Source organism: Balaenoptera ricei, chromosome 17 (assembly GCF_028023285.1).
Source record: "Balaenoptera ricei isolate mBalRic1 chromosome 17, mBalRic1.hap2, whole genome shotgun sequence".
NCBI classification, from domain to species: domain Eukaryota; kingdom Metazoa; phylum Chordata; class Mammalia; order Artiodactyla; family Balaenopteridae; genus Balaenoptera; species Balaenoptera ricei.
This window is the reverse complement of record NC_082655.1, coordinates 34609379-35762811: the sequence shown is the minus strand read 5'-3', so window position 1 is coordinate 35762811 and position 1153433 is coordinate 34609379. Positions and strand designations below refer to the sequence as shown.

The 1153433-nt window shown below is 41.1% G+C and overlaps 5 protein-coding genes, 3 non-coding genes and 1 pseudogene across 22 annotated transcripts; 1 reads left to right on the top strand and 8 right to left on the bottom strand.

Annotated features, from left to right (window-relative positions):
* Positions 1-52955: 52955 nt before the first annotated feature.
* Positions 52956-59822, bottom strand: ZNF706 (zinc finger protein 706). 3 transcript variants are annotated; one of them, XM_059901871.1, is made up of 4 exons: positions 59538-59822; positions 56106-56242; positions 54095-54202; positions 52956-53272 (listed from the first exon to the last, which is right to left on the bottom strand). In XM_059901871.1, exons 2-3 carry the CDS (start codon positions 56238-56240, stop codon positions 54107-54109), a joined length of 231 nt encoding a protein of 76 aa, XP_059757854.1. In that variant the 5' UTR covers positions 56241-56242; positions 59538-59822; the 3' UTR covers positions 52956-53272; positions 54095-54106. The 3 variants fall into 3 exon arrangements, with proteins under 3 accessions (XP_059757854.1, XP_059757856.1, XP_059757855.1); XM_059901873.1 differs by having other exon boundaries at positions 59761-59821; XM_059901872.1 differs by lacking the exon at positions 59538-59822 and adding an exon at positions 59162-59432.
* Positions 59823-274024: 214202 nt separating this feature from the next.
* GRHL2 (grainyhead like transcription factor 2) lies at positions 274025-441689 on the top strand. 3 transcript variants are annotated; one of them, XM_059902277.1, is made up of 16 exons: positions 274025-274225; positions 324939-325134; positions 332306-332373; positions 336781-337174; positions 347277-347332; positions 350421-350577; positions 354131-354242; positions 379339-379433; positions 398179-398337; positions 409043-409130; positions 409624-409763; positions 414319-414350; positions 424520-424614; positions 426823-426908; positions 436498-436562; positions 438653-441689. In XM_059902277.1, exons 2-16 carry the CDS (start codon positions 324967-324969, stop codon positions 438765-438767), a joined length of 1830 nt encoding a protein of 609 aa, XP_059758260.1. In that variant the 5' UTR covers positions 274025-274225; positions 324939-324966; the 3' UTR covers positions 438768-441689. The 3 variants fall into 3 exon arrangements, with proteins under 3 accessions (XP_059758260.1, XP_059758259.1, XP_059758258.1); XM_059902276.1 differs by having other exon boundaries at positions 274136-274428; positions 424523-424614; XM_059902275.1 differs by having other exon boundaries at positions 274136-274428.
* On the bottom strand, positions 435753-435859 carry LOC132352145 (U6 spliceosomal RNA). Its single transcript, XR_009498612.1, has one exon. It is a non-coding gene; the product is annotated as a U6 spliceosomal RNA (small nuclear RNA).
* A 2828-nt stretch (positions 441690-444517) lies between the features above and the next one.
* On the bottom strand, positions 444518-889750 carry NCALD (neurocalcin delta). Of its 11 annotated transcripts, none has more exons than XM_059902282.1 (7): positions 889393-889509; positions 850009-850237; positions 756694-756746; positions 647525-647574; positions 459194-459590; positions 449607-449712; positions 444518-447212 (listed from the first exon to the last, which is right to left on the bottom strand). In XM_059902282.1, exons 5-7 carry the CDS (start codon positions 459569-459571, stop codon positions 447115-447117), a joined length of 582 nt encoding a protein of 193 aa, XP_059758265.1. In that variant the 5' UTR covers positions 459572-459590; positions 647525-647574; positions 756694-756746; positions 850009-850237; positions 889393-889509; the 3' UTR covers positions 444518-447114. The 11 variants fall into 11 exon arrangements, with proteins under 11 accessions (XP_059758265.1, XP_059758264.1, XP_059758267.1 ...); XM_059902281.1 differs by lacking the exon at positions 850009-850237 and adding an exon at positions 824085-824136; XM_059902284.1 differs by lacking the exons at positions 850009-850237; positions 889393-889509 and adding an exon at positions 889592-889750.
* Positions 889751-950090: 60340 nt separating this feature from the next.
* RRM2B (ribonucleotide reductase regulatory TP53 inducible subunit M2B) lies at positions 950091-993862 on the bottom strand. Its single transcript, XM_059901946.1, has 9 exons — positions 993644-993862; positions 983974-984129; positions 980406-980522; positions 979527-979660; positions 978856-978950; positions 968241-968374; positions 959248-959352; positions 957955-958068; positions 950091-953786 (listed from the first exon to the last, which is right to left on the bottom strand). The coding sequence occupies exons 1-9, from the start codon at positions 993689-993691 to the stop codon at positions 953634-953636; spliced, it is 1056 nt and encodes a 351-aa protein (XP_059757929.1). The 5' UTR covers positions 993692-993862; the 3' UTR covers positions 950091-953633.
* TRNAE-UUC (transfer RNA glutamic acid (anticodon UUC)) lies at positions 979053-979125 on the bottom strand. The gene has a single exon. It is a non-coding gene; the product is annotated as a tRNA-Glu (tRNA).
* An 18125-nt stretch (positions 993863-1011987) lies between the features above and the next one.
* Positions 1011988-1153065, bottom strand: UBR5 (ubiquitin protein ligase E3 component n-recognin 5). Its single transcript, XM_059902338.1, has 59 exons — positions 1152972-1153065; positions 1112763-1112807; positions 1112306-1112387; positions 1111758-1111834; positions 1110899-1111018; positions 1099910-1100099; positions 1099553-1099712; positions 1098823-1098972; positions 1096827-1097038; positions 1088120-1088236; positions 1087925-1088035; positions 1087161-1087315; positions 1085745-1085862; positions 1082386-1082570; positions 1079081-1079190; positions 1078127-1078239; positions 1076967-1077110; positions 1076768-1076879; positions 1076360-1076514; positions 1075902-1076099; positions 1071350-1071560; positions 1070270-1070396; positions 1066165-1066316; positions 1065631-1065726; positions 1065140-1065263; positions 1059510-1059607; positions 1058559-1058707; positions 1057974-1058065; positions 1049407-1049553; positions 1049191-1049309; positions 1048971-1049097; positions 1048755-1048884; positions 1047484-1047644; positions 1047124-1047363; positions 1041756-1041879; positions 1041008-1041119; positions 1039931-1040062; positions 1039282-1039539; positions 1038738-1039006; positions 1038354-1038565; positions 1035493-1035723; positions 1034934-1035007; positions 1033548-1033720; positions 1033339-1033452; positions 1032205-1032425; positions 1030653-1030773; positions 1030455-1030553; positions 1027966-1028209; positions 1026416-1026527; positions 1025626-1025770; positions 1024471-1024601; positions 1023025-1023085; positions 1020775-1020950; positions 1020491-1020575; positions 1018944-1019099; positions 1018473-1018586; positions 1016908-1017052; positions 1015428-1015513; positions 1011988-1012601 (listed from the first exon to the last, which is right to left on the bottom strand). Exons 1-59 carry the CDS (start codon positions 1153031-1153033, stop codon positions 1012389-1012391), a joined length of 8397 nt encoding a protein of 2798 aa, XP_059758321.1. The 5' UTR covers positions 1153034-1153065; the 3' UTR covers positions 1011988-1012388.
* On the bottom strand, positions 1044371-1044974 carry LOC132352075 (peptidyl-prolyl cis-trans isomerase D-like; annotated as a pseudogene).
* Positions 1133595-1133667, bottom strand: TRNAR-CCG (transfer RNA arginine (anticodon CCG)). Its single transcript has one exon. It is a non-coding gene; the product is annotated as a tRNA-Arg (tRNA).
* Positions 1153066-1153433: the final 368 nt, after the last annotated feature.

Genomic DNA, 1153433 nt, shown 5'->3' with positions numbered 1-1153433 from the left:
ATTTAAAAAAATAAAAAATAAAAACATCCTCATTAAACTCACATGCTGCACACTTGAATTCTGTGTTACCTCCCTCCTTAATTTCTGGGCCTGAATATAAACCTGGAATGTTTGCAGGGTTTGTTGCTGTACTTTTTCCTCCTTCTGAATTGTCCTTTTTTTTCCTCTCTAGTTTTCATGTATTACTTCGATAATCCTGGTGGCCAAATTCCGTCTTGGCTCATTAACTGGTTCACCAAGGTGAGATCCCAGGAGGCAGGAGGGGAAGTAAAAAAAAATTTTTTTTAATAAAATAAATAAATAAATAAATTCACATGCTGCTAAAAAAAAAAGACACCTCCCAGGAGCGCTGCACAAAGCAGCGCCCTCCTCCATAGAGCTCCATCCCATTACACACTCTATTCTTCATAGCCTGTGTCAGCATCTGAAATGATCTTCTCTGTTTATTTAGGTTTTATTGCCTGTCCCCCCCACGAGAATGTGTCTCAACGACACGGACCTTGTCTGTCTATTCACTGCTCTATCCCAGCACCTAGATCAGTGCTTAGCACATAGTAGGGGCTCAACTGCAAACTGACTGATGAACACTTAAGGTTGTTGTGATGATTAAACATATATTAAAACAACCATGTTGGAAAACTGGCCATTTCTAATAAAGCTAAGGATACACTTACGAGGACCAGTGATTTGACCCCGCAGTATATACACCAGAGAAATGAGTACATACATCCAGAAAACGCCTTGTACAAGAATGTTCACAGCAGCCTGATTCACAATAGTCAGAACTGGAAGTAACCTGAATGTCCATCAATAAGGGAACTGACAAATTGTGGTCATACAAGGGAATAAGAAGGGCTTAACATGGATGAATCTCCCAGACGAAGCGCTGACCAAAAGAAGCCACACACAAAAATGACACACTGTGTGATTCTATTTATATGAAATTCAAGAATAGAGGAAACTATTCCTGGCTGTGCCTGGTGACCTGTTTCCAGCGCCGCTCACGGGCCAGAGTGACGCAGGCAGCTTTTTTTGGGAGGAGGAAGTGAGACAAACTCAGTAAGAAAGGGGAAGGATTTGCATTCACAAAGGTGGAGGGTCATTGCGGATCCTGTGGGTGGAAAGAATGCTGACAGTAATTTTGGAAAGCTATGTGCAAGGCCGCCCTGGCCAACAAAGGTTTGTGGAACAGCTGGAAAAACACAGAACTTTCAAAGAACACCGAAGAGGATGCTGAGGCTTCACGCAGGAATCAGATCTCAAAATGCAAAGCACACGACGAGGGTGACCTCAGCAGTGACCGTTGCTGCGGCAGGTGGCTTCCTGCCCGGCGTGGGGGAGGGACGAGGGGGGCTGACAAAGGTTGGGTTGGGTGGCAGTAGATCCTTTTCCTGGCCCTTGTCTCCAGGGCTGCACGGGAGAAGGTATTCCTCCATCTAGTGGTGGAGCAAAGCCCCTTTGGGGGCCCTTTTCACTTCAACTGAAACTATGCAAAGTGTGAGCAAAACAGGAAGAGGCCTGTAAGGCATCTACTTAATAACCAAGAGATGGAGACTTCCTTTGTAATAAAAGCCCCCAGAGGCAGCACACACAATGACAAGGGCCCTCTGTCCATCCCTCCCCCAGCACCCACCTTGCAGCCGTTTCCCCCCATCATTCATCTGTCATGTTGCTGCAATGGCTTCAGTGGGTTGGGAAACTCTGAGATCAAAATTAGCTGCTCAGTGTGTCACCAGAAACTTGTGAAACCTAAAGTAAGCTGAATTCAGAAAACATGCAATGACAGAGCCCCAGAAATAAACCCCAGAGAATGAGATCCTTGGGGACGCAGATATGCAGGGGAGCAGCTCTTTGATTATGCTGCTCGTTCTGTTAATTACACACAGGTATTTACTGTGGTTTGTCTCCTCAAATACACTTTGCTCCAGCTGGCTTAAAAATTCTTTACTTTCTGGAAGGTTGGGAATGTGTTTTATTGTTCTCGATATTGTCCAGTTTAAAAAAGGGAATCTGCTGAGTGCTATTCACCACATGTGGATGAGCATACTCTAGGATTTTAATACCATGTGTAATTCCAATCATCTTTTGGTTTAAAAAAAAAAAAAATGCATTCCTAAAAGAGCTCCTCCAACCTGAAGATAAGCAAGTAAAGGAGATGAGAGGGACTCCCCTGGTGGCACAGTGGTTAAGAATCTGCCTGCCAATGCAGGGGACACGGGTTCAAGCCCTGGTCCGGGAAGCTCCCACATGCCACGGAGCAACGGAGCCCGTGCGCCACAACTACTGAGCCTGCGCTCTAGAGCCTGCGAGCCACAACTACAGAGCCCGTGTGCCAGAACTATTGAAGTCCGCGCGCCTAGAGCCTGTGCTCCTCAACAAGAGAAGCCACCGCAATGAGAAGCCCACGCATCGCAACAAAGAGCAAATGAAGAGTGGCCCCCGCTCACCACAACTAGAGAAAGCCCGTGTGCAGCAACGAAGACCCAACGCAGCCAAAAATCATAAATAAATAAATAAATTTATTAAAAAAAGAAAAAGAAAAGGAGATGAGAGTTCAAAAGTTCGAGGAAATGGAAACTTGGGTTTCAGTTTGAATTGAAATACTGTGTAGTCAGTACCAAGAGTGACAGTATTGTTAGAAAATGATCCCAGAGTGAAATCAAGAGGGACACTTAAGAGATCAGTCATCTGTGGGTGTGACAAGGAATCAGTGAATAAGCGGCTCCAGGGAATGAAGAACTGCAAATCCATCCAGGCAGCCGGGAGACAGACCAAGGGACAGACCAGGCATCGTCCCAGCCAAGCAATAATCTCCTCACTTGCAGTGGTTAAAAGACTTCAAGACAAGACCCCATCAAGCCTAAATCTTATTGGTTACGAAAAAATGGCTGAAGCAAATCACGCTGATAATAAATTACACCAAGAAAAAAAAAAAAAAAGATGAAGTGTAACTAGTCTTACTTAATCAGATGATGTGTACAGACTTTTCCTGCTCAGTCCTTTTAGATCTTTGAGGGACTTGCTCTGTCTCCAGGCCAAGTGTTTCTGGTAAGTTGTCAATCAAGATTCCTGACCACAGGGGTGGGTTTGTACCCCAGCCCTTAGCAACAGTGATTGGAATAAAAAGGATAAGGAGACCCAAGCAGGACAGATCCATTGCTATGTGGATGCTGGGAGAAAGAACTTTGTTATTTAAAATTTTTTTTTCTGTTGAGATTGTTATGGGAGGACACACATGGAAGCCGTGGAATAGATCTCTGTAGAATGAAACAGAGAACAGCGAAGACCAGAGGCCGATGAACTGAGATCTGGCAGGAGTTCTCAGCCGGGGCTGCACGTTGGACTTGCCTGGGGAGTTTTAAAAACTGGAATTTTTATTTGATTGGTCAGGGATGCAGCCTGGGCCTTGGGACTCTAAAAAGCCCTCTGGATGATTCTTATGGGCGGTCAAGGATATGAACTGTTTGTCTAGAAGGACCACATCCGATCCCCAAGGCCTTGATCCCGGCAGCTCTTCCTGATCCTGTAACCCACCTCGGTGCCCTCAGCTGCCAGTGACTTTCCTTGTCTTGCTTAATTTAGTTTGAATGGCATTTCTGTCGTCTGCGGCCAAAAGAAATCTAACCAAAAAGCTGAAAGAGACTCTGTAATCCTAGCTACCACTGATTCAGCACGAGTGATGGGCTAGGCACTGTTCCAAGTGCTTTCCTTATACTAACTCATTTAGCTTAATCATTACAACATCCCTGGAATTAGAAAACTATTATAGTTCCCATTTTACAGATAAGGAAATGAGACATCAAAAGATGAAGGGACTTGCCGATATTTACACAGCTTGTAAAAGCAAGGCTGGAATGTGAACCTAGAAACTTCCTTAAAAACCTCACCTCAAGGTAGAACCAAGAAAGGAGGCCACTTCTCTGCAAGAAGCTCAGAAAGGGGGTCTCCTGTGAGAATATGAGTGCTTTTATCAGGAAGAAGCTTTTGGCTGTAAAACAGAAAACCCCAACCCCAGCGGCTTGTGCAATTATTTAACCCATCAAGAGGAAAGGAAAGGGGGCAGTTCTGGGGTTGGCTGATTCAGTGGCTCATTTTAAGTCACCGGGTACCCCGCTTCTTCCCACCGTTCTCCTCTGCCTGCTCCCCGCATTGGCCTCTTCCTCGGGCTGGCTCTCTGGATGACAGCGAGATGATAGCGGTCCCCAGGCCCCATATCATCATAGAACAACCGCAGGCAGAGAAAGGTACCGTTTACGCACCTTGTGTTTCTTATTATCAGGTAGAAACACCTTGTGCCAAAGGCCATCAGTAGCATTCCCCTGGTGTTTCATCACAGGACGGGGGATGGGAGCACCGGGGTTCGCTTGGATCTGTCCTTCTCAACTGGGACATTGGAGAAATGTGGAGGAGGGCGTTTTCTATTGTTTCAATGATTCAAGGCCATTAGCGGCCTTGAATTAGTAGCTAGAGATGTAAAGACAGGAGATGGTTAACGACCCACAATGCATGGAACACCCCTTCTTGTGACCTTCATGAATTTTGAACATTCACACAGGTGAAGAAACTGTTCAAAATATTGGAGCTAAACCTAACTCTTTTTATCTGTAAAACCAAAGCATTTAAAAAATGCACTGTATTTTCCAGGCAAGCAGTTACTGCATACATCAAGGGAACACTGAGCTTTGTTTTATTTAGAACTTTTCCAAGAGTTTGTTCCCCATTTTGGAAAATCACATTAGCAATGTCAGCACCACTCACGGAGTCTGCATCTTCACTACAACAGACCTGTAATGGGCCTGCACTGCTAGCTGCCACCTTCACAGTGATTCTGGGTATCGAGCACCTACAACATTGTTATTCATTTCTTCTAGGGTAGTCCTGCTGAGCATTTGCACAGTTGACAGACTTGCTCTTTTATTGTAAATTATTTTCCTTTTAATTCTACTTTGTGCTTTAGTCAGTTCCTGCAGTTGGCTTATCAACAAGAGAAATTTATTTCTCACAGTTCTAGAGGCTGGAAATCCAAGATCAGGGTGCCAGCATGATCAGATTCTTATGAGGGTGGATGGCCATTTTCTCTTTGTATCTTCACTTGGTGTAGAGGGACAGAGAGCTCCCTGGGGTCTCTGTTATAAGGACACTAATCCTATCCATGAGGGCTCCACCCTTAGGACCTAAGCAACTCCCAAAGGCTTCCACCTCCTAATACCGTCACTTTGGAGGTTAGAATTTCAACATACGAATTTTGGGGGGGGATACAAACATTCAGTCAATAACACTTTGTAATATGATTATTGAATTTTTTAAAAAGATGTGTACATATTATATTATCTATAAAATTCATTTCAGTGTAATAAAGGTGAAGTTATAAAAATACTTGTTATAAAAAGAGGGTGTTGGCTCCAACAGGATGAGAGCTACTGTTCGAGTGCTTGAGACAGGCGGCACAGTCATCAAAGTGGATGGGATGGACCTCGGCAAGTACCTCTTACAGGCGTGATACTTTCTTCTTTTCTGTATACAAATGGGCTTACGTTACTTTTAAAATTAGGGAAAATGTTATTAAAGTAAGTTATTAGAAAGAGTTTTTGAATAAATGTCCATGAAGGAAATAGAAATGTAAAAAGGAAATACCAGGTAATTAAAACATCTGCAAGAACAGTAGACTTTGGACCCTGAGGAGGCCTTAGGAGGTGTGGTTAGAAAATCAACAGCAGATGGTTCTAGAGGAGTTGATTCTGAGCTGTTATTGTCAAAGAAATCCTAGGAGAAGAGCCTTTGCTGTTAGTTAGGCTGGTAAGGTTTCACTCATTCACTTAACTATTCATTCAATAAACACTTTTTCGTACTAGGTTCTGGGAATACAGAGATGGGTAAGTCACCATCCTGTTCTTAAGGATCCCACATTCCTGTTGAGTGGCAGATAGGTTAACAGTTACAAACAGTGGAATGTTAAAGGTGCCATTGGAGAATTTGTGAAAGGGGACAGCAGGGACCCCAGAGGAAGGCAGGCACTGTGTCCATTTGACCACCATTTTATCTTGAGAGGAATGGTACCCTCCTGTCTACTCTTTCCCTCACACCTATTTTTGTTCACGGTATTAACTCCATTCTTAAGTTCTAACACATGAGGGTTTGAAAGATTCTACAAAGAAAAGTCCAAATAAACCACTTGAAGATACCAAGGCAGAACTGCTGTAACCATGCAGATGTATGGCTTGATTTCATATGCTTTGGGGTCAAATGTAGCTAGCGGGTGCTTCCATCACGACAATGTCCCCCACCTTAAACCAAGGAATTAACTTTCTTTGTGCTCCCAAAGGGTAGACTATTGGTTGTAATTTTCTGTATGGAGCCGCGGGGGGGGGGGGGGGGGAGGGCAGAAATGTAGGGGCCTCTACTCAAAACCACGAAGAGTATCAACTGTCAGGACAGAAACAGTGCTCCAGAAGTCTGATCATTCAGTCTTAAATATTAAGAAACTATCACTAATTTGAGGGGCGAGGGTAAGAGTAAACTTGACCCCATTTAAGATTGATCAAAATCTGGTTCTATTCTCCAGTATTTGGGTTCCCAGTAAAAGTCTACTCTGATTTGCCAATCCCTCATGTCTACAGGTATAATAAAAGAGAAGTCACAGATTAGTTTTGATTAATTACCATCATGAGGGTTGGTTTTCAGGGAGAGAGTAGGGGAGGAATGACATAGGTGATGAAAATCCACAGATAGCACAAACACCCAATTTAACCAGCAATTCCAAATCCTCCTCCAATGAATTTTTTTTTTTTCATTAGAGGTGCCAAGTAGCAAGGCTCAGCCCACCTTTTAGGGCTGGATCTAACAACATGTGAACTCATCACAAGGCAGGCAGGTAGGTGCAAGAGGAACAATGAGAAGCTGGGGGTTGCTGGCCTTTCTGAAATTGCATATTGGCCACTCTTGCTCACTCTGTTGGTTTCATTGAGCTGAAGCACCGCATGAGCACTGTTGGTTAACATTGGGGGCTGCCAGGCAGAATTTTTAGAAAGACCAGTTCACTCTTTGGTCACCACTAAAACGCAGCTCACAGATAGAGGACCCCCCTGTGTAAAATGGGTTTGCAGTGACTGTAGGCAGAAAGATGTGATGGAGCAGAGGCTGAGCTCCTAGAGCAGAGGCCCTTCTCATTTGCCTCAAGTTCCAGTTTGAGCTTCTGATATGACTCAGACTCAACCCAACTTGCAACTGCCACCTATTTAGACTTCCTCACACCCAGCCCTTCCCGAAGGCCTTCATATGGCCTCCCATCTGCCTGCCATCAAGGCTGCACGTGACCTAACCCAAGTCAGACCTCACTTCTCACTACTCTCTAAACCACACACGTCAACATCTGCCCAGGTTTACCCACTGGTTTTGGCATTTATCTGACTTCCCACCATCTTGCCTTTCCTCTGGTCATTCCTTAAACTCCCTTCTCTTGCTGAAAAAGTAGCTATTTTTTCAAGGTCCAGCCCTTCCATGAAAGCTTCCCTGTTTCCCCAAACTCAAAGTGATCATTCTCTCCTATGACAGCACTTTGTTTGTCTTTTATGACACTTACCACATTATGCTTTTCATTATATCACAGTAGCTTATGTACCCTATGACTTTAATGTTCTCCAAAATGTGGGTCAGGAACCACCAGTGAGTTTTGAAATCACTTCAGTGAGTCATGACCTGAATTTTAGAAAATGAAATAGAGTCAGACAGAAGATTTTAGAGTGCATTACATGTAAACATATTTCTCACTTTGGTTTATGGTCAAAAAGCTTGAAAATCATCGCCTTACTTAGTAACGTTTTCAGCTTCTACGTACAGAAAGCCTCCATCCAAACAGTTTACATAACAAAGGATTTATTATTTTCTATAATGAGAAGTCTGGAGGTAGGGGCAGCTCTAGGTTAGTTTATCAGTAACTTATCAACATCAAGGACCCAGATTTTTGTCATCTCTGTAATCCTTCCAGCTTCCTACCCTCATGTTTGCAAGATGGCTGCAGGGGTTCCTTGTATCACAACAACATCCAAAGGCAGAAAAAAAGGAGCTTATTCTTCAGATCTCTTTTTATCAGAAAAACATTTTTCCCAGAACTCCCCCCAAGCCCCTAGTAGATCTCCTTCCATTTCTCTTCAAAATAAATTGAAATAAAATGAATGATATGCCTAGCCAAGTGTGGCAGGGAAAACCAAAATTAGTTTACATGAGGATAAGAGCACCTTCCCTGAGTATTTGTCTGATCAGAAATATGGGGAAGACTAATGAATCTGAGGTAGGCAAGCAAAAGTATCTGCCAGCCCCGCACAAGATACATCGGAAAGGGGTAGGACTAGGGTCCCTTTCTCTTCATAATCTCTGCAAGGCTTACCATGTAGTAAGTCTAGACAGTCACCTCAATTTCCAGTGATAAATTAAATCAATCACTTTGCCTCAAAGTATAAATATTCATGGGCTACATAGATCAAATATCTAATTTGAGATACTGGAGGCATTCTGCAGACATGATTTGCCAATATATAACTCACCAGAGGCTAGGATTTTTTGTCTTAATTTTTCTATTGAAATTTTAAACGTGAAGGGCTAGACTAGCAGCGTTGTACATTGTAATACCATTTAAATAATAAAACACATATTTGTCACCGTGCAGATGGCAACTGAAAATTCCACAGATGGAATTGTGGCTCTCCAGAGGAGACGGTAAACTTGTGACGGTGGGTGTAGAGAGACGGCTGTATTGGGGTGGAGAGACATTACGTCATCCCAGATATGGGTTTTCTTTGGGAACCTGGCAGGATTACTGCTGAATCACTCAGCTAGGCAAATTATTGGCATGTTAGTTGTACGAAGGTCCCTGTAATTAAGCCCTTGTTCCACCACTCTCCTTGGCATCTTTCTGCTTATGTTGCCATTTAAGGCCAGACTTGAAAATAAGAATACATACAATAATCCTATCTGCAAGAGTCAGTGGCTTAAAGTATGGAGCCAGTGCTGTTTCTCCCCTCTTGCATGCACACGTATGTGTGTACACAAACACACACATCAGAGAAACCACAGGTTCAGGGGACTTTGAACTGCAGAAAGACTTTTGTCTCTGAGATGGTTAGAATCTTTCTCTTTGCTCCTGTTATAAATGCAAGATCTTCCCATCTGACCAGTAGATAAGACTAGCCTTGTTAGGTGCCTTGCAACTCCTTCAAAAGTACACCTGGGGCTTCCTTGGTGGCGCAGTGGTTGAGAATCTGCCTGCCAATGCAGGGGACACGGGTTCGAGCCCTGGTCTGGGAGGATCCCACACGTTGCGGAGCAACTAGGCCCATGAGCCACAATTACTGAGCCTGCGCGTCTGGAGCCTGTGCTCCGCAACAAGAGAGGCCACGATAGTGAGAGGCCCACGCACCGTGTTGAAGAGTGGCCCCCGCTTGCCACAACTAGAGAAAGCCCTCGCACAGAAACGAAGACCCAACACAGCCATAAATAAATAAACACACATTAAAAAAAAAAAAAGTACACCTGAAACTAACATGATATTGTAAATCAACTATACTTCAGTTAAAGAACAAAAGAAAGAAAGAAAAGAAAAAAGAAGAAGAAAAAACAGAGGCCTTTAAGTTCTGGAGTAACATGGCAAACTTTTTCTCACCTGCTGGACCACAGGATGCTGAGAGTGCATCTGGTTGGCCTGGTGGCAGTAGACTTGGGTTCTACTCTTGCTTCTGCTACTAACTTGTTACCTGGTTGTAAGGCCGTGTTGGGACTGTGGGTGCTCTCCCTGCTCTGCCAGAACTTGCTTGAAGTTCCATGTTCAGTTTCAGGGACCTTGTTTTAAGAAGGTTCTTGGCTGGCAAACTCAGTGGTGTGCTTGCAGCTATAACATGAGATGTCCAGAAACTGTGGAGAAACTCTGAAGATATGACAATAGAAATAAGTACCATTGCACAGGGCTTCTACATACATTAGTTGATTTGTTCCCTCTATCAACCTTATAAGGTATTTACACTCATTTTAAAGAAATTCTAGAGATCGTAGGTCAGAGAGATTAAGGTTGGTGCCCCAGGCACATTCTTTTCTTTTTTTCTTTTTTGGCCACACTGAGCAGCTTGTGAGATCTTAGTTTCCCGACCAGGGATCGAACCCGCGCCCCCTGCAGTGGAAACGTGGAGTCCTAACCACTAGACCACCAGGAATTCCCTCCCAGGCACATTCTTAACTGTGTTATTTAACAGATGGCTTAGAACTTGGAAAGGAAGTGGCAATTACAGAGGACCACAGGACTGCACCCTCATTTCCTTTCGATAGCATTACCCCATAATTGATAATAAGAGCTAAGATGTATTGAGTGCTTTCTAGGTGCCCTGCACTATGCTAAGTGTTTCAATGCATTTAAGCTTCACAAAAAATCACGAAGTGGGTGCTATGATTATTTCAATTTACAGATGAGGAAACTAAGCCTTAGAGAAAGAAGCAATTTTTTTCTGGTTGTGGCTATCCCCTGTTTTTCCTCCTGTTCTTTAAAAGACTCATTCTTCAGGACTCAGCTCACAGGTTCCCAGTGAGGCTTTCCCTGACCCCTCTCCATCATCTACGGTTGCCCACTGCCAACCTCACGTCCTCCGTCACACGCCCCCTGTTCATTTCATTCACAGGACATACTAGAATCTGTAGATAGCTTGTTTACTTACTGATGTGCTTCTTTATTTTGTCTTTTCTATTCAGATATAAATCTGTGAGGGTAGGGACTCTGTCCTCCTGATTCTCCAATGCTAGTGTCTAGCAGGGTGTATGGAATATATTAAGTACTCAATAAAAATTTGACTGAATGAATGAGTACATGCATAAATGAATGAGTATAGTCAATCAATGGGATTTGGACATGAGTTTGTCTAATGACAGAGACAAAGCTTTAGCCCCTCTGCTCATGCATTTACTCACTCATCCTTTCAACAAGCATTTATTAAGTTTATCAACAAGTGCCAGGCACTGAGGTAGGTGATAAGAATCAAAAGAGTAAGATAGAGTCTCTGTCCTTGAAAAATCTCACCTATGAGGGGTGGAGGTGGTAGTTTGGAGGAGTGATTAAGTGGGGTTTATAAAAAAGCACAAATAAAAGTATAATGTGATATGGTTTAGAATAAAGTACAAAATGACACAGCAGGAAAGAAAGGGACCTCGGTGCCCCTGCTGGACTCGGAAGACTTCTGCAGAGCAGGTGACTTTGAACCTGACCTTGAAAGAGGACTCTGAACTGTGGAGGAGAACTCATGGTGCATCTGGGGACAGCACGGAGCCTGTCTCCTGTCCTGCACTGTTGAGTCACATTTTGATCACCGTGTCCAGTTGTTAGAAGGGCTACTGACCAACTGACCTTTCAGTGGAAATGTCATGGAGGGGAATCCTGCCAGGGGTAGGGGTGGGAGGGCACCAGGAGGTAGGTCTGAGTGGCCTCTAGGTGTCCTCCAACCCTAAGAGTGACATGACAGGGAGTACTGTTTCTCAGAGGAAAGTACCAAAAGACAGAACCAGAGTACAGCATGGAAACAGCCATATTCCTGCCCTAAATATAGAGAACTTCCTGACGAGAGAGCTGACTATAACCCAAGTGTATATATTGGCTTGTAGTTTTCAAAACATCTTCTCAAACATGATCTCATTTGATCCTTCAATAGCCTGCTAGATATTCTGAGGCTCAGCAAGACCATTTATTATTCATTTATTTGGTCAACATTTACAGAGGGCCAAGCCCCATCCAGACCCGGGCAATGCAAGGGGGAAGAGTACAGCCTCTGGCCCCAAAGCACTTAAGTACAAAGATGCAACGAGGGCACAGTGTAAAGTGCCGTGACTCCACTCAGCATGTAGGAAAGAGACTTAGCCCAGGGGACACATGAGCCGAGTGCTAAAGCGGTGAACGACAGTGTGGGATCCTGAGTCAGGCAGTCTTGGGTTCGAATCCTTGCTCTGCGCCCACTTGCTGTGCCACCTTGGGTAACTAAATGAGATCGTTAAAAATAAATGAAATGAAATAATACATGTGTACTACTTAGGTTGTAGGCTGGCTGCTAAAACAAAGACTTAAATAGACAGTCACTTATCCAAGATGGAAACTGAATTCTCTTCTCTTTCACATACACATTCAGCCAGGCTCTGCTCTAGGAAGTCATTCCATCTCAGGCTCTTTCCACCTAGATGCTCTGCCAGGTCCAAGGGTTTGACCTCATCTACCTGGTCCAAAATGGCTCCTCATCACAATGCATGCTGTGTTCAGGTGCAGCTTGATACAGGACCTTAAATGGCATCACCAGGACCCCATCCTCTCTCAGCGTGGCTTCCTTCTCCTCTGGACATTGGCTGCAGTCTCACATAAGCTCTCCCATCATGGTTGCAGGAGGATTTGGGCAGCTTCCAACTTCATGTGCTCTTAACTTTCTGTCCAGTGTCTCCTTTCTAAGAGTTGAATCGGTAACCTACACTAATCCCAGTGGTCAAGTGGATGGGAGGAGTTGATTAGCTAAGACTAATTAGGGCTCCCTCACAACGGCATCGCTTAGAGTGGCGGCAGAATGAGTCCCTACATAAAACTCTCCATACTGCTTTACCAGGAGAAGGATGAATGTATGCCAGACGGTTAAAAAGAAAAAAAAAAATCCCTCAGGGATGCCTTTCTAGTTGCTAGACGGGATGCTGCCTGATTCATGAGTCGTTGAATGAAGGCAATTGAGCTTCAAATTTACTTGGTTGAGAAAAGAAAAAACCTCTATTCCTTCTTTCGATTAATTATATGCACTTCTAGAGTACTATAATCCACAGCAGTGGTCTTTAAACTTCACCCCAAAAGCCCCAATCTTGATTATGCACCCAACTAGTACATTTATTTCTTTGTAAGTATACATATGTGCTATCCTACTACTAACACATTACTATGGTAAAAACTGCTAGTGGCGTCCCGTGTCCATCCTTCCCCGCTTCCTTAGTGTAGCATTTCCTAATGGGCGCATGGCATCCTACAATTTCCCAGGACCCTTTGCAACTAGATGTGGTCACATGACTAAATTCTAGCCAATGAAATGTCAGAAGTGTAAGGTGCAATTTCCGGGAAGTGTCCTCAATGGAAGGAACATGCAGTTCTTCCCTTCTTTCTCCTTCCTGCTGCCTCGAATGTGAGCAGGATGGCTTGACCATGAGCAACAGCCTTGGACAACGGAGTGGAAGCCACATGTTGAGGATGTGGAGCAACCAGAAAAGACACCTCACCAGTTCTGGGCACCCTATCTCCAGACTCCATTTGCATGAGAGAGAAATAAACTTCTCTCTTGTTTAAGCCTTTGTTGTTTTGGATATTCTCTTCTTTCTTTCTTTTTTTTTTGTTTTATAAATTTATTTATTTTATTTATTTATTTTTGGCTGTGTTGGGTCTTCGTTGCTGCACGCAGGCTTTCTCTAGTTGCGGCGAGTGTTGCAGTGCGTGGGCTTCTCATTGCGGTGGCTTCTCTTGTTGCAGAGCACGTGCTCCAGGCATGTGAGCTTCAGTAGTTGTGGCTCACGGGCCCTAGAGCGCAGGCTCAGTAGTTGTGGCGCAGGGGCTTAGCTGCTCCGTGGCATGTGGGATCTTCCCGGACCAGGGGTCGAACCCGTATCCCCTGCATTGGCAGGTGGATTCTCAACCACTGTGCCACCAGGGAAGCCCCTTCTCTTCTTTCTTAATCTCAGTCAAATCTGATCCTAGGTGATAAAATTTTATACGTTATAATACATGTACCAAAATACATATAACAAGAAGAGATAAGATAACTCTAAATGAAAGTTCTAATATTTCTTGTACCCCACCGGATGGAGGTTCACATACCCCTGGGGTGCATACCTTCCCCCCCTTCATTTTAGAGCCCTCTGGTCTCCTTGGTCCTGGCCCTGTGGTGCCCCGTGGGGTTAGATGCATTTGTGAGGCTGTTTGCCTCCTCTCTCTGAATGCACTTTGCTCTTTGAGGCAGTGACCCTGAAGCGAGGCCTCTGAAACGCCTAGCCCAGCTGGGGCAGAGTCCCTCCCTGGCCCTGCCTTTGCTGCCTGCTGACTCTGTGTCTGTTTCTATCATCCAGATTTTGCTTTTGCAATGGGGAAAGCAGACCAGAAAATCTGACGGAATCGATAAGATGAGATACGATCTGAACCCAAAGAAGTAGGCAATCCATAATTGTCAGGGAAAAAGACCTGCCCCTTTAGCCTTGCTGTTGCAGCCCAGAACTTGAGCTAATTGGCCTGATTCTGTAGGGAAAGAGAGGGGGAAGGGAAGAGGCCAAGAGCTTTGTCATTCTAGAGCTTTCTCCGAGGCCACGGTTTTCTCTTCCCAGGAAGGCGACAACCGTGGGCCCACGCCCACCTCACCACATCAGACATGATCAGAGTGGACCCAATTCTAAGACATCGAGGCTGGGCCGGGGAAAGCCGACCCTGCCCGGTCTCTTTAGGATCTGGGTGAGTCCATTCTCCCTCTCTTCACCCCCTTGAGGCATCAGTGTCCTGATGGTATCACAGCTTCAAAATTCCCTGACTCATGCCATCCTCGGATTTTAAAAGAGCTTATTCAAGTGGTGTAGGCTGCATGCTCCACCCTCCACTCAGCTCAGCAGTTCAGTACAGCACTCGTGTGTGTGTGCGTGTGTGTGTGTGTGTGTGCGCGCGCGCGCGCGAGTGCATGTGGGACAGAGGGGCCAGAGAAGGAAGGGGCTGGAGTGGGGGAGAGGGGCTCCTGAAACCAGAAGGAAAAGTTCTTGAGGGAAACTTGTGCTGCTCTCATTATGAAAGCAATGAATTGGTGCCCCAAAGAGCGGCTGGCCCTTACCCCCTAAGTGGGCAGGTCAGAACGGGAAAGTGCTGCGTAGGTTTGCTCAGGAAAAGCAAACATGCTGGGGAGGAAAGCATCTTCTCTCTCCATCACAGTCTGAGCCGGCTGTTCTCCTACACTTCTAGGGAGCGAGGCTATCATGTGATTTGCTGGTAACCATGGCAACGAACCTTGTTCCGCGAAGCGTAAGGAGAGAAATCCCACAGAAAGAGATCTGTCTCTTTCTGGATGTTGTCCTGTACCCAAGGGCAGCTCGACTCCAACTCAGTTTGTTCTCTGTCACTGCTGTGGCAATTGTTGTTGGAGGAAATGACAGTGATTTGCTCTCTTCTGAGCTGGAGACCTTGGCTTTTTTTGGTTCTCCTCCTGACACTTGCATCCCCTACTTTGGAACAGTCTCTGAAGACGAAAGACAAAAATAGCTCTCTCCGAAGGAGAGGTTGCTAATGCATGCCCAGCTTTCAGAGATGGGCTTCTCTTTGTAAAGCGTGCACCTCCAGTAAGTGAAGCCTGGGGGCAAGTTCCGCTTTCTTCCCTGGCCACAGAGAAAGCACTAGTGACACTGGGGGAGTGATCGCACTGCTCTCTGCCGGGAGAGGCCGGAGCGGTGGTCTGTACTGAGGAAGCCTAAACAGCAGTGAGTGGGGTGCAGCCAACCTGACTGTGGGCACTCACCACTCCCCTGCTCGCAGGCTTAGCGGGAGGAAGTGGCTCTGATATTCTCTGCTGCAAACGAAGGACATAATTATTATTTGGGGAAACGCACACTGTTACATGATGCAGCCAGAAGACGGCTGCAGGGTGATGGGCACACACAAGGTGCCCCCTCTGAGCTGCAGCTTCCATCTGCCTTTAGGAGACCAGATAGTGGGTGCTGCCTTTTCAGTGGGATGCCATCACGTTTATTGCCTCAGTGACCTTGAACGAGGCACTGAGACTCTTTGAGTGTCAGTTTCTCCATCTTTAAAAGAGGCAGAGTAATATTTCTGTAGCCTTTCTCACTGGGTTTTTGTAACAATCACATGTGATGATCTAAGGCAAAGGAGTTTAAAACTACAGATCTCTATGTGGTACCATTATCCTGCTTCTCAGTTACAGAAATATCCATTCTTAAAGGATTCTGAAAGTTGGAATGAGTAAGTAATTAGGTCAAAAAATTATGATAGTGCAAAGCCATAGCTGTTACCAAGAGAGTGTTTTTAGCTAATGTTTAATGAATGCAAAGCAAATTGCACACTGCATGTAATCCTAACAACACCTCCGTTGGTATGACAGTTTGCATTTTACGGATGAGGCCCAAATTCACATAGCTGGTGACAGAGTTGGGATTCACGTCCTGGCCAGTCTGATTCCCAAGTCCAGGGTCTTAACTGCTGCTGGGGCCTTGTGCTAGGGGAAATTCACTGAAACATTTCCACGCTGCTGGAGTTAAGTTAGCAGGTGGTTTCCTGTCAGTTCACAGAGCAGCATGGGGGTGTGTATGCGTTTATAAAGAGGGGCTGTCTTCCTTCCCCACCTGGGGGGCACCCATTCTTCCCATGCAGACATGGCCATCTCTTGGCTCCTCATGGAAAACTCCAGTAGCTAAAAGCTGGACTGCCTGGGTTCCCACTCCTAGTACTGTCGAACCGTCAGGCCTTGCCATGTTTGCTCTTCCAGAGTCATGCTTGACTTTTCTCACCCTGCTCATGGCCTGAAGGCCCACCCCTCTGGACCACGGCTGCGGTTGCGTTTGGCCACTGGGGAGCCCTGGCAGGAGAAGAGTGAGGCCAGGGAGTTTGCTCTTCCAGCTCCCTCCCTCCTGGGTGGCTGCCGATCTCATCCCTTCAGGAGGCATAAGGACTCCAGCTGTCACCAGCCCCAGGGATGACACTATTCCTTGCAGGGTTCCTTAAACCCTGCTCAAACTTTTATAAAAATCCCTTTATTAAACATTCCTCAGTTCCCCAGCTTGGGTGAGCTAATCTGTCCCCTTCTGGGCCCCTGCCTGACGCAGTAAAACAATTTCTCCCTCCTAGGACTATTATGGGAATGAAATGAGCCCGTGAGCGTAAGTGAGCGAGCTGTGTGCTCCGTAGGGGTCAGCAGGTGAAAGTGGGATGAGTGCCTCCCCCAGTGCCTCTGCGGGCATCATCCTCTCCAGGGGAGACAGTGGCCAGCAACCTCCCCAACTGCCCGGCAGCCTGTCTTGTCCAGGAGCCCAGCCTCCATTCTTCCTCAGGCGTTGGCTGGTTTGCAGTAGGAAACAGTGCGCACTAAATAAATAGAAGTCGATGATTTATACGATGTGAAAAAGGAAACAAGAACATTAAGCTCATTGAAGGTGAAAATGAAAAATCAAATAAGCACATACAGCAGTTATTCATTTATCCTAAAAATATCTATTGAGCACCTGCCATATGCAAAAGATGTAGCAATGAATAATACAGACCTGGCCCCATTTTCTCACAGAGCTTGCGCTCCAGTAGCGGAGACATACGGCTAAATAAAGGATACTGAGAAATCTTTTCCCATCTAATTAAAATTGTGGGGACTTCCCTGGCGGTCCAATGGTTAGGGCTCCACGCTTCCACTGCAGGGGGCGTGGGTTCGATCCCTGGTTGGGGAACTAAGATCCCACATGCTGCGCGGCACAGCCAAAAAAAAAAAAAAAAAAATGTGTTGCAGAAGTTGGAATGGTGGTGAGGGAAGTGACTGTCAGTTCAGTACTTACTATGTGCCAGGTACTGGGTAAGGCATTTCATTTGTATCATCTCATTTAATTCCACAACATAGGGTAGAGTTATCCTTTTTCTGCAATGAGGAAGCTGAAACCCACAGAGTTTATCTGATTTATACCAAGGTCAATGACCATTCAAAAATCATTTATAGAGCACCTGCCTTGCTCTGTCCCTGCTTTTCAAGAATTTACATGTAGTAGGAGAGATAGGTGTGCAAACAGATGTTTATCAAACGCTTGGTTATGTGTGGTGACAGTGATGTGTTCAGGGCGTAAAGGGAGCGCTGGGGGTGGGGGTTGGGGGATTCTTAGCCTCACGTGAGATGTCAGGAAAGACTTAGGGAAGGGAAGGTCTCAACTGAGTTCTAGAGTTGATAATAGCCAAGTTGGAGGTAAGAGAGAGCAGGGGTCTCTTGGGCAGAAGGGGTTCCATAAACAAACACAGGCTGCAGAGCAGGGAGTGTGGATGGGGAGCTGTAGGCAAGGGCAAGGCTCTGGCAGAATCTTATTTTATAGCAAGAAACATGGACTGAAAATCCTATACCTTACCTTCCAGGTAAAGAGTTCAAACAGAGCAGTAACATGGTCAGATTTGGGTTTTAGATACATCACTCTGGCTGTTATGTGGAGGACAAATTTGAGGTGGACAAGAATGGGAGCAGAGAGAGAGACTTTTCAAGAAGCTTAATTGTCATCAAGGCAAGAGATTGTAAGACCCCAAAGGAGGTCAGAGGTCCAAGTAGTGGAGAGGAGGCAACTGTTTGGAGAACTACTTTAAAAGGTAGTGTCAGGGGCTTCCCTGGTGGCGCAGTGGTTAAGAATCCACCTGCCAATGAAGGGGACACGGGTTCGATCCCTGGTCCGGGAAGATCCCACATGCTGTGGGGCAACTAAGCCCATGCGCCACAATTACTGAGCCTGCTCTCTATAGAGCCTGAAGGCCACAACTACTGAGCCCGTGTGCCACAACTACTGAAGCCTGCGCGCCTAGAGCCCGTGCTCCGCAACAAGAGAAGCCACCACAGTGAGAAGCCCGTGTGCCACAACTACTGAGCCTGTGCTCTAGAGCCCACAAGCCACAACTACTGAGCCCGTGTGCTACCACTATTGAAGCCTGCGTGCCTAGAGCCCGTGCTCCGCAACAAGAGAAGTCACAGCAATGAGAAGTCCGCGCACCACAACGAAGAGTAGCCCCCGCTCGCCACAGCTAGAGAAAGCCCTTGCGCAGCAAAAATAAATAAATTTAAATAATAAAATAAATAAATAATAAAATAAATAAAATAAATAAATAAAGACCCAACGCAGCCAAAATAAATAAATAAATAAATAAATAAATTTATTAAAAAACAAGAAAAGATAACAGGGTTCCATAACTTCTAAGCCACCACCCCACACAAATCAGGTGCTGGGTAAGCATTGTATGGAAATTAAAAATAAATAAATAAAGGTAGCGTCAGAATGTAATCATTGGACTGGCTTTGTGATGAGAGGGAGAGAGAGAGAACCTTCTTCCCAGTCTAGGTGGTAGATGGATGGATGGCAGGGTTACCAATTGAAATGGAGAATGTAGAAGAAAAAACAGTTTTGGGAGGCAGAGGCATGATGGCTATTGTCTGGACCCTTTGCATCTCTTGTCCCATGTTATTGCTATAACAGACCCAAGAAGCAGAGCCATGATCTAAGCTGGCCGTGTCAAGTTCATGCCTGGAAACTTGAATCTATGCAGTGACCTGGTTCTCGCCTCCAAACACTGTGTTGTTCAGTGGTTCCTTTGACTCTAGGAACTACCTTGCAATCCTTCCAACTACTCTCCTCTATGCATAGGCTAGTCAGGATCAGTCCCTGTTGCTTACGACCAAAGAGCACTAATGAGAGATGAATTCAGCTCTGGACATGGTGGGTTTCAGGCCCATGTGACTGCCACCACAGGAAGACCAGCACCTCCAGGAAATATGAATCAGAGGGGAAAGGTCTGGGCTGGAGTTATCGGCGTACGAATCGTGGTTGAAACTAAGAATAAATCAGACCACTGGGGGCGGGGGTGAGAATACGGGTGGGCAGAGGGCGGCACCCAGGACAACAAGATGTAAAGGCCGGGAGAGGAAGAAACAGGAACTTAAATGCTCAGAGAGAGCCCAGAAGAAGCAGGAGAGCGTGATTTCATAGACACCAAAGGAATAAGAGTTTAAAGAATGAATAATTGAAGGTTTCACATACAGGCAAGGGGCCAAAGTAAACAAGGGGCTGAACTTTGACTTGACAAGTACATTGTTGATGATCCAGGGGGTAGCGTCCCTGGCGGGAGGAGTAAGACGGAAGCCAGACTGTGTGAGGATGCAAAGCATATGGGACGTTAGGGAGAAGAGGTAAGTGCTCTGGAGAGTTTTAAATGAGAGACTAGATCGGAGAAACTAGATAGTGATGGGGAGGGGGCAAGGTCAAGGGAGGGCTGTTTTTAGTAGCTCCAATCAGGATTAGCTGACTCAAAGTCCGAGCTCCTGGGACTTCCCTGGTGGTCCAGTGGTTAAGGCTCCATGCTCCTAATGCAGGCGGCCCGGGGTTCGATCCCCGGTCCGGGAAATAGAGCCCGCATGCCACAATTAAAAGATCCCACATGCCTCACCTAAGACCCGGCGCAGCCAAATAAATAAATAAATATTAAAAAAAAAAAAAACCTGTGCTCCTTCCATTCAAAATCTGCTTTCCTGTGCCTGGAGAGAATGGGGGTTTGACTGGTGAAAAGAGCCCTGGCACAAAGAGTATTCTTTTCAGGTTGGTGGTTTTGTCTGCTGTCAGATGCCCCTTTGGGGCTTCATATCTGAGTGGGGGAGGGGCTGAGGAGCATTTGGAAAGCTGACAAAAGGACAAAAGCTGGTGGATTTCTTGCGCCTATTTCCTGCCTGACTTGGTTCTGTATAGGCCCAAAACCAAAACAACAAGAAAAAGAGGGAAAACTTGATTTGCTCTTTTATATTCAAATTTATAAGCCCCTCTGCCCCTCCCCACCCCAACACCAAATTCAGGGGGAAAAAAACAAAAAAGCAAACAAAACAAAACCTCGAACCATTCCTGGGAAATGAATTCGTGTTAGAAGAACAGTAACTGCCTGTGTTGTCTGGGGCGTTTGTTCCTTCAAGGAAGACGTGGCTTGGCAGGTCCACCGTGCTAATGCTTCAGATAGACTTTTACTTTAGATATTTATTGGCAAAGGATGGATGAAATAGAGTTGAGCCAATGACAAGAGTTTTAAAAAATCATTTTAAAATTCCTTGATATTATAAAACTTATATATGCTCATTGGAGGAAGTTTGGAAAATACAGAAAGACCTAAAATAACCTGAAGTCCGACCCCCAGGAGGACCATCTTGGAATACTTCTTTCTAGTCTTTGTATCTAGGAGCAGGGCCAATTTTTGAGAGCTGTTTTTATGGCCGATCCACTAATGTCAGTTGCAAGGCCATTTCCGGAGCGACTGTACTGCAGGATCCTACCAACAGTGTGCGAGGGGAAGGGAAAAGGATGATAGGTGCAGGGAAAGAATGGTCTAGTGCTAACATCTATGGCAGAAAATAGCAACAAGAGAAAGGCTGAGTATGCCCCAGAGATAGATCTGGAACCCAGACCTCCTGACTGCAGTGTCAGAACCCTTTGCACCAGACAGATGGCTCTCATGTTCCAGGTATGCCTTGCTTTAAGAAACCTGACGTCTGGGGTATAACTTGTATTTCAGTTGCTGTAGGTGGTTGGATTCTTATTCCCTAGTCTCTCCTCCTCCCATCGCGTGACCTTGTGGTGCCTCCTGGTAGAGCTGGCCTACTTCCTCGACCCATTGTCTTTGGACTTGGCCACGTGACTTGTTTGGGCTAATAGAAACATTAGTGTGGGTGATGTGAGCAGGGGCTTTATATATGCTTTTTTTTTTTGGAAGATTTTTTTTTTTTTTAATGTGGACCATTTTTCAAATGTCTTTATTGAATTTGTTACAATATTGCTTCTGTTTTATGTTTTGGTTTTTTAGCCGCAAGGCATGTGGGATCTTAGCTCCCCAACCAAGGATTGAACCCACACCCCCTGCATTGGAAGGCGAAGTCCTAACCACTGGACCACCAGGGAAGTCCCTAAATATGCTTTCATGGCTTGGCTTGGTCTCCAGCACTTCTGCCATCTGCCGCAAGATGAATTTGCCTACCTAGCCTCTGGTCCCAGAATGAGGAGACACTTGGAATAGACCTGAACACAACTGGCAGCTTCAGCTGAACCTATCTGGTTCCAGCCATCACAGCCAATCTGCACACCCATAAGCAATAAATAAATGCTTATTGTTGTAATGCACTGAGATTATGGGGCCGTTTGTTACACAGCACTTTAGTAGCAGACACCTGACTACTATAATGGCTCAGATGTGCAACTTTAGTCATCTCTGACATTTGCATTTCCTTTATCCTCATAGCCATACTTTGTCAAGCCCTTGTAAGCTCCTTTGAACCATCTTCCAGATGATTCCCACTCCACTGTCCTCACCCTTCATCACTTTATCCTTGGCTTCCTGCAAAGGCTTCTGTTTTTTCAGAGCTGAAGCAGCCCAGCAACTCAGAGCTAAACTTTGTGCGGTTTTAATAACCAGGCTTAGCCTAGGGTTCTGGTACAATTCTTTCCCCTGCTTTCCATAGGTCTTATCTTTTATCTTTATGGGATGGTCCTAGGGATTGTGGGTCATTTTAGTTTAATTCTCCTCAAGTCATCTTTTTAGAAGTAACAAATATAAAGTTCTCTTCACATTAAGGTCAAATGTCTCTCCTTGATTTCTCAAGCCCTGCTATAATTTGGCCTCACCTTATCCATTATTTAACACAAAATAATAATCATACTTATACAGCACATTGAATTGCTTACTATGTGCCAGACATCACTTTGTCTTTCACATTGTATAGGTTAAGATTAGGTTCAACCATGTAATTAAGGCCCCAAATCACAAAGGCTTACATAAGATAGTCGTTTCTCTCTCTCTTGTGTAAAAGCACGGAAGTAGGTAGCCAGGGGCTGCTACAGTAGATTTGTTCGTGAAGTCTTCAGGGACAAAGGCTTCTTCCAGCTCACAGCTCCACCATCCTTACGGTGTTACCCTTATCCTCAGGTCTGAAATGGCAGCTAGGATGCCAGATATCACATCCACATTCCAGGCAGCAGGCTGGAAGAAGGGACAAAGAAGACAAAGGGAGCCAAGAGTACATGCTAGCTGGCCTTTCCAGGTAGAAGCCAAGTAGCATCTGCTTATATCTCACTGGCCATAGTTACATGGCCAGGCACAGCTACAAAGGAGGCTGGAAAGTACAGTTGTTATACTGGGAGGCTATATGCCCAGCTAAAAATTGGAAGCCATTACTATGGAAAAAGAGGAAAAAGGGTATTGTGGGGTAACCAGCAGCCTCTGTCTCAGATATATTCACTCATTCAATCCTCAGGACAATCCTATGGGATAGATACTACTCTTATGTTCACTTTACAGATGGCGCAACTGAAGCATACAAGGATAACTACCTTGGCCAAGGTCACACAGCTAGGATGAACTCAGGCAACCTGCCTCTGGAAGCTGTGTTCTTCACCCCCAAGCTACCCAACTTCTGTGGGAATGAGCCTGGCCCACCTGACTCGTGTAATCCCTCAGCTGAGGTCTCCTCTGTCCCGTCCACTGCCCCTCAGGACCCAGGTTCAGGCCCTGCCCTGTCCTCCTGTAAATTCTCCCCTGTGGCATCACTGTCGTGGCTCGCAATGCCCAAGAGGGAGAGACACAGTCTATGCAGCAACAGAGTACCTACTCCATCTAAGGAGTTCGATGTAGTGATTAAGAGCTTGGGCTCTGGAGTCCAGCAGAGTGATGTGTGAATCCTGTGTGACCTTGCACAAGTCACTTGACCTCTCTGAGCTCAGTTCCCGCTTCTATAAAATGGGAGATATGAGGGAACCTGCCTCATAGGACCATTATGAGGGGCAAATGCTCAGTACAGGGAAGCTTCTGTGATTCTGCCAACATTATGGATGCTCCCGCCATCCAAACAGAAGTGCTTTAGACACACAGAGGAGGGGGGACCTTTACTGGAGGCCTTTCCATTTATGCCTCCCTCTCTTCTCTCAGGGATCTGCAGAGGCTGCTTGAGAACGTTCATCTGTGGCTCTGATCCTTTAGACACGGTCCTGAATGACCAGGAGGAGTTACAAGTTACAAATTCCTTGATTTGCAATACAAACTGGCCACCAGTGGAATCTGCTTAGTGGGGAAAATGCTAGTATTTAACAGATGTGAAGAAATACCGTTCTTGGACAGAACACAAAGCAACAACGGTATCCACCAAAGAGAATGATTTTTATTATTACACAAAACATTTCCTATCGGAGCACATATAAATCCAGAGAACAGCTGCATTTTCAAAACAAACAGATTAGATACCTTTGATGAATTGAGTGGGGTGGGGACTGGGAGACGGGAAAATGAAGCACATTATTTTAAAATTTGGTAATGCTTTTCCTGAATTTAAACAGAAATGAAAATTAGGACAGAGTGAGAAAAAAACACTTGTTCATGAACAAAATGCCTTCTCAGGAGCAGAGCTTACTGTGATGCTCATTGTTTTATGCAGGAAGAACTCGGTTCTATCAATATTTCCCGGGCTTGGGACGAGGCAGCAGCACCCATGCCTGGCACGGCAAAGCAAAGGCTTCCTGGAGCCCACTTTTCTGAATCCCTAAGGTGGCTAAGCTAATGTGCTCCCCAGATCTGCCCTCCCCCTCCCCAGCAGCCTTCAGCCAAGCTCTGTTTATTCTCTCTTACATCTGTTCCTTCCAGCCCATTCTCACTGCTCCCACCCTTATTTTCTCACATCGGGGCTAGTGCTGTAGTTTCCAGACAGTTTATAGGAACCTTTCCTCTCCATGCCACTATAATCACACAGCTAGAGTCTTAAAGGCTGACCTTTTACCCATCGTCCCTCTGACTGTATTCTTCTGACCATTTTCAGAGGTGGAGAACTCTCTCAAGACAGCCCATTCCTTCTTTAAGAGTTCCAGTTTTTTCTTCTAAATTCAAATCTATGCTTCTGATAACTTCCACACAGCTGAGATAGAATTAATCAATTGACTTCCTCTTTTACAGTTTTTCTTCTCACATGGAATTCTTTTTCTCCTGTAGCTGATTGTTAATTGTCTTCCCAATATCTATTTTCTCCTTCAAAAGTAATAGTTTTAGCTGGGCATGAGGCTACCAGTGAAGGACTACATTTCGACTTCCTTTAGGCTGGGTGTGGTCACGTGACTAAGTGCAGGCCAGTGTGATATGAATAGAAGCCATATAAGCAACTTCCTGTTATGTCCTCAAAGTGACTGAGTGGTACATCTTGGTCTCTATCACCTTTCTGGCTGGGAACGGTGAGGACTGGAGCAGTCACCTTGAACCCGCAAGTGGAAGCCTCATATCGAGGACAGTGCAACTTGGTTGGACAACCTGCCACCTCAAGCACTGAGAGAGAAATGAACTGTCACTGTGGTAAAGTCTCTGTATTCTGGACTCTCTTTGTTACAGCAGCTTAGCCTGTACCTTAATCGCCTCATGTCCATTTAAAACAGTCCTACTCTGTAAGGCTTCACTCAACCAGAAATGTGCCTCTCCATCCTTTGACTCCAAAGCCTTTTGACCTACCTCTTGTGTTGGGCCTCATACTTTACCTTGTACTGCATTGGTCTCTGCATGAGTCTTATTTGCTCCCTGAAGTTCAAACAGGACAAGGGGCCAAATCCTAATCATCACTTTATATTACACAAAGCCTAGTATGCTGCCTTACACTTGACTGGTTGTCAACAAACGAATCAAATGAATGCAGAGATTACACTTCAATGTCTATGTACGTGATGAATTATAACAAAATATAGTCATATGTGCTTAAATAACCATATCCAAAGACTGCAAGATAAGATGTCACTGCCAAGGGACTTCCTTGGTGGTCCAATGGTAAAGAATCTGCCTTCCAATGCAGGGGACGTGGGTTTGATCCCTGGTCAGGGAACTAAGGTCCCACATGCCACGGGGCAACTAAGCCCACGTGCCACAACTACTGAGCCCACGCTCCCTGGAGGCTGCACATCACAACTAGAGAGAGAAAACCCGCATGCCACAACTAGAGAGGAGCCCGAGCCCCACAACGAAGAGACCTCACGCTGTAACGAAAGATCCCGCATGCCGCAACAAAGATCCCGTGTGCCACAACTAAGACCAAATGCAGCCCAAAAGTAAGGAAAATAAATAAATAAATAATGTTTTTTTTTTTTTAAATGCCACTGTCAAGCTAGAGAGTGAGATGCCAAGCTGGCAAGCTACTGGTCTTTCTCCTGTTCAACATTTGTATCAACAACTGCAGTGAAAGAGTCAGCATACCCATCACATCTGTGGGCAACACAATGGGACACCAGTAAACTAGATAAGAGAATCAAGAATCAGAAAGATCTGTACAGACAAGAACGAGGGATGAAAATTAAACTCTAACAGGTGAAGTTTCTGAATATCAGTTCGAAAGCAGGTAAAAGGAAAGAATGGAAGAAAACTAAAGATTACATTTTTAGGGCTTCCCTGGTGGCGCAGTGGTTGAGAATCTGCCTGCCAATGCAGGGGACACGGGTTCGAGCCCTGGTCTGGGAAGATCCCACACGCCGCGGAGCGACGAGGCCTGTGAGCCACAATTACTGAGCCTGCGCGTCTGGAGCCTGTGCTCCGCAACAAGAGAGGCCGCGATAATGAGAGGCCCGTGCACCGCGATGAAGAGTGGCTCCCACTTGCCGCAACTAGAGAAAGTCCTCACACAGAAATGAAGACCCAACATAGCCATAAATAAAATAAATAAATAAATAAATAAACCCAAAAGTTAAAAAAAAAAAATTATATTTTTAAAAAGGCTTAAAGATTTTATTTGACTGGAAGCCCAATATGAGTCAAGAATACAATGTGATGGCCAAAAAATGTTAGTGCAATTCTGGGCTGAACAAATTTAGTCAACAACTACTTATTGAGTGCCTACTAAGCATGAGGTGTTGTGTGGGAGACGAGGATGAGGAAGGGGTGGCCCATTTGTGAGGCGCTTACAAAGACAAGGCACGTGTTCCACCCACAGCGCCAGGTAGAAAGCAAGCATTTGGTGCTGCAGGAGCAAAGAGGTGGGAGCTTGGCACAAGTACGATGAAAAGGGAGTAGCTGAATTTAGCTTGAGTGTGGGCCCGTGAAGAGCACGGAGCGCTAAGGGAGGAGAGTTGGACACCAATCTGCAGTGTTTCCTCAGTGCCAGGCTAAGGAGATTGGGATGTATGTGAAAGGAGGGGGCAACTGAAGGATTCTGCAGAAAAAAAAAAAAAGAAGATCAGTATTTTAGGAAGATTTCTTTGGAAGCAGTCTGTTCAGCAGATTGGAGTGGTGAGACACACAGCAGATTAGAAATGGAGGCATCTCTTTAGAGACTGTCTTGTTCAACATCTTCATTTTATAAGTGGAGAAACGGAGGCCGAAGATATAAGTCATGTACCTAAAGCCACAGAGCTGGCAGAACCAGAATCCAGGACTGGGGGCTTCTTTGTCCTGGGGGAGACAAACCAACAGCAATTAGACCTTGCATAGCAATCGAAGTTTAAGAAAGCATTTCTGGTCTTCCCTGGTGGCGCAGTGGTTGAGAATCTGCCTGCCAACGCAGGGGACACGGGTTCGAGCCCTGGTCTGGGAAGATCTCACATGCCGCGGAGCAACTAGGCCCATGAGACACAATTACTGAGCCTGCGCGTCTGGAGCCTGTGCTCCGCAACAAGAGAGGCCGCGATAGTGAGAGGCCCGCGCACCGCGATGAAGAGTGGCCCTCGCTTGCCACAACTGGAGAAAGCCCTCGTACAGAAACGAAGACCCAACACAGCCATAAATAAATAAATAAATAAATAAATAAATAAATAAAATTAAAAAAAAAAAAAAGATAGCATTTCTGGAGAGACTTGAGGCAAGAGAACCAGTTAAGGGACTATTTCCACGGTCAAGGAAAAAAATTTGAGTAGTAGAAGTAGGAAGAGGGTGAGCTGTGGGAGAAATTGCTTGGATGCTGGGGCTTGGGAGAGAAGGAGAGGCAAAGCGACTGCATTTTTAGGGCTGGGACACACAAAGGACGGCAGTGGGATTCATGCACACTGGAAACATACGGATGGGGAACAAGTTGGAGGAGTCCCATTTTGGGTGGGTCCCATCTTAATAAAACTGGAATGTGTCAAAGGAATATGTCCAGAAGATGGTAACTAGAAAGCAAATCACAGGAAGGTGTGATAGAACTGCTTAGTCTGGAGAAACCTAAAGTGATTGCAAGAAGCAGAGTTGAGAAGATTTCTGGAGAGATATGGTAGCTGGCTTCACATCTTCACATTTTACAGAACATTTGTGAAACTGCCTCCTAATTAGCATGGCACCAGTGGAGGGTGCTGCAGGGCACGGGCCAAATGACTGGGGTAAATAATCTCCTCTCTGTGAAGCACTGTAGCAGGAGCAAAGGCTTTGCAGTCACACAGACCTGGGTTCTAGGCTCAGCTGTGAGCTGTGTGACTTTGGGCAAGTTGCTGAGCCTCTCTGTGCCTTAGTTTCCCCAGATCCAAAATAAAGAGGCTAGATTGGAAGACTTGAAAGATCCAGTCTAGATATAAAATTCCTTGGTACCAAAAATGTGGCTTATGTGCATAAAATAAACAAATGGAGATTTTAAGGTTATCTTATTTGGATTTTGCTCCTGAACTTGTACTATTATTGGTGATCAGTACGAACAGCCAGCTTGCTTCTGTTGCACTCCACGATGGCATGTAATGATGGAAAAGAGCTGACATGTTCACAAAAGCACTTTTCTCTGTGGGTAGGAGTGGGAAAGAGTCCCATTTAGCTGATATCACTAATTTTTAAAGAAAACCATATGAGCTAAAGAGAACTGAAGATGAATGTGGGAGCTATGAGTCAACCACTGAATTTCAACTGCATTAATTTTACATTATAAATGACACAGTTTTAAAGTTTCTTAGATTTTATAAAACTTGTGATTTTTCTTTAAAAAATCTCATCCAGATACATGCCAATACATGTTAAAAAAATACTGAACATTTATTCCCATCCTAAAGCATCTTTAAAACAATGACTATGCTCTTAGCTATTTGCAATACAAAATCCATTTTCTAGCAGCCTTATAAACTGATAACAATACTTTTTGTGAAAACTAGCTTCTTCTTATAAAAAACAGTCTGTTATCCTTGTGTGATTTTTTTTTTTCCTTTTCAAATTGTTTTGTAAGAGATAATGTTGCTTAAAAACATCCAGCATTTCCATTAGAAAGGAAATATTCAGAAGGCTTCTGGATAAGCAATACTTATATACAGTTCCTTTAATCTTAGATATCTAAGTTTTAACAGCAGAAATAAGAGATTGCTTTCCTTTACTGTGGTAGAATCAAAGTAGCATTACAAATTTTCAGGTAGAGAACTAAAATATAAGACCTAGAGATTATATAAGAGAGATCTGTGTTTGCCATCCTCACCTCAAAGCAAAACAAGACCCAGAGGCAGAAAAGCATTTCAATGCCTGACTTAGAGGACTATGGAAAATACTTCTATCAAATCAAATTTTAGGACAATCTTGAACTGTGGCAAGAAGAAAAGAACATTGTTAAAAATAAATATTCCTTCTCTTTTAACCATAGACAGTTCTGCAACATCTTACATTAGCAACACAGACAGACTGGACCCAGTTTTAGTTCATTCTCAGTCACTTAACTGTTCCCAGCCTCGGTTTTTTTCATCACCAGAATGGGGGTTATGTTATTGCTATTTATTTACTGCCAGGGTGAGTGTGAGGCTGAAATGAGACCACGTGTGTGAAATGTTCTGTAAGCCATACAGCACTTCACGTCACACCAGGGCTGTCCTGGTGTGGGTGGAATCCGGTCACGGTCATGCTAACGGCCTGGAAAGGACTAGGAGCTGTTGTCTAGTAACACACGTTGCTGGTATCAAAACTGCAATGGGCATTCAGTTACACATAGCATTATTAAGGGGAGAAACTCTGCTCTGCCTGTCGTGACTGCGACAGGGTGCTGCTTCTTGGCGTAGACCTGCCACTCTAGCTAAGTTCCACAAAGGTAGAAAGATTCACCATGTGGACTGAAAGGACAGAATTGTCTCTGGCTTTGGGTTTGTTTGTTTTTTTTTGTAACAGAAAGCAGAATTCTCTTTGTTTAAAAAAGAATGTGGGGGAAGGAGAGTGTATGTGGGTTTGTTCAAAGGCTTGAGAAAATGGTTTAAGCAGCAGGAGGAATAAAGGAAGGAGCGCTGAGGAAAGGATGCACAAAGACTAAAGGTGGAAGTGACCAGGAATGGATTGCACTTTGGTGACAAGGGAGGCAGGTAATGATGGGAAGGCAGAATGCTCGCATATTGAAGAGGCACCCTTGGAAAACAGGCTTTTCCTTTTAATTAGCTTTGCTGCTGGAAGAATCTCCTCCTGCCAGTTCCTGACCATTCTCCCAGCCCAGAATCTTGCTTGCCGTCCTCACGACGTCCTAAGGGTGCTGTGGGCCGGCTCTGATTGGGGGCGGGTCCGTAACTGCAAGGCCACCTCACACACTGAGCCCAGAGTCCCAGGAGGAAGAGCTCCTGTGACAGCGTTCCCCCTCGAAAGGAAAACCAGGGGGAGCACAGCCTTTTTGATGGTGACTTAGATACTTTAAGCCAGATGTCGTTCTTCGGATGAGGTAATGTTTCCTCCCTCCCTGGCCCGCACAGTCCCCCTCTGAAATGTTCTATTTTCCAGGAATATGCTGGAGAGACTACTTGTTGTTCCCCAAAGTCTGTTCCCTTCCTCCCTCTTAATAGAATCTGCTTTTACTGGTTGCCCAAAATAAAGACAACATTTACCAGCTTCTCCTGTGGTTGGTTAAGTGCTGGGAGCATCTTCTGGGGAGACAGCATGCTCTGCCTCTCTCTCCTGCCTGGGCCGAGGATGTGGCCATCTGGACCATGCAGATGAGGGCCATCCCCCAGGAATGATGAAGCAGTAAGACAAGGGGAGCTTTGGTCTCTGACATCATGGAGCCACTGTATAAGTCCTAGATGGCCAACTTTCAGCCTATTAGTAAGAGAGCAATAAACCTCGATATTGTTTAAGCCATTGATACTGTAGGTCTCTGTTAGAGGCAGCTGAACCAATAGTCTAACAAATGCACCTCCTTGACTCAGTTTTACCTTCTTACTCTGATGATTTATATTCAGAGAATTCATTTAACTTTGTCTACATCTGGGGGTAAAGACATTTTTGAAGGACCCAGCAGCTCTTCAATAAATCTAATTTTCTCCAAAAATATTCCAGCAAATTCATGTGATTGGGAAATTAGGCTACTAAGTAGGGACAAAAATGGGGTTTTTCACAGGAGATTGTTTGGGAAAGCAAGCATATCCAAAATATAGTCCTCAGCTACGTCTGCAGAATGCTCTTAGAGCCTGTCTGCTCAATTACGAGTTGGTGAGCCTGGAGCCTGTGCAGAGACAGAGAATGTGGACGCACACGCATGACAGCAGGCTGGGCCCTGGACACCTATAGGGGAACAGAAATCAGCTCAGCTGTGCTAAAATGGTTCTCCGCAATATCTGGATAAGAACTGAGCACAAGTGAGTCACCAAAGTTAAAGATGAAAAACAACAGCTGAGGTTGGACTAAGAGACCAAGAAGCCAAAGCCAAGTCTGTTATATATTATTTTACAGTGTTACAGGGAGAGGGAGAGGTTTTGGAAAGGAGCAATGTGGAAGAATCTGCGTTGGGCTAAGCCCCCCCCCAGATATGTGTGTGTATATATGTGTATATGTATATACATACAGTATTCCAGGGTTAGGGTATAACATCACTTTGGACAATATTCTTTAAATTAAAATTCATTTCCATAATAAACAATTTAACAACTATAGCTTTCAAAGAATCTTAGAAGTAGAAAGAAGACCCCTTGGGATATGGTTGTTCAAGCAGCTGTAAATTCACACAAGCTGCATAATAACTCAGTCTTCATTCCACCACCATAGAGTGAGGATATTCTGAGTAATCTTGTCAGATGTAGGGATAACTTCCATCACCAGCACACCCCCCTAATTTACCCAAATAGGAATGGTCTACCCTTCCTTACTGATTCCTTTTTTAATAAAGTTTCATAAATTGTCTTTTTAATTAAGCATTCTACATTTTCTTCAAGGAAAACAGATTCAAACTCATTGGCTTGTATTGTCTATGAGTCACCTTTTGGACAACCGGGTTGCTGTGTTCTTGAGTCCTGTCTTTGGGTCACTCATTTCTCATGAGCTGTGAGAGCTTATGGCTACTCAGTTATACCTGCAAATCTTTTCAGTGCCCTGAAAGCAAGTTTTTAGGACCTAGAGACAAATATATTTTGTACAGCCACTTATATGGAGTGTTCTCTTTTAACCATGTTTGTTTCATCCTTTCTAATTCTGAGAGCACTATTTTTGATGGAGAAGAAATGGAAAGGAGTTATTTGTTGATTTGAAAAGAAACAGGTATCATGTAGAATAGAGCCTTTAAAAAGTGTTACATTTTTCTAACATCTAAACAGCAGTGGTTCTCCACCCTGGCTGCACATCAGAACTGCTTAGAAAGCTTAAAACAAAATAAAACAGAAGAAAAACCCCACAAAACACAAAAATACCGTGCCTGGGGCCCCACTCCAGATATCCTGACTTAACTAGTCTGAGGTGTGGCCTGGGTATCTGTATTTTTCTAATGTGCAGGATTGCAAGAATCACTGCAAATCTAACCATTAGAAAGTATAACTTTTTTTTAAAGGTCTTATTCTATAGGTAATCTATGGGTCCCATAAGTTAGGTTGCAGCCAGGCTTTGGCAGATAAAAAGGCATTTTCAGGCTGTAAGCCCACACACTCACGAGGGCCCTGGGCAACAAGGTGCTGGCAGACTTGACTCAGCCCAGTGGTTCTGAAATTCTCTCTGGATGTAATCTCCTGAGGACCATGTTTGAAATGCAGATTCCCAGAGCCCCCTCCACGCTTAGGTGTTCTGAATTGGTTGGGGAGAGAAGGAAGGTAAGGGCGACCAGGAATCTGCACTGGTAACACAAGGGCCAAGCAATTCTGATGTTGCCATCTCACAGACTTAGACAGTGGCACGTGGCCTCGTAACACACATGAACTACACATCTTGAGCATAGTTTAGTGTATTCGAAGTAGAGCTTTTCAGTGTCAGGTGTGAACCTGACCGACCAGGGCTGGCTTAGAGTTCAGGTCTGCCCCTTGACCCGCAGACCCAACAGGAAAAAAGCCTGATTCTGGACCAGAGAAACACACTGACCAAGCCATGTTATCTGGGTGGTGCCCATCATTTCTGGGGTCTGTCTTTACCAATCCCTCCCCAACACAGGTTCTGCTATTTCTTCTCACTGTCCTCCTCCCTTAACCTTTGCACACAATTTCTAAGTATTGACTAGCCCTGGCTGGAAAGCCTCAGCCTCACTGGTGTAGGCCTTCCTGCCGGTTCCCACCGTCCACTGGAGAGCTCCACCACGCTCAGGGTCTTCGGGGCACCTGAGCCACTTCCTCCTCAGGTCAATCATGTGCTCGTGTGACGGAACGGCCTTCTTTAGGACTCCATCTCTTTTGCACCATAGCCCCTTTTCGTTTCTGGCCATGAAATCCTACCTATAGTTTTCTAAACTCTGTAATCTACACCTCATGAAAGGCGAGCCTTCTAGACCGCAGAGCTGGACTCTGCCCTGTCTCGGAGCGAGATCTCTGCTTATCCAGGCCCTCCCCGGCTAGAAGCTGGGCACAGCTTGTGCTTTTTTGTTTGAGTTTTCACACTTTTCCACTTTGGTCTCAATACCTTTCTACACATCACTGTGATCTTGGCAATGAAGCATTTTTCCTTCTTGGTGAGAAGTATATCTAGATGGTTGACCCTCATTTTTCCTTCATCTTCTCAAAGATGAAACTGACATGTCAAAAATCTAACAAATGCACTCTTTTAGCAGAGTGAACATTCTAGTAAGGGTTCAAAGAGCTGAAACACATTATTTTTACCACATCTTGCCCCTCGTTGGATTCGGGATTAGGAAGCCATGGCCTACAGACGCTGGTAATGGCCTGCAGTCCCTAAGTTCTACAGAGCCCCCATGGTGAGATCACTTCTGAACTTCTCTCCTTTCATCTCCACCCAAATACTCTCCATCACGCTTCTTCATGCAGGGTTCCGGCTTTCTGTGTACTTTTATCATTTCTGGACATTTACTGCCCCTCTGCCACCCCTTATTTCAGGGCTTCCATATTCCCGTCTGAGCCCTCGGTTTCAGGGGGTATCTGGGAAATACTGATTTCTTCCAGGCGTTAACATCTCAAGTTCCCTTTGCTTAATACTCACAATCTCCTAACTTGAAATCAGATTTTCCCTTTTTTTTCCATGCAAATTAAGGGATTCTTCAGTTGCTCACTATGTCACACATGTTTTCTGATGAACAAATAGCCAAGGGCTATAGTTTCACCTGAGTGATTTTCCCACCCTCTCAAATTCCAGCTTAAGTCTTCTTGGTGAAGTTACCGCATCTCTGACAAGCACATCTTCCCTGACCTTCACAGGGTGAGTTCTGGCCCTCGCCAGTAGTCCATCTTTCTGGCATGACAGTTGTTCCCCAGGTCATGTGCCTGCCAAAGGCAATCAAGAGTTTTGGAAACCCTTACAAAAGAAATGACAAGAGCTGGCTTGGGCTCGTGACTGGCCGCGTTGCTGACACGCGGTGGTGCTTTCTGCCCCACGGCCCGGAAGCCCTCGATGGCGGCTCACGGCGCAGCTGATCTCAGAGCCAGACCTCATTACTTGTTCAGCGTCGGTCTTAACGTTCCTAAGTCCCCAGTGCTGACCTCTGTCCTGCCTGTAGCTGCTGCTCGCATTTGCTGAGGTGGGAGAAGGCTTCTTGCCCCTCCTGTTACAGTTCCTTTATTCGAGTCCCCGGAGGCAGCCTTACTTACCAGTCAGCATTCCTAGAGGAGCCTCGGATTCACCACCTCAGAGCTGGTCAGACGCCTGAAGGACACCACTCAGACCCAACGTCCAAGGGCTCTTGGACACTGGCTTCCTGCTGACGGGGACCCGCCTCCCAGTCCCTCAGGGCCCGGCCACCCTGACGGCCCTGAGCAGCGGCAGTCCTGCTGACCCGGGCGCCGTCCACCCAGTAGTAGCTGGCGGCAGCTTGCGTTCTCTTTTTGTTTGAGAATCTAATCCCAGCGAAGTGGGGTGAAGACTATGAGTTGCAGTGTTCTTTTTTACAACTTCTACCTAAATGAGAATTTAAGACCCCCCGGGCCCCACGTCCTCCTCCTCTCTGTCCCCTCTCACAACAAAACTCTTGAATCGGGAGGTCTAAACAGGCTGTTTCTACTATCTCATCTCCCATTAATCTGGCTTCTGTCCTCACGACGCACTTGAAAATGATCGTGGTAAGATCACCAGTGTGCCCTGCTGTTGCCAGGACGTTTCTCGTTCCATCCTGCTGGCCCTGGTCTCTGAGGCACTGGACAGCGAGTGTTCCCTCCCTGAAGGACCCCCCCTCTCTGTGCTGCTTGACCCTCTCCCCAACCCCGGTTCTTCTCTCCTTTCCTGCCTCCTAGTCCTCTACCTGACTTCTGCATGTTGGGTTCCTCAGGGCTTGGGCCTACTACCTCTTCTCTTTTCTAAGTGATTTCACCCAGTCCTACAGCTTTCAATACCTTCCACAGGTTGACAATTCTGGAATTTATACCTGCAGTCCCCAGAATATGTCCACCGAGCATATGTCCACCAAGACATACATGCTTCAAGTACAATGTACTGGACATTACCACTTGGCTAACGCACATCCCAAACATGTCCAAAGGTGAGTTATTAATTTCCTGGCAAACTCCTCCCAAATCTGTTCCTTCTCTGATATTCTCCACCATCTCAGTATATGGCATCACCATCCACTCAGCTGATAAAGCCAGGAATCTGAGAGTCCTCTTTCATTCCCCCCTTTCTTTCGTCCATAGAGAAGCCAACAGCAGGCCCAGGTGGTTCTACCTCTAAAATACCTTCTACACCAGCCCACTTCTCTACTGCCCTCACTCAGGTCCAAGTCTCCAACGTCTTTCGCTTGGGTTACACTCTCCTCATCTGTCTCCACTACCACACTCGTCACCTTCCAAGTGACTGTCCACATGGAGGAAGAGTGCTCTTGACAAGACGTCATAGCATGTCACTCTCCTGCTCTGAACATATCTTCAGTTCTTCCCACTGCATTTAAAATAAAGTCCCAAAGCTTCGCCACAGCCAACAAAGCCTTGTCTCCTGCTCACCTCTAAACCCCAGCCCATGCCACTCTATCTCTGCAGTGTTTGCTTCTCTCCAGCATATAAGCCCTCTTCCTATTCCTAGAATAGGCTAAGTTCTTTCCTGCCTCAGGCCCTCTGTACTTGCTATTTCCTCAGCCTGCAAAGCCCAGGTCACCTGGCCTCCAGAGAGGGACCTGATGACCACCCCATGTGCAGGTGCAAACACCTGTGATACTCTCATGGGACCCGGCTACCTGTCCGCCCAGCAGACTACAAGCTGCCTGAAGGCAGGGACCCTTCTCTCGTGCACCGGGTTGCAGCCCCAGTGCCTGATACATAGATGATCAAAACTTAACAGTGATCTAGATATGGGTCCTTTCACCTATAGGGTTCTTAAGGGCCTATCTTCATATGCCACAGTTCCCCAAAAAAGGTATGCAATTTAGGGTCTGCAGCACCCCTGAAAGTGTGCTGCTAAAATCTCCTTCAAGACAACCAGCTGTGGGAAGTCTAGTTGACCGACAGCCCCAGCGGTTGCCTGTTTGGACCCACTACTGTCTTCATGCTAGGCTATGCTCTCCACCCCCTCCCCAGGCTGCCCCCAGCCACTGACAGCTGAGCGAGGGGAGAGTGCTGGCCCATCCCTGCCCCACACGGGATTTCTCTCCTGGACAACTTCTGAGGGCACCCCATCGGTCTGGCAGAAGCTTTCTCAGAACTGCACTGCAATCTGAGGGTTTTGCTACCCCATTCTTCCCTTCTTCTCGCCTTTCTCCCTTCACAGGTTTGAGAACTGCACCATGGTCCAAAGGCTTTTATAGGCTATTCCCGCTCTCCCCCTTTTATCCTTCATAGGCTCTCCCCCTAATCTGTTAAAAATTCCAATCCTGTTTTGACATCGGTTTCCCAGGGGCCCCTTCAGAACCTTGAAAGATTGGAGACTATAAACCATGGTCCAGAAAAACAAACTTATTTGACACTATGTATAAAACCATCTGTTCACTTCCCATACCCCTTTTCCAGGCATGACCTTCAACTAAGAGAGATTTAAAAATACCACCTATGCCCTGGAGCCCTGGTTTACCCCCCAGGGCTCCAGATCACTATAGATAGTGATCCAGTCCAGATTTCATTTCACATTCGTTCCCACAGGAGAATGGGTAACCACTTGCAGACCTGATCAATTCTGGCACAACTCAGGTCCATGCTCCAGAAAGGCAGCCTTAAATTCATGCTCAGGCATCTATAAATCCCTCAGTCACCAACTCCTGCCCCTTGTTTTGGTACTAGTGACATAATGTTTGCAGCAGCTGGTGACTAGAAAGCTTCAGTAATTTTGTGGAGGATAAAACCTGCTCTCTTCAGGAAAGAGAACCATATGTGATTTTATAACTTGTATGTATATACAAGTATACATGTGGCATTTCTTTGCCTTCTCTGATTGAAAATCAGTATTTATTTAGTCCTGCTCTGTGTAAACTCCATGAACAACAAAATTGTATATTTGCTTCATTGCTGTACCCCATAAAGGCACTCAGTAATTATTTGTTGAGTAAACTGTCCTATAGGTTCTTTCACATTATCTCATTTAAGCCTCAAAACAACACTGGGAGGTAGGTATTATGTTCATTTTACTAAAACTCAGAAGGATCAAGTGACTTTCCCAATGTTACCTGGCACTCTCCAACAATTCAAACACCAAACATTCAAATACCTTATATGGGGTCAGATAATTAGGTTGCTTATTGTGTTTGGCTTACATTTATTGAATACTCTGCTCCAAGCACTTAATAATACTTTTATCACATTTAAGAGGTAATTAACTTTTTATCATCCTTATTTTATGGCTACATTGAATGACTTACCTAGGGTCACATAGGTAAGGGGCAGGGCTGAAACTCAAACACAGGTGAGTTCAGAGCCCATGTTCTAAATTCTCACACCACACTGCTTCATTCCAAATGACAAGAAACTATCACTGCCCCCCAAATGATCAGACTTTAAAAGAACAGGTAGCTACATCTTTGGGAGACTAACAAAAGGTCTGGTAGAAGCAGTAAACCACAGGGCAGAATTACATTTTACCTTTCCCTAAAAGAAAAGTAAATGGATCTCAGTGTTAAAACAGTAGCTTGGGGAGATCAGGTTTGACAGCGATCTTGTCATTGGCAGTATTCTGTTGACACTGACACTACATGACTTAAGGTACCCACGTCAAGATCTAATGATAAAAGGACAAAACAAAACGGGCAATGTCCTCTCAGGCTGCAGTGGAAAAAAAAATTGTGTATATGAAAAAGAGAGAAGGTACGACAGTACAGAAGAGTTCAGAGAGCTAAGCAACCATGTGATGTTCTGCCTGAGGTTTGGTGTTCCCAGCAGTTTGGCATTTGACCATTTTAATCATACATCACATTCCTACACTCAGTACTAAGAAAAAATTTGCCAAATGTAGGTTTTTGGATTATCCACTAGTGTGCCATTCAGCCATCCTTGAAATAGACAGGGATGAACATTCAAAATATGGTATTTAACAACTAGCAGGGCATGGGCTAAGCAGACCAGATCCTGGACCAGTGCTGGTATGTGGTCCAACAAGCCCCTCCTCTGCCAGGTGTCACCCCTCTAACTGCTGCATCATGAGGAGGCTGGTGGGGGGCTGAGGGACAGGATGGCTGAAGCAGTAGGCATCACTTAGGGTAGGCAGGCCAGTGGTTATTCCTAAATAGACAGAAGTATTTTAATATGGTAACTGGAAGGGCCATACAGGTTGGTACGGCTAAAAATCAGCTCTGGACACAGGTTAATTGGGCACCAACTAGTTTCAACCTTTTAAGTGGAAATGTTTGACACTGGACTTTTTCCTTATTTTATTATAATCATTTTAATAAAGAACCAGCTTAGAATATGAGAGAGCCAAGCCTCTATATTTGGACTTAAAGGTCACTTCATTGTCTTGATGCATTAGAAGTATTTTCTTCGAAATGCATTTTTCCTTTTAATCTGTCTCCTCCCAGGAATCTGATGGTAGTCACAACAGCCCACAACAAGTAGATTTATTCCCTTAGGCTTGTAGTTAGACTTTCAAGAACCAAACCAAAAAATACTAGTAAACTTCACTTTCTATGGTCATGTTGACATTCTTTATGGAAATGGCATTGAAAGTTGAGCTGTGACATCAAGCTGCACGCCTCCCTCACACTGGGAGCTTTTGCATATACCAGCAGTCTGTGGCATTTTGTTAAAGTGGCAGGCTCTCTTATTAGAGCCTAACAGAAGCCAATTAAAATCTGGTTTTATATAGAGTTGGTGAGCTTTGTAGTTGGAGCTTGCAAGGTGTTTTAAATCACAGTGACCCAGTTTAGTTCAGGAGCAGTCTTTGTCAATAGGTTGACCACTGGTCATAGGAATTTCTAGCTGTAGACAATGCAAACGATCGTTAAAAAATAGTGGCATTTTGAATTTGAAATATCAAAACACAAACTAATCAACAAAACCAAAACAAAAGGAAAACCACTTGCACGGTATAAATGAAAAAATAAGGGATTTTACTTATTTTATATCTGTATGTATTGGTTGAATTGTTTATCATGAAGAACTAAAAATGACCCTCAACAAGACTAATAAAAAACAAGATAACTTTGAAGAAAAGTTCCAAAGCATTTAACAGCTAAGGTATTTCCCACTGCTATTCCTTCAAAATATCACAATCTTCAAATATTTGGAACACTCACACGTATCCAGACTGGACGCCCCGGTCCAGCAGCGCATTTGCACAACTGCCTTTTCCAGGGAGTGCTACCTTGTGGACAGCTAACAAGAAACACATTTTTGTGATTTAATTTCTACCAAGTACAGGAACAGAGCTAAATGCTCATCACCCAATAAAGCAGGTGGTTACCCTCATTTCAGAGAGGAGGACTGTGCGATTCAGGGAAGTGACTTGAGTTTACTATTCAAAGTCACTTAGATTCTAAATGGCAGTGATGGATTTGAACCCAGGTTTACCTACAGGCTGAGAAAGAAGCCTGTGCTATTTCCTCTACATCACTGACTCTAAAATATTTTCTTCCTGCTACAAGACACAGGCCATTTGACATTTGCATGTCTGACACACAGACAGGCATACCTAGGGCCATACATATGATGCCTGACTTGGTGGCTTTAATTGGGTTCTTTCTTTCCCTCTGGAGAGCGCATGCTGAAATGCAACTAAGTGGTATTCTTGTGAGGGATAGTCTTGAATCCATCCTAATTCACAAACAGTCTACAAACGTTGGTACTTAAAACAATCATGAGTTAACATCCAGCTTTTCATGGCTGGAAGCCACACACTAGCACACTGCACATCAACCCCCCCTCAAAGGGCTTTACACCTGAACAAAAGCACTTCAATGTACTTTTAAAAACTCCTCATGGTGCTACCAAGGGCTTCCAAATGGCTCCTCCACCACTTCCCCAGGCAAACGTTCTGGACACACAGCCTTGTAACCAATGACAGCCAGTGTGTGTATCTTTAACTCAGAAATTCCACTTGTAGGAATTTTTTCAGGAAAATAGACACTGTCACATTTTTTGATTTAAAAGAGTAAAATGGATCTCAGGGGTTAAACTGTGGCCAGAGAGGATACCACAAGGTTCGTATCTCCTTGTTCAACCAACAGTGAATGAGTAACTCGAGGTATGCTCTATTTTCATGCTACCAGTGAAGGCTGGTACATTTTATACATCCCTGAGGTTGGAAACATCCAAGAGCATGGGTTCAGAGGCTATATTTAAATATGGCCTATTTAGTCATTTCTAAATATTTTACATCAACATTTTAATTATAAATTAAGCCTAAAATTATAAATTAGGCCTAAAAAATGAATGCCCTCACAGTTCCTTTTAAACTGTCAGCACTTCTTCCTGTCAACTGCAAACAGGTTTCTCCGGCCATCAGTGCTTTAGGTCTCTCGGAAAAAGGCCTTGATGGCGTGGATAGATATCTGCCATGTGACATTGCCTTGCTTTTCCAGTCAGTGGTCTACACCTGCTCCTTCCTTGCCACTCAGCTTCCATCCCTTCTAGTTTCCTGAAACCACACTCCCTTGACCTCAGGAGAACATCTGGAGGATGAACCCTGCTGTTAAGAGTGTGTTTAATCCACACTGGCACAAAGTGGCACTCACTGAGTGAATGGTAGTTCACAGCCCTGACAACCCAGCTTTTTTTTTGCTCACTCTTCGCTTCTGCGGGCCTGTATATCCTGGTACCCCTCCTACCCCTTCGAATGCTCTTTCAGTTACGGTTCCTAGCTCCTTCTCTACCCATCCTCTAAAAGTGAGGGCTTTCCAAAGTTTTATACTGAGCTGCTTGTTCTTTTGATTATATATTGCCTTACAGATATCATCTATTTCTAGGTTTCAAAGCTCACCTTATGCATATTAGTGCAAATCTCTCTTCAGTCCTGACTTCTCTTAAGTCCCAGCATCATGTTCAAAACTACATGTGCTAAATACTCAAAAACAGCTGCCACCCGCCCCGTACCAGTCTACTTTTCAAGGGCATGCATCTTACATTCTTCACATGCTTTGCAAAACATTTTATACACAGCATGGACCCTTCTTACATTTCATATCCTTTTATTAATTTACATAGATCTATGCACCTGTAAGTTGCTAGAAACTCTTCAGCTTAAAAACAAAAGGGAAACCAAGATCCCAAGTTCTATTCCAAAGAGCAATGGTTTCCAAAGTGAGGTACGTATGTCTCAGGTGCTAATGCAAGATGATCTACTGGGATGTGGAAAGAATATATTAGAATTTTTTTTTCATATTATCCTATTTTAATGTCTTTTTGTGAAGGCTTTATAATTACAACAAAAGTACATGCATATGATTTATAAATACATTAGTAGTGTATAGAATTTTTTTTACTGACAGAACTTGTTATTTAAGTATGGAGTCCACTGACATCAAGAATGGTCTTGACACACTATATTTATATTATTACAATACCATTTGCCAGGTGATAAAAGGAAGCACCTCTAAACTAAGTTTGACATCTAAGGGCCTATTAAAATACTGACCATAAATACACCCTGCTGTCAGATGCATATCTCAAATCCAAATGTGATGAAGGCATCCTGTCTCCTATCCTCACTCAATATTCCCATTTAAAATTTATAAGCAACTGAGAAAGATGAGAAAAAATAAAGATCAGTTTATATGTTAAAATAATAAGATCAGTTCTTCCCACTACTTTTTCTATTTTCCTTTTGATAAAACTGGATTGAAATACAGAACAATCCAAGCGCCTCCAGCACTGTGAATTACCTGATATCACAGAATTGCTGAGTAAGAAGAGATCTCAGAGCCTATCTACTTTACCTCCTGCCAAGTACTAGAAAATCCGGCTGCACTGTCCCAGACATGATCAGCAACACCTTTGCTAAGAACTTTGGGGAAGAGATGCTCATTCCACTTGGTAAGCCATTCTGCTACTGGATAGATCCAGGCATTGTAATGATTCTTCTTACAGTGAGGTCATCTCCACTCATGGCTTCAGATCTGCCCCCTAGGACAGCAAAACACTGCAAGGGAGACGCCTGGAAAGCTGCTAACACGGGCTACCGTCTACTCACCATCCTCGGCCTCCTCCTCCTTTGAATGGAATCTAGCTAAGTAATGTTTCACTTAAAACAACAAAGAGGGCTTCCCTGGTGGCACAGTGCTTGAGAATCTGCCTGCCAATGCAGGGGACACAGGTTCGAGCCCTGGTCTGGGAAGATCCCACAGGCCACGGAGCAACTGGGCCCGTGAGCCACAACTACTGAGCCTGCGCGTCTGAAGCCTGTGCTCCGCAACAAGAGAGGCCGCGATAGTGAGACACCCGCGCACCGCGATGAAGAGTGGCCCCCGCTCGCCGCAACTAGAGAAAGCCCTCGCACAGAAACGAAGACCCAACACAGCCAAAAATTAATTAATTAATTAATTAATTTAAAACAAAACAAAAAAACAACAAAGACACCCAAAATCAAACACCAGTTGCAAATGAGAACTGGCAATCAATGAATGAAGATTGCTTTGTGTGATTAATGCGTTCTAAACCAAGGTTGCATTCCCACCTTTTACAGCAGAGAAATCATGCTTGACCCATAAAAAGCCTGCAATAAACTAACACATTGGCTCTCACGTGAAAAAATGCCAAGACGGATTCCTGTCCATATTTTGGACTTGCAAATGCAATTTCTATAAATCCTAACTAGATTTACATTTCTCCCACCTAAACTGTTTCTTGTTGGTTTTATTTGTGTTTCAGCCCAAAATCTTTCTGAATTGTAATTCTCTTTTAGCTTCCCTCCATACTTTGTGTCCCCCGTAAACTGATCACATGCGCATGCGCATATGTGTGTGCATGCGCATATGTGTGCACACGCGCACACACACACACACACACACACACACACAGAGTTTAAACTGGACAGGACACAGCTTTATGGAACTTGACATGTTGACAAATAACTATTAAACACATCAAAATAGAAGTTCAAAATTAGTTTAAGTCCACTCAAATGTACTATTGCCTATATGAAATCTTGCTATCACGATTACAATAAATTACTCTGCCTTGCTGAAATTAAGATATATTATCAAGCTGTCCCTTGATTTCTTCAAGTGTACTTTTAAATGCATCTCATAAAAGGACAAATATTTTTCAAACTATAAAGTATTCTACATGTACAGCATTGCCTGTAACAAGCACTCTTTATGGCTTAAGTTACCTAAAAAAGTAAATCCAAAAAAGTTTTAAAAACAAATAACCCACAAAAGCAATGAGAATGGTTTCTTGCAATTTACGGAAAGCTCCATTTGAAAACAGTTGCATGCTCTGCCACAAACATTCAAGTAGGTACAAAAATAAGCCAATTCCTTTTCTTAAGGATCCTAAAAGAATGGTACAAATAATGCTGAAAAAAGGCTACTCCAAGTGGCTATGAGAGTTAGAATTGGAGAGTGTCAGGAAAAGTTAGAGACAGGCCTCAAAGGAACAGAAGAGAAGAAAGGTGGCACTCTAATTAATAGGCAGAAAAACTGTGTGGAGGCAAGAAAGGGGTAGTGAGAGTTACTCAGGAACAGCAAGCAATTCACTGTAGCAGGAGCATGGGATCAAATACGGCAGTGGAAGACGCTGGCTGCTAAGAACGCGCTGGGGCCAGATGTGGGGGACTCAGTCACAGCCAAGGCTTGTGTGTGCACCTGGTGGGCAAGGGGGACCCCTAACAGCTCCAGAGGAAGGGGGTGTGGCTGGAACTACACATGAAATTAGTTCACGTGAGGAAAAGGGAGGTTCACGGTAAAAAGATAATGTATGTATTTACCTAGAAATTAAGAGCACATTTACAATCCTGCACATCCTTTAATATTCTCTTCTGTGCTTTTTGAAAATCAAGACACAAATTACCTATCTCTAGCCTTCTGGGTAGCTTCTCATCTGTATCACTTTCCTAGAATGACAGTAGTTCAGATTCAACAATGTCAAGTTCTACAAATTCTTATAGCTTTCTGAGTTGTAATTAATCAAGGCCAAGTGAAAACTCAATGAGCCCATGTGTCCCTTTGGGATTTCATCATATGGGGTTTGTTTCATTTTTACAGTGAGACTTTTACAAAATACATGGCACATAAATAGGACTTGCTAAGGCAGCGCTACCCAACACCCATTCCTTGTTATCGCTGTTTAACTCAGGAACTTTGCCCTTCTAAAATTTAGTCTCCTGACACTATTTTTAACAGTTTGCAGTCATGTTTCATGTTTATTGTGTACTCCTCTTTCCCACATTTAGTACATTTTTTAAAATGCTGACCTTCAAGAAAAAAAAAAATCAGCATTTGAGTTGAGTACAGAGGAAGGGATGGTATTAAATCCACATGAAGAGACTGGGCTTAGATGGAGAGAAGAGAAAGCATTTCAGTTAGAAAAAGCACAAGCAGAAACAGGCACAAAATAAGAAGGGTATGTGTGAGACACATTATGTACTGAATACTACATTTCCGTAGAAGCGCAGGGGAAAGGAAGAGAGTGGGAGGAAAGCTAACAGTTACTGAGCACCAATAACTGGGCAGGTACTCATACTCAGGATGTCATTTACTCCTTAAGTCAGAACAATCCTTTGAGGTAAGTATTAGTTTCTGCATTTTATAAGGGGACTGAAGATACCGTAGCTCAGAAAGGTGAAGTAACCTGTCCGAGTTCACTCAGCTAAGGAAAAGCAGAGCTATGTGAACCTAGATGTTGACCTTTTTCTTACTGGGTTATTTAACTACAGCTTTAGATAATCTCCTATTTAGGAAGGAACTCTGTTCCTATCAGAAATACTCCTGGCTATTCAAAGCAAGGGTTAAATACAGTCTATTTTGTTACTATGAAAATCCATATATGGAATTATGAAATAACAGAACTTAAATGATGAGAAATCTAGAGATCTAGAAACACGAAAGGCTATTTTGTTACTGTAACTTGAACCGACTTAACATACTAAAAATTACTGTCCTATTTCTTCATTAACAGGCAGGTATCAATAAATCAAAAGCAACTTTCATCAGCCCCGAATAGAAAATATGCCTTAAATGCAAACCGTGGTTTTATACTTTATCTGTTAAGACGTCCAGCAAGTAGTGTAGACAGGTCCTATAATTTTTGTACCTTGTGTAAAATAAGTTATGGGTTTCACAACCCTAGCTGTCTATTGTCCCCTGGCAAGTTCCAGTTCTTCTTAGTTTACTGTGGATAGCAGACTGAATGTAGTTAGAGGACCCCAACAAATAAACTGGCAATGGACAATTCACAAAAATAGGAACTATAAACAGTTAACAAATTAAGATGTTCAAGCTCCACTAGAAATTAAGGAAATACGCCATGCTTAAGCTACCAAATTCATGGAAAAGTGCTAGTATTCAAATGAAGGTGATGCAAAAATATTCAAGGTCAAGTGTAACCTCCTCCCCTATACTATCCAGCCTTCAACTCAGGTTCTCTCTCATCTTCTATTTTAATAAACTACTACACATTCTTCAGAATCTCATCCCCTATCTCCTTGCAAGAACTTTAAAGTTTATGACGCTTAATTCTAAACGGAAATAAAGCCTTCTGCGTAAATTTGAGAAAACCTAAATGATCAACAACAGGGGAATTGTTAAACAACACAAAAACGTATAGCAAATTTATGCAATGGATCATTATACAGCCACAAAAATTCACTTACACAAAGTTTATAACATGAAAAAAAAAACTCCACTTGTTATAATGTGAAATGGCAAAGTACAAAAACATAATGTGCAAAAAATGACATGAAAGTATGCATTAACTTAAAAAATACATTTGCATGTATGCATATGCACATGTGTGTGTATGTGAGAGAGAGAATATGCACCAAAAAGTTTCTGTCATGGTGAAGTTTTAAAATTCAACTTTAATATATTCTCTAGAATTCAATATATAATAAAAATGTATCACTTTTATAATGAAGTAGACAACAAATATCACAAAGAAACATACTGTGTATAGTCTGGGACCACTTAGAGCACAGGCAAACATCCCTAAACACAGCTCTTTGGGTCCTAGCAGTACCACTGCACTACAGCAGAGCAAACTTCTACCTGTAAATCTGCATTCTTAATGACCTTGAATGATTCAAAGTTAAATTATGGACAAGGAAAGTGCAAGAGGTTGTAAAAAAGATCTCTATCAAAACAGTACCAACAGCATATCTCACTGTTAAATATTAATCCTCCTAATAACCTAATAACATGCCACTCCCCTGTCCCCAAACCCGGAAAGTATCCCCACAGTGTTGTCAGTAATATGAACTATTCACTGCAGGGTGCGCACATCGCACAATCCAGTCCCATTCTAATGCCTGCTCCCCGCTCTCACCCATGGGCTCAAAGGCTCTCATTCACAAGCCTTATGCTCTGGTTGGCCTACTCACTTTCTCTCAAAGAAACTTTATGTACTTGCCTGAGCTTTTGCTCACTCAGCCACCCTCAATTTGCTTCCCTTATTCACTCCTCCTCCTCCCCAGTGACTCCCCATCCTTCCAGGCACAGACCAGCCTCTCCAACCCACACATCATCTCCTTCCTATACATTCCTGTAGAAGTTATTGCCTATAAAACACACGAAGCACTTAACCCTATAGCCTAAAATTATGTAAATAAATGCTATCTCCTAAAATGCATTGTAATTTCTAAAGATGAGGGACCTTTGTTATATTTTTTATAATAATAAATTGCTTTTATATAATGCTTTAGTTTATAAAGCAACTTCACATATATTATTCTCAACAAATATGTTGGTAACTTAGAATGCTTTAAGAAAACAGAAACAAAGAAAAATTTTTTAATGACAAAAGATTTTTTAAAAAGAGAACACTTCAATAATGATGGGCAGAAAAGTACTCACTCAGAGTCCATCACCTAAAGATCTGGGAGAATGATACTTTTCTTCCCCACAACACACAGATATATTAGTTAATGGTGGGAAAAAGTTCAACATTCATAATTAAAAACAACAAAACAAAAAAACCCTCATACCCAGTGTCCAGATCTTGGTTTCTAAACATCATTCTCTAATAAAAAAATACCATTCTCCAATCAGGTCTCTCTGGAGAAATAGTTCATTCCAGAGCTGGGGCAGGGGACATAAAAGATTAGCCAGGAGCTTCTTGTAGTAATAAGGAAATGCTCAGAAAGGGATGGGGCATGTCAAAGGGACGTGTGAGCCAATCTGAAAGAGCTCCCAATGGCCAAAGCCAGAATAAACTGAATAACAAAATAAATAAGAGTATTGGACTTTCCTGGTGGCACAGTGGTTAAAAATCCACCTGCCAATGCAGGGGACACGGGTTCGAGCCCTGGTCCGGGAAGATCCCACATGCCGCGGAGCAACTAAGCCCGTGCGCCACAACTACTGAGCCCGCATGCCACAGCTACTGAAGCCTGCGTGCCTAGAGCCCGTGCTCCGCAACAAGAGAAGCCACCACAATAAGAAGCCCACGCATCGCAACAAAGAGTAGCCCCCGCTCACGGCAACTAAAGAAAGCCCACGTGCAGCAACGAAGACCCAACGCAGCCAAAAATAAATAAATAAATAAATTTTTAAATAACAAAATAAATAAGACTATTGGATTATGAGTCCACATGGGTATAAATAAGTGATTCAATAAATAAACGTGGAGAAGAAACAAATCTTCCTTATGGAAGAATTCCAAATTATATACATATTTTCCCCTCCAGCAGGTGGAGCTAAATCCTTACTCCCCTTGAGTAAGCGCTGGACTTACTTTGAAAAGATAGCATATGGAAAGAAAAAAATAGTAACTTTCCATTGGAGAAACCTGACAGACAGCACCTTAACCAAGTGACAGAGGCTAACATCACTAGTGATGTCATGTGGGGATCATCCATCCCCAAGATGATAAGAAAGGCACTTCACCTTTGTGGTCTTCTTTCCAAAAACCTGCTACCCCAATGTAACCGTGAGAAAAACATCAGACAAATCCAAATTGGAAGACATTCTACAACATACTTCCATGCATCTCAAAATTGTGACGGTCGTAAAGAATAAAGTGAAGACTGAGAAACACAGACCACAAGAGACCAAGAAGAAATGATAACTAAATACAATATGACTTTCTGGACTGGATCTTGGAACACAAAGGATATCATAGATAAACTGGAGTTGATGGTAACATACCAATGATGGTTCCTTAGTTTTGACAAACAAAATAATGTAAGATTATAACATTAGGGTCAACTGAAATTGGGTGAGGGGATACAAGAACTCCCTTGTACTATCTTTACAACTTCTCTGTATGCCTATAAGAGTTTATAAAACAGAAAATTGCAGAGATCCAGATCAAATAATATGTAGAAGCATCCTGTATCAAATCAAAAGATTTGCCCTAAGTTTTCAATACTGTTAGCCTAGAGGATGTCTAACTTGCAGCCAATGCTGCAGACTCCCTTTCTTCCTCAGTAAAAGTGTTCTATACTAACAGGCAGCACCTCTAATCCCAACTGGCAATTATCCTAAGTCCTTTGGATGAAAGGATGATCAGGAGACAAAAGTCTGAACAACATGGTACAAACAACATAAAGTTTATATGAATGTTTGTAAATAAGGCATTTCACAGTTTTAAAATCTAGTTAATTTTACCAGATGTTTAAGTCTTGGTAGGATATATTTTTAAAAAATTAAATAAAATAGATTCAAGGCCTTTAAAAGACAAACCTTGCCAGTACGCTATATTCCCATTTAATGAGTAAGGATTTCTGGGTATCATAGTTTTCTTAAAAAACCTACGTTTAGAAAAGCACTTCAGGGATTTCCCTGGCAGTCCAGTGGTTAGCACTTGGTGCTTTTACTGCAGTGGGCCTGGGTTCAATCCCTGGTCAGGGAACTAAGATCCCGCAAACCATGCGGTGTGGCCAAAGTATGACTTCAGCTGTTCTACACAGGTGACCTTATAAACTGATGACGCGTGTGAGTAAAAAGGGGCAATATTAAGATTTATGAGATACCTTATAAATAACATTACTTTGATATTAAATATCAATTAATATTAAATCAATATTTAAGCCAAGGTGGTCTTTGGCAAACCAGGATGTATGGTCACCTTAGCTATAGACCTCATTATGAGAAACATTGTTACATCGTTATAGAGGAAATATTATGATGGCCTATTTTCTAATTAAAATTTTAATAAAATAGAATCCAAAATGCAAGTCCCATTCTGAATTTTACAAGGCAGAAGGTAGTGATAAAGTGAGGTGCTTATGTCTACAAAATCCTAAGCCATTAGTATTAATATCATGCAAAGAAACAATGATGCTCATAAATTAAAAAATGATTAGAAAGGAATATGATTTTTAACATAATTACTTCACAATATAGATATGCTCATATGGCTATAAATAAATGACTGAAGTCTGTCTGTATATGTGCAGATTTTAAATTTGCAGCCACATTACACACAAAAAAACTGGAGCTAAAGAATGGCTGTTCAAAAACAAAAACAAACAAAAAAACTCCAAAAAGATGGTAACTTAGTAAACAGCTTAGCCAAAGAACATTTAAAATAGAAGATATTTAATTTTCAGTTTAATATGGTAATCCACAATTAATAAAGACAGGTTGTACTTTCATTAATAAAACATCTATTTTCTCAGCCAAGCAGACAGATGTTTTATTAAATCTTCACATTGGGAGCACTTAAGATTTTTCTGAAACTTTAACAGATAAAATTAAGCTAGCCTGAAAGATCTCAGAATGTAAAGTCACAGTAAACACAACCCCCTAGTGTTGATCTTCATTGCAATACACTCTAAAAAGTATATTATCTGTGACCAAAACTAAACCAGACCAAAAACTACCCCCAAAATGAAAATTCTAGCACAAATGAATTAATGCAGATTCATAAGTTTAAATATATTTCAGTTATAGTTTGGACTGTGATCGATCACTGTATTATAGAAAAAGGCCTCTACATTAACCACATTTTAAAACAGGTACAGTATATTCCACATATTTAAAAAATGAAAAACAAAGGTTTTGGGGGGTAAAATAATAATGTTGGTAAAGCCTATCTTATTCATGCTACATACATCCCAGTATGATATGATTAATTAGCTATACAATATCTTAATATAAAACCAAAAGTGTTATCTCAAATCTGAGTCAATGTCTTTAAGGACTTATCCATCCATTCAATTCAATTAACTGATCTAAGCATTTTTTGTTTTAGTATTATTTTTATATTAATAGCTAATTACTTCCCCCTTCCAACAGCTTACACTTATTTAATATAGCAAGGTTCTAAGCAACGTTTTTCCTTTTATTCTTAAGAATATTCTATAGATCTCAAACAGATAGACTAAAGGGAAAACCTTGGGAAATGAAAGAAATCTCTTGCCACCCTTAGAACTACCAAATTCTACACTCAAGAGACAATTCTAAATTGAAAAGTTTAAAAAAAAAAATGGGAAAAGGCAATATAAAAATCTCCTAAAATGTAGAAGAAATTAGACTAATTTAGTTTTCTTTAATATCTTCTTTAATAAGACATTACAGCACACAACTGAGCCCCCAGTGTGTCAGTTAAACATGGGGATGTAGATGCATACGAAGGAGAATGGAAACAAGTTTAATCTTAACCCCATTCCTTTTGGCAACTAATGGCAATACAGAATACAAAAGGAGCAATTCTGTGTATTTGATCAAGTCTTTGAAGACACCATAACAGTTTTATAATGAACTTTGCTGTGATCTGTTAAAGAATCTTCAAATTAAATAATGAGGATGTTTAAAAATTGTAATCTTCCCCTTACAGCCGATTTAAGCCAAACACAAAAAAAGGGGACTGCACTAATAATCCTCACATGAAGTATAAGAATTAATGTCTTATGCTATATCAATGCAGCCATCTCCCTATCACTGAGATCTAAAGTTAAATATGGTGTCCTCAGCTGCTTATAGAAAAAGGGTTAAATACAAGAACATAAAGCTTTTATTCTGAATTAGTCAGTAAAACAAATGGAAAAAAAAAAATTAAACCAAAACTTGTGAAAGGTTTTTAAATGATTTGTTACTAACATAAACATACATATGCTCAAAGCACTTTTAAAAACTTTTAAACTGTAATTTAACCAGAACTTCTGTTAATAACCACTATAAGCAATTAGGCCAACTCTAATGTTCTGGTAACCAACATATTGGGAATTAACAAATAATAAATCTGAAACTGAGAAAATCAAATACGTGAAAAAAATGACTATTTTAAAGTAAGAGTATAAGAATAGGAGTTACTAAGAAACTATCACCACTGAAGCTTTTCCTTGGAAATATCTTATTTTAAACTTACAGTGAAGACAAACAAGGTGGGCAGAGTATGTACAGCTACAAAACAAATGCAGTGACGAGTTACAGCAGAAGGAGGGAATGCATTTTGTAATCCACAGGATCAGATTTGCGGCTCTAAGCAATTACCAGTAAATATTTGAGTGTTCTTCCTATTCTATCAACTTTAAAATTTAAACTGAGTTACAGCGGTTTCACTTGTATTAATAGTTGGCAAAAGCAAATTAGAAGAAAACTAAATTAGTCTGTTTTAACTGGGTAGGATTTACCTCATTCATCGGAACCAACCCACTTCCCCATCCTTAGAGCCAAAAAAATGTGGATATTGGCCTATTTTAATATTTTTCTAGTTCAGACGTAAGTCATACTGTACACAGCCTTTGATTTTAGGAACCAGAACAAAGTAAAAATCAACTACTCACTTAAAAAGGAAAGGAAGGAGAAGGTTCTGGGAATTAACCCAGTCCCAAGCCATTCCAATCTTTCTGTTAATGCAAAATCCATTCATAAACTGGCCAAATTGTTATTAACTTCCAAAAACTCCTTCGAAAATTATGAGTTTCAATTTCAAATGAAAGAACTTGAACAATTTTCAAAGAATCAAGTATAATTTATAAAAGATAGATCTTTACCAGTTCACATATGTTCCATCATATTTTGTATTGAACAGTAGGCTGATTACTTCATTGTGGCATATACTTCAAAACCTAATTTTTCAGACGGGCTGACTGACAATCCAACCACTTTAAGGAATTTATCAGTTATCTACAAGTTATACCTGGCTGGCAGGTATAGCCAGGTCACACAGCAAGTTTAAATATTCCAACCTCAATCACAAGAAACAATCAGAGGGGAAAATGACACATGATTGCAATATACTAAGGCAGCTGGTAAGTCATTCTTCACCTAGGTCAGCAGCTGCCAATAAAATCGTGTGCACAAATTTAATGAATGAGTCTGCTCTAGTTTAACTATGAACATGCCCCTGAACTTAGAAAGGGAGATAGGAATTGCGCTTGCAATTCTAGCTGATGAATTCATTCGATTTTTATAAGGCAAATAATGTAGAAAGTTAGAACAGAATTTCTAGAACCATTTATCCTGTGATGTTGTAAAATCAAAGTACTACTTTATTAAATGAGTTATTTTATACAATATGAACATCAATATAATTACAATTGTAAAAAAATTTTTTATAACAAGGATGGACTGATTTTCAGATTTCCAAATCAGAGTCAACTGTACATTTACACAGAATTGTCTTTGCATGAAGCCCAAAAGGGAACAGCATAAAAATGAGTGTTTCTGTAGCCCCTTTATTTTTGCTGATCAACAGTTTGTTAGAAAAGCAGCTGCAGGTTTGTTACCTAAGGTCTGAGACAGGAGAAGAGTCAAAGGTGTCACGAATTCACCTACAAAACATAAGCAAGATTTTCAGTGAACGTAAGCATTACACAAATGTGATTTATATGCATTTCAAATGTCTTTAAAAAAAAAACCACAGGATGAATTGGGAGATTGGGATTGACATATATACACTAACATGTACAAAATAGATAACTAATAAGAACCTGCTGCATAAAAAAATAAATAAAATTCAAAAAAAAAAAAAAGCACAACATGCCTAAGCTACGAAGTTAGTCTGATAGATCTGTCAGCTAAATTTTTATAAACAGATCTTTGATGAACTTACTTTGAAAATAATACTCATGCATATACCATCACCACCATTTAGAAAAAAAATCCAACCACACAAAGTATGAACTGATTATTTTCAAGCAACTACCTAGTTTATACAGTGAATGCCTACATTTTGCCTTATATTTTAATGTACTTAGAAGCTCTGCTAAGCATTCTAAGTAAAATACCTGCAAAAAAGCACTCATAAATTTTGGTCTGCATCATTTCTGGGAGCAAGACTCTCAAATACCTTTACAATAGTTATTTTCTCTAAACTGAAAACTTTCTTCCATTCTTGGACCAGAGTTGGCCAGCATCACCTCATGCCATTTTTGGCTACCGTGGTTGAAAACGTGGATGTTTCAAAGGCATTGAAAGGATATGGTCTGGGAAAATGGACTTTTAACAATTGTAAAGTTAAACATTAACTTAAAAGGGGGCAGTAATGAAGTCTCAGCTAGAAGACAGAAATCAATTTTACAATTACAGAAGATAATTCTGCTCTTGTATACAGCCCTGCCATTAACGAATGAAAAGAAGAAAAGGTCAATTACCTGTAAACAACTTTATGCCTGAACATCAGCTAATTCTGGAGGAAGTGGAGTCTTAGGATGCTTGCTCTCAAAGTGCTGCTTGAAGGTCTTAGGGTCTGGCATTTGTGTCTAATTTAAAAAATTGTGCAAAAAAGAAGAGTTACACCTGATTCATGAAATAAAAATGTGCTAACTTTTAAAATCCTGAGCCTACTCACGATCGACAACTATTGCAAAACACTTTTAAATTCCTATAACTTAACGGCTGGCATATGAAAAAGGACCCCGTAACAAAGAAATTCCTAGCATATTCCCACATTTCACATATAAAGGGTCACACAGAATGAAGTATTCTTATCTGATTAACAGTAAACAATAAGTAACATTTACCGAACACATTATGTTAAGCATGTTACCAAAATTCTCATAGAACCTTCCAGTAATCTTAAATCAGGTCCTACTATCCTCATTTTATGTGCTAAGGAAACTTAAAACCTAGAGATTAATTTGTCCAATACCTATGTTTAACCTAGTACTAGGTACTTCAGATCTCAAATACTACACTATACTGACTTACCTGGGCAAGGACCTTCAATTATTCTTTAGCACATTACATTAGACAAAACATGAAATAAACATTTTTTGCTGTTTTGAGTTTTTAAATATATGAGCTACTCTAACACCTTTAGGTCAAGGTATTTCTTCATTAGTAATTTAGTGAAATTTACTTTTACCTTGCCTCTTTCCAAACAGAATCTGAAGCTGCTCAATTTCATTATTTTGAGTATATCAAAGCTCACTATGAACAGGTTATTTAATGTAATAGATTTCCTCTCTTAGATTAATGAGAACTTTTATGTAATTAGGAACTTCTATTTCATCAGTAATGACTTCAATAAATGATAAACTTTAGTCCAGGAATCAAGTCTTATCAAGATCCCTTCCCATCCATACTACCAATTCTACCTAGGCATAGGGCTTTGGGGGGAACAAAAAAAGTTTGTTGTAACTGGACCGACCTCACTATGCACTTTTCCTTTGGCACTTTTATTCACTAAATTCAAGGGTAGTGAGCTTGAACAAACAGGCAAAAAAAGAGACCCTGGCTTGGAATTTGAGAAAAACTTCTTTGAGGCAGTGTGGTATAGTGGTCTAAAAGGTGGGCTCTGGAGCTGGACTTTCTGGGTTTAGATCCCAGCTCTTCTGCATACTAGCTGGGTGACCCTGCACAAGTTATTTAGTCCCCATGACTCAATTTACTCTCCTGTAAAATGAGAATAAAAGTACTTTATGCCATAGGGTTGTTATGTGAATTAATGGGCTCATGCATGTAAAACACTTCGATCAGTGTCTGGCACCTGGTAAGCACTCAATAGCAGCTGTTATGATTATTCTTCAAATCTAATAAAACACATTAATTCTAGTAAAAGCCCTCAATGTGAATATACTCTAGTTTTGCAGACATCATAACTATGAATTTAGCGAAGAAAAAAAAAAACCTATTATATAACCAGAGGTATATTACATAGCTCTAAATTAAGAATGTAAATCTGACCTTTTTTAAAGTTCAAAGTGTATTATTTGCCCTTAAGAAGACATCTTTATTCTCCATGAGGAAACGGATTTCGCTTTGTTCACTCCTTTTCACTAACACCAAGAGCCTGGCCAAAGGAGCTATCCAAAAAATGTAATTGTTGGGACTCCCCTGGCGGTCCAGTGGCTAGGACTCCACACTTCCACTGCAGGGGGCACAGGTCCAATCCCTGGTCAGGGAACTAAGACCCTGCATGCTGCACGGCACGAACAACAACAACAAAAAGCATATATATGTGTGTGTATATGAATATATACGTACATATATAAAATTGTTGAACAGATGAATGAAGATGGGTTCCTAACACAACCAGCTCTCAAATTTCCTATTTCAAGTAAAGCATTTATCTCACCATGTTTGCAAAATTTTAACCTATACAAACCAATCTCTAATGAAAGGACTGTCCACGAGAAAGCTATGTCTTTCAATTCCCCTTACCCTACAGACAGTGCAGGTATATATTAAGGCAGCTTTGGCAGCAGCCTTTTGATCATGTCCTTGTTTCTTCTTTTGTCCAGCTTGCTTTTTGGCATTTTTCTGCTGAGACTGAATCTTCTGCTGTCCACGAGCCATATCTAAAAACAGATGTTGAGGCATTAAAGTGAAATCTAAGTATGATAACACTCTCAGAGTTTGACAGTTGTTTTATAGAAAACACTTGTCAATCAAAATGTATGGATATACAATGTTACTAGAGGATAAATTGATATAACCACTGTAGAAAACGAGTCCTCTACTCTATAATCTCACAATTCCACTCTTGGTATATAGTCAACAGAAATGCAGGTACACTGTTTCTAAAACTGGAAACAATCCAAATGCCTACTAATAGTAAGATGGATACATTAACTTGTAGCAGATTTCTACAATGGAATACTATGCAGCACTCAGAGAAGAAACTATTGTTAAACAACATGGTTACATCTCAGCATTAAGGAAAGAAGCCAGATACAAAGAACATATTGTATAAAGTTCAAAACAGGCAAAACTAATCCAGGAAGTAACGCTGGGAAGAAAGGGCATGAGGGGGATTTTTGGGGTACTGATAATGTTCTGTGTCTTGATCTAGGTAATGGTTATACAGGTATATTCACTTGTAAAAATTCACTGAGCTATACACCTAAGAATTGTACACTTTCTTATATGTAATCTTCAAAAGTTTACCAGAAACAGTTTAGCCCCTTCCTCAATCATTTGTCTGATCATTTTGCAAAGGTTCTCTCCCCTTCCAGTACTCACTGTGTGACCTGAGATTCTTACAACTTTAAGAGAGATAAAAGCTGTCATCTAATGTCTCTAAAGGAGCTCATATGAGCAATGGAAACCGTTCTCTTAAATACTTAGGTTTCATGAAACTACTGTGCTATTCTTTCTTAAAAAAAAAAAATGGTATTCATAGGATTGCTGGACAAATTATTAAATAAGATTAAGGGTACCTTTACAAAAATGAAAGATACCACTTCTTACTACTGATGATCTGAAATGAACATGGGTTAAAAATTAAGGGAAAAGAACTACTTTTACTTTTTCATTAAAATTAAAGACTCCTTTAAGACAACACAAGTTAAATCTGTTCACAAAAGGTATATAATGAGTCTCAGCTGCTTTTTTTTAAAACATCCTTATTGGAGTATAATTGCTTTACAATGGTGTGTTAGTTTCTGCTTTATAACAAAGTGAATCAGTTATACATATACATATGTTCCCATATCTCTTCCCTCTTGCATCTCCCTCCCGACCTCCCCCAGCTGCTTTTTAAATACTTTAAAATAGGATCTAAGGAGAATTCCTATGGATAGTTTTGACTAGCACTGCAATTAAATTTTAAACTTTTAAGTCATTGCAGGACATGAACATACAATGGATCTATAACTTCACCAGAAAATAGTGCTAGTTTTTTCTGACTGGTTAACAGATATGAGGTCAAAGCATTTCATTGAAACACCTGAGCTTCTCCCAAAAAGAAAAAGGGAAACTGAAAAAATAAACACATCAATTGGACACGTTCCCACTAGCACTGAACACTGAACCAGAAGTCAAAATATAAAGGAGGATCAATCCTTTTCTAGGAAGCTGGCTGAATATTTTAACAAATTACAAAAATGTTTAGTATGCTAGCCTAATATAAGAACCCCATTCCCACCAAATAAAGGTAAATATTACCAGACGTCTTAGCCCTTGAAGACTACCATTTTTGTTATTTTTTAAACACCAAATTCTTATTAATTCCAAGCCGAATGAAATGATTTTTTTTTAAGTATATTTATGGCACGCTTACAAACCTATTCCCATGGAAACAGATTTGGATACTTTTGTATTATTTGGATGATAGGTATTCAACCTTTATGCATCCTAATGTTTATGGCACTCTTAATGTCTCAGTGTCTTAGTATCAGTACCTTATGTTAGAATACTTCAGTCCTCTCATAGATCTGAACTCTTCCACATGATGTATGCTATGCTACGTATGTTAATACACTGTGTGGGTAACCTCTTAATTGTTTTACATTGAAAAAAAAACTTATAAAATGGTAAGCTACTAATTCTAGAGGTTTCTTTGATATCTAGAAGTTATTAGCTATTTTGATAACATTTTCATGCAGTGATCTGTAGAAAGCAATGCCATTAGATACATATTATTTTTAACTTTTGCAGTTACCATTTCTCCTCAAATATAACATTAGCAATACATTTAACCCATTTTCATTGTCATCTAACAAAAGTAACAAAAAGCCATAGAAGTTTTAATAAATAGAAGACTGTGGTTGCTTGTTCTTATTTTTAAAACAGAAAACACCAGGTAAGGGAAACTGAATCAGTCTTAACGCCTGAGATAGGCCCCTAAGTTCTAGCAACACGCTGCACTGATTTCCTTTCTGAAAGCAGAAATGCAAACGAACAAACCACCTGCTTTTGGACAGCTCGACTTAGGACTTACTCTCAAGCCAGCTGAGTTTTCTACAAGATCTAAGCGTAACCAAGCATAACTTCTCCTCCTTGACTAAATGCAACAAACCGAGGAGCAAGAAGTCCTTTATAAGTACCTAAAAGCTGGCTTTTAATATAACTCTTATTTTGTATGGTCTTCTGAGGGGGCTCCAAAGAGGGAAGCAGTAGAGGGAATAAGGAGTTCTTCCAAAATGAGGAGCTCTTACAGGAGGCAACAAGTATGCACTGTCCCAAAGATCCTCTTAAAACCAAAACAAACGAGTAAGAGAGAAAAAGATTTTGGATCCAAGAAGTTGGATCATTGTTCACAAGTATCTAAAACGAAGAGGCCCAAGCAGTGACCAACATTCTGACCCTAGCCTTTTAAATACATCCCTTTTGGAGAGAAGAGAGGATGAAAGCACCAGCGGTGAGGTCTATCTCACCCAGCACTTCGCTGAGCCCAAGCTGCAGCCCCGCGCGCCTTCCTTCCCAAACCGGCCTCTCCCGCCTGGGAGAGCTCCCTCCTCTCTTCTGCCACCCAGAGCCACACAACCCCTACCTACCCGCCACTCCTCACGGACCCCGGCCCGAGACGCGCCTCCTGGAGGCCTCGGCTGCCCGAAACCCGGCCCCTTCGGCCACGGGGAGCCCCAGCCTCGAGAAACCGACCAGCTGCTGTCGCCGGCGGGTTACCGCTCCGCCGCCGCGGCCGGCCTGCGACGCGGCCACCTGCAGGGCCTGGCAGGCGCCCGAGCTTCCCGTCCTTCCGCGGCCCGCGCCGGGACAGGACGGGCTCGGCCGCCCCCAGGGAGGCGGGGCAGGCCGGCGGCCCCTCGCGACCCGCGATGACCCCCCACGGTCCCCGCCGACCCCGCCGGCAGAGCCCCCACCCGGCTCCCAGGAGTCCTGCGGCGTCAGTACCGCCCCACAGCCGCTCACCCGGGCCGGGACAGTCTTGCGTCGGAGAAACCGCGCAGCGCGAGAGGGCCGGGGGAGGTGGCCGGAGAGAGAGGAAGGGGAGCGCAGCGCGCCCAGTACCGCTTCGGCCTCCTCCACCCGCCAAGGAGGGGAAAGGGGAGAGCCGGGAGCACAACAGCCCGCGCCTCGCACCCGCCGCCGCGCGCGCCCGCCGCCGCCTCAACCTAGGGGGAGGCCACTACACCTCGTGCTCGCGCACGCCGCACAGCTCTCCCAGTCGCCCCAGCGCAGCCTGCTCTGCGCAGCCCCCGCCCACCGGCCTTCCTGCCGCGGCCTCCCTCCGCCCCCACCCGCTTGCGCGCCTGCGCCCTTCCGGTCGCGCGGGCCAATGGCAGCGCGCCCCTATTACATAAGCGGGAGGGGGCGGGGCTTCGCGGGGACGGCGGCCCCTCAGAGACGGGAACAGCAGGGGACGTCGCGCTCTGTCCCCGGCGCACCGCCCCCCCCCCCCTTCTCCTGCGTGCTCCATCTGGGCGGCTTCAGCCGGCCCTGGGAGCCGCGTGATCTCGGTCCCGGCGGGTGACGGTCCGCAGTGTGATTCACAAGTCGCTTGCTCACTCACTGGGGCGGAGGCCAGGCTTCGACCCCTGCGTCCCCTCTCACGAGCCTCCAGTCTCGGCGGCGTCCTCCTATGCCCCGGCCTGGGGAGGGTCCCGGAGAGGCGCGTCAGCGCCGCGGCGGTGTGGGTCACCGACCCCGGAGCCCGCCACCCGGGCACACCGCCGCTTCCGCCCCCAGTGCGGCCGGCGGGCCGGGAGGCCCTGAACTGGGACGCGCCGCCTTTGTTCTCTCACCACCTACCCTTTACCTCGTTCCCACGGAAACCTCAGTTATTTGACCATTCTGGGAGTTTTAGTGAGTTCAAGATTCACGCCTGACTGTCTCACTGAAAATTGCCGGCTAGGCCCCCCTGACCGTTTCAGGCTGACTACTTAACAATATACTGAGTTGTTAATACTTAGGGAAATGGTTAAGTTGTGGGTTTTTTGGTCTTGATTTATAGGCCACGACAGCTAATTTCCAATATCTGAATCAAGAGCGATGGCGATTGTAACGATTATTAAATGTTTATCTGGAAAGGGCAGCATGTTTAGACGTCGGCTTTTTCTTCACCTTCCCCCGCCCCCCGCCCCCCAGCACACATTGGTTTGTAATTAGAACTACAGATAAAACAACAAAGGAGGGTCTTGCATTTGACTGTCCCACCTTTACCCATAGCCTCCGCTCTCCCAAATTGGGCTGTCAGTGCCCAGGAAATGTTAGTTGAACATAAGTACATCGCAAGTTTTCTGGACTGGGATATGTGTATCACAAAATTGTTTAAAATAGCCAGGAAGGGGTTAACTGCTTATTGCATTTGGGTGGCATACGACAACGAGCTGGTTGTTCAGTCCTTCCTTTTCAACCTCATTTCAGTTCCTCTCACCTTCACTTTTCACGCCCTCCCGTATTGCAGTTTTAAGTTACATGTTCAAATTTTATTAATATCTCTCCAGTATTCAATTGTAAGCTCTTTTTTTTTTTTTTTTTTGAGGTAAGCTCATTTTCACTACTATATACCCAGTGCTTAGCAGCGTATGAAACATGGTAGGAATTGAAAAGAAAGCAGGACTTCTGGTGACATTTCATGAAGCCATAGCTTAATTATTAGTAGTCACCATAACCATAATAACTATATTAACCTGGCTAATAGGAGGTGGATGAGGTACTTGGAAAACCTGAAGACAGGAAATCCAAAGAGCTGTGTTTGTCTAGCCATGAATGAGATTGGACAACAGAAAGGGACAGGGAAATCTGATTGGCAGAGATAAGTCTTTTTAACTAGAAAGGTGATTTCTGTTGTGAAATAGGGTTAATATGTCACTTGTTACCAAGGCCTAGATGAAATATTCATTAAAACCAGTGTTTCTTAAATTTTTGAGTTTACCACTTTCAAGAAATTGGTAAATGCTATGGACTTTGCCCCTAAAAAGTTCATGTACATATAAACTTATCCCCATTGGTAAAATTTCTGAACCTTGGTATTAATCACATTTTGGGCTGGATAATTCTTTGTTATGGGGGCTGTCCTAGGGACCGTAAGATGTTTAACAACATCCCTGTCTTTCTACCCTCTTGATGTCAGTAGCACTTCATCTCCAGTTGTGACAACTGAAAATTTCTCCAGACATTGCCCAATGTCCTCTTTGGTCAAAATCTCTCCTGGTGGAGAACCACAATAGAGGATATGGTATTACGGTAACTTTATATGATGGTTAGGGCATTTAAAATACAAAGGGAAAAAAATGAGAGGAGGAATGAATAAGATTCAACACCTGTGAAGTGACAAACAGTAAATGAAAGGCAGATGAATTCGCATAACTACCAGCTGGTGTCCTACTTATGTTATAGAAATGTGACAGCAAATGGGATATGAACTCGTTGGAAAAATTTTTATACATAGTTCTGGTTTTAATCGTGAATGCTACAGTACTTCTACTGACTGTTTTTCCTCTTCTGCCTGAGACAATTACTCTAGGTTAATATGCAGTAGGCCCATGCCTATTTTCTATCCCAATCACAATCAGGTTAAAGTGCTGCTCCGAAGACCTGAAAGACTTATTTATTTATTTGTATTCATGTCAGATTTTCAGGGGTGAAAGAGCTGGTGGTTTGTCAATATATTATTTCTCAGATAAACATGGATTTATCTGTGGCATGTAGGTTAATATCTATATGTAGTGAAGTGCTGGGAATTCCCTGGTGGTCCAGTGTTTAGGTGCTTTCACTGCCGAGGGCCCAGCCTGGGTTCAGTCCTTGGTCGGGGGACTAAGATTCCACAAGCCACGTATTGTGGAAAAAAAAAAAAAAGTAGTGCAGTGCTCAGCTCAAGGGTTCATTGGAGAACAAAGGAGGCAAAGGAGGTGATTTCCGGCCCCTATAGGTCCTTCCATCTAGTGACAAATAATAACAACAGCAATAATGACAATAATAGACTCAAAACAAAAATGTTACCTTTGCTGGCTCTTCTTCCTCTGCTCAACTTCTACTTGTTGAGATTTCTCAGGGCTGCAACGTGGATTCTCTTGTCTTCTCCACCCTCTTAGCCCAAAGGGAAAAGTTGTGGCTTTAAATAATGAACTTCATATGACCTATCGCCAGTTCAGACCTCTCTTCTGATTCAAATTAATATACCCAAATGCTTATTTTTCATTTCCACTTCAACGTTTCACAGACATTTCACATTTGGTGCTATATGGTATTGAATCTAAGAAGCTATTGATTGTAAGTCACATTTATGTCCACCAAGATAAAAAAATTGCTTCCAGTTGAAGGCATTATACTAAAATACTGTTGATTGTAAGACACATCACAATTTCAGAGGTGTTAAAATAGGTTGAAAAATAATGTGATGGGGCTTCCCTGGTGGCGCAGTGGTTGAGAATCTGCCTGCCAATGCAGGGGACACGGGTTCGAGCCCTGGTCTGGGAAGATCCCACATGCCGCAGAGCAACTGGGCCCGTGAGCCACAATTACTGAGCCTGCGTGTCTGGAGCCTGTGCTCCGCAACAAGAGAGGCCGTGACAGTGAGAGGCCCGCGCACCGCGATGAAGAGTGGCCCCCACTCACCGCAACTGGAGAAAGCCCTCACACAGAAACGAAGACCCAACACAGCCAAAAATAAAAATAATAAATAAATAATAAATTAAAAAAATAATAATAATGTGATGTATTAGAATAGCATCAAGAAGAATAAAATACTTAGAAGTAAACTTACCAAAAGAAGTGCAAAACTTACATTCTGAACACTAAAAAACATTGTTGAAAGATATTAAAGAAGACATAAATAAATGGAAAGGCATTCCATGTTCACGGATCAAAAAACTTATTATAAAGGTGGCAATAGTCCCTCAAATGCTCTGCATATTCAACACACTTCCCTATCAAAATCTCAACTGATGTCTTTGCATAAATCAACAAGGTTATTCTGAAGTTCATTTGGAAGTTCTAAGGAACCCAGATGTGGTATAGTAAGAAATGTATTTGGTCTTTTTCCCTGTCCCGTTCCTAAAAAGTTTCTAAAACCCCCAGAATGTTTGAATGATAGCAGTGTTTTTTGTAATTTATAAGAAGCTCCTTTAGAGCACCCCTGAATTTATGCTAATAAGATGATTTAGGTTGTGGGCCATAGATGGCCTCAGGATGGGGCTGGTCACCAGAAAAACCCAGGTATGAAATGATTAGAACTTTCAGCCCCACCCACTGACCTCAGGGAAGGTAAAGAGGAGAGGGCTGGAGATCAAGCTCTATGAAATCTCTTGAACAAGATTTGATGAGCCCTCCGGTTGGTGAATGGGGCCTTCACATGCTGGGAGGGTAGCACATCCCAGTTCCATGGGGACAGAGGTTCCTGTGTCTAGAGTCCTTCTGGACCTCACCCTCTGTCCTATGTAACATCTTTTATAATAACAGTTTAAACATAAGTCAATGTTTCTTTGAATTCTGTGAGCTGCTCTAGCAAATTAAATCAAAGCTACAGAGTGGATCGTGGGAACTTCTGATTTATAGCCCATCAGTCAGAAGTGCAGGTAACAACCTGGACATGCAATTGGCATCTGAAGTGGAACTGGCATCAGAAGTAGCAGTCTTGTAAGACTAAATCCTTGTAAGACTAAATCCTTAACCTGTGGGATAGGATGCTATCTGTAGGTTGATAGTGTCAGAGTTGAGGTACATTGTAGGACACCTACCTGGTGTTGCAAAATTTCTTGATGTTTGGACAACCTACATATCTGGTATCAGCAGTGAAGTAGTGTAGTGAAGTAAGTATTGAGAGTAGAGGACACACACAGGAGTGTTCTTCCTCACACCAGAAGAGCCAAAACAATGTTGAAAAGAGGAACAAAGTTGGAGGGCTTACACTTCCCAATTTCAAAACTTGCTACAAAGCTACAGTAATCAAGACTCTGGTACAGGCATAAGAATAGACATATAGATCAGTGGGATAGAATTGAAAATCCAGAAGTAAATCTTCACATTGATTTCAAAATAGGGGCCAAGAAAATTCAATGAAGAAAGGAACAGTCCTTTCAATAAACGGTGCTGGGACAACTGGATATTCAAATGCAAATAATGAAATTGGACCCCTACCTTGCACCATATACAAAAATAATCAAAAATGGATCATAAACCTAACTGTATACGCTAAAACTATAAAATTCTTAGAAGAAAATATAGGAGTAAACCTGCATGATCTTGGGTTAAGCAAAACCTTCTTCGCTATGACACTTAAAGCATTGATGACAAAAGACATAACCCAGTTAAAAAATGGGCAACAGATCTGATTAGGTATTTCTGCAAAGAAGATATACAAATGGCCAATATGTACAAGAAAAGATGCTCTCCATTATTAGCCAAAAGCAAAATCAAAACATTGAGATAGTACTTCACACCTACTAAAATGGCTACAACTGAGAATTCCCTGGTGGTCCAGGGTGGTCTCAGCGTGCAGCGGCTTGAGGCAGGATCTCAGTTCCCCAGCCAGAGACTGACGTCTGGCCACGGCAGTGAGAGTGCTGAATCCTAGCCACTAGACCATGAGGGCCAGTGGCCAGTGACAAGGGCCCTGGCCCATCAGCTTTGTAGAAATGAATTTCCACAAAGAGACGGAAAGTAGTGAAACAAGTAAAGTGTTTATTAGGACCTAAAAGAGTACTTGTGAATAGGCACACGTGGGCAGACTCAGAGGGAGGGTCGCACCCTTGTGGTAGTTTGAATCACTTATATGGGGCATTTCTTCCACATTTCCTCTGGCCAATCATCTTGCTTTGCCTGGTTCTGAGTCCATATTTGGTTTATCTCAGGGTCCTCCCCTGTGTGCACACGCATCTCTTAGCCAAGATGGATTCTAGTGAAGAGGCCTATGGGTAGGTTGACATCACTTACTATGGGGTGGTGTCCCCTCCCTTTTAGGCCCCCAAGAAGCCTTTCTGCACGTATGTAGTTGGGAAGGTCTCCTTGACTTCGAGAATGAGGAATATGTGGTCTCTTTATCTTTTATCTGGACAGGCTCAACTCCTCTTCGCTTTTGCCATTTATCTCTATCTTGGATTATCTGTCCACAGGGGACAGACTCCAGCTGCTCAGGTTGGGGCCCATCTATCTCCTGCCTCAGTTACTAGGACTCAGTGCTTTTACTGCCGTGGGCCTGGGTTCAATCCCTGGTCAGGGAACTAAAATTCTGCAAGCCGCGTGGTACGGCCAAAAAAAATTAATTAATAAAATAAAATAGAATGGCTATGATAAAAAAACAGACAATAAGTGGTGAACAGAATATGGAGAAACCAGAACCCTCACACACTGTTCGTGGCAGTGTAAAATAGCGAGTCCTTTGGAAAACATTCTGGCGGTTCCTCAAAAAAGTCAAACATAGAGTGACCATATGACGTAGCAATTCCAATCATAGGTCTATATCCAAGAGAAATGAAACATACATCTACACTGAAACTTGTACGTGAATGTTCAAAGCAGCATTTTGGCTATTCATAATAGCCCCCAAATATAAATAACTCAAATGTTCAGCAGCTGACATATTGATGAATAAAATGTAGTATATCCATAAAATAGAGTATTATTCAGCCATAAAAAAGAATGGAGTTCTAATACCTGCTACAAAATGGATGAATCTTGAAAACATTATGCTAAGTGAAAGAAGCCAGTCACAAAAGATTAGATTAGGACTTCCCTGGTGGCGCAGTGGTTGAGAATCCGCCTGCCAATGCAGGGGACATGGGTTCAAGCCCTGGTCCCAGGGGATCCCACATGCCGCGGAGCGGCTGGGCCCGTGAGTCACAATTGCTGAGCCTGCGCGTCTGGAGCCTGTGCTCCATGACAAGAGAGGCCGCGATGGTGAGAGGCCCGCACACCGCGATGAAGAGTGGCCCCCGCTTGCCACAGCTGGAGAAAGCCCTCGCACAGAAACGAAGACCCAACACAGCCATAAATAAATAAATAAATAAATAAATAAATTTTAAAAAAAAAGGATTAGATTAGATATTGCGTGATTGGATTTATACGAAATGCCCAGAATAGGTAAGTCTATAGAAACAAAGTAGATTAGTGGTTGCCTAGGGCTGGGAGAATTGCAGGGAAAACGGAAGTGACTGGTAATAGGTATGAATAAGTATGGATTATCTTTTGGGGATGATGAAAATGTCTTAAAATTGATTGTGGTGATGATTGCACAACTCTGTGAATATACTGAAAACCATTGAATTGTACACTTTGAGTGGTTTGTATGTGAATTATATCTCAGTAAAGCTGTTATATATTGAAAAAACCACTTGCTTTAGAATAATAAAGAGCATAGTGTCCAATATTCTCTCCACTGCCATGCCCACATCTCCTTCTCATCAATCTATCCTATCTCAATAAGGGCACTGCTATCCACTGGGATAATCATTTCGAAAGCCTCATTGTTAGTCCTGGTACTTATCAGTCCCTGAGCCCGCATTTCCAATCTATTGCCAAGTCATGTTGATTCAACTCTAAAATATACATCGACTCTGTCCACTTTTCACCACCTCCACTGCCATTATTCTAATCCAAATCACCATCTTTCATCTGCTTTGTCTGGGGCATGAACGTACCAGGAAGTGGAGAACTTCTCCAGCTCCGCCCTCCCACCCCTATTTTTTTTTTTTTTTTTTTTTCCGGCCGTGCCTGGCGGTTTGCGGGATCTTAGTTCCCCAACCAGGGATTGAACCCGGACCCACGGCAATGAAAGCGCTGAGTCCTAACCACTGGACCGCCAGGGAATTCCCTCCAGCTCCTCTTTAATACAATCACTTCTAGGCAATCAGAATGACCTTTCCAAAATAAGGATCTGCTCAGGACACTTCCGTGCTTAAAACCCTTCACTGGCCAGCCATGGCACACAGAATAAAATCCAGTACTCTCATCATGTCTCACAAAGCCTTGTCTGGGCTCCTGACACTTCTCTCTTGCTGTGCTCCAGCCTCAGTGGTCTTTCAGCTCCTCAAGCCTACCAAGTTCTTTCCGACCCTGGGGACTTGATATACGGTCTACCCTCATTTGTGATATCTGTAATGTGCTTCTACCCCCTCCGTCTACTTTCTAGTCACTCTTCGATTTCCAGCAGAAATGTCACATTCTCAGAGAAGCGTTCCTTCCTTGAGCCCCCATCTAAACGAGGATTCCTCTGGTTTAGTGCTCTCATAACACCCTGTACTTTTCATCCTTAGGACTTACACTATGTAATTTATTGTAAATACAGTGTATATACATGTATATAGGTATATGTGTATATGTATATATATCTGTAGAATATACATAAAATGTCTTCTTTCCATTTGACTCCTAAAATAATAAAAATATGTAATACTTATATAGTTCCTACTATCTACCAGGCACTGTTACATGTGTTTTACATGTTTTGTTTTTTTTTTTAATAAATTTATTTATTTATTTTTGGCTGCATTGGGTCCTCATTGCTGCGTGCAGGTTTTCTCTAGTTGCGGTGAGCAGAGGCTACTCTTCATTGTGGTGTGCGGGCTTCTCATGGCAGTGGCTTCTCTTGTTGCGGAGCACGGGCTCTAGGCACGTGGGCTTCAGTAGTTGTGGCACATGGGCTCCATAGTTGTGGCTCGCAGGCTCTAGAGCGCAGGCTCAGTAGTTGTGGTGCACAGGCTTAGTTGCTCTGTGGCATGTGGGATCTTCCCGGACCAGGGCTCGAACCCATGTCCCCTGCATTGGCAGGTGGATTCTTAACCACTCAGCCACCAGGGAAGTCCCCGTTTTACATGTTTTGATTCATTTAATCCTCCCAACAACTCTTAGGTAAGTAAGGTACAAAATGGTTAAGTAAATGACCTAAGATTACATGGCTAAGGAGTAGAAAAGTTAAGATGTGACTCCTGGCACTCTGGTTCCAGAGGCTGGGCCACTGTCCTACACCATATGGGTAGGTTCTGTATGAGTTCTTTTCACCCGCCGTGTGTAACCAACATTGAGCATAGTGTCTGGCATGCTGTAGGCATCCTATAAATACTTGTTGAATGAATATATGCCCGGATGATCCCTCCAAACTCGGTTAGGAGGCCTCTTAAGTACCGGAGAGAGTGCTATGAATAGCATTTATATAATGATAATAATGTAAATGTGGATCTAACCACAATTATAAATACAAATATACTTTTCCTGGGAGGATGGGGGAATGAGAAAACTCTATGTGTGGTGAGGCCGTGTAGGGGGATGGGCTGAAAGAGAACTAAATTCTCCCCTACCATAAAGTCCCTAGATAATGCCCAAAACTGGGAAAAAACTTTCAAGAAATAATAGTATAAGAAGACTATTCAGGGCTTCCCTGGTGGCGCAGTGGTTGAGAAGCTGCCTGCCAATGCAGGGGACACGGGTTCGAGCCCTGGTCTGGGAAGATCCCACATGCCGCGGAGCAACTGGGCCCGTGAGCCACAACTACTGAGCCTGCGCGTCTGGAGCCTGTGCTCCGCAACAAGAGAGGCCGCGATAGCGAGAGACCCGCGCACCGCGATGAAGAGTGGCCCCCGCTTGCCGCAACTAGAGAAAGCCCTTGCACAGAAACGAAGACCCAACACAGCCAAAAAAATAAAAATAAAATAAATAAGTAAATAATAAAAATAAAGGAATTCCTTAAAAAAAAAAAAAAAGAAGGCTATTCAGAGATATAGAGAAAAATACCAAAAGAATTGACTTAAAGAATTATAAGTAGCTGTGGTTGAAAAGAGAATTTGGCAGGTGGGAAAGCACTGTTTTTCATAACTAGTCTTGTAGGACTAGCTGAATTTTTAAACTGTGTGCATATGTTACTGTGATGAAACCAAAACTCAATGAAATGACTTTTATTTCAAATAATTTTCTATCTGTGTTTGCTTTCAGGCAGTATGCCTGTCATCACAGTGCTTCAGAAAGATACATGAATGTGGCCAGCCATCTCAAGCACCCTTGGCATCTCTCACGGTTAGAGCCTCTACTTTTCTCTCCCCATGAGCATATGCCTCAGGTTGCACTATTTCATTTTTCTGGTTCTCTGCGTACCATCTTTATCATTAGACTCTCAGGCAGCTGAATGAGCAAAGGAGAAGAGAGTATCCAAATTTAATGTGCCTGGCCTGCTGTCTTTCCATTATTACTCTTAAGCAGGGGGAAAACCAAAACAAAACAAGGAGATCAAGGATGGAGTGATTCATTCTTCTCCAGACATGAACTCATTGTCTATTGAGTGAGGACCTTTGCCTTGATCTTAAATGTAAAGCTGTCTCGGGCTGGGCAATGGTCTTGATGTTGTCTGAAGTCTGCTGAGAGCACTGGTGATGGCGGGATGACTCCATATAGAGAAATCTGTCTTGAGAATGACTCTCGTAGTTTTTCCTAACTTCTGATGACCTGCAGAGACTTTTTTCTTATGTCTCCACTTTGAACTATTACTTTGGAGGAGAGAAGACAAGCCAAGAAAAAAGTTTCCTTACACTCTGAAATTTAACCTCTTTTTGGCTGAGAATGGTTACTAATGCTTTTAATTACGTGCTTAATTATATTCTATGTTTGATCTTAATAATAGTAAAGGCATTAAGACTCAGAAGAATTTTTATTTTATTATTATTTTTTTAACCAGGAATTTTTATTCTTTTTTTTTTTTTTAAACATCTTTATTGGAGGATAATTGCTTTACAATGGTGTGTTAGTTTCTGCTGTATAACAAAGTGAATCAGCTCTACATACACATATATCCCCATATCTCCTCCCTCTTGCGTCTCCCTCCCACCCTCCCTATCCCATCCCCTCTAAGTTCAGAAGAATTTTTAATGACTGATTCCCCAGATATAAAATGAAAGTGTTGGTCTGAGTAACTTCCAAGACCCCTTCTAGTTTTTGAACTTCTATGACTTAATGACTCTACATGAACTTCAGGGTCTTTTAAAAGAACACTATTTATGAAAGGCAGCATAACAATCACTGCAAACTCCCTCCAGATGAAAATTTGAAAGCAAGGCTGCTTGCTATTTACTTATAAAATGAAAAGGTAATTTCTATATACCATAGGAGAGAACTAAGTGATGGAGGGATGAGTAAAAAATGGCATGAAAGGGAAAATACTTGTTTGAAATTTCTGTGACTGTATTAATCATGTTTTATTTTCTGTATATTATGAAGCTTTAATACTTTGGGGGCCTTCTAGCCCCAGGGAGAGACTGCACATCCCAGCGCTAGCTAATTCCTAAAGATAATAACAACTTACCTAGGAACATGCCTTTTGTATGCAAACCAACCAATCTCGCGTCTGCGTGGTGTGGCATGCCCTCTCCTCTCTGGAGACGTAAGTAGTCAATTCTTCTTTCAGTGGCATTGATCTCTCTGTATCCTCATTCAGTCACCTCTATAAATTAAAATCCCATGGGTACATTACAATGAAAAAACTCTAGTGTTTAAAGTACTAACTCTTGATTACTAGTAAAAGTATATATCCAGTGTGACATTCCCTGTAGGTTCATAATGGCTGAGATTTTCTTGTATTTTTGTTCAAAAAATTAAACTCTAATTGTTCTAAGTTGGTCAAATTGTTTATAAATACAGAATTCACTTAGGTCAGAGGCTGAAATGAATACATCAAAAAACACAACAAATCCAAAGGAACTTAATGGTATGTGATTCAAATAAACCTCACATACAAATTCTAAAAAAAAAAAAAAATCCCATGGGTACAAATGAGACAGTGACCTACGTTCAATTATGTCGTCTGTGTGAACTGGGACGGGGGGATTCCCTGTCCTCCATGTGTTACAGAGTCTAAGCTCATACTGCTCACCATACGACAGGCCAATAAACAAGAGACAAGCTGTTCGGGCAAGGAATAACAACTTTATTCAGAAAGCCAGCAAACTGGGAAGATGGTGGACTCATGCCCCAAAGAACCATCTTGCCTGAGTTAGAACTCAGGCTTCTTTTATACTAAACGGGGAGGGAATAAAGTCAAACACTTCCTGGTTCCCATAGGCCTCCGAGGGGTGTGTTAATTTCTTCCTGCCCGCAGTCATTCACAGGTGGACCTGGTCGGGATGTTTCCTGTGAACTAAACAAAGGTATTTTGGCTTAATGTTCATTACCTGGGAAGCAGGGTTCCCAGAGATGGGCCATTACATATAATTTAAGGTTATAGGCAATATCCCTTTAGTGATTAACTTGTAATAGAATACATAGGTTCTTCCCTATTAACACATGTTCCATATGGAGCTGAGAGGTTGGTTCACTTGCTTAGGACAACTTACAAAGGATCACCCAGACTTCTAATTCAGTCCCCATGTGTGCCATGTAGCTTTGCTTCATGTTCACACATCAAACCCCTAGACTAGGCCAAATTCTCAAAGTAAATGACTTATTTCAAAGTATAGGGTGACAAAGGCATTTGGAGATAGGGAAGAGAATGACAGATCATCACTGCAGCTATGACTTGTTTCTTCTGGAACAATTAGCCATAGAACATGCCCTACTGAAGCTGGGTCCCCAGTATAATCTTCCCATATAAAATTGAATTCATTATTGCTCAAAGCCTCCTAATGATAATAATAACAGCTATAATTTGGGCCCATGCTGTGTTACTCTAATCCTCACATCGGACCTTCACAGTACATCTCATTGTCCCAATTTACTGATGAAGAAACTAAGACTCCAAGATATTAATTTTCTTATCATCACACAGAAGGAGAACTAGTAAGTAAAAGAGCTAGGATTGAGAATCCAAATCTGATTCCAAACCTGACCTTCCTTCCCCCACACCACACAGCCTCAGGAATGGATTCCAGTGTGGAGAGTTCCTCTTCCATTTGGCTGAGAACCGCTGATGCCAGACTTAGAATGGCTAACGTGGGCAACATTGTTCTTTCTATTGTCACGACCATGCTCTGCTACTCATCTGGGTTGCACAGAGAAATTGCTTATCATTTCTGACTCTTGTTTCTTAATCTGAAAAAAAAGTGAGGGACTTGGAGCAGGTGTCTTTTATGATAACAATTTGCATTTTTAAAATATGATTGTAACTTTAAGTATGATGTATGAGAAAATTTATATTTTATACACTTCTTATTCCCAAAGTAGATTTGGAGTACCCAAATACCCAAGTGTTAGTTTTATTTAGCTGACATTTTAACTTTTTTTCTTTCTTATAATTTCAGAAAGTCAACAGGGAACATGAATTGGTTAACATTAAAGAGAACTATCTTTAGTGGCTCGGAATTTAAAGTACAAATAAGAGAAGGATGTCTTTAATAAACAAATGATGTGTCATTTGGGACAAATGTAATATGATGTGTGGGTTCGTCCAACACAGTCATCAGGATACTTCATCATACTTGGCATAGTTAAAATTTCCAAGGTACATGTGTGTTCGTGTCAACCTTACTTAGTGTGTAATTTCACCACTGATTGGCGTCAGTAGGGCTTGTGTTTTCAGCTGTCTTTCTGTCAGTGGGGTTGGACGGATATACACAGATCCTTCTCTTCCCTGATCCATCTTTTGATTTATGGCTTACTTGTGTCAGATGTTTGGCTCACTAGAAACTGTGATCATAATAGTGCATGATTATCTGACCCTCCAGGGGCCTAGTCCCATTAGCCTTAGAATCTAGTCAACTATCTTTACCTATCACTCCGTTCAGGAGATGTGAATTTTATGCATCAGCTGGGCAAGTTGTGCTACCTCATTATGCCTTAGTTACTACATTTTTTTCACAGGAATCATATCCTGTGATACTTAATGGAAGCCAATATTTTGCCTGATGGTATATGTTGACTGCAAGTAGCTGAATGGCTTATAAAATCATCCAATTAACTGGAGGGGAAGACAGTGTACAATGTTAAAAGCAGTTTTATGGACTAAAACCTAATTAAAACTAAGTTTAAAATTGGCTTTTTTAAAAAAAAAGAAATGTTTTAAATTTGTGGAAAAAAGATACAGGGAAAAGAAAGAGAAAGAAATTGAGAGAAATAGGAAGATAATTTTTTATTTTTTGGGATCAAAAGTTTTTGAGGAAATCTGCCTATTCTAATCCCTGACTTTTCTTGCTGTTCAATAAAATTTGCTGTAACATGATGATTCTGAGTTCTTTAATTGTGAGACAAACTGTCTTTTGCTGTTATATTATTATTGTAATTAGAGAGTATTTTTCAGCTGACACAGCATTTCTTTTTTCATAACATAAAGGCTTAGCCTGAATTGTGACCAAGAAGTGGTAGAGTTAAAACGACAGATCATAAACACGTATTGAAATGTGACTGACGGTAGCAGGTCCAAAATATTAGAAATGCAGCTGAATAAGCATTTGAAGCAGGGTGTGATTCTAAATAACACCAATATATCTGGTTCCTGCCTAGTTAGGAAAGGGATGAGTAGACTTGCTAGACGAGTTGAACGGAGACTAACTCAAAGCCCTGAAATTGTGAGAATGTTCTCACATTCTGTTCCCATAGGATAGCATTTGTCAGGTTAAAAAAAAGAAAAAATTGCCATGCAATGTACTTTCAACAAAACATAAAAGAGACTTTAGGATTTTAATGTTAAAGTGGAGTTTTGGTATTATCAGTGCAGTTAGTTTTTGAGAGCAGTTGGTTGATGTTTTTCATCTTATAGCTCAATACTCCACAGGCCGTGTCACTGACTCCTTTATGCCAAAAATCTCTTGAGCATCCCAGTAGCATGATTCATCTGCAGAAGTACTAACAGAGAGTCATTTTCCATCATCCAAAAAGATGATTGTTCTATTTGCTAAACAGAATTCTGGCTCCATAAATTTGATTTTTATTTTCTTATTCATCCTCTTCTTCCTTCCAAACAAAAAATAATTTAGGCAACTGTTGACATTTTCTTAATGCATCATTGCTTCATTGCCATCTTTTTTGCTTTTTAATAAATTTATTTATTTATTTATTTATTTGCTGCATTGGGTCTTCGTTGCTGCGTGTGGGCTTTTCTCTAGTTGTGGTGAGCGGGGGCTACTCTTTGCTGTGGTGCGCTGGCTTCTCGTTGCGGGTGGCTTCTCTTTGTTGCGGAGCACGGGCTCTAGGTGCGCGGGCTCCAGTAGCTGTGGCATGCGGGCTCAGTAGTTGTGGCTCGCAGGTTTAGTTGCTCCACGGCATGTGGACCAGGGCTCGAACCCGTGTCCCCTTCATTGGCAGGCGGATTCTTAACCACTGCGCCACCAGGGATGTCCTCATTGCCATCTTAAAGCATGTGTCAGAGGAGGGAAATGTAGAGGGATTGTCTTAAATCAGGGTGCAGACCAATTAGGAATCCCTCTGGAAAATTACTGGAGACAAATCAGGGCCTGCTCAAATGGAATAATCATGAGCTCCATCTTATGTATAAAATGGATGTTGATTTCTATGAATAACTCAAATTGTCTAGTCTACGTATTAACGTCTTTGCAATTATATGTAGGGAATATTTTTTCTTGTTCTCTTTACATAGCTACTTTGAAATCTTCAGCACAGCAGGTTAAGCATTTGAGAGGAGGAGTACTTAAAGATCTGCTAACAGCGATAAAGAACTTAGAAGCTCCGTGGCTTCTGAGTTCTGGCGTAAGAAGGGAGGCTGAAAGCACTGTGAGATGAATGAGAGTGATGGATGCGCTTGGTTCATCATGTGAGCAGTGAGAAAGGATAACTGCATAGTCATTCTCTCACACATAAATAGAAGATAACCTCTGAGAGAGAGAGAAATTGTGCAAACGAGCATGGCAAATTAGAATAATCACCATTTTTTAAAAAAGCAAATATCCTCAGGCATATTTGCTTCAGATTTAGATTGCACCTTTAGTTCTGTGTCCTGTATAGTGAATTTCATGTTAAAAGCCTGCAAATCTTTTCTAGTAACAGAAGTAATAAGATATTTTCCATTACTCACTTAAATTAGAAGTGTGCAAGTTTTCTGTGATTCCATTTCTCTGCCCCCTGGTGGATTTTACTTAAAACTGCGGTAGTAATGTCCTGGCTATGAGCATGTCAGCTGATGTTTATGTTTTATGATTTATCTCATTTGAATTTTTCCAAATGATTGATACTGTTAATAAACACTTTTAAAGCCCATCATAGGTTAGTAATAAAAATCCCAAGGATACCTAGGTCCCTTTTAAGACTCTTTTTAAAAGAATTTTTATTATTAGATTATTTTTTACTTAGGCCCATTTCTAAGCAGAAATAGAGTGGTCATAACTTTGGGCAAGAGTCTTGGTTAAGGTTTCTGATTTCTTTCAGATTTTTTAAAAGGCAAAAACTTTCGTGCATCCAGGAAAGCTGAAAGACTTTTACAGTACATCACTGTATACTCCCACAGAGATTCTACCATTCACATTTTACTTTACTTGCTTTCTCACATATCATGCATATACCTAACCCTCTGTCCATCCTTTAAACGAATTTTAAATTAAGTTGTAGACATCAGTACACTTCCCCCTAAATGCACCCTATTAGTGAATGTTTGCTTGCTTATCATATAGACCCTATGATTTATGACTGATTCTTTCTTTGGTCACTAGGAAGCTTAGGAATTGTGACCTACCTACTTTGCAATAATTTCTGGTATATTATATTTTTGTGTATGTTACCCATGACTTCATTTTACAATGCCATCCATGATTTTCTCTAAATCTCTTCTTTTTAAAAAAACCTATTTTGATCCTTCTGTATTTTGTAAACTTCCTCAAATAAATTCTGGACTAAGGTTAAAATAAAATTAGGCTGGTTTGGTATACTGTTTAAAGCACTGATTATTCAAAGATAATGTTGCTAGTAATTGCCATGTATATATTTATAAGAAATTGGAAACGTTTGTAACAGAGGTGAATCACAAGAACAGATTAAATACCATTCTTTTGTAATTAGGGTTATTAGAGTTGCTAGGCATTTAGTAGTAGCAGCATTATTCACAATAGCTAAAGGGTGGAAACAGCCTAAGCACACATGAACAGATGAATGGATAAACAAACTGTGGCATATACATATGATGGAATATTATTTGGCCATGAAAATGAAATTCTGATACATGCTACAACATGGATGAACCTTGAAAACATGCGAAGTGAAAGAAGCCAGACACAAAAAGACAAGTATTGTATGATTCCACTTGTATGAAGTATTTAGAATAGACAAGTTCATAGAAACAGAAAGTAGAATAAAAGTTATCAGGGCTGGGAGAGGGAAATGGGGAGTTATTGCTTAATGTTCATAGGGTTTCTGTTTGGAGTGATGAAAGAGTTTTGGGAATTGATAGTGGTCATGGTTACACAACATTGTAAATGTACTTAATGCCGCTGACTTTTACATTTAAAAGTGATCAAAATGGTGAACCTCATGTTATATCTATTTTACCAAAATAAAAACTTTTTTAAAAAGCAGGTTAAATATCATTCTTTTTGCGATTAGGACAATTAGAGTTGCTAGTCTTTCAATGGGTTGTTTGTAGTTGCCATGCAGTTTTTCCACAAGGCATCCTAGAACTCATACCACACAGTTGATCATTACAAACAAGGTAACGTTTTATTAAAGGAACAATTTTATAATTGAAAATTACATTTCAGGGTACATGACCAAGGAAGCAGTATTATGTAAATTGCAGAGATGACCAGAAATATGCCATAAAAGCCAGGACACTACAATAATTGTCGCAACTTGGGGCTATTGTGTGTGTTCCCACACGAAGAGGACAGTAGGGAAAGGCAGCCTAATGGTGACCCTGGGTATGTTCAGAAAAATGGTCTGCCCCAGGGGTCAGAGCAGTGAGCAGGTAGTCTGGAAAGGGAGCCATGACAAACAGACAGGCAGACAGTTCTACCTGTGTTACATTACCTCTAGCCATGACAGGTAAAGGCAGACAGGAAGTAGACACCTGGAAGGCTTACATATGAGGGGCAAGGTCCCACCCACTGCAAGAAGCACACAGCAGGACTCCAATTCCAGGATAGAGCTAAGGATTTACTCAGTGTCACATATCAAGAACACGGAAATAGAGTGCCTGGGAAAGCTATCAAAAGCCTTGATAATAATTATATACTTCAATATAAAAACTTATTGATAAGGCATTTATTCCACAAAAGTAATTATTTAGCATAAAGATGTAACTATTAGTACAAAGATTCTTATCACAATAGTGCTTAAAATAATACAAAATTATGGTTAACTTAAATGAACTCAACAATAAGGATATCCATCCAGCAAAATAACTGGAGCCATTAAAAATGCTGTTGTGGAAGCATTCGCAGAGGCATGTAAGTAAAAATGCTTCCACTTTTATATATACTATAACTATTCCTTGGTTAGATATGCAAGTACTCCACTGAACAAACCAAAGGAGATTACACTGCCAGCATTTTATATCTGAAGCTATCTACGTTACTCAGAACTTCTTTTGGTTGCAGAGTAAGCTCATCTTACTTTCTTTCATCATCTTTCTTTCACTCATTTCATCTAACGATATTAAAGTATTTTACTACCTTTGTATATTTTACAGAAAGAATACTTTCATAAAGTTTTGTGTAAATGCAGAGGCAAAAGACTGTATTAAAAAGTTTGCTTTATGGGCTTCCCTGGTGGTGCAGTGGTTAAGAATCCGCCTGCCAATGCAGGGGACACGAGTTCGTGCCCCGGTCTGGGAAGATCCCACATGCCGCGGAGCAACTAGGCCCGTGAGCCACAACTACTGAGCCTGCGCGTCTGGAGCCTGTGCTCCGCAACAAGAGAGGCCGCGACAGTGAGAGGCCCGCGCACCGCGATGAAGAGTGGCCCCCGCCCGCCGCAACTGGAGAAAGCCCTCGCACAGAAACGAAGACCCAACACAGCCAAAATAAATAAATAAATAAATAAAATTATAAAGTCAGTCATTATAAAAAAGAAAAAAAAAAGTTTGCTTCTATTATTGCAGAGGGGAGAGGGGCCCTGCTCAGTAATAAATCCACTTTCATTCATTCAGTCATTCATCAAACACCTGCCATGTGCCCAGCATTGGTTAACACCAAACAGAACTCTTGGTTATAGGCTGCTTACATTCTAAGGGGGAGGGTGGGACAGACCACCAATAAGTAACCATACAGTATTGTAGGTAGTGATAGATGCTATTAAAAAATTGAACAGGAGAGAGCAAGACTGGATGGGAAGGCTGCTTAGGCAGAGTGTTCAGGAAAGTGCTCTCTCTGAGAAGCAGATGTATAACCAGCCATGTAAGTCATTGCCAGGAGGAAGTATCCCACACTTGACACTTCTATAAAATAATAAACAATGTCACTTCATACAGTCTATACTTATTTGCTCTCTGTTCAAGTATGACACGATGCTGGTGGTGTGCTATTGAGAAGAAATTTTCAATAAATGTCATTCTTGACTCTTTGGTCGTCTGCAATTAGATCACTTCAAAGTGATCTTTGGTGAACTTCACCAAAAAGCCGTAAAAGATATCACCAGGTCATTAATTCGGACTTTACAAAGTGAGCTTCAAAATTCTGCCCAGAAAATTTCTAGGACACGGCTCTAAGTGGACTCCGTCCTATAGCTGCCGGCTCAGGGCACACATGCCCGGCTTTGGCTGGGGAGATGGGCAGGATGTCCCGGGCACCCAGCCAGTGCCACAATAGCTCCTCCCCTTCCTCACCCATCCCCCATCAGACCCTGCATGAGACCAGGTTTGTGCCAGCCGATCTGTTAGAGACGACAGAGTTCTTTTTATTCACTTATTCAGTGAATATTTACTGAGAGTTCAGTGTGTGCTGGGCTCTGGGGGTAAAACAGGGAGAGAGACAGAAACACTCCCTGTGCACAGAGCTTGTAGCCTAGAGGGAAAGGCGGACAACTAACAACCAGCAATTACAACAAATTGTAACAGTGTTATGGTAAGGTGCCATGGGGCCCCCGAGCAGGGCCCTGCTTGGTATAGAGGTGTCAGGAAAGGCTTCCTGGAAAACGTGCTGTTTGTTTAAGCTGGGCTGAGAGGTTGAGTGGGAGTCAACTAGGACAAGGAGGGAAGACTGGAGAAAAGAGGGTTCTGAGTGGAAGGAACTCGGGAATGCTTGGAGGTTCAGTACTGGACTCTGAGGGGCTGCACGTTCCTGTAGCTGCAGCACGGAGCCGTGGAGAGTGGGGAGGCGAGGGGACTTCTCAGGTCTCTTCGCCCAGTACATTTTGAACAGAAAAATTTCAAACATACACTGACGTAGAGAGAATACGTAATGAACCCCTAAACCCAGCACCCAGCTTCCATAATTATCAACTCATGATCAATCGTGTTCTCTGTACCTCTTCTGCTTTACCAACCCCCCCCTCCTCCACTCCTTGGGTTATTTTGAAGCACATCTCAGATACTGTTTCATTTGTAAATATTCTTTGATTTATTCTGTATTACTTCTTCTCTAGCTCCTGGTACAGTATCTGCTCATGGTAGGTGCTCAGTAACTAAGTAGACTTGTTGGGTGAACCAATAAACAATTGAGTGGATGAGAGAAAGGCAGGCAGGTGACGGAGTTTGGACTCAGTTGTGTGGGCACTGAGAAGGCCGTACAGGGTGTTGAATTGGGGAGTGACATAAAGCGGTCACTCTACTGAAAGTGGAGGAAGAATTGGAGGTGGACACTGCCACCACAGAGGGATTTCTAGGAGGCTGCTGTACAAAGCCTGGCAACCAGATTACAGTTATGTGTGGGAGACGGTAAGAAGCTGGAAGAAGGGAGGGGAAGGGCAGAAAAAATCCCCCAAACACCTAGAGAGAGAGAGGAGAGGAAGGAACGTAGACCGGGAGACAGAACAAAGGAAAGAAGTGAGTCAGAGAAAGATGAAGGAAAGGTATAAAAGGGGCATATGCTAAGAAGTGCTAAGGCAGAGGGGTGCAGAGGGCACGGGGGACGGGGGCAAGAGGTTCTTACAGAGATTCTCACTGTGCCAGGCCAGACCAATGCCAGCTGGAGGGGACCGTTTCCTGCCAGCTCTCTTTGCCACTGTGGGTGAAGTGCCAGCAACACTCAAGGCGAGAAGTCTGGTGTCGGTATTTGATCCAAGAAGCAGGGGTGGTGGGGAGGGGCGGAGGACTGGCACAAGTGCAGCATAGTACTTCTCAGGCTTGCGTGGGTCTCCAAGGGGCATCCGGACCATACGGGGGAGGTGAAATCCAGGCAGGAAAAGAGCTGGCAGGAAGCAGGCTGAGGGGAGAGCCTCCAGCCAACTTCACAGAGGTTCAGGGCCAGGTCCTCTCCCTGAGGGAGCTGGAATGGGAACAGAGCATCGGGACTCTGGGCAGATGACCAATGTCCATGACACATCCAAGTGCTGTTTAATAGAATGTCAGTGGCTCAAGGATCTCACAGACACTGGTGACAGGGGAGAGGGCAGGCACCCCGTCCCCAGGCGCACAAAGGTACGGGAGCCACTTGCTGTGTGTAGGTCCCACTTCCAGACCTTCAGCTCAGGGCATCGGAAAAGCAGATCTTGAAGTGAACAGCCTTGAAAACCCAAAGCTTGGCAGGCAGGGGACCACTATTTGAAATATTCCTATTTTCTAAACTGGCAAGATTTAATAAGGTTTCCTAACCGTTGTGAATATTCACTTGTTTTAGGGTTCGACAAACATGGGGGCTGCCTCCGCTCTCTGAGCTAGACGGTGCTGCAAGGACTTCCCTCAATTCAGCCTGGCCTCTTAGCCCACCCCTTCCTCTGCGGCCTGAGGTGGGTGAGTCCTTGGCTAGTAGGTGACAGTCGTTGGTCTGTGTTTGTTTATTGCGGGGAGCGATCTCCCCCAGCTCCTAAGCCTGCGTGGACGGAATTTGTTCCTGGTCTTCATTTTCTTTCTGCACTGGCAAGACGCTGCCACCTGGAAGAGCGTTTGCGGATTCCACCTTCCCCTGGGTGGAGGCTGACCTTGGACGGGGGTTAGCAGGCCCTGAGCTGTGCTTCCTAACCAAGCCTTCATCGGCAGCAGAGGTGGCCTTTGGTTAGCTCTCTGCCACTTCTCCAGTCCGGAACTTGGGGACTTGCTGTTCTTAGGCCTGGGAGGACCTGGAGAATGCTACATGTAGGCGAGCCTTGGCTTCTGGCAGAAGAGGAAGACGTCCTGACTCCCTCAGGGACTTTGTTACTCCCTCAGGACTGGTGGTGAGATCCCCTGACCCTGGCTTTTTGGTGATATACATGCACAAGTTTCTCCCAAACTCTGTAGGGAGACATTTGGATCAAAAGAGAAACTAACAGGAACAGTAAACAAAAGAGGTCCTAAGCAAGGGATTGGTGGATGTCGTTCGTATTCCCTTGGGACAAACCACATATATCTAATAGACAAGGGAACAGCACACTTAGATTTTCTCGCTCAAGAACGCTGGTCACAATCTACTGTGCTCTTCATTCCTGTAAGAAAGATGGTCTGTGACGCTGTAGATGCTGGGAGCTTCAGGGCCCCCTTTGACATTTTTCCTACTTCTCTCCCTGTCTCTCCAGATGGGGCTGGGTCAGATCGAATGTGAACCTCTGCCCTCTAGTCTGAATGTCTGTGCTTTGAGCTGGTGCCCCTAATGGTACAATACAGTAATAGCTCAACATGCATTAGCAGAAAATGGTTCTAGATAAGGGCGTTTTCTCTGAAACATGACAATTTAATTCCTGAAATTCATGGTTTGTAGCCATTTTAGAAAGAAAGCTTTCAACAATACGTACTCATTACTCTGCCTTAGTTAACAGAATGAGTGGGGTATAATTTGAAGTTCTGTTAATTTAGGATTGCTGTTGTTATCCTATTCGGCCTGTGGAGGAACATGGCCCGTCTTTTCCCTGAATTCCACCAGATTATCTCCACCGGTCAAAGAAGCAGCCATCTTTGTTTTAGTAGTTTAAGTTTAGCAGTTTAATAGTTCAATAGTTAAGTTTAAGACTTTGGCACCAGTCTCCCTTTAGTAGGCTCTCTAAACCTACAGCTACTCATAGAATGAGAATTTTTAGAGCTAGAAGGAAATGGGAGCCTTTAGTCTTGGATTGTCACCGAGGGCGGAACTGCAGGTTGCCAAGGAAACCAGAGAATGCAGTGTTGTTTGTAACATGAAGTCAAAATTATTCTCTGTGCATCTGAAGGAAAAAAGTATCAAGACTTTGTCACAGGGACTTCCCTGGTGGCGCAGTGGTTAAGAATCTGCCTGCCAGTGCAGGGGACACGGGTTTGAGCCCTGGTCTGGGAAGATCCCACATGCCGCGGAGCAACTAAGCCCGTGTGCCACAACTACTGAGCCCGCATTCCACAACTACTGAAGCCCACGTGCCTAGAGCCCGTGCTCCGCGACAAGAGAAGCCACCACAATGAGAAGCCCCCACTCGCCACAACTAGAGAAAGCCAGCACAGTAACAGAGACCCAACACAGCCAAATATAAATAAATAAATCTTAAAAAGAAAAAGAGATGACTCAGTTCTAAAAAAAAAAGACTTCGTCTCAGTTGTCTTTTGGAGGTCAGAGTCTTTTAAACTGACTTACAGTTTATTTTCATGGTCACTATAAATCTGGAACCAGGCCCAGATTCTATCCCCTCTGAAGCAAGAGTAAGCGTAATAGGGTTTGCAGCCATCTCCATTCCCATCTAAGGCTCACGTGCCTCTGGAGTCAATGTCAGATGCAGCCAGAGGTAACACTGGGTACTTGGGAGGCGTACGAAATAGTCCACGTGGAAGGTTAGGGAATCATGATGGGAACAGAGGAGCACCCATGTTCATCAGATGTTCCAAAGTGAGAATTGGCTGGTTTGGTGACTGGTTTCTGGATAAAGTGTGATGGGGCGAGTAGTCCCAGGTAAGCCAGCAATCTAACTTGGCTGTGACACAAACCAAGATTTAGAGCACAAAGATAGGAGCTATATGAAAAGTGTAGATAGCAGGTTTCTCTTTGTACATGGGTTTGAGGGGACATGCAGGGGAAATACAATCATCCCTGGCTTAACAAACATTCAGATCACAACTATTCTGAAAGATATTTACAGAATTGCCCCAACTGTGAAGGTCAGGTGGTAGAAAGATGCAGGACATTAGTTCTCTTGGGCCAGGTTCTTCCACTAATCAGCTATGTTCCCTTAAGCAGGTCATAACTTTTCTGCAACTTCCATTTTTTAAAGTATCTAAAATGAGAATATTTTCAAGGTGTGTTTTAACTGTGACAACTATAGCAAGATGTGCTTTGATTTGCTCTGTCTCCTTTCCCAGGGTGGTATACTTGCTTGTTTTTTCAGTCAATACATTTGTGTATTGCCAGGAAGACAGCTGTGTCAGTCAGTCTCACAGATTTCTCAGCCAAGTTTATTAGAATCCCTGTGGCTCTGTCAGTGTATTGCTTTCCTGGTAGGGATTGAACTTAGTGCATTGTGTGATGGTTACTTTCTATTTCCTTAATTTCTCTTTCTGATACTTCGTTGTTAAGTGTATAGAAATGCAACAGATTTCTGTATATTAATTTTGTATCCTGCAATTTTACCAAATTCCTTGATGAGCTCTAGTAGACTTCTGGTGGCATCTTTGGGATTTTGGTTACTTTCTAAAATAGTGAGAGGACTAGACTTCCAGCACTGTGCTAGTTCATTTGCTAAACCATCTCTGGGACTCATTTGTTATTGTGCAAACTTAGGAAGGTTTTTTTCTTTCTTTAAATTGTGGTAAAAAAAATCATATAACATGAAATTCACCATTTTAAAGTGTACAGTTCAGTGGCGTTTAGTACATTCACCATGTTGTGCAATCATCATTATTATCTAGTTCCAGAATGTTTTTATCACCCCCAAAGGAAATCCCATCCTTATTAAGCAGTCACCCTCCATTTCCCCCTCCCCCAGCCCCTGGCAATCACTCATCTGCTTTCTGTTTCTATGGATTTGCCTGTTCTGAACATTTCATATGAATGGAATCATGCAATATGTGTCCTTTTCTGTCTGGCTTCTTTCCCTTAACATGTTTTCAAGGTTCATCTATGTTGTAATACGTTTCAGAGCTTCATTCCTTTTTATGGCTGAATGCTATTCCATTGTATGGATATACCATATTTTGTTTATCCATGCATTTGTTGATGGACATTTGAGTTTTCTCCACCTTTTGGCAATTGTGAATAGTGTTGTTATGAACATTTGTGTACAAGTTTTTTTGAACACATCTTTTCAATTCTTTGGGGTATATAATTGGGAGTGGAATTCCTGGGTCATATGGTAATTCTATGTTTAACTTTTTGAGGAACTGCCAAACTGTTTTCCACAGCAGGTGAACTATTTTACACTCCCACCAGCAATGTGGGAGGGTTCTATATCCTCACTAATACTTATTATCTTCCAACTTTTTGATTATAGCCATCCTTCAGGGTGTGAAGTAGTATCTCATTTTAGTTTGAATTTGTATTTTCCCAGTGACTAATGATGTTGGTTAACTTTCCATGTGCTTGTCAGCCATTTGTATATCTGCCTATTGAAATTTTTTGCCCATTTTTTTTTTCATTGAATTGTTTGTCTTTTTGTTGTTGAGTTGTAAGAGTTTTTTATATATCTGGATAATAACACTTACTAGATATATGATTTGCATATATTTCTCCCACTCTGTTGATTGTCTTGTCATATATTTAATGGTGTCCTTTGAGGCACAAAAGTTTTTAATTATGATGAAGTCCAATTTATCTATTTTCCTTTGTTGCTTGTGTTTTTGGTGTCATATCTAAGAAATCATTGCCAAGTCTAAAGTCATGAAAATTTACCTCTATGTTTTCTTCTAAGAGTTTTATAATTTTAGTTCTTATATTTAGGTCTTTGATCTATTTTGAGTTAAATTTTGTATATGGTCTGAGGTAGTGGTCCAACTTCATACTTTTCCATGTATACATGTAGTTGTCCTAGCAACACTTGGAAGGTGTTTACATCTATTGGTTTAATTCCACAGCAGCTAACCAACTGTGCTATGATTTCCATATATTGTGGCCATGTATAGTGAACACTGTTGGTTGCCTATCAGTATTATTCCTTCTTTTTTTTTTTTTTTTAATCATGGACTTAAATACTTTAATGTAAAACATAATATTATAAAACTTTTAGAAAAAAATATAGAAGAAAATCTTCAGTATCTAAGCCTTGGCAAAGAGTTAATAGACTTGACATGAAAAGCATAGTCCACAAAAGAGTATTATTCCTTCTTTCTTTCTAACAGAATCCTACTTTTGTTTAGGTATTTACTTCTCTCCCACGTGATTCAGGGTAAAGTGATCCCACTATGTGCCCTAGATCCTGCTAAACCTAAGCCTGTTGTTCTCATAGTGTAGTCCCTAGAACCCTTTCAGGAGTTCCGTGAGATCAAAACCATCTTCATAATTATACTAAGACATTATTTGCTCTTTTCACTTTAGCTGACATTTGCAAGGATGATGCAAAAGCATTGATGGGTAAAACTGCTGGTTCTTTAGCACGAATCAGGTCAGTGGCACATACTGTACCCTCTATGGTGGTATCGATGTATTCTTGCATTCCACCATGAACTTGCAGGGGGAAAAAAAAAGCAACTAGTTTCACTTAGTGTCCTTGATGAAGTAAAAAAAAAATTTAATTCTATGAAAATTTGATCCTTGAGTATACATCTTTTTGATCTCTGTATGAAAAAACTGACAAGTATTCATAAATCCCTTCTCTGCATATTAAAGTATGATGGTCATCTCGAGGGAAAGCACTTGTGTGATTGTTTGGGCTGTGAGTTATTTCAGCTCCTCTTTTACTTGAGAGAATGACTGATAAACTGTGGTTACTTATGCTTGAGTATTTGGCAGACGTTATCTGGAACATGGACAAAGTGAGCCACTTCAGGGTAAACAATGGGCAGTATTTGTTATCAGTGATAAGGTCAAGCTGTTGAGCAAAATTAGAATTTTGGAAAATTTGCATGTGCACAGCTTCCCAATATTTACTGACAGTTTCCCAATGTAAAGACTTTTCTAAGATCAGTGGTGGTATTAGTTAATTGGATTATTTTGATATGTTATAATGAAATGTGTCAATATTTGGAAGACCTGCATAACGCAGTGGACTAATATTTTTCAAATGACCAATGACTTTACAAAATTATGCATGGGCTAAAGATCCATTCAAGGTGCAAGATACAGACCAATAGGTATTAATACCATTTGACAGAATATAAAAAGTTATTGATATGGTTTCAGACCCACATTATAACTAACCTTCAGGAAACTGATCTTGAGTTTGAGTATACTATCAAAGAAGAATATCAACAATTATATGAAAAGGCTATTAAAATACTTCTCCCTTTTGTAACTACGTATCTGTATAAGACCAATTTTCTCCCATATACTTCAACCAAAACAACATTGAATATTCCTCAGTTTTAGTTTTTACTACAACAAATATTAATAAATATAACCCACATAAACAGCGTAAAGGAATCTTGAGACCAAAAGTTTTGAGAACTGCTGGTCTAAGCCATAATGGTATCATTGAATCAGTAATTTTACTGTTCCTGGAGCCTGCCCTAGCTCTGTTATCTTGTTCTGAGTGATATTAACTTTCTTCGGTGTTTAAGTCAGAGTAAGTGAAGGTTTATTATGGCTTACAGCCTAAAACATTCTAAATGATACAGCATGGTACAAGGTTCAAATCAATAGACTCTTTTTCTCTGATGAAATTGTATCTGAAATATTTTCAGCTGTTTTTACTTTCTATGTTCTTCAAAGTCATTTCATCATGTTCTTTTGTATCATAAGCAGCATAGTTATTTAAATCCAAGTAATTTAATTCTTGTTGTCTACCTTCTGCAAAATAGAATGAGCTTAACACTACGCTTGATTCCTTCTGGCCAGCTCCTGCTTTTCTCAGCTTGTCCAAGATGTTATGGCTAATGTTATTATCATTCTGTTTGCACTCTCAAATTCTTCCAATTCCTGAGCTTGTTTTGAGTAAGGCAATAAATATCTCATGAACCTTAGCTTAGAAACCAGTGGGGGCTAGAAAGATATTTGCTGCTATTTACGTGGAATTGGTGCATAGCGGTGAGTTCTGGGCTTCAAGGAGCTCTTCTTGCTGTTACATTCTCTGACCCTGTCTCCTTATTGGTTTCCCTGTCTAACCCTTCAGTTTCCTGTGAATCCAGTAGTGGCCACCCAAGTTTTTTTGTATGCTCAGCATCCATATTGCTGCTTCTGGAAACAGCATTAACAGCATTCTGATTTTCCTTTGAGGAACCAACTCTTAACTAAGTACATGCAGTTTTCTGGGGACTATTATTCAAGGTACTCTGTCCATCACCTGCCAAAGTGAAGGTGAGTGGCCCATGCTAAGCCATCAGGCTCTCTCTCCCCTTGGAAACTGAATTTTGGTTGAAAAGAAGAAAGGATAGAAAACTGCTGACAACAAAGTTGACACTGAGAGAGATTTTTCCCTTTGTCCTTGCTACCTGAATTCTCAGAGTTGCCCTAATTCCTGTCCCTTCTGAGGGCTGAATATTCAAGTTTTCCATAGATTTGTGAACCACCTGTATTTTTAATAAATTATTTTTTGCTTAAGGGAGCTAGTGTCTGAATCTGTTGCTTTTGACCAAGAACTTGGACAGAGATGTGGAAAGCTGCTCTGAGCCACCTCCTAATTAGCTGGAACTCTGATGCTCTCCTTGTCTTGTTGGGACTCTTGTGACTCTAACCCATAGATTAGGGACTTATGAATAACATTGTGGATGGACAATGGATGGAATTAATTAACCTGACTTCCAGCTAACTCACCTGTTTAAACATCCAGCATCCATCCATCAGATCACATCACTGTGTGTAAGGATCACCGTTCTGGGCCAAGCCTTCTCCCTCAGTGTCCATTCAGACAGTGTATAAGTAATATCCTGGATGCCTCCTTGAGGACTAAGTACAGCCTGGTCCCAATTCCTTTCCCTCCCCACCAGTCCTGTGCTTATGAGTCCCACCATTTTTCAGACCCAAGACTTCAGTACACTTATAGTAGAGAAAGGACATATACCTGTTTTATATACATCTTCATAATGCATTGGAAAGAACATGGGACCCAGCATAAGAACACCTGAATTCAAATCTCAACTTTACTACTTGCTATGTAGCTTTGGGCAAATCATTTAATTTCTCTTGAGTCTCAATTTTCTCATTTGTGAAATGGGGGTTGTAATTTTTCCTGTTTTACTTAACCTTTCAAAGAGGTTGTAAGGATCAAATTAGATGATGGATGTGACAGCAGCTAATTGTATCAGACTGAGTTTCTTTTTTTTAATTAAAAAACAATTTTTATTTTATATTGGAGTCTAGTTGATTAACAATGATGTGTTAGTTACAGATGGACAGCAAAGTGATTCAGTTATACCCATACAAGTATCCATTCTGAGTTTCTAAAGGATCAGATTTGTCTTTTACCTGCATTCCAAGTACATGGCACAACACCTGGTTCACAGCAAACACTCACAACATGTTGGTTGAATTAATCCACTTTGGGTAGGAATTGTTCCAAAGCTCAACTAGAATTGGGACTAAATTGGTGATGGGAAAAAGAAGCAGATCTGGGAGCATGTGGCTTCATTATTCTGTCGTCTTATTGGTTAGCTCCTCTTTCAGGGTCCTTTACACTGGACTGAGTTTCTGTAACACTGAAAACCTGGGTTTTTTTGCTTCCCCCAGTTGCCGTTGAAATCGGAACTGCCTGAAAGAACAGCTGAGCAATTCATCAGGCTCTTGTGGCTTAGAAGGAGCTGCTAGGATGAGATTTCTAATGACACACAGGCTCCAGTGGGGATGTTACAATTTCACGGTCACGCATTGTTCAAAGCCTGCATGAAAGATTTTGCTAAGCCCAGCTGCCTTGAGCTTTGCATCAACCATTTGGGCAAAGTGCCAACCCCTCTGCCACATTCTTTCCAGACCAAAAAGATTGTTGAGTATCCCTCACAGATTTTTCTTGGGTGAAACAACCCAGCAGATATAGGTATATGTGCCCTTGGACTGAGGCAAAGGCCAATGGGATTTTTGTTGTTAATTAAAATTTTATTTTTATTGAGATAAAATTTATACACAAGAATACTCCAAGATCTTAAGTGTACAATTGGATGAATTCTTTCAACTGTATATGCCTAACTAGCCCCCCAAATAAGGTGTAGAACATTTCTGTCACCCCAGAAAGTTGTCTTCTGTCCCCTTTAATCTCTGCCCCACCCAGTAGGCAGCAGTTTTTGCTTTTTCTAGAATTTCATATAAATGGAATCATGCAGTGTGTCCTTTTTTGATCTACTTTTTTTGTGTCTTTCTTGTTTTTGAGATTTACCCTTGCTGTTGCATGTATCCATAGCTCATTATTTTTTAATTGCTGACTAATATTTCACTATATAAACATACCACAATTTGTTTATCCATAATGTTTTGAGATTTATTCTGGTTTTTGTGCATATCAAACTTTTGTTATTTTTTATTGCTGAGTAATATTCCATTATGCAAATAGACCATAATTTGTGTATCTCTTCTCTTGTCGAAGGACATTTGAGTTGTTTCTAGTTTTTGGCTATTATGAATAAAGCTGCTGTAAAGATTTCTGTAAAAGTCTTTTTGAGGAAGTATCTTTTACCTAGGAGTGCAATTGCTGGGTCACACAGTAAGTGTCTGTTTAACTTCAGAAGAAACTGTCAGAAGTTACTATGAAGTTACAGTTGTTCCACATCCTCACTTATCCTTGTCTTTCATTTTAATCATTTTAGTGGAAGTAACATGGTTGGTATCTCATTGGATCAGTGGGATCTTAATGGAATTTTCTATATTTGCTACACACAATTCTAAGCCAGACAGATGAGAGCAATAGGAGAACACTGGCAGTAGTCAAGGGTTCTGGTACTTTAAACTCACCTTCTCCCTACCCTTCACCAAGTTCCACAAATTTTTTCCTTCATAGTCTCCCACAGATTTGGCCCTTTTCCATTTTCAGAGTTATCACTATACTTAGTGCTCTAATGGTTTCTATTTTGGGGTTAAATCCCTGAACCTAGGACAAACTGCAGCTCCTGTTCCAGGAGAGAGGGGGTCCTTGAGGGGAAATGATATCGAAAAAGGTGCTTCCCTCTCACCTCCACCTCATCTCAGCCTTTTGGCCTCCTTCAGGATTATAATTTCACTGGAATATGCAAGACAGAGCAGACACCAGGGCTGTTCTATCATGTGGAACAGAAAGTTCTTTGGGTATTGAAGCTGATTCCCAGGAATCAGAGAGCTTAATCCAGTTACCATCAGAGCTTCACCAAGAAAATACAGTCAAGGATGACTTCAAGGTTTTGAGTCTAAAAGGCTCTCTCTATAGACCCTTCGACTTTCATCTTTATAAGACCGTTGGTTTATGGGAGCTCTCCAGGGTACTGGACTTCTTCCTGAAAACATCTCTGATACAGAAGACTAACGTTCAGTGTCTGCATCTAACTAATGGTTCTCTGTGTTTTGAACATTGTTCTCCTTATTCCAACTGTTAATTCTAATGCAAATTCTGCATGCCTATGACTATCTTTAAGACATCCTCTCTACTTTTCCATCTCCCAGCCACTATGTTAGGCCAAGCTACCTACTGTGGTCTTCCAACTTAGCTCTACTCAAACTTTAATGTGCAAGTGAATCACTTGGGATATTGTTAGGATGCAGACTCTGATTCCAGGTTTGGGGAGGGGCCAATATTCTGCATTCCCAACAAACTCCTAGGTCAATTTGTGCTGCTGGTCTGTGGACCACAATGAGTAGCAAGGCTCTAGTTTTCTCACTTCCACCCTTGCCTCTCAACACTAGAGTTACCATTTTGAAAACGTAAAACCTTTCAGTGACTTCTAGTTATGCTTAGAATGAAATCTAGACTCCTTATTGTGGCCAGAAAAATGCTGCTGTGTGGACTGACATCTGTTTACCTTCCTTGCCACATTAGGTTCACCCTTCCCCTCCTTCTCTACACTTCAGTCATGCTGGACTTTGACCGCACTTACAGAGGACCACATTCATCCCAACCCCAGGGATTTGTGCGTGCCATTTCCTCTCCTTGGAACCCCCTCTTCTGTGTAAGACTCCCTCTTTCTAATACCACAAGCTCTACCAAACTGGTCTTGGTTAACGTAGTCTTTTATCAGTTACAAATAGATAACTTGTTTTTCTGTCTGGTACTCCAATCACTGATTATTGTGTCCTGAACAATTGCCCATAGCTTTCTAACTGTATCTCTAGAATTTCCTGCTTGTTAGCCCGTCATATGTTCCATCATCAGTTAATGAACCTAAAGCACCTGAATATGTTTATATCCTAATGCCCAGAACCTGTTATTCTGGTACCACACATGGCAAAAGGGACATTGCAGATGTGATAAAGTTAAGGATCTTGAGATAGGAAGATTTTCCTGGATTATCTAGGATCAGAGTCAAAGAAAAAGGTGATGACAGAAGCAAAGGTGAGAGAGAGAGAAAGAGATTCAAGGCTGCTTTGAAAATGGAGGAGAAGCGGTCATGAGCCAAGGAATGCAGATGGCTTTTGAAGCTTGAAAAGGCAAGAAATGGATTATTCTCTAAAGACTCCAGAAAGAACACAGTCCTGCTGACCTATTTTAGACTTCTGATCTCCAGAACTGTAAGATAATAAATGTGTGTTGTTTTAAGCCACTACAGTTTTGGTGATTCGTTACATCTGCAATAGAAAACTAATGCAGTTAATAACACAGGGAACTTTTCAAAAACCAAGTTCCCAGCCAAGGGGACAGCTATGCGAGCAGGTCCTTCTAAAGAGCAACATCAGGCCTACAGTGTTAACTCTTTCCTATACAAGCTGTTAGCCAGCCAATTACCAAACATGTGAGAGGGATCAGCCAAGATCAGCAGAGCTGCCTAACCCAACCCACTATGAGTGAGCCCAGCCAAGACAAAAAGCACTTCTCAGCACAATTATTATCACGGACAATAATGAATGCTTGTTTTAAGCCACTGAGTTTTATAGTGGTTGTTATGCAGCAATAGCTAGCTAGATCACATGGAATTTAAGGTCTTTGAGTAGGAATTCATGAGCCCAATCTATACATCCCACCTTATCTCTTGTTTAGTACTGTTTTATTTATACTGGTCTACTTCTTTTTTTTTTTTTTAATTTATTTATTTATTTTTGGCTGCGTTGGGTCTTCATTGCTGCACGCGGGCTTTCTCTAGTTGCAGCAAGCAGGGGATACTCTTCATTGTGGTGCACGGGCTTCTCACTGCAGTGGCTTCTCTTGTTGCAGAGCACGGGCTCTAGGCACATGGGCTTCAGTAGTTGTGGCGCATGGGCTCAGTAGTTAAGGCTCACGGGCTCTAGAGCACAGGCCCAGTAGTTGTGGTGCACAGGCTTAGTCGCTCCGTGGCCTGTGGGCTCGAACCCGTGTCCCCTGCACTGGCAGGCGGATTCTTAACCACTGTGCCACCAGGGAAGCCCTATACTGGTCTATGTCATGTCACCCAAGCAATCCTTGTTCCCTCCTATCACTGTACTTTCCTCCATGTCATCACTGTATCTGGAGTGCTTTTTCCATTCACATCTTTGCCTCCTATTTCAGAATGTAACTGACAGGCAACTGGCATGTACTTTCTTGAGCATCCAAGCTTCCAAGCCTAGTCAAGTGATGCCATTTGGAATTTGGTTAGGATCATTCAGTGTGTTACTAGTATTAAAAAGGCTTTTAAGGCATTGCCATCTGTCAGCTCTCAAAAGAACAAATACTTTAGAAAACACTTTCAGCTTAGATAAAAAAGTAGAGTTGGTGAGAGAGCTGCCAAAGTTATTTGTTCTTCTGTTACTGAGAGGGAGGTTTATTGATTTTTTTGAGCGCTTATGGAACTCTTGTTTCCTAGGTCCCACAGCTGAGCGCTCTGGTACTCTCACTGGCACTTTATTATTATTATTTTTATTTTTTATAAGCAGATATTCATTTTTAATTATTTATTTATTTATCTATTTATTTTTGGCTGTGTTGGGTCCTCGTTTCTGTGCGAGGGCTTTCTCCAGTTCCGGCAAGCGGGGGCCAGTCTTCATCGCGGTGCACGGGCCTCTCACTATCGTGGCCTCTCTCGTTGCGGAGCACAGGCTCCAGACGCGCAGGCTCAGTAGTTGTGGCTCACGGGCCTAGTTGCTCCGCGGCATGTGGGATCTTCCCAGACCAGGGCTCGAACCCGTGTCCCCTGCATCGGCAGGCAGACTCTCAACCACTGCGCCAGCAGGGAAGCCGGCACTTTATTATTGTGTTTATAAATACTAAGAGCATATCTGGCCCAAAGTTAGGCTACTTGCGTATTTCATTGCCATATAAGAGTTAAACTAGCTACAGAGTCTTGAAACCAGGCAGAGTTCTAAGGTAAGAGCTGCAAATCTTGTTGCCAATGACAAAATGGCAAGTCGGCAAATGCTCTCACTGGGTTGTAAAACAGAAACACAACAGCTAATATTTCTGGAGTGCTTACTCTGTGCCAAGCCTTGGGCTCACTTACGGGGGTACAGAGGTGATAAGACAGAAAAAGTCCTTAACCTTATGGAATTTATAACAGAGAGTAAAAGCAGTAATAGTTAAAGTCAGAAGAAAATATTTCCTAAGGTCAGCCATGAGCTATAAAGGCATTTGAAGGTGAAAAAAAAAAATCTGAGAATAGTGATGTAATCCCACGAATATCCTAATATCTTTTGTATAATATAACCTATTCATTTCTAAATTTTGTGTCAATATTCCCCTACACAACAAATATGTCTTGAATGCTAATATATCAGAGGCACTCTGTCTGACACCAGGAAGACATGGAAAAGACCAATATAATCCCTGCCCTCATGAATTGGATATCCCATCTAAACATTAACAGCAACGGGGACAAAATATCTGGGGCCACAAAAGTGTGGTTCATATTGCATTTTTTGTATTTTTTGCATTATTGAAATTTGTATGTTTTGTTAAATCATCCAACATACTCCTGAAACTTAGTTCTTTTTCTGGCTAAACTCTTTGATAGATATGTAGGTTAATCGGATGGTCAGAGTTAGATTATGAATGAACTGCACCAATAAAAGAGCTGGGACTTCCCTGGACGTCCAGTGGTTAAGACTCTGCACTTCCAATGCAGGGGGCGCCGGTTCGATCCCTGGTTAGGGAACTAGGATCCTGCATGCCATGCGGCATGGCAAAAAAAAAAAAAAAAAAAAAAGTATAAGAGCTAACCCTAGGACTTCTGGTGATGTTTTAAATGGGTTCCCCATGTATCTCACTATTTGGTGAATGTAAAAAGAGCCCTGGACTTGAAATCAAGTGTTCTAGTTTCCATTTTGCCATGAAACACAGCTGTGTGATTTGGGGCAAATCACTTCACCTCTTGTGTCCTATGAAAACAGGAATTTCAGCTCCTCTCAGCCCCGAAGGCCTGTAACCCTCTGATGTATTTTCCCTATACAGTTGTTATTTGTATTCCTCTGAAAGTTTAAATTTGTTAGAGAGAACCAGCTATCCTGAGATAGAACTTTTAGTCTTATAGGACTAACTTCATGTGTTACTATCACTCATTTCAACAGCAAGAACATGAAGTGGCAAAGAGCAGTTGCTCATGGAAGAAGGCTTCTTTGTATTTAGACAAACGGGATTTGGAGCACAAGCCACAATCAGTGGGATCACGGATTGTGAAAGCCTGTTCTAGCAACTGTTTCAAAAAGGACACTTGGCTTCAATTTCAGGATGTTAGCCCTGGCATGGAGAACAGAAGAGGGATGGGGCCAGAACATGTGTGGCTTTTGTCATTCTGCCCACCCACAGACCCAGGGGCTGAAAATAGTGCATGGATTTGTCCTTTGAATTTTTTTTTTCTGCTGCGGAGCCTGAATGGTTCCACTTTAGCAGCCAGGTAACCTCTGGGGATTCAGACTTTACAACCCGGTCCCAGCAAAAGCCACCAGGGTCAGGTTAGGGAGATTTCTTAACTTGAAGATGTAAAGAAAGAGTCAAACAAAATGAAAAATATGATAATATTATTAAAATCCCCTGAACAAATAGTGATGCTTTAAGAATTTCAGGATACTGGTTAGAGTGAGCCCATCCGATTGCTTCTCACTAAGGAATCTTGCCCATAAAATCGCTGACAGCACCAAATGGATGGCTCACTCCTTAAACCCTGGGTGAAGAATGATGACAAGGGGAAGTAAATATTCATGAGGCTATCTGGGGCATCAGTATTTATGAAGAACCATTAGTGTGTTAGATTCAGAGGGTACAGGTAGCAGAGGACACACTCTCCCACAAGCTGCTACCTGGCAGCAAAGGAATCCCTGCACCTCACTGACCAGCATCCTCCCAGACACTCACTCTCTCCCGCCTCACACCCCCGAGGCGGCCTCTTGACTTAGAGAGTCAACTTCTTGTTTTTACAAAAGGTGTGTTTCGGTTATCCGTGGTTGAAAATATCTTCCATGTATCTTCATGGCAAATATCTAATCCAAATGTGGTACCTCCTGTGCCCCAGTGGATTCTGGAGTCTTCTCCTGGTTTCTGTCACTGCTCCTCAGTGGACGCAAGAACATTTTTTTTTTTTGGCGGCACCAAGCGGCATGCGGGATCTTAGTTCCCCAACCAGGGATCGAACCCACGCCCCCTGCGGTGGAAGCACAGAGTCTTAATCACTGGACTGCCAAGGAAGTCCCAAGAACTTTTTTTTTTTTTGGCTGCGTTGGGTCTTCGTTGCTACACGTGGGCTTTCTTCAGTTGCGTCGAGGGGGGCTATTCTTCGTTGGGGTGCGCGGGCCTCTCGTTGCAGTGGCTTCTCTTGTTGCAGATCACAGGCTCTAGGTGCGCGGGCTTCAGTAGTTGTGGCTCGCGGGCTCTAGAGCGCAGGCTCAGTAGTTGTGGCGCACGGGCTTAGTTGCTCCACAGCATGTGGGATCTTCCTGGACCAGGGCTCGAACCCATGTCCCCTGCATTGGCAGGCGGATTCTTAACCACTGCGCCACCGGGGAAGTCCTCAAGAACATTTTAATATTAGTCTGAGTAAAACCCACTGTGAAGGTGAGTCTCTTCTGTGTGAAGACGCCTTTTAGACGGGCCAGACACCAGAGTTGTGAGAGCAGGGTGTCTAAAGTAAGAGGGACCTAGGTGTGCAGGCCACCTCAGGTCCCTGCTGGCTGGGTGAGGCCAGGCCAGTTAATTCGTTCACCTAGCAGCCTGTTTTTTCCATCTCTAGAGTGGAGACTCTAAAGCAATGCTACTTAAGTCACAGGGTTGTCATTAGGATTAAATGAGCAAACGCATATGAAGTTCTTAGCACAGCCTCAGGCATATGGGAGACCCTGATGCACTGCATCAGTTTATCCGTAGGAGGGGGCCCTGGCAGGAGCCAGACAGCACATGCAAACGGGGTCATCTGAACAGGGTTTAGTAAAGGGTGTTCAGGTGCTTACAAATGTATTGGCAGGGTTTAAGGGTTAAGGACTAGGGACGTTGCAGTACAGTGAGACTCCTGACTGTGTAACCACCGAAGGGGTCAGGGGCGGGAGTGGTTCCCAGAACCCAGAAAGGGGGGCCTGCGTGGGGAGGCCACCCCCATGGCAGCTGTGTCCCTCTTAGAAGAACACAGCTAGTCCACGTGATCTGAAGGGAGTGAGCATCAGGCCCTGGGGAATAAATACTCCTCCTTCACTCTCTTCTCTCCCTCCCTCAGTTCCTGCCAGTACCGCCTTTTGGCTGAACCCAACTAGAAATGAACCTATTTTTACCGCCTATGTGGGTCAGCCTCCCGGGGCTCAGAGTAGGATAGAGAGACAAAGCAGAAAATACCCAGTAGAATTAGTATTAAAAATCTTGGGCTTCCCTGGTGGCGCAGTGGTTGAGAATCTGCCTGCCAATGCAGGGGACATGGGTTCGAGCCCTGGTCTGGGAAGATCCCACATGCCGCAGAGCAACTAGGCCCGTGAGCCACAACTACTGAGCCTGTGCGTCTGGAGCCTGTGCTCCACAATGGAGAGGCCGCGACAGTGAGAGGCCTGCGCACCGCGATGAAGAGTGGCCCCCGCTCGCCGGAACTGGAGAGGGCCCTCGCACAGAAACGAAGACCCAACACAGCCATAAATAAATAAATAAATAAATAAATAAAAATCTCATCTGTTCCAACTAGCTGAGGAGACAACTAGTCAATCTAGGTTAGAGAGATATCTGAACCACTGACTAGCCAACAGAGATCCAGCATGGGAAACAGGAGAGTTCCCTGGTGGTTTACCTCAATAAGTAAATAAGAAACCACTTCTAACTAGTACCTCAGTTGTATGTAAATAGTACTTCTAAACCAAATGAGAGTTTGAAAACAGTTTGTTCTCTTTAGTGATGTATGCTTTCTCTTTTATATTGTTTATTCAGCAAACACACAGATAAACACAGTGGCAAAATTTTGAGTGATCTTCTGAATTCATCATAATTCCTGATCCAGTTGAACACAATGAATAAAAATTCTGGTACATCTCAAGATTTCCTTGGTGGTCCAGTCGTTAAGACTCCAAGCTCCCAAGGCAGGGGACCCGGGTTCGATCCCTGCTCAGGGAACTAGATCCTGAGTGCTGCAACTAAGACCCGGTGCAGCCAAAAAAAAAAAAAAAAAAAAAAATTCTGATACATCTCAAAGATCCAGTCAAATGATTCTGGAATATTCAAATATGGAATTTGTATTGGTTTGCTAGGGCTGCCATAACAAGGTATCACAAACTGAGTGAACAGAAATTCATTGTCTCATGGTTGGAGGCTATAGAAGCCTGGGATCAAGATGTCTGCAAGGCCATGCTCCCCCTGAAGGCACTAGGAAAGGACCTGGGCCAACCTGTCTCCTGGCTTCTGGTAGTTCTTGGCTTGTGGCAGCATACCCCAGTCTTCACATGACGTTCTCCCTAAGTGCTCTGTCTCTATGTCCACATTTTCCCTTTTTATAAGGACATCAGTCATATTGGATTAGGGCCCACCCTAATGACTTCATTTTAGCTTGATTACCTCTGTAGAGACCCTATATCAAAATCAGGTCAAATTCTGAGGTATTGGGGGTTAGGACTCCAACACATATTTTAATGGGGGAGATATAATTCAACACCTAACGGAATTCTCGGGGCCACTGCTTCCTCTTCGGGATACATAATGAGAGCTGGCTGTGGGTTTGGCTCTGTGTCCACTTACATCGAGCTATATAAGCATCTTCCTATGTGGAATGATAGCCTCTAGCTGGGAGGAGCTTCATGAAATGCTGGGTCGCAAGTGAGATGACTCTATGATACTCTTCAAGAAACAAAGAATAAGGGCAAAATTAGTATAAATCAACCAGCTTAGAGGCAATTCAGGGCTGAGCGTGAGAAAACAAAGTACCCAAACAAAGCACTCCACGTTTACGGTAGCAGCAGGACACAGGGCCCCTCGGGGGCTTACAGAATGCTTATCCCTTCCGGACACTCTTGGAGGCAGTCTTTGCCCAGGGCAGCCTTCAACGCCGGCAGCAAAGCTTCTGGGAGTCTGCCACACATCTCAGGCCAAGTCAGACATTACCTGAAACAGCTTAGACTGTTTTAACTCCAAAATAACTTGAATGTGGTTAGCTAGGTACTTCCTAAGCCAACCTCTTGCCCCTATAATCCTTGGTCAAGGGCAAAGGCAACCCACTTTGTCTCCCTTTCCCCAGGCCCCTCTTTTCTCCCTCCCCTCTCTCATCCCAGTATCTCCTACCCTTTCTTGTATGCTTATCCCCTTATTGTTAAACACCCCACTGAATGTTATCGTTTCCCAGGATTTTGTCCTTGGCCCATCTACTTTCTCCCTTTGTACACTCCAAAGATAACCGTATTCAGTGTCATGGTTTCAACCACAGTCTATCCAGTTTCTCTGTTCTCCAAGTCTGTGTCAGAGCCCTGCTAAACAACTTGCCACCGTGAATGTTTTTTGTCTCCTCCACTAAACTATGTCTTGTTTGTCACTGTATTTTCTGGTCCCTCAGAATGAATTTATTGAATGTCATTCAATAAATATTTGTTAAATTGTGCAAGACAGAATGACTCCAGAATATTTATCTTGACGCCCCTCCTGAGCTTCAGACGTCTACTTACGTCTGCCATCTTGTTCTTCCATAGGTGCCCATGTGTCCCAAACTGAACAACTCTCAGTCTGCTTTGCCTCTCTCTGCATGACCCAACCACTGCCCTCATCTCCCACACTGGAGGCCCGAGCATCCATTCTTTACTCCTCTCTCCTGCCCTCCCATCTCCAAACAATTATGAGGCCCTTCCAAATAAATCTCCTAAATACTTCTCAAATCCATTCCCTCTGTCCAGTCCACTCCCCTACTAGAATATAAGCTCCATGTAGGCAGGAATCTTTATCTGATTTGCTCACTACAGTATCCCCAGTGCCTAGAATAGAGCCTGCCGCATAATAGGTGCTCAGAAATGTTTGTTGAATCAATAACTACTACTAACACCCTAGTTCAGAGCACATGCTATCTGTATCAGTTATCTGTGCTACGTAACAAACATCCCCAAAACTTAGTGGTTTCAAACAACACTAATTTATTATTTCCAGTGGGTGGTCCTTGAGCTGGTCTTGCTTGGGCTCGCTGATATTGCTGTAGTCAGGGAGCTGCTGGGACGGCTACCTGACCCGTGAGCCTCAGCTCTCCACATTGCTTCCCATCCTCCAGTTGGCTAGACTGACTTCTCTGCAGCATGGTGGTCTCAGAGTTCCAAGAGAAAGAACGTGGAAACTACATTGCCTCTTAGGGGACAGCCTTGGAAGTCACGTAAGGTCACATCTGCAGCATTCTACTGATAAAATCATGTTGCGAGGCTAGGGTAGACTCAAAGGTGTGAAGAAATAGACTCAGCCTCTTGATTGGAGGAGTGGTGATGTCATATCACAAAAGGGTGTGAACACAGGAAGGCATGGTTCATTGGATGTCATTATGATAACGATCAACCACACCGTCTCTCCCAGTTCACCGCAGCAGCCTCTAATTGCCTGGGGTTGTGCACACTTCAAATCTGTTTTTCACATAGCTTCCAGGATGATCTTCCTGAAGCACAGATCTGACCCGGCTGTTGTCTTCCTTCATTTTCTTCTAAAAGATAGAAGCTATCAAAAAGACATCTTTTGAATAGCAAATGATTAGCTATAATTACAGCTCCATCTACCTTCCACTGACAGTACTTTGGTGCAGTGGAGAAGGAAATGCAGAGACACATGCCTCCCCAGGCTGGCTCTGGTGGTAGCCCACAGGGACACTTGAACGCTCCGTGGATGGCACAGAGACACCCCCGTTGAGCATGGCATCGGCAGCCTGCAGTGATCTTACAACTTGGCCAGCTCCCCATTTTGACGGTGAACTGAAATCTTACAAAAAAGGAAGTGGCGGAGGAAAAAACTAAATACAGTAGAAGGAAAATTCAGAAACAAATGGCAGGTGGTTTGGAAAATGTGAAACCTGTGGGAAGAGGGGGCGAGAAGGGGAATGAAGCCAAGATCTTTTCTCCCTCCTGCTTCAGTTCTCTTCCGGTAACTAAGGCACACTCTGAAGCTGCAGTTTTGGAGAATGTGCACTTTCTTTATCTTTTTATTATTTTTTAAAATTTCGGTATATGGATTTTAAATGTTTTTGTTGGTTTTGTTTTTGTTTTTGTTTTTTTTAAAGACAGTTGATTTTTTTTAAAAGTATGTATTTAGGCTGCCCGGGTCTTAGTTGCGGCATGTGGGATCTTCATTGTGGCATGCGGACTCTTAGTTGTGGCATGCATGTGGGATTTAGTTTCCCGACCAGGGATCGAACCCGGGCCGCCTGCATTGGGAGCGCAGAGTCTTACCCACTGGACCACCAGGGAAGTCCCTGGATTTTAAATGTTCGAAAGGCATGGCAGGAATCTTAAATGTTTTTGCTGACAATCTTCATAGAGCTGAGTTGCCATCATGAGCATCTTGGGGAAATACTTCCTGAGCGCCCACCAAATGCTCCTGTGCAGTGTTTCCTGGTTTTATTTCTGCACAGGCTGTGTTCTCAGAGCATCCAGCAGGAGATGATGGAGAATCCCCAGATAAGATGAATGCAGTAATGTCCTAAGATGCCCAAAATGTATCTCCGCTTATTCCATTAGTCCTGTACATGGTGAGATGCTGTGGGATTAATGGCGGATGGATCTTCGTTACAGGGAAAGGAGAGAGTGGGCAGATGAGGGATTCAGCTCAAAATGCAGCTCCTCCAACCTTCATTCTTAGGCCCCAGCACCGGGGGCGGGGCGATGGGGGACACTTGGAAGTTCTTAACATTCTGAACAGAATGACAGAGCGGAAGGTGTTAGCAGCTTAAATAAAGAATTAGATGTGGATTTAGGACAATGAGGAAACCGGAAAAGAGGATGTGCCCTGGGGACAATCGGGATGGGGCATTTGAGGCCAGGTGTCATATATTTGAAGCCTGTCTGCTTCCCTACTTTAACCGGCAGGATGGTGGGAGCTAGATTGTCCACTCGGTGGCCACCAAGACAGATAACCCTGGGGCTTCAGGAGTCTGGGACCTTGGAAGCTGAAGAGGCTGGAAGAAAACGGACATGCAGGCTAGACAGGATGGAACTGGAGTACATACCGACCAGCTGACTCTGCCTTCACCCCTCCCTGAGACTCGATCCTGAGATAGAACTTTGGGAATTGGGGGTGCCAGTTCCCACCCAGGGGACAAGGTTTCCTAGTGTAACCACAGTCTCTTTCTCTACCGGGTTGAGGACGAGGACTCCCTAGAGCTGTGTCCCAAGGTCCACCCCTGAAGCCCCTCATGCCTCCATTAGCAGGAAGTCCACACTTTCTCTCTCCAGGTCATCTTTCACGATATCCCAGAGCCCCAAGGGGCTTCCCCAGTGCAAGGGATCAGTCCTATCACTCCAACCTCGTGGGAACCAGAGGTCTGGTTGTTCCATCAAAGGGACTTCTTCTCAGCTGTCATTACCACTGAGTGGTGAAATCAGAAGGCCATCATCCCTGCAAGGTCTTGCCCACTGTAAAAAAGACCCACATCATCTTCAGCAGCCTGAAGGCTTCATAGAGGAGCAGTTCTTGGGCAGGTTCTTGCTCAGCAGCATGTGGGATCTTCCTGGACCAGGGCTCGAACCCGTGTACCCTGTATTGGCAGGCGGATTCTTAACCACTGTGCCACCAGGGAAGTCCCAGAACTTTATGTATCTTTTTATCTACATTGCTGAGAAAAGTGCCAAATCCAACCTGGTAGTTTAGCAAATGAATGAATGAATCCATCCATTGATCAATGATTTTATGTGATGGGTCAGAGGGAAGCAGTGTGGTCTGTGGAAAGAGACTTGGAGGAGAGAAGTCTCAGTACTCTCTGCGCTGCTTACTAGCTGTGCTACCTTAGGGAAGTCACTCAACCAACCTGGGTCTCAGGTTCCTCACATAAAATCATAGTCATAGTAAACACCTGAACCAATAACTGCAGAGGACCAAAGAAGCTATTTATTTATTTAATACTTGAACGTATGCTTTTCTAATTATCAATGTAAGGAAATTAAATATCTTTTGATGCCCCCTATGGAACTGGAAGGTTTCAGCCTACTTGTACTCTCCATAGTCCTCCTTGACCCGTTTGCAGGTCTATATGAATATAAGTTGGGATTGTAAATATTTCCTAAAGTAACATTCTCTCATTGATTCATTCCACAAACACTCATCCTTTATGTCAGGCACTATTCAAGTTCTGAGACCCCAAAATGACCTCAATATGCAAAGAAATAATAGCAAGCCTATGTGGAAAGCGCTGTCAAAGAGGTGTGGTTAAGAAGACTGTTATGAGGACTTCCCTGGTGGCACAGTGGTTAAGAATCCTTCTGTCAATGAAGGGAACAGGGGTTCGAGCCCTGGTCCGGGAAGATCCCACATGCCGTGCAGCCACTAAGGCTGTGCGCCACAACTACTGAGCCTGCATATCACAACTACTGAAGCCCGTGCACCTAGAGCCCGTGCTCTGCAACAAGAGAAGCCACCGCAATGAGAAGCCCGCGCACCACAACGAAGAGTAGCCCCCACTCGCCGCAACTAGAGAAAGCCCATGTGCAGCAAAGAAGACCCAATGCAGCCATAAATAAATAAATAAATATATATATAATTTAAAAAAAAAAGATACATAAAGTTCATAATCTGGCAGCACAGAGGGAGCAATTCCTTCTGCCTCGTGGGTCGGAGAAGGCTTTACAGAGAAGTGACGTCTGAGCTGGGCCTGCCCCTCCTGATTAGGCCGATAAATCACCTTTTTGACTTAAGCCATTATGAACTATGATATGGTCAGTTGCAGCTAAGAAGTTCCATGTGTGTGCTGAATGGATGTATCAGAACTTACTGACCAATTCTGTAAGACATTTAGGTTGTTTCTAAAAGTTCAGTATTATTAACAAGATTATGAATTAACTTTTTGCATATCCGTCTTTCTGTGCATGTTCTGTGGGGTCAGAGGTTATATCTTTGATCCCTGTTACCTTATTGCCTTCCAGAAAGATTTATCAATTACTCTTCCACCATAATGTAAAAGAATGTCATTTTCTCCCCAGCAAGCTGCCTCCTAATTGCAAGGCTCTGTATTAGGATCAAGATAATATGCATAAAATACTTTACAAAGAGTTATTAAATTTTTATTCATTATAAAACAGAGCTTTTCTCTTAAGAAGGGAAACTCTCATTTATTGACTGCTTCCAATGTTCCAGATACTGACTAAGAACTATGCATTATGCTTTATAAACTTCACAGGCCTTTGAGAAAGGGATAATTATTATCCCCACTTTTACAGATGAGAAAACAGGCTTCTAGAAGTGGAGCAATTTATCCAAGGTCAAATGCAAAGCCAGCATTGGAACCCAGGTCAGTCTGATTGCAGACCTTCACTTTTATCACTGCTTATGTAGGTCAAATGTGCAAGTATGAAATAGTGGGTGTGTCAGACATACACACAGCTAACCATACTACCAGGCAAAGTTAGATAACAGACAAGTTAAACAGATGGATAACAAGCTAAGTTTGTGTCCTTTCTAGGATGACTCAGCCCCAGCTCTGTGACGGCAGTTGAAAGCGAAGAAATAAGCAGCCTGGGAGATAATACGTTCCCAAGATATTTTCCCCTCAATTTTCTTTTCCACCAGACACACCCCTAACTCATCCTGAGCATTCCTCACTAAAGACAAGCCTGGACGATCCAGAGCCTCTTTCATTTCATCCTCAGCAAAATTCTTTAGTTCATATAAAATCTTAAAATGTTTTAAGGTTCCTAATTTATTCTTAATAGCGGTCAATTAATACACAGTTGTTAGCCCAGTAAAGATCAGTTTTCCTCTCTTGTCCCTTTGTATTTTTATTAAAATAAAAGAGCTTCACCTCATTATAAAAGTAATTCATTTCTAAAGATATTTATTTATTTGGTTGCACTGGGTGTTAATTGCTGCAGGTGGGCTCCTTAGTTGCGGCTCACTGGCTCCTTAGTTGTGGCATGCGAACTCAGTTGTGGCATGCATGTGGGATCTAGTTCCCTGACCAGGGATCGAACCTGGGCCCCCTGCTTCGGGCGTGCAGAGTCTTATCCACTTCGCCACCAAGGAAGTCCCGAAATTCATTTTTATGCTACTACAAAATGAAAACGTGAGTCAAATATACCAGAGACAAATACATTTCTCTCTTAGCACCTATTAGGATGCTTTGCAAACTGTGCACAAACTGGTTTCCAGTCTCCCAGGGGCTCAGGTACCCAAGTCCCAAGCTATGGCTCTCAATTAACACAAATAAGTCTTATCAGACTGGGGCCTGAGGCCTTGGACACACCTGCCCCACTCCCATGTCAGCTCTGTGGGACAAAGTGGGGTGAGCTGGCTGGACATTGCCAGGGCGACGTGAGACCTTGTAGCTTCCTGGTAAAGGGATACAGGGACTCTGCCACTTTACTACATTTATGGCCTTAGACCAGCTTCTCATTTGTTTCCTCCTCTGCAAAATGGTGATGAATGTCCTTCTCAGGGCCTTTGTGGGGATTATGTGAGATAATGTATATTAAACTCTTAGCGCCATAAGAAATCTCTTTGCACTCTACCTGGCACACGCAGTGCTCAAAACATAGGCATTCTGAGTGGCCTCACGCTGGGAACAAGAAGAGAAAAGATGTCCATTGTGACTGCCATCTTGAAAACTCCAAGAGCTCTGCCTCCCCGTCCCTTTGGCTCCATATTCCTCTGACCTTTGGGGAGAGGAAAGCAATAATGGAGGAGACCACAACACCCCTGTTAGCAGTCTCCCTGCCTTCGTTGTAGATTTAACCACTGTGCCCTACCTCAGCTGCATATTTTTAGCTATTACCCCTGTTCCTCTTCTTACTTGGCCTCTTGCACTGTTATTGCATGCAGAACACTTGGAGCTGCAGGATTTAAGATAAAGAATGAAAATGATGAATTCATATCATTTGCACATAAAAAGCATCTGCTTTCATCAAAGCAGAAGGTAAAAGAACATTTCTAATCTACTTCAAATCGTTTGAAGTCCCATTCTTATAACAATAATAGGCAAAAGATTTGCTTATAATTCTTTGATCATGTTCTACTCTATTTTAAATCAGCACTTCTCAAAGCATGCTCTATGAAATAGCTGTTCTGAAGAATATTAGGAGTTAACACAACATTAAAAAGAATCCCTTGCTAGTAAAATATAAGAAAAGGTGGGCTCAACAAAATTTAAATTGTAGGACCTCTCAGAGCTTTGAAATGATACTGCAAATGTCTAAGGGGCGTTGTGGCATGCAATATTTTCCAAATTAGAGTGCAAGCTCTGTTTGTGAGAAACATGTCACAGGACTCGTGTTCTTCTAAATCCACTTTGGAAAACAGCTATCCACCCAAGGAAGATGAAACCACATTTACTGATGGTTCTATAAAATGAAAAGTGGAAGTAAAGCTGAAAATGACATACTTGGGGACAGCCAGAGAATTTGTCCTGTTGCCAGGAGGATCCTTAAGAGGGAGGAGAGGACAGTGGTTATTGATGCACCAGCCAGTCAAATGGGGGCAGCAAGTTTTGGGGACAAAGCAGCACAAATGTGGAGAACTTTTCTGGATGCTTGTTGTGGAAAGGGAAAATAAAGTGTGCCTAAAGAGAGTATATGTCATGTAAACATGGCATGGGGGAGGGGGCAAAGAGGTGTGTGTATGTGTGTGGGGTACATTCCTCTCTTTACCTTTTTGGAAATACGGTAGAACTGTGCAAAGAAATTAAGCCAGTGCCATAAATTATTAAATAAAGACCCAGTTATGTATTTCTGAAACAGTATACAAAAATCACAAAATGTTTAACCACATGGAAAACAAAAAAGAAAACAATGAGTGCTTCACTTTTGCCTTGTTTAGATTTTTCACTGCTAAATCTGAGCAGCTTGTACCTCTCCCCCAAGCCCCTCCACATTTCAGTCAGGCTATGCGCTTAGCCACTGATATTATCCCCACCTCTGTGCCTCATCCTAATCTCAGATAAGGTATATCATTTTGTTTAGGACTATTTCACTTGCTTCTGGCAACAAACAAACAAAATGAAATGTATAAACAAAGCCTGGCTTGAACAAAAATGGAATTTATCGGGTCACCTAACTGAAAAGTTCAGAAGAGTCTGATTTCAGGCACAGCTTTGAGAGGACCTCAAACAAGGTGATCAAAGGCCCAGGTACTCTTTCCATCTTTTGGCTCTACTGCCCTGCGTGTTGACTTCATACTCAAGCTCTGTATCATGGCAAGATGGCTGCAGTTCTTTCTCACGCTCCTCCAATCCAAAGTCCAGTAGATAGAGTGGTCTCACACCCAGAAGTCCTTGCAATGGTCACCGTTGAATCTCATGGGCTCTAATTGGGTCCAGTCCCTGGGCCTAGGGAATGGGATTCTCTGATCGGCTTAGGCCTAGGTCACATGATCCACCATTCCAACCAGAGTACAGAATGAGCTTGGGGAAGGAGCTGATTTCCCAGAGGAAAATCGGTGCTCTATTTAATTACCCACAGAAGATGAATGGCTGCTGGGGGGCACAAATGAGAGACCTTCACCATGTCAGGCTTGAGAGGTCATTTAGTGCTACAGTCTGAACGTTTGTGTCCCCCCCAAAATTCATATGTTGAAATCCTAGCTTCCGAAGATGATGGTATTAGGAGGTGGGGCCTTTGGGAGCTGCTTAAGTCATAAGGACAGAGCTCTCCTGAATGGGATTAGTGCTTTTATCAGAGTCTTCAGAGAGATCCCTAGCTTCTTCCACCATGTGAGGACACAGTAAGAAGTAGGCAGTCTGCAACCCAAGAGAGGGCTTTCCTTTGCCAAATACAACCGTGCTGACACCATGATCTTGAACTTCCAGCCTCCAGAACTGTGAGAAGTAAATTTCTGTTGCTTATAAACCACGTAGTCTGTAGTATTTTGTTACAGCAGCCCAAATGGACTAAGACATTTAGTGTACAGGTGGTCCCTGATTTATGATGGTTTGACTTAGGATTTTTCAACTTTACAATAGCGGCACCTTCTCAGCTCCGGGTCTGCAGCTCTCTGGCTTCCCTAGCCAGTGTCTAAGCCCCAGGTTCTGAGAGAAGAATCTGATTGGTCCAGTTTATCTGATCCTGCTAGGCCGAAGGGGAATTATTTGTTTAGGGTTTTCCTCTCTGTTGACTATAAACATCCAGAGGAAAGAGACTTGAAGCTCTTGTTCACCACTGTATCCCCAATATTTGTCACAGAGCTTGGCATGTGGTTGGTCCTCAAAAGATAATTGCTACATGAATGGATGGCCAGTTTATGGAAGGATTGCCTTCATCTTTCAGGCTATGGGCATAAGTGACAGTGCGCCCAAGAGGGCAACAAGGGCCCTGGACACAGCCAGCATCCTTTGCAGGGCCAGTAGGCATAAGGCACCGTGACTGACATCTCTAGTGTGTGTAAGATCATTAGAACATCATTGAGTTGCTGGCTTAGACTTGGTGGCTATAAAGCACAGATTTAAATTTTGGGCTTAATTTTAGCAACTATCTTCAGCTTAGGTTTTTCCTATACAAGCATTCCTATCTGCTCCTTGGCTGACCTTCCCCTCCATCCAAAATTTTATGAATTTTTCATTAATGATTATTTTAATGGCCCATTGCCTCTGTGTCTTTGTGAAGTTCCCTATATCTTCAAAAAGTTATGTCTTAGCAAAATAATAACAGTCATAAATGATAGGGTGGAGACAGATGGTTCACGGCCATGAAGGTCTGGCCCCAGAGGCACTGCCTGTCTTGAGGGCACATGAGAATGATTCTATACTCCAGGCCCTGAAGGAGAACAAGGGCTCTTGCCTTTCTACTCCTGAAGAGGGTGTTGGGCTCTGCAGGTCAGATCTGATGGAAACAGAGTAAACAGGATCTCTGATCAAACCAGTAGTGAGAGTAGAGGCAGGTACTTTCTCATTTTAATACAGTTGTCTCCTTCTATCTGATCTTTCGAATATTCTAAAACCTTCAGCTTTATCTTTCAGCCACACGCTGGGGGTTCATTACAGGATTAACCAGGCTAATACACATATGACTGGTGTGAATTTTGCGGCTGGGGCTATGTTCTGGATGCTCTTGTTCTGTGCCATTGATATTCTGGATCCAGCCTTCATCTGCGAGGTAGCTCCTGTCTCCCCGTACCCCAGACTCCCCAGGTCACGAGCATCCCTCTCTGTCATCCCACTTCTGTTCATCATCTGTGCTTCCCCAGCCTCCCCTGTCTGCCTTGCACCCTCTAGGAGTGTGTAACAGGGTCCTCCTTAGAAGCTCCCTGGCCGTTGGTGACACAGGGTATTGTACTGTCCCTGTGGCCTTTTCAGAGGAGGCCTTGGAGAGATGGGCATCCCTATCCCTCCATCCCATTTCTTCCTACTGGCAGCACAGTATGTAGATAGATATGCTGGGCTCCCCACACCCACACTGTCCCGTTGCCTTAGCAACAAGATTGAGAAAGTTGGGTTTCCTGGTATCCAAGGTTACACTGTGTTCAGACAACTGCTGCCTACTACATGGACATATGGATCTACGGTTGGTTCGATGAGAGGAAGATTTAATTGTATACAGGTATATACAGGTGACACAGCAAATCTGGGTCTGATCATGAGATTCTCTTTCATTTGTAAAACTAGAGCTCAGGGTTATAACCAGGAACATTTTGCAGTGTTTCATGTGATCTTCCTCAGTCAACAGAGAGAGCTTTCTCCCTAGGAGTAAGGAAAGTGTGTTCTTAAAGGCAGGGAGGAGAACTGGGGAGAGGGTGGTTGGAGAGGGAGGATGAATGTTATTATTACTTTTTATTCAGTAACATTAACTTACGAAAGAAGAAGAGATGGGGGCATCTTAGGACGGTATAGTTCATAGTCCTGGGTGCTGTTTCTGGGGTCCCACAGACCTTCTCCCCCAAGATAGCCAAGGTCAAGCTTGTAGTTCAAGGGACACACAGCTCACTCCAGATACTGGCATCTGAGCAGAAGTGGCAGACCCTCAACCCACAGTCCTCTGGTGCTTGGCCCTGGGCCGTCCTCGCAGCTCTCTCCTGCAGCCCAGGAGGAGAGCCTGGGCCCCGGCTCTGCTCTGCCTGTGGCCTCTCGGCCCAGCTTAGTTGCGCAGCCTTCTCAGCCGGGCACAGGTTCTCAGGCCCTCGGGTCCAGGGCACCTGGCTCCCTGCTCAGTTCACAGCAGAGAAGTTTCACAGGCATCACGTATGATCTTGCAAAAATTCAAGGGGGAGGAAGGTATTCTCAGGCTCATTTGGCAAGTGGGCAAACAGGGCAGCCCTCTTGTTAGCTTGGAGCCTCGGCTGGACCTTGGTGCCCCGGGTCCTGAGGCCTGGGATCTCCTCTCTCCGGGAGATCCCATGACCTGGGAATGTGGTCCTCCCAAAGCCATATCTGCCATCCAGTTTCAAAGGAGACTTGGCATATCCCTTCTACCTGGGGTAGAATTTTTCTTTCAGAGAAACTGGAAGAAATTAAGATGATCCCATCAGCTCTAGTAGTATAGTTCTCAATAAATAGTTTACAGCCACAGTGACGATATTTCCAGACTCAAAAAATAAGACATGTGGTCTCACCAAGGATTCTTGCTAATTTCTCTGAATCTGGTTTTATGAAAAAGAAAGCTCATAAAATTGAAATCTCATTGAGCTATACATTTAACCAATTGCACTCAGTAGAAAAAATAAAATGACTCGATCAGGATTATCCCAGAAAGTTTGGGACAATTTTGGCTGTATTTATGATGCTATGTGGTATATAGCCATACTTAACTTATTTTTTAAATTCTCTGAGGGAGATTAAAGTGATTTACGAACGACTTGTCGTATTCTTTTGTGAATATTGAAATTGAGTTCAGTAGAAATTGGTTACTTACTAGGCTTCTTCAAAGAAACCAGGCAGAATTAATATTTAAGAGAACTGTAGAATTCTGATTGTTAATTATATATTCAGATTAGGAGATTAGTAAAGTTGACCATTCAAACTTGAAAAAAAAATGTGATCTTTGATTTATGTCATGATACATTGTCAAGGCTTTTAAATGAAATTTTATCCTAGGTTTCAGGTTTCTTTTTTTTTTTTTTCTGGTTTCCTCTCAAGGAAGTTTCAGAAGGATTTAATAAACATCTAAGTCAGGTAAATGTCTGGAATTTCTAAGAATGAGATTGTAAATTCTTTGCCACCAGAGCTCTCCTTAGAAGGAAGGCTGGTGATGGCAATGGGCCAACAACTTTATTTTATGACAATTAGAAATAGTGAGATTTTAGTATTAATCTGATTAAGCTCTGCTCCAGAAACACCGGCAGTCACATATTTCTTATAGGTTTTAAAATTAATAAAAACCTAACTGCAGTATAATTTTATGACATTTCTATATTGCTTGTAAAACTATAATTATATAAATATGAAAATAGGCTTCGTTATTTGAGTTCTCTCATTTTATGCAGCTCTTGGAAGAATTTATCCTCCAATATAACACTAAACACTTTTAAGCTGCCTATTTTACAACATCAACAAAATTAAGCTCCCTGTTTGTCTTAACCTAGACTATCTTGCAAGAAGCCATTCTTAAGATTTAATAAGTGTTTTGCAGTTTTAAAGGGAATGTAAGTAAACAGAGTCACATGATAATTTTTTAAAATAAGTTTTGCGGGACTTCCCTGGTGGTCCAGTGGTTAAGACTCCGCACTTCCCCTGCAGGGGGCACGGGTTCAATCTCTGGTCAGAGAACTAGGATCCTGCATGCTGTGCTGCGTGGCCAATTGAAAAAAAAAAAAAATGAGATTTGCATTCTCTCTGCAGGTGACTATAAAAAAATGTTTTTTAAAAAAACAGAATGAAAACTCAGAAACATAACAAATGTCATGGACACTAAAGCTCTACAGTGCTTTCCCACCTTTACATACACATTTGTTCTTGCTTGACCTTTAAAATTGTAAATTACCAACTGCCATGTCCAGTGTCGTTCATGGCCACGTGTCCAGGAACTTAATTTTCTTCCACTTCGGAGATGCCCTGTGTGAAGCTTATTTACGTACATATTCAGAACTCGCAAGGTGCACACGGCTACATTTTACAAAGATAGTCGCACCTCCCTTGCATCTGACTGGTGTTACCTGTTCCGAATGTGAACAGGTGAGACACGTGGTCTCTTCCAGGTCTGGGGTGATGAGACTTTAGTAACTACGCACCAGAGAGAAACCTGGTACCAAATGTATCCAGGTGGAATCGGATTCTAAAAACAGCCACCAGATTTGCCCGGACTTGACTCTGATAACACACAACCAGCTGCAGTTAAAATGGGTCCCAGACACAGCTTGTGTCACAGAAGTGGCCAGGTTTGGGCACTGCAGCAACATCTTCCTTTTTCCTTTTCTCCTCCTTGCTTTATCTCTTGGCCGCACCAAAGGCTCTACACCAGCATAACTGAGCCTCTGTTTGGCTGCCCACCCAGCAAAGTCAGCGGGGCTGCCTATTCTTGTGTTTTCCCTCCATCTGCACAGAAACAACCCTCCTCCTAGTCTCTAAATCAAGATTCATGCCGTGGGCAGCAGCTTTTGCTAATAGAACTTGAAGGATGAAAGAGAAAACAGAATTGAGTTGCCTTTTGGGAGGTTAATTGAAATTAATCCTGGATGGAACGAAGAGCTTGAATGTCACCACTCTCCTCTTCCCCAGCCCAGCCCTCTCCTGCCCCACCCTCTGTCCCCAGGGCTGTGACACCTGGCTCCCGACACAGAGTCCTAATGCCAGCTTCCCTCCAGAGCCTCTGCACAGCACTATCATTCTCTCCAGTCCAGCCGGTCATTTGCAAGTTCAACACATTTACTGGTTTTTCCTATGGGCCAGGCATTGCGCGGGGGAGGCAAGGATCCATTCATTCAATCAATCAGTTGTCAATATTTGTTCAACCACTCTTATGTGTTCTAGGCGCCAATTATACAGCAGAAAACCGAACAGCCTTCATGGAGTTTATAATCTACAGGGAAGGTGGTGGAGACAGAGGGACAAATTACACATATAAATATGTACTACGTTAGATAAGTGCCTGAAGAGAAACACAGCTGGAAGAGGGATGGGGCATCGGGAAGGCCACACTGTCATGACTTAATTGCAGACCTGTGGGAGGTGAGGAAGCATGCCATGTAGACATCTGGGGCAGAGCTGTCTAGACAGAGGAAAAGCCACGCAAAGGCCCTGAGGCAGAAGGTACTTGGCGAGATCAGAAAGGAGTCAGTAATGTGGCAGGGGCTGCGTTTGTGAGGGGGGCAGTCGTAGGAGATGAGATCAGAGAAATAAAGCGTGGGGGTAGGTCACATAGGTCTTATAAGTTACGGAAAGAACTTTAACTTCACCTCTGAGTGAAATGGGGGGCCACTTGGGGGTTCAGGGCAAAGGAGGGACAGATTTGCTGTGGTGACAATCGGCTGGTTGGGGAGGGGGAAGGGTAGAAGCAGGGCCACTGCAGTGACACAAGGGAGAGGGGATGGAGGAGGGGGTGGCGGTGGTGAGAAGCACCCGAAGTCTGGGTAGATTTTGAAAATAGAGCTGACGGGATTCGCTATGGATTGGATATGGGATGTGGGAAAAAAGAGAGGAGGTAGGACTAAGATTTTAGGCCTGAAAGCTGAGAAATAAGGCTGAGACACCATACCTGCCCCGGAAGAGCCCACAGTCTAGTGAGGGCCTCACGCGCTGGGGGAGATCTTGTGCAGGACACCAGGGAGGGGTCTGGGTGGGCGCAGAGTAGGCACTGAGCTGAGCTGTGAGGGAGGAGCAGGGATGTGCCAGGCTGGCAAGGTGCGGGAGTGGAGTCCGAGCTGAAACCCCACAGAAGGGCAGGGAGTTCCGGGGGCCCTGGGTCAAGCCCAGCACACCGGGCCAGCAAGCAAGTGGCCTCCCATGACTTTGAAGCCAGTGTGGCTTCAATGTTGCCAGAATGAGCCGCGAGTCCTTCCCACCTCCTCCTCCCCTGACAGCTTATCATGGCTGGGAAAGCTAGATCCCCATCTTCACCATGTCCTCTGCAGGTTGGAGTGACCAGGTGACACAGTTCTGGCCAATGTCACGTAAGCTTGTATCTGGCTGGGGTTTGCAGCGGAAGCATGCTTTGCTCTCTTTTTTTTTTTTTTTTTTTTTAATTTATTTATTTATTTTTGGCTGCGTTGGGTCTTCGTTGCTGCCCACAGGCTTTCTCTAGTTGTGGCGAGCGGGGGCTACTCTTCGTTGCGGTGCACAGGCTTCTCATTGCGGTGTCTTCTCTTGTTGCGGAGCACGAGCTCTAGGCACGCAGGCTTCAGTAGTTGTGGCACGTGGGCTCCGTAGTTGTGGCTCACGGGCTCTAGAGCGCAGGCTCAGTAGTTGTGTGTGGCGTACGGGCTTAGTTGCTGCGTGGCATGTGGGATCTTCCCGGACCAGGGCTCGAACCCGTGTCCCCTGCATTGGCAGGCGGATTCTTAACCACTGCACCACCAGGGAAGTCCATGCTTTGCTCTCTTAACGAAGGAGACAGCCATGGCTGCTGGTGAGGAACTCATATTCCTGTATTCTTGTCCTGTGTTCCTCTAATACAGACGTGATGTGGAGTTGCAGCAAACAGCTTGCAGCCTTGAGGCAGTAAACCCACCTGTAAGGAGGGAAGTGGGAAGCTGGAAAGAGAACGAGACTTGATGAGGGCGAGCCACTGCTCCAGCTCTGATCACCTACATCTAGACCGCTCGTATGTAAGATGACGAAAGGTCTTTGCTTGCTTAAGTCTCTGTAAGTCAGATGTTCTTGAAGTGCCCCAAGGATTCCTGAGTCATGGGGTCAGAGCCTTGCAGATCTTGCTGGGTTGCTCAGACCTGTGGGCAGTGGGGAACCGCCGAAGGGATTATAGGGGAATGACGTGATCTGATTTTTATTTTAGAAAAATCCCTCTGGCAGCAACATGGAGCTGGATTAGAGGTTGGAGGCAGGGAGGCCCAGGAGGAGGCTGCCTCACGTGATCAGCAGAGCTTAAGGTGGGGGCAGCGATGGGTGCTTCTTGCAGTCCTGTTGGCCTGTCCCCTCCGGCCCTCCTGCTCTCTCTGCTCTACCTTCGTGCAGGGCCTCCCCTCAGGCTCCCACCGCAGCCAACCTCACAGGAGGCTGTGTCTGCCTTCCCTTTCCCCTCGTGACCCTTCCTGAATTCTGGCCTCATCCACCCACAATTGTGACTATGGAATTATGTGGAACAGGAGGCCCTGCTAAGAGTTCAGAGGGCTGGATTCTAGCCCAGGCGCTGTTTTTATTGTGCTGAGGAGCCTCGGACAGACTACTTTAACCTCTGCAGGCTGAGTTCCTTTACTCTAAGATCAGGGGGTAGAAATGGAAGGTCCCATGCTGCTCTAACAGTCTCTAATCCGGAGACATCTGGCCCTAACAAGCAGGCAGACAGGTGGCTGCTGGGCTGGGGGGCAGCTCCTGGAGGCTGACCATCTCCAGGCAGTGTCCTCTACTCTACATCATGGGGCCTGAAGACCCACCAATAGTCATTTCCTTCCTTTGGGTCCTGAAGACCTTAAGACTTTCTATATGCTCCTGCCGATGTGCATATACCCCTGGAGGGGGCTCCCTTTAATCTTCATCGACTAGCTGGGGAAGGGGGAGGAAAGAGAGGGACTTGACAAGAATCTATAAAACTTTCCTACTATGAAAGGAAGCCGGGGGCAGGAAGAGGGGAGAGGACTGATTTGAAAGGTCCAGAACCAGACTATCCTTGCTTAGATAGTGGGACTATCCTCCCACTGCCTATGGCTTTGTCCCACTGTGACTCTCTCTGGACTATATAGACTAGACAATGTGTAGTCTATTCCCTTGGAAAAACCCTGGCCTAAAACCACGTGGCCCCAAGAAACTTCTGGTCGGTAAAGAAGATGTGCAGTAGTTTTCAGGTGCCCACTGCTCTTCCATCCTGGAGTTGTGCCTCCACTATAACTAAATGATTCTCTAAGCTCACATATGGCTTTCATTTCCTAAATATTGTAGGGTCAACTATCAAACTAGTTGCCTTTCTTGAAGAGACCAAATACTAAAGGCCGTGTCAAAATGCCAAGAAGCTGTGCATTTTGGTACATTCTTTTTCCTCTGAACTGTTCAAGGGGATTATATAATAACTGTTACCTATGTGCATGGGTGTGCATGGATGGGTGTAAGGTGTCACTGCATCTCTAGTTGAAAGATGCTATTCTCATCCCATTCCAATGCTGTCTCCCTGTTAACTTTCTCTTTTTTTACATGTATTATTAGCTATTGCAGTAGCTTTTATTTTGGTTTTTACTAATTAATAGGAAGAACATTTAGCTTTATCTTTTTTTTTTATCTCCTAAAACTTTGAGTACTAAAACTTGCATTTAAATGAAGAAAATGAGTTTCACTTTCTTTTAGGTTGATGGTTTCAAATTTTTGATCTTGTACCCCAATCAGTAAGATGTTTTAGCATGAGAAAAAAAAGGGGGCATGAGTTGTGCCTCATGTGCTGCCCTGTCTCCATCACCAGATGGCCATCCCCACATCTTCTCAGTCAACTCCGTGACTCAGTTCTTCTTTTTTTTTTTTTTTAATTTATTTATTTTTGGCTGTGTTGGGTCTTCGTTTCTGTGTGAGGGCTTTCTCTAGTTGCGGTGAGTGGGGGCCACTCTTCATCGCGGTGCGCGGGTCTCTCACTGTTGTGGCCTCTCTTGTTGCGGAGCACGGGCTCCAGACACGCAGGCTCAGTAGTTGTGGCTCACGGGCCTAGTTACTGGCTTCTCTTGTTGCGGAGCACGGGCTCTAGGTGCGCGGATTTCAGTAGTTGTGGCTCGCGGGCCTAGTTGCTCCGCGGCATGTGGGATCTTCCCAGACCAGGGCTCGAACCCGTGTCCCCTTCATTGGCAGGCAGATTCTCAACCACTGCGCCACCAGGGAAGCCCCGTGACTCAGTTCTTGAGTCCACTTCTTATCACTACCTCCACTCCCAACTGGCCTCTCCTCATAGGTGACAACTTGCCCATTTCTTTTCAAGGCTTTGAGACGTCTGCCAAATGTTTGTTTATATTGTTAAAGAGAGAGGTTATATGAGATACTGGAAGGTGGTAGATATTTTTGCTCTGAATAATTCCATACCCTGTTCCCCCGCCACGTATGCCCTCCAGGTCTCCCAGACCCATCAGGTAGTGATGTGATGGTGTGGTCTGGGGTTACCTGGGAAGAGGCTTTAGTCCCAGGTGGAGCCAGAGGTGTGGAGAGCCTGTGTGCTCGAAGCTGGAAGACTCTTAACCTTGGCACCTCCTGCTCGGCTTCTCTAAGTACCGTCTGTGTATGTAGGGGAAGCAGGAAAGGGGCAAGAAGAAATTCTAATCTCTGCCCTTTCTCACTGAAGTAGTTTCTAGGCTGCACAACAAACTACCATAAACTTAGGAGTTTAAAACAACACCCACTTATCGTCTGGGAGTTTCTGTGGGTTAGGAGTCTGGACACCGTGTAGCCAGGTTCTCTGCTCAGGGCTCACCAGGCTGAGATCAAGACAATCAGCTGGGGCTGTGATCTCACCTGGAGCTGGGGATACTCTCCCAAGCTCGTTCGGTTTGTTGGCAGAATTCAGTTCTTGGGGTTGTAGGACTGAGGTTTCTGCCTTCTTGCGGCTCTCAGCTAGGGTGGCTCTAAGCTCCTAGTGGCCTGTCTCAGGTCCTAGGCAACAGGCCCCGTACACAGTTCTCAACACGGCAGCATGCTTCCTTCTCTGAGGCCAGCAGGACAAATCTGTCTTGCCTGTCTGCTGAGATGGAGTTGCATGTAACCAAAGTAATCCCAGAATGACTATCCCATCACATTCCCAGGTTCTGCTCACAGAAGAGAAGGGGGTCAGACGGGGCATACATACCAGGGTGGAAGCTGGGGGGTCACTTGGATTTCTGACTCCTCTAAACCCATTGTCCTCCCTACCTCTTCTTTCCCCTGTTCTCTGCACTCTTTTGGGACTTAATCTCTATGTACTTCCTGCCTCTAGAAACATGTGAGTCATATTCTAGGATAGGAATTTTATTGTCAAAAGGGAATTTTAAGTGAATCAAAGGATTTCAGATAGACCTGAACCTGGGACTTCCCTGGTGGCTCAGTGGTTAAGAATCCGCCTGCCAATTCAGGGGACACAGGTTCGAGCCCTGGTCCGGGAAGATCCCACATGCCACAGAGCAACTAAGCCCGTGCACCACAACTACTGAGTCTGCGCTCTAGAGCCCGTGAGCCACAGCTACCGAGCCTGCATGCCACAACTACTGAAGCCCGCGTGCCTAGAGCCCGTGCTCTGCAACAAGAGAAGCGACTGCAATGAGAAGCCCGCGCACCTCAACAAAGACCCAACGCAGCCAAAATAAATAAATAAATTTATAAAAACACCCAAAAAACAAAAAACAAATAGACCTGAACCTCACTCACTGGCTAATCTGAAGTCTACCAGATTTATTTTCCGCACCATAGTATTTACTGTGTTCTAGGTACTGCTGTTAAATGCTTTATATATGTACATGATTTTATTGAATCCCCTCAACATCTTTATGAGGGGAGCATTGGTGCCCCATTTTACAGACGAAGAACCTGAGACTCAAAATGAGTCCTCCAGGTAGCAAGCAGAGGAGGCCAGTCTGTTCATCTTGCCTCTGGCTATCACCTCACCAGGGGGCGTGTGGAGGGGGTGCGGTGAGGAACAACAAAGGCGCCTCTAGGAATGACATACCTCCTTGCATTAAACAGGAGACTACCCCAGCTTGCGAAGCCATACTCGTCTGGTGCATCAGACAGCCCCCTTTGGCCTCTCTCTTCGTGACTGATGGGGTCCGACATTTTCAAATTAGCCTTCAGGCATCCTCATTAGAAGCACAACTTTGAGTAAGAGAAGAATAATTTTAAACCTCAAGAATCAGAAAGAAGAGATTGTGTGTGGGTTAAACCTGAGGCAGAGCTTCCAGCTTGCAGGACTTGCATGCATTCCGGCTAGAAATCAATGGAGCATGAAATAGAAATGCTGAGTGACCCCTAAGCAAAGCACACCCCTTCCTTGCGCCAATCGCCCAGGCCTCTGCACCAACCAACGACGCCTGGCATCGCTTCTTCAGGATTTAGCTCTTGATTGGTTGCGGCCGGGCTTTTGACCAAAGCTTTCAAAGGAGGCAGGAAGCTACGGGCACAAATGGCCACATCACTTTGTTTTAGAATCTTCGTCTACACTCGTTGACCAAGAGAGCACCATGGAAAGCCTGGTGAACATATAAGGGGAGCAACTTAGCGCAGCGGTAAAGACCACAGACGTTGGCCCAGCTTCTGTGTTTAAACCCCTGCTTTCCTGTTTGATAGTTGTTTGACTTAGGGAAGTATTTTTTTAAATGATACAACTTTATTTCATTCACTGTTACACTGCTACAAGTTAAATATAATTGAGTAGTGATCTTTTTTTTTTTATTGAGGTATAATTGACATATAACATTATATTAGTTTCAACATAGTGATTCAGTGTTTGTATATGTTGCAAAATGATCACCGTGATAAGTTTTGTTAACATCCATCACATACAGAGTAACGAATTTTTTTTTTTTTTGATGAGAACTTTTAAGACCTACTCTCTTAGCAACTGTCAAATATACAATATAACAGTATTAACTATAGTCACTGTGCTGTACATTACATCCCCATTTAGGGAGGGTTTTTTTTACCCTCTTTGAGCCTCAGTTTTCTTATCTGTAAGCTGGGCGCATGAATACCTGCCTCTGAGGGCACTTAAATGAGATACTAAATCACCTAGCCCTCGGTATTGCCCCTGCCCCTATAATTGTTTGATAAGGGACAACTCTTGTTACATTGATTTTGCAGCTGATACTTTCCTGCTCTGAACTGTCTGCCAAATTCTAGCAGAGTTACCTCCATGCCCCAGTGGCAGCTTAATCAAGTTGCAAGCAGGAAATGTCACATCTCCTAAGAAACTTTCTTTTAGGTGAAGCTCCTAACCAAGCCTGGGAGCGTCAGAGAAGCTTCTAGTAGGAGAGGAGGCTCAGAGATACACTGATGGATGCACAGGAGTCAGCAAAAGAAAAGAGTGCAGAAAGGGGGTCTAGGAAGAAGGAGCAGCATGTGCAAAGGCCCGGAGGAGGTGAGATATGGTGCATCCCCCGTGCTCTGTGGTTTGTTATTGCTGGAAATTAAGTCCTTCATGTTTTACCTGCCCTGATGTCTAGAAGAATGTGTGTAGGAGTTTAAAGCATATGCAAGTGTCACCATCTGTATCACTTAGAGATTTAAGTGCTTGGAAAAGTTTATGTGTATGTGAGCAAGACACACACATACACACAGAGTTAAACACAATTACTTTAAGGCAACATTCTCCAAAAGTTCAGTGATTCCAGTCTCAGGAATCAGAGCCTATTTTATAAACTGTGACCTGGAGGAAGCAAGCCAACTGGCTCTTTGATGCAGGTACGCTTGGGAACAAAACTTCCACTGCATTTTATTTGTTTATTTATTTATTGGCCACGCTGTGCGGCACGCGGGATCTTAGTTTTCTGACCAGGGATGGAACCGGTGCTCCCTGGATTGGGAGTGCAGAGTCTTAACCACTGGACCACTGGGGAAGTCTCTCCACTGCATTTTAAAGTAGCAAACCCAAGATCCAGGCCCTGTGGACAGCACTTTACCTGCGTGATGCAGCTATGCTATTGTCTTTATCCATTTTTCATAACTCGGTCTGCAGGCCGTTTCCTTTCCTGTGGACGCAGAACGTTTCACGGTTAAGAGCATGCCTGACTCGGCAGCTGGGGTTTCTGCCTGTTTGTTTGTTGCTCTTGTTGTTTTTGAAGCCTGAATGGAGGCTTTTTGTACCCATGGCCTTGTAACCTGGAAAGGACAGTGACCAAAGGACTGTTCACACTGGCGAAGGGGACAGGATGCTCTCAGTCTTGGGACCTTGCAGCTATTCCTTTCGGACTCTTTGATTTCATCCCTATATCGTATTCACCTTTGTTTGTATCCTGTCTCTTTCAAACTATGCCATAGAATGACATCATCTGAAAACAAATGTATCTTCCCCTAGATCTCCTGAAACAGAAAGAACAAAGGAAAGAAAGAGGTAGAAAGTCCTCATGTCAGCCAAGTGAAAACCAGGGCAATGTCACTGTTCTTGGGCCTCCAGGTACTGTAACTTACAAGCAAATACAGCTGCAAAAGAAATCACAGACCACCGCACCCTCAGGGCCCGGATCAGGCCCTCCTGGCAGGGTCAGGTCTGTGGCAAGCCAGCCCAGCCTGCCTGCCTCTCTCTCCTTGCACCGTTCTGAAGCTTGGGTTTCTTCTGCATTTTTACCCCCTTCTCTCTGGAGTCTGCTGTTCACACACAGGGGTTACTATGGTAATAGAAAATCCCTGTTGTGTTAGAAATTTTGTAGAAATATAATTCAGGAAACAGCATGAAACTGGTGTGTTTATCTTTTTTATGGGAATGGGAGCCTGAATGCTGAGTTTCCAGGGTCATTGCCTGGGCCGCTGGACCAGAATGAACTGTCAGGCCCGGGTGAACCAGAAATGGCTTAGAAGAGAGCAGGGGACAACAGTCCTGGCCCTCACTCCTCTCGGTAAATTGTCAGCCTCTGGGCGTGCTCATCAGGCCTGTACCTGAGAAATCTTTGCGGGTGAATAAGTGAGCACGGGGCCTCGCTTTCTGTTCGTCCCCTTGCTTTCTTTCTCCCCTGAAGAGTTGTATCAGGGAGAGGAGGCTGGACGGAGAGCCTCCTGATACCAGGGCCTGAAGCTTATTTGGATTTTGTCCCCTCTTCCCCGGTTCCTCATCTGGCCCCCATTCTAGGCTCGGTGGATGCTTGATAAATGCTTATGTTGACTTAACCCACAGCACTGGAGACCAGGAGAGAAGGTTTCAGCTGTGCTGTGAAAGGAGTTAGGTAAATGCACGGCCTCCTCTACAGAGACCTGTCTGAGCGCAGCTCCTGGGATGAGAGGAGCTTTGGGTTATCGGTTATCGCATGAGTCTAAAGACATCGCTCTACAGAGGCTGGGAAAGTGACCACCCTCTCCATCCCCCAGGCAACCCAGGGCAGTTTCAGATGACTCTATTATGTAAAACATTTCTGTGACTCATGACAGGACCCACCGGCATATCTCCTCCACCCCAGTCCCCCTACCCTTCCCCCATTTTTAAGGCTAATTATCTTTTCCTTTGCTTGGCAGTATAAATCATAGGGAGGTATCTGTCCAAGAGGATAGAACAAAGAAGAAGGAGGAGGAGGAGGGAGAGAAGGAGAAGGGGAAGTTGAATACAGGGATAATAGGTATCACCCTGGGAGCTTTGTTTTTCTCCCCCAAAAATCATGGTACCCAGAAACTGCTGTGAACTTAATTTTCTGGGAGTGGTGCTGATGCTCTAAAAATAAAGGGGTTGGAATATATATTAAAAAAAAAAGGTGCTGGGAAAATTGGACAGGTACATGTAAAAGTATGAAATTAGAGCACTCCCTGCCACCATGCACAAAAATAAACTCCAAATGGATTAAAGACCTAAGTGTAAGGCCAGACACTATCAAACTCTTAGAGGAAAACATAGGCAGAACACTCTATGACATACATCACAGCAAGATTCTTTTTGACCCAGCTCCCAGAGAAATGGAAATAAGAACACAAATAAACAAATGGGACCTAATGAAACTTAAAAGCTTTTGCACAGCAAAGGAAACCATAAACAAGACCAAAAGACAACCCTTAGAATGGGAGAAAATATTTGCAAATGAAGCAACTGACAAAGGATTAATCTCCAAGATTTACAAGCAGCTCATGCAGCTCAATAACAAAAAAACGAACAACCCAATCCAAAAATGGACAGAAGACCTAAATAGACATTTCTCCAAAGAAGATATACAGATGGCCTACAGACACATGAAAGAATGCTCAACATCATTAATCATTAGAGAAATGCAAATCAAAACTACAATGAGATATCATCTCACACCAGTCAGAATGGCCATCATCAAAAAATCTAGAAACAATAAATGCTGGAGAGGGTGTGGAGTAAAGGGAACACTCTTGCACTGTTGGTGGGAATGTAAATTGATACAGCCACTATGGAGAACAGTATGGAGGTTCCTTAAAAAACTACAAATAGAACTACCATACGACCCAGCAATCCCACTACTGGGCATATACCCTGAGAAAACCATAGGTCAAAAAGTGTCATGTACCACAATGTTCATTGCAGCTCTATTTACAATAGCCAGGACATGGAAGCAACCTAAATGTCCATCGACAGATGAATGGATAAAGAAGACGTGGCACATATATACAATGGAATATTACTCAGCCGTAAAAAGAAATGAAATGGAGGTATTTGTAATGAGGTGGATGGAGTTAGAGTCTGTCATACAGAGTGAAGTAAGTCAGAAAGAGAAAAACAAATACAGTATGCTAACACATATATACGGAATCTAAGGAAAAAAAAAAAAAAAAAAGGCCATGAAGAACCTAGTGGCAAGACGGGAATAAAGACACAGACCTACTAGAGAATGGACTTGAGGATATGGGGAGGGGGTGGGGTGAGATGTGACAGGGTAAGAGAGTGTCATGGACATATATACACTACCAAATGTAAAATAGATAGCTAGTGGGAAGCAGCCACATAGCACAGGGAGATCAGCTCGGTGCTTTGTGACCACCTAGAGGGGTGGGATGGGGAGGGTGGGAGGGAGGGAGATGCAAGAGGGAAGAGAAATGGGAACATATTGTATATGTATAACTGATTCACTTTGTTATAAAGCAGAAGCTAACACACTATTCTAAGGCAATTATACTTCAATAAAGATGTTTAAAAAAAAAAAAGAAAAAAAAAAAAAAAAGGTGCTGGGAAAATTGGACAGGTACATGTAAAAGTATGAAATTAGAGCACTCCCTGCCACCATGCACAAAAATAAACTCCAAATGGATTAAAGACCTAAGTGTAAGGCCAGACACTATCAAACTCTTAGAGGAAAACATAGGCAGAACACTCTATGACATACATCACAGCAAGATTCTTTTTGACCCAGCTCCCAGAGAAATGGAAATAAGAACACAAATAAACAAATGGGACCTAATGAAACTTAAAAGCTTTTGCACAGCAAAGGAAACCATAAACAAGACCAAAAGACAACCCTTAGAATGGGAGAAAATATTTGCAAATGAAGCAACTGACAAAGGATTAATCTCCAAGATTTACAAGCAGCTCATGCAGCTCAATAACAAAAAAACGAACAACCCAATCCAAAAATGGACAGAAGACCTAAATAGACATTTCTCCAAAGAAGATATACAGATGGCCTACAGACACATGAAAGAATGCTCAACATCATTAATCATTAGAGAAATGCAAATCAAAACTACAATGAGATATCATCTCACACCGGTCAGAATGGCCATCATCAAAAAATCTAGAAACAATAAATGCTGGAGAGGGTGTGGAGTAAAGGGAACACTCTTGCACTGTTGGTGGGAATGTAAATTGATACAGCCACTATGGAGAACAGTATGGAGGTTCCTTAAAAAACTACAAAAAGAACTACCATACGACCCAGCAATCCCACTACTGGGCATATACCCTGAGAAAACCATAGGTCAAAAAGTGTCATGTACCACAATGTTCATTGCAGCTCTATTTACAATAGCCAGGACCTGGAAGCAACCTAAATGTCCATCGACAGATGAATGGATAAAGAAGACGTGGCACATATATACAATGGAATATTACTCAGCCGTAAAAAGAAATGAAATGGAGGTATTTGTAATGAGGTGGATGGAGTTAGAGTCTGTCATACAGAGTGAAGTAAGTCAGAAAGAGAAAAACAAATACAGTATGCTAACACATATATACGGAATCTAAGGAAAAAAAAAAAAAAAAAAAGGCCATGAAGAACCTAGTGGCAAGACGGGAATAAAGACACAGACCTACTAGAGAATGGACTTGAGGATATGGGGAGGGGGTGGGGTGAGATGTGACAGGGTAAGAGAGTGTCATGGACATATATACACTACCAAATGTAAAATAGATAGCTAGTGGGAAGTAGCCGCATAGCACAGGGAGATCAGCTCGGTGCTTTGTGACCACCTAGAGGGGTGGGATGGGGAGGGTGGGAGGGAGGGAGATGCAAGAGGGAAGAGAAATGGGAACATATTGTATATGTATAACTGATTCACTTTGTTATAAAGCAGAAGCTAACACACTATTCTAAGGCAATTATACTTCAATAAAGATGTTTAAAAAAAAAAAAAATCGTAGGGAGGTGATTGAGCTGTTCACACCAGCGTTTTGTAGAAATCATAGTCTCACGGAACGTAAGCACTGCCATGAATCTTAGCTATCATCTGGACCAGTGGGTGATTCACAGTCTTTTTTCCACCCAGCACTCTAAGGGGATGAGACACACTTCCATCAGCAGGGGAATCTTCTACAGCAGTGATTCCACCTGGGGTGGGATGAGGAAGTCACACTCGGAATCTCGGTGAGGGGGTGCTGGTACCTGTCGGGTGTGCTTTCTGTCATCTAGAAGGCAGAGTTAACATAGGACAGACGCATTTTAATAAAGGTGATCAAGAATAGTCTGGATCACATAGTTGGAGGAAATCCTGAACCCCCTACACCCCACGATTCTGATACCCCATTGTCTAAGTTGAAAATCAACAATCAAGTTAACATCTCGTTTTTGAGGTGTGTCAAGCCCAGGTCTCCTGACTCCCAAGCCAGGTCAGGATGTAGCACAACATCTAGCTCTCTAAAAAGGACTCTGCTTTCTGAAAGAGAGGGGTAAAGGATATTGATCTATTCACTCATTAGATTAAAATACGGGATGAAGGAGGAGCCAAGGAACTTTTTGAAAAGGGGCTGAAGAAGGCAGGGGAGGCTGGGCATCGGCCAGAGGCAGGGACAGTAGGACTGGTGCTCGTTCAGAAGAAGGCTGTTCTTCAGGATCAGGGGCTGGGAAGGGGGGTGCAGGTGTGCTGGGTGAGGCTGTCTAATAGAACATCCTGCAATGATGGAAGCGTTCTAGGTCTCTACTAAGCATATCTCTAACCACTAGCCATAGGTGGCTATGGAGCTCTTGAAATGTGGCTCATGTGATTGGCAGGCTGAATTTTTAATTTTGCTTAATTTGAACTAATTTATATTTGAATAGCCACATCTGGTCTGTGACTATTGTATCGGCATGTGTCTAGAGGACAATCTTACTTCTTTCATGTCCACCCTTCATAGCATTCAAACGTGTTTTGATTTGTTAAAAACCAAAGGTTGAGGGTTAATAAGGAAACGGGGTAGCGTGAAAACGCTGGCTTTTGACAATTCCTTTCACCTGTTTCTCTGGAAGAAAGTTGTGAGGTTGGAGGACCATGATTCACTTAACGCAGTTGCTGTTCATAAGAGAATCCCACTGGCAGGACTCACAAATCATAGACTTACCTGCTCGAATTATAAGACTTGTGCCACCCAGTATGCTGGCAGGTCCTATAATAAGTTCAAATAAAATTACTCCAGGGACTTCCCTGGTGGTCCAGTGGTTAAGAATCCGCCTTCCAATGCAGGGGACGCGGGTTCGATCCCTGGTCGGAGAACTAAGATCCCACATGTTGCGGGGCAACTAAGCCCATGTGCCGCAACTACTGAGCCTGCACTCTAGAGCTCACAAGCCACAACTACTGAGCCCAAGTGCCACAACTACCGAAGTCCGCATGCCTAGAGCTCGTGCTCTGCAGCAAGAGAAAACACCGCAATGAGAAGCCTGCGCACCGCAACGAAAAGTAGCCCCTGCTCACCACAGCTAGGGAAAGCCCGTGCACAGCAACGAAGACCCAACGCAGCCAAAAATAAAATTAAATTTAAAAGAAATTACTCCAGTGTTCTCCTGGTAAAGTCCTTCCAAATCCAAGCTAATTTAATACCCCTTGTTCTTTTTTTAGCCACATGTTCTTAGAGACACTGTTTCTCATGACCTTGAGTTTATTAAGTTGTCATGAGAGGTTGAGAGCCATGTCCTTTGGAGGAACATTGAACACATTTTCCTAGGAGAGAATGTTGGCTTATAACCATTTGTAGTGTAGAGAAAGAAATCACAATCTCTTCTGCATGAAGGGTTAAGTCAGGCTGTCCATACGGACTGAGGGCCCTCGTCATTATGCAGTTTTGTGTTGTGACCAGTCATGTCTCTTGCTGTTGTTGAGACAAAGGATGCAGGATGGTGACAGATAAGAGCTTGGGCTTTGGGGTCACTCAGACCTGGAGTGGATGCCTGTGTCTTCCTCTATGTGACTGTGAGACTTTGAGCTCATTACTTGATCTTTTCCCATCTGCGAAATAGACATCATAATACTACCCAGGCCAGCACATGCCTGGCACTCAGCAAATACTGACATCTTCACCATTGTCATCAGGCAGACTCAAGTTCCAATCCCAGCTCAACCGTTTATTGTGTGACCTTGGCCAAGTTGCTTAACCTGTGTCAGAATTTCCTCACTTTTATAATGGAGATAATATCGAGCTTGAAGGATTGTAAGGAATAAAAATAATCTGTAGGCAGTAGTTGGTATGCAAAAGGCACTAATTATGTAATTATTATCATACCTTTTTTTCCCTCTAGTGATAGTCACATGGGAAGCATGTAACAAATGCTTTCTGACTTGATTTTTTACCCTTTCTGCTGAAAAATACCAGGCCTCTTTGAAATCATTTTAGTGGACTCCGAAATTTATGTAGTGTTCTATGAAGATACGTTGGGGATATTCTCTCATTTGACTTCTTGTTTTTACTGACTATAATCAGGGATAAATTTTGTATTTTACATTTATATTTCAGCCATATTTTGTGCATACTCAAGTCCATTTCAGGGATGAGGAGTCTGGACTAGGAATAAACAAACATTATCTGAGGACTTTGTGTCCAGCACTGGGTCTAGATTTACCTGTACAATCTCATTTTGTCTTTATAGCAATCCTTTGTTATTCCTCTAAGGGGCTATTATCACACCCATTTCACAGATAGAGAAACTGAGGCAAAGAGCTGTTAAATAGGTGGTCCAGGGTCACACAGGGCAAAGCCAAGTTGCAGAGCCTGGCTGTCTCCCTCCAGAGCCCTAGCTCCTCATCACTCTGCTTATTCCCTACACTTCTCCTCAAGGATCTCTACTCTGGCAAAATCTTATCAAAATGAGTCTCAAAGACATACACCAAAGAGCCCTGCACAGCCCGAGGAGGGTGTGTGGAGAGGGGCAGAGCTCCCTCGTGGTCAACCCCGGGGCCCGAGTGAGGCCTGACCTTGGCCATGCCAACATCAGCCCGTCTTTGAGTTCCTCTGCTCTTTCCTCTCCCTGAACCGCTGGGTCCCAGCAGCAGTTCAGCCCCTGGCCCTCCCTTCCTCAAGGTCTAGGTGGACAGCAGCTGTCCCTACTTGCCACCCCATGGGGACAGCTCCTGTGCTTGCTTTTCTGCAGTTAAAGAGCTCAGTGAAGCATATAATGCGATAATGAATTTCCAATTGCCTCAGTAACATCTTGGTAAATGGATTTCCATCCGCTTCCACTGCAGGCCTTTGCCACTGTGAGGAAGGCCAGGTGGGTGACGATTTGTGCACAAATGGGAATGCAGGGTGTGTGCCGTGCATGATACAGAGAGTCAAAAGCAAGGTTGCTGGTTGGGTCTAATCTCTGTCTCCCTCTTGTCTCTCTCTCTCTCCAGCAAACTGAACGAATGTTATTTCATGAGCACAAGTGTGGCAATATCCCTTCTTTTAAAGCAAGATGGCCTCTTCTTCCCAGGCTTGCTGTGGTGGCTTGAACGCTAAACATGCACTGGATCTGGGCTGCACGTCACATAATTCACATTCCTGGCTTCCTGAGTCACTGTCATTACCTAACCTTTCCGGAGAGCCTGCAGTGTGTGGGCGTCGATGGACAGGAAATCAGATAAGCCCCATCTGTGTGCACATCTGCTCTGGACCTCTTTACCTGTTTCTGGGGAAAGAGCTTCGCATTTAAAGTAACGTGACTGAAAAACTCTTGTCTGCATTTTTAAATCCCTCGTTGGAGTCAGTGGAGTTTCTCGACTGGAAGGCATAGGGCTGCCGTAAAAGGCTGAATCAGAAGGCAGAAAGCTTCTCTTTCAATCCAGGGCCTCTCTAACTGTGGACTGAAACATCAGAGGTTAAACTAGTCACAGCTTGTAAAATTATTCGCAGAGCGAGAAGCATTCTCCAAATCTAGTCTTAATTCCAAACCTGTTCCTACTCTTTTTAATCCCACAGCTGTTGGGAGAGATTCTTCTTCTGCACTAAACGCCAGCCCTCTTCAAATAGGAGGCACCTTTGGAAACTTTCTCTTGAGAGGTTATCCCTAAGTGGTAGATGTCTCTGCCACCTCTCTCTCCATCTGCCCACGTGCCCACTCCCTCCATCTTTGTCCCCTGGTTTGTGTAGAAAGCCTTAATAAGAAATGAGTCTGTGAGGGTTTTCCAGGGTCTGCAGTGAGGATGAGATGGGGGCGGGGAGTGTCCATTACACCCCACAATGGTCACTTTGTGAGGTCCAGGCTTAGGATCGGGACACCCATATTCTCCTGAGGAATTCGTTGGCTTCTATCCTGGGGACCCTGTAAACTAAGTCCAGGGTCCCAGACTCAAAGGCCCATGGGACAACGCAGGTAACAGATGAGGAGCCACAGGGAGAATCGGCGAGCATCTGTGAGCTTCAGAGGGGACGGCTGCGTCAGCTCCAGCTGACTGCTGCCAGGTGGGAAAGCAGGCCCAGTGCTGCTGCATCTTCTGATTTTTTTAATGAGGAGCAAGAAATACTTTTGAACCACTTAAAATCTCTCAATTTTTTTAAGGTTGGCAAGCAACCAACTGAAAAATAAACGAACGATCCTGGAAAGGCCCAAACAGAATATATGCATCGGCCACATTTGGCCCACAAGCTACCATTTGCATCTTCTGGCAAGACCTCCTTGCACCGACTACTAAACCCACGTTGGTGGCCTAACTTCGCAAGCCACAGAGGATGTCACACTACGCATTTTTTGTACTCCATTGTATTTTGAGCTTCCTTTTGTGTATCCTTGCTTTTTTAAAAATGCATCCTCATCACTTAATCCTATTAAATATTATCTTGTTAAATTGCGCTGAATATCACTGAAGGGAGCTTTTTGGAATAATAAAGGAAAGCCATCAATTGCTTAGTTGCCGCAGGCCTTTCTTCCCTGTACTCCCAGGCCCACCCGGCTTTGGACTACTTTTCAGGTGAATGCTGATTAGTCTAAAACAATCATGGTAATTCCACTCCCCTTGCGTGGTCATGTGACATAACTTGCATTGGGTTAGGCATAGTCATGTGACATAACTCTGGCCAATAAGATGTAAGATAAAATCCGGGGCAGGGGCGTGCACTCTGGAAAAGTTTTCCTTGATGAAAAAGGTCCTGAATCTTGATGTCATCATGAGTTTCAGAGCTAACAATCCTGGGCCCCTTGCTGTCTGCCCCTGCTTAGGTGAGATAATCAATTTTCCTTCTTAAGCTAATTTTAGTCTAGTGTTTCTGTTGTTTGTAGTCAAAAGCGCCCAAACTGGTACAAAAAAGAACATTTCTGGGTCTCTAACCATGCTCCACTCATGAGATCAGATGAGTCACCCATCAGTGGGCACAGGCTGGCTGCCCGCTCAAGGGCTGTTCTATCTAGACCAAATCGAAGACTCTGCCCCTCTCTTGTTATTGCCAGGTGGTGGAAACAGGTCACAGGCATATTCATTCCATAATGTTTAGCCAGTACCTACACGTGCAACCCTCACCTGCAACCATCGCCTGGCTACAAGCAGGAGGAACTAGGTTGTGTGTTTAGTGACACCCTCACAGAATTCCAGAGATGAAAACTGAAGTAAGTGATTCTGGAAAAGGTCACATTTCCTTCTCAAAACCTGTCAGGATTCCTAAGCTGTCAGGATTAGGCCATTTTTTGCTTATTTTCTTTCTCGCATCAACATTTTAGCCGTATTTGACCCTCTTACTCTACAAGATGCTAGAAAATGTGATTTGTGACTCCTGGCAGAGGCACTGGGGACCCAGACACCCTTGAAGGGTCTACAGTGGGATGAAGTCGAGGGTGTTCATTACATTCCCAGCGGCCACTGTGCCCAGATGTGCACCCTCTGGTCTGGGAGCCTCTTCCCTAATTCTGGGTTCCTTCCAACACTTTCTATTTCCTGAGAACATTGAGGCTACAGGAAACACTATTCATAAATAATGACGATGATGCCAGTAGTAGTAGTAGTGATGGCCAATCCATATTGAGACTTCGTATGTGTCGGGCACTGTTGTAAATGCTTTTCATATATTAACTCATTAACTCTCACAACAAACTTCTGAGGTAAGTAATCCTCATTTTACAGATGAGGGAACTGGGGCCAAAGCCACAAAGCTAGTCCCCCAGCAAAGCTGGGATTCGACGGCAGACAGTCTAGTTCCAGAGTTTGTGCTGACACTGTCCTCCCCGTGTTAACAGTTCTCACTGCTGGGCATGGGAAGAGCGGATGAGGGATGTTTGCTTCTCACTCTGCATGATTGGGATTTTTAAAATCTTGAACGTGTTCTACTTTTTGCTGAGTTAAAAATATTAGACGTGACAGCCAGCACACACTCATGGGAGTTTGTGTCGAAAGACTATTCACCTAACCTCTGCTGTGTTATCCTTCATAAACGCCTTCATGTCTTATGCCTACAAACCTCCACCACTCTCCCAACTCATAAGAGGCTGGAAGAGGAGAGATGAAGGGTGCATTCTACAGTAAGAGTTTGGGGCGCTCATGCGGTCCCCGGATAACCTTAGCTAAAACACCTCTGACTTGGGGGAATGGAGGGAGAAATTAGTCAAGTAAAGACAAGGAGCTGAGCTTGGGCAGAGTATTTATCATGGCTCTTAGGTTGCAGGGTTTATAGCATGAGAGTCAGGGCTGGTGATATGTTTTTACAAAGTGAACATATGACTTTCTTGATTAGAGGTCTTTCTTCATTAAATGCCATTGGGTGCACATGTTCCAGTACTAGGTCTGCATAACAATTATCCCCTAAACTTAGTGGCATAAAATAGCCACTTATCATGCTCATGCGTTCTGTGGGTCAGGAAGCTGGTCAGGGCGGAGTGAAGATGGCTTGCTTGTGTCCATTCCACAGGGTCTGAGCCTCAGTTGGAAGCCTTGAAAGCCGGGGGCTGGGACCTTCTGAAGGCTTGTTCTTTCACACGTCTGGTGGTGGATGCTGGCTGTTAGCTAAGGGCCTCAGTTCCTCTCCATGTGGTTTCCCCACTTGAGCTAGTTTGTGCTTCCTCACTGCATGGAGGCTGGGTTCCAAAGTTGAGCATTGAGAAGGTGGTGGGGAAGGGAGGCGGAGAGAGAGAAATGTGAGCGTCAGGTGGAAGTTGTAACCTCCTTATGCTGTAGCCTCCGAAGGCCCATAACATCACTTCCACCGTTCTCCAGGGGCCAGAGCAGGCTTAGGCTGGTGCCCAGATTCAAGGGGAGAAAAAAACAGACCCCACTTCTCAGTGGGCGGGGCATCAGTCACATTATGAGAAGAGCACGTGGGATGAGATAGGTATCTCCATCTTTGGAAAATATGGTCTGCCCCATCATACGATTGTGGCCGCAGTAGAAGTAATGGCGGCAGCAGCTGAATGAGCCTTGACCATCCTTCCCACGTCTACCAGAGAGACTACCCACCCCTGTTCTGGAAAGACCCCAACACTATTTTTAACAGTTACCCATCCTATATCTCTTTCCACCAGAGCCTTGTTCTGAGCCAGTTAGTCTGAGAAACTCATGACTGTTAATAGGTGCTAATGGGTTACTCATCCCAGGAGACCTAATTGCAGTTAATAGGGATCTGCCTCCTGGAGATACGATTACTTAGCCTAGAAAGTGACTTAATAATGGCCCTAGAAGAAGAGAGTGGGCACAAATGGCTCTCTTCTGGTGCCACTCAGTTCATACTGTGTGAGCGGCCACCTGTCTCCCCCAGTGCAAACTAGGATCTGTGTGACAGTTCAACTAATGCAAGATTGCTAAGTGCAAGTATCCCTACAACATGAGCTTAGAGAAGTCATTTATTTTCTGGGTCAAAAATTTCCCTTTTGGGGGGATATAAGTGCTATAGGCTGCATCTAGATACTTGAGAATTCCTGGAAATCAGAGACTTTAAGCTTAGCTCACCTCACCTTGAAGTGATTATGTAAGCCCTCTTAAACTGGTATGTCAAACTAGGAGGTGCAACTTGTTTGTGTTTCCGGGCTGCCCATCTTCCCAAATTTCCAAAGATCCCCTTATGTGCACTGACTTCTGTTCCCCCTCAGAAGTGCAACTGAATATATCCTCAAAGGAGCATATAGCACATCTATTTCAGGGCTAGCCTTCATATATGTAATAAATCTTAGCGTAGGAATATCCACTGAAATCTATACCAGTTAACCTTCTTGCTCCCCTTTCCACTATCACTGAGTCTTAACTCCCCACTGGCTTATAGAACTCTCAATTTTTTTTTTTTTTTTCATTCTAAGAATTCACAGATAACACAGTAGTCACTGCTTACCCACTCTGGTTTTTTTTTTTTTTTTTTTTTTTTTTTATTTTACTTTTGGCTGCATTGGGTCTTCGTTGGGTTGCGCGGGCTTCTCATTGCAGTGGCTTCTCTTGTTGCGGAGCACGGGCTCTAGGCTCGAGGGCTTTAGTGGTTGTGGCTCTCGGGTTCTAGAGCACAGGCTCAGTTGTAGCACACGGGCTTAGTTGCTCCCCGGCATGTGGGATCTTCCCAGACCAGGGCTCGAACCCGTGTCCCCCGTATTGGCAGGCGGATTCTTAACCACTGCGCCACCCGGGAAGCCCCAGCCCACTCTGGTTTTAAATAAATCACCAACATTCTATTTAATTTTATCACAAGGGAGGACAACTATTTCTCTTACTGGTCTTTACCACCTTGTTTCTCTCTCCTCTGTGACTTTTACTTAACCCAAGAAAGACATTTCCGGTCTCCACTATCATCTGCTCTTTATTTTTCAGCCTGTTCTCTGAGACCCTTACTTCCAAAATTTCTCCAGCATACACTTATTACAAAATCAAACAAGAAACAAAGCAAGCAAGCAAACAAACAAACAAAAAACCCTAATACAAAACACAACCATTCTCATTTATTTCCTTTCTTGTCCAAATGTTTTTAGTAGCCAGTGCCAAAGCATGGATAGAAGCTGAAACATCCAATGCTTTAGTATAATCTTATCTGGGAGAGTCCACTGTTGCTTTTAACATGAATTACTGCCTATTTTGCAAATGATTTAACATTTGTATCTCCAGGTTAGACTTCTCCTCTGAATTCAAGACCTGTATATTCATCTATTCCTTGACATATCCTTCAGGTATTCCGCAGGTACTTTAAACTCTACATATCTAAAGCCAAAATAATCTTTTCCCAAACCTCACTCTTTTCCAGTCATGCGTGTTTAAATAAATATCATTATTGTCTATTTCCTTTTTAAAAATGTATTTGAAGTTTTAAAAAAATTAGTAGACTTTATTTCTTAGAGCAGTTTTTGATTTAAAGAAAAATTGAACAGAAACATATGGAGAGTTCCCATACATTCCCTTTCCTCCTGCCCTCAGTTTATCCTGTTACTAATATATTGCAGTGATATGTTACATTTGTTACAGCTGATGAACAAATATTGATACATTATTATTAACTAAATTTCATGGTTTACATTAGGGTTGACTCTTTGTATTGTATAAATCCATGGGCTTTGCTAAATGTATAATGTCATGTATCCACCGTTGCAGTATCACACAGAATACTTACACTGCTTTTTACTGTCTCCATAGTCTTACCTTTTCCAGAATGTCATATAATTGGGATGAATTATATGAAAAGTATGTTGCTTTTTTAGATTGGCTTCTTTCACTTAGCAACATGCATTTAAGGTTCCCCCATGTCTTTTTTGTAACTTGATAGATCATTTCTTTTTATTGTTAAATAATATTCCGTTGTATGGAAGTACCACAGTTTGTTTAGCCATTCACCTATTGAAGGACATCTTGGTTGCTTCTAATTTTTGGTAATTATAAATAAAGCTTATAAAATTATAAAAAAAATTTCCCTTTTAACCTGCAAAACAGTATCATGATGTTAAAAATAATTGTGTTTGAGTGGTAAAACTAAGGGTGATTTTTGTTCCCTAATTTTCTCCACTTTCTCATTTTTTTTCCATGAGTATGCATTACTTTTACAGGAAAAGTTTTTAAATTGTTACTTTTAAAAATTTCACCAGTAAGAGTTAGGAAAACAGAAGACCTGGGCTCTAACCGTCCTGTGTCACTATCCACTGTTGACATCTCTGTGACTCCGTTTCCACAAATGTCCATGTTGGCACCATTCCTAACTCTTGCTACTTCACAAGGTTGCCGTGATTATCTCACGAGTGAGCAGTTGCAAAGCATTTGGAAAAGGGCATTATTGCCTTTGTCTTGCTGAAAAAACTTGACTTCCTCAAAACAATAAAAGTGAAGCCAAGTAATTTACTTGTTTACCCTAACACGCAGGGCCATTATGCAGCAAAATCTAAGGCTGAAATATAGGATTCACAACATGTTCTGAAATCCTACTCCTGATGTCTCACACACACACACACACATTTGATGTGACATGAGGCAAATGGAGAGAAGGGTTTCAGAGACACCACACTCACGATCAGAAATCTCCTTTAGCATTTTCTTCTCTGGCCTTCCTGACATCTATCTTATAACTAGATGCAGCACCTGTGCTAATAAATAATGTACCCAAAGAATTCTACCAATTCAGAAAGGTCACCGTTTGTGCATCATTTGTCTGCAAGAGAAATTTTTGGTTCAAAGTGAAAAAGCAAGTTTATTTTGGGGACTGGTGACTTGGAATAACAGCTGCAAAAAGAAATGGGAAATAAAGACCTGCTACTTAATCTTCTCTCTAAATATTCAATTAAAGTCCGACTTTGATCAAATTTGATTGGTCTTAATGGGCGAAATCTTGCCCGATGGGGACGTGAAGAATGGGAAAGCAGCACAACCTGGAATCCGGAATTGCTGGATGTGTACAAGCATTGGTTAAGAACTGAGGGTGAGCACAGCCTAGAGTGGGTGTCAGCCCAACTATGACGTGGTGTCCCAAGCCCTGCCTGCCTTGTTGCACAGCTCAGGAGACGAATGATGCTGCAGAGACCAGGACCACTCTCGCCACCCCCTCCTCGGGTCCCAGAGCAATCCTGATGGAGGCCCTAAGCTTTGCGCAGAACCCCCTCCTCACCCCCATGCCGGGTGACTTGTACTGACCGACTTCAGCCCCACTGTTTCTTATGAGGCTCAGTCCCCCCCCGCCACACGGCGCCATGTTCCCATGACTTTCAACAGGCATCGCACGGACTCGCCAGACAACCCCGAGAGGGAGATGATGACATCCCCATTCTCTCAATGAGGGAACCCTAACTTAGGTCGGAGGGTTTGCCAAAGGCCACCCAAGTGACCAAGCCAAGCGCGCTTGTCCCCATTCCCTCCCTTGTGATGTTTGTGCTGTCCTGCCTCCCTAGGCTTCTGTTGGGCCCCTCGGGTGAGTCTCATCCCCACCGCCCTCTGCCCTCCCTGGCTCAGTGCTGGTTTGTAGGTTTACACCTGTGTCACCCTCTGAGGCACTTCACCGTTGCCTCCCGTGTTCTGTGGCTTGAACATTTCAGGGCTGTAATCACTGGGTGCCAGTCAATTTGGTCTTGAGAAATTTCAACTTTGTTGGGAGGAAGGAACCCTTCCGTTCCTTCCTCAGCCTAAACTAACAAAGATCACGGCCGGCGTTCACAGTATTGGCAATTTCCCTTTCTCTCCAGGCCATGGGACTGGCTTGGAGCTCCCGCTCTGGCTTCAGTTCTTCAATATCGGGCCCAAGGTGCAGCCGATTCCTCTCACAACCAGGGGCCCTTCTTGGGAAGATGGTGCCCTGACCTTGGAAGAGCCAGTTACCCACTCTTAAAGCAACTCCCGCAAGTGAAAAGACCTCAGACACAGAACAGCTAATGCCCTGGTGGCGCTGACCTCCTCCGCCTCCGCAAACTTGGCAGTGGCACTCCCACGGGGGATGGAGCAGTGACGGGCCTGACTTGTATTGTTTTCAAATGCTCAGGTTTCATCTGTTTTCAGTCAGAGTAGGCTAGTCAACCACGAGCAAATTCTTTCATGTGGCTAAAAATGTATGGAAATGCCAGACCAGTTTTTAAAACTCTAAGTTGGACATTCAGCCCAGGAATCTTACTCTGCAAGAGAATAACACGTGCATTTGTCTATATTCTGTCTCAGTGCTTGAGAACAGACTCCCAGATCTTGTAACCAAAGGCCTCGGGTCCCAGAGGCTACACCGGTCTGGTTCCTGACAGCCCTTGGATTCCAGCTTCTGATCTTTTACAGGCCTCACTGTGGACAGACTAAACTCAGAATGTCTTCAAAGGCGGCATTGCAGCCTTGCACGGGCTGGCTGCTTTCTGGGCTCAAGTTCACTCCTTGATCACATGAACTATCTTCCCTAGAGAGGCAGACTTCTTCCACTCCAGCTCTTTAATCATTATTTGTATTAGGCTTGATCAAACTCTTTGAAGGGCAATTGATTTTAAATAAGTAGTCACAGGCTTAAGTGAAGCCTACAAAACACATTTTTATTCCACTGTTGTGGAAGAGCCCATGTAAAACTGTGCACGGCTCAGAGAAGGCAAGAGAGAGGAGGGTCAGCTCAGGACAGGAAGAGAATACACTGTCCCACAAATTACATAATCCACAATTACATAATGCATTAGCAAGGACCACGTGACATCCCAAACTCTCGGGGAGGAAAAAAATACTTTGTTTTTTTTTTTCTTCCCTCGTCCTTTTTTCCCCTCTTAAATGCTGAAAATGAGTTATGATGCAAAATCAGATTACTTCAAACCTGGTGATCAACACCCACACTTGGAGACAATATTAACACAAGCAGGGAACGACTGTCTTCCATTTGATTTCTCCTGTAGTACTGTTACTATAACTACCACTACAAACTACGACATTGGAATAGGCTTTCTCAGATTACAAAGCTCTTCTTATTGCACGTGTCACCACAAACGACTCTGTGAGTCCTCATTTCCATTGTCCCCACTTCACAGATGGGTCGCCTCGTTTATCACTATGGAGAGAGGGGAAGTCCAAGTCCACACTATCTGATGACACTCCGAATTGGGATTTGTGGATGGATACCCCCTAAATTTCCACCCTCAGACCCGATGGAAAAGTGACTGGGTGCACAGTGTGTGTGGTGGTCACCAGATTATCTACTGAGCACCACAGACTACCCTGAAACTTAGAGGTTTAACACTGCAATCAATTTCTTCTATCTCACAGCTTCCTGGAGCAGGAATTCAGGGAGGACTTGACTGGGTGATTCCTCTGCTGCCCGTGGTGTGGACCGGGTCATTCAGTGGTATTCGTTTGCCCACTGTGCCGGTCTGGAGGGTCCGAGGCAGCTTGCTGGCATACCTGGTGCCTTTGTAGGGGCAGCTCCCCGGCTGTGCTCAGGTAGGCTTCTCTTCTCCTCCCAGGACTCTCTGGTGCTCTGCATGGGGGTCTCTCCAGCAAGGTAGTTGGACTTCATGTGGGGAAGATCAGGGCCCCCAGAACCAGTGTTCAGAGAGACAGGACGTGAACATTGCCTCTTTTTTTTTTTTAATTGAAATATACAGTAGTTGATTTACAGTGTTTTTTTTTAATTGAAATATACAGTAGTTGATTTACAGCGTTGATTTACAGTGAGAAGCAGAGTGATTCAGTTTTTTATATATATTCTTTTTCAGTGCCTGATTCCTAAGGCCTGGGCCTGGTCAAAGCAGTCGGAGAGCCTGCCTAGATTCACGGGGGATGGCAAATGTATCCAACGTCTCCAGGACCCCACACAAACCAGGGAGCTCCAAAACGATACTATTTGATGTTGTTAACTGAATACATGTCTAGGAATGAATGCTCACTGTTTTGGGGAATTTCCGCTCACAGGGGAGAAAAGAATACATTGTTATCTGCTTTGGGGCCCACAAATTCCTACCCTGGGACAAATGACCAGCTCTGGATTTCCCCAGAGCACAGTGTATATAAGTGTCCATTGACCATCCCCAGGAGGACTTTAAAAGAAGAGACAGTTCTGAGGTGGTTTGTGAGGCCTGGATTTCCAAAAGCTTGTTCCTTCCCCGTGGTGGGTGAATAATGGCCTCTGAAAAAGTCTGAATCCTAGTTCCCTGAACCCATGAATGTCAGCACACATGGCAACAGAGACTTGCAGATGTGTTTAGGTTGAAGATGTTGAGATGAGGTTAATTTGGATTATCTGGGGGTCCCCTAACAGGGAGGCAGGAGATCAGAGTGGACAGTAGGAGACGTGATGACAGGGGCAAGAGGTCTGCGTGATGTGAGGAAGGAGCCGCGAGCCAAGGAACATGGGCAGCCTCTAGAAGCTGGAGGAGGCCAGGAACGAAATCTCCGCTGGAGCCTCCGGAAGGAACCAGCCCTGCCAACCTCTTGATTTCGGTCCTGTAAGACTCATTTTGGACTTCTGATCTCTAGAACTGTAAGGCAATAAATCTGTGTTGTTTTAAGCCACTAAGTTCGTGGTAATTCATTACAATAGCAATAGGAAACTAATATACTCCCCTAAAGCATTGCTAAGAAATTACCTACAACACCTCACGGGCTCTATGTCAACAAAGGGCTTGACCTCATAAATAATAGAGTAAGATCTCTTTCTGCCCAGAGATAAATTACAATTCAGCATCCTGCCTCTGACTAAATCCCTGTTAACACACTGTTTGATTTTTGCTCTCCTTTTTCTCTCCTCTTTCCAAGTGAACAGCTTTCAGGGAAAAGAATCAAAACTAACCAAGAGCTAAAGACCATCTTCTAATGACAAGGGAGGGAAGAACAGTGGATTTTGCTTTTATTTCAACTTCTGAACTTAAAAGGGTGGTTTAATGTGTGTGTGTATGGGGGGCGGGGGTTGTTTCTCTTTTAAGAACAAGGCCATTAACCATGGAATACAGGGCTTCCCTGGTGGCGCAGTGGTTAAGAATCCGCCTGCCAGTGCAGGGAACACGGGTTCGAGCCCTGGTCGGGGAAGATCCCACATGCGGTGGAGCAACTAAGCCCGTGCGCCACAACTACTGAGCCTGCGTCCTAGAGCCCGGGAGTCTCAACTACCGTGCTTCGCAGCAAGAGAAGCCACCGCAATGAGAAGCCCGCACAACCGCAATGTAAAGTAGTCCCCCCAGGCCCCCCTCCCTCCAAGGGGCGAAGAAACACAGACCCAGTGCAGCCAAAAATAAATAATAAATTAATAAATTTATTTTTTAAAAAACCATTGAATACATTTCTTCAGAATGATCTGGGTGGTTCAGTTGACTTCACACCAAGGTCAACTAATAAATTTTTTACCGGGAAATACTGGAGGTTTGTGTAATAATGTTTATTTACTTTTGGCAAGTGTTTTCACAGACCTCTCTCCATGCGTTTTGAGGCTCCTAACAAGCAAGCTTGTCTTCCCCTAGGAGAGGCTGGGAAGGGAAGACTCATCAGATCCCAGACTAAGTCACAAAGGAGCAGATCTGGGATTGAGTCTGAGCCTGAGACGCACACGCCTTCCACTAAACCTCTCAGTTCAATGTCAAAGGGAAACATTCCCACCTAACTCCCTGCCCCTCATCCAACAAGAAGGGTTGGGGAATTGAAGTGGGTTAAATGGAAAATCAATAAGATGTGTATCAAGTAACAATCTGAACTCAGTTTAAGAGAACTGACTTTTGAGACAACACAGAAATATGAGTATGAGCTAATATGGTATTAGATGATAAAGACTTGGTGGCTGGGAATTCCCTGGCGGTCCAATGGTTCTGACTCGGCTCTTTCACTGCCGGGACCGGGTTTCAATCCCTGGTCGGGGAACTAAGATTTCGCAAGCCATGCCGTGTAGCCAAAAAAAAAAAAAAAGACTTGGTGGTTATGTTTAAAAGTCCTATCAGTTAAAGATGTCCCTCTGGGACTTCCCTGGTGGTGCAGTGGTTAAGAATCCACCTGCCAGTGCAGGGGACACAGGTTCGATCCCTGGTCCGGGAAGATCCCACATGCCATGGAGCAACTAAGCCCGTGCGCCACAACTACTGAGCCTGTGCTCTAGAGCCTACAAGCCACTACTGAGCCCGCGTGCCACAACTGGTGAAGCCCATGTGCCTAGAGCCCGTGCTCCGCAACAAGAGAAGCCACCGCAATAAGAAGTCTGCGCACCGCAACTAAGAGTAGCCCCCGCTCGCCGAAACTAGAGAGAGCCCGTGCGCAGCAACGAAGCCCCAATGCAGCCAAAGATAAATAAATAAATTTTTTTAAAAAAAGATGTCCCTCTGACATATTTATGAGTAAAATTATAGGTTGTCTGAAACATGCTTTAAATTCCCCACCCCTGCCTCCCGGAATTAATACCAAGAGATGATACAAGATTGGCAACCTGTCACAGCTGGGTGATGGGGTCCATGGGGCTTCACTTTACTATTCTTTCTACTTTTGTGTATGTTTTGAATTTTCCATGATTAAAAGTAAAGAGGGAGAACTGTGGCCTTGGGTCCCAGGACAAGACCAATGGAGATCCCATTACAGAGGGTCTCTTCTCCTAGCACGTCCTTCCGCAGCCTGGATCCTTAGACTGGCCTCCTTGAACATCTCAGTGCCTGAGAGCAAAGATCTTACCTGGAGCACAAGTCTGAGGAAGGTGGAGGTGGCGAGCTGCTCCCGGTCAGCATTTCAAAGGAGGGAAAGACAATCTCCAGCTTGTCTGAAAGAGAAACAAGGAAATGCCCATGGGGCAGCCAAGCAGCATCTGTCACCAGCTCTCTGTCGGGCACCGGTGGAGATGGGACCCCTGTGTCCTGAAGGAGGCAGAATTGGGGTCAGCAGCTGAGGGCTGGAATCCATCAGGCTCCCAGAGCGCAGCTGTGCCCACTCATCAGCTCCAGGATCTAAGACCCCTCTCCCCTAAAGATTCTTGATGAGTTCCAGAAGAGAAGGGGAAGAGGCAGGCAGTGCAGGTACAAGGTCCGAAGAGATGGGGGGGTCGGAGAAGCAGCTCAGGGGGGCCATCTGGGGAGGCAAAGGGTGCTCGCTACTGTAAGACACAGAGATGGTAGGACAGCCCCCTGCTCCCAGGCAGGCCGCTCGAGGGAACCCAGGCGGGGGCAGGACAGGGCAGTGGCCACGTTTCCCCTGATCTTCAGAAAAGTGAGATGATTCAGCAGCCCAGACGACTGGCAGAGCACGAGGCGTATTCTGGCTTGCTGAGTGAGCTCTGCTGTCCAGCTCGCCTCGGTTCCAGGGAGCAGCTGGGAGAGGGCTTTTGTGCTGCAGCCAGCCCTACATCAGGCAGCAGCAAAAAAAGAGTCCCTTTTCATTTAGCTTGGGGATAATTCCCTACCAAGGCATGTGATTTCCTGCCTAGATGTTTAGAGTTGATGGTTCTCAACCCTGGGTGTGCACAAGGATAACCTGAGAGACTTAAAACTCCCAGTGCCCGGACCCCACCCCTGACCAGTTAAGGCAGCATGCTCGGGGCTGGGCCCGGGCACCAGCCTGGTTAAAGCGTCCCAGGTGATTTCAAGGTGCACCTGAGGCTGGAGCCACCTACTTGGAATCCTTCAGGGCTCTGCTCACCTGTCGCCTCCCCAGACGGGCTCTCTCAGACCTGCCCACTAAAAGAACCTGCTTATTTTTTCTTCAGAGCACCTGTTGATGACAGCCATCACATGATAGAGTTGTTTGTGTTTTTATTGGACTTCATTTAATCATCTGTTTTGTTCAGCTCTCTATCCCCAGCTCCAAGAATTGTGCCTGGCACATGGAAGGCACCACTGAACCATCGCTGAATGAACGAATTCATTAGTCGGAAGCAGTTTTATACATGTAGGATCCACTCACAGGCTGGTGGTAGATGAATAGTGTCTGTAAGGTTGCAGAGGAGAATGAATCAGAGCGGAGACTGGTTCTAACTCCAGGCTTTGGGGGTCAAACCCTCCTGTTTGGGGGTTGGTAGAGTCCCTTAAAAATATTGAATACCTTTCGATCGCTCTACAGAGCGCGGTGCACAGCGCCATCTGCTGGATAAAACATAACACTGAGTTTATTCTTCTAAGCCTGGACCGTCACTTCAAAGCAGCTCTTCTTGGAAAAGAGCAGCCGGCAAGCCTCATCTTGGACACATTCACTAGTCTGGGTACAAACCGTCGTGGATGTGAGTGTATGTGTGTGTGTTTATGTACATGTTGACAGTGATTGAGATTTTACCTAAGGCACAAATGCAAAGCCAGTCCCCACTACTCTTTTAGGACTAGATCCAGGCAGTGAAGAATCTCTGGGTCTGTGACAGAAAAGTCAAACTTAAAAATCTTCAAATAACTCTAAAAAGTAAAAAATGCCGAGCTTGAACTCTGTGGGAGATACATGAAGGCTAATTTGTGGTCTTTGATCAATTTCCTAGAGCTGAAATGACAGAGGACCCAGCTGTTAGAAGAGTTATTCCAAGTATTTAAGTGGGTTTCCAGATGCTTACATTATGTTCATTAAACTTTAGACTGATTTGCTTTTTATATTGTAATCTGATCTTTAGAATGAAACCTCCATAATCTCTGTCTCTGTCTCTCTCTCTCAGACACACACACACACAAACAATTTAATATATTTAGAAGCTTCTCTTAGACCCTTACAAGAATAGTGTTTTCTGTTTCAACTTGAAAATATTGGACAAGGCCAGAAATAATACCTGGGACAACTGAGATTATTCAACCCAGAGAGGAGAAAATTGATTTAATAGAAACTTCAAACCAAGAGCAGGCCTTGATTAGGTAGGAATAGGACTGAAATGCGAGGGCCTAGTTACACCATGGGGGCGTCCACTTTGTAGGGTTCTGTTCTGGGGTCACCCCGTGCTCTGCAACAAGAGAAGCCACCACAGTGAGAAGCCCGTGCACCTCAACGAAAGGTAGCCCCTGCTCGCCGCAGCTAGAGCAAGCCCATGTGCAGCAACGAAGACCCAGTGCAGCCAAAAATAAATAAATAAATTTTTAAAAAAGATGCCAATGCTCAAAAGGAATGGTATGACCCACATATGTTCTGAGTCTATGTTTTATTCAGCTGGGTGCTGAGACTCCCAGGGGTCCCCTCTGTGTCCTGGAATATCTCAGAAAAGGCGCAGGAGAAACTGCTGGAGCCTTCTTCAGCAGACACAGCAGCTGGGACACAAGAAGATGCACGATCCACCAGGCTCACCTGAAACCCAGCTCAGGAGGTGTAACCTACTCAGCATTGCATGAAAGCATCATAAACAGATTTCTACTTTGCTATGTTTGTAAATTATAATCTTATACAGATAATAAACCTGCTCTCCTAGGCACTGAGAGGTCTACAAGCCTCTTTCTATTTTTCTAGGAGGAATAGCCTCCTTAGGTATTTTGAGGGTGGTTTATCTCCCTTATCTGAGATTTCCACCTACACTGTATTTGCTCCCTCTGATAGGCTTGGTGCTATTTGGAGGCATTTAAAAAACTGAAGTCTTTTTGATATTTCTGGGGTGAGAGTAGCCAAGTGGTTAAAGTTGGGCTTTAGAGTCAGACTCCCTGCGTTCACATCCTAAAAAACATATTGTGGGCATATTAATTATGCCCTCTAGGCTTCGGTTGCCTCATCTGTAAAATGGCCATAATAATGGTACTACTACCTGATAAGTGACCGAGTACACGTGATTAAAACAGAGCCTCAGGCAGAGTCAAAGCCCCGTAGATGCTCTTTCCAGTATTTTACTTCCTGTCCTTGGGTCAAAGTCAGCCTCTCTTTGTTAACATCACGCCTGGCTCCCAGCTGGCCTGGGGCTTTGATTCTTGCCGCAAAGCCCTCTCTTGCCAGACTCCTGCTACCTCCTAGACCTCAGGTCATGCCGCTCTCTGTACAGTCCACACCCGACATTACCAAACTCTGCTTCCCTAGCTCTCTTTCACGCTTCAATGCCTTCGCACATGTTTTCCCAGGATTTTACATCTCCTCTCGGTCGTTCAAACCCAGCAGAGGTCATCTTCCCTGTGAAGACTGTTGGGCAGGGCTGTTCCCACCACCCTCCATCACGACCCCCCCTCCCCCGCCTCCAGAGAGTGGGTGCGCCTCCACCGTGACAGCCTGGGCTTCACTCCTATTTCTATCGCTGCGTCCACTGTGCTGGTGGGTAATTACATCTTTATATACCTGTCTCCCCGCTGCACTGGCAGCCCAAGGACCTCATCTGTGTTTGTAACACCCGGCATCACGGGAGACAGCGGGCACCTGATAAACGGTGCGCACCTGAACTATATCGCTCTGCGAAGATTCGAATCCAACCTGGAGCTCATAGTGAGTAAAAGATGCTGTCGCGGGTGCTTTGCGGGGCACACAAGCTCAATAACAGTGTTCCATGAAGCTGATGGACTAGTTAGGGACTCCTTAGGCCTGTAGGTGACAAGGCCCACGAGGAGTGCAAGGACAAGATAAATAAGCACAAAATCATATAGAGCTGATAAATACCAGGCGAAAGTGCTGAAGGTGAGATGGGGCGAATCTGAGTCTGGAGATAAGGGAAGCAAAGACTTGGATTTGAGGATTCTGGAATAAGGGCAGCCTTGGAGAAACACACGTCCTAGAGGCAGGATGCACATGCCCTGTGCAGGTCAGTAGCCCATGAGAGGAGCCAGGTGAGGGCAGGGCTTCAATGTAAGAATTAGATGGGGAAGACTACCCCATACATCCTTGGGCAAGGGACCCTCGCGAGACATGTCTTATTCTGCTAGTTATTAGATTCTTTTAATAGGAGCCTTTAATAATTATTTATAGAATGAACAGCAAGGAAGGAAACGATGCAAAAGAAAGAAGATGAATTGTGGACTCAAAAGGACACCTGGGTTTGAATCCTGCCTCCACTGCTTGCTAGTTCTGTGACTTAGGTGTGTTCCTTACCTTTTATAAGCCTCAGTTTCCTCATCTGTGAATTGAGGATGATACATGCTCCATTTTTGGGTCAGGTCAGTTTTATTTAGGTGTAATTTACATGCAATAAACATTCACCAATTTTAAGTATTCAATTTGAAGAGTTTTACATTATGTTTATAATTGTGTAACCACCACCACAATAAAGGTATTAAACATTTTAATCATCCCCCCAAATTTCCTCATGGTCCTTAGTCCTTGTTAATTTTTTTTTTTAATAAATTTATTCATTTATTTATTTATTTTTGGCTGCATTGGGTCTTTGTTGCTGTGCGCGGGCTTTCTCTAGTTGCGGCTAGTGGGGGCTACTCTTTGTTGCGGTGCGCAGGCTTCTCATTGCGGTGGCTTCTCTTGTTGCAGAGCACGGGCTCTAGGCGTGCGGGCTTCAGTAGTTGTGGCACCCAGGCTCAGTAGCTGTGGCTCATGGGCTTCAGTAGTTGTGGCTCACAGGCTCTAGAGCACAGGCTCAGTAGTTGTGGCTCACGGGCTTCAGTAGTTGTGGCACGCAGGCTCAGTAGCTGTGGCTCATGGGCTTCAGTAGTTGTGGCTCACAGGCTCTAGAGCACAGGCTCAGTAGTTGTGGCTCACGGGCTTCAGTAGTTGTGGCTCGCAGGCTCTAGAGAGCAGGCTCAGTAGTTGTGGCACATGGGCTTAGTTGCTCCGCGGCATGTGGGATCTTCCCGGACCAGGGCTCGAACCTGTGTCCCCTGCATTGACAGGCGGATTCTTAACCACTGCGCCACCAGGGAAGCCCCAGTCCTTGTTAATTTTGATGAAGTCTCCAATTTATTAATTTTTTCTTTTGTAGCTCATGCTTCTTGTGTCCTATTTAAGAAATCTTTCCCCAACCCAAGTCACTAAGACATTTTCATGTGTTTTCTTCTAAAAGTTTTATATGTTTAGCTCTTTCCCTTAGGTCTATGATTCACTCAGGATTAATCTTTATATACAGTATGCAATAAGGGTTAAGATTCGTTTTCTTACATAACCAACTGCTCCAGCACCATTTGTTGAAAAGATTATTCTTTTCCTATTACATTTCCTTGGCTTCTTTGTCAAAATCCGATTGGCCATATATGTGTAGGACCATTTCTGAACTCTCTAGTCTGTTCTGTTGATCTATATGCCTATCTTTACACCAATACCACTATCTATTATTTTTACATTTAACTTTTTTCCATTATGCTTTATATTCAAACTAGAGCCTAAGTTCCTTGAAGATACCGCTTCAGGAATCAGTTCAGGAATATTATGAAGATTAAATTAAATTGCTGGTGAAACTATCCACCCCAGAGTTTGGTGTATATAGATGCGCAATAGATGTCAATGGCTTGTTTACTAATTCATGTTTTCTGCTATTCATTTAATAAATGTTTACTTGCCTGGCACCATAAAAGGAATTGAAAGGCAAGGTTCTCAGACAGATCTGACATCTAAGACACTAACTGAGATATGTCATCAGTGTAGCTACATGACATTATCATATTTTAAAAGTCTGCAGTTCTGCAGGAAAGTGGTGGTATTTTTGCTACAGCCCACATCAAAGTCCAGATGGAGTGAGGGAGGGATGGAAGTGGGGCCCCATAACCCCGAGGAACTCTCTAAGATTTCATCTCCTAAGTAGTATGGTCCATCTGTTTCTGTAACTTCCTTAGCAACTTAACAAGTGAATCCTTAAATAGTAACTGCCAGCAGTATTTCAGCTTTTTAAATTTCTTATTAGGTACAAGAGCTGTGAAGGACCTCTACCACTATTTGAGTTGTCTGTTGAGCTGCTTCTTTGGACCCATATGCCCTTCCAATTTGTCTCTAAGGGAAGGTCTAGACTTGGTCATAATGAGCCAATGCTCACAAGTCCATCATTTCTGTAAGTCCAGAACCCAATACCCCTACTTGAGGCAGCAGCTCCCTGACTTTCCCTGGACCCCTTCCCCGTTTCAGACCACATGGTTCGGGTAAGGATGGTGCCCCTTGGATAATTATTTATTTAGAGAACCATTCTGAGAAGCACATCTCCTCTTAAAAGAAATATGTAAAAACAACGTTTGTTCTTGCAACTTTGATCTCCTGGATGGTCCTATCTTTGAAGAGTTTTCAAAAAGACAGAGAAAAAATATTTTGTTATTCATTGTGGTTTGATTGGAAGTCTGCTGGTCAGGCATGGGGACATGATGAGTGTCTTCAGACATCAGACTTCTTGTCTCAGATGATGTTTTTCAAATCAGAGCTTTTTGCTTTTATTTGATTATTCTTTTAATGTGACTCAAGCTGCAGTCACCACCAGAGTGCTCAGTACTGTTTATCATTCAAACTCCCCAGTAGCTGGAATCCAACCCTCGGACAGTGTGAGTGTCCCCACATTGCCTGCCGCTGTGGGGTGACATCCGCTGACTGGAACCAGAGCCTTTGTCTTCTCCATCTTGGTTCTCAGCCTCTATTGTCCAAGTTCCCAGTACATGTGAAGCCCAGAAATGGTGACCATAGATAATTTCAGATTATTTACTCCTGATTTTTAAAATATCCCTTTGTCCCCAACCACGTTTGGTCAGCCGGCTGTCTTTTTTTTTTTTTTTTTTTAATGTTTTTTGGTTTTTTTTTTTTTTTAATTTATTTATTTATTTATTTATTTTTGGCTGTGTTGGGTCTTCGTTTCTGTGCAAGGACTTTCTCTAGTTGCGGCAAGCGGGGGCCACTCTTCATCGCAGTGCGCGGGCCTCTTACTATCGCGGCCTCTCTTGTTGCGGAGCACAGGCTGCAGACGTGCAGGCTCAGTAGTTGTGGCTCACGGGCCCAGTTGCTCCGCGGCATGTGGGATCTTCCCAGACCAGGGCTTGAACCCGTGTCCCCTGCATTGCCAGGCAGATTCTCAACCACTGCACCACCAGGGAAGCCCAGCCAGCTGTCTTGATGTTTGGGTTGGTATCTAAAAACTAGAGCGCTTGGTGTCATCACCTGAATTCTTGGCTCCTCCACCCCACCTCTTCCTCTCCTTCGTGGGTCCCTCTTGTTCTTCCCACTTCTGGAATGTGAGTCTTTGGCTTTCAGCCTTTCTTTTGACAAACTGATGACCTTCTATCCTGATGACCATTGTAATAGGCAATGCCATACTTTTCCTCCAGCTCCTTGGGCCTCTTTAAAAAATTATTTTGGTGTATTTCTAACCACAGAAACATACGCAGAGCACTAGAAGTTCCTAGGAATGTCAATCCCCTCCTCCACAGCCCCAAGGCCATTAGACTGTCAGTGCAGGAGCATGGGAGCCCAGTTCAGGCTGGGACAGCTCTGAGGTGAGCCTCACGTTCACAGCTCCCCTGAGGGGTGAGGCTGAAGCAGCCTTGCAGATCCTTTTGCCCTTGCTTGGTGTGGTGGGATGAATCGTGTCCCTGCAAAATTCACATGTCAAGGTCCTAACCTCTGGTACCTCAGAATGTGTCTTTATTTGGAAATAGGGTCATTATAGGTATAATTAACTAAGATGAGGTTATTTTGGAGTCAGGCGAGCCCTGATCCAATATGACTGGTATCCTCATAAAAAGTCGATATTTGGACAGAAAGACACAGACACACACAGAATGCCATGTGAACGTTAAGGCAGAGATTGGGGCCATGCATCTATAAGACAAGGAACACCAAAGACTGCCAGCAAACCCCCAGAAGCTAAGAGAGAGGCATGGAACCAAACCTGCCTGGACCTTGATCTTGGACTCCTAGCCTCCAGACTTGTGAGACAATACATTTCTGTTGCTCAAGCCACCCACTACACAGATGGTAGTACTTTGTTACGGCAGCCCCGGGAAACCAATCCACTTGCTTGTCACCCTTCCCCGTCCTACTCCCACTCCCCCTCTGGGAGCACTGCCGTGGTGAACCACTCACACGTGAATCCTCCTCCCAGGGCTTGCTTCCTGGGAACCCTAGACAGATGTCAAGCCGACATCAGCTGTCCCTCGCCAGCACAGGTCTCTCCTGAGCTGCAGACTGCAGTGCCAGCTGCTACCGAACACCTCCACTTGGACAGCCCTCAGATATTTTAGATTCCACGTGACAAAACCAGATTCATCGCTTTCAAAGTGCCCGTGTTCCCCAATCCTGCTCCTCACAGGTGGAATGGCACCCTCAAACTTCACGGCTCATGTCGGAAGCCTGAGAAGTCCCCTAGCCTCCTTCTCCTCTCTCCCTCCCCTGACGCCCATCATTGTTCAAAGTCCGTTAGGTTTCCCCTCAGCCCCCAAGTCTGGCCTCCCTGCTCCATTCCTACCTGCTGGCAGTGGGAATGAAGCCTAGGCCTCACGTGCCTCTCTTGGGCAACTACATTCATCTTCTTTCCCCAGCCTTCCCTTTTCTATCAACCACAGGAATTTTTCCGTGACATACCCCAACGATGTGACTCTTTCTCTTAAAACTTGTCAGCAGCTCCCTATGCCCAGTAGATGAGATCTGAACCCCTTGGCGTGGCAAGCCTGTTCCCTGCCCCGCATGGTGCCTTCCTCATGGGCCTCACTGAACCACCGGGAGTGCCCCAGGTCTGTACGTTGTGCTCTCTCCTGCCCCCTGCTCTGCACGTGTTCTCAAGTCTAGGACCCCTTCCATTTTCACCCCCTGGCTACCTAGCTCCCCTCGGCCCTCCAGAACCTGGACTTGCTCCACGGAGCCTCCCAGCCGCTCTGCACGCGGCTCCTGTGCTTGTCCGGGATGCCTTGGCCGCACTCCAGATGTTGCCCATCACTCTGGATCGTAACTGTTGCTCTTCCCACCAGACCGTGAGCTCTGTGAGGTGCAAAGGAGAGGACGCCATGAGAGCCAGCGCAACGGAGCTGAGTGGAGCCCCGAGGAAGCTTTTCTAAGACCTGCTTTTAGCGTTGGCTCTAAAACCTCCTGGGAGAAGCCTGAATTCCATGTGGGTGTTACACGTTTGCTTGAAAGGTAACCCAAGCTCTTTGTTATGAAACCAGTGGTGTTGGGGCTTCCCTGGTGGCGCAGTGGTTAGGAATCCGCCTGCTAATGCAGGGGACACGGGTTCGAGCCCTGGTTCAGGAAGATCCCACATGCTGCAGAGCAGCTAGGCCTGTGCACCACAACTACTGAGCCTGCACACCTAGAGCCGGTGCTCCAAGATGAGAGAGGCCACCACAATGAGAGGCCCACGCACAGCAATGAAGAGTAGCCCCTGCTCACCGCAACTAAAAAAAAGAAAAGCCCACGCACAGCAACGAAGACCCAACGCAGCCAAAAATAAATTAATTAAAAAAGAAAAAAAAGAAATGTATGTATAAAAAAAAAAAAACAAAAAACCAGTAATGTTTTCTTTGACATGACGTTCCTGAACATCGCAAGTCCGGAATTCACCTCATCCCCACGCCCCTCTCCTTTCTCCCGTTGGTGCCACCCTTTGCTTGGGGCAGGCAGACAATTGTGCCCAGTGCTCTCTGGTGGCAAAGGAAAGATAAGCTTCCTTCTAAGGCCTTGGGGATTATAGCTGCCTTCTTGGGTAAGCAAAGAGGGTGAAATCAGAACTCAGGAAGGTGAGATTAAGCTCAACTGTAGCCCCATTAGGGTTTTCACTTTCTACCTCTTGTCTGTCATTTTAATGTAAAGGCCTCCACCCTTAAATGAGAAGTCGTCTGGACTTGGAAGTCTCTGGGTTACGGTGCAGGTGATGAGTATCCTCAATGTACTACTCAGATAAAAGTCATTTTATTTTTATACTCACAGAGTTTACACTGAAAAGTTTGTCCTCTGTGACTCTCTGACAAAAAGGTCATTTGTATTGCAGGCATTTACTGAGCACCTACTGTGTGCTGGGCATCGGGCTAGATTCTGGGAATGCAAAAGCGGCTAAGAAATTGTACGTCTGGGGCTTCCCTGGTGGCGCAGTGTATGTATCTTTCTGAAGAACTCAATAAAGGAAATGTAATCTGAAGTTGGCGCCTGCCTGAGTGATGTTGCAAACTATCGTGGTTATTTTGGATTGGAACACAAATTGCCATAATCTGTATTTAGTTTAAAGGTCGTAGCTAATACACATTCTGCACAAACTATTTTATGCACCCAATTGCGCTGTGATGTTTTGGTCAGCAGGTGGCGATATTGTGTCACAAGGGACATTTAACGTCTTAGCCGAAGAGGTAAATGGTGATTTTATTTCCATATCAATACTTCTATTTTATTTTATTTTCTGTTTTTGTGAGATTTTATTTTTTTTAAACATCTTTATTGGAGTATAACTGCTTTACAATGTTGTGTTAGTTTTTGCTGTATAACAAAGTGAATCAGCTATACGTATACATATATTCCCGTAACCCCTCCCTCTTGGGTCTCCCTCCACCCTCCCTATCCCACCCCTCTAGGTGGTCACAAAGCACCGAATAGTTCTATTTTAAAATAAAATAATGGGCTACAATTTGATCGCTTGAATCCTGTCTCTTCACAGGAAAAAAGCAACACAGACATTTCAGGCAGTTCCTTTGGAGCAGTGTTCAGACATCAGGAATGGCGTGCAGTGAGGAATGGGACCAGTATTCTTAACCTTCTGCAGAAGAGCCACTGCACACTGATGGCAACTTCTTGCCTTCTGAAAGCAGGTGCTAGTCCCAGGGTTCAGAGTCACCTAATGGAAGGGTAGGTTCTTCTAGTGACGATAGATATTACAGCAACTTCTCACTTTAGAGATCCCCAATCCAATAATTTCAGCTCAAGACCCAGTTCAAAAAGTGAAATAAGGTGAGGGGGATAAAAGCATTTACAACAAAAAATGGTTGCAGAGTTGATGCACAGAGACAAATTTGTGTAACTTATGCCTGAAAGAGACACGGAGCTTTTTAGTTAGGGGCTGTTATTATTTGGGGCATAATTCTAATCAGGCTATTTAGTTTTCTGGTATATACAGATTGAAAAACAACTGTTTGGAAGAGGGGAAAATTGTTAGAGATAAGTACAAAGATGGACTCAAGTTCAGAAATCAGGGTAGTAAGACTGGGAACAGAAACATGAAAAGAACAGAAAATAAGAACTTGAAGGCCTGGGATTACAGTGTTGGGACAGAGAGCCCCCGGGGGCATCACTTGTCACAGAGTTCAGCCTGCTTATAAAGATGGACCTAGAGTCCGTCATACAGAGTGAAGTAAGTCAGAAAGAGAAAAACAAATACCGTATGCTAACACATATATACGGAATCTAAAAAAAAAAGAAATGGTCATGAAGAACCTAGGGGCAGGATGGGAATAAAGACGCAGACCTACTAGAGAATGGACTTGAGGACACGGGGAGGGGGAAGGATAAGCTGGGACGAAGTGAGAGCGTTGCATGGACATATACACACTACCAAATGTAAAATAGATAGCTAGTGGGAAGCAGCCGCATAGCACAGGGAGATCATCTCAGTGCTTTGTGACCACCTAGAGGGGTGGGATAAGGAGGGTGGGAGGGAGACACAAGAGGGAGGGGATATGGGGATATATGTATATGTATAGCTGATTCACTTTGTTATACAGCAGAAACTAACACAACATTGTTAAGCAATTATACTCCAATAAAGATGTTAAAAAAAAAAAAGACCCCTGAGCCATTGGTCTGTGTGTGAGTTATGTTTGTAACACTTGGTTCATAAGGCAATAAGTGTATAATGAGATGGAGATGAAGAGAGTTCTATCAGTGGGGGAAATAGAAAAAACTGGTAGAGCACAGTTCCAATGACTGGGAAAATGAACTCCTTGCCCAGTGAGAAGCAGTACGAGCTCTTGGGCTCTGGAGGCAGACAGACCTGGGCACAAACCCTAGCTGAGATGTGTTACAGGAGCATCACCAGGTTACTCAAAGTTCCCTAAGGCTCAGTTTCCTCATCTGTAAAATGGGGGTTAAAGTGTTTGGGTGAGCATGCACAGTGCTTACTTAGCCCAGGCCAGGCACACATCAAACATTTTTTATTCCAGGTAAGCCAAAGTGTAAACGTGTGGTCATGACCTCCACTGCTGTTGAGATCCCAGGACCACAGACACACCTTGGGTTTCTCTCTGCAACAGCTGTTGGGCTGAATCCCACCTCTGGGTGCAGGGTTCGGGCTACAGCCCGCAGCACACTGTTCTCTGCGCTTGCTGCGGAGAATGGCCGGGGGTCCCACCCCACCTCTGTAGTGGGGCGTCCCTGGCCACACAGCCAATCTGCCCTCCACATCCCTGGTCACTCTCCCCCCACTCTGAGTGCTGTCTCTACCTTGCGCCTGGACACTGCCATTCCAGCCCACCAGCAAGGTCCTCACGGAGGCCCCATGTCGCAGGGCCCCATGCTTTCAGCTTCCAGCAGAGGCTCAGCAAAGCAGTATCACAAGATGGAGCCCAGCTTCATGAACAGCACTGACCTCAGGATGAGTGCTCCCCACCCAGGCAGTTCCTGACAGGCTGGGCTCGTCCCTTCCTTGTGACCCTTCATCCCCCATGTAACCCCTCCTTGCTTCCCCCACAGAAGTAATCAGCACCTGATGGCTTTGATGACAGCTCAGCGTCCCTACGCTCACTGTACAGTACAACCCCTGGGTGTGCTTGGTTCCTCCCAGATGTGTGATGTAACAGATTCCCACAAGCTTGGTGGCTTAAGACCAGAGAATTGTATTCTCTCAAGTTCTGGAGGCCACAAGTCCAAAAGCAAGGTGTCAGCAGGGCCATGCTCCCTTTGAAGTCTCTAGGTGAGAATCCTTTTTTTTTTGCCTCTTCCTGGATTTCTGGGGCCTCCACTCGTCCCTTGGCTTGTGGCTCATCTCCGCCCCCATCTCCATATGACCTTCTCCTCCTCTGTGTTCACATCCTCCTTCTTCTGTCTCTTATAAGGACACTGGTGACTGGATTTAGGACCCCCCAAGGTAATCCAGGGTGACCTCATCTCTAGAACCTGAACTTGATTACATCTGTAAAACCCATTTTCCAAATAAGGTCACATCCACAGGTTCCAGGTCATGGGCGTATATTTTGGGGGTCACCATTCAACCCACTACACACTCAATGCCTTGATGCTCACTGAAGGTGGGGGAGAGTACTGGAGGATGGCTCTGAAGTTTCTGGTTTTGAATGATTTTCCCAGGCTTTCACATGAATCCATTGGAGGTATCTACTCACCCTTGCCCCACCCCACCTCCCTCTTTCTCCTCATTCCCAGTGCCCTCCACCAATCCAGGCCATCTTCATGCAAGCTAAGAACAGATTGGAAAGATCTTTAGTATCTGGGGACTTCCCTGGTGGTCTAGTGGTTAAGACTCTGCACGTCCACTGCAGGGGACACTTGTTCTTCTATCCCTGGTCGGGGAACTAAGATCCCTCATGCTGCACATCATGGCCAAAGAAAAACCAGGAAAAATGAAAAACCTTTAGTATCTCAAGATCTGCCCACGGAAGGCACTCGGCGGCCACCCTCATGCCACACAATTTCCCCAAACCAAGGCCCTGTGAATTCCGCTAGGAAAGCCCCCAGTCCCCGTGAACCTGTGAAGCCGGGCTGAGGCCCCACTGCGCTTCCTTGGATGTTGACATCACACCATGAACATCCAACTGCAGTCTCACCAGCCTCTGTGTATCACACCAGCCCCACCAGTTTCAGGCCCATCAAAACTCCTTTAGCACCTAAAGTGTACCCATCACACACACACACACACACACACACACACACACACACACTTCAATGCCCCAAAGTGGAATGTAGTACCGTTAATCCAACAGGTATTCTGAAAAATTATATCCAAATCAGAAATTGACTTCTATTTTCCTATGGAATTTCAATGTTTTAGTGATGACCTATATACATTTCTTTTCTCATTACTTTTCTCATAACTTAAATGTGTCTGTGCAATTCCAGGTTGTGATTTGTACATATTAAAGTGAACAGTCAAAAGTCTTGTAAGAGGAGGGGCAGTTCTTCACCCAGCAGGACTGGCCCACACACTGCAGAATGGCTCAGCCCCAGCCCCTCTTACAAACCAGCAGTGCCTCCCCATCAGTGACAATGGAGGACACCTCTCTGAGCAGAACGGGACAGGCAGTGGGCCAGAGAACGAATGTCCCTTCCCTCAGAGAGAAGCAGCGTGAGCCATCCTGTGTGCAGCCGTCAGGGCAGGGTACCCAGAGCACTGGGGCTTGTATTGGTTTCTCTGGATTTTTTTCTCAGTTCCATTTCTAAGATGATTCCCAACCATTAAAATAACTGCAGACCTTGGTTCTCTGGTATAAATCTTGATGCCTATTTGTTCATTAAGCTGATGGGTGCTAAACAGACTTTAGGTTTCAATCTGACAATAATTTGAAAATCTGCTAGATCTTTATGTTTATATATGGAAATTCACCTGTATGCAAATGGCCACATCTGCTGAGCCCAAATGCAAAGCAACCCTTCAGGTCTTTCAAAGGCTTGGGTAGCCTCTGAGAGAGTCGGATAAGCAAAATTCACAGATCTTTGCCCGAGGGAGAACTGCTGGCTGCTCTCTTTCTAAGTCCACAAATCAAGATGTCTGGCGGAGACCTTCCAGTGAGGTCCCTAGCTTTGTTTTTTATGCTTTCCAAAGTGCAACTAACTTCACATCTGCATTTCTAATGACCCACATTCTCAGTGGGACTGTATGCCCTTAGGGTTTGGAAGAGCCCTTAGAATTTTTACTTTTTGGAACAAGATTATTAGGCCACCAGCAACCAGGTGATCCCAGACTCGCCCCTAGGAGCGTGCTTTCACCCGGCCTTGCTCAGCCAGCCAGACGCCCAGAAGCTGTAACTGGGGGAGAAGAAAGAGTTCTTTCCTGCTGGGTAAATATTGACTTATGGTTTGGTATCATGGCCATCAAGGCTTCTCCTGCCCTGGCCTGCCACACGCTGGACTCCCGCTCCCTTCTGTACACTGCCCCCCACCGTTCTATTTCACAGACCATTAGGTTCCCCATAGTAAGCTGGAAAATAAGCATTAAAAAAAAAACCTCTATGTTGTTCACTTGGGTCTTCATCTGGATTCTCTTTCCCCTGCTTTTCTGCCTGGTGAAAGCTTCCTCTTGCTTTCAGGCCTCAGGGAAACCTTGCTGGCCCAGCCTGGCTATCACTCTACCCCACACAGCAGCACTTCCTGCACAGCCTAAGTGAAACCAGGCATCCCAGTTTTGGGTAGCCTTCCTTTGGGAGTCTGGGTTAGCTGATCCTCACATGTGCTACATTAGCATCCTGGAGAGACAAACCACCAAAGCACCATCTCACTGTATCACAACGGTCCCTTTTCTATTGGCAAGGTTTTGCACTTCTAGAGGGCAGGATCGTGTTTTTGTTTGATTGCTTGCTTTTGTGACCCCAATCCTCAGCAAAGTAACTGGCACAGAGAATATATGCTCTACTAAAGCTGACTGAATTAATAAATTAGAATTTCAAAGCTGAAGGAAAGATCATCTACTCCAGAGGTTATCCCAGGTACAGAGAGGCAAAATGGCTTGACTAAACTTACCATCAAGTTTTGGTAGAGTGAAGACTAAACCAAGTTCAGTGAATAAATGGTTCTGGAACACTTGCTTTTTATTTAGCCCTCTGCAAAGCATCATGGGATCAAAAGAAAAACAAGAACATGTTTCTTTTTCCATAAGAAAATTACACTTCAACCCACTAAGTACTAGGTCCTCCAATTATATTGCAGCTAACCCTCAGCGAAGGTTTACTGAATGACTCAGTGAATAAACCAATGGATGAATGGATGAATGAATGAATGACATCTCTTTATTATTTAAACTCTTTAATGTTAAGTACACACGCATACAGAGAAATGCACAAGTTATAAATATATAACACAAAATTCTCAAAGTGAACACATGTAATTACCACTCATGTTCAGAAATAAAACTATGCCAGTACTAAAAACCCTCTTTATGTTTTATCCCAACTATTGCTTATTCCCTCCTCTCCAAAAGCAACCACTTTCCCAACTTAACCATAAATTTGTTTTGCCAGTTTTTTTAATCTTTATATAAATGGAATAATATAATATTATTCCTTTGTGTTTGGCTTCTTTTGATTAATGTCATGTTTGGGAGATTCAAGTATGTTATGGTATATTAGCTGTGGTTTGTTCATTTTCTTTGCTGTGTAGAAGTTCATTGTATGATTATACCATGTTTTTTTATTTTTCTATTGATAAATATCTGGGTTCTTCCTCGGTTGGGGCTGTTGTGAATAATACTGCCTATGAACATTATTGCTCATGGATTTTGGTGTACGTGGACATACATTTCCCTCTAGAATATCTATGGGAATAGACTTGCTATGTCGTAAGGAATGCCTATATTTAACATTAGTAGATAATGCCAAACTACTGATATTTTTCAAAGTGATTCTATCAATTTACATGCTCTCCAGAAGTGTGTGAACATTCCCATTGCTTCACATCTTCACCAAGATTTGATATTGTCAGTCATTTTAATTTCAATTTTTTAATTTTAAAATTTATATGCAAACACTAAAGACCCCAAAGAGCCAAACTAATCTTGAGAAAGAAAAATGAAGCCGGAGGAATCAGGTGCCTTGATTTCAGACTATACTACAAAGCTACAGTAATTAAGAGTATAGTACTGGCACAAAAACAGGCATATAGATCAATGGAACAGGAGAGAAAGCCCAGAAATAAACCCACCCACTTATGGTTAATTAATCTACAACAAAGGAGGCAAGAATATACAATGGAGAAAAGACAGTCTCTTCAATAAGTGGTGCTGGGAAAACTGGACAGCTACATGTAAAAGAATGAAATTAGAACATTCTTTAACACCATATAAAAAAATAAACTCAAAATGGATTAAAGACCTAAATGTAAGACTGGATACGATAAAACTCCTAGTGGAAAACATAGGCACAACCCTCTTTGACATAAATCGCAACAACATCTTTTTGGATCCAGTCTCCTAGAGTAATGGAAATAAAAACAAAAATAAACAAAGGGGACCTAATTAAACTTAAAAGCTTTTGCACAACAAAGGAAACCATAAACAAATGCAAAAGATAACCTACAGAATGGGGGAAAATATTTGCAAATGATGTGACCAACAAGGGATTAATTTCCAAAATATACAAATAGCTCATACAGCTTGATATCAAAAAAACAAACAACCCAATCCAGAAATGGGCAGAAGATCTAAACAGACATTTCTCCAAAGAAGACATACAGATGGCCAACAAGCACATGAAAAAATGCTCAACATTGCTAGTTATTAGAGAAATGTAAATAAAAACTACAGTGAGGTATCACCTCACTCTAGTCAGAAGGGCCATCATCAGAAAGTCTACAAATAATAAATGCTGGAGAGAGTGTGGAGAAAAAGGAACCCGCCTACACTGTTGGTGGGAATGAAAATTGGTACAGTCACTATGGAGAACAGTATGGAGGTTCCTTAAAAAATTAAAAATAGGGCTACTATATAATCCTGCAATCCCACTCTTGGGCATATAGCCAAAGAAAACCATAATTTGAAAAGATACATGCACCCCAATGTTCATTGTAGCACTATTTAAACTAGCCAAGACATGGAAGCAACTTAAATGTCCATTGACAGATGAATGGATAAAGAAAATGTGAGATATATATATATATATATATATATATATATATATATATATATATATATATATATATAGTGGAATATTACTGAGCCATAAAAAAGAATGAAATAATGCCATTTGCAACAACATGGATGGACCTAGAGATTATCATACTAAGTGAAGTAAGCCAGACAGAGAAAGATAAATATCATATGATATTGCTTATATGTGGAATCTGAAAAAAAATAAAATTATTTATAAAACAGAGAGAGACTCAAAGACATAAAAACAAATTTATGGGTACCAAAGAAAGGGTGGGGGGAGGGATAAATTAGGAGTTTGGGATTAACGTATACACACTGCTATATATAAAGTAGATAACCAACAAGGTCCTACTATATAGCACAGGGAACAATACTCAATATTTTGTAGTAACCTGTAAGGGAAAAGAATCTGAAAACTAATATATATATATTTATATATGTGAATTACTGTGCTGTGCCCCTGAAACTAACATGATATTGTAAATCAAGTATACTTCAATTTAAAAAATAAAGAGATTATATCAAAAAAAGAAGAAATTAGGCAAACTAATAAAAAAGGGTGAAATAATACCATTTGCAGCAACATGGATGGGCCTAGAAATTATTATGCTTGGTGAAATAAGTTAGAGAAAGTTAAATACTGTATAATATCATTTATATGTGGAATTTTAAAAGTAGTACAAATGAATGGATATGCAAAACAGAAACAGACTCACAGATATAGAAAACAAACTTGTGGTTACCAAAGTAGAGAGGGAAGGGGGGGCGGCAAGATGGGGTATGGGATTAAGAAATACAAACTACTATGCATAAAATAGATAAGCAACAAGGATAGATTGTATAGCATAGGGAATTATAGCCAACATCTTGTAATTATTATAATCTGCAAAAATACTGAATCACTATGTTGTACACCTGAAACTAATATACTATTGTAAATCAGTTATACTTCAATTTTTAAAAAAAGAAAAGAAAAAAAAAGAAATTAGGCAAACTACTTTTAAGTCATTTCTCCACACAGTCCTCCAACACTGTGAAAGCACAATACAGATTTATTTCACAATTTGTTCTTCCAAACAATTTAGAGAAAATTCACAGTTCTAGGCAGCATATATGTATCTTTTACATATATAATGTAAAAGATACATATATGAAAAAAGTATATATATATATATATATATATATATATATATATATATATACACACACGATGAAAAAAGCATATTTATTATTTGGCTATGATTCATGTTGCAAACATGAATATATGATGTCCAGGGTGTCCTAAATCTACACTGCAGTTCATCTATAGATTTGAGATAAGATTTGAAGAGAAAATTTTCTACTTCTAGCTAATCAAAACCTTTTCCTCTGCTTTGCTTGACGCTTGGTAGGACTCTAGATCTTTTTTTTTTTTTAATTTTTATTTATTTATTTATTTATTTATTTATGGCTGTGTTGGGTCTTCGTTTCTGTGCGAGGGCTTTCTCCAGTTGTGGCGAGCGGGGGCCACTCTTCATCGCGGTGCGCGGGCCTTTCACCATCGCAGCCTCTCTTGTTGCGGAGCACAGGCTCCAGACGTGCAGGCTCAGTAATTGTGGCTCACGGGCCTAGTTGCTCCACGGCATGTGGGCTCTTCCCAGACCAGGGCTCGAACCCGCGTCCCCTGCATTGGCAGGCAGATTCTCAACCACTGCGCCACCAGGGAAGCCCTCTAGATCTTTTTCTTTCTTTTCTGTGACAGTTTAATCATTTTTACTTATTAATTTAGATCAAAATGGACAAGCCAGTATAGCACAGGGCACTATATTCAGTATCTTGTACTAACCTAGAATGGAAAAGAATCTGAGAAGAATGTATATATATAACTGAATCACTTTTTAAAAAATGGACAAGCCAATTCCCATCAGGTCTGAATCTGAATGTAATTTCCTACCACATTTAACCCGCAAACCATGCTCCAGGTAATGACTTCCAGTAATGGTAACACAGTGGGCATAATTACATGCTAATGATATTCATGGGCTACATTTTCCATGATGCTGGTTTCTTATTTTCTCTGGGGGAGAAGTAGGACAGAAGAGTCATTAAAGTTATAAAATAAGGCACCACAGCCTGTGAGATTTGCCTTCTGTCTCAAGTACATTCCTGCTTGGCTAAGTCAGCAGTGGGCCTGGCCCCTCTACCTCCCAGCTCAGTAGGAAGAGAAGGTATGAAACTCTGGCACAGTTTCCAGGGAGCTGGCCTCCAGGCCTAAAGCAAGAGGTGTGTTGAAGCCAGATCGTGCCAGAATGCTAGACCAGTTACACACATCTCTTCCCAATTCCGTGTTCAGTGACCTCACGTTGATAGCTTGAAATTGGCCATGATGGGTTTATTTACACTGAGGGAATTTTCTTTTTGAAGAGCCTGATGTTAAACGTTTACCAGCACATCACTGGCTGAAGTCTTCAGAGCTGAGACCACAGGCTATTAGGAGATAAGGGGTGGCAGACCTCGAGAAGGCTGGGCTGACATCCCTTCAGCCATGATTTAGCTGGTTACACTGCAGGAAAAAAAATCAGCATAAGGACAAAGCTGGCAGGACTGTTCTGGAGAGCAAAAAGCAGCAGCTTGGCTGACCCTTACAGGCTAAGGGTGAAGTGGATTTGTTAAATATGCCTTTCATTTCCCACCCAGCTGTTTTGGGAGAAGGGAAGCGCTTGTTCATCAAGGAGCAGACCTGGCCTTCATGAGAACTAACAAGATGTCAGCAGGCACCCCACAGTGAAAATAGGTCCCTGTTTTTTACAAAAACCATATGATCCCTTTTGATATTAGTTATCATTTTTGGTTCTTCTGTGTCTCAACATCAATGAAGAAATTAAAAATTAGGTAAAGAACTAAATTTTACTTGAAAAGGATAGGAAAAAACTGAATCAAAACTGATATAGAAGAAAAGGTTTGCGTATGGCATTTGTTATGTCTTTATCATGCTGTGAAGTTGTGTCCTTATTTTTCTCTTTGCCTTTGCATGTGTTTATGCATCCTAGCAGAATGTATAAACAGAAACTGTATGATGATACAAGCACTGTCATCCTTGGTGGATTTGGATGGATGAATATCTGCTGGTTAAATAAACGTTGAAAAATTCAGAGTTAAATATTTATTGGATAGTCTGTCCTTGCCGTTATTACTTCCACTGATATGCAATCTAAATGTGCTGCTTCCATTCCAGCTGATGTTATCGGAACTGAACAGAGAGGATGATGGAGTTAATCCACTTAGCAAAATGACATAGACAAAGTAATACCCAGAAATGTGTAGTTTTAAATAGTTTTGTCCCTGAAGAAATGAAAGAATTTCTTTCTTGTCCTTTCAAAACTACTATCCAGCTTCCAGACTCATTAAACTGTCATTTTTTTAAAATCCAAAATTGACATTGCTGGTCACATCAATTTTATTCACATTTAAAATTGTGACTATTGAAAAAAAAGTCACATAAAATTCCCCCTTCAGAAATGTACAGAGATTTTTAAAAATTTCTGTGTGAATATACATAGAGAAGAGTCTGGGCTAATAGCTGTAAGAGTATGAGAGATAGGTAGCATTTAATTAAGTGTATTCTGGATGTTTGGAGAAAACATTCTAGCTTTATCTGACATTTCGGTAATGGCCATCTTTGCAGACTACAGCAAATGTTGCTCTCTGGAGAAGAAAGCTCCTAATCTCAGAACTTATTAAATGCTAACTACCTTGTTGAGGAAAGGCGGAGGTCAGAATGTCAACTCTAAAATGTCAGAAAATTCTGGAGTTCTCCTGGCAATGTTAATTTGCTCTTCTCATTAAGCATTTTAACATTAGTGAAAATGCTGTTAGCGGGCTGGGAGAAGGAAGTTCCCTCTGAGTCATGTTGGGTAAGCTCATCTCAATTAAGCTACCAGGTTCCTCCACTTCCTGGCTGGACACAGAAAAGACTTTGTTGGTGTGATAGGACAAGAAATTGAAATGGGTGGAATCTATGGCTGGGGAGTGTCAAGAAGACAGAAATGCTCCTGGAAAGGCTCTGAGCTCAGAAGGACCATGACCGCCATGACTGTCTTATCATGAAGCAATGGCAACTGAATTTTATGCCTGCGTCACCCACAGGGAAGAAGGCGTCCTTGGCACTCTGGGGGGGCTTGGAATCCAACAGCCCGGAGTCTGCTTTAGTGGACTAAGTCACAAAGTTTTTGTTAAATGGGCCTTAATCCTTGACTCACTGCTGAAGCTATAGCTAATTCCATTGGCTTCAGATCTATTCTTTTGTCCTGTTTCCAGTAGACCATTGAAATGGCACTCAAGTCAATGGCTAAATTTAAAATAAACCTTTGAGATCATTTGACGAAGTATCTCAAAAGTGACCTGGGAAGGATAAGTGCCCAAGTCACCAGGATTGAGACTATGTTGGTTCCCTGGCCCTTGCTGGCTAACTGTATCATCCTAGAAACATCATTGAGATCTCTTACTTGGATCTCAAGTGAAATAGAGACAGACTATTCCATTTGTGTGTGTGTCAAATTAAATGAAATAATAAATTCTAAATACTTAATCAGGTATCTGGTCTAAGACATTATGATTTATTCACTAAGATTCTCTCCCATTCCCACTCCATGCCCCCTCTCCCTGGCTAGATACACATGTTGTTCTAAAAGGATTTAAAAGAGAATACATTTTGTTAGCTTCTTTCTCTTCCTAACTCCAAATTCTTTATCTACTGACCCAGGATTTCTTGTTTGGGGAGAACAAAAAATGTTAAAGTGATGCTCAACTGTCTAGCATTCCTTGCAGCTAAAGACATCCCAACTGCTACCTCTGCATCCTTTCAATCCGTAAAGAATTTCCACTGGGATCAAGTCCAATTATCAGTGGTGGTTTGAGGTATATCCCCTAGGGAACTAATCAGGGGCAATCCATAAATTAATGCAGTGGTTCTCTACCGTGGCTGCACATCGTGATCCCCTGGAAACCTCTGAAAATACTGATGCCTGTAAGAAACAAGAGTCTTTAAAATTTTCACACCATTTGACTTGGAAATTCCACCTCTAAGAATCAATCTATTTTAAAAGAGCAGAGATGTGGACAAAGATCTATGCCCAAAGCATCTCATGTATTTTTTATTTTTGTATTTTTTTTTTACAAATTTATTTATTTATTTTTGGTTGTGTTGGGTCTTCATTGCTGCGCTCGGGCTTTCTCTAGTTGCGGCACGTGGGTTTCTCATTGCGGTGGCTTCTCTTGTCGCGGAGCACGGGCCTAGGTGCACAGGCTTCAGTAGTTGTGGTTCGTGGGCTCTAGAGCGCAGGCTCAGTAGTTGTGGCTCATGGGCTTTGTTGCTCTGTGGCATGTGGGATCTTCCTAGACCAGGGCTTGAACCCGTGTCCCCTGCATTGGCAGGCGGATTCTTAACCACTGTACCACCAAGGAAAGCCCCTCATGTATTTTTTAAAAAGTATCTTCCAAGTTCAATTAAAGGACTGGGGTATGGTTAAATAAAACATGATACATTCATAAACTATTGCAGCTCCATTAAAAATTATACTTATGCTACGGGTTGGAAGTTAAGATATCATTACCCTTGGGGTAGGGATAGGACAGGGAGGGGGTATATAGGGGAAATAAAGGGGCCTTATGGGGTGCTTGTAATATTTCATTTCTTCATATGGGTGCTGGTTATACAATTGTGTTCACTTTGTAAAAATTCATCAAACTGTATTTTTTTTTAATAAATTTATTTATTTATTTATATTTATTTTTTTGTCTGTGTTGGGTCTTCGCTTTCTGTGTGAGGGCTTTCTCCAGTTGTGGCGAGCGGGGGCCACTCTTCATCGCGGTGCGCGGGCCTCTCACTGTCGCGGCCTCTCCCGTTGCGGAGCACAGGCTCCAGACGCGCAGGCTCAGTAGTTGTGGCTCACGGGCTTAGTCGCTCCGCGGCATGTGGGATCCTCCCAGACCACGGCTCGAACCCGTGTGCCCTGCATTGGCAGGCAGATTCCTAACCACTGCGCCACCAGGGAAGCCCTGTATTTTTTATATATACACTCTTCAAAAATCGTGGTGAAATACACATAACATAAAATTTACTATCCTAACGATTTTTAAGTATATAGTTCAGTAGTATTAAGTACATAACATTGTCGTGCAACCAAGTTCCAGAACTCTTTTCATCTTACAAAACTGAAATTCTATACCTATTAAGCAATCATTCCTCATTTGCCCCTCTCCTGGCAACCACTACTCTACTTTCTACATCTATGAACTTTACTACTCTGGGTACCTCATATAAGTAGGATTGTTAACACTTGTTTTTGTATTTTTGTGACTGGTTTATTTCACTTAGTATAACATCCTCAAGTTTCATCCATATTGTAGCATATGTCAGGATTGCCTTTCTTTTGAAGGCTCAGTAATGTTCCATTGTGTGTATAGACCACAGTTCGTTTATTCATTCATCCACTGATGGACATTTTGGTTACTTCCACCTTTTTGGCTCTTGGGAATAATGTTGCTATGAACATGGATTTACAAATATCTCTTTGAGACCCTGCTTGCAATCTTGGGGGGTGTATTTCCAGAAATGGAATTGCTAAAGATACATGCACTTTATATATGTATGTAATACTTCAATAAAAATTTAACTTCAAAACGTTAATGCTTGGATTTTACTTCTAGGGATTTTCATTAAATGGCCTGAGGTCACTCTGGGCATCAGAATTTGTTAAGCCTTCTCAGGGAATTCTAACATGCAGCTAAGATTGAGAAACCTTGACCTAAGAGATGCATTTAGTGCCTTCTTGCAAATAGCTTACTGAGAACTGTGCAGGAGTAAGCATTAGGGGCTAGTGTATCCATTCTTCATGCCAACCTTTGCTATCCCTTCAGGCTTTTTACTTCGAATCGTTCCCATCACATGGTGACCTGGACCAGGATGTTACGTAAATCAATGCTTTTGCCTCCCATTGAGTGCAGGTAGACGAGGCAGCACTCCTGGGTCTTTATTTCAGCTCTTGCCAGAACGAGTGCACAGGACTGGTCTTTCTACCCACAGAACAAGTAGTTATGTGCCTTCGTGATGAGAAGGAAGGAATAGCCAGGAGGGCCTCCTCCACACATACATACAAAACATTTTTCCCCGTGGCTTCTCAAAAGTCTTCGCTTCCTTTTTCGTATGATTTAAAAGCTTGCCAAAAAGTGAGAACCTCTTTTAAAACCCAACTGACCCTGGAAGGTTATACATGGGCTATCAGCCATTCAAACCATATTATGAATTAGCTCAAATAGATGCTTTTCAATAACGTAGCTGTGATTTCAGTACACGAACGCAGGGTTTTCAGTCGCGGTCCTGGTGACATTTTGGGTTGGACAATTCTTTGACGTGGGGAGCTGCCCTGTGCCTTGTAAGATGTTTAGCAGCATCTCTGGCCTCTACTCGCAGGAGGTGCCAGTAGCACTCCAGTCCTTGGCTGGAATCACTGTGAATGTCTCCAGACATTGACAAGTGCCCCTGGGGGTGCAAAATCCCTTCCAGCTGAGAACCACTGTACTGAAGGAATGGGATTCTGATGGAAGAAGAAGACATTTTGCAACATAGGAAGATTTAGAAGAGGCCAGGTCTGGGTAAAGTTGGGAGCAGGTGTTGATACCCTCTTACTTCTCATGATCCACTAGGGTCTCAGCCCCAGAAAACCTTCCTCACTGTTCTGGGGTGGGAGTCAGGTCACCATGAGACATAGGAAGGCACTGAGGACAAAGCCCATCTGTGTGGAATAGCGCCTTGCACCTGCATGGGCGCTGTGTCCTCTGGTGCCCCACTGGTCGCCTCTCCACTTCCTTACCGCCCGAGAAACATGAAATGCTGTGAAATTAGGGTTTACTTATGGGATCCACCCTGCCCCGCCACTCCACTCCCCCCCCCAAAAAATATTTCCAGCTTTTCACAATGACAAATCTACCTCTTGTGAATGCCGTAAACATTGTTCACTCATTGACACGGCGTCGTGTCCTTTTTCACGTGCGAGACCGTAATGCCCGTTCCTGAAGTTCTTTATCTGAATTGCTGAAGTAGAGGCATTCTCAAGTACACAGATGGGAGACGGAGGAGCATTGCCGGCTGAGCGGGGCTCAGAGCAACCCGGAACCTGGGAAATCCACCCTCTTTTTCGCAGGCCCTGTCCCCACCCTGGAGCAAGAATCTTTTTTTTTTTTTTTTTAATTATTATTTAGTTATTTATTTATTTATTTTTGGCTGTGTTGGGTCTTCGTTTCTGTGCGAGGGCTTTCTCTAGTTGCGGCAAGCGGGGGCCACTCTTCATCGCGGTGCGCGGGCCTCTCACTATCGCGGCCTCTCTTGTTGCGGAGCACGGGCTCCAGACGCGCAGGCTCAGTAGTTGTGGCTCACGGGCCTAGTTGCTCCGCGGCATGTGGGATCCTCCCAGACCAGGGCTCGAACCCGTGTCCCCTGAATTGGCAGGCAGATTCTCAACCACTGCGCCACCAGGGAAGCCCTGGAGCAAGAATCTTAAAAGCTATTTCCAAGGCCCCTTCCTGACAGGGTGTGTTTTATGCCTTTTGTCCTTCCGTTGTGTTCTCTTCACCTCAGCCTTCCACTTTATTGGTGTTATGGAACCCCAAGCCCCGCTCTGTGAAGAATACGCAGCCCACACTTTCTCTGCGGGCAGGGGGAGCAGCACCCCTGTGGAGGCAGACACTGCCTGTCTCCTCAGCCTCCACGACCCGGCTCCGCTCAGCTCAGCTTACGACCCTAGCCGGGCGTTCATTTTGCAATGAAAGCCACTGAGTCAACAAAGCGACGGCCCCAGGAGACGGGCTCAGACTTAATAGAGGATGTGTGCAGGCTTTCAGGGTTCCTCGGCCCACAAGCTTTAACCACTGTTCAAACTGATTTAGAACACTAAAGCCCGACTGTTTGCTCAGTGCCTGTGTTGACTCAAGTCCCGCCTCGAAGGCAGGTGGCCTCGCCAGCCGGTCATTGTTCTGACTCAGTTCTCCTCAGTGACGCGGTGGCCTCCCTGTTGAGAGTTCCTTTCTTTATTTCACTTTCTGATCCTTGAAAAGACAGGCAATCAACTCACACTTACAGGTGTAGTGTTTCATTTTTAAAGAGCCATATTTCACTCCAGTCAGAATTTTCAGTGTCGAATTGGGTTTGTTGGGTAAGAGGGACTTTTCTACTTTCCTCTTGCAAAGCAAAGAGATGATTTCCTGGTGACGGGAAGGAGTGTTGTCACCGTTTTGGTATATTAACTCTTCCCAAGCCTGGGGCCTCGTTTGCAAATGGCTTCCCATGTGCCCTAATGTATAATTAAGATGAACCAAAGAGCTTCGATAAACCTCCAGCAGTGCGTAGCTCCACTGTGAGAGCTATGGATTTGACCCAAAGTGGCAACTTGGAAGAAAGAAACGGTGATCTTACTGGTTCACTGGAACAGTAATAGCATCTGTTGAGCATATACTTTGTGTTATGCCTAGTTTTTTTTTTTTTTTTTCTGGTTTTTGGTTTTTGTGGTTGTTGTTGTTTTAGGTGCACTGGCCCCTTTGACCTTCACCACAAACATTTATTCTGGGTATCATTGCTCTCCCTTATCAGATCGGGAAGCCAAGGATGGATCCGTGAAGGAGCTTGCCCACAGCCCCTTAGTGTCCGGAGGCAGAGCAGGAATTTGAGCCGAAGTCTGTTTGACTCCGAAGCCTGAGCTGCTCCCTCTCTAGAACCTGCCACTTCCCTCTTCACCCCACTCGACTAGGAGAGAAGGCAAGCCCACAAGACCCCAGGGAGGGGAGCGCTCACAGGAGTGGTCCAGGAAGCTAGGCCGGTGGTGGCCCTTGTGGGTGTGCTCTGACCCCACCCGTCAGAGCCTGCTTGGCCCAGAGCTGACCTCCTCCCTGTCCGTGGCCAGCGCTGTCCTTGGACAACTTCCTCAAGCTTTCTCGTCAGAGGGCAGAGCTCATGTGTCACTTGATCTGGCTGCCAGTAAAGGAAGTTGGGAGCAGCACACAAACTCACACATTCACACACAAGCACACTCACCTGTGTCATTCAAACAGGCACACATGCACACGTATTCATTCAGGCACACGTACGTGCACTCACATCCCCGCTCTCAAACACGTTTATGCACACACATCTACATGCAGACACACTCACAACCACACACATTTACTCTCAATACTTTCACTCACACACTCATTCACACTCTCACACACACTCACAAGTGCAAATACTCACCTTTACATCCATCACCCACACACGCTCACAAATGCGCTCACACAGGCACAACCCCTCCACTTACATAAATCCATACCACACGCTCACATGCACTCACACACACACGTGATTCACGCACACTCGCACACACGCACACACACACAGGTATATACACTCCCGCACGCGTTCACCTCTCACTTCCTGCGGAGGAGCTGAGGTCACGCTGTGGTGCAAGGTCAGGAGGCCAACACCCAATACGATAAACCTCGGGGGGGGGTGAGGGGGAATGTACTGTGGGATTTGGCGACTCCAAAGCCACTTGAAATAACTGGAGAGCTTACAGCGGGGACATCGCATTTGTCCTAAGGAAATGTGGTCTCTCTCCTAACTTTAATTGCCCTCAGTGTTCATGAGTCAGGTTTTTGGAATCAGGCCCTTTGCTCAGAGTGTCTACTTTGGAGTCTCACACACTAGCTCTGTGACCTTGGGCAAGTAGCCTAACCTCTATTTGCCTCCATTTCCTCACCTGTAAAATGGGGATAGTAATACAGTAAGTCCCCTACACACGAACCTTAAAGTTGCTAGCTTTCGAAGATCCAAACGTGCATTCCATCAACATCAGGCGTGAGTGAAACTGCAGCTTGCCCTCCATCTCCTATTGCTGACGATCCTTCAGCTCTACCATCTCCCACCTCCTCTCCCTCCTCCAGTCAGGAACTCTTCTTGCCTGTTCACTCGATGTCATCCCCTGTATGCCAGCTGTTGTACTGTACTACTGTACTTTTCAAGGTACTATACTGTAAGATTAAAAATGTTTATTTTTTGTGTTTGTTTGCTTTTTATGTATTATTTATGTGAAAAGTATTATAAACCTATTATAGTAGTACTATATAGCCGATTGTGTTATTTGGGTACCTAGGCTAACTTTGTTGGACTTACGAACGCACTCTCTGAACAGAACTTGTTCGTATGTAGGGGACTTAATGTAGTGCCTGCCTTAGAGAGTTATGAGCTACTTGGGCTAAGACATGTGAAGCTCATGAACCGGGCAGGGCATATACATGTTCAGGGACAATGGGCTCTCAGCAGCTTGGGTCTGCTCTATCATTAACGAGTTAGAACAGTACCAAAGTTGGACATCAACTTGAGATTTTGGTATGAAAATGAAGTCCAAGGAGAGATTTACCAAGCTGTAAGTTCTTTTTGCTCTAATGGCTGCAATTTATAAACCCTTACACTTGAAAAACTTCTGGGCAGGAGAGAACTTTTTCCTTCTCAATCTCAGAATGTCCTTGACACCTTAGGCCAGTAGGTGATAAAGTCAGTCCCCTGGGCTCCATGGGCAGCATCTCAGATTGCTGGAAAGGCAGGATTTGCACCTTACTCTCCCCCCATCCCCTCAGTTAAAATGATCCTCATCTTGTGAAAACTTTGCTCAACCCAATTGGAGAAGGAGCCATGCAACAAATCAGAATTTTATTTTTGTGCTCAGTTTCCTTGTAAACAGATGACATCTAAGAATTAGCACATTTAATCTGCGGTTCCAAGACATCTCTTAAAAATGATAGAAGAAGCTGAAGTCATTTTAAGTAAAAGCGGTTAGACCAATGACACACTATTTTATTCTGTTTCTTTTCTTTGATCACATCCAGGATCATTTTTCAAAACCTCCGAGTCTTCATTCTCCCAGTCATCTTAAGTTTCCCTCAGGCCCCCTGGCAGTTTATTGCTTTGGCAGTAACTCAGAGTCATACCTCCTCTTCCCTTCTTTGCTCTGTGATGGTCCACAACTTGGTACTTTCTTTCCTTCAGAAAGTCCCCAAGGGGAACTAGAGGCTGTTCCCCTCCTTTCCATCCCCCCTCCCACCTCTGAGTTAGGCCAACTGTTTGATCCAAAAGGCACTATTTACCTTAGAATTCCAACTATTTCGTTATCAGAGCGCTCATCTCATCAGGGGAAGGACCAGAGAGAGGCTCTTTTACAATCTCTGAAAGCACAAGTTCCTCTCTCTCCTCCACCACAGAGATGAACAGAGATTTCCCAAGCAGTGTTCCTTTGTCATTTATTTTTAAAGTTTGCACCCGTGTTTACAAAATAATTCCTACCTCTGCCTAGAGACTTGTTGGAACGATAGTCACTTAATGCTAATAATAGTTACTTGGGGAGATGATGTGGGGTGATTTTTATTTAATATATTGACTTTTGCTTTGTAGTGTTCTGTACCAATTGACTTAAAAATGAACACACATCATTTTTGTAAAAAGAGAAGACATTTTGAGAAGGAATTTTAAAAAGCATTTACACAAAAATATGGCAAGACTTTTTTCAAATGCTTTGAAATGTGACTTTTTTTTTCCATGGTAGTTTCTGAATACCCTTCTCAGCTGTCCAGTTAAACAGCACCTCTTTCTGAGCTCTGTTCAAGGTGGGTTTTGAGGTGAAAAAAAAAGTTACTCTGATCACGGAGGAAACATTTTCCTTCATTTTGGAAGGCATTGCTGAATTATCAACTCATAAGCTTTTGTAAAATATGCCTTATGGGCTTATCTTGTTTCAAGCACTTTATTGGTCAGATGTCTCTAAAGACAACCAAAATGGTCAACTGGGAAAGGAGTGTTCAGGGGTTGCAGCGCGTGGGCTCTTCCCAGTGTGTGGGCATCTTTGAAAAGAAAGGGGTCCTTTTGGAAATAAATGTCAGTTTCCCTTAGTGAACACCATCAACTATACTTTGGCTATACATCCCTGGGGTTGATTTTAACTTTGCATTGAAGTCTAGCTTTTTTCATTTAAACTCATGAATCTGAAATTCATCTAATTTTGCATGTACTTGTAAATAATTCATTTTCCTTGCTATATGGGACTCTGTTGTGTGAACAGACGATGATTTACTTATCCATTCTACTGTGGATGGTCATGGGGTAGTTCACAGTTTCGAGCTATTATGATCAAGGAGACTATGACCATTCTAGTACATGTCTTTTGATAAACATATGTTTGCATTTCTCTTCGGTGTATGTATAGGAGTGAAATAGGATATGCAAATGTTCAGCTTTACTAGGTACTACTAAATAGTTTTTCAAAGTGGTTATACCAGTTTGCATTCCCACCAGCCAATTATGAGAATTTGAACAGAGCATTTTTTTTTTTTTTACAAGATTTGTGATGGATAGTAACCCTGGAGAGAAATATTTCCCTGAACAAACAGATGATAATGCACGTGAGTCTTTCCAAGAAGTCCAAGGCATCATTCATTTTTCACATTAATTTTCAGATCAAAACATCCCTGGGAAATAGATGGAAGTATGTGTTATGCCATTTCCTCCTGAAGCTGAGAAAATACTACAGAAGCAACTGAAATGCTTTTTCTAAGCCCTGCTAAGCTCCCTATCTCCTACTCTAACCCCAGAGCTTTGATTTTAGGTCCAAATGCCTACTTGTGAATTTGTTACGGAAATGTCACGCTCATGCTAGCATTTCTACTATAACATTATTAGTTTCAAATAACAAAGTCTCATGCCATGAACCCTCATAGAATTTTCCAGGCAATCAGCCAGCAATAAGGGGCATATTCATAAGCTCTCAGGCCTGACCTTGAAGGTCTTCTGACAGTTTTAAATGGAAAAAAGAAGCCTGTCCAGAATTCCTGGCCTGGCTGCTTCTCAGACTCACCTGGGCAGCTTTTCAAAATACAGAATTCCCATCCCCAGTCTAGAACAATTGAATTGACTTGCTCGGGGTTGGGACTTGGGAATCTGTATTTTATAAAGTTCTTTTTTTTTTTTTTTAATAAATTTATTTATTTATTTATTTTTGGCTGCGTTGGGTCTTCATTGCTGCATGCGGGCTCTCTCTAGTTATGGCAAACGGGGGCTACAATTCGTTGCAGTGCACAGGCCTCTCATTGCGGTGGCTTCAGTTGTTGCGGAGCACAGGCTCTAGGCGCGCGGGCTTCAGTAGCTGTGGCACACGGGCTCAGTAGTTGTGGCTCGTGGGCTCTAGAGCGCAGGCTCAGCAGCTGTGGCGCACGGGCTTAGTTGCTCCACAGCATGTGGAATTCTCCCGGACCAGGACTTGAACCCGTGTGCCCTGCATTAGCAGGCAGATTCTTAACCACTGTGCCACCAGGGAAGTGCCTATAAAGTTCTTAAGTGATTCTGATTCAACTGGAGATCACTGGTCAATCTTTGGAATCACTGTTGCCCCCAGATCATTTTTTAAAAACGACAGCCATCCAATGAAAATATTAAATACATTAGCAAAATCCTGAAAATAAGAAGGAAAGATGAGGGCTTCCCTGGTGGCGCAGTGGTTGAGAATCTGCCTGCCAATGCAGGGGACACGGGTTCGAGCCCTGGTCTGGGAAGATCCCACATGCTGCGGAGCAGTTGGGCCCGTGAGCCACAGTTACTGAGCCTGCGCGTCTGGAGCCTGTGCTCTGCAACAAGAGAGGCCGCGATAGTGAGTGGCCCGCGCACTGCGATGAGGAGTGGCCCCCGCTTGCCACAACTAGAGAAAGCCCTCGCACAGAAACGAAGACCCAACACAGCCATAAAAAAAAAAAAAAAAATGTGTCTTCAGATCTCTCATCTATATTCTATAACATGTGTTTACCCTTTCCCAACTAAATTGAGATGTGTGCCACCTTATTAGTGGTTCATTTACATACTCTTTAAAGAATTATCAAAAGAGGTACAGAGGTCTTAAATAAGTGTAAGGAGGGGCTCAAGGGTTCCCTTCCAGGACTGGTGCATAGGGAAAACAGCTTCTGATATACTAGGAAACAGCTTTGTTTATACTCAGCCACTTGGCTAGATCGAATGGATAGAATGGGGTAGGTAGGTGTGCGTGTGGCAGACAGATTTTTCTAACATACTATTTCATTAGTGACAATAAATTACCAACTTTATTTTCAAACCCCTAAGACTTATTCAACAATAACTAGTTGTCAGGTGCCCAGTGGGTACCAAGAGCTTCTTAAGCCCTGGGTCCACAGTGGCGAAAGAGACAGATATGTTCCTGCACCCTCCCTGTTTTCTGAGTAGACTGCTGAGGACCAGTGGATCATTTCTGGAAGAGAGAATGCGAGCGTTGCTCTGGAATCTGACGCTTTATATCATCACTTAACCCGCTCGACATTTCTGAAGCAGTGCACATTTTTGTGCACTTGTTCACCCTTTGGTTTCTGTGCCTCTGATCTGTCCCAGTTTTCATTTTTCTGAGTGCTGGATCTCCTTCTCATCTTCATTATGTCTCCTCTTGACAACTGTGGCTTTTTCTTCCCCGGTCTCCCTGCTCCAGGATCTCCAGCTTTTAATCTAGTTCTCTCTTTCACTTTTTTTTTAAATTGAAGTATAGTTGATTTACAATACTGTATTAGTTTCAGGTGCACAGCAAAGTGATTCAGTTGTATATACATATATTTTTTCAGATTTTTTCCAGTATAAGTTATTACATGATATTGAATATAGCTCTCTGTGCTATACAGTAAATCCTTGTTGCTGGTCTATTTTATGTATTGTATTTTGTGTCTGTTAATCCCATACTCCTAATTTAACCCTCCCAACCCCCTCCCTTTCCCCTTTGGTAACCAGAAGTTTGTTGTCTATGTCTGTGAGTCTATTTCTGCTTTGTATGTAGATTGATTTGTAAAATTTTTAGATTCCACATATAAGTTCATCTTTCACTTTTTCACTAGAGTTGTCTTATGTTTTTTTCCCTTTCCAACTCTAAATAATAATGATTGACAATTGTGTGGGTTTTAAAAACATTTACAGAGAAAGTTCCATCCGCTGTCTGAATCAACAAACACTTATTGTGGACCTGCCTTCTGTGTGATAGGCATGGCGCCTGGTACCAACCGCAGTGGTAAGTACTGAGGCTGGTCTAAGATAACACGGTAAGGATGGGACAGGCTCAAACACAGTCTTCTCACCCTTGATTCTGGTGCCTTCCATCTGTTGCAAGGTGGGTCCCTAGGAAGCAGGCCCTGAGATGACGATTAGCATACAGGAGGTTTATAAGGAACACTCTTGGGACCAGAGCCTGTAGAAGTGGGGGGGAGGAAGCAGGATTGGGCAGAGGGAGAAGTTGAGACAATGTAGTCTCAAAGGAAGTCTTAAGAGTTCTGAACATGGGATGGCGCCCCAGACCTGCCTGCTTTTGAAGTAAGACTGACAGCTGAAGGTTGTCTGCCTGCAGCATTCACAGCAGGGGTGGGGAGTGAGTCCTTCAGTCATGAAATGGGGGTCAGGGAGGTGCAGCTCAGCATTCACCACACCTCACATTGCTAACATTCACTGGAGGTGACCGACTTGACTTGTTGCCTTGAGCCTTAGTATAAAGGGCAGGGAGCTCATAGAGAAAGATAGCTGAGTTCCTGCACCAGGACTATTGCCCCAGGTGGTGGCAGACCAGGAAGAGGCTGGAATGGGCCTGGTCAAGTCCCACCAGATAAATGAGCAAAGGCCAAGGTCAGGTCAAGACAGGCAACCCTACTTCCTGCCTCAGGTCTTCCTTTACAGAGGTTGTTCCTTCTGCCTGGAATGTTCTTCATTCAATCTTCAGGTCTCTGCTTACACGTGTCATCCTTTATGCTATCTCCTTTGGCCCAACCTAAATTAAGATCCTAGAGACACACTTGCTTAATATCCTGAATTTGACCTTTGTCACACTTGTCACTCTATGGCCCGTTGGGGGACTATTTATTCAATGTTTTCTTTCCCATTTTACTGAGAGCCTCAGGAAGGCAGATATTCTTTTTTTTACTGTGTTATCCCCCATGTCTAGTGGGGGCAGGGGCGTGCCTGATGCATAGTACGTGCTCAATAAACACTTTATAAGTGATTAAAACTAAAGTAGGGGCTACCTCAGGGTTCTTTGTTTGCAAGCAACAGAAACTGACACTGGCACAATTGAGCAAAAAAAAGGGACTTATGGAAAGAATGCAGAGAGTCCCACATAGAGACCAGGGGTGAAAATAGGTAGCACCCATCAGCTCTGAGAGTGGCGAGGTGGAGGAATGGGAGGGTTGGAGGGGTGGTCACCAGGCAGGAGCTGCTGGACAAAACAACCATGTTTTATCTTGGCCATTCAGTTCAAGAGTCAATTTCCACATGGGAGAGTGAGGGTCTGCTTGGTCTAGCCTGGGTCATATGCTGTTCCCTTGGCTGGAAGAGGACAGCTGATAACAATCCCACCAGACTATATCGAAAAGGAAATTGGGGGAGACTGAAGAATAGGAAGTGGATTAAGGACAGCTAACAAAAGAAAACAAAAACCATTCCCATATAGGAGCCAGAGGGAGGAAGAAGCGTTTTGACTACCTGGGGTATCAGGGAAGAATCTTCGAAGGTAGGTAGGGGGGTCTACCTTGTTTACCTCTATCCCAGAGCAAATGTTATGCCTTCCACCCATTTTTCTCTACAAAATTCTCAGTCTTGTATTTGATCTCTTTGAATATAGTCAGAACACTTATCTTAAAATCTGCAGCAACTCCATTTTCTGTATCTCCTCTGGCTCTGTTTCTATTGTCTCATGTTTTTCATGGATTTTAGTAATGTTATCTGGTCTCATTGTGTGCTTGGTTATTTTTTGTTGAATTTCAGAAATTGTAGATGCAAAATTATAGGATAATTTAACTCCTACAAGAATGCTGTCTTGGGCTTCCCTGGCGGCGCAGTGGTTAAGAATCCACCTGCCAATGCAGGGGACATGGGTTCGAGCCCTGGTCCGGGAAGATCCCACATGCCACGGAGTAACTAAGCCCGTGCACCACAACTACTGAGCCTGTGCTCTAGAGTCCGCGAGCCACAACTACTGAAGCCCGCGTGCCTAGAGCCCGTGCTCCACAACAAGAGAAGACACCGCAATGAGAAGCCTGCGCACCGCAACAAAGAGCAGCCCCCGCTCGCCGCAACTAGAGAAAGCCTGCGTGCAGCAACGAAGACCCAATGCAGCCAAAAATAAATAAATAAAATAAATTAAAAAAAAAAAGAATGCCATCTTTCCTCAGAGAGAATTTATATTTGTTTCTGGGAGATAGTTTAAGTTCTAACAATCAAGGATCAACCTAACCCCATTTCAGGGCTGGAGGTGATTGGAAGCTGTGTTCTATGTGAAGACTCATCTATTTCCACATTCGCTGTGCAAGTGTAGCCCTTCAGGATCTGAAACTAATGCATTGGAAGTTTACTAGAGGCTCTCTTTTTCAATCAGCCTTATACTCCAATTTTTATTCCCTTAGCGCCTCAAGGCTCTCAAAGTACTGTTGTCTACACCTCTCAGCCATCTACATGTGAGATGTCTCCTGGAAACATCTGGGAGTGGGTGGAGTGGACTCTAAAGGAGAGCAGAATAGTGGTTCCTGTGTAGTTCAGGTTCTCAAAGAAGCAGACATCCTGTCAAAATTAAATGTGCAAGGAATAGATTGACGGCAATGCCTGTGAAGGTAAAAAAGAAGGAGTCAGGGAAGGTGGGGAAAGCCTTCACACCATGGTGCATGTCTGACCCTTGTGAAGTAGGAAGAGTCTCAGATTTCAGACCCATTCTCAGATGGTTTCAGCCAGGCTGATGGGGAGTCCTTGAGCCAACATCTCCTGGTTGAGGAGTCCCATGTCGTGCCATGCTCAGGAACCCCATCATGCTCAGTCATTGGCTGGGAGCAGCCCGTGGGAAACACAGCCATGGTACATACGTGACAGTAGACACAGAGGGGCAGCGTTGGAGCCTTCAGACAATCATGCTTCCATGGAAAGAAGTCTAAGCAGCTCACCTTCATGGTGAGGCCATGTGCTGGTGAGGCCAGCACAGAGAAATATCATTTGTTACAGTCTGTGAAACCAGATTTTTAACCCCAGGCCCGTGTTTATCTACATGGAGAGATTTGGGTTGCAATGGTTACAAATTTTAAAACTCTTTGGGGCTTAAAGAGTTATACTCTTAGTTATCTGGGCTCCTTTATCCAAAACTCTGCCCTTATTCCTTCATGATGTCTGTCAACTGAGGCACCTCTACAGTAGAAGCTATTAAAGGGCATCAAAGAGGTTCTGGAATTGCCAACAGCTTGTACAGAGATGGTCAAAATGAGATTTTCTGGCCTCAGAATATGGAAAGATAACAGATTGTTTGCATTTCTCTAAATGTGCATGGGGTTGGCTAGACTGATAAAGGTGAGAATATGTGAAGGAACCCAGGTAAAAGAGGGGGAACAGTCAACACCCCCTACTCCGGTTGCTCAGAAATACTCCAGCTGCTCAGTTGTCTAAGGAATAGAAAAACTACTTTGTATGCCTAAGAGTTCAGAACAGTGGTGAGAGGAAGCGTTTTAAGGGACTGAAAACCTGAGCCAGTGTGCATTTGCAATGATGTCATTGGTCAGAATGGTCAGTTCAAGAATTATTTGTTCAACTGGTGCTTCAGGCACATCAGGTTGAGCTTGTTTCCCAGCTCACAACACCTAGAGTTACTCCTGGAAAGTGAGGGACATAAATATAGGACAGGGAAGGAAGTGCATAGGTGGGAGCAACTTACTGAGCTTGTTCGGTCAAGAAGTGATGACAGCCAAAAACATGAATAACATCACTATTAAAAAGTTTAGGGACTTCCCTGGTGGCGCAGTGGTTGAGAATCCGCCTGCCAATGCAGGGGACACGGGTTCGGGCCCTGGTCCGGGAGGATCCCACATGCCTCGGAGCAGCTGGGCCCGTGCGCCACAACTACTGAGCATGCGCTCTAGAGCCCACGTGCCACAACTACTGAAGCCTGTGCGCCTAGAGCCCATGCTCTGCACCAAGAGAAGCCACTGCAATGAGAAGCCCGCGCACAGCAACGAAGACCCAGCAGAGCCAAAAATAATAAATAAATAAATACATTTAAAAAAAAAAAAAAAGTTTAGCTAAGTTCATGTTTGACAGATCACTGTCTGGGATTTGAGGGTGCTCTTCTCTGGCCTTTCGAGGGTGACATTGGAGAGATTGTCCTGTTTGTCCCACAACAGTATCTACTTGGGCCTCTGCGAAAGTCAGATTGCTGGACCAGATGTAGATGGTTCTAATTTAAATATTCTCAAGTGAACCAATGAATGTGAGGAAATTCTAAGGCAGCTGTTAACGCCTGTGGCTGTGCTCGCTTCGGAGTATCACACTTCCGTTGGTGTTGCAGGGCTCTTCAACCCAGAAGACAATGTCATGGTCACTTCCCGGACATCTTCATTTGCTCAGCTCTGGAAGACCCTGAAGTCCACCTAGTATGTGAGTTTCCTCTCATGCAGATGTTGAACCAGATGCTGGATCATCTGAAAGAACAGAGATTGCTGAAACCTTTTTCAAACCCGGGATCCTAACCCATGGAAATGGAGCAGCTCTGATTGAAGGGATGGTGGAGAGAGGACTGGGGGCTGAGTACAGACAGCAGGTGGCCTGTGTCCATCCCCATCCTCCTTTTCTGTCCCCACTCAAGTCCCTGTGAGGGGACCTTCTCAGGGCACCATTTGAGTAGCACCATGGCAAAGGAAGTCAATGTATTTTGAGTTGGACTGTGCCATCAGGGACACCCATCCAGGATTGCATGTTTGACTGCATGATTACGAATGCCACACCACACATGGCGAATGGAGATGGACTTCTCTAAAAGGTGACCTGGACAGAACAAGAGCTTTGGAATTAGAAGACCTGGGTTCTAGTCTTGACTCTGACACTTACTAGCTTCCTGACTTTGGCAAATAACTTCTCCAAGTCTCAGTTTTCTGACCTTTACAATGGGGAGAATAACATGCCCCTCAAAGAACTATAGGGAAGAGGAAGTGAGATGCCGGGTTGTCTTGGCCTAGAAAGGACAGTCCTGCTCAAACAAACATTCTCCAGGAGCTCTTGTCTGGTTTTCTGACAGCCTTTTGTGATTTGATTCCCAACGTTGACCCCAGGCGTCCTGTCTTTGGTCACCCACTTTGTACAAATCATTGAGGCCCAATATCAGTGTTTCCTGGGACACAATGCTGATCATCACCCCTTGACTCAACCTTCCACAACCATGGGTCAAAGGCATCAGGTCACTCCTCAGACTGGCCTTGCCAGACTCTGGCTGCTGGAGAGGAAGGGTGGCAGGTAGGCCTCAGGCCTGGAGGCCTGCTTGGTTTCTGACCAGGTTCAGAGTCAGCCTTCCTACTGGGACTTGGGTTGTGGGCCCTATCCAAGCTGAAAAAACCTGCAGTGACTCCTCGTTCCTCACCATAAAGCCTTCTGCCTGTCAGATTCAGGCAGCCCAGTTCCTCACCCAAATAAGCATCTGTCCTGACCACAGGCCACTGGGGGAAATCTTTAGGTCTGCAGAGGATGGCATGCACAGAGAAGGCCAAACAATAGCCAGGACACCAGGGTGAGAAGACAGGTTGGGCTCCTCCCGAATGAGTCCTGTCTGCCCAGAACAATCAGGAAAGGCACCATGGAGAATCCACTCCAGCCACGAGCAGAGATGGCAACCAGACATGTAAGGGGGCGAGGGTGGTGGCCCGAGAGTCAGGAGACCTGGGCTCTGGTCTCAGCTCGGCTAGAATCCAGCTGTCACCATGTGTCATGGCTTCCTTATCAGCAGAAGGAAAAGGCTGGATGAAGTGATCCCATGGACCCCATAGGTTCACAAGAAAGAACGTATGAACACAAGAGCTTGAGTCACATGTGTTATTTACTCCCCAGCGGCCCCCATATGGGCACATGGGAAAGTGGAAGGGAAGACAAGGCTTCCAATCTGGCTTATTTGGGAGAAGAGACCCTCAGCTCTTAAGAACTTGAGTGGAAGCAACACCTCGGCCTTATCACATTTTATGCTAAGCCGTACCCCGCTGATATCTATAACACATGTTCTTGTAATTCCTGATCTCAGAGGATAGGCTCCCTTCTGTTCATTGTGAAGGAGTTAGCAGAAGTGAAAGGGTGTGGGTAGCAAGCAATAGGAAAAGCAGGTTTGTCAAGCCCCATCACCGTGGATGTCCGGTAATTTAATCTGCAGAATATCAGATAAGCAAACCAATCTCTTAATGGTAGGAAATGAAGTCTGGACTCAGCAAACTAAGAAGAGAGATTGGGCCAGCTATTAAAGAGCCCTTTCCTCTCCAGAGGCCATCATTTCTATCTTCTTGCTGATAAAGAGGATGAGTCAGGTGTGTAATTTTACCTGGAACACGAGGCGGTATTGTAGCCACATGCTCCGAATGTTGAGAAGCCTGACAGGAAACAAGAATCACGGAATTCTGCAGAAAGGAGGTGGGAAGACAAGACAACACACACTGTGTTGCCAATAATTTGAATTTCCAGGGTAAATCCTATCTGTTGGGTAAGTTCAATTACCTATTTTAACTGCTTAGGGCCTTTCCCACGGGAGTAATGTTTGGCACCTGGTTGATCACCAGCGGTACAGATCTTGGGGCAGTTTCTTCTCTCTTGGGCTTGGAATATTTATTGCCCATCCCCAGGAATTTCCCAAGCAATGCTCCTATGTGAATCGAAGGATGATGAGCTTGACACCCTTCTCCCCACCCCCTATCATGAAACTTTGCTTAAACCTTCTAAAATCATTATGTGGCCAGCGCCACGCTTTGCCCCTATTTACCACCCTGGCAGGATGTGAGCCTGTCACTAGTCAGGGCCAAGCTCTCAGAACTATGCTGGGTGTTCTAAGTCGAGTCTGGGATCTAAAGGGCTTTGGGATTTCCCAGCACTAGGCCTCCATTTGACTGCAGGTTCCAATCTGTCCCAGGCTTCCTTTCCCCAGTCACAGCAGCGTTGCCTCACCCCTTCCAGACCTCCTACACTTTTGAAAAGGTCCCCTAAAGCATTTCGAATGTCAACCTCCATTTCCTGCAGCGTGTTTGGATGTAAGTTTTCTGGAGTCTTATCAGCATGGAGAATCTCGAGCCCTTTCTGATGTTCTCTGCCCACCTCCCACATCCTCATCAAGTCCTCGTAATTTGATTCCAGATTAAGAAAACAGCAGTTCTTCCATACAAATGAGTGCCGCCTGCCCCAAGGGTTTCACAATTTCTTTGTCCTTATCTCTTGTATAAGGCCTTATCCTTTGCCATTTGAGGAAGACATTCCTTTTGCGTCCTTAACCTTTTTTTTTATTGTTCATTGTTTTCGTCCCTTTGGATGCTTCAAAATGGCCAGTTGCTTTCTTTCTATGACAATGTTTTGTCTTTTTGAACCAGGACTTGACCAAGCTTTAATTTCCTCATCTGTCAAGGAGTTGGACTAGATCAGGGCCAGAAACCTTTTTCTGCAAAGGGCCAGATAATAAGTATTTTCGGCTTGTGGGCCATGATGTCTCTATAGCAACTACTCAACTCTGCCATTGTAGTGGGAAAGCAGCCACAGCCAATACATAAATAAGTGAGCATGGCTGTGTGCCAATAAAACTATTTATGGCCACTGAAATGAAAACTGCATGTAATTTTTGCTTTTCATGTAATACTATTTTACCAACCATGTGAAAATGTAAAAGCCATTCCTAGCTTGTGGGATGCATAAAATCAAGCAGTGGGCCAGGTTTGGCCTTGGACTAGATGATTCTAAGTTTCCTCCTTAATATCGAATCATGACATTTCAGAACTGGGGGGGGTAGGGGGGCAGTTAGAAGCCATCAAGTCCAATTGCCCTGGGTGCCACAGAAGGAGAGACTGGCCAGAAAGACAAAGTGACTGACCCACGCTTACACAGCAGATGGGTGAGGGGCAGCTCAGGACCACAGCGTGAGTCTGTTGGCTCACAGTCTGGGTCAATCCCACCCCTGTGCACTGCCCCCCAGAACGTAAACATACATGCTGGCTTCTATTTATTAGCAGAATGAGATCATTTTAAAGAGTTACAAGTTTGGGGACCACTCTTTACTCTTGCCCGGAAATTTTACACCTCAATATTTAAATAAAAACGTGACTGTGAACACTTTATTCGAATGAACATATAAACTACTTGCGTCTATGAAACACTAAAAAATTTGTATAGAATATGCTTTTGTTGTTGTTATGATTAAGGTCAAATTAGACAATGGCTTAAATCAACTCAGAGCAACTTACAGATATCCAAAATTTGTGACACTTGAATTAAAAAATAAGTAAAGTCAATGTATCTAGAAAACTTTCTTGGATGAATTGGATGGAAGTACTAAATAGAAGTATAATCCCGCATATACACAGACACACAAAAGGGAAAATTTTGGTGTGTCGCCTCAAAGAGTGGTAAAATTAGCACAGATAAGTAAAAAACTACCCCTAGATAAGCTGTGTACAGGGTATGCCACCTCTAACCTCCAAGAAGCCCTGCCAAGTATTTTGACAAGAGCCTGATTTTGCAGCAAGATTGAGTCAATCACAGAGCAGCCAGCTTAAAATATGAAGCCTTATTTTAAAATCTATCAGTCCCCATCCAAATGGATTGACCAGGCAATAAGCTAGGTTATCGCAAAAGTCTGCATTTTCCTTTCCCTGTTTATCTGCTAAAAATGGATAGAGTGTTTTAGAGGGGTGTGTGTGTCTGTGTCTGTGTGTGTGTATTGGGGTGGGGACTGGGCAGTTGTTTTAAAAATTCAGTGCTCCCACTTCCTTTTTTTGGTGCCCAGGAAGGCAGGAAGTGGAAGTTGGGATAAGAAGGAATTTTATTTAAAATAGTCCACGAAAACAAGTTTTAGAATGGTAGTGGAGAGAGGAGGAGGCGGTCCAGAAAGGGAGGACTGTTCAGCAATTCCCATCTGGAACTCAGTTTATGCTTCCTGAATCTTCACACTATTTCTGCAGTCTCTCAACTTCCAGGAGAGTCCCTGCCTCAGCAGCCAACTCTGGCAAGTGGTCCAAGGAGAGACATTACAGCAAAGAGAGAGCAAAGACACGGCGAGTAGCTCTCCAGGAGGCCCACACCTTCCGCTTGTCACCCTGTTGTGGATTGCTGGCTCCCTCGCCTTCCCGAACCCTTCCCCGAGCCTGCTGGCACTCACACCTGGGAAGAAGCATCCCCTGTTGCAGAGGCAGCCCTGCTGACACGAGCTCAGGTCTCTACCTACTAGACACCAAGCTGAGCTCACAACTAGTCAGCAAGATGCCCTAAACGCTCCCAGCCAGCACGCTGGCGTCCAGCCTTATATGTGAACCTGTTCTTGCAGGTGCCAAACCGTTTCCCCTGCTCCCCAGACCTTCGGAAGTTCAAATCTCCATCTCACAAAAGAAAAGGATCTGGGCTTTTTACTTTGCAGGGGAGGAAGTGAGTGGTTTAGCTTTTCCTCTGGGGTAAAGAGGCCCTTGGCCTTAGTTTATCGTCTCCTCCCCTGTTCCCTTAAACACACATACCACTCAGTCAACACCTGGAAGGAGGATCTGGGCATCCCATGTCCACTCGGGCAGAAGTCCAAGACATCCTCACTTTTTGCTCACCTGGTCCATTCTTGGGCATATTTGACTCTTGAGCTCTCAGTTTTATCCCCCTTTTCCTACCCATCTCTAGATCTGTGGCCTTCTATTCATGTTTGTTAATTCATTCATTTATTTCTGCCACCAACATTGGGTGCCGCTGGGTGCAGGCTAATGCTGGTGGAGACAAGATAAAGGCGGTCCCTGTGTGCTTGGGACTTGAGGTGTAGCAATGAACGAGGTAGTTGAGAAAGAATTACATAAGGATTTATAGCCTTACTGTGTGGTGAGTGCTGTGAAGGATATTTGCTCACTAAATATTTGTAGAGAACCTACTCGTGCCAGGCCGAGGGCACAATGTTCATCATCAAGAGATATCCCCATGCCTGTTTTCATGGAAAGAGACCATTAATCTCACAATCACACTCATGAGTGCTACAGTTACACTCTAAGGATGTAGCAGGGGAACCTAGTGTCCTGGGAGTCAGCTCCCAGTGGCTTCTGGGAGGCCATGGTGTTGAAGCAGAGACCTGAAGCCCAGCTAACTTGTTTGGCTTCTCTGCCATATATCCAGGAGTAGGTGTGATGCCCCTGCCTTTTGCCTGTATCTGGTGTTGCCAGGGAACCACCCAAACCTTCCCCTGGGACTACCCCAAGGTCCCTGACAGTGGGTATCTGACACGTGGACCATCCGACTGCTTCAGCTTTGCTCACCACCTAGCACAGGGCCTGCACGTAGTAGTCACTCACTAAATTATTATTAGTAGTCACTCACTAATAAATTATTTGAAAAGAAATTTTATAGAAAGTTAAAAAATAATAGCTCATAAGGTTAAGGGGACACTCAGGCAAAAATATTGGTCTTTCTTTGACAAGATGCATAACACTAAAAATTTTGCAATGGCTGTAATTTTGCAGTCCATGGATGTAATTGGTTGTTAAGCAAGAGGAAAAGGAATTCAGTATTCTGGAATTCATGTGCTTGATCTATTAATGCCATTTTCTTTCTCCTCTCTATAATAAAATCTATGGCTTTAAGAAAAAAAAGTCGGCAGGTGGGCATCCCATTGATGTCAACAACGACTTCCCAATTCTCAAGTTGACCCTTTCCTTCCTTTTAGGTATATGATCTGTGATATTTAATATAAAGTAAGTAATTTCCATTTCTTTGATAACTAGCTCTGCTCCTCTGTGGTTGGGGGTCTCCTCTCACATTATTCTCACATTCCTTTGCCCTCTGGGGAGACCTTGTTGCTAACTTGCTTCTATCTGCAGTATTTATGTACTGTGCACCAACACAAGGCCAGTTGCTAATTTATACTGTAGCCTCTAGGGGGGGTGTCTCACTACTTTGATGAACTGAAACCCATAGCAGTCCATCCTTCCTGGCCTCTGCTGTGCTCGCTTCAGCAGCACATATATTTCCTGGCCTCTGTTTGGGGAGCTGGAAGATTAAACTGGAGGAATACACACGGCTTGAGGGATTTGTAACAATCGGGAGCACAGAAGCGCGGCTGCTCGCTCAGGCAGAGAGCTTGGGTCCCCAGCTCTCATCCCCTTTTACTACTTATTCTTTTCAATCCTTGCTCACCTGAAGCATCAGCCAGGCTCAGTGAACTAAGGAGCGTTCCGAGCCCCAGGAACACACAGTTCCGATTGCGGTTCTCCTCCCAGGGCGGCTCTGAGCAACCACTCAGTGACCGTTGCACGTCGCCTACAAAGAGAGTCACAGGCCAGCCCTGGGCTCAACCCCCGGGGGGGGGCGGGGAGGGCGGGATCCTCATTAAGACAATTTGGAGACACTTAGCAGAGCTGAAGTTCAGGGTCAGTGCGCAGCGGGGTTCCTAATAAAAACCTTGGCGCTTTTAAGAGGAGAGCTGCTGAGGAAAGGTGAGATGCTCCACAGAGCGGCCAGGGAGGGGCTGAGGGAGGGCAGCGCTTGGCCGGCAGCCGGCCACTTGCGATCACTTGGGAGGAGGACATACATGGCCCAGCCTCTTTACCTGTTTCACAGCTGTTTCGTGGCAGTATTCCTGCAGTGGGAACAAGCTGCAAGATCTGATCGTGTTCAAGTGGTCACCCTGTTCCCCTCCTAGGCTTGACTGAGGGACTGTCATTCATGTCCCCAGTTGGCAGGTGGGCGTCCCATTGATGTCAACAACGACTTCCCAATTCTCAAGTTGACCCTTTCCTTCCTTTTAGGTATATGATCTGTGATGACTTGAGGGGCTCCCAGAAACTGCTCAGCTCTGAGCGTTAGGAGAAAGAATTGTTTTAAATCATCTGTATCATATAGCCACATTTTAGAAATAAAATTGAGAAAATTAAGGGAAAACACACATGATCTTGTTAACCTGATATTTTACTACTGTTGCCATTTTGGTGTATTTTCGTCCATCTTTTTCAAGCACACTTTTTTACAATGCTATAATAATGTGTGTTGAATCGTGTCCTATTTTGCTTTTTGTGTCTATCCAGTCTTCATAATAATGAATTGGAGTGGCTCGATACTATTTATTGAAAGACTAGCTCATATTTATTTTAATTATTCCTTATGGCTTTAGATTTTCTTGCATCCAGCTTCTCCACTAGTGTAATGGCACTGGAAGCGCCATTTTTGCACAAGATCCATGATACAGTCCCAGGAAAGAGCCTGAGTCATGTGGCAAAATAACTCTCTCTGCTGAAGGCTGACTTAAATCAAGGGTGCCTCCTGGGGTGTCTGGACTGAGGCTAACTGCACATCAATATCAGGCAGTGCTCCGTATGGTAGATAAGACTCTGTCCCAGATCCTGGATTTGCCACCTGTCTCATTTCTGTCTCTACGAACACCTGCTTCTGGCTCTCTCCACTTCCCAGAACACATGGTAGATGATAAATAGGCACTCCTGAGCTCCTGGGTTCAAATCACCTTTCAAGAAACTGATGTCTGTCTCTTAATCCCTATTCCAAATTCCAGACAGAGGGAATCTGATGGATACATTTAGGCCTGGTATAGCTCTCCTCTATTCCGTCAAATACAGTCAGGGAGGTAAAGTGACCTAGTACTCACTGGAGGCCCACCCTGTTACTCCTATGAGTGATGTGACCTTCCCTGATCCAAGGCCACACCCTCCAATTGTGTCCTGCATCCCACTCCTTCTCACCTTCTCAAAAACGTGGTTCCTGCGACCACGCCCTCCCTCTCCTGCTTTTCAATTTCCCCCATCATTCATGTCCTCTTGTTTATCAGCAAACATGTTCTGGGTATCTTTCAACTTAAATACCAAACCTCCCTTGACTCCATGTCTTTATTTAACACCCAATCTCTCTGCTCCTATTGACTGGTAAGATTCTCAAAAGAATGATCTCTACTCTGTCTCCATTTCCTCATCTTCATTCTCTTCTCAGTCCCTTCAATTGGATTTGCATCCTTCCCGTTCCACTAAAATTCTCCGGTTCAGGTCACCGAGTCCTCCATCTGGGCACGTCTCTATCCTCAACTGTCAACCTTTCAGATATCGTCCATACAGTTGACCACTCCTTTCTTGCAACATTCTCTTCTCCTGGTTGAGGATACCATACGTGATCGATGCTCTGGCGTGCTACCCAGATTCCCCGGCCGGGCCGAGGAACTCCTTCCCCCAGTTGTCAGGCACGTTGGTATTTGACAGCTCAGGGCTCAGTCCATCTCTGGGAATTGCTCTCAGAAGGGCAAACTGATTTGCTCCTTCCTGGGTATAGACCATATCCGAGGACTGGTTGATGTGAGGGTACAAAGCATCCATCTGGGACAACTCTAAAGGACTAGCTCAGTTCCAGAGCTCTCAGCTGGACCGGACAAGCTGAGGCTCCTGTTGCAATAGCATCACATTCAAATTTCTCCCTCTGCCCAATCCCACTTACCTCATTTCCTTCAACGTGCTGTTCCTGAGATCTCCCAAATCTCGGTCTCAGAATTTGTGTCCAGGGGACCTGACCTAGGACAACAAAGTCTCCTGGTTTTCCTCTTATCCCATTTTCTGCCACCCGGATTTGTTACAAGTTCATTCCTGATTTCTTTTCTGCCTCAACAATTTCAAAATACCTCTTTTTCTCTCTCCCTCTCACTCCTTCTGTTCTCTCTTTAGCTTTCTTTGTTTGTTTGTATTGTCTGGTTGTTACACTTTAGAGAACTAAGAAAGTCATCCCACTCTAACAGTTTTCCTTAGAAATACTCACACTACCCAATGACTGTATTCAAGTTTTCTGAAATCTAAGGAAGAGAGAAATTGCAGGATGGATTTTAGATAAAATAAATGCAGCATTATCTATTCTTCCATAATTGGGTAGGTAAGTAGTATTTACCCATAGGTGCAAACCTGCGGACTTGATACACAAATCAAACTAGTGAGGTGAAATTATGTACTTAGCTGCTATTTTGTTGTAAGTGCATTTTATTATTTCTCTTAAATCAGCTGTAAAATAAAGAAGAAAAGGACCAAAAGTTTGGATTTGCAACAGCTGTAAACTTTCCAGTGGGGTAGGGGGAAATTGAACACTTTTTCACAAAGAGCTTCACAAGCTGAGGCATCAAGAGGAAATTGGCTTCCTAGACTACTATGTACAAATGAGATCATCTAGAAAACCAGAAAATATCCATTATATAATGTAGCATTCACGTCTGTAGCATATTAAAAGTACATACACAACCAATGTTGATCTCTTAGTTTTGACAACTGAACCGTGGTTATGTAAGATGTTAACATTAAGAGAAGCTGGGTGAAGAGTACAGGGGAGCTCCCTGTATTGGCTTTGCAACTTTTCTGTAAATCTAAAATTAAAAGTTTATGGACTTCCCTAGCAGTCCAGTGGTTAAGACTCTACACTTCCACTGCAGGGGTTGCGGGTTTGATCCCTGGTCAGGGAGGTAAGATCCCACATGCTGTGGGGCATGATCAAAAAAAAATTTTTTTAAAGTAAAATAGAAAGTTTAAATAATATACAGTTCAATATGTCAGCTCAATTCGATTAGCAAGCTGTTGAGAAGAAGTACCTCTATTTTGCTGAAATTGGGTGTTTGGTGATGCCAGCCATTCAGAGTACAGCTCTGAACACTGAAATCAGAGAAAAGGTCTTTGAGCAGCTAAAAGCTCTCAGGAACTCATAGGAAAGGCAGAGTCCCCGTCAGGCCTGCTCACAGCAGTAGCGCATGAAGCTACAGACAAGACCAGAAGCTGCTGAGAAACCCAGGTTGCAGCAAGTAGTGCTAGAAGGAAAACTACCAACAGACGCACAGCTAGTTGGGGACAATGTGTAGGGGTAAACAGAACCGGGCACGTCATGGAATGTCACTGAATTATAATGCATGTCAATGGAGGGCATTCATCATGATATTCTTGGATGACAAATAGAGGTTGAAGTTATTTTTGGCTTAGGTGGGAAAGGCTTCTTAGAACTTCCTGCTCACCTCTGCCCGCACACCCTCTTCCCAGAGTGGAAATTCAGTGGAGGAGGATGAGCGTGAGCTTTGGAGCTCACATCTCACGCCATCTGACCTTGGGCAAATTCCTTCATCTTTCTGAGTCTTAGTCTCTCCATCTATAACATGCCAATACTGATAGGTATCCTGCAAAGGTTGCAGTGAAGACTCTGTATGAGACAGATAGCAAACGCCTAGCACTCAGTGGATAAGAGGGGTCTGGGAGGTAAAGGATGCACGTCTGACTGAGATTTGGATCCTGTTGCGGCTCCCTCTCTGTTCGGTCTCTGAGCCCTAGATGGACTGATCTGGTCCAGTCAATGATCTTCTTAAGCCCAAGCAATCGGAGTGAAACTTATGGGGTGAGGTTGGAAGAGGTTAGAAGCTCTGGCATCTTTGTGGTCTTGGCTTGACTTTGTATCATCAGCTTTCTGTATGCTTTTTCTCTCTGGAAGTTCCCATGAGGCTGGCAGAGTAGATGGGTCTGGGGCTGCCATTACCCTCCATCTGCAAGGTGGTGGTAGGTTGCTCAGGCCGGTCATGCCCGGCCCGACCCGACCTTCCGACTTATCTCCTGCTGCTCCCCATCGTGGCCTCACGGGCCTCCTTCCTACTTCTTGAAGGCATCAAGCACACTTCTACCTCAAAACCTTTGCCCTTGCTCTTCCCTCGGGGTAGGACACTCTTGCTTCAGAAATTGGGAATTCCCTGGCAGTCCAGTGGTTAGGACTTGGTGCTTTCACTGCTGTGGGCCTGGGTTCAATCCGTGTTTGGGGAACTAAGATCTCACAAGCCGGGCGGTGAGGCCAAAAAAAAAATTGACCAGCTCGGCCGTCACTTCCTTCATGCCTCGACTCCAATGTTACCTTATCAGTCAGGCCTTCCCTCATCATCCACTGCCCAACCCTTACCCTGCTTTCTTGCTCTCCTTTCCACTTATTATCTGGATAGATATCTGCAAGGATAAAGGATGTGACCCTCAGCATATTATACGTATTTATTGGTTTGGTTTTGGCGGTCTCACCCAATGGAAGTCTAGCGCGATGATGTCAGAGACTTTGCTTGATTTGATGATGCGTTTCCAGGCCGGCAGACTGGAGGCACTTAGGAAGTACTTTTGAATGGCTAGGTGAATAGAAATTAACTGGGGCGCTGTGGAGTACAGTGAGGGATGGAGGTAACCTAGATCTAGAACTCTGGTTTTCAAGCCTTCCTTAACCACGGAAGTCTTTCTTTAAGTGTAACCAAAGGGTTGAATGTCGGGGGAGAGTTGAGGGAGTGGAGGTCCATTCATGGGACTCGACTTCTGCTCTTCGAGGAAGTCCCGGGCGTACCTTGGCTGAACCTGCAGGGGTCTGAGGGGCACAATCTAAAGGCCAGTGATTGGGCTTCCCTGGTGGCGCAGTGGTTGAGAATCTGCCTGCCAATGCAGGGGACACGGGTTCGAGCCCTGGTCTGGGAAGATCCCACATGCCGCGGAGCAACTAGGCCTGTGAGCCACAACTACTGAGCCTGCGCGTCTGGAGCCTGTGCTCCGCAACTAGAGAGGCCGCGATAGTGAGAGGCCCGCGCACCGCGATGAAGAGTGGCCCCCGCTTGCCGCAACTAGAGAAAGCCCTCGCACAGAAACGAAGACCCAACACAGCCATAAATAAATAAATAAATAAATAAAATTTAAAGACCAGTGATTGAGCAGATAATTTTAATCTTGTAGCTGTTTATAGTGGTTTAGAGAGTCTTTTTGTCCTTTAGCTATTATTTAGGTTACACATATGGGTTCTTTTAAGATATTCTCTAATTGAATACCTTTACCTCAAAAGAAGTTCCCCCTCCTTCTGAGAAAATAGAATTTGCTTTGTATTGATCAACTTTATAATATAGTTTTTGGAACCTTATGTGGTGAAAAGCAAAGACTTCTTGTGATGGCATTTTGGCGAGGCGTCATTGAGCCAGAACCAAGGAGAAATGTTTAGACTCGACTTTTTGGTGATAGAAACCGAGGTATTCATTATCCAACAAATACTTATGAAGTGGCTGACTCATGCCAGGCACCTCTAGATGCTGAAGATTCAGGTGAGAACTAGACAGACTCCCTGCCCCATGGCATTTACATTTGAGGGGGCCAGGCAGATAGGGAATACACACAAAAATGAATTGTTTATTTTCAGATAGTATGGCATGCCATAAAGAAAATAAATGAAGACTATGTCACAGAGAAAGACTAGGGATTTGTCAAATGACCATAAACTTATTTGCTATTCAATTGTCCACAGAATTAATCAAGCCAACTTCCTTATTTCAAGACTGAACAGTGAATTTTTGTGTTCAGAATGATTGTCCAGAAGATCTGAAAGATTAATTCTATCCCTTATGTTCATTTTTAAGAAAGGAAGGAGAGGGCTTCCCTGGTGGCGCAGTGGTTGAGAATCTGCCTGCCAATGCAGGGGACACGGGTTCGAGCCCTGGTCTGGGAGGATCCCACGTGCTGCGGAGCAGCTGGGCCCGTGAACCACGATTACTGAGCCTGCGCATCTGGAGCCTGTGCTCCGCAACAAGAGAGGCCGCGATAGTGAGAGGCCCGTGCACCGCGATGAAGAGTGGCCCCCGCTTGCCGCAACTAGAGAAAGCCCTCGCACAGAAACGAAGACCCAACACAGCCATAAATAAATAAATTTAAAAAATAATCTATTTAAAAAATAAATAAATAAAGGAAGGAGAGAAAATAGGAGGGAGAGAGGAAGAAAGGAGGAAGGGAAGGATAAAACTATGTTCTAGAAAAATTTCTTAAAAGGTAGAGAAAATCCAATTAACCAAAACATGCTATTCCCAAAGAATTCCAGCTAATCAAGGGTCCATGGAACCAATTAAACCTGTACCTTATTACTTTGACTATTTAGACTGAAAAATCTAGGAAATAGTGCTTATATTTATTTATTTTTCCTGATTTTGAAAATCATCTCTTTTTACTGGAGAAAATCCTGGTGTGGTTTTTATAAATATTGTTTTGATTTCAGGTATATCTATTCCGTAATCTAGTTCCTTTTGGGTTTACAAGTGAAATGTGACTCATCTGTGGTCTTTATATAACTGGAAAAAATATGTCTGCAAAAATGACACATTTGCAAAAGTTACAGTATTTTTTAGATCAAAGCAATCCACTTTAGTTCAAATTGATTCAGGCAGGACATGTTATTACTGACCTTGAAAAGGGTTCAGGGTGCATCCCGGACCATATAATTGCTTCTATTTTTCTTGATTGACTAATAAAAGGCAGGGACATCCTTCTCAGAGTGAGTCCAATTAAACTGAGTGTGACACGGGCAGGGCCTGCATGATTTAGATGCAATTCCCTTCCCATCTATAAATACAGCTTTTAAAGTCAAGGATAAAGGATGTGACCCTCAGCTAGGGCAGAACTGAGATTTTCCAAAGCAGTTTTCTGTCATATTAGGGTTCATGGAGAAAACTAAGAGCTTGGTTAGAGTACAGGCATTCTGGAATGTTCCTGGGCATGGTGGCACCAATCTAGACAGATATAAAATTGTTAGGGGAACCACTGACTGAAACTGCTCACCCTGGCCAGGCAAGATATTAACCACTTGCATGAGTTATCTTAACAAAAGGAGGTCCTGGTAAGGAACGCAAAACTAACAAGCTACCACCAACTGGAAGAATTCTGGAAAGGTCAGAAGGAGAGAGGAGACGCCAGCCTATATGTCCTACCAACCTCCCAGAATCCTTCTCGCTGGAATCCATCTTGGCTGAGCCATGCGCACGCCACCAGGAAAGACCCTGAGTCAGAATACTTGTCCAGAGACAATCCGGAAACTAACCCCATTACCATGAAACCCGAGACTGCGAGCCACGTGGCAGAGCAGTTCTCCTGGGTTCCCTTACCCTGCTGCTCTCTGCCCGGGTGCCCCTTCCCAATAAAGTCTCTTGCTTTGTCAGCACATGTGTCTCCTCGGACAATTCATTTCCGTGTGTTAGACAAGAGCACACTCTCGGGCCCTGGAAGGGGTCCCCCTTCCTGCAACAAAATCAGAACAGTGTAACTAGTAAGAGCTGGAGTTTTAAAACATGGTTCCAGTGGAAATGCCTGAACCATGGTTGGGAGCTGGTTTGTCCTCTCTTCTACCATCAGATGCTCATATAATAAATGCTAACCTTTGAGTACACAGCAGGTGCCTTTGACATATTCATTAGCTCATGCAACTGCCCTGTCATGTGTGTACCATTATTATGCCCATTTTGAAGATGCGAAAATTGAGGCTTAGCTGGAAAATTTGGGCAATCTCACATTCTGGTAACTGAAGGAGTCAGAATTCCAGCAAATGACCCTAGAAGCTGCATTCATTAACACTTCTCTTTGATCCTGTTGTGTGTTGGCATTTCTTGTAAAGTTTTGTTAAAAGAGAAAAAATAGATTAGGTTGTTAAAACAAACTACCCACTCTCCAAACCAGGCTTAAAGGCCACCCACTTAGAATTATCAGAACATCTCTACCTAGTGCTGCTGTACCTGGCAAAGAGGGGTAACTATAATCTCCAGAGAGGTGAAACCTTTGTCCTGGGAAGGGGCTTAGAGCCTTCTCACTGAGTCCAGACACCTGGGATGATAATGAGAAGGAGACAATGGCAATAATTAATAACAACACTCACAATTATTGAGTGCTTGCTATGTGCTAGGCATTAAAGCATTATGCGAAGCACGCTAGGTGGATTATCCCCATTGATCCTTCTTCAAACCTTTTGAGTCAGTACTGTTATCATTCTGAATTTTTTTTTTTTTTTTTCCCTTTAATTTTATTTATTTATTTACTTATGGCTGTGTTGGGTCGTCGTTTCTGTGCGAGGGCTTTCTCCAGTTACGGCAAGCGGGGGCCATTCTTCATCGCGGTGCGCGAGCCTCTCACTATCGCGGCCTCTCCCGTTGCGGAGCACAGGCTCCAGACGCGCAGGCTCAGTAATTGTGGCTCACGGGCCCAGTCGCTCCGAGGCATGTGGGATCTTCCCAGACCAGGGCTCGAACCCGTGTCCCCTGCATTGGCAGGCAGACTCTCAACCACTGCGCCACCAGGGAAGCCCCATTCTGAATTTTAAAAGGAGGAAACTCAGACTTAAACTGTGCACCCTGCCCAAGGTCATGTAGAATTCCTAAGCAACAGATATTTGAACCTTCATCTATCTGACTGCAGAGCCTGAGTCCTTAGCCACTAGACTGTATGCAACCCAAGGTCAAACCAAGCTGAATGTCATGAGGAGTTGGGGTCAGGTTAACTGCCTGAGTCAGAAACAGAAAGATGAGTTTTGCTAAGAAGTAAGTGGCGTAAGGGTACAGCAGTTTAGAATGTATTCACCAAGCCACTGATTCGTTCTATTCTTCAACAAATATTTCTTGCTTGCTCATTATTTGTTAAGCTCAGTTAGTTCCCCTCATGAGCTCATTAATTCGTTCAGCAAACATTTACTGAATGCTTCATCCTGGAGAGATAAAGATAAGTAAGTCCCTGTCCCCAGAAGCTCCTGCTTAGCAGAGAAGTTGTGTTGACAAATTGCTAAGAAAAAAAAAAAAAAAAATCACTAACCCAAACAGATAAACCAAACCCCACCGACCCCAGGGGCTTGGTTTCTGGACTGCCCCCTTCCCACTCACAGATCCTGGTGTCAGAGGGAGCTCACCCCTGCCTAAGGATGCGGGAAACTGGCTTCAGAACTCCTGCTGCTGGAGTATGCTGCCATGGGGGGCACACTCTTTTATTCATTCGTAAGTGTTGGACATCCAAAGACAAACCCAGATCTTAGTGAGGGGAGGGAATGCAGACTGAAACACAGGGAAATGACAGGAACGGGGACTGGTGAGTGAAAAGAAAATACGCATGTGTTGATGGGCTTCAGGATGAGACGAGCCTCATCCCAGGGCAGACATCTAAGGGTGCTCTCTGTGGGCCATAGCTGAAGCCAGAGAATGGTTGGTAGAATCAAGGAACACTGTTATTTCATACATACTTTTAAGCTGCTGCCTGTACGATGCTTGACTGCAGACCAATCCTTCTCTCCCTCAAACCTTCTGTAAGTCTGGTATTTTGCTGTTACTTGTGGGAAGGAGACGGAAAAGCTGCTGTGAGGACCCAAGAGGCAACAGGGAAGCAGGATGCAGACTGAGTGTGGGACCGGCAGCCCCCAGGTAGGCTCAGAAACCTTAAGGGCATTGGGGTGGGCTGCAATAGACAAAGGGGGCGTGGCAAGGGTCAGGAATCAGGAGAGCTGGGAGGGTGGTAACTTCCATCTCTGCAGAAGCAGAAGTACTTCTAAAGTCTAGATGACTGGGGTGACCTTGCAGACACTACGCTGGGGACAGGGGGAGGCAATCTGGGCTGTAACTGAAGGATTTGGGTCAGCACAATACAGGAAGAGCTAAAAAGAGATTTGCCAGGTGCTATGGAGTGCAGAGTGTACGTGTGTGTGGGGGGGGGGCTGGGGGGAGGCTTCAACAGCCAAGGGCTTCCTGGGTGAGCTCATGCTTGAGCTGGGCCTCGGAGGTGAGTGAGAGTAGCCCAGCCGAGCAAGGTGGCGTGAGCCTTCCCGGCAAAATGGAAGAGAGAGAACAAATGTGTCGTTGGGCAAGAACAGCAGGGTCTGTGGGAGAAGCCAAAGGGGTTCTGCATTGCCGATTCCAGGCGGGGCTGGGTGGGAGGCGGGGTCGGTAGAGGAGGGCAGGGCCGGGAGTTTGGGCGCATCTTGGGGAGGCTGGTCGTCCATCCACAAGCCCACGGTTCCCAGTCTGCCATGATGGAGTTTTCACAGGTCCTGCTGAAATGAGAAAAATATGGGCATCTGTCTCCTTCAAAGGACATTTCTTCCTCCCTAAAATTATATTCTTTTTTTTTTTTTTTTAACTGTTTGGTTACAATGACCTTTTTTAATGAAAAGATAGTGATCGTTAAATGGTTATTGTTTCGAATAACTTATTTGGCAAAAGAAAAAGTGGGCAGCTCCAATATTATTTAGTTTAATTTAATTTACATTTTTAGCAAGGGAGAGACACAGATTTGCATTTTGGAGTGAAAACTAGTCAGGGTGTGAGGATGAGATCAGGAGGGTGGGGCAGTGGCAGGGAGATGAGGGGGCTGGAGCCGCAGCTGAAGTGTGGAGGAGGCTAAGCCGGGGCAGCGACCGGAAGGGCAGGACGCAGAGGGCAGAGGAAAGACACATATGTGGGCGGCAAAGTTCCAGAAGCTGAAGGGCCTGTTTTGTTCACCTCTGGATTTGGTTCACCTCTGCGGATGAGTGAATGAACTGGGAGACTGATCGAAGTGGGACGTAAGGGCTAGAGGGGCCGGCTAGTGATTCCTGCTTGTATGGCTGCGTGTATTGTGATGCCCAAGGCTGAAATGGAGGAGAATAGAGAGAGAGGCAGGACCAGGGCGATGACAACTTCTGCTTTGGAGGTGTTGGGTGTTAGGGGCTTAAGGGACATCTGAGTGCAGAGGCACAGCAGGTGGCCCAGCATAGACCTGAGGGTCCAGGAAGAGGTCCGGCCTGGAGCTGACCTTGAGAACACTCCCTGACACCCCGAGGACACAGCCAGGGTCCAAACGCTGTCTTCTCAGGCCACCTTCAGTTTCCTCCAGGGCAGTACCTCTTAGCATATAGACTTACACTTACATATTATTGCTCAGGCAGCAGAGCTGTTTCTGACGGAGCTGTCTTTTCAAGCCAGCCTTGCAGGGTACCTCACCCCCCTGCCCTCACCTCAGGGCCTCCCAAAGAAAGTCATCTGAATGGATGACTCCCGAGGTCCAACGCCACTGTCCCCGCAGAGTGATGATTATAATTCGCAGTTTTATAATTTGGATTTGTTTATTATTTAGGCCCTCTCCTCCAGAGTATAAATTTTGCAAAGGCAAAAGCCTGTGTCTGTTTTACTCACCACTAGTGGTCTCAGTGGTGAGTACCACTTTACTTTACTTTACTTTACTTTACTTTACTATATTGATTGATTCTTCGTGGGTCAAATGGACACCTCTGGTCCAATCAACTGGGCCCAGGGTGCAAGCTCATGTTGACTATGCATTTCTGCAGGCTGCCAGCTTTCTGTGAATGGGTGTAGAGCAGGAAGTTAAGTGGACATTGAAGTTGGGCAAAAATCCCCAGAGCAGTATATCCTGGGCAGAGCCATCTCTGTTATTCCTTTATATCTACACAGCATTTCATACAGTGCTGAGCACACACATGTGATCTGTGGAAGCTGCAGATGGCTTGATTGATTACAGTACTATTTTTACGCTAGGAAAGAAAATCTACCACAGCAGTGACAAGGCAGTATTAGGGGACCAAGATTTCTCAGCCTCCCCAAGTAACCCCGGACAAATAGCAAGTTAATAGATGATCAGTCTCTACGCTGCAGTCCAGTGTTTTCTCCTGTCTCTTCTTTACTCCTTCTTTTTTCCTCTTTTTACTTCCTACATTTCGGAGTCTAAACTTCCATTCTTCATTAGCATTTTTGCTTTATCTCTTTCAATCTCAGCAAATCAGAGTTGTAAAGGGAAAAAACTAAAGCAAAACAGTGGGCAGAGCACTAAAATTTTAATCCAGTTTTGGCTTTAGCACAATCTAGCTGTGTGACCTTGGGCATATGACTTGATTTCTCAGGGCTTTTATTTCCTAAAAAAAAAAAGAGAGAGAGAGAGAGGACATGGTGATCCGCAGGCTATCTTCCCTGGAGACTTGGGGGTCTGCAGAAGTGCATCAGGGGCAGTCACAGGGTAGGAAGGTTGATGGGGGGGCCCAGCCCCATGTCCAACTGCAGGGAACCTCAGGTTTAACAGTAGGTATAAAATTCAGAGTTCTGCTCTACACAGGACTAGTTGACCTCTAAGATTCTTTTCCGTGTCAGTTAAGAATTTTGTTAGGTGGCAAGGAAAGTGTTTACAGGGGCTTTAAAAAGAGAGTGAGTGGTCTACTTTTCCGTCATGTGAAAGAAGTCTGGAGACCAGGGTCAGGATGGGTGCTCCACAATATCAGCAATGGCCTTCACCTTCATTCTTGCTGCTCCACCATTCTTAGCACTGGTGCCCATGCTCACAGGTGCTAAATATTTACTGGGCACCTGTCTGTAAGTGCTTGAATGCCCACATGCATAAAAACCCAGAGACCTCCAGGAATTTCTCCAGGTACCCTGCCTTTGAAGTATTCTACAGGCGGATTTAGTAATTCCCACATCTGGTGCCCATTCTACTTTGTTTATATATGTCAAGTATTGCGTTAACCACATTGTATTATATGTTATCTTTCTGTATGTTAGACAGGTCTGGGCTCTTGACAAAGGGCACCGTGTGTTACTCCTCTTTGGTTTCCTGGTGCCTGATCCAGTGCTTGGCAAGCAGCAGGAGCGTGGTGTTTGTGGAATGGATGAGTAGATGGACGAGCCAATGCATCATTCTGTCCTCAGCTCCCATAGCCCATCTCTAAGAAATGAGGATTAGATTGTTTGGGCATGTTTGCATACCCAGGGGAAAGGGAGAGGAGGGACAGGACACAGCTGATTATCCACAGGTCTGCAGTTCCAGAAGATGGCTAAGTTGGAGGTACATTTGAGAATCCTCAACAAATATGTGGAAGTTAAATTGATGGGATGGATAGATTGAGATCACAGAGTGGGTCAATGGAGAAAAGAAGAAAAGGGAGCTCTAGGGAACACCCACATTTAAGAAGTGGGTAAAAAAAGAGGACCCAGCAAGGAAGACTGAGAAGGTATGCGAAAGTAGGAAAAGAACTGAGGTAGGAGAGAGCTTCAGAAGGAAAACATGGTCAGCACTCAAAAGATACAATGAGGTCAAAAGGGTCCCCTGCTTGGTCCCCTCTGGACCAGTCTCTAGAATTGTAGGGGACCCATTGAACTGAACCCCAATCCTCACTCTCAATCCCCTCTGCAAAAGAACATTTTCCAGAAGTTCAGAGGAATCTATTCTCCACACCCAGCTCCGTCTACCATCGCAACTCTACCTCCTTCGCTATAAGGTAATTTTATCTACAGCAAAAGCCACTTACAACTAAAATCTATATATATTTAAGGAAGGAAGACAGTTCTTGCTGCAGAGGATGTATGGCTGGATGGTCATAGCTTAGGTCTGTCCTGGGATAACAAGGCCAAAATCAAACTGTGAGTCAAGGGAACAATCAGAATCTGAGCCAGTCCTCCAAGCTGGGGTTACAAGTATAGCAATGTTTCCCAAAGCACATGCCAAGAAACACTTACCTCCCTTGTTATAGGGAGGTGATGAGGAAAACAACAATGACAAAAGAATCTCGTGGTTAAATATTAAGAACCAGGAGATGAGAATCAGTTTGCTGAGCCAGAGGCTGAGAGAGAGAAGCTCAGACTCAAGAGTAAGAGAAGAAGCTCCAGAACCGGGGCTCAGATGGTGCAGCAGAGTGACAGCCCAGCTGCGTGAAAACTCTAACAGCGATAGAGACAGAATGCTGAACGAGCACTGGGGAAGGAGAGATGATTCACACCAGGGACCCCAGGACAACCCCCAGATCAGCATGGGCCCCTAGCAGGCAGAATGTGTTCACGCAGAATCAATGATTTAGGTAGGATTTGAGCCGCTCTTGGAAGAATGCAGACAGGGAAATGGGGAAGGTCATTTTGGGCAGAGGACAATATTTGAAAACTAAATAGCCTGGATATGGGGTTAGTTCTGCTGTAGGTGGTTAGAAGGGGCGGGGGCGGGGAGCACGAAGCGTTAGCTTTGCACGCTCTCAGCATCTCCCCAGGGAAGGGAGAGCTGCTTTCAGCCTCATGCTGTTTCAGGGCCCGGCCCTGGAATGAAACCAGACCCAGTGCCATCATCAATGCCGGCTTTTGACTGAGCGTGGCCGAGACCTGGGCCAGGCAGCCCAGATTCCCACCTGGACAAAGCAGACACCCAGACTCTCCTGGCCTGGGCCACCTGCGTGGGGCCTGCTCAGCTGAGCTCAGAGTGGAGTTGCAGGCTCGCAGGCAGGGCCCCCGCTGCTTTGCTCACGGCTGCTCCTCTGAGCGAGAACAGCAATGGTGTATCTCCTCCCCGGCCCAGACGCTCGCTTTGTTCGGTGGGACAGCCCCACCGCTGTGCACTCCATCACGTCCCACTCCAGGCCAAGGGAGCAAGAGATACCGTGTCCTCAGTTTGACAGGCTTGTGAGATCTTGGGTGGGAAGAGAGTGTGGAAAAAGATACGGAGCTAGAATATCTATAGATGGTGCAAAAGCCCAGCCCCAAGCCTCCTGGAAAGACTTCAACTGAACCCTCACTCTCAAAATTTAACATGAGACAAAAATAGGAAGCTGTCCCTTTGTTCAACAGTCACTTATGAGAGACCGAAGAAGGCTAGGAGGCCTTAATTAAAGCGTCAGAATCATTTTCTGGCCTCCTCCGGTGGTTGATCTTTAATTTCTTGGTAGTTCTATCAAGTTCCTAACAGTTTTTCCTGCCTATAAAATGGGTCACCTCAGTCCACAAGCCCTCATGCAGCTATTGTGACAAATAATGAAAGTGTTGATAAAGACACTCAGGGAAGATGAGGATGTCTGGCGAAGACTGAGGAAGCGGATGAGTGAATTCCCCCGTCCCAAATGATTCTCCCAGTGAGCAAATCACAGCTGCTTATGACGAGCCAAGATATTTCAGCAGGAAATCAGGGAGACTTCTGGGCTGCAGTCTTGGCCCTGCCATCTATCTGCTGGTCAAACTAGGTCCAAGTCCTTAACTCAGTATCTTCTTCTGTTAAGTGGAGATAATCACATCTACTTTAAGAGTAGTTGTGAAGAGTCAGTAAAATAAAGGGTGTGAAGCATTTAACAACGCAATGCCTGGCATCTGGCAAGTGCTCAACAAGCGTTAGCCGCTCAGTGTGAAAATCACTGCCCTCCCTGTCAGGGCTGTCCCTTTACACAAAACACGAGGGAACACGCACTCGCACTCATAGCCTTTGATCCAGTAATCCCTCTCCCAGGAATTCACCTTAAGAAAGTCTACAACCAAAAGGAAACAAGAGATAGAGGCATAAAGATATTCTTTACAAAGTTAACAACAATAACAATGCAAAAAAAAGACTGGAACAATTAAATGAGGAAGTACATTTATTGTAAAACATCCATTTTATGAACTATCCTGCAACCATTAAAAATTGTCACAAAGAGGGAATTCCCTGGCAGTCCAGTGGTTAGGACTCGGCAATTTCACTGCTGGGCCAGGTTCAATCCCTGGTCTGGGAACCAAGATCCAGCAAGCCAGGGAAGCGTGGCCAAAAAAAAAAAAAAAAAAGTCACAAAGAATAGCCAAAAGAAAGTTTAAAAAGAAGAACAAAGTTGGAGGATTTGCACAGCCTGATTTCAAGACTTATTTTAAGGCTACAGAAATCAAGAGAGTACAGTACTGGCATAAGGATAGATGCGAATAAATCAAAATTGGGAGTCTAAAAATAAACTGTTATATTTATGATCAGTTGACTTTTGACGAAGGTGTGAAGGCAATTCAATAGGGAAAGGACAGTCTTTTCAACAAATGGTAGTGGGACCACTGGTTATCCACATGCACAAAAATAAAAGAACAAAACAAAAACTCTTAGTCCTTATATTACACCAGACACAAAAATTAACTCAAAGTGGATCACAGGCCTAAATATAAGAATAAAACTTTAGGATACAACAAAGGAGAAAATCTTTGTGACCCTGGGTAAGGCAAAGATTTCTTAGGTATGATACCAAAAGCATGATCTGTGAAAGTTTGACAAATTGGACTTCATCAAAATGAAAAACTTTTCTTCTTCAAAAAAATACTGCTAGGAAAATGAAAAGCCACAGATTGGGAGAAAGTACTTGCAAATCATATCTAACAAAGAACATAAGTTCAGAATATATCAAAAACTCCTGGGCTTCCCTGGTGGTGCAGTGGTTAAGAATCCACCTGCCAATGCAGGGGACACGGGTTCAAGTCCTGGTCCGGGAAGATCCCACATGACGTGGAGCAACTAAGCCTGTGCGCCACAACTACTGAGCCTGTGCACCACAACTACTGAGCCTGCGCTCTAGAGCCCGTGAGCCACAACTACTGAAGCCCATGTGCCACAACTATTGAAGCCTGTGCACCTAGAGCCTGTGCTCTGCAACGAGAGAAGCCACCACAATGAGAAGCTCGCACACCACAACAAAGAGTAATCCCCGCTCACCACAACTAGAGAAAGCCTGTGCGCAGCAACAAAGACCCAACGCAGCCAAAAATAAATAAATTTTAAAAAAACAAAACAAAACAAACTCTTACAACTCAGTAACAAGAAGACAATCTAATTTTTAAATGGGCAAAAGATTTGAATACTCATTGAAGCAGAAAAGATATAAAAAATGCTACTACACATGAAAAGACATTCCACGTTAACTAGTTAAGCAAGCTAAAATCAATGAAATAGCTCTTCCCACCCACTTTGAAGGCTATAAACAAAAAGAGAGACAAAAACAAGTATTGGCAAAGATGTGGAGAAATTGGAACCTTTATACATCTCTGGCAGGAATGTAAAATGTTGCAGCCACTTTGGAACAGTTTGGGTGTTTCTTTAAAAAGTTAAACACAGGAGAGACCTTCAAGATGACAGAGGATTAAGACGTGGAGATCACCTTCCTCCCCACAAATAAATCAGAAATACATCTACATGTGGAACAACTCCTACAGAAGACCTACTGAACACTGGCAGAAGACCTCAGACTTCCCAAAAGATATAAATTTTTTTCCTTTTTCTCTTTTTGTGAGTGTGTATGTGTATGCTTCTTTCTGTGATTTTGTCTGTATAGCTTTGCTTTTACCATTTGTCCTAGGGTTCTGTCTGGTTTTTTTTTTTTTTTGTATAGTTTTTAGAGCTTGTTATCATAGGTGGATTTGTTTTTTGGTTTGGTTGCTCTCTTCTTTCTTTTTTTATTACTTTTAAATTTCTTTACGTTTAATAATTTTTTATTTTAATAACTTTATTTATTTATTTATTTATTTGTTTATCTCCCTTTTCTTCTGAGCTGTGTGGCTGACAGGGTCTTGGTGCTCCGGCTGGGTGTCAGGCCTGTGCCTCTGAGGTGGGAGAGCCGAGTTCAGGACATTGGCCCACCAGAGACCTCCCAGCTCCACGTAATATCAAATGGCAAAAGCTCTCCTGGAGATCTCCATGTCAATGCTAAGACCCAGCTCCACTCAACAACCAGCAAGCTACAGTGCTGGACACCCTATGCCAAACAACTAGCAAGATAGGAACACAACCCCACCCATTAGCAGAGAGGCTGCCTAAAATCATAATAAGGTCACAGACACCCCAAAATGCACCATGGGATGCAGTCCTGCACACCAGAAAGACAAGATCCAGCCTCATCCACCAGAACACAGGCACCAGTCCCCTCCACTAGGAAGCCTACACAACCTACTGAACCAATCTTAGCCACTGGGGACAGACACCAAAAACAACGGGAACTACGAACCTGCAGCCTGCAAAAAGGAGACCCCAAACACAGTAAGTTAAGGAAAATGAGAAAACAGAGAAACACACAGCAGATGAAGGAGGAAGGTAAAAACCCACCAGACCAAACAAATGAAGAGGAAATAGTCAGTCTACCAGAAAAAGAATTCAGAGTAATGTTAGTAAAGATGATCCAAAATCTTTTAAATAGAATGGAAAACATACAAGAAACGTTTAACAAAGACCTAGAAGGACTAAAGAGCAAACACACAATGATGAACAACACAATAAATGAAATTTAAAATTCTGCAGAAGGAATCAATAGTGGAATAACTGAGGCAGAAGAACGGATAAGTGATCTGGAAGATAAAATAGTGGAAATAAATACCGCAGAGCAGAATAAACAATAAAGAATGAAAAGAATTGAGGACAGTCTCAGAGACCTCTGGGACAACATTAAATGCACCAACATTCGAATTATAGAAGAAGAGAAAAAGAAAGGGAATGAGAAAATATTTGAAGAGATTATAGTTGAAAACTTCCCTAATATGGGAAAGGAAATAGTCAATCAAGTCCAGGAAGCACAGAGAGTCCCATACAGGATAAACCCAAGGAGAAAAACGCCAAGACCCATATTAATCAAACTGTCAAAAATTAAATACAAAGAAAAGATATTAAAAGCAGCAAGTGAAAAACAGCAAATAAAATACAAGGGAATCCCCATAATGTTAACAGCTGATCTTTCAGCAGAAATTCTGCAAGCCAGAAGGGAGTGGCAGGACATATTTATAGTGATGAAAGGGAAGAACCTACAACAAAGATTACTCTACCCAGGAAGGACTTCATTCATATTCGATGGAGAAATGAAAACCTTTATAGACAAGCAAAAGTTAAGAGAATTCAGCACCACCAAACCAGCTTTACAACAAATGATAAAGGAACTTCTCTAGGCAAGAAACACAAGAGAAGGAAAAGACCTACAATAACAAACCCAAAACAATTTAAAAAATGGTAATAGGAACATACATATTGATAACTACCTTAAATGGAGAAGGATTAAATGCTCCAACCAAAAGACATAGATTGGCTGAATGGACACAAAAACAAGACCCGTATATATGCTGTCTACAAGAGACTCACTTCAGACCCAGGGACACATACAGACTGAAAGTGAGGGGATGGAAAAAGATATTCCATGCAAATGGAAATCAAAAGAAAGCTGGAGTAGCAATTCTCCTATCAGAAAAAATAGACTTTAAAATAAAGACTATTACAAGAGACAAAGAAGGACACTACATAATGATCAACGGATCAATCCAAGAAGAAGATATAACAACTGTAAATAATTATGCACCCAACATAGGAGCACCTCAATACATAAGGCAAATGCTAAGAGCCATAAAAGGGAAAATCGACAGTAACACAATCATAGGAGGAGACTTTAATACCCCACTTTCACCAATGGACAGATCATCCAAAATGAAAATAAATAAGGACACAAGCTTTAAATACATTAAACAAGATGGACTTAATTGATACTTATGGGACGTTCCATCCAAAAACAACAGAATACACTTTCTTCTCAAGTGCTCATGGAACATTCTCCAGGATAGATCATATCGTGGGTCACAAATCAAGCCTTGAAATTGTTTCAAGTATCTTTTCTGACCACAACACTATGAGACTAGATATCAATTACAGGAAAAAATCTGTAAAAAATACAAACACATGGAGGCTAAACAGTACACTACTAAATAACCAAGAGATCACTGAAGAAATCAAAGAGGAAATCAAAAAATACCTAGAAACAAATGACAATGAAAACATGACGACCCAAAACCTATGGGATACAGCAAAAGCAGTTCTAAGACGGAAGTTGATAGCAATACAATCCTACCTCAAGAAACAAGAAACAACTCAAATAAACAACTTAACCTTACACCTAAAGCAATTAGAGAAAGAAGAACAAAAAGACCCCAAAGTTAGCAGAAGGAAAGAAATCATAAACATCAGATCAGAAATAAATGAAAAAAAAAAAAAATGAGGGAAACAATAGCAAAGATCAATAAAACTTAAAGTTGGTTCTTTGAGAAGATAAACAAAATTGATAAACCATTAGCCAGACTCATCAAGGAAAAAAGGATTAATCTCCAAAATTTACAAGCAGCTCGTGCAGCTCAATATCAAAACAACAAACAACCCAGTCCAAAAATGGGCAGAAGACCTAAATAGACATTTCTCCAAAGAAGATATACAGATTGCCAACAAACACATGAAAGAATGCTCAACATCACTAATAATTAGAGAAATGCAAGTCAAAACTACAATGAGGTATCACCTCACACCAGTCAGAATGGCCATCATCAAAAAAAATCTACAAACAGTAAATGTTGGAGAGGGTGTGGAGAAAATGGAACCCTCTTGCACTGTTGGTGGGAATGTAAATTGGTACAGCCACTATGGAGAACAGTATGGAGGTTCCTTAAAAAACTAAAAATAGAACTACCATACGACACAGCAATCCCACTACTGGGCATATACCCTGAGAAAACCATAATTCATAAAGAGTCATGTACCACACTGTTCACTGCGACTCTATTTACAGTAGCCAGGACATGGAAGCAACCTAAGTGTCCATCAACAGATGAATGGATAAAGATGTGGCACATATATACAATGGAATATTACTCAGCCATAAAAAGAAACAAAATTGAGTTATTTGTAGTGAGGTGGATGGATCTAGAGTCTGTCATACAAAGTGAAGTAAGTCAGAAAGAGAAAAAGAAATACTGTATGCTAACACATGTATATGGAATCTAAAAAAAAAAAAAATGGTTCTGAAGAACCTAGGGGCAGGACAAGAATAAAGACGCAGATGTAGAGAATGGACTTGAGGACACAGGGAGGCAGAAGGGGAAAGTGGGACGAAATGAGAGAGTGGCATGGACATATATACACTACCAAATGTAAAATAGATAGCTAGTGGAAAGCAGCCCCATAGTACAGGGAGATCAGCTCGGTGCTTTGTGACCATCTAGAGGGGTGGAATAGGGAGGGTGGGAGGGAGACACAAGAGGGAGGAGCTATGGGGATATATGTATATGTATAGCTGATTCAGTTTTTTGTAAAGCAGAAAATAACACACCATTGTAAAGCAATTATACGTCAATAAATATGTTAAAAACAAAAACAACAAAAAAAGTTAAACACAGATTTACCATAGGACTCAGCAATTTCACTCCCAGTAGTCTGGCCAAGAAAGATGAAAACATATGTTCACACAGACATACAGTTCATAGCAGCAGTATTCATAACAGCCCCAAATAGGAAACAATTCAAGTGTCCACTTTACTGGTGAGTAAAGTGTGGTATAGCCATTCAGTAGAATGTTATTCAGCAGTAAAAAGGAGCAAACTACTGATACATGCCACAGTGTGGATGGTCCTCAAAAACAGTTTGCTAAGTGAAGTGAGCCAGACACAAATTTACATAAAATTTCTAGGAAATATAAAGCTATGGCAGAAAGCAGATCAGTGGTTTCCTGGGACAGGGGATGAAACCAGGAAGTACAAATGGGCACATGAAAATGTGGGGAGGTGGGTGATGGAAATGTTCTAAAATTGGATTTTCAGCAACTCTGTAAATTTACTAGATGTCCCTAAATCGGACTTCCCTGGTGGCGCAGTGGTTAAGAATCCTCCTGCCAATGCAAGGGACACGGTCCGGGAAGATCCCACATGCTGCGGAGCAACTAAGCCCGTGCACCGCAACTACTGAGCCTGCACTCTAGAGCCCATCTGCCACAACTACTGAGCCCGTGTGCTGCAACTACTGAAGCCCACGCGACTAGAGCCCGTGCTCCGCAACAAGAGAAGCCACCCCAATGAGAAGCATGCACACTGCAAGGAAGAGTGGCCCCTGCTCGTTGCAACTAGAGAAAGCCTGCGCACAGCAACGAAGACCCAACGCAGTCAAAAATAAATAAATAAATAAATTTTTTTTAAACTTAAAAAAAAAAGTCCCCAAATCATACACTAAAATGGGTTAATTTAATGGTATATGAATTATACATCAACATAATACTTTAAAAACTGTTATGAAGATTGTGTAGCAACATGAACACATCGTATGATACCTTATGGAAACACAAACAAGCTAATGCAAAATACAGAAGTAGTTAAAATACAAAATAGGTTAATGATTACAACCATGGATGGATGAGAATAAAGATGAAGAAACTGGAACAATTAAGGTGCCATATTAGCAAAATGGGGAATTGTTTTCTGTCTTTTAACAAAATGTTCTTTAATCATTTTTTGTTATATTAGAAAAGATAAAAAGCTGAGACAGACTGTTCTGTGTTTGGTCTTTTAGCTTTGCAGGGGGTGTGGGAGGAGATAATAACACCTGCTAGCTTTCCAGTTCTTTTCTTCTGCTTTGCTAGAGAGCTTTACAGACATTAGCTCATTAATCCTCAACAATCCACCACGCAGGCAGGGAATAATATTACCTCCCCCACGTTGCTTATTCTGGCTCATTTAAAGGTATAATTGTTTTGAATTTATAATGAGGGATTTATGTGAGGCAAGTGATAATCGTATTTTTATATGTTATAAATCTCCACAGATGTACACACCAGAACAAATGGATTACGTTTTAACTACCTCTTCGGAACTAGGTTATTTCTTCTCCACTCTCATTGTCCTCTTATCCATTCTGAGCTAAAGCTGAGGTGTCACGTTACCTTAGCTTCCAAACAAAAAAAAACTAGGCCTGCTAAATGCTTCTGGTGGGTGAAAATGGGAATTTCTCTTTTTGCGCCTATATCCTTACCTTATCCAGACAGTAGAAATGAATGTCCAGGCACCAGCTTATCCAGCTGATTAATGGCATCTCACTTTGTTTTGGTTAGGACTTAACTTTCTCTCCATCACAGACAGGTCAGGTTCCATGTTACAGAACAAATGACTCCTAAATAACAAATCCTGAAGAATGTCCTTGTCACCCACGAATTCCACTGTGTGTGCTGTCCCCTTGCCTAAGATGCCCTGTCCCACCTTATTTATCAAGTGACCTTCCCTGGTCTTTTCAGGACTGGTATACTTGATAACCCCCCTTTTCTCCTTTACTTCTCTTTAAGTACCCCCCCCCACCTCCATATGGTAAAGCCTTCCCTCTCTTGTGCTCTTATGGGGATGTACAGACCTTTATTTTTGTCCTTAGCTTGTATTGTAAAGTATATTTGTCTATGTGCTTGTCTCCCTCTATTAGATTGTGAATTTACTGAAAAAGAGTTAATAGCATAATCATCTTTGAATCCCAGCACACGATGATGGTGATGATGATGACATCAATGATGTTGAAGACAGTTGTATTAGTCAGTTAGGGCTGCTATAATAAATACCACAGACTGGGGGGCTTAAACAACAGAAATTTATTTCCCTGCAATTCAGAGGCTAGAAGTCCAAGATCAAGATGTCAGCAGGGTTAATTTCATTCTGGGGCCTGTCTCCTTGGCTTGTAGATGGTTATGTTCTCCCTGTGTCTTCACATGGTCTCCCCTCTCTGTGTGTCTGTGTCTTCATCACCTCTTCTTTTTTTCTTTTTTAATTTTAATTTTTTCTTTTTTGGCTGCATTGGGTCTTTGTTACTGAGTGCAGGCTTTCTCTAGTTGCAGTGAGCGGGGGCTACTCTTTGTTGCAGTGTGTGGGCTTCTCATTGCAGTGGCTTCTCTTGTTGCAGAGCACGGGCTCTAAACACGTGGGCTTCAGTAGTTGCATCATGCGGGCTCAGTAGTTGTGGCAACATGGGCCCTAGAGCGTGTGGGCTTCAGTAGTTGTGACACACTCATCACCTCTTCTTACAAGGACACTGGTCATATTGGATCAGGACCCACTCATATGGCTTCATTGTTACCTTAATCACCTCTTTAAAGGGCCTATCTCCAATTACAGTCATATTCTGACATACTGAGGGTTGAGACTTCAACATATAAATTTGGGGGGGGACACAATTCAGTCCATAACAACGGTAATGAAGAGGATGACAACAGTTACAATTTATTGAATGCTTACTGTATTCTGGGTACTTGACTTTCTACCTGATATCTCTTTTAATTGTCAAAAACCCTATAATTATGCTATAATTATGATATATTGTCATTCCTGGCTTATAGAAAAAGGAGCCAAGACTTATGGAGATTAAGTCAATTATCCAAGGTCATAGAGCTAACGTGCAGTGGAAATAGGATTCAATCCCAAATTATTTTGCCTCCAGAACTACACTCTTCATCATCATGCTCTGCTACCTGGTACAAAATAGGTGTGCAGTGCATTTCTGAAGAAAAAATGACAAGGTAAATGAATGAAAAAATGATTAATATGGACAAGTGACATTTCAATTAAGTTGTACCATAGACCATATCATAGTTTCAAGGAAACTTACAAAAATTACACATAGATGATTATCCCAAAGGTAACTTTATTCTTGTCTTCTAATGCCAGATTTTGATAAGGATTCTATCGAATTTAAAATCTAGCATTTTTTTGCTTAAAAAAATAAAAATTGAAGTCATACAATCAAAGAACTTCAGAGATGGCAGAAGTTTCACAAAATACCAGTTCAAATTCTGTCTTTTCCAAATGAGGAAATAGAGGCTCAGTAAGATTAGCTGACTTGCCGTTATTTTATTAGACTGATAACACATTATTAATTATGCACTATTTTTCTCATTATTTATCGTCACTGGGCTCCTAGGTGTGGCGTAATCAAATTACATTTTCCTTTTCCCCAGGATCATTCCAGAGTAGTTGGGGTTAGACCTGGGAGGAGGCAATAGGAGGGGTCAAATCAGCAATCTTTCAAAGCCACCTTCCAAATTCCTTTTGTCCACTTGCCTTTTCTTCCACCGCAATTCATCCAAACTAAAGGAAGGGGGCTTTTGCATTCATACACTGGCTGGGAGGCATATTCCCTAACCATCGCTAATGAAAGGAAAAGCAGAGTCCTGCAAAGTTCCCAGGAAGATTGAGCATGTGTATGGACCGGTGCTAGGGAACCGACTGGAGCTCAAGGCCACGCTGCTCCTGACAGCGTCTGGGTCTGGCAACAGAATCTTGGAAAACCACAGATCATTAGAGAGGAACTCAGAGCCTATTTAGTCCAACTTCTTCAGATGAGGAAATGAGGTTGTAGGAGGTGAGTGACTAACCCAGGACAGATCAGCCAATTAAGGATAGTGTTGGAACCAATCAGCCCCTTCCAGGGATGAACTGGGCAGAGCATAAAGTTTCACTCACATTTAGCACCCTCCTTATAACTGAGCAGGATTTTCCAAAATGTGGTCTGCATGCCAGGGATGTTTTCACACGATGTTTTTAGTTATTTTTTTTTTAAATGGACCAACACTTTTTTTCTCTTAATAGCTATGTACTTTTTCAATTAATATTAGAAAAAAAATGAGCCCATAACGTTATGAATTCACAGGCAAAACTGATTTTGAAGACTTTGACAATTTTATTCAAAAAATATTCTACTTAGATAAAAAGGTGAGTTGACTTTAAGACAAAAAAGTCAGTGAGTAATATTACAGCTGGCATGATAATATAGCAAAAGCTGTGAGGTAGTGTGCAAGTTGTTAAAGTGTGGGACACACTGAACTAAGATAATTCTCTTTTTATCGATGCATTAACTGATGTGTGGAGAGGAGATGGGATCTGCTCGTGAATAGGACAAAAATATTTTTACTTATAGTTGAGGGACCTGGCCTTGCCCTACCCTTACAAGCAAGAACTAGGACTGCTCATTTATGTTTGACAGGTCATGAGGGTTGCTATCAAATAGAGGTTTTTTTCCCCCTTTAGATAAATATTATAAATATAAATACATTGTGAGAACAGCCGTTGTCTTGAACTTTGATGGATACACTCATATGGTTAGTGATGAAATGATGAACCAGAAAAGATCTCGATGCACATGTTCTCAGGGTAATCTGTCACTTACCAGATCCCGGGCTTTTGACTGAAAATTGGCAGATCGGACAGCCGCCAGTCTGTACTTGTCTTCTATAGCTGCTGCTCTGACATGTTTACTGCAAACAAATGCATTTTGTTTTTATAGGGTGAGTAATATCCTGAAAGGGCAACTTAGGTTTCTTATTGCCCAATTTAAGCTGGTCCCAGATATCTTTAACCTTTAAGTAATTCCTTTCTTTATTTAAAATACCTCATTAAATCCTCAAAATTCACAACATTCAGTAATGAATTAAGGTAAGGCTTTCTGTAGAGTTGTTTTGTGATCGTTTCTGTTGTTCACGAAGTTCCCACCTCAAAGATTTGTATCTGGAGCATTTGTAATCAATCAGCAAAGCCTTAACCCCAGTTCAGAGGAGGACCAATCATTAATCCTCAGATCTGAAGTGCATGGGCCCAAAACTCTGGGCTCAGAATCCCCTTCTTAACACAGTCCCCAGAGGCTCTTGAGTAATCTATTAAACCTCCTCCTCCTGCAGAGAGACTCGCGCTAATGTTTTCTTGGAGACGCTATTCAAAGGAGTATCCCAAAACAAATTGGAAAGATGCAAGTCCAGTCCTGGGGTCGGATCTCACAGGCATGTGAATGGCATGAAAGACTACAGCAAACCACAGGGCAATCCCTGGGTTGGTCTTCAAAACTTCCCAGGGGACATTATTTCCAAGGCATTTCTAGAATGTTTCACTCTCCCTTGTGTTAAATATGGCTTAAGACATTTTCCTGGTCTAAGAAACACATCCTTCTTACCGCCGAACCTCCCTTTAGTCAGAGGTTATGAGAATATAGTAGCTAAGAACTTATAAGTTTTCAAACTGAATACAAGTTGACTATTAGAGTCTCACAAGATAAATACAGCTCCAAGCCTGGGAGAGATCTTACGTGCCTGGTACGTAGCTGGCACTCAACAGAATCACTGGGGTGGAGACCTCACCCAGCTCAGCACTCTCATTCTACCTGATTTTCTGACTCTCTCTACTCTTTTTCTTTCTTCCTTCCTTCCTTTCTTTCTTTTTTCTTCTTTCTTTCTTTCTTTGCTTTCTTCCTTCCTTCCTTCCTTTCTTTCTTTCTTCCTTCCTTCCTTCCTTCCTTCCTTCCTTCCTTTCTTCCTTCCTTCCTTCCTTTCTTTCTTTCTTTCTTTCTCTTTCTTTCTTTCTTCCTTCCTTCCTTCCTTCCTTCCTTCCTTCCTTCCTTCCTTCCTTCCTCTTCCTTCCTTCCTTCCTTTCTTTCTTTCTTTCTTTCTCTTTCTTTCTTTCTTTCTTTTTCTTTCTTTCTTTCTTTCTTTCTTTCTCTCTCTCTCTCTCTCCCTCCTTTCCTTCCTTTCTTTTTCTTCAATTTTTAACTTTTTATTGGAGTATCGTTGATTTACAATGTTGTGTTAGTTTCTGCTGTACAGCAAAGTGAATCAGTTATACATATACATATATCCACTCTTTTTTAGATTATTTTCCTGTATATCGCACTGAGTAGAGTTCCCTGTTTATACAGTAGGTCCTTATTAGTTATCTATTTTATATATAGTAGTACGTATATGTCGATCCCAATCTCCCAATTTATCCTTCCCTACCCCTTTCCCCCTGGTAACTGTAAGTTTGTTTTTTACATCTGTGACTCTATTTCTGTTTGGTAAATAAGTTCATTTGTACCATTTTTTTAGGTTCCACCTATAAGTGATATCATATGATATTTGTCTTTCTCTGTCTGACTTACTTCACTCAATATGACAATCTTTAGGTCCATCCATGTTGCTGCAAGTGGTATTTCATTCTTTTTTTATGGCTGAGTAATATTCCATTGTATATATGCACCACATCTTCTTTATCCATTCCTCTGTCAATGGACATTCAGGTTGCTTCCATATCCTGGCTATTGTAAATAGTGCTGCAATGAACATTGGGGTGCACGTATTTTTTTGAATTATGGTTTTCTCTGGATATATGCCCAGGAGTGGGATTGCTGGATCATATGGTAGCTTTATTTTTAGTTTTTTAAGGAACCTCCATACTGTTCTCCATAATGTTTGTACCAATTTACATTCCCATCAAACGTGTAGGAGGGTACTCTTTTCTCCACACCCTCTCCAGAATTTACTATCTGTAGATTTTTTGATGATGTCTATTCTGACCAGTGTGAGGTGATACCTCCTTGTAGTATTGATTTGCATTTTTCTAATAATTAGAAATTAGAGCATCTTTTCATGTGCCTCTTGGCCATCCGTATGTCTTCTTTTTTTTTGACCTTGCCACACAGCACGTGGGATCTTAGTTCCCTGACCAGGGATCGAACCCATGCCCCCTTCAGTGGAAGCGTGGAGTCTTAACCACTGGACTGCCAGGGAAGTCCCTGTATGTCTCTTTGGAGAAATGTCTATTTAGATCTTCTAATCAAAGTATAGTTGATTTATAATATTGTGTTAGTTTCAGGTATAGTTTCAGGTATACTGATTCAGGTTGGGGGTTTTTTGTTTTTTGTTTTCTGTTTTTTTGCAGATTATATTCCACTATAGGTTATTACAAGATATTGGGTATAATTCCCTGTGCAAGTACATCCTTGTTGCTTATCTATTTTATGTATAGTAGTGTGTATCTGTTAATCCCCTACTCCTAATTTGTCCCTCCTTCTCCCTCCCTTTTGATAACAATAAGTTTGTTTTCTATGTCTGTGAGTCTGCTTCTGTTTTGTATATAGATTCATTTGTATTATTTTTTTAGATTCTCTGTATAAGTGATATCATATGGTATTTGTCTTTCCCTGTCTGACTTATTTCACTAAGCATAATAGTCTCTAGGTCCATCCATGTTGCTCTGTACTCATTTTCTAGTATCACTCTAGATATTCTGAGACCCAAAGTGGAAGCAGCAGTTCTTGTCTGGTTTCTGGTCTTGGTTGGCTTTCCTCCCACTCCAACCTACAGCTCCCACCTTGGCTCTCATTCCTACCCAGCTCTTTCATACAACTCCCTTTTCTTCTTATTGTCACCTTCCTATTCCCATGGTCTGAGGTCCTCCTTTCACCTCTCCTTCAAATGGAAACCAGAACCTTTCAGTTGAAACATTTTAGTGTTAACTCAAGAATTTTACACAACACCCTGGAAGACCCAGTTGCTTCAAGTCAACATTCAGAGGGGAAATTTCCATGTTCTCACAGGAGATCTTCTTCAAGGGAAAACCACATCCTAAAGAATTTGGGTTGGAGATACAACCCTTGGAGATTCTCCTTAAGGACTGGAAGAAAATGGTGAGAAAATATACTTTGAAGGAGACGTTTAATCTATAAGGAGGTATCTTGTATTTTGGTAACATCACAGGTAAAATGTCTCCTACCAGATTTTGCTAGTTTCCTGACCTGTCCCCATCTCCTGCTGAGTGGGCAACAAACCAGGTAAGGCTGTTCCTCCACACTCATTTGACTGCACCTGGTGAGGGCACAGGTCTGAGGGATGGTCCATTGGTAGCCCATGACATAGCCTGGCTCAATGGCTAAGCCAGTCAAATTCTTCTCTCAGGATTTAGGTAAAGATGCCCAGAAGGAGGTTAGTTATGGTTGCTGAACCTGGAAGATCATGCATATTTGGGGACTGAATGGTCAGAAATAGCCAGCTGGCAAGGAAGATAAAGGAGGTAATATACAGAGCAAGACTTTGCTGTGAGGGGGAGAGTTGGAAATGTGAAAAAAGCATATCACAGAGCTGCCTAGATTCCTGCCTTTCCTGAGGCTGGGTTTTTTGGCTCTTCCAGGATTCCCATGTATACATGTCCTTTCAATAAACCCCATTATTTCTGGAACAACTTGAATGAGTCTCTGTTCCTTAGTAAGACAAAACCATGGCGGAAGCACTGAGTGAGTTAGTCGTTACGGACACTAACCTGGGTGACCATCAGAGCCCCCTCGAGGGCAGGTTGGTTAGTGACCCTGCTCAGTGTTGGCTTGGACATCAGCCCAGGGGATGCACCCAGCCATGTTCAGCCCTCATACCAAGACTCTTACCTCTGCCATTTTGCTTGAAAGGATCTGCACATCCTTAAATCTCTCTCATATAGAATCATAGACTCTCAGCGTGGGAAAGAAATGAGGCCATCATGTCCAACCACCCTCGCCATGGTTGAATCACCCCTGTAAATTCCTGGCCAGTGATTTTCAAGTCTAGACTTCAGTACTTACAGGGACAGAAAATTATTATTATTTTTTTAATTTTTAAAATTTATGTTTGGCTGTGTTGGGTCTTCATTGCTACGGCGAATGGGGGCTACTCTTCATTGCGGTGCGTGGGCTTCTCTTGTTGCAAAGCACGGGCTCTAGGCACATGGGCTTCAGTAGTTGTATCACGCGGGCTCAGTAGTTGCAGCACGTGGACCCTAGAGTGCACAGGCTTCAGTAGTTGTGGTGCGTGGGCTCAGTAGTTGTGGCTCGCAGGCTCTAGAGCACAGGCTCAGTAGTTGTGGCACACGGGTTTAGTTTCTCCGCAGCATGTGGGATCTTCCCAGACCAGGGATCAAACCTGTGTTCCCTGCATTGGCAGGCGGATTCTTTTTTTTTTTTTTTTTAATAATTATTCATTTATTTTTGGCTGTGTTGGGTCTTCGTTTCTGTGTGAGGGCTTTCTCCAGTTGCGGCAAGTGGGGACCACTCTTCATCACGGTGCGTGGGTCTCTCACTATCATGGCCTCTCTTGTTGCGGAGCATAGGCTCCAGATGCGCAGGCTCAGTAGTTGTGACTCACAGGCCTAGTTGCTCCGCGGCATGTGGGATCTTCCCAGACCAGGGCTCGAACCCGTGTCCCCTGCATTGGCAGGCAGATTCTCAACCACTGCGCCACCAGGGAAGCCCCAGCAGGCGGATTCTTAACCACTGTGCCACCAGGGAAATCCCAGAGAGAAAATTATAATCAAATCATTTCCATAGCTACCATTTATTGAATACCTACTATGTGCTAAGCACTATGCTAACTACTTCACATTCATTCTCTCTTAATTTTTCTGAAAACAGAAAATTTATGTTTTCAAGGAGAAATAGAAGGTAACCAGCATTTATTGAGCACCTACTATATGTCTTTCTCTTCACAGATGCTATCTCATGTTATACTCTAAAACCTACTGGGATTATTTTCAAATGAAGGAACTGGGGCTCAGAGAGGTCAAATTGTTTCCCACAATCATAGCCATGAATCTAGTTAATGGTTGTGTCAGAACTTTTTGCTCACAGTAGAAAAGCATTCCTATTAAGCAAAAATAGAATTTACTGGGGAAACATAGGAAACTCACAAAATTGAGAGAAAGTTGAAGAACAGGACCAGAGATGATAATAATTCTATTCTTCGAGGGCAAACAGCATCATAAGGAATTTAGATTGGAGATATAATCCTTGGAGAGTCTCTTTAAAGGCTGGGAAAATAGTGGGGAAATTGAGCTTGAAGGAGATGTTTAATATATAAGAATGTATCTTGTATTTTGGTCAGTGCACTGCTCAGGGAAGAGTCAGCTCCAGCCATTTTCCACCCTCATGTTACTCAGTTCAAGATAGAGTGTCCTGGGAAAAAGAATCTGACTGGGCCAACTTGGGTCACATGTTCAACTCTTGATGAGAGGTGAATAGTACAACTTGATGAATTGTCCCACCAAGACTGTTCGCAATGGGGAAATGTTATTTCCCCTGAGAAAATCAGGCCATTGCTTTCAGAATAAAGAGGAACGGACTCTGGAAAACAAAAACAACAAATGCTTACTGCAGTGATGGAACTGGCATTCCAACAGTCTTTCCACTGCTTTCCAGTTGAAGGGATAACAAATTCATCTTTATATGGGATCAAAATCTGTTTTCTTCCAACTTCCTCTTATTGGTCCTGGTTTTCCAATTTAGAGCTACACAGCACCATCATATTCGGACAGCTGTTCAATTTTTTGAAGGCAATTAGCATACTCCCCCCCACCAATCCCCCAGTCCTAGTTTCCTCAACTCCTGGCTATAAATATTTCTGGTTCCTTAAACTTTTCTTCACATGACATTGTCTGAGTATCTTTCTAGCCTGGTTGTTCTTTTTAAAACATGCTTCAGATTGTTTATTTTCTTAAAGCACAGCGATCAGAGGAACCCAAAATGTCACTTCTGATACGATTTGTTCAAAGCAGGGTAGAGCATCTCAGAATCACAAAATCTTAAAGACTGAATGGAAATTTGCTTCCACCTCCTGCCTAATGCAGGCTCTAGTGCCTGATGGGTCTATTCTGCATCTTAGCATTGCCATTTGTTAGCTGCATTTATGTTTCACGAGCAGGCTTCCTTCACTGTTACCTGTAATCATAACACATACTTATGGCCACCGTAATTATTAAATGACAGAATGCATGTAGAATAAGTGGCACAGTGCCTGGCCCATAGCAGGCCCTCAGTACACTTATTACTATTTCCATTTGTCATTATTATTACTCTACGCTAATAATAATAATAAGTGGCCATTCAGCCTTTCCATGGTCACTGAAAGTGGGTCACTGCCAGAGAAGCCATATCTATCCTTCAGAGTTTACTCAAAGGCACATGAGGAATGGCTTGGTCAAAGAGCACAGAGTTCAGGATTTATACACACTATCAGAAGGAAATAAGAACAACCTTGCAGGAAAATGTGTAGTGCTACAGGGTAAGGAAACCCCTTTGAAGTACTTCCCTTTGAGTAGGTAAAGTGCAAGCTAACTTTGCTTTATTTTTTTCAGGATTCGCAGGAAGCAGTCCTTATGTCTGAATCTGTGATGATCAAGTTCAATTATCAAGAGGTAAAAACCAATATGCAAATATTAGTTATTGATAAGATACTTAGTAATCGGAGTGGCTTCTCACACCCACAGTAAGCTCTTTCAAACTTGAATTTACTGCTCCCACACAAATTAGGCAAATAAAACAAAGCAGGCCTGGAGTATACATGTAGTATACGGCCTAGAAAATAGCCATTGTCCTTTGCTGCACTAAGACGCTGCTACTGAGGGTTTCTCAGCACAGCTGGGTCATGGCAGAGGTGAAGGTCATGGTCTCTGGTATGGCAATCAGTGGTATCAGAGACAATGGCAGACTTTAAAGTATGTGTACTACTAAGAGGCCGTCTAGAGATAGTCAAGAGAACTGGTATTGGAGTCAGAAACAGTACAGATCTTCCTTCACTTACTATGGGTTACATCCCAGTAAACCCACTGTAAGGTGAAAATAATGCAAATCGAAAATGCATTTAACACACTAACCTACCGAACATCACAGCTCAGCCTTGCCTGCCTTGAACATGCTCAGAACACTTACATGAGGCTACAGTTGGGCAAAATCATCTAACATAAAGTCCATTTCATACTAAAGTGTTGAATATCTTATATAATTTATTGAACATTGTACTAAAAGTGAAAAACAATGGTTGTCTGGGTACAGAATGGTTGTCAGTGTATCGGCTGTTGACCCTTTGTTGATTGCGTGGCTCACTGGGAACCTCAGCTCAAGGCCACTACCCAGCATCACCAGGGAGTATCGCACCACACATTGCGAGCCCAGGGAAAGATCAAAATGTTTCTACTGAATGAGTATTGCTTTTTCACCATCATGAAGTAAAAAAATCAAACGCTGAACCATTGTAAGTCAGGAAACGTCTGTAATCAGACTCTACTGAGTACAATTTGTCTGTGAAGGACCAGCTCTAAGTGTTCATCATGGTCTTGTGAATCCCTGGCACCGTGCCTGTCTCAGAACAGGAGTTCAAACCTGTGAATGAATGAATGAAGTGCCTGGGTTCAGATCCTAGCTCTGCCACTGAACAACGATATCATCTTCGGCAAAAGCTCTGGAACTTCTCTGTGCCTCCGTCTCCTTGTCTGTAAAATGGAGAGCATGGTAATACCTGTCGCAGGATTCTGTGGCGATGAAATGAGAAAATGTAGCCAGCACATAGTAAGAGCTCAATAACCGTAAGTTGTTAATGTTCTGACTTTTCGTTATTATTATTATTACTGACTTTTGATCAATTCTGGTAAAAGGTCTGTACACAATAACCTTCACATTTACACAAATACTTAAAGAGTTAAATCGCCACATTAGCAGCTGTTTTACCACCAGCAATAGTCAACAGTGCGACAGCTAAGTTTTTGTTTGCTTGTTTGTTTCTGCCAATTGAACTTTAAGATCTTCTGCTTCCCTATAATTAACTCTTTGAACTGGCAAGGAGCTTTCAGGGTAATCACCAGCTGCCCATTCTTGCTCACCTCTTCCACCACACTCCCAAGGGCCTCAGTGATGGTATCCTGGGACTCTGCCTTGGGACTTCAGAGCACACAGAGCAATGGGAAGCACGGATCATTCATTGGGAGGGATGTAAATAATTTCTGCACTGAAGAGAGACAATGTGAAAGAAAGGGAGCTTTTATTTTTTAGAAAACTACCTTGGTAAAACAAAACAAAACAAAACAAAACATCATGGGAATTCCCTGGCAGTCCACTTCCACTGCTGGGGGCCCAGACTCCATCCCTGGTTGGGGAACTAAGATCCCGAAAGCTGAGTGACGCAGCCAAAAAGGAAAAAAAATAGAAAACCAACTTGGTAAATTTTTTTAAAAATTAATTACTTGGAAATTTTCAGAGTTTTGAGTTTGTTTGAGCAACGTTCCCTATAACATCGCAATTCTCAGGTCCCAATCTCCCTTGGCTTGGTTTTCCCCCTTCTCATCATTGATGAATATGATACAGGAAGTTGAAGTGATACTACCCAAAATCCCTCTGAGTCAAAAAGAAGTCACGTTATGTATGTGGGTCTGCGTCCAGGTAGATGCTCCATTATACTGTATATTACATATGTGATATTATCCTAATCTCCTTCTATTATTTTAAACACCAAATTACTTTCTTTAATTACATTTATCGAAACAGTATTTTTAACTTTCCAAAGATATACAGATTATGTATTGAGGAAAAAACCCTGGAACTTTGCTTTTCCGAGTGTCTTCTGCAGCTGTATTAAGAGAACCAGCAAACATTTCTAGACTGTCTCACTTAAGCCAGACACTACCATTCAAGGAGCCTATCTTTCCCTCTCAATAATATTATGACCTCTTTAAAAAGAAAAGGGAGAAAAAAGATGGGGGGAGGGGGACATGACTTTTCAATTCTATTATCTTTGGCATTTTGCACCAGTCTGGGGTTTCTCAAGTCTGGAGACAAGAAGAACATATTCATTTTAGACATTAACAACAACAACAGAAGTTCTGAATGCCTTTGCAGTTTCTTCCTTGAGCTGTCTAGAGGGAACTATTTATTTTGCTTCTTTACCTTGCAAACAGCTAACGGCTCCCAGCCAGGGCTCAACCCAACCCTTTTGTACCCTGCAGTCATCTCTGTGGCTTTAAAAGAAAAGCGATTCTCTGGAATGCTGTGCGTGCACATGCCTGTCGGACTCAGCAGGCCCCACCTGCTGAGCAGGTAAACCAGATCCTCCGACCCGCCTCTGCAGCCACATTCCAGCCAGGCAAGCTCCTACTCTCTAATTGTTACCTGTCAAACAGGTCAACCAGGCACTTGGGTCTGGTCCAAACACGCGCATGTTCCCACGAAACCCTAAACCTGCAAACCTTTGACCTTTCCATAGTTCCCAAGTTCCCTTGATTATTTTAACCAGGGCTGATTTAAATCCAAACGATGACTTTTTAACAGGCACACAGGTTCTTTTTTCTCCCTCACCATGGATGGTAAAGCTGATCACACACTGTTTGGGGTTTCTGGACTAGAGCACCGTGGTAATTCAAGATGACCAGAGTCATAGGTCAGAGTAGTTAGGGCTCCTGAAATAAAATCCACGAGTCCTAAATCACTCATGGGAACTGCAGGCTGTCCACACTGACCAAATGGAGACTGAATTCCCTTGGGTGGATAAAAACAGAGGTGACTTACAGGTGAAGATTCCCTTCCTCTCCTTTCTGGCACTGGCTTGACAGCGGAGACTGTGTCCTATGGGCTCAGCCCCAAACCTAAGACAGGTAAGACCTTGAGCAAGTCATGTGACCCGTGTGGGCCTCAGCAGTCCCTCTCTAGTAAAGAGAAGTGGGAGACTACACAGGCTGTAAGCCTCTTCCAGCACCGTTTCTATTTTCTTTCCTTTCATTGATGTCACTCAAGGTAGGGGGATCATGTCACAGGAATGCTGATATCCTTCACCCTTGATATCTGGGGCTGGGTGGGGGGCTTGAGCACTGCTGGAGGGACCCTGGATGAGCTGACAGCCCCTTTTGACTAGCTGACCAGGTCTAGAGACTTCCCTCAAGTATGGAAAAACCCTGGGCTTCCCCTCTTAGGACATCTGGATAGAATACAGAATGTCCATCTTCACCTCAGTTTCCCCTCTGTATCCCACCCGGTGGGTTCAACAGAATATCCATCTTCACCTCAGTTTCCCCTCTGTATCCCACCCGGTGGGTTCAACAGACTATCCATCTTCACCTCAGTTTCCCCTCTGTATCCCACCCGGTGGGTTCAAGCATTTTTGTTGGGAGATGTGATGATTTTTGTTGTTCTGGTAGCACAGACTACCCTTTTATTCTACTGATAATGAATTCAGAATCAAAACTACCAGGCTCACTGAATCCAGCCACTTCATTTTACAGATAAAGAGCCTCATGGAGGGGGTTAAGTTGCCGTACGTCGTGCAAGGAGTCAGGCTTCTCGCTCGAGGGACCGTGGGAGTTCGTGAACACTGTGGCTGGCAAAATCGTTGCCAGAGAAGTGACATCGGAAGATGTTCCCAAGACTGCTCCAATGAAGGAATTTCGAAACCGAGCTCTGGAGCAGGTTTCCGAGATGGGCGGTGCCGTCAGACCAGTTTGCTGGTGGGTTTCTCCACCTGAGCTGGACAGGTTATTCTACAAAGAGCTCGGGATCGCTGTGTGCAGAGCAGGAACTGGTGCTTCCTGCTCGTTCATCCAGCTCAGACTTGTCCGCCAGAGCCGAACCGGTGGGGCTGGCTCCCAGGAGAGAAACTTCCTCGAGGCTCGAGGACGATGGAGTCGGGCAGTGTGCAGGCCTGTTTAGTATCCTTCTCACCAGCTGCTCGCTGTAGGGAGAGCAAAGTGTGCAGTGCATGGACTCGTGGAGGGGAAATTCAACCAGAAGCCTCCCTGGCTTGTTCTCTGGGGTACCATTAACCCACGGGGGCTGCCCTATGCTGTGGGGGTCATAACCCCCCCCCCCCACCAAGGGGCTGGATGTCCTGAAGGGGCCTTCAGAGGTCAAACTGGATGAACAGGCACTTCCTCCTGTGAAGCCATCCGGGAACATGGAGATCACGATGTGGTTGCCGTAAAATAAATCTTAAGCGGTATTTACACCACATACCTGATTAGAATTATTTTCTCATTACCAATCACAAAATCTTTCACAAATAATAAATTGTTTAGCTATCAGCTTCTATTCAACCCAAAGGTCCTAATTTGTATGCTCTTCCCCTGGTTCACTCCACCACGTATTGGCTGTGGAACACTGAGCAAGTCACATTGGCTTTCCGAACCTCAGTTTCCTCATCTGCAAAATGGGAACACTTGTCCTATTTTCCTAATAGAACCATTGTGTGGAATAAATGAGATAAAGTTCTGTGCCTGGTATGGGGCCTCACACATAATATACATTTAACATCAGCTATTTTTATGGCCGTGGTTGATAAAAAGCTTAGTAAAATCGTGACCCACATGGTCCGGTTTCAGAATGGTATTCTGACGATCAAAAAGTAACTGCAGGGCTTCCCTGGTGGCGCAGTGGTTGAGAATCTGCCTGCTAATGCAGGGGACACGGGTTCGAGCCCTGGTCTGGGAGGATCCCACATGCCACGGAGCAGCTGGACCCGTGAGCCACAACTACTGAGCCTGCGCGTCTGGAGCCTGTGCCCCGCAACGGGAGGGGCCGCGATAGTGAAAAGGCCCGCGCACCGCAATGAAGAGCGGTCCCCGCACCGCGATGAAGAGTGGCCCCCGCTTGCCGCAACTAGAGAAAGCCCTCGCACGAACCGAAGACCCAAACACAGCCAAAAATAAATAAATAAATAAATAAATAATAAAGTAGCTATAAAAAAAAAAAAAAAAAAAAAGTAACTGCAGAATAACTCAGAGTTCTTTACTCATTTTCTCCAACACTGTCGGGGAAGGGGGTTATGTTCCTCATGGAGCCCTTAAATTCTAGGCTCCTTCTCCTGCCACTCCTCACACGTCTCACTGCCTCGACTTGCCATTTGTTGGTAAAGGATCAGGGGTTTTAAATAGAGTTTAGCATCAAGGAATCCAAAGCAAGTTTGGAACAGGCACTCTGAAGGAGAGGGTACTTTTGGATTATGGCTTGGGGTTTTTCCACCATGGTCCTCCTCTGTTGACTCAGCTCATTCAAATGACCGCATGGCAGTAGCTATGTTGGGTGACTGTCCCTCTCCAACCCTTTCTTGAGGCCACCATACTGATTACAAAGCAGTGTTTCAAAGAAAGAAGAGTCTAAAGACTGAGAGAATCCACTAGCAAGCGAATTAACTCCCAAATCCTCAAGTGTTGACAGCTCTCTTTAAAGTCCTGGCTTTTCTAAAAGAGGAATGGCCCCAGGGCTACCCCAAGTACACTCCACAGGGCCTGCCCCCAGCAGAAGCAACCTGGCCTCTGAGGATGGATGGGGATGGACAGGTTGAGAGAGGTTTGCTGGACATTCGCCCTAGGGGTTGATAAGGAAGTAAATCAGTCAAGGTCTTGCAAGGAACAGATGGCGTCCTCAACAAACAGTTGTTGAATCCTTGCTGACTAAACCCAGGATGTCCAATGAATCACCAAATCCTGTCAGTTCTACCTCCTAAATCTCTCTCAAATCCATTGACCGCTCCACATCCTCCTGGCTTTGTCTCCCATTTAGAGCACTAAGGTTTTGCATTTGAATTAATGAAGCAGCCTCCTAACTGGTCTGCTAAGAATGGTTTATGTGGCCTTTGATTTCTCTCTCCAGCCTTGCTCCTGGCCTTGCCTCCTCTTTGCTCCAGGGCACACGTTCCCTCGGCCTGGAACACCCTCTCTGCCCAGCCCCCAAGCCTTCAGGTATCTGCTTAAACATCCATTTCTACAGCAACAACTACATTCTACCACCACCCGTCTGTAGCCCCCCCACCAGGCTCTAAGCAGCGCGGTGACAGGCACGCCTTCCATACTGGTCACTACGGCAGACTGTTCAACATGTTGTTCAATGTGTGTGTTTTCATTTAATCTGCATGACTGCCCTAGAGCACGTGTGTGACCATGCCCACTCGACAGATGAAGAAACTGAGGTTTCGAAACATGAAATAACTCGCCCACGGTCACCCAGCTAGGACAGAGGCAGTCTATGTGTTAATCCAGGCCTACGCTTTTAACTTCTACCAGAAGCTGCCGCAGGAATACTCAGTTCACTCCATAATTAAACAAGTCAGGAGGCAAATAGTTAATGAGGTTCTGAGTCAGTAGTGAAGGGAATCAAAAGGTTCTGGCTCCCCTCAAATTCAAATTCAAGCAAACCTGTGACCTCTCAGAGGCAGGTGTGGGCCCCCCTGGGGGCAGCTGCTGTCTGAGGCGCCCTAGAGGAGCCATTTTTACTCTCATATGTATTGAAAAGACTCTTTTAAGGCCACATTCTGAAAAACCTTTTTATAATGGTTGAAAAAGAAGTTTGAATGCAGATGCACGTTTTTGCTTTTAGTTTAGACACTAGCAGTTAGCAAGTTTTATGAAAGAATGAGGTCTTGAAGGGCAGTCCTCCAAATGCAAAAATGTAGAGGGTGGCTGGAGTGGCCTTAGGGAAGAGGCAGAGCCCGAGGGAGGGAGGGTGACAGTGGAAGAGCTCTGGGCAGTGTATAGAGGATGCAGGAATGCTAATAGCCCAGAGCTCCCGACCTCAGAGGAGAGACACTAAATTTGGTGCAAAAGAAACAAAACAGTCCCAGACTAGTGACGGTTAGAGACATAGCAGAGGGAGCTTGGATGGGGGGTGTTTGGGAAAGGACCCAGGAAAGGAGTATGAACCAAAGGCTTCCTAAGGTCTCACCCAGGTACCCCTGAGAGGTCTTCAGGATTAAATGTCTGAGTTAGAGCTGCAAAGGACAGGAGGACATCAACTGATCTGGCTTCCCGCCCTTGAAGAGAATGAGAGTCAACAGTATTTAGCCAAGGGCTTTGGTTAGAAATAAGTATGAACAGAAGCGGATAGCTTCAGACTCTAAGCGCAAAGGGAGCCGCACCCAGTTGCTCTGGCTCCTTTCCGTCCCACCTCTTCTTTGTCCTCCTGCAGGACCTCTCGTTTCTGCTCAGGAGAGGAGAGCATTCAAGACCCTCAGAGATGAATAAGATTATTGATTAGAAACGTACAGAATGTAGCCGGATTTGCTAAACAAATGGTGAGAGAAAAGAACATTTTTCTTAAACTAGCCATCCTAAGTCCTTTCCGAGACAAGGTAAGGTACAAAACGATGCAATAAAATAAAACTTAATATTGAAAGTAAAAAGAAGATGGTGATGGTGTTTATAAAAATTCCTTGAGTATAGGCATATAGAACTAAAATCCACCAAGTCATCAGTAGCACCCATTGGGTTAGCGAAAGAAAAAAATCACGTCAGAAGAGGAAACATTCTTTACAGAAAAAAACGAAGATCTGCAGATCAGTTTGTGCTTTAAGAGTGAGCACCATATAAGAACGTGCAGGCCATATCCCCAAGTGGAAGGTATTGCTCCTGTTTATGGAAGCAATACGTCTAAACTTGAATGTCAGCAAACTATGTGAATCAATTAGCGGCTGAATGAAGCAATTGAAATGCATCCAACTTCCTACCTGGTAAAGGTAATAATGTTTCATAATAATGAATGATAATAACCTGTGATGGTATGTGAACACTGGCTGAAAAACCAGTGTCAAAGGGAAGTGTTTTTTTTTTTTAAATGAACACATACATGCACACATATTCACATGCACACACACACACACAAGGGTTGGTGCTATTCCATGACTTCAACAGGAAGTCCCCCATGGAAAACGTAATAGGACCAAAGACCCATCTGTGTCCAAGGCAAATCAATGCTGACTCTGATGGGAGCTTTGGAGAGAAAGGAACCATATCATGGAGTAATTGGCTAAACCTGGCTATAGAGAAACTCTGGTCTAACTTATCTAGGGAAGAGGAAAGGAAACGTTACACTCTCTGGGTTTTTGTTAATACATTTATAGAATATATTAGGAAAGTACAATTCTTATGCTAGCAAAATTTCAAAGGGATTTTGTAAATTCATGCAGAAAGAAACATCCCACCGGTCTATTGTGTGTCCTTGAACTTGCCAAGGGCTTTCTGAGATAGAGGAAATAGAAGAGACCGTCACTTCCCTCCAGTTTTCATCTAATTGGGTAGACAAAACAAATGCATGTTAAAGTCTAGGTTGTCTAGAACATTGGGTAAGTGAAGGAAGTTTGTGGGGTTTGATGACCTGGGAACACAGAGCGTCAGAGAGCCGAAGAGCATGTGCTCTGGGACTAGCCAGGAGAGTCCCATAAAGTAAGTGAATCTAAAGATATTACTTGGACTTGACATGTCGCAGTTCTGACCAGGATGCCCAAATAAATCATCACAAGGATACATGCTGCGTATCTCCAGGGCTTATTACACAGTAGGGCTTACTACGTGCAAAGTACTTTATGTGTGTCATCCCACTTAATTCTCATACCACCACCAAAAGGCAGGCCCTAACGCCATCCCTGTTTTTCAGATGGGGAAACTGAGGCACAGAGAGGATAATCACCTTGCCCTAAGTGACAGAACTAGTAAGTGGCCTGCAACATGAACCACTGCCTCTACTAGCTAGACAGTAAATGCTAATAAATATTGAGGCTTCTGGTCAAGCAGAAAAACTGTCACAAATTTTAGGTTTAATCTTAATGCTTCTGCTAAAGTAACAACTGCTTTAAAATGTAGAAGTTTGGTTTGGAAATCTCATGGGTATCAGTGCATCACACAACATAGCTATTGTACAAAGGATGTTCAGTGAACTCCTACCACTCAGGATATTTGCTAATTAAGTGTTGAAGTCTTCTCTAAACATTCCATTCAGCTTATAATGTTGATTATAACAAGCAGAGTTTTGGCAAAATTTCATTCTTTCCCAAACCAGAACATCTGATTCTGCCTAGTTTTGTCAGCAGAGGTTACGTTTAACACATACAACCTGATTTCTTGAAGCAGACTTAGTCTTTGCCCCTTTTGAACCTGTAAGAGGTTCAGCTAAGATCCACAGGATTGGAAGTCTTACCCAATGACATTTTGGAACAAGCCAAGAAATGGTTAAATTTCACTGAGATTTCATTTGAGGTGATCCAGTAGTCCCTGCTGGAGACCACCTCCTCTACTAAAATCCAGCTTGACAGAGTATAGGGATTAAATGACACTGAGATCCCAAGATTCCCAGCTCTTTCTGTGGCATTAAGGGTGTATTAGATTGTTTTCTTATAGCCACTTACACATATGTTTGGGCATCATTATTAAAGTCAATGTATTACGAATCACTTGGATTTTTCTTTTTGGTATGTATTGATGTAAAAGTATCCATCATGTAAAAACATATAAGCAATGAGATCTAAAGTATATAGCTAATAGATCAGAGAGGATACTTATCCCAGATAAATTCTCACGCAGGTGCACAAGGAGACATTCACAAGGATGGCTCTTGTAGTGTGGTGGTGCTGAGGAGTTGGGAGCAATATGGGTGAATATCGCTGGGGGTGTGGATGGGGAAAATGGTAGAAGCGCAGACTGGCAACCTCTACAGCAGCTAGGAACACAGACAGGATGTACCCAAAGCAACAGGGATGGAGTGAAAAATTACCAACCAGGATGAGTCTAGAGCACAATACATTTACATAAAGTAAAAGTGCAGGCGTAAAAACCAGTGAAACACATGTTTACAAGAATTCATATACACACAGGTAAATATTGTATATACATCAAGTATATTAGGATGGTTGTCTGTGGTAGGGGGAAGACACTTGGACGAGAGTGCCTTGCATGGACTAATGAAGACAATGCACTTGAACTGATGGATATGACAAACTCAGCTCTGCATCTGAGGTCCAAAAACTAGCAAAGAAAGACATTTAACCCAACAACGTCTTCATCTTGGGTGCTCAGTCCTGTGGCTCCTGAACCAGGTGTCTTCACAGTGAGGTTAATGATTGCCGGGTGGGTTTCTTAAGCTCCTTGGATGTGCTTGGCTACTCCTTAGGCCAGAGGCTCTCAACCTTGGCTGCGCCTGAAAGACAGCTGGGGCAAAGTAAAAAAATCCCACTGCTGCGTCCCACCCCGGAGATTCTGTTTAAGTGGCCTGTGGTGAGGCCCAGGCATCAGTATTTTTCCAGAGCTCCCCAGGTGATTTTAATGGGCATCCAGGATGGAGAACCATTGCTTTAGGCTTTTGCATTTTTTTCTAGTTGCAAATGTTGCATTCTTTGGCATTTGAAAAAAGACCATGAAATCGGATTATTTTCCCCTTACCAAACATAAATTCACTAATTAACAGAGAGCACAAAGGATAACATAATTCATTTATTCGTTTGATCATACAATTAAAACTTTCAGCTGGGCCTCTATGTGTTTAGGGTGGGCACTGCATAATTCTAGGGGATATGTTCACGGTGTAGCTTATGCAAATGGAGCCCCTTGGAGCTGATCAGAGCACAACCTGCTCTGGGTACGAGCAGCCTGTTCCAGTGCCCACTGCATGCCATGTGCTGGGCTGCATCTTGGCCACACTGGTGAATGAGCTGATGTCATCACTGCCCTTGTGGAACATCTATCCTGCAGGGAAGGCGGTCACACACGTGGTTTCCATGAAGTGTGGCTGTGCTAGGGTTGGAGGGGCGCTTCCGGAGCTCAGGTCAGGGCCCCTCACTCAGTCTAAGGGTCAAGGAGGGCTTGCCGGAAGAAATGGAATTTGAGCCCATTGAACGTAGGGAGGTCTGGGGGTGTGGGAGAAGGATGGTGCTGTTCACCCAGAAGAAACATCCCAGAAAGGGCAGGGAGATTCTACCGTGCTCATAACATAACAAAGGAGCTGAAAGAAACTCAGAGGGAGTGAGTATGATGGGCAGGGTTAAGAAATGGGGACTTCAAAGGAAGGCAAGGTCCAGTTACAAGGGGTGTTGTGGGCCAAGTTAAGAAGTCTGGACTTTATGACATGGGCAACGGGGAATGAGCTCATCAAATATGAGACGTAGAGCATTCTGGCAACAAGTGGAGCTGAGGCTGCAGGGAGCATGAAGGACCGGTTATGGGACTACTGTGCCGATGGGGGTGAGTGATGGAGGAGGTTGGTTGAGAGTAGTGGCCTCGGGATGAAGGAAACTGGACGTGTATGAAAGATGTCTGGGAAAGACAGAATATAGAGGTGCCTGAGGGTGGGAAGGTGCTAGACAGAGCAGGTGCCACTCACTGAGGTTAGGCACAGAGAAGAGGGGTAGGGAAGATGATGGCTCTGCTTTGAACATGTTGGTTTTGGGAGACAAGTCTTACAGGGAGTAGTCTTCCTGGGAAGTAGGCTCTGAGACACAGTTTGGTGAGCAGGATATTTTTTTTAGCTGTGTTTTTGAGGGCTACACCAACAGAGAAGAGGGGAAGAAGACAGGCATGGGCAGAGAGAAAAACTGAGATGCAGGGCCCGCCTAATGACGGCCATGGCTGTGGCAGATTATACTCTCCAAAGATGGCCACACCAACTTGTGTCCCATTCTATTACAGTGTGACACTGATGTTCCTCCATGGAGAGGTGGGGTCTACACTCCACACTCTTGAACCTGGGTGGCCTTCTGTAACTGTTCAACCAGAGTGATGCTACATGACTTCTGCAGCTAGGTCACAAAAGGCAATACGGCTTCTTCCTGGCTTATTCTCTTGCGATATGCATTTTAGGAGCCCTGAGTCAACAAGTAAGAAGTCTGGTTCCCCTGGTGCCTTCGTGCTGGAGAGAGCATATGGAGAGACCACGTAGAGAAAGAGATGCCCAGGAAGCCCAGTGGTTCCGACCCCCGGCACTGTGAGTGTGCCCAGTGCACATGCCAGACACGTGCAAGAGGGAGTGAGCTTTGGAATGCATCCAGGTCCAACCTCCAAGCCACCCCAGCAGACACTGAGTGGGGCAGAGACGAACAACCTCCTTGCTCGTTCCCCCACCCAGAGCCCGGCCCACACTGCAGATTCATGAGCAAACTAAACGTCGTTGTTTTAAGCCATTACATTTTGGGGTGGTTTGTTACGCAGCAGTAGGTAAATGGAACATCAGTTCACCCCTCCAGGAGTTCTAGAGCTCGGATGGCCTTCAGAGCTACTCCAAATGGGGCCAAGAGGGCTGAGCCTTTATATTCCTGCTCTGATCAGTGATTGGATGCAGGCTGCCCCAAGAAGCCCAAGAGGTGACATGGTCTTGGACAAGGAGGTCCTCTCCAGCTGAGGCCATCCTGGAAGGGGCTGACAGCTGAAGGCTGGACGCAGACAGCACTCCCTGCAGCTGGAGCAGAAAGTCCTTCCCTGAAGGGAGAAATGGGTGGCGCATTGTATGACTCCTACAGCAAAAGAGACAGCAAGCCGACTCCATACTGCAGAGTTGGCTATTCCAGTCTGGAGCTTGGAAAGGCATGGTATTGGAGAATATTAACCTATGATGCAGTGTCCCATCCTGCGGCGTGAGAGCCAGAAACAGCCAGCATCGAGTCATCTGAATACAGCCCCTTCCCCAGAGCTGAATCTGCGGTCTGAGTTATCACCAGGCTCCCTCAGCCCATCCTCACGCCCACTAACATCAAAAGTCTCTGCGTAGGGCTTCCCTGGTGGCTCAGTGGTTAAGAATCCGCCTGCCAATGCAGGGGACATGGGTTTGAGCCCTGGTCCCAGAAGATCCCACCTGCTGCGGAGCAACTAAGCCCGTGTGCCACAACTACTGAGCCTGCGCTCTAGAGCCCGTGTGCCACAACTACTGAAGCCCGCGCGCCTAGAGCCCGTGCTCCGCAACAAAGACAAGCCACCTCAATGAGAAGCCCGCGCACCACAATGAAGAGTGGCCCCCACGCGCCGCAACTAGAGAAAGCCTGCGTGCAGCAATGAAGACCCAACGCAGCCAAAAATAAATAAATTAAATAAATAAATTTATATATAAAAAAAAAGTCTCTGCATAAGGACGCTATCAAAGCCACGGCACAGTACATGGGGTGCCCCAGGGAGACTCCTTAGGATGAAATGAGAACCCTGGAACACACCACCGTCTGGGAGAAACAGACTGCAAAGGAGATGGGCTGGGGACGAGTCAGGAGCACAAGGGGTTTCCAGGGGGAGCGGACGCAGATTGAGTCCAAGTAGGGTGAGAACGCCGAGTGCCTCCGATTTGGCTCTAGCCGGTGTGGTCAGGGCGGCTGTGAATTACAGGGCACAGCCCTGGTGATGGTTATCCTGAGCTGCTTCTCGGCTGGGGCTCCTGGAGCAGAGGAAGGAACTAGACCTAGGAAGCACCCCGGAGGACCGGATGGGGCTGCCTTGGGGTGGGGCCTCGGTTCAGAGCAAAAAGAAAGGGACTGATGAAACAAAGGCAGCACAAAGTAAGATAGGATGACGTACATGAGTGAGAAGCTAAAAGGAGGGGAAACTACCTACCAGGGACACTTGGGACTAGCCGAAGGAGCAAAAGCCAGAAAAATGTTTATTAAACAAGAACCCCTCCAGGTTTACACACCCACACAAGGCAACCCAGCGCAGGTGCTCAGAGAGTCACTTTCGAAGCCAGGAGAGCAAAGGAGTTTGCAATCAACAGACTTATGTTCCGTTCCCAGCACCGCAGAGGAGTTATCTCCTTGGAAAGCCATTTTAGTTTTCTAAGCAACCATTTCCTTATCTGTAAAATGAGATAATAATGCCTCACTTGCTACTTTGTTGCCAGGACTATAGCTTGTTCATTCATTCATTCAGTGAGCATCTTCTCAGCATTGCCACGTGCCAGGTACAATGCAAGACACAACCCTTCCCCTCCTGGAGATAAACATTAAGTAGATTATAACATTAATGGCATCCCTACCATTGTTAGAAGGGAGAAGAAAGACTAAGTATGTTAGATGTCAAACATGTAATGTCTGGGACATAGTAGGTGCTGAAGAAATGATATTTACAACCCTCCTCACCACTGGGAAGATAGTTAAAGAGACCATGTTCAGCAAAATTGTGAAAAGAGATATTTTACATTCAGTACCTGCAGCTTCCCTCTTTCTGCTATTTTCCTCTCTTGTGGAAGTGTGGTATTTCATGTTTTTCATATCAAAGTTAGTACTTAATTGGCATTAAATAGCTCCAGGAAGAAGTGAGCAGAAAGGGGGCAGAGAGGGCATTGTTTCAGGGTCTTCAAAGCTGCTCTTTGGGGCAACAATCTCAGAGAACACGGGTAGTCGACACTGTCACTCATAATGTCACCTCACTCTTGAATTTCTTACACATAAAAACAAAGGTTTTTAAAGCATTTTCTCCTCCGGCATTCATTTATTAGAAGCAGCACAAAGGTGCTTTCTTGTGATGGTAATCTGTGTAGCATCTTGCCGCCTCTTTTGTTTTTAAAAAATTTTTGGAGCAACATTGACACAAAGCTGATTCATTTAGAAGTAAATTTACCAGTATGCACGGGGAGTGAGTAGGAAAGGCATTTTACAATCTGTCAGTCAAAGGAGTCACCGGTAACAACCCCTGCCGGGACAGCGTGTTCACGTCAAGTATGGGATGTGACACTCTCCATGCCTCCTGACACGGACTTGCAACACAGCCAAGGACATGGAGACTCAGAGCAGTTTACCAGCTCACCCAAAGGCCCGACTGTGGCTGGACCCAGGCCACACGTTTCCCAAAGCTCAGTCCACCACCCCAAGCTGTTTCCACAAGAGGAAGAAGCCAGCATGGGGCCCAGATGCTGGGGGAGACCTGGGAGGGGTCAGCCCCGGGCTCCCGCCTTTCACCCCAACCACTGCTCGCGCAGCAGCCCCCAGGCCCACACACACAGGCTTTGGGTCAGGGACCAGGGTCCAGGCTCAGAGGGAAAGGGGGAGACAGCTGGGCAGCAGCTGCAGGGAGCGTGGGCCTGGGAAAATGCAGTAGGGGCTTAGCCTGGAAGGAAACGCGGGCAGGTTAGTACAGCTGCAGCAGTTTTGTCAGAAGTACGCAGTGCAGGTGAGAGAGAGAGACTGAGAGAGACTGAGAGCGTGTGTGTGTGTGTGTGTGTGAGAGAGAAAGAGAGACTGAGAGCGTGTGTGTGTGTGTGTGAGAGAGAGAGAATGTGTGCATGTGAATGCATGGCTGTATGAGTGTTACGTGAGCCGGGTGTGTTTTTGCATGTGGAGAGAAAGTACGTATAAGCCAGCATGTATTCATGGGTGTATGTGCCTGGGAGCACGTGTGTGAGTATGGATGTGAAACGTGGGTTGTTTGTGAAATGTCTGAGAGTGTTGCATGTGACAGCATGTGTGTGTGTGTGTGTGTGTGAGAGAGAGAGAGAGAGAGAGAGACAGAGAGACAGAGAGAGAGAGGGAGAGAGAGGGAGAGAGATTTCTTGTATAAAGAGTCCACCTGAAGGCGTTCAGAGATAAAGGTGCTTTAGCTGCCCCGGGTTATACCCTGAGGCACAGCCGCTCCTGCTGGGCTAGGACACTACGATTGTTATTAATTCTCATGAAGGGACAATCTGAAGGAACACAGTCCCAGAGTTACCTGAGCCACTAATCCCTGGGAGTGAAATTCCTACACTCCAGCAGGTATCATTTAGAGCCTTTCTCAATTAGCAATCATAACACCTGAAGCTTTGAACAGTTGTATGTTTATCTTTCTCTTCAAGTTCACTCTGCTGGCTCTCATAACCAGCCAAGTTCAAACAACTTTCTGTCTGGCAGCCACGAAGACAATGCCCCCAGCCCTCACCCCAAAACAGTTCTAATCAGACAGAGATTGGAGCCAGTTCCCATGATCTCTGTGCGTGTTCTGTTGCTTTTTTATTTAATTGTGCTTTATGGTGTGCCTGCTTCCAACAAGGATTTGTGCAGGCTTACAGTATTAAAAACACACATCCAACAGAAATGCTTCAGAAACACACAACACTCAGATCAAAACTCAAGCCATAGGATGGGAAAGCTGTTCCAATGTGTGTGTTCCGTGACTTAATTTTCACGTCTGGTAAAACTGAGCCATGAGAAGTGCAATACCGGGTAATGGTTAGGAATGTGTCTTTAGGAGTTACCCTGTCTGGATCCTAATTATTGTGCTGCTTGCTTAAATTCTCCAAGCCTCACTTTCCCCATCACTAAAAATGGGGATGACGGTGATACCTACCTCATAGGATCAAAAACAGAGAAAGATAATGTTCATAGAGTGCTTAACACAGTGCCTGGGACGCAACAAGCAATCCATTTAGTTGTGCTGTTGCCATTTTCACTGCCATTGTGGGATTTCACTCACCCTCACTGCATCTCTTTTGGGTTGCATGCACAGATCGAGGGGGGATCTCCCCCTCTTTGGTCTGACGTGAAGAGCAGTGAAGTCCCATCATCCAGAGTCCAGGAGTGGGCACCATGTATGGCCTGCTCTTGTGCATGGCAGCGAGAGTCTTCAGGTTGCATGGGAGACTGCATGACTCGGGATTTCTTTAATTTTCTGTTAATAGTTTTGGTTTTGTTTGCAAGCTCTGTTGGACATATGCATGAGCTATTTGGTTTGTGGGCTCTATGATCACCAGGTGTGGAGATGAACTGAGCTGAGCTGAGCTGATGCCATGTGCGCAGCTGCAGGTCAGGCTGCATTGAGACTATGCCAGGGTCATGGCCCTGGAAGACCGCAGGCCTCCTCGGGGCAGCCAATCTCAGAGAATGCTGCTGGCGTATTTGATGGACACAGCCGATAGCAGAAACACTTCCATGAGGGTTCTCCACTCAACCCAAGATACCTAGACACAGGATGAATCCATCTCTCATGTCTCCAGTGGGCAGGTGAGAGGGGCTCTATGATCTCCTCAAATGTCATCAAATGCTCAAGAGAATCCCACCGAGCCCTCCCACCCATTCAAGAACCACGCCCTATCTCCCAGCTTCCCCTTGGCATTGCCTCAGGTTCCCAGGTTCCTGAGGCAAGCACCAGCTGGACATGGATGTACTTGGGACTTACCCCAAGAGCCATCAACCTCATCCTGCCCGGTATTTGTTTTCCAAGTGGATGTCTGTCTTCCATTCTCTCCCTCCACCCAGCCAGGTGGGTTCAAAGGCTTCAGTGATTCATTATTTATTCCTGCATCTCCCTCCCCATCTCTCAGCCCAGGTCTACTTGGTGCCTGCCACTTAATAGGTGCTCTATAAATATTTGTTGAATTAGAATGTGAGTATGAAAGCATGTGAACAAAGGAATAAAGCATAAAGCATTTCACAGAATGAGAAAAATATTAAGGCAGAAAAAAACCCTGGAGGCTGTTCGGTTGAGCACCCACATATAACAACAGTCAAGGAGACAGAGGCTGCAGCTCCCTAAAAGGTGACGAGCCTCAGTGGCAGGACTGGAGTCCAGGTGTCCCACTCTTGCTGTGACCCTGTGCTGCTGCTTATTTCCTCTCAGTCTTCATCTATCTATCACTCTTCTCAGAGAGATACTCCGGGAGTCTCCCTGGGTGTCTGTCAGCTCCTCCTCTTGCAGAATCACTAGTTCATTAACAACCAGGGTTCAACCTAGCCCAGCCTCATTACAAACCAAATCAATAAATATTGATTGAGTGCCTACTATGTCGACAGCCAGGTGAGAACGAGGGAAGGCAGGAAGCACAGAAGAGAGAAGCTATGTACAGCTTATCTGCCTTGTTAATGGTCAGTCTGACACCCAGGTCACGTCCATAGAACAGTCCAAGAAGGCAGCAGGAATGCTTGTGGGCTTTCAGCTAGGAAAGATAAGGGGGTGGGGGGAGGGTCTCTACTGGCTCCAGAGAAAGCCCCTTTTCTCCCTCGGGCTAGAGGGAGAGGAGAATGTTGTGTAAATAATGAGCCCACACTACACCCTGTTCATGTACAAGAATTCCAAGAATGATTAAACCTGACTGTGGCTCCAGGATAAACAAAAATTTAACATTGCACCTGCCTAGTACACTTTGTCTCTGTCTCTGTTGCATGTGCGCTCACACACATACACACACACGTGCATGCGTGAGCGCACACGCTGTGCACATCTGCTACCTTGTAAATGGTTCATAAGGAAGGCAGTATAGTCTGATGCAAAGGTAACACTGGGAGCAGTCAAAAGACTTGACCATTGTCCCTGCTCAGCCACTCATTTACTGTGATCCTGCATCCATCAGTTAATCACTCCAGGCCTCTACTTGTCCATGTATGAAAAGTATATTACTAATATCGTTATTTATCTGCTTTACAGTGATGTTGTGATTACATAACTTCATAGATATAAACAATCCTTAGAAGCTGAACTACTGTATGATTCACACAGCTGAAGTATTCTTCAAAGTCAGCTACAGGATTCAATGATCCATAGAGGATCAAAAGGAAATAGAAGACCTGAACAACACTGTAAACCAACTAGAGATAACAGACATCTATAGAACACTCTACTCAACAAGAGAATATACATCATCTCAAGTGCACACAGAACATTCTCCAGGATAAACCATATGCTAGGCCACTGCTATGGACTGAATTATGTCCACCCCCAAATTCATACGTTGAAGTTCTAACCCCCAACACAACTATTTTGGAGTCAGGAAGTAATTAAGGTTAAATGAGGCCATAAGGGTAGGGTCCTGATCTGATAGGATTAGTGTCTTTCTTTTTTTTTTAATTACATATTCTAAACTGTGGTTACAGCCACATTTATGGCTAAGAAGGTTACCCCCCCCTTTCTTAAAAATATTTATTTATTTATTTGGTCATGCTGAGTCTTAGTTGCGGCACATGGGCTCCTTAGTTGCAGCAGGCGGGCTCCTTAGTTGCAACTCTCAGGCCCCTTAATTGCATTTCACCAGCTCCTTAGTTGTGGCATGCAAATTCATAGTTGCGGCATGCCTGTGGGATCTAGTTCCCTAACTAGGGATCGAACCCAGGCCCTGTGCATTGGGAGAGCGGAGTCTTAAGCACTGCATCACCAGGAAAGTCCCAGGATTAGTGTCTTTATAAGAAGTACCAGTGTCAAAGAGCATACTGCCTGTTTATTTCTAGAAGTTTTATGGTTTCAGGTATTACATTTAAGTCTTTAATCCATTTTGAATTTATTGCTGTATATGGTGTGAGAAAATAGCTCAGTTTGATTCATGTGCATGTAGCTGTCCACTTTTCCCAGCACCATTTATTAAAGAGGTTGTCTTTTCTTCATTGTATATTCTTGTCTCCTTTGTCACAGATTAACTGCTCATATAAGTGTGGGTTCATTTCTGGGTTCTCTATTTGGTTCCATTGATCTATGTGTATGTTTTTGTGCCAGTACCATACTGTTTTGATTACTGTAGCTTTGTAGTATAGTTTGAAATCAGGGAGCATGTTACCTCCAGCTTTGTTTTTCTTTCTCAGGATTGCTTTGGCTATCTGGGGGGTCTTTCATGGTTCCATACAAATTTTAGAATTATTTCTTCTAGTTCTGTGAAAAATGGCATTGGTATCTTGATAGAGATTGCATTGACTCTGTAGACTGCCTTGGGTAGTATGGTCATTTTAACAATGTTAATTCTTCCAGTCCATGAACACGGTATATTTTTCCATCTGTTTGTGTTGTCTTCAATTTCTTTCATCAGTGTCTTATAGTTTTCAGTGTACAGGTAGGTCTTTAACCTGCTTAGTTAGATGTATTCCTAGGTTTTCTATTCTTTCTGATGTAATTGTAAATGGGATTGTTTTCTTAATTTCTCTTTCTGATAGTTCATTGTTAGTGTATAGAAATGCAACAGGTTTCTGTATATTAATTTTGTGTCCTGCAACTTTATCAAATTCATTGATGAATTCTAATAGTTTTTTTGGTGGTATCTTTAGGATTTTCTATGTATAGTATCATGTCATCTGCAAACAGTGACAGTTTCACTTCTCCCTTTCCAATCTGGATTCTTTTTATTACTTTTTCTCATCTGATTGCTATGGCTAGGACTTCCAATACTATGTTGAATATAAGTGGTGAAAGTGGGCATCCTTGTCTTGTTCCTGATCATAGAGGAAATGCTTTCAGCTTTTCACTGTTAAGTATGATGTTAGCTGTGGACTTGTCATATATGGCCTTTACTGTGTTGCAGTACGTTCCCTCTATACCCACTTTGTTGAGAGTTTTTACCAACAGGCACATGAAAAGATGCTCAACATCACTAATCATCAGGGAAATGCAAATCAAAACCACAATGAGATATCACCTCACCCCTGTCAGAATGGCTAGTATCAAAAAGACAACAAATAACAAGTGTCAGTGTGGATGGGGAGAAAAGGGAACCCTTGTGCACTGTTGGTGGGAATGTAAATTGGTGCAGCCACTATGGAAAACAGTTTGGAGACTCCTCAAAAAATTAAAATAGAACTACTATTTGAAAAGATATATGCACCCCTATGTTCACTGCAGCATTATTTACAATAGCCAAGATATGGAAGCAACCGTAGGGCCCATTGATAGGTGAATGGATAAAGAAGATGTGGTATTATATACAATGGAATATTACTCAGCCACAAAAAAGAATGAAATCTTGGAACAACATGGATGGACCTAGAGGCTATTAGGCTAAGTGAAATAATTTAGACAAATACTGTATGATTTCACTTAACTGTAGACTCTAAAAAAACAAAACAAATGAACAAACATAACAAAACAGAAACAGAGTTATAGATACAGAGAACAAATATTTGGTTGTCAGAGGGGAGGAAGGTGGAGAGAGAAAAGAAACAGATGAGTGAGATTAAGAGGTACAAACTTCCAGCTGCAAAATAAATGAGTCATGGGAATGAAATGTACAGTGTGGGAAATATAGTTGGTAACTATGTAATACCTTTGTATGGTGACAGCTTGTAACTAGACATATCATGTGATCATTTCAAAATGTATAGAAGTATCGAATCTCTATGTCCTGTGCCAGGAACTAACACAGTGTTGTGGGTCAGTTATACTTCAAAAACAACAAATAAACAAACTTAGAAAAAGAGATCAGATTTGTGGTTTCCAGAGGCAGGGCGTGGGGTGAGGGGGAATTGGATGAAGGCAATCAAAAGGTAGAAACTTCCAGTTATAACATAAATAAGTACTTGAGATGTAATGTACATGATAAATATAATTAACACTGCTGTATGTTATACATAAAAGTAGTTAAGAGTAAATCTTGAGTTCTCATCACAAGAAAAAAAATTTTTTCTATTTCTTTAATGTTGTATCTATATGAGACAATGGATATTCACTAAAATTGTGGTCATGATTTCATGATGTATCTAAGTCAAATCATTATACTATACACCTGAAAGTTATACAGTGCTGTTTGTCAATTATACCTCAATAAAACTGGAAGAAAAAAAGAAGAAATACCAGAGAGCTCGTGCTTTCTCTCTCTACCATGTGAGGACACAGGGAGAAGGTGACAATCTGTAAACTGGGAGGAAGGCTCTCATCAGGAACTGAATAGGCCAGCACCTTGATCTTGGACTTCCCAGCATCCAGAGCCAAGAAAATAAATTCATGTTGTTTTAAGCTACCCAGTCTATGATATTTTGTTATGGCAGCCACAAAACAAACCAATACAGCCACAAAACAAACCTCAATAAAATTAAAAGGAGAGAAATAATACAAAGTATGGTCTCTGACTACAATGAAATGAAATTAGCAATCAATAGCAGGAAAAAATTGGGGGAACTCAGAAATATGTGGAAATTTACCGAAAGACCAACAAAATAGACAAATGTTTAGCTAGATTGACCAAAAGTCATCTCTAAACAGACTTCGCTATGGAAAGAGCCCTCAGATCACTATTCAACTGTGCAACGGCCAAAGAGTCTGAGGCTTTAAGAGCTGGCGGTATGGCCAAGGCAGAGGTAAGACTAGAAACCAAATACGCTGACACCCCCACCAGGGGCTTCTGACACTTTGCTGCCTCATCTAATGTCAAACACCAAATCAATGCTTGTATATCAACTCATATTTGAAAGACAGTAGGAAAGCCAATGAAGAGACTTTTACCATGATGTAAGATGAAAAATCCTTGAGTGAGTCAATCATTGCCTCTTACTTTGTCTTCCACAGGAATCAAAAAGTGTCCTATTTTGACTCATTTGAAGTAGGGATTAGTCCCCCAAGCACTGGACCTGTTTTCTCTGGTTGCTGAAGAACAATCCAAGGCTATAATAGGAGAGAAGGGAAATCATGCTACTATAAACAGCAATTCTCTTTCACAGTCATGGTGACTCTTTCAGAAATATAATCCTGGACAGGAAAACAGCTGGGCAGTGGAAGAGCCAGGGCATGCACTGTATTAGAGAATATGGTCTAGTTTAGGGAATCAGGATCCCTAGAGCGTTCCCTGTGTTTCTCGTAGAAATATAGAAGCACTGAGTGGGTGGCAGAAGCTGAGATGATCCTGCTGTATGTGATTTTAGAGAGAATGCTTGATTCTCTTGAGGAAAGATGAGCTTGGTACTTCTAAGAAGGCAATTAAAATCTTAGAATAGTGTTCTAACGGGGGACCCTACATTGTTCTCTTTCTTGAGCAAGTAGTTTACAGCAGCCCCATGTGGGAGCATGACAACTCACACATCTAGATTTTGCCCCTTTAAGTAAGTTTCCTAACAGGATTCCAGCAACATTCATGCCTTCACAACACCAGCTGAGCTTGCTCTTCTCCCTGATAGGAAATTTTATTCAGCTAATGAGACAGTAGAACCTGAAGGTAGGGAGGGTTTTGTAGTTGTAGTTAAATGAGCTTAGGTCAAAGGAAGGAGTCTTAGAGTCATGATAATAATAGATAATATTTATTGAGCGCTTGTAATATTGCCAATTAGTGTTCAAAGTACTTCACATGGATTAACTCATTTAATCTCAAAAATTCTATGATGCTGGTACTAGTATTGATTCCACTTTACAGGTAAGAAAACTGAGGCAGAGAAGTTAGGTAATCTGCCCAAGGTCACAAGAGGCTGAGATCCATTAAGTCTGTACTCTCTTTTTTAGGGAAAATGAAATTAATTTTTATTGAGCAACTGCTGAATGCTTGCTATAAAATGGCAATCAAACAAAACAAAAAGTAACAATCAAAAAACCTCAACCTTTGTCTCAAAAGAGATTATACCAAAAGAGAAGGACTAAAAATGATCAATATGCCTGCTAAGAATATACCCGCTTTGTAAGTGAAGTTTAAAATAATTTGTGGATTATATTCAACTTTGGCAAAAGAAGGAACATTCATGTTTTAGGCTAAATACAAAGAAGACTAGAACTGCAATTATATTTTATAATCTTTTTAGGAAGATACTTTTTTTTTTTTTAATTTTATTTATTTTTGGCTGCACTGGGTCTCCGTTGAGGTGTGCAGGATTCTCATTGTGGTGGCTTCTCTTGTTGCGGTGTGCAGGCTTCAGTAGTTGTGGCACACGAGCTCAGTAGTTGTGGCCGCAGGCTCAGTAGTTGTGGCTCACGGGCCCAGTTGCTCCACGGCATATGGGATCTTCCTGGACCAGGGCTCGGACCCGTGTCCCCTGCATTGGCAGGCGGATTCTTAACCCCTGTGCCACCAGAGAAGCCCTAGGCTCTTTCTTTAAATGGAATGGAAAGTATTTGACTCTGGAACTCAATGTTCTGTACAAAAGACAGTGGATATACATGTTAAAGTTATAGGGATTGGGGAAGAATATTCACTGACAACACACAGCCATTGCATTTACAGTTACCAAGAAAATATTTATCAATTGCCTCGTCTGTGATTTAAGCCATGTCCTAGGTCCTAAGGATGCTGCAGAAAATGTTAGACATAGTTTCTATCCTACATTCCAAATGGGATTTACAATCTAGCAAGGACATTGACACACACAAAAATAATATCAAGCCTTACATTACAAAGGATACTATAGTTCAATGAAGGATATAATGGAAAGATCTAAACTTGGCTGATGAGTCCGAAGTAGGCTTCCCTCAGGAAATTATGTTTAAGCTGTTATCTGATAGGAGGATAGAAGTTAGCCAAGGAAGCTTTAAGGTGACTAAGTTATTATGCCTTTCTGTTCTTATTGAAACTCATATGGCTTTCTATTTTTCCAGCTGGAATAGCTCTGTTCCTCATCAAGGGAATATGGAGTAAGTATAATGATAAATATATGTTAATCTAAGACTAAATCCCTATATAGATTCAAATATTTTAAATTACTTTGAAAGAAAAAGGGAACAAAAGTGAAAATATTCATTAAATACTCATACTTTTTTTTAAAGAGTTTGTTTTTTGGCTGCATTGGGTCTTCATTGCTGCACGCGGGCTTTCTCTAGTTGTGGCGAGCAGGGGCTACTCTTCGTTGTGGTGCGCGGGCTTCTCACTGCGGTGGCTTCTCTTGTTGTGGAGCAACTAGGCATGCGGGCTTCAGTAGTTGTGACATGCAGGCTCAGTAGTTGTGGCTCACAGGCTCTAGAGCGGAGGCTCAGTAGTTGTGGCTCACGGGCTTAGTCGCTCCGTGGCATGTGGGATCTTTCTGGACCAGAGCTTGAACCCATGTCCCCTGCATTGGCAGGCGGATTCTTAACTACTGCGCCACCAGGGAAGTCCCGAAACACTTTTTAAGCATACTTAAGCCTGGGGCCCTTGAATCAGAACACACTGGGGCAGAGTTTGGACAACTGCATGCTTTTATTATCACCCCCAGGTGAACTCCCTGCCTAGTGAGGGCTGAAAATCATTTATTTAGTCAATATTTGATGGGTTCTTGGTGATGGTGGAATCGTTTTTTATTCCATAGGTAGTTCTTCCCACAACCATCTGGGCATCTTAGAAAAGCAAAGGCACTGTGGGCTGTTGTGTCCTGAATTCTTTCTGTGAGTTAAGAATCACTTTCATAGTGTGTAAACCCCTTCCTGGTATTCCATTAAGCCTGGCGTTAAGTTCAAGGAGATAAGCGTGCTGGAGAAAACACAAGCTTTTGGAGGTAAATTGGCGTGTATTTGTCTAATCCCGAAAGGCATCAGCAGATATCTACACACGTCCCAGCCTTGGCCTTTCCCTCCCTTGGCATGCAACACCTGTGGGTCCCAGACCAACCATCTGGCCCCAAGCTAAAATCAGGCTAAAATCTGGCTAAAATCTAAAGATATTTAGTTATCTAAAAAAAAAGTAATGTGTGGGCCAAATAAACGGCAGGCTGTCTTCCCACAGAAATAATGAGCCCACTTGCCCAGAGGGCAAGTACTAAGGTCCAGGAGCAGAGGAATGAAGTAGGGAGGAGATAGAAAGCCAAGACCCAAGCCTGCCCCCCACCCAGCCCTCCTGCACTAAATAAACAGCCATTTGAATCACTTTACTTCTCCTTTTTATTCTGCACAACGATAAAGACCATCCCTATAGTGTCTGGGGGCTAGAGTGGTATAAAACTGCATTTTGTCAGTTTGAATAAGTCAATTTGAATGACTCAAAAAAATTTTTTTAAAGGCTGAGATCAAACAGAGGTGAAGGAAAGTGTGGGGCGGGGGTTAAATGGTCCATTTGAGATGTTTGCCTTGGGTAATGTGAGAGGGAAAAGAGGGAAAGCAGAACATGCACCACTGGGCAATGCAGGGCTCTCCTAGCTTCCCGCAGCAACGTACAGTAGGGAGAGGAAGGGTTTAACACCAGTCCCTGAAGGACTCAAGGAAGCCTGTGGGAATCCAACTCGTCTGCTAAGACAGAAGTAGCCAGAAGACAAGAGTTAATGAAAGCTCTCTGACGAGCAGAGATGAACAGTGACTAAAGCATCTGGGTCCAAAGAAACAATTGCAATTGGAAAAAAGTAGCCAAAATTGTTTCCTATACTTGTAAATGAAAAGCACAGTGTATGCTAAGAACGTAAATGTTTCAGTGAGTTGTACCTGTGATCAGCTTGTATTGATGAGAGAGGGTATCAATAAAATGATCACAGGAATACATTATTGATCTTGCTCAGATTCTTGAACGGAGCACCTCTGGATTCTGAAATCAGTGTGAATTTTTAAGAATTGCTTCTTTTTTTGCACATTTCGTAGCATACAGGAAGACCAAGCTGCAACGTCACCATTCCCCACCCCCCAAACCCTCTTCCTTCCTTTTAAGTTTGGCTTCTGTGCTAATGACAAAGGGAGCCCCGAGAGGGAGGACTTTCCACGCCAAGCTCCTTCGGTGCCCAGCATGGGCTGGAGTCAGGGAAGGAGGGGGTTTACCACAACTGGAGACAGAGCGTCTCAAACAGGAGCCTCTGCTTTTTCCTAAGGTGGAAGGCACTAGAGATAAGGCTGATCTTAAGGAGAGATAGGGATGCCACTGACCAAGGTTTCTTAACCTCTCTTTATTTTTGGTTTGCATATTCACCAACAAAGATCCTCATTGTTAAGAAGCAGTCTGAAGCCTTTTACATGCATTTAAGCAAAGTGAATTTGCTTTCTCTAATCCCTAGGAGAAGGGAGGAGATTCAATATTTATTAAATTCTTAATACGTGCCAGGTCCCTTACAAACACCCTCATTTTAAATCCTGTAACTTACCCAATGAGGTCAGCATTATTCCTTCCCTTTTTTTTTTTGATAAATTTATTTATTCATTTATTTATTTTTGGCTGCATTGGGTCTTTGTTGCTGCGCACGGGCTTTCTCTAGTTGTGGCGAGCAGGGGCTACTCTTCGTTGCAGTGCGCGGGCTTCTCATTGCAGTGGCTTCTCTTGTTGCGGAGCACGGGCTCGAGGCATGCAGGCTTCAGTAGTTGTGGCACACGGGCTCAGTAGTTGTGGCTCACGGGCTTAGTTGCTCCGTGGCATGTGGGATCTTCCCGGACCAGGGGTCAAACCCGTGTCCCCTGCACTGGCAGGCGGATTCTTAACCACTGCGCCACCAGGGAAGTCCTATTCCTTCCCTTTTATACTTATCTGAAACTAAGGCTCAGAGAGGGGAGGTAACTTTTCCAAGGTCACACAGTAAACCCACGGTGGAGCCAGGTTTCAAGCCTAAGCTTCCTGGGTTCCAGGATCCTCGTTCCTGTTCTCAAGAGTAGGCAGCCTCCCTCCTGCCATTTTCTCTTGGCCCATCATTATCTTTCTCCAGTTCTCTTGCCTCCTGTCCTGAAGGGTGGTTTTACCAATAGCGTCTTCCCTCACACTCTTCTTATCCCTAGTGACAGGGCAGTTGTCTCTGATTGACCCCGCAGAGGGCCTTACTAAGAGTGTGGGAATTTCTGAACAATTTCTTGATGATATTTTATGATCAGAAGAAATAATAAATGATATTTATTCTGATATTTCAATCTTGCTTTTCTCTAGCTATTCTTATGCTTCTTCTTGATCATATGATGACATTTCTTTTCCATCTTAGGTCATAAAGGTTAAAAGCTTAGGCTCTGGAGTAAGAGAGAGCCAGGCTAAAATGCCCTGTGTGGCTTTGTGTAAGTGACTTGCGTTTGTAAAATGAGGATAATCACCCGCTTTTGTCAGCAGTACATGAAATAATGCAAAGAGCTTAGAGTGGTGACTGGCACGTAGAAGGTGCCTCCGTAATGTTTCTCCTCCTCATCCTTATTTTCCTCCTCCTCATCCTTCTCCTCTTTATTATTGTTATTATTTCCCCTGGAAACTGGAGGCAGAGCAGGGGTACAGAATTGTATGTCTGGCCTGCCAAGATGCCACAGTCCGGCCTGCCAGGTCGCAGCCATCCGTAGGCTCTCAGGGAAGCTGAGCACGGGACGGCGGAGGTAAGCCCTCTTGTTTTTGCCATTTTCTCTGGCTCCAGAGACTTCACTGGTAACATGAGTAAGAATTGGGGATGGAGATTGGAGGACTGGAGAGAGCAGAGCAGAGGGGGCTACCTGATTGGAGTTTATATAAAATACAACTGTATGAGCACAATGGAAATAATGTGGGCTTTGAATTTAACCAAATATACTTGAGTTTGCCTCCACTGCTTATGAGCTATTTATCTGGGGGCATATTATTTCACCTCTCTGACTCTCAGTCTCTCCATCCTAATGTTTATTGAGCTGCTATCGTATGCCAGGCACCTTGTTGATCATATATATATATATATATATATATTTCATATACTATATAAGAGGGCTTACACATTCACAGGCACTCTGTAAGGTGTTAACATCCCCGTCTCTTTTACACCACTGATTCGTCTCTACCTGCTTAGCAAATATCTATGAAGCCATATACTGTCCTGGGAACAGGGATATGATAAGTGAAGAAGGCAAGCACTTTCCCTGATGGGGCTTGTATTCTGGTGGTAATTTGAGGTATGAGGGGGTTAGTATGCCCAGCACATAGTGTGTCTTCAATAAATACCAGTTCCCTCCTCCTTTGCCCTAATTCACCCCCACTGTGCTCCACAGGGTTCAACTATTCAATTGAATCACATAAAATTGACATATTTAGAATAAAAAATGGTTAAAAAGCGGCAGTTGCATATGGTCCCAAATAACACAGAAAGGAGAAGTCCTGCCTGGGTTAAAGCAGTAGCAGCAAGTTCCCAGTGGAAGCTCGAGTGGGCTCGTTTTTCTTGACTTTCCAGGATGGCAATTCCATTCCTTACCTTGTTAAACCCAGTTCTAAAAACAAGGCATTAAAACAGACCATGGAATGCTCACCGAGGTAGAAAACCAGAGCCCAGCAGCAGTGTCCCTCACTGGGAGCCAATGGCTGGAAACAAGGGCAAGGGCAGCAGCAGAGAAAGAGAGTCCACCCGGGCAGGGGCACGCTGCTGGCCTCTCTCCTTCCCTGAAGCCAGTCCACCCAAGAGACAAGACCCCAAGAGATCATACTCCCAGTCGGAAACTGGGCAAAGCACTACCGTCAAGGGGGATAACCAGAAAAAGTGTACTCTGCCCCAAAGTAATGCTCCCTCTGCAAAAATTGGGCAGCTCAAGGAATTCGACTCTATTAACATCTAAATGCCTCTGAACAACCATTTGCCTATCACATCTCATCACTAGCTGCTCTCAAGGACAATTATCTATCATTATTGATGCCTTACTTTTGTTAATTAGGTTGATAATGTCCAGTGTAAATAAAATCTTCTTTGCACATTTTAACTGTGTACAACGAAGAGCCTTTTATTCTTTCCCCCTTTTTCTTTCTTTCCCCATAGGGTTCTTTGCACTGAATTTACTCTGGTTCCTGAAGTGTGGAAAAAGTAAACAAAGTTTTGTTTGGATTCTACCCTTCAGTTCCTCTGGACCAGAACATACAAAAGTGCCAGAATTGTCCTGTGCTATGATAATAGTTTCAGAAAATAGTATAGAAAAAAATCCAGAGGTTTTACAATTAAAGAGATGGGGGTTGAGGGTACATTGTTTGGTCTATTTCCAATTGCTTTGTATTTCCATTAAAAGGTAAACAATTAAAAAATTCATGTTAAATGAATTCACGTTTAATGAATTCATGTTAATTTTAGCCAAACGAGTATCCAGGTCATTAAATGAAAATCCCAAATGGTAGATTAAATATTTCACATGCTCATATCAAATTCTGATACAAGAACTTAAGGACTTAAAAACACACAAGAACGCAAAGGAACAAAAACCACAAAGAAACAAAAATCATCTAAATAAGTGACCTTAGTCTTTCTTTGTGGCCCTTAGTGATCCACGTAGAGGAGTCTAGTTAGTAAGGTGACTTATCTCTGGGGACTGTGCTAATCATTGCCAGTGTACAGGTGTCCCTCACACGACACAGCCAGCTTTGCCCTGGAGAAACCACTGGCCGAGCAGTCAGGAGTGGGCTCTACGCCTCGCTTATGGGAACTAGAACATCTCCCTGATGTCCTGAATCCTGTTTTGAGACTAAACTGGGGCAAGACTTATTGAACGGTTTGAAAGTCTAGGGCAGAAAATAACTTGAAACAAAAATGCAAACAGTTAGGTGGTTAGATTACAAATGATCATTATATTCTTTCTCTCCACGGTGATTATTGAAATGAATTTCATTATTTTATAGTAAAAGAATAGGAAATTAGAAAAATACATGATGCTACATAAGGTAACTTAAAAAAAATCCCATCTTAAATGGCCTATTTAAAGGGGGTTTTATAATGGTTAATTCTCATCCCAATTTCTATTTGTATATAGAGGCTTGCAAATGCAGGGTAGACCCATAAAGGTATTCCAGAAATGTATAAAACCTCTCTTCTATTAACCATTAACAAAAAATAGACTTTTTCCCCTTTTCTAAGTCTTTTATTAACAAAATCCTTGAAAATTATCTCTAGTATATTTTTAACAAACACCAAAAATCTATAGAGGATGAATAATATACATACATTTTTTCTTTGATTATAAAAAGTAATACAGGGAATTCCCTGGCCATCCAGTGGTTAGGACTTGGTGGTTCCACTGCTGGGGCGTGGGTTCAACCCCTGGTTGGGAAACTAAGATCCTACAAGCTGTGCAGCATGGTTGGGGAGAGGGGGATGGGGGAGGGGAGGAGGGGGGGAAGTAATATAAGCCCATGCAAATGTTAGAAACTATAAAATAGTACCTAAAAATAAAAAATCACCCAAAAACCTACAAACTGGAATCAACCTTTATCAACATTTCTGTGCAATAGGCAAGAGGCCCACCACAGCTGGGGGCTTCTCTCCAGAAGACTTGGGTCCTCTCAGCTGAGGGGCAAGCGTGGGCCAGGGCGAGTTGTGCTTGTCACCAGACCTGTTTATGCCCCTTGTAATGGAAGTGATTTACTTCAACACCACATAAATTAAGGAAATACAAGCGAGAAAACAAAGGGAGTTGTTGTTTCTATGCAAACTAGAGTGAACGCTTCAGAAAGACACCATGAGGCAAGATTTTTTAAATAAAAAGGATTCTGCACTCAGGTGGCCTTGTAGGGGTCCATCTTGAGACTGAGATGGCCCTGTCCTGGGCACTGCGTTCCACCTTCTAGGACCATGGTGGGAAGGGTGGGCACATGGGCTGAGGCAGCCACATGGGGCACCACAGACTGCTGGCTGGTCACCTCCGTCCAATAAATCGGGATCTGGAAATGAACACTGTGTGACTTCACCTTCCTCTCCCTTTGAGATAGGACCACTGGACTGGAGAGACTCTCAAGGGCATCTGTTAGTTCCATGCACTTTTGAGGATCTACTCCAGGTCCTTCAGGTGAGTGACAACGCTGGTTAAATTACTTTCCGCTTTAACAAAGCGCCAGCTCAAGTTTTCCTCTGCTGCCCCAGGGAAAGGACCTTGCCTTTCCTTTTAGTTTTCATGATTTGGAAAGTGCCCCAGGATGTTTAAGGATGAGTCATACTCAACCAAAGCTATGTTGGTTCAGATTCCCATCCAGATACCCTATTTAAGAATGTTGGAAAGCAGGAAACATTCCTGGATGGAGTCCCAGCGAGGTGCCACGGCTGGAGAGGCCTCCATCTCTCCTGGGTGCCTGCGTAGGGAGCTTCCCAGAGGCTTCTTGGCAAAATGAATGGACCAGGCAGCAGTGACCTCATTTTCCATCCACCTCACCACAGGTATCACTGCCCTGACCGTCCAAGGGGCTCTCACAGTGGGCTCTGTTGTCTTTGCCTATCTGGAGTATAACCCTCTTGACAGTATTGCTGTGGGGACTCTGTCCTTGTCCCATTGGATGCCATTTGGTGGGACAGTCAGTCAGGGTGCTGGGGTGGGAGGCATGGGGCCATTTGACTAGAGCTAGGCCAGTTAGATGCCTTCTCCCTGGGATCTGGATTTTGAGTTAAGGGCAGAAAATGGTGGGACAGCATCCTAAGGAGACCATCAACTCATTCCTGCTGACAGAGAACCTGAGAGCAGCCCCAGTTCCTGTCCTTCCTGAGCCTGGATATACAGATTTCTCTTTGATTCTGTCCAATATCTATAGGTTTCCACTGAAATCTGTTTCTGTTAAAGAAGCCAGAGCTAAATACTTCTGATTGTAACTGAAGAATCCTGAGGGGCATAACTCATAGCGGTGTGTGTGTGTGTGTGTGTGTGTGTGTGTGTACATATGCACACGCATGTGTGTGTTCTGCCCTAGAAGCACAGCCTGGGTCTGTGCATTTTCATAGTCAATCATATAACAAACATATATTCAGTTTACCACATATATTTCTTTCACTAACATCTAGGCCACTGAGCTAGTATGGAAAACAGAAAAAGGAGTAAGATACAATACGTCCTTTCAAAGCTGTGGTGTGTGTGTCTGTATGTTTAGCCAGGAGAAAAATCCCACAAAGTTACTACACCACTACCCAGTCTAGTGGAAACCTACTGGATTATGATGAGCCCAGTGCATCCAAACTGGTGTTGGTGCTGGTGGTTGGTGGGGGGTCAGGTAGGGAGTGTAGCCGTTTCTCCTGCATGCTCCTGCCGGCCTGGCAACAACTGACTGGCCCATAGGGTCAACGCTGATCTAATCTAGGCCAATCATATTTTTCTCCTGGGAACTTAGAATGGGGATGGGGCCAGAGGGGAGGGAGGGGTGGAGAGAGGGAGGCAGAAGGGCTGAGAGAAAGGTGGAGAGAGAGATTTCGGTGGTTTCCTCCCTGTGCTCAACCATGAGAACCTGAGTGGAGCAGGAAGGCATCTTCCGTCCCCCCAGGGTACCAGTAGCAGAGCCAGGTAGTTTGTTAAGAAAGAATGAAGGGATCGTCAGAGAGAAACCAGAGAGGCAGCGAGAAGGTGCTCTGGGCCCTGTGGCCACCCAGCTGCTGGCCACAACCCCCCCCCCTTTTTTTTTGATTTATTTTATTTTACTGTTTATTTATTTATTTATTTTGACTGTGTTGGGTCTTCGCTGCTGCACACGGGCTTTCTCTAGTTGCGGCGAGCGGGGCCTATTTTTCGTTGCGGTGTATGGGCTTCTCATTGCGGTGGCTTCTCTTGTTGGGAGCACGGGGTCTAGGCGCGTGGGCTTCAGTAGTTGTGGCTCGCGGGCTCTAGAGCACAGGCTCAGTAGTTGTGGCGCACGGGCTTAGTTGCTCCGTGGCATGTGCGGTCTTCCCAGACCAGGGATCAAACCTGTGTCCCCTGCATTGGCAGGTGGGTTCTTAACCACTGCACCACCAGGGAAGTCCCACAGCCCCCTTTTGAGACACAGTTGCACGCCTGTCTTGGGATTCTGTGAGAGCCCTGGATCCTGATAATGTATTCCCACTTGCATAACCAGCTCAAGTGGGTTTCCGTGCTTGCAACTCAGAATCCAACCAATACAAGCATAAGTTCCACATACTGTGGAAACCCAACCTACAGGACGACCTTCTCAAGGGGTAAGAAGAGGTTCGAAGGCCACCTGCACACAGAGGAGGTATTTCATTCCTCTTTCGTTAGAACCACAGAATGTTCTCCATTCCTAATGCACCAAAATACTTATCTCAGGTCTGTATCTCCATTGAGTCTTCTAAGGGGGATTAGTCGAATTCCATTTCATAACAGAAAACAACTATGTACAAATGTAACTGCCTATTTTTATATTTAGGATAACTACTCGCAAGAGACTCCCAGGATTAGATATTGCAGTATTGGCATATGATGCTTTGGTGGTCACGTCATACTGCGGTTCAACAGCTTCCATCGGTATGTTCCATGAACAGAGAAATTGTTACCACCACAGAGGAAGATGTGAAGCAAGCCTGACATTGCATTGTCCCTCACAAGAGCACCATCAGAGGTCACACTTAATGAATTTTACTGGTGTAGGCTTACACTGGACAGCACATAAAACCAAACCTTTTCCTGTCATAGTTGCCATGTCTAAGAATTCTCTGGTCCCATCTAAATTCTCATTAACATCATGCGTCAGTAGAGCTAATTGGGGGGCATTGTTCGGACCTGTGCTCTTGTCCATAGGACACACCTTTAGTGATTTTAGAGTGACTTACTTGATTTGAAAATTTGGGGAAATAAACTAGACATGTTGTTTTGGCTTCTTGCTGTCTTTCATCCCCTTGAACAGTACCCGCCTGTGGGCAGCACAGGCTTTCCTTTGTTCTTCCACAGTGCAGTTTGCAGGCCTGGGACCAGGCCCCAGGAACAGGAACTCGATTCAGACTGCAGGCCCAACTTCGTTTTTCCGTTAACTCACGACCTCATGTGTACCTCTCTCAACCGGAAAGATGACATTTTGGCCTCCATCTTTAATCTTTATTTTTTGTCTCATATTTTTTAGAACCTCAGTGATAAAGAGTGCAATTTAATGGGGGCCTCTTCGGAGACCTCAACAAACTATTCCTCCGATTTTTCCAGTCTTATCTTGCACATGCCGAGTTCCAGTGTTTCCCAATTGCTAGTAAGGGACGATACAGTTTGCAATGTTTAAGAGATGCTTTATTTTAAAATTTTATTTATTTATTTATTTTTACTTCACAGAGCTATTGTGAGGATCAAATAAGCTGGATGACCTGAAGGCAAATAATACATATTCTTTAGCAGTCAATTAGTAACAGAAAATTGATAAGAGGAAAACAAAATTTAGATTTAGATGGTAGAACATCTTTTTTTTTTTTTTTTTTGGATGACCACAACAAAAGCAACAATGATTGCAATTACCAAACACGAAACACACTCATACTATATCATAATATTGACATTCAGTCCAGTAATCCTCCACTGTAACAGCTCCTTTACTTTGCAATGAAAATTGATTTGTATATTTTTTGACCCTGAGTCCTTGTGGGATTTTTTTTTTTCTTATTCAAACAGAAAGTCACAAAAATTATAATCATCCTCATCAGTTCACTCAGTCCCATGTAATTAATTTTTTTTTTCGTCTTGGTCTTTTGTTAGCACCTTTATGAATTCATCAGTTTTCCATTAGAGTTCTGAAAATGCTTATTCATTCAGTTCAGCAGTATAGTCAGTTACCAGAAACCTGTACTTGTCAGAGTCTTTTCCATGAATTCCTTGAAGATGAAACCCTTTTATAGGAACATTTTTGCAAAAGCATCAGAGTACACCCTAAGAGATGCTTTTATAAAGCCATCATCTGTGAAAGGTTTAAATGCCCTGACATCAAATTCATAACTGCATTTTGCAGCAACTTCATTGACTTTATTCACATATAAAAACAAACTCTTGACATGTCTATCTTCTTCTTCAGTTTGATAACGTTTTCATCCTGTGTAATCTCATTTATCCTAGCTTTTAGGATGTTTTTTATTTTTATTTTTATTTATTTATTTTTTATTTTGGGCTGTGCTGCGAAGCTTGTGGGATCTTAGTTCCCCAACCAGGGATCAAACCCAGGTCAACGGCAGTGAAAGCGCTGAGTCCTAACCACTGGACTGCCAGGGAATTCCTTATTATGTTTTTTAATGACCATTATTAATTTGTGTTTTTCAGATAGTTTCATTATTTTTTTCCTTCCAGTCTTACTAAGATATAATTGACATACGACCCTGTATAAGCTTAAGGTGTACAGCACAATGATTTGACTTACATACATCATGAAATGATCACCACAATAAGTTTAGTGAACTCCTTCATCTCATATAGATACAACATTAAAGAAATAGAAAAAATTTTTTTCTTGTGATGAGAACTCTTAGGATTTACCCTCAACAATTCTTATATGTAACATATAGCAATGTTCATTATATTTATCATGTACATTGCATCCCTAGTACTTACTTATCCTATAACTGGAAGTCTGTACCTTTTGACCACCTTCATCCAATTCCCTCTCCCAACTCCCACCTCTGGTAACCACAAATTTGATCTCTTTTTCTATGAGTTTGTTTGTTTGTTGAAGTATAACTGACCTACCACACTATGTTAGTTCCTGGCACAGGACATAGTGATTGGATATTTCTATACATTTCAAAATGATCACCATGGTAAGTCTAGTTGTCACCCATCACCATACAAAGATCTTATATAGTTATTGACTATATACCTCACAGTGTACATTACATACCCACGGCTCATTTATTTTGCAGCTGGAAATTTGTACCTCTTAATGTCCCTCACCTATTTCTCTTCCCTCCGCAACCTTCCCCTCTGGCAACCACCTGTTCTCACAGATACAGGCATTCTTTACATAATAAACATCACAATATTCTTTATTTCCGTAGAGAAATAGACTCTTAATTTTCTTAAAATCGGTGGTCTTCTCAGCCTAAATTTTCCCCCCATTCATGATAAAGGCATAGTAGCAGAAAAAATATTAGAAAAATAGTGGAAGAGTGATTAGAAATGACAGCTGACAGCCAGCCCGAGGACTGCAGAGATGCAGAGCCTGGTAGAGGCTGAGCAAACAGGAGGCAACTATATCCACTTGGGGCCATTATTGCCACGTGGGCCCAGTGTTGCCAGATCATCTGATCTCTAAAAAGAAGCTGAAATCAGACTTTTATGTGAAATTTCACTTAAAAAAATACTACCGCAATTAAAAAAAACAAATCACAGAGCATACCAACAAAATACATTCTTTGGCAGAATCCTTCCTAATCCCCTCAAGGGCTGCCAGTTTGCCTATTATCAGAAGCAACAGGGAGCTTCTAAGGTGGTTGGACATAGCCGGCTACCTGTGTCATGAAATCTGTTGGAGAAGGACTGGAGCCCTCTTCAGAATGCGCTGTCTTCCTTTCTAAGGGTTGAGACGCCTGGAGCAGAGAACAGAGTGGGTAGCGATGGTGGGCTGATCCCGGCTAAGGACTCATTTTGCTTTTTGCCTGGGCATCCCAGGCTGCAGGTGACTCCGCAGTGCTTTCTCCAAGATTCCAAGCTGACCACGTCCACTCTCAGACTTTCTTTCCCTTAATTTTTCTTTCCCTTCCAGTCTGCCCATTCTCACTGCTTCCATTTTTTAAACCAGAGAAGTTCAGCTTCAGTTCAGGTTCTGTAGATTGGTGGATACTTGGTAAATTCTACCAACTGAGGGACACGGCTAAACAGCTGAAACAAGGACAACGTTAACTAAACCAGAAAGGCTGAATGTCTGGGATAAAATAGGGAAGCCAGAAAAAACAAAAAAGCATTTCATTTGCTGTGGAGAAAATATAATCATTAAAGAATCCAAAATGAAAACTACTTTTTATAAGAGACATATAGAACACGTTAAACTCTCCTGTAAAACTGATTTGACGTTCTGAGAGGATTGTATACACACCTACATATTACACAACATTTTCACACATGTATATTACTTTTACAAGACTTTTGTAAAAGTAATAAGTTGTATTAAAAACAAGTTTCTGGGGTTTTTTGTTTGTTTTTTTAATTAATTTATTTATTTTTGGCTGCGTTGGGTCTTAGTTGCGGCATGTGGGATCTTTCATTGAGGCGCCCAGGCTCTTCACTGTGGCGCACGGGCTTCTTTTTAGTTGTGGTGTGCGGGTTTTTTCTCTCTCTAGATGCAGTGCATGGGCACCAGAGCGCATGCTCTCTAGTTGAGGTGCACAGGCTCAGTAATTGTGGTGCGCGGGCTTAGTTGCCCCACGGCATGTGGGATCTTAGTTCCCACAGGGGATCGAACCCCTGTCCCCTGCATTGGAAGGCAGATTCTTTACCACTGGGACCACCAGGGAAGTCCCTCTGTTTGTTTTTGAGTACATTTCTGTGTAGAGTGATTATTTGGCTATCCACTTTTTGGAGTTGCTTATTCAAGTTTATTGGCTCATTTCACATTAGATTGTCTTTTTTCATGGATTTGTAGAAGCCTTTCTTTCTTTCTTTGTCTTTTTTTCTTCCTTTCTTTCTTTCCTTCCTTCCTTCTCTCCCTGTCTCTCTCTCTCTTTTTTTTTTTTTTTGGCATACTCTAAGGTCATGAAGATATTTTCCTGTTATCTTCTGGAAGGTTTATTGTTTTACATTTAATATTCAAAACTATAATCCACTTGGAATTAACTGGTTTTGTGTGAGGTAGGGGTCAAGTCCTTCCTTTCCTTTCCTTGTTTTTCTTTCCTTCCTTCCTCCTTCATCTGGATATCCTACTGGCCCAGAGTCACTTATTAAAAAGACTGTCCTGTTTCCACTACACTTCATATAGCTTTGTCATAAATGAAGATGTGTGAGTCTATTCTATTAGTTTTTCAAGTTTTTTTAATTTTTAATTTTTTTTAAGCTTTGAAAACTACCCATATGTGGTAGGCAGCCTCCAAGACAGCTCCAAAGATCTCACCTCCTGATATTTACACCCTGGCATAGTTCCCTCTCACATCGCACCAAGATTGGTTTGTCTGACCAACAGTACACAGCAGAAAAGATGAAATGCCACCTTCAAAATTAGGTTATAAAAGATGTTAAGGTCTCCCTCTCTCACTTGTTCTAGGGGAAGCCAGCAGTCATTTCTGGAGGATATACATACATCCTTGTGGAGAGATTCACATGGCAAGTAATTGAGCCCTCTGTCCAGCAGCCCATGGATCAAGAACGTGAGTGAACTTGGAAAGAGATCGTCTGGACTTCAGGTGACTGCAGACCTGGCTGATGGCTTGACCACAGCTTCATAAGGGACCCTCAGCCAGAAGCACCCAGTAGAGCTGCTGCTAGATTCCTGACCCTCAGAAACCGAGTAAGATAATAAATGTTTGGTGGTGGTGGTGGGTTTTTTTTGGTGTTGTTGTTGCACCGGGTCTTAGTTGCAGCAGGCAGGCTCCTTTGCTGTGGCTCCTGGGCTCCTTGGTTGTGGCTCGCCAGCTCCTTAGTTGCAGCATGGGAACTCTTAGTTGCGGCATGCACAGGGGATCTAGTTTCCTGACCAGGGATCGAACCCACGCCCCCTGCATTGGGAGTGCAGAGTCTTATCCACTGTGCCACCAGGGAAGTCCCTGTGTGTTGTTTTAAGCTGCTAAATTTGAGGTAGATTGTTACACAGCAATAGATAACAAATACACCATTATTTCATTTAAAAATGTTTACATATTCAAAAATACAAACAGACCTCCTAAAATTGTTACTTTTTATGAGTCGTTGAAATGTCGAAGGCACTTGTAAAGCAGAGGATTGCCTAATGATTCATGCCTTACATGTTACAAAATCACAGGCAGTTCTGACTTCGAGCCACCAGTGATACAGAAAATGTGTGGCAGCAACAGATAGAATGAGAAATGCAAGATTAAATCTGGGATTCCAGGATAATTTCTGTAGGTCCTTCCTTCTGGACAATTTATGGTTCTGGTGGAAGCCTAAGAACTCTATTTCCTTAAAATCCTTACGATAAAGAGCAATCACATTTCTTCCTCTCTCTTCATTCCTACATCAGTCTTAAGTTATTAAAGTTAAATTACTTTAAATACCAGCTGGAAAATGCAATGAGCATTTAAGATACAATGTGCAGAGCAGTTTGCCTGGGGCACAGAGTCAATGAAGGGAAGTGTTAGGAGGTCCGACTGAGTAATTGATGTCTTTTTGGTAAATTGACGTCTTTTTGCTCTTGGCCATTAGAGCTGGGATGAGCCACACAGGAGCCATGCACCAGCTGGCCCAAAGAAGTGGTAGATTCTAAAGGCAACCTGGGCTGATACTTCCTCAGACCTGCTGGCCTTGGTACCAGTGCTTGCCTGGTGTGGTAAAAATCCCTGTGCATATGGAAGCGCATGTTACAAATACAAATTCCTGAGACTCACCCCTGGGGATTCTGATTCACTAAGTTAGAGGTTGGGCCACGAAATGTACATTCATGACAGGCTCCTATGGAGATTCTATGGACATCCAGGTTTAAGATCCAGAGTTCTAAGTGATTCTCCGTGGGCTGGCCCTGTTATCCCCAAGTCTTACGTGCTCATTCTATCTCTCACTCCAAGGCCCGACCATGAACCTGCCCCTGTTAATTCCTGAGGATCCTGTGTTTCTGGGGACCTACCTGGCTTTTGGGCACATTTTTTCTTATACAGTTTCTGCTCCTTTTGTTTTTTTGATTTGGGCATCACCTGATATTTTGGGAAAGGAATTCCCTCCTCCAAACTTGGTCCTTGGGAACTTCATCCTCAGCTTGGTCCTCACCAGCTCTCAGGGAAGAGTCATATCATTTTGCTTAAATATCATATTTTCAAATTGAGTGCCCCCCTCATTGCACGCGCACACATGCACACACACACACACACACCACACAAACACACACACTTCCCAAGCTCTCACCCGCCCAGGCAGGGGCCAGTGGAGGATGGAGACCCCAGCTGGTTCCACTTTCTGGTTCTTGAAAGCCTTGTCTGAAGCCCTCCATACCCACTTATATCTGTCCGCTCCCTTCCCTACAGCACCTTGGCTAGACAAATATGGACATTGAGCTCTGGATTTTGTTGCTCTCAAAAACAGTTTTTTGCTTATAAAAAAATTAAACTCACACAGCAAGAGGAGAGAACAATACAATGAATCCTCATAGACCCATTCACGCAAATTCAATAATTATGAAAAATTTTGCCACATTTCCTTTATCTACTCTTTTTCTCCCTTCTGTTGAATTCTTTTAATTCTTTTAAAGCCAGTTTCAGATATCATGTCATTGTGCATCTACGTATGTCCATATACATTTCTTAAACATGTTTCTTTTCTAAATCAAGATCCAAACCAGGTCCACAAATTACATTTAGTTGTTTGTCTTCTATATTCATTTCGATGTAGATTTCTCCCCAACCCACAATTTTTTTTTCATGCCATTGACTTGTTGCAGTAACTAAGTCTGTTTCCCTCAGGCTTCTCAATATTCTAGATGTGTCTGTTTGGCTCCTTTGGACTGTCTTTCAACTTGATTCCCTCTCTTCCTTGTTTCCAGAGGCTTGATTAGATTGCTTCATTTTTTAGGGAATAGCACCTCAAAGGTGATGCCACAGGCTTTGCCGTGGAATACCTCAGAAGGCCTGCAGTATCTGGCTGTTCTGCTTTTTTTTTGTTGTTGTTGTTCTGCTTTTAATGATGCTAAGATTGATCAATGGGTTTATGTGGTGACCACCTGATAGCTCATCCTAAAGTTTCCCATTAACCGTTCATCACATTAGTTTCATCCACTGTTAATCCCAAGTGAATTTTGAAGAGGAATTTCTGCTACAACACAGATGGTCCACTGGTTACAATTTACCCACAGCCATCCATTGTACTTCTTTGCTCTGAACCCCCAGGAGATACGGCTTTCACTTGTGGCTGTATTTCCAAGCCCTGGAAAAGGCTTCGTAAACCTTTAATGTGCATTTAAATCTTGTTAAAATGTAGCTCTAATTTAGGAGGCTCGAGATTCTATATTTCTAACAAGCTTCCAGGTTATTCCAATATTACTGACCTGTGGCTACACTTTACAAAGCAAGGCCCTGGTGCATCTCTAATGTCTAAAATCTCACAGGAGCCAGAAGGAGCTACATATAGGCCACTCAGAGAGTTTCAAGAAACTGGCCCTAAGAATGAGGGTGTACATCTAAATTGGGCAACACTATAGGGCTGTCTTTCTGGCAAATCTTCTCTCTTCCAATCTGGAAAACTACTGCTTAGAGACCAATCATGGCCTCCTTCATATGGCTTCTGCCTCCAGTGCCCAAGCCCATGACGAGCCCCTTCCCACTGGGCTGGACCACTTAGACTTAACCACCTCCTTCTCCTCTCCTCATGCACATCTCTGCCTGAAGTTCTGCAACAAGAGATGGAAAAAGTACAGTGAAAAATGTCCTGTGCTCTGATGGTCTCCAAAACTTAGTATACTGGGAATTGCATGGACCAGCTTGTGCCGCAGAGGCCTGCCTGCTATCTCCAAAGTACCCTGGGAAAGGTCAGGGCTTTCTGCCAGGACCACCCAGGAAGAACTGACAACATAGGATGCAGGGGAGGGAGGGGCTGTACCAAGACCAGGGTGGATAATAAAAGCAAATCATCCCCAGCAGCAAATGCCACAGACAATTGCCCTAGATATTTTGCTGTCCGAATCTCAATGCTCCCAATTGGCATCCACTCACTCATATCTCTTGGCTTGATATCCTAGATCATGGACCAGTTTTAATATCTCCTTTGTCCCACTTAAGCTTTAAGTTCTCTCCAAATATCCTTTTGGGCATTTTGGATCCACCTTCCACTTTTCATTCATGTTTTATGGCTCTGCTTATACTTCTGATTTGAGGGGGTGCCAAGCCTTGGACAAAGACAGTTCCCTCCAATCTGTAGCCCTGCAGACCCCATATCCAGCCATATTCAACTCAAGTCTCTTTCTGCAGAAGACCAGTGAGGATGAATTGGAGTTAGAGTGGGGAACATCTCAATTCATAGATTAGGTGGCCCTATGTGTACTGAGGAATTGCTGAAGGTTATCAAACTGTCTCATGATATGAGGTTTTTTGAATATGTTTTTCTGGGTCGAGACAGTTTAAAGAGTATTTTGAGGTATCAAAAATGAACATGCCTCATTAAAAATCTCAGAGAGAACATTCTGTTCTGTTGTAGCCCAGCCATGGTCTCTGGGTTCTCATTTTGGCATTCTCCCTTGGGTAAATGTCATCTCTTCCCAGTTTATTTATAGTTCATTTAGACCATCAAAGCAATAATAATCCCCAAAATAGAGAGGGATGGTCTCATGATCAACGGGATACATGAAAAGCATTTTAATACAGAGTGAAAATGAAAAGGGTGGTTTTAATATAATACCTCACAACCGCCCTCTCATTCACTCCATCAACCCAATTTGTGTAATTTCCTTCAAGACCATGTCTAAAGTATTTTTCTTCTGTAAAGCCATTCATGACTAAATCTACCACATCTTGATACAGGAAGAACTTTACATTTAAAGCTAGGAGGTGGCATGGTACAGATTTTGGAATAAGGCAGATAAAGATTTGAATCCCAGATCTGCTACTTACATTATCCAAAATGAAGGTCAAATTTATCACCTGTATTATGAAGCTATCAACACTGTGGTATCACTAATTGATACATATTTTTAACCCAACGGCATTCTCCCACTACTTTCTTGTTAAGATAACCCAGATCTATTCAAATATTGAGTGGAGATTCCTTGATCTCACAGAAGGTGGATCCAGCTCCTGAACTCTACTGGTCATGTGACCTAGTTCTGGCCAATGAGATGGAAGGGGAAGTCTGATGGGGGCTTCTGGGAAAGATCTTTTCATCCCTAAAGTGAGTGCTCTACCTTCTTCCTGCTTTTGAACTTTGCTGTGTAAGGACATGAAACTTTTTACTGTGAGAGGCAGGAAAGTGCAAAAACGCTGACTCAGAGCTCAGAGTTATGAAGCTGCTGACCAAATGCCAGCAATAGTGTCAAGTGCTGCACAGAAAGTGATGAGCCGGTAACAGGCATCATCTCTGCCCTCCTGGAGCTCAGAGTCTAGTGGGAGGAGATGGCCGGTGATCAGACAGCACACAAATAAATATGAAATCACAACTGTGACAAGTGTTTTCAGAGACAGGAGCATGTTGCTGCATTAATAAATCACGGAGAAATGTATCTCCCCAGTATACCTACACCTAACCTGGGAGAGCAGAAGGTGCTTCTCTGTGCATGAGATGACGGAGCACGGATCCGAAGGAAGGTTAGGAGCTAGTTAAATGAGGGACAGAAGAGAGTAAGAGTCTTAGGGATATAGACTAGCAAACGCAAAGACCCTGGGTAAGAGGGAACATGATATGTTTGCAATTGCACTTTTGTTTTGAAAATTAATTTTATTTGATCAAAATTGTATATATATATGTGTGTGTGTATATGAACTACACATGTGTATAAAAGTATATATAGTTTTAAAAGTCAAATAATTACCTTGAGTGATAATATTGAAAATAATATTGGTTAATATTATTGAAAAATATCAACCCATGCCTCACTCCTCCCCACTTTCCAATCCCACTCCTAAGGGCAACTCTTTTTCATTATTTGAGCTTTCTTTTTCAAATTCTAGCATTTACTTCCATATTTCTAAATACTATGTCGATTGGCTAACCCAGAACACATTTCCGCGACCTCGTTCTGGCCAATGAGGTGAAGGCATTTAGGAGGCTTCTAATGTCAGTGCTGGCATTTCTTTCTTCACAAATGACAGAGTTGAAATGAGCACCACCCTCTCCCCCTTCTTACTGCCTTAAGCATAGATGTAACAGCTAACGTTGAAGGGATCACATTGTGTCCACGTGAAAAAGGCCAAGAGAATCTCAGAGATGCCAGAACTGAGGGTCAGCCCCAAAGCAAGTGCCAGCTAACTTTCAGACCTTTTTTTTTTTTTTAAATGAGAAAAACTAAATCCTATTTTTCTAAACTACTGCTAATCAGCCTTGATATTACTAGCTGCCCAAAGAATTCCTAATTGATGTTTGGTTGCTAGATCCTGATGTATGAGTTGTAGGCAACAGCTATTGACTTTCTGTTATAGTAGATGATGATTTAACTCTTTCACAACCTTCCACATCCTCCTCACCCACACAATACCAGTATCTTCCTCCTTCCATCTTCTCAGGTGAGGTTTATCACCAGTTTTAGTAAATTATCATTCAGTAATTATATTATGATGATCATATGAATATTACTCACTGTTGAGCCAAGTATGTAGAAGATTAATTTGATTATATTTCCATTCTTGTATAATTTTCCCCCTGGAGCTACTGAATGCTAAATATTTGCTTAATTTTCTCTGTACCTATTCCTAATACCTTTCACACCCTCAGAGAGTTTCTCAATATAATTTTCCACAGTGTTAAACTTAATATTTGGATTCAACCTGCCGCACTCCCCACCCACCTGGAGGCCTCTGTTGGATGAGAGAGTTTAGTTGCTCTCTAAGCCTGCTAAAAAGCCATCATTTTCCGACATCCCTTGAACTTTCTCCTCTGTTGCCTCACCTCTTTTCTGAGTCCTAAGACTATCTCTTGGTTCTTTGTGTTCTCCCGCGCCTTAATGGATCACATTGTCTAATATCTTTTTGAGAAAGAGTGCATGAGAGGTAATTTTTAGAACTTGAGCTTCTGGAATTGAATTTTATTCTACTTTCATACTTCATCAATAACTTGTCTAGGCATATAATTTAGTATTTAAAGGTATTTTCCCCCCCAATATCTTCAAGCTGGCAGTGTTGTTGAGTGAGCTAATACATTCTTTTTTTTTTTTTGACCGTGCCATGTGACTTGTGGGATCTCAGTTTCCCAACTAGGGACTGAACCTGGGTCATGAAAGTCCGGAATCTTAACCACTAGGCCACCAAGGAACTCCCATTTTTTTCTTTTTCTTTTTTTACAAAAACCTTTCACTAATTTTAAGGTTGCATAACGCTTCCTTGATCAGCAGCCCAACCCATCTCCACAAAAACCCAACAGAAGTAGGCATGTCATTGCAGGAGGCAGGAGGAATGTCTTTTGAGGTGTTTGTTCTCAGCAGTTCCATCCAGGCACTGCTTTTCCTTGGGTGGCTCTTTGCATCTTGGGGCATACACCACCTATCCATGAGCTCTGGGAAACAGTCTGGATAGATCTGAGCACTCCAAGGATATTGACCTTCTGGTCTTCTCTCATGGCCAGAACACGTCAATGAGGAAAAGGCAAGAAGTTCTAAGATAAAAGGAGGTCCAGGGTGTTACCAAGAGGCCCATACGTTGCTTTGTTTACGCTGAGAACTGCTTGCTCCCGAGGTGGCAGTTCTAACACTCTCCGCTCCTGCAGCCTATTTTTCTCCTGTGGAACAGCTCGTTACCTGGGTGACAGGCACCAACAGCCCCAGCTGTGAGGGGCGCAGCCCAGCCTCCACTGCTCTTTCTCCAAGGTGCCCAGCAGCACCCCCGGCTCAGGTCAGCCCGACCGTGCCGTCTGGAGTCTACAGCCAGAAGTCCCATCGCCTCAGGGATTCCTGCAGTTGGTAGGGAGAGCTTTGTCCCAAGAGAGGGAACAAGGGAAAAGAGAGAAAGAAGAAAGGGAGAAAGACAGAGAGACAGACAGAAGGGGGGGGGACATGGAAGGAAGGAAGGAAGGAAGAGGGAGGGAGGGAGGAAGGAAGGAAGGGGGAGAGAGGGAGGGAGGAAGGAAGGAAGGGGGAAGGGAGGAAGGAAGGAAGGGGGAGGGAGGGAGGGAAGAAGGAAGGAAGGAAGGAAGAGGGAGGGAGGAAGGAAGGAAGGAGGGAGGGAGGGAGGGAGGAAGGAGGGAGGGAGGGAGGGAGGAAGGAAGCTTTTTTCTTATTCTTGATCGTTTGTGTCTAAGCAGTTTCCTCTTTGCTTATTTCATTTTATTTTCATTTCATTCATCTGGGCTAGAAAGTTCAGCCCAGACATTTTATGAGAATTGCTTCAGTTTACACTATTTAGAGCCCACTGTGCTGACCACTAGGTGGGTCATATCAATCAGAAGACTTATAATACTTGAGTTTTTAAAAAATCATATTCTCTCTTTTCTCTGATAATTCCCTCCCCAACATTTTTCCATTCTCTTTTTCTGAAACACCTCTTAGTCACATATGAGACCTACTTGACTGATCCTGCAATTTTGCCATTTGTTCTCTTTCACTCTCTATTTTGTTGTCTTTTTGTTCTACTTCTTGGGAGGCTTCCTAGATTCTATCTCCAAATATAGAGAGGCTCTATTTCAGCTTTTATATTTTAACGTCCACAAGCCCTTTTTGCTTCTCTGACGGTTGTTTTATTGCTTTTAAATAGTATGCTGGTGCTCACTTTGGCAGCACATGGCAAATGCGCAAGGATGACATGCAAATTCATGAAGCATTCCATAAAAAAAAAAAATAGTATGCTGTTCTTGTTTCATGGATGCAATATCTTCTCATATTTTAATTATAGAATCTTTATTCCATCCTTATACCACCTGTTTTCCTCAAAAATCACTGTTTTACTTACATTTTTGTTCTGGTCTTTATACTTCATTTTGGAGGCTTTTCTCAAATGTCTGGTGACACCTAACCTCATATCTATATTTAAGAGTGTCACATAAAAAGCTTCTTAGAAGCTCTATGTGTGAGGGTGGGACTTGTTGACTGATGGACTTTGTTGAAAGGGGATCTGGTAGAGAATAGTCCCTTTCCTTCCCCCCTTTCTTCCTCTCTTTTCTTTTCTTTTCTTTCCTCTCTTCCTTCTTTCTCTCTCACTCTCTCTTTTTTCCTGATTGGGAAACACCCACATCAGTATCTGTAGGTCTTTCCTCTAGGGCCTTATAATTAATCCAAAGAAAGATCCTCTCATCTCCTACCTTGAGGAGAGGCATGGCTGGCAGTGGTATAAGCTGGCTGGTATATTGTGGTATAAGTGGTATATTCCTGGCTCACTGGGCTGGGTGGAGGAAGCTAGGAGATGGTATCTCACTGATTAGCATGTGGCCTTCACATACTCTCCTTGTTATAGGTCCAATGCCTCACTCCTGATGGTTCCCTCGATGTACCCAAGCCTGTGGTCTTCCTGGTTCAATTTGTCTAGAATACACTTCTGTCTCCTGACAGCATGGAGGAGGGATGGTGTTACGGGCTGAACTGTGCCTCCCCTAAATTCATATGTTGAGGTCCTAACCCTCAGTAGAGGCATACTCCATTTTATTGCACTTCAATTTACTGTGCTTTGCACATATTGTATTTTTTACAAATTGATGGTTTGTGGCAACCCTGCATCAAAGTCTGTTGGCACCATTTTTCCAGCAGCATTTCCTCACTTTTTGTCTCTGTGTCACATTTTGATGATTTTTGCAATATTTCAAACTTTTTCATTATTATTATATTTGTTATAGTGATCTATGATAGGTGATCTTCGATGTTACTATTGTAATTGTTTTGAGGCACCATGAAATATGCCCATATTAGATGACAAACTTAATAGATAAATGTTGTGTGTGTTCTGACTTCTCCACTGACAGGCCATTCCCCCATCTCTCTCACTCTCTTCAGGCCCCCCTATTCTCTGAGATACAACAATATTGCTATTAGGCCAATTAATAACCCTACAGTGGCCTCTAAGTGTTCAAGTGAAAGGACAAGTCACACATCTCTCACTTTAAATCAAAAGCTGAAAATTATTAAGCTCAGTGAGGAAGGTATGTAGAAAGCTGAGTCAGGCCAAAAGCTAGCCCTCTTGTGCCGAACAGTTAGCCAAGTTGTAAATGCAAAGAAAAAGTTCTTGAAGGAAATTAAAAGTGCTACTCCAGTGAACACATGAATGGCAAGAAAGTGGAACAAAATTATTACTGATATGCAGAAAGTTTTAGTGGTCTGCATAGAAGATCAAACCAGCCACAACATTCCCTTAAGCCAAAGCCTAATCCAGAGCAAGGCCCTAATTCTCTTCAATTCTATGAAGGCTGAGATAGGTGAAGAAGCTGCAGAAGAAAAGTTTGAAGCTAGCAGAGTTGGTTCATGAACTTTAAGGAAAGAAGCCATCTCTGTAACATAAAAGTGCAAGGTGAAGCAGCAAGTGCTGATGTAGAAGCTGCAGCAAGTTATCCAGAAGATCTAGCTAAAATAATTTTTTAATAAATTTATTTATTTATTTATTTATTATTTTTTTTCTTTTCGGCTGCGTTGGGTCTTTGTTGCGTGCGGGCTTTCTCTAGTTGTGGCGAGCGGGGGCTACTCTTTGTTGTGGTGCGCGGGCTTCTCGTTGCAGTGGCTTCTCTTGTTGTGGAGCACGGGCTCTAGGTGTGCGGGCTTCAGTAGTTGTGGCACACGGGCTTAGTTGCTCTGTGACATGTGATATCTTCCCGGACCAGGGCTCAAACCCGTGTCCCCTGCATTGGCAGGTGGATTCTTAACCACTGTACCATCAGGGAAGTCCCTCTAGCTAAGATAGTTAATGAAGGTAGCTACACTAAACATCAAACTTTCAATGTAGATGAAAAAGCCTTGTATTGGAAGAAGATGTCATCCAGAACTTTCATAGCTAGAGAGAAGTCAACGCCTGGCTTCAAAGGCTGACTCTCTTAATAGAGGCTAATGCAGCTGGTGACTTGAAGTTGAAGCCAATGCTCATCTACCATTCTGAAAATCCTAGGGCCCTATGCTAAATCTCTGACTGTGCTTGATAAATGGATTAACAAAGCCTGTATGACAGCATATGTGTTTATAGCCTGGTTGATTGAATGTTTAAGCCACTGTTGAGACCTACTGCTCAGAAAAAAAAAGATTCATTTCAAAATATCGATGCTCACTGAAAATGCACCTGGTTACCCAAGAGCTCTGATGGAGATGTACAATGAGATAAATGTTGTTTCATGCCTGCTAACGCAACATCCATTCCACAGCCTATGGATCAAGGAGTCATCTCAACTTTCAAGTCTTACTATTTAAGAAGTACATTTCATAAGGCTATAGCTGCCACAGACAATGATTCCTCTGATGAATCTGGACAAAGTAAATTGAAAATCTTCTGGAAAGGATTCATCATTCTAGATGCCATTAAAACATTCATAATGAGGTGACTCATGGAAAGAGGTCAAAATATCAACGTTATCAGGAGTTGGGAAGAAGTTGCTTTCAATCCCCATGAATGACTTTGAGGGGTTCAAGATTTCATTGGAGGAAGTAACTGCAGATGTGGTAGAAATAGCAAGAGAGCTAGAAATAGAAGTAGAGCCTGAAGATGTGACCGAATTGCTGCAATCTGATGATAAAACTTTCATGAATGCTGAGTTGACCAAAGAAAGTGGTTTCTTGAGATGGAATCTACTCCTGGTGAAGATTCTATGAAGACTGTTCAAATGAGAGAGAGAAGTACATTCTCATGATGGGTGTGGCAGGGTTTCATAGTCACTTACAACTCTTTTGCCAAAAGAATCAAAACAATTGGGTAACAGAGGTAATTGCATGGTCAATGATTTTAAATGGTCCACGGAGGACCTTATCCTTCACAAACTAACCAATCAATGTCGCAGTAGGTAGCCAATCAGGGGATACTAAGTGATGCAGTCAAAGTTGAGTTATTAGATATTGGAGAGGAAGAAAGGAATCTCGGCCACCATTGACCAAAAAAAGGAAAGGGTTGCCCACAAATTCTGGTTTTGTTTGCACAAACAAATCTGGGACAGTTTGGTAAAAGCTTTTGGATAGTTTTGGAAATGGCTTCCCATTAAAGATGGCAGATTGGCCCATACTTGTTTATGTTCATTGTCTCCTGAAAAGGACAGTAAAGGAATATAAAAGGATAAATCCACAGGGACAAAGAGGATGGAGGTGGGGTCATCTGCAAAGGATATATTTCAACACATTTCTGGAAGATGGTCTGGATGGAAGAGTGGAAACTGTTTTGTTTTGGGTTTTTTTTAATTAATTAATTAATTTATTTATTTATTTTTGGCTGGGTTGGGTCTTCGTTGCTGCGTGCAGGCTTTCTCTGGTTGAGGCGAGCGGGGTTACTCTTTGTTGCGGTGCGCGGGCTTCTCATTGTGGTGGCTTCTCTTGTTGCAGAGCACAGGTTCTAGGCACGCAGCCTTCAGTAGTTGTGGCACATGGGCTTCAGTAGTTGTGGCGTGTGGGCTCTAGAGAGCAGGCTCAGTAGTTGTGGTGCACAGGCTTAGTTGCTCCGCGGCATGTGGGATCTTCCCGGACCACGGCTCGAACCCGTGTCCCCTGCATTAGCAGGCAGATTCTTAACCACTGTGCCACCAGGGAAACCCTGGAAACTGGTTTAACAGAACATCGGAAGCTACTCTAATGTCATCCTAGAGGTCAGTACAGAAACAGCCCAAGAGATTATTCTATAAAACACCAGATAGGCCTGGGTCTTGGAGATGCCAGAGATCATGAGAGAGAGAGATGTTGATGAGAGGTCTCAGGATCCCAGAAGTGAGGGAGAGGTGACAGGCCGAGAGCTGAGTGAATGTGGGTATTTGGAGTTGTTAGATCCTCAGCTCAGGTGCCCTGTGCCACTTCTTGGAGCCAGGTGATTACAACTCCAGCAGGAAAAACAGGAGAGAGGCTTGTGCATCAGGCAGAAAGAAGGGCAGGAGTAAGGCACCTACAGGAAAGAAAGAAGGAGAAACTGCATACCGAGCAGAGACCCATCTGGATCCCTTCTCCTGAACTGCTTTGAGAATACTGGCAGCCAGGTGAGTTTTCCCTCAGGCAAGAGATAGCAGATACTTCTCTTGAGATGCTTAAGAGCCCAGAAGAAAAGACCTCTAGTTTCTGATATTTGGGGGATCTTCCTAAGGAAAGGTGAACTTTTTATTTGATCACCACACAGCGAGCCCACCAATAAGCAAGCACACTCCCTCCCACCCCTATATGTAGTTTCCAGTGGGGTTTTATGACCTCATTCTTAAGTAAGAAGGGAGAGTCAAAGGTTTGCAAACATTTGATGAAAGCCTCCAACATGATGAAATTTCAGAATATTAGGTAACCAAGGCACATAATCATGAAATTTCAGAATATTAGAAATAAAGAGATTATTCTATACGTTTTTAGAAAGAAAAATTCCAGATCACAAAGGAATGGGAATCAAGATGACATCCGAATTCTCAATGGCAACATTGGATGCTAGAAGATAAAAGAGCAATTTTTATGAACTTATGAATGAAATATTTCAACTTAGAATTCTACACTTGGTCAAACTCTTTAAAAAGTAAGAGTTGAATAAAGACATTTAAAATTTTACCTTCTGTACCCATTCTTGGGCTATTACTGGAACATATGCCATGGAAAATGAAGCAGCAAACAAAGATAAAAGGCACAGGACAGAGAAATGTGGTTCTTACTCTGGAGATGTCCCAGGATGACCACTGAGTAGCAGGTCCAGAGAGGAAATTATCTCCATTGGAAGAGAAGGACAGTGGACTTTGGAGGGATGTTTCCGGTGGGGGGGGGGTGCGGGGGGGGAATGGGATTGATTGTTTGATCATTTGGAAAATAAATGTGACAGTTATTTGATAGACACGTTGTAGAAAAAATATCAGGTTGGAAACATCACAAACTGAGTAAACAGATAAAAGGTTTTTATAAGAAAGAAAACAACCATAGTTGCTCTATTGTGACTAGTATTTGCACAGTCACTGACTACTTGCTATCCCTAAACTGTGAAAGAGATATATTGGATGAATGGTGGAAGATGAAACTAGATGGGGTTTGATAGAGTTAAGTCCTTATCTAAGGCAACAGGTGGACAAAGCACATCATCTAAATAGATAAATCAAGGGATAGCTGTGTAAATTATTTAGAAATAGGAAGGTAATGACAGAATAGATAGCTAAAAGTGGAATTTGGTAGCCTCTAGACAGGAGGTTAAGAAGGCAGAGGAGAGGTGGGTACTGCATTATCTTGAAGTATTGTATTATCTTTAAAAAGTAAGCGTGTGTGCTTATACTGTCTTTAAAAAGTGAGAAAAAATTTTGAAATTCATTTGTTGAGAATGAAACACAGAACAGCCAAACCTTGTCTCATAATGTAATTTTCATTATGATCCATACAGGTTAAAATAGAAGTTGTTTCATCTCTGTCAATGTAGTATTAATTCGAAATAAATCATGATAAGCTTTCCATGCCCTCTTTATTTCTACAATTCATATGCATGGGCTAGATTCCTGTCGGAACTTCCACAGATACTCGTTGGAAGTAGTGGTTATAAATTACACGTTTGCAAATTCGTTGTTCCCAACCAGGAGAAACAAAACTGCAAAAAAGTCAGTTTCATTCTGAATTGTTTACTTGGCAACCATATTAAGCTGGAAGGATAAATCTCCTTTGTAATCGCTGCTTCTATTGAATTACAATGTAAATGTTGACGCTTGCCTGGAAACGTCAAATGACAACAGGTTTATGGGAGGGATTCAGTGGTTTGCAGCTCTGGAATCCCAGGCTGCCGAGTTAAGATGGAAGAGGTGTGCCTGAGCCATATTAGCGTCTGTTCGACCACATTTCTTCAGCCCATCAAAACCACGCCACTCCCTATCCGTCTAGGTCATGAAAGGATGCTCACCTATTTGTAAATCTAGTAATCTATCGTATCTGTTACACATCGGGACACGAAAAGTGTTTGTTGTGGATAAGTATGTTAAAAATGCAATTACGTAACAGACTCGGCGATCTTTGTGTTTTTCTCCTCCTCTGAGCACAACGTACACTTTAGTCCCGTACTCTTCCGACACTGTCAAACAGTCCTCTTAATGTGAGTATTAAAAGCCTTGTGGTGGTGCGGTGCATTTGATTCCGGTTGGCTTGGGATCCCCGAGTTCAGCTCTCCTTAGTCCTTCCGTTTGACCCACAATCCCTAGTGGTTGCAGGTGTTGCTTTTTTTCCTGTTAACTTCTCTCCCTCAATCCCCCCCACCCCCCCGCCAAACCCCCAACCCCCCTTCCCAGGCCGGCCTCCGGGAAGAAGGGAAACGTAGCATGAAGTCTACTCGAAGCACTGACCCTCAGCTCCCACGGGCTGCCGCAGAGCTGCAAGCGTGCCGCCGCCGCTCTCAGGTAAACTTCGGAGTGAGTTACCTGCACTTGGAGAAGGGCCTTACCTGAGCGCGCCTCTGCCAATGGCAGCTCACCTGAGGGAGCCCCGCAGCCAATCACCGCGCAGCTCGTCCCTCGGGCTTGTACCCTTTAGTGAAAGAATTCAGCTCCTTGCGAGAAAGTTACCTGTGGCCGCCCAAGTCCGCCACTTTGTGCTCCGTGGCTACCCACTGCCACGATCCGGGAGGACTCCGCGCCGCCCGGCCGCCTCCGAGCTCGGGCCCCATGTGAGGGGGGCCCCCCCTTATCCCACCTTTCCGGCTAGGTGAGGGCGCGAGCGGGCGAGCGAGCGAGAGTGGTGAGGGGGGACGGAAAAGCAGAATTACCTGTAGCTCTTGTTCTGCCATCTCGGGCGCTCTCACACACCTTCACCTGCACAGACTTGAAAGTCCAGTTTCACCAGAGGCTGAGGCTCCAGGAAAAGGGGAGCGAGTTCATTGGATCAAACATGTCACAAGAGTCGGACAAGTAAGTGGATCACACGCGCCGGCTGCTGCTACTACCACTTTGGGCTGATGGCAACTGGTTTGTTATGTTTTTTGGTTTTTGGTTTTTTTTTTTTTTTTTTTAGGTTGCTATTGTTGGTTTTTTTTTTTTCTTCTTTCTTTTTTCTTTTTCTTTTTGGTGTATCCAGACTTTTCCAGATTATGTTTCTACCCTGGTTAAGGGGAGACACCCTGCAAGAATATGAATGTTTAATACCCCCTTTGGGCCTTGATAGTAAAAGTAGGTTTTCCTCTTTCCTTCCTCCCTTACGAATGATCTCAGCCCCGGTCTCCCAGGACGAATCCTTGTATATTGGCAGAGGTTTTGGTAGAAGAGGGCGGGAGGCCTGTTATTCTCCCTCTCTTTTAGTTGCTCCCACCGCTTCAGGCTCTTAGGGCCATTTGGAAATTCAGCTGAGTTCCTTCGATTAGCCCAAAGGGCCTGCTAGAAAAGCGGGTCTTGGCGGCTATTGTGCGAGCGCAACAAAGAGCCTTTATCCTGAAGCAGAAACGGCCATCTTCCCGCACTGGGCCGGATGGTGTGCGTGTGCGCGCCCGCGTGTGCGCCCCCGACGGGAGGCGAGGCGCCGGGCGGCCCGGGTATCGGGGGCCGAGGGGGCCGCGGGGGCCGCCCCCACCGCCGTGCCCCCGCCCCCTCCCGCCCGCCCCCGAATGGCTTGGCCATCTTACGCAGGTGCGGGAGGACTGGACCTTTCGGGAACGAGGGGGATTGATTTGAGGCCCGAGTTTGCGCCACGGTCAGGCGCTACGGGGCGCCTGCAACTTATCGAGTCAGCCCCGCCCGGACAGCCTCCGCGGCCCCGCGAGCTCGCCGCCCTCCGAGGCCCGGCCGGCCCAGGCGCCCCGCTCCGGAGGCCGCCACCTCGGGCGTGGCTAGCGGGACGGAGCGAGTGCGCGGGGGCCTCCCTAGGCGACTCTCGCCTGAAAAGGCGGGGAGCCCGGCTTCCCGCGCCTCCTAAGGCCAGCCTGGGGGCGCGTGCGCCCCGTCCGGGACGGGAACTCTAGACGCGCCGGGGCTCGGCAGCCTGAGCCGCGGGGCGCCGGGCCGGGGTCCCGTCTCGTCCAGGCGGCCGCCCAGCAGGCCTGGCCCCCGCCTCCCGGCCGGCTTTGTGCTGCCAGGGGGAGGTGGGGCGGAGGGCGGGAGCGAGCGGGGGCCGGAGGTGGGTCCCGCGGCCCTGCCCGCGATTCGGTGGCGACGCTGCCTTCCCCCTCCAGGGGGGCGCGTCCTGGGCTGGGAACGGGCTGCGTCCTATCGGGAGTGCGTGGAGGCCACCTTTCCGCTTTTCCTGGTCGCTTTACCCCGGCGGTGCGGCCACCCCAGGGAGACCTTCCTCAGGGCGTTTCCGCGGGGGGGGGGGGGGTGCTGCCGGCGCCTCTCCTGGAGAAGTGGCCTGGGACCCGTCCCAAACCGAGGGACCCTGAGGGGGGCAGCGGGAATGCCTTGTGGACCTGTCCAGGGATGGAGGGGACCATCCTCAAAGTTAAACCCCGGGTAGGGTAGGTGTAGCTAACGTCACAGGCTATCATACTTAAGAAAAACTACCAGATACTAGTACCACTTTGCCCACTAATGAAAAATTAAGTGCGAGCTACACACCGGAGGGGAGGACCTAGTTACAATACAAACACGGGGCGAGGTCGGGAGCAGGGGTGGGACTGGGAAAGTGTGGGATTGCTTGAGTGTACCCCCGCTCCCACCCCAAATTCTCTCTGTAGCCTTTAAGAACTCACTACTCGAGTTTGAAAACTTCAGTAGCCAAAAGCCGAGATGGCAGCACGGTTTTTTTGTTTTGATCTTCGTGTCAAAAATGGTTGCAAATCTAGTGAATATTGGATAGGTCTTATTGTAATTCCTTAATTAAATCACACGATTAACATTCGGTTGCACCACTTCGTTTTGTGATACAACGGGACTCGAATTTAGAATGAAAACGGATTGGCTTTTATTTTAACCGATTGTACTTAGCACCAATGAAGATAATTTATTTAGTATTGAAAATAAGTTCTAATATAGTCAATATTGTGTTAACTTTGGTGACGGATTGTAACTAGATTTATTTTGCGGATCGTTTCGTGACCTATATAGACATCAAATCACTATGTTGTACACTTGAAAATAATATTTGAATGTGAATTATACTTCCATTAAAAATAAATTTAAAGAAAGAAAATAAGTTCGGAACACTAGCAATCTAGTTCACTGCGATACATTACCTAATTTTTATGGGTAATAACTATCTAGGGCTATGTATACTTACATTTAATGAAAGTAACTTTTATCTAGTGATGGTTTCCAAGACTTCATCTTGTTTCCTGGGAAAAGTAATACTAACAATACCCCAAAGAGACTGTTGAACCCCATTTACGTCTCTTTGCTTAGACTATGGAGAAATGCTTGAAATTAATAAATGATTTTTGGATCATTTTTGCAGATTCTAGCCTAGTTTTCTTAATGGCTGGCTGGCAGGGGTGGGCCCAGGTTTTATGAGCTTGAAGCTTATGCAATTGTGTTAGGTGGAGTAGGGGTGAGGGCTCTAAAAAAAAAAAAAAAAGAACATGTGAGACTGTTTCTGGAGCTTCCTGCCAGAGCAAATGGGAGTCCTGGAGCTTGAACTTTATCAACTTTTTGGTAAATCCCTGTAGGAGGCTTGTCTGTATTTTCTGGAACTAACCTAAAAGAATACACAAAGGACTTTTTTTTTCTATAAACCCATCAAAGTGTAGGCAAGCTTTTGGATAGCATACGAAGATAATTCCAGTTAGCAAGTCTGGACTGAAGTACCATCATCTTTTTTATAGTTGTGAACTTTTCAGATTGACACGATCTGCTTTTTATGTTCTGCAATGTTGATGCTATCGCTATTTAAAACAAAGTATTTTTAGGACAGTTTGTCTTTGTACATATTTAGAATTTTTCTACTCCCCCTTTCTAACATTTTATGAAGATTTATGATCTTTGTCAACAAGCATGTGTATTCTAGCAGCCCAATGATAGATTTAGAAACTCTTATTTTACTGCCAAAATATTCAGAATATATATATATATGATTTATTTGAAACTCACAGGTGTTTTTCATTACCTATATGTGTTTTCTGATTACCTACCATTTGCAACACATTCAGATAGGTATTATAGGAGAAGAAAAAGGCGTATAAAGTGGGCCATGTCCTCAAGGGACTTACACTCTAGCGGAAGATGAAACAGGAACAGATATTACATAAATCCCCCTTCTCCCAACCCATCCCGCTTTTGCCTTAGGACAATTACCTTTAGTCATTCTGTGTGTTTTATCTTAAGGAGTCCAGCCATTATTCTAGAAAGGAAAATGTCCAAAGTTATAGATACCTCATGTGGGTAGCATTTCAAGTAATGGGATGAAATATTTTAATTAATCTTTCTACTCTTTAGTTTTATAAATGGATATGTTTCCATGTAGCTATATAATTTTTTTTTCTTTTGGCCACGCCACACAGCTTGCGGGATCTTAGTTCCCCAACCAGGGATTGAACCCGGGCCACAGCAGTGAAAAAGCATGGAGTCCTAACCATTGGACCACCAGGGAGTTCCCTATATTATCTTTTAAGATCACCAGTACTGAGTTAATCATATCTTCCTCAAAGCAATAAAAATACCCACTCATTTATTCAACAAATAAATCTTGAGTGCCACTATATACTGAGCATTGATCCTGGCATTGAGATTCATTAGCAAATAGAACAAACTCCCTGCCATTGTGGTGCTACCATTGTAGTGCCAGGAAACAGTAAATCAGTAAAGAAGGAAATACATAACAAGTTAGATGATGATAAATGCTACAAAGGAAAGCAAAGCAGGCTAATGGGATTGAGAATAACGGGGAATTATTTTATATAAGGTGGTCAGGGATGGCCTCTCTGATGAGATGACCTTTGAGCAGAAACCTGAAGTGAGATCAAGCACTGAAGATACTTGGGATAAGAGTGTTACAGGCAGATGGATGAGCAAGTGCAAAGACCCTGAGGTGGGAGAGTACTTAGCATATTCTAGGATCAGAAAGGAGCCCAGTGTGGGTGAATCAGAGACTTAGAGTGACAGCGGTCCCATTAAGTAAACTAAGATAATCAATTCTCTACTTAATAGTCCAGATACTCGTACACTCAAAACCAGACAACATTATACTTATAAATGGTCCTGGCAGTCAAGAGGGGAGTAAATAAAGAATCAGCTAATAGTGTCAGTCTTGTTTCTTTCCCCAGGTATCACCAGTTTAATGGCTAGAGTCCAGCGTTCTCTTCCCTACAATGGATTAAATCTTGCACACTTCTTAATTTAGAGATGAAAAAAATGCACACATACTGGATGACCCCTGGGAATTAGAACTGAAGAAGAGGGACCAACATGGTGTTTGCTCTGACACTCATACCTGTCTAAACCTCTTAATTTAGCCTGCCACCCTTCCTAGCTATCTCAACCCTAAATTAGCCTCCAGTTTGCTCTTTTTTTCTCTCATCCGCATTCAATTTCTGCAAACTTGTATCCATCAGAAAACAGACTGGGCCACTGTGTTTGGAAGTGAGACATTGCAAACAGTGTGCTTTGGTTAGTTTTGCATCTTCAGTGAAATAAACTAATATACAGGCAAAATTAACTTACCTGAAAAATAAGAAAATGCTAGACAACAATATAGAAGTCTGGACTGATTGAAAAAAAAGGTTGAAGATAATTATGTATGTGCTTAGTAATAGGAATGTCCATAGGCATTCTTTAAGTCACTGCAACACACTCATCTGATTACAAAAATATATCACCTGAGGCACTTGGTAAAACTACACTCCCTGTGCCCCACCCCAGAGCTATGGAATCAGATTCTCCGGAGAGGGGCCGGGCATCTGCATTGGGTTACTTAGCAAAATAATGCTTTAAGTGAGTACTTTACATAATAAATTCAATTTATATATACCTTCTCAGGTGTATATCCAGCATATAAGTGAAATGAAACCTGTGGGTTTTATGTTCATTATGCTACTTCTGGATGAGCAGCTTCTGATATTTTAACTAGGGTTTAAGAGTTCTTAGGCCTTCTCTCAATATTGTTTACTTTCAATGTGTTGCTGAACTGTCCCTTCTGGAAGAATGGGATCCTTTTGACAAGTCATATATTTCCAGAGCTGCTAAACACCTGATTTGGAGTGATGTCACCCATGTGGCCTTCTGCCAGGCCCAAAGTTAAAAGGTCAAACTCAGATTTTAGGCTGGATCCCACTCACTAGGGAGCTGGGTTGGAGTTAGAAGGCCAACCTTGTCCTTCCATAGTTTTACATTAGAAGATAAAATTCATGTTCATTTTTCTGGGCACAGTTATTTCATTGAATTTAGATTCTATTTTGTAGCACAAAGTCAAAGATAACGAGTTCTGATCTGTACAATCTGATGCTGGTCCTTGGTGAAATATTTAATGGGATGATGGTTGCAGTCTCATTTCTAGGGCTAATGGTAGCTTTAAGTATTACCCTAACAAGATGGTACTAGGCTTTCTGTTGATCTGTAATTAGGTCCTGTTTTAAACCAACCGCAGAGACTAGGCCACCCAAATGGACCCAGGGCCATCTGATTTAAGGAGGATTAAAAGTAGTGAGGTGGATGGACCTAGAGTCTGTCATACAGAGTGAAGTAAGTCAGAAAGAGAAAAACAAATACCATATGCTAACACATATATATGGAATCTAAAAAAAAAAAAATGGTTCTGAAGAACCTAGGGGCAGGACAGGAATAAAGACGCAGACATAGAGAATAGACTTGAGGACACGGGGAGGGGGAAGGGTAAGCTGGGATGAAGTAAGAGAGTGGCATGGACATATATACACTACCAAATGTAAAATAGATAGCTAGTGGGAAGCAGCCGCATAGCACAGGGAGATCAGCTCGGTGCTTTGTGACCACCTAGAGGGGTGGGAGGGAGGGAGACGCAAGGGGGAAGAGATATGGGAACATATGTATATGTATAACTGATTCACTTTGTTATAAAGCAGAAACTAACACACCATTGTAAGGCAATTATACTCCAAAAAAGATGTTAAAAAAAAAAAAAGTAAGTGCTGGAGCAGTGATGAAGAGCTGTATCCAGCAATTTCTACTATACTCTGCAAAGTCAAACAGAGCATTTATACATATGGCCAAGTAAGTCAAACATACATAGAAACATTTATACAACACCACCACCCAAGAACCCCAAGAAGTATTTGTTTGAAATCTATAGATAATTTAAACAAGATTATTATTTTGATGTTAGGTTATTAAATCTAGTTTTTTTTTAAAGACTTAGGTAACTCAAGCAAATGCTTTGGTTCCTCTCTGTGACTTTGATACAACCAGACATACATTTCGGGTTAAAAAATAAACAATTTGGTTAAATTGTATTTTCCCTCTTATTTCGTCCTTAGTCTGAAACAACATTTTTTTCCCCTCTTTCCCTCCCTCCCTCCCTTCTTTCCCTCCTTGGTCTGTCTCCTGATGCCACTTTGCTGATTTTTTTCCCTCCCATATTACTTGATAGGAATTGACACGTGCACTTCCTCCATGCAGAGGTATCAATATGAATCTGATTTTAGGTGTTCTTTTAGTCAGTGAACTTTGCTGTGTTCTCTTAGCATTTATAACAGCAGTAACCCATTCTTGTTACCTGAGCCAAGAGTTAAGATGATGGCAGCAAGGGATGGCACCTTATCTAACTCAAGTCAACTGAGTTTAACCTTGGAAAATGTTTACTTTTAAGTTCTTCTTAGTATAAGGCAAGCCTTGTCCTAAATTAGTCCTCACTCATGATCCCTGGTATTCATTTTGGGGTGCAGGCACTCTCTTCCTTTTCAAAAGGTGTTCAAGGATTCCTGCTCAATTATAAAAAGTGAGGTCTAAGCTGAAACAGGGTAGTGATTGGCAAACTCGTCCAGGAAAAATTCCTTAGCGAGCAGCAACAGGCTGAATAGGAATTTCTGCTTTGGCCCAGGAGGATGAGTGGGTTGCTTAGTAACAACAACATACACCTGGGAGTCCCTCAGACAGCTTCACAGGTCTTCAAATTGAAGCCTCCGAAATTCAGATTCACTCCACCTGCCCTGCGTATTTCCATCCATTAGAGAAGTCCTGGCTCCTTGGTTCCATTTTATTTATCCATCCATCCATCCATCCATCCATCCATCCTCCATCACCAGAAAATTACATTTTATGCTGTAAGTCTTTTAATGGTCTGTGGTAGAAAGGACTGGGTTATAATGGGGGAAGTGGGATAGAAGCAAGGAAGTACTTCTTCTGGGATCTACCCCCAACTCCCACCCCCATTTATACTGGGAAGAGAATTAAGTGTTTTAGCTTGATGTGTTCTGGTGAGTAGCAGGATTAAAGTAATATTATTTTTAAAAACAGCACATTTTGATTTGCTATATAAAATGCCCACCAAGCACACATTTTTAGGGCTCTGTGGAAAGTACTTAAAAAGCTGATACATTTCAGGGGATTTCGATGTACATTTCGAGAATCTGTCGGGGTTATGGAGATTGACCGAGCATTTGAATGGGCATTCAGTGGAAAGCAATCGCTGCCTGTGGCGATGAAGAGCCTTATTTTACTTTGTAATGAACAGGGCAATGAACTTTGTGGGGAGCATTTTTAAAGTGATCTGACTTCACATTCACTCCCAAGGAAATGCTTCCTTTACAAGTGTGAATGCAGACACCCCCCAGAGCAGAAAGGGAAGCAAGATTCGCCTGTTGCTTCTTTTTATTTTGGCGCCAGCCTTTCGTCCAAATGCTGAATGTACGCGTATAACAAACACCCCAGGGCCAGAGTCTCTTTTTTAAGGCTTCTGAATTTAGATCGGGGTTTTAGAAAAGGGGGAAAGGTTGAAGTGAAGGGGAGAAGAATGGAGAAAAGAGAGGAAGAAAAAAGGAGCAGGGAGAAACTATGCTTTAGCCACTGTTGAGTTGCCAGCCTTTTCTCAGTAGTACGAGATCTGCCGTGCTCCGGCTGCAGAGCTGGGCTCTTGAGAGGATGACGTGTGCTGTTTGTCCTCCTGGCGGATTGATTCTGATTTTAACTTGATGCCTTGAATCCTAGATCTAGGACGAGCCTTACAGATCATACAGAGTCTGTGAGTAACCAAGAGTAGGATTTGGAGCTAAAAGTTTGATTTGAGGAAAAAAGTGCCTTACATTCTTTCTTGTGTGTTGCATACTGGCGTTGTATGAATTGAAAATCTGAGGTTTTGATTAATTAAAAAAATATACTCCGTTTTTTTGGTAGGGAGATTGAGAACAGGGGAGGCATTGCCTATTTGCTTCTTAAAATATGAACATGAGTATATGAAATACGTGGTTAAGATTCCGACAGCATTACTGTGAGTTAAAGTGGCCTTTCCTTCCCACACTCGCCCCAAATCATTGGTTTTAGTTCTCAGTTCAGTGAGCCTCAGAAAATAACTGCTTTCTGTACTTCTTGGATCTAACTTTTCAAAGCAGCAAGGAACAAAGGTAGCTTTTGCCTCTTTCCTGTATTGCCAATAAGATAATTAACATAAGATCAGAGGGTTTGTCTTTCGTTATTTTTCACCTGTAAAATGAAGTTGAACTAAATGATCTCTGAGGATAATCACCTGCTCCAGCATTCTGTGAGTCTCGTGTTCTCCCTTCCAGTGGGGTCTGGGCTGGTGGCGGCTCACAGAAGGATGATGTCAACAAGATAGGAGGGTACAGGGCACAGAGGGACCTGCTTCTCCTCCAGGCCTCCCTCAAATCATTTTATTTTAGCAAAATAAAAAGTGGTTTAAGATGACAAAGAAACAGACTTCTGGCAGGCGGGAGGAATTCGGAGGGCCACACGGAATTCAGAAGGGCATCTAGGCGCTAAGATCAATGGTTTACTTAGTGGACCCCCTCACAGCCTCACTGGGCTGGTAGATAAAGGTACAAGAAAATCAGATAAAAAGGGCTGGCAGGTACTCTGAGAACCCCCTTCCAGAACAGCACCCAGGAAGTGGTTTACTCTGCACAGGCTCGTAGAGTGAAAGAGAGGCAGTATTGGAATGGATGGAACATTGAATAAAATTTAGTAAAATGAAAACAGCAGCAAATGGGCCTTCTCTTTCCTCTTCCTGCCTTTTCCTCTTCTCCTCCTCTCCTCTCTCCCCTCCTCCTCTCTCTCCCCTCCTCCTCCCCCTTCTCCTCCTTCCTTCTTCCTTCCCCTCCCATGCCCCACTTCCAGATTCCTCCTCCTCTTAATAAAACATAATTCAGGGACACCTACCGTCAACCAATATTGCCAAGCCAATGGTTTCATAAGTGTTCAGAAAAGGTATTAAATAATATAAGAATAAGAATAGCACCTGCATTTTCACTTCGATTATAAGACAATATATACAGGGAACCCTGCTCAATGTTATGTGGCAGCCTGGATGGGAAGGGAGTTTGGGGGAGAATAGATACACGTATATGTATGGCTGAGTCGCTTTGCTCTGCACCTGAAACTATTACAACATTGTTAATCGGCTATACTCCAATATAAAATAAAAAGTTTAAAAAAAAGACAATATATGATTTCACTTCAGGGCACACAAATGACTATTCATGTAGGTCAGGAATAAAATCTCCTTCTCTGGTATCCTATTGTGTTATAAGATTTAGAAGTCTCTGAAGTCCATTTTCTCTGAAGCCAGTATTGGTACCAGGACAAAATGGATTGAAGCCCCTGGAAGGTTCTCAAGTGGAGGATTTTGTTAGGTTAGAAGAGCCTTTAAGTACATTTATGCTTCCTGTGCAGACCACGGTTTTTAGCTGCTTTGGAATCGTGGTGGCTACTTTTAAAACTGTCTATCTTACATAGTTTTGAAAACATTTTTAAAAAGGACAAACGTCTCAATAGAAATACGGTCCACAAACATGAGTAGACAGTTCACAAAAGCTACAAGTGATTAATATACATATAAAATAATATTCAGTTTATTAATAATCCAAGAAATACAGATTACAGAACAGGGAAGCTCAAGGTTTCCCTGTCAAATTGGCCAAGATTAAAAAAACTGGGTTTGGGTAAAATACATTTCTAGGAGGATTATACATTATTCCAAACTTTCTGGAAGACAGTTTAGCAAAACTGGTTGAAATGGGCCTACTTTCTGACACCTGAATTCCAGTTTTAGGGCTTTATCTTAAGGAAGTAATCAAGGATATTAATTGTAGGAATATTTTTTAAAGTGAAAAGTCAGGAAAGTTCTAAGTGCCCAGGTACAGAGGACTGGTTTAGTAAATCACAGTTCAGGGGCAAGCATTATAATTCAGATTATGGAAAAATATTTAATGACAGGAAAAATGTTCATGGTGTATTATGTTAGAAGGTTTACAGGCATAGAAAATAAATAAGAAACTATGATAATAAAACCACAATAGGTTAACAGTGGTTTGCTCTCTGCATGGAGAAATTATAGATGCTTTTGTCTCTTATTTGTTCTTCTCTGTATTCTAGTTTGCTGAAGTGAGCTTGTACTGTTCTTGTCATTAGAAAAATTTTAAGGTTATTTAAAAAAAAATAGTCATTTGGCCATGGAGATATTTAAAAATAACACACACATAGCCGAAATAAAATGGGAAAGCCTGCCTGCTTGCTTGTTCCTGGTAGAATTCATCTGTTCCCTCCCTCCTGATGCCACTCCGCTCTTCACGGCTGGTATGCCACGTGTGTCTTCTGCACTATGCCTCACTCACCTGTACACTTTTGGGTTAGTGTCTCAACAACCCTGTCTCTTTGGATTTGACCAATTATCAAGTCCACCTGTTTTTCAAAATAGTACACATAGGTGTGGGAGTTTCCAGCCTTTGTATAACTTGCAGCTGGGGGCGTGGGGGGTGAGGGGGCGGGGGGAGCGGTGGTGGTGACTAAGCAGAAGAGAAACCTTTTCATCCACTCAGTAGGCTGCATGCGCCTGCGCAGTTTCCCTTAGAGAAAATTCTCTGGAGGCGGGGCTGCCTTCCATGCCATCTCAGACCTCACCTGAGTGGGTGCTCTTGGGAACGACTCGGTGGTGGGTCCAGTTGTATTTAATCTTTTTTCAGGAATAGGGAGAGCCCGGAATATGACCTCCTTTAAAAACAAAAAGTAGTTGTAGGCACGGTTGAGTTGTTTTTTTTTTTTTAACAACAATTTATTTTTTCCATAACATAGACTTGCTTTTCCCTGGAGGGCCAAGCGTGTGAGTCATCTACCTGCTTCTACAAGCTGGTACATAGATCATGCTAGACGCGAGCTGGAGTCTTTTAGTTAAGCTGTGTGAGATTTTATCACTGGATTTCCTGCAGGCGTCTTTAATGGAAGCTTTGTCGCAAATGTGAAGTTATTTACTTATCAACCTATCCAAGGAGCATCCACCAGGGAACAAAAAGTACACGATATGAACTTGGAGGGAGAACGTGGCCTCCCAGAATCACTTAAGTTGCCAAAAATATGTCAGGGAAAAAACGGGGGAGGGGCGAGGTTTAAACAAAAAGGAAATGAACTTTGCTAATGTGAGCAAAACCAAAGCAACGTTAGGTTGTGGGAATCAACACAGAGTTTGTGATTATACTTTTTGGTTGTGGATTCAAAAGTGAAATTTGCAATTGTCCCCTTCTCTCCCACGTCTACCTGGCTTCCCCTCCCCCATACTTTTCTTCTCATTGTGCAGAAATTCATCAGATCTCAAATACTGTACCTTACATTTTCAAAAATCGTTATCGTTTTTGGTCGTTCAAAGTCTAAATAAAGGTACATATCCTTGTAGGGCTTGCGAGAAGGAGATTAGGAAGGGCTACAGTTTGTCTTTTTATCCTGTGTTTATCCAATTTCAGTAAACAGCCTGAAAGGTGTGGTTTATATTCAGCCACGCGAAACCACAAATTTGCTTTTTGAGTTTGCCCACAAATCTTGGGACACAGTTCATTTATCACTCCTAGTATCCTGAAGTTGAATTGGCGGGCAGTTGTACCTGTTTCTCTTCTCTTTTCCTCATTTAAAAGACCCACATCCTTTTTTGGGGTTCCTGATCCTTCCTAATTTACAATAAAATACCTATGTGGTCAATACCCAGGGCACATTTAATTACAAGTTGGGAGTTTTTCTCTTGCAACATAACCTACGGTTGGCCAGGTGAACCAAATTGAACATGATATTCTGAGATTTTGTTGTTGTTGTGCCAGATATTCCTGGAATATGGAAGAAATTGAAAATGTTTTTATGAATCTGAGATTTTTATTGTATTTACTGTTTGATGGATTAGTTTATAAATCACAGTTTTGAAGCATTTCTGAATGACCTACCTCACTGTTTTCAGTGCTATGCTGGAGGCTGACTTTTGCTGCAACTATTTTATGGTGCAGTTTTGCATTTGCAGTGTGTTTTCTTTTTTAAGCACCATTTCTTGGGGAGGCTTTTTTTCTGATTATGCAGATACTATAAGCTCATGAGAAAAAACTGGAAACTAGAGAAAGGTATATAGAAGAGAAGTCACTCATAATTCCAGGGCCCTAACACTTCATATATTTTCTTACAGTTATGAATGTGGTTATAAAAGAGTGTACAAATTGTAATCTCCCGTTTTTACATCATTCATGCCATTCTGCATTTTCTACTTAGTGCTTTATTATTGGCATTTTAGTAGTCTCTTAAGTATACTTCTACATAGCATTTAAAGACGAAATCTATCATCTCCTATTTTTTATGTTTAGGTTGTTTTGCTTTTTCATTATTATAAATCATGCTTGTACATAAATCTTTGTATGTCTGCTTATTACTTTAGAATAAGTTTCTGGAAGTATAAGAACAAAAGATAAATATTTTTAGGTTCTTGATTCATACTTTGAAAATGACTTCTAGATAGGTTGTAAAAATTTATGTTTTCTCCCAGCAGTGTTTGAGAGTGTCTTTCTCACATCTTGTCACCAGTCTATGAGATTTATAATTTTTTGGTCAATTTGAACAGCAAAGAAAGTATATTTTTGTTTTAAATTGCAGTCTGATAATTGATGAGGTTAAGCATTGTCTCAGATGTTTATTCGTCATTTAAGTTTCTTTTTTACCGAAGATCTTGTTTTTGCCTTGGCTACTACATACAGTTATTTTGCTGTGTCCTGGACGAGGGGACCTTGGGGTTGAGATTGAGCTATGCTTCCCTCTGGCCTCTGCCCGGGGAAAAGGGCACCTTACAACATCTGTACAAATGTACCATATGGGTTAGAAGTGGTCTGTTCTTAATTTTCACTCTTTTTCTTTTTTTTTTGAATTGGGATGCTGATATTTTTATTATTGATTTGTGAGAGCTTTTTACACACCTAAAATTATTAACTGTTTTGTCAAAATTCTGGCTATAGTTTCCTCAAGTTCTTGGTTATTTAGTTTCATGATTTAAAAAATATTCAGAGCTTTAGATTTTTAAAAAAATATTTTTTAAATATAAACTTATTTATTTATTTTTGGCTGCATTGGGTCTTCATTGCTGCACGTGGGCTTTCTCTAGTTGTGGCGAGTGGGGGCTACTCTTCGTTGCGGTGCGCGGGCTTCTCATTGCGGTGACTTCTCTTGTTGTGGAGCACGGGGTCTAGGCGCGCGGGCTTCAGTAGTTGTGGCTTGCGGGCTCTAGAGCGCAGGCTCAGTAGCTGTGGCACACGGGCTTAGTTGCTTCGCGGCACGTGGGATCTTCCCGGGCCAGGGCTCGAACCCTTGTCCCTTGCATTGGCAGGCGGATTCTTAACCACTACACCACCAGGGAAGTCCCAGAGCTTTAGACTTTTTGATGTCAAATATATTGTTCTTATGCGTGAGAGTACTTTCATTACTTTCAAATGTGGAAAGTTTGAGATCAACCTTTGCGGACTTAACTCATTAAAATTTTTTCCTTTATTTTAGCCTTATTTTTAAGGTTATTTAAAAGGCCCTTTTAAGACGATTAATTCATACTTAATTGTAAAAACATTAGAGAATACAACTACTCTCAAAACTACCACTCAAAGTTATAGTAACACTGCTAACACTCTGACATCTATATTTTTTACTTTTTTCTATGCCTGTACATATAAATATACTATGTATACAGAGATGAGATAGTAATTTATATACTGTTTAGTAACTTTTTTTTTTTTTTTTTTTTTTAAGATTCTTTTATTTATTTATTTATTTATTTATGGCTGTGTTGGGTCTTCGTTTCTGTGCGAAGGCTTTCTCTAGTTGCGGCAAGTGGGGGCCACTCTTCATCGCGGTGCACAGGCCTCTCATTATCGCGGCCTCTCTTGTTGCAGAGCACAGACTCCAGACGCGCAGGCTCAGTAGTTGTGGCTCACGGGCCTAGTTGCTCCGTGGCATGTGGGATCTTCCCAGACCAGGGCTCGAACCCGTGTCCCCTGCATTGGCAGGCAGATTCTCAACCACTGCGCCACCAGGGAAGCCCTAGTAACTTATTTTTTAAGTTAATATTGATCATAGCTTTTCATGGTGGTAAATATTTTTAATGGCCCATAGTTTTACATTGAATGGAAATGTCCAGATTAATTTAACCAGTTCCCTGTTGTACATTTAAATTTTTCATGTTTTTTACTATTGAAGTCAATATTTGAATGACTTATAGCTAAATCTTTACACACTTCTTAGTTTTGTCCTTGATATACATTCCAATGAATAGACATCCCTGATCAAAAGCCATCCTCTTTTTAAAGATATTTGGTTCATGTTTCCAAATTGCCATCCAAAACTCCTCTCCTCATTAACACTCCCTTCAACACTGTATCTGAGGGAGGATTTCACCTTCCTTCCCCAGCAATACATATTATCCTCTTTTTCTAAATTTTATTTTTTAATTTATATTTTATTTTATTCTATTTCATTTTAACTTTTTATTGGGGTATAGTTGTTTTACAATGTTGTGTTAGTTTCTACTGTACAGCAAAGTGAATCAGCCATATGTATACATATATCCCCTCTTTTATGGATTTCCTTCCCATTTAGGTCACCACAGAGCACTAAGCAGAGTTCCCTGTGCTATACAGCAGGTTCTCTCATTAGTCATCTGTTTTATACATATTAGTGTATATATGTCAATCCCAATCTCCCAATTCATCGCACCCCCCTTCCCCCCCTTGGTGTCCATACGTTTGCTCTCTACATCTGTGTCTCTATTTTTGCCTTGCAAACAGGTTCATCTGTACCATTTTTCTAGATTCCACATATATGTGTTAATATATGATGTTTGTTTTTCTCTTTCTGACTTACTTCACTTTGTATGACAGTATCTAGGTCCATCCACGTCTCTACAAATGACCCAGTCTTGTGCCTTTTTATGGCTGAGTAATGTTCCAACAATGTATCTGAGGGAGGATTTCACCTTCCTTCCCCAGCAATTCTTACTATCCTCTTTTTTTTAATTTATTTTTTTAAATTGAAGTATAGTTGATTTACAATGTTGTGTTAGTTTCAGGTGTGCAGCAAAGTGATTCAGTTTTATATATATTCAGTTATATATATATTCAGTTATATACTCAGATATATATATATAGATATATATATACTTTTTTCAGATTCTTTTCCCTTATAGGTTATTACAAAATATTGAGTATAGTTCCCTGTGCTATACAGTAGGTCCTTGTTCGTTTTCTATTTTATATATAGTAGTGTGTTTATGTTCTTCTTTTTAGTCTTTGCCAATTTGATAGGGTGAAATGGTAACTTGTTTTGAATTGCATTTCTTTCCATTTACTCAAATTGTATTTTCTCAGGAGAACTTTATGTTTTGTTTTGTTTTCTTAATGTATATATGTAGTATTTTGATATTTTAAAAGCTCTTCTTGGGGTTTTATAGAGAGTTCAGCGTTAGTAAAAAGAGTTTATCGGCAGAAGGCCCAGCCGTGGTCTCTTCTCTTGGTACAAGTCATTGCGTCTGAGAACTGTCTCTAATTCGCAGCTCCCATCCCTTGCCAATGAAAGCAGTGATCTAGGCCTTCACTCAGGCTCCTTAATCAAAGGCCACAAGTTCAGGGAACTTAGTCAAGGGATAGGGAGCCCATGTCTCCAAGCTGACTGGCGATGACTAAGCTCAGGATGAATACGTCCAAACAACAGATGAGTGGTCACCATACATACAAATCTCTTCCACTTCATGATTTATTGAGTGCCTACAGGCCAGGCACAGAGCCGGGCACCATGCCAGGCGCGGAGACCACAAAGATTAGACAGACTACTAGTTTAAGGTCTGAGAACCTTAAACAATATAATTAGAAAAAAACGTAATTTATTTTAAAAATGCACATTTACCTTTCATTCTTGAGGTAATTAGTTGTGGGAAAAGTGGAGGCAGGCAGGTCCAAAATCCTGTGAGTCTTCCAATTTTCTGCTTTATTTTGATTTGAAAAGATCTTCCACTATTTGTCATTTCTCAGGTTTGGTTAGGCTTGCATCCATTCCCCACCCCCCCTTTTTTTTTTTGGTCTATTATTAGTGGTTAAGAAACAGTTTGGTTGTTTATCTAAACAGTAGGGCTATTTAAAGTGGAGTCACTTTTCAAAGGTAAATCTCCAGGGCTCTGTAATTAGACTTTATATTAAAAACTTTTCTAGAGCTACGGGTGAAAACTTCTGTTTATGTACTCTGTCATATGTATGTTGCTTGTAGCGTTAAAGGTAACATCTGTGGAAACTGGGAATTTGTGGAAGTAATTTGGTACTTTTCTAAACTGAGATATAACATTAAAACATCTAGGACAATTAGAAATTTATTTTAAAAGCGTTGGTGACATTAGAGCCAGCTGCATTAATCAGGAACTCATTATCTGGTCTGTGAATTATCCAGGCTGTTTTCTTCTATCTTCCTCTTATAGTTAACCTTTTAGATATATAATTTTTTTTTCTGTACAGATCTAATAGAGAGGGCGTGAAAAGGAAAATTCAGCTTAATTAGTTTGGCTACTGATTAAAAGAAAAAAAAATCTAATTCCAGTAGAAGGTTGAACTCATTATTTTAAATACATTCTTTGATTATCTAGGATTTCACGTGATACGTGTTGCACCTTCTTCTATTTTTTCAAATGTTCTTGAAGCTGTAAAATTAAGGATTATTTGATTAGGAATTCTAGCATTTGCAAGCTATAAATAATGGCCTTCCCCATGAAACCTATAAAGCACTATGCCGATGAAGGGAAGTTTTTAAGTAATTGGTCATATTGCGTATTTTTCTCTTTTTTCCAACCTAACTTTATAACATAAATATTTGGCCATGATTTTATGATTTTTTCTAAATCTTTTAGTAGCTGCAGAGCATTATGTGCTGTGGATTTACTGTCATTGACTTACATTTAGGTTACATGTAGTTTGTTGCCATAGTTTTCACTATTATAAAATCATACTTTTATAAAATCTTCAGACATAAAATCTTTCAAGATTTTAGATTATTTCCTAGAATAAGTTTCTACAAGTGGAATTTACTGGATTCAAATGAACAAATATTAAAAAAATATTTCATTACACAAAAACTGTAAATAAATTTAGGGAGAAAAAAATAAACGCCCCTTTTATATTTATCTCCTACCATTTTCAACAGAATTTTGACAGTTTGTTGGATAGCCTTCTAGATGTGTTTCTAGGCATTATATCCCATATGAATGTGTATGTGTTTGAGAATCTACCAAATTTTCACAAATAAATTATTTTATATATTGTTTTATGATTTTGACTGTTCTATGTCAATAACACCAAATCACCTTTTTGGTTGCACAGTATTCCGCAGTATGAACATACGAGTGACTAAAGGATAAATTCATAGAAGTGGAACTTCTGGGGCAAAGGTTTTGCATATTGAAATCTTAGATTGTTCTCCAAAAATGCTACTTTAATTTATACGCCAATCAATAACGTTAGAATATGCTCATTTCTGCCTACCCTCAATCAATGGATCTTATCAGTCTTCAAAGTTTTTGCTAACACAAAAAATTAGTCTCATAATTTACATTTCTTGAATTCTTTTCACATATTTAAAAGCTGTTATATTTTTCCCCACTGTGGACTGTTAATGTTCTTTGCCTATTTTTCTATTTTGTTGTTGGCTTTTAAAAAACAAGGTTTTATTGAGGTATAATTGACACACAAAGAATTGCATGTATTTAATAATGTGTCCAATCAAAGAGTTTGTACATGTGCAAACACCTGTGATACCATCACCACAATCAATATAATAGACATATCCAGCACATCTCAGAGTTTCCTTGTGTCCCTTTGTGTGTGTGTGTGTGTGTGTGTGTGTGTGTTAAGAACATAACATGAGATTTACCTTCTTAACAAATTTTGAAGTGCACAGCAGATCTCCAGAGCTTATTCATCTAACATAACTGAAAGTTTAAACCCATGTATAACAACTCCCCATTTTGCTCTCCCTGCAGTTGCTGGCAACCACTATTATATTCTCTCCTGTGTGAATGAGTTTGACTACTTCAGATACCTCACAGAAGTGGAGTCATGCAGTATTTGTCTTTCTGAGTCTGGCTTTTTTCACTTAGCATAATGTCCTCCAGGTTCATCCATGTTGTTGAAAATAGGAGGATTTCCTTCTTTTTTTAAGGCCGAATAATATTCCACATTTTATATATACTACATTTCCTTTCTCTGTTCATCTGTCAATGGACGCTTGGGCTGTTTCATATCTTGGCTGTTGTGAATAGTGCTGCAGTGGACGTGGGAGTGCAGATATCTCTCCAGGATCCTGATTTCAATTCTTTTGGATATACACCCAGAAGTGGAGTTGCTGGATCATGTGGTGTTCTTGGTCTTTCCCTGATGAATTTTAAGAGTTGTGTTTGTACTGAGAGGTTAGCCTGTTGTCTACCAGTTTGTTGTCATTTGACTATGTTGTGTTTTTGCTCTGCAGAGGTTTTTAAAATTTAGGTAGCCAAATTCATCTGTTTTATTAAATGGCTTCTAGATATTATGCCTTGCTTAGGAAGGCTTTCTCTGTTCTAAAGTTACAAACAACCCCTATCCCAATACTGACTTCTCCCCAGTTTTATTCTATCATTCTATGACTTATCATTTCACATTTCCATTGAAAACTTTGATCCACCTAGAATTTATTTGATGAAGAAATGAGGTAGGATCCTTACTTAATTGTTTTTCTAGATAGCTCCCCTGTTTTGCCCATAGTGTTTATTGAATAATACTGTTCATACTATAATAATATTTCCCCCACTTGTTAAAAATTCAGCCTTTATCACATATTAAATATCTGTGTATATTTGGGACTATTTCTTAGGTCTTTATTCCATTACATTGATCTACCTATTTATGCTTCAGGAGTAGCTAACTACCTATTTATTTATCTTTACAAAATGTTTGAATAATATCTGAAAACACTGTGCCATCTCATTACTCTTCTTTTAAAGAATCTTCCTGGTTATTTTTGCATTTTTTTTAAATATAAACTTTAGAATCAGCTTCTGTAATTCTCAAGAAATCCTGATTTGAGGGTGGGGAGGAAGGGAGGGAATACATTAAATTTTATGGGTAACTTTGGTATAGAGTTGATATATTAATATTGTGTCTTCCTATTTAAGAACAGAGTTCTATGTTTTGCTCTATTTATTTAAATCTTTGATGTTCCTCAGTATCATTAAAACATTTTCTTCATATAGATATTGCACTTTTATTGTTAAGTTTATTGAAAAAATTTGTTTACTCAAAAGTAGGTTATCTTTTTGGTACTATTTTAAGTGGGGTCTTTTCTTTTTTATATGTTTTAGCTAGTTTTTTTAATTAGAAAAGTTATTTTAAAATATTATTTTGTATCCAGCCATCTTACATTATTTCCTTTTTTTTTGGTAATAGTTGTTCAGCTGATTCTCTTGGGTATCAATCATGGTGTCATATTGTGTGCAAATGCTATTTATTCATCTCTACCAGTTTTTGTACCTTTTATTTCCTTCTCATCTCTAAGTGTATCAGCCTATCACTGTAGAACAATGTTAGCTAATACTACTAGGTGTGAGAGTAGACGCCCTTGTCTGATGTCCTTAGGATTTCAGCATTAAATATGATCTGGTCTTTGAAAAGCTTTTGGTTTTATATGATCTTCTATCTGACCACCCAACTGAACTCCTCTGTTCTAGTATCTATCTAGCCATTCATCTTCCCTTCCTCTCTCTCTCTTTTACTGAATCTCAAATTGTCCAGTAATTATGTTGTCTACAAATAATGATTATTTTTTTCCTCCTTTCTAGTTTTTAGATTTCTTAGATTGTTCTCTTTTATTACATTGCTCAAGATGTCAAGTACAATATTGAAAAGTCAGATGGCAGAGGACGTTCTGTAAAGGAAGTGGTTTTAAAGTCTCACTTTTAAGAGTGATGGTACTTTAGGTTTCTTGGCTATCAAGCATGATTTTCATTTTGGATATTTTTCTTTTTTATTCTCTTTGTTTTTAATCTCTAGCTGGGTTGCTTTTTTTTTTTTTTTTTTTTTTAATTTTATTTATTTATTTATTTATTTATTTATGGCTGTGTTGGGTCTTCGTTTCTGTGCGAGGGCTTTCTCTAGTTGCGGCAAGCAGGGGCCACTCTTCATCATGGTGCGCGGGCCCCTCACTATCGTGGCCTCTCCCGTTGTGGAGCACAGGCTCCAGACGCGCAGGCTCAGCAATTGTGGCTCACGGGCTTAGTCGCTCCGCGGCATGTGGGTCTTCCCAGACCAGGGCTCGAACCCGTGTCCCCTGCATTGGCAGGCAGATTCTCAACCACTGCGCCACCAGGGAAGCCCCTGGGTTGCTTTTTAAAAAACAATTTATTGGAGTATAGTTGATTTACAATGTTGTGTTAGTTTCAGGTGTACAGCAAAGTGAATCAGTTATACATATACATATTTCCACTCTTTTTTTTTTTTAGATTTTTTCCCTATATAGGCCATTTTTTATTCTCTTAATGTAATGATATTCATAAATAAATTTACTAATTTATTTTCAGAGCAGTCTTGTATTCCTGGGATAAGCCTTGTGTGGTCATGCTGTAAAAACTTGTCAATAGATTCAGTTCATCAATATTATTTTGAGGCTTTTATATCTATATTCATCCCAATCCCACTGATTACTGGCAACATGACTTTTTGTAAGTTAATCCTTTGTGCCATGGTTTCTCCTCTATAAAACAGGGAAAATACTAAGAGATCTTGCCTCCTAGCATTGGGGTGAGGTATGTAACTTTTATAACAGTCTGTGGTACATAGTAAACACCCAATAAATGTTAGATATCATTATTATTGTCATTGTAACTGACCCTGGTCTCTTGTTTCCTGGGGTTTGTGTGTGTGGGTGCAGGTACGTGGATGAGTGCTATCTTTGTTGTGTTTTGATATCCATGTTATGCTAGCTGATTAGAATGAGTTAGGAAACTTTCCAAGTCTTATTACGCTCTGCAATAATTCAAACAATGTTGGAATAATCTATTCCTTAAAGGTTGCCTGGGCCCAGTGAATGTCCTTGACTAAACTTTCAGTTTCTTCTATGCTTCCTTTGTCTCTTCAGGCCTTCTATTCCAGGCCAAGTTTGAGCATTTATATTTTCCAGGAAATCATCAGTTTCAGATCTCCTTTTATCAATGGTTACGTCTTCTCACTCTTTCTTAGTCTGATTTTACCTCTCCTACCGTCACCTTCACTCCAGCCCCACCCTTACACACACACACACACACACACACACACACACACACTCATGCACATATTCACACACTGAGGACAGTTCATCACTGCCTTTATGAATATTTCACTAGAAAAACTGGGCCACAGTGAACAGATTGGTGCAGTGATTCCTAAGCTTGTCTCAGTTTAGGTATTAAATCTATGTAAGACTATGTGTTTGTTCAAATCCTCCAAGAAGCTGTCACCAAGATGAGTTTAAACAAGCGAGGGTTCTGTTAGGGGAATGTCTGTGTGAGGGAGTGTGGGGAGGGGGCTGGGTGAGCAGCCCCAGGCCCTGAGGCCAGTCTGACTCCTCGTGCAGGAGAGAGGAGGTGAGATTGGGTGGAAGCCTCTCGCTTGCCCAGCAGTGTACGGAAGCTCCTCGGAGCCTTGGGGTCTTCTACTTTGTGCCACCAGAGGGGTTGTGCGCCTGCCTCAGCCCTCCAGGCTGAGTTCAGTTATTGGCTATAGGGGTGGTGTAGGGAGGCCTGGTTTCAGCGGCTGCTGGGCCCTTGTCAGTTCTCCGCCTGCTGCTGCTGGAGATCTGCCGGACAAGCTTCCTGACAGTGAGAGCTTTCGACCAATGGCATGAATAGCTTTGTAGGATAGTGACTTCTTACTGGCAGACTTTAGGCAGAAGGATGTTGGGCGCAGGGAGGTGTTTACATCTGAGGGAGCAAGTCTCAACCTTTGAGTACCATTTCTGCCCTCCTCCCCCTCCTCCCCACCCCGTCCTTTCCTCTCTCTTCTTCTCTCCTTCTCCACCCCCTGCTCCTCCTCTTCCTACCGTCTCCCCCTCCTCTTTCCTCTTTCCCTCTTCCTCCCTCTGTCTCTCCATACACACACTTACGTATGTGGTTGGGATGTGTGTAATCACTCTTCCTACTTCATGAGCTTTGTTTACAAATTAAAAAAATCTCTTTTTAATCCTGAAATTCAGCAGTCCAACACCCCGCCCCCTCCCTCTCCCTTTCCTAGGGTCCTGTCTCTTCATTAAGTTCATGAATATAGTGACTTACTTAGGTCAAGGTTTCAGTCTTGGTTACAAGAAAAAGAATAGGAAATAATATTATTTTCACAGGAAAATGATCCTGTGAGATCAGGCCAGGGAGCCTTGATCTCTCCTGCACTTTCTGCTTTTGTGGTCCTTTGGAGTTGCTGTTGAAAACCAAGGCATGTTGTTTGCTGGTCACTAAATATTCAGGTTACACGCGAGGCAGTTTGTGTTCTCAGACACGACCTCTTTTCCCCCCATGCGTGCCCATAGTGCTAGAGGCTGGGACACGAGGATTTCCAGCATCTGGCAGGTAGGGCGCTCAGGAAGGCCTGGTGATTGCATCCAAGGCATCAGCCTGAACAACCTCTGTCCTTTGGGTGAGGCTCCCACTAGAAACTCCTGGTATCACTTGCCAGCTGACTGGCATTGGCGCTGCAGTCTACTAGAGACGGCTTAATACTATTGAACCTTAAAATGACGTTACTAGCTAATATAGGTATTATGCTTATTGAGCCATGGTACTACTCTAAGCACTTTACATGTATGAACTCAGTTATTTCTCAGTCAAACCTCTGAGGGTTGATGAGCAAACGGGGGCACAGAGAGGTTAAGTGATCTGCCCAGGGTCCCAGAGATGACAGGCAGCAGAGCTGGGGTTGGAACCCCTGTGGTCGGGTGACCCCATCTGAATTTAGTCATCATGCTTCCTTGCCTCTTGAAAGGGAACAGATAGTGGTCCTGACCTCCTTCTCAGGAGATTCCTTGCCTACTTGCTCTCGCCAGATGCTTGGTAGTTTAGTGGGTGAAACTGGCAATCATGAGCTGCCTTTGGGCTGCAGATATGTTTCATAGGACCCACATAGCATTTGCTTAACACTTATATTGTATTTTTATCAAAGAAATGTATTTAGTTTAAAATGTCAAATAATACTAAAAGGGCTTGAGAAAAATAGTGGTTTCCTGAGACCCGCTCTGCTCCCTGGTTTCTGGTCTCCAGAGGCAGCTATGCTCCACTCTTTGCTTTAGTACTTAGCCCCATACGTCTCAGTAATAAATACTTCCATTTCTCCATCTATCCATTTAAGGTATTATCTATTGACTTCCAACCATGAAGATAAAGATTTTTTTTCTTTTGCTAACCAAAATAAAAAAGAGTTATTAATTCTTGTGTATCTGAAGCATGGAAAAAAAAAAAAAGAGAGAGAGAGAGAGAGAGAAAAGGAAAGAAAAAGAAAAAAGGAAACTACCCTTCTCATATTTCAGCCCCAGGTCCAGGGCAAGGCGTTAACCCCACAGGCAGTGTAGGCCCAGGGGCCAAGTCAGTCCTGGGCAGGGCTCCGGACCAGCCCGTGCTTGGGCTCTTAGGCTTGGCTGGCAGGTTGTCTGCCTCAGTTTGGGGAGCCCAGACCTCGGACTAGGTGGGGGGGTCAGGGTCAAAGGTCTGGGCCACTCAATTCTGGTGCTCTGGCTAAGGCAGCCGGAGGTCAGTGTTCAGATGTGGGAGCCAGAGCCACTGGGTTCTGTGGTCCACCGGATAGCGCCACAGGCAGGAGTCTGGGTTACTGAATCCTAGGCTGCGATCCAGAGGGCGCTAGCCCCCCGGGTACCGGTGCTCCGTCAGGGTCCAGGCCGCCCGGCTCCGGAGCTCCTCAGCAGGGGCGGCCCAGCTGCCGGTGGCCGCAGTGGGGTGCCACTGTCAGCGGCATTGCTGTCCAAGCAAGGGATGTCCTGGGCTGTTCTGGGGGGTGAGGCTGAGGTCTAGGGGCGCCTGAAATGTGGGGGTACCTCCTTGGGGCTCCCTGAGGCTGGCTCTCCTTTGGTCCCACCAGCCCCTTCTGACTCGCCGGGCTCCGCTTCCCGCTGGGACCCTCAGAACCGAGGAGAGCGGGCCAGGGATCCTCAGTGGGGGGCCGGCGAAGCAGAGGAGCGGGGCCGTCCAGGGAGGCCAGGGGGCGCCCCTCACCGCAGCCGCCCAGCGAGGGCCACCGGGCCCCAACCGGGGCCGGGTGGCAGGGGTGGCTCGCCACCACGGGCTGCGTTCTCAGGGTGGGGTGTGCCACGGGGGGGTTATTGCTGAGCGAAGTGCAGCCGCCGCCTCCCCTACTGGCCGAGGGGTCCGCGTTCCCGCCGCTTCGGCTGCGCCCAGGCCCGGGGCACCGCTCCCGCCCGCACCGGAGGTGGCCCCCGCCGGCCCAGCTCGCGGGTCGCCCAGGAGACTCGGAAGGTGCTGGAGCAGGACCGCCGTGACTCGTCCGAGGCGTCGCCCCTCGCTGCCTCCAGTAGCTTCCGGAGAAAGGGTCCATGAACGGGAGGTGATGTTTTCGAGTCCTTGCCTATCTTAATGTATTTTTTTCTACCATCACCCTTGACTAATAGTTTGGTGAGATGCAGACTTCCAAGTTGGAATTAACTTTTCCTTAGAATTTGAAGGGCCCTGCTTCAGTTGTTTCTAGAGTCCGAAGAGGCTGATCCTTCTTTTTTTTTTTTTTAAATAAATGTATTTATTTATTTATTTTTGGCTGTGTTGGGTCTTCGTTTCTGTGCGAGGGCTTTCTCTAGTTGCGGCAACCGGGGGCCACTCTTCATCGCAATGTGCGGGCCTCTCACTGTCGCGGCCTCTCTTGTTGCCGAGCACAGGCTCCAGACGCGCAGGCTCAGTAATTGTGGCTCACGGGCCCAGTTGCTCCGCGGTATGTGGGATCTTCCCAGACCAGGGCTCGAACCCGTGTCCCCTGCATTGGCAGGCAGACTCTCAACCACTGCGCCACCGGGGAAGCCGCGGCTGATCCTTTACATGTGACTTTTTTTCTCTCTGGAAGCTTTTAAAATCATTTTTGTATCCTTGGCTTTTTGAAATTCCGTAAGTTTTATGCGTTAGTCATTCTTTTCTCCTTTCACTTTTTTTGTACTTGGTATTCCATGGACTTTTTGATCTGGACATTCAGGTCCTTCTGTTTTGGGGAATTTTCTAATATTATTTCTGTAATAATTACTTCCCATTAAGTTCTCTCTTCTCTCATTTCAGAATTCATATTATTCTCATGTTGGGCCTCTTGGATCGATTTTATAATTTGCTCATAATTCCCTCCTGTTGTCCATCTTTGTCTTTTATGTATTCTGTTTTCTGGAGCTGTCCCTGCCTCTATCATCCAGCCCTTCTGTAGAATTTTTGTCCTTTCAGTCATCCTTTTTTTAATTTACAAGATTCTGGCTTTCTCTCTCTCTCTCAAACAGCCTCCTTTTTTTTTTTTTTTTTTAAACTACATAGATGCAGCAGCTTCTTTTTATCTCTCTGAGGGTGTTACATATTTTTCTCTGTTCTCTGCATTGTCTCTGTCTTTCTCTGTTCTCTGCATTGTCTCTATCCCCTGAAGTTTCTTGTTTGTGTTTTCTAGCTTGCTTTTATTTTAATCTTCATGATCCTTGCCTCTCCATTGGGCTGTTCAATAGCTGAATGGAACAGTTTTGCAGTCGGTGACTGGAAGCTTCGTGTGTGTGATGGGCGGGCAGGGCCGGCTTGTGGACTGCAGGCTCATTTCTCTAGGTGGTGATCGGCCAGTGACCCTTTTCTTTGTGTTACCCCCAAATGTCAGTATCTCTAGGACTTTTCTCTGGAGCTAGTGATTGTCTCCAGGGAAGCCTTTCTAGTTGTAGGTATGGGATGGGACTTTGGAAACTGGTGGGGAGAGGGGAGTCTCATGGTTGATTATGTTGTCCTTTCACTGAAACCCTCCCTTTTCAGTTAAAGCCTCTAGCTTCTCCTTCTACTGCGCTTGATGCTCCCAAACCCTGGGCCTTTTGAGTTCAGTGTTACCAGGGAATTAGCCTTCCATCCATGCTAGGATATTGGAGAGGTAGAAGCCTGGCGATTTGAGGTGGGAACAGAGATCTGGGTGAGGGGGGGTGTTTCTTCTTTTATGTACTTTCAACGAATCCTTTTCCAGCCACTCCCCACACTCCCACATTCTAAGGTCCCTAGTGGCTTGCAGTTGCTCAGCCCTTCATACTCTGCGTTTCTGTCTGCCTTCCTGCTTGGAGAGCCCTCTGCACGCATTGAAGCTTCCTCTCACTCCACTCTGCTGGCCCAGTTGCCACTCTTCTGATGTACAGTTCCCCCATTTATAAAGCTGATACAGTGTCATCTCCTCTCCCAAATCCTTTGGCCTCTTTAACTATCGTTTTAATGGGGTTTCAGAAAAGGTGTTCATCCTGCCACATTAAACCAGTAGTCTCAGTACTATAACTGAATAGTGTTTGTCTTTTCTTTGTTTGGTGTTCTGCTTCAGGGACATTTATTATCTCCATATTTGTTCCTCTTTGTCCCTGATTATCTATTATCTAATGCCTCTAATTTCTCTTTTTTTCTTCTGCATTCACTGTGATTATCAAGCCTTTCTTGTCATTAATTCCTTTTTCAGTTCCCCTGGTATTATTTGGTCTATAATGCTGTTGTTTTGGTCTCTCTTTTCTTAGCTCTGCAGTTTCCCTTTTTTACCTAATTCTGTTGTGCCATCAAATGTGCACTTTTTTTTTCTTGAATTCATGTTATTATGTTTTATAGTATAAAGCAATTTCTGAGATTTTTTTTGGGGGGTGTTGATTAATTTAGTTTTCTTATGCATGCTGTGTTCTTTTATTATTTGATTTCCTGTAGTATTTTTTGCCCTATTGCTATGCCATTTCTTTTTGACTTGTTTATGCTTGATATGTTCTAGTCAGACCTTCTTTGGTTATGCTGTAGTCAAAATGAATGATTTCTTTACTGTCTTTCTGCCATCTGAGACATGTTTGCATGCCCTTTCAAGGCTGGAAATCATTGAAAACCTGGGCATTTGAAGATGGGGCAGGGTGGGAAAGCTCAGCTTGGCCTTGTGTAGCCTCTGAGTGACTTGCTTAAATGTTCTGTATCGAGTTCACTCCACATCTGCAGGAAGGCATTCTCTTTCCTGCCTTTGGGTTTTAGGTCTGTCCCCTACTTGACCTCGGGGTCCTGGGGCTTCTGTTTCTGCTGGAGACAGTTGCCTTGGTTGTTCACATCCTTTCCATTCTCACTCCCGTCAGTCACTAGGGTTGAAAGAAAAGGGTACCTGAGAGTGTTGGCACCACTGTTCATAGTTCACAGTGGAAGGTTGTCATGAAACGTCACCTGGAGCTTTCGACAGGCTTCTTCCTGCCCCTTCCCCGGTTTTTCCTCCTCCAGAGGGTCTTGCTGCATTTATCTACCATTTTGTTTTCAGTTCTGTCTTTCTTCACCACTAGGGATATTTAGTGCTAGCCCCTTCTTCCACTCCCCTGACCTCTCTGGCTGGACCAGAGCACCCAGGATGAAGTCAGCAGGGACTCTCCAGACAGCTGCCTCTATAACCCCAACAGGTTGCAGAAGCGACTGGGACAAAGGGTTGTGCTGTCACTCCAGTGGACTCTTTCTGTCAAAGAAACCAGGCTGCTCACTGTGTTGGACTGAGCTCTGCAGGACACTTTCATTGGGCAATATTCTAACACTTGTTGGGGGGTCTGTGTAATTTTAAAAAATGCTCACTTTCCTCAGTGACAAGGCAGACAAAGCAGACAAAGGTTGAAGAAGGTCAAATAATATAAAACGTACAACGCTGATATTTGTCTTTTCTTCAGACTTCCACATACATGTGAAGTAGTCTGATACAAGTTTCACAAGCATTGCAATTAAGCGGCTACAATTTCTGGACAGTTTTCTGCCGCGTGCAACCCCGCCTCTTTCTAATGGGCTTGGCACGAGTTTGTCTAGCGTCCACTTGGAGCGACTAAGGTTGGGAACTAGAACTGCACATTTTCACGCAGCAGTGAAACCAGGTAGAAGAGGCAAGGCAACTTGGGTTCACCAACATCTTGTGACCCTGTCACATGGCCAGCAGGAGAGTCAATGTGTCTGTAGAATCCTAAATGTTCTAGAACTTCCAGGCTCAAGATGGTCTTCTTTATTTACAACACGGGCTCATGCCCTGTGATCTCGTGCTTTGTCCACAGTAGAGCATGGCCCTTTCTGAACTCTCCTGCACATCTTCCGCCAAGGTGGAGACACCTGCATCACATATTGCCCTGCTCCTAATCAGTACTTATTATACTTACATGTGACTCTTCCCATTAGAAAACTATAAGTATGGTTTTATAAGTGATGCCTGCACAGAGTCTCCTCTTCACTTGGTTCTGTCTCTCCCCCGTGTTTGCTCCCAAGATCCATTCTGCAGGCTCCTGGTCCTTTCTAAGACATTTCTGCCAGTGCCTCCTTGCCTAGTCAATCAAAACAACATGTTATCCTTCTATCAATGTCCCTTCAATACAGAATGATTCACTCTTAGCCAATGACAGCTACCTCTACATGGTTGAGATCATTTTGTGTTTCTTCTTCTCTTTTCTCCCAGACTAGAAATACCCCAAGTTCTTGCCGTTTCTCCTAAAGTCTGATAGGGGAGATAAGGATTTCTCTCAAAGAGTTTTCCTAAGCTGGTATTCAAGCTGTTTTTGTATATGTAGTTGAATACTAAACTTAACTAAAGAATTGCCTGGGATTTATTGTAATGATTTCAAGTTAAGAGTCTTATTTAAATAAGTAAATACACAAATGAAATCAAACACCTCAACTACTTGCCCCAATATCATTTATTGGAAGAGAAATTCTTTCAATTCCCTTCTTTCCTTCTTCCCTCCCACCATCCCTCTCTCCTTTCCTTCTTTCCTTTCTTCCTGTAAAATTTCTTTACATGTGCATAATTTTGCATACCCACGTAATTTATGTAAATGCTTGAGTGTGATCATATCATACACAGTGTTTCTTGTGCCTTCCTCTTTCCTTTTCTTGCAGCTTCTCTCCACCCTACTCCCCTTCACCCACATCACACAACCAACCCCAACCCTAAGTATGTATGTATAAAGATTCATGTATATATACATTCACATATTCATACATTCATGTAACATGTACAGCTTTAAAATTAATTTTTAACTTCAAGCACAGATCTAAGGCCAAAGGAATAACTTTGATTCTTATTTTCCTGATAGTGTTTTTAGAAGCCTGTCTAAATTCTAATAAGGCAAACTAAAGTTTAACTGATTTCTGTTATTACTAGCATTTTTGTTTAGGTCAAGTTTATTATGTAGTAAACCCATTCACATGCCCTATTTTGTTTTGCAGAAGGGACATCTTGTGTAATCATTGTGTTTAGTGTGGACTTTGTATGGGCTTTTCCATTACTTCCTGTGTAATGTGGATCTCTGATTTATTTCCTTATCTATTACAGATGGAGTTGGATTCTAATTTTTTTTTTAATAAATTTATTTATTTTTATTTATTTAATTTTTTTGGCTGTGTTGGGTCTTCATTGCTGCTCAGGGGCTTTCTCTAGTTGCGGGGAGTGGGGGCCATGCTTCGTTGCGGTGTGTGGGCTTCTCATTGCGGTGGCTTCTCTTGTTGTGGAGCACGGACTCTAGGTGCATGGGCTTCAGTAGTTGTGGCACACAGTCTCAGTAGTTGTGGCGCACGGGCTTTAGAGCACAGGCTCAGTAGTTGTGGCGCATGGGCTTTGTTGCTCTGCAGCATGTGGGATCTTCCCGGACCAGGGCTCGAACCTGTGTCTCCTGCATTGGCAGGCGGATTCTTAACCACTGCGCCACTGGGGAAGCCCTGGATTCTAATGTTTTTACCATTGAATATTTCTGTTAATTTTGGAGAAAATAGACTAACTCACATGCTATGTGAGATTACAAATTGAGTAAGACATAATATCCACTTGCATAAAGATAGTAGAAGTTAAGACTTATACCTAAATAAAGAATAAGGCATAAAATACTGAATGCCTTCAGATAAGGAAAAGGGCTGTGTACTCTTAAGGGAGACCCTATGAAAATGATTTTTTTCTCATTAGGTAGAAAATAATCCTTAATTTATCTCTCTCCTGGACAATTTCAGTAGCCTCTTTCTTTCTTTTTATGTATTTATTTATTGGTTTAGGCCATGCCATATGGCATGTGGGATCTTAGTTCCCCAACCAGGGATTGAACCCGTGCCCCCTGCATTGGGAACACAGAGTCTTAACCACTGGACTGCCAGGGAAGTCCCAGTAGCGTCTTTCTTGATCTCCTAGTACCTCTTTTTTTTTTTTTTTAAATCCATTCACTGCAGCCAGAGTGCTCGTTTTAAAACACACATTTGACCAAGTTGGTCTGTTGCTAAAGACCCTGTCTGCCTTTCCAATGCACTTAGAATAAAATTTAAAATCCTTAAAGTGAATTGCAAATCCTTGCATAATCTGGCCTCTGCCTATCTCTTAAGCTTCATCAGACACTGCTTTCTTCCTTCTTGAAACATCATGATCCAGCTACACTGCCCTTCATTTAGTTCCTCAACTGGAAGAAGCTCCACGCTGCCTCAGTGCATGCTGTTCCTGTCATGTACTCCTTCACCTCTCCTTTTCTTTTTTTTTCCATCTGACTAGTTCCTCCTCCTTCAAGTCTCAATTTAAGTGTCACTTCCCCAGTAATCCACTCTTATGCAGCCCCATCTCAATCTAAATTAGATCTGCGTTAGTCTGGGCTCTCCAAGCTGAAGACTCCAAGATGGGATTAAACATACAAGGATTTTATTAGGGTAACCACTTGTGTGAAAAAATGGGGAGGGAACTGGTAAAGATGGGAAGGGCTGTCAGACCATCATCCAAGTCTGACTCCGAGGGAAGGAGAGAGGGAAGGCACGTTTGAGTGGAAGCCTCCACGACTGCTTGCAATCGAAGGAAGATTCGGCAAGGGCACCGGGAGTCTTCAAGCCAAAGTCAGCCATCAGAGGAGTCCCCTGCCTTCCCAGATTGGGCCTGCCCTCCTAGTCCTGCCACGTGTCATCACTGCCTAGGAGCTATGAGGAAGTGTGGCCTCCACACAAATGTGGTTGATTTCAGAGTCAGCAGTGGGCTCCTTGATCAATAACGTTTTCTGTGGTTGGAGGACATGAGGTGTTCATGGGCACCACAGGAACCCTCAGGACATGTTTTCTCATAGCACCCCAGGCTTTTTCTTTGTTAACACTTGTCACATCTACAACTGTGTATTCTTCTGTAAAAGCTTCACCAGGGCTTTGGGTCTGTCTTTTCCTCACTGTATCCCAGTACTCAGAGCAATACCAGCCCACAGTAAGCACTCAAGCTTGTTGAATCAATGTATTTTTAATTTCCAAGATTTATAAATAGAAGTGCCTCCAGTATATGAAAATCCATGCCCTCTATGATACAATTTTCTATTACGTCTTTATACCTGGACTCATATATCTAACAGTGAGAGCCTATTGTTATAAGAGGACCTCAAGTTGTGAGCACTGGGATGAGATTTTTCTTAGCTTCTAGAGGAAGCTCTGGTGGTAAGATTACTTGAATGAATGAATGAGCAAATGGCAGAGACTTTGCCTCGCTTGATCACCACTGTATCCCCTGCACCTAGATCAGTGCCTGTTGCACAGTAGGAGCTCAAGAGAGGTTGTTCAGTTAATTGAGGGGGAGATTAAGGGGAGAGGGTGGGTGGAGGAGGGAACCTTTTGCCCGAATATGCATGTAATTTCCACTTTATCCTCAAATAGAAGAGCGCGTTTTTGTGTCCGCAAAGTGCTTCAAATTAGACAGTAGTGTATGTGTCTTCCAGCAACTTGTCCTCTAATCTTTTTTTTTTTTTAATTTTACACTTTATTTATTTATTTGTTTATTTTTGGCTGTGTTGGGTCTTCGTTTCTGTACATAGGCTTTCTCTAGTTGCGGCGAGTGGGGGCCACTCTTCATTGCGGTGCGCGGGCCTCTCACTATCGCGGCCTCTCTTGTTGCGGAGCACAGGCTCCAGACGCGCAGGCTCAGTAGTTGTGGCTCACGGGCCCAGTTGCTCCGCGGCATGTGGGATCCTCCCAGACCAGGGCTCGAACCCATGTCCCCTGCATCGGCAGGCAGACTCCCAACCACTGCGCCACCAGGGAAGCCCCTAATCATTTTGATGTTAACAAAGATACCTGTGTAGTCTTAAGGAAGTGGTATGATCGCTCTGGACCTCAGTTTCCCCATTTGTAAAACGAAAAGTTTGAGGAAAGTAATCATGAAGATTTCTTTCAGCACTTACATGCTATGATTCTGTTTATAAACACAAAAACAACTTGTACCTCAGACCATCGGCAATCCTTGCAAATACCCATATATAAAACTTATATCTAGGGCTTCCCTGGTGGCGCAGTGGTTAAGAATCCGCCTGCCAATGCAGGGAACACGGGTTCGAGCCCTGGTCCAGGAAGATCCCACATGCCGCGGAGCAACTAAGCCCGTGTGCCACACTACTGAGCCTGCGTGCTCCAACTACTGAAGCCTGCACGCCTGGAGCCCGTGCTCCGCAACAAGAGAAGCCATCGCGATGAGAAGCCTGCGCACCGCATCGAAGAGTAGCCCCCGCTCGCCCCAACTAGAGAAAGCCTGTGCGCAGTGACGAAGACCCAACACAGCCAAAAATAAATAAATAAATAATAATAATAATAATAAAATAAAATAAATAAATTAAAAAAATTATATCTAGCTTTGAGTATTTTTGGAATTTAAGTTGTGTAAAATACAAGATGCTCTTTTGAGTTTCATTTCTTTCTTAAGTAGGCCTTTTGGTCATAAACTGGGAGGGTTCACAGAGTAGAAATCTATTTTTAAAAGAAAAACAGGGAGAAGGGAGAAAGAAAGGCGCACAGTGGAAGCTTCGTGCTTTAGAGTGGGGAATTATACAGCGGTTGCTGTGATCAGCTTTTATGTCTGGAACAGAGAAAGGGAAATAAGAATTCTGGATGCCACAGAAAGGAAATGCCCAAACTCGTTAGTTCCCGCAAAGTTACAGAGAGTGCTTACAGAAGCACAGTACTTCTCTCTGTCAGCTGGATGGCCTTTGCTTCCATTCATATACAGTTGTATAAGCAAAATCAAAGGAGAATTACTGAAGGCAAATCACTCACAGTTTCACCTCCAAAAGTTGATTTTCTTCTATTTTTGTTTGTTTTTCTGTTTCATAACCTTAGTTATTTATTTACTCACATATTATTAGTTTTAACATGGTCGATGTGATAGTCATCAAGACTCAGGAGTTTAGTAGAATGTCCCTCCATTGGGTTTGTCTGATGTTTTTCTCACGTTTAGCCTGGAGTTGTGGATTTTTGCAAAGAGGTTCCACAGAGGTGAAGTGTCCTCATCATATCATGTCACGGTGTTCCTGACATCACTCATGATATTAACCTTTATCGCTTGGTTAAGATAGTGGCTGCCAGGTTTCTCCACTGAATCAGTTTTGATTATTTACATTTTTCTAGAAATATTTCCATTTTGTCTAAGTTTCAAATTTATTAACATCAAGGCATTCTCTTTTATTGTGCTCCATCTGAAATTGTCTCCTTTATTTCCCTAATATTTGATTATCCTTGCCAGTTTGTTAGTTGTCTTTGTCATTTCAAAGAACCAACTTTTGTGTTAAGTTGCCCTTTCTCTCATGCCTTTACTTCATTAATTTATGTTTTTATCTTTAGTATATCCTTCTTTCTTTGGGTTAATTCTATTATTTTTTTCTAATATATTGTATGCTTAGCTCTTTAACTTTCACTTTTGTTCATTTGTAGTATAAGCATTTAAAGCTATGAAATTACCTCTAAGTGCTGATTTATCTCTATCCCATAACATGTGGGATGTATTTTATTATTCTGTTTTAATTTTTAAAATTCCCTTGATGTTTTTTGATCTATGAATATTTGGAAGAGTATCTCATAATTTCTAAACATACGATGTTTAAAGTTCATCTTTTTGTTATTGGCTTAAAATTTAATTATGCTGTGGTCAGAGAATTTAGTTGGTTTCATAAGAATTCTTTGGAATGGATATTCTTGCTTAATGGCTTGATACAGGGTCAATTTTCTTATGTATCATGGGTGTTTAAAAAGAATACTCCTTTCTTTTTAAAATTCAGTTTGAAAAAATCTCTTTTAAAAGTAGAGTTAACTCATTTTTACTTATTGCAATGCTGAAATTGTAAGGTCTTATTTTTCCCATGTTATGTCATCATTTTTATTTTTGCTTACTTTTGTTTCATTGATCAATATTTCTTTTTGCCATTATTTTTCTCTAGTGATTTTCTAGAACAGTGGTCCTCAAACTTTTTGTTCTCAGAATCGCTTTACGCTCTTAAACTGTTGAAGTCCCTAAAAACCATGTGTTTGTGTGAGTTATTTATATATATCTATTATAATTTACCATACTAGAAATTAAAGATGAGAAATATAAAATATATTTTATGATTCAGTTAAAATAATGATTGCATATTAACCCATTGCATATTAACATAACATTTAAAAATGAAAACTAATTAAAATTTCTAAAACAAAGGAATTTAGTGAGAAGAGTGGTATTGATTTACATTTTTATAATTCTCTTTAATGTCTGGTTTCATAGATGACAGCTGGATTCTCATATCTGCTTCATTCAGTCTGTTGCAAAATGTTATTTTGGTTGAGGTATACATGAAGAAAATCATGCTTCACACTGATAGTCAGATGGAAAAGGAAAATGTATCTTCATAGCCTTTTCAGATAATTGTAGATACTTGGATACTGCATCAAAATTTGGCAGGTGATAGTTTCTTAAATGTTAGTTGCAATGTGGAAACTGAAATCATACAATGAACTTTCTGTACTCTCTTACATTAAAATCCCTATGTCTGTTTTGCACTTTGAGTGGCTCTTTTACCTGTGTGTGATTTTTGCAACGTCAGACATTGATGTTTGGAAATGTTGGTTGACAGAGTTATTCAGATCTTCCAAATGTTAACATGTTTCATGATATATTAGCAAAAAATCACATCCACTGATATCTCCTTCTAGCTCATCAGAAAATCTTAAAGTATTAGGAAGTTGTCAATAGTGGTGCAAACAAGTTTTCAAAAATTCTTAAAAAGTTTAAATTTTATCATTGGCAACAAATACTGTCAGTTGTTTTCCTTGAAGTGATAGACTCACACTTGGTTTATATTTGAGAAAATGTTGGCCAAACACCCAAGTCTGAAAATATAGATGTTGGCCTGTTAGTCTTTCTATGGAAAAAGCAGCCAGTTCATTTTCAACTTAAACAATTGCACAAGTACTTTCCCTGAGGCAATCATTGTTGTTCAGTATGCAACAGAAGTGCTTTCTGTGTACTGCCCACTTTGTCACACAGAATATTAAAAAGATGTGTACTCAAGTTTGAGTTTAATAAAATTAATATTTTATACTACTTCGTTAAGGGCATTCTCAGATGAAACTAGCATCTTTTGTTCTTGTGTTTGCTTGTTTTGTTTTTATTGTGAATGTGTGTTGCTAAGAATACAGTGACTCAAGGACACCTTGATGTCACTGCCTTGATTCATGTAAGGAACCAGAACTTTTACCCACTATTAGTTTTGTACCATCAGTGCAAATGTCAATATAGTGAAAAGGCAAATGTCTTAGTATCATTATGAAAATAGTTTTGACCTTATGGATCCCTGAAATCTAAGAGACCCTTAGAGGTCTGCAGACCATATAATGAAAATTGCTGCTCTAAAATTTCTCCATCCTATCTTTATCCTAGTAATTGTTACCACTGAATTTTTAATGAACACATTTAAAAATATTTTCTGTCAATATCAGGAATTAATCATTATCCATTACTCTTCCTCCATATGAAGCAAAATCTTCAGGATACTTTATTTATTTATTTATTAAAAAAATTTTTTTTTCAGGATTTCTTTGATATGGACCATTCTTAGAGTCTGTATTGAATTTGTTACAATATTGCTTCTGTTTTATGTTTTGGCCACGAGGCATGTGGGATATTAGCTCCCTAACAGGGATCGAACCTGCATCCCCTGCATTGGACGGCAAAGTCTTTTTTATTTTAATTAATTAATTTATTTATTTTTGGCTGAGTTGGGTCTTTGTTGCTGCGTGCGGGCTTCTCATTGCGGTGGCTTCTCTTATTGCAGAGCACAGGCTCTAGGTGCGTGGGCTTCAGTAGTTGTGGCTCACGAGCTCTAGAGCGCAGGCTAAGTAGCTGTGGCACACGTACTTAGCTGCTCCGCAGCATGTGGGATCTTCCCGGCCCAGGGCTCGAACCCATGTACCCTGCATTGGCAGGCGGATTCTTAACCACTGCGCCACCAGGGAAGCCCGGAAGGCAAAGTCTTAACCACTGGACTGCCAGGGAAGTCCCAAAATCTTCAGGACACTTTTAAACAATCTCCTATCCCCTCTCAGATATTTCATGCCAGTTTGGTATTATCTTTAAGAATCCTTTCCTAGTGGCTTAAATTTCATTTCCATGATCAGAAATTAGTTACAAGTAATTTAACATTTTACTGATTTATTTGATACTCTGATTGCTATATCAGTTTTCTTTTCTACCCTGAATGCCTTTTTTTTCATTTTGAATTGAGGGGTAATTCTTTCAAAAGGGATATAGGAGTAGAATAGGTTTTTAATCCTTTTATGACCAAACATGTCTTTATTTTGCCATCACACTAATTGATCTTTTGGTGTGTTCAGAATTCTATGTTCAAATCCCCTTTCTCTTGTCTTGCAGCATTTAGCAGATGAGAAGTTTATTGGCTGACTTTCTTGTTTTGTTGAAAGTTACTTGGTATTTGTAGCATTTTTCATTTAATCTTTAACATAGAAATTTTGCTAGGATATGGATAGATGTGTGTGTGTTTTTTTTTTAATAGTTAGCTCTGTTTTCCATCTCCCACTTTTTAAATTTTTTTTTTTTTTTTTTTTTTTAATGGCTCTGTTGGGTCTTCGTTTCTGTGCGAGGGCTTTCTCTAGTTGCGGCAAGCGGGGGCCACTCTTCATCATGGTGTGCGGGCCTCTCACTATCACGGCCTCTCTTGTTGCGGAGCACAGGCTCCAGAAGCGCAGGCTCAGTAGTTGTGGCTCACAGGCCTAGCTGCTCCGCGGCATGTGGGATCTTCCCAGACCAGGGCTTGAACCCGTGTCCCCTGCATTGGCAGGCAGATTCTCAACCACTGCGCCACCAGGGAAGCCCTGATGTGTTTCTTTTTATTATCCTTTTTAGCATTTTGGGGCCTTTCATTCCCAAGGCTCAAGTTTTTGTCAGCTGGAGGACATTTTCTTCTATTATTTCTTTGATTATTTATTTTTCCCTTTCATCCTCTTGCTTTCTTCTGTAACTCTTATCAGTTGAACATTATACTCCTGAATCTATTCTGTATACCTTTTAACTTTGTCTCATAAATTATTTTTTTTTCTTTAGAAACTGGAAAAATCCCTTGCTTAGCTCTCCCAGATCATAACTTTTTTTTTCAGCTCTTCTCTATGCAACTCTCAAAGTTTTATTTTTATTTCAGAAATTATGTATCTTGTTTTGTGATGATTTCTTTTTCATAGTAGCCTGCTTTACACATGCAATATCTTCTTTTTAACATTATTTTCTATATCCAACATTAATTATTTTCCTCATCAATAAGACGTTTTGTTCATCTTGGGCCTCTCTTTTGTTCATGTTAGTTTTCCTTAAATATCTGGTTATTCTTAGTTCTCCTATTCAGAATAAAGAGTTGGACTGCTCACCTTTCAGAGCTGCCACGGTTTGTTAGCAGAGTGGCGCTCACTCTTCCTAGGGTGGGCTGTTCTCTTAAGTGGAAGGAGTGGTCACGGGTGCTGAGGGTACCTGGAGGTTTCCTTTGCATATGTACAGGTGAGGTCCCAGAGGGCAAACTCGGGTAGGACACATTGGAGGGTTTTCCCGTTGTTTTAAGCTAAGTATCCTCACCCCCACCTTTGTTTCCATTTAGTAGCTTGAAGTTACTCTAGGCGTGTTACCGAGTTATTTCTTTCTGGTGCTAGGGCCCCCCCAAAGGCCGACTCCTGTATTTAAGAAGTGAACGCTGTAGCTAGTTCCTATGTCTGGCTTGGTTATAGATGCTGAAGACTCTGAGTTAGAGTTTTCCAGGCTCAGTGGGAAAACCAGTTCTCACTTATGCATTAACCTCTCCTGCACCAGTGTAGGGGTGCAGCCTTCTTGACTTTGGTTTCTCCTCTATTCCAACCTTCTGCTTTCTGTCTTCTTGAATTGCACAAAATTTCTGTTTTTACATTGACTACACATTATTATGTGTCTCAGTTCAGGGAAATCTTTGAGGGAAAAGTAAACACATGAAATGATCATGAGATAGAACTCTGTCCTGCAGCCTTTTAAGAGGCTCTTGTGGTTTTTTTGGTTTTTGTTTTGTTTTGTTGCTGCTAAAGACTTGAGCATGATAAGTTCCTCCAAAGAACTGATTCTCTTTTTAATTTTTGAAGCTAATTTGGTTTTAAGATGATTCTTTTCTTTAAAAATTGTATTTTGGTCACTATTGAAATATAATGTTTTTAATATTTCCTGCTTATTTAATGTATATTTTTATTACATCAATTATTTAATATTTTTCTACAGGATATTTAAAAGCAGATGGCCTCTAACTGTGTCAAACTAAAGGTGGATAAGGAGTAGTAGCTATCCCTCCCCATATACAATTTATTTGTGTTGTCTGCCTCATGTGTACCCTGCAGAATGTTTCAGCACCTTGGAATTCTACAAATAACTTAAACACATCATCTTTGTCTTCAAGGAGCTTATAGACTTCCCCTTTGCACAGTTTCTCTAGAACTTTGAATTTGGACATTATCTCATTTACTTCCATGTAAGAAAATTTGCTGTCATATTAGCCTCTTGTATCCAGCCTGTTTTCTAGTTCCCTCTTTTCAAGTAACTTTTTTTCTGATTATGAAAATAGAGCATAGTCAAGAATTGGCAACAGGGAAGGATGCCTAAGAGCTCAGGCTCTGTGATGCCATCCTGGTCTAAGCTGACTGCTGCATAACCCTGGGCAAGCAACTTAGCACTCTCTGTTCAGTGTTCCTGTCTACGTAAAGGGCATGGTTACCTTGCCTAACTTTAAGGCTATAACAAAGAATAAATGTGTTAACCCTTGTCAGGGGCTTAGAACACTATCTGGCGTATGGTAGGGGCTCATTAAGTATGTGTAACTTACAGACTATTTGAAAAGTGAAAAAGTAGAAAGAAGACAATAAAAATTCACCTATAATCACTGTTAACATTTTGAATTTCAATTTACATACACACACACAAACACACAATTTTAACCAATTTTAGTTATTTCATAGATTGTGAGCACTACAAATTGCCTTCGTTTAAAGTATTATTTTCTTGTCCTTTCTTCTACTTTCCATTATGACATCTTTTTCCTCATGGTTGTTTCTAGTCCTTTCCAGCAGCTTCTTAATTATATCCCTAATCCTCTCAGTCCTTGATTACTTAATAGGTGGACTAAATATGCTTAGGGCACTAGCAAAGCTAGGGCACCGCTGAGAGAGAGAGAGAGTGAGAGTGCGAGATTACTCTTCAGTCAATGGATCAGTATATTTTGCAGTTAATATATCCAAAGTGGAACTATCCTAATTTCAATAGACGTAAGTTTTGTTTTAAAATTCATTATTTTTAAAAACTGTGCATTTTATATGGTGGAGAGCATTATAATATTTTTCACTGAATTAATTGAATTCTCTCTTTCTCAAATATAACCATCTGCAACATAAGATTATCAATATCATTCCAGGCTTTTGAATTCATTTTATTTCCTTTGACTTGTATATGGATTAGGTCAAGGGCAAAAGGTTAGAGTCATTAAGGACAAGTGCTCAGTGTAGAAACTTCCTAATCAATTTCAACCCTTGTTCTAACATGGAAAGTATCTGTTATCTCTTGTGATTTGCCTCTAGCAAGCACCAAAAGGAGGGATATTATTGAAAGTAGCTACTAGTGAAATGACTAACATTGTTGGCATTTAAATTGTGACATTAACCCTGATTAGGATGATTGGTTCATTAGTTTCCATTTGAAACTCATATTCTGTAACTGGAGAAAATGCCAAGATTCCCAAAGAAAGAATAATTGTTAGTTGTTGAAATCTTGCTCTTAAGTTTAGGGTCTGAATATAGTCTTTTTTTTTTTTTTGGCTGGGAGGCTGAAGTGATTGTAGGTCAGTAACCAGCTACAGTAAATCAGCTACAAGAAATTGAAAAGAATAAAGGCTAAACTCCAAGTGCTGAAGACTCAGCATAAGATGAGATATTCTATTTGGAAAATAGAATTCATAATTCATACAATCTCAAGATAAAGTCTCTGTATATGTGTGTGTGTGCGAGAGAGAGACAAAGACAGAGACAGAGAGAGAGATGGGACAGAGAAGAGGGGGATATTGAGGCAGAGAACATACCATCAAATCCTAAGAATTATGTAAAAACTTCACTTCCTTTTTTTTTTAATTGAAGTATAGTTGATTTACAATGTTTCAGGTGTACAACAAAGTGATTCAGTTATACATATATATTCTTTTTCAGATTCTTTTCCATTATAGGTTATTAGAAGATATTGAGTATAGTTCCCTGTGCTATACAGTAGTTCATGGTTGTTTATTTACTATATAGTAGTTTGTATCTGATAATCCCATACTCCTAATTTATCTCTCCCCACCCTTCCCCTTTGGTAACCATAAGTTTGTTTTCTATGTCTGTGAGTCTATTTCCGTTTTGTAAATAAGTTCATTTGTATCATTTTTTTAGATTCCATGTGTAATTGATATCGTATGATATTTGTCTTTCTCTGTCTGACTTAGTATGATAATCTCTAGGTAAAACTTCACTTCTTAAAGAGAGGTGGAAAAAATTCTTTTACCCCCAGTTCAAGTCAATGTTGAGAATGATATACAACAGGTGGAAGAAAGGGTCATGGATTGCAGACCTTTGCTGATTAGAGTTCAGTCTTCCTCTAGTTTTGCCTCTGGTCTGCACATGCATCTGCTTGGTTTCCTTGTGCGTAGCTCACATTTTAGGAGAACAGAAAAATGAATCCTCATTTTGTTTAATTTGAAGGTGAGAAGTAGGAGGTGAGAGAAAAACAGTTTAGGATCAATCCTTGTTAAATTAATTTTACAATTATGCTTCTTAAAATTAAGGCAACTTGCATTTATATAGCATTTTATAGCTCACAACCAATTTACAAACACACTATAAACTGATTTTATGAAAATGTGAAAAATATAGCTCCCTCCCTCCCTCCCTTCATAAACCCCAACTTATACTTCAATTCTTCAACTGAACTTTTATTCACTCATTCAACAAATTTAATTGAGTGGCAGGCATAGTTCAAACTGCTTATGATATATCCATGAATAAGAACAAAAAAAATCCCAGCTCTATGGAGCTTACATTCTTGTGGGGATAGACAGACCATGAACACCGAACACAGTAAGTAGGCTACATTGTGTGTGAGAAGATGGTGACTGCTTGGGAAGAAAGAAAGAGTAGAAGCTGTGTAAGGGAGACGGCAAGTTTTGGAGGAATGGGAAGTTCTAGGGTGGGTCGAGGTGGGTCACTGCATTAAGTAAAGTAGTCAGGGTAAATTTCATTGTGGTGAGATTTGGGCAAAGGTTTAGAGGAGATGAGAGAGTTATTTGGGGGAATTTGGGGGAAGAACATTCCAGGAAGATGAAACAGCTGGAGCCTAGACCCTAAGGTGGAGACATGGAGACCAGTGCAGAGGATCAGAATGAGTGAGGAGAATGACAAGGAGAGTATCAGGAGAGGAGGTCGGAGAAGTAAAGGAGGAGAGATTCTGTAGGGCCTGGAAGGCCAGTGGAAGGACCTTGACCTCTAAGGAAAATGGGGAGTCATTATAGGATTAAGTATGGGACTAGCATGATCTGATTTATGTTTTAATGGGATTTCTATAGATGCTTTGTTGAGAATAGACTGGAGGGAGGAGGGGACAATGGAAAAAGCAGGGAGATTTATTTAGAGACAGTATTAGTTATCCACTGCTGTGTAACATAGTATCTAAAAACTTATCAGCTAAAATAGCAAACATTATCTTGCACAATTTCTGACAGTCAGGAATCTAAGAGCAACTTAGCTGGTTGGTTCTGACTCTGAGTTTCTCATAAGGTTGCAGTCAAGTTGTCATCTGGGGCTATAACTGATTTAAGACTTGTCTCTGACTGCAGAATGTACTAAGCCTCCCTCACGGGTTGTTGGTGGTCTTCAGTTTCTCACTGACTGTTGGTCAAGGCTTCAGTTCCTCACCACAATATGGCAGTTTGCTTTCCCTAGAGAGAGAAATGAGAAAGAGAGAGAGACTGACTTAGCAAGATGGAACACGTTTATTATCTAATTCTGGGAGTGCCATACTATCATTTTTGCTATATGCTGTTGGTCATATAAACCAAGTCTGATACAATGCGGGAGGGAACTCCACAAGGGTGTGAGTTCTAGGAGGTAAGGATCATTGGGGGCCCATAGTGGAGGCTGCCTACCTCAGAGACAATTGCAGTAATCCAAGTAGAAGATGACGGTGGCTTGCACCAGCATGCTTCCAGTGGAATGGTGAGAAGTGGTCAAGTTCTGGATATATTTTGAAGGCAGGATCAATAGGAAGGACTTTTTAATGAAGTGGATGTAAGAAAATGAAGACTCATGGATGACTCTGTTAGCTGCCTTTTAAAAGATAAGTGCCTAGGGTGTCTAGGTGTGTTAATTGACTCAGGGACGTGTGTGTGTGTGTGTGTGTGTGTGTGTGTGTGTGTGTGTGTGTTGGTGTGGGGACTGGTGCTTTTAGAAGAAAGCCAATGCAAAGCTGGAGAAGAGGGGTTTGCAGATCTTTGAGTGAAGCCAGGAAGGTTGGGAATCCAAGGCAGGTAAGGGACGTGGTGCAGGACAGACTGTGGCCTATGTATGGGGACTGCTGGGCTTTTTGATTAATGAATGCTACTTTCTTGGTGTAGTTGGTGGATCTGACAGCTGAATGACAGTTTTCTTTCCATAGTCAGTATTCTTTATGTAGTAAAAATTAAATGGTAGGATATATGAGGTAAATAATATACATACTGTAGGAGTCCTTAGTACAGGGAAGCCCTTAAGAGCCCAAATAGGAACAATCAGGGAGTATTTTCTGGAAGATGGGATCTTGCAGCTGGACTTTGATAAGAGTAGAATTTAGATGGAGAGAAGCAGGAAGGGAATTTCAGGCAGGGGAACAGTCTGAGCAAAGGCATGGACGTAGGAACGGGCTTCTTTAAGGTACTGCAAATAAATGGTTTAACTCCTTATGTTAAGTAAGTAGAAAGAAATAAATTTTGAGAAGTATGTAGGGGCCTGATAATAGAGAATCTTAAATATCAGATGGAGGATTTTGGACTTGATATTACAGGTGGTAAAGAATCATAGTACATTCTTGAAAATGATTATCTATGAAGATGATTCCATAGGGCTTCAATAGGGATTGAAGAGGGGAAAGTTGAAGGATAAAGAGACCAGTTGGAGGCATGAAGAGATAAGACCAAAGCCGTGATCATGGGTATGGTGACTGACTCCATATAAGGGACGAAGAGAAAGTATAATAGCCAACACACATGAGGCTTTTATACCGTGTCAGTTTCATTTGAGGGTACATCTCAGTTTTACAGGTGAGGAAGCTGATGCCCAGAAAGGTTAACTAACTTGTCCAGGGTTACACAGCTAGTACGTGGTGCAGCCAGGATTTACACCCAGGCAGTCTGGCTCCAGAGTCTATATTTTAAACCAGTACATAAGATTTGGCTCTGGATGAGTGCGGACAGATGATGGTGAGGTGTGCCCAGTTGAGAAATGATGATTACCTTAGTTTTGGATTGAGTTAAAGGTGACAACAGGACATCTAAGGAGAAGGCAGAACTGGCTCTTAGGTGATACCCATCTATTAGTCATTAAGGTAGAGGATCAGGGACTTCCCTAGTGGCACAGTGGTTAAGAATCCGCCTGCCAATGCAGGGGACATGGGTTCGATCCCTGGTCCGGGAAGATCCCACATGCCGCAGAGCAACTAAGCCCGTGCGCCACAACTACGGAGCCTGCACTCTAGAGCCCACAAGCCACAACTACTGAGCCCGTGTGCCTAGAGCCCGTGCTCCACAACAAGAGAAGCCACAGCAATGAAAAGCCCGTGCACTGCAACAGAGTAGCCCCCGTTCGCCCACAACTAGAGAAAGCCTGCGCACAGCAACGAAGACCCAGCACAGCCAAAAAGAAAAATAAAATAAATTTTAAAAAAAGATAGAGGATCAATGAAAGCCATACGAATTAACAATGGAGAGAAAAGAGCAAAGGGGCCAGGAGCGATGAGAGTTAGAGGAATAGGAGGAGGTAGAGTAGAAATTAGAAAAGAGTGTTTGGCTACAGAGGAGAACCACCCTTGCACAGTATCTTAGAAGCCAGGCAAGGAAAGATTTTACAGAAGTGAGAAATGGCCAAGAAAACCCAAGGAGATTAAGAACTGAGAGCAGTCTATTGGATTTTGATCAGAGGTCATTAATAGAATCAGTTCTAAAGAGAAGTAATACTTATAACTATTATTTACTGAAGATCTGTAATGTACCAGGCTCTTCATATGTAAATATCTGAGTTATTCCTTTAGAACAGTACCGTAAGGCTGATATCATGATACAGAGGAAGAAACAAGCTCAAAGAAGTAAAGTACCTCATCTAAATTCAGTAGTTGACAGAGCTGAGATTAAAACTGAAGTTTATTCAACTCCAAAACCATTCTCCCCCTAGATTAAGACCAAAAAAACCCCAAAACAACCCTCCCCTCAAAGACTAATGCCCTTCTAGGAATTATTAAAAAAAAAAAAATGAATGATGAGAAATGGATTGAAAGTGATAATTTGACATGAAAACTTCACTGTCCTGGTTTTTTGTGGTCCCAAGTGAAATGGATTTATGTCTGGATTTGTTGACTATTACTGCACATATTTTTAGGAGGTGAAGGCGTCATGTACTAAGTTTCACATGCTTCTCCCCAGCAAAGCATTCCCTCTGTTAGACCCTTATTAATGCCCCAGGGCATGCGGTAGAGTGATCTGGAACTTTTCTTGACTTGTTGGTTATGATCTCAGCTGTGTGACTGCTCCACCTCTTTCATTACTTCAGCTGATGACTCATCTCTTAATTTTTCTCCCAACATCAACCAAATGAAGTAGCGGATTAAAGAAACACACGAAAGAAAAAAAAATATTTGTGATCTAACACAGCCTTAGCCTTGCTGTGAATACTCAGGTGCTAATTTAAACTTTCCTCCAAGGAAGAACAGAGATCAAGTTTATAGTTGATGTGTTCTGTGTTCAAGGCAACCCAGAAAATTACATACCTAAAGCTACTGAAAGGATATTTTAAAAGCTGACCGGAGCAGGATTAGAATTGCCACTCCAAAAGAACAGTGATGAAATTCACCTTCAGAAAGTGTTCCAAACTTTGGTAAAAGCTGTTCTGTGAAACTGTCCTTTCTTTACAGTCTACGTTTTTGCTCAGTGTACCAGAGAGATTGTTCTGTTTTTACTAAACCAAGCTTTATTCAGCAGTGCTCTGTACCAGAGAGATTATAATCTATGAAAAAACAAAAAATCCAAAGTCATTATGCAGTTAAAGGGAAGAGCATGAAAGTCCTTTGGCCATCAAAAATGTGAACAGAAACAGCTAGTAAGGATGTGCTTTCCCAGGATATTTTTCTCCATTGATCATGTAAGGATTCATCAACCATTTCATCATAGGAGAAAAGCTGATGAATCTAGATTTATGAGTGAACGTTCCTGCTGGGAACAGATAAAATCAGCAATCCAGGAGACTCAGCAGGAGGGAGTAGGGACTTAAAGGAAGACTCAAAGAAAAATCTCTCAAGTGAATCAGGGCACTACTTAGTGTAAATCAAGAGTTGGCTTTTATCCTTCACCCTGGTGCTTCCTGCTAAACTTTTGGAAATTAGCCAGTGTTGTAATTAACACTCCCCCCGCCTCCCAGCTTTTCTTAGGTAAGAAAGAGAGTAAAATCCCCACCTTTTTCAATGGTGAGGTCACTGCAAATAACTTAAAGCCCTTCTTTCCTGTAGGACTGAGCATTTTGGGAAGTATGCATGATGCCTGGGTGCTCATGGGCAACAATTAGGGTTCAGATTCCTCTATTTCTCCCTCTAAGTGAAGGCTGCAGACCGGGCACCCAGGATGGCTCCTACTAAATGACTGAGAGGGGTGGTGGTGGCACTGCCACACGTGGGCCCATCACCTCTGCCTTTGTGGTCCTCCCAGAGACTTCATTTCTTCCACTTGTAGATTCTTAGGGGTCCACCAAAATTCTATCTCTAAATCAAGCCCTATCCTCTGTGATTAGTAATTTCCACAACATGGAAATACTATTTTACTGTTAAATCAAAGTACATAAATTTCTTTTTTTTACACTGAATTATAGTTGATTTACAATGTTGTGTTAATTTCTACTGTACAACAAAGTGATTCAGTTATACATGTATATATATATATATGTATATATATATATATATATATATATATATATATATATATATATATATATATATATATATTCTCTTTTATATTCTTTTCCATTATGGTTTATCACAGGATATTGAATATAGTTCCCTGTGCTATACAGTAGGACCTTGTTGTTTATCCATTCTGTATATACTAGTTTGCATCTGCTAACCCCAAACTCCCAATCCAACCCTCCCCCACCTCCCCTGCCCTTGGCAACCACAAGTCTGTTCTCTATGTCTGTAGTCTGTTTCTGTTTCGTAGATAAGTTCATTTGTGTCATATTTTAGATTCCACATATAAGTGATATCACATGGCATTTGTCTTTCTCTTTCTGACTTACTTCACTTAGTATGATAATCTCTAGGTCCATCCATGTTGCTGCAAATGACATTATTTCATTCTTTTTTATGGCTGAGTAATATTCCACTGTATATAAAATACATAAATTTCTTTAGTTGACTCTCCAAAATGAATACAAATGTGCTCCTTTTGTCAGAAAATTCCATTATTTTGCATTACCAATATATTCTTCACTTTAAAAATGTTTCCCCCACCCCAAAAAAAAATGTTTCCCACATCTGCCCATTTCAACATTGACCGACACACTCCTGCCTTTCCTTCAGGTCTTTGTCAAAACTTTGCTTCCTCCTTGATCCTCTGGTTAGGTTAGTCCCCTCTGGCATATAACCTCACTCATGACACTGTTCATTTCTCACACTCATTGCTCTTGTAACAACGGTGCTTTCTTTTTTTCTTTTTCTTTTTTGGCTGTGTTGGATCTTCACTGCTGCGCATGGGCTTTCTCTAGTTGCAGCAAGCGGGGGCTACTCTTTGTTGCAATGTGTGGACTTTTATTGCGGTGGCTTCTCTTGTTGCAGAGCTCGGGCTGTAGGCACACGGGCTTCAGTAGTTGCAGCACGAGGGCTCAGTAGTTGCAGCACATGGGCCCTAGAGCGCAGGCTCAGTAGTTGTGGTGAACGGGCTTAGCTGCTCCGCAGCATGTGGGATCTTCCTGGACCAGTGACCAAACCCATGTCCCCTGCATTGATAGGCGGATTCTTAACCACTGCGCCACCAGGGAAGTCCCAACAGTGGTGCTTTCTTTCCCCCACTGGACTGCAAGCTACTTGGGCTATGGGGCAGTGCCTGTGTCATTTGCCATTGCATTCTCAACAAATAGCATGGTGCCTGGCATCTATTGGGCTCTCAATCAAAATAGCTAAATGAACAACTTCAGTCTCCCTTTAATTAATGATTATCTTTAGCACTTCTGCATTATAACCAAAAATCGCTATACCCACAAACTTTACGGGAATATAGAACTGTGCTGTGATAGTAATACCTGTTATTGTATAACATTGTGCAGTTTACAGACCTCTATTTTATTCATTATTTTATTCCATTCTTACAATCGCATTGTGAGGTAAGTAGAGTGGACATTGCTGTCTTTTTTTTTTTTTTAACTTTTTATTTCATATTGGAGTATAGCTGATTAACAATGTTGTGTTAGTTTCAGTTGTACAACAAAGTGATTCAGTTATACATATACATGTATCTATTCTTTTTCAAATTCTTTCCCCAATTAGGTTGTTACATAATATTGAGCAGAGTTCCCTGTGCTGTACAGTAGGTCCTTGTTGGTTATCCATTCACCCCAGTCAGAATGGCCATCATCAAAAAATCCACAAACAATAAATGCTGGAGAGGGTGTGGAGAGAAGGGGACCCTCTTGCACTGTTGGTAGGAATGTAAATTGGTACAGCCACTATGGAGAACAGTATGGAGGTTCCTTAAGAAACTAAAAATAGTGTTGTCCTTATTTAAGGCGCGAAGAAACCGAACCTCAGGCAATTTTCCTCCACTGTAAGCGGTGAACAGAGACTCACTTCCAGGGCCTGTGCTGTTCCATGTCACCAGACTACCTAATGGTTAGACAGGCCTTCTACCAGGGTTTTCCTGTTTACTTCCACAAACTTGATTTTACCTTTTAATCCAATTAATTTACAGTTGGGTCATTTTCTCTTTCTTCCCGATCAGTTCCACCAAGCCCCTGGCACAAAGTTCAAACCAGCGGCCTGGAGACCGTCTGAAACTCCACTCTGCTCAGTGTGGATTTCCCGCCCCGCCCCCAAACATATGTTACCAATGTCAGTGTCATTTTCTGACCCTACACCAATGTGTGGCATCATGCCTCCACATAAAGGGCCCTCAACATAGCCTTTGTTGGGAGTTCATACCAGTTTTCTATCACAAAGTGAACGGGGAGACCATCTACTCTCAGAAGGCCCTGTAGAAATATCAGCAAAAAGGGACGTCTGTGACTGAATGACCATCAAAAGGCTCTTGGTGGCTGAATTTCCACTGATCGGTATACATGTTGCCTTTGCAATCCTGTTACTTGTCTGTGTCATGTTACTCTGAGTGGACATAGGTGTTACTGAAATACAATGTCTCATGGTCACTTTTTGGTTTCATTTCAATGAACAAGGCTGGGGAGCTGCTGAGGACTGTCATGGTTTGTGAGTATTTAAGTTATTATCGCATCCTCCTTAAGAAATCACTTTGATAGTCAATTGCTGCTTTACCTGAGCTTGGCTTGGTTAGGACTGACAAATGATTCCAACCCCTTTTGCCTCTACTGAAGATTCTCCAGGTGCCCTCCTCACTCCCCATGATGATTTTTTACAACCTGTATCTTCTATGTCCTTTAAATATAGTAGGATCCCGTGGCAACACAGGATTCATATACAGAGTTCGTCTCTTTCCTGCTGCTTTGTATCCCTATTACGCAGCATATCTGCAATACGTCTTGTTTGCAAAGTAGCTTCTATTGCCTTTTTAAATTAAGGGACTTGGATTGGTCTATAATTTGCTAACGATTATAGTATAAATTAAACTAGATAAAATAGTTTTTAATAACCATTAACATGTTGATTACATTTAATGTATCGCACATATTTATACATTAGAACTCAGAGAGTTAAATGAAACCTGTTCCCTCTCAGTTTTTCATTTTAATATTCGCTAATGAAGAATAATCAAAGAAAATGATTTGGCTCCTGAAGTGATTGGATATGATAAGCCAAGTGTGAAGGGAACCAACTTACACTACCTCTGTACTACCTTTGAAAGACCATTATTACTTCTCATGGGCAGTAGAGAAATAAATCAGTGGCTTTATCAATGCAATGGGGCAGTCACTTCAGTCTTAATCTTCCCTCTCTTCCATTCTGGGGAAGTACAAATTAACCAAATAATGTGTATTTTTTAGCGGATATCAAAGGAATACTTCTTTGATAATGAACCTCATGTGTTTCTTGCTTTCACAGTAATAAACGACTGGTGGCCTTAGTGCCCATGCCCAGTGACCCTCCATTTAATACCCGAAGAGCCTACACCAGTGAGGATGAAGCCTGGAAGTCGTATTTGGAGAACCCCCTGACGGCGGCCACCAAGGCGATGATGAGTATCAATGGTGACGAGGACAGCGCCGCCGCCCTTGGCCTGCTGTATGACTACTACAAGGTAGAACCTGAAGCCCCGCCTCCCTCCACTTTCTGCCTCCAGGGCCTCCCCTCTCTAATGGGCAGAGGGGACAGATTCTTCATCCCAGGCCGGAGAATGAATGGCATTGCCACACTCCCTCTGGAATTCAGCCTCTCCCTGTTCTCATTGCGTCTCTGCTTTCCCATCTATAAAGCATGACTTTCCCACCCCCCGCCGAGGGAGTTTTCATTTTAGGATAATTATTTCTGTGCCCTCTGTTTCCAAGCATACATATTATCTACGTTTAATTTCTACTTCATATCCTGTTGCAAATCCTTCTTTGCTGCCATTTTTACTTTATGATTTTTGGTGAATAAAGAGTATTACATTGTGTGGCTGTACCATAATTCAGTATTGCTCAGTTTGGGGGTATTTAGGTTGCTTTTATCTTTCCTTATTTTATTTTATTTTTTAATTAAGTAATGAGAACCTTTAAAAAAATTTTTTTTAATTTAATTTTTTGGCTGTGCCACACAGCTTGCAGGATCTTAGTTCCCCGACCAGGGATTGAACCCAGGCCCATGGCAGTGAAAGCAGAAGTGAAAGCGCCGAGTCCTAACCACTGGACCACCAGGGAACTCCCTAGGTTGCTTTTAGATTTTCCATTTTATAAGAAACATCAGGGTTTCTAGATTTTTCAGTTTTGTAAGGAATACGCCAATGAATACTTTAGTGGTAGGCTTTTGCAGCAATTCCAAAATCTAACTGTCTCCATTTGTTTCAATGAGTACTCAATATTTATTTTGAAAAACCCTTAAAACAAAGTGAATGTAATTCGCTTGCATTACAAAAATACCTGCCATAGATACCTTCAAAATCGGAGTATTTCAGGAAATCGAACAACAAACAATGGTCTGCCTCAACTATAAAGGACTATATCTGGTATGACCTGCTCCCTTAGAACCAATGAAGTGTAAAAAATCAACAGGTATTTACTGAATGAGGATATTTATTGCCTGACTTGATTGTAAACACTGTGGGCTTATGCTGGTATTGGCACAAAGGTGAGAATGGCCGTGTTTATTTTGCTGGTTGGGCACAGTGAACTCTTTATTTTAGAATAAGAACTAAATCCCCCTCTTCCCCTCTCCCTCCATCATGAAAAAATCACCCAAGAGGAATCATTTTTCTTTTGGTAAGCACCAGTCTCAGCTTCCTGTTTCCTTCCTGCTTCCCAGTTCCTGTTTCCTCCCAGTGGTCTCACTTCTGCAAGTTGTGTTGTCCCCTGGGTCTCTCCTAAACCAGAGTTTTTGTGCTTTACAACGATCTCCCACCACCATTGACTCTGGCACTGCCCCCGGGCCTATTTCTTTCACCAAAGTCCTCTAAAATTACTCATTCCTTTTCCAGCTTCTTCCCATTTTTCTCTGTTAAAACACTCAGGAGGGCTCCCTCCATGGGGAGAAGAATGAAAGCCAAGCCATGTTGTGCTTATTTAAGATGAAACACAAGGTATGAGTAACTGATCGGTTGGTCCATCCAGGCTACTTTAAATGAGGATATTATTAACTCAAATAAATGCATTTTTTATGGTTGGAAAGTGCTAGAGAAATATAGGAAAGGCATTCCACTGGTACCCTTGCCAGTCTAGGCTGATTTTTTTTCCCTTTACCAACGGAGCTGGAGTTGGCCGATTTCGACAGCTCTCTTGTGAAGCTGTACAACTCCCAACACGGCTCCTGACATAGCAAGAAGGGCCTTTAACTTTGGGAATTGGGGTCCAGATGAAAGGATATTTTAGGGTCTAACCTCCATTTCATGTAAGCAGGGCAGTTTCCTACAATGAACAGGAATCGCCTGAAAAAAAATGAGCCTAAAAACAAAGATGGTTTTTTGGCAGGCTTTCCTTTCTTCTTTTCTTTGTTTGTGGTTGTTTTATATATTTTAATCCTTTTTGACTAAGGAGCTTATTTGAAAAACACAAGGATGAATTCTAAACGTTTTGAAGTCAAAATTTTCAGAATGTATTGAGGATAGTATAGAAACACAGAACTTATCATGTTAGACTGCTTCATGTTATAGGCTATTTCTTGAGGGTTCAGCTTTATTGGACTTTTGTGTTAACATGTAATGTTCAGAAATGGTCTCATCCCTAGAAAGAAATCACAAAGCAATTTTCTTTTATTATAAAAAATAGTTAAAACTTGACACCTTTTTAAAAAATATCTTTATTGGAGTATAATTGCTTTACAATGTTGTGTTAGTTTCTGCTGTACAACAAAGTGAATCAGCTATATGTATACTTATATCCCCATATCCCCTCCCTCTTGAGCCTCCCTCCCACCCTGCCTATCCCACCCCTCAAGGTCGTCACAAAGCACCGAGCTGATCTCCCTGTGCTATGCAGCAGCTTCCTACTAGCCATCGATTTTACATTTGGTAGTGTATATATGTCAATGTTACTCTCTCACTTCGTCCCCTCTTCTCCTTCCCCCGCTGTGAAAACTTGATACCTTTATCAATCTTTAAAATCTAGTAACATATTAAAGTGACCCTGATTTAATCACTTGGGTCATTACAACATTTTTTGGTAACTTTTATAACTATGTTAAACAAATACGTTAGTTATACTTTTATAAGACTTTGAAGAAATACATTAAGATACACTTTGAAAAAATATATTTTTCTTATTTTTTGAAAGTAGATTTTACTACTGTGAAATGGATATAATTTCAGGTATCTGTATTAGATGGCAATTCTTTTGTATTAATGAAAAAGAGAAACACACCTTGAAACAAAAATCATTAGTAATTTAGGAAAGCAACGTATTTTATTTCCCACAGGTTCAGAGGATAAAGTATTAGTAAATATGGTACCTGGATTACCTCTCCTCTTGCACATTTTTACTATTTAGAGGAAAGTTGAAATACTGCTTTCTGTAAATATTTTGAAATGCAGAGTAGAGAGTTTACATAAAACTCAATTTGAGCATGTGGAGAAAAAGGAACCCTTGTATACTGTTGACGGGAATGTAAATTGGTGCATCCACTGTGGAAGACAGTATGGCAGTTTCTCAAAAAACTAAAAATAGAACCACCATATGACCCAGAGGTTCCACTCCTGGATATAGATCTGAAAAAAATGAAAACACTAATTTGAAAAGATACATCCACCCCAGTGTTCATAGCAGCACTATTTACAATAGCCAAGATATGGAAGCAACCCAAGTGTCCATCAGCTGACAAATGGATAAAGATGAGGTATATAAATACAATGGAGTACTACTCAGCCATAAAAAAAGAATGAAATTTTGTCACCTGCAACATAATGGATGGACTTGGAGGGTATTATGCTAAGTGAAATGTCAGAGAAAGACAAACACTATATGATATCACTTATATGTGGAATCTAAAAAATAGAAACAAACTAGTCAATATAACAAAACAGAAACAGACTTAAATATGTAGAGAACAAACTAGTGGTTACCAGTGGGGAGAGGGAAGGGGGGGAGGGGCAAGATAGGGGTAGGGGATTAAGAGGTACAAACTACTACGTATAAAATAAATAAGTTACAAGGATATATTGTACAATGCAGGGAATATAGCCAATATTTTGTAATAACTATAAATGGAATATAACCTTTAAAAATTGGGAATCTCTGTTGGACACCTGAAATTTATATAATATTGTACATCAACCATACCTCAATTTATTTATTTATTCATTTATTTATTTTTGGCTGCATTGGGTCTTCGTTGCTGCGTGCGGGCTTTCTCTAGTTGCAGCGAGTGGGGGCTAATCTTTGCTGTGGTGCGCGGGCTTCTCATTGCTATGGCTTCTCTTGTTGTGGAGCACGGGCTCCAGGCACGTGGGCTTCAGTAGTTGTGGCACGTGGGCTCAGCAGTTGTGGTTCACAGGCTCTAGCGTGCAGGCTCAGTAATTGTGGTGCACAGGCTTAGTTGCTCTGAGGCATGCGGGATCTTCCTGGACCAGGGCTTGAACTCGTGTCCCCATTGGCAGATGGATTCCTAACCACTGCGCTGCCAGGGAAGTCCTGGTTTTTATGTATTTTAATGATTTAAATTTACATTATCTAGATGAATGAGTGAATACATGATTTAATAAATATTCATAAGCTGCTGAAATTTTTGAAAGAAATCAGCTTTTTATTTTTGGCTTATACATATACATTATAGAAAATGCAGGGAAGCTTAAAGAAGAAAGTGAAATTTCCTGTAATTTTTCTATCATATCATTTGGCATCATTTTCTCCATTGCTGAAGGATTTTGAACATAAGCCTGGTAGATTGGAGAAATGATTTATACATATTACAGCCACAGCAGCAGCAGCAGGGAGGTGGGTTATGAGCAGAGAATCCAGTGAACAGTTTGTTGCAATAGTCCAGATAAAAAATGATGAAGCCCTAAAGTAAGACATGATGGTAGCTGTTCCCTGGGTCAGCATTTGTGAGGTTCTCCCTAAATCAGCCACTCTATTTAGTCAGCTATACTGCATAGAGACAAAGCAGTCTGTTCAAGAAATCACTGAGTATTTGTTTGAATGAAAGCTGGCAACTGATTGTGTGTGTGTGTGTGTGTGTGTGTGTGTGTGTGTGTGTGTGTGAGATTTGGTGGGAGAACCCTATAATTAGGATCATAACATCTAAGCTGATTCTCAGATTAACCAAGGTGGAGTACAGAAGAAGGGCTTTGGGGAGAAGGATAATTGTATGTTGAGTTTGATGTGCTTGTAGGATGTCCAGGTAGGGATGTCTGATAGACAGTCTTGTGGGTCTAGACTTGAGAAAGGGGCCTGAGTTCAGAGGTCTCAGTTTCTCTAAGAAGGACAGTCTTTGGGAAGCCAAAGGTAAACATGGTTCAGGGTGGCCCAGATGGGAGCAAACCCAAAGGTTTCCCTTTGTCACGTTGTGCCCAATACTGTAGGCTGACCAGGCTGCTCAGAGCTGGCATCAGTGCATCTTGGCAACACTAATGTTCACTTCCAGGAGTCTTTGGGAGTTACTAATACGTTTTAGTGTTTGGAATCCCTATTTCTTCTATTTCTTTGATTCTGCTTTTTGCAGGCCATTTTGATTGATTCAGTCATTCTTTCAACAAGAATTTAGTGAGGGCCTGCTACATTCCAGGCGCTTGGGACATAACCATGCACAAGGTGGACACTCATGGAGATTGTAGTCTAATCTTGGATATGGACCGTTAGATGGTTCTCGAAGTAAGCTCACAAGTTAGCTTAGAGAAGGCATGGGTAGGGTGGGGCAGGAGACTGGGGTACGTTCCAGGCAGAGAGGACTGGGTAATGGCTCTGCTGCAAGAAGGAGCATTGCATGGTCAGAGACGCAGTGTGGCTGTACACACAGCAGTGATGGGGGTGGCCCAAGTTGAGGCAGAAGAGATTTTGGAGGCCATGTTCCTGAGAATAACGGGAAGCATTGAAGAGTTTTAAGTAAGAGCATAGCGGGGTCAGACTTAAAGATCACTCTGGATCTTCTTAATGGATCCCGAATAGATTTGCAGGGGTTAAGTGAAGGAGAGGAGAGACCAGTTAGGCTGATGCCATAGCTCAGGTAAGAGATGTCGGGGGCTGAACCAGGAGGCAGGCATCCACAGAGAAGTTGATGGATTTGAGTCACACGGGATTTAGTGTAATGTCTTCGAGCTTCATCCATATTATAGCATGTATCAGAATTTCATCTTTAAGGCTGAATAATATCCCATTGTATGTATATATCACATTTTGTTTATCCATTCATCTGTAGATGGACATTTGGGTCATTTCCACTTTTTGGCTATTGTGAATAATGCTGCTATGAACATAGGTGTGCTGGGTATTAAAATTTTATGTTTATCTGTCATTTTCAGTAGATGATAGGAGCTATGTTTTATTCATTTCATTTCTGTCTAGCACTTAGTAATGCCTGCTACATTGTAGACCCTCATCATTGACATGTGAGTGAAGGACTTACAGTTGATTTACTTTATTTTTATTTAACAAATGCTTATAAATTCCCAGACACTCTAAGTGGCTTTAAAAAAATTAACTCATTTAATTTTACTAAACACCCTGTGAGGTATAGGACTACCATTATGCCTGTTTTACAGCTGAGGAAACTGAGGCAGAATTAGTAAGTGGTAGAGCTGAGATTTGAACCCAAACAATCAGGTCTAGGCCTGAATTCTTAGCCACCCTGCTATGTTGCCTCCCTTGCCCAGCTAGCTGGGCTTGCATACATATTCAGGTGAGTGGAAACTATCCATGAGGATTGCTAGTCTGGAAACCAGAAGAGAGATGCTTCTCATAAACACTCTCTTATGTCAAAATAGTGAAGGCTGTGTTTTGAGTGCAAAGGTGTTTGGCTAGAAGGAAGATCTGGAGATTTAGGAAAAAACAAAATCAAAAACAAAAACAGAAAAACCCAAAACATCCAACCAGCCAAACAAATGTAAACCCACTATTCATGTGTTTGAGAACTATGGTAGAGATAGGTAAGCAATCCTTAATGCGGTAGGGCAGTCAGTTGATGTTCAGAAACACAGCTGGTAGGGGTATCCCTTCTCTCAAGTAGCACTTTTTCAATAATCTTTCAGGTAATATGTTGGCATTGTGGTTGTGAAGTCAATAATAAAAGTGCATTAGAAGAAGAAGGGTGGAAGCCAGTTCGAGAGCTAGGGAGGGTAGGTAAAGGCTGGCCCACGTATTAGATGTTTCTCCCTCACTGGACAGAGCAGCCCCCTACCCAGTTTGCCCCCCTGCATGTCAGCACCTGGAGTCCCTCATCAGAGTGGAGGGTCAGTCCCTGTTCCTTAACGGGACACCTGTTGTAGCTCCAAGATGTTTTCTGTCTGCTCCAGAGCACAGATACTCTTACCCTTTCCCCTCATCCACTCCCAGCCAACGTGGGGAGGGCTCAGGAGGTGCTCAGGTCCAGCGAGAGAGAGTTGCCTGTGTCAGCAGGGCACAGCAGAATCAGGATTGCTGTGGCCCTACGCTGATGATCACCCTTTTGTGTCTGGTACACTGTCATTGCCAATCAGGCTACTTACCTTTAACCATCTCCTGGCCATTGCAAATTTGCCACCGTTCTCTGGAGAATGTTCCATTTCCTTTTCTTTGCTTATGCTGGTGTCAAGCTCTGCACGAGGTCACAGTTGCATCTATATAAGTCTGACTGATGGTTGGTGATGTTTTCAGGTTCCTCGAGACAAGAGGCTGCTGTCTGTAAGCAAAGCAAATGACAGCCAAGAAGACCAGGATAAAAGGTATGATAATATATACAGGAATATGCCTGACTCCCCAAAAAACTCTTTTGCTATGTTTTTTGAAAACAATAGTATTAAACTATAACTTTTGTTCTTGAGAGGATATGGGAGTCAAGAAGCTTAACGTCTGCTACCTGTTTTTGGAGTCTGGAACAAAACTGGATCTCTCAGGCGGGAGAGAAAATTGCATTTTTTGGTTTTGCAATTCTGCAAAGGGCCATCAGTATCTTCCAAGGGGGCTGCAAATCCCAAGAGTTAGAGGTGATATACAGGCAAGATAGCCTACTGCTGGCGTGAACTTTTCTGTCCGTCCAATGGGTGTATGACTGCGATGAGGCCCTTGAGGGAGTGAGACATTTGAAGATCGTCTTTGATAAGGGAGAGAGGAAAGAGGCCAGGCTGATTTCAGTCCAGGGAGGAGCCGGTAGGGAGCCATGGGTGACAGAGGACACTGTCGGGTGCAGGGGCAGGAAAGATGTTAGGAGACCATAGGTCATACTCCTTTCCTTCACTGAATTAAGAACTAGTTGAAAACAAGAAACAGACAGATTGAAATTAAAAAGGAAAAAAAATCAATTTTATTTCTGATGCAGCTAATTAGAGAATGTGATTTTGAACCAGCAATTTGTAACATTTCAGTCCTGACTTAGATATGGCTGTTCATCTGGTCCCAAGCAGGACTTCAGGCCTCCCTGAAGGGACAGGCCACTGATGGCATGGCCGCGGTGACTGGAGTGTCCCCTTTCTTTGGCCAAGATGATCCAGACATAAAGGGGGACCCACAAGGGTCTGAACCACCTTGCTCAGCTACTTCTCCCAAACTCACCAATCAAATACATCTCTTCCCCTGCAGAGGGATGGAGAAGCCACAGTGCTTTTCTGTTGGGGGTTTTTCCACTTGGAAACATGAAGCCAGGAGAAATGAAGTCTCCTGCTAAAACACATGTCAGAATCTTTCCTGGCCTTGCTAGGAACTGCTTGTGACATTGTGATCTTGTCATACGACTAGCAGTGGGGGCCACCCCGCCAATCAGTGGCCCTGTGCTGTGTTATCACCTCTAAGGCACACCCCCAGCAGAAGATCAAGGCTGTCTGCATCTGATTTGTGGTTCCACAGGGATCTTCTGACGCTCTGTGCTGCTTTGGGGCCCTGGGCACTAGTGAGTAGCAGTGATGACAGGGAGAAAGAGGCTGATGCTCTCAGGTCCTTAAACTTTTCCTCCATCCAGCCAGCATTTATTAGGCTAAGCAAGTGCTGTCTCCCAAGTCCTATGCCAGTACTCACAGAAAAGTTGGGGGAGGCGTGGGGGGTGGAGGTGGGGAGGGGAACGAATCTAAGATGTGTGCTCTGTATGTATCATAATAGATAAAAGAGCCCATGTTTTGCTAAAGTATCTTTTAGCACAACATTAAAGACTGACGGCCACTCGTATTTTAAAGGCCATTTTTGTGATATCAATGGAGTGCCTTAAAAAAAAACTGGCAGTGAGGTATAGACAAACCACCTTGTATGGACTGATCATAACTTAGTAGACTTCCGGTTGAATGTAATTTGGAAGGATATCATTTGGTCTGCAATGTACTCATGAATTAAGGTGCCATGTGCTGACATGATATCATTACAAATGTTCGTATACAGAAGTCGCCACTTTGAAAAGTAATCTCAGTGTCATGACCCCAATTTTTTTAAAAGTATATTTCAATGAACCATTCTTAGCCTTGCATTTTTTTCTCACATTATAATGTTTGGTTCAATTTTAAATTCTATTGCAGGTGAGTCAGTATATCTCACCATAATTCTTACTTTGTTCTGATCACCCATTTTTTGGATGACTTCCAGAGTTCTCTGGCATCAGCTTTTAAAGTTGGTGCTGTTCTATAGAGGCACAGTTACACATTATAGGATGGTGCCGAGTCTGTTGTCCCCTCGTCTCATGGTAGTGACGATTCAACTAGATTTGCACAACTCTATTAGTTTGCTTATTTATTTGTTTATAAGCACACCAAAAATATTTTGACTTGTGTTTCTTGTTTAGAATCCAAGTGTTTTGCATGAATTAAAGACTTAAGAAATTTGGACTGAAGTGGACTCTAAGTGTAGAGGAGTTGATTAATTTTGAATATTTTGGCAAAGCCAGTAAGACCGTGCTTGTGCAAAGCCCAGAAGTGCCAAAAGTGGATAATTGCTTTGGTAGCTAATGCACGTAGACCAACCGTCCTACACCCAACTTGCAAGACATTATCCACAAGTATTAGTAGTTACTCCTCCACAAAAGGGTCCCGTATCAAATGAGTTTGAGAAATTCTGGGTTACAGTTAAACAAGGAGAGGAACCCTTGGGGGCCTTTACTGTGTTCATGACTGTGACCCACCAGGGTGGTCTTGTTTAGGCAGTTTTTTTTTTTTTTTAATACTGATTTTATCATGGTCTCCTTTCTTTGAGGAACATGTATTAACATTCTATGCAATGTTCTCAGCAACAAGGTTTAGGAAATACTGATATAAGTGGGTGGTCTGGGTTTTGGCATCATCAGCTTACTGGGTTCAGATTAAAAATAATTTCTAAATTTTCACTGTGTCTTAGATACAGATTCATTGTATTGATTTAGCCATGAAAGCAGGTTATTACTTAAAGCCAGAATGTTTATAGACTCACGATTTTATTCTTTAAAGGATTTGTTTCTAGAATGATTTCTACAGGTCTGTGGCTGACTCAGAGAGGTCCAGGTATTTTTCTGTTGGCTTTGTTCATGTGGAGCCATTCTTTCCTCAAGCTTCACTTTGAAGTTTTATCTGAAAAATCAAAGCTAAAAATACCAAGTCCTGTTTGAGAGGCAAGCTCAGAGGCGAGTGGATTTCCTTTACAGAGAGGAGCCACGAGAGCTCAATTCTTGGAAGAACCAATTTTATTCAAATATTTCTCTCAATGAGAGATGGCTATAAGCCCCAGAAAGCACATGCTAGTTTTAAAAAAACAGACATTGGGGATGGGGCTCCATGCAAAACGTGCATTTTCTCTCTATGTCATTCGGAATAATCTATAAATAAGTAAGAGGTGGCCTCAAATCTTACTGACCACAAGGACTTTGTTAGTAAAATCATTTTGCTATCAATAACGCTCTTTTCATAAGAAGTTTCTCTTTGCTTCTGCTCTCTCCCAGAATTCTATAGTATAGATGAAAGTATTTCATCTTATCCTGGCAAGAATTAATCTTCTAAATCCTTTCCTTTCTCTTTGTAGCACGGGAGGTCTGAGATCTGAGAGATCTTGTCTTACATCAGCCCAGTTACACCACTTCCTTAAGCCCTGGAAGTAATTCAGTGCTAAGGACATCAATGAGCTGATGTTATTTTTCAATTTAGTGAAAATATCCTAACGATAAATTCTCATTATATTATTTTTTCTGCAAGGAGTTTAGCCTGCAGAAGAGTGAAAAATATTCTTCCCACTCTCTTCCTTTAACTTATTATCCTGCTCCCCCCTTTTTAAAAAAAGCTACTTAAAATGTTTTCTTTTGAAAGCTTTCAAACATACCCATAAATAAAGATGACGGTATAATGAACCCCCAAATACCCATCCCATCCTCCAGGTTCAGCGCTGATAACTTTGGGTTACACCTACTTAATCTTGACCTTTTCTTTCTTTCTTTCTTTCTTTCTTTTAAAATTTTTATTGCAATAGTATTCAAAATAAGTTCCTGGCTTACTTTATGTCATTTCACCTCTAACAACTTTTGATTTGTATCTCTAAATAAACAAAGACATTTTATTACCTAATCTCAAAATCATTATCACATCTAGGTGAATTAACAGTACTTCCTAACATCAGCTACCTCTCAGTTCATATTCAGTTGTCTCAAAAATCCCACTGCCTCATAAGTGCCTTTTTGGTTTTTTAGATCAGAATCCAGACAAGATCTGCTCATCCTATTTGATTGTTATGTCTTTTAAGTTTCTTAACCTAGAGCAAGTCTCCCACTTTTCTTTCTTTTTTCATGCCTCTGACTTATTGAAGAAACCAGGTCAGTAAGATGTGTGACATTCTGGTTTGTATGATTGTTTCTTTTCAGTGTTGTTTAAATTATTCTTCCAGCTCCTATATATCCTAAGAACTGGAAGCTAGATGTAAAGGCTTGCTTGATTTAGAGTCAGCTGTTTCTGGGGGGGGGGGGTGGCAATAGCACCTTCTAGGTGGTGCTCATTGCATGATACCAGGAGGTACATATAGGTAGCTGCCCTCCTTCTAGTGATACAAAGATTCGTTGCATTCCATTGTAAAGTTTGCCATCAGCTTTCCCCCTAATGCATTAGCATCCCCTGATTCTTGCTTACATCAGTTATTAGGAGTTGCAGAAGGGTGATGTTTCTAATTCTGTTCTGTTGCGGGGTGTGGGTTTAAACACACAGAAACTGTCTTGGCACCAGTGGAGCCCAGAGTAGTTTGAGTGGAGGAGAAAACCGAGTGCAGGTCCTAAAGACTGTTCCAGTGAACCTCTCCCTAAATCAAGACCACCTGGAGAATTCAAAACGGGAACAGTATAGCACGAACGTCTCTGAGAGCCCAGCCGTCGTCCCCATGGCGGGAATCACAGTGGTGAAGGCCGAAGATTTCACACCGGTTTTCACGGCCCCACCTGTGCACTATCCCCGGGGAGATGGTGAGGAACAACGCGTGGTTATCTTTGAGCAGACTCAGTATGGCGTGCCGTCCGTGGCCAGCCATAGCGCCTACCTCAAGGATGATCAGCGCAGCACCCCGGACAGTACCTACAGCGAGAGTTTCAAAGACGGAAACACAGAGGTGAGTCCCCGGCTCTTACGTCAGCAGCTGGAACTGAAACCCAAAACCACCCAACTTGTTTTCTCTGTTTGCTTTTTAAGTGGGATGAGTGAATTCAACTGTGAGTTTAAGGTTTTGTTTGTTTTTTTAAACATGTCTGCATCTTTCTTCGTAAACGGGTTTTATTAGACCATTGGCCTAGGTGTGTGGAGGAATATTTCCGTTTTCCTGCCTCTTAGATGACAGATTCCTTGACTGGTTTTAATTTTAGTCTTAAAATTAAATGTTTTGAAGAACAAAGGGCTGTTTGCGTGGAAATTTCCTACTTTGTAAAGTTTTCACTTTGACCTCTTCTAGTTTGTAACTTTCCAAATGGCAGCCAAAGATGTGGCCTGTCCATCACTTTTTAAAACAATATAACTCTTTAAAGACCTGGTCTGATTGAATACTCAAGAAAGAATTGGTATTATCAATAATCAAGTGTGTACATGTATGTGTACTTTGTACCTTACAAATAGATTCTATGTATTCTTCTCGTGTGCCCAAAGAACTTACAGAAGCAATGATCTTTGCTTGCTTGTTTGTTTTAAATTCACACGTTTTAAGGGCACAGTTTGAAAATTTTGGTAATTGTTTACAATTATGTAACCAACATCAGAATCAGTGGAAAGTTTCCTCATCCTAAAAGTTTGAATTTGAAGCCCTCCCCTCTCCTCTTGCTCACGGCAGACACTAATCTGCCTTCTGTCGCTATAGTTTTGCTTTTTCTAAAATTTCATATAAATGGAATGGTAGAGTATAGAGTCTTGTATGAAAGTCTTCTTTCATTTAGCATAATCTTTTTGAGATTCATCTATGTTATTGCTTGTATTAATAATTTGTTTCTTAAATTGCTGAGTAGTATTCCATGGTAAGCACGTATCACAATTTATTCACCAGTTGGTGGACATTTGGTTGCTTCTAGGTTTTGGCTTCTAGGTTTTGGCTATTATGAATAATGCTGCTGTGGACATACGCTTTCATTTGTCTTGTGTAAATACCTAGGACTGCACTTGCTGGGTCATGTGGTAAATGTATGTGAAACACTGCTGACATTGTTTCAAGGTGGCTGGAACATTTTCATTCCCACCAGCAATACATGAGGGTTCCCCTTTTCCATATCCTTGCCCAAACTTGACATTGTCCGTCTTTTTAACTGTAGTTGTTTTAGTGCGTATGTGACTGTGTCTCATTGTGGTTTAAAATTGCATTTCTCTGGTGTCTAGTGATGTTGAATATTATTCCGTGTGTTTATTTGACCATTCCTATAACTTCTTTTGTGAAATGTCTGTTCAAATAATTTGCCCAATTTTTAAATTGGGTTATTTGTCTTCCTTTTGTTAGGTTGTAAGAGATCCTTAAATAGTGTAGCCCTTTATCAGTTATACGTTTTGCAGTTTGATAGCTGCTTTATTTTCTTAACTATGTTTTTCAAACAGCAACAATATTTAATCTTGATGAAGTCCAGTTAATCAATATTTTCCTCTTAGAGTTTATGCTTTTGATGTACAGTTTAAGAAGTCTTGGCCTAACCTAATGTCACAAAGATTTCTCTTGTTTTTTTTCTAGACATTTAATAGTTTTACCTCTTACATGTAGGTTTATGATCCACTTTGAGATAATTTTTATATCTGGTGTTAGAGAAAGGTTGAGTCCCATTTTTTTCCCGCATTGATATCCAGTGTTCCAGCACCATTTGTTGAAAAGACAATATTCTTTCCATTTAATTGCCTTGGGATCTTTGTAGAACAACAATTGCTGATATAATTGTAGATCACCTCTCCAATTTTTGACCCAGAATATGTAATGGTTTTTTTCTTGTCTTTAGTTCAGGTCAGCTGCTTCAGCATTTAGAAGCAGTGCCTTTACATTTGAGTCGATGGTCACTGACGTCTCATTTTGCAGTCCACCTGGGTCAATAAAAGACAATGGCCGAAGGAGAAAACTTGTGGTTTCTTATTTCTTAAAGAGGAGTGACTGTGGTGGCAGTATACCAAATACTTGCAGCCTGATACCCATGTAGTTGCCAATGGGACAAAATTCAGCCACCTGAGGCTGAAAGTGTAACCCTAAATAATCATATTTTAAAATAATAAGCATTTCATGAGCACTTACTTTGTGCTGGGCATCATTCTAAGTGATCTATACTCATTTAATCCTCACAAAAACCCTATGAGGTACTATTATTGTTATCCGTGTTCTCCAGATGAGCATACCAAGGCACAGAAAGCATAAGAACACCCATGGTCGCACCGTAGTAAGTGGCAGAGATGGGACTTGCCACAAGTTGTCGGGCTCCAGGGCCAATGTCCTTAGCCGTCACCTCTACACTCAGAGACACTGTGGGACCTTCCAGTTCTTAGGAGCTCCATAACTGAACATAGTGCCTTGCTGAAATGTGTTTGTTTTTTTAAATGAGTGTTCTTTGTCTACGTTATTAGCTATTTCTCATCTTTCATGTGAGAATAAGAGGAACGAAAGGAACCAGCTCTCTGCAGCGTTGGGAGGGCCTCACAGTAGATAAGTCACACTAACAGCCCTTCTTTTCCTGGCCTGTCATTCCTGAGTGCCTGCTGTATTCTATGAAACTGGGGAATGAGCAAAGTGAGACACAATAAACCCCCTGCCCGTACCAGGCTTCTGTATTTCTTGGGTTCTGGTAGCTTTATATCAAACCTTCAATGTCCTTGTAATAAAAATATTATCTTAAAGTTTGCTTCTTCAGCTTCCTGTGTGGTGTGGCTTAAAAGAGTCAACAACCTGCTGCTGCTGCTTCTTTTTTTTTTTTTCAAACTGAGCAAGGGATCTCGTAGGGTTTTGGGTATTGTTGAATATTTGATTTGCCCTCAAGCAGTCAGGGGTGCTTCTGTAGAGAAAAGCAAATCATTCCACATAGGAATGTGAGGTGCATACTTTTTCACTAAAGGGTTGCTACTGATCTTTTTCTCACACAGTGCAGAAATATTCCATTAGTCACAGAAGAGTCCGTGGATGTGGTCCAATGTCAACGGAACCATCATGCTATTTGGAGGATGTGTTATGAGTTGTGTTTGTGTTGTAGGTAAAGAGGCTTATGAAAGGAAGCAATTGTATTTGGGGTTTTATTTTGAAGTGGATGAGAAAGCAACTTACCAGAAACTAAGTGTGAAAATTATTTCCACCGAGTTTGATTTAGCTGCTCTCCTAGTCTTGGAAATCAGTGTTTACATTGCATATTATATTTTGATCTGATGTAAATTAAATGGAATGATCTATCATGATCTTTAGCCATGGCACTGTCAACTGGTTATAAGATCAGGTGAGCTCAGAGTGATTTCACCAAGTAAATTTCACTAAGGAAAATTTGTCTAAAACCTAGCACTTCCTTTAGGCAAACTACTAAAATGTCTACTACTTGTTGAATTAGCAAGTTTCATTTGCTATTAGAGATGGCTTCTTCTCTGTGTGTGTGTGTGTGTGTGTGTGTGTGTGTGTGTGTGTATAGTGATACCAGGGAAGGGAGCAGTTTGGTTCAACTGAGGCTAGTAGCATTAAAAAGTTCTTTAATGAATTTATTTTAGCTAATTTGGTTTATATTCTGTATCCTCTTTGTAGTAACATTTGGTAAATATTTGTTTATACTGGGTGTTAGGCATTGTGCTAGACGTGGGAGTAGAGGGCAGGAGGTGTGTCTTTGTTTCTGCGCTCTAGAAGGTTACTATCTATATAGCTGCTATTTATTGAGTACTACTGTGTGCCAGGCACTGTGGCTTACACACTTTATTTCTAATATTTACTGTACCACAATTCTGCAAGGAAGGTATTACTCTTCCCACTTTACAGATGAAAAAACAGAGATTCAGAGAGGTTATGAATGTGCCAAAGGTCACACAGCTAATAAGCAAAGAGTATAGTTGATAAATATAAAACAGGGTAGTATTAACACCTAGCATGTTTTTAGGAAACATGTAAACCTTGAGAGATGCAAGAAAGAGTTTTTATAGAAAAATCGTATGAATTGTCATCATAAGAATCAAAGTAGAAGAAAGAATTTGCTATTCTATACAACAATTTTGTATAAGTCAGTTAACATAAGTCTAACTGTACGAATGAAGGAACACCAGATCTCAGTGATTTGATACACTAAATGTTTATTTCTTGCTAATAATAATCTTGATAGATGTCTGCAGACCTGTCGTTTGATCAGGAAGCCAGGTTCCCTCCATCTTGTGACATTACCATCTCTATATGTGGCTTCAGGGTCATCCCAGCTGGGGAAGAGAGACCATGGAGACGGCACACTGAGTTGTAAATACTTTGACCTGGAAGTGATGCTGTTACCCTTGTTCACATTTCATTGGCTAGAACCAGTCACATGGTCTTAACTAACTGCAAGAGGGCTGAGAAGTCTAGTTTTCCCATTTAGTCCTCCCATGTGCTCAGGAACGAGAATGATTTATGAGTGAGCACCAGATATCTCTACCATGTATTTCATTATTTAGTCCCTGGTATGTTATTTGTCAAATGAACATAGTTTGCAGAGAATCCTGAAATAAAATCAAAGAATTATTATTTGTTATACCCAACAGACATATGATGGTTATATCCATTGATGATATGTTCATCTGTACACTGATACTGGAAGTTACCCTGGATCTAAACCCTGTCCAACATGACTAATTTTTAACTGATAGTTCATTTCCACAACAAACTTAAAGAATAAAATCTTAAAAATGTTGATTCAAGTACTGAAATGGAACATGGCTTCACTTTTGATTAGTGCAACCCATTTTGTTATTTTTATTTTAAACACATGATATAGTGCATATGGTACCACTAAAACTTCTATTATTTTATTAGTTTGTTTTTGCACCAAGCAAAATTTTGGAAAATCCTTAGCATACACATTTTATACTTGGGAAGGATTTAGGTTTCTCTATACATAGTCAAATTTTACGAGATTGGATGGCCTATTATTAGGTTCCTAGGGGCCATCTACCCAGCTCTTGAATAGAACGGCTCTGGAAATCCCCGTTCTGTTAAAGCTGTTACTTTGCAGCACCATTTGATGCTTTGATCACTGTTGTCTCTTGAAAATGCTCTTAGCTTTATGTCCGCAGCTTCGGTTATCATCTATGTCCTGAATACTTTTCACATTTTTTTTCTTCAGCCCATTTCTCCTCTCTGAGCTCCAGACCTTTATGTTCAACTGCCTATTTGACTCTCCACCAGCTCAAAATCTGACTTATAACCTTCCCTCATGTTCTCTGCTCTAGTGGAGTGGCACCCCCGTCCTTCTGGTTTCTCAAGCAACGAGGATTTTTTTCTTGATACTTTGCTCTCCGATAATCCCCATCTAAGTCATTATCAGTTCTATCAACTTCACTTTCTTAAATCTCTCTGAAATCATTTATCTCCATTCTACTTCCACCATACTGACCCAAGCTATCATTATCTCTGGCCTATAATACTGTCTGCTTTTGTACACTGTACCTGGGATGGTCTTTTCAGAATGCTAATCTGATCATGACACCCTCTCACTGAAATCCCATTGTTTATAGGATTAAGATCTAAATCTTTAACGGTGGGCTTCCCTGGTGGCGCAGTGGTTGAGAATCTGCCTGCCAATGCAGGGGACACGGGTTCGAGCCCTGGTCTGGGAAGATCCCACATGCCGCGGAGCAACTAGGCCCGTGAGCCACAACTACTGAGCCTGCGCGTCTGGAGCCTGTGCTCCGCAACAAGAGAGGCCGCGATAGTGAGAGGCCCGCGTACCGCGATGAAGAGTGGCCGCCACTTGCCGTAACTAGAGAAAGCCCTCGCACAGAAACGGACACCCAACACAGCCATAAATAAAAAATAAATAAATAAAATAAAATAAATTAATTTAAAAAAAATAAAAATAAAAAAATAAATCTTTAACGGGTTTACAAGGCCTTGCACGTTCTGTTTCTCCTCTGCCTTTCCCACCTCGTCTTGCACATCTTTCCCCTGGGTGCTTTCTGCTCTGAGCGTCATTCAGTTCTGTGAACCTGATATGCTCCCTCCTGCCTCAGGACCCATGTGCCTGCTACTCCATGTTTCAGAACTGTGCTGTGCAATACTGCAATCACTAGCCACATGTGGCTATTAAAATTGAATAAAATTAAAAATTCAATTCCTCAGTCCCACTATCTCCATTTTAAGTGCTCAAAAGATACATGTGGCTAGTGGCTACCATATTAGTGAAGATATAGAACACTTCCATCTTTGCATAAAGTTCTATTGGACAATGCTATTCTAGAATATTCTTTACTACCTTCCACACCCTTCCTCCTGTGTGACTTCCTCAAGAAAGCCTTCCCTGTCCTCTCCTTTCAGTTCCTAGTAAAGTCAGTTTTCTTTGTATCTAAGTCCACCAGCCAAAGACTACCATGAACACATCTGTAGTCAAAGTTACATTTATTTAGCCTGCTTCCGCAGGGGACCCTTAGGGACAACTCAGTAAGAGAGAGTTGGGAGGAGCTCTTGATAGTGTTTGGGCTTGTTCTGGATGAGTCAAGAAGAGATCATGGAAGTGACAACCAGCTCTGGATTTCGTATGTCAAGACGTTGGGGCAGTCTAGAAACTGGGTACCTCAGTCGTCATTGTTCAGGAGATGGGATGAACAAAGCAGGGCTGAGGATATCTTTGTCAAGAAAGCATCAATCCCGCAGAAGGGGGGATGTTACTCACTTTTGTAGCTGTGTTGTTGTCTTCTGGGGGTCTGTAGGGAGCATTGCTTATCTTCTGTTGGCCTTGTCTGTGTGCTATTGGAAGCAGGACATTCTGTTAGAACCATCAAGGCTGATTGTCAGTGGGACTGATTTTTACTTTCTCGGTGGTGATGTGCTCTCCTAGAGCTCTGTTGCTCTTCCTTAGAGTGCTTGCACACAGTTTGTACATTTTTAAATTAATGATTATTTGACTAATATTTTTCATCTACTAGATCGGAAGCTTCATGACAGCAGGAACTGCTTCTCTTTTTGTTCACTATGGTATCCATAGCACCTAGCACGGTGTCTGATGCAAAGTAGATGCTCAGCAAATATTTATTGAAAGAGTGGATGAATGAATAAATGAATCATAAGACCTAAAAAATTGGTGGCTGATCAAAGACATGGAATTATTTAGCTATATCTGATTTTACCACTGTTAAAGAATCATTGTCTTTTTGTAGTAGATTCTTAGCAGATGTCTCTTTCCTTCCACCCAAGGAAAAAACTAGAATTCTAATATTGAAAATTTAAATATAACATTCTAATATTCCTTGATGTCTAAAGTCCTTTAAGGATAATCTAGAAAATATATGTTACCATACTTCCTTTGCTACCGTTTTTCTCAGGCCAAATGATTAAGAAATGTGTAGATGCACTGCATCAAGTCACAGCAAGGTATGGTGATGTTGGCTGCCTGCCTGCCTTTTGGTGTCCTACAAATTATATTAAAATGTTTCCAAATAGTTGTGGAAACTTGGTAATTGTAGTCAGAATGGCCTGAGTGTTTTGGTTCTAATTCTCTTTTTTTTTTTTTAACCAAAATTTTTTATTTGACTAAATTCTATTTCATGCATAAGCATGACAGTCTCTCCTGTTTATTAGACTTTGACAACAACAAAAAAAACAAGCAGCCTTGTACAGAACAGTGCAAATGCCAAGGGTGAGGGTAGGCTACAGTTTTACTGTAGGATAAATATATATATATATATATATATATTTTTTTTTTTTTTTAAAGGCCTCTCTCCCTTTGGCCGTATCAGCAATCATTTAGAGCCATCATAAAGGATTGTGATGTTTTCCAGGTAGACTATACATTTAATTCTTTTTTTAATTATAAAGATAATGTAACAGAATTAAGGATAAATGTTTAAACTAGGAAAAAGTAATATCCATGTCAGTAATATATGAACTATTTTAATTTTTTCATAGTTCTTGTTTACATGCTCATATTATTGGATTAAGAGTTTTTATTTGTTAGCCCATAGTTGACAGTCTCTTTGAGTCTGAAGAGTTGTAGTATATCACATCTTCTTACATCCCCTGGGAAATTAGAACCCTAGAATGTATCAGTCCAATATGTTTTAGTAAAGAAGCCTATCCTCAGGCCGCAGAGTGCTATGGCATGGACAAGGAGCTCATTCAGGGCCATGCTTATTAATACTGGTTCACCATGTGTTGTTACAGGTTACCACATATTCCTTCAAAGAAGACCTTGGAAATGCATCTTCTCTGTCTTGGAGTCACTTCCTTAAATGCTCTTTTCATCATGCTACCCTCCTACTCCAAAATTTCCTAATTCTTAAATATATTAAGAATATATTTGTCAAAGCAAACTTTGTCAAAGCAAAGTTCACAATAGCCATAAAATCTTTCCAGAATTTTGCTGATCTTCCTTTCCTGGTAATGTTCATTCTGTACTTTTCCAGTCATGACACCTGAATAAATGAATGAATGGATGAATGCTTTAACATAGACCTTCATATCTAGTCATTTGCTGTATTTCAGTTTCTTTAGTTGTTGTCATTTTTCGTATGAATTTACTCACCTCCTCAACCAATTTTTATATCTTTGAGGCAAAGAAAGTGCCTTATATATTTTCTCTCTGTCTCTTGGCACCAGTCAGATGCTGAAGCCCCAGGATATTTCCATTTAATGCCTTGTTGATTGGTTGACTGATTGCAAAAGAAACACAAATCTGTATCTTTGAGTCTCTGTCATGATTAATAAACTAGTTAACAAATATTTGTCAAATGCCCCTGGGCTGCGTTTGGGTAAACTTTGAAGGGCAAACTGTCTTCTCGGATCCACGGAATTTATAAGACTGGATAAAAAGAAAGATCCTATGTATGTACATATAAAGTGTGATGTAAGGGCACACTGCATTCAAGTGATGGTGGTTAGAGATTGTGAAGGAAATTTGGAAAATAGCTGTGAGTAACCCTTTCCTGAGAAGGAAATCTTTGAATTACTTGTCAAAGAATGGAAGTTTATGGCAGAGAAATGAAAGGCAAGATGGTTGTTCTTAGAAAGAGACACTAGAAAAAAGGCCACAGTGGAAGGTCCAGATCTGTGTGGTCCACCAAGTGCTTTTTCATCAATATTCTATTATATTCACTTTAGGATCAAGTGTTAGGGCTTTTGGTGCATCTACTTTTGAGAAGCTTCTAAAATGTAGCAAAGTGCATCCTACTTGCGCTAAATATACAACAACTGAATGTCTGTGGACCCAAGCCTTTTCACATGTAATACTAAGACTTAGAATTTCCCTCAGCAAAATTGCTTTTAACACTGTTGTGATAATGAAGATCTTAGAGAAGGGCATTGAATACGATCAAGTGATTGCTATAGAACAGAATTTTTGTTGTTGTTGTTGTTGGAAGAAAAAAATGTCAGTGTAAACTTCAGTTTCACAATTTTGCCTGAGTATAGAACAGAATTTAATACACATAGATAGAGCTCACCACGTTCCAGGAACTCTTTGTAGTACTTTATCTCTGCTAATGCATTTAATTCTTCTCATCACTATTAAGTAGGCATTTTACAGGTGAAGAAAATATGGCACTTGCCTCAGTCTACATAGGCAGCAGGTAAAAGAGCTAGAACTTGACCCTAGAACTTGACTTTAGACAGTCTTGCTCCAAAAACTATGCTCCCAAAACTCTGAATACTGCTTTATGATACGCTATGTGGCTTCTCTGTAATGAGTATTCCGTTAACTCAGAATTTGTGGCTTTTGGAATAAGTGTTGGAGATAAGAAAATGGAAGAGATGTTTACATGTTTGAGGAAACAGTTTCCAGTACCTGGAGACAATTTAGGAACACCTGTGGACATGTCAATGTGGACATGTGAATAAAAGCATAAATGCATTTTCTGTTGAATGTAATTCTCAGTGTGCATGTGGTATGCAAGTTCTATACACAAATGGTAACTATTTTCACTGTAGTTGAAAACATAATACCAAAAAAATGTATAATTTTCCTTTCTAAAATGAGGATAAAACAGTTTGGATACATTTGTCACTTTTTTTTTTTCTGCATAATGACTCACCTATTTGTTTTAATTTTGATGACTCTTAAATTTTGCAGAAATTTCGGAGTGCTTCAGTTGGGGCTGAGGAGTACATGTATGACCAGACATCAAGGTAGGTTACAGGACATGCCCCTAGAAACTGATGAACTGATAACTGTTTAAATGTATCGTCAAGTTATACTTTTACACCTTTAAAAGCAAATTCTTTTCTCTACACAATGACTTCTAAATTATTATTTCCAGTCTTGATCAATTTTCTGAGACCTACCTGTACCCTTCCTTTGTCCTTTTGCTGCTAGACGTCCCTTCTTAGGTGTTCCTCTAAACCTCAGACACTTGGGCCTCCGGCACAGCATGCACATGTCTTTTCCTCTTCTTTCCTTCCTTCTTCACTTCTTTCGCATCTGTTCTTCCACTTTTATTTCTTGTTGTGCCTAATGATGCCATCCTCCCAGCCACACACTCCAGAGGTGCAAGGTGCTTGCCTTCCTGCTACACGTTCATGGCATTTGCCAAGTGCTGAATGTCCTATTCTACTTGTCCTGTCTCTTCCAATTTACTCTTGTGCATATGCTCCTGAGCTGTTGCAACATAACAGGTTGCCCTGCCAGCACTTTCTTTTCCCTTCCGTTCCACTTTGGACATTTCTACCTACTAGCTATCACAGACTTTGGTGCCTTCCATCTTCCAGCAATGAGATAGGGATTGAGGATAAGTTATAACCTGTCCTTAAAAGAGGCCCATAGACTTTTGCAGGAGACCTGTGTGATGTCATACGAATTGCAATACATTTGCAAAATGATGAGTCCTGCTACAGAGATACATAAACAGACAGCTGAGATGACCTGCAGGCCTGGGTGTGTGTGGGAGTGTGAGTGGGATGGGGCCAGAGGAAAGCTTTACAAGAAGTAGCATTTGAGCTGGATCTTGATGGATTATCAGGAGTTTTCCAGGGAAAGGAGGAGGATTAAGAACATTCTAGGTAGAGGGGCCACATGTTCAAAGTCCTTGGTCGTGATCATGCCTGTAGACTGGAGAGAATGGCAAGGATGAATTAATCCATCCCATTTACAAAACTTATCAGTGATTTCACCATTTCAGACAGAATAAAACACAAATTCCTTATGCAGGTAGTTGGGGCCCTCTATGTGCTGGTCCCTTTTTACTGTAAACCTTGTCCCGCACTGTATTTCTTGGCCCTTTACTTTTATGTGTATGGCCCTCTTCTCCTCTCTCTGTTTCTGCTTGAAGTCTTCCTGCTCCTTCAGGGACTTGCTCCAGCCTCAGGCTCCCCAGGCATCCTCTCCAGATTCTCCCAGCCAGAATTTGGGTGTGCGGTGGTGGTGAAGGGTAGAGGAGAGGCAGAGAAGATTAAGTTCCAAATCACCTTCGAAAACGTGGAAATACATGTATAATTTGCATGCTGTCAATCCGGATAACACTGCAGCCAGCTATCGGGCCAGTGAAAAGAGCATCGACCTACCAGTCATGTGACCTGGTGTCTCTTTCTGCTGCTGTCATTGTCCCCAGGAGTGAGCAAGTTTCTCAGTCTCTCAGCTGTGAAATGAGGAAAGTGGTTCTTATCTTGTGTTGTGGATGAGCTTGGGGGATGTGAATCCCTTGAAATTACATTAAAAATCATTAGTGTTCATATGTGCTTTTATCTGGGAAGAGGGTTCACGGCTTTCTTCATGTTTTTCAAGCAGTCTGTGCCCTAGACTAGTTGCAAGCTCCTGGTCTAGGTGATTCCTTATATCCTGTCCAGGTCTCAAACTTTATGATTCAGTGGGTTATCTTGAAATTGCTTTTTCCAGGCAAAATGACAGTGGAATTGGTTCTGTCTTGAATGATTTATTTCCCACCTTATTCTAAGACACATATTCTGGAATTTGCTTTGTTTATCAGCTTAAGCCTAAGATTTTTATCATGTAAGAGGAATATCATTTTGCCCTTCAAATTTCTTTCTCATTATAAAAGTTAAAAAAAATCAAACATTGCAGAAATATTCAACATAGAAAGCAAGAGTCCCCCGTAATCTTGTAAGCAGATCATTTTAAGAGGCAAACTTGAGTCATTTTTGCACACAGCCGTTCACGGACTGAAATTAAAGAGCTAAAAAAATAGATAGACCCAGTGAAGCGCCTCTGATGATTCTCAGAAAACACACAAAGCATTTGTAATTGGATCATCACTGTGTGCCCTCCTGCAGTGTGGCAGAAATAAATATTCTGAATGAGCATCTTAAATAAAAAGATTGTGATTCATATCTGTTGCTCATTTTAAACAATGGGTATATTCTTCAAAGTTGGGAAAATCAGTGTTTTTATTCTATAAATTAAATTATATTTGTAAAATATTAGGGAAATTATTAAGAGCAGGGATCTGCAAACTTTTTTTCTGTAATGGGCTAGATACTAAGTATTTTAGGTTTGGCATACTACACAGTCTCTGTCACAGCTACTCAACCCTGCTGTGGCAGCACGAAAGCAACCATAGATAAGACATAAACAAACAAGTGTAGCTGTGTTCCAGTAAAACTTTATTTACAAAAAACAGGCAGCTAGCTGGCTTTGGCCCACAGACCATTGTTTGCAAGCTCCTGATTTAGAGCAGTAACCCTGTCATGAGTTCTTTTGCAGGCTTAAAAAACAAAACCCCCAAATCAAAAAACACTCCCTGTTATGGAACTAGATTCCATATAGATTTCAATAATGAATGAGTTCTAGACTTTTACATTTTGAAATATTTTAAAGTGGGAGGTAGCTATTTGCAACACCTTGGTTAGACAAAAGAAGGTTGGTATACGGATAAATTGAACAAAAGCATTCACATATTTGGCTTCTTGCTAGGATGAAAGTGACAAATTTTAGCGATTCTTAAGTTCATGCCTTACCAGGGACCAACTAAAACCTAACAGAGGCTCCCCTGGCTCCGCCTGGCACAAGTGGAAGGGCACATTGTGGACTTTCTCCCCTTCTAAACCATCTGGTTTATGGGCCACTATTAGACATGTTGTGTGCACTGTACTAACAGTGACCTTTGGTATGGTCTCATCTCTTTTGCCATGTGCTGTGTTTTGTCTCTGAAATGGAGTAAACGTTGGTTAATATTCATACAAAATGCTATTGATGTGAAATTGATCCAGAAGGCAGAAACGTCCAAGTGAATGAATCTGACCACTATTTGTCTTCTGTTCACAGCGGCACATTTCAATACACCCTGGAAGCCACCAAATCTCTCCGTCAGAAGCAGGGGGAGGGTCCCATGACCTACCTCAACAAGGGACAGTTCTATGCCATCACGCTCAGCGAGACGGGGGACAACAAGTGCTTCCGACACCCCATCAGCAAAGTCAGGGTAAGGGCCTCAGTTCTCCAATAAAGCACAGAGGGATCAGGTGAAAGCAGTTACTACCTGCCAGCCTTGTGGAAGGGCATGGAAAAAATTCCAAAATAAATAATTCTAGAACAAATGTCAGAGAGTTGGGGCAAGAGAACTTATTGGCTTGCAGTTTATCATTTTAATCAGTAACTAATAAACCCCAGGGAAGGGACGTGGTTGGAACATGCTTTCTGACTGTATCCAAGGAATTTTCCCAGCCTCATTCATTGCCTATGTGCTACCTACCTAGTTGTTGTCGTCGTTGTTTTCAATCAAATGATGTGCAGTTTTCAAGTAAGCAGCTGTAAGTCAGAACGTATGTGTGGGCAGGAAAGAGCTGGGCTTTCTTCTGAAAAGGAGGATGCAATTCATTCTGCGTCCCTGGGTCCTCTGCAGCTTTGCTTAAAAGCCTTCTGCAGCCTGGCGCTTACTCAGGAGTCAAGAGGTGGGCATGATATGATCCCTACCAGGAGTGACTTGGAGGAATTTTCACATTCACGAGTATTAGTTCTATTTGTGGGACATGAAACTGCCTTGGAAGGCTGCCAGCTTCTGGCATTCTCGCTACTGCCAAGAAGGGAGGGAACTGGTAATCCCTGTCGACTGAAAAGGCAAATTATAGCAGAGCTCTCAAAAGAGGTTGAAGGAGTTTCCTGCCCTGTTGTAAAATGATTTATGCTGCTGTGTGCGTGGTGTGCACCCCACCTTATTTTATCCATAGCTGCCTCCTCCTAAGCTCTTTCTTCTGCATACTGAGAAAGGAACGCCGTGCTGTGCCGAGCCCAGTGAGTTTACCCCAACCCAGATTCCCAGGCAAAGGTAACACCTGAGGTAGAAGAGAAAAGAGTGTCTGGGCACCTGCTGGCCGGTTTGCCTGTTACTAGCTTTAGGTAAAATCATTGCAGTGCTGCTTTCTTGAGTCAACCCGGTTTTATGGCTTTGTTTCCATGAGAAAGACAAGGAAGAATTGCTGCTCATTTGTCCAGCAGGCCTTTCTCCCTCCCAGGCCGTCCCAGTTCCAGATCGGAGCGGCAGGAGGCAGGAGGCAGGGCAGCTGAGAGTGAGGGGAAAGACAGGGAGGATGTGGGGCTAACGAGCCACCTGAGGCTGAACCCGTGGCAGGTGGAAAAGTGCTTAGTGTGCCCTCCAGAGGAGTTGGTATGTTCCGACCCTGAGGTCAAGGCCACGGGGGAGGAATGCTGTCAGCCGCAGCATCATCGTCATCATCAATCATCATCCCCATCATCACAACAACCAGAGCCACAATATAACAGCTAATTTTTATTGAGTGTATCTTCTATGTGCTGGGCACTGTGTTACGCACTGTACATCTAGTAACTCGTTGAAACTAACAACAGCCCTATGAAATAGACATTCCTTTCATAATGTTACAGATGAGGAAACTTGGCCTTTTAGAAGCTAGCAACTGGCCAAGGTTACATAGCTCAAATGTGAGGGAACGGGGTTATATCCCAAGCAGTCAGACTCCTGAACCTTCTCTCTTAACCACTGAGTGTACTGTGTTGAGTAGCATGGAGGCCTGAAAGGCAGACGGATTTTAGCATGGGACCCACCGCTGGAAATATATCCTAGAATTTGTATCCTAAACCCTCACATGTGGATGCCTGGTAAGAAGACACTGGATACATATTCTTTAGAAAAAAAAATCTAGTAAATGACAAGTGTATAACTCATGTACACCTTGGTAGCAGTACTATCATTGTCCTGAAAAGATGACGCGTGGTTAGTAATCTGAGGCCATGACAACAGTTTGTAGTGCAGGGACTTTTCCAAGAATTTTCTTTCATTGAAATCATGGAAATAATTTAATAGAGAAATTTTATTTCCTTCTGTTGCATTTTGCCTAAAACCAAGAGCCTTCCTTCTCTTAAGGACTTCAGTCTAGCAGCCTTGGAGTGTAGGATGGCCCTTCTCAGAATGGATCTTTCTTCCTCCCAGGCTCTGGGAGAGCCAGCAGTGTGGAGAAATGAGGGGTGCACTTGGAACCTTCTAGCACTGATTTCTGAGAACAGTGTTGCCTCCCGAGTCGAAGCTTAGCTTAGCAGTTTCAAACGGCCTTTTTCCTTACCAGTGGAAAAATACATTTCCATCCCAAGAATATGCCGTTTTAGTCATGTGCTAGAAAAAATTACCTGAAATGTTATTTTTATTTTGGAACAGACAGAAAAAAACACCAGGAGGCTGGGCAGTAAACTCTTATATATAAATGGAGAAGCCTGCGGAAGGGGGAGGGAGGGTGGAGAGAGGCTGAGCCCAGAGTTCCACCAGCCCAGCCAGTGGATCCCTTTCTTGTCAGCTCTCCTCCATGCCTTTGAGGGTCATGCTGCTTGTCAATGCAAATAGTACAGATGCATATTTCTAAACTAGCTTTTCTAACAAACATCTGCTTTCTTGTGTGACAAATGTTTACATACCACTGGGAATAAGCCAGAGTTTGACTTGGCAGTACAGCCGCAAACATGTATTTGGTACCTCTTATTTGTCGGGCACCAGGGCCCCTGCGGTGAGTGACACTGTCCCAGCCCTCACTGAGATAGGCATCAGTGGGAAGACATTGCCACGGACTGAATAATTGTAAATAATTAGGTAGATGACAACAAGTATGTGAAATGCTACAAAGGAGAAGTTATTAACGAATGAGAGTCATTGAAACATTCTTCTGGAATAGCAGAAAAATGTCTAAGAAATATTTTGCATATGGAATGAGGGGGGGAGCGTATTCCTGGATACGGTAGTCCTCATGCTGTAATTAAAGGGATTTTGCTTTTTGATTTTTTGGTTTGTTTATTTGTTTGTTTTTGGTACCTCCTGCATCTCATAAATGGCAATGAATTAACATATATTTACTTGAACAAGGCTGTAACTTAGAAGTGAAAGCGGTTTGGGATTCTTATTTCTACAAGACATTGTTAGTTTCTCATGCTCATTTTAAAAGTATATCCACATATTTTTATAAATAACATAGTTGACCTTGTAGCTTTTGGTCTATGAAATATCTGTAGCTTAGATCTTCGTTCATCAATATGAGCTCATCTTTTAGTATTTCTCTATTATTCCCACTAATCCAGCCAGAGGCACTTAATTAGGCCAGAAATAGATATTTGCTCCTTTACAAAAGCACCAAATTCTATGTTTAAGGATATGAAATTTCAAAAATGTTCTTGTTTCCAATACAAGAAAAAAATCTTTTTCGGTATGCCCACTCAGCTCACAAAATAATAAATTTGCTGGTAAATTGGATAATCTATTTGTTTGATTCATGGTAAAAACGATGTAGCATTCTTTTTCACTATGTGCTGTTCTCATTTCCCATTCATTTTTTTAAAGTAGGTCCATTTTAAAACAAAACAAACCATACAACTGAGCTTACTGGGCTTTTCTAAAGCAAGAAAAGCAAATTTACAGAAATTACAGCAACCCATCTCTGGTAGAACTTCTAGAACTGGAGACTGTGTGAAGCAGGAGGTGCTGAACAGAAAGTAAGCTCCGTGGTTCTCCCCCTCTGCAGAGCGTGGTAATGGTGGTCTTCAGTGAAGACAAAAACCGGGACGAACAGCTGAAATACTGGAAGTACTGGCACTCTCGACAGCACACGGCCAAGCAGAGGGTCCTCGACATCGGTAAGTTGACCTTGACCTCCCTGCACGCTCTTCGGTAAACCGCCATGTTGTCATGATGCAGAGGAGAGCCCAGCCCAGAAATCACAGCTGGGACCCACATCACTCTCCTGATGTGCCAGGCACTAGTCTGTGCACTTTTCCTATGTGTTAGTACATTTAGTACAAATCAGGCTGAGAAGTCAAAATCAGGCTAAGCTGAGAGCAAAACACTCTTCGTTCCATAAAAGTCAACTGTGTCTCCTATAATAATAGATATAGATTTGCAACGGCCGTGCCAGTTTCTAAAACATATTTCCATGCCCTCTTGTGTTTGAGCCTAATAATTGGCAGGCAGACCAGAGGAACTCTTATCCCCCTGTGACGCGAATAACCTCAGCTCATTTGGTTCTCAGGTACTTGCGAAGGTCACATGACTAGATAGAGCATTCTCGTTCTCTGATTCTCCATCTCATGTTCCTTCCATCCAAACACATGTCTAGTGCAAATAGTCCTAGGTGATCAGGCAAATGCAATGTTTGAGAGAGCTTTCCTGGCAGCAGAGAAGGAATGGACCTGCCAAGTGCATTTTCTGGAATCTGTACATTCCTACACGTGATGTCTGTTCTTTAGAGACCTAGAGCCCTCTGGACAAGACTCAGAGTTCCGCCAGGAAAGCAGAGCCCACACCAGGTGGTTCCATGGAGAGAATTCGTTGCCAAAGTTGGGAGGGCTGAAGGCACCATGAGGCAATGCAGAGAGGACCAACAGCAGGAGACTGCCGCTCTTAGCTGGGGGGCCAGAGGACCAAAGGGAGTGGTGGTGGGTGTTGTGAGAGCTGCCCAGCAGGAACAGGCGCCCGCAGGAGCTGGGACCACACAGGGAGCAGCTTTCCAGGAGCAGGCAGAACCTCAGAGGACTCGCTGCCAGAGACACCCCTCAGTGCCAAGAGGGAGGGGGAGAGGGGATGCCCTGGCTTCGCCCTGCCTCCCAGTCTCCCCCAGGGCTTCCCGTTGGCCACATTACCCTGAAGCAGAGGGCACATGACCCTGGCACATGCACTTTGCAGGAATCAACCTCTGAGACACAGAGCAAAGCAGGGGAAGTCAGGGATTGGATCTCAAAGTACCTAGAAATTACTTAAAAACGCAGTAATACAGTAAGTCCCCTACCAATGAACGAGGTCCCTTCCGAGAGCGCGTTTGCAAGTCCAATTTGTTCGTAAGTCCACCAAAGTTAGCCTAGGTACCCAGCTAGCACAATTGGCTATATAGTACAGTACTGCAATAGGTTTATAATACTTTTCACATAAATAATACATAAAAACAAACACAAAAAAAACGAAGAAAACATTTCTAATCTTACAGTACAGTACCTTGAGAAGTACAGTAGTATGGTACAACAGCTGGCATACAGGGGCTGGCATCGAGTGAACAGGCAAGAAGAGTTACGGACTGGAGGAAGGAGAGGAGGTGGGAGATGGTAGAGCTGAAGGATCGTCAGCAATAGGAGACGGAGGGCAAACTGCAATGTCACTCACGCCTGACACTGATGGCACAGGTTCTGGTTCCTTGCTGGATTCAATTCTATCCACCTTCTTGAAAAAACGATCCAGTGATACTGTACTACTGTACTCTGTACAGTACTGTACAGTAAAGTACACAAAAGCACCACCACTTGTAGAGGACACACGCAGGTGACAACGTACGCCAGACACGTGAGCTAACCTACGTGATTGCACACGTGAACACAGGTTCGAATCTTTGAAAGTTCACAACTTGAAGGTAGGGGACTTAATGTATATGTGTTTCTAAGTAATTTTAACACTTTATCTACATGCTGCTTCCATAAGAAATAAATCATTTCTCATTTATAGGCTTTATTTTCACGTTTTGCAGACCAAGAGCGTACAGCCCCTGTGAGGATAGGCCAAGCGAAGGTTTCCACTGTGTTGGATACCAGAGGTGTTAGTGAGACATTCAAAGGATATTTACTTTGATTTCTTTCGCATTGTAATGAAGGATTTTTCAGACCTTCCATCTCACGCTTGCTAGGGCCCCTTGACCAGTGGCAGAGAAGTTAGTAACTAGGTTAGGGTTAGAGACTCACTGTAGAACATATTGAAACTAACTTGCTGGTTTTTCTTGCAAAATGGCTACACCACTCCTCCCCCTCCACCCCTGCCACACATACACATCTGTAAACTAGTCAGACTTATTTAGCTAATAAACTAGGAAGCCGAGGTCTAGAGAGGCTCACTGACCCACCTTTCCAAGTGACTTGTCCTCAGATAATTAGGGCAGGAATTAGTGCAGGAGCTGGGATGAAAACAATCTTCCTCACCCAGGTCATACCCTGAACCCCCAAAACTGACTGACTAGGACGAAGGGTTTGGGGATACTCGCCATAACCTGCTTTGCAGCCAATCTGCACAGAGCAGAGGAACAATTTTATTTTATTTGAAAAGTTTAGCCTTATAATTATTGCCCAAGAAAATGAGAGGAGCAATTAAATAAAAATATGGACTAGGTCCAAATAAGGCAAATAATACAAGCATTTTACTGGCATACCTATTGGTTTAAATTTGATGTCGTTACAAGGTTTACTTTTCTTAGACCAGAATGATCTCTCAGGTCTCATAGGATTTCAGATCTTACCTCTTTTCTTTATCACCTCTTGCCTGCCTTTTCTCCCTCATGTAACCCTTTACACATGCGTGTGTGCACACATGTACACACACGATTCATCATTGAGATTTGTGACTCTTACTAAGTAGTTTCATGGCTACTTGGGCTACTTGCTCTGAATCTGAGATCAAGGCATTGAATCAGCCCCTTAGCTTCAAATGGAAAATCAATTTTCAGACCACAATCTCTACCCCTAATCTCAACCTGACAGAATTAGGAAATATGCAAAAAATCTCATCTAATTCATTCTTGTACTAGATTAAAAAAAAAATAATCAAGCCCTTTGTTCCTCTGCCAGTGGGTGGTTAACACCATTTCCAATAGAAAGGGGGGCTGGTGCTGCCACAGCACATATATCTGTGTGTGGTGTGCCGTCAGCGATAGTAACTCTGCAGGGCAGTGTAGAGAATGTTCGTGAGGCTGCACCTTGGCTGCTGAGGGGGTAGGGAGGCCCAAGAGTGTGTATGCTATACTGTTGTCATTTGGGGTTGAGAACCTTCTAGTAGCCTGCAAAAGAAAAGGAAGAATCCAAAATTATGTAATGTGTTATCTTTCTTAACCTCCATGAACTAGAGGTTAAAGTCAGGGCTCCAAGGTTGCAGTTCCCAAGCCTCCACCAGCCACTGTGGTCAGCAAGTTCAACTGAGCCCTGCAGGTAGTGAACTTGAAGCTCACGTTAGAGACTGAGATGAGGCCCCTTTTGCTAAAACAAGCATTCATAACCTTGGTCCTTGGGGTCTGTGGATGTGGGCTTTAGGGGAACCTCAAACTCCTCAAACTACACGTAACACAATTTTGTGTGTGTGGGTGTGCACATCCTTTCCTCTCCTTTGCAGGGGCGCCTGGGACAACCAGCCCTGTCTCCGGCACGCGGCCTCCCTCCCTCCATCCCAGGGGAAGCCCGATGGAGCTCTTAACCTCTCTTTGTGTCTTTCCTTCTTCAACATCCCCTCAGCACTCACACTCAAGGATTCTCCAGTCATCTCTTGCACCCCGAAATAATCATGCCTGGAGAACAATCTGCATCTTTCCTTACGTAAATCTGTCTCCCTTGGATAAGACTGTTGGCTGTTCTTTGTGGCTACTCCTCATCTCCCACTTACTCTTGATCCTCTGAGTAGCCTCTGCGTGCCGGCTGCCTGACGGGAGGGGACCCTCAGCGTCCCCGATGGAGCCCTGTCTGTGGATACATGGAAAGGAGAGTGAGAGCCTAAGGGCCCGGGAAGGAGGCTGTTCCTCAGGGCGCGTGGCGCCTCAGCTCCCAGCTTCCCGTGTGCTGAGTGGCATTCCCGGGGAGGCCATTCCTGCCTCGCACCAGTCACATCCCTCCTTGGGTGGATACTCGTATGTTGCCCAGCTTGTTCCCTCACTTCTTGGAGGCCTTTGCTTGTTGTCACCTTATCAGAGAGACCTTCCCTATCACCTTACCCAAAGTCACACCCTCATCACTCTCGAGCTCCCTTAACTTCAGTTTACTGCAGACTGCCTATCCTCACCTAACATGTTATTATGAATATATGTTTCTATTTCTTCTTGTGTGCCCCCTCCTACCAGAATAAGCCCCGTAAGAGCAGGCACTTGTCTGATTTGTTCTCTGCTCCAGCCCCAATGCTTAGCACAGAGCCCAAGTCATCGTGAGTGTTCAATAAATATTTCCTGAAGGAATGAATGAGTGAATGAATGAATGAGTGAATGAATGAATGAACAAATGTATGGATGAAACTCTTATTACAGTGACAGGAGGCAGGCTTTCGAAGGAGTGAACTATGTCTTATGAAAGCTCCCATGTGTCTGTTGCCTTCTGTGTACTGGGCTCTTTGTGTGCATCAGACATAAACATTTTGTCCTTCCTCCTGAAAACAACTTACTCTGTTGTTTAAAAACTGAGATGGTGAGGGGCTAAGAATTTTACCCAAGGTCAAATCCCTGGTAAGTGAAGATGGAAACCCAGGAATGCTGGAGTTTGCATCCCTTGTTTTATTTTTTAGTATTCTATGTCTTTACTCCACTGTCTATCGTCTTTGTATCCTGACCTCTAGATAGTTCTTGGCCCCCATCAGGCCCTGATTACATGCAGAGTGACTGCACACATTCACGAATTGACCTTGCATTGAGGTCCTTCTTCTTCCCTCTACGCCTTTCTCTCCGGACATTGAGAACATCTTGCACTCTGGGTGGTAGGACTCTTGGCTGCTACTAGCTCTGATATTTCTAAAAGCCAGTTCAGAGACGTGGTTCTTGTACATTAGGCTGTAAACTATGTGGTGGGGAAGGAAACATTAGCAATTAGCTCTTACTGGATGTAAGTACAACAAACCAACCCCAGCCCAAGTGCATTCTGCTGCTTGGCAAAGCACACAAGCAGAGTTCTCCAAGTTTCACAAGTTCTTTCTTGTGAGCTCATCGGAAAACAAAATTATTCCAGGTCATAAATACGTTTACGTTCTGCAGCACAAAGATTGTTGTCCCTGTGCCAATTGTACCTACTGTACGGAATCGCCACTTTGATGATGTCTGTCGTTTGCTCCTCTCTGAGTGTGGAAGCCCCTTTCTAAGGGGACATGGAGTTAGTGTTGGTCCCATTTTAGTTACCACCAGCTTGCAGAAAGGCAGAGTGATTCCACATTCGCTCAGCAAATGGACCCTTTGTTAGGAACTGGCAATTCAGAGATAAATAAATAAGGTGGAGCCCCCTCCTCGAACTGTTCAAGTCTGGAGGCAAGAAGATGACCGGCTAAGATACCACGCGTGAGGGGCACATGGGAGGAACACTTCCCTGAGATGTTTCTAAGACCCCTCTGCAAAGATAACAAGAGTGGCTGAGGTCGAAAAGGTAGGGGAGAGTGCTGTGAGCCAAGGAAGCAGCCCATGCAGAGGTACAGGAATCCAGACAGAAAAACCGGAATGAGATTGGCGCATAATTTTATAAAATCTGGTAAAACTGTTGGCAAAGATGGGAAGGGTGGAAACTCTCGTGCATGCTGGTGGGAGTGTCATCGATTCAACTTACACAAGGAGTGGGGAGAAGGAGGGAAGTCCCGAGTAAACTGGGTTGAGAAAATGAGATTGAAGGCTCCGGTAGCTGTGGAGAGGCTTGCTTTTTTAAGGGGAATCTTAGAGCACCAGGGATATGAAGTATAGATGGAATTTGCTGGTCTCAAGCTCTAAGAGGAGCCCCATTTAAAGCTGTTTCCATGAGGTATGGGCTGAAGCTCCAGGTCTACCGTGGAGGCTGAATGAGCCCAGCTGGGTGTTTAAGGGTCCAGGGCCCAGAAGGTTCCAGGTATAAGAGGACCATTGACAAATACCACATGTGTCCTGGTGGTAACCCCCAGAGCTGCAGGTGGAATGTTGGGGAAATGCTATCTCTCAGACCGTGGGGTGGGTCTTCGCAGAGGAACATCACCACACCAGATGCTGAGGGGAATGAAGCTCGGAGTTTCTCGTCCTCCGCCGCTTTGACATTAGCTTGCTCCACAGTCTTGTTTGGCAGTTTTGTTGGGGAGCTATTGAAAAGTGTGTGTTTATACTTTTTTATACTGAGATGTAACACGCATACTTTGTATTTTGCTAATTCAGTTATTCTACTGTTGAACAGAATGGGCTTTAGTGATCCAGGAATACATAAGTGAGGCTTCATAAAAGTTGTCAGTCATCCAGGTGGATGTGTTCCGTTCACTTTTCAGTCCTCCCAGAACTCTGACGAGGAGGAGACTGGGAATAAATAAAGGCACATGGAACATTGTGATGAGGCGGTATTTCTCTTTAATGAGTTGCAGTATTTGATTTTGGAGGCTTTGGATAACCACTGAGGATTTTCAGCAGGACTGTCATGCAGTGATATCTGTATTTCAGAGAGGTAGTTCTGGGCCAGCATGGGGGTGGGATGAAGTGAGGGAGAGACGGTTATGGCTGGGAAAGGAGAGATGCAAAGTTAACCCAGGAATGCGAGATGAATTCTAGAACTGGTGGACTCTCCAGGACTGACTGGCCGTGGGAATAAAGGAGAAGATTAAAATCACAGAAAAAAACCTCAGCTTTGTTAGCGAGGCGGGTCTCCCGCCCTGAGGCAGGGGGTCCGGAGGAGCAGCGTGGCCAGGTGAGGGGGGAGTGGAGGCCGGCCGGTGCTGAGTCCAGCCAGGGGCACGGTGACTTGGAGGCACCGTGTACACGTGGAGCAGGCTGGGAGTTACCCGGGACTCATTTGCACGGTGGAGGGATCCAGTTTTGCACAATGGAAACCATTTTAAAAACATTTGAAATGAACCGCAAATCACGAAATGAACCAGACGGCATACCAAGTCTACTCAAACCGTGAATAATTCCAAAACCACTTTCCTGGGAAGGGATATTTTTCTCTTTGTTTCCTTTCAAACAGGGAAGGAAAATTATAAGACGTCCAACAACTAATATTGATTTATAAAATGAAAAATCAGAAGCTACAGCAGATATATTGAAACTCATTCAAATATAATTTCTCTACTGAACAGAACTGCTTTCTTGCTTTACAATGCAGATGTTTCAAAATAATGAACATCACAGTTTTTGCACTTTCAGAACGGGTGGTATTGGATCGTCATGTAATGAGACTTATTCCACAAGCACGTCCAAATAAGCATCATTACGTTACAGTCACATCCAATGTGACCAGTATTGACATAATTTTGTAGTTAATTGTGAAACTAACCATTTGCTCTTTATTCAATCTGTCTTTAATTTTGGTTCCCAGTAAGTAAGCTTTCCCTGTACCAGGATGTATTAGTTATATTGTTAATATTAATCCCATAGTTTTCCATGGTAATTAGCAGGCAATTATAGTACATCTTGGGTTATTAGCACGTGATTATAGGATTTTCGTGTGCCCTAACGCAAATCTATCTCTTTATTTTTAAATCGTGTTGTTAATAGCAATCTTATATTAAGATAAAGCTTTCAGGAACACTTAAGTTCCAATGAAATCAAAATATTTCTTCACGTTTAGTTCTAAATTGTTTGCTTTGAGAGTCAAAGAGAAGCCTTTCAGAAGACTTTGGAATATAGAACTTTGTTGACCACTGGGACTTATTCAGCTTGGCTCGTCTGTCCAGGCTTGGGAGCTCTCTTCTGTCTGAAATCCTACTCCACTTTCAAATAGGAATTGCGAATAAAGTTGTCACACCTTTCCTTCCTTCCTTCCTTCCTTCCTTCATTGCTTCCTCCCTTCCTCCCTCCCTCCCTCCCTCCCTCTCTCTCTCTCTTTCTTTCTTTCTTTCTTTCCTCCTTCCTCCCTTCCTCCCTTCCTTCCTTCCTTTTTGCTTTGAGCTTTCTAGAGGAGGCTGGCTTTGGATGTGCCCTACAAGTGTGCTTGCTTGCAGTTTTTATAGTCAAACCTGGGTTGGGCTACTCAGAGCTGTGCAGAACAGTGGGACGGTAGAGACTGGTGGGTTGGGCGAGGCAGCTGCTGCCTTTCAAGAGGTCAGGTAGCCAAGGAGTCAGAGTGAATCTGTGGCCCACATAGGCCTGGGAGACAAGTGTGCCCGGCCACTCTCTCCTCTTCCTCTGGGTTTCCCACTCCGCCACTGAGTTGTGTTCTGTGGAGAGCCCTCCTCCCCCAGAACTGTATAAACTTGCTCTCTCCTGCAGTCGGGAAAGTGTGGGACTTCCCTCCTTTCAAAATAACTCAAGTAAATGGAATTTTGATTTTTTGATGTTCCCTAGACTCTTTCCACACTTCTGAATAGATATGAAAAGGAAACTTGATTCAAAATAAAACACCACCTCTTGAGAGCCCTCACCTTAAAAAAAAAAGCAAAGAAACAACAAAAACCAACCAGGGCTGCCTGGAGAGAGTCAAGGCAGTGGGTCAGAGCTGAACTAGAGGAGCAGCCTTGAGCCTGCTTTCTGCACAGGAGAGAACAGGCTGGGGTATGGGGCAGGCTCTGCCCGACACGCTGCTCGCGTGGCGTCGTGCTTTGGCTGTTGCCACTGGTACAGGCAGTGTAGGGCGCCTCTGTTTTATAGAGAAGTACCATAGCCACAGCTCCTGGAAAACTTTTTTCATCTTCTACTTTGGTTATACAATATTTACGTGATAAAAATGGTAGGCTAGGGGCTTCCCTGGTGGCGCAGTGGTTGAGAATCTGCCTGCCAATGCAGGGGACACGGGTTCGAGCCCTGGTCTGGGAAGATCCCACATGCCGCAGAGCAGCTAAGCCCGTGAGCCACAACTACTGAGCCTGCGCGTCTGGAGCCTGTGCTCCGCAACAAGAGAGGCCGCGATAGTGAGAGGCCCGCGCACCGCGATGAATAGTGGCCCCCACTTGCCGCAACTAGAGAAAGCCCTCGCACAGAAACGAAGACCCAACACAGCCATAAATAAATAAATAAATAAATAATTTTTTTAAAAAATGGCAGGCTATTAATGTTATATATTTAAAAGATTACAAACGGCAAATATTTTTAAAAATTTAATCTTAGTTCAGGCGGAACGTATTAGTTTTCAATAAAAATTGAGCCACCGTGGGTTTTTATTTATTGCATGCATGTCTCTGTATGAGTCCTAGAAGCTCTTCTGTTGGGGACAGACACCTCTGGGGAGAATCATTTCCTCCTTGGCATGTGTGCCTAGGGTGATCCGGGGCGCCCCCAGCCTTCCCCCAGGGAATGGACCAGGACAGGGCCAGAGTTCAGACCGCCCACACTTACAGGCCCTGATCCTGGCAGACTCCCTTGCAAAAAACTATTGCTGGGTCCTCCTCTTTCCTTCCAATCCATGTTTCTTAAAAGAGGAGTCAATGCCTACCCCCCATCCTCAAGTACTACTCATGTCTGAATCCAGCATAACCTGTCTTTTATTAAAATTTCTTCATGCCAAATCTACAGGTATGTTTTCACCCCTCACTAGTTTTCCTAGTTACTTCCAACCTCTCCTTTATTCCTTCTCTAGGGCTCTTCTCCTTTACCTGGCTGACATCTCACCCCTAAGACCTTTTCCCCCAGCCCCACTTAGGTGAGATCTTCCTAATCTTTCAGGCATAGTCAGCTGCTTCCTCCATGAGTTTTAGTTTATGTCTAGACAATAACACTTCTGCTGTGTTTCACTTGGTTTATCAGTTTACATTCTGTCCATTCCACTAGATGCCAAGCTTCTTGAGGGGAGAGAAGATTTTTTTTTTAACTTTTGTATAACCAGCACCTGGTATAGAGCCTGGCACAGAAAAGATGCTCAACCAGTGCTGACTAGTTGATGAACAAACTTCCATGTATGGTTCTGTGTATGTAGGTAATACCATGGTAAGCAGGCATGTGTCTTGTTAACAGAGAAATCAGGGTGCGGTTGGGCTCTGTCCTCTTCCATGATGAAAGGATCAATTTTGGTGGTATTTTTCTGGATGCCAGCTAAATGTGCATTTGATACTTTAATTTCTCATATTTTAAATATTATTGTGTTATGCTGTAGACTTTTTGATGAAACTTGGTTAACAACTCCAAGACTTAATTGCTAACATAGAAATATAATACCTACACTAATAAACCAAGGGGAAATTTCTCCTTTTTAACTTAACTAGAAATTATTGTTGATTCCCTGAAGCAAACAAATAGAAAGTTGTTTTAAAGCAAACTTTCCCAAGAAAAGATAGCTAGATTTGGAAATTAAAAATTATACTTAATGTGGTCTTTCATTTGGGTTAATGTTTCTTCACTGCTTCCAGGAAGTGTGTTTGTCTGGCTCTAGGCATTATTGTTTAATAACCCTTTTCTGGAAAAGTTCTTCCCTACTGCTGGCAATCTGAAGCCCTGAGTGGTTAACCAGAAGGAATGTTACGCAGAGGATTAAAGCAGGGAATGGGTGCTTGAAGAGCATCCACCGAATGGATGCTCTGAGAATCTGTTTTAACGAAAGGTTAAAGCTGTCCCATAAAGAGATACTGGTTTAGATTATGAGCTTTCAGAATTAACATGTGCACACTTGCATGCACGCGCTCACACACACACATACACACACACAGAGATAACAAAAACCTCTTAATAGACCCACCGTGCTTAATACCATAAAATGCTTTAATTTCCTGTCTTGCATCTTTTTCTTTTTCACATTTACCGGGTACCACCACATTGTTTACCCCTACTTGGTGGGCCGTTTTCTATATCTTTACTGATGTAATAAGACCATGCGTTCATCCCAAACATGTTATCTATGCTTTTTATTTGAGTTGATGTTTTTTGCTTGGGGCCTAATTATTTTCTTTCTTTAGAGATGCATTTAATGACACCTCAGATAACCTGATAGTCTCACATTTTTTCATATTATTTGGTTGGCTTAAAAATTTAAAAAAAAAAAAAAAAAAAAACCCTGGCAATACAGTCTGATAGTTTCACGAGACTCATCTATTTACTGAGCAAAACTATAGAGCTGGTCTTTTCAGCTGTCCTCCAGCGGTGGCTGGCAGCCTCTCTCTCGCCCTGCCTTTCAGCAGGAACAAATGTATGTCTTCGTTGTCTCTGCAGTACCCGCAAGTGTGGAATTAGGCAAATCTAAAGGTTTTTTTTCCCTGTTTACAAAATCTAAAACTTGCCAAGAGAAAGTTTTTCCCAAAATTTAATTAAGCTCTTTGAGGTTGGAGAAGCCAAAATAAGGATCCAATCTTAAGAAAACTCTTTGAACTGGCTCCAGGAACACAGAGCTGCCACTAGCGTTTCTGCTCTTGAAAAGGCAAGTATTGAAAAAACCGAGAGCCGAATAAATGAGCATCTCGTCATTGTTCAGAGATGCTGTGAAGCCAGCACTGTATTATCTCCATTTCACAGACTGGGAAGCCAGCTCTTCTAAGCCAGCTTTTTCTGCTGTGCTCACACCTACAATCCCCAGATGCTGTGGTTTAGCATCACCTAGGAAAATAGAGCGGGAATTGCTTCCCTCCTTTGAAGGACACATTTACCTTCCTGAAGAAATATATTTAAGAGAATTGGAATTTCAATTTTGAAATAACATCTAAATCCTCTAATAATTGTTGGAAAATAAGTAAACACGAATAGCAACATGGGTAATTCAAATAGCAGTTAATGCAAAAATCCCTCATGTAACAAACACCTCCCAACCCTATCGTCTACATAACAAACTTCCCTTCCGTTACCTGTGGACCAATTTGGTAAGTGATTGGGCAGCCATGGGCTATCGGGGAGGTTGATAATGGAGGTTAATTTTAATGGATCTTGAGCCACTGAAGGAATTGGGTTTATAATTCCCAATTTATCGAAAGGTAATCCATCTGAGGATTTATACTTCTTGTAGTGTGTCTGTGTCCTGCACCACCAATTACCAAAAAGTTATTTCTTTTGTTTGAATCTATTCAGTCTGCAACTCAAAAGGACAATTATAGGAGCTGGAAAATTATTTCTGATATTAAGGGCTACTAGACACTAGAATGAGTCTTTGAGAGAGACTGTGGGATGTCTTATGACAGAACAGCAATTCTCAAGATTCTTGCTAATAATAAAGTATCATCATTTGAGAAAGAGTTCAATCTTCTTTTATAAATTAGAGTTGGTTTAACTGGGAAGTGTTACAGTTTCTGGAGATATCAACTGGGGTGGGGAAAGTTTGAGGACTTGTGCTAGAGGGAGGGAGCCCTGTTTGTAGGTCTGAGATGATTTGGGCTGATTGACTTCTAATCCTATGTGCCTATAACATCTTGTTCCCTGCCTCACCCTAAGACTGTTAGCATATTAAGTAATGAAATGAAGAATGGAAAACTGGAATAAAACATGTGTAGTTCATGCAGTGTACAAGAATAAATTATTTACTGAAGGACCACCCATGTCTTCATTCAGTAAATTGTCAGAATATGTCAGGCACTTTTGTGTTGTTCACAAATTTAAGAGACAAATAGTTTGAAAAGACAAAATAGGTAAATTGAAGTTAAATCTCACTAAATAACAGACTGTTGAGAAGAGTTAAATTTTAAGCCCATCCAAGTTGATTTAAATTCAGAGCTAGAAGCCATGGTGTGTGTATAGGCACATATGCATGTGTGTATATGTGTCTACACACAGACTATGACCTACTTTCAATTTGAAATCAAGTTTATGGGTCAAGATCAGCATTCTTTTTTTCCCCCTTTTCCATTATGGTGTATTACAGGATACTGAATATAGTTCCCTGTGCTATACAGTAGGACATTGTTGTTTATCCATTCTATGTATATTAGTTTGTATCTGCTAGTCCCAAACTCCCAATCCATCTCTCCCCCAATCCCCTACCCCCTTGACAACCACAAGTCTGTTCTCTATGTCTGTGAGTCTGTTTCTGTTTTGTAGATAAGTTCATTTGTGTCAAATTTTAGATTCCACATATGTACTATCATATGGTATTTGTCTTTCTCTTTCTGACTTTCTTCACTTAGTAGGATAATCTCTAGATCCATCCATGTAGCTGCAAATGGCATTATTTCATTCTTTCTTATAGCTGACTAGTATTCCAGTGTGTGTGTGTGTGTGTGTGTGTGTGTGTGTGTGTGTGTGTATTTCACATCTTCTTTATCCATTCATCTGTTTATGGACATTTAGGTTGTTTCCATGTCTTGGCTATTGTAAATAGTGATGCAATGAACATAAGGGTGCATGTATCTTTTCGAGTTATAGTTTTGTCCAGATACATGCCCAGGAGTGGGATTGGTGGATCATATGGCCCTTTTCTCCACACCCTCTCCAACATTTGTTATTTGTAGACTTTTTAATGATGGCCATTCAGACTGGTGTGAGGGGGTACCTCATTGTAGTTTGATTTGCATTTCTCTAATAATAAGCGATGTCGAGCATCTTTTCATGTACCTATTGGCCATCTGTGTATCTTCTTTGGAGAAACATCTATTTAGGTCTTCAAGACCAGCATTTAAACAATGAAGTCAAATAGAGTAAAAATACTAGCATATCTGAATGTAGTAATGGGTTACAATGTAAAATGCTTTTCTTCCTCTAAGTTTATGGTCAGTGCAATTGAAAGCTATCTCATGGGCCTATATAATTCCTTCGCAAGAAATAGAAGGGTGAGTCAAACACAAAGAAAATATTAGGTTTAGCCTACTGGGAAAATTCCAAGAAAGAGTTCATCTTAAATGATGTATGGAGAGTAAATATCAATAATATTATTAATAGCTCCAGCTTTAATAGTGCCAAAGAGTTGTTCTACGCCAGTCACATTCTATGAGTCACAACTTATGTTTTCATAATGTCAGCCCCCTTTGCTCTAGATTAGGTATGGAAAGGTGCTCGTTGGAAACGTTATATATCACAGAAAGCAAAAGGCTCTGCTTTGTATGTAGACAGAACTTCTTAGGCTTCAATCCCAGCTTGGCCCTTTCAAAACTAAGTGACTGCTGGGGAGGAGAAGTACTTGACACATTTGCCTGTTATACCAAGTAGGAATCATAAAAAAAGCTACTGATCAGAATTGCCTGAGGTTGTGTTTGTGAAGTATGTGTATTTAGCACACACTAAGCTCTCAAAAACTGGTGGCTGTTCCTACTGTTTGCTCAGGACCCAGGACCCAGTGATGGAAATACATTTAGTGCCTCTAAAAATCAGCTCAAGTGTCGACACACTTAAGGAAACCCAGGTTACCTCTGACTTGGTAAAAGTATTATAAAGGAAATCATGGACTCATTAGTGTTCTTGTGAGTCATTCAGATTTTAAGAAGCTGCTTCTTTGATTTTGAAAACAGAAAAGAAAAAAAAATCTCAGAACCTACTTGGACTAAGGTTTATTTATTTTACCTATTTCAAGTCAGAGCGAATACTCCTAGAATGACCCTCAACTGTTTCCTGAATTTGAGCTGATCCCATTTGGCCGTTGCAGACAGAGAAAAGCAGATGTTTGAGGACAGGAGGGATGGGGGAAAGTGGGGAGCAACGTTGTTTCTGTCACTGACTACAGGATTAGCAGGGTCTGTTCCCTTAGACATCGTCTCTCTTTTGTGGCTGAGGAAATACAAGTGCAGAGAGGTTCAGTAACTGTTCACTGGAGGTCTTAGGGCTTGTGAGAGGAGGATAGAAATTAAATTCAGGTCTGGGAGTCTCCCCAACCAGTGTCCTTTCTCTCTGTGCTTTGGGCACCACTCTATAAATGGACTCCTTGTAGCATCCTGACCCCAAATACATGAACTACCCCAAGTTCTTGGCTTTTCAAAATAAGCATCTTCTTAGGCTGTGGTGTATTGCACACTGAATTGGCCGTAGTGCCCTGAGCCATTTTCAGCCTTCCAGCTTCGTTATTACACTAGTTCAGGCAGAATCCACACCTTTCAAAAGAGAAGCAATTTTTACTTTAATTACAGCACTTCTTTTTATCTCCAACAATACATACAGAAAATAATTGAAAGCGGTATTTATAATTTACCAAGCACATGAAGCTTAATTAAGGTGAAGGAATTAATAGTTCCTTTGACCGCGTTCCAGAATCACACTTACACATACAATCAGTCTGAAGAAAACTCAATCTACAAAAGTCTGAATTTAAAGACCTTTTAACAGACCACTGATTACGTGCAAAAAAAATTAAAAAGATAACAAAGGATTCACCGTCCTGCTTTCCATAACAATTAAAATAGAATTGAATCCCATGATTTCAGCATAGAATATAACTTGCCAAAAACATACAGAAAGTATTGTGCATCCACGTGTGCCTAGCAGCCCTTTGCTGAAACATTGTCAAGTTGATCATCTTTGCCCCGACATCCCTTGCTTTCTCAGAAGGGCTAGTTTGTGAGCTCCATCTTCCTGGGGTCTGCAGGACACACCCCTGACTTTGCCCTCCTTTGTCAAGGCATTTGCAGTGGTCCAAAAATGTCCAGTCTCTCCACATCATCAAACTTACATTCCCCCAGCACTTCTCTACCAGTGAGTTGCCACGTAGGCTATGCTATGATTTTTCTCTGTAAGATATTACTATCTGGTGGCCATTTAGTGTTTAATTTGCAAGATAAATATAGACAGTGGTTAAAAGTATGGCCTTTGGCATTAAACAGACCTAGATTCAAATCACAGGTTGGTCTGTTACCAGCCACGTTATTTTTCACGAGCAGCTTAACTTCTCCGTAGAAGGAGGATGCTGATACCTACCTCCCAGAGCGGTGGTGAGGATTAGATGAGATAACGTCGGTGGAAGGCTTGGCACTCAGTAAGCTCTCAGTCTGTGGCAGTTACTACCGTCCCAGGAGCATTTGCATTTTCACGTCAGGAGATGACAGTGTCTGTTCCTAAAGGAAAGTGAGTTCTAGGATGGGATTCCAGGCAAGAGAATAGCAAATGTTTTGGAGCAGGTGGTACCCACATCCCACCATGTAGGTAACTGCCTGGTCCTCCTGTATGTGGTGTTGACGTCCGCCCAAGAGGGGAGACCTTTGAGGAAGAAGAACAGTCTGTCTCATGGACGTCGTGGGTAGTTGATGTAGGACATCAAGGCATACCTAGTGCTTTCTAAGACTACATCAAGGCATACCTAGTGCTTTCTAAGACTATATGTGGGATAAATCAAATGCACACAAAGGATTCAGTCATTTCAATTTGCCATGGATCCATGCTACCCAGGATGGTCTCCAGAACAGCAGCAACAGCCCTGCCTGGGCGCTGATTAGAAAGGCAGATTCTTTGCCGCATCCCAGACCTGCTGAATCAAAATCTCTGGGAGTGGGCTCAGACATCTGCATTTTACCAAAGTCCTCCAGTGATTCTGATGCACCCCAGCATTTGATTATCACTTTTATAGAACATCCACACAAGCCTATAAACTACGAGAATCCAGAAACTATCAATCAGTCTACGTCTTTGGAGGTCGTCCTAACAGGCCCTAGAGAATCTCTATGGCTGTGCATTCCCATATGCCTCACTCTGACATGCCAAGGACACACCCAGCCTGAGAACAGACCTGGAAAGTTTGACTCTATCACCAGCAACATGACATTAACAGTGAGATCAACTTCACTCTTATTTCATTAGATGGACTCTCATTTCTTCTTCCCAGGGATTCGTTGTTTCTGATGGTTTGAGCTGGTTGTGTACTTTAGGGTTATTCCTTTGTGTGAATGACTAAGATTCATAAGAACTACCTTCGTGACTCAGATTCAGTTGACATACATTTTTTAGAAACTTGTTTTAGCCAATTGTAGTTTTGTCCCATCATGTCACTTTTTGGAAACATCTAAGCCATATTTCTATTTATATCCCCATGCTCGCCAAGTAGATGCTAGTATTCAATAGATATTTACCAACCAGTGTACAAAACATGTAGTTTTTGTGTTGCCTCATCATTTTTTTAAAGAAATAAGAGTCCATTCGAAATGTAATATGGAGCGTTTTATTGGGCTTCACTTTATGGTGCTTCACAGATACTGCTTTTTAAAAATTTGGATGTTTGAGGCAACCCTGCATGGAGCAAGTCTATTGGCCCCATTTTCCCAACAGCATTTTCTCACTGCACGTCTCTGTGTCTAATTTTGGTAATTTTCTCAATATTTCCAACTTTTTTATTATTACTGAATTTGTTTTGGTAATCTGTGATTAGTGATCTTTGATGTTATTATTGTAATTGTTTTGGGACACCACAAACCACACCTATACAAGACGACAAACTTAATTGATAAATGTATGTGTTCTGACTGCTCCACCGACAGGCCATTCCCCCATTTCTCTCCGTCTCCTCGGGCCTCGCTGTTCCCTGAGACACAATATTGAAATTAGGCCAATTAATAACCCTACAGTGACCTCTAGGTGTTCAAGTGAAAGGACAAGTCTCACATCTCTCACTTTAAATCAAAAACTAGGCATGATTAAGCTCAGTGAGGAAAGCATGCCAAAAGCCAAGACAGGCCAGCAGCTAGGCCTCTTGCTCCAAACAGTTAGCCAAGTTGTGAATGCAAAGGAAAAGTTCTTGAAGGAAATTAAAAGTGCTACTCCAGTGAACACACTTATGATAAGAAAGCAAAAAGTCTTATTGCTGACATGGAGAAAGTTTTACTGGTCTGGATAGAAGATCAAACCAGCCACAAGATTCCCATAAACCAAAGCCTAATCCAGAGCAAGGTCCTAACTCTCTTCCACTCTGTGAAGGCTGAGAGAGGTGAGAAAGCTAGAGAATAAGAGTTTGAAGCTAGCCGAGCTTGGTGTATGAGGTTTAAGGAAAGATGCCATCTCCGTAACATAAAAGTACAAGGTGAAGCAGCAAGTGCTGATGTAGAAGCTGCAGCAAGTTACTCAAAAGATCTAGCTAAGATAATTAATAAAGGTGACTACACTTAACAAGAGATTTTCAGTGTAGACGAAACAGCCTTATATCGGAAGAAGAGGCCACCTAGGACTTGCATAGCTAGAGAGGAGAAGTCAATGCCTGGCTTCAAAGCTTCAAAGGACAGGCTGACTCTCTTGTTAGGGGCTAATACAGCTGGTGACTTGCAGTTGAAGCCAATGCTCATCTACCATTCTGAAAATCCTAGGTTTCTTAAGAAATATGCTAAATCTACTCTGACTGTGCTCTATAAGTGGAACAACAAAGCCTGGATGACAGCACATGTGTTTACTGAATATTTTAAGCCCACTGCTGAGACCTACTGCTCAGAAAGAAACATTCCTTTCAAAATATTACTATTGCCCATTGACAATGCACCTGGTCACCCAAGAGCTCTGATGGAGAGGTACTATAAGATTGCTGTTGTTTTCATGCCTGCTAACACACATCCATTCTGCAGCCCATGGACCAAAGAGTAATTTCAACTTTCAAGTTTTATTATTTAAGAAATACATTTTGTAAGGCTATAGCCGCCATAGATGGTGATTCTTTTGATGGATCTGGGCAAGGTAAATTGAAAACCTTCTGGAAAGGATTCACCATTCTAGATACCATTAAGAACGTTTGTGGCTCATAGAAAGAGGTCAAAATAGCAACATTAACAGGAGTTTGGAAGAAGTTGATTCCAACCTTCATAGACAACTTTGAGGGGTTCAAGATTCAGTGGAGGAAGTAACTGCAGATGTGATAGAAATAACAACAGAACTAGAGTTAGCAACTCAGTCTGAAGATGTGACTGAATTGCTGCAATCTGATGATAAAACTTTCATGTATGCGGAGTTGCTTCTTATGGTTGAGCAAAGAAAAAACCTTAGTTGATAAAGCAGCGGCAGGGTTTGAGAGGTTTGACTCCAATTTTGGAAGAAGTTCTGTTGTAAGTAAAATGCTATCAAACAGCATTGCATGCTACAGAGAAATCATTCTTGAAAAGAAGAGTCAATCAATTCAGCAAACTTCACTGTTGTCGTATTTTAAGAAATTCCCACAGCCACCCCAGCCTTCAGTAACCACCACCCTGATCAGTCAGCAGCCACCAGCATCCAGGCAAGACCCTCCACCTGCAAAAAGATTATGACTCACTGAAGGCCCAGATGATGGTTAGCATTTTTGGCAATAAAATATTTTTAAATTAAGGTTTGTACATTGTTTTTTTAGACATAATGCTATTGCACACTTAATAGACTACAATACAGAGTAAACGTAACTCTTATATGCACTAGGAAACCAAAAAATTTGTGTGACTCACTTTATTTCAATATTGGCTTTATTGGGGTGGTCTGGAATGAAACCCACAATATATCGGTGGCATGCCTGTATGTTCACAATTAAATGCTTTAAAATCCTTTTAAAGTAGGGTGATTACTTTTTAGCTACAGTGGCTCTCATACAAGAATAAGCCATACACTCAAATCACATGACTTCCAATCATAGGAGGGAATCTCAGATGCAGGGGTTGATGGTAACTCTCAAAAATTGTATGTTCATATTCTAAGTCGCAGAACCTGTAAATATGACCTTATTTGGGAGAAAGGTCTTTGCAGATGTAATAAGTTAAGCATCTCAAGATGAGATCATCCTGGTTTAGGGTGGGCCCTAAACCCAATGACAAGTCCTTAGAAGAGAAGAAAAAGGGGGAAGAAACACAGAGACACACAAGAGTACATCATGTGCAGGCAGAGGCAGAGATTAGAGTGATATGTCTGCAAGTCCAGGGATGTCAAGCATTGCCAGCCCCCAGCAGAAGCTAGGAGAGGCATGGAACCTCCAAAAGGAGCCAGTACTGCCAACACCTTGATTTGGAACATCTGGCTCCAGAACTATGAGAGAATAAATTTATGTGGTTTTAAACTTCCAAGTTTGTAGTATTTGTTATGGCAGCTCTAGGAAACTAAGCTCATTACACCAGCTCATTACAATACCTTTTTTTTTCTTTTGGCTGCATTGAGTCTTCGTTGCTGCGCACAGGCTTTCTTTAGTTGTGGTGAGTGGGGGCTGCTCTTCGTTGAGGTGCACGGGCTTCTCATTGCGGTGGCTTCTCGTTGTGGAGCACTGGCTCTAGGCACGTGGGCTTCAGTAGTTGCAGCATGCGAGCTCAGTAGTTGCAGCATGCAGACCCTAAAGCACATGGGCTTCAGTAGTTGTGGCGCGTGGGCTCAGTAGTTGCAGCGCACGGGCTCTAGGGTGCGCGGGCTTCAGTAGTTGTTGTGCTTGAGCTCAGTAGTTGTGGCTCATGGGCTCTAGAGCGCAGGCTCAGTAGTTGTGGCACATGGGCTTAGTTGCTGTGCAGCATGTGGGATCTTCCCGGACCAGGGCTCAAACCCGTGTCCCCTGCGTTGGCAGGTGGATTCTTAACACTGCGCCACCGGGGAAGTCCTACAATACCTTTTACTGGTTGCAGCTATCAACCTTTACAAAATTTGGGTTTGAGAAACTTTCTTGAGGAAATAAATTCAGGAAGAATTAACAACAGGTTGCGGAGGTCTTATTCCTACACCAAGGGTCGTGAACCCTTAAGCAAACAACAGTCATCAAAGGACATTAAGACAGTTTTCAGAAACAGGAGACACATCTATTAGCATTTTGTTTATTAGACTAAAATGCATGTGGACAAAGCAATATCAATGTGTGTAAGTCGTGTACAAAACTTTGACAGTCACCACATGATAGCAGAGCTGTTTTACCATCTATAGGTGAGTGGCTTAGAGACTAAAAACAAAGGGGTAGAGAAGACCAGATATGTCTTTTATAAGGTTAAAGAAGAGTGTATGACATTAGTCTCTTAGTTATATTTTTTGTTTAGACTGCTCATAGATCCATTATTCATTCATTTACTCAACAAACTTATGGAATGCATCTTATCTGGATAATGTTAAACACTGAGAAAGTAGCAGTATTTAAGTTAAGTTCCTTGCCTTTACATAGCAGGTATAGCTAATGGGAAATGGCAGTGTTAGATAAATAAACAAATAAATAAAACATTGATATGTAGTATGAAGGAAATAAGCAAGGTAATGTAGCCACCCAATAAAAAGTAGCCTCGCCAGTCTTGTTTTTTTGTTTTTGGCATAAAAAGCATATTAAACATAATATGTTTTTCATTTATTTATTTGTCTACTTATTTGTATTCTGTCTCCTTCTGAACTGTAAGTGCCTTTAGATCAGGGACCTAGTCTTGTTTTCTGCTGTTTCTTAAGCGTGAGGACGCCGCCCGGTATATAGGGAACACACAGTAAATATTTGTTCAATACATTTGTTGATTGAGTAAGTGAACATGAAAGAGAGAAACTGACAGAGACCCTGTGCAAGACCCAGAAAGCATTTATTTGTGTTTGTATTGCATTTGTTTTTAAAATTCTTTACTTTTCTAAGCTAACACATTTTTTTAGGGGAGGAATTTTTCAGGTAGAGAAGGTGTGGAAAAATAAAAACTTAAAAAGATCTAGGTTAAGTGTTTGACCAAGCCATTTTGATTTCTCTTTATTGCTAGATATGGCATTTGCTTTTTAAATTTATGATTGATTTATGATTTTAAAAATGCTTATTAAAAATTGCAAAACAAAATTGTAAGACTATCTTTTAAAACAAATAGCTATGAAGAATCAGGGAACTCAGTTTCTTTAAGTTCAGTGATCTATTTTCTTTTCAAAATTTTAAGAAACTGGCTGGCCTGCTGAAAGCACAGGTTTGTATTTAAAATCATCTGAAATATAGTCATAAAGCCTTTTTTTAAACTTGTAGGATATAAAATCGTTTCCCTTTGCTTTCTGTTTTATCGCTTAGCTTTAAATATTTACTTTAAATCAATAAGAAAATTTGAATTCCCTAAGAGAAAAATGAGCAAAAGACAGAACAATAAACTGTTACAATAAATGAATACATTTTAAAAACAAAGAGAAAGAAGATAAAGAAACACAAAGAGCCAGAAAGCAAATAGAAGACTGTTCTATTCTTTAGCAATCAAGGAATTGCAAATCAAATAATGTTAGCATGCTTTGCATACCAACTTGGAAAGAGACAGTTTGAGGAAACAGGAAGTCACACACTGTTACTGTGAATATAAACTGTTTTAACCTTTCCAGGAGCAATTTGACAAGGTGAATTAGAAGCCTTAAAAATATATTTGCCTTTGACCTATTAATTTCACTTCTGAGAATATATGTTAATGAAATAATGAAGTATATATGACTATTTTGCCATAAAGATAATTAGATGAAGCGCTATTTAAGGTAGCAAAGTATTATACATCATTTAAGGGACCAATAGGGGCAAAATAAAGTTATAGCATTTTATTTTAATCCAATATAATAGTATTTGGACATTAAAACTATTTTCCACAATTTTATTTAGTGACATGGAAAGATGCTGAAGATGTATTAAAGGGAAAAGAAGCAAATTAAAAAATAATTGTTACAATATTGTGTAAAAATATTTACATATTTTGGAGAAAGGGAGACAGAGACTGAGATAGGAAAAATGAAGTCTACACAGATGTGTTTGTAGTGGGTGAGTAGATTGTGCCTGCTTTTAAATATTTTTCTTATTTGTTCATGGTATACGACTTTCCTATGGTGAACACACAAGCTTCTATGTTAAAGTGTGTGTGCTTTATTTAAAATGTAAAGATCTATAGTTTTGCTTTAAAGTTTCCCTGAGGAAACCAATAAAATTATAGACAAAGAGCATGAATAGGCAGTTTGTATAAGGAGACACCTTGTTGGCTATCCTGGATGTGAAGAGATGCTTGAACTCATAGGTGATAGAAGAAATGCAACTATAATATCATTAAGATACCACTTTGTACCCACTGGATTGGCCACAAAAGTAGAAATTTGGTGAGAAAGAGGGGAAATAGAATTCTGGTCAGAGTATAGATTGACATGACCCATTATAGGAAGTGAGTCTGAGGGTCATTCTGGAGAGCACATCTCAGTAGGTTTTTCTGAAGTTAACCAGCAATCCAGGTCCCAGTAATAAGGAGTTATTTGAAAAACACAAAATCAAACTGACTTTGTTTTATTATGGATTATTATGAACTTATTATTATTATTATTTTATTTATTATTATTATTGGCCATGCCTCGCCGCTTACGGGATCTTGGTTCCTCAACCAGGGATCCACCGGGGCCCCAGCAGTGAAAGTGCTGAGTCCTAACCACTGGACCACCAGGGAATTCCCCCAAACTTATTGATATTATTATTATTATGGACTTTGTTTTATTATTATTTGTGTTATGGATAGAAAAATCAAATAGGAGTCCTACTTCTCCCAACCTAATTCACACAAACAAAATGAGTTGTATTAGTAAGAGAAGGTAATTAAAATCTTGGTTAAGGATCACATGAATTTAGATTTTGTGATAAATGAGGAGGAAATGATCTAAAAATGATCAGATATGTGAATTTTAGGAAAGCAGACTTCAAAATTTTACAGCATTAACATAGAGAACTTGCTGAAGCCTCAAGAAGCCACCAGCCCTGGAGTGATAAGGACCACTTAGAACACAGGATGAGGAAATGACCATTTGGCCAGAAACATGTCAAATTTTGTAGACAATGAACACTTTATACTGGAAGTCAATCATAATAACTCATCCTAACTCAGAGAGAAACATATTCAAGAAGATTTTATAAACAAAAAGACCTCCAATATCATTAGTATTGAGGCTTCCTGTGGCCCCCATTGTGGGGCTGTAGTGTGATGACACAGAGGAGTGTGCAGGGTCTAATTGCAAAGCATATGATAGGTCATGGTGCAAGTTTTAGCCTTAAAAACATTATTAAAAGCACATGATTAGAGTTTTCATTTTAGATAAATAATTATGGAAGTTTAGAAAAAAAGAACATATGTGATTAGGTGATCAAGTTGTGAGTGAACCAGACCTCAAAGAAAAGCAGATGGGCCTTACCGTCATGCCAGCCAAGCAGGACATGGCCAATGTTTACTTAGTACACAAGGGATGGAGTGAAGGTAGGATGTCATATCCAAGGGGGCCAAGAGTAGGGGAAAAATCCAGATGGTAAGCATAAGCTAAAAACCTCAGGAAGTAGTGAGGATTAAGACTAGGAACGTCGTGTCTAGACCTGAAGACCAACTAAGGCAGTGACAGTGGAGACAGAGGAATATCACAGTGTTGTCTGTGGTACCAGAGAGCTGGAGACCACTGAAGGGTCCATCTCTGGGGAGAGGGGATAAGTAAATTGTAGTTGATGGTCACCACTGAATTCTATGCAGCCACAGCTAGGATTAGGCATACAACCAGCAATGTGGATACGTCTGAAAAGGTCCGTAGCGAGGGTTGCCAGATAAAATACAGGGTGCCCAGTTAAATTTGAATTTCTGTTAAACAACAAATACTTTTTTAGAGTATGATCCAAATATTTGCTAAATCTGGCAACCCTAGTCACAGTACGGCACAATTTGTGGAAATGAAAACTATGTACACAGGCAAATCAACCCAACTTACTTCATAAGGATACAGAGCAAACATGTTGATAGCTATTGTGTTTGGGGGTGGGGGATAGAGAGAAGAAAAAGGAATAAATAAATATTACATAAATAAAGAAATAAGAGAGGGCCTTGAGGGGACAGGTGGTGGTAATGAGCTGAGTACGACTGACTCAATTCTCTGTACCTAAATCCAAAAAGAAGTAAAAAATAAGTTTTTCTGCACTCTTGGATTTCTTCACTGAAGCCCTGGAGACACTGCCCGGCTGATAAAGAGAATATTCTGTCCTATGAAATGATCCCTATGGAATACTCTGGCACTGCCGGCAAAATTAAGTGGCAGAAAAGTGAGTAGGAGAGGGACTAGGTAGGTGACAAGGCACTCAGGAGGAAGAAATTTATAAACCGAGTTAAAAATGAAACTAATGAACAAATCAGTTAGGAACATTGCTTCACCTAGGTTTACTCTTTTAATAGAGGAACACGCTTACATTCTTATAGAGTAAATATTAGTAAAAGATTATCAGCAAGCACAAATCCTTAACTGTTGCCATGGAGACAGACAGAGGAATAGTCAAAGCTGCAATTTCCCCATTGGAAAAATGATAATTCAATACATGTCACCCAGTAACGCTGATTCTTTTAATACCTTTTTCTTTTTTCATGTCACAGCTGATTATAAGGAGAGCTTTAATACGATTGGCAACATTGAAGAGATTGCATATAATGCTGTTTCCTTCACCTGGGACGTGAATGAAGAAGCTAAGGTGAGTGAAAAAGTAGCACTGATTCATTGGTCGTACCTTTTAAATACCGTGTCCTTTCTCTGCAGAGGATTCTTTTACAAAAGCCTCTGAGTAGGGAAAGATCTGTTAACTTGAGCCAGAAAAAAGGGAAATGAACCTATGATCTTTCTCTTGAAGTCACACACGTTCAATTACGTGCAGCTAAATTGCCTTTTGTGGAGCAAGGAGAAAGGGGGTGTACCTATTCCTCTGTGGCCTCCCGCTGAACGGGCCAGGCCCCTTGTCCCTCCCAAATCCTCCAGGCCCCCAAGCTCCATTTTAGCACTTGGGGCTAACAGGACTGGGCCAGAAAAGTCTTTTCTACCTGCACTGCAGTTTCCCCAAACACCTCTCCAACTGCTGCCTTCTTCAGAGGCAGGAAGGTGCTCAGAGCTACTGTCTGCACAGGTAAGCAGCTGGGCAAGCCTCCCGACCCCCGGCCCCTTTGAGGCTTAATCTGGTCGAGGGAGGGTGCAGGAAGCAGGGCTGCAGGTCTCTGAACTTGACTCCCTGAGGAAGAGCCACCACCGTGACCTTGAGCCATTTCTTTCCTGTTAACCTCAAGCTTAAGCTTTTCTGATTTCTGTCTGGGGCCAGCACGGTTAAGAAGGGCAACAGTAAAATCTCTGGCCAGGTGCGTCCTGAGGATAGGTGTCCACCGTTGCATGGATTCGGGTAAAAAAGTAAGACTTGACGATACTCTGATTTGCTTTCCAGCCATGAGTCCCTGAGTTTATGAAAACTGAACTTTGCTGCTATGCCCACTCTTCTTCCTGTGTTCTGTACCTTCTGATTCTCGATCCTTATTTTGCACCAAAGGGAAGGTTCCAGATGAACCCTAAGCTTGTTTTCTGCTTCAGTTATGTACCATCTAAGAGGGCGTTAGAAGACTTTGTCTTCGAATTAATGAAAAGGTCAATGTAAACAACTGCTTTCAATGCTCCATTGTCTGCAAGCAGGGGAAGGCCAGGTGAGAAAGGAAACTGGATGGGAGTTTGTGGGCATGACTTAGAGAAGAAGATGAATTGCTCAGTGTCTCATTTCACTCAGGTATAAAACAAAGTAAATGAAATTGGCTTTAGGCCCAAGAAAGTTGACCTAAATGGGCAAGCAGAAACAGAGTTCCAGAGTAGCTGGGAGAATGTTCCAGTGGGTCAGTGCATCTGAGGGAAGGCAGGAGGCCTTGTGATGTGATGGGCACAGAAGTGCAGGAAAAGCTTCTCCTTGAGGCCCCACTCCACCTCTGTTTAAAGTTCCTCACCCAAGCCCCAGCCTTTCTCCTCGTGCCCCCTTCTCTTCTCCCAGAGGCTAGATTACTGGGCTGGGTAAGGAAAAGGCAGTGTGTGCAATGATATCAGGGCCCAGGGTTGGAATCCTGGCAAGTCAGCTGACCTCTCTGGGCCTCAGTTCGCTCATGTAAAGCAGAACAAAACAAAACAAAACAAACTTTTCCGATTGTCCCTGCTGTACCAAGCATGTGCTGGGAGTACGATGTGTGAAAATCCAGTCTCTGAGGGGGAGGTAAGGGAATCGTTAGCTGCACGGCAGTGTGTGTGAGGAGTGAGAGGCAGGCCCAAGCAGAGCCATCCATTGGGAAGACAATGGGATCCTATCCTTGCAAGTGCCTTGTCAAGGTAAAGCAAGCTGTAAAAGTGTGCTGTAACTGCAGCCCTAAATTTCCTTATCATGCAATCTGATAACAAGTGCTAGAAGGTGAATGTGTTAACTGTTACCAGTCAATAACGACCTTTTAAAGAAAATGTCTAAACCTGAAGGGACATCTTGAATGATGGCGGCTCTATGGTCAACCAGTGAGGTAGTTAATTTGGGGCTGAGTTGACTTTTCTTTCATTTCCCATAGGTAAGGCTCACTTTTCTTGTTGAAATATGTATGTTTGTGCATGTGTATTGTTCCAGGCTGACACATTTAAGGTCACATATGCTTTGACACATGGCAGTGCTTGCTTGTTGTAGCAAAACTTGTTTCTTTAATACCTATTTTCAGTAACTGTTATTTGGTAGTTGTAATTGTGTGCAGTTTGGGTTAATCGATGAGTAATAAAAATATCTCCAAATACTTCTGCCAAACTACTGGAAGAGCTTTTAAAGAAAAACCATAAAAGTTAAATCCATTTCATTAGGTAGGCTGAGAAGATTTTTTTTTTTTCAACCTGCAGGATGTAAGGTTTTTCTGTAAAATATCATTGATTTTATAATAAGCAGGCTGCAAAAAAAACCCAAAATTACATGATTGGGAAAAAGGTTTTCAACAAAGCAAGGCATAAAATCCTCTCACAGTGGAATTGTTTGTGATTTTCATACTGTGGACTTATTCTCGGGAGCAGTTGCACTTGACTTCGAGTTCCTCTTGGTAACATCCACACAGAAATCTGTTGTAGGCTTTAGGATTGTGACATTCATTCAGTGTCACATGTTGTTTTTAGTTCATGTGTCCAGAGGACACAAATTTGTGACCCGCAGCCTGCATATGTTCCACAGAACGTATATGTACGTGTGCATCATGCATTTATGTGCTTATATTCCAAGTTTTAAAATATTTTGCCCACATTTAATAATTAGGAGATTCAAGAAACAAACAAACAAAACAAAAACCTAAGTTTCCAGACTCTTTTGGATAATTAGAGATTCTGGCAACATGAGCCCGAGTGTCTGCAAGGCCATGAGTAGCTCTTGTGAGGTACCAGCTGTTCTCTTCAATGCTTTCTCTAGCCTTCTCCATCGTGGAACTTTCCTTGCCTGGTCCTCGTGGACATTTGAAGTTTCACGCCCCAATCACACCCCCTCAGACAACTGAATATGCCGTTTACATCTTTACTGGCTCTCGGTGTCGGGGAAAGTAGTGACACAAGGGAGGTTGACGCCGTGTGGCTGAGAGGAATGGGTCAGTCAGGAACCCCACCAACCTCCCCGGGTTCCTTTGGCAACGGGCCACACACAGGCTGACTTGTGTCGGTGCCGCTACAGAGAGCTGCTGAGCCTTTCTTTGTTTGAAAGAAAGGTAGTAAATCTTGATCTTTGAGGATGTTTTCTAAAAAATCAGAAATCAGTTGGGTCCAAATGTGAGTGGGTACCAACAAGTTGGATAATATCACTTCAGGGGTAAAAATAATATATAGTTTTTGGCACAAGACCAGCTTTGGAGTGGGTAATATCCCGAGAGACACCACGAATCTACTTTGAGCCACGGCAGTATCATTTGAGAGATCTGTGTGTCTTCCCAAGATAGCTTCTATTTGGATATTTGGTTTGGGTGCATTTATTAAAAAAATAAAACAGTCCCGTATTTGTTAGTCTTCCCACATATGCATCATAAGGCCTGATGACAAAATTTATGGATTTTTCCAGAACACTACTCTTTTCTTTTGCTGCTGACCTATATTCTGTTCTTACCTCTTGTTTAGCAGGAACAGAAGAAAGGAAAGAACGTGAAACTCTAATCATTTAGTTTAATTTAATTACAGGAAAAGTTTGGCCAGGGAAGGTGTTAACAGAACCTAGGGGCAGGACAGGAATAAAGACGCAGACGTAGAGAATGGACTTGAGGACATGGGGAGGGGGAAGGGGAAGCTGGGACGAAGTGAGAGAGTGGCATATGTACATATGTATATGTATATGTATATGTACATATGGACATATGTATACTACCAAATGTAAAATAGATAGCTAGTGGGAAGCAGCCGCATAGCACAGGGAGATCAGCTCGGTGCTTTGTGACCACCTAGAGGGATGGGATAGGGAGGGTGGGAGGGAGACGCAAGAGGGAGGAGACATGAGGATATACGTATATGAATAGCTGATTCACTTTGTTATACGGCAGAAACTAACACACCATTGTAAAGCAATTATATTCCAATAAAGGTGTTAAAAAAAAAAAATGAGGTTGCGGGATTAACTGCAGATTGCCAGTCTCAAGGGCAGCACGGTTCTGGCAGAACTACTGCAGACTTCTTCCTCCCAGAACCGGTTTTGCTGGTTGTGCTACAGCGTCTCTGCACAATGACGCCCGCAGCAGAAAGAGTCTCCGGCAGGACATTCGTTTCCCCTCAGGGTCTGTGCAGTCTGGAAGCTCCTGTAACGTGAACCGGGGTCCCTGGGCCCCTGGGAATGACTCAGGTGGCATCCAGGCGGGTGAGGTTCTCAGCATCCACGCTGGTGGGAGCTTGGAGGTTGATGAGGTTGGGGCACAGCGTGATAGAGAAAACAAAGCGCTGGAATGGGGCTCAGGCACCCAGGTACCCTCTGGGTGCGGGAATAGCCAGCTTTGTGCCTTCCCCCTTCTGAGCCTCAGTTTCTCAGCTGGAGAATGGCAGGAAGCGGAACAGGGAGGGGCTGACAAAGTATTAAGGTCCCATCCGTATGAGTCTAGTGGGAGCCCCACAGGGCTGCATTCTTTCACATGACTCCCACTTACAAGGTCATTTCGATTCCTCTTTCTCCCCTCAGCCAAACGCAGGTACCCACAGAGTAGATTTGTTGGTCACTAATCCCCGAGATGAGAAGTTCCCAGGCAAGCCCCTATTGAATTATTGAAGGGTGGTGAGCTCAGATTCCTGGCACCGAGCGCCGGTGATGACATCACCCCCAGAGCGGGGGCACACAAACCCTAATTATACGCTCCCCTTTCTCCCCGATTTCTAAGGAGATTCTTGAAACCAGGCCCCTTATTTGTGCCCAGAGCCTTTTTCTCCGTTCACAGTGATTTCAAGATTAAACCAACCTCGACGTGCTACAAAGGCCTCTCTCATGTGACCACAGAGAATTACTTGAGCGTTAAGATATTACTTAGTGCTCTGAGGAACGAGTTTCTTTTTCGTGTCTTTTCACTGGAACACCATACCAATTTCCCCCTGTTTCTATGCCTCACCCTTCTCGTGGTTTATAAACTACCTGAGATGAAGGAGGCCTATTTCCATGAACCCTCTGCTGTTAAGCCTTTCGGAATGATCTTGAGTCAGTGAAATGTTCCTCTTCCCTCACTACCAGCACTGCTAAATAATCAAGCAAACAAGTAAATCCACTCCTAGCCCATTCCCCTGTCTCTATGATTTAAAAAGAAAATGTATTATAATTCAGTAATATGGAGCTCTGTCTGCCCTGTGTTACTCTAGCCCAGCACCTCTGCTTGCGGAAGCAGAGTGACTGCGCTCTGGAGGGAGGCCTAACCCCCACCCCCCACCCCCCGCCACCCCACTCTCTCTCTCTTGAGTTGCAGGAGGGGCTTTGAGAGAGGAGCTGTCAGGCCCTCTGCTTTGCAAGATCAGGTGGGAAACGTTCTTCCTGCGTTTTGGTATTTGGGAGGAACTTTCAGACCGGAAGTTGTTACAGTTTTAGAGAGAGTCAAGGACACAGATAAGGCATATTTTCATCCCTGTTAACAGATTTTTGTGGTGAAACTGGGGGTGGGCAGGGCTGAAAACTGGTTGGGGTGAGGCGGGAAGTAGAGAGGTTGAGAGACATCATGGATCATTTCCCTGTGCATCTCAGATTCTGATTCCACTAAATATCAACTTTCTTCATAGCAGGCTCTGCAAGATTGGGCAAGTGGAAAAGGTGGACTTTGAACCATGTCCCTCTGAGTCCAGAGTCCGTGTTCTTAAACCATCCCAACAGAGGGATATCTGTCATTTTTTTTTAGACCAAAAAATGCTATGATTTTTCCTTCTCAAAGAAATTTATAGGGTACAACCTAGAAAGAAAGAAATCAAATGAATCTCATTTCCTTGAGCAAAGCAATTCTATCAAGTCACCCTGCTTTTGCCACCCATCTCCCCCATCCCCACCAACAAAGATGGGCTCACTGACCCAACACTGCCAGCACACAGGTCTCTTCCTGTCCATGTCTTTGGTTGCCCTGGTACATTACTGGTTGATGTCATACATATTATTGACCAGAATGTATACGGGAGTGAGGACTGTTTGGATTCCTTGCCCTCTTCAACTGAGTGTGTGTGTATGTGTGTGTATTAGCCTAACATTAGTGATCTCATTTGCCTAATTATGACCTCGCTCTGGGTTAATTGAAGATCAGTGCATGCTTTCTAATAGTGCAGCTCTGAGACATAGCAGTGTTTTCTTCTCCATACCTTACACATTTATTCTCCATTTTTCCCCACTTCTCTCTAGCTCCTTTCCCTGGTATCCTGAATTTCATTTTCACACTCATTTACATTATTTCTGTACACTTTTCCTTTATGTTTTGGTTTTTTCCTGTAATGAACAGTGAAGACTGTTCCTTACTCTTTTCTGCAATACCATGTAGGAAGCACAGCATGAAAAAATTCGAAGCAAGGATGACGATTATTATTCGAGAAAATGAAGGTTGCAGAAGGCACACAATGGCTCCCTGCTTTACGTTTGCAACTTAAGAAATACAGTAAATGAAAAGCCACATTTACCAAGCTGGTAAATTGGAAGTAAATATTTACACATAAGCAATATTTATTTATTTTTAAAATTTATTTATTTTATTTATTTATTTTTGGCTAACTTGGGTCTTGGTTGCTGCACGCGGGCTTTCTCTAGTTGAGGCGAGCGGGGGCTACTCTTCGTTGTGGTGCACGGGCTTCTCATTGGGATGGCTTCTCCTGTTGCACAGCACAGGCTCTAGGCACACAGGCTTCAGTAGTTGTGGCACGCAGGCTCAGTAGCTGTGGCACATGGGCCCAGCTGCTCCGGAGCATGTGGGATCCTCCCGGACCAGGGCTTGAACCCGTGTCCCCTGCATTAGCAGGCGAATTCTCAACCAGTGAGCCATTAGGGAAGCCCTGCAATATTTATTTTATAGATAGATTCCTCTCACTTTGGGTCCCTTTGGATGCTATAAATGAATTGCATTTACAAAAGAGATTTTCATGTAATTTTTTTTTTATTGAAGTATAGTTGATTTACAGTGTTTTGTTAGTTTCTGGTGTACAGCGCAGTGATTCAGTTTCCATGTAATTTTTTAAATTGAGAGAAAATGCCAGATGAGAAGATGCATGTTGATATTCCCTCTAGGCCCTATTTCCCTTAATATTTTTGCCTTATTTCTTGCCTTTGTGTCTGATTTTGCACTAATACCAAGGAGATGTCATTTGAGAACTGAGACCCAGTCTGAGGGGTGGAAACATGGATGTGCTGAGAGAAATCAGCTGGCTGAGCAGAAAAACAAAAGTGAAAGCTGAGAGTAAAAAGTTCTCTTCCAGATTTGCAATTCTATCCTTAAGGAAGAAAATGAAGTTGATTGAATGCCCCAGCACTGCCCTGCAGCTGCCCTGGACATAAGGGCATTTGATGGGGCCCGTGTCATGAATTGCTTCATATTGTGAGACATAAATAAAGCTCTCGGATCGGGTGACTTACTTCTGTCATGTTAAGTCCAGGTTTCTTCCTTTTCTTCCTGTGTGGTTCAGCCCTTTCTCTTCCCAGTGCTGTCTTTTCAAGGTACAACAAGTGGTCAGCAAGCCAAACCTAGCTCTTTATCAGCTGCTAACGGGTAGGAAACAGCCCCTCAGTCCTCAGATCTGAATGTTAGTAGCTTCAAAGACAGGATGGTGCAAATGGCAGTGCTTTGATCACAGCCTATGCAAAGGCAGTAAACTAGAGAAAATATAAGTGTTCTAACCTTCTTGCACCCTGTAAATTATTCAGTCTCTCTTTGTGGAAAATATGGTAATGCTCATTGAAAGACCATTTTGACATTTAGTACCAAATCAGAGCAGACCCATTAAAATTGTCCCAAATTTATCTCACCCTCCTTCCTTTTCTCTCTCTCTCAACATTTCTTTTTGGTCTAAAAGATTTAATCAGTTTTTATGGAGCTCCACTGTGTGTCAAGCAAAGTGCTTTAGAAAGTTACAGTTTCGCTAGTCTTGACGAATCATGCCTTCCAAGGGGATGCTTCTAAATGGACTGTATTCTCTTTCTGCCAAACTCCAGTGCTGGACACCAGGGAGAAGGGGATATGTGTAAATATTGATTTTCAAGATGAAAAGAGAACCCAAAGGACCGGCCAAAGGAAGCCATACTCCTGAGTGCCCCGTGGGTTCATGACCTAGTTTGTTTCCCTGACCTCCACCTCCCATCCGCAGTCCAGGGAGTCCCCTTTCTGCTTACAAGACAGTCCAGGGTGCAGTGGAGCTGATGGATATTACTGATAAAGAAGAAGTTATATCCTAATGTTTTGACTAAATAGAGCCCAGGTTTCAGCAGGTCATCATATGGCAGAATAGAGAATATTATAGGGCATCTTCCATGCTCTCCAGAGTAAAGAAGGGGTGGGGAAGGCTCCTGGGAGGGGTCTTGAAAGGTTGAGATACACACTGCAAAGCAGGGCAAATGGCATTTTTATGCGTTTGCTGGGGCGTGGTGTGGGTGAAGGAAGCTTTAAAAGGGAAAGGTAAACATTTGCTGGAGTCTTCGGTATTGAACTTAAAGCCACGCCTTTGTTCCAGTTTTATAAGGTAATGGATGGCAGGAAAAGCTATAAAGCTGGAGTTAATTCATATATAGAAGGAATAATCTTTGGAAACCATCTCATCCAAGCTATCTATGGCTTGATCTTTTGTTAGAATGTGGAGTATCCATGGTTTCTGGCCTGAATTCTCCCGAGGGCTCTGTAACTCACATGTATCAACTGCTGTGTGTATGCAGAGACTGAGATCGCATACTTGGATTTCATAGACTGACGTGTGTGTGTGTGTGTGTGTGTGTGTGTGTGTGTGTGTGTACCATGGCTAGTATTTATTCAGTGATTACCATATACCAGGCACTCTGCCAGGTGCTTTATATACCTTATGCGATATTCATACTTTAAATGGATATCATTTTTCATTTAAATAATGAAGAGGTTGAAGTCCAGGGAGCTTACACAATGAATGCACAGCAGAGAGCTGGGATTCCCACCCTGGTAATGTCTGTCTGAAGCATGTGCTCTTTCCATGGTACCTTTTTGCCTTGGGAGGACGTAGTCATAGTATCTTCTCTGTTATCTGTGGCAAAGGTACAGTCGTCCCCTCCAAGCAGCTTGCCTGCTGCACATCACGTGCTGGGCCAGGCAGTGGGAATTTACAGACACACCAGCCAAGCAGAGTGTCTGCTGCTCTCAGAGGACGTTTTGGCTGGGCCGAGAACTCAGACGTATCTGTAAATGACTGTAACATGAGGAAGAAAGTGACAAAGACTCTGATGAAAACAGAATTAAAGGGCCAGGAGAGTTCTGGAAAGGGAGATAGCCCTGTTTTTTATTTTTTTTTTAATCACAAAATAAAAAGATTTATTTTCTTGAGCACAAATAAGCATCCACCTACTAGATTAGTAGCCAGGAGCTTTTTGGTAACTTTATTTTTTTAAACCATTTTTAAAATTGAAGTATAGTTGATTTACAGTGTTGTGTTAGTTTCAGGTGTACAGCAAAGTGATTCAGTTATATATATATATATATTTTTTTTTTTCAGATTCTTTTCCATTATAGGTTATTAGAAGATATATAATTCCCTGTGTTATACAGTAGGTCCTTGTTGGTTATCTATTTTATATCTAGTAGCGTGTATATATTAATCCCAAACTCCTAATTCATCCCTCCCCTGCCCCCCACCCCGCCCCCGCCCTGCCATCCCCTTTGGTAACCATAAGTTGGTTTTTCATGTCTGTGAGTCTATTTCAGTTTTGTAAATAAGTTCATTTTTTAATTTGTTTTTATTTTTATAAAACATTTCTATTAAGTTTTCTATTTAAAAAATTTTTCCCAATTTCTTATGTAAAAAATTGCAAATGAAAAGTTGAAAGAATAATACAGTTCTTACCACATACCCTTCACCTAGATTGACTCATTGTTAGTCTCTTGCCAGATTTGCTTTCCCTTCTCTCTCTCTCTCTCACACACATACACACACACACACACACACACACACACACACTTCTCTACTAAAGACTTCCGCACGTAGAGAGGGCGCCGTTCTGTGGGATCAGGGAAGATTCGAGGGAGGGTGTGGCACGGGAGTTATGTCTTCAGGGTCGGGTGGAATTTAGACGAGTGTGGGTTGGAAAGGGGAGCCAGGTGGAAGGACGGGGCGCTCAAAGGTGCAGAGACTGACTGCAGAAGAAGAGCTGGGGGTGGTGGAGCTTGGGAGAGAATTTCGAGTGGGCTGTAAGGAGGGGACGAGAGACGCCAGGAGAAGGGGTGAGATGCCGCGGAGAGAATTGGAGGGTGGGCGAAAGAGGGTTAAGGTGGGAACTTTAGACCCACCCATTTAGGGGAGGTGGAGGAAGAGGAACCAGAGAAGGAAAGGGTGGTCGGGAAGGAGAGGACAGAAGGATGGGGGAGAGGAGGAAGTGGCCAGTGCAGTGGGTGTTGTAGGCAGTGGTTTCTCACAGCCTGAGCCTCTACAAACAGCAGCAGCAGCAACTTGGGAAATTGTTAGAAACGCAGATGCTGGGACCTCCTACCTCAGACCTACTGAACTGGAAACTCCAAAGGGGCAGAATCTTAACATGTTGTAACAGGGCCTCCTGGTTGCAGACCCCTGCTTATAAGGACGCTACTGAGAAGGCTGACCTGGAAGAAAGCAATCTCAGTAGAACAGTGAAGTCCAAAGTCAGATTCAAAATAGTGGGTGACGTGGCCTTTACTTACGGCCGGTAATTTATATGTGCTCATGTTGAAAGCATGCATTGCAGTATTGTTTACAAGATGAAAAGACTAGAAACAGCCTCATGTTAAAGAAATTGTTATTCCATAATCGTGGTTCTTTTCAAAAAGAAAAAGAAAGAGCTGTCTTCAAAATATCTTGTCAAATGGAGAAAGCAGGCTGCAGAACTGTGTGTTTACTGTGCTACCATTTGTATCGAAAAGAAAAGGATATGAATTTGCATAGCTTGTTTCTAGAAGGATGCACAAGAAAGTGTGAAGGATACTCAAGAAACTGTTGGTTGGGGAACAATGCTGGTGGGGGAGGGGGTGTAGTTTCCATGTTTGCCCTTTTGAACTTTGTGCTGGATTCAGATATTACAAACTCAAAACAAGTTTTAAGTATTAAACATGAACAGAAAGGGTTTAAAATAATAACAAATGATCAGAAATTTGAGTGAGTGGCTCTTTCAGTCTCTGCGTAAATTCTTACTCTGACTGAGAGCTCATTATTTATGAAACAGGCCAACCCATTGTTACACAATGTCCAAATTTTTCCTTGTCCTGAGGTGCTGTTTCACAAGACCTGTTCAGGTGACAGAGCTGAGTGGCAGAGACTGGCCATTGGCAGAGCAATGAAGGTTCTGCCCGAGAGAGTTCGCACTTGCTCTCTCCCCACCAAAGCCTATGACACTACCCCTTAAAAGTGTCCCACAGAGATAGATTTTATGTTTTAAAAATCAATTCACCTTCATAAGATATCTCTCTATTCGAGTTCTGTGAATATAACTAATCTACTTTGGAATCATTTGGGGAGAACATCACAAAATGCCTTGAGAGAGAGTCCGGACAGGAAGCTCTTAGAGTAGTCTGGTCGGAAGGAGAGCTTGAACTGGGGGCCAGGGGGCCGCTGAGGAAGCGAGCCTGGTGGGACAGTTGGGGAGGTAATACGTATGGGGCTTTGTGGACTGTGCCATGAGGGTGAGGAGGAGCTTGGAGTCAGAGAGTAGGGCTGGCTGGGTGACCAGGTATCTGAGAAGATGGAGATCGTGGTGGTCACAGGAAGCTGCCGTAGATTTTCATAGCACTTTACAGTTTAAAAACGTGATCTCATTTTAAAGTGTCACAGTAGCAAGCTAGGGATTGTTATACCTATGTAAAAGATGAGGCAAATGAGGCCCAGAAAGGTTCGATTAGTCCAAGGCCATAGTGTCAGGATTTGCACCAGGGACATAATTTTGAGTCTCCTGTACCTTTTTCTTTTCTTGCTGTGCTTTCCTCTCATTTCGCCCTCCAGCTTCATAGAAAGCTCTTTCCTCTTACAAAACTTCTCCTGTGAGTTGATCCCATTTAATCCCTGCTTCCGGGGCTCTTAGCTCCCACAGAGCTTCCTCCCGTAGCCTTACGTTCATCCTCTCTTGCTGTGTGAACACCTTGTCCATCCTGGAAGAACACCTCTGCGTGGCCCCGCTGCCCGTGTTCCTGCCCAGCCTCCTGCCTCTGCCAGACTCCCCCCGCTGAGGTGCTCCCTCTCCACCTTGGTGTCCTGGATCCCCCACCCCAGCAATCTAGCTTCCTGTCCTTCCCTCCGGGAGTCTGGCCTCCAGAAGGGGCGCAGACCCTCTACTTCTGATCCTGAGGGTCTTTTCTTAGTCCTCACTCTGTCCTCTTGGTAACTTGGATGTTGGATACTGGGGCCACAGTTCTATCTGCCCTTGGCCTCAGTGATACACCCTTGACCTCGTCAAGTGTTCGTGACTTGATCACAGTGATACAAGCATCTTGGTTGGCCTCTTCTCTCCCCAACTGCCTTTTATTCAGGCTCCCTCTGAACCTCCCACTAGGCTGGTCTCGTCCCTCTTTTGAGAGCCAGCATGCACTTTCTTCTCCTCCATCTCTCTTTTTTCTAGCTCAGGACACCTATAGGAAATCTTCCCTTGTTGAGCTCTCTCCTTTTTTTCAAGTTCTTACAGTATGTACAACCTGAGATATTCAACTTAGTTCCTACTTCTATACATTCCACCAGTGTATTGAGAGATGTTATATCTCCCCTCTTCCTTGAGGGCAGGGCCCTACCATAGATTCCTATATCTCCTGTAGCATCTGTATATAGCATCTTCAGTAGCATATATACACGTATCAATACATACATGTATATGTACATACATACATTCATACTGATTCTATAATTGGTGCCTGACTTGTGTTTGTTGATATACAGATAGATAACATTTTTTTGAGGATAAATGTGGTCAGAGCAGCTAACTCTGCTGTATTATCTTTTTTTTTTTTTAATAAATTTATTTTATTTATTTATTTTTGGCTGCATTGGGTCTTCGTTGCTGTGCGTGGGCTTTTCTCTAGTTGCGGCGAGCGGGGGCTACTCTTCATTGCAGTGCACAGGCTTCTCACTGCACTGGCTTCTCTTGTTGTGGAACACGGGCTCTAGGCACGCGGGCTTCAGCAGTTGCAGCACGTGGGCTCAGTAGTTGTGGCTCGCGGGCTGAGAGCGCAGGCTCAACAGTTGTGGCGCATGGGCCTAGCTGCTCCGCAGCATATGGGATCCTCCTGGACCAGGGCTCGAACCCATGTCCCCTGCATTCGCAGGCGGATTCCCAACCACTACGTCACCAGGGAAGCCCCTGCTGTATTATCTTGACAACTTCAGCTACACAGAGCAATCCTGACTCTTAGAATGTTTTGCTTATGAAAGCAAGAACATGGATAAAGAGGGAAATGTGTATTTAGAAAAGAAATTTTCTCTTACTTCGTTGGACAGATATTTGTTGAGTATCTCCCATGGGCCTGGCACTGGGAGTAGAGTGAGCTTGAGGCAGACAAGGGCCCTCCTCTTATGGGTTTAGAGTCGCATGGAGCAGACAGATAATTACGCACTAAACAGAGAAACAAGATAAATCCAAATGATGTTCAGTACTATGAAGCAACCAGAAAAGAGCAGCGTGGTAGGGTGTGCTACTCGTCATGGGCAGAGGTGGGAGAAGGGGGAGGAAGACAACTCTAGATGGCCAAGGTGGGGATTGCTGAAGAGTTGACATTGGACTAAAACCTGAATGAGAAGAAGGAGTGGGCACTGATGATCCTGGGGCAGCCTTGCAGGTAGAGGGCACAGCACATAGCAAAGACTGGCAACGGGGAGCAAGCTTGGCGTATTCTGGCAATGGAGAATATTGAGTACTAAAGGAATATGGAAAATGTGTGGTAGAATATGTGAGTAAGCCAAAAGTGCATCTGTGCATACCCACAGTATCTGTAGGAGAAAATGAAGAAATCTATTCTCAGGTTTTAAATCATTCCCTAAAGGAGCTATATTTATATAATGGAGGTGTCAGGAAATCTAGGAGTTTCTTAGATCCTCAACAAAATCGCAAACTCTCTGAGGGCAGGGAATCTCAGCATTCTTGTGTCCCACCTCGTAGCATGATGCCAGGCACAGAGAGAAGATATTTGATAAATATTTGATGAATTAACGCATGGAGGAAATGAATAATTGCCCAAGACTGAGGTTTCATATGTTAATATTATTTACTTTTAGTTTATCTTTCTGTCTCAATTTAGCTTTGCATTTGTACCAAATGCAATCATATGAATGGGAAAAAATGCTGAAATGTGAGCAAACCATCTATAAGGTCTTTAATAATTCTAAGAACCAGAAAGAAAATAGAGTATGGAAACTGGCAAGAGCACACTTAACATATTAATATATTGTTTGCATTTTACAGTGAAAATGCTGATTTCTTGCTATATGCCATGTCTGTAATTTGGAGGCTAATGTGTGTGCAATTTCTTGTAAAAGAGCTCTTAAGAGTCTCAACCTTAGGAAATAAGTAGCTTTCTTAGTCTCTAATCAGAGGATCTCCTTGAAAATACAAATTACAATTGTTTAAAGAGGAAAATAAACAATTTCCATCAAATCATGGACCTTATGATTTTTTAAATCCCAAATTGCTTTGTAAATCAAGATTGGCCTATTTATTTTAATGGCAAGCTCTCAGAAAAATCTTGGGAGTTAATAATCAAGTTAATGCAGCAATTCTAAAGCCCATTAATCTGTATTTATTTTAATAAATCTTACTACACACATAATGCACAACTGAGAGGTATTATAACCTGGGTAAAGTCACTTTTCTTGTGTAGGAACTACAAAATGGGAATTGCAATTCATGTGTCAAAAAATGATTTTATTAAAAATTATCAGTTTTCATGAGACGGCCTCTATTTCTGAAAAGGTCTTGGTACCTTTACAAATGCTCTTTCCATCTGAATCAATCTTTGAACCAATGACAAAATTAAAATTGTATCTATTATCTGCCTGGATACACCTGATTCAATTAAAATTTTTCTAAAAAATAAATTATGTGCTGTAAGAATTATAGGAAAATAACATTCATGACTCTTGGTTGGCAGACCAATTGTTCATGGCATTTCTTTACATAATTAGGGCTTCTACTAAAGTTAAAAAGAACTTTCTGTGCTTGACATTTGGATGAACATTGGTGAGGGAAAGCATACCTTCTCCCTAAGTTTCTGTAATACACATTTACAAACAGTGCTTTGTAGATAAACTTCCAAGAAATTTGTTGTCACATTTGCCTGCTGGGTATAGAGCTCAGACATGGTTGGGTTTGCAAGATGAAACAAATTAATGCTTATCAGTCCCAAGCCGAGGTTTTAGTTAATGTCCTTGCATGCCTTCCCAACCCCCGCAATTGCAGTTAAAGTTCAACCATTCAGGTTTTAAGTGCAGCACAGCGAAACTGTGATTGATATCATCAGGCACATAGACTGTGCTTTGCTATTGGGTCAGACAGCCAGGCAAGAAGAAAGCAGTGCCAACCCTATTATAAAATCCCTGCTTGTTAGGATAACTCTGGGAGCTGGCAACACAGTGTAGCAGAGAAGGCAGATTCTCGTGTTGTTTACTTCTTATGGAATCAGGATGCCATGAATCAAAGAAGGCCCACTGGATCTTCTTCTGAGGACCTTTCTCCATTAAGAGGACCTAAGTCTAAGTGTCTCCTAGTGGTAGAGTCCAGTGTGTTGTAGCTCATTTCACCTTTAAGACCTTGTCTACTGGATGGCTGATCGTTACAACTCCTCCAAGGAGGATTTCGTGTATGTATTGTAGGATATCGCCAGTAAGCATCTATTATTTCAATGGATCTGTCCTACTCAAGTGGCCCTTATAAAAATACATGTTCCATCAGCTAAGCTTTCTTAATTGAGACTTGGAGCTGACAAGGCCACAGTTAATATTGCTTCCTGCCTGTCTGAGTGTATGTCCGCTGTGAGTGATGTATGGATATATCAGTAAGCCCAACCATGAATCCTATTGGCTTAGGAAATGCAGAACACTTTTCTCTTCTGGCTGCTGCAGGACTAGGCAGGCTTTATGAGGGTGAGGGAAAAAACCAGTCTGGCTGAGGACCCTGTGGATTACACCCACCAACAGGAAGATTTCTCCATGAAATACGTAGCCCTCGGTAGGAACAACCTCGTCATTTGACCCCAGAGTGATCATTTGATTTGCTGACATAAAGCTGTATTTATTTATAGCTTCTGGCCAAGATAACCCCATTGTCAATAATGACAATAACAGTAAAAGAAGTCAAGTGTTCCCGGAAAAGTATGCGTTTATCTTTTGACCTAATGATCGGGGTTTGATGAAGTTATTGTAACCTTTAGAGCACCATCGTGTTGTCTTTCTTTCCCATCTAGCCTCCAACTTCTGTGATTGCAGGGACCATAATTGGTGCATCTGTGCTAGTAACCAGCACAGTCTCAGGGACGTGGTAGATACTTAAAAATATTTGTGGCATGAATGAATGTTCTCTGCTGTTAGGGCATCTCCAGGAGCAGTAGACAGCATTTTCTGTCTACTTTTACCCTGGAAGTTCGGTAGGAGAAACAGGCACGGCGTATTCTTTCTGAGTGGTCTTCATCACTCAGCTCTCCTAAATCATTTGACATTTGCGTCTGTAGTTACTCTTTGTCTTTACCATTCCTAAATAATAAACAGATATTTATGGAATCCCTGGTCTTAGCCCAGTGTCTCTGTGGGTTTTGTATTTCGCTTGCATCCTCCATGTTCAGTGCTCTGTTCTGTGTTCTCATGGCCTCTGTACTCATTTCTCTCAGGGGAGCCCTGACCACCTTGTGTTGGTCATTGCTGGATTACTCATTGGGCTTCCCCTTGGACTATCAGCTTCATGAGGCTGGGATCTACTTTCTTCTGTATCCCCAGTTTCTAATATTGAGTTTGACCTACTGTGGACTTGTGTTGATATTTATAGAAAGAATGAATGAGTCAATGAATAAAAGAAATGAATAAATAAAATGACCATATTCGATGTTAGATCATCTTTAGGCACTCATTTTCAGATGCAGCTGGAGAAGTGAGATCCTGTGGCATGATGTCCACAGTTGTTGTGATTAGCATGTCACTGAAACCTGTATCTGGCCTTGACTGCTATTGATGTGGTGCCTTGCTAATGTGTTTCTTGTCGCCAAGTAAGGGGCTCAAAAATTAAATGATTAAAATGATCTTTACGTAGATATAGCACTAAAAATGAGAGATCTGGTTGTATAAATTACCAAAGGTCTACAGGCATAGGACTTAAAATGAATTAGGTCAAAAATTTGAATGGCCTTTAAAATGCGGCTCATGGCAGTGGCTCTTTGCTTTCTGCAGGGTTCTTCTCTGGGGTGTTGAAAGGCTTCAGGTCAAGGGTTTGAAGGTGAATAAAACTTCCAAGGGGATGAAATAAAACAAGAGTCAGATAATACATCCAATGAAATGGTTTTCAGGATAAATAACTGTACAATTTTAAAACAGTGAGTTTAAAGTTTTCTGTTAAATACAAGTAATACATATGGTATTAAATGGAAGTAGTATCAAGGATATAATATAGTATGCCTGTTTTTTCCCAAAGACTGCCTCTTACTATTCATGTAGTTACCACATAAATCTAGGTGCTGTCCTCATATACCTAGTCTGTGATAAATCAACTTTAAATGGTATATATTGACATCTACACACTATAGAAAAGGAGGATAAATTTAGTCGTTTGTACTTCTCCTTCTATTACTGCCAATATTTCATAATAAAATTATTATTTTTAGTTCTGTTGGGCAGTGCTATAATCTTTAATTATTTGCTTGAGTTTCCATTTTTTCGGATTCATGTCACTTTTGTTGTCTTTCTTGATATCTCATGATGTAAGATGAGGACGCTGGTGACTTTACTACCTGCCCTTCCTCCTGTTCCATGTCTTACCTCTGCCAGCCCTTCTTTTACTTTTTCACTAACATGAAAGTATCTTAGTATTTATATTCTGTTCTTCAGGGAGGGATTTAAAAATGATTTAAAGGGAAAATTGAAAACCAAAGACAAGAAGTGACTTGCCTGAAGTCTGCTTAATGTTAGAGTTGGGACTAAAACCTGGGGCTTTTGACTCCCAATCTAGTGGGCTTTCTAGATAAACTCGTTGACCTCATTCATCAGATGTTTATTGAATGCTTATTCTCTGCCAGGCACCACGTTAAGTACCAGTAATACAAAAATAGTAAGAAATTGTCTCAAATCTCATACTCTCATACAAATAGGAAAGACAGATGTGTAAACAAATAACTATGTTTCAGTGCAATAAGGTGCAAAGGAAGGTGTTGTGTAGCTTTCTTTTTTTTTTTTATCTCACAGGTCAGAGATTAGAGAAATTGATATAATTATTAGAAGTGACAGCTTTAATACATTGAGGAGACAGCGTTTTACCCAGCTAACTTATGCATGTTTGAAAAATAAGTAAGACTTTGCTAATATAGTTAAAGAGAAGTAATTTAAATTGTCTGTTTCAAGATTAAGTACAAAAGAAAAATTTTTATAAATTTATAACTATAAATTATATAATAAATCATGTTATATGTGTTCAATAAGTTTTTATGTGAGAATATCCAAATATTCTTCAGTTGTCCTTATAGGTTTATTTAATATTTTAACTTTAAGTCTAAGGCTTATGCATTTTTTTAAATAGATCTTTTTTATGGTGACTTGTGAACTTTTTCCTTTCTTTCTTCCTCCCTCAGATTTTCATCACTGTGAATTGCCTGAGTACAGATTTCTCCTCCCAAAAAGGAGTGAAAGGACTTCCTTTGATGATTCAGATTGATACATACAGTTATAATAATCGTAGCAATAAACCCATTCATAGAGCTTATTGCCAGATCAAGGTCTTCTGCGACAAAGTGAGTAAAGATGACAGTTTGTCATAAAGGTATTTTTGTTATTAGATATTACTTTAATGACATTTCCCCCTTGTCACCTCCTCCTGTCTAGTGGTGTCAAAATAATCCCTTACCAATCACAGTGGGAGTGGTAATCTTTCATTCTCAGTTCCTATTAGATATCTAGGGAGTCATCATTCAACTGTATTTTTTTTTTTCAGTCAGTCATTCTACCACTAATTTAATGACTGATTGACATTTCACTGTGCTATGAGTCTGATTCAGTTAGATAACTGAAATAAATAATAGATTGTTTTTAGTGGGTATATAGATCCTGTCCCAGAACATATCGATGTAACTGCTATTAATTTATGGGTTAAATGGGGTCTCAGCTAGAGCCTTTTGGAATGGAAATGGCACCTCTAAAATAAGTTCATTAGCAAACATGCTTCAGGAGAAGATGTAGTTTTTGAATCTTCCTGAAACCCCTCATAAAAGACAGAGCAATTAAAATGGCAAAGATTAAAATCCCGTGATTATGTGACAAGAGACCCTTACAAAATCCCAAATGTGAATGGGACCAAACATCAACAATTTCAAGACCTGTGTGATGTCGGCATCGTGAGAGAAAGTAGTGGGCCCACTTGATGACCAAAGAACAGGGAACCTACCAAAGTGACCCATGGTACCAGAGAGAGAAGTGGGCCATCAGAGGACAGTATGTGAAACTAGGGTGGGAGGGGATGGATTGTACAGACTTCAATTTACTGGTGGGTGCAAGGGGACAGAACATTGAAGTGTTCTGGGCTCTATAAACTCTGGAAAGTTATAAATTGAAGCTCCCTGGTAGGATAAAATCCTGCTCTGAGAAAAGGCTGCCGGGAGTAGAATCCAGGTTGAGTTGAACAAAAACAAAAACAAAGGTTCAAAGGAAAGAGAAGTTCCAAATAAAAAGGAAGAGGGGAAAAGATACAGAGTAGGCAGATCTCAGGAAATATAGGACTATTTTCTTTTATCACTTTTTGAACACAACTGAAGCAGGAGCATGAGAGCCATGAAGCTAGAAGAATTATCCTAGTTCTCTCATTTCACTTAGAAATGACCAGCAGAAAAGAAAACAGTTGAATCCCATACAGTCTCATGAAAAAAATAATTAATATCAGACTGACTTCCTGTGGACAATGGATGCGTGCCAGAAAGACATGCCCACAAAACAGGTGAAACCTATAGCCTAATGTTCCAAAAATGGGCTTAAAATTAACATAATTTAAAATTTTTTTTTTTTTTGAAATTAACAAAATCATGGAAATTATAAAGAGCAACATAAATCACAGTTTGTAAAACTCAGACATGAGGTGTTTGGAGAACAGAATGATTTGAAAAGAGATATGGTAGAATTCAGGAATGAATTTAGAAGTAAAAGATTAAAATATTTCAGAGGAAAAGACTACACTACAAGCAACACAGAAGTGAATAAATAAGAAAAGAGAATGCCTTAATAGAAATACAAGTTGGAAAAGAGCAAAATTTTAAAAATCAGAGGAAATGAAGAAACAATTAAGAGAAAATCATAGATATAGAAAAGAGGTAAAGATGATCCAAGAGACATATAATATGTATCTTTCAGGAAGAAAGCTAAAACAATGGAACAGAAGAAATGCTAAAAATGATAATCAGGAAAACTTAAAATAAAAAGTATACATTTTAAAATGGGCTACAATGCACCTGGGAAAGTTGACCCAGGATGACTTTAAAAATATTCTTTGAGCATCTAAGAAAAATAAAATAGACAATGAGTCATTTATTTTTTTAAACTAATTTTTACTGGAGTATATAGTTGATTCACAATGTTGTTTTAGTTCCAGGTGCACAGCAAAGTGAATCAGCCATACACATGCATATATCCACTCTTTTCCAGACTCTCCTCTCATATAGGCTACTACAGAGCACTGAGCAGAGTTCCCTGTGCTACACAGTAGGTCCCTATTAGCCATCTATTTTATAGTAGATAAGGAGTCATTTACAAGGAAACTTTTATGATCAAACTTTTCAACAGCAACACCTTGTCAGAAGACAATGATATTTAAAGTAATCAAATAAAGAAAATGTGAGCCAAGGATTTTATATCCAGCCAAGCTGACTTTCAATTATAAAGATGACAGGCAAAAGCAAAACAAAATAAAACAAAGAAACAAAACCACCAACGAACAAACAAGCAATCAAAAAATCCAAGGAATATTTCTTCTTGAGGAATCTATTAAAGAACAAGCTTTAGACACCAATATGACTGTAAAGACATTGATAAAAGGACTGATGGTGAGCATTATGTGTATATTTACCTTGGATCTAATTCTAAATGATGGAAGAGACAGTAATGGCAATGTGATATGTTCTGACAGTGTAGAAATAGTACAATTATTTAAAAATTGGGTAGGGTGGGGAGAATATATGAAAAATAGAATAAGCTGGCAACTGCTTATAGGTGTTAACTGGACGTAAAAGGGTATGAGTTCAGATTAGGTCCTGGGGAGAGGAGAGGAAGGGGAAAAAGAGGTTAATGGCTAATTCAAAATTGCCAGCACTCTTAAAGGTGCTACAGTCAGATGTAGATCAAAGATCTACCATGCCATTAAAATGTCTGAGTTGTAGTTTAGCAGAGATAGAGAGTAGGAAGAAGTGGGCATCTGTGAACAGAGGCAGAGATGGTCATGAGAAAAGAGAAGGAAACACATTAACTAGAACTGCACTGAGTTTAGGGACATGCGGCATAGCAGTGTCTCTAAAATCTCGATAGCCTTTCAGGTCATGACGATTTCAATTAGTGCTACTCGTCAGAGCAGCACAGCCCTCTCAGGGACAGTTAGGCAGCCCCCATGATACAGAGGAGACACAGTTAAGTCAGTAAGACACAGTTGTTGTGTAGAAGAGAAAACTGCCAGCAAGCACAAGTAACTCACCAGAGTCACACGGTGAAAAAGTAGAGGAGCTGGATGCAAATCCACATCTGATTCAAAACTCATACTCCTTATATCTTTAATTCAGCATATTAAACATTAAGAAAGCATTTTCAAATGACGTACAACATGGAATTTTTAAACTACATGTGGGAGAACGTTTAAACAATTTGAATTCCTTACTTTATTCCAGAAGTTTCAAGGAAGATGGTAGAATCCCCCTCAGTGAATCTCCTTCTTGGAAGGGAGGAGAAAGATTAGGATCAAGGAGAAAGGGAGGGAAGGATTGAATGGAGGCCCTGGGCAATCCATTTACCTTTATGTCATAGTTGGAATTGAAAGTAGGAAAGAGAGGGCTTAAGGGATACTCATATAATTATTTTTTTCAAGTGTTGAGGTCATAAATACTAAAAATCAAAACAAAGCAAAAATGCAGAATACATAGAGAGAGTAGTATTGTTGTTCACCTATGCCCTAGAATGAGAGGGACTCTAAGAAACTAGTGATGTAAAGAGTTTCTAGTGGGTAGTTTTTAGTTTCCGTTTCCCAGTGTTGAATGTTAGGAAACTCATAAGGAAGAAATCTCATGGGACAAGCAGGGTGTATTAACCTTAACTGCTATTAATTTTTCTGATAAGCTAGAAACAAAATTTTTTTGCTATAATTTGTCATCATATTTGTAACTCTGGTTTCAAAATCCAGGCAAAACTCACTCCTGGGAAATTAAAAAGAGAAAAAGTTTAATTCCTGCAATTTTCAAATGGGGGTGTAAATGCAAATGATTAATTTGAATTATCCTCTAAAGCAAAAGAATTAAGAGCTATTCCATTTAAAACTGTAAATTTCCCAGTCACAGTCTAGAGTTTTAAACAGATGGTATTCTGCACTATTTATAGTTCCCCAGCTTGATTTCTAATTAATGCACCTGTGAGATTGCAGATGAAGATAAAGTTCTTCTCCACCTTTTTTTGATATTATGATACTTCTATTGAAATACACATGTTTATGAATTTAAAAATTCAGGATCTGCTATATGGCTGTACCTATATCAATACTTATATCTATATCTTTATATCCGTATTTAATTACTTCCATTATCTTTCAAAAGACAAGAATTATATTGCTGAAGACAGTGACTATATATTGTTTAAAACTTGAGAATAAAGCCACATTCTCTTAAGAATTTTTTCTCTTTACTAATTCTTGTTTGGAATGATCTTGGAGACAATGACTGTTGGAGATTATGAAAAGCTAAAGATATCACTTCAAACTACCTTCTTAGCCAACTTAAATAGGTTAAGGCCACATTCTTTTTTTTTTTTTTAAACATCTTTATTGCAGTATAATTGCTTTACAGTGGTGTGTTAGTTTCTGCTTTATAACAAAGTGAATCAGATATACATATACATACATCCCCATATCTCCTCCCTCTTGCGTCTCCCTCCCACCCTCCCTATACCACCCCTCTAGGTGGTCACCTCAGTTATCTCTTTTTTTTTTAAATTTTATTTATTTATTTTTAACATCTTTTTTGGAGTATAATTGCTTTACAATAGTGTGTTAGTTTCTGCTTTATAACAAATTGAATCAGTTATACATATACATATGTCCCCATATCTCTTCCCTCTTGCATCTCCCTCCCTCCCACCCTCCTTATCCCACCCCTCTAGGTGGTCACAAAGCACCAAGTTGATCTCCCTGTGCTATGTGGCTGCTTCCCACTAGCTATCTACTTTACATTTGGCAGTGTTTATATGTCCATGCCACTCTCTCACTTTGTCTCAGCTTACCCTTCCCCCTCCCCGTATCCTCAAGTCCATTCTCTAGTAGGTCTGCATCTTTATTCTCGTCTTGCCCCTAGGTTCTTCTGACCTTTTTTTTTTTTTTTTAGATTCCATATATATGTGTTGGCATATGGTATTTGTTTTTCTCTTTCTGACTTACTTCACTCTGTATGACAGACTCTAGGTCCATGTACCTCACTACAAATAACTCAGTTTCATTCCTTTTTATGGCTGAGTAATATTCCATTGTATATATGTGCCACATCTTCTTTATCCATTCATCTGTCGATGGACACTTAGGTTACTTCCATGTCCTGGCTATTGTAAATAGAGCTGCAATGAACATTTTGGTACATGACTCTTTTTGAATTATGGTTTTCTCAGGGTATATGCCCCGTAGTGGGATGGCTGGGTCGTATGGTAGTTCTATTTTTAGTTTTTTAAGGAACCTCCATACTGTTCTCCATAGTGGCTTTATCAATTTACATTCCCACCAACAGTGCAAGAGGGTTCCCTTTTCTCCACACCCTCTTCAGCATTTATTGTTTGTAGATTTTTTTTTTTAATTATTTATTTATTTATTTATTTATGGCTGTGTTGGGTCTTCGTTTCTGTGGGAGGGCTTTCTCTAGTTATGGCAAGCGGGGGCCACTCTTCATCACGGCGCGCAGGCCTCTCACTATCGCGGCCTCTCTTGTTGCGGAGCACAGGCTCCAGACGCGCAGGCTCAGTAATTGTGGCTCACGGGCCCAGCTGCTCCGCGGCATGTGGGATCTTCCCAGACCAGGGCTCGAACCCGTGTGCCCTGTATTGGCAGGCAGATTCTCAACCACTGCGCCACCAGGGAAGCCCTGTTTGTAGATTTTTTGATGATGGCCATTCTGACCGGTGTGAGATGATATCTCATTGTAGTTTTGATTTGCATTTCTCTAATGATTAATGATGTTGAGCATTCTTTCATGTGTTTGTTGGCAATCTGTATATCTCCTTTGGAGAAATGTCTCTTTAGGTCTTCTGCCATTTTTGGATTGGGTTGTTTGTTTTTTTGATGTTGAGCTGCATGAGTTGCTTGTATGTTTTGGAGATTAATCCTTTGTCAGTTGCTTCATTTGCAAATATTTTCTCCCATTCTGGGGGTTGTCTTTTCATTTTGTTTATGGTTTCCTTTGCTGTGCAAAAGCTTTTAAGTTTCATTAGGTCCCATTTGTTTATTTTTGTTTTTATTTCCATTTCTCTAGGAGGTGGGTCAAAAAGGATCTTGCTGTGATTTATGTCATAGGGTGTTCTGGCTATGTTTTCCTCTAAGAGTTTGATGATGTCTGGCCTTACATTTAGGTCTTTAATCTATTTTGAGTTTACTTTTGTGTATGGTGTTAGGGAGCGTTCTAGTTTCATTCTTTTACATGTAGCTGTCCAGTTTTCCCAGCACCACTTATTGAAGAGGCTGTCTTTTCTCCATTGTATATTCTTGCCTCCTTTATCAAAGATAACGTGACCATATGTGCGTGGGTTTATCTCTGGGCTTTCTATCCTGTTCCACTGATCTATATTTCTGTTTTTGTGCCAGTACCATACTCTCTTGATTACTGTAGCTTTGTAGTATAATCTGAACTCAGGGAGCCTGATTCCTCCAGCTCCATTTTTCTTCCTCAAGATTGCTTTGGCTATTCGGGGTCTTTTGTGTTTCCATACAAATTGTGAAATTTTTTGTTCTAGTTCTGTGAAAAATGCCTTTGGTAGTTTGATAGGGATCGCAATGAATCTGTAGATTGCTTTGGGTAGTAGAGTCATTTTCACAATGTTGATTCTTCCAATCCAAGAACATGGTATATTGCTCCATCTATTTGTATCATCTTTAATTTCTTTCATCAGTGTCTTATAATTTTCTGCATACAGGTCTTTTGTCTCCTTAGGTAGGTTTAATCCTAGATATTTTATTCTTTTTGTTGCAATGGTACATGGGAGTGTTTTCTTAATTTCACTTTCAGATTTTTCATCATTAGTGTATAGGAATGCAAGAGATTTCTGTGCATTAATTTTGTATCCTTCTACTTTACCAAATTCATTGATTAGCTCTAGTAGTTTTCTGGTAGCATCTTTAGGATTCTCTATGTATATTATCATGTCATCTGCAAACAGTGACAGCTTTACTCCTTCTTTTCCAATTTGGATTCCTTTTATTTCTTTTTCTTCTCTGATTGCTGTGGCTAAAACTTCCAAAACTATGTTGAATAATAGTGGTGAGAGTGGGCAGCCTTGTCTTGTTCCTGATCTTAGTGGAAATGGTTTCAGTTTTGCACCATTGAGGATGATGTTGGCTGTGGTTTTGTCATATATGGCCTTTATTATGTTGAGGAAAGTTCCCTCTATGCCTACTTTCTGGAGAGTTTTTATCATAAATGGGTGTTGAATTTTGTCGAAAGCTATCTCTGCATCTATTGAGATGATCATATGGTTTTTCTCCTTCAATTTGTTAATATGGTGTATCACGTTGATTGATTTGCGTATATTGAAGAATCCTTGCATTCCTGGGATAAACCCCACTTGATCATGGTGTATGATCCTTTTAATGTGCTGTTGGGTTCTGTTTGCTAGTATTTTGTTGACGATTTTTGCATCTATGTTCATCAGTGATATTGGCCTGTAGTTTTCTTTCTTTGTGACATCTTTGTCTGGTTTTGGTATCAGAGTGATGGTGGCCTCATAGAATGAGTTTGGGAGTGTTCCTGCCTCTGCTATATTTTGGAAGAGTTTGAGAAGGATAGGTGTTAGCTCTTCTCTAAATGTTTGGGAGAATTGGCCTGTGAAGCCATCTGGTCCTGGGCTTTTGTTTGTTGGAAGATTTTTAATCACAGTTTCAATTTCAGTGCTTGTGATTGGTCTGTTCATATTTTCTATTTCTTCCTGGTTCAGTGTTGGAAGGTTGTACATTTCTTAGAATTTGTTCATTTCTTCCAGGTTGTCCATTTTATTGAAGGCCTCATTCTTAAAATAAATTTAAGAGAAACAATTTAAGTGTCAAATAAAAAAATAAAGATAGCCGTCCCCTCTCAAGAGGTGGCAACAGTGATCACAATATAATCAGGAAATCCTCAGGCATATTTTTTTTTCAAATTTAACACTCCATAGTGAACATATAAGTGGGGGAAATTATTTTCAAATGATAAATTTGGTGTTTGCAGAAAATATGCTATTCTGGAAGAACTAGACTTTTTTGCGCTTTAATGAGAGTGCAAAGAATATTTTCTAGAAGCTTTGGGTCACCAATAATCAAAGGAAGGAAAGGAATTCTTGGAAGGTCATGTTCAAGGATGCTTTCTCTATGTTAATTGAATGTATCAAAGCTGCCCTGGGTCACTGTGAAGTCAAAGCTTTATTTTAGATATGAGAACTGTGGTTCTCCTAAGTTTGGATACTATCAGAATTGTTTTGGTGTGCCGATATCTGAGCCTTCTGGGCAGGAAATTTCTTACGTAGGTATGGTACTAGGACTAGGCTCTATGGAGAGCTACTCTATGTTTTATGTTAATCCTTTGGGTTTGGCATATCAAAGAATACCTGTAAAATAATAAGCAGGTGACTTTATTTCCTAAAAGTTGACATTGAACATATATAAGTCCTGAAACAGATTAATTTCAGACCTTTCTCTCAGAGCAATTGTACAAAATAAAACACCAATTTAAAAATAAAATTGCTTGACAAACCTTAGGGTGTGTCTTTGGTGAGTTGTAATTTTTATAGATGAATTTCCATATTTCTACTTACATTAAATACCATATTGTACAGACTTTCAAATACAGAGAAAAATGTCTTACATGGACACAGTAAAAATGAATAATAGTGGCCTTTTGCTTATATTTCACACCCATTTGAACAAAGTCATGTTTGTGCATTTAACACTTTATTTTCTGAAAATATTATATGTTATCTAGACAAAAAACTCTACAAAACCTTAGTATATCTTGAAGAGACTTCCAAAGGAAATATTTCTATATTTTTTCTCCCTCTTTCTATGAATTTCTATGGTTTATAAACATCAGTGACAATTCAAAACTTGAAGCACTGTGAAATAATTACTCCCTTTTGGTAGTAAGAAGTTTTTTGACATAAAAATGCGTATTTAAAATATCTGATTAAACTATTATAACTATCCAAATCTTACCTATGTAAAGCTCTTAGAACTCACCTGCCACAGAGGAAGTACCCCATCAGGATTAGCTGTAATCACTCATTCTTCAAGAATTAGCTCTAAAGCCATGATGGATACCTTGATTGACCATACACCCCTGTTGTGTCACGGCCTTACTTTGGCCAGAATTGGGAATCAGCTTTTTTTAAAAAGCCAATTTGATAAGCAAACTCTATATTTCAATGTTTTAATTCAAACCATTTGTGTGTCCTTTTCTGTGAATTGCCTATTTCATGGCTCTTGTCTATTTCTTTATTGGTATGTTAGTTGTTTTTTTCATTTGAATCATTATTTATATATTAATGATTTAACACTTTATATGATATTTTATTGCAAGTATTTTCACCAATTTGTCCTTTGCCTTTTTTTAAAATAAATTTATTTATTTATTTTTAATTTTGGCTGTGTTGGGCCTGCAGTGCTGCGCGCAGGCTTTCTCTAGTAGCGGCAAGTGGGGGCTACTCTTCATTGTGGTGCGTGGGCTTCTAATTGCGCTGGCTTCTCTTGTTGTGGAGCACAAGCTCTAGGCGCACGGGCTTCAGTAGTTGTGGCACGTGGGCTCAGTAGTTGTGTCTCGCGGGCTCTAGAGCGCAGGCTCAGTAGTTGTGGCACACGGGCTTAGTTGCTCCGCAGCATGTGGGATCTTCCCAGACCAGGGCTTGAACCCGTGTCCCCTGCGTTGGCAGGCAGATTCTTAACCACTATGCCACCAGGGAAGTCCCCCTGTCCTTTGCTTTTTAATCGATTTGTGTGTGTGTTTAACGGAAGGAGTAAATTGTATACTCTCAAATCTATCTCTTTTGTGTGTGATAACTTGGGGGCAGTTTCTAGGGGTAGAGGTTGCTGGCCAGTCCTTACTTTACTATTCCTTAAATAGCTGCCACAAAGGGCAGGACCAGTAAATGCAGATCTGAAATCTAGGGGAGAAGTCTAGCCTGGGAGTGTCTATCCGGATGTCACCTGTCTAGAGCATCATGGAAATATGGGTGTAGATGAATTCTTCTGTCATAAGAATGGAGAGAGAGAAAAGAAAAGGAATCTGTGTTGGAATGTCTGCATTTGGGGAGTGAGAAGAGGAAAATGAGTTAGCAAAGCTGACCAGAAAGAGAAGATATTCAAAGAATCATGGAAGGCCAAGAAGGCAAGAGACATAAGGTGACGGTCAACTGGTTAAGTCAGATGGATTTGGCAAGAGAAGCCAATGAAAAAGTCAAAATACAAGGAACAGAGGAGCAAAAAGGAGGCAAATAGACCAGCCTCTTTTCTATTCGGTCAAATGAGCACCATCTCCAAGAGCATATGAACATATTCAGACAAAACCCCAAATCATACTTGTATGTACAAAATGATCTTAAATCCTGTGTAGTTTACTTATGCCCTCCCTCATTTCCCCTACTGTAATGATTTTTTATAGTTCCATACCAACGAGCAAAGGAAAAATTTTATAGGGAATTCGCACTCAACTTTAATGCCCCCCCTCCGTGCCCAGGAATGATGTTAACGAGCTGATGCTTCCTCCTACAACATTTTATTATAATCAGTAAAATTACTAACCGGCTTCACTGCGAGAGGGAACAAGGGGAACTCTGGGAAGAGTGGGATCCCTTGGAGGTCAACAATGTAGTGTAAACTAAGGAGCAGTCTCAGCCTTCAGAGTGGAGGCCTGACCTCGCCGGAGGATGGAAACGGGGCTGCCTGGCTCTGCTCCCCACGTTTTGTTTTTTATCCCTGTGGCTTGTGTGCAGACAGTTGCTCTGGTAACATGCCTGGCGTTGTCTGCATTTGTTTTTCCCTGTCAGGGAGCAGAGAGAAAAATCCGAGACGAAGAGAGGAAGCAGAACAGGAAGAAGGGGAAAGGCCAGACCTCCCAAACCCAATGCAACAACTGTGAGTGTGGTTGTGAAGGGGTAGGCTTTGTCCGGGCCAGGTCCACTGGGGAATGGGTGAAAAGAAGCGGGTTGCAGGTAAAATATGGACATGCAAGGGATGGCTTGCTTTTCCCTAGCAGTGGAGAAGGGGTGAACTCTCCCTGTTAAAAGTAAATAGAATCACATGATCACAATGTTTGAACTAGGAGGGATTTTCTAATGTCAAGGAGACCAACATCCTCCTTCTCCAGACAAGGAATCTAGGGCACAGAGAGGGACAGGAGGGCAAGAGGGGACCGGAGCTCCCCCTCAGGAGCGCTCACGCCAAGTCCACACTCTTTCTGCTGGTTTGGTGATGGGAGAGGGGAGGCTTTTAAAGTGTGTTCACATCTATGGCGTTTGGGAAGCTTCATAGGAGACAATCATGAACTTTAGCTAAGATTAGATCTTACAGGTGAGAGTTCTTAGTCATTCACAACCCTCTCACTTATGGGTTTTGTGATCGTGTCCAGCCTCTGATGGGAAGTTGGCGGCGATACCGTTACAGAAGAAGAGCGACATCACCTACTTCAAGACAATGCCTGATCTGCACTCCCAGCCCGTCCTCTTCATACCCGATGTTCACTTTGCAAACCTGCAGAGGACAGGACAGGTATGGCCTCCCTGCTAACATCCGCCTGCCATCCATTCACTGGGCTGGTAGAGCCTTAAGACAGCATCACTTCAGGCACTGTTGATCTTAAAAATAAAACCCATGAATTCAACAAAAAGTCAGCTGTTCCCTACAGAAAATGGAATTTTATAGAAAGGAATGTCTCAGGAGAGGAAACTAACTTTCTAAGGGGAAGGTGAGAGTGAGCTGATAATCTCGAAGTGTTGACAAAGCAATGAAAGAGGAAGAAAGTAAGAAGGCTGATAACCTGTAAGAAAAGTTTTGTTTTGTTAGTTTTGTCATGTGGGATCCACCTGATGCGATGGAGCGCCATCTAATGGTGGGAAATTGAACTGTACCCATAACTTCCAAGAGGAAAAATTCTTTGATTAAATAAAACTCTATCAACAATTTTTCCCTTAGTAAATTAACAGTTTCCATTGAATAGGTAAATAATTTCACACCAAGAGAAAAATGAGATTGTAGACAAGCCTTTTTAAAAAAGTTCCTGTCTTCTAGGTATATCTATAAGTGAAATTATAGAAATAATATTATAATATAAAGATGCAATAATTAACTCATTATGGTAGCTCAAGTTGATGAAATGTTATGCAGCCACTAAAATTATAATTATGAAAACTATGTAGCAACATAGGAACTCATTATGATAATGTTCAGTGGGGAAAAAAGTACAATAGCCATTTGTGTCTATACTGTGATTCCAAATATATACCTGAATTTGAACAAGACAAATTGTAATACTTGATGAGTAGGGCTATGAGATGGATGATTTTTTGTATTGTCTTTAGTATTATTTATTTTATGTTATGAATTAAAATTGTGTGAGATAATTACTTCCCCAGCGTTAGCCAGAATTGTCTTTCACCAAACCAGTTGGGTTTAGTGACTCTTGTATTGATTAGTTTTCTTTTAAACTCAGAGTCCTCTGAGGAAAGGTCTGTTGAGAAATAGGTGCCTAATGACACATTCCAGTTTTTCTTCCATTCTAAGTGTTCAGACACTCATTAGAATTGACCTTAGTCTAGGAGCAGAAATCATTATCGGCTTAACTTTCTCTTTCTGGACAATATTTTGTGTATGAGACAAAGCAGTTGTACAACCAGGGCTTTTTTTAAAAGTTGCTGTTTTTGACACCACATGGCAACAAAATACCCATAGTTTTTTCTTGGAGTGCATTCCACTGAAATTTAGCATTCCCATCTTGTCTTACTTGTTTGATAGGAAAAGGACACAAAGAAGAAAGGAAGAATATTATGATTTATTAAGCTATGAGAGCCAGCACCTATTTTTATTCGTATTTTTTAATTCCCAAGAACATGATGGTGATTTGTGTATTTACAGTCTTTGTGAATACATGGGATTTTTTGAAGCTAGGTGTTCACACCTTCCAGGAGAGAGGGGAAAATTGAGTTAAATTGCTCTTATTGTTTAGTGTTGTGATTCTGGCTTCAGCCCGGTGTCAAAACTGACAGCCTGACCTGTTCTCTTGGCAAGATTTCTCTGAAATACACAAAGCTGTAAATGAATCCTAAGGGGAAAAGTGACCAAGTCTGACTGCTCGTGACTGTCAGTCCTCTGGCCTCACTTGCTCCCTCCGTGTCCTGAGCTGGACTCCTAGCCTGTGGCTGAATCAGAAGGAAAGTGTAGCCTTTACCGCTGGTTGGTTGCACCAATTTGCAAAGCAGCCCAATCAGCGTCCCCTGGGGCATTGCGAAGTTAAGTCCTGCTGTCTGGGGCTGTTCTTGAAGAGCCTCAGGCTTCCCCTGTGGCCTTGGCGTCAGAGTTAAGGGGCTCAGTTAGGGAGCTTGTCTGGGCTCCAGGCAACAAAGGAACACACTCTTTTGTGCTCTAGAACAATGCGTGAATGTCCTGTGGTTGATCAACTTGCTTGGCCGAAGGAAGGGAGCGCCTACTGTGTAGCTGGCTGGAACTTTAAAGGCTGCCTTTTCTTAGAAAAGCTGGGAGCCTTGGGAGATGGGTCCAGAGGCAGGAGGGAAGAGGGCAGTGCCGTGGTGTGAGACGTGGGCATGGGACAGGGCTTGGCTGACTTTGACAGGCAAAATGAGAGCTAGCTGTGGCAGATCAAAAGCTGGGCCAGTTTTACCATAAGGGAGCAGGGGCGGGTAGGGGAGGAAGGCCCGTGGTAACCACTGCAGGCGTGAGCCTGGTAAAATCAGCCACGTGGCAGCCCTGCACAACTGCGGAGCAAGCAGCTGTTTAGCTTTCGTGGTCGGTGAGCACTCCGAGCCATGCTGAAGGCACCAAAGACGTGGCCTGGGGAGCAGGATTTTCACGCTCAGCCCACATGTCCCTTGCTCCCTCATTATCTCACTGATCCACTTGTGGGCTGGTACGTTCACCAGACGGTTATCAAAACCTCCTATGAGGGCATGCACCCAACGTGCAGGCACTGTGGAGATCTTCAGTCTCCCTCTCCTCACACTAAAGTCCTGCTACGCACTGTGGCTTTTGTCGGGAATGCCTTTAAAAAGAAGTGACAAGGGGAGCTTGGGAGAAATTGTGGGATGCAGAGGCATCAGCCCACTGGATAACATGTACTTGGCAGGTATGAGCCTTCCTCAAGGCACCTGAACACAGGCAGGACATCATTCCTCCCTCACACCCTCAAGAACCGTCTCCCCACTTGTGGCTTGTAAACCCTCTACCCCCCAGATCATAGGCGTTCTTGATAAGAATGCAGGTTCCCAAGTTCCATCCCAGGCCTTTCAAATTAAAATCTCTGAAGGGGGACTCTAGGAATTGGCATTTATGAGAAGTTCTCCAGGTAGTTTTTATGCACTCTAAAGTTTGAGAAACACTGTCTAAAAATTACATTCGTGCAATGAGCCCTACAGCCAACCAGGAAGAAACAGTGGGTCATCACATGCGAGGAGGAGAAATGACAGTGCAAGGAGGTGATAGGGACGGTGCAGCAGAGGCTGCTCAGGAGGCCAGGAGGGCACTTAAGAGACGGCTGCTTCCAGCTTTGGGTCACCAGTCACCTTTGCAGAGAGCTGTGCATTACCCTACCAGGGTGGTGCAGCAGGGTGGATGTATTATGCCACGTTTAAAGAAACCAGCAAAAGACAAGCCAACATCAGGAACTTTCCCCCCGAATCCAGTTGTGTGTCCAGTGCTATGGCTCAGGCTCCCTTGCTTATGTGGGTCACTCTCTATGCATCTAAATAGACAGTCCCATTACTAGCACATCCCAGGGCTCTGATGCCACACTGAAACTTGGGGTGTGGGGAGGAAATGTCTTACCTTCATTGTTCTCTGCTTAAGAAGAAACAAAGTATACAATACAACCACAGACATTAAAAAGTTTAAGAGGAAAAAGTTCCCTGTGGAAATCGGAGCTGATGACTAGAATGACTCATTCCCAAAGAGTTCCTGGTAACCAGCTTTGTTATGTAACTAAGTTTGGGTTTGGCAGCTTCCCAGGAACTGCCACGAGCCTTTGAGAGAGTTTCCACGGAGAGTGTCAGTCTAGACACAGCTGTTTCTCTCCCAGGTGGCTGCAGCAGGGACAGTGAAGAAATGGACCAGAACCAGAGGTGACTTCTGAAGTTCATGTGTGAATGTTGGATACTAATTTGAGTATCATTCTTCACCCAAACGGAAATGGTCCTGCAGCACATAGTTAAAGCTCACAAAAGGCCCACAGTTAATTGTCATAAATAATTGGATGAAGAGGACTTAACATACATAGCAGATCCGCTCTGGATTTCCAGAGTTGCATAAAGTAATAAGGATGCTTCATAATGTCTTTAAATCTGATTCTGCCTGCTGCCATGCTGACCACTGAAAGAAGTCTCTTAAGGCCCACAATTAATTGTCATAAATAATTGGATGAAGAGGACTTAACATACATAGCAGATCCCCTCTGGATTTCCAGAGTTGCATAAAATAATAAGGATGCTTCATAATGTCTTTAAATCTGATTCTGCCTGCTGCCATGCTGACCACCGAAAGAAGTCTCTTTTCCTTCTGGCCAGAACACCTCCTAGAGCTAAATGACCTTTCCTGGCCTGAGGGTAGTTGACTCCTAGATTTTTGTGGTCGTGGGATGCCAGGGTAACCCAGGTCCCTTTGGGGAAAAAACAGAGGCCTGGGGTTACTGCCGTGGGGACTTCTTGTTCCCCTCCCTTCTCCAAAGCACTCTGTCTGGAGTCGGCTCTCCTGTGGACTGGACGGGATTGGTTACTCACAGGCCCTGCTCCAAGGCCTTTGTAAACCATGATTTTTAGATCTTGCTAAAATATTTCCTTAATGTCAAAAGCAAAATTTGGCTCAGGGCTATAGGTAATCTGATTTCCAATTTTAGTTCATTAAAATCTAAGAATTAACCCTAGGGAGACTGTGAAGAGGTTAAATTTGTATTTCCTCAGACACACATGTGCAGCGTCATTAAACAGATTTGTCTTTTGTCTTTTTTGAGACAGTGTAATGCCTTAGGAAAGTCTGTGCATCATGTAATATATTTCCATTTCTTGTGTCCAACCTACAGTAAGCCTATTGTTTTGTTCCACAGGTGTATTACAACACGGATGATGAACGAGAAGGGTAAGACACTCGGTCTTTTCACTTAAGCACCCAAAGTCAGTTCATGTCAGTAGAAATGGGTTTCCAAGCACAGGGTAATGGGGCAGGGAGTGAGAATGTCTGCTCAGCCTCCAGACTCAGAGCTAGGAAAGGCTTGACTCTGGGGATTGTCTGGACGAAGGCTGGGGAATACCATTCTCCTTCTAGGTTTCTCTTTACCCCTCTCTCCTTCCTATGATCTGCCTTTGAAGAACTAGCTGTTGTTTTGAAGTGATACATCTCTTGGATTCCACCCTTTCACTGATAATCCAATTACTGAAATCTTTGGCCCCAACACAAGATCAAGCTGAGCTTGAGGCAGGAGCCGAGGACACAGCCTGTCCTACTTTTAGTGCTACCTGAGCCCCCACCACGTGCCTCCTGAAGCCCTCACTCTGGGGAGTGAGCTGCGTGGGCTAGTGGTGAGACTGGTTTGGATGGGAGCTGGGCAGGCTAAGAACCTTGTCACTGTCTTAGGACTGTAGGGAGGACAGGGTTCACATAGGGGCACTGAAGACTCCCAGTGTCTTGCACATCAAGTCTCTGCATAGTGCTTTTCTATTCATTAACTCATTGTATAGACTCCTAGAATTTTAGAGCCAGAAAGGAATCTTCAAGGTCATTTAGCTGACCCTGTCTTCTAGGCCATGTAGCACAATATACTGCATCCTTGATAGGTGGTCAGCCAGCTTCTATTTGAATGTTCCCAGTGATGGGAATATTCTGAATATTCTCACTGTATGAGATAGCTCATGATACTGTTGGACAGTTCCAGCTCCAGGAAGTTTGTCTGTTGAACTGACGTCTATCTTCTTTTGACCCATTAGCTCTATTTCTGCTCTCTGGCTAAGTCTCAACCTTTCCTCCTCATTCAAACATCGTTTGACCTCTCAACATCTTAATTCCCCCTCCAGGGGGTACCACCAGATTTGTTAATAGTCTCCTTAAAGCTGGCTCTCAGAAATACACATGTTCTGAACCACATGAGTTGGAGATTATATTGGGATAATTTCTTCTTATGACCTGGATGCTATTTTTCTCTTAAAGCAATCTAGAACTATGTTCATTTTTCATCTACATAACATTACTTATATACAGCTAAAGTCTTGGTTTGCATTAATTACATGTGTATAACTAAACTCTCTAGATAACTGGTTTTTCAAACTATAGTCAAACCAGGGCTTCCCTATTCTTCCCTATGCAATTAACATATTTACTTGTAAAACATTTCAAAGTGAAGTAAGTGGAGCAGATATTCTTGAGCTCATTTCCTAGAGCAGAGCTCAGCAAACTATAGCCTAAGGGCCAAATCAAGGCCCAGTACCTTTTGTACTGTCTGCAAACATTTTTAAATGGTTGAAAAAATCCCAAAGAAGAAGAATATTGCATGACACTTGAAAATTATGAGATTCAAGTGCCCATAAATGAAGCTTAATTGGAATACAGCTGCATTAATGCCTTTGGGTCTTGTCTCTGGCTGTCTTGGTGCTACCACAGCAGAGCTGAGTACAGAGACGCTGCTGTAGTTGCAGCAGAGACCATCCATCTAGCCTGGAAAGCCTAAATATTTACTTTACAGAAAAAGTGTGCCACCCTCTCAAGGACAGACAATCTCAAAAGAGCCTAATAATTCCCTAGTTGGTTAGGAACAGAGCCTTCTCCAGGATCTGACCTCTAAATTCTGAGTTCCACATTTTCTAAATACATAATTAGATACTCGCGGGCTGCCGCTGCCCAGTGTGAGTGCCTCCCTGGGGCCGCCTCCCTGACCTCTGGGCTTCGGGGTCCTCCATCGTAAAATGAGGATTTTGTATAAGACGGTCTGTAAGATCTCTTGCGAGAAAATTGAGTGTTATGAATAAGAAACGCCTGGGACGTAAATGCTCCTGCATGTGCGCTTGTGAATCTGCCTCAGCCTAACTGTCCTTCCTTGCAAGTCGGCGACATTTGGGTGACTAATTGACCTGCTTTTACCTCTTTTGGTCTGGCCTCTCTGTAACAATTCTCTTTTATTGCAGAATCATGAGGCCTGAGGCCCAAGGCTCTTACTCTTAACCATCTTCTAATTAGAGTTCGATTGAGTAATACGGACGGCCTTGGAGCCCAGTGTTAACACATAGTAGGTACTTGGCTATTGTTACATGTAAAAGTGGTAATCAACATTCACTGGATACCTTGGCTAGGCACTGTCTTAAGTGCTTTATATGGATTATTTTATTGGATTCTTCCAAAATTCCCACGGGGAAGATGCTATACTTACTTCCACTTTATAATGAGGAAACTGAAACTTCAAAAGATCAGGAAACTTGTTCTAAGCCGCACAGCTGGTGCGTGATAGAGGCAGGATTTGAACCTGGGTCTAGCTGCACTCCCATCGCCTGCCTTTAGCCGTCACGCCCTATCACCTAACCCTCGTAATTCTTGATCAGTGGCTGCCAAGGAATCATCCAGAGACAGGCCCTCATCGTGATGGCTCTCTGGCCTTGACAAAGGCACACCGTTTGGATTTTCGGACCCAGGTTGTGACAAGCCTAGGCGAGTGTACCTGGCGGAGGGGGTCAGTTCACCGAGCCCTGGGGAGAACCACCTTCACGGGCATTCGCTTAGCCTTCCTCAGATCAGGACTGTCTGGCCAGTTCTTCCCTCTCCCTGCCAGGCATAAATCAGTTAGTATTAAAGCATCTAACTGAGTGTTGCAGAGCGTCATTCACGCAGCCACCAGCTGGGGGCACAGCTTGCCCAGGTGCACCAGGGCCCCCTCCCAACTACTCCAAAGCCAGAGTGGTGGCCGGACACGGACTTGTTCATGAGGAGGAGAGCTTTTTGGCCTGAAGTGCCAGCAAACCTGAGCGCAATTAAAGAGAGAAACTAGAGAAGATTCAGATGAGGTGGGATGGGGAGCCATCATCAGCTAAGTACCTAAACTAAACAAGAAGAGGAACACCTGTTTGCTCCTGTCTAGTGATAAGTATTTGGGGTGACTTCTGGTGCTGAATTTGGGGATCACAGACCCCATGCAGGCTTGTTTCCTAGGCAGGGGCTACAACAGATACAGAGGCTTTTGGACACCATCTCTGAGCAGCAGGTCTCTCGCTGCATATCAGAATCAAGCTGGGGAGTTAAGAAAAATACTCACATACAGGGACCGTCTCCAGGGATTTTGATTTCATTGGCAGATGGGTGCAGCTCAGGCATGGAGCCCTTTTTAAAGTCCCCAGGTGATTCTAATGCACGGCAATGTTTGAGAACCACTGCTCTAGAGCCAGTCAGCCATGATTTGAGTCTTGCATTGGTCTTACAAGCTGTGTAACTTAAGATAACAACCTTTTGGGGCCTCAGTTCCCTCATCTAAAAATAGCAAATATTAATACCTACCTGCTAGAATTATTAGAAGCATTAATACGTAAAATGACCTGACACACGGAAGATGCTTTCAAAAAAACAGAGCTATTATTATTGCCAAGGTTCCTTTTCAGGCCCTAAATAAATGATACTTCATTGAGAAATGGAAGAGAGGAAGATGAAGAAAAATGGAAAGAAAAACCAGACGAAAAGAATTTTCTGTAGAGCTGAGCCCTTAACTAGGGATTCATGAATGGCTCTTATGGGGAAGAGGGAAGGGTCTTACACTCCCTGAAATAGTATTTAAATTGATATGCAAATATCATGCATGATGAGAAATTCTATTTCCATTATTTCTGGGGATCTGGTATCCATCTCTATCTGACCTCTAGTTCCTGGAAAACCATTCTTGCCTTGATCCTCTGTCCACACTGGTCCCCACAGAGGTGCCCCCCGTTCCAGCCTATAGTGAGGTCCCCTCAAGTCTAGCAGCTCTGTGGCTTCTGCACTGCATTTGGGGCACAGGGATTCTTGGCAAATTTGGGCATCCTCGTGTCTGTTTTTAATCAAACCTTTTATTTCAAGATAATTATTGATCCACATGCAGTTGTAAGAAGCCCACCCCCTTTTCTTTCTTTTTTTTTTTTTTGGCCACACTCCTTAGCACGTGGGATCTTAGTTCCCTGACCAGGGATCGAACCCAGGCCCACGGCAGTGAAAGCACCAAGTTTTAACCACTGGACCACTGGGGAATTTCCAGGCCCACCCCCTTTTCAATTGATGTATTTTTATTTTTACTGTTAGATATTGCAGTTAAAAAATCCACCCAGTAATACTGAAATCTGCATCAGATATACAAGGAAGATTTTTAGAAAATATTTAAGGAAATGAAAATCATGTTTACCATCCCTCAGAGTAGCAGATTTTTATCAGTTTCTTATATTAGTACCAGTTATTCTTGCTTGTATACTAGTTAGCCATTTTGCAAATTAGAAGATCTGAACTAAAGACTCTTAGAACTAAGCTTTGCCTCCTTTTATAAATTTAACCTACATTTGCCCTCTCTGTTGCTCTTCATTCCTTCCTTTATTTCTCTGTTTCTCTTTGGGATCCTTTTCCTATTTTTTTTTTTTTTTTTTTAATTGAAGTGTAGTTGATTTACAATGTTGTGTTAGTTCCTGATGTATAGCAAAGTGATTCAGTTATACATGGGATCCTTTTCCTATTGCCAGAAGAATTCTGTTTAATAATTCTTTTGTTGTGGAACTTTTGGCAAAGAATTCTCTCATATTTGTTTATTTGTTGTAAATGTTTTTATTTTGTAATCATTTTTCTAGGGTATTTCTGTTAGGTATCAAATTCCAGGTTGGCAGTTACTTTCTTTCAGTTTTGGTTTCCATCATTTTTTGTTGAGAAGTCAGCTGTCTTATTGTTGCTATTTAAAATGTAATCTTTTCTTTCTTCCCTTCCTTCTTTCCTTCCTTCCTTCCTTCCATCCTTCCTTCCTTCCTCCCTTTCTTTTTTCTTTCATTTGGAAAAGACTGCTTTAAATTTTTTCTCTTTCTCTCAGGTTTTCAAATTTTTTATGATGTTTCTATGTGTGGGTTTTCTTTGTACTTTCTTTTTCCCCCTGCTTGGTATTTTATACCACTCATTGAATCTGTGGGTTGATGTCTTTGATCAGTTTTGGAACATTCTTGGCTGTTATGTCTTCAAATAGTGCTCTTCCCTGTTCTCTCCCCACTCCTTTGAGACTCTAAATGTGTATTAGAATTTTTTGTTCTGTCCCTGTGTTTTTTATGTTCTTTTCTAAAATGTCCATCTTCTTTACTCACCATGCTCCAGCCTGGATATTTTCTATTGACCTAACTCTCAAATCCTCTCTTCTGCTAGGTCCAATATACTAAACCCATCTATTGAGTTATTAATTTCAATTACTGCACTTTTTAGTTCTAGGACTTCCACTTAATTGGTTTATTTTAATAAATTTCAGTTCTAAATGTCTTGTCATTTATTTTCATGAACATAATAATAACTGTGCTATAAGTATGTTATCTGGGTCTGTTTCTATTGTATGTTTTTCCCTTGGTCCTATTTAATGTTTGATAATCATTGAATGATGAACAATATACATAAAAATTATGGAGGCCCTGGATGACCATATTTTTCCTTATGAAGGTTTTCCCTATCCTCTGGTATCTAGCCTGAGTTAACAGATCACCATAACTGAGTCAGGGACAGAACTGACCCAAAGCTGGGTTGCAGTTTATTTTAACCTCAGATGACCTCTAATTCATCCTAACTCCTAGATTGTACCTTTGAGGGACTTTCTATGGGTCTTTTTCCTTCATGGAGCTTGAAGTTCAATTTTTGTCTCCTTAGCATGGGGAGACTACCCAAGCCTCCTCTATGAGTTTCAAGGGCTTTCTGCTTAACTTCTTACTCTCTTATCCTGTGCAGCTTAAAAACTTGGTAAATACCTGGGAAGGAATACTGCAGTGTCTGGCTTACTTCTCTGTGCTTCTCTACTCTCTGGAAGTTTTCCTATTAGTCCTGAATACCTTTGCAGCCCTAAACACCAATTTCTGTTTCTCTAACACCATAAGATTGCCAAAAGCTGTGCAGACTTCTTTGCTCTTAAGTATGTGCCTCTGCTGAGATCACCATCCTCTACTCCCAGCTGAAAAATGGCAAATGCTTCAAGAGGAAAGTGGCCCACTGACTATCAGCTCGCCTCTCGCAGTTTTCTCCTCTGAGATCTCAGCTCTCAGGCTCTGGCTGACTCAACAGTAGTGTCCAATACCTTCAATAAGATTAAATATATATATATATATGTTTACAGTTACTTACATTGTTCTTGGCTGGAACATTGCTTGGTTTGCCACAAGATACAACATCTTAGCCAGAAACAGAAATATCTGTATTTCCTCTTAAAATGATCCTTCTGGGGCCTACTGACCTAGTTATTTACTACTTTCAATTGTAAGCTCTTAACTACCATAATTGTTACTAAACATACGTGGGGTTTGTTTGTTGATTTTGGTTTGTGTTTACTGAGTGTGTCAGATGAATTCTATCAAGACCCTGAACTAGCATTGATTAAAGTCACTTGGGGATGATAGGTTCTTCCCCAGAGTGATTTATTGTTGAAAATAAACTAATTGAGATTCTACTCCATAATGTGAAAGACTTTGTGAGGGCTTGAACATAAGAGCACCTCCTCTTTTCTGAGGCTAACAAAGGGTAGGGACGTTAATTTATTTAGGGTAGACGTGGTCATCAGCCTACAGAGGCCATAAGCAGAGTTGTGAACTAGACAAACTATGTCTCCATGGTGCCTGCAACTCCTTTGCGTGCTTTATTTTGATACCTCGTCACCTAGGTACTGATGCCTAGAGTGGTTCAGCCTGACAGGTAGGGCTCAACATTGCCAAGTATGTCCAGAGACAGGCTTCAGATCCAAACACCTTCCCAGTTTTTCTTCTGATGAAACTTAGCCATCCTTTGTTTACACCTCAGGGACTTGCTTTCCCTGAGATTGACCTCACAAAGCAATGATTTCATATGTTGCTGGACCTGGAGTCCTTCCACATGTTAACACGTTGTGCCCACGGGACGGAGATTGATGTCAGAGAAAGCACCTTCTCCTTGTTCTTGTCCTTTTGTGGTACAAGCCAGTGTAATTGAACAGGACATCAGGAGACCTGAAATCCTTACTCTTTCTATCAATTGGGCAGTCATTGCTGCCTTTCTTTTCTCGCCTTGCTTTGAAAAGAAATGAAACCATTGAATTCAGACCACACAAGCTTATTGACTCCTACTGGGTTTATAGATTTGAAAGTGTGAAAAAACATTTCTGAACTCCCAAGAGAAATGTGGTTTATCCAAGATGTTATTTTAATGGCAAAGTTTGTCATGCTCAGAATGGGGTGCTGTCAAAAGTCAACAGACCTGGAAAAATGTAAATAAATCTTTCTTGACGAGAGAAAGAAAATCCCTAGTTTAGGAACCCTAACACAGCATGAAAGAGTGTCTGGTGATGTTTCAGGCTATTTACCCATTATTAACCTACTGGTCATTGACAGCAATGTCAATAGATTTTTTAATCTTTGGCTCCCAGGGTCGTGGTCAGTCCAGCTCCAAGACATGACAGAATAATATGACCCGCTTTTATGGTTTTAAAGAAAAGTGAGGGAAAGATAGAGGGAACAGCGCTCTAAAAACTTATTACCACCTTCAGCTGGGACTTGAGTTTGAGTTTTCCTTCTGGCTATTTCCATAGTTTGACTTACTATGGAATAAAATAGAATGCTGACTCTGAATATCGTTTCTCATACCCTCACTCATCATCATCTCAGATTTATCGAGTACTTTATCATGAGGTTGTTCCTCAGAGCTGGGTTCTCTCAACAGCCTGTTTCACTTTTTTAGCTGCGTTGCCCTGCATAAGACACAGAACACCCTGAGCCTTAGTTTGGTCGTCACCGAAATAGGGATAAGATTGGCCCTTGACCTGCTGGCTCACAGGGTGTTCATGAGACTTAATTGACCAAGGAGATGAAAAGTGCTTTGTTAAACGTGGTCTTATTAAGGGCTCATAAACATAATTTTGGACCACCTGGAGTAGAAGATGGTAATTTAAAGACTTGGTGGTTTAATACTTTAAACTATTAGAATTAATAGAAGTACTTTTTGGACTGTCCACAGTTTTATACCATGTGTTCTTTCTACCACTGGACCCCACCATTAGCTCCACTTGAGAATTGATAAAAAGAACTTCTTAATGACAATGAGGCCAACAGGGATTTGGCTTTGGAGCAGGGTTTTATATTATCTTGGAAGCTTGGGATTGATATAACGTCAGTCTCTGATGCAGGAAGCTTTTCCAACTTTAGCCCTTAAATTGGGCCAAAGTGGTAGTTTGGACTGTTTGCTATCTGATAGTAAATGGAAACTTTGAGCTCTTTCAAATTGTCTGCCTTATGTACTCTTCCCCATATCTCTCTTCCTCAAATCTCTCCACCTTTAATTATCATGATCATCATGACCATCATCATCTCTAACTAACACTTCTACAGTACTTACAATGTATCAGGCAACTTTGTGAGTTTGAATTTACATTATGTTGAATTCATTTAATTCTCTCAACAGCCTCCTTCTAAAGACAAGGAGACTGAGGCTCAGGGCAGTTGAAGAATTTGTCCATGTTTCTGTAGCTAGTAGATTGCAAAGCAGGGGTTTATTTTTAATTGAAATATAGTTGGTTTACTGTGTTGTGTTAGTTTCAGGTATACAGCAAAGTGATTCAGTTATACATATAATTTTTCAGATTCTTTTCCATTATAGGTTATGGGTTATTACAATAAGATATTGAGTATAGTTCTTTGTGCTATACAGTAGGTTCTTTTTGGTTATCTATATTATATAGAGTAGTGCGTATATTTCAATCCCAAGCTCCTAATTTATCCCTCCCCCCCTTTCCCCTTTGGTAACCATAAGTTTGTTTTCTATGTCTGTGAGTCTGCAAAGCAGGGGTTTAAACCAACGTAGTCTGGACCCAGATCTCATGTCTTAACAATTCTGCTGAACTCCCTATCTGGCATTGCTTCATGTGCCTGGTTCCAGGAATCCCCAGAGAGATTAAAGTTTTCTAAAAACCTACACCTGCTCTCTTGAGGGCTTAAAGGACCGTAAGACTCCATGCAGGGGCATTTTCTCAGTGTTTTAGTCAGTTTGGGTTGCTATAACAAAATACCATAAACTGGGTGGCTTAAATAACAGAAATGTATTTTTCAAAGTTCTGGAGGCTGGAAGTCTGAGATCAGGGTGCCGGTATGGTCGGTGTCTGATGAGGACCCTTTTCCGGCCTGCAGATCACCATCCTCTTGCTGTGTCCTCACATGGCAGAAAGAGAGAGGGTGTCCCTTTCTTACAAAGACACTCCCATCATGGAGGCTCCACCCTCAGGGCCTAATTACCTCTCAGTGCCCGGACCTCTGAATACCATCCTCCTGGGGGTTAGGGTTTCAGCATATGAGTTTGAGGGGACACTCAGCGGCAATGACTTCTCTTCAGTGACAATCTGTTCTTCTAATTTCCTTCCTCTGGAACAGCCCTCCCTTCCCTAGAGTGCCCAGAAAGACAGAGACTTTGGGAGGAAACGCACAGCCACCAGAACTGGCCAGCTGGGGACCCGTGGGCCCTCAGGAAGGGGGACCGAAACCCTCTCCCACGAGGAAGGAAGGGCCGGGTCTAGGGAACCTCGGCCACTGCAGTCTCCTCTGCTCCAAGCTGATGGAGTTGTGGAACAGCAGGAACCGAGGGCAGCCTCATAACTTAGAACCAGCGAGGCAGGCCCGTGCCATTTCCAGAGGTCACGCTGTGCCCTCGGGGCTGGCGAGAAAGTGCAGGACACCCAGGCCCTAGCTAGGTGGGATGGGCTGTGTAACTTGCAGACCACACAAACACAGGGCTCAGGCCCGCATCCCCAGCCCTGGTCTTCTGAGCAGGAAGGGGGGTTAGGTGCAGAACGGAATGGGTAAAACCCAGAGGTCTCACCTCGGTGGATCCATGCTCAGCAGCAAGGAGGATGTCTCAGGGCCATGCATGAAAGATATTGGCAAGTATGTTCTGCCCCACATGCAGACTTGGGACCTGTGAGGGGGAGGCAGGAGGTTGGTGCGTGGATCCAGTTGTGATAAGGGATGGCGTAAACAAAGGGAAAAGATAGGGACTGGCACATCCATACACCTTTTTGTTGGCACCCCGCGTGCCTTCCTTAATTAACACTTTCCCCTCATCTTTTCTAGCAGCAGTGTCCTTGTGAAACGGATGTTCAGGCCCATGGAAGAGGAGTTTGGTCCAGCACCTTCTAAGCAGATGAAGGAAGAAGGGATGAAGCGAGGTACCGTTCCCGCTGAGGCCCTCCCCGGTGTTGCTCCAATTAGGAATGGTGGTGGGGGCGTTGCACTGAGAAGAGCCCCCGGCCCGGCCCATGTCCCTGTGGTTCCGTGCTGGCCTGGGGGTGCTTCTATTGACACAGGAAGTCCACAGTCTCCTCCTTTGCTTTAAACCTTATCTTTTTAAACACCCTAAGCAAACATTTATTCTTCCTGGGCACTGATTCTTTCCTTTACCTTGAGGGAAATGTAGTGAATATACTGACTCATCCAGCGGCGAGATATAAGGTTAAAAAGAAACTCGTGCTGTGTTTGACAATACCCTCTCCTAAGCACCAGCAGCTGAGAATCCTTCAATAGACGCAAACGATTAATCACGGTACAAGTAAGGGAACCTGTTTTCTGTGACATCACAACTTTCTCATTTTCTCTCAGTCAGGGATCTTATTCCACTTCACCAAGAGGATAAGAAACGAAGCACGGACTTGTCAGTGTCTTGCTCAGCATCTCGATGCTGTGCTGACTCATTGTCCCTCCTGGGAGTAAAGGGAGAGGCGGGGTGGTGGCCTTTCTCCCCACATCCTGCTGTAGCCAACACCAGGAGCTTCCAGAGACCTTCCGCTTACAGCACTGGACTTTTAATGAGTCAGGTTACCGTACGTCCACCATCTGCACAGCCTTGAGGTTTTTGTTACTGAGAATTTTTTTTTTCCTATCTGTTGAAATGGGATTTGCATAATGGTCAAGAGCATCCCCGTGTAGCCCCCCTCAGCCACATCGAGTCATGTGACCTTGGGAAGGTCCTCTGCACCTTGGAGTCCTCACTCGTAAAATGGGGTGACAAGAGTACCCACGTCACAGAGGGAGGCTTGATGAGTTAATGCATGTAAAACAGTAAACTCAAGTGCCCAGTACATAGTAAGCACTCCATCTTCACTAATATAATTATTTTATTTTTAGGCCTGGATCTAGTTAAGGAATATTATCATAATTGTGAATGAGTAATGAGCATTTCAGAATTCAAAGAGTGTAAATACCTGAGTAGTGTTAATTACAGTAGTAATATTTGAACCTATAAAGGGTTTTCCGACTTCACAGGCTCACCGTCAAAATATCCGAGCGCGTTTTGAGTTCCATTCCCGCATGCCTTTTATATCTCATCCTTTAGAACGAGGGCAATGTTATATGGAAATCAAGGATCACACAGGCCAAAGTAATAGTAGCTTACATCCATATTTAGTACATGCTGGCTGGTCCAAAGCTTGTGTTTTTTCAGATATTTTGAGGTTGTGAAGTCTGCACAAAAATTGCCATCAGGAATTGCTGTGACAAAATGCAAAGTTACGGCCTTTGAAACATCTGAGTCATAGGGACACATGAGGGCACTGCAAGCTTCCAGAATAGAGAACTCGTTCTCCCAGGAGTGGCTTTTCTTTGGAAAAGGACAGTGGAGTTCCTGAGCCCCTCGCCTGGAGCTCCTACGCTGAGCTGGGCTTTGAGGAGCGCGAGGAGTCAGGGTCAGTGACGGTGCCCATTGTTTGTTAAAAGTTCTGCAGGACAGAGAATGACTGTAATTATCACCAGTGCCGTTATTTGTTTTGCCTTTGTAGCCACTTCTCAGGGTGGCTCTCTCAAAGTCACCGGGAGCTGCCGTGGCTGGTTGCCTTTGTCTGTACAAGCTCTGGGATGCTGATAATGGTTACTGCTATCGTTAGCGGAGTGATCGTTATCCACAGATACACAGTTAATGAGAGCTGCCTCTCTGGGCAAGCCCTGGGGGTGAGCCGTAAGCCCAGCACGCGGCTGTGCCTGTCAGGAAGCCCAGCAGGAGACGGTGGCGCTGCAGCCCATCAACCCGCTGCCAGGCCCCCTGTAACCCATTCCCGGGACTCCTGCAGCAGGAGGAGCAACCACACTATTTCAAAGACAATGATTTTTCCGAGAAGAGGTCTGTAAATCCAATGGAAGCGGCACGCATTTAAATATTGGGCTGGCCAAAAAGTTCGTTCGGGTCGTTCGAACTTTTTGGCTAACCCAATAGAACATGGTTTGGGGTTTCCTTAGGGTCAGCCTGCTGGAAATTACGTTTTTCTGTTGGGAGTTACAGGAAGAAGTTACAGAATGTTCATCTGTAACAGCCACTGGTGGGAAGCAGTCTCCTGGGGCAGCTGCGTGGGATCCACAGTCACGGCTTCCCGCCCCTTCTCTTTCAGTGCTTTTGTACGTGAGGAAGGAGACGGACGACGTGTTTGACGCCTTGATGTTGAAATCCCCCACCGTGAGGGGCCTGATGGAAGCGGTAAGCAATGAACCCCCTTCAGCCTCCAAGAAACCGGCATGTAGTCTCCTGAGCTGAAATCCATTTATTAAAGTGCAGCCTTCGAGATGGCCCTGGAATGAGCTTTCTCAAGGAAAAAGAAAAAGCAGAGATTTACGGGGACACTGATTTCCACCCTGTCTGGCTTATTATTGGCATCTTAAGGAGAAGGAAACTTTGAAAAACTGCCAATTCCCTGTCGGTTTAAGGCTAATCAGAGTAAGACGCCACAGAGAAAGTTTAAACTGTGAGTTTCCATTTGTCTCTTTGTGTGAAACCAAATTAGATACGTTTAACTTCCATATAGATACAGAACAAAAACGATTAGGAAGTGTCTTGCCAGCTGCGATAGTATAATCCAAAATAAAATATGACCTCTTTTGGTTAAGAAAAAAATATGAATTGCAGAGCTATAAAATGATTTAAGTAAGATTCTGAAATCCCTTCCTCCTTTCTCATCCCCTGTTTAGTCTAGCATGACCCAACCTGGGCTCAGGAAGTTATTTTATGTTTTATCCATGTATTATCCATCTGAATATGACTCTACATTGAATATGATACCCGACTCCCCTGTACAACTATGTTGTAGAAGATCCAGGGTTTTTGTGGTGATGAAGACAACAGAACTGCCAAGGGACATTCTAGAATTTTTGTTGGTCTGGAAAACTGCTACATTGAAACAGCATATTGGGCTATGGAGTAATATGTTAAAGTGTGTAGGGCAGTGACTATAAGGGGAATCATACACTATGTTGTCTTTTGTGGATGATTTCTTTCACTTTGCATAATGTTTTTGAGGTTCATCTATGTTGTAGTATAAATCAGTACTGCATTCTTTTCTACGGCTGAATAATATTCCATTGTATGGATATACCACATTTCGTTTTTCCATTCACCAGTTGATGGACATTTGGATTTTTCCCCCCACCTTTTGGCTATTGTGAATAGTGCTGCAATGAACATCCAGGTACAGGTGTTTGTTTGAATACTTGTTTTCAATTCTTTGGGGTGTATACTGAGGAGTGGAATTGCTAGCCAGACACGTAAGGTTACATTGTATAATCATACAATTTATAGGAAATATCAAGAACAGGCAAATCCATTAAGACAGAAAGCAGGTTAGTTGTTGCCAGGAGTTGGGTGAAAGGTGAACGAGAAAAGTCTACCTAGTGAGTTTCCTTTTGGGGTGATGAATTGTTCTGGAACTACATAGTCCTGACGTTTGCAGAACATTGTGAATGTACTAAATGCTACTGAATTGTACACTTTAAATGGTTTAAGTGGGGAATTTATATGATATGTAAAAAAATTATTTATTTGTTCACCTGAAATTTTTTTTAAAAAGCACAAGAATGTTACCAATGTGGTTGGCATTGTTAGGCAATTCAGAGCAGGGCATGGAGGACCACCCTCTGAGAAACACTTGGCTGAAGGGTTTGGTAATCTCTTCTGTTCTCAGGATTTGTCATTGGCATGGAGTTTGTTGTTACTGAAGCTGCCCCCCCCCATAAAGGGAAAACAAAACCAGAAATGAACACAACAAAAAATATTGCCTATCTCTCTTCAAATGCGCTAGGATTTTTTAAAATGATCCTAAAATGACTGGAAGATTGATTTATGAGCTACAGAAGCCCTTTGGACAAATTTCATACCTTTAATCTGGCCTTTAAGATCATATTACTGAAACTGACTTACCTAGGATGGTGGTGAAGCTGAAAATTACTTTAGCAGCTGTTTTTTAAAAAAAATTATTTATTTATTTATTTATTTATTTATTTATTTATGGCTGTGTTGGGTCTTCGTTTCTGTGCGAGGGCTTTCTCTAGTTGTGGCAAGTGGGGGCCACTCTTCATCGCGGTGCGCGGGCCTCTCACTATCGCGGCCTCTCTTGTTGCGGAGCACAGGCTCCAGACGCGCAGGCTCAGTAATTGTGGCTCACGGGCCTAGTTGCTCCGCGGCATGTGGGATCTTCCCAGACCAGGGCTCGAACCCGTGTCCCCTGCATTGGCAGGCAGACTCTCAACCACTGCGCCACCAGGGAAGCCCCTTTAGCAGCTGTTTTGAATGCATATTCCCAGTCCTCAACCCCAGATTCCCGTTCTGCTGGAGGTGGGGGAGGGCGGCGGAGCAGCAGGAATCTGTATTTTTAACAGTTCCTCAGGGTATTCTGAGATCAGCCAGGTGTGAGAACCACTGACCTAGACCAATTCTGAACTGATTCATTACGCCTTTTTCCTTGGTGTCTTCCTTTCCTGTCTGTGACATCTGGCTAGTTCTACAAGTGTTCTGTAGCTGTGGTCTCGCTGGATCACAGTGGGGTTACATGTCACCTTCACTTCCACCCAAACAATCCCTGAGTTAACTCTGCTTTTTTGTTTCTCTCTTCCCCAGTAGAATGTAGAGTTCATGAGAACAGGGGCTTTGTCTCTTGCGGGCTTCTGTGTATCCCCAGGTGTTTGAGCATATATATTTGTTGACTGAATTGAGCATCCACTGTGTATGTACCACCATGCCAAGTGCTATGGGTGGCATGTATGTCACATGCATTGCTTCACCTGAGCCTCACAATATCCCTGTGAACTTGGCAGGTCAGATGTCATCGCCGTCATTTACAGATGTGGGGTTTCCTGAGCTCCACAGAGTGGCAGAGCCAACTTAAGCCTTTGAGCAACTTAAGTCCACTTAGGGAGACGTCCACACATGAAAAGTTATTACAAGAAGAATAACCAGGGCTTCCCTGGTGGCGCAGTGGCTGAGAATCTGCCTGCCAATGCAGGGGACACGGGTTCGAGCCCTGGTCTGGGAAGATCCCACATGCCGCGGAGCAACTGGGCCCGTGAGCCACAATTACTGAGCCTGTGCATCTGGAGCCTGTGCTCCACGACAAGAGAGGCCGCGATAGTGAGAGGCCCGCACACTACGATGAAGAGTGGCCCCCATTTGCCGCAACTAGAGAAAGCCCTCGCACAGAAACGAAGACCCAACACAGCCATAAATAAATAAATAAAATAAAATTAAAAAAGACTGAAACTAAGCATTAGTAAACATATAAAAAGAAAAAAAAAAAAGAAGAATAACCATTCCAAGTCACAGCTCACAACAACTAAAGGAAAGAAGCTTAGGCAATAGTAAGCCATCAGGCAAGAAGTAGTGTGTATGATGGTTGATCCCACACAGTCAGGGTTCAAATCCTAGCTCTGACACTTCAGAGTAGTGTGACCCTGGGCAAGTTACTCAGCCTCTCTGTACCCCAGGTTCATCGTTTCTGAAATGAGAGTAATAATAATGTGCGATATTATTATGAAGATACTGATAAAATGAGATGTAGGGCTGTTTCGAGGATTAAATGAGTTCCTATACAAGGTGTTTAAAGTAGCACATAGAAACACTGTATAGGGACTTCCCTGGTGGCGCAGTGGTTGAGAATCCACCTGCCAATGCAGGGGACACAGGTTCGATCCCTGGTCCAGGAAGATCCCACATGCTGCGGAGCAACTAAGCCTGTGCTCTGCAACTACTGAGCCTGTGCTCTAGAGTCCGCGAGCCACAACTGCTGAGCCCACGCTCCACAACTACTGAAGCCCACATGCTCTAGGGCCCATGTGCCACAACTACTGAGCACGTGTGTTGCACCTACTGAAGCCCACACGCCTAGAGCCCGTGCTCCACAACAAGGGAGGCCACCGCAATGAGAAGCCTGCGCACCACAACGAAGAGTAGCCCCCGCTCGCCGCAACTAGAGAAAGCCCACGCGCAGCAATGAAGACCCAACGCAGCCAGGAAAAGTAAATAAAATTTTAAATACAGAAACACTGTATAAACGAATATATATATATGTAGTAGATGGCTGTAAGTGCTATGGGGTGGAGAGGCAGATTGAGATTCCCTCAAGCCAAAGGAGCTAGAGAAGGGTGTTCTCCCCTGGTGAAGCTGGCTGGGTGCACAGGGAAAAGGTGGCTCGTGGCTCCGGTAGCACCCCCTTCTATGCAGCTGAGTCATTCATGCGTGGAGATGCAGGCCTGTCCTCCCCAATTCTATTGACAGGTCAAATGTAGCCACCTAGGAAGTATTTATAAGCAAGAGCCACCCCTTTTTCAAAAGTGCATCTTAGAGCCCACACTGAACAGTCTGTAACTCCACATAAAAGTCCTCGGCCTCCAGAGCTGGCAGTTGTGTTGGATGCCTCTAGACCAGGCAGACAGAGTCCTACGTTGGTGAAAACCAATGGAAATCTCTAGTTCTGCCTGTCACATGTCTGAGGTTTCTGGGCAAAGAGAACTCTCCGCAGAGTAAAAGTCTAAAAGTTCCAGATCATCAGATAACCAGTAACACACTGATGAGATATGTCCAAGACCTAGGATCCTCTTGGGTATCAAGGAAGTCTTAGGGGTCCTTAAAAATATTGATCATGGGGCTCCCCTGGTGGCGCAGTGGTTGAGAATCTGCCTGCCAATGCAGGGGACACGGGTTCGAGCCCTGGTCTGGGAAGATCCCACATGCCACAGAGCAACTGGGCCCGTGAGCCACAATTACTGAGCCTGCGCGTCTGGAGCCTGTGCTCCGCAACAAGAGAGGCCGCGATAGTGAGAGGCCCGCGCACCGCGATGAAGAGTGGCCCCCACTTGCCGCAACTAGAGAAAGCCCGCACACAGAAACGAAGACCCAACACAGCCATTAAAAAAAAAAAAAAAAAGAAGCTAACCATAGAGATAAAAAAAAAAAAAGATGACAAATACAGAAAAAAAAATATTGATCATGAGCTTTTAAAAATGATGGACATATACGAGCAGTTCAGACGACTTGAAAAACACAAAGAAAAAACCAAGCAGTCCTAATGCCCCCGCTCTGAGAACTATCACAAAGCACGTGCTTGCCACGCACGCGGAAGGGGAGTGTTGTGGTGACACCATCCAGCTCCTGGGCAGAAGGATTCCTTCCGTAACCTCCCGACAGATGGCCAGCTTCCTCCACATGCTATCCTGCACGGTCTCACTTCTTTCCAGGCTTCTGGATTTGGCAAAGCCCACTTCCTTGCCTGGCATGGAGGCAGAGGACGCCGTGTTAGGGTGGCATTTTATCCAGCTGCCTCTGCCTTTGCCTTTGACAACTGCACAGAGGGCAGGACTTTGCCCTCCTGGAGACTGTTGCCCTCGGCAGCCTGATGCCCGTGTCAACTTTGCCAGTTGCTTCTTGGTAGTGGATGGGGTCCATGAGCCCTGCTCCAAACAGGCCCAACATATGCCCCTTTTCTCTATGAGCTTAGAATCTGAAACCAGACCGCCGGACTGTTACCTTTTAAATCCTGTTTCTGCCACTTCCTAGCTGAGGGACCCTGATTACTTCATGAGTGTTAAGCCTGAGTTTCCTTGCCCGAGAAACAGGTCTCATAAAAACACCTATTCTGTTGCAATGATGCGAGAATTGAGCGAGTTAATAGGTGCAGAACTCCCTGTGCTGATACGCTAAGCACTTAGTAAGCACTCAGTGAATGCTGGCTGCTGCCGCTACTCCCAGCAGATATGCAGATTTATGCAGATTTCCTGACTGTTATCCACTGATCTGTGAGCTGAGGTATATGAGTTCATGCTTTGGGAAAAACTGGGAGTCAAACCCCTGAAAAGAGAAGATCCAAGAATCAGATTCACCTCTCTTTCAGAAAAGGGGGACTAAGAGATATGAACTTGCTGATGTTGAGTAGACAAAGGAACACACTTTATTTTTCCATTTCATTTTAAAAAGAAGTTCCAAATGACACCAACCAAAGTTCAAAACCCAACGCTTGCAGGCCAAGCAACTCACAACGATAAATGTTTTGGTTTTTATTTATTTTACTTTGTAGTTTCCTCTTTCTCTTTAGCTTTGCAGTTCGATTAAGTCACTGTTTCTCATCTTTTCTTGAAAGTTATTCTTTACTTTCCCTAAATTGTTTCAGTCTCTTCTCCTTATTGCTCTGTGATTTGAAGATAAATTTCCAGCTGTCTTCCACACCACTACTCTCTAGCTCCCACCACCCCCAGGTGAGAAAAGACCTTTAGAGCCTTCATTTCTCCCCTCTCCTCCCCTCCTCCGCTCACTAGGACGAGTCCGCTGAAATGTTTACCCCACGCTGTTCCCACACACTCCACGCTTCTTGATGTCACTGTTGTTTAGTACTTTCTCTCTAGGACACAATTAGATTTTTCCTTCCATTATGTTCTTTTTACTTCAAGAATCCTTATTTAACACTTATTTCACATTCCCAGTCCATTTAACTATATATAGGTAGTTATACATACCTATAACTCTATATATCTATATACGGACCATATGTATCTATCTATCTATATATATACATTATGTATGCATATATAACTATAGATCTATAGTTATATAGAGAGTATATATAGTCTGTCTTCATGTGTGAGTGTGTGTGTGTGTATATGTATATATATATATTTATGGCACAACACTGGGTTGCTTGTTTTCTTCCCCCTTCTTTTGCTGAAGTCTTTATTCTGATGCATATTCAGTTAAGCTAGAGTTCTTTTGTGAGTATTTTCCTCAAATGGGATATTTGGGTGAAATGCATTTCTTAGATGCCATTCTTTAACCTGAGAAGTGAGGGAGAGCTTGTTGGTGTACAGAATTCTTGGGGTAAAGTCCCTTTTTTCAGTAGTCTGTAGGGGTTATTCCAGTTTGGTTTCTAGTGTTGCAGATGAGAAGACTGAAGCCAGGTTCATTCTTTTTCTTTTCTTTTTTTGGTAACTTGTACTTTCTGTCTGGGACATTCCAGGATGTTTTATTTTCATTACCCTTGGAGATCTGGCACTTTTCAGAATGGCCAGATGCATGGGTCTTTTCTCATTGATCCTTCCTGGGATTCAGGATACCCCTCCTATCTAAAAACATGGGTCTTTCCTCTATTGTTTGTTTAATTGTTTCCTCTTCTCCATTTGCTCCTTTTTCTCTGTCTGCGACTTTGGATAGTCACATCAGGTATGGCTGTCTCTGTTCTTCAGATCTCTCTTTTTTTCCCTTCATGATTTCCATCTATGCTATGTGTCTTTGCTCTGCACCTGAAATGGTTTTTCTAATTGATCTTTCCTAACGCGATCGGTTTGCTGAATCGACCACCTGGCCTTCGATTCATTTATTGACCTTTACAGATTTTTTAGTTCAATAATCATATATTTAGATCAGAATTTTATACTTGTGTGCTGTACAGCAGTCTTTATAAGTGCTCTTTTATGTTCTGTTCACATGGATGTCGTCCACATAAGTTCTGTCCATTTTCTTTGCTGCCCACAGGCCGTGTTATTTTATGTGCTGGGCTCATTTGGGCTCCCGTATGGCTGTGAGGCAGTTCCATCAGTGACGGAGCAGTGATGTGCGACAGGCAGGCCATTTGTTTCCCAGTCTACCTTTGCTGTCTCAGCCCTCGGCCCACCTGTTCTGCTCCTTTGGGGCTTGGGGGAGGGGGTGGGAGTTCTTCCTGTGCAGTGTGAGGGATGGATGGGTGGGAATCTGATTCTCTGGAGAATAAGCTCTTCCCAGGAGCCAAAGCTATCCCACCTTTGTCCCAGGGCTCTTTGGCTTCTTTTCCTAGCCCCTGCTAGACTGACCAGTAGTCCAAGTCCCAAACCTCACCTGCCCTGTTTGTGAGCCCTGCCAGCCACTCGGCTCACAAGAGGTGGGTGGATTGGATTTGGGAGAGAAAAAGCATTTTGGGTAGGTGTCTCTAGAATCCATCTCTAAACTATTATTATACTACTTTATATTTATAGTTTTATATTTATAAAACTGAATCATGGTTACTGTAAAAATAAATAGTACAGAATTGTACAACGTGAAAAGAAAAAGAATCTCCTTGTTTCTGTCCATTCTTCCAGGGTAGCCACTGTTAATAGATTGGTGGGTCTTTCAGATATTTTCTATTTACTTACACATATATTTTTAAAAAAATACAAGTGGGATCACACTATATACAGTGTTTTGCAATTTGTGTTTTTTCACTTAGTGTGTTAAGGACATTTTTTTCATATAGGCGTCCTGCATTGCTTTTAATGATTGCATGACGGCGTGGTTTTCAACTGTGCAAATATCAAAATGTGCTTAATGAATGTTTGTTATATACAGTTTTCTGTGTTATGAACAGTGATGCTTTGAAGAGCTTTGCATACATCTGAGTGTATTTCTTTACACCAGATTACTAGATGTGGACTATTTGGGTCAAAAGATATATGCCTTTTAAATTTCAATAGCTTCTGCCAAATTTCCCTCCAAAAAGGTTGAGCTTGTTGCTCTCCTATCTATGGGCTATGAGAGTTGCCGTTTCTTATCCTTTGGCTGGTACTGTATTATCAATTTTTCAGTTTTTGTTAGTCTCATAGATTAAAGGTAGTATCCTGCTGTTGTTTTAATTTGAAGTTTTAAATTATTAGTGAGGTGGTGGATTTTTTTATTTGCTTATTGTCCTATTGTATTTTTTCTGTGAATTACTTCTTTATGTTGTTTTCTTGCTTTTCCCATTGAATTGTTAGTCTTTTCCTTTCTTTTAATTGAAGCATGGTTGATTTACAATATTATGTTAGTTTCAGGTGTACAGCAAAGTGATTCAGTTATATGTATATATTTTTTCAGATTATTTTCCATTATAGGTTATTATAAGGTATTGAATATAGTTCCCTGTGCTATACAGTAGGTCCTATTGATTATCTATTTTATATACAGCAATGTGTTAATCCTAATTTATCCCTCCCTCCCCCCTTTCCCCTTTGGTAACCATAAGTTTGTTTTCTATGTCTGTTTGAGTCTGTTTCTGTTTTGTAAATACGTTCATTTGTGTTAAAGAATATGGACCGATTCACGAACTTGCACGCCATACATGTGCAGGGTCCATGCTCATCTTCTCTGTATTGTTCCAATTTTAGTATATGTGCTGCCAAAGGGAGCATGTTAGTCCTTTTTTTTTAATTTGGAGGTGTTCTTTCTAACTTAAGAAAGTTCCATGTCTGTCATTTGTGCTGCAAAAATGTTTCCCAGTGTATTGTTCGTCCTCAGCTTTTTGGGTGGTTTTGCCTAAACTGGTATTTTTCATTTTATGCTGCTTTATCAACGTTTTGGCCTTTTTTCTTCAGGTTTCATAGCTTGCTTGGCATCTTCCTTACTTAAAGATGATATCTATACAAAGAATTGATTCATGGTTTCTTCTTGCATGGTTTCATCTTTTCCCTGTAAATCTTTGGTGATATTTATTTTGATGGAAGTCGTGGAGAAGGGATCTGACTTGTTAATTTTTTTCTATATGGCTACCTATTTAATCCAACATCATGATTAAGGTCCATTTTTTTCTGACTGACCTGAAATGACACCTTCATCATATATTAAATTCTCTTGTGGATGAATTTTTTGTTGACTGATTTATGGTTTGTCCAAAGGGAGAGCCTTACAAATGAGCCTTTTTGAGAGTCTGACTCATGAGTGAAGGCCACTGGCACCCAGAAACCTTTCCAGGACGGTGAAGTTGGAATTTTCTCTCGTCTCTGCTTGGCTCCCCTTCCACACTCATCTGCCTTTTTGTTATTGGTTGCAGATATCTGAGAAATACGGGCTGCCCGTGGAAAAGATAACAAAGCTTTACAAGAAAAGCAAAAAAGGGTAAGAAAGAAACTGAACTTAAATTGATTTCCCAATCAGGTATGTCTATACAGTGCCTTTAAAAAAAAACAAGATGGTGCCCGTCTTTTGTTAGTTCTGTTGTCTGCCTTTTATAAAAATTTGTCATCCTTCCAAAGGCGTGCTGAGCGGCTTACATGTGCCACGGATTTTGAAGACCTTTAATGAGAGAGAGCGGGGGGTGAGAGTGCATTGTCATGATGTCAGCTGAGATGCCCCCCTCCAATGACAGGATTAGTGGGTAGAATAGAGGGGTCTGGAAGTGGTGAGAGTGGCCCTGGGGAGAGTGGCAAGGTCACCCTTATGCAGAGAGCAGAGTTTATAGGGAATCACGTGCTGCTCTTGGGGCTGGTTTCAGGGCAGTACAGTAGGAATACAAAGGATTCAGGGCATAGGGGATTCTTCTGAGGTCATTACTAACATAATGATCGAAATGATTACTGGACCTGCTTGTTCTCACTGTTAAGAACAACAGCTCTCATTTATCTGGTGATCAGTAGGTTCTGGGCCCCCTGCTAAGTGCTTTATGTGTATTGTTCTATTATTCCTCACCACTCAGGTAGATTCTTATCCATAATTTATTGCTGATGGAGGCTAAGCAACTTGCCCAAAGTCTCATGTTCAGTAGGTGAGGCGCAGATTTAACCCAGGTCCGTGGCCCCAAAGCCCTAGTGTTTAGCTCGCACATCTGCTGTCTCCAGCCCTCCCAGGGCCTCCTGTGTATGAGGCTCCAAGTTTAGTTGCCATGGAGCTGGATTTAGTGCCAGGAGAGGGTCTCCATTAGAGTCAGCTTCTGGAGCTATTTTCTTACAAAAAGCAGAAAATAGGTCTTTAAACTCTTCTTTGGGCCTCTTTCATAAAGGAAATTGATTATCTGGGATACTCAGGCTTTTTGAGTGATGCGGTCTCTCGGTTAATTTGGAGCCAAGCAGGAAACCCTTTCCACTTGAGCCCTGGTTGAAAAGCTCACGAAACTGCATGTTACAGTTCTTTCCAAGGTCAGTGCAGGAGGCTGAGTGAGTGTATTCCTTCGCTGGTGAGATTTGAGCGGTGTCTCAAGGTCTCACGTTGAGCAGAAACCCTCAGTGTCGATGCACATGCCGATGGTAACATTTCACTTCCACTGAGCCCTGTCTCAGGCCCTGCGCTAAATACTTTAATCCTAACAACAACCGTCTAAAGCAGGGTTGTTATTCTTATTTTTGCGGAAAGGCTAAACAACTTGCCTGATGACACATAGCTGTAAAATGAGAGTCAGTTCTCAAACCAAGATCTGTCTGACTTCAGAGAAGGCGATTGGTTCAAGGACTTCTAAATCATAGACAGGCCCTGGAAGTTGTTGGTTTTCTTAAAACCAAACCCAACCCAGATGGTTAACCAAGGAGTAGGTCACATGTGGTAAAAGTATGAACTTCAGAGTGAGGCAAAGCCAGTTTCAAAACCTAGCTCAGCCGTGAACCAGCTGAGTGAACTTGGGGACACGATCTCACCTTGCTGAGCTCAGGTTTCTCATTTGCAACGTGGTGATGATCGCACCTGCCTTCAAGGTTGCCCTGAGGACTGAACACAAGGTCTCCAAAACACTGGAACACACTACATGCTTGAGGAAGGGTACCTGTAGCTCTTGTTTATTTTCCTCTTCTCCTAAGTGTGGAATACTTTTTTAAAATGCATTTTCAGGAGGCTATATGGTTTAATGAAAATAGTTCGGGGACCTGGCCCTGTCAATAGCTAACTCTGTGATTTCAGGCTCTGTTAACTTCTGGGCTGTAGTTTACCAATCTAGAAAGCAAAAGGTTTGGGTTGAATGAGCTCTGAAATCCTGTTTCATAAGGAGTTAGTTCTGAGAAATCGAGGTTTTGCTTTCCTCAGAGTGGCTTGTGGGGGCCAGTTTGGGGGCCGCTGCAGAGTGGAAGCCCCTCTCCCTGCCTGTCTCCTCTCCCCTCCACCCCCCCTCCCCACCCCTTCCTGGCCTCCCTTGCAAAAGCGCGGCTGAGGGAGCCCCCAGCCTGGAGCCCGCCCTGGCACCGAGCGCCTTGGTCACGGCCTCTCTGTTCCCCCGTCCCCGGCAGCATCCTGGTGAACATGGACGACAACATCATCGAGCACTACTCGAACGAGGACACCTTCATCCTCAACATGGAGAGCGTGCTGGAAGGCTTCAAGGTCACGCTCATGGAGATCTGAGCCCTGCTCCGGGCAGCAGCCCTCAGGGCCTTTCTCCCCGGGGGAGCCGGAAGCCCGGGCCCTGCAGACCCCCCTCGCCCATCTCACAACTGCTGTTACACGACTGCGCCGGGGAGCGGGCCGAGGCCCAAAGCCCCGTGTTTGGTCCGTGCGTTTGGTCCACCCACTGGCTCCTGCCGCGGAGCCGCAGCCCGAGCCCCTCGGGAAAGGGCCTTGCGCCTGTTGGATCCTTATTTATTGTCCACCTTTCTCCGGAGCCCGGGGCCCAGGCCCGCCAGGGCTCTGCAGGTCACTGCTGGCTCCCGGTGCCACCGTCCAGAGCCCTCCCCTTCAATCCATTCATCCCGAAGGGCCTGAGGATGCTCGCCCCTGCCGTCTCACTGCCTCACGTCTCCTGAGCGGACGGACAGAATGAGCCGTTTCCTTCATCAGAGGTCAGGGGACAGGTGGACGCCCCTTCCTGGTTAGAAACCTTCAGGCTGCTCTGGGACGGTCATCTCGCCAATACCCCCAGGGGTTCCCAGCGAGTGGCCACCAGGCCATGTACAGGAAGACATTCAGCCACTGTGTAATTAGTAAGTAACCTAGAAGGTGTGCCCGGCTACCCGTGTACATAGTGTTTATAATATGGCAATAATATATTCTACCTGTGGTATGTGGGCATGTTTACTGCCACTGGCCGGGGGAGGCACCTACCTGGAGACCCTGCTTTCTCCAAGAGGCTTCTGCCTCTGTGCTGTTCAGGAGACGCGCTGGGCGAGGGAAGTGGCCTTCGGGGTGTCGGGTGACTGCAGTGGGCGCCGAGACGGCCACTCCCGTGGGCACACGCGGGGCCTCGGTCCCTGTCCGCAGAGGGCGCCCTGTTCCCTCTCCATGGGCACTGCCCGCCCCGGAGGCCACTGAGTTTATCTCACGGCGATGCGCTTTGCCTGACTCTCCCTCTGAGCTGTCTCGTGGCAAAGGTCAGATTGTCTGAGGCCCCAGCTCCTCCCGCTTTGGTGTCGGCACCGCCTGAACTTTCTGGAGAGACGGCAGGGGGGTTGCCACCAGGGCCCCGTCTCTTGGGCCCCCTGCAGAACTCCTTGGCTATCGTGAGGATCCTGGCCACCGTGAGTGCCTCGCAGTTTACAAGCACGCCCTTCATCACAGTGGCCCCCTTAAAGCCCAACTGCGGTCCCGAGAGCGAGGCCGACAGTTCAGCTCTGGGTCTCCAGGCCACAGCGGCCTCCCGGGGCTCCGCCGCCTCTGCTCCCAGCTGCTGGATGTGGAGGGAGCGAGCGAGAATGCCCCAAGAGCCCTGGCCCTTCGGAAAGCAGCGTCCAGAGGAAGACGGAGAGAGAAGGTTTGCCCTCCTGCTGGGTGCCCTGGCAGATGAAAAGAAACGCTTCCCCAAACGATCACGACGTCATGGACCGTCCAGGCCACAGTCCTCTTTGAGGGGACAGGAACGTGGTCTAGGGTCTGTGCTCACCTTTGCGGGTTGAAGCACTAGCTTTTTACTAGCCAGCAAACCCTCCACCCAAGGTCCCAGGTCTAGGACAGGTTCTCCGTAAGGACCCATTTGTCTGTAAAGCACTTTGATGTCTTACCTGGGGGCTTTCTCTTCCAGGGCTCCCTGCCCTCCCACCCCACTGCCCCTGAGGCCCAGAGCCAGATGGGAGGGCTGCTTCCAGCCCAGCTGTTTGTCCTGGAGGCTGCAGAGGATTTGAATGGAATGGCGGGCAGGTGCGGAGCCTAGGAAGATCTCTGGGTGTGGTGAGGAGGCACCTTTCTGTGTCTTCTGGACACATTACCCCTCTCTGTGGTGCCAAAGGTTACATCCTGGATTCACCTCTGCTCCAGTCTGTCGCCTCCTCCTCCACTCTGTGACTGCCATGCCCCGGACCGGCATCTGGGGGACCCTCCTGGGTACTAATGGGGCTCATTGTTGGGAGTGCATGATGTACAATGCGCCTCCCGTGCTCCTTGCCTGAGGGGCGGTTTCAGACATGATCGGCAGACGTAATGGCGAATACTATTGGGCCGGGGCACAGCACTCCAGAGTAGGAAAAAGAGAAAATCTTTGGCAATCTGACACGGGTTACCTAGCCTTCTCTCTCCAGCCTTTGGGGAAAAATATGTTGGCTGATCCTGCCCTAGGCAGAAGATGAATCAGAGAGGCTTTTGCCTTTGTCCCAGGTCCCTGGGCAGTGATCGCGGTGACCACTGCCAGAACAAAGCATATGAGGTCAGTGCCAGCAAAGGGTGGTGCAGTGTCCCCTCTCATTTGATCTGTCCCCATCTTACCACGTCCCCTCTGCGTTCCCGGTGTGCCCATGGCTTAGCTTCGATGTGGCCTTCACTATGTATATGAGCAGAGCTTTGATGAGCAAAATTGTCCAAGAAAAAACACTCCAGAGAGATAGGAAAACTTGCCTCCTCTTCTTTTTCTGTCCCTTAATAAATAAGCTTTAAAAAAAAAAAAAATCCATGTAAGACAAGGGACATGTGAAACAAGTGTTTTTCTTATACTTACCCAAATTGCTTAGACTTTATGGGTGTTTAGAAATTGGGTCCAACAGAAAAATGCAGTCGGGTGTCATCTTGGAATTGGATCCTAAAAGACTAAGGCACGTCCCAGCCCAGAAACTTAAGAAGCATGAACTGAATGAAACATTTATTTTCCTTATTTAAAATTATGCAAATGCAACAGAAGCAGAGGGCTTGTGCCAAATTCTATGAACAGCCCTTTCTTAAAGACAAGCAAGGAAGACTGCTAGATGGACAATTTGCTCTCGTGTTAAAAAAAAACAAAAAAACAAAGGCAAATGTAACTTAATAGTTTTGTAAATGGGAGAGGGGGAATCTATAAACTATAAATACAGTTATTTTATTTTTTGTACATTTTTAAGAAGAAAAAAATAAATATTCCTAACACTCGAATGTCCGGTGTTTTCCATGAGGTTGGTATTGGGGCTCTTTGCCTGACTGGAAAGAAGCCTCTGTGTGAGCGGGGAAGGCTCTAGGCTCCCCTTGGGCACCTCAGGTCCTGGGCTCCAACATAGCAGACATTTCCTCTTCTGGCTGCTTTGTTGTGCCCAACCCCAAGGTTAAATGAGAAGAGGGCTGAAGACATCACGAGGCCTTTGGTGTGACCACGACAGGCCACCAGCGTGGCTATTCTTCCCGTTCCCAGGGCAGGAAGTAGGCTCTGTCCATCTGCATTTGCCTTCCTCAGTCCCAGCTCCCTCACCACCACTTCAGTGCACCACGAGAGCTTTCCCGTCCCTTAGTTCATCCTCACCCACCTCTCCACAGAGACTAAAACCACGTGGCTGAAACGCCAAGCTCATCATGACAGTCTCTTGCCCTGGAACCCACAGCCTCGCTAGTATCTGTCAGCTCAAATCCCAGTATTTCTCGGCATTTCCTCAGTGGCCACGCACACTCCTTCAGCCATCCTCCACGATTAGCTCCCGAGAGCCTCTCTGTTCCAAACAAGTAGCGCTTCTATGTTCTTCCACCTCTCTGTCTGTCCATGTCCACAGCTTTCAAATCTTGGCTAAAAATTTGCCTAGGGAAAGCTTTCTCTGACCAGCTTTGACCCCCTTGGCATCCTCAGCAGCCTCCGTGCCTGGACCAGTGGGCGGCAAAGAGGAGGTCAGGAGAAGTGCTTGTTGAGGAGGCTTCCGGAGAGATCCTGGGATTAGAAATGGGCCAAAGGCCTCTTTGCCACGATCCGTGTTCCGCAGTCGCAGCAGGAGGTCTGAATGTGTTCCCCACAGGCCCGAGGAGGTCCTGCCGGACATGCACCGGTCTCCACATCTCCCCTGAGGCAGTCCTCCCTTGACCCGTGGCAGCCATAGTTCTGCCGTGAACTCTGCTCCCCATGTGTGCCAACCCCCCCCCCCCCACCTCCCTGTACTGGGACTCCGGGTAGGTAAAGCTGTCAGGGCCACAGGCTCCAGTACCAGCTCTTGCCTTCATCGCTATGCCAGCTCAGCTCAGTGACTATGGTCCGGGCGTCGTGCCCAGTGCTGGGGAATAAGAGGCACATTAGATGCAGTCCATCCTCAGAGGCTGTGATGTGCCCAGTGATAACAGCCTGGCATCGTCAGCACCGGGATAGGGGTTCACTCTGGGAGAGTCAGGGCTCAGCAGTCACCCCAGTCCTAAGGCATACAATCCCCTCTTACCCTTAGACTTTCACAATGTGATGAGAGGTCACCAAACGCTAATCTCACTTTAGGAAGGCTGCCAACTCGAGTGTCTGAGCCCCTGTATCTCTGAGGGTCAATGGCACATTAACAACACCCAGGGCAGCAAATGCTCAAGACCTATCTAAGTCCTGGACATGTGGTCATCATTCAAGTGTAGAGAAATCTATTTGAAATGAATATCCCATTGGTTAGACCCTTGGTGTGGACATCTTTGCACTCTGCAACAATCTTTCTATTTTAGGTGGATTTGACTGATACTCTACTGCCTTGGAAAATACAGGGCTCAATTTTCTTTCATTTCTTCAGCCACCTTAAAAAAAAACAAACAGATAATTTCAGGAAAGTGAAAGCATACTCCTGACAAAGGTAAGAAAGGCCTGCATGAAGCATCTCCATTTCTTCCAAAGGGAGCTAGCGTGATCTCCCCCTGCCTTGACTGAGAAAACAGGCAGATTCTTCCTCATCTGGCCTATGCCACCCCCACCAACCCATGCCCGAACTAGGCTGTCAGGGTGTCCAGAGCTGGGTTGGGACAGTACCCTGAAAATCGGAGCCTCAGGCTTGCAAATGTGCTGGAAATTAACAGGTTCACCTCCAACAGGTGTGTGAGTGAAGGCTCCTGATCAGGTTGGAGGGTCCCAGCCACCTCCTCACCATCACTGCCATGAGTGACATGGCATTACTCATGCTCAGTTCTCATGGGCATCAGGGCCATTGCTGGTCTACAGAGAGAAACTGTGAGGTACAAAAAGACTCCCCTCCAGGCCAACTCAGCTCCTACATGAGGTCTGGTTGGCCCATGAGACACCTACCAAAGCTGACATTCAGCCCCTTTTTCCTACATTCACGGCCTCTGTGCTGGAGGCAAGGCCAAGGACAGCAGCAGCAAGCACCTTGATCTGAATTGGCTTTGAGGCCATGGGCTCTGTATCATGTCAGTTTTCCTATAGACTCTTCTCCAGCCTGAGAGGCCGCGAGAGGGGAGAGGGGGATGTTAATTTCCCACTGAAGAGGAAGTTGCCTCAGTTTCTCCTTCCGGTGCACCGAATGTTGAGACTAGAATTTATAGCTCCAGTTGTGAGGAAGGAGAGGAGGTACGAAAGTGAAGGCCATGAGCAGAGGGAAGTAAGTTAGCCCACATGTAGACCAAGGATGCTTTCGGACCGGGCTTTGGGTCCAGCAGACCCTCTCATCCCCGCTTTCACAAACCCTGCTTCCTTGTGCCTGTAGAGCAGAAAGCACACCCAGGAGGTGGCCAGCACAGCATCTGGGCCCTCAGTCGGGCACAGATTCAGCTGGAGCAGGAGTTTAGGCACGGAAACCTCATGTCCCAGACCATCATATTAAATCAGCAACATTCTCGAATGCCAAGCTAGAGTAACACAAAAGTCAACTGATATAGGACCCACGCCACAGGGAGGGATTCATAAACTACTAAATTCACTTGTGGAAAGTGCCCCCAGGGCATATCAATGGGATGGGACTGCGCCCTCAACACCCCTTCCCCACCCTAAACAAGGATACGAACAGTCGGACCACTCTGCATCATCCTTCAAGTCGTAAGCCACTTTATTCCAGTCCCTTGAACATCACAGGCTGGCCTGATTTCAGACAGAACAGACTCCGTTTCCAGAGGCCCCTCAACACAGCAATGGCAATGAACAGCCCAGCACAGGAGTGACATAAGCTTTTAGGCATTCAGCCTTCTGGGTGCTGCCGAGTCCCTTGGCCACACTTGAGTGCATTGGATCAGACATACAAAGGCCTTCCTGGGAAGGAGGAGAATGAGAAAACAACCCTCAAGAAAATACAGACAGGGTCAATGGCAGGCAAGGACAAGGACTATTTTCCATCCATCCCGGGCGTGCCAGCATTCATCAGCCGTGCGACTGCTTTGTTTTCTTAACAGCTGGAGACACTCTCCACTGCTTCTCACTCCAGCTCTAGGTTCTAGGGAACGGAGTGAGTCTGGCTCAGTAAGATGTCATGACTGAGGACAGAGCCCAGGCGGGCTTTCCCCAACATTAACTGACTCCGCCATCTAAGGAGAACTAAAGGAGGAATTAGCTCTTCAATCAAGAGCAGGAGAAAGTGGGAGGCAGCTCCTGAACATCACCTATAGAGGTGCCGGGTCCCCTTGCCACTGTGCACGCCGCGTCTTAGGTTAATTCCCTAGTTTTCAAAACCAGATTTTACCACTTGGCCAATGGAGGGACTCAGCAAGTCTCACAGTATAGAACCACTATAAAAAAAACCTGACACTCAGAGGAAGACGGAGATTATTTTACTGAGTCCAGGTCTCAAAATTTCACCCTGCCAAGTTGGTTCGTTTTGGTCAACCATACAAATTCAGATTGTTACTATCAGTTTAAATGGAATCGAGTAATACACAGGAATCTGAGGTTAGAATGGGTTCAGTATCATTTTCCTCATGGTTATAAGTTTATCTTTCTGTGGTTCATGGTCTACAGGAAGTAGCTTGGCTGCAGCCAAGGAGACCTCTCTGCCTTCTCTTGGGGCAGGATCTCCCCGTCTACATCCTTGAGTGTTTGGACTTCCCCATGCCTACTGCTTGTGAAAATATGACTTACCTGTGACCAGCAACTTGTACTCTTACCTTTCAATTCAAATTAGGATGTATGAGGTCATCAGACCAAACAGCAACTCAAATTTGTATTGTCACTTCTGTAAATAGAAATTTGCATTCAGAGAACACGATGATGCAAGATCCTTTTGGGTTCCCCAGGGTGGGCCTTGGAAATCACAGACACACTTGCCTATGCCTTCTTCAAGATGAACCAGACGATGCCCAACCTCTGACTCTTTTCAGGGCCGCTAGAGGCATGGAAAAGTCAACATTCCAGCCATGGCTTCCTAACCATACATGTGGATTGAAGCATTGGGCAGTCCCGAGAATTTATGCTATTTGGGGTGGGGGTGGGAACAGCTACAGAATATTATCTGCTCAGAAAAGCACCGCACCTCTGATCCAGGACTGTCAACGGGCTGCTGGGCTGGGTGGGCAAACCCACATCTCTAATAAATATGAACCTTCTTGTGCTCCAGTTGACACATCCCACTCAAACTTGCCCCACTTCTATTCCCGAGGCACTACCACTGGAAAAGCATTCAAAATTAAGGTTGGGCTCTGGTCATGGTTACTTTGTACTTTTCTGGAATATATAAAATATACCTGTTGATTGGTGCATTTGTGCAAAGACGGATATGACTTTAAAATAAGACATAGACATTCATTATAGCTGGCTTACTTCACAACAAGCTACCGAAAACAGTCTCCTGTAATAAGATTGTATTAGTGCTCACTAAACATGCATTTCATTTAAACAAGGCAAAACACTTAATTTCATCTGCAATACCCAGTATTTTATATACAGCAATCTTTTTTTTTTTTTTTAAACTACAACAGGCAACAAGATGGGTCTGGTTTTGAAATATAAATTACCATTTGTGTTTAATTTCCAGAGAAACTCATCTTAGCTCAACTAGTGTAAACCTGGGAAGAAATAGCTGAGCCATCTTTTTCCTCTCCTCTATGAATTTACCTTGAAATGTTCACAGCTTAGAAACTAAAGCCTGCTGGGGAAGAGGATGGGGTGGGCCTCCAGGCGGGAATCCCCCAGGCCCCTTTAATAGCCTGGCCTGGAGGATTCCTGGTCCCTGGGAAATCGAGCATCTGGTGCCATCACCCCTAGGGCATGTGTTACTCCAGACCCAGGTGGGGAATTTTGTTTTCCAAACAGGGCCCTCAAGCTTGCAATACAATCACTGGACTGGATTGTTTTCTCTTCTCTTCTCTTGCCTCCCCCAGTCTTCAGTTTTAGAACACAGACTTTCGAATCAAAGGAAAGGTAATAATAATAACGATGAAAAATCGTCAGAACAATGAACACCACAAAGTCTGTGCACGGCAGCACTGTTCATGCTCTCCACAAGCGCGGGGGCTCTAGACATTCCCACGAAGCGTCCACGACAAAAGAAGCTGCAGGCGGCACGGAGGGAGGTGCATCCGACCACACGGGGAACAGCATCACCGTCAATATTGTTTGGCAAAAAAAAAAATTTTTTTTTGTTAAAAAGGAAACTCCAAAGGGAACACAAGCAGCTCTACAGTTGGTGGGGCTTCCGGCTCAGAAGTGGCCGGCGCTGCTGGGGTCGCACTGAAGGAGGCGCACTATGGACGGGTCGCTCTTGGCCCCTCGGATGAACTCTTCCAGGGAGAGTTTTCCTAGAAAGCAAGAGGACCGGTGAGTGGCGGCTGGCGGCCGCCACACGAACGTAGGCTTCCCGCTGCACCTTGGGCCCGGCGGCGGCGGCCCACCTCTTCCCGGGGTCTCACACCCGCCGTGAGGCCCACCTTCCGTCTCTCCGAGCCGAGACCCCGGGGCTCGTTGAGCATCGCGCAGCGCAGCACGCGGCCTCCTGAGAGCTCTGTGTGCCCGGCCCTGGGCTGCGGGGCTGCTGGGTGGCCCCCCCCCAGCTGCAGGCGCCCCGGAGGGTCTCGGTGTCTGCGGATCAGATGGCGCTCGCGCCTTTCAGGGCTGGGCTGGGCTCCTGCAGCGCCAAGGCCGTCCCCACGGGCTCACTGCGCCCTCTGGGCTCCTGAGGGTCACTCGGGTACACCTAGGTTTGCATGTGGGCAGAGGGGCCCGAAGAGACATCTGGGGGGAGGGCCCCTTCTTTGGGCCAAGGTGTGAGGACGGCTGCCCTTCCATCCAGGCGAGGGGTATGTACTCCGAGAAGCGGAGAAGTGCCGCACTCGGTCCCTCCCGTCAATCAGGGCACTTTCCTCCTACCCCAATGGGCTGGACCGGGGAGACTGGATGCCTGGGATTCCACTCCTCCTCGATGTCCTTCTCCTTCTTGCCCAAGCTAGAGTATGTATTAAATTCCCTTCGAGAAGCTTCCTCGGTCATATTGCTGGTGGGGAGGCAAAGCTTCTCCCCCTTTCTTGTTGCGGCAGGGTAAAATAAACCCTGCATTCAGCGTATGTATCCGCTCTCTCGGGCTAACTACCCGCGTGCTCCCGGATTGGCTTCCCAGCTAACCTGCTGGGGGCCCAGACTTTTCTCTTCAAGTCAGCCGCCAGGGGTTAGATGCAAAGAGCTTCTCCAAGAGGAATCTAACAGCGGGAGGGTCTAGAAGCCCTGAGCCAAAGCACCAAGTCTCCTGGTCGGGCGGAGCCTGACCCCTTGCAGACTTAAAGCCCCTCCCGGTACGGCTCCCACTCAGCCCCGCCCCCCCCCCCCCCCCCGCCACTTTTTTTTTTTTTTTTTTAAACCCAAGGCTTTCCCTTAGGAAAGCACAGGGCTTTTAGCAACGAGATGCATTTGGGGAATGCTGACCCCGTCAGGGCTCTGTGACCCCATTGTGGCCGAGGCCCAGAGCAGAGGCTCTCATTTCTCGCAGTGAGGGTTCGATCCTGCAGTGTTTGGATCTTCTCCCATCTTTCAGCCCTATTCTGAATAGGGGGCTGGGCCTCGGGCAGGACAGAAGCCCACCTGTGCTCCCCTTGGAGCATCAGCAAAATGTGCAGTTTAATGTCAGCGAGTTTATTATTCTATTAAAAGAATCCCGTTTGTTTAGTCTTTGCAAAACAAACTATTCGCTGTGAATCAAGGCACATAGAGAAACAGGATGTAATGGCACCTTTGTGGAGAAACAAAGCAAACAGATTGGCCTGTACCCTGCAAACCCGGATTCTCAGGCAGCTGGTGCCCCAGAGGGCACAGGGATAGAACCCGAGGCTCGCTCTGCGACAGAGCCTTCCGTCGGGGGTATATGAGTGCGTTTGCTCATCACTGACAAGAATTGCTGGGGATGCTCAGCGGAATAGGCAAGCTGGAAATAAAAGCAAGAACTATGGGTGGCTCAGGGCTTATCATGGACCAAGCTCGGCGTTAGCACTTCAAACTCAGATAGTACCTCTAACTAGGGTTGCCAGATTTAGCAAATAAAATACAGGATGCCCAGCTAACTTTCAATTTCAAATAAACAACGATTTTTTAAGTATGTCCCAAATATTGAATAGGGCAAACTTATACTGAAAAGTCATTTGTTACTTATCCAAAAATTAAATTTAATCGTGCCTCCTGTATTCTGTCTGGCAATCCAACATCTAAAATCCACTGTTCTTGAGTTCGAAATCCATCTCTCCTTTCATTTTGGTTTGCTTTGCATCCCCTTGTTGGATTTGAATTGTGGGTGGCTCCCTCAGGGTGGAATCTGCTGGCCAACTCACCCGCCAACGGCTGAGGGGTCCCACTTGGCTCCAGGAAACCCAACACCTTGGAGCATGCGCACGAAACCCCAACAAAACCCCCTGGGCAGGCTGGGATGAAAGCTACTAGGGTCTGGGTGGATAACAAGCCCCTCCCCACTTTCTGATTCGCTGGCCTGCAGGATCCAGCCTCCATCTTCCCCCTACAGGGGGCAAGCAGGATAAGCCACTTTCACAAAGGGCCTTGAGCCAGGTCCTTACGGCCAGTATCTTGTCCTCGAGTGGAATTTCCCTGCCCGGACACCCCAGCCCCTCCAGCAGCACACCCCCCCCCCCCCCCCCCGCCCCACTTGAGCAAAGCAAAGCAAAGCAAAGTGAAGCAAAGCAGCCATGGCCTCCTACCATCTCTATTGGTGTCCATCTGGCGGAAGATCTTTTCTGTCCTCTTCTCTGGGGTCGACTCATCTTCAGGCATTTTCATTACAGAGGAGACCATCTTATAGATTGCCTGGGGACAGAAGCAACATGGCGTGAGACAGAAACATGGTTTGGTTTCGCACACAATGGCCCTATTATTAAACCTCCCAAATACAGGGTTGAAGGGAATGCCTCCCATCACGCAGAGAGCCAGCTCTGTTCCTGACCATCTGTTGTCGTAGAAGAGAGACGTGCAGTTGCTGGTGAGAGCAGCCAGGCCAGCAGAGCTTGTCCAGCGGTAAGAACCTTCAGGAGCGACAACTGGCAGGAAGATCCACTAGGCCCCCCGTGTATCTAACTTTAATGTGCTTATGAATCCCCTGGGAATCTTGTGAAAACGCAGAAGCTGACTGAGTAGGGTGGGCTGGGGAGATGGCGGGCTTGAGAGTGCATTTCTAATGAGGTTCCTGTGTGCTGCTGCTGCTGTTTTGAGGTCCCCGCTCTCAGGCTGTAGGGGACATTCCTCAGGCCAGAGACAGGTCAGGGTCTACTGTGGTCTCTCCCTGGGTCCCTCAAGGGTGACAAACACTGATGGTCTGTAAGGGCCTGCCCTCCTCTTCTCCTAGGCAGACATTACCAATCCATCCCAGTGCTCTTTCCCCTTGTATGTGGCAATCGTCTCACATTCCTTCTCAGCAAGCTGCCAAGTATCCCGGGGATGGGAACAATCTGCCATCCAAGTTTTGGATGAAATAAGTATACAATCTCAGCTTGAAATAAACTGGGTACATCAGAAATCTGATGGGCAAAAGAGGGTTCTACTGAAAAGGTTTTGTGAACAGTACTGAAACTATCTCCTCTATCACCTGTGGACCCCCCGTGGTACCCAGTAAGCGCATGGAAGGCCTCAGCTGTCAAATGCTGTTTTTATTTTGGAAGCATAATGTAAAGTCATTGTTTTTATCTCCAGACCATGGTTCTGGTACTCAGATTCACTTTGGGAAAATTAGCCCTGGGAAGGAGTTTTAGAAAAAGTAGATTTTGCCAGAGGGTGGGCGGAGAAATCTGGAAAGTTCTGGAACTTGGGATGTAGTGGGAGGAGAGAAAGGAAGGCAGCTGAAAGAAAGTAGTCTCCAAAGGGGAAATGTGGAAACAAAAAGGGTTGCAAAAAGAGATAAAGGCTTAACTTCTCTGCTTTACAGTCTTGTTCAGGATCAACTCTGCCTCAAGTTCCTCCTAAAATATTCTGGAGAAATGGGGGTAAATATTATAATCTCCGTTGACAAAAGAGGAGTGAAAAATGGACTCACCCAGTGTGTTGACTCTTGGGCTGATCCCACCCCATAGGGACCCCTCAGGCCAGGCTCCCCAAGTCTGACTTGAACACATCCAGAGCCCTCGCTGAACTGAAGCTGCCTCCACAGTGATTCTGTCTGGGAGGCAGGGCAAACTGGGAGTCATGGCTCTGTGTGGGGTGATGGGTGTCACTGGGGTAAAAGTAAGCTTGGCCACAGTCAGCTGTCCCAAGAGACGCTCACTGAAGTGTGCTCCAGAGGCGAGAGGTGAGCCATACTCTGTCTTCCTCCTGGATCCCTACTGCTGTCCCCTCCAGCCCAGGACTACACTACCATCTGTGCTGGGGTTATAGTGCCATGCGCCAAGCCGCTGGGGACACCTGACTCCTTGGGGGAGCTAGAAAAGGCCATAGAGTTAGAGACTGTTTTACAAATGGGAAACAGAGGTGCTGAACTTTCAGGGCCACGTGAATATTTAGTAACAAGAGTGGAAAGCAGGAGACTCTCCATACTACCTATGTTTTGAGGTCTAGCACCCTCTCCTCAGCTTTCTTTGCTCCAACATGGAAGCTTTTCTGTAACTCTTGACTCAAAGAGGAATCGGTGGCACCAACTGATGAATATACACACACACACCCCTCACACGGATTTCAGACTTACACAATCTAAATATTTTGTGAATTCATAATCTTAGAACAACAACAACAAAACAGTATCTAGATATCAGTGTCCCACTAATCACAAGTACACCTCTTTAAAGGTGTAAGAGCTGGTACATTTCAGGAGTTGTAGAGGTGATGTGGGAGGGGCATTTATGGACAAATAATAAGTTTACTTTTGCTAGAAGTCTTAAGGATGCTGTGTAATCAGCCTTCTTTGGGGCTGCGTGTTCCTTCCCCAAATCTATTCTGGCCTCGGTAAGGTCCCATAGTAGCAAGTAAAACCCACTGGTCTGGAACACGCCTTGGAACTCTCAGCCTCTAAGAGTTGAGGTTCATGAAATTCTCCTTCTTGGGATTCTGAAGGGAAGTCAACTGTGTAATAATCTAGGCATTATTCTCTTAATACTCTGGTTGAACAAATGAACGAAAGACCAAGCAAACAGATGAATGTGTGTTTGAAAACAAGGCTCTTACACCCAACAGAAAGTCTTCAGGGGTTTAGCCTTTAGCTGTTAGGCTAAAGGAATAGGGCTGGGGCAGAGAAATGAGGATAGGTTAGTTCAAAAAAACCAAAAAACAAAAATACCCATAAATAAAAACAAAACAAAAATACCCATAAATAAAAACAAAACAAAAATGAAGAAAGTCAGGACCCCCTTATATGAGGATATTTGCAAACGAGGCTTCTGGAACTGGGTAAGAGATGCAACGTCTGAGTATACTGAGGGGTTGAGAAGGAAGTGCGGGCACCTTTCAGACACTCACATTTCCAGATGGCTCTTTCATAGCACTCAGACTAGATTGTTTTTGTTTGTTTGTTTGTTTTTAATGTGCATCAGCTCACAGAAAGGGATTAGTGGATTATTCACAAAACCAGGTCTATGAACATGGGTGGTACTAGAGCAGTGAGCAAAGAGATGAGGTGACAAGCCCCAGGGGTCCCAATGTAAGTGGGTGACAGCCCTGCAAAACCTCAGTGGGGAATCATCTGTCCCTTTGCCCCTCTCTCATGGCCTCAGCAAGCCAGCATTGATTGTATTAGACCTGGGACTCCACAGTGCAGGGAGAGAAAAGACCCAACTCCAGACAGCAATCTGAAACAAATCGTGTCTTTTATTAACTCCAGTTCCCCACACCCCTCCCCCAAATTTAATGGGATTAAACCATGGAGAGGCCAGGCTACTTCCCTACTTTATTTTTAGCAATGTCAATGAGAGGCCCAGCAGGGACATCCTGTTTTTAATTAAACTTGAAGAGCCCTATTCTTGTCTCTGGGTAAATACAGCGCTATGGGACACCCAGGAACCCAGTTCTGGTTCTGCCCTAGGCAGGCTCAGGACAGCACCACCTGCGGCCAGGGGAATTACCAGCTTCCTCTTGACATATATATATATGTGATTTTTCTTTTTCCCTCTGAATGAACCACCTCTCGGAATGCTGGAAAGGAAGGGCTCATGTCTGAACTGATAAAGGTTGTGGGATTAACTGAGGGCAGGCACAATTCCAAGAGCTAAAAAGTTCACTCTTCTCTCTGAAGGAAACCAGACTGGCTTTTCACCAGAAGATGTAGGGTCTTCCAACAGGACACCCAAGACCCCATGACAACCCACCAAGGGTAAAAGAAGTTAAGCAGTATAGGGTTGTTCTTAGATTATCGATAAAAGAAAAGCATCCTGCTTAGAAGGGTATTACATACCAGGAAAGGAGGGTAGAGAGAGGCCATGAGAATCTTTCTTGGAAATACTCTTAAAATGGGATCAATATCTATGTATCTAGAACAGCATAAGCACTTTCTTGTTTAGAGCTAGAAGAATACAGTAAGTCAGTAAATCCATAATGTTCTCCCTAAGTCCTGTAGATACTTTCACAGGCAGGGAGAGGATGGGGGGAGAATAAGGGCCCTACCCCCTTTTTCAACCAAAGCATCTCCGTTCTTATATTAGTTTTCACATAAGATTTTACTTGAAACTCATTATTGCCCAGGCCCCTGCCCCCACTCATGTTTGTTTGTTTGTTTCTTTCTTGGTAAACAGTCCTACCATCCACCATCCTGTAATCAAGTCAAAGACATCTTTAATACGGCTCTACCACCCGTCTCCACATGCAGGCAGCCAACTAGACCTATCAAATCTGCCTCCTTCATATTTTTCTAAATTTATCATTCTTGCCCATTCCTCAGCCACTGTCTTGTTTCAGGTAAGTGGTGGTACCCATCATTTTTAGATATGGGCAATTACTATTTGTTTCAATCTTATATAAAGTGCTCTGCAAAGGTTGCTTCCAACAGCCCCTTCCAAAGAGCCCGTTCACTCTCCTAAAAAGACATTCTGGAGCTGCTGTGGTTTAGGACTTCACATTTTGGGGGGCAATACCGAGTTTGTTTTTGGAATGTTTGACCGTGAGGTACCAGTGCAATGTCTTAGTGGAGGTGTCCATTAACAGCTGGACATAGCAGAGGTGAAGACCTGAAGGTACTCTGTTTCTTCATCCATAAAATGGGGCTAATAAGGTTATTGTGAGGATTAAACGAGATAATGCACATGTACCAGGTTGACTAATGTCCTGCAAAAATTCATGTTCACCCAGAACCTGTGAATGTGACCTTATTTGGAAATAGGGTCTTTGCAGATGTAATCAAGTTAAAATGAGATCATACTGGATTTGGGCAGGCCCTAATCCAATGATGTGTTCGTATAAGAAGAAGGAAATTTGGACACAGTCATACAGGGAAAATGTCACATGATGACAGGAGAGATGCGAGCCCCAAACACCAAGGATCGCCAGCCACCACCAGAAGCTAGGAGACAGGCATGGAGCAGATCCCCCCAGGAGTCTCTGGAAGGAACCAGCCTTGCCCACACCTTGACTTTGGACTTCTGGCCTCTGGAACTGTGATAGAATAAATTTTTGTTGTTTGAAACTGCCCAGTTTATGGTAATTTGTTATAGCAACCCTAGGAAACTAATACAGTGTGGAAAACACTTAACACTATGCCTGGTCCATACAAGCACTGAGAAGATGACTTCCCAGAACTAATGAAAGGAAAAGGGGGCTGAGGCTGGAACTCTGCTTGGGAATATCCTTGTTTAAGAAACAGGAGAAGACAGAGGAGTCCACAAAGGAGACCTGGAGGGCACAGCAGAGTGGGGGGCCTTTGGGTAGCAGGCACTCACTTGTGTTGCCAGATGCCTAACTTCAACTCTTAAACTATAATGTGGCTTGTCACGATAAGATTAATCCCCTGATAAGAAAGGGATAAGCCAAACGCAACTGATAAACAAACACTAAGGTTAGTTCTTAGAGAAAGTCACTAACCTGGGCAACTGCTTTAAAGAATTTTCTCCGGGAGAGAAATCGAAGTTGCGTTCTAGAGTAACATCTGTGGTCCACACTCATAACTGAGAATTAGGCAAGAGTTTGCAGCTGAATTCCCAGGGGCCATATCAAGATGGACCAGAAGCTTTCACCACAACACCACCCGCCCCCAGCCTTTTCTTTCACCATCAGAAGAGCACAGCGTTTCAGGTCTCCAAGGCACATATTACGAGTGACATAGTGTCTACGACACCAATTTAGAAAGATCTTTGGGAGAAAAAAATGCCACTCAGGAAGTGGTTTTGGAAAGAATGTAACCAAGTCTTTCTGGTCCTGATTTTGATCCCTCACGGCACAAATACTCACAAGCTGGTTGTCTCTAAACTGGTCACAGGTGGTGCTCTTGAGACCAGGTCAGATTAATTTGTGAGTCTGTTTGGTGTTTGTGGACAGTAAACCTTTGCATGGCTAACACCATAGTCTCCCTTCCTCTTCATCTGGTTGCTGTATGGATACATATGCCTTATTCTGATGAGTGAATCAGGAAAAAAAATTCCCATTTTGCTAAAAGAAACAAACAAACAAAAATGAAGTCTTCCGTGATGGGCTGCCAGCATAAGCCCAACCTCCTTCCTTTAGTTTTCATTCATTCAAAGGGTGTGAAAATGTAGACTAAGGGTGTTATGAAGTTCACTCTGCCTTATCAAAAGTGCTAATTAACCTTGAATCACAACTAGGAGGGAGAGTCTGATTCCAAGACGACACGTATTTGAACACCATCTACTTTAAAGCAATCATTACCATCCAAGGAATGAATATGCTAACTAGAAATGATCGCAACCTGATCATTAAAGTGAGTTCCCTGAGAACTGCTAAAGGTAACACTGTGTTAGCCTATATATTCCTTTCCGAAAGTCTCTAGCAGGACTTGAGAACAAGTCCAGACAGCCTGTGCCCCAAAAGTCCCGATGCATGAAGCGTACCTATGGGCTCAGGGCAACAGCTCGGAGTTGGGGAATTCCTGGTGCCAACCACATTCTCTCCTGGAAAGATGATCTTTCTGTTACTTAAATCCCGTAAGCATCAGAGCAGCCCAGAAGTTTTAGCTTATTCCCAGCTGGGATGGTGTTTGGTGGGAAAGACAACAGCTGAAGAAGCCTGGGAACTCCTAAAGTCATCTGCACAAGAATATCTCTTCTGTGAGTTCCACCAATTGGAGGTTTAGCTGGGTTACCTCCCTTTGTTTTGTGAACATACATTTATATGACTAGGTAAACTTAACTTAAAACTTAATGGGAGACTCTATTACTTTGTCCTTTGAATGGGAAATGACCTCCCTTTATTTTGCAGGGAAACATCCTGTCTCAGCTCCAGAAACTTCTATAGAATAATAGTAGGCAACATTTACTGAAGGATCCCCCATGAGAGGCACTGTTCTAGGTACTCTACTTGTAATAACTGTTTAACCCTTACGGTTACTCTTGAGGCAGGTGCTATGATTGGTCCAGTTCACAAATCATGAGAACAATGCACAGAAAGGTTAAATAACTTACCCGAGGAAGAGAAGGAAAAGGAGATTGAAAAAGGAGAGGGGCAAGGTGATATTGACCTGCTTTGCTCAAGACAACCGCTCTCACATGCCAATTCTTCCCTTGACTCCCTCTTCATCTTTGTTTTGGATCCAGGTGATCAATTTTTGTCTAAGCCTGTGATTTTCATTCAATCATAAGAGTAAAGCAACACAGATTATGTACTCCTACCCAATGACAGTCCTGTAGTTAAAACGTTCTTTCAAGGATCCTAGTTACTTTCTGAGAACAGAAGGGGGTCAGTTTCACTCCCTGTTCTTCCTGCATTCTCTCCCTGCGGTCCTGTTGATGGATCCCTAAGTTCATGTTCCCTCACCCCCAAGATCCCAGAGAGCATCTGAGCACTCGTGGTTCAATGCGCAACGCTACTCACATGCTCGCTGCCCGCTTCCTGAAACACAGCCTGCGCTGGGCTGGGTGCGGGTGGTTCAGACCTGCCTCTGGCTGGGCTCAGGGACAGAGAACTGTGTGGGGCAGGAAGGATTCTCCTTCTTCTTGCAGCCGGGGGGCTGAGACTAGGGCCCTCCCCACCCCAGGAGAGGATCTGCCGTTACGGGAGAAACGTCAGAATTGTGATCTGGCTTAAGACTCATGAGAGACGGTTTTGATGCCAATAATAAAATATTGGGCCTAAATCATGTTCCTAAGTTTGTCACTTAAAAAAAACAAACACATGAATGTGAAAATGTTTGTGTAAGACTCTAAAAATAAATCTGCATATGGTTTTGCTTTTCCACCCAGATGTTGATATAGCACAAAATTATTCTTTGGAAGACGGAACATAACTGCGTTTGGACATATGAGGTAGACTGAATAACGGCCCTCCCAAGATGTGCATGTCCTAATCTCTGAAACCTGTGAATACGTTACCTTACACAGTAAAAGGGACTTTGCAGATGTAATTATGTTACGGATCTTGAGCTGGGGGGGGTTATTCTGAATTATCTGGGTTGTCCTAGTGTACTCACAGGGGTCTTTATGAGTGGAAGGGAGAAGCAGAATGAGATAGCCAGGGGAATGGCAATGTGAGAAGAACTCAATCCACTGTTGCTGGCTTTGAAGTTGGATATAAAGGGCTACAAGCTAAGGAATGTTTCAAAAAGTAGGAAAGGCAAGGAAACAGATTTTCCTCTGAAACCTCCAGACAGAATGCAAGCTGCGGACACCTTGATTTTAGCCCAGTGAAACCGATTTCAGATCTCTGACCTCCAGAACTCTAAGATAATAAATGTGTGTTGTTTTAAGCCACTAAGTTTATGGCCCTTTGTTACAGCAGCAAGAGGAAACCAATACCGTGTATTTCAGTGTTACAGAGTCCACAATAGAATCCTTCCTACCAATGCCAGGAAAAACAAAAGGATTCCAGTCTGTTACCACCAACACTATTCTGTGGATACCAAAATTAAACCATAGGAAGCAACAATAAAGAAGAAAAACTAGAAAATTTATGGAGTTCCACCCTCCATTCATTGACAAGCCTCATTATAAACTTGTTTGGACCCTGATCTTCACCCTGACCACTTACTAGTATTTGCAGGTGAACATCATGAATTTACATTTTACATTAAATGGCTTGAATTTCTGAGTCTTGGAGGGACAGAAGTTCAGCAAGGAATTTATGTGCTGACACTTGTAATCAAGCTGCAGTTTCACTTACTTTAACAGATAGAGCCTTAATTTGTGTATGATTCTGCTGGCCCACAGCCTGCCTCCATCTTATCACTTTCTAACAGGTATTTTCCCAGACACCTAAAAGACAGTGCCACCTCTGAAGCGATTGTAGCATCTGCAAATATGCACTCTCCTAAATAGTGCAGACCAGCTAGAAGCAAACAGTGAGAATCCCCACAAAGGCACACAGCTTCTTGGGACAGTGACAAGGCCTGAGTGTGGACTTTCAAAGAAGAGGGGGTGGTGAAAGGAAAAACGACCCCTTTTCCTGTTCTGTTTGGGAAGTTTACTCTGGGTGAGTGATTTGGGGAAATAAAATGGAGTGCTTCCTATTAAAATGATGGAGGCCTTGATTCTGCACTGTTTGTATCTCTGATGAGATAGAAGCTAGATTAGAGATCCCTACTTTTATTCAAGTGTCTAATAAAGTTGGAAATTAGTGATGGCAGTGATGATGAGCTTTTCTATAAGGCTGGCGCTGTGCTAAAAAGCATTGAACACGGAGATTCAGTCTAATCTTAAAACAATCCCACAGCAGTGGGCACTGCTGATAGTTCCATTTTACAGATAAGGACACTGAGGCTCACTTGGGTTAAAGTCACAGAGGTAGTGACTGAAAGAGGCAGGATTTGAACCCAGGTCAGAGTTTGATGATTAAACATCACTCCAGGCTCTAGGTCCAGGCAGGTCATTGCACTGAGTAGATGGAGTGGCCACAGTGAGCATGACCAGCTGAAGAGTGCATGTCCCTCTGTAGGGAGGAGTCACCAAAAAGCCCCAGGGCACCTATGCCAGGCAAGAATGTGGGCCCAGTGTGGCCAGAGCTCCTGAGTTTCCAAGAGATGATAGCCAATCTGCATGTTTATGTGTAATCTCCCTGTTTTGTATATGGGTTCCACATTTTCAAAGACACTGGCTAGGCCAAATCAGTGCCCAGGCGGACCACCAGTGTGCAATCTCTCCACTAAGCTATACTGTGGACTTCCCAATTCTTACTGTGACTCACGCTCTTCTCTTTGTAAAGGGCAAGGTCCACGTACCTGCACAATCTCGAGCATTTCTGCCTTGCTGATGTAGCCATTTCCATCCAGGTCATACATGCTGAAGGCCCATTTCAGCTTCTGCTCCAGCTTCCCCCTTGACGTTACGCTCAGGGCTATGATAAATTCTCTAAAGTCTATTGTCCCATCTCCGTTGGCATCGAAGGTGCGAAAGACGTGCTCTGCAAATTTGGAAGCATCCCCATAAGGGAAAAAGTTCCCGTAAATTTTCTTAAACTCCTCCATTGACAAATGTCCACTGGGGCAGTCTCTCAAGAAGCCTTTATACCATTCCTGGATCTCGTGCTCTGTAAAATCTGTGCTTTCCAGCAAGTCCTGCATGACCTCTGGGCGCAGCTTGCTGTTCTGTTTCCCCATCTTGGCAGCAAGAATTCAGCTGCAGATAAAAAAGAATACAGTATATATAGTTTTTTTAAATCTGTTCTTTAGAGGCACATTTTACAATCTGTGATTGTTCCTTTGGGAAAAAGAAATAAACTGTTAGCCCAATAACATTGTCTAGGGTTTTCCAACATTGTGGTCAGTGAAACAAAATGTTGAAAGATGGGCAGGCAGAAGATGCACAGCAGAATTATCACGGACCAGAAAACTGATATTTCTTCTACACAGAGCCACCCTAAAAACAGGAGATTTATAATGAAAAAGAGAGAGAAAGAGAGAGAGAATTAATTGGTTACTTAGTTCTGCCTTATCTATTTGCAAGAGGTTAAGCCTGGCTTTAAAAAGACTGGGGTTCTAACACCCAATCCAAGTATTAGCAGGGAGAATTAAAGGAAAGGAACAAAAGAGAGCGAGCAAAAGAGATAATTTAGCACGTTTTAGACAACTGCAAATAAAGTGCTTGGGTACCTTCTGAATATTATAAACACAGACATGAGTAAGGAAAACAGAAACCCATCTAATTCCATTAAATGCCACCAAGCTTGGTCAGTTATTTAAATCCACAAAGTCAAATCACTGTCAACATTGGGTTAGATGGTAAAGATGATGTTTCATAAAGTTGTTTATATCCTATGATTGTGGCTTATGAAATGGGCCAAATTTTCCTTTTTAAAATACAAATAACTTCATATTTTCTTATCATAACAGTAGCACATCCATAGTAAAATAGTTAAACAACACAGTGATGCATAAAGACAAAGTTAGCATCATTTCAAATCTTAACACTTAAGAGATAACCACCACCAGCATTTTGGTGTGTGTCCTTCTAGATTTTTCGTATGCGCCCTTATCTAAATATGCTATTAATAAATGTTTTAATACATTTACATTTAATATATTTACATTTTAGTACATTTACATTTCAAAAAACAAGAATATATACCCTTTGTTACATATTTTAAAACTTAATATAATGTGAGGAATAAAGGCAACTTTTATTAGATGGGGAAAAAACCTGTAATTATCATCTTCCCATTCACAGAGCTATTCAACATTAACCTAGTGCCATATACCAGGCATGTTTCTAGTGCTGTGAATGCAAAGAGTAAGATGTGTCCCCTTCTCCTTAAGGGGTACCCAGTTGTGTATGTATGGAGGTGGTAATGGCAGTAAGAGGACAACACAATAAAAATTCAAAACATTGTATCAGGGGAATGGACGTGGTGCAGTGAGAGTACATAGAAGGGACACTCAAGCCAAAAGGGGACATGGGTGCTATCAGGGAAGCCTTCTTGGAGGAGGTGATATCTGAGCTTAGTTCCCATGTCCAAAGTCTTATGATTTAAACATGGTTAAGATAAATCCCTTTTAATAAAGGGGCTCTGCACTTATATTTTACATTTTTCTTGTATTGGAAACATAGAATATATAAAAGATAACACATCCCCATTTTAATAATGATTGCCAGTTTCTTTGAGATTTTCACTTTGTGGTGTTTATGTCTGCCTCCCTCCCACTGCAGGGTGAGCTCCTTGAGACAGAGTCTTGTTGAAGTTACTTTGTCTCTCTAGGGCCCATCGCAAATAACATTGGGTGAGTTAATGAATGAAGAAATGACTGATAGACAGATAAATAATTACAACGTGGAAATATGGAATAACCTTCTTGGAAAAGGAGTCTTTCTGCCCCAAAGATGAGGCCCTGGCTTTCATACGGTTATTTGAGACACTAAAGGTATTTGGTAGTTAAGACTTGGTCTTGGGGTCTCTTCTGCCCGCTAATTTTATTGAGATCTAATTGTCATAGAGCATCGCATAAGTTTGAGGTATATGACATAAGACCTGATATATGTATATACTGGGAAATGATCACCACAGTAAGTCTACTTAACATCTATCACCTCGCATAGCTACAGAATTCGTTTCTTCTGATGAGAACTTTTAAGATCTATTCTCTTAGTAACTTTTAAATATACAACACAATATTGTTAACTGTAGTCACCACGCTGTACGTTGCATCCCCAGAACTTATGTATCTTACACTGTAACTGGAAGTTTGTACTTGCTGACCACCTTCACTCAATTCCCCCTCCCCCCGCCTTGGGATCTCTTAGATTGAATTGCCTGTGTACCTATTGCCCCACTAAAAATAAACTTCTTGAGGGCAGGGTCTGCATCTCACACTGCTCAAATTCTTTATTATATCCACAGTTCAGGAAATGACAAACATCTTTATTAGTTGCCAAGTTGATTGCTTTTGTTTTCTGAGTTCTCACTGAAGGCAGAACCGGCCCACTCTGGCTCTGAGGCAGGCATCCCCGAAGGGTAGCGTGACAGAGCTTCCTCCCTAGTAGCAGGACCAACAGTTGCCCTAAGAACTTATTTACTTTCAAAGGTGCCCCTTTATGCAGAATCAGGCAAATACCATTTTATGCAAGAGCAAAATTAAACTACAACTCCAGGCAGAGCACAAACAGAATTTATAAATTGAACCTTTCAATAACTTTCACTTCCCTCTTGTGTCCCTTTTATTTTTTTCTCCTGGAGAAAAAAGAGCAAAGTTGGAGAGGCTGGTTTGTATTAGAATTTTAAAACTGTCATTTAGTTGCTAAGTTGGCAATTTGCCTGAGGCAAGAATTCAGAAACATGAGGTAATACATAATACATGGATTTACAGAGCTCCGAAACATTTTATGGAATTTACAAGTAATTTTGAGTTTTCCTTTTGGTGAGTTCTTTAGAGGATAGCCCTTTGGTGTGGTATTCAATCAAATCACTGTTAGAATACTTTGGTTCCGTGCAAATTACGGAGTGCAAGGCCTTGGGAAAAAAATGCCACTTTGATATTTAAATCCACTCTCTTAAAGAATGATTTGTTTCCCAGGATATATAAAAAACTGTTTCTTCAAAACCGAACTTAAGTTCCCTTCCCAACATTTAAAAAGTTCTTCTCATTTATTAGCTGTTTTTGCCCTAGAAACAAATTGCCTCAACATTTTGGCTAAGACTCCCACTGAGACTGATCTGTGTGCAGCTATTTTTCCGGTAAACAGTAATTAAACCACATTTACAAATTCATTAGCACAGACAGGCCATAACACAAACAAAGCAGAAGAGCATGGAATAAGCTATCTGGGAAGCGGGTGTTTGCAATTTAGTCCAGAACTTGTTTCTGTAGATAACTACAAACACTTTACTAAGTATGATGTCTGAACTTGAGAAAACCATCTGGACTTGGTTAGGCTGTATGACAGAAATCTCCGGGGACACAGGATAGCATTTCATTCTTTGAGGGAGGAAGGGAAAGATAGAAAAATGCCTGACAATACCTTTTTTATTTTGGAAGACAGGAATTTCTGCTGTTTGAGTTGAAGAGGGGGAAAAAAATAACATTAAGGGAAATGCTACATTAATTAGCAGTCAAGAAAACAAATCATCTGGAGACAGAAGCTGCACCTCAGGTCACATCCATTTAATCACTCCATATTTGGTCATTAAAACATTTATTTTGTGCCAGTAGAACATAATGAGGAAAATTCAGGCCATGGAATAAAAATGCTTTTGGGTTCAAAGCCTGGCTTTACCATTGACTAGCTCTCAGGTAATTCACTTAGTTTCTTGGTGCACCTCAGTCTTCTCATCTGTGACATGAGTTCAGTTGTACAAGTTCATGTCTCACTGATTCTATGTGAGAATTAAACGAGACAGTCATGTATGTAAAGCTCTGGCATTGAGTCAAGGCCAGATGCTATGGTCAGTGAAAACTGCATCTTATTCTTGATGGCACTTCATATGTTATTCTATTGAACCTTCACAGCAACCCTGAATGATGGCAGGGTAGCTTTTGCCATTTTATAAGCGAAAGAAAGGAAGGAAGGAAACTCTGAGAGGCAAAGTGACTTGTCTCAAGTTACACAGCTTTTGAATGAGAGAGCCAAATGGGAAGCTTGATTTGCATGCGGCTGTCTACTGCTTTTTTTTTTACTATGCCCTACTAGCTTCACAGACAAGCACATACAGAAATTAAGACAATAGTTCCATACAAAGTCAGAAACAAGTAGTTAGAGGGAAGAGACGACCTCCTATTAGAACTCACCCATTCCGCAAATATGGGCTAAGTGTCTATCAGGAGGGAGGCATGGCTCAGGACACTGGGAATTCAGCAGTGAACAAACAGGCAAAGCTCCTGTTCTCATGCAGTTTACAGCCTAGTGGCAAGAGACAGACAATAAATAAGATAAGTGAAATGTTAGAAGGAGATGTGCCATGGAGAAAAGTAAGGTGAGTGGGGAATGCCAGGAATGGGTGGGTGGGTGTTGACCTTTTAAATAAAAAGCCAGGGAAGGCCCCTTTAAGAAAGTGACGTTTGTAAGAGACCAGAGAGGCAAGGAGGTAGCCATGGAGATGACTGAGAGAAAACCATTCCAGGCCGAGACAACAGCAGATGAGAAGGGTCTACACGGGGAATATGCTTAGCATGCTCAAGGACAGGGCTGGAGCAAGGGTGCGAGGAAAGGAAGGAGATGAAATGAGAAGAGTCATGAGGACCAGACGATGTGGGACCAGGAAGTAACTGGCTTGTACTCTGAGTGACAGACAGCCACTGCAGGATTTTTAGCAGAGAGATGAGAGGAGTGATTTATATTCTAACAGGATCCCTCTGGCTGCTGTGTTGAGAGAAAGCTGAAGCAGGGTAAGAGCAGCGGTGAGAAGACCAGTTAGGAGGCCACCGCAGTGACCCAGGCGAGAGACGACAGCGGGTGGAGCCAGGGTAGCAGTGGAGGATGCGAGACTTAGTGGGATTCTGGACACAGCTTGAAGGTACAGTCAACAGGATTAGTTGACGGTTCAGCTGTAGGGTGTGAAAAAAAAGACAACAGCAAGGATGAAGTTGACACTTACGGAAATAAGAAAAATGCAGGAGAAGCAGGGCTTTGGGGTGAGGCAGGGGGCATGGGTATCAGTGCTAAGTTAGTTGTGCATGTGTTAATTCTGATATGCTTATCATACATTTGATTGGAGATGTTGAGCAGGTAGTTGGATGTGTCTAAAGTTAGAGAAAGAGGTCCAGGGAGGCAATATAAATTTGGGAGTCATCAGTATATAGATAGTCTTCAGAGCAAAAGACAGGCTGAGAATGCCAAGGAAGTGAATGTGGATGGAAAAGAGAAGGGGATAAGGACTGAGCCCTCCGTCGCCCTGCCGTTTAGAATCTGAAAGCGGAGAAGGAACCAGCCAGGGAGGATGACAAGGACGGGCAGCGAGGGGGTAGGAAGACACAGAGACTGAAAATGTGCCCCCTCTGGCATTGTGTCCTTCATGCCAGCTCGAGGGGGCACACGGAAGTGCTCAAAGCAGCGGCACGGTGAGGACTGAGGCTCTTGGTTTCCTCTCTGAATCCTGTGCTCACTCCCCCACCCCAGCCTCTCCCGTCTCCGTAAAGGACATCAGCTTCCACCCAGCTGTTCACTCCAAACCCCTGGGACTCACCTATGATTCCTTGCACTTTCGTTCCATCAGCAGGTGCTGTCTAAACTTGTCTCCGTCTCTAAAATTGGTCTCAGATACACTCATTCTCACCATCTCCACTGTCATACCTCAGTCTGAACCATCATCGCCTCCTTCCTGAATGTCTACAACGCCCTCCTTGCTGGCTTCTCACTCTTGACTCTTGTCCTCCTTCCCCCTACCTGGCCCCGATCTGCTCTCCACTCCCCTCCCCAGAATGACCTTTAAAAAACACAAAACAGACCAGGTCACTCCTCTGCTTAAAGCTCTATATGGGTTTCCTAATACACTGAGAAGAAAATCCAGATTCCCTCCTTTGGCCCACAAGGCTCTGTGGAAGCTGGCCCTGGCCACCCCTGACTTCTTCTCAGCCCCCCTGCCCACGTACCCTGGCCTCCTGCACGCTCCAGCTTTTACCTCTTAAGGGCTTTTGCTTCAGGGCGTTGAAGAATACTTTTAACTAGCAACTGGGTCCTCAACCCTTTAGTTTAAATACCCTGTAAGATCTACCTACCTATCTATCTATCTACTATAAAATATATATAACATATATCATATACAATATATATTAATTTTTGCTGAATCTCAACTGCATTTCATTAAATGAAATACACACATATTCTATTAAACCTCAGCATTCTGTTATTCAGTAGTTTAATCTGAGATGGGCAATGTGAAATTTCCCAACTTATTTTGGGTCACATCCGGTCGCCCAGTGTCCAAAAAATAAATCTGGGGTTAATAATGACCAGGGATGAAAAAGGAAAAATATACAAGACACCAAACCACCAACAAAGAACATGCACAGGAATCTAAACTATGAAGTTTACTTTCCATCTAAAAAGAACTAAAAAAGGAATAGCTCCTAAAAATGATGCCACAGGGAAAGGAAATGGTGAGTAGGGAACAACCTTTTGGAATGCACGTGCTCCCTTCTTTATAATTTGTATCTGTGGATTGGAAAGAGCTGCAGCATTTCATTTCTGTGATTCCCCATAAGGTTCTAAAACTCTGTGAGTTAATTCTTTAATGCCCAGAGTTAGATTTTCCAGGAAAAAATCCATAACTTACCCTGGACAGCCTGGTCAACCTCAGAGGAAGTCTCAATGCAAAGTGCACTGAGGTCTCCTAAAATGGAATAGACAAGAAGCTAGCAGCTAAAGTCACGTTTAGCTGCAACAAGGAACACAGAGCCCACAGTGGTTTCCGAAAGAGGCCGGGTTAATTAAAACATTTGCCTGTTTGGAACATGTAGCAAACATGTACCTCTAAGAGTTGCTTTGAATTTTCAACCAATGGAATGTCTAAATTATGAAAACATAACTGAAAAAAGGTTCCTAAAATGTAAGGAAGAAAGTGATAAAAGTTATAGGTTAATGGGAGGAAGCATTCATTTACCATCACTGGGACATCAGATGTTTTAGTCATCTGAATTTTACAGGCGGCTAAAATCCAGCAAATTCATTTCAAGGTCAGTTGTCCTTAATTCTCACTGAAAAAAGAATGACTAAATAAAAACCCGAAGAGCACAGTTTCAGAAATTTCTCTTCAATGGAACTTTCCTCTCAGTGGAAGTCTGAAAGGAGACCATGTATACAAACTGGCATATTTACATATAGTGGGGAAATTAGGAAATGAAACACTGGTGCAGAGAGGGGAAAAAAATTAAAATATTACAGAGGGAGAACTGAAGTTATGTAATAATCTCGCTAACTTAGTTGCCTTGACCGAAGAATGTTCTCTCCTCCAGCCTCTGGTAAGATGAGCTCATATAAGGGAGCAAAACATGCTCCCTACATCCTCATGTGGACCACAAAATGGCTTTGCTGGAACTGCTTGAACTATGTCACAAAGCCACTGCTTGCAGGGAGGCCTTCTTCCCAGTGAGGACGGGGTATTCGGACCCACATCTCCCGACTGAGGGGTCATACCTGTTCTCCTGGGTCACACCCCTGCACTCACTCCCCCTGCAGAGAGGTGATGGGGTTTGAGGTGAGAACTTAACTGGTACAAAATAGACGGCGAGCAGGAGGCTCTCTAGAAGCAGATCCACCCTGCCTTCTGCCTTCCGCAGGCTCTGAGGTAAAGCCCGGGAAACCCATCTGGTCTTCCCAGCGTGAGCAGGGCTTTCGGTCTCTGAAATATCTGGGCCCTTGTTCTATAGAGCCTGAAGTTCAGACTGAGAGGGCCTGGCCTTGGGCTCTTCTCCAAGTTTTATTTTCCATAAAAAATAAAGTACAACCCATATTACTGCCAATAAAACATATATTTCTGATAGACTCTGAATAGAACGTTATCCAACAACAACCCTTTCTCCTTTGTTTCCCCAAATGGAAACAATCATTTTTAGTTTTGCTGACTGCCAAAGTGCTACATTATTATTATAAAAAATGTAGGTAATAAAGGGATATCAAAACTAGAACATGGACACCCTTGCTCTGATCCAGTAGTACTCCATAAGAAATAACCACTATTGTTTTATATATGCATATATATGTGCATATATATCATATTAGACATTTAAATGCACATATATGAAATGTGTACAGTCTAACCATAAACGGGATCATTTTCACTTGGAAGTATATTGTGGGCACTCTTCCGTGTTATACATATGGATGTATCTCATTTTTCAAATTGCTGAATTTTGATTGATTTACTGATTGATTGATTCAACAGACAGTATTGAGCACTGACCTTGGGCCAAGCATTGAATTGGGTAGCTGATAGAATAATTAGTGACAGGAGGCTTACAGCCCATTGCATGACATTGATTTCACTAAACCCCCTTGATGGCAATTTCGGTTGATTCCACTTTTCTTTCATTCCCTTGGCATCTACCTTAGTCATGGTTCCTGGATTCCTTCGGCAGTATTTATTACAAACATGTTCTTGATGTCTTTGACAAGTACCATGATCTCTAGACTCTCCCTTATAAATTCTCCAACAAGCCATTTTCCTCTAGAGCCTTTATATGCTAACCGTGCATTTTGTAAGAGTTTATACACCAGCTAGGATTAGAACTGAATTAGAATTGAAATTGGACTTGGAATTGCACCCCACCCCCTCTGCCTGTGTCACAGGCACACACACGCAAATTTGGCATTAGCTATTTCTAGTACCTAGGAGGCCATGTCCACCCTGTCACTACTGTCACCACATGAATGCCCCCTGTCTCATTTCAGCCTGAAGAGCTATTTTACCCAAACAGCACTCTAAATCCTCTGTGGCTTAATACTCAGCTCCTGACTTTTCATGCCCACTCCTTTCCCCCCACTTCAAGTCTAGCTAATGGCTGACTCCCATGCCCCACCCACTCCTAGATTGCCGGCAATTGGTGGTGAACTTACATTGCATGCTTAAAGTGCCCTTAAGTAAGTGGCTTTGAGTAAATGGACAGGGGTCATACTAAACTGCATGCAGAAACTACAAAGCTGATCCAAAGAAAGAAATCTTTGGAGTGCCTGAAGTCAAGGTCTTCGGATGAAGTGCACGTGTCCCCTTGCCATCAGTGTATCTGGCCATCAGGCCACTGCCTCAGAGCTGCCTGTCTGGGCCACCTCGTGGCAGATGCCAGGTCAGGGCCAGCTGCAGGGAGGGAAAGAGAGGGAAGCTCTGAGGGCCCTCAACCATTCTTCAGGGCTGCCACAGGCTAAGACCCTACCTTGGCTGACTTCCATGGAATTCCTATTTTGATAAATTTCTGCTTAGCTAAATATACTAAATATTCTCTTATTTATTTATTTATTTGGCCATGCTGTGCAGCATGTGGGATCTTAGCTCCCCGAGCAGGGATCGAACCCACGCCCCCTGCAGTGGAAGCGCAGAGTCCTAAACACTGGACCGCCAGGGAAGTCCAATAGTCTCTTATTTAAAAGACAGGAAGTACTACTTTGGGTTTTGATAAAACCATAAAGCAGAAGAGTGAGCCGTCATGGACTCAGGAGGGCAAATAGATCAGCTATGGGGATCCAGGCCTCATCATGTAATTAGCAGCCAGAGGTACACGAGGAGCTCAAGTCTCCATTTTTAGACATTCTCCAGGGGCCACAAATGCATTTAGCTAATTGATACAAGCCCCTCCATGGAGTCTAAGAATAGTTTATAATTCTTTTTTATTTATTCAGCAAGCATGTGTTTAACATCTACTGTTTCCTGGCTTAAAATGAATATTCCTACAAAAATAGCATCCTACATAAGATAGGGAAAGGAAGGGAGGGAGTCTGGTATTCTGGCTGCAGCTCAGAGTATTTTCATTAATATTTTATTTTTACAGTTTTTGCAATTTTGTTGGTGAGAGGGATATTATATCTTGGTTTTGCTCCACGGGGCTTAGAGGGGCTTAAGAAGCTAACCATCATGACAAATGCATGCAGCTCGTGGTCCCAGGGGAGTAGCGTGAGAACCACCCTCCCACTCTCAGCCCTTCCACATCTCTGGCTGGATCACTTCTGGTATTCGAATGCTTCTGTTAGAAGATGGTGATCAATCAATCTCTATCCTGGCCAATGTGGCTAAAATATTAACGTTTGTCCATCAAACTTACGTACAAGTCGGAAGTACAATAATTGGTAAGAAGGAGAGACTATGAAGTAACTTCTTTTAACCTCTTGCGCCTTTTGTGTCCTCCAAGCAAGGCGTGTGGAAAGAGAATTGGACTTGGTAGCAAAGGAACTGAATTAAAGTCCTTATTATAATACAGTGTTATATGACCTTGGGAAAGTCATTTGACCTCTCTAAGGGTCTCATTCTTCTACAGTAAAATAGACGTACTAACACCTCTCTCATGGGGCTGTTTGGTGAGAAAACAGGAAATGAGAAAAAGGAATCCTGATGAGTGAGGGAAAACTCAGTATTGTGTCTGGCATCTAGCAGGTGCTCAGTAAACATTGACTCTTAATCTGAATGAGATAAGGATTCAGTTTGGTGGGTTGCTTACAAAGATGAGCCCTCCAGAGTCATCCCCCTTTTTTCCATGAAGAATTAGAAAGAACAAGAGCAAGAATGTGACATGAGAGAAAGAAAGAGAACCACTGTTAGCTTCCTGCCTGACTCCCCCCTTGGATCACTTGCTAGATGTGAAAGACATTTGTGGGTTTGCACCCAGAGAGGACTCCTGCCAGACCCCTGGCTGAATGTTTTCCCTGCATAGAAGGCATTATTTTAACCAGAAATTAAGCAAAGAGGTCCCACTGGAGAAGCAGCTGATGGACAGCAGGACACTGTTTCTTTCTCTGGTCTTCCCTCCTGAGGCTGGGAAGTGGGGCTGGGGCAGAATCAGAGCAGGCTCAGAGAAGTCCCATGGCGAATCGGCCTTCCAGCAATGGGATGGTCCTACTGCTCTAAGGAGGACTTACAACCCGTTCTCAGGATCTGGCTGGACAAGAATGCTATTTTCAGAACAAACTGGATACAAATTGGTACCACTAACAAACATAGGGTATCAATGACTCACCAAATCAGTTCTTCTCTACCTGGGGTAAGAAATGATTCTCCGTTGTTTTATTACTTTTTTTAACCGTCTTTTCTAAGATCAGAGGTGAAAAAGAGGAATAAACTGGTTTAAAGAAAACTCCATTTATCATTAGGGGGAAAAAAACAGCCATAGGAAAATCCTTGTCTCGCAACTTATTTCCAATTACTGCTGCCATTTCTTAATGCAGACCTTCATCATCTCCCACCTGAATTCAGAAATATTAACTGCTCTCCAGGCTTAAGACTCTGCATCTGATCATGTCATGTTATTTCTCAAAAATCTTCCATGTTCCCTACTGATGACAGATTAAAGGCTAAAGCCCATAGCTTGGTCCTCAGGGCCCTTCCAGGTTGCATCCCAACCTCATCAGAACCACCGAATTCGTCACTCTATCCTGAACTCGACACACACTTTTATTTCCACTCCAATCCTCACACTGGTCCAGGGAATGAAGCTTATGAGAGAATAAACTTAAAACCCTTTGTAAACACTGAAGTGTTTCCCAATAGTCAATATTATAACAATGAGTCTCTCCTTCTCTACCTGTTGAAATCTTACTTGGTGTCAGGTGGAGATTATTACTTCTTACATTCAGCTGCCCTTTCTCTTCTAAGTGAGCATTAAGCGTATCTGTGGAGTTTTGTTGGCATTTCTCTTTACGGCTCTGAGAACGATGCTGGCATGTGGTAGATGCCTAAGAAACGATGGCTCTATTCCACTGAGCTTATCTTCTACTAACCTTAAAGAGTATTACATTGCTTGTGTCACTTTGAAGAATTCCACTGATATTTAAAGAATGTCAAGGGTAGGCAGGGCACTACACCAGCGGCCCAATGCCACAAATTGAAATAAAGCATAGCCCCTTCTTGCACGTTTACAGGGCTTTCACATATACTGTTTCAGCAGATCCCTGAAATATCGTGAGAAAGGAAGGGACAATATCAATTACTTATATTAAAGAAATTGAGGGTGACGATGTAAGGATTTCCCCAAGGTACCATGGCTGATAAGTTTCAAAGGTGGACGCAGGACACAGAGCTTCGTCCTCTGTCCACTCAGCACAGCACCTCGTGGTAGAAAACAGAGCAAAGCCTCAGGGGGTATGTTGCCAAGTGTTGAAGGATGTGCGCAGGTCTGTGTGCTTAAGAAAAGCCTTCCTGTCTAGCTATTTACACTCTGCTTACTATTTCCGTTTCTCGTTAAGAGAAAATGAAAATGGAAGCTTAATCTGAAAAGAGAGGAGGTGAAAATATATCCACAAAGGGACAAAAATGCAACAAATTCAAACAATGGATCCCCACCAGCTCTGAAAGAGGTTCTGTGTCCAACTAGGCGAGCCCCTCCTTGTTTAACCTGTGTGTGTGCCTGCGAGAGTTTTCTAACTTATCTTGCACACCCACCTGCCCCCTTGCCAGTGGGGACGCCCTAACCTTTTCCCTATTTCTAAATTCCGATAGGAGTGGGTCACTTCTATGGAGCTACCGTTTTCCCCCTCTACATTCTCTTACATTATAGCAAACATTTAAAAACAATGTAGAATCAGTGCAAAAAAATGTTTTCAAAATATTCTAAAGCTGTTCCGAAAAGCCGGCAGCGTTTTCCTGGCATGTCACTACCGGGGTGGGGTTGGCGGAAGCCGTAGCAGGTACACGTCACACTGGCTAATGCGGCAAGGACAGCAGAGACGGCATCCTGCACTCCACGCCCTGCACACGCACAGAAACCCACGTCGCGGTACCTGGGCCGGCAAACCACAGCGTGCCCTGACTTCAGCAGAAGACGTCGTAAAGAAAATTGCATTGTGCCTCTTCCTGAATAATGTGCGACTTCTGCCCTCTTCTATTTTATCTTGCAGCACCAAAGGGCTTATTAGTACACATAGCTTAGTAGTTATGGTGGCAGCAAATACAGCCTCAGTGTGAAGCTGCCGAGATGAACTAAAGAGAGGAGACTGTCGGGCTATGCATTCATCATGTGTAACTAGCAAAACGCCTTAAATTTATGAAACAGGCAAACAGTGTGGACTCAGAAGCACCAGTGGAATCGTATAACAAACGGCTGGAACTGACAACCTAAATCTTTCTCATTGTTAACACATCCAAAGATTCAAATATGCTTGCTCTTACATAAAATTTGGGCTTTATGAGTTGGGTTGCAACAAAGACGGTTATAGTAAAAAAATAATGAAAATCTCAAATTTACCCAAATAATTTTATTAAAAGAGAAAGCAATAATGGAAGAGTGTTGTATTATATGTAACTATTCTATTTGAATAATGAGGAAGATAAATTTGCCAGTACTCCTCCTTCCCTTCACTAACGAATTATACGATGTGCAACAGTGTATAAAATGATACAGAACATTATTCCAGTCCTCTGAGTTGATTGCTTGTTTCTTTAGAGCAGCATTTTCCATTATAAGAAAATTATGCAAAATTAGAATTTGATTGTATTCATACAGGAAGTAATAATACAAGAACACAGAACTGAAGTAAAAGCATTAGAATTAACACACTTCAGTAATCAAAACTGAGTTGGATCCATTTTTAAATAAAAAAGACAAACATCTAAATTTTTTCTTTTTTTGGATTTTGAATTTTATTTTATTTATTTTTTTATACAGCAGGTTCTTATTAGTTATCCATTTTATACATATTAGTGTATACATGTCAATCCCAATCTCCCAGTTCATCCCACCACCACCACCCTGCCCCCGCCCCTGCTTTCCCCCCCTTGGTGTCCATACGTTTGTTCTCTACATCTGTGTCTCAATTTCTGCCCTGCAAACTGGTTCATATGTACCATTTTTCTAGGTTCCACATATATGCATTAACATACGATATTTGTTTTTCTCTTTCTGACTTACTTCACTCTGTATGACAGTCTCTAGATCCATCCACGTCTCTACAAACGACCCAATATCGTTCCTTTTCATGGCTGAGTAATATTCCATCGCATATATGTACCACATCTTCTTTATCCATTCGTCTGTCGATGGGCATTTAGGTTGCTTCCATGACCTGGCTATTGTAAATAGTGCTGCAATGAACACTGGGGTGCATGTATCTTTTTGAATTATGGTTTTCTCTGGATATACGTCCAGTAGTGGGATTGCTGGGTCATATGGTAGTTCTATTTTTAGTTTTTTAAGGAACCTCCATACTGTTCTCCATAGTGGCTGTATCAATTTACATTCCCACCAACAGTGCAAGAGGGTTCCCTTTTCTCCACACCCTCTCCAGCATTTCAAACATCTAAATTTCAACAGTGGTATGCATATAGTTTAAATCATTTCTTTCATTTAGATTACAAGAATCTTAAATATGCATTAAAAGGTATACTTTTAAATGTTTAAATTTATCCCCAATAGATCAAGTAATGCAACTGAGAAGTTAGAACGAACACTATTCCTAGAATAAAATTGTGAGCTGTGTATACAGGAAAAGCTTGGAGTAATGTCTTTATGCAAGGAGATCCCAATTCCTTTTGAATTATTTCACAAGAATTTCCTGAGAGTGCACTGTGTGCCTGGGACTGTCCAAGACAGTGGATTCAAATAATTATTATATAGGATGAAATGGCAGGGAGACTGGTCAGCTGGTAAACCAGATAGACTATTATTTCATATAAAAGACATGGTCTCTATATTCAAGGAGCATAATCTAAACAAGGTAATCACATATCACACATAAACAATGAGGGTAGGTGTTCTTTTCACTGTGTGGTTGGGTTAAGAAGTATTTAGAATGACTGAATTTTGCCTATAACCCTACCTATGAAAAGAGGTAAAGGTGGCTCTATGGTCACATGGGAAGTGGATACAGGTGAGACAAAGAGAAAGTGATGCTTTTCTCTTGAAACTTCCCTGCCCCTCATTCCTCTGACTCCCTCAAAAAACACTGTGCTGTGAGTGACACTACAAATTCTGAGGCTGTTTTCATTAGTCATAGATACCAGAAGAAACAGGATGACAATAAACTAATCTCTTCTTGGATTTATGAGGACATCACATCAGATTCGAATTATAAAAACACCCTGAGGATGCAGCTAAAGGTAAAGCTCTGGACAAGCATCTCGAGACCAAGTTTTGTGTGAAATCTGCTCCTCTCTCCTTGGGTGGGAATGCAAATGGGGTGAACAAAGGTTCCCTCCAACTCTAGGAATAACAACAGTAAGTGGGAAAGGATCTCCTGGAGTGAGGTGTTGGATGGGAAATCATAGAGGTGGCGTGGAGTGTGTGTCCTCACTTAACTCCCGAGAGAAGGCAGAAAGACTGAAATGCAAAGAGCACGTGGCATTGACTTGGAAGAAGTACCCATGTGTCTTCCAAGGAGAATACAATTTGTTGGTGGAAGGATCAAAGACCCAGCAAGGCTCAGTCCCTGAGCCACCACTCCACTTCCACGTCCCCTTTCTCCCTTCCTCAACTTCCACCATCCTTGGCATTCAGGGTCCTCACGATCTTCCTCCATCCAACCTTCTTTCTGCCATGCTCACCTCATCCCACCAGTGTTCACCTGCTGCAAGCAGTGTAGCACGGCAGTTGTGAGCTAGGTCTATTTAGACCTCAACTGGAATCCTAGCTCTGCTTTGCCAGCAGAATATCTCTTACCACCACCTCTTCCCAGAGCCAAAAAAAAAGTTAGCTTTCTGAAACTAGAGCATTTTAAACAATTCCATTTCCAGAGAGAATCATCATGGCTTTACGTTTGCATAATTCAAACTTCACTTGGGTGTTTTTCATAGTCACAGAAGCAACCCCAAAGTAACAGAGAAGCTCCAACGCTAGCAAGACAGAGTGTGCTTGCAGACTTTAAAGTGACTTTTTAAAAAAAGCTTCTCCCTATCAAGGTTTAAAAATCTTAGGGTCAAAGTCTCAGGCTGAGCAGGGATCCTGTTTCTTCCTAGTTTACCTACCACGTATCTTCATTGTTAAGGTCAAGCTCAGGAAAGACACTACCTGTGGGAAGTTCTACTAACCACGTGTCCCTATTGTGGAGGCAGGACACAGCAGTGTCTCCTGGCCTGTAATGTCTCGTAGCACCTGTGGAAGATGACACTATTTTTGCCGCACCCTGGGGATGGTGGCCTAGGTGCCTGTGCCACCCGGAGGGCTGAGGGATCAATACCACCCCACCCACAGCTCACCCGTGGGCCCCACACCCAGGCTGAGAAGTCCTAACTTAAACGATCAAAGTAAAATTTAGTATTTGTAGAAAAGAGGACATCTCATGACTCCACTATGAATGCCCCACCACTGACTCCAAAGAACTCGGTTGCCTTCCTTCTGATTAAATCCACTTCACCATTTCAGCCTGTTCCACATTGCATAAAACACACATAAAGCCAGACTTGTGACTCTCATTCGTCACGCGCTAGCAAACAGCAGTTCCAATTATGTAGAAATGGACTTTGGAATTTGGTCACTGAAATTTAGGGGAAGACAATTCAGTCAACAGAATAGTTTCTTTTCATCTCACAGCCTGACTCATGTGTGTCAAGTTTTCTTTCAACATACAAAATCAGATCTACGGATGTCAGAGAATACAGCACAGCAGTCTTTCTATGCACTGTGTAGTGGCTAGAGTTAATTAGAATCTTTTATAGCCAGGACTCAGTTAAAATAATCCTTTTGTGGGGAAAGACTTAATTACAAAGTGATATCACAGTGTAGTTAGTGAGTAGGCCCTGTTTTCGTAAGTCTGTTCTTTCCTTGCTTTTTGGCATTATCACAATCACCTGCTATGTGATCAATCTCCAACTCATCGAGGGCCTCTTAGTGTCCCCAGGCCAATGATCACTCCCACATCATTATGGTCACATGTCCACAGTATGCTAAAAGTACATTACTTCATTTAATCTCTATAACAATCTTATGAGGGGAGAACAACGTACCCATTTCACAGATGAGGGCACTAGGTTTAAGGAGATTAAATAATTTCTCCCAGATCAGGCAGATAGTAAACGGTGGAGGCTGATTTGAATCCCCAGACTCCCAGGACCTGCTTTTATCACTATGCGGCATTGTGTCATATTTAAAGAACAGCAGCTAGCAATGAAGAATAACCTTCACTTGTATAATGCTTGACAGTTTTACAAAGCACTTTCACATCCATTATTTTACTTAATCCTCCGCAATAACTCTGCAAACTATTATGATCCCCACTTTATAGGCAAGGAAATCGAGGCTCAGAGAGGGAAAGTCATTGAGCCAGAAATCCAGAGAAACTTCAGGTTTCCTATGACAAGATGAAATTAGTTCAGAAACACGAACACGCAATGAGGTTGCATGATGGTAAGGAATGAACATGGACTTTGAGGTCAAAGATCTGAATTAGATTTCCTGCTCTGTCCCTTTGCAGTTAAGTGACCCTGGGCAAGGCATTTAACCTGTTGAGCCTCCATTTTGCATGGGTGAAATGGGCATGACAATATCTTATAAGGTATGGATCCAGTGAGGTACTGCACGTGAAAATATTGTGTAAATTATCCAGTGCGATACGAACGTTAATAATAGCAACAGCAACAAGAATAAAACTTGTGATGCTTATAGTATGTTAGTGTTATTACGTGTTCATTTCAGCCTCTGCAGGATGCAAACACAAGAAGACACTCAAGGCAGACCTTCAAACAGCTCATGCTGATTCAGATTCTTGTGATGAGATCTGAAATTCAGGTCTTCAAATGCAAAGCACAGTATTTTTCCTGAACCTCTGCTAGGTGGACGTCATTGTCCTCTTTTCATCCACCAAAACCAATACCCCAAACTGTTACCATCACGCACCTCTTTAATGTAATTTTCACATTACATCTTCAATCTAATTTATTTATTTAGATAAATTATTAATTTAGATAAATCTTTGAACATAATGACTACCTTGTTGTTAGCTACAGTTCATTTCTCACTTGATCTTTCCTAAAATCCCACCCAAACATGCCAAATCTGAGATGCTATGACCCCCTGATGGAACTCCAACCTGGCTGTAGAATAGTTCCCGTCATTCCAGTGGGTGTTAATGGGATAGGAGATCCATTTGAAGACAATGAATATGTGCTGAGGAATAGACACGACTCAACCTCAATTAAGTCAAGACTAACACAGCACCCAAAGCAGCCACCTCTACAATATCCAACTGAAGTTGTTCCAACAGGACCCAGCAAGAAGCACAGTTCAGACGCCTCTACTTCTGCAAGTCACTGAGCATGTGCTGTTGGACGCACACCCACCCAGCAGCTCCTTCCCTCTTCTGCACCAGCAAAGCCTTGATGTAGTTCTGCTACCTCCTCCTGCTCCCCATTGTAACTTGGGCAAATTCTGATTAGTCTAAGCCAACAATGGTGGTTGTATTCCTCTTGCACAGAAATGATTTGAGGAAGGCTTGAGCCTCAGTTTTGGCCAATGAAATGTGAGTGGAAGGCTGCTAGAGGCCTTGAGGAGAGGCTTTCCTTGCTGACAAAATGGGAGCACAGGAAAAGAAACAGCCTTTTCCCACAGTTCCATGTGATGGTTGAATCTGCTGTGGTCATCTTGTGACCATAAAACATTAAGATGATGTGATACTGAGGATATAAGCAAAGAGAAAAATCCTTGACATTACTGAGCCACTCATTGGGCTGTTGCCCAAAACTTTCAGTGGTGTGAGATAATAAATTTTCCCTGTGGCAAGTCACGGATGGAGATTTTGAGCCTCACACCTGGAAGTGTCCTAACTGGGACACCAGGGAAACAACCACAGTTCTACAGCCATGTAGATTATTTCTTCCTCCTTAAGTCTATTTTCCAGGGGCCCCTTTGCCCACTGAGCTTGGGGGAAAATGGCTATACACTAATAGTTGCATGAAAAAAGCTCTGATTTGAAGGACTTGCCACCAGCAACTCCCACCTTTCTCCTCCAATGAAATGAGATGTTCATTTCATGAAATACCCCAAAGGCATGGGTTTGATTCCAGAGTGTGAAGGAGGTCTGGTCAACTTCCTTTTTTTGTGTGTCCCAATGGCTTGTAAAAAAGTGAAGAAATGCCAAAACAGACTTCCAAAAATTGTGAGGTACTCTTAAGTATTGATGTTTAGCAAATTTATGCTTTTATAATACATGTAAAAATTCCAAGTACTTTAATTATGCTATTTAGAAGTGAATTACAGGATTCATAAAGAATATTAAGTCATAGTGCATCACAGATTCTGTGGTCCAGGGACCCAATTAAAGTGGCATAATGAACTTCCCACCCATCAATCTCATCAGTCTAACTCTGTGAGTTAATGTGTAAACTTGAGTGGAGACAATAATGACAAAAGTCTGAGTGTGTGGGCCTTGGTGAATATGAAGCCTAGTTTATTAAAAACAAACAAACAAACGAAAAACGTTTCCCCGTCTGCCTTCTATCTCACTCACTCTGGTGGGCTGCTGTGATTTTTTTGTTACTTACCATATTTCTATAGAGCACTCCCTATGGACACTATCTCATTTGATCCTCAGAACAGCCCTCTGAAGAAGGTCCTACTAGCCTCTTCATTTTACAGGTGAAGAAACGGAAACGCAGAGAGGTTAAGTGAGTTATTCAAGACCACACAGCTAATAAGTGGGTAAGTGGTGGAGCCAGGATTAAGATGACAGGCCATAGCTCCAGAGCTCATGTTCTTAACCAGTCCATTATGCAGTCTCTGTGCTGATACAACCATAAAAGTATGGGGGTCAAGAGAAGTGAACCTGGAGGACAGAACCGGTAAGGCTCTTTCAAAGCCAGAGAGCATGTGAGACTTGGTGGTGTCACAGTATAATCATTGTGTAACGTGGGTGTGGTCTCTTCTGCTCCTTTCACCCTGAAGTGTGTGCACACATGCATGTGCTCGTGTGTGTGTTCTGCACACCAGGCGTCAACGTAATCGTGTAGCAGCATTTGTCAGCGATGTGGGTTTACCTCCCTTTGCTCTTACAATCTTCTCAGTAAGACTTTTCAAAGCTACTGTTTTGCTCTCTAACAATTATTTCTAACCAGGCTTTGACTGCTGAGGAGAAAGAAGCCCTTAAAATAATTACATTATCCTGAAATAAGGTCATTTGTCTTTTTCTTTTAAAACAATTTTCATGTTATAATCACTTCAATTGTTTCTAGATTAGGATTCATAAACGGCTCTGCAGAATGGATGGTTTCCATGGTCAGAAATGTTTCCCCAAAGAACCAAAATGAATTACTGAAAGAGACCTGTCACAGGAGTCCATTCTCCCCACTGAACAGGACCAGGAAGAGGGCTGATGGGGGCAAGTGCTGTAGGGCCTTGTGGAACTCTTTCTGGGGCCAAGTTTGAAAGAAAGGAATATTATGGAATAACTGTTCGATCACAGACCATGGTGTCCAACAGATCTGGGTCCAAATCCTGCTCTGCCACTCAGGTGTACGGCAGGCCATTTATGTACAGTCTCAGAGCCTCGGTATTGTCTCCAGCAAAAGAGCAATAATAACGAGTGTGCGGTATACATGCCGTTATAAAAAAAACGTACATAAAGGGTCTTTACATATACAGAGGGAGGAGGAAAATTTGCCCTCCCTCTGCCTCCATTCGGGTCCCTCCCCAAGAAGCACTAATGCCACTGGTTAAGTTTCCAGGCTACTAATTGGCCAAAAGCAAGGACTGCAGTTTGCTGAGGTCCAGTGCCTTCCCCCTGCTTCTTGTTTTGCCCTGGCTCCAGAGATAAGCAGAGATCTCTGGCACTTTCTCCCTCATCCCTTCTGCTTACTCGTAGTACAGAGACTATCCCTCCCAGCTTAGCAGCTGGATGGTGGTAGCACTGAGATTTGAGCTGAGAGGGTGGAGGAGGCCTCACTTGGGCCTTGAGCCTAAACTTCCACTCCAACCCGATCACCAGAGAGGCCTGCCCTGCTTGTCTGGCTAATGATAAGAGGCATTTTGATTTCTTGAGGTCTGTGTATTAATAGCTCCCAGGGAAACCCCAAGGGGGAGGAGAGGGGATTGCAAGGACAGGATTTGGATATTTCCAGGTCTTTGGCTACAACATCAACTAACACTACTTCTTGGAATAAAATGGCAGCCGGCACACACCAAAGAGAAGCCCACTCTCCTAAAAGAAGGCTATGCAAAATCCTCCTCCGAGTTGCTTCAATTCCAGAGACAGGGACACTTCCACTCTCCTTTTAAAAATCCCCTTTCCTGCAAAAGCAACCAGACGGCACTTGGCTGGAGCTTTCCGACAGACCCTCAGCGACCATTCCTGCCTGGGAGTGGCTGGTGGGAAGTGGGCAGCCCCTGCATCTCGTCTCTACCAGGCGATGAGGCAGGGCTGTCTTTCCTGGGAGGTGTTTGCACTTGACTCTCAGAAATAAGTATGAACTGTAAAGAGGTCTCCACTCGATGACACCTTCCCATACTAGCAGGCTCTCTTTGTCAGCAGGTAGTCAGACTTTTTTAGGGTGATAACATCTAGGTTTCTTTATTTCATCAGAAACAGATCCAAGTGCAGAAATGGCCAGAGTGTCATCACATGTTTCTATGCTCTATTAAAAACTATACAAAGCCCAAAGGTAGAAACAATGCAAATGTCCATCATCAGATCAATGGATAAATAAGATATGTTGTATACATGCAATGGAGTATTATTCAGCCTGCTATACCATGGATGAATCTTAAAGACATTATGCTAAATAAAAGAAGCCAGAGACAAAAGGACAAATATTGCATGATTCCACTTATATGAGTACCCAGAATTGGTGAATTTCTAGAGACAGAAAGTAGAATAGAGGTTGCTGGGCAAGGAGAAGGGAGATGAGTGAGGAATTAGTGCTTACTGTGTATAGGGTTTCTGTTTAGGGCAATGAAGTTCTGGATAGATAGCAGCTGAGGTTACACCATACTGTCAGTGTACTTAATGTCACCAAATTTTGCACCTAAAAATGGTTAAAGTGGTAAATTTGATGTTACGCATATTTTACCAAGAAAGAAAGAAAGAAAGAGAGAGAGAGAGAGAGAGAGAGGGAGGGAGGGAGGGAGGGAGGGAGGAAGGAAGGAAGGAAAAGAAAGGAAGGGAGGGAAAGGGAAGGAAGGAAGGGAGGGAGGGAGGGAGGAAGGAAGGCAGGAAGGGAAGAAAGACCCACCAAGCAGTCTTGGGATAACAATTCCATGGAAAAGGGAGGGTTCCAGAATTCCAATCCGCTTCCCGGCATCTAGATGTCACTAGGGCAGAGTTTTCTGAGTGATCAAGAAAGATCAAAGCCAGAGGAAACAATGCTCTTCACAAGACCTGGCAAAGGGCACTTACTAAAGCAGTGTTACTGACAAAACAATGGACTCCGCGATTGTTTCTGTTCATTCAGGAGGATCACCACGCCCCAGAGGCAGGGAGGGGCAGCAGGACTCCGCTTCCACAGGCCCCTCAGCCCTTTGACCAGACAGTAACCAAGTAAGCCTGTTGTCGTCTTCAGCACGTGATTTATGACCATAGATATTATTTATTTCCAAATTAGAGCTATAAATTCTCCAGACGTTTCTAAAAAAGATTTTCCTCAAACAATGGCATTTTGGGGCTACCATAACTATAAAATTCAATTCCCTCATTTCTGCTCATGAAATATAAAAAAGTTTCTGACTTCATTGTGCCATTATAAACAGATTTCCTGCTAAATATTTTCTGGATTATGTTCATTTCTTGGCCTTCTAAAAAATCCTGGCTAAGAATACAATAAATGATAAAATATGCATATATAATTCTTTTATCCATGAAAAAAAATAACTGCCAGCTGTAATTTAGTGGAGTTGAATAGAAAGTGCATAATTTATATCTGCATCTTTATTCCTAATAATGACTGTAAAAATAACTAAAATATTCTGGAGGTTGTAGTCATGGAGATACCACTACCTCTAAAGTGTAAAATATAATTTGTTGAGCAATGTCTAATAAGACAGAATGAAAACTAACAAAGAGAAGCAAACCTAATCAAAATCTTTCAATTCTAGTTTCTCCTCTTTCAATTTGGATGATTTCATAAAAACTCAGTGCCCTGAAGTAACCACAACAAACAGTGATTTCCAAACCTGGTAAACTTAAAAAGAAGCTTCAGACTAGTTAGAACACTAGAAAAGAAACCCATGCATCAAAAATCCAGAGGCAGTAGTCAGATAAATCATCCTGTGTTCTTTCATTTCTGAATGGAGTTATCTTACACTTTATTTTAACCAAGTAATGTGCTTTGACTAGATTCCAACTCTGATGGACCCTGAGGTGGGGAAAGGGAGCTACACGATGAATAATAGATCAAGAAGATGCAGGCCCTACCCTGTAAGAGCTAACAGTCTAGTGCACAGACATGCAACGTGGGCTCCAAACGGGAACCATGCAGGGAATTTAAAAAATTCTAGTCATCACATTAAAAATGAAAAAGAAACAGGTGAAATAAATTTAAATAATATTTCATTTAACCAAAATGTAGCCAACACATTTGAAATGATCATTTTAACATGTAATCAATTTTAAAATTATTAAATATTTTGCATTCCTCCTTTTATTTGCTCTAAATCTTTGAAATTCAAAGTGTATTTTGTACTAACAACACATCTCAGTTTGGGCCAGTCAAGTTTCAGGTGGTCAAGTCACATGTGGCTAATGCTACTATATTGGACAGAGAGGAGAGTGGGAGATACAGAAAATATACAGATAGCTCAAAAGCAAGACTGTCCCTCAGCAGGGCTATAAAGAGCCATAAATAAAACATCTGGGGCATCTTCAAAGAGGTGGTTGCCTCTGAATTGAGTCTTGAGAGGTCTTTAAGTTAGGAAATGCTATACTCAGACTTGCATTATATGAAGAGCTGACTGGCAGCTGATTGGATGGCTGGGAAAAGGACAGAAGGAACCAAGAGTCTAGGCAAGAGAGTTGGGAAGGCAGGCAAAGGCCAGGGTGGATTTAAGAGATCTTTTGGAGGTGGAATTAGGAGACAGGGCGGCTGACTAGAAACAGAGTAGAAGACACTGTACATGTTTACCCAGCAGCCATTTCTCTTTCCTTCCCTGTTCACAAGAAATTGATTCTGTTCAGGTGCCCTGCATCCTCTGCAATACCTTGGGGTTTTTTTTGTTTTTTTTGGAGGCAGGGGCGGGGGAGATGAGAGGCTTCCCAGCCCCAGGAAGGTGAATCTTGATCAGCATAAGCCAGTTATAATAATTTTATCTTATCATTGACTGGCTTAGAAAGGAACATGGAATCCAGTTTTGGCCAGTGAGGCTTACTGGTTAGACTGCAAGGTGGGACTCTGAGAAGGGCTTCTTGGATATTAAGAAAAGATACAGGCAAGAGATAGCCTCTTGCTGTCTCTAGTGTGTGGTGAGAAGGTAATGCCTGGCCTACGGCAGCCAGCGTCATCCTGAAGCGAGTCCACCAACATCTGAGAATGACAGAGTGGAAATATGGACTCTTGATGCCATCATCAAACCACGGAATTCACCAATCTTGGAAACACTCCACCTCTGGACATCTTGTTTTGTGAGAGAATGTTTGTATGGATTATTTAAGACCTGTGGGGTTATCTCTTATTTGCAAGTATGAGTTTCTTAACAGATAGGAAAAGGGAAGAATCTAGACAATGTCCCAACCACTGGTAACAGCCATAATATCTTTCCTTTGTTCAGCATGTTACATAGTATGTGAAGCTCTTTCACCTGATGTCTTCACGGAATCCTCTTAACAGCCCAAGGAGGTGTTTAGGCAGATACTATTGTCTACTTTCACCTGCACAGTATCCCTCTCCCCCATTCTCCTTTGCATTCCCAGCAACTAGTATAGTACCTGGAATAATAATAACTGCTATCAATTCTTGAGTTTTGCTATTTGTTAGAAACTGTTCAATATTTTATATACAAAATCTGACTTTATTTCCTCATTTGCAGGAGCTTAAAGCAGCTCTGTGAGTTGGGTTATTATTATCACCACATAACAGATGAGAAAACTGAAGCTCAGAGGGGTTAAATGATAAGTTCAAGTCTCAAAGTTAGTGACAGAGCCACAACTTGACCCCAAGTATGTCTCTCTGTAAAGGTTATGTTCTTTATCACCATGATACAATGGCACAGAGCAAGTCCCTCCGTTTACTGAATGAATGAATGAAGGGATGCTCAAGGAGATTAAGTACCTTGCATAATGTCATCCAGCTAAAGACAGATCCATGACTTGATGCCGGTCTTCTACCCTCAAGGCCATTGCCATTCCTACCACATCCTATGACTATCATTTTTTCCAGCTTTATTGAGGTGTAATTGACAACCCATGACTATCATTTATTTGGCACTTGGTTAGACATCACCTTGAATGATCCCTGGCAATTTCTTTGTGTATGAATCTTTTCTCTGCGACCGGATGGTCAATTCCTGGAAGTGGCATGGCTTTTTTGTAGCTCCCACAACAATCAAGAAAATGTATTTTTCACAGTTAATAGCTCGATTTTTAAATATAGTGTCTTCAAATTATAGATCTATCGTGGTTAGGGTGACCATAACTCCTGGTGTACCTACAATGTCCTGGTTTACACCTGTTACCCTGGCTTTATTCGTAATAGAGCAATATTAATACGCTCCAAAATATTCCTGTTTGAACAATAAATTGAACGGTCACCTTAATCATGGTAAATAAGAGCTTGGTTTGGCCTGTCCAGCTATGCTCTGTCAACAATGCCCGGCACAGCTGCCTCTGGATAAAGATGAATCCAACAGCCATCAAGGTTCATAATTAACAGTGGAACACAGAGAGCTTTCAAGCACAGTGCCTACCAAACTTCACCACCTCTTTTGTCTACCTTTTTTTTTCTCCCCCATACTCTCCTTTCTCTCAAAAATCTCTTTTTCTTTGTTTTACTGGTTTCCCTTCCAGCAGCCACTTTCTAGCCTGTATCTAACATCCTAAGTCTTGCTGGCAGAAACGAGGTAACAGGTTTTGAAAAGCTAGGGAAATACATTACTGTCTAGCTGCTATTCTTGGTTGAAATCCCTTTCAACTGAGGATCAACACACCCTTGTAAACAGCAAAAGAGGAAGAAACAAACCTTTTGTGGCTAAACATGTATCTTTTGGCCTCTATGTTGTGTGTAACTATGTATATGTCTTGGGAATGTGGGGCTACATGGTAAACCAGAGTTGTTGCTGTTACTGTTTTAACCAGTGAAAATGTACAGTAGTAGCATCAAGAGATTCCCAATGGATTAATGCCATTGTGAGCTCAGCTCGAACTACTTTGAATTCTGGAATTATGACTGATATGGGGAGAATAAAAGCAAAATAATTCCTAAACACACTATACATACTGAGGTGTCTTATCAGAGGGGACCTGTCAGAGATTAGCTTTCTGTTCCCCCTCTTTTTTATTAAGACAAATGGAAAAATCAGATCAGAAGTGGCCTCATTTATGAGTATAAATGCAGGGCTAGTGGCCCTACTGTCTATGGAAAGAAGTGTTTCAAGAGCTTTCATTCTGAGGACTTAACAGAAAATCAGGTCCACTATTTGGGTGAAAGACCTTGGGGAAAAGATTCCATGAGGTGGCAGATGCTTAAGAGGCTTTGACTCAGCACAACTGGGGCTGACCTGTGTTCTGAGAAGTGGCTGCAAAGGTGAACCCTCTTGGTTGGGATACCCTCTTGGCCTGAGTGGTCAACAGGACCAGCTAGGATTCCCTGCAGCAACGGACAGCAATGACTGTCAGACTGCATGGGGCCAGTTTTCAACAGCACCGCTGCGTGACAGTGAGAAGCAAGTACGTGGTGGACCAATGAGACCTCAGCAATCTAGGCGAGGCATGTGGAAGTCAAGGGCTGTTGTTGAACTGAATGAGCCCTAGAGAGTGCTGAACAATTAAGAGAAGGGCTCAGATCAAGAGAGACACATTGGCTTGCCTGCTAATAGAGTGGGGTGTATGAGAGTTCCAAACATTTAAGTAAATATTAGGAGGAGTGCAATTTCACTTGAACCCCAGTTTGTAGAATAATTCTCACTAGTTACAAATGCATCTGACGAGAATCTGGCTGGATGAGATTTTTCTGGTAAGAATCTGGCTCAAACACACACTATACAAAGTGTGTTTTCTTTCATGATTATTACATGTATCCCATTAGAATCTCTACTATTTAATATGTAAATTATTGACTCTTATTTACCCATGGCGATGAATTGTGCCACACAGCCACCTTTCCAATAAGAGTGCTGCTAGTAACTTCTGGAAGATTTAACAAAGTCAAAGGCAATAGATTCATACGTCTCTGTCTTCTTTTCAAGATTTTGTTATTCCTTCATGAACATCTTTCCAATAAGCAGAAGCCATCTCATGCTGTAATTCGTTTTCCTCTCCTTGTTTCCTCTTGGGTTTCATGTAAATATTTACATATCACCACCCACTCCTACTGTTTACCTAAGATGGCCTTTGGATCCCGTCCTCAGCCTCTCATCAGATAACCTCATGTTTTCCATTATCTAATATCGCCTCTCATAACATTTCCACTTTGACGGGAAAAACAACTTTCCAAAGTCAAGTGCTGGTCTCTCTTTGAAAAAGAAAATTAGTTGAACATTCAAGGTACCATGAGAATATTATCCAAAGCTGTTCATTACTTTCTCACTGTTCACTCAACTTTCATTATCTCTCTGGAAGATAATACAGAGCATGGTTTCAGTCCCGAAGGCTGCTGGACCAACTGCTCAGAGAGTGCTTGCCATTACTGGTCCTGTGATTTCTTTTCCCAGAGAATATGATGGAGTGGAGGAGAAAGGCAAGAAGAGAAATGGCTGTCTTTCTTTCTTTCCTGTAGCTGATGAAGTATTTTGAATTCCAATGGTCTGAAAGATCTCATTTTCCCATGAAATTATTTCTCACTTGTCATTCTCCGTCACCTCCACTTCCAGATAGTCACCTGTTTTTATCAATTTTATCTCAGAAAAATGTATGGCATTGTTTCCCCTTTTTCCATCCTTTGCCTACACTCTGCCTTCATTGGTTCTCAGCAAAATACTCAGATGCACAGGCTTTCACCGAGTACCGAGAGAGTGAACGAGAACGTCAACTCTTGCTTGCACTAATGTATTCATTTCCTAAGTAGTTTCCCCTCTAGACTATTGCCCATATGGCTATCAGAAAAGCTACTTTCTAAAACTCACATCTCTATGCTGCCTTCTTGCTTGCAAACACCAATAACACCCCACTGTCTTTAATGTCAAGTCTAATCCTTCAGTCTGACATTACAAATCACTTCACAATCCGGTCCCAACCTGTCTTTTCTAAAGCTCTTGACCCTCTCTCCACTCACTCCTGCCCCAACCCTAGAGAGGGGCAGCTTCTTCTTATGTGGCCCTGAGCTCTTGCCTCACCACAGGTGTCTCCTGCTGTGGTCTCAGCCCCACTACCCTTCCTCATACTGCCCAGGTGTCTACCCAATAAAACCCGAATCAACTGATTACTCTTCAGTTACAAATGATCATTCATGGAGCATGTTCTAGGTGTCAGACACTATCCGGAGCACATTATATACCATTCCAGTATTCCTTTTAATCCCAATAATAACAATGAAAGTTAGGCATTAATTCACTGACTAACTTGTTTACCCAGTTAATAAGGACAGATCCAGGATCTAACCCCATACATCTGCTATCAAAGACCAGGTGCTCTTACCCACCAGCTATGTGACAACCCACTCACTCTACCCCACCGCATCCCTCACCATGTGTCTCGAGCACGTATCTTTGCAATTGTGCTTACTACCTTACAAGAGAGCTGCTGTTGACAGAGGAAAGTTCCCTGGAGGAATTACGAACACCTCAACAGCAAGGCTGGTCCTCACGGATCTGCGTCTCTCTAGTGCTCAGCAGAGTGCTGGCACACAGGGTGTGCAAAACACTTTTTCTTTTGGTAACTGAATTTGAATCTATGCATCCAATAATAGGAAAAAGCTCTGTCCCAATTAAATCAGGTAGTTGAGCCACATGTAGGTCTCAGAGCTCTTTTACCTCGAAAGAATAAATCCAGTGACTCACTGGATAAGAAGGAAGCTGAATCTCCTCTTCCATCTCTTACCTACTTCACACATGTTTGTAACTGACCTATAGGAACCTGGCATTGTAATATTCATGGCAACCATCTGCAATTCAACCAAGCATACAAGCAGAAACCACCCACGTTTTCAATAACAGCATTGCTTAATCTGAAATGCTTTTTGGAAGACAAAGAAGCATTCATAAAACGAAACAGTAGTGAATGTTGATAATGAGAAAGTTTTACAACAAAGTGTCTTGCTGATTTACACAGTGCTTCCATGCCAATGACTAGAAGGAATTTTTATAAAGATTCTCGCTGGAAAGCCTAGGCAACATGCCAGAAAGGCTGTCAGAGTCTTTAGGGACAAGGAAACTGAGGGAGAGAGGAAAGGGCAGGGGAGGAAGCAGGAAGTGAAGGAGTAGTGGGGGGAGAGACTTGGCTTTAATCCCCGGTACATAGGGGAAACTGTAAGTAGTAAAATTAAGACAACATGCCATTCCCCCCCATCCCCCCCACCAAGGAGCTCTCATCTAAATTCCAGGTAGGTCTTGAGAAAATACCAGGTACCTGCCTAGTCTCAGTGAGGGACAACAATGTTTTCTTTTCTACTCTTATTTCAATTCAACCATGAGACAAAGAGTTCTGGAGAGCAAGGAGTGGGGAGCTAAACATACATCCCCTAGAAGACCAGAAAAAGTCATCAAAGTTTCAGGTCACCCAACTGAATTTCCAGGAGTTACAGCCACTATTATTTATTTCCCTTGTATGGAAAAATGTGCAAATGTACAGCTACCCCCAAAGCTTGACTTGGGTAGCAAAATCTGATACTCAGAATGTTGGATAAAAATGTATCATCAGTAGGTCACATCAAAGGAGAGAGGCTGGCCTGGTCCCTGATTAAACAGTTCCCAATACTTACTCTCCCTTAGTAATTCAATAAAGGGCAACCATTCCTACATTCTGATACTGAATCTCCAAGGCCACACTAGACCTCAAGAAGTTAGTCAAGATGGTGGCCCATAAACAAGCTAACCCAAGGTTATGGCTTCAGTCCCCTTAGCCTGGTCCTGACATGATTCTCCAAGAGCTACCGACTGATAATACACAGATTAGGTCTGGTTAGAGAACATCTCATCCCATTTCTCCCAGTGGAACACCTCAGATACTGACAATTTGTGATGACAAGAACATGTAGCCTGGATTTTCCACTCCTCCCACGCTGCTTGGCTGGCCTGGCTAGCAACCGACTTTATTTTTACAATGCTTATTACTGCGGCTTTACTGGCCCTCCTGGCCAGTGGGCTCTGAAGCAGCTGGAAACAGGGCCAGCTGGGGGCCCAGCTGACCAGCCAGGCACTTGGAACCTTCTACGCTAGCAGAAGAAAAGAACTGGCCAAAGGCCGTACTGCTAAATATTCTGGGAAGGCTAGATGACGAGACAAGGGGGACGGGACCTCCATTCATCCTAAAACAAATGCAAACTGACAAACAGATTAAGGGTAGCTGAGGTTCCAGGAGAGCGTCTGGGTAACTTAACCAGATGCAGTCAACTTCTTGCTAATTCAGATAAATGAAGAAAGGCCAGTGTGCATCAGTGAAATTCCAAAACCGTAGAGCATAGACTGTTTTTTTCAAGTCCATAGAGCAACTCAACTTCATCTTAACCGCAAGTTTCACACTGAGGTGCGGTTGTGCCCTCTGCTACTGAATCTGTGTCTCATTTGGCATAAACAGCAGTCATTTAAATTCAGTCGTTCATGAACTTAAGTCCTGCAAATGTTTGCTCTCATGAATATGATAAACATCACCCCTTATACTATTGTTGACCCTATTTATTTACCCAGCTTGGCCTTCCTTCAAAGGCATCATAGAGATAAACCCAGCCTAGTTCAGGTCAAATGAGTATAAATTGTTAGCAGAGTGCTAGGAGATGAGGTTTCTCCTTGATAGCTCGAAGCCTTGTGTTTTGTCCCCTTCCTCATGGGAGCTGTGAAAAGTTTGAACAGATGTTCAGATTCAGGGGGAGAGAACACTTTACTGCTGCTCTATTTACTTCCCCCAGCAGGATCCGTTTTCATTTCCTTGTGGACTGGAGAGAACAATTCTACCAGCTTAACTGCTATCTGGGGGAGGGGAAGTCCGGGATCCTGGTTCCCATGAAGCATGATGAATTAAGAAAGGAATGCAGTATGCCATGAAACCACATTTACCTCTGGCTTTCTGTTCCCAAAATTAGGTCAGCAAATTTGTGCTTGATCTCTGGGTGCATTAATGAAGCAGCCTCTCAGCTGGAACATGAGTCCTTTGTAGTCCGAGTCTATCTTTTGCATCTATTTTACAATAGATGGCCCCTCTAGCTTGGCTTGAAGGGGTGTGTAAGTGTACAGAGAGCCAATCTATGACCATGTTGCCTTCTGACATTTATTTTCCTGCAGTATTTACCCTGGGATTGAATAGTGTTTGTCTTGGGCATTATAATAAAAACTCTCCACAAAAATCTCTTGGATGAAAGTGCATGAACCAAATCACCCAATCAACAAATATTTATTGAATACCTACCATGTGCAAGGTGCTGAGAGTGTAAGATTCAGCCCTGCCCTTTAAGACCTTATTATTTAGTTGGTGACAGAAATATTTACAGATATGTCCAAGCAGGGGCTTTTATTTGTCTCCCAACAGTCAATCTCTCCTTCCTTTTAGTACTAGAATCCCCCGAGCTGGGCATATGGCTACCCTACAGACTATGTTTCTTGGCTTGTCTTAAGTATGGTCATGTGACTAAGTTCTGTCCAATGGGATATGAGTAGAAATGAGATGTGCAGGTTCTGGGTCGTGTCCTTAAAAGGAATCCATTTGCTCACATTTCCTACTCCCCCCTTCCTAGGGTCTGAAACATATAGGCGGGGGTGGGAGCCAAATCTGCCATCATGAGAACAACACAATAGGGGATGGTGGGGAAGGAGTTGGGCCGCAAATAACCTTGGGAGATAATCTTCTCTCTCTTGATTGCTTATCAGCTGGGGGAGGAGAGAGAGAGATGGGCTTGGGGGTGCGATGGTGAAAGGAAATCCTTCTATCTTTTTTAAGCCACTGTTATTTAGTCTCTGTTAAAGCAGTGGAATCAATATTCCAACTAATGCATACACACTTCCCCTAACAGACCAGAATTTTCTGGAAGCCTCTATAGTTCCCCTGCCCCATCATGGAGCCACAGAGAGTAACTGCTCACCTCAATTTGCGGATGATGATACAAAGATATAGTTAAGAAAAACTCCATTTTGCTCTTGTGAAATAATTTAATACCATTGTTAAGTATTATAAGAAGATAAAAGGATTACCTTACAAGGAAAGCTCTTATAAGTAAGTGATGTCTGGCTTGGCTTCTTAAGGCTGGGGGACACAATCTTAATCTATTAGTGTCTGAAAGGTGGAAATATTTCACAGCAGGGAGATTTTATCAGATGACTGAAAGGCAATGAGATAAGAATAAGAGAATAAACCTTTTCCTATGGTCAAGCATAATCATGTAAATTAGCACTGGTCTATAGACACTGCTATCTGGATAAGGTCTACTTTGAATTAAAAAAATGGAAAATAGGTGTCCAACAATCATTTGCAGAAACTTACCTAACCTCAGCACTTCTTGCCTGTGACTCTGTTAAGCACTGTTTTAGAATAGCTTTACTACTTACTAATGGTGTCACCCTGGCAAATTACTCAATTCCTTTAATCCTTGGTTTTCTCGTCTCTACAGTGGCAATTCAACCAAAAACATTTACTGCAAGTATACTACATCTCAGGCACTGTTCTAGGCATTCTACCTGAGGCAGACAGAAAAACGACAGAATAAATAAGGAAATTATATGGTATATAAGAGGTGAGGAGTACTTAGGGATAAAATGAGAGCAAAGGAAAGCAAGAGTGCTGGTGGCAGCAATCTCAAACATGGCGTCCACAGTAGGTCCCCATGAGCAATGATGGTGGCTCACATTAGGCTATTAGCAATGGAAGTGGCCAGCTGGGGTGGAATTCTGGATATGTTTTGAAGGTAAACAGAATTTTCTGACAAGCTGTCTGTGAGGCGTGAGTGGAAGAGAAGAGTCAAGGATGACGCCAAGGTTTTTGACTTGGGACGAACTGGAAGGACGCGGTTGACAAGCAACGACAGGGGAAGGTGTAGGTAGAGTAACTTTTGTCCGAAAGATCAGGAGTCCAATTTCTGGACATGCTGTGGGAGATGATTAATTTTATGTGTCAGTTTGGCTGGGCCACAGGGTCCCCAGGTGTTTGGTCAAACACTATTCTGGGTTTTATTGTATGAAACTAACATTTGAATTGGCAAACTGAGTAAAGCAGACTGCCCTCCCCAATGTGGGTGGGCCTCATTCAATCCACTGATGACCTGAATAGAACAAAAAGCTGACTCTCCCTCGAGTAAGACAGCATTCTTCCTGCTTGACTGCTTTCAAACTGGGACATGGGCTTTTTTTTTCTGCCTTTAGACTCAGACTGAAATATCAGCTCTTCCTAGGTCTTAAGCCTACTGGCCTTCAGACAAGAACTAAACCATTGGTTCTCCTGGTTCTCAGGCCTTCTGCCTCTGACTGGAACCAAGCCATCAGCCCTCCTAGGTCTCCAGTTTGCTGACTCACCTTGCAGGTATCTTGGGACTTGCCTGTATCCATCATCCTTATAATATATGCATACATTCATCCATCCTATTGGTTCTGTTTCTCTGGAGAACCCTATTATGCAGTGCTAGAGATGCCTACTAGATATTCAAGTGGAGGGTCCAGGAGGCAGCTGGATATGAGGAATTTGGAGTTTAGGGCTAGTAATATACATTTGGGACTCACTGGCAAAGATGCTATTCAAAGCCAGAGTACTGGATGGGATCATCGAGAGAATAAATATTGATAGAAAAGAGGAACAGTTACTGAGTCCTGGGTGCCCACAATGTGTAAGGATCAGGAACCTCAGCCACAGAGACTGAGAAGGAGCAGCCATTGAGACAGGAGGAAACCAAGGAAGTGTGTTGTCCTGAAGCCAAGGGGAAAATCACATCAAGGAGGAAGAAGGTATCTCATCTATCAAACGCCACTGATTGGTCACCACCATTGGTAAATGCTCTGGTCACTGGTGACCTGACAAGAAACGGAGCATTGGAGAGGTGGGCCAAACCTGCTGGAGTGGTCTTAGGAGCAAATGTAAGGAGGGAAGTTGGAGCCACTGAATATGGGCCCTTGTTGGAAGAGCTACTCAAAAGGGGTGCAAGAAAACAGGGCAGTTGTTGGCAGGGGAAGAGGGGGTCGAAAGACATTTCTTTTAATGGGCAAGCTAACAGCATGTTGATAATATCATCAGCTGCCATCTGTGGAGCACAGCACTGTGATGCTAGATGCTTCGTACGTAACACCCCATCTAACCCTCCCAGTGGTTTTGCAGTGTAGATTTCACTACCTCTACCTTTCACGCAAAGAAACAGATGTTAAGAGAAAGTGAGAAACTTTACAAAACCATGGTTAGTAAGTGGCTGTGTCAGGATTTAAACCCAGGCTGTTCGAACTTGAAATCAAGGACTCTTTACTACACCAGGAGACTTGCTACCTCGCATGATGGAGCCTGCCACTCACAGAGACCACCTCCCACAGGGAGAGCAGGCCTGCGAAGACACCAGGCCAAGGTTAACAGTCAGGATTCTCATCAGGGTGTAGAGGATGAGCAGGGAAGCAGACAGATCCAAATCCTCCTCTGGTCCCAACCTTTAGGAAGGAGGTGTACAATACGATACACCGACATGGGCTGCCCCATGCAAGCGGTACTTACATCATATCCAAGGAGAGGAACGAACAGCAGTGTGCGAATTCTATTTTCAGATTGAGCAGGGTGATAAAGTCCTTTCTTACCTAGCACACTGCTATCGATCCAAGGAACTTCATTAACATTAGCTGCTCCTGCAGCTGCTACACTAAACTGAGGGACACACCGTTCTGGAGATGGGATGGGAAAAGGCTCACCGCTATCCTTGGCAGTGAGCATTACTGGGGTCTCCAGCCATGTCAAACCCCAACATGTACGAAAACCTATCATACCAAGACTACATCAGACTGCATATTACGGATTCCTTATAAAAATGCATGATGAAAAAAATTTTTCTGTCCTTAGTGAAAAGTCAGAGGCTCCTGGAATCTCTGTTCATGGTCAGAATACAATTTTCTTGTAAAACTGTATGGAAATTCCCTGCTCTGAAGAGACAGGGAGTGTACATGTGGGCGAGGGGTAGGAATGAGGAGAGAAAGTGTCTTCCAAACCCAGCGTTTCTGTGGAAGACGATGAGCCTGACACCCCAACTCGAACGAACAGCGAGAGCGAGCAGGTGTTGGGCTTCCCTGGTGGTGCAGTGGTTGAGAATCCGCCTGCCAATGCAGGGGACACGGGTTCGAGCCCTGGTCTGGGAGGATCCCACATGCCGCGGAGCAACTAGGCCCGTGAGCCACAACTACTGAGCCTGCGCGTCTGGAGCCTGTGCTCCGCAACAAGAGAGGCTGCGATGATAGTGAGAGGCCTGTGCACCGCGATGAAGAGTGGCCCCCGCTTGCCACAGCTAGAGAAGGCCCTCGCACAGAAACGAAGACTCAACACAGTCATAAATAAATAAATAAATAAATAAATAAATTAAAAAAAATAACATATGCATTGAATTAGTATGATCTCTTTAAAAAAAAAAAAAAAGAGTGAGCAGGTGAAGAGCTTGAAGAAAACTCCCTTGGTTAAGCATAGGGCGCCCTGGAAACAGCCATTTCAAGTAGTGTCAGACTGACTTGAAATAAGGATTAAGAGGTCATTTCAAACGATAGCTGAAGGATAATTTGCTTAGCATACAGATCTCTCCTACAGCATCCTTTGCTCCTTTCCTCTGCTTTGTAGCATTAACCTCATTGACTGTTCAGTTCTTACAGAGCACACGTCACTAGTCCTAAAGATCCCGTTAGTTTTCACATAAAGACCTCCACCTACAGCCTCACGCACACGTCTCGTTCACAGTGGAGAACACCGATAACGCTGTCAGAAATGCTCTGTATGGTTCCTCCCCACATACCTCCTTATTTTCAGTCATTCTTAACTTTTATAGAAAGTTTCTTTTTGGACAAAACAGCCCATATTGAGTGCTTTCACAAAGGCATTTTTGAATTTTTTCAGAGGTCTATCAATCATCTCCGGATTATGACACAGGAAAACATTAGAAGCCTGGTCATCAAGAGAGAAACAAGCAGTAAATTCCATTTTAAATTGGAAACAGTTCGACTTCATTTATAATCTTAAAAAATTTTTTCTTGGTTATAGAAATAATGCATGCTCACTGAAAACAAATTCAACCAAAACAGAAAATCATAAAGGATAACATGAAAAATATCTTACAATCCCATCTGTCAAAGAGCATGATTAACAATTTGGTGTATATCCTTCCACATTTTTCTTTACATGTAATACATATATATTAGAGATCCCTAATCTAAACTTCCTGAAGTTGTATGTGAAATTTTGTATGCATGTATGTATATACATTTTAAAGGAAAAGGGACCACAAATTTCATCAGTTTCCCAAAAAGTTAAAAAAAAAAAATTTATATGTATATATATTTACCTATATATACATATAACTATATATAACATAAAGTATAATACAATAAAGTATAATATATATGTAACTATATATATATTCCTATTTAGTTTACAAAAATCTAATCATAATCTACATATAATTCTACCACTCATTTTTTCCATTTATGGACATTTTTCCATTTTAGAAATAATGGTTTTTGTTCCTGATAGTATTTTATTATCACTTGGTTTTTCTCTCTTTAAATGCCAGAATCTGGGCCTGGAGACAGAAAGATCTGGATTGGACTCGTGGCTCCACCACTTATAAGTTCTGTAAGTTTAGCAAATTACTCAGACTTTAGAAGTCTGTTTTGTCATCTTTAAAATCGACTAGGGTTTCCCTGGTGGCGCAGTGGTTGAGAATCTGCCTGCCAATGCAGGGGACACGGGTTCGAGCCCTGGTCTGGAAAGATCCCACATGCCGCGGAGCAACTGGGCCCGTGAGCCACAATTACTGAGCCTGCGCGTCTGGAGCCTGTGCTCCACAACAAGAGAGGCCGCGACAGTGAGAGGCCCGCGCACTGCGATGAAGAGTGGCCCCCGCTCGCCGCAACTGGAGAAAGCCCTCGCACAGAAACGAAGACCCAACACAGCCAAAAGTAAATAAATAAATAAATTTAAAATCGGCTAGAATTATAATAGAGTTACTACAAAGACTGAACGAAATATATTCTAGGCAGTTGGCACTGACCGGCATATAGTAAATATACAATAAACATTAGCGCTTTTTCCAGGTAGAATGCACTTGGTCCAAATTCATATATATGACAACATCTGGAGAAGTTCTAAAATCAGGATTTAGGATGACAATAAAGTGGATTATTGAGAATAAAGCTGAAGCCACACTCTGGGATAAGATGGTATTATCCATTGCTGAAGAGTAAGTCATCAAGCAAATGATGATTTAGACAGCTGTAAATGTTGCAAAGGATCGGGTATCAGTACTAACCAGCATGGCTAAGGGACTGCTTATCCCTTAGATCCCAATCCTCCTCTGCTATGGTATTGCGAAGGTCACGATCCATACCATTCTTTGTTGGGGTCTGCCTTCCCATTCTGGGTCTTATTACTAAGTTCTCAGACTTTGCATCTGCAAATGGTACAAGTCCCATCAATGTACGTGCAGAATTCCATTTCCTTTGAGGAAGTTGGTGGGCTCCTCATTTATTAACAGAGGAATGGCTATGGTCTCTGGCTTGACCTGCAGCTCTCTCCACTCCAGTGTTCTCTGCCCGGCTTGTGTCCACTCTTTACCCCTGGGGTCTGGGCAGCCCAGAGCAAGGGCAGGCCTGCTGTGAGGCCTGACCACAACCACCACTCCCTGGGCAACAACTATATGCCAGGCATGTGCTAAGCACTTTGCACATTTTGTTTTCATAATCTCACAGCAATTCTGGAAGTTATCATCTCTGTTTTTCAGTACAGAAATGGAGGTTTAACTAAAATAAGATATTTGTGCAACATTACACACTTAGTAAGGGACAGATTTGGTATTTGAACTGCTTTATTCCAGAGCCCTGGCGCTTATGAATGCTATCACAACAGCTTTTGATTCGGTGTATCAAAGCTATGTTACACTTGGAAGACTTGGTGGAAATGGAAAAATATCGATTTGTTGCAGGCTGGAAGTTTCCCTTGGACAGAGTAGATTCCAAAGCACCAGCAGGCCTTCTTGGTAGGAGGTCTTGCTGCAGGACGGCACATTCAAATTCACAGCCCACATCTGCAGATCTTAGCTGTAACGAAGCTAAGCTTAACTCCTGCAGCTTTGTGGGAAGACCAGTGAGAAAACCGATCAGAAAGGATAAACTAAATTATCTGTGGCAGGCAGACTAACGGCCCCCAAAGATGTCCACATCCTGATCCCTGAAACTTGTGAATATGGCAAGTTTGCTTAGCACACAGATCTCTCCTACAGTATCCTTTGCTCCCTTCCTGTGCGATGTAGGATTAACCTCATTTACTGTTCAGTTCTTACAGAGCACACGTCACTAGTCCCAAAGATCCCGTTAGTTCTCACATAAAGGCCTCCGCCTACAGTCGAGGGCAGAGTGTATGCATATATATGTGCATATATGCCTTATATGGCAAACAAGGCATTGCAGACATGATTAAAATAAGAATCTGGAGACGGGAAGGTTATCCTGGATGACCCAGGTGGGCCCCATGCCATGACAAGGGGGAGGCAGGAAGGCTGGATTCAGAGGAGAAGATGTAATAACGGAAGCAGTGTCTGGAGTGACGTGGGCAACCTCTAGTAGCTACAAGAGGTGAGAAAGCAGGTTCTCCCCTAAAGTGTCCAGAAGGGAACTCTGCCTCGCTGACCTATTTTAGGCTTCTGACCTCCAGAACTGTAAGATAACAAATTTGTTGTTTTGGGCACTCGATTTGTGGTGACTTGTCACAGCAGCAAGAAGACACTAATACAACGTCCACGTCCCAAGTATCTCATAACAATATTGTCCGTATTAAAGTCCTATGCCCAATTTGTTTAAGTTCCTAAGATTAATGTTTCCTGATATTTAAAACAGCCCATCAGTGATGTTCTGATTGATCTGGTTCTTCCTCTTCGCAGAGAAAATGAATTCTAATACACCACCTGTGAGCTTTGAAGTGAACCTTGCACTAAATACTCTAGAGATTTCCAAAACCTAAGAGAGGAAGGCCATTTTCCTTTCCCCTGGAAAATGACCTAGGCATGCTATCCTCTGACTGACACACGTTCACTCGTTGACCCTCAGCGTGACAAATCTGAAACACGCAGGCATGACGGGAAGGGAATGTGAATTCCCTCTTCTGTGGAGACACCTGTGAAACACCTTCAACACCCACCTCCAATAGCTACTTCCGTTGGCTCAACTGTGCGAAGGTTAAAAACTCTTCCTAATTTTGATTCTAATAAATGACTTGAAGAAAGGTGTGTCCCTGTTTGTTTATGTATATACATTCAGAAGCACAGTGAAATCTCGAACAAAATTAGCCAGCGGCAGAAAGAAAAAATCAGATAACCTAATTAACCAAGGCTGAGCCATTTGCAGGACTCTGGGTAACCCTGGCCATCTGAGCTGAAGGGAGAGCAGATAAGCACTGATGAAGAGCCAGCAGCCCGGGAATAGAATCCAAATAACGGGAAGGAAGGTCATTGGCTGATTGATGAGGCTTCTGCTGTCCTTGTCACTGAGTGTGAAGAAGAGTCCTGTAGCCCTGGAAGGTTCCTAACATCATCATTATTTGAATAAGCCAGGAGACAGCAGATCCCAGAAATGCATCCTTTGTGGTCATACATTTCAGAGAGAAAGTTTTGGGTTTTGGAAACCTGCTGTGTAGCCCTATGCTCTCCAACTGGACATCACAATCATCACTGTTTCTATGCAGATACTAAACTGCTTTGGAATAGCCAAAGGAACATTCGTTGGTTCTCCTATATTATTCATTTCTCCAATCGAGTGCTCCAAACAGCTGAATGTGCCCAGCGTACTAGACTAACTCCCTTAAAGAAATCTCATCTAGAGCTGGTGTTATACTCATTAGCCAAAATTATCGTAATTATTATTTGTTCCTGGATTTTCTATGGTCTCCTTGTAAACAGGCTCCTTCTTACTCTCTGATAGTAGCAACTGACACGGAAGAAATGACTAAAAATACCAGAATCACTATGCAAACGCCTTGCTGCCTTCCTGCAAAGAAGAAGGAGGCTGGCAAATATAGTTGCTATTTCCTTACCAGGAAAAAATAAAGTTAGAGCAAGTGGCATGTCTGTGTGTGCCAACTGTCATCTGGGACAGCGGGGCCTCTTGAACCACTTGGCAAATGGCACGAACTTCCAAGTCTCTTTTTCTCTCCCAGGGCACAGGGCAGACAGGGCCACAGTTCAGATTTCCCAAAGTCCTGATTTCAAATAATTTCATTTTTCAACACAGTGATTTGTTTAAATCTAAATGTGGTTTAATCCTTATGCTGGTTGAAGACTGTTCACATAAACGCCTAAGAAATAGACAAACTCGGGGCTTCCCTGGTGGCGCAGTGGTTGAGAGTCTGCCTGCCAATGCAGGGGACACGGGTTCGAGCCCTGGTCTGGGAAGATCCCACATGCCACGGAGCAACTGGGCCCGTGAGCCACAATTGCTGAGCCTGCGCGTCTGGAGCCTGTGCTCCGCAACAAGAGAGGCCGCGATGGTGAGAGGCCCGCGCACCGCGATGAGGAGTGGTCCCCACTTGCCGCAACTGGAGAAAGCCCTCGCACAGAAACGAAGACTCAACACAGTCATAAATAAATAAATAAATAAATAAATAAATAAAAGAATGTGAATTTCTAAAAAAAAAAAAAAACAAAGAAATAGACAAACTCTTTATAGACTGTTTGATGACTCAGGGTTAAGCAAATAAGGTCACTATGTTTTCATACATTATGTGTAGTAATGAGGTTTAAATTTAACTCCCCAAATCAAACATAACTTACAATGCAGAGTCTGGACAAATGAGCTCTCTTTCCTAGTCACTGCAGCTGTGGATATGATCTAAGTCCCAATGCCTCCCCATCAAAGTAGCTTGCTTTCCTTCTATGCACACTCTCTAAAATACAAAAATAAAAATGAAGCGCTGTAGGGTAGGTGCAGATGGATGAGATGCGCAAGTAATAACAAGCTCCAGCTCTTTTCCTGGCGGGGCTCTGGTTCTGCTCTATCTGACGTGGCCTCTGCAGAGTTTTAGCAGGAACCACTGCAGCATCATGGCACCTCCAGATGAGCAAGTTCAGGGTAGGGGTGGGGCGGGGCAGGTGAAAACTTTCACAAAAATGCATCATTCCCGGGGTGCAGTAGCACAGAAGAAACACTTATTTGGGAAACTGCTTAAAATAAACACCACCCACTATAAAAGAGTCGAAGAAAATATCCCATTCTTGCTCCATCTCCCTTCTCCCTTTAAACTTACAGAGCCTGTGGTTACAAAACCTACTTGGGGGCAGCCTTTACTGTCATATGCCAAGATTTTCAGGAAGGATCAGACTAGATACTGAAGGGCCTACTAGACCATTAATAGCTGGGACTAATTCCTAAGGAGATCATTAAGAACATATTTTATATTTGTGGAGAGTTTAATTTTTGCAAACTATTACATTTCCATGACTGTTTTGAAGTAAGATGGGCAGGATTATTATGAGGTCATTTTGGAAGGCAGTTATGCTCACCACTATACTACCAACGCTGCACTATGAGATCATTTTGGATAGGTGAAAAAGAAAGACACCAAGTTAGGACAATCACTCACATCTCCTGATTCTTAGTCCTGTACAAAATCACCTCAGAAATCACTTCTCTCCAACAAGAGTGGGTCACTTGAGTACTTAATTCTGAACACCCAAGGCGCTACCTGTGGCAGCAACTGGAGTTTGGCATAACTAGATTTCATGCATTCACTCAATTAATAGTCATTCCACAAATAGGCAGTATTTGAGACCCAACTATGTGCCAGAGAGAAGAACAAGACAGGCATGGGCCCTGCCCTTGTACAGTTTACAGCCTCATCTTATGCCCCTACCTGAGTAGCAGGGACCTGGGAATGAGGCCACATCCCACAGAGGGTTCTACACACCCCTGAGAAGTGAGGAAGGGGCTTTAATGCAGAAGCTCCAGGAGTTAAGAAGACAAAAGAGCCAGAGGAGTTGGAAATTCTTCCCAGGAAGAAAGGGTTCCATGATCAAATTAGTTTGGGAAACCCATCTTACCATATTTTCCTCTTAGAAATTTACAAGCAAATTAAAACTACTGAAAAGTTCTCCAATTAAGAAACATGCTTTCATTTACCCAGGAAGTCTGTTTACCATGGGGCATCCCATAGAACCATCCTTTTGTGGGTCTTGCTGTGAGAAATGCTAGTAAGTCCACAGTCTTAAAGCAGAGTCAGGGGGCTCTGATTTAGAAATCATATTTTCCCAGCAGCACACACGCTTGTCAGAATGGCCTGAGAAGATACTCACATCTGGGACCTTCCAGGCTTAAGCAAGTCTTAAATCAGGCAGAGACCAAGGCCCTGCTGGTTCCCAACAGTGAACTCTAGAAGGCTCTTCCTGAGACCACTTCCTTCAGCCTTGGGTACCTCCCTTGGTTTCTGGGTCATGGATTTTCTTGGGACTTGGCCCCATAGCCGCTGACTTGGTAGCTCTCTGTGCTCTCGGAGCCAAGTCTTGTGACAACCCCATTTGGCTTGCTGGTACCTGTTCTCATTCTTTAGTCCAAGGCTATAGCCTGACCCTACAGCTCTGAGGCCAAGGGGCTCCCTTGTAAGGTTTTGTCCACTCTTGCTTCTGAGTCAACATGTTAAGTCACCACCTGAAATCTAACCTTATATTTCCTTGTGAGGATTAGTTACCTTGAAGGAGAGGGTTATGGTCCATCCCCATTTTAACTAAGAGAACTTAACAGTGATCCAGTGACGCCCGCCGGAAAGGCCAGGGGCCTGATGATTGTATCACATATTATCTCATTTCGTTGCCCCAACAAATGATGAGGTAATTACAACTTTTACCTCTGTTTTCCAAATTAGGAAACTGATCCTTTGAGAGGTTGTAACTTGCCCAAGGTCACAGAGCTTAAGGGATAGAGCCAGGATTTGAACCCAAGAAGTCTGATCTCAGAGTACATGCTGCTCCGAGCCAATAAGCCTCCCTTGATTCCCCACCTCTTATCAAAGTCTACCTATTCACCTTCCAGAACCACTGCCCAGGAGCATGGTACTCCTGTGGGGTCGGGGTCTTGGGGCAGCCCAGGGTTCCCAGTACCACCCCTCCCTCACCAGTCTGGTCAGCACTCCATACCCTGGGTTTGCTCTCTTCTCCCTGTCCCTCTGTCAGAGTGATGTATTTCTACTAAAGTTAACCCTGTGCTAATGTTTCCTTTCTGGTAACAACATGCTTTAACCCAGGCTAAATGTATACTGTGATGGCAGGATGGTGGACACCTATGTGGGGAGACTGTTGAGTCGGGTTTGGAACTTAGCATCCCACGAACCCCTGCTCACTTTGCCTGGACCAGCATTCTCAATCCTCCCTGCACAGGAGCGCCATAGAAGCTTCTCTCTCTCTCTATCTAACAAAAAACATATGTCCAGGCCACAACCCAAACCAAATGACTCAGAATCCCTGGGAGTGGGACCCTAGCACTGGCATGATATTAAAGCTCTCTGGGTGATTTTATATGAGACTAGAGCTGAATACTCCTTTTTTAAACATAGAGTTAGCCATGTAAATAGAAACGCTGTGTCTAAATTTTGGTCTTTGTACATCCCACTGAAGCTGGTGAAAGATGACAAGTGTGCATACTCAGAGGAGGGAAGAGGTTTAAGAATCACGGGTCTGACTCTGATTACCACGTGCTCTTGGGCCAGAATCAACTTCTTTGTGGAGTTTGGTTTTCTTAGCCAGTAATGAGGGGTTAATGCTAACTTGCCTCGAAGGTGGGTAATGAGAAACGACTAACTCAGATGGCCATAAGGTACTACTTAGGCAAAGTTAAAATGCTTCTACGACAAGCAAGGGAATTTGAGTGATTTGCCTCTTAAATATTGTCAAGATAGCCCAATAATTGTAAATAAGGTGCCAGAGTGGACTGCAATGAAGCAGGCAGCATGGACCCCCTGATTACCTACAGATGGCTACTCTCTCCTCCCATTAATATCTTTCCTCTGGATAGCAATTTGAAAATAAATCAAAAGAAAAGAACATAATATCTTGAAGCTTCTTTGGCGCACTCCCACAAAGCCAATACTGTCGTGCTGACAAACTGTTTCCTGGAAACAGGTGTGCCTCAACTTAAAGAAGGTGGATCTACAATGAAAGATATAACCAAAGTGTTCTTCCACTTGAGAAATCTTTCTTGAAATAGGAACTTCCCTTGTGCATAGTTCATTAACTTATTACCCTTGGGAGAAAAAAATCAATTCAAAATGGAAATGTAACTCCGAAATGACCATGTTATCCAGTGGGGAAATATGCTTTAATTTACAAAACCTTTACAGTAACTCACGATATTTGAAGTGAGGTTTATTCCCATGAAGCTATAAAGAGCTCTAAGAGAAAAAAGACATATTTAGACATACAGTGTTCAGCCCTTTCCAATCACCAGCTCATTTCATAACTGATGGAGAGCTTGGTCAGTGAGTCAGGGTGGAGGCACTCACCGCTGGGGATGTGAGGAGGTCTACCATAGCGCGTCAGTTCTGCTAGGCAAGCTCTCCCCTCCTGCCACTCCTAAGTGGCCAGCACCGAGGTTAGTCCCCTTTGAATAAGAACCATTTAACACTGACACCCCGCCCCTCACGCCATGGGTCTCTTATAAGCTGAGTGCTGTGCTAGGCTTGCTAAGGAAGGTGAAGATAATAGGGCAAGCCCCCTGCCCCTCTACTCTCATCAATTTATGGTGACCAGATACCCAAATTTGACAGCCTCGATCTTTTAGGAAGTGTCCCTAAATAAGCTTAGGGGTAGGACTGCCAGATAAAATATAGGATGCTTAGTTAAATCTGAATTTCATATAAACAACCAATAATGTTTTAGCATAAGTATGTCCCAAATACTTCATGGGATATACTTATACTGAAGAAAACTACTCGATGTTGGAAAGTTCAAATTTAACTGGGTGTCTTGTATTTTTATTTGCTAAATTTGACAACCTTACTTAAGGGATCTGTAGGGCCTGTTGTGAACTTTGTGAATTAGTCCCACCCTTAGGTTGCTCCTCACAAATAGGGAATTTGGAGTTGTTTTCTAGCTGTGGTAGTCATCACTGGGCTGATGACTTCCTATTTGCATCAGATCTCTCTGTGACCAACGGCATACAGCCATAAAAGGAGTTTTCAGTGATACTAGGTGGTCCTGTTGGGTTGAGGGTGCAGATTATGACTTCACAACTTAATAACCCCTGAAAGGAAGAATTGCCTTCAAGGCCTAAAGCAGTGCCCATGTTCTAGAATCACTTGTTAAATGCAAGGGCACAGAACTTGCCTCCTCAAGTCATGTGCTGACCAGCCACATGCTTGGCTGAAATTCCTGGTGTTGGGCAGTCTGTCCACAGCAAGAGATCCTTGGAGAGTGAGAGGATTAGTAAGTTCAGGTAGCTCTCAAGGTTTAGCTGGTGTAAGTTAAGAATCACCTAGGAAGTTCTGTAAAGAGGAAGACCCCAAGTCCCAGCCCTCCAGATTCTGATTCCAAAGTTCTGAATTCAGCCCCAGGAATCTGCATCTCAACCACAGGGCTGTGATTCTAACCCCCGTGGCTGGGGGGACTGTGTTTAGCACTTGCACCTCTCTCCTCAGGCTCCTGGGAAGATTCCAGCCAAGAGCCCCTGGGGGTCAGTTTGGGCTGGTGTTCCTCTCCACTGACCCAGCAGCTCAGATCCAGCTCTGGAATTTTGAAGAATGAGAAGACTTGAGCTGCTCTTCCTGTGTGATCTTCATGCAGTCATCTCTCTCCTGATGTCTCCGGCCCTGATTACTGCAAGGGCTGCCAAAAATTGTGTCCCTTTTTGCCAGTCACTTTACACTGTTAGCATTCCCAGACCCCGTTTTCCTATTAGCATGGCCTGGCGTTTTACTGATGGTTGCCAAGGCAGCTCCTGAGTCAGACAACTGGCAACACCCTGCTTTATACACCTCACATTTAACACCGGACAGCTGAGGGGCCGCACAACTTTACTCTTAAAAACAAACCCAGATCGATGCTGAGAAGTTGGTGTGTGCTGGATGTGCCCCTTGAGTCAGAGTCTCTGCCACGGGGAACAGCACATCCGCCAGACAATCTTGTGTTATGGACAAATAAAAGGAACCTGCTGAGATGTCTTTGGTGACATTCTAAATCCTGCAATGAATTATCCCCAAAGACAAGAGATGGATCGTGTGTGCAATACATGATGGAACAGAAAATGGCTGAAATGGAAAGAGTAAGTGGCCTGCAATCTAAAACAGCTCCCTTCACTTACCGGGGACAATTTCCAGTTCAGATGGAAACTTAACTCTAGTTTCAGAAAAGGCAAACCCCATCTCTTCTTGAATGTTTCATTCATTCTTTCACTCAGCTGACAAATATGTACAGAGCACCTGCTATGTGGGTAGAATAACACATCTCAAAATTGAAAGCCTCATGTTAACTAACCAGGAATCAAGAGCCTACTTGCTTCTGACAACTAGTAGTTTTTAATTAAGTAACCAGACATAGGAGGTGAGGCCCTCAGACCTCTGGGGAGGACTTTCAGGTGGCGACTGGAATCAGAGGCATTTGAGTGAGGCAGTTCTGCCAGAAAACCACATGAACGGCAGAGATGTGTAACTTCAGCTCTGCACTTCACCAATTTCCAGCAGGCTTCAGGAGCCCAACGATGATGGAAAAGCTCCATTTTAAGCCATCTGGGGTTTCATGTTGTTTCTGTGAAGTGAGGGCTCAACACAATTCATGATACTTAATACAAATGTAAGCAGATCCTTTAATATAAATGTGCAAAGAACATTGATATAGGTTTTAAGTCATGATTGTAAAGTACCATGAAGGAGCCTTTATGAACACCTATGGAATTGAGGCACCAGCGTTTCTGCTAAAACAAAACATTAGACCTGCATTCACTGAACTGGCAAAGTTGAAGAACCCTCTAATCAGACTGCCACTCAGAACAAAAGAACACAGCAAAGATTAGAGATTGAACTTGGATGAATCAAAAATCTACAGCCCTCTGGGAACAACGTCCATCATTCCTCCCAAAAAGCCATGCCCCAGTTTGTCTTCGAGCCTTTCCCCATACTGCTCTTTCTGCCTGAAACAACATTCCAGAGCTTCTCCTGACTAATGAGCAGGTCAGTGGCCTCATTTTCAGCAAGGAAGGTCAACACACCTGTTTCCAAGGTCAACATCAAGCTTGTTCATTCCCTTGTTTATGCATTCAGTTGCTTGGTTAATCGATCTGTATTGGGCATTTAATGCACGCCAGCCCCTATGGAGTGCAGCAAGGATGCAGACCTGAAATAAGGCACCTCATTCACCTTCAGGGAGCTTAGAGTTTAGTGGAAGAGACAAGTAGGAAATTGTAGAGCTGTGGGGTTGGTGTTATAATTGGGGTTTGTATCATGCAGGAGTACTGGGGAAGTTAGCAAGGCTTCCTAGAGGAGGTGGGGCCTGACTGGTGTCCTGAAGGATGAGGCAGTACCTGTTGGAGGCAGATATTATGGGTCTGGTGATGGAGTTGGCTCATGTGATCCATCCTCTCACTCTTTGCTCTCTTTGTAAAAATGATCCATGTTGATCATATGGTCAACCAGCATTGGGAGTGCTGTCCAGGGCCATGAAAGAAAGAGAAATGGCCTTGTGGTGAGTAAGACATGTGCCACGGCCTCATGCCAATCATGGACTAACACACTGGGACAGCCACTCTGAATGGTAGTACAATCTCACTTTAAGATGGCAGACTAAGCTTGCAAGTTTACCTATCCTACCTCTATTTTTCAATTAGGAAGGCAAAAGGAAGATCTACAAGGACTTAGCCCTTCTTCTGCCATTTTGAAAAAATAATTAAAACATATACTCTAGCAAAATTGAAAATGAATCCAAGAAATAGGAAGACCTGGAAACAATGGAAATAATCCAGTTCAGATAGAAAGAAATCCTAGTGGAAGAGCTTATATTTAGTCCAAATTACAATAGTGGGACAGAATGCTTGGTGAAAAACATCTTCAACAGAGCAAAAGGTTATGATGATTAAACTGGATACCTAAGAATCAGGAAGTTAAAAAAAAAAGAATCAAGAAGTAAACCACGACATGCCACATGTGTACTGAAGACTCAAGTTTCTCCAGGTCAACCAGAGAAGAAAAAGATAATTAGAAACTCTAGAAAGATAAATATACATAAAAGGCAATCATGGTCTAAATATGAAGCAAGCTAAAATACAGTTTGTATTTAAACAATTAATGGAATATAAAAACCACTGGTAATTGTAAATATTTATGCACCCAACATAGGAGCACCTCAATACATAAGGCAAATGCTAACAGCCATAAAAGGGGAAATCGACAGTAACACAATAATAGTAGGGGACTTTAACACCCCACTTTCACCAATGCACAGATCATCCAAAATGAAAGTAAACAAGGAAACACAAGCTTTAAATGATACATAAACAAGATGGACTTAACTGATATTTATAGGACATTCCATCCAAAAACAACAGAATACACTTTCTTCTCAAGTGCACATGGAACATTCTCCAGGATAGATCATATCTTGGGTCACAAATCAAGCCTTGGTAAATTTGAGAAAATTGAAATCATATCAAGTATCTTTTCTGACTACAAGGCTGAGACTAGATATCAATTACAGGAAAAAAACTGTAAAAAATACAAACACATGGAGGCTAAACAATTTGCTACTAAATAAACAAGAGATCACCAAAGAAAAAGAGGAAAACAAGAAATACCTAGAAACTAATGACAATGAAAACACGATGACCCAAAACCTATGGGATGCAGCAAAAGCAGTTCTAAAAGGGAAGTTTATAGCAATACAATCCTACCTCAAGAAACAAGAAAAATCTCAAATAAACAATCTAACCTTACACCTAAAGCAATTAGAGAAAGAAGAAGAAGAACAACAAAAAAACCCCCAAAGTTAGCAGAAGGAAAGAAATCATAAAGATCAGATCAGAAATCAATGAAAAAGAAATGAAGAAAACAATAGCGAAGATGAATAAAACTAAAAGTTGGTTCTTTGAGAAGATAAACAAAATTGATAAGCCAGACTCATCAAGAAAAAAAGGGAGAAGACTCAAATCAATAGAATTAGAAATGAAAAAGGAGAAGTAACAACTGACACTGCAGAAATACAAAGGATCATGAGAGATTACTACAAGCAACTATATGCCAATAAAATGGACAATCTGGAAGAAATGGACAAATTCTTAGAAAAGCACAACCTTCCAAGACTGAACCAGGAAGAAATAGAAAATATAAACAGACCAATCACAAGCACTGAAATTGAGATTGTGATTAAAAATTTCCCAACAAACAAAAACCCAGGACAAGATGGATTCACAGGCAAATTCTATCAAACATTTAGAGAAGAGCTAACACCTATCCTTCTCAAACTCTTTCAAAATATAGCAGAGAGAGGAACACTCCCAAACTCATTCTACAAGGCCACCATCACCCTGATACCAAAACCAGACAAAGATGTCACAAAAAAAGAAAGTACAGGCCAATATCACTGATGAACATAGATGCAAAAATCCTCAACAAAACACTAGCAAACAGAATCCAGCAGCACATTAAAAGAATCATACACCATGATCAAGTGGGGCTTATCCCAGGAATGCAAGGATTCTTCAATATATGCAAATCAATCAATGTGATACACTGTATTAACAAACTGAAGGATAAAAACCATATGATAATCTCAGTAGATGCAGAACAAGCTTTCAACAAAATTCAACACCTATTTATGATAAACACTCTCCAGAAAGTAGGCATAGAGGGAACTTACCTCAACAGAATGAAGGCCATATATGACAAACCCACAGCCAACATCATTCTCAATGGTGAAAAACTGAAACCATTTCCTCTAAGATCAGGAAAAAGACAAGGTTGCCCACCCTCACCACTATTGTTCAACATAGTTTTGGAAGTTTTAGCCACAGCAATCAGAGATGAAAAAGAAATAAAAGGAATCCAAATCAGAAAAGAAGAAATAAAACTGTCACAGTTTGCAGATGACATGAAACTATACATAGAGAATCCTAAAGATGCTACCAGAAAACTACTAGAGCTAATCAATGAATTTGGTAAAGTAGCAGGATACAGAATTAATGCACAAAAATCTCTTGCATTCCTATACACTAATGACAAAATATCTGAAAGAGAAATGAAGGAAACACTCCCATTTACCATTGCAACAAAAAGAATAAAATACCAAGGAAGAAACCTACCTAAGAAGACAGAAGACCTGTATGCAGAAAACTGTAAGACACTGATGAGAGAAATTAAAGACGATACAAACAGATGGAGAGATATACCATGTTCTTGGAAAGGAAGAATCTACATTGTGAAAATGACTACACTACCCAAAGCAATCTGCAGAGTCAATGCGATCCCTGTCAAGCTACCAATGGCATTTTTCACAGAATTAGAACAAAAAATTTCACAATTTGTATGGAAACACAAAAGACCCCGAATAGCCAAAGCAATCTTGAGAAAGAAAAATGGAGTTGGAGGAATCAGGCGCCCAGACTTCAGACTATATTACAAAGCTATAGTAATCAAGACAGTATGGTACTGGCACAAAAATAGAAATATAGATCAATGCAACAGTATAGAGAGCCGAGAGATAAACCCACGCACATATGGTCACCTTATCTTTCATAAAGGAGGCAAGAATATACAATGGAGAGAAGACAGCCTCTTCAATAAGTGGTGCTGGGAAAACTGGACAGCTACATGTAAAAGATGAAATTAGAACACTTCCGAACACCATACACAAAAATAAACTCAAAATGGATTAAAGACCTAAATGTAAGGTCAGACACTATCAAACTCTTAGAGGAAAACATAGGCAGAACACTCTATGACATAAATCACAGCAAGATCCTTTTTGACCCACCTCCTAGAGAAATGGAAATTAAAATAAACAAATGGAACCTAATGAAACTTAAAAGCTTTTGCACAGCAAAGGAAACCATAAACAAGATGAAAAGACAAACCTCAGAATGGGAGAAAATACTTGCAAACGAAACAACTGACAAAGGATTAATCTCCAAAATTTACAAGCAGCTCGTGTAGCGCAATATCAAAAAAACAAACAACCCAATCCAAAAATGGGCAGAAGACCTAAATAGACATTTCTCCAAAGGAGATATACAGATTGCCAGCAAACACATGAAAGTGTGTTCAACATCACCAATCATTAGAGAAATGCAAATGAAAGCTACAATGAGATATCACCTCACACCAGTCAGAACAGCCATCATCAAAAAATCTACAAACAATGAATGCTGGAGAGGGTGTGGAGAAAAGGGAACCCTCTTGCACTGTTGGTGGGAATGTAAATTGATACAGCCACTATGAAGAACAGTATGGAGGTTCTTTAAAAAACTAAAAATAGAACCACCATATGACCCAGCAATCCCACTACTGGGCATATACCCTGAGAAAACCATAATTCAAATAGAGACATGTACCACAGTGTTCATTGCGGCACTATTTACAATAGCCAGGACATGGAAGCAACCTAAGTGTCCATCAACAGATGAATGATAAAGAATATGTGGCACATATATACAATAGAATATTACTCAGCCATAAAAAGAAACAAAATTGAGTTATTTGTAGTGAGGTGGATGGACCTAGAGTCTGTCATACAGAGTGAAGTAAGTCAGAAAGCGAAAAACAAATACCGTATGGTAACACATATACATAGAATCTAAAAAAAAAAAAAAAAAAAGTTTCTAATGAACCTGAGGCAGGACAGGAATAAAGACGCAGATGTAGAGAATGGACTTGCAGACACGGGGAGGGGGAAGGGTAAGCTGGGACCAAGTGAGAGAGCAGCATTGACATATATACACTACCAAATGTAAAATAGATAGCTAGTGGGAAGCAGCTGCATAGCACAGGGAGATCAGCTCGTGCTTTATGACCACCTAGAGGGGTGGGATAAGGACGGAGGGAGGGAGACACAAGAGGGAGGCGATATGGGGATATATGTATACATACAGCTGATTAACTTTGTCATACAGCAGCAACTAACACACCATTGTAAAGCAATTATACTCTAATAAAGATGTTAACAAATAAATAAATAAATAAAATGTCATTAAAAAAAACCCCACTGGTGTCTGAAGTAATTAAAGTTAAACCTCTATGGTCAAGGGAGAGGGTCAATAAATATAGTGAATTCCTCTAAATTCTCTGTGAGTTCTAGGCCACTGGGTAAAGTAACTGCTTCCCTACTGTATGATTTAGTTTTCCTTTTGAAAGTGGTTCTGACTTTAGGAACTATAATCCTTACATATTAACTTTTTTTTTTTTTTTTTTTTTTTTTAATGTCTGAAACATTTATATTAACATGTTTCCATACAAATAACCCAATGAAAGTTTAGTATTAGTTGTTTTGTTTGTTTTTTTATACTGCAGGTTCTTATTAGGCATCAGTTTTATACACATCAGTGTATACATGTCAATCCCAATCGCCCAATTCAGCACACCACCATCCCCACCCCACCGCAGTTTTCCCCCCTTGGTGTCCATATGTCCATTCTCTACATCTGTGTCTCAACTTCTGCCCTGCAAACTGGCTCATCTGTACCATTTTTCTAGGTTCCGCATACATGCATTAATATACGATATTTGTTTTTCTCTTTCTGACTTACTTCACTCTGTATGACAGTCTCTAGATCCATCCACGTCTCAACAAATGACTCAATTTCATTCCTTTTTATGGCTGAGTAATATTCCATTGTATATATGTACCACATCTTCTTTATCCATTCATCCGTTGATGGGCATTTAGGTTGCTTCCATGACCTGGCTATTGTAAATAGTGCTGCAATGAACATTCGGGTGCATGTGTCTTTTTGAATCACGGTTTTCTCTGGGTATATGCCCAGTAGTGGGATTGCTGGGTCATATGGTAATTCTATTTTTAGTTTTTTAAGGAACCTCCATATTGTTCTCCATAGTGGCTGTATCAATTTACATTCCCACCAACAGTGCAAGAGGGTTCCCTTTTCACCACACCCTCTCCAGCATTTGTTGTTTGTAGATTTTCTGATGATGTCCATTCTAACAGGAGTGAGGTGGTACCTCATTGTAGTTTTGATTTGCATTTCTCTAATAATTAGTGATGTTGAGCATCTTTTCATGTGCTTCGTGGCCATCTGTATGTCTTCTTTGGAGAAATGTCTATTTAGGTCTTCTGCCCATTTTTGGATTGGGGTGTTTGTTTCTTTGATATTGAGCTGAATGAGCTGTTTATATATTTTGGAGATTAATCCTTTGTCCGTTGATTCATTTGCAAATATTTTCTCCCATTCTGAGGGTTGTCTTTTCGTCTTGTTTATGGTTTCCTTTGCTGTGCAAAAGCTTTGAAGTTTCATTAGGTCCCACTTGTTTATTTTTGTTTTTATTTCCATTACTCTAGGAGGTGGATCAAAAAAGATCTTGCTGTGATTTATGTCAAAGAGTGTTCTTCCTATGTTTTCCTCTAAGAGTTTTATAGTGTCCAGTCTTATATTTAGGTCTCGAATCCATTTTGAGTTTATTTTTGTGTATGGTGTTAGGGAGTATTCTAATTTCATTCTTTTACATGTAGCTGTCCAGTTTTCCCAGCACCACTTATTGAAGAGACTGTCTTTTCTCCATTGTATATCTTTGCCTCCTTTGTCATAGATTAGTTGACCATAGGTGCGTGGGTTAATGTCTGGGCTTTCTATCTTGTTCCATTGATCTATGTTTCTGTTTTTGTGCCAGTACCATATTGTCTTGATTACTGTAGCTTTGTAGTATAGTCTGAAGTCAGGGAGTCTGATTCCTCCAGCTCCATTTTTTTGCCTCAAGACTGCTTTGCCTATTCGGGGTCTTTTGTGTCTCCATACAAATTTTAAGATGATTTGTTCTAGCTCCGTAAAAAATGCCATTGGTAATTTGATAGGGATTGCATTGAATCTGTAGATTGCTTTGGGTAGTATACTCATTTTCACAATGTTGATTCTTCCAATCCAAGAACATGGTATATCTCTCCATCTGTTGGTATCATCTTTAATTTCTTTCATCAGTGTCTTATAGTTTTCTGCATACAGGTCTTTTGTCTCCCTAGGTAGGTTTATTCCTAGGTATTTTATTCTTTTTGTTGCAATGGTAAATGGGAGTGTTTCCATAATTTCTCTTTCAGATTTTTCATCATTAGTGTATAGGAATGCAAGAGATTTCTGTGCATTAATTTTGTATCCTGCAACTTTACCATATTCATTAATTAGCTCTAGCAGTTTTCTGGTGGCAGTTTTAGGATTCTCTATGTATAGTATCATGTCATCCGCAAACAGTGACAGTTTTACTTCTTCTTTTCCAATTTGTATTCCTTTTATTTCTTTTTCTTCTCTGATTGCCGTGGCTAGGACTTCCAAAACTATGTTGAATAATAGTGGTGAGAGTGGACATCCTTGTCTCGTTCCTGATCTTAGAGGAAATGCTTTCAGTTTTTCACCATTGAGAATGATGTTTGCTGTGGGTTTGTCATATATGGCCTTTATTATGTTGAGGTAGGTTCCCTCTATGCCCCCTTTCTGGAGAGTTTTTATCAGAAATGGGTGTTGAATTTTGTCAAAAGCTTTTTCTGCATCTATTGAGATGATCATATGGTTTTTATTCTTCAATTTGTTAATATGGTGTATCACATTGATTGATTTGCGTATATTGAAGAATCCTTGCATCCCTGGGATAAATCCCACTTGATCGTGGTGTATGATCCTTTTAATGTGTTGTTGGATTCTGTTTGCTAGTATTTTGTTGAGGATTTTTGCATCTATATTCATCAGTGATATTGGTCTGTAATTTTCTTTTTTTGTAGTGTCTTTGTCTGGTTTTGGTATCAGGGTGATGGTGGCCTCATAGAATGAGTTTGGGAGTGTTCCTTCCTCTGCAATTTTTTGGAAGAGTTTGAGAAGGATGGGTGTTAGCTCTTCTCTAAATGTTTGATAGAATTCACCTGGGAAGCCATCTGGTCCTGGACTTTTGTTTGTTGGAAGATTTTTAATCACAGTTTCAATTTCATTACTTGTGATTGGTCTGTTCATATTTTCTATTTCTTCCTGGTTCAGTCTTGGAAGGTTATACCTTTCTAAGAATTTGTCCATTTCTTCCAGGTTGTCCATTTTATTGGCATAAAGTTGCTTGTAGTAGTCTCTTAGGATGCTTTGTATTTCTGCAGTGTCTGTTGTAACTTCTCCTTTTTCATTTCTGATTTTATTGATTTGAGTCCTCTCCCTCTTTTTCTTGATGAGTCTGGCTAATGGCTTATCAATTTTGTTTATCTTCTCAAAGAACCAACTTTTACTTTTATTGATCTTTGCTATTGTTTTCTTTGTTTCTATTTCATTTATTTCTGCTCTGATCTTTATGATTTCTTTCCTTCTGCTAACTTTGGGTTTTGTTTGTTCTTCTTTCTCTAGTTTCTTTAAGTGTAAGGTTAGATTGTTTACTTGAGCTTTTTCTTGTTTCTTTAGGTAGGCTTGTATAGCTATAAACTTCCCTCTTAGAACTGCTTTTGCTGCATCCCATAGGTTTTGGGTCGTCGTGTTTTCATTGTCATTTGTCTCTAGGTATTTTTTAATTTCCTCTTTGATTTCTTCAGTGATCTCTTGGTTATTTAGTAACGTATTGTTTAGCCTCCATGTGTTTGTCCTTTTTACGTTTTTTTCCCTGTAATTCATTTCTAATCTCATAGCGTTGTGGTCAGAAAAGATGCTTGATATGATTTCAATTTTCTTAAATTTACTGAGGCTTGATTTGTGACCCAAGATGTGATCTATCTTGGAGAATGTTCCGTGCGCACTTGAGAAGAACGTGTAATCTGCTGTTTTTGGATGGAATGTCCGATATATATCAATTAAATCTATCTGGTCTATTGTGTCATTTAAAGCTTCTGTTTCCTTATTTATTTTCATTTTGGATGATCTGTCCATTGGTGTAAGTGAGGTGTTAAAGTCCCCCACTATTATTGTGTTACTGTCGATTTCCTCTTTTATAGCTGTTAGCAGTTGCCTTATGTATTGAGGTGCTCCTATGTTGGGTGCATATATATTTATAATTGTTATATCTTCTTCTTGGATTGATCCCTGGATCATTATGTAGTGTCCTTCCTTGTCTCTTGTAACATTCTTTATTTTAAAGTCTATTTTATCTGATATGAGTATAGCTACTCCAGCTTTCTTTTGATTTCCATTTGCATGGAATATCTTTTTCCATCCCCTCACTTTCAGTCTGTATGTGTCCCGAGGTCTAAAGTGGGTCTCTTGTAGACAGCATATATATGGGTCTTGTTTTTGTATCCATTCAGCCAGTCTATGTCTTTTGGTTGGGGCATTTAATCCATTCACGTTTAAGGTAATTATCGATATATATGTTCCTATGACCATTTTCTTAATTGTTTTGGGTTTGTTTTTGTAGGTCCTTTTCTTCTCTTGTGTTTCCCACTTAGAGAAGTTCCTTTAGCATTTGTTGTAGAGCTGGTTTGGTGGTGCTGAATTCTCTTAGCTTTTGCTTGTCTGTAAAGCTTTTGATTTCTCCGTCAAATCTAAATGAGATCCTTGCCGGGTAGAGTAATCTTGGTTGTAGGTTCTTCCCTTTCATCACTTTAAGTATATCATGCCACTCCCTTCTGGCTTGCAGAGTTTCTGCTGAGAAATCAGCTGTTAACCTTATGGGAGTTCCCTTGTATGTTATTTGTCGTTTTTCCCTTGCTGCTTTCAATAATTTTTCTTTGTCTTTAATTTTTGCCACTTTGATTACTATGTGTCTCGGCGTGTTTCTCCTTGGGTTTATCCTGTATGGGACTCTCTGTGCTTCCTGGACTTGATTAATTATTTCCTTTCCCATGTTAGGGAAGTTTTCGACTATAATCTCTTCAAATATTTTCTCTGGTCCTTTCTCTCTCTCTTCTCCTTCTGGGACCCCTATAATGCGAATGTTGTTGCGTTTAATGTTGTCCCAGAGGTCTCTTAGGCTGTCTTCATTTCTTTTCATTCTTTTTTCTTTAGTCTGTTCCGCAGCAGTGAATTCCATCATTCTGTCTTCCAGGTCACTTATCCGTTCTTCTGCCTCAGTTATTCTGCTATTGATTCCTTCTAGTGTAGTTTTCATTTCAGTTATTGTATTGGTCATCTCTGTTTGTTTGTTCTTTAATTCTTCTAGGTCTTTGTTAATCATTTCTTGCATCTTCTCAATCTTTGCCTCCATTCTTATTCCAAGGTCCTGGATCATCTTCACTATCATTATTCTGAATTCTTTTTCTGGAAGGTTGCCTATCTCCACTTCATTTAGTTGTTTTTCTGGGGTTTTTTCTTGTTCCTTCATCTGGTACATAGCCCTCTGCCTTTTCATCTTCTCTATCTTTCTGTAAAGTGCCGGACACCGGACCGCCGACTTCCTCGTCCCTGTCAGTCTACATATTAACTTTTTAATCTACTTTTTCCCCAGGAGACCATTCCTAAAGGTGATCTCTGGTTAAAAACTTTTTATTTCCCCAAAGGTATTTTTGATTATCCCTGATATTTTCTGATCTTTATGAGATTGTAAATTAAGCTTTACTAACTGAAAATATAAACCCATACCCATTAAGAAACAATTAGTTTTTAAGAAACATTGATTCCTCAACCTCTTACTGTTCGATTGAATTTCAATTTTTAATTGGCAATTTAATTTAGTTAAAACTCGTTAATTCCTGCTTTAAAGAAACAGTTATCTGAAGTTCAAATGCTTGAGTTCATTTCAGGGTTCTTTTTCTTCTGTTGAAGTGAAGTAAAATGAAATATAATGCTTTTTAATTTAAAAATATTAATAGTGGCTATTTTAGGCAGTAGAATATTAAAAGTGAGGTTTATTTTCTTCTTCATATTCTTCTGTATTTTCTGAATGTTCTATCATAAACATATATTTATTCTATACTTAAGTTTCTTAGAATAGAAAACTAATATAGGACTATTTGAGAATATTACTGGGACCAGAAAATCTCAGGTTCCATGGCTTTCTCTTTGACAAGCAAGGTGGCAAGCTAAGTGATTATATAAAAATTGTATTGAATATGGTTTAAGTAGGTGGGTTGAAAACATGTATGTCTGAAATCTCTGCATCGTGGAACTTTGTGTAAACTTTGCTCAGTGTAAACCTAAGAAATTTCCAATTATTTGGGGACTTTTAACAGGGAATTTATTTATTTATTTATTCGTTTACTTACTTATTTATTTATTTATTTATTTATGGCTGCATTGGGTCTTCGTTACTGTGCACAGGCTTCCTCTAGTTGTGGCGAGCAGGGGCTACTCTCCCTTGCGGCACGCGGGCTTCTGATTGCAAAGCACGGGCTCTAGGTTCGAGGGCTTCAGTAGTTGTGGTACGCAGGCTCAGTAGTTGTGGCTCTCAGGCTCTAGAGCACAGGCTCAGTAGTTGTGGCCACATGGGCTTAGTTGCTCCACGGCATGTGGGATCTTCCTGGACCAGGGCTCGAACCCGTGTCCCCTGCATTGGCAGGCAGATTCTTAACCACTGTGCCACCAGGGAAGTCCTAACAGGGACTTTATTAATTGAAGACTTCATACAAAAGAAAGAGGAATCATAGGTTTATTTCAAACTTCCTTAAAATGTCCCTGTTTAAAGAAAGTAGAATGATGGTTGCCAGGCCCTGAGGCGGGGGCTGGGGGTAGGGGGGAGAAGGATGGAGAGTTAGTGTTTAATGGATACAGAGTTTTGGTTTGGGAAGATGAAAAAGTTCTGGAGATGTGTGGTAGTGATGGTTGCACGACAATGTGAATGTACTTAACGCCACTGAATTGTACACTTACAATGGTTAAAATGGTTAATTTTATGTTATGTATATTTTACCACACTAAAAAGTCCTTGTTTCTTAAATCTAGATATGATTTAACACGATTTCATGAGACCTCTCCTTTGTTTACAGTATCCCCAAATCAGCATCTTTTTGTCAACCCATAGCATAACTAAATTTTGCACCTTTAACAAAGTAATCCTCTTGGTGACACTGTTGATGGAGCAGTTAGGCCTTTTGGTCAGTCTTGGTATTAATCCCTAGCCTGTTTTGAGGGCACGAGGAGGAAGAGAATTCTTTTCTGAAGAGCAATGGATTGGGTTTTTAAAGCTGGAAGTTGGCCAGCAATTTGGAGGTGAGCATAGCAGATTCTAGTGACAGTTACTTTTATATACAAAACGGAATTTGGACCAGAGGTTGCATCTTTCTTAAATAGCTTCTATTTTGTGAAAACATCCTTGGGATATGCCAGAAAATAATTTCATGAAAACTATAACTTCCACTTAAATTTCTGTTCAAGCTCTCTATAAAGAAAACCCCCAAGAGAGTGAATGGTTTGCTTTAACTACCCTCAGCAGTTGGCCTTATAAGAGAGCTCAGGCTCACCAAGTGTTCCATGGCCATTCAGGAGTGAATGGCCAGGAGGTAGCAAGGAACATCAACGTGGGCAATGGCCTCAGGAAATAGAAATCGATTTCCAATCTGCATGGCTGCCAGGAGCTATGGTGAGTGATGGTCTGTGTACAAGTGTAAAGCACACCTTTACTCTCCATCAGAGACTGAGACAAGTACTCCTCTCAACTGGCTTAAAATCTTTATGTGATTGGAGATTTTAAAATTATATCACAGATTCAATTCCCATGAGGCATTGGACTTTAGATACAGTACTAACCTGCATGGTGCTGTGGTGAAGTCATCATCAATATCAACGTGTGACCTTAGATATCACCAGAAGGATTAACCAGTGGTGTTTCTGTTAAGTACACAGGCATTTATTTTCTAACATTCTTTTTACTGTACATAACTATTATACACACTTTGGCATGTATAACTTACAAATATGTTTCTTGAGAATGGGATGTTCTGATTAAGAATATTCTGATAGCTGCCAAACACATATATTGATGGCCAGTTTTCAAAGAGTTGAGATACAATGAAATGTACTACCAAAATTAAAATTAAAACTTCACTGAACCATAGTTAAGTCTTTCACTGATGACTTAATCAAAAGATTTATCAGAATAACGGTGCAATGTCCCAGGGGGTTCACAATGAATATCAATTATCATTATAGTATAGTTCTACAGAAAACGTTATGAAGGTTTGAATTTTCAGTTGGTTTGGGTTTTATGTGAATGTGACTTTGTTAAATAGTAGATTATATTCTTTTAAAATATGAAGTTAACATAGCTCTCCATACAGATATCACCCAGCTAAAGTTAAAAGCCATTTACACAGTATTGAGGGCAGAAAAGAATTCACATTTTTTTTTAATTTAAGAAGTTAGAACTTTTGTATGAGAAAAATGGAGGAAAAGGAATCATTTAGCACATATTCGTAATTAAAATAAGCTGTCTAAAGCAAAAGGAGACAGGGTTATTAAACTATTATAATACCACTTGACACATGTATCACTTACCTGCTCCCAAACTTTCACTAGCTTCTTGCTGTCAGATCAAATCCAGTTTTTTAAAATTATTATTTATTTGTTTGTTTATTTTTGGCTGCGTTGGGTCTTCGTTGCTGCACGCGGGCTTTCTTTAGTTGCGGCGAGCGGGGGCTACTCTTCGTTGCAGTGTGCGGGCTTCTCATTGTGGTGGCTTCTCTTGTTGCAGAGCACAGGCTCTAGGCACACGGGCTTCAGTAGTTGTGGTGCGTGGGCTCAGTAGTTGTGGTGCACGGGCTTAGCTGCTCTGTGGCATGTAGGATCTTCCTGGACCAGGGCTCGAACCCATGTCCCCTGCAGTGGCAGGTGGATTCTTAACCACTTCGTCACCAGGGAAGTCCCCAGTTTGTTTTAAATTGATAAATTCTAGGTCCTCCACAGACCCACCTTACAGGTTGTACATTTTGTTTTTTCCCAGCCATTTTCTTGATCTCAGATGGGTGAGTGTCTACTTCTGTTACTAGGAATGTACTTATGATGTTTCTTATTCATGAGCAATCCTTTCACTCCTGGTCATGCCAAATATTCTGTATCTTTTGAAGCCCAACTCAAAGTTCACTTCCCCTCTGAAGTCATCTCAATGCCATATACCCTTTCATAGTTAATGTATTCATTAACCACCTACCAGAGATTTAATAAGTGGTTACTATGTGTCCAGTGCTACACTAGGCACTATAAGAAGTTGTACCCAGCGTGGAAGACAAAGCTCTGGACCTCAGTTGCATATGCTGTCCGGCCTCCCCAACTAGACTGTAACCCTTTCAAAGACTGGCTGGTCCTATGTTACCCTCGTAGTATCCTACTTAGCTGGGACATTTTGGGTGAGGTGGGACATGTGTTGGTCACTAAAAGGTCTAGGTGACTGGACCACATCTGCCTGGTGTTAGTGGTGAGCAAATGAGAGACAACTGGAGGAACCTTACCAGTCCTTGGACACAAAGGAAATCTTTTCATAGGTGCTCAACAACAGGGCCCACTATATGGAATTAATACATGTTGAATGAATACAGCAAAAGTGAACAAACCAATTAGCCTTCTTAAAGGGAAGGTGGGAAGACCCTCAGGATAGGGTGACGTTTAAGCAAGAAGAAAGTCAGAGGTATTGATTTCTCTGCAGCAGAAGAGACAGAGATGCTTCCTTGAGTCAGGACCTAAGGACTACATTTCTGAGTATTTCAAATACTCGGTTTGACCAACACATGGAGCCGCAAGCCAGTGGGACAGCTGCCATTTTGGCAGCTTTACTAAAAGAAAAAAAGACTTTGCTGAATGAGCTAAATCTTACCTGGCAGAGAGAAATCCCCTAGCTTTACTATAAATCATTAGAGCAGAAAAATAGGTTTAGAAGCATTGGAAATGGGCCAAAAGAGAGTGTCAAGGAGACAGCAGGATCTAACAATAGAAAACTAGGCAGCAGGTTAGACAGAGTAGGTGTGAGAGAGACAAAAGCAGATACAGAGACTAACCAGTGACCAAGGGAAAATGGCACAAGTACTGCTATCTACACAGGAATCTCCTGTCGAGAGGGTCCCAGCCAGGAGGAGGCAACGAGGGAGATTTCACTAATGCATACAGTCCATCGCAGTGTAGCCCAAATCTTCTCCTAGAACCAGCAATAGCATTACTATGTAGGGACTCTCTTCCAAATTTATGAACAGGATATGTACCCAAAGCCCATTTGTAATTTAATTGGTAACTGAAATATATTTTCCTCCAGAAATTATTTTAATTAGGTTAGATACTTATGCCAAATCCCCAAAACCTATTTAATCTACATGTACTTCCAGTTTAGTCCTTTACACAGGTATTTTAGTGATTTCTAATTACCCCATACATTCCAGCTGGTTACTCTGGTTGCCTAAGAAATAATTCTAAAATTTATGGACTTAAAACAACAACAATTTTTATTTTGCACATGAATCTGCAATTTAGGGCGTGGCTCAGCAGGGACAGTTCATCTCTGGTTCACTTGGCATCAGGAAGGGTAAGGGGGACCTGGGGCTGGGGCCTGGAATCCTCGGAAGGCTTGCCCACTCACATTTCTGGCAGTTGATGCTGGTTGTCTGGCTGAGATCCTAGCTGGAGGTGTTGGCTGAAACCTACATATGGCCCCCCTATATGGTCTGGGCTTCCTCATGGTGGCTGGTTTCCAAGGGCAAATGTCATGTGTAAGAGAAACAAAGAATAGCCGAGAGAAAAAAAAAATTGAATTCTTTTTCAAATCCAGCCTTGGAAGTCATCTAGCATTGTTCTCACTGTGCTCTATCAGTTGGACCAATCACAAAGCTCATGTGGGTTCAAGGGGAAGGCAATAGACTCCACCTCTTGAGGGAGAGTAGCAATATTCCAGAAGAGCAAGGGGGAGTAGATATAATTGGAGAGAAATTATAAATTGAGAATTGGAGAGATATAGATATAATTGGAGAGAAATTATAGATATAATTGGAGAGAAATTATAAATTATAAATTGGAGAGAAATTGGAGAGAAATTTAAAAATAGCATCCCACAATAGTGTACAATCTGCCACAACATATAACATTACTTCTAGAAAAAATATTTTTTCTAGAAAAAATATTCCAGCTTAAAAGGTAATACAGCATAGTGACTCTAGAGCCAAATTCCCAGAGCTCTGTTATATACTTGTGTGATGCTGGACAATGTGCTCAAGCTCTCTGTTCCTTAGTTTCCTCATTTATAAAATTGGGATGTTGTGAAGAAAAAACAATAGTTATTTTGAAAAAAGCTTAGAAGACTATCTAGCTCTCTAAGTGTCAGCTGTTCTCATGACACCAGGGATACACGTCCTCCAACTTCGGCAGTGGTACTTCCTGGTTCCTGGGGGGACAGTGGTGGTGGCAGCACTACCAGGGGTAGAAAATGAATGATAACAGTTCACATTATTGAGTACCTAATACCTGTCAGTTACCATGCCAAGTAAACTGACTTAAAAATCTATAAGGTAGGTACTAATATTATCCAGGTAAGAAAACTGTGACTTTGGTAACTTGCCCAAAGTGACACCTGCAAGTGGTAGAGACGGGATTTGTCCCCAGATCAGTTTAACTAGATGGAAGGAGCCTGAATCCCTGGATTACTGCATGGAGCAGAGCCTGTCTCCCAAATCTGATTTGTGGCTGAGTGAAAAAGGAACAGTACTGTATTATGCCGTTGGGATTTGGGGTTATTTATTAGAGCGGTGAACCTATCTTGACTGGGGGAGTACAGGGAAGATGGGATTGATATGCTTGAGCACAACTAACTTAATGATTCCTTTCATAAGATGAAATGGCTCTTGTTATTTGCATAAGGCAGGGTATATGCATAAAAGAAAATTATTCTCTAGGTCAGTCCCTACCAGTCTCATATATCTTCTGAACAGGAGAGGACAAACAGCTTTTGGAAATAGGGCTGGGTGTACTGATCTGGAACCCTTGACACTGATATGAACAGACTGCTTACAAATTAGGCTGACTGTTCACCAGCTGAGGAATGCCTCTTCTAAGGTTTGACTCTGGTGTAAAATCTAATGGTTCCCAGGTTGTTTGCTTGTCTCTTTTGTTTTGATTTCTTTCCCTTATAGAGAAGATTCTCTTTTTGACTACGCTGGCCAGCACACCTGTGAGGGAGAAACCTTGGCTGCTGTTACACTTAGGTCTCTGGGCAGGTACCCTATATAGTTAGACTGTAAGTTCCATGATGGCAGAGACCTTGTCTGTCCTGTTCACCACAGCATCCCTAGTGTCTAGTCTAATGTCTGGCACACAGTAGGTGCTCAAAACTTATTAAATGCATGAAAGACTGAATGTTTGAATAAAAGCTCAAGCAAACAAAAGTCAGAAGTCTATAAAGTTAACTTGGGCTCTTTATGCCAGTGGCATATCCCTCAAAGACCACATGAGGGAGGAGCCCAAAATGCCTACTACGATACTGTGGATGCAGTAGCCCCTTGATAAAATGCTTGCTGATTGAGTGATGCTACCTAATGCTTCACCTTATCCATGGTAAAACGTGGGAAGGCACAGGATCAGATAACTATTGTGGGATGCTATTTTTAAATTTATCTCCAAGGATGTTGTAAATATGGCCGTCACAAAAGTGGTCGTGCTTTTAGTTGTATGAATCACACGAAAGTCTATGGGAGTCAGCAGAGCGTCAGCCAAAGAGTACAATACTCTTCTCAACATTCACCTCTCATGGGTAGGGTTTAAATTCATAAAAGTCAAGCAACTCTAGAATCATCCATAAAAGAATTCATCTTGGCATGAAAGCAGTTTGCAGTCTTTGGTTTTCTGCACTCACTGGAATTCAGAGATCAGAAAATATGGACAATCCTCCTTTTAGGACAGGCAGCAGCTGGACTATCTTTCAGACTAGAGATTTCTTTCTTGAAAATCAAATATAGAACTTGAGTGTGATGTAAGTATACTATGTTTTACATTAATGTAAACTAAAGTTTAAAGGGATGCTATGTCTCTAATTAAAGGCATTTACAGAAATATGTCCAAAAACTCCCTAAAGTTCACTGCAGAAATAAAAAGAACAGACTGTTTGTGGTTTGGAGTAGATGGCTCCGTTGGATTTAAATATTTATCATATAATTTTTGTATCGAAGTCTTAATGGGCACTAACTTTTATGGCATCACTTCTGGAAACAATAAAATATACTGCATTTTGGAATGCTATTTCTAGTTGATTTCCATCACAGGGTACCATTAAAATAACAGTGGATTTCATGAAAAATAATGGCACATTCCTTTCCAACTGGAGTCCGAGATTTTTGACTTTTTCCAAGTTTCTTTATCAAGGTGCCACAGACACTCAAAGCCCCTGAAGAAGGTGTTCTTTTCTAGTCCAAAGAATAAGAAATGTTTGGGAAAATCCTCTTTCGTAATTCCCCTGAGAACACATGAAGAAAAACTGCTAAGCTTCCATTTCAAATGTTAGGGATTTGGATTGAGTTTAAACACCAGCTTGTGCATAATGTCATAGCTCCAATTTTCTTATGCTGGGGTGATGGTGCTGATGTAATAGAAAGGATGCAAGGACTAAATGCAGAGCTGGAAAGGCAGCGATACACGACATCAGCCAAATAACTGCAAAGTCACTTAGTTAGCTGCAGAGGAAAATTAGGCAATATCTTCTGCTAGCTAAGAGTGACGTGGGAAATGAGACAATTCTTATATAAGTCACCCTAAACAATAATATTAATATTTCCTGTGTTGTTCTTGAATATCCAATAAGTCAAATAAGATTTTGCGTTCAGATTACTTGGGAAGTGTCTCCACTCCCCATTTCACTTTGAATGAATGTCTCCTGTTCCAGGGACCTCTGACAGGTGAACCAGCAGGCTCTATCAAGAGTAACTGAAATTTACATTACAATTGATCAATTTACGCATGTATGTGCTTTACATCAAACTGAAAAGTGACATAAATTCTTTAATGCTCATTTCAATTGTTGTGAGCACACAAAGTACCTTCTAGAATATTTCTTCAGCTACGATCTCATATGACATCCTGCATTCTTCATGAAAGTGCTACTTGCTTATTTTCTTTGACTGGATAAAGGTCCCTTTGTAAATAGCTATAGTCTTACTTCTATGGTCCATGGTTTTAACTTGCATAATTTGCGTTAACACTATAAAGTTTTTCCTCTTAACCCCTGTCTAACTAGGTATGAGCTCAGTCCAAGTACACAAGCCTACTTATGGATTAAGGAGGAAAACAAAAGAAATTTACAATTTGGTAGCGATGTGGATACCACCCCTTTCACAGAGAAATTAGAGAATACTGTGAAATTCACACATTCAGAGAAAAAATCAGATGTGGTAGAGCTGAATGTGGAAATGGTGGTGTGGATTTTGTCCGGTGCAGTTCCAAGACCTTTTAGCATCACAAGCTTACATATCATTTAACTCAGGAGTGGAGGGAATTCATGGGATCCAGGAACTTGGATGGGAAAAATATTCTATCTTTAGTTTCACTAACCTCAAAGTAAAATTTAGATTAAAATGTAGAGCATAAACCACCGTACCTGTGGTTTTGTTGCCAAGAGAAATCACAGATATTCTCACATCACATTACAGTCACTGTAGCCATCTCGAAATACCTTTTATGTTCGTCACTACTTCAAAATTATGGTAGTTATTATAACTATGGTAGTAATTATAACTGCTGCTAATTTGTTTTATTTAATAGTGAATTATTGACAACACACACATCACAATTTTAAAAATTTGGTTAATGTATTTCAATAAAAGTAATTCCCTTTGTCATCCTGCATATTTTGTCATGCATTTAAAATCATCATTCTAAGAAGAACCTATAAGCTTCACCAGCCTGCCAAAGAGGTCCATGGCACCCAAAAGATTAAAATCCCTTGAAACTGTACATAAAGCATTTAATAATGCAACATCCAGGTTTCTAGAGTAAATCATTCCTTGCTAGTATCTTTTGAAGTTGAAGCAAACTTGACCTTGAAATCAACACAGTCTCATTGCTGTAAATAGATGATTCTGATGAGAGTCATTTTTTCCCCTTATTTTGCCATAAGAAAAGACCTGTAGATTCTAAAGTACTTCTGCCATCATAGCATAGGTTGTTTTCTTCTAATGATAAACTTTATCATTGTCATTTTGCCAATCAACACTAAAATATTCACTCATTTCGTATTGCTGAAATCCAGTCTGTTTTATTAGGGCACTGAATACAATCATTTTATAACTTTAAAACATAGAGAGAGCATCAAGAAAATCTTCACTACCTGGAAAAACTATAACGAAAATCCCTTATTTTGAGTAAAAGAAGCAAACATCAAAGTACCCCATCAAAGACCGCTTTTAAATGACAGTGCTACTGGCTACGGGTCCTACTCATGCTCACTTGAAATTCTGCAAATCAATTAACATTATTTCTAGGAGTGTTAAGAATAGGGCCTCTGAGTTATTATAATTATGAGATAAATTAAACAATGAGATAACGCCTCAGTAGATGTGCCTCGAGTGTAAGCACATTAAGACTTTTTGGAAAATCCTCCATGGAGACTCTGGCCAAAAATAGACATATCAAATGCCAGCAAGTTAAATGAATATTCACTCACTGAAAGCTATTGAGAAATTATTTATACACTCACAATTATTCACTTATTACTGAAGCTAAATACTGTTCAAAATGTTCATCTCCAAGAGTAAAATAAAGGTGATCAGAATTCAGAAACTAATAAAGAATATAGAAAAGAATAATATATTCTTGCTATATTGATATATAACTCACATACTGTAAAATTGATATGTAACTCACATACTATAAAATGTGTATTCTTCATTTACATAGTTAAACCATTATTTTTCTATTCATCAAAATAGTAGGTATATTACTTGTGCTGCTCTAAAATTTGCCTTTTTTTCCAGTTAAATTTGTAAGATTTAGATACCTGCTTATAAATCTAGGCTCGATCAACTTCAGTACCGGAGGTTTTTGTTGAATTACAAGCTACAAAAACCATCCAACTTGTGTGCAATAATGGAAAATTCAAAATTACTAAACTTGGGAAAGAAATGAACTACAACAACGCAAACCCCCCTCCCATTTGCAGTATATATTGTTATAGGAATAGAGATTAAAAGCTTTATTAATCACAGTTATCAAATTACTCATTCAAGATCTAGAGCGATTTTTAGTGGCTATTTATATCTGTTTGAATTAAAGTAGATCTACCAATGATAATTTAGTTTTAAGGCTACTGTTTTCTTCTCTAGGTAATTATTTCAATTTTTAAAGATAAAAATAGCTTACATGCCTCCTTAGTGAAGACCATCCAATGCTATTCTCTTCACAGCTGAATTTTCAGAGGAAGATACTGAAAATGTGCACTTTGCTCTAAGAACCAAAAAGCAACTGCATGAGCACATGTCAGAGGTTCCACCCCAACTTCCTTGGCATACTGCGGATTATTTTTCTCTAAACAGGAAGCTCTTGACAGTTTTCCCTGGTATTTTCAGAATACTTTATTTACTAGAAGAACCCCAACTTTTGCTTCAAAGTATAATGTTCTTTCCCGCCGTTCCTATTGTTGCTAATTACGAATGCTACAGACAAGACAGAAACCAAATACCAAACTACTCTCGGCTGATTCAGAATATGGTAGAAAATATAAAAAAAAAAAAACAAAGTTAGCAACATATTGCAAGGCTATGCTGGAGTCTTTAAACCCAAAGCAATACTGAAGGGAGGATTCCTGGAATTCAACGGGGAATATTTGGCTCACGCTGCAAAACCTGTATCTCTAAATAATGTCATGTTAGCAAGTGTTGAACAGGAAAGGCGGTTATATTTTAACCTACTTCACAGAACATGAGTCCAAATTTAACCAAATGCCAGAGATTCCACCCAAAATTAACAACCAGAAGCTGCTTCACATTTTTCTCCTGGTACAACAATAATTGTTCATGAAGACAAACTTGTAAGAGGTAAGAGAGAGGGGAAAACCACAATGATCTACAAACACATCTAACTATTGCATATAAAGCAAACTAATTACCTCACACAGAAGAAGTGCAGGATTTAACAGTCCATGCTCCGCAGCCCCTGGGACGCAGAAGCAGCAGCGGCAGCAGCGTTGAGAGCAGCAGCGGCGGCCAGCATCCACCAGATTCTCACAGGCCTTTGCCTGTGTGGACTCAGCCACAGACTCTGCCTCCGGCTGACGTCAAAGTCCCTGTCACATGGCCAGATGAAAGCCAAGAGAGCATTGGTTGTCGTAGCAACCACAGAACAGCTCTGAAATTATTTCAATGGGTCATCTGTCACTGTGATGTGTATGTGTTTGTGAGTGCATGTGAGTGAGTGTGTGTGTGTGTGTGTGTGTGTGTGTGTGTGCATGCACATACCCCACAACCATCACGGACAGCTACCCAGCAACCTCACCCCTTGAAGTGGTGACTAAAGAGTGCCTACGACTTTCCTCTTCAAGGCTGTTCCTTACAGTTTCTGGCAAGAAAATGCATGCCCCTCTGAAGTTCCCATTGGTCTCACTGTCACCAGCATGAAGTTTGTGTCTCTCTCTGTAGAACAGAAGGAAAGAACTAAGAAATTCTGGGGGTAGTATTCCAAGCTAATTAAATCTATTTGTAAGTAAATGGATAAAAACAGAAGCTCAAGGGGAACTGGAAGAAAAGATATTTTTAAAATGATATAAGAATCCACATCAATGTACTGAGACCAGGCTAGTAATGGAAAGAAAGAGAAGAAACATGGGGCGTGGTGGCCCTGAGTCAGATGAGAGTCTAATGAGCCTCACATCAACTAGGATGGGGAATCAGGTGAGATGAATTCAGGATCCCTGCATTGCAAAATGTCTATGCAAGGATGAACGACCAAAAGAGTTTCAAAACAGTGCTACTTTAAAATACTTTACATTTTAAACTTTTTTGGATTTTTACTTTGGGGGTCACCATACAGGTGCCAAATCCTCCCCTTCTAAATGCTCTTGTGCACATCCCTTTGGGACTCAGCATGGAGTAAATGGGTGTCCCCAAACACAAACTTCAGTGAAAGCCTAGGACAGCAGAATAAAAGGAAGGGCCGGCACATATTCTAACTTCAGCTTCATTTCCTTTAGGACAACCCTACCTTACTTCTAACTCCACACCGTGCTTATTTCCTAGTTCATTCTCCCTCTTAATTAATAGGAAGTCCATTAAATAAGATGAAATAAAATGCAGAGGAAGGTACTCTGAAAAATACATCCATTGAAACATATACCATTCAAAGGGGAAAGAGGTTAAAAGGCAGGGAGAAGAGATTGCTCTCAAAATCCTAAGGACCTTCCCATGCTCAAGTTATCAGGATTTCTTCTGGCTGGCTTCTGCTGGCTTCTTTAAAAAGAATAAAAGTAGCTCTAGGGTGCTACAAAATATAAATGGAAACTAAACCAGCTGAGCAGACTACATTTATGTCACTGCAAAAGAATGAAATTTCTGCAGTTAGAGTCAGGAATTACTTCCAGCACAGTAAGACTAATGTTCAAACTGACCATAGAATCCCCCTATTCCATCTTCCTCTCCCTTCACTTCTGTCCCAGCCCCACCTGGGAGAAAAGATACATTTTTATTTGCAAAGTTATTTTCCTGATGCTATCAGCTATAGCACTGCAAAAGTAAAATCAAAGTGCAATGCTATAATGAATGCTCCCCCCTTTAATTTCAGATTAATGATAGCTAGGAATTTACCTGTTAGCACAAGGACAATTGGCTCATTGAATCCAATGTCTATCTAAATGGGTCAGGATGTCACACCAGTGGTAGATTTCAGCAACTGTCACAATTCACAAATATGTAATTTGTTCAGGTTATAGTTCTGGTTCTCTGTCAGAAATGTACATCACAGCAATGAGGGGAATGGGAAGAAAGGAGAGAAAGCATTTCCTTCTAGACTTCCAGGGCCCCATGTTCTCTGAGCTGCCTGCTTTACCAGCTCTTTGACTCCAAATCCATGGCTGCCTGATCATCTCTTCCTCTTTATGCAGTGAAACTGCAGTACCACAGTTTGCCAATAGGTGATGTCCTCTGAAACAAGAAGTTATCAGTTCTAAAAATTCCTAAAATTCTGGCCTTAAATTAGTTTAAAATTCAACAAATACTAACACCTTTTTATTTTGAATCTTCTATCATTTTTAAGACTAAATAGAGGGGGATCTTCAAGATGGCGGAGGAGTAAGACATGGAGATCACCTTCCTCCCCACAAGTACAACAAAAATACACCTACATGTGGAACAAATCCTACAGAACACCTCCTGAACACTGGCAGAAGACCCAGACTTCCCAAAAGATGCCTGAAGGCGACCTACACACAGAGCAGGGCCAAAACCAAAGCTGAAGCCCAGGAGCTGTGCAAACAAAGAAGAGAAAGGGAAATTTCTCCGTGCAGCCTCAGGAGCAGCAGATTAAATCCCCACAATCAACTTGATGTACCTGCATCTGTGGAATACCTGAATAGAATATGAATCATCGCAAAACTGAGGTGGTGGACTTGGGGTTTGCTGTCTGCGACTAATTTGTTTCTAATTTTTATGTTTATCTTAGTTTACTTTTTAGCGCTTGTTATCATTGGAGATTTGTTTATTGGTTTGGTTGCTCTCTTCTTTTTTTAATTATTTTTTTTATTTTAATAAATTTTAAAAATGTTTTAAATTATTTTATTATTATTATAATTTTTCTTTCTTTTTTTCTCCCTTTTGTTCTGAGCCGTGTGGCTGACAGGGTCTTGATGCCCTGGCCTGGTGTCACACCTGAGCCTCTGAGGTGGGGGAGCTGAGCTCAGGACATTGGTCCACCAGAGACCTCCCGGCCCCACGTACTACCAATCGGTGAGAGTCCTCCCAGAGATCTCCGTCTCAACGCTAAGTCCTAGATCCACCCAGTGGCCAGCAAGGTCCAGTGCTGGATGCCCCATGCCAAACAACTAGCAAGACAGGAACACAACCCCACCCATTAGCAGAGAGGCTGCCCCAAATCATACTAAGTTCACAGACACCCCAAAACACACCACCGGATGTGGCCCTGCCCACCAGAAAGACAAGGTCCAGCCACACCCACCAGAACACAGGCACCAGTCCCCTCCACCAGGAAACCAACACAAGCCACTGAACCAACCTCACCCACTGGGGGCAGACACCAAAAACAATGGGAACTACGAACCTGCAGCCTGTGAAAAGGAGACCCCAAACACAGTAAGTTAAACAAAATAAGAGAGAGAAATATGCAGCAGATGAAGGAGCAAGATAAAAACCCACCAGACCAAACAAATGCAGAGGAAATAGGCAGTCTACCTGAAAAAGAATTCAGAGTAATAATAGTAAAGACGACCCAAAATCTTGGAAATAGAATGGAGAAAATACAAGAAATGTTTAATAAGGACCTAGAAGAACTAAAGAGCAAACAATGATGAACAACACAATAACTGAAATTAAAAATTCTCTACAAGGAATCAATAGAAGAATAACTGAGGCAGAAGAACGGATAAGTGACCTGGAATATAAAATAGTGGAAACAACTATACCAGAGCAGAATAAAGAAAAAAGAATGAAAAGAATTGAGGACAGTCTCAGAGACCTCTGGGAGAACATTAAATGCACCAACATTCGAACTATAGGGTCCCAGAAAAAGAAGAGAAAAAGAAAGGGTCTGAGACATTTCAAGAGATTATAGTTGAAAACTTCCCTAACATGCTAAAGGAAATAGTCAATCAAGTCCAGGAAGTGCAGAGAGTCCCATACAGGATAAATCCAAGGAGAAACACACCAAGACACATATTAATCAAACTATCAAAAATTAAATACAAAGAAAAAATATTAAAAGCAGCAAAGGAAAAGCAACAAATAACATACAAGGAAATCTCCATAAGGTTAACAGCTGATCTTTCAGCAGAAACTCTGCAAGCCAGAAGGGAGTGGCAGGACATATTTATAGTGATGAAAGGGAAAAACCTACAACCAAGATTACTCTACCCAGCAAGGATCTCATTCAGATTCGATGGAGAAATTAAAACCTTTACAGACAAGCAAAAGCTAAAAGATTTCAGCACCACCAAACCAGCTTTACAACAAAGGCTAAAGGAACTTCTCCAGGCAGGAAACACAAGAGAAGGAAAAGACCTACAGTAACAAACCCAAAACAATTAAGAAAATGGTAATAGGAACATACATATCAATAATTACCTTAAATGTAAATGGATTAAATGCTCCAACCAAAAGGCATAGATGGGTTGAATGGATACAAAAACAAGACCCATATATATGTTATCTACAAAAGACCCACTTCAGACCTAGGGACACATACAGACTGAAAGTGAGGGGATGGAAAAAGATATTCCATGCAAATGGACATCAAAGGAAAGCTGGAGTAGCAATTCTCATATCAGACAAAATTGACTTTAAAATAAAGACTATTACAAGAGACAAAGAAGGACACTACATAATGATCAAGGGATCAATCCAAGAAGAAGATATAACAATTATAAATATATATATGCACCCAACATAGGAGCACCTCAATACATAAGGCAAATGCTAACAGCCAAAAAGGGGGAAATCGACAGTAACACAGTAACACAATAAGAGTAGGGGACTTTAACACTCCACTTTCACTAATGGACAGATGCTCCAAAATGAAAATAAATAAGGAAACACAAGCCTTAAATTACACATTAGACAAGATGGACTTAATTGATATTTATAGCACATTTCATCCAAAAGCAACAGAATACACTTTCTTCTCAAGTGCTCATGGAACATTCTGCAGGATAGATCATATCTTGGATCACAAATCAAGCCTTGGTAAATTTAAGAAAATTGAAAACATATCAAGTATCTTTTCTGACCACAATGCTATGAGACTAGACATCAATTACAGGAAAAAAACTGTAAAAAATACCAACACATGGAGGCTAAACAATAGACTACTAAATAACCAAGAGATCACAGAGGAAATCAAAGAGGAAATCAAAAAATACCTAGAAACAAATGACAATGAAAACACGATGACCCAAAACCTATGGGATGCAGCAAAAGCAGTTCTAAGAGGGAAGTTGATAGCAATACAGTCCTACCTCAAGAAACAAGAAAAATCTCAAATAAACAATCTAACCTTACACTTAAAGCAATTAGAGATAGAAGAAGAAGAGTGACCAAAAAAACCCAAAGTTAGCAGAAGGAAAGAAATCATAAAGATCAGATCAGAAATCAATGAAAATGAAATGAAGGAAACAATAGCAAAGATCAATAAAACTAAAAGCTGGTTCTTTGAGAAGGCAAACAAAATTGATAAACCATTAGCCAGACTCATCAGGAAAAAAAGGGAGAAGACCCAAAACAACAGAATTAGAAATGAAAAAGGAGAAGTAACTACTGACACTGCAGAAATACAAAGGATCATGAGAGATTACTACAAGCAACTATATGCCAATACAATGGACAACCTGGAAGAAATGGACAAATTCTTAGAAAAGCACAACCTTCCAAGACTGACCCAGGAAGAAAAAGAAAATATAAACAGGCCAATCACAAGCAATGAAATTGAAACTGTGATTAAAAATCTTCCAACAAACAAAAGCCCAGGACCAGACGGCCTCACAGGCCAATTCTATCAAATATTTAGAGAGGAGCTAACACCTATCCTTCTCAAACGTTTCCAAAATATAGCAGAGGGAGGAACACACCCAAACTCATTCTACAAGGCCACCATCACCCTGATACCAAAACCAGACAAAGATGTCACAAAAAAAGAAAACTACAGACCAATATCACTGATGAACATAGATGCAAAAAGCCTCAACAGAATACTAGCAAACAGAAGCCAACAGCACATTAAAAGGATCACACACCATGATCAAGTGGGGTTTATCCCAGGAATGCAAGGATTCCTCAATGTAAGTAAATCAATCAGTGTGATACAGCATATTAACAAATTGAAGAATAAAAACCATATGATCATCTCAACAGATGCAGAAAAGGCTTTTGACAAAATTCAACACCCATTTATGACAAACACTCTCCAGAAAGTAGGCATAGAGGGAATTTACCTCAACATAATAAAGGCCATATATGACAAACCCACAGCCAACATCATTCTCAATAGTGAAAAACTGAAACCATTTCCTCTAAGATCAGGAACAAGACAAGGTTGCGCACTCTCACCACTATTATTCAACATAGTTTTGGAAGTTTTAGCCACGACAATTAGAGAAGAAAAAGAAATAAAAGGAATACAAATTGGAAAAGAAGAAATAAAACTGTCACTGTTTGCAGATGACATGATACTATACATAGAGAATCCTAAAGATGCTACCAGAAAACTACTAGAGCTAATCAATGAATCTGGTTAAGTAGCAGCATACAAAATTAATGCACAGAAATCTCTTGCATTCATATACACTACGGACGAAAAATCTGAAAGAAATTAAGGAAACACTCCCATTTACCATTGCAATAAAAAGTATAAAATACCTAGGAAGAAACCTACCTAGGGAGACAAAAGACCTGTCTGCAGAAAACTATAAGACACTGATGAGAGAAATTAAAGACGATACAAACAGATGGAGAGATATACCATGTTCTTGGATTGAAAGAATCAACATTGTGAAAATGACTATACTACCCAAAGCAGTCTACAGATTCAATGCGATCCGTATCAAACTACCAATGGCATTTTTCACAGAACTAGAACAAAAAATTTCACAATTTGTATGGAAACACAAAAGACTCCGAATAGCCAATGCAATCATGAGAGAGAAAAATGGAGCTGGAGGAATCAGGCTCCCTGAATTCAGACTATACTACAAAGCTACAGTAATCAAGACAGTATGGTACTGGTACAAAAACAGAAATATAGATCAATGGAACAGGATAGAAAGCCCAAAGATAAACCCACACACATACGGTCACCTTATCTTTGATAAAGGAGGCAAGAATGTACAGTGGAGAAAAGACAGCCTCTCCAATAAGTGGTGCTGGGAAAACTGGACAGCTACATGTAGAAGAATGAAATTAGAACACTTCCTAACATTGTACACAAAAGTAAACTCAAAATGGATTAAAAACCTAAATATATGGCCAGAGACTATAAAACTCTTAGAGGAAAACATAGGCAGAACACTCTATGACATAAATCACAGCAAGATTCTTTTTGACCCACCTCCTGGAGGAATGGAAATAAAAACAAAAATAAACAAATGAGACCTAATCAAACTTACAAGCTTTTTGCACAGCAAAGGAAACTATAAACAAGACGAAAAGACAACCCTCAGAATGGGAGAAAATATTTGCAAATGAAGCAAGTGACAAAGGATTAATTTCTGAAATTTACAAGCAGCTCATGCAGCTCAGTATGAAAATAACAAACAACCCAATCCAAAAATGGGCAGAAGGTCTAAACAGACATTTCTCCAAAGAAGATATACAGATTGCCAACAAATACATGAAAGTGTGCTCAACATCACTAATCATTTGAGAAATGCAAATCAAAATTACAATGAGGTATCACCTCATACCAGTCAGAATGGCCATCATCAAAAAATCTACAAACAATAAATGCTGGAGAGGGTGTGGAGAAAAGGGAACCCTTTTGCACTGTTGGTGGGAATGTAAATTAATACAGCCACTATGTAGGACAGTATGGAGGTTCCTTAAAAAATTCAAAATAGAACTACCATACCACCCAGCAATCCCACTACTGGGCACATACCCTGAGAAAACCGTAATTCAAAAAGAGACATGTACCACAATGTTCATTGCAGCACTCTTTACAATAGCCAGGACATGGAAGTGTCTATCGACAGATGAATGGATAAAGAAGATGTGGTGCATATATACAATGGAATACTACTCAGCCATAAAAAGAAAAAAAACTGAGGTATTTGTAGTGAGCTGGATGGACCCAGAGTCTGTCATACAGAATGAAGTAAGTCAGAAAGAGAAAAACAAATACCATATGCTAACACATATATATGGAATCTAAAAAAAAAAAAAAATGTTTCTGGTGAACCTAGCTAGGGGCAGGACCGGAATAAAGACACAGATGCAGAGAATGGACTTGAGGACACGGGGAGGGGGAAGGGTAAGCTGGGACGAAGTGAGAGAGTAGCATTGACATATATACACTACCAAATGTAAAACAGCGAGCTAGTGGGAAGGAGCTGCATAGCACAGGGAGATCAGCTTGGTGCTTTGTGACCACCTAGAGGGGTGGGATAGGGAGGGTGGGAGGGAGACACAAGAGGGAGGGGATATGGGGATATATGTATACATATAGCTGATGAAATTTGTTATACAGCAGAAACTAACACAACGTTGTAAAGCAATTATACTCCAATAAAGATTTTTTTTTAAAAAGACTAGTATACTTAATGTATACTGACTTGGACACTCATATTATAAGTTAAAATTATCAGTGGACTGACCTTCAAAATGAAAAGTGGATACATGTAATCCTTTTTTGTATAGCATGCTTCCAACCTGCCATCACTCATTTCCCTTTGAAAACTGTCTAGAATTAGAGATTCCTCTTACAGCTAAGGAAGTCACTGGTCTCTTGCAGGGTAGAAATTGTGACAATGATCTCTTTGGAGCTCAGGTTTCTACCCATTTGGCTAATTATTCCAAATGTAGGTAAAAATATCATAGGAAATACATATGAGGGCCTTCTCCAATCACAGCCCACCACATTGAAGAGAATATGAGTCATTTTCTTTTTAAAATAATAACTCATTTTTTTAGGTGAAAATGATTCACTTAATTTAAAAATACCCATTCAAAAATACTTCTGCACCATAGTTTTCACTTGCTGTATGAATGTCAGGGCTGCTTATTATTAGTTTGACCACTTTGCCGGAAATAACAGTTAAATGCCACTAAACAAGCATTCTGACTTGGGTTCACATACCTGAATTAACAGGTGTTTTAGGCAATGAGTAGACAACTATAATCAGCCTTTTATTTAATGTTTCTAGGCAGAAATGTGCTGTATCCCTGTCTCAGCATTAGTGGGAAGGCCATAGACCTATTTTTTGGAAGCACTGGGTTCAAATCTCATCTGGGCAAGTTACTCAAGTGCTCTGAGCCTCAGTGCCTACATCCTAAGGTAGTTGTGAGGATTATAAACTTTAAGGTTTTTAAAAATTCTAATACCCTGTGACAGGGTCAGTGGCTCAATGTATATGTCATTTCTTACTTATCTGTCTGACTCTGATAAGTCTAAGACCTTCAGGGAAAGGATGAATCTTATTCATCTCTACAACTCTATGGTTAATAGCACAAGGACCAGAACACGAATGCTCAATAAATGTTGAGTGACTCCTCAAAATGCTGAGAAAGAAATGTTTCCTTTTCCTTCCTGCTAACAGAGAAGAGAGAGCCTCCCCTCAACCTCCCAAAAAGGCAAAGGAAGGAAAAACAAAACCAAAAGTGTTGAGTTAATCACAAAATTTTCTAGCGATGAATGGGCTCAAGTAAATTTGCCAAATAAATCAAACTTATCTCTATTAAATCATATTTATTATGAGTGCACGTAAGTTACATGCTGATGTATTTTATGTTTATAGCTGTTGATGTTGGATAATCTTTTACATTAACTGATTAATCGAGCACTTACTATATCTGGAGCATTGTTCTAAGTGCTATAGGTATATTAAATTATTCACTATAATAACTATGAGGTAGGCATTATTCTTTTCCACATTACACAACTAAAGAAACTTAAGCATAGAGCGATTAAGTAACTTGCCTACCTAGCACATGGCAGAGCCAGGATCCACACTCAGGAAACCTGGCTCCATAAATACTGGAAATAATTTACATTTGATATATTTTTAGAAAGCATTGAATTATTTCTTATGATTATTTTGTAATTGAGGGTTGTTTTTATCTTTAATTTCTTATGAGGGGGAGAAGGCCAACTTATCTTTTCTGCATTTGGGAACTCTGGTGATCTTAATCTAGCTTTGGCCTAAGGTGTAATATGGCAAGAAAAATCTAATTCAGAAGATTTGAATCAAGGAAAATGGGCAAAGTAAAATACTGAAAATATCCTGAATAAAATCACCCAAATTATTATAGTCTTAACTGAAGCAAACATCTGGACTACACAGGCTTGGGTAACTTCTGTTTCCCAGTATGATGGAGTTCTTTGTGTTCAAACTAATACTCTCACTGAGATAATAATAGCTGGATTTTTAAAAAGTGGTTGGAAGGCATCAAAGAGTAGCAAAGGCAGCAAAACCTTTAAGTGCCAAGATCCCAGATAAAAGGAAAATATATTGATGTAAGCCCAGCATTCTCCACATTATCTGCTACTTTTCTCCTCAAATTATTTGACAATTCCTAAGTGGTATGGGGTTTTTGGCATTCTCAAAACTGGAGAGACAAAAATTGGGGATTCAAATATTCAAAAGCATCCAGGACTTTAGGGATTGAGATCTTGGTTTAAAAAAAAGGAATCACAGAGAAGAGATCCTAACATTCTGAACCGTTTCCCCCTTAAAGCACCTGCCAATTCCTAGATGGCGTTAGACAAAGCATTAATATGCAGCAAAGAAGATAAAAACATAAAGGGTGAGTTTATGTTTGGGAGTTCAGGATCCTTCAAGGAGCTGGAGCTTGTGAACATCCTAAGTTTTCAGGCCTCATAACTGAAAGGCCCCAGAAGTAGTGGAAAACAGAAAATAGATGCATCCTCACAAAAACCTGGATCCATCCTAGAATCATTACAGGTTACCTAGTTGGATCAAGGTAATTCACCCCTATTCTTACTACTTTCCAGAGAAAATTAACCTTCTTTAAGGGAAGATAACATCATACAGAGCCTCTGCCATTTTTCATATACCACTTCCAATTCACTCCAAAATCATTAATCATGCTAGGAAATAGGTATAACTGACCAAAATCCAAGGGGAAAAAATAGACAGGAGAAATAGATCCATAGGTGATTTATCTTCTATAGTTATCAGACAGGGACTTTAAAATGACCATAGTTGACCCTTGAACAACCTGGAAGTTGACTGTCTACACAGTTGATAATCTGGGTCTAGGTTTACAGTCGGCCCTCCATATCTGCAGTCCCATACCCACAGATTCAACCAACCATGAATTGTGTAGTACTGTATTACGTATTTAGTGAAAAAAAAAACCCCACATAAGTGGACCCACACAGTTCAAACCTGTGTTACTAAAGGGTCCACAGTATAATTAATATGTTCAAGGAAATAGCAGGATGGAGAGTTCCACATGCAAAATAGTAAAATCTATAAAAAAGAGAACATATTAAATTTAATTGAAAAATACAATTAAGAGCACAACAGATGGGTTCAAGAACATAGAAGATATACCAAAAGAGAAAAATAGTGAAACGAATGATTAGCAGACAAATCTAGACTGAAGTATAAGAAGAAAAAAAGAATGGAAAATACTGAAAATAATGTAAGAGACATTTGGGACATATGAAAAGGCTAACACGTATATTGGGGAGAGGAGAGAAGAGGAGAGAGAGATAGGACAGAAGCAATATTTGAAGAGAATTGGCCGAGAAGTTTCCAAAACTTATAAAAGATATGAAACAACAGATTTAAGAAGCCCTATATACCCCAAACAGGATAATTACAAAGAAAACCACACACAGACACATTGTGACCAATCTGCTGAAAACTAAAGACAAAGACAAAATCTTAAAGGCAGTGAAACAAAAAAATTATATTAATTTATAAGGAGCAAAAAAAGAATTTTTAACAGTAAAAATCAACAGTAAAACAAAGAAGCCAATTAGAAAATTGGCAAAATACAGGAAAAGATATTTTCCCCAAGAATGTATAAAGATGACAAATAAGCACACAAAATGATTTTCCAGCATCATTAGCTATTAGGGAAATGCAAGTTAAAACCATAATGAGATACTACTACACACCTGTCAAAATGACTAAAATAAAAAATAGTGACAATACCAAATGCTGGCAGAGAAACTGAATCACTCGTATTGCTAGTGGGAAAGTAAAATGGTACAGCCACTATAGAAAACAGTTTGGCAGTTTTTAAAAAAATTAAACATGCAACTACTGTATGTACTCATGCAATTGTACTCCTGGGTATTCCAGGGAAATGAAGGCTTATGCTAACAGAAAAGCTTGTACACAAATGCTTTTAGCACCTCTCTTTGTGGTGGCCGATAATTGGAAACAACTCAGGTACTTACAATGAGTGAACGGGTGAACACATTTTAGTACCTCCATACTATGGAATACTACTCAGTAGTAAAGTGAAACAAACTATGATGCACACAAAAACCTGCATCAATGTCCAGAGAATTTTTCCGAGTGAAAAAAACTAATCTCAAAAGGTCACTTATTGTACAATTCCATTTCTGTAACAGTATGACAAAATTATAGAAATGAAAAACAGATCAGTGGTTGCCAGAGATTAAGGAGGGAATTAGGGGAAGTGCCTATGGCTGTAAAAGGACAACAGGAGGGATGCTTATAGTGTGATGGAAACATTCTGCATCTTGACTGTATTAATGTCAATATCCTGGCTGTAACATTGTACTACAGCTTTGCAAGATGTTACCTTTCGGGGAAAGTGGGTAGAGGATATATGGGTTCTCTCTGTATTGTGTCCCACAACTGCATGTGAATCTACACTTATCTCAAAATAAAAGTTTAATTAAAAATTTTTAAGTGAAGGCGACATAAGACATTTCAGTCAAAAACTGAGGGAATTTGTTCCAATAGAATTACATAAATTTCTGACGAGTTGTTTAAGCAGAAGAAAAATGATCCCACATGGAAACACAGAGATACAGAAAGGGCAAATATATAGATAAATTTAAATGAATACCAACTTTATAAACCCCCATGTCTTGTAGGGGTTAAAATGTGTGTAGATTCAAAATATAGGGCAACATTAGCACAAAAGGTAAGACAGGATGAATAGAATTAGAGTTTTCTAAGATTCTTGTATTCCGGTCAAAGTACTAATTAATAATAGCCTCTAATAAGGTAAGGGTGCACAATGTAATCCTTGTAGTATCCATTAAAAGAATAACAAAAGAATGTATAGCTAATAAACTAGTACAGCAGGAAAATGATTTTTAAAATTACTTGATTCCGAAAAGAAGCAAAAAAAGGTGGGGTGGGGGGAGAGAAAATGATAGGATAAATAGGAAGAAATATTGGGTTGACCAAAAAAGTTCGTTTGGGTTTTTCTGTAACATATTACAGAAAAACCCGAACGAACTTTTTGGCCAAGCCAATAGTAACATTGAAGAGTTAATTGCAAACATGTCAATAATTACAATGATTACTATAATATATAAACTGACCAAATATTCTAATTAAAAGACAAAAACATCAGACTGTACTAATAAGAAAATTCTAACTCTTTACTCCACATAAGAGATGCAAATTGATATACAAACTAACCAGCAAAAACTGTTGTAGCATTATTATCAAGCAATAGTACTTACTTGTAATATAAGCGAGAGATACTACTAGAGACATAGAAGAACACTTCATAATTCACTGCTCTAAATATGCATGCACCTAATAAAATAGCAACAAGATAAATAGAAAAATTCACTCACACTATTGATTTAACGTATTTTTTTCAATAACTTATAGAACAAGTAGCAAAATAAGGTAGAGGTACAGAATATTTTAATGATGCAATTAACCAATCTGACTTAATTAACACATGAAGAATGATGATCTCAAGAATTATAAAATATACAACTTTTCTCTCAAATATATTTAACAATATTGACTATATGCTGGGCCACAGGAGTTTTTCAATACATTATAAATGATCAAAATCACAGAGTATACTCTTTGTACACAGTGGAACAAAGCTAGGACTCAATATTGAATAGACAAATAGAAAATCTCTAAATGGAAACCAGGCAATACATTTCTAAATAATCCATGAATTTAAAAGATTTACATTGCAATGTAGAAATATTTTGAACTGAACAACAAAAATATAATGTATCAAAATTTACATGCACCTAAAGCACTACTTAATGGAAATGCATATATCTGTTTAAAAAAAATACTGAGGTTCCACTTTTAGCACGGTACTTTGAGGACCTCTGTGGACCTGTTCCCTAGTGAAACAAGCATAACTTTTGAAAGTATTTTTAAATATCATAGAAAGTCTCTGAGAATTGTCCTTAGGGTATAGAGCCAATGAAGAAACATTTATTCAAGAAAACATACTAAAACTGGATAAGAACATTGAGAATCTGTGGCACTTTTGAGTCACTTCTATGCATGCTCCATCCTGGAAAGACGTAACCAGTAAGATTGGGCTCCTTTTCCCCTCAGCTCTTTTTTTTTTTTTTTTTTTTTTTTTAAATTTTATTTATTTATTTATTTATTTATGGCTGTGTTGGGTCTTCGTTTCTGTGCGAGGGCTTTCTCTAGTTGCGGCAAGCGGGGGCCACTCTTCATCGCGGTGCGCGGGCCTCTCACCGTCACGGCCTCTCTTGTTGCGGAGCACAGGCTCCAGACGCGCAGGCTCAGCAATTGTGGCTCACGGGCCTAGTCGCTCTGCGGCATGTGGGATCTTCCCGGACCAGGGCTCGAACCCGTGTCCCCTGCATTGGCAGGCAGATTCTCAACCACTGCGCCACCAGGGAAGCCCTCCCCTCAGCTCTTGATAAAGGGACACAGTATCTCACTGGGGAAGGCAGGCCATCAGCATTTCTCCAGCTCTGGTGTTAAATTCCTGGTCGTTGCAGCCAAGAGGTTGGGGGCTCCCTTCCTCCACCTAGCCCCCACTCATAGGGCAGATGCTCTACTCCAGGCACAATAGGTCAAAGATCCTGAGGCCCCTGTTACCCTCAGTCCAGCTCACTTGTAGGGCAGGGGTTCTATTCCAGAGGCAATCTGAGACTACGCTACCAACACTGCTCCACGTCCAGAGTAGTTACTCAGAGGTTTTTCCCAGAGGGAGACACAGTCCATGAGAGCAGAGAGCTCTGTAGATCTTCCCAGAGGAACTGACTTTATTAAATAGAATGTGGGGAAGTTCAAGTTTGAGGTTGCTCTTGAAAATAATGGAGATTTTGGTGGTAAACAACTGAGAGGAGACTGATAGAAGAGCAAAAGCTAACCTGTAGACCAGCTAGTTTACCAGAGAGAACCAGGGAAAGAGACAGCTAAAAAGAGCCCTTCTGGGATCGGAACAAACAGATTGGCCTCAAAAACTGCCCCTAATGAATTTAATTGGATCACACTGTGGAGCAATTTATGCCCCAGAGCATTGTAAGAAATACTAGAGCAATCAGCCAAAAAATTAGTGAAGCCCAACAGCTGGGTGTGATACCAAATGTGGCAGACAGTATAACAGAGATAAGGGGAAAAGACAAAGAGAGCCACGTTAAAACTAATCATCGCAAGCTGACTGGGCACAGTCATTGAAACAGTGGTAAGAGTAGCACCCTTGTATTGTGCTTTATGGTTCACATAGCACTTCCATGATTCTATTTCATTTGACCCTGAATCAATAAAAACATTTAATTTTTTAAAAGGTTTAAAAATCCATGATCTAAGTTTCTACCTCAAGTAGCTGGGCAAAGAAGAGCTGGGATATAGCTGCCCAGAATAAAGACATTTTCTAGCCTCCCTTCTAGCTCTGTAGCTTTGTGATTAAAACAGGCCAACTGGATGTAAATAGATATGTCATGTGTAGCTTCCAGAACCTTCCTTAAAAACAAATGAGCAGGGCTTCCCTGGTGGCGCAGTGGTTGAGAATCTGCCTGCCAATGCAGGGGACACGGGTTCGAGCCCTGGTCTGGGAAGACCCCACATGCCACGGAGCAGCTGGGCCCGTGAGCCACAACTACTGAGCCTGCGCGTCTGGAGCCTGTGCCCCGCAGCGGGAGGGGCCGCGATAGTGAAAGGCCCGCGCACCGCGATGAAGAGCGGTCCCCGCACCGCGATGAAGAGTGGCCCCCGCTTGCCGCAACTAGAGAAAGCCCTCGCACGAACCGAAGACCCAACACAGCCAAAAATAAAAAAAAAAATTTAAAAAAAAAATTCTAATTTAAAAAAAAAAACAAAAAAAAAACAAATGAGCAGGGGGGAAGAGGCAAGATGGCGGAAGAGTGGGACGTGGAGATCACCTTCCTTCCCACAGATACAGTAGAAATACATCTACACGTGGAACTGCTCCTACGGAACACCCACTGAACGCTGGCAGAAGACATCAGACCTCCCAAAGGGCAAGAAAATCCTCACGTATTTGGGTAGGGCAAAAGAAAAAAGAAGTAACAGAGACAAAAGAACAGGGACGGGACCTGCACCAGTGGGGGCGGGGGGCTGTGAAGGAGGAAAGGTTTCCACACACTGGGAGGCCCCTTCGCGGGCGGAGACTGCAGGTGGTGGAGGGGGGAAGCTTTGGAGCCACGGAGGAGAGCGCAGCCACAGGGGCGTGGCGGGCAAGGCAGAGAGGTTCCCGCACGGAGGCTCGGCGCCGAGCAGCACTCACCAGCCCGAGAGGCTTGTCTGCTCACCCGCTGGGGCGGGCAGGGGCTGGGAGCTGAGGCCCGGGCGTCGGTTGGATTGCAGGGAGAGGACTGGGGTTGGCAGCGTGAACACAGCCTGAAGGGGTTAGTGCACCACAGCTAGCCGGGAGAGAGTCCGGGAAAAAGTCTGCAGCTGCCGAAGAGGCAAGAGACTTTTTCTTGCCTCTTTGTTTCGTGGCGCACAAGGAGAGGGGATTCAGAGCGCCGCCTAAATGAACTCCAGAGACTGGCGTGAGCCGCAGTTATCAGCGCGGACCCCAGAGACGGGCAGGAGATGCTAAGGCTGCTGCTGCCGCCACCAGGAAGCCTGTGTGCGAGTACAGGTCACTCTCCACACTGCCTCTCCCGGGAGCCGGTGCAGCCCGCCACTGCCAGGCTCCTGTGATCCGGGGACAACTTCCCTGGGAGAACGCACGGAGCGCCTCAGGCTGCTGCAACATCACGCTGGCCTCTGACGCCACAGGCTCGTCCCGCATCCGTACCCCTCCCCCCCACCATCCTGAGTGAGCCAGAGCTCCCGAAGCAGCTGCTCCTTTAACCCCGTTCTGTCTGGGCGGGGAACAGACACCCTCAGGCGACCTACATGCAGAGGCGGGTCCAAATCCAAAGCTGAACCCTGGGAGCTGTATGAACAAAGAAGAGAAAGGGAAATCTCTCCCAGCAGCCTCAGAAGCAGCAGATTAAAGCTCCACAAATAACTTGATGTGCCTGCATCTGTTGAATACCTGAATAGACAACGAATCATCCCAAATTCAGGAGGTGGATTTTGGGAGCAGGATATATTAATTTTTCCCCTTTTCCTTTTTTTGTGAGTGTATATGTGTATGCTTCTGGGTGAGATTTTGTCTGTATAGCTTTGCTTTCACCATTAGTCCTAGGGTTAGGTCCATCCGTTTTTTTTTTTTGGTTGTTTGTTTTTTGTTGTTGTTGTTGTTGTTTTTTTTTTACTTAAAAAATTTTTTTCCTGATAAATGTTCTCTTAATAATTTTTTCCTTATTTTCTATTTTTAGAAATTAAAAAAAATTTGTTTAATAAGTTTTTTCATATTTTTTATTTTAAAAAATTAAAAATTTTTTTCGTAATAAATTTTTTCTTAATAATTTTTTCTTATTTTTTATTATAAAAAATTAATAAATCTATTTTTAAAAATTAAAAAAAATTTTTTTCTTAATAAATTGATTCTTAATAATTTTTTTCTTTTTTTTTTTTAATATAATAGCTTTATTTTATTTTATTTTATCCTCTTTCTTACTTTCTTTCATTTTTTTCTCCCTTTTATTCCGAGCCGTGTGGATGAAAGGCTCTTGGTGCTCCAGCCAGGCATCAGGGCTGTGCCTCTGAGGTGGGAGAGCCAACTTCAGGACACTGGTCCACAAGAGACCTCCCAGCTCCACGTAATACCAAACGGCAAAAATCTCTCAGAGATCTCCATCTCAACATCAAGACCCAGCTTCATTCAACGACCAGCAAGCTACACTGCTGGACACCCTATGCCAAACAACTAGCAAGACAGGAACACAGCTGGTCCATTAGCAGGGAGGCTGCCTAAAATCATAATAAGGCCACAGACACCCCAAAACACACCACCAGACGTGGATGTGCCCACCAGAAAGACAAGATCCAACCTCATCCACCAGAAAACAGGCACTAGTCCCCTCCACCAGGAAGCCTACACAACACACTGAACAAACCTTAGCCACTGGGGACAGATACCAAAAACAACGGGAACTACGAACCTGCAGCCTGTGAAAAGGAGACCCCAAACACAGTAAGATAAGCAAAATGAGAAGACAAAAAAACACACAGCAGGTGAAGGAGCAGGGTCAAAACACACCAGACCTAACAAATGAAGAGGAAATAGGCAGTCTACGTGAAAAAGAATTCAGAATAATGATAGTAAAGATGATCCAGAATCTTGGAAATAGAATAGACAAAATGCAAGAAACATTTAACAAGGACGTAGAAGAACTAAAGAGGAACCAAGCAACGATGAAAAACACAATAAATGAAATTAAAAATACTCTAGACGGGATCAATAGCAGAATAACTGAGGCAGAAGAACGGATAAGTGACCTGGAAGATAAAATAGTGGAAATAACTACTGCAGAGCAGAATAAAGAAAAAAGAATGAAAAGAACTGAGGACAGTCTCAGAGACCTCTGGGACAACATTAAACGCACCAACATTCGAATTATAGGGGTCCCAGAAGAAGAAGAGAAAAAGAAAGGGACTGAGAAAATATTTGAAGAGATTATAGTTGAAAACTTCCCTAATATGGGAAAGGAAATAGTTAATCAAGTCCTGGAAGCACAGAGAGTCCCATACAGGATGAATCCAAGGAGAAACACACCAAGACACATATTAATCAAACTATCAAAAATTAAATATAAAGAAAACATATTAAAAGCAGCAAGGGAAAAACAACAAATAACACACAAGGGAATCCCCATAAGGTTAACAGCTGATCTCTCAGCAGAAACTCTGCAAGCCAGAAGGCAGTGGCAGGATATACTTAAAGTGATGAAGGAGAAAAACCTACAACCAAGGTTACTCTACCCAGCAAGGATCTCATTCAGATTAGATGGAGAAATTAAAACCTTTACAGACAAGCAAAAGCTGAGAGAGTTCAGCACCACCAAACCAGCTTTACAACAAATGCTAAAGGAACTTCTCTAGGCAGGAAACACAAGAGAAGGAAAACACCTACAATAACAAACCCAAAATATTTAAGAAAATAGGAATAGGAACATACATATCGATAATTACCTTAAATGTAAATGGGTTAAATGCTCCCACCAAAAGACACAGACTGGATGAATGGATACAAAAACAAGACCCATATATATGCTGTCTACAAGAGACCCACTTCAGACCTAGAGACACATACAGACTGAAAGTGAGGGGATGGAAAAAGATATTCCATGCAAATGGAAATCAAAAGAAAGCTGGAGTAGCAAATCTCATATCAGACAAAATAGACTTTAAAATAAAGACTATTACAAGAGACAAAGAAGGACACTATATAATGATCAAGGGATCGATCCAAGAGGAAGCTATAACAATTGTAAATATTTATGCACCCAACATAGGAGCACCTCAATACATAAGGCAAATGCTAACAGGGGAAATCGACAGTAACACAATCATAGTAGGGGACTTTAACACCCCCCTTTCACCAATGGACAGATCATCCAAAATGAAAATAAATAAGGAAACACAGGCTTTAAATGATACATTAAACAAGATGGACTTAATTGATATTTATAGGACATTCCACCCAATAACAACAGAATACACATTTTTCTCAAGTGCTCATGGAACATTCTCCAGGATAGATCATATCTTGGGTCACAAATCAAGCCTTGGTAAATTTAAGAAAATTGAAATCGTATCAAGTATCTTTTCCGACCACAACGCTATGAGACTAGATATCAATTACAGAAAAAGATCTGTAAAAAATACAAACACGTGGAGGCTACACAATACACTACTTAATAACGAAGTGATCACTGAAAAAATCAAAGGGGAAATCAAAAAATACCTAGAAACAAATGACAATGGAGACACGACGACCCAAAACCTATGGGATGCAGCAAATGCAGTTCTAAGAGGGAAGTTTATAGCAATACAAGCCTACCTCAAGAAACAGGAAACATCTCGAATAAACAACCTAACCTTGCACCTAAAGCAATTAGAGAAAGAAGAGCAAAAAACCCCCAAAGCTAGCAGAAGGAAAGAAATCATAAAGATCAGATCAGAAATAAATGAAAAAGAAATGAAGGAAACAATAGCAAAAATCAAACAAAATTGATAAACCATTAGCCAGACTCATCAAGAGAAAAAGGGAGAAGACTCCAATCAATAGAATTAGAAATGAAAAAGGAGAAGTAACCACTGACACTGCAGAAATACAAACGATCATGAGAGATTACTACAAGCAACTCTATGGCAATAAAATGGACAACCTGGAAGAAATGGACAGATTCTTAGAAATGCACTACCTGCCGAGACTGAACCAGGAAGAAATAGAAAATATAAACAGACCAATCACAAGCACTGAAATTGAAACTGTGATTAAAAATCTTCCAACAAACAAAAGCCCAGGACCAGATGGCTTCACAGGCGAATTCTATCAAACATTTAGAGAAGAGCTAACACCTATCCTTCACAAACTCTTCCAAAATATTGCAGAGGGAGGAACACTCCCAAACTCATTCTACGAGGCCACCATCACCCTGATACCAAAACCAGACAAAGATGTCACAAAGAAAGAAAACTACAGGCCAATATCACTGATGAACATAGATGCAAAAATCCTCAACAAAATACTAGCAAACAGAATCCAACAGCACATTAAAAGGATTATACACCATGATCAAGTGGGGTTTATCCCAGGAATGCAAGGATTCTTCAATATACGCAGATCAATCAACGTGATACATCATATTAACAAATTGAAAGAGAAAAACCATATGATCATCTCAATAGATGCAGAGAAAGCTTTCGACAAAATTCAACACCCATTTATGATAAAAGCCCTGCAGAAAGTAGGCATAGAGGGAACTTTCCTCAACATAATAAAGGCCATATATGACAAACCCACAGCCAACATTGTCCTCAATGGTGAAAAACTGAAACCATTTCCACTAAGATCAGGAACAAGACAAGGCTGCCCACTCTCACCACTATTATTCAACATAGTTTTGGAAGTGTTAGCCACAGCAATCAGAGAAGAAAAAGAAATAAAAGGAATCCAAATCGGAAAAGAAGAAGTAAAGCTGTCACTGTTTGCAGATGACATGATACTATACATAGAGAATCCTAAAGATGCTACCAGAAAACTACTAGAGCTAATCAATGAATTTGGTAAAATAGCAGGATACAAAATTAATGCACAGAAATCTCTTGCATTCCTATATACTAATGATGAAAAATCTGAAAGTGAAATTAAGAAAACACTCCCGTTTACCATTGCAACAAAAAGAATAAAATATCTAGGAATAAACCTACCTAAGGAGACAAAAGACCTGTATGCAGGAAATTATAAGACACTGATGAAAGAAATTAAAGATGATACAAATAGATGGAGAGATATACCATGTTCTTGGATTGGAAGAATCAACATTGTGAAAATGACTCTACTACCCAAAGCAATCTACAGATTCAATGCAATCCCTATCAAACTACCACTGGCATTTTTCACAGAACTAGAACAAAAAATTTCACAATTTGTATGGAGACACAAAAGACCCCGAATAGCCAAAGCAATCTTGAGAACGAAAAATGGAGCTGGAGGAATCAGGCTCCCTGACTTCAGACTTTATTACGAAGCTACAGTAATCAAGACAGTTTGGTACTGGCACAAAAACAGAAATATAGATCAATGGAACAGGATAGAAAGCCCAGAGATAAACCCACGCACATATGGTCACCTTATCTTCGATAAAGGAGGCAAGCATATACAGTGGAGAAAAGACAGCCTCTTCAATAAGTGGTGCTGGGAAAATTGGACAGCTACATGTAAAAGTATGAAATCAGAATATATGTAAATATATATATAAATATATATATAAATAGATATGTCATGTGTAGCTTCCAGAACCTTCCTTAAAAACAAATGAGCAAACAAACTTGTCTGAGCCTTTTTCGTTGTTTTATTCTGTTTACCATCCTACTGCTTGGGAGCATGGAGGTGATGGCCACCAGTGGACCATGAGGAAGTGGGCTATACATCCTAGAGATGGATGGTGGAGCTATGAGCTGGAAGAAGCCTGACTCCCAAAGAAAGACTTCTTGGGAAAAAGCTGTCAATCCAGTCCTACATTTCTTCCCCCTGGACTTTTAGGTGAGAAAGAGAGAGAGAGAGAGGAAGTTCTCTCATATTTAAGGCACAATTATTATATGTCAAACCTATTCCCAAGTGTTAGAGTTTCCACCATCAAAAAAGGGGGGGGGGGAGAGGGAACTTTGTGTAAGTGAAATGTCAGATGTTAAATAAGCTATGAAATTTCATGAAATTCCAGGAATCCATCTAGAAGAAAACAGAATGCAATGCATTCAAAAGCATTGCAACAGAAATCCTGGAAAACAGCTCTTCATTTCTCCAGGTAATTAAATTAGTAACCTTTAATTAATATTTGGCAATAATCATGTGAAGATTCTTTAAAGTCTTTCTAGACGCTGAGGAGTCACATGGGTTGAAGATAAAGAAAAAGGAGAAAAGAAACAACAAAATTACTCAGGGAATAAAAATGGTCTCTCCTTTCACCCTGCTTGCCTTTTCATAGATTGCATGAGGGAAATAAATTCTTTTCTTTTAAAGAGAGACAATTTTTCACATGAAACTAAGGATTTCATGGGAAAATGGTTGACAAATCACCTCTTTAATTTCTCATACAAAAAGGAAAGCTGCAAAATGTTAATTTTCCATCAGTAACATCCAGTACAATTAGAACAAACAATGATCTTTGTTTTTGCTTTTTTCTTTTTAAAGATTGGTTTAGAATCATAACTCTCTCTTTGCTGTCAGACACTCTTGTACATTTATAAACCTGATTTTTACAAATCATCAAGGATTCTATTCCTTCCTACTTCCAAGAGATAAAGAAACAGACTGAAAAGCATGAAGAATCTAGATGCTTCCTGTGGTGCCTGTGTTGAAATGCAACTCCTATAAACAAGAATAGAGACTCAATCCTGAAATTTATCTGCAGCCCCAAGTCATGCATTTTGTTGAGTTTTTGTACAAAACGTGGGTATCAAGGATTCTTGGTGCATTATAATGGAAAGGGTATGAACTTTGGAATCAGGTACACTCAGATTTAAATGTGGGCGCCCAAAACATGATTTTTTCATTTCTGTGACTTCAGACAACTTACTTAACCCTTCTGAGTCTGCATTTTATTATCTGTGAAATAGCAGTACTAATGGCCCTGCAGGGTGGTGATAAAGAGTGATGCTCAAGTTTAGTAGTGCATCTGATACAGTTAAAAGAAAGCTAAACTTCACAATTAGGAAGAATAATTAACAAATGTGCTAATTAGGGTCCAGGTTACCTAAGTTTACGCTTTCTAAAGAATAAACTTACTTGAAGTGTGATTTCTTATTTTCATGGAATTCCTTAGTAAGTAAATTATAATAGTTCCTAACATCAAGAGAACTATGAATTTATATTTATATTTTCATAGTCTATATTTCCACTTAACAGCATTTAATGACAGTTGAAACCACAGCATAGAATCACATTTAACCTATTAAAGATGAGATGTTCAATTATTAAGTTTCCCATGGTGTAAAGTTGTCAGCATCCTCAGAGCTCATGAGGATGAGTATCATGAGATCAGCAACCTCAGCAAAAAGGAGTGAGAGCCCACAGTGCCTGGATACACTTGTGCCAGGGCTGGAGGGACTCAAAACTTTCCAGAGCAACAAGACTTGACATTGGCCTTTTCTCCAAGAAATTTTTTATAAGGAATTTCATGAGGAAATAATTCCCAGTAAACAGAGTTGAAACAGGAATGGGAGGAGAGAAGCAATTTGGTAGGGGCTCGGGGGCAGGGCGGGGGGACCCTCACCAAAGGAGGAGAATCATGAAGTCAAGATGAAAGGAAGATTTCTGACTCAGTAAGGCTGTTCACTTGGGAATGAGTATCAGTGGAAACCTTCTAAAAAAGGATGAGGGGCTTGGAGTCGGAGTCCTACAGCATGAGTCCCCAGGTAGTCTCTGAGCTCTGCAGGGCCTCTCCAGTTCCTATAGTTACACCTAGGCGCACCTCAACATCGAATCAATAACTTCTCTTTTTGCCTCACCAGCTTGAGTGGGCGTTCCATCATTTGAAGCAAGTGATCTCTAATATAAACACAATCATCTTTGTCCTTCACTGAATTAGTGTCACTGATTCCTCAAAATGGAAAAGACTTTCATTACCTCGATCATTGCATTCATTTGTTCGTTCATTCACCTAATAATCTTCAGTGAGTGCTTTCTCTGTGTGTCAGAGGACACAGCAATGAATAAGAAAGACACAGACTTTGGCCTCATGGAGTTTATAGTTATTGAACATTTAGTAAATAATGAGTGATACAGAAGGAGAGCTACCCGGTGCCAGCCCAGGAGGACATAATGCAGTCTGGGATTTCACAGAAAAGCTCCCAGAAGATATGACCCTTGAGTGAAGAATAAAGAGGAGTGAGCCAGTTGAGGAGCTGGGAGATGTACTGAGCAGAGCAAACAGTGGGTTTAAAACCTCAGAGATGAGAGACCACATGGCATGTTAGAGGAACTGATAGGCCAGGATGGCAGAGCACTGAGAAAAGTAAGTCGCACACGATGAGCAAGCCGGTTGTGGGCAGCTTACAGAGGGCTTTGTAAACCAACGTAAACAGTAACTGAGCCACTCGCTCAAGGACACACAGCTAACAGGTGGCAGATTGGACCCTAGGTCATCTGAGCTCTAATTCAGAGACCAACTAAATTTTTTAAAGTAATGTTCTTTTAAAAGTTCCTTTCTGATTCTAAAGGTAACACATGCTGATTGTAGAGAGAATGTATCTTCTATTGGCACAAAGAGCACTATGCAAATGGTCCCCAGGTACCCAGTACACACCTTGCGTGATGTATAACATCAAATGATCACCCTCAGCAAATCCATCATCCCCAGACACTAGACATCTTTAGAGTGTCTTTAATTATAGGATTTGTCCAGACTGAGCCATACAAAAGTCACAGGATTAGGGTTCATGATGAAAATCTGTCCATTACACAAAGGACCCCACACTCTTCCCCATATGTCAGCTGCTTGCGCGTTTTTACTACATGAAAATGTAAACTTGAAGATAATCGAGTGATTATACTCAGAAAGATATCTGGTAAATTATATTTGCACATTTCCTGGTCTCTTCATGGCCTGGTCTCCAGAACGTCTCTGTCCATTTCAAAGTCAGAAGATGGTGTTTTCATCACTCAGCCACAGAAGCCCTTTAGGATGTCCCTGCCTCTCTCCGCACTGCCAGCAGCCCCAATTCCTTGGTCAAACCCAAACTGAGCACTTCTCATAAGGATTCATGTACCAGAATAGAAGCCCCTTGTCCTTCCTCCTGGGAAGGCGCTCTGCAAGGCTACGGAATCAACCTTTCCCTCCTAGTTGGAATGGCAAGCAAACGAGCCCCGGGAAGCCTGGGAAGCAGATAAAGTGCTTGATTAAGATGCCCTCCTCTTCATAGTTAACTGGCAGATCGTTTTTAGAGTTCATGCCTTAGAATTTGTTCTTTCTGGATTGTCATTTTATTTTTCTGCCACCCACATTAAAAGAAAGTCTCTTTTGCCTGTCTTTGCAGTTCCCAAGCCTAATGATAATCACGGTTTCAGCCTCTTGCCTTGAGATTCTGACAGCATAAATAATGCAGGTGCACAGAAATAAAATGTAGCTATGCTGGCTTTTGCTTCTCTAGGCAATCAACTACCAAAAAAAAAGGAAAGAGACTGAATTGATAGAAAGATGCATTTTACTGTCCAGCTGCCAAGGGGGCATTGCCGACAATGAGGATTTCAGAATAATCACCCTAAAGAGAGGAGAGGTTCAGAGCGTCCCATTCACTGCGGCCGCAGAGCCTGAAAGACGCATTGTTCCCGACAGGTCAGGTGGAAGACCCCTCCCATGAATGCAGCATTCTGAGGAAATGCTAAGCCAACCATTTTTTAAAAGACCCTCTGACACCAGAAATTTCAAACATGATTTGGTTCTCAGGGAGCGATACCATATCCTCACAGGTGTGGGATAATCATGCATCTAAGAAGAGCAGCTTCTCCAAAAACAGCTGCGGAAAGGATAAAGATACAATTGGTCCATTTAAAATCTGTGCAGTGGACTCCCCGGCTTAATGTCTGCATTCTGAGAGCTGCGGCAGGGCTGCGAAATGGGGCTTTCCAGCTGCCAGAAGGAGGAGGGGCCCTGATATGAGGACTTCACCCTGGGAGGCGTCTGAACTTAGAAATACATTTTTAAAAATGTCAACATAGAAAACATTATAAAAGGAAATGCTCAAAAATAAAATATTCACCCATTCCATTATCCTGCTTAAGACTTTTCCCCCATGTTTTTTCTCATGCTCTCTTCTAACCTTTAATTTTGACAGAGAAAAAAATGAACATAGTTACAAAGATAATATTTAGGTATGATTCTTTTATTGGCTTGTTTTGCACTTGGCACTGAGTGCTTTATGTGAGTTACCTCATTTGATCTTCATAACAGCCCCATGAGGTAAGTACCATTATTACAGATATGAAGAAACTGAGTTTTAGAAGAGTGACCATCACTTGCCTGAGGTGCCTGACTTAATCTGTGGAGTTAGTTCACACAAGAGCTGGCACTCAAATCCAGAAGCCAAAGGTTTTCCCTTCTTTCCACTCACTGTGGGCTAATGAATACCTTCTGAAGCCTTCAGAGCCTCCATATTTATCCTTTTCAGTTGCTACATAAATTCCAATGAACTGATATGCCATGGTATATTTAATATTTAATTCTCTGATTGCTACAGAGTTCAGTTGCTTCTAGATTTTCTCTATTATAAATAGCAACATATAAACATCTTTATACATTTACTTTTTTTCCTTTGAGTTGTTTCCTTGGGCAAAAGAGACTAATGAAAGTGACTACTGAGTCACAGGTACTGAAAGTTGTGCCTATTGATACTACTTCTCGTCAGAGTTTTAAATGAAATGAAAATGTTTTTCTAGCCACTAGCAAGAATTGGATGTACTGTATCTCCACAGGCTTGTTAGCACTGCATCAGATATATCTAGATCTAGACCTAGATCGATTGATCTATCTATAATTTATTTATTGTTCTTAGTTTATAAGTGCCAAATAACAACCTGTCATCAATCAGATTTTTATTTCTTGCCCTACTGGAGAGTTGAACATTTTTTCATATATTTGTTTGCCATTTGTAAATTTCCTTGTCTGTCAATTGTATTTAGGACTTCTGTATTCATTGAGACCCAGATTTCAATCCTCACCAGATATAGCTTTGTATAATTCCAAAACTAGTATCTTTCCCCAGTTCCCAGTCCGCTCAGTGAGATGATGATGGTAATGATGATTTCAGCTTTATGTTAATCTCCACCTAAATTCCTTCCCACCCCCCTGGTTTTTACCAGAAGAGTCTGCGGCAGTGCCACGCCATTTTCTGACACGTTGTTACTCATGTACATCTGTATATATTCCTTAAAGGATTTCGGACCTTGATGAAGGAATGACCTTATTTGCAGTTACGCTGTTCTAATGCTTCCCATAATTCACGCCTGGTGAGATAAAGAGCACGGCGCCCTTTAAACAGAGTGAAGAGGAAAGGATAACCCACGTCCCAGTTGTAAACACACCACAGCGAGGGAAGAAGCGAGGGCGCTGGGCTGAGGTTCCACGAGAATTTCAGAAAAATGGGGCTGATGAGGCCCTATCATCTCGCAAACCTGTGAATGAAACGGTGTCGAAAGCCTCCCTTCTTCTCAACTTTTCTTTTGTTAGGCTCCCTTTACTGTCTAGAACATTCTGAATTAGGTTATCTGCTACTAGCAATCAGAGGCTTTCTGACTAATGTAGAACGGTCCCCTTCATAACTATAAGGGTAGGTATTTTCGTTTATTTTTTATTATTAAGAAGGACTTAAGTATGAAGCCACTTGGCCATCTGTAAAACAACCACCATCCTCCACCCTTCACCTGCTGACCTCCAGGGATTTTGTACACAGATAGTGGTAATCCTGCTTTAATGAAAAATGGCATCAAAAATTAAGGTGCTTTCGAAGTATTAAGAAGTTAGGGATTACTTAGCTTTAACATTTTTAACCTAGGGACGTTGCCTATTTTATTCACTCTGTATTCACAGCATTGAACAGTGCCTGGCACATGGCAAGTGATCAAAATGTACTTGTTCAATGAATGAATGAATGGATAGGTGAATGAATGAACTAAAATTCAGTTTTTAGGATAAAGACCCCGCAAAAAGATACAGATGTATGATCTGAGTTTAGAAAACTGACTCAAGTGTGGTTTCTTCAACTTGGACTAGGGTCTAGGGATGTGAAATATTAAGGAAAACCAGTTTTTATCAGTTTTGAATTTTCTGAAAAATCATATCCAGTTTCTTCAGTTTTTGCCAAAGTAACATGTGCCCTGGTAACAACGGAATCCCTGATGAAGAATGGGATAGGCTCTAAAGGCATTCTGACTATGGCGTGATATATGAAAAAGCTAATTTCAAAGTAGCTTTTTCAGGTTAAACCAAAGCTACAAATGTCAGAGTATGTTGATCCTTGACCCTCAACTTCTCCAAAACAATACACTTGAATATATGCAGCCAATATTTGAATTATCTACACTGGCACCAGCCTCCTAGTGCTTTCATAGCAGGAAATGGCAAATACCCAGTTACTTGGGAAAGCAACAGGGGAGCAAAACCAAATAGGGACCTTTTAATCATCAAGTGCAGAGTAAATTCATGGTAAGTAAATCTGCATGTGAAATTCCAGAGGATAGTTTTGCAAAGGAAGTGAATACTGTGAATACCATGTGTGCAAGTACACACACATACACACAGAGATGATGTGATTTATCCACTACTACTATACACTGAATGTGTCCCCCTAAAATTCATATATTGAAATTCTAACCCCCAATGGATGGTATTAGGAGGTGGGGACTTTGGGAGGTAAATAGGTTATAAGGGCAGAGCCTTCATGAAAGGAATTAGAGCCCTACTAAAAGAAGCTCTAGAGAGCCCCTGTGCCCCTTCTGCCATGTGAGGACACAGCAAGAAGACACCCACCTATGAACCAGGAAGTGGGCCTGCACTAGACACTAAATATGCCAGCACCTTGATCTTAGATTTTGCAGGCTCTAGTCTGTGAGAAATAAATATTTGTTATTTATAAGCTATCCATTATGGTATTCTGTTACAGCAGCCCAAATGGACTAAGACACCTACATCTGTGCTTGAAAACTCAGATCACTTCAATTCAACCATTTGCTTTCTCCCCGAGAAAGCCTCCAGATAGTCAACATATAAATGAGCTAAGTCTTCCTGATTTCTCATTTACAGATCTCTTTGTTAATCACTTAATATATTTTTATTGAGTCCTGATGAAATTGATTATTATGTTTTTTTAACCAATAAAAAATTATACAATGGTAAACTGGCATTTATTAAGCACTTAGCCTATGCTAGCTATAGTATCTGAAACTTTTTGTACGTGAACCAACATATTTTTACAACGACGCTTGAGGGGTAGGCATCATTTCCATTTTATGGAAGAGAGCACAGAAAAATTAATAACCTTCCCAGGTCACATAGCTAGTAAGTAGTGAAGACAGGATATGAACTAAGTTGTCTCTGAAAATCGTGATTCCTGTGGTCTGGCTCTACACAGCTCATGACGAGGGCAGGACCTTCCAAAACACACAATCCAATAGCCACACATTTCTTGAGCTCTTCCTAAGTGCTAGCCCTGCACAAGGCTCTGTGTGGGGTTCAGAGATGTATGTAACCACCGCGGTGGTCCTCAAGGTGCTTACAATAATCTATTGGGAGGAAATGACAGAGAAGCAAATGAATACTATAAAGGGCCAATGAAACCTGTGTTATAAAGAGATTCAAGCAAAGAGATCTGGAAATTCAAGATGAGCACCAGTAAGCACTGGAGTGTACACTGTTTCCTTGAGCTCACAGTAGCATTACAGTAGAAAAAAATATTTTGGCAACCTATTTACAAATCCTATTTTTCCCCCATCAAGGTCTCTCTTGGGGTGCAAGTAAAAAGCTGCCATTTTTTTCCAGGCTACAAAGCCACCATGTGCTGGCTGGAAAGTGCGAGGCAGAGTTTTTGTCCCGGCTCTGGAGGCAAAGAGATGTGAAGGTTTGTCTGAGACTCTGCTTTCTTGGGGAGTGAGGGTGGTGCATATAAAAGTAATTCCTTAGTGGCTGTATCAATTTACATTCCCACCAACAGTGCAAGAGGGTTCCCTTTTCTCCACACCCTCTCCAGCATTTATGGTTTGTAGATTTTTTGATGATGGCCATTCTGACTGGAGTGAGGTGATACCTCATTGTAGTTTTGATTTGTATTTCTCTAATGATTAGTGATGTTGAGCATCCTTTCATGTGTTTGTTGGCAATCTGTATGTCTTCTTTGGAGAAATGTCTATTTAGGTCTTCTGCCCATTTTTGGATTGGGTTGTTTGTTTTTTTGATATTGAGCTGCATGAGCTGCTTGTAAATTTTGGAGATTAATCCTTTGTCAGTTGCTTCGTTTGCAAATATTTTCTCCCATTCTGGGGTTTGTCTTTTCGTCTTGTTTGTGGTTTCCTTTGCTGTGCAAAAGCTTTTAAGTTTCATTAGGTCCCATTTGTTTATTTTTATTTCCATTTCTCTAGGAGGTGGGTCAAAAAGGATCTTGCTGTGATTTATGTCATAGAGTGTTCTGCCTATGTTTTCCTCTAAGAGTTTTCCTCTAACAGTTTTATAGTATGGAGGTTCCTTAAAAAACTACAAATAGAACTACCATACGACCCAGCAATCCCACTACTGGGCATATACCCTGAGAAAACCATAATTCAAAAAGAGTCATGTACCACAATGTTCACTGCAGCACTATTTACAATCGCCAGGACATGGAAGCAACCTAAGTGTCCATTGACAGATGAATGGATAAAGAAGATGTGGCACATATATACAATGGAATATTACTTAGTCATAAAAAGAAACAAAATTGAGTTATTTGTAGTGAGGTGGATGGACCTAGAGTCTGTCATACAGAGTGAAGTAAGGCAGAAAGAGAAAAACAAATACCATATGCTAACACATATATATGGAATCTAAAAAAAAGGTTCTGAAGAACCTAGGGGCAGGACAGGAATAAAGACGCAGACGTAGAGAATAGACTTGAGGACACGGGGAGAGGGAAGGGTAAGCTGGGACGAAGTGAGAGAGTGGCATGGACATATATACACTACCAAATGTAAAATAGATAGCTAGTGGGAAGCAGCCGCATAGCACAGGGAGATCAGCTCGTTGCTTTGTGACCACCTAGAGGGGTGGGATAGGGAGGGTGGGAGGGAGACGCAAGAGGGAGGAGATATGGGGATATACGTATATGTATAGCTGATTCACTTTGTTATAAAGCAGAAACACACCATTGTAAGGCAATTATACTCCAATAAACATGTTAAAAAAAAAAGTAATTCCTACCTCATAAGGCTGTTGTAAGTATTAAATGAGAAATATTTGTGTATCACCTAGCATTTTGTAAAAGCATAAGCCAAAGCTGCCTTCCTCCAAAACTTGCTGAAGAAACAAATTACAAAAGATAAACTATAGAATGTATTGCTTGATTTTTTTCATTCATATTCCATCTGTAAATATTTAAAAAATGGAAGATATTTAAAATTTAAAATATTTGGGTAAGTGAAAAGAAAGCCAAGTGAACATTTATTCATTCATGAAGCTGGAAAGGGGGATGTGACACATTGTGTTGTTCCATGTCATATTTGTCTAGAACACATTTCTCCTCTGTGTGAAGGACAGACATGAGCTGTCATTTGCCTGTTTGCTCTCAATTCTATTCCTTCCCTTGCAGGCTCAGCTCTGTTTTGCAGCGAGCTGGACTCTGCCAGCTAGCTACATTCTCCAGAATCCTGCCAACTGACTATCAGTTAGATGCAAGCAGTGGGACACACTGGCATGTGTCTGGAAGATGCGAGGAGGAGAGAAGCCGTTGCTCATGCTCTCTCTGCTTCCAGCCCCATGTCCAGCCATGGAGGCAGCAGGTGGCTCTGGACTCCAGTGGTGCTGGCTGCTCCGGGAGCAGCACCAGCGGCCTTGAGTGGCTGTGGCCCAGAGGCCAGCAGTAGCATCAGGAGGTCCAGGAGCAGATGCACACTTGGACAATTCCAAGGAGCGCGCTTCTCAGCTCTGGGGCACCACCTCGGCTCTTTTGTTCTTCCAGTAATAGCAGCTTGACACTAACCTCTGTGTTATCCCACCTTCCCTTCTTTTGTTCCTTCAGGCCTTACTTTTGGACTCAGTCCCCTATTTTAAACCTCCTTTATTTGACATACCTAACGTGGTTTCTGTTTTCCTAATTAAACCTTTACTGATACATTTAGCCAAAAAAAAAAAAAAAAAAAGAAAAATGAAAAATCCTTTTCTGATGACCAGAATCATATTTAACCCAAACAAAGCCCATAAAATACAGTCTAATTGTTTTTATAAGCCTTGTCAGGATATAAAAATGTTCTTTGATATTTTGCATTTATGTAGAGTTCAAAAGTTTTCTGATGACAAACGGCATCGCTTCATGGAATGCCAGAATAGTTTTGGCAACTAGTTACAGTTTTAGAAAATTTAAGATATAGTGAGTATGTAGAATGTGAAAAAACTTTTTTCCTGCTGTTAGCAAGGCCATGAAATGTTCTACTTAATAAAAAGAGAAGAAAAAGAGATCTTAGAACTGGCTGAAAAACTAGGTCCTGGAACCTCTGTTTAAAAGGCTGCAATTGGGGGCTTCCCTGGTGGCGCAGTGGTTGAGAGTCTGCCTGCCAATGCAGGGGACGCGGGTTCGCACCCTGGTCTGGGAGGATCCCATATGCCACGGAGCAACTGGGCCCGTGAGCCACAACTACTGAGCCCGCGCGTCTGGAGGCTGTACCCCGCAACAAGAGAGGCCACGACGGTGAAAGGCCCGCGCACCGCAATGAGGAGTGGCCCCGCTCGCCACACCTAGAGAAAGCCCTCGCACAGAAATGAGGACCCAACACAGCCAAAAATAAATAAATTTAAAAAATGCTGGCTTAACTCCTAGAGAGTTTCATTATTAAAAAAAAAAAAAGGCTGCAATTGTAAGATGCACCCAACATGAAAGACAAGAAGGATCTTCCAATGTTCTTCCTTCAAGTTTAAGTTTCTATACATAAGGCCTCCCCATTGGTGAAAATCACTCCCACCAACCTCCTGAGTTTGGCCTGCCTTGGAATTTCACAGTGCTTTTTAGGACAAAGGTACTAAAACAATATTTTTCATCAATCCTGACAAGATTTTCAGGAAATAAAAATGTAAAAACCATCAGTATCCAGGCTTCTTAAGGTCAATAGCATGGGGAAAAAAACATTTCTAGAAAAAGGGAAGGAGCCAATGAATGTTTACAGGTTGATGGGTTCTCAGAATACTAGAGAATTCAAGACTGTACTCAAAATACATTGCTCTTTAACTGGGGTTTAAGATCAGAGTACAGGAAAGCCCTAGAGAGAAGTCAGACAATTTTCCGAGTATGACGAAAGTTGACAACAACGCACTGGAAGCATCAGTGGAGCAATTATATAGGGCAGTGCCAACTGAGGCAACAGAACAGGAAAATTCTGGAAAGATCCCTGTTTGCCTTCCAAAGTCCTAGGAAGAAAATTAAATGCAGCAGCTTACTTATTGATCTACATGGGGGCAGTTTGCGTTACAAATTTTCATTTCCTTTTGATCAACTGTCAAAAGGAAACAATGTAAATCCTATAATTATCCTGAACAAAATGTCATTTAATTGTCATGAAACTTCTATATCCAGTCAATTGTTTCTTTGTTCCGATCTCAAAGAATAAGGAAAGAAAAAAATAATCTCTGTAAGTAGAGCAGAGGACCTATGCTCTCTTCTAACTGTCATCTTGGCCCATTCCCAGCCTCTCTATAGAAGCTGGAATACGTTATTATTACTGGCAGTATTTGTACTGATCAGCATCAAACTCCCTATCTATTGAGCCCTCCCAGTTTCTACTGGCCTTTTGTGCCCTGGTCCTGATGGGGACCAAAGCTGCACCCATGAATTATTGCTGTTCTCACAGGCTGACAGCAGCTTCCAAATTACAAATAAAACAACCATACTGGGGTACAAATAGGTACAGACCCAATTTTCCCTTAATAACTCACTATAGATTCATCCTCTTATTTTTATATAAGTTCTTAAAATTTTTTTTTTTTTTTTGGCGGAACCACTTCTCCTACCACCACTTTAGACGATGAGCTCATTAAATATACTACAAGTGTACCTTAGAGATACTGTAGGTTCAGTTCCAGACCATCACAATAAAGTGAATATTGTAATAAATCAAGTCACATGGATTTTTTGGTTTCCCAGTGCATGTAAAAGTTATGTTTACACTATGCTGTGGTCTATTAAATGTGCAACAGCATCACATCTAAAGAAAACCAATATACATACCCTAATTAAAAATACTTTATTGCTAAAAAATGCTACCCATCATCTGAGCCTTCACCAGGTTGTAACCTTTTTGCCGATGGAGGGTCTTGCCTTGAAGTTGATGGCTGCTGACTGATCAGAGTGGTGGGTGCCGAAGGTTGGGGTGACTGTGGAGGTTTCTTAAAATAAGACAACAATGAAGTCTGCCACATCAATTGACTCTTCCTTTCACAAACAATTTCTCTGTAGCATACAATGCTGTTTAATGGTATTTTACCCACGATAGAACTTCTTTCAAAAATGGAGTCAAGCTGCTGCTTCTTTATCAACGAAGTGTATGTCATATTCTAAATCCTTTGTTGTCATTTCAACAGTCTTCACAGCATCTTTGCCAGGAGCAGATTCCACCTCAAGAAACCACTTCCTTTGCGCATCCAGTAAGAAACAACTCCTCATCCATTCACGTTTTATCTGAGATAGCAGCAGTTCAGTCACATCATCGAGCTCCACTTCTAATTTTAGTTCTCCTGCTATTTTTATGACACCTGCAGTTACTTCTTTCACTGAAGTCTTGAACTTCTCAATGTCATCCATGAATCAACTTCTTCCAAACTCCTGTTAATGTTTATATTTTGACCTCTTCCCATGAATCATTTAGATACTTAAATGGTCTTTAGGTATCTAGAATGGTGAATCTTTTCCAGAAGTTTTTCAATTTACTTTGCCCAGATCCATCAAAAGAATCACTTATCTATGGCAGCTATAGTCCTATGAAATGTATTTCTTAAATTTTAAGACTTGAAAGTTGAAATGACTCCTTGATCCATGGGCTGCAGAATGGATGCTGTGTTAGCAGGCATGAAACAACATTTATCTCATTGTACATCTCCATCAGAGCTCTAGGGTGACCTGGTGCATTCTCAATGAGCACTAATATTTTGAAAGGAATTTTTTTTCTGAACAGTAGTTATCCAGAGTGGGCTTAAAATATTCAGTAAACCATGTTGTCAACCAATGTGCTGTCATTCAGGCTTTGTTGTTCCATTTATAGAGCACAGAGTAGATTTAGCATAACTCTTAGGGGACCTAGGATTTTCAGAATGGTAAATGAGCATTGGCTTCAACTTCAAGTCATCAGGTGCATTAGCCCCTAACAAGAGAGTCAGCCTGTTCTTTGAAGCTTTGAAGTCAGGCACTGACTTCTCCTCTCTAGCTATGAAAGTCCTAGATGGTATCTTCTTCCAATATAAGGGTATTTCATCTACATTGAAAATCTATTGTTTAGTGTAGCCACCTTCATTAATTATCTCAGCTAGATCTTCTGGATAACTTGCTGCAGCTTCTACATCAGCACTTGCTGTGGTATCTACCTTGCACTTTGATGTTATGAAGACGGCATCTTTCCTTCAATCTCATGAACCAACCTCTGCTAACTTCAAACTTTTCTTCTTCAGCTTCCTCACCTCTCTCAGCCTTCACAGAATGGAATAGAATCAGGGCCTTGCTCTGGATTGGGCTTTAGCTTAAGGGAATGTTGGGGCTGGTTTGATTTTTTCTATTCAGACCAGTAAAACTTTCTCCATATCAGCAATAAGGCTGTTTTGCTTTTTTATCATTCATGTGTTCACTGGAGTAGCACTTTTAATCTCCTTCAAGAACTTTTCTTTTGCATTCACAACTTGGCTTACTGTTTGGTGCAAGAGGCCTAGCTTTTGGCCTATCTTGGCTTTTGACATGCCTTCCTCACTAAGCTTAATCATTTCTAGTTTTTGATTGAAACTGACAGACATGTGCCTCATCCTTTCACTTGAACACCTACAGGCCACTGAAGGTTTATTCATTGGCCTAATTTCAATATTGCTGCATCTCAGGGAACGGGGAGGCCCGAGGAAAGGGAAAGAGATGAAGGAACAACAGGTCAGTGGAGCAGTCAGAACACACACATTTACCAATTAAGTTTGCTGTCTTTTTTTTTTTTTTTTTTTTTTTTTATTTATTTATTTATTTATTTATGGCTGTGTTGGGTCTTCGTTTCCGTGCGAGGGCTTTCTCTAGTTGCGGCAAGCGGGGCCCACTCTTCATCGCGGTGCGCAGGCTTCTCACTATCGCGGCCTCTCTTGTTGCGGAGCACAGGCTCCAGACGCACAGGCTCAGTAGTTGTGGCTCACGGGCCTAGTTGCTCCACGGCATGTGGGATCTTCCCAGATCAGGGCTTGAACCCATGTCCCCTGCATTAGCAGGCAGATTCTCAACCACTGCGCCACCAGGGAAGCCCCTAGTTTGCTGTCTTATATGGGCATGGTTTGTGGTGCTCCCAAACAATTACAATAGTAACATCAAAGATCACTGATCACAAATCACCATAACAAATACAGTAATAATGAAAACATTTGAAGTATTGTGAGAATTATGAAAATGTGATACAGACACATGACGTGAGCAAATGCTGCTGGAAAAATGGTGCCAGTAGACTTGCTGGAAGCAGAGTTGCCACAAACCTTCAATTTACAAAAAATGTAGTATCTGTGAAGTGCAATAAAGCAAAGCACAATAAACTGAGGTATGCCTGATACTCTCCTTGTGAATTTTCTTCAGCTCAACAATAACATCAGCTGAAAAGTACAAAGATTTGAGTGACTACTATTTACCTAGCAGTGCGGAAATCTTTATATTAACTCTTTTACTTAATCTTGACATGAACACTGTGAGTTAAAAGTATTATCCCCATCTTATAGGTGATAAAATTGAACAAACAGTATTTAAGATCATGGCTTCTGCTTCGCTTCTATGATAATGTGAATTTATGACACCCACTTGCCCCCAATGGCTGAAGACTTTTCAAAAATATAGATAGATACATATCCACAAATCAGCACACTGCACAACTTCAAGTAGACATGTTGTATTTTGTGGGAAAAGCATGTCCAGGTATTGTGCAATGCAGTGGTTCCAAGTATTACACCAGACTGAAACAGTTTTGAGTCTGACCCAAATTCCCAGAGTTGTGTTGGGAAAGGAAGGATTTCCTTAAAATCATCCCCTGTGACCAAGAATATACTCCCCCAAGCATCCTATTTCTCATAATAACCCAGTATCAACCAGTTACTTTTCTTTTAATCCTTAAATAAATTACCTTTTCTACCTCACTTCCCTCTTATCCACAAGTTGAGACAATTAGTCCTATACTACCCTCAAAATGAGCATAGTGCATTCACCAAAAGGAGATACTTCATGATTTTTATGAGTGAGGCATTGTGATAGGTGCTGGGAATGCCCTATACAGGTGGAGGAGACAGAAAAAAAAGTGGATCATTTCAATATAACGTGATAATTGAGAATCCAACCACCTCTCACTACCGCACCTTGATTACTGCAGTATCTCCCAACAGGCCTCCACTTCTGTGACTGCCCCAGGTTATGGACTGAATATTTGTGTCTCCCCACCCTCCCCACCCCCCAGTTGCTATGCTGAAGCCCTACCCCATAATGTGATGCTATTAGGAAGTAGGGGCTTTGGGTGGTAATTAGGATGAGATGAGGTCATGAGGGTGGAGCCCTCTCAATGGGATCAGTGTCCTTACAAGAGTCTTGAGAGGACTTGCTTCAAGCCACTAAGTCTATGGTACTTTGTTACAGCAGCCTGAACAGACTAAGACGCCCCCGTTTAGTCTATTGTCTATAACACAGCCAAAACAATCCTGTTAAAACGTTAAGTCAGACCAAGTCATGTCCTCTGCACAGAGCCCTCAAGGGGCTTCTCATTGCACTTGGAATAAAAGCCAAAATATTTGCAGGGCTCAGCCGAGTCTGCCACTGCCTCTCTCCTTTGACTTGTCACCTCTCTGACCTCAGGGCTTCCTCTCCCCTCACTCATTCAGCTCCAACTAAAACCTGAAGCACAATCCTTCCTCGGGGTTTTTATCCTTACTGTTCCCTCTGCTCAGTAAACTGCACAGGTACCTGCAGGACTCAGCCTCTCACCTCCTTTGGGTGTTTACTCCAACGTGATATTCTCAGTGATGCTTTCTCTGATTACTGAATTAAAAGTTGCAGTGTGTTCCCTGTCACAATTTAATTTCCTTTTCTCCTTTGTTTTTCCCCATAATATTTATCACCATCTAACTTATTATATATCTTATTTTTCAAATGATCTGTTTTCCCTCCTTAGGATGTTAGTTTCATGACAGTTGGGATTATTGATAGTTTTGTTCACTGTCTGTTTGTATACCCACCATCTAGAATGCTGACATCTAGTGGCTGATCAATATATATTTGTTGGATTAATGGGTGATAAATGGATGAACGGCTAGATGGATGGATGGATGAATGGAAGGATAGGGAGATGGAAAGGTGGGTGGATGGGTGGGTGGATGTGTACACAGGGTATTATGGGAACACAAAGAAGAGGAGAGTTCTAAATGCAGCCCGAGATGATATGCTTTGGGAAGGCAAAATGTTCATTTCAACTGGTCATACCCTTCATGGGTCAATTAGTCAATGAATATGCCTCCTTCCTACCTTCATTCTTCATGACACTTTTATTTTTTCTAGATAGCATAACTGTCATTATTAGATAGTATAATTGTCATCATAGAAACAATCAACCTCTTTGGGTCTCATCTTCTTTTAAAAGAAAAATAAATGAACTCATCTTAAGTTCAACAATTCCTTTAATATATTGACAGAAGATAACTTACAAGAAATTTAAAAGGAAACTCCGTGTATTACAAAAGATTTTCATGGTCACTATCCATCTCTTTATACAGTGCTTAAGGACTCCACTATATTTTAAAGGTCTTGTTTTTATAAAGTTAACCCATATGGATAACATCCTATAACATTCTATGTATGCACTTCTGGCATTAACTACTTTGTTATAAAAACTTTCCTCTGTACGATTTGGGGAATGACTTTCATCTGGCCCTATCTCTGTCTCAGCAGTCATTTACCTAGGTTTTCCATGAAACATTTTTTAATTAAAGAAATAATTGGTGAAGGTATATAATTTCCAGTATATTTTCTCATATGTGGTATGCACACTGGCAAAACACACACCACACGTACGCACACACACACACACACACACAAATTTAAAGTAGTTCTTTAGGTTCTGAATTATTGAAACAGAATCTAGCAAATACTCTAAGTAGAAACATATTGACAAAATAAATGCTTTTATACAACTACATAGCAAACATCCTACACTGCAACACCTGTTCTAATCCTTGGTTCTTCAGACATTCAACAATATTTTCTATTTCTATTCCAACAGTATCAGCTGATAAGAAATGCATTTTGTTTGTCCCTACCTATATTGTAGGCATTATTTCAACCATTTTTAACAGCATCAAGAAGAACAGATTTACCCAGTCATATGTGGCTTTTTCAGTAATAAGTAAGAAATCTCAAGAGAGGCTTTTAAAGATTTATCATTAAATCTGGCAAAATTTTAAAGTACTGGTGAGAATCACATGCCTTTAACCACCTGGGGGAGGGGTGGAGGGATGGGGACTACAGAGTTTTGCCTTTAAGTTCTATATGTATTGCTTTTAAATGAATTGCTAATCATGATGGCTTCCTAATGTCCCTGAACTTACTTTAAGGTACGATGGATACCTGGGTGACATTCATCATCAAGGACAGCGAAGGTGATTCACATTTCAAATCATCTTCTTGAAAATATTTTGGCAACTTGTTAGCTCAGATGAGATTGTTGTTTTCAATATCATACTATGGCAGACAATGAGCGTATACCAAAAATAACAGAAACACTGGCTCTGCTGTTTTCTGGGCTTGGTGTGTGTTTGCATCATTAATATTATCCCATTCTTTGCAAGATTCATTCTAAGTTGCTTTTCCTCTCTGTCAGAGGAAGGAAGACCCTGAAATCTATCAATTCACTTCACTACAGGTGAATAAGGGGCACCAGAAGGCAGAAAGTGAACAAGCTGGGGGTCACTCTGAGCCGAGACACGGGAAAGCCCTCAGTCCTCAGGAGACATTGTAACGGACACCTGGACATTGTAATGTGGGGCTGTCTGATATAAAAACTGACAAAACGTGCCAAGCTCAATCTGTGTAGTCAATATTGGTAAAGCTGAATTTCTTTCTGATTTTTAGGGGGAAAAACTCTAAATAGCTTTTCTTTTTGCAAGCAATGGATTATCGTGTGTACCCTCCAGGGTGTAGTGGGTTGTCCATTTTAGAGGCCACTGGTCTAGTAGGAGAAGCACTAGCCTTAGAGGGAAATTCCTCACAATACTGCCATGAGAATGGTCTATAGACTGACAATCCATGCCCATGCAAGAAATGATTATTACTTAAAGAATGGAACCTAATCAAACTTCTAAGCTCTTGCACAGCAAAGGGAACCATAAACAAAACGAAAAGACAGCCTACGGACTGGGAGAAAATATCTGTAGATGATGCAACTGACAAGGGCTTAATTTCCAAAATATACAAACAGCTCCCAACTCAGTAACAAAAAAACAAACAACCCAATCGAAAAATGGGCAGAAGATCTAATTAAACATTTCTCCAAAGAAGACACACAGATGGCCAACAGGCACATGAAAAGATGCTCATTATTGCTAATTATTAGAGAAATGTAAATCAAAACCACAATAAGGTACCACCTCACACCAGTCAGAATGGCCATCATTAAAAAGTCTACAGGGCTTCCCTGGTGGCGCAGTGGTTGAGAGTCTGCCTGCCAATGCAGGGGACACGGGTTCGAGCCCTGGTCCGGGAAGATCCCACATGCCGCGGAGCAACTAGGCCCGTGAGCCACAGCTACTGAGCCTGCGCGTCTGGAGCCTGTGCTCCGCAACAAGAGAGGCCGCGGTAGTGAGAGGCCCGCGCACCACGATGAAGAGTGGCCCCCACTTGCCACAACTAGAGAAAGCCCTCGCACAGAAACGAAGACCCAACACAGCCATAAATAAATAAATTAATTAATTAAAAAAAAAAAAGTCTACAAATAACCAATGTTGGAGAGGGTATGGAGAAAAGGGAACCCTCCTACACTGTTGGCGGGAATGTAAATTGGCGCAGCCACTATGGAAAACAGTATGGAGCTTCCTCAGAAAACTAAAAATAGAGTTGGCATATGATCCAGCAATCCCACTCCTGGGCATATACACAGACAAAACTATAATTTGAAAAGATACATGCACCCGTATGTTCAAAGCAGCACTATTTACAATAGCCAAGACATGGAAACAACCTAAATGTCCATTAATAGATGAATGGATAAAGAAAATGTGGTGTGTATATATACATATATACACACACACACACACACGAACAATGGAATATTACTCAGCCATAAAAAGAATGAAATAATGCCATCTGCAGCAACACGGATGGACCTAGAGATTATCATACGAAGTGAAGTAAGTCAGAAAGAGAAAGACAAATACCATATGATATCACTCACATGTGGAATCTAAAATTCGACACAAATGAACATATCTACAAAACAGAAACAGACTCACAGACATAGCAAACAGACCTGTGGTTGCCAAGGGGGGTGGTGAGGGAGGGAAGGATTGGGAGTTTAGGAATAGCAGATGCAATCTAGTATATATAGGATGAATAAAAAACAATGTCCTACTGTATAGCACAGGGAACTATATTCAATATCCTGTGATAAACCATAATGGAAAAGAATATGAAAATGAATATATATGTATAACTGAGTCACTTTGCTGTACAGCAGAAATTAACACATTGTAAATCAAGTATACTTCAATAAAATTAAAAAAAAAAAAAAAGAAATGACTATTACTACCCAGGAAGGCCTACCTGTGTCATTTGGATTATCTTAACCTAACTCCATTACCTCGCACGGACCCAATGTCAAATTTATCTCCAATTCCCTGGCAAATCAGAATTGTCATAATCTGATAGAAGAAACTGATCAAAGAGTATTTGAAACTCTAAGATCATTGCTCCTCTGTCCCCTCCCCATTTTTGTACCTATATATTTTCCTTGAAAGAAAAACTGGGATGCATTAGGCAGACTTCTTTCCCCCTAAAACGTTATGGGCTTATTGTAACCTTTCCTATGAACCCTGAGAATCACCTCCTGACGTTGCTCTGCCTGTTCCTCAGCATCTTCTCTTCTGCCCCAGCAGTCTCAGCACAGCAGACTGCGTCAGAATTGCCATGTGCTCCCTCTGACTTCATCTGGAATATTCCAGATCTAGACAGCCAAGCATGGATTGTGGTTGGCTCCACTCCCATCATTTCAGGTTAAACCCACAGGAACCCTAGTCCTTGTCAGGAAATCCAAGTTTCTCCTGACCCCAGAGGCATGGAGATTCTGCATCTGCTGCTACTGTTCTCATGAAGCAGTCGTGATTCATACAGCTGTTCTTTTATTAGTAACAATAGAAACAGTCTCCTTTATGTTTTGCCACTCTAGATAAAGCCATCTTGAGCAAACCAAATCTACCTCTGGGTCTTGCCAGGGCTATGTCATCAGCCTGACTCTCCGCAGGAAAGAGAGAAGGGGGTGAAGAAAGAACGTACACTAACTGGCTCCTGTACGCCAGACTTCGTGATCTGGTCTGGGTATGTTATAGCTCATTTACATGCATCCAACCCCCAAAAACAAAGGAATGCAAATCCTCCTTTCTCTGCCTTCTCTCCAAGGGAAAGAAACACTCCTTCTCTCCCTTCCTCTCTCCCGGCCCATAAACCCATGGCATCTCCTTTTGTCAGGTCTCTAACAGCCTGACCCTTCTGCCGCAGGCACAGAGTTTAGACCTATACATGTGACAGGGCATTTGAACGTCTTCCTCTCCCACTGGAAATACACAGCATTCTATTCTCTCCATCTTGGTTTCTAAAATAATTGTTTTCATTGCTTCCTAGCACATAGCAAGGTTTGACAATCAAAAACAATTTCTTTTTCATAATGACAGCAAAATGTTAGAGCCTATACATGGGTGTCCAGCTTTATTGAATTTCTAGTCCCGTTTACATAAGAAAACTGTAGCCCCAAAGAACTAGGTAGGCTGCCTGAGGCAGTAATTGCATCAAACCTGAAATATGAGACACAGGTTACATTTATTGTTTTAAAGGAACACCTGACTTTAGGGACCTACTCAATAATAGACATGTTTGGAATTAATGAGGATGTCTCCTCATATAAACAGTGAAAATCCCAACATAGATATTGTGGATTCTGACCTCCTGCTTCCTTGTAGAGGAGATAACCATGCTCCAGCTACCACTGAGAAACTGTTCCCAGCCAGGGGCTGAATAGATGGGGACTCACTATTTACCTGTCTGGTCTGAAATGGCCACATCAGCTCATATCTGTCCCACCAGAGTGTCTTTCGGTTATTTTTAGAAAAGTGCCCACCATGGAAGCAGCTCTAGAACATTCTCTTACTTTGTGGTCGTGTTTAAGTATGGTTGAGAGCAAATATCACAGAGATTTCGGCCACCCCGTGAGCCTGCATCCGGAGAGATGACACGGTTTGTGGCAGCTTGCTTTGAAGATGCAGCCCCTGGTCCTGTGCCGTGGCTTTCCCTTGCGCTCTGAGACACTGAGAACCTGCCTGGGCCTCAGTTCCCTCACATGTCAGATGAAGGAGTTGGACTAGACAAGTGCATCTCTAACTTTAATGTGTACACAAATCACCTGGGGGCCTTCTTGAACTGCAGATTCTAATTCAATAGGTTTGGGGAGGGGCCTAAAATCCTGCATTTCTAGCAAGCTCCCGGAGGTACCAGTACTGCTGGTTGGTCTGTGGACGCACTTTGAGTAGCAAGGAGTTAGATGACTTCTAAAGAAACTTTTCGTGCTGCGTTTTTTTCCTATTCAGAATGATGCCACAAGGTTAAGCCACAAATGTTGCAACGTAATAATAATAAAGAAAAACTAAATATCTAAAGACGGAAGTCTCTTAACAATAACCCAGTTCAGCAGACTGTCCAAACACTTTGGCCAGGACTGTTAACAGTTTAGTTTGACAAAGCATATAGGACTTCAGATGTCTACACATTTTTTTTACTTTATTCCCCATGAGCAATTAAGATGAAATTTTTTTTTTTACAATCACTCAGGAAAATTCAACAATTAACTCCCAGCTCAGACATCCTGAGACCTGAAGTTTAATTCCAAGAACTGTTATCCAAACTGGAGGAAAAAGGAGAGAGAGAGAAGTGTTTAAAATTGGTGAGTATCCCAATTTAAAATAAAATTTGTAATTCTCAAAGAATGAGAATAGTTGTTCCCTTTCTCCCAATTTAAGACTTGTCTGGAAGGACCAGTTTGCAGAAGAGAGAAACTACTGATCCGAGTGAATCTGGCAGTGGTAAGGCAGACATTCAGCCTCCCCTGGTGGGTGAGAGCCTGGCCTCTGCTACCTGCGAGAATTTACAGAAACTTAACCACCTGGGACAGATGATCACTGTTTTGTAAAAACCCCAGGGAAGGCAAGTCCATTCTTCTCTCCATAACTGGTAAGAAAAAGCTAATAAGGGGCCATATTATAGGTGTCTTCTAGGGGGGAATTTGTAAGTGAAGAAGTAGTACCAGGGTCCACATGGTCAGAACTGGCTCAGGGGATGAAGAGACGTAGAATAGAGGAAGGGGAGGTGTAAACATGTGTACAGGTGCATTAACTGGTGAGCTTACTCCACAGTTCCTCCGAAGGACGCCTCTCTCACATGGGAAGAGGTGCCAACGTCTCCTGTTAGGACTAGCCTCACCCAGTTGCCCCAGGAATGGCCTGCAAGCTTAGCGTGCCCGGGGCCTAAGCCAAAGAGAGCCAGGCTTCAAGTTCTCCTAGAAACATCTTTTCCACTAGCAAGTGGGCTTGCCCCCCGACTCAGAGTACACACCAGGTGTGGCTGGGCCACCTGGCGGGCCTCTGTTTCCCTGGTTTCCTGGTCCCTTAGTCCTCTCCTCCCAGTTGGAACTCCATGCTGGCCCTGCTTTGGGGACTCACCTCCTTGGGACCCCACTGAACAGCATCATTGAAGACTGAGGCGATGTTTTACCCCCAAATAGTGACTCAGATAATATAACACAATGAACTGGTAGAAAAAACACAATGGAGGGATGAACTAAAGGTGCTTTATACACCTAGCCTACCTGCAGGACTAGGCTGACATCAGCCTAAGTTTTGGGCAAGTTAAACTGTACCAGGTTTTTGAGACAGTGCTACTTTTCAGTGTAGCTGGTTTTACCATTTCCATCCATTTTAAAAAATAATTAATTAATTAATTAATTTTGGGGGGCCTGTGCTGGGTCTTTGTTGCTGCATGCAGGCTTTCTCTAGTTGTGGCGAGCGGAAGCTACTCTTCGTTGCGGTGCGTGGGCTTCTCATCATGGTGGCTTCTCTTGCTGTGGAGCACGGGCTCTAGGCACGCGGGCTTCAGTAGTTGAAGCTCACGGGCTCTAGAGCGCAGGCTCAGTAGTTGTGGCGCACGGGCTTAGTTGCTCCGCGGCATGTGGGATCTTTCCAGACCAGGGCTCGAACCCATGTCCCCTGCATTGGCAGGCGGATTCTTAACCACTGCGCCACCAGGGAAGTCACATTTCCATCTGTTTTGACTGGAAAGTGTTAGAGGTGGGTGACTTCTGGTTAAGGCACTGGACAAAGCCTCTGGAGGCCTGAGTCCTGGGCCTGCCTCTGCAGCTCACTAGCTGGGTGATCTTGGACAAGTCCCCTCACATCTTCGTACCTGGTCCTCATCTGTAAAGGGAAGAGGCCGAATTGGGTCCAAAGTTTCTGAAGGTTTTGTTCATTTTATTCTTTTTGAGGGAAACCTTTCTTTAAAAGGAATCTTATGCAGAAGTCCAATTTGCAAAGCAAATCAAAGCAGTGTGTTTGGTTAGGTACCACCATGTGTTGTAACAAACAAACCTCACATTTTCCACAGCTGATAATCCAGTGCAGTAATACCCAGTTGACTTTCTACTTCACAGTGATGCAGGGACCCATGCTCCTTCCATCAGTGGCTCTGTAACACTCTAGGCAGTGGTTCTCAATCAGGGGTCATTTTGTCTGCCCTCTCCCCCCAAACCAGGGGACATTTATTTGGTAATGTCTGGAGACAATTTTGGTTGCTACAAAGCGGGGAAGTACGACTGACATCGAGCGAGTAGAGGCCAGGTATGCAGCTAAACATCCTTCAGTGCACAGGCTAGGCTCTCACAACCAAGAATTATTCAGCCCCAAATGCTAACAGCGCTGAACTTAAGAAACCTTGGTCTAGGTCCTTAAATTGTGTATATCCAGCCAACAGATAGGGAAAGAGCACTGAGGAACGCTGCATGCGAGTCTGATAGGCCAGGCCTAGAAGTGGTGTGTATCACTGCTGCTCACATTTCATGAGCTAAGCTTGATTGTGTGGCTGTCCCTAACTCTGTGTGTGTGTGTGTGTGTGTGTGTGTGCGCGTGTGTGGCGGGGTTGGGGGGAGTGGGAGAGATGTGGTTTCTGACTGAGAAGCCACTCCCCCCCAGAAACCAATCTGTACTACACACAGGGGAGGATGAAGAGCTAGTGGACAGTCAGCTGTCTGCCGCCTGGTCTCCTCAGCTGAACACACCTAATAACAAAGATTACACGTGACAGATCTAGATTACCTAAGCAGTGGTACGACAGAATTGTGTAGGGTCTTGCTACCCGAAGTGTGGCAACACCTGGGAGTCCACAAAGGACCCCCACCAGTGCTCATAAAAAGCACTGACTGGCTGCCAGGATCACACAGAAGATGCGCGTGGAAATCTACCATCTTCTGTGCAACTGCATTTCCCACTGCAGGGAAGGGACCGGGGCTGGGCTTCATGGAAAGCTCTCTTTTCTAGTTGAAGAGCAAAGATGAATACAGTCAAATACAATAAGGAGATTAAAAATGACACAGTGGATTTAACCTCTTTGCCTCTCAGCCCAGAACACCACAGTCATCCTTTTCCTCAGTTACTATCGCTAATCAGACTGTGACCCAGTTTCAAAGGACGCGGACATTTGGAAACACAAATGAAAAGACATGCAAATTGTGTTAGGTTTTCAGAAGAAAGCTCAATGAAATAAGTCAAAATATCTGAACCCAGACCCCCTTCTGCTTCTGACAAGCAGTACTACAGGGGAATACACTTTCCCTTCCTGGGCCCTGGCACCCTCCTTGGCAAAATGTGGAGACAGGCCAGGAGCAGCAGTTTGCAAACTGTGTCGCAGGGAACCTCTTGGAGACATTAACAGAGCAAGTCGATGGGGATCAGTCCCCATATCCAACTCCATTTTTGTCTGTCTGACATACTACATATCGGTATAAAATATTGTTTACAACATTTTAAAACCCCTGATAGAGATCATCACTCATTTCCAATTCTAACAGTCCATGATTAGCTCACATGGCAAGAACGATCTCCGTAAAAAGCTCCATTCATTCCACAATAAGTCAATGTCTTACCTCTAAATTTGAAATTACCATTGAAAAGGCAAAATGAGTCTGGCCCAATCTTTTTTTTTTTTTCCTCTGTATACATTAAAGTTAGTCTCATGTAGAAGAATATACAATGAAACCCCTCAGAGCCTGCAGAGAACTTCTGCAGATTCTAAATAATTATTAGTTAAACTGAATTTTTACATTTCAAATATACTCTGATCTCAAAAATCTATAATAAATTTGATCTTTGTGTGACCTTTAACAGTTGTTCTCAACCCCAGCACCTGCTATTATCAATGACACTGCTTCGATAGGGTTAAGGGACCCTTCGTCCTGCACCAAGACCTGGGGAAACTCTCCATTGCCCATCACTCCACAGAAATGAGCTTTTAAAACATCTCAACACGACAATACTCTTATTTTCCCATTAGGAACCAAGACCTACTTCCATTCACAGTTGGCATTCTCCCTGTGACCTTGAATCTGCACACCCTATGTCATTGCTTGATGTCATTCCTGAGCTATAAACCCACTGAGAACAAAACAGAGCCCCCTCAGTATCTAGCATGGCTCTTTGCATACAACAGAAATAAAAAACTAAACATTAGTGTAAGACACATGTGACAAAGACCAATAGATGTAAATCAAACTACTTAATTCCATTACTTACTAACATTTGGATATCCACGTGACTCAATCATATTTTGTTGTATAAACAAAATGTGCTTCTAGAAACTCCCCAAGTAGGAAATTCTGCTCCAGCTTTCAGCAGCAGCAATTACTTCCCACTTTCTCTACTTGAACACAATCACTGCCACTGGAGCTGCCGTTGGTGACAGCCCCCTCCCATTACTGATAGGTATCAGTATTCTCCTCCAAACCTCTGAGATTACAAATATAAACCTTGTTCCCCTTAACTAGCTCCCCAACCCTACCACAAAAGCACCAAGAATAACCAATCCAGAGAGATCACTGCAGACCCTCTTCAAAACCCCAAACTGCACCACCAGAGCAATACAACTGGCTCTTGTCTGGGTTACGATGGTCTCTTAAACCAGTGATGGAAGAGTCGTAGTAATGTCAAGTGACGTGGCAGAGGTAGACAATGTTTTATGGGCCGGTGAAGTTCTCAAAATTGAAAGACATTCCCTACTGCAATTCTGTTTGTTGCTCTGTCTCTCCTCTCTAAACATGAAGACCTTAAGGCAAGAATTATGTCTACATTTTTCACTCTTAGGTCCCTAGGTCCTAGCACAATGCCTAGCACATGGTGTTTATTGAATGACTGGATGGATAAAAGGCAATGTATAGCCATTTTGGTGTGGCAACACCCGGTTCTCTAAAGGAGGTGAAAATATGTAATACAATTCAAGTTCATATACCCTTCAGTAGTCAAGGAGTATTTTAAAAGTTTCCTTCCTGAAAATTAATATTTTTCAGAAACAGGAAATTTTTTGGAGAAGTTCACACTAAATGATCTAAGGAAAGATCAGTGTATCCCAGATGTTTTGTAAGCCAAGTCAACCTGTATTCATTCATTCAAATCAGAATCTGACAGACTAACATTTGGTGCTCCATTGGAAGGTCACTGGCTGGACCAATGCTTTGTTTTGTTAATATATACATTTTATTTAAAGAGCATTGATTGACACCATTATTTCATGGCACTTTCATAGGTTGCAGAACACTGATAATATTAGAGCTCAGTGAAATAACCAATGCTCACAAGAAGGTCCCTAGTCATGAAGCAAAGCATTATGTTAGACCTTTTTCTTAAGGCAGGGATGTACATAAAATTTTTTTCATCTGGAAAATGGTTCAGCATTCATAGGGTTATGTTTTAGCTACCTGTACACCCTTCCTTTGGGGAACACCTCCTTCTCATTGATGCTGGTAAAGATAGACACCATAGTAACAACAAGAGATTAATGCAACATGCCTTTACTGAGCCCACCCAAATGTCAGAAACTGGGCACTGGTGATATAGAAGTGAGTCAGATACGATCCTGCCTTCAAACTGCTCACAATTAAATGCTGAGGAAAACTGTGTGTTGGACAACTAGAATTCCACGCCATCAGAGAAAGACAAATATCATATGATATCACTCAAATGTAGACTCTAATTTTAAAAAATGATACAAATGAATTTATTTACAAAACAGAAACAGACTTACATATATGGAAAACAAACTGTTTACCAAAGGGGAAAGGTGGGGGAAAGGGATAAATCAGGAGCTTGGGATTAACATACACACACTGCTGTATATAAGTTAGATAACCAAAAGGGACCTACTATATAGCACAGGGAACTCTACTCAATATTCTGTGATTACCTATATGAGAAAAGAATCTAGAAAAGAAGGATTATATGTATAACTGAATCACTCTGCTGTTCACCTGAAACTAACACAACATTGTAAATCAACTATACTCCAATAAAATAATAATAAAAAAAAAGAATTCCATGCCAGACCTGGGGCGACCAGTAGTGCAGAGGAAGTGCTGTTGGCATACATGAGACAGGGTGTGATTAATTCTGTCTGGAGAGGGTTCAAGATGATTTCTCAGAAGTACGGTTTACACAGTGAGATATCATCTCACACCTGTTAGAATGGCCATCGACCAAAAGACAAGAGACAACAAATGCTAGCAAGGGTGTGGAGAAAGGGAACCCACATGCACTGCTGGTGGGAATGTAAATTGATACAGCCACTATGGAGAACAGTACGAGGATCCTCAAAAAATTAAAAATAGAACTACCATATAATCCAGCAATTCCACTTCTGGGAAATATATCCAAGGAAAACTAAAACATTAACTCAGAAAGATATCTGTACCCCCATGTTTACAGCAGCATTATTTACAATAGCCAAGACATGGACACGACCTGTGTCCATAGATGGGTGAATGGATAAAGAAGCTGTGGTATATATTAACAATGAAATTTTATTCAACCATAAAAATGAGAACATTCTACCATCTGCAACAACATGGCTGAAATGCAAGGGCGTTACGCTAAGAGAAATAAATTAGACAGAGAGAGACAGATACAGTGTGATCTTCCTTACATGTAGACTCTAAAAACAAAAGAAAACAAAACAAAAAGAAAAATCCAAACTCACAGAAAAAGGCATCGGATTTGTGGTCACCAGAAGCAGGGGGTGAGGGGAGGGGGAATAGGAGAAAGATGGTCAAAAGGTATTGGCTTGGCCAGAAAGTCTGTCTGGGTTTTTCTGTAGCAGCTTACGGTGGAATTGGGACATCTTACGGGGAGGAATTGGAGGAAGGTGTTCAAAATGTGCAAACTTCCCGTTATAAGAAAATAAGTACTAGGGACGTAATGTACAACATAATGACTAGAGTAACACTGCTGTATGATACATGTGAAAGCTGCTGAGAGTAAATCGTAAGAGTTCTCATCACAGGAAAAAATTTATTTTCTTTTTCTGCTTTTTTTTTTTTTTTTTTTAAATTAATTTATTTGTTTATTTTTATGGCTGTATTGGGTCTTTGCCTCTGTGCAAGGGCTTTCTCCAGTTGTGGCAAGCGGGGGCCACTCTTCATCGTGGTGCGCGGGCCTCTCACCATCGCAGCCTCTCCCGTTGCGGAGCACAGGCTCCAGACACGCAGGCTCAGCAATTGTGGCTCACGGGCCCAGCCGCTCCGCGGCATGTGGGATCTTCCCAGACCAGGGCTTGAACCCGTGTCCCCTGCACTGGCAGGCAGGTTCTCAACCACTGCGCCACCAGGGAAGCCCGCTTTTTCTGCTTTTTATTGTATCTATATGGGATGATGGATGCTAAATAAACTTATTGCAGTATTCATTTCACAGTACATGTAAGTCAGCTCATTATGCTGTACACCCTAAACTTATACAGAGATGTATGTCAATTATATTTCAATCAAACTGGAAAAAAAGGGGAAGAAGTAGGGTTTACACTGGGTTTTGGTAGAGGTCATGGATGCTGGGGAAGGGGAGAGAGTCTAGGCCTTGGGAACACCAAAAACTAAGGAGCAGAAGAAAAGAGAAAGCTGTGTGTCCAGTTCCTGGAGCAGTCACAAGCCCTGCGTAGCTGCAGCTTGGCTGAGTGGGAGGCTGGGGTGGGGTGGTGGAATATAAGAGAGATAGGGTGCTATTATACTCAAAAGAGGCATGCAGAGAAATCAGCCCTCAGTGACACCACTAGAAGGGGCTTTCCATGAGGGGAATGACCAGTGTCTGTGCCAAAGGGTGACTCAGGGGGCTTTATACTCCCCTCCCCACCAAATATCTGTCAGCCTCTGCACAGCTGACTCAAAAAGAAAAAAATACAATTCAAATAAAATAACACACGTTTGCCCTGCAAACACTCATTCAAGACAAGTCCCCTAGCCTCCTTCTATACTGCTACCTCGAAATATGTAGGAACTCAGGAGCTGCCCCTGAGGGCTTCTACAGTCCATCAGGGTGGGCTTGGATAAAGTCAAATGAGTCTTGAATAAAGTGGAACCTACGAGGTGGCTTGCCTCCCTTATTCAGTCGTGGCACCAAACCAAAGGTAGCTGGGGTGATGAGGAGCGCTGAGGTCACTGAAGGGAAACCATCTGAGAAGCTTGTCTTGGATTCGGCCTCTGAGGGCAGGGATCTTGGCAATTAGCTCCTGGCTCCCTGTGGCATAAGCTGTACATATTGGCAGTAAAATAACAGAACCAATTGTGTCACCCCAGGCAGCACTAAATTAGATGTACAGTGTATCTTCCACGGCTATTAATAGCAAGGAGCCTGGAGCCAATTAGAAATATGTCCATGTAATAGGGAACTGGAGCGCTCTTAAATATGTATAACACCATTATCTGTCATCCATAGGCAACTGAACAGAAAAACACAGCTTAAGATCATCCTCAAACTGAAGGAATATTCCTATGAAGACCCTAGGTCTATAATAGGGCTGAATGAAAGATGATAGTTCTGGCTTCTAGACACTGGTTAAGAAAAAAAGAAGTGAATGCAAAAAATGTATGTGAATGCAAAGGAGCACATCTAAGTGAATATATTAGTGGTCATTCTTTTAAAAATGGAGTCCAAGGCAAACTCCTCATGAATTGATTAAAGAATGTTTAAGCAAAAGCACTTCTTGGGAGGCCCTGTAAACTACAGCCTATAAAACAGAAAATGTTTTACAGTTTAATGCTTTTTGCTATATCCAAAGCTGATACCTTATGATATATATAAAAGTAGGTACACGATCACTTTTAACAAAACTGGACACCATGAAACTGTCAGCAAATTTGGCCAAAGTCTTCTGTGTCACTTCTTTCATTGTTATTTGAGGGGAAATTGTGATCTTGCAAACAGAAGCCATAAGCAAACAGAACAAATTCTATTTGTAAAGGAAATTACAGGTCATGGCATTGATTTCTTTTAAATCTAGCGACCTTTGTAGAAACAAGTGTGCCTATCATTCAATAATATGAACCATATTTAAGTAAAGTTTGCAAAGGAAGCTTAAAAATTGTTGAACTATTATTTAAACCATAAATATATTTTATTACATCATTTCTTATTTACTGCAAAATGTCAAGATGGATGGATACAAAAAAATCTAGTCATTGATTATAATGCTTAAAAGAGCTACTCCTAGAAATTATGAAATTAATTTAAATATACACCAATAATATACCAACATAAGGTTATTAATATATTTTAAATATTAAAAGGCATTAATTTTACGTGGTGATTAAGGCATTATTATACTCAGAGCTAGTGAAATCTAGTGATTCGAGTAACAGAGTACCATATTTTTATATTTTTAGTCCTATATATGTATCAGACTGCAGTCTCAGAGGATCTAAATAGGCTTATTCAAATTTATTTTTAAATCATCATTTGTTTTCTCTCTTCTAACTTTAGTCTGCACAAATCTTTCTGACTCACTCAGGTGTCTGACATCCAGTTGTAGACTAAGGGCTGGCCAGCCAATGTAATGAGATCCGTTTCCATCACTCAGGGTGCTGTAGTCTGCAGCTGGCTAGACTGACAGGGAGGTGCTACACACGTAGTTCCATCTGTGGCAGATCTGAGGGCAACTACTTGTTGCCTTCCCAACAGCTCCCCACAGCCCCTTATATCACAGGGTCCCTCAGTCTTACACTCTTGACATTTGGGGTGGATACTTCCTTGTTGTAGGCACTGTCCGGTGCCTTGTAGAATGTTTAGCATCATCCCTGGTCTCTATGAAATAAATGCCAATAGCAACGCCTCCCCCTAGGTGTGACAACCAAAAATGTCTCCAGACATTACCAAATGCCCCTTGAGTTGGGCAAAGATCATCCCTTGATGATAACCACTCTTCTTACAGAACCCTGTTTGTAATTTGGTCCCCATACCTCTATGAGCATCTATGAGCTGTAAGAAAGGCAGTTTCCACTCCCAGCCAAAAGAGGTCAATCTTGACTGGTCTAGATCAGTTATGGTGGACCCAGTCCTCTTCTCAACTATTGGTTTATACAAGGGCATGTAAAGTCTGCTGAGGGGCCCCAATGAAAGGATTCCTTACTCTTGGGTGTTCCTTGGATATTACACACACACACACACACTCACACACACACGCACACCAGTCAACAAAGGAAAAGAAAAAGAATAGAGAATGAAAAAAGGGGAGGAAGAAGTATATTAGTCTGCTAGCGCTGCCCTAACAAAGTAGCACAGACTAAATGACTTAAACAACAGAAATGGATTCCCTCACAGCTCTGGAGGATAGAAGTCCAGGATCAGGGTGTCATCAGGGTTAGTTTCTTCTGAGGTCTCTCTCCTTGGCTTATAAATGGCCATCTTCTCCCTGTGTCTTTACATGGTCTTTTCTCTGTGCATCTTTGTATACAAATTTCCTTTTCTTTTAAGAACATCAGTCATATTGGATTAGGACTCACCTTAACAACTTCATTTTAACTTAATTACATCTTTAAAGACCTTATCTCCAAATACAGTCACATTCTGAGGTACTAGAGGTTAGAATTTCAACATACGAATTTGGTGGGGGGAGGGGCCCACAATTCATCCCACAACAAGGAAAGAAGAAAAAGGAAACCAGAAGAGAAGACAAAAAAACAGGGCAGGGTGGGCAGAGAAGCAGATGTATCAGTTGGGAATGATTTCCTCTGCAGGTGATAGAAATTAACTGTATTAAAATAGGGTTTTGCTTTTATCACTAACATTGTCTGAATATGGGTGGTTTGCTAACAGTGGTTCAGCTGGTCACAAATGTTATCAAAGACTAGGCTCTTTCACTATTTCTACTCTGCCACCTTTGGATTTTTCATCCTGATTTTGGTTGCCTCATGGTCACAAGATGGCTGTTGCAACCCCATACATCATGTCCACCTTCAAGGCAGAAAGACAGGGAAATAGACTATACCAGTGATCTTCCTCTTACTGCTGTCCCCTTTATATGGAAGCAAAACCTTTCCCAGAAGACCCCCCAGCATACTTCCACTTATGTCTCATTGACTGTAACTGGGTCCCGTGGCCAGCCCTGGCTGCCAGGGAATATGGCACAGCAAATATCTGGCTTTCCAGAACCTATGGTTACACACAGCAAGGAAGAAGGGGGTTGAGATAGCTATCAAATTAGTCAATCAACCATGTTTATCCAAGGGAGGAAGAGCAGAAAGAGAGAAAAGAATAGGAGAAGATTGGCAGGGGGGAGACAAGAAGAGCAAAGGAAAATTATCTGTAATCATTATTAATTACTATCTACAAAAAAGCAAAGTTTTCATACGCAGCCCTCACTAAGGAGTTCCCCCAGCCTGCTGATTAGCTATTATAATATCCAACAGCTTGCTTCAGTGTCTAAATGATTGCTCATCTTTTGGCGTAAACATATTGATATAAACTGTACTTAACGATTGCTTCTCGATAAGGAGTTGTAAGTTACATATCTCCAGCATGTAACTTAATACGTGGCACATAATAGGTAGTTACTAAATATCTATTGAATAAATGAATCAAACCAATCCAGATCATTGTGGGAAGGGCACATAATGTCTACTCGACAAGACATCATCAGGATTTGTTTTGAGAACCTGTTAGAAATGCAAATTTTCAGGCTTCACCCCAGACCTACTGAATCAGAAGGAGGAGAAGTTAGTAATCTGTGTTTAAAACACCCTACAGGGGGGGCTTCCCTGGTGGCGCAGTGGTTAAGAATCTTCCTGCCAATGCAGGGGACACGGGTTCGTGCCCCGGTCTGGGAAGATCCCACATGCCGCGAAGCAGCTAGGCCTGTGAGCCACAACTACTGAGCCTGCGCGTCTGGAGCCTGTGTTCTGCAACGGGAGAGGCCGCGACAGTGAGAGGCCCGCGCACTGCGATGAAGAGTGGCCCCCGCTTGCCGCAACTGGAGAAAGCCCTCGCACAGAAACGAAGACCCATCACAGCCAAAAATAAATAAATAAATTAATTAATTAAAAAAAAAATAAATTAAAAAAAAAACAAAAAAAACCAACCAACCAAACAAACAAAAAAAAACACCCTACAGGGGATGTTGATGCCTGCTAAAGCTTCTGAACACACACACACACACACACACACACACACACACACACCTAAGCTATCTGTGTCCTTCATAATTTTAAGGCCATGAATATTTTATTTACTGTAATATCTCTTCTGTGTTACACTGATCATCTGAAGACACTATTCTGTTTTAGGGATATTGTTTAACTTTTTTAATGTTAAGTTACGAAATATTAAAATGTAAAGACAAGTAGAGAGAAAAATATGAACTCCTAGGATTTAACAGATGTTAACATTTGCCATAGTTGCTTGCGTGTCTTTTAAAGTTGCGAGGCCCAGCATTGTTCTCTCCCATCCTTCCCATCCTCTCTGACAGCTCGTCTCCATTCCTAAGCATCCTGGCCTTTTCCTGCTGCTTCCTAAATCCCTAGGCTAAGAGACCTCAAGCAATGTGATGGAGGAGCATATTCTCACTGGTGCTCCCCCAGGGGCCAAGTTAATAGCAATTTTCATGACCTGGAGCTTCATTACCCCTTCACTTAGGTTCCGATGATACATACGGAGATTGGCTTTATGTTCAGACACCCAGGAGGGAGGTTGACTGTGAACTGAATTGTATGTTTCTCATCCAAAATGTAACTCTAAATTCTTTTTCCTCTTCTTAAGCTCAAGAACAATGTTCTTTCAGATGAGATCTACCATAGAGACAGAAAAGAACTAATAAGCAAGTTCCGCTAAAGGCAGGGACACTGGGGAGTGGTGGGTTTTAATTTGGCCAGTATTATCTTCTTGACCTCTTTGAACCTTTTATTCCAGCTAATGGAGGAAAGAGAATACTACCTGATTCTGAAATCTAATTAGGCTTATAAAGTACATCCACATATACTTGCTCATTTGATACTACCATTTGATGACAGCTGGTATCCTCACAGACTGCCCTGTTGCCCACTGTCTCCCAAGCATCCAGCACAGTACTTCGTACACTGTGGGCACCAACTAAATGCTTGTTAAAGAAATGAAGGACAGAAGGATGCCTAAAGTGTCAGATCCAGAATTTCCAGGAAGAAAGGGCCAGGGTGGCTGTCTTGCTGGAAGGGAGCTATTAGAACAGTGCTTCACAAAGGAGCAGGTCTGCAAACCATTTGTTTCTCTCCTGCACTGATTTCGTCTTTAAGAAAGTCTTAGTGTGAAAAAAATGTCAGTTGAACTAAACAGTGAGCTTAGTAACATACAGTTGGCCCTTTTCCACCCGTGGGTGGTTGAATCTGCAGATGAGGAACCAGTGGATAAGGAGGGCTGACTGTACTAGGCTATTTTATACAAGAGACTTGAGCATCCATGGATTTTGGTATCTGCAGGAGGTCCTGGAACCAATCCCTTAGCAATACTGAGGGATGACTGTACTTCATTTACATTCGAGTTCAAGTTCTTTAGCTTGTTGAAGATCAGTAACAAAGAGTTCTTGGATCGGATCTGCCTGTGAACCAGGCTTTGGGGAGGCCTGGGCCACAAGGCCTAACTTAGAGCTGCATGTGCTCTGTGAGCACTTTTTACATAATTGCATTAATTAGTTTTGGGTTATTTGGAGGAAATGTACATGGATATTACAGGATGGCTAAAACACCCTCCCCAAAGCTACCTTTTAGTGGTCCCATGGAAGCTTAAGAATTGTACATTTCATGAACTGGTTTGCAAGGCAGAAACAGAGACACAGGTGTAGAGAACAAATGTATGGACACCAAGGGAGGAAAGCGGAGGGTGGGAGGTGGGATGAATTGGGAGATTGGGATTGACATATATACACTAATATGTATAAAATAGATACCACTTCGTTGTACAGTAGAAACTAACACAACATTGTAAAACAACTATACCCCAATAAAAAAAAAGAAAAAAATAAAGAATTGTACCTTTCAAATAACTTTTAATTACAAAATCCTAGAGTAATGCTTTGTTGCCACACAGGATAGAAGCCCTTCAACTGAGTAGGAAGGAAGATGGCCATCTGAATGGAAGAGGCCTGTGGCATTTGTTGGCATGCTAAGGTTCCTTAGTGGCCTGGTTCTTCCACACAGGTTTTTCTTCAATTCTTTCCTGAACCCAGCAACATCACGACCCTGGATTGTTCTGGTCCTATTTGGGTGAGCTTAATTGTTTTATAAAGACTTTCTAGTGCCTAACTGGACCACTAGCCTATGCAGCCTACACTGGTGATGTCAGGACAGGAAGAGTCCGAAAGGCTAGGATTCCATGTTTAGTCACTCTGGTCCAGTGGTCCTCAGACTTTTGAATGCATCAGAATCCCCTGTAGGGTATTTAAAACAGATTACTGACTCCATTTGCTTATGATTCAGTAGGCCTGGGGTAAGGCCTGAGAATTTGCGTTTCTAACAAATTCCCAGGTGATGCTGATATAGGTGGTCTGGGGACTACACTTGGACAATCACGCTTCCGGGGACTCAATACGGTCCATTTGTGGGGGGAAGCCCACCATTCCATCCATATGCAGTATTTTTGCATACTTACCCTGGCAGAGATGTTAGGCTGCCTACCAAATATCCATTATCTCTTTCTTCTTTCCCAACGGAACCCCAATTTTATTAATAACAACATACCCAGTTTCAAGAACACTGCATTTTCAGGCTCCTTTCACTACATGTGTCCATATGACACAGTTTCATGAATGAAATGTAAGTGGACTCACTGGATATCACTTCTGAGAAAGCGATTAAAGAGGGTTGGCTGATTGTTGCTTTGTTGGTGTCGACCACCAACAAGTTTGTCTATGACAAATTGTCCATTCTCCCTCCCTTTCTTCTTTCCTGGAATGTGGACCCGATGCTGGAGGAGCTTCAGCCATCTGGGGACCACAGGTGACAAGCAGATGCTAGGGATTCTTGAACGGACAAAGGTACCTGGGTCCATGATGACATGATGGGCCACCATGCCAGCTCTGGCCTGCTCCCCTCTAGACCTCTAATTACATGAGTAAAGGAAAGCCCCTAATTTATTCAAGCCATTGTTATTTGAAGCCAATGGAATTCTTAACTAATACACCTACCATATTAAAGACCAATGCTCAATGTGGAGATGGAAAAATAAGACGTGTCTTCTACCCTCAAAGAGTTTATAGTACAGCAATGAAGACAGAAAACAGACACTGCTCCTGGGTGCATGTGAGACTCAAGGGACCCAAAGGTTAATGCTTTCTGCGTAACCATTTTAGAGAGACTTAGATCAGAGAGTAGAGTATGGGGTGAGGTACGGATATGTGGTTGAACTTAGGGACCTTGAGATAACAGAGTTTAACTCCAGGCATTTAAGCTCATGAGAAACAGTGATCCTATGTGAAAAGAGGATGCCGGGACATGTTCAGGTCTGTCATAAGGATGGGAAATGGTAAAGAACTATCCATGGTGCAAAAGGGAAATGAGGAGGAACAAGCATTACAAAAGTCTGAGAAAGGCAACGTCTCAAGTAAGAAGGGAAATGATCCAAAGTTGGCATAAACAGACTAATACTGAGCAAGACGAGCATGTGGCTCTGATCGGGGAGAGCAGGAGTTTGCAAACATTTTAAAGCCCTGGAGCCCTTATTTCAGGAAAGCACTGTAAGAAAAACAGCCCCAAATGGAGCTATTCTGGTTAACAAGTCATAAGAGAACCTTAGTTAACTTTTCCTTTCTCATTGCATCTTGGGGTTTCCATGGAGCACCGAGGGCTACAAGAACCAAATGAGGGAAAGAAGTTGAAGGTACGGGTGGAAAATGGAGTGGTTTAGATACCATGAAATAATTCAGAGGTGAAGGAGCAAGAGGAAACTGGAAAAAAGTATTGTTTGGGGATTCAAGACCTCTTGAACATGTTTTAGGTCTGCTGAACTATTAACTCCCAGACTGATACAAGAAAGCTGTTGGACCTCTTAGAAGTGCCAAGTTCAAGGTGCTTTCCAGCCCTAAAAGTGTTTTATCCTAAGTTTGGGGAAATTATATTTAGAAAAGAAGAGGTCATGTTTCCCAGAGGCTGTAGATTTTACCTAAAGAGTTGCACTGAAATAGTCCTAAGATTTTTAATGTTCAGTTGTTCTTTGCTCTTGAAAGTTAAAGTTTCTTTAACTGAATCCCTTCTCTACTTTGTTGTAAAGTAATAAAATCTATGACATTAACTTTGAATTTGTACATAAATCAGATAGTAACAAAAGAGAAAGATAAAATCCAGCCTGAAAAAATGTTGTTCTATGTTACTGCTTCTAAAAATTTAAAGATAAATGAATAGAATTTGGTATCTGATTCAAAGTGTGCTGAGAATTTGTGACTACCTTGTTTTTTAATAAGATAAAAATTATATGTTGATACTTAGCATGAAAATGGAGCTGTTGATTTATAAAATGCCCTGTAATAATTTTTTTTGTCAATTATTCATAATGTCACTCTGTAAAAGGTCTTTATTTCTCTGCCCATTTTCCAGATAGGAAACCAGAAAACACAACAAGGTAAAATTCACTTAATACAGCTGGGTGATGGTAGTAACAGGAACGGAAGTCTCCTGCATCCTAGTCTTTCTAAAATTAGCCAACACAGCCACTATGATGGAAAGAATCATTTATTTCATAAACCTGTCTTGGATAGAATTATAAGCGAACAGAGACAAGCTAGTGCCAGCTTTCATCTTTGCCACTGTGACAGACATGGAATTTGAAAGGGCCCTGAGCAAGGCAACTGGTACATTCACATTAGAGACAGACACCCTTTCTTGTGGCTCCCCAACTGCTCACACAATTCAGGAAGTTCTTCCAAATTCAATAAAGCTAATAAAGATGTAAAAGGTTTCTTTTCGGATGATATTAATTCAAAGTACTTTCCACATCTGGTTGTGGAAGTAGCCTTGTCACGACTGAAGAGGCCTCCGGACTAAGCACGTACACAATCCAGCTCGGATGTCACTCAGAGAGACCTGGTACTGCCCCTTGGGGTGCTTGTCACTAAAAAGGCCCTAGACTTCGAAAGAGCCAAAGGAGTGCCACAGGCCCTGGCATCAGCCACCGGCCCTGCAGAGGAAGCCTCTCTCTATAGCCAGAGTCCTGTCTCCTCTGGGCTAATACCCCGAAGCACGTCTTCCATGGCACATAACCCAGATGAACCCTGAGTCAAGGCACTTCCAAGATACAGGGAGATGGCTGCCCACGCACATAGTCAGGACACACCAGCTGACCTGCTGTGTAAATGAATCTAACACAGAGCACATTGCTTTCTGATAGATCATATTTTCTGTAAGTAAATGATGAGAGAGAAGTGCAAAAATGTGCAGAGCCTCCAGACCTAGGGCTCATATTGGTCTTGGAACCTTGCTTTTCATGACTAGACACAAGTTTGACATATCCTATAATCCAGCTCACCATGGGGGAACCAACCCACACCATCAGCCACTTGGCTAGAACCTTTTCCAGAACAGTAGGGGTTTGGGAACCCAGGCCAGAGGGAGTGATTCACTCCCTTTCAATTTTTATCTTTGGGACAAGATTAACCACTAGACATAACTTACCAGAAACCCAATTACTGGGAAAAGTGAGGAAATTAAATGTCTAGAAGATCGAGCAATGCATTTTGAACCTGGCCCCCTTGCTGTATTGAAAGTGTCCATACACGCAGCAGCTAGACTAGCGGTCACAAGCTCACAAGCTCGGAGGGGTCAGACAGGAAATTTCAGTGGACACTGTGGTCTCCCCACTGGGACGACGAGTGCGGCAAGCTGGCGTGTGCGAGCCTTGCCCACGCAGCTGACTGTTCTCAGCTTCGGCACGAGCTGGGAATGTAAACAGAAAGATTCCCGGCGTCCCTGTTTTCAAAAGAAGTCAGAAAATCCAGATTTCTATGTAAATTTTCTGAAATTTCGGATTGTGGGTGAGCCATGTAAAATACACTTGTGGGCCAATCTACATTCTCTGATCTAGAATATTGATTGGGAAGGTAAGTTGCTTGAGAGGTTGCATAGCATGGTCGTTAACGTGGACTTTAGAGGCGGACTGCCCACATCCGAGTCCTGGCCCCATCACTCGCTGGCTGTCCTGTAATCTCTCTTTGCCTCAGTTTCCTTATCTATAAAGTGAAGATAACATTAGTACCTGCTAATAAAGTTTAATGAACATTAAATAAGTTAACATCCATAAAGGGCTTTCAGTGGTATCAGGCATTTAGTTAAATGCTAAATAAGTGTTTGTTTTTACTATTAAAGTTCTAAAAAATATATCCCAAGGACCCAGGCCAGCTTTGGAACTTCCTGGATGGCAGATATATTCAAATTTCACCCTCATGCTTAAGCTCACCAGGATGGAAAAACATTTTGGGATAAAATATTCCACAAAAATAGATGGGGAAAGGTGAAGAAACTGCAGTATAAAATTTTGGGTGTCATAGCCTAAAAGACAGAGGGACTTAAATATTCCAGCCCTAGGATCTGCTGGATTTACATGGAAATGGGATTTGAGTCGATTAGGATGTCTCTGTGGACTTAACAACCCTCCACAAGACCTGGGCAGTTTTGAAAGAGAGAAAGCAAATGGTTCCTCCTGTACACAGGAAGAAAGGAATACTTGTTTAATTTCTGAATTTGGACTGAACTAAGTTGGCCTGTAGGTTCTGAGCGGAGGCACAGTGGAAGGTAAGGCACAGTGGCTGGGAGTGGACGCTTGTTCTCTGCTAACAGGCAGAACAGGGGCAGCTGACTGTGGCATGAAAGCTCAATAGCTTCCTCTCTTCTCAAGAGACAATTAACTTCCATCTGTTGAAACCTCCCCTGGGAACCCCTGATATCCCATTTAACCTCCTTCCATAAACCCGGTGTGAAGTTAAGAAAACCAAACCCATTTGAAATGCAAGCCCTTACACATCAAAAGTCATGGGAGAGGACTGGTTGACCTACAGGTCACCATATGAGACACAAAGAAGCAAAAAGGGACATTTAGGAACAACTGCTGTTTCGGGGATTATAAGTCAGAGACTTAACATCTGCTTTGGCCCAAAAGCCAGCTTGAGCTGCCTAAAATGAGGGATATAAAGTACATTTAAAAAATAAAACCTCAAAAAAAAAAAAAAAAGAAACCTCTAGTTCTATGTGCTGTTTACTTAGAAAGATGAAAGCATTCCCTTGTGCCAAGAGGTCTCTGCAATGTTTTGAACTAGGGCAGCAGGTGCTGCTTGGCGCCCTCTGAGGGTCTGAGTAACACAAGCTGCCGGCCCCGAGACGGTGCCTGAAGACAAGTGGACTCCACTGAACGGATCAAACGATTCTCCTGACGACAAGGCTGGAGCCACTCTACTTCTAATCTGGTTTCAAACAGTTTGGTTACTTGCAACCTAAGACATGGGAGAGCATTTGGGGGCCGGGGGCCGGGATGGGAGAACTGCAGTCCTGAAGTGCACGTGACAGGAAGCCCCTACACTCATTTTTCTACTGACCATGGACATTTTCTCTCCCACTCACTGCCTTTCCACTTCCCCTCATGTCTTGCATTTTATTAGTCTGTTTCTAATTTCCCTGGTCTCTCCAGGAAGCCTTTTCTTATTCTTCATGCTTCATTCCTCATAGCACAAGACCAGCCACTGATCAATCGTTTATTTAAATCCCAAACTATATTTTACTGCTGAATAAACATATCGTTTTTCCAGTCTGCCATGGAAGAAGACATGAGCCTCATGCTTAAATGCAGAGCTAGGACAGCTATTATCCTAGAGTATAACAACAGGTTTTGATACAATATCGTATGGCTTTTTAAAAAATTTCATAAGATAAAGGATTAAGACTGGGCACCTGAATCATTCTTTTAGGAATTTACAACACTATTCATTCACCTCATACAGCAAACCTTAACGAGAATTCACATGGAGCGAGCACTCTCAGTACGGGGACAGTGCGATCAATGATGCAGCCACTGAGCTGGTCCGACCGGGAGACCTGCACGTTCCACACAAGTGGACAAGCAGTGGGAACAGGCTGGGATACAGGGAAGCACAGAGCACCTTGGACGTAGGGGTCAGAGTCTCCCGAGGAGGTGGCTGGGGACAAGGGGGAGTAGTTGGAGACACCTGGAGATGATGCTCAAGCTGAGCAGGAAGGGTGTCAGGCGAAGTCACAGGGGACTGGCACCCCTCATACAGAGAACAGCAGTTGCAAAGAGGAGAGGGAGCACTCGTGGCTTCTTGCAAGATCTTCTAGGGATCGGGTCTGGCTGGAGCATGTGGGAAAGTGATGAGAAATGAAGCCGGGCAGGTAAAGCCTTCACCAGTCAGCTCCTGAAAGGTCACAGTCAGGGAACAGAGTTTATAATGAAGGAGATGGGAGCCACTCAGACACTCTACATCTCTCTGGAGGCAGGTAGAGGGTGAATGGAAAGAAAACCAGATGGGAGGCAGGTACACTTGTTAAGAAATTATTGTTGTGATGTGGGTGAAACATAATAAGGATCAAAATGAAGACAGTGGTAATGGGGATGAAATAGAGAGATGGCTGGAGGAGGTATTTAGAGGGAATGAGCAACAGTGACGCTGGGCTAAGTGACTGATTATATGTAGCAAGTGAAAGAGAAATTTAGGATGACCCTAACTCTGTGGCTTGGTAATATGGTAGAAACTTCTATTGTTCTTCCACGTCTGGGTCTCTTCTCTAGACACACAGGAGGATAATACCCCCTTCTCTTGCTTTGGGTAGGACCACATGGGTAGGTCTGGTCAACGGACTCGGAGCAGAAGTGATGTGTGTTATTTCTGAGCCAGATCATTTGATTGCTAATGCGAGATCCTCCGCTTTATCTTTCCTTGGAAGCATATGCTGGTAAGAAGATTCCGTAAGATGAGAAGCAATCTGGAATGCTGAGCCTACGCATGGAAGGAGCTACCCTGGAGAGTCACTGGGATCCGTAATGGATTATATGTGGGTGAGAAATAAACTTCAGTTGTGTTAAGCCGGAGATTTGAGGGGTCCTGTGTGTGTTTTTTTAATAGCAGCATAATATAGTCTATGACGACAGAAACAGTCAGCTATATTTAGAGAAATGGATACGTTCAATAAATGGAGGCTCAAATTTACTTCTTAATTTCTTTTTTAGTTTAAAAGGTTTATTTCTTGGTATTACTTCTACTCTTATTTCACATTTATTTCACGTTTTAACTTGTATGCACTGCTCATAAAACAGCTGCCTTTTATGAACGCACAGATACGTATAGGTCATTCTTGTACTTGCCACACAAAAACTCAGCCATTCTGGGCTCCTTCTGGCTACTCAGAGATTGAATGTCCACTTCATTGCCCTCACAGTTTTAACCATTAAGTTATATCTTCTTATCTCAAAGCTCTTTCCCAGGGAGGCTTTCCTGTCTGTGTGGGTGAAAGGGAAACTTTCATCTGTGTGGGTGAAACATAACTTTCAAAGCACCAATATCCTTCATCATCCTGAATCATCTATTTCACCAGAATAAGAATGTATGTGATAATAGGACCTACTTCCACAAAGCATGATCTCAAAACACTGTAAAGTGTATCTTTATTTTTTTCAGCTTTATTGAGGTATAACTGAAAAAAATTTTAATATGTTTAAAGTGTACATGATGATTTTTAAAAATTTTTATTGGGGTACAACTGATTTACAGTGTTATGTTAGTTTCAGGTGTACAGCAAAGTGAATCTGTTATACAAATACATATATCCACTCTTTTTCAGGTTCTTTTCCCATTTAGGCCATTACAGAGTAACAAGTAGAGTTCCCCGTGCTATATAGTAGGTCCTTATTAGTTATCTATTTCATATATAGTAGTGTGTATGTCAAACCCAATCTTCCAACTTATCTCCCCCTTACCCCCCGGTAACCATAAGTTTATTTTCTACATCTGCAACTCTATTTCGGTTTTGTACATGATGATTTGATACATGTATATACATCGTGAAAGGATTCCCACTATCAAGATAATTAATGCATCCATCACCTCACATATTTACCCTTCTTTTTTGTGTGTGTGTGAGAACACTTAGGTTCTACTCTCTCAGCAAATTTCAATAACAGAATACAGTATTATTAACCATAATCACTATGTTATACATTAGATCCTCAGACCATATTCATTTTATAACTGAAAGTTTGTGCATTTTAACCAGATTTTCCCTATTTCCCCCACCACCAGCCCCTGGCAACCACCATTCTACTGTTTCTTTGTGTTCAACTTTTTTTTTTTTTTTTGGTAGATTCCACACATAAGTGATACTGTGTAGTATTTGTCTTTCTGTATCTGGCTTATTTCACTGCATGTTAGGATTGTTTTTTCTATTTCTATGAAAAATGCCATTAGATTTTGATAGAGATTGCATTGAATCTGTAGATTGCTTCAGGTAGTATGGACATTTTAACAATATTAATTGTTCAATCCATGAGCACAGAACATTTTTCATTTGTGTCTTCTTCAATTTCTTTCACCACTATCTTATAGTCTTCATTGTACAGGTATTTCATCTCCTTGGTTAAATTTATTCCTAAGTATTTTATTCTTTTTGACGCTATTGTAAATGGGATTTTTCTTAACTTCTCTTTCCAATAGTTGGTTGTTAGTGTTTCAAAACACAATAATTTTTGTATATTGATTTTGTATCTGCAACTTTACTGAATTCATTCATTAGTTCTAACAGTTTTTTGGTGGAGTCTTTAAGATTTTCTATATATAATATCATGTCATCTGCAAAAAGAGACAATTCTACTTCTTCCTTTCTGATTTAGATGACTTTTATTTCGTTTTCTCATCTGATTACTCTGGCTAGAACTTCCAGTACTACGTTGAATAAAAGTGGTGAAAGTGGGCATCCTTGTCTGGTTCCTGATGTTAAAGGAAAAGCTTTCAGGGTTTCACCATTGAGTATGATGTTAGCTGTAGGTTTGTCAGAAATGGGCTTTATTATGTTGATGTACATTCCCTCTATACCCACTTTATTGAGAGTTTTTATCATAAATGGATGTTGAATTTTGTCAGATGGTTTTTCTGTATCTTTTGAGATGATCATATGATTTTTATCCTTCCTTTTGTTAATGTGTTATATCATCTTTATTGATTTGCATATACTGAACCATCCTTGCATCCCAGGAATAAATCCCACTTGATTGTGGTATATGATCCTTTTAATATACTGTTGAATTCAGTGTGCTAATATTTTGTTGAGGATTTTTGCATCTGTATTCATCAGGGATATTGGCATGTAATTTCTTTTCTTGTAGTGTCCTTGTCTGGCTTTGGTATCAGGGTAATGCTGGCTTCATACAATGAGTTTGGAAGTGTTCTCTTCTCTTCTATTTTTGGAACAGTTTGAGGAGGATTGGTATTATTATTCTTTAAATGTTTGGTAGAATTCACCAGTCTAGCTAAAGGTTTGTCAATTTTGTTTAGCTCTTTAAAAACTAGCTCCTAGTTTTACTGATCTTTTCTAATGTCTTTTTAGTCTCTATTTATTTCCACCCTGATCTTTTTATTTTCTTCCTTCTACTGACTTTGGGCTCAGTTTGTTCTTCTATTTCTAGTTCCTTGTGGTGTTAAGTTAGGTTGTTAGTTTGAGATCTATCTTGTTTCTTAATGCAGGCATTTATCACTATAAACTTCCCTCTTAGAACTGCTTTTACTACATCCCATAAATTTGGTTATGTTCTGTTTTCATTTGTCTCATGGTATTTTTTAATTTCCCTTTTGATTTCTTCTTTGCCCTGCTGGTTGTTTAGAGGCATGTTGTTTAATCTCCACATATTTGTGAATTTTCCAGTTTTCTTCTTGTAATTGATTTCTAGTTTCATATCATTGTGGTTGCTAAAGATGCTTGATATGATTTCAATCTTCTTAAATTTATTAAGATTTGTTTTGTGGCCTGACATATGATCTATCCTGGAGAATGTTCCATGTGCAACTGAGAAGGAAAGATTTATATTTGTCTATTAGGTCCATTGGTCTAATATGAAGTTTAAGATCAATGTTTCCTTACTGATTTTCTGTCTGGATGATCTATTCATTGTTGAAAGTGGGGTACTGAAGTCTTTTACTATTATTGTATTGCTATCTATTTCTCCCTTCAGGTATGTTAAAGTTTATTTTATATATTTTGGTGCTCCAGTGTTGAGTATATAAATATTTACAATTGTTATAACCTCTTGATGAATTGACTCCTTTATTGTTATATAATGACCTTTTTCCTTGTTAATGTTTTTGGCTTAAAGTCTATTTTTATGACATACGTATAGCTACCCTTGCTCTCTTTAGGTTTCCCCTTGCATGGAATATCTTTTTCCATCCCTTTACTTTCAGTCTAAGTGTGCCCTTAAAGCTGAAGTAAATCTCTTCTAGGCAGCATATAGTTGGGTCTTTTAAAAAATCTATTAAGCCACTCTACACCTTTTGATTGTAGAATAGCCCATTTACATTTAAAATAATTATTGACAAGTATGGAATTAGTACTGCCATTTTGTTCATTGCTCTCCGGCTGTTTTGTACAATTGACCCTTGACAACAATGGGTTTGAACTGGGTGGGTCCACTTATATGCAGATTTTTTTCAATAAATATTACAGTATGACACAATCTGCAGTTGACTGAATCCATGGTTGTCGAACCACAGATATGAAGGAACCACAGATACAGAGTGCTGACTATAAAGTTATACGTGGATTTTCAACTACCCAGGGGTCAGTGCCCCTAACCCCATGTTGTTCAAGGGCCAACTGTAATTCCTTTTATTCCTTTTTTCCTCTCTTGCTCTCTTCCTTTGTCATTTGATGATTTTTCTGTAGTGGTATACTTTGATTCCTTTGTCTTTATCTTTTGTGTATGTACTATAGGTTTTCGTTTTGTAGTTACCATGCAGATTACATAAAACATCTTATATTTATAACCATCTATTTTATGCTGATAACAACTTAACTTCGAATGCATACCAAAACTCTACATTTTTACCCCCCTATATTTTATGTTTTTGATGTCACAATTTACATCTTTTTATAATGTGTATCCATTAACAAATTATTGTTGTTATAGTTATTTTGAATACTTTTGTTTTTATACTTTACATTGGAGTTATTATAAGTGATTTACCCCCCACCATTATAATATTAGAGTATTCTGAATTTAACTATATATTTACTTTGCCATTGAGTTATATCTTCATATGTGTTCATGTTATTAATCAGTATCCTTTCATTTCAACTTAAAGAACTCCCTTTAATATTTCTTGTAAGGCTGGCCTAATGGTGATAAAGTCTTTTAGCTTTTATTTGTCTAGAAAACTCTGTATCTCTTCTTCAATTCTGAAGGATAATTTTGCCAGTTAGAGTATTCTTGGTTGGCAGTTTTTTCTTTCAGTACTTTGAATATATCATCCCACTTCCTTCTGGCCTGCAAGGTTTCTGCTGAAAAGTCTGCTTATGGTCTTATGGGGTTCCCTTATACATAACAAATTGCTTTTCTCTTGCTGCTTTTAAGAATCTCTCTTTGTCTTTACCTTTTGGAAGTTTAATTATAATGTGTCATGGTATAGGTCTCTTTAAATTTATCCTATTTAGTACCTTTTAGGCTTCCTGGACTTGGATGTCTGTTTCTTTCCTCAGGTTAGGGAAGTTTTAAGCCATTATTTCTTTGAATTAGCTTTCTACCCCTTTCTCTGTCTCTTCTCTTTCTGGGATGCCTATAATGCATATATTGGTCCACTTGGTGTTCTATAGGTCCCTTAAATTATCTTGACTCTTTTTCATTCCTTTTTTTTTTTTTCTGCTCTGATTGGATGAATTCCACTGACCTGTATTTGAATTTGCTGATCCTTTCTTCTGCTTGATCTAATCTGCTTTTGAACCCGCTATTGAATTGTTCAGTTCCGTTATTGTATTCTTCAGCTCTATGATTTCTGTTTGGTACTTCTTAATATTTTCTATCCCTTTGTTGAAATTATCATTTTGTTCATGCATTGCTCTCCTGACCTCAGTGAGTATCTTTGTGACCATCATTTTGAACTCTCTATTTGGTAAATCACTTATCTCCTTTGTATTTAAGATCAGTTTCTGGAGATTTATCTTGTTCTTTTGTTTCGAATATATTCCCTTATTTCTTTATTTTCCTTGACTCTTCTGTGTTTGTTTCTGCACAGTAGGTAAAACAGCCACCTCTTCTAGTTTTGGTCTCATGTAGGAGATGAACCTCATCAATCAGCCTGGCCCAAGCTCAAGTTGCCTCTCCAACCTTTGTAGTTGTCTAAACTGCCATCTTTGTTGTTAGTAGCTCCCAGTACTTGAGCGTATTTCAAGACCCATGAGTGTCCCAAAGGAAAGGATTGCAGTCAGCACCTAGATACAGGCTACTTAGAAGCCCGATTCTCAGGTAGCAGGTGGGAAAGTATGCAGTCAAACCCCTTCCAAGGAGAAACTGGGAGACAGGCTTTTTTGCCTGCTTCCTCTGCACTGTGGATGCTCAAATTTAGAAAGGAAGATAAAGTGTTTCACATGGCTATGCCATAACTTAAACTAACATTAAGTTTGAGATGACTATGGCGTGTCCAGATGGAGACATGTCAGGGGGTCAGATGAAATATATGGGCTAATTGGACAGTCACCAGTGGAAAGTGGAAAATGAAATCATGGGTGTAGAAAAAACATGTAATGTGAAAAATAGATTAGAGGGGAAAAGGGAAGATCCCCAGAATGGAAAATTTGGAAATAAAAAAAGACAATGGTATCTTAGAAACTCAGTGCTCTTAAAAGTCTATTGCATTGTTGATGCCACATTACTTGTTTCTAATGATAAGATCTTAGCAATAATTTTCTCTTCTTTCCTTTGAAGCCTATAAGATGATCAAATGTTTATATCTTCGTGAACACTTACACTTCTTACTGAGACATTCTTAGGGTTTCATCTCAGGTTGAGTCACTGCATTTGAAATAGTCTTTGCAGGACACTAGAGGTTACCTAAAGGCACCTTGAGGACAGGAAAAGGCGAAGAATGGAATCTAAGCTCCATCCCTGCAATATATACTACAGCAGCTCTGATCTTACTTATTTCTATATTGAGCTTATGTGTAAGTTTCTATTTGAAGAAAGAGTTCTGCTATTAAGAAAAAAAAGACAAAGAAAACTACTGGTCTTGGTGAATCAAAAATCACCATTTTTTAATATAAATATGAAATCTTATGGGATAATTAATGAATCAAAAAATTATCCTCTGGGGTAGAAAATCCTCCTTGTTACCAAGGTATAAGGGGCCCCTGGAATCCAGGGTCATCCTACTTTCCCAGCTCTGTGGCTTGCCACTTTCCACCAAGCTAGACACACTCCCCAGATATAAAATAGCCTCTCAAAGTACTGTGTCATGACACACACAGATTTTTTTTTATAAAAGATGTCCTGACTCCTTCATCTGCTGGCAAATTCCTGCTTTCTGTTTAAGAAGTCAGTTCAGATGTCTACCTTCAGTGATGCCTTTCTTAACTCCCTCCCTACTCCTCACATAAGTTATTCCTTCCAGTCTGTTTATAATTATAGCACTTTGCTAACATCTCTGTCATAATCTGTTTTATATATTTTTGACTCTCTTCCCCACCATGCTGTGAGCTCTTTCAACTCTGGGTCCCAGTGCCTACTGATTTAATAAATGAAGACAATATCAAAACTGCTTATGAGCCAAGCATTGCTACCATATGATTGTGACATAGCAAAACACGGAATAAATAATAAGATGCCAGGATTTGATTTCATTTTAACTTGCCCTTACTACACAATGTCCATCTTCCTCCTCAAACTCTGTCTCCTTTTTGACTCATAGTTCTTTTGGATAATAGAGTTTCAATAAGACCTATTTGGAAGCACAACTACTCATTTTCTCTTTGGAATTTGTGAATTTCCAACATGGCTCCCATCCCAAAAACAATCTAATACTGACACAGCCAAAACAATACAGATGCACATATCTACTCATTCAGAGATATTCTGACTTCTCTCTCCTACAGAACTCTGACTTTTCACTGAGTTCTAGTCTCCAAGAACAAGGCCAGAAGAAATAATGTAACACTGGCTTCCGATTTTCTGCTAATGCCATTCGTTGATCTTGCTATTACACTTCTTACAGTATCTTTAATTTGCTCTTCTATCTCCAAAGAAAAGGGGAAAGAGATTTACGTGCTGAATAGGGTAGCAAGTCAAATTCTGCTGTCTGCTGAGAAGATGGAGACATCAAGGAAATGGAGGTGAAAGAGGGAGGACAAGATATAGTTCTTTCTCTCCCAGGGTCAATAATTATCTCTGCTTCAAAGAGGTTGGGGAAATCATGATAAGTCAACAAAATTAAAGAAATTAGTAGCGTAATTAATGCATTTGGTTTGCCAGTTTTAGTACTGAATAATCCACATCCCAGAAAACCCCTTTTGTATATATTTTAATTTTTCTACAATGAAACAACATAATCTATAATGAACTTATTGAATAAAACAAGTTGTTTTTTTTTTAAGGTAGGCTAAATGCTTGAATACAATGATTCTCAGCTCTAGTGAGTATACTAGTCACCAGAGAAATCTGTAAAAATGTAGTCCTGGACTCTGCTCCCAGACACTCTGATTCTTTTGGCTTTCGTGGGACCCAGCGTTCTTTATTTTAATCAGCACTGACATTCCCCCCGCCTCCATGCAGTGATTCCAACGCAGCTGTCCTGACAGTCACATGTTGAGAATGATTGCTCTGGGGAGCTGTGGGGGCAGAACAATGCCCCCCCTCCAAATGCCCATTTCCTAATCCCCAGAACCTGTGAATATGTTAGGTCCCAGTGGCAAAGAGGAATTAAGTTTACTTATGGAATTAAGGTTGCTAATCACCTGACCTTAAAATGGAAAAGTATTTTGGATTAACTTGGAAGTGCAATCACAAGAGTCCTTAAAAGTGGAAGAGGGAGGCAGAGTAAACATCAGGAAAGGAGCTGTAATGACAGAAGGAAGGTCAGAGCAATGTGATATGAGAAGGACTCAACCCACTGTTGCTGGCTTTGAAGATGGTGGAAGGGAGCCAGGAGACAAGGAATCTGGGTGGTGTCTGCAAGTGGAAAAATGAGGAAACATATTCTCCCCTAGAGCCTCCGGAGGGAACCTGCCGTGCCTACACCTTGATTTTAGCCCAGTGAAGTGCGTTTTGGACTTCTCACCTCTAGAACTGTAAAATGATCAAACTGTGTTATTTTAAGTCATTAAGTTTGTAGTAATTTGTTATAGCAGCAAAAGGAAACCAATATAGGATGCTTAGTTTTTCTTGGCTTGAGTTAGTTATCAGGGCTGAGGAGCCAAGAGACCGGGCTAGCCCTGCCCACAGGGGAAGTTCACTGAGGAGCTCATTAAACCCTTGCCCTTCCCCTCTGGGTCACTGGCATTTTCAGCACCCCCTGGGGTAGTCCCACTGTGGTTCTTGCTGGCAGAGCACAATATATACAGATGCGAAAAGCAGGGGTTGAACATTTGGATGGGAGGAGCAGAGGGAACAAAGAACTCATAAAGAAACTTGAAGACATAGACTGAGCAATGCAAAAGTGGGATTTTAAGACCACACGTATGATATTTTTTAAAAAAGAAAAAAACTAACCAAAGTATATAAGAGCTCTACTTCAAGAAAAGTAAACATGAAAATTGCAATGTAAAAGAACAAATACATTAAATGGTAATGAATCGTTGGATAACTGGGTGAGTACCTGCTATAAAGACAATCTTAGACTGCCACTTGTTCTCACATATTTGATTGCATTTCTCACATATATGACTCCATTTGAAACTCTCTGGTTTCATGAGATAGAAAGGGAGATGAGAAAATTAGTGTTCACCCAAAGAAGAAGCCTTATCCACAGCAAGTTAGTTCTTAGAGCTGCATGTGTACCTAGGTCTTGGCTTCATGTACAAGTGTTTTTGTTTTTCACTGTAGAATGCTGTGATAGATAGAAGATATAATCCTTGCTCTCAAAGAACTTATAATCACTTATTATCTCATAATTATGTAATTGTCATTACACAAAAAGAATCCCTCAAATTTGCAGAAGGGTTCATTACCAGGCTGCCCTTAAATAGTAAAGAAGACTGTTATGTTCCCTGATACCACTAAGTATTCATTTATAGGCTTTTAACTACCACACCTGACAATGAATTAGAAGTCACTGTGAATTAAAATCAATCAAAAACAAGACAATATTTCACAGATATTATAAGTTAATGGGGAAATGAATCAAATTATAAAAATTCATTTCAGGCACAGTTGTGCAGGAACATAGCTACTATATAAATTAAAGTGTATCTGAATAGTAATTAATGAACTACTACACAATTGTCACGTATTCTGGGACATAGCGGATTTCCCCTAAGTTATCCCTCTGAGGCCATAGATACAAAGCCTGTAACGTCAGGGCCGGTTTCAAATGAATAGTGTTTTCTTAATTATGACCATGAAGCCTTTCTTTGGCTTGAACTTTCTAAGTCTTGACAAAAGTTAGAAAATGTTTAGCACATGCTTTTTCTAAAAGTAAATTATTCAAATTACAAGCAAATATTAACTAGTGATTAATTTCTAATAGCATAATAGAGAAGGAACATAATTTGGATAAACATTTTTTAAATGACAAATACCCGAGTATAGCTTTGCCCATTTCTCATAACTTTGACTACTGTCACTTACTGTTTAAATCTAAAACTAGTTTTCCCTAATGGGGACAATAGAACCCGTCCAGTATTTTGGGAAGAGTCAAAGTCTGGTCACATGTCTTGCTCCTGGCCCCCTGGGATTAATGCCATATGACTAAAAGAAAACTTTTTCCAGCTTTCTCTGGCAGTTTATACTTTTAAAATGGCAGTAATAAACAACAAGGTCCTACTGGATAGCACAGGGAACTATATTCAATATCCTGTGATAAACCGTAATGGATAAGAATTTTAAACAGAATGTGTGTATATATATATATATGTATAACTGAATAACTTTGCTGTACAGCAGAAATTAATACAACACTGTGAATCAAGTATACTTCAATCTAAAAAAAGGCCATTAATTATAATAGATGCTTGTAAGCACTTGCTATTTCCCAACAGTTCTGCTGCAAATTTTTCCATATATTTTCGTTTAACTTTCTAATAACCCAATGAGGCCAGGGCTGCTGTTCTCTCCTTACAGAAAGTGAAGGCTCAGGAAGGAAAGTCAAGTCCGTAAATCCTCACAGCTGCTCAGCGATGGGCCTGGGTTCAAATCCACGCAGGCTGACCCTGGACCCTGCTTCCTCCTCAGCACACCCACCAAGCTCCTCACCCGCCTCACGCCGTAGCTTCTCATTGCCTTTCATCAGGTGTGAGGCATGACAGGGACAAATGCAGCGTCTCTGTGGCTTGTGACCGTTTTTTCTCAACTCTGAGGTTTTTCTTTGACCAGCCAGATTTATTCCCTCAACCTGGATATTGATTCTGTAACTACAGGGATGAGGTTTCTTGCCATTTGTCAGTTTGGCCTCTGCCAAAGACTTGCTTTCAATTTTTAGAAAGATTGGATCTCCTCCCTTTTCTTTTTGGAATGTCTTAAAGCCATGTTTCTCACTTTTTTTTTTTTTTTTAAACTCCGGCTTCCTCTATCATCTGCTTTTCCCCAGCAGCCAGGAGGGTTTAGGCTAGCATTCCATTCTGTGGTTGGTATTCTTAAAAATAATAGGGGATTGGAAATACAGAGATGATGCCTTAGAGGGCAGGACCCCATTCCTCCATGGAAATGGAATTCAGTTCCTTATCATTCCACATATATTAATGTGTCGGGGAGCCATTAAGTGCTTTGAAGAACACAAAAGCACTTTGAGGAGACCCGCGACTTTAACGTGCAACAAGACAGAGAACTGAACTACATGAATCAGCGATCAGAACGCCGCCTGACAATCAGAGAGTACTGTATACTTCTGAAAGCATTTTCACATACTTCATAGAACCTCAATTAACCTCAATCAACCTTATAAGACCCGTGAAGCAAGACTACTTACTGCCATATGGTGGTTCAGGAAACATTTTCAGGAAGCTTTTTGTGTCAAATCACTCCTGAAGGCAACTCTGAGCTCCAGCCACTCTCCAAGAGGCTAACAGTGAGTGAAATGCATCTACTTGCTACACATGGATATCAACAACCTATGACCACCAGGATCCCCCCTGCACATCAGAGTGCTGGAATGCCGGTGCTGACTAAGGCCGATGGGGTTAACGATGGACACCTGCACGGACGACTGGACTCTTAAATGCTGATGGAGAAAAGGGGCGCAACCAGGAAAGGGGAGTGAGCTAAACATGTTAAGGTAACAAGAAACAGCTTATTATAAAGATTTGACAAAAAAAACCCTGTACATGCCCTATAGGATTGTTCTAATTTCCTAGAAGGACATAGAGTACTTGTAATTTTTATCTACTTTAAATGGAGGACTAAAAATAGAACGGTTCATCAGGTAATCACAAAGATTGGTTACAGCGATGTAACTCAATTGCTCCCAACTGCAGATGAGACTCAAGGACTCAAAAACAAGAAGTCAGGGGCTTCCAGTTTCTCCCTGATCATCAACAGACCTGCACACATATGCATCTAAGTTGTGGCTTAAATACTCTAAAGCCAGTTCTTGATTTCCCAGAATAAGAGAGATTTTGAATAATGAAAACTCACCTGTTTCTAATTTCGTTTTAACCGATGAAATTTTATCATTGTTGCCAATCAAAACTGATACCAAAGAAGCAACCAAATACGATAGTTTGAATTTCTTTCCCTGTTGTGTTTGTTGGGGCTTGCGGGTATGGAAGTCAAATCCCTTTTCCTCTGATCTTGCATTTATGTGAGAACTCTTGGAGGGATATTCCTAGCCTCTCCCCTCCCTGCCTCACTGTCCTATAGGGAGAAGCAGTGTTTTCTTGAATCAGACCCTTGGGGATAGGAACTGAGCATGTGCAGCCTCAGCTGTCCCTCACTCTGTTTTTCCTCTTTGTGATACTAGCTGCCTGCAGGAAGCATGAACACTTGGATGCTCTCAGCATATGCTTAGGGATGTGGGGCTTATCACTGTGAGGCGCTCTCCCTCTCTCTCCCTCTCTCCCTCTCTCCCTCTCTCCCTCTCTCTCTCCCTCTCTCCCTCCCTCTCTCCCTCTCTCTCTCCCTCTCTCCCCCTCTCTCTCCCTCTCTCTCCCTCTCTCTCCCTCTCTCCCTCTCTCTCCCTCTCTCTCCCTCTCTCTCTCTCTCTCTCTCTCTCTCTCTCTCTCTGATGGTAGTGGTGGTGGAGTGGGTGTGTATTTCTCCCATTCAATTTGAGTTCACAAGTCTTGGTCTCCAGTTTTGTTGACTTACTGGATTCTGGTGAAACAGAAATCAACATTCTCTCCAACTACCCTCCTTCACTCAGCGCCAGCGGATTTCTGCCGTGGTATTTGGCAATACTAAGCACTTGGCTTGGGGAATATCCTTGTGCCTTAAGTAATTTTTCAGGAGCCGTGGACGATCTTGTTTTCTAATTTCACGTGTATGAGGCCAGTGCTACAATACTTTTAAGTGTCCCATCAACACTTCAGATTTACTAAAAAGCAATTCGCTTGGATGATTTTGTGTCTAACTCTACTACTTGGTACATTAATACCTGAAGAAGCAACATCCATGGAAGACAGCCAGTCTATAGCTGCTGAAGGAACTTCAGCCCCACCCAGGCACAGAGTGTCCATCAGTCTGGCTGAGTCTACTCTCATCAAAGTTCCCATTAGCTTCCGTGTTGCTAAATCCAATGGGCAATTCCCAGTCCTCCCCCTCCAACCTCCCAGCAGCATTGGACACATTGTTCAGCCCTTTCTCCTTGAAACAATTTCTTCACTTGGTTGGTTTTTTCCCCACCTTCCCAGATGCTTGTACTCCTTTTCCTTTGCTGGTCCCCCCTCATCTTCCTGACCTCTGTGCTGGAGTCCCCCAGGGTGTAGGTCCCGAAATTCTTCTCGTTTCTGTTCACATGCACCTTCCAGGTGATCTCATGCAGCCTCATAGTTTTAACTAAAATCTACATACTGATAATCACCAAATTTATATCTCCAGCTTGGTCCCTCTCCCCTGAACTCCAGACCCCTATGTTCAAATGCCTGCTCATCTATTTTTTGCATGTTTAATAGGCATCTAGGACTTAGCATATACAAAACTGGCCCCTTGATCTTCTAAACCTGTCTCCTTCCCAGTCTTTCCCAGTCTGTTAATGGCGGCTCCACTCTGGTTGTTCAAATCAAAAACCACGGTGTTATCCTCAACTTTTTATCTCACACCCCAGACAAATTAGAAAATTCTGTTATCTGGCCCATCAAAATATACCCAGAATCTAAACTCTTCTCATTACCTCCCTTTCACCACCAAGTTTAAACACCACGAACCATCGCCAGGAGTACTGCAATGGCCTCCTAACTGGTGTCACTGCTTCTGTCCTTAATCTCCTTCAGCCTCTTCATAGCACAGTGGCCAGAGGGGTCTGACTTACACTTTAAGTCAGATGATGTCACCTCTCTCCTCAAAATCTTCCCGTGCCCCCATCGCACTGAGAGTCAATGCCCAAGTCCTTCTCTTTGGGGCCCTACGTGATCTGGCCCCCACTTCCTCTCAGACCACCATCTCCTACATTCCCCTCTCCTCTCTCTGCTCCAGCCACTCTGGACGTCCGCTGTTGCTCAAACATCCGAGGCCCACACCTGCTGCAGGTCCTGGGCCTTTGTGCTCCCTGGGCCTGGCACAGCCTTCCTCCCAATTTCTGCCAGGCTCCTCCCTCACATCTTTCAAGTTTTACTTAAAAGTCACCTTCTCCATGAGACCATCCTTGGCCATTCGACATAAAATCCCAAACCGCTACTCCTCCCACTTCCCCTACTCTTTTTCCTCCTTAGCAACCATCACTAAAAGGCTATATATTTTTCTTATTTATGTTGTCTTAAACATAAACTCCATAAGAACATGAGGCATAAACTCCGTAAGAACATGAGGCATTGTGTTCTGCTCACTGCTCTATCTCAAGTACCTAATACAGGGCCTGGCACATAGTAGAAGCTCAATAATTATTTGTTGAATGACTAAATGACTGTGAAGTAATTTCTCAGAAATTTCTGAAGTAATTTTAAACTTTGCTTTAATGATTGAAGCTTTGATTCCTTTAGGTTTTTCATTCACAAGAGCAAAAGTTTCAGATTTTGAACTTTAATTCCTTGGGGCTTTAATTTTGGAGTTTTAATTTATAGACTTTACTTTTTCTCTGTGAAATTCATAATGTGAAAAAAGTTTATACCATACTGAAGGCATCATCATATTGTTGGCATTTCATTAATATTTATCTTAATATTGTCATTTAATCTCCCTGCCAAATTTCTGATGAGCCTATTGGACAATGTGGCATGATTAGGGATGAATTTTTCAGCTTCGAGTAACTTAATTAATGCACCATCTCTGAACTTAGCATTGACATTCATTGTTCACTCATTCAATATAGTGTTGTCTATTCCTAGGGATTCTGTGCTTTTTGCTTTAAACCACAGGTCAGTTGCAAATTGGAGAGCTGAATGGCCCTTGTGCACATTTTTCTTTTCCTCACACAGGGTTTAAAATAAAACAAAAACAGATTTCTGGTTTTGTTCAAAAAATTCAGAAGATGTAGCAGCACTGGGTCCCCTTCCTCTGGGACACTGTATCTACCTCCTTTAGAAGGGCAGACAGTCTCTCTTTTCCCACAGTCCAGCTCCAGGCATTCGATTCTGTCACCTGTCTGGCTGCTGGAAGCAATGCTGCTTGTAGATGTCAGCAACTGGCCTTGTTCTGAGTCTCTAGCTCCAGAGGGCCCTACTCTGCCCTTCTGTCGGCTGCACTCCTCCTTATAGGTCAAGGAGCACAAGAACCGAGAGCATGTGCCCACACTGAGCTGGCACTGACCTTCTGCAAAGCCAGACTACATTCCAAGGGCCCAGGATCCCAGAACGTCCCGTCCAATTTTTCCAAGCCACCAATAGGACCTATGTGAACCCCTGCCCAGGCTGGCCCTCCCAAGGGCAGACAGGCAGGACTGCTGCTATTCCCGAGGGCAGACAGAGCAGCCCTTGTGTACGTGCATGGAGGGGGCAGGTAGAGGATGGAGCTTGAAAATGCAGGACTGGAGAGTTCACGGGTATCTTAGGCCTCCCAAAGGTGTTTACCTCCCAGTCCCCAGAATCTGTTAATATGTTACCTTACATGACAAAATGACTTTACAGACATGATGAAGGATTTAGGATGGAAAGATTATCCTGGATTAGCTGGGTGTGCCCAATGTAATCATAAGACCTCTTATAAGAGGGGGGCAGGTGGATAAGAGTTAGTTGTAGGAAATAATGACAAGCAAGATGTTGGAATTATGAGAGAAAGGGGCCATGAGCTAAGGAATGTAGACAGCTTCTAAAAACTAAAAAAGGTAAGGGAATGGATTATTCCTTCAAGGCCTCCAGAAGAAACGCAGCCCTGCTAAGACCTTGATTCACATTTCTGACCTTCAGAATGGCAAGATGGTAAACTGGCCTTGTTTTAAGCCACTAGGTCTGTGGCAATTTATTACAGCAGCTACAGAAAACTAATACAGCTTGCTTGCATGGAAGGCCTCTCTTGAGAGGCCAGAAGGTAAAGGGCTGCAGGCTAAGGCTTCCATCTGTACTCTTGTCTCAGGCAGACTCAAATATTAATTTATAACAATACAGACTCAAAAGATATTGTTTCAATGAAAGACTTAAACCAAAATCTACACATGCAATCTAAGTTTTATGTGTCACATCTGTGCAGTGGCCAAAATGCCGGGTATTGTTAGAACAACAGTATTTACGTAATCCATCCACTTACGTATTAGTCATGAAATTATTCAGGAGTGGGCCACAAAGAAGAATTTCATCAAATCATGATAAACCAGATGTAAGAAAGAATGATATTTTATTGGGGCTTGATTTCATGCATCTTTTTGACAAGCTTCAACCCAAACTTCCCTGTATCAAATTTCTCAAATATTTACTTGTGTTTTCTGTTCCCAGGAAACAGACACCATAATATGTTATTCTACAGTTCAAACACTGAGGAAATTAAAAACAGAAAATAGACCAGGCCATCGGCATGGGCACAATGCTAATTCACGAGGGTTAGGGAGGACTGAATTAATGTCCTGATTTGCTCAACTCAGACTCTGACAATTCCCCTCAATTCATACACTTAAAAATTCTTCCCCATCAGAAATGTGATTGCTTCAGTGGTTTAGATCTACAGAACAATGACTCTTTTCCCAACTCAAAAGAAGTGCTAGAAATGAGTGTTTAGAGGATGGGCAAAACAAATACCTAATAAAAAAAGAAAGCATTTTCCCACAGTTTCTATTTTATCTTAGGGTATCCTCTTAAATTTTGATTTGATTATATATATACTCACCACAAGTCACTTTGTTCACATAAAGTTCATATGAAACAAACAAACAGGAATCAAAATCACATGAAAGAATCTGCTTTTTTTCCCTCTGGTCCAATAATCTAAGTTGTTATTTTGTTCGAATCATTCCAAGAGCCAGCCAAGGGCAGTGAGCTAAGCTGTCAGATGCACAGTAATTCAGTGGCCCACACCATGTGATGAATTTTCTTCTGGAAGAAGCCAACTCACCATGGAGGCTGCTGAGAAAGGTTTGACTTGGTCAAAGCCTTGACATAGTCTTGAAAATTCTGAAAAAGTTAAGGTATATACAAAAATGGCCTTTTTTTTTTTTTCTGGAGGTGAAAGTCCTGGAGAACTAAGATTTTATCCATGGGTCCGCCTCTAAAGAGAACCAATTATAAAATGGAGAAGAGAAAATAAATAGGGAAAGAGGCAAGGGGATGTTCAAGGGACAATGTTCTGAGCAAAAAAGAAAAATGAAGAAGGAAAAAAGCTGTCATAAATTACCTAAAGTACATCTGGCAGAAACTGACGTGAAAATGTAATTTCAGATGAGTGTTCTCTCAAGTCTGGAAAGAAACCAAAACCTTATTATAAATATCCTAGTTGAGGTTTTGGAAGAACAGTATATGAGGCTGCATGTCATGTGCTTTGAGTGCAATTTAATTCTTGGGCTTTTCCTAAATCCATCTCAGGAAGGGGTAATCAACAGCATTCTTGGTGCAGCTTGACAAAGAGTGTGCTGTCTTTTGGCTGAATCTGTTCTCTTGGATGTGGAGACCATACCTAGTCTCCTCAGAGCCTCCCAGTTCCTGTCCTCTTTTGGAAAGGATGGAAACCATATCAGCACTCCCTCTCAGAAAGCGCTATTTTAAAATAGAAAAATCTGGAAAAATACAGAACATGGAGAATTTTCCTAATTGCCCCTTGTGCAGCTGCCTTGGCTCCTATCATACCCCTCTCCCCCACCCCCATCCCCGATTAAAATTCTGTGGTATTAGGATCATCAGCTTCAACCAGTCCAGTCCAATGTATGCTGTACCCCAACACTATGCCTCTGCCCAACACACAACACCTGTGACCATCTGCAGGCACTTACTTCAGCTGTGTGCCAGGGAAGATGTGCCCAAACAGAGATATTTTAATCCTCTGGAATTCAGATTTTTGAAAAAAATATTTACTCTTTAAATCCGACTGACCTTTGCAGATGTGTGGGTTTGAATCAATCAGATCTGTATTATGATGAAGGCTAAGGGATGTGTCGGTTTGAATCAATCAGATCTGTATTATGATAAAGGCTAGGGTCTTTTCCTTTCTTTATTAAGTAGGAAAGGATACTAGGGAAAATCTAGACTCTTTTCTAACTCCTTCTGTCTCATAGTATTAAATCTATCTTTCATGCCAAGGTCATACGTCAAGGAGAAACTAACCTGTTCAGAGCACGATTCCGTTAGCAGTAAGTTTCTTGGAGAGTACAATCCCTTTGGCCCTTCAAGTTGGCCCTCTGGTGTATCTAATCAGTTCTCACACCATGAATGAGAGTCCAAAAGTCAAAAAGGAGGAGGATATGGGGACCTCTACAAAGTCTCTTACCTTTCATTTAATACTCTGCCTCTTTGAGAAACTGCATTTCCCTCCAGTGTTTTCCCTCACCACCACCTCACCCCCATGGTTTTCCTGCTACTTTGTCTTACTCCTGTTAATTGCTCTTTCTCTCCAGCCCTTTCTTCTGCTATTCATTCCTATTTTTTAAGCCAGAAAAATACCTTTTTTTCCTCATTCCAGCTCCTTTTGGGCCTTTCCCGCAAAGAGAAAGCTTAGTCACTTCTGTTACTTCATTCCAAAATAAAGTGGACAGTCTCCAGTGTCTTAGAATCGGATTCCCAATATTTTCACTGATAGGAATGCCTTTTTATATACTCCCAAGCTCTACGATCACTGGGGGAAAGACTCGGATGGCACTGAGACCTCTAGGGTGCTGCCCCTCACCTTCATGGAGGGGTTTCCCAAAGTGTGGAATGCATACCGCTAGCATTGTGTGAGACCATTTTAGGTAGTGCATAGTTATGGTGGATTTGAGCTGTGTATTTGTTGTAGTGTACGTTCGAAAAAAATATAGCTGGCGCATCAAATCTGCAATTTCACAGTTATTACTGCTTAAGGCAAATGTAAGTTAAAATATAAAGAGAGGGTAGTTTAAAGAAAGATATTAAGTAAAAATAGTGCACAGAGAATATGGATATGGTAAAAATCATGAAGATAGAACATGAATTAAAACTTGGGAAGCCATTTGACAGAAATGACTTGGAACTAGGAAGAATGGGGCATGAGGTCAGTTTCTGGCTATACTTTATCTTTCCTTGCAAAGCCAAAGCCCTGAGCTTGGGGCAGAGAGTGGGAACACAGCTGTTACCCAGGCAGAGATTCACAATTTCACACTAGGGACCAAAATATGCAGAAATTTTCCTGAATGGATAAATCAAATTCATATCCTGCTGTAACCAAGGATAACACTGCCATTGAATTTACAATTAAAAGCATTCTGGTCCAACTCTTTCAGTTTAGAGGCTAAAAAGCCAGAAAGATTACATGACTTGGCCAGTATCTCCCTAAGTGAATAGCAGCAGAACTAGAACTCAAACCGCAAAGTTTGCTCATTCTCAATCTTTCTACTACGTTATTGCTGATGGACGAGTCTTTCTGATGCCCAACAAGTCTTATCTATTCCTGATTATATCTAGCTATATTTAAGAGAGTAGGGGGAGATAAAATCAGAGAGGTAACGTGAATGGTGGGAGGGAGACAGTGTCAGGACTTCAGGCCAGTATGAGGACTTTGTGGGGTCCAGCTCAAAGATGGAGCTGATTGCTGTATCTCATCTAGGCAACAGAACCAGAGTAAGTGACATAAGCACTCAGAGAACAGTCACTGGGACAATCTGATATTATTGCTATAGCGTCCTCTTCTCAGAGCCTTCTTTCTTAACTTTTTATTTTAGAATAATTTTAGACACACAGAAAAGTTGCAAAGGTAATACAGAGAGTTTCCCAGCTTATCCTATTGCTAACACCTTATACAGCCATGGTACATTTATCAAAACTAAGAAATTAACATTGGTACAATACTACTAAGTAAACTACAGGCTTTATTTGGATTTCTGCAGTTTTTCCATTATCTTGTTGTTGTTGTTCCAGGATGCGGCCTAGGATACCACACTGCATCTGTCACCATATCTCCTTAGTCTCCTCTGATCTGTGACAGTTTCTGGACTTTTCCTTGTTTTTCATGACTTCGACACTTTAGAATAGGTCAAGTGTTGTGTAAGCTTTCTGTCAGTTTGGGTTTGTCTGGTATTTTCTCATGATTAGACTTAAGAAATCGGAGGAAGGATACCACCAAGGTAAAGTGCCCTTCATTTCAAGGGACAGATGCTATCAACATGACTTATCAACAGTGATATTAATGTTGACCCCTTGCTTAAGGTAGTGTCTGTGAAGTTTACTACTGAAAAGTTCCTCTCTTTTTCTTTCCATACTTTATGTGTTAGAAGTACGTCACTAAGTCCAGTCTACACCCAAAGAAAATTAAGCTCCACCCCCTGGATGCAGAACTATCAAACAATTTGTGACAAAGGTTAAAACTACCACAGTAATTAGTAAATATTTTGGGCGAGATTTGAGGCTATGCAAATATCCTTTTTCTCCTAAAATTTTGCCCATTAATCTCAGGATTCACCACTGGGTCTTACCTGCAGCAATTATTGCTGCAATGTTCTAAGGATGATTTTTTTGCCCTCATTTCTTCTACATTTATAGTATGGAATTTTTCTGTAAGAAAGATTTGTTCCTTCACTCCTGTTTGTTTATTTATTTATTCTATCATTTGTTTATATCAGTATGGACACATGGATATTTATTTCATTCTTGTGGTTATAATCTATACTATCATTACTTTTTTTTTTTTTTGGCCGTGCCATGCAGCATGCAGGATCTTAGTTCCCCGACCAGGGATCAAACCCATGCCCCCTGCAGTGGGAGCATGGAGTCCTATAACCACTGGACCGCCAGGGAATTCCCACTTTTTTTCCCTTAAATTATAGCTTTGGCTATAGGGAGCTTTCAGGTTGACTCCTGTAACCTCTGACATGCTCTATCCTTTAAAAAATAGCACTTTCAAACTTTCTAGCACTACAAGGTGCTCCAAATTCACTTCTATTTTCCCTGCCTCAGCTCTACAATCAGCCATTCCTACAAAGAGCCTTGGTTTCTTTGATTGGAGAATGGTATTTAGAAACCAAGATGTGGGAGCTGGGTGTGTTCACTGTTACAGGGTATCATTGCTTCTAGGCTCTCTCAATAGACAGAGCTAGAAAATACATGTATGTGCATGAACCCATCAATACACACATATCAATATTAATTTCTGTATCTATTTATCTGCATGTGAATATAAAATATGTATATATGTGTGTGTATATGAGTCTATATATGTGTGTGATATATATCCATGCATCTACATATATGTATTTGTGTAAATATACATACATATCTGTCTATCTGTCTATCTATCTATCAGTATAAATATAAGATTATACCGATATCCTCAGATACTACTCAGCTGCTTTGAATCAACTCGCCTAATATTGACACACAGTGTCATCTTAAAGCCTCCACCTTGCATCTAAAATCCTAGTGAGAATAAATAAATAAAATCCTAGTCAGCAACTCTTATGGGTTGAATTGTGTCTCCTCAAAAAGACATGTTGAAGTCCTAACCCTCAGTACCTCAGAATGACCTGATTTGAAAATAGGGTAGTTGCAGATTTTATTAGTTAAGATGAAGTCATACTGGAGTAGGATGAATCCTTAATCCAATATGACTGGAGCCCTTATAAGAAGAGGAGAAGACAGACACACAAAAGGAAGACTGCCATGTGAAGACAGAAGTAGAGATTGCAGTTATGCTGCCCAGTACCTGGTACTTGGGGCTACCAAAAGCTGAAAGAGACAGGAAGGATTCTTCCCTAGAGCCTCTGGAGGGAACATGGTCCTGCCAACAACTTGACTGCAAACTTCTAGTCTCCAGAACTGTGAGAGGATAACTTTCTGTTGTTTTGAGCCACCCAGTTTTTGATACTTCGTTATGGCAGCTCTAGGAAACTAATACAGCACCTATAAAGTTGATACTGTTTTTACCCTGTATAACATGATAATACAGAAATTATCCACTATACTCCAAAAGCCACCTCAGTTACATCACATTTAAGACTGTCTGGATCCCACCTAGATGTCTGTCATTGGTGGCAAAGATGGTATCTTATTTTTTGTTATATCCCTACAACCTGGTGCAGTGCCAGGTACAGAGTAGGTACTCACTAAGTGTTTGTTGATTTGAATACCTACAGGCCTTCTCTGTCAACCCATTAGGCTAGCCAGGAGGTCTCCTTTCCAAGACGTTTTTTTTGCCTCCAAGTTCTGCTAGGTGAAATTCATTTGTCCATCCTTTCTTCTTCCCTTCCTTCCTTCCTTCCCTCCTCCCTCCAACAAATATTCATTGGACACATACATGTGCATGGCATAGTTCTAAACACTAGAGAAATAGCAGTGAACAAAAGAGACAAAAATCCTTGCCATCTTGAAGACTTACATTCTAATGGGGGAGAAGGATCTAGGATCTGAAATTGCAAATCACCTTATGTCTAAATGACATAAGTAGCAGGACAGGATAACAGAATGTATTTTGGGAATGGTTTCCATGGGTTATTTGGCCAGCTGTGGTCTGGTGGCCTCCTTTCCAATAACCAAAGGCCCCAGCTCAACAGCTGCACTGTTCTTATCCAATTTTTAAATTCCTCTCCTTCCCTAAGTGGAAGAGTGAAGGGGGGCGGGTATAATAAGGGGCAAAACCAAACTGGCCATGAAGAGAGTGGAGAAGACAGAATGGGAATAATAATTCTCCTACAATGCATTTTAAAGCCAACCCTTCCTGAGCTGTGCCAGGCTAATTACCTTACCTGTTGTTAATATCTTTATTGTTATTAAATCATTATGTTGACAACATAACTGCATAATAATAATGGCTAGCCAGTACTGAGAGTTTGCTATGTGCCAGGAAGTGGTCTAGACACTAACCAATTTGATCCCACTCACTCCTTCTGAGACAAGTACTATTATTTTTCATTTCACAGATGAAGAGCTGGATGCTTAGAGAGGTAAAGTCATCTGCTCCAAATCCCACAGTTAGTAAATGGCAGAGTCCAGACACAGATGTCAGTATGTTGGACTCCAAAGTCCTGGCTCTCCCCTTGTTCTCAGGGAACACCCCACACACCTCCCTAAGAGAAGGCATTGGCTGGCTACAGCTGCCCAGCCTGTACAGCCTTCAAACAGGATTTCCTTCCACAAAAATGTTCTTCTCAACAATGGACCCTCTTGCTGCCCCTGTCCCTTTTACCACTTCACTGTGAGTGTTTTTTCTAGCCCCACTGCCCCAGTGCTCTGTCTCCCCTGGTTACTGGCATAACAGATATCTGGTGTGATATTTGCTGGATTTCCACTGGTCATGGTCTCTCTATCTTTCCCAGCACCTCTCAGCCTTTTAATTCTCTCCTCATTATTTAAGCCAGCATGGAGCAATTTTCAAGCCGTCCAATTACAAGTGCATAGAAGGAATTGGGTCCATAATTAATTAGTTATTCCAGGACACAACAAAGCAAAAGCAAAGCCAAGAATGTGGAAAGCCCTGAAAAGTGAAACTGCAGGAGGAAAATTTACACATTCCAGGACCCTTCCCCAAGAGGGACAAAGAATCGAACAATATGGTCACTCAGATTCCAAGCTTCTCCACCTATCTTGGGATTGAACAGACATTAATCATTAGATGACAATCCCAAGTGGAACATCTCCCCCTCCAGAATGAACAGCTGCCTCTGTTTTAAGGATGAACTGATTCTTTCCCCATTGTTTTCACGCAGGAAGGTTAGCCCCTCTTTTCTCCCACAATTGTTCAAGCCACTGCAGAGACAGTCTTTCCTTTAAGATGGCCCCAGCCCCTGGGATTTCTTGCTCTTCATCAGAGCAGAAGTCAAGTTAGAACACCATAATTTAAGACAGCAAGCTAGGATGACTTTGGAGGCAGAGAAAGAAAAGATAGTAAAAGAATGCCAGGATTCTCCAATGTACAGTTACTATTTTAATTTGGAGAAGAAAGGAGGGCTTGGGTAGGAGTGCATCCAGATCAAATTCTCCCCAGAGACAAACTTGTTCTCCAACACACATGATAAAGGGTAAATGACAGGGGAGTGCTAGCACTGTTATTAGTGAAACTATTAAATTTTCATAAGGAGGAAATAGGGATTATGTTCGCTTTTAGTTATTATGGACTCTATCAGCGCCTGAAAGATCAGAGCCAACAAAACAAGAAGTCTGAAGAGCATTACAGCAAGTTCCCACATCTTACAGGGGTGCTATCGCTACCGTCACATACTTGCCAGCAGTGAAAATTAGGAGCCTTATATAGAACATTAGAGTTGTAGGAATCTTTTACTACTTTTTCCTACCTGCAGCCTAATTTCTTTTTGGTTCTACACTGGGCTAATGCCAGCTTTCAGGGCTGATCTCTGTACTTAAGGGAATATACCTAAACCTACTCCCGCCAAGCCACAGTCAAAGCACTTTGCTAATACCATGACAATGGATACAAGCAATGTTAGTTGGAAAGGAAAATAAAAATACCTGCCAGGACATTTATAAGACATACTACTTGCTTTTGCTGTTCCTGCTCAAAAGAGTAAATACTATGATGCATGTTGCTAAGCAATGTTGCATTTTCAGTCCTCAATAACTCCATTAGTAACAAAGGATGCCTTACTTCTGTGAATAATCAGCCTCAGCAACCATGGCTTCCAACACAAGGCAAAAGTGATTACTGCAAATATTTATCCTTCTGATTCAAAGATAACACTGTTTTTAGGGATCCTGTGTGAGAGTGACTGACTCTGCAGGACAGTCCCAGATCTTATGTTGATGACAACCCTTTGGTTTACAGATGCTGGAAAGTTTCTCAGAGTGAACTGTCAACTAATAGCTTCTCACCCTTTTCCCCCAGTTACCCAGCATTCCCTGGTTACTCAGGATTCCTTGGTTACCCAGCATTCTCTAGTTACCCAGAATTCCCAGTTACCCATCATTCATAGTCATCTAATATTCCCCAGTTACTCAGCATTTCACAGCTATGACGTATTAGGCAAAGACAGTCTGCAAGAAAATAACTTCTTCAGCAGGATTCTACCAATGGAATCTCTACTTATAGGAGCAATGCAGCACAAGACACTACTCTTTGAAAGTTAAAACACAGAATCTGGAGCCAGACTCCCTGAGGTGAATCTCAACTACACAGTTTCTTATTGAAGTGACTTTGGCAAATTAATGTCTTCATGCCTCTGTTTTCTCACCTGCTATTGCAATGATTAGATAAGCTGATGTGTATAAAGTACTTAGAACGGTGCCTCCTTCTGGAACATTCTAGGTCTGAGGCAGAGCTATAAAAGTGTTTGTGAGTCTTCAAACACATCCCCAATCAAAACAAGTAAATTCCACAATTTGTAAAGGAGGGAAAAGCTGACTCCAGAATGCACCCTTATGATCTGTATTTACTGCTTTTATGTTTCAGAGGAAGAAGCTAGAAATTGCCAAAATTTGAATTCCTATAACATCAAACTGTTACTAATTATGGTTCTGGTCATATGCCATATGTTTCCCAGAAATAACAAATGTTCCATGGAAAAGTAAGTGGCTAATAATGGTGAGAAAAACATATAGTGAATGTTCTTGTTTTTCTTGGCTGTCAATTTTAATATAATGAAATATTCAAAGAAAAATATGAACATTCAACAGCAACTACTTCTTACCACTTCAGAAAGACATTCTTGAACTACTGAAAGTTAGAAATCTATGTTCAGATAGCATTGTCAAGTATTCTGAATCTCTTACATTTTAAATTTTGAAAAATGTTACTCATATTCCAGGTGTTTTCCCCAGTAGAATTTACAGTGGTAGATGTTAAACTAACTCCACGTGATTCTCATTTTCAAAAATACAATTTTGGACTGCTTAAGAGTTTCAATGTATCCCCTTGAGCTGCATAAAAGAAAGCCATTTTGGTTTCAAATATAGTTTTGTTTCTGTGGGGATTTTTTTCTATGAGGAATATATTTCTCTTAGACAATTTCTCAATATTGCTATTTAACAGGCAAAGTGTTTTAGATTTCTTTTAAGCTCCATTTAGCTTACTTAAATGAAGTTGAATACAGTGAGTTTTTGCAACTATTTAGGGAAAGAAAATTAAATTATTGATTAAGTGAGCTACATTTATAAAGCCTATACCAGCACTAGCAGGCTGGGTATTTCATTTCAGTAGATTTTATACTAAAGAACATGTGTTTTTAAAATAAAACAGTTTGATATTCTCATTTATTTCTATTTTCAGTCTGATATTTTTCATTCATACAGGTTAGGCCTGATAATCCTGTAGGTGCTAAAAAGTGATCACAATCTGATCCAAGCTACTCTGGTGCTTTTAGGTGCTGTTATCTGTAACATGATACTTCTATGTGGAATAAGTGTGCTTACTATGTGACAGGCAATGCCAGGTGCTAGAATTATAATGATGAAAAAGCAGACCTGGGCCCTGTCCTCGTAGAGCTTATAGTCTAGGGCAGAGCTACCTAAAGTGTGGTCTGTGGACCAGCACCACCTCATGAACTACTTCTTATCAGCAACAGCACAAGTACAGAGATCGTGAGTAATTGTTCAGACAGTTTTACAGCACTGGACATAGCTGCACTACTCAAACGTGTGATCAAGTGGACGTGGCTCACTGAATGGGGTTTAGACCAGTTCAGACATGTGAATTTCACAGGGCGAGATCTAAGTACTGGTCATAGACAGGAAGATACATATTGTCCTGTAATAAACTGGAAATTTAAAAAAATCTAGTCCTTCTCATAGGTAGTTTGAGGAACACTAGTGTAGTGCTTTCCAAACATTATAGGAGGGAGAGAGAGATTAATTCCAACTGAGAAAATTTGGGAAAATTTCAAGGAAGAAATGGTTCTTAAGCATGGATTGGAATCTAAGGGGTAGAGATCATAGCATGAGAGCGCTATAAAGGCAGAAAAATGCAAGGATGCCCTGGGTAACCTAGTTCATTGCAGCTGGAGTGTGATATGGAGACAGGGGCAAGTGGAGGTAAAGGAGACACATCTGAAGAGATCGATTGCAGTCCAGTTAGTAGAGGGCTTTAAGTGCCATGAAAAAGAATTAGAACTTTATTTTTGAGACAATTGGAAGTTCTTAAATATTTCTGAACATAATAGTGACATGAAAGAAGGCTCTATTTAACAAAATAACATTTGAGCTATATGAAACACTTTGAGTCAGAGGCCTTTAGGTGAAGTAAATAATAACAGTAAAAGGAATTTAAAATATAGTTCTCTTAATGGTGTCATATATTAGTCATACGTCTAAGTGAATTCATGTAATCTTAAGTCTTCCCAGGCACCACAGCATAGTAAAATACCACTTTAGAAGATTTAATCATGTACGATTGAAGTGATTTTGAAATGCCATTTCTTAGCTTAACAGTGACAGAGAGAACACGCATTCTTCCCGTTTTCAGAAACTTTGAGTAAACCACTGATATTAAGGGAACATTAAACCAATATACTATTGTAATAACTTACACTAAAATGTCAAGTACCATCACCAAAGAATACAAGGGTAGCACTTTTTTTCTCTCTGCTGTTTTCGGCTTCCTATAAAACTAGAAATGAACTTGCTGAATGTGCCTCATTCAAATTTCTATGTGTCACCAAAAGGCTATTAATCTTGCAGCTGACTGAGTAGGAGTCTTTTGTGGCATTAAGATTCCCATAAATGTATCTTTAAAAAAACAGTTGAGCCACTAAGTAAGTTTTAAACTTTGAGGATAAAATTTTGTCAGGCTTTGACAAATAAAACAAGGCCCTTAAAGTGTAAACCACCCCCGCCTCCCTCCCTGCCCCCCCCCAAAAAAAACATATTACCATGTCAGGATTTCACACATTTGGCTGAATAAAAATCTAATTCTGGTTTCATAACATTATTTTTAATTATGATGTAAGAACTATAGAATTAGAAAGATACCATCCTGTTAAACTGAAAGCTATGCATTTAGAGTTGGACACGTTTGCAACACAACAACAACACAAAAGCTAAAGCAGCACTGTGAGTCCGTGATTATGATATACTAAAGAAATGGTTCTCAACTGAGAGTGATTTGGCCCCTTCCAGAAGACATCTGGCAATGTCTAGAGATGGCTGTCATAACTGGGGGGATACTACTGGTACCAGGTTGCCACTAAACATCCTACACTGCATAGGACAGCCCCTCACAACAAAATTATCTGGTCCAAAATGTTAACAGTGCTGCAGTTAAGAAATCCTGTACTAAAGGATCACACTAGCAACATTTCTATTATTCCTCTTGGCTTATATAGAAATAATCACTTTGATTTATGCAACCTGGAAATCAGAAGCAAGGAAGTTCCTGAAGATTAAAACAGATAATTATTATGCCTCCCTTTGATACAATGAACTACTCTCTGATTTTTGCAAACAAGACCTGAAGGTGACCCTCACAGGTGCTCTGGTTTATTAATTCCATCGATGGTAATAATTTATATGCAGATATGAAACACTGTCACCAGGAAATCTTCAAGCAGATCTTCAAGCAGAAAAGACAGGCATGACTGAAACCTCAAACAAGGTTCCAGATAAGTACTATTTTCTGACTGTAAGTCACTGATGATTTTAAGATGTGCCATCAATTAAATAAGAGCTTTGGGGAATGCGGCAAAGAAACATCTCTCCTTAAATGTGTACATTGATTGTAAAATGTGAACCTTTTATAGAGATGGTAAATGTGCAAAATCTGTAAAGTATTTTAAGTATATAATGTTTTAAGCTCTTTTTATAAAAAGAAATAGAAAGACTGGGATACTCTCCCTCTGAGATCCTTTTCCATCAGTGTTAGGTTAGCCTCAGTTATTTTCATTTTTTTCACTGCTCCCCTCCTCCCTTCCTCCATCACTCCAGGAAGAGATGGTAAAGGTGCTGGCGAGCAGCGGCATCACTGGTTCCTCAGAAAAAAAAACAAATGCAAATCTCTTAGCTTCCCTCTCTTATCCTATTCTCTTGGAATTTCTCCAAAGTCTTTGACTGTGAATTGAGTACTGTGAAGAACACCTGTGCTGAGCATGGTCCTAGATCTGCTAAAGGATATAACTCTATTTAACTAAACAGAGGAATAACCATACATAGATGCAATATGATATATATTTGAAAGTATTTTTAAAATTCCATCGAAAGACCACTTAACACCATTTATTCATAAACAAAAATTTACTATAAAACCTATATATTTGCTGCTTGTTCCACTAGAATTTAAGATCCATGTGAACAGGGATTTTTGTCTTGGGTTTATTGGCTGAATGGCTGAAAGAGTGAATGAATACCATCTCCCAAACAGCAGAGGCATTATACAATTGCAAACTCCTTTTATTTTCACACTAATGACAGGAGACGACAGGACTAACTCCATGTTATTAACTACTCGTGTTCATTCGTTCATTCATTCATTCTCTACTAAGTCTTTCACGATCTGCCCCTGCCACCTCTCTAGCTTTTCCTGCCCCACCCCGTTCTCCAGCGACACTGGCCTTGGCTCAGTTCCCAGTAAGCGCCAAGCTCCTTCTACCTCAGGGCCTCTGCCCAGAGCATTCTCCTCCCCATTCCGAACCTCTTCAGGTTTCTTCAGGGACGTCTTCCCGGATCACCACTTAGAATAGATGTAGGTAGTGCCTGTATTTTATAGTCTTGGTTTCCCATTTTTCTTTGGTTTTTTTTTTCCCCCATCATAGTATTGATCACATTTGTAAAATCTATTTGTGTAATTATTTGATTAACATCTTCCCTATACCGCACACTCAACTGTAGACAGAAACCATCCCTGCCTTGTTCCCCATTAAAATCCCCATCATTTAACACAGTGCCTGTCATACAGCAAGCACTCAATAAGTATTTATTGAATGAGTAAATGAATTAGGTTTCTAGGAACATGATCTGTTATTAAATATATGAGTCCATGTTATACTATATCATTCTCCACTAGGGCTCAAGTTAGTAGGTGCTTGCTTAATCAATACTTTATGGTTAATTGGAATCATCAGTTATCTACTACAAACTGCATTCTCAGTCTACATGACACTAAAAGAACTTGTTGCAAAATTGCTGACAAGTCAACAACTCTCTTTCTCTTCTTTTTTCTACAAACTAATAAAAGAGCAGGTTTTTTTCCCATTGAATTTATTAGCTGTTTTGGCATTAAGAACGTGACTGAGTGAAAAATCGTTGTCAGGGAATCAATTATTTGAGTGATCAGTATTTGTCTCTATTTGAAAACATCTGGAAGGATACTTTAATTATCCTTTAGATATTTGGTGTCTTGTGTTCTCAGCCTCTAAGATAATCTCTCCCCATTACTACTCCTGAACGAAAGGTATGCTATTGACGAAGTAGGTTTTTTTGATAGAGGAGGATTTCTGAGACATTGAAAATAAAGAGTAGTAAGCTCCTAGGCTAAGAGGATTAAAATAGCATTTTTTTAAGAGAAGAAGGAAAGAGGTCTTTAGTGCAGAAAACCGTAGAAAAAATATAATTCCATGTAATATCATGTAACTGAGAAGCTAGTCACATAGGAAGCGTTGGGGAAGAGTATGGATTTCTTGGGGATCCAGACAAAATAATTCTAGCCTAAGGGAGCTAAAGAGAGATACCCAGACAACAGGAAATCAGAAATGATGGTAAACCTAGAGTCTAGTCATATACTTCACTTTAAAATAGCTTCTTTACATATACCTTTCCTATCTATTGTTGTCAGGAACTCTGTCACTAGGTAATTTTTACAAGAGTGTCTGGAATTCTTGAACAAAATTCCAGAAAGCCCAGGAAATTGGGGCAGTGTTTGCTAACTTAGGCCATTCTTTTGGAAAGCCCCACTTAGACAGTTTAGCCTCTGTTTAAGGGGTCATCCTCATCTTTGCCTTGCCCATTCCTCTCTCGAGGCAACAGCAGTTGAGCAGGAAGTGGCTCCTTCACTGCCTCAAGAGCTTTTTGGTCAATTTCTTATTCAAATTGTCCTCCTTTGGGTCTGGCAGATGCCTCAAATCTGCAGCACAAACTCCTGTAGCCTCTTCTTGCTCTGCATAAAGCAGAGATGAAGTAGAGTATATTTGGGGCTCACTCAGGAAGGGACTCTGCAGTGAGGAATCACCTGTCCCTGAGATCACAGACACAGAAGAGAAACTTGGATGCTTGAGGAGGGGCAGAAACAACCAGAAGCCAACAGCACACATACTGATTCTCTACACCTTCACGTCAAGGGGAAGGGTTCTTATGTTGGATCATACTCATGCTTTACTGTCTTTGGGGACAAGAATGCATATTTTTCTATTATCCTTTAGTTTGATATCAGAAAGATCCAAGGAACTAATGCAATGGCTACTATCATGTTTAGGGTTGAGATCCATAAGTACTTCAAAATATCTCAAGCTGCCTGATCACTGCCAACTTAAATGCACAATTCTTTCTTGGGCTCCAGGAGAAACGCATTGGGGTTGAGGCTTAGTTATCAATGTCATGAGGAAAAAAAAAAGATTTTGGTTAGCTTGACTTCAAATATTTTATTACTGTCCTATAAATCTCATTAAAAGAACTGGCCTATCCAATTTGGAATAAAGGCTTTTCACTTTCACCTTCACATTACATCCAGATGAGCCATGTTGCTCATCTAATGATTAAACCATAGAGACTTAATGGGGATGAAGGAAGTGGGATGAAAAAGAGCTAAGTACATTTAAGTCTCATTTTATATTGACTTATCTCCCTTCCCTCCAATATCAGCAAAATACGAACCAAAGTTTTGTTCTGGCCCAATTTACTTTAATATTTTTGCCATTTTTTCCTCATATAAAACTATTTGGCCAAGTAAATATTCATGCCTTGTTTACAAACAGTCACAAAAGGTATTACCAGGGCTTAAGCGATATTATCTTGCCTACAAATCTTGGCTGGCTCTCATCTGGGGCCATTAGCATATTTTGAAAAATTTCCAAGAAATTCATAAATCAGCAGATTTCCCTTCCTGAAAAGCCAATTTCCTAAACATTCAATGAAATGGCTTTTGAGACCCACATCAACAAAGTAGGAAAGTAATAATGTTCCTATCTTAACAGTAAATTCACTACTGCGGGTGCTGCTGCCCTCATTAGAATTTCAAAAGAATCTTTTCTGAATTAGAAAACATTTCATCTACTTGCTGCACAATATCCTCTTCAATTTTCCATGCCAAATGAGTACATTTGGAAAGTAAGGAGGGGCACATAGTTATTGCCTTTTTTTCCAGGAAGCAAGTCAGGTTTTTACTTCTTTATAACTTCTCCTACTTTTTTTAAAGTAAATTTCTCTAGGTTTCTATTTAATCAGAGGCACCACAGAAGAGAAAACAATTTTTACAAAAGTACAATGGTGGCATAGTTTTCTTTTTGGTAACATACAAATTCATCTACAGTTAAAAATGGAAATGTATACTTCACAACAAAGTTTTCATGGCAGATATAAATTACCATTTTCTATTTACCAAATACCAAAAACATATAAACACACAACAACTTAACTAGGATGCAACATCTTTGCATTCTGAATCATAATTTACACAATTTAAAACCCAGGCATTTGAGAGGTTAAAAAAGTAACTCACGATATGCAGTCACGCAGCGCCTCAGATCTCAGAGCCCTCTGCAGTTATCACAACAGATTTTATCACCCGCAGTTCTCTGGCCCTGTGACTGAGATCACTCATAATTAATGAATAACTTACTTGAACACCTGACAGCTCAGTAAGCGGTTTATGTAAGGCCGTTACTTTTATTTCTTCTGTAGTTGCCTTTGCAAACAGGAAACAGGAAACACACCTACAAGAACACTGACATATCTCAGCCTAATTGGTCTTTGGCTCAAAGTACTCAGGGCTGAGTCTTGTACAGCAGGGGCGATAAATACAGTCCCTAAGAGAGCAAGACTCAGGTCCTGGCATGTCAAAGTCTAAAATCCTTTAGACAGATGCCATGCAGGAAATGTATTACAAGCGTTCTTAGCAATATTCAGGCCTTATGGCCTTAATCCTGGAAGGACTATAAATTTCAGAATAGATATTTATATATATATATTATACTTATAAATATATATATATATACATGTGTGTATATATAAACATAAACATATAATACACTAAGTAATATATTATTTAAAATATATACATTATTTAAAATAATAAACATTAAAATAATATATATAATATTTTCCTGGAATATATGTGGAAACTATCACTCAGGAATCTTTTGGCTACAAATAACAGAAAACCCAACTCAAACTCACTTAAACAAATAAATAACAAGACATGGAAATATTTTGGTTCATTGAGCTGGGGAAGAAAAACCTGGATGTAGGGTTGGTTTTTGGAAAACAGAGGTTCACTATGTATATCATTTGACTCTCTGCAATTCTCTTAGCATGGCATTCTCTGTAGATTGATTTCATCTTGTAGCTGCCTTTCCTCATGGTGCAAAAAAATAGCTTCAGCAGTTTAAGACCACACATCCATCTTCCAAGAGTGTAGTGTTAGCATGCTGCCAGACTCAAGCTCTGAAGTCATTCTGACTGCCCATCGCTTAATCAGTCACGATACTTTGCTGAATGACTTTAAACTAATCTAGCCTTATCCTTAGAGGAGAGGGTAGGACACTCCAAAGAAAAATCACATGGAAAGGCATTCAGATTACTAAGAGGAAGAGAAAAGGAGGAAAGGAATATTGGAGGAAATCAACAAATGTCCACTACAACAGTGTTCGGCAATAGTCTGCACCTGAAGACTGGTGTTTGAGGATGTGTATCTATGAAAACACTGGATCTTGGGCTATCTAAAGATGTCCGAAAGAGAATGAGCTGAGGTTTAAGAGATATTGATTACCCAAGTCTTTGCATTTAGTAAGACTTTCTATTAACATTAGGTTTGCTCTCTGAGAAAATAGTTCAGAATGTTTCCACTTTGTTTATGAAACACATTTTATAATGTATGAAATGCTCTTGCATGTGATCTTCCATTTTGTTATCCAAACAACCCTGCTAGGGGGATAGGCAGTCCTGGCAGGTGCTTAGAGAGTGGGGCAGACACTGCTGATTAACTATCCAGCTCCCAGTCTACCCTTTGTCCTAACTGAACCTTGATTTTGCTCAGGGCAGCAATTTGCCCTGTTTAAACTACAGCTAAGGATGGGCAGGTGGAACAGTTTGGGCCCCTGCAGATGTAAGCTGGAGGTACTAGGTAGAGCTCCTGGAAAAGCTCTTTTAAAGGGCTCTGGCATTTGCTTTTTGCTCTTTGCCTTTCCTGTTCTTATGCCTGAAACTGAGCAGAGACTTGCCAACAGAAAGCGAGCGCCGCAGGAAGCAGTGCCAGGACAGGAAAATGTGAACTGTAATTGACCAACTGCTGGAGTCTCCCTGGGGACAACTCTGAGAGTTAAACACTCCAGGGGGGCACAGTCATTGTGGGGGCGTCCTCAAAATACTGCGAGATTTACTTCCAGGAGCTCTACCAGATATCCACAGTAAATACCAGAGAAAAATCCCCTCAGGCTTCTGGAAGGGGGAGGGGAAAATGAACATTTTTGAAATATGCCATAACACTCTGTTCTTGCCCTCAGGGGAAACTAGTTAACCAAAGCCTAACCTGCTAGAAGAGCCTCAGAGCCTAACTGACCTGGGGAAGGGAAATACTCAGCTCTAGACTCCTCTAGGCTTCCACTGTGGCAGAAGGGAACTGCTCAACTGCAGCCCACCCTAGCCATCCTGTCCCACCTAAGTGAGGAGAAAAAAACTGAGAAACACTTGTGAACTTGGCAGTCCAAAGGCACAGGCTCACCAAAAGACTGAGACCTAATTGTAGGGTGCACAGAACACTTCTTTTCCCTGAAAACTCGCTACCACATTCCTGAAGATCTATTTACAGCAGTTCCTTTTACCTGGTACATCATGTCTGGCTATCAAGAAAAAATTATAAGGCATACCAAAAGAAAAGAAAAAGCCACACAATTTTTAGAGACAGAGCATCAGAACCAGCATGGCAGGGAAGTTGGAACTTAAAAGATAACAGAGCTCTCACAAAGGTTGGAATAATTTACTGAGCCAAAAGTCAAGGAGGAGCCATACCCAAAGATCAATTCCAGAGGGATTAAGGATTTAGCTGAAAAAGCAAAATGTTAAAACTTGTAGAAGAAAATATAGGATAACATCTTTCTGACCTCCAAATGGGAAGAGTTCTTAAGGCTAAGTTCAAAAGTGCTAATCACGAAAGGAAAGATTGATAAATTTGCCTACTCTACTATTAAGTTCTTCTGTTTATGGCAAGGTAACAATAAAGAAAGAAGACATGTCAATATCTGAGACAAGTTTGCAACCTGTGAAATCAACGAAAGACCAGTATTCAGATTATATAAAGAAATGTTACAAATCAGTAAGAAAAAGACAACACAATAGAAAAATGAGCAACAGATCTGACACATCATCCCAGAGAAGAAAAATATGAATGATGAACAGTTTTCTTTCTTCCTTTCTGGTCTGCCTTTTATTTTGTCTTCTTACTTTATTGCACTGTGTAGAACTTCCAGCTCTATGTTGAACAGGAGTTGTGAAAGAGGGCATCCTTTGCCTGCTCCTGATCTTATGAGGAAAGGATTTAGTTTTTCACTGTTAAGTTTAAAAATCAATTTTAGGAAGTTCCCCTCTATTCCTATTTTTCTGAGAGTTTTTCTTTTCTTTTTTTTTAAATCATGAATGGGTGTTGAATTTTGTCAAACAATTTTTCTGCTTCAATTAGTATAACTATGATACTTTTTCTTTAAACTGTTTATATGGTTGATTATACTGCTTTTCATATTGAATGATCTTTGCATTCCTAGAATAAACATCACTTGATCATGGTATATAATTATTTTTATTAACTGCTGAATGCTATTTGCTAATATTTGTTAAGGAATTTTGCATCTATCTTCATGAGAGTCATTAGTCTCTAGTTTTCTTATGTTGTACTGTCTTTTTCCAGTTTAGGTATCAGAATTGCTTCATATAATGAATTGGGGACTGTTCCCTCCTTATATTTTCTGGAAGAGATTTATAGGATTAACATTAATTCTTCTTTAAATATTTGGTAGAATTTTCCAGTGAAACCCTCTGGGCCTGGAATTTTCTGTTTGGGGAGTTTCTAAACTAATTCAATTTCCTTAGTTATAAGACTCTTCAAATTATCTACCTTACACTGTGTGAGTTGTGGTTGTTGGTGCTTTTCAGGAAATTGGTCCATTTCACCTAAGTTGTGAAACTTTTATGTGTAGATTTATTTGTAAATATTCCTTTAATATTCTTTTGACATCAGGAGGTCTGTAGTGATGTCTCCTTTTTGATTCCAGATATTGGTAATTTGTGTCTTCTTTTTCTTTGTCAGTGTTGCTGGAGGTTTATCAATTTTGTTGATCTTTACAAGGAAGCAGTTTTTTGTTTGACCTATTTTCTCTATTATTTTTCTCTTTTCAGTTTTATTGATTTCTGATCTTTTCTTTATTATGTTCTTCTTTTTGCTTGCTTTGGGTTCATCATCTCTTTTTTTTTTTCTAGTTTCTTGAAAAACGAGTTTCTGGAGATGGGAGCTTAGATTATTGATTTGAGACTTTCCTCTTTTCTAATGCAAATATTTTAGTGCTATAAATTTTCCTCTCAGAACTGCTTTAGCTGAGTCTCACAAATTTTGATATACTGTATTTTCATTTCCATTCACTTCAATGTATTTTTTTAAATTTCCTTGAGACTTCCTCTTTGACCCACAGATTATTTAGAAGTTTGTTTTTTCAATTCCAAATGTTTAGAGATTGTCATCTTTCTGTTAATTGATTTCCATTTTGATTCCACTGTAGTCAGAGAATACACTCTATGATTTTAATTTTTTTTTAATTTGTTGAAGTTTGTTTTATGGTTTATGGGCTATCTTGGCATATATTTTGTGGTGCTTGAAAAGAACATCTTTTCTGCTGTTGTTGGTGAGATTCTATACATATAAATTAGATCTAGTTGATTGGTAGTGTTGTGTTCTTCTCTATGATGCTGGTTTTCTGTCTAGTTGTTCTATTAATTGTTGAGAGAGGTTTGTTGAGGTTTCCAACTCTAATTGTGGATTTGTCTATTCCGGTAGTTTTTGCAGTTTCGTTTCACAAATTTTGCTCTGTTGTTTGGTACATATTTAGGAGTTGCATGCAAAATATGTATCTTTGCTATATCTTTTTGGTGGATTGACCCTTTTATCATTATGTAATGTCCCTCTCTGTTCCTGGTCTTTTTCTTTGCTCTGAAGTCTTCTTTTTTTTATAAATTCATTTATTTTATTTTATTTATTTTATTTTTGGCTGCGTTGGGTCTTCGTTGCTATGCGTGGGCTTTTCTCTGGTTGTGGCGAGTGGGGGCTACTCTTAGTTGCGGTGCACAGGCTTCTCATTGTGGTGGCTTCTCTTGTTGTGGAGCACGGGCTCTAGGCATTGTGGCACACGGGCTCAGTAGTTGTGGCTCGCAGGCTCTAGAGTGCAGGCTCAGTAGTTGTGGCACACGGGCTTAGTTGCTCCATGGCATGTGGGATCTTCCCGGACCAGGGCTCGAGCCCATGTCTCCTGCATTGGCAGGTAGATTTTTAACCAGTGCACCACCAGGGAAGCCCTGCTCTGAAGTCTTCTTTATCTGATTTTAATATAACCACTCCTGCTTTCTTTTGATTAATGTTTACAAGGTATATCATTTTCCATCTTTTTACTCTCACCCTCCTATATTATTATATTTGAAGGTAGTTTCTTGTAGATAGCATATAGTTAAGTCATTTTTTTTAATCCACTGTGTTAATCTCCATCTTATAAATTGTATATTTAGACTATTTACATTTAATGTAATTATGATATGCTTGAGCTAAAGTCTGCCACTTTATTTTTTGTTTTCTGTTCTCTATTTTCTCTTTATTTTCATTTTCCAATATTATTGTGGACACTTGAACATTTTTCAGAATTCCATCTATAATGTTTTTTCAGTATTATCTCTTTGTATAGCTTATTTAATGGTTGCTTTCCACACTACATTAAATATACATAACTTACCAGTGTACTGTTGATGTTATACCAGTTCAAGTAAACTCCTTACCTCCCTTTACATCCTTTTACTCTCCCTCATTTATAAAGTAATTTTTAAAAATATCTCCTCTACATACATTGAAAGTCATATCAGACAGTGTTATAATTTTTGCTTCAATCATCACACATAATTTAGAAAACTTAGGAAAAGGAAAGTTTATAGTATTTACTCCTATTTTTATTTTTTGTATTATTCTTTCTTCCTTCTAGTGTTCCAAGATTCCCACTTTTATCAGTTCCTTTTTGTTTAGAGACTTTCTTTAGCTATTTTGTTAAGATAAGCCTGCTGGTGACAAATTCCTAGGTTTTCCTTCAACTGAGAATGTCTTAATTTCCTCTTAATTCCTGAAGGATATTTTTTACTGGATATAGAATTCTGGGTTGACAGCTCTTTTCTTTCAGCATTTGAAAAATATTCTCCCACTTCCTTCTGGCCTCCATGGTTTCTAATGACAAATCCACCATCATTATAACTTTTTCCCCCTATAGATAAGGTTTCATTTCTCTCTTGCTGTTTTCAAGATCTTTTCCTTTCCTTTATTTTTCAGAAGTTTGACTATAATGTGTCTTTGTGTTGATTTCTTTGGGTTAATCTTGTTGGGATTTCACTCAACTTCTTGACACTGTAGGTCTGTGTCTTTTGCCAAATTTGGAAAACTTTCAGCCTTTGTTTCTTTGAATACCTTTTTAGCCTTGTCCTCCTTCTCTCCTTCCAGGAATGATGGTACATTCGCTAAACAATTTTCTGGTTTTAGGGTTGGTAATTTCTGTTATTTTATCTGTAAGTTCACTGATCCTTTCCTCTGTCCTCTCCATTCTACTGTTGAACCCATGTATTGATTTTTTTTACTTCATTTATTATGTTTTTCAGTTTCTAGGAAACTGAAAATGATAATAAAATTTTACAAAGAACACAAAAATCCAGCCAAAACATTTTTTTTTTTGAAGCTGCAAAAGGAAACAGCTATATTCTGCTTCCTAAGAAATGAATACCTTGGTGACCAGGCAAAGGGTTTTGCTTCAGTTCAACAGCCTTCTGTTAGAACCTGTCCTGGGATTTCCTCTCCAGAGCAATGTGGCTGTTCTGGTCATGACTGCCTCCAGGGGACAGGACAGGCATTTGAGGTAGGAACAAGCAGTATTTCAGCAGGAAGCCATAACTTACCATGGTGCTATAAAGCTTTCTTCTTCTGGCCTTTTCATCCTCACCCCACCTAATGGTATTTCAGTCCTTCAGTTCCCTCAGATCCCAGACTCTTTGCATGAATTTTTACACTTTTCTCTCCTCTTGCATACTTTTCCTCTGGCATTCTGCTTGTTTACCTGGTCTCTTACCCATTTTTGCTTGCATTATGACACTTCATGCATGTGTGGATTCCCTGACCCAGCTCCTTAACTGGGGCCCTTGAGCTAGCTAAACACCACCTACACATTTTAATGGGTTTATTTTTCCCAACACTTGTGTTGCTCTCCAAAGCTAATGGAGTACAGATCTTTCTTTCTTCTCTTCAAGCTGGGGGCTAGGGATGTTAAATTTTAAAGGTCCATAGTCTCCTCTCTCTAGGAGATACTATGAGGTCACCAGCTGCTTCTGATATGTGCTCCTTCCATCCCAAGCCCCACAACTAGAGGCAAGAAGAGAAATGGGTGGGAGGACATATTAACACTGAAAAGCTTGATAAATACTAACAGCAAATACTAAAAATAACTAGGCAGAAGTAGTCTACTTTTAGGAATTTCATTTGTGCCTTTGTGTTGGGGGCGAGGAGGAGGGAGAGAGAGAGGGCTGTGGAGAAGGGGCTGGAAATGTTAATGTTCTCTGGAGGTAGACGGCCTAAGAGCTTCCCCAGGCAGACAGTACCACCCCCCCCCCCCCCAAATAGCTCTTCTTTCTCAGCTTTCTCGGGCTTCTGCAGCTCTGCAAATGGCCCCTCCCTGTGCTGCAAACAGCATCCCTGCTCTTGCCAGCAGAGAGGAAAAGCAGCTAAAAGACTGCAGGCTGCTTTGCTCCTCAGCCTCACCCTCTCCTAACTGCAGAATATCCTGGCCATTTTTGACCTCAGCTTCTGGAGATTAGAGAGTGGTTGGGATCAGTGTGTGCTGCCTACATATCAGTGAGTCCCTGGTATGCTGGGTGTGACATGGCAGAGTCATTAACCCCACATGACACAATCTGCACGGTGGAGACAGGAAATCACAGACTAGGAAATTCACATGTCTCCCAAAATGCCTTCTAGGACTGGCAGCCCCTGCTGCCCACTTCTAGGACTGTGACGTGGATAAATGACCACGATCATTTCATGGCCAGGATCTCCTAATTTAACAAAATGGAGGAGAGCAAGTCTGTTCAATTCTGTTTCTGTCATTTTCCCTTCCCTAGTGAGCAATTCAATTATGTTATGAATCGATATGGCTCGCTACAGCAGGAGGAAAATACAACGTGAGGGAAATAAATGGTTCCCGCTTGGATGAATTATATGTACTTTTGAGCGTTTCATCATATCTGTCCTGTGCAACCAGCAAAAGGGAAGTATCTCAAGCCTGAGTCTTCCCCTCCTGCTCCCCTAACCTTTCCTCCATAACACGCACTCTCAATAGCACAGCTGGACAGCAATAAAAGAAATAAAAAGTGTTCCTTCCTCTTCCCTACTCTCAAAGTCTCCACATCTTCATCCATCTCCCCCTCCTTCCTTCATGACTTGGAGGATGAAGGAGCATCCTCCATGCAAAGGTTAATCTCTGTGTCCGGATTCTCCCCGCCAGCATCATCCATAGCTTGATCCATCCCTTATCCCCATCACTCCTCTTATAGCTTTAACATGCTACTTCCCTCATCTCCTTCTCTGAAGCTGGAAAAAGCTTCAGCCTCTAATCCTGCAAATCTGCCTTCTATTTTGTTACCCTTTACCAACCCATTTCTCTCCTCCTCTTCTTCATCACACTTCCTAAAAGGATCTACACTGATTATTTCCACCTCCCTTCCCTTATTTACTCCTTAACCCACCCAATCAGACGTTCATCTGCCTTCTCCAAGGTGCCTAATGATTTCCAGGTTGCCAAATGCAATGGCCTTGACCTTTCTGCTCAGGCCTCCTGAATCCCACTTTGCCCTCTGATGCCATGATAGTACAATATCCTAGCTTTCCTGGGACCTATCTGTCCATTCCTAGGCTCTTCCACTATCTCCTTCTCTCCTGATCATCCATAAATATGAGAAATCCCCATGGTCTAGGGTTGCCAGATTTAGTAAATAAAGTATAGAATGCCCAGTTAAATATGAATTTCAAATCAGCAATGAATAAATTTTTAGTATAAATATGTCCTAAATATTTCATGGGACATTCTTATACTAAAACATTATTCTCTGTTGATCTGAAATTCAATTTTAACCAAGCATCCTGTATTTTACTGGCAACTCTACCATAGTTGTTTCTTTAATGTTCATCTCCCCCCTCCCTCCCTCTCTCTCTCCTTCTGATGCATTTCTCTGTTTTACCCTGGATTTTTTATAGCATCTTCAATTCATTATATATCAAACTGAACTTATTGTTTTAGATCCTCAAGTCTACTTCTCTACCTGGCTTCTCTATCTCTAGTAATATCTTTTCCAGCTTTCCAATCACCTCAACTCCAAATGTAGTAGCCTTCCTAGTCAAGTGGCTGAATCTCGGTTGACTTTATCCTCACCAGCATTCTTAGAACTCTCTTCCCATTTCCATGGATACTGCTAACTTGAAGTCCTTGTCATCTCTGTATGACTACAAACCACACCAGACTATCCAGGGTATTGAAATCACCTTCTCATTATCTTCTCATCCACCCTCCCTCCCTCCACAAGCTGTCACTCAATTAACATCCTAATTAAAGCCAAGTATGGATATGCCACTTTCTTGATCAAGGAAGCTTCCTACTGGTTCCTGGTTAAAGTTGAAGCTCCCTAGCCAGGATTTAGGGCCATCCATGAGTTGACCTTTCTCCTCTTACCTCCCTGTGGTGTCCTCTATGTACCTCAAACTCAAGACACAGCAGAATACATTGTTGGGGTCTTCCTATTAGTTTGCTCACACTTAGGAGAGGGTGACTCTTGCAGTTTCTGCATAATGCTCACAATATGCTCACTAAATGCTTGTTGAATTTGTGAAGTCAGTTCTAAATTATCCACATTAACAGGATGAAGAATTAAATCTACAAATCACTTATATGATAATGCAAGTGAATGTACTTTTTCCCAAACCCATTGCTTGCTTACTGCTAAATATGTGCAATGTCAAGCTCGCAAAAGCATCTCATATCCTGCGATGTCAAGTCACAGCTGGAGTCTGATGGGACTCGCAGGGGCAGAGACAGACACAGACCCACCCACTCTCGCTCTCAGCTGCTTCTCTTGATTTACTTTTTAAACTGATTTCTTCCCCATTTCCCCCATTTCTTAAACTTGGAAAGTTTTAATGTCCTCTGTAAATGTCCTTGAATTCTGTTACGTAAATCTGCAGCCAACCCCACATGCTGATTCAAAAACATCTAAGTGCTTTGGGCTTCCCTGGTGGCACAGTGGTTAAGAATCCGCCTGCCAATGCAGGAGACACGGGTTCAAGCCCTGGTCCGGGAAGATCCCACATGCTGCGGAGCAACTAACCCCGTGCGCCACAACTACTGAGCCTGCGCTCTAGAGCCCACGAGCCACAACTACTGAGACCACCTGCCACAACTACTGAAGCCCGCGCACCTAGAGCCCATGCTCCACAACAAGAGAAGCCACCGCAATGAGAAGCCCTCGCACCACAACGAAGAGTAGACCCCGCTCGCCCCAACTAGAGAAAAGCCCGCATGCAGCAACGAAGACTCAACACAGCCAAAAATAAATAAATAAAATAAATAAATTTATTTAAAAAAAAATCTAAGTCCTTTGATAATCTAAATCAGGGGTCTGCTACAGGCTAGATAATACATATTTTCAGCTTTGCAGACCATATAGTCTCTGCTGCAACTACTCAGTTCTGCTGCTGTGTCACCAAGGCAGCCTAGATGACACAAAAACAAATGAGCAGGCCTGTGTGCCAATAAAACTTTACCTACAAAAACAGGCAGTCAGTGTGTGAGTCATTGTTTGCCAACCCCCAACCTAAATCAAGCTTCTGGTGAACAAATGGCTTCATATTTTCTTTCCAAACTCTATCTTTCATTGTGGTCACTTGATTAGAAAGGATACCAGAATTTCATTTGATATGGTCTTTTCTTTTTTCACAAGGTTATAATTAAACCAAATTCAGGACCCTGAGTGGATGAGGGGAAATCAGGAGTGGGTACTGGAAGCCCTCCCTGGGACCTTCCCCCCAGCCCTGTGGACACCACCCCAGGGTGGGGGCAGCGCAAGGCCAATGGAGTGAGGAGCTCACTCTCTTTGGGCACAAATTTTAAGGGGGGCACCAAAAAACTCAGTAATCAAAATAAATATATTAATGCAATACTTTAGAAAGTCAACATTGTTTTGAATTGATGTTTTGTTCATCATAGGTTTTTTTGCATTAATTTTGATTTAAAAAAAATATTGCATTAAACGTTATTTTATGGAGTTTTATGGTGCCTTCTTTAATTTTGTGACAAAGCGAGTGCCCTACTCCCCTCCCTCCCCATTCCTTAGAACCAGCCCCATGTCACCCTATGGGTGCATTATCAGCACCCGCTGCCTTTCAGAGGATGATGTACACCTTTTTAATGTTACCTTTGGACTAGATCATTCCTCTGGGCTGCTTTGATACCATTTCGGTTACTGGACCTGCCTCATACACAGATAGATTTGAAGCGTGTGGAAACTCTTGTACCTGACTGTCTAGAGTCACTTATTGAGGGACATGTTAAGGTGAGAAGGGAACTAACATTTTATAAAATACACACTAAGTCCCAAGTGACACTAGGGTAAGGGACTTTCTAACCATCATTGCTCATGACAAGCCAATGAGATTTTGTATACATTCTTTTGTATGAGTGAGGAAATGGAGGCTCAATAAACCAAGATTACAGAAAATATTAAAGCCAGGTGGAAGCTTCCTGCTACAACTCATTACCTATCAAAAAGCTAACACTGTGGACATAGTTAAGGCACCTTTTTGCCTCTCTCCCTAACATATGCACAGAACCTCTCTCATGTATAAAGAGCGTTCCAGTGCTTCATCTCATATGAGCTTCATGATAAACCTGGGAGGTAAAAGTCTCATATGTAAGACATGCTAGCATGGACTCATCAATTCTATTATATGGGTGAGGACATACTCAGAAAGGTTAAGTAACATAGCCCAACGTCACCAGCTAATAAGTGGCAAAACTGGAATTATAAACCTAGGTCATCTGAGGCCTGGTGAGTTGTGCTTTTCATTATATCCTTCCCACCCTAGAGGAGCACCCCCAGCATAGGTGTCTTTGACCCAGTACCACTCATGTTCATATCACAGAGAGTTCCTAAAAGAAATAATATCTGGGACTAGAAATTTTGATAGAAGGAAACTAGCACATAAGGGAAGGAGCCTGAAGTATTGAGTGCTATCTACCCTGATAAGGAAGACCTGAGGTAAACAGGGGGTTAAGGGAGTGGAGGGAGTGTTAGGAACCCCTGGAAGGATGGAGGCATGATGAGGCTCAGACGGACAAGGCCAACCTTGGCCTGCTTCACCCCTTTGCCAAGGGTCATCCTCTTGGTGCTAGGATTCATTGTAATTGTAATTAAAGCAATTGTAATCCATCAATGCAACTTCTGCTCAAACCCCCCAATCTTTCTGAAGATGTGGTACATATATACAATGGAATATTACTCAACCATTAAAAAGAATGAAATAATGCCATTTGCAGCAACATGATGGACCTGGAGATTGTCATACTGAGTGAAGTAAGCCAGACAGAGAAAGAGAAATATTGTATGATATCGCTTATATGCAGAATCTAAAAATAAAAAAAATGATACAAATGAACTTATTTACAAAACAGAAACAGTCTCACAGACTTAGAGAACGAACTTATGGCTACGGGGAGGCGGGGGGGGGGGGGGCGGGGCGGGGGGGGAAGGCGGGGCGGGATGGTTAGGGAGTTTGGGATTGACATGTACACACCGCTATATTTAAAACAGATAACCAACAAGACCTATTGTGTGGCACAGGGAACTCTGCTCAATATTCTGTAACAACCTAATTGGGAAAAGAATTTGAAAAAGAATAGATACATGTATATGTATAACTGAATCACTTTGTTGTACACCTGAAACTAACACAACATTGTTAATCAAATTTTATTTTTACTTTCTATAAAATAAAAAGTTAAAAAAAAAAAAAAAGAAAGCAAAAGAGCAATTTCCAGCTTCCAGTTCCCATTTGTCACAGGTGCCACCAAGATTTTGTGATCAGAAGGAACGTCAACCGAACACGGGGCACAGAGGAGACCATTCAGATGGGAGAGAAGGATCAGACCAAAGTGAGGACAGGATGCAGGAGCTGAGGAGAGGGGCAGGAGGCATTAGGACATCACTTCCAACCCAGTGCCAGGGAGAAAATGGCAGGTGCTCCACTTTGGAAAGAAATCACATTTCATGTTACTCCAAACAACTTCCAGGGAGGCATCAACCCACATGAGAGGTCACACCTGGTATTATATCTCTGTAATGAGATGTACAACAGGCACTTTCAAGTGTTTAAAGTACTTGAATGTGCAAAGTTTCACAGTTGGTCACACGTTCGTGACAGCTATGTGCCTCTTTCTTTGGGGGAGCTGCCACGCCATGCTGGGATTCCACAGGGCAGCATGGCTTCCCCATTCATCAAAATAGAGCTGCTGAAAGAATCCTCCGACAATTTTAACTACACAAAAATAGAAGACACTCCAGGCAGAGTGTGAGAGACCAATCTTGTAAACAGCAGGATGGTAAGGTATAAACAAGAATGGAAAGAAAACACACAGCCTTTAAAAAAAAAAAAAAGTTGCTTTTGACAAGGACGATAAGATGGGAATAAATTGAGCCTCAAATATCTGGAACAAAAGCTCAGAGAAGCGTTAAATCACAAGCTAGGTGGCTGCAGGAATTTGCAGTAATCCATTCCAATCTGCCAACTCATCCCTTTTAGCATCAGGCTTGATTTTACGGACCCCTCTTTCAGTTTTATATGCTTAGGTTTTTGTTTGTTTGTTTTTTTGTTTTTTCTTTTTCTTTCATGCACCACAACCAGCATTTTTAAGGCTGTTGCAACTTTCCTAAGTCACATCTTTCTTGGTCTCTGACCCCACAAACAATGTTGCTTTGGAGAAAGAACCACAAACCACAATATTTCCATCTTTCATTTGACCGAATCTTGTTCTTGAATGCAGGGAAAATATGTTCTCATACTTGTACTAAGTCTTGTGTTGTTAGAAGATGTAGTGCAGCAAAACTCCAGCATCTTCTGCCCTTTCAATCTTTCTACCAATAATTAAGCACTGAGCATGTGCTCTAGACAGTGGCCTGGGGATAACAGGGATAAACTGTCAGAACCTGGTTTGAGGACCACACAGTCCAATGGAGGAGAGAGACTCAGAAGTAAACAGTTATGAAAAGGGGTGAAGCTACCTTTACCCCTCCACTCTACAGTGATAATGTGCATGGGCTCCACTCAGACTTTTTCCACTCCCTAGCAGACTGCTTCCAGGCCAAAAATGCCTCTGCAGACCAACCTATCAGGGGATTAGGTACCGGTGGCTAAGCAAGCACAGATATTGGACACTACTCATGTTCTCCTATGAAGGGAGGAGGTCCTTTCTAGGAAGCTATCCTCCATCCTCCTCCACCTCCATCACTGCCTTGCTCTGCATACCTCTTCTCAGCCTCAGACCTCCAAACTGCCTTGCTTGGACTTACCATCCTCCCTAGCTTTTGTTATTATTATTGCGGTCACCCGTGTCATGCATATTTACTATGTGCCAAGAACGGCCCATACATTCATTTGTTGAATTTTCATGGTATCCTTGGCCTTTGTTATCGTGGTGTTATAAATGAAGGAAATGATCCCCAGAAAATTTTAGAAACTTGTGCAAGGCTACACAGCTGACAAGTAGAAAAACTGAGATTAGAAGACAGAACTGTGTGATCAGAAAGACTATTAAACAGTACACTGGTCTGCTCCATAGGCACATGTGGTCCAACTGCCCTGCTAGGTTATTTACACTATAGACAGAGATCAACATTTCCGTTCTTTTAACAGTTCCTAGGCAGGGTACACCTGTAAGCAAGCAGAGTAGGAATCTCCCTGTGTGGTGTTATTTAAGGGAGGCCAGACAAGGATGGGTTAAAAATATCTTCACTGTTGCTTATCACAGTGTCTGGAATTTCACCATTGGAGATACATTACTTTGGGTCTTGAAGTCTTTCTGGGTTTCAGGATTTCTCTATTAGAACAAGATTGCCCTAGTAGTGTCATACTCCGCTGAGACCTCAGTGACATCAGGCCCTCAGAGAATGAGTCACAGGAGAGATGCCTAGAAAGGAGTCTGGGATCTGGGAATAGCAAAGTGGTCCTGAGAGGAGGATGAGAGGTCCCAAAGTCAGGAGTGATCGTTTTGCTTGGCTGACCCCACCTCTGTGGTCCCCAGCACAGGGCGAGCCAAATGGAGCGTACGTAAGTCTCGATCTGAGGAAACACTGTTTTGATCAGGTGTAAGAGTTGGAGGCACGGGGCATGGTGACAGGTAGTCATCAAGTACTGAGGGGCCTGAGCTTTGTGAAGGCGCAAAAGACAAGAGGCAGAATCCTTGCCCTCAAAGCGCTAAGAGTCTCTTTGGGGAGAAGAAGTATCCCTAGCAAAGAATGGGTAAATAAGACAAGACAGGAATGACCAAGAACAGAATACACGTGTGATAGGAAACTCAGGAAAAGGAGAGCTCAGTGTGGGAGGAGGTGGTGTGGGCATAACTGGGGACACAGGACCCCAAGGACAGTACCAAATAAAGAGATATGATGAATGAGTTGGTGAATGCCTGTCTTACGCCAAAAGAAGACCCAGGTGACAACAACGAATTGCTACCTCGGTACTACCAAACAAGGAAATCCAGCTCAGATTTGATCACCATGATGCAAAATGATGTTAAGATGGTCTAGAAACAAAATCTGAAGACAGATATAATGTACAGAGATACTATTTAGAATATATACTACTTCAAATTAAACTCAGGTCTTTTGATAAAAAGATCGAATCGTTGCTCCAAACGTATTATTAAAAAACCCAGAATTTCAGTAATAGGTGAAAATAACAGATTTATATATTTAGATACATGGTGAATAAATCTGATGAAATCATTAGGCAAGACTAAACCCCTCTAAAACCAGGGGGAAAGAGATCTGATGATCACCACAGGCCAACAACATTGGCAAATTCCAAGACATTCCCCTGGATTCAGCTCTGATAAGAATGCTTTATCCTGTGACCTTCCAACCAAAGACTAATGCTCTTCTTCTGGGCTTTCACTTAATACTTCCTTCCTAAGCAGGAAAGGTTACTTCTATTTACTCTAACTTATCTTGTATTTTTTTTTTTTAAAAAAGGTCCCTTTATTTAATTCCTACAAAGAAAACATCTCCAAGGAAGAAAGGAAGGAAGCAAGCAAGCTTTGACCTTTATTTGCTACATGAGCTATTTTACCAATAGCTACAACCTTTTGCACCCCTTGGCATAAGAGAACCAATAGCTGCAGCCTAAGGCTTAGTTGTGATTGAGCAGAAAAATACAGGCAGGAAAAGACTAGAAAAAGGGTGAAGAGTAAGGGAGGAGGAGCCACAAGAAATCATTTCTCCTTTGAGTTTCTTAACTAAATTATTGCAATACATATTTTCTTTTCATGTCAACTTGGCTGCTAATGAGCTTCATTTCCACAAGTTGCCTGTTTTCTTTAAGGTGGCCGCATATCTGAGACAAACTGCAAAGGTCTCTGGTTCAATCTGCTAATAGGTTTGTATTGACCTCCATGGAGATGCACAGACAGTGAACACATTATCCAAACCCACAATTCAGATGCAGGGTCTAACAAAGCGTACTTGTGCTTTATTTCCAGATGCAAGCAGCAGCTTGGCAAATGCAGTTCCAATGACTAAATGTTAGGATTTCTGGGACATTTCGGTCTTATAAAGAGCAATCAGAAAAAAAAAAAAAATTGAGTTCCTGAAAGTCTGGGTGGTGATTACAAGACTGGAGCAAAATGACGATAGCAGAAATTCTGTATTTACTATTTTATAAGAAAAGGATTCAGAACCCATAAAAAGAAATCAGTGAAAATGGATATTTAATACATTTAAAATATACAAATTTATAAGCATCATGTAAAATGTAAAAATTATAAATTAAACAGTATCATCCTATTAATAATTATTAGAAGGCAGAGTTTAAAAACATAAGTATTAAAAAACTAAACAGTCTCAAAAATGAAAAAAATTAAGTTACGAAATGTTGAAAATGAGATCATATTATTTGGACTTTTATAATGAGAATGCATAAATGTTGTTGCCACTGAGAACATATTTTTGTGTAAATTTCTTCACTGAAAAGGAAAAAAAACCACCCTAATCAGGAAAACAGTGATGTATTTATGAGCTATCTCCAAATATATTTCTCTGATTCCTTCATCTTCAAATACTCCTCAGGGTTTAAAAATATTCATCCAAGTTAAACATAATGTTGTGTATTTGTGTGTGAATGGGTGGGATGAAACTTATTTAGTTACCTCGAGTTGTAGTTTGCTTGAAGGCAACAAGCAAGCATTTCTGATTTGTTCTCCTTTTATTTGGTTTGCTCCTATATGCCCAGCTGCCTGTGTCTGTTTCAAAACTCTCCTGTTGTAGTGGACACACCCTAACGTGACTGCCCAGTGAGTCACGCCCTAGGATGATCCCCTCCCCTTGAGTGCAAGCACAACCTGTGACTTGCTCCCAAGCCAACAGAATACTGCAAAGCCATAGGGGATAGTCACTCCCTTGATTAGTTTACACTATGTAAGTCTCCGTCCTAGCAGACTGGGGTCAGAGATTCTCCTGCTGGCTTTGAAGTCAGCTGCCATGTTGTGACAAGGCCTGTGAGAAGCAATCAGCCACATGGCAAGGAATCCTGAGTGATACCTGGGAGGTGAGAGCACCGCAGGTGACAGTCAGCAAGAAAACAAGAGACCTCAGTCCTACAACCACAGGTGAATCCCACCAACAACCACGTGAACCTAGAAGAAAAAAATCGGGCTCCAAAAAGGAACACAGCCCAGCCAACATCTTGATTATACCCTTATGAGACCTTAAGCAGAGGACCCAGGTAAGATACACCCAGATTCCCAATCCACAGAAACTGCGGGATAACGGTTACATGTTGTTTTACGCCACTAAATTTGTTATGCTGTTAAATTTGACAATCCACTTCGAACTCCAATAACAATTATTCTTGCAAAAAAGGTTTGTGTTGCCAGTGCTATTTTCTTCCTCCGTTTGAGGATAGCAGAAATATAACCTAAAGCTTTATAGATGTGTACACCTCTGTCCAATTCAAAACTTTAATGCAGAATATAATTCTTCATGTATGAGTCTCAAAACATAAATTAGTTGAACTCAACATTTTTCAAAAAACTATTATCTTGGCACTTGAAAATTGGAGAGTATACCTTCAAACCAGTTTATTTTTTAATGTGCATACTTCATTATTTTTTAGAATAAAGTTTTTAGTTTTGAAAGTTTCAGATTTGCAGAATTATTGTGAAGCTAGAACAGAGAATTCTTGTATACCCCGCTCCCAGTTTCCACTGTTATTACATCTTATATTAGGATGGTACATCTTTCACAATTAGTGAACAAATATTGATACATGTTTATGAACTAAACTCCATACTTTATTCACATTTCCTTAGTCTCTACCTAATGTTCTTTTTCTGTTCCAGGATCCCATCCAAGATACCACCTTACAGTTAGCTGGCCAGTTGCCTTAGGCTTCTCTTGGTTGTGACAGTTTCTCAGACTTTCTTTGTTTTTGATGACCTTGGCAGTTTTGAGGAGGACTATTCAGGTGTTTTGTAGGATGCACCTCTATTGAAATTTCTCTTATGTTTTTCTCATGATTAGACTGGGGTAGTATGTTTTGGGAGGAAGATCACAGAGGTCAAATGCCATTCTCATCTCACATGATGTGAAGGATACCTACTATCAATATGGCATATCTCTGTTAATGTTAACCTTGACTACCTGGCTTGAGGTAGTGTTTGTCAGGTTTCTCTATTGTAAGTTACTCTTTTTTTAAAAAAATCTCACTCCCTTTCCATACTGTGCTCTTTGGAAGAAAGAAACTCTGTGCAGCCCCATCCGGAGTTATGCTTTACCTCCCATAAAGCAGAGTATCTACATACATTATTTGGAATTCTTCTGCATAAGAGATTTGTCTATTTTCCTCATATATTTATCCAATCATGTATTTATATCAGAATAGATAGTTATCAGATTTGGGTTATACCTCAATACCAGTTATTTATCTTGTGTTTCAAATTGTTCCAATTTTGGCCATTGGGGGAACTTTTAGTTGGCTCCTGCATCCTTTCGACATACACTGTGTCACAGTCATCATTACGAGATTTTGTTTTTGTTTTACCTTTTTTCTTTTAGTACTTCCTTACTTTCTGGCACTATAAGATACTCCAGGCTCATTTTGCATATTTCTTGCCCCAGTCCTCAATCAGCCATTTCTCTGGTTCTTTTTATTGGGAAATAATATTGAAACCAAGATTTGAGTGGTAGATATATTTATTGCTACTGGAGCATTATTGCTTCTAGGCTAAACCAGTTTTTCAATCTCTAAATCTGGAACCTCAAAATATCCCTATATGTTTAATATATTTTAATTTATTCAACAAACATTTTATAGAGATTACCACATGCCAGGCATTATTTTAAGCATTCTGTAAATATTCACTCATCTAATTCTTGTAATAACCTCATAACAACAACAAGAGAGGTAGTTTTATTAGCCCCATTTTATGGATGGAAAACCCCGGGCACTGAAAGGTTTGGACCTGTGCCCAAAGTCATGCAGCTAGTAAGTGGCAGAGCCAGGACCTGAACTCAAGCATCTGGCTCCAGATTTGGGGCACTAACCAGTGCACCACATTGCCTCACACTAGTGAGGACCTCAAAGAGCATAAAATTGATGAATTAATTAATCCACCCATTCATTCTCCAACAAATTTCTATTATGTGCCTGTTAGGTGCTAAACTCTCTGCTAGATGTTAATTGGTGCTTAATGCCATTTGAGATACTTCTTGGACTATGGCCCAATTTAAAATGGAAGACGAAGCTGTTGTAATGTGCCCCTTGAGAGGACTCTGGCAGCTGTCTGGGATGAAGATGGTACATAAAAAACACTCCACTAGGTGGCTGCAGATATACTTTATTATGCCACGGGCAATATTCAAGAGTGATAAGCAGTGCCTTATTTATTTAATTTCTATCCATTATCCTTTTCACAAATTTTAAAGAGAGGGTTTATTATCTTTCCTGTATATGAAACTACCATTTTTTTCCATAAATTTATTTACTTATTTATTTATTTATTTTTGGCTGCGTTGGGTCTTCCCTGCTGTGCGTGGGCTTTCTCTAGTTGCGGTGAGTGGGGGCTACTCTTCGCTGTGGTGTGCATGTTTCTCATTGTGGTGGCTTGTCTTTGCTGTGGAGCACGTCTAGGCACGCAGGCTCAATAGTTGTGGTTCGCGGGCTCTAGAGCACAGGCTCAGTAGTTGTGGCACACGGGCTTAGTTGCTCCGCAGCATGTGGGATCTTCCCGGACCAGGGCTCGAACCTGTGTCCCCTGCATTGGCAGGCGGATTCTTAACCACTGCGCCACCAGGGAAGCCCCAAAACTCCCATTTATTATACTACTACTATTCACTGATAAAATATTTGAATGAAACTGTCTCTGGTGAAAACCACTGAACAAAACTGAGATTTCCATTTACAGCGATTGAAAGAAAATTTAAAATGTACACTTACTTTATGACTGTCACTAGTGGATGGTTCCAAGGGATCAAAGCTGAGATGATCTAAAAGAAAACAGGCAAAATAAATATGTTGAATGAAAAAATCTTAAAGGATTTTTTAAAGGTCATTTATCCCCACATATTTACTGGCAGAACTCCGCGAGGCATCCCATGACTTGGCCTTAGTTATCAATAACCGTTTTGGGGAAGGGAGTGCAAGTGGGGTAGAGGTAGAGCTCTCCAGAAAGGACTTGCCTAGAAAAGGCGTCAGAGGCAGAAATGGGGAGTCTGGCATTGACCTCTTGTTGATATTTATAAACTCCTTGGAAGAGAATACAGATCCAAGGGAAGGCACAGTCAGGAACACGGGCCTTCATTTTGCACTTCAGAACAAGCACCAAATGAGCCTCCTTTTAGATGTAGCAAAGTTTAGGTACATTCCAAAAAGAATTAGCAGACACAGTGTCATAATGTAACAATAAGAAATCACGATAAATAGGTCAATAAGTGAGATTAATGTATTGGTTAGATTCATAGTTCAGAAGAAAGGAATGATCAAAGCTGTTAGCCCAGGAGGAGGCTGTATGGGAGGGAGCCTGTGAGGGGCCCGGCTCAGTGTGTCTGACTGAGAAGGCTTGGAGGAAGGGGGTGTGGTCTGCTGAATCCCATCGCCAATGGACACGGGGAGGGGGCGGTCTCTCAGATTGTGTTTCTCACATGTATAACCTCTCTTTGAGAAAAAGTGTATTTTAGAACTCTGGGAACACTAGTTTAGACAATCTAATTAGTCTACCTACTACAGTTACAAAACTATCAACAGGGTCAAAGCCCTCTTGGGAGATTTGTAAAAAAAAGAAAAAAAAAATTCCCAACTCATATCATTTAATTCTTAAATATCAGAGTGTTACTTGTATTAGGAATAAGTACCAAGAAATGCACAACTTGGAGGTTTCTAAAAATCCTTCTTATTATTAAAAAGAATCAATTGGAGTAATTCAAGAAGAAAAGATGTTCCAACTGACATGTTAGAAAAAAAATAATATTCTACCGATTTCTGTGTATTTGATGATGTACTAATCATTGCAAAATGCTTCTCAGTCAATAAACCAAGGACTCATATCCCTCCAAGCATTTAACAGGGAACTGAATACAGTTAAAGCAGAACTAAGAACTTTACCAAAGAGTTAAGAGATTTGTCCCTTTGAACATAGTTAGAGGTGATATATTTCAGTGGTAAGGACCCTCAGGCAATACTGAACCTCTGGATGTACCACAAATAATAGTTATTATGCTATTTTTAGTTCTGGCAATATAAGAATAATGATGTAAGACAGATTCTTAATTTTTTCTTACTACAATAATCTGTACATTTTAATAATATAGATATTTAAAAGATATTTTGGCTTAATATAATGTAATCTTTCCAAGCATGATTTTTTTTAACTAAAACAAAAAATCTATGAAATGGTTTTTGTATATTTTCCTTTATCTCATAGTTACTTTGTTAACATATAAGCGCATTACAATTTGAAAAGTGATATTTTAGGCTTTTTCACTGTTAAGATGTGGAATTAAGTCAAATGAATTCACAGTGTTTTACATTTTAAAATATATATAGTTAACTCTGTTTCAGAGCTTCAGATTTTACTGAAAACAAAACAAAACACAGATGCTGAGTTAAAGTGGCAAGGTGAATAAATAAGCAGTTTACCAGAGCTGACCAGACATAGGGCCCCAAAGGCTTTCTTTAGTGTCAGAGTGGACAGGCCATTAAAAACCAAGCCTGTTGCTGGCATCCAAGTCAGCTGGGTGAGACCAGGAGAAGAGTACACCACCCGAGAGGTATCAAAGCTCTGTCTGTTCTCTATGCCACTGGACAAGTCTCACTGATTTGCTCACAGAGGCACACTGAAACAGCCTATCTTACCTATTTTTTCTCAGAGACTGATAAGAAAATGATGGAGGTGGGGTGGGAGGGGCAAGGACACATGGGAAAGCAGGTGTAAATAATCCACAGGGTATATATGCATTGTTTATATAATAGCTGCTTTCATTGAAACAGATACAGAAGAGAAATTTTGTAGACTACATGCATATCTTGCTAATTCAAACGATCATGTCAGGGAGACAAGGGGATAAGGGAGAAAGAACACAGGTGTGGAAGTCAGGAATCCTGGGGTCTAACCCCAGCGTGGCCGTTAGTTAGCAGGGGGCTAACTTTGGAGCAGTCACTTACCATCGCTAGATCTCTATACTCCGAGAATGTATGTAATCACTCTAAAAGCCCTTTGGACATCCATTTCAAGTTGGTTCTTACTTTTCCTTTAAGATCTCTATCAGGAAGTTTATTGTTTATGAACAAATGAACACGGCCAGCCAAATTAGCTTTTTCAGAAGGCTGAAGTGAATCCTTTTTTAATGGCGATAGTGCTTAAAATAGTCACCGTATATATTTTGGTTTGCATACACAAACTTCAAGGTCTATGATATGAAAGTCTGAAAACATTTGGACAAAAACTGCTTTAAAAGGTTTTAAATGTTATATGAAGATACTGTACAGTTACCAACACCATTTAACCATTATTTCTAACTACCTGATCAGTCAGCCATACCATCCATTCATGCTAACAATGAATGAAATGGTTTCTGGTCTTAGTGTTGGTATCTAATTTTTTACCCAAAACATGGCATTTTCACTGAGCAGTATATTCTGACAAGTACTTATAAATAGAATCAAATGGCTTTTTACATTCCATTTTAATTTGATTTAATAAGTCTAGTAATTTGAATTTCAGCATCTAACCCTAACTTTCCTCTGGAAGTGAAAAAGGCTTAATATTTATTCATTTAGAAAAAAATGTACCATGCTCCAAAACACAATTCAACTGGAAACAGATGATATTCATCCTCTCAGGGGCACTTAGCATAAGCTAAATATATTCACAGCACAGCTGACCATTTATAAACCCAGCTACCATCACAACCAGAGAGCTGCGTCAATGTCAGTCCATTCATTGGTCTGAAGTAAAAAGCCATGAATCCTGCTAGGGTGGAGGCCACGTCTGAACATCATGCAATCAACACTGGCTCTACTTTACAAAAATGTTTAATAAAAATATTTTAAAGCACTTCATTGTCTTGTTTTCTACTTTTAGACTGAGTACTTAAATGAGGATTAATTTAGTTCTTTCCACTTCAGGAAACATGGATGTTAAGTATGGAGGGAGCAGATTTAAGAGGAATACAGTTTCCTTCAAAGGAAACCATTGCCCTGTTTCTCACGGCACAACCTCACTTGGGCTAGGTGCTCTCCTGAGCTTCCTTCAGATGCCACGATTCATTCTGGTGTCATGACTCTGGGGCTCAAGTTGTGAGGAATAGATATTTTTCTCATTTTTTTCTCAGACCTGGTCGTAAATTCAAAAAGCACGTTATGAGAAAATAAAAACAATAATAGCACAAAGAAACCAACCTGATTCCAGAGAAGAGAGATCCACTAAATAGGGGGTTAAAAAAATGTCTTATTCGGCTAACTGGTCAGTCAACAACAGAGAACTGACAAGCACAGGAATTCCAGGCCACCTGCAGTGCCCCTCTTGGGAGAAAGGCTGGCTGGCTCACAAGCAGAAAAATACAGTCATCCAATAGCCACACATAAGGGGTATGTGTTTATCCATTCATTCAACAAACACCAATTTAGCATCCACTGTGAGGCAGGGGCTAGCCCTAGAAATGAATGACATGACTTCACCCCTAAGGGGCTCACTGCTAGACAGGGCAAGCCAGCTAGTCACTTACGACAGACAAGCAAGCAAATAAACTAATCAAAAGGGGAGCAGTTGGATGACAGACTCATACAAACACGGGTAACCAATCTGAGCAACACCTCCACGCACTCCTCACTCCTTCCTTTCCCTGTCTTACGGCTGTTCTCATTAGTGATTTGTCATTAGCCCTGTTGCCACTTGATGTCATCTATTTATTTGTTTCTGTTTGGTTGTCTGTCCCCCCCCAACTCAAGTATGTCCTTGATTTCTTGGGTTCACTGAGGTAAACCAGCCCCCAGAAGAGAAACTGACACCTAGTAGGTGCTCAGTAAATATTTGTTTACTAAATGAATGTATGAGTGAATAAACATCATAGAAGTTACTCAGAAAAAGGAATGACTATCGCTTCTCGGCCTTTTGGCTAAGATCAAGTGTAGAAAAAGGAATGACTGTCTAGAAAGATGGGAGGAAATGAGGTTGAGTTCTTATAAAAAGCAATTAAATTTTGACAAAGAAGAAGCTGAGAAGTCAGTTGAGAGAAACTGGCTTAGCAGGTCCTCAGAAACACCCAGCGATAGGTCTGTGGAGAACAATAGGTAGTTCTGTCTGTCCAGTGTCCTGTCATGGCTTTGGTGGGGCGGCCAACCCCAGACCTCACTCTTCTTACCACGGGGGAGGGCCCAAACCCAAGCTGGGCCATCTGAACCTCCCCCGTGGGCATTCAGAGGCGACAAGACAAGAGGCTGTGCGGTCAGCGGCGCAGCACCTCACAGGGTGGTTTACTCACTCGTTCTTGCTTTGAAGACCCTCAGTTGCCCCGGTTCCCGCATTCCCCAAGGCCTCTTCCCTCAGTTCTATAAGCTATTTTTTTCAGGCTCCAGTCAGTAATCTCCGTTTATTTCTGTTGGTCACATCCAAAGCTCTCTATGACCACAGGGTCTGATTAAAGATGAATGTGGCTTACAGGGGCTCTCAGGAAAGAACTGTTCTCAAACACTGACCATGTGCAGGTACTGGGCTAAGCTCTCTATAGGAGTTACCCAATTTAATCAACAGAACCATCTCTATGAGTGCCCATTCCCACTTTAAAAATGAGGACACTGACATTTACAGACGTTCAGTAAAGTGTCTGAGCTTAGCTCAGAGGGGCATAGGTGAGCTGACTGAGGCAGCCAGGGCCCAAAAGGAGTCTGGATTTTATTCTGAGTGCAACTTATTCTCCCATTATTCCCATAAGAAAACATATCAAAGAAAACAAACCTAAAAAACAAGGAAAATATTTTAAGAAATATTTTCATGTCTATTAATGCCGAAGCAGCTGACAAAGTGCTATACTCTTGCAACGCTGGGCTGCAAACTGAATGACAATCCAGGAGCCGACTGGAAAATGATCCTGCCAAAAGCTTCACACGGCAACTGTTCTATGAATCCTTAGCAGATATGAATTAAGAAATGGACAATTTCTCCAAGATCTTACGAGGTAGAGACGATGACCCACATTTTATACGAGGAAAATGAAGCTCAGAGGGGTCCATAGCTAATTAGGTGGAAGAACCAGGATTTATGACCAGGCTTGTCTGACATCAAATCTCAGTCATAACCATCATGCCACACTTCCCCCAGAGTCAATTTAATAAAATACCATGTTGCTTGATCAACATTACTGAAGAATTATGTAAGCCTCCTGCACCACAGAGATTCTGTAAGAAAAAAAAAAACTTTAAAATATATACCTTGTTGGATGAAAATTTTTCACATTTTCTGCACTTTGTATACCAAATGCCCATGTTAATCACATGAATATGACTGATTCCATGTTGCTGCCCTCATGCACTTTGAAATGTAAACACCTGTTTGCTCCTAAAGGAAATGGGCCTATATTACAGACTCAGAACACTGTATTATTATTTTAGTTTTCTGTGTTTTATTTTTTTCCTGTCTCTTTATTCACTTTCGAGACTTTATTTCTTGCAATTTTCAGTGTGACTGCTTCTTGAAACTCTTCCCTGGATAGTAACATGCTATTTGTTACTTACTTGGGATTAAGAAACCTGACAACTTTGTTTGTTAGCATTCTTAGTAAAAGAAGAATAAAGAGAAGCCAAGCAAGGAATATTAAATGCAGAAACAAAGGGCTGTGGAAGATAATGTGGCCTGGGGGCCTGACTTCAAAGGGCAGGCCTGCAGGGTGTCCTCAGAGGAGGGTAGGGAATGAGCTAGAACAGAGAGCAGAGGCCAGACTGTGTAGGACACAGATCATCCAGAAGGTCCTTCTGAGCTGGCAGTTTATAACACAGGGCACACTCTTTTATGGGAACAGCATTTTACATGGTGGTTGGGTTGTCAAACCATTCTTTAAAATCTTATTTAATCTATTATATACACGAAACGTTTTCGCCTCGATTCTATGAGAAAGTGAAATAGGAGCAAGAAATCAGAAAGTCAGGTAAATATTGTAAGGCCATAGCCTCTAAAAGAAAAAGGAGGAGGAGGAGGAGGAGGGGCAAAGAAAGGAAGGAGGGAAAGAAGGGAGGGAGGGAGCGAGGGGGGAGGGGTGTTTCCTTGGTTGGGGGGTGTAGGAGGGCAGATCCAGGTTTGTGGTGTCTGAGCTTATACAATTAGAAGCCCTTTTTAAATAAATACAAATTATAAAACAAAATTAAATATCAATGGGGATATTTTTTAGAATGAGAAAGTATATTATAGAAATTACAAATTTTAATAACTGAAAAATAGCTTAGCATAATAATATATGTTTAGTAATTAACTACCAGATACATGTATATATGGAAGTGACTGTAAAATCACATAAATATATCTTATTAAGCCCATATAAAATGTATCCCCAACTCAGCTTCCCCTGACTGATCCCAAAAATGCCTCTGGCTATGCCAACACCTCTCCACGTGAGGGTAAAGGCAATCACAGTGGAAAGAGACAGTGCTCTTAACCAACTGTAGTCAAAATCTCCTTTGAAAAAAATCTTACAAAAACACGTGACCAAGGGAGCCCAAGGCTAGGGTGCCTTAAGCATCCGAGCTCAGGGTAGATCCTATGCCTTTCCCTCCTCCATGTCCGCCCTATTCCCGTGATCAAAGGGTCCTCTTCCTCTCATATCATCACAAAGAGGAAGCAGAAAAGAGTCCATGCTCATGCTTTAATCAGTCAGGAGAGCTCGGGTCTCCTGATCCAGACTCATCAAAACGTGCCACAAGGGAAGCTGTGCAGCAAGACAATTAGCGACGTGGATCCCACTGGAGTTTTATGGAGTCTTGGCTCTACATCTTCTCTCTGAGATAGTCATGAAAATAGCTGCGTCCAAATTTTCCTTCATCAGCACCAGTGTGCATGTGTGGGGCATGGGTGTGTCCCTCTGCACCCAGGACATCAAGTGCTCTGGCCATGACTTCAACTTTTCCTATTCCAGGGAAGTGGTGACATGGCTGGTCTGGCAGCCTCTATTTGTTTCTACTGCAAAGCTTGTACAACTCCTTTTTTGCAGGTTTCGCCAGTGACTTGGCCTTCTGAACTGGAAGCTCCTTATCAGTGTCATACAATCAGGAGCAGGCTGTGCCCCCAGCATCAGTGTTTCTGGCATCACTGAGCCTGAAACCAGCCTGGACCATTCCACCAACTTTCTTTATGGGTCTTGGGGTCAGCCGGCCCACGGCAGATTCAGTACTATCTGTATTCCAAGGATCAGTGAACAAGCGAATGTCCACCCCAAGGCGAAAAGGGCATTTACTACCCAGTGGTGATTTGGACTTTACATGAGAACCTGGTCGATGACCTAGAGCATCTCTGTTATCTGAGGTCTGGGTAAGAAGCCAGAACTCCTCCCTTAGAGCTGGGCTGGGCCCTTGTCCACAAGGCTGGCTGGGTCATGCTGCCGGTCCTAAAGCACCCTGTGTGCATCTGAAGGCAGAAACTCTGCCAGAAAAATGGAAAGTGGAGTTGGGGAGCAGAAAGAACTCAGGGCCGGGGACTCGAGTGAAACGTGTGTGACTCTATGTCCTGAGCTGTGAAACAGTCACAAACATTATTTGGCAAGAAATAGGAACATGCGTGACTGTATCTCCTAACAGATGTCTCACGTGACAATTAATAATCTTTCTTTTCTTCCTCTTTCTTTCCTCTCTCTTTCTTCTGTTTTTGTTTGGTTGCTTTTTGCTGTCTCTTCTTTCTTTTTTGCACAGCTCCTCTCATTTGTGGGTACAGGCAGGTCCCATGCAGAGCACGTCACATACAGTATCTCTTATTTCACGTAATAGTCCTAAAAAGCAGGAATCGTTGTTCTTATTTCACACATGAGGGAACAGAGGCTTTGGGAGGTGACAGCTGTATTAGTGGGTACGCCAAGCCTGTTCTATTAAGGAACACTCAGTGTCTTTTTCTTGATAGACAGATGCCATCATAGGCTAGAGTAGAGGTCTTTCCTTTGGCACCCTGCGTCACATCCTGCCCGCCCCTCTGCTTTCTGCTGCAACTGGAGGACGGGTGGAGGGGGTGCAGACTCCTCTGGGGCTGGCAGTGCTCTCCTAGGTACCTTCCGACTTTCTGCCTCCAGTCCTTCCCCACTGCTGGGGCCCTGCAGTCTGCAGGTGCAGCCAGGAAGAACAGGGGACAAAAGCTCCGGGATGGTTCTCAGCCAGGGGAGAGTGAGACTGGATGGATAAATGCCCTGCTGTCCTCCTTACACAACTCCCAGAGACAGTCTAAAGTAATCACATCCCTATTTGCCTACTCAAATGCCTGCCTCAAAATTTGCTTCTGGCGGGGAAATCAAACTAAGACATCTTCCAATGATCCCCTTAATTCCATTTGCCTTGTTAGCAGACCTTCTGCTTCGATGTACATGCATTTTATATGGCTAACAAGCTTCTCAAATGAAGGAATTTCTTCCCACTGTTTTTCATTAACCAGTCATTTCCTTTAACTACACCGCCTTTTAAAGAAAAGGGATGCAAGAGAAACAAGCACGCTATAAACATCTCCCTCTTCCTCTGATCAGAATCCTGAAGCCCAGGCTCAAAGTCCCATTAAGAGGAGAGCTCATCAGAGCTACTGACAACACCTCCTACTTTGTTCAGGTGGGAAGCAGACACCTGAACATACTGTAATAAAACAAAACTTAAATGATAATCTGACAAGTTAATTAGTTAGAAAATATTATTTTGCTGTCAGATATTTAGGCATAAATCAGAGGCAGTTCATATAAATGACTCTAAGGTTTACTTTTACACAAAAAAACTATCTAGAATTTTTCCCCTTGGCACTGTTAATTTTCTATTACCTAGAAACAGCATTAATAGCAACAGTTTTTCTTCCATCTCTCTCTCTCTCTCTCTCTCTCTCTCTCTCTCACACACACACACACACACACACACACACACACACACACACACCTTGACCCTCACACCTGCGAAAAATCAATGATTCTGGATCTCCTTCCACTAGAAGTGGAGAGACTTTTGCTTGTATCTCCACCCTGACCCTGGACCACTGTTATACGCTGAATAATGGCCCCTCAAATATGTCCTAATCCCCAGCACCTGTAGGTGTTATCTTATATGGCAAAAGGGACATTGCCGATATGATTAAACTAAGGATCTTGAGATGGGGAGATTATCCTGCATCATTCAGATAGGGCCAGTGTAGTTACAAGCGTCCTTATGAGAGGGAGGCAGGAGGGTCAGAGTCAAGGGAGAAGGCAGTGAAAGCAGAGGTTGGAGTGACACAGTCAGGAGCCAAGGAATTCCAACAGCCTCTAGAAGCTGAATAAACGACAAGGAAATGGATTCTCCCCTCAGACAGAGCCTCCAGAAGGAACCAGCCCTGCTGACATTTTGACTTTAGCCCACAGAACTGCTTTCAGACTTCTGACCTCCAGAACTATGAAAAAATAAATTTGTGTTGCTCTGAGTCTCTAAGTTTGTGGTGTTTTGTTACAGCAGCCATAGGAAACTGATACTTTTCATTCTGCTACTTCACTTCTACGCTGACCTAACTAGCACCCCTTTGCTCCCCTCCCTAAACCTACACACTACATCCAAATGAGAAACTAGACAGTAGTTTCCTCCTCATCAACCCTGAATGACATGTCCTGGGTGTTGGAGACCTCACAGCATTAGGAACCCTGTACCATGAGGACAAGAAACACTTGCATACAAGGGGTAAGATGTTCAGAAACAATCAGATTAGGACAGCAGCGGGGGCTACAAAAAAGGATTTAGGAGTCATTGGCATATGGGTGACGGTTGAAGTCAAACCACAGCTATGCCACATAAATATATGACAGCGGCCTTGGTAGAACTAGGAAGTGGATGGGGGTTTAGTTTGCAAATGATACCCTATCAGAGATCCATAGAAAATTAACAAAAGAAAATGTGATCTGGAGTATAATTTTTACAAATTTTTCTTGAGCTGAAATGCAATCTCAGATAGCTGATGAAGAAGATTATGTCTCATTTAGAGAAAAGCAAGCCTCAAAGGAAGCTCTTGAGTTCTGTTATTAGGCACAAGGATACAAATATAATTCCTACCCTCAAGGAGATCACAGATAATTTCATTATAATGTAATCTGTGGTATGATAATGGCGTCCCCAAGTGTTATGGGCGGGGGAGGGGACAGTTGGTCCAATTTATGGACTGAAGAAAACCCTACTGGAGGAAGAAATAACTAAGAGGAGTTTTGAAGGATGAAAAGAACAGGGAGAGAGAGGGGAACATTCAAGGCAGAAGAAACAGCACAAAATAGTGGAGGTAGTTAAATGAATATGAGTAGGTGAGTTTCCCCAGGAAGATAATGCATAATAAAAAAAAAAAAAAAAAAAGAGGAGCAAGGACAGAGCCCTGGAGAGGAGGAAGGATTAGAGAAGGCAAAGGAAAAGAAGCCCCTGAATTAGTCCAAAAAGAAAAAGAGAAGCAGGAGGGAAGTCTGGGGGGAAAAATCAATGAGGGTAGAGAGCTTCAGGTAGGCAGGAGGTGAGGAAATAACTGCTAAAAGGACCAGAGGAAGGCATGAGGGAATTTTCACAGAGCGGATTCACTGGATGATGGGACTAAACACCGGATTGCAAGGGGCTTTCAGGTAAACGGAAGTAACGAAGTAGAAGTAGATGCACCATGTTCAGTCTGCCCTTTCCAGTTTCTTGTTTGAGACAGGAATGAGAACCATGCCTACTCGTCAGGTTTTTAAACTTTGGAGACCAAAATAGGCTTCATAAGCTGGCACTAAAAAGAACAGATAAGATTTAAATACACAATGAGAAGATAAGAATCAACTTGGACCATCCTCCTCAGACTAAGGCAAAGCTAAAATAAGTGGAAATATCACCACAAGAACAGTGGGGCAAGCTGGCTGGGGAGAAGAAAAACGTTTTAAAAGTTTGAGGCTACATATTAAAAAAATTATCAAAGAAGTCTCAAATTAAAGACCCCAAGAAGAAATAAGGAGATCTGGAAGCACATGAACTAGAGAAAGAAGTGGGAATAAGTTACGAAGTGTAAGACAAAGAAGGAGATTCTACATCAAAGGGGAAAAATAATTAAACAAAATATTATGAAAACTACAAGGTAAAAAAATAAAGAAGGAAAGCTCATCTCAGTTGATGAGACGTCTGGAACGTAGACTAGTTTTAATGAGGCACGCTTCTGTAAATCACACAGAAGCTAAATGCACACAAACCAGTGGTGAGTGTTACTAAGTAGGTTCTTAGTTTTGAAGAATTAAGACACAATGATAAAGTAGAAGACAGAGGAATATTTTAAAAACCCTATTTCCACAGTCACTTTCAAATTTAGCAAAAATTTCCTAAGGACTGACCTAAGGAGACAGAATTACATTTACATAATAGCATAACTTAACAGGAATAAACACAAAATGGAAAATTGAGTTTAAGGAGGATGTTAACATGTTCTTTTCATGCAACCCAAGTGGCCAGATAAGACGTTGATGGATCTAGTATAAAAGTGAAGAGCTTAAAATCCACAACGGAAAACAAGTGATTAAAATGGTCAAGGAAAATAAAGAACAAGAGGAAAGGAATCATTCATGGTGTCAAATGCTGTCAACAAGCCCAGTACAATGAACACTGAGAACTAATCATTCCAGCGAGCAGGACGGAGGTCACTGGGGACCTTAACAAAAGGTTTTGGTAGCTTTCTGGTTACACATATTTGGATAATCTCGTAAAGAAAAGATCAAAATTGTACTATCAGGATGGGCAGGCAAAGAGCATGATGCAACTCAGTCTTGTCATTTCTAATCATTTCCTGATAGTAATTTCTTTGCCGAACAAGCAAAGAAATAATGGTTAAATTTGCAAGTGGCAACAGAAACATGCAACAAGTAATTGCATCCTGAAAAAGTCTAAATAATGATAATGACCTACAGTGTATCCTCAAGCCTGAAGCTGAGGTCAGACCTTCACCTTGTGCTGAGCACAGGCACATGACCCCACAGATCCCTGGTAATTACCTGTGATCACCAATGACTGTCTGGCCTTACTAAAGGGCTGGGTCATCCTTGTATTCACTTCTGAAAGTCAAATAATTAAATCTTTTTTTAAATTAATTTTTTTATTGAAGTAGAGTTGATTTACAATGTTGTGTTAGTTTCAGATTACAGCAAAGTGATTCAATTATATATGCATATTATATATATTCTTTTTCAGATTCTTCTTCATTACAGGTTGTTAACAAGATACTGAATATAGTTCTCTGTGCTACATAGTATGTCCTTGTTGTTTATCTATTTTATATATAGTAGTGTATATCTGTTAATCTCAAACCCCTAATTTATCCCTCCCTCTCTTCCCCTTTCCCCTTTGGTAACTATAAGTTTGTTTTGTATGTCTGTAAGTCTATTTCTGTTTTGTAAATAAGTTCATTTGTATCATAATTTAGATTCCACATATAAGTGATATCATATGATATTTGTCTTTCTCTGACTTACTTCACTTAGTATGATAATCTCTAGGTCCATCCATGTTGCTGCAAATGGCATTATTTCATTCTTTTTTATGGCTGAGTAATATTCTGTTTTATATATATATATTTACTGGTATATATATATATATATAATAGGTATTATTATATATTGTTATATATTCTTTACCCATTCATCTGTCAACGGACATTTAGGTTGCTTCCATGTCTTTGGTATTGTAAACATTGCTGCTATGAACATTGGGGTGTTAGAGCTTTCTCTGGATATATGCCCAGGAGTGAGATTACTGGATCATATGGTAACTCTATTTTTAGTTTTTTAAGGAACCTCCAGACTGTTCTCCATAGTGGCTGCACCAATTTACATTCCCACCTACAGTGTAGGAGGGTTCCCTTTTCTCCACACCCTCTCCAGCATTTATTATTTGTAGACTTTTTTGATGATGGCCATTCTGACCAGTGTGCAATAATTAACTCTTGCCTTGTCCTTATTCATTCAAAGGATGGAGTATAACATGCTGGTAATGACATTATTATATACCTAGTTAAATCTGGTATCTACCAGTGCTTGGATTTGACCAGGATTCCCAAGGAGAGGGAGAAAGCACATTTTCACCACTAGACAAGGCAAGCTTTATCTCTGTACCTTGATGCCAGAAGAAAAATTCTTCTGTAACTGCATGCCAGGTCACTGACTGGCTGTTAGTAATTGTTCAATGAATTAATGAAGGGATAGGAAAGAGGAGTGCAACCATAGCACAAATCAGTATAAGCAAATGAAGGTCTTTCCCACAATCTTGGTGAAGATGGGCAGCACTTTACTTAATGTTCCACTTTTTCAGTGTTAGAGAAGCTTATGGATTCAGATTAATTGAAAGGAAAGCACATCTTAATTGAAGAAATGTCTGAAATGGTGACAAGTTTTAAGGGAGGCATGCCTTTGTAAATCACACAGACGATTAACTGTACACAAACCAGTGGCAAACGTTACTAAGTAGGTTGTCTCCCCAACCCTTTCAATGACTTAGATAATAATTGTTTTTAATTAATTCTTTCTCTTTATTTGCAAATAGGAGTTTCTAAAAGCTTTAAATCCCCTCTTCTAAGTAAAAAAAAAAAAAATTAACTTCTGCTTAGCCCTGTCCGAACAGCTACAAATTCTGATTTAATTAATGATGTTTTATAATAATTAAATTTAGTATATTTACCAACATATAACCTGGCAGTCTCATTGCATCAACAAACCTGGCAGAGAGAAACTAACATTGTGGAATACCTGCCATTTGCGAGGTAGTTTCCGTTTGATGGTGTCATTCGATCCTCACGACAATTCCATGAGGCACCTACTATTATCCCTATTTTACTGATGCTGAAACTGAGGTTCAGAGACGTGAAATAACGGCCTCATGATCAGACAGCTAGTAAGTGGCAGTGGTCAATATGACCCTAGGTCAGTCTTACTTTTTTTTTTTTTTTAGCATCTTTATTGGAGTATAATTGCTTTACAATGTTGTGTTAGTTTCTGCTGTATAACAAAATGAATCAACTATACATATGCATATATCCCCATATCCCCTCCCTCTTGCATCTCCCTCCCACCCTCCCTATCCCACCACTCTAGGTGGTCACAAAGCACGGAGCTGATCTCCCTGTGCTATGCGGCTGCTTCCCACTAGCTATCTATTTTACATTTGGTAGTGTATATATGTCAGTCTTACTTTAAAACCTATGGGTACGTTCCTCATCACACTGTAAAATAAGATCCAATTCCCTGGGAGCCAGTTCAGTGCATAAAAGGAGCTTTTAGGAGAGTGGCAGTCAGCATGCATTTATTGCTATCTTTTCATCACTTAACATTCTTTTCAAGGTTGAAGTTGTACTCTTTGAACACTTAATACATATCTTAAGGGCAGCAGGTTTTGTTTCATTTGCAATTTTGAGAGGAGTACCTGGAAGAATATTCTGGACTTGGCATGTTGAGATGAATCTCAAATACTCCTAGAAAATTAATTATTAAGGCAGAGATCCAGGGAAAATCGGTTGCCTTGGGTAGCAATAGGGAGGGATTGGTTTCGATACCAAGGAGCACTTCCTGACAATAAGACAAGATAAGCACTGAGATGAACCAAGGAAATTTAGTGACACTCCTGGATGAAAATATATAACAATCATTAATCCATCATCTGTCAGGGGAGATGTGTATGGAAGCAAAAAGATGATCCATTTCAAATGACCCCGACATGCCCTTATCAAATGTAGACACTAACAGTTAAAATACAAATTGTTCTGTGTTCTTTTATGTGATGGTCAGTCAGGTGTGGCCACAAGTGGAGACATAGGAGAGGCTCAGGAAAACAAAAGTTTATTATGTTCACAGGTCCTAGGAACAGGAGGCACACCAGGCCATGTAGGGCTCCATGGGGAAGCCTCAGGGTAGTCGGGTGGTCAGGAGGCAGAAAGCAGGAGCAAGGGGGAAGTTTGGCCAGAGCCTTTATAGGGGTTTCCAAGGGAAAGGCAAGGCAGGGCAGAATAAACAGTTCTAAGATTGGCTAGTTTGAATAATTCCTGCAGGCGGGGCTTCAGGCTCTATATAGGGGTGGTCTCTGGTTGCGTGGTAGCAGGCCCTGGGATGATTTAGGGGAGGGAAAATATTGGCTTGGTGTGAATTTGCCAGATGCAGGAGGTTAAGACTTTGGATTGGTTAGTTTTCATATCAAAGGTATGATCCCACTGACCCTTTGCTATCTCTAAGAACTGGCTAGCCCAGGGAGGGGCAATCTCTCCCCAGTCAGAAAGGTTTTTAAGGTGTAAAAACATCATAATATATAGAAAATAAAAAATATAGACCATAGACAAATATACTAAAAAGCACTAGATGTTTGAATCTGGATAGAGCTCCAGCATTTGTTTAACCTGCAATGTGACAGCCTTTGTCTCCCACTGAGCCTGTGCAAACAGCAGTAGGCACAGCTGGTTTGGGGAACTCAGAGAGCAAACACAGTATAATGAACACAGCTGTTAAGCCAACAGACAATTCAAACCCAGAATGAGACAAGATCTAGGTTTGGACAAAAGTATTACAATATATTGGATAAAGTTCACAGAACCTAATCTGGCAGCTGCAGGATGGAAAACACAGAAGAAAGCTGAAAGGTCTTTAAGTTAAGGGCACATCACAAAGAACAGCCAAATCCCCATTGCTACAGAGAACACATTTGGATAGATCCAGAGGCTTCTGAACAGAACCCATCTCCAAAGCTATAAAATTTTTAAGATAAAATATTACAAACATTATTTACAAATGCTTTTTTAAGAAGAGGGGAAATACCAACTTTTCACCAACAAACATTTAAGAGTTTACCCTTGGAGCTTCAAGATGGCAGAAGAGTAAGACGTGTAAGAGTAAGACACGTTCCTCCCCACAAATACATCAGAAATACATCTACATGTGGAACAACTCCTACAGAACACCTACTGAATGCTGGCAGAAGACCTCAGACTTCCCAAAAGGCAAGAAACTCCCCACGTACCTGGGTAAGGCAAAAGAAAAAAGAAAAAATAGAGACAAAGAATAGGGACGGGACCTGCACCAGTGGGAGGGAGCTGTGAAGGAGGAAAGGTTTCCACACACTAGGAAGCCCCTTCGCGGGCGGAGACGGTGGGGTGGTGGAGGGGGAAAGCTTCGGAGCCACGGAGGAGAGCGCAGCCACAGGGGTGCGGAGGGCAAAGCGGAGAGATTCCCGCACAGAGGCTCGGCGCCGAGCAGCACTCACCAGCCCGAGAGGCTTGTCTGCTCACCCGCCGGGGTGGGCGTGGCTGGGAGCTGAGGCTCGGGCTTTGGAGGTCGGATAGCAGGGAGAGGACTGGGGTTGGCGGCGTGAACACAGCCTGAAGGGGTTACTGCACCACAGCTAGCCGGGAGGGAGTCCGGGAAAAGGTCTGGAACAGGCAAGAGACTTTTTCTTGCCTCTTTGTTTCCTGGTGCGCGAGGAGAAGAGATTAACAGCGCCACTTAAAGGAGCTCCAGAGGCAGGCACGAGCCGCGGCTATCAGTGCGGACCCCAGAGACAGGCATGAGATGCTAAGGCTGCTGCTGCCGCCACCAAGAAGCCTGTGTGCGAACACAGGTCACTCTCCACACCGCCCCTCCCGGGAGCCTGTGCAGCCCACCACTGCCAGGGTCCCGTGATCCAGGGACAACTTCCCCGGGAGAACACACAGTGTGCCTCAGGCTGCTGCAACGTCACGCCGCCTCTGTCGCCGCAGGCTCGCCCCGCATCCGTACCCCTCCCTCACCCCCCACCCCGCCTGAGTGAGCCAGAGCCCCCAAAGCACCTGCTCCTTTAACCCTGTCCTGTCTGAGCGAAGAACAGACGCCCTCAGGCGACCTACACGCAGAGGCGGGGCCAAATCCAAAGCTGAACCCCAGGAGCTGTGCGAACAAAGAAGAGAAAGGGAAATTTCTCCCAGCAGCCTCAGGAGCAGCAGATTAAATCTCCACAATCAACTTGATGTATGCTGCATCTGTGGAATACCTGAAGAGACAATGAATCATCCCAAATTGAGGAGGTGGACTTTGGGAGCAACAATATATATATTCTTTTCCCTTTTTCTCTTTTTGTGAGTGTTTATGTGTATACTTCTGTGTATGATTTTGTCTGTATAGCTTTGTTTTTACCAATTGTCTTAGGGTTCTGTCTGTCCGTTTTTTTTTGTTTGTTTGATTTTTACTTTAAAAAATTTTTTTCTTAATAATTATTTTTTATTTTTATAACTTTATCTTATTTGATTTGATTTTATCTTCTTCTTTCTTTCTTTCTTTTTTTTCTCCCTTTTATTCTGAGCCGTGTGGAGGACAGGCTCTTGGTGCTCCAGCCAGGTGTCAGGGCTGTGCATCTGAGGTGGGAGAGTCAAGTTCAGGCACTGGTTCACAAGAGACCTCCCAGCTCCACGTAATAGCAAAAGGTGAAAATCTCCCAGAGATCTCCATCTCAACACCAAGACCCAGCTCCACTCAACGACCAGCAAGCTACAGTGCTGGACACCCTATGCCAAACAACTAGCAAGACAGGAACACAACCCCATCCATTAGCAGAAGGTCTGAATAAACAAAAAAGAATGAAAAGAATTGAGGACAGTCTCAGAGACCTCTGGGACAACATTAAACACACCAAATTCAAATTATAGTGGTCCCAGAAGAGGAAGAGAAAAAGAAAGGGACTGAGAAAATATTTGAAGAGATTATAGTTGAAAACTTCCCTAATATGGGAAAGGAAATAGTTAATCAAGTCCAGGAAGCACAGAGAGTCCCATACAGGATTAATCCAAGGAGAAACACGCCAAGACACATATTAATCAAACTATCAAAAATTAAATACAAAGAAAAAATATTAAAAGCAGCAAGGGAAAAGCAACAAATAACACATAAGGGAATCCCCATAAGGTTAACAGCTGATCTTTCAGCAAAAACTCTGCAAGCAAGAAGGGAGTGGCAGGACATACTTCAAGTGATGAAGGAGAAAAACCTACAAGCAAGATTACTCTACCGAGCAACGATCTCATTAAGATTCAATGGAGAAATTAAAACCTTTACAGACAAGCAAAAGCTAAGAGAATTCAGCACCACCAAACCAGCTTTACAACAAATGCTAAAGGAACTTCTCTAGGCAGAAAACACAAAAGAAGGAAAAGACCTACAATAACAAACCCAAAACACTTAAGAAAATGGTAATAGGAACATACATATTGATAATTACCTTAAATGTAAATGGATTAAATGCGCCAACCAAAAGACACAGATTGGCTGAATGGATACAAGAACAAGACCCGTATATATGCTGTCTACAAGAGACCCACTTCAGACCTAGGAACACATACAGACTGAAAGTGAGGGGATAGAAAAAGATATTCCATGCAAATGGAAATCAAAAGAAAGCTGGAGTAGCAATTCTCATATCAGACAAAAAAAAAACTTTAAAATAAAGACTATTAAAAGAGACAAAGGCACTACATCATGATCGAGGGATCAACCCAAGAAGAAGATATAACAACTGTGAATATTTATGCATCCAACATAGGAGCACCTCAATACATAAGGCAAATACTAACAGCCATAAAAGGGGAAATCGACAGTAACACAATCCTAGTAGGAGACTTTAACGCCCCACTTTCACCAATAGACAGATCATCCAAAATGAAAATAAATAAGAAAACACAAGCTTTAAATGATACATTAAACAAGATGGACTTAATTGATATTTATAGGACATTCCATCCAAAAACAAGAGAATACACATTTTTCTCAAGTGCTCATGGAACATTCTCCAAGATAGATCATATCTTGGATCACAAATCAAGCCTTGGTAAATTTAAGAAAATTGAAATCGTATCAAATATCTTTTCCGACCACAACACTATAAGACTAGATATCAATTCCAGGAAAAAATCTGCAAAAACTACAAACACATGGAGGCTAAACAATACAATACTTAATAACCAAGAGATCACAGAGGAAATCAAAAAATACCTAGAAATAAATGACAATGAACACACGACGACCCAAAACCTATGGGATGCAGCAAAAGCAGTTCTAAGAGGGAAGAAGTTTATAGCAATACAATCCTAACTTAAGAAACAAGAAACATCTCAAATAAACAACCTAACCCTACACCTAAAGCAATTACAGAAAGAAGAACAAAAAAAAAACCCAAAGTTAGCAGAAGGAAAGAAATCATAAAGATCAGATCAGAAATAAATGAAAAAGAAATGAAAAAAACAGTAGCAAAGATCGATAAAACTAAAAGCTGGTTCTTTGAGAGGAAACACAAAATTTATAAACCATTAGCCAGACTCACCTAGAAAAAAAGGGAGAAGACTCAAATCAACAGAATTAGAAATGAAAAAGGAGAAGTAACAACTGACACTGCAGAAATACAAAGGATCATGAGAGATTACTACAAGCAACTATATGCCAATAAAATGGACAACCTGGAAGAAATGGACAAATTCTTACAAAAGCACAACCTTCCGAGACTGAACCAGGAAGAAATAGAAAATATGAACAGACCAATCACAAGCACTGAAACTGAAACTGTGATTAAAAGTCTTCCAACAAACAAAAGCCCAGGACCAGACGGCTTCACAGGCGAATTCTATCAAACATTTAGAGAAGAGCGAACACCTATCCTTCACAAACTCTTCCAAAATATTGCAGAGGGAGGAACACTCCCAAACTCATTCTACGAGGCCACCATCACCCTGATACCAAAACCAGACAAAGATGTCACAAAGAAAGAAAACTACAGGCCAATATCACTGATGAACATAGATGCAAAAATCCTCAACAAAATACTAGCAAACAGAATCCAACAGCACATTAAAAGGATCATACACCATGATCAAGTGGGGTTTATCCCAGGAATGCCAGGATTCTTCAATATACGCAAATCAATCAATGTGATACACCATATTAACAAATTGAAGGAGAAAAACCATATGATCATCTCAGTAGATGCAGAGAAAGCTTTCGACAAAATTCAACACCCATTTATGATAAAAGCCCTGCAGAAAGTAGGCATAGAGGGAACTTTCCTCAACATAATAAAGGCCATATATGACAAACCCACAGCCAACATTGTCCTCAATGGTGAAAAACTGAAACCATTTCCACTAAGATCAGGAACAAGACAAGGTTGCCCACTCTCACCACTATTATTCAACATAGTTTTGGAAGTGTTAGCCACAGCAATCAGAGAAGACAAAGAAATAAAAGGAATCCAAATCGGAAAAGAAGAAGTAAAGCTGTCACTGTTTGCAGATGACATGATACTATACATAGAGAATCCTAAAGATGCTACCAGAAAACTCCTAGAGCTAATCCATGAATTTGGTAAAGTAGCAGGATACAAAATTAATGCACAGAAATCTCTTGCATTTCTATACACTAATGACGAAAAATCTGAAAGTGAAATTAAGAAAACACTCCCGTTTACCATTGCAACAAAAAGAATAAAATATCTAGGAATAAACCTACCTAAGGAGACAAAAGACCTGTAGGCAGGAAATTATAAGACACTGATGAAAGAAATTAAAGATGATACAAACAGATGGAAAGATATACCATGTTCCTGGATTGGAAGAATCAACATTGTGAAAATGACTCTACTACCCAAAGCAATCTACAGATTCAATGCAATCCCTATCAAACTACCACTGGCATTTTTCACAGAACTAGAACAAAAAATTTCACAATTTGTATGGAAACACAAAAGACCCCGAATAGCCAAAGCAATCTTGAGAACGAAAAATGGAGCTGGGGGAATCAGGCTCCCTGACTTCAGACTATATTACAAAGCTTCAGTAATCAAGACAGTTTGGTACTGGCACAAAAACAGAAATATAGATCAATGGAACAGGATAGAAAGCCCAGAGATAAACCCACACACATATGGTCACCTTATCTTTGATAAAGGAGGCAAGCATATACAGTGGAGGAAAGACAGCCTCTTCAATAAGTGGTGCTGGGAAAATTGGACAGCTACATGTAAAAGTATGAAATTAGAACACTCCCTGACACCATGCACAAAAATAAACTCAAAATGGATTAAAGACCTAAGTGTAAGGGCAGACACTATCAAACTCTTAGAGGAAAACATAGGCAGAACACTCTATGACATACATCACAGCAAGATTCTTTTTGACCCATCTCCCAGAGAAATGGAAATAAGAACACAAATAAACAAATGGGACCTAATGAAACTTAAAAGCTTTTGCACAGCAAAGGAAACCATAAACAAGACCAAAAGACAACCATCAGAATGGGAGAAAATATTTGCAAATGAAGCAACTGACAAAGGATTAATCTCCAAGATTTACAAGCAGCTCATGCAGCTCAATAACAAAAAAACGAACAACCCAATCCAAAAATGGGCAGAAGACCTAAATAGACATTTCTCCAAAGAAGATATACAGAGGGCCTACAGACACATGAAAGAATGCTCAACATCATTAATCATCAGAGAAATGCAAATCAAAACTACAATGAGATATCATCTCACACCAGTCAGAATGGCCATCATCAAAAAATCTAGAAACAATAAATGCCGGAGAGGGTGTGGAGGAAAGGGAACACTCTTGCACTGTTGGTGGGAATGTAAATTGATACAGCCACTATGGAGAACAGTATGGAGGTTCCTTAAAAAACTACAAATAGAACTACCATACGACCCAGCAATCCCACTACTGGGCATATACCCTGAGAAAACCATAGGTCAAAAAGAGTCATGTACCAAAATGTTCATTGCAGCTCTATTTACAATAGCCAGGACATGGAAGCAACCTAAATGTCCATCGACAGATGAATGGATAAAGAAGATGTGGCACATATATACAATGGAATATTACTCACCCATAAAAAGAAATGAAATGGAGGTATTTGTAATGAGGTGGATGGAGTTAGAGTCTGTCATACAGAGTGAAGTAAGTCAGAAAGAGAAAAACAAATACAGTATGCTAACACATATATACGGAATCTAAGGAAAAAAAAAAAAAAGGCCATGAAGAACCTAGTGGCAAGACGGGAATAAAGACACAGACCTACTAGAGAATGGACTTGAGGATATGGGGAGGGGGTGGGGTGAGATGTGACAGAGTGAGAGAGTGGCATGGACATATATACACTACCAAACGTAAAATAAATACTAGTGGGAAGTAGCCACATAGCACAGGGAGATCAGCTCGGTGCTTTGTGACCACCTAGAGGGGTGGGATAGGGAGGGTGGGAGGGAGGGATATGCAAGAGGGAAGAGATATGGGGATATATGTATATGTATAACTGATTCACTTTGTTATAAAGGAGAAACTAAAGCACCATTGTAAAGCAATTATACTCCAATAAAGATGTTAAAAAAAGAAAAAGAGTTTACCTTAATCTCAAGTAACTAAAATATAATGGAGACATTCTATTAGATAAACTTCCCTCTGCAGTCTAAGTTACAATACATTCTAAACCTCAAAAGTAGTCTATGCTTCTCATTTATCAGAAATCTAACAGAGCATTCATTCATTCCCTATCTATACAAGCTAACGTTTATGATTATTCTGATGCATAACAAAAACTTCTGAATCAGATTGCAAAAATAACATCTGCACATCTTTCCAACTAATACAAGCAGGAGTTCACATTGGGCATTATGTGGTGCACTTGTCACGTGCATGCACCTGCACCTGCAAAGATGTTTACGAGGGAGCAGGATGACAGGTTGACGTGGGGTGTTGACTGAAAGCACATTCTCATCTTAACTACAGCAATTTCTGTAGTAAATCATTGTTTGATATCAATTCTTTTACAGTCATTAATATATCACAAGCATAGGCGAAACGGTTTCAAGCTGGAAAAAGACGTATTTCTTTTTGCTTAAGGGAAACCCAAAACAGGAAGTAATAAATCGTTATTTATTGTCTTTTCCTTTTATTCCCCCAAACATCTCAAGTCAAAAGCTTGGGGAGGAATTTAGTTAGCCATCATGAGAATAAGTCATCTTTTGGATGTGGCTACTTTCACAGCAAACACTTCTTCATGGTGGTAGAATTCCAATTTGAGTCAAGGTCATGAAAGCTACATTTGAAACCAAGCAAATGTTTTATTACATAAAGGAGAGCGAAAAGGAGAGGCCCTGAGTTTCACTTAATATTCATTTCAAACGCTGCCTAGAACTTACCTAGAGAATAGGCGAAGACTCCTCTTGGCACTAGAATTCAAGTTCTGACTCTGCACTTGGTAAATCGTGTGAGCTGATGAGGGCAGGCAGAGGCACCCAAATCCAGAAGCCTTAACACATCTGCTACTGGCCTCTGGCTGAACAAAGAACTTCACTGCAAGCTATCAGCATCAATCCTGAGGCCAAAAACCTTGACGAGCTATGGTAGTTTTTTATTTTAACCAATCGTTAACATTAATTAATTGCCTACTCTTGCCTGTAAGAACCTCAAGGCCCAATACGTAAGACAGAATCCAAACTGACAGTACAATGTAAAACATGCTATTAGAGGTATGATCAACATACTATGGGAACACAGGGGATGAACAACCTCTCCTTGGCATGTTCGAGAATAATAAGAAAAATGCACCACACAATTACCACCATCATTTGTTGAGAACTGACTTTGGGTCAGGCATAATTCCAATGCTTTGCATGTTTTACCTAACTTATCCTTATCCTTAACAATGAGATAGAAAATAATACACTACAGTATTCATTAAGGGTTACCACAAATGGGGCATTGTTCTAAGGGTTTTTTCTTAAATGAACTCATTTAATCCTCACAACAAATCTATACAGATCTTACCACCTTCATTTTACAGATGAAGAAACTGAGGCACTGAGAATTTCATTAACTTTCTCAAGGTTATATAGCTGGTAGGTGGCTGAGCCAGCATTTGAAGCCAGGCAATCTGGCTCTGATGCCTTTAGGCTTAACCACTGAAATATGCAGCCTCACCCATTTACCACTCCATATTTACAAATGCAGAAATCAGGGCCCCTGCTGAGAGGCTGACTAGATACAAAGTGCAAGTGGTTTGACTGCAGAGCCTACCCTCATGGGGACTATCTCACAGGAAGGAGCATTTGAGCTGAAACTTGAAAGACAAGACTTTCACAAGGTGGAGGTGAAGGGCAAGGGTGTTCTCAGGGGTAGGAAAGAGTGTGTGCAGAGAACCAAGCACCGTGGAGAGTTCTGACATGGACAAATGGTCTGGAATGGCTAAATAAGTAACTGGGATGCCCCACTGGTTCTCTTCTTTAACGGGGTAGCGTGGAAGAGATTCCACACTGGGGAGAAATGAGCACTCAAAGAGAATAGCGTCCTGGCCACCAATCAAGGCTGCCATCCTGGAACTTTACCAACAAACAGTTGCTGTCATTTTTCATAAATTCAACTTTCCACATAATCCAAAATGCCAGAAAACACTCATTTCCTATTTGTGGGAGGTTTTGCAGGGCTGATTATGACTAAAAAGCATCATGCCCTGTTCCTTTTATCAGGAACCTGATTGACAGAGTCATTTACTTTTTACGAAGACAAATGAATGTGGTTATTCTGATTAGAAGCAGAACAGCATCACTCAGGAACCAGACTCTGAACACAACATCTGGGGCACCACAGCTGTCCCAGCTAATCCTGGAGTGGGGGAGGGACTGAAGCTGCGTCACACAACAGGAGAGCCCAATGCCGGGCACACTTGGTGAATCCAGTTGACAGAGGCAACTTGTCCTGTGTTCATAGACTCTAACGGTGAGCGTTAGCTGGTCCCTCCCAGCAGCCCAACATTGATATTATTAGCCTTCATATGGGAGGATGGTCACCTTGGGGGTGACAAAGTACTGGACATGCAAGGTGGCTTCCAGTCAGACTGTTTCCTCTGAGGAACCCAGAACCCAGTTCTGAGAGATTTTTCGTCACAGGCCCCCCTGCTTGGCAGCTAACTGAACCAGAGATAGGTGTGGAATCCAAGGACAATCTTCACAGGCTTCCCTGTGAGTGCCCTGTCCAATATTAGAGGATAACACCATCAGATTTTCTCTGGAAAAGTTTAAATGCAAGCCATATAAAGAACAGTAGACAGCAGAGTAGCAGAGACGCAGAAAAGACGGATACCGTAAACTGATGTCAAGAAACATCGGGCGCCGTAATAGACTGGAGTGGGGGTGGGCAGAATAAAGGTGATCACAAGTGACCGCTATTTATAGAGAGAATCACTTACCAAAAACAATGGCGCACACTAGCTTTTCTCCTGTCCCCCACCGCCAGGTCCATGCCCCCCCTTCCGAGCCCCAGGAGGCTGGCTCTACAGGTCACATCACTGAGGTGCCTTGCTTCCGGGCTCCCCGTGGGGCTGTGCCAAGTGGAGACTCAGCAGGAGATGAAAGGTAAGGAGAGAGTTTAGGCATCTCTTCCTCTTCCTCTCCCGCCTCGCATTGTCTCCTGATGTGACCGCATCCCTCTACAAGCGTGCCCCCAGCCATGGCCCTCTCCATACCCCAGGCCTCACCAGCTCCAGCTTTTCCCTTCAGGCCCAAGAGTGGTAACAGCTTCTCACTATTGCTGGTCCCAGGAAGCTCCAGCCACCTGCTGGTTCCCCTGCTCCTGCCCACTCCTCTATAAACAATCCCTTCGTGAAATTTTCTTCCAAATCCCAGCCTGGGAGCCTCCTCTTTCAGTGGGGGCTGAGGTGTGGGAGAACACAACACAGAGCACAACAGAACCAGAAACGAGTGAAATGCCCGTAGGAGTCTCAGGGCGAGGTCCATGCTCTGCACGAGGTCTGCTCAGAAGCCCTCATACTCCTCCCCGCTCCTCCTCACCTGCGGTAAGCGGAGCAGGACTCTGCACAGAGGCTCGGTGATCTACGGGTGTCAGGGGGTCGCCCACACGCCTCTCCTGTTACGACTGCCACTCAACCAGCGATGTTTTACACAAGCATTCATTGAGCCCTAGCGTGTGCCAGGCAGCATGCTGGGCTCTGGGACCCAGGTGACAAACAGAAAAGGTGCAGTCTTTGCCCCCATGAACCTTACAGTGGTTGGCGTCGGGGAGGCAGGGGCTGAAGCGGGGAAGGAAGCAGACAGCAAATGAATAATCAGGCAAATAATCGGAGAATTACAAACCCTGACCAGTGATTCAGAGGAAAATTGAAAGGAGCTAAGAGAATAACAGAGGATCTCATCTAGAACATCGACTCTGTTTAATGACTGGCGTTGCTACTGGCCAAAGTATCCATCTTATGGATGAAGAGACTGATAAAAAGGAAACCAAGCCTCAGGGAATGTGGAAAGGAATGTGAGATAAGCATGTTTAGGTAAAAATGCCTGGGCTGATACTGTGAAGCCACGTCACCTCCATCAGTGCATCTTCCAGCTGCTGAAAACAGATGATGCTGGGGTTTGATAACTATGCTCCGTGGAGGACAAGTTTTATGATGGCCAAGGTTAGTTCAGACACTGTCCTCAATCCCCGCTTTCAAAGCTTCCCATCTTCAGAGAACCTGTCTCTGAGGAGGTAAGGATTTTAGTGTTTGAAGAGGTGTGAACTGAGGCCAAAAGCTGTGCCAGCCACTTCCTTCATTCAGTTTGGGAAAAGTTCCTTCTCCTTTCTCTGAGGGCACAAAGCATTTAGAAACACCCTCCAGAACCCCTCCTACCTCATCCACTATTGTCTCATCATCTCATGGCTTCCCTAGAGGGACAAGTGATCCGAATTAATAGGGCATCAGACTTTCTGGAAAAAAAGAGGAGGAAAGTCTTCCCCTTATTTTCATTTATTCCCCAATGTCTTGAACAACAAGTAGCAAAGGTACATCTTCAGTTTGCCTTCTTACATGGTGATCCGTTAGGAACAAAATAGCATTGAATTTTGGGGGAGGGGTCTTATTTTAGGAATGGGGCAATTTATGAACTTTGATGTTTTATATAATATTCACTTAATATTTAATGAATAATTATCGAGTTCCAATTAAGTGCTAGTCATTGTGCTAATCTCAGGGGATACAGTTTATGAGCTAGACTTACATGATCCTTGCCCTTAAGGGATTTCTAGTGTAGCCAGAGAGACAGACAACTAAACAAGCAATTGCAATATGTCATAGTAAGTGTTACATAGGTGCTTTTAAGGCATTTAATTTAGACTAGAAAAGTCAAGGAAGGCTTCCCAGAGAACATTCTTACTTTAAGTTAATACCTGAAGGATGAATAGGAGCTGGACAGAAAAGTGTAGTGGGTAAGGGATTGAGACTGATCTAGGCAAAAGATACTCCATGTGCAAAGGTACGGAGGTGAGCAAGAGGTGTGTAGAGATGTTGAAAGATGTTCAGCTATAGGAAAGGACATAAGAAAAAAAGAGACAGGAACCGAGGCTGAAAACGTAGAAACTGACCGGGTAATGATCAGCCTTGGAAACCAAGTTAAGGCTGCTGGCCTTTACCTTAAGATCACTAGGAGTCCCTTGAAGAGTTCTAAGCAGGGAAATATACGATTATGTTTTAGAAAGATCATATGGACTGCAATGTGAGATAATGTCTATTTAGGTCTTCTGCCCATTTTTGCATTGGGTTGTTTTTTTTTTGATATTGCGCTGCATGAGCTGTTGATATACTTTGGAGATTGATCCTTTGTCTGTTGATTCATTTGCAAATATTTTCTCCCATTCTGAGGGTTGTCTTTTCGTCTTGTTTAGTTTCCTTTGCTATGCAAAAGCTTTTAAGTTTCATTAGGTCCCATTTATTTTTGTTTTTATTTCCATTACTCTAGTAGGTGGGTCAAAAAAGATCTTGTTGCGATTTATGTCAAAGAGTGTTCTTCCTATGTTTTCCTCTAAGAGTTTTATAGTGTCCGGTCTTACATTTAGGTCTTTAATCCATTTTGAGTATATTTTTGTGTATGGTGTTAGGGAGTGTTCTGATTTCATTCTTTTACATGTAGCTATCCAGTTTTCCCAGCACCACTTATTGAAGAGACTGTCTTTTCTCCATTGTATATCCTTGCCTCCTTTGTCATAGATTAGTTGACCACAGGTGCATGGGTTTATCTCTGGGCTTTCTATCCTATACCATTGATCTATATTTCTGTTTTTGTGCCAGTACCATATTGTCTTGATTACTGCAGCTTTGTAGTATAGTCTGAAGTCAGGGAGTCTGATTCCTCCAGCTCCGTTTTTTTCCCTCAAGATTGCTTTGGCTATTTGGGGTCTTTTGTGTTTCCATATAACTTTTAAGATCTTTTGTTCTAGTTCTGTAAAAAATGCCCTTGGTAATTTGATAGGGATTGCACTGAATCTGTAGATTGCTTTGGGTAGTATAGTCATTTTCACAGAATATATTTTTTAAATTTTTTAATTTAATTTTATTTTTTATAGAGCAGGTTCTTATTAGTTATCTACTCATTTTCACAATACTGATTCTTCCAATCCAACAACATGGTATATCTCTCCATCTGTTTGTGTCAGCTTTGATTTCTTTCATCAGTGTCTTATAGCTTTCTGAGTACAGGTCTTTTACCTCCTTAGGTAGGTTTATTCCTAGGTGTTTTATTCTTTTTGTTGCAATGGTGAATGGGATTGTTTCTTTAATTTCTCTTTCTGATATTTCGTTGTTAGTGTATAGGAATACAAGAGATTTCTGTGCATTAATTTTGTATCCTGCAACTTTACCAAATCCATTGATTAGCTCTAGAAGTTTTCTGGTGACATCTTTAGGATTATCTATGTATAGTATCATATCATCTGCAAACAGTGACAGTTTTACTTCTTCTTTTCTAATTTGTATTCCTTTTATTTCTTTTTCCTCTCTGATTGCTGTGGCTAGGACTTCCAAAACTATGTTGAATAATAGTGGTGAGAGTGGACTTCCTTGTCTTGTTTCTGATCTTAGAGGAAATGGTTTCAGTTTTTCACCATTGAGAATGACGTTTGCTGTGGGTTTGTCATATATGGCCTTTATTATGTTGAGGTAGGTTCCCTCCATGCCCACTTTCTGGAGAGTTTTTATCATAAATTGGTGTTGAATGTTGTCAAAAGCTTTTTCTGTATCTATTGAGATGATATGGTTTTTTATTCTTCAGTTTGTTAATATGGTGTATCACATTGATTGATTTGCATATATTGAAGAATCCTTGCATCCCTGAGATAAATCCCACTTGAACATGGTGTATGATCCTTTTAATGTCTTGTAGGATCTGTTTGCTAGTATTTTGTTGAGGATTTTTGCATCTATGTTCATCAGTGATATTGGCCTGTAGTTTTCTTTCTTTGTGACATCTTTGTCTGGTTTTGGTATCAGGGTGATGGTGGCCTCATAGAATGAGTTTGGGAGAGTTCCTTCCTCTGCAATTTTTTGGAAGAGTTTGAGAAGGATGGGTGTCAGGTCTTCTCTAAATGTTTGATAGAATTCACCTATGAAGCCATCTGGTCCTGGACTTTTGTTTGTTGGAAGATTTTTAATCACAGTTTCAATTCCATTACTTGTGATTGGTCTGTTCATATTTCTATTTCTTCCTGGTTCAGTCTTGGAAGGTTATACCTTTCTAAGAGTTTGTCCATTTCTTCCAGGTTGTCCATTTTATTGGCATAGAGTTGCCTGCAATAGTCTCTTATGATGCTTTATATTTCTGCGGTGTCTGTTGTAACTTCTCCTTTTTCATTTCTGATTTTATCGATTTGAGTCCTCTCCCTCTTTTTCTTGATGAGTCTGACTAAAGGTTTATCAATTTTGTTTACCTCCTCAAAAACCAGCTTTTAGTTTTATTGATCCTTGCTATTGTTTTCTTTGTTTCTATTTCATTTATTTCTGCTCTGATTTTTAAGATTTCTTTCCTTCTACTAACTTTGGGTTTTGTTTGTTCTTCTTTCTCTAGTTCCTTTAGGTGTATGGTTAGGTTGTTCATTGGAAATTTTTCTTGTTTCTTGAGGTAGGATTGTATTGCTATAAACTTCCCTCTTAGAACTGCTTTTGTTTCAACCCCTAGGTTTTAGATCACCGTGTTTTCATTGTCATTTGTCTCTAGGTACTTTTTGATTTCCTCTTTGATTTCTTCAGTGGTCTCTTGGTTATTTAGCAGCACACTGTTCAGCCTTTGTGTTTTGTGTTTTTTACAGTTTGTGTTTTTTACAGTTTTATTTCCCTGTAATTGATTTCTAATCTCATAGTGTTGTGGTCGGAAAAGATGCTTGATACGATTTCAATTTTCTTAAATTTACTGAGGCTTGATTTGTGACCCAAAATGTGATCTATCCCAGAGAATGTTTGGTGTGCACTTGAGAAGAAAGTGTAATCTGCTGTTTTCAGATGGAATGTCCTATAAATATCAACTAAATCTATCTGGTCTATTGTGTCATTTAAAGCTTGTGTTTCCTTTATAATTTTCTGCCTGGATGATCTGTCCATTGGTGTAAATGAGGTGTTAAAGGCCCCCACTATTATTGTGTTACTGTCGATTTCCTCTTTTACAGCTGTTAGCAGTTGCCTTATGTATTGAGGTGCTCCTATGTTGGGTGCATATATATTTATCATTGTTATATCTTCTTCTTGGATTCATCCCTTGATCATTATGTAGTGTCCTTGCTTGTCTCTTGTAATATTCTTTATTTTAAAGTGTATTTTATCTGAAATGAGTATTGCTACTCCATCTTTCTTTTGATTTCCATTTGCATGGAATATTTTTTTCCATCCCCTCACTTTCAGTCTGTATGTGTCCCTAGGTCTGAAGTGGGTCTCTTGTAGATAGCATATAAATGGGTCTTGTTTTTGTATCCATTCAGCGAACCTGTGTCTTTTGGTTGGAGCATTTAATCCTTTCACATTTAAGGTAATTATCAATATGTATGTTCCTATGACCATTTTCTTAATTGTTTTGGGTTTGTTATTGTAGGTCCTTTTCTTCTCTTGTGTTTCCCACTTAGAGAAGTTACTTCAGCATTTGTTGTAGAGCTGGTTTGGAGGTGCTGAATTCTCTTAGCTTTTGCTTGTCTGTAAAGCTTTTGATTTCTCTGTCAAATCTGAATGAGATCCTTGCTGGGTAGTGTAATCTGGGTTGTAGGTTCTTTGCTTTCATCACTTTAAATATATCATGCCACTACCTTCTGGCTTGTAGAGTTTCTGCTGAGAAATCAGCTGTTAACCTTATGGGAGTTCCCTTGTATGTTATTTGTCATTTTCCGTTGTTGCTTTTAATAATTTTTCTTTGTCTTTAATTCTTGTCAACTTGATTACTATGTGTCTTGGCATGTTTCTCCTTGGGTTTATCCTGCCTGGGACTCTCTGTGCTTCCTGGACTTGGGTAGCTATTTCCTTTCATATGTTAGGGAAATTTTTGACTATAATCTCTTCAAATATTTTCTCGGGTCCTTTCTCTCTCTCTTCTCCTTCTGGGACCCCTATAATGCAAATGTTGGTGCATTTAATGTTGTCCCAGAGGTCTCTTAAGCTGTCTTCATTTATTTACATTCTATTTTCTTTCTTCTGTTCTGCAGCAGTGAATTCCACCATTCTGTCTTCCAGGTCACTTATCCATTCTTCTGCCTCAGTTATTCTGCTATTTATTCCTTCTAGTGTATTTTTCATATTAGTTATTGTATTGTTCATCTCTGTTTGTTAATTCTTCTAGGTCTTTGCTAAATATTTCTTGCATCTTCTCGATCTTTGCCTCCATTCTTTTTCCGAGGTCCTAGATCATCTTCACTATCATTATTCTGTATCATTATTCTGAATTCTTTTTCTGGAAGGTTGCCTATCTCCACTTCATTTAGTTGTTTTTCTGGGGTTTTATCTTGTTCCCTCATCTGGTGCATGGTTCTCTGCCTTTTCATTTTGTCTATCTTTCTGTGAATGTGGTTTTCATTCCACAGGCTGCAGAACTGTAGTTCTTCTTCCTTCTGCTGTCTGACCTCTGGTGGATGAGGCTATCTAAGAGGCTTGTGCAAGCTTCCTGATGGGAGGGACTGGTGGTGGGTAGAGCTGGCTGTTGCTCTGGTGGGAAGAGCTCAGTAAAACTTTAATCCACTTGTCTGCTGATGGGTGGGGCTGAGTTCCCTCCCTGTTGATTGTTTGGCCTGAGGCAACCCAACACTGGTGCCTCTAGGCTCTTTGGTGGGGCTAATGGCGGACTCCAGAAGGGCTCACGCCAAGGAGTACTTCCCCGATCTTCTGCTGCCAGTATCCCTGTCCCCGTGGTGAGCCACAGCTAAGCCCCACCTCTGCAGGAGACCCTCCAACACTAGCAGGTAGGTCTGGTTCAGTCTCCTATGGGGTCACTGCTCCTTCCCCCTGGGTCCTGATGCACACTACTTTGTGTGTGCCCTCCAAGAGTGGAGTCTCTGTTTCCCCCAGTCCTGTCAAAGTCCTGCAAACAAATTCTGCTAGCCTTCAAAGTCTGATTCTCTTGGAATTCCTCCTCCCGTTGCCGGACCCCCAGGTTGGGAAGCCTGACGTGGGGCTCAGAACCTTCACTCCAGTGGGTGGACTTCTGTGGTATATTGTTCTCCAGTTTGTGAGTCACCCACCCAGTGGTTATGGGATTTGATTGTACTGTGATTGCACCCCTCCTACCGTCTCATTGCGGCTTCTCCTTTGTCTTTGGATGTGGGGTATCTTTTTTGGTGAGTTCCAGTGTCTTCCTGTCGATGACTGTTCAGCAGTTAGTTGTGATTCTGGTGCTCTCACAAGAAGAAGTGAGCGCACATCCTTCTACTCCACCATCTTGAACCAATCTCCAGTTCCTCCTATTTTAAAATGGTGATCATAATATCTATAGAATCAACCTCATAGAGTTGTTCTGAGGATTAGATGACCTATATGTAAAGTGCTTAGAACAGGGGGCACGGCACTTACCAAATGCCCATCAGGTTGTTAATTATCATAAACTGTACCTTACAGTGAACACTTGAGAGTTCATTCAGCTTTCCAGGACTAATGTGTTCCAAGTAATGAAAGGTACATAGAAATAGATTTCTCACTACCCACCCACCTTGCATAAACTACTTATATTCATAACTATCCCCAAATAAAACCTGTACTGAATAGAACTTTTATTTAGCAAAGAGCTTTCATTGTCTCCTGTCATTGTTCCAATGACTCCATGAGCAAGGAGACTTGTTTCCTCTTCCAAAAGATCAAGAAAATTACCCAAGGTTATACAGAATGTAAGAAGTGGGATCAGGATTTGAACCCCAGTTTTCTGATTCAAGGTTTGCTAATTGTTACAGATCATTTTTCTCCCTTCTTCCCCTGCTTGGAAATGTATTTATAGGTCCCTGTCCCGATAGCACTGCAAAATATTTCCATTAAGTTTTGAAATGATTTTCACCTGCAATAACTTTTTCTGCTACTCTAGCTGCACACACCCAGTGCTGTAGAGAGGCTGTGGGTCAAACAGTTTATGATGTAAATGTCACTACTGTTGGAGCACTCTTGTCCTCAGCCCTGCCGTCCATCCAATGGGAAGCTCTAATGGTCAACCAATATTTTGGAAAACATGAAAGAGCTGATCAAACCATGATTTATAGAGTATTTTTCCCACCCCTATCATTTCCAATGAACTGATAGGAAAATAATGAAGGCAGTCAAAATAGACTAGGTAGCTATATTTTGTATTCTTATGCGTTTTGACTTAGTATAAGAAAATCCAGCTTGTTATTGTGTGTTACACATGTACGTGTGTGTGTGTGTGTGTGTGTGTGTGTGTGTGTTCAACTGAATGATTCTTATGCCTCAGATTCAGATCAAAAATAGTGATACTATATATTTATGGACTCTGAAGAGGTAGATGATTTCTTAAAATATATCTGTGTTTATGGACACAACATTGAGTCAAATGGTTATTCTGCAGCTGACATTGTGTTCCAACAACCAGACAGACTGAGAAGTGAGTCACCACCCGGTCAGGCACTCCATCAAAGTTCCTCTACTTGGTTGTCTCTGGGCAACAAGGGGCTCTGAGCTGCGCGTAATTAAAGCCAGATGAGCTGAAGAGGGAAGGAAGGCTGATCATTAAGGTGTCAAGAAGGAGCCAGGTGGGAATGACGATGGATTGAAAACATGCATTTAGCCTTATTCTTTCCCCAAACCCCATGAAAATGAGAGTAAAAGGATTTTATTACAGGCATAAACCCACAAGGACAAAGAAAATGTGAAAAGAGACAGAAGCAATGAAATTTGGAAGCTGGAAAGCAGATGGGCAAATGGCAGCTGACTTAACAAACCTGAAAATATGAATCCTAAGGAGGTGGTGAGGAAGGGAAGAAGCAGCAAGATTTACATCGCATAACCCACAAACAGCTCAGGAATTGCCAGGACGAGGGGTTTCTGGAAGAAGGGGTTGATGCTGGGGCTAAAAGCAAGAGGAAAGTCTTCTTGAGACTATCAGATGCCCAGACATCCCTCCTACGCAGCAGGATAGCTGGAGCAGATTTCACTATCTTCTCGAGTTTTCATCCCTCCCTCTGCCCCGTGGTTGTGTAGTTGCTTCTACTAGAAAGAGAACATGCATCTTCGTCTCACTGATGTTGTGTCTGGCCAATGGAGTGTGGGCAGACGTGACAGTGAACGAGTTCTGAGCCGAGGCCTTACTAGACACTGTGTGCTTCCACTTGTCCCCAAACCCCAGTTCGGTTGTGGCCACGAGAGGCTACGCCCCCAAGAGCCTGCTGGTCCAAAAAGAACGAGAGACATGGAATGGAACAGAGCTGATCTAAGCACGCAGCCTGGATCCCAGCCCAGCAGAGCCCAGCTGACCTGCAGTCACAGGAGCTAGAAACACTGCTTGTTGCTGCAATACGCTACCGATATTTTGTGGTTATCTGTTCTTCAGCATAGTTGGCTGAGATGGTAATAGGTCCATACAAGCGGATGCTGCTGTAATAAAACTAAAGTATGTGGTATTGGCTTTGGGAACAGGTCACAGGTGGTGAGGTATATATATATTTTTATACATTGCAATATGTATGTTTTATATATTGCAATATGTTTTTATATATTGCTATATATATTGTGAGAGCTAAAAAATGATAAGGAAAATATTATAGGAGATGGAAAAATGGTGCCCATGTTCTGCAATGGCAAAACACTTGGTATAATTGTTACTGAAAGTAACTTCGAGACTAGAAAAAATACCTAATGAACTCAAAGCCTTGAGCAAGGAGGTTTCCAGGCAGAATGTTGACAGAGGTGACTGGAGCATCCTCGGCAATCTTGGGCCAAAGCACAGAAGGAATGGGCAAATATGCAAGGATTTGCGGGAGGGGTGGCAGCTCCGTGGATGAGGGGGTGGCACATGTAGGCAGAGGGAGGCTGGATTTAGGGCATAAGACTGAGCACAGACCCCAGACTCCCATTTCCCTAGGCTGGGGCTTCGATGATGTTTCCAGCTCGACATGGAGGCATCTGGGTTTGAAAAGGCTCTTGTGTGTGACACTGTGCGTGACCAGAACATGCTGGAACTGGTGACTCCAAAACACTCTGTTCATACCATATTTAACATTCCTGCCAGTGCCTGGTACTCAGCAATTGTTTCTTGAATAAATAAATGATCTTAAACAAGTCACTTAACCCCCCTGACTTTAGTTTCCTTGGTTTCTTCCATGGCTAAGCTCCTACAATGGATATTTGTTCTAATCCTCAAGCTATAGGGAGGCCTGGGAACTTCTGGGAGCTGCTGGTCAGCTTTAGACAGTCCCTCAGGCATCTGCTGGCAGGGACCAAGCGGTCAGTCCCCTCCAGGCTGAGCCCCTGCTTCTCCCAAAGTCAGGGCACCACGGCCAAACTTGACTAAACCAGAGAGAAGAGAAGGATAATTTAGTTTATGTATTAGTTCTATTAAAAGCCTTAGTTTAAAGCCTTAGCCGGTTTAAAAGCCTTAGTTCTATTCTAACAACCAAGAATCTTCTGTCATTTCAGTGGAAAGTTCTTCAGAGGGCAGTGTTAGAGCCAAGCACTTCTTAGCATCTCTGGAAGCTCTGGGCAGGAGACAAGTGGGAACTGGCCGCTGCATGGACCTGGGAGAAGGCCCCGGAGAGCTGCCCCTCCTCGTCCTCTATTCCTCAGGCAACTGAGAGTGTTAGCTGTCGTCCATGCAAAGAACGCAAATGTAAAAACCGCTAAACAGCTCACATCTTCACATGCCCACCTCACTCTGGACCAGCCGAGGATGGACCAGGCTACGCCACCACCTCTCTTTTGCGAAGCTCTGGCCTCTCCTTCTGTCTCCAGCATCTCCCTCGCCCTGAGACCTCATCTTCACGGGGCCTGGGCTGGCAGGGCCACGCTGCCTCTTGCCCCCTGGGTCCCCTGGTTGGAGGCACTGGGCAAGGCCACGCAGGCAGCGCTGATTAAACACACTTCAGCCCTCATTCTGGGAGAAATGTTCCTAATGTCCATGCCCCTGGGCCACCTCGCCCGGCCCATCTCTGACCACAGCTGAGGAGCACACTTGCTATCAGCGGGCTCGTGATGGGGGCTCCTCATCAGCTCCAAGAGCACAAAGAGGCTGAAGGGAGAGCTTAACATCTCACATGCTCCGGCTGAGGAGGGGCAGAAAGGAAGGCGGGGAGACGCTGGGCATATGCACGTTGTGATGATGAGAGAGATTTAAGTGTGGATGGCGCCGAGCGGTTTCCCGGGGCTAAGTTTTCCCAGGGTGCTAAGGGGGCAAAGAGACCTCCACCCTGTCCAGCTCTCCAAGCAGGCCGCCCACCTGCCAGCCGGGCACACGTGTCTGACAGAACCGGCTGTCGGGAAGCAGCAGCAAGACTCTTCTTTCCAGAAATCACACCTTCTCTTTCCCAATTTGCCTTCTGTCTTCCTTCTGTCCTTCATCCCCACGATTTTTGAGGAATCTGGGTGACTGTACACGCTGCATCTCTCTAACGAGCCTGGATTTCTTTCAGGAGACTTTCGCTGCTGGCCCAGGACACTGATTTCTCACTAAGGGGAGAAGAGCTGTCAGGACAATCATGTATTCACGTTTGGAAAAACGACAGCGTCTTTTCCAACCTGAGGCAGATGTGGGGCTGTGGCTGCCCATCTGTCACCAGGGAAGAACAGCCACTGCTGACGGTGATATGGTCCTCGATCTGGGAGTATGCCCAGTTTAAAGAACATCAGAGGAAGCACAAGGTTGCTGCAGACCCTCTGACGTTTTCATGATGAAAACTGAGGGACAGCTGGTGGCTATTAGGAACCCTACTTTAATCCAGCCATCTCTGTCAGCATCTCTCTTGTCTCCAATTTGGAAAGACATTGAGAATCAGGCAAAAATCTGCTTTGCACTAAGTGGTTTGTAAAATAAAGATGTCAGGGCGGTGATAACTGCCCTCTTCAAGAGCTGAAGAAATCTTGCTGTTTTGAAATGAAGGATCAGAGACCTCAAGGAGTTCCTGCAATAAAAACAGTTTAAAAGAACCACTCATGTAGAGGAATAGGGCTTGGTCCAGAGCCTTGTTGATGACAGGCACTAGAAAAATGCATGCTGCCTTCGATGAGATGGAAGGAGGGTAACTCGGGTTGTGGCGCTTTTTATGAAATGACCACGTGGATTTTAGAGGGTACAGCCTCTTTGTCTTCCAGCACTGTGGCTGGCTTACCTTTTGTTTTGACGCAGAGGGTTTTGGAATAATCACACCCAGAAGACCGTTTGTGAAATACCTGCCTTGTGCCTATGCTTCTGGTCAAAAACATTCAATGGTTCCCTACTGCCACTGGGTTTAAGTACTGTCTACTCAAGTCTGTCCATAATCTGACTCCATCGGCTCTTGGCTGCCTGTCTCCTTCTGTTCCCTTCTCTCCTCCATGCTCAGAGTCACATTAAGGGGCAGGTCAGCTACACACCCAGTCCATAAAAGATACCTAAAAAGAATGTAAACGAATGCAAGCAACATCTCCATTCTCAGTCAAAAGCCTTTGGCATTCAACAAGACAGGATGCCACAGAGGCTGGGGGTCTACAAGCTTGGAGTAAAAGACTGAGAGGCCCAGGGAGGGAAGATCTGAGAAGGGAAGGCAGGGAAGGGGAAGGCTGAGTGTGGGAAGGGAAAAAATGGAGAGGTAACTCGGCAGCTGCAAGGTGGAAAAGCAAGGCTTCAGAGAACAGACAAACAATTTCAAATCGAAGGACTTAAAATTTTCCCGCCTTCTCCTCTTTGAAATGGTAAGTAATGATGATACCAGGTAACACTACATCACACAGACTATGTGCCAAGGCAGTGCTGTGATTTATCTATATAAGCTTGTTTGATTCACATCACAAACCTATCAGATAGATACTATCATTATCCCCACTTTACTGATGAAGAAACCGAGGTGCAGAGGGGTTGAGTGGCTTGTCCAAGGTCACACGACTAGTAAATAACGGAGCCAGGTCCAGTTCTAGACTCCTCTAGTCTTCATGTCCAACACCATCCTATTCGCCTTTTCAATCCACCCTACATTGCTTCCACATTGCTACAAGTTGTGGAGGTGGAATTTTGGAGAAGACCAGAGGAAGGGAGAAGGGTCAGTTGACATATGGACTAAAACATAAAGGAAGGGATAAAGAGCTCTTACTCATAGGAAATTGACTCATGCCCTCACTCACTAAATATATATTGGAAAAATACCTACTCTAAATTCATCAAGTTGAATACATTAAATATGCACAGCTTTTTTGTATGTCTATCATATCTCAATAAAGTGTTTTATAAAAGAAAAGAGTGAAGGAAGAATGGGCTCCCCAACCTGACCAAACTGAGAAAATTAACTGTGGCTTTCAGTTCAGTATTGCACATCACAACCACAGGGCCCTCGTGTCTATCTGCTCTTAAGATATTTGCGTTTACTGATCTAGATGAAGGCAGGATTTCAATTGCATCATTTCAAACTTAGCTTCTGTTTGAGACTTGGGTTCACATAATCAACTTTCATGCTCACCTGAAACTTTGATTATGTCACTCTTGATGGCTTCTCAGACCATGCCTGAGTTTATGCTGATGAGGTGGCTCAGGGTGGGCCCATAGGTGGTTTCAGGATGGGGGATGGCCAGGTTGGAAAGCCCAACCATGTGATTAGAGGGTTGGGGCTTTAAGCCACCCAACAGTCACCTGACTCCAGGGAGGGAAAGGAGGTTGGTGACAGAGTTTAATCACATGACCAATAATTTAATCAATCATGCTTGCATATTGGTGTCCAATAAAAACTCTGGACACCAAAGCCTGGCTGAGTTTCCTGGCTGGTGATACACATTGAGGTGCCAGGAGGGTGATGTCTCCTGAGGACAAGGAAGCTTTGTTTTGGGGACCTTCCCAGACCTCACTTTATGCATTTCTTCATTGAGCTGGTCCTGCTCTGTGTCCTTTATAATAAAACCATGATCATAAATATAGTGTTTTCCTGAGTCCTCTGAGTCATTCAAGCATATTACTGAACCTCAGGGCAAAGTGCAAAGCCCTGAATTTGTAGCCAGTTGGTCAAAAGTGCAGGTGGCCTGGGAACCCCAGAGCTTATGGCTAGTGTCTGAAGGGAGGGGAGTCCTGTGGAGGACTGAGCCCTTAACCTGTGAAATTTGACCTAACCCCAGGTAATTAGTGTCAGAATTACACTGCAACTCTGTAGACACATGGTAAGAAAGACAGACATAGACCCTGGCCTTCATGGGGCTCACAGCCTAGCCAAGATGGCAGACACACACTAAGCAATTCATGTGGGGAAGCTTTGTTTGAAGTGAATTAGAGGGCATGGTGGGGCCTATGGCAGAAGGAGCCCCTGGCACCTAGGGACATAGCAGTGGACCTGTCTCTTATTCATTTACATTTTGCAACAATGAGGATGAAGACTTGGCCTTCACAGGTGCTCGATAAATTATTCCTAAGGTCAATGGAATAACACAACACTTTGTTCAGGACAGAACAGTTTCTACCCAGAAAATTCCTAGGTGAGTGACCCCTTTTCTCACTTGCCCAGATGGGTCATGCCACACGGAAACCAGGAACATCCTTGCCCCTGAGGGCCTTCTCATTTCACCTGACCTCTTTTGGTTTGTCTGCTCTCTGCTTTTCTTTCTTTCTTTCTTTCTTTCTTTTTTTTTAATTTGGCCTCGCCACACAGCTTGTGGGATCTTAGTTCCCCAACCAGGGATCGAACCCGGGCCCCAGCAGTGAAAGCACTGAGTCTTAACCACCGGACCACCAGGGAATTCCCTGCCCTCTGCTTTTCTTTTCCTTCTCAATGCATCCCTCCCACTTCCCCCCTTTCCTCATTCATTCTCATTCCCTCTCTCTCTTTCTCCCTCTCTCTCTCTTTCTCATCAGAGAAAGCCAGTCTCACTTACGGGGGCAGCAATCATCCTCCTCCTTCAGTCTAAAGGACGGCTAAATTGTTCTGCGCTAACAATCAATAGTGATTTGGATGTGAAAGGAGAAGATGAGAGGACAGAGGAAGAGAAGACAGAATTGGGGCCAGAATTCTCCCCCCACGGTGCTCTGGGCAGGGCCCGCAAAGTGATCCCATTAGCACCTGAAATGAAGCCTGCCTGCCACTCCTGGTGGCGTAAGTAGACTGGAAGACTTAAACTTGTGCTACAGATAATACAGAAATTAGACTCATCATTATCACCGTAAATCTGAATACTGAGCCCTGACTCTGTGCCAGGCATGGCTCTAGAGTGACAATTAATGTTTTCATAAATGATTATTCCAGAAAGGTTAACCCTTGCTCCAGTAAGTGGCAAAGCTAGGACAAAGAGTCCTATCTCTGAAATGGTCTATCTATGGCTTCATCCGAGTCCTTGATCCCCTCTGAGCCTCATTTCTTCATCAGCAAAATGAAGCTTAGAACCGTGTTCCAAGGTCACACAAATAGCCAATAAAGGAGCCAGGACTTAGATCATGTGACCCTGAGCCCAGAGACCTTTCATCCGCCCCACAGCTCCCTCTGTCCTCTTTCAAATCACTGCTGTCTTCTGCCAAGTGACTAAATGGCAGAAACAATAAATGTCATGAGAGAGAAGAAAAACTTTCAAGAAGAGGTGTCCCCAAATGCCTCATACAGTTAATTAAATGGGAATTTAGAGATGGAACAATAAAGTCCCTAGACCTAGTTTTATGTTTTTAATGGGAAGGAAGATGTGGGTTCTGGGGAAACAGAAGGGAAATGCTTTCCATGGATCCCCAACGTATCCCTTTTGTGGAGAAGGCAGATGTGAGCACATACAACCTCACAAAAAGTTTAGACTTAATGGGCCTATGTCAGAGGCCACACAAAACAGGAGGTAAGCTGATGCACAAGAAGTTACCCTCATAAAAAAAAAAAGTCATAGTGATTAATAATTAGAAAGCTGAGACACCTGGGATCTAAAATTGGGCTTTTATCCATTTGTTCATTTAGCAAATACAGGCAGTGAGTTAAGGGATCTAGGAGATACAAAGTTTATGGGCTTCCCTGGTGGCGCAGTGGTTAAGAATCCGCCTGCCAATGCAGGGAACACGGGTTCCATCCCTGCTCTGGGAAGATCCCACATGCCGCGGAGCAACTAAGTCCGTGTACCACAACTACTGAGCCTGCGCTCTAGAGCCCGCGAGCCACAACTACTGAGCCCACGTGCTGCATCTATTGAAGCCCACGCACTCTAGAGCCTGTGCTCCACAACAAGAGAAGCACGCGCACCGCAATGAAGGGTAGCCCCTGCTCGCCACAACTAGAGAAAGCCTGCACACAGCAATGAAGACCCAACACAGCCAAAAATAATAAATAAATATAAATAAATTTATAAAAAAACCAAAAACTAAGTTTAACAACACAACAGGCTCTGCCCTTAAGAAACTTGGGCTCACATACTTATGAAAACTTCCAATAAAACATAAAGCAGTGCTTTAGAAACCAAACAATTCTTAATATAGTTTCAATGAAATATGATAATGAGGGGGAAATGGCCAAACACAGAGGTAGCAAAATCAAAAGTCTGTGTTTTAAAACATCAAAATAATTAGAGATCTTGAGACAACTGACAAAATTTATATCTAGACTGTGGATTAGATAGTAGTCCTATATTAATGTTAAATTTCCTACTTTTGTAATGTGGTTATGAAAGAGAATGTGCTTGATCTTAGAAAATGCACACTCAAGTATTTAAGAGAATGGGGTGTGATGTCTCCAAGTTACTGTCAAATAGTTCAGAGAAAAATATACACAAACACACACACATGCACACACACACAGTGCGGGAAGAGGGGAGAGAAAATGACAAAGCAGAAATTCCAAAATGTAAACATATGTAGAATCTAAGTAATAGAATTAGAACTATTTATACTATACCTGAAATTTTTCACTAAGTTTAAAATTATATGATAATTTAAGTGTCCCCAAATCCCCTTAATTGATATAATGGATAAACCACAGATAATAATGGAGCATCACCTAACCCCAAAGAGGTTCCTTCTGGCTGGTGCTGCGCCTGAATCATGGTTTTTCCCATCTTCTGCAACCAAAACACAGGAAAGTCTCAGGTTGGTTGCATGCCAAGCATGGAAGGTAACATGTTTTAGAATGTGGGTCAAAGGACTATGTTTAAATGAACCAACTCAAGCCAGTTTCTTGAAGAGTTTATCCAAACACAGCTGGTAGAAAGAAACACCTTAATCAGAGCGGGACTATCCAAGTCACAAAAATCATTAACCCCCAACTGTCCTTAAGTTACAGCTGCTGCAGCAAACATACACCAAAGGCAATGTCTTTGAAATATTACAGCAATGCAGGTATGTATTTGTATACATTGTATACACAGGTTGTGAGGAGGAGAGAAAGAGAAAAAGAGAGAGAGAGAGACACCTACTATTATGGACTATAAGACATTGCTTACTTGGATGACAGCCAAGAAAGAATATGGACAAACAGTTAAATTCTGTAGTCCTGTACTTAACTTCACAGGACTGACAAGAAAAATGATTGAAAGAAGAACATTCTTTACAACACAGAAAACCCTTTTACCTAACCCATACCATCATGCCCAGCTGGAAGGATATAATCATGTAACATGTAACATGTAACAATTAAACTTCATTCTCATTTCATCCTAAAAACACATTTTACCCAGAGTTCATTGTGCAGCTTAATAAAACATAGAAATACCAATTGGGGAAAAGCTAAATTCTGAACAAGCCATATTTAAATAAAAATGTAATGCTTTTTTTTCCCTCCAAAGAAAGAAATAAAAACAGGAAAGGTTTCCTCCTTAATGAATCTTCGAGATAAACACAGACACTGTAGTTAATCTACTGGGATTTATGAAAGTAATTTTGATCCTTGCATTATTGAAAGGGATCTAGTTCTGGTATACTCTAAATCTAATTAAACAAACAAGGAAAAAAGTTTTAAAATGAACAATGCAATCAAATATAGACATTCTATTTAGACATAGTAATGTTTGCATAACAAGTGAGTTAAAAAAAAAAAAGGGAAAATAATTATTAAACAGATGGGTGGTGAAAAGAAAAGTTGTTTCTTTTTTAAATGCATAAAGCCTTAATTTGAAGCCAAGCAGAGACGAAGATAAACAAAAAGTTGCCCTTCCCAGCCAAAGGGCATCCTACCCAGGAAATCAAGTGAAATCAGTCTGAAATACTGACTGCAGTTAATGAACTTAGTATTCTGATGCCAAACGAAATATTAAAGCAAGTTCCCTATTTTTAGGGCTTTGTATCTTGGTGGTTGTATGATGAATCAGGATGTGTCTTGACAAACTCACTAGCAGCCCGGAGGATATTTGTTTTCCTACCAAAAATGGTCGGAGTCTCCTAAACCGTGGAATGGACATAAAGTGATCAGAGCACTCGAGAAATCTGACTCAATGACTGAATCAGAAGAACAGTCAGGGGCTCAGGGCTAAGGGCCTGACACCTTGTCTGGCCATACAGGAACCTGCTGGGACACAGTGCTGACAGTCAAAAGATTAGGCAGCACTTTGTCTGCGGTCGGCAAGGCATATTATACAGCTGCACTGAGAAAAAGTAGGGGGTTCCAGAGCTGAGACCTTACTAGCCTGTCAGAATGGGTGCCCCAGGCTGGAATCTAGTAGGTCAGGGCCCCCCACCAGCAAAGGTCCCCACTTAGAATCTGGTAAATTCCTCCACTATCACCTGAAAGATGTGCATTTCTCTACATCTTTCCTCCTTCTGTCATGGGACCCCAGCATCACCCAAGCTATTTTAACCTCTGTGTCAGGATATCTCCAAGGTCCAGTGGTGTGATCCTACGTGAGGCAAATTTCACCTCTCTGGGCCTCAGTCCCCCCACCTATAAAATGAGAGGGTTGGACCCAATGATCTCCAAAGGCCTTTGCAGATCTAAAAATGGAATTACAATGTGCAATTCTAGATTCCAAACCCAGAGAAAGTAATTTGGGGCCCTCCACAGTCTTGGCTGTGGGTGCTAGCAATCAACATATATATTTTTTTAACATCTTTATTGGAGTATAATTGCTTTACAATGGTGTGTTAGTTTCTGCTGTATAATAAAGTGAATCAGCTCTACATACACATATATCCCCATATCTCCTCCCTCTTGCGTCTCCCTCCCGCCCTCCCTATCCCACCCCTCTAGGTGGTCACAAAGCACCAAGCTGATCTCCCTGTGCTATGTGGCTGCTTCCCACTAGCTATCTATTTTACGTTTGGTAGTGTATATATGTCCATGCCACTCTCTCACTTCGTCCCAGCTTCACCCTCCCACCCCATGTCCTCAAATGCATTTTCTATGTCTACCTCTTTATTCCTGCCCTGCAACTAGGTTCATCAGTACCAATTTTTTTTTTTAGATTCCATATATATGTGTTAGCATATAGTATTTGTTTTTCTCTTTCTGACTTACTTCACTCTGTATGACAGACTCTAGGTCCATCCACCTCACTACAAATAACTCAATTTCATTTCCTTTTATGGCTGAGTAATATTCCATTGTATATATGTGCCACATCTTCTTTATCCATTCATCTGTCGATGGACACTTAGCTTGCTTCCATGTCCTGGCTATTGTAAATAGAGCTGCAATGAACACTGTGGTACACGACTCTTTTTGAATTATATGCCTAGTAGTGGGATTGCTGGGTTGTATGGTAGTTCTATTTTTAGTTTTTTAAGGAACCTCCATACTGTTCTTCATAGTGGCTGTATCAATTTACATTCCCACCAACAGTGCAAGAGGGTTCCCTTTTCTCCACACCCTCTCCAGCATGTATTGTTTGTAGATTTTTTGACATGCCATTCTGACTGGTGTCAGGTGATACCTCATTGTAGTTTTGATTTGCATTTCTCTAATGATTAGTGATTTTGAGCATCCTTTCATGTGTTTGTTGGCAATCTGTATATCTTCTTTGGAGAAATGTTTTTATCTGGCCAAATCTCACAATTGTGTCTAGTTGGCCAAAGGTGGACCATAAGCCTCTCCAGCAGCTCTTAGAAAGCCTATAACCCTGTCACCATAATCTCAGAATGCTTGTGGATATTCACTTTTAAAGTATAATTGGTCATATAAACTGGAACTTAGTTATGACACCACTGAACATAGAGAGCAGTTCAGTACAAGGAGGGACCTTCTCGGAGCTCATTCAAGGGAGGTGTGTTATTAAAGGACTGAGAAGGATAAATTACAAAGATGTTTTAATGCCTTAAGGAATAATAAGAATAGTAGCTAGTATTTGTTGCCTGTTTACCATACGCTAGGACCTGTTCTAGGGTCTCTGCATGATTATCTCTCTAAGTTCTCCTCTCGACCCTGTAAAATGGATTGTTATCCTCCATGTGCTCAAGTAGATAAGGAAAATGGGCCCAGAGAGGATAAATAATTCACCCAAGGACACTCAGAACTAGAATTTCAATGCAGGCAATCTGGTTTCAGAGCCATCATGCTTCTAACAAGGTTTCATTTTAAATACAGCTGTACACTGTATGCAGGACATTGGTCCCTTGACCTTCTAGTCTGCTTTTAATGTTTTAAACTTTTTATTTGGAAACAATTCCAAACATATAGAAAAGTTGCAAAAACAACATTTGAACCATTTAAGAGTAAGTTGCTGGCATTCTGCCTCATCACCTCCAGGAAGGCTTTAGTGTATTTATTCCGTAACTGCAATGCAACCACGGAAATCTGGAAATTAACATTGAAACACTGTTGTCATCTCAGCCTCAGATGCCACCTAGGTTTACCCACGTGTCCCAGTCACGTGTTTTCTAGCAAAAGGAGCCAGCTCAGCATCACAGATTGCACTGAACTGTCCTGGCTCTTTAGTCTCCTTCAATGTGCAACAGCCTCTGGATCCTTCCTTCACTTTCATGACCTTGGCATTTTTTTAAAGATTGCAGGCTAGTTATTTTAAAGAATGGCCCTTTGATTTGAGGTTTTCTGTTGAAACCTCATTGTTAGATTTGGGTTTAGACCACCTCTGGCAGGAATATCACAGAAGTGATGCTGTGTTCTTCTCACTGTACTCACCAGGTGGCACATAATTTTTACTGGTTCCATTACTGGTGATGTTCACTGGAGAAACCTGGCAGACCCACCAGTGTAAATTACTCTTTCTTTGGTGATTTATAAGTATTTCATAAGAAGGCACTACGAGACTGTAAATATCCCATTCCTCAAGAAACTTTCTAGTTATTTGCTTGTTTGTTTATATTAACATGGACTCATAAATTCCTGTTTTATTCATTAGGTTACAATCTGTTATCATTTTTTATGCTCAAAGTACCCCAGATTTGGCCAGTAGAAGACCCTTTAAGCCAACTTCCATGTTATTTAGAAAACAGTATCTGGGCACTAGCTTTGCTCATAACTATTGCTCATTGCTTCCACTGCCCTCCCTGTCCCCAGTGTAGACATCCTCTTCACCCCTCTCTGACTTCAATACCCTCCTCACCCAACTTGGGCTCCAACATCCTTCCTGAGCCACCTCAGCCTTCCTCCCATGATGCCCACCTGCTGGGCACACTGAATATCCCTTGATCAGCCCTATCTAATGGCTTTGGGACTGGATTGTTCAGAAGGACAGAGAAAGAGGAATTAGCTGCCTTTAGATCACCATGTTTGTTAATTCTTTCAGGTTCACAGGAAGGAACACTAAAGGACTCCCACATTATTAATTTCCATTTTCTGTACATTTCCATCGAGATGTTCCAGGGCCCACCATACTGTTCTGTTGATTAGCCTGGCCAGTTTCCAAAACTAATGGCAACACCAGAGAGAACAAAATTTATTGAAGTAGCTGCTGGAAGACTTTTAAACATCAAAATCAGAGTTCCTTCACTCTTTTAAGAGCAGAATGCAGTGAAGCACACTGCCCCTGACCCATTTTTCAGGGGGGAAAACATTAGTTCAAGCATTTAAAGTTAAAAAAAAATCATTTAATTTACTAGGATAACTGTTTTAAATGTGGGAGTAACATGAGTACAGGGGGAAAAAAAAAGGAAACAGCACAGCATGGAATCTGGAGTTGTTCAATTCAGAACTGATGCCACCTGTGTCACTTAATCACTGAATGACCTTGGGCAAGTCACAGGACCTCTGTGAACCTTGGTATCCTATTTGTAAAATGAGGAAGTGATAGAAAAGTAACAATAATAATCGTAAATTGGATCATTTCACTTCCCTGCTTTTTAAACCCCCCAAAGGCTTTTCACTTTTCTAAACTCTTTACCTTGGCCTTGAGGACCCTTCATGGTTCTTATCTTATTTCACTTTTACCCTAATACGGTCTGATCATTCTGACTTGATTCCTATTCTTTGAATATACCAAGCTCTTTCCCTCCTTGGGGCTTCGCACTTGCTGTTTCCTCTGCCTGAAACACTCTTTTTGTCACTAAGGCCTCAGCCCAAATGTCACTTCCTCAATTTAAAGCCAGCCTCTTCCACCTCAGGCACCGACCATTATACTAGCCTGTTTTATTTTCACAGTAGTAGCCATTGCTGTCTGATGATCATATTTATTGGTTTATTTCATCATTGTCTATTGCTCCCACTAGAATATAAGAATATGAATATAGTTATTCTGGTTGTATCCCCAGCATCTAGGACAGTGGCTGACACATAGTAGGTATATAATAAGTATAAATGACATAAACAAATGAACAGTAGCTTTTTATAGGCTTTATGAGTATTAAATGAGATAATAAAAGTAAAATATTTATCATAGAACCTGGTACATAGTAAATCAACAATCTGTGGTATAATTAAAATATCAAGGAACCCAAGTTCTAGTCTTGGCTCTTTCTTCAATTAGCAGGATGATTTGGGGCAAGCCATACATTCTCTGAGCTGTAATTTCTCATCTTAAATCCTGTGGGATGGATTAGAGCATCTCAAGGTCTCTTCCAGAATTAAAAGTTCCACGATTTTGCATATCTAATGGTCAAAGTTTCCAGCCTTGCCCAATGGTAACTGAACTACTGTTGCCTTAGTAGCAACTCAAAAAGGCTAATTGTGGTGTTGCTTGAGTATTTCAGTTTCCATTTGCTAACTATACTTTTAGCTCAAGTTTACAAGGGGTTTCTAGGCAACTCTGCAAAGTTCCTGCATTTTCCACTGTGCCTCAACTCTTCCCCCTACCCTAATTTCCAGGCACAAAACAGAGGCTGGCTTTAACACGCATCTGACCTGAACCATAAAGAAAGATTTATCAAAATAGAACTTGGGAAAATTTCAGAAAGAGCAGTAAAAATTTGGCATTTCACCCAGATATTCCTAGTGGAATTTCTGGACCCTGGGTAGAAATTTACAATCCTGAAGACATCAGTTTATTTCCAAAGAGAGAGCACCTAGAAACATTATTAAAGCAGAGAACCAAACTGTGGATCATTCATTTTGTTATTTCCAAGAAAAATGCAGTAGCCTATACTACCCACTCAAAAGCCCATGACGATCTCCTCAGTGACTCTGAACTCAGTGATTTAGTAATCATCCACCCTTGAGAAATGACTCCTGGGCAACAGGTTAAAAACAAAGCAATGCTTCTCATAGACAAAGCTGTATCGTGGCAGAGTGTGCCAAACTCAAGTTGGGAGCCCGCATTCATCTTTTACCTTAATAGTTCAATAGAATATATGATCTATCTGCAAAAAATAAATACAGAAGAAAAAGGATAAACATGTCTTTCCATTCAGCTTGCTCTCATTCCTTGATTGCTTATGCCAATCAAGCCAATTTGGCTGCTGTTCTGTTTGGTAACTGGCTTCAATCAAATCCCTTTTAGTGCTTCCAGTACTCTGCTTCCCTGGTTAGTACCTGGAAAATCTCCTTCCATTTAATTGACTTAACCAAAGTCAGTTTCCGCAGCAGGGCCAGACACGAAAAGCATGGTTCCCTATCATCATTGCAAAATGTCACCAGGAGAAAGGATCCCTCTGATTTAACACTCCTGTTGTGTAACAGCAATCTCACCCTCACCCTTTTCTCCTGCAACACATTACAAAAATTAAGGGTTGAAGACTTGTTACCCAAAGTCCCTAGACCAGCAGCAATGGCAACACCTTTGAGCTTATTAGAAACTTGAAATCTCAGACACTTCTCCAGACCTACTGAATTAGAATTTTCATTTACAGGATCTGCAGGTAATTGACATGCACATTAAAGTTTGAGAAGCATTAAGTTAGAATAATGCCTTTGAGGTGTTTATTTCAAATGAAATAAACTTATTCCCAATCAGTTCCTATTCATTTGGGAAGAAGGGAAATAGATTATTAGGCTTCTTTGTCTTAGAGCAGCTGATAATTAACCCTATGGGGACTTTTTGTAATATTATTTTGGTCTTAGGATTTATCTTCCCTTTTTATGTAATAGGATTTCTCATAATCCTGGAGCATGGTAAGAAAACCAGATGTATTAAACAATACCCAGTGGTGTGCTAGTAAATTGATTTTCTGGAGGGAAAAGCCCTGATTTGTACCATTTGCCAATTTCCATGCTGTAAATGTTCATTCATGATCAATTTAAAGCTACCAATGACTTAACAACTGCCATGAAAAATTCCAGAAAATTTAATAATTGGCTTTTACAAACTGTTATGAACTACTTTAACACCACTGAAAGATCCTCAAAAAAGAAACCTCTTTTCAAGTCATGGCCACTCCATGCTGGAACCTATGATACGACGTCAGGCTAGACTTTCTAAACATCCTTCTCATTATGACATTCATGCCTCTGCTCCAGAACCTAAGAAGCTTCCCTATTAATCACTGAGTGCACACATCTAACCTCCTTTTCTGTTTTTCACAACCCCCTCTCATTCCTCATACCCCACTTATCCCACTTCATTTCCTAGTTCTCCCGAACATACTCCATATTCCCCACTTCTGTTTCCTGAAAGGCATCAATTCTTGAGGTCATGCTCGAGGAAACATATTACCCCAGCTGCTGCTGGCATCTCACTTCCAACAACGAGGCATAAGACCGCACAGGGTAGAACTGGCACAGCAAGTGGCAGATGGAGAAGTGGAAAGAATCTGAATGTTAACATCTTTTAGTTGCTGAATCAACCTTCTCTGAAGTCACCCTTCTCGCAGACTTTCTGTTATAGGAGTGAATGAATATCTAGATTTTACACCTGCAACCAAAAGCAAAACTAACAGTAGGCTGAGATAGAAAGTTCATTGATGGAATAACAAGCCACATCACTGTGAACCCAAATGAGGCCATCACCAACACAGCCTGCAGTGGTTCCTGCCAGCCCTATAATCTGAGGAAGAGAGAAACTATCTGAAAGATACCAGTGGGGAGTTGACCATGACAACAATATGTTACAGTAGTTCATAATCTCACTGAATCTTAGATATGGAAAGGATCTTAATGGTTTTATAATTTTACTTCCCACCAAAGGCTTCCATGACAGGTAATTATCAGCCTTTTAAAATGAATGGGAATTCATATTCTTCCAAGGCAGTGTATTCTATTTGATTATTTATTCTATTTATGATTTTAAATTCTTTGTGACAAGCTAAAATATGCCTTCGTGTAATTTCTCGTCACTAGTCATAATTCTCCTCCCTTGAATCACACATGAAAAGACCTTGAGATATATGAAACTATCGATCATGGCTTGTGTCTTCTAAGTATCTTCTTCCCCACCTTCCAGACCTCTCACCACCTCTTATCCATGGATAGAAGGACAGAGTACAATGGCATGCCTCTAGACAGATCCCTACACACTGACATCAGCCCACAGCAATTTACTTTTTTTGCACACAATGTTCAGTCTGTTACAAATCTAAATTTTCTCTAATTTGACCATAAGAATATAGTATTAGTCAAGGTAACACCAGCTGCTTTAACCAGACTTCAGTGGCTTAATCCAATAGAAGTTTATTTCTCCTTCACAAAGACTCAAAGCTCTGACTGGTCTCAGGATTCAGGATTCAGGGTCTCAGGATCTCACTCTCTTATGGCTCTACCAACTTCAACACCTGCCTTCCAAAGCCACCACGGAAACAGAAAGAAGAAAGAGGATCTGGTAAAAGGTGTGGTTATGTCCAAGTCTGGAAGCGGCGCACATCACTTCTACTCACATTCCATTGGCTATAACCCAGTGAGATGCCATGTGTGACTAAAAACACATGCCTAAGAAACATATTTAGCTGTATGACCAGGAGGAAAAGGACACAATCCTGGTGAGCAGCCAGTCAATTTCTGCCACAAATACCACATGAAAACATCTGTCTAAATGTCTAAATATTTACAGAAATCCAAATTATCCATAAGGACAAAGAAGGACTTGCCTAAAGTGGAAAGACAAAAAGTGGAGTCCCACAGGAAAAGAGGTATGACAGCACATTCTGTATATTTCATAAAAATAGAAAATATTTTGGCATGGAATGGGAAACACCTAAAAAAGAGTGCTTCCCAAGGGTTTCCTAAAGAGTGTATTAGGAAAACTCATTTCCTCCAAAGCATAATAAAAGAGCAACAGTAAGTCAACAGTAATAACACTCATTTTTAGAAAATATTTTCTGTGGCCTGAATTATTTATAAGGAACAGCAATGCTGTACTATGTTATTCTCAGAACATTATTCATATTTATTCATTATTTAATAATATGAAGCAGAAAATCATAAAGAGTAAATTGATAGATTTAACTACGTAAAAATTAAGCTTTGGTATATCAACAAACAGTATAAAAATTAGGAAAATATTTGCAATGATAGTGACAAAGAGCTAACATTCCTAAAAATATAAAGAATTCTTGCAAATAATGAAATAATGAAAAGTAAATACTTTAATGTATTTATTTTCAACAAATAAAATAAAGAACATGATTAGACAATTCACAAAACATAAATTATCATTATAATAAGATATTTGACTCAACAGCAATCAAAGCAAAAAAATGGAAAAAAGTTACCCATTTTTAACTGATCAAGTTGGTAAAAACTTCTTTTAAAGGACAATATCTATGTTGACAACAATGTGTTAAACCTAGCATTCTCATCTAGAACTGTTTGCCATAGGCATGAAGAGGCTTACAATTCCTTTCTGACCCACAAAATTCGTATTTGGGAGTCTACCTTAAAAGGAAAATCACAGAATCTTCTCTGTTAGGATGTTCATCATAACATTATTTCTAATAGTGAAAATGAAAATATCCATTGCTGAAATAAATTATGGAGCATTTATACAAGAGAATACAAAGTACCCATTAAAAGTTGTACTTCTGAAAAATATTTAATAACACAAAATACTGTTATGTGGAAAAAACAAATTAGGAAGCAAAATAATATATATTGCATGATGTGTTCTAATTTTACAGAACACACGAGTGTGTTCAGTAGTATATGATAACACATGTCTATAACAAGTAGTTGGAATGCTTGATGAAAAGAAAGAACTAGAGCTTTCCAAATAAAAGCTGAAATTTTCTGGAACAAACTAAATTCTAATTATTTCCACTTCTTATCTATCTGTTAGTGATAACATGGTGCTTACTAGGATCTTAAAATCTTAAAATTTTACCATTGGGCCTTGAACAGTGTTATAAACCACAACAGAAGCTGCTAAGGTTGTGTGCTTAATTCCCCTTTCTCCAAGAGGAGGGGAGCAAATAGAATCAAGGAATTTAAAGATGTTTATTGGGGAACACTTAAGTGCTTCTTCACCACATTTTGGTGTGAAAACAAAATGACTCCAGGATCACTTCTTGTTATGGTAAGGAGGTCTTTCTTCCTGGGGAACCCCTGCCTGGATGGGACAAGAATCCTGGGGACCCTCATTCAACCCAAGTAGTCAGATGTGGTTACCGTCCCTTTGCAAAGGAAGAGGTAGAAAGTTGGATGCATAGGTTGAAATGTCCTGTTCTCTGCCACTGTAGACAACCCACAGTGACACAGTGCTAAAGCAGAATCTAGTACTCTTGCTAGGGCCTGTCAACTAGCAGGTGGCCCAGAACCCGCGGGCCTAAGGGCTCACCCATGCTAGTGAGAGTCATGGGAACTGAGGCCCAGTTAGACAACTGAGGGTGAGGATTCTCTCCCAGCCTCACTTTCTTGGACACACTCCTCCAAAGCAGGCCTGGTTTCCCAGCATTAGAGCAGCTTGTTGATACAGCTCTTGTAATTTACACACACACACACACACACACACACACACACACACACTGAACCATTTTCAGGTTCTACCATCAGAACATCCCCTCTGACGGCTCTGGAGTATGGAATCCAGATTGCTAGCCAGGAAAACAAGTTAGATCCTCAAAGGGAAATAGAATATAGAGGGTGGCCCTTTAAGAGACCGTATGCAAATCTGCCCATCACTCCACCCAGGAGCCATTCACTTCTGCATAATAACGTGCTGGAGAATCTATGACCACCTCTGTTCTTCTATACCTCCAGTTTTCTCCCCAAACTCTCCTGTTACATTCTCAGAAGAGTGGCTTGGTGTTTGCTTGATATCTACACAACTAAAGGGGACTACTCGAGTGGGTCTTCCCAGAATCAAGAAGTTTTCTTTCCAGGTGAAGAATCACAAAAACTGGAAACAGAAATGGCCAACAACTTTAAAGGACAGTTTGTCTTGCTTAAAAGAAGAAGAATAAATTTAAGTTCCCCCTTCACCAGGCCCCCTGTAGCTTAGAGCAACTTTTCTGGATACAACAAGGAGATCAATACATAATTTTTGTGACAAATAGATTTTTCCATGCTGGAGTTTTAACCATCTAGGACTAAGTCATGGTAAATGAAGGTCATCTCTTTGAGGTCAGTGGTTGAGACCAAGGCACTGCCTAGAGTGTTGTGCTGTTGAAGCTCAGTCTTCTTATCTGTAAGGTGGGTCATAATGCTACCTGAGTCTTAACAGAAGACTCACCCCAAAACCCTCCACACACTTTTATGTAAAACAAACAAAAAACAAACAACCAAAAAAGCCCAAATGGCATGTGCTTTCTACACTGTGCTCTTCAAAGTCTATCAGTGACTTTCCCCTCCAAATAAAATATCAGCAAACCCCAAAATGTAAATAGAGAGAACTGATGAACATGTTCCTGAAGCAGCTTGTTTGATGCTCCACAGCCTGATGAAAAAGACCTGATAGCAACGTGTAATTTAAGCATCTCTGGGTCCCCAGGTTGCTTTGGAATACAGTCCCAGGTGAACTGTGATTGATTCTACTGTGTTCACAGGAGGGACAGCAGGTTGAAGCTTCCATTGGTTCATTCGTTAAACCACCTTGGAATTTGCCAACATGGGCTTTCTCTGCACGTGAGAAAAGCACCCAGGGCAAAGCTGAACACACCACCTGTCTCGTTAGATCTGGTGACATACAGAACCATCTGTTCTGTTCTCAGCACATAGCTAAAGATATTTTTAATTTAAAAAAAATAAGGTGCCATCCAAATGATATCTCCATTTTTATCTAAACCGAGCTCTTCTAACCCGTTATCACATTAAGGGGAGAAATCTCCCGCCTGCATTAGCTGATGGATCTACTTCCCAGAATGGACAGAGGAGTCTGGGTGGTTTGTCTTATTCAAGATTATGTTCTCCTGTCTGAACAGTCTCAATCGGATTCCCCTATAATTAGCCATGATGATAATGATACTATGTTACCAACATAATTTTTAACCTTTCAAAGCCCTTCAATGCTGTCTGCAGTGGTATCCAACCCCAACACCTCCCTTCCATGGACTCACCCACCTACCCATCCCCCAGATACCCACTGCTCCATCCACCCACCCATCCATCCATCCACCCACCCATGCATCCATAAAAAATAAAAATTAAAAAAAAAAGATTAAAAAAAGCCCTTCAATGTTTATTTCATTTGACCATAAAAGAAATCCTGAAAAAGACGCAGGTTGGGGAAAGTATTAATTACATTAATTATCATCTCTTTTAAAGAAGACATAAGTAGAGCACAGGTTTGCCAACTCCTAGGTGGGCCCACTGGCTATGAGAGACCAGGACAGCTTCTGCTGGCAAAAAAAAAAAAGCTTCAGGACAAACCTCAGGAGGACTTTTAAATTTCTTCCAATATGAAGCTTCATCCTTGATAATTAACACCAGATAATGGATGATATTTCATTGCATTTTGTGAAACATCTAGAATTTACCAAGCGCGTTCACATATTAGATTGAATCACATGAAGTTGCCAATATTTGGCTCTTTTTGACTTTCAAAAGCAATTTCATATGATTTGCCCTAATACTTCACAAATTTCAACCTTCTGTAGAATAAATAGGTCCAAGCTGTTAAGTTTATTTCAGATCTGGAAAATGTAAACAGCAGGAGTAAATCTAATTAGATGCGTGTGTTTATAGATAATAAAGCATAAATCATTTGGCTTAGCCATTTAGGTACAATTCCCAAAGTGCTCTCAGAATATAAACAAACAAAGAAGAAGCTATAAACATTAAGTACCTAGCCTCAAACTTGCCTCTTATTAGCTTCATTTTTCTAATCAATGGATTATCTCTGTAGGTACTTAGCTAACACAAACCATTTCCAAGCCCACTTCCAGATACTCAGAATGCAAGTAATAACAACTTCCTTTATGCCTTTTATGTAAGCTCTTAACAAGGAAATTATGGACGTTTATTCACTTAAACTGATTTTTCTGATTTCTACTTTTCCTTCCAACCTCTTTGTAGCCACATGGACAATTTAATTGCATTATGTATTGCATTGTAATAGTGTTATAATAACAAAATGATTCCATGCTAATTTCCCATCGCTGCTACTGCTTGCCCCTTCCCAGAGGGTAGATTTCTACCATTCAAAGAGTCTGGACATTTTGCAGAATTTCTGTGGCCCTAACTAGTAAAGCTCTATCTGCCCCCAAAATAGTTTTACAAACTGTGTGAAATAACCGTATTCTAGCAGTATGTTCCTCTATATACTTAAGTTTCAGGGCTCGAACTTCCCATGTGGTTTAACAAAAACTAGGCACTTCTTAAGAAAGTATATTACAGAATTCAACTTCTACCAGTGTTGTATCAGGCTTGATTTAAAAAAAACAATAATTCAGAAAAAACCCATAAACCCACTAAGTTGGATCAACTGTGCCAGCTACAACGCTATTTAAATTTCTCCTCCCTGCTGAGATCATTTCCCTGAAGGCTTCTAAAGATACATAGCATAAGGCTTCAGTGTCCGCCATGGTCTTCAACTTAACTTCTGCTGTCTTTGCAACATCACCCCTTCCCTCAGAGTGCAAAGGTTAGATGATGGTCCAAAGTGGTACTGGACCCACTACGAGTCGGTCTTGCCTCTGTTTTTTACTGAAATGGCTTAATAAAAGATGGAGACCCCAGAAGGACTAACCTGGCCTTCCTGACTCTATTTTTCTCCACCTGGTTGCCCACCTGACCCCAATCATGCTCCCTTTTCCCTTCATCTTGTAGCTACCATGTATGAGAAAGCTGGGAAAGGTATGAGAAAATATGTAATGGATCAGAAGAAAGCCCTGCCACCTTCTGCACCTGGGGAAGTGGACCCTTAAACTTGTTTTGGGTGGGAAGAGAATAGTGTCAAAATAGCCTTTCTATGTATTTTTACAAAATCCCCAGCAGGAGTCAACCAATTCACTAGGGGTATGTGAGGAGGAAGAGAATGATAACATTGGTGAGGATGAAAAACGATGTGTAAATAAACGTTTCTACCTCTGGAAAGCACTGGCAACAAACTGAAGCTCAAGCCAAGGACCAGGACAAAATCCAGGACTTCCAGTGGCACAGGCAGCATCTCTGGAGGGGCTGCATCAGGAGGCAGCTCTGTGAGAAGAGCATAGGCTTGCGGGGGCAGGCAGTTCTGGGCTCCAGACTTGGCTGGGCCAGTCATGGGTTGCACCTTCACACAAGCTCATTCACCTCAGCTTCCTGGGCTACAACTGTGACAAAAACGCTTAGTTCAAAATGTAGAGATGAAATGAGATCATCTGTGCACTGCTCCAGTACAATGTGGGTAAATATCCTTTCCCCTTTACCCCCTTAATTTTTCTTAGAATGACCATAAGGAAACCTAACAAAACCTACTTTGCAACCTGAGGAGAATTTCTACAAGAACAATGAAGTTAAGGAAGCTAATGTGAAATCTGCTATTCAGTGAATGCAACTTATCTCCAGAGAGTCTGTCACCAAGCACATTTTTGTGTCCTCTGTCTGACCGCACTGAAAATTACTTTTCCCCAACCTCCTTACGTAGTTTAGAAATATTTCAATATGAACTCTGGGGGAGAAATCATGTAATTAATATTGAGATAAAGTCTTCAAAAAGAGCAAACTCTTCTCTCCACAATGAACATTGCTCCCCTTGGTACAGTTCATCTGTCCTGAGCTAGGTCGCACAGACTGTGACCCCAGAATCTCCAAGAACTGTGTAGTGTGAGCTGGATCTGGGCTGGCGAACAGCTCTCAACACATGGAGTCAGTTTGTTGGTTCATTTGCAGCGGGAAGAAACATTACTTATAACTTCAGGAGCATCTGGATGAACTACAGTTAAACAAAGAACCCCCAAAGTGCTCTGTGAAAGAAATGAAGACGGATTAGTGGGGGAAGTGTATTGAGAGTTGCCCCCAAAGCAGGAGAGGCATGAGGAAGAGAAGCCCAGGGATGTGGATGGGCAGGATACTGGGGGCACTACCTTGATAGGGAATGCAAGGAGGAAAATTGGCAGCGAGAAATTTTCTGTTCCAGGTGCATGACCAGGGGAACTTTCTTGATTAATAGACTTTATTTTTTAGAACAATTTTAGATTTATGGGAAAATTGAGCATGTTGTAAAGAGAGTTCCATGTACCACATCCGGTCCCCATATAGTTTCCCATTATTAATATCTTACATTAATACAGCACCTTTGTTAATAAACCAGTATTGATACACTGTTATTAATTAAAGTCCATAGTTTATTCAGATTTCCTTAGATTTCACCTAACGTCCTTTTTCTGCTCCAGGTACCACTTTACATTTAGTTGTTACGTCTCCTTAGGTTCTCCTTGGCTTTGATGATATTTCAGAGTTTCCTTGTTTTTGATGACCTTGAGAGTTTTGAGAAATACTGGTCAGGTATGTTATAGGATGTCTCTCTATTGGGATTTCTATGATGTTTCCCCCATGATAAGAATGCGGGGGGAGGAGCTTCAAGATGGCGTAAGAGTAAGACGTGGAGATCACCTTCCTCCCCACAAATACATCATAAATACATCTACATGTGCAACAACTCCTACAGAACACCTACTGAACGCTGGCAGAAGACCTCAGACCTCCCAAAAGGCAAGAAACTCCCCACGTACCTGGGTAGGGCAAAAGAAAAAAGAAAAAACGGAGACAAAAGAATAGGGACGGGACCTGCACCTCTGGGAGGGAGCCGAGAAGGAGGAAAGGTTTCCACACACTAGGAAGCCCCTTCGCAGACGGAGACTGCGGGTGGCAGAGGGGGAGAGCTTCGGGGTCACGGAGGAGAGCGCAGCAACAGGGATGCGGAGTGAAAAGCGGAGAGATTCCCGCACAGAGGATCGGTGCTGACCAGCACTCACCAGCCCGAGAGGCTTGTCTGCTCACCCGCCGGGGCGGGCGGGGGCTGGGAGCTGAGGCTCGGGCTTCGGAGGTCGGATCCCAGGGAGAGGACTGGGGTTGGCGGCGTGAACACAGCCTGAAGGGGTTAGCGCACCACAGCTAGCCGGGAGGGAGTCAGGGAAAAGGTCTGGAGCTGCCGAACAGGCAAGAGACTTTTTCTTGCCTCTTTGTTTCCTGGTGCACGAGGAGAGGGGATTCAGAGCGCCGCCTAAACGAGCTCCAGAGACGGGCGCGAGCCGCAGCTATCAGCGTGGACCCCAGAGACGGGCGTGAGCCGCGGCTATCAGCGCGGACCCCAGAGACGGGCATGAGACACTAAGGCTGCTGCTGCCGCCACCAAGAAGCCTGTGTGCAAGCACAGGTCACTATCCACACCTCCCCTCCTGGGAGCCTGTGCAGCCCGCCACTGCCAAGGTCCCATGATCCAGGGACAACTCCCCCGGGAGAACGCACGGCGCGCCTCAGGCTGCTGCAACGTCACGACGGCCTCTGCTGCCACAGGCATGCCCCGCACTCCATGCCCCTCCCTCCCCCCGGAATAAGTGAGCCAGAGCCCCCTGATCAGCTGCTCCTTTAACCCCGTCCTGTCTGAGGGAAGAACAGATGCCCTCAGGCGACCTACACGCAGAGGCGGGTCCAAATCCAAAGATGAACCCCAGGAGCCGTGCGAACAAAGAAGAGAAAGGGAAATCCCTCCCAGCAGCCTCAGGAGCAGCGGATTAAATCTCCTCAGTCAACTTGATGTACCTGCATCTGTGGAATACCTGAAAAGATAATGAACCATCCCAAATTGAGGCGGAGGACGTTGGAAGCAACGATATATATATTTTTTCCTTTTTCTCTTTTGTGAGTGTGTATGTGTATGCTTCTGTGTGTGATTTTGTCTGTATAGCTTCACTTTTACCATTTGTCCTAGGGTTCTGTCTGTCCGGTTTTGTTTTTTGTTTTTTGTTTTTGTATAGATTTTAGCACTTGTTATCATTGGTGGATTTTTTTTTTTTGGTTTGGTTGCTCTCTTCTTTCTTTCTTTTTTTTATTATTTAAAAGAAATTTTTTTAATATTTATTTTTTATTTTAATAACTTTATTATATTGTATTTTCTCTTTCTTTCTCCCTTTTATTCTGAGCCATGTCGATGACAGTGTCTTGGTGCCCAGGCCAGGTGTCAGGCCTGTGCCTCTGAGGTGGAAGAGCCGAGTGAGGACATTGGTCCACCAGAGACCTCCCAGCTCCTCGGAATATCAAAAGGCGAAAATCTCCCAGAGATCTCCATCTCAACGCCAAGACCCACCTCCACTCAACGACCAGCAAGCTACAGTGCTGGACACCCTATGCCAAACAACTAGCAAGACAGGAACACAACCCCACCCATTAGCAGAAAGGCTGCCTAAAATCATAATAAGGTCACAGACATCCCAAAACACACCACCGGAGGTGGACCTGCCCAGCAGAAAAACAAGATCCTGCCTCATCCACAGGCACTAATCCCCCCCACCAGGAAGCCTACACAACCCACTGAACCAACCTTAGCCACTGGGGGCAGACACCTAAAACAACGGGAACTATGAACCTGCAGCCTGTGAAAAGGAGACCTCAAACACAGTAAGTTAAGCAAAATGAGAAGACATAGAAACACACAGCAGATGAAGGAGCATAGTAAAAACCCACCAAACCAATGAATAGGAAATAGGCAGTCTACCTGAAAAAGAATTCAGAATAATGATAGTAAAGATGATCCAAAATCTTGGAAATAGAATGGAGAAAATATAGGAAACGTTTAACAAGGACCTAGAAGAACTAAAGAGCAAACAAACAGTGATGAACAACAAAATAAATGAAATTAAAAATTCTCTAGAAGGGATCAATAGAAGAATGACTGAGACAGAAGAACGGATAAGTGACCCGAAAGATAAAATAGTGGAAATAACTACTGCAGAGCAGAATAAAGAAAAAAGAATGAAAAGAATTGAGGACAGTATCAGAGACCTCTGGGACAACATTAAACACACCAACATTCGAATTATAGGGGTAACAGAAGAGGAAGAGAAAAAGAAAGGGACTGAGAAAATATTTGAAGAGATCATAGTTCAAAATTTCCTAAATATGGGAAAGGAAATAGTTAATTAAGTCCAGGAAGTACAGAGAGTGCCATACAGGATAAATCCAAGGAGAAACACACCAAGACACATATTAATCAAGCTATCAAAAATTAAATACAAAGAAAAAATATTAAAAGCAGCAAGGGAAAAACAACAAATAAAATATAAGGAAATCTCCATAAGGTTAACATCTGATCTTTCAGCAGAAACTCTGCAAGCCAGAAGGGAGTGGCAGGACATATTTCAAGTGATGAAGGAGAAAAACCTACAACAAAGATTACTCTACCCAGCTAGGATCTCATTCAGATTTGATGGAGAAATTAAAACTTTTACAGACAAGCAAAAGCTAAGAGAAGTCAGCACCACCAAACCAGCTTTACAACAAATGCTAAAGGAACTTCTCTAGGCAGGAAACACAAGAGAAGGAAAAGACCTACAATAACGAACCCAAAACAATCAAGAAAATGGTAATAGGAACATACATATCGATAACTACCTTAAATGTAAATGAATTAAATGCTCCCACCAAAAGACACAGACTGGCTAAATGAATACAAAAAAAAGACCCGTATATATGCTGTCTACAAGAGACCGACTTCAGACCTAGGGACACATACAGACTGAAAGTGAGGGGATGGAAAAAGATATTCCATGCAAATGGAAATCAAAAGAAAGCTGGAGTAGCAATTCTCATATCAGACAAAATACACTTTAAAACAAAGACTATTACAATAGACAAAGAAGGACACTACATCATGATCAACGGAACAATCCAAGAAGAAGATGTAACAATTGTAAATATTTATGCACCCAACATAGGAGCACCTCAATACATAAGGCAAATAGTAACAGCCATAAAAAGGGAAATCGACAGTATCACAATCATAGTAGGGGACTTTAACACCCCACTTTCACCAATGGACAGATCATCCAAAATGAAAATAAATAAGGAAAAACAAGCTTTAAATGATATATTAAACGGGATGGACTTAATTGACATTTATAGGACATTCCATCCAAAAACAACAGAATACACTTTCTTCTCAAGTGCATGGAACATTCTCCAGGATAGATCGTATCTTGGGTCACAAATCAAGCCTTGGTAAATTTAAGAAAATTGAAATCCTATCAAGTAACTTTTCCGACCACAATGCTATGAGACTAGATATCAATTACAGGAAAAAATCTGCAAAAAATACAAACACATGGAGGCTAAACAATACACTACTTAATAACCAAGAGATCAGTAAAGAAATCAAAGGAGAAATTAAAAAATACCTAGGAACAAATGACAATGAAAACACAATGACCCAAAACCTATGGGATGCAGCAACAGCAGTTCTAAGAGGGAAGTTTATAGCAATACAATCCTACCTGAAGAAACAAGAAACACCTCAAATAAACAACCTAACCTTACACCTAAAGCAATTAGAGAAAGAAGAACAAAAAAAACCCAAAGTTAGCAGAAGGAAAGAAATCATAAAGATCAGATCACAAATAAATGAAAAAGAAATGAAGGCAATGATAGCAAAGATCAATAAAACTAAAAGCTGGTTCTTTGAGAAGATAAACAAAATTGATAAACCATTTGCCACACTCATCAAGAAAAAAAGGGAGAAGACTCAAATCAATAGAATTAGAAATGAAAACGGAGAGGTAACAACTGACACTGCAGAAATACAAAGGATCATGAGAGATTACTACAAGCAACTATATGCCAATAAAATGGACAACCTGGAAGAAATGCACAACCTTCTGACACTGAACCAGGAAGAAATAGAAAATATGAACAGACCAATCACAAGCACTGAAACTGAAACTGTGATTAAAAATCTTCTAACAAACAAAAGCCAGGACCAGATGGCTTCAGAGGCGAATTCTATCAAACATTTAGAGAAGAGCGAACACATATCCTTCTCAAACTCTTCCAAAATATAGCAGAGGGAGGAACACTCCCAAACTCATTCTATGAGGTCAGCATCACCCTGATACCAAAAGCAGATAAAGATGTCACAAAGAAAGAAAACTACAGGCCAATATCACTGATGAACATAGATGCAAAAATCCTCAACAAAGTACTAGCAAACAGAATCCAACAGCACATTAAACGGATCATACACCATGATCAAGTGGGGTTTACCCCAGGAATGCAAGGATTCTTCAATATATGCAAATCAATCACTGTGATACACCATATTAACAAATTGAAGAATAAAAACCATACGATCATCTCAATAGATGCAGAGAAAGCTTTCAACAAAATTCAACAGGCATTTATGATAAAAACCCTCCAGAAAGTAGGCATAGAGGGAACTTACCTCAACATAATAAAGGCCATATATGACAAACCCACAGTCAACATCGTCCTCAATGGTGAAAAACTGAAACCATTTCCATTAAGATCAGGAACAAGACATGGTTGCGCACTCTCACCACAATTATTCAACATAGTTTTGGAAGTGTTAGCCACAGCAATCAGAGAAGACAAAGAAATAAAAGGAATCCAAATCGGAAAAGAAGAAGTAAAGCTGTCACTGTTTGCAGATGACATGATACTATACATAGAGAATCCTAAAGATGCTACCAGAAAACTCCTAGAGCTAATCCATGAATTTGGTAAAGTAGCAGGATACAAAATTAATGCACAGAAATCTCTTGCATTTCTATACACTAATGACGAAAAATCTGAAAGTGAAATTAAGAAAACACTCCCGTTTACCATTGCAACAAAAAGAATAAAATATCTAGGAATAAACCTACCTAAGGAGACAAAAGACCTGTACGCAAAAAATTATAAGACACTGATGAAAGAAATTCAAGAGGATACAAATAGATGGAGAGATATACCATGTTCTTGGATTGGAAGAATCAACATTGTGAAAATGACTATACTACCCAAAGCAATCTACAGATTCAGTGCCATCCCTATCAAACTACCTCTGGCATTTTTCACAGAACTAGAACAAAAAATTTCAGAATATGTATGGAAACACAAAAGACCCCGAATAGCCAAAGCAATCTTGAGAAAGAAAAACGGAGCTGGAGGAATCACGCTCCCTGACTTCAGACTATACTACAAAGCTACAGTAATCAAGACAGTATGGGACTGGCACAAAAACAGAAATATAGATCAATGGAACAGGAGAGAAAGCCCAGAGATAAACCCACGCACATATGGTCACCTTATCTTTGATGAAGGAGGCAAGAATATACAGTGGAGAAAAGACAGCCTCTTCAATAAGTGGTGCTGGGAAAACTGGACAGCTACATGTAAAAGAATGAAATTAGAACACTCCCTCCTAACACCATACACAAAAATAAACTCAAAATGGATTAAAGACCTAAATGCAAGGCCAGATACTATAAAACTCTTAGAGGAAAACAAAGGCAGAACACTCTATGACATAAATCACAGCAAGCTCCTTTTTGACCCACCTCCTAGAGAAATGGAAATAAAAACAAAAATAAACAAGTGGGACCTAATGAAACTTAAAAGCTTTTCCTTAGCAAAGGAAACCATAAACAAGACAAAAAGACAACCCTCAGAATGGGAGAAAATATTTGCAGATGAAGCAACTGACAAAGGATTAATCTCCAAAATTTACAAGCAGCTCATGCACCTCAATATCAGAAAAACAAACAACCCAATCCAAAAATGGGCAGAAGACCTAAATAGACATTTCCCCAAAGAAGATATACAGATTGCCAACAAACACATGAAAGAATGCTCAACATCATTAATCATTAGAGAAATGCAAATCAAAACTACAATGAGGTATCACCTCACACCAGTCAGAATGGCATCAAAAAATCGACCAACAGCACATGCTGGAGAGGGTGTGGAGAAAAGGGAACCCTCTTGCACTGTTGGTGGGAATGTAAACTGATACAGCCACTATGGAGAACAGTATGGAGGTTCCTTAAAAACCTAAAAATAGAACTACCATATGACCCAGCAATCCCAGTACTGGGCATATACCCTAAGAAAACCATAGTTCAAAAAGAGTCATGTACCACAATGTTCAATGCAGCTCTATTTACAACAGCCAGAACATGGAAGCAACCGAAGTGTCCATCAACAAATGAATGGGTAAAGAAGATGTGGCACATATATACAATGAAATATTACTCAGCCATAAAAGGAAACGAAATTGAGTTATCTGTAGTGAGGTGGATGGACCTAGAGTCTGTCATACAGAGTGAAGTCAGTCAGAAAGAGAAAAACAAATACTGTATGCCAACACATATATTTGGAATCTTGAAAAAAAAGGTCATGAGGAACCTAGGGGCAGGACGGGAATAAAGATGCAGACCTACTAGAGAATGGACTTGAGGACACTGGGAGGGGTAAGGGTAAGCTGGGACAAAGTGAGAGAGTGGCATGTACAAATATACACTACCAAATGTAAAAGAGATAGCTAGTGGGAAGCAGCCGCATAGCACAGGGAGATCAGCTTGGTGCTTTGTGACCACCTAGAGGGGTGGGATAGGGAGGGTGGGAGGGACAGAGACGCAAGAGGGAAGAGACATGGGGATATATGTCTATGTATAGCTGATTCACTTTGTTGTAAAGCAGAAACTAACATACCATTGTAAAGCAATTATGCTCCAATAAAAATGTTAAAATAAAAAAAAAAGGAATGGGGTTACGAGGTTTGGGTAGGTTTAGGAGGATGATCATAGAGCTAAGAATGTATTATCATATCAAGGGTACATACTATTAATGTTTTAAGGCTGTTGATGTTGGCCTTGATCACCTGTTAGATTTCTCCACTGCGAAGTTATTTCCTCACCATCTTTTCCATACTGTCCTCTTTAGAAGGAAGTCACAATGTCAAATTAAGAAAATAGAAGTTATGCACCCCAGGAGAATTTTTTAGAACAAAACTAATATTTAATCCTAAATTATCTACGTGCTGCTATCCTCCAATTAGTACCTCTGAATAGTTAGGAGAAGTCTGCTGCACACAAATGCCAGGCATGAGAATTATTTAGGGGAAACCAAGGAGAAGGGACTGGTAACTCTATGTGGATCCACACAGGGCAGAGAGAGAAGTACAGCTACAGATGAGCCACACATGTGACCAAGAGCTCAGGAGCAACTAGAAATCAGAGCAAGAGAGGACCCTGAGACCATAAGCCAGCAGGACTTCAGAGCACCCAGGATGGAGTTCAAGTCTATTTTATGTACATTTCACTGAACAAAGTCACCTAAGTAACATCTATCTGCACATTTATCTGCACTTTACGTATTTATTTAAATAGCTACTAAAAGACAGGCACTGCAGTAGGTGCAGAGTTGGTGGGGAAAGACACAAAGATGAATTGAACACTGCTTCTTCTTTAAAGAAACTTAAGGAAATTTAAATACTACCAACTTGATAATCCTTTCATTCTTGTACTTGCTCAGTTCTTTCATTGGTTTATTACCTTCATAATATGCCAGGGTCAACCAGGAGCTAGGCCAAGAAGTGGGTGGGGGAAACAGATTGAGATGGTGGAGTAGGGAGACCCTGAGCTCACCTCCTCCCACGGGCACATCAAAATTACAACTACTTATAGGGCAACTATCTGTGAGAATGACCTGGAAACTAGTAGAAAAGATTTTCCACAACTACAGATATAAAGAAGGAGCCTCAATGAGACAAGTGGGAGGGGTGGAGACACAGTCTAGTCAGGATCCACACCCCTGGGTCAGCAACCCACCAACAGGAGGGATATCACAACTGCAGAAGCCCTCCCTGAGGAGTGAGGGGGGCCCCGTTCCACATCAGGCTCCTCAGCCCAGGGGTCTCCCAGTGGGAAGATGAGCCCCCAGGATGTCTGGCTTTGAAACAAGTGGGGCTTGTTCAAGAGAGCTAGAAGGCTATAGGAAACAGAGACTCCAGTCTTAAAGGTCATGCACAAAATCTCACTCTCTGAGTCCCAGTAGTTTGACGAAGTGGGCAGTTTGACAAACTCCCTTGCTGATCTTGGAGAATTTCCCAGAGAGGCAGAAGGCAGCTGGGACTCCCCCTAGGGACAGAGATACTGGTGGCAGCCATTCTGGGGATCTTGATCTACCACGCTGACAACGGTGCTGGCAAGCACCATTTTGGAATCCTCCCTCTAGCCAATTAGCACTGGGGGCTTGCCCCCCAGTAGTACCCACCAGCAGGTCCGCAGCAGAGGCATATCACCAGGCATCACAACAACTCATGCTGGAGGCCTGTCCCACCCACCAGTGCACTGACAGCGACTGCATGAGACAGCTAGGCCGAGGGCCAGCCCTGCTTACCAGCACACTCACAGTAATCAGCCCCAGCACAACAGAAGCATGATGCAGCCCACATAAGGGACACCCCTAGAGCATCGAGCTCTGGTGGCCAGAGGGGAGTACACTGCTGGGCCCCGTAGAGCATCTCCTACATGAGGCCACTTCTCCAAGACTGGGAGATGTAACAGACATACCTCACACACAGAAATAAACATAAACAAAGAGATCTGGGCAAACTAAGAGATAGAGGAATATGTTCCTAACAAAGGAACAAGAACAAAACCTCAGAAAAAGAACTAAACAAAATGGAGATAAGCAATCTACCTAATAAAGAGTTTAAGGTAATGATTATAAAGATATTTACTGAACTCAGAAGAATGAATGAATACAGTGAGAATTTCAACCAAAAGTTAGAAAATATAAAAAAGAATCAATCAGAGATGAAGAATACAATAACTGAAATGAAAAATACACTAGAAGCAATCAACAGTAAATTAGATGATACAGAGAAATGGATCATTGATCTGGAAGACAGAGTAGTGGAAATCACCCAAGTTGAACAGAAAGAAAAAAACAGATTTTTTTTTAAGTGAGGATAGTTTAAGAGACATCTGGGACAACATCAAGTGTACTAATTTGCTCTATAAGGGTCCCAGAAGGAGAAAAGAAAGAGAAAGGTGCAGAGAACTTCTCTGAAGAAAAAATAGCTAAAAATTTCCCTAGCTTGTAAAAGGGAACAGACATCCAGGTCCAGGAAGCACAGAGAGTCCTAAACAAGATGAACCCAAAGAGATCCACACCAGTACACATTATAATTAAAATGTCAAGAATTAAAAATAAAGAGAAAATATTAAAAGCACCAAGAGGATAGCAACTACTTACAGACGTTCCCATTAACACTATCAGCTGACTTTTCAGCAGAAACTTTGCAGCCCAGAAAGGAGTGGCACAATATAGTCAAGTTAATGAAAGGGAAAAACATATGACCAAGAATACTCTACATGGCAAGATTATCATTCAGATTTGAAGAAGAGGTAAGAAGTTTTACAGACAAACAAAACTAAAAGAGTTCACCACCACTAAACTAGCTTTACAAGAAATGTTTAAGGGACTTTTTTAAAGTGAAAAAGAAAAGGTCACAACTAGACATATGAAAATTTTGAAAGGAAAATCTCACTGGTAAAGACCAACATATAACAAAGGTAATAGATCAACCACTTATTAAGCTAGTAGAAAGGTTAAAAGACAAAAGTAGTAAAATCATCTTAAAATCATCACATCTATATATAGATTATTATATATAAACTTCATGGTAACTACAAACCAAAAATCTATAATAGATACACAAAAAAAGAGAAAGGAATCCAAACATAACACAAAAGGCAGTCATTTAATCACAGGAGACGAGAGCAAGAAAGGAACAAAGAAGAACTACAAAAACAGCCAAAAAACAATCCACAAATGGCAATAAGCACACACCTATCGAAAATTCCTTTAAATGTAAATGAATTGAATGCTCTAATCAAAATATATAGAGGGGCTGAATGAAAAAAAAAAAAACCAAAACTCATATATATGCTGCCTACAAGAGACTCACTTCAGGTGTAAAGACACATGCAGACTGAAAATGAAGGACTGGAAAAAGATATTCCATGCAAATGGAAATTAAAAAGAGAGCTGGGGTAGCAATATTTATATCAGACAAAACAGACTTTAAAACAAAAACTGTAACAAGAGACAAAGAAGGACATTACATAATGAGAAAGGGATCAATCCAAGAAGATATAACAATTATAAATATATGTGCACCCAACATAGGAGCACCTAAATACATAAAGCAAATATTAACATAATGTGAAAAATTGACAGTAACACAATAATACAGTAAGTCCTCTACATACAAACAAGTTCCATTCTGAGAGCAAGTTCATAAGTCCAATTTGTTCATAAGTCTAACAAAGTTAGCCTAGGTACACAACTAACACAATCAGCTATATAGTACTGTACTATAATAGGTTTATAATACTTTTCACACAAATAATACATAAAAAAACACAAAAAATAAAGAAAACATTTTAAATCTTACAGTACAGTACCTTGAAAAGTACAGTAGTACAGTACAACAGCTGGCATAGAGGGGCTGGCATCGAGTGAACAGGCAAGAAGAGTTACTGACTGGAGGAGGGAGAGGAGGTGGGAGATGGTAGAGCTGAAGGATCCTCAGCAATAGGAGACGGAGGGCAAGCTGCAATTTCACTCACGCCTGACACTGATGGCACAGGTTCTGGTTCCTTGCTGGATTCAATTCTATCTACGCTCTTGAAAAAACGATCCAGTGATGTCTGGGTAGTACCTCTTTTTTTCTCATCATAGATGACACGGTAGCACTGGATTGCATTCTGAGCAGCTGCTGCAATCCTTGTGTACCATTCTACGTGCGGGTCCTGTGCCTCAAAAACTAACAGTGCCTCCTCAAATAAAGAAAATCCCCTTGCCATTTCCTGCATAGCGAATCACTTCAGTTCTTCAGTTACTTCTTCTTCCTCTTGTCTCTCTTCATCCTTTCTCTGGGCCTCCAATTCCATCAAGTCTTCTTTAGTAAGCTCCTTGTGTTGCACAGCAAGTTCCATCGTTATCGCTTGGCGCTTCTTAGCAGTACCAGCTACATCATCATTGCTTTTACACTTGCTTCTGGACATCCTAGGCTTGAAATAAAAATACTGTACTACTGTACAGTACTGTACTGTAGAGTACACAAAAGCACAACCACTTATAGAGGATGCATGCACGTGACAATGTACACCAGACACGTGAACTAACTTACGTGATGGGACATGTGAACACACGTTCGCATCTTTGAAAGTTCACAACTTGAAGGTTCGTATGTAGGGGACTTAGTGTAGTAGAGTACTTTAACACACCAGCTACATCAAGGGACAGATTATCCAGACAGAAGATCAATAAGGAAACATCAGCCTTAAATGACACATTAGATCAGATAAAATTAATAGGTATATACAGAATATTTTTATCCCCAAGCAGTAGAATACACATTCTTTTCAGATGCATGGATTAAAGACTTAAATGTCAGATCTGAAACCATAAAACCTCCAGAAGAAAACCTAGGAAGTATGCTCTTTGACATCTGTCTTAGCAATATTTGGGGGGATCTGTCTTTTCTGGCAAGGGAAACAAAAGCACAAATAAACAAATGGGACCACATAAAACTAAAAACTTTTTGCACAGTGAAGGAAACCATTAACAAAACAAAAAGGCAACCTACTGAATGGAAGAAGATATTTGCAAATAATATATCCAAAAAGGGGTTAATATCCAAAACATATCAGAAACTCATACAACTCAATATGAAAAAAACAAACAATCCAATTTTAAAAATGGGCAGAGGACCTGAATAAACATTTATCCAAAGAAGACATACAAATGACCAACAGACACATGAAAAGATGCTCAACATCACTAATCATCAGGGAAGTGCAAACCAAAACCACAATGAGAAAACACTTCACACCTGTAAGAATGGCTATCATCAAAAAGACAACTAATAACAAGTGTTGGTGAAGATGTGGAGAAAAGGGAACCCTAGTACACTGTTGGTGGGACTGTTAATTGGTGCAGCCACTATGGAAAACAGTATAAAGTTTCCTCAAAAAAATTAACAATAGAACTACACTACAATCCAGCAATTTCACTTCTGGGTATTTATCCAAAGAAAACAAAACACTTATTTGAAAAGATATACGCATCCCTATGTTCACTGCAGCATTATTTACAATAGCCAAGATGTGAAAGCAACCTAACGTCCATCAGTAGAATGGATAAAGAAGATATGGTATATATAAACAATGGAATATGACTCAACCATAAAAAATAAAACCTTGCCATTTGCAACAGCCTGGATGGATCTAGAGAGTATCATGCTAAGTGAAAAAAGTCAGACAAAGACAAGTACTGTATGATCTCACTTATATGTGCAATCTAAAAAACAGAACAAATGAACAAACAAAATAAAAACAGACTCAGATACAGAGAATAATGGGTAGTTGCCAAAGGGGTGGGGGACGGGGGCAGGGGTGGGTGAAATAGATGAAGGGAATTAAGAGGTACAAACTTCTAGTTATAAAATAAATAAGTCTCGGGATGTAATATACAGCATAAGGAATATGTTCAGTAATAACTCTGTATGGAGACAGATGGTTACTAGACTTACCGTGATCATTTTGTAATGTATTTAAATGTCGAATCACTATATGGTACACCTGAAACTAACATTAATGTTGTACATCAACTATATTCAATAAAAAAAGAAGTGGCTGGGGGCAAAAACTTTAGTTCTTCCTGCCCCAATAATTTCTCCTCAAAAGCCAATTTAATTTTTTAAAGAGTATTCTTTGATATAATTTATCGCCATTCTATTAATTTTCCATAGAGTATTAAAAAAAGGTTTTTTGGAAATTTTTTAATTTTATGAATTTTGATATACAAACTAAGAAAACTAGTGTGTGCTTGCTTTACAAATGTGCCCTCAAGACAAGTAAGCCCTTATTCTACTCCCCACCTCCAGCAACAAGGCTCCTGCCGCAAACACCCTTCTAAGCGGAAATTTTGGAGCCACCACATTTAATACAGGCAGGCAATATATTATTATGGCTTTTTGACAAATAAGAAAATGCAAGTACAGGAATAATGGGTGATTGCCCAAGGTTTTGGATTTGTAGGCCAAATACAGAACCAGGATGAGACCAACTCTGAGCCTGCCTGCTGAACCACACCACTTTCCATTTTTAAATATTTAATAGCCTAATGCTTACATGGACAGTTCAGACACAAGAGCCGATGCAAGCAGAAATGTAGTGACACTTTCCGCAAATTCTCTGTGTTCAAAACAGCAATAAGAGATAAAACAACTAAGGACATGTTGCCAAGAAGTAACTGCCATTCTGGAAATCACACACGCATTCACATGGTGGAAAGGTTTATGGGTACACCACTTTAGCTGTACCACAAAGGGCAGGAAATGGAAAAATAACACCTCTGGCCATTCTAATATTTTGAAATAAAACAAAATATGCATCTATGTAAGCTATAAATATAGATTCCATACATCATCAATGCAATTGACACATACATACAACACCATGGAACATGTGAACAAGAGGGAATCTCTGATCATCTCAAACAGGGGTTTTCAAAGCTTCTTAAGCCTTAGAACCCCGTGTCCAAATGAAATATTATAAAAGTAAGTGTATCATTTTAGTTGAGTGGATTGGCCCAGTGACCCCCTTGGCTCTGAAAGGGATCAGATAAACACTGTTTGAAAACCACTTCTTTAATCCAATTTCCTTATTTTACAGGACTATTTGAAAATATGCCAAGATTAAGATAAAATTGTGTGCACTGCAGTAGTGTGTGTGTGTGTGTGTGTGTTACTCAACAGCCATGCGCTTATTTTTTCATGTTCCAAAAGTTTATAATATCTGCTAAAGCTTCTCAATCTTCAGCCTGCTAGGAATCACCTGGAGAGTTGTTAAAACACAGTTTTCTGAACCCCAACGCAGAGATGCTGATTCGGAAGATCAGGGTGTGGTCATGGATCTGCATTTCTAATCAGCTCCAAGGTGCTGCTGCTGCTCTGCCGCTGGTCTGGGAACCTCACCTTGAGTACCTGCACTCAAGGACAGCCTACAGATACAGCCTTGCACTAAAGGAAAATGAGGGCACCAGAACCTCCCTTACAAGCTCTCACACCCAACACAGCAAAGGGCTTGCAAATACTTGCTGAACAAATGACCAGTTACTGAGACAGCTAGGATGTAAAGTGAGCTGCTCCACGGCATTGGATATAACACTTCTCATTGGAACGGTGCCCAGGTTGACACTCCAAGGACCTCACATAAATAACCTCATTCCACACTTTCCAGGGTTCCTTTGTCCTCCGGTGGGTTTCAGTGAAGAGAATGCGGCTGTGTCTTCTATCTCCTTTACCTTTTATCTTCTCTTTGCACCTCCCATTCATTCTCCAACCTGCTCCACCTGACCCTTATGGACTAAATCAATGGGTTCCCTTATCCCCTGACTTCCGGTTGGATTGTATCCATAGAAGGCACTGGCAGGAGGTTAGGAAGTAGGAGAAGGTTGAAGGTGCTGTTTGCATTGCCCCAGCTTCCTCCCTTCCAGGATGCCATGGGCTGGCAGTGCTCCTACCAAAGGGCACAGCTCCTATTGGATGGCCCTTTCCTTTCAGCCACTCTCTGTGGATTCTAGTAACTCTCCATCCCCTGACCTTTCAGGACTAGTGGGAGTAAAGGCTCCCAGCTGTAGCTAGCCCTGGGGTACTGCATTATCTCTTAATAGTTTCTATAAACCCTGGCCTCACTTTCATTTTGTTAAATTCTGCTTGAATGGCCAGCTCAAGGGTGCCTTCACTTCCTGATGGGACCCTGACTGGTAATATAAGGATGTTTCTTTGACTGCTCTCATGAGAGGCCAGGGCTTGGGGACCTACCCTCACCCATGACTTACTCTCCCTATGCTAGTTGTAATTTAGTAAAACTACCTACCTCTTCTCTATCTCACACAGGGATGAGAAGATACAATAATTTATTTGAAATCAATGCACACTTTTAGAAACTCAAATGTTCATATCCAACTTAGTTGTAGCATTTGATATATACGATGACTTAAAAATTCAAAGCAATATACAAATAAGTCTCACGTGGATTTTTTATACTTTGTAGTTTAATGGATGCAAGTATTTTGAAGGCTGATTCTTTCATTAGCAGTTTGCCTGTTATTCAATAAATGTTAGCTATTACTCAGAATATAAACTGAGCTCCTGTGATGTGCCAGTCACTGAGCCAGGCCCAGTATGTACCAAGGTGAACAGGACAATCTCCCCTCCTGCCGTCATGGAGATTCCAGTCCAGCAGAAAAAGGAGATATTCTAAAATAAATTACAAAATTTATTTTTAGGTTATTACTATGATAGGTGCTATGCAGGAGAAATGCCAATGCTGAGTACACAAGGCAAAGGGGCGGGATGGGGGAGGGAAATGTGGGGGAGGGGAGGGATGGGAAGTTGGGGAAGGGTATCCTGACTAAGCAGAGGAAATAGCAGGTTTACATGGACATACTTCATCTCACTACAGTCTTTTCTGAATCTTCTCCTAATGGAAATTCACGTTTAAAGAAGAAACAAAGACACAGAAATCCAAGTCCTTTGAAAAGCCAAGGGAGGGACTTAGAGATGGAGAGGAAAAATAACTGTTTGCCCAGCCTGAAATGTTACTCAGAAATGGTTAAGGTGGAAAAAAAGAAACGTTGTGATCGTTACACATGTTTTCATACCAGGAGAACAAGCCTCTATTTTCTATTTTTGTCCTAAACTATTTTTATTCAATATCCACACTCTACTATGTTTAGATACCTCTGCTGAAAAACAAGTATTCTAAGAGAATTGAGAGGCTTTTTTTCTTTCCTTTAGGACATTTTTTGTTGGAATTGTTGTTTCCTAAAGAGTCATTCTAAGTGCTCAAATTGCTAAAAGGCACTAAAAAAATAATGAACGAATTTTCACAGAAGCTGAATTTTTCAAGCAACAAACTTGGTGCTAATGAGGGGATTTCAACGTGGCCCCTTAGATACAACCAATTTCAAACAGAAATCCCATTAAAGGCCCCACAGGTCAACACTCACAGGCAGGTGCATTCACTCTGGCGGCTTCTCTCAGGCAGACCTTGGCTCTGCTACAATGAACTCCCTCTTTATCACTCACGGGGGTCCTCTCACAGTGTGATGCATAGAATTTCCATCCTAGTTCAGCACAGGGCAATAGGGCACATTACTCACTTAAGTGAAATTAATGGAAGATTTTGGTACTGAAGATGGTCTTCAATTATTTAAGGACCAGGCTATAAAAGCTATAGGCAAGTCATGGTAAATAGAGCAGGAAATGAGAAAGCCCCCAGGCTTTGTCCTCTCTTCCTTCTCTCCCCACTCTGTACCCGTTCCCAACAAGCCCCTTGTCGTTTCTCAGTAGCTTTTTTGTTACGGGAGATGGCAGCCCATGTTACACGGTGACCAGTGGCCCAGATACAAATATTCTGCCCCCTCTCCAGAGAAATGCATATACATGCTTGTCAGTCTACATGTGGTGATCTTTTGAGTCCAGAAAATATGATTACTCATATATATCCCAACTACGTTTACCTCCTTTTCCTTTTTATTAATTTAAACAGATCCTATTATCTTGGTCAAGAAACTAGAGATTAAGAGCATGTGTATCAGAGCCAAGGTCAAACTATTTCCAAATGCCCCATCCAGGCTCCCAGCTACGATCACCATCTTCATTCTCATTACTGTCATTTACTGAGTCAGGTCCTGTCTTTTTTTTTTTTTTTTTTTTTTTGAGTCAGGTCCTGTCTTAAGTGCTTTAAGTCAATTATATTTCATTTCGCCTTCCCATGAATTCTATAAGGTGAATACTACAATAGTATTCTCCCCATTTTACCAATGAGAAAGCTGAAAAGAGATTAAGTTATGTGGGAAACGTCACCCAGGTAATAGATGGAAGACCTGGGATGTCATCCCAGGCCTATCTGATTCCACAAACCAGTCTCTACACCATAATGATGTTCGTTAAAACAGAACTTAACCCTTCAATCGAAGCATGTATTGTGTGTATGTGGTGGGGCAGGCAGGAGAGGGGGCGAGGGGAGCACTGTTTTATTGGTAATCTCTAATAAACCTTCGTGACTGTAAGCTCTGAGAGGGCAGGCATCCTACGTGTCTTATTTTCCATGGTATCCCAGATCCTAGCACAAGACTTGGCACACAGCAGGTGTTCAACAAAAGCCTGTTGAAGAAAAGAAGGAAGGGAGGGAGAGGGGGAGGGTGGGAGGAAGGGAAGGAAGGAAGGAAGAAAGGAAGAAAGGAATGCAGGCTGACTCTCAAAGAAAACAGTACATTTGGTAAAGTAGATGAAATGTATAAGGGTCTGTAGCTCAGCACCTGTATCTGAATGCTGTGGCCCTTTAAGAAATAAGGAGGCAGTTTTCCAGTTGTTCAGGGAGATAAAGGAGGAATGAACAAGATTGACAGCAAAATATTTGTCATACGGTTAATAGGGTACTCAGACCAATCGGTTTAGGCCACATATAAATTTGTAAAAAATACTCAGAGAGCAAAACCCCAGGGAAGTACAATGCAGTGGGCAGCTTTTCATTCCTGAAGATTCCAGTGGGGGTGGGTGGATGACCATTGGTAGCGGGACCCTGGGAGCAGCCATAAGGGACGAGTAAGTAAGCAGGAGGGCATCTTTTGGATAGCACTCATTCTGGAGATTCTTCTCTTTTTGCTAAAACCTAAAAAGGCTCATAAGGCCACCCCAACTCCAAAGTATGGAGAAGAATGCATTCTACACCACGAATGATGTAACATTCATTCCCGAACACAGGACAGAGTAATGAACAAAGATAGCGTTTATACTCTCGTGCAGCTCACAACAAATCGGCAAATAAACGTGAGAAGTACCAGGAAGTGATAAGTGCTACGCAGAGAATTAAAACCGGGTGCTGGAGGCTGTCACGGAGCTTATAGCAAATCAATAACTGAATCTGGGAAATATCAGTGTAGGATAAGGGCTCTGCAGAGAAGCCACGTGACTGACTTTAAAATGACGCAGAATAAAAACAAGAAGTCATTCTGAGTTTTCTCAATAAAGCCAAAAAGCTACACTCTACTCTCCTTCCCTGAATTTATAGATAGACTTTTCCTTTCAGAATGCTGTGATAAGGGTACTGAGTTGGACTACAACAGCTCAAATCCTTATAAGACAGAGCCAGAACAGCAAATGGAAACAAGTAAATGAAACTCAATCCATATAGTGTAAGGAATGCATTTTGCAGGCCTCAGTCATCTTTCTTTCTGGGAACTAACCTACTTTCCCAGCCAGTCTAAATGCCACAAAAAAACCCTGTTAGCTTCGTGGAGCGGTGAAAAACAGAAACTCAGCCAGCATAGCCTTTGTGTTACATCAGGGCCTGAGGTCCTAATGAGCTCACACTCAGGACAGGGGTGGTGATGGCACCACCTTGGTCAAAGGCTTGGCAGCCGTGAGAAGAAAGACACTGCACTGGGCTGAGGCCAGAGCAAAAGGAAGGCCTGGCAATTCCACATCAGCCTTGGCAACCCTGGAAGCCGTATGTAATACCAGGACAACAGAAGTGCACTACTTACAGCTCACAGGCAATGGCTTTGCTCCTTCACCAAAGGAAAAATAAATACCACAATACAAGACCTCACTCCCCGCTCCATCTCTTGCCTGCACCAGGAACCTGACCGGGCCTAGCCAAGTCCACTCCCAGGAAAAGTGGAGGTGGGGACACATCAGATGCTGCATCATACTGTATCTTCTGGTTAAGGTGGCATTTTACAGAAGGGGAAACAGGAGCCTGCATTCATTCCATGGGGACTGGAGAGCCACTGAAGCTTTTCAACAGTGGAGTGATCAGATCCGTGCTTTACAGAAGAAAGAAGTACTGGTAAAGGAAGGGTCTCAAGATGCCATAGAGAAAAGTGACCAAGATGGCAAAGTATCTGAAAATGATGAAAAATGAGAAACAGCTGAAAGAACTGGGCAGGGGGAAGACCTAGGGAACATAAAATACTCTTTAATACTTCAAGGCTCTCATATGGAAGAGGGATTCAGAGTTCTCTGCAAGAACTAGAATGGAAGTTAAAGAGTTGGAATGGGGAAGAGATACAGATTTCACCTGGGACCAAACAGAAGAACTTTCTGATGACTAATGCTAAGCAAAAATAGAGCAGGTTACCCATGAAAGCTGTGACTCACTGGTGGTGTTCAAGTACAGTCCAGATTACATGACCGTGAAATCCTTGTCCATTTTATGCTCTATTATTTCATGATTTCCTCCTTCAATGCCCAAGGCCTTTCTAAGTCTATCAATTCATAGCTGTCCTGAAAAACAGAACTCAAGTTTCATCTCCAAGTCGCCCCAGGCCTTTCCATAATCGTCTCTCCCTTTTCTGAATAAGACACTTATTCTTGTACCATTTATCTGGAAGATAAGCATGCACAGCTTTGTGGCATTGTTTCTATTGAACAGTTACCTATTTCTTGTATATCAATTAGTTTTCATGGATTTTATCTCTGTAATTAGACAATAGCTTCTGGAAGGCAATAATCTCATTTTATATTTACAGAACAAGTCTTGTGCCTTGCACATAGCAAATGCCCAGCCTGTTGGCTTATTACCAAGACTCCTCAGTGCCTACCCTGTAAAACTGCAGGTCTCAAGGTAAATTTCTTGTGTGCATCCATACAAGAAACCTTGTGGGTTCTTTCAGATGTCTGATCCTGATTATTTCATTTTCCGATTATACTCAGTTATATTTCAGTTGTATCGAGCTAAATATTTCTTCCAGTTAAAACAGTATTCTTCCACAGCATATTTTTAGAGAAGGGGAAAAAAAAGAATGAAACTTTTAATTGAAAACATTTTAAACCTTTCTTTCCATCACAAAATAAAAGGAATGGTTCTGCAGCAGAAACTGTCATCCAGAAAATCAGCCACTTATGAAAGGCTTAATTTTTCTCACGGTTGAATTAAACAAGTGCAATTAACCCTACTGATTTATTCTCCCACACAGAGTTTGCCTTTGTGACTATTAGAATTCAAGACCAATAACAGGGAATGCCCTGGTGGTCCAGTGGTTAGGACTCCATGCTTCCACTGCAGGGGGCACGGGTTCGACCCCTGGCCAGGGAAATAAGATCCTGTATGCTGTGTGGCATGGTCATAAATAAATAAATAAATAAAATAAAATCAATAGGGAAAAAATTGACTCCTCCATAAATGATGTTGAGACAACTGGCTATCCATTTGGAAAAGAGGTAGATCACCAACTCATACCACAAACAAACAAACAAACAAAAAGATCAATTAACAAATTAAGGTGCCTATCAAACTGAATGACTGTAGGAATTTTTCAGCCCCCTTGGGTCTTTACATGGATACACTTGTTGAATGTGGCTCTTTCCATAACCTATTTAAGTGATCATTCCTTTTTCTAAATGCAGCCTTTGAGTTATACGAATTTCCAGTATCGGAGGGCAGTTCACATCCATATTTTGGATGTGAAATTTCCTTTGGAGAAGGAGCCAAAGCCGCAGAAGCTGAAATCTCCCCCAAGATGCTGCTTTTGAGCAAGCACCATGAGCTTGCCTTATACCAAGTCCTTTTGATACTTTGAGATTGGAGCAGATTGAATGGGAAATACCACAGACCCACTTTATATGTTGAGAGCCAATGTGCATGCAGTTAGGCTTCTTGTAAAAAGGTTATAGCCTTGAAAATCCCTCTGATTTCTTATACATAAAAAATTGCACATACTGTTTTCATGTAATGGATTTTCCATGACATCACATAAATTAGCATATGTTGGAAACTGTAAAGGGCTCTCTTCCCTTCTATTTCCGGCTGCTTCCACACTGAAAGACATGACCCCGCTGGGTATGCAGAGTTAGACAATTCTATTTTTTTTTTTTTTTTTAAATATTCACTTATTTTTGGCTGCATAGGGTCTTAGTTGCTGTGGCACGCGGGCTTAGCCGCCCCGCGGCACGTGGGATCTTAGTTCCCTCACCAGGGATCGAACCCGCGTCCCCCGCACTGGAAGGCAGACTCCCAACCACTGGACCACCAGGGAAGTCCCGACAATTCTATTTTTAAAAGAGAAATAAAGCATGGTGTGAACGGTTCTAAACCCCCAAATGGCCAGAGGCTACCAGATAAATACACTTCTGAGACAGAGGCTGAATACTTCTTGGAACTTGTTCTCCCTTCTGAGCACATTTACCACTGAAGTTCCCCTGCTTCTGAGGTCCTGTCCCTCTGTCACCAGGCAGTGAGGGGTTTGCAAATCTAATTGATGGGCACGTTTTCTCCTCATCCCCATCCCTGGCCCTCTCAGAGGCTCTGCCAAGGGTTCATTGCCCTAGTCCAGAATCAGGATCTCCTTTTCTTTAAGAAAGTTTAGTTCCAAATACCTTAGCCCACCCCTGCTATTGACCCGCAGAACTCCACCTCCACACTGCGGCCTGAAGAAAACCAGAAATGGGAAGCTTCCAATTCCCTTTGTCCCCAGGCTAATGAAATTGTGGGGGGGGGGGGGATTTTATGCATCTGAATTTTCACCTTCCTATTAGAGGGAAACTTGTATGAAATTCATCACACAACTAGGCCCACCAGATGAGCTTGCTTTTGTGAAAAAAACAGCTAACAAACCAAAACTGTAGGGTCGTGTTTATCTGCTGGGATGGCTACTCTCCATTGGCCCCTTCAAGTCCTCTCTCTATACTTCACCCTGCTCAGAGCCCCGGAAGCTATATTTTATGGAATGCAGCACTGGGCTTCTTGCCATCTCCCTGGGTTCGGGTTGGGGTCTGCAATGGAAGGCCTCGGCAGGTGGGCAGAAGGAAGAGGGGCCGGAGGGTTTACTGTTCTGTCTTCTCCTGGTGGGTGGATAAGTTCCTCTGCTCTAAGCACAGCCCCATCCAGCGGCCTCTCCCACCTGAAGTTCGTTCCCTTCCTCTGTCCCCTCAGGCCCAGGAGTGGTGATGGCTCCTCAGGGTGCTTTCATTGTCCTTTCTGGTATCCCTTAGCCATGCCTACTCTTTTGTAAATAGATCTTTCCTTAAACTCTCCCGAACTTCCTGCTTGAGTGTGCCTCTGTTTCCTGCCGGACTCTGCAGCACTATTTTAACCTAGCATTCTCCAGAAATGCCTCCACCTGAGGATTCAACAAGCCATGAGCACCTGAGAAACCAGGAGAGAGGAAAGAAACCAACTGGTTATACGTTGTTTATAAAAACGACTCATTCTTTGGACAGTTCTCTAAGTCTTTAACCTTTCTAAAGGTTTTAATGCAAAAAAAAACCCCAAAAGAAGCAAAAAGCTCTGCTTAACTAAAACATCATCTACCACCATCCCAGGCTCTGCATCCAATACAACAAACTTCTGCTTCCAAAACCAAGGGTATAGACGTAGCCCTCTTCCAGCATACGGTTCCATGACATAGTTTTAATAAATATCAGTGTAATAAAATATATCATTATGACATCAGATAGTGTTATCTACAGAAGAAATGAGCAAAGCCTTTAAGAATAAGAGTGAAAAATCTGTTCTATAGGACAGCTGACTAATAAATGTTGGAGCTCTTAAGTGAAAAGAGTTTGCAATTTAATACCAAAATTGTTCAGCTATTTCTGACTCAAAAACAACTCTTGGAAACCTAGGAGATCAACAAGCACTGAAGCATCGTGCTCTTTCCATCAGTGGAAAGGGCTTAAAGGACTCTCCAAATAACATCCTCTCTCTCCCATACTTGAAATTAAAGGCAAGCCAGAAGCTATCAAGTGTAACTTTAGCCATGCAGAACCCATCTGAAGAGAATACAGTCACATCTCTTCCGTTTAAGAACAAGGATAAAGGAGTGCTGAAAAACCACCACTTTTTCAAATCACAGAGAATGGTATTTTATGATTGAATCTGTGACTCCCCAAGACAACTCTTCCCAGATCAGGTCTTTGCAGCTCAGCTTCTCATCTGCGCTGAGAGCTCAGGCATCCCACACACTTTGGGGGCTGGAATACCAGCCTTCTAAGGAACATGTGACAGCAGACACCAGAGTCAGGGACATGGATGTAGCTGAAGGGCCTATCCAAAGACTACCTGCTCTATTAGAGCATAAAATACCTAAACAAGGTCAGTCCCATGCTCCCTTTAATCCAGCATCCTGCCCCTCGCTGAGAACTGTCATTTAAACACCAGCTTCAAGGATGAAGGACATCCTCTAAAAGCATGTTTCCATTTCTGACCCATATAGATTATATCACCCGCTGTCCTGTCCTTAAAAAATAATCAGGAAGACTAACTGAACAACAAAAAAGAGTCTAGTGGGACAAGATGAAGTTTTACTTCTGCTTCTCCATCCAGCCAGAAGTCCCAGACTGGTGGCTTGGGAGGCTGGGTCTGTCTCCTTTAGGTGAGGAAAATTCTCTCCTTTACATCACCATCCCCATACCCTGCTTCACTCACAAACTTGACCTATCTGGCCCTGTCCTAGACGGTGTCCCAGGTTCAATCCTATGAACATTTAAAGATACAATTAAAGAGAGAGGAAGATGAACTGGCCGGGCGGCAGGGTGGAGGCAGAGAATCCTATGGATGCTGCGGTGGCTTTAAAACTTGTTGGCAAATTCTGTGATATTTCTCCCATCTAGAGGTGGAGTCAAATTCCCCACCTCTTGAATTTGGTATGGCTTACTCACATCCATCAAATAAAATGTGGTGGAAGCTGTGCTGGTAACTTGCAAATTTAGATCAAAAGAGCAGTAGAACTTCTGTCTGGCTCTCTCTTTCTCTCTCTCCCCCATCTCCCTTTTTCTCATTCAGGATTTTCACTTGTGGAACTCAGCCACCAAGCCACATGGAAGCCAAGCACCCATGGAGAGGCCCATGTGAAGAGGAACCAGGGTTCCCCATCCCAGCCTTCTGGCAAGCCCCTCACCTCAAGCCCCCAGCCAAAATCCAGAGCCAACTTGCCAGCCATGAGAAGGCGCCATCATGGCAGTGGGTCCTCCAGCCTCGAGGTGACCTGTCCCAGCTGATACCGTGTGGAGCAGAGATGAGCCTTCCCACCCAGCCCAGCTCAGATTAGAGATTCGTGAGGCATGTAAATGATTGCTGTGCCCCTTGGTTTTGGGGTGATTTGTTATGCAGCAATATCAGAACAGATGCTTAGACGCTAAAACTTTTACTAGTAATTCCAATATGGAACCTATTAAATATGTCTTCATCTAGTGAGAGGACAGAAAAATGAGGGAGAAGGCAGGTTCTATAGCTTCTATATTTTTTAAAACCACGAGAATCTAAATATAACCCCCAAAAAAGGCACCCGTGACCTTTTACACTTGACATTTTACTCACTTTTAAGGGGTATAAAAAATGGAAGAGGAAAGAGGATGAATGCTAATGATGCTGGGACTGGAGAGCCAGACGTGAGTAGGCACGCCTATCTCTGCCCCTTCACTTTAAAAACCCTCGTAATACTTCCTTTTTCTTCCCAAGCTGCTTATTTTTGCTGGCAAGATTATTTACAGTCAACCCTTCTTCCTAGAAGGACATCAGATCAAATTCCAAAAACACTCATTCAATAACATTCAAGGGCTGAGGGTTGAAGCTCTGAAGCCTTAGGGCGTGTTTTTTTCCTGAAAATTATTCTGCACACTCCATCACATGAAGTTCCTGAAATTCACCCAGCAGCATGTCACTTTCTTGTTCAAAAACAAATGAGCGCTCCCTTTTACTTACTGTATTAAATCTAATTTTCTTTGTCTATCTTTTATGGTATCATGGCTTCCCCTTGTATATTGAACTATACTTCCCAATCTGCCTTGGTTATTCTCACCTCTAAGCTTTGATTCATGCCAAGCCATAGCCCCTTACCTATGTCTTTTTTATCAGCCAACTGTCTTTCAAAGTCATATTCAAGCCTAATCTCAATTTTTTAAAAAAATCCCTGACCACTGCAGCTGACAGCAATCCCTCTCTCCATCTGAACTCTTACAGCACTCACAATCCACGGGGCGCATCTTATATTTACGCAGATCTTCCCATTCTCCACCACTCATTATGGGTCCTTCAAGTGCAGGACCATATGTTATTCATCTTTACATTCCTCCCCATCACTCCAAACATACCCACAGCCCCACTCAGTATCTTGAATATCTTAGGTGCTCAATTACTGCTTATTAGATTAGCTAAATGAACTAAATAATACAGCAAATAGCCTGCAAAGTTCCATCTAGTAATACTTCTATTTTAACCAGTAACTACTCTTAAGGAATGAAGCTTTAATTGGGCAATTTTGAGCCTGAGCCAGCCAGCTGGGGTTGGTAAGTATTTGGTGGGGGAGGGATTGAGGAACACTCAAATGTGGAGGTGGCCGCCTATGTTAGACGTGCCCAGGGAAATTTATCTTGTGTTTATTATGTATGAAGAAAGGTGTAGAAATTATTTAGTGTAAACCTTCCATTTACAGATGAAGACAGTAAGACTCAGAGAGGATAAGTAATAAGTCCCAAAGCAGCTGGTTATCAGCAGAACTGGCCTTGACCTCATTTCTCCTGACTCCTGTTCTAGCATTCTTTCCACTACAGAAAACTGGAGGACTGCTGCCTTTTCTCAATAAGCACTCCTCTTTGAAGAGCAGCCTATAGACAGGATTTCAAATTGAACATTTAAATGATCTTTTTAAAGTCAATTTTGACTGTGAAGAGTGACCCCAATTGCTAGACATTTTCTTCTCAAGAAAAAAAAAATCCACTTTTTTATTCCTCTGACTGAGAAAGATGCATTCATGTATCTAACTTGCAAGCAATTTCTCCAAAGGAAAAGGGGATTCTTATCTGAGCACTGCATCATACAGTGTCTCTGGGATGAAAACGGTGAACCAGACCAAGTAATTGGCATAGCTAAAAGAAAAATATAAAAGATGAAAGCCGATGCATTAAAAACAAACCCAGAACATTTCTCAAGTAAATGTGTGCATTTACTTGAGAAATTGATAAAAAGCAGCTTAAATTACAAACCTTTTTCTTTAAGAGGCTCAGCAATCACTCCTTGTTAGTATACTAGCAAATCCTTTTTTACCAGATTTATCTTCCAGATTCTAAGATGGATTAAATCTTTCCACTGACCTTGTCAAAATAGGCCTTTCTCATAACAAGAAGTAATAAAGGCAACTCCAGGGCCCAGATTAATAAGATCAGACAGGTAGGCTGACACAGACAGCAGAACAAAGTCCCCGAGTAATTTTTAATTTAAAAAAGTAACTCATGAGAAATGAGTACTCCACTTTGTTTTCAAGTTCTGGCTCTATATTTTGATTAAATAAGGAAAATTTATTTATCTATAGCTATACCTATATCTGAGATATACATACTTGTCAACACATATGTCAAAATAGAAATTTAAGGAGTATAGTGGTATACAGTAGTTAAGAACCCATCCTCTAAAGCCAACCACCTAGTTGAAATCCCAGCTCTGTCACTTCCTGTGTGACGTTGGGAGAGTTACTTAAAACATTTTCTAGTTCAGTATCTTGATCTAAAACATGAAATTGATATTATTAGTTAATTCATAAGGTTGTTATTAGGAATCAGTGACAATACATGCAAGGGACTTAGTGCCTAGTAAACACATAAACATTAGCTGTTATTATTATCTGGGAGAGGGACAAAATTATTAATACGTGACTACAGATGGTCTTCCCCTATCCCCTCCTGCTTGTCAGGTCAGCTCCAGGGTTTTCTCTTGTTGCATTGTCTGAGTCTGGGTGTGAGAAAATCCACCAGAGAGCATTCAAATTCTATTTCCCGGGGGAGGTTCTATGTAGGAAAAAGGGTCATGGGTCGGGTGTGTGGGCTTGGGGGAAGATGGCTAAATGTATGAGCTAGACGGTACGTGTCAGCAGAAAAGGAACAGAGAAGCCATTTAGAAATGAGATGGCAATATAAAGAGAGAGGAAGTTTCAAGCAACTGCGGCATGAAATAGAATTGAAAAGAAGAGAAAAGGTAGATTTAAGAACTTCATGTTCTTTGAGAGTTATGATAAAGATAGGAATTAATTTTTTTTGTAATTGCTTTGGACTATGGGACATTGTTCCCTTGGATGTGAGGCTGTACTGAGACTGAGCCTCAGTTTCATACGGGTGCAGAGCAAGGTAGAGAGACAGAACAATTTGCAGTACATGGCTTCAGATTTACAAGAACAGATTATCACAAAGTGGTACACATCACTGAGCAGAGCACATAGCTTTAAAAAGAAGCTAAAACATTCCCTCCATGTATTCACTAGAGGCCTTTAAAAAATATTTTGGCAATAGGTATCCAGAGCCATAAAAACATTTATCCCCCTCCATGGGGTACTAATTCATCCTAAAGGAAAAAAAAAATAAACACTGTACACAAGAAGATGCTCATGGCAACATTATTTATAATAGTAAAAAAAAAAAAAGGAACCAACCAACCAACTAACCAAAATAAAGTGCACTGATTTAATAGAATGATACAACTTTGTTTAAAATGATAACATTGAAACTTGGGAAAATGTCTTAAAAGCCCCGAATACTGATGCTGATCCTGGAGCTGTCCGCTTCCAGCTTAAGGACACAGAAAAGATCACTGCCCTTAGAATTATGGGCTATAGCCCGTTTGCTGATGCTTTCTGGCTAACCCAGGCTTCTCCAGGCTTTCAGAACTCCTTTATTTTCCTCAGACGAAATGACTTTAGGAGATTAACCCTCACCCAATTAACCTAGTATCTACAACTGCCCACCAGTTTAAAGAGATCTGGGCCTGGCCCCTCTTATTCTCCTTAGTTCTAGTATAAGAATAACAAGTAAAACTTTTGCATTTATTCTTCTGGTTTTGAAGCTTTTTAAGTTTCACATTCTCTATTGGATTCAGAGGGTTAATAAAGCCTTTGATAACACATTTCTTTAAATAACAGTCCCAGCACGCCTGGAACAGTAAGTAGAATCCTGGGAACAATGCTCTTGCTGAGAACCTGTGTGATCTCTGCCATGTAATCTGTAGAATCAGACCTGGGTTTTTATTCAAGGAACTTGCAGAAAAGGAGAGAAACATAACATGTTAACACCATTCATTCCTTCATTCATTCATTCCACAAATAAGCACCGACAATGTGCCAGACACCACTGGGAGCACAGGCTGTCACAGTCCCAAGCTGCAAAAGATGCACAGAACAGTTAATTCTCATAAAATGTGATGAGTGCCTTGAGAGAGGAAGTGTGGGGAGACTGAGGAGACAACTAAGCCAGCTTCCAGTAAGTCAGGGAAGAGGAGGCAACATTCTCCCTTAATTCAATCAGAAAGATTTCAAATCAATCGTAGAAAAAAATGAAGAAATAGGCCCAATTCAGACTTTGTATTCTTATTTCTAAGCCATATTCTTTCAGCCTGTCCTGTCTCTAGGGCAAGTAACATTCTCCTAAACACCGCCTCCAAATACCATTTCAAAAGCAGACACCATAAATGTAGTCTGAGGACCAAAGTCCCCTCAGCAAATAGCAGATAAGCTAACATTCTCCAACAACCCACCGTGGGCCAGGCCCTCAACCAACTTGCCAACCTTGCCATTTTGATTTTCTCTGTCTCGGATGAAAATATTCTCTCTCTCCATCCTGGTATGGTTTTAATTTAGCTCTGTGAATGACAGTAGTAGGAAGTAGTTTATTTTGGTTTTAAGTAGAAAGGAAGACATATTTTGTTGTTTTTTTAAGAGTGGCAAAGGGCACGCTGAATCATCTTCTTTTGCCTGACATCGTATAGACAATGTGCTATTTTTATAGAAAAGATTCGTCTTCTCTAATTCTGATGGTGTCCTGAGTAGCCTCAGTGTGACAAGTCGGAGAAACCACACAGTGACACAGACTTGTCACAAACACAATAAATTATCAGGTGCCCCTCACCTCTCCGGGAAAAACTACCAAGGCTGCTTGTTCCCATGAGGCTGAGACCCTTACAGCTTCACGCAGGGTGGGAATTTGAGAAGAAAGGGAGTCAACATTGACCCATCTCCATTGTAATCCCACTAATACAAACCCCTAACCTTGAAATCTGATTTCAGCCACTCCAATAAAAAGTTCAGGAGAAAAAAACAATTTTGAAACATGCAGAAGTTTGCAAAAGTTATCTACTTCACATAAATAGTACTAACTCATGTGCCTGAGTTCTCCCCCAAGGCAGGGGGGGAGCCAGAGGAGTTCAGGGAGGGCCAAGAAGGGCAACAGAGAGAAAAGACGGGGCTGAGGAAACAGGGCAAGAAAGAGTCCAGCCAACCACCCAACGCAAAGGATCTAGGTAAAGGGGAGATGCAGGTAGAGAATAGGAGAAAACAAAGGAGAATGGAACAAATCTGGAGGTGCTATTTATAGGGTGTCTGTGGAGAAGGCAAGAGCCAGGGAGGGCCCAGAACCATTTCAGAAGGCACAGGCAATACAATTAAAACCCTGGCCATGCTCCTCCCAACTGCTCACTGTCAACCATCCAGGGCAAAAAGGGTCTCTTGAAGAGGCAGTCCCCTTGAAAATCCCTCAGGAACGTGTCTCTCTGGGGCCTTGCCACGCCGCTCGTCAAAAATTTCAGCACAGCTAGTTTTGGTTCTTGCGCTGGAGTGAATCTCTGCTTGACCACAAGCTGAACTAGCTGGCTTCATTTATCGGCCACGTTGGATGAAAAGCACATTATTAAAGCTCCATGCGGCAAGATGCTCATACCATGTAAGGCACGTGAGAGGCAAAGCCACCTGAGCAAAGAGTGTGGGCGGTGACGCCCTGATGGAAGGGCAGACAGAAGTGCTGGTGTTATTCAAATGTTCAGTGGGCTTGTTCTTTCTCTTCCCGCTTCCTCCTTCCCTCCCTCGACCCTAATCACCAAGAGCTCAATTATGATAAGGAAAGGTCTGTCACCTTTTCCCAAAGTCAAGTGAATTCATGAATTTCCATTATTAAGCTAAAATATATGTATTAACTATAAAGGCTGAAAATGTAAACTGCTTCAACAAATATTACAATATATTAAAATATATAAGGACAATGAATGCGGGTTGATAAAGAACATCAATCTATCATGGAGATCTTCCCTCCATTTTGTGATTGACAGGAAAGACTCTATACTGTAATAATACAAAAGGCCAACATCCCAGCCGTGCCACTTACCAGCTGGCTGAATTTGGGCAAGGTAACTAACAGCTGTGTCTAAGTTGTAAGCAGGATTAATAATGGATTGTTGTCTAAGTGTCCATCGACAGATGAATGGATAAAGAAGATGTGGTACATATATACAATGGAATATTACTCAGCCATAAAAAGAAACGAAATTGAGTTATTTGTAGTGAGGTGGATGGACCTAGAGTCTGTCATACAGAGTGAAGTAAGGCAGAAAGAGAAAAACAAATACCGTATGCTAACACATATATATGGAATCTAAAAAAAAATGGTTCTGATGAACCTAGGGGCAGGACAGGAATAAAGACACAGACGTAGAGAATGGACTTGAGAACATGGGGAGGGGGAAGGGTAAGCTGGGACGAAGTGAGAGAGTGGCATGGACATATATATACACTACCAAATGTAAAATAGATAGCTAGTGGGAAGCAGCCACATAGCACAGGGAGATCAGCTCGGTGCTTTGTGACCACCTAGAGGGGTGGGATAGGGAGGGTGGGAGGGAGGCACAAGAGGGAGGAGATATGGGGATGTATGTATATGTACAGCTGATTCACTTTGTTATAAAGCAGAAACTAACATACCATTGTAAAGCAATTATACTCCAATAAAGATGTAAAAAAAAAAGGATTGTTGTGAGGATTAAAGAGTTAAAACACATGAAGCACTCAGAGCAGTTCCTGGCACAAGGCCACTGCATTGCACGCCTTCTGGGTGACATTCCCAGGGTTGTCTATGAGGAAGGTGCCCCTGGGAGCTGTGCGGTGCACAGCTCATGCCCAGGCCTGGCACAGAACAAGTGCTATGTGCTGTTCTTCTCATTTACTGGGTCTTTACTATGTACTAAGTAATGTGCCAAGCAATTTTCAAAGATTTTCTTGCTTAATCTTCAGAATAACCCTATGAGGTAGGTACTCTTATTATTCCCATTTTAGAAATGAAGAAACTGAGGTGCAGAAAGTTTAAGTAACTTACCCAATATAAGCCAAGACATCAGGATTCAGACCCTGGGTGCCTATCTACAGCTCAGGCTCTCTGTACACACCACCTGGCCAGGCAAGGAAGGGACCAGGTCATTCTTAGATTAAATCGACTAGTTTATGCAATTAATCCACAAGCATACTCTATAGGGAAAAAAAGGCTAAATCACTCCCTCATCTCCAGAGCGTGCAGTCCAGGGATCATTAGCTGCTGCCACCACCTTTCCCCTGATGCTGTGAAATGGGGAGCCATATCCAGAATTAACAAAGAGCATCACTTGTCCAGAGTCGACAAAGATCTTTCTGTGCCCACAGCTCCTAACAAGGGCACATGTAATTAGTTAAATAGGCAAACCAGTAGGTTGATAATAGAAAGGTCAACACAAATGTATCTGCTAATCGGCTGATAGGCCCATGTCCCAGCAAATCTGAGGCAATTTCACTGCCCAGGAAAGATGAGAATTTCAGGCCTTAGCTTTTTGGACTCCCTCTTGCTGTCCAAGAAGTAACACTGGGTGAGGATACTATTTTAAACCAGTAAATTCCAGTGATGCATGCAAAGAGAAGCGGGGCTGACACAGAGTGGGGGAGGTGTGGACGAAGCTCCAGCAAGTCCTGTCCTCCTCGTTCCACCACAGTCCTTCCCTCTCCTGACTACCAGCTCTCCATGCCATTTGGCTGCCTGTTGCATTGGGGACAATCTGCACTTTCACAGCTGAAAGGACAGACTTCTTGAGGATGCATGACAGAATGAATGGGCTCTGCAATCAGTCCAACTGAGTCGAAATCTTGGCTCTACCACCTCCCACTGTGTGACTTGCCAAAAACCCCAAGAGTCTTCTTAGCCACGGTTTCCTCATCTATACATCTGGGACACAAACAGTATCTATCTAATGGGATTGATGTAAAGATTAGATGCATGTCAGCTTCCAGAACTCCATAAATAAAGGTTGCTTTTCAAGACTCTGTATTGATTGAAAGTGGTGACACATTTTTTCTTTAATTTACAAGGACACAGACATTCAAATGTTCATTATGCTCTCCAAAGCAATCACCTTAAGAATATCTCTAGGCGGCATTTTTTTCGCTGAAGCTTCCTTTGATTAACATGTTTCTGGAACTTCTCCTTTGGAATGGCCTCCAGCAGGAATATCTGTGGTGATGACAAACCTCTTTCCTTTGGGGATGCATTGTGACCAGAATGATCATTCAGAGGCGAGCACAGCGTCAAGAAGAGGAGCATCCTTCCAGTCAAAAGTGAGGGGCAACTGTGAAGTTCCAATCTGGTCCCAATACATACGTCCAGTTCTGTCGGCTGCCACTGCTCCCCATCCTACACAGTAGAGTTCTCAAGCCTCACCTCCTGCTCTCAGGACTCGGCGCCCGCTATTCCTCCTGAATGGAATGGTACAGTCTTTCTCCCTGATCCCTCTGGAAATATCCTACTTATCCACCACGCCCCAGCCCACATTCAACCCTTCTGTGACGCTTCTCCTCTGCCAATGAGGCAGAACAGCACAGAGGGTAAGAACGCAGACATGAGGGTCCAACGACAGGGCTCAAGAGAAGCAGCAGCCCAGCCGGTGACGTGCATGGACCACGGAGCCAAGCTGCCTGGGTCTGAATCCTGCCCCTACAATGTGGCCACGAGCTCTGTGATCTTAGATGAGTTACATCACTTCCCCATGTCTCAGTTTCCTCAGTAGTGAGGTAGAATAAAGCATAGTAGCTACTTCAAAGGTCTGTTCTGGAGATTATATAAAGCACCTAGAACAGTACCCTACAAATATTTAATGAAGTCCTAGATCTATTGTCTCCTAGCTGGGTGACTTTTGGTGCGTTATTTAACCTCTTTGCATCTCAATTTCTTGACTTTAAAATGAGGGTAAAAAAAATAGCGTCAACTCTGTATGACTGTTGAGGATTAAATAAAATAATACATATATGTAATTTGCCTAGTACATAATGTATGTAGAGCCTTGTATATGATAAGATATCAACAAAACAGTAGTTTTTTTTTTTTTAAACAGTTGTTTCTTCTGAGCTCCGTAACACCTTATTTGTAACTCTATTATGGCACATATCAAATTATAATAACCTAGACTGGAAACTCCTGGAGGACAGGAACTGTGTCATTACTCTTCTGATAAAGGGAAACCTGTTCAGCTGGCAACTAGGATGTTAGGGGGAGACTGAAAATTGAAACAGAAACCATAACTTGCAGAACTGTATTATAATGCACAAAATAGAAAAATTGTACCAAACCATGACACGCAAGACAAACTAAGTTCAGACTCAACACCAGCTCATTCAGATGCATGGTATTCTAAGCAAGACCACAGAAAAACTAACCTAACAGTAACTCCACACAAAGTTATGTGCCCCAAAGATAAGACCACAGACTGTTTCAGCAACTTCCTACATTACAAATTCTGGCCGATCTTTGCCAAAGCCATCCTCTGACTAACTCCAGTCCTGCAAACTCTATAGATGTTCTTCCCTAACTTCCACCTGTTGAAATGCCCCACAATTCTCCATGCTGTGTGCCCTCCCTTACTGCAGCCAGCTAATAAACCTAAGTTTGTTTGATGATGGTGTGTCCTGGGAGTCTTGTCTGGTGGGCTTTAACACATGTTGGTGTGCCAAGTCCTTGGAGCAGCACCTGGGACTAAGCAGGCATTTAATAAATTGCATCTTGAACAAATGAATGGGGTAATGAGACTCTTTTGCTTTTGTAACTTATGAGTTCTGAAGATAATTCTAAATAGATAGTTTCAAAAATATTAAGAACTACATCAAGCAGCCTTGAGGAGACTATGTATATAATTTTCCAAGCTATATACCTTAAAGAGCAATCTCAACTGAAAATATGTAATCGGGAACACTGATTGAAAACCAGTCTTGGGGGGCTTCCCTGGTGGCACAGTGGTTGAGAATCTGCCTGCCAACGCAAGGGACATGGGTTCGACCCCTGGTTTGGGAAGATCCCACATGCCACGGAGCAACTAAGCCCGTGCGCCACAACTACTGAGCCTGCGCTCTAGAGCCTGTGAGCCACAACTACTGAGCCCACGCACCTAGAGCCCGTGCTCCAAAATGAGAGAAGCCACCGCAATGAGAAGCCCGCGCACTGCAACGAAGAGTAGCCCCCGCTCGCCGCAACTAGAGAAAGCCCGCGCGCAGCAACGAAGACCCAACACAGCCAAAAATAAATAAATAAAATAAATAAATTTATTAAAAAAAAAAAAAAAATCCAGTCTTGGACTTGCCTAGCGGTGCAGTGGTTAAGACTCCAAGCTTCCAATGCAGGGGGCACGGGTTCAAACCCTGGTCGGGGAACTAAGATCCCACATGCTGCATGGTGTGGTCAAAAACTAAAAATTAAAAAAAAAAGTTTAAAAAAAAAGTCTCGTTGCTGTGCACTTATACACATCAAGTATAATTCCTGCTCTACTGGAAATGATAAACTAATCGAGGACACACGAGGTAAACAGCAAGTGGACATGGTCTGTGTCCCCACAGCACCTAGCAGAGGGTCTTGCTCACAGCGGTTGCCCACAGGAACGTATTCATTGGTTACTGACAGGGATTTTACTCTGTCGGTAATAACTGGCTGAGAGCTTTTGAGCGGAGGCAGATCCTGATAAATATGAGAGTCTAGGAAACTCATGTAACAAAAGCAAAGAAATTCTGTGAGCAGGCAGGCTTGTGGGAGGGTATCTCAATAACCAGACCATTAGGAAGGTCCTTGCCTATGGGGGTAACAGTGGGAAAGGAAACAAATCTATCTTGCAGAGCTAGAAGAGATGACCGTGATGACTAAGTGAACGTGAGGGAGTGTGGAGGGCACCAGAGGTAAAGATGCATCAATGTTTAGCACCACAGCGATTTGGAAAATGATCCTGATGCAGACAGGAATAGCTGCCAAGGACAGAGATGATCTTTTCATCAGTGCTAATGCCTATTATCATGGGGTTTGGGTTCTTAGGTTAAAGCAAAGGTATGGCATTGCATTAACCACTACCCACTGCTCTAACACCGTGAAGACGTCAGATCAATAAGGGTGAAAAGATCTTTGTATCCACGTAGAGTCACTAACTGTAAGCACCTCATTGATCCTAGCTACTCAAAACCATGGCATTCCTTCATAAGGCATGATACACAGATTTTTTTTTCTCTAGCTTTGCTCAAAATTGCAATAAAACTAATTTAAGCTATGAGAGTCAATGACTCTTGAAATTTAAGCCAACTGACCACTAGAATGAATAGCTTATGATCCTTTTTTTTTTTTTTTACTTTTTTACTTTAACATTTTTGTGATTTAAAGAGAGCAGCCAATATGACTGAAGACGAAGCCAGACCAGACATTTTTCCAAGATGGGGAAAAAGGAAATACAGTCGAGACGAATAACAGTGAAAACTAACTAAATGACATAAATAAATAAATAATACCTTTAGAGAGCATGTTTTTATTTTATTTTTTCCAGAGCCTTTTATGTGAAGGTAGCTTTGCCCAAGAATCCATCACAAATATGGAAAGGCAAAATGGGGTTAATTAAATAGCAAGAAAACATCACAGCAAATAAGAGACTGACAGCCTCCACTGCATCATATTTAAGATTCGATATAAAGTATTTCAGAGAGATAGTCCACCAGGAAAAGGAAGATCAAATATGAATTTCTTTTCCCAAGAATGCAATCTTCTGGGCACTGCCGATTCATCACTCACTAAAAACCCGCAGCTGAAGAAAACATTTTCGGATCCCTTTGCTGAAATTGCTGCAACCAATCTATTTTCAGCTCTATTTCTCTGAGACTCGCAGCAGAAGTTCTTAAATGATCCTGGGGCCAGGTTTTGTTAAAGTTGTCAGAAGCATTTAAGATGGTTTTGTTGCTTTGCTTTCATTTTCAAATAATCTGCAACTGAAGGTACTGGGCTAGAGTGAATGCTTTCCCAGAAGCAGGCCTCTCTCTACCTCTCGGTCATCTGGGTCTGTTTTCATTAAATAATCATGCACCAAAAAATCAATGAACAACTGGAAATGATTATTTAGTAATTATATTTAGCTCCAACAGAAACAACTCATTAGGACAAGAAGAGCACACACGTTGCGATGGCCATTTTTAACTCTGAAAATGCCAGTTGGGGCAACCAACAATGCAAGCTATGCCAGTCCCCCTCCTCCCTCAGGGCCCCTGGAGGTCAAATTCAGGCTTCGCATCATGTTAAAGGCAATACCTTTCCCACCACACAGTGAGGCCAAGGAAACTGGAGAAATCAGGGTCTGTGCACTAAAAAACTTCAGAACAGGCTAAGGGAGTAGCAAGTTTTTAAAACAATAAAACTGGCTCTATAGAAAACAGATTTGCTCATTCATTGAATGCACCTACTTTGAATTTCCTCTAAACGTAATATCACGAGTAATCATTTCAGGGGCTCACATAGCAATAAACCATTTTGCTCGCTCTTCCCCATCCCTGCTACGGCACCCACAACCCTACTCCACCTCTCCTGCCCCCGTGTCCCCTATACTGGTGGCTTCCTGTTGGGTTTGACTAATGGGGGAACCAGACAAAGACGGGAGGGCTGGGAGGAGAGCAATGGGGTTTTGTTTCCCCTACTCTCCCTGTTTCACCTCAGTGTCGGACCACAGTTATGGCCCTTCACCGCTGCGGCTCCTGTCGAGTGGCCCTTCCGCCATGGTTACAACCCTCCCTGGACTCCACTATTTGTCCCTCTTGTGTCTTTGGCCTGGGGATAGCAACGGCTTCCCGCCGCCGCTAGCTCCTGGGGGCTAGACCACCCCTTGTTTGTTCTCATAACCCTGCCCACGGGTTTGCAATAGTCCCTTCCTTCATTAAACTCTCTTCATTCAAACCCTCCGAAGTAAATTCTGTTTCCTGCCAAGATCCCAATGCAACCACTTTGCAAAATAAATATAGCAGTGCTTGTTTCCTCACTGAAGACGGTGAGCAAACACAAAAAGAAGACCAGTATCTATGAAAAAAACGTGCATGAGCAAAACAAACCTCCACCAACCTGTTTTGGCAAACTTGATGTATTTAATGTCACACTTAAAGTCAAAAACAGCAAAATATAGCTAATATTCCTCCTTGCTAACTTCTTTTTTTGCAATGAAGGGGAAAAAAATCTCACCCACTCACTCCCACCATCAAAAAAGCCTCCACTGCATAAACCCCAGGAAAGCCTAATTCTAAAGACTAGTGATTCTCCATAAGTCCCATGGATGCTTAGGACAGATGAGCTTTTTTCCCATTCTTATCCTTTTGCAACTACAAAAAGAAAAGGAACATTTTCTGAGTCTTTTTCTTTGGTGCCCAGAATTTAATGCACTATACTGCAGAATGGGTGATGATATTGCCTTTCAAAAACTAGAATCAAGTAACAAAATAGGGAAAAAATAAATAAAAGAACTGTTTTATCCAAATTGTAGAAGGTGGTATATGACACTCTTAAAATCCGTTATCAATTCTAAAACTATATCTCAGAGGGCAGTTCTTTTTCTTCAGTCTAGGTATTTATTTATTTAGCTGGAGGCTACAACTCTTTTACTATCATTAACCCACCAAAAGAATGTTGCTGAATCTGCAACAAGTTGATCAATTGTACAGTTTTCGAGTCTAAATGTAATGTTTTCGTTGGATCCTCTTTTTTTTTTTATTAAGCTAGGGGCCCCTCCTAACATTGTAGCTATGAATTAATAAGCAGAGCACATGTTTTAACCCAGGCACAATTAACTAATCAGACTATCTCTCCTGCACTTTACTTTAACACAGGGCTGGTTATTCTCACCTCAACCCCTCTCTCAATGCATTCTCCAGATCCATTCTCCACCCTCTCTTCTTCCTCTGTGCCCAGCAACTGTATTGTCCATTCCCTGCCCTCTGGCTTCTTGTTAAGTGTCGCCAATGTGGGGCACCCACAGGAGCACAAAGACCCATGTCCTCTGAACACTGGAGTCTTAGGTTCTGGCAGTGGCTGGTTCTCCAACTACACATCCCTGACTACTGCTGCACCTGGTGGCCGGTCCCAAAGAGGGGACAGCTTTTCACTATTGAAAGCTCCTGGTTGCCTTAATATCCTTTATTTGTTTCTCTCACCCTGCCTACATCTCCGTAAACAGCACTTTTGCTAAATTCTCTCCAGGCTCTTCCAGAGTGTGCTTTCTGTTTCCGGCTCTGTCCCTGACTGACAGAAGCAGGACTTGGGATGCAAAGCACAAGGTACCCCTCAGGCAAGGGGAGGTCTCCCAGGCACTGGTTTCTGAGCACTTGTCAGGTGTGCCCAGGGTCTGTCCCTGGCTTTGGAAGAGCAATGGCGATTGAGTTCTAGTGTCTGAGAACCACCTGGGAACTAATTAAAAATGCAGATTCGAGGAAAGACTAAAACTATCACAGATTGGAAGAGACTAAGGAGACATGATGACTACATGCAATGTGATGTCCTGCATTGAACAGAAAAAAGGACATTAGTGCAAAAACTGGTGAAATTTGCAAAAAGTCTGTAGCTTAATTAGTGTTATCGCATTGATATTAGTTGGTTAATTTTGACAAATATATTCTGCTTATGTAATAAGGCAACATTAGGGGAAGCCAGGTGAAGGAAATATAGGAACCTTTCTGTACTATTTTGCAACTTTTCTAAAAATATATTCCAAAATAAAGTGTTTATTTTTTAAAAAAGCAGACTCCCAGACCATGCTCCAGACCTCTTGAATCAGAATTTCAGGAGTAGATATTTAAGCAGGTGGCTTGAGAACTAAACTTTGAAAATCACTGTCCCTAAAGGACTTGGAAACTATTATCTCAGGTTGAGATAAGGATGGAAACAACTGTTTACAAATGACAAATTGCAGCATAATTACTTGACTATTTAAGGAAAAGAACTAATCAAAGCTTTGTCAAAGTTCACCTTCTATTCCAGTTAATTAGAATGATTCATCCCTCGACCAGTCTCCGTATTTAGTTTCCTGCATAAAAACACTTGAAAAGGTACAGGTAATTATAGAACCAAAAAAAGAAAGTGACAGTAAAGCCCTTCCACTTCCTCCTCCCTCTGAAATCAAGGTTTTTTTTTGCAGTACGCGTCCTTTTTATTTCCCCCAACTTTGAGTTTCCAAAAGAGCAGGGCCAACCAAACAGACTGCTGGATAGTGATTTTACTCATCTTTTCCATCGTGGGTTATCCTGTTTCCCTAAGCTTTAAGCTCCCCAAAGTCAGGAGCTCTATTTTCAGTTTCTTCTGTGTTTTTCTACAGCTCAGTTGAATGTTCTTCATCTACTACTTTGATGGATTGACAACCTGCACTTCCCCACTACGCTCATATCTTTGACTACTTATTTTAGATATAATTCTTATTATGCCATTGGAACGTATAAGAAGGGGCTGGGTAGAGGTGAAAATGTTGGCATTATTATTGCTCGTTCACCAACAAAAATGTTAACTGAGAATCTACTATGTGCCAGGCACTGTTCTAGGCACTGGGGATCTAACAGTGAATAAAATAATCTCCACTTCAGGGAGCTTAACGTCAGACCAGGGAGACAGACGATTAAGCAGATAACTGCCAAACAAGTTATAGGTTCTCCCTTACCATCCTCACGCTTAGCTCATTATGACAGGGCAACCTGAAGAGGAATTAGGAATAGGACAGGTAGGTTCTAGTTCCTGGTCTACCTCTGGTAAGAATGATTTTAAGGGAGGCATAAATCTTTCTGACCCTCAACGCTCTCATTCAAAAGAATGGGAATTAAAAAAAAAAATCTGTCTTTCTGTCTTCCGGGGGTTGTTAAAAATCTCAAATAACAATGGATGTGAAAGTGCTTTGAACACTGCAAAGTGTTATACAAATGTCAAGCAATAGAAGGTAATGACTTAAACTGTCCCTGCCCACTAACTCTAAACCAAAAAACTAGTGGTTCAGTGGTCTTCCAATTAAGCAGAAATTTCAGACAGTAAGCATTTACAAAAGGCTATCCTTTCAAAGATCGAAGCTCTGTTGCTTTGAAGTTAGCAATTAATGAGAATTAGATTAACACCAAAGAACTGGGCCAGAGGAGAGAAGTCACCTGTGAAGAAAGCAGGCCTGTCATTTTATTCACAGCAGACCCACTCTGGCTTCACTCTCCTTGAATAAACAGGGCTCAGTTACTGCAACTCTTGTCTGAAATTGAAAGGGATTTCTTAGCCAGAGCCATTCAACATTTCTATTTTATTCAAAGAGAAGCTTCCAGATCAGAGATGAAAGAAAAGCTTCTCCAAGTCAGTGCTAGAGCATGTAAACCTGTGAGCAGTCTTCAGAGAATGTCTTATAAAAGATGATGCTTGGAGAGAAATTTTGAAAATCAGATTTCCTATTTCAGATAAATACAGTTTCTATTCTCAGCTTCTGAGGTAGAAAATGTTCTATCAGAGCAGTTTATCATCTTCCTCTCTGTCTGGAAAAGTTGATGAGCTTCTAAGGGCTCTCTTTGGATGCCATGGTAACAGCATGATTCTGGTCAAGACTATTATGTCTGGCGTACAGCTTAAGAAACTTTAAAATGCTACCTAAGAAAATATGCATGACAGCCCTCCTGGCATGCTTGAACTGGACGCACGACCCATTCTCTTCAGGGGCACATACACTTGTAAGCCTCAACGGTGTCCCAGCACCGGGCCAGCACTAGGGTAACTAAGTGAATGGAAGACACTCGCAAAGAACTCGCAGTGGGTGCGGTCCCCAGGGAGCCACAAGAATATATATATATATATATATATATATATATATATATATATATATATATATATATGAATGATATCGTCATGTTTTAGCTTTTATTCCAAAATGTAAATTTTATTCTCTAGCTTTTGCTGTGACTTCAAGTGTGGAAGACTTTCATGAAGATTACTTCAGCTAAATACAGACATGAGAAAAAGTTGACTGTTGAGCATGGGAACAGCAACGGGATCAGAAAGAAGTTTAAGTTGTTCATTTGGGTCTTCAAATGCACTTAGCCTGCAAAATCATGAAGGGACAAAGGAGAACTATTGGCCTATGGAAAGGAACAGCATTTTTGGCTTTCTGGGTAAGGCAACATCACATCCAGCATGTGGGACTCTCTGAAGTCTCCTCAGACGGTCTCCCTAAAGATGATACTTTCCCTTCACCTGGAAGTACTGAACAAGTGTCAGATGATGGAGACTTCCTCTTCACTGTGGTTAGTATACATGTGCGTGTTTATACCACTGACGGATTATATCAGCAGTCACTTTGGAGCTCACCATTTACATGAACCAATGACCACCTCAATCATTTCTATATATGTGAAAGAAATTTGATCTATGACTCCAAAGAAAGCCCATGAGTGAGCTGAATTTCTTCAGGAAATATTTAGGAAGCACATGCTATAAGCAACATGCTGAACCAGGAGCTGAAGGAGAAACAAAAGAAACATCATACCTGGCCCTTTTTTACCCTTTGGTGGAGGAGGAAGATAGACCCAGAGGAAACAGTCAGGTAGCAGTTTGTTCTCTTTCTCTTTTCTCTTAGCCACTCTCCATTTCCTTATTGACCTAATGGAGTTCTCCTGGCCTTGGCCTCCACCCACCATGTCCATTAACCACTTTCTCCATCTTCATGATACCCCCATCTGACCCCACACACACATCTTGGCCTCCCTTCCTCTGTGCCCAATATGAGATGATTACAGTCTCTCCACAGACCCCTCAATATCTCTGTTCTCTTCTCTTCCCAACCCTGGATAATCCTGTATTCTATGTTCTCCGCTCTAACACTGAACATTCTTGGAGAAAAACCATGTAACCATGAAGATGCCCTCAATGAAACCATGAAGAAAGGACCACTGGAGAATGTTGATTCCCTAATTAGAATGTAAGTTCCTTGCAGGGGGGACTATGTCTCACGCTGCTTCGTTAAGCCCAAGGGCACATCAGCAGGCTCAATAAATCCTTGTTGCAATAAGTTAATACCAAAAACAAAAAATTAGAAAAGAAGGGTCCATACTCATACTTGGACAGATAGATTTTTTAAACTTTCACACATGGGTTATATGCAAATAAACAGTTATTTATTTAATGCTTTATTAATGCTTTAAAATAAAGCATTCAATAAAAGAGCCTTAAAAAACAGCTGGTAAAAGTTATTCTGTGGATCTCAGAGTTGTAAATCTCTTCAAACTTCTTTTATAATTCAGCATTTTTATAACTTAAGATGGTTCTTCCTGGCAATTAAAGCAATGTAGTGAGATCTCACTACACTGCATGGCAAACCACCTCTAAACTTCACCAAATAGAAGCCGTCCTCAGGTCATATCTGTGTTTCTCCCAGGGAAAAAAGAAAGGGTCTCTCCATGTTGGCCAGAAAGGCAAATATCAAAGGAATCCTCAAACATCACGTTTCAAAGAGAAGAAAGTCAGCATCCTATGAGGGCAATGGCTGCTGTGAGGTGTAAGATTTCAGTGGGACACTGCTGCCTGAACAGGGGCCCCAGTGGACTCCTGGGTCTCTGAGACCACACTGGGGATGCAGAATGCTCCTCCCTCATACCAGGGGCAACGCTGTCTCAGAGCTGGGTAGGGACTTCTGCTCTGCCAAGCCAACTGCACCACAGGCCACAATCCTCATACCGGCTTGACAGGAACAAACCCAAATGTCACCTGATTATCCTACAAATGGAATAATGTCTGATAAGAGGCTGATTGGACAGCACACAATGTCATTTCCTCTAATTAAGGAACTCTTGAGAAAAACCAAAATAGCCACGAAGCACTGTCAGCAAAGCAATCAGCAGCAACAATTAGCTGTCAACTCGGTCGGAGCTGAGCCTTGTGTAGTGAGCGGGGGCGGGGGGGGCGGGGGGGGGGGGGGGCGGTTGTTATGGGTTTCCAATCAGCGTGACCGCAGGAGTCAAGGGTGGCCAGGCGAGAAGAGGGGCTGGAGCCTGCTGCACACCCAGGAAGTCTGCAGCAAAACCCTCGGGTTGGGGGGCGGGGCAGGGGCGGGGGGCGGAGGCAGCAGCTTGTTGGTTGGTTTCTGTGCAGCAATAAAGTGGGGGGGATGTTATAAAGAATCCTGCAGCAAGCTTCCAAAGCAGCTGGAAGTCTACTGGCTGCAGCCCATGCTATTTATTTGCCCTGAATCATTCTTCTTCTCAACCTGAAACAATTCTACGAATCTTTAAAATCTATAAGCAGTTCATCTCCATCTCCTTTATGAGGGTTTCACAACTTCAACACATGTGAATTCTCCCTTTGCTCAACTCTCATAAGAGGTTACCATCTATATTACAAGGTCATTAACTGTAGGAGTTGGGAAAAATATAACACAACTGTCACAATATGTCAAAATATATAATAAGACATTGTGTGTGTGTGTGTGTGACACACACATGTATGTAACAATTATTAGGAGGAGCATTATTCTCTCCTTCCCAGCATCCCTGCCTGGGCACATAAAATAAAACTGTTTGTCTTCTTAAAAGAAGGTGACTATTGGAAGGTGACTTCTACCCTTCACTACATCCCTTCACTCCTCCTCAAGGGAGTGACTTCTTAAATTGCTCAGACTGAGTGAGGGAAAGTTCATGGAGGTCTGGGCACCCTCCTTTCTATTTCTGGCCTGAGCAGCATGTATTTTTCTTTTCTATGAAAGAAGACTTCAGCAATAAACGTAATAGGATGCCTGATTCTAGCTGATCCTGTCCATAATTTAAGCTCATTCTCCAATCCAGGATCACTGGGAATAAAGCTGATATTTAATAAAGCTCCCTGTCTGTCTGATATCTGCATTTAGTTCTCCATCCATAGCAAACGCAGCCCTGATTTCTTTTGCACCAACAATACTCCCAACTCAAAGATACATTTCCCAGCCTCCCTTGCAGCTAAGGGTGACCACTAAGATTAAAGCATAATTCACTGGTCCCAGGAAACCAGGACAGCTCTTAACCTGGGCTGACTCAGCTAAGAGGCGTGACCTTGTGCCCCTCTGTGTCCACCTGCTTGGAATACTTCCATGATGGTCCCAAGTTGAACAAGCTATGTTAAAACAATGTAATGATATTGCCGGAACTCTCTGACTTGATGTCTCTCACTGAGACGTGGGGGTGGGGGGTTGGGGGAGGCTTCAAAATACCTGGATACAAAAGCAAAGGTAAAGACAAAAGGAAAGCAGATGCTATAATCCAGCAATCATGGCCAGCATTTTTTTATGAAATCCAAGGAAAGAGGACAACTTAAGAATTGGGATAAATGTAAAATTAACCTTTACTGAAAGTTGAGAAAAAATAGAGAAAACTAGAATTCTGGCAGCACAGTCGCATCATTGCATCACAAGATACTCAAAGTTGGGAAGATTCAAAAGCTGAGGGTCTCTCAGCAAGAACCTTGTCAGAGAGATGGGTCCTTGCTAGAACCCTTTAGGCCAGGCTTTGAAGCATCAATAGAAACTTCATGTAGGAACCTGTTGCTTGAGCTGAACCCAAGGTGGAGAGGAAGAAAGAACTGCCCCTAGGGAGGCAAGCTTCAAAGGTCTAAGAAATCCCTTTATAAGAGGAAGCAACAGAAAAATCCCTGCTACAAGAAAGAGTCAAGATTTTTGAGTGCTAGGAACACAAAGCTCAAAGAAGAATTTGAAACTAAGAAGCTTTAACTATGCATATCAATGATAATTGTTCAATTAAATTCAATAATTTAACTAGAAAAAAACATTTAAATGCCTTAATTTAAATATGTGTGCACTACAACCCAGTTCATTCTTAAAGTAGGGTTACCTTCACAATATTTTGACTTTGAAGGATTTTAATCTCATTATTAAAAGCACAGTTAGCAAAAAAAAAAAAAAAGAAAGAAAGAAAGAAAGAAAGAAAAGAAAACAGTGATTGGGTAAAATAGGGGTCCCCGACCCCCGGGCCGCAGACCGGTACCAGTCCGTGGCCTGTTAGGAACCAGGCCGCCCAGCAGAAGGTGAGTGGCGGCCAGCGGGCGAAGCTTCATCTGCCGCTCCCCATCACTCCCCACTGCTCGCATTACCGCCTGAACCGCCCCCCCCGCCCCACCCCACCCCCATCCGTGGAAAAATCATCTTCCTCGAAACCGGTCCCTGGTGCCAAAAATGTTGGGGACCACTGCAGTAAAACACTACTTCTCAAAGTGCACAAGAATCCCCCAGGGATCTTGTCAAAATGCAGATTCTGATTCATCAGGTCTGAGCATGGGACCTGCGATTCTGCACTTCTAACAAGCTCTCAGGCGATACTGATGCTGCTGGTCCTGCCCTGATGGAAGAACAAGGGACTCTCAGGCCCAGAATCCTGCCCTGACACAAAGAAGAGGTCTGCTACCACTGAGGGAGGGGCAGGGAGCTCTCTCCCACCCAAGCCACCTACAGATACAAGGCAGAAATGGAACGCCATGAAGAGGAACAGGAACATGGACAAAGCTGCGGTCCCAAGGCCTGCCCAAGATTGGAGCTGGACCAGAAGAACTGGGAACCCCCTAACATGGCCACAGTTTTGCACTAGCAATGGGCCAGAGCAGCCCACAGCTAGGAGAAGAGCATCAACCTGGAGAGCGATCCCCTCAGTGGAAAGCTGAGGATGGAGTCTGGACGGTGAGAAAAACCCTCTGGCACACCAGGCCACACACTAAGCATGAGGTAACTTCAGTCCACCACTGGAAGACTTTGCAGTCTGGTCGGCTGAAGAGAACTACAGCAACCAGGAGCCAAACCCCACCCAAAGTCCCTACTAACTGCTAATCTTATTAACTGCTAACAAGAGACCAAACCACTCTAACATTAACAGCCTTGCCAAAGAAGTGTGCCCATTTCTGGGTGGCAATATTATCAACTTTATTACCTACTGCTCTTCTACCAACAACAGCCAACATCCAATTAAAATTATGAGACATTCAAAAAACCAAGGAAAAACCACCTATTGTCAAGATAAGGCCACCAACAGAACTAGACAGAGAGATGACCCAGATATTGGAACGATCAGACAGACTTTAAAATGGCTATGATTAATATGTAAAAGGCTCACATGGAAAGGAAGGATACAATCCAGGAAAAGATGGAGAATTTTAGCAGAGACATGGAAACTACAGGAAACAAACAAAAATTCTAGAAATAAAAATGCAATATCAGATGTGAAGAATTCTTTGATTGGCTGATGAGACAGGACACAGGGAAAGAAAAGAAGCAACAAACTTAGCATTTCAATAGAAATTACCCAAAGAGAAATGGTAATTTTAAAAAGTGTCCAAGTGGACTTCTCTGGTGATACAGTGGTTAAGAATCTGCCTGCCAATGCAGGGAACATGGGTTCTATCCCTGGTCTGGGAAGATCCCACATGCCACTGGGCAACTAAGCCCATGCACCACAACTTCTGAGCCCATGCTCTAGAGCCCGTGAGCTGCAACCACTGAGCCCACCCGCTGCAACTACTGAAGCCCGCGCACTCTAGGGCCCATGTGCTGCAACTACTGAAGCCCACATGCCTAGAGCCCATGCTCCACAACAAGAGAAGCCACCACAATGAGAAGCCCACGTGCCTAGAGCCCGTGCTCTGCAACAAAAAAAGCCACCGCAACGAGAAGCCCATGCACCACAACAAAGAATAGTCCTGGCTTGCTGCAACTAGAGAAAGCCCATGCACAGCAATGAAGACTCAGCGCAGCCACAAAAAAAAAAAAAAAAGAAAGAAAGAAAAAGAAAAAAAAAGTGTCCAAGAGTTGTAGAACAATATTAAACAGTCTAATATGCATATAATTAGAGTACCAGGAGGAGGAGGAGAGAGAAAGGTGCCCAGGTATTTAAAAGGGGGAAAGGATAGCTTTTTCAACATATGGTGCTGGAAAATGTGGACACTCATGTAAAAAATTGAACCATGACCCTTATCTCACACCAGATACAAAAATTACCTCGAAATGTGTCATATAACTAAATGCAAAACTTTTACGTTTTAACTATATTAAACTATAGTTTAACTATAGTTTTAACTATAAAATTTCTAGAAAAAAATTAAGAACATCTTTGTATTTTTGGTTTTAGCAAGGATTCCTTAGGACACAAAACTGCTATCCATCAAAGAAAAAATTGATAAATTGAACTTCATGAAAATTAAAAATTTCTGCTCTTTGAATGATGCTTTTAAGAGTATGAAAAATAAGCCACAGCCTGGGAAAAGGTATTTGCAAAGCACACATTTGATAAAGGGTTTGTATCCGGAATATATTCTATTACAGCTCAATAATATAAAGATAGATAACTTAATTCTTAAAATGGGTGACTGATTTCAACAGACACTCCACTAAAGAAGATATGCAGATGGCAAAGAAGCACATAAAAAGATGTTCAACATCATCATCATTAATCATTAGGGAAATGAGAATTAAAGTTACAACGAGATAATACTACAAACCAACTCAAAATTGCTAAAATTATGGAGACTGATTATACCAAGTGGTGGAGAGACTGTGGGGCAACTAAAATTTCATGTATTGCCGAATGGAATGCAAAATGGCACAGTCACTTTGGGAACAGCTGGAGGGATTTTTTTTGTATAATGTTAAACATATACAATCCAGTATACTATATAGTATATGACCCAATAAACCTACTCCTAGTAATTTACCCAAGAGAAATGAAAACATACATCCATACAAAGACCTATTAATGAGCAATTATAATAGCTTTATTCATAAGAGCCAAAAACTGTAAATAACCCAAATGTTCATCAGTTAGTTAATGGATAAACAAACTGTGGTACATCCACACAATGGAATTCTACTCAGCAATAAAAAAGAACAAATGACTGTTACTAGCAATGACATGGATGAATTTTTGAGAGTCTTTGAGATTTTTTTAAAAGAAATCTGAAACAAAAGGCTACATACTGTATGACCCCATTTATATATTCTGAAAAAAGAAAAATATCTAGGGACAGCAATCAGATCAGTGATTGTTACTACAAAGGAGCATTCTTTCAGGTGTTCGGTACATTCTGCATCCTGATTGTGGTGGTGGTTTCAGGATGGTACACTTTGGTGAAGCTTATCAACCCATAAATTTCAAGAGCATGAATTTTACTGTGTGTTCATTATACCTCAGTAAGCCTGACCAAAATAAATAAATAGGTAAATAGTGCTATGACAAAAGGATGGCTTCTGGTCAAGTGCGTATCCACATGGAAAAAATTAATCTTGACCCTCTACCTCACATCATATACAATAAAACCAATTCCAGATGGATCATGGCTCAAAATGTAAAAGAAAAATAATATAGCTTTCAGAAGAAAACACAAAAGTTCTTTGTGATCTTAGAATAAGGCCAAGATTTCTTAAATAGGTACAACAGTACCAACCACAAAGAAAAAAAATGGATAATTTACACTATTTTAAAGAAATTTCTGATCATAAAAAGAGTAAAAAGGTAAACCACAGGAAAAAAAGTAGATATTTACAACATATATATCCTACCAAGGCCTCAAATCCAGAATACATATTATTAAAATGTCTACAATTCAATAAGGCAACACAATTTTTTTTCAGAAGACCTGAATAAGCACTTCACTTTTTTTTTTTAAGACTTGAAAGGGCTTTTCACAAAACAAGATATTCAAATGGTCAATCAACATATGAAAAAGTATCCAACTTCATTAGTCTACAGGGAAATACAAATCAAAACTACACTATGATACTACGTCACACTTAGCAGTAGAGACTAAATGAAAAATCAAACAACAAAACAGAAAATACCTTGTCCTGGAAAGGATACAGAGAAATCAGAACTCTCATACACTCCTGGTTAGCATGTAAATTTTTAAATTAATAGAACCATTCTGAAAAACTGATAGTATCTGCTAAAGCTGAACATACACCTACCCCATGATCCAGAAATTCCCTTGCTGCATACATATCCAACAGAAATGTGTACATATAACCAAAAACAAAATTTGCCAAAACTGACTCAGGAAGAAATCAGAAAACCTAAATAAATCAGAAATTACATCAGCAGGTAAAAATTCTTCCCTCAAAGAAAACAACAGGTCTCAACTGTTTTACTCTCATATTCCCCCATCCGTTCAAGTAGCAAGCAATTCCAATATTTTGAAAACCATTCCTGGCAAGGAAAACACCAGAAAAAAAAATTTTATCCAATCTCAGGACTAAAACCAAATCTTAGCTAAATATAGAAAGAATAATGCATCATGACCAAGTTGATTTTGTCTGAGAAATGCAAGGTAATTTAATGTTAGAAAATCAATTAATATAAATTACCATGATTAGATGAAGAATAAAAATCATTTCATCAACTCAGTAGATTAGAAAAGCATTCAGTAAAATTCAACACCCAGGACAACTAACTTGCTTTTAGCAAACTAGGAATAGAAAAGAAACTTCTTAATCTGATATAGACTATTACTAAAGTACGTCCATCAAATGATGTACCATAACTGATTAACACAATTTGCCTACTGCTGGATACTTAGATTCTCTCCTCTTGTTTTGTTTTATTTGGCAAGTATAATTTATGCTGTGATGAACGTCTTTGTGCATGTTGATCAAGTTGCCCAACCTCTCTGTGTCTCAATAAAATACACCTAACTTATAAGGCTGTTGTGAGGATTAAATAAGATGTTGGATTTGAGTCTTAGGAAGTCTTGGGAGAAAAGCGTGGTTTATAAATCTGAGGAAATTTGTTCTGCACTTACCTGGCGGAAGATCTCTCAAAGCACACTGCAGGCTCAAGTCAGAAGAAGTCACTCTGTCAAAAATAAAGTTATAGTCTTTAGGTTATCAGGAACTAAGGATGTAATATCTGAGGAAGGCAGTCAGTGATGGGGGCTATTGCTTGCTGCAGGATTCCCTTGCATCATTTGATACCTTCTACCCCTCCCAGCTACCATGTCTCTAATCAAGTGAAGGTGACTACAACCATGCTCCCTTCATCTGCCCTTGATCTACAGCACCCCATTTTTGCACAGCAGCCAGAGTGAAATTCTAAAATCTGAGCATGACACACCACACCCCTCCTGAAACCCCTTCCACAACCTCCTCTTATGCACAGGATAAAGGCCAAGCTCCTTGGCATGACTTATAAGGCCCTTCATCATCTGATGCCTACCTGCTTCTCTAGCCTTGTCTCTCATCCCCGTACCACTGTCTGGGCTCCTACTACACTAGATTTGCTTCAGTCCCTCACTCCTTGGCACGTCCCAGCTTTCACACACACCACCCCCTCTGCCAGGACCACCCGCCTCTTCCCCTGGCTAACTCCTGCTCATCCTTCCATTCTCCACTTAAGTGTCACTTCCTCACTCAGGCCATCTGCTCCCCTTGACCATGTTAAGCTCCTCTATTTACACTTCAAAGAAGCCTGCAAGTCTTCTTCTGTAATATCGTACATGCAACTACTTATTCAATATATCTTGTCTTCCCTGTGAGCCCAGGGATCATACCTGCTTTGTTCACAGCTGTATCCTCATGCCTATCCCAGCACTGGTCTCACAGTAGACACTTAATAAATATTTATTGAGCAAAAGAATTACTAAACTTATTCCTCAGGTCTGAGCTTTCCAACTCATCTTTTGATTCATACTGATAATTTAATTGACTTCCTACTTCATTACCATACTTCATTGATTAAGATTCACTGGTTGTAAGAGGCAATGCTATTTTACATAATAATAGGGAAGAAAAAATGGTTGCAAATTAAACTGTGATACAATACTAAGATTCAGAATTTTTATCTTGTACTTATTGAAAAAGCTCTATTAGATTTACTTAGGCATGGGTTTTATTATATTCATAAAAAGGAAAATGTAAAAATATTAGTGAAATAAATTAGTTAGTTACTCCAATTTAATTTGATTTAGATATCACATTCAAAACCCACTCTTCTGAATCACTTTTGCCCCAGGGTCCAATGACTGTGATTTTCCACACAATATTGTCCTCTATACCACCAAGAAATTTAGTGATGCAGCATTTCTTAAAGGAGTGCTCAAGTATTGCATTTGGGATTTTCTTCTAAGCTTCTGATGCCTTTCCACAGTGTTGATGCTGGCAAGAAAATCTTGCTAACAGGTGTCAGCAGAAGAGTTCAGTCAACACCTAGGACCACATTCTTTCCTCAGATGATCATGGAATGGACTGCTGACTGAAACAATGAGCAGCTTCACTCGTGTTGTCATGCAACCAGAACTACCAAGTTCACACACACATGGGCAATGCAGCTACAGCAGAACCATCGCCTGCCCAACAGCAATGAAAGATGCTTTCGAGTGTATGACACATCCTGGCATCAGAGTATTAAAATGCGAGAAAAATAAAACATGTCTTAGAATCAATGAAATACGAGAGGTCAAAAAAGACTCTTCAAGAGAACTTGGGAAAGTTAATAAAAGGAAGAATGCAAATTCATTCTCTCCCTCTCCTTCCCTCCCCATCTCTCTGTCTCTCTCTCTCACACATACACACACACCACACACACACACACACTCACTCACTCATGGTCAGAGGCTCCTCACATGTTGGGAGATGGGTGCAGGAGGCATGAGCTGAGAGGAGGGTGGAGATAAGTTCAGCCCATACTCTTCCAGCCCAGTCCTGCAGCAGGTGCTTCCACCCTGGAGGAAGAAGGCATTTCCTGCCTCTCCGCTGGCCCAGCCATGCCCACATGGACAGTGTCCTCCCAGAGGGACTCCTTTTTCTAACTACTTTTTGACCTATTAAGATACTTTTTTTGCATGTTTGTGATTAAAAAAAAAAAAAAAGAACATGAGAGCTATCTTCTTAAATGTTTAACTGTGTAATACAGTCTTGTTAATTACCAGCACAATGTTATACCACAGATCTCTAGAACTTATTCATCTTGCATAACTGAAACTTCATGCCCATTGAATAGCAACTCTGCTTTTCCGCCTCTCCCCCAGCCCCTGGCAACCACCACCCTGCTTTCTGCTTCTATGAGTTCGACTATTTTGAGACCTCATGTAAGTGAAATCATGCAGTACTGGCTGATTTCACTTCACATAACATCCTCAAGGTTCATCCATGTTGTTGCATATGACAGGATTACCTTCTTTTTTAAGGCTGAATAATATTCCATTGTATGTATATACCACATAAAACAGCATTTTTTTAAACATCTTTATTGGAGTATAACTGCTTTACAGTGTTGTGTTAGTTTCTGCTGTATAACAAAGTGAATCAGTTATATGCATATGTATATCCCCATATCCCCTCCCACCCTCCTTATCTCACCCCTCTAGGTGGTCACAAATCACCGAGCTGATCTCCCTGTGCCATGCAGCTGCCCACTAGCTATCTATTTTACATTTGATAGTGTATATATGTCAATGCTACTCTCTCACTTTGTCCCAGCTTACCCTTCCCCCTCCCCATGTCCTCAAGTCCATTCTCTATGTCTGTGTCTTTTAAAATAGCACTTTTTAAGGACACAGTTTTTAAATAAATGGAAGTTTTTAAGAAATGTGTCATCACATTAGAGCAGAGCAGACTCTAGTGTCAGAGGTTATCTCATCCTCAGTCCAGCATTCAGGGTCTCAGCTTGTGAATACTCAATCATGGCTGGGAAAAGGAGGAGGAAAGGGACACCACTGGAAAAGTCAGTGGGCTTTTCTGTGCCTCAGTTTCCTCATTTGTAAAATGGTCATATAGGATTAGATGATTTATCAGTTCAGGGTCCCAGCATGAAAGAGATTACACACTCAAATGGGAGCTTTTATGAAGGGGATTATTTACAAAGTGTAGACAGGATTAAAGAAACCATCAAGGGATGGTAAAGCGGGACCTCCCATTGGCCAAACAAGTGATTGATGTGATCCATGGACACTAGCCTCCCAGGACCCAAAACAGCGTGGAGAAGGGGGGGAGAAGGGATCTGGAAGGACAGAGCATGTTCATCTAGGATCATGTCTGAGTTGCCACAGAGCCGCAATATTCTGTGACCATTTTGGTACAGAATTAAGTTTGCTATAGCAAGAAAAAAATTCTGTTTACTCTAAAGATTTGAGGAAAATCCACCAGGATGCATTTTCTCATCATTCTGCGCTTAGCTCAGATAGCAGCACCCACTTGCTGCTTTTGGAAACAGCTCAGGTTGAGAAGGTTACTCTCGACAGCCCGTTTTTCTTTAACTGAGCTCTTAACAAATGTGGGGGTTCTGTTTTGAGCTAGTAATTGATGTTTCTCCCTCCTTGTCTTATCCCCTGAGATTCTTCCCTTTTTCCGGAAGGAGGCTCCTGCAGTGTCCACTGTCTCACAGAAGAGACGTTCCAACAGAAGCAAAATAAAGTCTCTTGGCTTTCTAAACCCAAGCACTTGGAATCTCAGAGCACAGACAACACGGCGAGCCAGAGCAATGCTTACCACCTGCTCCGGCCCACCACCCCACACCCAGGCCAGAAAGTATGGAGAGAAAGCTGGGACCAAGCAGACATCGTGGGTCCTGAGAAAAGGGCCCCCAAATCCTTTCCCCACCGTGCTGAGGCAGTAGATGGTCAGCACCGTATGAGCTCTTTTCCTCCTCCCACTCGTAACTCATCTTCGAATCTCCCCCCTTTCCCTTGGCTGTTCCCCCCTTTCTGTCTGCCTGCCCTGCAGCAGCAGCGAAGCCCCATGGGTGCTCAGGACTCACAGGGGTGCTCAGCCCTGGGACAGAGCTCTGAGATTTTTAATTTTAACAATCAGTGATCCTTTTGAAAGTCTGATAAACAGTTGCTTCTAAGGAAGTTCCTGGTATCACTCGCCCTAAAGACCCAGGCAACGGTGCTGACCAGATTCTAGCATTCTAGCATCCAGCATCCTGAGCTTAGAGGCACTGCCATGCTCCAAAATGCATGGGGTTTTGCTGTGACTGTTATACAGATGTCCAACTGGGCTGCACCAGCCATGAGAGAGATGTCACGCTGTGCGGTGAAAGCTCTCTCAGAAGAGAGGGCAGTCACACTGCCTCAGAACAAAAACCCATTTGGAAAAAAACAAAAATAAGTTTTCTGAGTAAACATGTCTTTTCTTCTTTCAACGGAGTTAGATTATTTCCCAGAGGCTTTATAAAGTGAAGGAAGACTCTAAGTTCTGGCACATAACAAACTAAAAGGAAGCGGGAGGCTGCCATCCTGCCCGTTCTGAAAGAGGCGTCTTGCTGGGCCAGAGGGTTCAGTCATTAGCTGGATGGCTGTGGTCAAATCGCTTAACCTCTCTGTGTCTCGTTTTCCTCATCTGCAAAAATGCCAGGGGTGTGGATGAAGATAATTATCAAAGTCCCTTCCATTTCTAAGAATATTTGACTTTCAAACTGGGAAAGGGACATTCCAGTTCAGGGTCCAAGGATTTGCCATTGAAAAATGAAGCAAAGAAGGAAGAATTGCCATCATCAGCCAACAGGGCTGTAGCCTGACAAATAACAGACAGGAAGTACTCTGCAGATTCTGTCATTCTGGCCTTGATGTGTTAGGGCTGCATTCCCATCTCAGATGATACCGCAAAAATGGGCTATTCCATGCATCTCAAGAATGCCCCGACCATATTAGGAATTCTCCTAAGTGGCTCCTCTGTGACATTACACAGTGTTGCTTCAAACTCAACTCTAGACGAAAATATTACAACTGGATGATTTGTCAAGTGCTAAATCTAATCTTTGCTATTCTTTTTCTAGAGTCCTTAAAAAGAAGAGTGCCAGATGTTATGCTTGTATATTTAATGGGAAACTGAATGGGAAAAAACAAAACGCAGCAAGCTTAGTTGTAATATTTAACCGTTCTTGAAAACCCACCATCTAAACATACCAGAAAGAACATATTTTCAGAACTGTGACAAAGTCAAATGTCTCTCAAACACAAAAAAAAAATAAGTCTGTCATGAGTAATTCAAAATAAAGCAATCTGTCAGTTGTAAAATTCAAGAACACTTTTATAAGTAGTTTGAATGCTTCCAACTCTCTCAAAAGATACCATGTTAACATATCAAAAATATTCAGAGAGAATTTCATCGACCTCAGAAAACATTAACTAATCAGCTACTTAGGTAACATCAGGCTGGATCTCCCACAAACACTTAGCACTTATCAGGGACAAATCTAACTCATCGTCTGTTGCCCAAACCGGTCCCCCTCTTGCTATCCCTTTCCACTAATCACACAAGCCAGGAACCTGAACATCATTTAATACCCCTCCACTTTCTCCTCTCATCGATAACCAAATTCTGTAGATTGTGCTTACTGAGCATCTTTGTCTCCTATTCTGTCTCTTTACTGCCACTACCTTAGATCAAACCTTCATCCCCTATCTGGTAGACAATTGCAAGGTGTTCCAGCCTTTGATGTCTTCAACTAATTCATCCATCCTTGAGAGTTCTCTTTCTCAAATGCACATTTGATATGTCATTCCCCCACTCATGCCCACTCTTCAATGGCTCCCTGTTACTTATCGTAAGAATTCAATATTCAAGATGGTGTCCTACTTCACACTCCACATCCCAGCCTTGTCAAACTGCTTACGGTTTTCCATTGATTCATTTCCACTGTGATATTCAGGTCTCCAGGTCCTAATTGATCAACCCCTTCCCACCACACCTCCAAAAGGGTCCATCTAACAATTCTACTTCTTTCAAGATGAAAATTCCTTATCCTCACCTGGCACAACCCTCCTCCTCCACTGCTCAGCTCCAGCTGTACAACCCTCTGTAGGGTCTGCTGCCCTCCTCCTTTGAGTCTCAAGTTCAAGGTGGTTCCCTCAGCGAGACCTTCCCTCACCCCCAAAAGAAAATTTGGTCTTTCTCCTACATACTCTGCAACCTGCTATTCTTTTCCCTTATTGCACTTATCACGAGTGATAGCTACATGTTTACTTTTGTGGTAATTAGTTCAAAGCCCACCATCCTCGATGGACACTTACCTCTGTGAAGTAGGGATGGTTTAGGCCCAAAGTTAATCCCTAGAGGCCTAGCACTCAATAAAAATTTTAAGCCAATGCATGGTATCTCCAGCCTCAGTGCTTCTATGAATAACTTTCCGCTAATTCCCACCGAGCAGCTAAGGATCACGTCCTCCCTTGCAGCTCAGACAGGTCCCTGAGCAGACTTAAATCAGAGCACCCATGATGCCTAATGCACTTCCATGTCGTTCTTCTTCTGCTATAAGCTCCTTGTGGTTCTCCTTGCAAAAATCTTGTCATGTCTTTGAGGCATGTGAATCCTTATGGCATAATGAAAAGGATACAGAGGGACATACGTCCTCAGATATCAATTTATGAGGGTGCCACAAGAATGGCAGCAAAAAAATTTTGTACTTCAATTTGTATTTTAGGTTTTTTTTGATACCAAATAACAAACATGAACCTACTATGCTTTTATATTTATGCTCAATTCTAACTAGAGAAAAGGGCACAAATACATTATATTGCTCTTGGGTAGCAGGTACCCCCCTCTGTGCCACTGATCTATCCCCAGCATCTAGCATAGTGCCTGCATGTTGTAGGTGCTCAATAAATGTTTAATGAATAAATGAATGAAAAATAAATAACAGAGTGAAAAGTGAATGATTCTTATCCTCAAAGAATTTAATACTCAAAGAAATAAACAGCAGACACGCTAAAATTTTGAAATCTCTATAGATAGCTCATGAAATTGCTACTTTTATAAGGCAGTTTCATATGGTTTAATCTAATACTTATGTGTAGTAGTGTACATGCATTCATTTTTTTCATCATGTTTATTTGTAACTTTTATCCATTTGGACAAGATAAATTGTGGTGCAAACAACAGGCATATATAACCAGGGTACCCATTTATTTTGGTTTGCCTGACACCATTCTGACTTAAACATATGGCCCCAAAATAATTATTTCACTATCAATAATTATTTCATATTCACTATAAATGTTTCACTCTCAAATGTGTCCCAATTTGGATGATAAAACTCTGCGATCTGCTAAAATCCTCTTAAGACATTCTAAGGCTTAAGACCACAGCCATAAAAAAGCTTTCTCTCTCTATGGGAGTTAATGATTTCTCCTTTGAAGAGAAAAGACTGAGCAGAATAAATACTGGTTTCCCCTGAAGCCTCATCTTGGGGGAATGTCACATTCAGGGAAGTATAGTCCAAAAGTAACTAATAAGCATCATCTTTCCTGGTTCTGGAAGAATACTAAAGAGAATCCAATACCTAACTCACAACAATAGTTCTTCAAAGTTCCTTCCACTCCTCTCCAAGCCCCCATATCTCAGAGCTACAGGGTGAGGGGTGGGCTGTAGGAGAGAAAGTCGGGCCTTTCTAAAGCCTCAGGACCAACGTCCAGGGAACACACTCCTCCTCCCACCCCCCATTTCCTCTAGCCCATTAACCCATCTCCAGATTTCTCCTCAGTGAATTCAAAAAAGGAGAGAGTAGATCTGGCAATGATGCATCTTTCTTTAGAAGAATCTAAGTGGGTAAAGGCAAAATTCTTTAAAGGGTGACAGGGGAAAGAATTTCAAGCATTGTATGTCAAAAATATGCGTCGCACACACACCGAAAACAGGCACACAGACTAGGCAAGATTAAAAGAGACGAAAGAGACATAATGGATCAAATGGATTCAGGATCCAAAACCTGTTTGAAGACATTTGAATATGGACTGTATATTAGATGATTTTGTGGAATTACAGTTAATTGTCTTGGGTGTAGTAATGACATTGTGGTTATGTAGAATAATGTCCATATTCTTAGGAGAAACATGTGGAAGTATTTAAGGGTGAAGTATCATGATGTCCTCAAACCAATATTCAAGTGATTTAAAGAGAGAATGTGAACATTTATACATAAATCTTACTTTAACACAAACTTAATCCAATGCGTCTATATATGGAACAAGCAAGAGAGGAAAAGCGCATGTAGCAAAATGAAGGGGCTATGACTATGTACTATTCTGTCAACTTTTCTGTAGGCTAATTTTAAAAATAAAAAGGAGTGGAAAATAAATAAATAATAAGTAAATGAATAAGATGCCTTTCACATGTGTATTAAATATTCCACACAATGCCCAAGTATTCTCCTTTGAAGCTCTAACTGCACTGACCCAAGGGGGGAAACAATGCCCACAGCTTTTCATGTTGGGAGAAATTGTTTATTAAACCCTCGGGGAATCTAACTTTCTGATGGGAAAGTAATAGCTCTGGGCAGTGCCATTAGGAGGACTAGCTCTGGCAGGAGTCAAAACTAACCTCCTTAGCATTTCCTGATGGCCTCTGCAACGTGGTCCCTGCCCCAGCACAAGACAGTCTCCTTTTTGTGAACTTCTTTGCCCACCATATATGGATTCCACCACCCCTCCTGCTAAATGACCAGTGATTCAAGCATGAGTATGAGGCAGCCTCAATCCCCCAGTTACTTCTTCCAAGGGTGACTGGTCATTTAATTTATCATTCAAATCAAGACAATTTTGAGAATGCAAGAGGGGACTAACCAGACAGGGTAGCAGGACAGCACCTATACTGAGACTGTCCAAGGAAAACTGGAACTGTCTCAAGAACATTTGGATATATGTTCATCCTATTTGTACCCGATAAGCAAGTGTATCAGACAAATACATAAATGATGGCAACAGCAATCTTTACCCATGTAACAAAATAATACAAAGCAACTGCATAAACAAATTGCTTGGGAGTTCAAAGGAGGAATGAAGTAATTCCTTTGGAGGAATCAGAAAGAAATTCCTGGGCGAGGAGGAATTTCAAGTTGGTTTTAAAATAATAAGACTTCTGCAGGTAGAGATGGGAGACAAGGTCATTCCAAATGGAAGGAATTATGTGAGTGAAAAGCCAAAGTAGGAAAGCAGGGGGTATACCAGGGAAAATGGAAGCAATCTAATATAGCTGATCTAAAGAGGTGTCCACAGGAAAGCCAAGGAGATGAGCTTGGGAAGGTAAATTGGAACCGTAGGGGAAGTACACACTCAGTCCAACAGGCAACAGGGAGTCACTGAGGGTTTGGGGGGAGGATGGTAATAAGACTGTGGAGGGCCTTGAATATCAGGCTAAGGACTTAAGCCCGGAGAATCAGACAGACCTCTTCCAGAAGAGTAAATCAATATTACCCGGCCTGAAAACATGAATAATATAAACCAAAAGAAAACTGTCACAGATATTGATGCCATAAGCTTCTCAAAACCACTTTTATTCTCTCCTGTGGGAGGTTCTGTTTCATATACTGGCTCAAGTATTACTTCTTCTGTCAATTTTTCACCATAAACTTCTCACAGGAGCCCTGTTGCCAGAAAGTGACTGCCACAGAAACAGAACTGAGAGGGTAAAAATGTTCAGAATTGTCCAAGCTTGAGAAGATGAAAACAGAAAACACAGCATTTGAGCTAAAGGAAAAGCAAGTTACCAAGAGGGGAGGGATGTGATAAATTTCCTTTGAGGATAAAAAATTACGTTTTCAAGGCACAGCACGTTTTGAATGCAAGTCCTTCTACCACACACAAAGAAGCCTCAGGCAATCTCACATTTAATAAGATTAATTTATTTTTCCCAAAGGTTAATTTACAGATATTTACTGGATTACACAGAGAACTTTAGGGGTGGGGGGAGTAAGTGTTTCAGCTGTTTTTAATTTTATTCCAGATATTTGACTAGGCAAGAACACATGCTTCAGAGAAGAATAAGTCATTCCAGAGAAAAACTATTAATATCAAATCTTTCCGGAAAAGGTGGACAACACTGGCAAAGCAATCTCCTTTTCAGAGGAGAACAGCCTAACAGGAAGCCAGTGCTCTGGGCTCTAAATACAAAGCCAGGAATATTTGTAAACAGAAAGCACATATTCCCTTTCTATAGAGGGTGTGCCCCGCTCTTCAAATATATTCCCTGGTCAGTTAAGGCCATAAATGAATGGAGAAAAGTCTGGTCTGGAGAAGTAGTTCTTGAGTTTTCAGTCCATGGAGCTTTATATCTACAAAGGACATCCAGGAAAAATAAACAGGAGTCAACTTTAAGAGGCTTCTACTGGGCTTTGAGCTTTCAAAAAGATAACTGCAATTAAATGGAACCCATCAAATATGCTTAAGTCCACAGAGTCATGCATACACACACACACACACACACACACACACACACACACACACACACACACCTTTGGAGGATGAAAGGGAACCAGATTCATGATTTTGAAACCTGGTAAATAAAAGAGTCAAGTATTTATCTTGTCTCTCCTATGTGAACTATACCACTGGGTAATCAAAAAATAGATGACGGGAAGCAATTCTTTATAAAAGTATTCCACCTGGTAAGTGAAAAAAGAAGTCTAAATTAGAATATCACCATTTTACCAACCCCAACAAATAAATGAATCTAAGCATTGAGCATCAACAATAGTTAATATCACAAAAAGGACAAGACAGGTATCACACACTTCCAGACTGAAGAACACTCTTACAGTGTTGCCAAAGGAATTGTATCTGAGTCTGATCAAGCCTCTAAATCCAGCTACCACTCTACAGGAGTACAGAAGACAGAGGAACACAGTGAAATGTGCCATGACTATGAGAAACTCTACAGGTCAGAAGGCTGGATTCATCCACAGATAAACTATAAGGAAAAGAAAAGGATGGATCAGGAATCTATAGATAAAAAGAATGGTGTATCAGGTTTTTTTGATGAGTAAACTCATTTTTAAAAGCTGTTAAACTATAGTACCTAAGGACGCCCATTTGGGTGATTACTACTAAAACCTCGATAATGGTTACTTACAAAGTGAAGTAGGGGATTATGATTGAGATGGGGGCATATGGAAAGGGCTCCTAGAGTGGGTGGCAAATTTTATTTCCTGACCTGGGTGGTAGTTACAAGTGCTTTTGCCTTATCAAATATATGCTTTACTAAGCTATATATTTGATTTGGAAGGGAGGTTCTATCTGTGTCTTGTTTTACAATAAAGTAGCTTGATTTAAAAAGAAGAAAAGATATTTCCAGTAAAGTTCTTAGAAGCATGAGAAAGGATTTAAAGAAGCATCTGATAATTTCCAAATTTGGGGGAAGTATGATAGGTATATAAGGCAATAAAGATTCATATTTGGGGAAGGTGAGTTAAAATATACTCAGTACATTTCTGTAATCAATACTAGAAAAAGTCGACTAGGAAGGAATATAATTCAACTAAGAAAACTTGAAAGGAAAGATGTTGATTGATATGTAGAACTCTATGGCCTCCATTCCCCATGAATCTCCTCGTGATCCCCAGAAGTGTTATAGCTCAACCCCCAGGTACAAAAGGGGATGGTTTAACAATCCTGGGGCAAGTCATATAAAAATACTAATATTTTAGAGCAAAACCAGCCTCTTTTGCTAATTTTCTCCCTCTGAGAAATAGTTGCTGATTTTTCCCCTTGAAAGTCCATTCCTAGGCTCTTGTGGAGGCAGAACTCCTGGCCTTGGACACCTGATGACCACATGACCTGAGCTGCCCACCATAAACTAACCATGTCATTTGATCCACCAATCCATAAAATCAGTTAAGTGCAGTCACACTCTGTCACCAAGTGGAAGTGATATATATAAGATAGGTCTGTAGCAGGTCCAGAAGGTACAATAAGTCGCATGATTAGGAACTCAGATTCCTATGGCCACCTACTCGTGCTACATGGCTTTCTCTTTCTCAGCCCACACCTATGACCTCATAAGGATTCCCTATAACCAGTTAATGCTGGGGAAAAAACTTGGGTATGTTTTATAGATAATTCTTCATTATATACCAGCACTAGCTGGAAATAGACTGTTGCATATTCACTCAGGGGTGGCCCTGAAAAATAGTGGAGAAAGAAAATCCAGCCAGTTGGTAGAACTTCACAGTACATGTGGATATCCACTTCGTCCAGGCTGAAAGATGGCCAGAAGTACAAATCTACACTCACTCATAAGTAGTAGTTAATGACTTAGCCAAATGGTCAGAGAATTAGAAAGAAGAGAATTGGAAAACTGGTAAAAAGGAGGACTGCGGAATAGGTATATGGATTTTGGAATGGGCAAAGGGTATGAAATATTTGTATCCCATGTGAATACCCACAAAAGAGCATCCACTGCAGAGGCTCTCAATGATAAGGTAGACAAGATAACACATTCTGAGGATGTCAGATGACAGTCAGCCTTTTTTTCCCCAGCTACTCCAGTGCTTTCTCCAAGGACTTATCTTCAGAGTGTCTATGGCAGCAACCAATCAGGCTGTGCATAGACTCACCAAGGCAAATCTTGCTACCACCATTGCTGAGTACTCAACCTCCTAACAGCAGGAGCCAACAGTGAGCCCTGGCAGACCAGCTGGCTATCTGCTGAGGGATGATTACCTTGGTCCCCTTCCAGAAAGAAGGGGGCAAAGATCTGTCCTCACTGGAATAAATGCATTCTGGATATGGATTAGCCTTTTGCAAGCACCACCATCCACATACTTATCTACCATCATGGTACCCCTCACAACATTTCTTCTGAACAAGGCACTAATTTCTCAACAAAAGAAGTACAGCAACTGGCTTATGACCATGTAATTCTTTGGTCTTGCCACATCTCCATCATCCAGAAGCAGCTGGCCTGACAGAATGGTGGAATCACCAACTGAAGGCTCAATAATGTCACCAACTGGGAGATAACACCTTGAAAATTTATGGAACTATCTTACAGGATGCAGTATATGCTTTGACTCGACAACCCATATAGAGTGCTATTTCTCCCTAACTAGAATACATGGATCTGGAAACCAAGGATTAAAGTTGAAGGGTCTGCTTTTATTATTACACCTAATAACCAATCACAAAAATTTCACTTCCCATTCCTGAGATATGGGGCTCCACTGGTTTAGAGTTATTAGTTCTCAAAGAAAAATATTTCCATTATAGGCACAAAAATGGTTCTACTGAACTCAAATTTGAGACATACCCCCGGTCATTTTAGACGACTCATGCCATTGAACCAATGGACAAAGAAAGGTTTCACTGTCCACATTGAGGTGATTGGTCCCAACTGTAAAGATGAAATAGGATTGGTGCTGAACAATGGGGACCTAAAGAGGGATGTCTGTAATTCAGAGGATTCTCTGGGGTTCTGTTTATTACTTGTTCTGTTATTACTGTTTATCACATGTTCAGTAATAAAGTTGATAAAAGATTTCACCAGTCCAATAAATGAGGGACGACTAAGGACACAGACTCTTCAGGAATGAAGCATCAACTCACCAGAAAAAGAATCCTCACAAACCAAAGGACTAGATAAAAGGAAAAGGAACATGAAAGTGGATAAGGGAAGAAGGAAAATATGTAGCTACAGATATAGATCTATATATGTAGATCCCCTACCTATTTATCTATCGCTATATATCAATTATGGCCTTGTGATCAGTTACAGAAGTGAGAACTGTAGCAACTATGTGTATTTTATTCCTAGATTTTTATGTACATATTTGTATATAGAAATCATTTTCTCCTTTTCCTTTCCCCTGATATGTCATATAAGGACTGTTGGTTGATAGTTAACTTTACAGTTTAGTCTTGTGGGTTATAAAACAGGATTTTGACTAACCTGTGAGAGTAACTAAGATCATTCAAATATGGACGCACTTGACTGATGAGACTTTGCATCTGCCTTATCGGGGAAAGGGTGAGCATGCCTTCATTGTGAAAGGGACAGTTGCATCAGCAGAAGCACTGCCACGCTGCTGTTGTTGTTTTATCAAGTTCGTATGTGGGTAGAAGGCTGAGTGCGGATGCAGAAGAGACAAAGGGGTGGACTGTGCCTAACGGTGCTCAACCCCACGCTCACTCTTCAACGTACCTTCCTCCGACAGCACACCGTGTTTTTCAGACTAACTCACCACTTGGCTTCCTGTTGGGTCCTATCAGCTGGGGCACTAGCAGGAGACTGGAAGACAGCAGAAGGGAGAAGCCTTTTTGTTTCTTTGGATTTCTGGCAGTGCCCACAGAGCAGGGGCAGTGATGTCGTCACAGCTAATGAGGGCCCTGGGCTCCTGGTCAGGCACCTCGCTTCTCACAGCAGAGGTGGGCTGTGAGCCAGCTGAGAGCAGGGACTGTCTTAGACTTATGGCTCCTCTATAGTGCCTGACCTAGGACGAAACCCATAGTAGGCACATGGTTGTTTTGTTTTAATTGTGGTAAAAAAATAAATAAAATAAAATTTACCATCTTGACCATTTTTAGGTGTACAGTGCAGGCATGTTAAGTATGTTCACTTTGTGTGAAACAGACCTCCAGCACTTTGCATCTTGCAAATCTCTATACCCGTTAAATAACAATTCCCCTTTCCTCCTCCTTCCAGCCCCTGGTAGCCACCACTCCACTTCCAGTTTCTATGAATTTTACTACTTCAGAAAAGTAGGCACATGATTTTTTTTTTGGTCGCACCATGCCGCATGCGGGATCTTAGTTCCCTGACCAGGGATCAAACCCCGGCCCTTGGCAGTGAAAGTACGAAGTCTTAACCACTGGACCGCCAGGGAACTCCCAGCACATGATTTTTTTAAATTAACATAATTGTAGACTCTCAGAGTTGGAAAAAACCTTAGAAGTAATCTAGTCCAGGGTCTTACCCAGGGCATGGGTCCCACCTTTTTCATCTTAAATCCAGTAACCATTACCTTTTGATCACCTAATCTCTGCTGGAAAAATCCCAGTGACTGCTTCAAAAAGGTGATAGAAAAGTTCTTCCTTACATTAAACGAAAATGTCGAACTGCTCCCCATTGATCTTGGTCTATTTTCCAGAACAGAACAAGTTTTCCTTCATCAAAGTTTACATGTTTTTGTGCTATTTTAAAAACACGTTTTTATCATGTGTTTAGCCTGCCATGGCAAGATTTGCATGGAGAAAATCAGTAATACAAATTAAGACTATCAACTGCTGTTGATATTCAATACTCAGCAACAGGGTATCACGTAGCCAGAGGTCTCCGTAGCCAAAGGGAAGGCAGCAGAATTCAGGAGCTAATTTAAACAGTGAATCAGTGCTTGTTCCTGAGACCCGTTGTACATCTAGGCCTTTAAAAATAAATATTCCTCTCCACATGTTCACAAGATTACTGACAAGTTTCTCATTAGGTGACTACTTAGCTCTTTAATAAACCAAGAGATTCTCTCCCAGATAGTCACAATATTTACCACGATGTAAAGACAAAAATTGTCGCTAATGAAATCTCATTCAGAAAAGCCCATCACCTCGAAATGATTTCTGAAGTTAGAGAGGCAGGATATCATCTTGTTCTTGCAGTGTTTCTAGCAACACTAATGGCAACCTCTTCCCCGAATAACTGCACCGTAAGTTCTTTACACGACAAATTTACACTGTTGCCATAGAAATAAAACCAAATAATAATAATAACAAATTTGAAGAACATGAAGGCTATGACAAAATGCCTCTGATGGAAGATTAGGGGCTGGGCCAGCCTTGCACAAGAACTTAACTATAGGAGGCAGCTGCCTCTGTGGGTTGTGATAAATGCCTTGGGCAACTGTCTTCACCATCCTCATCATCATCATTGTTAAGTGCACTCAGTATGCCTTTGACATAGAAGAAGCACTTAATGCCAGTTTAAGAGAGAAATGTAAAAATCAGTAAAGGCCAGGAAGCAATAATTTATAAAGAATAATTGTAAATTGCAAATAAACATTTGGAAAAATCTCTCTGTGACTTGTAATCAAAGAAATGCCTATAAAACAATGTAAGATACTACTTTTGTCTCAACAACTGAGAACAACAGATACTGTCAGTACTGTAGAAGTGTAAACTGGTACAATCTTTCAGAGGATTAATTTGCCAATATATAACAGAAACCATAAAAATATTAATATATTTTGGTCCAGAAACTTTATTTCCTGAAACATAGGCTATAGAAACAATTTTTTAAAATGGGCACACAAAAAGTGTGTACAAGGGTTTCATAATTTGTAATAATCAAAAAACAAAAACATCCAAATAGCAAGCAATGGGTGATAAATAAGTTATGGCTCATCCAGAAGATGGAATTCTAAGTAACCATTAATAAAAGCAAATGTTACATAGCACTTACCATGTAGCAGGCTCTATTCTAAGCAATTTGTAAATAAATTAACTCATTTGATCTTTACTATAATCCTATGATGTAAGTATTATTATTGCCCCCATTTTACAGAGAAAACCAAGGCAAAGAAGTTAAGTAACTTGCCCAAGGTCACCAAATTAGAAAGCGCTGAGCTAGTATTCAAACTCAGGCAGTCTGATCTGATCCCAGACTCCGTGCTCTTAACCATCACACCATTATACTATGGAAGAACATTTAATGCCATGTTAAAAATCTCAAAAAATACTTGTAAAAATCTTTTAAATGAAATTACCAAATTGGTGTGTGGGTCCATAATATACATCCATATGTATGCCAAAATACCAACAACTGTTATTGGAATTATAAGCATTTTTTTTTTACTTTCTTCTATTTTTCTAATTTTATTTTTTGCAATTAGCATGTACACTTGGCCTTCCATAGCCACAGGTTCCACATCCACGGATTCAACCAGCCGCAGATCCACAGATGAGGAACCCACCAATACAGACAGCCCGTTGTACTAGGCAATTTTATACAAGGGACTTGAACATCTGTGGATTTTGGCATCTGCAGGGGTCCTGGAATCAATCTCCCGTGGGTGCCAAGGGACGACTATATTACATTCATAATTTTAAAAATAAAAGAATGCTCTCAGTACCATCACTTAAGTATTCCTGATAGGCCACTGCCTTTAGCCTAGAACTGGAAGGGACCCAATTATTTGAGCAAACTGAAGTGCTTCACATCAGTTTGCCTCCTTCTTGACCACGAGATACAGTTGTTGTTTTTAAATCTTCAGGAAAACTAAATAAAGGACCTTGACCTGAACTGATAGCACTTTGTATATTAAACATCTTATATCAATAAAATATTTTTATTTCAACACCTGAAGTTTGAAAGCACTCAACCTGTGTCCAGATAAAGTCTCTCTATTCCCTGCCTTCACCCCTAAGTAATCTGAGTTTATCAGTGTGCAGATATTTAACCTCACCAACAAAATTTCCAGCTGGTGAGGATAGTGCTGCTTCTTATAGAGCCTTCTAGGGCCCCTGACTCATTGGAACTTCCCGATGGCCATTGCCTTACTGTATTAAACTGACCCTGGAGCTCCTCCGTGGTAATTCTCAACTGAACCAATTTGGGCATTTAAATTGCCCTCAGGAAATGGACAAGGGAAATGTGACAGAAATTAAACCAGCACCTTCCCACACAGGCTCTGTCCACACCATGCCGAAAGAAAACAATTGCCTATAGGCCAGTGGGACAGAGGCAATAATTATATTCTCTCAAAGAACAATCCTTGCTCTGGATAAGGAATGTTTATCACATAGTACTCTGCATGGGGTTTGCAGAGTATGTAAGAAACAGGGTGAGCCTGCGAGCCTGCAAAGGATGCTGCATCAACTTTCATCAGAATCAAGTCCACAAACTCCCCTGACAATTCTTACCACCTGGCATTTGGTGGCCTTGATTATTCCCTTGGCAGCAAAGCCCCTAGAAGACTTTTAAGTAGAAGGCTCCAGATTCTGCAGCATTAACCAGAATAGCACGTAAGTATGTTTGGGTGACGTATCCATAGTCATTAGTAACCCATTCCACAATTGTCTAACATTCACTTTAGCAGTGTTGCTGCTGAGACCCCTATGGGCTTCCAAACCACAACAACTATAGTGGGCAGAATTCTAAGATGTCCACCAAGATTCCCTCGCCCAGGTGTACACACCTGTGTAATCTCCTCCCCTCAAGTGGGAACCTGTGAATATGGTGGGATGGTCACTTCCTCAATTAGGTTACATTATATGACCAATGGAGATGGGACTGTCACTCCATCCTGGCCAACTAGAGAGAGATGCGCTCCTGCTGGCCTGGAAGAAAGCAAACATCTATGTTGCAAACTGCCTACGGGGGCCAACTGGCGAGGAACCTCAGGTGTCCTCGAGGAGCTCAGGGCGGTCCCAGCCAACTACTAGCAAGAAAAGAGGGATGTCAGTCCTGCAACGTCAAGGAAATAAATCCTGCCAACAACCAGTGAGCTACGAAGACAGCCCTGTGCCTCAGATGAGATCACAGTTCCTGCTACCACCTTGATTTCAGCCTGGGGAGACCCTGAGCAGCACCCAGCCAGCCTGTGCTGGATTCCTGGTCCTCATGAACTATGAGATGATAAATTTGTGTTGTTTGAAACCCAAGCCCCCAGCAATAGAAAACGAATACAATGACCATGATGGTGACACTGTCAGAACATGTGCTGCTGATGTTCTTTCTCACATTTCTACTGTCTCCAGAAGGAATGCCTGTCCGTAACATTCTCCCCTAAGGAAGCCAAAGGAGAGTGGTAATTGATATCTGTATAATCGTTTGGAGTTTATTTAACTTTCAAATACAATCTCGTTTAAATTTTGCATCATTAATCTGAGAAAGTCCAGGCAGTGATGATTAGAAACAAAGACTCAGGGCTTCCCTGGTGGCGCAGTGGTTGAGAATCTGCCTGTTAATGCAGGGGACGCGGGTTCGAGCCCTGGTCTGGGAAGATCCCACATGCCGCGGAGCAGCTGGGCCCGTGAGCCACAACTACTGAGCCTGCGCGTCCGGAGCCTGTGCCCCGCAACGGGAGGGGCCGCGATAGTGAAAGGCCCGCGCACCGCGATGAAGAGCGGTCCCCGCACCGCGATGAAGAGTGGCCCCCGCTTGCCGCAGCTGGAGAAGGCCCTCGCACGAACCGAAGACCCAACACAGCCAAAAATAAATAATAAATAAATAAATAAAGTAGCTATAAATAAATCATGGTACACACAAAAAAAAAAAAAAAAAAAAAAAAAAAGAAACAAAGACTCAGGAGCCACGCTGCCTGGATTCGACTCCCTCTTCTCGCCACTTACTCACCAGATGAGCTCAAGCCAGTTCCTTGACCTCTCTGTGCCTCAGTTTCCTCACCTGTAAAACAACAATGTGATAATCCCTACCTCCTAGGGGGCTGTGAGGATTAAATGATTTTGCATAAAGTCTAGCTCCTAGTAAGCACTGGATAAGTGTTTATTGTTCTTGTAATCAATGGTAGTTTCTAAACACACCAGAAAAGCACAACTAGCTTTGTTCACTTCCCACTATAATATGCTGCAAGAATTAAAGCCTATGGTTTTAACAGGTTCTACAATACTGAGCTTGTGCGTTATCCTGGAGAAAAGTAACCCACAGCAAGGAAAGAACAGATCTCCACCATTTAGCTGTTGTCCTGAGTAGAATGGGGGGAGCACAGGCAAGAAAGAATGAGCTTTCTGCAGCCCCTAGAAAGGACCACAGACCCAGGGGCAAGTGGAAGTGTGATGGTTTCCTTCAGTGGCCAGGTAAATCAAACCCTGGTTCCAACAGAATTCTGGATTTGAGATGAGAATACAGACACAAGTGGGTTCCTGCTGCTATAATTAGACTCACACAGCCCACATCACACACATTCTGGAGCCCAGACAGGCTGTCATGTTGACCAGCTCCAACAGGTGTTCCTTCCAGGTAAGCTTAGTAATAGTAAATCCATTAAAAGGCAGTTGGGGTGGGCAGCGGGGGGTTGGTAATGCCTCCTGAAGGCTGCCAGTTCCATATGTGGCAAAGACAACAGTCGTCTTGTCACTGGGACTATCCAAGGTGAGCTGCCCGTGTACCCACCCTCATAACATGGAGACAGGCTCATAAAAGGACACTTTCTAGTTCAAAGAGTACCCCGCCAAGCTGTCCCATAGGTCAGGGCTGCTGTGGACATGGTGGTGTTTTGGTTCATGGGCACTGCTGTGGTTACACTCTGGAAAAGTTTAAGGCGTAGTTAAAGGTGTATTTTCCCAGTGTGGTTTTGGTCCCATTAAAGTATCATTGACCAAAGGCCTACTTAGTCATCCCTCATCTGTTTTACTAATTTCTCAATTTAAGTGTTAAAGAATTCTTGTCAGTGGGGGGAAAATATGTGGGTATATCTTTTTTTGTTGTTGTTGTAATAAATGCCCCTCTTTGTCTTAGCCCTTACCTGTGCAGCCTTCATGCCACAGAAAGAGACATGCCCCTTTCTTTTTGGTACTTTCCCATCACTCCTCTTCCTCCAAAACAAATAAATCATTGACAAAGGAAATGGAAAACTACAACAGAAAGTGCTTTTACCTTATCTCCAAATTACTCAAAGGCATATTGGTTTGTTTCAGTGAGTTTACCTTAATTCACACTGGAAGATATCCTAAAAGATCCAAAAAGAGGTAGTAAAGCTTGAATGCCTACAGGCATGTGCAGTTAGCACACAGGAACTGTGCGAGCTAGGTTGAAAGGAACAGGCTTAGATGACTTGCCTTTTAAAACACTGTGCAGACCTAACAAAACAGCCAAACAAAAATCTCTCCAGTGGGCCATGTGTGGCTTGGGGCCACATTTGTAATGACCCCTGACCTAGAGAGTAGGAGGTTCTTTCAAAAGCCAGTTTGATACAGGGAGTGTAGACCCCCAGGCCAAGGCATGAGGACCTCAAAGAGAAAGTCAAAGCAACTGGAACTGCTCTCTGAAAACGGCCAGCCTAGCTGATTGGTGAGCTCAGAATTCTCCACTTGGCATGGCCTGGAAGTCCAGAGGAAGGCTGCAATAACACACCAGTCTAGACACAGAGGGCCACAATCAACAGGAAATGCCTCCCTACTGGCACCCAATTACCCTTGAGACTTTGATCAAAGAAAAAAGGTTTCCTTTTTCTAATCAAAAAAATCCAATCACCTGCTATGGTAGGGTGGGTTTCAAGCCATTTAGCAGCAAGCTCCGCTAATCAGGGCATTACCCATTGATTAGAGGTCTTTTTCCTGGGAGGAATTCCCTGATAAAATCCCTTGAGAGCACATTTCGCCCTAGCAGAGCTTGGTCTAGGCCTAAAAGTACACACCGTCCTCAATGAGTTTGGTGGGTTTATTACATGTGTAACAGCATGTCAACGTGGAAACTTTTCTCTCAGTTTAGAGACAATAAACCCAAGGCAGAATTTTAAAGTTACTGTCCAAGAACTAGTTAGAGGACTCAGACCCCTCACCTACAACAAGAATATCAAAGAGAGAGATGAGAGGAAAACAACTGAGAAAAGAATGTGTGAGGAGGATTTATTTGGAAAGAGCTGTACTTTAACCCTTGGGAAAGGAGTGGAGGGTGTCTATTTTCACTTCAAGCCTGGTGAAGGGCAGTTCACTCCTGCGTCACAGAAGTCACCGTGGATTGAAAATCCTAAAGTGCGGGAGGCAGACTTGTTAGAATCCAGATGGGCCTGCACTAGAGCTCATCAGTCCAAAGGATGCCTGCATGTTTCCCATGATGAGGTGGAGATGGGGCCACACACAAGAGGGCTGGTGTGAGGTCACGTGAGGGCCTGTCGTGTAGGGTCTCCTAGATGCCTGATGAAAGCTGGATGTGACTCCAGACTCCTTGGGATGAAGAAGGAGTAAATGAAGAACCAGAGGAGAGACCGTGCATCATGTGCATCAAGAGAGCTACAGGTGAAAGGGTCTCAATGATTAGGGCAGCAAGTGGGGATGGTGGTGGAGGTGAGGAAGTGGGTAGTCTCTGGAACATCCATAAAAACACCCAGGAGAAAAAAAGTTAGCCTTAAACATCTGCCAGGTCCAGAGAGTATAAAGCCATCTAACAGCAGTGACATCAAGTCAAAACTTTCCAGCTCCCCTTATCTTTCCATCCCAACACAGAGGACTTGGCGAGTCCCTGGGATGGGAGGAAAAAGGGAACACAAGGGAAGGAGCCAACCAAACCCCTTCTCTGTGTGTGCTAGCAGTGGACCCACCACCAACAAAATGCTGCTCCAACAAGATCTCCTGAGACTTATCTTAGACTTGTGTCATCAAGGTATTAAAAGCAAAGTATAAACTCACCTCTCACACAAGGAAGTCACTTTAGTCACACCTGCTTGTTCTTACAATATTTTAAATTTCCTTTACATAATTATGGACATTTAACTGGATTCCTCAATTACTGTATGGCCCATGTGAGTCCTTTACTCATTTCCATTTGAGGATAATATTTTGTTGAAGTTTAAGCTTTGGAAACTTCTTTAATGAAAAAGAGTTTAGAGAGGGTTTTTTGTTTTGTTTTATTTTTTTGATGTTCTTCCTGCTGCTTTCTATAACTGTTCCCATAGAGTTGACAGCTGTCTTGTCCTTAATCCAGCAGCAAGTATCTGTGTTGTTGATTAAATATTAATAGGCTGTCACAGGTTGAAAATCTGGATGTGAGCAAAATGCTGTAAAGATAATTAAAGGCTGAGGATTGGGAGCTTGGACAAGGAGAAGTCAAAGGAGTTGGGACTATTAAGAAGTGACCTGAAATAGGAATTAAAGTGTAAAAGGCAAAATGTGAGGAGGTTAGCAAGCAGCTGTTCTCCATTTCTATTACAGACAAGACAATTTTTTAAAATAAAAAATAAGGCTACCTATGTTATACTAAATCGGGCTGGAGTAATAAGAAGGGGTTGGAAGGGGAACGTTCTGTAACTGCTCATTTTCTTTGCTTCCTTGTCCCTACCTGAAAGGCCAAGCCAGAAAGAAGACACCTGGTAGCTACTCCTAAGCTCTAGGACTCTGGTTGCATCTCTACTGGGAGGAAAAATAATTCCATCATTGGTTCAAGGACTCCAGTTTGCCTCAAATGACTGATGTTAAAATATTACCAGAATCTCTGAGCAACAACACTCAGAAATATGTTAGAATTTCAACATATTTTCAGTTACTTGCAGTCAGTTACTGCCTTCATTTTAAGCAGGACATGTTAAAACAACACATGGAAAATTGCTATATGAGTTACTTAAAAATACTTCTTTTTTAAAAATTTTAAGTCTAATTTAAGTCTGATAAAATACTAGAAGAGACAGAGAAGAGGAATTTGAGAAGACAGTTGGAGAGGCTGTAAGAGTATTATTTACAACTTTAAATAATGAATAAACTGACCAAAACAATAGTTAATCCTTGCTAGGGAATTTGAGGACTCAGAGAAATAGGTTCAGGAAGAGAGGAATATTTGGGAAACTGCTCCTCTGGGCTGAGGAAAAAGCTAGCATAACTTCTACAGGCATGGGACGGAAAGGACCATAATTCATCCCACAGACGGAGTTAGCAGGGAGAAGAGTGATAATTGACACGACTGAACGGATGTTTCTATAAGTTAGAAAGAACTTTCATGGCCAATCAGCAGTGGCTCAGAAAGGCGTTCAAAGAGTTGAATGGGGGAAATTTAAGAAGGATTCCTTTAACATTTGGAGAGGATCTTTACTGTCATGGTTAAGTACATAGCTTTGGAGCAGGTCTACATGGACTGGATTTCAGTAATGTCACTTAGTAGCTCTGTGAGTCTGGGCAAGTTACTGGTCCTCTCAAGCCTTCAGTTTTGACACTAGTAAAACAGAGATGCTAAGAGAATCTACTAGGTAGGGTTCTGTGAGATTTCAATGCATTAATACATGCAAAGTGCTTACAACAAGGCCTGACACAGAGTAGGTGCATTTACGTGCACAGGTTCAATAGAAAACAGCTCTACAAAAAAAAAGGATTTAGAAAACAGAGGAGAAATCCAAGGCTCACAAAGGTTAGCAACTGTCTCTATTTCTAAACTCAGGGCTTCCTACCATAATGCACTGCTGCCATGAAACCAAGGGGCCATAAGTAAAAGAGATCAAGTCTGGTTTCACCTCCTTTTGCTTCTACTGGCTGTACTCTGATGGCAGGGTCACTGAGTAATGACCAAAAGGTTGAGCACTGCCTTGTTCAAAGGCATCTTAAAGGAAAATATGGTGACTCTAGTCCACTGACCCTGGAGACAGACAGTCTTGGTTCAAATCTCAGCTCAACTTCTGCAGCAGCTCTATGACCCTGGGAAGGCATTTTAACCTCAATGAAACATAGCCTAGGAGTATTATGTGCCCATCTGGGTGGGTGTATGTGAGAATAACATTTAAAAAAATCCTTACATTTTATTCTTTGCTATATGACTGAATTTTTTTTGAGCAGTATAATTTTTATTTATCCCGATGTTTATTTTTTTTAATTTTTATTGGAGTATAGTTGCTTTACAATATTGTGTTAGCTTATACTGTACAGCAAAGTGAATCAGCTATACATATACATATATCCCCTCTTTTTTGGATTTCCTTCCCATTTAGGTCACCACAGAGCACTGAGTAGAGTTCCCTGTGCTATACAGTAGGTTCTCATTAGTTATCTATTTTATACATAGTATCAATAGTGTATATATGTCAATCCCAATCTCCCAATTCATCCCACCATCACCCCTTCCCCGCTTGGTATCCATAGGTTTGTTCTCTACTTCTGTGTCTCTATTTCTGCTTTGCAAATAAAATCATCTATACCATTTTTCTAGATTCCACATATATGTGTTAATATACGATACTTGTTTTTCTCTTTCTGACTCACTTCACTCTGTATGACAGTCTCTAGGTCCATCCACATCTCTGCAAATGACCCAATTTTGTTCCTTTTTATGGCTGAGTAATACTCCATTGTATATATGTACCACATCTTCTATATCGATTCCTCTGTTGATGGACATTTAGGTTGCTTCCATGTCCTGGATATTGTAAATAGTGCTGCAATGAACACTGGGGTACATGTGTCTTTTTGAGCATAACTGAATTATATATAGTGTTTTGCAAATAAAATGTGATTTGTATAAAGAAATAAAAGCACTGGTACATGGTAAACATTCAGATTTTAGCTGTTCTTGTCATCATCAAAAACAACAGGGTTCAACTATCCAACTGATACTTGAATTTCCTCTACACCACTGGCTTTTAAACATTTCTCACCGCAACCCACGGAGGAAAAAAAGAATTCATTGTGACTCAGTACGCTCATATACACTTATTTGAAGCAAATATTTTACAGCACCATGTTTTCCCTTAATACATGCAACATACTCTGGTATTTCCCATTCTATTTCATTCCATTTCATTTTTTAAATGTTGGTCATAACTCACTAAACTGATTCTATGATCGCAAATTGGTCACCATGCACAGTTTGAAGCACGCTGCATTGCACCGTTCCTGCCAGCCATTTCTAGGAACGCGCAGGGACGTTTGATTTAGCTCCCCCATGTTCATTGAGGCTATAATGTGCTAAGTTTAAATAACTTTAAATTATATAATCCACTCCCCCAAATAATCTAGCCTATGTGATAAAAACTATTCTTGATACTTCATAAATAAGCAGTGCTGCTAGTAATCTTGCTTTTATAGGTCACTGCTTACTTTGAACCTTGTCCACCAAATATATTTAAATAATTCACTGTTGGATTGATGTTCCCTGATATTGCACCAAGCATCTATAAACTCTACTTCACCAACTGAGAACAATGTATGATAAACCTTCCCAGAACCTTAAAGGATCCTCCTAAAGGACATAAACTCAGCCCTTTACCAAGATGATGTTGGTCTCTCCTTTACTGTACCTGACCTCCCCCTATCTGTTTAAGCTTCTGTGTCTGAATCATATACTCATAAGCACTTCCCTTACATGTTCTTAGACAGTATTTACAAACTAGAAGAGTGACTGCAATGCCTTCCACTGTCCAGAAAGTTTTACCAGGTAAAGAAACATTTAACCCTCTGACCACATTTTTTATTATTATTATAGCTTCATTCTGATTCATCTCACAATGAGTATTTTTTTTAAATGTTATAGAGGTCATATCAGACATGGTGTAAATCATTAATTATCTGATATTTGAAAGACAACCCTTGGCTTATGAGTTTCTAATGCCATCGGGTATACTCCAGAGCAGCAATAAAACTTACTTGGATGATGAAAAGGTTCTATGTCTGCACTATCCAATACATCAGCCACTAGCCACATGTGGCACTGAGCCATTGAAATGTGGCTAATGCAACTGAGGAACTAAATTTTTACTTTTAGTTTATTTTAATTAATTTAAATTTAAAGAGTCGCAGGTGGATAGTAGCTACTCTATTAGTGCAGATCTAGAACAGTTATCCATAGTACATACTAATGACCCTGATGATAAAGAAAATGATAACAAAAGGTGCCATTTATTGAACATTTATCAGGGGCCAGGCATTAGCCTAAGCCCTTTTTATATACATTATGTAATTTACTTCTCACAACAATTCTACCTGGTAAGGACTATCATTATTCTTCCCCGCTTTTGATTGAAAAAACTGAGATCACAGCCAGTAAGTCACGAAACTGAGGTTCTAACCCAGGTCTACCTCCAGAGCACAGAGCAGAAGAGCTGTATTCCTTCCCACGCAATAGCCACTGGACATGGGTGTGTCTGTTTGTAATTTCAATGGAAAGGAAAAAGAGCTGTGCAAAAGACTGGAGAATAAATGACTTTTTCTCTATCCTTTTAAAAATTTCCTCTACTTAGTGCCCCAGACTGGCCTCTAAAGAAAGGAAAATTCTCTGAGTGAGGACTCTTCCAGTTCTAAAAACAAATGTCTCTGTGATTTAAATGAAAGGTTTGAGATCAAGAGGTGAACTAGAATTCAAATTGCATTTATGGTTTGGAGACTCTTTTCCCACTTGAAGATATGTTGCTATTTTTACATTTACTTAAGGTTTTTTTCTTGACTGCTTCTGTGAGGATGTGAGGGGGTTTATAGATTAACACATTTAAGGATCATAAAGAGCAGAGGTCACTTGAAAAAAATTAATGGGCTAAAGATTTTAAGCACCCAATTTCTGAGACAGAGGATTGACTAACGCTTTCTAGCTAAGGCAAGATAATAATAATAATGTATTATTGTTATTAACTAATTAATAAAAATGTAGAGGTATTAGGTTATACACAGAATCTGTTGTTCTTTGTTTTTCTTCTAGACAATGAAATCAATCAAATTGGTGTGCAGTTTTCACTAAAGACAGGGGTTGCTCATGTAATTCTCATCTCTCTTCCTCCAAAAAAGCAGACAATATCGCAGGAAAATACAACTCAGTAAAGGCAGTTCTCTGAGGAGAAAGCCACATAGCCCAAGAACTCATTTTTTGAGGGCGCATGAGTGTCCTTCTACCCATCCAGCACTAATTCAGACATGGCTTCCCTGCCAGGTCCTCTCTGAATGGCCTCTTCTGTCCACTGCTGCTGCTGACCACTCAAAACTGGACTGGGGGGTTAGTGGGCTCCTCCACCACCAGAAAGGAGGAGACCAATTAAGAAAAGTGGCCACAAGTATGTTCTTTCATGTCAACGTGGGAAATCTTTATGAATGAAGAACTGCCTGTTGTCATTTACTTGCAGTTGAACTGAATTTGTGCGTGTGTGTGTGTGTGTGTGTGTGAAAGCTTTAAGTGTGCTTTAAGTGTGCTTTGAGTTTTTTTGCAGGTTTTGTCTCATTATGTACTTCTTTCTCCCTATTTGGAGAAGAAAAATAATCACAATAATCACACACACACACACACACACACACACACACGCACACACACACACACACTTTCTAACTTGAAACAATAACTTCTATGGGGATTTTCTAAGGAGTGAGGCTCTGTCTTTATCAGATCAGGCAGTTAAAGAACTTGGTTGTCACTTACCCTTCAGTTCACAGCTGCCTCTAACCCACTTTTTCCTTCCTGTGTTCCTTGAGCTGGTTATACAGGGAGAGTTAAGTTTAAGAGCATGAAGAAATGCAGAGCCTTTGACAGCCTTACTGTACTTTCAATTCCAAAGGGAAATAAAAGGAAAAACTTATCTATAATTTGTATGCTTATTATGTGAGGTGCTTTATATGCCTAAATTTAATCCTCACAAGTCTGTCAATGGTAAGTATGGTCCTTATTGCCATATCAGAAATGAAAAACTGAGGTAGATCACCCAAGATTTCACAGGCCATAGGCGTCAAGGCTAAAATAAAAACCAAGATTGTCCACCCCAAATATCATGATCAAAGTCACTAAACCGTTAGTCCCTGACAGGAGGGACCCTGTCTATATTGAACACCTGTGCACCGGGCCCAGCACATAGTAGCATTCAACCAATACTGGCAGACTGACCAGCTGAGGGTTCTTTACCCCTGCATCTTTTTGCTTTTACCACAACTGTGCTCTAAATTGCTAACTTGAAAGGAATATAAATTCAAAAAATTTTCCAATTATTGCTAAAACACTTTACAAAGCTTCAAGAGTCTTCTTTATTCTAAGGAAAAAAGGATCTGTCAATCTACTCCATTCATTCTTCTAGCCCATTCTTACCCATTCAACTCAACAAATATTTCAGTACAATGTGAGCAACAGTGGGAATATGCATTCTAAAAATTATGTCTCTTGCATAGATAAGAGTGGCTGAATTGCTGTTCTTCCATAAACAGGGTTGAGAGTTTCAAAAATTAATAAGCATCAACAAGAAGGGAAATAAAGACCTAGATGTTGCTATTATACACTGTTTATTTGTTTTTAATTAATAACTCCATTTTTTAGAGCAATTTCAGGTTTACTGAAAAATTGAGCAGATAGTACAAAATTCCCATATACACCTCCTCCCCTGCTCCACCCCACACACAATAAATTTCTCCTACTATTAACATCCAACATTAATGTGGTACATTTGTTACCACATCAATGCATCAATACTGATAAATTATTTTTAACTAAAGCTCATAGTTTACATTAGGGTTCACTTTTTTGTGTTATATATTCTATGGGTTTTGACAAATGTATAATGGCATACATCTAGCACTATAGTATCATACAGAATAGTTTCACTGCTCTGAAAATCCTCTGTGCTCCACATATTCATCCCTCTCTCTAACCCCTGGAAATCACTGAGCTTTTTATTGTCTCCATAGTTTGGCCTTTTCCAGAATGTCATATAGTTGGAATCATACAGTATATAGCTCTTTCAGATTGGCTTCTTCCATTTAGCAATATGCATTTATCACTGAATAATATTCCACTGTATGAATGTACCACAGTTTATCCATTCACCTACTGAAGAACAACTTGGTTGCTTTCCAGTTCGGACAATTATAAATAAAGCTGCTATAAACATTCATCTGCAGGTTTTGGGAGGGACATATGTTTTTAATTCATTTGGGTAAATAACAAGGAATGTGATTGTTGGATTATACGGTAAGAATATGTTAAGTTTTGTAAGAACCTGCCAAACTGTTTTCCCAAGTAGCTGTACCATTTTGCATTCCCAAGAGCATGAATGAGAGTTCCTGTTGTTCCACATCCTTGCCAACATTTGGTGTTGTCAGCGTTTGGGATGTTAGGTGTGTAGTGGTATCTCATTGTGTTTTAACTTGCAATCCCTGATGGCATATGATGTTGAACACATTTTCCAATGCTTATTTGCCATCTCTATATCTTTTTTGGTGAAGTTAGATCTGTTAGCTCTTTTGTCCATTTTTTACTTGTTAGTTTTCTTATTGTTGAGTTTTAAGAACTTACACTCATTTTTTTCCATTGTTATGAAAACATAAAGCCTTAACACATATATATGGAATCTAAAAAATTTAAAAAAATGGTTCTGAAGAACCTAGGGGCAGAACAGGAACAAAGACACAGATGTAGAGAATGGACTTGAGGACACGGGGAGGGGGAAGGGTAAGCTGGGACGATGTAAGAGAGTAGCATTGACATATATACACTACAAAATGTAAAATAGATAGCTAGTGGGAAGCAGCCGCATAGCACAGAGAGATCAGCTCCGTGCTTTGTGATCACCTAGAGGGGTGGGATAGGGAGGGTGGGAGGGAGACGCAAGAGGGAGGAGATATGGGGGTATATGTATACATATAGCTGATTCACTTTGTTATACAGCAGAAACTAACACACCATTGTAAAGCAATTATACTCCAATAAAGATGTTAAAAAAAAAACAAACATAAAGCCTTACTCTCTGCTCTTTAATTTTCTTCCTGCTTTTGTCAACTAGACATGGTAACTCAACTGCTGGTTTTCCAATGTCGCAGAGCTCTATGTTGACATCTGAGTTAAAACTCTTATTGAACAGCACTGTACTCCAAAGGGCTATAGGGATAGGACAGCTGGAAGAAATAAAGGAATCATCTAAACAAAGCCTTGAAAAGTCTTAGCCCATGACCAAGCCATCAGAACACAGAAGTCAAAAACCACACTGCGCCATGCAGAATCCAAACTACAGTGTATCAGGTTAACACAATGCCCCATTACTTCAATATTTTTAAAACATGAGACTTCCTAAAGATATCGTTTCTCTAGAGTGTTCATTCCAAGCAATAATGAGGAGCTACGTTAAAAAAAAAAAATTTCAACAAAAATTTAAATAAAGTAGGTCTTCAAAAGGGCAGAAGAATGAACTTTCTAAACTGCAACTTGCCACAGAGAATTACATCCGCCAGAATTTTTCTATCTGGAAAGAAACTGAATTTAATGTTCTTTGTATTTTTATCAGCAGCAAGGTAAACAGGAAGAATCTCTCAGAAGCACTTTTATGAAGTTACACAAAGAAATAAGTTTCAAGCACTTTCGGGTGGCAGCTTAAGATAATTTTTCTTACTTTTAAGGAAAGGGTTTCTTAGTTCTTTTGACATGTTCATAACATGTACCACAGATCTCAGTAATTACAGCAGATAAACCCTGATGAAGCAGTTGAGAAGATTACAGCCTAAGAATATCAGAAAAGAAAAGGAAAAACACTCCCACTGGGTAGTACCCTTTTTATCTAATGCATTTGGGCCTAAACAAATTACAGATTACAGACCTCTATTCACAGACTCCCTCTTGATTGCCTAAGTAGCAGGCCCACCTGCCACGACAACCTTTTGATATCAGCTCAGAAGCCATTTACTTTCTCTCATCCAGGGCTCCACTGTCTCCAAATGTTCTCACTTGCACTACCTCGGAAGGTAAGGATGACTTAAAGTAGTTAAATCCACACATAATCCAGGAAGTTTATTTTACCTAAAAGCTTCCGTCTCTGACCCCGCTTGCTAACAGGTTCCAAAATGAACAAAGCTGAATCTGACTTCTCTGTTTTACCACATTTGGAACCGGACAGGTGCTGGCAAACTTCTCCTATAAAGGACCGGGTAGTTAATACTTTAGGCTTTGTGGGCCATACAGTCCTTGCTGCCACTACTCAGCTCTGCAGCTGTACCATGAAAGCAGCTATGGAGAAGCCGTAAAGGAATCAGTGTGGCTGCATTCCAATAAAACTCTATTTATGGACACTGAAATTCGAATTTCATAGAATTTTCACATCATGAAATATTATCCTTCTTTTAATTTTTAAATGTAAAAACCGTTCTTAGCTCAAGGGCCATATAAAAACAAGCATCAGGCCAGATTTAGCCCACAAGTCATAGTTTGCCTTAGAAGAAATCTCAAAAAATTTGATAGTCACAAAACAAACAGGAGCCAGACCCTTCTATTAGAATGATCTGTGGAATCCTATAAGGAGACAAGCTTCCAACCCACAAACATAAAGAACAGTATGCCCCAGAAATTCTTGGTATGCATATTTAAGAAGTTACCATATATGTTATAATCTCATTTCATATGTGCTATGAAATTCAAACCCAATGACGAAATCTTGATTTCTTTAAAATCTAATTTACTGTACCTTCTTCATTTAAAAATTGGTTATTTGAAAAATATTAAATATTTAAATACTAATATGAAATACGAATTTAATATTTTAAATATTTATTTAAATACTGAATGCTTAACATTGGGATAAACATATTGTCTCTACTCTTAACTGGCTATTAAAAGCAACATACTAAAAGATAAATATGAAGAGAGTGCTAATGAGTAACACTGCTTGACCACTTACTCTACACCAGGCACTGGATTAAGCATTTTCCACATGTAATTCATTTAATCTTCACAGCAACTCCAGAGGCTGATCATGGTTATCCCCATTCTACAGTGGGGGAAACTGAGGCACAAAATTAATAAACGCTGGAGCCAGAATCCAAACCCAGGCAGTCTAACTCCGAAGCTGGCATCATTAACCACCTGGCAATACCAACACATGTCAGGTTGGTTAGATGTCATTTCTCTTTGACTCAGTAATATCTTAGGGTTTAAAAGGCCTCTCAGGGCTTCCTTGGTGGCGCAGTGGTTGAGAATCTGCCTGCCAATGCAGGGGACACGGGTTCGAGCCCTGGTCTGGGAAGATCCCACATGCCGCGGAGCAACTAGACCCGTGAGCCACAACTACTGAGCCTGCGCGACTGGAGCCTGTGCTCCGCAACAAGAGAGGCCGCGACAGTGAGAGGCCTGCGCACCGCGATGAAGAGTGGCCCCCGCTTGCCACAACTAGAGAAAGCCCTAGCACAGAAACGAAGACCCAACACAGCCAAAAATAAATAAATAAATAAATAAAAGGCCTCTCATTCCTTTAGGTATTTATTATGGATACATGAATGCCTATTTTTTAAAGGACTCTCAGTCTTAAAGTTGTGGATTCACCAATTAAGGTAAAATATATAGAAGGACCCCACCAAAGCATTCACAAAAGTTTAACTCTTTATTCACATAGAAATTGTATCCTCTCCAGTTCTACTAGTATGCAATTCTTACACAAACTGAGATTCCTTAAGATCTTACTTTCTAAGATATTAGAACATGTTAACTGTCATTTTCTCACCCATCCTCATGGCATCTCTTATAGGTTATGAACTAAGACATTAGCAGAGTCACATCTTTCTTCCAGTCATTCTTTCACACATTCATCCAAAAGTACTTGCACTGAACATGCTTACTATGTGCAAGGCATTGTCCCAGCGGCAGAAATGTTTAAAAACATCCGGTAATGGCTAACTTTATGTGTCAACTTCGTTAGGACACAGTGCCCATATATTTGGTCAAACACCAGTCTAGATGTCACTGTGAAGGTATTTTTTAGATGAGATTAACATTTCAATCAGTAGACTTTAAGTAAAGCAGATTACCCTCCATAATGTAGGTGGGCCTCATCCAATCAGTTGAAGGTTGTAAGAGAAAAAAACTGAGGTCCTTCAAGAAAGAGGGATTTCTGCCTCCAGACTGCCTTTGGACTCCAGCTGCAACATCAGCATTTCTATGGGTCTCTAGCCTGCCAGGCTGCCATGCAAATTTCAGACTTGCCAGCTCCACACATACCTAAGCCAGTTCCTTAAAATAAATCAATCTTGATAGATAGATAGATAGGCAGATACACAGATACACAGATACATACATACCTATACAGATACATAGATACATAGATCAATACATAGACAGACGGATAGCTAGATATATATATATATGTATGTGTATCGATATCTATCTATAAAGTATATATTTATATACCATGTATATGAACATCCTATTGGTTCTGTTTCTCTGGAGAACCCTGACTAATACACATCCCCTCAGATCCATCAGACTGGGGGAAAAAACGGAAAGTTCACCAAGAATTGATGATCTGCAGACAAAGAGAGCCCTCCCATGCTGCTAGTGGGAATGTAAGCTGTACGATCCCTGTGGGGTGCAATCAGTTGACATCTAGCAAAGATAAAGGTGCCCTCATCCTATGCCCAGCCCCAGAAGAACAACCACATGGCACCGCATAGCCAGAACCCCCTGGAATCCTTGTTGAGTTGACAGAAATAATTGCCAAGTTTATAAAGAAAAACTGAACTTAGCTTGATAGCTTCAAAACTATCTCAAATCATTCAAGAGAGACTCAAGTCACATTCATTCACAATAAGCTGAAAAAAGCCAACGGAACCATGTCTAACACTTCTGGACCCCACTGCCCCTCCCCCCACCCCCGCACCCTCCCCACCACAGTAGCAGCAGCTTCTCACGCTCACCAGACACCTACAAATCACCTGTTGTTCCCACACCCCGAAGTGAAAAGCCTACGTTAATGACAGAAAGAGAAGAAAGACCCTACAGCAGTGTCTGCATATAACAAGTGCTTGCTAAACATTAGCTATTATTAAGGATATAAAAATACACATGTAATTGTTTTCCTTTTAAGTGACTTGCTAAATAAAATGCCTGCCTTCTCCCTGGCACTTCTACTCTGTATACAGTGGTACCAAATGAGGACTTTTGATAGAATCATCCCTTTCTGTTGAATAATCAATTTACTCAGACATGGCTGGATTGATTATCTTTTCACCAAATTAACAAAGAGCAGGAAATGATTAGTCATCAGTTAATCAGCTGGTGTGGACTACACCATCTTACTCTTAAACACACAACACACCATTGTCTGAAATTTCACACTGAAAAGTTGATAGAACAAAAGCAAACTAAAATCTAATTTCTCTTTCAGCTTTCTTGCGGCTCTCTTTTTATTTCTGAGTGGATCTTGGTAAACCAAACTATTATTAGAACCCCATTTTTCCCACCTCTTTTTGTTGTAGAACAAAACAGAGTCCCTGAGTACACAGGAGGCACAAAACAAACACTCAGAGGTGACTTTCATTACATCCTTAGTTATCTTTTGGATATAGGTATGTATGAAGAACATACATTTGGGGAGTAACTTGGTACTCTTCTGGGAGGTCAGTATGCCAGATACATTTTTAAAGCCTTAACACTTTGTATACCTTTTAACTAACCAATTACACTTCTCAGAAATTATCCAAAAGGAAAAATAACATCATAAAATATGTGAAAAGACGTAACTACGTTGTTCATTTTCTAAAATTTTTACAAAGAATGTGTGTCACTTCCCTAGTAAGAACAATGGGGCTTATGCCTTTTTTTGTTTGTTTTAAGAGCATGAACTTTGGGATGAAACAATCCTGAGTCAGAACTCAGAAGCTGCCCCCTTAATAACTACACGACCTTGAGGAAGCCTACCTGGCTTCTCGAGTGCCAGCTTTGAGATCTGTGAAATGGGGATAATATACACCTCCCTCATAGAGGATTCACTATCAATAAATGCAGTAAGAGTACTTTTGAAAGAAGGGATGGATGAGTGAGCGAACAATTGAACAAACAATCCCAGAGGCTCTATGCCAGGCTGGTTGGTGGTGGTGAGAAGAACAGATCAGCAGGGAATAGTGAAAACTGTCACAAACTCTAAATCAACACTATCATAGTATAAGTGCACCTTGTCTGGAAAATATTCACTAGTGAGCTTGAGCCTGAACACTCACATTTCAGGGCAACCTCAGCAGGTCAAATCAAAGACCAATCCCAGGTGTCCCTGAGATCTGACCATCCAGGTAACCAGTCTTCAAGATGGCCTCCACCTCCCTGTATTCACAACCCTGTGTAAGTCTCTCCCACATTAGAGCAGGGCTGATCACCATTTGTCTCTGTAACCAATAGAATATGACCGAAGTGATGGTATGTCCCTTCTGAGGTTAGATTATGAAGGACTGCAGCTTCCATCTGGGGCTGTCTTTATTGGATCACTCATTCTCGAGGAAGCCATGTCATGATCAGCCCTATGAAGAGGCTCATTAGGGAAGGAACTGAAGCCTCCTGATGGTACCCATGTAAGTGAGCTTGGAAGTAGATCCTCCAACCCTACTCAAGGCTTCAGTCCCACCCAACAGTGTAACTGCAACCTCATGAGAGGCCCTGAGCCAGACTACCCAGCTAAGCCACTCCTGGATTCCTGACCCTCAGAAACTGTATAAGATAACAAGTATTGATATTTGTTGTATTAAGCTTCTAACTTTTGGGGTAATTTGTTGCACAGCAATAAATAACTAATACACGGGGCTTCCCTGGTGGTGCAGTGGTTAAGAATCCACCTGTCAATGCAGGGGACACGGGTTCGAGCTCTGGTCCGGGAAGATCCCACATGCCGCAGAGCAACTAAGCCTGCGTGCCATAGCTACTGAGCCTGCGCTCTAGAGCCCGCGAGCCACAACTACTGAGCCCATGTGCCGCAACTACTGAAGCCCACACGCCTAGAGCCCCTGCTCTGCAACAAGAGAAGCCACTGCAATGAGAGGCCTGCGCACTGCAACGAAGTGTAGCCCCTGCTTGCCACAACTAGAGAAAGCCCCGTGCAGCCAAAAATAAAAATAAATTTTTTTTTAAATTTTTAATAAATAAACTAATACACCATTCCAAGTAGAACCAGTCTTCAGACTTCAGTATGTGTTATTACTGGACCCAATTTACAGATAATGACACTGAGGTAAGACGAGGTTAAATGACCTTCCTAAAGGCTACCCAGCTAAGAAGGGGTAAAACCAGGATTTGAACATAGCTTTGCTTGAGTCCAGAGCCAGTGCTTTTTAACCACCACACTATATACTTCTTCCACCTCCTCCTTACCATCCCTAAGTCTGGGGTAGCAGCCATGTGCCCCCATAGTAATCCGTATTTCCTCTGTCACAGATAGCACTTACTACATCATATTTTAATTTTATGTTTGAGTCATAGACTACTAGACTGTAAATTCCTGGAGGGCAAGAACCTATCTATATTCATTCATCCAGTTGACAAATGTTTACTGAGAGCCTACACTGTACTGGGCACTGGGAATACCATGACGAACATAGTCAAAACTCCGCCCTCGGACAGCTCACAGTCTAGTGGAGGAGACAAGCATCTCTCAAACAAATATAAAACTATAACTGCAAAGTGCTACACGGGGCTCTGTGACACATTTTACCTAGTCAGGAAGAGCCCTGAGAGGTGGTCACCTCAAATGAGGCAGCAGTTACCCAGGGGAAAGGGAGAAGCAGGAGCCCCCAGCAGAGAGTGCATACACCCCAAGTTCTCAAGATGGAGGGGAAAAGCCATGCCTGACAACCTGAAAGGAGGCCAGTGGGAAGGAGCATAGAAGCCCAGGGTGAGGAGCGGGAGGGAGAAGAAGCAGGAGGAAGTACCTGGGGTGAACATGGGTTGTCACCTGCAGACCATGTTCAGGAACCTAACCTGCCCCTAAAAGCAGTGGGAGCAGTGGCAGGGGTTGGGAGTGCAGGGGTGACAAGACCATCCTTGTGCCTTAAAACAGGCACTCTGGCAGCAGTGCAAGGGACAGCCTGGAAGAAGGCTGGAGTGAAAACGGGCAGATCTTTAGGAGGCAGTCACCACAGGCAGCTGAGAAGTGACGGGAGCTCATTCACATTGGACCCCCAGTGCCTTGCACAGCCGCTTGCATAGGGTTGGCCCTTCATAAGTAGTAATGGAAATGAAGTACTTGTTAAAATGAGTGCACGGTAACCTGCAGCAAGTAGGACAAGAGAAAGAAACAGCACACAAGAGCTCTGAGACCTTCAACACCTCGGGAGCTCATAGGCATCTCCTTGGGTTCAAAGGGGGAGGAACGATATAGATCAAAACACTCAGGGTGGAAAAGGCTATCAAGCTTGTCTGGTACATGTCAGCCCTGGTATATCAATTTCTTCTTCCAAAACTCACTATATGTAAGTCATCCCTCTGATTACACTTAAAAAAAGAAACAAATAAGGATTGTCGGAGACACGAGGCATAGCCTGGGCAGTATTTAAGCCACTCTAGGATCCACGAGTGTCTGCCATTCAGTCAAGACCACCCCAGAGACCACTGTTTAAAAGATAAAACAAAACATGAAACTGGGTGATGCTGGGCAACTCTACAGTGTATAGAACTTTGTGACTACTTGGCCAATTTTCTCCAAACCACAGCAAAATGAAGAGTTACCTTTAGAAGCTTTAATTTTACGCTTTTTCCTTTAAGATTTAATATCTCACAATCATACATACGAAAAAATTATTTGTTGTTTATAAACCCCTACTAGATTTAAATAACCTTCAGTGAGTCTTGACCCTTAAAGGGTTTCTTTTCTGCTGAATAGGGTGAAGGGTATGAGTTTACAAGTTTAAATAAGGTTGGATTATGCAAACCTACTTTGCGTAGAAAAGGGAAAAACAGAGATGGAAAGATCTGGAAGGGGAAGGAAGAATGGTGGAAGGGATGGGAAGAGATTCAGTTACTGATGAGCTAAAATCAGAGACTGAGGTGAAATGTCTAATGGGGATTTTTTTTTGAACGGAAAAAACCTATAGATTATGTGATGTAACTTCCCACCCCATCCCTGGACTCCATCATGAAATCGTCAATAAAATCTAAGTGGGTTCTGTGGAGAGAATGCAAAGAAGTGCCAAGTCTACCTTCATGGGCGACATGAGGGAAGACAGGGGCTGCCTGGAGCGGTTATTCTTTGCTGAAAGAAGCAGTGAATTATCTGATTGACAGCTGGGCAGCAGTGGGTAGCGGGCTCCGCTCTCTCCTCTCTGCAGATGTGCCTATATCCGCAGAGAGTATGTGTCCCCAGTCCTCTTCCCTCTGCCTTTGAGGTGGACACATTCTCATATTCTAGCACTGCCTGTGACAGATGCAGGCGAAGGAATCCACAAACCTACCTAGCCTCATGCTTAAAGCCTGATAAAAACTAGATTGAAGAATCTGGCTTTAGACTTGAGGTTAAGCGGGTTTAGATGTGAGACTAATTTTTTTCATCTGTCTGCCTCCTGTGTCTCTTTCTTAATTAGCTCCAGACTCATGCAGGATAGAATGTTATTTATAGAATTTCTCAATTTCTGACCTCAGCATCTGTGAGTACACTGAAGAGGGTTCGCAAGAAAGCGCAACTAGATATTTAATAGAAGTTATCTCTGTGTAAGTAAGTTTGACTATATGTTATGGTTTTCCTGTTAGAAACATATATTGCTAAAATTTTCAAATTCCAGTTATGAAAACAGTTGTTAAAAAATATAACTGTTTCATTTTACATTTGATGAGCCAGGATTTAAATTCAAGTCAGTGTGTCCTCCAAGCCCACACGCTTGTATTTATGAGTTTCTCCCTACCCTGACCTACTATTCTTCTCAGTTTGGGTGAAAATTACTTCTTTTGACGCCACACCATCTACCTTTATTTCTCAGATCCATCTAACATTCACCGTCCGATTTTCTTCTCTCTTATCTCTTCCCAGTGGTTAAGGGAAAAATATTTTTTAATAATAATAATGTTACTTACATTCCGGACAGCTTTGCTGCATGAAGCACTTGAAGACCAAGTAAAAATCTGAGCTTTAATACAATGAAACATTTGATGGAGATTGGATCAGAAGAGGGTGTGTTGTTTATGGCCAACCTAAAGTCCGTTATTGCTCATAAGTATTCGATAAATGTTGGCTGATGACTATTTGAAATTGCATTCTAGAGCACACTAAGGAAGATGATTTCCCAGCTAAGGGACTTAAATGTTAGGGACCTTAATACAGTCAGCAAGTTCTCCTTTTACGATATGCCATCTTTACCTGGGAAAGCAGCTAAAAGAATGAGGACACAGGTCAAATGTGGTTAGAAAGGAAGGTGAGCAAGATTTACTGTTATTTCACTGCAGAGGGATACTCTGTCTGGCCTGGCTATACCCCTCAGGTACTGTGAATATAAAGTTGTTGTTTTTTTTAACTATAGATAGCAATGCAATGCTAGTTTTTACTGACGAGCAAGTCTGTTGTACCAAAACTCCTGTGATTCACAGTGGCTTACCTAATAAATTTCTGGTGGGTGAGACAGATAAGCAAAGTAAGAAAAACTAGAAAAAGAAGAAATGGAATTTTTCTACCTACCTCTATCTGTTCCTGTGGCCAGCATCCATTTTTTTCTTCTACAAAGAAAGGAATTATTTTTCTAAAATAGTAGGCAACTGAATTAACTCAGTCACTAAAACTTTTTAAACTTGGGCCTCTGCTGAAAGCACCTCTGTTCCATTCTGCCATATGCATGTTTCCATTTCCGTTCTCAGCAGCACTTCCTCCCTCACTCCTGGCCACAGCACCGCTGCACGGGGCTTTCTTGTTCTTTCTGAAATAGTCTCCATGCTCAGGCATCATGCTGTCCCTGCAGGAGGAAGAATAATGGCCCCCGAAGATGCTCTAATCCTCAGAACATGAGACTATGCTACCTGACGTGGCAAAGGGGTCTTGCGGATGTAATAAGGTTCACAGCCTTGAGAGGGGTAGATTATCCTAGGTTTTGCAGGTAGGTCCAATCTAATCATATGAGTGCAGACCACCAGATAGGTGGCAGCATGAAAAGGATACCATCCGCCATAGCCGGCTTTGAAGATGGAAGAAGGATGCCACACACCAAAGAAGGCAGACAGCCTCTCTTTTAGCTGGAAAAGACACAGAAACACATTGTCCCCCGGAGCCTCCAGAGAGAAATGGACTCGGCCAACACCTTGATTTTAGCCCATATCAGACTTCTGATCTACAGAGTAATACATAATTTTATATTGCTTCAGCTACCAAATTTATGGTAATTTCTTACAGCAAATACAGTCCCAGATGTATTCTCTCCACCTAGAAGATTCCTGCCTATCCTGACTACCTGGTAAATGTTTTTGTTCCTTTAGGTCTCTGTTCAAATATTGCCTTCTCCATGAAAATTTCCCAAAGGCCATCCTCACTTCAGGATGGGTGATGGAGGATGGGTCACTCCATCCTCTTTGCTCCCAAATCTCTTTGTATTCACTGTAACTGAGCATATTGTGATTATCGTTATAAACAGACATCATACCCCTACACTACCCATCCTTGACAGCAGAGCACAGGGTCTAGTACATAACAGTTGCTCCATGGTATTTGAGTGAATGGGTGAATGAATGAACGAGTATTTAAAAAACTGAAGTCACAGGCTTGAGTTCTGAAAGAGTTCAGGGCAACCATGAAAGAAATCAGGCTATAAAAATGTAAAGCTATTAGTGAAATATCAAAATATGATCTAAGTACCAATTTTTCTAAGTTTTCAATGTGCCACGAATCACTGCCATGCTAGTATAACACTTAGGGGACATAAATGAATGAGTATTTAGTGGTCTCTTAAAAGTGACCATTCTGCTAAATGCGTTAACTGTTGAGTAGGAGGGGGAAATTTTTTTCATGATTAGCCCTGGACAACCACCCTCCAACCCTGGGTGACAGATTTGGGATCCCTGATGCTCTTTTTAGGGCTGTGATCCTTCAACTTAGGATCCTCAGAGGGCTTGTTAGAACAACCTGTCTGGAGCTCCACACCCAGGGTGTCTGATTCAGCAGGTCTGGAGTGTTCTTAATAAATTCCCAGCAATACAGAAGACGCTGGTCAGAGAGTACACTTTGAGAACCACTGCTCTAGGGCAAGGAAGGCTCACCCCAGGCCTCTGGTTCTGACCCCTTCTCTGACAGTCAGTCTAAGGAGATCTCACTTGCAAGTCCAGGCACTGGCCAGAATCACTTGGCCCAGGCCCTTGTGGGAGGAGAGATTAGGTAAAAAATTATTTCCTTCCTTCCCCTTCCCAAGCACATGGAGATCTTTCTTATGAAACCAGACTCAGTTCAGCTTCAGTTTCTCCAAGGCTTGATCCTTTCTTCCTGTCGCTGCAACGTCTTGACTGCAACCCAGAACCTGATCATTAAAACAGATCAACCAAAGCATCCAGGCCCTGGAAAGCAGTGGGCTACCAGAGAGCCCGGGAAATTCAACAGCCTTGACAGCAGATCCTACAAGGTCACATTACAATTCAACATCTTGTCCTGAGTACTTTGGGCTTAACTCAATCAGGAAGAAACCATTAATGTCTTAACCTAGAAATAAAACATTGTTTCTAAATGGCTGAAAAAATACACGCCAATAACACACCTCACATGCTTGCAAACCATTCCCTCCCCACCTCCCCAAAAAAGACAAAGCAGAGGTTCTAAGAAAGAACAAGGAACATCATCCCAAAGATTATGGTGAGTCAAGTCTAGCCAAGAGTACGGCTATCTATAGAATGGGCAGAGGGGTAAAGCAGCGTCTCTCTGCGAACCAGACTTCCACTTCCCCACATTGGTCCCCACAGTGGATGGAGAAAGACCTTTCATGGCTCTGATGGACACCCAAGTACTTCATGACTGTCCATAGGGTTACCCCGCCTGCCCTAGACCACTGACATTTGAGACCTAGACAAAAGGGAGTTGGACGTCAAAGCAAAAAATACCAAATTTCACCACATTCCAAAGTGCAATAAATTATTTTTCAAACTCCCTGCTACTTGTTAATATCTATCTAGGACTAACCTGGACAAGCAAGCCTTACATCCTTAGAGTTAAACCTAAAATGGGCCTTGCAGCTTTAAGGCCTCTGAGAATTGAGTACATATACCTGCATTTCAGCCCTGCTCTCCATGAAACAAGAAATGTGAATTTTTGCTGCTGATTCCCAACAGTCCCAGAAGTCATAAAACTGAACTTTTCCATCATTTGAATAATATTTTTAAATGTATTCAACATTACATTCAAATTCCCTTCCCAGGATGATGTTTTCATTCCAGAGCAGCCGCCACAGACCTCCACAGTCGGCAGAATTTTCAGACATGCATAAATATAAGCACACACACAGTCATTTACCCTGATGAAATTTCACGTACACAGGGAGATTATTTTTAGTTATGGAACCCAGTCAAAACTTTGCATAAAGCAAAATCAAGCAAGAGCAAAATTGGTAGACAAAGTGATGACGATCTTATTTTTTCATCCATTTTTATATTCTTTTGTAGACATTTCTGGACATGAGTTGGGATAAGTAAATGCCTTAACAAAGGCAGTTTTGATGATAATGGTGACAACATCAATAGTCAAGTTATTCCTGACTTTTTTGTTCAATATATGACATATATGTAGATAAGATCACACATGTAGACAAGATCACCTCTGTCCAGATAATGGTCACTTTTCCAAACATGTCAGTACAAAGTTAGTTTGCCTTTTTGGAAAAGGGAAAAAACAAAGCAACCATCAGATACATAAACAGTTGAGCAAAAGTTATTGAACATCCACTAGAATGTACACTCTCTAAGGACTGAGACTTGGTCTGTCTTGAAGACTTGCTGTAGTCCCAGCACCCAGCAATAACTGGCACATAGTAAGTGTTCGTTAAAATCCAAGCGTAGGGCTTCCCTGGTGGCGCAGTGGTTGAGAATCTGCCTGCCAATGCAGTGGGGCACGGGTTCGAGCCCTGGTCTGGGAAGATCCCACATGCCGCGGAGCAACTAGGCCCGTGAGCCACAATTACCGAGCCTGCGCGTCTGGAGCCTGTGCTCCGCAACAAGAGAGGCCGCGATAGTGAGAGGCCCGCACACCGCGATGAAGAGTGGCCCCCACTTGCCGTAACTAGAGAAAGCCCTCGCACAGAAACGAAGACCCAACACAGCCATGAATAAATAAATAAATAAATAAATAATTTTTAAAAAAGGAGGTTGCACACAACCATTTAAAAAAACAAAAAACAAGCGTATACACCCTAACGTGGCTAACTAATCAATGTGCTAGACCACATCAGTCAGTTATTGCTACAGTAACGCTGCATCGCAAACCACCACGGAATATCATACAACAATAAGCATTTCTTTTTTGCTCACACATCTGTTGGTTGGCTCAGCTACCCTAGGTTGGGCTCAGCTGAATTCAGGTCAGCTCTACGTGTCTGTCATTCTCTTTGGACCAGCAGCACCTGAGCCACTGTCTTTTCCCAGAGAACGGGAGGAATACAAGAGGCCAAGCCAAACTATCAGCTCCTTTCAAGCCTCTGCTTTTGTGGCCAAAGCAAGTCACACGGCCACACCCAGCACCCCCCGGGGTGGGGAAGTGTACTCCCCCCATGGAGGTGGGGTGGGTGGGAAAGCAAGTGTCTCCCACAGACCAGCATTTCCAAAACTTGACTAAGAGACTTTCCTTTTAAAGAAAAAAATATTCCTCAAGAACCTCCAGGGCTGACCAAAGTTATTTTTATCATAATTCACTTAAATATATAGAAATACAAAATGACTTTATATTTATATATAGATCTATATCTTGTGCTGGTAGTCTCATACCACTATAAAAAAAATTGTACAAATTAAACTCAGACAAAACTGCAAAGCCAATAAAACTCAAAATACCATTAGTGCATGTAAAGGACTATGTCGTTTCGTTGAAACTAAATTGCTGCTTTCAATTTGACCATGGTGCTGACTGCTGCAGCCCAATTTCCCTTGCATTCAGCATGCCTGTGCTGCTACATGCCATGTGAAAACACCATTTCCCAAACATTTCTCTCTCTTCTAAAAACAGCACTCTGTGGTATCATTTGGTCTGCACTTGACGCAAAGATTATTTTTATATTAAGCCTGCTTCTATTTTTCTCTTGCTAGACCATGACAGTTAATGAATTTCTATCAGAACCAGTGCTTCAGAAAACCCAATGCACCAAAACGAATGAAGAGAGCTCAGTGCTCATGGTGTTAAGTACCAACAGATGATCCAAAACAAGTAGATAAAGGGACCACTTTTTATGATTCTTATTTAAGTGAAACATCAAATTTTTCAAGTTCTCATTGAAGAGTCCCCCAGAGAAATGCAGACCTCCATTAGAGAAACACTGAGCTAGCCCACCATCTCCTCTATGGCTTCCTAACCATAGTGCGTTATGAAGCCACTCTGAGTGCAGTCTCCCCTTCTGGGGTCCACAGCTCCACCTGTCACCTCCTGTTGCTCATTCAGAGTTACCAGAATGTCCACTAAAACCCCAAGCCATGCACTAAAAGATCAAAAGTTCTCTTGATAGACGACCTACAACTAAATAGGCCAGAAAGACTAGGAAGTAGGCAGCCTGAGAAATACACCATCAGTTCATGGTCAGGGGTGGACATCTGTCGCGTCTGCCTTCCCAGCATCCACCGGGACAACGCTCCCTGGCTGCTTGCAGTCTCTGCCTTCTGGTAAGTGGATGGGCAGAATGACCCAGCTGACTCGCTCTTCCAGGAATTTGAATCTCCAGGGAAAGAATGTCAGGATGGAAAACAATTGTTGCCCATTCATCCGGATGTGAATGCTGAAAAGACTATCCCTTAGTTGCCCAACATTTAGAACCCCAGAACTGTCCAACTTCTTTTCTGAGGCCAGGTCATGTACAATTCATTCTTTTCCTTCAACTCTGGGAGCTGCCCGATAGCCTTCCAGTGGAATCCTTTTTTGGCTTAAGTAGCCAGAGTTCGTTTCTGTACCCCAACTGATAAATATTCCAACATGAATTTCTAAATATAAACAATCTCAAACAGGGCCGTGATTACACGAACAAATGCAACTGTGTTTGCCTTTAGGTTCCCAAAACAGAAGTGATCTCATCCCCAAACGCTGTTTATGCTGTATATTCAGTTGCTGCAACCCCAGGATTAACCCTTCTTCTTCCACCCTCCGGCCCCAGAGCTCTGAGAATCTCCCACCAAGAGGAGAGGACACTGAAGAAGGTCAGTCCCCCACACTGCCAGGGTGTGGGGCAAGTCACTGGATGCTCATGTGAGACAGGTTTATGGTCTTCTAACCCATCCCCAGACCCCTCAAACATGTGCTACTGGGGCAAGGAGGGCTGAGGGGGAACCAATGGATAGCTCCCCACATCTCCATGGCACAACTAGGTTCAAATACAAAAAATATCTGCTGAATCATTTTATATTCTTTCACTCTTTTTAGGAACGTTGTTCCCTCCCCTCCTGCACATCTGTAGAGCCATTTCTACTTCTACAATTGATGCAGGTCAAAAACAAACAGCATTCCACAGACAGAGAGCCCCTTAGGGTTAGGGACTAAATCTTACTGGCCTTGGAAACCTCAGGGTCATGCACAGTGCCTACATGTAGTACCTGTTCAATGAACCTGTTCATGGTGCTAGATGATCAATTACTCGATCAATCCCAGGATATACACAGGCACTTCTGGAACATCATCACCACCATCATCATCATAGCAAACACTGATACAGCAACTCCTCTGTGCCAGGCACTGTTCTAAGAATCTATCACTGAGAGACACAATAAAATGTAATAGATATTAAGCCAAAGCTGAAGTTACTTTGTTATTTTTGTTTGTTTTTGTTTTTGTTTATTGACTTTATTTATTTATTTATGGCTGTGTTGGGTCTTCGTTTCTGTGCGAGGGCTTTCTCTAGTTACGGCAAGTGGGGGCCACTTTTCATCGCGTTGCGCGGTCCTCTCATTATCGCGGCCTCTCTTGCTGTAGAGCACAGGCTCCAGACGCGCAGGCTCAGTAATTGTGGCTCACGGGCCTAGTTGCTCCGCGGCATGTGGGATCCTCCCAGACCAGGGCTCGAACCCGTGTCCCCTGCATTGGCAGGCAGATTCTCAACCACTGCGCCACCAGGGAAGCCCCTACTTTGTTATTTTTGGATGACATGAGAATATTTATTATTTTCATCTTATGTCTAAAACAGATAAAAGGGAGAATATATAAACACCCTCCTACGAGAGAAAAGTCTTTTCATTAATTGTGGCTTGAAGATGGGAACTGAAACAGAAACTTCAACATCTCTTACTGTCATTAATACTGTAACTAACCAATTAAAGGAAAAGTTAAATCAAAAAGCACTCAGTACAAGTTAACAGACAGATACATGTAAGAGATTAACCCTACGGTACTTAGCAAAGTTAGGAAGATTGTCCCTTAAGAGCAAAAGGAAAGGAAAAGATAAGGAGTTTTGGAAATTTTAGTGTTCCTTAGAAATAAAATGTCAAAATTAAAAACAATTCTAAATATCCAATTTCTTTATCCCTTGCTTGAAATACTAGAAAGAGCCAGTACTTCATTGCTCATGAAATGCAATTCAACAATTTTTGAGTTTTATTTCTCAGTTGTCCCATCCTAGTAAATGGCCAAACATCTGCACAGCTGTTCAAGCCAGCAGAGGCACGGAGAGGGGAAAAAAAAAAAAACTATATATATATATATATATATATATATATATATATATATATATATATATATATATACGACATAGACATATATATGACATATATATATATATATATATATATATATATATATATAAAACCATTGTCTATAGCAACTAAACTGAGTTTCTGCTGTACTGATGATATGAAAAGCACAAAAATTACGTACCACACAGGAACACAAACTTTCTGTCATGGATGTTTGAGCTAGTGTGTAAAGTTAAGTGGTGTCACTGGGCGGTACTCTTGCAAAGTGCCCACAACTAAATGAGTCTCTTACTAGAATTTCATGCTTTATTCTTTGGTGCTTTGTTCCCTTCTGTATGTGTATCCTCATCTGCTCATGTACTCACTCATTCAACTAGCATTTACGGAGGACCCAGCCTGCTTCAATTTGAGACTCCTTCAGTGGAGTCCAGCCTATGATAAAATATCAGATTCATCAATTCTTCTCACCCCAGGCAGTTGAAAAACCCCAGGCTAGGGCTTCCCTGGTGGCGCAGTGGTTGAGAATCTGCCTGCCAATGCAGGGGACACGGGTTCGAGCCCTGGTCTGGGAAGATCCCACATGCCGCAGAGCAACTGGGCCCATGAGCCACAACTAATGAGCCTGCGCGTCTGGAGCTTGTGCTCTGCAACAAGAGAGGCTGCGACAGTGAGAGGCCCACGCACCGTGATGAAGAGTGGCCCCCACTTGCCACAACTAGAGAAAGCCCACGCACAGAAACGAAGACCCAGGCTTCCCTGGTGGCGCAGTGGTTGAGAATCTGCCTGCTGATGCAGGGGACGCGGGTTCGAGCCCTGGTCTGGGAAGATCCCACGTGCCACGGAGCAACTGGGCCCGTGAGCCACAATTACTGAGCCTGCGCTTCTGGAGCCTGTGCTCCGCAACAAGAGAGGCCGCGATGGTGAGAGGCCCGCGCACCGCGATGAAGAGTGGTCCCCACTTGCCGCAACTAGAGAAAGCCCTCGCACAGAAACGAAGACTCAACACAGTCATAAATAAATAAATAAATTAATTAAAAGAACCTGAATTTCTTAAAAAAAAAAAAAAAAAGAAAAACCCCAGGCTAGAGACTCCACAGCACTGGGAAAATGAAAAAGCTAAAAAGCAGAAGGGGCTTTGAGGCCTGAAGGGGGAGTGGAAAAAAGAAGAAAGAAACAGTTGGAGAGATGCTCTCCAGACCCAAAATAGAAATGCTGAGCCGAGGCAACAGATTTCAATCTGCTAATCTGAAAAGTCACATTACTTTGTCCTGATGTGAATCAGTGAGGCTTTTTTTTTTTCATATCCGTCCCGGTATTTCCACTGCCCCATACACAGGCACCACCTCCCAGTGAAGCCCATCTGCAGGCTGCCTGTTTCCTCCAGACCATGAGGGGGCAGGGACAGAGTGACAGTGGGTAGGGTGGGGATGTGAACAGTTCCAGGAACCACTCGAGCCCCTGTCCCAGCTACTGGCAGATCACCAAGGAATGTTCACATCAAACCTTTGAGAGGTTATTCCTCCATTTTCAAAGGCATAAATATAAAGCTGAGGCCTTTATTGTTATCCAGTGGAAAACGCCAAGGGCAGGGGCAGTGAGCCTTTGGGGTTTTTTTGTTTGTTTGTTTGTTGTTTTTTGTTTTTAATTTTTATTAGAGTATAGTTGATTTACAATGTTGTGTTACTTTCTGCTGTATAGCAAAGTGAATCAGTTATACATATACATATATCCACTATTTTTTAGATTCTTTTCCCATATAGGCCATTACAGAGTATTGAGTAGAGTTCCCTGTGCTATACAGTAGGTCCTTATTAGTTGTCTATTTTATATATAGTAGTGTCTATATGCCAATCCCAATCTCCCGATTTATCCCTCCCCTCCTTTCCCCCCAGTAACCATAAGACTGTTTACTACATCTGTAACTCTATTGCTGTAAATAAGTTCATTTGAACCATATTTTTTAGATTCCACATATATTTGTCCTTCTCTGTCTGACTTGCTTCACTCAGTATGACAATCTCTAGGTCCATCCATGTTGCTGCAAATGGCATTATTTCCTTCTTTTTTATGGCTGAGTAATATTCCACTGTATATATGTACCACATCTTCTTTATCAATTCCACTGTTGATGTACATTTAGGTTGCTTCCATGTCCTGGCTATTGTAAATAGTGCTGCAATGAACATTGGGGTGCATGTATCTTTTCGAATTATGGTTTTCTCTGGGTATGTGCCCAGGAGTGGGATTGCTGGATCACACAGTAACTCTATTTTTAGTTTTTTTCAGGCACCTCCATACTGTTCTCCACAGTGGCTATACCAATTTACATTCCCACTAACAGTGTTCAGATTTTTACCCCCATCACCTGTATCCTTCCTTCCTGACCTCATCTCCAATTTTAAACTCCTCCTGAGCTGTAGGAGTCATCTATTGTGGCACTAATATTATAAACATCACCACTACCCTCCCCCCCCAAAAAAAATCCAGCACATTTCTACCCCACCACGTTTCCAAGCAGATAGGGTTGTAGGGTTTTTCTTGGCAGTTTTTAATAATTTTATAAATATATATAATTTTATAACTATACATGAGTCTCAATTATTCAAGAGAAGACAAATAAGTGTTTAGAAAACCCACCCAAATTCTTTGAGCTATTAGTTTCACCTTCTTGTACCCAACATACAGTTGCTAACAAGTAATGAAATGAGTCATTTTTCTTCACACTCCCTTTCCCTTGACCATGAGGACAATAAATACTGAAATGATCAAAATGCAGGCAGCCCAGAGAAGTCCAAAACATGGCAGGTTATGTGTTTGGGAATTATCATGAAGATGTTGAACCAGAAATAATTCTTGCCTCAAGAAGGACAGCTCCCTCCTCACTTACTCTTCCTAAAATGTATTTTATGTCTTGAGTTCTGGTTTCCTAGGACCTTATTTATTTGCTGTGAAGATCAATTGAAACTTTTGGCCCAAGGTAAGAGAAGGTTTGTACCTCTAATATCACCTTGCAGTTCATCAGAGCTTTGTTCAGTAGTTCCAGAATCTTTATTGCGCCCCTACTCTGTGAGTGGCGCGGTGCTGGGCCCAGAGGACACACCACAAACGAGACAGAGTTCCGCCCTTGTGAGGCTTGGGGTATAGCCTGGGAGGCAGCCATTAATTACATAAATAGCCATTTAATTACAAGCGTGAAATAGTTGTAACAGAACACTAGTGAAAACCATTTCCTTTCAAGATGTGTGCTTAGGGAGGAGTGAGAAAATCAGCAGTGAGGCAGGCATATGCCCACAGGTTAGTGTCTGACTGTGAGGCATGTCTGAAAAGGAACCTTCCACTTAATTTTTTCTCATACTCTGAGAAAGTAGCATGAGCATTGCACCCCACGTCATCAGCGCAAAATGCACAAATTTATGTTAAATTAACATACTGGAGGAAAGTCCTGCTCTGACCTCCTCTAAGATTTACCCCTCTCCATCTGCCCCTGGACACCTACCCCTAAGCTCATTTCTAATAATTCCAGCAGAAACATTAACTGATAACGTGTGTATTGGGTGATCATGGCCTGGCTCTGAATTATTTGCATTTTAAAAGAAGATTCCTGAAGACTGAAAGAAATCTTTCTGATTCTAGAAATTAAAATGATAAAATGATGTTGTCTGCTGAACCCATCAAACCTCCCCCAAACTGCTGTCCAATCCTAATCCACATCAAGAAATGGGTTCACCCCATGAGTTCTCCCTCCCATTGTGCAAACCCTTGATTGTTCCCTTATTTCTATTTCTGCTTATTTCCAGCACACTGGCTTCTGGGGCACCTAAAATGACAAGGAAACACATGAAGCCATTTTAAACAAAAACTGAACCTAAATCTACAGCCAGTGTCAGGATATCAAACTCAGATCAGGTTAACACTGAAAAAAAAAACATAATTCAAACATTTAACTCTGCTATGGTTTTTTTTCGCATCCTTCAACTGTGTACTTTTTTTTTTAATAAATTTAATTAATTAATTTATTTATTTATGGCTGTGTTGGCAACTGTGTACTTTTAAGTGACACAGAATCATCCTGTTCCACACACACACACACACACACACACACACACCAATTGTCCTTATATGACCCTGACATAATTTCCTTTTAACAAGGACTTTCCAGGAAGAGAATCTAGTAAAGTACCAGTAGGAGTTACCTTTCTGAATCACCACGACTGCCTTCTGATACCACAGAACAGTAGTATTTTGAACTGTGAAATAATATAAACCAGATTCAAAAAGTTAAACATGAAACTTTCAGGCAGCCTAAGCAGTATCATTTGTTCCTTGGCTTCACTGAGGAATTTGTAGCTCAAGATCTCATTCCAGATATTGTTACATTAATACACCTCACAATCCTGCAGCAGGAAGCAGGAGCCCAACGAAAGAGGGAGCAGACATATAGAATAGAGAACTAAACCAAATCACAGCTAGCAAACAGACTTCCCCTTTCATATTATACTGGGGCCTGTTTTTCCTGCCCTTCTATCTTTCCTAGTCTAATAACATTATTTTCCATCTGGCTTCCCAATGCCAGAATCCTTTTCATCACATGCTCCACATTTGCTCCACTCTGTTGAATTACAATTTACGTTTCCAGTCCTCCAGTTTTATCACTCTTGTTCTACACAATTGGCTTTATCTTCGGTGTTTCAGCCACAGACTCACACGAGAACTAATTTTGTTGTCTACCATGATCCAAAGCCCTAAATGTTTAAAGGAGAGAGAGATGATACTTCCTGCATTCCTGGGCCGGGTCCGCGCTGTTGAGGTTTATCAGGTTCATCAAGAGACTGGACACCCACCAACAGGTGCAGACCAAGAGTGACCAGGGAGATCTCACACCACAGCTTTAACCCTCCAGAGGCTGCCCGCTGCACCCAGAAAATTCCACTACTTCCACGGCCCACAAGGCCCTGGGTAACCTGTGTTCACCTCCATCTCCAGCCTCACTTCACATCATGCACAACTTCTACCTTCATGTTCAAGCCACTCTGGCCTCCCTTCTACTCCCCTCATAAACTAAGCTGTACCCCACCCAGGGCCTTTGCACTTGGTGTTTTCTCTGCCTAGAATGTTCTTCCCACTGCTCTTCAGAAGGCTAGAGCTACTTGTGTCTTGGATCTTAGCCTAAAACTCATCCTCTAGCCCCCAAAGGGGCTTCTCCCGATACCCAACCTAAAGCCACCTCCCCACCCCAGCCCAGTTACTCTCAATTCTATCACCCTGCTGATTTCCTTCATTCCATGTATTATTTCTGAAATAATCTAGTTTTTTTCCCCCACATATCTGTCTTGATCACTGCTGTATGTCAATGTCTAGTTCATTGTAGCTACTCAATAAATATTTGCATGACAAGATAATTAAAAAATTAAGTTGTTTCTTCTCTTTGTATTTCTCTCTCCCTTGTTCCATGAAAGTAGCCAAGTCAACTTCTCTTAGAAAAATCTTGCTTTTCAAAGTGCAAAGTGAAGCTGTTAGCAAGATATTTCCTTCCTGACATTTTCCCCTAAAGCCTGAGTTCATTGAAGGTATTAGATAAATGCCTTTAAATACAACAAACGGACAAGTGAAAAAAATTAACTGACACTGGCAAAAAGAGATGGGATGTGGCAGAGATAGCTGACCTACCACCAAAGATTCATAGTCCCCTTTCTACAGTGTAGAATGGCTGCTGGGAAGCAGCTGCTTCACCGGGGACCACATATCCAGCCCCCACGCCCGGCACCCAAGCAAGGCCACGTGAGCAGTTTCACCAATAGAAAGTGCGAGGAAGTGATTGGGTCCCTGCCTGGCCAAGGGCTTCATCCTCCATATTCTTTTTCTCTTTCCATATACTGGGAAGCAAAGGACTCTGAAGCCCAGGAGGATGGTGAATTCATAAGAGTCAGCACCTTGGGTCCCTGAGTCAGCACCAAGGAAAAAATAAATATTTATTATGGTAAGCACTGAGGTTCATTGGTTGGTTGCCTCAAGAGTTGCCCACCGTGGCCAGCACAAGTTGGGCATGGCTGGGAGACACAGAGAGGGAAGAACCAGACCACCCCCTGGTAACAATGCCCTGAGGATGTAGTGAGGTATATGTGTGGTACAGCTAAGAAGTCTGGGCCCTATGCCCAGGCCCCGGTTCCACTGTTTGCAATTAGAGGCTTTGTGCCTGTTTTCTAAGTGCTTTAACCATAAGCCTCCTCGATTCTGATGCAACCCTGTAAGGAAAGGGGCCTCAAGAATGGCTAAGATTACACTCTCAGCTCCAAGTCAAATTTAAATTAATTTTTAAAATAAGCATGTAATATTTCTTACACATCTGTATTTTTTAGACTGAAATTTCTACCTGATACATTAGTTGAATAAATAAACTGAGAGTAGTAACCCCAGTCACAAAGATCAGAAAGCCAAAACAAACAGAACATTCTTAGCAAAAAAAGAGTATAAAATTAATGAAATTCAATTAATCACTAGTCCCCCAATGCCACAGCAGGGAGAATTTCCTAACTGGAGCAAGTATGTCGGGGCGGTGGTGACGTAGGAAGATTCCAGAGCTCACCTCCTCCCATGCACACACTGAGTCTACAGCTACATATGGAACAATTCCCTCTGAAAAAGACCTGAAAACCAGCTGTGCAGCTGCTTCACATATACAAACAAGGAAAGAGTCACATCGAGGCAGGCAGGATAGGCTGAGCCGTGGTACTGCCATAAACCCCACCCCAGGGCAGCGACCCACAATCGGGAGGGAACTCACAAACCCGGAGCTCACAAACCCGGAGCATCCCCCTGAGGAGAGAGGGGTTCATACCCCAACATCAGCACCCCAACATTTAAGACCTGCACTTGAGAGATGAGCCTCCAAAACATCTGGCTTTGAAAAGCAACGGGGCTCACATCCATGAGACCCAAAGCGCTGTAGCGAACTGAGAAACACCTCTTTAAGGACACACACTCACTCGCCAGGGTCCAGCTCAGAAGCAGCTGTTTGAGAAGCACCCAGACTTTATGTCAAAGAGTTCATTTGCAAATATTAAAGCACTGGCCTGAGGGGCTGGGGCCAGTTGGGAACCTCTCCGGGGATGGAGGGCACCATTTCAGCACTCTCGCTCTAGGTAAAGCCAGCAGGCAGCATGTTTTTTTTTCCTCTTTTTCCTTGGAGGGTGTCACCCTTGCACTCCCCCTCTGCCAGGCTCCACAGCACCACTGTCTCCCAGAGGGGAGTCGTTACATACGTCTGGTGTCCTGGTTTTTATGTCCCGTATCTCAGTTGTTACATCTAGTGTCCTGGTTTTTGCAGCTTCCACCCAGGGGACATCCCTTGAACAGCTGGCTCTAGTGACCAGGGAGGCTTTCCTTTCTGGGTCCCATAGGACTAAAACCATCAGAGAGACAGTTCTTGGCAGGCTACCACCCCAGGACACCGCACAGACAGCAGACTGCAACACAACCCCAGTCTCTCTGTGAAAGACGCCTATTTGCTTGTCCTGGGCACTTCAGCCTGACAGTCAGGTTTCAGGTTGGCACACCTGTAGCTGGAGGCTACAGAGGGGCTCTCAGGGAACATAGTCTGGGGGACACCATCTTTTCGCTCTCCCTCTGCCTCACTATAGCTCACCAGGATCTCCCAGAAAGGAGGTTATATGCTCTTCTAGAGCACTGATTTTTGTGACTGTCACCCAGGGGACACCTCCAAATCACCTGGTCTGGTGGCCAACAGTGCTTACCCTTGTGGTCCCACAGGACTGTATATATTTGCATACTTTGAAAGCTGCTGCCTGAGGGTCTGGCTTCCAAGCAGGTGCTGATCTAGGTGCTGACTGAGCGCTCAAAGTCATGGTCATAAAGATGTTCATCAACTTGGAAGAAGAATGGATGGAGAAAGGATGCTGCTGTCTTTCAGACCCCTTTATCTGGATTCCTGAACACAATTACAGCGGACCCTTGAACACGGGTTTGGACTGTATGGGTCCACTACATGCAGATGTTTTTTCACTAAATACGAACTATAGTTCTACACAATCCGCAGTTGGTTGAATCCACAGATGTGAACCATGGATTTGGAGGGCCAACTGTAAAGTTTTATGTGGATTTTTGACTGCTTGGCGGGTCGGTGCCCCTAACCCCTGTGTTGTTCAAGTGTCAACTGTATTTAACAAATATTTATTGAGCACCTACTATATACCAGACACTTTTCTACAAGCTTGAGATATATAAGTGTGCGAGGCTAACAAAAATGGTCCCCTGTGGAGCTTAAACTCATGCAGTAGTAAAAATATATATATCACTTATTGTTTTTAGAATAAACTGAGTTGATCTACAGAACTGATAAGATGATAAGACTTTGTTAGATCAGTAGTGACTTTCAAATAGTACATAAAAATAATCCACATTATCTTCTAATTGTTAAGTAAAAGCTCCAATTGTCAAACGAAATGTACATTTTTTATTAAATGTACAAACACAAGCCAAACAAAACCCTTAGAAGAAGTAAAAACTAAGAAAAAACACAGAGAATATAAATTGTTGCTGTTCTTAGACAGATAAAGCAAAAATAACATATATAAAGGGAAGCACATTCTGAGAGCAACTCTGACGGGGAAAATAGCAACCAAATGAAACATTTTTGTTATAAAATGTCTGCTAAGAAATGCAGTTCTGAGGGAGATGAGACTTCAGTTTCAGTTAAGAATGTTAGTGCTTCGTCCCGGGAGAACACACGGCGCGCGCCTCAGGCTAATGCAACGTCACGCTGGCCTCTGCCGCCGCAGGCTCGCCCCGCACTCTGTACCCCTCCCTCCCCCCGGTCTGAGTGAGCCAGAGCCCCCTAATCAGATGCTACTTTAATCCCATCCAGTCTGAGCGAAGAACAGATGCTCTCAGGCGACCTACATGCAGACACGGGTCCAAATCCAAACCTGAACCACAGGAATTCTGCGAACAAAGAAGAGAAAGGGAAATCTCTTCCAGCAGCCTCCGGAGCAGCAGATTAAATCTCCACAATCAACTTGATGTGCCTGCATCTGTGGAATACCTGAATAGACAACGAATCATCCCAAATTGAGGCGGTGGACTTTGGGAGCAACGATATATATTTTTTTCTCCTTTTTCTCTTTTTGTGAGTGTGTATGTGTATGCTTCTTTGTGTGATTTTGTCTGTATAGCTTTACTTTTACCATTTGTCCTAGGGTTGTGTCTGTCAGTTGTTTTTTGTTTTTTGGGGTTTTTTTTTTGGTTTTTTTGGGGGGGGTTGTTTATTTTAAGAATTATTTTTTATATTAATAACTTTATTTTATTTTATTTTTCTTTCTTTCTTTTTTTTTTTTCCTCCCTTTTCTTCTGAGCCATGTGGCTGACAAGGTCTTTGTGCTCCAGCCAGGGGTCAGGGCTGTGCCTCTGAGTTGGGAGAGCCAAGTTCAGGACATTGGTTCACAAGAGACCTCCCAGCTCCACATAATATCAAATGGCGATAATCTCCCAGAGATCTCCATCTCAACGCCAAGACCCAGCTCCACTCAACAACCATCAAGCTACAGTGCTGGACACCCTATGCCAAACAACTAGCAAGACAGGAACACAATCCCACCCATTAGCAGAGAGGCTGCCTAAAATCATAATAAGGCCACAGACACGCCAAAACACACCACCAGACGTGGACCTGCCCACCAGAAAGACAAGATCCATCCTCATCCACCAGAACACAGGCACTAGTCCCCTACACCAGGAAGCCTACACAACCCACTAAACCAACCTTAGCCACTGGGGACAGACACCAAAAACAACTGGAACTACGAACCTGCAGCCTGCGAAAAGGAGACCCCAAACACAGTAAGTTAAGCAAAATGAGAAGACAGAGAAACACACAGCAGATGAAGGAGCAAGGCAAAAACCCACCAGACCTAACAAATGAATAGGAAATAGGCAGTCTACCTGAAAAAGAATTCAGAATAATGATAGTAAAGATGATCCAAAATCTTGGAAATAAAACGGAGAAAATACAAGAAACATTTAACAAGGACCTAGAAGAACTAAAGAGCAAACAAAAAGTGATGAACAACACACTAAATGAAACTAAAAATTCTCTAGGAGGAATCAATGGCAGAATAACCGAGGCAGAAGAACGGAAAAGTGACCTGGAAGATAAAATAGTGGAAAAAACTACTGCAGAGCAGAATAAAGAAAAAAAAGAATTAAAAGAATTGAGGACAGTCTCAGAGACCTCTGGGACAACATTAAAGGCACCAACATTCGAATAATAGGGGTCCCAGAAGAAGAAGAGGAAAAGAAGGGAACTGAGAAAATATTTGAAGAGATTATAGTTGAAAACTTCCTTAAAATGGGAAGAGAAGTAGTCAATCAAGTCCAGGAAGCACAGAGAGTCCCATACAGGATAAATCCAAGGAGAAACATGCCAAGACACATATTAATCAAACTATCAAAAATTAAATACAAAGAAAAAATATTAAAAGCAGCAAGGGAAAAACAAACAGATAACATACAAGGGAATCCCCGTAAGGTTAACAGCTGATCTTTCAGCAGAAACTCTGCAAGCCAGAAAGGAGTGGCAGGACATATTTAAAGTGATGCAAGGGAAGAACCTACAGCCAAGATTACTCTACCCAGCAAGGATCTCATTCAGATTCGATGGAGAAATTAAAACCTTCACAGACAAACAAAAGCTAAGAGAATGCAGCACCACCAAACCAGCTTTACAACAAATGCTAAAGGAACTTCTCTAGGCAGGAAACACAAGAGAAGGAAAACACCTACAATAACAAAGCCAAAACAATTAAGAAAATGGTAATAGGAACATACATGTTGATAATTACCTTAAATGTAAATGGATTAAATGCTCCCACCAAAAGACACAGATTGGCTGAATGGATACAAAAAAAAGACCCATAAATATGCTGTCTACAAGAGACCCACTTCAAACCTAGGGACACATACAGACTGAAAGTGAGGGGATGGAATAAGATATTCCATGCAAATGGAAATCAAAAGAAAACTGGAGCAGCAATTCTCATATCAGACAAAACAGACTTTAAAATAAACACTATTACAAAAGAAAGAGAAGGACACTACATAATGATCAAGGGGTCAATCCAAGAAAAAGATATAACAATTGCAAATATTTATGCACCCAACATAGGAGCACCTCAATACATAAGGCAAATGCTAACAGCATTTCTGCTTTTATAAGGGGAAATCGACAGTAGCACAATCATAGTAGGGGACTTTAACACTCCATTTTCACCAATGGACAAATCATCCAAACTGAAAATAAATAAGGAAACAAAAGCTTTAAATGGCACATTAAACAAGATGGACTTAATTGATATTTATAGGACATACCATCCAAAAACAACAGAATACCCTTTCATCTCAAGTGCTCCTGGAACATTCTCCAGGATAGATCATATCTTGGGTCACAAATCAATCCTCGGTAAACTTAAGAAAATTGAAATTGTATCACTTATCTTTTCCAACCACAATGCTCTGAGACTAGATATCAATTACAGGGAAAAAAATCTGTAAAAAACACAAATACATGGAGGCTAAAAATTACACTACTTAATAACCAGGAGAACACTGAAGAAATCAAAGAGGAAATGAAAAAATATCTAGAAACAAATGACAATGAAAACACGGTGACCCAAAACCTATGGGATGAAGCAAAAGCAGTTCTAAGAGGGAAGCTTATAGCAATACAATCCCACCTCAAGAAACAAGAAACATCTCAAATAAACAACCTAACCTTACACCTAAAGCAATTAGAGAAAGAATAACAAAAGAACCCAAAAGATAGAAGGAAAGAAATCATAAAGATCAGATCAGAAATAAATAAAAAAGAAATGAAGAAAACAATAGCAAAGATAAATAAAACTAAAAGCTGGTTCTTTGAGAAGATAAACAAAATTGATAAACCATTAGCCAGACTCATCAAGAAAAAAAGGGAGAAGACTCAAATTAATAGAATTAGAAATGAAAAAGGAGAAGTAACAACTGACACTGCAGAAATACAAAGGATCATGAGAGATTACTGCAAGCAACGCTATGCCAATAAAATGGACAACCTGGAAGAAACGGACAAATTCCTAGAAATGCACAACCTTCCGAGACTGAACCAGGAAGAAATAGAAAATATGAACAGACCAATTACAAGCACTGAAATTGAAACTGTGATTAAAAATCTTCCAACAAACAAAAGCCCAGGACAAGATGGCTTCACAGGAGAATTCTATCAAACATTTAGAGAAGAGCTAAAACCTATCCTTCTCAAACGTTTCCAAAATATAGCAGAGGGAGGAACACTCCCAAACTCATTCTACGAGGCCACCATCACCCTGATATCAAAACCAGACAAAGATGTCACAAAGAGAGAAAACTACAGGCCAATATCACTGATGAACATAGATGCAAACTCCTGAACAAAATACTAGCAAATAGAATCCAACAGCACACTAAAAGGATCATACACCATGATCAACTGGGGTTTATCCCAGTGACGCAAGGATTCTTCAATATACGCAAATCAATCAATGTGATACACCATATTAACAAATTGAAGAATAAAAACCATATGATCATCTCAACAGATGCAGAAAAAGCTTTTGACAAAATTCAACACCCATTTATGATAAAAACCCTCCAGAAAGCAGGCATAGAGGGAACTTACCTCAATATAATAAAGGCCATATGTGAAAAACCCACAGCCAACATCATTCTCAACAGTGAAAAAGTGAAACCATTTCCACTAAGATCAGGAACAAGACAAGGTTGCCCACTCTCACCACTATTATTCAACATAGTTTTGAAAGTTTTAGCCACAGCAATCAGAGAAGAAAAAGAAATAAAAGGAATCCAAATCGGAACAGAAAAAGTGAAGCTGTCACTGTTTGCAGATGACATGATAATATACATAGAGAATACTAAAGACGCTACCAGAAAACTATTAGAGCTAATCAATGAATTTGGTAAAGTAGCAGGATATAAAATTAATGCACAGAAATCTCTTGCATTCCTATACACCAATGATGAAAAATCTGAAAGAGAAATTAAGGAGACACTCCCATTTACCACTGCAACAAAAAGAATAAAATACCTAGGAATAAACCTACCTATGGAGACAAAAGACCTGTAGGCAGAAAACTATAAGACACTGATGGGGCTTCCCTGGTGGCGCAGTGGTTAGGAATCCGCCTGCCAATGCAGGGAACACAGGTTCGTGCCCCGGTCCGGGAAGATTCCACATGCCGCGGAGCGGCTAGGCCCGTGAGCCACAACTACTGAGCCTGCATGTCTGGAGCCTGTGCTCCGCAACGGGAGAGGCTGCGACAGTGAGAGCCCCGCTCACCGCGATGAAGAGTGGCCCCCGCTCGCCGCAACTGGAGAAAGCCCTTGCACAGAAACGAAGACCCAACACAGCCATAAATAAATAAATAAATAAATTTATTTATTTTAAAAAAAAAAGACACTGATGAAAGAAATTAAAGATGACACAAACAGATGAAGAGATATACCATGTTCTTGGAAAGGAAGAATCAACATTATGAAAATGACTATACTACCCAAAGCAATCTACAGATTCAATGCAATCCCTATCAAACTACCAATGGCGTTTTTCACAGAACTAGAACGAAAAAATCTCACAATTTGTATGGAAGCACAAAAGACCCCGAATAACCAAAGCAATCTTGACAAAGAAAAACGGAGCTGGAAGAATCAGGCTCCTGGACTTCAGACTATACTACAAAGCTACAGTAATCAAGACAGTATGGTACTGGCACAAAAACAGAAATATAGATCAATGGAACAGGAGAGAAAGCCCAGAGATAAACCCACGCACATATGGTCACCTTATCTTTGATAAAGGAGGCAAGAATATACAATGGAGAAAAGACAGCCTCTTCAATAAGTGGTGCTGGGAAAACTGGACAGCTACAGGTAAAAGAATGAAATTAGAACACTCCCTAACACCATACACAGAAATAAACTCAGAATGGATCAAAGACCTAAATGTAAGGCCAGACACTATCAAACTCTTAGAGGAAAACATAGGCAGAACACTCTATGACATAAATCACAGCAAGATCCTTTTTGACCTACCTCCTAGAGAAATGGAAATAAAAACAAAAATAAACAAATGGGATCTAATGAAACTTAGAAGCTTTTGCACAGCAAAGGAAACTATAAACAAGACGAAAAGACAACCCTCAGAATGGGAGAAAATATTTGCAAATGAAGCAACTGACAAAGGACTAATATCCAAAATTTACAAGCAGCTCATGCAACTCAATATCAGAAAAATAAACAACCCAATCTAAAAATGGGCAGAAGACCTAAACAGACATTTCTCCAAAGAAGATATACAGATTGCCAACAAATACATGAAAGGTTGCTCAACATCACTCATCATCAGAGAAATGCAAATCAAAACTACAATGAGGTATCATCTCACACCAGTCAGAATGGCCATCATCAAAAAATCTACAAACAATAAATTCTGAAGAGGGTGTGGAGAAAAGGGAACCCTCTTGCACTGTTGGTGAGAATGTAAATTGATAAAGCCACTATGGAGAACAGTATGGAGGTTCCTTAAGAAACTAAAAATAGAACTATCATACGACCCAGCAATCCCACTACTGGGCATATACCCTGAGAAAACCATAATTCAAAAAGAGTCATGTACCACAATGTTCATTGCAGCTGTATTTACAATAGCCAGGACATGGAAGCAACCTAAGTGTCCATCGACAGATGAAGGGATAAAGAAGATGTGGCACATATATACAATGGAATATTACTCAGCCATAAAAAGAAACGAAATTGAGTTATTTGTAGTGAGGTGGATGGACCTAGAGTCTGTCATACAGAGTGAAGTAAGGCAGAAAGAGAAAAACAAATACCGTATGCTAACACATATATATTGAATCTAAAAAAAAAAAAATGGTTATGAAGAACCTAGGGGCTGGACAGGAATAATGACGCAGACATGGGGAAGGGTAAGCTGGGATGAAGTGAGAGAGTGGCATGGATATTTATACACTACCAAATGTAAAACAGATAGCTAGTGGGAAGCAGCCGCATAGCACAGGGAGATCAGCTCAGGGCTTTGTGACCACCTAGAGGGGTGGGATACGGAGGGTGGGAGGGAGACGTAAGAGTGAGGAGATATGAGGATATATGTATATGTATTGCTGATTCACTTTGTTATAAAGCAGAAACTAACACACCATTGTAAAGCAATTATCCTCCAATAAAACAATAATAAATAAAAGAATGTTAGGGCTTCCCTGGTGGCACAGTGGTTAAGAATCCGCCTGCCAATGCAGGGTACATGGGTTCGAGCCCTGGTCCGGGAAGATCCCACATGTCATGGAACAACTAAGCCCGTGTGCCACAACTACTGAGCCTGCACTCTAGAGCCCGTGGGCCACAACTACTGAGCCTGTGTGCTGCAACTACTGAAGCCCACGTGCCTAGAGCCCGTGCTCCGCAACAAGAGAAGACACCACAATGAGAAGCCCGCGCACCGCAACAAAGAGCAGCCCCTGCTCACTGCAACTAGAGGAAGCCCGTGTGCAGCAACAAAGACCCAGGGCAGCCAAAAATAAAAATAAATAAATAAATAAATAAATTTATTTTAAAAAAAGAATGTTAAATGCGAAGACTCTACAACCACACAAAAAGTTCAAGGGAAAATTAACCAACCCCTGTGGAGAAAAGGGAACCCTCTGGAGAAAAGGGAACCCTCCTACACTGTTGTTGGGAATGTAAATTGGTGCAACCACTATGGTAAACAGTGTGGAGGTTCCTTAAGAAACTAAAATAGAGTTACCATATGATCCAGCAATCCTACTCCTCGGCATATATCCAGAAAAGATGAAAACTCTAATTCAAAAAGATACATGCACCCCAGTGTTCACAGCAGCAATATGTACAATAGCCAAGACATGGGAGCAACCTAAGCATCCACTGACAGATGAATGGGTAAAGAAGGTGTACTCTGTGTGTGTGTGTGTGTGTTTGTGTATATATACACAATGTGTGTATATATATACACAAGGAATATTACTCAGCCTTAAAAAAAAGAATGAAATAATGCCATTTGCAGCAACATGGATGGACCTAGAGCTTATCATACTAAGTGAAGTAAGTCAGACAGGGAAAGACAAATATCATGTGATATCACTTATATGTGGAGTCTTAAAAAAAGATGCAAATGAACTTATTTACAAAACAGAAATCAACTCACAGACATACAAAGCAAATTTATGGTTACCAAAGAGGAAAGAGAGGGAGAGATAAATTAGGAGTTTGGGATTAACAGATATACACTACTATATATAAAAGAGATAAACAACAAGGAACGACTGTATAGCACAGGGAACTATATTCAATATCTTGTAACAACCTATAATGGAAAATAACTGAATCACTTTGCTGTACACCAAAAACTAACACATTGTAAATCAACTATACTTCAATGAAATAAATAAATAATTAAAAAATAATAAACCACTCCTTCCAGTAGTTTTCTCCATGGTAGGTTTGACTTTGTGCACAGGCATTTTAAACTAGAATTTGTCCTAACTCTCTACTCCTTGATAAGATCCCTAGGAGTGGGAGTTATAGCTGATCTGATTGCTAGAACCAAGTTTATCTCATTTGCTCAGATAGTACAGTGTTCCATGTATTTTGGAGAACTTAATGAAATTCTAACCAACACATTAGGAATAAGTTACTAACATAATATGTGTCTGTGTGATATGAAATTACAGCAGGAAACACACAAGGCCACAAATATGAACTGTTTAAGTAAGATTAGCTACTTCTGCATATTAATGTTAAAAAACGTTGTAACTTCTTATCCATTCATTTTGTCATGTCACTTGCTGACAGAATAAGCAATAGTAGTCACCAAACTTAATTCATTAAGTAAGTTAACTTCTTTCTTTAACATGTGGAAAATATCATTCTTTGGTTCAGGCTGGGAAACAGAGAGTCCAATTCATGAAATCAACGTTCTAAGGAAGCCTAGTTTGGGATTCACTGCTGTGAAAAATCTCCTAGCAATTCATCCATCACATCCATTCTATGAGTGTCCAACAAAGCTTTCTGAATGCTGTGGAAGCCAGCAGGTGGTCAGAGTATGCTACATTACATTTGCCTGGATCCCCAGAGAGAACTCTAAAATAAAAAAGATAGGCCCTGGGGCTTCCCTGGTGGCGCAGTGGTTAAGAATCCGCCTGCCAATGCAGGGGACACGGGTTCAAGCCCTGGTCCGGGAAGATCCCACATGCCGCGGAGCAACTAAGCCCGTGCGCCACAACTACTGAGCCTGCGCTCTAGAGCCCGCAAGCTACAACTACTGAAGCCTGTGTACCACAACTACTGAAGCCCGCGTGCCTAGAGCCTGTGCTCTGCAACAAGAAAAGCCACCACAATGAGAAGCCTGCGCACTACAACGAAGAGTAGCCCCCGCTCACTGCAACTAGAGAAAAGCCCGCGTGCAGCAGCGAAGACCCAATGCAGCCAAAAATTAAATAAATGAATAAATAAATAAATTAAAAAAAAAAAAAGATAGGCCCTTACGCCCAGACTCAAATTCTAACCAATAAGCAACTATGTTGTAGTCTTAAGTTGTTGACCAAGTAGCTTCTACCCACTTAAGATGATAACCTCAGCTCACCTGAGTTGGAAATCTCTTTTTTGCTTATAGGATAAGTGATTTTCCAACCACAGGAAAGTTTAGAATTAAAGATAGGAATGAAATCACTCAAACTTAAACTTATGTGTTAAATTTAGGAATAAGTTTTGTAATCATCAGGACACTTTGTATGCATTTGGTATTTATTTGTAAAATTTAAGAACATCTGACATTTTAAAATCTGACAGATTTTTTTTAATTTCAGTTTAAAGTGTATGATGACTTTAAGAGTCTGAAGGTGAATGTGCATCATTTAATTTAGCATTTATTCACTTATTAGCAATTATTAAGCATATTCTTTGTACCCAGAAGTAGAAGAATGCAAAGGAATTAATACAGTATTTTAGGGCTGAAAGGGCCCTGTTGTAAAGAAGTTTATATACTGGTGCTTGGAGTTGAATTCTCGGCCCCAAAACTTCATATGTTGAAGTCCTAATGCCCAGTGTCTCAGAATGTACCTTATTTGGAAATAAGTCATTGAACGTGTAATTAGTTAAATTAAGATGAGGTCATACTGGAGTACGGTGGGCCCCTAATCCAATAAGACTGGTAAGAAACACCTTAATCTCTGATTTCTAGGCTCCAGAACTGTGAGACAATAAATTTCTGTTGTTCAAAGCCACTAGGTTCCTGGTACTCTGATATGGCAGGCCCAGCAAACTAATACAACTAGTTATTTACTTATTGCCTCTTAGCTACAAGCCCAGCATTCTCTTTTCTTCTCTGGGATGTTGAGGATGGGACTCTGCAAAATTGATTTCACTAACTCTCTTGTCAGCTGGCTTCCTGGAAGTTTCTGCCAGTACAAGGCACTAGAGAGAGACTGGAAGCTGAGAGGAGAAAGAAGGGACTTCCTTCTGGTTTCTCGTTTCTGTCAGCATTACACCAACAACAGTACAAGGCTGGCCTCAGTCCCCAGTTTCTCTCCACAATGCCAACACTAACCATCCCATGTCTCCCTGGATGTGCTGGCAGCTGGGCCACACCCTCCTGGCAGTCAAACTGCCAGCTGCTGCACAACGTCACCAGCCAGGCTGCACCCACCTGAGGTCCAGCCCATCCCCTCCAGGCCCCTCCCCAGAGCTCCTAGGTCTCATCTTCCTGCCTCCTCCCTGCTGCTTCTTGCAGTTACTACCTCTGAGTGACTTCAGCATTTCCTTTTTGCACTTTCTGATTTCCAGTACACACAGAACCAACTCCCTGTGTGAAACCTCTGCTATTTGAAATACTTACAGTGGTTTTGGGTTTTCTGACTGGATCCTGACCGATTTAGCTTACAACCCCCATAGAGAGACAAATATACAAAAATTAAAAAATATAAGCAGGTCAAGATTCACGATAAATAATGTTTGCAATGGTGCAGGTAAACACTTCCAATTTGATGTTGATGAGAATAAAAACTAACTCAAATTTTCTTCTGGGAAGTTTGGGAAAATGAATCTAAAGATAAAATGTACACAGACTGAGTCCTAGAATCCCACTGCCAGAACTGTATCCTAAGGAACTAATCAGATAAATGCTCAAGATTCATGTACGAGTATGCCCATTGCAATATTGTTTATAATAGTAAAAAAATAAAAAATAAAAAATTTACCAAAGATGTCCATCTACAAATCACTGATTAAATTATTTTACATACATACACACACACACATACACACAAACACACACACAAGAAATCCTAAGAAGCTATTAAAATAATGGAGCTCTATATTTTTTGACATGGAAATATACTCATATCACAGAACATTACATGACAAAAGCAGATTTCCAAATAGCAGGTATAGCATTTAAAAAAATGTGGAAAATAATTATAATTATTTCATAACAAATTAAGTACAAAAAGTAATTATTTCTGGGTGGTAGGAATTCCGGTGATCGAAGTGCAAAGAGAAGTGTTCTATTAATAATAGTCACATAGCCATGGGGCGACCTGGCCCTGCCCTTCAGCAGGTCAGAACCAGCCCCATGGCCCCATGGTCAGCTCAAACAGCCATGTGGGCACACAGTCACACCCTGTAGGTGGGCAGCTACCTAATGCCTCCCTAGGCCACACAGGAAGCCTACTCTGCAACCAGTGGCCCACAGCCTCCACACTAGGCTTCATAGCCAACCAGGCCAGGGGCCAGCCCTGTCTACCAGTGAGCCAAAGTAGTCAGCCCCTCCACAACAGGAGGTTACACACAGCCCATAAGGGGGGCACCCTCAGAGCATATAGCTCCGGTGACAAGAGGGGAGTGTGCTGCTGGGCCCCACAGGACGTCTCCTACATAAGGCCACTTCTCCAATATCAGGAAACACAACTGACCTGCTTGATACCTAGAAATAAACACAAAGAACTGGGCAAAATCAGGAGACAAAGGAATATGTTCCAAACAAAGAAACAAGACAAAACCTCAGAAAAGGAACTAAATGAAATGGAAATAAGCCATTTACCTAATAAATAGTTCAAGGTAATGATTTTAAAGATGCTCACTGAATTTAGGAGAAGAATGGATGAACACAACAAGAATTTCAACAAAAAGTTAAAAAATATAAAGAAGAACCAAACAGAAGCTTAAGAATACAATGACTGAAATTTAAAAATACCTTAGAAGGAGTCAACAGTAGATTAGATGATACAGAAGAATGGATCAGTGATCTGGAAAACAGAGTAGTGGAAATCACTCAAGCTGAACGGAGAAAAGAAAAAACAATTTTTTAAAATGGGGATAGTTTAAGAGACCTCTGGAACAATATCACACATACTAAAATTCACATTATAGAGGTCCCAGAAGGAAAAGAGAGAAAGGGGCAGAAGAAATAATAGCTGAAAACTTCTCTAACTTGGGAGATGAAACAGACATCCAGGTCCAGGAAACACAGACAGTCCCAAATAAGATGAACCCAAAGAGGTCCACACTAAGACACATTAAATTAAAATGTCAAAAATTAAAGAATCTTAAAAGCAGCAAGAGGAAACCAGCTACTTACATACAAGGGAACTCCCATAGACTATCAGCTGACTTTTCAGCAGGAACTTTGCAAGCCAGAAGAGAGTACACAACATATTCAAAGTAATAAAAGGGAAAAAAAACTACAACCAAGAGAACTTTAGCCAGCAAGGTTATCTTTAGCTTTGAGGAAGAGATAAAGAGTTTTAGAGACAAACAATGCTAAAAGAGTTCAGCATTACTAAACTGGCTTTACAAGAAATGTTAAAGGGACTTCTCAAAGTGGAAAAGAAAAGGCTACAACTAGAAATATGAAAATTATGAAAGGAAAATCTCACTGGTAAAGGCAAACATACAATAAAGGTAATATAATCAATCACTTATAAAGCAAGTAGTAAGGTTAAAAGACAAAAGTAGTAAAATGATCTATATCTGCAATAAGTAGCAAAGGGATACACAAAACAAAAAGATGTAAAATATGATGCCATAACATTAAATGTGGGGCTAGAGGAGTAAAATGTAGGGCTGTTAGAATGCATTCAAACTTAAGAGATCATCAGCTTAAAATAATCACTGATATATAAGTTGTTATATCTGAACCTCATGGTAACCACAAACCAAAAATCTAAAATAGATACACACCCACACAAACGAGAAAGGAATCCAAACATACTACTAAAGGTAGTCATTGAATCGCAAGAGAAGAGAGCAAAAGGAGAAGAAACAAAAAAGAACTATAAAAACAACCAGAAAACAATTAACAAAATGGCAGTAAGTATGTTTTTATATATCAATAAACACACAGAGTGGCTGAATTAATTTTTTAAAAGCCCCATATATATGCTGCCTACAAGAGACACACTTCAGATCTAAAGACATACACAGACCGAATGTGAGGGGATGGAAAAAGGTATTCTATGCAAATATAAACAAAAAAACCCCAAAAAGATTAGTGAGAATGTGGAGAAAAGGGAACCCTCATGCACTCTGGTGGGACTGTAAATTGGTGCAGCCTTTATGGAAAACAGTACGGAGGTTCCCCCCCCCAAATTAAAAATAGTACTGTCATATGGTTCAGCAATTTCTCTTCTGGGTATTTACCCAACAAAAACAAAAAAACTAATTCAAAAAGATATATGCACCCCAATGTTCACTGCAACATTATTTACAGTAATGAAGAGATGTAAGCAACCTAAGTGTCTACTGATATATGAATGGATAAAGAAGATGCATGGACATATGCACAATGGAATATTACTCAGACATAAAAAGAATGAAATCTTGCTATTTGCAACATGGATACTCCTAGAGAGTATTATACTAAGTGAAATAAGTCAGACAAAGCAAAATACCATGTGATCTCACTTATATGTAAAATCTAAAAAACAAAATAAGCAAGCAAACAAAGCAAAATAAAAATAGACTCATAGATACAGAGAATAAACGGGTATTTATTTGCCAGAGGCAAGGGTGTGAAAGGGGGCAAAATCTGTGAAGGGGATTAAGAGGTACAAACCTCCAGTTATAAAATGAGTAAGCCATGGGGATATAATATACAGCATAAGAAATATTGTCAAGGGCTTCCCTGGTAGCGCAGTGGTTGAGAATCTGCCTGCCAATGCAGGGGACATGGGTTCGAGCCCTGGTCTGGGAAGATCCCACGTGCCGCGGAGCAACTGGGTCCGTGAGCCACAATTACTGAGCCTGCGCGTCTGGAGCCTGTGCTCCGCAACTAGAGAGGCCGCGATAGTGAGAGGTCCGCACACTGCGATGAAGTGTGGCCCCCGCTTGCCACAACTAGAAGAAAGCCCTCGCACAGAAACGAAGACCCAACACAGCCATAAATAAATAAATTAATTAATAAAAAATATATATATATTGTCAATAATATTGTAATAACTTTGTATAGTGATAGATGGTTACTAGACTTATCCTGGTGATCATTTCATAATGTATGCAAATGTCAAATCACTATGTAGTACAGTGAAACTAACATAATATTGTCTGTCAACTACATTTCAATTAAAGAAATAAATAAACAAATGTCATAAAAATACTTATAGAATACTGTTTTAATGTCAGTATGTAAATGCTTAAGAGAACCAAATATATAAAATGTTGAAAAATTCAACTATTTGGAAAAAAAATCACCCTGCATTTATATTATTTAATCCAAATTTACAAGGGTATGCCTTCTTTTATTTTTCTCTTTTCTATTATTTCTACCACTCTCATTTTTTTCAATGTGATCCATATGTATTTAACACCAATAACACAGTTTATTCATATGCTAGCTCTTAATCGACGTGTGAGCCTAATCTAATAGTAAAATGTCAACCAAGGGGCTTCCCTGGTGGCGCAGTGGTTGAGAGTCTGCCTGCCAATGCAGGGGACACGGGTTCGAGCCCTGGTCTGGGAAGATCCCACATGCCGCGGAGCAACTGGGCCCGTGAGTCACAATTACTGAGCCTGCGCGTCTGGAGCCTGTGCTCTGCAACAAGAGAGGCCGCGATAGTGAGAGGCCCGCGCACCGCGATGAAGAGTGGCCCCCGCTTGCCACAACTAGAAGAAAGCCCTCGTACAGAAACGAAGACCCAACACAGCCATAAATAAATAAATTAATTTAAAAAAAAAAAAAAAAAAAAAAAAAAAATGTCAACCAATATGGAAGAAGACCTGTGGCCTCAATTCAAAACTGCCTTAAATATTTTATCGACATACTGCTTAAACTTCTAACAGCATCTCTACTGCTTGCAAAGAAACAAAGAAACAATGGAATTACCTCCTTAGAAACAAATTCATCATGCAATGGAAGAAACATCTTTTTCCAGCTACATGGACAACAGAATCTATGAAAGAAATGGCTACTTGCAATCAAAATGCAAAAATGGGTATCAAAGTCCTATCGGTGCTTTTCCTCCTGGGAGTCATCGCAGCTCCCAGGCTGCCACTTCACAGTCCCATGAATCTTCAGAATGGGCAAGAGCTGCTGCATACTGGGAAAAGACCACCACCCACTCACATGAGCCCTCATCCTCACTCTGTAACACAATCTCACTCACAAAATCCAAGTGCATACTAGAAATCTAAAAATAACATTACTCCTGGAATTTAAAAGCTCAAAACTGAAAATTTCCCAGGCTTCACTCCAGTAATACTAAAAATGCAGATTTTTTTTTCCTACACCAACAGAAGCTTGGGGAATTGGGACTGAAGGCAATGAAGTCCAGGAATCCATCTGCTCCGTGATATCCTGGGGAGAAGCAGTCACTGCTTTTTCAGAAGTCTCAAAATGCTTAGCAAGAGTCGTATAGAACATAAATAACACGAACATACCATCAGAGAAGCATCCTGGAACTGGGAACCACAAACCAGGCAGAATAACCTGGAGAATCTTCAAAGTACCTGTAGCAACCCTTACAAATCTAGATGTACCAACTCACAAAAGTGGGTTTTAACCAGCATCCTTTTTGTTGGTGGTGGTTTACTGATCATGTAGAATAGTAAATTACAGCTTTAATTTCATTGTTTTCCCCATCATCATTTAAATAGTCAACCAAAATTCTCTTAATATCTCCCATGTTTAACGTACTATGGCTTTGCCTCAAGAATCAGGTCTCAAGTAGCTCACAATCTGGTGGGGGAAGAAAGAAGTGTACAAGAATTTTGCAATATGGCAAGAAAATTTTAAAAATAAAAGGCATAAATATTAGAAAGGAAGAAGGAAAACTTCTTTCTTAGCAGGTGACATAATTATGTGCCTTGAAAATCCAAAGGAACGTATCTACAAACAACTATAACAACTAGTATGTGAATTAAGGAAGAAACAAGATACAAAATTAGTATACAAAAGCCAGTTGCATTTCTATATACTAGAAATCAACAATCAGAAAATAAAATTTAAAAAGTAATACCATTTACAATGGCATAAAAAATCAGATACGTGGGAATAAACTTAACAAAAGATGTGCAAGAACCCTACACTGAAAATATTACTGCTGATGAAAGAAGACCTAAGCAAGTAGATTGTTCAGATATCAATTCCCAAATTGACCTATAGGTTCAACAGAGTTCCAATCAAAATCCCAGCAGGCAATTTTTTTTCAGAAACTGACACGCTTATTCTGAAATTTATATTGGAATTCAAAGGATCCCAAATAGCCAAGACAATTTTGAAAAACAAAAACAAAGTTGGAGGCCTTAAACTTCCAGACTTTAAGATATACTATAAAACTATAGTAATTAAGACAATGAGCAAAAACTTGAACAGGCACTTTACAAGAGATGATATACAAATAGACAATAAGTATATGAAAATGTGCTCAACATCATTATTGATGATAGAATTAAAACCACATGCTTCATTAAAATCACAGTGAGATACCACTACACATACAATACTATGGAAAAGATGTATACCACCATCAAATGATGGTGAGGGTATAGATCAACTCTCATATATTTCTGGTAAAAATGTAAAATCAAATAACCCCTTTGGAAAACTATTTAGTGGTTTTTTGTAATGTTAAACATACACCTACCCTATAATCTAGCAATTCCTTTCTAGGTATATGTGCATGAGAAAGAAGAATTTGTTCAAGAATATTTATAGTATCTTTATTTATAATTGTGAAAAACTGGAAACAACACAAGTTCACCAACAGGGGAATGTATAAACAAATTGTTATAGAATGGAATTCTACACAGCAATAAAAAAAAAAAAAGGAACAAACAATTGATGGACACAATAGCGTGGATGAAATTCAAAAGCATTATCTTGAGCAAAAGTAGCCAGACAAAAAAGGGTACATATTGTATGATGCCACTAATTTGAAGTTCAAGGACATGAAAACTAATCTACAATGACAGAAATCAGAACACTCATTACCTCTGGTAGCTGGCAGCAGTTATTAACTGGGAAAGACCATAAGGGAACTTACTGAGGTGATGAAAATGTTCTGTCTTGATCTGAGTGGTAGTTGCACAAGAATATGCATTTGTAAAAATTCACTAAGTTGTACAATTAAGATTTTTTCATTTACTATACATAAATGATATCTCAACATGAAAGAAAATATAGAAATAACCAGATGGTAGGAGGATAAAATGTTCCAGAAAAGATGTGCATGTAAATGGGTATTGGATGGTGAAATTTCTATCTGAGGTGGTAGTGAAGAATGGGGGTGGGGGCATTACATTTAAAATGACTCTTGAAAGAGGGAAAAGACTTGGATCTAAAGAAATGTAGAGTGAAGGTGAGAGAAGGAAGAGGATACCGCAGGAGAGAAAACATTACGCATTGCTATGGTCTGAGTGTTTATGTTCCCCCCAAATTCATGTGCTGAAATCCTAACCCCTGAGATGAGTACTGGGAGGTGGGGCCTTTGGAAGATGCTTAGGTCATGAGGGTGAAGGCTTATGAATGGGATTAGTGCTCTTCTAAAAGAGACCTGAGAGAGCTAGCTTGCCCCTTCCACCACGTGAGGATACGGTGAGAAGGTAGCATCTATGAGAAAGCAAGCCCTCATCAGACACTGAATCTGCTGGTGCCATGATCTTGGACTTCCAGCCTCCAGAACTGTGAGAAGTGGACGTTTGCTGTTTATGAGCCATCCAGTTTATAGTATTTTTGTTATAGCAGCCCAAACACACTAAGACACACATTAAGTGAGAATCGGAACTGAGGTAGATATGACAGGAACAGAGAAGATGTGAAGAATATTACAGAGCCAGAGTGTACCTGATTTGCCAAGTCATAAAACACAAAAACTGGAGCTCAGGAGAAAGGTCAGAGCTAAAGATGGTTAAGAGAGTGAGTCATTCTTAGAGAGGTGACGTGTACAGCTGGTTAATAAATATTTGTTGGGTGGATGGATAGACATAGAGGATGGACAGATAGGAGATTGAATCAGATTGTCAAAAGAAATATACCAGGCTTAACCGTATAAAACTGCTGGTATCTAACCACTTTTCAACCTTCTAAAAATTGCAGTTTCATATAGTTCGGTCTAACAGAGAAAGAAAAGATAGAGGTCAAGAGTATTTCTTAAGAAGAGGAGGAAAAGCCAGAGAAAAGAGCAGACAGGGGAAAATGCAAAATAATAATAATAGCAATAACAAATGTATTGCCTTAATTTAAAATTTTCTAAGTAAAAACTCTTGCCTAAGGGTATGAACTGACAATTTACAGAAGATACACAAAGACAAAATTCATATAAGAAATATTCAGCATCACAATAACCAGAGAAATAAGCATTAAAACCATGGGATACCATTCCAAAGATTTTTTTTTTTAATAACAGTATATGTTTCTGGCAAGGGTTTAGGAAAACATTCTCACACATTTCTTTAAAAAATATAAATTCACTTACAGACTTTCTAGAGAGCTACTTATCTGTATGTAAAAATTCTTTAAATTTTGCACATTTAATTTATTATGAATTTATTTTGTGTATAAATGTGTTATGTGTATGGTAAAAAATTTATTATGTGTATAGTAAAAAATATGCATACATAGATATATGTAGAAAGATGTTTACCACAACCTAATTTATAATATAAAACATATTAAAGTAACCTAAAGGTCCAATAATAGGGAATTTTAGAATATTATACAGTTATTTTTTTAAAGCCACCCTTTTGTAGGATTATTTAATAATATAGGAGAAAGTTCACTATATAGCTGATCTCCAAAATAACACTTTGAAGTTGTCCCCTTTTTGCAGATGAGGAAATATAAATATATAAATACACATATATATTCAATAAAAAGAACATCTGAAAGAAAATACACCAAAATCCCTACACAGTAGTATTATGGTAAATTTTTTTTAATTTTTAATTTTCTTTTTTTGTTTTTAACAACAGCATGGATTACCTAATTTTCAAACAAACTAAACATTATTTATTTTGAAAAAAACTATTGCCCTCAGATTGTCAGGTAGCATACAAAACAGTCCAAAGGCGCACAGATGGGTTCACCACAAAGCTTCTTCAGCTTTAAGCTTCAGGACCGCTTCTGGGGGCACATGGGCCTTCCCAATACTCTAGGTGGGTCCTAACAGTGTGCCTACATGGTCATTTGTTTCTTTGTTTAATTTTGCACAAATAAGCTCTTTTAAGACCAACTGGTTAAAACAGTTGTCTCGACCACAATCTCTCCTCCATCAGACTTTGTCTCAGTTTAGGTGGCATCGGAATTGCCCTGGGCATTTTGGGTCTGGATAAAAGGAAGTTGAGTTGGGATATATTTAGTTTGGGGCTTCACAGGACATATTAATAAGGTTTATGATCATTTCCAGGTATAGTTAAGTTATTGCTGGCTGTCCCAGGGTAGATACAGTTTTCAGGAATATTCCCACCACCCACGGCGCTGACTCACCCACTGTCATTTGATGAAGGTGCAAGGCCAGAAGATGTGAACATGTCTTAGGACCTTAGGCACTTCAGGGTGCCCAGTACTAGAAGTATGTAGGCTGAAGGAGAAACAAGTTTTGAAACATACAGAGCCAGAAGCTAGTCTACAGAAAAAAATCTTCCAATCACCAGAGGTGTAACAGAAGTTTCAGCTCTCATTGACATCTACAGTCATTTTTCAGGACTCCATGGGACTATAGAGGTACTAAGGCAGAGGATAAGCTAGCAGACAGATCTGGTGAAGGAAATGGCACCAGAAGCAAAGCCTAGCGTCCACAGGTTGCTTCTCTAGTGTTGATCCAAGCATCTGGACAAATTCCTGTTCTAATCTGTGAAGTTCTCCCTGTCTTTAACTTTTACCTCAGAAGTTCCCGACCTTGGTATAACAACTCATTCTGAACCCCTAAGAGTCTGACCTGACTTCCTGTTTGTCACATTTACTTCCTTTGATATCTTAATCCTTGTGCCCCAAAGCCAGACTGGTTACCTGTATCCTTCTCCTCACTGGTCTCTGGGTTTCAGGAATTAGGCTTCATGGTCTTCAACCCTGACTGAACTTGTATCAGCAACTTTCATGTCAGTTCCACAGGAAATTCTCAACCTCTTGCTGTGGGCATACTGCCTTACACACAATATTTATGAGTTATGGGCATACAGATTTGTACACACCTCTTTCTACAAAGGACTTGAAGAAGCTATAAAATATATGCATAAACTAGAATTTTTCTTAATCAATTATGGGCATTTCAGTTGTGGTTACATTCAGCTATGAATCTTTGATTACTGCTACTCCACATTCCTTATGTATAGCTTTCTTCCACTGCTCATAAGATGGCTGCTGTATCTCTCAACATCATAGCTGCATTCCAGGCAAAAGGAAAGAGGAAAGTGAAGACACAGCACCACAGGCTTCTACTTAACATCTCTTTGCTCAGAACTGAGTCCCATGGCTACCTTTAAGGGTACGGAATTGAGTTTTTAACAGGGTCCACTGCTGCCCTGTACAAAATCAGGGTTCTGTAAGAAAGAAGGGTGACACAGAGCAAGTAGCCAACTAACAGCAAGTGCCACACCAAGGAAAGTACAAACCATGTAGATGTTACCAAAGTCTGTGTGCTTCAAAAAAATTTGTCCTTATGTGTCTGTGAGTATTTATATAATATTATATGCTTCTATGATTATGTCAATCTGCTAAAAATTAACACTCAATAACCCAGATAAGTACTTACAGAACATCTTAGAGTTCCCCTTTTCTCCTTCGTATTTCTCCCTTCTGAAAATTTCCCCTCCTTATTTAAATCAATAATAGAATCTTAATGATAAACTTGAGAAGTTTGACAATGTATATCAAGACTCACGTAATATTCCTACATTTTAACTCATAATTAGGGTTGCCAGATTTAGCAAATAAAAATGCTGGATACCCAGTTAAATTTGAAATTTAAATAAAAATGAATACTTGTTTAGTATAAGTATGTACCGAATATTACATGGGACATACTTGTACTAAAAAACTACTCATAGTCTATTTGAAATTCAAATTTAACTGGCATCCTGTGTTTTATGTGGCAACCCTACCCATATTACTGCTCCTGGGACTTTATCCTATGGAAAGAACGAAAAAGTAAAGAAAAGAGCCCTGCAGTGACATAATAGTGAAAAACTGAAAACTAAGTAAATGCCCTCAAAGAAGAGAACAGTAAATAAACTCTGGTCATTCTAATCTATGGAATAGTACACAGGAAAAAAAACCCATTAAATTATTTTTAAAATTATAGAAGCATACGCAAGTTTTGTGTATGCTATAATGAAAACACTAAAAATACATACAAATAGCAGAAAGACCAAAAAGAAATAAGGAAAGAAAAAAAGTTGTGTTTATTAGGAAAGATTTGAGATTTTCTCTCCTTCTCAACTTATGAAATATCATGATAATCTTTGTAAAATATCTTGCTAAGAGAACACTGCTGAGTTATGGTTAGTAACCAAGTTGAGCTGATCACAGAGGTGTGCAGATGAGGGAAATCAGTGTCATCCCCAGGAAGGTGCTGAACCACCTGGCTTCTAGATCCTGGCTTTGCTGGTTCTAACAGAATGCCTCCCTGAAAATGAGACCAAGGGGTTGGGAGCAGAGAAACGGAATAAGATTTTAGCAGCCATGTAGCACTTGCCACATTTCAAAGGTATTAAATTCAACAATCTGAGTGAGAAAGGTCAATTCTATTATCATAGTTGATATGTAGAAATAGAAGCTCAAAATTTGCCAGGGAGGATACATCCTCTCACAGCAAGAAGAATCGAGGGAACTAACACAAATAATACCTGTATTCATCTAAGAGGTTCTGGATTGATTGAGTTCTCTCTGACTGTTTCTCTAAGCATGGACCTCTAATGCTGCTGATCAGGAACTGTAATTCCATACAATGAATGGCTTGCCTTCCTTTTTCAAGGATGCACGCCTTAAGCTGTTTTTCTAATGGCGATGGTGGATTTGTACAATCACCTACACGTTTCACCCTGCTGTGCCTGTGGCCCAATTATGCCTCAAATCTGCACAGCAAATCTGCTGGCCAGGAATGGAGTGAAGCAATGTTAAACCAGCTCCCCCAAACACCCGCTTCCCTTAGAGGACCCCTCTGAAACCGAGTCTCTTAATCAACATCTACTCACAGCATTCCCAAACCTAAGTCGTGCTCCCTTCTCTCTCTCTCTCCTAAGGGGAACTCGGGATGCCTTAGCACTCTCTGAGTGAAAGATTTATTCCAACAGAACCTGTATGAGGTTGAGAGGATCATTTCACAACTGCCTGGAGAAGTGCTCACTATGATGGTGGCCCCATCCTATGGTTCCTCCACGGGGCACAAGATACTTGATACTTGGGGTTATTGACACTGGATTGTATCCATGGATGTGGACGTGGAAAGGAATTTTAAGGCTGGACCAAGAAAGGAGAAAAGGCAAAAAGGTGAGAAGAAATCCAGACACTGGTGGTACCAAGGGCCTCTAAGATCCTTTGGAAAGTAAAAAATAGAACTAGTAAAAAGTCTGTAAAAGTGAGATAAATTAAAAGAAAGCTATGATGTGAGAGAGAGAGAGAGAGAGAGAGAGAGAGAAGTAATATCCTTAAGACTCTGTCAACAAAATTTCAATTATATTTTAGGCAGGTTTTAGACTCTCCAACCCGTCCTTTTTCCTTCTCAGGATATCTGATCCTGCCCACAAAACTCAGTGGACCTCAGCAGGCTTCATACCCCATTCATTTGGGCCACTACTGACTGGACCAGGGGTACTTAGCAAACTTGAAGGACACCTGCACCTTGGTGGACTAGTTATCAATTGAATTCAGTGTCTCTGGAATTTGACTTCCTCCTCAGTCTTTGCTGGCTCCCCTCCTCTTCCTCACCTCTAGATGGTTGGAGTGCCCCAGGGATTAGTCCTGGGCCTCCTTCTCTGCGCTATAAACACAGTCTCTCTAGGTGATCTTCATTAGGCCCCTGTTTAGAAGTAGCTCCCAAATTCCTGAGCTCTCTCATGCTCCAGATTTAAATATCCAAGTAGCTCCTTGACATCTCCACTTGGATGTCTAGGAGACAACTCAAAACTCAACATGTCCAAAACATAAATTTAATTTCTCCCCTCAGTCCTGTTCCTTTCCCAGTCTTCCCATGTCAGCCAATGTCAACTCCATTGCAGCTAACTCCTCTAGAAAAAAAAGTAGTCATCAACCTTGATTTATTTCCATCTCAACACCCCACATCCACCTCACCCACAATCCTGGAATATCCCTAAATGGCCACTTCTCACCAGCTCCACTGCCTCCACCCTGATCCAGCCACCATCACCTCTTGTAGGGAAAACTGTAATAGTCTCCTACCTGGTCTCCTTGCATCCACTCTTGCTCCTTTACATTTTATTTTCATATAGCCACCAGAGTGATCTTTTCAAAATGTGAATCAGATCATATAACTCTCCAACTTAAGTTCCTTCCGGTGGCTTTCCATTTCACTTAGAAAAAGTCCAAACTCCTAACTGTACTACAAGTCCTTTTGTAAACTGCCCCACTCTTCACCTTGCAGACCCCATCTCCCACCGCTTGACCCCTCATTCATTACACTCCTGCCACTATGACTTCTAGCTGTTCCTTCAATCCATCACTTTCATTCCTGACTCAGGGCCTTCACACATGCTGATCCCTTTGCCTGGAATTATCTTTCCTAGATCTCTACATTGCTGGCTCTGCTCATCATTCAAGTCTAGTCAAATACTACTTGACCCCTGTCTTTAAAGTGGCATAACATCCTCCATCTCTATCACTCTCTATCCCATCATCTTATTTTATTTTTTGTTCATTCATCTATATCTGAAAGTATATTGTTCATTCATTTGTTTGCTTGTTTATCTGATTATTGTCAGAAACTTCTGCTAGAGGGCAGGACTTAAAGCACGGACTGAAGCATAGTAGGTGCTCATCAATACTTGTTAAATGAATGCATATGAGTCTTAGAATCTATAGACAGTCAGTAGTGAGTTCGACCTGGTAAGTCACAAACACTCAAGGTTGGGAGCCATACTGAACCTAGCAGAGGAAGCTGGCTGAGAGAAGACAGGGGCAAAGGTGAAAGAAGCCAGACAACCCCTAAGGGCTAGAGGCCAGGGCTTCAGTTTCTAGTCATTTTCCTGCTGCAACTCGCATGTGGCCTGGCTGCTTCCAGAGACCCAGAAGCATATGTGTCTTTCTCATGACAGCCAGCTAGTCCCTGGCAAAGTTAGAATTTGAAGATAGGAAGGATTAACTCTTCCTCTCATGAAACATGATCTCTATACCCAGTACGTGGAACCCACTCTTTTGAAGACAGTCACGGCATGATAGCCTTCACTTTCCAAAAAAGGGAGAACATAAGCAACTCTGCCACCCAGGATGCAATTTTCATTAAATAAGGCTTTATTTAAAGTTACAACTCTGCATTTCTTTAAAAGGTTACCGGCGTAACAGCAATGGGCCGTGTCTACAGAAACAACTGCTGCCGTTTTAACAGTCCTTTTCTCACGCACCTCCTACAGCTAATCACTTGACAGCTTAAAACGAATATTAACTGCAATGCATAATTAATAAATTGGATTACTTTCCCTTTGCACATGCAAACATACAAAGCAATCTGCCACCAATTAAGGAAATCCCATCATGCCACGAGGCGTTAAATCAAAGTTAAAGAAGTGAGAAATTAAGACAGAGAGATAATGGCAAACTTGCCCAAATATTATAAAGCACATCCAGCGAAGTGCCGCAGCAGTGAGGCGAGACTACTGCCTTTTCTGCCTCCAGTTATTCATGTCTTGTCAAATAATGGGAAAGACCTGATTGCAAACACATAGCCATTTCATTGCACTTCTCAAACCTTTTTAATAAAAATAGATCCCTGCTGCCACCCACCTTCTTTTAAAAAAATAATCCACCCAGGAAACAGTCACCTTTCTTCCAGTGACTTCACATGATAAGTTCATGTGCTCCAGCAGCCAGCAGTGTTTGCTATTTTGACTTCTTACTTAAGAGTTCCAATATTCTGAACAATCCCAAGCAAATACCTTTATTTAAACTACCCCCAACTGACCTTTATAGCCTAATACTAGGTTCATCTTGGCAGTTTCCTATAAGCATTCATTTCAAGACTGACCTGCAGAAATATCCAAAAACAATCCACCGTGTCATACCGCAGTCTTTCAGACAGCATGAATGCAGGGGAAAGTGGGCCAAACGCTTCGCTGAGGATTGTAAGGGTTGCCTCCTGAGTACAGCATTGTTCTCTTCCTGTCGGAGCTGGTCATGGAACTTCAGGGGACCTCAACCCAAATGGAATAACGTTTTCTTCTCAGAGGCTCGACAGGGCAGGGAATTTAGCAAGTGTTCCCACTAATCAAAGGGAACACCTTGGGAGTTTCATTTCACTTGGAAGGAAGGCCCTCAAATAAAAGCATGGGCTCCAGGGAGCCTCTGGGGGACACTAAAAGTCGGTGACCATTCCACACAGGGGGCATGAAGGGTTTGGGGCTCCCACAAAAACTGCAATCACAAGGAGATATCAGGACTGGCGTGTGTCATTCCTAATCAATGGCTGTCAAATTACATTCTGCCCGTGAGGTACGAGGGACTCGAGCTGAGACTAGGTCTTCAGCTCACTCACTAGGCATTAAGGCAAAGCTTCTAAGAGCGGGCAAAGGTTTAAGGGTTTGAGATACGGGAAAAGTGTTGATGTTAGAGAAGGTTTGGAGTTTTTTTCCTTTTTTTTGTTTTGGTTTTTTTCCCCACAGTGTGTTGTTCAGACTACCTGCATCATAACCACCTGTGGTATTTGTTAAATATTCAGATTCGTGGGCCCCTCTCCTTATGTTCTGAACCTAAATCGAGGGCAGGGGCCTGGTATCTGCATTTTATGCACACTCCCCAAGTCTGAGAACTGCTCCCTTAAGAACAGAAGCAATAAAGGGGCTCTTTTATGACCCTTCTCTTGGTGGTTCATCCCTTATTGTCAAGAAAAAAAAAAAGATAGAACAAAATATTGTTTTAATAATGTTAGAAAAGGTACTGTTTACAATGTCAATAAATCACACAAATGCAGTATGACCAGCCTAAGCCAGGTCTGCTTAGAATTCAAATGCATTAGCACATTATTTTTGAGGTTAAATCTCTCATGAGTCATTTGGTTTTCACTATCCCAACAAAGCCCCTTTCGTACAGAAAACTGCTCTTTAATATTATTAGTATCACACTGATGAAAAAAGCACTATCCTGTGGCACAAACAGTCCCTGGGCTTAAAAACAGTTTAGCTCATTCATGCCTATTATTGATTTAATGTTGAGGAGCTTTCAGATAATGGGAAGGTAAAAGCTCATTGGTCTTCCACACAAGCACACTCTCTCTCCTCTCCGAATCTTCACTCCTTTTCTATTATTTCTCCCACTGCGTCAGTCAGCCAGCCAGCTAAAGTTCTGTGCCCATACTCTAAGCCAGACATCATGCTGATATTTGAAGATGATCCCCTTTTCATCATTAGAAGAAAAACAGCTAAAATACTGTTATGGACTGAATACTGTATCTCCCCAAAAAACATATGTTGAAGCCCTAACCCCCAGTGTGATGGTATTAGGAGGTAGGGCCTTTGGTTAGACCAGGTCATAAGGGTGGAGCCCCTATAATGGGATTAATGCCCTACAAGAAGAAGAAGGGAAAGAATTCTCTCTCCTCGTGGATGCACCAGGCAGCACAGAGAAAAGGCCATTTGAGCACACAGCACGATGGCAGCCATCTGCAAGCCAGAAGTGGCCCTCACCATACACTGAACCTGCCAGCACTTTGATCTTGGACTTCTCAGCCCCCAGAACTGTGAGAAATAAATGTGTGCTGTTTAAGTCACCCAGTCTATGGCATTTTGTTATAGTAACCCTAGCTAACTAATACAGAAATAGTTTGGTAAACATAACAATTAAAAAAAGTTAAACGCTCATCTGCAAGCCCTTTACAAGGCACTGGAGAAACACTCAGCGGGGCATGGCTAGGGCTTTCTCCAACACCAAGCCTCGCGGAACCCACCAGCTGCTGGACCAATCCTGGAGGCAACAGTTTAGTCTATGAGTGGGAATGTGACCTAGTGGTGGCCAGTAGTCGCTGAACATGTGTTGCATCCTAAATGTAACTTCACAACCCAATGCTCCCACCCGCTCTGTAAGGATACTCACTCACCACAGCCAAGTTAGCTGCTGGTTTTCTACCTCTAAGGGTACACAATGGAATAAAAAGGTATCACAGTACAGATGCCCACTTCACAATCCCTAGCTGTAAAAGCATCAATTCCTGAAACATGAGCAGTTCAGAATGTTCTAATTAGTCCATCATTAATTGGGTCCAAAAGCATTCTTATCACCACTAACATGGTGTCATCACAAAATACTGCCAAGGAATCATCAAATGCATTGAAAAGAAAACGTGAAGATGATGATGATGATGATGATGATGCCTACGATAATTTGTAATTATCTGTCCTGAGACACCTTCCCTTGGTGCTTATTATTTTCAAATAATAGCCCTTACATGGGCAGTTTTTTGAGAGGTAAAGCTCTCTTTGGAGACATGATTGACACATGAGCTCTCTGTCCCTACCAGAAATTGATACAAATTAAAAGGCCTCTTCAAATTGCAGCTTCTCCCCAAATCCCTCTCCAACTAAAATAGATATGGAGCACCCACACCCCTCCCACATGCCATTCCAAAGGGTCTAAATATGCAACCTCCATAAATGCTCCACAAAGAAAACTTATCCCTATGTCTTGTTTAATACGTGAAATTACTATTTCTTCAGTCACTGAAGAAATCATTGTCTTTATGTTGGAGGCATCAGGAAAGAAATCACCAACTTTAAAAAAAAAAAAAAAAAAAATGAGAGAAAGGAGTCTTTGAGATAACATATGGTTGAATACAAGGCTATTCAGTTCAGAAGACTTCCTGGCAATAAGAAAGTGAGCACTCCCTCCCGGCAGGGTGTATTTGTAATGAAGGGGCAAATTCATGTGAGCATTTGGCCTGCCTCTCAAGCCCTGGCTGCGGCCATTCCTACTACGGCTCTGATTCAAATCATTCTGTAGTCCATGAGAGAAGAACACAATAGAGAGCCAGATAAAAAACCAAGAATTGCTACTGAGATGTGAACATCTCCTCCCCCTACTTCCAAAAGGGCAAAAGAAAAGTCAATTTTTTCACTGCTTGTGCTTATTAACAGTGACTTTTTTTTTCTTCTGGTGCATAAGGAACAAAAAAATAACTGCAGGAGGCAATACTCATAAAAGAGAAATACCACCTGAGTGTCTCCCCGCCAATGAGTTCATAAAGTGTGACTCAACCCCGAAATGGTAGCCAGCCCCACAACTTTAACACTGAAGTTGTCTAATTAAATCTACACATCCAAGCCAAGAAGATACTTTCCTTTAACTGAAATAACCCGTGAAGAGCAGACTGGTATTTCAACTTGACTCAGCATGATTTGGGCTTATCTTTGGCAATAAACAAACCGTTCTGGGACCCTTTATAAGCCTGCCCAGAACCAGTCACAGTGCGACAGCTGCAGTCATGAGTATAAGAGAAGGTGCAGTGCCTCTGGATGGGGACAGCGATCCTTTCCTATGCAGCAGCTTAGAGTCCAACTGGGTGACCCAACATAAGGCTAAAGGACGCCTCTATTCTTTTTGTCTTTGTTTGACTCGTATTTTTAATTAAGCTAACATTTGTGTATTGTTTTAAAAAGTGAGATCGCACTATAAGGCTAAGAGGAAAAGAGAGCAGCTCATTACCCACCCCTACCCACTTCCCAGTCCCATTCCCCACACGTAACCACTCTCAACACTTTTTAACTATTTCCTATGATTGTAAACTCCTTATTTTTATGTTAACTGCTTCACTGCTATTTCTTGTTTCCTTTTTCTATTTAGACATTATCTACTACTTCCTGCTATCAGTGATTAGAATTGAGCAGTTACATAGTTTCCCCCCATTTCTCCAGCCCACCATCATCTTTATATAGGACTATCACTCTTTTGATTAAAGCAATGTAGTATTTACATTGTTATGACTATGAACACAGACTGCCTTGGTTCAAATCCTGCTTCCAACAGGCACAAGCTATGTAACCTTGTGTATCATTTTCCATGTTTATAAAATGAAAACAGTATTCACACCTACTTCTTGGGGTTGCTGTGAGGGTTAAATAAGTCATTGTGTACAAACACTTAAAACAATGCCTAGTACAAAATGAGTGCTCTCTAAATGCACAGTCAGAATAGATTTCCTTTCTTGTCCATTCCCTTTCGTTTTTGCCTCATTTTTCATTTACTTAATTTTCTATATAACTTTCACTAATGTATCTTGAAAACTTCCACAAAACTAAAATTCCTCTCACTGGAGATATCACATTACGTAGTATTTGTTTGCTTTCCTTAAAGACGTCCTTCTTGGAATGCTCCATCATCCTCTTACAATCTGCCCAAACTCCGTGGGCCTGATGCACACTTTAAATCAGGCATTCTTTTCTCCTCTTACACAGTCCCATGTCCCAAGTCTTTCTCCCTCTTGATTTATATTCCTTTTTGATGGAGCACATCCCCCAGCATATTCCTAACACAAGGTATACAGGAGGTAAATTCCTTCAGTCATGTAACTTTGAAAATGTCTTTATTCTAACTTTACATGTGCCTGAAGTTCTGCAGAATATAGAATTCTAAGTGGAAATAATTTTCCCTCAAAATGTTGAGGGCAATGCTCCATCACCTTCTAACTTCCAGTGTTTCTGTTAAAAAGTCTAGTGCCCCTCATAACTGATTGCTTTTTCTCTCTGAAAGCTCATAAGATTTTCCGTTATTGCTGGTTTAAAATTTCATTGTGATTTGCATCTCTGGTACTGGGCACCCAGTGGGACCTTTATTCTGGAAACTCATACCCTTTGGGGAAATTTTCTTGTATTTTTTCTCTTCTGATTTCCTTCCTTCCATGTTCTTTTTAGAATCCCTAGTAGTTGGATGTTGACCCCCTGAATTTCCCTCCATTGCTATTTTTTTCCCCATCTCTCGGTCTTTCTGTTCCACTTTCTAAGCATTCCTCAACTGTACTTTCCAACCCTTCATTTTTATTTCCACTCTCATATTTTAAATTTCCAATAACTTCTTTTGTTTTCTCAATATACCTTTCTTGTTAATAGCATACTGTTCTAGTTTAAGAAGTGCAATAGCATCTCTTATCTCTCTAGAGGTACTATACTCCAGTTACTTTTGTTTTCTTCTGTTTCTTGCATTCTTTATTTTTCTACTAAATTCCTTTTTTTTTTTTCCTCTTCATTTTTCTCTCCATTTTTCATTATGAGACTGTCCTCAACTATCTGGTCAGTTGTGGCTCTCCATTCACATTTAAGAAAGTCTCAAAAAATGAATGAAAGTTCTTGGAGAGTGGGTAGAACTCACAGTGGGTGACTGGCAGGGACCTGGAATGTTGGGAGATTTATAGATGTCAGTATCTTTCCCTTTGCTCGTCAACTTCCTAACAGAAATATTCTCCCATCTCCTGAACTGCCTGTGCATATACATGTCTGTGTTGGGTGGGGAGGCAGGGAGTCTCACCCTAGATTTGCACTTAATTCAGAATTTGTCAAGCTCAGCACTATTGACATTTTGGGCCAGATAGTTCTTTGCTGTGGTGGCTTCCCTGAGTACTGCGGAACATTTAGCAGAATCTATCCATTAGATGCCAGTAGCAAACTCCTGCCAAGTTGGGACAACAACAAGTATTGCCAAGTATCCGCTGACTTGTCCCACAGTCTGGGAGCTCCTCAGTTCATACTCTCTAGGCAGTAAACTCCTATCTGTGCAGAGCGGAGGAAGGGTACTTGCCTAGCATCATGACTGGAGGGAGGGGATCCTTTTTAAGCTAATCCTCTTATCAGCCCCACCTTCAGAGGTATCTAGTGCCACCAATATCTGAGCCTGTTTGGGGTTCTGTGGCACAAATCAGCCTGCTTATTGTTGGCTACAGGCTTTAACCAAGCAGAAAAAACTAAAACCCAAATCAGTTATCATTCATCTATCTGCCTTCCATACCTCAAAAATTTGCTGGCCTCTTTTGTATGCAGTCATCTCCTTCCTTATTCTCTTTGTCCTCATAGGGTAATGCTGCTTAATCTTTTTTCTGACATTTAGTGATGTTAAGGATGAGGGAGAGTCCACAGTAAACACTGCATTTGGGCACCATGTTTAATCTGAAACCTCCCAATTCTTTGATTCTCAAATTCTGATAAGTGAAAAAAAGCTAACAATTCTCAGAGGCAAGGAAAACATCACCTAAGCATCTCTCATCTTAGTGTACAAGAACCTACACATCTTTGGTGTACATTTTATTAAAACACCAGAGTCTAGGATTAGAAAAATATACAAAATCACAAATATTTTACTAAGACCAAATCTAGCCACAACCCAGGTCTGGTGAAGCCTGGGTTATTCCGAGTTTGAACAAATCTCTAGAACAGAACACTGTAACTACCAATAAATTTAATGTAAACAGTTCTCTTCCATATTAATGCTTTCTACCTGGAGCATGCATCTCAGAAAGACACAGCTGGACCATCATCAGCCCTCAAAAGTCAAATGGCTCTACGAACTACTAAATCCATATACTTCTTTCCACACCTACAATCATCAGCATTCTGGATCAAGCCACCATTATCTCTTATCTAGGCTCTGGCATGCTCTGTCTGCCACCATTCAGTCCAGTCTGGTCCATTCTCCATCACAGTAATCTTTACAAAGAGCAAATAAGATCACTTCACCTACCCTCAACCTCCACCCCTACCTTAAAACTCAGTGGCTTCCCATTGCTCTTGGGAAGAAGACTGAAACCCTTAACATGCCTAACACTTCCCCACACGGCTGGTCCTTGCCCACCTCTCTAGCCTCACTTCTTAATGTGCTTCCTCTTGCTTCTTGTGCTCCAGCCACACTAACTAGCTTTTTTCCCATGGTCCTTCCACCACTGGCCTTCATCTGTACTATTCCTTCTTTCCGGAATGCCTGGAATTCCTGGAATGCTATTTACCCACACATCCCCTTCAACTAGGTATTTCCTACTCATCCATCAAATTTCAACTCATCTATGGAGTCAGGAGCCTTCCCTAACTCTACGACCAAGAGAGTTTTTCTTATTGTATCTAAGACATATCATTCTTTGTCATCACAAACTCTTCTTGTCTTTATGCAATCCTTTGATTCATGTGTCTCTACTCCTCCACTGGACTGTAAGTAGGAGAGAAGGGATTGTGCCTGCCTAACTCATTGCTCTGTCCTCAAGCTTCGCAACTTGATATTCAGGAAAAACACAAAGTTACTATTTGTTGCATAAATGAATAACTTCATTAATTCCCATGAGTTAAAGAACTGTCCTAGATGCTCTAGAAAGAACTACTCTTTAGTTTTTTAAGTGACTCTTTTCATTGTGATTGATCATTTTGGTTGGATAGTAGGAAATGCATTTTAATCATGAAGGGGATGATCAAATGAGTTGAGGGAGTTAAGTCAGAGATTGTTAGTTTCCAACATATCAATTGTCTCCTATCTATATCACTAAGTGACAAAGTGCCCAACTAAAATTACTTGCATTTCTCCAGTCTCCCTTACAGACAAGTGTGGTGAGTGATATTTAAAAAACAAAACAGAAGGTAAAGCTTTCAGTAAAGATGATAAGATGTTGACTCAGCTGGGAAGCATGGCCATTCACCTTTCACTTCTTTTCTCCATCCTTCTACCTAGAGGATGGATGTGATGGCTCCAGCTCCAGCAGACATCTTAGACTAGAAGATTATCTCTTTTTTTCTTCCAGTTTTATTGAGATATAATCGACATATAACATTGTGTAAGTTTAACGTGTACAAAGTGATGATTTGATATACATATATATTGTAAAATTATTACCATAATAAGGTTAGTTAACACACCCATCACCTCATATAGTTACCATTTTTAGTGTGTACTGTGAGAACCTTTAAGTTCTACTCTCTTAGCAACTTACATCTCAACTTACATCTCAACTTATATCTCAAATATACAATACAGCATTGTTAACTACAGTCACCATGCTGTGCATTAGATCCTCAAAACTTGCATTCATCTTATAACTGCAAGTTTATACTCTTTGACCACATTTACCCACCCTGTGCCTCACCCCCACCCCTAGCAACCACCAATCTACTTTTTGTTTCTAAGAGTTCAGTTTTTTAAAAATAGAACTACCATACAATCCAGCAATCCCACTACTGGGCATACACCCTGAGGAAACCATAATTCAAAAAGAGTCATGTACCACAATGTTCACTGCAGCACTATTTACAAGAGCCAGGATATGGAAGCAACCTAAGTGTCCATCGACAGATGAATGGATAAAGAAGATGTGGCACATGTATACAACGGAATATTACTCAGCCATAAAAAGAAACAAAACTGAGTTATCTGTAGTGAGGTGGATGGACCTAGAGTCTGTCATACAGAGTGAAGTAAGGCAGAAAGAGAAAAACAAATACCGTATGCTAACACATATATATGGAATCTAAAAAAAAAAAAAAAATGGTTCTGATGAACCTAGGGGCAGGACAGGAATAAAGACGCAGACGTAGAGAATGGACTTGAGGACACGGGGAGGGGGAAGGGTAAGCTGGGACGAAGTGAGAGAGTGGCATGGACATATATACACTACCAAACGTAAAACAGATAGCTAGTGGGAAGCAGCCACATAGCACAGGGAGATCAGCTCGGTGCTTTGTGACCACCTAGAGGGGTGGGATAGGGAGGGTGGGAGGGAGACGCAAGAGGGAGGAGATATGGGGATATATGTATATGTATAGCTGATTCACTTTATTATACAGCAGAAACTAACACACCATTGTAAAGCAATTATACTCCAATAAACATGTTAAAAAAAAAATAACAGTTCAGTTTTCTTAGATTCTAAATATGTGAGATCAAACAGTATTTCCCTTTCTCTGTCTGATTTATTTCACTTAGCAAAATGCCCTCAAGGCTCATCCATGTCCTCACAAATGGTAGGATTTCCTTCCTTCTTTACAGCTGAATAATTCCATTGTGTGTGTATATATATGTATCACATCTCCTTTATCCATTAATCTGTTGACACTTCGGTTGTTTCCATGTCTTGGCTATTGTAAATAATTCTGCATTGAACAAGGGAGTGCAGATATCTCTTCAAAATAGTGATTTTATCTCCTTTGGTTATATACCCAGAAATAGGACTGCTGGATAGCTCTATTTTTAATTTTTTGAGGAACCTCCATACGGTTTCCCATAGTGTTTGTACCAATTTACATTCCACCAACAGAGTATGAGAGTTCCCTTTTCTCCATACCCTCGCCAATACTTATCTAGCTCTTGTCTTTTTGATGGTAGCCATTCTAACAGGTGTGAGGTGATATCTCACTGTGGTTTTAATTTGCAGTTCCCTGATGATTAGTTATGTTGAACATCTTTTTATGTACCTGTTGGCCATTTGTATATCTTCTTTGCAAAAATGTCTATTCAGTTCCTTTGCCCATTTTCTAATCAGATTATTTAGTTTTTTGCTGTTGAGTTTGATGAGTTCCTTATATATTTTGAATATTAACACCTTATCAGATATATAATTTGTAAATATTTCCTCCCATAAAAGCCTATGAGAACAGAAGTGTGCACTAAGGATGGAACAGAAAACTGGAACAAACCTGAGTCCCATGGACTGAGATGCAGTCACACCTTCCCTGGATTGACTACCTCCAGATATTTTTTATAAAAAATAAATAATAAATCCTTATGCTTCTGAGCCACCAAAGTCAGCTCTGTTCCCAGAGCCAAACACAATTCCTACCTGATGTGATAGTTAATGAAAAGAAACAAATTCTGCCTGCAAATACCTTACAAATTCCTGAGGGTAAGATAGATGGGCCCAGAGCCACAAGAAATCATCAGGGTTAATCAACTCCAACCAAATCCCTAAGGCAGTTGTTTCTAAGTGAGCCAGGGTATTTGATTATCCATAAAGTTGCCAGTGACTGACAGACATTCCACCTCCCTCTTCATGATGAAAAGTCATTTCCTACTGCATTTCCAAAATAATCAATCACACGCAAAGAGAGTCACCTAAAATACAAAACTTGGATAATGCTCAGATTGGCTAATAATCTCAACATTAGCCATATAATTATTACAGTTGACCCTTGAACAATATATGGTTTTTGAACTGCACGGGTCCACTCATACATGGATTTTTTTCAATAGTAAATAATACAGTACTACACGATCTGTGGTTGGTTGAATCTGCGGATGCAGAACCTCGAAAACAGAAGAACCACCTATACGGAGGGCCGACTATAAGTTATATGTAATTTTTGGAGGATTGGCACCTCTAACTCCCAGCACTATTCAAGAGTCAACTGTACTTTTGAATTCTATGAAGAGCACAAAGAAATTTGCAAATTCATTTACGTGAAGTCAGCTTGATTTAAAAAGGAAGTGAGAGATAACATTAATTGAACACTCAGTCTGTGCCAGGCACTGTGCTTTGTGGAAACCATCCTATGCAAAACTCACAACAGCTCAGTATGATAGACATTGTACTCATTTTATAAATAAGGAAACTGCAGGTCAGAAAAGGTAAGTGGCTTACCCAAGGCTTCTCCAAAACAAGTAGTAGGGCTAGGATTTAAATCCATCTGTCTCCATATTCTCTACTATTTCCACTATCCCATTCTACCTGTGACTGTGGGTCATTTGTAGAGACATGGATGGACCTAGAGACTATCAAACTGAGTGAAGTAAGGCAGAAAGAGAAAAATAAATATTGTATATTAACGCATATATGTGGAACCTAGAAAAATGGTACAGATGAACCGGTTTGCAAGGGCAGAAATAGAGACACAGATGTAGAGAATAGATGTATGGACACCAAGGGGGGAAGGGAGGGGATGAATTGGGAGATTGGGATTGACATATATACACTAATATGTATAAAATAGATAACTAACGAGAACCTGCTGTATAGCACAGGGAACTCCACTTTACTGTACAGTACAAACTAACACAACATTGTAAAACAGCTATACCCCAATAAAAAATAAATAAATTAAATTAAATTAAATAAATAAATATTTGGTCTTCAACCCAGTTCTTGGCACAGAGATCCTAAAGCCTTTGGGATTTCCTAAATGATGAGAGCAAAGAGGTGTCTTTTGTTACGTTAATGAGGTGGCTTTTGGAAAGCCCCTAGGTCATCTAAGGATGGGGGCCGGTCACCAGAGGAACCAACCACGTGACTAGAGTGTTCCAACATTCAGTCCCACTGCAGACTTCAGGAGAGAGAAAAGGGGCTGGAGATTGAGTTCAATCACCAGTGGCCAATGATTTATTCAATCACTCCTATGTGATGAAGCCTCCATAAAAACCCTAAAGGATAGGGTTCAGAGAGCTTCTGAGTTGGTGAACACATGGAGATGCAGGCAGAGTGGCACCCAGAAAGTACAGAAGCTCTGAGTCCCTTTCCACATACCTTGCCCTGTGCAACTCTTTTATCTAGTTGTTCCTGAGTCATACCCTTTTAGAATAAACTAGTATGTAAAAAGTAATCTAGTGAGTAAAAGTTTCTCTGAGTTCAGTGAGCCTCTCTAGCAAATTAATTGAACCCAAGGAGGGGGCCATGGATACCTCTGATCTACACCTGATCGGTCAGAAGCACAAGTCACAACCTGAACTTGCAATCTGGAAGGAGGGGGCTCTTTTAGGACTAAGCCCTTAACCTGTGGGATCAGTCACTACCTCCAGATATATAGTATCGGATTCGAATTAACTGCTTGGCGGTGTGGGGAAAAAAAACACACATCAGAGTTGCTGTCAGAATTGGAGCCTCGAAGCCAGCAGTTACTATTACCTTGAGTGTTTGGTTGACTTCACCATGTCCTATTAATGAGCTAATGCTCTTCTTCACAGGATTTATCAGTTCTTGTGGGTTGAACTGTGTCCCCTTGACAAAAGACACGAAGATATGAAGTCCTAACCCCCAGTACCTGTGAATGTGACCTGATTTGGAATAGGGTCTTTGCAGATGTAATCAAGTTAAGATCAGACGATCCTGAACAAGGGAGGGCCCTAATTCAATGACTGGTGTCCTCAGAAGATGGAAATCTGGACCCAGAGACACACAGAGAGGAGAACACTGTATAAAGATGGAGACACAGATTGGAGTGATGTGTCCAAAAGCCAAGAATGCAGAGGACTGCCAGCAACCACCAGAAGCTGGGAAAAGGCAAGAAAGAATTCTCCCCTAGACGTTCAGAGGGAGTATGGCCTTGCCGACACCTTGATTTCAGACTTCTGACCTCCAGAACTGTAAGGAAATAAAATTCTGTTGTTTTAAGCCGCCCTGTTTATAGTGACTTTTTTTTAGGGCAGCCTTAGGAAACTAACGTAATAGTTAACCCTGTTAACTTTTAAGGCTGTTTTGGCCTTAGCAGTAACCCGTCTGGTTGAGTGTGAAGTTATGCCCATGACATGTGACGTGGGGCGGGTGCACAGGTCAGACGGAGCCGAGAATGTGTCCAACACTCACCCGCCCAGTCCCGGAAGACGCTGAGAAGGATAAGAGAGATGGCGGGTAGCAGACGGAGCGAGGGAGGCAGAACCAGGTGCGGTGGGCGGCTTGGGCTTAAGAACTGAGCTGGGCCAGTGAGATGCAAACAAGCAACAAGTGTTCAGGATGGTGATGCAGGCGTCCTCATCATTACTGCATCCAAAGACCTGGAGGACCTCCTTTTTTTCCACTCACCCAGAATGGGGCCCTGTAAGGTAAACCAATTTAGGCCTGCGTTTAGATTTGAAACATCTGTTAGGTTTGAACCAGCTAAAACCCATTGAACAACAGCTGGCTCCAATTCTGTATTCTATACAACGCCAAAGTTACTGTTAGTGGGTTCATTAAGGGGATTAGCTGAAGCAAATGCTTAAAATCACTGGGGAGATAATTACTCAAAATGTACACCCTGAAATGTATGAAATTTTTAATAATACAAACCCAAGCCAAGAAAATATTCTTGTTAAAATGAAACTAATAGGAGATAATGGAACTGAAAGGAAAGTATCTCAAACTTGCTTTTCATTATTAGGCTTGTTTCACGGTGGAAGCACCCATTTCTAGATAGTTTCTAGGGAAAAAAATGAACATTTCTAAGATGATAATACCAACAGTAGTTATAACATTCTCTTAAACCAGTCACCTTTCAATGAAACCAGTGAGATGAAGTAAATAAATCTTGCCAAAGCTTCCCTCTTATTAGGGCGACCAACCTGTCCTAGTTTGCCTGGGAATGTCCTGGTTTTAGCACTGAAGGTCCCACATCCCAGAATCCCTTCAGTCCTGGGCAAACTGGCACACTTTGTCACCTCCCTCTAGTGAACAACAGTAATGGTCATGTGAGCAAGCACCTCAGGGAAACTGATGCAAAGATCTAAACTGTGTATTCAAAGAAGAACCTTATGAGGTGAATAGGTCCAACGGATGAGTCTGAAAGGAGGCTAACAGGCTGAAGATCACAAGTCGCTTTTCAAGCACACTCACACTGCACACACTGGCTTCTCACGGACCACTCCCTGCGCTCACCCCTCTGCTCAGCCCTCACGGATCCAGGGCTCAGCCACAGGCCCTCTTTTCCTATCCACACTCATCTCATCCAGCCCAGGACTTTAAATACACCTCTATGCTGATGACCCCCAAATCTCTCGCTAGCTTTCCCATCTCTCCAGGTCCATACAACCAACTGGTGACTTATCCTCACTTGGGGTGTAACTGGTGTTTAACTTAACATATGTTGGTTTGCTAGGGCTGCCATAACAGAGTGCCACAGACTGGGTGGCTTAAACCACAGAGATTTACTTTTTCACAATCCTGGAGGCTAGATGTCCAAGATCAACGTGTAGGCAGGGTTTTTCTTTTAAGCCCTCTCTCCTTGGCTTGCAGATGGCCATCTTCTCCCTAAGTCTTCATGTCTTCCCTGTGTGTGTGTGTGTGTGTGTGTGTGTGTGTGTGTGTGTGTCCTAGTCTTTCTTTATGAGGACACCAGTATTGGATTAGGCCCCACCCTAATGACCCCATTTTAACTTAATTACTTCTTTAAAGACTATCTCCAAACATAGTCACATTCTGCAGCACTGGGGGTTAGGACTTCCACATACGAATTTTGTGGGAACACAGTTCAACACATAACACAGAACTCTGATCCACCAACCCACCTCCGCAATACCTCGTCAAGATACCCCTAGGCTTCTCCAGCTCAGAATAAAAGAAATCACCATCCACCAAAGCACTATACATAAAAACCGGGAATCATTCCTGAGTCCCTTCCCTCCTCCAATTCCCTCCTTATTTTAAGCCATCAGGACCTCACATTGGCTCTGCCTTTTCTCTACCTCCGTTACAACTACTGCTCTTTTCAAGCCACTACCATTACTTTTAAAACAAAATCTAATGAGTCTCGCTGCTTCATCTCCTACCCTCTACAGTTGATTTTTTTTTTTAACATCCTTATTGGAGTATAATTGCTTTACAATGGTGTGTTAGTTTCTGCTGTATAACAAAGTGAATCAGCTATATGTATACATATATCCCCATATCTCCTCCCTCTTGCGTCTCCCTCCCACCCTCCCTATCCCACCCCTCTAGGTGGACACAAAGCACTGAGCTGATCTCCCTGTGCCATGCGGCTGCTTCCCACTAGCTATCTATTTTACATTTGGTAGTGTATATATGTCCATGCCACTCTCTCACTTCATCCCAGCTTCCCCTTCCCCCTCCCCGTGTCCTCAAGTCCATTCTCTAGTAGGTCTGCATCTTTATTTCCGTCTTGCCCCTAGGTTCTTCGTGACCTTTTTTTTTTTTTTTTTTTAGATTCCATATATATGTGTTAGCATATGGCATTTGTTTTTCTTTCTGACTTACTTCACTCTGTATGACAGACTCTAGGTCCATCCACCTCACTACAAATAACTCAATTTCGTTTCTTTTTATGGCTGAGTAATATTCCATTGTATATATGTGCCACATCTTCTTTATCCATTCATCTGTCAGTGGACACTTAGATTGCTTCCACCTCCTGGCTACTGTAAATAGAGCTGCAGTAAACATTGTGGTACATGACTCTTTTTGAATTATGGTTTTCTCAGGGTATATGCCCAGTAGTGGGATTGCTGGGTCATATGGTAGTTCTGTTTTTAGTTTTTTAAGGAACCTCCATAGTGTTCTCCATCAAAAGCAACCAATTTTAAAATGTAAAAAAGAATATGCCATTTCCCGGCGTAAAGTTCATCAATAGCTTCCCACTGCCCTTATGAAAACTCCAAATGCATGACCTGGCTGCCAAGCCCCTGGTGCACCTGGGCAACCTCAGCTTAAGCATTTCCCCTTTGCCCTCTAGGCCAAACACTCTGACACACTGACCTCTCTGCTCCTTCCCCACATCAAGCTCATTCCCATCTCTGGGCTTCTGCACGGCTCTTCCTTCATCTTGCACTGTTCTTTGCCCTGCTATTCTCATGACGTGTTCCTTTTCATTATTCATAATTAAGTTTCAATCCTATTTCCTCAAAGAGGTTTTCCCTGACCATCCAACAAAATGTGATGCCACCGTCATTCTACTCTACATGAGCGGTCATAAAATTCTACTTTAATTCTACTTTAATTAGAATCCTACCTGTAATCTTCTTCAATTCTACTTTAATTCTATTTTCTTGAGGGTAAAACTCTTGCCTGGTTTTGGCACCCCCATATTCCTAGTGCCTAGAAGAGTGGATGGCACAGAGTAGGTACTTTGTAAATATTTGCTATTTCTATTGAAGCCAATTAGTTACACATCCAAGGCAGGCGCCACTTTTCCTCCAGTGTGATTTAGGGAAAAGACACACCAGACACAATGGACTGGTTCTCTGGTGACTTCTAACCTGAAAACACAGACATAGCCAGAAGTCATGGATGTGTAGGGATTTGAGAAGATTGGCTTACCTAAGCTCCATAGTCTTAGTTTACATAAGTCACAGCTTACCTGAGTCCCACAGTCTAAGACACTACAAAAAGGTAAGACTAAGAATTAGGAACCAGGACTTCCCCGGTGGTCCAGTGGTTAAGACTCTGACTTCCAATGCAGGAGGCGTGGGTTCAATCCCTGGTTGGGGAACTAAGATCCCACATGCTGTGGGGTGCAGCCAAAAACTTGAAAAAAAAAAAAAAGAATTAGGAACCAAATAGGAACTAGCACAGGAAAAAAAATGGGTCCATTCACTACATCTAACATTCATACCACACTTGACAGCCCGTATTTCCCACCTATTATTTCACTCACCTGCATAGCAAGCCTGTGAGCCAAGGTCCTTAATCACAACCAGGGGGCCCCAAACCTGTACCAACCCCAAGGATGACTAAGTGCAAGGTGATTTCATTATCTCTTGCTGTTGTATTTGTGCCCTCTCTTGCACAATATCACAAGACGTTTATTCCATATCCCTGACTCCTGATAAGACTGACACACAGAGATGCTATTTCAACAGAAGCTGAGTCAGTTGTGAAGGCTACGGCCAGAAGTTCTGGATGAGGCTGGATACAGCTAATCTATTAGCACCCACACTCTGGCAATAGTCAATAACCTCTTTACAAATTACCTCCTTATTCCGAATTCTACTCAATACTCTGTCATGACCTATATGGAAAAAGAATCTAAAAAAGAGTGGGTATATGTATATTTGTAACTTATTCACTTAGCTGTACAGCAGAAACTAACACAACACTGTAAATCAACTGCACTCCAATAAAAATTTAAAAAAAAAAAAGTACCTCCTTACTCTGGACTCTCATCAACTTATCCCATTATTTTTACTACTGAAACCTTAGTCCTCCTGCTTTTTGCCCCAACAGGATCTGCAGCCCTGACAGGTACATAGGTCATTATTTCCAAATTTAAAATTACGGCATAAGAAGGCTTCGCTCTCTCTCTCTCTCTTCTTTTCTTGGGCCACACCCCCAGCCCCACCCCCAGACAACACAATTCAGAATGCAATGCAAAGACAGGGCCACAGAACAGGCCGTGCACTGCAGGATTTCAGAGGAAGCCATTCACATGATGTGAATGGTGCTTCCTGCACAGACCTCTGCTGTACCCCTGGCAAAGGCATGTGGTGTTAAGACAGTAAAATAAGTATAGTCTGTGCTTGGGGTAGGAGTTGGAGGCAAGGGATGAATACATCTAAGAAAATCTGCATTTAAATAAGGTCTGAAGAAGACTGAAAGTGAGAAAGAAGACTGGGATGACCTCTATTTGTCCTCCTAGGTGCCTGAAGACTTACCTTTGTGTACTAAATGAACTGGGCTCTCTTGCCCTCTGGCTTCTCAGTGGGTTCAAGCAATGGGAACCCAATGGGAATCAAGCACAGCAGAGATGTGAGAGAGGTCAGGATGAGAGAGAGATTGGGGTATTCATCCTCCCCATTTCTTCCCTACTGTCATCGTTTGACAGTAGTGCATCCCTCTACCCAAGGCCTTGGCTCTGGTCAGGTCTCCCTCTCCCACAGCCACTGTTCTCTCTGATTCCAGGAGCTTTTCCTCCCATTACTCCTCTAGGTCTGAGGATTTTAACTACTTCCAGCAGTTTCTGGCCCTGAGGTGCCTTGTCATTCCTCAGTGGTTTCCCTTGACCTTGTTGACACCCTATAAATAATTCCTTAATTAAACTCTCACCAATCATTAACTGAGCAACTCTGTTAAGGCTTGTGTCAACTGAAAGAAACAAAGATGAGTAAAACCAGTCCTTCCCCATAGAGAGATTTCAGGACACCTAAATGATGTCCTGGGCATCTTTCTTCTTCTTCTGACACCAGCCCTGTCCTTCCAATGAGGAACGCATCTCAAACACTTGGAATTTAACCAACCGTTCCCCAGCCCCTGATACAGTGATGGCCGTGGGTCTCAAACCTGGCCAATCACGGTATTCATCTCCCCACCACAATGATTGGTTCAGGGATGATCATATAACCCAGGCCTGGCCAATCACTCATTACTCCTCCACCTCAGTAACTGGCTCAGGGATGAGCACGTGACCCAAGACTAACTTCATCCCTCTCTTGTAATTTTGTCAGAGCTTCTGTAAAAAAAGTCTCTCCTTTTTCTAGGGTTGCTAACTGCCAGGGTGATGTATGGCTGGAGCTGCTGGCAGCCATGCTGGCGTCCACGTGGAGAGAGCCTGCTGAGAATTAGATCAACACAGATGAAAGCAGAGATGAGAAGTAGAAAGTGTGAGAAAGACAAATTCCTCAGATTCTTTGAACACCATAAATGGGTCTCAATTCCACCCCTGGAATTTTCAGTTAGTTGCGCTATTTTGCCCAATTTGAGTTCGGTATCTGTCACTTGGAAATAAAACAGTCCTGGGTAGTAAAAATGGCCTGCATTGCTAAATCCATGCTCACCAATAATCCAAGGCACCTAAGCCTTATCATAGGAAAGTCAATTCCTTAGAATCATTACAAACATCTTTGGGGGGAATGGGGTAGGGGCAGGTGGAAAGAACATTAAACTACAAAATGCTCAGATGAGACAAGAATCTTGGATCTTAACTTTTAAGGGATTTCTCCTACATGTTTTAAAATTTAAATGTATTAGTTTTAAAACAAGTAAATAGGAAGAGATTGGTCCTTAGCAAGAGACAGTAGGTTTATATTAAGATACAAAATTTGTCCTTGAAATGTGCTTTAATAGTTAAGCCAACTTGAAATTAAAAATGTGCCCCCCCCCCAGAAAAAAAAAAGGAAAAGGGAATTCCCCAGCCGTCCAGTGGTTAGGACTCGCGAGTCCATTGCAGGGGGGCATAGGCTCAATCCCAGGTCAGGGAACTAGGATCCCGCAAGCCACGGCGCTAACAACAACAGCAAAAAAAAAATGTGCCCACACACATTTAGACTCGCGTGTTTTCTTTTCTTTTCTTTTTTGGCCGCACTGTACTGCATGCAAGGATCTCAGTTCCCCGACCAGGGAGTGAGTGAACCCACGCCCCCTGCAGTGGTAGCTCGGGGTCTTAACCACTGGACTGCAAGGGAAGTCCCTGGCGTGTTTTCTTAAAACTGCAAATACACTGAAAATAATAAAAAATAATTACAGCAGAAATTTAGTAATTCAGATGAAGGTCTGCTGTATTAGTTTAAAAGTCTAGGTTATAAGACATTTTAAAGAAATGCAATCACAAACCTTTCAAGAAAATGCTATAACGAGCCAGGCTCTAAAACAAATCTTACGTAGTAGGACAGGAGCTATGAGGGTCCAGCTTTAATGAAGAGGATTTGTGATTTGTATGTCAAATTATTTGTAAACTCGTACGTTTCATTTTCTGTAACTACTTGAAAACAATTTGTTTTCTTAAAGAGTTTAATGTTCTCTGCACAACATTAGTTGCACTCTTTTTTTTTTTTAACATCCTTATTGGAGTATAATTGCTTTACAATGGTGTGTTAGTTTCTGCTGTATAACAAAGTGAATCAGCTATATGTATACATATATCCCCATATCTCCTCCGTCTTGCGTCTCCCTCCCACCCTCTCTATCCCACCCCTCTGGGTGGACACAAAGCACCAAGCTGATCTCCCTGTGCCATGCGGCTGCTTCCCACTAGCTATCTATTTTACATTTGGTAGTGTATATATGTCCATGCCACTCTCTCACTTCGTCCCAGCTTACCCTTCCCCCTCCCCGTGTCCTCAAGTCCATTCTCTAGTAGGTCTGTGTCTTTATTTCCGTCTTGCCCCTAGGTTCTTCATGACCTTTTTTTTTTTTTTTTTTTAGATTCCATATATATGTGTTAGCATATGGTATTTGTTTTTCTCTTTCTGACTTACTTCACTCTGTATGACAGACTCTAGGTCCATCCACCTCACGACAAATAACTCAATTTCGTTTCCTTTTATGGCTGAGTAATATTCCATTGTATATATGTGCCACATCTTCTTTATCCATTCATCTGTCCATGGACACTTAGGTTGCTTCCATGTCCTGGCTATTGTAAATAGAGCTGCAATGAACATTGTGGTACGTGACTCTTTTTGAATTATGGTTTTCTCAGGGTATATGCCCATAGATGAACATAGATGCAAAAATCCTCAACAAAATACTAGCAAACAGAATCCAACAGCACATTAAAAGGATCATACACCATGATCAAGCAGGGTTTATTCCAGGAATGCAAGGATTCTTCAATATACGCAAATCGATCAATATGATAAAACATATTAACAAACTGAAGGAGAAAAACTGAAGGATCATCTCAATAAATGCAGAGAAAGCTTTCAACAAAATTCAACACCCATTTATGATAAAAACCCTCCAGAAAGTAGGCATAGAGGGAACTTACCTCAACATAATAAAGGCCATATGTGACGAACCCACAGCCAACACTGTCCTCAGTGGTGAAAAACTGAAACCATATCCACTAAGATCAGGAACAAGACAAGGTTGCCCACTCTCACCACTACTATTCAACATAGTTTTGGAAGTGTTAGCCACAGCAATCAGAGAAGAAAAAGAAATAAAAGGAATCCAAATCAGAAAAGAAGAAGTAAAGCTGTCACTGTCTGCAGATGACATGATACAATACATAGAGAATCCTAAAGGTGCTACCAAAAAACTACAAGAGCTAATCAATGAATTTGGTAAAGTAGCAGGATACAAAATTAATGCACAGAAATCTCTTGCATTCCTATAAACTAATGATGAAAAATCTGAAAGAGAAATTAGGAAAACACTCCCATTTACCAATGCAACAAAAAGAATAAAATATCTAGGAATAAACCTACCTAAGGAGACAAAAGCCCTGTATGCAAAAAATTATAAGACACTGATGAAAGAAATTCAAGATGACACAAATAGATGGAGAGATATACCATGTTCTTGGATTGGAAGAATCAACATTGTGAAAATGACTATAGTACCCAAAGCAATCTACAGATTCAGTGCAATCCCTATAAAACTACCAATGGCATTTTTCACAGAACTAGAACAAAAAATTTCACAATTTGTATGGAAACACAAAACACCCCGAATAGCCAAAGCAATCTTGAGAAAGAAAAACAGAGCTGGAGGAATCAGGCTCCCGGACTTCAGACTATACTACAAAGCTACAGTAATCAAGACAGTATGGGACTGGCACAAAAACAGAAATATAGATCAATGGAACAGGATAGAAAGCCCAGAGATAAACCCACGCACATATGGTCACCTTATCTTTGATGAAGGAGGCAAGAATATACAGTGGAGAAATGACAGCCTCTTCAATAAGTGGTGCTGGGAAAACTGGACAGCTACATGTAAAAGAATGAAATTAGAACACTCCCTAACACCATACACAAAAATAAACTCAAAATGAATTAAAGACCTAAATGTCAGGCCAGACACTATCAAACTCTTAGAGGAAAACATAGGCAGAATACTCTATGACATAAATCACAGCAAGCTCCTTTTTGACCCACCTCCTAGAGAAATGGAAATAAAAACAAAAATAAACAAATGGGATCTAATGAAACTTTAAAACTTTTGCACAGCAAAGGAAACCATAAACAAGACGAAAAGACAACCCTCAGAACGGGAGAAAATATTTGCAAATGAAGCAACTGACAAAGGATTAATCTCCAAAATTTACAAGCAGCTTATGCAGCTCAATATCAAAAAAACAAACAACCCAATCCAAAAATGGGCAGAAGACCCAAACAGACATTTCTCCAAAGAAGATATACAGATTGCCAACAAACACATGAAAGACTGTTCAACATCATTAATCATTAGAGAAATGCAAGTGAAAACTCTAATGAGATATCATCTCACACTGGTCAGAATGGCCATCATCAAAAAATCTACAAACAATAAATACTGGAGAGGGTGTGGAGAAAAGGGAACCCTCTTGCACTGTTGGTGAGAATGTAAATTGATACAGCCACTATGGACAACAGTATGGAGGTTCCTTAAAAAACTAAAAATAGAACTATCATACGACCCAGCAATACCACTACTGGACATATACCCTGAGAAAACCATAATTAGTTGCACTCTTGATTTCAAAAAGTTATGTCCACAACTGCCTTAGACCGAAATGCTAAATAAATATCAGCAATGCAAATTCTGGCCCAGTGCCTACCTAAATAACCAAAATTCCAAGTTGACATCAAGTTTTTGTTCTCATAATAATACAAGGGAATTGTCATATGCCTATGTCAGATAATAACATTTAGGCTGATGTTATCATTAACAAAGAACAGATCAGTAATAGTACTCTCTCAAAAAGAAGAGCAAAAACTTTTGACCTTTCCATTTAGCACTCAGTGGGAAAAATTTACATGTTTCCTAGCTTAATGCAACCTGAAAGTTAGGAAATAAAATCTAAATTATTTTTATTTTTCTCATCAGCACCTACAAGGAAAGGTCTCATTTGCATACATAGCACACCGAAGCAATATGAACAAGCTTCGTTCCGATCAAGAAACCAAATACATTGTAAATTTCTTCCTAAAACAGGAGTTTTCATAGCTAAACTCAAGACTGAATAGATCACAAAATGTTAGTTCCAGATATTTATATTAATGTGACATTAAATTCTGAAAATCCCACAGAAACTACTTTTTACAATTTTAAAGAACCTAAGTCATTTTCATGAGATGGCTTGAGGATTTTTCACTGCTTCTCAAAGAAGTTAATTCATTAAGCTGAAGTCAGTCCCTTGCCTTTAGGAGACCAGTGAAAGAGAGGAAAGCTGGAGCAACAAAAGCATAGTGGGGAAATGGTCAAGAAAATTGTCCAAACAATGCAAATGCTTAAGGGACTCAAACAGATATTTGAACACCCATGTTCACAGCAGCATTATTCCACCAAAATGGGGAAGCAACCCAACTGTCTACTGACAGATGAGTGGATAAACTATGGTGTATTCATACAATGGAATATTATTTAGCCTTAAAAAAGAAGGAAATTCTGACATCTGCTACATGGATTAACCTTGAAGACATTACACTAAATGAAATAAGTCAGCCACAAAAGGACAAATATTATATGGTTCCACTAATATGAAGTACCTACAGTAGTCAAATTCAGAGAGACAGAAAGTAGAATGGTAACTGTCAGGAGCTGAGGGGCGGGGGAAATGAGAAGTTGTTGTTTAATGAGTAACAGAGTTTCAGTTGGGAAAGATGAAAAAGTTTAGGAGATGGATGGTGATGATGGTTGTGCAATAATGTGAAGTACTTAATACCATTGAACTATACACTTAAAAATAGTTAAAATGGGAAATTTTATGTTACGTATATTTTACCATCAAAAAAAATGCAAATGCTTACAGGGGCAGGCAGGCCTGTGGGTGAGCCGAGCAGGTCAGGGTTTGTGAAGGTAAGAAGAGTCGAGATTCAGATCAGTCAGTGTGCATGTGTCCTCTCTAAAGAGAGCAGGTGCTGCTCAGCTCACTGATTGCAGCCATGTGCCATTTTCCCGGCAGATATGATGATTTTTCAAGAGAAGCTTGAAATCCACATTTTTGAGACATATTCTACTTTCTTTTTTTAAGTTGGCAACAAGTTTTAAGTTTTAAAAACACTACAGGTCAAATAAAGCATGTCTGCTGGCCTCTAGAGTGCATCTTTTGATCTAGAAAGTGAATTAACAGCATTCTTTTTATATACAAAGGCCACGCTTGATGCCGGGGAGCAAGCCGAGTCCTGAACAGCATCAGCTGGAGCAGAGGAATTATTTCCAGTCTGTGCTGCCAGCCTATGCGTTCAGGAAGGAAGGCATACGAGTGTATCACAACCATAACCTTATTCTAGGAAGCTACTAACAAGTGGAAAAGGGGTGTTTCTGTGTGTGCTTTGTTTTGCTTTTGTGTATCTGAAATGAGAGCCTTTAGAATTCTTGCACACATGAGAACAGGCTGTCCACTTTGGGCCACTTTAATAGATTCCCATGTTTAGTCTCAGACAAGAAATGAATCCTCCATTTACAAAACAGTAGCATAAAGATGTGAGCAGCATTTATCCGAATCACATGAAGGATGACTTTGCAGTATTAACACCCCCAATTCTTGTCAATAAGGCTGTGGGAGGCTGAATTCTAAAACAAAACTAATGTTTTAATTTTCTATCTCATGAATTTGGGGAGGCAGGGGGCGATCAATTCAAAATGATAAAACATCCTAGAATAAACTAACAAGAGTCATTATTAAATAAATGCAACTCTGGAACAGAACTAAGAGCCTTCATAATGCATCTTTTGTTCTTCAAAATAACCAGTTTTATTTTTCATTTGTGTTTATCTTATAACTACTATTCTGTAGATGAGGCAAATAATGTCTTTAGTATAAGAATATAATTTGAATTAATTGGTTGTTAGGCAGTAATATTCAATTCAATTTAACAAGTGTTTATTGAGCACCTTTCATATGCTCAATGACGTGATGGGCATAGTGAACAATACATGAGAATTATGTCCATCCACTTTCCCCACCATTACCACCCCACCTACACAACCTAGCTTCATTTCAAATGGACCAACAAGGAAAGCAAACATGAAACAATCAGAGGGCAGGAGAGGGTAGAATCTACCTGTAGCTCACCTTGGTTTCCACATGGTAGAAAAATATTGTGCCATAATTTCTTCAACCCTTGTTGGGAGTCATCTTGTCAGGGCATGAGTATTAGAGCCAGAAGAGAAACCAAGACGGCTTTCAGTCATGTTCTGCCTTCAGTAGGGAAAGACTTTATCTCCATTACACAGATAAGGCATGTGAGGATCAGTGAAGGGATTTGTCCAAAGGCACATAGTAAGTGGGAGAAGGGACCAGGACCCAGACTCCTGCTTGCAGGGCATGACTCTTCCTGCCCCAGTCCACTGCCCATTGCATCGCCAACAGCGAGTACTCTTCCTTAGCCCAACAAGCATTTAAGGGCTTCTTCCTTCGGCACACTATGCTCTGCCCAATCCCACCACATATTTGGGGTTCAGTTTGTCACACTGTTTAAAAGTTTAAAGGCTAGAGTAAGGGGGAAGAGAGACAGTGGTGGGCGAGTTCTCTGTTTGCAGCAGAGCCTCACAATGTCTGCACCTCCAAGGGGTCACTGCAAGTCCAAGGCCTGGTCTTCAGTTCTGCACATACAGGAATTTGATTTTATCAGTTCCCTCAGGAATGATGAGACTCTGGGGGACTGACTCACGCCAACCAAATGCTCAAGACACTGACTGATAAACCAGAAGGCCAATCTGCTCATGTACAACGAGAAACATTATCAGGCAGGCCAAGATATGCTTCTATGCTGTTTCGAAGCTCCGTTTGGGAAATCTCTTCCAAGAGGAGACTCCTTGAAAAACACAGACTCGGAAAAAAGGAGCCTTGGTGAACTGGCCTCCAGACAAACCACACAGCTGTTCACCAAATGCATGCCGGCTCCTCCCTCTGTTGCTCACACACTTCTTCAGCCTGTGATTACCACCACTCTTCCCCCCAAACACACCCTACCCCATTCTCTGCTGGTTAAAACAATATTAATAACTAATATTAATAACTTATTGAATGCTTACTACAAGCTAAGCACAGCTCTAAATAGTTTCACATGCATTGTCTCATTTAATCTCCCCAACCTTGTGAGATAGGCACTCTCATTATTCTCCTTTTTAAAAAAAGGAAGGCTCAGAAACACAGAAAGTTGGCTATATTAAGGACACCAGCCAACAGCAATGCAGAGACCTTCAAGATGGCGGAGGAGTAAGACGTGGAGATCACCTTCCTCCCCACAAACACATCAGAAATACATCTACATGTGGAACAACTCCTACAGAACACCTACTGAATGCTGGCAGAAGACCTCACACTTCCCAAAAGGCAAAAAACTCCCCACGTACCTGGCATGTGGCTGAGAGGGTCGTGGTGCTCTGGCCGGGTGTCAGGCCTGTGCCTCTGAGGTGGGAGAGCCGAGTTCAGGACACTGGTCCACCAGAGACCTCCAAGCTCCACATAATATCAAACGGCGAAAGCTCTCACAGAGATCTCCATTTCAACACTAAGACCCAGCTCCACTCAACAACCAGCAAGCTCCAGTGCTGGACACCCTATGCCAAACAACTAGCAAGACAGGAACACAACCCCACCCATTAGCAGAGAGGCTGCCTAAAATCATAATAAGGTCACAGACATCCCAAAACACACCATTGGACACAGTCCTGCCCACCAGAAAGGAAAGATCCAGCCTCATCCTCCACAACACAGGCAATAGTCCCCTCCACCAGGAAACCTACACAACACACTGAACCAACCTTAGCCACTGGCGGCAGACACCAAAAACAACGGGAACTATGAACCTGCAGCCTGTGAAAAGGAGACCCCAAACACAGTAAGTTAAGCAAATTGAGAAGACAGAGACACACACAGCAGATGAAGGAGCAAGGTAAAAACCCACCAGACCTAACAAATGAAGAGGAAATAGGCAGTCTACCTGAAAAAGAATTCAGAGTAATGATAGTAAAGATGATCCGAAATCTTGGAAATAGAATGGAAAAAATACAACAAACGTTAACAAGGACCTAAAAGAACTACAGAGCAAACAAACAATGATGAACAACACAATAAATGAAATTAAAAATTCTCTAGAAGGAATCAATAGCAGAATAACTGAGGCAGAAGAACGGATTGGTGACCTGGAAGATAAAATAGTGGAAATAACTACTGCAGAGCAGAATAAAGAAAAAAGAATTGAGGACCATCTTAGAGACTTCTGAGACAGTATTAAATGCACCAACATTCGAATTATAGGGATCCCAGAAGAAGAAGAGAAAAAGAAAGGGACTGAGAAAATACCTGAAAAGATTACAGTTAAAAACTTCATTAATATGGGAAAGGAAATAATCAAGTCCAGGAAGCACAGAGAGTCCCATACAGGACAGATCCAAGGAGAGACACACCAAGACACATATTAATCAAACTATCAAAAATTAAATACAAAGAAAAAATACTAAAAGCAGCAAGGGAAAAACAACAAATAACATACAAGGGAATCCCCATAAGGTTAACAGCTAATCTTTCAGCAGAAACTCTGCAAGCCAGAAGAGAGCGGCAAGACATATTTCAAGTGATGAAAGGGAAGAATCTACAACCAAGATTACTCTACCCAGCAAGGATAGAGATTCAACACAGCAAATCATTCAGAATGATTTTCTGAATGATTCAGAATCTCATTCAGATTCGACAGAGAAATTAAAACCTTTACAGACAAGCAAAAGCTAAGAGAATTCAGAACCACCAAACCAGCTTTACAACAAATGCTAAAGGAACTTCTCTAGGCAGGAAACACAAGAGAAGGAAAAGACCTACAATAACGAACCCAAAACAATCAAGAAAATGGTAATAGGAACATACATATCGATAACTACCTTAAATGTAAATGGATTAAATGCTCCCACCAAAAGACACAGACTGGCTAAATGAATACAAAAAAAAGACCCGTATATATGCTGTCTACAAGAGACCGACTTCAGACCTAGGGACACATACAGACTGAAAGTGAGGGGATGGAAACAGATATTCCATGCAAATGGAAATCAAAAGAAAGCTGGAGGAGCAATTCTTGTATCAGACAAAATAGACTTTAAAATAAAGACTATTACAAGAGACAAAGAAGGACACTACAAAATGATCAAGGGATCAATCCAAGAAGAAGATATAACAATTGCAAATATTTATGCACCCAACACAGGAGTACCTCAATAGATAAGGCAAATACTAACAGCCATAAAAGGGGAAATCGACAGCAACACAATCTTGGTAGGGGACTTTAACACCCCAATTTCACCAATGGACAGATCATCCAAAATGAAAATAAATAAGGAAACACAAGCTTTAAATGACACATTAGATAAGATGGACTTAATTGATATTTATAGGACATTCCATCCAAAAACAACAGAATACACTTTCTTCTCAAGTGCTCATGGAACATTTTCCAGGACAGATCATATCTTGGGTCACAAATCAAGCCTTGGTAAACTTAAGAAAATCGAAATCATATCAAGTATCTTTTCCGATCACAATGCTATCAGACAAGATATCAATTCCAGGAAAAAAATCTGTAAAAAATACAAACACATGGAGGCTAAACAATACACTACTTAATAACCAAGAGATCACTGAAGAAATCAAAGAGGCAATCAAAAAACACCTAGAAACAAATGACAATGAAAACACGATGACCCCAAACCTATGGGATGCAGCAAAAGCAGTTCTAAGAGGATAGTTGATAGCAATACAATCCTACCTCAAGAAACAAGAAACATGTCAAATAAACAACCTAACCTTAATTAATTAACCTCTCTTAATTAATCATTAGAGAAATGCAAGTGAAAACTCTAATGAGATATCATCTCACACCGGTCAGAATGGCCATCATCAAAAAATCTACAAACAATAAATGCTGGAGAGGGTGTGGAGAAAAGGGAACCCTCCTGCACTGTTGGTGGGAATGTAAATTGATACAGCCACTATGGAAGTTCCTTAAAAAACTAAAAATAGAACTACCATACGACCCAGCAATCCCACTACTGGGCATATACCCTGAGAAAACCATAATCAAGAATCAGGTACCACAATGTTCATTGTAGCTCTATTTACAATAGCCAGGACATGGAAGCAACCTAAGTGTCCATCAACAGATGAATGGATAAAGAAGATGTGGCACATATATACAATGGAATATTACTCAGCCATAAAAAGAAACGAAATTGAGTTATTTGTAGTGAGGTGGATGGACCTAGAGACTGTCATACAGGGTGAAGTAAGTCAGAAAGAGAAAAGTAAATACCATATGCTAACACATATATATGGAATCAAAAAAAAACTGGTTCTGAAGAACCTAGGCGGAGGACAGGAATAAAGATGCAGACGGAAAGAATGGACTTAAGGTCACGGCAAGGGGGAAGGGTAAGCAGGGACGAAGTGAGAGAGTGGCATGGACTTATATACACTACCAAATGTAAAACAGATAGCTAGTGGGAAGCAGCCGCATAGCACAGGGAGAACAGCTCGGTGCTTTGTCACCACCTAGAGAGGTGGGATAGGGAGGAGATATGGGGATATATGTATATGTATAGCTGATTCACTTCGTTATAAAGCAGAAACTAACACACCATTGTAAAGCAATTATACTCTAATAAAGATGTTTAAAAAAAAAAGGAAGGCTCAGAAGGGTTAAGTAACTTGCCCACAGTCTCACAGCCAGCAAGCCAGCACGAGGATTCAAATGCAGGAAGTCAGACCCCAGAGCCCATACTCCTAACCACTAAGCTACCCTGCCTGCAAGGCACTCCAACTCCCTCAATGCCCATTTCACATGGCACTGCCTCTGATGCAGCCTTTAATGACCCCTGATGATCTGTGTTCTCACCCTCCTCCAGGCCCCATTGCTCCTCTAGCTTTTGCTGCATATGTAACTACCATCCCTACTTTCCTATTTGGGATTTAAGGCAAATGGACCCATAGTCATCTGCTCAGGCTGCTGTAACAGAATCCCACACTCTGGGTGACTTAAACAACAGTTATTTATTATCTCACAGTTCTGGAGGCTGTAAGTCCAAGATGAACATTTCAGCAGAGTTGGTTCCTGGTGAGGCATTCTTCCTGGCTTACAATCACCTTCTCACTGTGGCCTTTTCTCTGTGCACGCAGAGAAAGAAATAGCTCTTTTATCTCTTCTTTTTCTTATAAGGACACCAGTCCTCTCAGATTAGAGCCCCACCCTTATTTAACCTTAACTACCTCCCTAATGGACCTGTTTAAATATCGTCACATTGGAAATGAGGGCTTCAATACATGAATTTGGGGGAGGCGGAGGGGACAAAATTCATCTAATAATGAATTATATTGTAAAGCAAACCATGTGATTGGAAGTTCCACTGAATAAAGCTTCCATTTGCAACTAATAATATTCATTTCCTGGTTATATCAGGGGCTTAGCTGTGGCAGAGACACAAGTAAATCCCAATTCCCTCACCAACACTGCATTAATTCATCTTTGTAGGAGGCAGAGGGACTGTGTTGAGGGCTCATCAGAAATCCAGCTGTCTCTCTATCACACACTACTGACAAGGAAAACCCTCAAGTCAGAGAGCATACCTGGCTCCAAAGGCAGTACTGCACAGTTGTTAGAGAAGTGGACTCTGGAGCAGACTTGGATTTTAATCACTGATAGGCTGTGTGACTTTCGGCAGGTGGGTTACCTTCTCTGAGCATCAGATGACTCATTTCTGTTTTTTAGACCAGTTTCCTGCCTTCATGCAGGGAACGGATGGAGACATTTAGCTGATACAGATGAGGCAACCAAGGGCAGTAAAGAGGTGGGTGGTGGGAGGTTTACATTCAATGAAAAGCAATGAAACTCCTATATGGCATTAGGCCAGGGGGTTCCTTCCTGGATTCATTCAAATTGTACTCGGTAGGAAACAGCCCTACTGTTAGATGTCAGTCACTATTTTAGAACAATAAGGTCTACAGAGGTTAAGTGTAGTAATTCGTCATATTTTGTGGCCAAACAGCCTTTTTTCAAATACTCCTCCCAAATTTGAGAAACTTCCTACCTTCTGAGTCCACATCTTCCAGAGAAGTCAGGAATTTGAATCCCCAGCCTACTTTACAGGCACGTGACCTGGGCTCCACCAATCAGCAGCAACCATGCAAAAATTCTTCTCAGAAGAGAGTAGGGGTACAGAAGGAGTCACCATATGGGATTCACTGTGGTGGGGATGTGGGGAGCATGGCAGAGAGATGCCCAGCCTGCAGAAGCAACAGCGATGGGGTCCCCACGTAAGGACTCACTTGGTGGTATGAGCAGAGGGACCTGTGCTCTGTGGTAGCCACACCAAGGTCTCTACTGGAGCCACCAGTGGTGTAATTTGTGTAGTGTTCCTGGCTGCATGGCCTCCAAGTCTGACCCTGGTCCTCCCAGAAATTCTGTGAGCTCCTTAATATCCTTTTAAAAGCTCTCTTTCTGTATAAACTAGCCAGAGTGGGCACTATTGTTTGCAACTGAGAACTTCAAACCAGTATGAAACCAAATAATAGTTGCGCTACTAAATTAAAGTCAAGAGAGAAGAAACACATTTTGGCATATCAGGGAACTTTTTTAACCCCATTAATATACTTTTTTTTTTTTTTTTGGCCGCAACTTTCGGCTTGCATGAGCTTAGCTCCCTGACCAGGGATTGAACCTGCAGGCAGCGGAAGCACAGTGTCCCAACCACTGGACTGCCAGAGAATTCCCTAAAATTTTAAATAAGTACAAGAAATTAAGGCAACTATCTGCGAAACTTTGATAGTCAAAAGCAGCTGATTATTTGTTCCAATGGATATCTGGGACCGTTGCAGTAGGTACAGTAAGCAAGAGATACGGCAAGTCTGTCAGCACAAAGTTATATCTATACACACACACACAGCCCCCACACTCAAACTACTCAAGACTCGAGGTTACATAGATTCAACCTGTATCTGTTAGCATGGGGACTTACTAGTTTAACCTCCCCTGGCCTTGAAGTTCCTGATTTATGAGACAGTTAAAAACCAAGCAATTATTTCCCAGTGGGTTTTAAGATCATGGATATATAAACAGGACAATTTAATCATTACCTCAATAAACTGCGTCTTAAATCCTAGGCATAGCTAGAGGTTTACACAAAGCCTTTATGTAATTCACCAAAGTCATTTCTATGCTAGAACAGCTTAGACTTTAAATAGAGGGCACCTAACAAGAGCCCTTAAAGTCTTATCCTCCTACTTAATCAAAAAAATGGAGGGGCTTCCCTGGTGGCGCAGTGGTTGAGAATCTGCCTGCCAATGCAGGGGACACGGGTTCGAGCCCTGGTCTGGGAAGATCCCACATACCGCGGAGCAGCTGGGCCCGTGAGCCACAATTACTGAGCCTGCGCGTCTGGAGCCTGTGCTCCGCAGCAAGAGAGGCCGCGATAGTGAGAGGCCCGCGCACCGCGATGAAGAGTGGCCCCCGCTTGCCACAATTAGAGAAAGCCCTCGCACAGAAACGAAGACCCAACACAGCCATAAGTAAATAAATAAATAAATAAAAATTGAAAAAAAGGGAAAAAACTTTAAAAAAAAAAAATGGAGACAAGACCACCCTGCTATTGGTTTTCTCAAAACGATGCAAGTCTTTTTTTTTTAATTTTATTTTATTTATTTTTTATACAGCAGGTTCTTATTAGCTATCTATTTTATACATATTAGTGTATATATATCAATCCCAATCTCCCAAAAGATGCAAGTCTTAATAACAATTTTGTTTGGTTTAATAGCATCATTTTTCAGGACTAATGACTAAAAACACATAGGTGATCTAGGCCTTTCCAAACATTCTGGACTTCATAGGTCTTTGGATTTGTCACATACAAAAAAGATAAAGTCAGTGACCCAGACTGCTTACCCTGAGCCCTAAAATCTTGATTATGGATATCCAGTTATTTATGATATACCTGAAAATGTTCCAAAGTGGACATGGGTTATTTTTGTCTGGACAGAATCCATTCCCATTTCTTCAGGTACTAACATCCCAATTGGAGACTATACTCCAATTATATAGATATATAGTATATAGTATATATATTATATATAGTCTGGAGACTATACCCTGGCCATGTGTTTTAATAAAGAGGTGGTTTAACCCCTCTCCAGGGGTGGGCAGTGACCCAGGCCTGACCAATCAGCCTGGCTGCCATGTTTGGTTGAGAGACTGGCGACCTAGAGCAATGAGAATCAAACCTGGGAATTTTACTGGCGCTACAGAGAAAGAGAAGCTCTCCACGGGGCCAGCGCAGCTAACAGATAAGCCTGGAGCTTCCAGTGGTGTCTTGAGGTCATGAAGGGAGGGCCTGCCTGAGGATGAAACCAATTCAGATGAACGCAGAGCCAAGCGATGGCAAGAGCTCGATTTCTGAGGTTATTGTTTAAGACCTGGATCCAGCCAAGCTTTTGCCTACACAGTTACAAGAACCAATTAATGATTTATTTAGATGACAGTCAACCTTAAAAGTTTTTAAAAACAGTACTTTCTAGAATAGAAAAACTTGCCGGGTTAGTCATACGTTGCATCTATTTTATTTTCAATTCTAGAAAAGTTATCTTTAATAAATTTGGGGTAGCCATCTTCAAAAAAAAAAAAAGAACCAATTAAATTCGATATTTTTCTAAGTCCCTTGAAATTCAGTTTCTATCATTCACAACCTGAAGAGTCTTAACAGATATAGATACTTGAGACTTTATAAAGATAGCAAATGTGTTATTTAACTTTAAAAGTATTAAAGTATAAAATGAGCTTATACCAGATGTTAATTTCCTGCCCTGAACAACTTCCCATGTCCTGCCCACAATCCCCTGCTTGGGAAAACGGTGCTGGAAAAGTCTGTGCATGAGGCAACCGCCAAAGGACCTGGGATGAACAGCCAACCGAAAGGCAGCTAATCATTTTCCTAGCCAGGCTCTAATGGCTGTGTAGCCTGGCTCAATGAACTAGACCAATAGGAAACTCTCAGTTACAAGTTTGAGCCAGAAGATACTGAGGTCCCAGGCTGCAGCCTTATGGGCTGGCCATCCAGGGACCATATGTAAAATGAAGCAACAGAAGAAGACAGGAGAGAAAAAGGGAGGGGCCAACTGAGCGAGACCACATGACCTCTGAGAAAGGTAATGACTCCATTCCCAATTTTTCAGTCCTTTGTTTTGGGCTCCATGAGACCCAACTGTTCTTTGTTTCACGGGCTCAGAATCCTTTGAAGGGGCAGAGCAGTACAGTGGTTAGAGACTATGGCTCCCAAGTGACCACCTGGGTGTGAGTCCGGATTCCCGCTGACCACCCACATGCTTAGGACACATTCTCTAAGGCTGCTCCTCCTCAGTAGAATGGGGATAGTAACCCTCTACCTGGAGTAGGGCAGAAGAGTCCATGTGACAATATACTCAGAACAATGTAATGATAGAAGTAGTCACTGTTACCATAAGCTCCTTGTACTTAAACTCATTTGAGTGACATCCTAGCCCCTGGCCACTGAGAGGGCCCAAACTAAAGCAACAATTTACTAAGTGATTAACTTAAACAAAAATATAGTCTTAAACAATACATATAGTACTGTCAGCCTATGGATATAACTACAGGGAAAAATCCTCTTTAACGGGAAAACCTGAGCCGTGGGTAGCACGTGAAAGTGGACACCCCGTCCCTGTCTTTATCCTGTATTGTGCCCTGTTCCACTTGGGCCCCACACTGACCCCTCGGGACTAGTTCATTCCATGTACCAGGGCTGATATGCCAACTTCCCAGACTTCTCTTCCTCCGTCTGCAACTGCTCGAAGCTTAGCCTCCTCTTCCAATGTGTTCTACAGCTCTAGCTATTCCTGTGGCTCCTTGTTCTTGCCAGGCAGGTGCCCATGTACACTGCGTGTGCCAGGAAAAGATGCCAATGCTGAAGTAGGAGAGCGTCTGTAGGCTGCCCTGGCTTTCGGGATGAAGAAAACAGCTAAGCCAAATCCACAGCCTTCTCTCATTACTCAAACCACAGGCTTGTGATTACTTCCTGTTCCGAGGGGGCCCACCCCTTCTGAGGTTGGAAAAAAATTCACCTAGAGGCTGGGGGGTTTTACTCTTTAATTGTTTTGGCCCTTCTGTGAAAATTACACAAGCAACTGTACAGATTTTGTTCCTTTCCAAGTAAGTATTGTTTAATCATTCCAAACTGCTGATCTATGCTTTCCAGCCTTTAAAAAAACAAAATGGATTTTGCTAAAGAAAGGTGATAAAAATCACCTTTCAAAGAACCTCTTTATTTAGAAAGAAAAAATTCTCTATTTCCCCGGAAAAAAAGATTCACAGAAATATTCTTCAAATCTGTTCTCCAAAATGTATTAAGAATGAGAAGCATTCAGGAGTCCTGAGAAAGGAACAGAAATTTTATTTCTTTAGGGAAAAAATAAGGGCCTTCCCTAAAGGCCCTGGTGTATTTGGTTTTGTATTCTTTGCTAAAAGGCAATAATCAAGGAATTAAATCTATATTCCCAAGGTCTTTCTCCCTGCCTTCTTTTGGTAGAATCAGGATGCAAGTTTTTTAGTACAATTACTACTCTAAAAATTGGAAGACTAACATATTCTGACAGCTACAGAAGAGGGCTGGGGGAGAGAAGGGCTAACACACTCCAATGTTTCAAGCAAGGGGCCACTCCCATGCCGGGATAAGCCACTTTTTGACTTTAAAGCCAGTCCCTCAACTTACAGGCTGATCACGTTCTAAGTTTCTTCCTAACCTGGAATTCTTAGAATCTAGAAAGTATTCTCCCCCAAGAACAATGTTCTAAGCACTGACTTATGTCACCCTAAAAGAGCCATCCTCACCTCAGATTTCCTCAAGAATCACAGAATTTTGTCCTATGGGCCCTGCACGCTCCAGACACAACTCGTACCTTCCTTTTTGGAAATGCGTTCAGAACTCCAAATAAGACACAGTGCTTCTGACCCTACAGCACTGTCACCAGTGCCAAGATGTCAGTGGTGGCCAAGGCCTGCCTTCCTGGGGTGAAGAGACTCGCCTACAGCCACGGTGACCAGACAAGGGAACCGAGAGGGGTAAGGGTAGGGGCAGGAGGGGTCCTTCCTGTCCCTCCTTGTGGTCCTCACTTGGCCACCAGCAGAGAAGGCAAAAGCAGGAACTTGAGGCTGGCAAGGCAGACCCCAGGGCCACAGAGTGCAGGAATGGGGGAGGGAAAGAGAATTCTCTAAGGCTTCAGCTGGCCGGTTCCTGCAGCTCAGCCAGGACTGCCTGTGCTCTTAACTTTCATTTCCACTGTTGGTTGCTAAGTGCCATACATAATGCAAAAGTAAATAGTAACACAGCACAGTTTGGGAGACACGAAAACACACATCAATCAGCCAAGGGGAAAAAAAAAAAAAAAAAAAAAAAAAACCTCTCAAAGTTTCTAGCTTTATTTTTAGATCCTGGTTGACCAAATGAGTAACCTAAGTGCCCAAAGGAAGAGAAGCTGGGACGGAAAAGCGTTAACACAGATGCTGCAGATCTCCGGGCCCATCTTAGCTGATAAAATATGCATCAGTCAAGTCCTCAGGTGTTTTAAGTACCTCACAGTAGCGCTTTGACTAGGGTACAACATCCAATGCACTCTACTCACAAGACTTGCTGGATAGAAAACAACATCACCCCCTGGGGTTTCCAGACTGTGGAACAAGCGCAACACAAAATATTGATACCCTTTAGTAGAGAACGCAACTTAATAAAAGTAACTAAAACAATGCTAAAGAAATGAGTGTAAATCCATTGAGGAAAGGAAGAGTGTTTTATTCACCTTGTATTTCCCACAACACCTGGCATATTGCCTTGGACAGAGCAGACATGCAACAAATGTTTTTTGAAAAATAATATTAATAATAATAATGGTCCTGGAAGAACCCTCATTTCTAAGCAAAACTATCATTATGACCTTCCTGAGATTCCCTACATGGTGATCAAACTAGACCTGAAGTTTCAAAGATAAATTTATCACTTTAAAAGGAAATCAGAAGGAAGAGCAGAACAACAGATAGAATAATATAAAAGAATCAACCACCAGACTGAAAAGCAGGAATAACCCTGAATGAGTCTTTGAGATTTGTTTGGCTTCTTCACCTGTAACACAAGATTATATTTGTGTCCCTACACCTCAGGGCAATGCAGCAGAGATGGATGAGAAATCATTAGGGGCTGCTCAGACTACACTCACGAGCAGCATTGTGATGGTCAAGTTACACGGCAAAGATCTAGGATCCAAGGGGACCAAGTTACTCTCAGTGTAACTACCAGGTAAATGCAAAATCTTCTTTCCCTTAGAAAAGACCCTTCTGATTATAATACCACTGTTTTAAGTTGAAAAAAAAATGCACAAATAAGAAAAGACACTTGCTTTATGGAAAGTTAAAAAAATAAAAAACACCATTCAATAAAGAGTGCTAGGACATCTTTTACCTTTTTAAATGTTCAAAACATCAATCTATTAAATCCACTAGAAATATATCCTAGGATATAATCTTGCATAAAGTAAAAGTCACTGTACAAAAATGATAATAGCAAAAAAATTATTTAGATTTGTTATCAAATGACCAATCATGGAATGGCTAAGTAACCTGCGGTATATCCAGTCAATGGAATCGTTTATGCCCAATTACATATTATCTACAAAGAAAATAAAATAAAATGGAAAAGTCCTTTAAAGTAAAAACTTCCATTTCTTTTAGTCTCAATCCTTCACTTCTGACACTAATGCGCAAGGGCTTTTTCCACACCAACCAATTCTCTAACTCTCTGGGCACCAACTGGGTGTCCTATAACTCCATTCTTACTACTAACTACCTGGAGTTAATGCAGACCCCTCCGGTTAAGGGCTCAGTCCCACAAGACTGCTCTCCACTTCAGACACCAGTTGCAAGTCCTAGGTTGTCACCTGTACTTCTGACCAATCAGCTATAGATTGGGGGTTCCTAAGGCCCCCTCCTCAGGTTCAATAATTTGCTAGAACAGCTCTCAGAACTCAAGAAAATAGTTTACTTAGTAGAGTATCAAACTGTTACAGAAAGATACAACTCAGGAAGGCCAGTTGGAAGAGATGCATACAGCAAGGTATGGGGGAAGGGGCGTAGAGCTGCCATGCTCTCTCCAAGCATGCCACCCTCCCAGCACTTTGACGTGTTCGGCAACCTGGAAGGTCTCCAAACCCTATTACTTAGGATTTTTACGGCAGTTCCATTATGTAGGCATGTGTTGATTAAATCATTGGCCATTGGTGACTGAATTCAATCCCCAGCCCCTCTTCCCTCCCTGGAGGATTGGGGGGCATGGGATGGGGGGAGGGACTAAAAATTCCAACCCTCTATCTTCCAAGAGTCACTTCATTAGCATAAATTCAGATATGGTTGAAAAGGGCACATTATGAATAACAGAAGATGTTCCTCTTATCCCTATCACTAGAAACTCCAAGGGTTTTAGGAGCTCTGTGCCAGCAACTGGGGGCAAAGACCAAATATATATTTCTTATTATATCACAATATCACAGCTTGCAGTACAGTTAAATGAAAAATAATTTTTAAATTATATATAAATATGACTATGTAGCTAAGAAAAAAATCTGTCATAAAAATAATGAAATGTTCCAAATATTAACCTTGTTCGCCTTTGAATATTTGGATTATTTTTTCTTTCTAGTTTTCCATAATGTTCACATTTTATTTCATGATAATGCCTTACTTTTATAATGGTGGGGATTAGGGTATGAAGGAAACAGCACCCAAGCTCTGGGGAACATATTCTTTAAGTGTCTGGATTAGAAAAATACAAGGCACAGTCTTCCTGTTGCTTTACCAAGAAACTTCAGAGGCCAGAATGGACTTCTGATTCTCACTGCTTGCCTTTTGGTCTCACATGGAAAAGGCTGTCATGTCTTCCAAAGGGTGAGGTGGTGGGAACTCAACATCACAGACTTCCCACATCCCGATCCTCCCCTTCCGACCAGTCACAGAGCAAAATCCCATCAAAGAGCTCTTACTTTAAATATCCTATTAGAAATTTTAGGTCACAAGTCTAAAGAGAAATGTGTGCGTGTGTGTGTGTGTGTGTGTGCATGTGTGTGTGTGTGTCTTTCTGTCTGTCTGTACATCTGCTTCCTCCCCCCTTCCTCTATCTTCAAGGGCAGCAAGACAAACTCCAGGGCAATGATGCAGCCATCTGCCTCATTCGCCAAATCTGATAAGTCTGAGTGATAGATGATAAATCTATTTATTAAAATAAAATGACAATGCAAAAGAGTGAGAAACAAAGGAACCCCAGCCAGCATAACACTCCAATATTAAACAATTTTAAATAACAACAGATTAAAGTCCATCCCTCCTCTCAACCTTGCCATAAAATCCAAATTAATAATCTCGGGTCCCTATGGGCAGTATTCCAGACCCTAATACTGAATTAGACTAAATATTTCCCCTTCAAGTGCGTACAACAATGAGATAAACATTCAAAATCCCTTACATACCACTACAGAGATTTTATATCATATATACCATTACATAAATGGTAAATTATGTAAATCCCAAGTATTAACACTGGCTGCCTTTGAATTATGGGTAACAATACTACAGTTATGTTCCTAAAAGTGTGGGGTAAATTAGAGATTTTTAATTTCAAAACTACTAAAAGTACACCCAGTGGTGTGTTCACCATTGAAAGAAATTCTCTGAAAAGCTTATTAAAACAAAAAACACTTTAGCAAAGAAAATGATCCCTCGAATTTATCTCTTTAGTAAATTCAAGTCTTGGCAGCTTCCTGTATGAAATGAAGGTGGTACACTTGTACCTTGGATATTAAAGTGCAGCTCCAGCAGCAGCAGGAGTTCTCTATGTGAGACGCCGCACCTCATGCCCACCTAACCTTCTCAACCTTCACAGCGGCCTCATGAAGCAGGTCCATGTACTGCCCAGTTGTCACACAGCTACTAAGCAGCAGCACTAAGACCGAAGCCAGGCTAATCCAGTTCCAAAGGGGATGCGCTCTTTCCACTATGGATCTACAGATTGCCTCTGTACCCCTTTTTCCTTCTACCAAAAATATCCATGCCCAAGCTTGGCTTGGACAACATTTAGGAAAAACAACTGGTATCCACTAATCAAAGAGATCATCAGGGACTTCCCTAGTGGAGCAGTGGTTAAGAACCCGCCTGCCAGTGCAGGGGACACGGGTTCGAGCCCTGGTCCGGGAAGATCCCACATGCCGCGGAGCAACTAAGCCCACGTGCCACAACTACTGAGCCTGCGCTCTAGAGCCCGTGAGCCACAACTACTGAGCCTGAGTGCCACAACTACTGAAGCCCACGCGCCCAGAGCCTGTGCTCGGCAACAAGAGAAGCCACTGCAATGAAAAGCCCACACACCGCAATGAAGAGTAGCCCCCGCTTGCCGCAACTAGAGAAAGCCCGCGCGCAGCAACGAAGACCCAATGCAGCCAAAAATAAATAAATTAAATTAAATTAAATTAAAAAGAGACGATCAACAGTAATGCTGAATGAAGAAGGTACTGAATTATTATGTCAATTTTCAAAAAGTAAATCAATCCTCAAATTAGAACTAGAGGAAGGAAGCTATACATGGCCTTCCAATAATGAAAACAGAAAAAATAAACCAATTACACGGTCTGGTGGGGAAAAAGAAAGGTATAGAAGGGCCTAAAAATAGTTGCCATGTTATCGCCACTTTAATAATAGCAGATTCGCACACATTCTCTTGGAAATGTCACCTAGGCAACCAGAAATACAAAGACAGAGATGTTTGGAAAAATATATGTATATGAATCTATTTTGCCATCTTTTGAACATAAATGATCACTACTGCAAGAAAAAGATGAAAACTAGGAGACTAAATAGTGGGGGAAATGTAGGTACAGGAGAAAGTTTTGTAAGCAGGTGCCCAGTATAAAGAAGGGTAATAAGGTATAAAAGTAGGTCTCTATTTGTATAAGAAGCCCTGACCTATTGCCTCAAATTTGGGTCAAGAATCTGCTAGGAGTGTTAAACATATTTCTTCTATGTTGTTGAAATCTCAAGTTTTTATCTAATAAAACAAAGGCAGACTAATACAAAAAAGGGTAGCCTGGCAAACTTTAAAACACATTTGGAAAACTATCTTAAGTCCCACTTAACTAGGGGGACCATAGGTCGCTCTTCGCCTGGATTGCCTAGGACATCCGTGTTTGTGCCTGTTGTTTTGTTATAAGCATTAAAAAGCTCTCCTCCTTCACACTCAAAAGGGTCCTGGTGTGAACAATAAATTATATGGTCACTATATTTAGCCAAGACATATTTCTTGACCACTTAATGATGTGCTAGCTACTAGGTTGGGAACTTAGATTAGCACCAAGACAATTCTGGAGATAGAATCTCTGATCTCCAGAACACTACAATCTCGCTGAATAGACAAAAAAAAAAAAACCCAAAACAACAGTGAAATAGTGAAAACTTGATAATCATTGGTATACTCTAGGCTGTAAGTGCCTTGGTTCAGATCAGAGACAAAGTAAACAGTGTATCCCCTCAAGTGGGACACTACAGAGAACTAATGGCAAATGCCACCAGGCTTCACAAGCACTTACTGCATAGCAGGCACTGTGCCAAGCATGATGCCCACGTGACGTCAATTCATGCTCAAAACAACCCCAGAAGCAAAGAACTATCATTATGCTCATTTTGCAGATGAGATGACTCACCCAAAGTCATGCCAGAGAATTCAAATGCCCAACTCCAAGCACACATTCTCCACCACTGCGGTGTGGACACACTGCTTCCTGACTGCCAGCTTTTCCAGGAGTCGATGCAGCAGTCACGTGTTAGCAGAGCCATCGGGGTTCAGGAAAGCAGTGAAGGCTCGGCTCACAGCATCAGGGAGCGTTACCACCCTAGGCCTGAGGGCTAGAGGGGAAGGAGTGGCTAAAGGAATGCGGGGAGGATGGCTGCAGGCAGAGGATGACTGGATGCAGCTGTGGCCTTTGGCAACAGACAAGCCACCCTGCAACATCCAACCCAGCAGGAGGGAACGGAGGAAATAACTACCCTACCTCACTCTCCTCCCACCCTCCCAACAATGGCTGGACCCACCATAGGCTGAATTACACTAGGAATCAGAAGACAAAGACGGACACTGATGCTGATGGTAGAGATCAGCCTCTCAGGGCACAGAGCCAGGTGGATAAGGGAGGAAGGAGACACAGAGGACACAACAAGAGATGGCCAGCCTGCTCGCTGCCCTTGTCTCTACAGAAGAGTGTGCTTCAACTGCAGCAGAGGAAACTGGCCTAGTCGCTCTCTGGGCGTCAAGAAGATGCCAGTAAGTCAGAAGATGCCATCCTCGGCATCTATGTGACTCCAGGGCCAGCTTCATGGGCAAGTGACCTGTGCAGTTACACAAGGCGCTATGTTCAGAAGGGCCTCCTGCTTGATTTAATGCTCGCTGACACCATCTTGAAATTCTTAACAACTTTTTTAACAGGGGCCTCCCATTTTCGTTTTGCACTGGGCCTGCTAAATTATGCAGCCAGTCTTGTGCAAGGCAAACCATTTTCTTCAGCTGGTGAGACTAAATTTTCTAAGCATCACAGTATGCCAGGTATACTATTCAAAGCAAACAGATCCAAAGTTAATATTAACCAGAGTAACAATGTTATAGCAGAATACATAACATAATAAAGTGAAGGGACATTTTACCTTTTTTTCCTTTCCTCTTTCCCTTTTGAAGTCAAACTGCAAAGTGGCTGAGAAGCCAAAATTAGCTGGCCCCTGGAGAGAAATGGACCTTAATTACAACGGCCTCTCCATAGCACAGAGGGAATGGATGTTGGCTCTTACCCAGTTAATGTGATCAACACAGACAAACAAACAGAATAATTTACACCCTGGGGTGGGCTCTCTTGATATATTCCACTTGATGAGTTATATTCATCAAATTAGCCAGATAATTGCCAAAGCTACCCTTGACCTTGTCTTGTGTGCCTGATGTACACAGGCCCCAGTTTGGGACTCATTATTGAAAACACATGCATAAAAGCCTTGCTGATAGGCTGGCAACATTTACAAACCATATTTCTAAGCCAATGTTTTCTGAAGGACTAAAACTTGAGACTTTACTGCTTCTGCTTCATTTTCCTGAAAGACTCTAACATCTTTCGCCTTCCTCTGAGTAATTACAGTTTTAAAAGCATCTAGCAACCCCAGGTGAGAAGCCAGAACAGGAGCAGTGACTGCCCTTCTCCCATTCATTTCCTCCAAGCACGGGACAAAGCAAAGCACAGAAAACTTCCAGCAAGGCAGGGACCGAACTGTTTTGACAGCCTTTTTCACTCACCCCTTCATTTCAGAAATGAGGGATGGCAGATTCTAAGAATTTTGTTTGTTTGTCATTTAAAGTTAAAATAAAATTTCAATAGATCAAATCAAAAGCATTTACAAGAGCCATACTATATCAAGGAGCCTATAGCCCAGGTGGTAAATCAAATCTATGGGCATCATGACAGAATCACAGGATCAAGGATTGCAGTGTACACTCATGAGCTCTGTTGTGGGGTGAATGGTGGCCCCCAAAAAGATATGTCCGCATCCTAAACCCAGGAACAGGCGAATATGATCTTATTTGAACAAAGGGTCTTTGCAGATATAATTAAGTTGAGGATCTTGAAATAAGACCATCCTGTAAAATGCAAATTAAAACCACAATGAGATAGCACCTGCCACTGTTAGAATGGTCATCGTTAGAAAGACAAGAGATCACAAATGCCAGTGTGGATGTGAAGAAAAGGAAACCCCTGTGCACTGCTGGTGGGACTGTAAATTGGTACAGCCACTATGAAAAACAGTATGGAAGATCCTCAAAAAATTAAAAATAGAACCACCATATGGTCCAGCAATTTCATTTCTGGGAATATATCCAAAGGAAATGAAAACACTAACTCAAAAAGATATCTGCAACCCCATGTTCATAGCAGCATTATTTACAATAGCCAAGACATAGGAACAACCTAAGTGTCCACTGATGATGAATGGATAAAGAAGCTGTGGTATATATACACAGTGGAATGTTATTCAGCCATAAAAAAATGAGAAAATCCTACCATTTGTAACAACATGGATGGACCTTGAAGGTATTATGCTAAATGAAATAAGTCAGACAGAGAAAGACAAACATTATATATCACTTATATGTGGAATCTAAAAACAAACAAATTTTTAAAAACCCACCAAACTCATAGAAAAAGAGATCAGACTTGTCGTTACCAGAGGCAGAGGATGGGAGAAGAAGGAATTGGAGGAAGATGGTCAAAAGGTACAAACTTACAGTTATAAGATACATTAAGTAGTAGGGACGGAATGTACAATATGATGTTATAGTTAACCCTGCTGTGTGATGTATGGGAAAGATGTTAAGAGAATAAATCCTAAGAGTTCTCATCACAGAGGAAACATTTTTTTTTCTTTTTGTCTTTCTTTTCTTTTTATTGTATAAATATGAGACAATGGATGTTAGCTGAACCTTTGTGGTAATCATTTTACACTACATGTAAATCAAACCACCATGCTGTATACCTTAAACTTATAGTGATGTATGTCAGCCTTTCTCAATAAAACTGGGGGGAAAATTATCTAGAATTATTATCCAGGTAAGCCCTAAATCCAATGACAGGTGTCCTTATAGGGGACACACAGAGGAGAGGAGGAGGCCACGTGACCACAGAGGCAGGAGTGGGAGTTATGTAGCCTCAAGCCCAGAAATGCTGATAGCCACCAGAAACTAGGAGAAGCAAGCAAAGAATTCTCCTCCAGAGCCTCTGGAAAAAGCCTGGCCCTGTTGTTAACTTGATTTCAGACTTCTGGCCTCCAAAATGGTGAGAAAATAAATTTCTGTTATTTTCAGCCACCCAGTTTGTGGTAATTTGTTGTAGAGGCCACAGGAAACTAATACAAGCCCTCAGCCACACCTCTCACCTGTGGCCTCAGCTTCACAACCTCAGGGAATGGAAAATCTGAGGCCTTCCAAAGCAGCCCATTCTGTTTTCACAGTGAGCCTAGTTCTGGCCCCAGAACAGGTCTTTTCCGCAATGCAGTACTACATGTAGTTGGAGACCATGATAATCAGGCTCCCACAGAGCTTCTTCTGGCTACAGAGCCCCTCATGTCATGCCTCAGGGGCGATGGGCTCCACCTCCCACACACTAGCCCCTGCCCTGTGCATTCCCTCCAGCCAGAAGAGCAGGGAGGGAACTACCACCTCCTTTGTCCTCAACACTCTTCACCTTCCAAGGTGGCCAAGTCTCATTAATGTTTAAGCGGTCAGGTTACACTACAAACTCTTTTGAAACTTTCAACTAAAAACAAAACAAAACAAACTTACAGCTTTCTCACGTGTGTTTCACGGACATATCACCCCCATCAACTATATAGAAAAAGGATTTTTTATTGAAACATAACCAATCAGCTATGAAACATATCTAAAAAATACCTGTTGTTGGGACTTCCCTGGTGGTCCAGTGGTTAAGAATCCATCTTGCAATGCAGGGGATGCCGCAGGGCAACTAAGTCTGCGTGACACAACTAGAGAGCCCACGTGCCGCAACTACAGAGTCCACATGCCACAACTAGAGAGAAGCCCGTGCACTCACAGCAACTAACAAAGGGACCGTGCACCACAGTGAAAGATCCCACGTGCCACAACTAAGACCTGACGCAGCCAAAAAATAAATAAATATTAAAAAAAAAATACACACTGTTATTTAGAAAAAAGGGGGGGTGATTTCTGAGCAGTCACTTACTCTAAATTTTGACAGCCTAGCTAAGTTTGCACAAATCAGGTTATTACCAAAGAATCAAAACACACAGGTTTCTGAAAAACCTAACATTCCAGATCCAACTGGATGTACAGAAGAAATGTTCCTGGGTTCAAATCCCAGCTCCACAACTTACTAGCTACTGACCTAGGGTAGGCCACTCAACCTCTTGATGCTTTAGTTCTCTCACCTGTAAAGGATAATCGTAATGCTCCCTCTTGCCGGATTCTCTCTGCTTTGCCCTCCAGATCCAACCTCCTCCCTTCTCCACTCTGCTCTCAGCCCTGGGAGGCTGATTTCTATGAAAAAGGTAGTCCCTGCATTTCTTGCCCTCTGGCTTCTGGTTGGTTTGGCCAATTGGAAGACACCAGCAGATTAGAGGGGGTTGAAAAGAGTGGCTGGGGACTTACTCACCTGGTGCCTCCCGGCCAGGCCATACCTTGGCAGTAGCTGTATTCTTCTACTGAAGAGCAATTCCAGAAACTGCTCGTTCATGTCACCCTTTCAGGACTGCACACTCATCTAGCCAGTCTGGGTGACTTCCCTTAATTTGCCCACAACTTTATGAATATGGTAGTCCCCCATTATCCATGGGGAACACATTCCAAGCCCCCCAGTGGATGCCTGAAACCACGGACAGTGCTAAACCCTATATATACTATGATTTTTCCTATACATATGTAGCTATGGTAAAGCTTAATTAATAAGTTAGGCACAGTTAGAGATTAACAACAATAACTAATAAAATTAAACAGTTATAGCAATATACTGTAATAGAAGTTATGTGAATGTGGTCTCTCTTTCCCTCTCTCAAAATATCTTAATTGTACAAATGTAATGCCTTTTCCATCTTAACTAAAAATTTATCATTCACTGGGGCCGTAACTTTTTTTTTTTTTTCCTTCAGGAAAAAATGCACCCATGCACAAATTTTACACAGCATTTCAGGGGGGACTCAGGCCTTCTCGGAGCCCAACACTGACACAGTCCGTGAGGGTCGCAGGGCCCAGGTTAGGGGCTGTAACTTTTTTAGTTTGAGATATGATAGCAAAACTAGCACAGCATGGGCTTCCCTGGAGGCGCAGTGGTTGAGAGTCTGCCTGCCAATGCAGGGGACACGGGTTCGAGCCCTGGTCTGGGAGGATCCCACATGCCGCGGAGCAACTAGGCCCGGGAGCCACAATTACTGAGCCTGCGCGTCTGGAGCCTGTGCTCTGCAACAAGAGAGGCCGCGATAGTGAGAGGCCCGTGCACTGCACCGCGATGAAGAGTGGCCCCCGCTCGCCCCAACTACAGAAAGCCCTCGCACAGAAACGAAGACCCCCACACAGCCATAAATAAATAAATAAATAAACCCAAAAGTTAAAAAAAAAAAAAACTAGCACGGCACATATTTCTTTTTCCTTCTTCACAATTTCACGGATAGAGGATTTGTTCTTACCGTAAATCTCAGCAACCTCAGCACAAGATTTTGTTTTCTTTCCTTGTTGAGAGCTTTCACCTTTTCACTTAAAGTAAGCACTTTACAGCTTCTCTTTGGCATATGAGAATTCCCAGCATCACTACCCTTGCGCTTTTGGGCCATTATTAAGTAAAATAAGGGTGACTTGAATACAAGAACTGAGATACCACGAAAGTGGATCTACTAAGCGACTACCGGGCAGGATACGCCGGCCAAAAAGACGATTCCGTCTGAGGCGGGGCGGAGCAAGATAACGCGAGATTTCATCACTACTCAAAATGGCGCACGACTTGAATTGTTTATTTCCAGATCTTCCACTTATTTTCTGACCATGGTAAATGAAACCTTAGAAAGCAAAACCGAGGATAAGCGGGAACTACTATATTCTCTTCATTAAACTTTCTTCAGTTATACCCATTTGAGTGTCGTCTGCCTCCCCGTAGGACCGTGGCTGATAAACATTTCATAGGGTTTATGCTTATAACAGCATCACTCAAAATAGCCAGAAAGTAGAAGCAACCCAAATGTCCATCGACAGATAAACGGATAAACAAATGTGGTATATGCATACAATGGAATATTAGTCAGCTTTAAGAAGAAAGGAAATTCTGACACATGCTACAATATGAATAAACCTTGAAGACATTATGCTAAGTGAAATAAGCTAGTCACAAAAGGACAAATATTGTATGATTCCACTTATATGAGGTACCCAGAGTAGTCAAATCCATAGAAACAGAAAGTAGAATGAATGGTGGTGGCCAGGGTCTAGTGGGCACGAGGAAATTAAAAGTTTTTGTATAATGGGTATGGAGTTTCAGTTTGGGAAATTGAAAAAGTTCTGAAGATAGATGGTGGTGACGGTTGCACAACAGTGTGAACGTACTTAATGCCACAAAACAGCACACTTAAAAATGGTTAAAATGGTAAACTTTATGCTATATATATTTAACCACAATTTTTAAACGTATTTAAGAAATATTAATTGCTCACCTATTACACAAAGCACCGCGCTGGAGATACACAAACTGGAAGGTCACTGTCTCCATCAAGGGTGCTCAGCTCCTGCACTTCCCCCATATACCCCTCATTCCAGCAATCTGTTCCCTAATTATGTCTTGCACTTTCAAGCTGGAATACAAATTCCTTCAAGACAAGGGACTAGATCATATTCATCCAAATCCCTAGAACTTAACAAAATGTGGAGCACATCCTCAAAAATATTGGTTGAATAAGTGAGTAAAAATCTAGCCAAAGAAGTCTATGTTCTTTTTTTTCTCAAGTCTTCTAGCCAGTCAGTACTTAACATTTCTTGAAGTTAGTTACCTATATTTTCAGAAATGAAAAGAGTAGAACCTCACGCTAAACTCACTTTAAATTGTTCTGTTGACAAACAATCCTACTAAGTGCATAAATTGTGGGTTTTAAATCAGAACTCCTTTGTTTGCTAGCCATGTGTCCACGGGCAACTTATTGACTGCCCCTAAGCCTGTCATCTGTTAAGTGGGAATGCTGACATTACTATAGTGGACATCTATTGCTTTGCAATCCAAAAATCTATTGGCCAATCTCCTGGTGACAGTATAACAATGTTGTGCTGGAGAAACACCCTTGCTCCTACTTCTTAGCCTATGGCTCAGGGATGAAACCTGCAACCAAGCCCAAGCCCTAGACTAGTGTAGAACTCAGGAATGCTGGGGTATTCTATCATGGTGATAGAGACAGAGGGATGGTGAAGACCAAGCCTGGCTGTCATTATTGCCTAATCCCAAACCCTGACAGACATCACTAATTGACGACAGCACTCGTTCCTACTGAGCCTGGACCCAGCCTTGGATTCCTCTTCAACCCAGCTCTCCAGACAGCCACTACCAATCAAGTCAGTAAAAGATGACAGGCAAAATGAAACCAATTGTCTTAGCTCCAGAACAGCAGCTGGCAGTTTTTATGTAAAGAACAGTGTAGTAAGTATTTTAGGCATGGTCTCTAATATATATTCTTCTTTGTGTTTTGATTTGTTGTGTTTCCAACCCCTTAAAAATGTTAAAAAGCATTTTTTGATCTTTCAGCTTACAAAACCCCCTGCTCTGGAGCCTTGAAATCAGACTCTGGGGCTGTCCCAGAGATCCAGGCACCATCTTATCTCCCTCTGCAGGACTCCTGGGAGCTCAGTACTGGAGCACTTGGAAATGCCACCTCAGTCAGAAGTGCACACACAGAACACACTGCATTGCCTGAAAAGTACAGAGGAGCTTTGATGACAGGAGAGTTTCTGTTCTTATCATACCAATCCCAGGGCAAGCTGACACCCACACTCTGGGGGAAGCTACAATCCAAGGAACAGCTACAAAGCCCATGTACGTGCTGACCTTCACTTCTACTTCCAGAAGCAATTTCACTGCACAGCCCCTCAGACAGCTGAACACTCATTCCCCACAGCCAATCTGAGGAAAGCAAGAGTTCAAATCACTACATTTCTCCATTGTTAGTCTAACTCCTTACAATTAAAAAAACACCTCTGAAATTGTTCCAAGAGACTGTGCCACATTTCTTTTGACCAACCTTTGATTCCTTATTTATTCCTTATTTCCCAAAGCTTTTATTTTTTATTAGTCATCAATTTTATACACATCAGTGTATACATGTCAATCCAAAGCTTTTTTAATTGCAGAGTAGTATGTATAAAAGTTGGTTTGGTCCTCCTCCTTATTATTTTCCTTGTTTGTTTCTGGTTTTAGTGAAAAGGAATGAACTTTGCTTGACTGATGTTCATTCATTCATCCAATAAACAATTACTTATAATCCCAATCCACCTCTCAAGGCACTTGCAGGTAGGAAAGACAACTGCAGATGATAATGCAGAGTGATAGGAGGGGTAGGTGCAGGGTAACATTCCAGCATGAAGCAAGGGCAGCTCAGTCAGCTGTGGCGGAGGTGAGTACCAGGAGGTCTGCTGGAGGGCAGTGTCACTGCAGCAGAGCAGGGAAGAATGCACAGGGGTTGACCAGACAAGGAAGGATGGGAGGATGGCAGGTGCTGAGACTCAGTGGCCTGAGTAAAGGCTACACATGGGGTTTGGGGGCGGGGGGAGTTGGGAGATGAAGCTGGCAAGGAGACCAGGGTAGGGTCATGAAGGCCTTGGAGTCCAAACTCTATCCTGAAAGCCACAGAAAGCTTCTGAGGGAACTAAGCCGAATGACTGGCTTAGATTTTTATTTTCAAAACAAGCATTCTAGTTGCAGTTTGGAGAATCCACTGGAGCAAGAGAGTCCTGATTTGGAGCAAGGAGCCCAGTGTGAAGGCAACTGGAGCAATTCAGGCAAGAAGTGATGAGGTTATGAACTAAATCAGTGACAGCAGGAACTGAGGGAAGGGGGCAGACATCAACAACAACAAAAATAAGAGCTCACATTTATGCAGCACTTTCTAATGACAAAGCACTGTGTGAAGTGCTTTTTGTGTATTAATTCACTTTATCTTCACAACAAGACTGAGATAAGTTTGGTACCTATTGTCAACCACAGCTCAGGAAACCCAGAGAGATTAAGCAAGGAGCCCAAGGTCTGAGAGCTATTTGTGTCCCGTCCAGAAGTCACATCCAGCAGCCTGGTTGCAGAGTCCACGCTCCTCACAGCCCACTCTCCTAAGCACACTTACAGAGAGTGGCTATTCGAGATGCGCGCTGAGTGGTTGAAATGGGGGAGACTCCAGGGCGATCTCCAGAGGCCTGGCTTGGGTACCTGAACATTTGGGTTTCAGCTTCTTGAGCCTCCACTTCTGAAAGAAGCCCCATCCCCAAGTCTATATTTAGCCCTCAACCAGCACTCCCCATACACCCACACTCTCCCCATCACCCCACCACCCCTTTCTCCTTTGCAGTCCTTGCAGGCGCATTTGGAGTGAAAAACCTCACAAGCATTGCCAGTCAGGTCTGAGAAACCCTGACAGCAAAGTCTGCTCTTGGTAATACAGAGGCTTAGGTCTATTATTTTCAAATCAGTCAGAACTGGGAAAACTTTGAGCAAGCCTGTGTGGTTTCCTTCTCAGCAAGCAAGACCCTGGCAGCCCTACTTCTGTGTTTCCCACTAGTTGCCCTACAGAGCAGAACATGTACCATTATTTGGGGCCAGCGCTTAACAACAGAAGCACGCTTGCCTGGCCAGCGGCCTCAGACAGACCCGCAGGAAGAAAGTGGCCCTGGCGGGGAGACCTTCAGAGAGCCAAATGGCTCTCTTTCTCCAGGCATGAGAGTTAAAGCAAGCATCTGCAGCAAGAAACTTGTGTATTTCCTGCGGACAAGGAGACCTCCTGCCCCTCCCGGGCTGATACAACCCACTTTGCACATCCTGCTTCTCTGGGAGCTAAAAATAAATCGGTATGCACTGAAAAACACTCAAACACATCTCCCCAGCACACCCCTTCCCGAGTTCCCGAGGGCAAGAGACCCAAATCTTTCAGGTCCGGAGTCCAAAATGCAGACCACTTCCTCGTCTGCGTTCCACTGGCGCCTGTTGGTGGTTCCCAAAGCCCCCTCCCCAGGCGCCCACCCCTCGCACGTTACTCCTGCGGCCTCTGAGGGCCGACTCTGAGGCCCGGGAACCGGCGAGTGCCCTCGACCCCAACCTCCTCCCCCGACCCCGGGAGGAATGCTTCTGGTGTCCCGGGCCACCAGGCGCACCAACGCCCCCTTCCGACCCAGCGCGCCCCCAACCTGCCTGCCCTGTGCGCCCCTGCGCGTCCCTCTGCAAAGTTGCTCTCTCCTTTTCTGCCACCATCTTCAGGGTCTTTGGTTTTGTTTTATTTTCCCTCAGAGGCACTGAAGGAAGGACGGGGGAACTGACAGGATGAGCTGCACCCGGGAAGGGCTGCGGGGACCAGGTCTCCGGGACCGCGCGCTCCTCGCGCCCACCCCTGCGCCCGCCGCGCCCCGAGCGCGCCGGTCCCCCCAGCAGGCGCTCCCGGTGCCACCGCCCCCGCACACCCGCCAGGCGGCAACTACGACTACGCTCTCGCTCCGGAGAAGCAGACGGAAGGCGCTGCGACTCACCGCCTCGGCCGCTCCCAGCGTCTGTGTCGCCGCGGGTGAGGCGGCCGCTCCCAGCGTCTGTGTCGCCGCGGGTGAGGCGGCGGCGGCGGCGGCGGCGGCGCCTTCCCTCCGCCCGCCTCCCCGTGGACAGCACCGCCGCCCGCCGCGCCCCCCTCCCCAGCCTGGCTCGCCGCCTCCCCCCTCGCGGCCGCCGACCCACCTCCCCACTGCGGCCCCGCAGGCAGCCTCTCCTGGGTAGGCGGACGGCTGGGGGGGTGCAGAGGACCAAGCTGAGGCGCGCGCGCGGTTTGCAGGTGCAGTGGACACCCCGATGTTGTGCTGGTGCGGCCGCTAGGCTTATTATCCCCGTTATACCCGCTAGTCCTAGCCCACCGCCAGTCTTCTAGCCAGGCTGCACTGGTACTTTCCAAGCGGTGCCATCTGTTTGCCTGTTAGGGTCGTGGGAAGGTCAGATTCAACGTAGAGCACCTTCTTCTAGGCTTCAATTGGGAGACCCTGGGGTCCCTGCTACGCAGCAGTGAAGTTCTAGGGAGTCTTGGAAGGACAGGCCCGCAAGGAGGGACGGGCTGCTTTGCCTCATCAGTGTTTTCTTTACCAGAGCTTAACAAAAAGCTGGAAAGAAGGACATCTAAGGGATCTCTTCCTCCCTCGTTCCCCCCACCTCCTGTAGCCCACCGCAGAATGTCACCAAATCTTCCATCTCCACTGGAGATGATAAGAGGCAAATGTCTTGCCAATTTATTCAACCAATATTTATCAAGTGACTGCCATCACATGTTCCTGTCCTGCTGCGATGGCCACTCAGGACCTCTCAAAAAGCCACTGTAACTTCCTATACTTGTCAACTGCAGCAACACTTCCAGAACCCACAGAAGATCTCAATAGCAAGCCAAATTCATTGATTAAAAAAACTTGCTGGTAAAAATAACAAAAAGGCACCATGTAAAGCTGTAAAGGCACCATGACTTGTCCATGCTTGTTATAATGATTACAAAATCTTTTAATATGACTAGTAGTTGTAGAAATAACAGTCACATTTAGGTTTACACATCTGCCAACTCTGATTTGAAAATCACGGAAAATGTTCCCCTGACCAAAGCCATCCTCTTAGTTCTTAGTTCTGCCTTCCTTTTCCACATCATTTACTCCTTCAGGCAAAGCTTACAAAACCAAAGTCATCTGAGAGGCCATTAAACCATTTATGGGATACTAAACTTTGTTCCTGGATTGGATTAGCAGATTAGCTCAGTGTTTTTGCCTCTCTGGGTACACTTTGGAATCACCTAGGGAGTTGGATTTTTTTGTTTGTTTTTTAGTGGTAGGCCTCGCCCCACACCCATAGATTCTGATTTAACTGCTTGGGGTGCAGCCTTGCTTAGGGACGCTTTACAAGGGCCCCAGGAAATTCTGATGTGCAGCCAGGGTTGGAAATCCAGGGATAAGCCAATCATCAAACTGAGCCTGAGGCAACGGGATGACAAACCAAAAAGTTTTGATGCAGGCAAAGGTCTGAGCAGGTGCTGCAAACTCAAACGTCCCTAAGGGATTAAAAAGAAATAACAAGTGACTTAGCCTGGTTGTACAGGGCCAAACTGGGAAGGACTTCAAGGACATAAACACAGTCTCATTTTTCCACATGGGAAATGCAGAGCCAGTGTGGCCACTCAAGTTGGGGTTTTTTTCATTTTGTTTTGTTTTTCCTCCACAGAGAAGCCAAAAACCTACATTTAATGTGAGCTCTTCTAATTTTAAAATGTTGGTAACTAATTTAAAAAATATTTTTAAAAAGAAGAGTTTATAGGCCACAAGGGGTCCCTAGGTCATCATTTTGTCACCTGTGGCCTGCACAATTTAGGCCTGGTCATTGCCTACAGACTGCAGGAAGAACCCTGGTGAGTAGAAGGTGGCAGTGCTTTGGGTGGAGGTGTCTCTGAGAGAGAATGATTTAAAAATCCACTTTATTTTTTTAATTTTGCTTTAATGATCTCTGCTTTTTAGGAAAAAAAAGCTTTGTTAAAATATAACTCATATAGCATACAATTCACCGATTTAAGGTATCCAATTTGATGTTTTTAGTATATTCATAGAGTTGTACAACTATCACCACAATCAATTTTAGAACTGATTTTGATCACCCCCAAAAGAAATGCTGTGCTTATTAGCACTCATTTCCTTTATTCTCCCAACCCCCAGCCTCTGGCAACCACTAATCTACTTTCTCTATAGATTTGCCTGTTATGGACATTTCATATAAATGAAGTCTTCATACAATGTGAAGTATTTTGTGACTGCTTTCTTTCACTTAGCATAATGTTGTCAAGGTTCATCCATGTCATCAGTACTTCATTCCTTTTTATGAACAAATAATGTCCCATGGCATAGATATATCATATTATGTTTATCCATTTTTCAGTTGATGAACATTTGGGTTGTTTCCACTTTGGGGCTATTATAAATAATGTGGCTATGAACATTTGTGTATGCTTTTATTGTGTGGATGTATGTTTTTATTTCTCTTGGGTGTCTATTTAGGAGTGGAATTGCTGAGTCACAGAGTAACTCTAAGTTTGACATTTTGAGGAACTGCTACACTGGTTTCCAAAGCAGCTGCACCATTTTACATTCTCACCAGCAGTGTGTGAATGTTCCAGTTTCTCCACATCCTTGCCAACACTTGTTATTTGCCATTTTTCAAGTTTATACCATCCTAGTGGCCATGAAGTGGTATCTCATTGTGGTTCTGATTTGCATTTTCCTAACAGCTAATGATGTTGATCATCTTCTCATGTGTTTATCTTCTCTGCAGAAATGTCTATTCAGATCCTTTACCCATTTTTTTAAAGTCAGTTATTTGTCTTTTTTACTCATTATTTATTATGATTTATTATTCAGGTATAAGTGTTCTTTATATAATCTGGATATAAGTCAGATATATACTTTGTAAATAATTCCTCCCATTCTGTGGGTTATCTTTCCATTTCCTGTGAAAGAAAAAAGTTTTTCATTTTGAGGAAGCATGAATTATCTATGTTTTCTTTTGTTGCTTGTACTTTTGGTGTTATATCTAAAAGGCTTTGCCTAATTCAAGGGCACAAGATTTATGCCTAAATATTGGACCCTACTTTTTACAATGCTCTTTAACGGTGTGATATTGGAAACTGGGAACACTGAAATAACTGGCCTTGAGCCCATGGTCAGAGTCTCCCACTTCCAGAGTTCTAATGTGCTGGGACAGCTCTCACCATGGCATTTGGCCAACTTTGGGCACTTAATTGCAAGTTTTTGTCAAGGAAGCAACTGAGTGTGTAAATTTGGGGCTAGCTAGGTCAATAGTGGCATGCATTCATTCATCTACTCCACAAATACTTCCTAAGGGCCTCCAATGTGCTTTAAACTGTTCTAGGTTCTCAGGATATAGCACTAAACAAGGCAGACAAGATTCATGTTCTGGTGGGGCTTCTAGCTTAATGAGAGAGAAAATAGATGATAGATGATAGATATATAGATAGAGCACATAAGATCCGTAGCAAATGAGTGCTGTGTCAAGAATTCACATAGAGTGATAAGCTGGAACAACTAGGGAAAGAGCCAGGCAGAGGAAACAGAGTGCCAAAGATCTAATTTGAGGGGAGAAATACACAACTTATTCTGGGAACACAAAGAAACCTAACGTGACTGAAGCTTATTGGGTGTCTTTGGCTGAACTCCCTAGAAAGTCGGGCCCAAGCAAATGGTTAGGTGACTAGACTATAGGGAAGTGAAATCTCAGGAAAGGATAGAGAGAAAAGAGGAGTGAGTCAGGAAGAGAGGGAAAGCAACTACAAAGAGTTGTGTTACACAGCTGGTGATGGTTGCCAGAGTCTGCAGGAAGCACCATGGATTTGTAGGAGGCGGCATGGAGGTATCAGTGGATAGGCTAAAGAAGGATTCAAGAGGCAGATGCTGATTTCTGGTCTACAGAGAAGCAACGTAATGCTTCTGAAGCTTCAAACGTCTGTCAGGGGTCAGGGGAAAGAGTTCTGGTGTGGTAGAAAGAGAGAACATTTATTTGCAGGCTCCTTTCTCCCATTGCTCAATGTTATCTGATCAGCACTCCTGGTTGCATGTGAGTGGTCACCAAATAGGTGTCTGGGCAGACTAGGGAAGTCCCAAGGTGGAAGGCAAAAGGCATATGGCAGGAGGTGAGGCACTGTTGGGCTGTACCCAAGAGCAACTTGAGAGATTCAACCCAAGGTAGTGACAGAAGTAGCAGCAACCTGACTCCATGACCACAGTCATAGCACAAACCATTGCTGGATTTGCTCTAGCAAATTGGTGTCTCATCATCCATTGAGTTGGTGCATAAAATGAGTTCAATACAGTGGGCAAGGGGGAGAGTGAGGGACAATGTGGTCAGAGAGTGGCAGGACCAGGCCATGCACTGCTTTGCAAGTCAGGATAAAGAACACAAAATTTATTCTAGTTTGGAATTTATTCTAAGAACAATACAAAGCCATTGAAGGCTCTTTGTAAATTTATTTTTTAAATATATGTACAGTAAAAGTCACTTTTTAAAGGAGCAGTTCGGCAAATTTTGATAAATCCATTACCACCATCAAAATTCAAAATGGTACCATCACTCCAAATATACTGCTGCCCCTTGTAGTCAAGCCCTCCCCCTAACCCTAGCCCCTGGAAACTACTGATGTGTTTTTTGCCTCACAGTTTTGTCTGTTCAAAATGTCGTATCAGTGGAATCATACAGTATATACCCTTTCAAGATTGGCTTCCTTCACTGAGTCTAAGGTATGTGAGATTCACCTGTGTTGTTGAGTCCATCAGTGGTTTATGCCTTCTTATTGTATGAATGTACTACAAGTTATTTATCTACTCACAGTTGAAGGATGTTTAGGTTATTTCCAGTTCAGGGCAATTATGAATAAAGCAACTGTAAATATTGGCCTACAGGTTTTTGTGTGAATAGAAGTTATCATTTCACTTGGGTAAATACGTAGGACTGGGTTTGCTGGCTCCCACAGTGAGTGTATGTTTACCTATAAAAGAAACTACCAAACTGCCTTTGAAATTGCATTCCCAGTAGCAGTGTATGAGGGTTCAGTTGTTCTGTATTCATTCCAGGACTTGATATGGCTATGTTTTTGTTTGTTTTGTTTTAAACCATTTTAAATGGTGTGTAGTAGCTTTAATTTCTATTTCCCTAATAATTAAGATGTTGAGCATCTTTTCATGTGCTTATTTGCCACCTATTTAATTCCATTGTAGTATCTTTTCAAAAATTTTCTATTTCTTAATTTGTTCATTTGCTTGCTTTTTGATAAGTTTTAAGTATCCTTTATATATAGTGGATGCAAATCCTTTGTCAGTTAGGTCCAAATATTTTTCTTCCACTGGGCAGAGTATCTTTTCATCCTCTTACCATGATCCTTCACATAGCAAAAGTTTTCATTTTGATGAAGTCTAATTTATCAATTTTTTCCTTTATGTATCATACTTATGGTATCATATCTAATAACTCTGCCTAATCCCAAGTCACAAAGGTTTTCTCCTAAAAGTTTTATAGTTTTAGGTTTTATATTTATGTCTATGATCCATTTTTAGTTCATTTTTGTACAAAGTATAAGGTATGGGTCAAGGTTCATATTTTTGCTTATGGGTATCCAATAGTTCCAACACTATTGAAAAGACTATGTTTTTCTCCATTTAATCACCTTGCACCTTTGTCAAAAACCAGTTAACCCTATCTGTGTGGATTTAGTTCTGACTCACAATTATGTTCCAATGATCCATGTGTCTGTTCTTTTGCCAGTACCACACTGTCTTGATTATTGTGGGTTTTTAATGAGTCTTGAAATCAAGTGATACAAGTCCTCCAACTTTGTCCTTCTTTTTCAAAATTGTCTTAGCTTTCTGATTTATTATGCCTTTTCACATACACTTTAGAATCATTGTGTCACTATCTACAAAATCCCTACTGATATTTTTATTGTGATTGCATTAAAACTATAGATTACTTTGGGGAGAATTAACATCTTAAAAATGTTCAGTCTTATAATCCATGAACATGATAAATATCTCTATTTAAGTCTTCTTTGATTTCTTTCATTATTGAGTATAAACATCCTGCACATTTTTGTTAGTCTTATAACTGTATTTCTTTTCCTGTGTGCTATTGAACATGTAAATTTCAATCTTCAATTGTTTAAGGCTTAACATGTAGAAATATGATTGGTTTTCGTATATCGACTTTTATCCTATGAATCTGATAAACTCACTCACTATTTCTAAGAATTTCTTTGTCAAATCCTTGGGGTTTTCTATGAAGACAATCATGCTTTTGTGAATAGAGTTTTATTTCTTCTTTTCCAATCTCTATGGCTTTTATTTCTTTTTCTTATCTTTTTGTAGTTTCCAGAACTTTCAGTTCTATGCTGAATGGAAGTGGCAAGAGCAGACATCCCTGCCTTACTCCTGATTGTAGGGGGAAAGTATTCAGTCTGATTAGGAGGGTATTTTGGGTTGTGTCTCATGAAGGGAATAAGTGGTGTATCCTCTATGTATTCTAGAATCAGTATCTTAAAAAGAACCCCCACACACATTCCACTGGTGATTCTAATGTCCAGATAGATTTGGAGACCACCAATCTGGAGACCACTAGTCTCTTTGCACCCTTCTGGCTCTTAAATCCTGTGAGACCAGCTCTTTTATTCAACAACGAATATTTATTCAGTGTTTTCTATATGCCAGGTGGAGTTTTAGGCCCTCTACACACAAAAATTAAAGCTCGGTATGTGCTCTCACCACCTTAAGTCTAATGGGGAAGACTCACATGTCGCCCTGTGTTACAATGCAGCGTTAATGCTCTAATGGAGGTATATGCTTGCTCTACCTGCTCTTAATTTCCTACATCCTTGAAGAAGGAGAGAACACCTGCCTACTGAGATCTAACTGACGCTATATTCCTCATAGCCACCTAAGAGCCAGTCTTTTCTGGATTTTACCCACAGAGAAGTCTTCCTCTTGTTATAAAGCCTGAGAATTTGTGGACTCCCCTTGAGATAATTTGAGCCTGTCATCTTAATTAGGACTTTTTAATTTCCCCTCAGAACTCTTTTTTCCTCTTCAACAAGCTCCATAAAAGGACCTTATCTCTTTTAAGTGTCTCTTCCTTCATTTCCAGTCAGGGTGATCACATCTTTACACCTTATATCTAGATCATGTTTCTTAACTCCTACGCGTGTGCTTAATAATACATCTTCATTTAATTATAGCTCATGCCCACTAGCTAAGGATATGCTTACATACCCCAGCAAAATCACAGTATCACGGGTGGGGGGTGGGGGGAGGGAGGGTATAAAAGTTTTTACATTAAAATGGATTATTCACTGCTGCCAACACAGTATTACTTCAGTACTACACTTCATCTCCAAAGTACATATGTGAAAAAGTAGGCTAGTAATTTTTTGACAGTGGTAGCTGAATGATCAGTTATTTTCTAAATGTTCTCATTAATAATGACTTTCTAAAATAAAAAATTTTCATCAATTAATACATTTAGTAATAATATTTTTGTTTAATCTAAAAGTGTCCATAGAAGACAAACAGTAGGATGTCCCAGAAGTTTGAAGAAAATGTTACGGGAGAAACTGACGCAGTTGAGAAAACTTTACTGTGAACTTTTGTGGTTTTTATAAGATTAGGAAAAAACTCATTTTTCACTCTTAATGGTAACACGCTTCAACCCAGTCTTTTACTGGGAAGCTTCTTCTGTGCCAGACATGAAGGAGTTACTAAGATATATAAGCTAGTCCCCCTACTGTCAGGGGACTCTGTTTAATAGAGGAAAGAGACACATAAACAGATGGTGACATTGCAATGTGGGATGTGCTATGGTCCAGGAAGGACAGGCTTCTGTGGGAGTTCAAAGAGGGTTCTCTAATCCAGAGCCAAGGTGAGCAAGCATAAGTAAGGTCTGAAATAAAACTAGCTAACATTCACTGAGTATTTGGCATGGGCCAAGCACCCTTTTAAGCACATGGCACATGTTAGCACATCTAACTTCACCAAAAGCCCATGAGGAAGGTACTTACTATTACCCCACTATCTAATGAGGCTTTTTAAAAGGTTGGTGACTTGCCTAAGGTTACATAGCTCTGAAGATACCGGCTTGGAATCCAGAATAAGGTCATTAAGCATAATAATGGCCCTTCAAAGATGACCATGTCCTAATCCTCAGGATCTATAAATATATTACCCTACAGGGCAAAGGGGAAGTAAAGATACAGATGGAATTAAGATTACTAATCCATAGGCCTTAAATAGGGAGATTATCCTAGATTATCCAGGTGGGCCAATATAACCACAAGGGTCCTTAGAAGTAGAAGAGGGGGAGCAGAAAAAGAAGCAGAGGGAGATCTGAGCTACAGAAAACAGTCAGACAGAGATGCAGCTCTGCTGGCTGTGAAGATGAAAGAAGGGATCCCAGAGTGGAGGAATGTGGGTGGCCTCTAAAAGCAGATAAAAATCTAAACAGATTTTTCCCTAGAGCCTTTGGAAAGGAAAACAGCCGTGCCAACACCTTGATTTCAGCCCAGTGAGTCCCATTCCAGACTTCTGAACTCCAGAACTGTAAGATAATAAATTCGCGGTTTTCAAAATTAATTAATTAATTAATTTATTTTTAGGCCGCACCGTGCGTCATGTGGGATCTTAGTTCCCTGACCGGGGATTGAACCAATGCTCCTGGCATTGGGAGCATGGAGTCTTAACCAGTGGACCACCAGGGAAGTCAATTTATGTTGTTTCAAGCCACCAAGTCTGTGGTAATTTGTTACAGCAGCAGTAGGGAACTAATACACAGGCCCGGGTCTTTCTCACTTAAGAGTACAAGGCTTTGACTCCAGAACCCTTTTCCTGAGATTTAACTTAGAAGAATGTAAGCCAATATTTTTGCATGTGTAGCTTGGAATATTTGGCCCTAAATTCCTTACCTCATTCTTATCCACTATGAGAGGCAGCACCAGACTTCCGACCTTCATTCATTGCCCAGAGACCCTCCTTGTACTTTCTCCCTATCCCCTTGGCATTTCTCAGAGCATCTTTTTTTTTTTTTTTTTTAAATAGTAATCTTTTATTTATTTATTTATTATATTTATTTTTGGCCTTGTTGGGTCTTCGTTTCTGTGCGAGGGCTTCCTCTAGTTGTGGCAAGCGGGGGCCACTCTTCATCACGGTGCGCAGGCCTCTTCACTATCTCGGCCTCTCTTGTTGCGGAGCACAGGCTCCAGATGCACAGGCTCAGTAGTTGTGGCTCACGGGCCTAGTTGCTCCGTGGCATGTGGGATCTTCCCAGACCAGGGCTTGAACCCGTGTCCCCTGCATTAGCAGGCAGATTCTCAACCACTGCGCCACCAGGGAAGCCCTCTCAGAGCATCTTTAATTCATCTGCAAACTACAAAGATTCATTGTGTACTGATTTTCTCCTAGAACATGACCCAAATTGCCAAAGAAAAACCATACGTACAGTGCCATGATCAGAGGGGAGAAATGTTTTCATCAAACACCATGACTAATCCTATCAGCCAGGATGTCACTGCCCGGACCTGCAATTTTTGTTTAGGGTGAAGGAAAACCCAAGAAGTACCTAGTAACCTTGACAGAAGGCAGAGGTTTGCTGCATTCAGTTATACCTCAAAACATACTTGGTTTCGTTCAAGGCAAGTATACCAAAGAAAGAAGAAAATAGCTTCCCTCCAGCTGCCTTGCCTTGCCTGCAGCTCTTCAAGAATGAGTGAAGAGGAGAATCCAGCTCAGGGTACAGGAGACCATGTTTGCTGTCTATTGTTGGCTGCAGAGCTGCCAAGACCATGAGAGCAAGTGAAATAGAGGCTCTCTCCTGACTGCTTACTCAGGCATCAGCCACTGATCATTACATCATCTTTGCAGTTCACCTCCCAGCCTTCCACACGTTCTCTGGGTCTCTTGTCAAGGGGCAAACAGAATGAAGTGCAGTTCACCGAGAGGATCCTTCTGACAGGCAGTCGAAGGTGATGAGCACCAATGCTGAGGTCACAGCTGTGTGCTGGAGTCGTGAGAAATGACTGATAATAGGAATGTGGCAAGGCAGTGGAAGTATTTACACAACAGAAATAGACAAAGGTTACAAATCAGGGTTTCTCCCCTCCTCACTCCTGCCCCCAAAGCTGGCTTATCAGGACACCACCGGGGTCATGCTGGCTGTATGCATTTTGAGACATCATGTCTATTTACTTGCTTTTGAAAACCAGCACCACAGATTCATGCCATTCAGCTTGCAGACCATGAAGACAGAAAACAAAGGACAGTCAGTCACCAAGAAAAATACAGCTTCCACGCCCAAGCACTACTCTTCAACAATTCCTTAAATCTCCATGGGAGTTCAAGTACCAAATATCTATAAAAGAATTAAGATAAAAACCTAGTATGTTAAACTAGAGGCTCTCCCTGGGGTTCAGGGGAAAGAGAGGCTATTTGGTAAAAATCAGAGAAGTCTTCATGAAGGAATTAATTGGGGCTTTATTCCTTATTTTACCATCAATTACAGAGCACTTTCCATGCGCAAAACCCTGTTCTAGTTTCTGTGGGGACACAAAGATGAATCTGGATGTGGGTCCTCTCCCAGAAAAGTTTGCGACTTTGAGGGACCTCCAAGAAGGACCCCTGGGCATCGAGGCTCTCATTTGGGAGCTGTGCCAAGATGGTTTTCCTTGATTCCTGCTACTCCCCCATCTTCAGTTTTTCTGCTCCTTGGCACCCTAACTTGACCTGTTCCTTTGCTTCTGTCTTCTCAGATTTTTGGACTTCATATCACATGCCCAAAGCCTTCCATGCCTCTCAGCTCACATGCCAGCCCCTCACCACACCCTAATGCAGACCCCATTCACACCATTCACATACGCACACAGAGGTACAGATACGCTTTATCACATCATTCCATTTATTTCTTTTATGGCAGTTATCATAACCTGTACTTCGGTCATTTATTTGTTTACTTTTTTATCGTCTGTCCTACCACCACCACCTGCCACTCGAAGTTCTCTAAAGGGCAGGGACCTTACCACCATAGCTCTAATACCTATTGCCACGCCTGTGCATTCAACAATAAATCTTTAATTAATCAATACAAATATAAATGAATTGCAATGATTGGACCTCAGAGGAGGGGGTGGTTACATCCAACCAGAAAGACTTTATAGAAGAAGTAGGTTTTGAGCTGAACCTTGAAGAATGGGTAGGATTTGAGAGGCAGAGGGTACAGAGTGAGTAACAATGTGCAACAGTAAACACAGAGAGTGGAAACCAGCAGAGGAAGAGATAATGAGGTTGCTCCGAAAAGACTGGACACATAGCCATTGCCATCAGTTCAACCATACATTCAAAACCTATGATTCTGGAAAGAGAAACATTGTATAATTTTTCTTTTCTTAAGACTGATTTCAACATTGAGCTCTACAGAATCCTCTTCCCACACAGCTTGGCTGGGAGTTGGGTGGAAGGATGAATGTTTATTTGGATTTACCTTCCCCATCTCCCTCCCCCTCCCGCCCCCTCAGTCAACCAGAGCAACTGTGCTTTAACCTATTGTATCTGTCTGTGCTTTTATGTAAGGTGTGATTTAGGGAAAAGATCCCATCTTTCTTTCTTTATCTTCCTGTACAGTGAAAATATTTCTTTATCTTCTATTTTCAACTCTCATGGAAAAATATACACTTCTCTTTTTTTCCGTCTTAAATAAGACTTTTTTTCAGAGATTTAGATCCCTTACCATATATAGATTTTGCAGAGTAAAGAGTCATTCTTTTAAGAAGATAATGCTTTTGAAATATAGATTCTTTCTTCTTTCCTATGGATTCTATGAGCCATACATAGATCTGTTTGGAAAGTATGTTTATGACTATGTTGAAAGACAGGACTATATCATGGACATGTTTAAAGAAATGGAAATGGAGAAAATATATTTAAATATCTAGGTAGAAAAAATTGTCTTCTGGGTACTGGGACAGTGTGCCAAATTTTAAGGGTGAATTGAAATAAATGGAGTAGCTGTAAAATATTCTGAACTGCATTCAAAAGATAATCATTAAAATTCAAAGTACACTTATCAGCTCTGACACTTTTATGTTGCATTCTGCCTCTGACAGGTTTAAGTCTTCTAGTAATTTATTTCAAATCAAAAGGAGAATCAATGCCCACCCCGCTTCTTACCCTATGATTCAAATACCAATTTCTTCACAGATCACATCTTTTGTTTCCACTTAAAGAGCACCCCTACACAAACCTTTATGTGCCATGGCCTGATCAAGAAACATGTCATTTTATCTTGACTGGTATTAAGAACTTTGACTTCCAAAAAGATTCAGAAGTACTCCTATTGATTAATCCTTACATGGTATTAGCAGTTGAATCTCTGCTACAGTAAATTCAGGGTAATTAAAATTGTATGATGATAAGTCTCATCCATCTAGGAGCCCATTTATTTCAAGAAATTCTAATAAATGAAATAATTTGGAGTTCAATTACCATGAGATTTGGTCAATATTTTTAATATCTTGGTGAAAACTATGGGAGTAAAACTGATGGTCTGACACGGAGACACAAAATTTAGGATTAAAGGTTGTGATATTTTCAGGATTCTCTTGTCCCATCAAGCTATACAATCTCTACTTCTGGTACTGACCTTCATATTAGAATGCCTTAGTTTCTAGTTCTAGTATATTATGAAGTGCAGCAGTGGATTCATGCCCATGAAATCCATACACACCACCACCCAGAAGCATCTGGTTTAATAGGATGGTGGAATGGCCTGTTGAATACTCAACTGTAACACCAGTTGGAAAACAAAACTCTGAATGAAAAAGACAAGACACAGTTATGCTTTAAGTTAACAACCAAGATAAGGTGGTGTTTCCTCGATAAGCAAAATATACAGGTCCAGGCTGCATAGAATGAAATTTTGCCATTTGCAACAATATGAATGGACTTGGAAGGTATTTTGCTTGGTAAAATAAGTCAGACAGAGAAAGACAAATACTGTATGATATCACTTATATGCGGAATCTAAAAAATACAACAAACTAGTGAATATAACAAAAAAGAAACAGACTCACAGATATAGAGAACAAACTAGTGGTTGCCAATGGGATGAGGGAAGGGGGAGAGGCAAGATAGGGGTAGAGGATTAAGAGGTACAAACCACTATGTAAAATAAATAAGCTAAGAGGATATATTGTACAGCATGGGAATATAGCCAATATTTTATAATAACTATAAACAGAGGGAGTATAACCTTTAAAAATTGTGAATCACTATGTTGTACACCTGAAACATATATAATATTGTAAGTCAGCTGTACCTCAATGAAAAAAGATTTTTAAAAATTGATTCAATGACTTTTGGAAGTTTTTATTTCTTCATTTTGGGGAAACAGTGAGGAATGTCTTTGGTTGTACAAAATTTAGTCACATTTAGTTAGGTGAAAGCATAAAGAAGTTTTTTGTTATTGTATGGAAGTATGAACATGTATGGAAAGATGGTTATAAATATTGAGTAGCCAAAGGAATGAACTATGTCAGTTATTAAACTATTGTCTCTCAATTCAACCCACTCTCTATACTCTGCTGGAGACTACAACACTCCTCTCTCAGTAATTAATAAAACAAAATCATAGGCAGAAATTCATCAAGAATATAGATGTCCTAAAAATAATACTATTGACTTGACCTAGCTGACCTAGAACACTCCACCCAACAACAGCAAAATACACTTTTCAAGTGTATATGGAACATTAACTATAATAGACCATATTTTATACGATGAAACAAACTTTAGCAACTTTAAAAGAATTGAAATCTTACAAAGTGTGTTCTCTGCTCATAACAGAATTAAACTAGAAATCAACAGCAGAATGATATCTGGAAGATCCCAGGTATTTAGAAATTAAGTCCCAAATAACTGGAAATTAAATAACACATTTCTAAATTACATATTGATTAAAGAAGAAGTTTTGAGGGAAGTTAGAAATATTTTAAGAGAGGAGTGTTGGTATCTCTGACTATAATTGTGGATTTGTCTATTTGTTCTTAGAGTTCTCTTGCTTTTTGCTGCATGTATTTTTGAAGCGCTGTTATTAGGTGCATAAACATTTAGGAGGTGTGTGTCCTCTTAAATGACCAGTTAATCATGATGAAATGATTCTCAGTATCTCTGGTAATAGTCTTTACTCTGAAATCTACTTTGTCTGATATTAATGTAACCACTCCAGTTTTCTTTGATTAATAATAGCATGGTATATATTTTAATTCTTTTATTTTTAACTTATTTGTATCTTTATATTTAAAGTTGGTTTCTTGTAAGCAAGATATAATTGGGTTTTGCCTTTTATCCAATCTGACAATCGCTGCCTTTTTATTAGAGTGTTTGGGCCATTTACATTTAACGAGATTACAGATATGTTTGGGTTTAGAACTTAGAAGCAGGAGTTATTCAGTCATCGTATCCCTATTCAGGGAGAGCCTAGCAGAGAATAAAACCAACATAGCAGAAATCAGAGCTATGAGATGGAGAGAAACCAGGTCCTGGTGACATTATCTGAGCCACTGAATCTGGCTGTCCCTATGGCTGCAGTAACCCTGGATCTTCAACAATCTCCATAAATTCCCTTTTTAGGTAAGTCAGTTAGGGTTGAGTTTCCTATTCAACCTTAACTTCTACCTGAAGGAGTCCTAACTGATATAAGAAGTTTTCTCTCTGGATAGGAATGACTTGAACATGTTTGTAGGTTAAGAGGAGGCTAGTTGAGTAGAAAATTATTTAGGAGATGAATAACATAAGAGAAGAATACACCTTTATTTATTTATTTAGCCAGGGTAGTACAATAGTGTCTTATATTTTATTTTTGTTATATGTACATGCCTATTACCATCCAGAGAAAGTGCCTCTGAGGCAAAGTAAGAGCTCAACATCCAAAGAATGATTATATGCCATGGTCTACTTACTAAAGGCAAAACTCCTTCTAGAATACCTTTTGAATTCCTAGAACTCCTTCAACCCTCATTCATTTATATGGCTAGCTCCCAGTTAGCCTTCAAGAATTAGTTCAACAGTGTCAAACTCTGGAAGTGTGTCCCTTTAATTTTTCCTCAACCCTATCCCACTCCTAAGCTAAATTAGTGTCCTCTCTTTGATGTCCCATAATGTTTCCTGCATATGGGGATCAGAGCCCTTCTAACCACCATGTGGCCACTTGATTGCCAGACCATGAGGGTACCTCCTGACTGTGGTGAGCTCCTTTAAACCATAGGGAGGCACAGTAAATGCAGGGAAATGAGAGTTGGGAAGAAACTAGGTAACTGCTACTGTCTCAGACACCCTCTCTTCAACTCTATGTACGCTAATGAAAGAGTCTGTAATTTGCTGCTCTGAAATAATGAAAAGCATCAGAAGAGACTCACTTTTTCTTAATGTCTAGGGTCTGCTTTTACTAACAGCCTTTTTGGTCTGGCTACACTTACCAAGCTTTGAGGCTAAAGGGAAAATAAATTGCACCTAATTTACATGAAGTTAGAAGCTTAGGAACAACCGTTTTCATCTGACTGCACACAGTACTGTGGAAGGAGAGAAACAGGCACGTATATGCAATTATTTTTCTTCTAGGCTCCCATTAATTTAAGGGCAAAAAAGCCCTGCCACATTTCTGAGTTCTTACTTCTACCTGGTGTGCTGCTGAAAATCAGAATTGATTAGAGAAGGAAGGGGTCTGTGCCTTTCTTTGTCTGTGGGTTTCCCTTTCAACAGATCCCCTGATGTTTCACTGGACTGAACAGAGGTGGCGCAAATTGCAAATCGCCATGGCAGGATGGTGAGATGGGATGCAGGCAAAAGCTTCTCCTGGACCACACAGAATTTAACTCAGTAAGTGTGAAAATTGTCCATTTTTTAAAAGTATTTTAGCTCCCTCCAGCTAGTTAATGTGAACAACAAACAAAGCAAACTGCCAACTCCATATTCAGTCATTTCCTTCAAATTGATTCTTTCCTTAGTCATTCAATTTTAAAATCCATTTCCTTCAGCATAGAGTTTGAGAAACTGAGGGAAGATGTTCAAAACATGACAGAACATGACACAAGACAGTATGTGAAATTGGCTACATGAATTATCAAAGGTGAGTCATGGTCAAACTTGTTATTGTAAAGTATAGTCCTCAGAAATCGTTAGTTGAGTTGGACACTTAAAGCAAAGATAAACCATGAGTGCCATCTCTCTTAGCCCAGGCTCTCTAGGAAGATGAGCCTGAGGCAAGGATTAAAATATGGATGTTTTCTTTGAGAGGTGCAAAGCCCAGGAGGAAGTGAGGGTGGAATTGCAAAGAGCTGGTCATTCAACAGTTTCATTTGCTGGTGCTATGAACTTTTCTAGAAGGGCTGCAAAAAGGAGCTGCATCTCAGAGAATTCTATAGAGGGAAGAAAGGAAGTGGGATTTATCTGCCTAGCTCACTTCCATTTCCCATTTCCTGTTAGTTAAGGTCTATCCCCCTGCATCAACATGTTGTTTCATCCAGCCCCCTGGTGGCCACTGGGAAAACAAGATTCCACATCTGCAGGATAGCACTCCATCCGGATCTGCAAGTAGGAGTGACTTGGTATAGATGAGCTCTGTATGCGGGGTGTGTGGTCCACGATGGTCTGGGGCTTCAATTTGGGGAGCCCTGCAAAGACTCTCACTACTTACCATTGAGACGTGCCCCTGATCAAGGCTGTATTGGGGCAGTTCAATTTGGAAAGCATGCAATCAAAAAATAATAAAGGAACACTCATTAGAAATTTGGTATTCAGCTAGGCTCTGTGGAGGACACAAAGATGTTTATCACTCAATCCTTGCCCTTAAAATATCCAAACATACACAAAGATTTGAGTTCTGGGCTACTAAAGCCATTGGAATTTCCAGGGCAAGGTACCTGAGAAGAGGGAGCTGCACAGAGGAGGGGCCCTAGAAGTATAAATAAGCATTCACTATACCTCCTTGGCCAAGGGTTAATGTATTAGCTGTCCATTTCTTCTTAACCCCAAAACTTAGAAGCTTAAGACAACACACATTTATCATCTTGCAGTTTCTGTGGCTCGGGAATCCATTCACGGGCCCTCTCTTTCAGGATTTTCATAAATTCACATACCTGGTTGTTGGTAAGATTCAGTCCCTTCAGAGCTGTTGGACTGAGGGACTTATTCTTTGTTGGCTTTAGGCCAGAGGTTACCCTCGGTTTCTTGCCACTTGGGCTTCTTCAATATGGCAGCTTGCTCATCAAAGCCAGCAAGTCTGCTAACATCTAGAAGTCATGACATGCTGAAACCTAATCACAGAAGTGATATGTCATCTCTTTTGCTGTATTTTATTGGTTAGAAGCAAATCACTAGTTCCAGCCCACACTCAAGGGGAGAGGATTATATAAGGGTATGAATATTAGGAGGTGGGGGACAATTGAGGGCCATTTAGAAGTCAACCTAGCATATTTGGACTGCATATGTTCAAGACAAGATCTATAAGGCCCTGCAGAGATTGAATCTTAAAGGGCTAACAGCTGGGAAAGCTAGAATGGAGATACCTTACTGATAACTAGACAAGCCCCAAGTATTAGGAAATTAAACAACACACTTGTAAATAGCCCATGGGAAAAAGTCACAGGGAAAATTAGAAAATATTTTAAACAGAATGGTAATGAAAATACAACATATAAAAATCTGTGGGCTGAAACTAAAGCTATAATTAAAGGGTATGTTATAACCTAAATGTTTATATGAGAGAATAAGATTTAAAATCAATGACACAACTTGATACCTAAAGAAAATGGAAAAAGATAAGCATATTAAACTAAAATAAGTGGGAAGACAAACATGATAAAGATACAGCAGAAATCACTGAAATAGAAAAACAGACAATACAGAAAATAAATAAAACCAAAAATTGATTCTTTGAAGAGATCACAACTGATAAACCCCTAATCAATAGAAAAATAGAGAAAACACAAATTACCAATATCAGGATTGAAAGAAGGGCTAGCACTACAGAAACCACAATATTGAAAGTATAATAAGGGAATAATATCTTTATGCCAATAAATTCAATAACAGATGAAATGGGAGAATTCCTTGAAAAACCCATACTTATCAAGTAATGGAATTGGTACATGACAGAAGCTTTCTTGGCCCCTGTTTGCCACAAAATCTTAAACAGCAAAGGAAAAATTACAAGAAATGCTAAAGGAAACTCTTCAGAATAAAAGGAAATGACACCATATGGTAACTCAGATCTACAGGAAAGAATGAAGAGCACCACAAATGGTAGTATATGGATGAATATTAAAACTATATATTTTTCTTTCTCTTCTCTTAATTTATGTGAAAGTCATATTTGACTATTTAATGCAAAAATTATAACAGTATTGTTGGGTTTAAAATGTATATAGATATTACAGTATTCCATTTATAAGAAATGTCCAGAATAGGAAAATCTATAGAGACAAAAAGTAGGTGAGTTGTTGATGGAGGCTGGGGGTAGAGGGGAAACAAGAGAAGCTCCTAATGGATATGGGGTTTCTTTTTGGAGTGATGAAATGTTCTGGAATCAAACAGTGGTGATGGTTGTACAAGTTTTTGAATATAATTTAAAAAGCACTGAACTGTACACATTAAAGGGGTAAATTTTATGGTATGTGAATTATATCTCAAAAAAAGGTATATAGATGTAATATATATATGGTAAAAATAGCAAAAAGAAAGGGGGAAATGCAACTATACTATTGCAAGATTTCTACATCTTTCTTGAAGTAATTCTACATAAAGTCTAAGAGACTTGTGATAAATTAAAGATGCACAGTATAATCCCTAGAGCAACGAATAAAAAATAACCAGAAAGAGCACAGGACAGTGGTCCATGAGAAAAGAGAAACTAACAAGCGGGCCCTATACTTATCCCAGCTTGTTGCCTAGAGGCAATTTCATAGTCACCGGTACAGCTAGGAGGAGTCAAAGAGAACCTTTTGGCCTCACTGAAATAGATATGGAGTTGGAGTTTGGGGAGACCAAGGCAGCTGGGAGTTGTGGGCCTGGCATCTGGACTGAAGGGAACAATGCAAGAAGACTCAGTAATTTGCTTATGGTTCTGCTTGAGTCTTTGATGAGTGCTGGGTTAGGCGTGCACAGAGTAGAATTTCTCAGAGAGGCAAAAAATGACCAGACAGTTGTAAATATAAAGTTCCCCAAATATAGTCAATATTTTGTAATAACTGTACATGGAGTGTAACCTTTCAAAATTGTGTAATTAATTAATTTAATTTAATTCCCCAGAGCTCACATCTGGTGGAAAGACAAGAGATCTGACCAGCGATGGTCGAAGGACCTCAGTGATCACCCAGGGAATCCCTAAACACAATAAAATATGACCTCAACTACAGTACCTTGCTTAGTGGGTAAACCCTAGACATGCAGCAAAAGAATTAATATCAGTGCAAAGAGTTTCCACCTTAAGAAACTAGATCTTTCTTCTTTTCTAATATATGGAAACTCTCATACATTGCTGGTGGGATTGCAAAATGGTACAGCCACTTAAGAGGACAGTTTGGTGGTTTCTTACAAAACCAAATATATTCTTCTCATACAAGCAATCATACTCTTTGGTATTTACCCAAAGGAATGAAAACTTAGGTCTACACAAAGCCAACACACAGATGTTTATAGCAGCTTTATTCATAATGCCAAAAGTTGAAAGCAACCAAGATGTCCTTCAGTAAGTGAATGGATAAATAATCTGTGGTACATCCAGACAATAAAAGATTAATCAGCACTAAAATGAAATGAGTTATCAAGCCATAAAAAGACATGGAAAAACCTTAATCATATTACTAAGCAAAAGGAGCCAATCTAAAAAGACTGCATACTGTATGATTCTAACTATAGGACATTCTGGAAAAGGCAAAAACTAACAAGATCAGTGGTTGCCAGGGGCTAGCAAGGATGGGACACACGAATAGCCAGAGAACAGAGGATTTTTAGAGCAGTGAAAATACTCTGTATGGTACTATAATGGTAGATACACGTCATTATACTTTTGTCCAAACCCATAGAATATACAATGCCAAGTGTGAACCCTAATGTAAACTCTGGATTTGGGGGGACTATGATGTGTCTATGTAGGTTCCTCAATTGTAACAAATGCTCTGCTCTGGCAGGGAACATGGATAATGGAGGAGACTGTATGTGTACAGGGGCAGAGGGTATATGAGAAATCTCTGTACTCTCTGTTTGATTTTGCTGTGAACCTAAAACTGCTTTAAAAAATAAAATCTGTTTTTAAGAAGTTCATTTATTCTCTGATCAACAATTGCATTAAGAATTTATCTCACAGATATACCTCTCTATGTAAACAAAAAAAAAGTTTCCAAGGAATTTTATTGCAATATTTTTATAGCAAGAGCCTGGAAACATTCTTAATATCCATCAATATAAGACTGGTTAAATAAATTATGGTACATCCATACAATAGAATATAAAGGAGTCACTTAAAAGAACAAGGCATTGTGGATAACGTTATGGCAGTTCCATTCAGAGAAGAAAAAGAAATAAAAGGAATACAAATTGGAAAAGAAGGAGTAAAACTGTCACTGTTTGTCAATGACATGATAATATACGTAGAAAATCCTAAAGATGCCACCAGAAAACTACTAGAACTAATCAATGAATTTGGTAAAGTTGCAGGATACAATATTAATGCACAGAAATCTCTGGCATTCCTATACACCAACAACAAAAAACCAGAAAGAGAAATTAAGGAAACACTCCCATTTACCATTGCAACAAAGAATAAAATACCTAGGAATAAACCTGCCTAAGGAGGTGAAAAACTTGTACTCAGAAAACTATAAAACACTGGTGAAAGCAATCAAAGATGACATAAACAGATGGAGGAATATACCATGTTCCTGGATTGGAAGAATCGATATTGTGAAAATGACTATACTACCCAAAGCAATCTACAGATTCAGTGCAATCCCTATCAAACTACCAATGGCATTCTTCACAGAATTAGAACAAAAAATTTTACAATTCGTATGGAAGTACAAAACAACCTGAATAGCCAAAGCAATCTTGAGAATGAAAAACGGAGTTGGAGGAATCAGGCTCCCCAACTTCAAACTATACCACAAGGCTACAGTAATCAAGACAGTAGGGTACTGGACAAAAGGAGAAATATAGATTAATGGTACGGGGTAGAATACCCAGAGATAAACCCACACACATATGGGCACCTAATTTACAACAAAGGAGGCAAGAACATACAGTGGAGAAAAGACAGCGTCTTCAATAAGTGGTGCTGGAAAAACTGGACACCTACGTGTAAAAGAATGAAATTAGAACACTACCTAGCACCATACACAAAAATACACTCCAAATGGATTAAAGACTTAAATGTAAGACCAGACACTATAAAACTCTTAGAGGAAAAACATTCTTTGACATAAACCGCAGCAAGATCTTTTTTTGACCCACCTCCTAGAGTAACGGAAAAAAACAAAAAAAAAAAAAAATGGGACTTAATTAAAAGCTTTTGCACAGCAAAGGAAACCATACACAAGGCAAAAAAGGGAGAAAATATTTGCAAATGAAACATCAGACAAAGGATTAATGTCCAAAACATACAAACAGCTCATGGAGCTCAATATCAAAAAAAACAAACAATCCAGTTAAAAAATGGGCAAAGACTCACAGAACTAGAACAAAAAAATCTCACAATTTGTATGGAAACACAAAAGACCCTGAATAGCCAAAACAATCTTGAGAAAGAAAAACGGAGCTGGAGGAATCACACTCCCTGACTTCAGACTATACTACAAAGCTACAGTAATCAAGACAGTATGGTACTGGCACAAAAACAGAAATATAGATCAATGGAACAGGATAGAAAGCCCAGAGATAAACCCACGCACATATGGCCACCTTATCTTTGATAAAGAAGGCAAGAATATACAGTGGAGAAAAGACAGCCTCTTCAATAAGTAGTGCTAGGAAAAGTGGACAGCTACATGTAAAAGAATGAAATTAGAACACTCCCTAACACCATACACAAAAATAAACTCAAAATGGATTAAAGACCTAAATGTAAGGCCAGACACTATCAAACTCTTAGAGGAAAACATAGGCAGAACACTCTATGACATAAATCACAGCAAGATCCTTTTTGACCCACCTCTTAGAGAAATGGAAATAAAAACAAAAATAAACAAATGGGATCTAATGAAACTTAAAAGCTTTTGCACAGCAAAGGAAACCATAAACAAGACAAAAAGACAACCCTCAGAATGGGAGAAAATATTTTCAAATGAAGCAACTGACAAAGGATTAATCTCCAAAATTTACAAGCAGCTCATGCAGCTCAATAGCAAAAAAACAAACAACCCAACCCAAAAATGGTCAGAAGACCAAAACAGACATTTCTCCAAAGAAGATATACAGATTGCCAACAAACACATGAAAGGATGCTCAACATCATTAATCATTAGAGAAATGTAAATCAAAACTACAATGAGATATCATCTCACACCGGTCAGAATGGCCATCATCAAAAAATCTAGAAACAATAAATGCTGGAGAGGGTGTGGAGAAAAGGGAACCCTCTTGCACTGTTGGTGGGAATGTAAATTGATACAGCCACTATGGAGAACAGTATGGAGGTTCCTTAAAAAACTAAAAATAGAACTACCGTATGACCCAGCAATCCCACTACTGGGCATATACCCTGAGAAAACCATAATTCAAAAAGAGTCATGTACCAAAATGTTCATTGCAGCTCTATTTACAATAGCCAGGACATGGAAGCAACCTAAGTGTCCATCAACAGATGAATGGATAAAGAAGATGTGGCACATATATACAATGGAATATTACTCAGCCATAAAAAGAAACGAAATTGAGTTATTTGTAGTGAGGTGGATGGACCTAGAGTCTGTCATACAGAGTGAAGTAAGTCAGAAAGAGAAAAACAAATACCATATGCTAACACATATATATGGAATCTAAAAAAAAAAAAAATGATAATGAAGAACCTAGGGGCAAGACGGGAATAAAGACACAGACCTATTAGAGAATGGACTTGAGGATACGGGGAGGGGGAAGGGTAAGCTGGGACAAAGTGAGAGAGTGGCATGGACATATATACATTACCAAATGTAAAATAGATAGCTAGTGGGAAGCAGTCACACAGCACAGGGAGATCAGCTCAGTGCTTTGTGACCACCTAGAGGGGTGGGATAGGGAGGGTGGGAGGGAGGGAGACGCAAGAGGGAAGAGATATGGGGACATATGTATATGTATAACTGATTCACTCTGTTATAAAGCAGAAACTAACACACCATTCTAAAGCAATTATACTCCAATAAAGATGTTTTAAAAAAAAAAATGGGCAAAGATCTAAACAGACATTTCACCAAGGAAGACAGACAGATGGCCAAGAGGCACATGAAAAGATGCTCAACATCACCAATTATTAGAGAAATGCAAATCAAAACTATAATGAGGTATTACCTCACGCTAGTCAGAATGGTCATTATCAAAAAACCTAGAAACAATAAATGCTGGAGAGGGTGTGGAGAAAAGGGAACCCTCCTGCACTGTTGGTGGGAATGTAAATTGATACAACCACCGTGGAAAACAGTATGGAGGTTCCTTAAAAAACTAAAAATAGAACTACCATATGACCAAGCAATCCCACTACTGGGCATATACCCTGAGAAAACCATAATTCAAAAAGAGACATGCACCACAATGTTCATTGCAGCTCTATTTACAATAGCCAGGACATGGAACAAACCTAAATGCCCATCGACAGATGAATGGATAAAGAAGATGTGGCACACGCAGCTGGAGAAAGCCCTCGCACAGAGGCGAGGACCCAACACAGCCATAAATAAATAAATAAATAAATAAATAAATAAATAAATAAATAAATAAATAAAAGAGTTCTCATCACAAAGGAAAAAACTTTAAAAAAAAAAAAGAAGATGTGGCACATATATACAATGGAATATTACTCAGCCATAAAAAGAAATGAAATTGAGTTATTTGTAGTGAGGTGGATGGACCTAGAGTCTGTCATACAGAGTGAAGTAGTCAGAAAGAGAAAAACAAATACCATATGCTAACACATATATATGGAATCTGGAAAAAAAGTGGTACTGATGAACCTTGTTGCAGGGCAGGAATAAAGAGGTAGATATAGAAAATGCACTTGAGGACATGGGGTGGGAGGGTGAAGCTGGGACGAAGTGAGAGAGTTGAGAGAGTGGCATGCACATATATACACTACCAAATGTAAAATAGTTGGCTAGTGGGAAGCAGCCGCACAGCACAGGGAGATCAGCTCGGTGCTTTGCGATGACCTAGAGGGGTGGGAGAGGGAGGATGGGAGGGAGGCTCAAGAGGGAGGTTATATGGGGACATGTGTATGCATATGGCTGATTTGCTTTATTGTGCAACAGAAGCTAATGGAGTGTTGTCAGGCAGTGGGCCAGAAATAGAAAGAGTGATGAGCTGTGCATTGATTTTTAAAGCTTTCATTCAGAAATAACACACATCAGTTCGAATCACTTTCATTGACCAAAGCAAGTTACATGCTTGGGTTCAGTCATAGAGTCAGCACATATTGAATTTAATTAGGTTTGGAATATGCCAGGAGGGTGTGATGGAGGAAGGGAGCCAAGGGAGGAGTGTTTGAAATAATGGACTTCGGTGTCTGACCTGGATAAGAAAGGAAGTGAGGTCACGATGGGATGTTTGACAGCGATGGGGTCAATGAATTGGAGACCTCTATAAGACTGAAGATGAATGGTCTTGGGAGGAACTTCATGTTTATTGGGAATGACATACGTAAAGAGGGTTTGGTGGGGGGTACAATTCAACCCACAACAACTAACTACCTTCTATTGTTCTTATTTATTTAAATATATATATGTTTAAAAAATTTCCCCCAACTAGAGTGTAAGCTGCACAAGAGCAGGGACTTTGTCTTATTCACCATTATATCCACAGTGGCTAGAACAGAGCCCAGAATGAGTAATGGGTGTCTTTTCCTTCCACAACACTCCTGAGAAAAGCTGATAAATGATCCCGTCACCCTGGCCTGATAGATAGACTCCAAAGATGATACCATTACTTTCTCCCCTCCCTGGGCCTTTCTTCCATTGAGCAGTGGAGTTTATTTTTCCTTCTTTCAAATCTAGGAAAAACCTAGGACTGCTCTGATGAACAGAACACAGTAGAAATATATTCTGGGACCTCTCAGCCCAGGCCTTAAGGCTAGAAGCTTCTATTTCCTTCCTCTTGGAACTCAGTTGCCATACTGTACAAACGAGCCACATGGAAAGGCTATATGGAGGGGAACCAGGTCCTCTGACAGCTACAGCTGAGCTCCCAGCTGACAGCCAGCACCAACTACCAGTCATATGAATGAACCGTCTTGGACAGGCCAGCCCAGTCTAGCCTCTGCAGCCCCATAACACCCCATGGAAGAAAGCAACCTCCCAGCTAAGACCAATCAACCACCAAATTCACACACACAAAATACAATGGTGGTTGTCTTAAACCACTAAGTTTTGGGGCGATGTTTTGATTTGTTACACAGTGATAGATAACTGAAACAAAAATTGGCACCTAGTAATGCAATGCTGCATAAGAAAAACCTAGAACATGTAGGACTGGCTTTGGGGGCAAAAGGTGGATAGAGGCCTGAAGACTTTCAAAAAGACTATTAGTGAAGGCTGGCAGAGCATTGAGGAGATTGCTACTGATTGCTAGAGCAAGGGGTAAGCCGTGTGTATACCAGAAGAGATTTTATTGAAACTGTTGCCTGGGGTAACAACACAAATAGAAAGGGTGCCTCATGAACTTGTGGATCTGGCTAAGGAGATTTCCAGGCAAAATGTTGAAAGTGTCAACTGGCTTCTTTTAGTTTCCTATGCTACGATAAAATACAAGAAGAAAGGAATGAGCTAAATAAAGAACTATTAGAGCAGAATTTAGAAGAAATACAGACAGTCCAGGGAAATCTTCTAGGCAGCAAAATATTTTCAAAGTAAGAAATGGCCTTAAGGCAAAGATCAAATCTAGGGTGCTGCCAGTAAAACATAGCTTCAGTGTAAACTTCATATCAAAGGTGCAGCTCCAAGATCTTTTGCAAAGACCTTAGAAAGATTTAAGTTGTACCCGAGAGACCCTTAAGCCAGACAAAAAATAACTTCTAAAAATTTTAAGGGCATGACTTGCAGACCCCAACAAGAGAGCTTCTAAGAACGTTAAGGCTGTTATTCCACAGCACCTCAAAGCAACTTTGATGCCATTGTATGTCTAGTAAACTAGCAAAAATAAATAAGAATATTAACAATCCAATGCGGATGTGGCTTCAGGGAAACGTACTGTTGGTGATGCTGTAAAACTCTTTCAGTCTTTTTGAAAAAGCAATCTGGCAACAGGTAACAAAATGGTCATGTCTTTTTCCCAAAGAATTCATCTTTAGGAATTTAGACCTAAGGAAATGACCCCCAAAAGATAATTTTAAAAGCCACTGGTCTAAACAAGCCTTCACTGTCACATTGTTTATAATAGAAAGACACTGGAAACAGCCCAAATGTCTAAAAATAGAGCTATGGATGAGCAAACTGTGGCATATTTACATGATGGACTGCTCTATAATCATTAAAAAGACAAGTTTATGGATTGTGTTGACTCAAGGTTATGTGGGTTTGAAATATATTAATAAAGAGCAAAGTACAAAATGATAAGTGCAAAGCTATTTTAACTCCATAAAAATAAGTACTGTCTATCTATTTTTAATAAAATAAAGAAAATGTGCACATAACAATTTAATGTTTGGTATGTTTTAAACTTAAAGTGCTTAATATCCTAGTTTGAAAGGGTAAAAAGGATACTTTTGGTAATTACTAGGAAAAAAGTTAAGGGAAGTTAAGACGTGTATATATATGTGACAGGGACCTACCTTATACTCAGCCCTTTGACACAGCAACAGAACTAAGGAAGAGTAAGATATTATCCCTGGGCTCATTAACATTCAAGAAACAAACAAACAAAAACAGGGTAGATTATAGCGTAGATGAATTTTTTTTGTTGAATTCTGTGGAAAAGACCAAAGGGATTTTCTTTTTCTTTCTTTCTGGCCGCCCCTCGCGGCTTACAGGATCTTAGTTCCCTGACCAGAGATTGAACCCATGCCCTTGGCAGTGAAAGTACAGAGTCCTAACCACTGGAGTGCCAGGGAATTCCTCAAAGGGATTTTCAAATTGTGTTTTTAGAAATTCTAAGTTTTATAAAAACTTGCTAGAGTTCTATATTTTGTAAATGGAATTAGGCTTTAGGTAATATTGTGAAATTATAGATTTTTAACCTATCATTTTTATTAAAAAGGTTGATTTTTAACTATTGTCTTTGTTTTAAAATGTTCTTTTAAAACGCTTGAGCATTATGGGAAAAAAACAAAGGTGAAAGTAAAAAACATATATATCACCTAAAATCAATCCTATCTCTGAGAAATCATCATTGTTAACATTTTGTAAACATCATTTCAGCCGGGTTCATTTAGTCAGGGTTCAACCAGAGAAACAGAACCAGTAGGAAAGATATTTTCATAGATTTATTGCAAGGAAATTGTTTACACAGTTGTGGCGGCTGATCACACACGTCTGAAATCAATAGGACAGGCCATCAGGAAGGACAGGATGGGACTCTGGGGCACAGGCTGAAGCAACTGCACACAGGCAGAATTTCTTCTTCCTCAGGAAACCTCAGCTCTGCTCTTAAAGGCCTTTCAGCTGAATCAGACCCACCCAGATTATCTAGGGAAAAATCCTTAAACTTAACTTAAAGCCAACTGATCATGGATTTTAATCATATCTAAAAAATATCTTCACAGCAACACCTAGATGAGGGTCTTATTGAATAACTGAAAAGTTTAGCCTAGTCAAGTTGACATGTCAGAAACACCACTACAGTCCATCCCTTGTCAACCTGGCACCCATACGCACCTCTTTAAACCATACTTAATCTCCAGATAAAGACAGTAACAAGTCATACTTCTTGACATGATACAATTATCATGTGTACAACCAAAATCACACTAATCCTTTCTCTAGAAGAGCACGCAAAGTCCTTAGGTATTGTTCACTCTTCTCCTTTGATATTCTATAACTTAAATACTGTGATATAAATTTACCTTTTAAAAATACATCTTATGTTTGATGATAGGGGGATAAGAGAGGGAAGAAAACAAAATATTTGCTTAACATATATACAAACATATTCATAAAAATTAAGGAAGAAATACTTATCACAATTAGTCCTCGTTTCTGCAACTGGTCACCTGGTCATAGTATTTACAACTACATTCTTCTACTTCCCATTCCATACTCTCTTTGCCCTCAGCAAGCACCTCAACCAGACATGGTTCTTTACCTGGTAGGGTGACCCAGGCCTTCTTTCCCAAAGGGCCTGGGACATTAGCAGTCCAGCCTGAATTGGGTTGTTGTAGTTTTCCATCGACTTTTTTTTTTTAATTTTTTTTTATAGCTACTTTATTTATTTATTTATTATTTATTTTTGGCTGTGTTGGGTCTTCGGTTCGTGCGAGGGCTTTCTCTAGTTGCGGCAAGCGGGGGCCACTCTTCATCGTGGTGCGGGGACCGCTCTTCATCGCGGTGCGCGGGCCTTTCACTATCACAGCCTCTCCTGTTGCGGAGCACAGGCTCCAGACGCGCAAGCTCAGTAGTTGTGGCTCACGGGCCCAGCTGCTCCGTGGCATGTGGGATCTTCCCAGACCAGGGCTCGAACCCGTGTCCCCTGCATTAACAGGCAGATTCTCAACCACTGCGCCACCAGGGAAGCCCTCCATCGACTTTAATCACTGAGCATGGTAGTACAGAGAAACAGCCTTGAGGGATTTCCTGATTCCAGGCATACTCTTCCTCACCTTCATTGTGTAATGGATACCCAGTTTCTCCTTGGTAATCAGGATCACTCATCCTTCTTTGCCTACTGATTTGCAGAAATGAGGACCCCAAAGTGACCAGGTGATGGTCTCAACTTCCACCTCAATGGAATCATTGTTGTGTCTCTTGGTAGAACTATTCCTCCCTTTGGAATTTACATCTCTAGACCAGCAAAGCCTAAAGACACAGGGACGGAAAGAAAAAATTTGCTAGTAGAGTACCAGCCACTCACATTTCTACCCTTTGATAGACTCATGAATCCTGGCTATGGGAGACATAGCCTCATATATTGGACGCGGATTTAGAGCATATACAGAAACCTAGAGGTCATTTCCTAGCCCTGCAAGGTATTATCACCTACCTGGTGCTGCAAGTGAGTCTTCAAAAGGCCATTCCACTGTTCTATCAAGCCAGCTGCTTCAGGATGATGAATACTGGCAGCAAAATGGTGGCACTTAATCTCCAAAGGCAAGGTGGACATGGTTCCCATGATGGACAACAGAGGAAAAGCAGTAATCGGAATAGTCTGACTCACAGAGACCTATGGCTTTGATTAGTTAACCATGGGGTCCCAAGTAGCAGATCAGTAGTTGCCAGAGAGTGGAGGTGGGGTGGGAGGAGTGACTGCTAATGCGTGCAGGGTTTCTTTTGAGGGATGACAAAAATGTTTCTGGAATTAGATAGTGGAGATGGTTGAAAAACTACTTACAAAAATCCCTAAACTGTGCATTTTAAAGGGTAAATTTTATGGTATGGAATTTATGATATGTGATAAAGTAAATAAAGAAATCATTTACTATGTCTTTACTTTTTTTCAAAAAAAGATGTATTTCATATAGGCTCATTTTAGAAAATTAGAAAGTACAAATAACACAAAAAAAGAAAATGAAATCACTTGAGAATCAAAACAAAGAAATAACAGAATGAGACATAGTTTCAACTTTGAAGGGACTTGTATTTGGGTACTCTATATCTTAATATACAAACTAAATGCAATATGATATAAAAAGTACTATTGGGGAATTCCCTGGCGGTCCAGTGGTTAGGACTCCATGCTTTCACTGCCGAGGGCTCAGGTTCAATCCCTGGTCAGGAAACTAAGATCCTACAAGCCACTGGCATGGCCAAAAGATAATAATAATAATAATAAATTAAAAATTTAAAAATAGAAAAGTGTCCTTCAAGGCCACTCCCGGCCCCTTAAAAAAAAAAAAAAAAAAGTACTATTAAACTATGACCTGGGGGCTTCCCTGGTGGCGTCGTGGTTAAGAATCTGCCTGCCAATGCAGAGGACACAGGTTCGATCCCTGGTCCGGGAAGATCCCACGTGCTGCAGAGCAACTAAGCCTGTGCACCACAACTACTGAGCCTGCACTCTAGAGCCCACGAGCCACAAATACTGAGCCCAAGCGCCACAACTACTGAAGCCCGCATGCCTAGAGCCCGTGCTCCGCAACAAGAGAAGCCACTGCAGTGAGAAGCCCGTGCACCGCAACGAAGAGTAGCCCCTGCTCACCGCAACTAGAGAAAGCTCACATGCAGCAACGAAGATCCAACTCAGCCAAAAATAAATAAATAAATAAATAAAATTTATTTAAAAAAAAAACAACAAAAAATTCTGACCTGTCTACTGCAGGGATTAAGTATTTCTGGATGTGTTTTCCCCAGATGGGATAAATTGCCTGCTAGCTTCCCCCCCACAACACCACAGCCATCCATTATAATTAATGGAGAAGATGCCAACAGTTGGTCCTGTCTCAGGAAGAAAAGCAGATCCACCCTCCGGCAATGGCCCATGCCTTAGGTTGGCTCTTGGAGTGGTTGCTAACCTGTAGGTGATCCGGTGAAGAAGACTCAGCCAAGAAATATGGATGAATCTAACTCTAGTCAGAGGACTCTACTAAGGCATTTTGGCCTTTTCTCATTTCTGTTACTTCATATACGGTGTTCAGCGATCCCCAGTGCTTGTGTTTGCTGCTACTTCCGTGCTCTGGGGGAGCTCCGAGAACAAAGTGCGAAGTTTGACAGGACCTCCTCCACCTTCCTACATATTCACGGCCCACCTGGCAGCTCTCCTGCTTCAAGGCACTTGAGCAAGACCTGTGGAGTATCCACCATTCTCCAGGAAATCTAATGACACCTTTCATGGATGGGGTCAAGTCAAACGTCCTGCTAGGTCACCTTAGAGACTATGGTGAAGTCTTTTTCTAATATGAAAATGAGATGTTCTGGAGCTTCAGAGACTTCCTCTCCGGAGAAGCTGAGAAGGGATTATCTGTAATCACTTTTCTCTCTTCTCTGCATCCTCCGCGTACTTTCTTCAGCTGGCACGAAGTCTCCCAGCAGCTACCACCACGTCTACCACGCAGGAGGCAGCCTGGAAGCCGTTCCCTATCAAGAACCTGATTAATTACTTAACTGTGCATTTTCCATAGAGGATGCTATGCTCACGATTTTGTTTTCTGATTCACCCTGCTTTCACTTTTGTGGTACAAGAACACATCCCTTCCTCTGTTCCTTGAAACAGTGCTTTGGTTCTGATGGGTCAGCTAAGTGCAAGAAGAATTAACTGGCTTTGCATCATGCCAAACTGCGTTACAGAAATCTTAACCAAGTATAATTTGTAGAGAAAGAAGAGAGAAGTGGTGTGGCAACACTGAGGGAGGAGGGGGAAAGGGACCAAACCTCCAGGCTTCAAAGCCCTATTTCCCAGTACTCACTTCCCACTCATTGCTTTAAATATCTATTCTTTTGTGTTTCCGCATCCTTGTAATCAGTTTTTGTCAGTAGGAATTGTATTATGAATTCACACCTTTAATTCCTAGTTCTGTGGCTGGATGAGTTCATAGAACCTAAAAGATCAACCTGAATAAGGTCCTAAGAGGAGAGATGGGGAAAAAAGGGAAGTGAAAGACAATGAGGTGGTTCTCCCCGAGGAAAGGAAAACTGAACCGCTTAGCACCACCAAAGGCCTGGGAGAGGGCTGAGTATTCAATACCCTAAATAGAGTTAGCAAGTAGGGTTTGTTGGGGCCTCAGTTACACACTGATCCCATAGAACTAACAAGGCATGATGTTCAGGGTAGGGGTACAGGCAGTCAAATCAGACCTACTCTTAGTCCAAGGGGTCCAGTGATTGGACTAGTTCGCATCAGAATCCCTGGCACAGGGCTTTTAAACTTTACACACACACACACACACACACATTCCAAGTGATTCTAGAATGGGTCCTGGTACAGAAGGAGAGCAAGAGTGGTTTGCAAATCTCCCTGAGTTATTCTGCTACACGACTTCATCCACGGCCCAGCCATTTCCCTGGCTTAACCTGTGAAGCCACAGGAAACCCTCCTTTCCTTCTCACCCACAAATGCTGCTTCCCTCGACGTGCCAGTTACCACAGTGAGCACAACCCACACTGGCTTAAAGAAAGACTAGGGATGCAGGCTCACATTAGTGCGTGGCTCAGGTGCAACTTGATCTAGGACTCAAACGATGTCACCACGTTTGACATGGTTCCCACTCCCTCCATTTCTGTCTCCACTTCCTTGGTCCTAGTTCTGACCTCTGACCCCAGGGGGTCACAGATGGCTGCAGCAGTTCCAGCAACTACGTCCTTATTCTTTCATGTCCAGCAAGGGGAGAGAAAGAGTCTCTTCCCCAGGATTCTTAGTGACTGTATCATGGCACATCATTGGCTCATTTATGAACTGATCATGGGACCAAGAGAGCGTGATATGCTAATTAGCCAATCAGCCCTCAATCTGGGCTTTGAAGTCAATTCCATCCAAAAAACAAAGCTGGAAATAGGAGAGGTAATTTCTCACAGGAAATTCAGGATGCTTTTGTCAGAAGGAGAGATGGATGCTAAGCATCGAATCACCAGTGGCCACTGCATTCCACTCCACCCTACTCCACTCCGAGTGTGCAGGTAACCAAAGTAAGCATCTTGGGAGTCACGCAAAGCATTGCTAGATTGACCTCATCTGGTTGTTTTGCATGATGTGCCATTCCTCTGACACATTGATCTAAGGCTGACAGAAGACAAACGTAAAGGAGGCTTGGTCCCTGACCTCGAGCAGCTTACATGTTTTCACCTTGGAAAGAAAAATGGAAAAAAATCTGGTCCGTCTAACTGGATATTCCCTTTCTCAGAATTCAATTCTTAATGACCCAGCAAAGTTCTAAAAGTAAAAAAAAAAATTGTTAAGGGGTTATTTTCTTCAACCGAGCACTTAACCTCATTCATTTCAAATCGTCCCTCTGAGACTGCCACCTGTTAAAATTATGTGAGCCACCTCCACAGGGCCACCTGATGCGCTCACTTTCATTTGAGGACATCTAGTGATGAGAGCAAAGAACAGTGAATTAGGAGGCAGAAGACCTTGATTCTACCCACTTCTCAGCCATCACTAGTGATGGGATGCTGGGTAAGTGGCTTTGTTCCCTAACTAGGAAAGGGTTTTTAAAACTTTACAACAGTATTGGGAATTGTTCCCAATTAAGGGAATATTGTTCCCCTGAAGTAACTAAGCTTTTGCAGTTTACATTTAAAAGAGCTACAAAAAGAAAGGACCTTCCACTTTCAGGAATATAAAGAGACTCGTCAATATATAACTAATGAGCACCCACTAGGTGCAGGCACAGTGCTGGGTTCTAAGAATAGAAAGATACAAAAGGCCCAGCTGCTGTGCTGGATGAATGCCCATGTTGGTCAGGGAGATAGACAGGTAATCAACAATTACAATGCAATGTGCTCCATGCGAGAACTGAAATCTGCACAGGTTGCTATTCACATTGAAAGGCTGGACATGAGTCCTGATGGTTGAGAATGAGTTTATTACGTGAACAAGGGACAGGAAAGGGGATGGGGTCAGGTGAGCCTTTCAAGCAGAAGGAAAAGCAAGTGCAGAGGTTTGGAGGTTTGGTTCCTTTCCCCCTTCACTGATGAAGTGCAGTGCATACGCTCACATTGTTTGCCTCTCCAGATCCACTTTCCACCCCTGTCTACTCTGCTCTGTGCCCTGGGACTGGCCTCTGCAGAAAGCATCTTCAGGGTTCCCTTGCCTTCTGGCTTCTAACTGAGCTCAGCCAAATGGGATACAGCAGGTGCAGAGTGGAGGGAAGTAGGAGACAAAGTTCCCATATTCAGCCCCCCAGCTCCCTCCCTGCACAGCAGCAGGGAGGCCACAGCTCCAGCTCCCCAGGATGACCCATCTCATTCTAGGTCCTGGGAACAGCTCCCTCACATTGGCCCCTCCGGCCTAGAAGCGTAATGACCTTCCATTCTTATTTCCCTTAAACCCTGTCAACACCTTTGTAAATAGTCTAGTAAACTCTTCAATTACCTCTTTTGTGCATATCATCTGTTTCCTCCCAGCACCCTGATTCATAAGTGTGTGGATTATGTGGAAACTGCAGGGCTAGAACACGGCACTTACATCTGCACATGGTAAGAGTGATGAGGACAGAAAGTTGGCAGGAACTGGGTCTTTGAGGGCCTTGGATTTTCTGTACAGAGTGAGTGGAGATTTTATCTTGAAGGTAATGGAAAGTCATTTTCTGAATCATTAAATTACTTTAAAAAAAAGTCATTTGTCATCATTATGGGTAACACATGCACTGTGCACAATTCAAAAGCAGCTACTTGCATGTTACTAGGCCTTAGTTGGGACAGAGTATCTCACCTTAGTAGAGACGGAGCATGGAACAGCAAGTGACCACACAGCCAGAGCTGCCCATCGTGAAACAGGTTCTGTCAAAGGTGAGCAATCTATCATAAGGGAGAAGGACCAGGCAAAGCAGCAAGGGGTACAAGTAAGCAGCAGAGACAGAAGGCCCAGAGTCTCTCTACTTCAGTTCATGTTTATGGCTACATGAAGGAAGAAGGGAGGCTTATTACCATCTGAAAGAGAAGGGAAACAGGCTGATCTTGGTTCATGGGTGGGTTGGCTTGTGCTATAGACTGAATTGTATCCTCTCCCAAATTCATATATTCAAGCCCTATCCCCCAGTGTGATGGTATTTAGAGATGAGGCCTTTGAGAAGTAACTAGATTTAGAAGAGATCATGAGGGTAGGGCCCCCATGATGGGATTGGTGCCCTTACAAGAAGAGACATCAGAGAACTTGTTTCCTCACTCTCCACCACGTGAGAAGGCAAGAAAGCAACTGTCTGCAAGCCAGGAAAGCCTTCACCAGAGCCTGACCATGCTGGCGCTCTGATGTCAGACTTCCAGCCTCCAAAACTGTGAAAATAAGTTTCTATTGTTCAAGCTACCCAGTTTGTGGTATTTTGTTATGGCAACCTGAGTGGACTAACACAGCTTGGTATGCTGGTGTGAGTCTGCTGCTGATTTATGTCACCACTTAGTAATGGCTCTGAAAGATAGGAAAGTCCTCCCATTGTGCAGCAGTCCAGACAATGTACCCAGTCACCCGCTGTATGTGGAAAACAAAGTGACCTGAGGTAAGAATATATATGAATCTATAGGGAGTGGCCACAGCTTGGCTGGTTGGTCAGGGAACTGGAAAGAGAAAGGTTAGAGTAGCAGGGTCAAAAGAGCTCAGAAAGAGACGTATGGGCTTATGGGAATGAGTAAAAGTATCAATGTATCATATGCTAACACCTGACAGAGATCATCTACAATGGAAAAGGAACTAAACAACCAAGCAGACAGAATGACTGGCCAGGTATCATTAGCCAGCCTCCAACATCATCTGTCCCAGTGCTGACACAATAGGCTCATGACTGACAGCTATGGTGGCAGGGATGGAGGTTCTGCCCAAACAGCATGGACTTCCATTTACCAAAACTGATCTAGCTACTGCCACTGCTGAAGGTCCAACCTGCCAGTAGCAGAGCTAAGCCCCCTGAACTGACACCATCTCTCACAGAGAATGACTATTTTCACCCTGAAAGAGGCAGCAATTTACGTTGACTGAGATCAACACGTATTTCAGACATAAGTTTGTCTTTCCTTCCTGCAGAGCCTTGGCCCAGAATCACCAGCCAAGGACTTGCAAAGTGTTTGATCTACCGGAGTATTGGGATGCCACATAACATTGCCTCAGAATGAGGGATTCACTCTCCAGAAAAGAAGGTAGAGCAATGGGAACATAACCATGGCATCCATTGGTCTTTTCACGTTGCACACCACCAGAAGCCATCAGCCTGAGCAGCAGAATGGCCTCTTAAAGACGTAGCTGAGGTGCCAATTAAGAGAAAATAAACTGAAAGGATTGAGTGCCATTCCAAATCAATGACCACTGTGTGAAGCAATGTCCCAGTTGGAAGAATACATGGCTTCAGGAGACCAAGGTATGGAAGCAGGAGTAGCCCCACTTATCCTCACACCCCAGAACACAAGACCAACCAGAATCCCATGAAAACTGTTTTGAAGTGGGGCAAACTTACTATAAGAAGCAAGTCAGGGACTTCCCTGGCGGTCCAGTGGTTAAGACTTCGCCTTCCAATGCAGGGGTTGTGGGTTCAATGCCTGGTCGGGGAGTTAAGATCTCACATGCCTAGCAGCCAAAAAACCAAAACATAAAACAGAAGCAATATTGTAACAAATTCAATAAAGACTTTAAAAATGGTCCACATCAAAAAAAATTTTTTTTGAAAAGAAGCAAGTCAATATGAATGGTGCAAGGGTTGGCTGCAATGGGTTCTACAGCATCCCACCCATATCTCCTCTTGGGGGCCATTCCCCCAAGCACTTAGTGCACTTATTACTCCATCTGCTAATATCAGCCACTGGCAAGTCACAGTTGTGTCCCTCACTGAACACTGTCCCCAGCCACAGGGTTATGCCTTGTTCAAGGCTACGTCCCTACCCAGAGGGCATCCCACAGCCATGACTGGTTGATGCAGGGTCACGAAGGCCGGACCTTTTGCCTCCATGTGATGTAATTATGAAGGGCTTTCCCACCTCCAGGGCTTCTCAAGCGGTGAGCTGAACCAATCTTGCCTTCCTCAAGGGCAAGTGAGTCCCAAGACAACCCCCCACAAATCCTTCTGCATACAACTCCTTGTCTCAGAATCTGTTTCCAAGGGAACCCAATATAAGATCTGAAACTTCCATTCATTCTAACAAAGTAAACACAGTTGAAAAGAAAACAAGGAATTACTTTAATTGTACGTTAGTACTAGGTGCATTTAGACTTTCATTTCAAATTTAGGCAACTTTGTTGTTTTTTAAAGGGAAATGTTGTGCGTAGTGACTAAAATTTTCACAGCCACCTCCACCAGCTCTTCCTTGGCATGTTAGGCACCGATTAATGTTGTTCAAGCTACCCAATAGATGGTATTTTGTTATGGCAGCCTACTCACAGAAATACAGGCAGGCCAGAGACTGGCCCGAAGGGGTATCAGAAATATCCCAGCATGGAGAAGAGGGCTGGTGTTCTAGCCAGCAGGAGAGAAAAGAAGGTTGAGAGTTTGTAATCCATATGGGTTTTATTATATTAAATTCTAAGTCTACTGTTTATCACCACTAGAAATTTATTCTGTGGCTGCCTCTTCCCTAGAGAGTTTTGCAGTGGCAAATGGGAGTGGGTGAGTATCAGTCATGATAGACGAGATTATACTGTGGCGGTAAATGGCTCTAAACACCTCGGTGGCTTATAACAACAAAGGTTTGTTTCTCCCTTATTTCTACTTGTCCAATGAGGGCCAGCTACTGTTTTGACTCAATTTAACTTTGGGTCTCAGTCTAATGGAGAAGTCTCATTGCGGCACTGTGAACCACTCAAGCTGGCTCTCACAGCCTCTGCTCAGAAGTGGTCCACATTAGATTGGCCAAGCAAGTCACATGGCCACTTCTGAGTGCAACAGGGCAGAGATGTATAATCTTCCCATAGACACAGACACCATACAGAGGAGCACCCAAATTATGGGTAAACAGTAACATAGTCCACCACAGTAAGGTGGTTTCTTTTGCTCCCTAAAGAGGGGTCCATATACTCAGAAATCCAACTAAAGTAGGCCTATAACTATAATGATCTATATTCCTGGGATGGAAGAATTAACAATACAGACATTTAATCTAAAGACACCAAATTTTTTTTGGATGTGTGGTAGATATCCTATGATCTTTCTCCTAAAAGAGCATTCTTTTATTGTCTTAGCATATAACAAACATATTTTTATTTCTAATAATCAGAAAATTAGAATCTCAAAATTTGAAATGTAAGGGGATAAGTTAGATGGATATACATATTTTTTCCTGTAACATCTCGCTATATAATAAATACATAAAGAGAGGGAGGAGAAGAGGGAAAGGGAGGGAGGGAGGAAAAGAGAGAGAAAGAGAGGCCTAGCTAGAAAGTCAGCACCATGTCTAACACTGGAAAGTCCTCATATGGCTTGGGAGTTCTTCAAGGAACCACCATGGATAGTTCTCATGGTGGGCTTCCGCTGCAGAGAAAATGACCATGTTTCTAATTGTTGAGAGATGTGGAGTTCTGGGGTAAACTAGGTATATCACCTTTCCAAGTAGATTTACTAGGTTTATAGCTAGGTTTATCGTCTTTCCAAGTAAGAGGACCATTTGAGTCATTGAAAGTCACCTGCAGTATCTAATAATACAAATATACTTGAGATAAAAACAGGGTATTTCCAAGTCATAAGGATTTTGGCAGGGTTACAAACACCTCTGTATCTTCAGGTGTCAGAGAAATGCCTGAAAGGTGATCCTGACAAGACAGAGGAAAATAAAAAGGTCTTTGTCAGTGATCCTGTCTTGGCTGTGTCGCTGGAATCAACATGTGAGATTCAGTCCTGTGAGTAGCTCAAAAACGGATGCAAGCTTGTGGAGTTGCATAACTCGGTCTAGCAAAGTCTTTGGAGTCAAGCATACCTGAGTCTGAATGCTGTCTCTGTCACTCATTAGCCATGTGATCTTGAACTACCTAACCTCTCTGAGTCTTGGATTCCTCATCTGTAAATTGGGGATAATAATAGCTCTTATTCATAGGACTGTGGTGAAGATTAAATGAGATAGTATTCCTGGCACATGGTAAACCCTTCATAAGTTGTAGGTATCTTTGTCAATCATCATCAACTTCTTCATCTTCATCATCATCATGATGAGCCAATCCATAGAAAGAATTAGAGAGGTACAAAGGCTTGCTCAATCATGAAACATTCCACAGGCTGGGGAAGTAATGTTTGCTTTCACAAATATGTTCCTACTGTAATTACAAATACTACATTTCTGATTTCAAAAACATTATGATACTAAGTGTCATCGACAGATGAATAGATAAAGATGTGGTTAGATAGATAGATAGATAGATAGATAGATAGATAGATAGATAGATAGATAGATATGTATGTATACATAATACACACACAGTGGAATACTACTCAGCCATAACAAAGAATGAAATGATGCCATTTTCAGCAACATGGATGGACCTAGAGATTATCGTACTAAGTGAAGTAGGTGAGACAGAGAAAGACAAATATCATATGATATCACTTATATGTGGAATCTAAAAAAAAGATACAAATGAACTTATTTACAAAACAGAAACAGACTCACAGACATAGAAAACAAACTTATGGTTACCAAAGGGAAAAGGTGGCGGGAGGGATAAACCAGGAGTTTGGGATTAGCAGATACACACTACTATATATAAAATAGAAAACAAGGTCCTATTGTATAGCACAGTTCACTATCTTGTAATAATCTATAATGGAAAAGAACCTGGAAAAGTATATATATATATATATATATATGAATCACTTTGCTCTACACCAGAAACTAACACAACATTGTAAATCAACTCTACTTCAATTTTTAAAAATTGTGATAAATCTCATTAATTAACTGGTTAATGATTGAATGCTCTATTTAGAAAAATCTGGGTATTGCAATCCTAACTGTTTTTCCCATTAAATTTAGCATCAACCACTACACCACAAAAATGAGCGTCTTCATAATCAAACTATTTCCATTCTCATTAAGAAGTGTCTGATGTAGAGAATGGACTTGAGGACACGGGAGGGGGAAGGGTAAGCTGGGACAAAGTGAGAGAGTGGCATGGACATATATACACTATCAAATGTAAAATAGATAACTAGTGGGAAGCAGCCGCATAGCACAGGGAGATCAGCTCGGTGCTTTGTGTCCACCTAGAGGGGTGGGATAGGGAGGGTGGGAGGGAGATGCAAGAGGGAGGAGATATGGGTATGTATGTATATGTATAGCTGATTCACTTTGTTATACAGCAGAAACTAACACACCACTGTAAGGCAATTATACTCCAATATAGATGTTAAAAAAAAAAAAAGAAGTGTCTGAAATTTGTGATTTCATGAACTGAAATGATTTCTTCGTCCTCATTCAGAAAGAGAAAGCATCTGCTCAATAATAATGCCATGGAAAAAATTACCACAGAAATCAGTCATTTTGTATTTCCTCCTTGGATAAATTTGCAAAACTTCGTAACTTTGTAGGGTTCCCTCAAGGGAAAAGACAAATTTAAATTCATAAAAAAATATTGCCTTCTAAATTTAATCGCTGTGAAGCTATTTTGTTTGCGTATTCAAACTGTACTGGGTGAAGCACAATTTGTAGGATGGTGCTTTTCAGAAAGGCACAGTGGAGAAAAATTAATCACAGAGCTCCAGAATTCATTCACCCAAGCACACAGAAAATATACATTAATAAGTGACAAAGTAGAATCCATAGGAGTGTGAGTATTTCCCTTCTTGAGATAGGAATGAGTTTTTCTTAGGTGCTTTGATAGCCAGGGGCTGTATAATCGGCATATAAACTATAAATGGACAGGTCATTTAGGCTTCAGAATGCCATTCTATGTCAGTTCTCTGTGTGGCCATTTCACTAAGGGTTTAATTTCATTTAAAACTTATTTCCCTATTTGAAAAGACAAAAATTGGAGATGCATCCCTCATTAGCTCCCCTCTCTTACCATAATACCCCAAGAGAGTACTATCTATAAATGGACTGCTCATGAAAGAGAAAATATAGCTAGAAAACAAACAAAAAAATCTGAGGACATATTCAAAGAAAAGCAAATTTTAGAAATTGTGATTTTACTTACTTGTAAATTTATCATGTTTAAAACAAATAACCAATACTGGCAAGAGTGCTGAGAAATAGGTACCCTTATCCACTGTTGGTAAAACTGTAAACTGATACAAACTTTTTGAAAGGTCGGTACAGTGTCTCCAAAACCAAGAATCTGGAAATCTTACCAAAGGCAGGTTAAGACCATGGGCTCTAGAGTTGGAAGCCTGCCTTCAAATTCCTTCTCATTACCTGCTGTGTGACTCCGGGCAAGTTTCTCAACTTTCCTGAACCTGAGAATCCTCATTTATAAACACTGGAATAATATCATAAACCTCTTAAGGCTGCTGTGAAAATCAATTGAGATAATATCTGCAAAGTATTTATTACAGAGAATATTAGTTTTCTATTGCTGCATAACAAATTACCACAAAGTGTGCTACTTAAAACAATGTATATGTCTTATCTCAGTTTCCGTGGGTTGAGAGTCTAGGCATGGTTTAGCTGAGTCCTCTGCAAAACTTTAATCAAGGTGTCAGTCAGACGGTTTTCATCCAGCAGCTCAACTGGAGAAAGGTCTCTTGTTGGCTTTTGAATGGCAGTTATCCTTACTTCCTAAATACTTCCTTTAGCTCCGTGCCTCATGGACCTCCTAATATAGCCACTTACTCTTTCAAATCCAGCAAGGGAGAAAGTGTCTAGAATGAGTCTGCTAGCAAGGGTGAGTTTTATAAAATGTAACATAATCACATCCCATCACCTTTGTCATATTCTATTGGTTAGAAGTAAGTCACAGGCCCTGCTCACACTCAAGGCAAGGAAATGACACAAAGCCATCAATACCAGGACCAGGGATTATGGGTGCCATCTTAGGGTATATCCACCACACAGAGCCTGGTAATAAATGTTAGTTATGTCTATATACATGAAGAAGTTCAGCACAGAATTGTTTATGGCATTGAGAAATGTGAAAACAACTTAAATGGCCACCATTTAAGAAAAGCAAGCTCAAAGCGGCTGGAGCATACTGTGTGAAATGCATGAGGGTAGTGGAACTACCAAGCCAGAAGGAGCATGTCAAAACTCTCCCAGCTCCCCCACTAATACTTTCAGACCACAGAACACATACTATTATCTGGAAGTTGGTCTGAGTATAACAGTAGCATACCCGTCATAGTGGTAACAGTAGTAGTAAGAGTAGAAGCAATAACAGTAATATAAAAACAGCTCTTTTCACACACAGGTTATACCTGTCTCCTTCTCTCCTTGTCACTGACATCAGATCTCTTTTTCCATCCCTGCATTTCTTGAGGACAATAACAGGCGACAAATTTCTGCTCTCCATTCTGTACTGTTATTATCCTCGATTCCATCAAGATCTAAGCAAACTACCCATCCAATATCCTGGCTTCACCAATCCTTTGATTCTCACAACCCACTTCAGCCATCCTTACTTATGGCCATGCTCTCAATTCTGGCAGAATCTTATAAACTCTAGATTCCATCTTCCTCCCTAAGCATACTGTTTGATCCTTCCAGCTCCCTCAATTTTTCACTACCATTTCATCAACCTTCTCCTCACTAAGGTCTCCAGAGCCTGGACCTCTACTTTATCTCCTACTGCATTAGATTCTTTCTATCTCTGTATCTTTCCCAATCCAACCAGATCCAGTGGCCCATCCCTTCGGATACTGTCTCAACTTTCGACTTTCTTATTTTATTTTTACTTTCATATTGTTATTATAAAATATGCATATGTGCACTGGTTGTTCTCCACTCCTCCACCTGCATTTCCAATCCCCAACCCTCCCTGCTCTGCTCTTGTCCTGGGAGGCCGACCCCTGTGGACTGCATTTGCCAGGTTCCCGTGTCACCTGGCTTCTGGCTGGGTTCAGCCAATGGCAAGAACCAGCAAAAGACTGTTGGGGGGAGGAAAGAAAGATCAGAGTGACACTACCTCCCCATACCCACCCCAGCTCTGACACTGTGACTCTAGGAAGAAAAACATAAAATCCTGCCCAGATCCTTCACCTCTCCAGACTAAAGCCTTAAGTGACTAAGCGTGGGACAGCAAACTCTGTTGCCCCCAAGGAACATGTGAAGATCCACTGTAGCTGGGGAAAGCATAAAAGAAAAAGAACGCTTCCCTGAGGGAAGGACAGGAAACAGTCCTGGGCCCAGGATACTATATCAATACAATTAAAGGAGAAGTAGGAAACTCCCTCCCACACAAGATCTGCCAGACATATAAGACAGGGTTTGTCTTCCTTGGAAAGGAGGAGTAGGATGACTGAATCTCCAACCTAAAATGCTGACACAGAAGACCTAAGACTAGAAATAGACCAGGATACAGAGGAAAAGTCCTGACTCCGCCCCCCACCAACTAGCAAGTACCAAGTAAGAAACAACCATAGTCTACCACTTAGGGAAAAGAGCATGAAGAGAGACCCTTTGTGGCACAGGTGCACAAGGAAAGCAGAAAGCTAAAAGTAGAGCAGGAACATTGAGGAAAACTCTCTGGCACCACAGCTCCCACCCTAGGAAGGTTAACACCAGAGGAATTTGAAGTTGATGGTACTGATACATAGAGCATAATAATGGCAACAACAGCACTTAAATTCAGCTCATCTCCTAACTAAACTGACTCATCCTTCCCAACTCACCCCCCCAACACATACATACACTAATCGTCTAGCAGAAGAAATTGTGTGCCCATTTTCAGGCACAAATACTATATACCTCATGCTCTACTGATCTACATACAATGGGCAGCATTCAATAAAAAATTATGAGATATATATACACACAAGGGCAAGAAAAAAATCTACTGTCAAAAGACAAAGTAGTAACAGAACCAAACCAAGAGGTGACCCAGACAGGGAATTAAAATTACTATGATTAATATTTTAAAGGCTCTAGTGGAAAAGCTAGACAGCATGCATGAACAGATGGAAAATTTTATCAGAGACATGGAAATGATAAGAATAATCAAATAAAAATACTTAGAAAGTAAACACACACACACACACACACACACAGTAACAGAAGTCAAGAATGCCTTTGATGATATCATCAGTAGAATTGAGAGTCAAGGAAAGAAAAAGGTGAACTTAAAGGTAAGTCAGTAGCAATTACCCAAACTGAAACATACAGAAGAAAAAGAATGAAACAAGCAAACACAACAGAGCATCCAAGAGGTATGGGACTATATCAGTGATCATAGATAGATAGATAGATATAGATATATATTTAAAAATCCAGGAGAAGAGGAAATGAATATAATAGAAGAAATATTTGAAAAAAGAATGGCTAAGAATTTTTCAAAAATAATGAAATATATCATACCATAGATCCAAAAATCTGAGAATTCCCAAGTAAGATAGACATGTCCCCAAAAGCACACAGACACATCATATTGAAACATATTGAACCAAAGAGAAAAAGAAAATCTTGAAGGTAGCCAGAGAAAAAGGACATATTTCATGCAGGGAAACAAAGGTAAGAATTACAGAGACTTCTTGTCAGAAACTATGCAAGCCAAATGGAGATATATCTTTAAAGTACTGGGAGGAAAACCCCTCAACCCAGAATTTTACAGCCAGCAAAATATCTTTCAAAAATAGAAGTAAAATAAAGACTTTTTTTCAGATAAAAAGTGAAAGAAAGTTCTGTTCTGAACATGAAAGATTCAAAATTAAATAAGAAAAAATCTCTGCCCTCAAAAGATCATGGAGCCAATTCAGCAAAATATACTGATAAAAAGAATTTAAATATAATGTTGCAAGTGATAGGGAAGATAATGAGTTCCATTTGAATGGCATCTGGGTCTACTGGGTATCTAGTGAGTAGATGGAAATGTGGATCTGGAGTTCAGGAGAGAGGAAGAGCTTCTGAGAGTCACCAACATATGATTAGTAAGTAGTTAATACCATGGAAACAAATGAAATCACTCTGCGAGAGTATGCAGTGATGGAAGAGAAAGAAGGTGGTCCAAAGATGGAACTGGAGAACACTGATACTAGAAAATACAAAGAGGGAGAGCTGTGCTGGGCCCCATTTTCATCTGCTTTCTTAAAATATCCATGTGCCTGGATGGACCTGGAGGGTATTATGCTTAGTGAAATAAGTCAGACAGAGAAAGACAAATACTGTATGATATCACTTATATGTGGAATCTAAAAAATAAAACTAATGAATGAATATAACAAAACAGAATCAGACCCACAGACATGGAGAACAAACTAGTGGTTACCAGTGGAGAGAGACAAGGGGGGAAGAGCAAGGTAGGGGTAGAAAATTAAGAGGTACAATAAAATAGATAAGCTACAGGGATATTTTATACAGCACAATATATACATAAGTTGTATATAGTGTACATATATTATATATTGTGTATGTTGGGAATATAGCCAATATTTTGTAATAACTATAAATGAAGTATAATCTATAAAAATATTGAATCACTATGCTGTATGCCTGAAACTAATATAATATTGTAAATCAACTGTACTTCAATAAAAAAATTTATATCCATGTGCCAAGAAACAGGGGGAGACAGGCAGATGAAAGGGAGAGGAAAAAAACCCACTGATTGAGCTCTCAGTAATGCCAGGGATTGTTCTCAGTGCTTTACATGTATTATGTTATTTAATCCTCACAGCAGCCTTGCTTTTATTCCACTTAACAAATGAGGCACAGAGGTTAAATAATAACCCCAGGGTCACACAGTATAAGTGGCAAAGCTAAGATCCCAAGCCAGATGTTTGGCCCAAATTCCTTCTTCTTTCCACTATGCTGTATTACTTCCAAAGAAGGGAGGAAAAAAATAACAACTGTATCCATAAACACTCATCCCTCAATCACAAGGGAAGTCTAAAACCTAAAGGAGCAATAGATGCCCCAACTTTTTTAAGAGACTGGCAAACGTTCCAGATGGAGGGTTTGTGGCATTGACTTTTTATGCGATACAGGCACTCATGTGCACTGTGGGTGTCCAAGCCAGGCCCAGCTCCACGTTTGGTTTCCTTCTAAATGGCCACGCTGGCCCTAAGGTCATGTTTCCTCATTCAATAGCATCTTGCTGCATATCTATAGAATTCCCCTTACAGAGTAGTACAAGTAACCTAGGAAGATGGAATTATTCATAAAGCTTTAAAAAATAATATGTCATTTCTTTAGCCATAAACATAATTTCTATCCGTCATAGAGAGCAGAATTTGGCTCTAAAACACTGGTTCTGAACAGACAGAGGAGAAAGTTTATAAAAGGAAACAGTAAAATATAATAAATTTAGGGTCTGTTTGGTGGGAAGAGGGACAGTCTTCTTAACAATGCTCTGTCTCAAAGATGTTTTTTTCCTGCCAAAGATGATAGGATCAGTGTGCTGAGTGTGTAGAACTAAAGAATAAACAGAGCTTTGTCTTTTTTTATTTTATTTTAACCACTACACAAGGGGAGACAGAGAACTGGTGTTTCACATACCAGAAATTAGAGCATGGTTTTTAGAGTGTTAGAACAGGGAACTTAGCTTTTGGCAGGAACAGACTTTAAAACTCTTGGGAAGGTTTAAGTTCAGTTATATCCAAACTGACTAACAAGTACAGTTAACCATTATTACCTCCATTTACCGGTCATGTTTTGTGACTTCTTATAATTATCTAAAACATACTTCATGGTTCCTGAAGGGCACAAACACATGGTAAGTTTACATATCAGATGAGTAAGTTTGACATCAAGAGACTGCTTACCATTCTACACCGAATGACAAAGAACTACCACCTAGAATAGCAAAACCAAGTTTAGTCAAGACATTGTCTCCATCTGAGTAATGAGTAAATATTTAGCTCTTGAAGGTAAAATATATATTGGATCCTTTGGTTCTTCTTATCAGCAAACAGAAAAGAAAGCAATTTACAAGTGGTGCTGAAATAAATGGTTCGAGTGTTTCCTTCAGAGTTTTCCTATTTAAACTGATTTCCTTCTTAAAGGAAGACTCATATTCCTGTTTTCTATTTTTCTTAAAGACAGAACTTGTATTACTCTGTTTCCAGAGAAGATAAACATACCAACAGACAAGTGGGGAAAGGCAATTAGAATAAACTGTAGGTATATGACCAGAAGAGTAGGAAAAAGAATACAGATTCCCGATCAGTAGGTCTGAGTGTGACCTGAGATTCTGCATGACCAACAAGCTCCCAGGGGACGTCTACGGTGGTGGTCCAGGGCCCACCCTCAGAGTAGCAAGGGTATAGGCGGTGTGAGGCCAGAGCTGGCTGAGAAGCTAGGCTGAACGGAGTGGGACAGCAGAACCCACTGCAGTCAGGGAGGTAAGCGGGACCAAAAAGAGCTAGGAAACCAGTACAGACATTAAGCTCATAGCTACGTGACCAAGGCAGGCTCGCCTAGAGCAGAAGATCCCTACAAGTGAACCCCAAGACACTGACCCCTCGGTCTTCAAGTGGCTGGAGCCCTGAGCTGGTCACCTGCACCCTCTGCAGCCTCCACTGGGCTCCATGTCTACACTGGGGAACAAAAATCTCATTTTCTTGGTGTTCTATGATTGGTAAAAGGTTGGGATATACTTCTTTAGATATCTGAAGGCTGAAGATTTGGCTTTCATGAGCAGGTGCCTAAGAAAAAGTCTTCAGAGGCCATGCAGAGGGCAAAATATGGAAGAAAATGTGAGCAAAAGCAAGTCCAGAACGGAAAAGCCTGAGGCCAAGAAAAGACAAGGCCAGAGTAGCTGCATAAGAATGTGCTGCAGCATGGTGGCCTTGAGAGGTAAAGATCAGTGTGAAATTCTAGCAGTAAACACGGGCCAGGACCAGAAGGACAGGGTTTGGAAAAAGTGGGCTAGAATCAGATTTGAGATTAGGCATTCATGGCTAGAAGGGTTTGCCAAAATCTTGAGAAGGAATTGATATTTAAGCAAAAACATCTGTAACGTATATTACATTTCTTATTCACGTACATGTGAATGCTCTTTTTTTTTTTTTTTTTTTTAAGCAGACTGTGTATCACTCACCCATAGCTATGTTTTTGTTCTCAGCTAATTCCTTTTGTTGTTTTCAAAGACTGGATCATTAAAAAATGTCTTCAGATATCACAAACCAGTCCTAGGCAGTGAACCTTGGGCAAATCCAGCCAAGCACCTGGTGTTAATCTTGATGTCTTACGTAAGGACTCCCTTTAATTAGGTTAGCCACGTACCCAGTATTTACGAGGGATCTCAGTATCTGGTTGCCAGCAGCAAAAGAACTAAGTGCCAGCAGTTACATTCTCCTTGCAGACCTTTCCTCAAAGTCCTCTACCAAATAGGATATTTATCAACCCACCAGTTCCTACCATGAAGATGGCGGCCTTGAGCCATGATCTATATTTGTTATGTTTAGTGTGACAATTCCATTCCCTAGAGAACCTCATCTTCACTCTCCCAGCAACATCAATTGGGCTCTTTCCAGGGGTTCAAGTTTATCTCCCTTCATTGTCTTACCTGGAATCCATTGCTTGTAACTCTTCAACTTAAAGAAGTCCCGGTACATGAGTTAAACCTGTTTGCTATTTTTCTGATATAGACAATTGTTCAAACCTGTAAGGTAAATTCATTCAATTCAACTCACTTAATATTTCAGTCTCTCCTTTCTTCCTCCTTTGTATGTTAAATAAGCACAAATTGAGTTGCAATCAAAACGCAACTTTATTTTTGTCACCCAATGACATTTTAAAATTAATTTCATGAGCATACTACTTCCCTGCCCCCAGATGAAAACTTTTTTATTCCTTATTGAGTTATACACTCTCCTAGTGTCCATAAATTGCAAATACAAATCAACTGAATGATTTGAATGTCCAGTCCAAGATATTAATTAAAACTTTTAACTTGATTCAGCATAAAATACACCAAATATACCTCTTCCCCCCGACACCCCCTAGTTCAAATCTATTTTCTTACGGTGGCAAAAAGCGATATGGTTGGTTTTGTCTCAGGATCATCATTTACAATTGTGCAAACTGGGTGCTGAACAACGTTGGGGGGAGGGCCACCACTCACATTCATAGACTTTTCCCTAATTTTCATGAAGAAGCTGTTGGGCAGGGCACTTCTGGCTTCTTCTCTACCCCTCCTCCTGCACAGGGCGGAGGTGCGGTAGTGAACAGGAAATTGCTTCCTGAAACTGGCTCTTCCCTCAGCTAGACTGGCAGCTGTTTAACACTGGTTCTTTCCTTTGGGGGGTCTTCTGAACACTTGGGGAGGAGTCCCCCATGGACGACTACAGTTGTAATCCCACAAGTTAAGGGATGCTGCTTTCCTCTATCTGGCAGCTTTCAGATCCCCTCGGCTTCTGCTTTCCTGGGGGTCCACTCCACACATATCCGCACTGTTGGAGGGCCCTTCCTTCTGGCAAGAGCCATCTTGGGTAGGATTCAGGCAGATCCAAGCCAGCTCTTTCTCCCTGGTCCATGGGAATTCCTGCAAGTTCACCCCAGCACAACCACTTCAGTTCTGGGCCACAGCACTTGCATTCTCTCGCTTGTGAACACAGATCACTCCCCTATGTTTCTCTAGTGCAGGGAGAACAGGTCAAGCTCGCCAGTGGGTCCCATGGAAGCCCCTCGCTAGATTTGAAATGGAAGTACCTTCACTTCTCCCCGCAAAAGAGGGGGGCTCACAACAGAATAGCATTTCTCTCCAAAGAGATCCACCCATGGTACCTCCTCATTCCACTCCAACCCCTATTTATATCCTTAATCTAAAAGGCCCAAGCATCATGCAACAGTTCTGCACAATTTCCTATCTTAATGCTGCGTATGGGGGATTGATCTTACATTCATTTTGGCATCTGATGGCCAGATCTGTGACCTTTTGAAATTAAGCCCCAGTTACATCCATTTTAGAGTCACTCCGCTCTTCCCTTCCCTTCCTAACAAAAGCATTGAGACTAAACTTTCAGAGAAAACCATGATCCGCCTTCTAGATTCAATAGTAAAGACAACAGCAGAATACATTGGGTAGTGAACTTTGTCCAGATCCCTACAGGACCTGGTGGTCAGCCAAGCTGAAGGTCAGTGTGGGATTCTCTCAGACAACAGCCCTATGAGAGGCAGGCTGCCTTCTGGTCCCGTCTGTGATGATTCTATCAAGTTGGTAATTGTCCCAGGGCTAAAGAACTAAGTGTTAATACATCAAGTTGGAAAAAAAAACACAAAAAAACAAAATCAAAAACCCTGTGAATGAGAGACGCATACTCCAAGACATTTAACTATGCAATGAAAGTGAATTCTTAGAATTACATTTTTATTTCACATTTTTAAAAGTCCCTCTCAGACTCTCCCTGCTAGCCACAGAACTATCTCTAAAAAGTATCTCTTCTCTGGTGGGCCTAACTTCAGCATCAAAGGGCTCCAAAGAGTCCATCTGTGCTCAGAACACTGTGATCAACCTTCTTGGGTGGAACTGAGTTTGCAGAGCAAAATTACCAGCTGTTCTCAATTTCAAGGGGGCTCTATAGGAAGGAGGGAGATCTCTGTGGCTACTGGAGTCCTGGTTACACCACTAGACAATGGACTGGGAAATCTAAAGTCAAAGACTTTGTGTTCCTGCCCTGAAAGGCTCTAATAAACTTAGTGTCCAGCATGTATTTAAATATCAGGATGTCCTAGCTTAGTTCTGACTGGAATCTGGGGTCTGGATCCTTGAAGAACTCATGGGTTAGGGTGTTTATCTGCACGGGTTGGTAGACCTAAGGGGCATTTGTGTGTGTGGTTGTTGTGTGTGTGTGTGTGTGTGTGTGAGAGAGAGAGACAGAGAGAGAGAGAGAGAGAATATGTACCCAATCCCCAGGACTATTTTTAATCCCCTCTGAAGAAAAGTTTGAGGCAGATGCTGGTGGAACTGTTTTCATGAGGGAATTTGAAAGACATTATGCATACAGAGCACTGCTTTGGGACCTTGGTGATGAATAAGGTGCAAAGTTGGAGATGGAACTATTCTCCCCACCTCTGCATTAAGTCCAGAGCCAGGAGATGACACCGTGACACAGACACTGGTGTTTTCACACTGGGCACCACTGGAGTCTCTTGTTGAGTGGAGGACAGTGTCAGGGGGGACCAGGGCCAGAGGGGAAATGGCAGCAGACCCCTGTGGTGGCTGTGCCTGGATCATGAGCCACGAGAGGCCACCTTTGCCAGCCTCTCAAAATACCCGGGGCTGGGGATTCCACAGGAACAGGTGAGGGCAAGAACAGGAAATTTGGAAGATTGACTTTAGTGGGGCTTCATTTGTGCCCACAAACTGACTCAGCCGTGATTTCCTGACAGCCAAGAAGAAGCATTTACAAAACAGGGGCATTTACAATAACAGCTGAGCCTGGTTACAACATGACTCATATTACATGGATTATTCTGGGGCAAATCCTGACGGGAATTAATCTAACACCTACTCAAATCTTGGGGTACATAACGAATTACTTGCAGATTCTCTCCAAGCATGTGAATTCTAGGCCCACCCCCAGAAAGTCTAAATGAGCAGATATAAGGTGGGGCCCAAGAATCTTCTAGCAGGTCCCTCAGGCACTTCCCAAGCCAGGGAACTAAGGCCCGAGCTTTGACAAACACTGGCTTACAGTAATACACCACCAGGCTTGCACATATAGCCAAAAGTTGGGGGTATTTCAACTTCCACGCTGCAAATAAATCTGCATACCATGATTGCCAAGGCTCACTATCCAGGTCCCTCTCCTCACACAAGTTACCTCTGGTAGCAGGAATAACCTTTGAAGAAAATCTTACTGCTGCGAGTCTCAAAGGTAACAAAAGTTCCACCTTCTCACCTTCTCATCTGAGGGCCTCCGTAACTCTCCATATAGTTGCACTTTGATGAGAATGAGATCGGTAGCGAAAGGATCCTTGAGCAAATGAAGTAGGCAGATAAGCCAGGTGCCATCGCTCTGAGGGTTGGATGAAGAAAATGTGGGTTGCCCCATGACAGGGAAGACACAAAGGAACCATCTCCAGTGATGGGAACTTCAGTGCAATCATCTCCATGCACTTGTAAGAGAGAACTAAATGTTCAAGATGCTGAGCCTCCAAGATCTCAGAGACCCAGAACCAAAATCTGGAGTGATAGGTAGGAGGAAGCTATCTAGAAAACAGCGTTACCAAACCGAGGTGGCTGGTACCTTCCTCAGCCTAGGAAAAAGCCAGAGTGCATGAAGGGCCAGGAAGAGGGAGAGGGGCTGAAGAGTGAGCCAGGCAGAGGCCCAGGAGCTCTAGGGGGCCGGGACAGGGCCCAGGCAGACAGCCCAGCAGGCAGCCTTTGCCAAGATGCCAAGCTAAGCCAGGGCTGGCATTCTACGTGCAGCATGTCTGACTGTATTGCCACTGACTTATTTCCTGCTGTTATTTAGCTAATATTCCAACATTCTCTGACAGGCATAAATTACTGCTTTAAGTCTATTCCATAGTCCAGTGGTTCTCAAACTTGGGTGTGCATCAGAACACCTGGAGGGCTTGTTAAACCACAGATCTATGGACCCCCACCCAGGTTTTCTGACTCAGTAAGGCCGGGCAGGGCCAGAGAATTTGTGTTCTCAGAAGTTTCCAGGTAATGCTGTGGCTACTCATCCAGCTACCACACTTTAAGAACCACTGATAGAGCCCATCCTTCCCTCAAACAGGTGAAAAGAGGAGGACGGGAGGAAACTGGAGAAAGAAAGAGGAGAAAGGGGCCTGGCAAGACGCATTATGTGACAATGTGGGCAGGGCAGTTTACTCCGTGGATACTGTGATTTCAGTGGCCGTGGAAAAGTTAAGAATACAAAAAAAAAGTTTGTACCAGCTGATGGATGCAATGAATTTCACATGCAGAATTTACTGCACTGATTTGAGAGTAAATACTTCTGAGAGAAAATACTCATAGGTCATCAGCCTTTTACACTTTATTCTGAACAAGTTTAAAAATTCATATCTATATGTAAAATTGTCAACTGCAAAAGAGATAGTTTCACTTCTTCCTTTCCAATTTGGATGCATTTTATTTCTTTTTCTTGCCTAATTTCTTTTTCTTTTTCTTGCCTACTCTGGCCAGAACTTCCAGTACTATGATGAATAGCAGTGGTGTGAGTGGGCATCCTTATCTTGTTCCTGAGTTTGGGGGGAAGTTTTCTACTGAGTATGAGGTTAGCGGTGGGAAAATTCATAGTTGAGAAAGTTTGGAGGGTAAGGGGAGGTGAAAGGGCACCAAGGGTGGGGATTGCCTGAAATTTATTCATTTTACCCTTGGTGGACTGAAAGTTTTAAAAGCCAAGTTATCATGGAAGATTTAAAGTTAAAACTGATTGCCTAGGTCTACTTCCAGTTACTATTGCTCTAACTTGCAATAGCTGTGGAATCTTGGGCAAGGTTCTTGACTCTTCTGACCTTAGTTTCCTTCTCTATAAAATAAACCTGCAAGTGGTTATCCTGAGAGTAACACAGCTTTAAGGAAGGCCTGGCCTGACCACAGGAGAGTCGGCTACCACTTTAAACTATTTAACAATTAAAACTCCCCAAGACCAGCTCAGGCACAAACTGAGACCTGACTCCTGTCTCCACTCGCCCAGCACTCTTCCCTTTGTACACCCAGCTCAGATCCGGGTTCCTTATTTTACTGAAGTGAACTGCTCACCTCATACTCTTTTAAACCTCAAATCAAAAGGCATCCCCATTTTACAGATAGGAAAACTGAGGTTCAGAGGGGTTTAAGCCACTCACCCAAGGTCACATGGCCAATAAATGGTAGAACTGAGATCTTTCTCATCTGTCTGACCATTGTATTTCATCTTTCCACTTTACTGCTCTCTGTGACTCCCAACCCAGTACTGTTTTCACTGTACCACATACTGGTGCCAAATGCACCTGCAGTATCTCCACCTGAGCCTCTGCCCCACCCCCTTCCACTCTCTCCTCAGGTACTGAGCCCGAACCCAGGAAGGGGGCATTCCTGACCTGCCTGCCCCTTCCCACCCAGCATGAGCACGCACTTCCACAGTCTCCCACTAGGCTGCTTGTGAAAGGTATGGGCTACAGGATAGAATAAGCCCTGTAATTTATTCCTGTCACAGGAAACTTGAATATTAGTTAAATCACAACAGGAAACCAGCCATTCAGGGGTAACACAATCAAACATTTCTCTCAGTCCAAACATACCTGTGGAAGGGAAAATGAATCCAGCTGTCTTTGAATCTGAAAGAATCCCTGAGCTCTTTGTATTCCAGGCACAAGCACCTTGTGTACTATTTTCAGAACAAAGGTTCTGGTTTGAACATTAAGCATTTCTAACATGGTCTCAGTTAAAAGGCAGTAGCACAGAGATCCCATCCACTGTGACCCCTCCTCAGGAAGGAGGGGTGCTGGGGTTCAGTCCTGAAATGAGAAGCAGGCAGGGCAGCCCAATAGCAGAACCCAAGAGTGCCTTGGACACCTTCTCTTGCCTTGCTGCCATGGGGAATTGGGAGTTGGGTGGACGGCAGGGTGAAGCCACAAGGAAGGCAGCTGACTGCTCAGGGCTACTTTGTGTCCTCTGCCAAAAGGTGGAAAAGCCAAGCTGAACCAGGGCTGGGTGGGAATGGACATTTGTGAAGGATGCCAGAATTGCTGAAAAATGGACCTGGGTGTCTTAACATTTTTAAATGTTTTGTAAAGAATGTAATCAGAGTGAGAGTACTGAAACCACGCTATGGGTGAGGGATGCACGATAAGAGGAGAAGGATAATGATCTCATTTTGAATTGTTTAAAAAAGGGGAGCATGTTTCAATTAAGATGCATTTGTTATAAGTAATAGAAGCCATGAGTAAGAATAGCCCAGGTAATCTTGGTACTTATTGTCTCATGGAATGGAAAACAGGAGGTAGGAGCTTCCAAGGCTGGTCTAGCCATGTAGCAGTATCTTCAAAACCCAGGCATCTTTTGCCTTTTACCTCTTCCCATCAACAATATCTTGCCCTTTTTGTTTCTCCTCATGCTTGTTGCCTCATGGTCACAAGATGGCTGCCACTGATCCAAGGATTACATCCTCACACAACTCTTTGAAGGCAGGGCACAAAGGAGTATTTTTGGCAGAGATTTTCTTTTCATAAGACTCACTCTCAGCAGAGAGGAAAACTTATTTCTCCATAAGACCCCAGCAGGTTTCCTTCATGTTTTATTAGCCAAACTGGGCCGCTTAGCCATGCCTAGCTACAAGGGAATCTGGGAAAGCAAGTGAGTGGCTTTCCCAACTTCTGTCATTGGAAATAGGCAAGGGTTGGGGATGGCTTTGGAGGTCACTGCTAAGCATATCTGCCATAGGAATAAATAGAAGTGTGGCCAAAACAAAAATAAAAACAAAAATTCCTCTTCTGAGGCCAAAGAAAAGGTTTTAGAATATATCTAGTTTTAGTAAAAAGAAAGTTTTATATATAAACATCTCTATTATTTTAAAGAAAAAAAAAAGACAGGCCTGTCTTTGTATGCATATTTTACGTCCATACATAGCTTTTTAAAAAATAGGACAGCTTCAGAATTCTGCAATCCTTGGACATAATTTGTCCCAGGGGAAAATCATGGAAACGTATAAAGTTGTATATGGACATGTCTATGCACGTGTGTGTGTGTGCGTGTGTATTTACAACAGCAAGAAGGTGGAACAACCAAGCACCCCCTTGCTCTGCCAGGCACCAAAGTTGATACAAGATGGCTTGGAAAGGGGAATGGACCTCTCCTCTTTGTATTATCCTTGGTGTGGTTTGTATCCCAACATGGGCAAGGTTCTGTGAAACCACCCTTTCAAACTCTAGCTTCACCCTTGTCCTACCTGGGAGGGTTTGCATAACGGCCTCCGTGCTACATTCAGAATCTCTGCCCCATCCAAGCGCTTGGGTCAAACCCATCAGATCTGTCTCCTCCTTGCCCCAGAGTTGATCCTCTCCCAGGAGACCCCATGCAAAGAAACTTCAGTTGAGCCACCACACCAGTTCTCTCAAAATACCAGCCATGCCTGAATCCTAGTGATGGGGCCTAGGCTCAAACTGAGGTCCCTACTGCAAACGAAAGCCAGTCTGAATCCCGCCTTGTGCAATGAGTGGCTTTAAAGGCAGAGGAGCCACAAACCTGGACCCTCAAGCTCTCAATCCATTGTGGGAAAGCAGGATAATATCTACTGGGATTGAAGTTTCTTCTGAGAGCCGTGGTGATATATTGTGGCACTACAGCTACTTGACTTTGCTACCCGTAGAACCAAATGGGAATTACTCATTATGAAGGCTTGTGATATGTTCATTAGCCTTAAAAGGGAATGTTCGTAAAAACAGCAAAAAGCGATGTTAAACCTGTATAGATAATTAAAGTGAACTGAATTTCACTTGCTCCTAATGTTGTAGGCAGAGTAAAGCTGTCTTATTTGCTAAGGAAACACACAAGTATATCTCCCAGCCAACTAAAATGCTAGATACTAAGACCATTTAGAAATTTATACTAAAAAATTGAAAAATCAGTCTGTAAGATGGAAATGAAACCTATACTATGATGAAATTGTTAGAGGTGACAAAGCCAGAGGCCCATAGCTCAGCCTTACAGAAACTATTGATTTTAAGGTCTCTCTAAACTAATGGGAATGTTCCAGGCATAGAGTTAGAATTTGAGTGCTAGGCAGAAGCTATAAGATACTAGCGTCAATTATTGAGTGCTTACTATGTGCTGAGTGCTCTTTTAAGTGTTCTGCATATTTATACAACAACACAAGAAGTCCACACTGTTTTTCTTCCCACTTTTACAGATAATGACTTGCCAAAATCCAGCCAGTAAATGGTAGTGCCAAGATTTGAATCAAGTAGTTTGGCTCTAAAGCCTGTGCTCTCCCACATCTCACAATAGCAGTGTCCCACATTTTGAGGTACTTTCTGTGGGTTGCAAGTGAGTTAACTGGGTCAAGACAGCTTGAGGCTAGAGGGAGGATTCCACAATGGTACCTGCCAGTGGTGGGCTCCCAGGGGTGGCTGCCGCCAGTGTCTGGGTCCCCAGGGTGAGCTGCACTTGCCTCCTGCCTCTCCCCAACACTCTCCAAGACCAGCAGATACATACCCAGGAGTGGAATTTCCAAATGCAAATTCTTGAGCTCATCCACGCCAGCAAATCAAACACTGTGAGGCCCAGCACTCTGTGTTTTAACAAGCCTGTAGCTGTGCAGCAGGTGTACAGTGTTGCCAGTGGGGCCCTGCTCTTCACAGGGAATAATAATACAGTACTGGACACAGATTCACTCCCAAGTAATAGACCGAAAGCCTCAAAAATAAAGGAATTGTTAAGGAAAAAAAAAGATTTAGGCTTCATAGGATGAAGCATCTTTTAATGGCCCCTAACTCCCAGGAAACCTGCTTCCCATTTCCGAATTGTGAAAATACCCCCATCCAGCCCTGACCACATAGATCACCCTCCTCAGACCAAGGCAGAGGAGAGCTGCAGGTATCCAGGGCCAAAGGAACTCACGTGACCTATTCAGGTACAATAGACAAGAGCTAGTACGTTCCCTCCATCCCCAGATCCTCCCAGAACAGACTAGAGGGTAAGTGCCACCTTTGTGACATTTCTGACGCCCCCCTCTCCACCATCCCCTCTCCTCTCTACCACACCCTCCCTCCAACTCATGGAGAAGCCAAAGGGACCCTGTGACTAGTCCGAGGCTCTGATGCCTCACAAGGGTGTGTGGTTTGTCAATTGTTTCATAACTGCTTGGCATCGTTTATGGAAAGAGGATCTTCCTCTTTCAGTTGGTACTAAAATGCAGGGCTTCCTTTGTGGCACTGTCACCTAGACTTTCATCTCTACACAGCCAGCCAGGGGGCACGTTCCCTGTGGGCTCTTGCTGGGAGTTTGCCCTTCTAAAGGGCCAGTGCTGAGCGTGAATTCCTTCTATGTTTCCAGAGGCCTCGCTCCGGCCAAGCAGCCCAAGCTGGGCTGGAAACAGTCGTCTTTCTTCAAAATCTAACTCCTCAGCTCCGCAGCGAAGGAGCAGCCTCTGGGCTGAGAGACCAGTGGCTCAAGGGCTCCACCATGAGGAAGTCAGGAAATGCGACCTCAGGCAAAACATTTCCAGGATCTTCCAGAGCAGGTACCACCTGCAGGAAGCCAAAGGCTTCCAGCAGTAGTAGGAATAGAAATTTGGGTACACTCAGTGAAAAAATGATGGGATTTAAAGCCATGACAGCTGGGTTGGAGTCCTGCCTCTAACTTTTACTCGTTGCATGGGCTTGGGCAAGTAACTTAACTTGTCTAAGCCTCAGATCCCTTATAAACTATTATTATGACACAGTAGTTCCTCATAAAATTAGGGAACCAATGAAATGATTGGAATAATGTGATTGCAAAAATCATCTTATTAAAATATTATTAAAATAATAAATATTAAAATATTAAAATATTTTAATTTAATAATTTAAAATTTAATATTAAAATATTAAATATTAAAATATTATTTTATTGAGAATTAAATGTTCAAGATACAGTGAAGCACACATTTTTCCTCTTAGAACTTGGACACTATTGTTACTGGTGAGGCAATATCAAGAACATTCTCTTTGACCATTACTCACACAAACTTGCGATGCTCTCTTTCCCTATGATGTGTAAACACGCCAACTTGGAGAAACGACCAGAGCACAGATGTGGTTGTGAGAGGTGGCGTACGGTGCAGAAAGCCCAGATGCACAAGTCACCTAAAAAGGCCACGTAAAACAAGGACAGCTGTTTTTTCATTGCAGGATGAGTGTGCAGACCACGGACACCACATTCTTCTGTAAAAACCCTGCTCTTCTGAGACTCACAACTCAGCTCTACCTCCCTCTCCTACTCTTCACCTTGTCCTCCCAGAGAGTACTTCACTTTCACTGAAGACTCAAACACCCGGCTCTCAGGGTCCATCCAAGGTGCAAACCCTGGGCTCAAGGTGCAAACTCCAGGCTCTCAGCTCCTGGACTGATACACACATGAACACCCTGGTTCTTGCCAATCACTTTGTTTTTGTTTTGTTTCCAGGAACCAATTTCTGCTTTTAGGGTCTTTTTGGTTGCAAATCAAGAAACTTAACTTGAACTATCGTAGGCAAAAAAGTAGACATTTATTACCTGGACGATGAAAGGTTGCAAAGAATTGGGATAAGATTGGATCTCAGGGGGAGTTAGAGGTAGGACACTTTCTCTAGTTTTGTTGTTAGAATAAAAGTGATCCTTTTCCTTTAGTTTCAGTTAGAAAACCTTAGGTAAGGACCTGGCCCCGCCTGGATCACATGCCTCACACTTGTGCCCAAACATATGAAGTACACATTGTGCAGATGAAGTAGCAATGGCAGCCCTGCAAGAACCACCTGGTGGGAGTGGGAGCAACAGCTCCCAGAATTAAGTGGCTGTTATTCCCAGAAGGGAGGGCAAAACAGATATTCTCCTTAATCACTCTCTGATGGTAATGACTGCACAGAACAGAAATCATGCATAGAAATTGGTATCTTGGATTCTACTGCCAAGTTCTTAGGTTCTAGATTTAGAACTCCTAAATTGTCAAAATTTTCTGCTGACTCTGAGAATCTCTCTTGTGTGCCCACAGTCCAAAAAGAAAAAAGAGATGATATAGGTTCCTCTTTGGGGAGTGAGGGTAGGAGCAGAGAGAGGAAACAGCGTGAAAAAGCAATTGAGGAGAATGGAGAACAAGTTTACCAGGAAATTGTAGTATGATTGTCAGACAATGCTGATGGAGGTGCTATAAACCAAACGTTTGTGTCCCATCAAAATTCATGTTGACACCTAATCCCCCAATATGATGATATTTGTGGTGGGGCCTTTGGGAGGTGATTGGGTCATAAGGGCAGAGCCCTCGTGAATGGGATTAGTGCCCTCGTAAAAGAGCCCTCAGTGAGCTCCGTTACCACTCCCTCCATGTGGGGACACAGCCAGTAGACAGCTGTCTATAAACCAGGAAGCAAGGTTCACCAGACACTGAATCTGTCAGCACCTTGACCTCAGACTTCCTAGCCTTGAGAACTGTGAGAAATAAATGTCTTGTTTAAGCTACCCTCTCTACGGTAGTTTTTTATAGCAGCCCGAATGGACTCAGACAGTAGGTAATCACGAATCTATAGTAGATCCAATTTGTCTTACATGACTTTTTCTCTAGCAGTATTTGGCTGGTGGGGTGCAAAGATGGAAAAACTGGATTGTGGCTTCATAACAGGGTGGAGGAATTTCTTTGAATTTTCTATGTAAGGTAGAAATGCAGATGAAGAACACAGTTCAGGGTACTGATAGAGAATGTTACGACTAGTAATAGGATAGATTGTAGAATCTCAGCTGGATACAAAGAGACACGAAGAAAGGCAGGCGCATGGATTGGGAGAAAGTAGATGAGAGAGAGCTGGGGGGGGTTCCCACTTAGGTCAAAGAAGAGTGGTAGGAGGAATAGTTAAACATAGTAATACCAATATGTATTTATCTGTATACTCAAATAGAAAATATATACATTCCTTTACTAGGATAGCCTCTGCACTTACAAAGAAACATTCTTACTCAAAAAGGACATACACAAAATGATGTAGCTATGATACAGTTTATTCTAATGTACTAAACCAATAAAATAACAGAACAACTCATTTCTTTGGGAAAAAAAACACCAAATTCTATATATGCAGGATTGGCTGGATTGACCATAATGTAAAATACATTAAAAATATTTAAGTACACCACACCTAAGAAAGCTTTCTATGTAAACAGTAGATACTAGCTTTGCTAAATGACCAGACATTTGGAAAAATCAAAACACAGTTGTAAAACAGATACATAAGTTAAGGTTCCTGGAAACTTAGAAAAAGACTGAATTGTTACGTTTTTACCTGTACAAAAAAAAATTCTTCAGCCTTTCATTTTCACCTATATTTTCTTTAACAGAATTAAGCCCCAAATTTAAAGGCTTCAATTCTTTTGTCCTAATGCCTCAGGAATATCAGATTTTCCTTCAAACCTGTTGCTGTCTAAAAAGGAGCAGACCATTTAAAGGGCGGGAAAAACAAAGATATACAGATTTCACTTCTGTGCTACTCATGCAGATTTCTGCTGAGGAAGGGTTCCTGAGTTGGTTACCAGTTCACTCAATTTAGTTCAAAAATATAATAGCTGGTTACAGGATTAAACTGGCATTCTTGTAGCCCAGCAGCAGCTCTCTTTATCACCGAAAATCAGTTAGTGACATTGAGCCCTTAGCTTAATCTGCACAAATGCAATTTGGGAATTCTGTGGTATGACGTTAGCTTATGTAAATGTAAAATGCAAAATTCTGAATATGAAAGAATTTATTTTTTAAATATACAAGTTGTTGTGTTTTCTCTATAATTATGTTTTCCATGAACAAACGAAAAACAAAATGGCAAAAGGAGCTGAAAATTTTGAATGTTCCAAAATGAGAGAACTGGAAAAATTTCATATATAAAGACATGACTGAGGTAAGCTTATATTGTAAGAATAATTGTTTATTATTGTATGTAATTGAACAGCAAAACAGCCCTGTCTGAAAGCACTGGATCAGTCTTCCTGAGTCCTTCCAAGTCATGATTCTACATGGCTACAAGGAAATATTTTTAATAAATGCAATTTGTCATCAAACAACTAGTTTTTACATTCTTAAATAACCAACTTTACTATAGCAATGATTTAAATACATGTGCTGTTAAAACAAAAGTTATAAACATACTCTGAATTTTTTTCTTTGCTTGTGAGATAATATTAAAAAGAGATTCCACAACTTCCTGATTCCCTAAGAACTAAGAACCAAAACATGAAACATAATAAATAAATATGAAAACTGGAAGCCAGGAAAAGGGGATAGAATACTGAATATAATAAACCAGTGTATTAAAAATCCAGTATTTCAGTATTAAAACGTCATCTCAATACAGTTAGGTTTATTGCTACAATAAATAAGCTTCATATTAAGGCACCTGTAATTACCTATGAGAAAGATTTGGATTCAAAACAAAGGGAATATGCAATATAAAACTTTTTTTCTTGTATTCCCATGTCACTACCGATATTTTATCAATTTTAAATGTAAGTTTTTGTATGGCAGTAGATGAATGTCTTTGAACATATTTCCTGAATATAGTTAAAATGCTTATGATACTATGATACTTTCATTAATGTATATGGTACCTTAATTAAAGTATGTGACAGTTCAATGGAAAAATAGGCAAAACCAAGTGAAGATGGATGGCAAAGGACTAAATATCAGAAATATAACTTCTAAGAACAAAAAATATATTGTCGGGTCGGTGACTATGAGCAGATCTTGGCCAAATCATTGAACTTTGCTGAGCCTCACTCTCTCCATCTATAAATTTCAATACTACCTGCTTTGTCAAGCTCATGAGGCTGTTGTGAGATCAAATCAGGTGATGCAAAAACACTCGGCAAACTATGAAGCCTTGAACAAATAAATGGTATTATCATAGGCCAAAATAGCTCAAGTTTCTGACATCCTCTCTAACAGATAAAGTTATGGCCTGTTCCTTTTGCATCCACTTGAAAACTCCCAGTTTTAATCCATTAGATAGTTGTGGAATGAATGGAGCAAAAATTTATGCAAAGAGAAAATTTCTAAACCTTATTAACCAGAATTGTAGAAAATAATTTGCTGCGAGTGGGGAACCCCACTGCTTGCTTGGGCTCAGGCTACCTCTTGACAGCTCCCTATGAAAGAGGGAGCAGACTTCTCAGATGCTGGCCTTTCCTCAGTCTCCCTAACCATCTGCTATCATGCAGCAGGCATCGTTCCATAAAAGAATTAAATCTCATAACAGCATATAAGAGTTGTAGGAGTATAAGAAATATAGCTGAGGTCAATCACAGGTACTTTACTCAGCTTGGCACAAAGTTGAAATGGTTCAATAATCCCTACCAGGTTCTCCCTTGCTTGGTCCACAAGCCCTTCCTCCATGTATAGAACGGTTACCTAGGCCAGCTTTTTCCAACCTATGTTCTGAGGAACAATAGTTAGGTGAGATGTTAACAGGTGAAAAACAGATCTTTGTTAAGTAGGTTTGGAATATGCAGGGGGAAATCAGTTTATGTACTGCAGAATTTCTCAGTCTTTGATGTACTGACTGTACATTCTAAAGAGGAATGGAGTGTACAATATTTCCCAAACTCATTTGACCACAGAATCTCTCCCCTTCATCCCACAAAATATCTAGAGGGGCTAACAGCTTTTACAATACTCTTTGGGAAATGCTATTCTAGCTAATTCACCCTGGTTTTAAACATTCCAGGGCTACGTCTGGCTAAAATTACCCTTTTAATTTCTGAAGGAGAATCATTTTGCTTACAAGGTCAACTATCATGATAACCTCCTAGATTCCACTCCGTAAGTATCCGGCCCAAAGCAACTTAGAACTAAATTTCCTTAACTACACACTGAGAAATTCAAAGAAGTTATTCTCATGTTAATGAAAATTATAATCTTTTTAAGGAAATCTTTATGTTCTTCCTAAAACATTAAAAATACAAAGATCTAATTCTAGATCTTAGGACCTAGAATCACAATTACTTTGAGGAGATGGGAGTATTTTAGCACATCACTGCAATTAATACTATTACTAACAACAATAATAATAGGAGGGGGAGATGGAAGGAGGAGGAGGCTGCAACAGCAGTATTGGCTAAGAACTTATTTTGCATCTTAATCCTCATACACACTTTATGAATTTAGGACCTACTATTACATTCATTTTAAAGATAAGTACACTGAGGTTTAGAGAGATTAACTGATTTACCAAGGGTCACACAAAGTAGGACAGAATCTCAAACTCTTATCTGACCCCTCATGCCATGCTCTTAACAAATATAATGCCATCTTTTATTTCAGTGATGAAACAAAAGCATTTAGAGGTCATACTCTGACTGTTAAACAGGAAGATTAAAGCATGTGTCTATAAATCCAACTTGATTGATATTTGGTTTTGGATTTCCTTTTGAGTAAACTCCTGTGCCCTAAAGAAGACATTTTAGGTGTTTTTTTTTTTTTTAAGCAGAGAAAAATAGACTGCTATTTACCAATGATAAGTTTAGATATGTATGGGGAGGGTTTTAAAAATCTGCATCTAAGGTGAAGACATTATCTGTAGTTTCCGCCATAACTGCAAAACGCTGATACTCTGAAACTCGTTTCTCAAAGAAATTTGTTTTCCCCTCTAAAGAAATGTTTTCCATAAAATCAAAGGGATTTTCTGCTTGAAAAACCTGAAAAGAAAAGAAATATTGTTAGACATTCTGAAGAAGCCAAATTATATCCCACAAGAAGAACAATAGATAACTCAGGTCTCCCAACACCTGTCTAGTCGCCTAAAGATCACACTATTCGGGTTTCCCTGGTGGCGCAGTGGTTGAGAATCTGCCTGCTAATGCAGGAGACACGGGTTCGAGCCCTGGTCTGGGAAGATCCCACATGCCACGGAGCAGCTGGGCCCGTGAGCCACAACTACTGAGCCTGCGCGTCTGGAGCCTGTGCCCCGCAACGGGAGGGGCCGCGATAGTGAAAGGCCCGCGCACCGCGATGAAGAGTGGCCCCCACTTGCCGTAACTAGAGAAAGCCCTCGCACGAACCGAAGACCCAACACAGCCAAAACTAAATAAATAAATAAATAAAGTAGCTATAAAATTAAAAAAAAAAAAAAAAAAAAAGATCACACTATTCCCTAGGGTCCTGGAAGCACTCAAGGCTGATGATACATTTTAAGATGACTAAGATCACCTATTAACCTCTTAAAGAAACTATACGAGCATCTCTGGTATTCTAAGAAGCAGAAAGGAAAAAAAGACTATTTTAAAATGGAAATGAAAGATTTAATGCCAAACTAAAATGACTAAAATGTCTTCACAGCTTGAGAAATCTAAAACACCATAGATATTATAGGCATTTTTCACAGGTATTACCATTAGATAGTCACATATACATGATACTACAAAATATTAAATTACCAACAATGTACTGTGGACATAAATATGTTTCTTAGTTCATAAGAGAACATATAATCATCAAATTGATGTTAAGGGACCATGATTGGGGAAGACAGAATAAATGCTGTCCATAGTAACCCCAAACAAAAAGTGGCACATAAGTTGACAAAACTTTTTTACTGCTTCTGAATTCAAGAGGCAGGCTTGGAGATAATGCTTGATGGAAATGGAGACATTTCTATGATCCATGAAGAACAATAAAAGAGGATTTTTAAAAATTAGGAATATTCCAGCAGGAATTATGAATACCACAGATAAGAATATATTCAAATAACCCAATTAAAAATGGGCAAAGGATCTGAATGGACAAACGTTCCTCTAAAAAAAGATATACAAAGGCCAATAAGCACATGAAAAGATGCTCAAAATCATTATCCATTAGGGAAATGCAAACCAAGGCTACAATGAGATACCATTTCACACCTACTAGGATGGCTGTAATAAAAAAGACAACTTATTGTGGTCATCATTTCATGATGTATGTAAGTCAAATCATTATGCTGTACACCTTGAACTTATACAGTGCTGTATGTCAATTATATCTCAATAAAACCGGAAGGAAAAAAAGATAATAAGTGTTAGTGAGGATGTGGAGAAACTGGAACCCTCATATACTGCTGGTGTTAATGTAAAATGATGCAGTGGCTTTGGAAAACAGTATGGTAGTTCCTCTAATGATTAAAAACAGTTACTATATGACCCAGCAATTTCACTTCTAGTTATATATCCAAGGTAAATGAAGACATATGTTCACACAAAAACTTATACATGAATGTTCATAGCAGCATTATTCATAATAGCCAAAAATGCAAACCACCCAAATCTCCATCGACCGATAAATGGATAAATAAAATTTGGTATAATCATATAATGGAATATTATTTGGCCATAATAAGGAATAAAGCACTGATACATGCTAACATGAATGAAACTTGAAAACACTATACTGGCTTTGTATATACCATATACCAGTATATGCTATGTATCATATATTGTATGATTCCATTTATATGAAATGGGATTTATACAACAGGCAGATCTAAAGAGACAAAAATTAGTAATGCCTAGTGCTATGGTGGGGATGGAGGAAAAAGGAAATGACTGATTGTTAATGGGTATAGAGTCTCTTTGTGGGGTGATAAAAATATTCTCAAATTGTTGTGATAGCTGCACAACTCTGCAAATATACTAAAACCACTGAATTGTACATTTATTAATAGGTGAACTGCATGTTCTGTGCTTTATATCTTAAAAAAGCTATATGTATTTTTTTTTCCAAAAAAAGTTCATATGCTGGGTGTGGTTGAGTTGTGGAACTCTGTGAAATTGTCTGTCAGAAATAGTGTTAGAGGCAGTGAAAAGGTGAGTTTCACTCACAACAGGATACAGTGGAAAGAGCACAGAACAATAGTCATAGATTCACTGGATTTTAAAACTGGGTATCTTCCAAAAAATCTGATCCAAATCATTCATGGCATGGACAAAGTAACTAAGACCAACCTAAATTAAGTAGCTTGGTTTTGACACATAGAAGTACTCAAATATTTATTGACTAATCCAAAACTAAAAGAAAAGTTGAAAACAACATTAATGTGGCTCCTATTTAGAATTCTGTATAAATGACAACCATTTGCTAATTTAAATAATCTCTTATTTTACCAAAAACTATCATTATAAGAATAATTCTTTTTGTAGTTCCTTGAGTTCAAAGTTTAGTTCATGTATTTTAAATTGTCTTGCTTTCTTAATAGACATTCAAGGCTACAAATTTTCCTCTGAGGATCTGTTTGGCTGCATTCTACAAGTTGTGATATATAGTAATCTTAATGTCATTTAGTTTATATTTTCTATAGTTTATATTTTCATTTTTACTCTCATTTTAAAGGATATAGTCTCAACTTCTAAGTAGATGGAACTTTTTGGTAATCTTTTATTGTTAATTTCTAATTTTATTGCATTAAATCTAAGAGGTCAGTATAATTTCTGCTTTTTGGAATTTATTGAGATATTTTGAAGGCCTGTGGAGAAATAATGTTTTATACTACATCCAGATTTTCTTCTTAGGAGGCATGTTTTATATATCTACAGTTAGCAAGTTCCCAGAGGAAAAACTAGACCCAGGGGTGTGTAGTTTTCCAATAAGCAGGAGAATGTGGATGTGTGGGTGTGAGGATATGGTGGTGGGTTAAAGGATAGTGAGTTCACTTTAAGGTTTAAGTAAAAATTAACAAATTAACTTTCCTATAACAAACATATTGTATAACTTAGGAAAAAAAACAATTTCTTTTAATACATAGTTTATAAATTTCAGAGATCATATTAATGTAATTATAATCTTTATTTCTCTCATTAATGATCAGTAAAAAGAGAGGATCTTGCAACTAAAATATATAAATAGTGATATTTTACAGTTTATAATTACAAAAAATCTTTGCCCCATCTGACTTTTTCATCACAGTATCTTTGTAGTTACCAGAAAATAAATGTATTACCAAGAAAGGTAATGATTACCCCAGCATCATGGATTTCATAATTCTTCTCATTAATTTAAACTTCCATTTCCATGCTGAGAAATCAAAACCTATAATTTCTAATTAACATAGTATAGTACATAGTAAATTTCTGTGAATGTTCCATTTATGATGAATACAATGTGAGCATTTAGTGTTCATTTACTATATGTCTGACACTATTTTAAGTGCTTTAAGTATACCAACTCAGCAACAATAATTTGTAGTAAGGATTATTATTATTATCTTCACTCTACAGATGAGGAAACTGAGACAGTGGTTAAGCAACTTGCCTAAGGTCACATTGCTAGAAAGTGGTGGAATCAGGATTCAAACCCAGGTAGTCTGGCTGCAGCCTCCACCTCTTAAGTCATGTGAAAAGCACACCTGAAAATTCAGGTACATTATCTCTGATAAACAAAATGACAGAAATAACTTAAAGACAACTGAGTTCAAAAAGTCAAATTATGACAGTTAATGTCTTCCTAATAATGATTTCCTATTTAAAAGCATTAACCCCCAAATTATAACATAGACACACGGGGATTTATCTGAGGGTAAACATATATTTGCATATTAAATCCAATTACTTAAAGATAGTCCTGTTAAATAGATACCTACAATTATGTATTACAATGTAATTTATTGAGCTTATTAGTTCTAAGATTTATCAGCATGTACTTCTGTTATGAATTTCATTTAAGTTTCATTTAAGGATTTTGTAAAAATCAATTTGTTGATGCAAAACAAGGCTGTCGTGGACAATTAAAAAAAATAGACTAGTACGTTACAAAAGCTTTCAGTGAAATATAGTACGTATTTTAGAGGTCTTACCTGACTGTAACGTTTTAGCTAGCAGTAATACGTTTTAAACACCTTACCTTTGAGAATCCAAGTTCTGAAAGCAATCTGTCAGCTACAAATTCAATATACTGTTTCATCAAAACACAATTCATTCCGATGAGGCCAACTGGCAAGGCTTCTGTTAAAAACTCCTGAGATATAAAGAAAAACAGAATAAAGTAGAAAGAAAGAACAATAAATTGTATGTGTTTTCCAAATAAAAAGAGGGTTCTAATTTTATTAATCTGCTAAGTCACTGATCTTGTTCAAGGAAAGTACACTAGGATAAATTCTTTCAACATGGCAAACAATGCTCATGTGCTTAAAAATGTTTGGGGTGTTGCTATTCACTTACTATTTCACATTCTCATATAGCCAAAGTAAATTGAAACTATTACACTACCGGTATTTTTTAAAGTAGCACTTGTAGGACCTGAATTTATATGCTTTCTCAATAGAAAAAAAGGAGATACTCTGTTCTGAAATACCCAGAAAAAGATTAACATGACTATGAAAGGGAACTGGGAAAGACAGAAAGTTCAATTAACAGAGAAAATGAGAAAGAAATAGAAATGGATCTGGGAATTGGGAGATAAACTGAACTCCAATTATATTGAAACACAGTGGTAAAGTTTTAACAAAGAAAAAATAAAACATATTAACCATTTGGATTTAGTTCTAAAAGTGATTCAAGATACCAAAATGCATTTTATGCCTTTTCTCTCTTCCCAATATGAAAACTATGGCTGTTAAAGTATGCACTATTAAAAAGAAGTTTAAAAACTTATTTTACTTTTCAACTAGTTCTTTAAAATGATAAAAGTACATTCTAAGTGAAGCATCCAGGTCTTTCTAGTTAGAGATCTTTACATGCCCTAAATCATACTTTACTATTCACTAATTCATTTATTTATTCATTCTGTGAACATTTGATGCATGCTTCAAGCTAGATACCCTGTTAGTTTAAGAATACAAAACAAGAAACCATCACTGCCCTCTAGCAGCTAAAAATCTAGAGAGCTAAGATAATTAAAATAGTTTGTTATGGCATGAAATTTGACAGATCAATGAGACAAAAAAATAGTCCTGAAACAAATTGTAGTATACATAAAATCTTAATATATAATAAAGACTGACTTATAAACCAAATTATAAGTTGACATAATAACTGCAATACATCATCTATTGGTACTGCCAGGTTGACCATATAATATTGCTGATACCTATTTTGACCTACAAAATGGCAATTTCATATGTGTCAACCTAATGAAATAATGGTACAAACATCAAAGAAAGAGAGATGTGCTAATTATGTAAGCTTCCCTGCTTACCTGCTCAATTTCAACAGCATTAACAATGATCTCCCTAACCCTTTCTTCTGAAGGCTTATTTACTAAGTATTGAAACATCAGGCAAGCAAAGTCACAGTGAAGCCCCTAAAATAGAAGAAAAATATCACTGTCAAAGGATGTTTAATCAGCTATTTTCACACAGTGATGTATCAGGCATTATATAGTAGTTAGGTAGTTTGGAATGCAACACTGAACTTCTGGAAGACAGAAGAAGGATTAACAGGGCCAGGAACTTCTTTTCTTCAAATCTTATTAAAATGCCAATTATAATAACCTATAATGAAAAATTTTCAATGCCAGCAAATCTCAGTTCATTAACATGAAAGATTAATTAACAACAACAAATCTGCAACCAAAAGCATTTTGGAAAGGAAAACAAAGCAAGAAGAACCAAAATGCAAATTCGCTCATTTTTAGTGTTTTTTAAAAAATTAAGAAATGATTGAAAAACAATTAAGTATTTAAAGAACAGGTGAAACTCAGAGATTTCAAAAACACAAGTTATATTGAACAAGAATGGCTCAAGATGAAAATAAATTCAGTGTAATGAAAATGGAAACTGAAGAATTAAGGATACCATCTGAAGCTGTATAAAGCAGAAATGACATTGCAGATAACTCAACGACAAAAGAAAGCAAAATTGTGAAATACCTTGAGAACAGAATAGTTATGCAAATATATGAAATGATATAGAAATTAAATAACTGGAGAACAGAATAGTTATGCAAATATATGAAATGATATAGAAATTAAATAATTGGAGAATAGAGCAAGGAGATTCAACCTACAATAATCGGGATTTCAAAACACAGAACAGATGGTACAAAGCTGAAAACAACAGACGAAAATTTCAAAAAAAAAAAAAAAGAGAAAGGTCAGAGACATAGAAAGATGATGGAGTTCTAAACAAAATTAACAATTAGAGACTGACAACAAGGCAGAGTCAGTTAACATTTCTAAACTACAAAGAAAAAGAAATGAATCTGTAAGCCGACAAGGGAGGAGAAGGTGGAAGGAATACACACTTTAGAGGATTACAAATCAGAGCTGCTTAGCTTTTTCTAAATGAACCAACAAAAACCCAGACAATTGAAAGATAAGACTCAAATCAAGGGTTGTATTCCAAGGATTATGTACCTAGTTAAATTGTCATTCCCAGAAGAAACCATTAGAAAAAGACCTCTTTAAATAGCTAATCTTAGAAAATTTACTAGTGAAACATACCCCCTCCACTTGACTAAAGAGGATATTTCAAATTACCAAAGGCTGAATTTCAAATGAACTGCTGAAAGGTGACAACATAGTGTTGATTAGAAACGATAGCTAGCTACCTACTACAGAGATGAGTAAGTCAAAGGCAGGCACTCGTAATTGTTAAATCAATAAGGGAATAAAATTAATTTTGAGGTTTAAAGCGACTCTAATCAAAATCCTAGTGGGGTTGTTTTTAAGTTAAAAAATTAATCTGGAAGGCTAAATGGGCAGAATCTTTTAAGAACACTTTTAAAATAAAAGTTATGAGATTTAGCCTACTAATTATCAAAACATAAAAAACTACAATAATTAAAATAGTTTATTATGGCATGATATTGACATATAGGTTAATGAAAAAGAAAAAGCCCTGAAACAGATTTTAGTATACTTGAAGTCTTAATATATAATAAAGAAGACATCACAAGTCAATGGAGAAGGAAGGATTACTTAAAGAGAATTGGAAAAACTTCCCAAGTGTGTGAAATAAAATTAAGTTACATTCTAACTTATCCTATGCTTTATTTATATTACATTCCGTACTTGTACTAAACAAATTTCAATGGCATTAAAGAGTTAAATGTTCAAAAGCCAAAAACAAAATATGTTTGACTATTTAACTCATCTCTGAAAGTAGATCCCACGAATTTCAGGGTTTTGTACATTAAAAGAACAAACAGGGGACACACAATTTTTGAGGGCAGGAGCCCACTGTGTCCCCCTTTGCCTGGCAAAGTAATAGAGCTATCCTTTTCTACTTCACCCAAAACTCTGTCCCCTGAGATTCGATTTGGCACCGGTATACAGAGAGGCCAAGCTTTCGGTAACAATTTTGGTGATCACCAAGGGACCACCTCGGGGATGGTCCGGGGGGGGGGGGGCGGGTGTCCCTAGAGGCCAGATCACCTGGGACCCTTGTCTGGAGGCCAAGCCCCCAGTCATACGCCGTCTGCCAGCCTGGCAGCTGGAACTCTGAGGTGGGAATAGACAGAGGAAGACGGACCCCCCTAGCAACTGCTGAGGCCCTTTTTGCCTTGAGGACATTCCTCTCTTCCTCCTGCCTGGACCGCCCTGGACTTCCTATTCCTAGGAATTGTTTTGGCAAAGCAGAAAAGATAGCGTCTGATGTCGCGACACCTCTGCCAGAATCTGGGTAAGTCCCTGGAAGTGCACTCCCAGGCTCCTTCAATTTTGTCCCTCTGAAGAACTTTTGGTTCCATCTGGGGAACGTTTGGTTCCCATCTGGGGATTTTCTGTTTCAGAAATCCCATCTGTAAGGCGCTGCTTAGACTAAGGTCATGGGATAAGTAGGACTTGGAAGCAGCCACTCTGAGCTTTGTGCTGTCTGTTTTTTTCTGGCATAAGGCTTCCGTCTGCTGGCGAGGGTTCTGATTTGTTTTCAGTCCACTGGTGAGTGTTCTATCAATCAAGTATAGGAAGTGCTCCTTCTCCTTCTTCTTTTTCTTCTCCTTCTTCTTTTCCTTCTCCTCCTTCTTCCTCCTCTCCTTCTTCTTTTTCTTTCTTTCTCCTTCTCCTTCTTCTTCTTCCTCTTCCTCTTTCCCTTCCCCTCCTTCTCCTTCTCCTTCTTTTCCTTCTCCTTCTCCTTCCCCGCCTTCCCCTCCTCCTCCTCCTCTTTCTCCATTTGATAGCCCCCTGGGGAAAATCTTGGCAGACTCATCGACCTATAGTTCTAACCCTATAACTGGGAAAAAAATGAAATTCTATTGTAATTCTGTTTGGCCAACGTACATTCTTGAAAATGAGGAAAGATGGTCTTTGAATGGTAGCCTAAATTATTATACAATTCTCCAGCTAGAGCTGTTTTGTCACAGGAATAGAAAGACAGGAGAAATTCCATATGTTCAAGCATTCACGCAGTTACATAATAAAAATGAGCAGCTAGGTAACAAGCTGATGGTACAAAGAGAAAGGAAAGTCACTTTGCCTAGAGCTGGTTGTTTCTGAAGGGAAAGGGAAATAAGGGAGACTGAGAAAAGAGTGGTACATGTTTTGTTTGTGGGACCATGTTTGTTGTATGTATGTATGCATGTCAGTACTTACACTGACTGGTTGAGACGTCTTTGAATAACAGGGCTCACTAACAGGGCTCACGTGTGACAACACCAGGGAATCCGTCCTATGGTGTCTGGGTTTGCCTGTGGCAGAATGCTGGTTGGGATTTTCCCTTTTGGACTAGCCTTGTTATGGGTGATCAGAGCCCTGTTCCATCTTATAACACCCCACCCAGGGTATTTTTACAAAATTGGGAGATCTTCAGCTATTCCCCCATGAAAAGAAATTGTTATTTCTCTCCCCCTGTGCCTGGGCCCGCCAGAACACTTATTTTATCTAGACCATCTCTAGTTCCTGAGACTGAAGAAAAAGGCAGGGAAAGAAGGCCTTTTTAAACTCAAGCAAAAAAACTGAGATCTCTGGTTCAGTCTTTATGTAAAAGTTAACTTGTAAATGAGCTCTATCTAATTGACTTAAAAGTAAGCACTTACAAATTAAATCTAAATGTCTAGAAAATTGGCCAAGATAAATTTTAGGACCACATGATCTGGGAAATATTCAGTACTGAATTAATATCTGCTATTGAAGGTGGCTTAAGCTTGTTGGTTTGATTAATATAGACCTGTCTTTAGAGTCATCAATGTTAAGTAATGCAAGTGAGATAAGAGCTTTTGGGTAAACTCTTTAGGAATAATTCTCCATAAGAAAGCTCATGTTTTTAAAGTTATGCATAATCAGGATTTTCAAAGATTGGATTAAATCTAGTTGGGTAAATGGATTTTGTTGGGAGTGGGCTAGGGCAAGACCAGATTCCTATTTGCCCTTGAAATCTTTTCACTTTGGTAAAATGAGTAAGTATTGTTTGGCAGTTTCTAAAGGTTCTTTTGACCTCCAGCTAACTTTGAGATTCTTCAGAGGGCCCCTGAGGCATCTCAGAAAGAAACAGTTAACTAGGATTATTTGGTATGTTAAACTAAATGTAATCAGTCAAGTTAAATGTAATCCTGGTTATTGTAACCAAGTTTCTTTACCAATTACATTGCAGTCAGATGCTTAACTGAGCCCTTTTAAGTCTTTCTGTTGCTGTACTCTGATGCTTTTGCAAAGGTGCTTCATCTTCAGGAAGACTTACGTGAAGGATCCCTTTTGACAAATACAAGTCTCTGATAAATTTCATATCATACAGCTGAGCTGGTTAATAAATTTAAAAATCTTGATGGAGAATCTGATGGCTTCATAAAAAGTTAGCAAAAGGATTAGTTACCAAGTGGGCTGGTAAATAATGTTTATGGTTTTCCCAGACATAGGGAAGCCCTTCCCCTCAAGCTACTTATGACTTAGAACAATTGGGTAAATTACACCTCTGTAGGAAAAATTGAAATATTCTTTTATCTCTGCCTGGTCCCTCCAGAAATTGGAGACTCTTGGGTTATAAAAATGAGGGTATTTTAGAGAAAAGAATTATGTTTCAATAGATAGGAAATTCTAGTTCCGTTAATTGAAGTTTGAATTTATGAAAGTTATTGTGTTAGCCACACTTTTGCCCTGATGTTTAGGAGGAAAGGGAAACTACCTAGTGAAGGTATCAGAGTGTAATTACTCATCATGTACCACTGCTTGTTTTAGGTCTATTGCTGAAAGCACATGTACAATGCTTGTGTGACAATTGGGTATAAATGATAAAATGTATAGCCTATAAAGCATATCCTCATTAACATACCTCTGTGCTTGTTCACTATACCTGATCAGTTTTCCCCCAATGTGGATTGACTAGGCAAATACAAAGGAGGCCTAGCACCAAGGGACATGATCTACACCTGGGGCAAACAGCTGAATCACCCTGGCACCAAGGGACAGATATTTTGATCATCAATGTCTTCTACTGAAAGACTTGCAATCGAAAGGGGAAATGAAAGAAAAAAATCTGCACATATTGAGGTATGAGGAAGTCACTCTGGCCTATACATGGTTTAACTTTAAAAGGCGGTTAAAAAGTGGCCTGTTTTGTGGCCTTTCAGACATGCATTGTACATCTGCTTTAACATTGACATGGGAAATGCATTTGAGAGTCAAAATGGAGTAATTATGATAAAACTACATGACCATTGTGGATGTGATTTCAGACACATTCATTCCTATATTGTCGCAAACTTGGAATTTTCTGAGCTATGTCAAACTCAAGGATGCCACAAGGATTTAAAAATTCCCCCACCCTCTTCAATGAGATTTTGGCTAAAAATTTAAGAGGATTACACCTGGATCAAGGTTGAGTAGAGGCCTTTCCAGCCAGAAGGGAAAAAGTAGCAACAGTAAAAAAGAGAAACATCTCTAACACAGGAAGAAAAAAATTAAACAGTATGTACAACAGATTGGTCAATTGTTAACTGTATGCATGGATGAGTTTATGTTCCATAGGTCTCCCCCTCACCTGGAAGCTCTCTTGCATCCCCTCAGAGCAGGAGACCAGGTGCTGCTGAAAGTATGGAAAGAGCAAGGACCTAAGCAGCAGCTTAAAGAGAAACAGAAGGGATCCTAGGAAGGGATCCTATGACATTCTTCTTACTACTCACGTCTCTCTAAAACCGGATGGAGTAAAACCATGGGTACATCACACCAGAGTAAGAAGATTACCAGAGACTGACCAGCCAAGCCTGCCTACAGCCAGCGAGCTGACTCCCGAAGCGGACATCTCACCCGTTGGGAAACTTAAGTATTTGTTCTGACAAGCGGAATGAAAATTCTGTTTTCTTAGCCTTTCTCATACCTCCTACCTATAGATTCATATGCTGATTCTTTTTGATAGTTCTAACTGCTAGATATGTGGTCAACTTCCTATTTCCAGGTCTTCAGGATTGCTTTGATGGGTTTTCCCCATACAAGGAATGGTTTGGAAACAATTGGCTACAACAAGTCTCTCCTAAGTACCAGTTCCAAACTGGCCTTCAGACCTATTCTCCTGAATTCCTAAGGGAATGAGATCCGTTCTGTCTACTAAAGTTCCAGTCGTCACTCTTACCTCTAACGGGACCAAGGAATTGAGATCTTAATCATATAAGACTTGGATCCAGGACGTGGAACTCAAATATTTTTAATTCGGTATCTATTCCCCCCAAATTAGGCAGGACTATGCCCCATCTGAGCAGGAAGTAGTCAGAACAGTCATTGCCCACTTCCCTGAAAGATTTGGGGAAAGATAAAAACTGAAGTGAGGATTATAACCAAGTCTCCCTAAAACAGGGTTCCTCCGTTTATGATTAACATCTCTATCCAAAATGATTGTTCCCTTTCTTGTCCAATATCTGTCCTCAAGATTGAGGAGTATCAAAGAAGAGGGTGGAGTGAAACTGAGTGAGGCCCTGTGGGGCTCCCGGGCTTGGAGGCCCTTTTGTCCCCCATTTATTGTAGGCAAGACTCCAGCCTCCATGACCTTCCCTGAGTTCCAAAGGGCAGATTCGAACAGAGAAACGTAGTTTTTTTTGAGGTCAGGAGCCCACTGTGTCCCCCTTTGCCTAGCAAAGAAATAAAGCTATCCTTTTCTACTTCACCCAAAAAAAAAAAAAAAGAACAAACAAAATTAAAAAGCAAAGGACAAACTGGGACAATATTTGCAGTAAATATAACAAAATTCATATTTTATAGTATATTCATGTGATAAATATAACTAACTCAATAAACAAATACTTATTGAAAGAGCCCAATCAGTTACTGTGCATTGGGAATATATACCAATGGGAATAAAAGCAAAAGACCAGAACAGGTAACTACAGAAAAAAAGACAAATGACTAGTATCACTATGAAAACAATGTTCAATCTAAGCAGTAATCAAATAAATGCAACTAAAACTAATAATGAGATACTAACTACTCCTATCAAATTTATCCAATATTTAACAAGTAAATCTGGTAAGGGTATAGTAAGAAAAGACATGTTCATACATTGTTAGGTGGGGCTGCAAATTGTTATCAGATTTCTGGAAAGAAATCTGCAAGTAAGTATGATGGCCTTTAAAATGTTCATACCTTATACTCTAGTAGTTTTATTTGTAGGGAATCTAGCTTAGGAAAATAGTATGAAATTGAGACAAAGCTTATATACAAAGATAGTCATTTTGCATTATAGCAAAACAAATAAACAAAAAACCAGGAAACAACTTAAATGTCTAATTATAGTCAAATAAATGATACATGTACTCATTAGGATATGTAATATATATCTAACAAAACTGTTTCCAAAAAATGCTTAATGTCATAGAATAATGTTCATAATATTCTGCTTAGTGAAAAGAGATGATCTTAGCTCAAAAAAATATGAAAAAAGCAGAATATCTCAAATTATAAAAATATGTTTGTATATATTTACATAGGTTTAAATGTAGGAAATTGTCCAGAAGGAAATACCAAATATGAAAGGTGGCTATCTCTGTGTGTTGAGACTGAATGATTTTATTCTCTTAATTCTCTATAATAATCATATATGACATTAATAATAAAAATTATTAGAAATTTAAAGACACAAAACAACACAAAGTAATTATACAAAGCATTTTTTTTTCTTTTGGCCACGCCACACAGTTTGCAGGATCTTAGTTCCCCAACCAGGGATTGAACCTGCTCCCCCTTAGCAGTGAAAGCACGGAGTCCTAACCACTGGACCATGAGGGAATTCCCAAAAAGTACTTTCATACATATTGTTTCACTGCATTTTAACAGAAGCCTGTTAAGGTGTATAGCTGAAGAAACTGAGGCTCAGAGAAGTTAAGTAACTTGACAAGGTCACTTTAGAAATAAGCTGAGGAGCCAGGATTAGTCAATCAATGTGACCCGAACGGCTATAATGGTCTAACACTGAGAACACAAAGATAAATGACAAGGTTTCTGCACTCAAGGAACTTGAGTCCAGTAGAGGAGAGAGACAAGAAGTGCAATACATGTTACGGACTCTAAGGTAGGGACAAATTCAGGTTTCAAAGGAATAGAGCAAAGAGTGGTCAGTTTTACCTCATTGGGGTAGGAAAGTTTTAAGTGGCAACTTGTGAGAAGGTAATCAACAGATGAAAAAAAAAAATGGTAGAAAAGATGGAAAGAGTGTTGCAGACAGAGGGAGACAAGATTTAGTTACTGATTGGATATAGCTGAAAAAAAAAAAAAAGAAGCACTCTAAAATGACTCCCAGATTTCAAATTCGTATGACTGGGTAGAAGGTAGAGGCACTCAGTGAGACAGAGAAAACAGGAAGGAGAACACATTTCAGGAGAAAGATGATGAGCTTGATTTCTGAAATACTAGGTTTGAAATATCTATGGAGCCTTCCAGAAGAAAACGTCTAACATGCACTTGAATTTATGGGTTTGGAGCTCAGGAAAGAATAACCAGGCTGAAGATAAAGTTTTAGTTGTTATGAGCATCTAGGTGGCAGCTGATTCCATGGGAATAAATAAGATCAGCCAGGAGGTCATGTATAGGGAAGGAGAACGACCAAAGTGGGAACCCAGGAGTACATTGGTACATAAGGATGGGCAGAGATTGAGGAGGAACAGTAAGAGAGGTAGGAAGAAAACACAGAGTCTTAAAATCCAAGGAAGAAATGACTTCCTGTTTTATTAATTAACAGGATATTTGTGTCACCATAAGCATTTTCAGCAGAAAGAAAAATAAATGAACAGCAGCTATGATTACAAATATAACTAGAAGAATACTTCATTCCTTACTTCATCTCTGCTGATGAGTTCATTGGAAAAAGTAAGTCCAGGCATAAGTCCTCTTTTCTTTAGCCAGAATATAGCAGCAAAAGATCCAGAGAAGAAAATTCCTTCTACAGCAGCAAAGGCCACCACCCTTTCCCCTGGGAGACGAAAAATAGTTTCACTTTCTGAAATATCATACACTGCAGACAATTTCAAGCTTATATATGTATAATATATACTTTTACATATATTTTTTAATAACAATATCACAACTGTTTTGCCAAGAAACACAATCAACAAGTTAGTGCCACAGCCAAGTCTTCAGAGGAGGAAGTTTGCCACCTCTACCTACTAGAGCAGAAAGGTATGTCAGCTTCAGGTCTTATGTCCAACACTGGACTCCTGCAGGTCTTGGAATGTGGACAAAGGAGAGCCTTCCACACGCAAAAAAAGAGGTGATATATCTGTGCACCACACGTGCCTGTGAGTGCAGGTACGTGTTTGTGAATGCAATATGTATATACATGTATGTTTGTACACTATGCTCTGTTGACCCTTTTGAAAACAAAAATAGCTCTTTAGACTAGTGAGTTATTTGTTTTAGGATGGAGACTTATCATTAATTTAACATAGATTACTATATTTTCATCTTGCTATTAATAAGATAATAGGTATAATTGATTCATTTTTAATTGACATAAATGTGATGTCATGTGAATGTTCATCTATAAGGGAACTAGACTATAATTTTATACAAACTGTGAATAAGAGGAACATTGTCATTTTAACTATTCTATGCATTCACATGAATGCTACAGAATGAAAATCATAACAGAAATAATTATAGAAGGCTATTCTTTTTGGAGAGGATTAAAAGATTATGAGGGGTAAATTTTACAAATTTTCAAGAATAGATGTGAGCTACAAATGTTCCAGAACACTTCTTCTAAAAGCTATAATGAATTGTAAAGGCCTTATGATTTTAGAGATAGGAAAGTAGGATGTATTTTTAAGATACAGCTAACCTCTATGATGAAATGCAATAAGATTGTGTAACTCATACTTTTTTTGATGTTTGAAATGTAATTTCATTACGTATATTAAGGTTGAATCTATATATTTAATGTTTTAAAGTTCTTTAAAGATATTTTAAAAAACTAAGCAGATTGTCGCAGGATGACTGCCACCCTCCTCTATTTTCTCTATTTCTAGGTTACTTCTTTGGTAGTGTCATGAAAGACATGCTTTCTGTGAGCCATTTTCTATCCACACTAATCTTTTCAGTGCATATTGAACACCTTGATGTTTCCCTTTGTTTTTCTCTAAAGCCAATGTTTCTCAAAATGTGCTTCTCAATCCACTTGTGAGAAAATCAGCTGGGTATAAAATGCAGATCACTCTCTGGTGAGGACCAGGAATCGGCAGGATTCTTCCACAAACTCTCCAGATGACTTTATGCACACTGAGAACCACTGCTTTTCTCATTCTTGAAATGAACTGAAAGCAATGCAGACATATATGTTTCACTGGTTCTCAACGTGTGGTCCAGGGATCCCTGGAGATCCACAGACCCAGGAGGTCTGTGAAGTCAAAACTATTTTCATAGTAATAATAAGGCACTATTTATCTTTTTTTTTTTTTTTTAAACATCTTTATTGAAGTATAATTGCCTTACAATAGTGTGTTAGCTTCTGCTTTATAACAAAGTGAATCAGTTATACATATACAATATGTTCCCATTTCTCTTCCCTCTTGCATCTCCCTCCCTCCCACCCTCCCCATCCCACCCCTCTAGGTGGTCACAAAGCACCGAGCTGATCTCCCTGTGCTATGCGGCTGCTTCCCACTAGCTATCTATTTTACATTTGGTAGTGTATATATGTCCATGACACTCTCTTACCCTGTCACATCTCACCCCACCCCCTCCCCCTATCCTCAAGTCCATTCTCTAGTAGGTCTGTGTCTTTTTTTTTTTTTTTTTTTTTTTTTTAAAGGAGAGTTTTCCCTTTCCTTTGGTTTTTTTTTTTTTAATTAATTAATTAATTTATTTATGGCTATGTTGGGTCTTCGTTTCTGTGCGAGGGCTTTCTCCAGCTGTGGAGAGTGGGGGCCACTCTTCATCGCGGTGCGCGGGCCTCTCACTGTCGCGGCCTCTCCCGTTGCGGAGCACAGGCTCCAGACACGCAGGCTCAGTAGTTGTGGCTCACGGGCCTAGTCGCTTAACGGCATGTGGGATCTTCCCAGACCAGGGCTCGAACCCGTGTCTCCTGCATTAGCAGGCGGATTCTTAACCACTGCGCCACCAGGGAAGCCCAGGTCTGTGTCTTTATTCCCGTCTTGCCACTAGGTTCTTCATGGCCTTTTTTTTTTTTTTTTTTTCCTTAGATTCCGTATATATGTGTTAGCATACTGTATTTGTTTTTCTCTTTCTGACTTACTTCACTCTGTATGACAGACTCTAACTCCATCCACCTCATTACAAATACCTCCATTTCATTTCTTTTTACGGCTGAGTAATATTCCATTGTATATATGTGCCACATCTTCTTTATCCATTCATCTGTCGATGGACATTTAGGTTGCTTCCATGTCCTGGCTATTGTAAATAGAGCTGCAATGAACATTGTGGTACATGACACTTTTTGACCTATGGTTTTCTCAGGGTATATGCCCAGTAGTGGGATTGCTGGGTCGTATGGTAGTTCTATTTGTAGTTTTTTAAGGAACCTCCATACTGTTCTCCATAGTGGCTGTATCAATTTACATTCCCACCAACAGTGCAAGAGTGTTCCCTTTCCTCCACACCCTCTCCAGCATTTATTGTTTCTAGATTTTTTGATGATGGCCATTCTGACCGGTGTGAGATGATATCTCATTGTAGTTTTGATTTGCATTTCTCTAATGATTAATGATGTTGAGCATTCTTTCATGTGCCTGTAGGCCATCTGTATATCTTCTTTGGAGAAATGTCTATTTAGGTCTTCTGCCCATTTTTGGATTGGGTTGTTCGTTTTTTTGTTATTGAGCTGCATGAGCTGCTTGTAAATCTTGGAGATTAATCCTTTGTCAGTTGCTTCATTTGCAAATATTTTCTCCCATTCTAAGGGTTGTCTTTTGGTCTTGTTTATGGTTTCCTTTGCTGTGCAAAAGCTTTTAAGTTTCATTAGGTCCCATTTGTTTATTTGTGTTCTTATTTCCATTTCTCTGGGAGCTGGGTCAAAAAGAATCTTGCTGTGATGTATGTCATAGAGTGTTCTGCCTATGTTTTCCTCTAAGAGTTTGATAGTGTCTGGCCTTACACTTAGGTCTTTAATCCATTTTGAGTTTATTTTTGTGCATGGTGTCAGGGAGTGTTCTAATTTCATACTTTTACATGTACCTGTCCAATTTTCCCAGCACCACTTATTGAAGAGGCTGTCTTTTCTCCACTGTATATGCTTGCCTCCTTTATCAAAGATAAGGTGACCATATGTGTGTGGGTTTATCTCTGGGCTTTCTATCCTGTTCCATTGATCTATATTTCTGTTTTTGTGCCAGTACCAAACTGTCTTGATTACTGAAGCTTTGTAATATAGTCTGAAGTCAGGGAGCCTGATTCCCCCAGCTCCATTTTTCGTTCTCAAGATTGCTTTGGCTATTCCGGGTCTTTTGTGTTTCCATACAAATTGTGAAATTTTTTGTTGTAGTTCTGTGAAAAATGCCAGTGGTAGTTTGATAGGGATTGCATTGAATCTGTAGATTGCTTTGGGTAGTAGAGTCATTTTCACAATGTTGATTCTTCCAATCCAGGAACATGGTATATCTCTCCATCTATTTGTATCATCTTTAATTTCTTTCATCAGTGTCTTATAATTTTCTGCATACAGGTCTTTTGTCTCCTTAGGTAGGTTTATTCCTAGATATCTTATTCTTTTTGTTGCAATGGTAAACGGGAGTGTTTTCTTAATTTCACTTTCAGATTTTTCGTCATTAGTGTATAGAAATGCAAGCGATTTCTGTGCATTAATTTTGTATCCTGCTACTTTACCAAATTCATTGATTAGCTCTAGGAGTTTTCTGGTAGCCTCTTTAGGATTCTCTATGTATAGTATCATGTCATCTGCAAATAGTGACAGCTTTACTTCTTCTTTTCCGATTTGGATTCCTTTTATTTCTTTGTCTTCTCTGATTGCTGTGGCTAACACTTCCAAAACTATGTTGAATAATAGTGGTGAGAGTGGGCAACCTTGTCTTGTTCCTGATCTTAGTGGAAATGGTTTCAGTTTTTCACCATTGAGGACAATGTTGGCTGTGGGTTTGTCATATATGGCCTTTATTATGTTGAGGAAAGTTCCCTCTATGCCTACTTTCTGCAGGGCTTTTATCATAAATGGGTGTTGAATTTTGTCGAAAGCTTTCTCTGCATCTATTGAGATGATCATATGGTTTTTCTCCTTCAATTTGTTAATATGGTGTATCACATTGATTGATTTGCGTATATTGAAGAATCCTTGCATTCCTGGGATAAACCCCACTTGATCATGGTGTATGATCCTTTTAATGTGCTGTTGGATTCTGTTTGCGAGTATTTTGTTGAGGATTTTTGCATCTATGTTCATCAGTGATATTGGCCTGTAGTTTTCTTTCTTTGTGACATCTTTGTCTGGTTTTGGTATCAGGGTGATGGTGGCCTCGTAGAATGAGTTTGGGAGTGTTCCTCCCTCTGCAATATTTTGGAAGAGTTTGAGAAGGATAGGTGTTAGCTCTTCTCTAAATGTTTGATAGAATTCGCCTGTGAAGCCATCTGGTCCTGGGCTTTTGTTTGTTGGAAGGTTTTTAATCACAGTTTCAATTTCAGTGCTTGTGATTGGTCTGTTCATATTTTCTATTTCTTCCTGGTTCAGTCTCGGAAGGTTGTGCATTTCTAAGAATCTGTCCATTTCTTCCAGGTTGTCCATTTTATTGGCATAGAGTTGCTTGTAGTAATCTCTCATGATCTTTTGTATTTCTGCAGTGTCAGTGGTTATTTCTCCTTTTTCATTTCTAATTCTATTGATCTGAGTCTTCTCCCTTTTTCTCTTGATGAGTCTGGCTAATGGTTTATCAATTTTGTTTATCTTCTCAAAGAACCAGCTTTTAGTTTCATTGATTTTTGCTATTGTTTCCTTCATTTCTTTTTCATTTATTTCTGACCTGATCTTTATAATTTCTTTCCTTCTGCTGGCTTTGGGGTTTTTTTGTTCTTCTTTCTCTAATTGCTTTAGGTGCAAGGTTAGGTTGTTTATTCGAGATGTTTCCTGTTTCTTGAGGTAGGCTTGTATTGCTATAAACTTCCCTCTTAGCACTGCTTTTGCTGCGTCCCATAGGTTTTGGGTCGTCGTATCTCCATTGTCATTTATTTCTAGGTATTTTTTGATTTCCCCTTTGATTTCTTCAGTAATCACTTCATTATTAAGTAATGTATTGTGTAGCCTCCATGTGTTTGTATTTTTTGCAGATCTTTTCCTGTAATTGATATCTAGTCTCATAGCGTTGTGGTCGGAAAAGATACTTGATACGATTTCAATTTTCTTAAATTTACCAAGGTTTGATTTGTGACCCAAGATATGATCTATCCTGGAGAATGTTCCATGAGCACTTGAGAAAAATGTGTATTCTGTTGTTTTTGGGTGGAATGTCCTATAAATATCAATTAAGTCCATCTTGTTTAATGTATCATTTAAAGCTTGTGTTTCCTTATTTATTTTCATTTTGGATGATCTGTCCATTGGTGAAAGTGGGGTGTTAAAGTCCCCTACTATGATTGTGTTGCTGTCGATTTCCCCTTTTATGGCTGTTAGTACTTGCCTTATGTATTGAGGTGCTCCTATGTTGGGTGCATAAATATTTACAATTGTTATACCTTCCTCTTGGATCGATCCCTTGATCATTATATAGTGTCCTTCTTTGTCTCTTGTGATAGTCTTTATTTTAAAGTCTATTTTGTCTGATATGAGAATTGCTACTCCAGCTTTCTTTTGATTTCCATTTGCATGGAATATCTTTTTCCATCCCCTCACTTTCAGTCTGTATGTGTCTCTAGGTCTGAAGTGGGTCTCTTGTAGACAGCATATATATGGGTCTTGTTTTTGTATCCATTCAGCCAGCCTGTGTCTTTTGGTGGGAGCATTTAATCCATTTACATTCAAGGTAATTATCGATATGTATGTTCCTATTCCCATTTTCTTAAATGTTTTGGGTTTGTTATTGTAGGTGTTTTCCTTCTCTTGTGTTTCTTGCCTAGAGAAGTTCCTTTAGCATTTGTTGTAAAGCTGGTTTGGTAGTGCTGAACTCTCTCAGCTTTTGCTTGTCTGTAAAGGTTTTAATTTCTCCATCACATTTGAATGAGATCCTTGCTGGGTAGAGTAATCTTGGTTGTAGGTTCTTCTCCTTCATCACTTTAAGTATATCCTGCCACTCCCTTCTGGCTTGCAGAGTTTCTGCTGAAAGATCAGATGTTAACCTTATGGGGATTCCCTTGTGTGTTATTTGTTTTTTTTCCCTTGCTGCCTTTAATATGTTTTCCTTATATTTAATTTTTGACAGTTTGATTAATATGTGTCTTGGCGTGTTTCTCCTTGGGTTTATCCTGTATGGGACTCTCTGTGCTTCCTGGACTTGATTAACTATTTCCTTTCCCATATTAGGGAAGTTTTCAACTATAATCTCTTCAAATATTTTCTCAATCCCTTTCTTTTTCTCTTCTTCTTCTGGGACCCCTATAATTCGAATGTTGGTGCGTTTAATGCTGTCCCAGACGTCTCTGAGACTGTCCTCAGTTCTTTTCATTCTTTTTTCTTTATCCTGCTCTGCAGTAGTTATTTCCACCATTTTATCTTCCAGGTCACTTATCCTTTCTTCTGCCTCAGTTATTCTGCTATTGATCCCATCTAGAGTATTTTTAATTTCATTTATTGTGTTTTTCATCATTGCTTGATTCCTCTTTAGTTCTTCTACGTCCTTGTTAAATGCTTCTTGCATTTTGTCTATTCTATTTCCAAGATTTTGGATCATCCTTACTATCATTATTCTGAATTCTTTTTCAGGTAGACTACCTATTTCCTCTTCATTTGTTAAGTCTAGTGTGTTTTGACCCTGCTCCTTCATCTGCTGTGTGTTTTTCTGTCGTCTCATTTTGCTTATCTTACTGTGTTTGGGGTCTCCTTATCACAGGTTGCAGGTTTGTAGTTCCCGTTGTTTTTGGTATCTGTCCCCAGTGGCTAAGGTTGGTTCAGTGGGTTGTGTAGGCTTCCTGGTGGAGGGAACTAGTGCCTGAGCTCTGGTGGATGAGGCTGGATCTTGTCTTTCTGGTGGGCACGTCCACGTCTGGTGGTGTATTTTGGGGTGTCTGTGGCCTTATTATGATTTTAGGCAGCCTCTCTGCTAATGGATGAGGCTGTGTTCCTGTCTTGCTAGTTGTTTGGCATAGGGTGTTCAGCACTGTAGCTTGCTGGTCATTGAGTGATGCTGGGTCTTGATGTTGAGATGGAGATCTCTGAGAGATTTTTGCCGTTTGGTATTACGTGGAGCTGGGAGGTCTCTTGTGGACCAGTGTCCTGAAGTTGGCTCTCCCACCTCCGAGGTACGGCCCTGATGCCTGGCTGAAGCACCAAGAGCCTTTCGTCCACACGGCTCAGAGTAAAAGGGAGAAAAAATAGAAAGAAAGAAAGAAAGGAAGGAAGGAAGGAAGGAAGGAAGGAAGGAAGGAGGAAGGAAGGAAGGAAGGAAGGAAAGAAAGAAAGAAAGAAAGAAAGAAAGAAAGAAAAGAAAGAAAGAAGCTATAATATAGTGAAGTAAAATAAAGCTATTGTAAAGCAAAGCTATACAGACAAAATCTCCCCCAGAAGCATATACATATACACTCACAAAAAAAAAAAGGAAAAGGGGAAAAATTAATATATCCTGCTCCCAAAGTCCACCTCCTGAATTTGGGATGATTCGTTGTCTAGTCAGGTATTCAACAGATGCAGGCACATCAAGTTGTTTGTGGAGTTTTAATCCGCTTCTTCTGAGGCTACTGGGACAGATTTCCCCTCCTCTTCTCTGTTCACACAGCTCCTGGGGATCAGCTTTGGATTTGGACCCGCCTCTGCGTGTAGGTCGCCTGAGGGCGTCTGTTCCCCGCCCAGACAGGACGGGGTTAAAGGAGCAGCTGCTTCGGGGGCTCTGGCTCACCCAGGCCGCGGGGAGGGAGGGGTACAGAGGAGGCGGGGCGAGCCTGCGGCGTCAGAGGCCGGCGTGACGTTGCAGCAGCCTGAGGTGCGCAGTGCGTTCTCCCGGGGGATGTTGTCCCTGGATCACGGGACCCTGGCAGTGGCGGGCTGCACGGGCTCCCGGGAGGGGCGGTGTGGAGAGTGACCTGTGCTCGCACACAGGCTTCTTGGAGGCGGCAGCAGCAGCCCCAGCGTCTCACGCCCGTCTCTGGGGTCCGCGCTGATAGCCGCGGCTCACGCCAGTTTCTGGAGTTCGTTTAGGCGGCGCTCTGAATCCCCTCTCCTTGCGCGCCGCGAAACAAAGAGGCAAGAAAAAGTCTCTTGCCTCTTCGGCAGCTGCAGACTTTTTCCCGGACTCCCTCCCAGCCAGCTGTGGTGCGCTAACCCCTTCAGGCTGTGTTCACGCCGCCAACCCCAGTCCTCTCCCTGCGATCCGACCGAAGCCCGAGCCTCCGCTCCCAGCCCCGCCCGCCCCGGCGGGGGAGCAGACAAGCCTCTCGGGCTGGTGAGCGCTGCTCGGCGCCGAGCCTCCGTGCGGGAATCTCTCCGTTTTTCCCTCTGCGCCCCTGTTGCTATGGGATCCGCGCTGTTAGCTGCGGCTCGCGCCCGTCTCTGGAGTTCGTTTAGGCGGCGCTCTGAATCCCCTCTCCTCGCGCACCAGGAAACAGGGAAGAAAAAGTCTCTTGCCTCTTCGGCAGCTGCAGACTTTTTCCCGGACTCCTTCCCGGCTAGCTGTGGTGCACTAACCCCTTCAGGCTGTGTTCACGCCGCCAACCCCAGTCCTCTCCCTGCGACCGAAGCCCAGAGCCTCAGCTCCCAGCCCCGCCTGCCCCGGCGGCTGAGCAGACAAGCCTCTCGGGCTGGTGAGTGCTGGTCAGCGCCGAGCCTCCGTGCGGGAAGTGCGGGAATCTCTCCGCTTTGCCCTCCACACCTCTGTGGCTGCGCTCTCCTCCGTGGCTCCGAAGCTTCCCCCCTCTGCCACCCGCACTCTCTGCCCGCGAAGGGGCTCCTAGTGCGTGGAAATCTTTCCTCCTTCACAGCTCCCTCCCACTGGTGCAGGTGCCGTCCCTATTCTTTTGTCTCTGTTATTTCTTTTTTCTTTTGCCCTACCCAAGTACGGGGGGAGTTTCTTGCCTTTTGGGAGGTCTGACGTTTTCTGCCAGCGTTCAGTGGGTGTTCTGTAGGAGCAGTTCCACGTGTAGATGTATTTCTACTGTATCTGTGGGAAGGAAGGTGATCTCCGCGTCTTACTCTTCCGCCATCTTCTCTCCTCCGCTTCCTCTTCTATTTATCTTTTTTACCATCATTCTCTTATGAATATACAGCGGTGCTTTCCAGAGGCTACACAACATATTCACAACAACCTGAAAAACCTGATAAAGTACTTCTCCCTTTTCTAACTACATATCTGAAGGAGGTTGGATTTTTTTAAAATACTTCAACCAAAAAAACATTCTGCAACAAATTGAATGCAGAAGCAGATATAATCCAGCTATCCTATTAAGTTAGACATTAAAGAGATTTGCAAAAATAAAAAACTAGGCCATTCTCATTCCAGTGAGAATGGAATGGCCAAAGCTAGGCCATTCCAATTTTTGGGGAAAATACAGTATTTCTTTTCATAAATATACATTATTTATTTCAAAATGCAATGGGTTATTACTGTTAATTTAATATGCATTAATAAGTAAATATTTTGAAAGTTTCTTGGCTTTAATTTCTAATATGAAAATATCAATAGATATAACCAGCCCTCAATAATTTTTAAGAGTGCAAAGGAGTACTTAGACCAAAAATTTTGAGACCTCTTTCCCCACATCATGAATAAAACCAGAAAGTAAAGACAACCAATTGTGAAATAAATAAGAATAAGAAGGGTACTTAGAGCTATTTAAATTAAATATCTGAATATTTTAATTAAATGTAATAAATATTTATTAACCAACTACTATATTATAAGAGACAATGTTAATCGCTTCCTTAAAAAAATGTTATTGGATCTCAACTCACCCAAAAGGGTGTCTGCATTTAACTTATCTGTGAAAAAGAAGCCTGTTATTGCAAGCTGTTTCTTGCCTTAGTTGAGTGCACTAATTTAGATATTTGTTCCCTGAAAAATGTTAAGACTTTGACTTGCTTTATTTTAGGGAAAATAAACATTACTGAAAGCATATAGTCTTGCTCTAATATTCTTGTCAGAGTCTATGTGACTGATTCTTATTTACCTGTAATTATGCGCTGACATTTAACCTTTCAACTTTCAATTTAATAAACAGAATAGATAACAGATTTAGATTACTTTTTCACCAGTTTCTAATTAATTCTTAGGAATAGTGATACTACACCATGTAAAATAGCATTGTATAACCCAAGGCAAATTTGATCATATATAAATTAAAGCTACATACCAAAAGTAGATTTTCTATCTGCTATCCATCGCAAGGCCCAATCTGCTTTTTTCTTAACATATGGCATTGTTTCAATTGCATTAAATAAAAATTCCCTGTAAAAACAAAAGAGTTAATGGCAAAGTTATTCACTTGGTTTTTTGGGGGTTTTTTTTGTTTTTATCTTTGGCTGTGCCACACGGCTTGCAGGATCTTAGTTCCCCAACCAGGTATTGAACCCGGGCCCTCGGCAGTGAAAGTGCCGAGTCCTAACCACTGGACCACCAGGGAATCTCCAATTCACTTGTTTTTAATCAGACTATATTTGATTCTATGCAATTCTATGGTATGCAACAGACCTGTAGTTCTTCTGTATTTTTGCATGTCCATAAAATATAGATGTGAAAGTAAAACTCAAATTAGTGCTTTGGATCTGGTCTTATACAAAATTGACTAAATTAGAATATTTAATTTCTAAACAGAATGTGCGAACAGTTTTTTAAGATATAATATCCAAAGATTTACTGGTCCTATACGAGTTATTTTTAATCTAACACATTATTAAGCAATAGAAAATATGGTACTCCTAAACTTCCATATTTGAATAATCTTTCCCTAATATTTAGTTCCCTAATATTAACATAATCAAGCAATAGGATAAATCTTTGTAAATAAAATCCCAGCAGTAATACCTTTTCTTAGGATCTCTGATGTAAGTGTCTATTAGCAAACTGTACATCTCTGAGTGAACATTTTCGATGAGAATTTGAAAGCCATAGAAACAGCGAGCCTCTGGAACCTGCACCTCCTGACTGAAGCGCTCCACCTAAGAAGATAAGGGAAACAAATATATCCAATTCTATGGGCTCTCATTAAACACTGCAAATCAGAATCTGGACATCAGAATGATCACTTAAAAATCACCTGTCATGCCACAGACAGGTCAGAAAGACCTTATGAATTATTTTAAGCAGTATTGCTTAATCCATCAACCCTCCACAATTAGTTGCATACTATATTCTTAAGCAATTAAATAAACTGACCTATTAGGTGGAGATACTGCCTATAAAGCCAAATAAATTTTAGAACATCTACCAAAAATAATTATTTTGCTTTGTAGAATTGACCTTAAGTAGATCTACTGAAGCCCCTACAAGCTTATAATGAAAGTTTGCATCTTCCCATTCTTTTTAATAAGAAAGCATGCCTTCTAACCAACCATAATAGAAGTTTCAAATGGGAAGCCAGACCCAGTGCTCTATTGCAGAGCTCTGGAAAGATTATTAAGGTGCAGGTTCTCTATTAGGATTACTATCTAAGGGTAAAATCAAACTCATGCTTATGCCTTGTAAGTAGTTTTGATTGGTACAATATGCTTGATTTCATGATATTTTGGGGGGTCAAATAACAGAAATGTATCCTTGCCTCTGACACTTCATCAGAAAAAATTTTTCAAGAGTTAAGTTCATTTCTTAGACATCATTTTTCAGGCTCAGTCTGATTATCTTACCACCATTACTACCATTTAACTGCTGAACAAAAGAGAACAAAAGTGGAAACAAAAATCTTACCAAATTTTCATTCACAATTCCGTCACTGGCTGCAAAAAAGGCTAAGATGTGAGAGATAAAATACTTCTCTTCTGATTTAAGCTTGTTCCAGTGAGGGAGATCCTTTGATAAATCAACCTGAAATAAAAAGATTTTCAAAAGTTTTAACTTAAATTCTTCTCAAAGTATGGAAAACTGACTTCCATTTCAAAGTTAAGGTGGGACATCTCATTAGCAGTAAAATGTAAAAAAGAAAAAAATGTTATCATTCTTGCTATAGACTGAGTATTTGTGTCCCTGCAAAGTCCATATTGAAACCTAATCCTCAATGTGATGATATTTGGAGGTGGAGCCTTTAGGAAGTGATTAGGTCACCCTCATGAATGGCATTAGTGCCCTTATAAAGAGACCTCAGAGAGCTCCTTTGCCCCTTCTGCCACGTGAGGACATAGCAAGAAGACAGCTGTCTATGAAACAGGAAGCAAGCCTTCACCAGATATCAAATCTGCAGGCACCTTGATCTTAGAATCACCAGCCTCCAAAACTGTGAGAAATAAATTTCTGTTGTTTGCAAGCTACCTACTCTATATTATTATGGCAGCTCAAACTAAGACAATTACAAAGGAAAAGAACAAAATTAAAACATTATGAAGACATCTATCTTCCAGCTAATTGAGAAGCTGGCCAGGATGTCCTTTTAAAATATTAAAATTAACCTATTCTCACCACAAAAAAGAAATGGTAACTATGTGATGGGACACAGGTGTTAGCTTATACTATGGTGGTAATCATTTTACCATACATAAGTGTATCAAAGCAATACGTTGTACACTTTATACCTACACAATGTTATATGTCAACTATATCAATAAAGCTGGGGGAAAGCCAAAATCTGGAAGCAATTAAGGAAGGGGCAAAATGGGAAGAGAGAGTAGAAACAGTCAAGAAGGAACTGAGGTGAATAAACTAATGCCTTTCAGCAGCCATTTCTTTAGCATTTTATACATATTTACCATTGTGTTAGACAGATAACTAGGCACTTGTTAAGCAATTGTAGCTGCTACCTTACTGCTGACTAATCTACTTTTATACCCAGAAGTAATGTCGGGCACGTAACAATCTGGGTTTTAAAACAGTTTATAGATATGGCTTCCTCTGGAAATAGAAATATTTTGGAAAATGTTTATTAGAACTAGTCCTTGGAACTAATAGAAATGTACTCTAGAGTTTGGTGAAATTTACAATTTTAAAATAGTCTTTAAATGTACCTTGTAGATATCATTTTGTCTCAGGAAGATCTCTTAAGTATGTTTCATAATAACCTCATAAACATTTGAAATATGTAATTGTCTTTTGTCCTTCTTTTATTTATTCTAACAAAGCCCTAATCTCTTTCACCATTCCAAAAAATGACTAAAGTTTCATCCTTTCAATCATTTGTGTTCTTTTCCAAAGTCCTTTTTCTCATTACTTTATTTTTAAAATGTTTACTGAGCACCAACTACATGCCAGACACTGTGCTAAATGTTGGGGATACAAAGGAGCAGAGAGGAAATATTTGCATACAGCTTTTAAAATATGTAAGCTAAAAATCAGGTCCTATTCTATTAAGAGTTCACTCGGGTTTAACTGACATCTTCCTGGTTTTTGTGTATTATACTCCTGATACTAAATTTTAATATTACAATATGCTCTCTAATATTAAACTTATCTACATTAGTCATTTTCCATTCCTAAAAGGTAAAACTTTTCACCCAGCTTTATCTCATTTGAATAAATTCTCAATTTTACAATCTAAAGATTGATTACCAACTACTGGTTAACAGAACGGCCTGGGTAGCTTTGAAAAAAAACCCAAACACCAGAACTTTATCTTCTGAATCAAGGCTTCGATGATCAGGCATATTTAGGAATAAAGCTAAATCACTGATAAAACAATGAAATCTAGAGTTGATTAAACTGTAACTTACATAATTTGTTTAAATGAAAAATACGTGGAACTAAAAATGTGTTTGACTTCCCAATTAATTATGTATTTGAATCTTCCTATAAGCTGTCTATAAAATATGTACCAACTTTATATTTTAATTTTTAAAAATTAGTGTTTTTTAAGTCATAGTACTACACATATTACATTTGCTAAAAGATATAAGAAATTTTTTGATGAATTTAAAAAACCCAGGTATCACAAGTACTTTTTTAACATGATGAATGAAAAAGCCACCTATGTACTCCGTTTGTTCTCTTAACCACATCTCACAAAAAACTTTCTAAAAACCACAGTCAGAGACAGTCAGGTGTGTCTAGCACTATGGCCCAATTTGAAAATGCTGGGTTTGGCTTTGGGTTGGTTTTTTGCTCTACATGCTAACTACAATATAACAAAGATGTTAATAATGTTAACAAATATAAAATAACAAAGATGGGTAGGTGGGTAAAATCAGTGTAACAGAAGCTTTAAAAATTGGTGGCTTCTGATTTCTAGTATAAATCTCCCCCATTCTGTGTAAAATAATAGCTTACATTTATTTGGTGCTTGCTAAATGCCAAGTAACATTCTACACATCTAATTAATCCTAACAACCAGAACTAGGTAATATTAGCCCAATTTACTGATGAGGATACACAGAGAGGTTTCACAGAGCAACTTTGCCAGTGGCACTGCTAGTATGTGGTAGAGCCAGGATTTGTACCTAGGCGGCCTGGTTCCAGAGTCTGCATTCTCAACAGCATATGTAAAGAGTCAATTTCTCAAAAAATAGGTAAATAAACAGACAGACAGATCCAAATGTATCTAAACAAATAGATATATCTATCTGTATAGATAAATATGCACACACAGAGAACAGAGTGCTATACAGGGATCATCCATCGTATTCAAAAATGAAGACAATGATTATTTGCAGACTATGGAGCAACCGCTTGCATGACCAACTGCCCTTACCAAACCAGCGAGGATCTTCTGATTTGCTGTGTTCAACTCATTTCCTAGGCGGAAATTGCCACACTACAAGAAAACATTCCACAGCTGTCCTGTCTGTTGGCACAGCTGTGCCAGGTTTGATGTGGCTGAGGGCAGGGCCAGACTGAGAGGAGCACTGTGAATTCAGGCCAGCACCTCAGAAGCGAGTGCCCTGCCCAGGCAAACTCCCCATGCGACAGCTCCTTCTGCACCATCAGATAAGCCTCTCATCTGAAAGCAGGGTCTCTAAGGCTTTCACTATTTCATGCTTTAGCTATGGCTGCAATTTTATTTATTCCACTAACCATAAGTAAAGACTAGTCTTATTTGGTCACAGCAAACCAAAACTGTTTAAAAATGGAAAATGTTCTGAAATATATTGGAGGTAAAAATCTGGCAGACTGAGATGACATTTTTGCAGCAGAAAACATGTTTATAGACAGTAATCTAAACACAAAACACTGGAGAATCCTGTATTTAGTCTCAGGAATTTCAAACATTATCTTATACAACTGATCTTATTCAATGTACCTTATAATGTAAGTTAAACATTTTTAATGTCCTGCAACAGAAAATGTGAACACTGCACTAGAGAACATGTTTGCTGATGACGGTGCTGCTACTTACCTCTTCTGCTGTCCAGAAGGATGCCTGTGCCTGTTTATACATTTTCCAAATGTCAGGGTACTGGATTGGAAAGATGACAAATCGGCGAGAACTCCTTCTTAGGAGTGGCTCTTCATTTGACTTTGCTTCATTTTCGTTGGTATCTGAAGATAACCTCTTTGAAAAATAAAGTACAAGCACCCATTTCATGGAGAGATTTCCTCTTTATTCACATCTAAACACACATCTTGGGAAGTTCGGGAGACAGCATCGTTTTGGGAGCCAGTCTCCCCAGCTTGAATCCTTACTGTTATCTGGTAGCTGGTTAATGGTGTTTACTTAGTTGTGTGGCTATAGGAAGTTCCTTAAATTCTCTGAGCCTTGGTTTCCTCATCAGTAAAATAATACCTACCTTAGAGGTTAATTGTGATGATTAAAAGTGCTTTAAACAGAGCCTGGTGCACAGTAATCTCTCAAAATATTGTCATTATTGTTACTTTGAGGATAAGTATAAAATTAGACCCATAAACGTCACGGTGGGCAAATTTCTAAAGTTGTGGACAAAATGCCCCTTCAGTGCCTCTCGCAGAGACAGAATGCTGGCACGAATAGGCTACTGTTATGAGCTACTTTTTAAATTTTAATGTTTTCTTTTCTAATATTAACTGAAATTATAATACTTACCTGAAAACTCCTTACCAAAAACTTAGCAGCCTTTGTTTGTCTGACCCTTCCCACGTACCAATTGGTTTTTGCTATTTACATGTTAACATTCCTTTACTGCATATGGTCTCACTGGGGCTGTCTCAGAGCTCTATGGGATAAAGTAAGAAACACATACCTAAATACATACTGCTTGGAAAGAGGATGGCATTCTAAAAGGGGACAGTGCCATCAGTGCCATATATATGTGTGTGTGTGTGTGTATATATATATATATATATATTTTTTTTTTAAATAATCAGCAAGAGAACAGAGACCAGTTTTTATATATTGTGGTGTTCCCAGAGTACTGTGTCAAGTGTAACATCAATAAACATTAGCTAAGTAAGTGAATGGGCTGTTAATTTCTCTTTACCTTGTGCTCAGATTACCGCATACCTTTAGATTTTTAAAAATTTAACATAAGACCACAATACATGAGTGAAATAACCTAATAACCACTCAAGGCAAGCCTCCTCTGAGTGCCCTCACATCTCCTCCTCCCCCCACTACACCAAAGGCCTGGATTAGGTGCCTAACATAGCACATAGCTCACTGCAATTTAATTCCCTGTTAATTCTCTACAGTCTCTTCTAGACCATGCTTCTTAACAGCAAAAACCAACTTTACACTTGTGGAATCCCTAGAGCCTAGCATAGTACCTGGCACTTACTCAATATTCATTCCACAAATATTTAAGCAAATTTTTAGAACGGAAGTGGTCAAGTTTTTTGTTTGTTTGTGTTGCCATTGAGGGCTCTGCCATCTCAAAAGAGCCGTAAGATCCTGACACTGCAGTTCCAGGCTCTAGAACAGGAGATACACATTACAGCATGTCCTCTGGGTCTGGCATTGAGGCTGCTTTTGAACTGTCACCACACAGATGCTTTATATACCTTATTCTGCTTAATCTGTACAAGTCAGTCAAATAGTAACAGTATTCCCATTTTACAGATGGGACAACTAGGTCTTGAAGTACGTAAATAACATACCCAGGACCCCACAAGTGGTAAGTGGCAGGAATAAGATTAGAACTGAGCTAGGTCTGAACTCAAAGCCTTGCCTTAAACTACATCTCTGTATGTATGGATGGCAGCTAGTAGGGCCAGCCTACATCTAAAAACCAGAATTCAAAACAGTGAGATAAACTAAAGTTAAAAAGAGTATACACTACAATTAACCCTTGAACAACACAGGTTTGAATTGCACAGGTCCACTTACATGTGAATTTTTTCCAATAAAAACTACAATACTATTCCATCCACAGTTGGTTGACAATCAGTGGGTGCAGAACCATGGATACAGAGCGCCAACTGAAAAGTTATATGGGGATTTTCAACTGCACCAAGGGTCAGTACCCCTAACCCCCAGGTTATTCAAGGGCCAACTGTAATATCTCCTACTAAGCAAAATTAATTGAACAAATGGTACTGATGTAACCAGTGAAATGACAGGAGGAGGACATCACCAAATTTGATTTTAGGAAAAAGCAAGAAAAATAAAAATGATTTCTTTATAAATAAAGTTGAAAGAACCAAAGTGATTCTTTGGTTCTTACCAGCCAAACTGATAAGGATTAAAGCAGTGATTTTTAACTAGTGCAAGCTTCAAAATCTCAGAGTAAAACTTTCTCAAAATGCATTCGCCTTCCCCTTTACCAGGTTAAAATCACTATGTATAATGAGATCATGAAGTGTGTTGTTGATGAGGATGTATTTCACAGGTGAATGATAAGACAGTAAAGATAAGATTGAAAATCAACATTTTGGAAATTGCCGCCTCTATGGCAGAATGTGAAGTGAACCAAATGACCATATTTCACTCTACACTCTTCATTAAAGGACAAAATTGTGTTCACTTACAATAAGCACGGAGTATTATTCATGTCTTTAGGCAAGCCATTTAATCTGATCATCATCACTTGTAAATTAAAGACAGTAACACTTGCCATACTTATTTAAAAGGAATGTTATAAAGATCAGAGGAGCTAATACAAATAAAAGTACTTTGCACACTCTCAAGTGTTATGAACTTTTAAAATTATTACTGTGTTATTATTGACTGTTGGGATGTTTCTGGTTGGCCTTTTCTATAGACTGTCCCTATACTTCAAAGAACTGACAAAAGAACTATCACAGTGGTTAATTATTTGATCAATCAATACCTTCTATGACTGCTGTCAGGGAATGTTCATTCATGAAATAATTAGAAAACTGCTGGAAAGGCTTAAAAAGTGAGATATTCAAATTCCAATTTAAAAGGCTGAGGTCTGCAGTCAACAAATATTTCTAACTTGTCTTGGCCCACATTGTTCTTCCTTTAGTTCTTCTAGATTGTGCTTGCTTTTATCATTACTACGTAGCACTTTGATATGATTCTACATTTTTCTTTTTGTTATATATTTTATCCCTGGGGTACAGGTATATATTCAGAGCTGGAATTCTTTACTTTCACTATATTTGTTGTGTGGGCCATCTTGCAAGTTGGGAAGGACATGATAAGCAGCAACCCTTTGGCACCAAGCACCCTTGCCCCAAATGGAGTTTGAAAATGCTGATAAATAACTGATCAATGTCAGGATATATGAAAACTGCTGCAGAATGAAAGTCACATTTGGATACTTATATTCTTCCTGTTCCATCCTGATAAGATGTGGGTTGTTAAAAAAAGAAGCTGAATTAGGAGGGTATTATGAAAGATACTGCCATGTAAAGAGAGGGGTTTTCACGAACATAGACTTTTGAACTGGGTTAAAGATGACATATTGCTTATTTTCCTGATGCTAAGAAAAATCCACACACATTTTAAAACAATGTCAGGAGAACCACACATCCCAAAGTTCTAGGCTCTGCAGGGTTCTCTGTGGATGTGGGCTAAGAACCCATATTTTAGAAGAAAAAAACAATATGAAAAAAGGCATGATGGCATATGACATTTTTAAGAATTGGAAGTAACTTTCTATATCTGGACTTTATGGTATGTGGAGGACGACAGAAGAAGATAAACCAGAAAGGCAGAAAACACTTCACAATGACTTTTCCAAGTGTGCTCTGAAGAACTATGTGGTCCCTCTAATGTCACAAACATTAGATTTAAAATTTCACTCTAGGGCTTCCCTGGTGGCACAGTGGTTGAGAATCTGCCTGCCGATGCAGGGGACACGGGTTCGAGCCCTGGTCTGGGAGGATCCCACATGCCGTGGAGCAATTAGGCCCGTGAGCCACAATTACTGAGCCTGCGCGTCTGGAGCCTGTGCTCCGCAACAAGAGAGGCCACGATAGTGAGAGGCCCGCGCACCGTGATGAAGAGTGGCCCCCGCTTGCCACAACTAGAGAAAGCCCTTGCACAGAAACGAAGACCCAACACAGCCATAAATAAATAAAAAATAAATTAATTAATTAAAAAAAAAAAAGGCATTATTTAAAAAAAAAAAAAATTTCACTCTAAAATGTGTTTTTACAAGGACCTACTGTATAGCATAGGGAACGCTACTCAATCTCTTCTAATAACCTATAATGGAAAAGAATCTGAAAAAGAATATATATACATGTATAACTGAATCACTTTGTTGTACACTTGAAACTAACACATTGTAAATTAACTATACTTCTATTTAAAAAATAATAAATGTTTTTAATCATTTAAAACAGTAATAAAAGTAACTGACAGAAATGTTTTACACCATACAGAAAGGTAACCACTAAAGCATGGACTTGTGTTTCCAGGTTGTCCTTTTTTTTTTTTTTGGATGAACTCAGATGAAAGTTTCTCTAGCTATCTCTGCTTAACTGAACAATAACACGAGATTAAAGACAGGCAGTTAAAAACAACAACAACAAAAACCCTGTAACCATTTGTCTCTATTTTTCAGGAGTGACCCAAGATTTTTTTTTTCCAAAACCAAACAAAAAGGAAAAAAACAATAATGCTAATAGTAACAATAATATAATAGAAGCTCTCTTGTTCGAAGTTAAGAACTGTTAGTTGAAAGCTGGTTAAATTAAGGAATCACAAGAAAAGTATATATGCCTTAAACTATTTGATTTCACTTAAAACAAACATTTACATTTACTTGCTAATCTTCTGCTATAAGGCCAAAATGTTGTCGTTGTCACACTGATTGGAGTCCCAAGACTTTCTGACATTAAGACAGCATAACGCAACACCTATACTTTCTAGTTTTAACACACTTAGGGTAGCACAATCTGAGTGCAAAATCCTTATCTCTTTTATCATTCTCCCCAATCTTTTCATACTTGTTTGCTTACATCTAATTCTACAGAATTTGTTAACAATTCATGTTTATTGAATTTTCCAAAGTTCTCAGTTTAAGTTTTCATAGAATCAACTTTCTTTTCATACTCACATATTACTAGTTTCCACATATTTAATTAAATTACAGTCACTACAGTACTTCCCTGGTGGTCCAGTGGTTAAGAATCCACCTTCCAATGCAAGGGACACTGGTTCGATCCCTGGTCAAGGAACTAAGATCCCACATGCTGCGGGGCAACTAAACCCATGCACCACAACTACTGAGCCCACATCCAGCAAACTACAGAGCCCAAGCGCTGCAACTAGAGAGAAGCCCGCATGCCACAACGAAGAGCCCACGCGCCAAAACAAAAGATCCTGTGTTCTGCAACTAAGACCAGATGCAGCCAAAAATAAAATAAATAAATAAAAATTTTAAAAATGAATAAATTAATTAAAGTCATTACAATAAAAGTACTACTGGTATAAACAGCACTGGAAATAAAGACAACTGATCCTGGTGGCAACAGAAGTACGTGGGTGCATCAGACAGCAGCATACTAGCCATATGCATTTTGAATGCTACGGGTATCCACATATTTTACAGGGTTGATAAATCCACAGAATTGGCCAGTAGTGAATTAAGAGAACTTCTGAAAAATGTGCGAGGTAATTCTTTACTAAGTTTGATATAAATCTTCAACTATCATCTATATCCCAATTTAAAATGATGGGTTCATCAAAACAGACTTACTATTCCACTGATTTTAGAAGTAATGTTATATATATTAACTTAAAAAATTATACTAATAAAATAGACAAAAGTCAATTTTATCAATTAGTGTTGTACTTATGATTTTGTTTGGAAAATTGGCCCAGGTTTTAAACCATGCAAGGGTCTTGAATGTAAACATATATGAACTTTGCCATAGCTATTTTCCTATCGCCATTTGATACAACTATTTTGACAATTTCTTTTTTACTCAGTGTCATCATTTTGACAAAAAGAAACAAACAAAACATTTTTTAACTTTCAGTTTTTAAAATACGTACTCCATCTCCAAGCTTTACCTGAGGTTAAGGGGGATATGCCTATTTTTTGCATTTTAAATGGATATTAAGATGTTGATTTTTTTGAAAATGTTGGAGCAGGTCAAAGTGGTCTGCTTTGATATATAACACTTTGGCATCTGGCCTTAGCATGCAGTCTATTGGGAGCCATTGAAAGTTTTTAATCAGGTAAGGAACAGAATCAGATTTGTTTTATGATCACTTTTGGAGAAATGTGGTTCGATTAGAAGAGAAATTGGAGGTGGAGATAACAATTAACAGATTATTGCACTATCCATCTCTTGCCTGAACGAGGATATCAGCTGCAGAAACACAAAAGACTGATTTAAGGGATATTCAAAAGTAGATTTAATAATTCCTGCTAAAATTTGGATTCTGGACCACAGGATAAGGAAGAGTTGAAGATGCCCTTGAGGTTTCCAGCTCTAACAACTGGATGATCAAAATGAGAAATAAGAGACTCAGAAAGTGCTCAGCACCTGGAGAATAACTGAATCAGACAAAAACTCTCACTTCTCACATTAGATGTTTAACAAAAGCTTAATTTGAATTAACTCCCCCCACCAACCCAAGCCATAACAAGTTACAAACACAAAAGCCTTTTAAAAATCACTTGGGTCAATAAAAAAGCTAATGGGTTCAGTTTCAAGATATCCAGAAGGCAGCTGAAAATATAACACTATGGTAGTAGGCAGAGGCACTACCTCCCTCCTTCCTAATGGAGTGGAGATCCTATGAGTAGTCGCCAAGAGGATGGATGTGATTATTCAGGGAGAACAGGTAGAGCAGCAGCCGCACAGCTGAGAATGCAGACTCGAGAATGCCGGTATTTCTCTTCACAGAAAAAGGGCAGATGGAAGAAGAGCCAGCTGGGATTAAAACTGGCTGAAATGGATGTAAAGCAAAGGCAGAAGTGACCTGACTTGGCTAAAGCAAGGATCAACAGATGAGACAGAAAGGATCTACACTGTGGATATCAACTGGGCTAAGACGCTTGGAGTTTTCAGGGCTAAAGATTTTCAAATATCTGGGGGGCTGGGAGGCTCAGACTTCAACTCTCCTCACAGGCATTCATTGTGGAGCACAGTTTAAAATCATTCCTGGGAATTCCCTGGCGGTCAGTGGTCAAGATTTTCACTGCTGAGGGCTCGGGTTCGATCCCTGGCTGGGGAATTAAGATCCCACAAGCCCCGCGGCATGGCCAGAAAAAAAAAATCATTCCTATGGAGAGTCATGGAGAGTTTCTGGGTAGGAATTAACATGAATTGGGATGCCATGAGAAAGATAAATTGGACATCCCTGTGTAGGTTAAATTAGAAAAGAAAAAAACATAGATTTTGGTAGCAACTATAGCGTCCATTTCAGAGGTAGAAATGACAGCCTGAATTAAGATGTGGCAGTTAGCGTGAAAAAGCTGCTTGAACAGGACTTTGCCAGTCTGAGGAGCTGGGCAGGTTTTGGTGGGAATTGAGACCCTTTTGGGAGTATTTATTTGCGGGGAGTGACATGGAGGCACAGGATTAATGATGGATTAATTTGGCAGTGGTAAACAGGATTGGACAGCAGGTAAGACTGCAAGTAGACAACTAAATTTGTTGTAACTGCATAAGTGTTAAGTGAGAATGTGAAATAGCTTCTCATCGTCATTCCTTGGCAACATTCCACCGTCTTTTTCAGAATGGTGCTTCCTGTTTCTGGTCACCTGGTCCCAAGAGGTACTAGGACATGCTAGGGCACCCATCTAGATCAAGATTCCCCAGCTAGCACTCACCCTGCTCTGATCTAGGCTGGCATTCTACACAGACCCTCCCTCCCATCCACCTCCAATTTCACCACTTTCATTTGCTTGCCTTCACCTCTCTCCTACTCTTCGGGTGAAGTAGAAAATTTGGATGCTGTCAGAGCTATACACTATTTGTAGGTGTTTTCATTTTCCTATTCCCACCAAATCTAATAAAACAGATGGAATACTGGCCTAGGAATGAGATCTTGGTTTTAAACCTAGCTCTGCTACTGAGTTGTGTGGTCCTGGGCATATCATTTCATCTTTTCTCGCCTAAACTTTCTTACCTTGAAAATAGGGACTATCAATTAGATTAATGATAGTTAATTTTGAGAAACTATAAAAAGTTTGAACTCCCTTTCTCAGGAGATTCACAGCTGCACATACAAAATCTACAAACTTCAGGAGAGTCATAAACCCCCTTCAAGGTATAAACTCTTCAAGGCAGTGTTCTTAAAATATGTGTACAAGGATCACCTGCAGTGCTTGTTAAAAATGCAGTCCCAGACCCATCCCAAGAGATTTTGATTCACTACATCTGGGGCACAGGCCCAGTAATTTACATTTTTTACAACGTTTTCCAGGTGATTCTGATGCAGGTGGCCCATGCTGCACCAATATATCTAGAGGAACAAAGCGCTTAAGGCACCCTTGCGTTTCGAGTTAAAAACTGTGTAACAGGTGCTCACTAAAATTCTTTCTAGATCTAAAGTACTGCCTCTGCCTTTGTGGGTCTGTATCAAGATAGGGATAATAAATAAAAATTAACTTCCAGGTCTTAAATCTCAGTGTTGGTGCTACTAGCACAAACAAAAATATCTGAGTTGTCCCATTAGAGTGGGGAAATTGGTACTAAATGTATTTGTTTCAAGAGGGGAAGAAAAAGTTTGAGGGCTATTTACAATGTTAACTAGCTACTAAATGTTTACAAAGTCAAAATAAAATAAAATAAAATCCCAAATCTGGAATCTACAACTTTCTGAAGAAATGTAGGGCTAAGCAAGTGTCTTTGTGAACTGAAACTCTATTAAAATAATCAAAGATACCACACACAGCAACAGGTTTAGAAGTATTTACAGAATAACAGGGTATGAAAATTATAGTGCAACAATTTGAACTACCCTACAACCCTACAATCTAATGAATCCCAGCTTATTTACTGTTGTTATGTACCTCTACTAATATAGAAGCAGAAAAGATGAACACGTTAACTAAGGTTTTTATTAAGCACCCACAACTTCCGTGGCACTTTGCATAAAGCATTTTACTTAATTCTCTGTGAAGGAAGTATCACTTCCACCATATAAACGAAGAAAGTGATACCCCAAAGATTCATAGCTAGTTTAGCCGGGTCTGAGAAAACTGGCCTCCTAACCTGATCATTTCATTGTTATGAGGATTTCCCGACGCCATTCTACTTATCCTCTCCACCCCATCCACCTGTGTCAATTTCCACAGGCATCCTTCCAAGTCCTTTTACCGATCCCAGAGATGGCATGCATTTCTCCAGTAGAGCCACCAGTTCTCGGCCCTTGCCTCAATTTCCCCCGCTAGGGCTCCAGAACAGGGAAGGATGGGAGGGGGGTGCGCCTTGCCCCGGTCTGAAGTCTCAGAGCATTGCCTTTGGGTAGCCCCGGAACAGAGCACTGGAGCAGAAACCCGGCTCCCTCCTCACCCCTCCCCGGGGACGGCCTCCCGGGAGCTCGAAAAGATGAAACCCGTCCGCAGCGAGGACTCGAAGCCGGGCCTACACCGGGTTTCAGAAGGCAATGAATAAAATTTCCCACAGCGCTCCTGCGCCTTGCAGGTCCCCGCCACAACCCGCAATCTAGAGGCCAGGCGTGACTGTGGGGCGGGAGAGGAAGCAGTAGCAATGTTTACCTCCTCCTGCTCGGGCCTGGCCGCTTCCGGCCTTTCCGGGTCTCCCATCGCGCAGACTCCGCCAGAGCTACGAGAGCAGAGGGAACCAAGTGCCTCCAGCCACCTCCAACTGGGAACCTAGTGGCCGGCGGGTCCTGAGTCGGCCCCGACCCCTCCTACTCCTGCCGGCCCCGCCCCGCTCCACTCTCGACCTCGCTTTCTCGCCTGCCCATTGAGGGGCTGGCCCAGCTCTGGCCTGGCCCCGCCTCCCCGGCCTCAGGGACCCGCCTGCTCCGGCCGGCCCCGCCCCACTCCGCTGCGCCGGCCCCACCTCCCGCCTGCCCAGTGAGTGTCTCCCTGCGCCTGCTGGCCCCGCCTCCTACGCCTCCAGGCCCTGCCTCCTCCGGCAGGCCCCGCCCCCACGCCGGCACCGCCCCCTGCTTGCTCCCTGAGGAACTTGCCCAGAGCGCCCCCCCCGCCACGCCCCCCAGTCAGTGGCCTGAGGGATTCGGCTTTCGGCCCTTCCCGCGAGGCCGTCCTTTAGTCGCGCGGTGCAGGAGGTGCCCGGACCTGCCAGGTCCTCTCTCCTGGTCGAGACTCTCCAGCTAGCTCTCGCCGTGCCTCAGGAACACGGTATGTCGCGCTAACTCGGCCTGAGAGACCGCCAGGTAGCGGTCTGACCACACACAGGAGGAGCTAAAGAGGAGAGAGCGCTCTTCGCGTGTGGAACGGTAGTGAGGAGAAGCCACGCTCTCGGTGAGAAAAGAGGGCCGCACCGTTACACCACTGGTGAGGAGAGAAGGCTGCCCTGCTTTGTTCTTAAGCGACCGAGAAGAGGTCGGCGGAAGGTGTGCGGGAACAGGTCGGTGGGGCGTCGGGGTGAGGAGGGGGGCGAATGACGGAAGGCGGGGACGGGGTTTGAAGACTCTGTGGAACTGGTTCAGCAAACTAAGCTTGTAGTGACACTTGCTCTTAGCAAGTGCCGGGCGCCGTACCGCGCTGTGAACCGAGCGGCGGGGTCCCGGGACGCCCCTGTGCCGTAGACAGCGATGCCCCTCCGCTTACGGACCAGGAACTCGGGCTTGGGATAAACCACTGAGGTTACCCAGCCCGAAGGCAGTAGGCTTCCAGGCTCCCTGCGAAACACTCTTTTGGAGGCCGAAAGTCAGAGTGTGGAGGGGGGACAGACTCCGGGGCTGCCGAGGGCCCCGCCTCTCAGGGGAGCTATCTAAAGATAACTGCCCACAGAAAGAAAAAATAGTCGGGTCCAAAAACTGGGAATGAGGTGAAAGAGAGATTTCCTTAAGTATTTTGAAGCTGAAATATTGAGGGAACCTTGTCATGCCTTGAACAACATGCACCTGTTCTGTGATTAGCTGAGGGAAGTGTGGTTAAAACAGGGTAGAAAATTAAGCTTTGAAAACGATGAAAGCTCTTTCTCAAACCTGTCCTAGAGTTGGGGGATGAGAGAGAGCCTTTCTTACTTAGGCAACTGCTAGAGGCCAAGTGCTGAGTAAAAACTTTTTCAAATAGTAACTTTAAATAATAGTTAAATAAGTACTGTGAGGAAACTGAATCTTAAAGAAGTTAGATAATTCATCGTAGGCCATGTGGCAAATAAACTAAGAGCAAGGATTCTACCATTTAATTAAAGTCATCAAACAGTATGTCTGCTGTATGTCAGGCATCATATTCGTATTGAAGATGCAAAAGTGAATGAGACTAGTGGAAAAGAACGTGGATCCTGGAGCCATATCATCGTGGGCCTGAATTCTAGCTCCCTTGTTTATTAGCTGTGCTACTTTGGACAAGTTACTTAGCCTCTCTGAGACTCAGTTTCCTCAATTGCTTCCTCATAAGATTGTTGTGTGGATTTACTAATATATTACTTATAAAGCACCTATTGGGGTGGAAAATTACATTGGTAGCTTCCAAGTACACTAGTAATCAGGCCATCCTAGAGGTCATGGAACAGAAAGGCTCAATTGAGTCACTTGAATCACACGTTTTATTAAATTAATTGAAAACATACATTAAGGGGAAAGAGATGGAATGCCTAACCTATTTAAGATAGGATGTGGGGAGGGGAGGGAGTGGAAGGACCATACTATTCAAATGTTAATCAGTATTCATATATCCTGTCTTTGCTGCATCAGCCTTCCTGGCTGGTGGTATAGTTACAAAGGCCAGAGTTGAGGATGAGCATGGGGTTCTCAGCAGTGGAGCCAACATATACTTGCTCTTTTGGAGGGATGCAGGAGCAAGTAGGCCTGGTCACAGCTGTAACTTGCCTAAATTAGCCTGCTGAGCAGCAATGAGTTTTATCTGTGTTTCTTGGGAAGAGCTTTTGTGAGGCCAGAATAGATGTCACCAATTAGTGGTTGATTTAGGAGTAACAGTTGTCAATCTGGAAGTGACATGATCCTTAAAGTATGAATGTTTAAGAATTACTTGGTCCTTGCAGCCCTTTCTATCTGTGACACTCTCATTTGTTCCATTATTTTTGTCTATGTTCAACACATTTATGTTCTGTTTATTCTATCTTTAACATGCCTCACAGGTTAATAACTTGTTTACCATTTATACTTAACATGTCTTATGAATCTCCTTATGTCTTGCAAGCTATTTGCTCCCATACTTAGTTTCTTTCAATTTTTATATTAGAATTGAATAATCTTAATACAGCAGAAACACATTTCAGTGCTTATTATATTGCCTGAAGTGTAGTAGGCAGTATGTATTAGTTTCCCTCAAGATGTTTAAAGTTAACAGGAAGAGCAAATGTAAAATATTAAATGTGTAACTGAAAGATCTCTGGGAGTAGGAGGATTCTACATCTTCATAGATTCTGTGGCATATTATATTTTCCTAATATATTTGGAAACATTTCTCATCCCAAACACTGTTCCCTTCAAAAGGTGGAGTCTTATTCCCCTTCTGCTGTGTTCTGAACATTTGTGTCCCCCAAAATTCTTATGTTGAAAACCTAGTGCCCAAGGTGATATTTAGGAGGTGAGGCCTTTGAAAGGTGATTAGGTCATGAGAGTAGAGCCTTCATGAATGAGATTAGTGCCCTTATATTGGATTGTTTGTTTTTCACTACTGAGTTTGTATGGGTTCCTTATATGTATTTTGGATATTAACCCCTTACCACGTGTATGATTTGCAAATATTTTCTCCCGTTCAGTAAGTTGCCTTTCCATTTTGTTGATGGATTTCTTTGCTATGCAGAAACTTTTTAGTTTGATATAGTCCCATTTGTTTATTTTTGCTCTTGTCTTTGCTCTTGGTGTGAAATCTAAAAAGTTATTGTCAAGACCAATGTTAAAGAGCTTACTGCCTCTGTTTTTTATGATTTGAAATCTTATGTTCAAGTCTTCAATATATTTTGAGTTAATTTTTGCATATGATGTAAGATAGTGGTCCAGTTTCATTCTTTTGCATGTGGCTGTCCAGTTTTCCCAACACCATTTATTGAAGTGACTGTTGTTTCTTCATTAAATATTCTTGGCTCCTTTGTCAAATTAATTGATGAAATATGTGTGGGTTTATTTCTGGGCTCTCTATTCTGTTTCATTGATATATGTGTCTGTTTTTTTTGTTTTGTTTTGTTTTTTAATTTTGTAATGAATCCTAGATATTTATTCACATCTGCATTAGTTTGCTAGGGCTACCATAACAAAATCACAGACAGGGTGGCTTAAACAACGGAAATTCATTTTTTCACAGTTCTGGAGGCTAGAAGTCCAAGATCATAGTGTTGACAGGTTTGGTTTCTTTTTTTTTTTTTTTTTTTTAGTTGTTTTGTTTGTTTGTTTTTTTATACTGCAGGTTCTTATTAGGCATCAATTTTATACTATGTGTCTGTTTTTATGCCATACCACAATGTTTTGATTATGATAGTTTTGTAATGTAGTTTGAAATCAGGGAGCATGATACCTCCAGCTTCATTGTCCTTTCTCAAGATTGCTTTGGCTATTTGGGGTATTTTGTGGTTTCACGTAAATTTAGGATTGTTTGTTTTATTTCTGTGAAAAATGCCATTGGAATTTTGATAGGAATTACATTGAATCTGTAGATTGCTTTGGGTAGTATGTACATTTTAACAATATTAATTTTTCCAGTTCATGAGCATGGAATATCTTTCCATTTATTTGTGTTCTCTTCACTTTCTTTCATTAATGTCTTACAGTTTTTAGTGTTCAGGTTTTTTACCTCCTTGGTTAAATTTATTTCTAGATATTTTTCTTTTTAATGCAATTGTAAATGAGATTGTTTTCTTAATTTCTCTTTCTGATAGTTCATTGTTAGTGTGTAGAAACACAGCAGATTTTTGTATACTGACTTTGTATCCTGAAAATTTACTGAACTCATTTACTCTGAGGTTTTTTGGTGGAGTCTTTTGGGTTTTCTGTATATAATATCATATTGTATGTAAATAGTGACAGTTTTACTTCTTCCTTTCCAATTTGAATGCCTTTTATTTCTTTTTTATTGTCTAATTGGTCTTGCTAGGAATTTCAATATTATGTTGAATAAGAGTGGTGAGAATGGGCATCCTTGTCTTGTTCCTGATCTTAGACAAAAAGCTTTCATCTTTTCACTGCTGCGTATGATGTTAGCTGTGGGCTTGTCATATATGGCCTTTGTTATGTTGAGGTACGTTCCCTCTATACCCATTTTGTTGAGTGTTTTTTTATCATAAATGGATGTTGAATTTTGTTGAATGCTTTTCCTGGATCTATTGAGATGATTATGTGGTTTTTATACTTCATTTTGTTAATGTGATATAATCACATTGATTTGCAGATGTTGAGCCATTCTTGCATCCCTGGAATTGATCCCACTTGATCATGGTATGTGATCCTTTTAATATATTGTTGAATTCAGTTTGCTTATATTTTGTTGTGGATTTTTGCATCTATGTTTATCAGTGATATTGGCCTGTAATTTTCTTTTCTTGTGGCATACTTGCCTGGTTTTGGTATCAAGGTAATGCTTTGAATGTTGGGTAGAATTCACCAGTGAAGCCATCTGGTACTGGACTTTTGTTTGTTGAGAGGTTTTTCATTACTGATTCAATTGCCTTACTAGTAATTGGAAATAGATTTTCTATTTCTTCATGATTCAGTCTTGGTAGGTTGTGTTTCTACATTTATACATTTCTTATAGATTGTCAAATTTGTTGGCAGATAATTGTTCATAGCAGTCTCTTATGATCCTTTATATTTCTCGAGTATTAGTTATATGTCTCCTCTTTCATTTGAGTTTGAATCCTCTCTTTTTTTTTCTTGGTTGAGCCTAGCTAGAAGTTTGTCAATTTTGTTTATCTTTTCAGAGAACCAGCTTTTAGTTCCATTGATCTTTTCTCTTGCCTTTTTAGTCTCTGTTTCATTTATTTTCACTCTGATCTTTGTTATTTCCTTCCTTCAACTAATTTTGGGCTTCACTTGTTCCTCTTTTTCTAGTTCCTTGAGGTATAAAGTTATGTTATTTGAGATTTTTCTTGTGCCTTGATGTAGGCATTTATTGCTATGAACTTCCCTCTTAGAACTGCTTTTGTTGCATCCCATAAGTTTTGGTATTTCCATTTTCATTTGTCTCAAGGTATATTTTTAAAATTTCTCTTTTGATTTCTTCTTTGACCCATTGGTTGTTCAAAAGCATGTTGTTTAATCTCTACATATTCAGGAATTTTCCAGTTTTCTACTTGTAATTCATTTCTAGTTTCATGCCATTATGGTCAGAAAAGGTGCTTAATATAATTTCAGTCTTCTTAAATTTGTTAAAACTTGTTTTGTGGCCTAACATATAATCTGTTCTGGAGACTGTTCCATCTGCACTTGAGGAGAATGTGTATTCTGTATGGAATCTTTTATATATATATGATATATATATATATATATATCATATATATATATATATATATGTGAGATCTATATATATCATATATATATCATTTACATATATTTTATATATATTCATCCATATGCTATAACATGCCATTTAAGGCCAGTGTTTCCTTATTGATTTTTCTGACCCAGTGATCTATCCGTTGATGTAAGTAGGGTATTAACATTCCCTACCATTATTTATTTATTATAAATTTATTTATTTATTTTTGGCTGTGTTGGGTCTTCGTTGCTGCACGCGGGCTTTCTCTAGTTGTGGCAAGCGGGGGCTACTGTTCGTTGCAGTGTGTGGGCTTCTCATTGTGGTGGCTTCTCTTGTTGCAGAGCACAGACTTTAGGCGCGCGGGCTTCAGTAGTTGTGGCATGAGGGCTCAGTAGTTGTAGCTCATGGGCTCTAGAGTGCAGGCTCAGTGTTTGTGGTGTATGAGCTTAGTTGCTCTGTGGCATGTGGGATCTTCCCGGACCATGGCTCGAACCTGTGTCCCCTCCCTTGGCAGGTGGATTCTTAACCACTGTACCACCAGGGAAGTCCCCCCCTACCATTACTTCATTGCTGTGTATTTCTCCCTTTAGGTCTGTTAGTATTTGCTTTATACATTTAGGTGCTCCTATGTTGGAGTGCATAAAAATTTACAAATGTTTTATCTTCTTGTTGAATTGACCTCTTTATCATTATGAAATGCCCTTCATTGTCTCTTATTACAGTCTTTGTTTTAAAGTCTATTTTGAAGATGTTTAAAAAAAAATAGCAATTATACTCCAATAAATAATGTTAAAAAAAATTAAATAAAGTCTATTTTGTCTGGTATAATTAGAGCTATCCCAGCTTTCTTTTGGTTTCCATTTGCTTGGAATATCTTTTTCTATCCCTTCATTTTCAGTCTGCGTGTGTCCTTACATCTGAAGTGATTCTTTTGTAGGCTGCATATAGATGGGTCTTTTTTTTTTTTTAAATCTATTTAGCCATTCTGTGTCTTCTGATTAGAGAATACAGCATATTAGTGCCCTCATAAAAGGCTCCAAAGAGCTTCCTCGCCCTTACCGCCATGTGAGGATACAATAAGAAGTCTGTGACCCAGAAGAGGGCCTTCACTTGATCATGCTCAGACCCTGATCCCAGATTTTCAGCCTCTAGAACTGTGAGAAATAAATATTTATTCTTCATACACCACCCAGTCTCTGGTAATTTGCTATAGCAACTGCAGTGGACTAAAATACCTCCCTTTGGGGACTTCCCTGGCAGTCCAATGCAGACTTCACCTTCCAATGCAGGGGGTGTGGGTTTGATCCCTGGTTGGGGAACTAAGATCCCACATGCCTTGCAGCCAAAAAAACCAAAAAACATAAAACAGAAGCAATATTGTAACAAATTCAATAAAGACTTTAAAAATGGTCCACATCAAAAAAAAAAAATCTTAAAAAAAAAACCTTCCTTTGAATGTGAGCTATCCTTAGTGACTTACTTTTTTAAAATAATTAATTAATTAATTAATTAATTAATTTTTGGGTGCTTTGGGTCTTCATTGCTGTGCACGGTATCTCTAGTTGCGGCAAGCGGGGGCTACTCTTTGTTGCGGTGCACAGGCTTCTCATTGCGGTGGCTTCCCTTGTTGTGGAGCACAGGCTCTAGGCATGTGGGCTTCAGTAGTTATGGCATGTGTGCTCAGTAGTTGTGGCTCGAGGGCTGTAGAGCACGGGCTCAGTAGTTGTGGCACACAGGCTTAGTTGCTCCACAGCATGTGGGATCTTCCTGGACCAGGGCTCGAACACGTGTCCCCTGCATTGGTAGACAGATTCTTAACCACTGTGCCACCAGGGAAGCCCCATGACTTACTTTTTTTCCCCCAGTTTTATTGAGATATAATAGACATACAGCACAGTATAAGTTTAAGGTGTCCAGCAAAATGATTTGACTTATATAAATTGTGAAATGATTACCTCAAGTTTAGTTAACATTATAATCTCACATAGATACCAAGAAAAGAAAAAGAAAAACTTTCTTCTTTGTGATGAGAACTCTTAAGAGTTACTCTCAACTTTCCTATATATCATACAGTAGTGTTAACTGTAGTCATCATGTTGTACATTGCATCCCTAGTATTTTATCTTATAACTAGAAGTTTGTACCTTTTGACCATCTTCATTCAATTCCCTCTTCCCCCACTCCCCTGCCTTGGGTAACCACATATCTGATCTCTTTTTCCATGAGTTTGGTGGTGTTGGGTTTGGGGTTTTTTTCTGTTGCTTTGTTTGTTTGTTTTTATTCCACATATAAGTGAGGTCATACAGTATTTGTGTTACTCTGTCTGACTTATTTCACTTAGCATAATGCCTTCAAGGTCCATACATGTTAAGCAAACATTTTTTTATGGCTGAATAATTATATGCCACAACTTCTTTATCCATTCATCTGGTAATGGATACTTAGGTTGTTTACATGTCTTGGTTATTGTAAATAATGCTGTTATGAACATGGGGTGCAGGTATCTCTTCAACAAAATGTTTTCATTTCCTTCATATATATTCCCAGGAGTGAAATTGTTACTGACCAGACTTGGGTCCACTTATTTGATGCACAGCAAAGCCAATCTACTGACACCAGGTTGTGGTGAAGGAAAGTACAGCATTTACTACAGGGCACCAAGCAAGGAGGATGGGCATCTCGTGCTCAAAAGACCCAAACTCCTCAATGGATTTTAGGGAAGGGTTTTAAAGGCAGTGTGAGGGAGAAGGTCATGGGGTGTGTGATCAGCTTGTGCACAGTTCTCTGATTGGTTGAGGGTGAGGTAACAAGGTGGTATTTCAGGGATCTCAATGATCAGTTTTCTGGCTCCAGCTAGTCTTGGGTCTAGTGCTGGTGGTCAGCATGTAGTTAACTTCCTCCACCTGGTGGAGATTTTACTATCTGCAGAATAACTAAAGGATATGGCTTAGGATATTATCTATAGCCCTTGAAAGGAATGAAAGGTCCTTGACTTTGTTTTATAGCCAAACTATTATTATTTTGTCTTGCTTGACTGCTTTCCTTTGTTTCTGCATTTTTTCACATCTCTGATTAAATTTGCTCTTTGGAACTCAGGGAAGGCTTAGGAGGCTAAAGCTTTTCTACAAACAAGAGTTGGGGGTCACAGGGGTTCTGTCCCTGGGAAGACCCTGTAGGGTCCTGCTTGGTTTCAGAATTGCTGGATCACATGGTAGATCTATTTTTAATTTTTTGAGGAACCTCCATACTGTTTTCCATAGTGGCTGTATCAGTTTACAATCCCACCAAAAATAGCACACAAGGGCTCTCTTTTCTCCACATCCTTGCCAACATTTGTAATCTCTTGTCTTTTTGATGCTAGCCATTTTAACAGGCGTGAGTTGATATCTCGTGGTTTTGCTTTGCATTTCCCTAATGATTAGTGACGTTGAGCATCTTTTCATATACCTGTTGGCCATTTCTATATCTTCTTTGGAAAACTATCTATTCCGGTCCTTTGCCCAATTAAAAATCAGTTTATATGCTTTTTGGCTATTATATGAGTTCTTTACATATTTGGGGTGGTTTGCAGATACTGTTTTCACATTCTTTGGGTTATATTTTCATTTTGTTAACGACTTCTTTTGCTATGCAGAGCTTTTTAGTTTGATGTAGTCCCACTTGTTTATTTTTTATTTTTTTGCTTGTGCTTTAGGTGTCATATCTGAAAAATCATTGCCAAGATCCATATCAAGGAGCTTTTTTCCTATGTTTTCTTCTAGGAGTTTGATGGTTTCAGGTCTCATATTTAAGTCTTTACTCCATTTTGAGTTAATTTTTGTGAGTGGTGTAAGATAGGGGTCTAGTTTCATTCTTTTACATGTGAATATCCAATTTTCCCAGCACCATTTATTGAAGAGACTGTCTTTTCTCCATTCAGTATTCTTGGTTCCCTTGTCAGATGTTAGTTGACTGTATATGCATGGGTTTATTTCTGGGCTCTCAACTCTGTTCCATTGGAGTGACTGACTTTTAACAAATAGAATCCATGTCTTTCAAGTCTAGTTCATAAAGGACAATATAGACAGCTTTTGCCTGGTTTTCTTTCTCTCTTTTGGAAAGTTTGCCCTTAGAACTTAGGTACCATTCTACAGGAAGCCAAAAACTAGCCCACAAAGATGACATGGAGAAGCCTATGTGGGAAGGAACTGAGGCACCCAATCAACAGGTAGTATCAACTTCTCGATGTGTGAATGAACAAACCGTCCAAGGATTCCAGCTACCAGCCATCAAGTCTTCCTTCCACTTGAAACCCCCAGACATCATGGAGCAGAGACAAGCCATCATGATTGTGTCCTGTCCAAATTCCTAATCCACAGAATCTATGAGCATAATGAATGATTGTTTTATACCACTAAGCTTGGAGATAATTTGTTATGCAACCATAGTAACTGGAACAGCCTCCATTCCACTTACAGAGATTTGTGTGGTAATGACTGAAGAAGGCAACTTAGCTTATGGTACAGAAAACGTATAATTTCAAGCTACTGGTGGCTTATTGTGTACCAATAAGATGGATAAATCCTCATTTCTCAAACTTGAATGATGTCTCAAACTTTTTTTTTTTAATTAATTTATTTATTTTTGGCTGTGTTGGGTCTTCATTGCTGCACACGGGCTTTCTCTAATTGTGGTGTACGGCTTCTTACTGTGGTGGCTTCTCTTGTTGTGGAGCATGGGCTCTAGGCGCACGGGCTTCAGTAGTTGCAGCACGCGGGCTCAGTAGTTGTGGCTCATGGGCTCTAGAGCACAGGCTCAGTAGTTGTGGTGCACGGGGTTAGTTGCTCGGCGGCATGTGGGATCTTCCCAGACCAGCGATCGAACCCATGTCCCCTGCATTGGCAGGTGGATTCTCAACCACTGCGCCACCAGGGAAGCCCCTCAAACTCTTTTAAAGAAAAAAAAATTTAGTATTGACTTAAACTGTATATATTGTTACATAAGTATGTACAAACGTAAGACCAATTATAAACTCCTTATTCTTAGAGCTTTATACAACTAAAAAATAAAAATAAACACAAAGAAGACTGTAGGAATGGTAAAATTCAAATTTATGACAGTAAGCAATGGATGATGTTTTGCAAAAACTATATTGCATAGGCATGAATTTTATAATGACCATTAATGAAGCGTGTCCTTTTGCATTCCAGCCATGGGATAGATGACTCCATTTTCCCACAACAACAGCTCTCCTGTATATCACTTGCCTTTCATGAGGAACAAATGCATCATTTATATATTAAGTTTGCCTCTTTAGCTTTCAATCATTTAAAGGAATATTACTTGGCATCAGTGCCATCATAAATGGTCATCCTGATAATCCAAGATATATTTATTAAAAATAAAAATAAAACCCTTGCACAAAATTGGCAGATCCTAAACCCTAGTTTGAAAAGCACTGGAGTAGATGCTTCTATATTTGAGGCATTCATTTATCACGCAGGAAGACCTCCAATGTGGGGGGAAAGGGTAAATTTGGAGACAAGAAGATTAGTTTAAAGCCAGTTGAAATAGGCCAGGTGTAAGATAACACATGCTTGAAATAAGGCAGTGGGGAATGTAAGGAGGAGACATGCATGTGAATTAAGTAGGTATACTCAAGATGATTTGATCAGTGATTAGATATGGAGGGTACGTTAGAGGGATGATTCTAGGATGCCTACAAGTTTCTAGTAGAGAGAGAGATTAGGCAGTTAGCAATGCCTTTCACCAGTGAAGGTTTAGTAGGAAATTTTTCATGTCAGGTTTATATGTGTTGAGATCATGGTGCCTATGACAAATCCAACTGGAGGTGTGTAGTAATGCGGCCCAGAAGTGACTGGCTCAGCCGTAGATCTGATCTAGCTCTGCCACCCTCAAAGCCATACTGAGCTGTACTGCACATCCATCATAAATAAAGCATTTGTCTCAAAAGAATTGGCAAGCAATGCAGTTTTTTTCTTTTAGGTTTCAAAGTACAAAAAAACTTTTTCTTCCCTTAACTATTTTAGGGTAAGTTGCTGCCATGTCTAAGCTAAATACAGAATAATGGAAGCAAGGCTGCTTTCTTTTACTCATTATAATAAGTGTGAGAGCACTGGAAGGACAGTAGTAGTTTTTTGGTCACAGAGTAGCATAGTATGACTTAAAATTTTAGAGGTTCAGAGCTCCAGGTGATGATAAAAATCAACAGTGAGGTTACAACAGTATTTTTCTAAACTGGATTAAAGTTGGTCACTGAAATTCATTTATTCATTCATTTAATAGATATAAACATACTGGGTACTAGAGAGGCAAAGGTAAGTGAGCCATGATTCTTACTCTTAAGGACCTTACAGACTAGAGGGGGAAATCAAGCAAGCATATGCTGTTCCGGGAGTACAGAGGAGGAGCATCTAAACCAGCTTTGTCAGGATGGAGGGAGAGCTTCTTGGAGAGGTGGCTAAACTGAATTTTTAAGTATGAGTAGAAATAAACCATTCCAAGATGAAGGGCCATGAAGAGAGGGCAGTAAGGTCAAGCATATCTGTACAGGCCTCAAGGTGACAGAGGACATACCCACAGGGGACTGCAAGTCTTTCAGTATAACAAGGGAGCAAGTAGAGATAAGGCTGTGAAGCAGGATGGCATTTGTGAAGGGTCTTATCTGTTGTGTTAAGGAGTCCTGGACTTTACCTTAAGGGCCATGGGAAATCAATATATTTTAAACAAGTGAGTGAGTGACAGGATTAATATGCATTTTAGAAAGATTGTTCCATCTACATATCAAAGTGGAGCAAAACAACAGAGAAATCAGCTAGTAGGCTGTTGATGTAGGCAAGATGATGGTGACTTAAAGTTAGACAAGGACCTGGAGAGAAATAGGTGAATTCGAGAGATGAGGGTTTAATAATTAGAGGACTTTATGGCTAACTTGAATGTGGGGGTGAAGAAGTTAAGTATGATTCCATGTTTCCAACTTGGGAACTAGATAATTTATTGATTCATAAATTATTTTTGAGCCAGGCACCATTCTAAGCACTGGGCTTAAAAGAAGTAAACAAGGATACAGTTTCTGATGGTCTCTGGTCTTGAGGTCACTGGAGAAGTTAGACAACAAGCGAGTGAACTAGTTTCAGATAATGCATGGACCAAAAATGGTGGGAATTGCACCTGTGCCTCTGAAGCTTTAAAGGTAAAGTCATAGCTGTAGGAAAGCAATGGCTAGGAGTTCTTTGTTATTCTCATGAGCTTTCAGAAGTCTAAGGCATTGTGGTAGCGGAAAAGTGCAGAATGACAAAAATTGTATGAAAATCTTGGTTCTCCTCTTTCACTTTCCCAAATCACTTAAACCTTCAGCTGCTGTACCTTGAAATAATATCAGTAAGTTTTTGCCTCCCTTATTTAATGTTCCAAGGTAGTTCTGCTAAAATTTTATTTAAAAATTAATAGAATAAATCTGTTTTACAATCTTTAAGATGCTTCCAGAAAGTTCATATGATCAAGAAAACTTACATACCTATCCAAGACAAGCTTTTCTCTATCTTGCTTTACTACCTCATTAATTGTAAATAATACAGTAGTTCCTTATCTATTAGAAGCCTTTAAGGAATAAATTATTTCTTTCATTCAACACATCTGAGTGCTTACTTTGTTCCAGGCCCTGTATTTCAGGTTACAGAATTTCATTTGACATCCTAAACCTTATCAACTTTGATTGTATCTTTTAAAACAAAATGCATGCTTCTCTGCCGTTTTCCAGTGTATACAGAAGTTTTTAGTGAAATGAATAGTTATCCTGAGCTGAAGTATTGATAAATGTTAGTCTTGGGTGCTGTTTTTGAATTGGATGGGTCTCCTGCCATGTCATCTGTGTAGCAGATACATTGTTCGCAGTATTCAGATTTTCAGACCTGGTACTACCAAATGTTTCTACATTAAATGGCTCCATTCTACTTTTTGAATGTTTGCTAGCTTCCTTGATCCTAATTTGCCACTTCTAATCTGTCGTGAAGCAGAAACCCAATGATCAAACATTCTAGGAATCAAAGCCTCTGCTTTCATTATTGTACTTAGATTTTGGTGCCTGTTTTTTGACACAGCTGTTAGGACTATTTTTACTCACTCTTCCCCACCCCAATCCATTTCTTGGTAATTGAGAGGATTCTTATGGTTTTTAGGTGGGCAGAATTCTTAATGAAACATAACACAAATTTAGGTATTTGTTATTTAAAGGTACTAAATAAATGTGTAAAAAACGATCACATAAGCCTTCCATTTCTATAAGCAGTAAACAGTACCTTATGATTTCATTACACAATCTGAAAATTTTTACCTGAGAGCTTGACACTTTGTTTACAAAGTTACTTTCCTAGGGCTAATTCATAATACTCAAATGTAATCAGAACTATGCCATAATTTTGCAATAGACAGTGCATTTAATCTTCATAGTCAAATTTCATCTTCCCCTTGAAGAAAGCATTTCAAATACACAGCCTGCTCTTTTTCCTGAAGAGTTCCTGCATGTACCTACATGCACTACGTAAAAATACAAACTATTGATTCAAAGAATCCAGTTCAGCAACTAGAAATAATCAAAAATACATTCTGAAAAAGATTCAGAAAATTATTTTACCCATGAAAGACATTTACTATTTTAGAGCAAGCAGCTTGTTACAACTCATGAGAAAACTTGCAGACAGGAAATTAGTTTTTCATTATGTATGGTGCTTTTCATTTTTTAAGACTTAAAAGTAAGGACCATGGTTGATTTTAGAAAATTCCCAGATCTTCAGAGTTCTTATTATCCTCAGGGGAAGTTACTAAAATACAAAAATGTTTTTCTTAGAAATCTTTAGCAAAAAATATATGAATCACTCTGCCTTTTCATAATCAGCCAGACTCTCATTGGAGTATTTCATTATTCTATGACTGTGATATTGTGATTTATAATAAGCAATACATATTTGGTCTTTATCCCCGTTTCTGGTGCAGAGCTCCCCAAACCCTCAGAATTTTCTAAGTGATGAGAACAATGTTGCTTTTGTTATGTTAATGAGGTGAGTTTTGGACCACTCATAAGGATGGGGGCTGGTTGCCAGGGGAACCAACCTTGACTGGGTTGGAACTTTCAGTCCCACCCCCGACCTCTATGCAGGGAGAGGGACTGGAGGTTGAATCAATCACCAGTGGTCAATGATTTAATCAATCATACCTGTGAAATGAGGCCTCCATAAAAACCCAGATAGGCAGGGTTCAGAGAGCTTCAGGGTTGGAGATGTGGGGAGAGGACATGGAAACTCCACACCCTTTCCCCATGCTTTGCCCAGTGTTTATCTTCCCTCTGGCTGTTCCTGAGTTACATCCTTTTATAATAAACCAGTGACCTAATAAGTAAAATGTTCGAGTTTTGTGAGCCGCTTCAGCAAATTAATCAAACCCAAGGAGAGTCATGGGAACCTCTGATTTATATAGCCAGTCAGAAGTATAGGTAATAACTTGGGCTTGCAACTGGCTTCTTAAGTGGAGGGCAGGTCTTGTGGGACTGAGCCCTTTACCTGTGGAATCTGAGGCTATCTCCAGGTAGATAGTGTCAGAATTGAGTTGAACTGTGCATTGCTTGGTGGTATGGGGGAACCTCTCTCCATACACACACACCTACATACTGGAATTGGGTGCTCAGGACCTTTAATGACCAACTCAATTATAATCGTATCTTCCACAAAATAGTGTAGCCCAATGTTCAGGAATGCAAGCTCCAGAATGCCTGGAGACATCTCACTTCAGCACTTACCAGCTGTGTAACCTTGAGCAAAATTTTTAATCTGTGTCGAGTTTCCTATCTGTGAGGATGGTAATAGTGCCTATCTCATAGGATAAAATGAAATACAGTAAAGCACTTGACAAACTGCCTAGCACATAGTAAATACTCAATACAAGTAATTAGAGACTTCATGTTTGCAGTGATAACAATCCAGTAATTTTTTTTTGAATCTCATGAGGTAACGTAAGATTCTTTGCTTATATATTAATCCAAGGTATTTTGAAATGAGTAAACACGTCACATTTAAAATACATTCCTACATTAATCAAATGATGTTTAGAGAAGAATTAATCTCTATGTTCATACCTACCTACTTAGGTTAATGTAAACATTGAAAATATTTTCAATCACTACCCAGGCACAGGAGGAAGAACCTAATCCAGGCGTAGATGATTAACAGAATTATCTTTCCATAGGTTTTAAGAAGGAAAGGTTTGGCTCTGGGGCGTTTACCAACAGGGGGCTTTATATTTATGAAAAAAAGGAATGCTCTTTGGGGCAGTGTTTCAGAATCACCTGGGATGCTGTTAAGAATAAAGATTTCTGTTCTCTACTTATGAGTTACTGAATCAGAATGTGATTGAGAGGATGAGCAAAGCTCATCTATTAACAAGCACAAGAGAATCACACATTCAGAAGCATAAGAACTACTGCCTCAAGGAAAGATCTCAGCTTGAGTTTAGACCTAGATATTGCTGACTACCTCTAAACACACAAAAATAATATCTTTAGGAGAGAAATCGTATCTTCAGGGGCAAGTACTAAATAGTGAAATTATGCTATTTAAAAATCCTCTCAAGTATGCCCCAGGAAGCCATTTATACTGGGTAGTCTTGATATTCAGATAATTCAGGGGAAAGAAATAAAAGTAGCAAAACTTTGAAAACCTTCAGTAAAGTTCATTCTTGGTCTTCTATTCCTAAATTTGTTTTCAAGTCCATTAGATTTAATCACTAAACAAGACCAAAAGAGAACTTTATTTTACATGACTTTATTTTACATTTAGAACCATTTTATGCTTTACTTAAAAAAAAAAAAAAAAAAAAAAAACAACAACTCTGCTTTTGATATTTCTAAAAGCATTTTAACCAAAATTTTGATTTAGGAAGACTTTAAGACATTGTGCATTATTTTAAATACTTTCATTCTTTCAATAACTATTAAAAATAAGTTCACAATTAGGGTTTCAAATGTCCTAATCATATCTAGTTTGTTTTCATTTAATATTTTATCAATTCCATCATGTGCATACAGAAGTTTTTATCTCTTTCAGACACATCGATGAAAATCAGCTCTTACTCTAATTACTATTTCATTTATTCAGAAATAGCATTTAGACATAAAAACCAATGTCTCATTTTGTAAAGTAACCTTTGGTTAATTTACACATCTCATACATCATATGTTGTGTATGTTTTAAGTAATACAATGAATTTCACTACTGTCACTTTAGTTTTTAATACTTATTTTGTCAGCAGGGCTGAAAATATCACATGGTTCAGTCTTCTGAAGGAAGTTATATATATATAACTTATATATATATATATATAAAATAAAGCATAGTGCCTTTGAACATGAAAAACATCCCAAAGGCCAGGAGTCCTATAAAGGAACTGAAAGGTAGGAAAGACTCCAGAGAATTTCTTTCCTCGGTTTTCAGTATGTAAAGTGACTGGTTTAAGTCACTTTACTGAAGACATGGTGAAGAAAACAGTGTTCCTTATTATGCCATTGAATAAAGCTACTAAAACCACAAGAATTCAGAGATAATGGTCCTAAGCTACATAATTAATAGGTCATCAAAAAGAACCTCTCACTTAGTTATCAAATATAAGTGTAGTAACTTCCTATGCCAAGTAAGGCTCACTTTACTTCCCCCATTTGTAAAAAGAAAAAGTGGCCTGGCCAGTGCCATTCAGGATTCTCTGCTAACTGTAAAATGTGGACTGATTTTCTTCTGTTTCTTAGAGTCCATGTGTACATTCAGTTCTTTAAATCAAAATTTTTATGCACATAACCGTGTTGGTATATTGCCCTTAGTTTAAAAATGTACAACTACATAAATAAAAACTGTTTCTTCAGTATTACTTGACATTTCTTCTGTAATTTCTTTATTTAAAAAAGTAAATGTAACAAGATACTTAAAAAAGGCTAGATACAAAAGTAGTTAAGCTGCTCACGAACATTTAAAATTTTCCAAAATTTATCTTCAATAATCATGATCTTATAAAACATTTTACAGTTATCAGAAAGTGCCCAGGCTGAGTTTACATAACTGAAATGCCTTAGTACAAATGTCTAGTTAGAACTGAAGTGCAGTACACCTGACTGACTGCTCATTGAAATAGGGATACAAAGGAAAAAAGTTGATTGTGATAAAGTATTGTGCATTGGCCCCCATCATATGTACAAAAAAGTGCCCTCACTCAAATGAACAAATTACATGCAAAATATTAGTGATATCATTTAATATCCTAGAGCTCAATGCAGTCAAACCGCAATAAAAGTGGTTTTTATAGGTAAAAGTGATTTCATCTCTAAGATCTGAATGTTCAGAACTTTTTTTTTTACAAGTTCCATATACATGATACACAATTGCAGCCAACCACAAATTAAACACCATAAAAAAAGTTAAAATGAAAACACAGAACATACTTAATTTTTTATTTTGAAATTCCCTATTCCCTCTATACAAGAACCTTTGCTGAAACACTTTCCACAAAGGCAGCAGTGAATTTTCAGAACATTTTACATTTTTTCCCCTCAGCAAAAAGATAAATCACAGTGTAAATTATATTGTTCTGCTGTCATCTTTGGCTGGGGTTAGACCCAGAAGTTGTTGACTAGCAAACCATTATAGTGAAATGTTGCTAGTGCTCCTCAGGCCTTTAAGCTACAAACTCAGCAAGGAATGTTTGTTTGCATTTAATCTCTTTAAGGTACCACCACGGGGTGTGACAGCATTAACTTTCATAAACTTTTATAGACAAATGGAAAAAAATCTACAAAATTAGCTAGTAATATTACACAGCAGTACACACTTTTTATACTCTACACAAAACCAAAATTCTTGGTCTTAATGGCGAGTAGCAATTTCTGTTTGAGAATCTGTTTAGAGGAATAGAGTGGGACGTAAAGTCGAGAAATGCAAGTATTTGCAGTAGGAAGATGTTGGTCATCTGGTGGTCTTATTGTGATGGAGGGCATAGGCTGAAATCCTTCTTCACTGGCTGGTAATGATGGACTTGATGTCCAAAAGTAAACCTAAACAGGAGTATAATAATTACAAGTTTGGCTTTTAAAAGATTAACATTCAACCCTTAACTCTGCCAATATATACATAGAGCCCCATTCTTGTGTTAAAACCTACGAAGGGGTATTATTTTGAACTGAGTTTTAAATTTCTTGTATTAAAAAGGAAAGGTTCAGGGTCAGAAGAGAAAAAAATGTCAGGTATGTAGAAAAGTGACAATGTTTCAATGCCTCAGTTTCTCATCTGTAACATGAGGCTATGGGACCAAATGCTCTCTAAGGGCCTTTCCAGTTTCTAAATTCCAGAGTATCTCTTAGTGGGAATAAGGTACAAGGTCTCCAAAAAAGGTTCAAAATTCACAGAGGTTATCAAAGTTATTTTGCATTTTATCTACTAGCAAAACAACCCAGTATTTTCAGTGGTCCATTGTGATACATAATAATTTTATAATAGTAATTAAGTGTTCAACAGCATCTACTGTACATCAAAATCCATGCAATAAGCCATGTTAACATTTTTAGGGGTTTTTTTCTTTTAGATTTTTTTTTTTGGTTCGGGGGGAGATGTGGACCATTTTTAAAGTCTTTATTGAATTTGTTACAATATTGCTTCTGCTTTATGTTTTGGTTTTTTGGCCCCGAGGCATGTGGGATCTTAGCTCCCCGACCAGGGATCGAATGCGCACCCCGCGCACTGGAAGGCAAAATCTTAACCACTGGACCGCCAGGGAAGTCCCAACATTGAGTTTTAAAATGCATCTAATTTGTGCAATATAGCATAAATTACTTTTTCTTTAAATATGATAACCAAAGATATACTTTCCTGAAATATTTTCATTAATACATACCATTCCTCACTGATAGTAAGACAGTGCCTATCTCTTAAGGTAAAGCTTTTAAAATCTTGCATTTATAGTGTACAACTAAACAGACAAATATATTCATTATCCCAGAATGACTAGGAAACCTAAACTATTCGTTAAGCATAGTTTTGTGAGAAATCTCATCTAGAATTCTATAGAAGGAGTCAGGAAAAAAAACCTCTGTGTTTGTTAGGGTCTCCAAAATCTTCAAAGAACTATAAAAGAGCTGGAAGGTACTGTAGAGGTAAAGCTGGCCCAATCTACTCATTTTACAAGTAAAAAAAGAAACTTAATGTAAAGTGTTTCTTCAAGGATAAACGTGATTAACCAGACAGATGACTACATCGCTGGACCTCCAAGAAGTTAGAGGAAGAGAAATAAATACCAGAGGACTTCTCAGAACTTTTACTAGTGACCTGTGACTCTCCAAGAGGGAAATAAACCATGTAGTCTTACCCCACAATCCTGGGACTAATAATTCAAAGGAGAACAGTTTAGGAAACGCTGTTATATTCTGTCCTTGAGACACATAAGGAAAAACCCAACAATATGTGAAGGATAACCTCCCAAAAGGGGAAGGGGAAGAGGAGGAGGTAAAAGACACCTTGGTATAACAGGAGTTTAAAGAGTAAAGCTCACAAATTAAAGCTGCTGCTAAGACATTTTGAGGTCCCTACAGAGGGAGATTCTCTCTCACAAAAGACTGAATAGTTAACAGCTTTCTCTTCCAGTAGAAGGCAGAAGAAATGCAGTGAGATTTAACTTGACCGACTGCACTGAGGATGTATTGGTTTTGCTCTGAATCCAAAGATTGACTACAAGAACCCTAATACGCTATCAGGTACTCCTAAAGCCAACAGGGACAGATATGGTGTTAGCATTAGTAGGGACTTTGGGGTTGGTCCACAAGATTGGGAAAGTCCAAGTACATGGAATTATATGGAATCAACCTAGGGAGCAACTAGGAAACTACCATATGGCTAAGCCAAGAACAAAACCCAGCTGACAGCTAGGACTGCTGGACAACCTGTCTTGCTATAGTGGAGAAATACTGGAAGGAAGGCTCTTGGGGCCATGTAAAGATGAAGGAATGCTAAATGCACGACCCCTTCCCCCCAAAAAAATATCAATAAGTTACTGCCTGAATTACAGGTAAATTGGAAACTGCAAGTTTTGTGCTTTCGTGCACAAGTAACTTATTTCTCCCTCTCAAATGAAATGGGGGGATATATCTAGAAATTGGATCATTTTTATACATTCCATAAGAGGTCTGGTTTAGAGTATTGAGAACTAAGGCTGCTTCAACAGGGGAAATGTCACAGGGAACTATGAGGAATATGAATAGAAAGGATCTCTGAGATTTTCTGGGTAAGGAATGTCCCTCAAATTTCTACAGGAAAGTCTAGACTGCCTTTCAAGGTTACTGGACAGGTTGACTTGGATATACTCAAGGTTGGACATAGGTTCCACAGACTTGACAGACTTTTCAATATAATCAAAGTTTATATCATCTAATTTATGATTCTAAGTTAATAATAAGTAATAAGATTAAATCAGAGATGTAGTACCCATAATTAAGCTACTCTATTCATAGTATACAGAGCAGTTAAGATACTATTCAAAAATTTTGCAAAGGTTTGCTGCTAGTCAAAACGATTAAGGATGTAGAAAAGAGGCTGCTAGCATATATAAGCACTATAGGGGGAAAAACATGTCTCAACAATAAGCTGGTATTATCTTCTGGGACTAAGGATAGCATTTTAATAGCTAAGATGTATTTCACTCTGCTTACAGTTTTACTCATACTTCTGTTCTAGAGTAGAGAAACAAAACTGCCTTTTATTTCTGACCTTCAATAATTTTTTTAGCCAAAATTAAAATGACCAACCATTACAAATTGAAAACAAAATGCTGTCATACATAGTATTTAAGGTTTTTACATTTTCTTCTACAAATCTTGTGAAACTTAACTTACAAGATCTTGTCGTTCTGTCATGCTCATCTTCTCTACAATTGACCAGAACCAACGCTTGAACTGCAAGAGCTTCTCAGCATTTTCTCCTACAAATGAATATAAATTCAATAAATATACTATATCAGTTGTAAAGCAATTATACTCCAATAAAGATGTTAAAATATATATATATATATATACTATATCAGTTATATTTTTAGAATATTCTTATAAAAGTAGGTATAAAATTAAAATTGGGGGGTGGGGCTAACCCTAACAGAGGAAGTTAGGACCACTTGCATAATGTGTGAAACCTCTAGAGTTCATTAATCAATCCTAATGACCAAGATGACCAAGACAAGAAAAATGAACCACCAGCCTCAAAAATCACATGACTTTAATCCCATCTGTAAGTCATGATTTTTCTCATGACCTTAAACCAGTGCTTCTCAAAGTTTAATGAGTTTACAAATCACTTGGATCGAGATCTTTTTAAAATGCAGATTCTCATTCACTAGGTATGGGGGAAGAAAGGGGAAAGGAACCGGAGATTCTGCATTTCTAAAAAGCTTCCAGATGATGCTGATGCTGCTGATCGGAGGATCATACTTGGAGTGTCTTTAGGTATTTTTTTTCCCGCTTCTAAGTTTCTGGTTTGCAAATAAGCCAAGTTCTTATCTCACAGGTATTGAAAATTATATTAATAAGTGGCACAGAAACTACTACGCAATGATCTATACGTTGCCAAGCATGAAGGAAAAACAAGAAAATTTATCCAAATTTAACTTACTATAATTTGGCTGAAGCTGTTTGCAAAATATGAAAAATAAAGGGGAAAAAACTGGTATCTTCACGTATGCAATAATCTTGGACTAGAGTTATAGTCCTCTCAGGAATTTCTTGGAGCTTCCAGTGTTTTATTGTGTAGTCACAGCTAAAAAGTCTATTCCTAGAATATGGAACTTGAAAAGGAAGAGTTGCAACAAATCAAGCACTAAAGATGAATGTTAGTCTAGGATTATCACTACCGCTTGTTATTCTTTCTAGATTCTCCATGTGTTTGTGTGCTCTTATGTCTTTCTAAGTGTGCTTTGGATCCTGTTCTACAAAGCAAACATCATGTAGTCAAATTCTTTAATTAGAGTTTAAGGAACATGAATAGGGAAAGGCCAACAGAATTGTCACATGGATTATTTTTTCTTAATTATTAATAGTTTATAAAAGTCCTTTTCACACAGTTGCTCACAAGGAATTTTTACTTGTATCATACTAAACCATACATTTATTAAAACCTAGAAAAATTAAACAATAAAAGAATTAAGAATGACCTAATGCTAAGCTATCATAATTCAAACATATCTTAAAATATATAAAAAACACCTGAGTAATACAGCATTTCCTAAGCCCCTGTAAATATGTAAGAACCAGAAACTCAGAAAACTGACTGACCAAATTATCTATGTAGTTTATTCCTTAAATAAACATTAAAAAAATTTCATACCTGATTCATCATTGAAAGAGGTGAAACTGATCAGCATTTGCACATTAACTTCACCACAGCCATTTACCAAAAGCCTAAAATCTTCTGCTGTTAAGTCTTCTAATGAATTTTTTGGAAGCACATCCAGTAGACCCTTCCTCATTGCCTAGAGGATTTCAAAAATAACCTGTTTATTACTTACTATCAGTACTTTATTTTCTACATAGCATTTATTATTGTTAAAGCCCAATATCTAATTTTAGCAGCCTAAGAATACTAAATAATTCTAAATAATACTAAAAAATTAAGTTCTGTATTTTGAGTTTCTTATTAACAGATTCAAAAGAGTGGCAGAGGGAAAAAAGGGCTACAGGTTCAAAAGTGAAGGAGTACTGTTACCTATCAGGAGTTACCAAAAATAATTTTTTAAATTATGTTAGTAACAGGCTAGTCATTAAGAATAGCTTCAATCTGTCAAACGTGCTATCCTGTCAACATCCTAGGAAGAGTATGATAATGACAAAAACAAACATCCCTGACACAAACCCAAAATCTAGAAGCTTACTGAGAAATTACCATGTGCCAAGAACTGTTCTAAGCACCTTACATATGTTAATTCATTTAATCCTATCCTCATTTTGCAGAGGAGGGAACCAAGGCACAAAATACTTAAGTAGTTTGCTAATGTCATACAGCTAGAGGGGGCTGCAGCCATGATTTGAACCCTGACAGTATGATTCCAGAGCCCACACAGTTATTCCCAGAACAGGGATCAGAAACACTTCATAAACATTCTTCAAGAGGAGAAAGAGCGGGCCTGATGTTGCCCTTTAGAAGAGCCTGATTGGAGGAATGAATGGTCCTTGGTTTTTAGAATTTTCCTTACATTACTAACTGATGTGGCTATTTTGAATGCCTGGGACAATAAACCCTGCTGTACCAGCTTGCCTAGATTATTTGTGCAAAGAAGGTGATTTATGATGAACACGTGTTTTTCCTCAGGGGGTCTGAACTGCTTACAGGACTGGCCTCCAATAAAAACCCTGGGCACTGTGACTCTTAAGCAGGCTTCCCTAAACACAAACACTGCACATGCATTGCTGTAGTTCACTGCTGGAGGAAGACGTATGTTCTTTGTGACAGCTCATGCCCCCAGAGAGACAACTTTGGAGCCTGTATCTGGATTCCTCCAGACTCTGTCTGATGTACTTTTTTCCCCTTGTGAGAGTCCTTTTGCTATAATAAACCATACCTATGAGTACAACTGCCTCCAAGTCCTAGGAGTTCTTCTAGTGAGTCACCAGAGAGAGGTATGGGTGGTTGCAGGACCCCCAAAACAGTAGTCATTTTAGTCCCACAAAGCATCCTTACCAAATCTACTTTCTGATGATTACATGGTTTTTCCAAGTAGTTTTACCCAAAAGAAAGGTCTGGATTCATGTGTAATTTACATTGTATGTAAATTCATTTTGTTTTAAAATTTTTGACCTTTTATAAGCAAGCTGAATACACTGTGAGCTAGTTTAAAACACAGAAGACACAAATAGCCTCATCAGATCAAGTGACATTTTCCAGAAAACACTTACATGTAATGGCTGTTCTGCAACTACCAACATTCTGTGTTCAGCATACTTCCGCACATACTCGTACACATTCTGAGGAGTGACTGGTATATTTACACCATTAGGAATAAGTTCCACCTGTGAAAAATTTAGCAGTGCCATTTGAAAGCAATTTTGTCAAAGCAGTAATAAGTTAACAGTTCATAAAACAATTTCCTAAAAATTTAAAATCTAAAGACAATTCTGTATCTGACAAGTATCTAAGGAATGCAAACATTCTAGGCCTAACTATAAACTCTTCGACCTCTCAGTCTGTCTCACTCTCCATCTCCTACTGTGTCTTTTATCTCTCTCTCTCTCTCTCTGTGTGTGTGTGTGTGTGTGTCTGTCTGTCTTTCTTGGTCCCTATTTATCTAAATTGTTTTTCTATATGTCAAGCACAACAGACTAACCAAATTCTCCTGCCAGGATCAGAAAACCACACATTTGCTTTACCTGTCCTCCACCCTCTTCTTTACACAGGTCAATTGCAAATGCCAAATCCATCGCTGAGAAAACAGCATCAGCATCTGAACTCTGAGAAGCAAGTATTAGTTGCCGCAAACTCTCATACATCACAGGGTCAAAAAAAGCAAAATCATGCCAATTGACCTAAGAAAGTAATCATATGAAAATCAATTACGAAAGAAACATCTTAACTGAATTCATTAGTAAGTTGAAATCTATGATAAAGAATTTTATCTAATTTGAAGATTATTCTTTATCAGTTTATCTTCCACTAAATATAACTGATCTAAAGAGGTAAAATTTTAATAAGTCTTTGGCTGTGATAAATACATTCAATTTTCAAAGCATGAAAAATATGCATTTTTAAAAAATTTAAAACCAGGAGTATACTAGTTTTTTTTTTAAGTTGTGAAGTAATTTATTTGTAGAAACCAGCACTAATTATTGCAAAGTGATTATGCCGAGCAACTAACTGGTCCTAAGCTAAATACACATCCTGTTTAGCCTTGACAATAATCATAAAATACAGGTTATTAATTCCAGATGATAAATCTGATGCTCAGAGGAATCCAGTAACTTGCTAAAGGTCACATCATTGGGTTAAACTTGAGTCTATTTGATTCCATAATCTTTTCCATAAACCCTGTTAAAGGCTCAACATTTCTATGTTGCTGAGCTTTCAAGTCCAGTTCTTCTTTCTCTGCACAAGAACATTTTAGCTGGAACACTTTAAGAAGTCAACAGAGTCAGAGTTTTAAAAGAAAAAGAAGAGGAAAAGATATGTATCATAGTATGATATGCTGTAATAATAGAAAATAATATTCACCAATGGGTTTGAGTAAAGAAAGTTATTAACAGACCACAGCTTTAACAATGCTAATCATATCAGATGTGTGTTGTGCATCACTAGAAAAGACTGTAAAATATTTTGTTGTTTTGTGATTATAATTAGTATTATGCATTAATTTAAAGGATGTCGTTTCTCTCCCCCAACCCCGTCGTAAAGGAATGTACCAGCTGTCAAACTATCAAAACGCATAAAGAAAATAAGCTAATTCTGTCACCCAGAGATAATTATCAAGCATGCTATGCTATATTTTCTTACATCCTTTTGTCCCCTCTACCCACCTACATCTTATGTATATTTTTGAAACTGGGAATGCTCCTTTCAATACAATACTACTTCTATTGCCACTACTTACTAGAACTTACTGAGCACTTACTATGTGCCAGGCACTATACTGTTTTCTTTACCATTTTATAAATGGGGAAATATGCCATAAATGTCAAGGGATTTGTCTGCAACAGGATCCAGGTCTGTCAAACCCTCCAAACCCACCTGTGTGTCACCCATTCTTCTATGCTCTCTCCTCCATGTATTCAGATTTTCCCCATGTCATTAAATGTTTAAAAATGATTTATAATGGCTATAATGCTTTAAAATTTAATACTAATTTAATGCTATATATATAATTATTTTATAAAACAAATTTTTTGCAATTGTAAAAGCAGTTAGGTTCATTCAAATCACTTACTTTCCTACCAAGCAACACTTTAATCACATGTCTATTCAATGTGATAGGACATAGTTCATTCTGTAATAGACACAGTCCAAGAATCCTAAAAATAAAAAACAAGCAAATAGTATTTAAATTCAAAAATAATTCTAGAACACATAACACCCCACACATACGTAATATACATAAAATATGTTGAGAAATTTTTATAGTAGAGCATATACACATTTTACAAACTAATATATTTTAGGAAGTCTCATAAACTGAAATTTTTAAAAAATTCAAATACAAGATTATTTTACCTGCCAATGTTTCTGAAACAATTCAACCTTGCTTCTGTGTTTTTGCCAGGCCTTGGAGTATAAAATCCTCTTTTTCCAGGTTGGTAAAACAAAGGGGCATTGTCATCACCATCATCTGTGTCATCTAAATCCATATCTACTACACTTCGACTAGAACCATGACGCTTTCGGTTTTCCTAATAATAGAGTATCAGAGATTAAGCCCCAAGATGGATTTTATTTATTTGTTTGTTTATATTTTAGTATATGTGTCTACAAGAAAAGGATTATTTTTTATTAAAAAATGCCATTATAACTCTCTTTAAAATTAACAATAATAATAATCCGGATACCCCCTCCAAAAAAACTAACAGTAATATTTTTGACATTACCCAAGATTGATTTTTAACAGCAAAACATATGAACTGGTTCTCTAAATCACTTAAATATAAAGTTCGATAGGTAAAGCCACATTCATATTCAAATGTAAATAAATTTAATTCATTCTTTCAGAATTGTGATATACACAGCTTGTGCCTGTTAACTTCTCTATCCATTTAAGTAAAATTACTTAATGAAACTCTGGTAGCTTCTTTCACCTTGATTCCTTAAATATATTTTCCTTGGATATAGAATTCTGGATTGACAATTCTAAAAGCACTTTAAGGATGATGCTCTCTGTTGTCTTCTGGCCTTCACAGTTTCTGATAAGAAATCCACTGCCTTTCAAATCACTGTTTATCTATATGTAAGGCACTATTCTTTGCTTCCTTATTAGTTTTACAGCAGCTTGATTATGTATCGAGACACAGTTTTCTTTCAGTTTATCCTTTTTAGGGTTCACTGACCTCCTTGAATCTATAAATCTATGTCTTGCATCAAATTTGGGAAGTTTTCAGCTATTATTTCTTCAAATATTTTCCTGTAACAATCTCGTTCTCCTCTTCTGGGTACTCCAAATGACATGCATGTTTGATATGGTCCAACAGGTCTCTGAAAACTGTTGTTTGTTTGACATCTTTTCTCCTTCTATTCTTCAGAAGGGATCATTTCTATCTATCTTCAAACTGACTGATGAATTTTCCTCCGTCATCTTTGTTCTGCTATTGACCTATTCAGTGAATTTTTTCTTTCATACATTGTACTTTCTCAAATTTTCCCTGGGTTCTCTAGTTTCTATTTCTCTGTTGTGAACCTCTACCTTTCCATTCATTTGTGTTTATTTACCTTTATCTCACAGAACATGAGATAATGTCTCTGATAATTCCAACAAGTGGGTCATCTCAAGGCTAGCATCTATTGGTTCTTTTCCCAGGAGAATTAGTGAGTCTCTGTTGGTTCTTTGTATGTTGAATAATTCTGGAGTGTATCCTGGACATGTTGAATACTAAGTTGTGAAACTCTGGGTCTTGTTAAAATGATATGGAGAATGTTGATGTTTTTTGGCTTTGGTAGGCAATAACCTGGTTATGTTCAGCTTGGAAGTGTCATCTTCTGTGTGCAGTGGTTCCATTACCAATTAAGTTTTCAAAGCCTTTTAATTATATTATTGGGTCTGCCCCGCATATGCACCATATGGGATAGTCTGGGACTTGGACAGTGGATTATACTATAGTTTATTTCTTAAAGCATGTACTACCTTCCAGTTAAGACGGAGTAATGGGGACCAGTTTTACTGTCCTGCCTGAAACAACGCTTCAAAATAACAGTTTTTCAAATTTTGACTTCCCTCCAATCAGTGTGCTGTTGTTTACTTTTCAGAATCCTCAAGCAGTTCCTTTTTGTATTTTGTCCAGAGTCTTTAGTTGTAGTCAGTGAAAGAGATAAGATTATATCTTGGCTGGCACTGAAATTCTCAGGTAGCTTACAAATTGAAATACATCATGCACTTTTAAAAAAGCCTTCTTACTGCTATACCGTATGTCACATTTTCTCTGGATCTCTGCTGCTTACTTGAGGAAGGAGACCTAGGAATCCATAGGACTGCTCTCCTTCTCTGATATTAATTAATGACATCTCTAATTTAAGCTTAATTCAGCCTGTGCTCAAGTGGAGGCAGCCAGTGAGTAGGGTTACACTGAACCCTATCTCAACCAGTCTTATTACTTGATTCTGTATATGACACCTTTATACTTATCTTTGCTTTTCCCTCTACTGTAATCAAGCATTTTACTTACAAAGACAGTTTCTTTGTAAATATGCTTTCCTCTCCCTTCTGTAACTTAAATTCCAAGTGCTTATTATTAGCACATGTACAAAAACATCCCTTACCTGTACCTTTTCTGAGGAGTCTAATAACCCAAGATCCAGGATACTATCAGCTCCATTTTCCCTAAAAACAAACAAACAACCTTTCACATTTCAGATAACTGAAATTCTAGAATTTAGTGTAGAGAAAACCATATGCATTTAAATTTATAAGAATATATAAATATCTAGGACACTTACTAGTCTTAATGCAGTTCTAGGAACAGAAATGTCAATAATATACACAAAAACACAGGATGCTTCATGTATGATCCAAGACAATGAACTAAAGGCTACCTGATTTAAGACAAAATAAATGCAGTCTTCATAGGGGTACTGAAACTTGAGCTCAGGGGAAGCATTGTAAAAGAACAGAAAAATGTTCAGAAAGCAACCACAATAGCAATCAAATGCTCTAGGGTATTTAATTATTCTAGAATACTAATAAATTCACTGTTCAATCCATAAAGCCAGGTGAAAGCAGTCAATATTATATATTCTTGCATTCAATAGAAAACACTTCTAAATTAGCAACCCTTACATATATTTACAAATATCTTTTTTATCAAAAACACACATTATTTGCAACTTTTTCTATAATGGGCTAAGCTATATCAGTGTGTTGATACTTCCAGAAACAGGGAAGAGGAATAAAGACATAGTACATGAAAGTCAAGAGAAGAAAAAATAGTAGTAACAGCAAAGAAAATAAACTTCTAGCAATAGTCTTTGGCTTGGACCATTCAAAGGCTCTGAGACAGGTAAATCGCTGGAATAGGTTAAGTGGCTATTTAGTTTCAGGGCTTAACCTACCCACTTATCCATCTCTAGGACTATATCTAATCTAAGTTCCTCATTCAATAACATGACTAGGAGAAGAATAAACAGACATTTTCATCTAAAATAACACTTCAAAGCCTTAAACTGGATATTAGAGTAGCCCCAGTAGGGCACAGATTAAGTACGGCATATCTTCCTGTCATTTTTACCTGTCACCTGGGGAAAGGAAGGATAAGTAATTTAACTGTTAGATATTTTCAAGTTTAATATTAAAACAAATATACTACACAATAGAAAGCAAAAACTTGCATGATTTTTAAGATAAATCAGGAGGTCTAAAAGAAATTTCATGTTTATTGCAAGGACTCAGGGATTACACCCAATTTCTTGAGGTATTTGGCCTCTGCCATTAGGGGTATTCACGTGGAGAATGAGATGTACTTCTTTATAAGTTAGTTACTAAATAAGGTTCGTAAAAAATCTTCAGAACCTAAAGTGACTGCTAAAATTCTGCCCTTCTAATACATGTGAAAGTCAGCTGTCTCACTCATGGATTTTAAGCCATCTCTTTAAAAGCCATTTAAAGTCTTGTACTATTTAGTATAAATTTTAAGATATGGTGACAGCCACATCCTAAAAATAAAGTAGCTGATGTTTAAACTAAAATGTCTTCCCAGTTGTATACATTACCGTCCATGTGCAATAATGAGTTCCATGGCTTCATCCACTCTTGCTCTCAGAGAATCTTCACTTGCTAGAAGAAGAAGAAGCTGAGCTGGGGATAATTCCAACAGCATGCCAGTGATTTTACTTGCAAATGCCTGTAAATGCCAAACAAATGTTACTTGCCTCTACTCTCTGAAACCTCTTGTCTAAATCAGCAATCTTTTATCAGAAAAAAAAAAGAAGAAGAAAATGTAAGAAACTTGGATAACAAATAGAAAAAAAAAAAAAAATTCTCAACCAGTAATGGATTTTATTAAATTGAAAGCTTAATTATAGAAAACTCTGGTAGGGAATTAAATAGTCTATGCACTAGCAGTCTTATTAAAGCTAGTTTAATATTGGTTGATAAGCCTTTTTTAAAGGTTTTTGATACCCATGAGTAAACATAAAAATACTCAATTTTCATTTTTTTCCCTTCCTCATCAGAGAACTGGAAACATTTTTTTCATTTAGTGTAGCAAAAAAGAGGGAGGTAAGTGAAGGAGGGAGAAGGAGAAAGAAAAAGATGCCTATATTTAAGGCTAAGGATTCACTGAAATATAATTAATTGGTTGACTGTTTTACTATTCTTTTGCTATAACATGTACATATAGTTATGTATAAAGACAAAAAAACACAACTAGGTTATGTTTCATATTCCATGAAAGAAACCTCTGACAGAACATTCAAAATAAAATCTTCCTGTCATACATATCAAGAGTAAAGTACACATAGCTGATTCACTTCATTGTACAGCAGAAACTAACACAACACTGTAAAGCAATTTTACTCCAAAAAAAAAAAGAGTAAAATACACTATTTGCAATGTGTTCTAGCTGCAAAGTAACAATAATTTGTACAAATAAGGGTACAAATAAATACAATGCACAGATAATTCCTTAGCACACAAGGAAATTACTAGGTAGAATGCCAACCTGGCACAGGTAGTAAAAACAACATCAAGCTATATACAATTACTCTCCAGTAAGTCCTGCTTCTTTCCCTCCCTAAGCTTCCTTTTTATTGCAGTCCTCAACCACATGGCTTTCCAGCAGCTGGCAACTTTTTAAAATACCAGCCTTAACTGGAAACCAAAAATGGCACAGCCAGTTAAGAGGCAGCTAAGTACACCATACATACTGGTTGCATTGCTTGTACACGGGGATAAAGTCTCTCTCCGAGCGCCTGACGATGTGCTGGCAGAGGATCAGGATCATCACTAGGATTTCCTTCAGAGGCTGGTCTGAAGGGCCTGGTGTCGATGGAAAGCTGTCTTCTAAAATCCCTGAAAGGTGAACAGAGCTATTACAACTTCATTTCCCTTGTCTGCAAAATGAAAATATCAGTGCAACTAGTAATAAAGTTGGAAAACCAGAGCATACAGTTAGCTCCAGTTATGGTACCAGGGTGGAAGAATGCCTAAAGAATGATGGTGGGGAAATAAAGATTATCTAGATTTTGTCACTTGAAAATCTATAAATCTGCAATGCATAGGTTAATTTGATTCTAAGGGAACAGGACCTTAAAATACCAGAAATCAAGAGCCCACCCATATTTACTGGAAATTTTAGTCAAAAGTAAAATGCTACCCATCCTAACACGTGAAAAATTAGAGGTTTAAATAACACAACTGCCACAATTAAAATTTTAAAACAAATTTAGGAAAGCATGATATGAAGCTAATAAAAATTTCAAAAAATTAGGAACTTGAGCAGGATAAATAAAAAGCCAATATAATTTCAACTGCCTCTGGGTTTTTAAAGCAGAATATTTTAATAACAGTTGGTTAGGCTTTTTTAGTTACAATACATATATCCAATTATTAAAACTTTCATTTTTTAAAAGTCCATAATTGAGACTCTTATTTACAGGCCTACCTCCAATTCATCCAAAAAGATGGTACTCAATAAAAGACGCAAAATTATCTCACCTATCCCGATCTCTCCGAGAACCTGCTCGCAAGCCACTACTCCTCCTCATCTCCCTTTCTCTCTCTCTTTCCCGATCCCTCTCTCCTCTGTTCCTTAATCTCTGCATTAAACCTGGAAAAAAATATGAAATACACTTTGTTTAGATGAATGTAAATGCAGCTACTTTAAATGTTAAAGTCAATGTGAGGACATGAGACAAACATAGTAAGAACATGACAACTGTAGATCATCTTCCTTATCATCTGTGTAAGTACCTTTCTGTCACTCTCCGTATGGTTTTGAGGGTTGGGGGTGATTCTGTAGAATGAACCTCGTAGGTAATAAATGTTCACTCAGTATTTGTTTAATGAATTTATCCCCTTGTCATGTCAAAGCTGTGAAATAATATGTAGCAACTGGGGCTATGTTAGTTCCACCATAAATAATGCTGAGATTTCTTACATATTTGAGTATCATCTTCTCTATTCTTAGTTTTTGGCATTAAAGGCATTATAGCCACCCAGCTATTATTATTCTTAAAACCTTAAGCATAAACCAGGGTATGGTTTCCTAAAGAGTATGCAGAAAAGTTATTTCTGAAACGTCATGACTTCCCGGGTTTCCTCATTCACATTTGACAATTTCTTTTTATTACAGGACTATAGAAAGTCAAATGGTGAAACTAATGATGAAAGGCTGAGGTACTCTCCCCATCTTCTCATCCTCAGTTCTTTCCAGAGCTCATTCAGCTTTTTTCCAGACCTCAGTCAGCTTTTATGGTGGCAGTTTACAGAACCCCAGTAAGATACAGCTACAGCTAGGTAAAACACAGGATTTTGTTAGTAACTCCTTCTCCCGCAATTACTATATCCATCCACCTACAAGACTGACGATCTTCTGCCCCTACCTTACATGAACCCCCTGTTTCAACCTTTTGTAGTTTTCACACATTTTTTAATATGCTAATTGTAATCCTGAAAATCAGGTAAGAATCCTAACCCCAAAGTGCTGATCCTCAAGGAGGCAGAGCTTACACCAGGATGTTAATACAGAAAACCTTATTACCAAAAAACAAAGTCTTGCTAAATTAAACAGTGAAGTTGGTGACACAGCCAACTTACGTTTGGTTGCAAGCTCCATCTCACTGGAGACTGGAGCAACTCTGCAAATTATACTTTGAAAAGCACTGTTCTAGACAATAGCATTTTCTTCTAAGTATCTCTACTTATTAAATACAGGGATTGGGGAAATCCTGCAGTTTGCTCTTTGAATTTTTATATTACCATAGATCTTAAACCTCTCACTCCCCAGACATTGTAATTTGAGATGGAAAAAAATAGTACAATCACAGCCATTTATGAAAATAAGTGTGGCAGTAACAGAGCAAACTGGTAAATTGTCAATTATAGTAGTTTAAACAAGATTAAATCATTAATCTAGAATAAAATAGTATAAAAGTATAAATATACATTGACGTTCTCCCACTGTAAACATATATAACTGTGATTATCATTGTTTCCATTAAACAAGGAAAGAATTTGTATGTGCTTGTTACCTGTAGAGTACTTACTTGTATGAGTGCCTTTGTTGGCATTTTGGATACAATCTAGATTTGGCAGTTTTTCATTGGACAAAAAAGCTTGTGCAATGGCTGTATAAAAACTTCGTGCTACACCACTGCCCTCTCCTGGTTCATCCTTAAATGTAACTTTCACCCTATGTACAGCCATAGGTGTAGTAGCACATCTTCGACCAAAGTGATTGTTAAGTTGCCTCATGGTCTGCTGAATAAGAAGATCTCGATCCCGATCAACCTATTAAAACACAACAAAAAGTAGTAAATTCAGTGTTGGAAACCACCTTGAAATTTTTCTATGTAAAATCTGAAAATCTAAGTTTAGCTTTTCCTTGACAGCTGAAATAGCTACGAAGTATTTGGGTTCTCAAAAGCTTATATTCCAAATAACACTCTGAATCATACAAGAATATCTTACATTAAATCAGGATAATGGAATTTAACTCAATTATAACATTTTCTTAAAAGGTCTACTCATTTGGTAATATAGCAGGATAAATTACAAGTAGATCAAAGTGTAAATTTTTTTTTTTTAAATAGTGAATCCTAGAAAAAAATCATAGGCTATTCCTTTGGTGGCAGAATACCATAGCAAAGTAAAAGAAAAATGACAAACGGGGAAAAACATTTGCACCTTCTATTACCGACAAAGATTCATGCGTAGTGTATATATACACTTAGCATTTCTAAAAAAATTGAGGAAAAAACACTTTAATAGGAAAAATGGGCAAGAAATATCAACAAACAGTTCCCAGAAAAAGAAGCAGCCATAATATATGAAATATATGAAACAAAGTTTAACTTTGCTCATAATAAGAGAAATACAAATTTAAATTATACATAATGCCTATCAGATTGGCAAAAATCTAAAAATTTGACAACAGACTGCTGGCAAGACTTTGGAAAATCAGGCATTGTTGTGTTGATGTTGAAAGTGCAAAAATATACAGACATTATGTAGCGGTATCTGCCAATATTTGCTGAAATTACATATACACATGCCCTTTGACCCATGTCTATCTATCTTATCTCACAGACACGCCAGCCAAATAGAGAAACACACATAAGGCTATTCATCACATCTCTATTTGTAACAGCAAAAGACTGGAAACAAACCCAAATGTCTATCAAAAGGAAACCGGTTGAAAAAAATTGATACAGCCATAAAATGTGGTGCTAACACTAGGTAGCTGGAAAAAAAGAAGGCAGAACATCTCTCTCTATATATAGCCATGGCTTTCTCTCTAGGATATACTGTTAACTGGGAAAAGCATGATGGAGTAAAATGTATAATAGCATGCTCAGGGTGGGAGTGGAGGAGAGAGATGCGTAATGAATACACACACACAGGATTATATATTTTTTGAAAGTGGGAGGGAAATAAGCTAAAAACAAAAACAAACAAAAACCTGAAAGGGGGCAGGGGGAATACAAAGTAAGAGACAGGAATGGAAATTAGATTTCTCTGAATACAACCTTCTTCTACAGAGTTGACCTTGCAACTGTAGATATTTTACATTAATTATGAAACATAACAAAGTCAAAAAAAGGAGAGAGCAATCCCTAAAAAGTGAAAGCAAAATGAACTGAAAGGCCCTAATTGTGTGGAGATGAGATGGTAGGTAGCAAAGCCTCACAAAAGGAATTATTTCAAGTGACTTTAAACAATGTACTTTGACTGTACATCTCCAATTGGATATGCTCTAAGAACAAAAACTGCAAATAAATCTTAAGCTATTTTCAATAATAATTTTGTTGGTAGTGGTGTTGATGTTATGATTCTAAGACTGTTGTATGCATGGTGTGGGATAAAAGCAAATGAGTAATTTTATCAGTGTTGCTGGGAAGCTGGATATTATTCAGTTCAGAAGAAAGGAAGTAAAGACTAAAAGGTGAAAATAAAACAAACTTGTGGTCCTAAATCTTGAATTTGAATTAGGAGTATCAGTATGAACTCATGAAATAATTTTCTTCTTCCTGTTTTGAAGGAGCATTTCCTACTAAAGGGCCTAGAAACAATGACAAACCCAACAGGCAGTGAGCAACCTAGAGCCCAGATTATAATCTCAAAATACAATTTCCTGCTAAAAGGAAGCAGGGCTTCTTGAAGAAATGGCTGATTTAAGGTCTGTGACAGAAAATAACAGAAAATGAGACATATCAAAAAGTAAGGAAGTTGTCAAAGATTGGACTCTCGCTAGCCACAGAAAAGATAATTTGAGCATCAATGAAATGAAGCACATCCAGTTTTAATCCATGTGTTCATAATGATACTTAAACGAACAAACCCATTGCTCATCATTACAGGACATTGGGAAATCAACTGCCAGAGATAGCCATTACTATAAATTTGGTGATTACCATTTATTTTCTTTAAATTTTTAATTACATAGTATATATCCCCCTAAACAAAATTGTTGTTTTTAAATTTTATATAAATAGCATACTATATGTATAGGATAAGAAAATCTAAATACCTTTACCTCTAGTGATAAATCTCTTGACTGCTGATTTCTCAGTTTTTCCATTTCTCTACGGAATTTTGATTCTTTTACCTCAAAACCACCCAATTCAGTTAGGATCTTAAAAAAAACAACAACAAAACAAATGCATGACAGAATTATTCTCTGAAATATGTTCTTATCCGGCAGAATAGAATGTAAAGTGCTCAAAATACATACTGATCCAGGTTCTGCTCCAACATCTTCCATGAATACCCTGCCGAACAGTTCTAAAGAAAGGCGCCAACGTCCTAGCAGCATATCATGGGAAATGACCATTCCCATGAAGCTACATTGTGGCCTGTAAGAAGTTTGAGGGGAGAGGGGGAAGCAGTTTAGGCAACTCTAAAAATTTCCTGGTTTCTGGTCAATAACAGTAATTACTTGGTCTTTTAATATTCTGAGATCTTAAGTAATTCAAAACCACATCCTCTCTAATGGAGAACTTTTCTATAGCTACTCGTTCCTTGGAGAACTTCTTATTTTTACTCCATTATTCCTTCTGTCCTTTACGTAAGGATACACATCCCCCAGCTGGCTTCTCTCTTCATCTTTAATTTTACCTCCTCTCCTTAAAGTCCAATGTCTGTCTCCACTAGATGATTCCCAGACCCCTCTTTAGTTCACAATGGACCAGAATTTCATTGTGTGAAATATATCCACTTCAATCATACTTAACTCATACTCAACATGGTGAAACTGAATATGGCCTCTTCACCACAGTGACAATGCCTCCTGATTTCTTTCAATAGTACCACCTATTTTCCTACTGCACGGACTTGAACAGATTTTAATTTATTCTTCCCTTGGTCCCTCCAGAGTGATCAAGTCCTTCATAAGTTTTCTTTTCCTAACCATGGTTTCCTTTTCATCCCCAAAGGCAATATTCTACTTCAGCCCCCTTTTTAACAACTAGCCAGAAGGAGTAATAGCTTGTCTCTCTACCTCTAATTCTTCTCTCCCTCAATCTATCTGCTTCTACACATTCGAACTATCTCAGCTCAAATCATATTGTCTCTAGGAAGCTTGGGCCATCCCAGTCCCTAATTCTTCCTTGCCTTTTATGGTTGTTAGACTGTGTACATAAGATGTATATAGTTGCCTAAACTAGTTTAACTCCTCCTAAGCAAACCAAAAAGAAAAAAAAAAAAATCTGACATTACATAACCAAAAATCATACAGCATAAAGCAGACACTCAACAAATCATTAGGTGATTAGCCATACTGAGTCACAGTATATACTGGGCAAATTTTTACTGGGAAAGCAAAGAACCTACCTCTTGCAAGAGATTTACTAAATGTGAACCTGGCAAAGGAGTGAGCCCAAACAAATGTGAAAGTCACAAATCTATAAAGCTCTTTTTTTTTCACATGCATGTTCCCCTCCCATAGCTGAGCTCCTGCTAACAAGTGTATAATTGGCAATTTGACATGGATATATACTTTAATTCAGTACTGAACGTTAAAAACAGAGTCAGAATTTCTTCAGTAAAAGGAGAAAATCAGAATGCCAATCAATGACAAAACAGTCACAAAAAAACAAAAATCCAGAAAACTCTAATATTTAAATATCTGATTATAAACTAGAAAAACACAAATAATATTTCATCCTATTATTTATATACAAATAAAATACAAAGAAAATTATAAATTTTCTAAATAAAAACTCTTACAAAAATTATAATAGCCATAAAGTAATAGCATAGAAAAACTATCTTCACTTAGCAAGTACCTGAACGATGTAAGAGGTGGCCCTTCACTTTCAGTCAGTCCTATTTCTGCAAGTAAACTGCTTTTCAACTGTGCAGCAAGATCGTGAGCAGATGGCCCTGGTTTTGAACTCTCAGCTTCTTCTGGCACCACATTCTGTTCTTCCCCTTCCTTTTTTTGCCGATTTTGCATGTTCGTTACATTTTTCAAATTGGCAGCATAAGACATTTTAGTTGGAAGAACCTATGAATTTTTACATTTAAATGTTAGATATTAAAAAACAAACTGACTAGATTTCCTTTTCAACTTACTAATACTCCACAGAGATCACATGGCAGTTAAATAATTCCCTTCTGGCACTTCAACTACAAAGATGCAATCTATTTCTTGTCTATCTGATTCCCATGGATGAGCACCAATTCCAGTGCATTTACCAGAGCAGCCTCAGAGAACTTTTATAAGTATCTTTATAATATCTATGGTTACTTAAGTGTCTTATGTACATAACATTCTCCTTTATCACTTAGATAATAAAGAAAATTCTATTCAAGTACATGTCTTCTATATGCCTGCTCTTAAATGGTGTTATTACTTTTTCACTGGAGAAACAGTACAGTATCATTTCAGGCTCTCAAATCAGACTTTCATCTAAAAACTAGATCTGTCACTTCACTAGTTGTATAACAACAGACATTCCCACGTGAAATTTATGTAATCTCTCCAAGCCTTACCCATAAAATCAGGATAATAATGTTTTCTACCCAACATGGTTGTGAAGATTAATTGAGACAGTGCCCAGGAGATAGAATTATCCAACAAATGTTAGGCATCATCATTAATATTACTTTATTTATTCCCATTCTAGACTCAAAAAGAAAAGTTACAAGCCAATATTATATATGCTCATATGTACAAAAATTTAAATATTCAGCAGAATTACAACAATCAACTCCGGAACAGGCAAACACAGCAAGTTAGTCTCAAAGCAGACTAATGACAGTGTTGGAATTCCTTTAATTATGTCATAAGGCAAGAATTTCTGATACTTCTGTTATTTGGGTAAATATAATATTCTGAATGCATTTCCAAAAAACTAGATGCTGGGATAAGCATTCAACTCACAAATATTACATTGCGAAGATTTTTACTATCTTACCTCAAGGCAGTTTCTATCCACTGTAACTTCCATTAAGCATTTTCCACTACTGGCAGATGAAGAATAAAGACCCTGACTTGGACGGCCAAAAAGATCCTCCTTTCTAGCATTTGGCTGGAATTTTAATAAAAATATTACAGTTACATTGAACACTTTAAAAAAGTAAATTCAACCAAAAAGAAACCTTAAGGCTGGTTTATGTGAATCACCTGCAACAGATGTGGCTGATCAGCCAAGGGGATGGCTTCAGCTAGAGGCACTTCAAATGGATTTGGGGGTATACACCCAAGGAACGTCATGGAGTCGGAGCGTCGGAAAAATGGATGGTTTTGGCCAGTTTCTGCAGGAAGAGAGTCATCATCCTTATCATTCAAAGTAGCACCTAAACATAAAGAGATAAAATGTTTTTTTAAAAAATTAATTATTGGGGAAGGGTAAAAGGATCTACATCTGCTCAATCCAAAATTCCTGTTATCTCTTTATAAAATTTTAATGCCACTCGAAAACAAGTTGATAGTCCAAAATTTTGATATTTTAAAGTGGTAATTCAAAATACTGGTTTAAAATGGTTACAATGATAAATTTCATTTATGTGTATTTTAACACAATAAAAACTTGCAAAAACTATTAGCAGTAACAAATACTGTTCCATTTTGTATTGGACAGACACTACCCACATCCACCTCTTCTCTCTCTAGAGATTTAGACCTGAATATAGCTAGTTTCCTAAGCATGTTCAGGACCTGGCTCACTGATGACTCCAAAAAAGGGGCTAAAATTTGAGCATTTGCTTACTTGTTAAGTTCTGATTCCTCTATAAGAAGATAAACAGAGGAATGTCTGGGCAGCTCATGCATCCCAACAGGAAATCAGCACACCAGCACCAACTCCCATTAATGGAATAAAACTTTTGTCAGTGCTTACAGTATGCTGTGAAAATAGCAGTGAGCTATGGCTGGGTTCTCAAAAAATAGCAGTTAAAGTTAAGTTGTCTTTCCCAGGCCTAAACAAAGTACTACGTGATAAAAAGAAACAGGCAAGCGGACTATCTGACCCCACTGGAAAAGTATTTTAATTCTACTTGAAATTATACCTGAAAGCTACAACTAAGAGTGTAGAAAATCCCCAAATTTCTTGAATTTGGAATATTTTCTCTCTTTTTTATTGCATTAACTGTTGAGTTTTGATGAAATAGGGAGTTATAACTGATATTTTCCATTTTCTTGACTCAGTCTATTTTGCATCAATATTAGCAAAGGTTCTGCTAAGACTTTATTCAAATGTACGTAGTACCAACACACTTAAGAATAAAGGTAAACATAAAATTAAGAGAAATGCAAAGGAGATACAACGTCAAAACAGAAAAATATTGACTGTTGAAAAGTTTATAATATTTCTTTAACTCATCCTTATTTATGAAGTAATTAACGCAAGGATATATAAGGAAAAATGGACAGAAAATGCAAGGAACGGGACATAGAAAAGAAAAGAGAAATTCCCACCCAGACAGAAAATAATGAAGTTAAAAAGCTTGAAGGGGAAATACTGAGGCAGCCATTTCTTGAAGTAGATTAGCAGATTTTCTGTACACTAACTTTGATTGGTGTCATCATCATTTTCATGTTCTGAATCTTCATTATCAATACCCAGTTCCAAGAGTTCTCGTGTCCTTTAAAAAGACAAGTGAGTCATTTTACATGAAGTATTTTGTGCTATATGAACAGGAGCAAAGGTGATGCAAAAAATACTGGAAAGGTTAGTTTAGTATCTAACCAATTTCAAACACTGGGATAAAGTTTCAGACTCTGGGAATGGTAGACTAATCAGCCAAATGTACTACAACTACAAAATAGGTTCAACAGAAGCAAAAGGCTAATCACACCAAGAAATAGTGAGTGCTTACACAAACTCTAATAGAAAACATGATAAAACAATCAGGACAAACTACCTCAAAGCATAAAGCTTAACTGGATTCTTAGGTTTCATGTTTTAAGTGAGGAGTAGCTTTGGAGAGCGGCTGGATGGACTCAAGCCCACCTGCCCACATGAAATGTTCCTGTTTGCGATGTTCTCCTTACTCCAAAAATCAGACAATGTACTAATGGAGACCACAGCAAGTATTTCTTAAAACAATCTCACGGCAAGTATGGCTACCTTTTGCGTTCCAGCTGAGGTGTATCCAATGTTGTCTGCTGATTCATTGCTTTAATCCAATATATAAGGGCTTGAAAAACATATGCCACATGCTTCAATGAGCAAACATCCAAAACTGGAAGAACATCAGAATGCTCATCATTATGAGACCGCATTAAAGACAGAGCATAATTTAGGAAGTCGCCCCGAGCAGACATCATTCCTTGACGGGCACTAAGCAATGTGGCACGTCTATAGGAGTAAAAAGAAATGAAGATGTTTACAAAAAGAACACAAATGTGAAATTTACCACTGTTATAAATATGCAAAATTAGGAACTGAGACTATCCATAAATAAAAACTCATTACGCCTGGGCTCTGCCTTAGAAATATAACCATTGTATATTACTTACAGTACTGTATACATTTATAAAGGAAAGAAATTCCAGTGTCCTCTGGATTGGCAGAAGGTACTCCTTCCCTAGAGACAATGGTTCTCAAACTTCAGTGTCCACCAAAATCACCTGGAGGGCTTGTGAAAACAGGTTGTTGGACCCACCTCTATAGTTTCAGTAAGAATGGGTTAGGGTAGGACCCAAAATTTATATTTCTAACAAGCTCTTAGGTGATCTTGATGCTGCTATTCTGGGAACCACACTTTGAGAACCTAAAAGTGTGCCTAAAATGACACCAAAGGCACAAGCAACAAAAGAAAATAAAGAGCACTGGACTTTACCCAAATTAAAAAACGTATGTCCTTCAAACAACACCTTCAAGAAAATGAAAAGACAATCCACAGAATGGGGCATAATTTCTGCAAATCCTGTTATCTGAAAGGAACTTGTATCCAGACTATATAAAGAACTCATAAAATTCAATAATAAAAACAGAGGCCAATTAAAATGTGTAAAACATCTAAATAGACATTTCTCCAAAGATACACAAGTGGCCAATAAGCACATGAAAAGATGCTCATTATCATCAGCCATTACAGAAATGTAAATCAAAACCACAATGAGAAACCACTTCATACCCACTAGGATGGCTATAATCCAAAAGACATATAATAACAGGTGTTGGCAAGGATGTGGAGAAATTAGAAACTTTATACTCTGCTATTGGGAATGTAAAATGGTGCAGTCACACTGGAGAACAGTCTGGCGGTTCCTCAAAAGGTTAAAGAGAGTTACCATATGATCCAGCAATTCCACAACTAGATATATATACCCAAGATAATTGAAAACACATTATCTACACAAAAAACTGTACACAATCTGTTCATAGCAGCATTATTCATAATAGTCAAAAGGTGTAAACAACCCAAATGTCCATCAACTTATGAATGGAAAAACAAAATGTGACATGGAATACTAGGAAATAATGTATTGATACATGCTAAACATGGATGAACCTTAAAACCATTATGCTAGGCAAAAGAAACCACATATTGTATGATTCCATTATATGAAATGTCCAGAATAGGCAAATCTATAGAGACAGAGAGTAAATCAGTGGTTGCTTAGGATTAGAAAGTAGGGGGAAAACGAGAGGTGACTGCGAATAGGTATGGGGCTTCTTGTGGAAACGAATAAAATATTCTAATATTAATTGTGATGATGGTTGCACAGCATACCCAGAACTGTGGACCTGTATACTTCAAATGCGTGAACTGTATGGTATATGAACTACATCTCCATAAAGCTATTAGAGTCAGAGTGGGAGCAAGACAGAAAAGGGAACCCTATCACCAATGAAAATCTATTATCAGAAATCTGTGTTCTTTGGCGTAGTGACTAGCCTAGTGAAGACAAGGCTTGTGTCTGCTGGTGGAGCAGGCTTCCTAGGACAGGAAAGCTGCTGCCTCTCAAGTCTTTATCTCTAATCCAGGTCTCTTTGCCAAGCATTCAATTTTGCATACTAAACATTTCCACTAAATCCTCTCCCAGTTCTCAGCATGTTCAAAAAGCAGGTATGTCCACTCTACTCCTCTAGATTTTTCTTTTAATTTTCATATTAGTTATTCAGAATCTACATTCAGAAGATGTAAATTCTGTCTCCTCCCTGCTCCATCCCCCAACACGACCCTAAGTTCTGTTTGTATGATTTCAGCACTCTCTCCTCACTGGCCTTCACTGCCCTACTTCGGTAACTATTACTTCTCTTGTAGCCTCCAACCATAGTCTTGTTAAATTTCCTAAGCAGTCTCCTAGACCCTTGTCTTTCCTCCATTTATGGTCCACCCAAAGTAGCAAGGTTGTTTAGCCTGAGCCAAAGCTAGAAACAAATTCTAGGACTTCGGCTTCAGGGATGGGACATTTTCACTATATAGCACTGCCACTAATCTAGGTTCAATGTTTGGGCTAATTTCTAGTCCTGAAAAAGGTCATTTTATAACTGAATAGAAAGAACACAATAAATACATAAACAAATATACTTTAATTATGATTCAGCAGGCTGGAGGAGGTAGAAAAAGAAATTTGATTTTAGAAACCAAAGAGCAGCTTAGGTAATTACACAGACTTTCTCCTTTCCAAGTACAAAGTATATTCATATTTAATCATGGTCAAAATAAGTCTTTCTATGAATATATGCCTTTCAAGGGGGGAGGCCTGGGGAATGAGACAAGGCTGTAGACCAACTACTTCAAAAATGAGAAGAATTTAGTATCAGATTCCTACAACATGAATGAATTTTTTAAAAATAGCTTGGATTATAACTTATTTTGCTTCAACTACACAACAATTTAAAAGAAGTAATGCAAGGCACGTATTTCCTCCTTTACAAAAGAGTGAGGTCTTATGTAATAGCAATCAAAAAGCTCTAAACTTCTAGGCTATAAGGGTTCTGTCTAAACATACAAGCATAAACAAAGAATTTCATACCGTCTGCCTTCAAGCGTTCGTAAACTAGCCTCTTCTCGTGCAGTCATCCTTTCTCTGCGAGCTGAGTTCTGAGAAGCATGAAGAGGATGATTGGGATGTCCCGGATCACCAGCAGATGCTAATGCAGAACCATAACGTAATTGAGCTTCAGTAGAATCCATAATACTGACCATCCAGTTCCAAGTGGGAATAAGCTTTTCTTCTACATAGTTCTACAAAGACCAAACTAAAACAGTTAAAACTATCCAGATAAAGTTAAGTTCGATAGAGTAGTATGATATAGACATTTAAGTACTTGTAACATTAATTCCCATTATACTGGAATTCTCATAACAGACAGCCAAAAAATATATTTGAATGAGTAACTTTGCAGTGGTTTCATACCTGTAAATTTACTGCATCTTGGTAAGTCAATTTCACAGCTGCTGGAATCTGAGAGTATACTAGGTGATTATACTTAGGAATAAGCCCCATCAAATCCGAGATTTGTCTGATGACAATGCTATAAGCCCTGGCTAAACTGCTTGCAGATGTTAAGTAGCTGCTGGCATTGCTAGCTTCCAAAGCAGCTGCTGCAGCTGCAGCACTCGTGCTGATGGTACCACTCCGGCGTAAGTTGGAAGGATCAATATAAATCAAACCTGCTGAACTTGCTATAAGGGAAAAAAAAAAAAGGACAACCACAATAAGCTAATGTTAGTTGCTAATTGTGTTTCACTAACACTATATATTTAAATAAACTAAAAGATCAATTACATTAGTAAATGTGGTAAATGAGCATTTTCTTAAACCACACTAATTTAGGGAAGAGAATTTTGTATTTGAACTCAGCAAATCAATGAAGAACTATTCTGAAATTATTTAATTTGTTCTCTAGAGGAACATGCATAATTTTTAAACCTTAGGAACACCAAGTTTACGGACTTGCCTGCTGGTGTGGATGTGCTAGAAGGGGCTGTGCTAGCTGCCCGCTGGTGCTGGGTGTTGCGGACAGCCCACTGCATGGAACGGGGAGCTTGGGCAGCACCGTTGGCATGGGAGCTATTCGTGGTTCTCTCTAATGGCTCATCAAGCATAAAGGTCTCCTGTTCTATGTCGTCACTCTGACTACTGCTGCTATCAGAATCACTCGAGTCATTTGATTGCGAATCATCTTCAGAAAAGAAGGCAGGAACACTGCTCGCACCTAAGTTTTTAATGTTTAAAACCAAAATCATTGTGAGTTTGTTGATATCTAAAATTACAGTGTACCCCCTCATTCAGGAAAATATACATATTAAACAGAATGCCAGACTGTATCCAATAGTCCACAAAACCCATCATTGAAATAGTTCAGCTAGAACTCTTAAATGAACCTTAGAAATAATCTATTATTTAAAAACCAGAAAAGCAAAAAAAAAAAAAAAAAAAAAAGTCATTGAAATAATAATCTTCACTAATATCTATGGAGAAATGGATGAAGTTAATAAAAGGGTTAGCTACCCCTGTGCATATTATATATACTGAGCACAGTTTAACCCATTCTACACACACAGCCTTAGTATAAGCAAGAAAGTTGCTAAGAGAAGGTAACATACCTGCTTCTGAGCCAGCAGTTGCTGCAGTGACAACACTTCTACGCCCACTAGCATTATCTTGGTTGCTATGGTTACTTTCACTGTCACTTTCTGTTTCAGCTGCTGCTAACAAGTCCAGCTCCATGTCACTCCCTAGCAAATATATTTAAATAATAAGAAAAGGTACAAACTCACTGTGGATCAAGTCAGGCTGATAAGCTAGAATATCGAGAGGGTGGGAACTGCGAGGGGTCGGGGGCGCAGAGAGAAGTGATAACTACTAGAGTATGCACGACTGCCCGCTTAGCAGAAGAATGACCAGGTAAACTATGGTACTCAGTAGACACAGATTCAAAATCTGGCCTGCAGAGCCTTAGGTAAAAAATGTTAGGCAGGAGGACTCCAGCCAGTGGACAGAGCTCTGGTAGCTCCACTGCTCCATTTTCATCTGCTTTACATATTGGGATTCCAAGAGGGGAAGGTTAAACATGTGTATCCTTCGTATTTCACATACACGTCAAAACATATTAAGTTATAAATTTTCAGTATGTGCAGTTTATTGTATGTCAATTATACCTCAATAAAGCTGATCCCCAAAAGTCCATCCTATGGCTACTAATAAGAATGGTTATGATGACTATGTAGCAAAAAGGCCAAAGTCAAAAAACAAACTAAAAAATTTACACATACAATATCTAAAAGACATGCATGGGAATGGGGCAGTACAGGGGAGGACTGAAAGTGAAAATACGAACTGTTAGCATCTGGGTGGGATTATGGGTTATTTATTTTCCTTTTCTCTAATTTTCAAATGTTATGTGGTTATGATTATTTTAATTTCTAAAAGCCTTTTAAGAAGAAAGTGTAAACCAAAAGGTAAAAGGAAAGAGGATACATTATTTTCTACATGTAAATATATAAAAGTATATATATTTATGTCTACATATGTATATAGCTACCTCCTCAAATTCTGATACTACAGAATCCCCTGGCATAAATATGAACATTTCACTACACATCAAATACACTTTTCTATTAATATCTCTTAAAAGTACCCGACTTTCTCATACTGAATGATTTCTCAAATAACCTGCATACCGTCTTCATCATGCTCATCGTGTTGTCCCTCTGCCTCAGCATTTTCTTCCCCATGTTCTTCCTGTTCATCATGATGATCCTCTTCTCCAGCCACACCCTCCACCACCTCAACCTAAATCCAGATCTTATTTGTAGACCATCAAAGTACATAATAAACCCACATCTCTACCAGTACTTCTCCACGGCATTCAGTAAACTAAAATACAAAGATCCCTAACTATAGGGAATTGTAACACTAAGCAGTTTTCAAAATTTTCAGTTGCTAGTGATACTTTGGTATCAAAAATTATGCCCACATATCCCAAAGTTTATGATTACTGTCCATACACAGAACCTTAAAATTATAAGTATAAAAATTGTATTGGGAGTATATGTTTTTTTAAACTTCTGCAATTATAAAATTTATATAATAAATATGCAGTACCCTGTCTACCTTCGAATACATTGCACAAAACTACTAAAACCTTTTTTAACATTGAGAATATCTTTTCTATGAACCCTTAAGTAGAACAGGTTTATGTTTCTAATTTTTTATTATCCAGTAAATCAAGGATTACTAACATATTTTAAGATGTATAACCACAAATGAGAACATATAACAAAAGTCTAAAAGGTGGAAGCATATAACATGTAAGCTATTATTATCAATAGTAGTTAAGCTATTATTAATAAACTTCTTGTGACTACTTTCCCCTTCCCTCCCAAATAAAAGCCTCTCATCTACCACAGTTAAAACAATTAAAACCACCTCTTCCACATCTGCTGAAACAATATCATCCTGTTCTTCATCTCTGCCCCGAACAGGCTGTGACTGGCTGATGCGCCTCTGCTGTGGATTCCGGATGATGTAGGATGACTGAGATTGACTGGAGCTGTAAGGAATCAGGTTATGAGCACACTGCTGCCACACCTCTGATACACAGCTCAGACGTTTATGCTTCTCAGTGTTATTCAACGTGATTCACTTGCTAGGATGCTATTTTAAATCTGACCTAAAATTTCTTGGAAACCGACAATAATTAATCTATGGTATATCAGATAATATGAACCCCAAAGAAATCATTTTACCAGAGATTTAACTTATAAATCTCAGAATTGTTTTTACTTTTTTTAGTAAGGCATTTCAAATCTGTGTTAATGCACATACTTTTATGAGTCCTTCCCACTGAAGTATTTCTACGGGGAAAATTTTTCCTTTTCCAGTGCTAAACTTTTCAACTTCCAAAGGCTCTGAAAGCAGCATTCATCCACTAATGAAAGTGTGCTGTGACCTACTCTTTTTAAAAGACTTGACTGACATGACCTACTTTGCATCAATCAGCTTATTAACCACTGACCTGCTGATGAGTATTGGGGAAAAAGTAAGTTCAAAAAGTATGATTTTAAAATAGAATCATAACAAAAGATGACTGGTGGCAAAATTTCACTTTCTTAAAAATGTGACTTGGAAACAGCCAAGAATGGACAGATGCCTCCGTTATAAAAGAGGAGAACCAGAGAATGCAGTTTAAAATGCAGGTCAGAGATCAGAAGATGGTTGTTTAATAACCCTGTGACCTAACTATTATACTTTATTTACAGATTAAGAAACACAGTCTAAAAGAGATGAAAGGACCTTTAAGTGTTTACACTGATAGTGTTCTTTCCTCACCTCAGCGGCTCTGAGAAATGAAAATCAAACCAGTTACACGTGAAAAGTCAACTTAGACACTCTGCTTTCAAATAAACAGAAATTTGCTGTTTAATACTAGAAATTTAAGTAACTGGTAATTCAGACAGTGGATTGAAGAGGCTAAAAGAAAATCTGAAGAGATAACACATGGTAACTGGTCTTAATTCAGTGATCACTTTATAAAGTATAAATATATCAAAGCACTGTGTTGTATACCCAAAACTAATATTATATATTAATATTTTTGAAAAAGGGAAAATATAAATAGATAAGGATATTTCCAAGCACTAAGATTTCAACATTTTCAATATTAAAAAATAAAAGTTAACATTATGTCAAGCCACAGTCAATGAGTATTTCTTCTTTAAAAAAACAGCCTGGAACAAACATCCACAAGACCAACAGTATTCTCAAAGCAGTTACTTTAAGAAGTTATGAACTTAGTAGGTAGGATACCGCCAATACACAGAACATATTGTAACTCCCCATTTAGAAATGAGCTTCAGTTTTCTTCACACCATGATTTAATTTCTTCCCCACTTCCTGGCACAATGAAGCACCACAGTCCTGAAATCCAGTCCTAACAGAAGTTGTTAAAATACTTTCAAGTTTTGGGGACTCCTATTCCCAGCAGTTTGCCAGATTGTGCAGAGAAATCCCTCTTGCTACAGAACACCTAAAAATACTAAATAAAATATTTAAACAAAAACAAAGCACAACTATCCTAGTGATAATGGTGCCACCATTTACACCAGAGGTATCTGCTGATGTCTCTTAGGCTAGAGTTTCAGGAGCCATAGATTTCACAGGAAAAGGTCTGGGGTCTAAGCAAAGTAGAAGTTTCGTCATAGAAATCCCCTCCTTTGTCCCCCCTCACATACATAAAGCCAAATATAAATCAAGAAAGAGCAACAGGTTTCAAGAGATTTACCTACATCAGCCATGGCTAGATGGGGACAGGAAAAAGTCTCTTCAGACAACTTCTGATTACAAGGCGGCACCCGTGAGAGTTTAGGACTGCAATTCGTGCTATGAAGTAGGGTGGGCTTCGGTGTTGGTTAATCCAATGCATCAACACTATCAGTAAGCACAAAGCAGCAATTTCTCTCTCTACTCTGCCATCTAATATACAGGGATATAGGAAAAAGGAAAATATCTATCTAGAATTACCTCCAAATATCTCTAAACTTTAACAGCTGTGTGACCTTGAACAAATTATCTAACTGCTCTGAGCCTCAGTTTCCTCACTTCTAAAATTAGGATGATAGTGGGTATCTATTAGTTATTGGGAAAATTAAAAACAGATTTTAGATTAAATACGTATATGATGCTTAAGAAAGTTCCTCGAGTTCATACTAAAATTTCAGTAACCGCTGTTATTATGAGATGTGGTTCTCTTTTTCTTTTTTTTTTTTAAGTTTTCATCTGTTTATTAAAACAAGATGTGTCTAGGAGTTTAAAATACACTGGACACCATTATCCTTTGTGAGTAATGCAGAGAGCCATTTAAAACGAAATCAACGTCACCATATTTTGTAACACTGGTCTATTAAGAGTGAATCCCTACCCACATTCCTAGACTGTAAACAAGGGTAGAACACATTAGGGATCATACATAATAGACAAAACCCTTAAATTGTCTTATTTGCTTTATATAATCAATGCATATTTAAGCAAAACTGAATTCCTTATTAAGCAAACATTTTTGCATAAGCTGCCTTCTCTTTATCTTTCTGTGCGCCTTTATCTTTTGACTTTCAGCAAATTCTGCCTGGATAGCTTTATCCTCTGGTGCTATCTCCTGAGCTTTCTTAAGATCAGCCAATGCTTGATCATATTTCTTTTAGTCCTTTCCATCCTTGGGCTCTACTGTACAGTGCTTTGGTATTTGCTGGATCTATTTCAAGGGCCTCCAAACAACTGTCGACTGCTCCCTGCCAATCGGACATCTTCAGTTTGCAAGCGCCGATATTCAGCACACAGCTCAAAGCGACAGGCTGCAGCTTTGCTCTACTTGTGTTCTCAGTAGCAGCCTTCGAGCCTTCCACATACCTTAAAACTTTTGTGTATTTTTTAATGGCCATCTCCCAGTTCTGGGATTTGAAGAAAGTATTTCCAATGTTTTTTAAGTCTTCCATTAATTAATAAAATTTTATCTACATCTTTTAAATCTATGTCTGCATCCTCGGGGAAGTCTGGATGACTGTCACCAGATCCATCCTTTGGGAATATTCTCCAATCATCCCCTCCCTTCAGTTCTCCACATTCTGCAATAACGCACCATTTGGCAGGTAGAGTAGAAACAGATTAATTAATAAGGACAGAAGAGTTTTAAAGAGGTGGAGGGAAGCAACATAAAAAAGCAAAGCTATTCAACTCAAGACTTTACACTCAATGGAGTGATATACACCAGCGGTCCCCAACCCCTGGGCCGAGCACCGCTCTTGGTCCGTGCGGCCCTTTAGGAACCGGGCCCGAACAGCAGGAGAGGAGCAGGGAGTAAGCAAAGCTTCATCTGGGGCTCCCCACTGCTGCTCGAATTACCGCCTGAACCATCCCCCCCAACCCCCCACTACCGGTCCGTAGAAAAACTGTCTTCCACGAAACCGGTGCCTGGTGCCAGAAAGGTTGGGGACCGCTGATATACACCATCTACCATCCAAGATACGGGAAATCCCAGAGACTGGTCAAGTGTGTACTTTTTAATACATTCTTGGAACACTGGTCAAAATACACTCTTATGAGGAGTGATTGTACTTTATTACAATGAAGGACTTCTATATTATATCAACAGTTGTAGAAAACATTAGCACTATTACCTCTTGATTATCATATGAGACCTTCTGGGAAGACATCAGAGATCGGCCAAAGAACCAACCAAGAAGAATGAAGAGGAAAGTTTAAGAGTGCACAATATTTTAATAAAACGACTAAAAAGCAGGGCAAGCTGACAAAAAATCTTGAAAACAGTAGGAACAGGCTATGGGCATTGTTTATAGATGAGATGATCCCAAAATCTGTTCAACAGATAAAAATTTTTATGTTCTGGAACAAAACCAAGGGAAGGGTACAAAGAATTCACCAGGTGATACCACATAAGTAAATGGGGGGCTCGTCACAGGGCCTCAGGATCAGAAGCGTCACATGAACACACAGAGGTTCTGCTCGCAGAACCACTGCATAATGAGACATGTTCGGCAAGTCTGAAAACATACAGCTTGATTTACTACAGTTTTCAGCAAATCCTGGAAGTATATCAGTGACAAGGGTACCATTGGAAAACTTCTATAGACAAACCTGGACTTTAGATTCCAGGGTGTCCTAGGAGACCAGACAATAAAGGCAAAGTTGGGATACATACTGGCATCATATGGAGTAATAATGAGAATAATGAGAGAGAGCAGACACTCAACAACAACACAGATGAAAACCAAAGAACAAGTCTTGGGAACTGGCCCAAATACTAAAGAAGGGCTTTATTAACACACAGTTGTTTTCCAGAAAAGAGGAATAAGGGTCTTCAGCTCCAAAAGATCCTTATTAAAACACTAGTAGCACATGCACACAGTAACAAAATCAGACTTGAGAAAACCAAATAAAATAAACAAGTATTTGCGAAAGATCTCTAAAACCTTGCAACTCAGAAGTGTGGCCCCTAAAGCAGAAGTATTGGCACTGTCCTACCTGAAGGTTCCTAAGAAATACAGAATCTCAGGCCCCACGCAGACCTCCAGAATCAGCCTCTGCATTTTAGTAAGATACCCAAGTGATTTGCATGCATATTAAAATTTGAGAAGCACTGTGATAAAAGACACCAGAACATTTTAGTTTCTAAGCATTCTGACTCAGCAAACTTAGAGCCTAGTTAGGGAAACTATCAAACAAACGGAAAAATGAGATTTAAGAATATGTAATCTTATAACTAGAAACATTTTTATTATTGAATTGTTTTAGCCTTATCCTATATAATATGGTTGTAGAGAATATTTTTAAATGCCACCATTCTGGTTGTTATTTAGATTATATAATAACAAGCTGCCCCCTAATCCAAGGCTTTGGACACAGAGCAAGTTAACAAGGCTTTCCATTCTTCAACTTGGCCTTATAGCAGGCTATATTTAAAGGTAAGAAAAACCAGAAAGTAATGAAGTACAGAAGTCTAAAGTAAACTTTCTTACCAGATTACTTTACTGGCATAAAAAAAATAGTGCTTTTCCAAACAAACAAACAAAAACCCCACAACTATAGATCTATTACTTTAGATGTGTAGACACATGTAGTTTTTAAAGTGCTTTTCACATGTTCCAAACTAAGTAAAATCTTTACTATTTGTTACACAAATGATCCTGTACAGGACCTGAGTGCTTATGCAAAGGTTTTAGTAACATTTGTGACATTTCCAGAGAAAGAATTAATCAGAATCTGTTACCAGACAGAAATTTACCTGCTAGACTGATCAGATGATGGTCGTGGTGGCAGTGGTTCCACTGAAAATAATTCCTCGCTGCCCTGCATGGCATCTATGCTGGTACTTGCCAGAGTAAAAGGTGCAGTTGGACGAGCAATACCCATTCTGACAGGAACAATCAGTGACTCTGCTACATTGCACAATTCTTCTACTGCGTAAGGTAACAGTGCTTGGAATACACGCTTACATTTTCCAATTGGTTGTGGAATAAAGTTGCTAGAGCAAAAAGGGAAATACAGGAATCTTCTGAATCCTTTCATATACAAAATTTTATCACTATCACAAAAAAATGTGAGCAAAATTATATAGAAGCCAAAATAAAAAAGAATGCCTTACTTTTTCTTTTTAGATGAAGCCATTTCCACACTAAGAATGACAAAAACTCTTGCAACCGATCGCAAAAACCTCATTGTCACAGCAATAGCTTCTTCTCTACGTCCCGGTGTGTACTTGTTTTGGAGTTCTTTCACTAGTGTACCTAGTAGAGTATCTAAAAGCTTTAAAAATAGTAATCCACTCTATTAATGTTGGGACATCTCGTAAGATGTTTAGACATTCATAAAGGAAAAAGTTCTAACACTTTTTCGATATTAACATTTCATAACAAAAACATCAAAATATATTTAACCAAAACAATTACAATGTCAGTGATTAATTTATGCCACATGCCCACCATGACTACGCTTAACCTACAGTGGTTCTCAAATGTCTGATCTCTTGTTTTTTAGTCTCAAACTCCTATGAGTATCAATTACTACTTAGCAGAACAATACCTAATATATCAAATCAGAGAAAGAATATATTTCACTCAGTACAGGGTACTTACCAAAACATCAGAGTAGACTCAAATATTTATATTAATATATTCATAATCCCATCCCTCTCACTTAACCATTACTTTCTAGTCGCATTTCTACACATGGTGTATCATAAAGTTACTAATTACAGAGAACACCCAATTCCACGTTGTTTTCCCTGTTGTTTTTTAAATGTTACTTAAAATAACCTTTATTTTTAAATCACTGCATTACATTTCAGTAAGTGGTTGACTTGAGTCAACAGTCCTCTATTATTGGATCCATAAGTGTTTCTGTTTTTCAATTTTGCATTATTCTGTGACAATTTTTTTCTTTCTCATATTGTAGATTATTTCTTTATGAAAACTTCTGAGGGCAATGTTAGTTTTATGGCTCTTGACACTGACAAGTTGTTTTCCAAAGGAGTACCAAATGCAATGCCACCTCATCAGTGTCCAAGTCTCATCAGCACTGGGTTTTATAGTTTACATTCTTTTCTAATTTCACAGCAAAAAGAGATATTTAAAAAAAATTCGCACTGAGTTACTATTAATTTTGAACACTGCTTCATACATTTTTATACTGTTGTATTTTTAATACACTCTAGGATTTTATTTAGAATGAAAGAAGGAGCTTTCATTGATTGATCTAAAATGAGAAATTTAAATCACCCCCAAAATTCCATTCCCCTTAATGTACTATTTAATTAGAGCTTATTGGTACTTGGGAGCTTGGATTAGTAAAATTATGGGAAACTACATAAAAAACATCCTTTTCATGTGCTTGTAAATAACTATTCAAAGGACTTACCAAAATATCTGCTGTACACTTGACTATAAGGCAGTGAGTGAAACAGTCCAACCGAATTGTGCCACTTTGCTGATTGAGGTATACTTGCTCTTCTGGCAAAAGATGGCCTATCCTGCTGCTGGCACTGAGACTTGAGGGAAAAGAAAGAATGCACTGTAATCGCCTACACTAACGTGGGAAATAAATAACTCTAAAAAAATTTTAATGAATACATACGGGTCTTTATTCTCCTGTGACCCAAACATAATCATAGATTTCAAAGCATTCCAGTCCTGTAGAACACGCTCCAAGGCAAGCTGGGCAAATCTTGGGGGTTCTAAATCATGATCAGGCATATCTGAATCTAAAAAGAAAAAGAAAAAGAAAAGAAATAGTGGGTAAGGCAGAAATAAACATACTGCTTTTCCTATATGTCATAACTGTCAAATTAATTCACCTTCAGGATTGGCTGTTTTTCGGTTACGATCCTCCCTGATTCGAGGAGGTCTGTACTGGCAATGCTCTACTGTCTGCCTCGCAACTGTCTGCACTAAAAAGAGTAAGAGGTGCTCTCCCCTGCAAAACAGCACATTGTTATGAGGAGGGGGAGAGGCTACTTACCTATGCTGTGCTTTTGCAACTCTATTTATGTCCTAAAAATCCCACTACTTGCCTGCTATTTGGCAGAGTGACCAAATTAGTAGCAGTGAGCAGGCGATAAAGTAGATCAAGCCGAGCAGATTTCTGTCCAGCAATTAGAGTTTTACATTTACATTTCTCCCAGCAATCACAATAGGCTGTTGGTGAAGTCCGTTTGAGTCTAGAAAGAATTCATACACAAGTACAAAAACAGAAATTTTTAAAAAAATACAAAGGTCTATATACAGAGGCATAACTCATTAAAACTCAACAGAACCCTTGTTAACTTTTAAATGCAAAGTGTAACTGTTAATGCAACAAGAAGGATTACTTTAGTGGTGTAAAGTCTGTAAAGCAACACATGAGAAGAGGTATCTTAACTGTCTTGTCAAACACCATTGTAGCATCTAGCACGGTGAGTGCACCTAGTAATAAGCATTCAGTAAGTAAGGTGATTCTCACTTTTAGATATTTAAAACAAGGAAGACAAACTTATTATTCAAAATTCAAGATGGCGGAGGAGTACAACGTGGAGATCACCTTCCTCCCCACAAATACATCAGAAATACATCTACATGTGGAACAACTCCTAAAGAACACCTCCTGAACGTTGGCAGAAGACCTCAGACCTCCCAAAAGGCAAGAAACTCCCCATGTACCTGGGTAGGGCAAAAGGGAAAAGGAAAAACAGAGACAAAAGAATAGGGACAGGACCTGCACCAGTGGGAGGGAGCCGTGAAGGAGGAGAGGTTTCCACACACCAGGAAGCCCCTTCGCGGGCGGAAACTGCAGGTGGAGGAGGGGGGAAGCTTCGGAGCCACGGAGGAGAGCGCAGCAACAGCGGAGCAGACGGCAAAGCGGAGAGATTCCCGCACAGAGGATCGGTGCCGCCCAGCACTCACCAGCCCGAGAGGCTTCTCTGCTCACCCGCCAGGGTGGGCGGGGGCTGGGAGCTGAGGCTCGGGCTTCGGAGGTCAGATCCCAGGGAGAGGACTGGGGTTGGCAGCGTGACCACAGCCTGAAGGGGGCTAGTGCACCACAGCTAGCCGGGAGGGAGTCCAGGAAAAAGGCTGGAACTGCGTAAGAGGCAAGAGACCATTGTTTCGTGGTGCGCGAGGAGACGGGATTCAGAGCACCGCCTAAACAAGCTTCAGAGAAGGGCGCGAACTGCAGCTATCAGCGCGGACACCAGAGACGGGCATGAGACGCAAAGGCTGCTGCCTGCAGCCACCAAGAAGCCTGTGTGCAAGCCCAGGTCACTATCCACACCTCCCCTCCCGGGAGCCTGTGCAGCCCGCCACGGCCAGGGTCCCGTGATCCAGGGACAACTTCCCCAGGAGAACACACGGCGCACCTCAGGCTGTTACAATGTCACCCCGGCCTCTGCCGCTGCAGGCTCGCCCCGCACTCCGTACCCCTCCCTCCCCCCGGACTGAGTGAGCCACAGCCCCCAATCAGCTGTTCCTTTAACCCCGTCCTGTCTGAGCGAAGAACAGACGCCCTCAGGCTACCTACACGCAGAGGTGGGGCCAAATCCAAAGCTGAACCCCAGGAACTGTGTGAAAAAAGAAGAGAAAGGGAAATCTCTCCCAGCAGCCTCCAGAGCAGCGGATTAAATCTCCACAATCAACTTGATGTACCTGCATCTCTGGAATACCTGAATAGACAACGAATCATCCCAAATTGAGGCAGTGGACTTTGGAAGCAACGATATATATATTTTTTTCCCTTTTTCTCTTTTTGTGAGTGTGTATGTGTATGCACCTTTGTGTGATTTTGTCTGTATAGCGTTGCTTTTACCATTTGTCCTAGGGTTCTGTCCATTTTTGGTTTTTTTTTAGTATAGTTTTTAGCACTTGTTATCCTTGGCGGATTTGGTATTTGGTTTGGTTGCTCTCTTCTTTCTTTCTTTTTTTTTTTTAATTACTTTTTAATTTTTTTCTTTTTATTAATTAAAAAAATTTTTATTTTAATAACTTAATTTTTTTCTTTCTTTCTTTTTTTCTCCCTTTTCCTCTGAGCCGTGGGGCTGATAGGGTCTTCGTGCTCCAGCCAGGTGTCAGGCCTGTGCCTCTGAGGTGGGAGAGCCGAGTTCCACCAGAGACCTCCCGGCTCAACATAATATCAAATGGCAAAAGCTCTCCCACAGATCGCCATCTCAACACTAAGACCCAGCTCCACTCATCCACTCAACGACCAGCAAGCCACAGTGCTGGACACCCTATGCCAAACAACTAGCAAGACAGGAACACAACCCCACCCATTAGCAGAGAGGCTGCCTAAAATAATAATAAGGTCACAGACACCCTAAAAAACACACCACCGGACGCAGTCCTGCACACCAGAAAGATAAGATCCAGCCTCATCCTCCAGAACACAGGCATGAGTCCCCTCGACCAGGAAGCCTACACAACCCACTGAACCAACCTTAGCCACTGGGGGCCTACAACAAAAACAATGGGAACTACGAACCTGTAGCCTGTGAAAAGGAGACCCCAAACACAGTAAGTTAAGCAAAATGAGAAGACAGAGAAACACACAGCAGATGAAGGAGCAAGGTAAAAACCCACCAGACCAAACAAATGAAGAGGAAATAGGCAGTCTACCTGAAAAAGAATTCACAGTAATGATAGTAAAGATGATCCGAAATCTTGGAAATAGAATGGAGAAAATACAAGAAACGTTTAACAAGAACCTAGAAGACCTAAAGAGCAAACAAACAATGATGAACAACACAATAAATGAAATTAAAAATTCTCTAGAATGAATCAATAGTAGAATAACTGAGGCAGAAAAACGGATAAGTGACCTGCAAGATAAAATAGTGGAAATAACTACTGCAGAGCAGAATAAAGAAAAAAGAATGAAAAGATTTGAGGACAGTCTCAGAGACCCCTGGGACATTAAACACACCAACATTTGAATTATAGGGGTCCCAGAAGAAGAGAAAAGAAAGGGACTGAGAAAATATTTGAAGAGATTACACTTGAAAACCTCCCTAATATGGGAAAGGAAATAGTCAATCAAGTCCAGGAAGCGCAGAGAGTCCCATACAGGAAAAATCCAAAGAGAAACACGCCAAGACACATATTAATCAAGCCATCAAAAATTAAATACAAGGAAAAAATGTTAAAAGCAGCAAGGGAAAAGCAACAAATAACATACAAGGGTAAATCCTGTAAGGTTAACAGCTGATCTTTCAGCAGAAACTCTGCAAGCCAGAAGGGAATGGCAGGACATATATAAAGTGACGAAAGGGAAAAATCTACAACCAAGATTACTCTACCCAGCAAAGATCTCATTCAGATCTGACAGAGAAATTAAAACCTTTACAGATGAGCAAAAGCTAAGAGAACTCAGCACCACCAAACCAGCTTTACAACAAATGCTAAAGGAACTTCTCTAGGCAGGAAACACGAGAGAAGGAAAACACCTACAATAACAAACCCAAAATATTTAAGAAAATAGGAATAGGAACATACATATTGATAACTACCTTAAATGTAAATGGATTAAATGCTCCAACCAAAAGACACAGACTGGATGAATGGATACAAAAACAAGACCCGTATATGTCTACGAGAGACCCACTTCAGACCCAGGGACACATACAGACTGAAAGTGAGGGGATGGAAAAAGATATTCCTTGCAAATGGAAATCAAAAGAAAGCTGGAGTAGCAATTCTCATATCATACAAAATTGACTTTAAAATACAGACTATTACAAGAGACAAAGAAGGACACTACATAATGATCAAGGGATCAATGCAAGAAAGATGTAACGATTGTAAATATTTATGCACCCAACATAGGAGCACCTCAATACACAAGGCAAATGCTAACAGCCATAAAAGGGGAAATCGACAGTAACACAGTCCTAGTAGGGGACTAACACCCCACTTTCACCAATGGACAGATCATCCAAAATGAAAATAAATAAGGAAACACAAGCTTTAAATGATACATTAAACAAGATGGACTTAACTGATATTTATAGGACATTCCATCCAAAAACAACAGAATACACTTTCTTCTCAAGTGCTCATGGAACATTCTCCAGGATAGATCATATCTTGGGTCACAAATCAAGCCTTGGTAAATTTATGAAAAGTGAAATCGTATCAAGTATCTTTTCCAACCACAACGCTATGAGACTAGGTATCAATTACAGGAAAAAATCTGTAAAAAATAAAAACACATGGAGGCTAAACAATACACTACTTAACAACCAAGAGATCATTGAAGAAATCAAAGAGGAAATCAAAAAATACCTAGAAAAAACTGACAATGAAAACACAACGACCTAAAAACTATGGGATGCAGCAAAAGCAGTTCTAAGAGGGACGTTTATAGCAATACAATCCTACCTCAAGAAACAAGAAACATCTCAAATAAACAACCTAACCTTACACCTAAAGCAATTAGAGAAAGAAGAACAACAACAAAAAAAAAACCCCGAAGTTAGCAGAAGGAAAGAAATCCTAAAGATCAGATCAGAAATAAATGAAGGAAACAATAGCAAAGATCAATAAAACTAAAAGCTGGTTCTTTGAGAAGATAAAATTGATAAACCATTAGCCAGACTCATCATGAAAAAACGGGAGAAGACTCAAATCAATAGAATTAGAAATGAAAAAGGAGAAGTAAAAACTGACACTGCAGAAATATAAAGGATCACGAGAGACTACTACAAGCAACTCTATGCCAATAAAATGGACAACCTCAAAGAAACGAACATATTCTTAGAAAAGCACAACCTTTTCAGAGACTGAACCAAGAAGAAATAGAAAATATAAACAGACCAATCACAAGCACTGAAATTGAAACTGTGATTAAAAATCTTCCAACAAACAAAAGCCCAGGACCAGATGGCTTCACAGGCGAATTCTACCAAACATTTAGAGAAGAGCTAACACCTGTCCTTTCAAAATCTTCCAAAACACAGCAGAGGGAGGAATACTCCCCAACTCATTCTACGAGGCTACCATCACCCTGATACCAAAACCAGACAAAGATGCCACAAAGAAAGAAAACTACAGGCCAATATCACTGATGAACATAGATGCAAAAATCCTCAACAAAATACTAGCAAACAGAATCCATTAAAAGGATCACATGCCATGATCAAGTGGGGTTTATCCCACGAATGTAAGGATTCTTCACTATACGCAAACCAGTCAATGTGATAAAACATATTAACAAATTGAAGAATAAAAACCGTATGATCTGGGCTTCCCTGGTGGCGCAGTGGTTGAGAAGCTGCCTGCCAATGCAGGGGACACGGGTTCGAGCCCTGGTCTGGGAAGATCCCACATGCCGCAGAGCAACTAGGCCCATGAGCCACAACCACTGAGCCTGCGCGTCTGGAGCCTGTGCTCCGCAACAAGAGAGGCTGCGATAGTGAGAGGCCCGTGCACCGCGATGAAGAGTGGGCCCCGCTTGCCGCAACTAGAGAAAGGCCTCTCACAAACGAAGACCCAACACAGCCAAAAATAAAAATAAATTAATTAATTTTTTAAAAAAACAAAACAAAACCATATGATCATTTCAATAGATGCAGAAAAAGCTTTCGACAAAATTCAACACTCATTTATGATAAAACCCACCCAGAAAGTAGGCATAGAGGGAACTTACCTCAACATAATAAAGGCCATATATGACAAACCCACAGCCAACATCGTTCTCAATGGTGAAAAACTGAAACCGTATCCTCTAAGATCACGAACAAGACAAGGTTGTCCACTCTCACCACTCTTATTCAACATAGTTTTGGAAGTTTTAGCCACAGCAATCAGAGAAGAAAAAGAAATAAAAGGAATCCAAATCGGAAAAGAAGAAGTAAAACTGTCACTGTCTGCAATGACATGATACTATACACAGAGAACCCTAAAGGAACCCTAAAGGTGCTACCAGAAAGCTACTAGAGCTAATCAATGAATCTGGTAAAGTAGCAGGATACAAAATTTATGCACAGAAATCTCTTGCATTCCTTTACACTAATGATGAAAAATCTGAAAGAGAAATTAAGGAAACACTCCCATTTACCAGTGCAACAAAAAGAATAAAATACCTAGGATTAAAGCTACCTAAGGAGACAAAAGACCTGTATGCAGAAAACTACTAAGACACTGATGAAAGAAATTAAAGATAATACAAACAGATGGAGAGATATACCACGTTCTTGGATTGGAAGAATCAACACTGTGAAAATGACTACACTACCCAAAGCAATCTACAGATTCAATGCAATCCCTATCAGACTACCAATGGCATTTTTCACAGAACTAGAACAAAAAATTTAATTTTTATGGAAACACAAAAGACCCCATATATAGCCAACACAATCTTGAGAAAGAAAAACGGAGCTGGAGGAATCAGGCTCCCTGACTTCAGACTATACTACAAAGCTACAGTAATCAAGACAGTATGGGACTGGCACCAAAACAGAAATATAGATCAATGGAACAGGACAGAAAGCCCAGAGATAAACCCACGCACATATGGTCACCTTATCTTTGATGAAGGAGGCAAGAATATACAGTGGAGAAAAGACAGCCTCTTCAATAAGTGGTGCTGGGAAAACTGGACAGCTACATGTAAAAGAATGAAATTAGAACACTCCCTAACACCATACACAAAAATAAACTCAAAATGGATTAAAGACCTAAATGTCAGGCCAGACACTATAAAATTCTTAGAGGAAAACATAGGCAGAACACTCTATGACATAAATCACAGCAAGATCCTTTTTGACCCACCTCCTGGAGAAAAGGAAATAGAAACAAAAATAAACAAATGGGACCTAAAGAAACTTCAAAGCTTTTGCACAACAAACGAAACCATGAACAAGACGAAAAGACAACCCGCAGAATGGGAGAAAATATTTGCAAGTGAAGCAACTGATAAAGGATTAATCTCCAAAATTTACAAGCAGCTCATGCAGCTCAATATCAAAAACACAAACAACCCAATCCAAAAATGGGCAGAAGACCTAAATAGACATTTCTCCAAAGAAGATATACAGATTGCCAACAAACACATGAAAGGTTGCTCAACATCACTAATCATCAGAGAAATGCAAATCAAAACTACAATGAGGTATACCTCACACCAGTCAGAATGGCCATCATCAAAAAATCTACAAACAATAAATTCTGAAGAGGGTGTAGAGAAAAGGGAACCCTCTTGCACTGCTGGTGGGAATGTAAACTGATACAGCCGCTATGGAGAACAGTATGGAGGTTCCTTAAAAAACTAAAAATAGAACTACCATACGACCCAGCAATCCCACTACTGGGCATACACCCTGAGAAAACCATAATTCAAAGAGTCATGTACCACAATGTTCATTGCAGCTCTATTTACAATAGCCAAGACATGGAAGCAACTTAAGTGTCCATCGACAGATGAATGGATAAAGAAGATGTGGCACATATATACAATGGAATATTACTCAGCCAGAAAAAGAAACGAAGTTGAGTTATTTGTAGTGAGGTGGATGGACCTAGAGTCTGTCATACAGAGTGAAGTAAGGCAGAAAGAGAAAAACAAATACCGTATGCTAACACATATATATGGAATCTAAAGAAAAAAAGAAAAGGTTCTGAAGAACCTAGGGTTAGGACAGGAATAAAGACACAGATGTAGAGAATGGACTTGAGGACACGGGGAGGGTGAAGAGTAAGTTGGGACGAAGTGAGAGAGTGGCGTGGACTTATATATACTACCAAATGTAAAACAGACAGCTAGTGGGAAGCAGCCGCATAGCAAAGGGAGATCAGCTCAGTGCTCTGTGACCACCTAGAGGGGTGGGATAGGGAGGGTTGGGAGGGAGACGCAAGAGGGAGGAGATATGGGGATATATGTATATGTATAGGTGATTCATCACTTCGTTATAAAGCAGAAACTAACACACCATTGTAAAGCAATTATACTCCAATAAAGATGTTAAAAAGAAAATAAATAAAGCACAATAGATGATTTTTACAAACCAATTCTCTATTAACTATTTATTACATCTACACACCTGTAGCACAGCTATAGCTGATGTCCCTGCTGGGACTCTGAGGCACTGCAAATGTTAGTGCTGGGGTAATTTTATTGCTTCTTAGGTCTGTGAAAACTAAGAAACTAGCCATAGCAACTCTGTTGCTGGATGAAGGTTATTACATTTAGTTTAAGAAGTAAACAAGGCACAGGCCAAACCATGATTCCCTTAATGCCTTCAGTGATTTCCTGCTAATAGACCCTACTACAGGGGGCCTGAGACTTTGGCTGGAGAACACAGACAAAAACATTCTGTATATATGTTTCTTAAAAGACTGATTCTAGTCACAATGTATGATCACATTATTTCTTGCATGTTAGACTAGTTTTATGTGAAGAGCAGTACTTAGAACTAGCAAACAAACATTGCAAAGTACTCTTTAAATCAAAAACTACGTTGTAATACACACATTGGCTTAACGTGGGCAACCTGAGAAAACCTCATGCTTTCTGAATTATGAAACAATTAAAGCATGACTCAGTACAGATTATTTTAATATGGCAATATGAATCTAAGTAGTTTACAATATTAAAGAAAACTAAAATCACACTCACTTGCAATCATGACCTTTATGACAAACCCTTGCACATTCCGTACAACAACAGAGGGACTCCAGCAAGCCACACGTACGACACTCAAAAATATCCTAAAATTAAAAGGATATAATTTTTAGAAGAATGATATGTATATCTCATCACAATAATTATTTCTGGTATTTTCTAAAACAATTCAATCACAACAACAGCAGAGCAAAATTAATGTGCTCTGGGAAACAGTCACAGATGGGTACACAAATGGGAATTAAATATTACCAGACGGGCAAAAATAATCTGTATCATCCAAAAAAGGCATAACAGTTATAAAATCTAAATCAACAGCTGTGAATCAGATTATACTACCCAGCAAAGATTTCTAATTTTTATGACAGCCCGTAACTGGTGTTAACAGTCAACTCCTTTGCCTCATTTATTTAGGAATTACATACAAATTAATTTTCTTTGGAGAATTTTATAACTCAAGAGTAAAAGGAAATACCAGACTTGCAATTCCAAAGCTAAGAACTAGAACTCTAGTGATGGTCAAAGGGAAGAAAAGAAAACCTAGATAGCATAAATATAGGGAAATATAAAATAACTTACCTGGTTAATGTGCTCTGCTCCAGTCCATGTAAAACTGCAGGTATCATTACAACATAAGACATATAAAGGAGAGTCATCAGGGTTGGTACCTGATGGGCAAACCATGCCCATAAATACATCTTCCTCTTTTTCACTTGAGGACACTTCAGCTAAAAAGATTAAAAACATAGTTCATACATCAAGAAAAGACTTACAGCCATCTACTCCTTTCCTCAAATGGAAAAGCTCTAACATTTACACAGTATAAATAAGAAACTACTATATATTAATAAAATAAATTGACATACAAAGTCAACAATGCAAGGAAATCCAGTCAATTCTGGTGCAAAGTAAAGCAAAGTGTAATTATATCATAACCACATATGGGGACAATACAAGTACACCAAACATCAGCCTTCTGAGTCATTAGCTCTATGTTATGCAGTTAAGATTCAAGTTCTAGCTCTATTTAACAAATTATAGACAATCACATAATTTATTCATAGCCAGTATTTTTTAAAAGCTAACTACTAAATCTTTTAAAGGCTAGATGGCAGGAACTGATATTCCTTAATGCTTTCTGTTAGGTAGTAAATCCAAGTCAGAAAGAACAGTAAGACTTCTGGCCTGTTCTTTCCATAAAATTTTATCACTAACACGAATTAACACGTGGACAGGTTCTAACAGTGATCCATCTTTACTTTCAAAAGATTAATCATTACAATCCATTACGGAATTTTTTTTTAATTTAAGGAAATTTATACCAGCTGCTTTTTGATGGAAAGTTAGAAGGTACAATATGCTTGAAAAAAGTATAAGCATATGAATTTCATACACATAAGCAAAAGAATTATCTTGATAGTTTCTAATCAGTATCATTTCCATATACAGAAATTAGGTTTGAATAATTATAGAAGAGAATCTATTCAAATTAAAAAATAAGCAACCCTTTCAGAACTTGAAATAAATTACCTTTTGCAATTTTCTGGGCTGTTTCTAAAATGGTAATTGCAGCAGGATAAGCTCGGCCACTTACAGCTGACATAAATGGGGTCATACCTCTTGCATCCCTAAAATGAGAACAATTGTATATAAAAATATTATCAATTATCTTCCTTCCTGATTATGAAAGAAACATATGTTCATGATGAAACAAAAAACAGTTTTGTCTTAGTAAATAATGTCTCACCATTCAAAGAAAACCATCGGTGGTATTTTCTGGCCTCATATTATCTCACTTAAGAAAGCCACTTCGTGGAACCTTTGTCTCTCTAAACCATGCTCTCCTTTCTTGGCTTTAGTGACACTAAAGAATAGACCAGCAAGGGCTCTGGAGTAAACTAATACTTTCTAGATGTGAGCATAGTAACAGGCTCTCTCTCAAACAATTGTGAGGAAGATTATATGAATTATTACTTAAAAGGTTTCAGCACAGTGCCTAGCAAAAAATAAGTATTCAGTAAGTGTTAGCTATTATTATTACGAGTTTCCTCTTTAAAATGTACTTAAACATTCTTCACTGAATTTCTATTTCCTCCTAGACCCCTCGCATTTCCCAGAAGTCAGTCCTCAGCCAGTTGTGCCTCTCTCTCTCTTCCGCCATAGCAACTACCACTTCTCTCACAATAATACGGTTCCAACACCTACACTTGTTTACTTGATAAGCCTACTTGGGATTTCCCAGTGGTATCTTACATTCAACGTGTCTAAAACTCAAATCATCTTTCTCCGCAAACCTGCTCTCTACCTGATTTATCTATGTCACCCAACAATATCACTGTCCCAAGTAACTTCAGACAAAAATTTTGGTTCTTCACAAAGTATTCCTTCTAAAGCAATTTTTAAACTTCTGCATCTAATCTTTCTTTTCCATTTTCAACAACTCAAGAGTTCAGTTTATTACAACACACATATTAAAGGCTATGACAGACATATAAAACATAGCCTTGACTCTGGTTTCTACTCTTGCCTATTTTCATCTCTTTTATACCACCATCTCATTACTATTCTTAAAATCCCATTTTGATACTATTACAATCTAACAAAGGCCATTATTGAGAGGGTTCAAGCCCAAAGAACAGAGACCGAAGTAGTGATTTTAACCTATTTTTTTCAGATCCACTGGCTGTTGTTCTCTTCTAATCCTCCACTCTGAATTGGATGAATTACTGTTTCTCATAATATTCATACTTCTCCATGTTGTTGTTCCCTCTTCTCCCTATTTCTCATGGTTCTACTCAAACTTCATTTTCATGAAGCTGCTTACTGTAGCATACACATTTCTCCCTTCTGTTTACTCCAAAACACAATTATGTGTCCCTTTAGCCAGACTCAACCAAGAAAAAAGCTCAAATAAATGAAATCAGAATTGAAAGAGAAGTTACAACCAACATCAAACAAATATAAAGGATCATAAGAGATTTACTACGAAAGATTACACACCAATAAAATGGACAACTTAGAAGAAATGGATAAACTCCTAGAAACATACAATCTCCCAAGACTGAATCAGAAAGAAATAGAAAATATGAGCAGAATGATTACCAGTAATAAAATTGAATCGGTAATTTTAAAAACTCCCAACAAACAAAGGTCCATGACCAGACAGCTTCAGAGGTGAATTCTACCAAACATTTAAGGGGTTAACACCTATCCTTCTCAAACCATTCCCCAAAAATTAAGAGGAAGAAATGCTTCCAAACTCATCCTACAAGGCCAGCATCGCCTTGATACCAAAACCAAAGACATCACAAAACATTTTAATTAATTAATCAATCACAGGCCAATATCACTGATGAACACAGATGCAAAAATCCTCAACAAAATATCAGCAAACCAAATTCAGCAATATACTGAAAGGATGATATACCATGATGAAGCAGGGGATTTATCCCAGGATGCAAGTATGGTTCAATATCCACAAATCAATTAACATGATACACCACATTAACAAACTGAAAAATAAAATTGTATCATCACCTCAGTAGAAGCAGAGAAGGATTCCGACAGAATTCAACATCCACTGATGATAGAAACTCTCCAGAAAGTGGGTACAGAGGGAACATACCTCAACATAATAAATGCCATATATTGGCAGGCCCACAGTTAACATAATAAAAGGCGAAAAGTTGAAAGCATTTCCTCTAAGATCAGGAACAAGAAAAGGATGCCCACTCTCACCACTTTCATTCAACAAAGTATTTTAAGTCCTAGCCACAGCAATTAGATAAGAAAAAGAACAAAAAGGCATCCAAACTGGAAAGACAGAAGTAAAAGTATCACTGTTTGTAGATGACATATACTACATATAGAAAACCCTAAAGATGCCACCAAAAAAAGCAATTAGAATAAATGAATTGAGTAAAGTTGCAGGAAACAAAATTAATACGCAGAAATCTATTGCATTTGTATACACTAAAAACAAACTACCAGAAAGAGAAATTAAGAAAACAATCCCACTTACAATTGCATCAAAAATAACAAACTACCTAGGAATACATCTGATCAAGGAGGTAGAAGACCTGTACTTGGAATATGTGGAATACTATAAGACATTGATGAAAGAAATTGAAGATGACCAGAAATGGAAAAACAAACCTTGCTCATGGATTGGAAGAATTAGTATTACTGAAATGACCATACTACTTAAAGCAATCTACAGATTTAATGCAATCCCTATCAAAATACACATGACATTTTTCTCAGAACTGGAACAAATAATCATAAAATTTATATGGAACCATGAAAGACCCCAAAACAGCCAAAGCAATCTTGAGGAAAAAAACCCCAAAGCTGGAGGCATCATGTTCCCTGATTTCAAACAGTACTACAAACCTATACTAATCAAATGGTACGGTACTGGCATAAAAACAGACACAGAGATCAATGGAACAGAAGAGAGGGCCCAGAAACGAACCCACACTTGCAAAAATAAAAACCTCAAAACACCTTCTCGTACTAAATAGGGAAGGTGACATAAGGGTCAAGACTGGGAGTCCCCATTCTGTAATAAAGACACATACCAGGGCTGGAATTCCAGCTATGCCACTCACTAGTTTTGTGAGCCTGGGCAAGTTAATTAACCCATGACAAAGGAGGCAAGAATATACAATGGCGAAAAGACAGTCTCTTCAATAAATAGTGTTGACAAAATTGGACAGCTAACTGCAAAAGCATCAAACTGGACTACTTTCTCACACCATATAAAAAAATAAATTCGAAATGGATTAGAGACTTAAATGTACGACCTGAACCCACAAAGCTCCTAAAAGAAAACACAGGCAGTATGCTCTTTGACACTGGTCTTAGTTTTATTTTTTTTGGATCTGCCTCTTCAGGCAAGGAAAACAAAAGCAAAATCAAACAAACGGGACTACATCAAACTAAAAAGTTTTTGAGGAAACCACCAACAAAGTGAAAAGCCCACCTACTGAATGGGAGAAGATATTTGCCCATGATATATCCAATAAGGGATTAATATCCAAAATATACAAAGAACTCATACAATTCAACATCAAACAACCCCAATCTGATTAAAAACTGGGCAGGAGACCTGAACAGACATTTTTCCAAAGAAGACATACAACAGATGGCCAACAGACACGTGAATAGTTCAACATCACTAGTCATCAGGGAAATGCAAATCAAAACCACAGTAAGATACTACCTCACATCTGTCAGAATGGCTATTATCAAAAAAGACAACAAATAACAAGTGTTGGCGAGGATGTGGAGAAAAGGGAAGCCTCTTGCAGAAACAGACTCATAGATGTAGAGAACAAACTAGTGGTTGCCAGAGGGCAGGGGGTTAGGAGAATGAGTGAAATAGGTGAGGGAGATTAAGAGGTACAAACTTCCAGTTATAACATAAGTAAGTCATGAGGATAGCATAGGGAATATAATCAATAATATTGTAATAACTTTTTATGGTGACAGATGGTAACTAAACTTATCATGGTGGTCATTTCGTAATGTAAAAAAATATCAAATCAGTATGTTGTACACCTGAAACTAACATAATAAGTCAATTATACTTCAATAAAAAAAGAAGAAAAAACCCTTTTCTTACTGAGTCATCTCCATGGTAAATAATTCACTGATACATCACTTAGGAAATTGTGTTAGCAACTCTAGGAAATTCTCCTGAATCTGTAGTATAAAAAAGCAAAAAGGGCCAGTTTGATCATCTCTATACTTACTACCTAAAAGTCAGGCAAAAGAACACTGCCTCTCCTAGTAACATCAGCTTATTAATACAGTGGCATATTGGGTGTTTTCCAGGTATTTTATATGTTTTTTAGATAAAGGAGGAAAAATTCAACCACTGTGAGGGTACTAAAATAAAGGACTAGTGAAATAGAAATGAACTGTAGAAATATAAAATGGATTAACAACAAAGAGAAAGGGAATAAGAACATAAAATAACTTTTTAGACACCACCACGAGGAAATTATACAAAGATAATATGCTTAAAAACACCATAAATGCAAAAAAAAAATGACAACTGAGAAAATAAAAACAGAAAGATATACTGTATGTATCCGTATATAAACCATTTTTATCTATGCCTCAAACCACTAATAAATTAGTAAGATGCTTCTGTCGTAATAACTCTATTTATAATCCAATGACTTATTTTACTAGTCTGGGGCAGCCTTCATTAAATCATAATTTCATAAATTTGGTCATTTTCATCCAAAGGGCAGTAAGACTTAAACATGAAAACTCCCTCGCCCTCAAAAATAAAAAAACTCATAACACCTTCTTGTACTAAATAGGGAAGGTGACATAAGGGTCAAGGCTGGGAGTCCCAGTTCTGCAATAAAGACACATACCAGGGCTGGAATTCCAGCTATGCCACTCAACAGTTTTGTGAGCCTGGGCAAGTTAATTAACCTCTAAGCCCATTGCTGCAAATGTGAAGTGGAGATAATATTATCTACTCCAGACAGTTATATCTAGAATAAGAGTTAATGCAAATAGAGCTTGGCACAGATTAATAACTATTATAAAAACACTCATCATTATGAGTTTGTAAAGGAAGATAAACAATCATGCTGCAGGTGGAGATGTAACCTATTAACGGTTAATGAGCACTTACAACAGAATACTTATCACAAGCTCTGTATGATCTCATGATGATTCCGTAAGTCAAGATTTCCAAAGAAACCATAAGAATCATCCTTGGATTTTCACAATACAGATTCCAGGCCCCATTTCAGACCTGCTGAGTTATACTTCTAGTGTACAGCTTGGGGAAGAATGTGTATAATTTTTAAAGCTCTCCAGGTGACAGTGATATAACTAATTTATGAATTCAACATTTGAGAGCAACTATACTGTGATCTTTTTAACATATAAATATACACCCTCATCAAGCTAACATAAAATCAAACTGTATTCATTTAGTGTACCCTGTATTATATTGAGAAGGCCTCTTTCACTAAAGAGAGCTTACTTAGTAACACAGAAAATACAATGCTAGATTCTGATAAATTTTAAATTCAATTAAGATAATTGTTGTTCCATATGTTGCAAGATCAACTTAACAGTAAAAGGAGTAAAGCTAAATCTTCATATCAAAAGTATATTAAACTTCTTACTTGGCAGAGAGGAGTTCTCGTAGATAGGGCTGTAGAACAACACTGTCACATAACAATTTTAATATAAAATGAGCATTGGCCTTTCGATCCTTGGATTCTACTACAGATGGCTCTGTGGAAGGACCTGTAATTAAGCAGATCCATTTGGTAACAAAAGTGTACAAAACAGAGTGAAAGACTATTCTAGAATAATATACCAAGTATCTATCAAATAAACCACCAGAAAAATATTCTAGTATTGGTAACAAATTAATAACTTCATTACAGAGAATTTAAACACATTAACACATTTTATAAATCTCAACTGATGAAATATATGCACATACACACCACAACTTCACTGATATACAGAAGATAATTCACAGAATTAGATATTTTTCAAGCCAAGAAGTCTCCTTGAGATAAAGTGTAGATCTGTAGAAACCTATATAACAAAGTGTTTAGTTTTATCTTCCAAATGCCTAGGTAGATAAAATAGTAGAGATTCTCACCTGGAATGGTGGAGGTGCTTGGTCCTTGACCGGTGCCAGTCGCTGCTGTGGTAAGAGATCCCACAGCAGGGGCCAGGATAAAATCAATGTCACCATCTTTCAGTAAACAGAACAGCAGGATGTACATCATTATAGGCAACATATCCCTAACATGTTCTTTTAACTGGCCTTAAGGCTTTTCTCTGCAAGCCAAAGGTCAAATCGGACAGAGGCTTAAGTGGATGCTTCTTTCCCAAACTATAAGAGAAGGAATCCACTAGGCAAATTATTGACTTATCTTGATATATTACTAGCTAGCTTCTTACCAGTATAGAAATATGTATTTCAGTAGAAGAGGGATATCTAACAAGACTTTCTAGAATTTTAATTTTTAAGTTACAAACACCTTAAACCAAATCTACGTAAGCTAGTTATAATACTCATTATGCTAATTTTAACGATTTCAGATTTCTAAATATCCCACTGAAATGTTTATTTCTTTTCTTTCACGACCCTGTCTTTTTGTTGAACACTTAATAAAATAACAGATCTTACCAGGATCCATTGCAGGAGGGTCAGGAACCCAACTAGGGGGAGCTATGGGGGGTGAAACTGGATCTTGGTGGTCACTGGATGAAGCTCCAGCTTCATGTCTACCCAAACCAGCCGCTCTCAATGAACGTCTCATCATTTCCCGTAATCTCAAACTAGAAGAACATGGACAAAATCAGAGCTCACTACCACGTCTAAGTGTAAGGATAAGGTGCACAGAACTTCTCATCTGAGATGAAAGTTTGTTCTACAAGCAAATACTCCAGGCAGGAAAGAAGTACAAATGCCAATTCTGGAATCACAGAGTAAGTCAGCAAGGGATAGAAATGCAACTGGGGGATCCTAGTACCCAGTTCAGCACTAAAACCACTATATTAAGCTCCCACAGAAACTTAAGCACCGGGAACAAAAGTTGCGGTGAAGTTAAGATTAGGAAATAATCTTTCATACAGTTAAGATAAATGAACAGCTGAACATTAAAACAAAAAAAAATTCTGTCCCCTGTTTAGCATCAGTAAGAATTAAGTTTAATAGTAGACATTAGCAAAACATACTGATTAGCACAAAACCAATACTGTTAGCCCACTAAACCCCTTTTCTGTGATCTCAAAAGCAATGGAACTAATATCCACACAGTAAGTAGTTTTCAAACAAAGACCAATTTAGGTTTATTTTTTATACAAAAAAGTTTTTTTAACAGTACAACTTCATCCCAAGGAAATTAATGAATGAAACTGGAGCTTGTAAAATGTGTTGTTAGATTAATATCTGGGCGTGATTTTTTTTTTCTCCTGCTATACAGGTGTGCACATCGCTAAAAAGATAAAGAAATAATCACAAACACAGACCTCATTAGGGGAACTAGTAAACTACCTGTACAAAAATCTATACCTCTGAATAAAAGCTTACAAAGGCTACAAAATTAACACATTAAAAACTAGCAGCAATTAAGAGAGAGCACATAAGGCAAATCCTTTCACTTGGCCACAACTTTAGAGCTTCTAAATGAATAAAGAGTAAGAATTCAATTTTAAGGGCCCGGCAACACATAAGGGACTGCTTTCTCCCAGGCAGATTTAATCCCAAAGACATGACATTTCTGATGTGAAAAACCTAACACCTTACCAGGTGAGCATTATATGTCTGCAAATAAGTAATTCACAAAGATCTGTATTAATGTTTGAATCTCTAATTATTATTTAATCCGAGGGTAAGTGTGTTTTTCCATAGCAATACATTTTCAGTTTTATGAGTAAAATTTTTTTAAAACGCATTTACAAAAATTTCTTTTAGAAGCTACTTTCAGGAACCCATCTATTTTATAAGGCTTGTGTATGATGATGTACCTTTGGGAAGAGAAACATTTTTTGGAAGATTCTGCAAAGTAAATTTTAATGTCTCAAAAAATATACTAGTTATTATAGTATGCACTATTAAAAAATACCTATAGTTAATTTTTTTATGGTCATCGGTGTCTTCTCTCTCCCAATTTAGAAATCTGAGTTCAAGAATTTTTATAATATGGAGGGGAGCAGGGAACAGTGATTATGATTCTTTCAGTCAAGGTCACTTCCCTGTCCAAGATATCACCCACAGAGCATGGCAGGCTCCTTACCAGTAACAGCACACACCTGGGTGACTTCACACTGTGATGCTCCTACACAATTGTAAATAAGCTCAACATAGACACTTGGTATCCTAATGTGTCTTACTCAAAACACACAGAGAGAAAAAAATCAGCGATAATTGGGAGGCACTGCAAATAACCTGAAAATAAATGCATGTTTTGGGCTTATCAAGAAGAATGCTTACACCAGGGTCGCAAACACAATGCCTACTGGGCCTGGAAAGTAAAATAAACTGAGGAAAGGGCAGTCAGGTGTAAGAAGTAGGGGATCATGGCAAACTAGAGGCGTACATGCTCATCTAAAGGCATTCAAATTTTAAAGAAAAAAAAAAATTTTAACATTACACAGGCCAAACAAAACATATATGGGCTATTCTCCAACCTTTGGCCTAGAGCAGATTAAGAATAAATGAAGATAAATTGAGACCATAGTCTCATCTTGAACTTGCAAACTCCCAACTTTGTTGTTGTGATGTAGTCAATTCAATATTATATGAGGGGGTCATTCCTTGTCATTTAAAAAAATTGTCCTCTACCTCTTTTCTTCATTAGGTCTTGGGAACATTTTTAAGTACAATGCCCAGCTCCTCATACAGATTCTTTAAAAACAAAAAACAAAAAAAACAAAAAAAAGAAAATTATTCTTCAAGATGTTGTACACAATTCATGAAGATTCACCTGTATCCTCAGTGGCTGAGGACAATACTGAGGAGATACCACCTTGGCTGCTAAGATTCAGAGTTTTGACATTTCTTCGTATAGGCTTGCCTGGAGTCATCGTATTTTCTGACAATATGGAAGAATTCAAGGTTGATGTAATTTCCTCTTTGTAAGCACGTTATATCCATGCTACAGAAGCCTTAGAATCCAGTCATGTTCAAACATACCACTGTGACAAAAAAGCGAAGGTCATGTGTCTTCCAGATTAATAATCTCTAGAGTACATACACCTGCAATCAGATGCATCAATCAAGCTTTCCACTAAATCTGCCCTTTGTACTCAGGCACTATTGAGTCACATAACAAAACTTCTGAGTCAAATCATCATCTGAAGGCATTTAACAGTACTCCATTCAATATTGAAATTGCATCAGTTTTGAGCTTACAGCTCATGAATCCCAGCCTGCATACTCATCAAGGGGTATCGCCTAGAAAATCCATTGTAGGCTAGAGGAGGGTTTCACTTCAATGAAGCAGAGTCTGTGGACTTCCTACTGCCCGGCGTGGATAATAAGACTCCTGTGCTTTCATCTGTTCAACCGGCAGCCCTGAGTTTGAATTGGTTAAGAGCACTGCAGTGAAATCTTCGGCAAATGCCTCAAAGGAGCTTACTCTGCAAATTATTTCTGTGAGCAACACATCACCCACTCTTGAAGCTCCTTTTAGTCTTTGCCTTCAAAATAATCCTTACATGAAAAAAAGATGGCAGCACTGGCATTGGACCAACCATATCAGAGTCCAACTTGATTTGCACCTGTATTTTCCCTGAGGAAATGAAATACCTGAAATAATTCAGACACTAATTTCTTCATGAAGAATTTAAGTTGCTTTCCATTTTAGACCAAACATTTTGCCTAGTGTAGTCCTAAAAAAATGATAATTTCCATTTTGCATAGTCTACATAATGTTTCTGTACTATTTTAAATCATAATTTGGTTACCCATAAATAGTTTTTGATAAACCTCACTTCAGGATGTTTTTGAACCTGGGAAGCTATCAAGTTGGAACCAATTTTAGAAGAATCATTTTTAAAGGGAAAGTTGAATATAGAACAGAAAATAAGCAAAAGAGTGTCTTCGTTTTAAGTAGACTTTACAACCTATCACATTAGCACAGTGAGCAGTGCTTCCATTAATGATTTGTGAAGTATCCAAGAATTTTGGCTCTCATGTCTAATATAAATGTGTTTTCCTTCGGGGGGGAAAAAAAAAACTACAAACACCTGTATCCTGAATTCTTTATAGTCTTCATCTATTCAAACATCTAGTAATTTTTAATGTGTTATAAAGTGTCCATCCCACAACTCAGAAAGCCTGAAAATTTAAAATACCAAACATTCATAATATACATCAGCCTTTCATTTCTTCCCAGATCTTTAGGACATCTGAGAAACTGAGCTAAGTAAACAATCTGAAAATAAAAGATTGAGGTTCTTTCAATTATTATATTACTTGTTCTCCAACTAAAGAAAATAACTTCCTAGGAAACATGAATGATGAGTTTAAAACACATACAAAGAATCAAGTTTGAACTACTTGTCTAAATTACCTCAAATTTTTGAAGGATCCTAGGTCCTACTGTTTTACACCTAAACTCTTAGCTAGATATTGTCAGGTATTTTTCCCAGGCTGATATTGGGAGGAACAAAAACAAAACAAAAGGACCCACCAATTCATGCATATGATAGGAAAGAGATACATTTCTTTCTGTACTTGGATTACGTTTCCACCAATTAAACTTTCCTGGTAAAAATCACATTACCTTCGGCTACTTGATGATCCAGCCCGATTACCTGGGCCATTACTTGAAACAACTGATATTGCATTTGCGATGGCCTCAACAGCAGAAAGCCTTTCTGCAAATGTATTTCTTTCAGAGCGCTCTGCTTCTGAAACATAAGAGAAAAAAATTAGGATCAATTTAAACTTCAAAAATAACTAAGAGATGAAGTATGTACAAGCCATTAAATGCTAACTGCTAAGTGTTTTAGTATTCTAATTCACACACTAGTGATAACAGCTTAATTTTCCCTCCTTAGAGCAACAAACACTTAAGCTAGATTGAACTATGACCTTTTAATGTGAATTATTTCCTTATTCTGCCTTACTTTTCAACCCCCAAAGATAAAAAATAAGGTTATTCACAAGTAGGCTGAAATTTAGCTTTCACTACCAAGGAAGAAAAGGCCTACATATCAGTACCTCAGTCTTAGTTTATACACTACTTATAATCCTTTAGTCAGTCAATGATAACGAGATAAAGGTCAGAAACTTGCAAACCACTGTTCAAAAACATAGCTACCAGAATATCATCTGCAGAATTCAAAATAAGGAAAACCATTATGAATTACACAGTTGCACTTTAGGTTTTCAGTTTCCCCCTTCACTTAGCCAATTAAAAAATTTATGGCAAAAACCTTATTTACTTTTCCAAAAACATCTAACAACTCACTAGGTTATTTTTCCCTCTACACTCTGAAAATTGGGATAAAAGTTGTCTCAATATAATTTGACTTAACTTGCTAAATAATTCCCATGGTAATAAAAGTCACCTGCAATTATAAAATCAGTAAAGCTCTTAAAAGTATCATATATATAGTTTGTACTTAACAGAGAAATGAGAATTTAAGGCAGCAGAAACACATTGATAAAAATTTTATTTATTCATGTTACATGTTCATCCTAACAGGCACTTTTACCTTCTGAGACTCCTAGATTTTACAAAGCAAAGTAAAAGTACATACAAATTCTTTACAGTGATTTTCTTTCTTTTAATAATTTTTATATTTTCAAAATTGCCCAAAATTCCTCTTAAAGATCATGTTACAGTTCTTAATCTCACCCTCTTCTTCTTTAGTTTCCTTATTGCTGGTTGGAAAGCAAACTGATACACAAGCATGCAAAATATTTCGATTTCCATCACATCTGTGGCTGATGAATGTCTGTAGCATCTGTAGATTCTGCTCTAAAACAACCGCTTGCTCAAGATTCATAAGATATTGTCGACAGGCCTCATAGTCACAGCGTAGGATGTGCTGCATTAAGGTTTGTTTCTGTGCTCAGACAAATTAGGAAAAAAACTTCAATGAATTTGTATATAGCACATTACACATGTCAAAAAGTTCACATGGCCAACACAATAATATAATCAGCTCTGCAGATACATAGAGACAATTTAAGGTGGCCTGGCAAAAGAAGCTGAACTTGAAGGTACCCTTAAGCACAGAATACAACTGACAGGAATGGAAGAGTGGGTAAACCTTCTGTAAAGGACCAATAAATATCTTCAGCTTCTGCAACTAACTCAACTCTAACTGTGGCAGGAAAGCAGCCAGATATACAATGCATAAATGGGAGTGGCTGGATTGGACCTATAGATCATAGTTTATACAGCACCCTTATTTACATCATATATAACTATCAAATTAGAACCCTATTAATACTGTTAACCAATTAAGCATAGGGTATACATTTTATTCCAAGCTTATTCTCACCTTCTTGTGCTCTTTAAGGTTACATTTACATCACACTATGGTACATGAAAACCAAAACCTTCAACTCCCCCCAGAAATAACGACAGATACAATCCCCAAAGGTGACAACTAATGTACTTCCATTGTCAAAGACATGGTAGTAATGATCAAGTATTTATATCATCTTCTACCTGAGAAACAGCATGCTGTGGATGGAATATTCCCCCCCGCCCCATTCATGCTGAAGCCTAATCCCCAGTGTGGATGGTATTTGGAGGTAGGGCCTCTGGACAGTCATTAGGTCGTGAGGGTGGAGCCTTCATGAATGTGATCACTGCCCTTAAAGGGGACTAAGAGACCAGAGTTCTCCCTTTCCACTGTGTGAGGACACATGGCCATCTGTGAACCAGTGAAAGGGCCCTCATCAGACACCGAATCTGCCCACACCTTGATCTTGAACTTCCCACCTTCCTTAACTATGAGAAGTAAATTTCGGTTGTTTATAAGCCACTCTGTCTGTAGCAGCCTAAACAAAGACACAGCATAAATAGACCAAAGAGTTCAAATGTACTTTTTTCAGAATGTAAACTATAGTTATGGGATATTTAATTGACTGAATGTAAAGCATTAGTTATGGAAAACAAGCAAATTTGTTCATTTTAACTAAAATTGGGAACTGGAAGAAAGCAGGTGGGAAAAGAATGCGTGGGAATACAAAGGAAAGAAGAGAGATGCTTTTGAACTTGCCAGCTCTCCACAAACTGCCTAGGTATCCCATCCCTTCCCCCAGCCTTACGGGGATGAGAGGAAGTAACAGTGGGGGAAGAAGGGCACAAGAAAATACAGCTAAAAAATTGTTTTCAGTACTTGACACACGTGAGATAAGCCATTCTGACTGTGGAACTAACTATGATCCTGAAGTGACCCCGTAAGTTGCAAGCTCCAGTTCAAGAATATGAGGTGGGCCACATAAGACTAAATTTGCCAAAGTCTAGTGGCAAGTATGCATTAATCAATACGTTGAGAGAATATGTCAAAGTCTCCCCAAAGAATAAAAAGTGCAGTACATTTAAAAATAACTAAAATTAAGATATTCTGCTGCACACTGCTGTGATATACAGAATGTTTTCAAGCAATCAGCCAGTCATCTGGCTGAAGTAGCTACTCTACAGGGAGCTCTCATCTCCAACCTGCTGGGCAGTACATGGGCTCTCACACTGACAGTATCAATACCACGCTTACTATGTTTATTCTGCATCACTGTATGCTGTCACTTATAACACAAAGCAAAGAGTTCAGCAAAAATTTCTTGCGCGTCTACTGTGCACCAAGCCCTAGTAAATGAAGGCTATTTAGAAAGATAAATGATGGCACACTTTATTGCTACCCTTGGGATGATGGCACATTTTATTTTGACCCTTGAGATGCTGACAAAGTGCAGGGGTTATAGAATCAAATGCCTACAGAAGCATATGCAAAAGTATAAGTGAGTGGAGGAGGCTGGCTGTAAGAAAGGTAACACAAACTGTATAATAAATAAATGGTGACTAACATTTGGACGTAGAGCAACAAATTTTAAATAGTGGGAACTGCAATGAACTGGAGACACCATGTATAGCCTCTAAGAGGACTTAATGTTTTTATGATGGCCCAATATCACCAGATCTTCTAATTCTTTAAGAGCACCTGAAAATCTGAGTTTTAAATATAAATCCTGTGATTTTTGAATGTTGGCAACCAATCAAGAATCTTTAAATGATGTGAAGGTTATTTCTAGGAGCCACATTCAGGCCACGGCCACCTCCTTTAACCCCATACCCCTACCAGTTTGGAACCACTAGTCTAGTAGGTTAACAATTAAAGCTAAACTAAGAGTATGAGCACTGTGTCTCTAAACCAAAGCTCACGGGTATCTCTCGGGAGCACCTAGATTCAGAGTATTTTAGATGCCGTTCTAGTAAGTTTGCTTATCACCTCCAACCTAATGGAGGGTAAATAACCTCCCATTCTAAGCTCCATTTCTATCTTTTATAGAAAAACTCCTCAAAAGAGTTGTCTAAGTTCCTCAACTCCCATTTTCTCCTTAGCTCACTCTAAATCAGGCCTGCATCCCCACTGTCAACAATGACCTAGATGGAGCCAAACCCAAAAGTCAGTATTCAGTACACGCCTTACTGTCCTACGGCATCATTTGATACACTTGAACAACACATCCTGCTTGACACATGCTCTTTGCTCAGCTTCCAAGACAACACTCATTCGTTTTCCTCCAACTCCTTCTCAGTCTCTCATGCAGGTTCCTTTTTATCTCCTGGTATTTAAATGCTGAGACTATTTTCATGGCTCAGGCCTTAGATCGTTTTTCTCCTCCAAGACTTTAGTAATCTCATTCAGTTTAAGTCCTTTACATATCACAGATATACTGACAACTCCTAAGTACATTTCTCCAGCTTGGTCCCCTCTCTCCTGGTCTTCCAACCTACACATCTCTCTATTCACCATCTCCTCTTGGGTATCTGATAAGAATCTTAAACTCCTGATCTCACCCTCCAGAACCTGCTTCAATCCTACAGTCTTCATTTCGATAAACAGCAACTTCATTCTTCAAAACCTTTTGCCCTCTTGCTTCCTCTATTTGACACCCTATATTTAGCCATAAGCAAATCCTGCTGGCTCTACTTTAAAACGTATCTAGTATATCTAGAGCCTAATCACTTATTATTCCACCTCTTGGGTCAAGCCAACATCACCTTCCACCTGAATTCTTTTAATAGCCTCCTAACTGGCCTCCCTACTTCCAACCCATCCCCCTTGTATTCTCGGCGTGTCAGCAGTGATCTTTTGAAAATGTAAAGCAAATCAGGTCAATCTCTGCTCAAATTGCTCCAATAACTTTCAGTGGTGTTGCCTCCACATCTAACAAATACAAACACCTCAACCACAATATGTTCAAAACTAAACTCATCCTTTCCCCTTATCCCATTTGTTTTTCCTATTTTTCTGGGTTTTTTTGGCTGCACCGCATGGCATGAGGGACTCTAGTTCCCTGACCAGGGATTGAACCCGTGCCCGCCGCAGTGGAAGCGGGGAGCCGCAACCACTGAACCACCAGGGAATTTCCAGTTTCTCCTATTTTTCATCTCCCTATCAACCACACCTAAGTCAAAAGCTTTATAACCCTTTCCTTTCATTTACTGCTGACATCCTGTCACCAAGCTTTAGAGCTTCTACTTCCTTAAGATCTCTTAAATCCACCCCCTCCTTCCTTATTTCCAAGAGTTCAAGCTTACTTTGTTTCTAACATGGATAATTACATTAGCTTTTTTATCTGGTCTCTTAAACTTCTGTTCTCCATCCACTGCCCATCTTCTTTAAAAAAAAAAAAAAAACAGCTTAAAATCCTTCTCCTCCTAGCTTTCAGGGGAATGTTCAGGCCCCTTAGGTTAACACACAAGGCACCCCAGTGCCTTTCTCCCACCTTATCACTTGCCATTCATTGATCCGTATAAGCCCTACCTTCTAGTTATATCAAAAGAATGTACATGTTCTCCCAACATGTACATTCTGAGATTCACAAAGGCTGCTCTTTGTGCCTGGGATAACACTTCCTACCTGCATCCTGCGTCTAGGAGACCCCTATCTGATTCTTTAAAACTATACCCAGGCACCACCTCCTCAGAGAAGCCTCTACAGTCACAGTTTGATTTACAGCCCCCCCTTTTGTACTTCTACAACATTATGCATGCCTTACTCAAACGCTTAAATCACACTGTAATCAATGGTATACGCATCTCTCTTGTCCTAATAGACTATTAGTTCCCATAGGGAAGCGGCAATGAATGATCTATTCAAGATTGTTTCCCTAGACTCCGGCAGTGCCTTCTGAATTGAAATGCCAAGTAGTTTCAAAAGTCAGATTACCTCTACAGCCATGATGATAATAGCAGCTTTCTTTTTGATTGTTGAATTGGCAGGAAGATTTATTAAAGAATGTACACCCATTCCAAGACTACTAATAGGTGGAAGATCAAGCCAATCAGGATCCCTTATTCCTCCCATGCAATCTTTGGCCATGGGGTAGATAGTGCCATTTCCATCTCGAAGAATAATAGGAGACTCCTATAATAGAGGTGAAAATAAAAAAGTTTGGCTCCCAATCAAAAATGTTATGTCTGATTTTTACAATAGTTATATTTATTTTCAAATTAGATTTTCTATGTTTGTAATAGTGACCAAATAAGAAACTTAATATTAAAATATGTTGAATATTCTAAATTCTTCAATGTTTAATAACAAGCAAACTAGAGTCAAACCCTAAGCGTCACAAAAATGCCAATGTTGTCATATAAATTTTCAAAAGCAAAAATAAGCCTCTATACCTGTCCAGCAGTAAAAATGGCTACATTCCTCTCATTCTGACCAAGGAAAGCAATGCTGCTTGTAGGGAAATTATTTTCCTGTTCTGCTTTTCCTGTAGCAAGATCAAAGATACAGTACCGTACCCAATTTCCAGTCTTCAAAACAGCATGCACACCTTCAGAAACACATAAATGTAAAAAAAAAAAAAAAAAAAAAATATTATACATCTTTAGTAAACTCTAGTAAGTACCTACCAAATTTTACATCTCTAGCCACATTTCAAATGTAGATACATTTCATTCCATAATGTTACACACAGGGGACAAAAACTGCCAAATGCCCCAAACCACTTGATCTAATTCCCATTTACTGCACAAGTATTAATAGAACATGGAGTATGCCAGTCAGAAAAGTTACAAAATCTTTACCTTTGGAATCCACATTCACTGCTAATATTTCTGTTTTTTCAGGTATACAAAGCTTTTTAGGAGTCCTTTGGAAACAGTCGGGAACTTTTGGTGTTCCTCCAGTTTTGACAACCTGCATGACAAAAGGAATTTTGCTCTCAAATCTGTAACAGACTCAGGGTCCCGACAGTCACCTGCTGAGTGAGTCCTCTACACTTACCTGCAGTTCATCAATTCTAAGTAACCTACAATCCTGAAGGAGAGAAGAAGGGTCAGCATCTGAACCAGAGTTGTTCTGACAGTTTGTATTACTGGACGTTCCTGGAAATTTTACAGCAACATAGGCTCCATCCACTTTCAGCACCTAGAATACAGGTAAATACGATAAATGTTAACACTAACTCATATGAAATCAATATGCAAGTTAGAGTCATTGAACCAATTTCACACTGAAGGCATTTAATTCCTTATGAGTATGTTTCTACAATGATCATCAAGTTGTAAAATTAACCTAACACACTCACCAAATACACTGCTGACATCTACATCCATGACATATTATCCACGGACAACACAGGTGGAGTGAGCAATGCACAGAGAGCCAAGCACAGGACTTGAAACCAGAACACTTGAGTCCTACCTCTGCTACTTACTGCTTCTGATTTTAAGCCAATGTGATCATCTTAGAAAAACACAGCTGCCCGTAAGCTACAGTTCTATTTGAAATCAAAAGGCCTTTGTAAATTGCAGGACATGATGTATCTACTCTGCCCTTTAAGTCCAAATGAAAGACCATCCCATCTCAGAAACTAAAGAGCAATCAGGAAAAGTTACTGTGCAGGTATTCTACAGCTATAGTCCCATTTTGTTTTTAAGAATGTGAGAAGACAAAGGTGAAATTAATGGCATTCCAGCTGATGAACTCTACTCACTTGGTTTCTTAGGAGGCAAGACCCTCTCCAGGAAGAAGGGAAGAGAAAGTGGAAGCTTAAAGACAGTAGCAAGATTTTTAAATGTTATGGAAGATCATCTCCATTAAAACTGTGTAACAGTCCCAAAGAACGGACTGTATCAAAAAGTAATGTTATCTCTTTGCAACTTTTCTGTAAATCTATAACTATTCCAAAATAACACTTTTTAAAAAAAGCAGAATATCACCATAAATGCTCAAGGCGAGGTATAATAATCTTCAGTTCATCTGTCAGGGACAAAGGAGATACGTGCATCAGATTAAAGGATGGGACTAAAGAGATCATTAGAGGTGATAAATAAAGCAGCCTTGAGGAAAGGGCTGATGAGCACTCACCAACCGTAAGTTCTTCGATAACCAATACCATTATAGTTCAGTTAGTAACTAATTCTTAGATATTCTGAACAAACCTTGCCAACAGGAACATTCTTAACATCTTCCACAAAAACGACTTCCCGAAGAGACCACTGCTCTTCGTTCACCTTTTCCTCCTCTTTTGGGGCAGGGGTGGACCGTCGTCGTTCTTAGACAACAACAAAATGGTAAGTACCAAAAAGAAAATGTGAAAGAGACTTTATAGATTTCATCTAAATATATGAAAAAAGATCATTTGTAAAGGGATACATAATTGAGATATCTAAATAAATTTCATGAACTACTGCTTTATGAATTGAGCTTTCATAACCAACTTCCACTTTAAATGAATTCATAGTGAAAAATATCCATGTTCGTTAATGCCTAACGATATTAACACTACTATAAACAACTGCAAAGAAGTATTTAAAAATTTTAAACTTATTCTGGACCCTCAAAATTAGGGCTATCTGACCAATGTTTAAAAAGGAGGATCTGTTGGGCTGTTCTTAAAACTAGCACATGACTATTAAAAACTAACTTTCAATTTCCTCAAGTACAAAGCAATTACAACTAGAAAATAAATGTACTTTGGAAAGCTTTTTTAAAAAAAACTCTTTAAATCCAAGGTGCAGTAGTAAATCTAGGTTTTTAAATTCTACAAATTCTGAGCAAAAGTTGTGACCAAGCCATAACCAATCTACAATAACAGTCCCAACAAAGGTAGGCAGATATTCTAGAGTGGCAAGTATTTCCTGCTATTACTGCAATGCACTTTACATATTGCAGAAAATTATAACTCGCAAAAACAACAAGAATACTCAACACTGTAAATACTGTTTTTCTATTTAAATAAAGTTGCACATTGAAAAAAATCAAACTAGTAGGAACACAATTTATATTAAAAGATATTAAAAATGGTTTGAGTTGCCTCAAATCAGAAGCAAACTGAACACAGCTCTCTGCCTGGGATCTTACTTTGACCAATGTGTACTACACATAAAACTTACTATACGGCATTGATGCACTGCTGGCAATTGAGGACGCATCACTGCACGTGGATGCTGGAGATGGTGGAGGACCCATTTCTGTTTTCACAGGTTCCTGCTTACTTTCAGGCCTGCAATTAGAAATAAGATCCTCCTTATAATTAGGAAAATGAAATATTAGGAACTTGTCAAATGGCTTATTTTTAAGACTCAAGTTTATTCCCATTAGGGAATGAAATAGTAAAAACATACAAAATGGTATTATTCTTTAGGATGCAAACTGAAAAAGATACACATTGCATACTTCAAATTTTTATTAATGTTTTAAAATAGGAAAGAAATATACTATGTGAAGCTATCAACAACTTGGAACAATGGTTCAGATAAGCCTTATCTAGGAATAACAACAAAAGCTACACTCAATTTATCAACATAGCTTTATCATAAGCCTCTTGAGCAAACAAGTTTCACACTTTAGTGAACCCTGACTTGGACATCGCAATTTAACTGAAAAGATGATAAAGGCAAATAAATAAAAAGTATACTATATCATTAATTTCCTAGAGTTCAAAGAAGGAACTCTCCTCGCAATGGCTTATAAAACTTTACCACCAGATGGTCCAAGAATAATCACCTGCTATAACTGAAATGAGAAATTATAGTATTAATAAACTATCCCTCTTCCTTGAGTTATTTCATTAATGCTATACTCGAGAAGGTAACTACAGCAACTACATAATATTCTACAGATGGTAAAAATATAATATTTTTAATCATTGAAAGGCAGAAGTCAATTTTTAGAGCAAAAAGTCATGTATTACTCAGAAATTTGTTATATATAGATCATGCTGGTATATATTATAATCAGGGTCATCATCTTAACCCCCTCATCTGCTATTAACTCCACCAGGAATTTCACCTGAGTTTAGAAATAGTGCATAGAAAAACAGCGTTATTTTTACCAGCATCTTAGCAAAGTGCTCAGTACAAGCACACATGAATACTCATGGCTGCTCTGCAAATCCTGTGACGGTGGAAGCAAGGCAGTACTGACTCATCACGAGCACGCTTAAAGTCAGCACGTTTCCATGACTAGAAGAGTCTACTGGCATGAAAATGATTATCTTCTTAACATTTAATTTCACTTAGTTCTTTTACTAAGTTTATTAATAGAGAAGGCAAATTTCAAGGAAGATTCTGAAAAACTTAATAAATCACAGGATATAAATACCACATCCTATTTTAATCTCGTTTTCTACTTGTGCACATCAAAAAGATTTCAAATGCTCTTTACAAAGTTTCATAAACAATGAAAATGTATTTCGCTACTTTTATTTTTAGGATAAAAACAATCAGTGCAAGTAGAGGGAAAGTCTATCCACCTATTTTTAAAAACAAGACAATATATGGAATCTAAAAAAAAAAAATGATCATGAAGAACCTAGGGGCAAGATGGGAATAAAGACGCAGACCTACTAGAGAATGGACTTGAGGACACAGGGAGGGGGAAGGGGAAGGTGGGACGAAGGGAGAGAGTGTCATGGACATATATACACTACCAAACGTAAAATAGATAGCTAGTGGGAAGCAGCCGCATAGCACAGGGAGATCAGCTCGGTGCTTTATGACCACCTAGAGGGGTGGGATAGGGAGGGCGGGAGGGAGGGAGACGCAAGAGGGAAGAGATATGGGGGTATATGTATAGCAGATTCACTCTGTTATACAGCAGAAACTAACACACCACTGTAAAGCAATTATACTCCAATAAAGATGTTAAAAAAAAAAGATGGCATGTCACATCCTACTCAACACTTTGGTTTCTCTCTTTGAAGAAGCAAAGGAAAAGAGCTGCCAAGTAAGGATCAATTTATGACCTAAGAGAAGTCACATATCACCAGCCATCAACACGCATCTCCACCATCGTGGTGAACACCCAGACCAAGAGTATGACCTGCCCTGGGATAAAATGTGGGAGTTTAGGGAAGATGGCAATGTGGTATTTTTACTTATGCCTTTGCCTGCAATGAAGTAAGCCTTTAAAAAACAATTGTCTAGAGTCTGGTATTGAGAATGCTCAATCTGATCAGCTAATACGGGCTAGATAAGGAAGAGGATTCTAAAAAACCTTTTTCTCTTACACGGGTTCCTCCTAAATCTAGTGCCAGCTGAAATTCATGTGCTTGAAAAATATCCACACCATATCTTGCACTTTAATACAAATATTATAAATCCATTTAATTGAATAAACATACTCTAAAACAAAAAAATAAATTAATTAATTTAAAAAAATAAAAACAAGACAGAGAGCACAACAAAGCACAAAATAAAGCAAAAAATCTTAATTAGGCATAAATTACAGTAGCTTTGGTTTATTAAAGAATATCTTTAAACTTATTTTTTTTAAACTTATTTTAACAGTAATCCTTGTACAATCATTACATTAATTTGAGCAAAAAATTTCAGAACTTTAAAAATCTATATGTATAGATTTTTACAGTCCCAATCATTTCTTTTCAATGCTTGTATACATTTAGAATAAAAGAAAATAGTACATCAAAATATTTAAAACGCTATTTCTGGAATGTGATATTATATTACTCTTCCACGTTTCTATAATGCTCATGTATTTTTACAACATTAAGAAAAAAAGTAATTTTGAAACTTTACTGAAGTATTTAAGATCGTGTACCGAACAACCAAATTATAATACACAAATATTTTTAAAGATAAGTAGATACTTCTAAAAGTACAGGTGTTAAGATCTGTGTACCTGGCTCCCAAACAGTAAGCCAGCCCCAGAATGTGGATTATACACAATTCAGTGGTATTTCTGTTCACATATCCCCCCCAACCCAAAAGTTTACAAATCCTTTATGGAATTTCCCTCCCCAGCACATTAACCTATAAAACCCTTTCAATGATCAAGACGCAGGCAAGATGTTTGGTAGAAATTAAGATGATTATACATGGAGAGAGGAGGAAAAAGTCTGCCTAAGACAGTAAGGCTGAACATATTATCACTGCTATACAACACCTTCCAAGGATGAACTCTAATGACAAAACAAAGACATCAAAAGAGAACTCTACACCACCAATCTGGCCACCAAACATTAAGAATAACTATAATATACAAGTATTAACCAATCTGCAAACAGTAAATTTTACCAATTCCTTTCAAAATTCGTGGGGATCTTAATAAGACCCCCTCACGTTAACACTTCTCTAAGTCACTGTACACCTCTAAGTCTCCTTGGTTACCCCCCTTCATATACAGAGCAAACTAGAAACCGGTGTAAAATCAAAATTAGTTAGGGCATAGTACTTACTTAGCTTCAGTAGTTTTGCTAGCTTTGTCCATGCTTTTCAAGCTCTCAGGAGATCTAAGTTGAAATCTACAGCTATCATTCATATTCCAAACTGACTCCATTAAGACACCAACTTTAGGAATCCCAGCACTAATTGAAAACGCAACTGCTCCAGCATGATAGAGAGGATTATTTCTTAGGCATACCTAGCAAACAAAAGAAAAATCACCATCAAGATGACATAATTTTAAAACAAACTAGAGGAGTTATGTGTTCCCAAATTAAGGAGCAGGAATAATTTTGGCACATTTGCTAAAAATGAACTTTAAAATTTCATGCAGCAAATAGCCTGACTGTTCTGCCACAAGGACACAGAAGAGAAATAGCAGAGAAGAAGCTAAAAAGGTTATTATTTAAAAAGTGAAATGTGAACAAAACAATTACATTTTTTTGTCTGTTTCTTATAATTTTAAATTATTTTCTTCCTTAATTCATGATGCTATCTATATATAGGCTCCATAACTTCATCTCTACCGATACTTGTTTCCCTCAGAAGACTGTTGTTTCCTACAAGCCAGAATTTCACTGGATAATGTAAGTTTTCTCTTAAATTAGAAAAAGAATATGTAGACATTAGTGTTAGAAGTTAACTGAGTTCAGTAGTGAATAACCTATAAATTCTCACTGCCATGGAGCACCCCTAGGTCATACTCTAAAACCAATAACCTCTAAGGTGACACTGCCAAATGCACCAACAGTAACTCTAAATGAGATATGAACATTATTTCTGGAAATCTCTTTTGATTCTAAAGTAGTCCAATCTTACTGACATTCTGTTCAGTCATCCAGTGACTAATGATTATGTTATATTTGACAGTGGACTATATGATGATCATGTTTTTTGTCAATTTATAATTAAATATAAGTCACACAGAAGGAGGTGATACATTTGAGAAGTACAGGAACTGGAAATAACTGACACAGCAGGAGTTTTATCAAAGAACAGTTGTGTGTCACTAAATACAGCTCTGTGGCATAGAATGAATAGTTCAGAAGAGCCGACTTCTTGAAAAGGTATGTCCTGCTTAGGTTGACTTAAAGAGAGATTTCATCCATAAATTTTTGGAAAATACTGGTGAAAGCTTAAATACTGAAAGAGGATCAACAAGAAAGAAGGCTATAATTGTCAAAGAAATGTGGCAAGATATATTAGAAGATATGTTATCCATTAATACCTTCTTATAAAAATAAATGCACCTTAGAGACAAGAAGGTGTATATCCAGCATATAAGAAGACATGCAACGAATATTTGCTAAACATACTACTCTCCACAATTATGATCTGTGAGTGCAGGTGCTGCTGCAAACTCTTAACTGATCGACCTTTCTGATGTTAATATATGAACGATTTCCCCATTACGTGGCCATGACTGTCTTAAACCTCCAGTTTTCTACACTTTAAAACAAAATCTTATTCTATACCGAAGTATTGGAATATGCTGCTATTTTTCACCAATTTAGTGCCAAGCTATTTTGCTTAAAGCTTTTCTTCAGTGCATCTTTAAAGGATTTTTCTACCCTCCCTGTCTATAGTAATGTCATCCTACATGCTAATAAGGCATCTGCCAGGATATCCTAATATGTGAGTCTAATAAATAAGGAACTTTGAAAACATTAGAAATCAGTATGTGAACTGAATAAGAAAAGGGGAGCTCCTTGAAAAGAGAGATCTGTCCAAACCAACTGATGTAAATAATGAAGACTAAACAACAATATTCAATAATGGGTAATCGCTGAAAACTTCCTAGTTGGAAGGCCAATAAAGGACTCAGAACAAGACAACCATGAATAGGACCAAAAAAAATGGAGTCCAAACAAAAATAAGAAGTACATAAGCTGAGTTTTGGAGAAAAGTAACAGCTAAAGTAGTGATTACTTTTTAAGACACAGGTAATGTAAACATGATACCACCTTATAGTGATGAGAAAAAGCTGAATTGAAAAAAGTGCTAGATGAGGAAATTAGTGCCATGTTACGTCACAAAAACCACCATTTGTCTAAGCGTTAGGGATTATAAAGTCCTTAAACACTCACTGCAGCACTTGCTATAATGAATATAAATGTCAACTTTTAACCCGAAGATAAATTTCTACAATAATCTAATGAATTAGAAGTATAACGGTAGTTCTCAGACTCTTTTGGTCTCAGGACCATCTCCCCCTATTAAATATTACCAAGGACCCCAAAATCTTTTGTTTATGTGGGTCATATATAGTTGGTATTTAATGTATTAGTAATTAAAACTGAAAATTTAAAATATTTATTTAATATTAATAAACCCCATGTTAATATAATTTACAAAAATAACTACATTTTTTAAAAAATCAGCAAGAAAAGTGGCATTGTTTACATTTTTGCAAATCTCTTAATGTCTAATTTAATGAAAGGCAGCTGGAGTCCCATGTATGCTCCTGCATTCAATTTGCTGTAATATGTTCCTTTAGCTAAAGTATATGACGACAACTCAGCCTTACACAGATAGGTAACTGGAAAAAGAAGGACTCTACAGATCCCCCGAAAGGGCTGAGAAGCCAGCAGGAGTCCTTGGACCACACTTTGAGAACCACTGGGGTACTAGAAAAATCACATTCCATAAGATATATATATAAGAAGCTAAAACCATCTCAGAAACTAGCAGAAACACGAGGATTTGACGAAGCCTCCTGCCTCATGCTGACAATATCGCCAGAGAGCAGTATCTTTCAAACTGCTTGGTCATAAGAATCATCTGGGATGTTTGTTACACATAAGGAAACCTGCGTCCTACCACCAGCCAACTGAAGGAATAATTCAGGCAAGGCGCTCCAGACTCTACATTTTTAAACTCTACATTTAAGTACCAAATGATTCTTAAAACCAGGCTAATCTGAGATTCCTGTCCCACAGGAAAACCAACTGACATCAGGGCAGAATCTATGTTACTCAGCTATTGAATAAAAAGTGATGTGGCACATACATACTACTGGAACCAGGTCCTTCAAATGACATTCATTTATAAAACTGCCTATGGGGGAATTAATTACAGGGGAAGAAAATGATTTTGATGAGCAACAATGTCCCTTAGGACAGACGTAATTCTTTTTTTTTTTTTAAATATGTATTTATTTATTTATTTATTTTGCCTGCAGTATGCGGACTTCTTAGTTGAGGTATGCGGACTTCTTAGTTGTGGCGTGTGAACTCTTAGTGGCGGCATGCACGCGGGATCTAGTTCCCCGACCAGGGATCAAATCTGGGGCCCCCCGCATGGGGAGCGTGGAAACTTACCCGAAGAAGACCACCAGAGAAGTCTCAGGACAGACTTAATTCTAACCACTTACCTGGGTACCAACAGTGATGTTCGGCATTGAAGAAATACCAGCACTAGATTTGGGCTTTTTGTTTTTTGCTCTAGCTTTCTCTAACATTTTTTTTCTTTGACTAAAAGGGACTACACCCCTGAAAAGGAAAAGCAAAAATTGGACAAATAAGCAGCGAAGAAGCCCACTAAATAAATCTGAAATTACACACATTATATTTAAGTATTCCTAGTATATTCCTTCTCTAATATTTTTGCCTCAGTATAATATTAGCATGTATAACACTAATAATCATAACTTGATCACAGGTTTAATACATAACTGGGTCCATTTTTATTAAACATTTAGGATTAAAAGTCATAGGAAATTCATCATTTGATATTTTCTTCCAAATAATTCTGTTTCATTAGTAGATTCCCCTATACATTACTTCTACCAATGCAAAGTTGCTGATAATTCCCTAAAACACAACAGAAAATACATTTGAAGTCCCTTTCGAACATTAAAGGAATAATTAAATGAGGCACAGAATATTCATACAATGATGTACTTTAATAACCTTTAAAATTATATTTTATGTAACTGTTAAATGAAAAACACTCTGTTTCTAATTAAGTAAAAGCAAAGTACACGTTTATATATAGGAAAAAAAAAAAGATTAATAAAATACTCCCAAAATGTTAATAATTGTTACATTCAGGTTGTAGGGTTATAGGTGATTTTTGTTTCTACTTTATACCTTTTAAAAATTTCATAATTATAGTCACTAAGTATGTATTATTTTTATAAGCTTTTCTTTATCTTAAGGGTTTTTACCAATGTTACTTTGCTCCAAAGTGAAAATTTCCCTCTCTATAAAGCATTAGCTTTTTTAAAAATTTTAATTGAAGTATAGTTGATTTATAATGTTGTGTTAGTTTCTGGTGTACACCAAAGTGATTCAGTTATTATATTATATATATAGAATATGAAATAAATATGAATATTATATGTATATGTATATATGTATATTCTATATACAGAATATGAAAAAGAATATATATACACATGTAGAATTATAAATAAAAACAAGTAATTTCCAAAAGGATTGTGGTCAAAATATATATTCTTTTTCATATTGTATATATATGTATATTCTTTTTCATATTCTTTACCATTATGGTTTATTACAGGATATTGAATATAGTTCTCTGTGTTATACAGTAGGACCTTGTTGTTTGTCTATTTTCTATAGAGCAGTTTCTATCTGCTAATCCCAGACTCCTAGTTTATCTCTCCCCCACCCCCTTTCCCCTTTGGTAACCATGTTTGTTTTCTGTGAGTCTAAAGCATTATCTTTCAACTGACCTTCTCTATTGGTATTCCACTACTCAAAGCACCTATCTGTGTACATAAAAGCATCCATTGATATGCAATATCCCCCTCTGTGATACTCACCACCAATATAAATTGTTCTCTAGCTGTGCGCAGGTATAAAGGGCACAGCAATGTAAAGAAACAATCCGTTCTCCTTGAAGTTCTGAGTAAGTCTGTGCGGTGTGCTCTAATTTAGAAGCCACAGAACTTAAAGTTTCATCTACCCATGTAGCAACCTAAAGATAAAACATTAGAGGATTAAATAAAAACAAGTAATCTTTTCAAAAGGATTGTGGTCAAAACAAGGGCAAGGAATACCTACACTGTGGACTGGAATTCTAAAGGCTAGAAAAACAAGTAATTCAGAAAACGTTCTTAATAAGACTAGAAGCTAAAATACTTTCTTCACGCAAATCAATCAAAATAGTAGTTATTGAAATAAATGTCTAAAGCCATCTCTAAGGCATTAATTGAAAGTAAATATGTGCCTCCAACAATTTTTAAACAAATTTAGTGACTCTAAAGTCACACTGATAATCTGAGGTATAATATCCATACTTCCTCAATCTATCTATTGTAGCTCTTCAATATCTCCTCTTTTGCCAGCACTTAGCTTGAATATTTTTTCCTTCCCTTAAAGTAGAAAGCTATCTCTGAAAAGGAATTATAATGCAGAGATAAACCAGCAATAAAAAGATTATACATTGGATTACTGTACTAAGGTTTGAGACACTTTGTATTTGCAGATCTAGTTAGATAGAAAGATAGAAATGAAAAGATGGAAAAGGGGCAGGGAGAGGAAGAAAATCAAGAATTTAAGAAATGCTTATTACAGTGTGTCATACCTTGTTATTTTCTGTAGCTACAGTTGCTCTTATGCTATTTGCAGACAGGAGAACTATCTTTTCATTGGTTAGCCCCAAAAATGTTGCTCGTGGATGATGTAAGGAAGGATTCTTTGAAAGCGTAAGAAAAATGATTACCATTTTGTATGCTGATTTGAAGAGCTATTTAAAGCAAGATTTAATATAATGAAATACCTGCGCATTTCTGTAAGGCTCAGATTCACTCCACTTCCATTGATAAAGTTCTCCTTTACTGCTGACAGCCAAAAGCTCAGAATACAGAGCCCCAATACAGATGAATTTTGTTCCATCCTATATAGTGAAAATAACACAGTGGTATAAATATAACAACTGCCAAACCTAAAGATTTGGATGCATCACATTAATTACTACATCAAATTTCGATTAATTATGTGAACACACAAACCGCTTTAGCAAAGTCTCCAGCACAGCCCGCAATGCCCTCCTTTAAGTGGCCCGGCCTCCCCCCACCCCACCCCCAAACTCACTCTCCTCCAGTCATATTGGCCTTTTTCCCGCTCCTGCCAGGATCCCACCATGTCCTTGTTGTTCTCTTGCCTTGTTCCTCAGGTGACTCACTCCCTCTCCTCAATCAAGTCTGCTCAAATGTGACCTTCCCTGACTGCACTATCTACAAAATCAGCACTCTAATATTCCATCTCCTGACTGCTTTCTTTAGTTCACAGCACTTCACAACTTGACATATTGTATTTACTCATTTATCGTCTACTTCACTCAAATATAAGCTTTGTCTTGTTCACCACTGTATCCCCTGTTCTTAGAACAGTGAAGAGTAGATGCTCAATAAACGTGTTGAATAAATGAAGAAAAAACAGACTAAGGAGTTGAAGTGGGGAAAGTCGAGTATCAACACAAGATTCCTTCCCTGTAGCCTATTCCAAGCTGCTGAAACAAGTGTCTGTGTTGTTTTTTAAGGTAAAAGTTTATTTAGTTTTAAAGCAATGCACATGCAATGAGTTGGAACGCAATTAAATTAGAAAAAGTTCAGACAATAAATTAAATAAATAATATCAATGATAAAGTGATAATTTTTTTAACATAAGACCAAAATGATCAGAAATCTCACAGCAAAACTTGCCAATAAAAGATTTTACGTTGTATTTTTGCCACTGCAAAACTCCTCTGCTCTCTTTGATACCCCTGGCTCCAGAGTATGCTAAAGTAATGGCGTCTGTTTAGGTTTCCGTCAAATTCCAGTCTTATTTGGTCAGATGGGTTACGGTGCTCAGCTACAGTCTGTGAAGCCTGCCAAGACTTATAGTAACAACAGGTTACGCCTCAGAGCTGTATAGAAAGAACACTAATTTTAATCTTCTATTTTACCAGTGCCAGTCAGCTCTATTTTCAAGTCACATCTATGGAGGGATGGGAAAGAGACCAAACTTGAAATTTTCCAACTTAGCAATTCTACTCTCCCCTTCACCGTGGGCATCTGAAAAACACTGTGTACTTTCTCCAGGGCTGTTGCATCAAATCTTAACATTTCTACCTCACACTTCCTTCTTGACCCCTTGGTTAAAAAGATGATAGAATCAGACCAAGTGAGTCCAAAACCTGGATCCAACACTTACTAAGTAGGTAACTTCAGATAAGTTATGTAACTTCTCTGAACCCATTTCTTCACTTCTAAAATGGGTATAATAATAACACAATGGGGAGGGGGGTGGTGAAAACCAAATAAAGTAACATATATTAAAGTACCTGGCACAAATAAGTGGTCAAATTCAACTCTGGTTACTCTGCTGCCCTGACTTCATCTCCTACTCACCCAAAAGGCACAAGCTTCCTGAGTATTTCCATCTCCATCCAGATTTACTTAATGAAAAAACACCATTCTCCCCTCCCCCTCCCCATCTCAGAGAAAGAAGTGTCCCTCTCTACTATCTAAGGACAACTCACCACACACAGTGGATACAACCCTCTCTCATTACCTCAACAACTATCCAAACCAGTCCGCCCTTCAGCCTTAGGCCCGGGGAAGTGAATTGTCACTTGGCGCGCGTCTCACCTCACCGGCTCGCACTGACAGCTACACCTGCTCTTGCAACAGCCTTATCGATGCCCCATGCATTGAACCAATCCATCTTCTCTTCAAACTCTTTGAACCGTTGGACCCTGTTCATCACCAGTTCTAGAACCTCTCCTCTCCCTTGTTCACAGGTCACTACTCTCTACTGGTCTTCCTCCTGTCTTCATGACTGCAGTATTTTCTCCACCTCCCTTGTACCACCATGTACTCCCTGACCCAGATTCTGTCCTTGTCCCTTTATTCAAATTATGCTCCACCCTCAGCCTAAGTGACTGTATCTACTGGGGCACCATGCTTTTAAACATGTACATCTTCTATCTCCAGACTAACCTGCAGATTAACTGTCTGGATGTCTGAAAAGCACCCTACCATCTCCAAAATGAATCCATCGTCTCCTCCAAAGCTACATGTCCCCTGTAGTCCCCACCTCCACGAATGACATCACCACCCACACTGTAATAGGAGGGCAACAAGGGAACCTGGGCCCTCTCTTCAACTCCTCCTCTTCTCTCAACCAGATGGTGACTAGCAAACCAACGCTATACTTTGTCTCAACTTCCTCGCAGATTCTTCCCTTCATGTGTCCTCACTGTCATTGCTTTGGTTGAGATCCTCACAATTCCTTTCTGTAACAATTCTACCAGTCTCTTAACTGACTCTAGATTTTTACTATTCCTGTCTTTCTCCCACCACTGTGCCAAGAGTGCTCGTCTCCTTAAAAATACACAAAACCAAACCCCACCAATCTCAGCATGTCATTTCTCTAAGAACTTTGCTGGCAGAACAACATCCTAACTCTCTGGCAAGTTGTCTAGGGCTCTCTGGTCTTCTCCACCCTGCTCTTCTCCTTCTCCCACCACAGAGCAGCAATTCTCAATTTCTCACTGTTCCGCAAACACACCCTGACCTTTCCTGACTGTAGGTCCATACTTGATGTGTTTGGAATGCCTTTGCATCTTGGTTAATGCCTACTTAACCTTAAAAATGCTGCTTAAATGTCATCTCCCCTGTGAAGTCTTTGCCACATCTCTCAGGTGGTGTTAGTCATTCCCCACTCTGAGCCCCTATAAATACCGTATTCACACCTTCAGTCTAGCACTGGTCATGCTGTGAACACATTTCATTGTATGTGAATGTCTGTCTTCCCCAGTGAGTTGCCTATGGGGAGGTCCATAACGAGTTCACCTCTACATTCCCACGGGCCAGCTGGGTGCTTGGCACATAGTAGGAGCACACTGACAACTGAAGGAACAAATATATCTCAACTCAAACTTTTTGAGTAAAAACTCTGCCAGAGCAGTACAATCCTAAACAATTCATCCCTATAGCCACAGCATGGTGTGTGAGGCACTCTCAGAACTGACTTGCCTATATCCTTCAAGGATGGGCCAGTGTTCCCCAGCTCATTAGTCCTGAATGAGCTAAGTGAACCCTGAAGGCCCTGAGAATCCATTATGGACAAATGTGGAGGGATGGCAAAACCACCAACCAAAGGATGATGATGGAAAAATCACCTATTGTCTCTTGCTTAATTTAGATCAGTAGGTGGAGAAATACAAAGCAATCAAATACACACAAAGAAACAGTATTTTAGCTCATGCACTTCATAATGTCATAGAAAACAAGGCTTTTATCGTTTTGATGAAATACTAGTGGCTGCTTTTGAGCGAGTTGGGCACTGCTTCAACCCAACTGGAAAAGGTGGATATGCACATTTCCTTAAAGATCAGTAGTTTGTAGCTCTATTTTTTTTTTTTTAACAAAACGAATCCTTTAGAAGCTGAATCTAATCAATAAATTTGCAACTGTCTGAACATTAAACATCAACCAAATGAGGAATCCCTCCCTAAAGACAGATGGAAAATGTCAAAAATATGATAAAAATTACCTAAAAAAGCCAAAGCTTTAAAAGAAAAAGAAAAGAAAAAGGTCATCCAGCATAGCAACATGAACTCCTATTAACTTCATCTAGTTAGTGACTTATATTTTTTAAAAATTGGTCTTATTATTCCTAAATTTCTCCCCACAAACCTTTAAATTTTCCTACTATCAGCAAACACTAGCTTTCCCATTAAGTACCAATTCTAACTGCAATGTGCTGTGTATTATGGCTGAAATGGATGTTATACAACTACAGGTTACATGGCACAGTTTGGTCAACTGTCCTTATTCACACTTCACTTCTCCTTACCTATCTAGGTTTCCATTTTCTCCTTATGCCTGGCTTCTCTTCCTCTTCATGACCTCTTCTCCTTTTGCTCTTACTTCATTATTAAAGTACATTTGTGACACACCTAGCCAACTTTTAACAGATACTTCCTGGAAGCTTCCATATGTCGATTTAAAAAAAAAAAAAAAAGACCTTCCTCACCCAACTTCCACTTCTAGAACCTTGAAGGCGAAGCAGAGTGACCAACAAGTGTGATCAACTGGTCCCAACAGTGATGCTGCTTCAAATAATTTAAGGAGCCAAATGTCATGGGACTATTTCCTCTCAACACCATTCAAAGAAACTTGAGAATAACATACAACTCTACAATTCAAAAGGCTGGTGGAGAATAAATTTTCTTATTTTCCCTAAACTATACAAAAATAGATCCAGAATAGTAAGGGACATGACTGTAAATTAACAATACTGACTTGCTGAATCAGTTTCGTTTCTTCATCACCCACCACACAACTTTCGTCAAATTCTTCTCTGGGAGCTTACTGGAAATAAAGGATGTGTGCATTTTCTAATTTGAAAGGGTTTGTTTTGTTACAGGGCACAAAGCAGAAGTTTTTATGTTCAACTTCAGCAGATTTACTTAGCATGGATTTCCGCGTAAGTTTTCTCTGCCCTTTCCCTTCAGCATTTACTACTTAGCTCTTACCTTTGCATTCTTACTTTTAACAGCCCTTGTTATTATTGTAGCTGCATTTTTTATTCTCTTATCAGTCACTTTAGATTCTTGTTGGAAGTAGGTTGGTGTAAGTATCAGTATATATAATTATCTATCTATATATATATATATATAGTTACAGTGTAAATGTAGACATTCAGCAACACAGAACTAAATTTCTAATCTGAGAAAAGTAAATTCCAAAAATGACTGAGAAGCGAAAATGGAGCCATGTTAGATAATCGCCTAATTGAAAGATTGCACCTTCCCAGCAAAGTAACTCTTAGTAATCACTCTGGCCTCCTGTGATTCCCCAAAGCCTCTTATACCTAATTCCATTATGGTACTTACACCAAAGTATTAACATCATTGTTCTGCCTTTCTACAAAACTCTCACCCTAACACCTGAACAAAAGGCCTAACACACAATATGCATTTAATCAAGGCTACTCAATTACTGACTCGATGACCCTCACCTCTGTCTTCATGGAGCTTTCAACAGCTCTACAATTATTAATTATGCTTTTTTTTTTTTTTTAAAGATGCTGAAAAGTTAATGAGGGGAAAAAACTTTATGCTTTTTTTCTTTCTTTCTTTTTACCTTTTGACCCCTTCACCCATTTTCCCCACTCCCCACCTCTGGCAACTTCCAGTCTGTTCTCTGTATCTATGAGCTTGGTTCTCTTTTTGGTGGGTTTTTTTTTTTTAGGATTCTACATTTAAGTGAGAGCGTATGGTATCTGTCTTTCTCCGACTAATTTCATTTAGCATAATGCCCTCAAGGGACATCCATATTGTCGAAAACAGGAAAGATTTCATTCTTTTTTTAATGGCTGAATAATACTGGCACGCGTGCATGTGTGCGTGTGTGTCCCCATCCATTGATGGATGCTTAGGTTGCTTCCATATCTTGGCTATTGTAAACAATGCTGCAATGGACATGGGGGTACATGTATTTCGAGTTAGTGTTTTCATTTTCTTCAGATAAATACCCAGAAGTGGAAATGCTAAATCATACAGTAGTTCTGTTTTTAATTTTTTAAAGAACCTCCCTACTGTTTTCCATAGTGGCTGAACCAATGTACATTCCCACCAACAGTGCACAAGGGTTCCCAAATATGCTTTTATACTAATTTTGACATTTAAATCAAAAAAAATAATTTATGGAAATAAAGTTTAAGGTTACCTCAAATATTTTCAGTTTAAGATTATACTGTAAAGGCTTAAAGAGAACATTCATTCCACCATTAAAGGAGCTTTATTAGCCTAGAAAATGGTGAAATTTTGAAGAAGTAGCTGTTCCTCTAAATAGGTGGTGGGAAAGTCAAGATTATTCCAGATAATTTAACAATGGAATTTCTCAGGTACTCTAACAAAAGGAAGAATGAAAAATACCATGGATACTAACCGAACTTACAATTTATAAATACTGGATTAGGTCATTTCTGAAATTAAGCTGGGACACCCTCTTCCCACCCCCCCCCCCCCACCCCACCAAAAAACAAAGGGAAAAAAAAAAAAAAAAAGAGAGAGAGAGAGAACAAAAGAGACAGAGAGAGAGACTACTTCCAAACAGTGCGTGCTGACGCCCTATACCTCCCTGCTCTCTCCGCCTACCTCTCCATCTCCTGTCAAGCTTGCCCCCAAACCCTTTTCTCCTCCTCAGGGATCACCACCCCCAATTCTGCAGGACTAATAAGGCCCCACATAGTGCCTGTTTCTTCATGTGGACTGTATCCTATGCCCCTGTATGATCATTTTGCACACTCTTCTAAAAGCAAGGCCCTTTAACAACTCTCTGCATTCTCTTTCCAACTGTAGCATTCAGCCTTGCAAACAATCATCTAATGGTTTGTTGATAACTGGGATAATGCTTAACAGCTTAATTAGGTTTATGCTGTTTTCTTTCCCTGAACTGAAATTTTTGATGTCTAAATTTCAATCACAAGCTAATAAAAAGTAGTTCTTCAGTGACATTTTAAATTAGGTTTTTCTTTAATAGGAAAAAAAGGTATAGGTAGGATATACTTTGTTGCACACACTGCTATTTCTCCTTCATTCAATGTCTAAACAAACCAAGTAACACACTAAGTAAGTAAGGCCTGTACAGTGTCAAGATTTTATGATGCACTTAGCAACTGTCTCTGAAAACAAGCTATACCCAAAACCATGCCTATCAGTAAAGGCCAACAAAGACCGGCTAACTCTAACAGAGAGTACGCTGGCCAGGGAAAAAGCTTGCTAAACTCATACTGTTCAAAACACTTTCAGATGTGTGACAAAGAAGCCTACACTAATATGTATGCAATGGCACTATTAAAACAAGATTAATGAGTCCTCTATTACTTCCTGCCAATATGACATAGACACAGCTCTAGCATGATCAAGACAAGAGAAACAGGAAACAAAGAACAATGTAGGGAAAAAAAAAGAAATGAAAAAGAAAAAGCCCAATGGTTTAAATCACCTCCTACCATATGAAGTAAAAGTAGAAATTGGAACATTTCTAGTTTTATGGAAATAAGTAAGAGAATACAATTCAGGGAAAGTCTGTCAGCTGCCAAAGAAAACAGAATAACCTTTTGCTTACAAAGAGGCTGATTGAAATTCATGTTCCTTCTTGCATTCAAGCTTTCCACATGAGCTGAATGCAGAGGAAAATAAATGAACTACATCAAGATTCACAATAACTATGAAAAATAAACAAATTCAGAACACTAAATAATATTTTTCCTGTAATATCCCAAATTCAACTTCAAAGAAAGAAAAGAAATCTACGTCAGAATCTCCTTATCTGCTAGAGATAACCTTCAAGTTCTTATCTTCTTTTACTTCTACTTTAGAAAATTTCTTATCCAACTGGCTCTGGAAATAAGAAACAGGACTCCAAAAAACACGTGAAAAACCCATGGCTTCCTACAGGAGCCTTTGAAGATAAATTACCAATCACTTAAGACAGTGAAACCTACACACCATCAATAGACTATGTCTATATGGGAAAAGAATCTAAAGAAGAGTGGATTATATGTATTTGTGTAACAGATTCACTTTGCTGTACACCTGAAACTAACACAACATTGTAAATCAATTACACCCCAATAAAAATAAAAATAAAAGTAAAATAAAAGGATGTGTCAACTCTGTTTCACTTGTAGCAGTGATGGATTTTTACAGATTCAAATCAACTTAAATCCTGCATGCTTTCTAGAAGCTAGTCATTGTACTACTCCTCAGGATGCAGAGCATAATTCTCCCAGTCCATTCCTGTTCAGCCTGCTTTGTCTCCCACAGCTTTTAGAGCAAAGGGCCTGTCAGAATTCACTGCCATCAAACGGGAAAGCTAACTAATCAAAGAAACGCAGATCCCTAATCTTGCCCTGACGTGCATGCTTGTAACAATGACCAGAAACCTGCCCTGCAGAAAATGGGGTACTCTTGACAGTACAAAACAAATTCCTATCAAGAAATATACCATTAGTTACTGGTGTAATTACCACCAGAAAAGAAATCCTGAAACAGAATGCTGATGTATTATCTGGAACTACCATCCTTATTTCTCTGATTTACTTCATCAAGTAGAAAAAGAAATAGCACCACTGAACACATCTCCTTAAAACGACTCCTGTACTGTCAAATAAAGATGATCTACTTATATTTTAAAACAAAACAAAAATATCACTTTATGTCTGCATTTTATTTTTATTTTTTATTTTCTGGCCGCGCCATGCAGCATGAGGGATCTCAGTTCCCTGACCACGGATCGAACCCAGGACCCCTGCAGTGGAAGCACGGAGTCCTAACCACTGGACCGCCAGGGAAGTCCTATGTCTGCATTTTAAATGACAGTACGAAAATCTGAAATAAAACAGAAACCTTTTTGGGGGGGTGGAGGGGAGTGCCAGGAACTCAGTTAAAATGGAAAAGGTGGGTGGGGATTCTTTTCAAATACCTTATCAGGCCACCACTGCAAATCTTCTCCTAGAGACACTGGACTTTGAACAGGTGTATTCTTCTTATCCAAGTTTGGCTCTCCTTCCTTGCTGGTAGAGCCCCTTTCATTATCAAATGAGGCTCCATCAAGCCACCTTCGTTCACGTAAACGTAAAACGGATTCACGTTCACGCAACAGCTCAGAGTCTCTCTCTAAGGGAAGAAGGAGAACTGGTATGCAATTGGGTCACACCAGTGGGATAAAAGTAAGCCACTCTCTAGTAAAGACCCTTCAGGATGCAACTAACAGCAGTTTATCCACTCACAAGAATTTAATGTAAATGTATATCTAATAAGCTTGACATGCAACATTCAAAACATTAACTCTTTCAAGTGAATGTATGAAAATTATAAACTAGCATTTTTAAGCACTATGTAGGGGCAGACTTTTCTGAATTCCAACTATATGCTTTTAGAGCGGAACTGCTTTATTTTAAAGTGGATTTTGGATTTTTTAAATGGAGTTTTAAATTTTTGGCTTTCATTAAAAATGTTTACCATAACTTTTAAATATATTAGAAAATATTCATAACTTAAAATTTTAACACGTTAGATAAACCAAAAAAGAGTATTTGTTAGAGAGTCTACACATACAGATTAAAAAAAAAAAAACAAATCTTGGAAAGGGTAAAATAAAAATCCATTAACATTAACTATAAAACTTCTGATAATCCAAGCCCTTGTTTAGAGTAATTTTATAGGCTGGATTTTTATGGAATAGTCTTAAAATTTTTGAGAAACTAGACAGAATTTTTTTTCTTTTGAGAATCTTTACAGAAGATTACTTTACAAAAATGCTTCCCCTGAAACTGGCCTACAAACTTTTTAAAACCAGTTTTTTTCAGCTTGCTCACATATTACTTTTTTAAAATAGGCAACCAAAATAAACTTTCCAAGACTTGGATAGTAAGGATTGAAAACAATATTAAGTTGAACCATATAAAACTGCCATCCATGCAGATCTAACATGGTCAAGTACCACCAATTTCATATGGTTCAAAGTAAAACAGATGCCCACATAGAATGACCTAAGGAAAAGCAAAAGGGAGAAATTTAGAAGGAGTTTTATTTGTGTTAGATATTGAATATCTGAAATGCAATACTTGATGCATTTAAGGCAGTAAAATATGCACTTATTTTTAAAAAAATTTTAAGCTGTTACATAATAGGTTCAGTACACTAAAAGATCATCATAAGTCTGTTATTTTAAAACTGCTTTCAAGTACTAGGTGTTTGCAGTAAGGTCTTAATATAAAACAGCATCCTTTCCAGTTTACTAATGATAAGTAAATAATATATCTGATTCTTGCCTGTTATTTCAACCAAGCAGTTTTACATTCTGGAAAGTAAAAATACTGACTTACAAAAGTTAAAATGCAAGCTAAATCCATATCAACATACACAGAGAAAGGTTTATATTTGTATGATTTCAAAACCTTCTTTCTGAACTCTACTGTGTACTATACCTTTTCAAGATTTCAAACTTCTGAAAATATCATTTTAGTACGATAAGCATTTCTATATATTTATTATTGATCAATCTCATTCTAATAAGTTTTTTCATATTTCACTCTTCCATCTAACCAGGGTTTAAAATGAACAAAATAATCACTTTATTTTAATCAAATAAACTAAAGAGACTTGTTATCTGAATGCTGCATGTCACCGTAAAGCAGAATTCTGCTTTTACTTCAGAATCCATATTCCTAATTTAAAAATACAGTTAGGTAAGTTGTAACCCTTTACATATATGCTACTATTAGATAAGATCATCTCTAAAGTTCTACTGTGGCTCTTCAAAATCAAAAGTAACTATTTTAATGCCAAAGCATCCAAAAACACTAACAAGTAATGATTTCGTCTACTGTAATATTAAAAGTTCACATACAATGAATTCTACCACTATCTCTCCATACAGTCAGCCAATAATCACAAAGAAATAAATGCAAAATTACCTCGAGATGAGCCTAGCCTGGAAAGTGACGAACGACGAAAAGAAGGGTAACCAAAATAGCTAATGTCTTCAGAAAACATGGCATCTGCATCAATAATGACACTTGGGTGGGCAGAATGAATGTCAGCATCAAGAAGAGACATAAGATCCTCTATAAATAGAAACAAATATAAATGAAACAGATATAGAGAAAAAAATCTGCAGACCATTGAAAAGTCCCTGAAAATTAAAACATTAAAATCAGGGACTGACTACTGACATAACCTGAGAAGAAAAGCAGTAACTACCTAGGAAATAAAGTTAACGTTATTAACATAGATTTTAAGAAATATCAATTGCATGATTGTTGCTTGGGCTAACTACTAAATTACCACAAGAAAACAAGATCACTATTTAAGATTCTTGTGACATCACAGAAAGTCAAAATCTAAATGCAGTTCAGTTATTCCATATTCAGCAATAAGGGCATCAAAATTCCAGAGTCATCTGTCAGCCAGTGATAAAGACATGCACATACATCCATGCCTTTACTAGGACCAAACACAAGTCCACTGAGCAAAAACATTTTCCCTTAAAGAGAATTTTACCATCAAATCAAACACTACAGTGAGAAATATCTACCACCTTGGAAAGAACAGTCAGAAAATCTATTGCACTTTAAAATTCCATTCCCCAGTCAAAAAAAATCTCTCCCTTCAGAGATGAGAAAACCATGATGGTGATCCACCAACCTCCAGGCAAATAAGATTCACTGGCTGTATCATCCCCATCATCTCCATCTTCATCATCCCGGCTAAGTAAATTATTTACAGCAAGGTTTACATCAAGATTTGTTCGCTGAAGTTCTCGAATAATGACACTTCTGGATTTGCCTTGTAAAACGACTTGGGCCTGAAACAAAAAATAAAGAAGAGTGCTATGCTAAGTATCTTTTTCATAACTTCTTTATTAAAATCAGCTTTCTAGGATCAATACAGAAAACCAGTATTTCACAATTCATGATATAAATCATGACTACAGCCCGCTATATTTAGTTAAACCTCACCCTGTCCTGCTGTCTTACGTTAAGTGTTCTACAAGATCCATACCTGTGAAATCAGCTCCTCTGGAATCACAGATGCTGGAATAACTGGCTGGGGTTGACTGCCCAAAAGCCCAGACCCTCGATCCCGTCCCGTCCGAATTACTCGAGTCTGTCGGCGAGAATCTCGAGCTCCAGCTGACGACCTACCAGAGGATCCTCCTCCACTTCCACCCACTCCAGAACTCCAGCGACTTCTAAATATTGGAGAATTTAAAGAAACAGCACTTTAAACAATCATTCAGAAAGATCGCTTTGGGTCTCATTTTCATTATCTTAGAATATGATAAAGCTATTTTTCTAATTGACGTAATATGCTATAGTAGTATTTTGACAGAATAGAACTGAACTTTAAAATAACACTTCCAATTTTTTTAAATGCTGAAGTATAAACTCACTTTTTAGAAAGATATATAGCACACTTTTGCATCTTTTAAAACAATTTTTAAAAGAACCACATACCAAGCATTTCTAGTCACAGCTCTAAAGTGAGTTACAGAATACATCTCACCTTTGCGTGAAAGACCTATCAGACATAACTACTAACAGTCTGCAGCACAAAAAGTAAAATTCAGAGTTTAAAGCTTAAAGACACAAATAAATGGAAAGACACCCGTGCCCATGGGTTGGAAGATTTAATATTGTTAAGATGTCCATATTGCTCAAAGCAATCTACAGATTCATTAAAATCCCTATCAAAATCCCAATGGATTTTGTCCCTCAAAGGACACAATCAACAGAGTAAGGAAGCAACCTATAGAATGGAAGAAAATATTTGCAAATCATATATCTAATGAGAGGTTAATAGCCAGAATATATAAAGAGCTCCAACACACTCAACAAAAAAATCAAATAACCTGATTAAAAAATGAGAAAGAATGCGAATAGACATTTCTCCAAAGATAATACACAAATGGCCAAGTAAGCATATGAAAAGATGTTCAACATCACTAATCATGAGAGAAATGCAAATCAAAACCACAATCACCTATCACCTCACACCCATCAGAATGGCTACCATGAAAAAAAAAAAGAGAGAAAATTACAAGTGTTGGCAAGGATGTATAGAAACTGTAACCCTAGTGCACTGTAGGCAGGACTGTAAAATAGTGCAGTGCTATGAAAAACAGGATGACGTTTCCTAAAAAATTAAAAATAGAACCACTATATATGACTCAGCAGTTATAATTCTAGGTATACATCCAAAAGAATTGAAAACAGAGTCTCGAAGAGGTATTTGCATACCCATGTTCATAGCAGCACTATGCGTAAGAGCTGCGTGGTAAAACGTTGATTCATCTCAATTAATGTCTCGATTTGATCGCTATCAACGTCAACTGGTCTGCTCAACCGTGGAGCACCATCATCCAGAGAGAAATCTCCAGCACGGAACTTCGCAAACCACTTTTGACACGTTCGATCAGTCACAGCACCTTCCCCATACACTGCACAATTTTTTTTGGTGTTTGTGTTTTTTACCTTTCTTGAAATAATAAAGCATAATATGCCGAAAATGTTGTTTTTCTTCCATCTTCAATATTAAAATGGCTACACAAAAATTCACCAATTTTGATAAGTTTTTTTAAATGCACGCTGATATGACAGCTGTCACAATACAATCTAACAAAATTGTTTCAAATGAAGTTAAAGACAACTAAGCGCCACTAGAGCCATCTTACGGGAAAACCGAACGAACCTTTTGGCCAACCCAATACAACACAGATGAACCTTGAAGATATTATGCTAAGTGAAATAAGCCAATCACAAGAAGACAAATACTGTATGATTACAAATATAAAAGGTACCTGAAGTAGTCAAATTCATAGAAACAGAAAGTAGAATGGTGGCTGTCAGATGGTAGGGAGAGGGGTAAAGGGAGCTGTTTATTGGATATAAAGTTTCAGTTTTACAAGACGAAAAAGTTATAAGAGATTTCTTTCACAAATATAAATATACTTAATACTACTGAGATGTACAGTTATAACCGTAAAGATAGTAAATTTTATGTTATGTGTTTTTAAACATGATTTTAAAAATATAAAGTCACGTGTTATCAAAGAAAGCAGTATTCTACAAAACAGACAAGTTTTCTTTTCAACTTATATGCTTTGTGACAATTACGCAACAGAAAATAATATAGGATCAATGAAACATACAAACAGATATTCAAATCAAACATTAAATCACTTCTACTTCATGGTTTCCTGTAAATTTTCAAAATTAAGTCAGGTGGAACCACTCTTTTGGAAGTTTTTAACAGTCAAAAGCTAAACATATTATTTCAACTTGAAAACAGGAGGAACCACAATAAAGAGTCTTAAAAAGATATAATTAGAGTAACTATATGTCCCAGTTTGCCTGAGATAATGCCAGAGTAAGCCTATACTGTCTGAGCCTATTATTAATTTCACTCCAAAATGCCCCTATTTGGACATTATATGGTCAAAATAAATATAAGTAATGACTCAATATTTCTACCAAAAAATGCATATGACTTTCCCCCTAGGCAAATAATGCTGGAAACCTGATCAGATATATTATCCAAGTACACATCTATTCCTGGCAGACCTTACAGGTATCACAAACTCAAATCTCCATGAGAGGTAGATAGGTTACTTATTTCTAAGTAAAATCAAGATGACAGGGAAGAGTGGAGAATACCTGCATATCCAGAACATTCGAATTCTTTAAGCCAATTTGCAATCTCTGCTACACAAACCCTCACCTGAGGTTAGTTGAAAGACAAAGGTCAAAATATCTCTGGCTTGCCCATTCATTAACCTGACCGTTACCATGGAGAATACCACGTTTTCCCACTCGCACCCGCAGTGCAGGATTTCTTCTATCAGTATCCAAACAATCTACCAGCCGACCAGCCTCAATTGCTCCTGAACATTCCTCTAACCAGCTTGCTATCCAGAAAAAGGGCAATGTGTTAGACTAAGTATACATTAATAGAGGTTTATTAGTGGTCACAAAAGACAGCACTGGAATCCCCTTTTTATCTATAATTACAGCGAGTTATATAATTTTCAATACTAAACTCAAAAATAATGGAACCAGTTTCTTCTATCCATACTTTGCTCATCAAATTAATCCTACAATTTGACCCCATCATACAATACTCAAGGTACACAAATTGACTCCAGTCAACTGAGAAAATCACACTGAGTATGGAATTAATCCACAGCTTGCAACCTTAAAGCCCATGGGTCAAGTCTGGTCCATATACTTGATTGGCTGGTTAAAAAAATGTACAGCATCAAAAACAAGAAAAGTCTGAGAAACTGTCACAGTCAAGAGGCACCTAAGGAAAAATGATGACTAATTGTACTGTGGTATCCTGCATGAGATACTGGAACAGAAAAAGGACCTTAAGGAAAAAATAAGGGAATGTGAACAACCTATGGCCTTCAGTTGATGATAACGTATCAATATACATTAATTATAAAAAATGTACCATTCTAATGTTACATGTTAATAGTGAAAACTGGGTATGGAGTGTACAAGAATTGTCAGTACTATCTTTGTAACTTTTCTGTAATCTAAAGCTGTTCAAAAATACCAAGTTTGTTTTAAAGAATATGTACATGCATAGAGACACACACACAAACACACTAGATTGGTATGTGTGTGCCTGTGTATACATGTATATTTATTTCCATGGAAATATTAATACGTTCCAACATTTAAGTCGGGAGATTTCACATAGAAATCCAGATTTGTAGCTTTTCTTAAGATAAAAGGGGAGGGGGATAATGCAAGTTTGCATTTGGCAACAACGGCCCTGCTGTATTGTATTTCTCCTATGGTAACATCAGCTGATCAGTTGCCTCCTTTAAAAATGGGGCATCCACTTACTTTGTCGAAGCCCTACAACCTACTATCTTACCACCTTTTTTGACTGGGGCCAGCTTCAGCTGTTTACAATTACAATGGCCTGCTTGGCTTTTACCTTTCAAACCCTGTACTATTAGCTCAAATTAAACTCCAAAGGAAATATGGTAGCTCAAACCAATGAAAAGCAGCTTATACCTATCATCTATTATGGCCTGTGATAACAAACAACGGAATAAAGAGACTTTTGATACTAATATTTCCATTTTAAACATCCCATTAAACACAAACTCTTTTTTAAAAAATATTTATTTATTTATTTTTGGCTACGTTGGGTCTTCGTTGCTGCACACAGGCTTTTCTCTAGTTGCGGTGAGCAGGGGGTTACTCTTTGTTGTGGTGTGCGGGCTTCTCATTGCGGTGGCTTCTCTTGTTGTGGAGCACGGGCTCCAGGCGCTTGGGCTTCAGTAGTCGTGGCACTGAATCATTAGATCACTCACTTCAGCAGTCCGGCTTAGTTGCTCCGCGGCATGTGGGATCTCCCCGGACCAGGGACCGAACCCGTGTCCCCTGCATTGGCAGGCGGATTCTTAACCACTGCGCCACCAGGGAAGTCCAACACAAACTCTCTTTTTTTCTCCAAATAAAGTTGGTGTTCTTGCCCTTAACCTGGTCTGAAATAAGTTTAACAAAAATATCCAGGAGATTTTTAAAATATCTCCCAGGATAAATTTCAGTAATTATGAACGGGGAAAAGACAGCAGCTAGAAATCCTTAGTACGTAAACCTGCCAATTTAGTGAAAACACCAAAGGGAAAAGTATTCAAAGTCCCAGAAATTTTGACCGCTATGTATTCCTAAGAATGATCAGTTATAATAAATGATCAATTCTCAATTATCCATGCTGATGGAAAAGAAAAACAGTACCAGTCATCCCAAAATCTTTCAAATGCAGCTCTCAAATACAGAGACCACTTGCTCCCTAATTCACAACACTTCTCTGAACCCAAAGGGAGCAAGCCAGGACTCCGAAGGTAAGGGGTTGGGGACCAAGGTCTGTGGGGATAGTCTCTTTCACATATGACTGCATTTGGTAAATTTGCAGATAAAAATCCCCTCTGGGGACTCAAGATTTGTCTGTTCTAGATTCTCTATTACATACAGTAAATTGCAAGCTTCTTTAAAAGTTTATTGTAATCAATACAAATAGGGGGGAAAAAACTATACAACTCAAAAAAAATTTTTTTATGAAGGATAATCTTTTTGACTCTAAAGTTTCTTAATTTACAGAATAACGGATCACAATTTCACCATCAACAAACTGAGAAAAATTTCAGAGAGGCCAAGAGAAACAATCAGCCTTTAATAAGTGCTTACATTTTGTGGACATCTGCAAGACCAAATAAAGGTAAACATATGGCTTAGCCAATGGGACACTGTGACATTTTTCAAAATTGCAATTCAGGAACCCAATGCTAAAGAAAGCTTACACAGAGTCCGCTGTAGGGGGTGGGGGGAGGGGGGAGGGAGACAGAAATACATGATTCAAACAGGAGTGCAAGCCAGGGTGAGTAAGGGGGACTCAAATTTTAATGATTCTCTCTGCACTTTAAAGTCTTAAAGTTAGCCCCAACCTTCTTTGGAGTAGGTCTACTGAGGTTTTATTCAAGCTCAAATGTACTACTTTATTATTATATTTGTTGCATATGTTATTAGCAAAGTCATAAAATTCCACTACTCTCTTTCAGTCATTCTGTCATGCAGTCTATTATAATTGGTTATACCCAAGTTTTATTTATAAAGAGAAGAGGATTTAAATCTAGGACAATTTGAGCGACATAAACAGCAATGGATTATAAACCATAAAATAAAACAAATATACGAGACCATAATGATATAAATAACTCAACAGAAACAGACATAAGTGGGCAAAGAGGGAAAGTTCTTCCTTACAGTCGAATTTCAGTAATGAGTACAAAAGAAATAATGAAAAAAGTTTTTAAAAATCACTACTTGGGGAGTTCCCTGGTGGTCCAGCAGTTAGGATTCAGCGCTTTCACTGCCATGGCCTGGGTTCAATCCCTGGTCAGGGAGCTGAGATCCCACAAGCCACGCAGCATGGCCAAAAACAAAACAAAAAAATCACTACTTGGCCAACACCACAGTAACAACTAAAGCAAAAAATCATCAATGGATGGTAAAATTAATGAGCAAAAGTACGATGGAAAACAGGATATTTACATAGTCATGAAGTATCTCTCCACAAAATACATACATATTACAAAGGGGAAAACAGTAACTTTATAGTTGAGAAGCCTGGCAAACACCACCTTAACTAAGTGATCAGAGGTATAACCATCACCAGGGATGAGACATGTCAGTATCATGTGTCTCCTGATACGATGCACTGAGAAGGGCACATCATCACTTCCGTGGTATTCCTGCCAGAAATGCATGACCTGCAATACCAATCAAAATCCCAGCAAGTTATTTTGTGGGTATCAACAAACTGATTCTAAAATTTATAGGGAGAGGCAAAAGACCTAGAATAGCCAACACAATACTGAAGAAGAACAAAGTTCTTTTGACTAACTGACACTACCCAACTTCGAGACTTAACTGTAAAGCGACAGTAATCAAGACAGCGTGCTATTGGAGAAAAAAAAATGGACAAATAGATCAGCGGAATAGTAAAAAGAGTCCAGAAATAGACCCCCATAGAGTCAACTGATCTTTGACAAAGGAGCAAAGGCAATACAAAGAAGCAAAGACGGCTGATTCAACAAATGGTGCTGGAACAACTGGACATCCACATGGAAAAAAAGACACAGACCTTCACAAAAATTAACTGAATACTGATCACCGACCTAAATGTAAAATGCGAAACTATGAAACTCCTAGAAGATAACACAGAAGAAAATCTGTACGACCTTGGGTTTGGCAATGACTTTTTAGATATGATACCAAAGGCACAATGAAAGAAATAACTGATAAGCTGGACTTCATTAAAACGAAAAACTTTGGCTCTGTAAAAGACACTGTCAAGATAATGAAAAGACAAGCCACAGACTGGGAGAAAATATCTGCGGGCGACATATCTGATGAAGAAGGCTTCTCCAAAATATACAAACAACCTGATGGAAAAATGGGCCAAAGACCTTAAAAGGCACCTCACCAGAAAAGATCTACAGTTGGTAAATAAGCATATAAAACGATACTTCACGTCATATGTCATCAGGCAAATGCAAATTTAAAAAAACAAGATACCACTACACACCTATTAGAATGACCAAAATCCAGAACAATGATAACACCAAAGGGTGGTAAGGATATGGGGCAACAAAAACTCTCACTCACTGCTGGTGGGAATGCAAAATGGTGCAGCCACTTTAGAAAACAGCTCAGCAGTTTCTTACAAAACTAAACATATTCTTAACCATATGATCCAGCAATCGTGTTCCTTGGTATTTAACCCAAAAGAGTTGAAAACTTACGTCCACACAAAAACCAGGACACAGCTTTATTCATAATTGCCAAAACTTTGAAGCAACCAAGACGTCCTTCAGCAGGTGAATGTGTAAATAAACTGTGGAACATCTACACAATGAAATATTATTCAGCACTAAAAAGAAATGCGTTATCAAGCCATGAAAAGACATGGAGGAACCTTAAATGCATACTATTGTACTAAGTGAAAGAAGTCAAGCTGGAAAGGCTACATACTGTATGAAGCCAACTATGTGACATTCTGGAAAAGACAAAACTATGAAGATGGTAAAAAGATCAGTGGATTTTTAGGACAGTGAAACTATTTGATATGATACTATAATGGAAGATGCACGTCATTATAAACGTATCCAAACCCACAGAACATACAACACCTAGAGTGAACTTTAATGTAAACTATGGACTGTGGGTGATGATGTGTCAATGTAGGTTCATCAATTGTAACAAATGGACCACTCTGGCGGGGGGCGGTATTGATAACAAGGGAGGCTGTACATGTGTGGGGACAGGGAGCATATGTAAAATCCCTGAACCACCTTCTCATTTTTGCTGTGAACCTGAAAACTGCTCTTAAAAAATAAAGACTTTTAAAAAAATGCATCACCTGGGTTTAATCATGAGGAAATAACAGACAATTTCAAACATTCCACAAAATAACCAGTCAGTTTTCAAACTCATCAGGGTCTAGAAAGATAAAGATTGAGAAACTGTCCCAGATTGGAGGAAACTACAGAAGCATGACAATAAATGCAACATGGGATCCTGGATTGAATCCTGGAGCAAAGAAATGGTACACGTGGGACAGGTGGTGAAAGCTTTATAAACTCTGTAGATTAAAGCACTGATCAGTGTTAATTTCCTGGTTTTGATAACTGGACTATGGTTATGTAAAATGTTAAGATTTGGGGAAGTTGGGTGACATTTTGCAACTTCTTAAAGTCAGATTATTTCAAAATAAAATGTTAAATTTAAAAATAAATAAAGAATACAGGATTAGGAACAAATGCCACTACATAAATGTATAAACTAAATAAGGGATCAGCAAACTTTTCCTGTAAAGAGCAGAAGAGTAAATCACTTATTTATTAGGCTTTGTAGGCTAATCAGTCTTAGTCATGACAACTCATTTCTACCATTTTAGCACAAAAGCAACCACAGACAGTAAATAAAACATCAAGCATGGCCCTATCTCAGTAAAAATAGGAGGTGCCGGATTTAGCCTGTAGGCTGTAATTTGACAACCCCTCAACTAAAAAAAGAACTAAATTTTAATCTCTAAACAGGTAAAGTTTCACATAGTATGATACATAAGTTATTCTTTCTTAAATAAACATAAACAAACTTTTTGCAGATTTATCAAATAAAATGAAAATTCCATTTGTTATTACATATTATTTTCAGAATTCTTTATCATACACTGTTGTTATGTTATGTGCGTGCATAGAACCGTTAAAAGGAGATACCTAACATTTTAATAAAAACCAGAGCTATGATTCCAATGAACAGTTCTAGCACAGAATGAGCTAAAGGATGCACTCAACTAAATGACCTCCCTCTGACCTCAAGTTAAATTTAGTTCGGCATAAAAACAAAAAAGAAAATAAGTACCTTGGGATCTCAATTTTTAAATGTAACTTTACCTAGAAATTCAGAGTCAAAATAAAATGTTTAAAAACCATCTTCTCCTTAATTATATTTTCAAACAATTTAATTTGCTTCTAGTTATATTTCTCTGATCAGCCTTTGAACACATATGCTGACTTGACTGATCTGGCATTTGTCTAACCATTAAATGAGTAATTTCAGAATATTTGGCTATTCAAAAATCAAGGTATAAAATGAATAAAATCATCTGGCTTGGAATCTGTATATGACTCCTTTAGTTCACAGCATATCAACTTTAGATAAAATGGAAGAAGAGTTGAGTATCTAGTTTAAAAAGTAAAAATTTTATAAATAATTTTAAAAGTAAAAATAAGGTACAAAGTTCCAGTTATAAAATAAATAAGTCATGGAGATATAATGTACAGCATGGTGACTATAGTTAGTAACACTGTACTGCATATTTGAAAGTTGCTAAGAGAGTAGATCTTAAAAGTCCTCATCACAAGAAAAAAAATTTGTAACCATATATGGTGATGGATGTTAACTAAATTTATTGTGGGGATCATTTCACAATACATTTGACCCTTGAACGACACAGACTGAACTGTGTGGATCCACTTATACGTGAATTTTTTTCAATAAATATATTGGAAAAATTTTTGGAGATTTGCAGTGATTTGAAAAAAGCTCACAGATGAATCATGTAGCCTGGAAATATCAAAAAAAAATTAAGAAAAAGTTAGGTAGGTCATGAATGCATAAAATATTTGTAGATACTAGCCTATGCTTACATAGGCATAAGGTGAGTGATATTTAATATAAAACTGATAATGTGTTAGTTTTCTTACTGTTTTACCCCTTTGCTTTCATAGAATTACATTACCATACATAATGCTTCTCTCTCTCTTAATTGGAGAAACTGCATATCAGCCTATCATCACAGGTAAGCGTGTTTTTTTTTAATGTAACAATGTTTCTAATGCTATATGATGAATATGACTGTAATACTATATGCCATAAAATCTTTATACCAATTCATTCATTAGTGTATAGGTTAGGCTACCATGAGGTAATCATACTGCTGCTGCTTTGCTACCAATTCATGAATCACTATACCTGTAAATAAATACGAATTTTTCACATTATCTCTTCCTTTTTGATGTCTAGTGTTAGTAATACATATAACATCTAGAGTTTTGTATCAGATAGGACAATACTGTCATAGGTAATGACAGACAATCCATCTTATAAAGAGATGATGTAAACTTACGGTATCAATAAATACAGTACTATTAATATATTTTCTCTTCCGGATTTTCTTAATAACATTTTGTTTCCTCTAGCTTACTTTATTATAAGAATACAGTACATAATACATATAACATACAAAATATGTATTAATCAACTGTTTACGTTAATGGTAAGGCTTCCAGTCAACAGGAGGCTCTTAGTAGTTAAGTTTTGAGGGAGTCAAAAGTTACAAGTGGATTTTTGACTGTGCAGGGGGTCAGTGCCCCTAACCCCTAGATTGTTCAAGGGTCACCCGTATACACAAATACTGAATCATTACGTTGTACACTTGAAACTAATATAATGTTATGTGTCAAGTATACCACAATAATGTTTTTAAAGTAAAAACTTCATTAAAGGCTGTAAAGTTCAGTTACATAATCGTTTCAAGCCTCACTAAATTAATTCAGAAAGAACTACCGTATTTGGACACAAGAAAGAAAGAAATGTTAGATTTTTTTTTTACCCAAGAATTAGTCACAAATAAGACCAAAGATAGTATCACTGAAAATTTTTAAATAACATAAATGACACGATAAATGCATGCAGCCATTATACATTTTTAGAAGGACAAAAACCTCGGTTAACTGTGATCAGCCTACGTGGGGTGTTTTGTATCATGGTGGCTCACCATGTGCAACAGGAGCCCCTGCTCAGGGCTCAGGAGTTCGCTCACTCCATCGCTGGGGAACATGAAATGAGCACTCACAGAGCAACAGCCCAGACCAGCGGATGCCATCTTCTGACCACAACTTACCCCAGGGTGTTGCCTGCCAGCCTGCCCAGAGTCTCGGAACCTGAGAGAAACCACGGGGAGTCGCTTGTCCTACCAGGCCTCGATGTCCTCCCTGCCCCCGAATTGCTATTCAACTTTGACCTGGGAAAAAACCAAAAGGTAGAAAAATCACAGAAGAGTCCCAACATCCCTAGGAACAAGCCTGGAATTCCAGGCCTCACTACTCTGGGACCTGTTGTGGTAAAATATCAGCCTAACAATTCTCTGACTACTGTTACTGAAGTGGATACTTCAGATCAAAGAGCAAACCTAGCAATTTCTAGTCTCATAACAATCTAGTTCCTGTTTGAAATTGTTTTCACGGTTTAACTGCAAATGAATTGTTCCTTAGATTTTTTTAAAGTAATCATATTTTCCTTAGAAGCAGTCAACTGAAAGTCATCATACGTTATCCAGCAACCTTTTTTATATGACGTCACTTATACAGGCCAAAATTCTAAAGACTCTGTCATTTTCAAATTGAGCTACTTGATTTGGGAATATTAAAAGGGAAAAAACATGATCCGAAAAGTCAGTTCACTCAAAGAGCAGATCTGTCTTGGGCCCTAACACATACACATCATTCTTCTGGTAACCTATTTCTGTTAAGTGATCATTGACTCCTCTGCTACTTTTAATGCAAATATTTTAGCTATAAATCACTGCTTGCATAAAAATTAAAATCAAACCACAAAGTAACCATTTCACTCTATTTTAAGCATCTCCTTTTCTACAATGCTTTTTTTTTTTAATTTGAGGGTTCCCAAAATCAAAACACAGGTGTAATATAATACCTTTAAGAGCTAAATATTTATTAAATGGAAAGGACATAATGTCTTACCCATCATTATTGTCAGGTTTACCCAATTCCAATCGGTCTGGCTGTACTGAAAAACCGATCCTGCAAACTCTACCATCCTAGAAGCAAAGAAAATAGAAGAAACTTCCAAAGTAAAAATGTGTATTAAAACTTGAATTTATTCAACGAACAAATTATGTACCTATCACTGTCAATTCAGAAGGCAACAAATAAGCTCCCTTCTAGGAGGCACTCACACCTGAGCTGGGGAAGTATGGTCTGTATACATTATCATAAAACCAGTAAAAATAATTTAAAATATCTCCATCTAACAGAATTCAGAGTAAGGAAATGACTAGATACCAGGAACTTCTCCATTCTCTTACTAACTAGTTTCAACCTCTAGTAAATCATTTGAGCCTTCTCCGGGCCAGAGGATTTATACAATAAGGAAATGGAACTGGGTGGTCTCTGGAAGAACTACTGCAAGAAACTGCTGTTTTCCACGGTTGAAAAGGGAGACACATGATGATGCACAGCTGTATTTTAACATCCATTTTCATTTCTCTACCGTAGAGTAAACGGTTTACCTCAAGAAGAAAGGCAGCATGATTTGGGCCCACCACACACTGTTTAATGGTAGCCTGTTCCAACACATTCAAAGGGGGATGGCTGGGAAATAAAGAAAAGTATGCAAACAAAATTATTTTTTAAATGGCAAATGCATCCTAGGGTTTTTTAGAAAATCCAATTAACAAAAGAAAAAAATTGCTAGTAGAGCTTGTTTTAAAAAACTAATATTTACATATTTTAAAGCAATAATTGAAAAAAATTATTATATCTACATAGTCATTATAGCTCTTTGGTATGGCAGAGTTTTTAAAAATCAGTATGAACACAAACTGTAATTCAAATGAATGCAACCCATAAAAATTTGATAGTTAGATTAAAATTTTCTTAATAGCTGCTGCCTAAATATGAGTACTTTTTCCTAATTAAAACAAAATCATTCTTTTCAGGAAATGTGAAATATCTTAAATCTCTTACCTGTTTAAATTATATTTGTTCAGTTTCTCTGAAACTTCCCGTAACCTTTAAAAACAAAACAAAACATGAATAAACCACATGTACAAAGCCTTTGTAAATAAAACAGTTCTGATTTGGTAATCTCTAACAGTAGCATACAAAAATTTTACTAAGCAAGAATTTTTTTTTATTACCTTTGATTTCTGTCCCAAAAAAGATCACAAGTCAACCGTGCAGTTGCCTTCCCTCACCACCTCATTTGCAACTTCAGTCATCATCATCTTAGTATTTTACAGATGAGGAAACTGAAGCTTCTAGAGTTTATTTAAAAAACCGGCAGTAGAACTGGTACTCGAACCAACGCCCAATGGAAAGCCAGTTTTTAAACACTGTACTACATATGCCAAGAGACTCTTGAATGTACATGTACATGATGAAATGAAAATATTTGGGAAGCACATATCTATTAAGAATTTAATATAAAGAGGCAGAAACAATGCAAAAGCCAAACTGACTTAAGGTGAGAATAGTCTCAAAAGTTCTTGAAGGACCTTGTGACACAATTGTATAAATTAAAACCTTAGTGCCCATATCTATAAAATAAAGATAACACCTCACATTTTTAAGAGTATTGAATATGCTTAGAAAAATCTCAAAGGGCGGTCTAACAGAAAGATATTAACTCATGTTATCTATTATGATTTTGCTGTTTCTCTCAAAGAAACAGTCTTGAATTAATATAAAATATTGTAATACTCATTTAAATTGGGCACTTTTGTCAACCTAAGGAAGCCATTTTATAATACAAAGATGTATTCAAATGTAGAGATTTTAAGAGTTCAATTCTATTAAATTACCAAAACAAATGCCTTTGAAAACTTTTCCAGAAATTATTCTCTTAAAAATAAACTGAGCATTTTAGGAACAACAGGGGAAAACTTAGAACAGTAAATCAACAGGGAATTCCCTAAGTTTTGCTTTCTAGAGAGTGACAAAAATACATGAAATCAAATTTCAATCATTCGTCCTAACAGATGAAAGTGGTATACATACTCAAAATTACTCATGCCTTAAAGCCAGTTTAGGATTTAAAAGCTACCACCAATCATATAACATATGGCCAAATAATCTAATTACTTTGATAAAGAGATTCTAATAGGAGCCAGTTGTACTTCAATTTTACTTTATCCAGTAAAGTTCTAACCTCTGTTCAATGATGAGGAGTATCTTTCAAACACTAAAATACGTACAAGCAAATGTCCAACACTAAATCGTATTTCTAAGCAAAAATAACTTTCAAATGATGCCATACTTAATTTGTCTACCAAGAAGTAAATACTCACTAGTGATTTTATTCTCACTCCCAAAGAATAACATCAGATCACGTGTGACTCGGCCCTCAATAAAATACATTTTCATTTTTCTAGCCTTTCATTAACAAAAATGTGTCTTCTTCAGTACTGTAAAGTCAAGCTTTTTGACCAAATCCCAGTTTGCTCATTTATAAGGCACATATCTGTGTTTCAAGGCAAGATAAAACGCCATAAGAATAACGCACTGTGGAACTCATGAGCTCTGAGAGAAGGCTGACTAGAAAATGGGGAGAAGAAAATAGACTAGGAGGCTCCAAACTGAGAGGCTCCATTCTGGGCAATAACAACAGCCCTGAGAGGACCCGGCCGGAGCAGAGGCAGGAGTTCTCATTCTCCTCAGCCCACACTGACTATGAGTAATTCATAAAACTCTTCACCAGACTACAGACTAGAGCCAGACTGTGAGAAAAGACTAAGAAAGGTTTGATTTCCCAAAAGCCATAGCAGTGACACTTCCGAAAGATACTTGTTCACCAGCATACAACTAAACCCATTCATTTCCATTCCTTTTTTCTTAGCCCAACACTGTCTCTAGCGTTTTCACAAAGAAAAGGGGTGGGGGTGGGGGTGGGGATAAAACTTGTCAAAGCCTTTTCAAAGCTGTACAATAACTGCGATTAAGAATTAAATGATGCTTTCATGGCTCCAAATACCATTCCAGGCAAATAATATCTATAAAACTAAAGTAAGGTTTGAGGATATCAAGATGCTAGAAAATAACAAGTCAAGAACTCAAAAGCAAACTTCAGGTTAGGAAGGGGACAGAGGAAATGTTTACTGACATCAAATTTTCTAATATTAAAAATCATGGTGGACTCCATCTGAAATGTACACCCATTTGTACTGGAAATAATACCCACTGGATAGCAAGAAATCTGGGGTTTACTCCCAGCTCATCTACTACCAACTGGGTTCATTTAAGCCCACTAGGTTTCCGGTCTCATCTACGTGAAGAAAGACTAATAGTCCTCTCTGGTTCTTTTCAGTCTTGAAATTGTTATGAATGTATGAAAAGCAAATATATCAATGGAAGATATTTATGTAATGTTTATATGAAATAGCACTTACTGTCATATTCAATTTCATCGTACCCATCTGAAACTTTCATACACAGATTAATTTTACATGGACACTTAGAGTATTTCCCCAAATATCAAATTTGTTTAACTTCTTAAATTCAATCCGCAAAATTTACAGAAAACGTATCATTTTTCCAAATCTCAAGATAGTTATCATGACTAAATTGGCCCCATACACATTAGTTTACATGGATCCCAGATAACAGTAACAAAGAAACCTTCAAGCAAAGGGAAAAAAAAAAAAAAACGGTACTAACTATAAAATAAGGAGTACTTTGTTCCCCTTTACATTATAGAGTCTTCAGAAGACATGTAAATCCCAGAACCGCAGGCCACTGATCATATTCATTTAAATTTACTGAGTTACTAAATGTCTCTACAGAAGTATTAGGCACTCATCTAATTTAAAGGATCTTCCTCCAAAAGCTTACAATGCTTCAAGTTATTAACTATATTTCCTCTCACAGCGATATTAACAAAAGTTTTCCCTGTCTTTAAAGTAAAATATAAACCACCCTACAGCTCACCAAATTCCATTTCAGAATAAATCTTTACATATGACTGAGAAGGAAAACAATTTTAAGAACACAGCATAACATTACAAAATAACCTAACTCAGCATTTAATCTCATTTCAGAGACAGGCAGGAAAGTCTTTGTGAGGTGGCTATAACATACAATGGATAGGTAAGCAGTGAGCTTCTGACAATCCTTAGTACTCCTACACCAAAGATTTATTCTATATTCTGATTCAATAACCTATTTTAGTCCTTCAAATTTATAGACATTTTACAGATCGAGAGGCTGGAATTTTTTTTGAGCACCAAGGTAAGGTAACAGCAAACCGATGTTAATAGAGAAATCAGTATAACAGTACTTGCTAGAGGGTAACGTATTTCATAGCTGCCCTTGAAATTCCCTACAATTTCAGTCTCATTTCCCCCAAATTTGACATTATAATTTCACAGATTAGTCATCTTTTGATGACTCTCAATTGACAGTAGCACTTAACGCAGGTTCTTCAGTTTTACAATTCCCTGCCCTAATCCTAAATCCCCTGCCATCTGTTCAGACACATACACCCCTAAAATGAAACCTGTTAGATTCCTAGCTAAATTTCTAAAAGTAAAAAGTTTAGGTATATCTGGATTCCTAAAAGGCTCCAATTCTCCAGGACATAAAGATATTCCTGACAGCCCACCTTCTACAAGATGATCCTTTTGCTATCCCTGGAACTGTAAGATCAGGCATACCCACCCACGTTTCACGTGTATCAGTACTCACTTTAATGGCAGAAAGTGGCATAATCTGCCCCCAGTACATTTCCTCCAGGAACATTATTATTATTTCAGGCCCAGCTCAAATGCTACCTCCTCCATGTACTTTTCTGGTAGCTCTGATTTTCTTCCTACATAAATCTACAGCCTCTCCCTCACAAAGGACCTTTACTGTCTACTTGACATTCTACGGTCATTTGTGTTTCAATCTGAGCTAGCTTCAGACTTTAAGCAAAGAAGAGATAAAACTTACCAAGTATTTCCCCACTCTTCCACTTCTTTAGATAACAGTTCCAACGGTGAAAAATGTACAATAACACTTGTTACATTTCAGAGGCAGAAAAGATTCCTGACCTTAAACTCAACAAAACTACTCCTTAGGTTTTCCACCTCAAATTGAAGTTTAGAACAAGCAAGAAAAGTGTGAATATACAGATTTCTTTTAGGATAGTCGCCCATATAAATCTTATAAGCAAACTAGTTAACACAGCGAAAACATTTCATAACTCACCACTCACCAATAATCATATTAGCAAACTACCTTTAAAGTGACCTCACTCTACTCTCTAGATAACCATCCATGGAATAAAACTGTTACAGATCCATTTTGGAGTACAGGGCTTAATAATCCAAAGAAACAACAGCCAGTCAGTGAAAGGTTACCTACAACACTAAATCACAGACTCCTGCAGAAAATGTCTTAAAGGTCACCTCTTGTCATCCATGTCAGAGAAGGCAGGTATTGCCAAAATGCAAATGTACCCAGATTACCTTCTTGCAGAAGAAGAAATACTGTAGGAATATTTCTGGCATTTCTCCAAAAGCAAACTATCTAAAGTTTAAAACTTAAAACGGAAGAAGCAATCAAAGGGCACTTTTTTTTCCCCCTCTTGGAGCAAAGACTATGTTATTAGATAGATGGCAGAGAGAGGCGCCAAAACCACCTCCAACCACAGAACATGGTCTTCCCACTATATCGTCATGCACTTTCCTGAGTATAGGGAGTCCGTCCACGACACTGTTCTTTTATACAAACTACTGCACCACACTATATATATTGCCCCCTCTGAAATCATTCCTAGCATGCCAACTATCCACATCATCAACAATAACAATAAATTCAAGCTATCACATGATGGTCCTGCCTGGCAGTCACTGTAATGAGAGAAAAGGACGTACTTTGGGCAAAGTTGCAGAGGGCATTTTGAGATGGTCATTTACTTGTGCCAGGCACAGTCCCACCCCCACCAGCAAACTGAAAGCCTGGAGCTAGCTTATTCAATCCACTACAGTGGGCATCCCAACCCCAAATCCCTTTTCACACAGTCCTGGAGCAAGCCACCTAAGATATGCTCAAAGTGGAGGCCCCTGAGGGCGTCCTGGGTGTAAAATGGAAGAAGTCAACTGAGTCTCCTCCTCATGCTGCACTGTGGATTTGTTTATGTGTGGACGAGATAAAGGCTTTCAGCCCACCTACCCACTCTGTGTTGTGACTTAAAATATTAGCAGCTACCTTGACCCATGGGTCTGAGGATGGCTGGGAAGAGCCTGGAGGGATTAGGGTTGCCTTGCCCCAAACAAGAAGCACCAGCAGATTAGGGGTGATTCCCTTCATCTGTGTGATTATGAAAGACTCTCACTGTAGGTCTGAAATTTAACTTCAAGACATTCAATTTTCAGATACAGTTTTAAAAATCCATTTTGTACTGCTTCTATGTGAATTTAACCCTGATCATGGGTTCCCAACTTCAGGATTTCTCAGGAATCGGGGATGAGGGAAGGGTGGCTAATGAGAGAAGCAATATAGTTATTTAGACAACATACACAGAGAAGAAAAAAATCACTACACCAAAACTCAACAAGTGATGGTTTCTAAAAGGTTGGTTAGAATGGAGAATCTGAAACCCTATTAATGAACTCTTAATACTGTTAATACTAAAACCCACTGGTCTGTCTTGCACTCTGAATAAATTTACCCATGCATGATTCTCTTTAGATGTAAAATGGTACAGCAATGTAGCATAACATAGCATAAAGCATATGAAAAATTTAATCCTGCCTTCCTGATAGTATTAGTACCCATGAGGAACTAAATGTTTATCATTTCAATAGGGGAGGGGGAGGCAGTAGAGGCAAGGATCAGAAAGAACCTCTTTAAGATTTATATGCAAAAGCTATAGTCAATTACTAAAAGGGGTGAGGGGGGAGCCTTAAGGAGAAGTCACAAACTGCCAGCCTACAGACGTACACATGATACTGAATCACATGGCATTTTAAATTTTTAAAAGATTGTTAAAGATTCTTGGCCAACATGTAAAACTGGAAAATTTCAGACAGATTTTCAGATTTCTAGCTTCTCTTGAAAAATGAGATCTAGCAACCAAGCTTATATTGCCTAGTGGTGACTAGAGGTGCCCTTACCTGCCCAGCACCTGTAGGCATTTGAGTTTGAGACCGCTGATACAGAAGATTATTCCTCCCACCCTCTAAAAAAGGATATTTCCTTGGTGAAGAGTAATCTGTTCAGTTTTATCATGCAAATCTCAGCTTGTAAGTTGATCCCTAATGAATCTTTGCTTAGACGTTAAGTCTTAACCACATTTTATTTCTTTAAATTTGACTTGACAATTTCTCACTTTTTTGCCCACCCAAGAAAAAATGGTGCCAGGTAGCAAACCTCTGACTTTACTTTTAAAAGACCCCAAGTCACACAATGATGGCCTTTGTAGAGGAAAAAACCCATCTGTCAGCTTCCCGAATAACCAGTTATAGGTAGGACTTATACATACTTTGTGCTATGGAGAGAACAAATACCAGTTTATAAAACGTGTTCTTTTTACCCTAAATAAATAATACAGGACATTCAGCTTCAAGATACATTCAAGACCAAAAAAAAAGAAGTTTCTAAATAAATACTGTAAACTGAGAAAATGATACAAATTTTAAATGGGAAATTCTTTTAATTCTTCTCCTAAGATGGTTTTCAGTTGAAACTGCTCAAAGATTTCTATAAAACTAAGATGAGAAAATTCATGTTATAGAAACACTCTGCAACTATCATAGAAAAAAAGACATTAATACTCACAAATAATTTCTTCCCTTAACACAGAAAATATTCTGGTTAGAAATTCCTATATAGTGCCATAAATAACATCTTTCATAATAAAATGAAAAAGAGACCAAAATCCCAAACTACTGTGCCATTTGAAAGATAAACACATCTCTGAGAAACTAAGTGCTGAACATAAGAAAATGAGTCATTTTCCTTTAAAGCAAAACCAACTGTGTTATTTTCAGTTCCATTCAAAACAGGAAAAGGAAAATACACATGCCAAATGGACAAGAAATTCGGTAGGAAAAGATAAAAGATATGGCCTTTATACATTAATTCTTCTTGATAATTTCCTAAGTATTTCTGTCTCATCTAATTTCAATTGCTTAACAGTAAGACTATACATACGTACAAGACTCAAACTTGGTTAACTTGTGTGCTAACAGGGTGAGAAGACTTCCTTTAGTGCTCCTGTCCAAAAAGTGTAGCATCCAGCCAAAATTTCAAGAGAAAAGTCTTGGTTTTTCTTCACCCTTAGGCCATAGCCACATTCTGAATATCTGCAACATCATTCATTAAAATATCTGCCAAACGCAGATAATGTATTCACAAATTGTTACAAACCCAATTTTAACTCTACATACAAATCAGAGGTCTCATGAGATAACTGACACACTTTGTAATATAAATACTACCATTTGGCAAGGTATTCAGTCCTTGAGATAGAACTCTAAACTGAAAATACCTGTGATGAAATCTGATTTTTCCATAAAACAAGACAATTAGGAGGTTAGGTTCCTGACCAAGGATCTTGATGCCATTAGATTCAGGAAAGCTTCTTTAAATGACAGATACTGGGATGGCTTCTTGTTGCCCTTTTAACATCGAAGCTGAAACAGCAGTTTTACTGCTTCTGAAATGGTCATTTTACATTCCTGAGCTGCCATTCCATCCGCCCTGGGAGCCGCCCTGTAGTCCTGTGAGGGGCAGCACGGTGGAGTGGGAAAAGAATGGGCTGTGGTGTCAGACTAACAAACCTGGGTTCAATTCCATCCCTTCCATTAATTGGCTCTGTAACCTTGGGCAAGCTTACTTTAACCTCCCAGAGTTTGAAAGGTATCTTGGTCTGTTAAATGGAGATAAAACCACTTGTCTGGTAGGGCTGCTATAAGGATTAAAGGTAATTTTGTAATGTACCTTGGAAAGAGCCAAGCACTTAAACACTCAATAAATGGCAGCCATTAGCATTATTACTGAACTATATTTTTCATCTTTGGATAGCTTGTTCTATATACTGCTGCTTCAAATCTGCCAAGTTCTAGCTTGAACCGGTTGCCAAACTAAATAGGGCCCAATTTGAATCTGGAGATCTTGTAGGAACCCGAGGAACCAGAGAATGACAGCTAAGTCTGGGAATTCTTGGAACCAGAAATCCGCAGACACACTCTAACTCTGTGTATTTTGCGCATGGGTTGTTATTTCACAAGAGTGAGAGATTCCTTCTCTTCTTGCCCCTACTACCTCCAATCTCATCTCCTCACTCTTCCTGGGCACTCTATACCCCAAATATCACTATACTCTCCCAAGTCCTTCACTAGTTTATACTCACAAAGTACTATTTTGGGGAGGGGGAGGGGGAGGACACGCCTCGCAGCTTGCTGGATCTTAGTTCCCCAAACAAGGGACTGAACCCAGGCCACAGCAGCAAAAGCACCGAATCCCAAGCACTAGACCAGCAGGGAGCTCTTTATTTTATTTTTTTTGTACACACCTACTCCTTCAGCCTAGAATAAACTATATACCCCGCTGTCTTCTACACGTCTACAGCTACTAGCCCCTGGAGGGCAGGCTGAGAGAACCTGTTAGAAACGTTAACTCACCTTTCACTCCAGGCTAAACTAGGCATTTCTCTGAGTCCCCTGGGTCATACTTCCTTCCACAGTACTTATGCTGTAACTACTTGTTTGATGAAATATTTGTCTCTTTCACGGCTTGACAAACTCTATGAAGGCAAGAACCGGGTTTTAGTAATTTCTAAATCCCCAGCACCTGCCAGCTGATGGATGGGTGGCTGAACAAATGAATGGGCATTCACGTCCCTGCTCTAAATCCTACACTGCTTCAAAATGGTGGGTGGATCTGCAGCTTTTTTATTCTTTTCATAGTCATTCTTAAAGATTTTTAGCTGTTCTGCTATGAAACCAATATTATGAGACTAGGTTTTTTAAAACACACCAAAGGAATATTGTCCTACAAAATAAACCCATGGAGGTTCTACCCCAAATCAAATGGTCCTACAATACTAAGAAGAAGAATTTAACTTTTTTTAACTTTCTTTGAGAATCATCCCCAGAAAGAGTTTACCAGACAGACAAGGAAATCACTTGGTACTTTACAGCTGGGGATACTCTCCCAGTCCCTCCACTTAGAGGACAGTCTTGTTCCTCCCTCCACCCCTCCCTCCTCCATGGCTTAATCTGGGTTGGTGTTAAGGAAATGTACTGAAGGGGCCAAAAGGAAGCTGGAAGCAAAGGGAAGAGAGAAAGCGAGCTCATCAGGAAGCAAAAGTACAGATAAAAGTCTGTGTGCAACTCGCCTGTATAAGTGCCTGAAACTGATAACATGAGTCTAACTGGCTAAGCACCTTAAAATGCAAACTAGAGAAAGTCTAATTACTGGACATCTATTGGCAAGTAATGCAACAAAATATTCCAACATTTAATGCTGTGCCAAAATAGGAAGAATTGGACATAAATACCCATATTAATTTTTTATTTGTTTGGGGTTTTTTTTTTTTTTTCGGTTGTTTAGCCAATCATCAGCATTGTAGCCACGAAAAGGTAAAGTTAGTGCCAACCACGTTCTACCTAGATACCCAAAAGAACCCTAGGTTTTTTTTGAGTCTCAGCTCCCCCATTAAAAAAGGAGCGTGGGGGCTTCCCTGGTGGCGCAGTGGTTGAGAGTCTGCCTGCCAGTGCAGGGGACACGGGTTCGAGCCCTGGTCTGGGAAGATCCCACGTGCCGCGGAGCAACTAGGCCCGTGAGCCACAATTACTGAGCCTGCGCGTCTGGAGCCTGTGCTCCGCAGCAACAGAGGCCGCGATAGTGAGAGGCCCGCGCACCGCGATGAAGAGTGGCCCCCACTTGCCCCAACTAGAGAAAGCCCTCGCACAGAAACGAAGACCCAACACAGCCATAAATAAATAAATAAATAAATAAAAAGACTTTCTCTCTAAAAAAAAGGAGTATGTTAAAAAAAAAAAAAAGGGAGTGTGACCTTGAATAGGTCATTTAACATCTCCTGCTCTCATGTTTCCACCTCTGCCAATAATGGTGCTTACCATATCTGCTTCACAGAGTTGTTTTAAGAATTGGATAATATGTCACATGCAAAAGTAATGTGTACCATCTGAAATAACAGTGTCTAAACCTGGCTAATCATCCACTGTCTAAGGAATATTTTTAAAAACATATTACCAGACCCCACCCAAACCTACTATATCAGAAATCTCCAAATACAAGACTCAGTAATTTATATTCTGGCTAAATAAATTATGGCACATTCATAAAATGTCTCTGGAAGGAATAACATTTAGTCACCTATGAGGATAGGAAGTAGGCAGCTAGGAAACAGAGCAGGGAGGGAAGCTTTTCACTGAGTGCCAATGTACACTTTTTGAATTTAAATCACATATTATCAACTCAAAATTTTGAAAAAAAATTTCTAAGCAACCCAAAGTGATGCTGATGATCAACTAAGTTTGGAAATCACTACTCTAAAATACCACGAATACATGTAAGGACTGCTTAAAACAGTCACAAGATTAATAGTCCACTTAGGGAGATATTAATAACCCTACTATTTCAAGTTTTGGAAATGTTGCTTAGGATAGCCCCCTCTTAGAAATTCACAATCCACATACCTCTATTAGATTCTGATAAGTCCTAAAATGAAAAAACATGTTTACGCTTAATCCTGTGTTTTTCAAACTGAAGTGAACACTGTTTGGGACACAACTAAACATGGAACACAAACAGGCCATTCTTTCTAGTAAGGTCTTGGGGAACCAGAGGACATTGATCTGAAATCTAAGCTCCCGGAAGCAGTAGTCCCAAACCGTGGAGGGGGCCTAGCACAGAGAAGGCCTCTCCCTCCAAAAGGTGGAGCTCAGTAGTGACAAACTACCTTTCCTCTTTTTTCTTTATCTAAACAAAACTGATTTCCCTATTTTCTTACTGGAATTAAAAAGATAAACAGGGATTAAAAAGATAAATGGCATAAACAAACAATCTTACTCTGCCTAAAATTATATTGTTAACATGTATCTATAGCAGACAATTTTTTTAATCCAAGTAACATGGCAACAGCATTTTCATTCCTTTAAGTAGAAAAATTAAAGATCTTTAACTATGATTCAAAATCATCTACTTTTAGGAGACAGCAATAGATTTCAATATTTCCCTTCTACAGTATAAGCAGACCTTCCTGGGCATCTTTATTCCCACAAAGCCAGACTAACCAAGTGGGCTCTACAATCAAATTGTCCAACAACCTTGCTTCTTAGCTGGAGCATGATCATCAGTGTACCCAGAGGGGGTTTGGAAAGTTGTATCAAATTAATGGCTTCTTTGAAATCTGCACCTACTGGGGTTCTTAACACTGGGTCTCTAATTCAGAGATCCAAATCGAAGTCATCAAAAAAAGGTCAAACCTACAAACCACCACAGTCAAATTTAAGGGCTTACAAGATCCCTTTTGTTTTTATCACTATGGCGCACAAAAAAACACAAATGTCTCCCCTCTGGCAACACAGCAACCATAGCAAAGGGTTGGCTGCCCCCACCACCAATAAATTGGATCCACCAGTAAATGTTTCCAATTCTTCGCCTTACAATAAATACTCAACCCAATAGAAGTAGACTCAACAGGCAGTCTCTGATTTACAGATTGACGTTACTAATAGAGAGGGCTCTCATCCCATCTCAAGCCCCACTCTGTATCTGCCAACCACTTAAACAAAAAACAAACACACACACACAAAACGTGGTGCTTTTAGATAGCGTGTGGAGAATGATGTTAGAGAGCTAAGCCTGGGAATGAATATAAAGGACATTAGCCCATCTATCTGCCAATCCCTAATTATCATCCCCAGGCTGCTAGTATTCTCCCCTGGTTTGGGGTTGTTTTTGGGGGGTTTTTTTTTAACCTGAAAATCACTTCCCAGTCATAGATACAATATTCTCAATATTTCAGCATCAGGCACTAACAAGTTTATTGGTTTAATCCTCTCTTCATAACTAACTTCAACCTCCTGAAAAAGAAAGATGGTGGAGCGGCACTCCTGTAATCACCGCCATCTCAGACTGTCCTAGCAAACATTAGGTCAGAACAGGAATGCTTGCAAAACTCAGCCACCATCATCTAGCTACAACATAGCTACGTACAGTGTAGCTCTCCCGGTTCCCTCAAAAAGAAAATTGGCATCTGTAGTGTTTACAGAGCAAAACAGTTAACAAACCTAACAAAATGGAACCAGCCTACAATGAGATTACTATCAATAAATATTATCAATTCACAGTAGGACTCTAAAGTTGTTTTGTCCCAGACTAAATTCTCTACACCTCCTTTCTTCTCTTAGCACTGAGCACTCCATCAAGTTCGATGTGGGTAGTCAGTGAAAAGGTCTTCCATAGGTTTGGGTGGGACTCTTCCCTCCACTTTCCTTTCCATCTAAAGCTGAAAAAAGTAAAGTGAGTAAAACTAAAACAAACAGAAGGAACAAGATGTACTGATATAAGATATGTATCAATTAACAAATATTGACTGAGTATTATGTGCAGGTATGCAAATCAGTGGGATGGCGGGATGGAAGAATGGCTGGAGTAGAGTTGGTATACTGTGCTCACTCTGGAAAACCTCTTCCACTCTCTATATACAGCCATGAAAGACAACCGTAAAAGAGAAAACCAAAAGACAAAGCTGCGATCAAATAAAAGATAAACATCTCCACAGAAGGGAAATGATGCTCAAAGTGCTCCCTAGTGGAAGGCTGGGCTCATCCTGTAAGCTGCAGTTAGGCTCACGGTTCTGTTAGAACACTGCGGCTGAAAAGCTTAATGGTAACCACTAAAAGAACAGAAATACAATCTATGGCTTCCAATCAAAAGAGGAGGAAAAAAGGAAGGAAATGCAGAAAACTAGGAATCTTAACAGAAGGGAAAAAAAGCAGCAAAATAAAAGATTCAGAAAATACGAAATTCAGACAGTAGAAATAAATCTACTTATTCAAATGGTTCATCGCACATATTAAAAGTCAAATATTAACAGAGTGAAGGAAAAGGAAGTATTAATAAGAATAAGAGAGACACCACATAACATTAAAAGGAATAATGCACCAAGCACATTTAACATGCAAGAATTTGAATGTTCCTAATACCATAACCTCAAAAATATATCTAATAAAAACTGACCCTGGGCTTCCCTGGTGGCGCAGTGGTTGAGAGTCTGCCTGCTAATGCAGGGGACACGGGTTCGCGCCCTGGTCTGGGAAGATCCCACATGCCGCGGAGCAACTGGGCCCGTGAGCCACAACTACTGAGCCTGCGCGTCTGGAGCCTGTGCTCCGCAACAAGAGAGGCCACAATAGTGAGAGGCCCGCGCACTGCGATGAAGAGTGGCCCCCGCTTGCCGCAACTACAGAAAGCCCTAGCACAGAAACGAAGACCCAACATAGCAATCAATCAATCAATCAATCAATAAATCTTTAAAAAAAAAAAAAAAAAAAAAAAACTGACCCTTTGAGAAAATGTCAACTCCAATGAGAAATTTAATACACTTCTATCAGAAACTGATAGTTCAAGCAGACAAAATATCAGTAAAGATAGAAACTTTGAAAAGGAACATTAACAAGCTTAGTCTAACAAATAAATATATAGAAACCTGTCCCCCAACTGGGGTGTCACAGGTTTTAAGGCATAAAGCACATTCTGACTCCTAGACTTAACAGATAAATAAAATTTCCTTCAAATTATAAGAATAAACATAAGGTTGCCAACTTTTTAATCTTGCCAAGATTTAGAAAAGGCAACAAACTAGAACTACCAATATTTCATTAAAAGATAAATTTCAAATTTATAAAGTAGAAAAGACAAATCTAAATAAAAAAATTTTCTCCCTAACCCACGGACTGTGAAAACTTTCTTAGAAACTGGCACCAACACAGAATTGTACTTAATTTGATATTTCTTAACTTTTATTTGATCTCAGAAAAACAATCATACAGATTTTTTTCATTTAATATCAAGTCCTTGATATAATAGTCTCTTTGTTTTCCATGAGAAAACAGAAGACTACAAGAGGTTGATTTACCTGTAATTACTCAATTAAGAGGTGACAGAGAGAGAGAAGGAGACAAAACCTCCCCCAGCCTCTATTCTTATCATCATCACACTTGCCATGGGTCCAATTCTATCAACAAATACTTCCTGAATGCCCAGAGTTAAGTATTACAGGAAGTAAGCTGCACTATAAAATACACTGGGGAGGGAGGGGAGACGAAGGGTGGCACCACCTGAGGGGGTTTCTACATACTTGGGAGTGCTGCCCCTCATCATGAGCCACAGCTACAGAAAACTGTGCCATCTACCCCTTAGGAAGCCTGAGGAAGAAAGAAAAGCTGATACAATGCACACATCTCAAGTAGTGTACAATCTACTTGTAAAAACAAAGGCTATACACAGGAAAACAAATAAAAAATAAAACACTAAACTAGCTGCCAAGATGAGTGCTATAACCAAAAATTACTAAGAGAAGGCAGAATTCATTTTGGGTTGGAAGAGTCAGTGAGGGCCAGGGCTTCAGGGGAGTCAGGATTTTGAAATGGGCCTTGAAGGGTGTTGAGACTCATCATCTCAAAAAAGGTGGCATCATCTCAGTGAAAACATTTATAAATATTTATCTAGTAAACAAAAAAAATGGCTCTTACACAACTAAAAAAGCTAAAGGTCTCCAGAACACCTCGAGAAGCCAAGAAGATTCTAAGATTTTAAATTATTTTTCTTACATATCATCTACACAGTCGATAGTGCTAGAGCAGTCTGCTAGTCAAAATACAACTGCAAAAATAAACTAAACTATATACCGCCTTCCTGTGATCAACTATATTCAATATCCCGTAATAAACCATAATGGAAAAGAATCTGAAAAAGAACATACGTATATAACTGAATCACTTTGCTGTACACCAAAAACTAACACAACATTGTAAATCATACTTCAGTAAAAAATTAAATTAAGTTAAATTAAATTTTAAAAATAGAAAAAGAGAAGAGACAGGACAAGAGAATACAACAACAAGGCTGTCATCTACAAGCCAAGAAGCAGGTTTTCACCAGAACCCGACCATTATGGCACCCTGATCTCAGACTTCCAGCCTCCAGAACTGTGAAAAATAAATGTACCAGTTTATGGTATTTTGTTACAGCAACCCAAGCAGACTAAGACAACAGGTATGGAGAACCAGTGTATCCGGAATAAACAGAAATCATTTTCTTGGTCTTCCCTGGTGGCGCAGTGGTTGAGAATCTGCCTGCTAATGCAGGGGACACGGGTTCGAAGCCCTGGTCTGAGAAGATCCCACATGCCGCGGAGCAGCTAAGCCCGTGAGCCACAATTACTGAGCCTGCGCGTCTGGAGCCTGTGCTCCGCAACAGGAGAGGCCGTGATAGTGAGAGGCCCGCGCACCGCGATGAAGAGTGGCCCCCGCTTGCCACAACTAGAGAAAGCCCTCGCACAGAAACGAAGACCCAACACAGCCATAAATTAATTAATTAATTAATTTTTTTAAAAAAAGAAATAATTTTCTTGTGTAGGACTTCTAGTTAAACATGAGTTACCTCCACCACCTCCTACAACCCCCCTAAAACGCCAAGTGAATTTTAAAGTTACAAGGACAAAGAGAAAGAGAGAAGGCTAGAGCACTCAAGCAAGAGATGCCAACAAAATTTTTGGAAGCTGGAAAGCATATAGAACAAGTGGCAAATGACTTAGCAGACAAGAGAAAATTGAAACCTAAAGTCTACAGGATGGGCAAAGAGGAACAGACCAACTCTTAGAAACTGGAGGCACCAGGTACCTGTGAAGCCTGGGGGTGACCCCAAACAGGAAGTTTGCATAAGGAGCAGTTAAGATCCCCACCCTATAGGCCTGAGGCTGCCCCTCCCAGACCCTGACTGAACTGTCCCTTACTTACAGAAATTCAACCAGAATACCAGCCTGGGGATACCTGGCCAGGCAGGAATGGGGACACTGGAAGCAGTGAAAGCTGTTTGCTGAAATGAGTCCACCAGCTCCCATCCCAGAGCGCTTGCAGCCACACTCTTCACTTCCAGGATTCCTCTCCCGCGAAACTGGCCCAACGGGAGAGAAAAAATCTTCGGCATAATATAAAACAAAAAGTCAAAGCGATAGACAATAAAGGGAGGAAAGATACGTAAATCAGAGTGGCAATGGAGGTGTCAAACATCCAACTACTAGGAGTTCCAAAAAAAGAAAAATGAGAAAATGGATGAGAGAAAAATGTGTAACAAAATTTCCTGGAATGATAGGAGCTTCCAGAATAAAGGCACCTACCAAGTGTTTGGGGCCCAAAATACAATGAATGAGAAAAGGACCTACTACATAAAGGCACATCAACATGAAATTTCTCAGCACCATGGACTGAGGAAAGACTCTCAAAGCGCTTTTTCTTTGGGGGGGGTGGGGGGGGGGGGTGGGGGGGAGGCAGACGGGGTAAGGTAGGTCAAGTTAAAAGGATCAGGAGTCAAAATGGCACTGAACTCCTTAAAAGAAATACTGGAAGCTATGTGATGATGCAATGCCTTCAAAATTTTGAAGAAAAATTATTCCCAACCAGAAATTTTATACCTAGCAACTAACAATAAGGACAAAAATTAAATTTGCTTTCAACTAAATAAAAAAAATGGCACACTAAAGACAGAAAAGGGATAAGCTTTTTTTTTTTTTTTTTTTTTTTAATGTTTGGCCGTGTTGGGTCTTCGTTGCTACGCGCGGGCTTTCTCTAGTTGCGGCGAGCAGGGGCTACTCTTTGTTGCGGTGCGCTGGCTTCTCATTGCAGTGGCTTCTCTTGCTGCGCTTGTTGTGGAGCACCGGCTCTAGGCGCGCGGGCTTCAGTACGTGGCATGCAGGCTCAGTAGTTGTGGCGCATGGGCTTAGCTGCTCCGCGGCATGTGGGATCTTCCCGGACGAGGGCTCAAACCTGTGTCCCCTGCATTGGCAGGCAGATTCTTAACCACTGCGCCACCAGGGAAGTCCCAGGGATAAGCTTTTAAAAAAACTTTTAAAACTATCAAAACTAGATCCAAAATTCCTTAAAACGTCACCAAAACAGTTAACTAAGTTAGAAACGAAAACAAAAAAACTTCCACTCTCTTGCCTTTTGGGATACAGAAAGTATGTAGACTCACTTGTCCAACCGACCTCACAGCAGTGACTGTCATTTCATCTACAAAACTGATAGAAAAGTAAACATACCATTTGTGTTTAAAACGTATACGTGCAACTTTAAACATCTTTAAATATTCTAAAGATTACTGAATGTCCACAAAGACAGAGCTTGGGATGAGGGAGAAGAGCAAGTACCAGAGCAAAGACCAAAAGCAAACAAAGAGAAGGAAACCAAAAACCCCTAGGGACAAAAATTTCTATTGGGCTTGTGAAGGAATTACTTGCACACTCTCCCTGAAACCAGCAAGTCTAAAGGGCCTTGACCCTCCTTCTTCAAACTCTCTTAATAGTGTCTCAAGTTATTGGCTTGGCCATAGTCTATAACGTAGACAAGCCGGAAAAGCTCTAACCACAGCAATCAGAACTTAAAAGCCTGACCTTTAAACTAAATCAAGATTTTTGATCTGAAATACCAGGAAAGGACTGAGTCCCTCAACACATCCTGTAAATAATTTAGACCATAAATTCACTTCTGTGATGGCAAAGTTTACTTACACATTGAACCAAAAGGGTAGTGTAGCATACAGTATGCTTAGTACAAAGCCTGGTACAAAATATTAACGGCTCCTGCTATTACTGGCGTTAACATTTCTGAATGAAAGAAAAGGAGGTGCTGAGTGCTAAGTAGGAACTGGTGAAAAAGGAATTTGGGGAACCAGAGCTATTATGGGTGGGCAGTACCACTTTGGATGAAGACAGCAAAGAGTGACTCCAAATATCTACCATTATACCCCATTAAAAACCAATGATAGACATCTGAAACAGATCTCATAACTAACACATAAGACCAACTAGACATAACTGAAGTTCATGGATAAAACTGTACTCCTTAGCTCACGTGTACTGCAAAAATAATGTGAATCCATAGCATCTATTAAAATCCTGGTTATCTAAACCTTTCCAAATTACATTTAGAATTACCTCTATCCTTCCCAGTTATATATCAAATATCTACAGAAAGTGTAATAAGGATACTGTGGCCCAGTGGACACTTTCTCTTTTGACTTCCTCCAGAACTTCTCATCAATTCTACTCAATTTAGCAATTAGTCATTTACTGCTTCGTCTCTATACTGCTATCCTACTTTTTAACAGTTCTATTTTATTTTCCTAACTACACAGTAAACTCCTTAAGGATGTAACCATGACTTAACTTTTTGCACATCTGGGTATTAGTACATTACAGATACTAGATAGGTTGACTAAAGATACTAGAATATCATACAAAGAAGAGACTAACTGTTCACAACCTTTCTCAGCCAAACGACACACAAAGGATGGAAACAATTTAGTGTCACTATGGTAATGATTCTAATGTGTCCCCAGTCCACCATCTCACACCCTAGCATGTCCAGATGGAGAGTGCAACAAAGGCTTAATCAATAGGAACCAGCACCCTGGCTTCAGAAATGAACGGTCCTAGTTTCAACACTCAGCTGAGCATGGAGACTATCTGTCACTTCACGGTCCCTATTCCTCCACCAAACCCCAGGCAAGGGAAGAAAAGACATGTGATGATGGGCCTGTCCTCTGCAAACAGATCAAATTTTAAAGCAATAAAAAAAAATTTATTCATGTAGGCACAAGATAACAGTTAATGTACTGCTTTTAAAGGCTGGAGCACAGTCCTTTACTGCGACATTTTGTTTTTATCTACAAATGTTTAAAACTTCAGTTCACATAACAGTAACCCATGAGCCTCAGCAGCAGACCCTGTTAACGGGCCTTCATAACTAAGGACCCCGTGCTTAGAGACCTACCACTCCACGGCTGTGCAGCCTGGGAGGCACGCTCAACTGCCTTCACCTCAAATTGCCTCTGCAACAGTGCTGCCAGGCTGCTGAATGAGATGATGTTTGGAAAACGTAGTGCTTCATATATAGTAAGGAGTAATAATGCTGAAAATGTTTAAAATGAGCAAACCGCATAATTTTCCAGATCAGCCTCTAAACATTATATAATTCTAATCCAGAAAGTTACACTCCTCAATTCCCATAGAGGGGCCTCCACAAAACAAGGAGTTCAGCTTTTATCAGCGCTCAGTACAGTCACATAAAGAAAACTTCTGTGTTGACTATAAAACTCACTGTCCGTTGGGCTTTTTAGTAGCCCTAAATATAAAAAAGATTCACTAAAAATGTATCTCAGAGCATGATTAAGAAAAAGTTTCTCTCTGATGTAACATGATAAGCAGTTAATTTTTCAGCCATTGCTTTTTGTCTTGGCTTGCAGAAAGTCCAAAATATGATTCAACTTAAACTGACACTTCCTATCATCTTTACCATCTAGAAATTCTACCCACTCTCTTCCTTGCTTTGAGTATTAGTCCTGGGAAGGCCCTCAGAAACTGTCCAATCCCACATCTTCATTTTGTAATGACAACAAAGCCTCTTTTGACTAGAAACAGACAAAACAACAAAAGGTATTGCATGTACAAAATAAATACAGGGTCTTTTTCGCATTCACACAAAAGATGCTGCAATTTCATCACATATTCCATTTAATAAAAATTGCAAAACACTAAGAAAAATGACACATGACTAATATCACTTTAAAACTGACCACAAATAATACACCACCTTAGGCAAAGCTATGAAATAATAAGGCCTATTTCTAACAAACTTTACACGCAAATAGATATCATCTTCATATTAACCATACTGGTAAGCTATACATTTATGTCAACAACAATGACCTGCCCAAAAGATTTTTAGAACTCTCCTTCTGGAACTGTCTGTAAGGTCTCTTTTAAATGCCAATATCTAGCCAGTAGCTAGTACAATGCCTTGCACATAGTAGGTATGCAAATGATTATTAAAATAAATAGATTCTGCAGCAAAACCTAGTCATTTCAAGACAGATGTGTCTCTGGAAATAGAAAACATTCAGTCCTAAAGCTGACTAATCAAATGGATGATGAAGCCAAGTAGCTCCTGTCCAAAGAAGATTCTGTTTCGCAGGAAATACACCCTGTGTCTGAGCAGAGTCATAGTGAAGAACTAATCACTGGCCCACATTTCAATCTTTTAAGTCTCAGAACATAGCAAATGTTTCACATTTCCTAAATAATGCACCCAAACAACCACCTGACTGTATGAGTAATACTAGTGATGTCAAAGAAACACATTTACCTTGGCTCCCCTTATGATTCTGACCTGGATGCTTCTGGAGAGGGCTCTGTGATATTAAGCTGTTGAACTGCCCAGTACGATACTTCAGTCTGGAAATATTATGTCCATTAATAGTTACTACTGCCACAAAATGCATTATGTCCAGTGCCATAAATATCAAGTCTTCACTGTTTCTATTTTCAAATACACAGTATCAACCATCTCTAAAACTTTCATGGTACCCAAATCTCCTTCTGAACTATTATACTTTACTGTTTATCATCTTTTTTAATGGTCGTGATAGTTAAAAAAAAGAAATCCATAAATTCTTTTTTTCCTAAATATTTATTTATTTATTTGGCTGTGCCAGGTCTTAGTTGCAGCACGAGGGATCTTTTTTTTTTTTTTTTTTTTTTCAGTTGAGGCATGCGGGATCTAGTTTCCTGACCAGGGATGGAACCTGGGCCCCCTGCATTCGGAGCGCAGAGTCTTAACCACTGGACCACCAGGGAAGTCCCTCCATAAATTCTTTGGCACTCTTCCCATCAAGAGGTGGAGTCTAATTATCCTCCCTTGAATATGGGCCTTATGATTTGCTTCTTGAGAAAAGATCGAGGCTGAAGAAACACTGCATGACTTCTAAGGCTATGTCAGGAAAAGGTATTCTAGCCTGGCTCTGTCTCTTGGGACACATGCCTTTTAAACTTTTAGCTACCTGGTAAGAAGTCTAGCTACCTCGAAGACTCCATTCTGCAGAGACCACACAGAAGTAGAGATGCCTGAGAAACCTCAGCTGTTCCAGATCCCAGCTGTTTGAATCTCCTAGATGACTCCAGCTACCATCTCACGGCAACTGCATAAATCTAGATAAGAACCACCTAGCTGAGTACTGTCAATCGCCAGAAATAATAATAAATGATTACTGTTTTACACCATTAAGTTTGGAGTGATTTATTACACAGCAATTAAAAACCAGAATGATGATCAAAGGAAATCTCAGCATTTTCTTTGGTACTAGTTCCACTGATATATGAATAAAGCCTCATTTATGGTTCATCTCTGATATTTTCCTTACCCATTTCCTTTAACTGGGCCAAGTTTAAAACCCAAAACTCTATATTACCTACACCTTAATATGTTTATTTCCTTAAATGTTTATTTCACATATCTTATTTACAAATCTATTTAACCTTAGACTCATCTGAATAGTAAATCTTTGCTCAAATAAAAGCCAATCTTTATGTAACATCAATAGAAAACCTATAGTTAGTCTAGTAACTAATACAACACTGACAGGCCAACTCTCCTGTCAATCACCCAGGTAACATATACTGATAGAATGTTCTCATTTCCTCATCCCTGCAGTTGAGAGACCACATAAGGAAACAAAAGGTGACAAGGCCAAAACCTTCACCAGCCATTGATCTTTTATTAAAAGTCTCCAAAAATCCTTGCAAGTTTAACAAGTGCACAACCTGGCCTATCACTTTCACATCTTTTGAAGTCAAGCTGATGCTGATCACAGGATGTTATCTGACAACAAAATGTAGTCCAATGCAAAACATGTGCAAAGTGAAACTTGGAATCTCACAAAAATCCAAGATTCCCTGAGGTCTAGAAAAAGCAACATTGAGAAATTCATTAAAGCACACAATGCTGACAAATGAAAATTATATACAAAGACCAATTAAAAGTTCATAAAAATCGAAAACAATGACACAACTGTGCTTTGAAATAGAATGACTTTAGTATTTCAATAATTAAGTGTGGCCCTTGGAAAAACTACAAATATTTTTGAAAAAATGACTCCATGACAAAATTCAAATGGAGCCAAATACAATGTGTAGGCCTTGACTGAATTCTGGTTTGAAAAAACCCAGCTATTGTGTACAGACATTTTGAAGACAAGTGGAGAAAAGTAATGGTATTAAGGAACTCTTGTTAATTTTCTAAAGTGATAATGGTGGTTGTACAGAAGAAGGTCCATATTCTTAGGCAATGCAAGCCCATGTATTTAAAGATTAAAAAAGCATCATGATGACTGCAACTTCTAAACAGCTCAACGAAATCATTTATATATACATGCATATTTTGCAAATTTGGCAAAAACAATTACCAAAACAACAATTACTGAATGGAGAAGGTGGATAACCAAATAACTCACTGTTCATTCTTTCAATTTTTCTGCATGTCTGAAGATGTTTACAATAGAATGTTGGATGGGAAAAAGAATATCAACCTCACCAAAATTACATACACATATACAGAGTCAAGGATCACCATTTAAGGAAGGTCTCCTACATGAAATATTGGGGGGGCGGGGGGGGAGGTTAGGTGAAATATTGTGGTATCTTTCAATGTTATTGGAATAGTACATTCCAAAAAAAAAAAAAAATCCATACACTTAATTCATTCCTTATTCCAGAGATTGGAATATAGTTCTAAGAACTAATTTTTATTAAAATAAAGTACTTTATTTTGCTTACTTTTGAAGTTCAGATTAATTTAATAAACACGTGTACTAACATATGTCAAGTACTAGGAATGCAAAGACCACAATGAGCCTGTCTTCAAAGAGGTCACCTCTCAGCTCCCCCGGATGGCACTCACAGGCTCAAACTGAAGGAAGGACAGTTTAAAGAGGGGCCCTGCAGGATAATGAGAATATTTAAGAAACCATTTAGGGATAGTACAAAGAATAGTTAATTCAGTGGGCTTTCCCGTAATTTCTAACTGATCACATTTTTAATAGGAATACATTTCAGACAGATGTAACATATGGAAATTAAACACCACACATTTCAAAAGAAGTGTTTCATAACTGTGAACACACAAAAAGCATGTCACTAGAATGTGAGCTCCTCAAAGGCAGGAATTTTTGCCTCTTTAGTTCATGGATACAGCCCAAGTATCTGGCCCATAACAAGCCCTCAATAAATATCTGTTATTGTAAAGCAATTATACTCCAGTAAAGATGAATGAATGAATGAAATGAAGTCGAATTTCTTTTAATGTCCATTTATATTTAATTTATGGTGAAAATTCTGGTCAACTTACTAGGAGGAAAAAAATTATTTAAATTTTATCACAATGTTTTTGACAAGCTATCTTCTCCCTGTGTGAACTCTGAATATAAAATGGAAATGATAAATTTTTGTCCAAAATCCAAAAGGCTTTCATCACACAACATTCCTTTGAGGCATGCCTGTGAACAAATATTCTGTAAGCTCAAGTCAGAAATTATGCCCATATATCTATCTGATCCTAATGGCTTTGTTCAATATCAAAGTTCAAAATAACTTTTTAAAATAATTATTTGTAGAATCGTCCCTCAATTAGTTTTACACAAAGAATTATACTCCCTGTAAGAAGTCTCTAGAGGGAAAAAAAAGGAAAAAAAAACTTCAGTGAAATTAAATCAGTATTCTTTATTCAATGCTTTTCATGTTCCTGCTTTAGGTGAATAGCTAACTAAATTCAAACACTTTCCTAGGGATTTATTCTTTTTCTATTATTAAAATAATATATACTCACATAAAAGTATAAAAAATACTAAAACATATTAAGAGACATCAAAAGCAATCACTCAACCCAGAAACAAGCACACTGTCATCACTTCTTATGAAACTTTTACCTTTAACCTGGTTAAGACCATGAACTGTTTTACACAGAAAAATGGAGTCTTTTTATCTCAGTGATATTATTGGTCCGTTTACAGGATTTGCACTGTTTTCCCAACAGCAATAAGGCATTTGAACTGAACCATCCATCCAAGCTTGTTTGTCTTCATTTACACTAACAAACATCAACAACTTGGCTGGATAGAGGTTTAAAGATGCTATTTGTAGCCATGAGATCAAGCAACTGGCCTAAACTAGGATGGAATGCATACCCTCTTATTGCACTGGTTCAGTTACTCTAAGTCTAATCCATTAAATTAACTAGTCACAGCCAATATATGACATAACACAACAGATTTATTTTATCATGATAATACCAAGCTCATTACTGAAGATAGTTAAGAGGGTATTCTTTTTTTTTTTTTAATTTTTTTTTAATTATTTATTTATTTATGGCTGTGTTGGGTCTTCGTTTCTGTGCGAGGGCTTTCTCTACTTGCAGCAAGTGGGGGCCACTCTTCATCGCGGTGCGCGGGCCTCTCACTATCGCGGCCTCTCTTGTTGCGGACGGAGCACAGGCTCCAGACGCGCAGGCTCAGTAATTGCGGCTCACGGGCCTAGTTGCTCCGCTGCATGTGGGATCTTCCCAGACCAGGGCTCGAACCCGTGTCCCCTGCATTGGCAGGCAGACTCTCAACCACTGCGCCACCAGGGAAGCCGAGGGTATTCTTTTTTACAAGAGAACTATTCAACTGATTTGAAACCCTATGTAGTTACTCTGAGCATTCTCTCACCTTAGGGTCTTCTCGCATGCTGTTCCTTCTGCCTAGAAAGCTCTTCTAGTCCTCCAGGCCCTGCCCTACATCACACATCTTCCCCACCAGCTCCTCAGCCTGGTCCTCCTTTTAAACATTTCAGAATCCTGGTCCTCCTTTTAAACATTACTTCTTCCAATAAGCTGTTCCTTCTTTGCAAGACTGGGGTATGTGCCTCTGGTGAAGAATCCTTTACTTCCTCTTTCCCTATGCTCATTATCATACTGCTCTGTAATGGTCTGTCTTTCCCACAGACTAAGCTCTACCATCATACACCCAAGACTAGAACCAACATGTAGCAGAAGCCCCACAAAATGTGCTTAATTAAAGGATGAGATACTATTCAATGGCATACACACTGTGTGTACATATTACTATTTTTTTTTCAAATGTGTGTTTCTTTAATGTTAAAAAATATACACAGGAGAAGCAATGTGTTTTACATAGGAATACACACATTAACAAGGCACTTCTTATAGTTTTCCAAAACTCTATTATATCAGTCTGAGATTTATAAATTAAATATATCAGAACCTTTTAAGTTAAAATGATATCCTTGAAACTACTGGACATACTAGACTTTTCTGAAGATCAAATGAACGGAGAATGGGAATATGGTTTGTGTCAAATAAGGTTTATTGTTAGCTTTATTGCCTATAGTCTATAAGATGAAACTTTACTGTGCCTTTGCAAACAGGATACATTTCTTAAAAAAAACTGATCAAAATTTTCCATACAAACAGCTCTATATGATAGATTGTTTTTTTATTTGGCCGCAACTTGCGGCATGCAGGATCTGTTCTCCAACCAGGGATCGAACCCGCGCCCCCTGCAGTGGAAGTGCAGAGTCTTAACCACTGGACCGCCAGGGAAGTCCCCATATTAATATTTAATTGCGTGTGTGTGTATATATACATATATATATACATATATATATATACACACTAACAGGTGTGTGTGTATCAGAAAAACAAGTTACTTCCCATGCCCATTCCAAGAAGAAAAGGAAAAACAATAAAGCTGAATTAATGCAGAGTCTAGTCTTTGCCACTTCACTAATCATCTGGGCACTCCAGCCCTCAATTTCCTCAGCTGTAAAACATGAAAATCCTAAAATCCTCCTTGATGTAAAATTTTGAACATCTCAAAAATGACTTTCTACTCAGGAAAGTCAAGTAGACTTGTGGTCTAGTCAAGTCAAAAGGTAATACCAATTATTACAGTCTACCATACAGCATGATAATAGGCATCCTAGAAAAGAGATCAATTCTCACTGAGCACTTGACAGGAGGAGGGCTGCCGAAACAGCCCCCCAAAAGAGAAGAGTCTCAACCCACTACCAACCAAAGGTGAGCAAACACTCCCAAGCCCAGGAGGTGAGGTGATAAGCTGTCAACGTGCTTTTGCTTTATCACACGTTATTTCAAATAAGCTTTTGCTACCCGGAACCTTCCCCCATTAAATTTATATGGAAAGCATAATGAAAAGATAACATAATTATACTAAATTCATTTGTGCCAAATCAAATACATGAGCCCTACCAGTTAAAAAATTAACAAAAACAAAAACAAAACACAGAAGAGTTGGGCTGGTTTTGAAGAGCTCCCCTCCAGTTAAACAATGTATTCAGAGTTTAGAATGTCCACTGCTTCTAGATACCCATTAGAACGAGTACAAAAGAATAGAAAAGCAGGTCTGAGGCAGGAATAAAAATCAAACCTTAGAATGACAAAGCTGACTAACATACATTAAACACAACTCATAGAACAGTATCTACAGGCCTACAGTCACACAGATTCAAAGCTGAGATGAACTTTCAGACATCACACATACCCCCTCATCTTACATATGAGTAAACTAAAACTAAGACTCACTGCAAGGAAATGACTTGCCCAAGATTACATGACTGATGAGTAGAAGGACCAAGTCTCCTGACTCCAAATCTAGTATTTTTCCAGTTCTCAGAGCTCCTTATCCATCACGGCCTGCCTATGGTACACAAATTCTTTCAGATACACAGTAACACTCTTAAACTCTGTAAGAACTGTAATACTGGATAATGAATGTCAATATCACAAAACAAACCTGAAGACAGATTAAAATGTATTATAAAATTTAAAGGATTAAGCAGATACATCTAAATTCAGAAAACACATTTTTGAGTATTTCATCTCACTTTGGGGTCTTAAATCCGATATGAAATTCTATATCCATTAAAACAGATCTATCACATGAATGTCTAGAACCATAAATAATCTTAAAATATTTATCGGCAGTGCAGTACATGAAATTTTCATTTTAAATGACAATAACAATGAAAGAGTCAGAGAACACTTGGTCTCATTTTTAAGCGTCTCTGTGCTCCAACACTACTCTCCTGGTAGCATTCAAGGCAGCCACAGGGTCAATCCCAGCCTGTGCAGGCATGAATAGAAGGGAGCACAGACTACCCACATAAGCTCTTCAGGTATCCCCTCCTCCTTGCCAATTCCCAATATCGTCTCTTCCAAAACCAAGTCAAAGCATTAGGATGAAGCAACTTGTTTTCATACCCCGACAGGCCATTATCCTCGTGTTTTTACCCCTAGACAGACCTTTTGCAAACAAAAATCAAAGGAACAAAAAAAAACCCGCCACTGTCTATATGTAAACTGTTCTTAAACAATGCAAGAGTTCTGGACTATTATGAAAACTCTGATTATCAATATCAAATACAGACATCTATGATGAACCTCTAGTTGCCACCAGCATCCTAAATGCCTGTAAATGAAAATTCATTAGACTCAAGAGAATGGAAGTAAGAGGATGAACCAGTCCCCACACCCTGAAACCTTGTCTTCAAAGCCCTTTGCAAGCACCAGGTTGAATCATCAGATCGTTCTTCCCTGTGACTTATAGTCTCTATTAGCACTTAATTCTTTATTTTCATGTGTCTCCCCATTAAACTGAAAGCTCCGTGAGGGCAGAGGCCATCATCTTTGCATCCCAATGTATATAATTTAGTTAGCAAACTACTCATTGAATAAAAGAGTAAAATTTATTTCCCACTTTGCCTGTTTATTCCTTCCACTGATCAATAAAATTTAGTAAAAGAAACCATGGGCAACTGTAGACTCACAGTCCTTTCTCCCTCTGAGCCATTCTACGATACAAAAACCCTCTTCCCTACCACAATCCTAAGAGCACAGAAATTGGAGCAGAAAAATCCTAAACGATCTGGTCCAATTCTTTCATTTTACAAATGAGAGTCATATCATTTATTCATGGTCACATGGCCAATTAGTATCAGACACACACAGAAAAAAACAAATCCCCAACCACTGTTTTCCTCCAATTTATATCCCATTACCATCATATCAAAGACAGACAGACTGCCTACTATATATCCCATCAATTCAAAATCATCTAAGAATACCAAGTTTTCTTTAAATTTGTGTCTTCTAATCTATGTTATCTTACCAGAAAAATAAACAATTTTCAAAAGCGCATATGGAGAAAATGTACCTTCCCATCTCTAGTACTTTGACAAGGATGTGAAAAATACTTGGCACAATCAAGATATTACCACTGGGGAAAGCTGGGTTATGAGTACCCGGGACCTCTCTGCATCATTTTTGCAACTACTTGTGAGTCTGCAATTATTTCAAAGTAAAAAGTTTACAAAATAAATAAGCATGGCCCACCTACCGGATGCCACACCGTGGGCCCACTAAGTCTATCACCTCACTCTTCTCCAAACTTTCCCAATGAGCTAGAAACAGTTCCAACTACTTCTCAACCCAAGTTCCAGGGAGGGTTGGTGCAGCCACCCCAGGCCTAGCACAATGTCTGAGAAGCACACAAACATTTACTGAACAAGGGAAACTAATCTAACACTGTGCTCAAACTCTGTGCAGGCAACACATGGCAAATATTTACACAGGTCAAACTCGACTACCTCTTTCACCAGTCTTTCACAGTCTGCTACTGGTCTGTGGACCAGCATCACTCCCCCAACTAAGACTGTAAGCCTATGAGCACTGACATCTGTTTTTAAAAAGCTATCCTCGGGGCTTCCCTGGTGGCGCAGTGGTTGAGAATCTGCCTGCCAATGCAGGGGACACGGGTTCGAGCCCTGGTCTGGGAAGATCCCACATGCCACGGAGTGACTAGGCCCGTGAGCCACAACTACTGAGCCTGCGCGTCTGGAGCCTGTGCTCCGCAACAAGAGAGGCCGCAATGGTGAGAGGCCCGCGCACCGCGATGAAGAGTGGCCCCCACTTGCCGCAAGCAGAGAAAGCCCTCGCACAGAAACGAAGACCCAACACAGCCATAAATAAATAAATAAATAAATAAATAAATAAATAAAATTTAAAAAATAAAAAGCTATCCTCTCAGCGTCTTATTATAGTTCTGGGACAGACCTAATATTTATGTAAATTAATTCGAATTTTTAAAATTTCATTTGTTAAAACAGAAAAGCAAACAAAAATATATTACTCTTGCCTCAAAGGGCAGGAAAATACCCCATTCTCAAACAGACAGCTACAGAACCTATAGCCTGAGGGGAAAAGGATGGCTGGGGGCAGTGAGGAACTGGCAAGCTTGGCCCTATTTGCTGTCATCAATTAATTTTAAAACAAAGAAATGTGGGCGAGAGCCTTTTATACAGGGGTCCTCACGCTATTTTGTTCCTGATGATGGTGGTCCGTTTAGACACTATGAGAAGCTCTACTTTAAATCCAAGAACCTCCTAATCCGAAAAGGCTACCACAATAAATGTTTTTACTACAATTTGGTTAGGTTATGTTACTCTTTTAAAACTTCAACACTATTGCCACAAAGACTTTCCATTTCCCAAAAAAAAAAAAAAAAAAAAAAAAGGTTTTAAACATATCATGCTCAAAAACAAAAACCCCTCAAGAATGTCCTAGAATTCACCAAAGAAGAGACTGAATCTTCATGCCAAGTGAAGAAGCTTTTTACATTTCCAAAGAGACTTCTGAGGCGTCAAGCGCCCTGGAGAAGGAAAGCAAAAGACCAACTGGCCTGAAGTCCCCGCCACTCAACAGAGTTTTTTGAAACCAGAAACATTCTGGATGGTACGGGGCGGCTGCTAACCGCATGCTGCCGCCTGTCTCTGGATGCAAGTGTTGTACTTCATTTTCGGTATCTTTCGGCTATCAGAAGTGGCAGAAAGATGAGCAACTGCCAACGAAATCAGCCCCCAAGTCATCTCTGACCTGCAGACCATGGGTTGCCAACCTCCCCAAGGGAAGACACCCGTTCCTGGTTCTGCATCCCCTCAGCAGTGACAGAAACCTAACAGAGAACCAGTAGGAACATGTGGCACCAATTTCTATTCATCCCCGCTGGCAACTGCAGGAAGCAAAGAAAAAGCAGTTCCTATACTTCCCCAAACAACAACCATAGAAAGCAAAGGTGCACTGTCCACAACATCCAAGGACTCCGTCCCTCTCATTATTCTTTATCTATAATGATCAGAACACCTGATAAGCAGAAAAATGCAATCACTTACAGAAAACACCAAGGGGGACTTCTCGGAGATGAAGTTTAAATATCACTAGAAACAGAAGCATACTAAGAATTTTAAACTAGATTTGCACACAAGAAAAATCACCTGTCTGGTGCTTCCTTTAAAGTTTCCATATGCAGATGATGACACACAGCACCAACTGGACTAGTTCAAATTCCCCTTGGACAGGAAACAAAGTCACTCCCACAACCTAAGAAAACAGATGATGAACTGCACAAGCCCACATACCCCTCTCCTCAAAGCTTTTCATATAAAATAACCCTATACTGTCTCTGCTTCGACTTTCTTCATCAAGTTAACTTCCACATCTCAAATCTGGCTTTTTCTTAAAGCTTACAAACCCATCCTCCTCCACTTTTCAGGTCACAGAGCAGGCTGTCCCAGGAAAAAACACTCAGGTGAACCTCCACCAGGCCTCGAAGAGGGTCTTGGAGCAGCTCATGCAAAGCCCATCTCTGGAGTTTCAGATCGTCTGTGAGGAAAACCTGGTATCTGAGTTCACGAAAAGAGCTAGAACACCTTACGGTCTGAATTCTGGAACAGCAGATTCATGCTGGAGCAGAGCCAATTTCGTGAAATGGTAAGTTCTCAACACTTTTTTTTCTGTACTACAAAAAATGGGGCCTGAACTGATGAGAATGGAAATAAAATTCTATTGATTCATTCAAGAGAATTCACAGTGCTTCCTAGACTGGACACTGTCATAACCTTTATGACTAGCAATCTAGACTACCACTATTACTACTGAAGTTTCAAAACATAATCTCTTTATATATATACCAGTACTTTAATTAACATGAAAATTTGCTATCGAGAAAAATGTACTTTTTAAAATTTTGAGTAGCTTTTTCCTATGAAAAATAACGTAACATTTTAGAGTCAAGAAAAATTTCAACAGAAACGAAGACCCAACACAGCCAAAAATAAATAAATAAATTTTAAAAAGAAAAGAAAAATTTCACAATACACAAAATTACATCCAGCATGATCGCAACTATATTAAAAAGAAAAAAAAATCCATGTATAGGAAAAAAGGGACCAGAAAGTCACCAAAACATTACCAGTGATGGCAACCTTGCTAGACTTTATAAATTGATCTTTGTTTTCCAGATCTTCTATAATAATGTTTTTTATAGCAAGGAATTTTTAAAAAATAAAAACTAAGAAACAGCCAGAAACTTGAAAACAACCCAAATTCCCATCAGCTAGAAAACAGATTACAAAACTGTATTATATCCAAACAACGAAATACTACTACCACAAATACAAAAGAAGAAAAACTGCTATACGTGCTAAGGAAAAGACACCAAACACATGATTCCATTTGCATGAAATTCTAAAAAAGGCAAAATTACAGTGAGAGAAAGAAGAATAATTGTTTTCAGGGGCATGATGGGGGGAAGGGACTTTTGGGCACAGAGGAGCACAAGGGAATTTCTGAGGGTCATAAAAATGTTCTATATCTTGATTGTGGTGGTAGTTACACAACTGTATACATTTGTCAAAACTCATCAAACTGTACACTTAAAAATGGGTGAATTTTACTGTATGTAAATTATACTTCAATAAAGCTGAGTTACAAAATACATAAGGAGAGAGAAAGTTGAAAACATTTTATTAAGGTGAATGACACCACTGGAAACTGAACAAATAACATTACTTTTGCTGTTTGGGTAAAACAAATTGTATTTTTATTTACATGTGCAATAACATTTAATTTTTAATACTTTATTCAATATCCTGACAAAAATGAGAATGTCACAAACCACAGTTATCTAAGAATTTACCATATTTCTCATTTTGAAGGGGTTTATTAGCACTACAGTGATCTATCAAGAAAATAATGTAAAATATGGTCCCACTAGAGAATAATTTCTAATAGCCAAGTTCAATTTAGCAGTAGTCTTACCTCTATATATTAACTTAGAAGAATGCTGCAAACTTTTCACGACTTATTCTTATTCCTCAATGTGCCCCACAGAAAATCACTTAATTTCAAGAATCCTGTCTTTCCGTCATTACATAACCATTATTACAAGCACTTGCTGATAAAATGCTATCACACTGGAGGTTAAGAAATGAGAGCATCGGTCAACCTGTAAGGAACACTAAGATTTCCAGTGTGATGCTGCCTGTCCTTCTAAGGCTATTATCCAAACAAATTTTCTCTTACTCTTAAGAATGTCAAATTTTGTTAACACGTTAAAACTCAGTTTTGGGCTTCCCTGGCGGCGCAGTGGTTGAGAGTCTGCCTGCCAATGCAGGGGACACGGGTTCGAGCCCTGGTCTGGGAAGATCCCACATGCCACGGAGCAACTAGGCCCGTGAGCCGCAATTACTGAGCCTGCGCGTCTGGAGCCTGTGCTCCGCAACAAGAGAGGCCGCGATAGTGAGAGGCCTGCGCACCGCGATGAAGAGTGGCCCCCACTTGCCACAACTGGAGAAAGCCCTCGCACAGAAACGAAGACCCAACACAGCCATAAATAAATAAATAAATGGATTATCACGTAAAAAACACAAAACAAAAAACTCAGTTTTATTATGTAAAATTTCAAAACTGTCAGTCATCAAAAGTAAGCATTTATGTGACAACAGGAAAATCTAAACAGATTGAACTTTGAGATTAAGGTAATTGTTTTTAAGTTTTCATCTTTGACATACATAATGAAGGTATAGCAATTAAATGATCTGAGGAAAAGGAATAAATAGGGAAGAGGCTTGAAACCAGACTGGCCACGAGTAGATAACTGTTGAAATTGGGTGATAACTGTTGTACATAGGTGTTCACTATACCATCCTCTCTACTTTTGTACATGCTTTAAATTTTCCATAATAAAAAGCTTTAAAATAATTTTCACAGTAAAACTTAAAAATCAATTATAAAAACAAATCAACATTTCATAATTATAGTGACCCAGGAGGGCAGACTGTTGTCATTTGCTCAGAATGCCAAGGTGTCAAAATGACAGAAACACAGACTATAATTGGAGTTTGTTTTCTTAACTGGAAGTACAGTCGTCCCTCTGTCTCCGAGGGGCATGGGTTCCAGGAGCCCCCGCAGATACCAAAATCCTCGGTTGCTTAAGTCCCTTTATAAAATAACCAGTACAATGAATAGTCTGCACTCAGTATCCACGGATGTGAAACCCGGGGATACCAAGGGCCGAGTGTATGTATGATAAAAACGGGGCAAAAAGACATGAGTACATCCTCCTGCAACATAAAATTACTCCCCTCAGGGAGCTTCCCTGGTGGCGCAGTGGTTGAGAATCTGCCTGCCAGTGCAGGGGACACGGGTTCGGGCCCTGGTCTGGGAGGATCCCACATGCCGCGGAGCAACTGGGCCCGTGAGCCATAATTACTGAGCCTGCGCGTCTGGAGCCTGTGCTCCGCAACAGGAGAGGCCCGCGCACCGCGATGAAGAGCGGCCCCCGCTTGCCGTAACTAGAGAAAGCCCTCGCACAGAAACGAAGACCCAACACAGCCAAAGATAAATAAATAAATAAATAAAATGCAAACCTTTAAAAAAAAAAAATTGCTCCCCTCAATACACCCTGCAAGATCTACTTAAGCGTAATTTATTTATTTATTTATTTATTTATTTTTGGCTGCATTGGGTCTTTGTTGCTATGTGCGAGCTTTCTCTAGTTGTGGTGAGCGGGGGCTACTCTTCATTGTGGTGCGCGGGCTTCTCATTGCAGTGGCTTCTCTTGTTGCGGAGCAGGGGTTCTAGGCGCGCGGGCTGCAGCAGTTGTGGCACGAGAGCTTAGCTGCTCCGCGGCGTGTGGGATCTTCCCGGACTAGGGCTCGAACCCGCGTCCCCTGCATTGCAGGCAGACTCCTAACCACTGCGCCACCAGGGAAGCCCTACTTAAGGGTAATTTGACACAGTCTTCAGTGATTAAACTTTCCTTTAGAGACTATTTCCTAAATAACCAATTATTAAGGGAAAAATCCTGACCTTTCTAAAGTTCATCCCATTATTCCTAGTTGTACTCCTATGTACTATGTAATTTCCTTCCCAAGTGTCTGTTTACTCCTAAACCTACAATTTAGTCACTGATTTCCTGATTTATAAAACTGATCTTCCCTTGTTTGTTTTGATTTTCAATTTTTTGTTTGGCTATTTCATACCCTGTCTTTAATCTTACTTTCCTTAAACAACGTAATCACTTTAGTGAAGCTTGCCTGTACCTTCCCAATAAAGTCACTCTAGCAATGTTGTTTCTAGGTAACAATCTCAACAATCAAATAGTCAGATTTCCCACTGGTTTGGTGATGTGATGCTCTATTCCACCCTAATACTTGTATTTTTTGGTGCAGCACGATTAAACTTTAGGCAGCTTTCAACTATTATAACCTCTACCCACCACAACCTTTGTTCATTCGACTCCACATAATCCCTGGCCTATTTTCTGGCTCCTACTGAGTGGACGAGGATATGCTTGAGTCTTTAAAACCCAAGAGTTCCTAATAAAAATAAGGAGCAATTGGACTTCACTGGTGGCGCAGTGGTTAAGAATCCGCCTGCCAATGCAGGGGACCTGGGTTCGAGCCCTGGTCCAGGAAGATCCCACACGCCGTGGAGCAACTAAGCCCGTGCGCCACAACTACTGAGCCTGCACTCTAGAGCCCGCAAGCCTCAAATACTGAGCCCAAGCACCACAACTACTGAAACTCGCGCACCTAGAGCCCGTGCTCCACAACAAGAAGCCACCGCAATGAGAAGCCCTCGCACCGCAACGAAGAGTAGCCCCCGCTCACCGCAACTAGAGAAAGCCTGAGCGCAGCAACGAAGACCCAACACAGCCATAAATAAATTACTTAATTAATTTTTTTAAAAAAGGAGCACTCACTAAATGCCATGTCTTGTGCAAAAAAGCACTTTCTGTGTCAACGCTGCCCAACAGAATTTGCAGTGATCATGGCACTGTTCTGTATCTGCACTGTCCAATCCGGTGCCACTAGCTACATGTGGGTACAGAGCACTTGAAATGTGGCCACTGCTACCATGGAATTGACTTGTTAATTTTATTTCATTTTAATTTAAATAAGTCATGTTTTGAGAGTAACTTACATTGCTTTAATTTTTCCTCATGAATTTCCATTTAGTTTTACATCTATGTACATTCAAGATAATCTATGACAGAGTTTCGCAACCTCAGCACAACTGACATTTTGGACAGGTCCATACTTTATTGTGGGGCTGTCCTGTGCATTGCAGGGTGTTTAGCAACATCTCTGGTCTCTACCCTCTAGAGACCAGTAACAATGCCCCAACGGGGACAATCAAAAAATGTCTCCAAACACAGCCAAATATCCCCTGGGGGGCAAAAACTGCACCTAGTTGAGAATCGCTGATCTAAGACTAACAGTCTGGATTCTGCATTCAATGCTAAGGATATTCTAGGGCAATTTCTTTGAGTTCCTGCTTTTCTATTTGGAAACCTGACAACATATAAAAGCAGTAAAAATTAACCATCTCTTTATTATATTTTCCACAGAACCTACATTATAATATTGTGTTTTCCCACCCACTATCTCAACTATTCTTCACCAACCTTGAGGTGTGTACTATACCTGATTTAGAAATTGAGGTGTGAGGGACTTCCCTGGTGGTCCAATGGGTAAGACTCCACGCTCTCAATGCAGAGGGCCTGGGTTCGATCCCTGGTCAGGGAACTAGATCCCACACGCATGCCGCGACTAAGAGTTCGCGTGCCACAACTAAAGATCCTGTGTGCCGCAACTAAGACACGGTGCAGTCAAAATAAATAAATAAATATTAAAAAAAAAAAAAAGAAACTGAGGTGTGAGGGGGTGGGGAGGAGGAGAGACAGGGAGTGAGGTTGTAAGTGGTTAAATGACTCAATTACCACAACACAGTTAATAAGTAGCGGGGCTGAGACAAACCCAGATTTAGGAATTCCAAATTTCAAACCCCTGTCTACACTATCTTACTGTGCAGCCTTACAGCATCTAAAGGGGGAGCTCCTTGGAGAAAAACCCTTTTGATATGACAATCTCAACCAAGACTGTTTACGATCACACAACACATTATAATGCCTAAAAGCGAAGCTCACAGGAAAATTCCACATACAGACCAAAAACGAGAACTGGTTTGCAATGTAGCCAACCTGCATCCCGAAGAGTAATTCAAGACAGGGACTAGTCACAGGGACACCATCACCTTAAAAGGCCTCTCCTAACCTAGTACTAGGAAAGGGTTAAGAGGGTCCACCCCCTGACAAAAGGCCTAAATCAATTTGGAGCCCAGGAGGGAGGAGCTGAGGGGAAAGGGAAATCAAAACTCTAAGACAGGTAGGTGGCTGCTCAAAGGCTGGGATGCCTCAGAAAGCAGAGATTTCCCGAGTACAGGCCATGTGGAATACTGAAAAGAGCCCTGGACTTTAAACATCAGAAGACCCATCATGTGGACCTCATCTGTCAGTACCCTGGATAAACTCTATAAACTCAGGGCCTGATTTTCCAGCTCATCAGTGAAAAAACTGGTCTGCATGACTTCTTTGGCACTTTCCAGGGTTTGGTGAGCTGGCACTTCCAGCTCTCCCCTTCATCTCAACGCCTAGAACCATTTTCTTGTTATGGTTTTTGCTATTTCTCGAGACAATGTTTTAAGCAAGAACATAGCACTAACTCGAGAAATTCACCAGAAAGAAAATCAAAATGTCACACAAGTATCTGAGCACTGAATGGTTTCAATTGCACACAATGAGTATTTGCTGAGGGCCAGCGTTCTGCACCAGGGACCTTGTAATCACTCTGGAAAGCTACAACCAACATCCTAGGCTCTCTGAATTCCTCTCCTCTGCCCTAGCCATCCCCGCCAATTTTCATCTACTGCATTATTTGGTCTCCCAGAGCCAATAATTAAAGATTTTAACCCAATATACAAAGACTGTCACAGAAATAGCAAGTACGAAAACACAAAGAAAAAAAAAATCAGATACAAACTTTTTTTTTTAAATGCTGAGTACACTTTAAATGTTTTGAGCCATCACACTATTATAATAAATAAAATATATGACTTTTAACAGGATGTGGTTATTTTAAAAAGACAACTTATTTGTAGAAGAAAATATTGGTGTTTTGAGACCCCTAAGTTTTCTTTGACTGAGCAATTTGTTTGTAGTACCATGCTGCCTGTCCGGTCTTACGGCTTTCCGGGCAAAGACTAAAGTCTACCTATTTATAGATCTTTCATCCCGAACTACCGTTTATCATTTCACTTGTGACTATCATACACAGAAAATCAACCCACTGTAACACACTCTTTTTTATTACCAAAACTTACTTTAAACCTTGGTAGATTTTTACCTGAAGACAAAAATATTCTGGGCTTATTCTAGTAAGTTGTAAGGTTCCAGAAAACCAACCTCGTTTGGAAACAGATTTCCCTCAAGCAATGCAGCAATAAGTTGATCCTATTACTTTGCAACTAGGTATGCAAACATGAACTTTCTTCTGAAGGGGAGACACAGAACAGCTCCACCACAAGTCAACTACTTTTCAAAACTAAAAAAGCATGACTACCTCAAATGATGCCTTCATAAGTCTCAACAGACCAGACACTTTTACTGCTACTAGATAAAACCAGAGGTTCCTAAGATTTTACCTACAGCCCTCTCCTATTGTTCAAATATCTGTCACCTTGATGCACACATTTTATCTCATCAGATCCACCTCTTTTATTTCTCATGAAATGAAAACTGAAGATGATCCAACTATTCTTAATATTGTATACCGACACTACAGAAATCAAAAACAAAGCTGATTACTTGTTTACACCAGGAATGGAAAAAGAAAAGGTAGCTTTAAAAAAGATACATGTCAATTTTCAGACTAGCTGAAACAAAAGGAATGCTCAAAAATTATTCAAAGTGCCCAACAAAACTGCAAAATAGGTTTTGGCATGCACAGTCAATTGAGTAAGCTCGTCAGGATTCTTGGTATATAAAGTTAGGACTAATATAAAAAACATACCCTACTTCTCTCCTGGGGCAATTTTCTAAGTTACAAGACAAGTTGCACTACAAGCACTACCAACTCGGTTCTATGAATGACAGACAGTACAGCTATCCACACTACCAGCGTGGTTGTAAAATTTACAAAAATCCTTATGTGAAAGTCTTAACAAAAGATCTGTAATGAAACAAAATCGGAGTAAGGATCGCATTACAAAATGTTAAAATAAATGACTTAAAACTTATTTCAGTATTTAAAGGAACTACGTGACAATTCCAAATGGTTAATGTTTTCAGAAAGTATTCCAAAAGTTTTACAACCATGTTAAATACTATATGGTTACAGCAAAGATTAGACAAATCCAAACCCAACGCCAGAAACCAAGCCTCCAGCTTCCCGGATTGAAAGGCTGGCCGCCCCACCTGAGGCGGTTAGATACTCCGAGACAGAGGCCAATATCTTAGCGGCAAGTTAGGCCTCTTCCTCTCGCCGGGAAGCGCATGACAAACAGGGCATCATGCAATTTATGTCACCCGGTCACTTAGCAAAAATTATATCTAACTTCTAAACTTGGACCCAGATGGCCTTCCATATTTATAAGGAATAGAGAGCAGCGAAAGTGTTGGGATAGAAAGAGACTTAAAATGTCCCCCTTTCTGACCCTGTAAACATTTAGCCCATCATTAGAGCTGAGTCCTAGATTCTAAGACTTGCTTTAATGGAGGCTTCCCTCAACCTCCTCGGAGTCTCTTTTCCAACAGTGAAGGAACTTTTCCTGCTTTATCTCAGTTCCCTGAGAACATGCGGCCCTGCAATTCAATATCCTAACCTGGCAGGGGACGGTGGAGGAGGGAAGGAGAGGAATCCAGGGCCAAAACAGCCTTCTTATGAAAGGCAAAAAAAAAAAAAACAAAAAAAAAATCATGATTCCTCCTCCGCCCATAGCAAAACCCATCCCAGAAATTTTACAGCGTGTTAAGAAAAGCAGCACTGCGAACTGCAAACGTAAGAGTTTTCCTTTGACTCCACGCTCGGCTTTCAGCTGTCAAATTACAACTCAGGAAAACACTATCATTAGAATAAAAAAGGAAACAAAAAAGCTCGCACCACAGGGGCCGGGAGCAGGAGCTGCCTGCACCATTTCGGGAGTAGCAGAGCAAAGGAAAGCTAATCCACTTCCCCACCCGCGCCTAAATTCATCCCCTCCCAGGACAGGCAAACCTCACTGCAGGGGCTCAAATTTAATAATAATAACAATAATCATGGCGCTTCCTCCCTCCCCCCCAACCGCGATCCGCCGGGAATCAGCTCCTCACCACCCTCCCCGCTCTCCCGGGATCTCCAGGCCCCGCAGGTCCGATCACCACACCGGACACAGCTCCCAGGGCCCCGGGCGAGCCCAGCCTAACCCGGGGCCCCTCGCCCGGCTTCTCCTCTTCCCTCTCTTTTTACCTCCACCATCCCCCATTCGCATTGTCTGTCTCAATTCAACTTTGACTAATATGGATTCCTCGAGCCTGGGCCGGGCAGTAATTACAGCTCCCCCCCACCGGGAGCCGGATCCCCCCCCATCTCCACCGAGTTCAACGCGGCTCCTTCGTGGAGGAGGGGGACGAGGGTGTGGAGGGTGCAGTGCGCTTTCCCGTCCACAGCTCGCTCGCCCCCGCGGCCCCGGGCCCCCGGGACCAGAAGTTTTCCCCGGAAGGGGCCTAGCCGGGTGCCGCGAGGACCCTCCCCCCTCACCGCCGGACGGCGCGTAAACACCGGCGCCCGCCCCGGCGCGGCCCCGTGGGGGAAGGGAGGGCGGGGAGGCGCCCCTCCCCCAGCCCGCCGGCCCGCCCGCCCGCCGGCCCTATTACCTGTCATTGAGCTGGTCCTCGGTGCCCGGCAGCGGGTGAACCACGAAATGGATGGACGTCATGGTGCTTCCTTCTCGTCCTCCTCCTGAGCACGGCCCCCTCCCGCTATGCTCCCCCCCCCAACCCCTTCCCCTCCCCAAAACCCACAGCCGCCGCCGCCGCCGCCCTCCAGTCCCCAAATGGAGAGAAGCAAATGCGCAGGGGCCGCCACCGCCGCCTCCCCGCCGGGCGTGTGTCCGCGGCGCGGCGGTCCGGCGGGGCGGGCAGGAGGGCGGATCAACACGCCACCCGCTCCCCCAGCGACAGCGCGCAGCAGTGCGAGGCCGGCGGCCGGGACCCGGGGCGCGCCGCCGCCAGCGGCAGCCGGGCGTCGGGAGAAGGGCCGACTGGGGAGGGACGAGCGGGACGGGCTGCGGGGCCGGTGTGGTCCCGGTGGCGGACGGGGTCCGGACTAGGGAGGTG

What these genes read in the sequence shown, in the direction of transcription:
- ZNF706 (XM_059901871.1), bottom strand. Translation starts at nt 56,240, where the DNA reads ATGGCTCGTGGACAGCAGAAGATTCAGTCTCAGCAGAAAAATGCCAAA. An exon ending in ATACCTGCACTGTCTGTAGG is followed by an intron (nt 54,203 to 56,105) that starts GTAAGGGGAATT and finishes TTTTTAAATTAG; the next exon opens with ACACAAATGCCAGACCCTAA.
- GRHL2 (XM_059902275.1), top strand. Translation starts at nt 274,409, where the DNA reads ATGTCACAAGAGTCGGACAA. An exon ending in TGCTGTATGACTACTACAAG is followed by an intron (nt 325,135 to 332,305) that starts GTAGAACCTGAA and finishes TGATGTTTTCAG; the next exon opens with GTTCCTCGAGACAAGAGGCT. An exon ending in TCAAAGACGGAAACACAGAG is followed by an intron (nt 337,175 to 347,276) that starts GTGAGTCCCCGG and finishes TAAATTTTGCAG; the next exon opens with AAATTTCGGAGTGCTTCAGT.
- NCALD (XM_059902284.1), bottom strand. Translation starts at nt 459,571, where the DNA reads ATGGGGAAACAGAACAGCAAGCTGCGCCCAGAGGTCATGCAGGACTTG. An exon ending in AAATGCTCGAGATTGTGCAG is followed by an intron (nt 449,713 to 459,193) that starts GTACGTGGACCT and finishes TTCTGTCCCCAG; the next exon opens with GCAATCTATAAGATGGTCTC. An exon ending in GATGGACACCAATAGAGATG is followed by an intron (nt 447,213 to 449,606) that starts GTAGGAGGCCAT and finishes CTTGCTTTCTAG; the next exon opens with GAAAACTCTCCCTGGAAGAG.
- RRM2B (XM_059901946.1), bottom strand. Translation starts at nt 993,691, where the DNA reads ATGGGAGACCCGGAAAGGCCGGAAGCGGCCAGGCCCGAGCAGGAGGAG. An exon ending in CCAGGCCCGAGCAGGAGGAG is followed by an intron (nt 984,130 to 993,643) that starts GTAAACATTGCT and finishes TATTTTTCAAAG; the next exon opens with AGGTTATCTTCAGATACCAA. An exon ending in GAATTGTGAATGAAAATTTG is followed by an intron (nt 979,661 to 980,405) that starts GTAAGATTTTTG and finishes TTATCTTCTTAG; the next exon opens with GTGGAGCGCTTCAGTCAGGA.
- UBR5 (XM_059902338.1), bottom strand. Translation starts at nt 1,153,033, where the DNA reads ATGACGTCCATCCATTTCGTGGTTCACCCGCTGCCGGGCACCGAGGAC. An exon ending in CAGGCTAGGCTCATCTCGAG is followed by an intron (nt 1,097,039 to 1,098,822) that starts GTAATTTTGCAT and finishes ATTGCATACCAG; the next exon opens with TTCTCCTTCTTCCCTTAGAG. An exon ending in TGACAGAACGACAAGATCTT is followed by an intron (nt 1,012,602 to 1,015,427) that starts GTAAGTTAAGTT and finishes ACTCCTGTTTAG; the next exon opens with GTTTACTTTTGGACATCAAG.